Source organism: Schistocerca cancellata, chromosome 3 (assembly GCF_023864275.1).
Source record: "Schistocerca cancellata isolate TAMUIC-IGC-003103 chromosome 3, iqSchCanc2.1, whole genome shotgun sequence".
Taxonomy (NCBI): Eukaryota; Metazoa; Arthropoda; class Insecta; order Orthoptera; family Acrididae; genus Schistocerca; species Schistocerca cancellata.
In genome coordinates this window covers 731,884,241-733,037,673 of record NC_064628.1, presented here as the reverse complement: position 1 = coordinate 733,037,673, position 1,153,433 = coordinate 731,884,241, and the positions used below count along the sequence as shown (strand labels likewise).

Here is a 1,153,433-nt window from a genome sequence, read left to right as displayed (position 1 = left end):
GATACCAGCAAATATAAGACACAGAGGGTACTAAACATTCGATTAAGCGCATATAATTGCTCGCTATATGCAGTTCTGGAGTAAGTAAGAAAGAAAGGCGAACTCAGTCAACAAGTATATTTTTTCGTCGTTTGTAACTTACAACGGCAATTTAGCACATTTTGGAATAAAGAATAAAGCCACGTGATTACCTTTCACGAGCCTATGGACACACTCGTGCAAGGGGACCACTATTACATCCGTTTCTCATGGCGTAATGATCTGAAAAGTGGACTAGCAATCTGAAGGAGCAGTGTTCAAAACTACCCGTTTCCAATTTCTTATAATTTGTACCAGTTCAGCAGAAAAATGAAACAGTGATATTGCGGACGAAGTAGGCCCAAACTGTGGAACAGTGTGTGAGAGTATCTGCGTATCGGCTTTGCTTTGATTTAAATGCCTTTCTTCGCATAATTAAGCGTCCTTCGACGAACAGCGTACAAGTTAGGACACAATTAGTAGTTGCGCCCCTGCAAACAGTCACTAAATCTCTCATCAGTGGACGGTACTATCAGATTAATAACATAACGTTGTGGGATCACAAACTCTTTATAAAACATTATATTTAATTTTCTAAGCCTCTAATGGACTTTCAGAAATGAATTATACCCATAGTCCAAATCCTTACAAAGGAGTATCAAATCAGATGCATCTCGAGTAATGTGGTAAGTGCAGTTTGTGAAGTTTTAGTTCGCCACCTTTCATAAAACAAAAATCAAACATCACGGTGAAAGGATGAAAACAGTAAAAATCCAGATGCGCTGTATTTTATTGTTACTTATCTAGTGACGCAGAATGTTGTAAAATCTATAAATGTTGGCCATCACATATACGGGTCTATTGCTTCACTTTCCAATGCGACGAGAAAGATACTTCCGTAGGATTGTAGTTATGACACTGTGAAATTGTTACACAGATCTATGACAAAAACGTCTAAAATTTCTTCATGGTTTTTATAATATTATTCAGGAATTCGTGATACACTTTTTACGTCTAGGACACCAATACTGGGACACAGTACATATGCTGCTACGCCTGTGATTATTTACAAACAACAGACTAACCGCGGAGAGGCCTACTTCCTCGGTCCCAGTGACGCAGTTCACAGAAGGCTGGTAAACTGGACTACAAGCGCGAAGATCAGCTGTGAAACAGTAACTCTGAGCGGAAAATATTTTGTACTGGTTGGCATCCGCGGACCTACATCCGAACGCGGCGTGGGAAAATGTAATTTCCGCAAGTAGTGACGTTCCAGAAGCGGTTTTAATAGCACGATGTAGAAGACTTCGTGAAAATACGTAGCGACGAGAAGATTCGGCGGCCATTGGTTTGCTGCTGCGGCTAGATTTCTATGAGAGGAGCAGGATTACTGCATGGAAGTGAAGGAACTCTTGATAGCAGGCAGTATGCCAATATTGCGGAGTGCTAGAGAATACAAAGTACGACAAAAAGTGGTGGCTATCGCTTTCCTGCTGAGGCGGGATTTCTGTGAGAGGAGCAGGAGAACATCGCAGAAGTGAGGGAAGTTTCAACAGCCAAGATCGCTTACTACACATTTATTTTTGATGACCGATTTCGACAAATCTAAACTGCCATCATTGGATCTCATGCAACTATCTGTTATGTCCGTAATAAAACACGATTTGCATAAACTGTTTTGCATTTTGCACCAACACAAGCTTATGTTCACACCATCTATGACAGAAGGTCCTCTCCCATCACCCACCCCCACCCCCACCCCCTCTCTCTCTCTCTCTCTCTATCTCTCTGTCTCGTGAGTGTGTGTGTGTGTGTGTGTGTGTGTGTAAGAGAGAGAGACAGAGAGAGAGTTAAAGGCTGGAAAGGAGAGAGAGAGGGAGGGAGAATGAGACGGGCAGGAGGGAGAGTGGGAGGGCATGGAGCAACAGAGAGGATGGTGGAGGTGCAAAATAAAAGAATGAAAAGGAAGAAATGTATGTCACAGTTTCTTTTATCTTAGGAGAGAGAAGAGGAATAAGACAAGATTGTTTTTAGAATGAGTAGTGGGTACTGGACCAGGCGATGTAAGATATGACTATAACATAGGTTTTCGAAGACATGACAACGGAGGAAAGTAAGACAGGCTTGAGGTAGAAAGAGGCATTACAAGGAGAAGTATAATTTCAACGAAAACTACTTGATATATTTGCAAATTTTGGATCGAATGACAGGCAAGTGAGACCCAAAGTATAGTTGAAGGAGGAAGATAAAGAGTTGGGAGGCGACGTTACAGGTGTATGAATATTAGAAGGAAACTTTTAATTTCTCTTAAGGAGAATGCAAGTAGTGGCAGTAGAGTGGAAAAGACAGATATGAATCTGAAATAACAAATAACCGTCTTGAAATTCCTCCTTGATTTGTTACTTTCCACGTATATATGAAGAGCGGAAATAAAATGAAACATACATAAAATGTATTTGAACAAGAAATTTATTTCAATTCAAATACAACTTATCTGAAAACTTATATCGCATTATCTCAGGTTCGATACATTTCTGTAGGTAAGTGATCTGTATCTCACTGACAGAAAATAGAGCAAATGAACACATAGATGAAACAGAGTGTTTTCGGCACACAGATATCTTGTCCAAAAATTCCTATGTCTAGTTTCATTAATATGCCTCGGCATTTAATTTATGGGCCGCCAGACGTTATTGCCAGAAGAGGCAGCTTCGTGCCAGGCTTCAAGATCAATCTTTCAGAGGACGTCTGCTGTAGCTGGTTCGAGTCACAGGCAGACATCTTATAGTGACTGTGCAACCTTACTCCACATGTTCTCCACTAGATTCATATCAGTACATGACGGTAGCATGTTGGGCAACTGCCGCTGAACGAGTGTGGACGTATTCGCAGGAGAGTGACTTTATCTTAACATGAATTCTCCTACAATGTGTATCGTTCTCATTCAAAGCAGCATTAATTACTTCATTGTATAGTCTTCTGTGAAGCATTGCTCCTCCTGTTACGCAAATACTATCCCAGAAGGGAAACCGTTAGCTACGCACTTTTTGTCTTGTCCTTTGCAGTTTGTGAACCACTATTAAACCATCGTTGGCTGTGGAAAACACTTTGCCATTTCTGAAGTGCAGATGGGGCTTCGCGATTGTCAGACAACGTTAAACATAATCTTTCTCAATTCCCGTTTCAAAACGGATCTTAATGCATCCATCCCTTCTTTCCTCAGACCTCAGCGTACAGTGTCACTGGAGTCGGGGAAGTTGGTCTTTCGCCACAACAGCTCCGCGTTTAGGAAATGAAACTGTTTGTCCTGTAGTGCAAGCTCTGTGTCCTTGTGTGTACTCAGCCACTTGATGCCTGATCCAGGTACCATGTTGGTAGTATCTTTTTCAACAGCATTATGTGGTCTACATCCCCGACATCATCAGCGTGGCGTGGTGGAGAGACGAACATCAGATATATATGCTATGTCAGACATAATTTTAAAAAAATGGTTCAAATGGCTCTGAGCAGTATGGAACTTAACAGCTGTGGTCATCAGACGCCTATAACTTAGAACTACTTAAAACTAACTAACCTAAGGACATCATACACATCCATGCCCGAGGCAGGATTCGAACCTGCGACCGTAGCACATAATTCAAAAGGCCTTCGACACCATCTCAGTTACAATCATTCACTCACAATCAACACTATGAGCATATTACACTAGCAGGAGTTCAACAGTTAGAATCTAATCCAGGGCATTACTAATGACATCCAGTGGTATGTTCGTCGGTTATGAGTTTTCACTGCTTGTGTTTGATAGTATTAATTGCTGTCCCTCCATTGTTCACAGGCCTCTCACAATTTTTCCACTTCTTCGTGTCACGTTTTTGGTATGATCGTTCACAACATGATTGCTTTTCATCTGGCCATCTTCTTTCTCTTCTTCCCATTTACGTTCATTCTGTGACGCAAGGTTACTCTGTCAGTTTGTTTGTACACAACCACTGACTTATCCACACGGTATTTTCTGTATCCAAGATTCCCATCCAAAACATAAACCATATATGACGAAATGCCGAATAATACCATAAACGGTTTGAAGAAGTAGAAGGCATTTCTGCCGTGATGGGTATGTATAACCGCTATTCACAGCTTCCAAATTGTACTGGATGCTACGCAAGCATTTAGAAACAATAATGCCGCAGATATGATGTACGAAATTTTTGATTTCGTCCATTGCGTTATAACATATTCTCTAAATAGGTCAGTGACAGGAACTTGTAGTGAGTCACTACTTTTACTGTTTTCATCCTTTTACTATGATGTTTGATATGTATCTGACAACTGCACCAAACCAACAACATAAACTGCACTTACTTCATTACACGAAATGCAAACATCTGAATCTAGTATCCTTTGTAATGTTACAATGTAGTACTATAATGGAGCTAAATTGATCGCACGAAAAAACTGAACAGACGGTGAAAAAGGACGTTATTACTCACACTGATCACTTGACCGCCTTCGGATTTATTTCCAACATCAGATATATGAAAAGTGAGATGAGAACAAATTTGCACGTAGAGAAGGAAAAAGAATAACAGGCGTTAACAACGTGCTTAATGGAATACTTTACTTGAAAACATACTCAGCTGCACAAAGGATCACAGGACACGAGTGATAACAGATGAATATGTAACACATGCTGACAGATTAAGAGCTGTCGTGGGGAGACAGATGTGGAGGGAAAACAAGTTTGGCCGATAGAGGGTAGGGGTAAGATAGTGGTACCAAGGGGCGTAATATCTGACGCTTCATATACAAAAACATATATTATTTTTACAAAGGTTACTGCCTGTATAGTAACAAAAGGAACTAAATGTATAAATATCAACTAAAACTTTCTTAACATTCAAGTTGTGCATAACCACACATAACAATCATGACCAAATGCTAAGCTCCATGTAGCAATCATGCAGGTAGTGTAAAAATATATCGTCCACAGAAAAATGTGAGTAGCGTTGAGAGCTGATTTCTTTTTCTCAGGATGGGGCAGGATAAGGTTACGTTTGTGAATGGGGCCGTAATCAGTTACTCTCGGTTGCACAACAAATAGGTAAACTTTATTTAAAGAAATTAAAATTATAAAACAATCACTTAAAAAAAGCACAACTGACTGTATGACGGCTGAAGGCCTTATCACCAAAAAATCCACAATTTTAGGGCCGAAGGCCACCAACAATAACCTCAAACAGCAAACAGCTGAATGCCGGAATTACAAGTGAGAAGGACAACTCCAAATAGCACATATTAAGATAATACTTCATTTTAAAACAAACTGTAACATGCCTGAAGGCCTTATTATAAATGAAACGAACGTATTACTCGGCTGAAGGCCACAAACAATTTTAAATAACAAACGGCTGTAAGATTGAATTATAAGTGAGGAAAACAATTATAAATAGCTCACCTCTCAACAAATATCTTGCCTTTTAAAACAAGTTTGCTTTTAAAAAAAACTTATAAGGCCTTATTATGAAAGAAGTGAAATTATTGCTCGGCTGAAGGTCACACACAACTTCAAACCACAAGCGGCTGCGGGCGTCAATTAGAAGTCAGAAGAACAATTCCAAATAGCACTCTTAAAATAAATACCTTGCTTTTAAAGCAAATTTGTTTAAAAAAACTTACTGTAACACAGCTGAAGGCTTTATCACAGAAGAAGTGAAATTATTGCTCGGCTGAAGTCCACACACAATTCAAATAACAAACGGCTGAGGGCCTGAATTCTAAGTCAACATTAAGACCGAGAAGTCAGAATCGGTGGGATGACCAAATGCACGTCATGCGCTGCGACGACCGACTGAACGACCAACCAAAGGTCGTCCCCACTCAAGTCAGGCATGGAAAGATCCCAGTATACAACTGACAACTTACTGCCAGGAGGGCACTTCGAAGGGTGGCCACACACACACACACACACACACACACACACACACACACACACACATACACACACAGGTGAAAGTTGCACTGCTGAAATATCACGGTCCATTCAACTAAAATTGGCTGAATCCGGTCCTAGACGTGGTCGTGCACTCTCGCGACCACGTCCTTCCGTCGGACAGTGCATGTGTGTCGCACGACTACTGGTTGTCCGGATCTCACTGCTGCTCCGTCCCAACTCAACTCACTCGACATACCACGACCCGAAAATACTGGAGGCCGCTCCAAAGATGGTACCACAGTACACGATATGGATAAGCGCTGCTGCTGCCACTCACGGGAAGACAATGCGTGCAAGCTTAGTGGCACCATTGAACACACTAAGAAAAGGAGACGCCACCATCGCTATTACATGATGCCAAGCTATGAACGGCATCGACGCGAGCCGCACACGACTAAGGCGTCAAACATTGCAAAAAGACTTGATTCGTTACTGATAACTGTAATCACTACAAGGTAGCTGGTTTACAGAAGAAAGCAAGAAAAACGACTATATATGCTCACAGGAGAAGTGCTATGTGAACAGGCGACAAACTTCTAGTAAGAAAATTTAAATTATGTTTACCTATCAACATCTCTGGTGTAAAATAACGCAGTGAACTCGACTGAAATGGACGGATTTGACTAAATACTGAGAGTTGAAGTTAACAAGCAGTTATGGCGTGCAGGTAAGAAATGGGGTGGTACGAAACCAAGAAGGGAGAATGCAGATTGGGAGCGAGGAGAGGATTGGAAAAGATGGGGGGAAGATGGAGGGGAAGGCGAGATTCAGTGAGTGCCGAAGAAAAACATGATATAAAGAATGGCAAGAGTAGCAGTAAATTACGCACGCAATACATAGACTACTATGTCCTATAAAACGAACAACGTACAGAACCAGTGCACAGAACAAATAAAATGGGTTCGTTTTCAGAATTAATTTTACAATCTAAGCAGCCAGTAATTAAACTGTATCCAAAATGTCCATCCGAAAATGTTATAATTGTTATAAGATTACACTAGTATTTCTTCGGAAACAGCGTGATCGCCGGTCGCTGGAATTCATTTCGAAGTGGGACTCACCAGGGTGAATGAGATTCCGGTCCAAAGAGGTGTTTGGAGATTTCAAACAGTAGATGAATACCAGCTTGACTGTCGGACTTCATAGGGCTCAATAACCGTGAGTGATGGTTTGGGTAGCCATTTCTTTTCATATCAGGACCCCTTTGGTTGTCATCAACGGTAACGTTCCAGCCTGTTGCCCTTCGTGACAAACAATGCTAGGCCTACATTCCAGCATGATAATGCTCGCCGGCACACAGCGAGATTTTGTAACTGTTTGTATTCGTGCTAAACCCTACCTTGGCTATCAAAGTCGCCACTTCTCTCACCATCTGAGAACGCTTAGAACATTACGGACAGAGACCTCCAACCGACACGGGATTTTGACGGACTAACGACTCAACTGGACAGAATTTGACATTATACTTCTCAGAACAACGCCCAACAAGTCTATCAAACAATGCGAAGCCGAATAACTGCTTGATGGACCTAAGCGTTATTGTCTTGCTCAATTCGTAAAGCTCATTCTCTTGAATAAGTCATCCAGTTTTTCTGATACCGTGCTCATCTGTTTGTTTCTACATTAACATCACATATACTGATTTCCATCACATTCGGAAAATTCTGTCGTGATGCATCGCTTTCTTTCTTTTCTCTTACAGCGAATGATAAGCATTATCGCAACACGAAATAATATTTACATCAACGCAATTCATGGCAATTTTTCTTGGCAAAGGGATGCTAAAAGAACAGATGGTTTAGAGAACAGATCTTTCATTGTTTCGTTATATCTGTGTAGATCTCTTAGATTTTCTGGAAAGACTACATCAAAGTGTGGGGTAACTCAAAGGGAAATGAAGTTCAATCGCGTTATTTATGCGCGAGTGAAAACCGATTGAGCTCTCTCTTGAGATATCTGAAATTTGATAAAAACTGTGAAAGGGTTGTTCGTCGAGAGATTGACAAGTTGGCTGCTATCAGAGAAGTAGTGTATTTATTTACCAAAAGATGTCATTAACATTTCTCTCCTACTGAACACCTTACTGTTGACGAAAAGCTTTTGGTACTCAGAGGAAACTGACCATTCGGGAAATATATATCGAGTCAACGTACGAAGTATTGGTTAAAAGTGTTTGCTTTTGGCTATTAAAAAGGGCTTACACCTTCAATTTATAAATGAACGTCAGTAAGCTACCATAGGGGCCGTATAAAGCCAGTAATTGTCCTGAAGATGTCGTTCTTCTTGTGGTCGAACTGATGGAAGTGACGACTGGTATACCCGTTTGCCTTTAAACTCCAGGCCTACAAACTGACCTATGTCAAAACAATATGAAATAAAAGAGAGAAGGACAAAAAAAAGGAAATCATCTAACTTAGGATTTCAACAAAACTTTGTATTGTTGTTGTACTATCGAAAGAAAAATAAGACAGTGTTGGTGGTACCAAGCATGTAAAACTGAATTGATAGTCCAATAGTCCACATTAGCTTCAATAAATACAGATCTTGCGCACTTCATGACTTTTCAATTCAGTTTCATATTTTAATAGTTATAGCTACTGTATCCAAACAACTGTTCTACTATATGAAGTGATCAATCAATTATGTATAATTACATTAGCTATCGCTGACCTAGTTTTAAAATTACCTTCAACAGGAGATCAAAAGAGACCTGAAAGAGTTACCTTCTACAACATACCAAGTTGAAGGTTTTTTCTTGGGAAGAGGTATGTCAAGACACTATGTATCACGTGAAAAAGGAGGGGTGCCCTCGTTCTGTTTTATAATATCGTGGACATTGCAGCCATAAATACCTTAAGTGTGTATAAATAGCACTTCATTTAATAAAAAAAAAATCCAAATAGCCAGCCTCAAACGGAGCGAAGTACCCTAATCGAAAGCCTTCTGTGTGAAATTTTAAGGTTTAAATTACTGTTAGGCACGCACGAAATTGTGCAACAGACAGGAAAAGTAGCTGTATCGTGTGGCGTAAGTTATGTTTCTGGAAGAGAAGGAAATAAAAGGCCTAATAATGGTACACTACATGCAACAAGCCTGACATGTGACTATCATCTAAAAGTCATATGCATATCAGTATAATCAAATAATGTTTTTCTGATATCAGTTTAGTTTGCACTTTATCACCTAAATTACTGCTTGTATATGTTCATTGACTGGGTCCCTTTTATGTAACAGACAGCATCACGTTGTTTAGAAAAGTATTGGCGCTGTTTCGCATACCTTATTGTTTACATAGATACAGATATTAATTCGTTATTTTGGAATGTAAGTTTATTAAATTCTTGCGCAAAATGTTGCAAATATTAGAACAAATTATACGGTAAACAAGTATTCAATGTATTATATTTAGAGTAAATAAAACAATTATAACATGATTCGTATACATCGCTCAAGGTTGATCAAATATTCCAGATGTAAAATAGTCCCCCATTCGGATGTCCTAGCGGGGACTTCTCAGGATGGCGTCGTTATCAGGATAAATAAAACTGGCGTTCTAAGGATCGGACTGTGGTATGTCAGATCCGTTAATCGGGCGGGTAGGTTAAAAAATTTAAAAATGGAAATGGATAGGTTAAAGAGAGATACAGCGGGAGTTAATGAAGTTCGTTGGCGGGAGGAACAGGACTCCTGGTCAGGTGAATACGGGGTTATAAATACAAAATAAAATAGAGATAATGCAGGAGTAGGTTTTACAATGATTCAGAAAATAGGAATACAGACAAGCTAATATGAACACCCAAGTGAACGCATTATTGTAGCCAAGATAGATACGAATTCCGAACCACCACAGCAGTACTAGTTTATACGGCATCTAGCTCCGCAGATGAGGAGGAGATTGAGGAAATGTGTACTGAGATAAAGGAAATTATTCAGATGGTTAAGGAGCCGAAAATTTAATAGTCATGGGAGACTGGAATTCGATAGTAGGAAAAGGAAGAGAACAAAACCTAGTTGGGGACTATAGAATGGGGTGTACAAGGGATTAAAGAAGCAGCCACCTGGTTGAATTTTGCAAAGAAAATAATTTAATCTTACCTAACACTTAGTATAAGAATCGTGAGAGGAGGATCTATACGAGAGTCTACTTTGTAAGACATTTCCAGGGGCAGATGTTGACTCTGACCACAATTTATAGGTTACGAACTGCGGATTAAAACTGAAGAAACTTCAAAAAGGTAGGATTTTAATGAGATGGTACCGGGATAAACTGAAAGGACCAGAGGTTGTAGAGGGTATCAGAGGGAGCGTTAGGGAACGACTGGCAAGAACACGAGAAAGGAACACAATAGAAGAGCAATTGGTAGCTTTGAGATATGAAACAGTGAAGGCTGCAGAGGATAAAGTACGTAAAAAGACGAGCGATAATAGAAATCCTTGGATAATACAAGAAAAATTGAATTTAATCGAGGAATGGAGAAAATATAAAACTGCAGTGAATGAAGCAGGGGAAAGGGAATACAAACGTCTAAAAGATGAGATCGACAAGAAGCGCAGTGGCTAAGCAGGAGTGGCTAGAGGAAAATGTACAGATGTAGAAGCATAAAAAACTAGGCGTATGGTGGATACTGAACACAGAAAGGTTAAAAACCACCTGTATACGTGTCAAGATCTCAGATGGAAAATAAGTCCTAAGTATAAGAGAAAGAAGATGGTGGAAGTAGTATACAGAGGGATTATACAAGGGAAATGCACTTGCGGACAGCATTATGGAAATGGAAGAGGACGTAGAGGAAGATGGAAACGGAGATTACTTCATGAAGAATTTGACAGAGCACCGTAAGGCTTAAGTCGAAACAAGGCCCCAGGAGTAGACAACATACCGTTAGACCTACTGATAGCCTTGGAAGAGCCAGCCATGACAAAACTCTTCATCTGATGAGCCAGATGTATGAGACAGGCGAAATACCCTCAGACGTGAAGAAGAATATAATTATCCCAGTTGCAAAGAAAGCAGGTGCTTACAGGTACGAAAATTGTCGAATTGTCAGTGTAATAACTCACGGCTGCAAAACACTAACACGGACTTTTTACAGAAGATTAGAAAGACGTACAAGCCGACATTATGGAAGATCAGTTTGGATTCCGGAGAAATGTAGGAACACGCGAGTCAATACTGACCCTACGACTTCTCTTAGAAGAAAGGTTAAGGAAAGGCAATCCTACGTTTACAGAATTTGTGGACTTAGAGAAAGCTTTTGACAGTGTTGACTGGAATACTCTGAAATTCTAAAGGTGGCAGTGGTATAATACAGGAAGATAAAGGCTATTTACAATTTGTACAATGGAGTGAGACAGAGTTGTAGCCTTTCCCCGATGTTGTTGTGTCTGTATCTTGAGCAAGCAGTTAAGGAAACAAAAGAAAAATTAAGAGTAGGAATTAAACTCCAGGGAGAAGAAACGAAAAATTTGATGTTAGCTAATGACATCGTAATTCTCTCAGAGACAGCAAATGAGTTGGAAGAGCAGCTGACCGGAATGGACAACGTCTTAAAAGGAGGATATAAGATGAAAGTCAAAAAAAGCATAACGAGGATAACGGAATGTAGTCGAGTTAAATCATATGATGCTGAGGCCATTACATTAGTAAATGAGACACTTAAAGTAGTAAATGAGTTTTGGGAAGAATAGTAACTGAGGATGGTCGAAGATAAAGCCCTCCGTTTTCAGGCCACAACTGACCCATCGGGACCATCCGACCGAAACCTCGTCAGCTGAGGAAGCGGGAAGGAGGGGCGTGTGGTCAGCACACCACTCTCCCGGTATGGTCGAAGAAGGGAGGATACAAATTGTAGACTACTAGTGGCAATAAAACCTCTTTTGAAGAAGAGATATTTGCTAATATGGAGTACAGATTTAAGTGTCAGCAAGTCCTTTCTTAAAGTGTTTGTATGGAGTATACACTTGTATGGAAGTGAAGCATAGATGATAAAGAGTTTAGACAAGAAGAGAATAGAAGCTTTTGAAATGTGGTGCTACAGAAGAATGATGAAGATTAGATGAGTAGATCACGTAACTAATGAGGAGGTACTGTGTAGAATTGGAGAGAAAAGTAATTTGTGGTTCGACCTGACAAGAAGAAGGGATTGGTTGATACCACATATTCTGAGGCATCAACAGGTCACCAATTTAGAATTGAAGGGAAGCGTGGTGGGTAAAAATCGTAGAAGAAGACCAAGAAATGAATACGGTAAGCAGATTCAGAGGGATGTAGGTTGCAGTACGTACTGGGAGATGAAGCAGCTTGCACAGGACAGAGTAGCATGGAGTGCTGCATCAAACCAGTCTTTTGACTGAAAACCGCAACAACAACAGTTTAATTTGCAAAACATCTTTACAGGCCGTCAATATAATCTCCATTATTTCTTATGGCAGCTTCCCAATGTTTGGCACCTCCATTTTTGAACTGTCTGATTACTCGGTTCACCTCGCAGGAAGCTTCATCAGTTGCATCAAAATGTTTTTCACAGAGAAGTTCTTTCAGTTTGGGAAACCAATAAAAGTATGATGGTCTCATATCACGACTGTAATATGTGGGTGAAATATTTCCCATCCATACTTGTCAAGCTTTTCTCTGACTGATAGGGCAATATGCAGTCCTGAACCATTGTGCAAAATGAGGATATCAGTTGGAGGCAGGGCAGGCATTCTTTGAAGAACTTTATGGCGCATAACATTTTGAAGAAACGGCTGGTGGTATGCGCCTGTTACAAACGTCCCTAGCGGCCCTCTGCTTGTAACTAAGGCTTGAATCAATCCGTGCGCAAATATCTTCTTCAGTTTCAATTTTGACTGCCCACGGTGAAATTTTGTAGTGAGTGGAGACGGCCAACTTTTCTGTTGTCACTACTGGGACTTCAGATCTGGCTCAAATACTTATATCCTGTTATCATCAAGTGCCGCAATCCTTTTTAGAAATAGTTCTCCTTCTGTTCGATAACTCTGAAGCAAACGTTCTGCAATTCTGCCACCTGATTTCTGCTCTTTACTCTGATCGTGCGAAACCCATCTGGCAGCAACTTTGCTCATCAGTTATGATTCTGTAAACTGAAGTGCCAGACATTCTGGCCTTATGTGAAGTTTCCTCACATGTTTTTCGTCGATCCTCTCTTAAAATTTCATCAAGAATAACCTTAGACGTGTAGTCTGTTTGGTTGATGGCTTTTCACTTCTTGGGTTGTCCTCAGTGTTTACGCGACATTCATGGAAATAAACAGACGGCCGTGATATTGTGTTACAATCCACTGTACTATTTCAATACACCTCTCTAAAAGTGTTGTAAACTTCCGTTATGTTCTTTCGGCATGGAGATTCAATTTTAATGTGAGAAAATTTGTCACTATGTATAATCAGACATTTCTCCACTTCTGGTTCCATTTTAAAACTAGACTTCTTACGACAGAGGTAAGCCAGTCTGCAACGACATACGTGAAGGTCACACCTAAGGTCTCACTTACAAGTGACATCAATTTCACGATTCGACAACGCCACATTAATGGTCTTGTACGGGACGCGGTGCGCAGGACTTTTCAAATAACCCTAGTAATTTCTGTAAACTTGTTTTCTCTTGCCAATTTAACAAGAAGTTTTCCTCAAAAGTCATTATTAATGTAAATGTGGGCTGTAATACCCTGCTTTGTGACGACCGCATGCTACTCCTTTCATTCTTCACTACTGTAATTCGGGTCAACATATTGCTCCGCTGCCGTGTGTTTCTGCATAGTACTGCCGTAACTGATAGAAACTCCGAATAAGTGCATTACACCTGTGTTCGTCACAAAACCATTTTGTTGTAGTTTAAAAATGGACACAAACAGTATCGGGTACAAAAACATTTATATTGATCGTAACCGGTTTCGCTCAGTTTTTGGCCATCCTCAGGCAATCGTACCATGATGGTGGCCGGTGGCGGTGAATGGAGCGCTGCTGTTGTACGCACAAGGAGCGTCTGAGTACTGCCAAAACTGACAGATACTGGTTACCGTCAACATAAATGTTTTTACGGACGACACGGTTCGTATCCATTTTTGAAGTACTTTAGGCCACACCGCTGTTCTCCACGAGAAATATTCACAATTTTGTTGCAATTTGGACTGCATTTTTATAAACTTCTTGGAAACTTTCTACTATTGCTGATAACTTTGAAGAGCTGACTGACTGAAGGAAACTGACATAAATAAGTTACACGACCAGATCATACCTTAAGAGTGTACAAGTTTGCAATTTTTTATCATTATTGGAAAACGGAAGAAGGTATTTTCATAATTACAGACGTAACTTCTTGAAGGCACACGTAGCAGCAGAGACAGTTGATGCAACTAAAGTTGTAGGAAATTAAGCTCATTTATGAAATTAGGGAAATTTGTGAATGGCTTAGTAATAATGACAAAGTTTTATTTGACATTATATTTCTATACATATATAATGAATAATGTACAGAAGATTTACTGAATTTGTAGCCCGTTTATCCTTCTGTCTGTCCGACTGCTCAGAAACCATTTTCTCAGGAAAAGATAGACGAATCAAGTAGAAATTTTTGTCAAATGTTAAGGTCTACGGTGCCATGGTGGTGTAAAAAAGTCAAACTCCTGACTCAATGCAGTCAGCTTATATGGCAGTTTAACTCAGTGTTTTGACACTCGCAAACTCAGTCATTAAAACTTACAAGCTACTTGACCTACAGTCGAGAAATTTCGTCACATACGAAGCTTTCACACTATCAATGTAAAAAATCCGAAAATGGTTTATCTATAATTGTATAACACGAATAACGGTTCAGTTGTTATGTGTGTGTCTGATGTTCCATCTATTAAGCAACCATTTTCGAAGGATTCGGTAGACGTATCACCTTGGTATTTATGTCACATACTAAGGTCCATGGCTACTTAGTGGTGTAGTATACGTAAGCTTCTAAGCCTTTCAGGAAAGGTAAAGGCACCAGAGTGGCAGTTCTGACCCTGCGGATGATAAACGAGGATGGGCTGAAGACGACTTGAGACACGTTTATAGGATTTGTTGATCTGGAGAAAGCGTTCGACAGTGTAAACTGGGGCAAGTTGTTGAAAATTCTGAGAAAAATGCGCAAGATTTAGGGAAAGACGGGTAATGTACAATATGTATAAGAACCCAGAGGGAACAATAAGTCTAGAAGACCCAGAAAGAAGAGTTCAGTTTCAGAAGGGTGTCAAGCGGGAATGAAGCCTTTTGCCCCTACTGTTCAATCTAAACTTATAAGAAGCAATGAGCAAAATAAGAGAAAGGTTCAAGAGTGCGATTAAAATTTAGGGTAAAAGGATATCAGTGGTAATATTTGCTAAGACATTACTGTCCTCGGTGAAAGTGAATAAAATTTAGTGAACGTATTGAGAGGAATGAACAGTCTAATGAGAACAGAATGTGGACCGAAAGCATATAGAAGAAAGACGAATGTAATTAGTCGTAGAAGAAATGAGAAGAGCGGGAAGCTTAACATAGGGATTGGTGATATCGAACTAGATGAAGGAATTCTGCCACCTACGCAGCAAAACAACGCTGGAAGCACTGAGTTAGAAGTACACCATACGTAGACTAGCACTGCAAGAGAGCATTCCTGGCCAAGAGAAGTCTACTGGTATGAAACATGTGCTTTAATCTGAGGAAGGAATTTCTGACAATTAGCATTTGGAGCACAGAATTTTATGGTAGTTGATAGTAGACTGTGGGAATATCGAAAGAGAAGAGAATAGTAGCACTTGAAATGTGGTGCTACAGAAGAATGTTCAAAATTAGGTAGACTGATAAGGTAACGAATGAGGAAGTTCTCCGGAGAATTGGGAAGGAACTGAATATACGGAAAACACTAGCAAGAAAAAGGGACAGGTTGACAGTACATCTGTTAAGACATCAGGGAATACCTTCTATCATAGTAGACGCAGCTGGAGAGGGCTGTAACTGTAGAAGAAAGCATATACTGGAGTAGTACTAATTAATATTTGAGGATGTAGGTAGCAATTGCTACTCTGAGATGAAAATGTTGACACAGGAGGGAAAATCGCGGCGGGCCTCATCAAACTAGCCAGAGGACTTATGACTTAAAAATAAAAGCCAATGCAGTCAGAAGGTACGGCCATTTACGGCATATATTTTGGTAATCGCAGACATATTCAAACCTTCAGGGTTATTCTAGAATCATGCAATTTGACAAATACACTCCTGGAAATGGAAAAAAGAACACATTGACACCGGTGTGTCAGACCCACCATACTTGCTCCGGACACTGCGAGAGGGCTGTACAAGCAATGATCACACGCACGGCACTGCGGACACACCAGGAACCGCGGTGTTGGCCGTCGAATGGCGCTAGCTGCGCAGCATTTGTGCACCGCCGCCGTCAGTGTCAGCCAGTTTGCCGTGGCATACGGAGCTCCATCGCAGTCTTTAACACTGGTAGCATGCCGCGACAGCGTGGACGTGAACCGTATGTGCAGTTGACGGACTTTGAGCGAGGGCGTATAGTGGGCATGCGGGAGGCCGGGTGGACGTACCGCCGAATTGCTCAACACGTGGGGCGTGAGGTCTCCACAGTACATCGATGTTGTCGCCAGTGGTCGGCGGAAGGTGCACGTGCCCGTCGACCTGGGACCGGACCGCAGCGACGCACGGATGCACGCCAAGACCGTAGGATCCTACGCAGTGCCGTAGGGGACCGCACCGCCACTTCCCAGCAAATTAGGGACACTGTTGCTCCTGGGGTATCGGCGAGGACCATTCGCAACCGTCTCCATGCAGCTGGGCTACGGTCCCGCACACCGTTAGGCCGTCTTCCGCTCACGCCCCAACATCGTGCAGCCCGCCTCCAGTGGTGTCGCGACAGGCGTGAATGGAGGGACGAATGGAGACGTGTCGTCTTCAGCGATGAGAGTCGCTTCTGCCTTGGTGCCAATGATGGTCGTATGCGTGTTTGGCGCCGTGCAGGTGAGCGCCACAATCAGGACTGCATACGACCGAGGCACACAGGGCCAACACCCGGTGGCATGGTGTGGGGAGCGATCTCCTACACTGGCCGTACACCACTGGTGATCGTCGAGGGGACACTGAATAGTGCACGGTACATCCAAACCGTCATCGAACCCATCGTTCTACCATTCCTAGACCGGCAAGGGAACTTGCTGTTCCAACAGGACAATGCACGTCCGCATGTATCCCGTGCCACCCAACGTGCTCTAGAAGGTGTAAGTCAACTACCCTGGCCAGCAAGATCTCCGGATCTGTCCCCCATTGAGCATGTTTGGGACTGGATGAAGCGTCGTCTCACGCGGCCTGCACGTCCAGCACGAACGCTGGTCCAACTGAGGCGCCAGGTGGAAATGGCATGGCAAGCCGTTCCACAGGACTACATCCAGCATCTCTACGATCGTCTCCATGGGAGAATAGCAGCCTGCATTGCTGCGAAAGGTGGATATACACTGTACTAGTGCCGACATTGTGCATGCTCTGTTGCCTGTGTCTATGTGCCTGTGGTTCTGTCAGTGTGATCATGTGATGTATCTGACCCCAGGAATGTGTCAATAAAGTTTCCCCTTCCTGGGACAATGAATTCACGGTGTTCTTATTTCAATTTCCAGGAGTGTAGATATGTTTGGCAGTAGAAGTAGAGGAAAAAATTGGAAATATTTAATTTATAGTCATATCACAAGAAAAAAATATTTCCTATGTCATTTGTTATCTGACTTCAGAGTCGAAGTTAAAACATTCTCTAAAGTCTTAGAGTCCCTGGGACCGATATCTCGCCAGTATCAACGTCGATAACAAGCAAAAATTGTTGGTATCGGTGATTCCCAGAGTGTATGAACTGTGTACATACATAAATAAATTTGTACATAACCCTCAGTGTGCCTATCTTACTCGCACCTGGCCAGATTTTCTTGTTTCACTGAACTTGTAAGTCTCTAACGATGCAAAATAATCACCTACCTACACTTTCTGTAGAATGTAAGTCTTGTGACCTGGTCTTTCCTCATACGGTTCCACTGATCAGATGCATTAAGAAGTGTATAAGGGTTTTGTTTTATTACCGTGATAGGTGCATGTTCCCTCTTATTTTATACTTATTTTCTCCAAGTGGGGTTAGGTCTATATTTACTTGGATTTTAAAAAAAGTTGAGAAATAAATCTCACCATATTGGAAAACTTTTAGACAAAGCGTTTTCTCTGTATAAATAATTTGTAACTCAAAGCTGGCAAATTTGTAACAGAATTATAACTGCCTGTCATAAAGAAACACAAAGTCAGTCCACCGTTGTGACAAATGAATTAACTCTAGTTTCCTTCTCTGAGAATGCTTTTCACAGTCTGATCCTGAGTCGGGAGAAAATCAGTAACAGATAAATTTCTATAGCGTGAACGCCTCATTGCACGTAAAAACTTTTCTTTTCTCAAAATTATAATATAAATATGTAAAATTCCATATATGTGGAAATTAAATGTCTCCGGGAATATTTCTTTAAATTGTGTTACGAAAATAGCTGAAAGTGTCACAAAGTAGCCCACATTAATTATATCGATTTAAGTCCATTTAGTTTTAAACAATATTTGCAGCATTTTCATTACTATCACGAAGATAACGTAAGTTAGAACAGAAAAATGAGTTGAGTATCTAGTCTGTACCACCTGCTTCTACTGTTTGTCTAACATTACTTCTAGATCGTCTAATGTCTTTTCCTGCAACTTTCATGTCTAGTTCTGCAGCCACAAGATATTAAGGAAGTTCTATATCCAACACAGAAATGTTTATCCTCTCATGATTAGCTATGCAACAGTCAAATTCTAAAATAATCTGAGGTATTAGAATTTTCTTAGTGGTGCATGTACATACAGTTTGGTCCATCTGAATACATACTCTTGCTTCATATCCTTTAAATTAATACAAGTCCCTTCATCAAAACGTCCTTTATACTCTATTTCCCGCATAATATTATCATTTCTTCCTCTTTATGAGCGATGTAATGATACTCGTTATTAATAAAGGGTCAATTTACTTTGCTTTAAGGTTATTATTCTTTTTACGCAACCATTTGGAATTTTGTGAACTGCCTGGAGTCACTTTGTTCCAAGCTCTTCTGCTTCGAAGTTGTGATTAGTGGAAATGTTTGTCTGCACAGACCTTAATCCTTGTTTTAATGCCGTACATTTTAACTGTTCAACTGCCAGTAGTGCAACTATCTGATTAAGCTGTTAGCAAAAATATTTTTTGGCTTTATAAATTTATAGTTTCCTTTTGACTGAGGAATCCCTGTTGGTAATGGGAACATTGTTGAACACGTTATTAACTGCTATGGAAACATTCATTTCATAACTTAATGTACTTCTGGCTATAGATATACATCAGTCAACTTTCATAAGAGATACCCGGTTCGTTTGAAAAACGAAATTTTATGTCCTTAAACTAAACCCTTATTAAAATTTGGGGCATGTGAATGTCATAAATTCTTCTGTATGTTAACAGTAGTAGTTTCCATCTGCTCACATTCTCATACTGTATCCCCGAATACATCTGATAGTTGCAACAACTCGCATATTGTTACACAATCTCTAACACTTTTCGTTTCTTAAAATCACCTTTCTTCCACTCTGCCCATTCCTGACTTTAAAGTGCTTTCATTTTCTTTTATTGCACTTTTACTCTTAATACTGTGATGTACACCACTGCCACTTGCTCCTTGGTTAACTTCAGAAGTCCTTCGGAGTTCGTTTCCGTAGCCTCATTGAGCTCCTTACAGTACGTAGCATCAGTATCATATAATGTGTCAAATTATATTTACCAAAAATTCGAATACTCTCCTCTTTCGTCGTATCTCATGTCTTGTTAGCTGATGTACCAGTTTCTGGAACCCTGTGACGTTCTGTCTGTGTCGCGCCGCTCGTTGGCCTAACAGGTGAGACACTGTGAACCCTTCAGTGTGTCCCTACATCCTTACACCGATAATTTTCATAACATTCAGCCTACTGAAAACTTTCGTTTATTTGATTTGTATTCACATGAGTTACAAATTTCGAAGAAGGACTGAATTTCTCCATCTCCCCTCGACTTCCCTGTTTTAGTTACTTCAAAATACGTGGTAAATTGTACTCTACTGGAACTTGGGTGTACCAATGTGATTACTAGTGGTAGGAACATTCAACCTACATGTGGCATAATTTGAATGAAAAGTACTGCTTTATTCTGTTTGCATGGTGCGTTGCTTCCTTCTTTCATTTAACCACTATCATTACTACAGAAGGGCCTAAGCTTACTGCTTCATGTGGCCTTCGCCACTTTGGATCTAAATTTAAGACTCTGTCATAGTTTACTGATTCGTCGAACAGCAATACCTCGTCACCCACTTTGTATGCCTTTGGTTTCTGTCTCTTTTCATATTTATCCCTACTATATTTCTTCTTCCGTACTGTCAACTCTCTCGCTATCGTTTGTGCTTCCTGTATTCTTGCATTTTATCTGTTCGTAGTTTACCTTTGTTGAATCTGGTCTCAATTTTCCTGGTATGTTCACCTTTCTTCCATACAGTAGTTTGAATGCTGTGTACCTGTGCTGTCGTATGGTGTTGTGTTGAACACAAAAGCTGCATTCCCTCTCGACTTGGGTCAAGAACATTCATCAGCTGTTACAAAATGTCTTAAATATTAAACTAGTGTAGGGTGACTTCTCTCCATTGTTTCTGGGTTGTAAGCTGTAGTATGTATTCAATTAGCTTTTAAGTAATTCAACAAATTTCTGAAAATATCACTCAAGAAATTTTAGTCTTTGCCCATTAAAAGAACTGATGGAATCCAATAAATTAAAATTATATGTTCGAAAAAAGCTTTGGCTACTCTTTTTGAGTCAGCTTCCTGTAGGCATTGCTGCTAAGCATTTAGTCAAATCATCCTGACAGTTTTTTTTTATATCTCTTACCTGGGCTCGTTACATGTAAAGGAGCCAGTATATCGATTGAGCACTTTTCAGACACAGTCAGCTATGTAATTAATTCTGTAAAGCATTGATGTTTTGGCCTGAGTGACTTATTTCTTTAATATGACTGACATTTTCGTGCATTGTCCTCAACGTCACACTTCGTTACGCACCACTGTTTACACGACCATATTCTGTCAAATTGTTACACATACCCTAGTGTCCGCCCAGTGAGTAACCAGGCATCTCTCATAATACAATGTCCTCTCCTTGGAGACTAAATACGTCTTCGCTACCCCCTTTCACTTCTGCCTCTGATTATAACTGTACTTGCCACACACTCATACAAGTAAGCTCTCTGCTCCTTCGCTACACTCTCCTCTATCCGTGCATCACTTTTGGCAAATCGCCTGTTTCTTGTCTGTATATTCCCGTTCTCTAGGCCTTATTCTACTAAGAGCATCCGAATTATAACTTAACGAGTGCGGTTGCTACATTACCTTGTAATTATGCCTTCCGAGCTTTGGCTCTCACTTCGAGAGTGCCGAACTCGGATTCTTCACACTAGAGGTTCATGTCAATGGCTTGTGGTCTTTTAATACTGTCAGTTTGCATCCATATATCAACAGTCTGCTACATTGAATTTACTACCACCAACATCTATTTTGCTGTGGTTCTATACTTTAATTTAATCCTGTCAATGTGAATTCAACGGGATAGTATTCACCAATTTCCTTGTTAGAAAACTGCCCCTGCTTCATCGCTACTGCACTACTAATGGCTTCTGAAAGTACTGATACTGAATTGCCGAAGATATACCAAATTTCTGTTTCTTTTCCTTGAGGTCATCATTTTGACTTTTCACAGAATTCATATTCCACTCCTTTATTTAATAGTTCGCGAAATGGACTGACAATTTTGCTGAGCATTCCTATAAGTCTTCTGTGACTCCTAAATAGTCCCATGAACCCTTCCAGTTCCTTTGTCGTACTCAGCTGAAGGAACAACTTTAACTTTTTCACTTTCACCATATTTGGTGAATTCCTTGTTCATAATGCACAGTCATAAGAAGATGACTTTTATGCTTCGGAAGTCACACTTATCGGATTGCTGTAATGAATGATTTTCTTGAAACCTCTAAAGGGTTTCCCAGAGCTTCTCTTTGTGCTCCTGCAAGTTTCTTCTACAGAACATTATACCACATAGATGGACAAAACACTTTAACCTTTGGAGAACTGCTAAAACGTTACTATTCGCCACTGTAAACGTCTTGGGGTTACAGTCTTTACCACATGGATTCACTTGTACCCGTATAGTGCTGGTAGTTCGAAATAAACACAGTTTTCTCTCTGTATTTCCCGTCCGTCATCATCTGATTGTACCCACTTGCAAGACGAAGTGTCGAGAAGTACACTGACCGGTCTAGTTGGTGCAAAATATTGGACATTTTCATAGCAGATATGCTTCAACATTTAACTGTTCAAAAAATTCCGGAATACTCATAATTTCGCGCCAATGGCGTGTTGGACAAAACGCGGTTGGATATCCTGCTCATGTCAGTATGTTGTGTAACTGCCGGAAGTTTCATTGTTGTATGTTGGTTAGTTATTGTTCAGTGACGTATTGAGTAGAACGTTGTGTCGCACTGTTTGCAAATTTCGAATGACAGCGTTAGTGAAAGAACGCATCTGCATTAAATCTTGCTTGAAATTCAAGAAAATCTTTACTGAGGCAAACCAAATGATGCAGGAAACATACGGTGATTAGTGCTTAATCCGTACTCGGTCTTATGAATGGACGGAAGATGACCCTCTGTCAGACCGCCCTTAGACGTCTACCAACAACACTCATGTCAGGATCGTCGACGAAATTGTGAGTGCCAATCGAAGACTGCCTGTTCGAGACATTGAAGAAGAATGTAACATTTCAGTAGGACCATGTGAGAAAGAAACGGCCAGAAAAGTGGCGAGACAATTCAGGACTCTTCAATAACGATAATTCAACTGCACATTCATCGCTGTTCGTGTGCTGCTGTAGCACAAAAGACGGAATCACTGTGCTTTCTCATCTTCCATACTCTCCAGACCTGGCCCCTGCGGACATTTTTTTTTTTATTTGTAGAGTTGGAAATCCCATTGAAAGGAAAAAGATTTGCAACGATAGATGAGATATAACAAAATTCACAGACGGCGGTTCACGCGATCCAACAAGAGCGGTGTATCAGTTGTGGAGGAAATTATTTTAAAGGATATCATACTCATGAGTAAAATGTAAGCGTAGAAAAATATTGTGGACGAAGCTATGCAATTTTTTCAACAGACCTTACAGCTGCTCTTCACTTCTGCTTAACATTGGCACTGCTTTAGGGATCAACTACAATGCCACATTTCTTGCGTTTGGCGACTACGTCATGTTTCAGTATTTGCTAAATTGGCTGTTTTATAATCATTTTCTACGCTTCTGCATCCGGGAGGGGGGGGGGGGCTAGGCGTTCACCCCGTACCCTACATATTCCGATGCTGTGATTCAGTGCAGGCGTACGTGATTAACTGCCATGTGGCGGATAAAATACATCTCCATACTCCGAGTAAATCTCCACTAATGCATTTCTCTCTTCGACTTTCAGGTAATCAATACTCAGACGTTTCCGTAATGCAATAACGAGGGTTCCTGTCTTCTCTGTGGCTTCTTTATTGGCTTTTACTTCGCATAAGTTCACTAGGCGCTCTGTTTCTTCCACAACTAATCTGGCTTTCCTCAGGTGAAATTTATCCCCTGATAATTCCATTGTTCCCAGTACGCTCCTGCTGCTTTGCACTCTTTCTAATGGCTCTGTTGACTACGTCCCAAGTACAGTCTCCTGTTTCGAGATAATTGATTTCTTTTCATTGGCTCTTCGCGAACACTGACTTCACTATGTGGACGTTCGGTCCAAGAGTTTTGTCTCGCTTCCACTACAGCCATACCAGTCACTTGGGTTGGGTTGCTTGGGGGGAAGAGACCAAACAACGAGCTCATCGGTCTCATCGAATTAGGGAACGAAGTCTGCCGTGCCCTTTCAAAGAACCATCCCGGCGTTTGCCTGGAGCTATTTGAACCGTCTTCCTCCCGAATGCGAGTCCAGTGTGCTAACAACTGAGCCACCTCGCTCGGTTGTCAGTCAGTGACATGACGTAATGTGGACGGCGTCCCCATCGTCTTGCTGGCTAACCTGGTGCTTCGTTTCCAGAACTCTTTCAGACAGTAAGTGAAGAAAATTGGAAGCCTTTCATTGGCGTATTCTCCACCCTGAGCCCTCTGTCTTTGTATCTTACAGTTCCTGCTCTCTGCGTGTTCTTCGTCTCGGGGGGGGGGGGGGGGGGGGACGAAATTAAAACGCTGCTTGAATGGAGGAGACAGTGAAGTGGCGTCCTTGCAGCAGACCTGAGCACACACCTGCATTTATTTACGGGAATTATTTAAGGCAGTGTATTAGAAGAAATGTCGGAGATATTAAAGAGAATATGAACCACATATTGCGCAGCAGACCCAATATCTTCATATTCCGTTGGCCAGCTAGTGTAAAAGTGGTGTAAATAAGATGTAGGACGTGCGAAATATATTTAAGGTGCCAATAGCAATTAAAGTAGAGTGAAACAACTGAAGGGACCAGATTAATATCTCAATTACAGCTCTGCTATCAAACAATTCTTTACTTACAACAGATTTCTACTTGTTGGTGTCTTACAGTCATTTACAGCAGCTCACTTGCTACTATTAAAAATGTGGCGTCAAATAACATAACCTCCATCGTACGTCACTTTCCTTAACAGTAAAGCACATTACACAGTTAGTAATAAAATATGGTTATGCTGTTACTCTTCTTATATATTACGAAAGATGGAATCCGACTGAAAAATGCGCACATAAGTTACCAGTGTTGCTGAATTTTATTATTGAGGATCTATAATATGTTGCTAAAAAACTGCAAAATCGTAGGATACTTTATGTTATATACACCACAACTTAAATAGTGTCATGTAAGGTATCGTAAATGACTTAAATATTCATAATCATTTGTGAATAAAGAATTATTTATGAGCTCTTTGCTGTTGAATTATATCTTTTTCCATATACTTGCGGCCTATGGGGCTCCCCCACTCACAAAATACACAAATCAAAACAAGTTTTGCATCACCCAGGTGAAACGCCTGGTTCAGTGTGCAGGAGAGAACAGGTAGTTGATATTGTGGAAAGGGGCCAAAAGGGGGCTGTCAGTTACACCCAAACACATATAACTTTATTTAGTTGTCCAAAGAATACAGCAAAAGTTTTTGAACTTAGTTATCGGCTGAATGGTCCAGAGTATCTTATGCCTTAAGGGCACAACCACTTAAAATTAGAAACGGCTGAAAGCCATTAACTTAAAATCCAGACTCAGAATACTTAGAAGGCAGAAGGCCTCACGTAAGAAAGTTCTATAACTTGGCTGAAGAGCCAACAAATCTAACACCTGAAAAGTAAACAAGCTTAAATTAAAGACGGCTGCAGGTAAAATCAATTTAAAAAAACACAACGCAGAAGGCCCTATCTTAAATTAGGCTGAAGGCTCCACACAGTCTGATACATGAAAGACAATAACTTTAATTTAAAAATGGCTGAAAGCTGATTATTTAAAACAACTAAAGTAATGTTTAGTAGGTAGAAGGCCCAAAGCTTTATCTGTAAACAATATTTTACACAGGCTGAAGGCCAAAACAATCTAAGATTTAACAAGTAAGGAATTGAAATTTTAAAGCGGCTGAAGGCCTGTTATTGAAAAACACAAATACAATAAATTTTCTAAAGGCAGAAGGCCCAAAGCTTTATCCAAAAAAATATTTTAAATGAGGCTGAAGGCAAAAAAAAATATTTTAAATGAGGCTGAAGGCCCAAACAATATAAGACTTGAGAAGTAAGGAACTATCAATTTTAAAGCGGCCGAAGGCTCATTATTTAAAACTAAAAGCATACAAATTCAAACCATTGGATATAGGCCATTAACATACACAATCAAACCAATAAGGAAAGACAGTACAGCCAGCGGCGCTCCGAAGTTTCCGGGGGTGGGTCTGCACTTGAATTGTTAATGTTCGCTTAGGGGAAACAGGTAGTTGTCGGTGCACTGGATCTGAGGAGTCGGTCCGCTGGTGTGAATCAGGCAGGAAATCTCTGCGCGGCGCCGTGGGTCGGGCCTGCTGGCTGTCTTTAAGCAACTATATCCGATCCGCCGGGAAGCCAACCAAGAGACAGTCAACGACCCATCGACAAGACGAATTGCACTCCACCCGACCAGTGCACAAGGAACTCCAAAGCGAAAACGTAAAAGACATAGCCGCCCATAACCAAGTATTCATCAGCTGTCAAAACTACACACACCTGTTGGACAGCGACAACACGGTGAGGAAAGGACACTGCCTGAATTTTACGTCAGCGGCCAGGGCAGGTAACCGGAACGCCAACGGCCAGAAGGCAGAAAATTCCACTGGTGCACATGGACTTCAAATAACCAAAATACAGTTAAACTCCACCGGAGGGTGGCCAAACTTTCGCCAACTCGAATACTCACTGTTGCACACGGGAATACCCCCAATAGCCATCCATGAAACCAACGGTACAATGGGAACAGTTTGGCTTCGGTAATTAAATCACCACTCAAATTTGTTGCCCTGGGTTAGTGAGCCACGAACCCCGTAGCAATCGGAACAGCACCCACACACTCCGACACTGCTTAAAGACAGCCAGCAGGCCCGACCCACGGCGCCGCGCAGAGATTTCCTGCCTGATTCACACCAGCTGACCAACTCCTCAGATCCAGTGCATCGACAACATTTAAAACAACTTGTCAATGTAAATCATACAAACTACACCCAGTTTCACGAATACTTGCACGTAGAACCAGACAATGCCAACGGCAGTGACTGTGCAATAACAGGGACGAATCACGAGTCGGCACACACAGCTAACCCATAAGTGATCGCCGTCCATATATATGTCGTCGAGCAAGACGACTGACCGATGACCTACCAAAGTTGTCGCCAATCCAATCATGTATGTCGGCAACTGTGGGGCGAGTCATGGCTGCCCGGACCTGACTGCAGCCGCACCCCGACTGAACTTGTGCCTCTTGCCAACTCAAACATTTGCAGGTCCGAACTAACTGCTGGCACATTCCAACTTACTCAAGGACACACGACGACCGGGAAGTAATAGCAGTCCAGCAAAGATAATACAGCAGTGCTTATATCGATAAGTGCTGCTGCTGCCGCTCACGGGCAGGTTAAGGCAGCAACTCAGTGACACCAGTAATTGAAAATTGACATAACGAGGTGGTAGTACGGTAAAAACAAGATGTAAAATAAGAAATGGCATGAACACGAGCCACGCACAGCTCGCCCGGTTCCCAGAACTCCTGAAGGTAGATGTTGACTGCGGATATTGTATCACAGACATTTTCCCTTAGACTGTTCGGAGATGTCACTAAACCCACCCAAAGATGTAAACAACCATGCATGAGCCTATTAGACGGAGGGTGTCAGACAGCTGATCAGTTCCAGTCATCCAGTCATTCCACCAGGAAGGAGGTACACGGCTCGTGTTGTCTGTAGTTCACACATGCTTAGACGGTAAATACCGCGGTTCATCGCTATTCGCATTGTTATTTTGTCCAGGAAGTGCTCTCAGAAAGCGAAGTGTGCAGGCGTCTCGGAGTGAACCAATGCGATGTTGTTCGGACATGGAGGAAATAGAGACAGGAACTGTCGATGACATGCCTCGCTCAGGCTCCCAAGGGCTACTACTGTAGTGGATGACAGCTACCTACGCATTATGGCTCGGAGGAAATCACGACAGCAACGCCACCATTTTGAATAATGTTTTTCGTGCAGCAACAGTTTGTCGTGTTACGGTTGGTTGGTTGGTTTGGGGAAAGAGACCAGACAGCGTGGTCATCGGTCTCATCGGATTAGGGAAAGATTGGGAAGGATGTTGGCCGTGCCCTTTCAGAGGAACCATCCCGGCATTTGCCTGGAGCGATTTAGGAAAATCACGGAAAACCTAAATCAGGATGGCCGGACGCGGGATTGAACCGTCGTCCTCCCGAATGCGAGTCCAGTGTCTAACCACTGCGCCACCCCGCTCGGTGTCGTGTTACGACTCAAACTTTGCGCAATAGGCTGCTTGATGCACAACTTCACTCCAGACGTAACAGAAGAGGTCCATCTTAACAACCACGGTAACTTGCAGCGAAGGATAGATGGGCCCAACACCTTACCGAAAGGACTGCTCAAGTATGGCATCACGTTCTCTTCACCGATGAGTGTCGCATATGCCTTCAAACAGACAATCGTCGGATAAGTGTTTGGAGGCAACCGAATCAGGCAGAACTCCTGAGACACACTGTCCAGCTAGTGCAGCAAGGTGGAGGTTCCCTGGTGTTTTAGGGTGGCATTATAAGCGGCCGACGTATGCCACTGGTGGTCATGGAAGCCATCGTAACGGCTGTACGATACGTGAATGCCGTCCTCCAAATTATAGCGCAACCATATCAGCAGCATATTGGCGAGGTATTCGTCTTCATGGACTATAATTCCCGACCCAATCGTGCACTTCTTATGAATAACTTCCTTCAGGAAAACGACATCGCTCGACTAGAGTGGCCAGCATGTTCTCCATACATGAATCCCAACCGAACATGCATGGGATAGACTGAAAATGGCTGTTTATGGACGACGTGTCTCACCAACCACTCTGAGGGATCTATTTCGAATCGTCGTTGAGGAGTGGGACAATCTGGACCAATAGTGCCTTGATGAACTTGTGGATAGTATGCCACGACGAATACAGGCATCATAAATGCAAGAGGACGTGCTACTGGGTATTAGAGGTACCGGTGTGTACCGCAATCTAGACTTCCACCTCTGAAAGTCTCGCTGTGTGGTCGTTCAACATGAAATGTGTGGTTTTCATGAGTAATAAAAAGAGCGGAAATGTCTTTTATGTCAAATTCTATTCCAATTTTTTGTACAGGTTCCAGAACTCTCGGAATAGAGGTGATGAAAACCTTTTTTTGATGTGTGTGTATGAAAATGTGACTAGTGGAGTTTAATTAAACTCACGAATCAATGTATTCGTGGGTCTAAACGATGCACCAACGATCTCGCTAATATTTGCATTTGCCTGAATGTTATTTTAGGATTACTCTCCCCATTTGATTTTCTTTTAAAAGGTATATTTCCCCACTTCATGTGACTGGCTGTAATATCCTTCATTCTTATTCTCTGGTTAAAGAAAATCGTGTTGCACATTGTCCAATAATCACATCAAGTTTGTACTTTTCACGATGTCCATTGGCAATTCATTTAGAACTGCAGTAACAATGACGGCTATGGTGGAGCAGAAATAACACATTAACATAAACTCACTTATTTTCCAATTTTTCAACATAACCATTTCAGTGGGAACAGATGAATTGAAAGTATCCATCTTGTGGCCAGCTTTACTGCATGATTTAGACTCGACAAACTTTATGAGCACAATAAAATTTACGGTTTCCCAAATATTGTCACAAGATTTTCTGACATCATAGGTTCACAAAAATTTGCTGTCATTCAGAGAACATTAAACGTCTCCTCTCCAAACCGGCTCGAATATTTATTTGTCACGTAGCTACACTTTTCTTGAGTGGGAATAATACCTCTTCATCGGGTTAATAATCACTGACAATCAGTTGTCAAACTTCGATAAGCTTTTTCAGTATTGAGTGTTTTGTAAAACAAAGGGTATGTGATATTTCGCCATACTAAGAGTGAGCTTTAAAAATTTGTGATTGTTATCACTACGATTGTTTCATCAAGATCAGTTGAGCAAGACTGAGTAGGCTTGATTTTCTTAAAGGTGTAAACTCGTTTCGCAGTTAAGTGGAGGGTCTGAGACAAACAGAGCGATGAGAGTCTAAGATAACAAGAAAGACAAGTGCAGTAATCGATACGGCTTCTGCACAGTGGGATTTTCCACATACTGAAGCCCTTCTGCTTCTAGGTTGCCCTCTGCGCCGCTGCGCCCTCCTCGAGACGTCTGTGATTCAGACTTCTGCCAGTACTTTGTATGGTGCGCAGAGAGACTCTGGACACCTCCATGTACTTTCAGCAGATCTTACTTGTGCTGTGCGATACCCACAAATGTGGCACGTCCTTTTGCAGACCCACGGGGGTCCTCACAGTGGCACAGTATCTTGTTTCCATCCCGCTTTTGTCTCTCTTGGTACAAGTTGGCGGCCATCGGGGTCCTCACGTTGGCGCAGTACCTCGTTTCCAACCCGCTTTTGTCTCTCTTGGTGCGAGTTGGCACATACACGCCACTTGCAAAAGTAGCAGCACAAATTAGATTCCACATCAAGGACTCGCTTTCCCCTCTGTGAACTCCGACATTGGTGTCGTCAAAATTCGTAACTCCTTCCATTGCGGTCGGTAATGCGAGCAGCAGTGACTTCACACAGCCTAAGATAAGAAACGCTCTCAACAGAAATGCTGTCCTGCTCCATGTATCAGTACTGAAACTGTGCACGGAAGCAATGTTAATACTGATAATATTGTCATACTTTGCCACCAGACACTAAGAAAATCAACGAATGCTGAAACCCCAAACTGCAGCTTTCCAAAAGTGAGAGAGGGTCAGCTTAACTGAACTGTTTGCTTCGCTCTGCAAAAGGTTGCCCCGTTTATGATAAGCAGCAGGAGGGATACAAACACAAAGCAAATCTCGGGCATTCCTGGCACAAATAAAAGAGTTGTCTTGTTTGGTCGCATATTTCTTGGCAACTCAGTAACGCAGACAAACACGTCAGACAATCCACTAGGAAACTGCACCCTGCAACTGAATTACCACAACACAGAACACCTGAGAGGGGCGCTGGAGTTTCGGGACGAAGTCAGCCACAGCAAGACCGAAAACTTTCAACTTTTACGAAGAACGGGAGGTATGGCAGCGCAGTCTCGAACGTTTTTAGATGGGTTTGAAAACTGAGATCAACACTGTCAAAGAAAATATGACAGGAAATAAATTACCCTGGAGGAGAGTGGGAGATCATTTTAAAATCTGCCAAGCAGGAGCTGATACTGCTGATCAGTCATTAGGCAATATAAAATTTGTGTGATCCTTTACTGAGTAAGAGATCGATCAATCAGTGACTTAGCAGAGGAGACAGAGAGGAACTAGACAGCTGGAGGCATTGAGTTTGCTGTCTGGAAGCATACCAAACTTTTATTGACTAAGCCTTTAGCCTATGAATCAGAACTGTTCACTCGTTCCTATGCCCATCGTCGTACTGTGACATATTCCTTTTCATCCCACGTCTAATATATGTTCCTTGCCGTCTTGTGCTAGATAATTTAATGAATGTACTCGTAACTGCATTTCCTGGTCTTACCGGAGCCTCCAAATACACTGGTGTGCAAAACTTAACGACGAAAGTTAATTTCACATAATGTATCACTGCCAAGTAATATCCCTCGATGAATCGCGGACCCTTCATAGAAAGAACTCATAGAGTATAGTAAGCAGGTAACTAAAATAAATTCACAATACAGAAAATAAACAATTATTTCAGCCTTCAGTTGCAAGGTAATTTTACTCGTTTACCTAGGTTTCGATTCCAGTAAGGGAATCTTCTTCAGAACAAAAAATTAAATTATTTTGAGACCTAAACACTGGCCATGTCACAGATTAAAAATTAAAACAATAAAGACCCATAATCATAAGATTATGTCAGTCAAAATTAAAACCATTAAGGCGAACGTAGACGGAGCTACGCCGGCCAGCTTATTTCTGGCCGGCGTAGCTCCGTCTAAGTTCGCCTTAATGGTTTTAATTTTGACTGACATAATGTTATGATTATGGGTCTTTATTGTTTTAATTTTTAATCTCTGACATGGCCAGTGTTTAGGTCTCAAAATAATTTAATTTTTTGTTCTGAAGAAGATTCCATTACTGGAATCGAAACCTAGGTAAACGAGTAAAATTACCTTGCAACTGAAAGCTGAAAAAATTGTTTCTTTCCTGTACATTTCACGGTTGCTGACACGCTGCAATATGTTAAAGATTTGTAAATTCACAATAAGATAAATGGGAATGACGCATGTAGTACAACAAGTAACTGAAATAAATACGGTGGGATATAAACAGGAATGGCACGTTTGTACGAAGACAACAATTACACTGAACCCACGTTGACTAAAGAAGGTACCCTGGAGATTGGTAACTGCGGGGCATGATTCTTAACGTGGCGTATGATCACCACGGTTGGCAATATATGCTCTTCAGTGTGGTCCAAACAGGCTGCATTATGCTAGGGAGCTTGTTTTCTTCACAGGCGCGGCTGGCAACTACTTGAAGGCCGGCCGCGGTGGTCTCGCGGTTCTAGGCGCTCAGTCCGGAACCGTGCGACTGCTCCGGTCGCAGGTTCGAATCCTGCCTCGGGCATGGATGTGTGTGATGTCCTTAGGTTAGTTAGGTTTAAGTAGTTCTAAGTTCTGGGGGACTGATGACCTAAGATGTTAAGTCCCATAGTGCTCATAACCATTTGAACCATTTTTGAACTACTTGAAGGAGGTTGGAGCATGTGGATATGCTGCATACGTGTCCCCAACAAATCCCACATGTGCTACATGGGATTTAAGTCCGGGGAACGATCAGGCCAGACCATTCGCCATATATCCTCTCTTTCAAAAGAGCTCCTCCACTTTCGCTGTGAGATGGAGCCAATTCCAACCCCCAAAAGACTACGTGGGTGAGGAGTACAGTGTCGCAATGAGTTTGATCGAGTAGTGCCAAAGAGAGTGCCGAGCTTAACGTCCGCATCCGACGTGCAGATCATGAACAGTGTCGCACACATTCGCTTCTCACGACGCTTTGAATAGCTTTGTAATTTAATCCAGGACACTGGCGTAAAGCCAGTTGATGAAGAACATTACGCCACGAGTGCTCCTCCACTTGCTTGCCAATTACTCTCAGTGAAATAGCCCACCTCAAGTCAAGCGCCGCCAAACACCAGTGCTTTAGCAACCTGAGATACGGAGGTGAGTATAAGTGAGTGTATCAGTTTGTAGCAGATAAAAATAAACACTTTTGTTTTGTAACACAACTGTCGAGACGCACTATTTACTCGTCATATTGCTTAAAGGACTGCGCATTGAAATTCTCTTATACGCTCAGAGCGCAATCACGTATTTCACTAAAAATGGCTGTTTCTTCGGCCAACCGGCTCTTGTGGAGTGTGTGTTGGTAACTTGTACAACATACGACTCACCTGCCCCACAAAAAGAAATCCAAAGGAGATAGGTCGGGATAAGGTACTGGCCAAAACACTGGCCCACTCCTCCCAATCCAAGATTGGCGGAAAACAGTGTCTAAACGTTCTCAGATGTCAACGGCAGAGTTGTGAGCGCCGCCGTCACGTAAGAAGCATCAACTTTGCCTGTATGATGGCAGGACTTCCTCGAACATGTAGGCTAATACTTCACAGAGAGAGACACGGTATCTTCCTCCAACAGCCGATACATTTACTGCAATTTCTGATTGAGAAACAGACGAGTTATCTCTTCATATTCCAACTTTCAGACACGTCCTGTGGTTTTCTGAAAGCAGGCTGATGTGATCTATGCATTTCTGTCAGTGAACTATATTTTCATCAACATATCTAAACCAATATTCATCACTCGGCATTCTGAGCAATGCCTCAGATATCAGTAGCGCCAAAACATTCATGGGTCCCTCGGGTGGAATCGGTGCGCTTACGATATTTTGGTCTTATAAGATAAGTTTCTTTTTGGTTTTTTGTATATATCATTTTTTAATACTCCGTGTAAATAACCCAGTTCATAATGTGTTTACTTCTGTGCTGCGGTTCGCTGACGAAACTGTTGTGTATCGAGACGAGATATCGTTAAAAATGTATACGAAATGTCAAGAGAATCTTGGATGACCTGTGCCTAGTACAAAGATTCCTCAAGTGCATATCACCCTGCCAACGCGTCATGTCTAAGAAATGTACTCATTGGCACGTCCTGTCAAACGTCACGCCATGTTTCCTGAGATCTAAAAATGTGACGTCCTATCACATCTTGTGGTTTTCTTCATTTCGGCTTTTGTATTTGACACACAGCAACGCGTTTCTTGAATGGGGCTGAGTTTATTCCACAGTCTGACGTCAATCCTTCGAATGCTTTGCAGTATCGTGCTTTATAACACAAGCTTCTGAGAAATTCCACAATATCATGCCTTTCAGAGCTGTGAAGAACACTCAGCGATAATATCACCAAGGTAAACCTGGCGATACGAACTAGCTTTGACCTTCGTAGAGATATTATCTGATTTCACATTTAACTGGTCCCAGATAAGCAGGACGATAAGAGGATATATTGGCCGCGATCGACACAGTTTACGCAGAGGAAACCTTTGAGATGTTGAAACTAGGCATCGTACTGTGCATGTTGGCTGCCGTCTGCAGCGCAGCGCCCTCCCATAAGCGTCCCTGGTTCGGACCCCGCCCAGGGCCCCGCATAGTGGGTGGGGAGCCCGTGGACATCTCGCAGTACCCGTGGCAGATCTCGCTGCAGGTGTTGGGATTCCACGGCTGTGGCGGCTCCATCATCAGCCCCTCGTGGGTGCTGACGGCAGCGCACTGTGTCGACTCCCTCCCGGCTGTTCTGTTCTCCGTGAGAGCCGGCACTTCCACACGCGAAAGCGGCGGCACGGTGTACGACGCCGCAGACTATGTTGAGCACGACGGATTCTCTTACGCCACTGCTGACTTTGACATAGCTGTCGTCGAGATATCCGGCTCCTTCTCCTTCGACAACAATGTGCAGGTACTGTGTGCCACACTTAGTGCAGCTTTACAATACAAAAATTTATTACAGAAACGTTATTTACATTACTGCTCGCCACTAAACATTAGTTAGTTGCAAGTAACAAACGATAATTTGTCCATGGGTTTGACCGCAGTTAACTTCATCATTTTTGACAGTTTTTCTTAATTTTCACTGTGCATTTCCATTAACAATTCTGGGATAGCTTTCTTATTCTGCTCCGCCATTTTTTTCCCTACTAAACCAGTTCAAAAATGGTTCAAATGGCTCTGCGCACTATGGGACTTAACTTCTGAGGTCATCAGTCCCCTAGAACTTAGAACTTCTTAAACCAAACTAACCTAAGGACATCACACACATCCATGCCCGAGGTAGGATTCGAACCTGCGACCGTAGCGGTCGCACGGTTCCAAACTGTAGCACCTAGAACCGCTCGGTCACTCCGGCGGGCCCTAAACCAGTTAAACAGTGCTAATTGTAGTGGTCGTTTCGTTAGTACACATAAAATAACATTTTATAGAATGGTATTTCGGGTAAGATCAAACAACAGTGCTTCCATTTGAAGATTCTACTATTGTAAAGGGGCGGGGGAAACTACAGAATGGAAGTCCCACTTTAAGACCGCAACACAACAACAGCGACGTATTGTCAAAAGAGAGTATATCTTTTGCGTTTCCTGCAGACACACATTCGCAGCGTGGCGTAAACAAGTGCATCACAGAGTGGGAACACAATAGCGCGGCAACTAGAAACGTGGTCTGAAATTGAAGTACATGGCACAGTGCGAGTCATATAGGCAAAACATCTAGTTTGCACGCAAATAAACCGCGCAGTTCTGGTGTTACGTTGACCAAATACAATATCAAACCTCAGTGAAGTGGTGTCAACAGCCTTTTGGATGGTGCGCCACTTTAGCGTCATCATAATTAGCTGTTGGGTGGGAGGGCCAGGACACAACAAGTAAATGGGAATTATATTTCAAGCACCATTGACAAATAAATAGCGAATATCAATAAACGTTTATTTTAAATGCTTGCTTTACACATCACGTACAATGAAATTATTTAGTTTCCTTATAGTAAACATTTTACAGAAGAATACGTAATAAAATTTAGAAAAAGAATCATTAAACAGGCGTCAATGCAGACTGTCACAACCTGGTGTGCTCAGTCGCCGTAACAGGATCACACAACAAGAAACACAGGCATGAGTAGCAGGACTGTCACAATCAGGCGACTACCACAGACTAAAGTCTTTTTGTATGTTTCAAATGAAAATAGATCCCCAACTAAATAATTTGAACCAGAAAGCTAAATTCTTTAAAATCTTCAACGATCGCACAGTAGAAAAGTCACGTAAATATTATAAAAATGTATAGATAATGAGCTTCGCTTGGCGTAAACGAATGGCTCTAAATAATGGAAACCTTAAAATCTTTTAAACGGATTTCTTTCAGAAAAATTCAATATGCTTCCAAAAGGTCTCTACTGAATGTGGCACTGATTTCAATAAATGCAGTACAGATAACAAGAAAGGTTAATAAGACGAAATACCCGGTGCAGGTTTAATAACTATACGAAATCCTGCATGGCAGCGGCTAGCTGTGCACTAAAATTTACACTGATTTGCTTACCCACAGTTCATTTAAGAATGATTTATAACAGCCTGTCAGTGGTAACTGCCATGTGCGAACTAAACTACTTAGCGGAACACTTACTCAACCTTCAGCACAACACGCTGTAATGATCGACAAAACCTGATTCAGACTAGAAAGTACCTTCACAACTTAAGAAATACTTAAATTTCTATAGACGAGAAAGATGTTCTAATTAGTTCACTCAGTATGGGGTAGCCAAATAATTTTTAAGATTACGATAACCAAAGACTGGATCAGCCTTGCTCTCCTCAGTTGTATCAGAGAACATATTTTAATTTCTGCTATTAAGTAAAGTGGAATAATAACATAAAGACAAAGAAAGCTCATTTCACATTCAGACGTTAGTTACGAAATACCAGTCACACAAAGACTACGTTCTTATGCCCTGTGTTATATTCACTCAAATTGGCAACGTCCAACAAAACAAAAACACGAGAAGAATAATTGTTGGTTGTAATTTGTACTGTTTCCTATAGTCAACAGAGCAACCTACTACTGCATATTTCACAGTCAATCTAAACCTGAGACAAACAACGACAAGCCACATAAGAACTGTGGGTACACCTTACACAAACAATAGAATTGCTCACCGAAATAGCTGCACTCAGGTGAATTAACGCACACACATTCCCAATGTAGGCCGTTGGCATCAGAGTGCTGTTCCATCGGCCAGGGCCACGTGGTACAAACCAATAACCATGCACATGATTCAGTATTCGATTTCCGGCGGACAACCGCCTAAAATTCACTCCCACAGCCACACAGCAACCAGTGTCCACAATTCGCCACGCTTGTTCTAGCACTGCTGCTCACATCCTCGTGCGAGTCGAGTCGTCATTCCATGACTCTCATGGCCGGTCCGAATACAGTCCTCTTACATCTACTAGTCTCCTCGGCGTGGCTCTGAGGCAAAAATAAGGACTCCCCTTGGGGAACAAGATCGGCAGGCGTCCGCGTGGCTAATCTTCTCTCACTAAAAGCTAGAAAACCCTGCCCCCCGGGTAGGATTTGGAGGCAACTATAAACGCCAGTGATCGCCTGGGTGACATGCACACTGTATTCCTTGCCCACAACGAGATTGTGAACGAAGAAGTCGACTGGATTCAGTACTTACATCAACTCGCAAGGTCACACAAAACAAGGTTTGAACTCGCGAGAAATGGCAGCATCATCCTGTCATCAAGCGCTGAAGATACGAATGAAGACTTCTTCACTGGTCTGTACCTTAAATGCATTCTGACCATTATTATAATGTTGGGCCTCTCTCCTGTGTGCCAGATCAGTATTGCTCCTGGCTCGTCTCCACTTTTGTTAGATAGTTTCACAGGTGATTTTGTCCGAAAGGAGATCATCCATTGACCACAGACTGGCCATAAGATTATTAAGGGAACAGATATAATCCAAGGACGCGGACATAACCCTTTTTTTTTGGTCATCAGTCTACTGACTGGTTTGATGCGGCCCGCCACGAATTCCTGTGCCAACCTCTTCATCTCAGAGTAGCACTTGCAACCGACGTCTTCAATTATTTTCTTGGCGTATTCCAATCTCTGTCTTCCTCTACAGTTTTTGCCCTCTACAGCTCCCTCTAGTACCATGGAAATCATTCCCTCATGTCTTAGCAGATGTCCTATCATCCTGTCCCTTCTCCTTATCAGTGTTTTCCACATATTCCTTTCCTCTCCGATTCTCCGTTGAACCTCCTCATTCCTTACCTTATCAGTCCACCTAATTTTCAACATTCGTCTATAGCACCACATCTCAAATGCTTCGATTCTCTTCTGTTCCGGTTTTCCCACAGTCCATGTTTCACTACCATACAATGCTGTACTCCAGACGTACATCCTCAGAAATTTCTTCCTCAAATTAAGGTCGGTATTTGATATTAGTAGACATCTCTTGGCCAGATACGCCTTCTTTGCCATAGCGAGTCTGCTTTTGATGTCCTCCTTGCTCCGTCCGTCATTGGTTATTTTACTGCCTAGGTAGCAAAATTCCTTAACTTCATTGACTTCGTGATCATCAATCGTGACGTTAAGTTTCTCGCTTATCTCATTTCTACTACTTCTCATTACCTTCGTCTTCCTCCGATTTACTCTCAAACCATACTGTGTACTCATTAGACTGTTCATTCCGTTCAGCAGATCATTTAATTCTTCTTCACTTTCACTCAGGATAGCAATGTCATCAGCGAATCGCATCATTGGTATCGTTTCACCTTGTATTTTAATTCCACTCCTGAACCTTTCTTTTATTTCCATCACTGCATTCTCGATGTACAGATTGGAGGGTAGGGGCGAAAGGCTACAGCCTTGTCTTACACCCTTCTTAATACGAGCACTTCGTTCTTGATCGTCCACTCTTATTATTCCCTCTTGGTTGTTGTACATATTGTATATGACCCGTCTCCCCCTATAGCTTACCCCTACTTTTTTCAGAATCTCGAACAGTTTGCACCATTTTATATTGTCGAACGCTTTTTCCAGGTCGACAAATCCTATGAAAGGGTCTTGATTTTTCTTTAGCCTTGCTTCCATTATTAGCCGTAACGTCAGAATAGCCTCTCTCGTCCCTTTACTTTTCCTAAAGCTAAACTGATCGTCACCTAGCGCATTCTCAATTTTCTTTTCCATTCTCCTGTATATTATTCTTGTAAGCAGCTTCGATGCATGAGCTGTTAAGCTGATTGTGCGATAATTCTCGCACTTGTCAGCTCTTGCCGTCTTCGGAATTGTGTGGATGAGGCTTTTCCGAAAGTCAGATGGTATATCGCCAGACTCATATATTCTACACACCAACGTGAATAGTCGTTTTGTTGCCACTTCCCCCAATGATTTTAGAAATTCTGATGGAATTTTATCTATCCCTTCTGCCTTATTTGACTGTAAGTCCTCCAAAGCTCTTTTAAATTCCGATTCTAATACTGGATCCCCTATCTCTTCTAAATCGACTCCTGTTTCTTCTTCTATCACATCAGACAAATCTTCACCCTCATAGAGGCTTTCAATGTATTCTTTCCACCAATCTGCTCTCTCCTCTGCATTTAACATTACCCTAATGACATCAGTGAGTTCCCTAAATCACTCCAGGCAAATGCCGGGATGGTTCCTCTGAAAGGGCACGGCCGACTTCCTTCCTAATCCATCCCTAATCCGATGAGACCGATGACCACGCTGTCTGGTCTCCTTCCCCAAACCAACCAACCAACCTAATGACATCATAATGGACCAACTTAAATGCTAGTTTCAGGCAGCGGATGGATGTATCCCATTAGTTCCGGGTATGAGCATGGAGTATTATCAACGTAGATTTGAGGTTAGGGTTATCCTCTCCTCAAATGACGGCTAAGGATAGAGCGGAATAGTCGTTATTGTACCGCGTTTCTAATACAGAAACCCTTTAAGTCCTTAGATAAAAATTCACAAATTCCAATGGGTATTGCTGCTCGCTTCCTGGTACCTGGCCATGCTGTCTTTCCAAGTCTTCCACGCCCGGTCCGTACACTGCCCGCTTACACCACCTTACGCCCTTCGTGTACGACCTTTTGTTTCCGCTGATGTGGCTCTCAATGGAAGTCAATGACCCCTGTCACCAAACAAGTTCGACAGGAGCCCATACGGCCCAATCTCACCAATAGCGTACAGCGTGGACAGGGAACGAAAGCCATCGCCATCGACCATACACGAGAATTTAAAGGCAATCAAATTACTGATTCGTAGCAATAGCAGTTTTTCCGACGATGAGGACGTTCGAGTTCATGAGTAACTCCGTATCCCGGGAGTGGGTTGCTGTCGTCGACGAACTGAACTGTTTGTAGATCTTTTTGAAATATATAACCGCCATCTGACGGTACAAAATCATTAGGCTTGAGTAGAACATAAGTATAATGATTTTTCATACTTCTAACACTGAAAATGGCCTGAGGCAGAAATCTACATTGAGGAATAAAACTTATTGTACAGTTAAATGGCAGTTATGTCTTTCGAAAAGTATTATGACTTTTTCCCCCACACCAAAGTAAAATCAATGATTGCTAGAACGCTCGGACGGTTGTTTCAGAGATTTTAGACTATCTGGAGAAAAATGGTGTCATGTGTATGCGACGTTTTGGAGAGCAGCATTCAGTAATGGCTTTATGAGCCATATTACATACTTTTTCAATCCTTTCGTTTTTCCTGATCAGTGTTCATTCTTATTTTTATCTCACGAATGGTTGTAGCCTCTGTGAGTAATTTTAATGTTATTGTCTTATTACCGTACCGCAACTGGTATCCAGTAGGCCTCAAATGAAAGAGGCCACTTTAATGACATTTCATTCTGTTCGAAATTATATATTTACCACAAGCATGTGTGAAATACGATAAAGCCAAAACTACCGACATGGCACAGAAATGTTATATTCAAATGGGTATGTTGCTGAACCCATTAGGTATAAGCACGGAGTTCAATGCAAGACGCCTATAACAGTTTCCACAACGAAACTTTGTCTCGAAACCTGGCAGAAAATCCAAAGAGATTCTAGTCGTATGTGAAGTATGTTACCAGGAAGAAATAATCAATGCATTCTCTGTACGATAACAATGGAGATACTATCGAAGAAAGTGCTGCCAAAGCAGATTTACTAAACACAGCCGTCCGAAATGCCTGCACAAAAGAAGACTAAGAAAATATCTAGAATTCGATTCGAGAACAGTTGCCAACATGAGTAACGTAGAAGTAAATATCTTCGGGGTAGTGAAGCAACTCAAATCACTTAATAACAGCAAGTCTTCTAGTCCAGACTGTATACCAATTAGGTTCCTTTCGGAGTATGCTGATGCATTAGCTCCATACTTAACAGTCATATACAAGCGTTCTCTCGACGAAAGATCCGTACCCAAAGACTGAAAAGTTGCACAGGTCACACCAATATTCAAGAAAGGTAGTAGGGGTAATGCACTAAATTACAGGCCCATATCGTTAACGTCGATATGCAGCAGGATTTTAGAACATATGTTGTGTGCGAACATTATCAATTTCCTCGAAGAAACGGTCTATTGACACACAGTCAACGTGGGTTTAGAAAACATCGTTCGTGTGAAACATAACTAGCTCTTTATTCACATGAAGTGCTTAGTTCTATTTACGAGGGATTTCACATCGATTCCGTATTCCTGGATTTCCGGAAGGCTTTTGACACTGTACCACACAAGCAGCTCGTTGTAAAATTGCGTGAATATGGAATATCGTCTCAGTTATGTGACTGGATTTGCGATTTCCTGTCAGAGAGGTCACAGTTCGTAGTAACTGACGGAAAGTCATCGAGTAAAACAGGCCCTTTTCTGTTCCTTATCTATATAAACGATTTGGGAGACAATCTGAGAGGCCCGCATCTCGTGGTCGTGCGGTAGCGTTCTCGCTTCCCACGCCCGGGTTCCCGGGTTCGATTCCCGGCGGGGTCAGGGATTTTCTCTGCCTCGTGATGGCTGGGTGTTGTGTGCTGTCCTTAGGTTAGTTAGGTTTAAGTAGTTCTAAGGTCTAGGGGACTTATGACCACAGTAGTTGAGTCCCATAGTGCTCAGAGCCATTTGAACCATTTAGACAATCTGAGCAGCCGTCTTCGGTTGTTTGCAAATGACGCTGTCGTTTATCGACTAATAAAGTCATCAGAAGATCATAATAAACTGCAAAACGATTTAGAAAAAATATCTCAATGGTGGGAAAAGTGGCAGTTGACCCTAAATAACAAAAAGTGTGAGGCCATCCACATGAGTGCTAAAAGGAACTAGTTAAACTTCGTTTACACGATAAATCACTCTAATGTAAAAGCGTAAATTCAAATAAATACCTAAGTATTACATGTTGTGAGGAAGGCTAACCAAATGCAGCGTTTTATTGCCAGGACACTTAGAAAATCTAACAGACCTACTAAGGAGACTGCCTACATTACGCTTGTCCGTCCTCTTTTGGAATACTGCTGCGCGGTGTGGGATCCTTACCAGGTAGGAGTGACGGAGTACATGGAAAAAGTTCAAAGAAAGGCAGCACGTTTTGTATTATCGCGAAATATGGGAGAGAGTGTCACAGAATGATACAGGATTTGGGCTGGAAATCATCAAAAGAAAGGCTTTTTTCGTTGGGGATGGAATCTTCTTACGAAAGTCCTATCACCAACTTTCTCCTCTGAATGTGAAAATATTTTGTTGCCACCATCCTACATAGGGTGGAACGATCACCATGATAAAATAAGGGAAATCAAAGCTCGTACGGAAAGATATAGGTGTTCATTCTCTCAGCCCGCTTTACGAGATTTGAATAACAGAGAATTCTGAAGGTGGTTCGATGCAGCCTCTGCCGGGCACTTAAACGTGATTTGCACAGTATCCATGTAGATGTAGATGTAGATGTAGATGTACTGGAAATCTTTGTTTCCATATTGAGCTCAACCCCTGTCCCTCTTTGCTGTTGTCGTTAGTTCTTGGATGTTGTCACGAACACTATAATTTTTTGTTAATAAAAGAATCCCTTTCACCGGCAGTTAAAAATGGCTTTGCTTCTGAGGGTAAAGGAAATACGTGCTATTCATTTACGAATTTTGTTACATCTATTCTTCGGCGATTCTGCAAATTCTGGATTTGGGGCAGTATTTTTCTAGTTGTGTTGTTGTAAACCCACAACATAATTATAATTCGTTTGCTCTTTTGGTTGAACTACCTTGTCTTGTCATTTTGGCGCTGAGGTTTCCGTTAAAAGTCATTGTATTAAATGTCCTCGGTTTATTTGCTGTAATTTAAAGTTCTGTCTTGATTTCATCGTCGATTTTGTACCTGGTATAAGATACCATATATTTAATGTAACATCGGTGCAAATACTCTATTAGACGTATTAGAATAATGTAACATAGGATAGCAAGAACAGACGACACACGGTTGCCTTACTTCTTAATCGATTCTTTTGTAGATATATCAGTTTCCATTTAATTCTATTTTAGAACACAGATAATTTTTAACAGTCACTAGTCAGAGAAATAAATGTAAAACGAATACATTTAGGGTTACATGTAAGGAGTTAAAAATATCATTGGGTGTTGGTTTTTATGATTGGAATATTACCCAAGAAAAAGTTTCATTTATAACGGTAGATTAACGAGCAGAGTAATAACTTGTTCAATAACACTCCGAATAATGTTAAACTACTTAAATACATCAGTACTTCCTTTGTGGGAATCAGTGAAGTTATAATAGTCATGACTAGAGTCTCCAGATGCTTACTTCGCCGGCCGGAGTTCCCGTGCGGTTCTAGGCGCTACAGTCTGGAGCCTGGCGACCGCTACGGTCGCAGGTTCGAATCATGCCTCGAGCATTGATGTGTGTGATGTCCTTAGCTTAGTTACGATTAATTAGTTCTATGTTCTAGGCGACTGATGACCTCAGAAGTTAAGTCGCATTGTGCTCAGAGCCATTTGAACTTTTTGATGCTCACTTTCTTGATTTAGGTAGTACACTACCGGCCGTGAAAATAGCTACACCACGAAGGTGACGTGCTACAGATGCGAAATTTAACCGACGGGAAGAAGATGCTGTGATATGCAAATGATTAGCTTTTCAGAGCATTAACACTGGGTTTGGCGCCGGTGGCGACACCTACAACGTGCTAAAATAAGGAAAGTTTCCAACTGATTTCTCACACACAAACAGCAGTTGACCGGCGTTGCCTGGTGAAACGTTGTTGGGATTCCTCATGTAAGGAGGAGAAATGCGTACCACCACGACTCCGACTTTGATAATGGTCGGATTGTAACCTATCGCGATTCCGGTTTATCGTATCGCGACATTGCTGCTCGCGTTGGTCGAGATCCAATGACTTTTAGCAGAATATGGAATCGGTGCGTTCAGGAACGTAATACGGAACGCCGTGATGGATCCCAACGGCCTCGTATCACTAGCAGTCGAGATGACAGGCTTCTTATCCGCATGGCTGTAACCGATCGTGCAGCCACGTCTCGATCCCAGAGTCAACAGATGGGGACGTTTGCAAGACAACAACCACCTGCACGAACACTTCGACGACGTTTGCAGCAGCATGGACTATCAGCTCGGAGACCATGGCTGTGGTTACCCTTGACTCTGCATCACAGACAGGAGCGCCTTTGATGGTGTAGTCAACGACGAACCTGGGTGCACGAATGGTAAAACGTCATTTTTTCGGATGACTCCAGGTTCTGTTTACAGCATCAAGATGGTCGCATCCGTGTTTGCAGACATCGCGGTGAACGCACATTGGAAGTGTGTATTCCTCATCGCCATACTGGCGTATCACCTGGCGTGATGGTGTGGGGTGCCACTGGTTGCACGTCGCGGTCACCTCTTGTTCGCATTGACGGCACATTGAACAGTGGACGTTATATTTCAGATGTGTTACCACCCGAGGCTCTACCTTTCATTCAATCACTGCGAAACCCTACATTTCAGCAGGATAATGCACGACCGCATGTTTCAGGTCCTGTACGGGCCTTTCTGGATACAGAAATGTTGGACTGCTGCCCTGGCCAGCACATTCTCCAGATCTCTCACCAACTGAAAACGTCTTGTCAATGGTGGACGAGCAACTGGCACGTCACAATACACCAGTCACTACTCTGGTATCGTGTTGAAGTTGCATGGGCAGCTGCACCTGTAAACGCCATCCAAGTTCTGTTTGACTCAATGCTCAGGCGTATCAAGGCCGTTATTACGGCGAGTGTTGGTTGTTCTGGGTACTGATTTCTCAGGATCGGTGCACCCAAATTGCGTGAAAATGTAATCACATGTCAGTTCTCGTATAATATATTTGTCCAATGTATACCCATTTATCATCTGCATTTCATCTTAGTATAGCAAATTTAATGGCCAGTAGTGTATAAAAACACGCAGTACTGCTTAATTTTCTTTGCGCCCTATACATTGTGTGATGTGTATGGTAATTTGTGTCTGTTGTAGGCGGTCAGTCTCGGCACTTCAGAACCAGCTGCAGGCACAGCAGTGACCATCACCGGCTGGGGAGACCTGTCCGAAGGGGGAGCGTCGCCGCGCCAGCTGCAGGCCGTCACCACGAACGTCGTATCGCGTGACTCGTGCAACGTCAGCTACGGTGGGCAAATCACGGAGAGGATGATCTGCGCAGGAGACCCGCAAGGTGGCAAGGACGCCTGCCAGGGAGACAGCGGCGGTCCCCTGGTCGTGGACTCCACCCAGTACGGCGTCGTCTCCTGGGGCAATGGCTGCGCGAACGCCAGCTACCCTGGTGTCTACAGCAACGTCGCCGCTCTGCGGTCCTGGATTACAGAAAACTCCGGTGTCTGACGCCTGTAGCGGTCGGAATCTTTTCCACATAGCTCCATGCTTTATACTGTCAGTTGTCAACAAACGTTTTTTCGGTGAAACATGCTTATGTCAATGCCAATTGAAACTGTTACGTACTATTATTCCTTATTACCTAAGTGGAAATTCGTCTAGTATTATTTACTTACATTGTAACAGTTCTCCTCCTCGGACAAGAAATATTAACAGTAATTGTATATCAGTTAGTACTATTAAGAATAAAAGCACTGTCCTTGCCAAAGCGAGATCCGGCAAAGAAAATAAATATGAGATATGGTAATTCACTGCTGTTAAAAAATTATCTCACTATCACTACCACAAACTAATGACGTTGTCAACATGGTCATCCACAAAGCATCTTCTTGGAGACGTTTCTTCGCAACTAATACTACTCTTTCTATGTAGTTTCCTTAGGCTGTAGCTCAAAAGCTGGAACTGTGATTCTCGTAACAAACACACTCAGGAGGACTCCACTGGTCTACATAGGTCATCACAGGTAACGCTTGCTGTAGATTACTGTAAACGTATAGTCGCCAAAGATTTGAAACTCTTTCTCGGTGTTGAAGGATGTCAACTGCTTTAACCAATTTGTTGATGGTGTGACACTGAGATTACAACCAAAAGCATGTAACCGAAGACAATTGTCCAACAATATATATGTTTTTGTTTGGGCCTTCAGTCCAGAGACTGGTATAATTCAGCTCTCCATGCTACTCTCTCATGTGCTAGCTTCTTCATTTACGAGTAACTGCTGCAACCTATATCCTTCTGAATCTGTTTAGTGTATCCATCTCTTGTTCTCCTAGCCGACCGAGGTGGCCGAGCGGTTGTTGGCGCTTCAGTCCGAAACCGTACGACTGCTTCGGTCGCAGGTACGAATCCTGCCTGGGGCGTGGATGTGTGTGATGTCCTTAGGTTAGTTAGGTTTAAGTACTTGTAAGTTCTAGGGGACTGATGACCTCAGATGTTCAGTCCCATAGTGCTCAGAGCCATTTGATCAGTTTCTTGTTTTCCCTCTACGACTATTCCGCGCTTCCCTCCAATGCTATACTGATGATACGTTGATGCCTCAGAACGTGTGCTACCACCCGATCCCTTCATCTAGTCAAGCTGTGCCATAGATTCCTCTTCTCCCTAATACTATTCAGTACTCCTCACTAGTTACGTGATCTACCCATCTAATCTTCTTCTGTAGCATCACATTTCGAAAGCTTCTATTCTCTTCTTGTCCAGACTATTTGTCGTCCATGTTTCACTCCCATACATGGCTACACTCCATTCAAATACTTTCAGAAAAGACTTCCTGACATTGAAATTTATGCTCGATGTTAGAAAATTTCTCGTCTTCAGAAACGTTTTCCTTTCCATTGCCAGTCTACGTTCTCCATCGTCTCTACTTCTACCATCATCAGTTATTTAGCTCCACAAATAGTAAAATTCATCTACTATCTTAAGTGTCTCATTTCCTAATGTAATTGTCGGCTGGTGAGCCAGAGCGTTCTAGGCGCTTCAGTCTGGAACCGCGCGACCGCTACGGTCTCAAGTTCGAATCCTGCCTCGGGCATGGATGCGTGTGATGTCCTTAGGTTAGTTGGGTTTAAGTACTTGTAAGTTCTAGGGGACTGATGACCTCAGATGTTAAGTCCCACAGTGCTCAATGCCGTTTGAACCATTGAAACCTAATCTAATTCCGTAAGCATGACCTGATTTATTTCGACTACATTCCATTACCCTCGTTTTGCCTTTGTTGACGTTCATAGTATATCCTCCTTTCAACACACCATCCGTTCCGTTCAGCTCGTCTTCCAGGTCCTTTGCTGTCTCTGACAGAATTACAATGGCATCAGCGAACCTCAAAATTTTTATAACATCTCTGTGGATTTTAATTCCTACTCCACGTTTATCTTTTGTTTCCTTTACCGCTTGCTCAGTATAATGATTGAATGACATCGGAGGTAGGCTACAACCTGTCTCACTCTTTTCACAACCACTGCTTCCTTTTTATGCCCATCGACTCAACATACTGCTACCTGCTTTCTTTACAAATTGTAATTAGCCTTTCGCTGCCTGTATTTTACCCCTGACACCTTCTGAATTTGAAAGAGAGCATTTCAGTCAACATTGTCTAAAGCTTTCTCCAAGTCTACAAATGATAGGAACGTAGATTTTCCTTTGCTTAATCTATTTTCTAAGATAAGTCGTAGGGTCAGTATTGCCTCACGTGTTCCAATATTTCTACGGAATCCAAACTGATCTTCCCCGCGGTCGGTTTCTACCAGAAATAATTCGTGTAAGTATTTGGCAGCCGTCAATTATTTAACAGATTGCTGGTAATTTCCACACCTGTCAACAATTGTTTTCTTTGTGACTGGAATTGCTTTATTCTTCTTGAAGTCCGAGGGTATTTCGCTTGTCTCATACATCTTGCTCACCAGATGGCAGACTCCTAAGGCTGGCAGTAGTTCTAATGGGATATTGTCTACTCCCAGGGCTTTGTTTCAACTTAGGTCTTTCGATGCTCTGTCAAATTCTTCACCAAGTATCGTATATCCGACCTCATCTTCATCTATGTCCTCTTCTATTTCAATACTATTGCACTTGTATAGACCCCCTATACACTCCTTCCACCTTCCTGCCTTCCAGTCTTTGGTTAGAACTGGTTTTCCATCTGAGCTGTTGATATACGCACAAGTGGCTCTCTTTTTTCCGAAAGCCCCTTTAATTTTCTTGTAGGCAATAGTGATATAAGCCTCTACAGCCTTACATTTGTCCTGCAGCCATCCCTGCTTAGCCATTTTGCTCTTCCTGTTGATTTCATTTTTGAGACATTTGTATTCCTTTTTGAATGCTTCATTTACTACATCTTTAAATTTTCTGCTTTCATCAATTAAATTCAATATCTCTTCTGTTACACAAGGATTTCTAGTAGCCTCGTCTTTTTACTTACTTGATCCTCTGCTGCCTTCACTATTCCTCTTCTACTGTATTTCTGTCCTCCATTGTTGTCAATCGTTCGCTAATGCCCTCTCTGAAACTCCCTACAACCTCTCGTTCTTTCAGTTTATCCAGGTCCTGTCACCTTAGATTCCCACCTTTTTGCAGTTTCTTCAGTTTTAATCTACAGTTCATAACCAACAGATTGTGGTCTGAGTCCACATTTGCCCCTAAAACTGTCTTTCAATTTAAAACCTGCTTCTTCAACCTCCATCTTACCATTAAATAATGCACCTGAAGCCTTCGAGAATCTCCAGCCCTCTTCCAACTATACAATCTTCTTTCATGATTCTTAAACTATGTGTTAGCCTTGATTACGTTATGCTCTGTGCAGAATTCTACCAGGTGGCTTAATCTTTCATTGCTTACTCCCATTGCGTACTTACCTACAAATTTTCCTTCTCTTCCTTTTCCTACCTTTGAATTCCAGTCCACCACGACTATTAAATTTTCGTCTCCCTTGACTATGCGACTAATTTATTTCATCTCATCATACATTTCTTCAATTTCTTCGTCATTTGCGGCGCTAGTTGGCATATAAACTTGTACTACTATTGTAGGCGGGGTTTCGTGTCTGTCTTTGTTCCAATACTGCGTTCACTATGCTGTTCGTAGTTGCTTACACGCGATCTTATTTTTTGATTTATTGTTAAACCTACTGCTGCATTACTTCTACTTGATTTTGGATTTATAACCCTGTATCCACCAGAGCAAGAGTCTTGTTCTTCCTGCCACTGAACTTCATTAATTCATACTATATCTAGCTTTAACCTAACCATTTCTCTTTTTAAATTTTCTAACCTACCTGCCCGATTAAGGGATCTGGCATTCCACGCTGCGAACAGTAGGACGTCAGTTTTCTTTCTCCTGATGACGACATCCTCCTGAGTAGTCCCTGCCCGGAGATCCAAATGGGGGACTATGGGTCTATTTTACGTCCGGAATATTTATCCCTAGCGGACGCCATCATCATTTAACCATGCAGTAAAGCTGCATGCCATCGGGATTCATTACGGCTGTAGTTTCCCCTTCCTTTCAGCCGTTCACTGTACCAGCACAGCAAGGCCGTTGTGGTTAATATTATAAGTTCAAATCAGTCAATCAACCAGGCTGTTGCCCCTGTAACTATCGAAAACGCTGCTGCCCCTCTTCAGGAATTGCAGTTTTTCTGGCCTCTCAGCGGACACCCGTCCATTGTGGTTGCACCTACGGTTCGGCTACCTGTATCGCTGAGGCGCGTAAGCCCTCCCCCCCCCCCCCCCCCCCCCACCAACGGCAAGGACCATGGTTCATGGGAGGAGGATGATATACTTATACTCTTAACATTATTATAAAATCAACATCGAATCCAGGAAGTATACCTTGTGGCTCCTGGTTATTTGTAAACTTATAACCATTGATCATTGCCAGTAACAAGGGCCATCATGAGGAAGTACAGGTCTCCTTGTACGATGTTGACAGAGCATTCTATAGTACATTGTCTTGATCATTCGTACCTGTAACTTTCCTACAATACGAACTTCTGAATCTGATTTTGCGAATATTCATACACTGACATCGGATCTTTTGCAAAACTGATGTACGTAACTATATTTTTGTAAGGGAGTATGACTAGTTAGGTCGCTAATGTAGGTAAATTAGATAAGGAAACAAGTTACATGGCTTATTTTCCGATGAGACTCAGGCGTATCAAAAACAGTAGTTACTAAAATGTATTGATGTCGAAAGCATGAATAAATTCTAATCTGTTTAAACATCGAGCACAGGCGCTGGGTTCCGGCTGTTGCCTAACTCATAGGGCTCGCAGAGATTCTTTTCTTTTAAATTTTCCTTTAAATGTTGTAATGCGTGTAAATTCCAAAGGGGCCAAACTGTTTAGGTCATCGGTGCCTAGATTTATACACTACGTGGACTAATTTAAACTACCACCCTTGCCCGAGAGAGGATTCGTACCCCCAGCGGTATGGACCGCGCAATCCGCGGCCACTCCGCGCTGTGGCTCACAGAGGCCTGGGGAGGACAGTCTTCTGCCAGTCTCTTCCTACAGGAGATACAAATTTCTACTGGAATCTCACTTGTCTTGAATGCAGGGAAAAATTCAGAATCCATAGACGCCTAGGAAAGAAAGAGAGCTTGAATTACATTAGATTGACTAATAATAAATGAGGTGTTCGCATCTAAATACGTAAACAGAGAAGCATACATGCACCACTGATAATAAAAAGAGCAAAATGATGGAAAATTTACTTTACGATATTCGGAAAACAACTTCAAAAGGTAGTTGAGGGAGGGATAGAAAGTAAAGATGTCGGTAAAGGCAGAAGACCGGAACCTTTCCAACAAATAATTGACGATGTTATGCACGTGGCATCCTAAGGTAGAGAGGTTGAAAAATAGAGACTAGGAAGACGGAGCATAACTGTAATTTTTTCGAGTCATCAGGATTCTGACTGGTCTCAGCGGCCTACCACGAATTCCTCTCATGTACCAGCTTTTTCATCTTAGAGCAGTACTTGCACCCTATGTCCTCAGCTTTTTGCCAGCTGAGTTCCAGTTTCTGTTTTCCTCTACATTTTTACCCTCTAGAGCTCCCTCGTGTACCATGAAAGTTATTCCGTGATAACAAATGTCCTCCCATCCTGTTGTTTCTCGTTGCCAGAGTTTTCCATATAATCTTCCCCTGCCGATTCTTCGCAGATCCCCCTATTTCCTTGTCTTATCCGACCACCTAATTATGAATATCCTTTTGTAGAACCTCTTCTCAAATATTACAATTCTCTTCTGTTCCACTTCCATACAACGTTGTGCTCCAGATGTACATTTTCAGAAATGGCTTTCTCAAATTAAGGCTTATGTTTGGTACTAGTAGCCTTCTCTTTTCCAGGGACGTGCTTTCTGCCAGTGCTTTTATATTGTTCTTTCTCCGTACGTCATGGATTATTTTTCTGCGTAGAAAATTCCTTAACTTCATATACTCTACATTCTCGCTGTTCTCATTTCTGTTACTTGTCATCACGTTTCTCTTTCATCGATTTACCCTCAGTCCATATTCACACCATTCAACACATTCTGTAACTCTTCACATTCACTGGGGATAGCAATGTCATTAGAGAATATTATCTTTGAGTAGTTGGTACCCAGAGCAGAGCTGCCATGCAAGAGGTATTTGTAGAATTATCGTTTGAAACTTGAAAGAGCTGTCTTGTTCAATTAGGAATATTAAAAAGAATGATATTTTATTGTCGATTGTGAATACACTTGTTGAAACTTGTAAACATGTAAAGGAGGTGTGTAAATGGTATTTATTTTACATTGTTGAGTAACTTATTCAAATGCTTTCCGTCTTCAGCAAAATCAAATAATTTTCTTAGTTTTGCGACTGGTGAGCATGCGGCATTAAACTGACCATGTGAAAAGCATAGATGTTCTAAATTCAATTCTCACATTGGAAGTGATTGACCTTATGCTTTGTTAATAGTCACTGAGAACGCAAATCGAATGGGGAACTGTACTTGTTAGAAATCGAATGGCATGTCGGTGGAAATGAGGGGAATGGGTGGAATGGGCACCTCTTCTCCTTTCGTCTTTCGATTTAGAGTAGTTGGTCGATGACATTCACCATCAGCGATTGTTGTTCCATTACACAATCGGGGCGAATTAATGTCTGGAAGAGATTAATTGGCACCCCGTCTTTCAGTGATGGCATGTGTGATTGCACACCATGAAGATCTAACGGATTTCAAAACTAGGTTGGATAATTAACAGCTTCTTTCGCATTCATGACGCTGTCAGTTTATTTGTAGATAATTTTTTCTTAAATTGCGTGGCTGATTGCACTGACTTCGGCGTTTTTTGCTGTTCAAATAGCACTTTCGCAAAACGATTTAGGATTTTTAGAATTATTTACAATATGCCGAAAATCTTTCCGAATGAGCTTTTCGATGATATAATGACGTAGAAGTTCAATAGAAATAAAATACATTTTGTGGTAGCGTCGACTGGTATTTATCCTTCACTAACGTTCAAGCGATTTTTCGAAAATGTGGCTGCCGGCGCAGCGCGCAAATTGGTTTAATGTGAATTATCGCACATGCTTCCAAAAAAGGGATCCTCCAAGGCAAGCACGGATCTCATCAGAAGGCGTTGATGTAGGTATCACCGGAAGAATTAATAAAATGAAAGTGCCAAAGGATGATTGCGTATTTTATCGTTCATCTTTAAGAGTTCGATTAAGCGCTTAAAGCGATTTCTTATGACCATGGTGAAATCGTCCCAGTCAATGACCTTGCGAAGTTTCATAACTTTAGCAATACCAAATCCTTTTGATACGCTACGTGTTGGACCTTCGAGAAATTCATATCCAATGGCATATGATAATGTAGCCGCAATACTGGATGAAGCAAGTAATTCCATTTTGAGGTCGAATGTGAGCCAATATCAAACTGATGAGGAACGTTTGTCCAGAATCGAGCAAGAATAGACTACCTATCCCATAGTATAACTTTTATTCCGCAAACAAACGTTCTTCGTTTACTTCAACAAACGCGCGCAAATCATTACCGCTGTACTGCTGTTCTCTCAGTAAATCGAGATTATAAAGGTCAAGTGGATAACGTTCTCTCGCCCTCACGCCAAGATGAATGAGTTCTTTGTTGTTGATGGTTGAGAATATGTCCCCGATTTCGATCAGAGCTTAACTGGACATACTGTTCGAAAAATCGATGGAATTGTCATTGCTATCGGTACGAACACAGTGCGAAAAGTCTTCGCTCAAATCCACTCTGAATTTTTCTCACAAATCTTCCGGGTTTGATGGCGAGCAAGTGGTCAAAATGATGGTGAACAACGTTCGAATATGTCGCTAATGAGAACTGGCACATGCGTCGCTTAGTGTTGTTTCCCAGTGTTGCTCATTTTGGAGCAAATGAAGATTTTCTGTACGTCTCACATCCTACGCCATCAGCTGTTCTTAAATTTGCAAATGACGTAGTTCATTTGATATTTACCAACAGCGTTCTCAAATAGCAATACTCGACATTATTTGGATGTACCAATGTAAATACGCCCTAGTACGTCAGACGAATACAGAGCTTTATAGCCTTCAATCCGTATGTCTCGCGTACGTCGTTAGATTGTTTTGGAAGTAGGATTCCACGTACAGTCCTTTAGAACTTGTGCGTACAATAATATCTTTCCAAATACATCACCCTGACACAGCACAAAAATTTCTGTAAGTGTTGTGGATGCTGGTTCGGCAACAACATCTCGTGCAGTTTCTGCCGTGTCCACTTTCAAGATGAACAACGATGAGACGGCGGCTATGAACCGGCAAACTCAAAGTACACCACACACTCTCTTTGCTGCTGATATAGCAACCTATTTAAAATTGATTCACTTCACCTTTGCGCTCATCAGCTCTATCAGTACTAACTACTAGGTGAACCTGCTATATTCCCGATTTATTGTCTTTCTACAACAATTTTCCCTAATTCTCTTATTAGTCAAAACCTTTGCCTTCTGTATAAACTCTCACAGTAAATACCTACTGTAAGTGATCTCTCATAATATTACAGGCACCGTGACATACACATTTTCACAAAAAACATTTTATCAGGAAAGCAATGCTGCCAAATTCATTATCATACGCATAAATATTACATCAGAAATTCAGTACAGTAAAGTATCTTATCTTACACACATGCAGAAAAAAATTGCTATGGTGAACTTTTAAACGAAATGAGGTACACATTCTTAAGCTAAGACAAATCATAAACGTTTCATCACATGAGCAATACAGCAACTAAAGTATAGTGTGTTATCACGAAAATACAGCATACCAGTGTCAGCACAGAACGCTAATAAGAAGTCAAAGTCAAAAGGTATGTTGGTGCACCAATAACTGTGTAATGAAAGTTAACATAAGGGAAGGGCTATGTGAAACCATAGTCACATTATGAAAAAAAAATTATAAACATTTGACAACATTAACCTAATTCATGGAGAGGGAATTAATTAATAAGTGAGAAAAATTTTGAAAAAGAGGTAAAAAACATTATCGATAGGCAGCATGTTGCCACGAAAGTACATTTGTATTAGAGTCAGTAGTCTTGTCATTCCTGTTTCTCATCTCTGCCTAGTGTCGTCATTTCCCAGCATCAAAAAAAAAAAAAAAAAAAAAAAAAAAAAAAAAAAAAAAAAAAAAAAAAATCTTTTCTTTAAGTTGTGCATTCGCTTGTGTACATATGTCCCACAAGTCTGGAATGTATGGGTAATAGCTAAATTCGTTTTAATATGCATGTATATCATCATGTTTGACTGACTCTTGCCTGAAGACAAAAAGGTGTGTAGCCAGTTACAATAGAAAGAAGCACATACTTTAACAGGATGATGCTCTCATACGACATATACAGCAAAGTAAAACAAAATTATCACAAAACATTATGAAGAACAAAATATGTCATAAAAGTATACCATACTAGTTAGTTTTTAAGATTATCACACTTTAGCAAAACACAAAAATCACTATCCAACAAACAGTTTGATACATGTTGTATTGAGAGGTCCTTTATCTTTCCAGCAGATATTTTTTCCATTTCAACTGCATTCTCACGTGCTGTCCGACGAATTCGGTAAGGTCCACTGAACACCAAAAAAACATTTGACTTATATGCTTATTTCTGAGCGATAAAAGATGGGATTTCACAAGTACTTTCTCCCCAATATATAGCTTTTTGACATTTACTTCAGCTTGGTGCGGCTTCTTCGTTCAGTCTGCCGCTTTCTTGATGTTGCTAATTGCTAGTTCTATTACGTCTTTATGACATATTTTTCTTAAGTTTGGAAACAGTACAGGCTGCCTGATTGAGTATGGAGTTAATGAAGAACAACCTTTTGGCAGTTCGTTTAAAATGATCCGAAACATCTATGTGTCTATCCCATTTCTGATGTTTCCGGTGACAGTATAACCTGTGATGTTTATTGATTCCTCGTATCAGGCTTCCAGAAGAGTTAGCTATTGGTCAATAGAGATTAATATGGGTTTAATTTTGTGCTTTCTTGAAGTTCTTTACACATATTGCTGAGCGAAACTGGGGACCATTGTGTGAAATTAACTTGTCTGCACGTCATACTTCACGTAGGAAATACTTCACAAATATGTGTATGATAGAGTTTTTCCAGTGGATCTCCGTCATGGGACGAATGATACAAGGTTTGAAGCTATCTCTACAGCAACAAAAGCTTATGAAAATGCATTCTGAGTTCTTATGAGTGGACCTAGAAAATGTATTGCTGCTCATTCTTTTAACTTTGTAGGAATGGTGGTAAATAGTGGAATACTGCGTGGAGCAGTAGATGGCCTTGCTCTTTCACCTAGTTTGCATAGAGATAAGACTTTACTTTGTCTCCTTTCAATTCTTTTAGCTTTGTAGAAATAATGGGAAATAAAGGAGCACGGTGTGGAACAGTAGATAGCTTTGTCCTTTGACATAGTTTGCATACAGACGAAACTTTTCTGATTCTCTTTTCCATGTAATTGAAGTAACAGGTTGTCGGAGTTTGTTGAAACACTTTCGGCGTTCAAAACGAGTGTTTTTGAGGACAATGTACGTACGACAAAGTATTGAAGACTTTAATACTAATGATGGAAAAGGATTTTATTTCAAATAAAGTTGTTCTTGAAAAATTACATTCTGGTTATTGTAAAAAAGACTGTACACCATAAGAAGACCGTAACAGTTACTAAATTCGCTCGATACAAAAATTACGGACATTCCAACCAACTTAATAATTTGTAACATAATGAAAACAAAGAGAGCAAATTAACACTAATATATACATCATTAGTTTCCTGAGAGACGAAGATTTCTTTCAATTTATATTTCTGAAAAGTGCTTTGGATGCCTTTAAACATACCTCCGAAAAAATTTTCTGCAACAAAAGAATCAATAACACACGTTTAGAAAGGAGTTTTCATTTCCATAACAAATATTCTAGATAATTTCGCTCATGTTGAAAAATATCAAATCTCCTTCTCCAAAAACTCGATTGCTCGTTACTGTGCCTCAAACAAGAATGCCCCAGCGCTGCAGGAATGACAGGAGAGCAAGCGAACCACAGATAAATTTAAACATGCGGTCATGGATCTTATTCACTACTCGTGCAGCGTGATGTTCATCTTTGTTGCAGTACAGTATGGTGAATTATTTACAATGGAATTAAACATGCGAGAACTTTGCAACCTGTAGGTTGCTTTCACCCACTTGCCCTTAGCAGAAGGCAACGTCTGCCATCTCCTGTGTTGAACAGTTGCAGTTGGCCTCCGTTGGGAGCTGTACGTCCAGTGCCGATACCGAACAAATTACTGTAAAGTACCAACGTGTCACAACAAACAACGTGCCATATGAACACCACGGGTAGACCAGAAGACACTACATTACCTGCTGCAGCACCTTGTGGAATACCGTATGTGATCTAGTGTTGCTCACGTGATGGATACCAATACAAACACATTGTGTTGCATAAACGCGTAGTACTTACGCTGTTTCCTTAAAAATCTCGAGCTAAACTGATTGGTGTGCATCATATTGTGATCGCGCACACTCAGGCCGTAACTCTGAGGGTATGATGTTTGTGACCAATGTTTATAGAAACATTTCATCTTCACTTGATGCACACGACATGCTCTGTAAATACTGGAATCTTTTTTCCTGGCATCCTGCATTTTACAACGACGTAGGAGCGCTAGCGAAACATGTAACATTTACAGAATGAATGTCCGAGATTGGTTTCAGATATCCAAGCGCGAATCATAACGGTCCTTGTGCACACGCAGGCCGTAACTCTAAAGGTATTAAGTTTGTGACCAATGTTTGTAGAAACATTTCACCTTCACGTGATCCGCACTAAATCCTCTGTAAATACTGGAATCGTTTTCCCGGGCATCCTGCATTTTACAACAACGTAGGAGCACTAGCGAAACATATAAAATTTACAGAATGAATGTCCGAGATTCGTTTCAGTTACCAAAGCTTGAAAGTGGTTTGATTAGAAGTGACTGATATATGCTCCAGCATCATGGTATTCGACAAGTGAAGACTGTAAGTAACCAGTCACAATGTCCGAAATACACAAAGGTGCCAGAAAGCCATCTCCACAGCTCGGCTGAACCATGTCGCTCAGTGCGAGGGGAATCTTACATTCGGCAAGAAGACCTCCGCGAGAATATCGATAAGTCGACTAGAGAAAGTAGCCGCTAGATGTCGGGGTCGCGGCGTGAATGGACAGACGCGTGCGGCCGGCGGTCGCGAGTTGGAGTTTGGCGTGAAGTGAGGCCGGACAGGGTGTGGAGACCGACCCACAGTCTGTCCGCTACTCCTGCCTTGGTTGGCTTCGATCATTTTCAGCTGAAGGGGCACATAAAGCTGTGAAGTGGTGGCCTCCTCTCTAGTGATACTACTGTGTAGGCTGTATGATGGGCCCCAATTCCGGCGACTGAAGAAGTGATCCCTGTGGCGCTTCAGACAGATACTGAGTGCAACGCATTGTCTTGAAACGGCGAATTGGATGACAGACTGATTGTGAATATTTATCTCTAATCTAGTGTAATGTTTAGAACTGTGTACCTGGTTAAAGCTGCCACAAGTGCAGTAGCCTCAAGGATACGCTTACATGTGACTTTGTGGTGTAACTTGACCAGCTGAACTATAAGGGGTTAGTCTACTAAGATTCACAAATGTAAACGATCCCTTGTAGTGTCGTTTGGGCTGTAATTGTATACACTGAGTCCTATTACAGAACGGCAGTAACTTCGTATATTCCGCTTTCATTTTTCTCGCATAACGGAGTAACCTTGTGTCAATGGCCATATACCACTTGCCGCTTTAAGTAGTATAAGCTTTCTGTGTAATGTTATAACATTAGTCTGTATTAGTGCACTTCTCCTCTATGTTACTGGGCAACCAATTCAAGTTATTCATGGTGCTCCTAATAGTCTGGGCCAATCAGTTGATGAAGAAAGGAAACTGTCCAATGCAGAACCTTTTTTGTAACATTGCTGTGACAAAGGAGTTCTTTAGTGACTTGGCATTTGATTACACACTAAGTTATGTACATAACAGTTGTGTTAAAGTTTTTATGTTTAAATGTTTCTGTTAAAGGGTCTCGCTTAATTTGCTTGCCAATTAACAACTGATGTGTATTTAAGTGTGTGGCTAGCAGCATTTTCTTACATCCTGTGCCAGTGTTAAAAATTCATCTATTCCCGTATTAAACTATTACTAGCCTTTATAAAGGACATCATATTTACGCCAGTGACTGTAACACTTTCTGTATTTCACGATTGCAATTTCGGCCTTAGGACATTATCAAGTGCAACAGAAAAATACAGAATGTCTATAAATTATTTAACAGTTATATATATATTGATATTCGGCCAATTACACATAATGAAAAATGTAATTGCGTAAGCACGTTACTTGTACTTTGGGGCTTTACGTCCTGTTAACTTAAAATGAGCTGTATCATTTATATGTCGTTGTCAGTACTATTAAATACATTCGTGACGCTGTTACATATTGCGAGCACACATATCCATGTTTCATAAAACAACATAGGCTGTAGACACTAATGTTCGTTAGCCCATCACTAGTCACTTATGCACTAAACTGCAGCGGGAGATAACTGTTTACATGCAACTGGTAGCCGTTTTGGCACGTAAACGAATTACAGATATTTTTATAAACACTTTAGAAACTAGATTCTTTACGGAATTTGAACTGATAAAAGATAAATTCGGTACTACAAAAGGTATGTAGATGAGCCTTTCGTAATCTTGGAAGGCTCTACGCATGATCTAAACATAATGCATAACCTGCTAAACGGCCTATATCCAAACATAACGTCCACAAAAGAAAAAGAAAACAGAAAAAGTATAAATTTCTTAGATCTCCAAATGACGAACGTAAATGGCCAACACAAATTCTGAATCTTCCAGAAACCCACGTCAACGGATTGTATTATAGATGCTGACTCCTGCCATCCAAACCAACGTAAGCTAGCCTACTTCGACTGTATGATACACAGATTATGTACCCCACCTCTTGACGACGATGAAATACCGAAAGAACTAATGATACTACAAAAAGTGGCTATTAACCACGGATTCGAAGCCAAAATTGTTAAGGACCTGTATGAAGGCAAAGTTAAAAGAGGAAATACAGGCCTAAATAGCGAAATTAAGTTAGAAAGAGAGCACAATTCGCGCAAAAAGAACAAGTATGCTACCTTACCATACATAGGCACAATATCAGATAAAATTGAGCAGGATTTTAAGAAAACACTTTTTAAAGTCCTCTTCAGTACCAATAACACCCCAGCTAAGACATTAATACGCAACTACAATAATGCCAACCAGTTTACAAAATCTGGCGTTTATAATATAGAATGTGACACTTGAGAGAAATGCTACATCGGACAAACAGGGAGAACATTTACAGAAAGGTTTAAAGAACACGTAAGACAAACAGAAAATAGCACCTATACGTTTAGCAAACACTTAAATGAAAATAAACACACTGTTAAGAATATCGGTGCAGCCCTGACAATACTACACACACTACCCAAAGGAAGACTCATGAGCGTTCTTGAAGACATGGAAATATACCAGGTTCACAAAAATGATCCTGACAGACTATTAAACGACCGAACTGACTTGAGAAATATACGATACGTAGATAATTTTTACTCGATCTTACAACGCATACAGAAATAGTAGCTAAGATATAGGCTCAGATTAATGTATTAAATCCTGTGCTTATGAATTTTATAAAATGACGTAATCTCGCCAAAACGACATTGTACAATATTTGTTGACAAAAAATTTAGTATTTTTCGGTGATATTAACGATATTCTACACAAATGACACAGAAAATACTTGTTACATTGTCATATCATTTATGTATGCTATGTCAACGATCAGTTCTTGTGCCTATAATTTACGTAACTTTGGCGAAATGTCACTCCAGCTGTATTTTAATTGATTGAGGCTGGTTCTATGGGAGCGTGTTGGTGATTTGGAAAGCGCGGGAAGTTGTGTGTGACATGTGGCCACCTCTGCGAATTTGGTTGTGCTAAGTTAATACAGTAATTTTTTGTTTTTTGTTTGTTTTTTCTTTATTGTATTTCAATCCCCCACCGAGGCGGGCTGGCAGCAGCGTATGCGTTACTCTTCAGCCGTTAATACAATAAACAACGCCGAAATAAATAGCCTATACCAATTTAACAGTAAGAGTGGGTAACAAAAGAATATCTACAAGCATATGTAACGATGTATATCTTTTATGTATGTAAAACGATGAATAACTTTGTATATATAAGTAAAACGTTGATCTATCTCCATTTATTTTATGTACTATGAATTAAAAATAGATTACGTAAATTGGTATAGTGGTGCAACGAGGGCACACTCTTGCTTCCTAGTACAGTCGCTGGACGGCAATGGCGCTCCACACAGAGCTAAAGAATATCTGTAATCCATTTACGCGCCAAAACGCTACCAGCAGCATGTAAACAGTAATCTGCAGCAGCAGTTTAATGCATAAGTGACTATTGACGGGCTAACGAACATGAGTGTCTACAGACTACGTTGTTTTATGAAATATGGATATGTGAGCTCGCAATATGTAACAGCGTCACGAATGTATTGACAACGACATATAAATGAGTCAGCTCATTTTAAGTTGACATGGCGTAAAGCCACACAAATGTAACTAACATGCTTACACTATTACATTTTTCACTATGTGTAATGGGCCAAATAACAAGATACACAAAGATTATCTTAAATACTTTATAATCATTCTGTATTTTTCAGCTGTACGTGATAATGTCAAATGGTTCAAATGGCTGTGAGCACTATGGCACTTAACATGTCAGTTCATCAGTCCCCTAGAACTTAGAACTACTTAAACCTAACTAACCTAAGGACATCACACACATCCATGCCCGAGACAGGATTCGAATCAGCGACCGTAGCGGTCACGCGGTTCCAGACTAAAGCGCCTAGAACCGCTCGGCCACCAGCGGCCGGCGTGATAATGTCCTAAGGCCGAAAGTGCAGTCGTGGAATTAAGAAAGTGTTCCAGTTACTGGAGTAAATATGTCTTTTATAAAGTTCTACATGACTGTGTATCCCAGGTATAAAAAGTTTATTACTAGCCAGTTAATGTTGGTTTTACGATTCTAGGCAGTTGTGTGTCTTGAGAAATGATTGTTTATGAAATGGATTAACTGTCTTATTTGTGATGGGGCTCTTGGTGCTATAAATTTGACCAGTGATTTTCTTAACGTCAAAATATGTAAGCCTTAACCTTTGGCACGAATTCAGGGAGTTGGTAGTGGCTCAAGATATTGATTGCCTTAGTAACTGATTAATATGTAAAGCAAACGTCTTACTTAAAATACAATTATTGTGAATTTTCTCGAGATTTGTTAACGCTATCTATCAAACAGTGTTTTGGCAGAAAAATTTATTCTGTTTTGAGACATCATTATTTTAAATGTATCTAAGATAGCTGAAGCTGAGAAATGAAACAAAAAGTTCTCTTTGTTGTTCTTGTTGTTCAGTCCAGAGACTGGTTTGATGTAGCTCTCCATGCTACTCTATCCTGTGCAAGCTTCCTCGTCTCTCAGTACCTACTGCAACCTACATTCTTCTCAATCTGCTTAGTGTATTCATCTCTTGATCCCCCTCTACGATTTTTACCCTCCAAGCTGCCCTTCAATACTAAATTGGTGATCCTTTGATGCCTCAGAATATGTCCTACCAACCGATCCCTTCTTATATTCAAGTTTTGCCACAAATTTCTCTCCTCTCCAATTCTATACAATACTTCCTCATTATTTGTGCGATCTACCAATCTAATCTTCAGCATTCTTCTGTAGCACCACATTCCGAAAGGTTCTATTCTCTTCTTGTCCAAACTATTTATTTCTTCTCCTTAAGATTTCCAATTGTTAAACAAATCTCGTGTTAAATGTTTAACTGTTAATGGTGTTGCTGTGGTGTTATCCTTGGGTTATTCTTCCGCACTACCGCCCTAGTTCATGGTCTTTACCTTCCCCCTGGTAAAACCCTTTACAACGGCAACAATATTATGTCAAATATTCTCCATCTATTTCTCCGCCTGTTAACTCTACGTATCCATGGAAGATTTACTGCCAATGGAGGACGGAGGAATAAACACACACTTTCAGAACAAGCGCTGAAAAACACTCTTTTATGGTGGGATTACTGGTGTTTGATACTCTTTAGATGGCCAGGGACATCAGAAGATCTCTGAAGACGACCCTCGCTGACCAGCCGAAACGTCGACAGTATATTTAAACATGGACAATAGGCGGTGTCAGAACGTATAAAACATTATCTTCAATGACAACAGACACGAAATTTTGTGGACTTACAGAAAAGAATCACTCTGTCACGAACCACTGGCTTCTTAAACCAAAGTTCTAAAAACCTATTCGTTCAAATGGTGCAAATTGATCTGAGCACTATGCGACTTAACTTCTGAGGTCATCAGTCGCCTAGAACTTAGAACTAATTAAAGCTAACCAACGTAAGGACATCACACACATCCATGCCCGAGGAAGGATACGAACCTGCGACAGTAGCGGTCGCTGGGCTCCAGACTGTAGCGCCTAGAACCGCCCGGCCAATCGGGCCGAGCAAAACTTATTCGTCACCAACCTCTGAAATTTAATCGTACAAAACTTAGCAAGCTGTTTTAAGCTGTATAGCAGACGTCACCGTGAGCAATGCAATAATTTTCTCCCTTCATTCGTGAACGGTAGGCGGCAATAAAGACTGTGGGTTGGCATCAGTAGTGGTTTAAAATCCTTTGATTGTACTTCCAAGGCAATGTAGCGAGATTTATGGAGCTGGAGTTAATCAGTCCCTTAACTCTTCACTAGTCCTTTTCCTAATGCAGAGTGAGGGTCTCCTTGGCAGTGTCGCATTTACTATGAAGGACGTTCAAAAACTAACACAACAATTTTCTTTTCCTGAAAGCAGGTTGGCTGTATTCAGGATTATGGTACAGTATATTAGTCAACACTCTTTTGCAACAAAATCTTATTTTCCAGCATAATCTCCGTTCGATGCAACGGCTATACGCTACTCAACTGGAAGGGCCTGTGTGCGCGCATGCAACTACTGTACTGGTCAACATTGTAGCCTACGACTCGCTACACCATTAACCAATAGAGAACTCCAGTTGTGCAGCGAGGTGTTTGAATGTAATCGATTGATCACCTCGAATGAGAGTGTCCGAACGTCCCAAGACTGTAAAAGCCACAGCTGTGTCCAGCCGGCCGGCAGCCGGGAGAACCGACAGGTAAGCGTGACTTAATTACGGTGAAGATAGACGGCTCGACAAACGACTCCGTACTTTCGTTCACTGCAAGGTCTCTGCAGACATTCTGCAAGCGCCCACGAATATCAGCAATGCTCTGGCTTTCCGGTAAAAAAAAAATTCAATGACAGACATCTCCTTCGGAACGCTTCTTTTACAAGCTACATTTTGAGGGCTACATATAACACTGATACCGAGGGAACTTCATAAAAGTATAGGCATTGTAGCGGGAAACCTCCACGATATTCCACACCAAATTGCGCATTTTTTCAATAAGAACTAGCAGAGAAATACTTATTGAACGCCCGTCTTAGAAACATGTATCCAAAATGTGTCCCTGTTGTACAGATTTTCTCTCCTGTAGTACTCCTATCGAATTAAAGTGATACAATTAAGGAGAAGTACCCTGCTATGCGCCAACGGCCTTGCCGCAGTGGATACACCGGTTCCCGGCAGGTCACCGAAGTTAAGCGCTGTCCGGCGTGGCCGGCACTTGGTGGCGTGACCGTCCTGGCCGCCATGTACGCTGTACGCTTGCCATTTTTCGGGGTGCACTCAGCCTCGTGATGCCAATTGAGGAGCTACTCGATCGAATAGCAGCGGCTCCGGTCAAAGGAAACCATCATAACGACCGGGAGAGCGGTGTGCTGCCACACGCCCCTCCTATCCGCATCCTCATCGGACGATGACACGGTGGTCAGATGGTCACGAAGGGCCACTTGCGGCCTGAAGACGGAGTGTCACTCTACTATGGATATAATTGTGTTTTTCTAAATTACTTTCATTTGGGTTTAATGTCCTTAGAATTCTTCCAACAAATCATAGTGTGACATCTGACTTCCTAAGAATATGTTTTATCTGCTTTAAAACCTCCCCGCTGCATTGTCCTAAATATAATATAGTTCCGGCCGTAAATAATAATAGAAGAGATCCGGAGTATTCTCCCAATTTATGCGGAATAAGCTACGTATTGCTGGACAAATGCGTCAAGCGTCTGTCCATCCACTTTGCTACAGTTTTCGTTCGTCGCGACATTCATGAACAGCCTGACGGAATTCAGTCATTATCTTCAGCAGCGGTAACCCGTGGGTGTTACTTGGACATGAAACTGGAAAAGCATTACAATGACCGCGGCGAAGGGTACTACATTTTTACTCTCTCTAGAAGCTGGACTTCAATGGATCTGCAAAAAATGTAACCTCTCTAAACAATGATTTTAAAACTTTTGTAGCAGGAATAGAGGACAGCCAAACAGTTACAAAAAAATCGTCGTTTTCAGATACTCCTGAGCACGGTTTCGACGTATCTGAACCCGTCATCTTCATAAGGACAGACAAACTTCACATTAGCAATTCACACAGTATAAGTTGTCTCCACAGGACATTTGTCGGCAACGATCTGTATGTCCATATGCAAAAATTATGGTTCCTAACTAACATAGTCTGTTATTCTAACTGATTGTTTTTACTGATGTGAAAAGCCCTTGATTCTAGATGCTTTAAATTTTATGTACTGACATACAGACCGTTGCCAATAAATGTCATGTGGAGACAGCTATTACTAAGTGAACTGCTAATGTGAAGTTTGTCAGTCCTTCTAAAGAAGACGGGTTTAGATTCGTCGTAACCGTAGTCAAGGTCATTTGAAATCCACCATTTTTACAACTGGTTGGCTGCCCTCTATTCCTACTGCTCTGTAACAATTGCTGTAGTGCAGCCATGTTCAAAATATTTAACATTGTTCTAATTTGTTAATATTCTTGTACGTCAGATTAATATATCACTTTTCCCTTAAGAATGTATCTCATCTTTCTATAGACTTCTCACACGCCAAAGAAATAAACAACATATTCCTACAAGTGATTACTGTGGACAAGTGTCATCAAATCACACTCAGATTTCAGCTCTACTGATTTCATTGTATGTATATTTTGAGCTACTTTACTGAGTTTAGAATACGATAGATACAACGTTTGATAGTTGTGCAAGCAAATTCATGCAGCATTAAAATGTTCCAAATTACATTTCACTTATATTTATAATACCGATTCCACAATATCCCCACAAGCGTGGAAACAGCCCAGTCCCCCCAGCGGCCCTTTCCCCACCACCAATGAAATGAGCTACAAGTACTGAAGAGCTCGCAAATTAATTTACAGGGTGATACGTACGACTTTCAAATAAAGCTCTTCGAGTCAGAAAAAAGGGGAAAATAGAAATAAATGGGCTGTGCGGTTTTTCAAAACACGAGGGTGACAATTCTAGCGTGTCTGGAAAAACGAATCAAATACTTTACAATTCAAATTGTGTCATTAATTCCCCAATCGCGGTTCACTTCGATGTACCTCGTGAAGAGCTCTCGAAAAGGGAAATCAAAATTAAAAGAGAGACTGTCTTTGTTGTTGTGCATTTCACGAACTCTTCACATTTAATTAAATAAAATAACGAGCTCATATGCGACATGTTACGCGGTCTTTCCTATTAAATTGCTCTATTCTATCTCTCATCATTATGTAGTTCGTTAAATGGATTTTTATATCATCATGCCATTACGCGTCAAATAGTCAGGAAGACTTCGAAGTTTAACAACACGTTATTTTACAATTTTTGCTAATAAGCTTTAAATTTACACGTACTTATTAAATCAGTAAATAAAACTGGGAAACCTTCATTGTTCCCAGTAGAGAGCAGAACCTTTTGTACAAAGAATTAAACGGCCAGAATAGTTCAAGATAGTCATGACTAACTTTCTCCCACATTTGTGGTGTTTTTTTCTTTTTCAGTTGGCTCTGGGCATCTCTCATTCTCGGTAGAGCAATAACACAGCACAAATAAGCATCATTCCTCACGGCTATATCGCCGTATTAATTTCGGATGACGAAACGTCTGTTGCATGCAACAATAGCAACGCTGTGGCGTCTGCATGAATTAATGACTTTAATTAAGACGATAAAGTATTTGTTCGCGTCATCTGAAACGGCGAGAATTATTATTAGTCTTGACGTCACATGGAGAAAGTTTACCATCGCCATAGGAGAAATGAGAGTAAATTGGTCAAGCCTACTTCTAAGTCCATGACCTAAGATTATATCGGATTGTCCATACGGCTGTATTCAGTGAATAAATTTGTAATCGTGATTAGCGACTTTCGTGAGTCTGGTTAATATAACTCTTTCGGGGTAATTTAGCTTATTGGTAACTCTGACAGAATCCTTCTGTAATTAGGAAGAGCCTTTCGGTACTATTAACTAGACCAATTTTCATGTGCTTTTTGTGGCTCTTGTATAGTGTGATTTTATTTAGCCCTCTGCTTCCATTTGCTTTGAGCTTATTATGATTCTTGTTAGTTAATTCTGAATAGTTTTCACTCTGTGGCCTTGCCTGTGGTAACTAATTCTCCCATTTTTAGTATTACGGTTATTAGCCCTATTATTTTTTGGGGCTTGTTCTCTCACCTTGAATTTCAATTACTCATGCAATCTCTGTTGCATTTTGCCTCGGCTGGGGAAGCCTTTGTCTGTTCCTAAATACTTATTTTCATGTACGCTACGATTCTGCTAGGATATTCAATGTTTATTATGAAGCTCTCAGTTTATTGTTAGTTTAATTTCTATGCATGTTGCCAAATAAAAGTTAAATGCAGTATTCACTCACAGCTTAATCGAGCCCTATCATTTCGCTTTTCTACTACAATTTTAGTCGTTTTGCTTTCGTTTATTGTTCCATACAATTTAACAATCCGAAATACCTAACGTAATAAAATTCTCGCTGATATAATTGTCGAGATATTCAGATCTGTGCAAGAGAAAGTTTGTTTAATGTAACATTTTAATTTCAGCTCTGTATATATAAAATCAGGGAGTGAGACTATGGTGCAAAATTTTTTGTGCCATTATACGTATTTAGTTGATGAAACATATTACGCAAGTGAGACGCAAAAAATTTTATACTTTTTTATTTTTGTGCTGTGGCGAAAATTAAATCTGGACTACGACTATGTAAAACATATTGGCATAGTTTTACACATACGTTACATGATACTAACAAATTGTTATGAGGTGGTAGCTAATTACTAAGACACAGTATGTCATCTTCAGACAAGAATATAGTTAATTTTCGGTTTCTCGTTCATTTCCGACTGAAGATTGTGTTGTGCGACATGTTACGTACGATACTTGATTAGGTTGCCTTGAATCCCCTTATTATCGATGTGTTAAGTCATATGTTTCCTTCATTAACTAAAGCCTGAATGATGACGTACACTATTCTGTTTGCCACCAAAAACAAAGTTTCAATCATCGCCCAGTATGTTCTGGCGGCTGTATGATGTTCGTTTCCTTAATGTGCGTTTATTTGAAGGGTAGGCCACGAATTACAAAGTTTTACGAATATTCAAACATACGGTGTCTTGCGGTATTTAAACACTTAGAAATAAAGTAGCGTGTAGTATTCGTCCTCTGGGTTCATGTAGGTACCGCTTCAACGAGTTCTGCATTTTAACTACGTTAGCAAATGGTTCAAATGGTTCTGAGCAATATGGGACTGTGGGCCTCAGTCCCCTAGAACTTAGAACTATTTAAACCTAACCTAACGACATCACATACATCCATGCCCGAGGCAGGATTCGAACCTGCGACCGTAGCGGTCGCGCGGTTCCAGACTGAAGCGCCTAGAACCGCTCGGTCACACATGCCGGCCAATTACCTTATCATAGTACACCTATTCGCTTATGAAAATCGTCGTATCCGTACATAGAACACTAGAGGAAATCATTACTACTCGTTGTTAAATCCGTCAGTGGCTCAGAAAGGAATTCAATACGCAGCAACAAAAGTTTTCGATTGTTTGCTTAGTACCATACAATGTCTGACAGATAATAAAACAAATTTTAAATCCAACCTAAAATCATCCCTCCGGGACGGCTCCTTCTATTAGATGGAAACATATGTATTTAAAAACTGGTAGCACGAAAAAAGTGTATAGGACGATTTTTTACACCGTGTGAGAACTGCTCTAATGATCGTATGTCCGGAATTGAATTGTTTCCACGCTAGAGACCATTTATTCAGTCATACATTGCTACAGAAACTGTGGTCTAATGCGCGCTGTACCATGCAGCCACTGTTACAGTATCTGTTGAAAATGGTTTCTGTGAGCCTCAATGTATACGTGTAGGCGCCGAAGCATGTTCTGTCTCACACGTTCACATCGATCAAGCAGCATTCGAACAGTGTCAAAGGCAGCATGAATACACTGAATACCCGGCTCCAGTGTCTCCACATCTGGAAAAGGCTCTGCATACACAATACTTTTGAGAGGGACCCACAACCAGAAATCGCACGTGTTGAGATCCGGTGAATGAGCAGCCCATGAAACTGGACCCCTCGCCTATACACACGACTGGGAGGCGAACTGGGCTGGAACACTGTTATGTAGCAGCCACATAACCATTCGAATCATCAACGGCGCTCCTTCCAGCATGGGAGGCAAAGTCACCTGCAAGGAACGCGACGTCGAAGGAAGACTGGTCCCAAAATACGGTCGCCACTTATCCCGGCCCAACCATCCGGCAGCACCGATGCTGATGATTCGCTGTTACCATACCATCTGGGTTTTGCATACTATCTCACAGACGACGGTCATAGAAGTTGAAGGTACGACTCTGCGTAAAGGTGGCCTCATCGGTGAATAGGATGGATGACACAAATCTCAGAATCGTGGTTGCCTGGTGAAGAAACCAGTGACGAAACGCCTCCCGATGAGGAAAGTCGGGCGCTAGCAAGCCGTGCAATGGCATTAAGTGATAACGGGTAGTAACAATTGCCATGAAGAATGTTCCACACGATCGTCTAGCTTACCCTGTGCTGGCGAGCCAACTGCCTCGTGCTAACACAATGTTCGCCTTGCACAGTGTTAATCACATTTCACTCCAAGTCTGTCTTCTGAACATTTCGAGTACGCCCTTCTAGATTTCCTGCTTCTTGTAACAACCCTGTCTCAGGCAAACGGTGGAATACTGTATCAAACATTGAAAGCTGTGGTTGTCGGCGGGGATAAGTCTCCTGATGCAGCCTTTTTTCCCGCCACCCGTTGCTATTTGCCTCTCCGTAAATACACACCATGTCGACAAGCTGTCGATTAAAATACGGAATCATTGTGTACAATGCTGTACCACATCCATTATAAAGTGAGACAGCAAGAGAAGTGAATCGGACAAGACATTTTCAACAACTATGGCAGGAGAGAGCGCTAGGGCATGACGTGTGAGGAACAGTACTACCGTCTAGGAGAAACCATGCATACTGTAGCTGTCGTTGCATGGCACAGCACGTATTATACTGCCGTCTCTGTAACAAAGTATGATTAAATAAATGATCTCGATCATAGAGACCAAGCATTTTCGGACCTAAGTTCATTAGACCGTTTTGTTCCGTATCCTCTAATCGATCAATAACTAGAGTTTGTACACTGTGGAAAAAATCACTCGGTGTAGTTTTTAAGTCCAGTAGCGGGAAAGGACCATAAATTAATGTGTCCATTAATTTTAACACTAATAATGTATTCATTTGCTTGTAAACTAACTTGTTCCATATCATTTTGATAAAAGAATCGTTTAAATTATCTGTGTATATTTTCATATACTTGTGAGATGCCTGAAATCGGTCAATGCATAAAAATTTCCCGTAACGTTCCATCTCCGACTGCGGAAGATGTCTACAGAGATAAAGCGGCTCTACCTCTGAAGATGTCGGCCACAGTGAGAGACGAAACGTTAGAGAAATGTCCTACGCAACGACAACGGTCTATCAGTCCAAAAGTTGTACGTGAAGTCAGTACCAGATGTGAAAGCCTACATTGTATGAGGCTTTTTTTGTTCTTCCTGAGAGTACTCCTTCTCTTGTATTGTACAATCCACATAACGGGCATACACCTGAACCACCCCCATATTTCTTCCCTTCGTAATTACTCTTATCTTCATTGTCATGTTGTTTGTATCTTGTCGTTTAGATCACTCCTCACGTCAACCCTTTCCCCACTCCCTTGTGTCTTTCTTCCTCGTTTCCACTCCAATACAATCTCAGTTCTCTACTGCCTTCTCCTTTACAATCTTGTCTCTCCCATGCCTACAATATCTAGCTTTCTTCTTGCCATCATATTCACTAACTCCTCTGTATTTCCTGTCAGTAGCCCAATGTTCAAAGTTCCAGTTCGTACTCCGTTTTCCTCGGCGGGCCATTGTCTATCGTATGCATGTTTTCCGAGGATAGTTTCCCTGTTGAAAGTTGCTTTTTAATGCTCTGTTGCCTAGCTTGACCCATTAAAGCTTCACCAGAGCCCATTTAGCCTCCACTTATCGGAGACTTCACGTGGAACTAGAAGTTCCCACTGTTCTTCACGCCTACTTCACCCTACACTGCGGCGTTGACCATCCCCCACGAGTTGGGAGAGAGTTTGGTCTTCCTGGACTTTAGTTCTCTACTTAAATTTCTCCTTCGTTTTCTTCACATCATGCTCAACGTTTGGGATACGTTGTAACACTGTTTATGTTCCAGTTATTGTTTACCTTTCTCTACAAGTTGTGATAAACTCCCCGTCTCCTCTATTTTATAGGTTCTGTTGTCTGAATTCCGAAGAGTGTATTTAAAAGATTTAAATGTAAGTTTGACTTTTGTTAGTATTTCTTCTAAACTATGCCGTAGAGTCGGTACTGCGAATCGCGTTCCTACGTTTCTTTGGAATCGTAACCGATCTCAGTACCTCTGTCAACATCTCACATCAGTGTTTTGCAATGATGAAGAATTAAACTGCAAGTTCGGTAATATTCACGATAGCGAGCGTCTATATTTTTCGGAATTGAATTTATTACATGTTTCTTGAAGTCAGAGTTTAATTTGCCTGTCTGATATATCTTGCACACTAGATAGAATAGTTTAGCTATATCTCCCGTAACAACTTACTTTACTTCCTCTTAGCTGTTCTTCATTGAAGCGCCAAAGAAACTGGTATAGGCATGCGTATTCAAATACTTAGATATGCAAATAGGCAGAATACGGCGCTGCGGTCGGCAACGCCTATATAAGACAACAAGAGTCTCGCACAGTTGTTAGATCAGTTATTGTTCCCACATAGGCAGGTTATCGAGATTTAAGTGAGTTTGAACATAGTGTTACAGTCGGCGCTCGAGCAATGGGACGCAGAATCTCCTAGGTAGCAATGAAGTCGGGATTTTCCCATACGATCATTTCACGAGTGTGCGGGGAATTTTAGGAATCCAGGAGAACAACAAATCTCCGATACCGCTGCTGCTGGAAAAAGATACTGCAAGTACGGGACCAACGTCGACTGAAGGGAATCGTTCGTTGTGAAAGAAATGCAACTCTTCCGCAAATTTCTGCATATTTGAATACTGGGGTACCAACATATGTCAGCGTTCTGACCATTCAACTAAACATGATCAATATGAGATTTCAGAGACAAAGATCCACTGGTGTACCCTCGATGTCTGCACAACACAAAGCTTCACGCCTCGCCCGTGCCCGTCAAAACCGACATTGGAATGTTGATGACGCGAAACACGTTTCCTGGGCGGACGGGTCTCGTTCCAAAGTGTATCGAGTGGATGAACTTGTACTGTTATGGAAACTACTTCATGAATCCATGTACCCTGCATGTCAGTAGGGGACTCTTCAAGCTGGTGGAGGCTCTGTGATGGTGTGAGGTGTGTGTAGCGGGAGTAGTATGGGACCCCTGATTCGTCTCTGTTAGGTGACACATACGTAAGCATTATGTCTCATCACTTGCATCCATTCATGCCCATTGTGCCTTCTGACAGACTTTGGAAATTAGATGAGGACAGTGCGACACCCCACAGATCCAGAATTGCTACAGAGTGGCTCCAAGAAAACTCTTCTGAGGGTAAACAGTTCCGCTGGCCACCAAACTCCCCACACATGAACATTATTGGGCATATATGGGACGCCTTGCAACGACCTGTTCAGAGATGATTTCCCCCCTGTATTCTTATAGATTTATGGACAGCCCTGCAGGACTCATGATGTCAGTTCCCTCCAGCACTACTTTAGACATTAGTCGAGTCCATGTCACGACGTGTTGCGGCATTTCTGCGTGCTCGCATCTACCCTACACGATATTATGTAGGTGAACTACTTTCTTTGGCTTTTCAGTGTAAATCCATAGTCTCTATTTTTATAACAAAATGCCTCTGTTTCCCATTACAAATCAATAATTTCGAATAGAATGTAAATTAAACACTGACAATTCCAATTTTAACGTAAGTACTGTTTATTTTTAACTAACAGACAGGAAGATAACCACACATAACAAAAATGTTCCATGGGTTATGCAGTCCTTTGTATATCCACACTAAATTTCTACTCCGTTCCTTGCTTCCGTTTTCTAGGGGTATCTGATCGTATGCGTCAAGAAAACCAAGTTGTGTTGCGACACTTCTGCGAGCTCGTGGCGGGTCTACACGGTATTCTGCAGGTGTACCTGTTTCTTAGGCTCTTCAGTGTACAATAATGTGTTCAAGATTTCCCTTATGTAGTCTCTCTTTTAGTTTCTGTCATATTTTGTTTGGTACTGACTTGGTATCTGAGGTCTTGTTATTTGTACCTCTCCTTTTTTCCACAAATGTTTGTAATGTTATTATACTGTATTATCATTTAGTTCTGTCGAAATTCCTAAGGAAAATACTGGCACAAGTGAGCAGTTTTATGTTCAATGCACTAATATTTCACATTTTTTGAATTTCTGTGAGTATAAGAAGTACTACTTCTTGAAATAAATATATGTAAATGTGTGACTAGTGCCTCCCGTCGGGGAGACCGTTCGCCGGCTGCAAGTCTTTCGATTTGACGCCACTTCGGATACTTGCGCGGCGATGGGGACGAAATGATGATGATTAGGACAACACAACACCCACTCACTGAGCGGAGAAAATCTTCTACTCATCCGGGAATCGAACTCGGATACTTAGGATTGACGTTCTGTTTCGCTGACCACTTTTTTTATGTAGTGCTCTACTGACTTTTTTTTAAGTGCTCTGACCTCCTTTTCTTTTTGCACAATGGTGTAACAAATAACAAACATAAACTGCTTCTAGCATTTTTTTAAAATATATAAGACGATGACTTTTATAAACGAAATTTTTTCTGGGAAACGTAAATAATTGGACTTTTATTTTTACATAATAGTGTGGTTGTGGATCCTCTCCACTGTCCTGTCGTTTCTTGTTCTGATACTTATAGACAATAATTACATTCTCCTACCCGGGACACCCCAACTGGGTGGGGGATCAAGCAAGGCACTCCCTAAAAAAATTACGTAATATGTTCGATATCTCGGATGTCTCATAAGCTGTGAGTGATGTTCTTGTAGTAAGGCCCAAAACTCGAGTACATTCTTACTGCCGTCGGAAAAGATAACGCACGGTCAAACCTCGAATCCAAGTCACTGCGTTTGTCTTTGTTCGGAGATAATATGTCCCATCTGGGAGAAGTATTATGCTTGGTTCTATTGTTTGCGGCCCCACCCGAAGGAGGAAGGCTATCATTTTTTTGACCAAACACTATACGTCCGCCGAAGGTCCGCATATCAGGCGATGCTCCTCTGCGTCTATAACATTGCACTGCGGACACAGTGGCTCGTCCGCCATATGAATTGTATGCAACCTGGAACGAGTCACGTATTTCCCATTTACCACTGATTCCACAGTGCGCGCGTTCCCGTATCAAGGTGTGGGTGGTGCACTGTATGCCATACCACTGACCACGTAACTGTTGGTTGGCGGCGCTCTACGGCAATATTCGGCAGTCGTTGAGTCAAGATGTGATATATATAACGTGTCGTTGCCGTCCTGTTAGTCGGTAGTTCCATATGTACATAACTGTGTTCCACAAAAAAGGTTCGCATATGGGCAAGCGATAGTGAGATGTGAGACACCGCTACTGGAGCCGAACGAGAAGGTGGAGCGAGTTCGTCTACCAAGGTGCCCGTCAGACTTGTCTGGTGTCGTGTCCGCATCTTTATCATTGTGGTTACATAAATAGCCACTGCTCGGTCGCGTACGTGGACTAGTCCAAGACCTCGACGACTACGAGGAAGGGTGAGGGTTTCGTATCCTACCTTAAAAAGCAGACCTGTGCTCACAAAATTTCCTAATGCCGCCAGGATTCGGCGGGCCAACACCACCGGCATAGGAAGAACTTGTGCCAGGTGGGGGATGCTATAAGATAGAGAAGTGTTGGCAAAGGTGACCCGTTGTATCATATCCAGTGCCCTTAACCTGTGACTTCGGACACTCGCACGAATTGTTTGCAGAAGATGTCTGTACTTCAGTGCCGCCGTGCGTCGAACGTCTGTAGTGAAGATAATTCCTAGGCATTTCATCTTGTTGATGGGCTGTAATGGTGCCACACTTCCTGTCGGGAGTCCTCTCCCGATGTTCATCGCTCCCGACTTTGCCATGTTCAGGCGACTTCCCGTAGCCATACAACACAAATTAATCCAATACAAGGCCGCTCTTGCCTCGTCGCCTGACCGTGCTAAAAACACTAGGTCATCTGCGTATGTTCGGCATATAAACTTGTTGTGTCTTATCGTCATTCCTTGGAGTCGATTCCGGAGTTCGCAGAGCAGCGGCTCGACAGCGATGGCATACCATATCGTTGACAGCGGGCACCCTTGTCTGACCGATCGTGAGATGGTGATGGCCCCCACCAAGCGTCCATTGATGAGCACCTTGGATGCGGCTCCGTGGAGTAGTCTCACGACGACGGTGACAAAACTTTCCGGAAACTTCATTTTCGTCATCACGTCCGTGAGATAAGCATGACTCAGCCTGTCAAATGCGCGATCGAAGTCTATCGATACCAATACACCCCGGAGACGACATGTTGATGCCACTGCAATAACATAGCGGTAGTCGCTGAGTGCCGTTTGTATATTGCTATCTCCTCCTAGCTGGGTTTGGTCGAATGATATCACTTGGGGTATTAGGCGTGTAAAGCGTGCTGCAAGTATCCTGGCGTAGATCTTGTAGTCGCAATTAAGAAGGGTCAGTGGCCGGTAGGCCTCTATCCCTGTGCCGCCAGATAGTTCGTGGATGGGGATGATCATTCCTTCCACGAAGGAGGGTGGAAGAGGCACGTTGGGAGACATCAATTCGCAGTACATGGCAGTCCATCGTGAAGTCATGAGATCTTTAAATGTACGATAAAACTCTAACGGAAACCCGTCGGGCCCCGGCGATTTGTGCGAAGCTCCCTTATCAATCGCTTCCATTACGTCGTCAACTGTGACTTCACCAGTTAACTCTAGGTTGGCCGTCTCGTCGAGACACGTGGATTGCGTTCGTCGGACCTCATGAAAGGCTGCCTGATCGTGTTCCGCTTCTTCACAGAGATGACGGTAGTGTTCCACAAAAGCGTTGGCAAAGTCTTTTTGCGTTGTCATGCGGCGACCATCTGGCAGTACAACCGTCTGTATTAAGGTGCTGCGGCTACGTTCTTTTTCTTTGATAACGTGATACATCGACCGTGATTCTCCACGGATTCGTTCAAAGGCCCTTGCACGTATTGCGACACCCTCCAGACGGCGGCGCGTTATTGAAATTATTTGGGCCTTTGCTCGTTTTATACCGGCACGACGCTACTGTGAAGGTGCTTGTACAGAAAGATCGCGGAGCATTGTGAAATAAAATTCCGTCGTGTGTCGCCTCCACATCTTCTGATCTCTTCCATATGCAATTAACGGCACAATGCAGGCGTAACGCATTCCAGCCACCACTCCAAAGTCGTCGGATATGTCGGGAGGCGTCGTTCACACACGTGCCAAGTGTCTGCGATTAAGCGTCTGCACTCAGGTTCCTTGAGGCGCGCTGTATTCAGTTTCCAAACACTGTGGCTCCTCCACACTTGTTGATGACTCAGGGAGACCGTGCATATATATGCTATGTGATCTGAAAAGGCAGGTTCGAGACGACGTGTTACGTAAATGCGATCGAGACGACTTGCAGAGTGACGTAGGTGTATCCACGTCTGTCGCCATGTATCGTCTCCCATGTATCAATGAGATTCAAGTCCTGTATGAGTTGCCGGAGCTCCGGGCATGAACATTGGTGTTGATCTTTTGGTGCGAGCACGCAGTTGAAGTCGCCTCCAAATAAGACATGTTCATACCGACCTAAGAATAGTGTCGCAATCTCCTCTGCGTAAAATCGGAATCGAGTTGAAGTCGCCTCCAAATAAGACATGTTAATACCGACCTAAGAATAGTGTCGCAATCTCCTCTGCGTAAAATCGGGATCGGTCGCGCCGTCTGTTGGACCCCGACGGTGCGTAAATGTTAACGACCCGTACTCCCAGCACTGTGAGTGCCAACACTCGCACTGACGGCAGGTTCAAATGATTCAAATGATTCTGAGCACTATGGGACTTAACATCTATGGTCATCAGTCCCCTAGAACTTAGAACTACTTAAACCTAACTAACCTAAGGACAGCACACAACACCCAGTCATCACAAGGCAGATTAAATACCTGACCCCGCCGGGAATCGAACCCGGGAACCCGGGCGCGGGAAGCGAGAACGCTACCGCACGACCACGAGCTGCGGACGACGGCAGGTACACCACGTCCTCGGCTACTATCCCACTACGTAGATGTATCGCTGTTCCGCTGCCGCCGTCGGTAGTAGGTGTAATATATGTATCGTACTCATAGAGGTCAGGGAAGCTCTCAACACATACTTCCTGAAGCAGAACGATGTCGACGTCTGACGCATGCAACATGTCTCATAATAATTGCAATTTGACAGGCGTTCTGATCGTATTAATATTAATAGAGGCTGTTCGATATGCCTGCCGCTGTTCCTCAGTGCGTAAAGCGCACATGAACGCTTATGTTAATTGGTGCGCTGCTGCCCGGTGACAAGCTGTCTCTGCATCAGTCTGCATCTTCTGCGTGGTTAACATCCGGTGGACGCAGCACTCGCCATTGCGGGTGCGTCGTCGAACGGTGAGTCAGTATCGAATTCGTCGTCCCAGTTCCTGTGCTGGAGGTCCAGCTCCCGTCGTGTCCCTCCGGTCTGACTGACCGAAGGCGGTGGGTGGAGGGACTCCTTCAGTCGGCTTTCCGTCCGGTGTGTCTGTATTCAACCCCTGTGTAGCATGATGCGCGTCGTAGTGTTGTGTGAGAGGCAGAACCTCCCGTTGCGCATCCGGATGCACTGTATCGATGTTACACCGAAGTCCGTCTGACGTGGACAGCAGTAAGCAGGTATCCGACGGCGCTAGCCGTCGTTTCTTGTGGCGCTTCGACGATCGTTGTTTGCGCGTGTGCGCCTCCGTATCCGAGTGCGGAAGTGACTCCCGGTGCCCAGGGACGAAAGCAGCTGTCGGCACAACCGCAGGATCAATTTCCATATCTCCTACCCATCCTTTCCGCTCGGTTAAGGGCGTCGTCGGCGCCGGAGCTGCAGAAGTGTGCGTCGTTTCGTCACTGGAGGAGGTCTCTTCTGCAGTCGGTTGCCGTAAACTGTCAGGATTCTGTAGCTGGTCATTCTTCGGGATGGGATCTGTTCGAAATGCGTCCGCATACGTTAGTGGCAGCGGCGTCAACGTGGACGGAGGCACGGGTTCGCCGTTTGGGACTTGCACTATCCTATGCTGCATACATTCGGAACGGACGTGGCCCTCTTTCCCGCAGCCTGAGCGTGTTTTGGGTTGTCCATCGTAGATGACTGTAGCTCTACATCCGCCGATGAACAAGTATGAGGGTACATGTTGTGTCAGTTCTATTCTGATTTGACGCACTCCATTGAGAACGGGGTAAGTCGTGAAGTTGGACCATTTTTCAAACGGTTCAAATGGCTCTGAGCACTATGGGACTCAACTGCTGATGTCATTAGTCCCCTAGAACTTAGAACTAGTTAAACCTAACGAACCTAAGGACATCACACACATACATGCCCGATGCAGGATTCGAACCTGCGACAGTAGCGGTCTCGCGGCGCCGACAAGAGTATATTGGTACTGCCTGCCGGTAAGGGGAATGCAACCGTCGTAATGAGGAGCGAAGATTATGAGCTAAAGATCCGAGACCTATTAGATCCGACGACGTACCGAAAACTAAGCGCAGATCCGACGCAGCGTATCACTCGGAATACGAATCTATTAATCAAGGCGTCTTCTCTGCCGGCGGACATACAGAGAAACCTGCGCAACACGGAAGTCCTACCACCTCCGCTGTATGGATTACCCAAGATCAATAAGAACAACGTTCCACTGAGACCGATCGTTAGCGCTCCTGGCTCACCAACGTATAAACTGGCAAAACATTAGACCTCTCTGCTCCAGCCACACGTGGGGAAGACCGACACATACATTAAGGACTCAAGACATATCATTGAGAAGCTGAAGAAGCTGAAACTTGCACCAAACGACATCCTGGTCAGCTTTGATGTTGTTTCGCTACTTACGAAAGTGCCACACAGTGACGCTCTGGAGCACATCGGTTCCATGTTCCCGCAAGACATCAAAAAGCTCTTCCATGCTTGTCTCACCACAAGCTATTTTACGTGGAATGGCGATTTCTACGAACAGCTGGAAGGCGTCGCCATGAGTAGTCCTCTCAGTCCAGTGGTGGCCAACTTCTTCATGGAACAATTCGAAGCACAGGCACTGGACTCGGCGACTTGCAAACCTAAGGTGTGGAACAGGTACGTCGATGATACTTTCGTGGTGTGGAGCCATGGTGAGGAACAGCTCGGTGACTTCCTAAGACACTTGAACAGCCTCCATGCCAACATAACATTTACCATGTAAGTAGAAAAGGACAAGAAACTGCCATTTCTAGATGTGCTGGTAACAAGGGAAGGCGAACACCTGGGACACAGCGTGTATCGAAAACCGACACACACGGACCGATACCTTCACAAACAGTCAAACCACCACCCGAGCCAGAAAAGAGGCATGATTAATACGCTCGTAACGAGAGCAGGATGAATATGTGAGCCGCAACACCTCAAACGAGAAATGCAACACCTGGAAACTGTTCTAAGGAGCAATGGGTACACCACAAATTACATTAGAACTGTAACAGAGCCTGCCGGCCGCGGTGGTCTAGCGGTTCTGGCGCTGCAGTCTGGAACCGCGAGACTGCTACGGTCGCAGGTTCGAATCCTGCCTCGGGCATGGGTGTGTGTGATGTCCTTAGGTTAGTTAGGTTTAAGTAGTTCTAAGTTCTAGGGGACTTATGACCTAAGATGTTGAGTCCCATAGTGCTCAGAGCCATTTTTTGTAACAGAGCCAAACACTCGGCGAAGTAAGGAACCAGAAAAAGAAATGTCGGGTACGGCCTTTCTGCCATACATTCCCAGAGTGACGGACAGAATCGGCCGTATATTGCGCAAACATGGCGTAAAGACGATTTTCAAACCGACAAGGAAGATCAAAGAGTGTCTTAGATCGGCGAAGGAGAAAAGAGACCCACTTGCAATGTCGGGAATATACCGTATACCATGCACATGCGGAAAAGTTTATGTCGGAATGACTGGACGATCAATTAACACCAGGACCAAAGAGCATAAGCGACATTGCAGGTTGGGGCAGGTGGAGAAATCGGCCGTGGCAGAGCACGCACTGAATGAGACCGACCACGTAATAAAATTCGCCGACACGGAAGTTCTGGCTGTAGAGAAGCACTATCACACGCGCTTGTTCAGAGAAGCTGTAGAAATACAAAAACACGCGAACAGTTTGAACAAGAAAGAGGAAAGCCTTAAGGTACTGCTTCCCGTACTGCAGCGAACGACCGTCGCAGGTAGCAAGAGGAGAACCGCACCGGAAATGACAGCGGAGAAGCCCTCGGACGTTGGCGATCCAGGTACATATAGTCTGTGGCCGCGAGCTCGGGTCCAGTTCACCACGGGCAATGGAAGGTGAAGCTTTGACAATGCCAGCCACTCGTGCTGGCGAAACGTCAAAAAAATCTTTAGGTGAACGTCGGCCGAAGAACCTGAGACAGAAGCCAATAGGCAGTTTGTCAACAAGTGGCCACGAAAGCCCTAACAATTTTGTGTTATTACTGTTAAGTTTTTAGTGTGAAGAAACTTGTAGCCTAGTGCTAGTGGTGATGCAAAAATATTACACGATACCGATTTTGAAACGCGTAGCAGCGCCTTGATCTAGCATAACGGATTTTCATGTAACAAAAGAGTACCTTGCAGTAGCTGGCAGCAGTCAGCTGTGGCAAGTGGTCTCAAAAAACAATAGCTGAGAAAAGCAGTTGCTGCGATGAAGCAAGTTTCCTTCAGTCACAAGATATCGTTTTACTCACTGGATCCTTCTACGGTTACACTCCCAGTCACGATCAGAAAGGTTCTTATAAATTACTGGATTTCGGATAAGATGCGACCAGAATTTTATGTTGCGTCTTGAACTTTTGTTAACAATCTGAGTTATACCAGCATTTGTAGATGCGACACTATGAACTGTTTTAACACGTCTGATTTGATGAGTTATTCTTAAGAATTTCCTTCAACTTATTTCCATTCCAATGATCATATTCTACTATTCCCAAATAGTATACTGATAGCGTCCAAGCATGAAACGGAAAACCACGCAGGAGGCGGACAACGTGACATATAGACAGAAGCTAGTCCCTCCTGTCAACAAATTTGTCCCTCTGCTATCTGACAGCGAACAAATTGTTGTGATACCGCAGCCAGATGCGACAGGAGCGTGTATCAAAAACTAAACCAACCTATGAATGAGACGTGATTAAATACCGCTTCAAAACAATTCAAAACCAATTACTAGGATTCTGCTTTTCCCAAGCTGCTAAAATCACGCATTTCAGCCAGCTGCCAACAAACAGAATGCTGAAAGGTTCTGTGAAATACCCTCCAGGCAAGGTGACGGAAAGGAAAGTGAAGAAGCAACTACATGCGATTGGCTTTCCGCAGTCCACAGCCCATCTACACAAGCTCAGGGACGAAAAAGCGAAGAAACGAAACCCCCAACCGCTGTATTGTGTCAACCAACCGACTGGACAAACCAGTCAGTCACTTACGACGTACAATATTTGTTGCCTACGAAAGTACAAACCAAGGCTCACCGCTTCAAAAACGGCCAATGCAAAAGTTGCTTAAGTTACTTCCAAACGGCAATTTATTATTCCTTGCTTCAACTGTGCGTAAGATATGCAGGTAACCCAGCTTCACAGGCTAGAAAGCGAAGTATTTCAGTTGCTAAGGGGAACTCCCTGCCACCAGGAGAGGATGTGGAACTTTCCTGTAAGCTCTAGTCCTTCACGCAGCAACAGGAAAAGAAGCGCGCGCCCGACAACAACATCCGATCGCCGTCCCAGAAGCGTATACTGTCAGCGACCCCACCACATTTTCATCACTACCAATACGGAAGAAGTCTGTCACCACCAATCATCGCCACTGCTCATGGGCGACGCCCCACCAGAGCAGTCAACCTTTGAGATTTCGAAGATTAAAAATTTATTTTGAAGCATCGGTGACTTCCTGTAGCGTTCCATCGGAATTTTTTTTTTAAATCCACTAGAGACGATACATCAATTTACCAATTCGCTAGACATCATGTCAAAGGTCGTCATCCTGTTCAATGCAGCCATGAAACATTTTGCTGTGTTAAGTGGCCCATAGTGCAAACTGACATAAATATCTAGCATTCTGTATATAGAACGCCAAATAAGTTTATAACAGGAAACTGGAATCATAGGAATATCTGCAACGTTGTCAACTTGACGTCATTTTCCTGACAGATAGAAACCTCCAACCGACACAAACATTCAGTATCCGCAACATGATTGAGTATGGAACAGATCGCTCTAATTGCCAGAGTGGTGACACGGCCATCGTCATATGAAGATCAATTACTCATTGTAGCCATACCACAGTTTCAATCACGGGTGGGGTCAGCCAACTTAACCTCTCTAAAGCGCAGTCCTGCACGGCCATTTCTCGAAGGAGATATTATCACTCTGTTGGATCAACACAGAAAAATCTTTGGATGAGATCTTAACGCAAAGCATTTTGCGTGAAACCCGTGGAGCACAAATCGGAAGTGAAAAAGATGCGATTAACGTGGGTGTCAGCCCTCACCAACTGCGACGTATATTTAACATTGCGATCTTAATGTCTGTATCTTCAATTCCAGGCGATTTACGAACTTCGGAACACTATCCACTAAAATTCAAACTATTGGCGATACTGGAACATATTCGGTGACCAGTAATGACTTCCACCACATGGGACCAATTCCGAACCTCCCTGAACAATATATGACCTATCGCCGTTATATACCCCCCCGCTCCAGCCACGTCGTGAAGGCAGTGATGCGACTTATAGTCAAGATCAAACTGGCTTACCGTCGCGCGGGGTTCACGAACGACACCTACCACAATGAGATCTCTCAATTCATCCCGGACCTCAAAACGTTTAAAATACGGGCACGGAAACGATAGCAGAAGTGTCGAAACACAGAGCACCGTCTAGAGTTAAACCATTTATCACAAGAAATACACATCTGAGCCACGGAATATCATGGAAAAGTAAGATGGTAAGAAAATTACACTTCCTTGCTGTTTGTTCCATGCATTTAAATATCCGCGGGCGCAAAAAAACAGCACCCCGAGGACCGACAAGCCACATATTCGACTCTCGTAGCAGAGCTGAGTTGTTAGCTACCACTCAAAACGCTTATGCCCTCTTGGATTCTAACGCGTCTGAGAGCGACAAGGTCACAATACAGATAGATGAAGTGAAGAACGTCTAACGCCACAGTGACTCCTTTCTAATCACACAGGCAGATTTCCCACACGTCATTTGGCACTTCGCAGTCCGCTCCGCACCATTTATAACGGCATCACATACATCCAGCTGAAGAAACTGCCGAGGAAACATGTGGTGCTGTTGACGAGAATCTGCAATAGATACCTTACTCTCAGCTACATCCCCACGGCATTGTGCCGATGCCAAAGCTACCGCGGTAGCCGAGCGGTTCTAGGCGCTTCAGTCCTGAACCGCGCGACTGCTTCGGTCTCAGGTTCGAATCCTGTCTCGGGCATGGATGTGTGTGGTGTCCTTAGGTTAGTTAGGTTTCGGTAGTTCCAAGTTCTAGGGGACTGAAGACCTCAGATGTTAAGTCCTATAGTGCTCAGAGCCATTTGAACCATTTTGAATCAAAGCTGAACAAAGGTTTGAGTTTGCCTCAGGCCTCAGGCCTCTAAGTCTATCTTCAGAAAAGTGTTTGAATGAATTATATTTCAACGTCTCCAGCAAGCAGTTTCACTCGCGGTATGATACGATCTGGAAATCCCACCACATTCAATTGAACGCCGAGAAGACTGAAGTTATCATGTTCAGTAGGCAACTTTCCAATGTAGGAGATCGCCTAAAGATGGGAAACTTCAAATATCTCAGGTGTGGCCATCGACAAGAGGCTTCCTTTCCAGTCAGACCTTCGCCACAAGACAACTCATATCCTACGACTGTGGCATCCGCTCTGTCCACTGGTTGCCAATACCCGCATGAACACCAGCGCCAAACTGCACTTACATCGACCAACTATACCAGCCACGTAGTGCTAAGATTTCTGCAACAACTACGTCAATGCGCACCCACCCACTCACCCACGCTCCCCCCCCCCCCCCCCCCACACACACACACAAACACACACACAAAATGGTGTAAGATATTTTTTTTTAATATTTGCATAACGTGTTTCTGAGGCAGGACGTGGTTACCAGCCCAGTATTTACCAGCTTGGATGTGGAAAACTGCTTATATACCACGTAGAGGCAGGTCGACTCACTAGCCCTCGTTAATCCTCATGGCGGATTCGATACGAGGCAGCTTCGCCTATCTGAATCTGGAAGCAGCGAGTTTAAGGCGCTCGCCTTTCCAGGCAGATGGAGTAATGATACATTATATTTTCGGTCGTAGAAAGAGTTGCACAAGGCGTCATGAATCTTTTAAGTACTGACGCGAATGTAACAAATTTAGCATAACAGGACTTTGATATGCTTCGTACATCTTACAATAATATTTACTAAATCAAAAATTCATGTATTCTAGTTCTTCCCGTAAGGAAAAATAAATTACTGATGGCTATTTGAGAATTCGTTGTTCGCTGACGTGTCGACAAATTCATCTTTCGTATGATACTGTAAGTTAGTTGGGGAGGGGCATGGGGTTAGCACGCCCCTTTTCTAGCCGTTGTCAGCTTCCCTTACCTTGCGGCCGCTACTGCTCACAGAGATAGCTCCTCAAGCGGCTTCGCGGGCCGTGCAGCTCCCCATTCCAGACCTCCCAGTAGAGATAAATCCCTGGAAGCAGCAGGATTCGAACCACAGTCCTATACACAGCAGTCAGTCGCACTTTGAACATGGTAAAGAGGATCAGTACAGTACCGTAAGGCCTGAGATGAAACCCATAGAAACTGTGTCGCACAAAATTTCTGCTTTTTATTTGTGTTGTACATTCATAACGACGAATACAATCGCCTTTTGAACTACGCTCGTATATCCTAAAATTCCGAGCATTTATTAATATATACACTGGACCAAGTCTCCAAGCGTTTAGGATAATAACGTCTTTGGATAGAAGTGGGGCGTCTGCTGCGACAATGTTTAAAGAGGGTTTTGCATTCGAGACGCTTTTAGCGTGATTACGTCTCAGGAAAGAAACCGTAGGAAAGTTAATAACTTCCTCACAGCTTCGCTCCAGTTAATCATTCCATCAGTCTGTTGAGTATGATGCCAGCTATATTTCCTGTGAACTGCATATACCATTATAATTCATGAGGTAATTGATTAAACAGTGTATATGTTACTAAAGGAACATCATGAAGAACGAGAAACCCCACAGTTAGAATAAAGGTAAAGAAGTATATAGATACCTTGGAGCTAACATAGACGAAAAGCAAAACTTTCATGCGCATGTGAAAGTTGTGTGCTAGAGAAGCACTGAAATCCTAAACAAAAAGGCAAAAATTGGCCAGAGCAGTTTTGAGCTACCACTGAATGGAATAAGAGCCTACCGCAAAGCAATTTATTTGTTGTTGTGGGATGTGGGCGAGCGTTTGTGCTCACAGAGCTGAAGAGGAAGGAAGGTACAGGCTCTATGGCAAGCAACGAAAAGTGTACTCCTGCGCCTAATAACTCTGACTTAGGCGCTGCCGATGACGTCAGGCTTGCTACCTCTATACTATACGCAAGAAAAAGTGGTGCACAATAGTGACTCAAAGAGCGCGATTATGGCAAGATACAGAGATACTGTGTGGCAAGATATCTGGGACATTGCAGGAATAGGGAGGAGAACCTACCGGTTCCAACCTGATATAAAGGGAAGGACAAGAATGACACCCTTCCGTCTAAGAGAGCTATAAACTACCAGACGGGACATGGTCTATATCCCAGCTACTTACTAAAAATACGACAGCGCACCACAGACATGAATGTAGAGCAATCACAACTTCGGACCATACCGTTTGGCAAAGTGTCATTAGCCAAGATGTTCCAAAGCAGAACCGGAAGAACTTTGGTAATCCTACAGTCTCTAATAAACAAGAAATGAAGAAATTTGGCACAAGCTGAACTCGTAGACTGATAACATATCGGTTTATGAAATGCAGGCCTACAAATCTCAGAGACAAGCAAGAACAGGCCATACAAGTACATCACGGCAGAACATCAGCCACCAACAACCTTCCCGGAAGCAGTGACGAGATGAGCCACGAGAAGGACCAGAAAGCCGGCCGCTGTGGCCGAGCGGTTCTAGGCGCTTCACTCCGGAATCGCGCTGCTGCTGCGGTTTCAGGTTCGAATCCTGCCTCGGGCAGGGATGTGTGTGATGTCCTTTGGTTAGATAGGTTTAAGTAGTTCTAAGTCTACGGGACTGTTGACCCCAGATGTTAGGTCCCATAGTGCTTAGACCCATTTGAATCATTTTCAGGACCAGAAAGAATTTTCTGAGACTATCACAGTCATCTTTACATCTAGGGTGGCGTAGAAGCGCAGCCCCTTTGATTCCTGAGTTGTACTACAGTGCGCCGGAGCTAACCATCATAACAAAAGAGAAGTCTGTCTTGATTCTGATACCAAACGCAGAAGTGTAGAGTAGTCCAGTTTAGTGTTGTGTAGTGAAATGTTGTGTACAAAATGTTGTGTACAAAATCTGTTATCTGTCAACGCTGCGTTGTGTAGCAGACCAGTAGCGAGTGCTTTCTGGATACCAGATGAACATATAATTAGCTTTCCGCCAAATGGCCAAACGGAAACATGCAGAATTTATAAAAATTGTCGCTGTTATAATTTCTCTTTTTGGGCAGGTATGGTATGTACATTTCTCCCCCTTAAACACTGTAATGTTTTGTTATATTAACACATTTGAAATGTTAAAATGTCATGTGATATATTCATGGTAATTCATGTGCAACATTCGGTGTGTTCTTGTCCAAAGATAACAAACCAGAAGAAAGCAGAATATAGATAAATGATAAAGAATTATAAAGTACTGTAAATAGAACTATTGTGGTTTCGTCGGAATATGCGCTATTAACTGGCATTTTCATAACCACTTGAGACAAACAGACGTCTTCATAACAGAAATTCTCTTGTAAAATTGAGTAGACACCATTTACTCATTAGTAGTAGCTTGATACCTTTTAGTCAACATTAATACATGGCGTGTCCACACTTCCCCATTATGAACTCTGCTGAATGTGTGTTGAGGAATGGCAACCCATCCTTCTTCAAAAGCCAGAAATATAGAGGGTATTGTAAATGGACGCTCGGTTCTGGAAAGACACCGACGATCTAATTCGTACATAAGGTATTGCATTGGGTTTAGGTCGGAATCCTGAGCAGGCCAGTCCATTTAAAGAATCTTATTGTTTACAGACTATGGCCTCACAGGTGCTGCTTGGTGAGGGGGTAAATTATCATTGTGATACAAACATTCTTCGTATCAGAAACGTATCTCTATTGCTCGCAAAATACAATAAGGTAAAATGTGTTTATATTCTACGGCATTCAGCACTCTCGTAAGCACAATAAGGAGATCCAAATCGAACCACGGACACCTTAATACCATCTGGCGACTGCCACGGGGACGTGACCGTGACGGAAAGATTGAATAACCGACGAAAAGGTACCGTGCTACGAACTGGGCCCTATTATGTCAGACGTTTGAACCTGATAGGCAAATTAGAGAACCTGGAAAGAGAAATGCTAAGGCTCAGTCTAGATGTAGTGGGCCAAGCGACCTATGTAGCTGGAATAGTGTGGGACCCCTGATGCGTCTCCATACGACTCTGACAGGTGACACATACGTAAGCACCGTGTCTTGTACCTGAATCCAGCCGGCCACTGTGGCCGAGCGGTTCTAGGCGCTTCAGTCTGGAACCATATGACCGCTCGGTCCCAGGTTCGAATCCTGCCTCGGGCATGGATGTATGTGATGTCCTTAGGTTAGTTAGGTTTACGTAGTTCTACTTCTAGGGGACTGATGACCTCCGTTGTTAAGTCCCATAGTGCTCAGAGTCATTTGAACCATTTGAACTTGCATCCATTGATGTTCACTGCGCATTCTGACAGACTTTGGCAATTACAGGAGAACAATGCGATACCCCACAGATCCAAATTTGCTCCAGAGTGGCTCCAGGAACACTCTTCTAAGTCTAAAATCTTCCGCTGGCCACCAAACTCGCCAGACATAAACATTATTGGGGATGCCTTGCAACGAGCTGTTCAGAAGAGATTTCTCCCTCGCAATTTTATAGATTTATGGACAACCCTGCAGGACTCATGATGTCAGTTCCCTCCAGCACTACTTCAGATATTAGTAGAGGCCATGCCACGAAGTGTTGCGGCATTTCTGCGTGCTTGCGTGGACCCTACACGATATTGGGTAGGTGTACCAGTTTCTTTGGTTCTTCAGTGTAAATCTGTAGTCTTTATTTTTATAAGAAAATGCCTTTATTTCCCACTACAAATGAGCAATTTCGAATAGAATGTAAATTAAACACTTTGAGTTCCTATTTCGATATAAGTACTGTTTATTTTTAAGTAACAGACAGAAAGATAACCACACAGAACAAAAACGATCCATAGGTGTTCCAGTCGTTTGTAGTTTCTACCCCATTCCCCGCTTCCGTTTTCTAGGGGTATCTGATTGCATACGTGAAGAAAGCCACGTCGTGTTGCGGTACCTATGCAAGTTAGTGGCGGAACTACATGGTATTAGGCAGGTGTACCAGTTCCTTTGCCTCTTCAGTGTATAACAATGTCTTCAAGATTATTTCCCTTATGTAGTCTCTCTCTATTTCCCTTTTAGCTTCTGTCATATTTCGTTTGGTACTGTCTTGCTATCCGAGCTCTTTGTATTTGAACCGCTCCTTTTTTCGACAAATCTTTATAATGTTATTATACTGTATTATCATACAGTTCTGTCGAAATTCCTCAGGCAAATCCCCGCGCAAGTCATCAGCTTTATTGAATTTCTGATTTTTGGAATTTCTGTGAGTATAAGAAATACTACTTCTGGAAATTATAACGCATTTAAATGCAACTATAGGTACTGTTACTGTATTTGAAGAATGGACGATAAACCAGAAATCGTATTAATGGTGTACTTTAAGGTGCTCAGCAGTGTGACAGTTTCCAGTTTTATGCACGCTTTTCAACTACTGAAGAAATCGCCCTCTTCCTGTGGTGCGAGCTCTCTTGTCACGTGCACTCGATGCCATGAATCCAGACAGACACCCGCTATGTTCACTGATACACCTTTGTTTTCAACAGCTCGCACACCTATTATGTAAAATAAACATTCTCTTAGCTAAATACATAGATGCAACTGGAAGCAGTTAATACCATAAATTATCTGGGAGTACGCATTAGGAGTGCTTTAAAATGGAATGAACATATATTGTTGATCATCGGTAAAGCAGATGCCAGACTGAGATTCATTGGAAGAATCCTAAGGAAATGCAATCCGAAAACAAAGGAAGTAGGTTACAGTACGCTTGTTCGCCCACTGCTTGAATACTGCTCAGCAGTGTGGGATCCGTACCAGATAGAGTTGATACTAGACATAGAGAAGATCCAACGAAGAGCAGCGCGCTTTGTTACAGGATCATTTAGTAATCGCGAAAGCGTTACGGAGATGATAGATAAACTCCAGTGGAAGACGGTGCAGGAGAGACGCTCAGTAGCTCGGTACGGGCTTTTGCCAAAGTTTCGAGAACATACCTTCACCGAAGAGTCAAGCAGTATATTGCTCCCTCCTACGTATATCTCGCGAAGAGGCCATGAGGATAAAATCAGAGAGATTAGAGCCCACACAGAGGCATACCGACAATCCTTCTTTCCACGAACAATACGAGACTGGAATAGAAGGGAGAACCGATAGAGGTACTGAAGGTACCCTCCGCCACACACCGTCAGGTGGCTTGCGGAGTATGGATGTAGATGTAGATGTTGAAGTAGACAATTCTAAAATTTCCCCCGGAAGGAATAGGAAATGGGCCTTTCACAGAGCAATAACGCCGGCTACCAGAAACTAATGCGCATCAGGGGGTTAAGCAGGGGCCGGGAGTTGAACCAAAAACTCGATACCAACAGTACCCTAGAGTCTGACTGGAGTTCATATACTGATTACACAACAGACCCTGCAGGCCCTATAGGACACCATTGGAGCGGTGTCTGAATACCGCGCAAATAAATGAAAACATCTCTGTTGATTACCGGGAAGTTCATCATTAATCAACCGCAACCAGAAAACCGGAGTGATAAGATAAAATGTGATACAATAAGAAAAGGAAGACAGACATAATGCGGAAAATACTATGCATGAAATAATATCGAGGCCCCATCATAATCCTGTCAGCATCTATTATATTGTACAACGGTTACGGCACTCTGTACAAGACACATCAAGTGACAGACAGCCCTTGGCTACTTAGACTGAATGACGGAAAACACCAATTTGAAGCTTTACGATTGGATTAAAATAGAAAAGTAACCGAGATAACCATGAGCTATCTCTGCGATACATACTTCTATTTTACCAAACGCAACTATCCAAGTGCTGTTATTTTTGTGCTGCAGCGTCTTGTCCCCTTAGCTGAAGAGTCAGCAGGTCGGACTACCACGCAGTGGTACCGGGTTCGTTTCCCGGACGTATCGCTGATTTGCTCCGCTCGAGACCTGGCTGGTGTGTTGTTTTCATCATCATTTCATCACAGGCACGTAAGTCACCCACTGTGGCACTGACTGAAAAGAACTTGCAACTCCACATCAGAACTTCCCTAGGTACGGACTCCTGACCATCATTACTATACAATCATTTCATCTCATCTGTGCTGTAGCTTAAATAATTTAATGTGAATTCTGTGAACCCTATACCTAACAAGCAAGTGACTGATCATGAACGTCCCGTCTTTCCATAACCATTCGAATGAGTGCATTTAAGGTAACTAATTCCTTTCCGTCGAACCTGTTAGATAACATAATCTCTATAAACGGACCTTAATATTCAGAACCCTTAACGCACCTTCTTACAAAACCATTCGTGGCTGTACACTGTGTCCTTTCAACTGTTTAGTCCCTGAAATATATTTCTGATTGACTGTGTTATTACTGCTCAGGTTTCAATGTGAAGAACCCTGTACCTTAGAACTAATGGTGATGTAAAAATACGACAGATATTAGTAGAGGCCATGCCACGAAGTGTTGCGGCATTTCTGCGTGCTTGCGTGGACCCTACACGATATTGGGTGGGTGTACCAGTTTCTTTGGTTCTTCAGTGTAAATCTGTAGTCTTTATTTTTATAAGAAAATGCCTTTATTTCCCACTACAAATGAGCAATTTCGAATAGAATGTAAATTAAACACTTTGAGTTCCTATTTCGATATAAGTACTGTTTATTTTTAAGTAACAGACAGAAAGATAACCACACAGAACAAAAACGATCCATAGGTGTTCCAGTCGTTTGTAGTTTCTACCCCATTCCCCGCTTCCGTTTTCTAGGGGTATCTGATTGCATACGTGAAGAAAGCCACGTCGTGTTGCGGTACTTATGCAAGTTAGTGGCGGAACTACATGGTATTAGGCAGGTGTACCAGTTCCTTTGCCTCTTCAGTGTATAACAATGTCTTCAAGATTATTTCCCTTATGTAGTCTCTCTCTATTTCCCTTTTAGCTTCTGTCATATTTCGTTTGGTACTGTCTTGCTATCCGAGCTCTTTGTATTTGAACCGCTCCTTTTTTCGACAAATCTTTATAATGTTATTATACTGTATTATCATACAGTTCTGTCGAAATTCCTCAGGCAAATCCCCGCGCAAGTCATCAGCTTTATTGAATTTCTGATTTTTGGAATTTCTGTGAGTATAAGAAATACTACTTCTGGAAATTATAACGCATTTAAATGCAACTATAGGTACTGTTACTGTATTTGAAGAATGGACGATAAACCAGAAATCGTATTAATGGTGTACTTTAAGGTGCTCAGCAGTGTGACAGTTTCCAGTTTTATGCACGCTTTTCAACTACTGAAGAAATCGCCCTCTTCCTGTGGTGCGAGCTCTCTTGTCACGTGCGCTCGATGCCATGAATCCAGACAGACACCCGCTATGTTCACTGATACACCTTTGTTTTCAACAGCTCGCACACCTATTATGTAAAATAAACATTCTCTTAGCTAAATACAGAGATGCAACTGGAAGCAGTTAATACCATAAATTATCTGGGAGTACGCATTAGGAGTGCTTTAAAATGGAATGAACATATATTGTTGATCATCGGTAAAGCAGATGCCAGACTGAGATTCATTGGAAGAATCCTAAGGAAATGCAATCCGAAAACAAAGGAAGTAGGTTACAGTACGCTTGTTCGCCCACTGCTTGAATACTGCTCAGCAGTGTGGGATCCGTACCAGATAGAGTTGATACTAGACATAGAGAAGATCCAACGAAGAGCAGCGCGCTTTGTTACAGGATCATTTAGTAATCGCGAAAGCGTTACGGAGATGATAGATAAACTCCAGTGGAAGACGGTGCAGGAGAGACGCTCAGTAGCTCGGTACGGGCTTTTGCCAAAGTTTCGAGAACATACCTTCACCGAAGAGTCAAGCAGTATATTGCTCCCTCCTACGTATATCTCGCGAAGAGGCCATGAGGATAAAATCAGAGAGATTAGAGCCCACACAGAGGCATACCGACAATCCTTCTTTCCACGAACAATACGAGACTGGAATAGAAGGGAGAACCGATAGAGGTACTGAAGGTACCCTCCGCCACACACCGTCAGGTGGCTTGCGGAGTATGGATGTAGATGTAGATGTTGAAGTAGACAATTCTAAAATTTCCCCCGGAAGGAATAGGAAATGGGCCTTTCACAGAGCAATAACGCCGGCTACCAGAAACTAATGCGCATCAGGGGGTTAAGCAGGGGCCGGGAGTTGAACCAAAAACTCGATACCAACAGTACCCTAGAGTCTGACTGGAGTTCATATACTGATTACACAACAGACCCTGCAGGCCCTATAGGACACCATTGGAGCGGTGTCTGAATACCGCGCAAATAAATGAAAACATCTCTGCTGATTACCGGGAAGTTCATCATTAATCAACCGCAACCAGAAAACCGGAGTGATAAGATAAAATGTGATACAATAAGAAAAGGAAGACAGACATAATGCGGAAAATACTATGCATGAAATAATATCGAGGCCCCATCATAATCCTGTCAGCATCTATTATATTGTACAACGGTTACGGCACTCTGTACAAGACACATCAAGTGACAGACAGCCCTTGGCTACTTAGACTGAATGACGGAAAACACCAATTTGAAGCTTTACGATTGGATTAAAATAGAAAAGTAACCGAGATAACCATGAGCTATCTCTGCGATACATACTTCTATTTTACCAAACGCAACTATCCAAGTGCTGTTATTTTTGTGCTGCAGCGTCTTGTCCCCTTAGCTGAAGAGTCAGCGGGTCTGACTACCACGCAGTGGTACCGGGTTCGTTTCCCGGACGTTTCGCTGATTTGCTCCGCTCGAGACCTGGCTGGTGTGTTGTTTTCATCATCATTTCATCACAGGCACGTAAGTCACCCACTGTGGCACTGACTGAAAAGAACTTGCAACTCCACATCAGAGCTTCCCTAGGTACGGACTCCTGACCATCATTACTATACAATCATTTCATCTCATCTGTGCTGTAGCTTAAATAATTTAATGTGAATTCTGTGAACCCTATACCTAACAAGCAAGTGACTGATCATGAACGTCCCGTCTTTCCATAACCATTCGAATGAGTGCATTTAAGGTAACTAATTCCTTTCCGTCGAACCTGTTAGATAACATAATCTCTATAAACGGACCTTAATATTCAGAACCCTTAACGCACCTTCTTACAAAACCATTCGTGGCTGTACACTGTGTCCTTTCAACTGTTTAGTCCCTGAAATATATTTCTGATTGACTGTGTTATTACTGCTCAGGTTTCAATGTGAAGAACCCTGTACCTTAGAACTAATGGTGATGTAAAAATACGACAGATATTAGTAGAGGCCATGCCACGAAGTGTTGCGGCATTTCTGCGTGCTTGCGTGGACCCTACACGATATTGGGTAGGTGTACCAGTTTCTTTGGTTCTTCAGTGTAAATCTGTAGTCTTTATTTTTATAAGAAAATGCCTTTATTTCCCACTACAAATGAGCAATTTCGAATAGAATGTAAATTAAACACTTTGAGTTCCTATTTCGATATAGGTACTGTTTATTTTTAAGTAACAGACAGAAAGATAACCACACAGAACAAAAACGATCCATAGGTGTTCCAGTCGTTTGTAGTTTCTACCCCATTCCCCGCTTCCGTTTTCTAGGGGTATCTGATTGCATACGTGAAGAAAGCCACGTCGTGTTGCGGTACTTATGCAAGTTAGTGGCGGAACTACATGGTATTAGGCAGGTGTACCAGTTCCTTTGCCTCTTCAGTGTATAACAATGTCTTCAAGATTATTTCCCTTATGTAGTCTCTCTCTATTTCCCTTTTAGCTTCTGTCATATTTCGTTTGGTACTGTCTTGCTATCCGAGCTCTTTGTATTTGAACCGCTCCTTTTTTCGACAAATCTTTATAATGTTATTATACTGTATTATCATACAGTTCTGTCGAAATTCCTCAGGCAAATCCCCGCGCAAGTCATCAGCTTTATTGAATTTCTGATTTTTGGAATTTCTGTGAGTATAAGAAATACTACTTCTGGAAATTATAACGCATTTAAATGCAACTATAGGTACTGTTACTGTATTTGAAGAATGGACGATAAACCAGAAATCGTATTAATGGTGTACTTTAAGGTGCTCAGCAGTGTGACAGTTTCCAGTTTTATGCACGCTTTTCAACTACTGAAGAAATCGCCCTCTTCCTGTGGTGCGAGCTCTCTTGTCACGTGCGCTCGATGCCATGAATCCAGACAGACACCCGCTATGTTCACTGATACACCTTTGTTTTCAACAGCTCGCACACCTATTATGTAAAATAAACATTCTCTTAGCTAAATACAGAGATGCAACTGGAAGCAGTTAATACCATAAATTATCTGGGAGTACGCATTAGGAGTGCTTTAAAATGGAATGAACATATATTGTTGATCATCGGTAAAGCAGATGCCAGACTGAGATTCATTGGAAGAATCCTAAGGAAATGCAATCCGAAAACAAAGGAAGTAGGTTACAGTACGCTTGTTCGCCCACTGCTTGAATACTGCTCAGCAGTGTGGGATCCGTACCAGATAGAGTTGATACTAGACATAGAGAAGATCCAACGAAGAGCAGCGCGCTTTGTTACAGGATCATTTAGTAATCGCGAAAGCGTTACGGAGATGATAGATAAACTCCAGTGGAAGACGGTGCAGGAGAGACGCTCAGTAGCTCGGTACGGGCTTTTGCCAAAGTTTCGAGAACATACCTTCACCGAAGAGTCAAGCAGTATATTGCTCCCTCCTACGTATATCTCGCGAAGAGGCCATGAGGATAAAATCAGAGAGATTAGAGCCCACACAGAGGCATACCGACAATCCTTCTTTCCACGAACAATACGAGACTGGAATAGAAGGGAGAACCGATAGAGGTACTGAAGGTACCCTCCGCCACACACCGTCAGGTGGCTTGCGGAGTATGGATGTAGATGTAGATGTTGAAGTAGACAATTCTAAAATTTCCCCCGGAAGGAATAGGAAATGGGCCTTTCACAGAGCAATAACGCCGGCTACCAGAAGCTAATGCGCATCAGGGGGTTAAGCAGGGGCCGGGAGTTGAACCAAAAACTCGATACCAACAGTACCCTAGAGTCTGACTGGAGTTCATATACTGATTACACAACAGACCCTGCAGGCCCTATAGGACACCATTGGAGCGGTGTCTGAATACCGCGCAAATAAATGAAAACATCTCTGTTGATTACCGGGAAGTTCATCATTAATCAACCGCAACCAGAAAACCGGAGTGATAAGATAAAATGTGATACAATAAGAAAAGGAAGACAGACATAATGCGGAAAATACTATGCATGAAATAATATCGAGGCCCCATCATAATCCTGTCAGCATCTATTATATTGTACAACGGTTACGGCACTCTGTACAAGACACATCAAGTGACAGACAGCCCTTGGCTACTTAGACTGAATGACGGAAAACACCAATTTGAAGCTTTACGATTGGATTAAAATAGAAAAGTAACCGAGATAACCATGAGCTATCTCTGCGATACATACTTCTATTTTACCAAACGCAACTATCCAAGTGCTGTTATTTTTGTGCTGCAGCGTCTTGTCCCCTTAGCTGAAGAGTCAGCAGGTCGGACTACCACGCAGTGGTACCGGGTTCGTTTCCCGGACGTATCGCTGATTTGCTCCGCTCGAGACCTGGCTGGTGTGTTGTTTTCATCATCATTTCATCACAGGCACGTAAGTCACCCACTGTGGCACTGACTGAAAAGAACTTGCAACTCCACATCAGAACTTCCCTAGGTACGGACTCCTGACCATCATTACTATACAATCATTTCATCTCATCTGTGCTGTAGCTTAAATAATTTAATGTGAATTCTGTGAACCCTATACCTAACAAGCAAGTGACTGATCATGAACGTCCCGTCTTTCCATAACCATTCGAATGAGTGCATTTAAGGTAACTAATTCCTTTCCGTCGAACCTGTTAGATAACATAATCTCTATAAACGGACCTTAATATTCAGAACCCTTAACGCACCTTCTTACAAAACCATTCGTGGCTGTACACTGTGTCCTTTCAACTGTTTAGTCCCTGAAATATATTTCTGATTGACTGTGTTATTACTGCTCAGGTTTCAATGTGAAGAACCCTGTACCTTAGAACTAATGGTGATGTAAAAATACGACACGGTACACATTTTGAAACTTGTAGAAGTGAACCGAAATAGTGCAACGGATTTTCATGTAACAAAAGAGTACCTTGCAGCACTTGGCAGCAGTCATCTGTGATAAGTGGTCTCAAAAAACAATAGCTGAGAAAATCAATTGCAGCAATGAATCAAGTCTCCTTCAATGACAAGATATCTCTTTACTCACTGGATCCTTCTACGGTTACGCTCCCACACTTGGACAGGAAGGTTCTTATAAATTACTATCTTTGTAGAAAATTATATGTGACCTCACTCAGCGCCATATGATTAGTTCAGAACCTTATGTTCCGTTTTGCACTGTCAGTAACAAACCAAGTTATTGCCAGTACTTGTAGCTGTGACACTATGAAATGTTTTATCGTGGCTGAGTAGATCAATTATTTTCCACAGTATCCTTCAATGAATTTCCGTTCCAATGATCTTATTCAACTATTTCCAAGTAGGGTATTGAAAGCGTCCATATATGAAACGGGAAACCACACAGGAAGCGGACAAAACGATATAGAGACAGCATCTTGTCCGTTCTGACAACAAATTCGTCCCACTTCAACCGGAGAGCGAACAAATGGTTCTGACTCCACGGCGAGATGCCTCAGAAACGTGATTGAATAATTAAATCGGTCCATAAATGAGACATAATCAAATACCGCTTCGAAACTATATAAAATCAGCTACAGGGATTGTGCTTTTCCCAGGCTGCGAAAATCCCTCTTTCCAGCCACTAGCTGTCGACAGGCAGAATGCTGAAAGTGGCGGTGACGGAAAGAAAAGTGGAGAAACAACTACATGCGATCATCTTTCGGCAGTCCACAGTCCATCTATGCAAGACCAGGGACGAAAAGACGAAGAAACGGAACGCCAAACCGTAGTATTGTGTCAAGCAACCGGTTGGACAAAGCAGAGAGTCGCTTGCGGTGTACAATATCTGTTGACTACTGAAGTCCAAACCGAAGCTTACCGCTCCAGAATCGGCTCACACCAATGCAAGAGTCGCCAAAGCTACTCTCAAACGCAAATTATCATTCCTTGAACCGACGGTGCATCAAATATGCAGGTAACCCTACTTCACGGGCTAGAAAGCGAAGTACGTCAGTTGCTAAGGGAAACACCCTGCCACCTGGAGATGATGTCGAACTATCCAGGAAGCTCTACGCCTTTACGCAGCACAAGGAAAAACAGCACGCACCCGACAAAAACATACGATCGCCGCTCCAGAAGCGTATACTGTCAGCGACCCCACCACATTTCCATCACTACCAATACGGAAGTAGTCCGTCACCACCAACCATCGCCACTGCTCATGAGCGACGCCCCTTCAAAGAAGTCAACCCTTGAGATTTCGGAGATTATAAATTTGTTTTGAAGCATCGCTGACTCCTTGTAGAACTCCATCTACAAAAAAATTTTAAAACCACACGGGTGACGATACATCAGTTCACCAATGCGCTAGACATCATGTCTAAGCTCCTCATCCTGTTCAACGAAGCCAGGAAACTTTTTCTTGTGATAAATGGCCCATAGTGCAAACTGACATGAAGATCTTCCACTCCATATATACAACGCCAAAGAAGTCTAAAACAGCAAACTGGAATCAGAGGAATTTCTGCAACGTTTTCAACTCGACGTCACTTTCCTGACAGATAGATAACTCAGTCCGACACAAAACTTCAATATCCGCAACATGATTGAGTGTGGAATAGATCGCTCTAATTGCCCGAGTGGTGACACGGTCATCTTCATAAGAAGATCGGTTACTCATTGTAGCCTTACCAAAGTTTCAATCGCCAGTGGCGTCAGCCATTACCAACTTAACCTCTCTAATGCACAGTCCTGCGAGACCATTTGTCGAAGGAGAAATTACAACTCTGTTGGATCAACACAGAAAAACCTTCTTTTGATGAGATATTAACGCAAAGCATTTTGCGTGGAACCCGTGGAGCACAAATCGGAGATGAAACCGGCTGTATGCCCCTGAAGAACCACTGGAGGCCATCACTCATGGACTAGAAGATACGATTAACGTGGGTGTCATCCCTGACCACCTGCGACGCACGCTGAACATTGTGATCTTAATTTTTGTATCCACACTTCCAGGGGATTTACGAAATTACATCGGAACACTATCCGGTTAATTTCAAACTATATGTGGTATCGGAACATATTTGGCCACCAGTAATGACTTACACCACATGGGACCAACTCCGAACCTCCCTGAACAACAATATCCGACCTACCGCGGGTATATCCACCCCAGCCCCGTCGAGAAGGCAATGATGGCACTTATAGTTAAGATCAAACTGGCTTGGCGGCGGTCACGAACGACACATACCACATGGAGATGAGTTCTCTCAGTTCATCCAGGACCTAAAAACGATTAAAATTTGGGCACGGAAACGATGGCAGAAGTGTCAAAACACAGAGCCCCGTCGAGAGATAAACCATTTATCCTAAGAAATACATATCTGAGCCATGGAATATCATGGTAAGGTAAGATGGTAAAAATAATTACACTTCTTTGCAGTTTAGTCCAGGCACTTAAAAATCTGCATCCTCAAAACACAGCACTCCGAGGACCGACAGGCCACATATTCGACTCTCTAAGCAGAAATGAGTTGTTAGCTACCACTCAACACGCTTCTGTCCTCTTGGATTCTAACGCGCCTGAAAGCGACAAGGTCAGAGTACAGGTAGATGAAGTGAAACACGTCCAACGACACAATGACCCCTTTCTAACCACACAGGCACAGGCACATCATTTGGCAATTCGCAGTCCACTCTGCATCATTTATAATGGCATCACATACAGGGTGTTACAAGAAGGTACGGCCAAACTTTCAGGAAACATTCCTCACACACAAAGAAAGAAAATATGTTATGTGGACATGTGTCCGGAAACGCTTACTTTCCATGTTAGAGCTTATGTTATTACTCCTCTTCAAATCACTGGAAACACATAGCAACAGAACGTACCAGCGTGACTTCAAACACCCTGTTACAGGAACTGTGCAAAATGTCCTCCGTTTGCGAGAATACATTCATGCACCCTCCGTCGCATGGATTCCCTGATGCGCTGATGCAGCCCTGGAGAATGGCGTATTGTATCACAGCCGTCCACAATACGAGCACGAAAAGTCTCTACTTTTGGTACCGGGGTTGTGTAGACAAGAGCTTTCAAGTGCCCCCATAAATGGAAGTCAAGAGGGTTGAGGTCAGAAGAGCGTGGAGGCCATGGAATTGGTCCGCCTCCATCTATCCATCGGTCACCGAATCTATTGTTGAGAAGCGTACGAACACTTCGTCTGAGATGTGCAGGAGCTCCATCGTGCATGAACCACATGTTGTATCGTACTTGTTCTAGCATCACAGGTAGAGTATCCCGTATGAAATCATGATTACGTGCTCCATTGAGCGTAGGTGGACGAAAGTAAAATGAGCTTTAACATGGAAATTAAGCGTTTCCAGACACATGTCCACTTAACATCTCTTCTTTATTTGTGTGTGCGGAATGTTCCCTGAAAGTTTGGCCGTACCTTTTTGTAACACCATGTATATTCACAGGTTGTATACGTGGACAAATCCCGGATTTTTTCCGGATTTCTCGGTTAAAAATACACTTTCTCCAGGGTGAAAACACACTTTTTCCGTGTTAAGTGACAGTATACTCTTCTTCGGCACTGTAAAACTCATAAATCCTTTGAATGTTTATTTCTGAAAGACCTTTGATGTGCAGCAACATGTGCGCTTCATATTTTCGTATTACGAAGGTATAAATTTGATTCCACTAAACGCTGCATGCTACTTTCCGAATTATTGAAATCGAAACTGCGATGCGCTTTTGTAACACAGTCATAGCTCATGTCATGCGATTTCGCCAGCTGATGGCAGCATAGGGCACGTGATGTACTCAGTCAATAGCGCGAACACAAAATTAAGAAAAGGTAATGGTTTAAATTAATATACATAGCTTTCAAATACAATATTGGTCTCGAAGATAATGAGCTGGAAACTTATTAAGGGGACCCAGAACGTCCTATAACGCCATAACTCCAATGTTACATGTAATGAACATTTTCTTATGAACTATTAACACCAGAGTGATGAAACTTTTCCAGTTAATACTGCAAATACTTTATACCATGTACCTTATGGATTTTAATTTATTGGTGTTTTTTGGGAAGATATTAATTATTTTGTTACTGAAAATAATTGACAAATTTTTTGGTAAAGTATCTTTGATATTAAATCTGTTATCAACTATGTATCACAAAAAGGCTATGTCACAAGTTGTATATTGGCACTGTTTGCATTCCTTGAAAATTTTAAGTCTTTATCTCTAATAGTTTAGCAGAAAATGTTCCTTATAGGGCAAAAAAGTGAACATGTGGAAAACGAGTTTCAAAGTTTCACTAACATTTTAGTGGAGTCTAACACTATAAGAGGGGTTTGCACTGTCACTAGACATCTCTCCATCTACCCTCCTTTTCACACCTTCCATTCTTTTTCTGGCTTGCCTCTCACACTCCTTTCCTTCCCCTTCAGCATCCCGTTTCCTCTCATTATCTATCGACATCACTGGACTGACCATGTACTTTCCGGGCATCACATACAACTTCTGCAGCACGTTGCACTTTATAATGTTACCTTTGTTGTACGTAGCAATGGCATCATATACTCCAAAATTAAGAGTACGAATCTCCACAAACACATTTTTTTGGATTGTGGTACAAATTAAATTATTCACACTCTCATTTTGATTTTGTGTACGTCCATGGAGACATTTCTTCAAAAGTTCAGTTGCAGAAAGATCTCTGAATATTGGTTTTATAGCCTTCATGACAGTTTCTGGTAGACTGTCATGATGCTTGTATACACGTTCAGCTCCCTGATATTTTTTGTACTTGTACCAGGAATTGGGTCCCTGTGGGCATAGTCCATGTAGTGTTTCCTCGTGAGTCGATAAGGTGTGGTAGTAAAGTGCCATTATAGCCTTCTCCATTGCATCAACACTGTGAGTATTTTGTCTTATTGCCAGTCCATAGTCTCTCTGCAATCTGTTGACTACCTCGTCTGTCAATCTTTTTGCTCCACCCAAAGGTTTTCCATCAGTAATTGGCCTTTCATTGTGGTCTTCAGTCGACGCAGCCTTGTTCGCATACGTTTCTGAACGTGACCTATACACTATTGTTTAGTAATGGTAACTTCATTTCCGTAAGGTTTCAGCTCAGACACAGCAGCAAAAGACTTCGAATCACCATCACCCAAGAACTGTAGGTATCTGACCTTGAACCATAGAAGAGAGCGACTTAAAATGTCTTTCACACCGGAAACTTCCATGGCTCCACTAGATCCACTGTAATTCCTTCGACAGTTTTCTGCATGCTCATCCTTCACTCTTTTAGGACACCTACAGTGCTTGGATTTAATTACAACATCTATAACTTTTGTAGTATTAGCACTTGTTGCCGTTACTACCCCATTATGTAAAGTGTGCCCGCGCTTCTGCCACGTACCATCCAGTGCGACAGTCAGGTCCCGAGGATTCTGAACATCTGGAATTCCTTCATTCACCGCCACAGCCTCCTCCACTTCTTCTTTCATGGATTCTTGGGCAATATCTTCAACACAGGAGCCGGCCTGAGTGGCCGAGCGGTTCTAGGCGCTACAGTTTGGAACCGCGCGACCGCTACGGTCGCAGGTTCGAATCCTGCCTTGGGCATGGATGTGTGTGATGTCCTTAGGTTAGTTAGGTATAAGTAGTTCTAAGTTCTAGGGGACTGATGACCTCAGAAGTTAAGTCCCATAGTGCTGAGAGCCATTTGAGCCATTTGATTCAACACAGGATCCAACAACCGAGTTATATTTTGAGAATTTCGTTGGTGGTGGTGGTGGTAGATTCATTACACCACAAAACATTTGACCAGCAGAGTATCCCTTACCGATTGACCTTAGAGCATAAACACATCTAATATTTACACCATAGTATTTGCTTTTCTCACTATTAGTTTCACCTTGGCCTATTTCGACATATTCTGAGTTCCAAAATGAAACACTGTAATGACAACTAGTACAATGGAGACAGATTTCTGCTTAAGTCCTATGTGTCGCTTGACATTTACTGACATACTCAATTTGCAACATTCCTTACACAGTACTGAACTCTCAAACACCTTTGAGAGCTATGAAATGTTAATTATTTCGTTCGCATTATCCTCACTACACTTCTGTAATAAACTGCAGTATTTTTCAGTTGATGCATACAACAGTACCCGTGGTCTAGGGGTTTGCCGGCACGGTAGCTCAGCGTTTCCGGTCAGAGGGTTGCTGCCCTCTGTAATAAAAAAAAACTGAGTTAATCGATCAACAAACGAACTTCAACGGATGTCTTACGACGTCCGCCCCGAGCAGAAGCAACGAACCGAAGCGAACAACATGAGATAAATAAATTTTAAAGAAAAAAAAAGGGGTAGCGTCTTTGATTCATAAGCAAAACGTCTTCGGTCCCGGGTTAGATCCCCGCCACTGCCTAAATTTTGATAAATAATCAGCATTGGCGGCCGAAGACTTTCGGCATAAGAAGTCAGCCTAATTCTGCCAACGGCGTTGTCAAAGAGGGCGGAGGAGCGGATAGAGGTTCAGGGCACTCTCTTGTCCTAGGGGTGGAAAATTGCCCCTAAAGGCGGAAGAATCAGCAATGATCAACGACATGAGGATGCAGAAGGCAATGGAAACCACTGCATTAAAGACACGTAACTTGTATCCACAGGACAAGTGTCCTGTATTTGAAGAAGCGTCATGATGATCTCTCCATTGGCAAAAGATTCCGGAATAGTCCCCCATTCGGATCTCCACGGGATGCGACTGCCAAGGGGGAGGTTACCATGAGAAAAAGATTGAATAATCAACGAAAGGGTAACGTTCTACGAGTCGGGGCGCGGAATGTCAGAAGCTTGAACATGGTAGGGAAACTAGAAAATCTGAAAAGGGAAATGCAAAGGCGCAATATAGATATAGTAGGGGTCAGTGAAGTTGAAGGAAGACAAGGATTTCTGGTCAGATGAGTATCGGGTAATATCAACAGCAGCAGAAAATGGTATAACAGGATTAGGATTCGTTATGAATAGGAAGGTAGGACAGAGGGTGTGTTACTGTTAGCAGTTCAGTGACCGGGTTGTTCTAATCAGAATCGACAGCAGACCAACACAGCCAACGATAGTTCAGGTATACATGCCGACGTCGCAGGCTGAAGATGAACAGAGAGAAAGTGTATGAGGATATTGACAGGGTAATGCAGTATGTAAAGGGGGACGAAAACCTAATAGTCATGGGCGACTGGAATGCAGTTGTAGGGGAAGGAGTAGAAGAAAAGGTTACAGGAGAATATGGGCTTGGGACAAGGAATGAAAGAGGAGAAAGACTAATTGAGTTCTGTAACAAGTTTCAGCTAGTAATAGCGAATACCCTGTTCACGAATCACAAGAGGAGGAGGTATGCTTGGAAAAGGCCGGGAGATACGGGAAGATTTCAATTAGATTACATCATAGTCAGAGACAGATTCCTGTATCAGATACCGGATTGTAAGGCGTACCCAGGAGCAGATATAGACTCAGACCACAATATAGTAGGGATGAAGAGTAGGCTGAAGTTCAAGACATTAGTCAGGAAGAATCAATACGCAAAGAAGTGGGATACGGATTTACTAAGGAATGACGAGATACGTTTGAAGTTCTCTAACGCTATAGATAAAGCAATAAGGAATAGCGCAGTAGGCAGTACAGTTGAAGAGGAATGGACATCTCTAAAAAGGGCCATCACAAAAGTTGGGAAGGAAAACATAGGTACAAAGAAGGTAGATGCGAAGAAACCATGGGTAACAGAAGAAATACTTCAGTTGATTGATGAAAGGAGGAAGTACAAACATGTTCCGGGAAAATCAGGAATACAGAAATACAAGTCGCTGAAGAATGAAATAAATAGGAAGTGCAGGGAAGCTAAGACGAAATGGCTGCAGGAAAAATGTGAAGACTTGGAAAAAGATATGATTGTCGGAAGGACAGACTCAGCATACAGGAAAGTCAGAACAACTTTTGGTTACATTAAAAGCAACGGTGGTAACATTAAGAGTGCAACGGGAATTCCACTGTTAAATGCAGAGGAGAGAGCAGATAGGTGGAAGGAATACATTGAAAGCCTCTACGAGGGTGAAGATTTGTCTGATGTGATAGAAGAAGAAACAGGAGTCGATTTAGAAGAGATAGGGGATCCAGTATTAGAATCGGAATTTAAAAGAGCTTTGGAGTACTTACGGTCGAATAAGGGAGAAGGGATAGATAACATTCCATCAGAATTTCTAAAATCATTGGGGGAAGTGGCAACAAAACTACTATTCACGTCGGTGTGTAGAATACATGAGTCTGGCGATATACCATCTGACTTTCGGAAAAGCATCATCCACACAATTCCGAAGGCGGCAAGAGATGACAAGTGCGAGAATTATCGCACATTCAGCTTAACAGCTCATGCATCGAAGCTGCTTGCACGAATAATATACAGAAGAATGGAAAAGAAAATTGAGAATGCGCTAGGTGAAGATCAGTTCGGCTTTAGGAAAAGTAAAGAGCCGAGATTGGCAATTCTGACGTTACGGCTAATAATGGAAGCAAGGCTAAACAAAAATCAAGACCCTTTCATAGGATTTGTCGACCTGGAAAAAGCGTTCGACAATATAAAATGGTGCAACCTGTTCGAGATTCTGAAAAAAGCAGGGGTAAGCTATAGGGACAGACGAATCATATACAATATGTACAACAACCAAGAGGGAATAATAAGAGTGGACGATCAAGAATGAAGTGCTCGTATTAAGAAGGGTGTATGACAAGGCTGTAGCCTTTCGCCCCTACTCTTCAATCTGTACATCGAGGAAGCAACGATGGAAATAAAAGAAAGGTTCAGGAGTGGAATTAAAATACAAGGTTAAAGGATATCAATGATACGATTCGCTGATGACATTGCTACCCTGAGTGAAAATGAGGAAGAATTAAATCATCTGCTGAACGGAGTGAACAGTCTAATGAGTACACAGTATGGTTTGAGAGTAAATCGTAGAAAGACGAAGGTAATGAGAAGTAGTAGAAAAGAGAACAGCGAGAAACTTAACATCAGGATTGATGGTCACGAAGTCAATGAAGTTAAGAAATTCTGCTACCTAGGCAGTAAAATAACCAATGACGGGCGGAGCAAGGAGGACATCAAAAGCAGACTCGCTATGGCAAAAAAGGCATTTCTGGCCAAGAGAAGTCTACTAATATCAAAAACCGGCCTTAATTTGAGGAAGAAATTTCTGAGGATGTACATCTGGAGTACAGCATTGTATGGTAGTGAAACATGGACTGTGGGAAAACCGGAACAGAAGAGAATCGAAGCATTTGAGATGTGGTGCTATAGACGAATGTTGAAAATTAGGTGGACTGATAAGGTAAGGAATGAGGAGGTTCTACGCAGAATCGGAGAGGAAAGGAATATGTGGAAAACACTGATAAGGAGAAGGGACAGGATGATAGGACATCTGCTAAGACATGAGGGAATGACTTCCATGGTACTAGAGGGAGCTGAGAGGGCAAAAACTGTAGAGGAAGACAGAGATTGGAATACGTCAAGCAAATAATTGAGGACGTAGGTTGCAAGTGCTACTCTGAGATGAAGAGGTTAGCTCAGGAAAGGAATTCGTGGCGGGCCGCATCAAACCTGTCAGTAGACTGATGACGAAAAAAAAAAAAAAAAACATGCAACTTCTTGCTTGTGCTACAGACTGGAGTAGAATTCACTTCATGAATAATCTCACTATTTTCAGAATCATTTCACAAGGTCGGAGAAATTGTCACAGTTCCACTAGTGTAACTCGGAGGAGGCTTCTTCCTCTTGTAAACTCTGTTACTAAATCGAGGCATATTTGGTAAGTTACAGTTTCGCAATAGAAATACAACACAAATCGTGCAATAACCACCAAATGCTCAATGTAAACAACAGTATCCAAAGACTACAATACGCAGACCAAACAATTGCCTATGAAATAATGTTGCCAACATAATATAAAGCATTTTCTATGCTTGGAGTTGAACTACAGGTAAGATTAATATATCATTTTAAAGAGGAATATCTGTAGTATTTTATTTCACAATAAACTGAAAACCCAAAGTTTCATCATTTTTAGGTTCCGGGTTCCCTTAACAAGCAGGAAGAGAAGCTAAGCTTCCACATATAATGTTGATATTTCTTGCGCGTGTTACACTTTAAGATACATCACACAAATGAGCCAGTAAATTTTTGATAACGACGTAAATGTCTCATCTTATGGGATCTAAATTCTTGTAAATGGTCGTCCTCAAAGAGTTGATTTTTAAATGACAGTCTTATGCTTTGTGATTTAATAAATTCATCATACATTCTCGCACATAGTTCATCTTGCGTGGAAAGAAGAAATTTACTTTGAATGTAACGCTTTTCAAACCACCATTCACAATATTTTCCCTGTTAAAAATAAGTTCGTTTCAGCAGTGGCCAGAGAGAGCCAAATAACAGGCGTCTCCGCGCTTGCGCAGCTACGCAGGTAGCCCGTATGTTCGTACGTGTAAAACATTAAAAAATCTTACATTACAATATGCTATAAAAGGAACTTCAAGAGCATCGGAATTTCGTGAACCATACTAAAATTCATAATTCGGCTTAAGGTGCACATTCGTATGTCAGGATTCACATGTAAATTTTCTTGGAGTGCCAGTACTGTATTATCTCATGTTTGGTTCTGTATTATGGCATAATGCCATACGCTCACTTGAAATGCAGTGAACAGTTGAAACTAGCCAGTAGTGTGAAATTAAACACTTAGTTTCAAATAAATTGACTGGCTCAGCGGAAAAGATTAATAAAAGCCAAATCTCCTTAGCAGCCGGCAAAAATAACTTCATTGTTCTCCAAGGCGATTAATGCTTGACTGTGAGAAAGGTGGAACTTAAGTCCTTAAACTAATAACATATTTTAGCCTTCCGTAATTATGTGAACGTATTTAAATTCATTTAATAGCTCCTGGGCACGAAAATCCGTTTTGTTTTCATTTAACGTGAGAGCAGTATACAAAGAGGAAATAACAAAATCACTGAACGTAAACACAGGTTACGTGGAAACGATCCACCTCCCCACCACAACTCAGACTGTTGTGTCCATCACCCCCGGATCTACGATAATTCCGAACCGGGGCAATACTAGATAATTGCACCCAGCTATTGTTCTGTAACCAGAAGAGGAAGAAGGTACCACTCACACGCGACTCAACTGGGCATGCCCAAGAGCCCACCCGCAACTGCTCAAACGAATGTAATTTAAACACTTGTCACGTCACATTCATCGGAGCCAATTTGTTGTTATGAAGCATTGCATAGTCTGCCTAAAGCCTTTGATGTACTTTGCTGTTGGTAGATGCCTATATGAGCACTGTGTTTTGTTGTTGTATATGGCGTATTTCCTTTGCAACTTGAGGTTTATTTTCGTTTTCTTTTTATTTCCCTCGTTCACGTTCTGTTGCTGCAGTATTATTCTGCAGTACGGTATACAGTAATATCCTTTGTTAGAGTATTGGTTCTTACCTGCCAAGATCATAAAAATATGACTGAAAACTAAAACAATGAAATCTTCCAGTATTTCTAAACAATTCCCCGGTTTTCGCCACGATGAAAAAATTTCCGGGTTTTTCCCGGATCTCCCGGTTGTCCCGGGTCGTATACACCCTGATCCAGCTGAAGAAACTGCCGAGGACACATGTGGTGCTGTTGACGAGAATCTGCAATAGATATCTTACTCTCAGGTACATCCCCATAGCATTGTGCCGATCCCAATGCTGTACAAAGGTTTGAGTTTGCCTCAAAACTTCAGGCCTCTAAGTCTACTTTCTGAAAAGTCTTTGAATGTGTTATTCATCATCGTCTCCAGGAAGCAGTCGTCACTCATGGTATCATGCGATCTGGAAATGCCACCACATTCAATTGAATGCGAAGAAGACTGAAGTTATCATGTTCAGTAGGCATCTTTCCAATGTAGGAGATCGCCTAATGATAGGAAACATCGAACCTCTCAGGTGTGGCAATCAACAAGAGACTCCCTTTCCAGTCAAACATTCGCCACAAGACAACTCATATCCTACGACTGTTGCATCCGCTCTATCCACTGGTTGCCAACACCCTGCATGAACACCAGCGCCAAACTGCACTTACATCGACCAACAAATCCAACCACGTATTGCTAAGTCTTCTGTAACAACCACGTCAATGCGCGCCCACCCACCCTCCCTCCCACACACACGCAGACATACACACACAAGGACTCACATACACACAAAATAGTGAGAAAAAATTTTTTTAATGTTTGCGTAATGTATATCTGAGGCAGGACGTGGTTACCATCCCGGTATTTACCAGCTTGGATGTGGAAAACTGCTTAGATACCACTTACAGGCAGGTCAACTCACAAGCCCTCGTTAATCCGCGTGGCGGATTCGATAGGAGGCAGCCCCGCCTACCTGAATCTGGAAGCTGCGCGTTTAAGGCGCTCGCTTTCCAGGCAGATGGATACTTGTGTAATTTTCGGTCGTAGAAATATTTGCACAAGGCATCATTAATCTTTTAAGTACTGACATGAACTTAGCAAATTTAGCAAAACAGTACTTTGATATGCTTCATACATCTTGCACTAATATTTGCTAAACCAAAATTCATTCCGTAAGGGACGTTCAGTTCCGTCCGGTCGCCGCGTCATCAACTACTAAGGGCGTCATTAGGATATTAGGATATGGTACGTGGGGGGGGGGGGGGGGATGGGGTTAGCACACACCTTTCCTAGCCGTTGTCAGTTTCCCTCTCCTTGCGGCCGCTACTTCTCACAGAGACAGCTCCTCAAGCAGCTTCACGGGGCGAACTGCGCACCGTTTCAGTCCTCCCAGTAAAGATAAATCCCTGGCAGCACCAGGATTCGAACCAGAGTCCTATGCACCGCAGTCAGACGAGCTGATAACATGAATACAGAGAATCAGTACAGCACCGTAAGTCCTGAGATTAAACACATTGAAACTGTGTCGCACATAATTTCTGCTTTTATTTACGTTGTACATTCACAACGACGAATACTACCTCCTTTTGAATTACGCTCGTATACTCCTACAATTCCGCGTATTTATTAATATATACAATGATTCAAGTCTCCAAGCGTTTAGGATAATAACGTCTCTGGATAGAAGGGGGGCGTCTGCTACGACAAAGTTTAAAGAGCATTTTCCATTCGAGACGCTTTTAGCGTGATTACCCCTCAGGAAGGAAACTGTAGAAAAGTTAACAACGTCCTCACCGTTTCGCTCCAGTTAATCATTCCATCAGTCTGTTGAGTATGATGCCAGGTATATTTCCTGTGAACTACATATACCAATATAGTTCCTCAGGTAATGGCTTAAACAGTATACATGTTACTAAAGGAACATCATCAAGAATGAGAAACCCCACAGTCAGAGTAAATGTAAAGAAGTATATACAGGGTGTTTCAAAAATGACCGGTATATTTGAAACGGCAATACAAACTAAACGAGCAGCGATGGAAATACACCGTTTGTTGCAATATGCTTGGGACAACAGTACATTTTCAGGCAGACAAACTTTCGAAATTACAGTAGTTACAATTTTCAACAACAGATGGCGCTGCGGTCTGGGAAACTCTATAGTACGATATTTTCCACATATCCACCATGCGTAGCAATAATATGGCGTAGTCTCTGAATGAAATTACCCGAAACCTTTGACAACGTGTCTGGCGGAATGGCTTCACATGCAGATGAGATGTACTGCTTCAGCTGTTCAATTGTTTCTGGATTCTGGCGGTACACCTGGTCTTTCAAGTGTCCCCACAGAAAGAAGTCACAGGGGTTCATGTCTGGCGAATAGGGAGGCCAATCCACGCCGCCTCCCGTATGTTTCGGATAGCGAAAAGCAATCACACGATCATCGAAATATTCATTCAGGAAATTAAAGACGTCGGCCGTGCGATGTGGCCGGGCACCATCTTGCATAAACCACGAGGTGTTCGCAGTGTCGTCTAAGGCAGTTTGTACCGCCACAAATTCACGAAGAATGTCCAAATAGCGTGATGCAGTAATCGTTTCGGATCTGAAAAATGGGCCAATGATTCCTTTGGAAGAAATGGCGGCCCAGACCAGTACTTTTTGAGGATGCAGGGACGATGGGACTGCAACATGGGGCTTTTCGGTTCCCCATATGCGCAAGTTCTGTTTATTGACGAAGCCGTCCAGGTAAAAATAAGCTTCGTCAGTAAACCAAATGCTGCCCACATGCATATCGCCGTCATCAATCCTGTGCACTGTATCGTTAGCGAATGTCTCTCGTGCAGCAATGGTAGCGGCGCTGAGGGGTTGCCGCGTTTGAATTTTGTATGGATAGAGGTGTAAACTCTGGCGCATGAGACGATACGTGGACGTTGGCGTCATTTGGACCGCAGCTACAACACGGCGAACGGAAACCCGAGGCCGCTGTTGGATCACCTGCTGCACTAGCTGCGCGTTGCCCTCTGTGGTTGCCGTATGCGGTCGCCCTACCTTTCCAGCACGTTCATCCGTCACGTTCCCAGTCCGTTGAAATTTTTCAATCAGGTCCTTTATTGTATCTCTTTTCGGTCCTTTGGTTACATTAAACCTCCGTTGAAAACTTCGTCTTGTTGCAACAACACTGTGTTCTAGGCGGTGGAATTCCAACACCAGAAAAATCCTCTGTTCTAAGGAATAAACCATGTTGTCTACAGCACAATTGCACGTTGTGAACAGCACACGCTTACAGCAGAAAGACGACGTACCGAATGGCGCACCCACAGACTGCGTTGTCTTCTATATCGTTCACATCACTTGCAGCGCCATCTGTTGTTGAAAATTGTAACTACTGTAATTTCGAAAGTTTGTCCGCCTGAAAATGTACTGTTGTCCCAAGCATATTGCAACAAACGGTGTATTTCTATCGCTGCTCGTTTAGTTTGTATTGCCGTTTCAAATATACCGGTCATTTTTGAAACACCCTGTAGATAGTTAACATCGACGAAAAGCAAAACTTTCATGCGCATGTAAAAGTTGTGTGCCAGAGGAGCATTGAAATGCTAAACAAAAAAGCAGCAATCGGCTAGCGAAGTTTTCAGCTGCCACTGAATGGAATAAGAGCATGCCACAACGCAATGTTATTTGTTCTTGTGGGCTATGGGCGAGTGTTTGGGCTCCAGAGCTGAAAAGTAGGGATTGGACAGGCTCTATCGGGAGCAATGAGTACTCCTGCGCCTAATACCTCCGACTGGGGCGCTACCTCTATGCTATCCGTAAGAAAAAGAGGTGCACAATATTGACTTAAACAGCGCGATTATGGTAAGGCAAAGAGACGCTGGGCACAAGAGCCATATTGAATAATGGTATAAATTTATGCATTGATAGAGAATGGCAAGATATCAGGAATAGGGTGGAGAACTTATCAGTTCCAACCTGAGATAAAGGAAAGAACATCACCCTTCCGTCTAAGAGAGCTACAATATACCAGATGGGACATGTTCTATATCCCAGCTACTTACTAAAAATACGAGAAATCACCACAGACACTTACTAATATAGAACAACCAGCACTTCGGATCACACCGTTTGGCAAAGGGTCTTTAGACAAGATGTTCCAAACCATAACCGGAAGGACATTGGTAATCCAACAGTCTCTAATATAACAAGAAATGAAAAAATCTGGCATCAGCTGAACTCGTAGAAAGATAATATATCAGCTTACAGACCCGAACTATTTGAAAAAGTTAACGCAGAACAGGGAATCAGTGATCATAAAGCGGTTACGGCATCGATGATTTCAGCCGTAAATAGGAATATTAAAAAGGGTAGGAAGATTTTTCTGTTTAGAAAAAGTGACAAAAAGCACATTTCAGAGTACCTGTTGGCTCAACACAAAAGTTTTGTCTCAAGTACAGATAGTGTTGAGGATCAGTGGACAAAGTTCAAAACAGTCGTACATTATGCGTTAGATGAGTATGTGCCAAGCAAGATCGTAAGAGATGGAAATGAGCCACCGTGGTACAACAACCGAGTTAGAAAACTGCTACGGAAGCAAAGGGAACTTCACAGCAAACATAAACATGGCCAAAGCCTTGCAGACAAACAAAAATTACGCGAAGCGAAATGTAGTGTGAGGAGGGCTATGCGAGAGGCGTTCAATGAATTCGAAAGTGAAGTTCTATCTACTGACTTGGCAGAAAATCCTAAGAAATTTTGGTCTTATGTCAAAGTGATAGTTGCATCAAAACAAAATGTCCAGACACTCTGTGACCAAAATGGTACTGAAACAGAGGATGACAGACTAAAAGCCGAAATACTAAATGTCTTTTTCCAAAGTTGTTTCACAGAGAAAGATTGCACTGTAGTTCCTTCTCTAGATTGTCGCACAGATGACAAAATGGTAGATATCGAAATAGACGACAGAGGGATAGAGAAACAATTAAAATCGCTCAAAAGAGGAAAGGCCTCTGGACCTGATGGGATACCAGTTCAATTTTACACAGAGTACGCGAAGGAACTTGCCCCCCTTCTTGCAGCGGTGTACCGTAGGTCTCTAGAAGAGCGTAGCGTTCCAAAGGATTGGAAAAGGGCACAGGTCATCCCCGTTTTCAAGAAGGGACGTCGAACAGATGTGCAGAACTATAGACCTATATCTCTAACGTCGATCAGTTGTAGAATTTTGGAACACGTATTGTGTTCGAGTATAATGACTTTTCTGGAGACGAGAAATCTACTCTGTAGGAATCAGCATGGGTTTCGAAAAAGACGGTCATGTGAAACCCAGCTCGCGCTATTCGTCCACGAGACTCAGAGGGCCATAGACACGGGTTCACAGGTAGATGCCGTGTTTCTTGACTTCCGCAAGGCGTTCGATACAGTTCGCCACAGTCGTTTATTGAAAAAAGTAAGAGCATATGGACTATCAGACCAATTGTGTGATTGGATTGAGGAGTTCCTAGATAACAGGACGCAGCATGTTATTCTCAATGGAGAGAAGTCTTCCGAAGTAAGAGTAATTTCAGGTGTGCCGCAGGGGAGTGTCATAGGACCGTTGCTATTCACAATATACATAAATGACCTGGTGGATGACATCGGAAGTTCACTGAGGCTTTTTGCAGATGATGCTGTGGTGTATCGAGAGGTTGTAACAATGGAAAATTGTACTGAAATGCAGGAGGATCTGCAGCGAATTGACGCATGGTGCAGGGAATGGCAACTGAATCTCAATGTAGACAAGTGTAATGTGCTGCGAATACACAGAAAGATAGATCCTTTATCATTTAGCTACAAAATAGCAGGTCAGCAACTGGAAGCAGTTAATACCATAAATTATCTGGGAGTACGCATTAGGAGTGATTTAAAATGGAATGATCATATAATGTTGATTGTCAGTAAAGCAGATGCCAGACTGAGATTCATTGGAAGAATCCTTAGGAAATGCAATCCGAAAACAAAGGAAGTAGGTTACAGTACGCTTGTTCGCCCACTGCTTGAATACTGCTCAGCAGTGTGGGATCCGTACCAGATAGGGTTGATACAAGACATAGAGAAGATCCAACGGAGAGCAGCGCGCTTCGTTACAGGATCATTTAGTAATCGCGAAAGCGTTGCAGAGATGATAGATAAACTCCAGTGGAAGACTATGCAGGAGAGACGCTCAGTAGCTCGGTACGGGCTTTTGTCAAAGTTTCGAGAACATACCTTCACCGAAGAGTCAAGCAGTATATTGCTCCCTCCTACGTATATCTCGCGAAGAGACCATGAGGATAAAATCAGAGAGATTAGAGCCCACACAGAGGCATACCGACAATCCTTCTTTCCACGAACAATACGAGACTGGAATAGAAGGGAGAACCGATAGAGATACTGAAGGTACCCTCCGCCACACACCGTCAGGTGGCTTGCGGAGGATGGATGTAGATGTTATGAAATGCAGGCCTGCAAGGCTGAGAGACAAGCAAGAAGAGGCCATACAAGTACATCATGACAACGAGATGCCCCACGGCAGAACATCAACCACAAACAACCTTCCCGGAAGCAGTGACGAGATGAGCCTCGAGTAGGACCAGAAAGCCGGCCGCTGTGGCCGAGCGGTTCTAGGCGCTTCAGTCCGGAAACGCGCTGCTCCTACTGTTGCAGTTTCGAATCCTGCCTATGGCATGGATGTGTGTGATGTCCTTAGGTTAGTTAGGTTTAAGTAGTTCTAAGTCTGTGGGACTGATGACCACAGATGTTAGGTCCTCATAGAGGTTAGAGCCATTTGAACCATTTAGAGGACCAGAAAGAATTTGCTGGGGTTGTGACAGTCATCTTCAGAACTTTACATCGTGGGTGGCATAGCAGCGCAGCCCATTTGAATCCTGAGTTGTACTACAGTGCGCCGGGGCTAACCATTCAGACTAAAGAGAAGTCTATCTTGATTCTGATACCAAATACAGAAGTGTAGAGTAGTCCAGATTAGTATCGTGTAGTGAAATGTTGTGTACACCAGAATTATAAATTACAAAACTTGTGATCTGCCAACGCAGCGTTGTATAGCAGACCAGTAGCTCGTGCTTTCTGGACACGAGATGAACATATAATTATCTTTCCGCCAAATCGCGTACCGAAAATATGTAGGCTTTATAAAAATCTGTTATTATTTTTCTTTTATCGCAGGTATGATATGTACATTTCTCCCCCTTAAACACTATAATGTTTAGTTATACCAACACATTTGAAATGTTAAAATGTTATGTGGTATATTTATGGTAATTCATGTGCAACATTCGGTGTGTTCTTGTATAAAGATATCAGACTAAAAGAAAATAGAAAGTAAATAAATGATAATGCATTAAAAAGTACTGAAAATACAACTAATGTGGTTTCGTAGGAATAAGTGTGATTAACTGGGATATTCATAACCACTTGAGACAAACAGACGTCAACAGAACTGAAATTCTCTGGTAAAGTTCAGTATACACCATTTACTCATAAGTAGTCTGATACCTTTTAGTCGACATTAATGGGTTCCGGCGGAGGTTCGAGTCCTCCCTCGGGCATGGGTGTGTGTGTTTGTCCTTAGGATAATTTATGTAAAGTAGTGTGTACGCTAAGGGACTGATGACCTTAGCAGTTATGTCCCATAAGATTTCACACACATTTGAACATTTCTTTTGACACTAATGCGGGGCGTGTCAACATTTCCCCTTTATGATCTCTGCTGAATGTCTGTTGAAGAATGGCAAACAATCCTTCTTAAAAAGCCGATATTAGGGTATTGAAAGAGAACGCTGGTTTCCGGATGGATGTCGACGATCTAATTCGTACATAAGGTATTTCAACAGCCTTACGTCGGAAGCCTGAGCAGGCCAGTCCATTGCAGGAATCTTATTGTTTACAGACTATGGCTTCACAGGTGCTGCTTGCTGAACCGGTAAATTGTCATTCTGGTACAAACATTCTTCGTCTCAGACACATATCTCTGTTGTACGCAATATACAATACTGTAAAATGTGTTTACATCCTACAGCATCTACCATTTTCGTAAGCACAATAAGGAGATCCCACTTGAACCACGGACACCTTAATACCATCTGGCGACTGCCACGGGGACTTGACCGTGACGCAAAGATTGAATAACCGACGAAAAGTTAACGTGCTACGAACTTGGCCGTGTTATGTCAGACGTTTGATTCTGATAGGAAAATTAGGGAACCAGGAAAGAGAAATACTAAGGCTCAGTCTATATGTAATGGGCCAAGCGACCTTCACTTAAAAGTCTTCAAATTCAAATGGTTCTAATGGCTCTGAGCACTATGGGACTTATCTGCTGAAGTCATCAGTCCCCTAGAACTTAGAACTACTTAAGCCTAACTAACCTAAGCACATCACACACATCCATGCCCGAGGCAGGATTCGAACCTGCGACCGTAGCGGTCGCGCGATTCCAGACTGTAGCGCCTAGAACCGCTCGGCAACCTGGCCGGCTTAAAAGTCTTCCCTGGACAGGAGATTGGAAAACCGATGGATCGGTCGTGGTGGAGATCATGATCAGCAATTCATGTCATGGCCTCCACGCTCTCCCGACTTAACCCCATGCGATTTCTGTCTGTGGGGTTATGTGAAAGATTCAGTGTTTAAACCTCCTCTACCAAGAAACGTGCCAGAACCGCGAGCTCGCATCAACGATGCTTTCGAACTAATTGATGGGGACATGCTGCGCCGAGTGTGGGAGGAACTTGATTATCGGCTTGATGTCTGCCGAATCACTAAAAGGGCACATATCGAACATTTGTGAATGCCTAAAAAAACTTTTTGAGTTTTTGTATGTGTGTGCAAAGCATTGTGAAAATATCTCAAATAATAAAGTTATTGTAGAGCTGCGAAATCGCTTCAATCATTTGCAATAACCCTGTACGTGCAATGCAAGTATTGAGGAGAGTTCGCTTGGAAGCATAAGGAGTTGTAACTGATAACTGATGCACAGAACGGTTTCTTTTAGGAGATATCGCACACCGTTTTCCATTACACAATAACGCATGTTTCAAACAATGACTCAGAGTGATGGCACATTGATTAATATTTCAGACACATAAATTTAAGATATGATTGTCTTGCACATAGGACACCGACATGCAGAAATTCCTGAAACTAAAACTGGTGACTGTTTCCGTGAATATAAAGACGATGAATTTTGTGCCATTAAAGAGAAGCACTGCCCTAAAGAAAGATGAGTAATCAGATGATACGTAGAGACTTTGAGCATTAGTGAAGATCTCTTTTGCAGAACTTAAGGCATTTGCAAACATAATTACATGTATGAGAGTCTGAAGAATTAAGAGCTAATTAAACAATAACGCGTGTTTCAAACAATGACTCAGAGTGATGGCACATTCATTAATAATTCAGACAAATGCATTTAAGATACGTTTATCTTGCATATAAGACACTGACATGCAGAAATTTCTCAAAGTAAAATTTGTGACTGTTTCCACGAATATAAAGACAAAGAATCCTGTGTCATTAAAAGAGAAGCTCTGCACTAAGAAAAGATGAATAATCAGATGATACGTAGAGACTTTGGGTATTAATAAAGACCTCTTTTACAGAACTGCAGGTATTTGCAAATATATTTACAGTTATGAGAGTCTCAAGAATTAAGAACTAATCTATGTGAGAATTTACGGACTATTCTGAGCTTCGCAAGTAGCGTTTCCTCTCTCTGTTTTTTAATATGTTACTACCCAATGAAATATACAGGCTGCCCTCTTCGACCTTCCAGTAACTGCTACAGGTGCTTTGTTTTGGTGTTAGCCATATGGCCAACTCTTACTCTGTGAATTGCAACATTTTTCGTTTCTTAAAACAGCTAATATTGTTTTGTTTACATTGATAATGAAAACGAAAATGTCATCAGTTCCACATTAATTGAGGTCTTACTGGACTAGGGTCTTTCACAGTGCTTAGTAAGAATATTACATTATGTGTATAACGGAACAAAATAATAAAATTTTAAATGGAACAGGGTAACTGAAGTAACCCAAGGAGTAGTATAGGACCTTACTGACCTTCAAAGTAATCACCAGAATTGTGTATAACCCGTTGCTAGCTATGGGGAAGTCGTAGGATACTCTTAGCAGTGCCAGTTGTGTTGACAGCTCGAGCGGCGCGATCTATTGCTCGACGAACTTCTTGCAGTTCTGAAGCGAATGCCTTGAAGTGTTTCTTTGAGTTTGGAAATCGAGTTGAACTTACGAGGGCTTGGGTCAGGGGAGTGCAGTAGGTGGTATAGCCCTTAGCAACCTCATTAGTCTAACAAATCAGTAACAGCTTCCACTTTACTTGCTTCAGCATTGTCCTGCTATATAATGGTCAGAAAGTATTATCACTTCTGCCTCTATGCTGTTCGTTTTTGGAACACAACTTACGACCAGCTTAGAGAAAGAATTGTGAACTCTCAAAACAGCCCTTCATATAAGGTAAAAAACAAACAAAGTTACTATTCTTAATACCTGCTATAACATTGAAAACAGATTCTCCATTAAGAACACATATGAAACCAATGACAAAATTAAAGATACTTACATTCCACCGACTTCCAGATTTGGATCACTTCACATAGTAAACCTTTATGCTAAAATTCCTGTACAGGACACCATAAACATAATCAGAAACAAACTAATCAAACATAAGAAAGTAAGTGTGGCAGAGGTCTGTGAGCTCAATGAATTACTCAAATTGGTTCTGTCATACAAGTACTTCAGTTTTAATAACAAAATATACAGACAAAAAGATGGGTTGGCAATGCGCAGGAGCCTAGTTGGGAAGTTAGCAGATATTTACATAAATCACTTAGAGTAGGCGTTATTTTAAGCTGACAGTCACATCAACAGCAAAATCATTTACTACAAAAAATTTGTTGACTATACAATTATACTTTTTGATAGCACCCATGAAATCCTCCACGCGATGTAACATCTAAGTGTGTGAGTGGTGCATTACATTATGTGCATATATATATATAATCCAAAAAAGTGCGTTATACAATTTTGGATGTTGCAAGACGATAATCAACCTGCACTGGAACGTAATGGCGTGGATTCTTCATTGGCATCGCCACCGCAAGGAAGTTTCATCAAGTGGGCAAACAAAACACTAAATGTCATGTAAAACGTCAACTAGCCGTCTGAAGATGAACCTATTGGTTCGAAACCAGTAACAGCGCTGTTTAAATAAATAAATAGCATTGTGAGAAGCGGGGTAAGAGTCAACCTATATTTTCTACACAGCCACGGGCACAGTATGTCAGTTTTTGACAAATTAGTGTTATATTCTTCTTGAGGTCTGCGGGTTTCGCATTTGCCTCACACATTTTGTAGAATAGTTGGAAGAGGTTCACCGTTACTTGCTGCACCAAGGCTATCAGTATTTCTGAAGGATTGTCGGCTACTTCTGGGGCCTTTTTTCTTAGGTGTTTCGGTACTCTGTCAAATTCTTCTCGCAGTATGATATTACCCACTTGATTTTCATCTTCTTTCTCTTCTGTGTCTATAATATTGTCCTCTAGTACATCTCCCTTGTAGAGATCCTCTACATATTCATTCTATCTTTCAGCTTTCCCTTCTTTGGCTAGGACCGGCTTTCCATCCGAGCTCTTGATATTCATACAGGATCCTTTCCTTTCACCAAAGACCTCTTGAGTTTCACCGTAGACGGTATCTGTCTTTCGGCTGGTGGTGGATGCTTCTAAATCCTTAAATTTGTCTTGTAGCCATTCCTGCTTAGTCAGTTTGCTATTCCTGTCATTTCAGTTTTAAAAGATTGTATTCCCTTACGCCTGCTTCATTTACTGCACTTTTATGCTTTCTGCGTTTATCTTTTGAATTCAATATCTCTTGAGCTATCCAAGGACTTTTACTGGGCCTTGACTATTTACTTATTTGATCCTCTCGTACCTTCACTACTCCATCTATCAAAGCTACACATTCGCCGTCTACTGTGTTCCTTTCCCCAGCGCTTCTCATTCGTTGTACATGCTCCCTCTGGAACTCTCAACAACCTCTGCACCTTTTAACTTATCCAGGTCCTTAACATCATACGTTTTTGCAATTTCTTCAGTTTTCATCTACATTTCTTAACCAATAAGTTGCAGTCAGAGTCTGCCTCTGACCCTAGAAATGTCCTGTAGTTTCAAAATCTGGTTCCGATATCTCTGTCTTGCCACTACATAACCACTCGGGACTGTTCCAGCGTCTCCAGTCCTCTTCCACATGTATAACCTTCTTTCGTAATTCTTAGACCAAATGTTAGCTATGCCTAAATTATGCTCTGTGCATATTTCTTGCAGACAACTTCCTCTTTAAAAAGTTATCTTTAATTTGCGTCTAGGGTCACAATCGTTTTTGTTTAACAGATTACCGGTTTCGGTCTTTAATGACCATCATCAGATGTGTCTCATAAAATCAAAGTCCTAATGCACTATGATTTTATGAGACAGATCTGATGATGGTCATTAAAGACCGAAACCGGTAATCTGTTAAACAGAAAATATTGTGACCATAGGCGTAAATTAAAGGAAACTTATTACATATACGGGTCACTGTGTTTTTTCGCGACGATGTCGCAGCTTGTCGAACTTCCTTTTCATTCCTTCTCCTCAGTCCATTTTCAGTTTCCTTCTCTTACTTTCCCTACTACCTAATTCTACTCCCCCATCACTATTAAACTGTCTTCTCCCTTAACGACGGAATAATTATCTCATCTCACATTTCTTCTTTCTCGTCAACATGTGCGGAGGTAGTTGGCATATAGACTTGTGCTACTATAGTGGGTGCGGACTTCGTACCTACCTGGGCTACAATAGTGCGTTCACTATGCTTATCATAATATCTTACCCACATTCCTTTTTTCTTATTCATGATCAAACCCACTGCTGAATATCTCCCATTTGATTTTGTATCTATAGCCCTGAATACATGTGTTCAAAAGTGCTGTTCCTCCTGCCACCAGTTCTCACTGTAGCTAACATTACTCTGTCCATCTCCTTTTCTAAATTTTCTAACCTACCTACCCCATTATGAGATGTCACGTCCCACGCTCTGATACATTGAATACCAGTTTTGTTTATCTCTATGACGACATCCTCCTAAATAATGCCAGCCTGGAGATCGGAATGGGAGACCACTTATCTGGCAGTATATTTTACCCAAGAGCATGCCATCTCATTCAACCATGCAGTTGAGCTACACGCCCTCGTAAAACTTTACGATTGTACTTTCTCCTGCTTTCAGTTATTCGCAGTACCAGCAGAACAATGCTGTTTTGGTTGATGTTACACAGCCAGATCAGTTAATCAGACTGCGGCCTCTGTAGCTCCTAAGAGGCTGCTCCCCCTCCCCCCTCTTGAGCACGACACAACTGTTGACCTCACAACAGATAGCCCTCCATTGTGGCTGCATGTACGGTATGGATATCTGTGCAGCTGAGGCACGCAATCCTACCCACCAACAGCAAGGTATGAAGTATAAATTAATGTAAGTGTGAATGCGATCGATCTGTCATAGAAAAGATGGTCAGGGCAAATTGCTTGAGGATGGTTGAAACTCGAATTGGCTTAATTACTCTGTTTCTTATTGTTATTTCGTTTGTTATTGTTGTTCTTGTTGTTGTTGATGATGTTGATGATGATGCTGATGCTGGTGATGATAATAATAACGAGATCCGTGCCTTTGTTTATATTACCAGAGGCTCTGAGATATGGAATGATCATAAATAGGGACTGTTATCAAAAATATACACTTACACCAACAAACTCGAAATTCAATAAAACTCGTCTGCATTGAGGGTCACTTTACCAGACAAACGAAATACTTGAAGACATGGAGGTATTTTGAAATAATGAAATATTCCAGATCAGAAGTTACTGGTTGGACTCGGACACATAACAGTCTCGTCCGACCAGGCAACATGTTCACAGTCAACAACAGTCCAGCGTGGGTGTTGAAGGGCCCAGGCGAGGCGTAAAGTTTTGTGTGTTGTAGTCATCAAGGGTAGATGAGTGGGCCTTCGCCTCCGAAAGCCCACATCGATGATGCTTCGTTGAATGGTTCACACGCTAACACTTGTAGATGGCCCAGCATTGAAATCTGCCGCAGTCTGCGGAAGGGTTGCACTTCTGCCACGATGAACTATTCTCTTCAGTCGTCATTGGCTCCGTTCTTGCAGGATCATTTTCCAGCCGCAGCAAAGTCGGAGATTTGATGTTTTAACCGGTTACTAATATTCACGGTATACTCGTGAAATGATAGTACAGAAAAATCTCCACTTCATCGCTACCTCTGAGATGCTGTGTGCTCTCACTCGTGCGCTGAGTACAACACCATGCTTAAAATCACTTAAATCATTATAACCTGACATTGTAGCAGCAGTAAAGGATCTAACAACAGCGCCAGACACTAATTGTCTTACAAAGGCGTCGCCGGCGGCAGCTGTTTGCATGTCTCTGTATTTCAATACGCATGCAAGGTTCGCAGAAAAGCTTCTGTGAAGTTTGGAAGGTAGGAGGCGAGGTACTGGCAGGACTTAAGCTGTGAGAACGGGTCGCGAGTCGTGCTTGGGTAGCTCAGATTGTAGGGCATTTGCCCGCGAAAGGCAAAGGTCTCGAGTTCGAGTCTCCGTCCGGCACACAGTTTTAATCTGCCAAGAAGTTTCATATAAGCGCACACTCCAGAGTGAAAATCTCATTATGCCTATACCAATTTGTTTGTCGCTTCAGTGTGTATGCTGAATAGGAGTAACAAATTTTAGTCTCATTATAAAACAATCCATATTATTACATACGATACAATTAATCGTAAAACATTAATAGGCTCATACTGTCTTTGTTGAGTTAATGTTATTATTTTAAATTCTTTACTTGACGTAACAACGTTAGCTGTCATAATGTCACTGATGTTTACTTCTTGAGGGTGTGTATCTTTAGCACAAGCATAAAAATCACTGAATTTTACGAACTCTTGGACAAAGCTACGTATAACTGTTCTTGCGAGAAATGGGTTCTGGTAAATGCTCCCCAGGCCTCTCAAGCCTCTGATATTGTGAATTATTAATGATTACAGCGAAGGTTAATTTTATTATGGATTATTACCTTGTTATTTGGAAAGGTGTGGTATGGACTGGAAGGTATGAGCACAGTGTAACGACATTCCTCTCAACAACGAGTAGTTCGCCTTCCGTAACGTTCGCACATGCATTGACAATGCGCTGACGCATGTTGTTAGGCGTTGTCGGTGGATCACGATGGCAAATATCCTTCAACTTTCCCCACAGGAATAAATCCGGGGACGTCAGATCCGGTGAGAGTGCAGGCCGTGGTATGGTGTTTCGACGACCAATCCTCCTGTCATGAAACATGCTACTGAATACCGCTTCAACCGCACGCGAGCTATGTGCCGGACATCCATCATGTTGGAAGTACATCGCCATTCTGTCATGCAGTGAAACATCTTGTAGTAACATCGGTAGAACATTACGTAGGAAATCAGCATACATTGCAACATTTAGATTGCCATCGATAAAATGGGGGCCAATTATCCTTCCTCCCATAATGCCGCATCATACATTAACCCGCCAAGGTCGTTGATGTTGTCGGAGTCATCGAGGATTTTCTGTTGGCCAATAGTGCATATTATGCCGGCTTACGTTATCGCTGTTGGTGAATGACGCTTCATCACTAAATAGAATGCGTGCAAAGATTCTGTCATCTTCCAGTAATTTCTCTTGTGCCCAGTGGCAGAATTGTACACGACGTTCAAAGTCGTCACCATGCAATTCCTGGTGCATAGAAATATGGTACGGGTGCAATCGATGTTGATGTAGCATTCTCAACACCGACGTTTTTGAGATTCCCGATTCTCTAGCAATTTGTCTGCTACTGATGTGCGGATAAGCCGCAACAGAAGCTAAAACACCTACTTGGGCCTCATCATTTGTTGCAGGTCGTGGTTGACGTTTCACAAGTGGCTAAACACTTCCTGTTTCCTTAAATACCGTAACTATCCGGCGAACGGTCCAGTCACTTGGATGATATCGTCCAGGAGTCCGATCAGCATACATAGCACACGCCCGTTGGCCATTTTGATCGCAATAGCCATACATCAACACGATATCTATCTTTTCCGCAATTGGTAAACGGTCCATTTTGACACGGGTAATGTATCACGAATCAAATACCGTCCGCACTGGTGGAATGTTACGTGATGCCAGGTACCTATACGTTTGTGACTATCACAGCGCCATCTATCACAAAGCGGAGAAAGTGGTCCAACTGAAACATTCATATTTATTTACGTATTACACGAATATGTAATAAAAATGGTGGTTGCTATTTCAAAAAAAAAACGCAGTTGATATCCGTTTGACCTATGGAAGCGCCATCTAGCGGGCCAACCGTAGCGCCATCTGGTTTCCCCCTTCAAGATAGACGAGTTTTTGTCTTAGTAGTTTTTTCGTTTGATGCTTATTTCGTGTGATATTTGGCCCGGTCACTATCAATGGACCACCCTGTATACGCAGCCGCTACCACTTTGGTTTTTCTGCCAGATTTCGAAACAAATTTAGTTGTGCAGACTGTTGAGGGCTTAAGGTGTGAAGTCTGCACTGAGTTTAGAGCTTCTGTAAACTGTCGCCACTCTTGAAGATTTGCATACCTTTTAAATCTGCCACTCGTTTTCCGTGGGCTTGTGCAACAGTCTCTTGATCTATCTTCTTCACCGTCTTTTCTCGATTCATTTGTTACACAACTCTCAACTGCCGCCAACACCAACTTTGTATCTCGGCAACATTCAGTGGACGTTTACATACTGTTTTTGGAAGGAATGGACACTGTGTCCTAGAAATTTTATCTGCTTTCTTTAAATTTATATATGGTGAGTTCATTATTAGAGGATTTAGATGTTATGTATTAAATCCCACAGCAGTGGCTATCTGGTCAATAATTACCATATCTTTGGTGAACTTCGCTGTCTGCTCAGTATTATTAGTCGCTAATAGGACTAGTTTGCTATCGCATATGGTGGCTGTGTCTTGCCCCTGGTGTACAATACAGACGACCACAACATCTTAGAATTTTCCTTTACGCAAACTGTCAAAAGCTTCTTGTATTAAGACTGCACTGAGTGAGGCCGATGGGCTCCTGAACTAATGGCTGAAAGTAAGATTCGGAGGAAGCGTTTAGTACAATCGCGGACGATATTTTGGGTCTTTCACCGATTTTAAACATAAATGATCACTAAGACATCGACAGAAAACTGATATCTCTATCAACCACAGTTTTATGACTCAGCTGCCTAGTCCTGGGAGACTTAAATTTTCTTGAATATTTCAACAAGTGTATTATGTGTGTCGCGGATTAGTAAGCGAAAATGGTTATTAATATTTATTAACTTATCTCGGTTGTCGAGTATAATTGCCACCCATATTTACGTCAAATGTCTACTTCAATTTCGTTAAAAAATTAACTGATTCTAATACAAGAAACCAGTCGTCACCAACTAAATTTAACAAATCCTTTCTATGCACCATTAAGTCATTGATAGAAAGTTCAGATAAATTTATCTCCGGCTTTAGAGACATTTCAATACATACAACGATTTTTGCTTCGATTTCTTCGAGCTCCTGAAGCTCTGGTTGTTTCCTAACGCATCTATGGTAATTTGCAACTGTAATAATTCCGGTTATATCTAGGTCTACCGTTTTCCGTTGTTTAACCTCTTCCTTTTTCGCCGCTGTCCGAATTTTTCGAAGACTTTGTAACCTCGTTGGGAGCTTTTGTATGAGCTTTAGTACTTACATCTGCAGAGTGTATGTAGCGTTCAGTTCTACTAGAACAGTTTACCCAACGCGTCAAAATGTAAAACGTTTAATAATACACCTATTGTAGGTTTTTTAATCATTTACGCATTGTTTACCACATTAGTAACTCCAGCCCTTTACAGTTAACATACAGAATACTCTCCCATTACTGCACATCATAGTTTCGAATTAGTAATGTTCAGACTTCCCTTTCAGTTCCAGTCGCTTCAACAATTTGTTTCCATTTATGAGGGAATTGTACTCCAATAAGTATTGCTGGTATGTTTTGCTACCGTTTTGGACAATTTTTCACCAGGATTGTCTATGTGTAAGTTTTGACCGTGGGCAGACTACTTTTAACAGCAGCTTACGGTGGTGTAACATTTGATATGTAAGAAATACAACGAAGAATGGCGCGTACGGTAATAGCTTTGAATAATAATTGCCTGCAGTAGATGAGTGAATGATGGTAAAATGTATGTCAAAATTTTTCAGGTAAAGCTGTGTAGAGAGCGATGACTGGTACATTTGAAACAAATACATCAGTGATACAGTGTGATAACATAAATACAGAACTACAAAGCTACAATACTACACTGTCCACAAACTGAGCTTGCTATGAAAATAATATAATAATAAAATTTCTGCTGTTAAGACAAAAGGGACGCCAGCTGCATGAGTCAAATATATGAGTTGAAACATTGTCATTTGTAACAAAATAATAGAATAAGTAAAGTTTTTGAACTGTGTTGTAAACCAAATAAGTGATTTGATATATCAAGACGTGAATGAACATGATAATTCCTCCACATGTGTAGCATTAAACAGAAAGCTGAAAAATGATGAGAGGAAAAATTTAAAATTTCATTCCATAAAACTGTGGCAGTTCCAGTACTCCTTCACTGCGGTGAGGCCTGGTCACTAAAGGAAGAACAGAGAATTGAGATTAACGCACTTGAAATGAGAAAGCTGGGAGCTGTGAAATGATTGACAATTAGATAAGATTAAAGAACGTAGCTATTACAAAAGAGTTCAAAGTTGAATTAGTAAACGATGTAATAATGTAATCGAATGAACGAACCATGTGAGGATAACTAATACTAGCAGCCATGCTGTATGTATCACATAGGAAAGAAAGTCTTTGACGACCGAAGAAGAGATGGAATGAATGAAGCTGATCTACGAAGATGGACCAGGGGTCATTCCTGAGGCGAAATACATACTAAACTAAGAAAAGACGTAATGTTGATCTATGGTGTGTAAAAATGTATGATATAATAGGGAATTGTAGCAGTGTCGAAGGAGGAAGAATATACATTTGTTGGATAGTAGGAACGTGAGATTAAGCAAAATTTTGAAACCTCCCACGACTCAAGAAGAAAGTCGGCGATACGAAAACAGCCCTACGCTAATGCCACAAACCAAATAACTCCTTACTAATGTGATCAGTGTCTTTCGTTCTGACTGTGTAGTACGCGTTGCAAATAAATATACCGTAGTTAATTAAAATAACTGGATAATCATTTTGTCATCACCAAATGGTCATTAGGTTCTGCAAGCAGCTGCCTCATTGCATTTGGACTTAGAAGAATGATTTTTAAACAACTTACGTAACTTTATAAATTTTAAGACAATCAAATATTGTTTATGTTTCGAAGTTTGAAACTGTAGCAGAAAATTGACTCAACACGCAATTGACACTTCAAAATTTCAGACGCAATAAATAGATCACGTTTTTACAATTAAGATAAATATTGTGTACTTCAAACACTACGATTGTGTAAATATTAGATAAAAGTAATCGAGGAGTTAACGACATATTGAGATCTCATGTTATACACGTTGGTTTCAGGTTTTCGTCGTAAAAGAAACGCAACCACCACTCATGGATTCAGCCTTATGCCCGATGTGTCTCGCTGCGCGCTGTCCACGACGCGATGTGAGGAGCTGTCTGTGATTATGGAACATTATGGTCAATATGTCGCCAGTACCTCCAGTTGTTACAACTACCAGATGAATCGTGACGACGTCACTGCTTCTTCAATCACGCAGCTCTTTACCTGACTTCGCAACTGTGAGGTGATCTTTATGAAGCCATATCCTTTAACCTATTCGTCGTAAAATGACCTAATTGTGCAGGTACATTGAGTGTTATATGTCAATACTTCTGCAAAATATGACATGAATGCTGTTGGTAGTAAACAAACAAAACAATCAGAATGCCATGCCCGAAGAGACTGTTTTACTGCATGAACAGCACAATGTTGTAAGCGACGACCCCATTGTCTTTCACATTTTTGGTGGGTTTTCAGCGAGAAAAATTTTCATAGAAGTTTGAAATTAAGTGAGAAGTTTGTAACAAGTCACTAAGTTATCTCATTCTGAAATATTTGAAGAGCAAATCCTGGATATTCGCACGTTGTGTGCTACAGTTCTTTTGCAAAACCATCCCCAGCCATTAGATATGCAGGTGTTTCTCGGTTCCACAACGATTCTTTACAGACAATAAGTGATACTTCTACCAAATTTGGTGGAAAACTGTACAGCTGTTTAGGAGAAGATGTGGTTCATACATACATACATACATTTTTATGATGTACGTGGATTGAAAAGGAAACAGACCTCCTTTCGACAAAGACTTGTTATCATGACGTGACATGTCCACTTGGGAATGAAACAACACGTGCAGCCCTATTGCGAACGTCAGAATACAGCAAGCCCTGCTAAACGTTTAAGCGAGCTGCCGCTACCATAACAGGGCCATCAATCATAAACGCAACTATGGCCGTGACGTAGACATTAAAATGCTGGTAACAAACAGGAGAGATGAGGGAAATGATGACGCGCGTATCAGTATGTAATGAATATCAAATGGACAGTTTTTTCCGCATTCTCTAATCTGATGCAACTAAGTATATCAGAAAAAATTGTCGATAACGTCATAAAATCGACGCAAAAGTGTGATAAAAGCATCATTCAGTTAAAATAACGTTCCATATGCGAGGAATGGTGATACTAATAGGAGATGTGATTCTATAACACGTACTGTCATATGGTATTGTGCCTAAAGTGTATTTGTTAGCATCTGAAGTCAGTACGTGGTGATAAAACTGCCACACACGCGATTGCAACTGGCATTCTAGAACGAAAACAGCAGATATCTCCTTCTTTTCTGATGACTGAATACAAGGAAGATGCGTATCTTTGCGACAGTCAAACTCTTAATGTTAACTGAAAAGCATAACGATCGTAAATGAAGACCACTTGATAGTACTTATAGAACAAAGCGACATATTCTGTACCAAAATAATATAGATTTTTTGTAGTTGGCCTCTCAAGTGCTTGAAAGCTACTATATTGGTGCCATCACATTTTCACTTACTTCTCTAAAGAGAACCTGTGACCAAAGGAGAGCTATGGCCATATCTGAATGAACGTAACTACAATTGGGCCACAAAAGTGTAAAAATAAGGAGTGAATGGTCAGCGACGTCGCCCTCAAGGTGGATAACGTTTTGTGTATGACCCCAGTTAGAAACCATATCTAGGTTCAGTCTCAAAGTCGCACCGACACACAAAGAACCTGCCGGAATGCGAACACTAGCGGACAGTACAATTATTTTAAAATGGAGAATAAAATCAGAGACGGACATTCATTATATAAATAGAGACACCCACCATCGATCTCAGTGGATACTTTGATACTGTAAGTAACTGACAAATCAGTACGGTTTGCTGTACAGCTCACCGATATTCTTGATTTTCAATAAAGGACTTTTCGCATTCGGGAGGACGACGGTTCAATCCCGTCTCCGGCCATCCTGATTTAGGTTTTCCGTGATTTCCCTAAATCGTTTCAGGCAAATGCCTGGATGGTTCCTTTGAAAGGGCACGGCCGATTTCCTTCCCAATCCTTCCCTAACCCGAGCTTGCGCTCCGTCTCTAATGACCTCGTTGTCGACGGGACGTTAAACACTAACCACCACCAATAAAGGACTTTTAACTTGTAATTATACGTGGCCTCAACAAGTATTTTCAAATCCATCTAGTCTGAATTCAGGTAATGAAATTCAGGAGAAAATATTAGTTTCAATCTAAAACGTTGTAGATATAAAAAAGTTTTATAACTTTAGCGTATCAATTGTTTATCAGACTAAATGTAAAGACTTGCGTAGACACTGTTTGATAGACTGTAGAATTTGCCTGTTACAGTCAAAAGTCTCTCTACCGATTTATTTCGCATGGTCTCAAATCGCAGGCAGACTGCAATAATACGAGGGATGTCCAGAAAGTAAGTTCCGATTGATCGCGAAATAGAAATGACAGTGAAAAATCACAAATATTTTATTTGTAACAGTTAGCTACACCTTCCAGCTACTTCTCTACGTGGACATTTGTGGTAGCGTTGTACCAACTTTAAAATCCACACATCATAGAACACAGCCGCCAGTGCTTTCCGCCAATTCTCCACGCTGGCCTATAGCTCGTTGTCTCTGCCAAGATGTTGTCTTCATATCCAGCGGTTCATGAAGCAGAGATGAAACTCAGAACGCTACAATTACGGGCAGCTTTTTGGGCAATAAAGCATTTCCAATTCAAAACGATGCAGCAGCATCTTCATTGCCCCTGCAGAATACGGCTGAGACTTTTCTTGCAGAAGAAACCACACGAAAGTTACATAATGTTGGCTGCATAGCTTCAGGCGAAATTCCCGGCCAGGCCTTCGTACTTCGCGAGAGACAGTATTTTCTAGACATATTTACACGCTCACTTGAGCTCAGAAATGAGAAGAGCGACGTGATGCTATCTAGGGCCAAGCCAGAGACACTGCCCAACACATCTGCGCAAAACTTCGTAGGATTTTCATAGTCATTTCACAGTTCCGATCGGAACTTACTTTCTGGGCGCCCCTCGTACATTTTGCAGTGAGGTCTCGATGTTTCAAAAGCGTAGCCGACTCTGAGATGTTCATTAACACAGCAGTCGGAAATGCTTCGTGTCTCCGTACGCACAAGCCAATAAAATTTTAGCCCAGCATGTGGAAGAGTGCAAGACGGTGTGCTTCAATGAGGCACAGCTGGTCTGTCTTGTGGAGCAGTCTTACGGTGTCAGTCTTGTGATGTCAACTGGGCGCTGCGGCGAGAGACAAGAAAGTGCAATAAAATACTACGAGGATCGTGCAATATGTAATGCCCCACATTTTTTTAAAAAGCCTTTAAAATACATATACAAATGTCTGATGTTTGTTCTGTGCACCGTTGAAGTTTCTAAACGTTCTGGCAGATGGCAGAGCTGCAGTACAGCGTCAAAATGGCGCCTACATACGACTCACGTTACAAGCAGAGTGCTGTTATTGAATGCTTGTGTGCAGAAAAAGAAACCATGATGAACATCCATAAACGTTTGTGTATAGTATATGGCGATGCTGATGTTGATAGGCGTACAGTTGGGCGATGGGTAAAGAAAGTTACAGCCTCAGGAAATGCAGAAACAGAGCTGCATGATCAGCCACGCTCGGGACCTCCTGTCACAACCACTGCTCCAGACGTGGTGAATCGTGCGGATGCCATCATTCGTGTCGACCGGCGCATCACAATTCGGCAATTGGCTCTAGAGCTTTTGGTCAGCATTGGAAATGCATGAGCAATATCGAGACACTCGAATACTCAAAGAGGTGCTCACGATGGGTTCCACGAATGTTCACCGCAGACCACAAGATTCAAAGAAAGGCCATTTCATCTTAATTGTTTGTGCGTTCTGAGACCGACGGAGAGGCCTCTCTATCACCGATCGTGTCAGTCATGCGCTGAAAACATGGCTACGCCTACAGGACAACAGCTTTTACCAGCAGGGAATACGTGATCTTCCACAACGTTGGCGTACGTGATGGAGACTATGTAGAAAAACAGGACATGGACAAGGCACGTTGATGTATATTGTCAACAGATTCTGACTCTTAACAATAAATACGTTATGAGAAGAAAAAATGTGGGGCATTACTTATGGAAAGACCGTCGTATATTTGTGTACGATTTGAGTACGTTTGAAGTCATAGCCTGGTGTTCACTCGCAGATATTGTGAAATTATTGTGTGTACACTTCCCGCTTTGCAATGCGCGACACCGAGTGGTAATTTTCACTTTATTTTCAGAACGTTAAGGGGTCCTTCCTATTCCGAGTGTTACCTTTGCATCTTTGTAAAGTGGCTGATTTCCTAAACACGATACAGACTCTGGTTTTCTTTAATGTATCCGGGTATTACGATAGTTTAGCTCTTTATATTCCCATTTAATGAGCTTCTTTCATGATTTTTCGAGACACAATTTCTTTATTTCAACCTTTTCACGTGATGTAGCATTTTGTTCTGCTTCACTTCTACATGAAGGTTGTTGTGGCATTGTGGACCAGCTGTATTTTGGAAGCATTTATGTATGAAATGCTCAGATATCCTCAAAGTCATTCGGAATTTCCTTGCCACTTTTTTCTGTTTCTGAAGTTATTACCCACGAATTGCCCATTGAAATCGATGTTAAACTAATTACGCTTTGACTTTCGTAAAGATACTCATTTTCTCGATTATTTCTACGATAAAGATTATGTTATTCGTCCAAATTTGTAATCATTGTGTACTGATAGACGAAATCCAAGCCCAGAATCACTTCAGCAGAGAGGGAGCAAACAACCATGATATCCATAATAAGTGTCAGGGATTGACACATAAAGTCAATTTGTGTGCCGTGTCGAAGAGCACGGCTATTTTATGGATCGACAGATATCTTGGTCATTGCAGTGGTGCCGCCAGAGGGTGGCTGTGGCAGACATGTTATGGACACAGTCGCTGCAACGGCTGAGCTGGCGTAAGACGCGGCCAGAGATCGGCATTCAGCTGTATCCACTGAAACCAGCACCATGCAACCAGCACCAGCAGCATCTCCCACAAAACATTGCCGGGTCTCTGGTGATTGACTTGAGTGCACAGTCAACAGTCAGTGTGGCTCACAGAGAGCTGTGTCGGTGATTGACGTGGATGGATGATGGTAGTCTGTTCCTGGAGTGAGATGGAAGAGCAGAATCAGAGGGCCTCAAGGAGCTGGTGTGCAGGACAGAACCAGATCCAACAACGGTCGGCATGAGCAGAAGCATGACTGCTGTGTGCAAAACCACATGGCGCAGTGGTTGCTGTCTTTCCCAGTCGGACACACAGCATTAGAGAGGATGCGAGGGTAAGGAATCTTGTGACTGCTGAGTAATGGTTTGTCACGTTTATGGCACATTTGGGGCTTGTATCGTGCGTATTGCATGAGAAGCTGGCAACGTTAGTCATTACATGCCACGGCATGATCGACCAAATTATGTTATTATTTCTGCAGTATCAGTCAATATACTGTAGTCAGTAATTTTAAGAACTGATTCTACACTGGTAACTAAAATTAAAACAACAAACCCTTATTGCTACATTCCGTGTCTAAATCACGACATAATCATATAATCTGTTAACAGATGTCGGCACGATCGTGATCTGCACGGAAGATGGCGTTCTGGCCAATGGGCAAACACGCCAACTATGATGTCTGGGTGCCTATAGAACGGTTAGTCCCACGTCTACGTCCACAGAGAGTGCAGTATGGCACAGAGAAGACGCCAACCAGACTGTCTGCGAAGAAGGTCTATGGGAAGAATGTAAGTAGAACAGTCGCAAACTGATGTGGCCCGTTGGCTTAATGTGAATCGTTCTGTGGTTTTTCGGATGTGGCGACAGTTTATAGAGTTCGAAACTCTATCTCGAAGACCAGGGCGAGGCCGACAACATGTAACATCGGAAAGAGTAAACCGTTATTTGTCTGTAAGGGCACGACCGTGCCGCCTTGTCGCTATTTGATCTGGACAGTGAGCCTCGGCGAGAACGTGGAACACGATTTCGAGATCCAGTCATAGTGCAAAGAGACTCATATCGACGATGATCCCAAATGATGCGGGCAGAGATTAAGCTCATCAATCGAACAGCTCTTCATGAAATTGTGTGGTGAAATTGGCAAGGTATAACCGTTATCAGGAATCGTGACGAGATCTTCGGACCTCATGTGTGGTTTATTGACTCAACATGAGACTGATGAGATCATTCATAGTGTGCTCCGTCGCTAGTCATGTCTGTGATGCTGCGAGAGTTGATCACACCCCATACTGAGCGCATTAACCAGTTCTCGGAATGTGTGTGTAAATCCGTTAAGTTGCATAAAACGAAGAACAGTTTTATCTACCGTTATGCATGCTCCAATTGTTTACGCTCTGTATTCTTTATATTGTTTCTACTTTACTAACATCTGTTTATCCTGTTTTGGGGAAAAATAAATGCAATCTTGCAAATTCCGGTTTGTCCCTTTAATTTTGGACACCTGTGTGTATTTATTCCTGGAAGCTTTATTGTCACTACGACAATGAATCTGACATTGTCAGTGGTTTTCAAAATTGATTCTTCATTTATTTCTGTTGTGTAAACCAATGCACAAAGATTAGTTTTGGATCGCCTTATATGAATGGAATGTCATGTACGTATTTTAATAACGATTTACTTAGGCATGAGGATTTGTAACTTGGTAGTGTGGCTGGTGAACACAGCTTTGAATAGTAAGCTTTAATTAAATCTTTTGGGCCACCGATACTTACGAGTGCCTACATATAAATGGTTTCGATATTGTCACTTAATTTTTGTGTTAAATAAATTATTGTTAAATTGAGCTCCACATTTGCACATTCTTCGCCCATATCCCAGTCCACCTAAATTCAACGCAACATTTTCGCATCAGAGCATGACTGTGCGTTGTGCTTGAAGGTGTGCAGTGTCATAGTCTTACCTTATTGCTACAGGTGGCCTCTCGCTTTCCTGAGAGCTGTTTCGGATACGACAGTGAGAGACATTTTGGGCACCGTTTGGCTTAGGGAGGAAGATCTCTCGTACAAAGTGTGGTACTTGGACAGATTCCAGCAAGCTTGGAGTCGTCCCAGCAGCCATGGCAGGTCAACGATAAACCAGCGCCATTGAATAAAGTGCAGTACAAGTACATGAATAGCGCTATAAGTACTGTAAATTACTGCCCTCGGAAAACTGATCTACTGTTATTATTCTCGCAGTGTGAATCTCCTCCGTGTGGCCAGGTCCATAGATTACAAGCTAGGGTTATGCTTCGTAGGAATAGGATTAATGTTCTATTAGGAATAGCCGGTCATGACAACAGTTCGTTAAATGTTAGATGAGAGGTTGGACACGTTAGAAGTGATAATCGCACATTTATTATCATTATGTTCAGTGCAAGGAAGACGTACCATCTTAAACATAGAAGTATAAGGTGACGTTAAGCGAGGATAGGCACAAGGGAAAACCGGAGGATGGAACATGCAGTTATCAAGTATTCCCCCATTCGATAGCAGCTATGCTTAACAGTAGGGAATTCTCTATCGGTTCCGTAACTGATACTGTGATATGTGCTGATCATATGGTAAGTTTTGAATCGCAGGCCGTAGAAATTTTACAGCTTATATACCCACAGGATATATAGGTTAGGAAGAGTCATAGTGGAGGGCGTACATTGGCGAAAGTTCACTTGCCCATGCTACGAGGAACTTAATTGAAACATATTTCTGGCGCAAACAAGAAAGAAATTGTAGATATGTTAACAGGGTTCGCAATCTTGTATGTACTTGTATTCCGGCCATAGAGGCCTGTAGAAGGCGTTAAACGAGCCAGTACATCACAGGTATGCTCGTGCACACACCTTGTATCTTTAGTGACTTGGAAGAGTTGAGGGATTTCTGTATAAAGACCAAGGTAGAGAGTAAAGCTAAAGTGAGTGAGGTAAAGGGTGAAACTTCACGGCAGTACAGTGCTAAACCTTGAAGTTACTTCTTATGTGTTATGGTGGGACATTTTCCGTGAGACTGTAAACAGCTAAACATGTCGGATAGTAGTAAGACCTTGCAGCGTTCTAAGGTGACAGCGAAACACATACATTCCTATCGCCTTCCAGGTGATATTAAAGCTACATTTGGCCATCAGCAACATATAACACTGATTGTCTCCTGTTAGATTAATAAATTTCGATAACCTTTTTAGGATGGACTCAAGGCTGACGAGAATTCTCCTGCCGCGTTCTAAGTGTCTTTTCGAGAATGTGGTTTGTATCTCCGGTTTCTGTGCTAACTTATGTTGCATCTACAGCAAGGGCAAAGGAGCACACATCTATCAACCCAAACAACCCTATAATTGTAGAACGGCGAGCAAGTGTGATCTGAGACAACATTTTCTTTGCGTAGGAATGAGAACTGCATCAGTGGATCACACTTACGTAGATTTTTCTTTTAAAAACAGAAAAAACTGGGGAAACTTGAATAATAAATTTTACCTAAGAATCTTCAATAAAAAAACATCATTTTTTTTTAAATTAGGAAAATTGGAAAATACCTAAGTCCAGCTGAAGTATAATCAAGCGATCGAAATCGCTTGCTCATCACCATTACCAGGAGGCACCTAGACTTACAGAGCACACATTCCTCATTCATAAAATCAATCATTTTCCTCAAATCTCTCTTTTCTAATTCACTACCAGGTATCTCAGTATTCAAGATTAGAATTTTTGCAATTTAATGTGATGCTGAGTGATGCATGCCTTCAGCACACAGCATGTTTGACTTGACTTAATTCTTTTGGCCCCTATGGGGGAGTAGGGCATCCAGGAGAGTTCGCCATCGGCCTATGTATTTGGACATTTGCCTCAATTCTGCCGAGGTCTTGCCAACTCTTTTTGCTTCCGCTTTCACTGTCCTCTTCCATGTACCCCTAGATCTTCCTCTCTTCCTTGTTCCCTGGGGATTCCATTCCAATGCTTTTCTTTACGATGATACCATCTGGTTTTCTCAAGGTGTGCCCCAACCAACCCCACATTCTCTCTCGTATCTGGTATTCTATTAGGTATCTGGTTCGTTATTTGCCAGAGCTCCTCATTACATACTTTTTCTGGCCATCAGATATTCATGATGCGTCGAAGGTATCTATTTATAAAGCTGTGTAACTGGGATGTTATCTTTTTATCCATATCCCAGATTTCACTTGCGTACAGAAGGACAACCTCCACATTTGTATTAAAATCACGGAATTTGGTTTTATACGTGATATTTATAATCTTCGATATTGGATACAAATGTATGAAGGCAGCATTTGCCTTTTTTAAGTGGTTTTTCACGTCATCTCCAGCTCCACCATCTTCTGTCACTATACTACCTAGATGCAGGAATGAGTTGACAGTCTGCACCCGCTCCTCCCATATTAACAGTGGCACCTCCATGTTCCCTTAATTTACTCTCATTTCCATTTTGCCCTTATTTATCTCGAGGCCAGCAGTCTCTGCTTCTTCTTTCAGCAAGTTTAATTTAGCTGGCATATCAGTCGGTCTTTGAGCTAATAAAGCTATGTCGTCTGCAGAATCCAAAACCTTCAGCCATTCATGGATCCCTCAATGGATTCCTCGTCTCCTACCTTCTGTGACTCTTCTCATAACTGAGTCTAGAACAAGTAGAAAAAGTGTTGGTGATAAAATGCAGCCCTTCTGGACCCAGTTGTTACTTTTGTGGGCTCTGTCATATTTCCCTTGTGGAGTACGCAACATCTGTACCCATCATATGGAAATTATGTTTAAGATCTTCTGAGGTATCCCATACTTCCGCAACACCTGCCAGAGCACTTTATGTCTCACGGAATCTAAGGCCTTTTGAAAATCGATAAATGCCAGACACATGGCTGCTTGGAATTCTCTACTTTGCTCTAAAATGTCCTAAGAGTGTTAATAAGATCAACACAACTGCGTTGTGCCCTAAAACCGTACTTTTCTTTACGCAGTCGCCTTTGAAGAGACTCTTTAATTCTGTTTCAAATAAATCTGGTGAAGACCTTACTGGGCACTGACAATAATGTAATACCACGCCAGTTGTTACAGTCTGACCAATTTCCCTTTTTTGGGAGCTTTACCACCAGATCATCTTTCCTCTCCTTTGGAGATTTCTCTTCAAGCCAAATATGTTTCAGCAAGGGATGGAGTATTTTTACAGTGATTTCAATATATGCTTTTAAGAGCTCCGGTGCTCTGTTGTCTAGGCCTGGAGGCTTTGTATTCTTCAGGGTTTTCAAAGCAATCCTAATTTCGTCCATTGTGGCGCACTGCAAATTTAAATCTTGACTTTCTTCGACATCCTCTAGAACATCTCTTACCCGTTCCTCCTGGTTGTCTTCACAATTTAACAGTTCCTTGAATTGCTCCTCCCATCTCAGTAGCTGTGCCTGTTGAGTTGTAAGCATCACCACATCCTTGTTCTTAACTGATCCTTCACGTCTGAGGTTCTTCATTGACAACTGTTTGATCAAACTGTAGAGCTCTTTCTGATTTCCTTGTCTTGCTGCCTTTTCTGCTACTTTTGCTTGCTCATCTATACATTTCCTTATATCACGATGTAGCCATATTTTCAATTGTTGGTTCACCTTCGTGCATTATTTATGCGCTTCGCTCTTCTGCGCTCTTGTCTTACAAAGATTTAACTTAAGTTTTAGATCTTTCCTATGGCTGATTTCATTCCATGTAGCATCGGAGATCCATTCCTTCCTTTGATGTGCCTTAAATCCTAAGATTTTTCTCCCATATCTAAATAACTGTCTTGGATTTTTTGCCAAGATGTTTCAGTTCCCTCTTCCATAAAGTTTTCTTCAGAGAGGACTGGAATCTGTTTTGTAGTTCAGGGGCAAATGTTTCTTTGATCTGTTGTTCTTTTAACCATGACACATGTATTTTCCTGCTCCTGTGATTGAGCTGATTTCTATTTGCAACAATTTTCAGTCTGAACTCCGCCAAAACTAGGTGGAGGTCACCTCCAACGTCTGCCCCTCTTCTATTTCTGACATCTAACAGAGACTGTCGGAACCTGCGGCTTATGACTTTGTGGATTGTTTAATTTTCGGTAACGTGGTCTGGAGAAACCCACGTTATCTTAAGGGAGTTACTATGTGGAAACATTGTGCCTCCAATGACTAGGTCATGTTCAGCGCACGTATCTATCAACAGTTTCCATTTACATTCCTGATCCCCGCGCCATGAACACCCAATTTGTGTTCAAGCCCTTCATTTTCTGAACCAACTTTTGCGTTCAAGTCACCCATTAAAATGTTTATGTCCCTTGAATTTCTCTGTCTAAGGACTCCATTAAGCTCTGTATAAAATGCATCTTTTAATTCTCCTTTAGCTAATTCAGTAAGTGCATAGCATTGAATTACAGTGACATATCGCACATTTGTTTTGAAGTTTGCGGTTATTATCCGCTCTGAGACTGGTTTCCACTCCAGTAAGATCTTCTTGCTGCTTTTAGATAGTAAGAGCCCTACACCATTCCTATGCATCGAGTCCGCACCTGTGTGAACCGCTTATAGCAGCACTCCACCATTTTGTGTTTGGAATTCCCCAGATTCTGGCCACCTTATTTCGCTTAGTTCAAAAATATCTAGTCGATAGTTCACCACTCTTTTTCAACCTATCTTAGCCTCCGTGCCCTCTGAGATCCATCCGGTCGTTTCTCCGTTTAGTTCCTGTGATATGTGTTTTTTGGCGGTGTGAGTTAACAGCCCACAGCCCCCGAGTGTCCTGGTGTGGCTGCCACCTCCTGGCCTGGAAACCTGTCAAGGTTATTTTCAATGCCTTATCGCTAAGATAGCTTCTCTTCACCACGACTACAGAACGCTATCCATCCCTTCGCAGTAAGGCCTACATGCATCAACGTTGTCCTGGTTTCCAAGGATCTTCCGCTGTTCACATTGAGGGACTGTGAGTGCTGCCACACAATCACAGGGAGGAAAAGGAAAGGGAGGGAGGATATAGGATGGGATAGAATAGAAGAGGATAGCACAGGACAGGACAGGACACTAGACGGGATGTTGTGAGACACACTTCGTCTGGATCCTCTATGGAGACCTGTTCGGCTTGGGAGGCCCTGCTAGTAACTACACATCCGCCGGTGTACCCTCCACTTCATTGGATCTCACAAACCTCCTCACCCACACGGACAGTGTTTTCGTTTAGGCGTCATCTCCTGAGGGAGTCACGGCATGTTTTCCACCCTGTAATGTCACTGTGATTTCTTTTGTACAAAACCACTATTACGTTGTCTTTGCCGATTCGTTACAATAGAGCTTCGATGACCCCAGGTTTGTAGATGTCAGTTTACTTCGAGAGACATGGTCGAAATTAAAAAACATTTTGTACAAATGTCCAAAACTTTGAAGGGATAAGAAGTCTCGTAGCAGCAGTATTAGTCCTCACGTACCACAGACTGTAAATTTACAGCCTTCACAACATTTCTCAATAAGAGCAGCCAAGAAACCAATGAGACTGAGTCAGCAAGTCTTAGAACGTTGTGATCAATGGTATGAATGAAACCGTTTGATACAACGAATGTGATGTGATGTGGTTGTGGTCTTTAGTCTAGAGACTGGTTTGATGCACCTCTCTGTGCTACTCTACCCTGTGCCAGCTTATTCATCTCCCAGTACCTACTGCAACCTACATCCTTCTGAATCTGCTTAGTCTATTCATCTCATGGTCTCCCTCTACGATTTCTACCCTTCACGCTGTCCTCCAATACTAAATTGGTGATACCTTGATGCTTCAGAACATGACCTACCAACGGATCCCTTCTCCTAGACAAGTTGTGCCACAAACTCCTCTGCACCCCAATTCTATTCAGTACCTTCTCATTAGTTACGTGAACTACCCGTCATTCCTTCAGCATTCTTCTGTAGTACCACATTTCGAAAGGTTCTCTTCTTGTATAAACTATTTACCGTCCACTTTTCACATCCATACATGGCTACACTCCATACAAATACTTCGAGAAAAGACTTCCCGACCCTTAAATCTAACTCGATGTTAACAAATTTCTCTTCTTCAGAGACGCTTTCCTTACGACTGCCAGTCTACATATTATATTATCCCTACTTCGACCATCATCATTATTCTTCTCCCCCAAAAGCAACACTCATATACTACTTTTAGTGTATCATTTGCTAATCTAATTCTCTCAGCATCACTTACTTAATTCGACTACATTCTTGTATCCTCCTATTGCTTTTGTTTATGTTCATCTTATATCCTCCTTTCAAGACACTGTGCATTCCGTTCAATTGCTCTTCCAGATCCTTTGCTGTGACGGTATTACAATGTCGTCGGCTAACCTCGCAGCTTTCATTTCTTCACCATGGATTTTTACTCCTACTCCAAACTTGTCTCACTCGCTTCCCTTTCATGTACTTTGACCGTTATATTTGCCTTCTTGTTTCTGTACCAATTGTAAATAGCCTTTCGCTCCCTGTATTTGACTCCTGCCACATTCTGAATTTGAAAGAGAGCTTTCTCTAATTCTGCAAACGAAGATTCGTCTTTCCTTAATCTATCGTCTAAGATAAGTCGTAGAGTTGGTATTGCCTGAAGTGCTCCAAAATTTCTTCATCGATATCGGCTTCTACCACTTTTTTTCCATTCGATTGTAATGAATTTGCGTTTATTATTTTGCAACCGTGACCTATTAAGCTGATAGGACGTTAGTTTTCAGTCCTGTCAACACATGCTTTCACTGAGATTGGAATTATTATCTTCTTGTAGTCTGAGGGTATTTCGCCTGTCTCACATATATTGTTCATTGGCTCGCCCTCCCAAGGCTATCAGAAATTCTACCGAAATGTAGTCTACTCATGGACCTCGTTTCGAAGTAGATCTTTCAGTGCTCTGCCAAATTATTCACGCAGTATCATATCTGCCATTTCGTCCTCAGCTACGTGGTCTTCCATTTCCATAACATTCCCCTCAAGTATATTCCTTCCACCATTGTGATTTCCCTTCTTTGCTTAGAACTGGTTTTCCATCTCAGCTCTCGATATTCACACAGGTGGCTCTCTTTTCCCCGAAGGTGTCTAATTTTCCTGTAGGCACCATATATCTTACCCTTAGTGGTACATGCCTCTGCATCCTTACATTTATCCTCTAGCCATCACTCTTACCAATTTTGCATTTCCTGTCGATCTCATTTTTGTCAAGTTCGTATTCCTTTTCGCCCGCTTTATTTATTTTTAATTTTTTCTCTTTTCATGAATTAAATTCAATACCTCTTCTGTTACCCAAGGGCTTCTGCTAGCTCTTGTCTTTTTACTTACTTAATCCTCTGCTGCCTTCACTATTTTATCTCAAAGCTGCCTGTTCTTCTTCTACTGTATTTCTTTCCTCCACTCTTGTCAGTCGTTCCCTAATGCTCTCTCTGAAACTGTCTACAAGACCTGGTTCTTTCACTTTATCCACGTCCTATCTCCTCAAATTTCTACCTTCTTGCAGTTTCTTCTGTATTAATCTAAAGTTCATAACAAATAAATTATGGTCAGAGTCCACACTGCCACTGAAAATGTTTTATAATTTAAAATACTCGTTCTAAATCTCTGTCTCACCATTATATAATCTATGTGAAACATTCCAGTGTCTTCACTCCTCTTCCATGTATGTTAAATCAAGTGTTAGCTATGATTAAGTTTTGTAGGGAGAACATTGTTCTCATGTGGGAGCGATCTAGATGCTTGTAAAACAATGAACTGGTAACCAAGATTGCAGGAATTCTTTTTATTCCATGATTACCGGTTTCGCTGAAACTAAAGCCGCCATCATCGGATCTAAGGACACATAATGGTTACATCAATGTAAACAATGGAGATGTTAATGAATGGTGGGCTCTATGTGGTTCCCAAGTTGTGCAGCGATCGTAAACCCTAAAGCTACCAAATAAGCAGCAACCAGTCACAAAATCATGTTTTCTTTATTTCATTTTGCAAATCGATTTCTACCGATTAACATCCATTATCGGTGCTTTCAACGAAATGTGCCCTGAGTAGTAACACTGTCATAAGCAGAGGTCAAACATAAAGTCACTTTGTTGAAAGCACCTATGATTGCGGTTAATCAGTTGAAATCGATTTGCAAAAGTAAATAAAGAAAACATGATTTTGCGGCTGGTTGCTGCTTATTTGGTGATATTAATAGTTGCCTATAACACGTAAGCCTTACAAAATTGCCATACGTAGCACACAGGCGTCCAAGAGAGATGACATTATAAATGTGTCTCCATCACATACAAGCGCACCATCCTCTGTTAATAGATATCTATGGATGTTTCACCGTAAACTTGGAGGTAGGTATTGCTACATTATGAGGTAAAGGTAGCCCTCATCTACCGAGAAATCTTTTAAAATACGCACCCACTGTTCCATATCGAGCAGACAGGCCATTAGGGTCTGGTAACTGATAACTAAAAGTGCTGATCTCAGGAGAAATGAAGCTTCTCATTTTGTCTTCTCCCATACATTGTCATGAGTTCATAATGTAATAAAGAGGGCAACAAAACCGTGACATAGGGGAGTCATGAAACCATAAATTGGAGAAATGAGATGAAAGCCGTGCCACTTTCAATCCGACCACATCATCTGTTCTTCCTGACACCACACTTCAGTAATTATTATTACATCCAGGTACAATCGTGGTCTAGGGGTAGCGTCTTTCATTCGTAATCGCTTCGGTGGTACATAAACTAAAATTGGAACGATACAGAGAAGATTAATATGGCCCCTGCGCAAGGATGACACTCAAAATCGTAGTCAAAAAGTCTTCGGTCCAGGGCTCGAATCCCGCCACTGATTAAGTTTTGATTAGTAATCAGCAATAGCGGCCGAAGACTTTCAGCATAAGAAGTACCCTTAAGGGACAACAGTCAGCAGTGATCAACGGCTAGAGGAAACCACTGCATTAAAGACACGTGACGTGTATCCACAGGACATGTGGCCTGTAATTGAAAAAGTGTCATGATGATGTCTCCATTAGCAAAAGATTCCGGAATAGTCCACCCTTCGGATCTCTGGAAGGGGAAAAAATGAATAATCAGAGGAAGAGAATGATGACAGTTGGACATTCATTAGAGAGCCATACTGTGGCAAATCTGCCTAAATCAAAGGAGATTTGTATGCCACAGAATACCTATGATGGCGGACTTTGTGAAACCATAATGGCAGGCATTACACTGTAACGCGCGCGTGGGGCACACAATACTCATTAAAGCCTGTACTATGGTAAGTGAACGTGCTTCACATTACGAGATAGGATTTTCGTATAGATATTGACCGCGTGTACCTGAATGTGGCAAATCAGACTTACACCCACTCTGTAATAACAATGATCCGTCCAGCAAGTTCGAAATGCAATTACACGTCAGTATGGACCAAAAGCAACACGGAAGATGCTACCAATTTAATAATAAAACGGTCGCCAGCCTAATTAGGCATTAACTGAGTTTCTTCCCTGTACAAGTTGATGTATATTCATGCAAAACAACACGTAGTAACACTGCATAATATAGTAAAATTTTCGAACCAGAAAATCAATTGAACTGATAGTTTCACGTTCTGTACTGATACGGAAAAACCATGAATACATAACACTACACTATAATGTATACTACAAAGCGCGTACTATCTATTGATCTGATTAAAATTGGGCATAGGTTACCATAGAAATAGCACTTTCGAGCCACACACAGAATGTCAATTTTGATAAAGATTATGCACTGATAAATTTTGACTTATATATTGACTTTAGCTTTTGCTGGTCAAACCAATGTGGAAAACTTCAGAATTCAAATGAATAAAAGGGGGGGGGGGTGAACCTGAAACTGTTATGATCATTATATAAAAAAAATTGATTACTGAAATTATCATGCGTTCAAGATTTCCAGTATATGAGTTACAACTCTTTTTATCTTATTTACTTCTCATTTAAATACTTTTATATCTGTCTCGAAATAATTAAACTTCATTACTATATCAATATTAAAGTTATCTTTCAACTTCGTTAGACCTTCGTTATTCATTTACTGCTTCATTAACCAAACAGTTCTTTAAATACCATTCTAACATAACTAGGTCTGCAAGTAATTATTATTAACACCAAATTTAATTTTTCATTTCAGTACACTCGGATTGCACAACATTTGGAAAGGCCCCGCCTAGGTTAGTTGTGAGGATCATTAAATGGGGGGAAAGTTCTGGTAAAATTTAGGTTATTATTAAACAGTTCACTCCATGGTCCATATGCATACAGTACTAAAAGTTTCAATCTGCTTGTATCGATGTGGCGGTTGGCGGGCGGCGGGATGGCGAGGCACAGAGCACACATAGAACCACACCTATGGCTCTTGACATATCGGCACTTTAATTCTTCTTAGCGTCGCAATACTTTTCCATTTAGTGCCTATGGAATTTTGCCATGCTGTGTGGGATTTGGAACGGCATACCCGAGGCTCAGTGAATCTACATCTTCCAGGAGAGCCTCCTCCTCCAGAAGGTGTTGCTCAGACCAATGCCGAACTCCAACTACTGCTGCTGAACCGATTGACCCGTGCAGTGTCCGCGTGCATTTCCCGCACTCGCCTGCCATCCACCTTTTACCGCTCCCTGACAGGCCGGGTATTCACCCAAGGTTTTGCATTCTACATATCCTAACACATTGCCTACATATGGACCAAACGCACAGTTACAATTTTAAACGTCTTACAACAGTCTCAACATTTGGTACATTTCAATTCTATTACAATATTGCTTGACATTTAACATAAACATTAATATTCACATTGAAACTTGTTTACAGTTTTCTTAAGACAGTGACATGAAACAAAAAGAAATGAAATCAGAACATCAATTACTCAAGTTTAACGCAAAACCAGATGGAAAAAGAAAATATTATTTATATGTACAATAGTACACCGTCATTGTTGTTACACGTGCCCCTGTTTCCAGTAAATTTCAGTAAGTGCAAATTTCATGGGATGACTGAAGTTTATACACTCCTGGAAATGGAAAAAAGAACACATTGACACCGGTGTGTCAGACCCACCATACTTGCTCCGGACACTGCGAGAGGGCTGTACAAGCAATGATCACACGCACGGCACAGCGGACACACCAGGAACCGCGGTGTTGGCCGTCGAATGGCGCTAGCTGCGCAGCATTTGTGCACCGCCGCCGTCAGTGTCAGCCAGTTTGCCGTGGCATACGGAGCTCCATCGCAGTCTTTAACACTGGTAGCATGCCGCGACAGCGTGGACGTGAACCGTATGTGCAGTTGACGGACTTTGAGCGAGGGCGTATAGTGGGCATGCGGGAGGCCGGGTGGACGTACCGCCGAATTGCTCAACACGTGGGGCGTGAGGTCTCCACAGTACATCGATGTTGTCGCCAGTGGTCGGCGGAAGGTGCACGTGCCCGTCGACCTGGGACCGGACCGCAGCGACGCACGGATGCACGCCAAGACCGTAGGATCCTACGCAGTGCCGTAGGGGACCGCACCGCCACTTCCCAGCAAATTAGGGACACTGTTGCTCCTGGGGTATCGGCGAGGACCATTCGCAACCGTCTCCATGAAGCTGGGCTACGGTCCCGCACACCGTTAGGCCGTCTTCCGCTCACGCCCCAACATCGTGCAGCCCGCCTCCAGTGGTGTCGGACAGGCGTGAATGGAGGGACGAATGGAGACGTGGTGTCTTCAGCGATGAGAGTCGCTTCTGCCTTGGTGCCAATGATGGTCGTATGCGTGTTTGGCGCCGTGCAGGTGAGCGCCACAATCAGGACTGCATACGACCGAGGCACACAGGGCCAACACCCGGCATCATGGTGTGGGAGCGATCTCCTACACTGGCCGTACACCACTGGTGATCGTCGAGGGGACACTGAATAGTGCACGGTACATCCAAACCGTCATCGAACCCATCGTTCTACCATTCCTAGACCGGAAAGGGAACTTGCTGTTCCAACAGGACAATGCACGTCCGCATGTATCCCGTGCCACCCAACGTGCTCTAGAAGGTGTAAGTCAACTACCCTGGCCAGCAAGATCTCCGGATCTGTCCCCCATTGAGCATGTTTGGGACTGGATGAAGCGTCGTCTCACGCGGTCTGCACGTCCTGCAAGAACGCTGGTCCAACTGAGGCGCCAGGTGGAAATGGCATGGCAAGCCGTTCCACAGGACTACATCCAGCATCTCTACGATCGTCTCCACGGGAGAATAGCAGCCTGCATTGCTGCGAAAGGTGGATATACACTGTACTAGTGCCGACATTGTGCATGCTCTGTTGCCTGTGTCTATGTGCCTGTGGTTCTGTCAGTGTGATCATGTGATGTATCTGACCCCAGGAATGTGTCAATAACGCTTCCGATTCCTGGGACAATGAATTCACGGTGTTCTTATTTCAATTTCCAGGAGTGTATTTATACAGGACTTCTGAATCTTTGCGTGAATGAGCCATCATAAAATTTTATATCACAAAACTTCCTTTCACTCACATCATATAGGTCTATACTTTTCAATATATCGAGAGCATTTACCTATTATTTACTTAAGTGCCTTTGGCACAGTCCAACCTCCTATCACAACATGATTTAAATAGCAAATTACTTATTATTATTAAATATCTCAGAAAAATAAATTCAAAATCTGAAACACAAACACTGAACTACAAAGCATATACAAATACCTATGTACACTATAAAACAATTACTTGTTGCTTGCATTAAATGGCAGCCCATTTCCTTATTTACTGATAAACACACAATACTATTTAGAAAAATCACTAAACATATTTGCTGCCTATTATTCAGATTTGGGCAGTCTATTTCACTTCATTATATCACATCACCTCTACCACACTTGCAATTCTCTTTTGACTATTTATCTGCCCTCTTTGGTGTTTGACAGTCCCATCTTTTATTTGGCTTGCAGCATTTACCAATTCTTTTCAGCCCTTTTTTCCATACACCTTTACATTTATAGTACATTAGGTAATCTGAAATTTACATAAGTATATTAGCACACTGACCATGGTATACATGCATTTACAAATACTTGTTACATTTAGAATAAAATAATTTCAGCATAAGATACAGCACATTTACTGCAGATTGCTTTCTGAGTGTACTTAGGTCAGTCACTCGTAGGAACATACAGTTTCAGGTCCACAACGTTTCTTACACCTAAAGGTCTCTTGGATTTTGGGTAGATCAGGTAGCAAGCATTATCGTGTTGAATGTTCTGTATTATATATGGTCCATTATAAATATATTTAAATTTGGAAATTTCCTGGTTCATTTCACTTGATTTTTCGTGGGTTTTTAAAAGAACATAATCCTCAATTTTAAATTTTTAAACTTTCAGGTTTTTATCATGTCTTTTAGATCTAGATTCAGCTTTTTGCTCTGCCCTTTTTCTGACTAATTCCTTCTTTTCACTCAACCCCAAGCTTGTACAAGGTGGAAGCCCTAGTTTTTCCTCAATTAAACTTTTACTTCTGCTGCCTAACAAAATTTCTTCCGGTGGGAACCCAGTAGTCTCATGATGTAATGTGTTCATAACCTTCTCAAAGTCCGATATAAACCTGCCCCACGCTCTATGGTTATGACAGCAGTACGTTGTACACAATCTCCCGATTTCTCGCATGTACCTTACAACCGGGTTGCTAGCTGGGTGGTAGGCTGAGATATATTTAACCTCCACACCAATTTGCTCCATTCCTTCTTTCCAAATTTTCCATATGAACTGGGGTCCATTGTCAGATAGTACTGCCTTCGGTTTCCCGATGGTTCTGAAGTTTTCGACTATCCTATTAAATACAGCTTTTGCTGTTGCCTTTTTCAAGGGGTATAATTTTTAAAACTTTGAGAATATTTCCAAAATTACTAAAATATATGCACAATTTCCCGAAGTCTTCGGGAGGGGACCATACAAATCTACTGATAATAATTCTAGGGTGTCCTCAGGTAATGTACTTCGCATTGGACCTCTACTAGTTCTGTTCGGTACTTTGGCCCTTTGACAGACATCACATGACTTAATTCGTTCATTTATCTTCTTACTGACACTACCAGCAATCACTAGTACATTATTTAATTTATCCAAACATTTCTTTGGCCCACTATGCCCCAATGCTAAATGAAAATAGTCTATGACATCAGAATCAAACTGGTGTGGCCAACATACTCTCCATTCCTCAGTGACTAAATCTTTTCTCCTGTATAAAATGCCTTTAAAGATTTTGTAGTATTTCTTAATTTGAGGATACTGCACACTGTCAAAAAATGGTTCAAATGGCTCTGAGCACTATGGGACTTAACTACTGTGGTCATCAGTCCCCTAGAACTTAGAACTACTTAAACCTAACTAACCTAAGGACATCACACACATCCATGCTCGAGGCAGGATTCGAACCTGCAACCGTAGCGGTCACGCGGTTCCAGACTGTAGCGCCTATAACTGCATGGCCACTCCGGCCGGCCACACTGTCAAAATTTACCTTCACAGATTTCCATGTCGGATCCTCATTCTGATGGTACCTCATGTTTTTACATATTTGCTCAATTTTCCTTTTTCCTGAAACCTCTTTCATATACCTTATCTGAAAAGTACCCTCTTCACTATTTTCATCAGGCACTTCACTCATACCATTAGGCAATCGAGATAAAGCATCTGCCACGTAATTCTCAGTACCCTTAACATAGCAAATCTCGTAATCAAACTGTTGCAGGTGCAAAGCCAACGAGTTAGCCTGCCACTAAGTAAACGACAATCTTTAAGAAAAGTTAAAGCTTTGTGGTCAGTATGTATGATGAGCTTAATTCCCCACAGATAATTCTTGATATTCTTTACTTCCCATATAATGGCTAAAGCCTCCTTTTCCGATATAATGTAGTTTCTCTCGTATTTTGTTAGAGTTCTACTTGCAAACGCGATAGTCCTGTGTTCGATTTCTTTGCCATCACAGTTTTATTGGAAAACTTCCATACCAATCCCATAAGCACTACTGTGAGTACTCATGTGGAAAGGTTCTGACAGTATGGGGTGATGCAAAATATTGTCATTCAAAAGTTCACTTTTAAAATTTTCGAAATCTGTCATGCACCCTTCAGTCCACACAAAAGCACTATTTTTCCTAAGTAGATTATTCAAATGAGGACTATTAAAAACTTGCCACTTGACGAATTTTCTATTGAACCCACATAAACCTAAAAAGGCTTTCAACTGTTTTCTATTTCTAGGAGATGGACACCCTGCTATTGCACTTAACTTTTCCGGGTCCTTGTCAATACTGGTCGTAGTAATAATGTGCCCCAAAAACTTTATTTCCGATTTCACGAATTCACATTTCTTCCACTTAAGTGTCATGCCCCCTGTTTGTAGAGCAACAGAAACTTTCTGCAATAATTCACAATGCTCTTGCTATTCCTCAGTAGCAATCAGTAAGTCATCTACATAAATGGTTAGCCGGGAACTCAATTCTCTCCCTAATACAAAGTCCAGTGCCCTAATAAATACCGCCACAGAAGTGCTAAGCCCAAATGGCACTACTTTATACTGATCTCATTTCCCGGCGAATAGAAAAGCTGTATATTTACGGGATTCTTTGCTCCATGGGATCTGCCAGTATCTGGCGGTCATGTCCAGACTGGTTAATTACTTCACATTATAAACCTTTTGTAGCATTACACCCAGATTTTCAGGTCTGTCTATTTCCTTCTTTACAATTTTGTTCAAAGTCCTGGCGTCAATGGCTACTTTTACTCCCCCATCCCTTTTGTTCACGATGATAAGGGGACTATTATATTCGCTGCTACTCCGTTCGATTACACCCCATTCTATCATTTTATCTATTTCCACTTGAACAGCCTGCCTCTTTGATATGGGTACCGAAAACGGTCTTACAAAGAAAGGTTTATGCTCTAATGTCTCAATATGGTTTTCAAAGTTCTTAACTAGGCCAGGTTAGTCCGAAAATACGGTGCTACTACTTTCTAAAAGATGAAGCAATTCTATTTTCTGATCAGGAGATATCTCCTTCAAATTTTCCACAATTTATTTAAAATCATGCCCCTGCCTGTCACTCTCATCTATTAACCTCTTGACATGGTACATTTCATACATGTTTGTCAAACCATCATTCCCTTGGTCGATCTCCAACAATATAGAACCAATTTCTGAATCGAACAACTTCCCATTTTTCTCAAATTTTACTTCCAAATTCGTAGATGCATTATTAATTTTGACCACTTCCTGGCTGCAATCAATAATAACTTTTTCTTTATCTAGCCAATCTATACCCAGAATCATTTCAGTATTCAAGTCTGGCACAACCAAAAAATCGTGTTCAAACTTTTGTCCTTTTATACTAAATTCAACCGGTAGCTGGTTCTTTACTGGCTTCCTAGTCTTGCCAGTAGCACCAACAATTTTTACACCAGTCACTGACATAATTACTAGTCCAGGCTTATCACAGATGTGTTCGAAGAACGATTGGGAGATCGCACTTATCTGGGATCCCGTATGAAGAAGTACTTGCAATTTCATATTATAAATTTCAACTGGTATTACAGTTTGTTTAACGGTGAAATGCTTTTCATTGTTATGTTCTTCTGTAAGCAAATCCGGGTCGACGATAACATCGTCCCAAGATATGCTTTTGACCTGCACATCACCTATATCTGGCGGTTTCTTTGGTTCCCGGAGCTCAAAGTCATCAAATACTTGAACTCTTTTTAACATTGACACTGAGTCGTCCGGTGGCTCCTTTTTCCTCTGTTCAGTCTCAACATCTGGGTTTTGTTTTGAAACTTCGTCATCAGTAGGTACAATATCGCCATTAGCTGTATCCCCATTATTTTCACTAGTACCGAAATACTCGTCATCTGAACTGTCGTCAGAACCCGACCATTCTGGATCGCTTTCAGGTTCTAACATAAAAGATTTTCTGAGACAGGCACTAAGTTCTTCTCTGCATTTCCGTCAGACTTTGATTTTAACTCAATGTCCTCTTTTGGCAAAACGACCTCATTATCAGCTTTACTCACATCCACTGTTACTTCATATTTAGTGCAATCCTCGTCGACTTCAATTATTCTTAGGTAATTACCAGCCCCTTCCCCACGGTGCCTTTCGGTAACAGCTTGTACTGTTGGCGGATCGTTAACAGAAGTTACTTCCTCGTCAATGCTTAGGATCTCATCCTCCAATTCCTTTCTATCTTTAACCTTCTTCCTATCGGCAGCACACGTACTTTGTGCGCCGGTATTTACTCTCTCCTCTTTAAATTCGGGCCACGTCACCTTATCGATGTCCGTACTATCTCCTTTTTCACTAATTAACCTCCTTGCCTCATACTGCTTCTCAAAATCCTCCCACTCACATTGCTTGAGGCCCTTGTACAGATCGTCGATCTGCACACGCCAATCAGTTACTTCTGCTAATTCGATCTCGCCATTTACTTCATTGCTAACACTGCTAACCGCACCTCTCTGTGTATCCACTGTTCCATCTACTATTTCCTTCGCCACGGATTTACCACTCGTAATGTATTCACCAGCTCTTAAGGCAATGTTTGTACCTAATTCTGTCGCCTTGCTAGCGGCTTCTCTCTGAACAGCTGTTCTGCTAGGCTGGGCCGTTACTTTCTGATGCTCCACTCGCCTGTTAACATGTATTGCTCTGCGCGCCGAAGATGACTCATCTGCACACGCACCTGACGCTTGCTTCGCCACAACACGCTGCGTCGTTCCACGCCTGTCTCTAAGCTGTCTCATATCTTTACTGTCAGTGCAGTAACATTTCTTAAATCGGGGCCGGTATGTTCTGTCCGCTTCCGTTTGGCCCACAACGTTCGCGGAAATCAGTTTCCTGCATCGTTATTATTTTGTGCTTTGTACCCTCTACCGCGACCTGGATAACCCCCTCTTCCTCTTCCTCTGCCTCTACCTCTCTGTATCATGTTGACCCGAAACCCATCGCTGTCATTTCTCTCGTCATAATTGCGGTTATTCCTGTTACTAAAATTCTGATAATTGGCACGACTTTCGCGGCAATGATCTTCGTCTTCGACCCTTTCGAGAAACGCTTGGAAGCTACGATGATTGCTTCCCACATATCTCTTCGAATCTTCTGGAAGCTTTTTATGTAGCTCCCATACGATTTCAGAATCGGATCTTCTCCCTCTTAAGTGTGTCAACTTTCGCTATCAATATTCGCAGAAATCTTTCAAAGAATTCCTGCCCCTGTTATCATGGATTTTGGCCATGATAAACTCGCGCCACAAATGGTCCTGTTTTTGTTGGGACCAGTAATCTTCCCTAAACTTTTGTTTAAACTATTCGAACGTCATTATTTCGTTATTCAAGTTAATTCCCCAGCGCTTAGCGTCACCTGCTAAGGCGCTAATTACTACGTTTATCTTCTCCTGACCAGACAAGTGTTCAGGAAACATCCTCTCGCAATTTTTGATGAAATCCTACGGATGCCATCCGTTATGTTTTTTGGCGGGATCGAAGCATTCCTCACCTTCCAACAGCTTCGTAAGTGGCTTGCCATAACAGACCATGCCAGGCCTATTTTTGATTTTACTCTCTAGGTCAAAAATTTTGCCTTGAATTTTCGATGTATTTTGTTCACACTTTTGCACACATCCGATAACTTTTTCGCCTAAATTTCTTCAGTATCTGAAACTGCCTTTTTCAATTGTGAGATTCCATGTTGGCATTCGTTTACGATCTCAGTTTTAAGACCGAAAACTTTCTCGTCTACTTTTGTTTCAACTAAAGGCTCTACTTTCTCTTGGATGTTGAGAATTTCAACATCAAACCTACTGTTAATGTCGTCAATTTCCCCCTACATAGTATCCATATTTTTATTAATTTTGTCAATTTCAGATTTCATAATATTTATTGCAGAATTTAAATTACCCACTTTTTGTTCTACTTGTTCGATTTGTTTACTAATTTTTATTCCTTGTTCTTCGATCTGTGCTTTAAGCTGACCATTCTGTGTTTTGAGCTGATCAACGTGTGTTCTGAGCTGATTACTTTGTGCTTTAAGCTGCTTGTCAACGTGTGTTTTAAGCTGATCATTCTGTCCTGCAATTTGTTTGGTTATTAGTTCAAATAAGTCATTCATGCTTAAAATTTTCACACTGTCTTGTTCTACGGAATTGGTGCGTTCCGATCCTACTTCAAAATTTTCTTTCGGTTCTTTCATTATCTGTGATGAATCAAACATGTCAGAGGATTCGTTCACGTACCCACTATCATCAACAAAGTCATCTTCTACTTCCTGTTTTATTCCTTGCTGTGTTCTAGGCAATCTCGACATTTCAGTCTGTTCGTTAACATGTTCGTGGAATTGTATGTACGCCAATTGTCTTCCGCTAACGCCATCTGTTATCTAGCCGTGTACACTCCTGTCATTGCCAGCCGCATTTTCCATTACGCTCGTCCCATCTACTGTGTCTACGTTCTTGTCCATACTGAACGCAAATTACACCTCACTACCGTACTTGACGTTCACTGCTATTTACTTTACTGATTAATTTTGCAATTCGTGCCACTGAACATCCACTGTTCGGTATTCACGTTAATTTGTGACCGACAACAACTGGATGTCCTGTCACCGGGAGCCACTTGTAACGCGCGCGTGGGGCACACAATACTTATTAAATCTGTACTATGGTAAGTGAACGTGCTTCACCTTACGAGACAGGATTTTCGTATGGATATTGTCCGCGTGTACCTGAATGGTGGCAAATCAGACTTACACCCACTCTGTAATAACAATGATCTGTCCAGCAAGTTCGAAATGCAATTACACGTCAGTATGGACCAAAAGCAACACTGAAGATGCTACCAATTTAGTAATAATACGGTCGCCAGCCTAATTAGGCATTAACTGAGTTTCTTCCCTGTACAAGTTGATATATATTCATGCAAAACAACACGTAGTAACACTGCATAAAATAGTAACACTTTTAACCAGAAAATCAATTGAACTGATAGTTTCACGTTCTGTACTAATATGGAAAGACCATGAATACATAACACTACACTATAAAGTATACTACAAAGCTTCGTACTTTCTATTGATCTGATTAAAATTGGGCATAGGTTACCATAGAAATAGCACTTTCGAGCCACACACAAAATGTCAATTTTGATAAAGATAAAGCACTGATAAAGTTTGACTTATATATTGACTTTAACTTTTGCTGGTCAAACCAATGTGGAATACTTCAGAATTCAAATGAATAAAGGGGGGGGGGGTTAACCTGAAACAGTTATGATCATTATATTAAAAAACTGATTACTGAAATTATCATGCGTTCAAGATTTCCAGTATATGAGTTACAACTCTTTTTATCTTATTTACTTCTCATTTAAATACTTATATATCTGTCTCGAAATAATTAAACTTCATTACTATATCAATATTAAAGTTACCTTTCAACTTCGTTACCTTCGTTATTCATTTACTGGTTTATTAACCAAACAGTTCTTTAAATACCATTCTAACATAACTAAGTCTGCAAGTAATTATTATTAACACAAAATTTAATTTATAATTTTGGAACACTCGGATTGCACAACATTTGGAAAAGACCCCGCCTAGGTTAGTTGTGAGGATAATTAAATTGGGGGAAAGTTCTGGTAAAATTTAGGTTATTATTGAACAGTTCACTCCATGGTCCATACGCATAGAGTACTAAAAGTTTCAACCTGCTTGTATCGATGCGGCGGTTGGCGGGCGGCGAGATGGCGAGACACAGAGCACACAAACAACCACAGCTATGGCTCTTGACATATCGGCACTTTAATTCTTCTTAGCGTCGCAATACTTTTCCATTTAGTGCCTATGGAATTTTGCCATGCTGTGTGGGATTTGGAACGGCATACCCGAGGCTCAGTGAATCTACGTCCTCCAGGAGAGCCTCCTCCTCCAGAAGGTGTGGCTCAGACCAATGCCAAACTCCAACTACTACTGCCGATCCCATTGCGCCGTGCAGTGTTCGCGTGCATTTTCCTGTGCTCGCCTGCCATCCACCTTTTACCGCTCCCTGACAGGCCGGGTATTCACCCGAGGTTTTGCATTCTACATATCCTAACACATTACCTACGTATGGACCAGACACACAGTTACAATTTTAAACATCTTACAACAGTCTCAACATTTGTTACATTTCAATTCTATTACAATATTGCTAGACATTTAACATAAACATTAATATTCACATTGAAACTTGTTTACAGTTTTCTTAACACAATGACATGAAACAAAAAGAAATGAAATCAGAACATCAATTACTCAAGTTTAACGTAAAATCAATTGGAAAAAGAAAATATTGTTTATATGTACAATAGTACAACGTCGTTGTTGTTACAACACCTCTTGTAGACATTAATCATAGCCAGAGCAATCAATGATAACTTAAAAATAGACATGTACATTACCACTATTTGCATGAGGTTGCTTATGGTCTAATCAGAATTTCTGTACCTTTATTAGTGTAAAGTTTAGTATCTGACTGTAAATTATATAAGTAACAACAAGAAAGGAATTTCAAAAATCTAACCGGTTCATCCGATTTTGTCGATAGACGTGTCTTTAGAAGGCTATTAGTGTAAACCTAAATTGGTATGAATTACAGGCATTTAACATGAATAGAACATGAGTTATTTGAGATCAAAGTGGCCGGCTACTATTAATCATGTCAGGCCATAAGTGCTCCAAAGTTATAGGACAAAAAGGTAGCAGCATGCTAATCAATGTATTTATTCGCCTATATCTTTGTTTATATCCGATATATACATGAATAAATTGCTCAAATATTTACTGTGTTTTAGAAAGCACACGGACGTTAGGCTACTGGCCAACTTTTGTTTCTATTCCTTTGAAATATGTTTATTTATTTTTTTATGTATTTAATAATGTGTGTTAGAGAGCGTTTGTGGTCCATCCATAGGAATATTTATATAATTTCAAGTTACTTAAATGTAAATCCAGTGTTTTGTACGTGCTTCAATATGTTTGTGAATGTGCATTGGCTAGAAGACATGGCTGGAGTGGTCTAGCAAATGACAGCACTCGTTTATGGGAGGATTGTATGGAAGTGGTGGAGTACAGCAGAGGGCAGGGGAGTCCTGGATGGGAAGCAACGACGGTCGGTAGCAGGAACTACGTGGGGAGTGGAGCAGTTCGCGTGTGGTCGCGGGAGACAGAAATATTTCGTAGTGCCGACTTGTGCACTAGTGGGATTTCCGCAGCTTCTGCAGTGGAGACGTAGTTTGCGCTTAGAAATGCATATCTCGTGAGCTAAGTTGTTGTTCATAACTAACTACGTGAAGTAGGAACATATGGTTTCCCTGTTAATAAACTTACATTCTATTTAATTTCTGGCCCATCGACACCAATAGGTGTTTTACAGCAATAAAGGGCATTCTTAAAGGTACTTCTGCTATCGTACCCATCATTTAAAGTCGTTAAAGCAGTATTTTCAGTATTTATTTAATTGCAATCTTTCATTCATTAATGTCTGTGTTACTTTCAAAATTCGAGGCTGCCCAGTCACAGGAATCTTCGACCATTCGATTCATGTGTATATTCATATTGCACACTCTAGACTCAGCAGTATTTGGTTTGTAATGCGGCAACATCGTATCCCAGCGCCTCTACAACGAAACGAGGCAAAACTTTTATTTCAGCTCGGAGCCTGAGAGTACGTAGTTGAGGGCCACAACACATCATTTATTTTGGAAGTCCGCAGGAGGATAAGATGGAACTCGTCGAAAATCTCAAGCATCCCGTTGCCTAACTTATCATTATAGACAAAGTCCCAGAGTATGTTGTGTGCCTCAAAATCCCCACAAAGTAGATATGGAGGTTCCAACTGTTGAACAAGTGTGTACAACTCATCAAGGGGAAACTTATTCGGGTATAGAGCCTCGTCGCCACCGCTTGAAAGCTGTCGAGATACACGTGGCATATCTATACTCGGCTGTGATACAGTTCTTTATTAAATAAGAATGCTACATCTCCTCAACCATCTTCTTTGCCTTGGCGATGAATGTGGTATCCTCAAAAGCAGACAAAAGCCCAGTTGAAACTATGACAGATGGCAACCACTGGTATCTTCCGCATCCAAAGTTCATGTCGAGGGACGAATGTATGGGTAATTGCAGATCATGCATTTCATTGGAGGATCCTAAAGCCAGCTACAGCTACCAGGCGTTATTAACGTCTATAAAATTAGTATAAAACCGTCTAGATTGCCATGGTTACTTTATTTAAAATGACAGGATTCAGAAGAGTCTTAGGTCATCTTCAGAATAGTACTGTGATAGATAGAAAACGTGCTAGATACGTAAAGAAGTCAGTGACTTAAAGTAATTTTCACATATTAAAACCGAATTGTCGTCACCCACCAGCTAAAGCTGGCGATGTCCAGTAGCTGAAATTGCAGCTACTGGCTACAAAGTATTGCTTTTAGATCTGATGAGATTGTGTTTGACTAGATTACGTCAGTGCCAGCCAATGAGGAACGATTTAGATAAATTACATATCACTTGAATATACAGTGTATCTAAAAGTGAATAATCACAAAAATTGTGTATTTAGGGCAGAAAAGATTGTTAAAAATAGTGACTGACTATAATAAGAGTATTTAAAATTATTTCTCTCATTCCTGTAGTACCATCTAGAGTAAATAATTTATTTAACTAGTATAAAAGTGTATAGCAATGCCTATTTAATCAATAGAATGTGTGTATAGACTAAACAGATGGATGCATGTTAAATAACTGTCATCCATGGTAACTATGCAGTAAATGGAGTGTGTTCTGAATAATACGAAGTATAGTGAGCATTGGAGCATTCTTCTGGCCTGAAATGTCTATAAACGGACGTCGTTGGAATGGAGATGTCGTTTAAATCAACGATACCATATATTACCATGATGACTAAGGTCGATCACAGCTGTCAAATATTATCAAGATATTGTCTTCTGAAGTGGCGCAGTGCAATTTGTACTATAAGTTACCAGCAAAAAGCTTGTATACTCGTCATACAGATATATTGTACAAAACAACAATGGTACTTGGATTCCAATAAATCGTTATTGTGGTGAAATTACGTCAATTATGAAATTTGATTGCAAAATAGCTTCTGATCATGTAATAAAACGTGAATGCTGGTGAAATTGTTTAATACAGAGCTATTTTTTCACAAAAAAGCAGCGTACTGGAACCCATAAACCGTTATTTGTTGAGAAATTACGTCATTGTATAAAATCTGGTGATGAAAGAGCGTATCGTGTGTTAATAATACTGGTAAAATTCTTGAGTAGTCACTCACATCAAAATTTCGTCAATAAATTCACAACAACATAAGTGTATGTATCTATCCATGATGAGATTTTAGTTTACGAAATTAAAAACCACTGGAAATAAGATGAAACAAAAAAGCAACAGTCCATTTAAATAACGTCTTCAGATAATTTGAAGAAAGGCTTTCCTCGGAAATGCACCTGTTCATTCAACAGGGTTGACGAATTATTTTTGAAATACACAAAAATTTCTAATTCTTCCAGACCGTTCAGGAGTAAATATTTTGGAATAATATGCGGAATTTTGAGGTTATTGGTGATAACTTCTTCTAAATGATTATTAAAATTCCAAATTTGTCCAAATACTGATTTATTACATGCTGTTCCCGATATGTGTTCTTTAAACCTGTTGTAAAACTGCACCCAGTTTGACCAATATATATTTTGTCACGGGCACTTCACATTAATTTATAAACTCCTGATCTACAGTGGCGAGTTGTTATCGCCAATCATATGCTTATTCAAAAGCATATTTGCCGTCGAAAAGCAGAGAGTTATGCCACAGTTACGAAACAGTTTTTGTATTCTCTCAGATAACGTTCCCATGTATGTTATTTTTGTAAAAAGTTGTTTCGTGGGTGACTGAGGCTGCTTTAACTGAATTCTCTGAAATACATTATCAACGATGCAAGGATAATAGTCATTGTTGGACGTAATTAGTTTTAGAATCAATAATTCTTTTTGCACCTGTTCTGGGGATAAAGGTAATTTAATTATTCTGCTTAGCATTGATGAGACACCAGCTCTCTTATATTTTGTGGGATGGCACAAAATGGCAGTAGTGATGAGATCAGTCCTAGTTGGTTTCCTAAAAATAACAAATGCAAATTTACCACTGTTACGAGGAACAGTTAAGTCTAAAAAATTGGTTGTCCCTTCATCTTCGCGCCCAATTGTGAACTTTAATTTTGGATGCAAATTATTCAAAGCCATCATACAACAGTAAAGTGTCGTCTACATAACTTCTATAATAAATTACTTTACTATATATTTGTGGATTGTACATAAAAAATTTTGTTTCTGTGTTATTGACGAATATGTCTGCCATAGTACCAGACATAAAATTTCCCATGGCTAATCCATCATTTTGTATATAAAAATTTATCATTAGATGTAAAACATTTAAAATTTAAGGTAGTTTCTAGCAGTGTAATAAACTCTCTAATTCCATTACAGTTCATTATTCGAAGTCTCACGGAATTGTTTTATGTGCCTATTGTTTCTCCTATTGCAATGTTGGTGTATAAGTTCTGTATTTCAAGTGATGCAAATCTAGCCCATGACGGAAAATTCATGTTGTTAATTCTTGTTGCTAATTCATAGCTGTTATTTATCTTTTATCTCTTTTATTTATTTTTCTTGAAAAATATAAAATACTTTACAAATTTCATTGAGTTTTCTGTTTAAGGGATGTGAAGGGCACTTAGTATTGTTCACACAATGTGACATAGGGCCAGGACGGTTTATGTAACTAAGCCTAGGCAACTGCTGATTCATAATTTTTTATCGACTTTTGTGTCTAGGTAAAAACAGGCAGTCATTTTCATCAATGAATTTTCTAATTGTGGCCTGAAATTTATAACTGGAATTTTGGTGCCTCCCATATACAGTTTTCATTAAAAAATTCTGTTGTCTTAGAAACACACTCTTCTTGTTTAACAACAATCGAAGTATTACCTGTATCCCATTTCGTAGTAATAAACTGATGTAACGTAAATTTATTGTTAATTGCTTTAACCAGTATCATTTCATGACTATTACTGTTTTTCTTTTTCATTCATTGTTTCTCCTCATCTATTATTTATTTGATTCTTATTGAAATTTTATATGTCTCATGCTTATTTAAGTTAGCTCTTTTAGTGGATATCCTAATATCAACATTGATACGTATTTTTTGATTTAATGTAATAGTAGCTTTTAATCAATTGTTAAGGAGGGCTTTTGGTGTTGCAAAAAACTGGCTATCTGTAAAGTTGACAAAGTGTGTGTAAAATTCATGTACTGGTGTAGACACTATATGAGGATCTCCAGATTGTTGTGCAATTAATTCTATAATTTTCTTATTGTGCAGTACTTCGACATTTTCCCATATATAATTAAGTAGTCATCAATGATATTAAGTAAAGTGGGAAATAAGTGAGGAGACATCATGTTATTTAATGATATGTGCAATCTGTACACATTAAAATCTGTAGCATCTTTCATTTTATAAGAATCTCTAATCTCACATGTCATGTATGAAATGCAGCTTTTCCTTTGTACAATAGTACTGACATAGTGTCTAACGATTAACGATTCCTCTAGCATATTTGAGAATAATTTTGAATGCGAAGCACTGTTCATTAAAAGTAATTTTGGACTTCACTTTCATTTTTCTGGTTATGACTGCTCTAAAAATTTGATATGCTCCCAGTACCTGGCCCAGTAATTTTGGACTTCACTATCATTTTTCTGGTTCTGACTGCTCTAAAAATTTGATATGCTCCCAGTACCTGGCCCAGCGACGCATTCAAAAGCTTTGCTAAAATTTTTGGGAAACAGCGCTCTTGTAGGCTACATGAAATTAGTGAAAAAACAGAATGTGTAATCCAAGAGTTTATTATACTGATGAAATACCCAGTGCTATGGATATTTAATATTAATAAAATGAATGATTTCCACCAGACAGTACTACAAGAAATAAGAGAAATAATTTTAAATCCTCATGTTACAGTAGGTCACTATTTTGATCGACCTTTTCTGTCCAATAGGCACAACGTTTTGTGATTATTCACCTGTAGCTAAACTGTACCGTCGAATGATACGTAAATTAAGTAAATCGTTCCTCATTGGCTGACGTTGACGTCATATAGCACAAACACTTCCTCACCAGATACATACAACGCAACGCTGCCTAGCCAACAGCAGCAGTGGCAGTGACAGAGTTCTACTGACTCTTCTGAATATCGTAAAGTGGGTAAAGAATCTTCGATTTCAATATGTATAAATTACTTTATTTTAAGTCACTGACTTCTTTATGTAACTAGCACCTTTTCTGTGTTTCACAGTGTTTTTCTGAAGATGGCCTAAGGCTTGGACGCAAGCGGTCAATTTAAAAACAATAACCATCGCGTTCTAGACTGGTTTTTCCAGTAATTTCATGTAGGTCACGAGATCGCTTTTCCCAGAAATGTTCCCTAAAATGTTGTCAGTGGGGTTGTTAATAGTTGATGGTGAGGCTGTATCTGTAAAGATCTAGGTGGCTGTACCTTCGTGTCTTCCAAGAGGTGCGTGATAAACGAGATAATCCTTTCGATGGCATATTCGTTGTTACTACAAAAGTGGCTGTGGTTGTTGACCGAACAGACGAGGATATGGGGGGGGGGAGGGGGGGAGAGGGGCGCTTAGGAGAGATGACGAGAGACAGAATATTCGTGACGAATGTGTAACATTCCCAGTCGCCAAACTGACCTACGAGCACACCATTTCGATGGAACTCTCATACCAGAGATGGCACCCGATCTTTCTGACGACTTAAATTCATTTTGATGATACCCGGGATCCTGAGGGAGAGAGCCTAACTGTGTGTCATCGGCGGTGGCGTTGTTAGCGTAAAAGAGTCTGGTAAAACGACTACTGATTGCAGGGAATGCCTTGGAGGTAGAAGAGGGATTTCCAGGGGATTTTGGCTACTAGGAGGCTGGCGCAGAGCAGAGGACTACGAGAGCTGCAGTCTACCAGTTACACTCCTCGACGCTGCGTAAGCTTTTGTACGTTGGACCTAAGGCAGAGCATTTGTTGAAAGGTGTTCGACTTCTACATTGGCTTGCCCGACGATAAAAACGCCAGTAATTTCTTCGTTGAACGATCCGAGCAACATGTGCGGGCAAAATCTGGGGGCGAAACACCACTAGACAGACGGAAGTCGGTCCCGTTTGCTTAAGATTCCATTGAAGTTTGTTACTTGGGACATTTGTGTCAACGATCTCCTTGTCTTTAAGGCTGATGTGAAAATCACCAATAATGCCATACGCATAGAGCAAGAAGTTGGGAATGAAGACGTCAAACTTACGATCATTGGAAAGAAGGGCTTCTGTCAACACGTTGGCAGCCGCAGCAGTTTTAAGTTCTATCTTAACTCCGTCTCTGCCTGACCACCTAAAGTCAACAATGTCACGCTTGAAATCAGAGTCATAGGAAAATAATAACTTGCCTAACAACTTAGGTTGTAGTTTGCATACGTTCTTATTTACGCTTTCCACAAACGCAATATAGGGACCTGCATCTTATCGACTGAACCGATTGTTGACACTTGGTCGTACGGCCACAGCAGTGTAAATCAACGGCTGAGAGCGTTCTGTGTTTGACTGCACAGTACCATTACTAGAAGGGGCATCCGAACCTGGTAACTCACGTGACAGGAGGTCAGTCGACACAGGCGTTTACTATGGGGTCCACTTTCCTGTTGCTCATTTCCAGGTGCATTGGGTTCAAGTGTAAAGGTGGAAGGGTCACTGGGCTGACTACCTTGATGTCTATGTTGTTGTTGATGTCTGTCGTTGATATCTGGTTTTGATGTCTATTATAGCTGCAGTAGTAGAAACTGCTCCTGTTGAGCTAGTTGTTTCTGCTGAAACTGCAGTTGTTGCTGATGGTGCTGGCTTTGGAGAAACTGGGTATCCGGGAGTGATAATTCACCCTTTCGGATATCATCATGATTGTCGGATATCGGTGGCTACGGAACATCTGTCGGTGCGTGTTGATGGCAGATTTCTAGTGACGACTGTATGACTTGACGCGTGTCAGGGAGATCGGACATTTTACGGTGAGCTATATAGCATTATTACCGCGAAAGTGTGACCACTAAAGCACAAAATAAGATACACTGCACGTAAACGATACTCGTTGAAAAATGGCGGTATGAGTAGGGAAATGTTAGTAACAACGAAAACAGTACGAAGTACTACATGTAACGCCGGAAATGCATATCCTCCTATTTCCATCTATTGTACTATAATTTTTTTCCTTGTTTTGTTACCTCAAGATATGATATTTCTGTGTCTTTATATATTGTAATTGTTTTACTATGCATTTATGTCGATGTATAATTGGTTGTTTTGTAAATATTATTTGTATTTTTAAGCTGGGTCTTGCCTAGGGAAATCTATGCTATCGAACGAATACATCGATAGGTCGTGTGGAGAACCAAAGTGTTTAGGATCTTTGGTAGTGTTAACTCTGCCGCGTGGAGCACGGGCAGAGCAGAGGGAGTCTGGCGGGAGTAGTGCGGTTGAGCAGGTGTGTTGTGTGACGCTCCCGCGAGTGACCGCGCTTTCGGGGTTTGGCAGCATGTAATTGCGCTCGACTTGCTACGATAGTTTTTCGCACGGTGTCGCGGACAGGAAGCGTTAGCTGGCACACATCAAGAGCCCGTTTCGCCTAGTGACCGTGTCGAGAAGGAATCGCGCAAATATCCAGCTTCAGCAACAGCGACGGCCGACAATGAGCGACTGTCGCCACCTCCTCGATCGACGGCTTCAAACCACCAATCAACCAACAAGGAAGACTGGAAGCACGTAAAGTTTTAGAACTGTATGGCAGACCTCAGCTTTCAAACTGTTGCATCAAAATTACAGCAACTTAGCATGAACCTTTGTTGCTCATTGTCCCAATTGCATTACCAAGCAGGGTCCCTTCCTTTTCCGAAATGATCCCGAGTGTGGTTGAAATTCAAACGCCAGCATTAAAGTAATATCATTCCATTTCACTGCTTTAATTTCAAAGTTCAGTTAAAGTATTCATAGCTGGCTACAATATTTAGATTACACAAGCACAAATTATGAGTGCGAGTTTTGTTTCCATATTTTAGCTTACCTGTGACAGCAGCTCAGCTTGTTACGTACTAAATTTTACTATTGTTAATTGTTCAGAATCATTAAATTCAAGTTCAAAGTTAAATCCCTTATTTCTAAATTGCGTACATTCAAGTAGCTTTTGAAATGATTGTTGAGGTAGCCCAAGACTAACCTTATTTTATTCAATTTCGTAGTGCTTTAGAAACAAATCTCACTATTAATTTCGGTCACTAAATTAACTTTCAATTTTCCAGTTTTATTAATTCTTTTGCTAAATTAAGTCAGAGAGTAGCGAAATTTATTACTTCTGACAAACTTTCAGTTTTCACACAATACGTGTCAACCTTCAGTTGCCACACTTTTAGTGCTAATTATATGTGCAATAATCTTTCTTTTTCAGTTATTATAGTAGTTGTCCATAGTAATGGCGACCGTAATTTTCCCCAGATCTCAAATATCTAATTAACGCCAATTAATTGTTAGCGTGACGACCGCACATTTACTTTCTTTATTAATTCTACCATTTTCTCAAAATTAAATTCTACGAAATTCATTTGCATTTTTCCTTTCATTTAGATGTAACCCTTTCCTCCCTCTTTACCGACAGATTAACTTCTGTGACGATTGCTTTTCCCAAATTTCCATTAGGTACACGCGGTTTAATTTTTTACTGTCATTAAGGTCGATAAGTGAGGGGGAGGTTACACACACTCGTTTACGAAACGTAAAGTGACTGCCACTAGGTGTGTACTAGCGAAAACATCCGAACGCCGAGACAGGCGGAAGTGAACTGTGGTTGACTGGCTACGCAAACAAGTGTTACGGTGCGTGTATATCACCTTTCTCCTTCATGGTTCAAATGGCTCTGAGCACTATGCGACTCAACTTCTGAGGTCATCAGTCGCCTAGAACTTATAACTAATTAAACCTAACTAACCTGAGGACAGCAAACACATCCATGCCCGAGGCAGGATTCGATTCTGCGACCGTAGCGGTCGCTCGGCTCCAGACTGTAGCGCCTAGAACCGCACGGCCACTCAGGCCGGCCTCTTGTTCATCCACCGTATTTGGAAGTAGTAATACTTCTTGTCTACCGTCTTTGTGTATTGTTCTTGAAGAGGTTCCACTTCATACCTGTAAATAATGGCCACGGATTCGATCAGGGGAAGTGTTGTAAGGCTCGCATTTGACAAACACATATGCATCCTTCAGCTTTGGAAATACATGACTGGCGCCATGAGAACTTCGGTATTTCTAGTGATAATGCAGAGCTTATTCAGATGGATAAAATGCTGTGCGTTTGCTAAATTGCATAGTCCTTTTATGCTAGACAGAATATTACTGAAAACCAAGGGAAGATTTTAATCCATCATTGTGTCGATTCTGTCTTTAACAGTGAATTGAGAACTGTCAGAGAGCTAAATCTTCCTCCACAGCTAGAAAACTAGTACCTGATGCCGGTACTTTCTAATTATGGACAAGTAAAATGCATCGAATTCGAAAATTGGTCTAATAGGTACATGATTCAGTGTTACTTTGGCATTCGATCTGTACGAATGTTTGTGACGTTCGGTATCCCGTCCCATATTCTTACTCACACATGACACGTGTGAAATGAAGCAGAAATCTTCTAGAAAACTGTCCACGACGCGTGCCTATTCAACGAAATATTCTGCAACAGTGGACAAGACTGGACACGCAAGAACTGATTCCCACAAATACTGCTGTGGAGAACACCGAGATACTCACGTGGAATCCACTGACCAGTCCATTGCTTTAGTTAAAAATAAATTCCCACCCGTGAACAAGAGACCAGCAAGAAATGAAGTTCACAAGAAACTAGATAACTATCAAAAGGAAGAAACCGATAAAGACCAGTCTGCTACAATTGTTCTAGAAAACAGCTACAGAGTCCGTGAGATTTGAATTCAACAGCAAGAAAACGAAACAGACAGGGAAAATGAAAGACTTTTTGTTCTCATAAAAATAAAAACCATAAAACACGGTCACTAGAAAAGGTCAGTACGAATTCCGAACAAGACCATGAAGAAAAATCGGAGACAGAAGTCCGCTACCGTTGCAACAATACGAGCACAGTGTAGATCCGAGACTGGGATGAAAACTCACTCGGACATACATGTTGTTCAGTCCCGACAATCATACATGGGGAGCTCCTTGAGCCGTCCGCAGCAGGAAAATAAATACCATCCCAGGCAGGAAACAACACTCCACACAACAAAACATGAACAACTGAGTAATCAACTGCTGTGAATGGAGCATGTAAACCGTAAAGTAAAGTACGGAAACAGTTTTTAATGTCACCACACGATCTTCAAAGTACACAGTTAAGGCAGCAGAAAGAAGTATTAGCAACCCGAAGGCTATAAAATCTGAAGGTGTTGAGATGACACCGTGAATGAAAGCCAAATCAAATATAGATGCGGCACGTCAGAAAAATAAGAAATACTCGGAAAGGGAGTACCAATACGAAGAGAAAAGAGAAATGGGAGAGGACACCAGTGGAGTCGACAGTTAAATAGGGTAAAGTGAAGGGACGTGAAACCATAGAAATAGATTGCAAAAGACGGTAGGACGCTGCTTACTCTACTCAAGCTAAATATCTTTGGAAGCGGAAGTGAAAAAGGAAGAAGTATCTGGGGAATATATTAAAAACCAATGACTTAAACATTGCATCCCTTCAGGAAGCAACTTGCGCAGAGATGAACCGCAACAACAGTACGGTGTGTACAAGCGTGTCAGTTCTTCAGGTAGGCGTCGCTGCATTTTCACCAGAAAGGGGCAGGAATTACAGAACTTAGAAAAGCAACAGAATGGGCGCGTTATCAGAGCCACGCCAAATGATATAACGATATTAAAACTTTGTCCCATCAGTAACAAATTGAATTATTAGAGAAAAGTGTTTTAGTGAAACAAATCTGTACTTTATGAAACACGTAGAGGTTGACGTAATAGTGGAGGGATATTTTAACTGCGTTGTAAGATTAGCAGACACAACAGTAGCACCTCTAAATTGTAGTCCTCATGTAACATGATTTGAAGACTAGAACTTACAGAACTCATAGACGGACTAGCCAACAGAGTACGTATCTCCACTACCAGCCTTCAGAGTGGACAGATTTTGTACCACAACAGGAATAGGTATACAGGACTATGCACTAATCCCGTCAGACAGTTGTCGTAACAATACAAGCTTATCCCTTTCCACAAAAAATGGTAAAGGCGTACTGGAAGTTAAACTGCAACCTGCTCAAAGACAGAAAAAAGGGCTTGTGAGTAGTGACGCCACGTTATGGAACCAAGGTTTGATAGGTAGACGGTTTGAATCCTGTTGTGTCCAGTTCTCTTTTCCATCGTCGTCTTTTGTAAATGATTGTGGGACTTTCTTACGAAATTAACTGAAGTAATATGCGCAGAGCTTGATGCTATGTAAATAAAGGTCTGTGCTACGGTCGCAGGTTCGAATCCTGCCTCGGGCATGGGTGTGTGTGATGTCCTTAGGTTAGTTAGGTTTAAGTAGTTCTAAGTTCTAGGGGACTTATGACCTAAGATGTTGAGTCCCATAGTGCTCAGAGCCACCATTTGAAATAAAGGTCTGTTTACCTGACAGGACAGTTTGTCCGATTTGGTGAAATTCTATAAGCTGGTGTCATTACTGATCGGACATGTACCTTACCATTCTGTCTTACTACATGTTTACAGATATTGTAATTTTTTATGCACCCCACAGATAGAACAACTTGACTAGCATATGGAGAAGAGAAGAAACGTGCGTTTTAATAGAGATAATGTAGGAATTTACGCGCTTCCATTTTCGTGAACAAATTGTATTTTTGCGAGATAAATAAAGCAGGAAAATAACCGCCAGAAAGCGCTAAGAGTGCAAAGTAATACTAACCAGCTCGTCCATTGTGCCAGGAGCGCTGTCTCCCGTCTGAATGTCCACTATAGCTGCCTCATCCCGTGTGCAGAAGCTTCACTGAAGCATGCAAGAGTAAAAGGCTAGACGTAACTTATATTAGTACTGAACATCAATACACGAACTTGCTCCTGTGAAGTAGCACTGACAAGGCGAAATGACCGATTTATAGGATCAGATGGCCTTTCATAAAGCTGTGAGACTGTAGAAGATGTAACACAAAAATTAATTGATCCAAAGTACATAATTGAACATGTGTTCCATTAGAGGAGTTGTGATAATAGGAATAAGTTTCTAGCTATCGTCAATGCTTCTGCCGAAAAACACACGAATATTGTCCAATGCCCACAAAATGGTTGTATTTTTTCTTATTCTACCTCCACTATGTGAAAACGTTCGTGGTACCCAAAACGAAAATTTAGTCGAGAGCAATGTCACTGTTATATGTTTGCGCCAAAGAACCATCCAATTTCTGTATTCATTTGGTCATACGAATTAGAGTCTATTGTCTAACAGCGAGTTGTGTAGCTTATCATTCATTTCTGCAATTCATTTTAGTAATTACTCAACATTTGGAGGTCGCATTTCACCCTCATTCTGGTACTGACAATACAGAGTCAATAATTCCTCAAAAGTGTATACACATCATCGTCTTTGTTAGATATTCTCTGCAGAGATATAAAATACAGAAATAAATTTACTGCATTCTTGAAAAAAAATTATTATATAAATGTATGTATAAGCAGAACAGTATTCACTGCTAACCCATCAGTTGTTGTATTAGTAAGTAACCTGCTTTTCTCATTAAGGCCGGTTGGACATTTTGTGACAGTTGACCTTGCATTTGAAGGTCACATTAAAGCCGAAATCTTGATTCTGTGAAATAAATGAATAGTATTTTCATTTTGATACTGGAAATTGGGAATTTAGCAGGAATGGCGCGAGTCCGCGGTTATACTTGTGAACACGTGTACTCGCTCCGATTTCTGAGCAAATCGAATCCACTGGCACCTGGAGCACGATCAGCGACAGACGAGTGGGCAGCGGCGGAGAACGGCGAGTCGAGTCTAAGCGCCATCGGATATGTCGTCACAGGAATTGCTGGCAAGTTTAAAGTTATTATACGCAGCTCATTTCTGATCGCTTAGCAGATAAAACGCACTTCATCACTATCCTCTCACTAAACCCAATTACGTCATTCGTCTATCTACTACTGATTTCAAGGGTTTCCATCATTTCATACCAATTTGTAGGTCTAACTTTAGGTATTTATACAATGTGATGGCCTGCACACGGCTCCCACTAACGCCTTTGCCACTGCTAACGATTTTTTTCTCTTGACAGAGCACTGAAAGACCTGAGTCGAAACAAGTAGACAACATTCCATTGGAGCTACTGACGGCCTTGGGAGAGACAAAACTCTACCATCTGGTGAGCAAGATGTATGAAACAGGTGAAATACCCTCAGACTTCAAGAAGAATATAATAATTCCAATCCCAAAGAAAGCAGGTGTTGACAGATGTGAAAATTACCAAACAATCAGTTTAATAAGCCACAGCTGCAAAATACTAACACGAATTCTTTACAGACGAGTGGAAAAACTAGTAGAAGCCGACCTCCAGGAAGATCAGTTTGGATTCCATAGAAATGTTGGAACACGTGAGGCAATACTGACCTTACGACTTATCTTAGAAGAAAGATTAAGGAAAGGCAAACCTACGTTTCTAGCATTTGTAGACTTAGAGAAAGCTTTTGACAATGTTGACTGGAATACTCTCTTTCAAATTCTAAAAGTGGCAGGGGTAAAATACAGGGAGCGAAAGGCTATTTACAATTTGTACAGAAACCAGATGGCAGTTATAAGAGTCGAGGAACATGAAAGGGAAGCAGTGGTTGGGAAGGGAGTAAGACAGGGTTGTAGCCTCTCCCCATGTTATTCAATCTGTATATTGAGCAAGCAGTAAAGGAAACAAAAGAAAAATTCGGAGTAAGTATGAAAATCCATGGAGAAGAAATAAAAACGTTGAGGTTCGCCGATGACATTGTAATTCTGTCAGAGACAGCAAAGGACTTGGAAGAGCAGTTGAATGAAATGGATGGTGTCTTGAAGGGAGGATATAAGATGAACATCAACTAAAGCAAAACGAGGATAATGGAATGTAGTCGAATTAAGTCGGGTGATGTTGAGGGTATTAGATTAGGAAATGAGACACTTAAAGTAGTAAAGGAGTTTTGCTATTTGGGGAGCAAAATAACTGATGATGGTCGAAGTAGAGAGGATATAAAATGTAGACTGGCTATGGCAAGGAAAGCGTTTCTGAAGAAGAGAAATTTGTTAACATCGAGTATAGATTTAAGTGTCAGGAAGTCATTTCTGAAAGTATTTGTATGGAATGTAGCCATGTATGGAAGTGAAACATGACGGTAAATAGTTTGGACAAGAAGAGAATAGAAGCTTTCGAAATGTGGTGCTGCAGAAGAATGCTGAAGATTAGATGGGTAGATCACTAATGAGGAAGTATTGAATAGGATTGCGGAGAAGAGAAGTTTGTGGCACAACTTGACCAGAAGAAGGGATCGGTTGGTAGGACTTGATCTGAGGCTTTAAGGGATTACCAATTTAGTATTGGAGGGCAGCGTGGAGGGTAAAAATCGTAGGGAGGGACCAAGAGATGAATACACTAAGCAGATTCAGAAGGATGAAGGTTGCAGTAGGTACTGGGAGATGAAGAAGCTTGCACAGGATAGAGTAGCATGGAGAGCTGCATCTAACCAGTCTCAGGACTGAAGACCACAACAACAACAAGTGGGTAATAAGTTACATAATTTCATATGTAAAGAAATAGTGTTCAGCTGCATACGAAGTAGAATTGTGGCTATATTACTTAGAATTTCCTTCGACGCATTCTACCTCATGAAATCCGCAATCTGCACCCCTTGTAAAGGGACGAACGTAATTACAGCGCCGGAGTCGCTTTGGTGAATTGAGAGGTAATGGCCCGAAAGGCCGGAAAGACTTCGAGCTACACAGGCGCTCGTTTCGCCGACAACAAAAGGATGCAATAATTTGTTTTTCCGAGTCCACTGGGAGGAATTGGAAATGGGTCTCAAGAGTATTGCGAAAGGCTCAGGGATGTCGGCAGAGGAATACCCGAGCCGCTGAATGCACAGGGGCTATGAATCGACAAAGAAGGAGACAACAACGCAAACCCATTAACTGTCGTAAACACCTTGCCCTGCTCATCGCAGACAGGGAATGAGTGGCCATAACCACATGACAAAGCACCAGCAAACACAAACACACACACACACACACACACACGCACACACCGCACGCACATACGTACACACATGCTTATAAAGAGAGAAAGAGGGAGAGACACACTTAATAACAAATAGGAAAGAAATGGACTTTTTAATCTAGCGGTTTTTGGCAAATAAGCTGTACACTGACGTGTATGCGAGTTTTAATGTAATTTTTGGTTAAACAATTATTAAATATCTCTTAAAGCAGTAATATTATGAAATTATGATACATTCCAGTACAAACTGCGGCAATGCGTTGATCGGCCGTTTATTCTGGATATCCAAATCTTTCACCAGTATAGTTTATTCCAGTTTATTCCAGTGAATGGCATGGATGAGGCGGACCAATAGTGGCATCTCATAATATGTAGATCCGCAATGCCTAGAAATGAAAAGAGTCCTCATTCGTACGTTGCCTTGACAAAGAGACTAAATTTGTCACAGTTTTCAGATAAAAACTTTAGCAGAATGTTTCAAGTATGCAGCACCACACACTTTGCAACTGTCTACACATCCTGTACGATGATAATGCGCTAAGTGAACACAGAAACGTGTTAAAAATGGCTTTGCGGCCGCCGCAGTACAAATATCGTGATGAAGTGAAATACAATGGGTAGGTAGTTTTGTGATTGGCATAGGGCATCGTGATAGTCTATGAAACATTGACCGACTACGATAAACACCCGCCATAAAGACGCTCATAAACGAATAAAGAAATTTAAATGTCAGTTGTAATCCAAAGAATCATGCTGAGGGTAACTTTGGTTAGAATAAATACTAGTTGCTGCCGGCGTATGGTGGCCATGTGATTCTTTCACGCTAACGTTAATTATATTACTTCGTGATAACGTTAAATTTCTATTCAGTGCGAGCTTAGTACTTGCCATTCTTCAACACACGAACTCTTGCAGTATCTGATGTGGTCTTCAGTTTTCAGGTGTAAGACTGTATCACTATTTTATAACAGCAGACAATGATGATAGTAAAAATAATTTTATTATGTTATTGCAGATCTACCACTTGTACAGAAACGAGAATACTCAAGCTCAATTTATCGTACGAGTAAGAATTTACTTCGAAAAGTAGGTGTACTCCCGGCAAAGACCCAATTCGGGATTAGATCTCTTACTTGTTCTTTTTTTTTTAAAAAAAATCTTGATGGCCCTGAATTTGATAACATCAGAGCGTAAAAATTATTTAAAACTGAAAAGTTAAACTGAAATGCTTCAGACTTGTCTAGTACTTCCGACATCAAAAGACATTTCTGGTACTTCATTACCTAATTATGCCTATGCAGTACTCAAGAAGATACTTTTCTTTTTAACCTATAAGAACGAGTGTTGAAACATGACCGACACAGCAGTAGCCTTGGAAGCAGCATACAGCTTACATGTAAAGTGACATACGACGGAAAAAAGGATATAATGGAGGTGCCGGGTATAGAAGTGTCATTATCCTAAGCTTAGATGGGAAGGGTTGGCTCCTTCATACTGTTTAATCCATGAATCGAACAGGTTTTGGCCAGTGCGAGATTTTGGAACTTGAGGATAAAGGATGGAATGGAATAGCACAAAATTTATTCTCTTCACAACATTACCGTAAGGCTCATAGTTACATTTCTTCCTCGCTTAGTGCCATGATTTAACGCCATAGACCTTGGTTTACCTCTTCCAGATTAAAGTACTCTTTCAGTGTCCTATGTCAGTCCTACGGTGAGGAGGAGAAAACAGGTTGACCAGGGGTTCCCTGAGGAAGCAACATCACTCTAAGCTGGGATTTAGTTAACATCGCTACCTTGTACTCAACAACAATGGTTTTTCAAAGGCAGGGAGAACAAATCCTCGATAAAAGACTGCCTTCTCCTCCATGTTGGACGTTGTAGCGCCGGGCATGTGCCCCATCCTATGAAAATAGTTTTACGCTGCAAAAACAGACCAGTATAGCAAGTGAATTTAGAGTGGACCTGAAGATATATAGCCACGGCTATGGAAAGGGACAACTGCTACAAGTAGATGGACAATCCAAAGCTTACGATCAAAGTATAATGAAACGCAACATGTGATTGGTGAGATGGATCTATATGTATTAATCAGTGAAATGAAGAAAATGGGAATAGAGTAAGAAATACTAAATACCTATATCCATTTATGGAGTAGAATTCCAAAACACCCATGAGGAAAAGGTGGGTACTCAATCCCGATAATTGGCCGAGTAAGGATTGTACTGTTACGTGAGACCGATTTGTAAAGTTGGCCTCATGATTTACGGACAACCTACTGATGCAGATGGGATATATGCAGTACATCCCAATGAATTTTACAACAACAATAATTACATTTTAAGAAACGTGAAGGAAAATTCGAAAATATACCCAGCTCTTTTAATATTATTTTGTGATTTAAACAGTAGGGTTCGTTACAAAGACACAGATGCAATAGGACTTCATGGAGAAGAAGTGATTACCGACAGTGGACAGAGCTAATACGAATATGTAGGGAATATGAACTTGTAGTTGAAAATAACTTATTCCAGTATAAGAAAATTTCCATATACACCTGGGAGGACCTAGCGTGAGATATTAGATCTGTCGTTGAGATGGCTGATCACAGAAGCAGGTAGTCTTGAGTGAGAATTGTCAAAATATTGGGACAACATGAATGTGCAAGTAACCATCATATCGTTATAGGGAAAATCATTTATACCTTCAAAGAAATGAGATATACTGTAAGAAGATACAGAAATGGAACAAAACTGCGGGAACCTCTATTTAAAGATGACTGATGATAAAATATAATATACGGATATTTCACCAAAATAGACCGGAGACTAAGCTATTTCTCTATAAGATGGGTAGACCAGAATAGCTATGTGATCATTTCAAGAATGCTGTCAGCAAAGCGGCCATTAAAGCGTTAAGGATTGAGACAAGAAGAAATAAATACGTGGAAAAACTCAGTGATGATTTGGAACGTAGATCTATGGAGAAGGAAGAAGACTATGTAAAATTTTTATCGGGTAAGAATTTTCAGTCTAGAAAATAACCTGTTGTTTTAAAGAACAGGGCCACAGTGATGATCAAAAAGGGAAAGGACCACCACTGGGGAAATATGTTCTCATTAACTGGTAGTACCATCGGATACAGCAAATCAGTGAAGCATGGAAGATGATAAAGAATATGAGGAGTAGTATAAGAGACAGAAGTGTGATACAGGTAGTAGCACCAGATAAGTGGATTAGGCATTACAGCTGACTCATACGAGAACATAACGAACAGCGTATGACAAAGAAATGGTTTCAGAATGCGAGAGGACACAGGAAGAGGTAACAACTGAGGAGGTGAAGGAAGCTCTAAAGACGACAAAAGTAACAAAGCTCCTGGTCAAGGAAATGTTGCAGCTGAATTTTCGAAATATGGAGGTGAAAAGTTGGTATAACATCTGCGTGTACTTTCTTAAGCAAATAGAACAAAGAACGGATAAACCTAGAGTGAGGAATATATCTTTCCTAGTAACATTTGCAAAAAGAAGGAGCAGAAGTGTTATTCATATTACAGGGGAATTAGTGTAACACCTTCTGCAGCAGAACACTTCCGCCGCGAAGCACAAGCGCGGCCCAATCAGCAACCTTCGCGCCATCGCCCGTGAAATGGATTTCCACCTTGTGGTAAGTGGCAGTCACAGGCAGCAACGGACGGTTCATGTTCGGCGTTGGTGTACTACAGTTCTAGTATGGAGTTTCAGGGTTGCTGTTCTTAGCTAAGGTTCGTAGTGGAGATAGGCCTGCAAGACGTAATCTACACCTGGAGTCGCCTATAGCCTTCGAACAGAGACTAGTACCACTACAGTGATTGACAAAGTGCCGCACAGGATTCACATAGTTTTGTTGGCACTGTACTCCGTGACTCACTGATGAGTTGTACCTGTTCGCAAGCACATCCAATGAGTTGCTGTACTACTTAAGCATCGTAATGCAGTAAAGTGTACAATTGTATGTGTTTGCACTGTCACTGTTCCTCCGTCCGCCTTGGAGCACCTGAGCCTAATACGATGTGTCCGAGCAGTTCCACCCAGACGACCCGTACACATCACAAGTAAAGACGGGAAAGACAGTACCGGAAAGCTGTAAAACTATTAAAGGTCTTCAGCAAAGTTACCGTTGGTCCCTATAACGTTTTAGCAAGTACGAATTAAGCACTGCAGGGATGGTACAAAAAGTCTCAAGAATAAGTATATTAGTTGGTCATGGCAGAGTACATTAACTGCTTGTTGCAGACGACCAAATGATTTTTGAAAGTAGCTGACAATTTATGGAACAAATGCTGAATCAAATGTATAAGGAGCCACAAGATAGGGTCATCACATTAATTTACAAATGAGAGAACACATACGTAGTGGTAGACCAGGAACAGATTCAGCTTCAGAAGATGAAAAAGTTTCAAAAAATGTGAATGTTTGTTGTATTTAGATTCTGTTATTGACAATGAATAAGATATTGAATCCAAAGTAGCGACTGAAATTCAAGCGAAATTGTCCTTATGTGGACTGATTTGGAACAACAGTGTTAGCCAACACACACACAAAAAGAAAAAGAAATATTCACTGTGTTATTGAGAGTATAGTTATTTACGGTGTAGAAGTGTGGCCGCTTACAAATGAAAGAAACGTAGAAGATCAGGACAGTGAAATTAAATGTGCAAGATACCACGTGTGGGAGGGAGAAAGAGATGTGAGTTTTTATTTAAACTCTATAAATGAAATGCAAGGAGGGCTGTTCAACATATAAGTGGTTTATTCAGTGAAACTTCGTATGCAACAATTATTGAAATATTATCAAATTCATTAAACATCTCACAAATTATTCAAATAATGATAAACAAAAATAAAAAGATTTGGGTCGCCAGATACTGTAGAAAGAATATAAAAAAATTAACCAACCAATGGAATAGAATTGGCACCAAGAGCTCACAAACAAGTGAATTATATAAGGTGCCTGTCATTTAACATGAGCATTGTATGACTTCATTCTAATTTAACATCATCATCATCATCATCATCATTTAAGACTGATTATGCCTTTCAGCGTTCAGTCTGGAGCATAGCCCCCCTTATACAGTTCCTCCATGATCCCCTATTCAGTGCTAACATTGGTGCCTCTTCTGATGTTAAACCTATTACTTCAAAATCATTCTTAACCGAATCCAGGTACCTTCTCCTCGGTCTGCCCCGACTCCTCCTACCCTCTACTGCTGAATCCATTAGTCTCTTGGGTAACCTTGCTTCTCCCATGCGTGTAACATGACCCCACCATCTAAGCCTGTTCGCCCTGACTGCTACATCTATAGAGTTCATTCCCAGTTTTTCTTTGATTTCCTCATTGTGGACACCCTCCTGCCATTGTTCCCATCTACTAGTACCAGCAATCATCCTAGCTACTTTCATATCCGTAACCTCAACCTTGTTGATAAGGTAACCTGAATCCATCCAGCTTTCGCTCCGATACTACAAAGTTGGTCGAAAGATTGAACGGTGCACAGATAACTTAGTCTTGGTACTGACTTCCTTCTTGCAGAAGAGAGTAGATCGTAGCTGAGCGCTCACTGCATTAGCTTTGCTACACCTCGCTTCCAGTTCTTTCACTATGTTGCCATCCTGTGAGAATATGCATCCTAAGTATTTGAAACCGTCCACCTGTTCTAACTTTGTTCCTCCTATTTGGCACTCAATCCGTTTATATTTCTTTCCCACTGACATTACTTTCGTTTTGGAGATGCTAATCTTCATACCATAGTCCTTACATTTCTGATATAGCTCTGAAATATTACTTTGCAAACTTTCAATCGAGTCTGCCATCACAACTAAGTCATCCGCATATGTAAGACTGCTTATTTTGTGTTCACATATCTTAATCTCACCCAGCCAGTCTATTGTTTTCAACATATGATCCATAAATAATATGAACAACAGTGGAGTCAGGTTGCAGCCTTGTCTTACCCCTGAAACTACTCTGAACCATGAACCCAATTTACCGTCAACTCTAACTGCTGCCTGACTATCCATGTAAAGACCTTTAATTGCTTGCAAAAGTTTGCCTCCTATTCCACAATCTTGTAGAACAGACAATAACTTCCTCCTAGGAACCCGGTCATATGCCTTTTCTAGATCTATAAAGCATAGATACAATTCCCTGTTCCACTCATAACACTTCTCCATTATTTGCCATAAGCTAAAGATCTGGTCCTGACAACCTCTACGATGCCCAAACCCACACTGATTTTCATCCAATTGGTCCTCAACTAATACTCGCACTTTCCTTTCAACAATACCTGAGAAGATTTTACCCACAACGCTGATTAAAGAGATACCTCTGTAGTTGTTACAATCTTTTCTGTTTCCATGTTTAAAGATTGATGTGATTACTGCTTTTGTCCAGTCTGATGGAACCTGTCCCGACTCCCAGGCCATTTCTATTATCCTGTGTAGCCATTTAAGACCTTACATTCCACTGTATTTGATGAGTTCCGACTTAATTTCATCCACCCCAGCCGCTTTATTGCACTGCAATCCATTGACCATTTTTTCCACTTCCTCAAATGTGATCCTATTTCCATCATCATTCCTATCCCATTCTACCTCGAAATCTGTAACAATACTGATCGCATTTTCACCTACATTGAGCAACTCTTCAAAATATTCCCTCCATCTGCCCAAGGCATCCACAGGATTCACCAGCAGTTTTCCTGACCTGTCCAAAATACTTATCATTTCCTTCTTACCTCCCTTTCAAAGACTGCTAATTACACTCCAGAATGGTTTTCCAGCAGCTTGACCAAAGGTCTCCAACCTGTTTCCAAAGTCTTCCCACGATTTCTTCTTGGATGCTGCAATTATCTGTCTACCTGGGTTCTGGTATGTAGCCATTTTTGATACGCCTTCTTTTTCCTTTTACAGGCTGCCTTGACTGTAGCATTCCACCAAGCTGTTTGCTTCATCCTACTTTTACACACTACTGTTCCAAGACATTCTTTAGCCACTTCTAGTACTGTGTCCCTGTACCTTGTCCATTCCTTTTCCAATGACTGTAATTGACTACTTTCAACTAACTGGTACCTTTCTGAGATCGCTGTTATGTACTTGTGCCTGATTTACTTATCCTGAAGTTTCTCCACTCTTATCCTCCTACATATGGACCTGACCTCCTGCACTTTCGGCCTCACAATCCCAATTTCACTGCAGGTTAGATAATGATCAGTGTCATCAAAGAATCCCCTGAATACACGTGTGTCCCTCACAGCCTTCCTGAATTCCTGATCTGTTATTATATAGTCAATGACAGATCTGGTTCCCCTGCCTTCCCAAGTATATCGGTGAATGTTCTTATGTTTAAAAAAGGAGTTTGTGATTACTAAGCCCATACTAGCACAGAAATCCAAGAGTTGTTTCCCGTTCCTGTTGGCCACCATATCCTCTCCAAAATTACCCATAACCTTTTCATACCCTTCTGTTCGATTTCCAATCCTGGCGTTAAAATCACCCATGAGCAGAACACTGTCCTTGTCCTTTACTCTAACCACTACATCATTGAGTGCCTCATAAAAACTACCATCTTATCTTGATCTGTCCCTTCACAATGCGAATATACTGACACAATCCTAATTTTCTTGCTAGATACTGTCAAATCTATCCACATCAGTCGTTCGTTTACATACCTTATTGCAACTACACTTGGTTCCATTTCTTTCCTGATGTAAAGCCCTACACACCATTGTGCTATTCCTGCTTTGACTCCTGACAGGTAGACCTTGTATTCTCCCACTTCCTCTTTTTTCTCACCCCTTACCCGAATGTCACTAACAGCTAAAACGTACAGCCCCATCTTACTTGCAGCCTCTGCCAGCTCTACCTTCTTCCCAGAGTAGCCCCCATTGATATTAATAGCTCCCCATCTCATTACCATTTGTTTGCCAAGTCGTATCTTAGGAGTCCCTGGTTTGTCAGTTAGAGGTGGGACTCCGTCACCTCCAAAGGTCCGTGACTGTGGAGTCGGCTGATTGCGTGCGGCTGCATCAAGACTATGCCGGCGTCGTAGGTGATAGCGTCTAACAAGCCCTACGCTGAAAATAGTGACAGAAACCTGCTACTGGAAGTTATCATTACTGGTCGACAGTATGCGTCCATCTGCAAGAGCAAACCTACGTGAAACTGCATTAAACAAAGCTCAAAACTGTTCTAATAGTACTACCTTCATCGGACATGTAGTAAATCAAAATGAGATCCTGAATTAAGCTCTTGATAACGCCCACAGAGAGTGAAGCTCGCCTACTTGGGTCTAACAAACTTTGCACTCTACGCTGTTTGCGATGAATGCAAAGTGCATCGTCTCATGACAAGCAATAAGAGAATCCTTGCGACTTATCGGAAGCAGTCAAGAGTGAACTCCTGCCTCCTCAGATGCAATATTAGGAACCCAAATACTAGTGCGCTCCTCGCACCTGGAGAGAGAGAGACGCTCCCCTCCAGGGTCTTATCTCCGCCCTTCCGCAAATTACGTAGCTCGTACTATTTTTCAAAGCCAACGTTAGATTCTCGCCAATGAAGAAATCCCTTTCAAAATTTCTTCCATCCTTGCCATCGCATTCCATGAGGAATAGAGAGCCATACTCTGTGTGAGACAGAGTATACAAATAAATCAAGACTTGCCGCTACGTTCCCAGGTGTTCTGCTCGCGGGAAACGGCCAAAATTCCCCGGGCCACTTGAGATTCTTGGACACCCAAGTCGTGCTCTTGCTATTCAACTCGCCGCTCTGCCCGTGTTACCTAGAATCGTGGAAAAGCTGTTTTTAACTCTAAGTTTATAGTTTCCGCTGTCTCGAGCAGACGTGAGAATGTCCTCGCCTTCCCTTGGCAGTGTGTTGATGTATGCAGCGTCTTCCCCTGTCGCTAATCCTCTGGGGGCTTGCCCCCTGTGAAGAATGCCGACATGGGCGAGCGACCGCCGCTCGCCCGTGGGCGCACTAACTGTGTCCACCTGATCGCCGGGCTTCCTAGCTAGGAACGCATCAGAATAATTCCTTTCATGCACATAGTGCACCAGGTTTGCGAAGAGAGGAATCATAGCCCTTTACCGAGGCTTAATGACACAATAATTCACCTCCATCTCACTTCATATATTGCAATAAACTAATGGCTGGTTTTAAAAGCAATTATCTCCTTTAATTATAGACATGAAAAGCTTTGACGCTTTTCAAATGTTTTGAAGAGTCCGCAAGTCACTGGTCTAGCTAGGATCAACACATCAGACGCATGAGAGAAAGTGGCAGTGAGACATTCTATAAAGAGCAAACTGGCAAATAAAATTCTTCAATCGTCTGTCTATCCTTGGAAATGGAAATGAAGTCCCATGCTTCTTTACAGAGCGTAGGGGAACGATGCAGGAGACCCGCACCGCCTTACTGGGCAAGGTCCTAATGGAGGTGGTTTGCCGTTGCCTTCCTCCGACCGAAATGGGGATGAATGTTGATGATGAAGACGACACAACAACACCCAGTCATCTCGAGGCAGGAAAAATCCCTGACCCCGCCGGGAATCGAACCCGGGACCCCGTGCTCGGTAAGCGAGAACGCTACCGCGAGACCACGAGGGCGGACTGTCTATCCTTAAGGAGTGAGAAACGACTGGGGCACTATCAAGAACATTTCTCATGACATGCATGTATCGATCGAGCAATGGATGAGAAGGGGTTAACTGCTTTCAATTAGAATAACCGAAACCACAGGAACGAAGAAACGAGGAACCTTTTGCAGTGAAGGTTGAGGAAGCAGAGGAAGAGGAAGTTCCGTCCTGACTCAGTGGGTCGCGCCAAGTGCCAGCAGTTTACTCGCGTACACGGGAAGGCACTGCTGTCAGAAGCGGAGCCTGAGTCAGCGCCAGCGAAATCAACGAGCTGATGGCCGCCGTGATGGGAGGCAGTCTGTTGGGGAGCAGCGACGCAGCCCACTTCGCAAACGCCCGCCTGTGGAGATGAGTGGCAGCTGGCAGGTGGTAACTGTAGACACGCAGTGAGTGCCGCCAAACACAGGGAGAGGCGGCCAGGCAGTGCTTCACTGGTGCCGCAGAAGACGGGGCCGGCAGTGCACGGGCGTGTTTGTGATTAATGCTGCGTGCCCTCTACGTGGAGTTGTTCAAGGAGGCATTCCGGCAATGCTGAATTGGAAATCATCGATACTTGTTATGTACAGACTTTACAAAATTCATGGGAATCTGATACGCACATATACACATCGCATACTCAAAATTACAAAGGTCGATGCATTGGCGAAACTGTCATTTGTACTTAGTTTCTCAGGCATTATTTAAGATTCCACGAAGTACATTCGTTAGCATTCTTCCCATTCAACTTATTTCACTATTTGTACAGGTGCAATTCCAAACAAATACCGGAAATTTGTAAGAACATTCGCAATGTCTTATATCATTATATAGAATAAAAATATATCTATGCATGTACAGTCATGGACAAAACGAGCGAGACCCCTCGCCTTTTCGTTATGCTGATCCGCACAGCTTTAAAGTCTGCTACACAGCATAACAGGCAAGGCGACGAAGTGCTACCAACATACTGTGCACAGGAGTGAAACTGAGAAACTATCTGAACTTTGTAAGACTGTTAGCAATCATGTGTAAGACTATATTAATGCTGATTAGTGTGTTAAACACAACACGTAAATTTAAGATATAAATGAAAGAAGAAACGCTAATTAGTATGAACTGTACTAATAAACTGAATTTCAGCTTATTGAGATAACATAACTCTTTTAGTAAGAGAAAGTACCCCAGATAGTTACGAATTAGCAAAATATTATGCACATTCGGCCGCAAAACGGTCTGTGTCAACGTTCAGATCGGTCATACTGGATTACCGTTGTTGACCTACCATAAAAGTGTGCAAATTTAGCAATGCGTGAAGATTCATAACGAAATTCAGTTAAAAATCATTCAGTGCCACACTTAAGTCCATTTATTGACAGAAGCGGAAAACGTAGGCAGTAACAAGTATGAAATTCTACAAGATTTTCATATTTACATCCACAGGGCGCCGGTACATAATAAAGGCAGCAATAAAACGTATTGGGGGCACGAGAATTTCTTACAATTGCTTTACTGATAGTCTATCTGCCTCCATCGAGATTAGAGACGAAAACAAAACCAGACCTCCCTTGCAGTAGCAAACACCTTTCAATACGCTAGCAGACAACCCAGGCAAACAGCCTTCAGTTATTACCCCTCTCGTGAATAAGCGGGCAATTTCGCACTGAAAATGGCAAAATGATCTGCAGTTTCTGTTGCATAGAGCTTTCTGGAGTCAAAAACATGAATTTTCTACTTTTATGTCACCGCGTATGTGACAATCATTCTGGATGTTTGTCGATATAATAAAATACTGTTATTAGCGAGTAAATTTAGTAGAATAATTCTACACCACCCCAGGAAATAAATGGCTGCATAGCTGATAAACGTATTCTACAATGTTTTGAATTCTCCATTAGACTCGCCCCAGCCAGAAAACATTCAATAGCCCCAGTGTTTCTTAAGCGAGCTAGAAATGGGAATACTCATACTTCTAAAACGCGGTGGCATTAATACTGGGATCTGAATTACCTCGTGTATAGGCAAATGGATTTTATTTGCATTCCTGTAAACGTGAATTGGATCGAAAGCGTAGCTACGATTAATATGCTGATGTATCGACTGCAACTAGAACATAAAGAGTAGGGGGAATTATTTATGCGGCCCTCATCTTCAGTAACTGTGGGAGCTATTTTCCTTGTTAGGAATTCGTCATCTAAATCGGTAAAAATGGAACCCTACTAGTCTCACTTTCTTGACTGACATCTGTCTACCCAACCATTAAAACCCAATTACCTCGAATACAGGTAGACCTACTAAGCGGAAATGCATCGCACTTCCTGCGGTATAAGGTCCCTTGGTGGTGTAAGAAATTAATTTTTATTAGTACAGTTCATACTAATTATCGTTTCTTCTTTCATTTATATCTTATATTTAAGCGTTGTTTAACACACTAACGAGCATTAATATAGTGTCACACATGACTGAAATCTGTCTGACAAAGTTCGGAAAATTTTTCAATTTCACACCTGTGCATAGTATGTTGGTAGTACTTCGTCGCCTTGCACGTTATGCTGTGTAGCAGACTTTAAAGCTGTGCGGATCAGCATAACGAAAAGGCGAGGGGTCTCGCTCGTTTTGTACACGACTGTACACTGAGGTGACAAAAGTCATCGGATAGTGTTATCCACATATACAGATGGGGGTGTTATTGTCTGCACACTGTATAAAATGGTAGTGCACTGGGGGAGCTTTCATTTTTTCTCAGGTGATTCATTTGAAAAGGTTTCGAACGTAATTTTGGCCACACGACGAAAATTAACAGACTTTGAACACGGAAATCGTTGCTGAATTCAAAATTTTGAGATTCAAAGTCAAAAGAGTGTGCAGAGAATACATCTCAGGCATTAGTTCTCACCATGGACAACGTGGTGGCCGACAGCCTTCACTTAACGACCGACAGCAACGGCGTTTGGTACAATTGTCAGTGTTAAGAGACAAGCTATACTTCGTGAAATAACCGCAGAAATCAATGTATCAAGGTCGGACATACGGCGATTGTATCAGTTGGGAGAATGTGGTGAAATCTAGTGTAGATGGGATATGGCAGCAAACGAATGACGCAAGTGGCTTTCCTAACAGCACGACATCGTTTGCAGTGCCACTCCTGAACTCGTAACCTTATCGCTTTTACCTGTGACGACTAAAAGAAACCGTGGTCCGTTCAAGTGATTCCCAATTTCAATGGTAAGAGCAGATGGCAGGATTCGAGTGTGGCTCAGATCCTATGAAGCCACGGACCCAAACTGTCAATAAGACAGTCTGCTAGCTGGTGGTAGGCTCCATAACGTTGTTGGCTGTGGTTCCACAGAATGGAATGCGTTCTCTGGGCCAGCTCCACCAATCGTTTATTTCAAATGGTTATATTCAGTTACGTGGAGACCATTTGCCGCCATTCATGGACTTCATGTTCTCAGACAACAATTTTAGGTCACTGGGCCAGAATTCTTTGCCATTGCTTTGAAGAACCTTATGAACAATTCGAGGAAATGGCTTCACCAACCAGCTCGGCCGACATTAATACCGTCGAACACTTATACGGCATAATGGGGTCGATTAGTGCACAAAATCCGGCGCCGAGACCACATTCGCACTTATGGACCACTACGGAGGCAGCAACGTTCAGTATTTCTGCAGGGTACTTTCAACGACTTTTTGAGTCCATTCCGCATCGAGCTGTTATACTACGTCTGGTAACAGGAGGTTCGATCTGACATTAGGAGCTGCCACGTGACTACTTCCCACGTAGCTTACTGTTTTGGACTAGTTTAGTTGTGTGCTGATTTTAGTTTCAAATTAATTGATTTCACACTGTGTGCTACAGGCGATTGCACATTATTATTGGAACATTGACTTGGTTTTCTTCCTCTTTCTAATTATTACTTTTTGTTAGAAGGAATTCGGACAGATCGTTGTTTGCAGTCTCCCGATTTCAGTGTAATATCACGATACCTGTCAGGTCAGATTTAGCTACGTTAAGGGCTCGTCATACCCTAGCAATTCAAGGTTCTGTTTACAGTCGAATACCACATTTTCAGTTAGTGCAAAATTTTGGCATTGTAGTTGCATTCATTCTGTGTAATTTAAGTTTAATTGTGCTGTTATTGTTTTAGTGTTAAATTGGGGATTATTCTCTGATTGAGTGTTCCGAGTAACACTGAGTCAGAGCGCGTGATAAACTGTGAAATTTGTTTCATGTTCCACTGTTATTGAACTATTGGTAACGCTATTTCTCACATTGAACATTTTCATATTATTGTTTTCTGAATTAATATTTATCTCGAACCATTATTAGCTTGGTTATATTAGTTTTTCCTTTAAAACAAACTGTTTAGGAGAATTTGGTGAATGTGGAACAATTTAGTGGTTGTCTTCAACAGTTGTATTGTTAATACAAGGTAACGCTGGTAAATTATGATTATGCTTTCGCATTATAATTACACTTTCACAATCCTAATGCATCTACATTTCACATACTGTGTTTCTGTTAAAAGGCAGTTTCTCTACACCGACTGTTAGACATTCCTTCGGCGGCAGCAGTGAAGATGGATCATATAGTGCCCACCTGCTTAAGACAAGCTTATATCACAAGTTATATTGAAAGTATTTAGGATGGCCAATTTAATGAATTTAAAGGTATTTTTAGAAATATAAACACCCCACACAAATATATATTTACTCCAAGGTCACATCTCGTTACTACCGTGTAACAACTCTTCCATCCTTAATAATGGTCCCAATCGGAAAGAAGAGAGTCCAAAAATCTTTCATGTTTGCCATATCCAACAGAAGCCACACAAGCTGAATGTATGTCGCAGAGCTGCCACGATTTACATTTCATTGCTGCATTTCATCCAATGTTAGCAGTACGAAAGAGTGATTTGGTGATCATAAATAGAGAAACGTAAGTGTCCAGCCCTGTGACCACAGCTGTTGTCGTCTAGAGAGACAGAAGATTCTTTAGCATAATCATGAAAATCTAAAAGAAAAGGTGACACTTAGTTACCAGTCTTTATGGATAATGACAGGTAAAGCATTCTCACATCATAGCATCAACTCCAGTCGTAACTGCAACGTCCACATGTATTCTAGAACAAACACCATAGAACTTAACTGCCGTCTTCGTAACTTAAGAAATGAACCAAAATAAGATCAAGCATTCTTTTCAGCCGTTTATCCTTCAGACACATGTGACAACAGAAGTTAACATTCACAAAAACAACCGAAAACAGTATTGTGTATAAGAAGCAAGTAACTTAATGTCAAAATGATAGTGTATTAAGCAGCGCACAGATTATGAACTTTAGGCGTTAAAGAAAACTCCTTACTGGACTTCGTCCATTCCATGCACATATCTTGTAAGAGGTCCGAGCAGATGTAATTTTATGTAAGAGGTCTGAGCAGATGTAATGCAGATGTAATTTTACGTAAGAGGTCCGAGCAGATGTAATTTCGATGTATTGCTCATGCGCTGCCTGGGATATGCAAGGTATAAGAGAATCGCTGACAGAGAGCAGTGTTGACTGCAGTAGGAACTGTGTAGCTGTAGCAGTAAGTTGTTGCTAGTCTGCGCTTGTCTGGAGTCTGCTCCGGTCTGGTATGGTGTATCGTGTTAGCTGGTCGGTCGCGGTGCAGCGATGCCGGAGCCTGAGTATTATTGTATAAGGTAAAAAGCAGCCTCGCGCATATCTAGTAATGTTATCTGAACTCCCATGTCAATGTTTTAAAAATGTCCTAATAATAATCTTTGTCATATAAAGAATTTTCTACAAGCATTCATTTCAATTTAAAGAATTTACTAATTTCTCCAATCCATGATCCTTCCGATTGTTGCAAAAGAAAAATCAGTTGCTTCCTTTCATAAATGACAAATCTATCGGCCAGCATTGCACAGAGCTGTGCCGGAAAAATTTATTGTAAGAACAGATATATTCGACAATTTTATTGAAGTAAGAATTTTTTCCTTTTTTATTCAGAATGATCTTACAGGGCCATGACGCAGCACTTCTGTCGTCCAAAATTTACCAAGTTACTGAATTTATTTTTTATTACGAGGTTTAGGAATTTTTCTGTTTCGAGCTTACATTAGAGGAGAAAAGAATTTTGTGGGTACATTAAATGGGAAACAAATTTTGTTTATTATTATTATTTATATAATTTTGTGGGGAGGTTACAATCTTTGCAGTTTGCATGAAATATAAGAACTCTGGACATCACTGACGTAGTTAATTAGACAATTCAGTTTATGAATACTAGACCAACTTTTATATGAACATTTGGTGAGAGCCGATTTGTAGCGTGTGCCGGCCATGCTGCAGCTGCAACCATCAGTGTCCTACTCACATGAATATGCCTCTAGTAATATAGGCCTATACCAATGCTCTTTGGAACCCTTTTTACTTAACACTGGCTTTGTTTAACCTTTAAATCTACAGGGAGTGGAAGGGCCGACCCAATAAAGTGAATATTTCAATTCAAATGTGTTTATTAACTACCAAAAACAGTCTCACCTAAAAACTGACAGACACCACTCAGGCAAGATTAATTATGAATCACTCATTACATAAAGTCATAAGCAAATTAATAAATCATTAGTCACCGCCCTACCATTAAACACTGAGAAATGCCACTCAGGCAAAACATTGAAGAAACTCTCTAACTGCGTAAAAACATTAATAAACTAATAAACCATTAGCAACGATCTCATATAAAAATTGACAGAAGCCTCAAAGGCTGAATTTAGTTAATACACGTTATGTAATACTTTAACATTACATGTAAAACAATAGTGGACACATCGATAGAATTTTAAAACGAATACATAGAACATTTTTATTGAAACGTAACTTGGGCTATCTTGTAAATTACTAGACTAGAGTACCTTGAAGAGCGAACCCCCAAAATAATTCAAATGCCCAATGGCTTGTAAGATGGGTTTTTGGAGCATAGAAAGTTACAAACGTTCAAAAACGTGTGTGAAATATAATTGGACTTAACTGCTAAGGTCATCAGTCCCTAAGCTTACACACTACTTAACCTAAATTATCCTAAGAACAAACGCACACACCCATACTCGGGATCAGCCGCACAAGAAAGTTACAACGTGGACAATCACAAATGTGTAATAACAGAAGTAAGGCCCAAGGTTGTAACGCCGAGTTTAACCACGAACGGTGGAACAGACTGAGGGAAGTAATACTTAACTTCGAACCAAGATATCCCTCCGTTTGCAACCCCACGTTGAATAGGCCACCGAAATGTGAACCCAGAAAATGCTACCGAAGGGGAACACACGAGCTCACGCGAACTCTATCGCCTGTAAGCCAAACTTGTGATCTAAAGAGAAGCTCTGTGCTTTGGTTGCCCGCTACCTCAGCTCTCTGAAATACAGACCACCCCCGACAACAGAAGGCCAAAAATGTTTTCTTAACCTTAACATTCAAGATTGACCAGTAAAGTAACACTATAAAATGAAAGCTCAGCACGGTAGCCTTTATAATTAAAAACTAAGATTGTCCTCAGAAGACATATTGACACGGATTAACCGATATCGTAAGCAAATTAAACACTTGCTAATAATAGCTAAAGAACTAACATTCTGTAAATACATCATTATGATGCGTAGCAGAGCACACGCTTAGTAAGAGACATCAAATGAAATTGACCGCACATAACATCACACATGCTGCAACGTTTTACTGTACCATGAGCGATCTGAATCACAGTCAGCTAAGCGCTCTTATTAATTAGACTACTCAACAGGGTATCTTGATGCTGGGGTGGTTTGCGAAGATGTCAGACCGTAAGTTCGAAAGCCCTTACGTGTCCCTCCAAGGAAGCGGTCACATCCTCAGCTCACAAGGTTGCCGGAGAATGCACAGCGCCGGCCAGCTCCCGCCCCCTCCCCTCCAGAATAACGACGCAATAACCGCAGCCCCCCCACCCTCCGAACCCCGGACATTGCAGTTGCTGGGGAGGCTTGCGTGCCTCAGATAGCGGTACCGTAGGTGCAACCACAAAGAAGAGGTATCTGTTGAGAGGCCAGACAAACGTGTGGTTCCTGAAGAGGGGCTGCAGCCATTTCAGAAGTTGCAGGTGCAACAGTCTGGAAGATTGACTGATCTGGCTTTGTAACACTAACCAAAACGGCCTTTCTGTGCTGGTACTGTGAACGGCTGAAAGCAAGGGGAAGCTACAGCCGTAATTTTTCCCGAGTGCATGAAGCTTTACTGTGTAGTTAAATTAGGATGGCGTCCTCTTGGGTAAAATATTCCAGAGGTAGATAGTCCTCCATTCGGATCTCCGGTCGGGGACTACTCATGAGGACATCGTCTTCAGGAGAAAGACAACTGGCGTTCCACGAATCGGAGCGTGGCATGTCAGTTCCCTTAACCGGGCAGGTAGGTTAGAAAATTTAAAAAGGGGACTGGATAGGTTTAAGTTAGATATAATGGGAATAAGTAAAGTTCGATGGCAGGAGGAACAACACTTCTGTTCAGGTGAATACAGGGTTATAAATACAAAATCAAATAGCGATAATGCAGGAGTAGGTATAATAATGAATAAAAAAAATAGGAGTCCGGGTAGGCCACTACCAACAGCATAGTGAACGCATTATTGTGGCCAAGATAGACGCGAAGCCCACGCCTACCACAGTAGTACACGTTTATACACCAACTAGCTCCGCAGAATGCTAAGAGATTGATGAAATGTATAATGAGATAAAAGAATTTATTCAGATAGTGAAGGGGGGCGAAAATTTAATAGTCATGTCTGACTGGAATTCGAGAGTAGGAAAAGGAAGAGAAGGAAACGTAGTAGGTGAATATGGAATGGGGGTAAAAAATGAAAGACGAAGCAGGCTGGTAGAATTTTGCACAGAGCATAACTTTATTATAGCTAACACTTGGTTGAAGAATCATAAAAGAAGATTGTATACATTGAAGAGGCCACGAGATACTCCAAGGTTTCAGATAGATTATATAATGGTAAGACAGAGATTTAAGAACCACTTTTTTAAATGTAAGAGATTTCCAGGAGCAGATGTGGATTCTGACCACAAGCTATTGATTATGAACTGTAGATTAAAACTGAAGAACTGCAAAAAGGGGGGAATTTAAGGAGATGGGATATAGATAAACTGACAGAAACAGAGGTTGTAGAAAGTTTCAGGATGTAGGTTAGGGAACGATTGACAGGAATGGGGAAAGTAATACAGTAGAAGAAGAATAGGTAGCTTTGAAATATGAAATAGTGAAGCCAGCAGAGGATCAAGTAGGTAAAAAGACGTAGGCTAGTAGAAATCCTTGGGTAACAGAAGATATATTGAATTTAATTAATGAGAGGAGAAAATATAAAAATGCAGTAGATGAAGCAAGCAAAAAGGAATGCAAACGTCTCAAAAATGAGATCGACAGGAAGTGCAAAATGGCTAAGCACGGATGGCTAGAGCACAAATGTAAGGATGTAGAGGCCAATCTCACTAGGGATAAGATAGATACTGCCAACAGGAAAATTAAAGAGACTTATGAAGAAAAGAGAACCTCTTGTATGAATATCAAGAGGTCAGATAGAAACCCCGTTCTAGGCAAAGAAGAGAAAGCAGAAAGGCGGAAGGATTATATAGAGGGTCTGTACAAAGGTGATGTACTTGAGGACAATATTATGGAAATTAAGAGGATGTAGATGAAGATGAAATGGGAGATATGATACTGCGTGAAGAGTTTGCCAGAGCACGGAAAGACCTAAACCGAAACAAGGCCCTGCGAGTAGACAACATTCCATTAGAACTGCTGATAGCCTTGGGAGAGCCACCCCTGACGAAACTCTACCATCTGGTGAGCAAGATGTATGAGACAGGCGAAACACCCTTAGACTTCAACAAGAATATAATAATTCCAATCCCAAAGAAGGCAGGTGTTGGCAGATGTGAAAATTACCGTACTATCAGTTTAATAAGCCACAGTTGCCAAATACTAACACGAATTCTTTACAGACGAATGGAAATACTGGTAGAAGCCGACTTCGTGGAAGATCAGTTTGGATTCCTTAGAAATGTTGGAACACATGATGCTATACTGACCCTACGACTTATGTTAGAAAATAGATTAAGGAATGGCAAACCTACGTTTCTAGCATTTGTAGACTTAAAGAAAGTTTTGACAATGTTGACTGGAATACTCAATTTCAAATTCTGAAGGTGGCAGGGGTAAAATACTGGGGACGAAAGGCTAATTACAATTCGTACAGAAACCAGATGACAATTATAAGAGTCGAAGGAACAGATAGGGAAGCAGTGGTTGGGGAGGGAGTGAGACAGGGTTGTAGACTTTCCCCGATATTATTCAATCTGTATACTGAGCAAGCTGTAAAGGAAATAAAAGAAAAATTCGGAGTAGGAATTAAAATCCATGGAGAAAAAATAAATACTTTGATGTTCACCGATGACATTGTAATTCTGTCAGGGACAGCTAAGGACCTGGAAGAGCTGCTAAACGGAATGGACAGTGTCTTGAAAGGAGGATATAAAATGAGCATCAACAAAAGCAAAACGAGGATAATGGAATGTAGTCGAATTAAGTCTGGTGATGCTGAGGGTATTAGATTAGGGAATGAGACGCTTAAAGTAGTAAATGAGTATTGCTACTTGGGGAGAAAAATAACTGATGATGGTCCAAGTAGAGAGGATATAAAATGTAGACTGGGATAGCAAGGTTAGAGAATCCCCTCCCTAGGCCCGACAAGACGCCTCCTGAGACGCGGCAAGATAGGAGTAGGCAAAATGCAACAGGGAATAACAATATTAATGTGCTAATAGTAAACTGCAGGAGCGTCTATAGAAAGGTCCCAGAACTGCTCTCACTAATAAACGATCACAACGCCCATATAGTACTAGGGACAGAAAGTTGGCTGAAACCAGACGTAAACAGTAACGAAATCCTAAACTCAGATTGGAATGTATACCGCAGAGACAGGCTGAACAGTGAAGGGGGAGGCGTGTTTATAGCGGTAAGAAGTGCAATAGTATCGAAGGAAATTGACGGAGATCCGAAATGTGAAATGATTTGGGTGAAGGTCGCGGTTAAAGCAGGCTCAGACATGGTAATTGGATGTCTCTATAGGCCCCCTGGCTCAGCAGCTGTTGTGGCTGAGCACCTGAAGGATAATTTGGAAAATATTTCGAGTAGATTTCCCCACCATGTTATAGTTCTGGGTGGAGATTTTAATTTGCCGGATATAGACTGGGAGACTCAGACGTTCATAACGGGTGGCAGGGACAAAGAATCCAGTGAAATTTTTTTAAGTGCTTTATCTGAAAACTACCTTGAGCAATTAAACAGAGAACCGACTCGTGGCGATAACATATTAGACCTTCTGGTGACAAACAGACCCGAACTATTTGAAAAAGTTAACGCAGAACAGGGAATCAGTGATCAGAAAGCGGTTACGGCATCGATGATTTCAGCCGTAAATAGGAATATTAAAAAGGGTAGGAAGATTTTTCTGTTTAGAAAAAGTGACAAAAAGCAGATTTCAGAGTACCTGTTGGCTCAACACAAACGTTTTGTCTCAAGTACTGACAGTGTTGAGGATCAGTGGACAAAGTTCAAAACCATCGTACAATATGCGTTAGATGAGTATGTGCCAAGCAAGATCGTAAGAGATGGAAAAGAGCCACCGTGGTTCAACAACCGAGTTAGAATACTGCTGCGGAAGCAAAGGGAACTTCACAGCAAACATAAACATAGCCAAAGCCTTGCAGACAAACAAAAATTATGCGAAGCGAAATGTAGTGTGAAGAGAGCTATGCGAGAGGCGTTCAATGAATTCGAAAGTAAAGTTCTATGTACTGACTTGGCAGAAAATCCTAAGAAATTTTGGTCTTATGTCAAAGCGGTAGGTGGATCAAAACAAAATGTCCAGACACTCTGTGACCAAAATGGTACTGAAACAGAGGATGACAGACTAAAGGCCGAAATACTAAATGTCTTTTTCCAAAGTTGTTTCACAGAGGAAGATTGCACTGTAGTTCCTTCTCTAGATTGTCGCACAGATGACAAAATGGTAGATATCGAAATAGACGACAGAGGGATAGAGAAACAATTAAAATCGCTCAAAAGAGGAAAGGCCTCTGGACCTGATGGGATACCAGTTCAATTTTACACAGAGTACGCGAAGGAACTTGCCCCCCTTCTTGCAGCGGTGTACCGTAGGTCTCTAGAAGAGCGTAGCGTTCCAAAGGATTGGAAAAGGGCACAGGTCATCCCCGTTTTCAAGAAGGGACGTCGAACAGATGTGCAGAACTATAGACCTATATCTCTAACGTCGATCAGTTGTAGAATTTTGGAACACGTATTGTGTTCGAGTATAATGACTTTTCTGGAGACTAGAAATCTACTCTGTAGGAATCAGCATGGGTTTCGAAAAAGACGGTCATGTGAAACCCAGCTCGCGCTATTCGTCCACGAGACTCAGAGGGCCATAGACACGGGTTCACAGGTAGATGCCGTGTTTCTTGACTTCCGCAAGGCGTTCGATACAGTTCCCCACAGTCGTTTATTGGACAAAGTAAGAGCATATGGACTATCAGACCAATTGTGTGATTGGATTGAGGAGTTCCTAGATAACAGGACGCTGCATGTTATTCTCAATGGAGAGAAGTCTTCCGAAGTAAGAGTAATTTCAGGTGTGCCGCAGGGGAGTGTCATAGGACCGTTGCTATTCACAATATACATAAATGACCTGGTGGATGACATCGGAAGTTCACTGAGGCTTTTTGCAGATGATGCTGTGGTGTATCGAGAGGTTGTAACAATGGAAAATTGTACTGAAATGCAGGAGGATCTGCAGCGAATTGACGCATGGTGCAGGGAATGGCAACTGAATCTCAATGTAGACAAGTGTAATGTGCTGGGAATACACAGAAAGATAGATCCTTTATCATTTAGATACAAAATAGCAGGTCAGCAACTGGAAGCAGTTAATACCATAAATTATCTGGGAGTACGCATTAGGAGTGATTTAAAATGGAATGATCATATAATGTTGATTGTCGGTAAAGCAGATGCCAGACTGAGATTCATTGGAAGAATCCTAAGGAAATGCAATCCGAAAACAAAGGAAGTAGGTTACAGTACGCTTGTTCGCCCTCTGCTTGAATACTGCTCAGCAGTGTGGGATCCGTACCAGATAGGGTTGATACAAGACATAGAGAAGATCCAACGGAGAGCAGCGCGCTTCGTTACAGGATCATTTAGTAATCGCGAAAGCGTTACGGAGATGATAGATAAACTCCAGTGGAAGACTCTGCAGGAGAGACGCTCAGTAGCTCGGTACGGGCTTTTGTCAAAGTTTCGAGAACATACCTTCACCGAAGAGTCAAGCAGTATATTGCTCCCTCCTACGTATATCTCGCGAAGAGACCATGAGGATAAAATCAGAGAGATTAGAGCCCACACAGAGGCATACCGACAATCCTTCTTTCCACGAACAATACGAGACTGGAATAGAAGGGAGAACCGATAGAGGTACTGAAGGTACCCTCCGCCACACACCGTCAGGTGGCTTGCGGAGTATGGATGTAGATGTAGATGTAGAAAGCGTTTCTGAAGAAGTCAAACTTGTTAACATCGAGTATAGATTCGTCAGGAAGTCGTTTCTGAAAGTATTATTATGGATTGTGGCCAGGTATGGAAGTGGAACGTAGTCGATAAATACACTCCTGGAAATGGAAAAAAGAACACATTGACACCGGTGTGTCAGACCCACCATACTTGCTCCGGACACTGCGAGAGGGCTGTACAAGCAATGATCACACGCACGGCACAGCAGACACACCAGGAACCGCGGTGTTGGCCGTCGAATGGCGCTAGCTGCGCAGCATTTGTGCACCGCCGCCGTCAGTGTTAGCCAGTTTGCCGTGGCATACGGAGCTCCATCGCAGTCTTTAACACTGGTAGCATGCCGCGACAGCGTGGACGTGAACCGTATGTGCAGTTGACGGACTTTGAGCGAGGGCGTATAGTGGGCATGCGGGAGGCCGAATTGCTCAACACGTGAGGCGTGAGGTCTCCACAGTACATCGATGCTGTCGCCAGTGGTCGGCGGAAGGTGCACGTGCCCGTCGACCTGGGACCGGACCGCAGCGACGCACGGATGCACGCCAAGACCGTAGGATCCTACGCAGTGCCGTAGGGGACCGCACCGCCACTTCCCAGCAAATTAGGAACACTGTTGCTCCTGGGGTATCGGCGAGGACCATTCGCAACCGTCTCCATGCAGCTGGGCTACGGTCCCGCACACCGTTAGGCCGTCTTCCGCTCACGCCCCAACATCGTGCAGCCCGCCTCCAGTGGTGTCGCGACAGGCGTGAATGGAGGGACGAATGGAGACGTGTCGTCTTCAGCGATGAGAGTCGCTTCTGCCTTGGTGCCAATGATGGTCGTATGCGTGTTTGGCGCCGTGCAGGTGAGCGCCACAATCAGGACTGCATACGACCGAGGCACACAGGGCCAACACCCGGCATCATGGTGTGGGGAGCGATCTCCTACACTGGCCGTACACCACTGGTGATCGTCGAGGGGACACTGAATAGTGCACGGTACATCCAAACCGTCATCGAACCCATCGTTCTACCATTCCTAGACCGGCAAGGGAACTTGCTGTTCCAACAGGACAATGCACGTTCGCATGTATCCCGTGCCACCCAACGTGCTCTAGAAGGTTTAAGTCAACTGCCCTGTCCAGCAAGATCTCCGGATCTGTCCCCCATTGAGCATGTTTGGGACTGGATGAAGCGTCGTCTCACGCGGTCTGCACGTCCAGCACGAACGCTGGTCCAACTGAGGCGCCAGGTGGAATTGGCATGGCAAGCCGTTCCACAGGACTACATCCAGCATCTCTACGATCGTCTCCTTGGGAGAATAGCAGCCTGCATTGCAGCGAAAGGTGGATATACACTGTACTAGTGCCGACATTGTACATGCTCTGTTGCCTGTGTCATTGTGCCTGTGGTTCTGTCAGTGCGATCATGTGATGTATCTGACCCCAGGAATGTGTCAATAAAGTTTCCCCTTCCTGGGACAATGAATTCACGGTGTTCTTATTTCAATTTCCAGGAGTGTAGTTTGGATAAAGAGAGATTAAAAGTTTTCGAAATATGGTGCTACAGAAGAAAACTGGAGATTAGATGGGTGGTTCACATAACTAATGAGGAGGTATTGAACAGAACTGGGGAGAAGAGAAATTTGTGGCTCACTTTGACTGGAAGAAGGGATCGGTTGATAGGACATGCTCTGAGGCATCAAGGGATCACCAATTTAGTATTTCAGGGCAGCGTGGAGGCTAAATATCGTAAAGGGAACCAAAAGATGAGTACACTAACCAGATTCAGAAAGATGTAGGTGGCAGTAGGTACTGGGAGATGAAGAAGCTTGCACAGGAAAGAGTAGCATGGAGAGCTGCATCAAACCAGTGTCTGGACTAAAGATCACAACAACAACAACAACAACAACAACCGCCGTTCGGTCTCAGGCACGCCGTCTTCGCTTCTGCCCGCCAGCCAATCGTTGTGAAGCGCACCGTCGCCTTCAATTCTCAAAGCGCTGTTTCTCAGACTCGCGGTCGGCATTCGCTTATATCCCGAGAAGGCCCATGCTCCAAGACAAACCTCTGTACTAGGAAATCGATAGTACTCATCTCAGAGTGACCACTGGCACCGCTCCCGCCATTGTCAATCTCTCTCCTCCCCCACCCCCACTCCCAAAACGCGAACATACCCCCTTCTCTCCGTCCAGACCATCTTCCAGCAGGGCAGACAAGGAAGGAACCATGAACCGAGGGAGAGGTGAGGCGCCTTTTATTTGACTCAGGTAGACCCGGAATCGCTTGCCTGAGGATATCTCTTTCACCTCTAAATTTACGGGTCTAAAAACCTTGATTATCCGGCATGGTTTGCGGAAACGCTATGTCAGCTTGCGACTAGCTACCGTGTCAAGGTCGCCCACTATAGTTTCAACGTACAAGCGGTCCCTCACTTTGCCAGTAAACGGTCTCCTTCCTTTGTTATAACGCACTGCCTGCCGGTTATGCGCGATCTGGATATTATTTCCTCGCGCACCTCCAATTTTCAGGTATGGTCTCGGATGATATGGAGCCAGGCAGTAGGTTTAATATCCCATAAGTTAGATAATGGGGTATTCAACTCGGAAGCGTAGTTTGGCTCCACAGGAGACGCGCGAGTATTTTCATGCTTGGCCTAATTGAAGGCCTGATTTAACCAAGGCACCGTCGAGTCCCACTTTCCGGGTGCGTTAGTTGATTTCAAATTGCGATCCACCAGATCCGTGAATGAGGCTTTGGGGCTAATAAGGGGTAGATGTAGTATGTTTGATGCCTTGCCCGAAGCCAACTCCCCTAAATCTTTTCGAAGTAAAGGCAGGGGCATTGTCACTAAGACATTGGGTGGACCAAACCATGACATCATACGGGACAGTTGCTGAATGGTAATGTCCGCCGTGACCCCCCCCCCCCCCCCGTGCTGGGAATAACCAACAAAATCTAGTGAAATCACCGACTATTACCTGGATATATCTATGGCCCTGCTTGGTACTAATCAAAGGACGAATATAATCAATGAATATCTTATCTAAAGGGTATTCTTGCTACATGACTGCAGGAGTCGGTTCTGGGTCCCGGAAGTTGGCTTAGCCTTCTTACATAAGTGACACTGTGCAACAAGACTGATGTTCCTATACGTGTCTGCCAGCCACCGATACATGGAAATGTCTGAATATGAGCGGAACAAATTCACCACGGAAAAAAATATCGCAGTCGTGGCCCGTGCCCTCCTGTTTGCACAGGACACCCTCCATAAGGCAACCTTCCGAAAACTTGTAGCTGAGAGCATCAGCCACGGAATTCTCTGAACCCGGAATGTGCTTGACTTCGAATTGATAGGCGGAAATGTGGACCGCACAACGGGCAATGCGTCTGGTCTTTCTAGGCCAGGACAACACAAATCTCAGGGTCTGATTGTCTGTCCCTAGCAGGAATTTTTTATGTGCCAAGTAGAAGTTAAACTTCTCGAGGGCAAATAAAACGGCCAACGCCTCGCACTCGTACACCGAGGAGTTAAACTCGGCTCCCGATAAGCGATGAGATGCGAACGCCGAAGGGCGTCTCTCTCCCTAGGATTCCTGCAGTAAGACTGCTGCTATCCCGCCATGAAGGACAAATATGGTATTTAAATTCGGGATAGCCAGGACTGGCGGATTAGCAATGGCAAATTTTATGGCATCAAACGCCGCCTGTTGTCTATCACCCCAAGATAACTCGTAGCTCTTCATGCCTAAGTCGTTCAAAGGGGCGGCCATCTGCGCGAAGTTAGAAATAAACTTTTTTAAAAAAAATTTGCCATCCCCACAAAACGCGCAATTTCTTTCATACTGCTTGGGCATGGGAAATATCTTCAAAGGCTTAGCCCGCTCCTGATCTATCTGGATCCCCTCTCCGAAAACTAAATGCCCTATAAATGAGATTCGTGGCCTACATAGGGCTAACTTCGAAGGCTTCACGGTGAGTCCCGCTGAACGCAACCTAGAAAACACTTGGTCAGGGTGTTGTAAATGTTCTTCAAAGGTCCTACAGAAAACCACAACATCGTCAGATAGTTTTAAATACATACAAATTTCAGGTCTCCTAACACCGCGTTTAGTTACCTGGACAATACAGCGGCACCCGTAGACAACCAGAAGGGTACACGTTTGAAATCGAACAAATTCCCGTCGGTGCAGAAGGCAGTCACCGACTTGCAACATTACGCGAGGAGAACTTGATAATACGCTTGGTTTATGTTGAGTACCGTACAGCAAGTTGCGCCGGAAAACCAAGTGAACCAATTATTCAGAGTTGGCAACGATTCGGACTCTAAAAGGACTTTCTTATTCAACATCCGATAGTCCACTGTTGTTCGGTAATCTTGACCAGTGCCTTTCGGAACAAGGAAGATTGGGGAAGCGTGCGGAGGTGTCGAAGGTCTTATTACCCCGTGTCATCGCATTCGTTCAATCTTTTACCTTAGGATGAGCCTCTTGGGAGGAGACAACCGATACGGCACCCGGGGCACAAGAATTTGATCAGTTAGCAGTATACCATACTGAGTTAAATGTGCCACCCCAATTTGTCCGACAGAACTTCGGGATAATGCCGAAGCAACCAGAGAAGACGCTCACCCTGCTTGGGTGACAGATGATGCACTTTATAATAACTCTACTCCTCACAAATTACATAAACACCAAACCATCTCCTACAAGCACAGAGAGGGCGTTTTACCTGTGGCGCAAACTGAAAATAGCACATGACACTAGCGTAATCCAAAATAAGTTCAGTTCTTTTGATGAAATCACACCCTAAAATGACCGGAATGTGTAACTCCTGCGCTATTATAAAACAGTGAGGCCACGAAAATTTTCCAGTTTTTACGTACCTTCGCAATTCACCCATACGAGGTAACTCGCGCCCATCCGCGATCCGACATCTGTACTTAGATGGAAGTGGAATGAAAAATTTACATACACGTCTAAATTCGAGATACCATTGCCGATCTATCAGGGACACTGAACTTCCAGAGTCCAGGAGGGCACAAACAGGTTCCTGGCCAAGACAACTACAAATATGTGGGAGAGGTGCAACTGAAGGTGCTCTGATTGTCTTACAATTCAAAGGACAGTTCCTTTTAACAAAGCGCCATTTGCACTGGCGTCAGGTATCAAGACGCCGTATACTTGGAATCGGGCAATCTCGAACGAAATTACACGGTTCCTAACTATCAAAACAACACAATCCATTCTTCTTTGAATTATTCGCACCAATCTCCTCATCCCACACTGCCCCGATTGTCCTTCCCCTCTCAACCACAGCCAGGTGCTCTTCATCCAATAAGGCTATTGACTCTATTGAATCAATCATTTACTGAAATTGTCTAAATGAATCAGGATGCTGCACGAAGACCAAACGTGATCTAGGGAGGGGACGCATTCCCTCCAGCATATGGCCTATCGCCTCCCCTTCTGAGACTGAGATATCCAAAGCCACTAACGCAACTCTGACACGATCAAAATACTGTCCCAGCACCCTGCCCCTGCACCGCCCAGTATAATTCAGATTCAATACGGAGACGCATACGCTCAGATAACTTCCGCGCTACTATTTGTTTACGTAAGTGTTCCAGTGTGACTTGAGCGTGCGATATTTCAGAAATAATTTCAATGAGGGGACCTTTAGCTAATGGAAGCAACAGTGCCAAGAACACAGAACGCTGTACCTTTAAGGCATGTGAGTAATTTTGCAACCGCACTAATAACCACAACACCGAATGAATTTGATATAGCTGATGAATCCTCAGTTCCTTTACATCACTGAATATCACCATTATCGGATTGGGCAATTTCGCAAAATTATTCCTAAGGTTAGAATTCCCTCGTGCCTCAACGGTTGTATTATGGATACTCGAGATAGTAATTGTTGAATTTTACGGGTAAGAACGGAATGTGTTTTTGCCTGAGCCTCAGTAAGTTGGATGGTTAATAAATAATAGTGATAATTTAAATAATGCGCCATATGGGCTTGTATACGAACAGTTTGATTGTATGTGGGTTAGACGGAGTCAATGTGCATCGCTGTTTACCATGGTTCCACTTAATGATGTATTGGAACAGCTGGATCGAATTTTACCTGCCAATATTTCAGAATTGTTTAAGTGTTGTTTGGCGATCACATACTTCAAGTGGAATGAACAGCATTATGGACAAACGGATGGCGTGGCTATTGGAAGCCCCGTAAGTCCCGTAATTGCAAACTTCTTTATGGAGAAATGTGAAGAACAGGCCTTAGGCACTGCCAGCAGAAGACCAAATGTATGGTTCCGATATCTGGATGGCACGTTTGTGCTGTGGTGACATGGCAGGGAGGAACTAAGCCGGTTCCACGAACATCTGAATAGTATAAACTCGAGAATTCAGTTTACAGTGGAGGAGGAGGTAGACGGAAAATTACAGTTCCTCGATGTATTTGTTTTTAGAAACAAAAATGTTAGTTCAAAATGGTTCAAATGGCTCTGAACTCTATGGGACTCAACTGCTGTGGTCATAAGTCCCCTAGAACTTAGAACTACTTAAACCTCACTAACCTAAGGACATCATAAACATCCATGCCCGAGGCAGGATTCGAACCTGCGACCGTAGCGATCGTGCGGTTCCAGACTGTAGCGCCTTTAACCGCTCGGCCACTCCGGCCGGCAAAAATGTTAGTTTGGGAAACTCAGTATACCACAAACCCAGGCACACGGACCGTTATTTGCACCGGGATTCGAACCACCAACCACAACAGAAGCGGGGTGTTATCAAGACGTTAGAAGACAGAGCTACAAATATTTGTGAACCTGAGTTGCTCGACGCTGAGTTTGAACATCTCCACAATGCACTAATGAAGAACGGATATTCGTCCGCCGAAATAAAACGTGCGTTGAGACAGCCACGCAGAAACCATAGTGACGTACAGGCTACTGCAAAATCTTAGGTTTTCTTGCCGTTTGTTAAAAATGTAACGGAAAGAATAGGGAGGATATTGACGAAACAGAATATTACCGTAATTTACAAGCCCATCAGGAAGGTACAGGAATACCTTAAGCCTGCCAAGGACGCTCGCAAACCATTGGAAAAAGCTGTAGTGTATAGGATCCCATGCAGCTGTGGAGATGTTTATGTGGGTACCACTAGAAGAACTGTTTCAAAGCGTTTGGAAGAGCACAAGGGCAATTGTAGACAAGGGGAAACGGAACGATCAGCTGTTGCGGAGCATGCTTTCCAGCCCGGTAACCACCATATCCGTTATTAGGAGACTCAAGTACTAGCGGCTACAAGTGGATATTACGAAAGGCTTTACAGGGAGGCAATCTAAATCACCATACACACTATTCATTTCAATCGAAAGATGGAGGTTATGAAATTAAACGGTATATGGATGCCGGTGTTGAAGATGTGTATCACTCATCCACCACTGGGTTATGGCAAAGGCGATCGACGGCAGCGGACAGCGGCCAGTTGCACTGACGTTTTCAAAACACGTGACGTCATGCCTCGGCGCAGGAGCGCGCGGACACGGAATTTAGCGACAGTCAGTAGCGAGCCAGTTGGTGTGTTGGACCTTCCATTGAGCTACAGACCCCCTTGATGATGTCCTCCGCAGACGGGGACGAAACGTTGGGAATTGACACAGAATTCATCATGCGACCACGGCATAACAGACCGTATAATTGTAATGGACATGACATTTCCGGCCGTGAAAATCTACATTTTGGCTCCAGCTCGCCACGACTCAGTCACCTTAAGTGGGCCTGCAAGCCACAACACGGCAACATTTAGAAATAAAACTCAGATTCCCCACACAGGACATACTGACATTGATTAACCGATATCGTAAGTAAATTAAACACTTGCTAATAATAGATAATGAACTAACATTCTGCAAATACATCAATATTATGCGGAAGTAGAGCACACGCTTAGTGAGAGGCATCAAATGAAATCGAACACACATAATAAAACACGTCCTACAACGCCTTACTGTACCAAGAGCGATCACAATCAAAGTTAACTGAACGCTCTTGTAATTAGAGCACTTACCTGGGTGTCTTGATGCTGGGGTGGTTTGATAAGTTGTCAGACCATCGCTTCGAAAGTCAGTAGAGCACGTGTCTCTTCAAGGAAGCGGGCACATCCACAGCTCACGAGGTTGCCGGAAAATGCATAGCACCGGTCAACTGCCGCCGCCTCCAGTATAACGATGCGATAATGGCCACCCAGCCTCGGCCACGCCGTCTTCGCTTTTGCCCACCAGCCAATCCCCGACTCGCCCACCGTCGCCTTCCGTTCTCAAAGCGTTGTGTTTCATACTCGCGGTCGGTATTCGCTTATATCCCGAGCCGGCCCAAATCCCAAGACAAACCTCTGTACTAGGAAATCGATCGTACTCATGTCAGAGGTAATACTGGTGCCGGTCTCACCACGGATCACTCGCAACGCTGGGGAATTCACTAAATAGACACATTAAAAGAAGTTTCGCATCACTCCGCTTCCCAGAACGTCTGAAGATAAACGCAAACTGTGGATATTGTATCACAGACACAGTCCTTTTGACTGTTCAGAAATCTCACTAAACCCGCTCAAAGATGTAAACAACCCTGCATCAACAGCGCTATTAGACGGAGGCGGCGACAGTCGATCAGTTCCACTCATTCCACCAGGAAGGAGGTACACGGCTCGTGTTGTCTACAGGGTGGTCCATTGACAGCGACCGGGCCAAATATCCGTTTGACCTAAGGCAGCGCCATCTAGCTAGCCAACCATAGCGCCATCTGGTTTCCCTACACGCGAGGAGACAACAGGAAAGGTCTTCATTAAACAACTTATTGGTCAAGCTATTTGTTACATTTTGACTATTACTAGCTACCTTCATCTTCAAAAGTTACTGCATATATCTCAGAGACTGGTCTAGAAAAAATTGGAAATGAAATTCGTTGTCAAAAGATGGAGACAGCTTTTAGACTTACAAATGACATCTACAACAAAAAATGTCTCTCGAGGTACTCTAAATTGAGACATTACAACACGGTCATAAAACCAGAGTGCCTTTATTGGGCTGAAACGCTAATTTTAAACAGAAAAAAGGACATTCAAGAAATCCAAAAAAGAGAAAGAAAAGTAATCAGAAAAATTCTAGGTCCAAAATATACTGAAGAAGGAACATACAGGCTAAGAGCAAATAGTGAAATTCAACAATACACCAGCATATATTCGGATATGAAAAAACGCAGATTAAAATTTTATGGGCATATTAAAAGAATGGATGCTACCAGACTAACTAAACAAGTAGTGGAATTCTACGAAAATCGAAGTAAAGCTAAATTTGAGACAATAAAATGGATTGCTGCTATAAAAGAGGACATGAAAGAGGCAGATATAAAACAAGATGAAATTCAAGACAGAAAATTATTTAGGCAAAAAATTCATGACTGGGTAGTTGGTCAAGCTGAAAAACCAAAGAAAACTGGAACCACATGGTCTGATGAAAGGAAAAGAGCTCATTCCGAGAGAATGAAAACAATTTGGGCAGAGAGAAAGTCTAAAAGAAAATAACTGAATGCCCCGTGATTGTACTTCGCGTGGTCCAGTAGGGCCCAAACGTGAATAATAATAATAATATATATATATATATATAATGTTCCTAAGAAGTTGTAATCTCGTACGTTAGAGTAACAGATTATTCATCTATGCATTTATACATTACGCATAATTTAATATAACCCTTGAACCAGGACCTTTTGATAGTTCTTTTCAAATGATATGCAGAATAGTCTGTAACGCCGGAAATGCATAGCCTCCTATTTCCATCTATTGTACTATTTTTTTTCCTTGCTTTGTTACCTCAAGATATGACATTTCTGTCTCTTTGTATATTGTAATTGTTTTACTGTTTGTATATATATATTTATACAATTATGTCGATGTATAATTGGTTTGTTTCGTAAATATTATTTGTATTTTTACGCTGGGTCTTGCCTAGGGAAAACTGCTATCGAACGATTACGTCGATAGGTCGTGTGAAGAATCAAAGTGTGTAGGATCTTTGGTAGTGAACTCTGCCGCGTGGAGCGCGGGCTGAGAGAAGGAGAGCGTGGCGGGAGTAGCGAGTGGAGCAGGTGTGTTGTGTGACGCTCCCGCGAGTTGCCGCGCTTTCGGGGTTTGGCAGCATGTAATTGCGCTCGACTTGCGATGATAGTTTCCGACATGGTGTCGCGGACGGGAAACATTAACTAGTGCACATCAAGAGCCCGTTTCGTCTGGTGACCGTGTCGAGAAGAAGGCGCGCCAACATCCAGCTTCTGCAACAGCGACGGCCGACAACGAGTGACTGTCGCCACCTCCTCGATCGACGGCTTCAAACCTTCAATCAACCAACAAGGAAGACTGGAAGCAAGTAAAGTTTTAGAACTGTATGGCAGACCTCAGCTTTTCAAACTGTTCCATTTTCGTCAATATAACTACAGCAACTTAGCATGAACTTTTGTTGCTCATTGTCCCAATTGCATTACCAAGCAGAGTCCCTTCCTTTTCCGAAATGAACCCGAGTGTCGTTGAGATTCAAACGCCAGCATTAAAGTAATATAGCTAATTCTATTTCACTGCTTTAATTTCAAAGTTCAGTTAGCTGGCTACAATATTCAGATTACACAAGCACAAATTAAGAGTGCGAGTTTTGTTACCATATTTTAGCTTACGTGTGACTGCAGCTCAGCTTGGTACGTACTAAATTTTACTATTGTTAATTGTTCAGAATCATTTAATTCAGGCTCAAAGTTAAATCTCTTCTTTCTAAATTGCGTAGATTCAAGTAGCTTTTGAAATGATTGTTGAGGTAGTCCAAGACTAACCGTATTTTACTGAATTTCGATGTGCTTCAGAAAGAAAGCTCACTATTAACTTCAGTCACTAAATTAACTTTCGATTTTCCGGTTTTATTAATTCTTTTGCTAAATTAAGTCAGGGTGTAGCGAAATTTATTACCTCTGACAAACTTTCAGTTTTCACACTACGCGTGTCAACCTTCAGTTGCCACGCTTCTAGTGCTAATTATATGTGTAATAACCTTTCTTTTTCAGTTACTATAGTAATTGTCCTTAGGACTGGCGACCGTGATTTCCCCCAAATCTCAAATACCTAATTACTGCTAGTTAATTGTTAACGTAACGGCTGCACATTTACTTTCTTTATTAACTTTACCCCTTTTCAAAATTAATTTCCATCAGTTTCATTAGCACATTTCCTTTCATTTAGATGTAACCCTTTCCTCCCTCTTTACCGACAGGTTAACTTCGGTGACGATTGCTTTTCCAAAACTCCCATTAGGTACACGCGGTTTCATTTTTCACTGTCATTAAGGTCGGCAAGTGAGGGGGAGGTTACACGTGGCGACCTGGTGACAGGACAATCTTCGGATTTGAGGTTGTTCTGGACACGAATTTTGCATTGTGCAAATCTCGTAACAAAGTACTGGTTACATACAGGCCGTTACGTCAGCGAGAATAAGTAGTGGGAGTAATCCTAATTATATTTGAGGTTTGGCATTTATATTGAAAATTATTAAAATGAGTGAAGGCAACAATTGCCAAAATTTGGTAGACTTGGATACGGAACAATCGGTCGAACAGTGGGAAACGCGCACCGCGGTACCCATTGTTCAGGGGCAGGCGGCTAGCATGAAAGACGCGACCGCCGAAACGCAACAAAGAGCAGAAATGGAATTCCACACTTTAGAAAATGTGTCGGAATCGGAAGTGAAAGGCAGATGTGAATCCCTTGATGACGAATACGGGGGGACAATTGTAGAGGAAGCCGCTACGGAAGTAAAACCGGTAGTTTCCGGGAATTCAACTGATTTATTGAATGTTTTGATTAACGAAATCAAGAGTGAATCGGCAGAAATTAAAGCTCTGTCTGCCAAGCAAGAAGATCAGGCTGCCAAGCAAGAAGCTCAGGCTGCCAAGCAAGAAGCTCAGGCTGCCAAGCAAGAAGCTCAGTCTGAAAAAATTGAACGGATGCTAGACAATCAGAACAAAGCTATTAACGTTGTTAACAACAATGTTGGAGTTGTTAATACAAAAGTTGATAAAATCAAAGAAGATATTGTTGTAATTAATACCGAAATCGGTAATCTTAAACAGGAAATGATAGGCGTTCAGGCGGAAATTGCAAGCATAAATACTCGTTTTTATTCCGAAATTAGCAGAATCGAGAAAAGTGTAGGAGAGTCAGTTGCTCCGATCATCGAGAATAAGGTGACGGAACAAATTCAATTAGTGAAAAAAGAGGATCAAAAGAAAGTGGAAACTTTAAAGGCTTTAGTGTCCGAAGTAGATACTAAAGTGCGGGAGCAGGCTAATACCTGCGAAGAGAAAAGGAGGGAAGTGGAAACGCTTGCGACAGCCACTTTCCAAGTAATTACGAGAGTGTCGGAATTAGAAAAGAAACTTGACGAAAAACAGAGCTATGTGCCAATCTATGCACATAGTACGGAATTGTTGACGAAAGAGGAGCGGTTCGACCCCTTGAAAAAAGGCGGTATACACGCGACGGATTTCATTAAGAATTGTGAAAGAGTTTTACCCAGATCATGGACTAATGAGACAAAAATTAATGCGGTTATTGATGTGCTGGCTGGTGATGCCAAGCATTGGGGCCTAAACCTCAACATTACGAACCTAACTTTTGACGAGTTTAAAAATTTGTTTCTGGCTGAATACTGGTCAGAGCAAAAACAGCAAAGTGTCTGGCGCGAATTTGTCGTATCGAGGCCTTTCGATGCGAATTCGCGCGGTTCGATGAAGGAGTTTTGTGAGGGCTGGATCCGCAAGTTGGAATATTTGCGTGATCGCCGCACGGAATCTGAAATAGTCTGGGAACTCTACAAGAAGCTTCCAGATGATACAAAACGCTACGTAGGAAGCAATTATAGGACAGTCAAGGATTTCCTGAAAAGAGTTGAGGACGAGGACAATTGGCGCAATAATCGCGACAGTGGTAGGGGCCGTGGTAACAACAACGAGTACCACAGCAACCACAACAATGGTAACTATGGGAATAATGCATACCGCAATCTTGGCAGCAATAACAATAGTGGTTGGGGCCGTAATGAGAATCGGTACAATGCAAATAATAACAGGAATGACGGAAACCAGTATCACACTAGCGTGATACGGGCTTCGCAGAATAGTAATAACGCCAGAGGGTGTGATCAGCCGCCTCAGCAGCATCCGGGGAGCGTATCTGCTGGGACGAGACAGGGAAACCATTAGCCGCGCCGGTGAGGGGCCGACCGGGCGTGGAGAAATTTTGCAGGCCCAATAACAAGAGAAAACCCAGGTGTCGTCGTTATGAAAATTCCGTATGGAATAATCAACGGCGGGAGAGTGTGCCAGTGTTAAGAGAAAAGAGTGCGCCCACAAGTAGTAGATCAGCTGTATACACGGCAGTAGAAAATACATTCGCTGTCAGTGAGAACAATTTAAGTAGTGTTCCGGAAATCGATCATAAAGTGGCAGCTGTAATACCCACAGCGGAACTGGAGATTGAGTTTAATAATGATTCACAAGTGTTGAGAGAAGATCAGATGTCGGATAAAACGTCCGTCATCGAGCGAGGGGATGCAGAGAGGGATGAGGTCTGGTTAAGGCAGTTCGGTCGCTTATACGACGAACTAAGAGATTATAGGGGTCTGTATGGGAGAAGCGTCTATGGGGAGCGCGTGCAGGATTTTCCGCGTCTCGTCCCGCAGGAAGATAGTGTTTGTGAAATGATAGAAAGTTCTGGCCCTAATCGGCAGACTTTACTAGAAATAGTTGATGTTAAGGGGGAGCACGAGCAAGATTCGTCGTGTTTCGTCCCGCAGGAGTTACATGTTGAAGTAGTTAACGGAAAGTTCTGGCCCTAACCGGCAGACCTTACCGAAAGTTTCAGTGGTAGAAGTAACCGACCCATCCGACGCAAACCTCCAGTTAAAACATTGCGAGAGTATTAAGGAGAAAGATTGCGAAAATTTTAGTGATAGCTGGACACGATTGGTAGAAAATCACATAGATTACAACGTGTATGAGGTTAGAGCTGACATTATACGGTCAGACGATAGCAGTGTGGGTTGCGCAGATCTAGCGGGAGTAATTGCAGAAACTACTGGACACATTCCTCCAGGTAGATTGGCGGATGAGATTAATCTGACCAAAGTGGAATCAACGAAGGTGACGATTAATGAATTGATAGCAAAGCAACACTCACTAGCTGTCGAGTTACAGGAAAAGGCTTCGGTATTGGAGGCGAAGCTACAGGCTAAGCCTCAGGACAAACGTGTTGAAATTAAAACTGTATGTGAAGAGAGGCTGAAAAAGCCGCCAGATAAGCCGGATTTAGGGGCAAAGCCGGATGGTTTTTTCTGGAATGACCTGGATATAGACGAGGATTTACTGTGGGAAAATAAAGAAACAGCCGAGGACAAGTGTAGACAGATAGTAGTGTCTGTTAATATGCACGACCTACAACTAAACGTGTTGATTGACACCGGTGCAGAATTGAGTGCTGTATCTGGGAAAATATTTGAGTTACTGAAAGACAGGCCTGGCATCGTAGTTATGCCAGTAGCAGGAGTGAAAATTATCGGTGCTACTGGGAAGGCCAGTAAACCGGTCACAAAACAGATTTTTGTCAACTTCGAGATGTGTGGGGCACGATTTGAACAAGAGTTTGTCGTCGTTCCAGACTTGACTACGGAAGTAATTATCGGGTTAGATTGGCTATTAAAGTACCGTGCAGTGATTAATTGCGAAAGTAAAACTTTGACATGTACGTCACAAAATAAAACAATAGTAGTTAGTTTTGACGAGGCAGGAGACGGTGTGCATAGGCAATACCAGCCTATACACATTGTTAACTGGCCGGATGCTATTGACGTAGGTATGAATTTGAATTACTGTAATGTGAGGAATCTCGGAATTGACAATAGCGTAGAAAGTGAATTGGAAAGTATTGTAGACGGTGTGTCAAACGTAACACACGAACAAAGACGAGGTCTGTATGAAGTAATAATGAGGAATAAGAGTGTGTTTTCAGACAAACCGGGACTTGTGGAAGGATATAAATGCAAGTTGCATGTAATTCCGCACGAACCATTCTTCGTGAGACCGTATGCTATACCGCTGTCCAAAAAGGAAGCAGTGCAACGGGAGATAGATAAGATGATCAAATGGGGAGTGATTGAAAGAAGTACGAGTCCATACAATAACGGTTTGGTCATTGTACCAAAACGGGATGGTAGTGTGCGTATTGTGATTGACGCACGCACGTTGAATAGGGTCGTTCAACGCGAAACAGACAGACCAGAGAGTATGGAGGAGATTTTGCAACGTTTTCATGACGTTAAGTTCATGACTAGCCTCGATCTGACGGCTAGTTACTGGCAAATAGAACTCGAAGAAGAATCTAGGCCATACACCGCCTTCTTGTTTGCGGGCAGGTGTTATCAGTATAGAGTACTGCCGTTTGGACTTAATATATCTGTGTCCGTATTCATCAGGGCCCTAGATAAAGTGCTAGGACCGGCTTTGAGTTCAAGATTAACTGTATATGTTGACGACCTATTGTTGGCCAATGCCACTTGGCATGACCATTGTGACCTGTTAGATGAAGTTTTTAGAGCATTGCGCCGCGGCGGAATGACTCTAAAGCTAAAGAAATGCGAATTTGTGAAGCAGGAACTGAAATTTTTAGGGCATGTAATTACCACTGCTGGTATTACGAAGGACCCAGAGAAACTAGAGGCAATAAGGAATTGTCCTCCACCCAAGTCTAGGAAACAGTTAAAAAGTTTTCTAGGGTTAACAGGATTTTACCGCAAATTTGTAAAAGGACAAGTGTTTAATGATGAAAATTTGAATAACCTCTTACGCAAAAACGTTCCGTTTGTGTGGACTGACGGGTGTCAGGCCGCTTTCGAGAGATTAAAAGACGAGTTGTTGAGATCTAACATACTATTTCATCCTGATTTATCGCTACCCTTCCATCTGGGAACGGATTCGTCGAATTACGGGGTGGGGGTAGAACTGTTCCAAGAAGTTGGTGAAGGAGAGGACAAGGAACACCGGACGATAGCGTTCGCGAGTCGAACTTTATCAAAAAGTGAGCGAAACTACACGATTTCTGAGAAAGAGTGTCTCGCTATCGTGTGGGGATTCAAGAAGTTCAAAGGTTACCTATGGGACCGTAAGGTGATTATTCATACGGACCATAAGGCACTCACTTATCTGAAGGATTGTAAACTACTTCACGAAAGACTGACTAGGTGGTCGCTGTATTTACAGCAATTTAACTATGACATCTGTTACGTAAAAGGGACCGACAATTGCGTAGCGGATGCGCTGTCGCGGTTGCCCGAGTCTAATCAAGATGTATTGAAAGATGAGTCAGATGGAGTGGTCAAATTAGACTATTTTAAAGAAGTTGAGGGACGTAAATTAGTAGTGGACATCTGTAAGAATCTACGTCGTCATCAGAACGAGGACGGTTGTTTAAATATGGTGAAAACCCGATATGACGAAAGGAGTCCAGAAGGAGAGAAATTAAGAAAGTATTACAAGATATACGATCATATCTTGTACATACGTAAGGGTGAAGATAGTAATATTTGGCGGGTATGCTGGCCCACCAAATACGTCACGGAAATAATAGACTACTACCATTTGGCGTATGGTCACTGTGGACCTAAGAAATGTACGGAAAAGCTGAGTGAAGTAGTGCATTTTAACAACATGTTAAAACGCGTTACTGACAGAGTGAAAACTTGCGATTTATGTCAGAAGGTGAAGGTTACCAACTGTACGAGTCGTGGTCCTATGCAAAGTATAAGGCCTAACGACACCTTTGAATTACTGTGCGTGGACTTGTACGGACCTTTGCCCAAGTCATCAGGAAACTTTGCCTATATTTTAGTAGTGCTAGAAGCTTTTTCCAAGTTCATCAAACTATACCCGATTAGGAAAGCTACGGCCAAAGCGGTCTATAGCAAGCTTGTGAACGATTATTTTGTTCATATTGGTAAGCCCAAGGCGATTCTATCAGACAATGGGGCACAATTTACTTCTAAGTTGTGGAATGAAGGTATGGAAAGTAATGGGGTCAAAGTGATCCATATTTCAGCTTACTGTCCGGCTGGAAATCCCGCTGAGAGGTATATGCGCGAGCTAGGCCGACTTTGCCGTACCTATTGCCATCACAATCATAGGGCATGGGGCAAATACGTAGCAGTATTTGAGAGAATTATGAACACCTTGAGACATGAATCGACGGGATTTTCTCCAGAGGAAATCCTGTTGGATGACAGAAGTAAAAGTTTAGTGGAAGAGATAATCAAATTCCCTCCACGGATTGACATTAGTATTGGTGTGAAAAAAGATCGTTTGCGAGAAGTAATGAAGCTAAAAGCCGATGCTCGCATACGTCGTCATGACGCAAAAGCGCGTTTTGCTAAGTTTGCAATCGGAGACTTAGTACTTGTAAAAGCTCATGAGAAATCGAGCGAGATAGACAATGAAATCTCTAAATTTAAGTTTGTTTATAATGGACCATATAAAGTCATTGGTATACCTCACACAAATGCTTATTGCTTAGAGTATCCAAGCTCTGGAAAACGATTAGGTATACGGAATATTGTAGACTTGAAATTGTACCAACCTAGGATCGATTAATACCACACAATGGGTAATTTGTACAGTATGTAAATATAGAGTGTAAGATTTAAGGATGTGCCATGTTACGATGCTTTTGCCTGACCTAGAGGTCATTAAAGAAGTTGTAATTAACAAGTAATTAATTTTGACTAAATGATTTAAGAGTAACTGATTAGTAATCGTCTGAAAAATCCAAGCTGCTAGTTTAAGTTTTCAGCTGAGTCACAGTATATTAAGGAATGTAAATATGATTTTGTAACTTGCTGTAATATTTCATGAATGTGTGGTTTTATTAGTCATTGCCGATGTACTTAGACGCTGTTTTAAGTTTCAGGCTAGTACATGCGTGTGATGATGGACAGTGTTGAGTTATCCACTGTGATAGTGTTTATGGACTCCTTGAGATTACTCGGGAGTGAGTTTTTCCGAAAGAATTCAGTGAAACGGACGTTCTGGAAACGCCGTTACAAGGGCGAGTGAGATCAAGCGTGCCGCACAGGCGGGCGCAACAATATTTGCGAGGCGAAGCCGCTGTCGGCTCTTGTGCCGCTGTCGGCTCTTGTGCCGCTGTCGGCATTCTTTGTATTCCCGAGTACGGAATGTGGAGTTGCTTTTCTTCCCGGACAGCTGATGTGAAAGAATTCTGCTGGCAATATTTATGTTTTTTTTCGATCTGCTGTATATTATTTTCTTGTTTAGCGTTAATTGGACATGACGATAAAATTAATTATGAAAAGGTTACATAAAAATGTGTATTCTATGTAATTAATCATTAGTTTGCGTATTTTGATATACCTGTTTTTTATGACCATGTACTCTGATTAATTTTGCAAATAGTATTCCATTTCTTATAGTGTTACGAATTTTAATGATTTTGGAATAGCTAAACCATTTTCTATGTTTTTTATGAATTTTGATATGTTGTCAACCTGTTTTACTTTGTGCAAGATGACAGAGTGGAATAAGATTAGGAGTATCTCCACTCAATTATTATCGTCTCAAAATTGGTTTACGATTAATTAGACGAATGCTAAATTTTGTTATGTTTTGAGGGTATGCATTTCCGCTGTTTCCTTTTTGGGACATTTTCTGAGTCTGTTTACGTTACACGAACATCCTCAGACAATGTGGGGCACGTGTAACGCCGGAAATGCATAGCCTCCTATTTCCATCTATTGTACTATTTTTTTTCCTTGCTTTGTTACCTCAAGATATGACATTTCTGTCTCTTTGTATATTGTAATTGTTTTACTGTTTGTATATATATATTTATACAATTATGTCGATGTATAATTGGTTTGTTTCGTAAATATTATTTGTATTTTTACGCTGGGTCTTGCCTAGGGAAAACTGCTATCGAACGATTACGTCGATAGGTCGTGTGAAGAATCAAAGTGTGTAGGATCTTTGGTAGTGAACTCTGCCGCGTGGAGCGCGGGCTGAGAGAAGGAGAGTGTGGCGGGAGTAGCGAGTGGAGCAGGTGTGTTGTGTGACGCTCCCGCGAGTTGCCGCGCTTTCGGGGTTTGGCAGCATGTAATTGCGCTCGACTTGCGATGATAGTTTCCGACATGGTGTCGCGGACGGGAAACATTAACTAGTGCACATCAAGAGCCCGTTTCGTCTGGTGACCGTGTCGAGAAGAAGGCGCGCCAACATCCAGCTTCTGCAACAGCGACGGCCGACAACGAGTGACTGTCGCCACCTCCTCGATCGACGGCTTCAAACCTTCAATCAACCAACAAGGAAGACTGGAAGCAAGTAAAGTTTTAGAACTGTATGGCAGACCTCAGCTTTTCAAACTGTTCCATTTTCGTCAATATAACTACAGCTACTTAGCATGAACTTTTGTTGCTCATTGTCCCAATTGCATTACCAAGCAGAGTCCCTTCCTTTTCCGAAATGAACCCGAGTGTCGTTGAGATTCAAACGCCAGCATTAAAGTAATATAGCTAATTCTATTTCACTGCTTTAATTTCAAAGTTCAGTTAGCTGGCTACAATATTCAGATTACACAAGCACAAATTAAGAGTGCGAGTTTTGTTACCATATTTTAGCTTACCTGTGACTGCAGCTCAGCTTGGTACGTACTAAATTTTACTATTGTTAATTGTTCAGAATCATTTAATTCAGGCTCAAAGTTAAATCTCTTCTTTCTAAATTGCGTAGATTCAAGTAGCTTTTGAAATGATTGTTGAGGTAGTCCAAGACTAACCGTATTTTACTGAATTTCGATGTGCTTCAGAAAGAAAGCTCACTATTAACTTCAGTCACTAAATTAACTTTCGATTTTCCGGTTTTATTAATTCTTTTGCTAAATTAAGTCAGGGTGTAGCGAAATTTATTACCTCTGACAAACTTTCAGTTTTCACACTACGCGTGTCAACCTTCAGTTGCCACGCTTCTAGTGCTAATTATATGTGTAATAACCTTTCTTTTTCAGTTACTATAGTAATTGTCCTTAGGACTGGCGACCGTGATTTCCCCCAAATCTCAAATACCTAATTACTGCTAGTTAATTGTTAACGTAACGGCTGCACATTTACTTTCTTTATTAACTTTACCCCTTTTCAAAATTAATTTCCATCAGTTTCATTAGCACATTTCCTTTCATTTAGATGTAACCCTTTCCTCCCTCTTTACCGACAGGTTAACTTCGGTGACGATTGCTTTTCCAAAACTCCCATTAGGTACACGCGGTTTCATTTTTCACTGTCATTAAGGTCGGCAAGTGAGGGGGAGGTTACAAGTCTAATCATTATTATGTTTGTCGTTCAGTGTTTGTGTTAGTATTCCATTACGCAGGCTGTCATAAGTGCGACTTTGATCCGTTCTTTCCCTCTGGAAACAATGCCACTGAGTTCAAGCTTGCCGATTCAAAGAACAAGTGTACTTTTCTTGGGCAACCCTCATTACCACTCATACACAATCACAAACATACATACCTATAAACTAATAGAATAGAGCTGCCCCTTCTTGGGTACCTGCCGCCTACACTTACTTTGTACTTCAATTGCGCCCTGCACTCGCAACATAACATACGCAATGTTAGTTAGTATATAAATCCTTGAATGTACGTGTCGTCTACCATAGGATAGACAACTTTTCCACTCATACGTACACATGCATTTAAATTTTGCAGTAATGTACTTTCGCAGATAGATTGACACCGAAGTGTGTGAAGCGACTATCTTTGCTAAGAACAAATCGCTCTATTACCTTCTTATTTCAATATTTGCCAGTGAATTCACTTGCACTGATGTGTTTTCAGTAATACGTTTTGTGTCTTGACGTTTTAACTTACCCTGCAGCTTGCTTCCGCTCACTGTGCTGCGTCGAATCCGTTTAGGTTAATAGTTACCACTCCTTTCGGAATTTTAGTATAGTAATAATTCAGTTAGATATAACTTTTGCTACCTGTGTTTTCGTGTAGTTTGTAGTTGATTAGCTTAGTCAGTTTTAATTTGTACCAAGCTTTGCACGAAACGTTCTATCTAGTAGAACATAAAGCGTATTTAACCTTAGTATAACACATTCTTTCCTTCGCTTAATAACGTCCTCGTACGTATTCTTTGTTTCCTCTGTGTGTTTCTATATTTGTAAATAGTTCGTATTTGTGTATATATATTTCTTTCCTTCTTGTATATATTGCTTGCACTACCCCGATCATGAAGAGGAGCAACACTGGAGCTGCGTTTATTCATTCAAAGAGCCAGAAAATTACCTCGTTCTTGAAGCTACCAAGCGTGCATATTCCTCACGATTATTACTTTTTAGGTTATTTGTCGCTACTTAAGGCTATAGGTGAATGTGTTAGTGCTAGTCAACGAAGTTCTATTCACCACGTTTACTCCCAAATGAATTCTGAAATCTGTATCTGATTCTCTGATTAAGTGCTGTCTTAATTGCGCGCAGTCGCGCTTACTGCTTTGTAGAAAGCTGAACAGCATATTGCTAGTATTTTGCAGTCCTGCGCATTTGCGAGATGACTGCTGTGTTCTCATGTTACTAAGTGTGAATAAATGTGTGTGTGGGGAATGGGGGCGATGATCTTACAAACTATCCCCCTTTCCTGCCACGTCGTACGTGACAGTATTGTTGCATATATGTTCGTACTGTTGATGAGTATGTTCAGTGTACGTCGCACTGGGAACGTTTACTTTTTCAGATAGTTTCACAAATACAAATTCTCTTACCAACTAATTCCTTTCAAGTCATTTTACTTTAGCTTCCTTTATATTTACACATCTATCTCAATACAAGTGTGTGCTTTCACTTGGTTCTTTCACTTTGTTTCCTTATATACAGGTCGCTGAGGTGTGTAATAAATATCATCCTAACACTATGCTTTTTATGTTCAGCTCTATATTTCGCCTTCACATGGGATTTGGAAAGTGTCGATGAATTTTCCTGGGAAGCAGCCACACCAATTTTGAGGTTCAGGTGTTCTCCGGTAAAATAATACTCCATTGTGCACTTTTTATCGTTTCGATAGTGCAGAGTTGTTGTCGTCCGAAAGCTTTTATCCTCTTTTTGTTGCTGAGACATGTTCCTATACATTTTAAGGTAATAAGGTCTAAAAGAACCGTCGCGCATGAGGAGTACTCTTCAAATCTGAGATGTGCTCCGTGAGTTCCGCATGCTTGCTCAGTCTGTGCTAAAGCCTAGGCATCGTCTGGCTAACCGTTTGTGTAATAATTTCCATGGTAATAGGAATGAAAGCGCTTGACGATCGCAAATTATTTTTGTGTGATTTCCCCGTAAAAATTCTGAAATTTTCGAAAGGCCCATATTATTGCCAGTGCTTTGGTTTCTGTGACTAAATAAGCTCCTTCACTTTCTGTAAGAGAATGACTTGCGAAAACTGATGATGTGAATGTTTTGACGTCGCTATTCTGTTGTGATGTGAAACAATATCGCCCCCCAGTACTTGTGATATGGCATCAGTACTAGGCCAGAATTATTGCGTCATGTCTGGGTACGCTGAAACGTCTCAGTTTATTAAAGCCTGTTGGATGGCCTCAAAATCCTCTTTAAACCTGGTCGCCTACAATCACGTGTCGTTTTTCCTTAACAAGTTCAGAAGAGGATCGCTATTTAATAGCTAATTGGGCACAAATTTTCGAAAAAAATGATGCTAACAATAGAAATGCCTTTACTTTTTCTTTGTCTGTGGCGTAGAGAAATGTTTAATTGTGTCTAACTGTGCGTGAGGTAAAGCATGAACTCAGATGTTTTAAAGTTAGCATGGACGTCATATTCAGAGAACTTTTCTAAGAATGTTGTAAGTATTATCACATGAATTCACACGTCGATGTGATGGTGGTAAGTAGGTCAGCGTTCTCGCTTCCCGAGCACGGGGTCCCGGGTTCGATTCCCGGCGGGGTCAGGGATTTTCACCTGCCTCGAGATGACTGGGTGTTTGTGTTGTCCTCATCATTTCATCATCATCCAGGAAAGTGCCGAACTTGGACTGAGCAAAGGTTGGGAAATTGTACGGGTGCTGATAACCACGCAGTTGAGCGCCCCACAAACCAAACATCATCATCATCATCAAGTAGGTCAGCCACATACACAGTGACTTGACTCAAAAATTATGGTCCAAGCACTCTACCTAATGTTGCAATAAATATATCGGCACTCACGTTAAGGCCAAACAGCAAATCGCAAAATTGGTAGCTACTATCGTTTCACACGAAGACAGTATACTGGCAACTGTCAGGGTGGAGTAAAACTCGCCAGTGCGAGACCCTGACGTCAGTCGAGGTCAAATAATCAACTCATTGAAATTTTAACCACTGCTCTTCAATATTGTGTGGCCTGCTTCTTACGGGTATGATGATATTGTTTATTTCCCTGTCGTCCAGGACAAGGTGAACAATACCTTCAGGTGTGGTTATTGCTAAAATAGGACTGCAGTAAGGTGATTGCGATGGTTCAGTTATACTCCACTTAATCATGCACTCGATCCCTTTCCTGGAAGCCTCCTTTTACGTCAATTCAATTGCGTATGAGATGCAACAGGAAGATTCTAGTGGATATACTTTCATCTGATACTCGTACCCCTTTATTACACCAGGTATTTCTTAAAAACCTCAATTATTTCAATAGGGCATCGAAGCCATTCTTCTGTTCTGGTGTAAGTGTGGTTGGCGTTTTGGTGTATATTGTACGGGGTGATCGCCTTCCCCAACTTTACATGGTTAAATGCTCCATATACATATAAAATGGCAGGATGCATCAACTGAATATTAACTTTGTTGGCAAATGTTGTCAAAGGTTTTCAACAAATATACTGAATAGGTTTTCCGTCAACATACAAATGTTAATTCACTGTGCCTAGGTCAATCTTTATCTGATACTTCCTAAAATATTCCATGCTTAACAGAGAATTACGCATTAATTTTTCGACTTCTATAAATGTGCATGTAGAAATGTTCTCATTTATGTTAATAGGTAAACAAGTTTGCAGGCGGACAACCTTTGCTTTACTGACCAGTCCAGTTATAATGTAACAGTTTTGTACTGGTAAAGTAGGCAAATTGAGTTGGTTGCGCAGCTCGTCAAACAGACTATGTGAAATTAAATTCGCCTGTGCGCCAGTGCCTAGCACAACCGATACATCTCTGTTGCCAATTTTCGCATTTATAAAAGCTTTCTATTCTTCCTCTAATTCCTTAATGTTACTCGTCCTCATCTGAATAAAAATCAAGCCTCATGTAATTCTATTGATCATATATTATAAAATAACTAATTAAAAGCCTTAAGCCCCCGCTTCCGTTCAGTCGTTGGCATGGGGCTTGGCCCGATCGATCGATGTTTCCCTGTGGCAGAGTGGGGAGTTAATCCCTACGTCCGGCACATCAATTATGTATATCGTGGGTTCAGAACCGTTCCACGTACGGCCTTGTATTTGACCAGGGACGGCGTGACCTTGTTCTGGGTTTTTCCAGCCCCGGTAAGCACTGTTATTAATGTAGTTACTCATTCGCTGATCATTACTATTTAAAAGATTTTACTGTCAATTGTCGTTCCGGCCATACACATTATTCCATCCATTCTACCGTGTCGAGAACCGCTATTTCGTTGAGTCTGTCCCCTGCCGTTACGACTTCTGTTACCGTTTCTTCGCTTGGTTCTGAAATTACGGTTCTCAACATAGGCCTGAGGTGGTACCTACGGATGATACACTTGTAGCGCGTTACCATATTGCAGTGGCTGCTATCATTATTGCTGTTGTAGCTGCCACCACTGTCATTATTTTGCTGTTATTGTTGTAGTCGTTAAAATATTCATTTCCGGGCGCGCCTGACTGTTTACGATCGTAATCGTTGGTCTTATTGCTCCTTTCATATATGAGATCAATGGAATCGACTACGGATTAAAAATATTCTAAGTCTTAATCGGAACTGTGACCAGTTTCTTACCTATACGTGTAGGTAACTGTCCTAATGTTCTTAATTCGTCAACATGCGACATCGGGTTACTCTAATGTACTGTTTCAATTTTTTTCGAAATATTTTCGCAACCCATCGTGTTTTGCATTAAAAGGTTGCCGTTCAAAGAACTCAGTTCGAGGTCTCTACATCTACATCTACATCTACATTTATACTCCGCAAGCCACCCAACGGTGTGTGGCGGAGGGCACTTTACGTGCCACTGTCATTATCTCCCTTTCCTGTTCCAGTCGCGTATGGTTCGCGGGAAGAACGACTGTCTGAAAGCCTCTGTGCGCGCTCTAATCTCTCTAATTTTACATTCGTGATCTCCTCGGGAGGTATAAGTAGGGGGAAGCAATATATTCGATACCTCATCCAGAAACGCACCCTCTCTAAACCTGGCGAGCAAGCTACACCGCGATGCAGAGCGCCTCTCTTGCAGAGTCTGCCACTTGAGTTTGTTAAACATCTCCGTAACGCTATCACAGTTACCAAATAACCCTGTGACGAAACGCGCCGCTCTTCTTTGGATCTTCTCTATCTCCTCCGTCAACCCGATCTGGTACGGATCCCACACTGATGAGCAATACTCAAGTATAGGTCGAACGAGTGTTTTGTAAGCCACCTCCTTTGTTGATGGACTACATTTTCTAAGGACTCTCCCAATGAATCTCAACCTGGTACCCGCCTTACCAACAATTAATTTTATATGATCATTCCACTTCAAATCGTTCCGCACGCATACTCCCAGATATTTTACAGAAGTAACTGCTACCAGTGTTTGTTCCGCTATCATATAATCATACAATAAAGGATCCTTCTTTCTATGTATTCGCAATACATTACATTTGTCTATGTTAAGGGTCAGTTGCCACTCCCTGCACCAAGTGCCTATCCGCTGCAGATCTTCCTGCATTTCGCTACAATTTTCTAATGCTGCAACTTCTCTGTATACTACAGCATCATCCGCGAAAAGCCGCATGGAACTTCCGACACTATCTACTAGGTCATTTATATATATTGTGAAAAGCAATGGTCCCATAACACTCCCCTGTGGCACGCCAGAGGTTACTTTAACGTCTGTAGATGTCTCTCCATTGATAACAACATGCTGTGTTCTGTTTGCTAAAAACTCTTCAATCCAGCCACACAGCTGGTCTGATATTCCGTAGGCTCTTACTTTGTTTATCAGGCGACAGTGCGGAACTGTATCGAACGCCTTCCGGAAGTCAAGGAAAATGGCATCTACCTGGGAGCCTGTATCTAATATTTTCTGGGTCTCATGAACAAATAAAGCGAGTTGGGTTTCACACGATCGCTGTTTCCGGAATCCATGTTGATTCCTACATAGTAGATTCTGAGTTTCCAAAAACGACATGATACTCGAGCAAAAGACATGTTCTAAAATTCTACAACAGATCGACGTCAGAGAGATAGGTCTATAGTTTTGCGCATCTGCTCGACGACCCTTCTTGAAGACTGGGACTACCTGTGCTCTTTTCCAATCATTTGGAACCTTCCGTTCCTCTAGAGACTTGCGGTACACGGCTGTTAGAAGGGGGGCAAGTTCTTTCGCGTACTCTGTGTAGAATCGAATTGGTATCCCGTCAGGTCCAGTGGACTTTCCTCTGTTGAGTGATTCCAGTTGCTTTTCTATTCCTTGGACACTTATTTCAATGTCAGCCATTTTTTCGTTGGTGCGAGGATTTAGAGAAGGAACTGCAGTGCGGTCTTCCTCTGTGAAACAGCTTTGGAAAAAGGTGTTTAGTATTTCAGCTTTACGCTTGTCATCCTCTGTTTCAATGCCATCATCATCCCGGAGTGTCTGGACATGATGTTTCGAGCCACTTACTGATTTAACGTAAGACCAGAACTTCCTAGGATTTTCTGTCAAGTCGGTACCTAGTATTTTACTTTCGAATTCACTGAACGCTTCACGCATAGCCCTCCTTACGCTAACTTTGACATCGTTTAGCTTCTGTTTGTCTGAGAGGTTTTGGCTGCGTTTAAACTTGGAGTGAAGCTCTCTTTGCTTTCGCAGTAGTTTCCTAACTTTGTTGTTGTACCACGGTGGGTTTTTCCCGTCCCTCACAGTTTTGCTCGGCACGTACCTGTCTAAAACGCATTTTACGATTGCCTTGAACTTTTTCCATAAACACTCAACATTGTCAGTGTCTGAACAGAAATTTTCGTTTTGATCTGTTAGGTAGTCTGAAATCTGCCTTCTATTACTCTTGCTAAACAGATAAACCTTCCTCCCTTTTTTTATATTCCTATTAACTTCCATATTCAGGGATGCTGCAACGGCCTTATGATCACTGATTCCCTGTTCTGCTCTTACAGAGTCGAAAAGTTCGGGTCTGTTTGTTATCAGTAGGTCCAAGATGTTATCTCCACGAGTCGGTTCTCTGTTTAATTGCTCGAGGTAATTTTCGGATAGTGCACTCAGTATAATGTCACTCGATGCTCTGTCCCTACCACCCGTCCTAAACATCTGAGTGTCCCAGTCTATATCTGGTAAATTGAAATCTCCACCTAAGACCATAACATGCTGAGAAAATTTATGTGAAATGTATTCCAAATTTTCTCTCAGTTGTTCTGCCACTAATGCTGCTGAGTCGGGGGGTCGGTAAAAGGAGCCAATTATTAACCTAGCTCGGTTGTTGAGTGTAACCTCCACCCATAATAATTCACAGGAACTATCCACTTCTACTTCACTACAGGATAAACTACTACTAACAGCGACGAACACTCCACCACCGGTTGCATGCAATCTATCCTTTCTAAACACCATCTGTGCCTTTGTAAAAATTTCGGCAGAATTTATCTCTGGCTTCAGCCAGCTTTTTGTACCTATAACGATTTCAGCTTCGGTGCTTTCTATCAGCGCTTGAAGTTCCGGTACTTTACCAACGCAGCTTCGACAGTTTACAATTACAATACCGATTGCTGCTTGGTCCCCGCATGTCCTGACTTTACCCCGCACCCGTTGAGGCTGTTGCCCTTTCTGCACTTGCCCGAGGCCATCTAACCTAAAAAACCGCCCAGCCCACGCCACACAACCCCTGCTACCCGTGTAGCCGCTTGTTGCGTATAGTGGACTCCTGACCTATCCAGCGGAACCCGAAACCCCACCACCCTATGGCGCAAGTCGAGGAATCTGCAGCCCACATTGTCGCAGAACCGTCTCAGCCTCTGATTCAGACCCTCCACTCGGCTCTGTACCAAAGGTCCGCAGTCAGTCCTGTCGACGATGCTGCAGATGGTGAGCTCTGCTTTCATCCCGCTAGCGAGACTGGCAGTCTTCACCAAATCAGATAGCCGCCGGAAGCCAGAGAGGATTTCCTCCGATCCATAGCGACACACATCATTGGTGCCGACATGAGCGACCACCTGCAGATGGGTGCACCCTGTACCCTTCATGGCATCCGGAAGGACCCTTTCCACATCTGGAATGACTCCCCCCGGTATGCACACGGAGTGCACTTTGGTTTTCTTCCCCTCCCTTGCTGCCATATCCCTAAGGGGCCCCATTACGCGCCTCACGTTGGAGCTCCCAACTACCAGTAAGCCCACCCTCTGCGACTGCCCGGATCTTGCAGACTGAGGGGCAACCTCTGGAACAGGACAAGCAGCCATGTCAGGCTGAAGATCAGTATCAGCCTGAGACAGAGCCTGAAACCGGTTCGTCAGACAAACTGGAGAGGCCTTCCGTTCAGCCCTCCGGAATGTCTTTCGCCCCCTGCCACACCTTGAGACGACCTCCCACTCTACCACAGGTGAGGGATCAGCCTCAATGCGGGCAGTATCCCGGGCAACCACAGTCGTAGTCCGATCGGGGGATGCGTGGGACGAGCTGGCCGTCCCCGACAAACCCCCATCCGGACCCCCACAGTGATGCCCATTGGCAACAGCCTCAAGCTGTGTGACCGAAGCCAACACTGCCTGAAGCTGGGAGCGAAGGGATGCCAACTCAGCCTGCATCCGAACACAGCAGTTGCAGTCCCTATCCATGCTAAAAGCTTGTGCAAAGAACGTCTGAACTAATCTACAGAGAGCTCAAACAAAACGACAAAATTGAAGCGGTTATTAAAATACAAGATTGCCTAGTAAATGCAGTAATGCTGCCACTTGTGCACTGCTGACACACTGCTCGGCGGCGGAAGGAGACTACGCGATTTAACACTATTCGAGTACTAAAACGTGATGCTACAACTCTCAAATACTATAATACGCCCGAAATTTATGTGGTAGAGCTAGGAGTATACGACTTGCTGCTGCACCTGCTTATCCAACGGCGGCAGGGAGCACACTGACTGTGACCAACCGACACTGGCCGTTCAAAACGAAAACAGATGACAGACGACTACGCGAATTTACACTATTCAGGTACTAAAACGCGATGCTACAACTCACAGATACTATAATACGCCCGAAATTTATGAATTAAACAATGCAAGTACCAAAAACACGCAAAGAAATTAAGAATTAAACTATGTAACAAATGAGTGAGCTAGGAGTATACGACTTGCTGCTGCAGCTGCTTATCCAACGGCGGCAGGGAGCACACTGACTGACCAACCGACACTGGCCGTTCAAAACGAAAACAGATGACAGACGACTACGCGAATTTACACTATTCAGGTACTAAAACGCGATGCTACAACTCTCAGATACTATAATACGCCTGAAATTTATGAATTAAACAATGCAAGTATCAAAAACACGCAAAGAAATTAAGAATTAAACTATGTAACAAATGAGTGAGCTAGGAGTATACGACTTGCTGCTGCAGCTGCTTATCCAACGGCGGCAGGGAGCACACTCTTGTATTTGCTGAGACCATTGTTTCTCTAAAAAGATTTGTTCGAATTCTTCGTATGTGCAGTAATGATCAACTTCTTCCGCTGCCAATAAACGGACGTCACCCTGAATTCATCATACAACGAAATTAATTTTTTGTTTTCCAAACCTATGTCGGGGTAATACGTTCCTAAATGCTCGCACAAAAACCATTGAGTATGTCATTTCGATTTATATGAAAAGATCGGAAACTGACTGTTTGAGCAGACCTTCATCAGTAAGTACTGACGATATTCCTTCTGATGTTTCATCTGGCTGTGAGGTTGTTCTCCACCTCTTTGTAGACGGCGTTGATGTGTTCGACATTCGCGTAATTATATGCTAATCGTTTTTCGCATGTATCACACACTGCGTGTTCGCGCGATTATTCTCTATTGCTGACATATTCTGGTTTGTAGCTACAGGTGGACCGTTTGAACACTTCTATACGCTGATTAGCCCAGAGCGAATTTGAGCTTCGATTTTTTTCATTTCATTGTCAATATTAGCAAGCATTTTTGTTTCAAGCTCACTATTTATTTCCTCTACGGTTTCGACATAAGTCCTGTGCTCCACAGAATACTTTTCTGTGAGTGCGATGTAACTGTCGAATATTACCGCTCGGCTCTTTCATTTAATTTCTTTACGTCCTTCTTAAGACTTTCACATGCCTATGTTAGAAATTTATGACGCACTTTGGAAAGATCAACATCTTACGTGAATTTGCGTAGGTCGTCTGGCAATTCTCGGCAAGTCGATATAAATTCGGCTACGTTTGTAGGCGTAGTTGTGAGCAATTCGCTCATATTTTTGTGCTCACTTGGCAAGGCTTTATGACTTAATTGCGTATTCGTACTAGAAAACTACATTTCCAGTTCGTCAGTGGTCCATTTTAGACCTATATTCCGATTATTACGCAAAGTTTCAAGACCACCAACTTACGTATTCACTTTTCGTTCTACCACGCTGACACAATTAGAAAATTGACTGTTGAATTCTGTTGCAACAGTCTCGATTTTTTAAGTTAATTTTGTATATAAACCACTGATCTTTTCGCTAATTTCGTATTACCTGACCGTACCCCGACAATTTTAGTACATGTTTCTGTGTTACCTGAACGTATACCAGAAACATTTGAACGTACGTAGTCATTTCTCTATGCGTGGTGGACATTTCTGAACTCATTTTTAATTCTTCCTGCAATATTTGGCTACTCTCTATCTCATTCCTACCATTACGTACTGATCTATACACATTACACATTCTTGCGAGCTCTCTTCGTTCGCTCAAAATTGGGTCGCGACAATTTTCATTATCAGTTTCGTTACTTCTTTCTCTATTACTATCAAAAGCTGTAGATTCCAACATTGATTGAGGTCCGGTCCCAATAATCGAGAGCTATGCATTATCACCAAAATGAACGAGTTATTCGCTAACAATAGTGGAGTTTAATTTAATAATCACATTATTTGACAACATACCGCCTTTTTGCGACTCATTATTGTCATCATTAGGAAATTGCTCAATTTTAATTTTCACTATTATTAATAGTAATAACAATAATGGCGCGTGACGAGGGCCTCCCGTGGGGTAGACCGCTCGCCTGCTGCAAGTCTTTCGATTTGACGCCACTTCGGCGATTTGCGCGTCGATGGGGATGAAATGATGATGATTAGGACAACACAACAGCCAATCCCTGAGGGGAGAAAATCTCCGACCCAGCCGGGAATCGAACCCGGGCCCTTAGGATTGGCAGACTGTCGCGCTGACCACTCAGCTACCGGAAGCGGACGTTATTAATAGTTATTTGTTCCTTGTAGTTGAGTTCCATTTTTGACAAAAACACGTAATATCTGAGTATATGAAAAAATGTTAAATTGTTAGCGATAACTTTTTGTATCTTTAGAAATTACATTTTACTCGAAACAACTAGATGGTACTAATTCTGATACTATTACGTCACTAACACTACAAGAATACACACTACAAGTTAGGAATTTGTTGATTGTTACAAAGACTGGGAATTAGAACAAAGTATAGGATCGTGATGGAATTGCTCTCACATGCACAACATTCAGCCGTACTCTTGATCCTGCCTTAAAAGTTGTCTTGTTCGTGTTTCCTCAATTTTGTAATTTCAAGTATATTTGGATGGACTAAAGGTTTCATGTTCCCAGAAGTTATTAATTGTCTGTTCCTCCTTTCTCTTTCTCATATACGATAAGTATGAAATAAAAAATAATTCTTAGTACAATGTTCATCTCTAATAAGGGTTTATAATTTTTATTGTACTTACACGTGAAATTTTTGAGATGGCAGTCACTGTTCGGTAGCCAATTGCAGTGTATTGTTAGTGGAAAACGATTTTTTAAGATTATTCTGGAAACATTATCGGAGAAAGGAGGGCTTTCGGCTACCCGAACAGTAATAGTAACTAATGAAGAAAAGTTTTAAAATAATATTTCGTTAAGAATACAGAGATGTAAAGATTTTAAATGTTGTTTTGTCCCTTCTTTGAGTAATTTTCTTTTTATACCTTTTCAGCGCTGCGGTGAGACGTTGGTTTTTTCCCTCCATTGTTACTGGTATCCTTGCAGGTTCTCACGATGGTGCAAAATTTCTGACGGTGGATTTTGGTGGACTGATAAATAAATATTCATACACTGTCCTGAATACATTTGAACACACAACATTTACATAACACATTAACAACATTACTCGTCCTTTGCGGGCTTACACACCCGTCTAGTCTCTTTGAGATCTCAGTACAGACAGATACTAATTAATTAGTGCAGGCTGAAATGCTCATTAATTATCATCTCTGGTATTGCTTTCTTTCATCTTTGTCACAGATGGTATCCCAGTGTAACAGTCAGAGATAGCGTCTTTTAATGGACTTCTAAATTATCACCACACTGTCAATGAGTGGAGGACATTATTCACTGCAATAGCGTCCGGGTCTTCTGCTGCTCAACATTGTTTGTAGTGATTCACAAAGGCGCCTGCTATATCATTCTGGGACGTCAATCGGTGACTATCAGTAATGTCGACGGCGTGGACAAGCGTCCTACGACACCGCTGCTTCTCTCGAGTAATTTGGTGCATGGACATGGATTTCCGTCATAAACGGTCTTGGCATCTCACACGTACTATTGTACCCTAAATGCGGAGACACACATTCGAAATTATCTTCGCCTTAAGCCGGTTAACTTCAACCTGTTGTTGTACACAAGAAGCATGGTCTGAAAGCTTCTGGAGAATCGTGAAATAATATTTAGTGGTATGTCGTAGCCAAAGCAGTTTGCTGCGGGCGAAATTCGCCGTCAGTGTATCTAAATCGGGCTTTCTGCAATACAGCCACGAGGGAGTTTTGAAGGATATGCTGCAAAGCGCCTCACACAGCTAATCCAAGTCGTCTCTATGACCTTGCCGCCTTAGGGTGCTGGAGGTGGTTGACATTTAGCTTCAGTGTGCCTCGAGCGCGCCACGCCTTGATCCCCTGGAGAGAGACAGTGTAAATGTAGGCGATGTGGTCAGAGAAGGCCGTAGGCCATAACTCAGGTTCAAGCGTGGCATTGGCGAGTCCTTGGGAGACATAGATACGGCCAAGACGACTCTTTGAATGGCTTGTGGCATACACCTATCGAGGCTGATCACCATGCATACGATATCAGGTACTGGTGAGGTTCAGTTCATACTCTCTGAGCTTGAGTTCCTGGCATGTAGTAGAATGGGCTAGATGGTCCTTTTCGAAAAGCACACCGCCACCAGGAGTGATATGGTCATAACGGCCCGCTAACAAAGGGCAACCTCTTCTGAACAGAATAGCGACCGTTCTCGTCATTTGGAGTGTAAAGTGGAGTGTAAACGCTGATAATTCGGACGCCATCCAAGACCCCTAATCGACAGTACGTTACTTCGTCTACCTCGCTACCATTGTCAGTAAAAGGCGCGAGATAAGAAACATAGCCATAAATAGTCGGAAACATCCCTAGGCCAGCTCCCTGCTGCAGGCTTACATCAAGATCCGGGCCTCTCCACATTTCGTGGAGCTATTGTTATTTGACAGTTTTGCAATTTGTGTTCACACTGACTGAGCCAGTCCTGTACGCTTTTCACAGAATTGTGCTTGCTGTTAATCTCATGGGGGCAATGAGGGCAGCAGCGTGCAGGAATCCCGTCCCAGCAGACAGCATACATCCAGTACGCCTGTCGATTAGCACTCGTGGGTAGGTGCAGCAGCATTGGCTGTGGTCACAGCGTCTGTTGTTTCGTCTTCTACATCTTCAGACCACGCAGAAGGGTATGGACGATGTGTGTCCAATAGAGCGGCTGTAGAAGTTGTTGTGCCTGCACTGCAGGAGTAGTTCTGGGTCATCTATCTATCTATCTAAAAACAGTTACAAATGCAAATGCCCATGGTAACGGATCATGATTGCGTTATTCAACGAAAGGTGTTAACAAGATAGGCATTTTATTCAAGGCTGATGTCATCTGCAGCTTCACGGTTCTGGAGCCCTTGTGTAACGCTGATGCCGCCTTCTCTGTTCCTTGGTAATTGTCACTCACTGATGGGGGGAGCTGGCAACACTATTGTAAAATAGTTCCACCCAGATGCACGCTTGATCACCAACTCTCTAAACTACCTGCTCCATCTAGACTTGACTTGGTACGGAGCTTGTCGGTGGACAGTCAGCTGGGTGAGGGGTGGAGACAGGGGATTGTGTAGCAATTCTTAGTGTCAAAATTTTACAACCATTTCACCTTCACCCACGCCATAATGATATCGAGTCTGCGTAGCAGTGTGCGAAACAAAATTTTAATCTATCATCAACCAACAAACCACAGTCTGCTTCCCAAGCGGTCTAAGGCGCTGCAGTCATGGACTGTGCGGCTGGTACCGGCGGAGGTTCGAGTCCTCCTTCGGACATGGGTGTGTGTGTTTGTCCTTAGGATAATTTAGGTTAAGTAGTGTGTAAGCTTACGGTCTGATGACCATAGCAGTTAATTCGCATAAGATTTCACACACACACACACACACACACACACACACACACACACACACACAGTCTGCTTCACAATAAATTGAAAAAGATAATAATGAAAAAGACTCTGGAAAATATACAGACAAAAATTAATTTTTACCAATATTAGCGAAAAAGTGATCCACTTGTGTCACTATTCGATACTTTCAAATTAACTGGAATATCTTGAAGTACTTTCAATTCGGGGTAATTACAGGATATTGTACTTAATTTACCTCCATATAACCACATAGAATGTGTTTCCTCTTTATTGCTACTATTTCTTGACCACTCACGTAAAAGTAAGTATCTAGCGTTGTTCTCACACATTGTGTTACACACAAGATCACAAAAAAACACATCAATAGATTTTGAAGTTAAGTGTTATCTGAGTCTGTAAGTATATTCGGTTTGTAGAATATCATCAAGCCTTCGAGGAGACAATGAGATGTGTCTTTCGAAAATACACATTTTTGCTTAATGATATTAAGATCGCTTAGCTCTTTTGCGTATGTGCATCACCTTTCTTTAATTAGGGGAACAAAAAATTTGTTTCAGTCGATACTGTAAAAATCAATCATCCTAGAAAGATATCAACGATCTGAATTACAATTTAGAACGTTAGAAATGCTCAGAGATACACGGAATTCCTGTGCTAAAACAAGGATATGTAAAGTTGTTTCGTTTGTTCTTTTAGCGCTAGCTGGTTTCTGTCTTGTCTTCCAAATTCAGTGCCACAGAGCTGATTTATTCTCTAAGTATCTGCTCACGTAAATATTTTTGCTGGTGTTAATTGAGATTAAACTTGTGAATGAAATTTACTGCATTGTTGCCATTTATATAATTCCTTTCCTTGAAATTTAGCATCTACATGTTTTATTCCCTAGTTTTGAAAACTTGCAGCGGCTGAACAGGGAAGTGGACAATGAAATCTTGGCTAACGAAAATTTCTCTTTGAGCCAAAAAAAAAGTGGGCTTGAGACACATCACCGATCATTTAAAGTATGTTGTAGTAAATTTCGTTAAAGCTACGCTAAGAATGATTTTGTAATTAGTCTGAAATAAATTACGTGGCTGATCTTCAGTATCAGTGAGAAACAGGCTCTGGTGTACTACTTTAATCGATGGCGATAGAGAAAAGGATGAACAAATGTACTTTCTTTCCAAAGCACGAATCCCATGCGACAACAGAATCGCTTATCACCGTCGAATTAAGTATTGCCCTCTCGTGACTATTTTTGACTACAGTAGTTACATGCGAGCCATTTAATTGAAATAAATCAATAGTATCAATTCTCTGAAAACTTTAGCTACTTCAGATAAAGCGGAAGACAGACACTGTATTCGTTAGACAAGGAGACTATGCGTGTAGTCCTGTGAAAACAGCTGCCACCCTCTTACAAGGCAGGTTGTCCCACCGAAGACGTGCAACTTCATTTGCCGCTGAGAGCAGCGACCTTTTACGAGCTTCGTGCCTCTTTACATCCATTTCAGGGTTCACAATGTTTGCTGGGTAACTGGTTGAGATCCCCTGCATTCACTGACAACAGAATATCCTGTGCAACTTGAAAGTGATCTTAGTTGACAAGTTGTGACACTCATCTCCACTGCCTGTCAGCTGGTATGTTTTTATGACCACTGCACTTACGCCGTGTACTGCAACAATAGAACTTGTAGTATTGAAGAGCTGAGTTGATACAGCAGCAATATGAAAACCTTCATTCGGCATATAAATACGGGCGAGTCCTAACAGGATAGCATGTTTCTACCATTATGTCTATCATTATGTCGTAGTTACAGTGCTCCAAACGGACCGCGGTTCCTTTCTTTTGCAGTAATTACACACCAGATAGGATGCCCTTCTTACGTTTAGAAGTTTAGGACGGACATACGGAAAACAAACGAATGCTTACAGATTAAAACATTAGACTTAAAGACAAATCATATGACAACGAATAAAACTTGAGGATGACACAAAGTGACAACTTTGTAAGGAATGCAGTGATCCAACTGAAAACTGCACAGAAAATAGACTAACATGCACCCAGAAAGTAGATTCTAAAGCATTTATGGAAAACAGCAGGCAAACTTACAACCTTTCAGTATTTTTTCACTTTTCTCTGATTCTTCATCCAAAGGATACCCAGACTGATCTCACTGATCTCGTAGCTCTCCTGCTCTCAGTTCTTTCCAATTTTGGTCACTCTGCCATTGATGTTGAGTTACACATCACACCGCATTTATCATTTTCAAAGTCAGTCACGTCAGTCCTCGTACAGGGTGCGGAACTTCCTGAAGTACTTTGTAAAGTCGTTGGGTGGTAGCTATAGTATAGCAAAGAACTCCAACAGCCTGCCCAACATGTGTTTGGTTGAGACATCTTCTACCAGTGGCCTCTGGCTCCCAACCGGCTTCCATGCCGGATTGTCTAGTGAAATTTCTTTGTATATTTCACTGAAAAGCTGAGCTTTCGAGAAGGCTGCAGCTAAAGAAGTTTGTTAGTTGCTGATCAGAATTACAAGAATCTTAGGTCTTAGTAGCTCGACGGTGTCCCTCACCTGACCGTAAGTCTTAACTTTGGGCTCCCATTCTAGCGAAAAGTGTACTGCACTTGCCAATCGTCCGAAGGTTTCGGAAACAGGCTCGCACTCCATGCGTGGCTTAAGTGGAACCCTTCTGAGCGTTGAGATGCATAATGTTACAGTACATTTTCGTGATAAGTGGACTATCTTTTTTGTAGAAAGCAAATGACAGGTGCCTTTGCGATCTTAGTCCCCATAGATAAAATTGTAGATGTGGACCAGATGCCACTCTATAAATTTTCTCTTAACTTGTATGAACATTACTTAAGTCTCTACTGCAAAATCGGACGGATTAGTTTACTAAAAATTAGGGATTCAAAGTAGAAAAATAGGATCTATATCACATATTACCTTCTTGTGAAATATAGAGACTTAGGGAGGAAGCTATTAGATAGCTTTCCGCAAAATCACTAGAATTTTAAAACGCAGAAAAATTGAAATAATTTTAGTGGAAGTGAAATGTTGGAGACAAGCAAAACAACAAAGAGCAAACATCTTTATGTAAAATGTGGTTCCTTCGGTAGTTCAAGGAACTTCAAAACTTGGTTGACAGAGAAAAGAACAAATGAAAAAGCAATTCTATACAGCTGCTTTTAATGACGTCATAACGATTTAAAGCAATTGAGACACATCGAAATTACCGATGACGAACTGATTTAATTCACTTAAGATCCCCGAGAGTAAAACATATTTTGATGCCATACACCACACTACCACCAACGAGACTAAAACATAATCTACAATTATATAGACAGGCACATGTTATATGGCAACCGAGAGCATATCTTCTGATGTACGACACGACAATGAATAAACTAGCGTATTCCACTTCTCTATATGTTTCCTCGGCATATGATGGCCGCAGTTCGAAGGCTATGTTAATATTGTTATAAATCATATTGAATGATGGTCAGAATGAAAGTGTTGCCACACTGCTGGTTTGAACTCTGTCGACAGATGGAAGCGTCGAGTTGAGTTGCAGCACAGAGATAACAGAGCGCCCCTTTGTGGCACCGTGTGGTGTAATACCATTGTGTTGAGTGAAGGCAGCCCTTCTGCCTCTCACCCCAAGTGGCCTAAGGAGCCTGCCCTTGTTCCCGTCACAGGTCGAAGGCGCAGAGGCGGTCTAATTGGTCGCTCGATTACAGCTCGCTCCCACGATTCATCCCTTGACCGCTAGAGCGAGAGCAGACGGATTTCCTCCTTCCTCAACGCCTTTGACCGCAAAGGAACACACTGTCTAAGAGGAAGGCCGTTCTCAGACCTTCCAATAAGGCAGTGAAGGGCTGAAGATTAGCCATTAGTGCGAGAGCGTGAAAGCACGTCCGCGTGGGTCGACTCGAAGTAGAAAGATGAAATTAATCTACTGGTCGTGATAGCAAATACCGTGATGAATATCTAGGCATAAGCTCTTTGTAAATGTAATCGATACATGAAGGAGAGCGCTTACAAAACTCTTGCCAGCTGAATTCTGGGACATTGCATCTCTGGGGAACTAGTTTCAGTTAGGATTAATGCAACGGAAATAATTCAAAGAATAACGGCACACTAAATAACTGTAAAGTGATTGTAGATGGAATGTCACAAGCATGCTGAGGAAGCGGCAGAATATTCTTCTTGAAAGCACAGTCCGAGGAACAATATACAATATGGTACAGCCCATTTTCATTAATTTATTCTTTATTAGGTCACAAACATGAAGTGGCCAAAGCCGTAAAATTAGTATTAAAATCTTCCGTTACACATCTAGCTATCTTCCACTGCAATTCCACCTGCTGAGGATACTTTGTTACAGTTGGTCACACGAGGCAGTTGGCATTTGTCTCTGTACTCATTGTTAAACAGTTCATTGCTCTTTCATGAAGTTTGACAGCTCCTTAGAGACTGTCTTTCCTACCAAACCTGCGTACACATTGAAGTAGAGTTTCCCAGAACATAATGCCACTAGTGCACAAGTGCTGGTCATGGAACCTGCGCAGCATTTTACTCGTAGGTTTCCAATTGGAGATGAAGCAGGGGCAGTGCAAACATGTATGTCGAATGGACCACTTTCTGGTTCCTTCTGAATTTTGCAATATATATATAGAAACAAACAAATGATTTTAATTTTTTTAGTATCACGTAGATTACAATCTCAGACATGAGAGAATTTAGTGAAAATTGTCTCCCATCTGTTGTACGCATGGGAAATAACGTCCTAACTCATATTAATGTCTTGTGTATAAAACTGCTTTCTTGAAAATGAGATATAAGCAGGTATCGTTATCTGTGTCTGTGAAACAGGTGAGAACGGAAAGATTAGAGTATCATGACTGAATCGAAAGTTATAAGAATGGTGCGGGAATTTACAAGAAAATTCACCAATATGAATTGAATAACGGACGACATATTTTCCAGAGGAACAAGAAGAAATTATTTCCTCCAGCCAACGGTACTCGAAGAAGAAATTTCATGAACATGAAAGTTGCAATGACTGACTAACACTTTTCATATCGGGATGAAACAGTGGGCATTTCACCTCTTAAAACATCTAGTGTCTTATCCCAAAGGAAACAACAATTATTTGCTTTTCTTTTCTTCACTCTTTTAATGTTTTTCTGTTTTTTTAAATACTTTCACCATCCTGGTACTATTCATTTATTTCTATTTCCTTTACACTTTGAAACGTCCCCTTAGAAAAATTGGTTAATTACTGTGCTGGTAAATCCCTTATGTTATTTGATTTTCAAACAGCTGAGCAGATCTGAGCGCACTCAGACATTTCGCTCTTTACCTATTCTGATCAACACTAAACTGACACACAATATATTTAGCACAAAGCAATCTGACTTTCAAAAATCCCTACAAAAGAATGGCCCTAACTAACATTAACCTATACGTTTCACAAAATACTTACCTCACAAAAATCTTGGTTACTCGAACTACTACAATACAGCATGTGCCACTACTGCCAGCTACATAAAAGATTCAAACTTCGGAAGGCACTAACTGCTGATAGGCATAGTTAGCAAATGAAAGGTTTTAATTGAGAACAAACAATGTATTTACCTTAATAGTCATCGAGAGTCATAATATATACAGCAGTTCATGACATCCTGTCTTACTAATTTCAAAACTCCGCCATTTCCCTCCCCACATCCAGCACTGCTGGCAGCTCACCTCCAACTGCGCAAAGCTACGCGCTGTTAACAGCCAACTTCCCAACACTACAATAGCCAACAACAATGCAAACCAGCCACAGACTGCACGCAGCACAGCCAGTGATTTTGATACAGAGCGCTACGTGGCGTTACCAATATAAAATCCTAAAGAGCTTACTTACATAGCCTCCATGCTCCCCACAAAAAATTTTACAAATTGTTTTGGGCTGTGGCCAATACAGATTTGAAAAAATTTTTCATAATTACAATAACAAAGAAATCAAATGCACACACTTACCGATACAATGTTGGTCAAAAACTAAAATTTTCTCACAGTCCATAAAGACAGTCCTGATCATTCATCACAGTAAAATTGCAGTTTTTTTTTTCTCAAAGTCTGAGCAGTAAATGAAAATGCCCACGGAAGTAGTCGATTTCCATGCAGTCTTGAAGAAGTAGTGTTGTCCTTCAACGGAAAGACAGTGTTGACTCTTGACATGCAGACAGGTAATGGGCCACAACAGAGAAAACCCACAGCAGAGTCAGTCGAAGTTTTGAAGAATATTGGTAGGTAAGTCATCACAGAGTAGATCCACTGTAGTCCTGGTAGAGAGTATGGTATTGGTGGGCCACCAGAGGTGCAGACCCACTGCAGTCCTTGTAGAAATAATGGTATTGGTGGGTCATCAAAGGTGCAGACCCACTGCAGTCCTTGTAGAGACGGCCAGCAGCCATCTGTTGCGACTGTGCAGGTTCACAATCACCATCGAAGAGTCTTGCGGAGAATATAGCAAGTCCATAAACCACCACTTGTCCACTCACAAAAAATTTGTTTGAAATGTCCTTAGAACCAGCAATGCTGTTATCCAGTTCCTAGCTGAATTATTAACACACGTGCAAACACTATCAGTCCCTACTTCTCACATATTGTCCATATAATATTACCAACAGAAACGTGTGCAGTGAAATGTAACTTACAAGTTACTTAATTTGATGAACTGGTGTCAATTACAATCTTATAACATAAGAATACAATAACAAATGTACAAAATACATCATTAAAGAACATAACAATACAGATAACATTTGTAGTAAACCAGGCTTTACAAAAGAATAGAAATAAACATATACATCAGTGTTACAAGGATTATGACATAAGTACATACATAAAAGTTCAGAATAACTTCTGAAACATCAACTTCACACATGAGCATTAAAACAAAACAGAATAAATAATGTCTAAACATCTTTACAAAGTAAATAACATATTATCAAAAAATTCTACAACGAAAATCTTATTAGTTAAACACATAAAGACAGGAAAAACACAAATTCACATAGCATAATAACACAAAAATACAGGACAGGGTTTGTTTTCAGTGTGACATTTGGTACTACAAGCCACCCCAAAACTTCATTCCATATATCTTTCCTCTTATTTCATCATTTGTTTCCACCAAAAAAATTCTATCCAAGCATGCTTTCTGTATTTATATGTTCACACATTTCTTACCTCATTATTTATTTTCCATTATCTTAACTCATCATTTATTTCCAAGAAAATCCTACCTAAACCTGTTGCCCTAAACCCTACTTTTTTTGTTCATATCCTCTTTCAAAATACTTTTTTTGGCCAAACCTTTTTTCTTATAGCTTCCCAATGCATTTCTTCCAATTCATCACAACTTGTTCTCTTATATCGCCTACCACATCTTAAGATAACTTAAATCTACTGAGCCCAGATCCTAAATTACAGAACGAGGCAATGCAGCAGCACAAAACAATTAACACAAACAGCAGTGACAAAAAATGCCAATTTGCAAAGCAAGCAGCAGTAAATCTTAATTAACAGATAAAATGCAACATTACAACTAATATGAGCCAATCTGCAGCAACAAGAAAAATAAATCAGTAGTAAAACTGGCTTAACACAGTAATACAAAGTTAAATTTAGTAGCACTATGCCTGGCACACAGAAGCAGAAATGCAATTACATATACCTAAATATGACAAAGCTCAAGCAGAAAAAATAGTACACTAAAGACAACAATGCAGATAAGGGAAATGTCTATTCAGATCTTAATGTCTATGTAATTAAGGTGGTGCACCACAAAAACTAATTCTACAAAAAATTACCAAGTACTTGAAAAGAAAATTATATATGCAGTTACTGTTATTAGCCCCTTCGTATTGTTCTTTCCATTCCAAGAGCTCCTTTTTCGAAGACTGTGGATGAGAAAATAATTATTTAATAGATCTGTTGACAGAAAGTGTTCACATTAGCAAATGCACTTAAGTTTATTTTATAAAACCAATGCTGCAACACAGCTGGAAAACGAAATAAGCAATTACGCACACCAAAGCATAAAAACATCATACAATAGCCATGTGGCATTTCGTAAGTCAGGAGCTCTCAACTCTCGTAGAAAGACACTTGTCATAATCAGGTCTGCAGATGTAAGAATATTTCCCATCAATTCATAAGCATTTCAGTAAGTAGCACAAAGTACGATATGTTTCCAAGTAATGAGCGTGTCGTATTTGCGATGCTTTCTACAATGGAATGTCAATAGCGAGGTTAATGGTCTCTTTTTTTTTTTTTTTTTTTTTTTTTTTTTTACCTAATGGCTTTTTCTCCACGCGACTCGCACAGCTGGTCGCCCATAACGCATTACGTCAAAGTCACTTAGCTTTCTTACCGAAATATTTATGACACCAGTTTGCCCTACAGTGACAGTCTCATATAAAAAATTTCGCAGGTCGAGAATTTGCGTTACAAATGTGTAGAAACAAAATCTTATAAATATAACAGTGACCAAAAAATTTTCGTCAGCGTTGTGATACATTTACGCATATACATACATTTAATAACTCGTAAAGTACGATTCTTGGTTTCCAACACCTCTTTTCACAAATCAGAGTCCCTTACCACTACTCATTATGCCTTACTTCATTATTCGTCGACATTCTTCAATATTTGATCATTACAAATATGTAGCATAATCAAATTCCTCATTAGCATCAGCTTATTGATCATAAACATACCTCAACAGCATAATACACATCCTTGTCGTAAAAATATCATAACACCTCATTCAAACCTCAAAAACGTCATAACTTTCTGCAATAATTTCAAAACCGAAAAAAAATTCTCTGCTCATTTCAATAGTGTCATCTACCTCAAATGTACTTTAAAATCATGATCCCATACCAAATAAATCATTCAGAGCTCTCATAGTATCACAATGGTTCCGAAAAAATATGAACAGTTCTCAAAGTACGGACGAAATACAATTTCATAAGTGTGAAGTTATCCAACTGTGTAATTGCGCAAACATCTGTCACTAACGTAAAAAAAAAAATGTTTGTTTCTCTGTTAAATAATCAGGTAGCTGTGTAATTCGGTGTTGGAGAAATATGGTACCGATGTGTAAAGTTGTATAAGCAAATACCATATTAGCTAGGGCTCCTTGTGCTTGCCACACACATGGTACACAAAGTAAGCGTGTACCCCCTGAGGATTAATGTAATTATACCCTCAGGTGTTACAGATTACAGCAATGGAATGAAATGTATCACAGAAAACCTTTGTATCATTGTAATTCAAAAATCCAATCAGTCAAATACGTGCACTGTAGCGCTAAACTGTGCGTCTTGTTGTAAGACAATTTCTGTCATTACATAAGGGTAAAAAATGTGCCAAGTGTCGTAATTATCGTCGTCTGTAAGCAAGGTTCTGTAAAAGTCAATGTACTTACCTCCTAATAAATAAAGTTAATTGCTATGCGTATAGATATCGTAGTTGTTATTGTCGTGATGCAGAAAGAACTGTGCTGTAACGTATTGTTGTGCTACGGAAAAGGCTGTCTCATTGTAGCTATACCACAAAAGTTACTACTAAAACATGTTTTACTTTCTAGAATAATTCAGAAAAACTGTGCAGATATGAAACAGAAACACCGCAAAAGCAACATTGTAAATTGTCACTCATTAGTAGCGTCGGGATAAAATCGTGTAGCGGTCACATAAACTAACCACTATCTCATCTGGTATCTCACAGAAAGTACCCTAAATCCAGAATGTATTTTCAAGTAAACCAAAATGTTCCATTAGAATCTCATTAGCAGTACCAGTATATGTTCTAAGTATGTGAGCCTTATAGTCGTTACATAATCGTGCAACTAACAAGCAAGAATGTACACACACACTAACACTGTGTCGTCTATTCACAGTAACAATGCATTCGTAATTTCTGTTTAAATAAGTTCTCTTGGTTCTTGACTGGATATTTAACTTCAAACATTGTTGCATGTTAACAGATTCTAAGTCTGACAAAGCATACTAGTAATGTAAAGTGAAAAGTTTTATGGCAAAGACAAAGTTAAAAAACAGATTATCTTTCAATAAACGGTTTTACATGTGAAATGTGGTGTAAACCTTTACTCTCCCTAGTACTCAGAGTTTCAACTTCAACGCAATTATCTTGTGGTACACGTCGGGTTCTGTAATGTCCATTGTAAACTAGAAGGAATTTGTGGCACAAGTGTTTCTTCTTATGTGACAATGAATGAGCTTTAATGAGAACTTTCTGACCAATATATAATTTCTTTGCATTTGCTTTACCGTGTAGTTTTCTCCTTTTGTCTGATGCAGATTAATATTTTTAATAGCCAAATCAATTATGTCTTTGTGTCGAAGTTTACGTGTATTCGGGAAAGGTACAAGCTCTCTGATTCTGTTCGGTGGTTCTTCTTTCTTCAGTACAAGAGTAGGTGGTAAAGCAGTGGAGTCATGAGGAATTTCATTCAGCACGTTTTGAAATAAGTGTAAATATCTGTCCCAATGCTGATGCTTTCTGCGACAATAAAGTCTGCAAAGCTTATTGATTTCTTTCATAATCCGTTCAGACGGGTTACAATGTGGTGAGTACAATGAAATAAAAACAGATTTGATTTTATGGTTCCGAAGCATGCGTGACCAAACAGCAGATCTGAATTGCGGTCTGTTATCTGAAATGACTTTACCAACGTATCCAACTTCACGTAAGAAATTTTTAACAAAGGCATTGGATACAGACCGTCCAGTGGCTTTACGTAACGGAGTGAAAGAAACAAATTTTGAAGTAAGTTTATCAGCGACTAGAACGTACGAAAATCCATTCCATGTTCTGACAAGGGGTCCCAAGAGATCAACAGCAGCAAATTCTATTAATTTAGAAGGAATGATAGGAAACAACCGAGCACGATGTGAGACAGTAGATGGTTTCGCCTTTTGACAAAGCTTACAAATAGACAAGACTCTTCGAATTCTCTTTTCCATATTGTTAAAATAACAAGTCGTTCGAAGAATATGATAACATTTTCGTGGACCAAATTGTGCATAGCTGAAATGAATGTACCAAATGAGCTTATTAACAAAATCATCTGGAATGCAAAGTACCCAAAGCTTGTCATCAATAGTGCAGCGTTTGAAGAGTAAGTTATTTCTAACCAGATAATAATGCCGAATCTGAGAGTTTGTCTTTTCATGCCATTTACTTTTGATGTCTTTCCTAATCGGACCTTTATCTTGTTCATGAGCAATGTCCTTTAAAGATGTGGTGATGAAGTTTTCAAAGGCGACATTCTGAATGTAAAGAACACTGACATTTTTCTGGATGTTGCCTTTTGTGTTACTTTTCTCAAGCCCAGCCGGTGCGCGTGACAGTGCGTCCGCAACAATGTTCTCCTTCCCGGGAATGTAGACTATTGTGAAGTGGAATTCTTGCAGAAACAACGCCCAACGTTTTAAGCTGTCATGATTTAATTTTGAAGACAGAAAGAATTGTAATGCACGATGATCACTGTATACTTTTACGTGCTTACCAGAAAGAAAGAAACGGAATTTGTTAAATGCCCAAACGATTGCTAAAGCTTCTAATTCAGTAACGGAATAATTTTTTTTTCAGATTTTGTTAGCACTCGGCTAGCAAAAGCAATGGTTTTCTGAACAGTAATGTCATTTTCTATGGCTTCTTGAAATAAATGGGCACCAAGACCGACTTTAGAAGAATCAGTGCTAAGGCAGAAATCTTGTGACAGATCTGGATGAGCTAGTATTGGCGCTTTAAGTAGCGATTCTTTCAAAGAATTGAATTCCAACTGTGCTTGTTCGTCCCAGTTCCAAATAGTATTATTTCCAGTGAGAGAACAAAGTTTTGGTGTAACTAGATTTTGCATATTCAGAAAACGACGGTAAAAAATTACGAGACCTAGAAAACTGCAGACTTGTTTTTTTGTGGATGGAACTGGAATGGCTCCGAGTGCTTCTAACTTTTCAGGATCCGGCTGAATGCCTTCAGCAGAAATAATATGTCCCAAAAACTTCACCCTTGTCCTACCGAATTCAGACTTTTCCAAGTGAACTGTAATTCCAGATTCTGCAAATATATGTAACACGCTGTTGAGGATGCGATTGTGTTGTTCCCATGAGGCTTCTGCTATCAGAATATCGTCCACATATAAGGCGATGTGACGTTTTAAGAACTCAGATAATATGGAATTTAGCCTGCGAATGAATGCTGCTGAAGAAATATTCAAACGAAACAGAAGTTTCCGAAACTGATAACAAACGCCGAAACAAAGGAAAGCTGCGTATTTTCTACATTCTGGATGAAGTTCGATCTGATAAAAGCTGGATCTGAGATCAATAGAAGACAACACTTTTACACCATTAAAATTTTGAAGAAGTTCTTCTAACGTTTGCGGCCTGTCCGTTTCAGGAATGATGATAGTATTGATTTGTCTCGAATCTAAGATAAGTCTGATCGATCCATTTTTCTTCTCAACAACATGTAATGGATTGTTGTATGAGCTTACTGCAGGCTCCATAATGCCCTCATCAATCAGAGATTGTATTTCTGTTCTAACACGGTCCCTATAAAGCGCCGAAATTACGTATGGTCTAACACAAAATTTAGCATGCCCACGAATACGAAATTGGTATTGAAATCCCTTGATTGTTCCTGTTTTGTGAGTAAAAACTGCAGAATGTGCTTGTAAAATCTCAAAAAGGTCTTGCCTATTAGTGTCATTACAATCCTAAATTGTTTGAATTTTATTCTGAATTAACTCATTAGTATCAAATGCGCCGTCGATATCATCCCTGTCAGTACTTGCAGAGTGATTGTTAGTGTCAAGTTCCATCGAAAATTCCGAACTGTTGTCTAACAGGAGGTAAAGCCGATTAATTTCTTCGTCATGGTTTGAGAGCCAATCTTCAAATTTCAAAGCTATTGACTTACCTTCTTCCTCTAAACTTATTTCAGCATCGTGAAAGTTTAAGATTACTTTGTATTCATTCAAAAAGTCTACTCCCAATATAATTTCCGTCGACAATAATGGAACAATAAGAAAGTTCATAGAGAAGCTGTGGCTTTGACAAAAGAATTCTAAGTTGGTTTGTTGGCGTACATCTACAATTTTTCCAACGATTGTACCTTGTAATTTAATCTTACGTAACGGAAGTGTGGGGAAATCGTTCGATTTGTTGCATTTGCTAAAGGCTGTTTCACTAATTACTGAAATGGGACTGGCAGAGTAAAGTACTGCAGTAAATTATACGTCATTTACTGTAATGTGAATCAGAGGATATGCTATGATGCTATGATGTTATGTTTTTCGTCGTGTTCCTGGAGTAAGATGTCCCAAATGTCTTCCATTTTTACGTAATTACTAGCTATGGCAGCTTCGTCGTCAGTTTCAGAAGTATGTTTTGTGGCTGCCAGCGGTATGAGTCATTGCCTACTGTCTCTTTGTCGGCGCGCGTCGTTATTGGGATTTGGAGACCTAACTTCTGCAAATTCACCTTGTCGAGAGGGCCCCGCCCTGTTTGAATCCCGCCAGTTCTGATGCAATTCACATCTGTCGGTACGATCATATCGTCTGTCGTCATGTCGGTAGATTCCAAAGTTTCTTTCTTGTCGGTCATGTGGTGGAGAATCTCTCCCTGAATCGTAACTGCGCACTGGACCGTTGTGTCTAAAGTTATTCTGTCTCCCTTGATAATAAATATTTTGGTTCCCATATTGTCTGTTTCTCTGATTGTCTCTGTGATAGTCACTACCGCGGAGAGGTGATCTTTCCCTGTAATTATTACTACTCTGCCAACGATTGTGATACGGGTGGTGTCTGTTTTGGTCACGATTTGTGTTGTGAGAAGAGCCTTGTCGTGTCCAGTTATTATTTCTTTCATCGCGGAATTGTGACAGATGTGACCTGTAATTGTTGTGTTCCTGTTTTCGCGTTCCGCGATTGTCAGTGTCAATTTCCAATTGTTGTAACAGTCCCAGAAAAGCTTCAATGTCATCTTTGCAACGTCCTGCCAAAATAATATGTCGTAAATGTTCAGGTAGTTTGATTAAGCAAATGCGGATGAGTTCTGAGGGGCTGTATGGGTTTGACAGGTACTGATTCTTGTGCAACATGTCTTCAAAATATTTCACAAGACTGGAAAATTCAGATTGTTCGAAATGTTTCATCATTGTGATGCTATGTTTTACTCGGTCTTGTGTAGCTTGAGATCAATATGCTGAGAGGAAGGCATGATAAAATTCTCCTTCTCTGTGACAATCGTGAATGACAAATTGCATTCTTTCAGCTGGTTCATTCTCTAAGTAGCCACACATAAATTCTAATCTGTGCTCTAATGACTAGTTGGGAGGGAAACAATGAGAGAATTGATTGAGCCACGCTTGTGGATGAATGTCTTTGCTAGAATTCTTATTTGTTTGAATTTACGTGTAGTAATGAACAGCTTATAGCTAAAATCATCGTGTCGGCGAGTAGCATATCGGTCATAGTTACGTCGTGTCGGCGGTTCCATCTCAAAATTCGGTGCACCTTGCCAATTTCTTTCATAATTTCCGAAATGCCCTGTGTTATTATTTTGTGGCTTTTCCGTATTTCTAACTCCCTCTTCCTGTGTTGGAGAGCGAGTATCCTCTGAAATACGTAATTATTGTATTACATGTGCCAACTGATCTTGTACTTCCCGGATTTCTCTTTTGTGTGGCGTATTAATTTGATTCTGATTTTGTTTGAATTTTTTTTAATTTGTTCCTACTCTTCTGTGTCAGTGATGTCTACAGGTCTTGTGTCATTCAGATCATCATCTACCTTTGCAGATAAGTTAGTGAACTGATTCGAAAATTCGGCTACTTTCTCCGATAGTGTACTTATTTCCTCAGTGTGTTTTTCTGAACCAAGTTTCAGTGTGTCCATTTGTGTTGAAATCGTACCTACTGTGTTCTTTAAGTTTTCGTGAGTTTTTACAAGTAGCGTAACCGAATCGGTAGATGCAACTGAGTCAATTTTAGCCCACAAGGTCTCATGATTTTCATGAACAATGGTTTGCAGTTCTTTTATGGCTGCTTCGTGATTCTGTAATGCATTTTCATGCCGCGAAAAAATAGGTTGAAAATGCTCACAAATTTGTGTTTTTACGTCATTACAGACTTTTTGACATTTCGATTCAATGTTATGTCGCTATTTTGTCGAAAGTCAACATGTTATGTAGCTCAGTAGTTAAATCTTCACGTGTTTGTTCAAGTGTGGTGTCTAACTTCCGAAGATTTTGTTCCATTGGGTCTAACTGTTGCTGTGTTTGTCTCTGGTGTTGTTCCATTGTGTCTAACTTTTAAAGATTTTGTTCCATTGTGTCTAATGTTTGAAGCTTTTGTCCCATTTGTTGCATTAATTGTAATAACAATGCACTGGTGTCTGAAACATGATCCACAGTGCTATTCGGCAATGCATTTGAACCGGCAATATTCGCATTTCGAAAAGCAGAAAATGTGTCTTGACTTATTTGAGAAAACGGCGAGGACGCAAAACCTGAATCTACAGTATTTGCAAGATTGTGTCCTGTCATTTTGGATTCCTGAGGCAAGCTGTTGCCTACCGATCGATCGATAATGCTTCCCTGTTCACTAATTTTTTCACTGCCTACACCGTTATTTGCAGCCCGCTCGATTTCTCTATGCACAATTACCAAATTTCTACTTTGAACATTAGTTAATTCACTACACGATGGCGCTAACACTCTGCTTTCGTCTTCACTGTCATTTCTCAGTTTACTTTGGAGCATAGTATTACGTTTTTCACACGCCATTATTGTCACAATATTTCACACGACAGAACAGAAAAGCACAATTTGAAGAGCAAAATAAGAAAACACTTTAACATAGCATTGAAAATAATATCTCGTTAATTGCAAGCGCAGGTGCGAAATACTTGGTGCTAATCTACCTGCATGCCACAACTGTTTTACTGTACAAGAATGAAAACTACAACTACAAATGAAATTCTCTCTACAACTACGCGCTAGCAATAAACAAAGGCTGCACTAATTGTACAAACTACAAGCAAAAATCAGAAGATTCCAGTGAGGTATCTTCGGCTAATGGTCAACATATGAAACGTTCCCATAGAAAAATTAGTGAATTATAGTGCTGGTAAATCCCTTACGTTATTTGATTTTCAAACAGCTGAGCAGAACTGAACGCACGCAGACATTTCGCTCTTCACCTATTCTGATCAACGCTAAACTGAAACACAATATTTTTAGCGCAACGCAATCTGATTTTCAAAAGTCCCTACAAAAGTATGGCCCTGACTAGCATTAAACTATACGTTTCACAAAATACTTACCTCACAACAATCTTGGTTACTCGAACTACTACAATACAGCATGCGCCACTACTGCCAGCTAAATAAAAGATTCAAACTACGGAAGGCACTAACTAATGATAGGCATAGTTAGCAAATGAAAGATTTTAATTGAGAACAAACAATGTATTTACCTTAATAGTCAACAAAAGTCATAATATATATAGCAGTTTATGACACCCAGTCTTACAAATTTAAAGACTCCGCCATTTCTCTCCCCACATCCAGCACTGCTGGCGGCTCACTTCCAACTGCGCAACGCTACGCGCTGTTAACAGCCAACTGCCCAACACTACAATGGTGTTGTTGTGGTCTTCAGTCCTGAGGCTGATTTGATGCAGCTCTCCATGCTACTCTATCCTGTCCAAGCTTCATCATCTCCCAGTACCTACTGCAACTTACATCCCTCTGAATCTGCTTTGTGTATTCATCCCTTGGTCTCCCTCTACGATTTTTACCCTCCACGCTGCCTTCCAATACTAAATTGGTGATCTCTTAATGTCTCTGAACATGTCCTACCAACCGATCCCTTCTTCTGGTCAAGTTGTGCCACAAACTTCTCTCCTCCCCAATCCTATTCTATGCTTCCTCATTAGTTATGTGATCTACCCATCTAATCTTCAGCATTATTCTGTAGCACCACATTTCGAAAGCTTCTATTCTCTTCTTGTCCAAACTATTTATCGTCCATGTTTCACTTCCATACATGGCTACACTCCATACAAATACTTTCAGAAATGACTTCCAGACACTTAAATCAATACTCGATGTTAACAAATTTCTCTTCTTCAGAAACGCTTTCCTTGCCATGCCAGTCTACAACACTACAATAGCCAACAACAATGCAAACCAGCCACAGACTGCACGCAGCACAGCCAGTGATTTTCATATAGAGCGCAACGTGGCGTTAACAATATAAAAACCTAAACAGCCTACTTACAACTTTTAGTGTTTTTATGTTTCTTTTTATCATACATCCTGGTACTAAAATCGGGACATCTGAATATGTAATCTAGCTCTTATTGATACATCAAAGCGAGCGATCTCCTGTTACAGCAAACTGCATAAATAAATCTGCTCGAAAACTACCAAACAAATAGTTGAATATATAATTTGGTCGTCTTTGCGGTTCCATAACTCTTTCAGTAAAAACGGAACGCTTACAGGATCACTTTGTTGTACGCCTGCCTGGCTGCATCTTCAACTACAAGACCCATTTGTTTAGGAATGGGTAGATGGTTCAAATGGATCTGAGCACTATGGCACTTAACATCTGAGGCCATCAGTCCCCTAGAACTGCTCCGGCGGAATGGGTAGATGTATGATGTTGAAATTCACGTTATATAATTAGACCCTCGGCATAACAAATTCTAGTTTTTCAATCAATGCAAACAAAAGATACGGTCTATGTGACTGTAGGCTTTCGCGGCGTAAACTATTGACGAAGGTTGATCGGGTCTCCAGCCGAGTAGTAGCGTTGATCTCTCGCGAGATATCAACGCTACCACCTGGATTGAGACCCAGAAACCATCACCAAAAGATACGGTCATTTATGTATCGTATTTTCATACTGACATAGACACTCATCAAACGCTACAAGGGACTTACCGCTAACCTAGAACAGTGAAATGTGGCTACAAGCAATGTTTCACGGTAAAAAGAATGTAAAAAATTCGAATATTGTGAATCTGTAATTTTATGGTATGAAAAAAACATTTTCCTTCCTCCTTCTCGTCCGACTGTCTGTCCGTCTGTTAGGATCTCATTCTTTCCTCAGGATCTGATACACTTATGAAATTGTAATTTATGTCGTATACTTAGGTTTATGGCTACAAGATGTTGTAGAATAGTTAAGCTTGTAAGTCAGGGCAATCAGTAGATACGGCCATTTACCTCACACAATTTCGTACCTGCAAACTCACTCATCACAAACTATAGGGTACTTCCCATTGACCTAAAATTATGAAATTTAGCAACAAGCGAGGATTAATACTGGAAGTAAAGGAAAAATCTGAAATATGTTAATTTTTAATTATGTCGAACGAAAAAGTATTTTTTTCGCCAATTGTTATCCGAGTTCAAAATTAAAATGCAAACACTCTCGACAGTTGACAGAATGAGAGTCTGCGCTGATACGAAACTTTCTGGCAGATTACTGATGTGTGCCGGACCAAGACTCGAAGTCGGAACCTTCACTGTTCGCGGGCAAGTGCTCTAACGCACTACGACTCACGATCCGTCCTCAGAGCTTCAATTCTGCTTGCACTTCGTCTCCTATCTTTCAGGCTTCACAGAAGCTCTTCTGCGATCCTTGAGAAATAACACTCCTGGAAGGAAGTATACTGCGGAGACATGGCTTAGACACAGTCTCGGGGATTCTTACAGAATGAGATTTCAATCTACAGCCGAGAGTGCGCTAATATGAAACTTCCTGGCATATTAAAACTATGTTCCGGACCGAGACTTTAGCACTGGAACTTTGCCTTACGCGGGCAAGTGCTCTCCAAGGACAGTGAGATGATTTCTATCAGTCGGCGAAGTAATTCTGAATTCCCTCAACAGAATGGCTACGAAACGACTACCAATATCGGCTGATTCTTGTGGGATCGATTACCTTATTAAAACTATAGGCGTGCAGCGAATAGTTTTGTGTACCTTAACGAGTCCAGGTTGCTTTTTTTTTTAAAGTGTGATTGCGGGGTATGAGACTCTGCCATTATATAATAATCAATTACAACTATGGTTCTCCTCAACAAGTACATATCGAGAAAAATATATGGCACTTATGTATTCTAATTCTAGAAATCATAACACTAAAAAGATGTCATTATCAATACCATCTACTTCTACAAAAGACAAGTTGAAGAAATTAAACTGTAATAGGTAATTATCTAGGTCTGTATGACAAACAATTCCCCTTAACGTATCAGGAAGGCATAATTTGCCGTATATCGTCACCTGCAAGACAGCCAGAACTTACCTTTTCATAACCAAAATTGCTAGCACTAGATCTTTTCGATATTATTAACAACCTAATAAAACCTCTGGAGATGTTTACGCTTTTACATGTCTCCGACATAACTAACTAGGCTGACACAGCAATTAGGGGAAACGACAGCCACATTCCTGCACCGTTAGCACACCTTCAGAGGTCAATACTGCCTTTTTTTTTCTTACCAGAGTTTCCAGATATTGGATCCTGTCATTAACGAGTAACCTATAAAATCAACAGAATCCTACAACATATACACATCCAGGTAAGAAATTTAACACTTTCGTACTACAGAAAATATTCTTGATGAACACCATCTGAGCCTTTTTTTACTGATGATGATTTCTCATCGTAGTAGCAAAAACCATAAGGTAAGGACAATGATGATAACATGTCCAGCAGACCAGTATCATTATATTATATTATATGTAGGATAGTTTTAATAAGTCTGCTTAACGCATATTGCCTCCTTTACTAATCAGGAAGGTCTAACTTTTTCATTATTTAAAACGAAATGACAGTCAGTCGCTTCAGATATATTCAGTTGTTGTATATATTCTCATTTTTATGGTCGTTAGAATATTCCATATTCTTAACAATATTAAAAAAAATTTAGGAGGTATTGTATCCTGTACTGGTTTACTTACAACAATCATCCAAACTACATAGACTCCTCATTAAAGCTGTGTACATTGCTGTTTGGTGGCTCATGTTGTCGATTTCCGTGTTAAATGGTTAAAACTATAGGCATGTAGAGGATAGCATCATAGCCATTAATCAGGTCCGATGATATGAAATATATGCATAACCACAAAAGTCAAGGGTATTTACCTTAATTCTATGGAATATACCAGTTTGGAAGCAGTCTCCATATTCACATAAGCATGAGAAAAGCGTTGAATCGCACAATACCATGACGATATGACCTTGGCAGCAAACGCCTTTTTTTACTGATGATGATTTCTCATCGTAGTGACAAAAACCATAAGCTAAAGAGAATGATGATAACACGTCCAGTCACACAATTTCGAAATGTGATTTGTGTGTGCTGAGATGTGGATACCTGAGGGCAACGTGATGGGAGGGGTGCGTGGGGTCCAGCAATGGCAAGCTGGAGAGACGAAATAGTGTACTTTATTCATTTTTGGAAAAATTTATTTGGGGACGGATTTCACATACTTTATTTATTACACTGATACAAAACATATGCTGTGAGGTGCTTGGGGTAGCAATTCACAGCCTACAGACCTGCAAACTACTAGTAAATTACCGAATTAAACGATCTGCCGACATGCTCACTAATTCTAAACTGTCAAAGTAATGCACTATACAGCACACAAACATGCCAACTGCTCGTACATTATCAAAATAATGCAGTACACTGATGTACAGACACGAAATCAACACATAAATTACCGAAATAATGCATATATAACGCTCTGCCAACACGCTCACAACACTTAAAAAGCTGAAAATAATGCACTGCAAAAACACTCAGCGCACGTAAAAGACGATTTCGAATTACAGTCGATCGCCACATATCAAAGCCTCCAACGGGTGCACTCGTCGACACTGCCGCGAGCCTCTTTCGCTGCCGAGCGACGCACTGGTGTCCAATCGGGTCCTGCAAGCATGAGGTGGCGGCATCCTTTTCATACTTGACACCTGAGAAATTTCTGTCGAAAATACGTGTTCACCTATGAATCATGATGATGCATAGCTGTGATGCAGGTACAGTACCGATGAGATGTTTGAGTAGCAGCTAAACGGTTCACAATGCTGTACTGACGTCACAGGTCGCGCTATATGAATCGTATAGTGTCCCAGAAATAGTTAACGGACGCTTTCGTAGAAGCTTTCGTGGGTTTCAGCTTTCCTGCATGGAAAGTCTTGCCTTAACAGAACCTGTTCACGAATATAGCGCAGGATTTCATCTTCCCACTGTACACCATTTCTAAATACAGAAATTCTCCGTTTATCATCTAAAGACTATTTAAATCATTTGCCTATGCGTTTATGAAGCCTAGCTATATCTATGGAACACTAGTCTTAATGCCAAAAACCTAAAATTTCCTTTATATAACATTCACCATTCAAAATCACTAAGTTCGCAGACTTTGAGCGAGATGCAATAAAAATACCTTCCTTCCTTGCTCCAGAATGTATCTAATTGCATTCTCTGCAGCTGAGGTCGTAATACACATAATGACTCCAGATGCAGAGGCTGAATTCAATATCATCCAAAGTGTATTCCTAAATGCGTCTTCACTCATACTATGAATTCTTTCACTGCAAATCCATAAATTATCAGAGACTCAGGTCTCCTACTGGTACTGGAAGCATATGGCTAGTTCAGCTTTCAGTCACTAGGACTAGTAGTGAGCCCATCCCCACTCACAAGCCTAACCACCCCAACATGCTCAACACCCATTGATTGACGGTGAGATCACGTGATGCTGCGTCATCTGTATGCAGCATTATGTCTGGATAAATGACATGTGCATATTTATTTCCAAGCAATAATCACAACGGGAAATAGCGTATTAGCTTCAGATGCTTGAGCTATTTTCGTAGCGAAGAAGTTTTAACGAAGCATCTAGTATATTACTATTCCAAGGAGCCGGTACATTCTATTATGCTGGCAAGAAGAGGATAAATTTATGAAATTTAAGAATGCGCACCACCAGGAGCGTTATCCAATTGCAGTGTATGGCGATTTTTAATGTTTCCTGGCCCCTGTGACTCTACGTGAAGATGATCCCCAGGCCTCACACAGCACCTTCACTGAAAAACATGTAACGTTTGCCACAGCGTACCGAATTGTATGTTCCTATGGGTCTAGTTGCAACAAATACAATTCGTATAACGAGTATAGTCCCGCATTGAAGGTGGATAAGCTTTATGGCCACCCCATATCCAGGAGGAAAAAGGCCGTAGGATGTACAAAGATACGAAAGCGCGACTAATTCTCAGAGCTTTGAGCTGCCGTTAGATTTGAAAGCGGAAACTCCCCGCTGGGATCACTGTCATCTCAGTGCTAATTTCCACGACGCAACTCACAACATATGCAATTTGAAATATGAACTTTCACAACACATACCCGTATTTTCCGGGTATGATGCATTCTCTTCGAGCAACTAGCAAATCTCGGCATGAAGAACGATCAGGTAAGTTTCCTGCCTGAGGCTGTCGAAAAGTACATTTCGTCCTGAAACTAGTTGAGACTCTACGTGAAAGTGATATGCATATCACTCAAAGTTTCGACTTGTGACTAGGAAAGGTTTTTTCCCAAACGAGTACCTGGATAGTATGGGGAAACTCAGCGAATCCAGGCTACCTGACATAACGGCATTTTCAAGTAATATTACAGGCGATGCCATAAAAGATGCTGATTATGAGCATGATGTAAATGTCTGACGGGAATTCAACATACCTTACATACCCAAGTTTTACAAAAGTTTGAAATTTAGCGATTACTTCAAAACTAGATGCTTTTAATAATTTCCACAAAGAAATTCTGTCTCGAAATCTGACAGAAAACCCAAAGAGATTCTGGTCATACATGAAGCACACCAGTGGCAAGACGCAGTCAGTACCTTAACTATGTGATAACAACGGTGAAGTTACTGATGACATTGCCACTAAAGCAGAATTATTAAACATGGGTTTTCGGATCTCCTTCACCAAAGAAGACGAAGCAAGTATAAATGAAATTCCAGTCAAGAACAACTACCAAGATGAGAAACATAGAAGTAGATATCCTCGGTGTAACAAAGCACCTTAAATCACTTAATAAAGGCCAGGCCAGATTGAATGCCAGTCAGATTCCTCTGAGAGTATGCCGATAAAAATAGCTGCATATTTAGCAATTATATACAACCACACGCTCACAGAAAGATTGTAACGCCGGAAATGCATATCCTCCTATTTCCATCTATTGTACTATACATTTTTTCCTTATTTTGTTACCTGAAGATATATATATACATATATATACATATACATATATATATATATATATATATATATATATATATATATATATATATATATATATATATATGTCGATGTATAATTGGTTTGTTTTGTAAATATTATTTGTATTTTTACGCTGAGTCTGGCCTAGGGAAAATTATGCTATCGAACGATTACATCGATAGGTCGTGTGCAGAATGAAAGTGTTTAGGATATTTTGGTAGTGTTAACTCTGCCGCATGGAGCGCGGGCAGAGAGAGTCTGGCTGGATTAGGACGGTGGAGCAGGTGTGTTGTGTGATGCTCCCGCGATTTGCCACGCTTTCAGGGTTTGGCAGCATGTAATTGCGCTCGACTTCCTATGATAGTTTCCGACACGGTGTCGCGCATGGGAAGCATTAGCTGGCGCACATCAAGAGCCCGTTTCGCCTTGTGACCGTGTCGAGAAGAAGGTGCGCCAACATCCAGCTTCTGCAACAGCGACGGCCGACAATGAGTGACTGTCGCCACCTCCCTAATCGACTACTGCTAACGTTCAATTAACCAACAAGGAAGACTAAAAGCACGTAAAGTCTTAGAACTGTATGGCAGACCTCAGCTTTTAAAACTGTTGCATCACAAAAATACAGCAACTTAGCATGAACCTTTGTTGCTCATTGTCCCAACTGCATTACGAAGCAGGGCCCCTTCCTTTTCTGGAATGAACCAGTGTCGTTGAAACTCATACACCAGCGTTAACTTCATATCATTCCATTTCACTGCTTTAATTTCAAATTTCAGTTAAAGTGTTCATAGCTGGCTACAATATTTAAATTACACAAGTAGAAATTAAGAGTGCGAGTTTTGTTACCATATTTTAGCTTACCTGTACTAAATTTTACTATTCTTAATTGTTCAGAATCATTTAATTGAAGTTCAAAGTTAAATCTCTCATTTCTAAACTGCGTAGATTCAAGTAGCTTTTGAAATGATTTTTTGAAGAAGCGCAAGACTAACCTTATTTTATTGAATTTCGTAGTGCTTCAGAAACAAAGTTCACTATTAATTTCTGTCACTAAATTAACTTTCAATTCTCTGGTTTTATTAATTCTTTTGCTAAATTAAGTCAGAGTGTAGCGAAATTTATTACTTCTGACAAACATTCAGTTTTCACACAACACGTGCCAACCGTGAGTTGCCACGCTTTTAGTGCTAATTATATGTGCATTAATCTTTCATTTTCAGTTATTATAGTAGTTGCTCATAGGATTGGCGACCGTAATTTTCCCCAAATCTCAAATATCTAATTACCGCCAATTAATTGTTAACGTAACGACTGCACATTTACCTTCTTTATTAATTTTACCCTTTTCTCAAAATTAATTTCCACTAATTTCGTTTGCATTTTTCTTTTCATTTAGATATAACCCTTTCCTCCGTCTTTACCGACAGCTTAGCTTCGGTGACGATTGATTTTCCCAAATTTCCATTAGGTGCAGGCGGTTTAATTTTTACTGTCATTAAGGTCGATAAGTGAGGGGGAGGTTACACGTGGCGACCTGGTGACAGGACAATCTTCGGATTTGAGGTTGTTCTGGATACGAATTTTTGCATTGTGCAAATCTCAAAACAAAGTACTGCTTACAAACAGGTCGTTACGTCGGCGAGAATAAGCAGTAGGTGGAATCCTAGTTAGGTTTGAGATTTGGCAGTTATACCGAAAATCAGTAAAATGATTAAAGGCATCAATTACCAAAATTTGGTATACTTAGGTATGGAACAATCAGTCGAACAGTGGGAAACGCAGACCGCGGAACCCATTGTTCAGGGGCAGGCGGCTAGCACGAAAGACGCGACCGCCGAAATGCAACAAAGAGCAGAAATGGAATTCCAAACTTTAGAAAATGTTTCGGAATCGGAAGTGAAAATCCAATCTGAACCCCATTATGACGAATACGGGGGCAATTAAAGAGGAAGCCGCTACGGAAGTAAAACCGATAGTTTACGGGAATTTAACTGATTTATTGAATGTTTTCATTAACGAAATCAAGAGCCAATCGGCAGTAATTAAAGCTCAATCTGAAAAAATTGACAGGATGCTAGACAATCAGAACAAAGTTATTAATGTTGTTAACAACAATGTTGGAGTTGTTAATACAAAAGTTGATAAAATCAGAGAAGATATTGTGGTGATTAATACCGAAATCGGTAATCTTAAACAGGAAATGATGGGCGTTGAGGCGGAAAGTGCGAGCATAAATACTCGTTTTGATTCCGAAATTAGCAAAATCGAGAAAAGTGTAGGAGAAGTTGTTGCTCCGATCATCGAGAGTAAGGTGACGGAACAAATTCAGTTAGTGAAAAAAGAGGATCAACAGAAGGTGGAACGCTTGCGACAACCACTTGCCAAGTAATTACGAGAGTGTCGGAATTAGAAAAGAAACTTCACGGAAACAGAGCTATGTGCCAATCATGCGCGTAGTTCGGAATTGTTCGTGAAAGAGGAGCGGTTCGACCCCTTGAAAAAAAGGTGGTATACACGGATTTCATTAAAAATAGTGAAAGAGTTTTACCCAGATCATGGCCTAATGAGAGAAAAATTAATGCGGTTATTGACGTGTTGGCTGGTGATGCCAGGCATTGGGGCTTAAACCTCATCATCACGAACCTGACGAGTTTAAAATTTTGTTTCTGGCTGGGTACTGGTGAGAGCAAAAACAACAAAGTGTCTGCCGCGAATTTGTCGTATCGAGGCCTTTCGATGTAAATTCGCATGGCTCGATGAAGGAATTTTGTGAGGGCTGGATCCGCAAGTTGGAATATTTGCGTGATCGTCGCACAGAATCCGAAATAGTCTGGGAACTCTACAGGAAGCTTCCAGATGATACAAAACGCTACGTAGGAAGCAACTACAGGACAATCAATGATTTCCTGGAAAGAGTTGAGGACGAGGACAATTGGCGCAATAATCGCGATAGTAGTAGAGGCCGTGGTAAAAACAACAGGTACCACAACAACCACAACAACGATAGCCATGGGAATAATGCATACCGCAACCTTGGCAGCAAAAACAATAGTGGATCGGACCGTAATGACAATCGGTACAAAGCAAATAATAACAGGAATGATGGAAACCAGTATCATACTAGCGTTATACGGGCTTCGCAGAATAGTAATAACGCCTGAGGGTGTGATCAGCCTCCTCAGCAGCATCCGGGGAGCGTATCTGCTGGGACGGGACAGGGAAACCATTAGCCGCGCCGGTGAGGGGCCGAACGGGCGTGGAGAAATTTTGGCGGCCCAATAACAGGAGAAAACCAAGGTGTCGTCGTAATGAAAATTCCGAATGGAATAATCAACGACGGAAGAGTGTGCCAGTCTTAGGAGAAAAGAGTGCGCCCACAAGTAGTAGATCAGTTGTAGGCACGGCAGTAGAAAATACATTCACTGTCAGTGAGAACAATTTAAGTAGTGTTCTGGAAATCGATTATAAAGTGGCAGCTGTAACACCCACAGCGGAACTGGATATTGAGTTAAAGAATGATTCGTAAGTGTTGAGATAAGATCAGATGTCGGATAACACGTCCGTCATCGAGCGAGTGGATGCAGAGAGGGATGAGGTCTGGTTTAGGCAGTTCGGTCGCTTATACGACGAACAGTGAGATTATAAGGGCCTGTAAGGGAGAAGTGTTTATGGGGAGCGCGTACAGGATTTGCCGCGTCCCGCCCCGCAGGAAGATAGTGTTTGTGAAGTGATAGAAAGTTCTGGCCTTAACCGGCAGACTTTACCAGAAATAGTGGATTTTAATGGGGAGAACGAGCAACATTCGTCGTGTTTCGTCCCGCAGGAGTTAGATGTTGAAGCAGTAACGGAAAGTAGTCGCCCTGACCGGCAGACTTTAGCGAAAGTTATAGTGGTAGAAGTGGCCGACCCATCCGACGCAAAACTCCAGTTTAAACATAGCGAAAGTATTGAGGAGAAAGATTACGAGAATTTTAGTGATTGGTAGAAAAGCACGCAGATTACAGCGTGTATGAGGACAGAGGTGCCGTTATACGGTCGGACGATAGCAGTGTGGGTTGCGCAGATCAAGAGGAAGCAATTGCAGAGACTACTGGGCACATTCCTCCAGATACATTGGCAGATGAGGTCAATATGGCCAAAGAGGAATCAACGAGGGTGACAATTAGTGAACAGATATCAAAGCAACATTCATTAGTTGACAAGTTACAGGAAACGGTTTCAGTATTGGAGGCGAAGCTACAGACAAACGTGTTGAAATTAAAAATATATGTGAACAGAGACTGAAAAGACGCCAGATAAGCTGGACTTAGGATCAAAGCCCGATGGTTTTTTCTGTAATGACCTGGATATAGATGAGGATTTATTGTGGGAAAGTAAAGAAACAGTCGAGGACAAGTGTAGACAGATAGTAGTGTCCGTTAATACAGGGTGATTCAAAAAGAATACCACAACTTTAAAAATGTGTATTTAATGAAAGAAACATAATATAACCTTCTGTTATAAATCATTACAAAGAGTATTTAAAAAAGTTTTTTTTCACTCAAAAACAAGTTCAGCGATGTTAAATATGGCCCCCTCCAGACCCTCGAGCAATATCAACCCGATACTCCAACTCGTTCCACACTCTCTGTAGCATACCAGGCGTAACAGTTTGGATAGCTGCTGTTATTTCTCGTTTCAAATCATCAATGGTGGCTGGGAGAGGTGGCCGAAACACCATATCCTTAACATACCCCCATAAGAAAAAATCGCAGGGGGTAAGATCATGGCTTCTTGGAGGCCAGTGATGAAGTGCTCTGTCACGGGCTGCCTGGCGGCCGATCCATCGCCTCGGGTAGTTGACGTTCAGGTAGTTATGGACAGATAAGTGCCAATGTGGTGGCGCTCCATCCTGCTGAAATATGAGTTGTTGTGCTTCTTGTTCGAGCTGAGGGAACAGCCAATTCTCTAACATCTCCAGATACTGTAGTCCAGTTACAGTAGCACCTTCGAAGAAAATGGGACCAAAAACTTTATTGGCTGAAATGGCACAGGAAACGTTCACCTTAGGCGAGTCACGTTCATACTGAGTTGTTTCCCGCGGATTCTCGTCGATTCACTTCTGCCGTACTCAATAACACAAAAAGCTTTCTGTTGAGCGGTCGCCATCTTAGCATCAACTGACGCTGACGCCTGGTCAACAGCGCCTCAAGCGAACAAATGTGCAACTAAATGAAACTTTATAGCTCCCTTAATTCGCCGATAGATAGTGCTTAGCTCTGCCTTTGGTCGTTGCAGAGTTTTAAATTCCTAAAGTTGTGGTATTCTTTTTGAATCATTTACTGACACCGGTGCAGAATTGAGTGCTGTATCTGGAAAAATATTTGAGTTACTTGAAGGACAGACCTTGTATCGTAGTTATGCCAGTAAGAGGAGTGAAAGGTATCGGTGCAACTGGGAAGGCCAGTAAACCGCTCACAGAACAGATTTTTGTCAACTTCGAGATACATGGGGCACGATTTGAACAAGAGTTTGTCGTCGTGCCTGACTTAACTACGGAAGTAATTAACGGATTAGATTGGCTATTAAAGTACCGTGCAGTGATTAATTGCGAAAGCAAAACTTTGACATGTACGTCACAAGATAAAACAATAGTAGTTAGTTTTGACGAGGCAGGAGATGGTGTGCATAGGCAACACCAGCCTACACATATTGTTAATTGGCCGGATGCCATTGACGTAGGTATGAATTTGAACTACTGTAACATGAGGAATCTCGGTATTGAAATTAGTATTGATGTGAAAAAAGATCGTTTGCGAGAAATAATGAAACTAAGAGCCGATGCTCGCATACGTCGTCATGACACTGAAGCGCGTTTTGCTAAGTTTGCAATCGGAGACTTAGTACTTGTAAAATCTCATGAAAAATTGAGCGAGATAGACAGTGAAATCTTTAAATTTAAGTTGTTTATAATGGACCATATAAAGTCATTGGTATACCTCACACAAATGCTTACTGCTTAGAGTATCCAAGCTCTGGAAAACTACTAGGTATACAGAACATAGTAGACTTGAAATTGTACCAAGCTAGGATAGATTAATATCACAGAATGGGTAATTTGTACAGTATGTAAATATAGAGTGTAAGATTTAAGGATTTGCTAGATTGCCATGCTTTTGCCTCACCAAGAGGACATTAAAGAAGTTGTAATTAATCAGTCATTTTGACTAAATGATTTAAGAGAAACTGATTATTGATCAATTGAAAAATCCCAGCTGTTAGTTTAAGTTTTCAGCTGAGTCACAGTAGATTAAGGGATGTAAATATTATTTTGTAACTAGCTGTAAGATTTCATAAATATGAGATTTACTAGTCATTGCTGATGTACTTAGACGCTGTTTAAGTTTGCGGCTAGTACATGTGTGTGATTATGGACTGTGTTCAGTTATCCACTGTGATAGTGGTAAAGGACTCCTTGAGATTACTCAGGAGTGAGTTCTTCCGAAAGAATTCAGTGAAACGGACGTTCTGGAAATGCCGTTACACAGGCGAGTGAGATCAAGCGTGCCGCACAGGTGGGCGCAACAATACTGGCAAGGCGGAGCCGCTGTCGGCTCTTGTGCCGCTTTCGGCATTCTTTGTACTTGCTGGTACCGGAAGGCGGAGTTGGTTTTCTTCCCAGACAGCTGATGTGAAAGAATTCTGCGGTCAATATTTATGTTTCTTTCGATCTGCTGTGAATTATTTTCTTGTTTAGCGTTAAGTGGACTCTCATGACAGGAATATTAATTATGAAAAGGTTATATAAAAATATGTAATCTATGTAATTAGTTATTATATTGCGTATTTTGATCTACCTGTCTTTGTGACCATGCACTCTGATTAATTTTGTAAATATTGTTCTATTTCTTTACACAGTTAGGAATTTTGCTGATTTTAGAATAGCTAAACCATTTTTTCTGTTTTCTATGAATTTTAATATGTTGTCAACCTGTTTTCTTTTGTGTAAGATGACAGAGTGGAATAAGGTTAGGAGTATCTCCACTCAATTACTATGGTCTAAAAATTGGTTTATGGTTAATTCGCCTAATTCTAAACTTTCTTGATGTATCGAGCATATGCATTTCCGCTGTTTCTTTTCCTTTTTGGGACATTTTCTGAGTCTGTTTATGCTACACAAACATCCTCAGACAATGTGGGGCACGTGTAACACTGGAGATGCATATCCTCCTATTTCCATCTATTGTACTACAAATTTTTTCCCTATTTTGTTACCTGAAGATATGACATTTCTGTGTCTTTATATATTGTAATTGTTCTAATATTTGTGTGTATAATTGGTTTGTTTTGTAAATATTATTTGTATTTTTAAACTGAATCTGGCCTAGGGAAAACTATGCTATCGAACGATTACATCGATAGGTCGTGTGGAGAACTAAAGTGTTTAGGATCTTTGGTAGTGTTAACTTTGTCTCATGGAGTGCGGGCAAAGAGAGTAGGACTAGGGCGGTGGAGCAGGTGTGTTGTGTGACGCTCCCGCGAGTTGCCGCGCTTTCGTGGTTTGGCAGCATGTAATTGCGCTCGACTTGCTATGATAGTTTCTGACACGGCGTCGCGGACGCTAAGCACTAGCTGGCGCACATCAAGAGCCCGTTTTGTCTTGTGACTGTGTCGAGAAGAAGGCGCGCCAACATCCAGCTTCTACAACAGCGACGGCCGACAATGAGTGACTGTCGCCACCTCCCTGATCGACGACTGCAAACCTTCAATCAACTAACAAGGAAGACTAAAGGCACATAAAGTTTTAGAACTGTATGGCAGACCTCAGCATTTAAGACTGTTGCATCACAAATATACATCTACTCAGCATGAACCTTTGTTGCTCATTGTCCCAATTTTATTAGCAAGCAGGGTCCCATCCTTTTCTGGAATGAACCCGAGTGTCGTTGAAATTCATACGCCAACATTAAAGTAATATCATTCCATTTCACTGCTTTAATTTCAAAGTTTAGTTAAAGTATTCATAGCTGGCTACAATATTTAAATTACACAAGCAGAAATTAAGAGTGCAAGTTTTGTTACCATATTTTAGCTTACCTGTGACTGCAGCTCAGCTTGGTACGTACTAAATTTTACTATTGTTAATTGTTCAGAATCATTTAATTCAAGTTCAAAGTTAAATCCCTTGTTTCTAAATTGCGTAGTTTCAAGTAGCTTTTGAAATGATTTCTGAGGTAGCCCAAGAATAACCTTATTTTATAGAATTTCGTAGTGCTTTAGAAACAAAGTTCACTATTAATTTCAGTCACTAAATTAGCTTTCAATTTTCCGGATTTATTAATTCTTTTGGTAAATTAAGTCAGAGTGTAGCGAAATTTATTACTTCTGACAAACATTCAGTTTTAACACAACACGCGTCAACCTTGAGCTGCCACGCTTTTAGTGCTAATTATATGTGCATTAATCTTTCATTTTCAGTTATTATAGTAGTTGTCCATAGGACTGGTGGCTGTAATTTCCCCAAAACTCAAATGTCTAAATAACGCCAATTAATTGTTAACGTAACGACTGCACATTTACCTTCTTTATTAATTTTACCCTTTTCTCAAAATTAATTTCCACCAATTGCATTTGCAGTTTTCCCTTCATTTAGATATAACCCTTTCCTCCTTCTTTACCGACAAATTAACTTCGGTGACGATTGCTTTTCCCAAATATCCATTAGGTACAGGCAGTTTAATTTTCACTGTTATTAAGGTCGATAAGTGAGGGGTAGGTTACAAGATCCGTACCTAAAGATTGGAAAATTGCTCAAGGCACACCAATACCCAAAAAGGGAAGCAGGAGTAATCCGCTGAATTACTGTCCTATATCAGTAACGTCGATTTGTAGTAGTGTTTTGGAACATATATTGTGTTCGAACATTACGAAGTACCTCGAAGAAAACGATTTATTGACACATAGCATGGTTTCAGAAAATATCGTTCTTGTGAAACACCTAGCTGTTTATACACTTGACGTAATAAGAGCTATCGACAGGGGATGTCAAATTGATACCATATTTTTAGATTTCCAGAAACCTTCGACACCGTTCTTTATACTCGTCTTCTTACCAGACTGCATGCCTACGGAGTATCGCCTCAGTTTTGCGACTGCATTTCAGAATTCCTGTCAGAAAGGTCACAGCTCGTAGTAATAGACAGAAAGTCATAGTGTAAAACAGAAGAAATATCCGGCATTCCCCAAGGAAATGTTATACGTCCTCTGTTGTTCCTGATCTGTACTAACAACATAGGAGAAAATCTGAGTAGCCGTCTGAGATTGTTTGCAGATGATGCTGTTCATTTACCGTCTTGTAAAGTCATCAGATGATCAAAACGACTCGCAAAATGATTTAGATAAGATATGGTGCGAAAAGTGGCAATTAACCCTGAATAAGGAAAAGTGTGTAGTTATTCACATGAGTACTAAAAGAAATCAGCTAAATTTCGATTAGGCAATAAGTCAAACAAATCTGAAGGCTGTAAATTCAGCTAAGTACTTTAGGATTACAGTTACAATTATCGTAAATTGGAACCACCACATAGATAATATTGTGGGTAGAACTAACCAAAGACTGTGATTCATTGGCAGAACACTTAGAAGGTGCCACACAGATCCACTAAAGAGACTGCTTACACTTCGCTTGTCCGCCCTATTCTGGAGTATTGCCGTGCGGTGTGGGATCCGCATTAAGTGCGAATGACGGATGACATCGAAAAAGTACAAAAAAGGGTAACTCGCTTTGTATTATCGCGAAATAGGGGAGATAGTGTCACAGACATGATACGTTAATTGGAGAGGCAATCATTAAAACAAAGGCGTTTTCCTTTGCGACATAATCTTCTCACGAAATTTCAATCAACCGTTTTCTCCTCTGCTTGCGAAAACATTCTGTTGGCACCCACCTATGTAGGGAGAAATGATCTTCACGAAAAACTATGAGAAATCGGGGCTCGCATAGAAATATTTAAGTGCTCGTTTTTCCCTCGTGCCATTCGATGTAGATGTAGATGTGAGTGAGTATGCAAGGCTATATATGGACACCGATGTGCGCCTGCTTGAGGACGTTTTTGAGAATTTCCAGAATGTTTGCATGACCACATACACTCCAGATCCTGCCTTTCATTATGCGGCACCTGGTTTGTCCTGGAACGCCATACTCAGGAAAACGAGACAGAACTTTTGACCGATGTTGGGCGTTGAGCTTGGCACTCGCAGTAGACTTTGTCTGTGCTAGCATAGGCACGCCTAGGCAAACAATCTGGAAATGAATGTGAGGTTCAACATATCCATTGACACCAGTTACACCATGTACTTAGATATAAACAACTTGTACGGGCATGCCATGATGCAGTTGCTGCCGGTTGGCAGGTTTCGATGGATGTCTGACAGGGAGTGTGAGGGATATAGATTGGCCCTCAATAAAGAAGAAAACTTTAAACCCGATGATTCTCCTCAGCGGTATGTTGTGGAGGTAGACCCGGTATACCTGGGTAGTTAGTATGATGAGCACAGCGACTTGCTGTTTGTCCACAGTAACATGTTCCGTGAGGAGGTTCCGTGGCCTGGCTGATGACAACGCTGGAGGGTAAGCAAAGGTACGTAACTCATTGCCAAAACCTCCAGCAATGCATCAAGTTGGGTATGAAAATAGAATCACCCACGGCATCGTCTTCCCCCAATCCCTCTGGTTGAAGCTGTACATTGAATTGAACACTGCGAAAAGAACTTCGGTATCTAGTGATTTTGAAAAAGATTTTTTAAATTAATGAATAATTGCATTTTCGGGAAACAATGCCAAATGTTAGGGGTGAACGTGAGATTAAAATTATAACACGAGGGGGTTGACAATGGGAATTACAAAAATTGATTTTCAGACCAATCTTAAGTGGGTCAAGATATTTAATGAGAACTGTGTTGCTGTGGGAACGGCCAAGACCATAGTAGAGTTTACGAAACATAATTATCTGGGGATGTGGATACTAGAGCTATCCGAATTCCTCATGTACCGCTTTCAGTCTGAGTCTTACGGAAACTCATTTCACAGATCCTAGATTACTTTATATGGATACAGATTGCTTCATCTATTGGCTGGAGAACTGTGATCCATATGAAGTAAAGTGGTGCGACAGTAATGTATACGATATGTCCTCATATACGGCCAATAATCCTTATGGTTTTATTCTACAGAACAATAAGGTTTTCGGTCTTATGAAGGACGAGGCGAATGGATTGCCAATTGTGGACTTTGTAGGCCTACTCTCCAAGATGTATTTATATCGCACATTGGAAGGTGCCACCCAGAGCCGGGCTAAGGGTGTGCATTTTGTAGCATTGAGAGCCCTCTCTGTCGAAAACTATTTGCAGTACCTGTACGGGGGTGTTCGCTGCGCTCCACTTCAACCACCGCATTTGGTGTAGGAAACTACTATTCGATCGCGAGGGCACGAGGTGTACACTGTACTGCAGACTAAATTCAGCCTGTCGCATCATGACGATAACAGTCTCATTTGTGAAGGCAGGATTTAAACCCTCCCGTACTCACACTATATACTACGTGAACGTGAGGAGGATGGAGGTACTCTACTTGATTACGAGTGAGTGAAAGAGAGTAGAAAAAGGGTGTGTTCTGTGGAATAGTATGACCCTTTTATCATAGTGTAAATAGGTTATTACAGTTAAATGAGAGAGAGTACCGTAGGTATTCTTCCTAGAAGGAAAAGTATCTACACATCATAGATGCACTTCTTTTCCATGTACCAAAGCTGCTTGTAAATGTTGTTCATCTACACGCCTTAGGTGTGATGAAGTTCTCTTCTGCGTGCTTGTAAGTACCTTTCAGTCATGTACCATAGGCTATATGTAAACAGCGTACTACTACTCATACGTACTCTTTCTCTCTCTGTGTCAGCATTATTATTATTATTATTATTACTATTATTATTATTCCCCACCTACGGTTCATCACTCCATAGGTATCTTCATTCAAAATTCTAGTCATACGTGCTTAGCAAAGGTGTTTTCTCAACTGCCTGAATGTATGTAAAATGATTCTCAACTGCGCATAGCATGCACCTTGAAATTGCTGTTAATATTTTCATATGTACGCTGTATGTACTTAAATAAGACATATTTCAATCTTGCACGGTATACCTGCTTTCACCTACCACTAGCCATCCAGTCAGTTTAGATTTAAGTCTTAGCGCATATCTTCAAGTCCAACACCACTGGAAAATAATGGTTACATCACTTCCTTTAATAAATTGCACCTTTCATTAAGACTGGAGAGATGAGAAAATTGTTAGTAGTAGTAGTAGTAAGAAAAAAGTATCCTTGCATAGATTAAGTTGTTGTTAAAAGAACCATTTGTTATAGTATTTAATTGATTTCTACACACTTCACGAAATTTGTTTTGATTATTATTATTATTATTAAAAGAGTAGAATTTTTCATAATTTTCTGTTGTCTTTTGAGAGAAGCATTTCTCATAAATTTTTGTTGTTAAAAAAACTAGAATATACTATTCATGTTCGTTACCACGCATCTTTGCTGCCTCTATTTTCAAAAAACCTGCCTGTCCCTACTTCTATATATAAAGGACCTGAAAACCTTACATCAGTTTTCAAGATGAGTGCCAATCGGAAAAACAAAATAATGGTTGCGTTCAAGTTGGAGAATAATAAACTACATTTAATGACTGCATGGCATTTTGCTTATGATGCTGCTCCAATAGCCGAGACGTATTCAAACATGGAAGAGAGGTTAAGAAAATAAAAAATAAAAAACATGATATCAATTATACGGAATTTATTAACATCCAACTTAAAAGTAATTTTACATTTTAATATGCATACACAACACTAGTTCCTTCCTCACACGTTCTCTCCTTCTTGTGCCTGAGTTAATGAAGGGCAGGACATCTGTAGTATTGCAGATTTCGAATAGCAGCATACCTGTAAATCTCGCGCAGCCAGGCGATCTTCTCATCACCTTTGACGTAGATGATTGTTTCCTTTCAGTCAAATCCTCGATGTAGTCGCACCAAATCTTTATACTGGATCCCAGGATCATCAACTGAATACCATGAAAGAACTGTGTTAACCACAAGGCACTTCTCCTTGCTTTAATGCACTTCACATCCTTGAAAGATTTAGGCGATGCGCCTCTTGCTCCGAATGTTTCTATTAATCGATCATTTTGTGTGAAGGCTATTATTGCACTGTCTTTAATTATGAATCGTTTGCGTTCGTTGTAATAGAAGTCTTGCAGATCAGCAGTGATCCTTATACACTGGGGTAACATCGCGAGATGTGCTGTATCTATCAGAGCACCTCTTAACTTATACAACTCGCTGCACAACACCTGTGAGTGGACATTAGTTAACACACGATCATGCAGAACTAGGGCGTACGCTGCTGTGTGATCGCCCGCATCTCGTGGTCGTGCGGTAGCGTTCTCGCTTCTCACGCCCGGGATCCCGGGTTCGATTCCCGGCGGGGTCAGGGATTTTCTCTGCCTCGTGATGGCTGGGTGTTGTGTGCTGTCCTTAGGTTAGTTAGGTTTAAGTAGTTCTAAGTTCTAGGGGACCTATGACCACAGCAGTTGAGTCCCATAGTGCTCAGAGCCATTTGAACCATTTGCTGTGTGATCTGAGAAGTCTGTTGAACATTCAAAATCACTCCGTACGTCTACCGGTCCTGATTTAATTATCTTATTCTGTTTTGAGTAGTCAGTCACGTTTATTGGTGCCAGCTTCTTGAAATTCTGTGGACTGAGTAGACATTCCCCCTTTTCAACTCCTTCATAGTAAGATGCACAGAATCTGGCATACATGTCTAATTCCAGACTTTATGCATTGCTGTCCCATTGTAGATGTATATTGTCATATGGATACTATTCCCAATCTAAGTAGACCCTGGCGTTAGTTAACTTGTAGTGGTCAAATTCACTTGAGTATTTTGATACATTCCCTCAGTAGTGGGACTAAGTATGTGCCACCACACTCTCCATTGTTGCCAAATTTATTCAAGATGGCGGTGATGACTTCATCCAAGATGGCGGAATCTAGACTTGGCAACATCGCATGACGTCATCCAATATGGCGGATTATGGCGGGAGAATAGGCCAATTATGCTATGTCCACTAACCTCACCTCAAGAAAAATGGTGGGAAGTTTGAAATTTGGCTGGAAAATAGCCTAGTTGTGCTATGTCCACTAACCTAAGCCTCCAGAAGAAAAAATGGCGGGAAGTTTGAATTCAACCAGGATAATGCATGCAAAACTGTTATTTCTCTTTGTAGATTGATTATCATTTATTAACATTCATGACCATTTATTATCATTTATTATCATTCATTATCATTTATTATTATTATTATAGGCCTACCTCCACTAGAAAATTGAGCCAAATTCAAATTCCAACACGATAATGTCTCAAAAACTGTACCTCAATTTATTTATTACTATCATTTCATATTTATTCAAGATGTCAGATTTTGTTGGTGAGAAAGCTATTTTCCTTACATCCTTAGCAAAAATCTATCACAACTTCAAATCCCAACGCCATAATTGATCACACGTACTAGCTTCCTCCGTCACTTATCTTTTTTCACTGGCAGTCTGTCATAATCGCCACAAATAATAAACTGCACTTATAGTAACGTAAGTCACGTCCTGTGATAATGCAGGGGGGAAGGGACTGAGGACTTAATTTCAAGCAGTACGGTCATCACTTGTTCTCCAACACAGTCAGCACACACATCTTTGATATCACAGTTCAGTCGCCACGACGTCCGCGCTCCAACTGAATTAGTTCAAATCCCCGCCACCCCCTGGCCAGCACGTGGAGACACTGCCAACGCCTGTCACGTGAGGCGGCTGGCAATTCGCACGGGGGGCGAGTCCAGCGATCGCTCCCACGTCGTATACATGTTTTCGCTGGACACGCTAGAACTTGCCGAGTTTGACGTCACAGTGGCCCCTTGTCTGCTCACCACATGTATTCGTCGCCTCCGCACGTTTCCCGCCAAAATTGTTCGCCTCAGAGCTGAATCACACAACTGTCGACCGTTCGCTGCCACACTTTCGGCGCCAAAGTTATTTTCCTGGGCACGTTCAAACTTGTCGACGCCGACCGCTCACCATCCAAACACGTGTCCCTGTGCGAGCGAGAACTCAGTGCTACACTTTTGGCGGGAATGTTTGCTCGACAGTGGAATCCGCCATGACCATATAACAGCACGTTTGGGCCACACTAGAATGCCCACTAATTGACTCACTCTCGTGCGCGCATGATAACTGTAGAATCGCTGCGCCGCCGCCCCACTTACGGCACACATCGTCCATACACACGACTGACATAGCCTTCTGTAAATACCTGGAAAATAACTCTTTATTTCAGACATTACGGTCGTTCAGGTGTGTCCCAACTGACTTCTCCATGCTCACACTGAGAAACTCCAGAGCGCAGCTGACGTACGCACGGCCGCATGAGGCTGCTCCATCGGCAGCTCCCTGGCCGGATGACGTCAAGCAACCAGCGGTGCCCGCAGACCCCCACGGCCAGCGCACCAGGTAGTGGCGAGCTGCACCTCAGGGTACCGCCACAAGCGGTCTGCCGCGCTCGCCTCAGAGTCTGACTATGTAAACATCTCTCTGTGCCCACTGACACTTAACACTGGACAGGATGGAACCTGTCGACCGTGTGTTAATCAAAGGATACATTTGGCGCTAGAGTTTGACTGACAGTGGAATCCACCATGACCGCATTTCTCGTAGCGAGAACGCTCACTAATTCACTCTCACCACCTCGCTATATTAAATAATTGAATTTACAATTTCATATACGTATGCAAACGTGTTCAACTCCCTAATGTCACCTACTTATCGAGGACCAGACCGCCACCTCCTCCTCCTAGTATCCAGCGCCAAGTTTGCAGTCTGATAGTAAACAACGCTCACTTGCGCTTCCGCCACCAACCTAAGAAAATTGTTTCAAACTAAGCAACCAGCACTCAACGTCTTCCTACACGTCTCTGGTAAACAGACTCACCCAGCACAAGGTCCATGGATGGAGGAACGAATCTACTTTACATAGGAATGGAGTATATCTATCACACTGACATGTCCCACATCATACAGACCTGCAAAACACTCCTACATAATTCATTTATAATGTTCTAGACGCACGCTTGCTAATTGTAAACAGTTAAAAATAACTCATAGCACAGCCTACAGACATGCGAACCGCTCGTAAATAATGCAAAACATTTACCTCCAAATAGCCAAACAACTGCTAATTTTCGGAAATAATGTCAGTGCATTGGCTGATGGAAGGAGGAACGAGTGTACTTTACTTATTTGCGACATACCTTTTTGAAACTTTTACTTCTCATAGATTTCGATATGTAAGGCTGACATAAGACAGTTACGGAACTCCAGTAGTGCACTACACTTGGCAACACAACCACACCCATCAAGATATTCATTCCAATCTAGACATGTAACTCCTCTACAGGTAATTTTGTCCAGTTATTTGTCTACTCATTCACATTCTGACTAGATTGCCGTTATTGCGCAAAAACAGCTCAGACCGCGATGTGTTGCTCGGGGAAGTAAGGAAGGGCTGCACTCTATTTGTTTGGAGCCCTTTTATTTAGTCGTGGAGTATATTTCTCACAAAACACCCGCACTGATCCGACTGTGGTCATCTGACACAAGCCACAAACACGTAAACAACTCCTAATTTCACCGCACAATTGGAAACAGCTCCTAAATAATGCGGTGCACAATATCAGCAGACGAGCTCTGTACTCTTAAACTCTCCAAATAAAGCACCGCACAGTGCACAGACATGCTCGCAAAATAGTGCAACAGACGCTCCCAAACGCCACCAGCTGCCAAACCGACCAAAAGGCTCTGCTCGACCTCCCCCAAACTTGACCTCAACACAGTCGCATTCGCAACAATCACTGGATAAATTGATATCACCTATGCGCCTTCGATTACGCTCCAAGGCAGGCCGCACGCACGTGCGGTCAGCGGGGAAGGGAGTCCCAGAGTCTCCAGCTAAGTTCAGCTTCCGAGAGCTCGTGACAGCCGACACAGATGAATGTTGCATTGTTCTTCCCATGTATATAGGCTGGCGTCTCAGGTCTAGACCTGCCTTCACGTCTATTCTCAGAATAGCTCATTGCTCGTTGACACACCCGATTATCGCAGCAGGGAAAACATTTACAACTCGCATGCTTCCGAGTTGCTGACGGAAAAACAAACACTCTGATCTGCACTGCAGGCGCGTGTAATCATTGAGAACACTCTATTTATTTTTTTCCAACAACTTATTTAACCATACAGTATATCTATCACGCTATCACGAAACACCAATCCCAGATGTGCCCTGGGCCATGTTGCACAGCCCACATACATGCATCCAATCACAATTTCACTATAGCAAACTGCTACTAAATAATACATCACACAGATGTGTAGATACGCTCAGTACTCGTAAACTATCCTAATAACGCGTAGCAGAGACTGGAGATCCGCTAGCACAATAACTCAGCATACGTGCACAGGTACCCCCACTCTGCACCCTGCCCACAGGATCGTGAAGTCACCCATCCATTTGATTTCAGACCTCGCACAGCCCCTGCTCGGCTTCCGCAAGCGTGAGTAGGCGTGGTCAATGCGTTCTGTTCATAACTGCGGTCCCAAGCCACGACCACAGAACGCGTGTGAATGTCAACTTTATATCAACATAGCATAATGCCAAAGCGCAGCCTCCATACGCTAGACACATCATAGCAGCACATATCTTTACCTCCTATGACACTGTAGCACACTGTACATTGCTCCTCACACAACATTACACAGCCCTTTAACTAAACATAACTACAGATCCCTGCTCTCACCTCGTCGCGTCACCAGCCATCTAAAATCCTTCTCAATATTATTCTTATTTTACAACAATTTTTTTAAAAAAATAGGATCTAATTTACACCTCCCACCGCACCTCACCTCACATCCGTCCCACCATCAACATACGCAAACGTCCTCAACCCTATGTTGACACTCATATATCACCCCACAAACCATGCCCATCAATCAATTTACCACTCCTATCCCCTCATTTCGAATTTCAAACGTAGCCACTACCTAAACACCATCTTTCTCGAACTTTCAACAGTAAATGTAAATTTAAACACATCCAGAAATACCAAACGCAACTAAAGAGTCAAACTTTTATACTGACCATCAAGCTCATATGACACTCACACCAATATTCAAAGCCTGGTCCACATTTACAACCTCCACCTTCAATTAAATATTATTACCAGTGCCGCAACATTCTGCCAGTGCTCGATTTGTACGTATTTTGCCGCTCTTAACTGTTGTCACTAGCGGTCGAATATCACTATCTATATATTGCATAAAGTTCCACATAAAATAAAATCTCGCCCTGCCGTTTAGAGACTCCTATATCCGAACACATAGCATCGTTCAACTATCACTTGCTCTTATCTAATAACCCATCCATCAGGTCTTGGGGCAAGGTCATCCCTTTCTTTCTTTCTTTCTTTCTGCAGCAGACAGCTATTTTTTTTACAGTGGTAGCTAAACTGCGCCACCAACTTAACATCACCATTCGCGAAACTTATCTTCAAATATGTAAACACACTTACTCAATTACACAGCGGTCCCGCTGAGTACATGACCTTCAATATTACAGTTCTTTATCCAATAACCACCGAAACAAGTACTAAATTCTCAAACTATTCCCATAGCGCCTTTCAAAGCGAACGTCCGAGTGCCAGCGGCGGCATGTCAAAGCCACATAGCTATGCATCTAAACAGCCGTTCACTCAGCCCCAGGACCAGAATGTTGAAGTGGGCTCTCCCTATACCTGCTCTCCAGCTATTGTCTAACGACATACAGCGCACAAATGGATTCCTGAATAGCGCAGATCTCTATCTCCCCCCTGCATCTCCAAGAGGACATGTAAACAGTGTCTCCCCCAGCCAGTGAACCCGATATTTTTCACCCTTCGCTGACAATTTCCTGTCACATAAATAAAACCATATTCACTCTTGCCTAAATTCACTTAACTTAAAAAAGCATTCTCCCCTTCTAAGCATAGATGAGTATGCATTTATCTTCACCCATCCGATCTCCGCAATTTAAGTCACAGAAAGACATATCTATTACATTCTGCAACCTGTCTATAAACAGAACGATCTCAGTTACTACAACAGGACCTTGTTTTGACCATTCGCCAGAAATGTGAGCAATGTTGTACGCCTCAAACTAGGCACAAGTACAACAGATCCTCAACACCCTATCTACTTCATCCTCTACCATCAAACATTGAAAAAGTCACAAAGGCACCAATGCGATCCACCTCCAGTACGGTCAAATGGAATTCACAATACTCCCCCCGAATAACTCAGTGTTCAACCATTCAAGAATTCCTAACAGCTCGCCAAATCCAACACCTCAAACTATAGATGCCTACGTGAACAAGATCATATTAAATATACACACACGCTGCAGAGACCCCTTTAAAGTTTGATCACCCATACTCTAAGCGAATGAGAAGCTGCCTCTGGCCCTTGATCAAACAGTGTTTTGTAACATGCTTTTGCACACAGCCGAGCATTTCATCTTTCTGCTGCGACTTCGAACCCGGACTGATGCACGGCCGCTCACAGGAAACTATACCTTGCATTCTTACAGTCGATAGCATAACAATTAATGATTTTAAATAAAGGACAACCACAACACAAGGAAAATAGAAGAGCCTGCTGGCGTTGTAGAGACTTCTCTCGAAAGTGATTGACCACCTCTACCTTTAAACTCATATGTTGCAGTGATCGAATAGTTTATAACTCTGCATTCCTTTTCTAGTGATTGGTCATTTTTGCACACAAGTACAGGATCACCGTTTTCGGTGCTAGCAACCCTGGAAGTTGCGGTCCATCAACCAAAATTTCTCCCCCAACTCAAGCAAGTATCGACAGTCAATCATTATGTCGTACCCAATGCACAGATGCGATGGATAAGACACCACCGATCTACTGTAATACTATCCATCACAGCTGATATCGCGAAAGATTTTAGAGTAGTTCCAACACTGGCCAATCATGTGACAGCTTGTTTTCTTAATTTCAGTATCGTAGCTAAACCATACATCCTCTACTATGCAAGTATCATTGCGACCATTCATAGCTGACTGCTCAGCACGTCCATTCACACTTAATTCTCGAACACATAAAGACGATCAAATTATACCAGACGACGCTATACATATTTCTAAGACCTCGCGCATAGCACTCAATCAATCTCTCTGCGTATGGCGGTCACAGCGATATCTAGTCCTCTTACGTTAAAAGACCATCCTCACCTCGGCATTGACCTACCTGCCGCACAACATCACTACCCAACTATTCCTCAACTGAGCAGACGAATACAGCTACACTCCACCTCTCTTGACAGAATAGAGCATTCCAGGTCCTAACCCATCCAAGTACACCACATTTCTCGAAATTTAACCAAGTCTTGGAGCGTAGCACACCATATTGATCTATAGTAACAGATCTCAAAGTGCCTTAATTTAATAGCATACAGTTAAGAAGAACAAGAATGGAGTGATATTTATACACAACATAGTTCGATAGATTTTTAAGCAAATCATCCAATCTATCATGTGTAAAGTATTGTTCTAGAGTCCATGATCACTGCATGTAAGGTTCCGGTAGGAGAGAGAGAGGAAGAGAGAGTGAGAGAGAGAGAGAGAGAGAGAGAGAACATAAACACACACTCCCAACACTAGAACGTTCAGCACTTAAAAACGGGCAATAACTTTAGATCTCTTACTTTTACGTCCTGTCAGACATTCATCCTTCGCCCCGGTCACCCTACGCTGAGCTATCTCTATCCCAATCATAAAGCTTTTCCTTTCTATTATACGAGCCCAAAATAGCCCTGCGGACACGTCTATTGCCCAATGATCACACCAGATCACGAGTCAGAATTAATACTATTACTGCATAAGGTCTATACGAAAAATGATAGTTATTAGCAGCCGGTACATCCTACAAGCAAACAGATACGTATAACAGCAGCGTCCAACATGAGAAAATTACAAGTCATCCCGTCACCGACTCTGTAAACACCCGTCTGTCGGGTAAGTGTATACATAATGATTACAAACCCTCACAAATACCCACAGCTAACTTAGTTATGACGCTGAAGTCTCAATTTTACACCAAGCATGCAACAGGGTGGGGATCGCGTAAATCAAAGCGCGTTTAGAGGAATGTGTCAACTTTCATTACACATGAGATGGAAGTCCTCTGATGACCGACGGGTTCACAGTTAACGATCGCAAGTAGACAGCGCTTTAAACCACATACCAAACACGTAGCCACATACGACTAGAATGCTGGCTATATCGCGTGACTAAAGCATCCAAATAGAATATTGGAAAAAAATCTACCTTCAGCAACTTGTCCCTCTCTAGAATAAATGAGTCAACGTTTGAATCGTACCTAGTTGCAGCTCTGTCTCAATCGATCATCCCATACTGCCTCTGGTATCATTGAACACAGATGTGAGTAAGTTTAGACGTGAATGATTCTCTGTCCTCCTGAAAAGCATCAAATACAGTATTCAACACGCATGTATCACTGCTACCTCAGTAGACATACACTATAATACTAACTCAACGAGAAAAAGTTGACTGCCCTCCTTATTCGGCTCACTTCGACGTCATCGTTTTCCTCAGCGGAACCGCTGTGTAATTGAGTAAGTGTGTTTACGTATTTGAAAATATGTTTCGCGAATGGTGATGTTAAGTTGGTGGCGCAGTTTAGCTACCACTGTAAAAAAAAATAGCTGTCTGCTGCTGAAAGAAAGAAAGTAAGGGATGACCTTGCCCCCAGACCCGATGGAAGAGTTATTAAATAAGAGCAAGTGATAGTTGGATGATGGTCTGTGTTCGGATATAGGAGTTTCTGAAATGTGAGGCGAGATTTTCTTTTATGTGGAAATTTATGCAATCTATAGATAGTGATATTCGACCGCTAGTGACAACAGTTAAGAGCGGCAAAATAGGTACAAATCGAGCACTGGCAGAATGTTGCGGCAATGGTAATAATATTTTATTGAAGGTGGAAGTTGTAAATATGGACCAGGCTTTGAATATTGGTGTGAGTGTCGTATGAGCTTGATGCTCTGTATACAAGTTTGACTCTTTAATTGCGTTTGGTATTTCTGGATGTGTGTAAAATGACATTTACTGTTGAAAGTGCGAGAAAGATGAGTTGATGGGAGTTCAGGTAGAGGCTACGTTTGGAATTCGAAAAGAGGGGATAGGAATGGTAAATTGAGTGATGGGCATGGTTTGTGGGGTGATATATGAGTGTCAACATAGGTTGAGGACGTTTGTATATGTTGATGGTGGGACGCATGTAAGGTTAGGTGCGGTGGGAGGTGTAAACTAGATCTTAATTTTTTTTTAAATGTTGTAAAGTATCAATAATATTGAGAAGGTTCTTAGATGGCTGGTGACGCGACGAGGTGAGAGCTGGGAAGTGTAGATATGTTCAGTTAAAGGGCTTTGTAATGTCGTGTGAGGAGTAATGTGCAGTGTGCTACAGTGTCATAGGAGGTAAAGACATGTGCTCCTATGATGTGTCTAGCGTATGGAGGCTGCGCTTTGAAATTATGCTACGTTGATATAAAGTTGACTTTCACCCGCGTTCAGTGGTCGCGGCTCGGGATCGCGGTCGTGGAGGACATAAGTGTGTGCTTTGACTGCTGACGAGGCCGTTGACCAAGCCAACTCACACTCGCGGGAGCCGAGCAGGGATTCGGCGAGGACTGAAATCAGACAGAGGGGGGACTTCACGATCCTGTGGGCATGGTACAGAGTGGGGGTACCTGCGCACGTATGCTGAGTTATTGTGCGAGCGGATCTGCAGGCTCTGCTATGCGTTATTAGGATAGTTTACGAGTACTGTGCGTATCTACACATCTGTGTGATGTATTATTTAGTAGTAGTTTGCTATAGTGTGTAATGAAATTATGATTTGGTGCATGTCTGAGGGCTGTGCAACATGGCCCAGGGCTTATCTTGGATTGGTGTTTCGTGATAGCGTGATAGATATACTGTATGGTTAAATGAGTTGTTTTGAAAATATGAATAGAGTGTTCTCAATGATTATACGAGCCTGCAGCACAGATCATAGTGATTGGTTTTCCGTCACAATCTCGGTTGCATGAGAGTTGTAAATGTTTTCTCTGCTGCGTTAATCAAGTGTGTTAATGAGCTATGAGCCATTCTGACACTAGACTTGAAGGCAGGTGATATGCCGGCGGTACACATGAGAAGAACAATGCAGCTTTCATCTGTGTCGGCTGTCACGAGCGCTCGGAAGCTGAACTTGGCTGGAGACTCTGGGACCCAGTTCCCTGACAACCGCACGCGCGCTCGGCCTGCCTTGGAGCGTAATCCAAGGCGCATAGGCGATATCAATTTCTCCAGTGATAAGTGCGAATGCGACTGTGTTGAGGTCATGTTTGGGGGAGGCCGAGAAGAGACTTTTGGTCGGTTTGGCAGCTGGTGGCGTTTGGGTGCGTCTGTTGCACTATTTTGCGAGCATGTCTGTGCACTGTGCGGTGCTCTATTTGGAGATTTTAAGGTTACGGAGCTCGTCTGCTGATATTGTGCACCGCATTATTTAGGAGCTGTTTGCAATTGTGTGGTGAAATTAGGAGTTGTTTACGTGTTTGTGGCCTGTGTCAGATGACCACAGTCGGATCAGTGCGGGTGTTTTGTGACAAATATACTCCACGACTAAATAAAAGGGCTCCAAGCAACTAGAGTGCAGCTATTCCTTACTTCCCCGAGCAGCACATCGCAGTCTGAGCTGTTTTTGCGCAATAGCGGCAATCTGGTCAGAATGTGAATGAGTAGACAAATAACTGGACAAATTTATCTGTAGAGGAGTTACAAGTCTAGATTGGAATGAATATCAGGATGGGTGTGGTTGTGTTGCCAAGTGTAGTGCACTACTGGAGTTCAGAAACTGCCTTATGTCAGCCTTACATATCGAAATCTATGAGAAGTAAAAGTTTCTAAAAAATATGTCGCAAATAAATAAAGTACACTCGTTCCTCCTTCCATCAGCCTATGCACTGAAATTATTTCCGAAAATTAGTAGTTGTTTGGCTGTTTGGAGTATACGTTTTGCATTATTTACGAGTGGTTCGCATGTCTGTAGGCTGTGCTATAAGTTATTTTTAACTGTTTACAATTAGCAAGCGTGCATCTAGAACATTATAAATGAGTTATGTAGGAGTGTTTTCCTGGTCTGTATGATGTGGGACATGTCAGTGTGATAGATATACTCCATTCCTAGTTGTTGTTGTGGTCTTCAGTCCTGAGGCTGGTTTGATGCAGCTCTCCATGCTACTCTATCCTGTGCAAGCTTCTTCATCTCCCAGTACCTACTGCAACCGACATCCTTCTGAATCTGCTTAGTGTATTCATCCCTTGGTATCCCTCTACGATTTTTACCCTCCACGCTGCCCTCCAATACTAAATTGGTGATCCCTTGATGCTTCAGAACATGTCCTACCAACCGATCCCTTCTTTTGGTCAAGTTGTGCCACAAACTTCTCTCCTTCCCAATCCTATTCAGTACTTCCTCATTAGTTATGTGATCTACCCATCTAATCTTCAGCATTATTCTGTAGCACCACATTTCGAAACCTTCTATTCTCTTCTTGTCCAAACTATTTATCGTCCATGTTTCACTTCCATACATGGCCACACTCCATAGAAATACTTTCAGAAATGACTCCATTCCTAAGTAAAGTAAATTTGTTTCTCTACCCATGGACCTAGTGCAGGGTGAGTCCGTTTGCCTGAAACGTTAAGGAAGAGGTTGAGTGCTGGTGGCTTAGTTTGAAAAATTTTATTAGGTTGGTGGCGGAAGCGCAGGTGAGCTTTGTTTACTGGCAGATTTCAAACTTGGCGCTGAGTCCTAGGAGGAGGAGGTGACGGTCTGGTCCTCGAAAAGTAGTTGAAATTAGGGAGATGAACAAGTTTGCATATGTATATAAAATTGTAAATTCAGTTATTTAATATAGCGGGGTGGTGAGAGTGAATTAGCGTGCGTTCTCGCGACGAGCAAACGCGCGGTTATACGGTCATGAAGGATCCCACTGTCGGTCAAACTCTAGTGCGAAAAGTATCCTTTGTCTGACACACAGTCGAAAGGTTCCATGCTGTCCTGCGTTAAGTGCTCTTGGGCGCGGAAACACGTTTACGTAGTCGGACTCTGGGGCGAGCGCGGCTGACCGATTGTGTCGGGACCCTGAGGCGCCGCTCGCCACCTACCTGGCTTGCTGGCTGTGGGAGTGTGCGGGCACTGCTGGTGGCTTGACGTCAGCTGGCCAGGGAGCTGCCGATGGAGCGGTCTCAGCTGGCTGCGCGTACGTCAGTTGCGCTCTATAGTTACGCTGTGTGAGCTTGGGAAGTCAGTTGGGACACACCTGCATGACCATAATGTCTGAAATAAAGAGTCATTTTCCAGGTATTTACAGAAGGCTATGTCCGTCGCATGTATGCGGATTGTGTGACGAAAGCGGGGCGGTGGCGCAGCGATTGTACAGTTATTACGCGCGAGGGACCGAGTCAATTAGCGGTCTTTCTGGTGCGGTCCAAACGCGCTGTTATATAGTCATGGCAGATTCCACTGTCGACCAAACTTTGCCACCAAACGTGTGGCACTGCGTTCTCGCTCGCACAGGGTTACGTGGTTCACATTGAGCGGTCGGCATCGATAGGTTTGAACCTGCCCAGGACAACAACTTTGGCGCCGAAAGTGTGGCAGCGAACGGTCGACCGTTGTGTGATTCAGCTACGAGGCAAACAATTTTGGCGCGAAACGTGCGGAGGTGACGAATACACGTGGTGAGCGGACAAGGGACCGCTGTGACCTCAAACTTGGTAAGTTCCAGTGTGTCCAGCGAAAACACGTTTACGACGTGGGAGCGATCGCTGGGCTCGCCCCCAGCATACCGCCAGTGTTCTGCGAGTGGCCGGCCGCCTTATGTGACAGGCTTCGACAGTGTCTCCGCGCGCTCGCCAGGGGTGGCGGGGATTTGAACTAATTCAGCTGGAGTGCGGACGTCGTGGTGACTGCACTGCGATATGAAAGATATGTGTGCTGACTGTGTTGGAGAACAAGTGATGACCGCACTGCTCGAAATAAAGTCTTCAGTCCCTTCCCCCCGCTGCAAAATCAAAGGACATGACTTAGGTTACTATAAGAGCAGTTTATTATTTGGCGCGATTATGATAGGCTACCAGTGAAAAATGATAAGTCAGGGAGAAAGTTTGTATGTGTGATCAATTATGGTGTTGGGATTTGAACTTGTGATAGATATTTGTTATGGATGTATGGAAAATGGCTTTCTCGCCGAGAAATTCGGACATCTTGAAAAAAAAATTTGATACTTCTACAAAGAAGTACAGTTTTCGAGACGTTATCGTGTTGGAATTTGAATTTGGCGCAATTTTCTAGTGGATGTAGGTCTATAATAAGTAATAATAATAATAAATCATAATTAATGATAATAAATGATAATGAATGATAATAAATGGCAATGAATGATAATTAATGTTAATACATAAGTTTGAATAATAATAAACAAAAGTAAGGTATTGCAGCCATCATCGTGTTGGAATTTGAATTTGGAGAGAATTTTCTAGTGGAGTCAGGTCAATAATAATAAATAATAATAAATGATAATAAATAATAATGAATGATGATAAATGATAATGAATGATAATCAATAATAATAAAGACAAGTATGGTTTTGCATGCGTTATCGTGTTGGAATTCAAACTTCCCGAAATTTTTTCTTCTCGAGGCTTAGGTTAGTGGACATAGCGCAATTGGGCTATTTTCCCTCCAAAATTCAATCTTCCCGCCATTTTTTCTTGAGGTTACATTAGTGGACATAGCACAATTGGCCTATTCTCCTGCCAAAATCCGCCATCTTCGATGACGTCATGTGATGTTGCCAAGTCTACATGTCGCCATCTTGGATGACGTCATCACCGAGATCTTGAATGAATTTGGCAACAGTGGAGAGTGGGGTGGCACATACTTAGTCCCTCTACTTCCCTCGCCTTTGAGTTTGAAATGCAAGAATTATGAATCAAGGTGCCTCCAACTGAAATGATATTTTAGTAACCCACGTCTGGATTGATGCTGTAGGTAAGACAGGGTATTCAGAAAGCTCCCATGTGCGGAAAGTAAGCCGCAGATTATTGACAGCATTCAGAACTTTAAAAAATTTTAAGCTTTCTTCGTCATCAACAATGATGTGTGACATTTTCCATATTACACCATTAATCTTGATTTCGACTTCCTCTGCCGCCGCTTGAGTGTATGAATTGGCATCACTTGCACTCTGCACCAAAATAAATTCCGGTTTGGCTTCCATAATAATCCTTGGCATTTCTTTAAAGTATCCCATAAGCACTTTAAGAGCCACGCAAGCGGTAAATCGCGTGTATCCCGTTTCTGGCCCATCTATGAACCACCCCGCATTTTCCAAACTATTCGAATCGGAGTTTGAGGCCGAAATGTACGTCTTAAAGGTTGATGATAGCCCTACATTATGTGTGTGACCGATTTCTATTCCATTAAGTTCATAATGGATCTCTGGAAACATGAATGCTAGAGCATTACGTTCCAGCTTCGAGAGTGTTACCGCAGCGCCATCAGTTTTATTAAATGTGCAGTGCAGGTATAAGAAGCTTTTGCAAGGTAGTGTTAAAGCGTCCTGGTGCTGAATAACAATCCTCATTTCATCATTTTTGTTAAATGTAGTTGAAGCGTAGGGCTTATGTGAGTGAAATTCATGATGTGTAATTCGATCATCATACTCCACTGACTGCGTTACATTTGGAGACGTCATCGTATGGCTTGAGACCAGTTGAAATAAGGAACTCGTAATTAAGGCTTGTTATGACCTTGCACTTCTGTGGAACACTGACTGACTGTGGGCTCTGCGTGCTAGCTGTACACCTTACCTGCATCTTGTCCTAGACGCAGACTCCAAAAATCGACAAGTTGATTATTTTGATCCCCAGTACGTAGCTTCAAGTAGTCCAATGTCTGAGCTGTCACCGTGAGGTATATCGCGTTTGTGGAGGTCTGAACTATCTTATACCCGGTTTCAACTATAGGGGAGAATCCGTAAATAGAGTGAATCAGCTTATCGTTGGGATATAAGTTTGTAGCTATATTACACTCAACGTGGATTGTACTGACTGGTAGTATGTCCACAGCCCAATCTGATGCGTAAAATTTACTTGAATCCTTCACCATAACACAGTCTTTCACAGATCCTAGCAGTAAACCTATTTAATCTTTCTGCTAAAGTAAATAGTCGCCGTCTCTGTTCGTATTTCGGATTTAATCGTATTGATGTTTGCACGTAGTAAATTCCTTTTCCAGAGTGTTTTTAGACTTCGTTTAAATGATCATCGTCGTTGGCACTCGGTTGTATTTATAGAATCTCCTTCTGACCGTCAATTCCAGATGCAATATCCCTTTGTGATATTAGGGATGCTATTAAGCGTCTCCAGAGCAATCAGCGCAGTACTCCAATCATCAGAACTTACATCAATTGGTGGAAAGTATTTGCACGTAATACAGACGCTCGTACTTTTAACGTCAGAGTGTACGACACCGCATCTAAACTTCAACTGATGTGGATGACGTTCATGATGGCTCTGATATATACACTCCTGGAAATTGAAATAAGAACACCATGAATTCATTGTCCCAGGAAGGGGAAACTTTATTGACACATTCCTGGGGTCAGATACATCACATGATCACACTGACAGAACCACAGGCACATAGACACAGGCAACAGAGCATGCACAATGTCGGCACTAGTACAGTGTATATACACCTTTCGCAGCAATGCAGGCTGCTATTCTCCCATGGAGACGATCGTAGAGATGCTGGATGTAGTCCTGTGGAACGGCTTGCCATGCCATTTCCACCTGGCGCCTCAGTTGGACCAGCGTTCGTGCTGGACGTGCAGACCGCGTGAGACGACGCTCCATCCAGTCCCAAACATTCTCAATGGGGGACAGATCCGGAGATCTTGCTGGCCAGGGTAGTTGACTTACACCTTCTAGAGCACGTTGGGTGGCACGGGATACATGCGGACGTGCATTGTACTGTTGGAACAGCAAGTTCCCTTGCCGGTCTAAGACTGGTAGAACGATGGGTTCGATGACGGTCTGTATGTACCGTGCACTATTCAGTGTCCCCTCGACGATCACCAGTGGTGTACGGCCAGTGTAGGAGATCGCTCCCCACACCATGATGCCGGGTGTTGGCCCTGTGTGCCTCGGTCGTATGCAGTCCTGATTGTGGCGCTCACCTGCACGGCGCCAAACACGCATACGACCATCATTGGCACCAAGGCAGAAGCGACTCTCATCGCTGAAGACGACACGTCTCCATTCGCCCCTCCATTCACGCCTGTCGCGACACCAATGGAGGCGGGCTGCACGATGTTGGGGCGTGAGCGAAAGACGGCCTAACGGTGTGCGGGACCGTAGCCCAGCTTCATGGAGACGGTTGCGAATGGTCCTCGCCGATACCCCAGGAGCAACAGTGTCCCTAATTTGCTGGGAAGTGGCGGTGCGGTCCCTACGGCACTGCGTAGGATCCTACGGTCTTGGCGTGCATCCGTGCGTCGCTGCGGTCCGGTCCCAGGTCGACGGGCACGTGCACCTTCCGCCGACCACTGGCGACAACATCGATGTACTGTGGAGACCTCACGCCCCACGTGTTGAGCAATTCGGCGGTACGTCCACCCGGCCTCCCGCATGCCCACTATACGCCCTCGCTCAAAGTCCGTCAACTGCACATACGGTTCACGTCCACGCTGTCGCGGCATGCTACCAGTGTTAAAGACTGCGATGGAGCTCCGTACGCCACGGCAAACTGGCTGACACTGATGGTGGCGGTGCACAAATGCTGCGCAGCTAGCGCCATTCGACGGCCAACACCGCGGTTCCTGGTGTGTCCGCTGTGCCGTGCGTGTGATCATTGCTTGTACAGCCCTCTCGCAGTGTCCGGAGCAAGTATGGTGGGTCTGACACACCGGTGTCAAAGTGTTCTTTTTTCCATTTCCAGGAGTTTATATCATCCACCATGAATGTTGAGCATGCACTTATCTTTGGTGTAGTTTTAGATGTTGTTTCATCAAGGATGTGAGGAGGAACATGTTGCAGAGATGTCCACACAAGTATGTGTTAAAGTTCTGATATCGCTGAAAATTTTGGAAGACTCGTCTTTTGCTCTTGAAGTATGGTTGCAGATCTTCAGGTGGTGGTAATTCTCCCAATTAATCAAAGTAACAAACTGTGTTCCAGCTTTTCCTGACATATGAGACCCAATTTTTTCCTAGACCGCTTGAAACATGTAAATTTACAATACTACATTCATCAGTTCGTCACATGGCCTTCGGTAATGTACCTCGAATAAAGACGCCAAGGAATCCTGGGATGTGGAGTTTTTCTTTAACAACCTTGAGTTTTTCTTTAATAACCTTAAGTAGATCTTTATTCGTGAGTGCTCGATCAGGTAGAATAGCTAGTATGGATTTTAGGGTTCTGGTAGCTCCCTGTTCGCTCTCAATGTGGAGTCAGGAGATTTAGACCCACGAACGATAACCTAACCTTGCTACAGGCGGTTATCCAACAGGCGTTCATAAGTAAACAGTAGTCTACAGACACACAATTTGATATCGCTAACGGTCTGCCTTTTAAATTGAGAAACATTATTCTGTGCAGGTCGATCGATTCGATTGATCTGCCACAGAATAATGCGTCTCAAATTCCATATTGTCCGCTACTTTTCATTCATCGAATAGGTGACGTACTGTAGAACGGTTTTGAGTAGGTGACTGGTGTTCCCTAGACACGTGTTTTAAGTATTACCCTCTTTGTCATACCTATAAAGTGGATTATGTCTCCATTAAGGTGGTTTTACATTTTTCTGCTCCTCCTCCAACAACGTAACAGCTACTCCTCAGTTGCAGCTTACAGTAAAGAGGCTGGTGTTGTGAGCTGGAAAGAAGAATTATACATTTTCTGTAGGTAAGTGTGCGTGTGTGTGTGTGTGTGTGTGTGTGTGTGTGGGTGGGTGGGTGTCTGTGTTAACATGCATCGTTTTCATCGTCTTTTTAATTTACCTGCCTTGCATGTTAATGACACCCTTCCCTATTTTAAACTGTTGGTGATATTTTTGGGTCTCATTTCTTATTCCGAAATGCCGTGGACACCACACCAAACGTACGTGAAAGCAAGGATCCAGAAAGCGTTCAGTATCTTGATGTTCCTTAGTCACAGGTGTTGGAGAACGCGTAGGGTGCCTCTGCTCCAGTTTTACAAAGCTCTTGTTACAGCTAGTCAGTCGATACATTGTGTACGGTTCAGTGAGAGTATCTCACCTAAAGATCAATGACGTTGTACACCATGAGGACATCAGGCTGCCACAGGTGCTTGCAAGACCAGGCTCTATTCAGACTCTGTGCTGACGGTGAGGAAGCACCACTCACTATCCAACGGTAGCTCCTCATGCTAAGTCAAGTGTTTAAGGTCGTCACTGCTACCAAATCACCGGCTTACCATACTGCCTTTCATGTTAGTGACACCCTTATTTGAAACATTTGGTGTTGTTCAACTATGGAGAGGCTTTTCTCCAGTCTTACTCAAGCAACAAGACCGTTTGGCTACAGCGGTCAGCGTGTGCTGGAGTCACTTGATGTGAGGACAATAGAGACCAAATGTAGGGTTTAAGCTACTGCCACGTTGGCTACCCGGACTAATCCAGAAGTCCAGAGGAATTTCAGATTTACTGCAGTACAGAAGAGGTTACACTCTTGCATATGTCTTTTCTACAGTGTTTTACAAAACTGCAAAAACTAATTAAACCTAAGTAACCTAAGGACATCACACACATCCATGCCCGAGGCTGGATTCGAACCTGCGACCGTAGCGGTCGCTCGGCTCCAGACTGCAGCGCCTAGAACCACACGGCCACTCCGGCCGGCTACAAAATTGCAAATATGCACCACAATTATACAGCACTTTTCACGGATGGATTGAGACATAGGCAACTCCGGTTAGTCTGTTGTTCTCCATGACTGTGTCTACATGCGTAACAGGCAAGACAACTTAAAGTGCGTGGCGAAAGGTGAGCTGTACCGTTAGCTGTCATTATTCCGCCTGTTCCACTCGCAAATAGGAAAAAAAACGACTGTTTTTACCCCTAAGTATGAGCCCCAATTTCTCGTATCTTCCTGCTCCTTACGCCCGATGTATGTAGCAGGAGAATCTTTCTGCAGCCAGCATCAAATGGAGGTTCCCCCGATTTTCTCAGTAATGTTTCTCGACAAGAACGTTGCCTTCCGTCCAGGAATTCCCATTTGAGTTCTCGAAGCATCTCCGTAACACTTACGTGTTGTTCGGACCTACCGGTAACAAATCTAGCCGCCCGCCTCTGAATTGCTTCTATGACTTCCTTCAACCCGACCTGATACGGATACCATACACTCGAGCGGCACTCAAGAAAATCTCTCCTTTGCAAGTAAACCACTCTTTCCTAAAATTCTCCCAATAAACCAAAGCCGACCATTTGCCTTCCGCACCACAGTTTTCACATTCTCGGTCCGCCTCGTATCGCTTTGCAACCTTACGCCCGAGTGTTTATACGAGTTGACTGTGTCAAGCAACTCACTAGTAATACTGTATCCGAAAACTAAAGTTCTTTTCTTCTTACTTGTTGTGGTTGTTGTGGTCTTCAGTCCTGAGACTGGTTTGATGCAGCTCTCCATGCTACTCTATCCTGTGTAAGCTTCTTCATCTCCCAGTATCTACTGCAACCTACATTTTTCTGAATCTGCTTAGTGTATTCATCTCTTGGTCTCCCTCTACGATTTTTACCCTCCACACTGCCCTCCAATGCTAAATTTGTGATCCCTTGATGCCTCAAAACATGTCCTACCAACCGATCCCTTCTTCTAGTCAAGTTGTGCCACAAACTTCTCTTCTCCCCAATCCTATTCAGTACCACCTCATTAGTTACGTGATCTACCCACCTTATCTTCAGCATTCTTCTGTAGCACCACATTTCGAAAGCATCTATTCTCTTCTTGTCCAAACTAGTTATCGTCCATGTTTCACTTCCATACATGGCTACACTCCATACAAATACTTTCAGAAACGGTTTCATGACACTTAAATCTATACTCGATATTAACAAATTCCTCTTCTTGAGAAACGCTTTCCTTGCCATTGCCAGTCTACATTTTATATCCTCTCTATTTCGACCATCATCGGTTATTTTACTCCCTAAATAGCAAAACTCCTTTACTACTTTAAGTGTCTCATTTCCTAATCTAATTCCCTCAGCATCACCCGACTTAATTTGACTACATTCCATTATCCTCGTTTTGCTTTTGTTGATGTTCATCTTATATCCTCCTTTCAAGACACTGTCAATTCCGTTCAACTGCTCTTCCAAGTCCTTTGCTGTCTCTGACAGAATTACAATGTCATCGGCGAACCTCAAAGTTTTTACTTCTTCTCCATGAATTTTAATACCTACTCCGAATTTTTCTTTTTTTTCCTTTACTGCTTGCTCAATATACAGATTGAATAACATCGGGGAGAGGCTACAACCCTGTCTTACTCCTTTCCCAACCACTGCTTCCCTTTCATGCCCCTCGATTCTTATAACTGCCATCTGGTTTCTGTACAAACTGTAAATAGCCTTTCGCTCCCTGTATTTTACTCCTGCCACCTTCAGAATTTGAAAGAGAGTATTCCAGTTAACATTGTCAAAAGCTTTCCCTAAGTCTACAAATGCTAGAAACGTAGGTTTGCCTTTTCTTAATCTTTCTTCTAAGATAAGTCGTAAGGTCAGTATCGCCTCACGTGTTCCAACATTTCTACGGAATCCAAACTGATCTTCCCCGAGGTCGGCTTCTACCAGTTTTTCCATTCGTCTGTAAAGAATTCGCGTTAGTATTTTGCAGCTGTGACTTATTAAACTGATAGTTCGGTAATTTTCACATCTGTCAACACCCGCTTTCTTTGGGATTGGAATTATTATATTCTTCCTGAAGTCTGAGGGTATTTCGCCTGTCTCATACATCGTGCTCACCAGATGGTAGAGTTTTGTCATGACTGGCTCTCCCGAGGCCATCAGTAGTTCAAATGGAATGTTGTCTACTCTCGGGGCCTTGTTTCGACTCAGGTCTTTCAGTGCTCTGTCAAACTCTTCACGCAGTATCTTATCTCCCATTTCGTGTTCATCTACATCCTCTTCCATTTCCATAATATTGTCCTCAAGTACATCGCCCTTGTATAAACCCTCTATATACTCCTTCCACCTTTCTGCCTTCCCTTCTTTGCTTAGAACTGGGTTGCCGACTGAGCTCTTGATATTCATACAAGTGGTCCTCTTCTCTCCAAAGGTTTCTTTAATTTTCCTGTAGGCAGTATCTATCTTACCCCTAGTGAGACAAGCCTCTACATCCTTACATTTGTCTTCTAGCCATCCCTGCTTAGCCATTTTGCACTTCCTGTCGATATCATTTTTGAGACGTTTGTATTCCTTTTTGCCTGCTTCATTTACTGCATTTTTTATATTTTCTCCTTTCATCAATTAAATTCAATATTTCTTCTGTTACCCAAGGATTTCTATTAGCCCTCGTCTTTTTACCTACTTGATCCTCTGCTGCCTTCACTACTTCATCCCTCAGAGCTACCCATTCTTCTTCTACTGTATTTCTTTCCCCCATTCCTGTCAATTGTTCCCTTATGCTCTCCCTGAAACTCTCTACAACTTCTGGTTCTTTCAGTTTATCCAGGTCCCATCTCCTTAAATTCCCACCTTTTTGCAGTTTCTTCAGTTTCAATCTGCAGTACATAACCAATATATTGTGGTCAGAATCCACATCTGCCCCAGGAAATGTCTTACAATTTAAAACCTGGTTCCTAAATCTCTGTCTTACCATTATATAATCTATCTGATACCTTTTAGTATCTCCAGGATTCTTCCAGGTATACAACCTTCTTTTATGATTCTTCCTACTTATCCGCATTAAATTACATTTTTCCACATTTAGATTTAGCTGCCATTCACCTACCAACTGAAAATTTATCTAAGTCGTCTTGTATCGCCGGCTGCGGTGGCCGAGCGGTTCTAGGCGCTACAGTCTGGAACCTCACGACCGCTACGGTCGCAGGTTCGAATCCTGCCTCGGACATGAATGTGTGTGATGTCCTTAGGTTAGTTAGGCTCAAGTAGTTCTAAATTCTTTGGGACTGATGACCTCAGATGTTAAGTCCCATAGTGCTCAGAGCCATTTGAACCAATTCGTCGTGCATCTTCCTACACTCACTCAACTTCGACACCTTACTGCACAGCACTGCTTCATCAGCAAACAATGGCAGGTTACTGCCAATCCTGCCCGCCATATCATTTGTGTATATGGAGTCTCTATACTGGGTCTCCGTATAGTACTTATGATGAATGGCTTTTTGCGCCGGAGAGACTACACTCATTTTTACGCTGCTTGTGACGTACTAGTCCGCGTTTCATGTGCATACAAGAGAGCACCAGCACATCTGGTAATAGATTTGCCTTCTGTTGTGACAGACAATGACACGATGTGACATGATCTATAACATTTTACAAATATCTGACTTGTTCTCTGAAATTTGAGGAAATGTTTTTAATGTGTTTTCAGGAAGTGCAATCTCATCGATAGTTTTACGAATGATCAGTCATATTTCGAAGTGTAATTATTTTAACTTTTCTCTTAGATTACATGTATTTTAAGTGTGAGAAAATATCTTCCCATTGTTATGGTGCATTAAAGGATATGAGCTAGTGTGCATGTGCGGTTAACCGTGAGATGGCAGAGAGAAAGTGTCTCCGCCTTTTTTATGCCTATTAAAACGTTTTACCTACTATTAGTAATTTTACTGGTGATCATAACATAGCCGTTTAGCACCCGAAACCTCCTCCCCCCCACCCCTCCCCCGCCAACCACACACAAACCTACATTCACTGAAGCCGGCCAGAGTGGCCGAGCGTTTCTAGGCGCTACAGTCTGGAACCGCGCGACCGCTACAGTCGCAGGTTCGAATCCTGCCTTGGGCATGGAAGTGTGTGATGTCCTTACGTTAGTTAGGTTTAAGTAGTTCTAAATGTAGGGGACTTATGACCTCAGAAGTTAAGTCCCCTAGTGCTCAGAGCCATTTGAACCAACCACATTCACTGGAGCATTTCTTGAAAAGAGATTACAAGACTAACGTCAATAAAACTAAAATTAGAGCCCTGGATTGTAGTCGAAATTAAATTAATCGGTGCTCTGGTAACTAGATGCGTTTTATTGTTTGGACATTCAAGTTAATGAGATGGGTGCAACGGAGACGACACAAAATGCAAACTGACTAATACCAATAAATGCATTTCTGTGTGGAGGAATATACATCTGATACAAAATGCAAATATTACAAACTCTGTCCTGAATGTACTGGTCTACAGAACAATCTTCTATGAAAGTACAACGTGAACGATAAACCAGAAGAAAATAAATACTTTTGATATATGGTCTTGTAGAAGAATACTGAAAACTAAACAAGAATCAAAATTAGTTGAAATCACATTCTGAGTTAATTGGTAACGGTAATGTAAGAAACGAGGAAGTTTGAGTGGGAAAATCTGTCTTAATGTGGATCTGTAGGGATAATTTACCATTTTCATTATAATGATCGATGATGTGGGTAAAATAAAGTGAAAAAATTCTGTAATTAATTTAGCTAAGGAAAATGTTATTTAAAAATAAATTTTATATCAGTTTTCCGTTTACTGGACGGATACCTTATAATCCATAGGTAACATATAATGCAACACTATGGATAATTTCCTTACAGGTCTCATACATCGACTACTTGTTTTCTAACTCTTAGTTCGTATTCGCATTTTAGAGACGGCGGTACACAGCGTTTGTAAGTAAGTGAAGTAAACAGAATTGTAACAATCAGTATATGTGCATGATATTCCGGATTGCTGGGCTTGTTAGTGAACATTATAATGTGATTAACCTGTATGGCTAATTGTAGTTGTTAGTCACAGGGACCTGAATGACATACATTGTAAATTGTTAGAATGATTCGACGTGATGAAATTGCGGCCCGCGATTTATTTTGAGAAAACGCTAGTATCATTCATCTTTACCGTTATCGTATTGTGTGGCGTTGTAGCATTTTCCTGGTTTCGGCTATCGAGAATCATCAGAGTAATTAAGTTGTAGCGGAGTTAAAACGTAAAGTAGCCATCAATCACTCATTGTGTCGAAATGAAACTAGCGTTCTCATTTCGTATAGGGTGTATGTAAACGGTCAACGCTGTGTTATCACCAAATTACGTCACAAATCTTCATGCGTTTTACCTATATTCTGATCCTGACAATAACGGAAGATGACAGGTTTCATTGCTCAGGATGACAATTTCTTGAGGTGTAAATAAGCAAGGGTGGCTCGTTGGCCGTGTTCCAGATGCTGTGTGAGTGAACAATGTTGAGATGCGCGGCCCTTGTCTTCTCGCAAAGCCGTCGCAGGCAGCCTGCAACTGGTATCTTTCATCTCCTCGCGGCCGGCACTGACGCAAACGGAATGTTGAATGCGACTCCTTTTGAAATGTTAATGCCCGTCGCCTTCTTCCTAACTTTTGATGGGAACACAATCTTTTTTATCGTGAGCACGTGCGAGACGATCGACGTTCACGAAGTTTCACCCTGTTACCGATTCTTCAGACAGTATGGCTCAATGCGCGCCCACTTACACAGAGGCAACTCACCTGGCTAAGCTACCCTCGTAAGGCTGGATATCTCATGAGCTGACGTCAGTTGCTGGGAAAGTAGAGTAAATGTTTTGCCCCTTTCTCACCTTCAAAGCGTAATCATCAAGCAACGTTCGATTTCTACATATTATGTTACCGAGTAGTGTTTCTTTTTCTTTTTTTTTCTTTTTTTTGCTCCAGCACAAATAGTTCCACACACACAAACACACACACACACACACACACATACACACACACACTCACACACACACACACACACACACACACACTGAGAGAGAGAGAGAGAGAGAGAGAGAGAGAGAGAGAGACAGAGGGTGAGAGGGACCGAGAGGGAGCGAGAGGGAGCGAGACAGAGAGAGAGAGAGAGCGCGGAAGAGAAAGAGGAAATGGCAGAGGGAGCCTTTGAGAGGGTTGGGAGAGGGAGAAGCCGTGTTTGGGCAAGTGAAAATAGGGCAAGGGAGATGGGAACAGGGTGCATGAGGAAAGTTGAAGGGAAAGGGAAAGAATGAGGGAGCACGATAGCGAGTTGTAAAGACCGCGTGGGAGAGTGAGGGAGAGGCAGAGGCAGTGGCAGAGGCAGAGGCAGGTGGAGAGCAGGAGGGGGATTGTGGGAGGGGGGAGGGGGAGGGGGGAGGGGGAGGGGGGAGGGGGAGGGGGAGGTGGAGGGGGTGAAGGAGAGGGGGTGAGGGACAGGGGGAGATGGACAGGGGGAGAGGGAGAGGGGGAACTGTAGTAGGGGCAGGGAGGTGTGATGTAGAGGAAAGAAAGGGAGCGAGAGAGAGAGAGAGAGAGAGAGAGAGAAGAACGGACAAAAGGAGGGGGGGTGAGCGAGAAGGGTCACATGGATAATAAAAGTGAGTGATATTAAAATGGCATGATGGGTTTATGGAGAGGAGGAGACCAAGGGAGGGGATCTAGTAGTAGGATCGGAAGTCTGTATCTCGATACTGAGCCCTAAGTGTGATATTTCTCAGATATAGCTACAACCTCACTTTCTTGTTTCTAAATTAAGTGGTATTTCTGTGAATTTGTTGTAGCTGTTTAGGATGTTCCTCGTTTTATTCTTCAGTGCTGATTTATGCGCATTTTACATGGAATTGCGAGGTTCACTCTATACTACATGTTGGGTGGTGGTCATTCCACACTCTGTGTGGTTGGCAACAGATATCTGGTTGTTTGTATCGAACAAGGAAACAAAATTTTCGATGTACCAGGAGTATATTGAAATTAATATTTTTTGAAGTTGCAATTAGGGTATAACATAACATGAAGATGTAACGTAACATATGGAATCTTGGAAAAGCATCATTTCCATTTTTCGTAATTTATTATCGTATTTCTGTATTCCTTTGATGGAATATTATTTAGCAATCCTCATTAAATTTGCAACTGATGATATTTATTTTCATAAAATTCCAAACGATCGTATATATTACATAACCCACCTTAACGTTTTAGCTTGGCTTTGAATTTCACAGAAAATGTTAAACAACATTGGCAGGATGCTGTAATATCCTTCAGATATTTTTATGATTTATTACCAACGTGAGTCGAACTTAATTTCAATATGTTTCTTTGTCTAAAGGTTTCTGATGAGCCCTATACAGTGCATTCAGCAGTCTGAATTTATTATCGATAGGGGCTTATTTACTACTAACGAACAATTGTTGCAATATAAGAGTTGACTGTAAGAGCTTATAATCTGAATTACTTCCACCACCAGTAGAAAAAATTTTATGGTCAGTTTACTCTGTCAGCTAGTTTTTCTGGTTCGAGTACATCAGCTTCCATTTTGCTACTAATACGATCCTTCTCTTCTCTTCATTCTCAGAATGATCTTGAAAACGTCTCAATTAATTTGCTACATGGTGCAAAATTGAAATCGTTACTTCATTAATATCTTAATACAAATGAATACCATAGGGAAAGACTTCTGTTAGTAAAAGTAAAACCAACAAAATTAAGGATATGTCTGATGTAGTCAAAGTAAATGGAGAAATACATGTAGCAAATAATGATAAATGGCAACCCCTTCAGTAATCTTAATAGTTACTAATAATCACCATAATAATTATTATTCGTTTACTATTGCAGATGTATTGCGGTGCCCTTTCGTCAATTGGAGCTGTTGTGAGTCACCCATTTTAAGGACTTCAATTATTGTGAGAGTACTGAAGTCAGTGACTGAAGAATATAAGTTACAAGCATTGCAAAAAATGGCCAAAAATGTATATATAATGTGAAACTGAATTTCAGATCATCAAGGAGAAAGAACGAATTCCTAAATATTGCAGTAGTCAAACACAAGTTTGCAAGCTACCTTTAGCCACATTAAAGCTCTTTCTTGTATGCCAGAATTTCTGATCTTCTACTTTATTTAACGAAGCAGCTTGTTGTTAAAGTAGGTTATTTCCATTGTTGGTCTAGGGACTTAAATGTTTTATTTTCATTAAATTTGATTATATTTATGGAAAAAGGAATCAAAATGATTTTACAGTTGGCAGCATAACTAAAACTGCCTGATCTATCTATTTTGTAAGCAAAAAAAGTGCACAGAATGACACATAAACGACTTTAAAAAAACTGACGACTCTTTGATGACGTCATCCATCCCAGAACAGTCAGTCATACACTGAATAAAACTGTTTTGCGTATTCCACATCTCTCGTGCTGTGTTTACTGCGTTTCTGCTTTCATCACACCATACCCCCAAATGAGCAGCATCCTGTTTCATATTGGACATAAGAAATACCTAAATTGAACTTCAAATCAAGAGATCAAAGTTCTATAAAAGCATAGTAAAACATTTCATAATTGTTATAAGTGTGATCCAGAAACACAACATACATCAAGGAAAAAATACTTAAAATTTTACTTTGTTATCATTGCTGTTCGTTGTAATAATGTTTCATTGTAAAATGTTACGACCATGTTGCTCACAATACTCTGTAAAGCAAAACGTTTACTGTGGAAATAGTTTTAAAAATATATTTAAAAGCCAACATGTAATATATCTGGTATTCATGTGTTAGAGTGGGCAATACATATGCTTAGGAGCGATATCATTGTTCAGTGAGTTAGTGACTAGTATATTTACGTTCAGTATAACATTACTTTGGATTTGGATCAAAATCTCGAGACTTCTGTGATGTGTCTGCATCCTGAAAGATGTAACCCATTCATAGACTGTAAGACTATTATAAATTGCAAAAAGAGTTATCAGCTATAACTGGTAAAAGAAACTGATAAATTTAAACATTTATAATTATAAATATATAAAACTTTAATTTGGTATCATCGTTTCCTAGATATACAGAGCACAAGTCTCAAATACATCAACGTAGAAATTAAAAAAAAAATGTTCTTATTCAATAATATATGGAACACATACTTTTATCAGAATACTTGACACACTTCCATTTCCAGTTAGTTTACTTGTATACGATATATGTTCCTTGTAATTTTTTTCTTGTTTCCTCCATCTTGAACCACAAGCGTCGTGTTGAATGCTTTTACAAGCGATGAGAACTTTTTGCAGACTTCTTGATATAAAGATTCTACTAAGAAGTACCCAATCGTTTTTAAGTCTTTAACCGCAAACTATATTCTAATTACAGTAATCTACATCATAAAATTACTATGACTGGATTTTTAAACTGATTCGTATACCACGTTCTCCAAATTTGTTTCCCATACAAATTTTCTTTTCACTTGTGTTCTTTAACGGTCACTATTTTTCTCAGTGACACTAGAATACTGAAACAGAATCTCCAGGCCTTCAATTTCTGTTCTTGATGTATTAATTTTTTCAAGCAACAGTTAAGAGTTGTCAGTAACTTCACGAGTTTCTGTATCAGTAAATCAGTAAGTGCCACGGCAGTAACCAAACTTGGAGAGGAAAAGGATGAATGTGCAGTAACTTCAATACAATTAGTAGATGGCGGTTGAAAATATTGAAGGTGTTATTAAATTTTACCCTGGCTAACAGAACCAGAAGATGACACAGAAGAAAGTGCGTTATATGCATGGTAACCGGCTATGTCAGTGGCGCTACTTGTTAGGAGATAGACGCCTGTTGCCTCTCCGTCTCTTGTGGCGTCGCAGGAGGATGCAAACTGCGAGGAAACATCCACTCGACTCCCCACTCATTCATGAGGCTCGACCGCGCGTAAAGGGCGGAGCGCCGTGTTCCTGCACCACGCCTCAGCATCTCAGCGTAACCGCATCAGTCTTTCCAGAGCCTCTTTCTTTGGAGCATCCTTCAGGTACGGCCACATCCTGCGTGAAAACAAAGAGCCTGACGAAGAGGAGATATCGGCTTCCTCTTACACGACAAGAAATTTGCTCCCACACGTTGCTCCCCTCACGTGAGAAGTAGAGAAGAAATGCGCATGTTGCAGTGATCACGTTTCGTGTCTTCATTTGTAATGATACAAAAAACGCGTTCGAGAAATTTCACTGCGACACATTTCGCTAGTTAATATTGTGATGCTACGTGTTTTGTGAGTTAAGAAGTACAGGTGCTCACAGATTTCGTGAAGCCATAACATAATTCATTTTTTATAATTGTAGTAAATAAAGTAAAGAACACGGTCGTCACAATACAGTGGATTTCACACCTAGCTAGAAACCAGTGAGCTGCCCCAGAAAAATTTGAACTGAAGAACGTAATTTTCCGTGAATCAGATATTGACACGAAAAAATACAGACTAGAAACAATGTCGGGTTTGAATCCTTCTGGTACACGTCTGCAAACGTGGCGTGACTGAACAGAGGAACCATTTCCTGTCCATGAAAATCACAAAGGTTAATTAAGTTCAGTTAAACAGCACTTCCAGCGTCACCAACTCCGGACATCCATTAAGAGAACATGCAGATGCGTTTTGATAAGAAACTCCCATATGCATAACCTATCTCGCACCTGCAAGCGAACCATCACATCTACAAATCTCACAAAAGAAACCATTTGTATCGTAACCACGCATGTCCAATGTGCATGTGTTACACTTAGTAAAATATGTGCATGCTTCAGTCTCAATAATGTAGTATTTCTCGCTGTCTTACACGTACTATTGCCACACGTGCCTTTCGCATTAACAAATCATTCGAAAATCTATCAACATAATTTTAATCACATCTAACCTAATTCCGTACGTAAATTAAAAAAAAGTATCTTGTAGAACAGTAAGAACAGTCAGTTAGCATTCTGCTGGGCGGGAAAAGGTAAGTAGTGTGACGTAACATCACAATAATTTGTGGAGTATAAATGTAAATAAAAACTAGTGAAAACTATTCCCTCTTTCTTAAAGGCCAAATTTTCACTACCTGTCCAACACATGTAACACTTAATCGTTGTAGTAAACATATCATTAGATCAAATCTAACCACCTATTTAGGAAAATAATTTCCACTAAATATCAAATTATTTAGAGGTATTACATCAAATATTACAATAGGTATAACAACATAATTACAGGATGCACCCTTTCTATAAGAAAGAGGGAATAATAAACTGTCTGCAACCCTTGCATATACTCTCAATGATAATATACGACAACACACAGGGAGGCGCCATTTATTCATGTATTTCAGAAACTGCAAAGTTATATTGGAAATGATTACTACGTCTGGATGACGAACGCATCTCAGTCACAGCTCATATTTTTCCTAAAATTCTGCTAATTTCCGCTGAAATGGTACTTAAGTATAGGCCTATGTTAATGGGCACTACTGTAGAGTTATGGATATGTTTCATGCTTACGTATTATGACATTTAAGGTAAAAGATAATTTTATGTTCTCAGTAATATGCAACATGGATTACCCAGAGATTTTGTGAAATTCAGATCTCTCTACTCGTACATTAGATCCTGGTCGCCGTGGACTTCGGCACCCAACAGACAACCTCCCATATAGTCTTTTAATGAACGAAGTATGAGATTACCTAGTTTCCCACCAGATTTGCGACTAAAATCTATGCTGACAAAAGTCAACACTTCGCACTTAAATGGGAAATATCTACAGACGTAAAGATAATTTCAGTAAAACTCCTAGGAAATGTGATAGTGAACAACGTTGGAAGTTGCATCAGGTTGCACGCGTACGATAAAGTTGCATTTGGAACGTAGCAACTACCGAAAATAGCAGCCAAATGTAGAAAGGCCTTCAGACGTTCGATAATTCGTGCTGAGACAGTCTACACTCCTGGAAACTTAAATAATAACACCGTGAATTCATTGTCCCAGGAAGGGGAAACTTTATTGACACATTCCTGGGGTGAGATACATCACATGATCACACTGACAGAACCACAGGCACATAGACACAGGCAACAGAGCATGCACAATGTCGGCACTAGTACAGTGTATATCCACCTTTCGCAGCAATGCAGGCTGCTATTCTCCCATGGAGACGATCGTAGAGATGCTGGATGTAGTCCTGTGGAACGGCTTGCCATGCCATTTCCACCTGGCGCCTCAGTTGGACCAGCGTTCGTGCTGGACGTGCAGACCGCGTGAGACGACACTTCATCCAGTCCCAAACATGCTCAATGGGGGACAGATCCGGAGATCTTGCTGGCCAGGGTAGTTGACTTACACCTTCTAGAGCACGTTGGGTGGCACTGGATACATGCGGACGTGCATTGTCCTGTTGGAACAGCAAGTTCCCTTGCCGCTCTAGGAATGGTAGAACGATGGGTTCGACGACGGTTTGGATGTACCGTGCACTATTCAGTGTCCCCTCGACGATCACCAGTGGTGTACGGCCAGTGTAGGAGATCGCTCCCCACACCATGATGCCGGGTGTTGGCCCTGTGTGCCTCGATCGTATGCAGTCCTGATTGTGGCGCTCACCTGCACGGCGCCAAACACGCATACGACCATCATTGGCACCAAGGCAGAAGCGACTCTCATCGCTGAAGACGACACGTCTCCAATCGTCCCTACATTCACGCCTGTCGCGACACCACTGGAGGCGGGATGCACGATGTTGGGGCGTGAGCGGAAGACGGCCTAACGGTGTGCGGGACCGTAGCCCAGCTTCATGGAGACGGTTGCGAATGGTCCTCGCCGATACCCCAGGAGCAACAGTGTCCCTAATTTGCTGGGAAGTGGCGGTGCGGTCCCCTACGGCACTGCGTAGGATCCTACGGTCTTGGCGTGCATCCGTGCGTCGCTGCGGTCCGGCCCCAGGTCGACGGGCACGTGCACCTTCCGCCGACCACTGGCGACAACATCGATGTACTGTGGAGACCTCACGCCCCACGTGTTGAGCAATTCGGCGGTACGTCCACCCGGCCTCCCGCATGCCCACTATACGCCCTCGCTCAAAGTCCGTCAACTGCACATACGGTTCACGTCCACGCTGTCGCGGCATGCTACCAGTGTTAAAGACTGCGATGGAGCTCCGTATGCCACGGCAAGCTGGCTGACACTGACGGCGGCGGTGCACAAATGCTGCGCAGCTAGCGCCATTCGACGGCCAACACCGCGGTTCCTGGTGTGTCCGCTGTGCCGTGCGTGTGATCATTGCTTGTACAGCCCTCTCGCAGAGTCCGGAGCAAGTATGGTGGGTCTGACACACCGGTGTCAGTGTGTTCTTTTTTCCATTTCCAGGAGTGTATTTGCAACTTGGTTTTGTTTTAGTTCTACTAATGTAGCTTATAATAAATACGATCCAAGGAAGTGCTGAACGTTTCGTCAGGTGTTTGGTCAGCACAAACGAAAAATGTTGAACATAAAAAAAGGCTTAATGTCGAAATCCCGAAACAACACGTTACGGGAAGAGAAAGGGAAATTATTACTTCCTCCCACATATATCTCACGAAATGGCCTCGAAGGGAAAAGCATAGCATTCAGACATCATAAGGAGGTATACCGACAATCATTGAATGTATTGAGCACCTGTTATGCAAAATATTATTTTCCACCTGACTCGAACAACTTACAGCACCTCTGCATTACCAGTAGTGCGTTTGTTTTATTTAAATCTGTGAAATGAGAGAATTTTTTAACTGATAATAAATCTACCACAATTAGACACAAAGAAACTCTGCTTTTCTAGTTAGGTTCATTTTACATGTACGATTGTTAAGGACCATTACACACTGTCATATATTGATAGGTTTTCATCTGCACTCAAATGATACTCTGAATTTGGTTGGCTATTTAACACATCACTTTATGTTGAAATGCAACTTTGCTGTGTCAGGATATTTAGCGCATATGTTTGCGGTTGTTTACGTTTTGCTGTGGCAGGTCATTTCTCTTCTGCATTCTCATGACATCTTGAGAAGCACATACAAATAAAACAAATACACTCCTGGAAATTGAAATAAGAACACCGTGAATTCATTGTCCCAGGAAGGGGAAACTTTATTGACACATTCCTGGGGTCAGATACATCACATGATCACACTGACAGAACCACAGGCACATAGACACAGGCAACAGAGCATGCACAATGTCGGCACTAGTACAGTGTATATCCACCTTTCGCAGCAATGCAGGCTGCTATTCTCCCATGGAGACGATCGTAGAGATGCTCGATGTAGTCCTGTGGAACGGCTTGCCATGCCATTTCCACCTGGCGCCTCAGTTGGACCAGCGTTCGTGCTGGACGTGCAGACCGCGTGAGACGACGCTTCATCCAGTCCCAAACATGCTCAATGGGGGACAGATCCGGAGATCTTGCTGGCCAGGGTAGTTGACTTACACCTTCTAGAGCACGTTGGGTGGCACGGGATACATGCGGACGTGCATTGTCCTGTTGGAACAGCAAGTTCCCTTGCAGGTCTAGGAATGGTAGAACGATGGGTTCGATGACGGTTTGGATGTACCGTGCACTATTCAGTGTCCCCTCGACGATCACCAGTGGTGTACGGCCAGTGTAGGAGATCGCTCCCCACACCATGATGCCGGGTGTTGGCCGTGTGTGCTTCGGTCGTATGCAGTCCAGATTGTGGCGCTCACCTGCACGGCGCCAAACACGCATACGACCATCATTGGCACCAAGGCAGAAGCGACTCTCATCGCTGAAGACGACACGTCTCCATTCGTCCCTCCATTCACGCCTGTCGCGACATCACTGGAGGCGGGCTGCACGATGTTGGGGCGTGAGCGGAAGACGGCCTAACGGTGTGCGGGACCGTAGCCCAGCTTCATGGAGACGGTTGCGAATGGTCCTCGCCGATACCCCAGGAGCAACAGTGTCCCTAATTTGCTGGGAAGTGGCGGTGCGGTCCCCTACGGCACTGCGTAGGATCCTAAGGTCTTGGCGTGCATCCGTGCGTCGCTGCGGTCCGGTCCCAGGTCGACGGGCACGTGCACCTTCCGCCGACCACTGGCGACAACATCGATGTACTGTGGAGACCTCACGCCCCACGTGTTGAGCAATTCGGCGGTACGTCCACCCGGCCTCCCGCATGCCCACTATACGCCTTCGCTCAAAGTCCGTCAACTGCACATACGGTTCACGTCCACGCTGTCGCGGCATGCTACCAGTGTTAAAGACTGCGATGGAGCTTCGTATGCCACGGCAAACTGGCTGACACTGACGGCGGCGGTGCACAAATGCTGCGCAGCTAGCGCCATTCGACGGCCAACACCGCGGTTCCTGGTGTGTCCGCTGTGCCGTGCGTGTGATCATTGCTTGTACAGCCCTCTCGCAGTGTCCGGAGCAAGTATGGTGGGTCTGACACACCGGTGTCAATGTGTTCTTTTTTCCATTTCCAGGAGTGTATTTTTCAGTATTTACTTCCTAACAAACACTTTTAACTTTGCTAAACGTAGGGTAAACCATGTGATTGTGTGTCCCATACCAGTTGAGATTCACTTGTTCCCTTATGACTTTGGCACCGAAATGGATATTATTTACATCATTCTCTTTCGTTATTTCTGTGTGTGTGTGTGTGTGTGTGTGTTGTTTAGCTGTTTGCTTGCTGCAAAGTTCCTTTAATGTGTAAAATTGTGCACCTTTGCATGGTTTAGTGTACTGTTTTATATGTTGTTTTCCTTTTCCTATTGTCTTGTGGAAGCAGAATTGCTGTTCTGTTACTAGTTCATGATGTAGACTGCTGCTGGATTTTATTACTTTTGAATCTATTTCTATTTGAAATGTGCAATAAGATTTACTATTTTCTAGAGCTCTGGGGTGTTCCGAATGGCTTATGTTGAAGTTCCTGTTTATATTTCGTATGATCAGATACACTCAGAAAAATTTCTAAGCGTGTTGCAGGGTAGGCTATGATGAGAGATAATTATCAAGAAGAAGTTATACATGTAGTCCCATTTGGGAGTTAATTAGCTTTGCACTTAGCCATTCAAGACATTTAGCACGAAAATTCAAGTGTGCAACGGTCTGATAGCCTAAATTGAATGATAATTAACTCGGAAACGCTGAAACGTATCGAAATTATTTCTTAACAGTTACTTCGCAACACGACCTACCCTTTAACACTACTACAAGACTTTCAGAGCGTTGCTGACGACCGTGTAAATGAGTGGCATGTGTTACATATGAGTTCATATACGCCTGATCTCTCTGAGGTGTTTCTCGTGGTCTGAGTTTTTTTTTATATTTTACCTCCTGTATCCTACTTGAAGTCCCTGTTTCCTTAATATGTAGCCTCTGGTGTGAATAATTTAGTTATTATCGGTGAGCATGTGTCAGTTAGTTTAGTGTATGTGTTTATCCATTGTGTTTTACATTTGGTCATTGACAGTTTGTTCCTCTGTTTTGTGCAATAACGTGTGTGTGTGTGTGTGTGTGTGTGTGTGTGTGTGTGGCCTGTTCGTTTATTTTTCATTTACATACGTAGTATTTTGTTTTTCCTGTAATGAGGGGATCATAATCTTTTCCATTGCTATTTGTTTTATTGTGCTTAGACCCTCTGAGTACGTAGTCCGTTTATTTATGTGCGTTCTGTTTTCTGAAGCTTGGTTGATTATGTGCAAACAGGTTGTCTGATAGATGGTGAACGGTGGTGCTCGTGATTGTTATCTGTTTCTAATGTGAACTGCGTTTTTAGGTATAAATTGCTTATGTCGATGTATCGCTGTTTTGTGTGTGTCTGCAGTTAGTCGATCAGACGTATTATGTCATCGACAGAAATGTGATTCTATAACTTTTAAGTTCCTTGGTTTTATTATGTGCCTGAAGATTTTTTTCTCTAAGTGGTTTATGAAAACGTAATTTTGTGCTGTGTTGGTCCTGAGTAGGTTCCAGAAATCTGGATTCTCGATAAATCGACACTATGGGGAACACGACACGCCTGACACATGTTTTGTCTTTGAAAAAAGAGACTAAACATAAACATGAACAATATTTTCTTAAAAAGCTAATGTAATCTGTATTGAAACTTCCTGGCAGATTAAAACTGTGTGCTCCGAACGAGACTCGAACTCGGGACCTTCGTCTTTCGAGGGCAAGTGCTCTACCATCTGAGCCACCGAAGCACGACTCACACCCTCTCCTCACAGCTTTACTTCAGGCAGTACCTCGTCTCCCAATCTATATTAATAATCATGTTTACGGATTATTACAGACCTGTGAATATATATCTCTGAAAAGACTGAAATTATATTTAAATAAATTCTAAAATATCATTAAAAGAATAAAACATAAAATACTGCTGTCGCACAGCAACAGAACTTTGATTAATAAGTGAAATAGCTAATTTAAGTCATTCAAAGGTATGTACATAGCGGGTTTTAATTTAGTCTTACAACCTAAAAGTATTTAAGTACTAGAAAATAACTAACACAGTTCTACAGTAATATAGTAATAGAGTACTCAACTAGTACTAATATTTTGAAAATGAAAATCTAACATCATGTATGTATTTAATTTTTATTGTGTAAAGATTATTAATTTTGCTCTAAATGCTATTATTAGAGCTCGAGTGTCCTTAGTAAGATGCAAATGTAGACCGTCTGACTGGTTTACTGACTATATGACGTCATTGATTACTAGTCGGGTATCCAATTCGTCCAAATTATCTCGGTGGGCATGAAGAACAGTAAAGTTATTCAATCGCTTCTGTCCCATTGTTGATCGGAGATATGACGTCAGACGTCTAAGGGCGTTAAATGACCGTTTTTCCCTTACTGTCGTGGTTGGAACTACTTGTAGAACTTCACTGCTTCACGTAACGTTTCTCCACCTGCAGGCTCTTGTGTAATGTACTTTCTTAATCACACATGTTTTCTTAAGACCAGTTGTTTTTATTAGCCATATCGGCTAACATATTCAAGTGTAAGCTTAGTCACTCAATGTCTAGGTCATTTTAGAAAAACTCAGTGAATTGTTCCATATTTGTTTCATCTCTGTTTACTAAAAGCAAGCACTGTTGTTCAACTGCAGTGACCTGGGTGAATCCAGTTGAAGCAAACCTCTCAGTAAAGCAAGATTGCTCCGTTTCACTAACTTCAATGTTAATAGCTTTGTAATATTCCTTTGGGGTTTTAAAAGTGTGCGATGAGTTGGCTTCGTTGTTTTCATACTTCTTTGGTAGACTTCGATTCTGAGGAAGTGAAGAATCATCAGCTTGTGAAGGTTTCCCTTTTAAACAGAACTCCCAAAAGTGTTCAAAACTATCACGCCTTCCATTCAATATACATATCAAGCCCTCATATACTCATATATTTTTTTCCAGATCAGTGACACTTAGATGAGGGCATTGAATTATTTCATTGACATATTCTACTGGGTTCATTGCATGGGAATAAAGATGTAAAAAGAAATAAGTCTTGAATTGTAACATTGACTCAATGTAGCCTGCACATTTGTAACCTGCTGCTGTTTTGTCGTCTGCTAAAAATATTTCACAAAACACTGAATGTTCTTCAAAGTTTTTCAATATTCTCAAGATACCAGAAGCTCACATATTTCATCGGTTCGGCCAAAGGGTTCCTAGACCACCTTGGTCATTGGCGCTCTCACAAGATACGCTTTTGTTGGATTGCCTTACCAGTTCGTGTAGTCCATCGAGTCGGGTAAAGGGGTCGTAGACCAGCTTGGTCTTTGGCCCTCTCACGACATGTGATTTTGGTGGATTACCTTAATGTGTTTATTAAGTCTTCGGCTAAAGCTATAATATGCCTCATAGATGTAAGATGGCGGAGACTGTCTACAACTGCCTAGTGTAAACTGTGAGCAGTGCTTTTGGTTGTATATCCAAAACTAACTTTTTTAGTCCTTTCTATTTACCTCTCACATTCGAGACTCATCATAGCACTGTCCTCTTAAGTTATCCAAACGAGCAAAAACGTTTTTTAAAAAACTGAAAATAGTTTGTGATTAAATGTTAGAATGTTAGGTTCTCGTATATGCCAAAAAGTCTTCTCTTATGATTAAGGTATCATTGACAGTACGAATACAAAATGACTCTCGTTGGTGAATCGAAGAATCAGTTGTTTCATTAACCATAACAGAAAAATTTTCAGTCTTCTTGACTGAAGGCCATAGCTTTCTCCACACAGACTTTCCTAGTAGATCAATGGTCTCGTTCGTTTTGAATATCGTGGGTCGTCTACTTATACCCCGAACGCCCTAACCAATCTTTAAACTCACATGTGTCATTCTTTCGGAGGACCCCTCAGGCCACATGGGGTCGGCGATTGTGAGCGTGTAGAATCTGTGAGACTGGCAGCGTACCTCCAGACTATCGGAAAAATATCGTCTACGCAGTTCCGAAGACAGCAAGGGCAGACGCGTCCGAAAACTGAAGCACGAGCACGTCTATTTTATCGACACTGATGACAAGATTAATATACAGCACAGTAGAAAAGCAAATTGAGTATTTGCGGTGAAAATGATTTCGATAACACGGGAAGAATTACTTTCACACATAAGCATCTGTCGGTACCTGAAACATTTGTATAAACAACTATAAAAGAGTGACTGAGAAATCCGGTTTTATTGACGGTTGCTACAGATTTCGAGATATACATCTAAAAATCATAATATCCTAAGGTAGGAATGTATGTGGTGTAACCCACAATAATATCCACTAATAGGTTATCGGGTACTTATGGTAAGACAGTGTTACGTGTGATTGGCATATTGGCATTCCATCTACTCAGTGGTAGCTAAATCCATTCACAAGCGTGACCCAAAGCTCGCAGATTCTTTATTCGGTAAAACAAGTTAGTGCAATCAAGCAAATCTTTCGCTGAATGGTGTGGAGGCCTACGTGGGGAAGATCGTCATCTCTGGGACTCTTTCGTTCATTTCTCGAAAATACAATAACGATTCACCCATCTTCGTAAAATATTTTTATATGGTATCCGTCAATCCTACGCATCTGTACCGCACAGAAACAGTTAAGAGAATGGGTGAACAAGCGTGGCTTATACCAATCTTATTATTTTCGTATTGGTTTGCTGCACCTTTCAAGTGTTATGCTAATAAAACAATCCTTGCCCTGCGCATCCAAGTTCTGTAGTTACGTTATTTCTTCTCCGTATGTGTGTATTTTGAAACACATCAAACAGTGTCGAAATATTACTGTTGTATTACCCTATAGTGCCTTGAAAACACGAAGGACTTAAAGTGCATCGCAAATCCCGCGCCGTCGTCTTATACTAAACTGCCATTTTTTTTTCCAAAATGAGGTGTGATTTTACCAATAGACGGATATGGTATTAATAGCCGTTAGTCAGTTTCCGGATACTCCCTATTAGATATAGTTTCGTAATTCGTTCCGCTGTTCGTTTGAAGAAACATTCGCGATGGACTCTGCAGTCGGTCTGTAAGCACCTGTTTGTGGGTCTGCGTGGGAGGAGGGACGCGGGGTTGCTTAAAGAGTACGGAGGTCCGTCACTACAGGCCTAGCCCGTACGTGCGTCCAGCGATGGACGGGAGGTTTCTTTAGCTATCTCTTACTACAGACTTGAGAGTTGCATGACGCACCGAGAATTTCGCAAGTACGGCAGAAGCTATCAGAAACACATCTAGACAGTATCCAATCGCTGGAGTCACTACACTGTGTGGTGTTTGTTTAAACACAGATGCCGAAAATGTCTGCACACTGCTCCAGCCGTTTGTGTCCCTAAAATCTGAGTGTTAAATCATACAAAAAAGTGCGGGTGATGAGTACGTTTAAGTGAACCCAAGGCCTGATGCGTATTTTGTAGCTAAATAAAAATCAATATACACTCCTGGAAGTGGAAAACAGAACACATTGACACCGGTATGTCAGACCCACCATACTTGCTCCGGACACTGCGAGAGGTCTGTACAAGCAATGATCACACGCACGGCACAGCGGACACACCAGGAACCGCGGTGTTGGCCGTCGAATGGCGCTAGCTGCGCAGCATTTGTGCACCGCCGCCGTCAGTGTCAGCCAGTTTGCCGTGGCATATGGAGCTCCATCGCAGTCTTTAACACTGGTAGCATGCCGCGACAGCGTGGACGTGAACCGTATGTGCAGTTGACGGACTTTGAGCGAGGGCGTATAGTGGGCATGCGGGAGGCCGGGTGGACGTACCGCCGAATTGCTCAACACGTGGGGCGTGAGGTCTCCACAGTACATCGATGTTGTCGCCAGTGGTCGGCGGAAGGTGCACGTGCCCGTCGACCTGGGACCGGACCGCAGCGACGCACGGATGCACGCCAAGACCGTAGGATCCTACGCAGTGCCGTAGGGGACCGCACCGCCACTTCCCAGCAAATTAGGGACACTGTTGCTCCTGGGGTATCGTCGAGGACCATTCGCAACCGTCTCCATGAAGCTGGGCTACGGTCCCGCACACCGTTAGGCCGTCTTCCGCTCACGCCCCAACATCGTGCAGCCCGCCTCCAGTGGTGTCGCGACAGGCGTGAATGGAGGGACGAATGGAGACGTGTCGTCTTCAGCGATGAGAGTCGCTCTGCCTTGGTGCCAATGATGGTCGTATGCGTGTTTGGCGCCGTGCAGGTGAGCGCCACAATCTGGACTGCATACGACCGAGGCACACACGGCCAACACCCGGCATCATGGTGTGGGGAGCGATCTCCTACACTGGCCGTACACCACTGGTGATCGTCGAGGGGACACTGAATAGTGCACGGTACATCCAAACCGTCATCGAACCCATCGTTCTACCATTCCTAGACTGGCAAGGGAACTTGCTGTTCCAACAGGACAATGCACGTCCGCATGTATCCCGTGCCACCCAACGTGCTCTAGAAGGTGTAAGTCAACTACCCTGGCCAGCAAGATCTCCGGATCTGTCCCCCATTGAGCATGTTCGGGACTGGATGAAGCGTCGTCTCACGCGGTCTGCACGTCCAGCACGAACGCTGGTCCAACTGAGGCGCCAGGTGGAAATGGCATGGCAAGCCGTTCCACAGGACTACATCGAGCATCTCTACGATCGTCTCCATGGGAGAATAGCAGCCTGCATTGCTGCGAAAGGTGGATATACACTGTGCTAGTGCCGACATTGTGCATGCTCTGTTGCCTGTGTCTATGTGCCTGTGGTTCTGTCAGTGTGATCATGTGATGTATCTGACCCCAGGAATGTGTCAATAAAGTTTCCCCTTCCTGGGGCAATGAATTCACGGTGTTCTTATTTCAATTTGCAGGAGTGTAATTTATTACATTGCCGCGACTGATGTTTTTACATGTTTCTTTGTGGAAAACAGTAGTTCTTTTATGGAGAAAATTGATTAAGTGTAAACGAAAAGCCAATGTTTACCTGTGTCGCATACACAATCGGGAAAATAAGTCACGAAACCCATATTCATTTGTATGTTCTTAGAAAGTAGTTGAAAATAGCAACGCAACCACCATTTACATTAACATCTGTATGTTCTTAAAAGTGGTAGAAAATAGCAACGAAACCCATGTTTACATGTATTTTCAGAAAAGGGTGGGGAAATCAGTAAAATAGCAACGAAAAGTGCGTCTTCTTAAAAATTAACCACGTGATTGTGAGTAGAATAGTACATTGCACAAAACAGCGTTGCGCGCCAAACATTAGAGAAAACTAGGCCAGTACCGCAGGGTGCCACCCTATGCTGAAAATCTGCCATATCACCAGAATTTACTGCTGCTGCTGCTCGGACGACTTACAGCTTAAGAATAACGATCTCGTGGACGTTAAGGAGTAGTCGGGGAGTTAGTGGTGCGTGTTCAACGGTAGGACAGCGGAGGCAGTGGGAGTGTAATTTTTTTAGGTCATAAATTACTATCTTTAAAAATGGCATTGATCACTTTAATCTGAAGGTAATGAAAGCCCGGATAAACATGAAACTATGTCCCTCAGTAGGCGACCATCTTAGATTTCTCATTGCAGTTATTGACCATTCATAGCCATTGTCCTGACACTAATCGTCCATTAATTGTGGCATCAATAAGCAAAAATTGCACCCAAGAGAACAATTGCTTACATAAGGACCATTAAATTAGGTTACCGCAAATGGTTGATTTGTTAACTTAAGAGAGCATTGCCATCTACTGAGTTAGAACCAGCCAACGCCCATTACTTTCTTATCGCCAGTTATGATCGAGATTGCAAACAAAAATTTCTATTTTCATATTTTCGTCCGAATTTTGTTAGTAATTGTGACGAATTTTTATATTTCCTCATAAACTTTCAAGTGCCATAACGAACAACACAAAAGGAAACAGTGCATATCCGTCGTTCGAATTGTTAGTTATGGTCTTCAGATCATATTTTAAAAAAAAAACCTTAGAAAGAGCAAATTCAGGTTTTTCCGAATTTTCCAACTTTCCGGGAATTTCTCCTTCCCTAAAACCTTAACGCACTAATACGAAACTTTTTTTTTGTCAAACCAGTCCAGCTGTTCTCAATCGATCTGTTAAGCATTCTATTTTTATTTATCTATATTCTGATTTTCTGCTCCTACATATTCCGAGTTTGAGATTAAAATTATCGGATATAAGGTCAGCCTTTTACGCCTAGTACGGTTTTTACTTATGACCGAAACATCTTTCGTCACGTCTATCCCATAGTCAGTGGGTTTGCGTTATTCAAACGTGTGAAATATGGCCAAATATTAAACTCTAATTAATCTGCCAAAATTTGGCGCAAATACACTACATGGATGTCGTCTGTTGTTGCTGTGGTCTTCAGTCGTGAGACTGGTTTGATGCAGCTCTCCATGCTACTCTATCCTGTGCAAGCTTCTTCATCTCCCAGTACCTACTGCAACCTACATCCTTCTGAATCTGCTTAGTGTATTCATCTCTTGGTCTCCCCCTACGATTTTTACCCTCCACACTGCCCTCCAATACTAAATTGGTGATCCCTTGATGCCTCAGAACATGTCCTACCAACCGATCCCTTCTTCGGGTCAAGTTGTGCCACAAACTTCTCTTCACCCCAATCCTATTCAATACTTCCTCATTAGTTATGTGATCTACCCATCTAATCTTCAGCATTCTTCTGTAGCACCACATTTCGAAGCCTTCTATTCTCTTCTTGTCCAAACTATTTACCGTCCATGTTTCACTTCCATACATGGCTACACTCCATACAAATACTATCAGAAACGACTTCCTGACACTTAAATCTATACTCGATGTTAGCAAATTTCTCTTCTTCAGAAACGCTTTCCTTGCCATTGCCAATCTACATTTTATATCCTCTCTACTTCGACCATCATCAGTTACTTTGCTCCCCAAATAGCAGAACTCCTTTACTACTTTAAGTGTCTCATTTCCTAATCTAATACCCTCAACATCACCCGACTTAATTTGACTACATTCCATTATCCTCGTTTTGCTTTTGTTGATGTTCATCTTATATCCTCCCTTCAAGACACCATCCATTCCGTTCAACTGCTCTTCCAAGTCCTTTGCTGTCTCTGACAGAATTACAATGTCATCAGCGAACCTCAAAGTTTTTATTTCTTCTCCATGGATTTTAATACCTACTCCAAATTTTTCTTTTGTTTCCTTTACTGCTTGCTCAATATACAGATTGAATAACATCGGGGAGAGGCTACAACCCTGTCTTACTCCCTTCCCAACCACTGCTTCCCATTCATGTCCCTCGACTCTTATAACTCCAATCTGGTTTCTGTACAAATTGTAAATAGCCTTTCGCTCCCTGTATTTTACCCCTGCCACCTTTAGAATTTGAAAGAGAGTATTCCAGTCAACATTGTCAAAAGCTTTCTCTAACTCCACAAATGCTAGAAACGTAAGTTTGCCTTTCCTTAATCTTTCTTCTAAGATAAGTCGTAAGGTCAGTATCGCCTCACGTGTTCCAGTATTTCTACGGAATCCAAACTGATCTTCCCCGAGGTTGGCTTCTACTAGTTTTTCCATTCGTCTGTAAAGAATTCGTGTTAGTATTTTGCAGCTGTGGCTTATTAAACTGATTGTTCGGTAATTTTCACATCTGTCAACACCTGCTTTCTTTGGGATTGGAATTATTATATTCTTCTTGAAGTCTGAGGGTATTTCGCCTGTTTCATACATCTTGCTCACCAGATGGTAGAGTTTTGTCAGGACTGGCTCTCCCAAGGCCGTCAGTAGTTTCAATGGAATGTTGTCTACTCCGGGGGCCTTGCTTCGACTCAGGTCTTTCAGTGGGATGTCGTCTAGTTAGCTTAATTATAGCTACTATGATTTTGCCGGAACATTTGTACGCTGTCATATACTGGTAATTACTCATCTGCAACCAAACGGTGTTAGTGTGAATTAGGTTGACAGTTTCACAGATCACTTTATGTTTGAACGTTATTTTGTTCTGTCAAGCTATTCGCGCATGTGTTTTCTGTCACTTACGTTTTTCTGTGGCAGATCCTTTATTTCCTGCGATCTTATGTGTTCTTCAGAAGTACACATTGATACTACACATATTTAGGAAAATTTGACATTTCACTTCGACAAACATAGTGTAAATGATTTTACTGTGTGTCCCGATCCAATCGGCGTTAACTTAATCTCATGTGAGTTTGGCGCTGTCTCTTTTCCTGAAATGGCAAGGAGACTGGAAGGGTCTCTACGCTGTCTCCGAGAGACAGTCGGTTGAGCTGACACAAATATATTTTTCAATTTCTTTTATTCATTTTTATTCAGATTCGATTAACAATTTCCCAGATACAACGTCAATTTTGAATGCCCGACGCCCTTGCAGCGAGCCCGCTGCCGCAAATGAGAACGTGACCCAGCTGATAAGCGTAGCGTAAGGGCCAACGACGATGTGAGGGCAATGGCAAACGGAATCACTCTTCCTCTGAAAGAGAGACCTGATTAACCACTTGATTTCAAGTCATCCAGCAACACCCGTAGCTGACGATAGTCACTTCTTGCTTTTCAGTGGAGAAAAGCACTAAATGTAGTGGGGAATAATTATTACTGTGGTCTTCAACTTTTCTGGCCTGAGTAAAAAATTCACGTGATTGCATCACGCGTTACGAACAAGAAACAACATTCACAGCAATGTAGTTACCTACGTAACATACTTTTACACATTCTCAGTTAGTAATAAGTGTTACGAGACATTAGTAGCAGCCACTCTCTAAGCTACAAGCAAAGCTACTTAAGCTAGAGCACTCACTGTTCGATAACTTTAATAATGTTAAAGTCACTTACAACTCTGCCAATATACTTATAATAGAATGTCATTCAACTAATTGGCAGTAGCCATGGCATAATCAAGGCTTTCAATTTTTCAGCGGGCACTTAATACCTATATAACAAATCAGGCAGTAGCTGATCGACACTAAGAATAAGACGCAACAGACGGCGGTAGCCTTTGTAGTAACCAGCACCCTAGGCAAATTTATAACTGAAAGAGCAAGAGCTCTTCATATTAAAACTCAAGACCGGCACTGAGAAAAGTGGACGACAAAGACAACGAACGCATATAGTTTGGTCGTTACTCAGTGGGGCACAATTTAATACACTGCTCAGTGAGATTAGGGTTACCACTTGTCAGAAACCTGAATAACCACATCTGCAGTGCAAACCACTGCGAGAGATGCAGGAAGTGAATCACTAGGGTTCTGGAAGGTAGAGACATGGACGTGGAGCCATAAGGGCACCAGTTCCTTGGTCAGCAGCGCTAGGTTTCTCGGTTGAGGGTCCATGGTACGAACAGTGAGCTTGAGGTGGTCCACATATTATCGATTGGTGAGTTCGGCGGCCAGCGGAGTACGGTAAACACATCCTGACCCTCTTCGAATATCGCAAGTATGTACGAGTATATGAAACGTTGAACTGTACTACTGTTACTAGCCATCGCGCCGTGGAAATACAAATTGTGTGAACGGTTGGACATGGTCTCCAAGGATAGAGGCAAGCTTCCTGTGATCCAGTGTGCCCTCCAGAGTGACGACATCATCCACAAAACATGCCACGAAAAATTTTCCCCGTAACTATCGTAATGTGTTCGTTTTCAGACGTTTCACGCCATACATGCCAACAGCCATCAGTCCGATGGCGTGATTCATTTCAAAAGACCACCTGTCACCACTCGGTATACATCCAGTTCTTACTCGTAAATTCCAGCGCTCGCCGCTAATGAGCAGTAGTCATCATGGGTGCATGAACCAGACGCCTACAGAAGAGGCCCAAACGCAGTAACGTTGGCTAAATGGTCGTTGAGTAGACTTTTGGTAGTCTCTTGGTTCATCTGGGCGGTCAGTTTGTCAACAGTTGTTTTTCAATTCGCCCGTACACATCTCCTCAGCTGTCGCCCATCCCTGTATCCGAGGCCCGTGGTGCACAACAGTTGCCGCGGCACCGGTTTTGGATCAGGCAATTTTGCCGTGCACAGCAGAGTTTAACCACGGCCACACGCAGAGGGTCTATAAACTTTGCCTTTTCAGACATGCTTCCACCCTTGACCCTAGGATCATACCCATATGAACGTCAGACGAAATGGCTATCAGCTCTATGGGACTTAACTGCTGTCGTCATCAGTCCCCTTGAACTTAGAAGTACTTAAACCTAACTAACCTAAGGACATCACACACATCCATGCCCGAGGCAGGACTCGAACCTGAGACCGTAGCGGTAGCGCGCTTCCAGATTGTAGCGCCTAGAACCGCACGTCCACTCAGGCCGGCGAACGTCAGACAAATCGCTCAGTTTCCTTAATACGAGAACGACAGCTCTGTTTCCAGCTTCTCCCCAACACGTATTATATACCATCCAATTTCGTGACGCCACCTGCCGTCTCTGAGTCATTATTGCACGTTGATGTCGAATACAGGTAGTGGTCCATTACTGTTGGAAATGGGAAATCTGTAGTAAGGTCTTATGGGACCAAACCGCTGAGGTCATCGGCCCCTAAGCTTACACACTACTTAATCAGACTAACCTATGCTAAGGACGACACACACACCCATCCTCGAGGGAGGACTCGAACCTCCGACGGGGCAGCCGCGCGGACCGTGACAAGGCCCCTTGACCGCTCGGCTTCCCCACGCTGCCATTACCGTTAGTGCACTGTGTAAGTATGGACACTACCTTAGAAATAGCCTGTATCGACAAGTATAAGTAATGTGTACGTAACACAGCCAACCAGGAGCTCGTTCATAGAAGCAGCCACAATACACGTCGGCAATCATCAAGTCACATCTTGATCATCACACACTAATGAGTCAAAATACATGCCCAAACGTGTGTTCAGCACACAACAAATACGAAAATACTCAAGGCAAATACAGAGCAACACAAAGCGACGACGTAACTAGAGTAGCCCACTTTCGTCCAACAATCAGACAATAAAACAAGATCACGACAAGTTAATAACACACAGCCACTGAAATTTAGCAATGTATAGGACACGGCTCTCTCAAAACACATGCCCTCGGACAACGCCATTGTGTGACCATCTAACTCACATTGGTCCTGCAGTCTTAATGTAGTTGCTCAAGATTCCACATAGTACACACGCGAGACTTTCTAGTCGTCCCTCTAGAACGACATGCAAAATTAATTTCCTCGTCAATAAACTCACTACTCCTGCCAATCAGTCTATGATTTCAGACGGATTGCCACAAAGACCTCAGAACGAACACCTAATACAAGACATTCGAGAGGCAAATTACATGCCTCTATTGTTTCACGTGGTTCACTCACGAAGCCCCCGTGACACTTGTGTGCCTAATCACCGATCACGCTTCATTGTGGAACCACAAAGGATGGCCGCAAAAAACGATTCCTGATCTTGTGAACCATGATTTATCAGGCACATATACGCCAGTCAAACTCACTACACATTCACTCTAACAACAGCTTGTAGGTGCCTACCGCAGGAAACCAACCCTAACATGCTGCTGGTAGAATATGACCAAAGACAGTAATACTTCCACATTTCACAACCAAGTTGGCAAGCCACAAAACAGCAGAGAAAAAAATGTTCACAGACACTGCTACTTCCAGGAGCATACCGCACAGCACAGAGGATATAATTACCCCGTGATCAGTGCCAGATAAAGCAAGCTTAGGGCCCGTAGCAAATTCTGACAAGGGACCCTTGATTTACTTAGTTCGTATGGTTTAGGATATAAAATAAAACAAAACTCTTACAAATAAACTTTTGTCGATTTAATTTTGGAAAATTTAGAAATAATACATATTAGATCAACGGCTCTGAGCAAATCTTATTCAGTGTTCATAATACTGAAATCATGTAGACTTTACTGTTCCGTCGTATTTTTTAATAAATTTTTAATGTCCGTTAACGTTGAAACAGAACGTTCTCCACTGCAGTTGGTTATCATCTAAGGTCAGCAAATGTGTAACGCTATTTCTACATTTGGAAAACACGATCGTAACGAATTTTTCATATTTTTATTAAATTCCAAATATTCGTTCTTTTACTGTCAATGGCAGCAGCGGTATCCGTTTTCAGCAGCTCAGTGAGATGTACCAGTTCGTCGACTACCGTCTCATCTAAATCACCTGGGTAAGCATTCACAATACTAGGAGTTCTTTTCAAGATCTCTTCTGCTGTAAGAGACTGAAAGTTCCATAATACTCCAAGCAAATTAGTCAGGTTGTGGTACATAGGTCCATGGAGCTGCTTGCTGATAAAGGGGAGTAACATCCTGTAATCCTCATGGTGATTGCTGCCTTTGTCTACCCGAACTCCTAATTATTTTCTGGTTTGTACCCGACCCTCAGTGTTTTACTCGGTCGGTGCTTTGGTCGTAAATATAAACCGTAGTATTGTACTAAGACGGTGGTTATCGTTTAAAAATTTGACCTGTTGCTATATTGCCTTTCTTTATCATCTTCTGGTTTGTACTCAACCCTCAGAGCTTTACTCGGTCGGTTATTTGGACGTAAATATAGAACGTAGTATTGTACTAGACACTAGTTATCGTTTGAAAAATTTTTCTGATAATATTTTGCCCTTCCTATCTACTTTATACCCGATTATTAATGTCTTAGTGAATCAGATCCTGGTCGGAAATACAGATGGAACAATTGTACCAAGTACCAGGTTGCCGTTAAACCAACAGGGGTCTTGTGGTTAGATTTAGATGTTCACGGGCTAAATTCTGTAGTGTCGCGGAATAGTAAAGAGGTGGAAACGTGGAATATGGTCAAAGTTTCGTTGCCTATGCCGAGAGTCAGAGTCAGTAGGTTAGCCAAGAGGTAAGAGTATTGCACATGTATTGGAATGTGTCGTCACGCAGGGGCAATGGCCTGGTTACCAACAACAGGTGAGAGACAATTGCTTAACATGCGGGTTTGTGTTAGACAGATACTTTTGTTGAGTGTAAGACAGAGGTATAGCGTCAGCTGTACTGCATTTCACAACTTCACGTAAGTCTGCCGTACACGTAGCTCTGTCACAAGAACACCTAAGGGGCGGGTACGACAGATAAATCTGCAGTATAAGTGGAATGAATGCATTCATTACAAATAAGCATGACGTCGGGACGTCTATTGTGCTTTCTTTAAATATGTCAGCTTGATAGCAACAAGGCACTCGCAGTTAGACTTGCAGTGAGATGTGTACTGGGACGCTCCGTAGCGCTCAGCTCGGTGATCGACATGTTAATCTTGATGAAAGGGATGTTGCAGTAAGGGTGGCCCGTCCAGCAGCAGACGTGAGGGCAGCAGACGTGAGGGGACAGTACCAGCTCTGGTCCTCCCTGCTGCCGCTGTCAATCATCAACCCAGGATTAGCAGATATCGCGGCAGACTCGCTCGCCGCCAATGCCGACCACATCAGTGAGCGGTCGTCGAGATTGTGCGGGACCTAGGCCCTGTGCACCCGCCGTCACAACCGGGTGAGCTGACGATGCTGGGGGATTGCAGCCCATTCCGCCCGACCACCGCGGACGAGCCACCAGGAGGAGCAGGGAAGAAGATGGGGTGGGATAGACTACACTCCGCACTATGAGAACGCCTCTCGTGCCGATAGCGCCGGGACTCCAACATGGAGCGTCCTACGTGCAGCGGCCTGCTTTTCGCCGCCGAGCCGTCCGGCCAGCCGGGCGCCACCAGCCGCGCGCTGCCGAAGTACGAAGTAGGGACATTCCTCTACTACGTCACAGCACGCGGCGCTGCACTAGATAGGACTGATGCGGCCCGGAGCTGGTGTCAATGCTACGAGTCAGCGAGGACTCGGGGAAGGTCATTGATATCACCAAGCTCAGCCAGCTTGTGTTACACGGGCCACATTCTACTCGGCAGGAATAAAGGTGTCATGAATTAATAATGTTTCTTTGGCGCTTTTGACACATTCGCAGTCATTTCCTAGCATCCTGACAACTGGAGAGGTCACCGCTCGGCTTGCAGTCCACCGTAGGCGACTGGGACCAGCAGGGCGCCTACAGTTCCTTGATTATAATTGCATTTGAAGTAATCTAAACAGCCTGTTGTACTAAGCTGTGCGTTCCAATCTTTGAAAGACCAGGGCATTATTAGTGTAGGTGTAGCTGGATGTTGTGGTTACACTGAGTGATTTCTCTCGAAATAAGTGCCCATACGTAATGTTTAAAACGTTCTTCAGACAGGCCTTCATAACTGAGAAGCAAGTTAACTTTTGACAGAATTAGATTGTCAAAAGGGATGGGTTGGGATCCTGTCGCACCGTGGTTGCTCATTGAAATGAAGCAAGCCTTATCATTGTCATAATTGTTTCCTAATTCGTTTAACCTTTAAGCATAGGGGTGCATCTAACCCCGAACCTTTCGGCATACTATGCCCAAATTAAAAAAAAAAGATATTCTACGTCATCTGGCTGAGTAATTGAAGTACTCTTGTCATCAACATTACTTACATGTTTCCCTGTGTTCCAGAAGGGCATTGAATTAGACAGACTGTGTCCAGCACGGTAGTAAACACCACTGATTGGGGCGGGCTGCAGGTCAGGCCGTCCTGTAATCATTGTCATGTTGTTCTTGTTTTGATTGCCCTTGCAAAAGCTTATTCATTTCACAACTTAGTTAATTTGTAAAGAAAACACATCTATGAATATATATTGTTAAATAAACAGGTTGCGTGAAAGGAAAGTAATTTTGGTGGGTCCTCCCTTCCACGTTTTCCTTAATACCGGTAAATACCACGTCTCAAGTGCTACCATTACATTGTCATTTATCACAATAAACACCTGAAATTCAAAATGTTCTGCAGGTGTTTGATTTTCTACAGCATCATCTCATGTGGTTGACCCACTGAAATGACCGTACTTCGTGTTTAGCTTGTGTCGTCTTGAAGTTTGCTTCTGATATTCTTCACAGTTACACAGGGATTTGGCTTTTGCCTCATTTTCTGAATATCTGAACCTCTTTGCTTGGAAGTATTCATGTAAGGATTTATAAAGTGCACATCCAGTGCTCAGATCTTGAACAGACGACTGCATGAAACGCTAGTCACTTGCAGGCGTTCAAGGATTCTGTTCCATGCGAGACATATTGTTCACGTTTCCAACTTACTCATTTTCAAAACCAGTCCGTCAGACTCATTGCGGCGCCGTACCTTTTGATGAATATTAGTACATATGTCATTGAAAACTGGTTTGATCCTACGAAAACCAAACAACAGCGCCTTTGTAGCATCAGATTTGACCGACCGCCTAGTGTCCGATAACCTTTTCAAAATCTGAATTTTAATAGTTTCATTTTTCAGTGCTTTCAAAAGACTGCCCCATCGATAGGTAGAAGCGGAGAAAATGTATAGAGTATTTCAAGGAAATCAAAGAAAATGGATGCTTCTGTACGACATTCTGTAGCCCACTTTGCGACCATATTTAGCGAATGTGAAAAGTAGGGAATATAATCAGCGTACTTATTTATATCTGTAATTCGTGCTTCTAAGCCGGTTTACCTGCCACTCATGTTACTGTCATTGTTATAGCTTTGCCCACGACATTCTTTGATATTAATGCCATTCTCTGTTAAGAAAGATAGTAAGCTTTGGGAGAGTTGTTCAGCTGTATGACCTTCCATACGCAAACACTTCACAAATCTTTCCACAATTTCGGATGGCAGGAAATAGCGCACTAAAAGTCAGTTGATCTACGTGAGATATATCAGAAGTAGAACCCAATGAGACTAAGTAGTATCTGAATCTCTTATTTCGCAAATAATATGATCCAATATGGCAGATGCAATTAGACGTATAAATTCTTCTCACGTTGATTTTTACAAATATGACCTACGTCCGTTTCCTTTCTTTGCATGAATACGTATATGTTGGGTCAGAAACACTTCAAATATGGCTAGTAATTCTAATAATCCTACATAATTCCCGTTATGGGTACAACCAACAGTTTCAGCTAAAGAACTTACAACTGCAACAATTCATTCTAAGAATCTTTGCCAATACTTTTGTTCGCCCTCTGTTTGGATTACAAGTTGAGAATCGACACGTGCATCGTTGTGTTTTAGAACTAGCAGCGAAATTATCGCTTTTCGTGGGAATTGCTTTCTTCATGTCTCTTCAGCAAAATATTTACAGACTTCCAATCATCTAATCCGTAAACCGTGGCGAGCCGTCAGAACTGGATAGTTTTTGAAAAATAAGAAAACAGGGCAGTCACCCTTTGCTTTAAGTTTAGATGTGAAAAACGACTTTCTACAGAATCTTGCCTTCTTTTTCCTTCTTACGTATTTTCACTGAAGACAAAAAACTACGGTTCACAGGCGCCGACTCCATGGTGCCTGAGGGGTCCCGGGACTCGTCAACAATTCGTTTGGGGGGAGTGGAGCCACCACAATAATTTAAGAAAATTATTAGTTATATTACGCTTTGCGGAACCACAAAATTATGTTGGAATATTTTATTTGCCTTGTTTGACGGTAGTTACGTTTCAAAATACATCCAGTAATCAGTTAAAACAAATAATTATTATGGTAGGAAGCAGGTTAACTGAAAACTAGTGACGTGAATCATGATTTTGTGACGGTGCTGCGGGCACCCTTAGCACCAACCTGCAGTTTGAGAAATGTTATGTGAAGTAGTGAAATGCATTAAGCTTCTCCAAGTAGTTCCAATCACGAACCAACAGCAGAATGGTCATTTAGCGCCCTTAGACATCTGAAGTCAGACCTTCGATCAACAATGGGACAGAAGCGATGGAACAACTTGGCTGTTCTTCATGCCCACCGAGATGTTTTGGATGAATTGGATAGCCGACCAGTCACTAATAACATCATATTCATTAATCCAGTCAGACGGTCGAAAGTGGCACCTTTCTAAAGACACTCTAGCCCTAATAGTGCCATTTGGAACAATATTAAAAATCTGTATAAAATAGAGAATTAAATACACACAAAAGGTTAAATTTTCAGTTCCGAAATATTAGTACTAGTTTAGTACTGTATTACTATATTACTATAGTACTGTATTAGTTATTTTCAAACACTTAAATATTATTTAGGGTGTAAGAACCAATTAAAACCTGCTATTGACTGAAATAATAGGCATACTGTATTAAAACATTAACTTTGAGATACTGTTTCTATTTAATGAACTCTGAACCTTATTAAAAATAAGCTTAAATTAGCTATTTCACTTATTAATCTATGTGCTATTACTGTGCGACAGTAATATTTTACATTTTATTCTTTTAATGATAATTTAGGATTAATTTAAATACACTCCTGGAAATGGAAAAAAGAACACATTGACACCGGTGTGTCAGACCCACCATACTTGCTCCGGACACTGCGAGAGGGCTGTACAAGCAATGATCACACGCACGGCACAGCGGACACACCAGGAACCGCGGTGTTGGCCGTCGAATGGCGCTAGCTGCGCAGCATTTGTGCACCGCCGCCGTCAGTGTCAGCCAGTTTGCCGTGGCATACGGAGCTCCATCGCAGTCTTTAACACTGGTAGCATGCCGCGACAGCGTGGACGTGAACCGTATGTGCAGTTGACGGACTTTGAGCGAGGGCGTATAGTGGGCATGTGGGAGGCCGGGTGGACGTACCGCCGAATTGCTCAACACGTGGGGCGTGAGGTCTCCACAGTACATCGATGTTGTCGCCAGTGGTCGGCGGAAGGTGCACGTGCCCGTCGACCTGGGACCGGACCGCAGCGACGCACGGATGCACGCCAAGACCGTAGGATCCTACGCAGTGCCGTAGGGGACCGCACCGCCACTTCCCAGCAAATTAGGGACACTGTTGCTCCTGGGGTATCGTCGAGGACCATTCGCAACCGTCTCCATGAAGCTGGGCTACGGTCCCGCACACCGTTAGGCCGTCTTCCTCTCACGCCCCAACATCGTGCAGCCCGCCTCCAGTGGTGTCGCGACAGGCGTAAATGGAGGGACGAATGGAGACGTGTCGTCTTCAGCGATGAGAGTCGCTTCTGCCTTGGTGCCAATGATGGTCGTATGCGTGTTTGCCGCCGTGCAGGTGAGCGCCACAATCAGGACTGCATACGACCGAGGAACACAGGGCCAACACCCGGCATCATGGTGTGGGGAGCGATCTCCTACACTGGCCGTACACCACTGGTGATCGTCGAGGGGACACTGAATAGTGCACGGTACATCCAAACCGTCATCGAACCCATCGTTCTACCATTCCTAGACCGGCAAGGGAACTTGCTGTTCCAACAGGACAATGCACGTCCGCATGTATCCAGTGCCACCCAACGTGCTCTAGAAGGTGTAAGTCAACTACCCTGGCCAGCAAGATCTCCGGATCTGTCCCCATTGAGCATGTTTGGGACTGGATGAAGCGTCGTCTCACGCGGTCTGCACGTCCAGCACGAACGCTGGTCCAAATGAGTCGCCAGGTGGAAATGGCATGGCAAGCCGTTCCACAGGACTACATCCAGCATCTCTACGATCGTCTCCATGGGAGAATAGCAGCCTGCATTGCTGCGAAAGGTGGATATACACTGTACTAGTGCCGACATTGTGCATGCTCTGTTGCCTGTGTCTATGTGCCTGTGGTTCTGTCAGTGTGATCTTGTGATGTATCTGACCCCAGGAATGTGTCAATAAAGTTTCCCCTTCCTGGGACAATGAATTCACGGTGTTCTTATTTCAATTTCCAGGAGTGTATAATGGAGTCGCCAATCAATAATTTGAGTCTTTTCAGAGCTAGATATTCACTGCTCAGTAATAACCTATAAGCACAATTGTTAACGTAAATTAAATTAGCTTTTTACGAAAATAACGTGCGTGTTTATGATACGTTTCTTTTTTCAAAGCCAAAAAAATTAGTCCAGATTTCGGGGGTCTAATGTTGATTAAATGACTCTAAAATGCTTTAAAAAAACTTTAAACCTCACTATTCTTCATCTAAAATTTAGAAAATTTCCCGGGGCAAGACCCCCCAATATATTTCATAAGTCGTGCTACTGTTCATGTGCTGAACGTCGCTACTGTCCTTACATAATGCAATAATCTTCGTCAAAATTGTGTGGCCACTCACCAATAGCGTTAGAATACATTTTGCTGTCACCTTGTGTTGTTCAAGGTGCAGTAACATCAGAAGCCTGTAACATTTTTTCGGCTCATCTTTGTATTGGAAACGAGGTCTCTGGACCGATACGACTTCCTATGCTTTTCAGTGTAGTTTGGCTTCGGGTGATATGACTGAACAGGGAAGACATGCCGTCTGTTCAATTGCTGTATCACTTGGGCGAAACGTAGCTACATCGGAAGAAGTTGCATATATGATGGATCTTCTGTAGTATAACTATCATCATTACAATCAACTGCAGCTTCTGTATTTTGTACCTCATTTTCTGTATATTCCGCAAAACCATTCTGAACATTAAAACACTCAGACCGTTTACGTTTTTTGGGTATAACAGCATGAGTCTTTCACTCCTTCTCATCTCATGCTGTACGCTTTGCATTTAGAACAACGTAGTGGCGTCCCGTATCCCTGTGTCTGCTACTCATGGTGGTTAGCTAGATCTGTGTAGAAGGGAATTGGAAAATAAGTTACAAAATAAAATGGAACACTAGTGTTTAATCGGACCGGGTAACGCGTAAGTATCATAAATAATAGACGTCGATTTTATACTGAAGCTATTGCCAGTTGACTGTGCAAATGCTAAGCTATGTATATGAGAGTTTTTCACCCATAGAGCTTTTGCTAATGATACGTGCCGTGTAAGCAGAAGCGAGAGTCTGCTCACTAGCGCTATACGAGAGTGGGGCGAAACAGACAGTCGCCTTCCAAGAGTTTAGACTAATACAGCTTCCCGCCTATCGCAATCTATTGCATTTGTCCCATACAAATTGTGCAGGAAGAAGAAGAAAACGAGTTGAGAGTGAGATCTCAGCTGTTACCTACCCATCCATACAAACTCAGGCACATCTTTAAAATATTCCCAATTAGCGCTCTCAACAAAACACCATCCACTTGCCTTCATATTTTTCATTTAATAAAGGAAGCACGTTGGTAAAATGTCGGCTCCCACAAACTACCTAGCTTGAGAATGTGGGTAATTAAGTGAAAGTACGCAGTTAAGACCTGACTCTACTCGTGTACACTGGTTGTTCGTCACTCGCTCTGCTACACTGCAACCATTTTAAGCCAAAACGAGAACTTCATTCGTAAACTCGCCTCATCGGCTACCGAAGATCTACAGTGCGGCAGTTCCTGGATTTGAATGGAAAGACGTTCAAATTGAAACGGTTGAATGTAAATTAGCGAGAGCTGGTATAGATATGACTGACTAAAACCATTATTATCAGGCTATTCCAAATGCAAATCGAAGTGTATGGGCATTTCTTTGCGCTCTTATTTATACGTTTCTGTTTCGTTGCAGATTACATAGACAACTTTCCAAATGAATATGCTAATAATGGACTGACTTTCGATGCTTCTTTACATCCTCCAATGGTGGTAAGGGCAATGGACGCTGAAACGAGGAAGCAAGTGATAATGAAGACTGTTTTGAAGATGTAAGATAATCAGTGATAGCTTCAGATGACAGCGAAGCAGTATACGACACGGTCTGTATTAAAATATTATTAAAATAAAATAAAATAAAATAAAATAATTAAAAATAAGAGAATCTTTCAGGACCATTAGGAAGATTTTTTAAATTATTATAACGAAACCGGTATGTAAATTAACAAAAAATTAAATGAGCTTATGGCACTGCTGGCCGGGAGGCCCCATCCGGGGAAGTTCGGCCGCCGTGTAAATTAACAATAAATAGGGTAGAAAGCGACGTACATGTGTGCAAATATTTTCAAAAGTCAACATAATGCTACAATAACCTGACGGTACACGACCTTAACATATTGAGCAATGGGACGTTATAGTCACAACACAAGTAGGAACAATTTTTTTAAATAATCTGTTACGTAGATGTATGTTCTACTGTGGTGCGGAAGGTAGTATATCTTACTATAACAAAACAACTAGGTATCGTTACGAAATAGTCATATTTTCTCTGGGTGCAGAAGTATTGAACGGCTCCGTAGCTGCTATGCCTACGTGAGTTTTCGATTGATAGAACATGTATAAGCTTATTTTCAATTTAGAAATCACATATGTTCGTCGTCATTTCAAAATGAGACGCAACACGACACACTCGTGCAGTCTGTGCGTCAGTAATACTATAAGAAGCTACACAACATGCCAACGGTATCTGCAGATCGACACTTGCTATCACACCTGTTTCTACTTTTAAAAGAAGCATCGTGCATGCTGGGCGCACGAGATGAGCCGAGTTGGTTTTATGGGGATCATATTTTAGGAGACAGGTCATTTTATAGACAAGGAACACTTACAGATGTCGCGAGAAGACGTGTTTTCTAAAATCATACAAGATTACAGAAGATTAGTTTTTAGGTTTTTCTTGCTTTTTCTTGTGTACATTAATGATCTTTCATCAGTTACACTGCTCGAAGCAGAGTTCGTTTTGTTTGCAGATGACACAACTATTGCAATAAATAGTATGTCGGGTGTAGTTCTAGAAAGATCTGCTAATGATATTTTCATGGATATTAATAAATGGTTTAAAGCGAACTCACTGACATTAAACTACGAAAAGACTCACTATATGCAATTCAGAACCTGTAAGAGGTTTCCAGCATATGCATAAAGTATGAAGAAGAGCAGATAGAAGAGGCTGACAGTCTTCAATTGCTGGGAGTACAACTTGAAAATAAATTCAGTTGGGAGGAGCACACCACAGACCTAAAGAAACGCCTTAACAAATCTGTATTTGCAGTTCGAGAGTTAGCTGACATAGGCGACATAAAAATGAAGAAGCTTGCATACTTTGCCTACTTTCTTTCCATAATGTCATATGGTATAATACTTTGGGGTTACTCTTCAAGTCAAACAAAAGTTTTCAGAGTCCAAAAGCGTGTAATACGTGTTATTTGTGGAGTAAATTCACGGACGTCCTGTAGAAACCTCTTCAAAGAACTGGGTATACTAACGATTGCCTCTCAGTATATTTACTCCTTAATGAAACTTGTCCTAAATAATATATCTCTTTTTCCGAAAAAAACAGCTCAGTTCATAAATACAATAGCAGGAACAACAATGATCTGCACAAAGACTTAAAAGCACTTACTTTAGTTCAAAAAGGGGTCCATTACTCAGGAACACTCATCTTCAATAATTTGCCAGCAAACATAAAAAATTAAGTTACAAATAAAGATCAGTTAAAAGGAGCCTGAAAGAATTACTAGTGGCCAACTCCTACTCCATTGCCGAATTTTTTAATAGAAACAAAGGATGTATTGTATATATTCATACTACTAGTACTGTTATTTCAACTTGTTCCATATCCACGAGGATCTCCTCAGCACGGATCTATGGAACGAAAAACTAATCTAATCTAGTCAAAAACCCTTATCAGTGAATGAAGAACTAGGAACTAAAGAGTCTGCCGTTTCCGGAATGACGATAAAAACAGGTGGAAGAAGGTTGCCTACTGGTTTGGTGTTGTCACAAGTCTGGTTCGTCCGGATCTGTCTTCGTGTTGACCGCATCCAAGGCTGTCCATTGCGGGGTGGGACCGTCTGAGATAAACCCGGACTGGTTTATGATGTCGGAGAAATTAGAATGAGTGAAAACAACACATGAATAAACACTCTTTGCTAAAAATTTACTAAATGGTGACAGCTGTGTGCGAAGTTTCGTTCAACGGACATTAAAAAAAGCCAGTGTCACACACACTTAACCGCTCTCCTGTACACATATAGTTTTGAGATTATTCACGTGCTTTATTAGTCTGAAATTGGTCCGAGAGACTTCTTTGCTTTGTATATTTCTATACTGCGACTAGCTTTCACCCGTGACTTCGTCCGCGCATAAAGACGCTGGCACATTTGATTATTTGCAGTAAGCAACCATGTCTTTAACAGCATATGCTTTTATGGAAAAACTGCGATAAGTTTGATTCTAACCGGCGTGTCAAAATGAAAGCTGTATAACATTTTAAGTTACACCTGCAAAAATACAGCTGAAAATCGCATCCAATTTCGTGCATTAGTTTTTGCGTGGTGCGCCTATATTGACACAAAAATTCTAAAAAATTAATTTTTTTTCGCTTCGATAGCCTTTATAAAAATGCAGCAAAGCTATGTCCAATACTAAACGACTTTCGCTGCCAATGCCTTGAGTAGCTAGGAGGTCGTCACTCCAGATCGCCATCCTTTGAAAAATTGACCGTCAAGGGAACACTTCCTTTGAATTATAAAGCTGGCAATATTAGTGTGAAGTTCAGATTCGAGAGCTACACCATTCTTCAACGCTACGGATTTGTAAATTGAAAATTATTAACCTGTTATTAAACTAATTGTTTGAGCAATTAGCTTTGTCCATGTTTCACGCTTTGCCATAAAGAGGATACAGTGGGTTGGGGTATTGCAACGTGCTAATGCTCAAAATGTACATCACAGTTGGTCAAAGCTGCACACTATATAAATTGTTGATAAAATTTTGACTCAAAATCGATTGCAAGGATGTTATTTCACGTACCCTGTTTTCCTCTTCAAAATATGACTTCAAGTCGATGACGTTCCATTGTGGTGTTAAAAATTCTCAAGGATATACCAGTACTAAGTGTGAACAAATTCTGAGCGCTATATACATGTCTACTGTATTTGAAATCATCCAAATAAAAACTACAGTGCTTTATGATGATATCAAACACAAATAGCTGATTCCTACACAGTTTCATACAAAGAACGAACATACTTTTTTATTGTTTAAACTTCAGTGTGCATACGAACAAACAAGAACCTTACCATATGTTTCAGTGGTTCCCTCTTTTCAGTCAGCAGCTTTGTAAACACTATTTAAAGTCGATGTCACCCACTTAATGATCTTCCACTTTGTAAAAGAATTTCACCATTGGTCTCCAAGCACTGATCGGTAGATGTCTGTACCTCTCAGGACTTGTGTCGACTACCCTTTTTGAATCGCTGTTAATAACGTCGGGATTCCCACGCTTTTACATTTATATTTGTCGTGCTGTGTGGCGTTGCTTGCATGCAAAGGGTTTGTTACATGAACGTCACTAGGAAGCTATTGCAGGCCATCGAGGTTAACTCCGACACACAGATTATTCATGGTGACACCAGAAACATTATTAATCAGTTGGCAGAACGTTGCGAACGTAACGAAATGGTGAGATAATTCACCTTTTTCACTAGTCTACTTGCAACAAATAAATGCTATACTTTAAATGACTGTCAAAAGAAAGAAACAGGAAAAAAAACTTCACAAGAGTTTTCTCGCCCAGGTGCGAGGCCCTTCCAATGCGCGGTGTCCGTGGCATTTGCTAACTTCTGCCACGTGGTTAATCCGGCATTGCCCGTGAAGGGTAAAATGATATTTTCTGAAGTGTTAAACATAGGAAAGGTTAGGTTACAGTTCAGTCAGTTAACTAAGCAGTATCATTACCCCGTCAGACTATTAATTTCTGGATAGGTAACGACTTTTAAAACTGCCAGATACGAGGTTTATCGCGTGACACCACGCCTTGGAGGCCGCAGCGAATTTATTAACGACATTTTTGAAATTCACGTGCAATCGGCTATGTCAACTAGCCGCATCCCGACACTTGTTTGGCGCGGCACTTTCATTGTTGGTACCACCTAGTTATTGGCTCACTCATTGTTCTGGCTTCGTTAACCAATCATTCGTTCCCCAACCAAGTCGATGGACATGTGAAGTGGAAGCATTGTAGCTACTTCCCAATTCATTACATTTTCCACCTATTTGGATTGTTGGAATAGAAACTAAACCAGTCGAATGAAACTTTTTCTTATTCCAGTGCCAGCTATTGGTTAGTAAATTGCCGATTTACAGCACTGGATATGAATTGGTGAGTTGATAAGCTGTAAGGAGGTGTGTAACTTCCCTTACTATTTTAGCTGTGGTGCCACAGAGCAATAACCATAAAGAGATGACGATACAGACAAAAAATTACTTGAAAGTAAGGACAGAAACGAATGTCGCACGAGATTCAGACCCTCTTCTTCACTACAGAACAAAAGTCACACGATAAATGATATACACGTTTGGAGTCTAAAATTTACTTCACAGTAAGGACAGCACTGATATCCCCACGTGATTGATGCTGTCTCCTTGACTACAGAATTACTGTTGCACATAAAGTTGTATGATTTAAACAGGGGCATAATCCGGACTGCAAACTTGTGACGTTGAGGAAGTTTGTGGTGAGAAAAATCCTTATAGATGTATTTTGCTATAATAATGTCATTAACATGAAAAGAGAAGACATCCACTTATCATCACAGTGCAGTGAGAGGATCAGGTTGTCATAGAAGCTACAAAAATTAAACATTCGGGCATGCCTCGAAAGACAGCACACAATTTGCACTGAGTCCCACTGCCTGCCCACCCCTTTTTAAAACGACCGTCGTGCTCGCCAAGTCGCCTCCTGCACTCGCCTTATGTAAATACGTCGCCAGTGAGAACCTTCTCTTGTAAAGCTTAGTACACATTAATTCATTGTTCAGACTCATCACCGCAATTCCTTTTTCGCGGACACTTTGTGGCAGACATTGTCGTCCTGCCACGCAAAGTTGCGTGTACGTATCTACGTTTGAGTAATGGAGGGCGGATGAAATTTCTTTATGTGACCAAGCAAAATTGCCTCCTATGTTGAAACATTTTCCACGGGAAAAAAGAGGAGAGAGAGAGAGGAGAGGGAGGGGGGGGAGAGGAGAGTTGAAAATCACTGAAATTAAATTCAGATGGTTTTTTGCAATGCAGCTGTTCCCAAGCGATTGCAGATGTCTGTTAGGTAAAAATGTTAGATTCTCTCACACCTTATAGTCTCATGTCGCAGCTTGTAAGTAGGCTGTTTAGATTTTTATATGGGTAATGCCACGTAGCGCTCTATATGAAAATCACTGGCTGTGCTGTGTGCAGTATGTGGCTAGTTTGCATTGTTGTCTGCCATTGTTGTCATGAACTGCTACAGCTGGATGTGAACAGCGCGTAGCGTTGGGCACTTGGAGGTGAGCCGCCAGCAGTGGTGGATGTGGGGAGAGAGATGGCGGAGTTTTGTAATACTGGATGTCATTTATGAATATTAAGGTAAATACATTGTTTGTTCTCTATTAATATCTTTCATTTGCTAACTATCCCCATCAGTAGTTAGTGCCTTCTGTAGTTTGAATCTTTTATTTAGCTGGCAGTAGTGGCGCTCGCTGTATTGCAGTAGTTCCAGTGATGAAGATTTTTGTGAGGTAAGTTATTTGTGAAAGGTATAGTGTAATGTTACTCAGGGCCATTCTTTTGCAGGGATTTTTGATAGTCAGATTGCGTTGCGCTAAAATTATTGTATGTCAGGTTAAGCACAGGCTTGTATAATTGTTCTAAGTGGACGTTTCACATGTATAAATTGTTCTAAGGGGACGTTTCAAGCTTACCATTTGTCTTGTTTAGTGTGATATTCAGAAGTTAAGTAACTCACATCCCATTGTTCGAAGAACTTGCAGTGATTAATGATTGCAAAGAACGATTCCTATTCTGTGGAGAGCGGAAACTAGAACTCTAAATTGAAATTTTCGAAATGCGTACCCCAATCGTTTCTAGAAGTTTTAAGAAATATTCTGTAGTAATTTGCAAGACGTGTTCCATCTGGCCCGCCGTTGTGGCCGAGCGGCTCCAGGCGCTTCAGTCCGGAACCGAGCTGGTGCTACGGTCGCAGGTTCGAATCCTGTCTCAGTCATGGATGTCCTAAGGACATCACACACATCCATGCCCGAGGAAGGATTCGAACCTGCGACCGTAGCAGTCCCACGGTTTTGTACTCACGGGCCTAGAAACGCTCGGCCACCGTGGCCGGCGGCAAGATTCCAACTGAAGCGTTTATTGTGCTGTACCATCATTTAAAAAGGAATAAAAACGCCGGCATCAGAGGCTCACACCTGTAATAAAAGTTGAGGGGATATGTGGCGGAGACAGTCTTCTCAATGAACTGCTTGGTGTCAAGAATGGACAGTTCGAAAATTTTGTCGAATGTCGGTCGAAAACGTAGAATAGTAGTACCTAAATCATGAACAATGGAATCAGACTACACAATTGTAATATCTCACAAAGAGAGTCTAACGACGACGACGTGCTTTCTGGGAACCTGAGGTTCCTCTAACGACGACGACGTGCTTTCTGGGAACCTGAGGTTCCTCTAACGACGACGACGTGCTTTCTGGGAACCTGAGGTTCCTCTAACGACGACGACGTGCTTTCTGGGAACCTGAGGTTCCTCTAACGACGACGACGTGCTTTCTGGGAACCTGAGGTTCCTCTAACGACGACGACGTGCTTTCTGGGAACCTGAGGTTCCTCTGTATGACTGGTTTATCTATTTTCTAGACATCCAAAATATATCAACGATTGTCATCGAAGATTGTATATAGTTCTTCACTTCATGGATTTGGCAGCTGACCCTACTCGCGACACACCGTTTCTTTCAGGCCAAAAGGCACTTATTAGTTTCCGAAGAGGTGGATTTGGCTGGTTTCTTCGCAGAACTAAATATTCATAACCTCTGTTAGCAAGGGAATGTGGTAAATATTTTGACAGCAAAGATAAAATTGTCAGTTCTCCTCACAGACTGGAGATGAACAAAACAAGTGGGTTTCCTATTAAGGCAAACATCATATACCATCATCATTTTCACTGTTATTGAATTTTTTGCGGTCCAGTTCCAATGCAAACAGAGTAGGAGGTAATCAATTAAAGGAAATGCAATTACTCTCCGAAAAGTAGGTTCAGACCATGGCTGTTTCACAGAGGAAGACCGTACTGCAGTTCCTTCTCTAAATCATCGCACGAACAAAAAATGGCTGACATCGAAATAAGTATCCAAGGAATTGAAAGGCACCTCAAATCACTCAACAGAGGAATGTCCACTGGACCTGACGGGATGCAAATTCGATTCTACACAGAGTACGCGAAAGAACTTTCCCCCCTTCCAACAGCCGTGTACCTCAAGTCTCTAGAAGAACAGAAGGTTCCAAATGATTGGAAAAGAGCACAGGTAGTTCCCGTTTTCAAGAAGGGTCGTCGAGCAGATGCGCAAAACTATAGACCTATATCTCTGACGTCGATCTGTTGTAGAATTTTAGAACATGTTTTTTGCCCGCGTATTATGTCATTTCTGGAAACCCAGAATCTACTCTGTAGGAATCAACACGGATTCCGGAAACAGCGACCGTGTGAGACACAATTCGCTTTATTTGTTCATGAGACCCAGAAAATGTTGGATACAGGCTCCCAGGTAGATGCCATTTTCCTTGCTTCCGGAAGGCATTCGATACAATTCCGCACTGTCGCCTGATAAACAAAGTAAGAACCTACGGAATATCAGACCAACTGTGTGGCTGGATTGAAGAGTTTTTAACAAACAGAACACAGCATGTTGTTCTCAATGCAGAGACGTCTCCAGACCTTAAAGTAACCTCTGGCGTGCCACAGGGGAGTGTTACGGGACCATTTCTTTTCAGAATATATATATATGACCTAGTAGATAGTGTCGGAATTTCCATGCGGCTTTTCGCGGATGATGCTGTAGTATACGGAGAAGTTGCAGCATTAGAAATTTGCAACGAAATGCAGGAAGATCTGCAACGGATAGGCACTTGGTGCAGAGAATGGCAACTGACCCTTAACATAGACAAATGTAATGTATTGCGAATACATAGAAAGAAGGATCCTTTATTGTATGATTATATGATAGCGGAACAAACGCTGGTAGCAGTTACTTCTGTAAAATATCTAGGAGTATGCGAACGGAACGATTTGAAGTGGAATGATCATATAAAATTAATTGTTGGTAAGGCGGGTGCCAGGTTGAGATTCATTGGGAGAGTCCTTAGAAAATGTAGTCCATCAACAAAGGAGGTGGCTTACAAAACACTCGATCGACCTATACTTGAGTATTGCTCATCAATGTGGTATCCGTACCAGGTCGGGTTGACAGAGGTGACAAAGAAGAGCGTCGCCTTTCGTCACAGAGTTATTTGGTAACCGTGATAGCGTTACGGAGATGTTTAGCAAACTGAAGTGGTAGACTCTGCCAGTGAGGCGCTCTGCATCGCGGTGTAGCTTGCTGTCCAGGTTTCGAGAGGGTGCCTTTCTGGATGAGGTATCGAATGTATTGCTTCCCCCTACTTATACCTCCCGAGGAGATCATGAACGTAAAATCATAGAGATTCGAGCGCGCACGGAGGATTTCCGGCAGTCGTTCTTCCCGCGAACCATACGCGACTGGAACAGGAAAGGGAGGTAATGACAGTGGCAGGTAAAGTGCCCTCTGCCACACACCGTTGGGTGGCTTGCGGAGTATAAGTGTCGTAGTAGATGCAGAAAATACTCAAAGAAACATCTCTGAACAACCACCGAATTTTCGTCGATGAGGTTCGGTTGCACGTTGTATAGAACCTATAGTTAATCCAACTTCCACCATCGCAAAAGTAGGTGATTTATTCTTAAAAACAGAACTGTAATGTTCTGTTGTATCTAGTACTACATCACAGCAGATGGTTCTGCTGACCCAGCTACTTCATCAGGAGCCCTGAACAACTGTAAATACGTACAGCCTCTCGAAACCCCTACCAAATTGGTTTGTTGGAAACAAGCAAATCTAATTAACTGAGCGCTGTTTCTTGCGAAAGAGAAAGCAAACAACAATGTTTAGGCTATTTGCCGGACTACTAATTGAGTTCGGTCCAACCTAGGTCAATGAATCTGCAGGGGCACTCGAAAGCAAATACCAATGTTCACCCACCCTCCCCATCACATTTGCGTGTCACTCCTGACACGTTGGCAATAGGACATCTGTAGGATTAGCAAACGTTTATAAGCATTAACTATGAAACATACATGCAGTCACCTTTCAGTAAATTCATGGATGTAGCCCAGGGCAGAAGATGTTACATTTTTATACTCGATGGTGGTTAATCATCTATTTTTATTGAAACTGGCTAAAGCGTTTGTTATTGTATTGTATCTGGTACGATAGCTACTGCTGCAACATGTATACCCACTTGGCTTCTCCCCAATATTTATGTCTTATGGAACGAATGGGTGTATGACAAATTCCACCCAAAAATAATACACAAGACAGCTACAGGGATACAATCACCGTATGGGTAACTCACCCCTACATTCTCTATTCTGCTAGCCTTGTTTGAGAAATTCGACATGTAACCATACCTGTCAATCGCTTGGAAAAATTGCAGCAGGCCTTGTCTCTATGTGGCTTACAACATGAACACCTTTAGTTCATTAATAAGTAACTGAGCAAGACCTTGTTTTAGTCCACACAATCGCAATGAGCGTATGGCATTGGTGGCCGCCACTATGGCGACTTGCGAGTCAATGAGGATGAAATGATGATGAAAGACACACAACACCCAGTCATCTCGAGGCAGGGAAAATCCCTGAAAACGGCGGGAATCGAACCCGGGACCCCGTGCGCGGGAAGCGAGAACGCTACCGCAAGACCACGAGCCGCGGACCACACAATCGTAATTTATGATCTGTCTTTTCACAGGAAGGTCTAGATGGATGCATGTCAATAAACGAATGTCGAGCATAGCAAAAATGATTTACACACTCGCTAGGTTTTTATTTCGTACTGTCGGAGGCGATGACTTTCTGATGTATGTTCCACAAGTCACCTTACATCTGGTGCGTTTATACCTTTACCTCATTCCTGTTATATTCGCGAATGGCATCCGAAAAAAAAGAGTGTCAGTAAATCTCTATCAGCTCTAATTTCTTGGGTTTTCTAGTTGTTGTAAAACAGAAATCTGTTTCATGTTGAAAACAGATAAATCCTAAGGTCTACGTATCGTAGTTACTCCGAAAACAGAAACTGTTTGTTTCTTTTGGTACTGCGATAGAAGCACCAGGAATTACAGGGTTTGTTTTTGAAAAAGCTAAGTTGAAACCCATATCTCCGAAATAATTATAAGTATTGTAACTCATCTGAAGTAAAATGACCGGAAAGAGAAAGCTAAAACAGAAAATTGCTGATGTAGCTGTCTGCCGAATCTTGTTTATTCGGAAGACAGGAATTTCACAGATACCAAGGCAAGGACCAAGTATGAAAAACAGAAGTGAAACAAGTAATGCTGATACATTACAGTTTCTACTATGAATGGTCCATTATGATAGATATTTTTAGTGGGTATATTGATAATCAGGTACCCAACAGCAGACTTCGGACAGTGCTTGTATTAAAGTGATCCGCCAAGTATTTTTACTTTAACAGGAATAACATACATTGCACTTCGTGAAGTAAACTTAGAAAGCAAAGGCTCGACTTCCCGTGTGTGAATCTGCACGTAATGGAGATTGATTCGCGCAAATCCCGAAGTTACCAAACTGATCTCTTTCCCACTTTACTCATATATTTTTTTTCAACACAAGCTAATGTACCGTAGCACAGGCTTTCTAACCGTCTTCTGACATTGCATACAGATTTGCGCTGAAACGTCCTGTTTGTGGGATATTTGAACATCTTCTTCTTCCAAATATCACAGGCAAAAGGACTCGTGTATGCCCAGATTCGCACCTGTATTTTAGGAAGCTAACTTACTAATCATGAACAAATGACTTCGTTTTCATATTGCGATTGTTATTTCAAAAGTTCTGCACACCGTAAGACAGAATTGAAAAAAAATTGTTTTACAAAATACTTAGATGGGCCTTCAATATAAACTCCATTCTTACTTACACCAGCTTCTCAACTTTTAGCAACGTCTCTATTTCGGGTAGCTCACCTTCATTGTTGTGATCTCTGAATACTCGGTTCACCTTACTGGAAGCTTCATCAGCTATATGGAAAAGTTTTCCAGGGAGTACTCCCTTCTATGGTCGGCTCACATCGGGTGTATTTTTAGGATTAGGAAGTATTTCGCATTCATATACGTCTCGCGTTTTTCTCACCTGTAGGATGATATGTTGGTCTTCCATTATCATGCAAAATGAAGATACCCGCTGCAAGCATGTCAGGCCTTCCTCGACAAATTTTCGGGGGCAAAACATTTAGCAGAAACAGCTACGATTTCATTAATAGCCTACCCAATGATTATCATCAGTTCACCTTCGAAAGTCGACGCCGGAATTTTTCTGGCGTAGAGAATCTGATCTTTTCCTTTCTGATGAGTGAGACTTCAGTTATGGCTCAAAATCTCGTATCCAGGTTTAGTGGAGGGCAGCAATCCTTTTTTGAAACTGATCTCCTTCTGCTACATATCACAAGCAATCGTTCTGCAAAGCTTCTGCGATCTGCTTTTTGCTGTTCATTCAGATCATGTGAAATCCATCTGGCAGCAACTTTTATCATCTTTAACTTTTCAGTTACGCCTCTCTAAGCTGAAGTGACAGACATTCGGGCTTCACACACTGTTTCTTCACATGTTCTTCGTCGATTCTCTATCAGAGGTAAACAACAACCTGAGAGGTGTACGTTTCCGCAGTTGACGGCCTTCGAATTCTCGGGTTGTCCTCAGTGCTTACCCGACCTTTACGGAAAGGAGCTGAGCAACGTGATACTGCACTACGATCGAGTACACCATTCCCCCACACCTCTCTCACAGAGTTCTAAATTCCCATTGGGTTCATTCCACATAGAGATTCGATTCTGATGAAGGAACGCCGGTCACTGTATGTAATCCGGCTTCACTCGGTTTCCAGTTTTATTTTATGTGTGAATTACCCACGGCAAAGCCACGAGGACCAGCAAACAAATATACGACCGTCACGGCGAAAGCCTCGCTCTGAAACGACATGACTTTCACTTTGATGGCGCCATCCTAACGATCGGACTTGTGCGGTGGCAGGACTCGTGAAATGAGCGTCGCATCTTGTTAAAATACATTTTATTTGTTTTAAAATATTTATTACCTGGATAATTTGTATACCGCGTTGCTCTCGATAGTAAAAATGACCACCCCGGTAGTCCATTAACTTTGCTCGTCATACAATTACTTTTTCTAAACGAATATACTTCCCGAAACGACAAACATATATGTAACTGTCGCCCCCTTGCCTTATTCCATCGACTGCACTTATTCCAAATATTGTCATTGTTTACAAGTATAAAAGTGCGGAAATTACAATTAATGCTCAGGTGATTGACAGTAGAAAAATTTTTGTAATAGCACGGATAAACTTAACACCATTTTATCCAATCATGCCATTCCAATTGACAAGAAGACAGTTGTCTATTAAAATTGCATGTGCAATCACTGTAAACAAATGGCAGGAACAAACTCCTCAAGGACCAGGATAGTATTTACCAACTACGATCTTCACTCACGGACAATTGTATCCAGCCTTTCCAAGGGCAACCAAATCAACTAATATTTTCGTATCCGCTCAAGAAAAATAAAAACAAAAGAGTACAGGAAGATGACATTCTTCAGTCAAATATAGTCTCCGACGAGTTACTGTAATGCCCTGTTCAAAATTGTGCGTGGAAATATTTTTGCAAAGATGAGTCATAAAGATTTGATTATTATTAGTCTTCTAGGCGCTACAGTCTGGAACCGCGCGACCGCTACGGTCGCAGGTTCGAATCCTGCCTTGGGCACGGATGTGTGTGATGTCTTTAGGCTAGTTAGATTTAAGTGGTTCTAAGTTCTAGGGGACTGATGACCTCAGATGGTAAGTCCCATAGTGCTCAGAGCCATTTTATTATGGTTCATTTTTAAAGATGTTTTCTCTTCCTTCGTCTAACTACGCCTATCAGAATCACTACACTTATTCCAAATACTATCACTATTTAAAATTATAAAAGAGTGAAAGTTTTGTCCTGGTCGCCTGGTTACACTGAAAAGCAGATCTCCTGTTATTATTATTGACGAGAGTTATAAAATTTCTTTTAAAATGAAACATATACGAAAGCATAGATTACAATTATTAGTATCCAACTCTATAACTATATCCACAAACATGTTTACATGCTAATCTACTGCAAGCTACATGACTGACGAAGTGACAACAAACAGGAGATGAACCGTACCTCTCTTATTTAAAAAAGGCTGTCGTAATTTATATCTGAGATTGCTGCCGAAGTAGAGTAGCTATATCTGTGTTGGACATCGAAATAGCTACTTACGCTGCCAACCTGAATTGTGGTGACAGTATTGGTAACAGTATGGAGCAGCCATACAACAATACCTTCTTGGGGATTTACTTCCACATAACAGGGTAGAAATGAGTTTTAATAATGTATTATTTAATTTAATAGTTTCTTGCGTTAATGGGGAAACTCCAAGGCAACTGGTGTAGAAAACAGAATATATTTCTTTCAATAATTGCTTTCAAGACAGTCATTACCATGTATAGTTTATTGTTTCTTTCAGTAAAACATCATGTTTCTAGTTTCTGCTTTAACGACTAGATTTCAAAGTATTTCTGACAGTTTACAAAAACAGGGCTAGATAATTGTAGTTCTTGAAACAAATTCAGGTTTAAATGAAGTTCATTGATTTGAAGTTGTCATAAATGTTACATAATTACTTCGTGATTACGAAGATTACATGATATGACTTTCATTCTTGCGTCACAAAACTGGTGTTTCACTAAGTTGAGGTAGTTAAGGTTGGTTGTGCTATGGCTATAGGTTGAAGGTTGTGGTATTATGAGCAGATGCGACGGGCCGAGTAATGGGTTGAGGTGATCTCGTCAGATGAGATGGCACTCAGCTGAACGTCCAGATTACCAATTTCGTGGAGAGAGAACCAGGAAACACGACCGTATGTTGAACTTTATTCTCAAAATGGTGGTTAATTATGAAAATAAATTTACAGGGTTCATCGAAAATTTACGTGGTTCATGGTGTGGGTTCCTGTAGTCATGTCCTAGTTCATGAACCACGGGCAACGTATGAGTGGCCAAGTAAGTGGTCCCGACATTCGGGATACCGGTTACTTCGGAATAAGGCTGGGCATCTCGGACATATTCTGAGTCGTGGTCACCTTTGTGCTCATACGGCAAAGACTACCAAATCCACCGGTTAGTCCCTCAGCCGTTAGGGGTAAAACCCAATGGGACTCGGGGCAAGTAAGGCTAGCAACCTGCTTCCCTGGTACTTTAAATATGATGCTGGCAACAATCAGAGCAAAATGCCTCGGACCTTTGGAGGTGACGGAGTCCCACCTCTAACTGACAAATCAGGGACTCCTAAGATACGACTTGGCAAACAAATGGTAATGAGATGGGGAGCTATTAATATCAATGGGGGCTACTCTGGGAAGAAGGTAGAGCTGGCAGAGGCTGCAAGTAAGATGGGGCTGGACGTTTTAGCTGTTAGTGACATTCGGGTAAGGGGTGAGAAAGAAGAGGAAGTGGGAGAATACAAGGTCTACCTGTCAGGAGTCAAAGCAGGAGTAGCACAATGGGGTGTAGGGCTTTACATCAGGAAAGAAATTGAACCCAGTGTAGTTGCAATAAAGAATGTAAACGAACGACTGATGTGGATAGATTTGACAGTGTCTAGCAAGAAAATTAGGATTGTGTCAGTATATTCGCATTGTGAAGGGACAGATCAAGATAAGATGGATAGTTTTTATGAGGCACTCAGTGATGTAGTTGTTAGAGTAAAGGACAAGGACAGTGTTCTGCTAATGGGTGATTTTAACGCCAGGGTTGGAAATCGAACAGAAGGGTATGAAAAGGATATGGGTAAATTTGGAGAGGATATGGAGGCCAACAGGAACGGGAAACAACTCTTGGATTTCTGTGCCAGTATGGACTTAGTAATCACAAACTCCTTTTTTAAACATAAGAACATTCACCGGTATACTTGGGAAGGCAGGGGAACCAGATCTGTCAAATATGGTTGGTTCAAATGGCTCTGAGCACTATGGGACTTAACATCTATGGTCATCAGTCCCCTAGAACTTAGAACTACTTAAACCTAACTAACCTAAGGACATCACACAACACCCAGTCATCACGAGGCAGAGAAAATCCCCGACCCCGCCGGGAATCGAACCCGGGAACCCGGGCGCGGGAAGCGAGAACGCCACCGCACGACCACGAGCTGCGGACCCAGATCTGTCATTGACTATATAATAACAGATCAGGAATTCAGGAAGGCTGTGAGGGACACACGTGTATTCAGGGGATTCTTTGATGACACTGATCATTATTTAATCTGCAGTGAAATTGGGATTGTGAGGCCGAAAGTGCAGGAGGTCAGGTCCATATGTAGGAGGATAAGAGTGGAGAAACTTCAGGATAAGGAAATCAGGCACAAGTACATAACAGCGATCTCATAAAGGTACCAGTTAGTTGAATGTAGTCAATTACAGTCATTGGAAAAGGAATGGACAAGGTACAGGGACACAGTACTAGAAGTGGCTAAAGAATGTCTTGGAACAGTAGTGTGTAAAAGTAGGATGAAGCAAACAGCTTGGTGGAATGATACAGTCAAGGCAGCCTGTAAAAGGAAAAAGAAGGCGTATCAAAAATGGCTACATACCAGAACCCAGGTAGACAGAGAAAGTTATGTTGAAGAAAGAAACAAAGCCAAACAGATAATTGCAGCATCCAAGAAGAAATCGTGGGAAGACTTTGGAAACAGGTTGGAGACTATGGGTCAAGCTGCTGGAAAACCATTCTGGAGTGTAACTAGCAGTCTTCGAAAGGGAGGTAAGAAGGAAATGACAAGTATTTTGGACAGGTCAGGAAAACAGCTGGTGAATCCTGTGGATGCCTTGGGCAGATGGAGGGAATATTTTGAAGAGTTGCTCAACGTAGGTGAAAATGCGATCAGTAATGTTTCAGATTTCGAGGTAGAATGGGATAGGAATGATGAAGGAACACATTTGAGGAAGTGGAAAAAATGGTCAATAGATTGCAGTGCAATAAAGCGGCTGGGTTGGATGAAATTAAGTCGGAACTCATCAAATACAGTGGAATGTCAGGTCTTAAATGGCTACACAGGATAATTGAAATGGCCTGGGAGTCGGGACAGGTTCCATCAGACTGGACAAAAGCAGTGATCACACCAATCTTTAAACATGGAAACAGAAAAGATTGTAACAACTACAGAGGTATCTCTTTAATCAGCGTTGTGGGTAAAATCTTCTCAGGTATTGTTGAAAGGAAAGTGCGAGTATTAGTTGAGGACCAATTGGATGAAAATCAGTGTGGGTTTAGGCCTCTTAGAGGTTGTCAGGACCAGATCTTTAGCTTACGGCAAATAATGGAGAAGTGTTATGAGTGGAATGGGGAATTGTATCTATGCTTTATAGATCTAGAAAAGGCATATGACCGGGTTCCTAGGAGGAAGTTATTGTCTGTTCTACAAGATTATGGAATAGGAGGCAAACTTTTGCAAGCAATTAAAGGTCTTTACATGGATAGTCAGGCAGCAGTTAGAGTTGACGGTAAATTGAGTTCATGGTTCAGAGTAGTTTCAGGGGTAAGACAAGGCTGCAACCTGTCTCCACTGTTGTTCATATTATTTATGGATCATATGTTGAAAACAATAGACTGGCGGGGTGAGATTAAGATAAGTGAACACAAAACAAGCAGTCTTGCATATGCGGATGACTTAGTTGTGATGGCAGATTCGATTGAAAGTTTGCAAAGTAATATTTCAGAGCTATATCAGAAATGTAAGGACTATGGTATGAAGATTAGCATCTCCAAAACGAAAGTAATGTCAGTGGGAAAGAAATATAAACGGATGGAGTGTCAAATAGGAGGAACAAAGTTAGAACAGGTGGACGGTTTCAAGTACTTAGGATGCATATTCTCACAGGATGGCAACATAGTGAAAGAACTGGAAGCAAGGTGTAGCAAAGCTAATGCAGTGAGCGCTCAGCTACGATCTACTCTCTTCTGCAAGAAGGAAGTCAGTACCAAGACTAAGTTATCTGTGCACCGTTCAATCTTTCGACCAACTTTGTTGTATGGGAGCGAAAGCTGGGTGGATTCAGGCTACCTTACCAACAAGGTTGAGGTTACGGATATGAAAGTAGCTAGGATGATTGCAGGTACTAGTAGATGGGAACAATGGCAGGAGGGTGTCCACAATGAAGAAATCAAAGAAAAACTGGGAATGAACTCTATAGAAGTAGCAGTCAGGGCGAACAGGCTTAGATGGTGGGGTCATGTTACACGCATGGGAGAAGCAAGGTTACCCAAGAGACTCATGGATTCAGCAGTAGAGGGTAGGAGGAGTCGGGGCAGACCGAGGAGAAGGTACCTGGATTCGGTTAAGAATGATTTTGAAGTAATAGGTTTAACATCAGAAGAGGCATCAAAGTTAGCACTGAATAGGGGATCATGGAGGAACTGTATAAGGGGGGCTATGCTCCAGACTGAACGCTGAAAGGCATAATCAGTCTTAAATGATGATGATGATGATGATGATGATGATCGAAAATTTACGGAAATGAATGATAAGCTGCATATTTTCAATTAGCCCAGAAAATCAAGTTGCCGTGGGAACACAAAAAGTTACCTTTCTTATCGCAGGGTCATAATAGTGACATTACTTGTACCATGTTTTCTTCTGATGCAGCGCCATGTTTTCTCATGGCGATGGTGGAATAAACTAGAACACAACAATTTTTTTGTCATTGGACTAACTTTGTAAGTTTTTGTGTGAGGGTTCTATAACGTCATCGAACTTTTTCCAGACATCACTGTTCCTGCAGTGGAGCCCATTTGGAACTGTATGCGCTGCATCACTTAATTTTAGTCTTGCACACTCCACGGTTTCACAGAACACAGCTTCGTTAGAGGCCGTCTGGTCCTGCAATGTAGTAACAAAATCGGACTCTCAGTTTTCGTACTCAGTCAAGATTTGCATTACACTGCCGCTCGTTTGGCAAACACGAAGAAAAATACCGAAGACATAGGCGGATTTATTTTCTGTTGATGGATTAAGTAAAATAAATATAAAGCTCGACGGACTGTCAGTCAATAAAACCCAGACTTCCATTCCGCAGTCACGATAAATGGCCCAGATTCGCCAGAATCTAACGCTTTGTCACTGATCTGCTTTTAAGGTTTAATAATCTCTCTCCGACTTGATCATAGTTCTGTGAATCAAGGTAGAGTTTCACTACGTATACACTCATTGCATAACATCAGCAAACACGTGGCCAAATTGTATGTTTTGCTAAATTATGGTTTCAGAATATGTCAGAAATTTAGTTACTCTTTTTTATTTCACGTTAGAATTGTAAGGACCAATCACCTTCCCAATATTGATCAAATCAGGGGTGTCTTGTAAATAGGAATTTTTCGGAAGATGTACACTTCATATTACTGATATAAGCTTACTTTCCTATGATTATGCCCACGATTCAAAGAATTCATACTGAAAAACGGTAAGAGCGCGTGCATGCCATAAAACCAAATTTTCATAACGAGGTAGTAGATATTGTTACTCTTCACTAGGATTGGAAATTTTTGCACATGATAGGAAACCCGAATGACAACGGCTCCTGATACTTACTTAATATACAAGTACAGAACAACTTACTGCTGTGCCGACTTTGGGAAGCTCTTCAAGATGAGAACAGGCGCAGACCCTTTGGAACGCGATTGTAGGCTGCAAAAGCGATAATATACTGCAGATTCTCTCTTGTGATACTACGGCTTCAAATACGGCTCATATCAATGGTGTATGTGTGCTTCTTGAACATAAAATTATTTCAGAGGTGCTTCTTTTTGCCTGGCGCAATCACATGTGTATGAAATGTTGTTAAGATACGTGTTCGAAATTAAATTCAGTCAACCGTCAACAAAGCCTAAAATTCCCCTCCTCGAAACGTCCTCTGGTAACTGGAAAAGTGTCGATCCCATAAAATACAGTGCTATAAAGAAAATCTCCCACTGCACAAGACTGTTTCCGAAATCGACTATCTATTTTGGTTTTCTAGAACTGAACTGACGATAGAAATACTCAGAAGACTATTAAGAGTTGATAGATTTCACTGTGACACATTGATGCGGAGATACGCAGAGAAAATTATGATTCGAACTCCTGCTGCAATCCACCAAGCTAGAATGGTGGCAAGAGCTATTTATTTCCTAAGGGCATACTGCTCTGTACTCTGTTCAAAATGACGAGCGATGATGAGACAGCCCCATTAGAAGCATGACTGATCTTCATTACATATTACGCCAAACTATGGTTCCAACATAATTTGACAGTAAAAGCACCCTCTCAACATTTGTGTTTCATGAAGCCGATGGAGGCTTACGAAAAGACTGATAGCAGCAGCTCGAAAGCAGCATTGTGATATTTAATTAAGTTTCTGTCTTTTCACTGCTCGACGAAGATGAGAATCAAGAAACTATCGTAAGAATGAAGAATATTCTAATTCATTGAATGATAAGTTAAATAAGTGAATATATAAGTTGTTTCTTAAGATTTCACTATAGATCACAGTTTTATTACTGACTTTGTCTTCCTTTAGTTTTACAAAGACATCTAGGACTTCCTTTCAGTCATTATTCGATCGCATTTAAATTTATGGCAAATTTTTTCACAAATGTTCTACTACGTGGTCAAATAATGCTTTGTTTCACGAAGCCAGAAAGAAGGTTTCATTTAATTTCTGTTACGTTGCGTACATGAACAACGGAATAGTTATCCAGACTGCATAAAGAAAACTTAGACAAGTAAGTTCAAAGAATAATTTTTTTTTAATTTAAACAGTACAGAAACACAATTTGGGCATTCGGATGTATTCTTTACCAAGTAAACATTAAGTTCTATAATCCTTCCACACTCAGTACGAAGTTTCATGTCTCACGTTTGGCATCGAGTTGGCATGTGGTATCATAATTAAATCGCAGTAATATTTTTTGCGTGATTCATTACGGGCAAACAGATAATAACAAACGTTATGCGTTTTAGATTCAGCTGAAAATGAAATCTCCCTAATCTTTTGGGCACCCTAATCCACATATTACAAATCAAAAAGGCATCTGTCATTATCGTTGCACAACATACTGTTCACCATGTTTTAAGTAACCACGTATACATTAACTAAAAATCTATATTTTGCAGCTAAACACAAATACGGTAGTTATGCCAAGTACCTCAAAATACAGCATCTGCACGAAAAACTTCCTACACGAGCTTAATTTTTCTGAATATTTGTATATTATTTAACGAACTGAGATAGTGCAAATTATCCTTATAGTAGATAGTTAGGACCGTAAAACGAAGTTCCAAGAAATTAAATAGCTAAAACGCGATGCCGCTGTACTTGTAAACTGTAAGTTATTGATATAACGTCTTAAAAACTGATTTAATAAACGACTGAGCTGAATTAATGTTATCCATACGAATGTTCAACTGACGTTTAACCATTAAACCACCAAACAATTGTAAACCATTGTAAACTGAAGCCATGTGAATAACTGACATTTTAAAATGATGAAAATTTTGAAACTGGCTAGGAACTGTAGTTCGAGCCAATGTCTTAGCTATAGTTGTATTATATCCAAAATTTTGAGCTCAGATATTTTAGTAGTTTAGCTATGAATGAGTACCCAGCGTGAAGAGACCCAGATAACATGTCTTCTTTAGTTATTAATGAATATAGTGCATTTTATCCAATCGACAGGAAGGTTTAAACTTAATATTGTCTTTGTACAAAGTCTGTGCTTCCTGAATAATGAGAATGTATATGTGTCGCCAATACCTCGATAACAATTGGTATTTTCTCTGTTTCCAAGGCAGTGTTTTAGTGTTCCATTTTTTGGTCGGTAATTAAAGTGACAATGTACTTTAGAAAACTTAACACGTCGTTTGTATAACGCTAGCAGTAGCAATCAGCCCTGTTTACTAATCTTTCATAATAAGACCGAAGTTGTACTCTAATGTTACCGAGACATCACGTATAAAGACAGTGTTTCTCTTTCGTTAAAGTACTGCAGAATTAATGTAAACCCATAATTTATAATTTGAATCCATATGCTAGCATATGTCAAGCACATTCGTTACACTGAGATCACTAGCTAGGTGCAGTAATAAATTTCAGTCTATATTCCGTGGCCCAGTTCGCTTCCATTTGCGCCGATCAGTAGACGAATATGAATGGCCTCAGTTTATCAGTCGGAACGGCAAATGGACTCGTACGTAATACTGAGAAGTGGTGAAGCAGTCCTATTAATCACTTATCGCTTTTCCCACGTCATCTCTCCTTGATGAAATATTGTCGATCAAGATAACACACACTATCTGAAATATGAGTGAAAGTATGATGCATTGACCTGGGAAAAATGGTTCAGTGAAATAAAACGTGGAAGCGGCCACTGCAAGCAACTGTAAGAAGTGTCTCGTCCTCCGCTCTCTAGCAAATGTAGAGTAAAATTACAAGAAATTACGCGTGTACTTGAAACGTCTCTTACCGATGCAGTCTGATAGATTCTCTGTTCCTACAACATAGAATAATGTTAACTAAGATGTGATATACATTAAGTACAACTTAGTCGTCATCACGAGGTCCTTATGTGGAAATTTCCATACTACACCGATGTAAGGACGTAACAACTATACCTTGAAAATAATATTGTAGAGGCATAAATGTCGTTACAACCTTTCACAGCAACTAGACTAGGAATTTGCAAAATCTTTACTTTTAATGCCAAATTAATTTGAAAATGCATTTTTTTACCATCTTTCTTCGCTATTTAAGCCCAGTTTGAATCCCAACATTTCTATTCTAAGTAAATGCAAGTAGCGCCATACGTCAGACGAAATGGTGACAGATCTGATTTCATTACGTTGGCTAATTGTCATTCGCTTGGTTAATGGATGCATATACTTATTAATGGCATTTGAATCTGATTCTCATGTTAGTAATGCTAGTAGTGAAAACTGAAATAATTGAATGAATTCATTATTTGACATTATTCTCTTTAAACGATTATACCAGTACTTTATTCGCACCTTACTAGAAGAAGAATTCTATATAAGTGCTCAATACATAGTAAACAATCCTGTGCATTTAGCGGTGAAATGACAGACTTCATGCTGGTTTCGGGAGGCGTGGCGAAACCAGCTATAAACATAAAAATGTTAATAACACTGAATCGTATCGCTATTCACACTTCAAGAATAGGTTCTTTATCGATTCTACAGAACACTTGATACAATTAAATAAGGAAATCATAGCCATCATATTCCGTATAATTTCGTTTACAAGGAATGTGCATCTGCAACGTAAGATGAGCTACGAAGCTTTACGCAGGATATGCCTTGTGACTAAAGTACGATACTATTGAGATCCCTACATATTTTTTCGCGTAGATTACCACCGAAGTACCGTTGATGAAAATACAGCATTCCGGAACATTAACAACAGTTGCAGATAAATGTACAAGTATAAGCCCAAAAATGGGGTACGGAACTTTTTTCTTTATCACCGATAAAGGGAACATAGAGTGGCAACTCTTCAGACCTTCTGGCACTGTGTGTACTCGACGGGCGTTGATGCGGGCACTGAATGTCACGTTCGCCGTGCGCCTGCTGTGTAGAGCAGCAGGTGGTCCCATTATCCAGCATGGAATTAGTGGTTGCGGGCTGTCTCACACATTACGCGTATGATTAGCATGCAGTCCACCGTCAAAGGCTAAGGCGTGGGTTATGATAAAAATATTGGTAGACAAAGGCTTCTGAACACGATCGTCACCTACATCTGCCTACAGTTCTCTTACACGCCCTTTAATAAAGTACGCGGCAGCAATAGAGTAAGACATTTGACTCTCGTATCAAACGGCTAATCACAGAGACTGTACTTCCGTTCATTAAAATTATTTTGGGAGTGGCGAACTGATACGACCGTAAGGGGTGGGGGGGGGGAGGGAGAGGGGAGTAACCGGAAACGCTAGACAGGGTTCTGCACACAACCACAAAACGGGTAGCTCAGCGGGCCAGTTGTGCTCAAGAAAGGTGCATGACTGGCTGGCCTCTGGACCTTATCACTCGGTTCGCTGAAACGTCAATCACAAGGTCATTTTAATCGTAAAACAGTACACATTCTCCAAGCCAATGGTGGCATGTCAACTTGAGCACTACAGGTAGAGGCAAAAGGTTGTTTGTACAGTATTATAAAATTTACTTCTAAAGGTTGTGTAGAATCTGTTTGTGTGTTCGAAACCTGACATAATCTTATGAATATACAACGTGCGGACATGAGATTGAGTGTAGTTAATATTCCACTGTCTGCTAATCAACTGTTAACTAACGCATTATATTTTAAGCGAGGGTACTGTATGCCGTCTGTGTTCTATTATATGTAACTGACTACTAGGACGATACCGCCAGACAACGCCGTTTTCTTGAATCATCAATATTCTGAATGGTTTGATGCGGACCGCAGCGAATCGCTCTCATATGCCAATCTTCCCACCTCAGCGCAGCGCTTGCCACCTACATCCTCAATTATTTGCTGCATGTATTGTAAACTCTGCTCTCCCCTACAGTTTTTACACTCCAAAGACCAAGGAGGTTAATCTCTGAAGCCTTAACAAATGTCCTTTCACCTTCTCGCTTCTCATTTTCAGTGTTGTCCGTACAGTCCTTTCCTCGCCGATTCTGCGAAGAATCTCCTCATTCCTTACCACACCAGTCCATCAAATTTTCAACATTCTTCTGTCGACTCGACACATCTCAAAAGCTTCGATTTACTAGTGTTCCGGTTTTCCGACTGTTCGTGTTTCACTACAATAGTGTGATCCAAACAAATATTATTTGATATTTCTTCCTCAGATTATTTAATATGGTGTTAGTAGACTGTCACAAATGCCTTTTTGCCAGTACTGGTCTTTTTTGTCCTTCTTGATTCGTGCAGGAAGGGTTATCTAGCTTCCAAGGTAGCAGAACTTAACTTCTACGTCGTGATAACCAGTTTTGGTGTGAAGTGTTTCTCACTATCTACATTCCGAACACTGCTCATTAATTTTGTCTTTTTCTAGTTTACTCCCAATTGACAGTCTAAATACGACATTAGATTATTCATTTCTTTCGAAAAGTATTGTAATTATTCTTCACTTCACTGAGGAAGACAATGTCATTACCACATCTTATCACTGATGTCGTTCCACCCTGAATTTAATCCCCCTCTTGAATATTACCTTTATTTCCGTCATTGATTCTTCGATGAACAGATTGAACATTAGGGGCGAAAGATTGCGCTCTAGCCTTACACACTTTTTAAATCGAGCACTTCCTTTTTCGTCTTCCAGTCTTATTGCTCCCTCTTGATTCTGGTGCGCATTGCATACGACCCGCCTTTCGCTATAGCATACCTCTAATTTTTTTCAGAATTTCGATCACCTTCCTCCATTTTAATTTGTGGAACCCTTTCTCCAGGTCCACAAATGCTATTGACATGTCTTGTTTTTTCTTCAGTCTTCTTCCATTATCATCCACAACGTCGGAGCTGCCTCTCTGGTGCCTTTACGTTTCCTATATCCAAACCGATTGTAATCTAACAGATCCCCATTATTCTTTTCAATTACTCTGTATATTATTATTGGCAACACCTTGCCTACTGAACTGTTTAACTGCTCGATAATTCACAGATTTGTAGGCTCTTGTTAGTATCATATAGGGTGAGGACATATGTCCAAGAGCCCAGCCGAGTTCCCTCACTGCTAGCAGACCCAGACACACGTGCATCGGCTCCGTCTGACTCCTGGGATTGAGCCACACGCGTATTGGATCTGGGGCTGCCCTGGCTCGCTTGTTTACGCGCGACGGTTTAGGCGCAGGCTTGGCTGGACACATGGGACCGTTGTCGCGGAACAGAAGTTACGTTTATTATCGACGCTGATAGCTCACATCTCAAGGCGAATCAGCTGTATCCAAGGCAAACGAGCAACAGCGACCTCTGCCACATTTTCAGGCGCAGCAGCTACAGTCGATGTCGTTGCCCACGCTATTGCCACTAGCCCAGCACCCCATACTAGCATAGACCGAGGCAGCTAAGGGCGTTGATAACCAGGGCCGAAGCAAGACAGCAATGAGGTATCACAAAACGCAGCATACTGAGAGTTTACTCCAGTGGAATGAATAATTTAAGGAGGATGATGGTTGTTGACCGAAACACTAGAAAATTCATAAACAGTTCTTATGCAGCCAAGTGTCATGATTTTCCTGAAGGATATATCAGCTGCCAACAGTTCCCTGAAAAATACATTTAAAAAAATGAATGATAAGCTGTAAGGAACAGTATGTAGCGTTTCACTAATTGCCTCACTGTCGGGCTAGTGGAAGAGGTTTCCATAAATTCTGTAGAATGCCTCAGATATTTATTTTAGCATTTTCCTCATATGTTCCCAATCCTTTTTACTTGACTTTTTTATAGAAAGAGATGACAACCGCTAACTTGATGATATTATTCTTTATAACATTTTATTGTTTCTCGCTATTACCGGCTTCGAACGTTTTTTCATCATCAGATGACTGTGTTGTACTTGCAAAATATGCTGTTACTGCTGTTGAACGCATTGATCGCCATACAGTCAGGGACTGTCACCTAGTTGCTTAGATGACTTGTCCTTTTTTTATTTCGTGTGAGGAACGTCCTCATAAGGGAAAAGTGAACCTCATGTTAATGAGCACAGAGTTATTTACAGAAAGACGAAAATAAATCATTACCTGGTTATGCTTTCTCCTGGTCAAATGGTTCAAATGGCTCTGAGCACTATGGGACTTAACTTCTGTGGTCATCAGTCCCCTAGAACTTAGAACTACTTAAACCTAACTAACATAAGGACACCACACACATCCATGCCCGAGGCAGGATTCGAACCTGCGACCGTAGCAGTCCCGCGGTTCCGGACTGCGCGCCTAGAACCACTAGACCACCGCGGCCGGCACTCCTGGTCACCCATCATAAAAGTGGCTAATACGTTCACTGCATGAGGTGAAAGTTAATATGTGAATATGAATAAGAAGCTTCTAACCTCAATGGTCCTTTTCTTTTCTCTACATTTATTATACAAAAAACAACTCGAATTATATATATTTAAGTTTTCGTACCAAAGCAATTGACCCATAAAGGAAAAGTCTTAAATGGGAATTTCCGGTAACAGAAGACGTGGCTTATGGGTTCTTCACTGTAATCACATTATAGGCACAGTTTAGTCGCGTGCTTCAGCGTCCCATTCAACTTCCTAGCCCTTCTGTGTGGACTGATAGATTTCACAGGAAACAGCAATGGTAGGTCTCACATCTGGTGAAGTTATCCTCGTATTTCGTGCTGGCTTCAGCCTCATTTCAACCAAACCGCAGATTAGAGTTATAATTAAGGAGATTAAACTGATACTCCACATGAGTCCTGATTCAAGTGGACGAACATTATGTGCAGTTACTTTTCATCCGGGTTAACTATACATTTCCTGACGTCATAACGATTGGGCTAATTTTCGTAGAATTTTTCCTTCGATTATCCTGTGGAAGACCTCTATTCAGTACCAGCTCCAATTGTCGCATCTTATTTAATCTACAACATCCAGATGGAAAATGTTAATTAGCACTCATTAATTATTTAATATTTATCTAAGTGATCTACTTAGACGAGGCTAGCGATGTTTTTGAATTACTTACTGGCTTATGTTTTCTCACATCATGCTCTTGAACAAAATTTTGCATGAAAGTAAGTTGCTGATGCCCAGGTTTTTCGTCACCATTTAATTTGGAGAAATAATCCATTTCAAACGACGGCTTACGACATGCTGTTGCTCATCTCAGCGATTCTCATATTTTTTGCTGTTGGGCGACGTCATCAAATATCGTCTCTTTTTTTCTCTATTTAGTTTCCTTCTCTTCGTAACACTATTGTACTTGCTTTATTGCAGTAACGAACTGTCTCTGCATACAGTATATTCTTAACTGACAGGTATAGCCTTTTAATGTTGACTTTAAAGCACATTCTATGGTACCACTCAGCACACAGTATCATGGTACAGCATCGTAATGCCATATAGCGACTGTAGATTATCCCACATGAGTAAGCGACTTACGTAAATTTTCAGTCATTGAATTTGTCTTGTGGTCCTACACCTCCAAGTTATAGCAATGAACTAGCATGAATTCCACATGCTCATTTCCACAGACTATGTTGACCACACGGTACCTCATTAATGCCATAAAGTCTAAGGAAAGAGCCCAACCTGTTTGTTTAGCAATCTACAGTTCATTTTTTCCTACTATCTGCAACCTGGGACGTGCATGTGAAAAATTGAACATTTTCGCTGATATACGAGGTGTGCTCGAAACGTAATGGAACTTTCTTAAAGAATTGTAGTTATTCGTCTACATGAATGTTATCATCTCCAAAATAGTCCCCAGTGCCTATTATGTACTCCTACCGGCATTTTTTCTCATCACTGAATCCCTTCTTTTGCTACAGCTTTAAAATAATTTTATGTCTCTCAACAGATTGCTTTAAGCTCATCTGCGCCTGCAAACGACGGCCCTTTAAGGTTTGCATTATTGTAGGGAGCAGAGTAAACTCACATGTAGCCATGTCTGGCGAATACTGAGGCTAGAACATCACTACAGTAGTAATTTCGAACAAAATGTGACGAACAGGCGACAACATCATTACAAAAGAGACTCAAATTTACAAAGAACTTGGCGTAATAATCCCACTTATCAGTAAAAGGTTGCATCACATCTGGGACGGATACAAAACTGATTCGGTTGGGAAGGGTGTCACAATGACGTTCTGATCGGTCATGGGATAGACTGACCCACAAGCGTAGCGACTGGGACGGATACAAAACTGATTCGGTTGGGAAGGGTGTCACAATGACGTTTTGATTGGTCATGGGACAGACTGACCCACAAGCGTAGTGACTGTTCCTTGATATCTTTGGCCTAACGCTGACGTCCAAGCAAGCCCCAACAAGAACTATCCGTCACAGAACTGGAGATCCTGAGGCCCATGGGAGTACCTCAGTATCAAACAGACAGTCAACAGAGACACGCGCCAAACGGATGAGCATTGTCATTTTTAAAAATGACGCCAATATACTGTTGCATGACAGGCAGCATATTATGAATCAGGATGTCAGCGACGCACAACTGTGCCGTCAGAGTTCCCTGAACCACTACCAGCCGGGATCTGAAGCCATACGTAATTGGTCCCAACATATTATGAATCAGGATGTCAGCGACGCACAACTGTGCCGTCAGAGTTCCCTGAACCACTACCAGCCGGGATCTGAAGCCATACGTAATTGGTCCCAACACTGTGACACCAGCAGTAAGAGAGGTGTGAACCTCCAAACATTGGAAGGGTGGACCTCTAATCGGGTCACTGTCGTACTCACTGTAGATGAAAATCCCGTTTGCTGATCAACCGCGAATAGTCCAAATCAGCGGTCCGTGCAACCTGGTCACAGCACAATTCCAACCTCAGTCGTTTGTGTTAAGCTATTAACGTAACCCTAGGCATTCGATGGTAATTCTTAAAAAAATGGTTCAAATGGCTCTGAGCACTATGGGACTTAACTACTGTGGTCATCAGTCCCCTAGAACTTAGAACTACTTAAACCTAACTAACCTAAGGACATCACACACATCCATGCCCGAGGCAGGATTCGAACCTGCGACCGTAGCAGTTGCGCGGTTCCGGACTGCGCGCCTAGAACCGCTAGACCACCGCGGCCGGCGGTAATTCTTAAATGTGGGTGTTAATAGCCTGTGAACAATGGTGCAGGATTATTCAAAACATTGGAAAGAATCCATTACTTGTTTTTGGATGGCAGGCAAAGAGATGTGAGGGGGTACTATGTGCTTGTTTGACAATACGGCTATCGTCCTTTGTGCGATCAGACATGGTCAACGAGATTCTAGGCGACAAACACGCCTGACCTCTGCTTTCGATGCCGTCTACCATGAGGGCATTGTCACATGTGATTGCTGCATAGATCTGGATATTGCACGAGTCGACCAACCGCCAAGTGGAGACCCTCAATGAGGCCGCTGACTGATGTGATTGTCTCACCAGAGTCACGACATCCTCGTATCCTTCCCAGTGATCCCTCGATATGCCCCTTATATTCATTACCAGGCGTGGTAACAACACTAACCTCGAACAACATTAATGCATTTTTGTGGGCCTTCTACCTATCACAGAGAATTTCTAATGTAATCGTTCACATGTCAGAACTATGGTGTGAACATGTACTAGGTCACACTGACATCAGTCCATGTCTTTTGTGTGCTACACTTCTTTTGTTAGACGATATTTGTTCTATATCTCATAAGAAAACCAGAAACCTATGAAATATAATCAGGAAAAACCAGTCCAAGTTGGTATATTTTTACTTTTATTCACTCGATGAATAGTTTCGGACTGAGACCCGTTTTCAAATAATCATAAGAAAGTCGAAAATGGCATTTTCGGAGAAGTATTCGTTTCGTATGTCATGCGTGTAAGCGTTGGCGGAATGGCAGAAACTTAACTCCTAACTCGTACAGGAGCGTCAAAACATCCACCGGATGCGCTAAGGAAACGGTGAGGTATCCTAAAAAAATATTAAGTCCCAGGAGCATGAATCATATTCCATAAATAAGTTTGTAACATGGTCTTAACAAAAGGGGAGCGTATGTAGCGTAATAAGGCACAAGAATATGGAAAATATGACAATTTTGTTTTTAGAACGACTTGGTGTATGTAACATGTAGCTTGAGTATTTAATGTTGCCTCATGTTGTCACTGCTTTGGAATTATAACGCCTATGTATGATTAAAACGACCCATCCTGAAGTGGACTCGTATTTGGGAGGACGACGGTTCAAACCAGCGTCAGGACATCCTGACCTAGGTTTTCCGAGTTTTCCCTATATCACTTCTGGCAAATGCTGGGATGGCTCCTTTGAAAGGGCACGGCCGATTTCCTTTTCCATGCTTCCCTCATCCGATGAGACCGATGACCTCGCTGTTTGCTCCCCTCCCCCAAATCAACCAGCCAACCAACCGACCCATTCAATGGCAGTCTACACCCAGGGATTTCCATAAACCGTATATCGTGTTATGGTTTTACTTTAGTTTAGCACACCAATGCAATCATTCCCATCGAGATTTTACTAGAATGATTCACAACGTGGGTACCGTGAATTGTTAATTCTCAAGAAACATGTAAAGCGCAAAAAATTCTATAAATATGAAGTCGGATTGCATCTTAAATGTTATTTCGAGATCGGCAGTACGTATCTTTGCCTCTCTTCAGGCGGCGCCACCTCCACTAGATGGACCCAAAACTGGTTGATACTGATTAGAGGTGAGAAACAGAAGACCTGCACCGTGTCTGGAACTTTCGGAAAAAGCTCAATGTGTAAGCAAATGGAACTCAACACATTTACTCTCAGCGTTTCTCTATCCGCGGAACCGGAAATAGCATGTCACCAACTGAAGCACGGACATCAGTTATAATTCAGCGACGATCTGCTCATTGGATCGTTGACCACTGGACAGATAATGCACATGGTATATCTGCAGATGTATGGATACGTGGTGTCTGTTATTTCGGACACCTCCGAGTGTACAGACACCATGAGGATTTCGCAACTGTGATACATATTAAGTAAACTGAATCGGAAGAGAGAGAAAGGAAAGGAAAGGGATGAAAGTAAAGGAAAGAAAGGAAAGGAAAGCAAAGGGATGGGAAGGAACTGTTGATCTCAGCTCCGTTGGAACTTTAAGCGAAATTAGCGATTGCGAGGGGACATTTGTTCAAGAAAGGGATTCGAACGCGGGATCTACTGCTTCCTCGTCAGCTGCGTTAACCATTGAGAGAAGTATCTTGGCACACCCCTCGGCCGACCCATATTCGCACCTAGCGACTCAGGTCCGCACTCCCAACCCATGTCCACCATCCTCGCTACTTTTAGATTCCCACAGCACGTCGAACGTACTTGTGCTCCCGGACTGAAGGTGGAGGATTCTTTGCCCATCGAGGCGAATAAATTATATGAATTCCTGAGGTCCGTTCTTCCGGGCATGTCCGAAAGATTAGACACCAGTTTGCGTATGACTGATTCGCGTCGATGGGCATGAATGCGTCAGCTTCAGAGAAGATGCATCACTATGTTCGACTTCCAACGGGAACGTCAAAGTAGCGAGCTTACGAGAAAGGGAGAGGGACTGCAGATAGGTAGCGCTAAATGGGAATCTGCGTCGGCAGAGGGGCGTGCCAAGATAGTCTCTGCAACTGCGATAAATATTGAGTCTGGGTCACACAGTGGGTCGATCCCAGGATGGAAATGTCGTCAATCACTTCTCATGTGGATGTGCCTTCGACTGATCGCCACAGGCAAGTACCTTTCTTCGCCATAAGTCAGCTCCTTCCTGGATTTGCGACGTCTATATTTGCGCTCAGATGACGAATGACAGGGGCTTTTAGAAACTCATTACCTCCAACCACGTGGGCCAAGAATCTGCCAGGCAATAAGCTCATACTCATTTCAGAAGATTTTCTGGAAGTTTACATTTTCGCTTTTGCATCCTTAGGTCTCCGCCAGTCAAATTTGCATCTCTGCTTTTTCAGCAGGAAGCATACCCGGGTGCTTGCCGTGAGAAAATTCCACGGAGGTCAGCTAGCGACCATCGTTTGTAACCCGGCGCAGTTTTGGATTTTTTTTCGTACCACGAGAGGGAAACCTCCGATCCACTCTGTCTGCGCTATGGGGGTTCTGCCACCTCCAGCCCCAGAAACTGCTGCCTAGACACGCTGCTCTCTATCAGGGCAGTAAATGTCCGCTCCTGCAGAACACAACCCTCTTCCTAACCCCCGATAGCGGATGCTGAGGGCAGCGCTGCACACGTTGCCCTTTCAATCAGCACTCAACTCTAATTAACACTCAGATATGCGATACTACAGAAATAGTTGGTCTGTGGTGTTAGCCAATTGCCACTTAAATGATTAATACAGCGATTGTGCACCGTAGCCAGTGATCTAGTGTAGACATAAATCGGAAAGAATTTTCGGAATTAAATTTTGCCACCTTACAGGTTTTTAACGACCCAGAGTCGTAAGGATCATCACGTACTGAAAGGCTATTCAGTTACCAACTGACCGTTCTTTTTAGGAGCACGAAGTGGGTGATACTTAATAGAAGACATCATCTTAGCTGGAAGCCTTTATATACCCACACAACCACGTGAAATTATGTTCACAGCTATTCGAGGTAAACCAGTTTACGAATTCGATAACATTGTACACGGAGAAGAAGAAGGTAGTAAATATTGTATCCAGTTTCTTAAAAATACGCTCTTCATTTATTACTAAATCGTGAATGGTTGCTATTAAGACGAAGACGCAGTGCAAGACTGAAGGACGAAAATAAGCTCGAAAATATATCTTCGTGATTAGCGTCTCGTGCTCTGTCACCCTCGCTCTCCCGTGACTTCGCGGTGCCTCTGGAGACGTGAAGGGCATCCCCTGTTTCTTTATTTGACCGTACACATCCGCTTTACACTTATTTTTTCTTTATGTGTCTATGCGTGGACGGAAACCAGCGTGAGACTGTTTTGAAGTTTCCTCCGTATGTCAAGAGTATATAGCGTCGAAAGTTTGTATTGCCAACTTAAACTGGTATTAGGAAGCCATATAATTCTGAGAGTTTGTAGAGTGGTCACAGGGAGAGAGCTACGTCAGTTCACCGTGCCAGGAAGTAGTTGGAGCTCCAGCTCCTGGCTAATGAAAATTTCCCACTCCATTGGTCACGACGTGGATGGTCAGAGCTTGCACCCCAGCAGGATGGGTGGCTTGTTTTTGCAATCAGCTGGTCGAGAGGAATGAGGGTATTGCTATTACTTAAGTCTGGAAGATCACTAATCTTTCCTTTGAGCCGTAAAGCTGATGTCGGGTTATCTCATTACTAATTATTATTTTAACCGCATGTTTGCTGGATTTTGTACGGTTGTGCGAACTACAGTTTGGGCACTTCGTTTCGGGGGCAGCTCTTCTGGATGTGTTTGTTTTGCTATGTTGTGGTCTCCATAGCGTGTTAATGATCAGACATAACCGCCGCGAGGGGTAGCTGCGCATTCTTTGACGCCTTGCACGGTTCGCGTGGCTTCCCCCGTCGTGGGTTCGATTGCGCCCTCGGGCAGGGGTGAGTGTGTTGTCCTTAGCGTAAGTTAATTTAAGTTGGATTAAGTAGTATATAAGCCTAGGGACAATTGACCTCAGCAGTTAGATCCCGTAGGGACTTACCATAAATTTCCAAAATTTCAGGCATACCCCTCCATGATATTTCGCTTGTTAATTTGAGAAAGGTAATTTTTGGATGGTTCACACGAGATTTCTTCGTGACCATCGCTTTGCTACTTTACCATTAACCTCATCACGAGCTCGGGATTTGCTTACTACAGTAAAATTATGTAGTTGGAAAGGCTGATTGCAATTTATAGAGTCTGATGAATAGCTACACAAGGCAGAAACTCCACTTCGTTTCCTATATTTGGATTTTACTGGAGGAAGAGTGTACCTGCCCTTAACCTTATTATGTTCACCCCGATATGTTATTACCGCAAAACAGTTCAAAAACACTGCTGATAATATGTGGATTCATACGAATACATACATAAGGTAGAGTTCACTAGTGGTTAGAGCAAATGTAACCTTCGGAGAAACACATGCCCGTATATACAATACTAAAGCCAAAATCTTATTAGAGGTTTAGATGACGAATTGCTGAATGAACTAATTATCTTTATCCGAGCTGGATTTTATTGAATTTTCATATTTTCTTTTTAAATTTGTTTAACACAGCGCATCTATAGTCCACCATCCCAAACATGTGGTCAGTCCCAAAATCTTGGAATGTTTATACATGCATCTTATACTGAGTACATTGGTTATTTACATATACGGGAAATTTCTTTCTGTAGTTGATTTACAGATTTTTATTCAAATATGAGTGTTGACTGTGGAAGAATCCCACAAGTCTGATGCACGCTCAAGGCATTATCAACTCTATGGCAGCGAGTTCCTGAAATATTCTCTTACTAACTCATTATTAGTGGGCTACAGACCATAGTATATTTTGCTGCACAAGGTCCTAAAGAGTTTACGATGTGAGAATGAGTAAATGTTGCATTTACCACAGCGTGTATAAAATTAGTAAGTGTTACCTGTGATAAGTCTCTAAATGCTACTTCATCACCTAACCAAACAAATTTTACCCAGAAACGTAAGGCGTAGTAATGATTACACTGGTCAACACTCATTTTCTTGCCAAGGATATTTGAGTGGCTTTAGGATGGGTTAGTGATGCTGAGGACGAATATAGCCACCATTTATGCAGTTTGGCTCTAGTTTTTGAGATAATGCATGATTTATTCAAAAAATTAGAAAAAAATGCTAATACTGAACTCGAGCGCTACAAACTACAATGAAAAAAGAAAATAATCTTTGTAAATAGCTTCTATGAAAACCTGATAGGCATTTGTCCACGTATAAAACATAATTGAAAAGTTTCTCTATAAGTATATCATTTTCCGTCCATGACGAACCGCTTCCTGCACGCTTTCCTTTTATAGGTCTCTTCAGAACAGTCACGTTGCAGATTCCAGCAATAATCTGCCATCATATGCCTGTCCCAACTTCCTTTATATCTTTCCTCTATTCCTTTCATATCTTGATGGAACCGCTCTCCTTGTTCCTCACTGAAATCACCTAGATTACGAGGAAATCGATCCAAGTGGCTGTGAAGGAAGTGCAATTTTATGCTCATGTTAGCTCCTAAGTTTTGAAAGTTAGTGAGCATGTTTTTGACCAGTTCCTCGTAATTGGGAGCTTTATGATTGCCCAAAAACCATTTTACAACAGCGACAAAACTGTTCCAGGCCGATGCTTTAGTGACAGTCATGACACTTGTAAAATTGGTATCGTTGATGAGCCTGCGAATTTGAGGACCATCAAATATTCCTGTCTTAAGTTTTTCACTACTGAGTCCAGGGAACGTATTGCAGATGTATGTCAAGCAATTACCATTTCTGTCTAAAGCTTTGGTGAATTGCTTCATTAGTCCTAACTTAATATGTAGTGGTGGAAGAACAATCTTGTCCCTACTAACCAGAGGTTCGTTAATGATATTTGCTTCACCAACAGCCATATGTTCCCTTGGAGGCCATGTTTTCTGCTTCCAATGTTCGTGCTTTGCCCTACTATCCCACATGCAGATAAAACATGGGTGCTTTGTGTATCCACTTTGTTGTCCAAGCAAGAAGTTCACCATTTTCAAATCAACACAAATCAACCACCGGTGCTGCATACACTGAATTTTCTGCAGAACCATCTTGATGTTAGCATATGCTTCACAAAGTTTTGTTGAGTGGGCAATTGGAATAAATGCGTAACGATTGCCATTGTGTAGGAGAACACATTTTAAACTTCTAGTGGAACTGTCTATGAAGAAACGCCAGTCCTCTGGTCTATATTCCGGCAGCCCCAATTCAAGTAAAAGTCCAGGTATATTGCTGCAATACACTATAACCTCTTCTTGGTTGAAGTATGGAAGAAGGTTTTCTTCTCTCGTCCGGTAAGCTGTTATTTTAACACTTGGATGAAGACAGTTCTTTTCCTTAAGCCTGGATGCTAAGAGTTCTGATGCTTGTTTTGAAAGATTGAGTTCTCGTATCAAGTCACTGAGCTCCTTCTGGTCGAACTGCTGGGGTTGTGTCTCACGTCCTTCGTATTCCGAACCACTACTTGTACATTCCTCGCCGTGCACCTCGTCATCTGATGATGTTAGCGTGGGTAATGTTGTGAAGGTTGGTACAGGAACATCGTTGCTGTGCACCACTTTCGTTTTTTGAACCTATTAAAACCTTTCACATTAACAATACAAAAATAGCAATCATCTGTATGGTTCTTCTGCTCTCGCCATACCATAGGCACTCCGAAGTTTAAGCTTTTCCTTTTTCGTTTTGTCCACTGCCGTAAGCACTCCACACAGCATTTACAAACTTTATGGGGTGCCCACGCCTTGTCTTGATCTCCAAGTTTAATTCCGAAATATGCCAGATACGCTTCCTTCACAAAAGGAGTGATATTCTTCCTGTTCTTTTGAAGAACGTATTCACCACAAATGTAGCAGAACTCATGTGGATGGTTCACGCAAAGACGGCGTGAAGAACTCATGTTTTCCTAAAACAAAATTGCACAAATACTACATATTATGCAGAACTTTCTTGTATTTGCATGTCAATCACATCCAACAAACATCATTAATTGTTTTGTGTGAAATGAATACTCACCTCTTATTTGCTACGTCACGATGAAAAGGTTCTATCTCCTTGAAGCTGCACTGCACATGTGTGTGACTTTCGACCATCGCCATTTTTCTTGTTTACACTGAACGCTACCTATCGGCTGTTGCGGGGATTACTTCGGCCAACAAATGAATGTCGAGTACCGCCGAATTCAAATCTGCACAACCCTCAATATCTTCAACACACGCACCGCACTACAGGACTGAACACATGCTGACAGTGTGATGTTTGCATGATGTAATCCTCAACCACACAGATGCAGTCCCTGAGCACAATTTTTTAATAAAGATAGTACAATATCACTAATTGAAAAACAGGTAGCAAATACATTACACCATATATGGACCCTGCAGTCGATATTATCCACATGAAACTCTCATTTCCACAAATAACCTATATCTCAAAAACCAGAGCCAATTTGGAAAAAGTACAAATATACTCGGAATGAGTATCATAACAATATCCCATTTTCGTTCAAACTTCCCTGGCAACGAAAAAAAATTTTACTTTGTAGAGCTGTGTTATTGTATTGTAGAGTTGGACGCGATAGTAAAATATCAAAGATACATTAATGAATATAAAACAGTTTTCTACAAAATCAGAACACATAAACAAAATGTCCTCAGTTGCAACGTAATTTTTGAGAGAGGATTCAGGAAGGTGAGGAGGGGGAGTGTGTTTAAGTGAGACTCTTGACTGAGTATTCTTTGACATAACCTGGTATAGGATCCGCGATATAATTCGTGGTTATCTGTGGACCATGTACTGTCTTGTTTTGTCATGTAGGAATGATCTACGTGGTCGTTTCTACCAGCTTCACAGTCCATCATGCATATCAAACGTTAACATGGATTTCCACACAGGAACAGGCTAACAAATCGAGATTTTTCTGTATTTGTTACGCATAATGTATAAACTGGATGATACAGAGTGACATCTCGACAGGCCTGTCAGGACAGGGAGAGCTGACATACAAACGGCACATGAGTCCAGAATATGCTTTTATTTGTTGTTGAACCATTCAGTTTCTCTCTTTAAACTGGCAATTTCCTTGGCGTTGCACAGGTCAAGGCGTCTGAACACTGTATGGATTCTATAGGGATTAAGAGGGTGTGGCTTCTGGGTGCATTAGAATTCTAATTGATTGAGAAATCACCTACGGATTTATTAGTTCAATAGTTCTTTTCTTAGTACTGCTTGAGGCCTTTATAGTTCTAGAAGCAACATCATCTTCACAGGCATAAGTATTCGATACTCAAATATCACACAAGTAGATCGAAACGTAAGCATACCTATTGATTTAGAAGGGTAACTGAGAACATAGAAATTGATACTGCTCAGACTTTCGGATGGCGGAAGGCTACGATAAGGAGAAACCCGGGAGCAATCGAATAATCAGCTCATCTCTTAATTTTTCAGTAATTACTTTTCAGTCTATTCTTATTCCAAAGGCGTAAGGGAATTTCATAGTACCAAGAGTGTGTGTCAGACCTATGGACTGCTTCCCTAGTCATCATCCACATCAGAATAAACATCTTTAAATCATCTACAGAAAGAAATTTCCCACATATATAAGTAAAAATTTTACTTAGAATAGGAACCATGTATAAACATTCCAAAATGTTTTGATTCAGGACACGTGAGGGGTGGTCGATGATAGACGTTGTATCTCAAACAAATTAAAAAATATCAAAATTCATTAAAATCCACCCTATGGTTTACCCACAAGGGGTCTGAGGTATTTCAGAGGGCAGTTCCTAGTGGTTTAGTATTAATAATATTGTAGAGGGTTGATGCTCCTTGAGAGAGGACAAGTTATTCTCTCACCTATTTTTCGCATACGGAAAATTATTAAACATTTCATTACAACCTGACACACCTTGAGTGAGGCTCTAGAAAGTTAACTGCCTGAGCAGTCGCCGATGGAGACTCTTAGGATGTTAAAATAGTGAGGTATTTTTACGATTCGTAGCTCATAGAAACGGCTTGTTGGGAGTTGAAATCAATTGGCAGCCATTCCATCCCTTAGTAAATCTTGCCGTGCAGGGCCACAGCAATACAGGGCAGACAGGGCAGCCCCACGTCAAGACAGGTTTCCAGCAGAACAATGCCGCGCTACGTGGTGTGGTGCCAGTAGCAGCCGAGTCTGGGGCGACATTGTGAAGGAATGTGTCTATACAGTGGAGTCGTAAATTGGATATTGTGTGCAGAGCCACGCATAATAAAAATTCGCCAGTTTTCGTGTTTGCTGATAGTGCAGATAGGCCAGTGAACCACATCCCCTGGCTGTCTTGGTTGTAGAAGAAAAATCCGGTATCTGAGAAACGAACAGCGGAGTAGTGGTAGTCAAGCGTCAACTTTAGGCTACGATATCTCCGGATGTAATTAACAATTTACAATGCAAGAAACGGCACTGATTACGTATTTGTTTATATGTTCAGGTGTGCTAACAAAACTAACGGGGTTCCATTTAAAAAAACGTAGGTTTGTGTTAAAAAAACATACTTCCGTGCATTTTTGTATGGTTTGTATTAAACAATTACACTAGCCCCTCCTCGCGTTCGGTGTGTGGAATCGGTTCGTCAGTATTTGATGTAGTTTACGAAATATATCCAGCGGTAATGTTAGGTGACTCACCCTGTATAATATAAACTGAGACACTGCATTTTGATATTCCGTATCAAACACATATATGACGTGGTCACATCTTGTAGCAAGTGTCATGGGCGCCATGTGTAAAAATTTTGCTTAAGACTGCAAAACTGCTGTACCCAGTATTTACTCTTCTTGAAGCTGCGCTCTTAAGCTAGCCGTCAATAGCAGCTGCTCAGACGCAGGGAATACCAGCAGCACCACGCTGTACAAGGAATGTGTGGGACCACCGCTATGAGGGCGGAGCACCCTCTCACCGGTACGCTGCCCAGCCACATCAAAGCAGTAGCCGCCTCTACGCCTCGCTGCCCCGGGAGCCTCAGCAAACCGTCAGCTGTGCATCGCAGAATGACCACGCACGAGTTTAATTCCTTTACATCCGCCAACTCGCCCACAGGTGGAAAACCTAACCATCAGAAAATATTCATGACATCGATCAAATGAAATAGCCAGATGCCATTAAAATATCCAGTACTGGGTCCTCAATGAATAATGTGCAATATTATGAACTGTATTCTACAATACACGGTTACACGTGTTATTTAGTAATTGGCTATCGATTAGGCACTCTATTCTTTATGTGCTCAGACAGAGGATATGTATAACACTTGTTGTGAAATACTTGGATTTTCAGAAAATTACCAAAATCGATAACCGAAAATAATGTGACTGCAGTAGGGTCGACTACACAAGGCCCCTGAATATCGTAGTTGCTTCGCGCTGCTACCTAGCACGTCAGCCTCCGCGATTCACGTCCCGCGATTACGTACACATCTCTACGGTAACACACCAGTGTTGTCTCACTGCTGCACACAACTACTTTTTTTTCTACTGCAGCCGCCTGCTCATCGTATTCGAAAGTTGGCAACATTGCTAATTGTTATCAGCGAGTTGAGATTTGTGTAATTCAGTTCTTAACACCCGTAAAAGCACTCCACCACTGCTACACAAAATATTCCTAGCCTACAATACCTGGTTATTCTATTCTTTCGCCCATGTATTCGGTCTGATGTTTACCGCAAAGGCACGGCTCATTGCGCTAGCTCACGTGTTATTCAAGGTAACAGTATTTTTGTTATGTTTATCTGCACCCGAATCCTTACCCAACTGGAAAACGTATAATTTTTGTATGCCTACTGCATATTAATATGAAAGAAAGAGCATTTCCGAAACAACGATATGCCCTCTTCTGTCTTCTGTCAATTGGTGTCCATCCCGGCTGCAGTAGACATTCTTCGTCTTTAATCTTTGTCCATTGCTTTGAACATTGGTCAGCCTGGTGTTAAACGAGTGTAGGTTATAGCTTAACATCGGGTATGCATTTTGTTTTCGTTTTACCCGTCGTAGTGGTTTGAAGGAGTACTTGATTCTGGGAAGTAATCTAATTGTCTTTACACGAGCAGCTATTTTTAATCCGTGGCGGTCGTAAATATGCTCCGAATAATGAACTTTAGCAGTAGGAGTAATTTTAATATATGCTAAAAACTATTGCCATGGATGGGCAGCAGAGGTGCATGACTTGAGGACCACTATTTGCAGGTAGACCAGAGCAATGTTTAGTGGAAGGAAGGTAGAGGATACCATGATGAATGAAAAGATGGTAATTAACACCACTACAGGCTGCTCACAAGGAGGAGTTCTGTCTCCTGTATTGTGGAATCTAGTGGTGAAATAACTCATTATTGAATTAAATACCGGACAATGCTTCTCACAAGATTACGCAGGTGACCTTGTCATCGTAATACCTGGCAAATATAGTGAGACAGTTAGTAATATGGCACACGGACGTTTGGACATTGTGCAGAACTGGTGCATTAAACAGGATCTGAGGGTTAATCCTAAGAAGACTGACGTGGTGCCACTTACGAAGAGAGCTTTAGAAAGCTCTACGATGAAACTCTACCTGTGAAGGGGATAGTGAAATATCTAGGGCTAACCTTAGATGAGAAGCTAGCATGGACCCCTCACATTAAGTGTATCTGCTCCAAGGCAAAAAGTATTCTAGTGACTACTAGAAGGGCTTGTGGCAAAAACTGGTGCCTAAGCCCCAGCGGTATGCACTGGATATACATCACAGTGGTCAGACCTAGGATTTCCTACGGGGTTGTAGTGTTGTGGAAGAAGGTAGAACAGCGGGATGCAGCTAAGGAGCTTGCTAAGGTGCAGAGATTGGCCTGCTTAGCCATAACAGATCGAATTAGCAGCGCACTAACCGCTGGAATTGAAGCCATGCTGGACATGCCTCCACTACACCTTTGGGTCAACATGGACGCAACATCTGGGGCACACAGATTTAAACCTGGCTAAACCTGGGTCTCATTCGGATACCCAGAATCATGCACTAACATAGTGAGTGAGGTAAATGTAGGTATGGCTGGGGAAATGCCTGCCGACTATATAATATCTCCCAACTGCTTCGACAAGCCTTACAATATAATAATTGGAAGCAGGGAGCAGTGGTAAAAAACAGTTCGACTCCATACAGGGGACATTGTTTGGTTCACTGATGAGTCGAATATAGACCAAGGCGTAAGGGCAGGGGTGTACGGGCCAAGACTGGAGGGCATCATCTCTCTAGGAAAACTGGCCTCTGTATTCCAAGCTGAAGTTACTGCAATTAGGGCATGTGTCGATGAGAATATGAATAGTTGCTGTAGCATCTACATCTATTCAGACAGCCAAGCAGCTCTGAAATCATTGGCACCTCCTGCAACAAGATCTAAGGTTGTTGCAGAATGCCACAGGGCTCTGGTGGAGCTAGGGATAAACCTAATGTGTGTCCCTGGCCACTCAGGGATCTGTGGCAGTGAACAAGCCGAAATATTGGCTAGGATGGGGGCAATAACTCTATTTATTGGACCGGAACCTGTCCTGACAATCATCAAGGCTCTGACTAAATTAGAACTACGGAACTAGCTTAGGAACCAACACGTAGGATATTGGTCAAAGGTAATGATGCCCAACCCATGTTTTAAAGGAAGCTCTGTAGTCATGGGCTTGAACAGGAAAGAAGTCAAGCTCATGACTGGACTGACGACCGGCCATGGGAATTTCAAAAAAACATCTACACACAGTAGATACAATGAAAGAGGACCCTAAATGTGGGATCTGTGGTGAGGGCGAAGAAACTGCATCATCCCTAATCTTCGAATGCATGGCATTGGATAGTAAAAGATACAGAATCCTTGGGACAAGAAGACCTGTAGGAATTGTGTCAAACAAAAAACTGGTAGAGGGACTCCCTGCACTATCTAAGGGCACTGGTTGGCTTTACTAGATCGACAGGGAGTGATACCACACAATAATCTTCGTTTCAGTGCGGGAAGTGGGGGGTTAGACCTAAGCTGTTGTAGCTTCCCTGTTAAAATCAAATCAAATCAATCAATCAATAGCCACGAATGCACGTTTATGTTTCAGTGACCGATCAATCAGGAAGCTGAAACTTTTCAGTTATATTGGCAGGGAACGTGGGGCGAACATGACGAAGGCCCTTCTGTCAGCTGACCAGATGAGCAAGAGAGTGTCAGACAAAAGCACCACGCAAATGAAAAAAAAAGTGCCCAGAGTAAAAAGAGGTACTCCGTACCTAATCTGGAGGATACAGACAGCCGCAACGACGACAGGTATGGACGTGACGAGTTTTAACTTTGAAAACAGGTGGAAATAATTGCACGAAAACTTTAAACACATTTTCCCGAAAGTATACAATTTTTTTCTTTAGATGCAACTTTCTCTGACAATAATTCCTCTATGTCAATGAAAATAAGGGCAGAAACGGATTACATCACTTTTGTCACAATTTACTAGAATGATGACAATCAAATAAAAAGTTTGACAATTATTCAGATATTGCTTTCTTAGCTGCCAGGTTTAGGTCTGATCCCTTCCTTGGAATTTCTACTACGATAAAAGTGCTACTGTCATACAGATAATATCAGTTGAATAAAATATGACAAGTTATGTATTTTCAGATTTCGTTTAGTTTGAAAAAAACTTTTGAGAAAAATGTACCAACTTCAGTATTGTCAACCATACGAAATTCGCTCACGATTCGGTTCCCTTCAACGCACTTGGACTGAAACATCTACTACTATGAAGGGTCATTTTGCTAAGTGGAGACAGACTGTAGGAAATGTTCTCTAAGATATAACGAGGACATATTGTGATCTGGAATCCGCCTTTTGGGCTTCATGCATGGTTCGCAGGATATCATGTGAAGCCTCGCGCTTGTAACAGTACGCTGTATATCAAGTACAAAGGAAAGAGAAGTAAAAAGTAGAAAACCCATATACAGGTTATTTGAGGACGAATGTTCCGTCTTTTCGGTGCAGAACCACACTGTATAATTTGTGAACCACAATTAATATACCAGCAATATTAGAATACAGGCTGAGTTTGTAATCAGTTGTTTGGTCTTCTGTCAAAGATAGGCTGCACAGAAAGAAGATATTTAAGTCCACCGATAACGCATGTCCATCATATTACATTGTGTTCTGGCAAGCCGATTAATGATAGTTGAAACTTACATTCTAAAAGACAATAAATATACGCTTAGTAATTGAGAAAACCGTGGTCTATGTGCAATTCTATTAGGTGGCATTATCAGCGAACAGTTTCAAGAACGACGCAGCAAATCAGTATTAGAAAATAAGCGTCATATTAGTCTAATTACGTCTGAGATGGCGATCGGGTTTCATTGTAAGTTGTCTCAGTTGTAATGCACAAAATATTGTCACACACACATATCAGCTTAATCCTAAAAATTGGAGTGTCAGACGTGTCTTCTACACTCACTTACATATCTCAGTTACTTATCTACGAAGTGCAGTCGTAAGAGTGGCTTATAATAAGAGTGTCCTATAACTGAAAGCCTAATAACATACACCCTAGAGATTACAAAGACAGTCAATTTCAGAGACAAGTGACCACTAACATTTTCATAAAACTATCCTCAAATTATGGTACCTGCAGCGTAAGTGTTAATAGCATATAACATGATGGGTAATAAAAGCCATTTTCTGCATCAGTAGACTGGAATATCATGTAGTAAATACAACTAAAATATCGTTACGTGGGTATACCGATGATTCAAAAGATTACTGTGCATCAGCTGACGGAGGAAAAGTTAGTGATAGAAAACGAATAAACTCTATAAAAAGAACAGAAGGGAACTTCTACTCCCTTGTGAAGCGTATATTGTTATTTGAAACGTGTTGTAGTTAAATCACGTTCATGTTTGTATAGTTTCTATTGATTAAATGTAGCTACAACAATTTCATGTTTTCGCGCTTTCTTGGCTGCTTGCAGCTAATGTATTCTGTGTTCGGGTGTTCTTTTATATGTGGTAGATAACGACTTGACTTGTTAGTCGTAACTGGCTAACAGCACAGCAAATAAATTGTATAATCGTACAGTCTACAACAGTCAATGTTTTCTTTTACGGGAGAAAGGTTGTTGGCAATCCCCGTCTGAGCACTTTTGTCTCTAACTTTGCTTTCATTATCTTTCGTCAGATATTCATATATGAAATCGAAGTATTAGTAGGCTCATCTAGGACAATAACCTTTCGGAATTTCAATAGTGAACCGAAGTGTCATCTAGAACAAGTCTGACACTGGAGCGAGATTAGCCTATCGTTCCCTCTTTTTAAACGAATACAGCAGTTTTTAGTGGATAAAACCATTTATATCAGTTAATATCTAACTGTATAATGTCGTTCCGCCTACTGCCATTATCATATCAAAACCTGGAACATGTGAAACAACGTCCAGTGTCACTGAACAAAACTTACACCTAAGTGGAGCGCCAACTCAACGGTCAGTTTATTAGATTGCCGACTAATACAGGCTGATCCGACAAGACATAGGTATACGAATTTTGTGTATGAACAATATTTCGTTTCCATACTTCCACCCTTCTCTCTGTTTACCTCATTAGAATGTATACGTTCTTTTCTGAATCACGCTATTTTGTTTGGTGGATGCGTAGTGTTGCCTCAAGTTTATGAGAACTCATGAGCACCTTTAAAGAAAGAAAGTTCCGACAATAGCTTAAACATCTGTATTTAGGATGAAGGAATTAGGCAAGACAGAGTCTCTTGTCTTCATCTGTTCGACGCCATGATGGAATAAGACGTACAATAATGGAATAAGATGTACAGTACATGGGAGTGATTAGATCGCTGGACTCACACTCGGGAGGTCGACTGTTCAAACACGCGCCTGGCCATCGTGATTTAGATTTGCAATGATTCCCCTAAATCGCTAAAGGCAAATGACGGAATGGTTCCCTCTAAAGAGCGCAGCATTTTTACTTCCCCATCCTTCCATAAACCGAGACGGTTCTCCATCTCTAATGACATCGTAGTCGACGGGACGTTAAACACTAACATTCCTTGTTTTCTTCCTTTCAGATAACAATGAGCAGATTCTTCTTACTCCGCTAATACGAGGTGCATTCAAGTTCTAAGGCCTCCGATTTTCTTTTCTCCGGACTGCAAAGAGATAGAAACATGCGCATTGTTTTAAAATGAGGCCGCGTTCATTGTCAATACCTCCCAGAGATGGCAGCACCGTACGGCAGATGGAATTTTACCGCCAGCGGTGAGAACGAGAACTGTTTTAAATACTGAAAATAGCGACGTTTTCCTTACTTGAACAGCGTGCAATCATTCGTTTTCTGAATTTGCGTGGTGTGAAACCAATTGAAATTCATCGACAGTTGAAGGAGACACGTGGTGATGGAGTTATGGATGTGTCGAAAGTGCGTTCATGGGTGCGACAGTTTAATGAAGGCAGAACATCATTTGACAACAAACCGAAACAACCTCGGGCTCGCACAAGCCGGTCTGACGACATGATCGAGAAAGTGGAGAGAATGGTTTTGGGTGATCGCCGAATGACTGTTGTACAGATCGCCTCCAGAGTTGGCATTTCTGTGGGTTCTGTGCACACAATCCTGCATGACGACCTGAAAATGCGAAAAGTGTCATCCAGGTGGGTGCCTCGAATGCTGACGGACGACCACATGGCTGCCCGTGTGGCATGTTGCCAAGCAATGTTGACGCACAACGACAGCACGAATGGGACTTGCTTTTCGTCGGTTGTGACAATGGATGAGACGTGGATGCCATTTTTCAATCCGGAAACAAAGCGCCAGTCAGCTCAATGGAAGCACACAGATTCACCACCACGAAAAAAATTTCGGGTAACCGCCAGTGCTGAAAAAATGATGGTGACCATGTTCTGGGACAGCGAGGGCGTAATCCTTACCCATTGCGTTCCAAAGGGCACTACGGTAACAGATGCATCCTACGAAAATGTTTTGAAGAACAAATTCCTTCCTGCACTGCAACAAAAACGTCCGGGAAGGGCTATGCGTGTGCTGTTTCACCAAGACAACGCACCCGCACATCGAGCTAAAGTTTCGCTACAGTTTCTTCGTGATAACAACTTTGAAGTGATTCCTCATGCTCCCTACCCACCTTACCTGGCACCTAGTGACTTTTGGCTTTTTCCAACAATGAAAGACACTCTCTGTGGCCGCACATTCACCAGCCGTGCTGCTATTGCCTCAGCGATTTTCCAGTGGTCAAAACAGACTCCTAAAGAAGCCTTCGCCGCTGCCATGGAATCATGGTGTCAGCGTTGTGAAAAATGTGTACGTCTGCAGGGCGATTACGTCGAGAAGTAACGCCAGTTTCATCGATTTCGGGTGAGTAGTTAATTAGAAAAAAATTCGGAGGCCTTAGAACTTGAATGTAACTCGTACCTGGGTCATAAAGGCAAGCAATGGAAAATATTCCAGGTTGGTCTCCGGTTGTAGTGAGCTGCTAATTTTGGTACATTAATATTATAACAGTGACAGTATTTGACAGAAAGTTTGTACAAATAATGTTTCAAAAGCCTTTCAGTTCTATTACCATAAAATAGAGCGTGTTTCTGTTTCATCAGAGGGAAATATGGCTCGGGGTTTGTATGATATTGTGACCAAGGAGTTCCGTATCAAACCAAGGGATATTCGCCCTTTGCATTGGGTCCAGTGGATTACCAGAATTTCGTATACGCCTCGCAGCGATGCCTCGCTGGAGTAAAGGCCAGAGCCGTTGGCTTCGGGGCTTAACGTGGAAGCTATTGGAGTGCCGGCCGGAGCTCTCGCCAGCTCGGCACGGACTCTTAATTAAAACGACTTATCTGAGGAAATAATCTGCGCTCTGGTGCCGGGGACCGCGAGCGCTTGTAACCATTTTCAGCCCAACGCGGCGTTTTCCCTCCGGTCTCCCGTTCGCCCGACAGGGGCGGACGTCCTGCGTTATTAAGAAGTTACAGCAGCATGAGAGATGACGCCGGTGTTCGGCATGGCGTGGCGTTTTTAATTTGTGGGACGTCGTTACACTAAATTATAGTGACGTAAATCAAATCAAACCATCTCCCGAGAGCAACTGTGATTACTTACGACGCCTCTGGAAAAACGGATTCAGTGTCCTGCACGTACCTCAGAATAGATAAAAAATAATGAAGGGGAACTGGATATATTACGTTTTGTTTCCTGTCTCGTGTATTTCTCCCAAACTCCTAATGTGTGGCGAAGGACTCGGTTGTTATAATTAAAGTTAAGTGTGGGTTGTAATTATCATATTTCACCCAAACTAGTTATGTGGAACTGAATTACCTGCAGTCGGCAACGCCTATATAAGGCAACAAGCCTCAAGAGCAGCAATTTGATCGGTTACCACTGCTACAGTGGCAGGTTATCTACATTTAAGTGAGTCTCAACTTGGTGTTACAGTCGGGGCACGAGCGATAGGACACAGCACCTCTGAGGTAGTGATGAAGTGATGATTTTCCCGTACGACTACTTCACGAGCGTTCCGTGAATATCAGGAATCTGGTAAAACGTAAGATCTCCGACATCGCTGCTGCCAGAAAAGGATCCTGCTAGAACGGAACCAATGACAACTGAAGAGAATCATTCAGCATGAAAGAAGTGCAACCCTTCTGCAAATTTCTGCAGATTTCAGTGCTGAACCATCAATAAGTGTCAGCGTGCGAACCATCCAACGAAACATCATCGATGTGGGCTTTCGGAGCCGAAGGCCCACTCGTGTACCCTTGATGGCTGCACGACACAAAGCTCTACGCCTCGCTTGGACGTGTCAACACCGACATTGGACAATTGATGACCGGAAACATGTTGCCTGATCGGACGAGTCTCGTTTAAAATCGTATCGAGGTGATTGACGTATACAGGTATGGAGACAGCCTCATGAATCCACAGACCGTGCAGGTCGGCAGAGGTCTATTCAAGCTGTTCGAGACTCTGTAGTAGTGTGTTGCGAGTGCAGTTGGAATGATATGGGACCCCCGATACGTCTAGACAACACTCTGATAAGTCACACGTACGTAAGCATCCGGTCTGATCACTTACATTCATTCATGTCCATTGTGCATCCCGACGGACTTTGGCAACTGCAGCAGGACAATGTGACATCCCACACGCCCAGAATTTCTACAGAGTTGTTCCAGGAACACTCTTCTGAGTTTAAACACCTCCGCTGGCCACCAGACTCCCCAGACTCCCCAGACATGAGCATTATTGAGCATATGTGGGATGCCTCGCAATGTGCTGTTCAGAACTCCAGCCCCCTGCTTCCCTCGTACTCTTACGGATTTATCGACACACCTGCAGGATTCATGCTGTCAGTTCCCTCCAGCACTAGTTCACACGTTATTCAAGTCCATGCCACGTCGTGTTTCGGCACTTCTTCAGGCTCGTTGGGCCACTAAACTGTATTAGGCAGGTGTACCAGTTTCTTTGTGTATTTACATACAAAACGTATATAGATACAAAGAGCATGGTGTCCTGACATTATCCGAGCTGGCATGGCTGAATCTCCTCCACTTAAACTACATATGTCCTATCCATTCCCCCCCCCCCCCTTCGCGGCCCTCCACATAGGCAAGGATTGCTAGTTTAATTGACCATCTTAACTTCTGTGTTTAATATGTGAACCGTGAATCCGTCAAACCTTTCCCATGACGCGGTTGCACACAGAAGGGCAAGATATCTACAACATTGTTATACTGGTCATAAAAATATTTGAATATCCTACCTGTGAATATCATATCTGTGTAAAATCTAACCTTCGTTAACCACATTTGGATTCTGGTGTTCTCGCACAGAATAGACCAACTAATTGCATTGGAAAAGAGGCCTATTACTATGGGAAAAGTTCAAACGTATCCAACATTTCCAGGAAAAAAAATCACCCAATATTATAAGAGTTTCTTCTACTAGGGTAGCGATGTCTTCTTATTGTACCTTGTGTACTACACTCCTGGAAATTGAAATAAGAACACCGTGAATTCATTGTCCCAGGAAGGGGAAACTTTATTGACACATTCTTGGGGTCAGATACATCACATGGTCACACTGACAGAACCACAGGCACATAGACACAGGCAACAGAGCATGCACAATGTCGGCACTAGTACAGTGTATATCCACCTTTCGCAGCAATGCAGGCAGCTATTATCCCATTGAGACGATCGTAGAGATGCTGGATGTAGTCCTGTGGAACGGCTTGCCATGCCATTTCCACCTGGCGCCTCAGTTGGACCAGCGTTCGTGCTGGGCGTGCAGACCGCGTGAGACGACGCTTCATCCAGTCCCAAACATGCTCAATGGGGGACAGATCCGGAGATCTTGCTGGCCAGGGTAGTTGACTTACACCTTCTAGAGCACGTTGGGTGGCACGGGATACAAGCGGACGTGCACTGTCCTGTTGGAACAGCAAGTTCCCTTGCCGGTCTAGGAATGGTAGAACGATGGGTTCGATGACGGTTTGGATGTACCGTGCACTATTCAGTGTCCCCTCGACGATCACCAGTGGTGTACGGCCAGTGTAGGAGATCGCTCCCCACACCAAGATGCCGGGTGTTGGCCCTGTGTGCCTCGGTCGTATGCAGTCCTGATTGTGGCGCTCACCTGCACGGCGCCAAACACGCATACGACCATCATTGGCACCAAGGCAGAAGCGACTCTCATCGCTGAAGACGACACGTCTCCATTCGTCCCTCCATTCACGCCAGTCGCGACACCACTGGAGGCGGGCTGCACGATGTTGGGGCGTGAGCGGAAGACGGCCTAACGGTGTGCGGAACCGTAGCCCAGCTTCATGGAGACGGTTGCGAATGGTCCTCGCCGATACCCCAGGAGCAACAGTGTCCCTAATTTGCTGGGAAGTGGCGGTGCGGTCCCCTACGGCACTGCGTAGGATCCTACGGTCTTGGCGTGCATCCGTGCGTCGCTGCGGTCCGGTCCCAGGTCGACGGGCACGTGCACCTTTCGCCGACCACTGGCGACAACATCGATGTACTGTGGAGACCTCACGCCCCACGTGTTGAGCAATTCGGCGGTACGTCCACCCGGCCTCCCGCATGCCCACTATACGCCCTCGCTCAAAGTCCGTCAACTGCACATACGGTTCACGTCCACGCTGTCGCGGCATGCTACCAGTGTTAAAGACTGCGATGGAGCTCCGTATGCCACGGCAAACTGGCTGACACTGACGGCGGCGGTGCACAAATGCTGCGCAGCTAGCGCCATTCGACGGCCAACACCGCGGTTCCTGGTGTGTCCGCTGTGCCGTGCGTGTTATCATTGCTTGTACAGCCCTCTCGCAGTGTCCGGAGCAAGTATGGTGGGTCTGACACACCGGTGTCAATGTGTTCTTTTTTCCATTTCCAGGAGTGTATATCTACGCTTGAGGCGGTCCCTGTACCTACCTTTACACCAGATATCGATAAAAGGCTTAACGCCATAACAAAGACGTAGGAACTGAAATCAGCTGTACGGCTAATGTAATTAAATTTTAGCAAGTAAACCCCAGAAAGATGGCAGCTGGATTGGGTAGAAAAATCTAGACTGAAGTTGGAATCTCTCCTGAGACGTTAATAGACATTACACAGTATAATCTACTGTCGATGCAATGTAGGTAAATTGAAGATGTAGTAATGTGACGCTTGAGTAAAATTCGGAACGAAATTTCTGAAGTGGGGAAGGTTGTTGTACAGCAGATCCAATGTCAAGGTGCGCAAATAAATGTTTGTATGTCTCATGTCTGCATCTGTCTAGTCATCCCGTCTGCATCATTGATTCCAATCGAATGTCAGTCGTGCTAGGTAGAGGATTGCTTGGTTGACGAATCCTGATATACTGCCTGCCTTCGAGAGATGGTTTTGCCTCCGAGACTGCAGTCAGTCGGCTCTAGTGGAACATAGCCGCTGCAAGTTGCCACTGCTGTTTGGTCCCACTGTCACTGATGGAAAGTGCGGATGACCCGTTGATTCCCTTGGTTAAGCATCGTAGTAGGTGACTGCAAAGTACCTCCTACCTTTTCAGCGAGGCACCTGAGTACCGCATTTATGGCTGTTCGTAGTAGTGCCTCCCTGTCTGTACACTGTTGCAGATTTGGGTTCTTGACTTTCGCTTTCACGACACCTGCTGTTTGTAATTTGTTGTTGGCAACCACTTAAGGGCGTGGCCGTCTTCGAGAGTGCTGAGGTGGACTGCATTAGCACCTACAGACTCCTGTGCCGACTACCCGCGCGACATCAGGGCCGCAGCTGACAAAGCGCGGTATGGACTTTCGTTGTCCACTCAAGCGTGCGAGTCAGCACCCCTTCTTTCTCGCTTGAGTATTCATCCCCTAGGGAAGAATCACAAACAATAAATATGTTTCTAGACAACTCTGTTTCACTCGCTAACTGAGTCTTATGACAGCCATCTAATAAACCTGCTTAAGAGCTCGGTTTCATGGCCGGCCGTGGTGGCCGAGCGGTTGTAGGCGCTGCAGTCTCGAGCCGGGCGACCGCTACGGAGCGGGTTCGAATCCTGCCTCGGGCATGGATGTGTGTGATCTCCTTAGTTAGGTTTAAGTAGTTCTAAGTTCAAGGGGACTGATGACTGAGATGTTAAGTCCCAAAGTTCTCATAGCCATTTGAATCATTTTTTTCGGTTTCATGCACCTGTCGCGTCACCAAGTCGTCTGTTCATCCTCCACAACCACTAAATATCCTAGTTTGTTTGTAGTAATTGCTTTGACCTGAGGTTTCTGAAACATACACAAATATAAATGAGGTCAGTGAAACAGCTAATGATTATGTTTAATTGAAACAAATATAAATGATATGAAAGAGAAACTAGTGTACTGATATAATTTATAGTATCTCTTTAGTCCATCGTCTAGTGAAAAATGACTTTCTCTGAGACAGATAACCTGATGTGCGACCTACACAGTACTCAACAGATATACAAGTAACTATGAAATACAGAATGATTACAAACGGACGTCAATTGTGGCTCTCGTCATGTTGTTGACTCAACATCTGTAGGCCTTTCTTCATGATACATTCAGTTCCCACCTGCCAAAGGTCTAAGAAGCCGAAGGACAATTCTGTTCGCAGCGCCTTCATTTATTCATTAAAGGACTTCGACTATTTGATCCGGTCTAAGTTTAATGACATTCCTGCTAACACACAATTACCGTTTTCCTGAAATGGAAAATACTCCAACTAACACAGTAAACTTCTGTACCAGTACATAATAATTAATTTTAATTGAACAACAGCCTCAGTTGCAATGTTTACCAATATATACCTAGGTTTCAGTTAGGATAGCCCAACCTTCTTCAGAATAAAATGAACTAAGATTTTAATTCTGAAGAAGGTTGGGTTATCCCAAATGAAACCTAGGTAAATCTCGGTAAGCATTGCAACTGAGGCTGTTGTTAAATTAAAATTAATATTTATATAGTTGCTGACAGGGGCCACGAAATGTTGAAAATATTAAAAGTACATAAGAATTTAGCTTCTGTAAGTGACGTAAATGTAGTTTTCCTCCTTTGTTTCTCAAACTGATTACATAGAAACTGTTGAAAACATTAATTTACGTCAGTAGTCGATAACGTACCCTGCCTAAATTGGTCACGCCACAGCTGGGTCGGCATTCTCATGACACTTTTTTAGAAATATGCTCTCCTGTGATCAAGGACAGTCGAAAAGTCTGCTAAATTGCTTACTTAGTGTGCGCAGGCATCAGGACACCCTGTAGGTTGCCAACAGCGCTCGATAAAATATTAAGGCTGAGCACACTGCCTGAACTACATGAGATTGTCAATACTGGGAAATTTGAGAACACGCCAGATGCTCAACATGTAGCCTGTTGGAGAAGATTAGCACCCAGGGCCAAGAAATTGTCATCCTGGGAAGAAATCGCGCTAATACCGTACAGTATTGCATCTAATACTGACAGTGACAAGTCGACAAGGAAGACTTATTCAGGTTACGTCATATCCAGCTAAGTTCGCCCATTAACGGTTAGACCCGTAGAACCCTCAGTTTGTGGGGATGATCTTCTTCGTTGCCGCTATCCATGTAGTCCCAAATATTTTATATGGGATTCAGAAAGAGTGATTTCGTTTGCCACTCAATGTGCGATGGAGTGCCTGGACCTTCGTCACATCGGTATTGCCTTGGTGCAGTGCTGTGAATGCAGCTGGTTTTATCTTTTGTGACGGGAGTCTCCAAAGCATCACATGAAGAGATAGAATGCAAAAGGGTCATCCATGGTCAAGCCAGTTTTGAAATAAACATCCTGCATCGTGATCATGGTAACTTGAATGAGTGGGTGCTAGTCAATGTGTGAAGACCTTCTCCCCCACCCCACCCCACCCCCTCTTCACCACATTACGTAACCAGGATGCGTTCGACGTCTCCAGTCAGTCCTCAGAAGATATCCGATACCTGAATTCTAATGTCCATTGCGTGTACATGTGTCGTAAACTATTTAGGGCAGACATGCATTCATTGACAGTAGCAAATCTTGTCAAGATTGAAACCAATTGCCCTTGACGTTTAATTCTGGGATATCTGATACTCTAAAAGCTCACGTTCTGAACCTGATATACAAGTATTGTAGGTTTCACTGAACATCACACGATCTAGGAAGTCATATTCCTGCTACAGTACTTCACTTCCAAAGTTATAACGTACTTCCTAGTTGTCTGGGTTTTGACAAATGAAGTTCAAGACATTCTTTCGGAAAAGACTTCTTAGGATTACGCTCATGAGTCTTTATTTTGCATATGTAGAGCTGAAAGCTGGAAAATGTCATTATCTAAAACTGTTTGCTACTTTTTAATTGTGTCCTTCATCCAACAATCTTCAAAGCTTACGACTGATAGTACTAAAATTCTTTCATGGTCTTGTATATAAGCGGGGCAGAGGCCAATGGGGAATCTTACTGTTGACGATAGGCGAAATCCACTGACAGAAGCAAAAGCGACTGTGGTAGACGGTACAGACAGCAAGACTAAAAATGGTTCAAATGGCTCTGAGCACTATTAGACTTAAAATCTATGGTCATCAGTCCCCTAGCACAACTTAAACCTAACTAACCTAAGGACATAACACCACACCCAGTTATCACGAGGCGGAGAAAATCCCTTACCCCGCTCGGAGTCGAACCTGGGAACCCGGGCGCGGGAAGCGAGAACGCTACCACACGACCACGAGCTGCGGACAGTCAGCGAGGCTCTGGGAACAAGCATCTCGGATGTTCTTGAAGCTGCTGATCTCTTCGAGTGCTACTATCGTTACCATCTAATGGTAGTCGTTGAAGGATAGTAAACCCACTAATAGCTGACAAACTATTTGAGGTCCACGCCTCGTCACAGGCGTTGGAGATCGTCTGCTTTCCGGTGTTGTCATACAGGATAGCTTGGGATCGGTGACTGACATGATTGCAGTGTACAATGGTGGTACGTGGCTCAGAACACACCGCTCTGTGAGCAATTTTCGAATTTGATGACCCCAGCATACGTGTTCACAACTAGATCCTGTTGAACAAACGACATCGTCAGCTGTGATTCCAGTGGCCACGGAAACATCGAGCTTGGACTGTGGATCAATAGAAACATGTCACTTGGTCATGTGAATCGCGATCCTTGTTGCACGTGGTCGATGGTTGTGTACGTGTTCGCCATGATCCAAGCTAACTGAGACATACGACGCATCACTGATGCTGGCTTATGACTTTTGTATTATGGTACGGTGAACATTCTCCTGGAGTTTCATGGGACTGTAGTAGTGCTCTGAGGGAACATGACAGACGTTGTTTACGTGAACGTCACAGAGGCCCGCTTGCATCTCTTTATGTTTGCTGTATTCCCCTACAGCGATGGCACATCTTGGACGACGGCAACATCTTTCGTAACTGTACCACAAGACCAGATTCACGCTTCACTACTTTGAATGGCATGGTACTGAACTGTCATCGATGATTTCGCCACAAAATCCACGGGATCTTAACCCAGTGGAAAATATACGATGTTATCGAGCGTCCTCTTCGTGCCCAAAACGACCGGACCGTAAAATACGGCAACTGCTTCTTCTGTCCTGCTGGAAACTTTTCTAAATCACGCAAACGAGATCTCTGTTGTATTGCGTTACAGAGGTGGATCAGCATACCATTAGGCAGATGGTCAGAAACTTTTGGACCATCAGATATGTGCTGAGGGTAAAGAATTAGCGGAATTTGGCATATCCGTTTCGAGGCACATCTGTACACGAGTAAGTGCAGGAACCCAGTCAGCTGCACTGCTAGCAGACGGCTTAAATTGGGACCTACGGGCTGTGGACCCGACGTGGGTTTTAGCGGATCCGCTCTGACGCTTAATTAAAACGATTTATCTGAGGAAATAATTTGCGTTCCGCCAGCAGAGACAGCGCTATGGCCCTTTTAAACCTAACAAGGCGTTGTTCTCTGGTTGCTGTGATCAAAGGGACCACTTTCAAACAACGTCCAGCATCGGAAACAGACCCACAATACGTTGGCTCTCACTGTGTCATGGTATTTGAAAGTGAGGAATGCTATCACGTTTTCTACACGTGTGTAGTACTCGGTGTAATTTAATTTGCCTCCCGGATCGTTTTATGAAATATGAAAAGCAAATCGTTTTGGGGCGGGGGGGGGGGGTGGCCTTTCTGTTTCCCTTTTGGCAGAATGAATGAGGTGGTACATTAACAGTGCAACAAATTTATTGTCTCATAGATGGATGATTTTATTAAGGATCCTAACACAAAATATTATCCCCCACCCTTTTGGCTGAAAAACCCTGTTTTATAACATAATCTACATTCAATAAGACGGCTTAACGCCGTCTTCCTGGAAGGACCTATATGCTGGAATAATAATTGTTGTGTCCTGCCTACTCGATGAATATGGGTTGCCTACGAAACCTGCTTTCTCGGATTGCAAGACAACTATTCAAGGAAATCGTTTAATGAATGTTTATTAAAGATCGATATTAATAATTCACTTCGGGAATTTACAAAGGTGTGTCGCAAGCATTTGGCGACAGTCAAATAAAACGTCTGCTCAGTGTACCCGACTCCAAAAGTGAAACAACGCAGTTCATAAGTCGCTGCTGTAGCGTTCGTAGAGCGGGTAGTCTTCAACTGGCTGCGGCCAGGCGGAACGATGCTTATGTCCTCTTCGCCTAGAGGCCGCTGCTGTCTCGGTGTCGTCCTAGACAGGGGTCTGTCAATGTATTATTGCATGACGCCGTCTCAGAGCCCTCTCGGCTCTAACATTCTTGACCGTCGTGCCGGCGCTTGACGTTACGTCAGAACATTCGTCCCCCACAAATTGACGGACCGTCGTGGTACAAGGAGCTCGACAACGGCGGGGGACGCACGAGTGTGGTCGTTACGCTGGGCCGGAAGATGTAGCTGCAGGGGACATCAGGCTTCCGGTCGTACCCCGCCATCAAGCCTTCGCTCTGGCGGAGACATCCACCGGAAAACGACAAGAAGGGTACACGTCCACCTCCTGAGGCCAATTATCAGATGTAGAAGGCGTCGGCTGCGGCAGTGTGGGCGGGTTCAACTCCATATGCAGGACGAGAGGAGGCGGAGGTGGCGAAGGCTCCGTCTCCAGGGGCTCGTCTCGCGGTGTCGTGATGACCCCTCTGGCAGCTGCTGTGGCCACGCTGTCCTCGGGATCCATGAGTCTGTCATCCTTCTGTATGACAGTGCACATGACAGTGGCGAACTTGATTATGACGTCGCGCTGCAATCCGTCGGGGCTTGAAAAGAGATACATGTATGCGCCAAGTCGACAAAGGATCTTCCGCAGCTTGTTGTCGTGCGGTAGCGTTCTCGCTTCCCGCGCCCGGGTTCCCGGTTTCGATTCCCGGCGGGGTCAGGGATTTTCTCTGCCTCGTGATGACTGGGTGTTGTGTGATGTCCTTAGGTTAGTTAGGTTTAAGTAGTTCTAAGTTGTAGGGGACTGATGACCATAGCTGTTACGTCCCATAGTGCTCAGAGCCATTTTGACAAAGGATCTCGCATCGCACCCATCATCTGCTGCCGCTAAAAGCCTTGAAAACCAAAATATCATGCGGCGCGAAGCGATACTGCGGCCTCTCCCGGCGCCGGACGGTGATGAGGGTGGAGTAAAAGGCGAAGTGTCCGATGGCGGCTCCCGTGAAGAAATTCTGCGCGACCAAGGTCCATCTCGTGAATGCGAGCGATAATAGGTGAGATCACTTGCAATGCTTAATCCCTGGTGTGTTTGGTGCGAAGTTTAGCCATCTGCTGCTTGAAAGTTCTCATAAAACGTTCCGCTTCACCGCCTGACTGTGGATGAAACGGTGGACTAGTTAGATGCAGTGTGCCATTGCATACACAGAATGTGAAACGTCCCCTTAGAACAATTTATACACGACTGTGCTTAAACTGACATACAATATTTTTATCGCTACGCAATCTGACTTTCAAAAATCCCTACAAAAGAATGGCCCTGACTAACATTAACCTATACCCTTCACAAATCACTTACCTCACAAAAATCTTCGTTACTCAAGCTACAGCAAAACAGCGAGCGCCACTACTGCCAGCTAAATAACAGATTCAAACTACGGAAGGCACTAACTACTAGTAGGCATAGTTAACAAATGAAAGATATTAATAGAGAACAAACAATGTATTTACCTTAATAGTCATAATATATATATAGCAGTTCATGACAAATTACAAAACTCCGCCATCTCTCTCCCCACATCCACCACTGCTGGCGGCTCACCTCCAACTGCGCAACGCTACGCGCTGTTCACATCCAGCTGCCGCTGCCTAACACTACAATGGCAGACAACAATGCAAACTAGCCACAGACTGCACACATCACAGCCAGTAATTTTCATATAGAGCTCTACGTAACGTTGCCAATAAGAAAACATAAACAGCCTACTTACATAAAGAAAACAAAAACAGCCTACTTACAAATGTTTCAAATTCATTTGTCGCGAACTGAGGACCGTTGGGTGGCATTATGATTTCAGGTAAACATTTGAGGCTAAAATTATAGGAATTGTGCTATCTTAAGTTGTCTTGGTCATTGGCATAGCAAATGGTGTCCGCCCCGATAGCTCAGTGACGTGAAGTGTTGCCGTCCTACGGGCCCGGGTTCGATTCCCCATTGAGTCGGAGATTTTCTCCGCTCAGGGACTCGGTGTTGTGTTGTCTGCATCATCATTCCATCCCCATCTGTCGCGCAGGCCTCCCAATGTGACGTCCAACGTGATAAGACATGCACCAAAGCGGCCAGACCTGCCCCGCAAGGGGCATCCCGGCTAGTGACGCCAAACGCTCATTTCCATTTCCATAGCAAAAGGTAACTTGCCATGCGAGTCAACCACAATTAACCAACGAGTGTTCCAAACAGGTTCCGCAAAGTCTTTGTGCACACGTTGTCATGGTGACTGCGACTGAAACCAAGCTGAGATTTTTTGTTGCGGAACGGAGTGATTTTCCGCACACGCATAACACTGTGACGTCATCTGTTCTAATTGGGTGTCCATATTCTGCCAAGAACAGTGTCGAGGTGCTAACGCTTTCGTAGGCAGTTCGTACAGGAACCAGGTTCATCGGATGGCACGAGGACTGCAATGGCTTGTGATCCGTTACTAGAATTTTCTGCCATACAAAAGTGAATTTGGTGACACCATACACAATACTCAATGCCTCTTTCTCTATTTTTGAATAGTTACACCGAGCATTGGACAATTCTTTTGATGTGAAAGCAATAGGCCTGTACGTATCACCAATTCTGTGCAAAACTAAAGCACTGATTCCGTAAGACGAAGCGTCAACTTGCAACACAACTGATTTCTCAGGGTCAAATTGAACTAAGCAGCGATCACTGAGCCATGAATCTTTAAGTTTTAGAAAAACTTCTTGGCAATTAGCTTTCCAATAAAGGGGAAATTCTTGCGACGCAAGTGATGCAATGGAGCTGTAATTGGTACAGCTTTCTGTATGAACCGAATATAATAGTTCACTTTCCCTAAAACTGACTTCAATTCTGTGACATTACGAGGAACTGGCAAATCTCGTACGCAACTGAAGAAGATCTACACCTTGACTGTTTATTATATGACCAAGATACTAAAACTCACGTTAACAAAAATCTTACTTGTCCAGTCTATACTTCAGTCGTGCATCAGATAACACACGAAATAAAGCATGCAAATTGGCAATGTGTTCTTCAAGTTTACGACCTTCTACGACATTACCGTCCAAATAGTTTAAACTGTTTGGTACTTGATGTGCTAGATCTTGACATACAGACAGGTAATAGTTCACAACAGAGCAAACCCACAGCAAAGTCAGTCGAAGTTTTGATGAATATTAGCACGTAGGTCATCATAGAGCAGACCCACTGTAGTCCTGGTAGAGATTATGGTATTGGTGGGCCACCAAAGGTGCAGACCCACAGCAGTCCTTGTAGAAATAATGGTATTGATGGGCCATCAAAGGTGCATACCCACTGTAGTGCTGGTAGAGATGGCTAGCAGCCATCTGTTGCGACTGTGCGGGTGCACAATCACCATCGAAGAGTCTTGCGGATAATATAGCAAGTCCATGAACCACACTTGTGCAATCACAAATAAAATTTTTTGAGATGTCCTTAAAACCAGCAGTGCTGTTAACCAGTCCCTTGCTGAATTATCAACACACGTGCAAACACTAACAGTCCCTTTGTGCATATACAATGACCAAAAGAAACGTGTGCAGTGAAATGCAACTTCATTTGAAGAACTGGTGTCTAAACAATTATAAATTTACAACATAAGAATACAATTACAAAGGTAAAAAAGACATCATTAAAGAACATAATCATGCAGATAACGTTTGTGGTAATACAGGATTTCAAGAGAATGGGAATAAACGTATACATCAGTGTTACAGGAATTATGACATAAATAAATAAATAAATTAACTTCACACATGAGCATTAAAACAGAACAGAATAAATAATGTCTAAACATCTTTACAAAATAAATAACATATTATTAGAAAAATTCTACAACTCAACTCTTATCAGATAAACACATAAAGACAGGAAGAACACAAATACATAAGGGTCCACAAAAACATAGCGGATTCACACAACAGGAAAGGATGGGGCGTATTTTACTGCAGTATTTATCGCATTTGATTTGCAAACAAAACTTCCTCTTCTTCTTGGAGATCTCCCTTAGTTCAGCATTATTCCCAAAAGTCCTATCTATGCCTGTTGTCTCTAAACCCTACTGTTTGGTTCATGTCCTCTTTCAAAATAATTATTTCTCATTGTACAATACTCATTTTGGACCAAATATTTTTCATATAACTTCACAATGAATTTCTTCCAATTCATGACAACTCATTCTCTCATACAGCCTACCCAATCTTAAGCTAACTTAAATATACTAAGCTCAGATGTATAAACTAAGGGGCGAGACAGTGCAGCAGCACAAAACAATTAACACAAACAGCAATGACAAAAAATGCAAATTGGTAAAGCAAGCAGCAGTATATCTAAATTAGCAGAGAAAATGCAACATTACAACTAATGTGAGCCAATGAGCAGCAACAAATAAAATAAATCAGTAGTAGGACTGACTTAGCAGTGTAATACTAAGTGGCAAATGCAATAAATTATACCTAAACATGATAAATTTCAAGCAGAAAGAATTTTACAGTAAAGATAGGAGATGTCTAATAACTCTGTTAGATCTTAACACTAGAGTGATGAATGCCAAAAACTAACTCTGCCGAAAAGTTACCAAATAGTATAAAAAATTATGTATGCAATTCCTGTGAAGGGAAATGTCTATTTGTGCTCCCTTTTTTTAAAGAAAGTAGACCATAAAATTATTTTATACTGAGTCTGTAGACAGAAAAAAGTTTCTATTAGTACATCTATTAAATTTTATTTTAACCAATGGTGCAGTGCAGCTAGAAACTAGATATTAAACAAAATGAGCAAATATACACATAAAGCAAGGTGTGAAACGTCAGTCACTAGCCATATGGCATAACATAAGGCAATAAAAAATCTCTCAACTAGCAAGACAATAGACGTAAAATGTTTCTCATCATTTCGTTAGGCATTTCAGTAAATATTAGATATTACGAGCTTCAAAGTGTAATCATATGTTTTCAAGTATGGGCGTGTTGTATTTGCTATGCTTTCTACAAAGAAATGTCAATAGCGAGGTTAATGGCCTCTCCTTTTTTGTTGTGCCTCTGAAAGGCACTTTTTTTGTTTTTTTCACGCAACTTTCGCGTAGCTGGAGTACTACGGTCACTTAGCCAGACACACGCCACAGAGACTTCCTCGCTGCTCCACGCCAACCAGCCAAATGCCCGCACACGGCACAGCCGGAAACTATAAGCGCGAGGCCAAAGATAGCAAAAGTGTGCGAATATCGATACACACTGCTGCTGCTGCGACTCGCGGAGAGAGAGGTTACCAGCATAATCGCGATAACGGTGGGAGACTAATCACAGAATAGCAACCAAGGTCTAACGCAAGCATAAAACGAGCCAGCCACAGTTCACCTGTGTTGTGGTAGATGCACTGTTTATGCCATTCGCTGTTCAGCTTTCTGTGAGAGCCAGACGATTGAAACGTGTTAATGTCGGTTTAGCAGCAGCTGACACGGATCTGAGAGACACGGTGGAAGAAACAAAATGTATGGCGATATGCACTGATTCGGTGTGTTACAATTGATAAAACAATGTATTAAGCAGTTTATGATGGAACAATACAGAAACCCTCTAATGCGATTGATAGTCTGTAGGATATCGTCATCCTTCAGTACAGGTGATTAAACTTTACGCCTTTCTTTGGAAGCGACTTCGATCATGATCAAGATCCAGAGGGACTGACTAAAAAATCGCGCTGGGGTTTTTGCTGTATGGGTTCCTTAGCAGATAGGTTCGAGAAAGGTGACTCGTTTCGGCCGCGCGGGATTAGCCAAGCGGTCGTGGGCGCTGCAGTCATGGACTGCGCGGTTGGTCCCGGCGGAGGTTCGAGTCCTCTCTCGGGCATGGGTGTGTGTGTTTGTCCTTAGGATAATTTCGGTTAAGTAGTGTGAAAGCTTAGGGACTGATGACCTTAGCAGTTAAGTACCATAAGATTTCACACACATTTGAACTTTTTTTTTTTTACTCGTTTCGAGATATGAGAGAGGTACGAATAGGATTCACCAGAGGCTGTAATCATTAAAATACGTCTCTACAGGATCCAACCCAAGTACTTGGTAGAATGGATAGACTTGAGTCCAGATTACGTAAACTATCAGCCACACATGTCTGTGCCTGTAGACTTAAGACCGGTTCTTATGCAGGGTGATGGTAACATCAGTCGGTACAATCGTGTTTTTAATAGCGTAGCTCTTCTGCGAAATGTATGGTCTGGGGTATATAATCCCTCTGCAGTCAACTTCAAATGTTGCTTTTTAATAGTGTTCGTCGAAAAGAACATCGTCTTCCCTCCAATAATTCCCAGTTGATGTACCTAGTGAGTGTTATCCGACTACTGAAAAATAAATTACTCGCCATGTAAACTGACTCTCATGGTCACTTTAATTACTTAGCCTAGCAAACTTTTATCAATGACATACCGCCTGGTTGTGGAAGAGATGGCTAGGGTACCATGGAATAATTCTTGACAGGCGTTCCTTTTCTTTTCGTTGCGGTGATGTCTTCAATCGAAATTTCAATGTCCCACCTATACAGCGCGAGACAGGCTCTCATGATTTGTTTCGTAGATGCTAGTATGATGTATCATTTTATTGGGAGAAGGAAGCTTGCCACAGTCTACAAAACAGCAAGGTTTTCTTGAATTATAGCTCCTTGTTGTCAAACGTAAAATGAGAGCCATTTTCTGCCATGTGAGCCAATAGTGTGGAAGATTGTCTGAAATGTATGTAATACAGAGGTGATGATGGTTTATTTTCAGGCACTGAACGCGAGAGACAACCTCAGGCCGTGTAATTTGTTCAGTAAGCTGAAAGAAACTACTTGACATAGATTCTTTTTCTTTTGACTTTACATTTTCGGTTTTTCTTTACTCCAATGACTATTTAATGATTAGGAGGGAATTCAGCTATGATCGGTAATTTTCGCTGCAAAATAGTCAAATTTTTTTCCTGATTTTACACATGGTGAATATGTCTCAGCGATCATTTGTGATCTGTGCCGGTGCACATCGTAGGGTTTCACAAAATAATGAAATGCGGATTTTACCCTGTAGTCGAATATAAAAACTATAACTATTTTGCCCATAAAACTAAAAGGAAACGGACTTTGCCAGTTTTCGTGGAAAGAGGACCTATATTATCGTATCAAATTGTGTTTTCTTTCTTCTTAAAAGATTGCAGGAAAGAGTTATTGACGTTAAATGAAAGTGCTTTCCATCACAGAACGAGAGGCATGTAGGAGGCATTGGGGGCCTGCCTAGCCCGTGTCAGCTTGCCGCCGCAAGTGTGCTCCCTAACCATTAGGGGCAGCTGTGACACTATACTTTAGATGAACAAGTTGCACTTGAGGAGGCCGTCCTTTTATTTCCTGTTGTTGACTATAGACGCTTTGTTAATGGCGTAGGAGCATCATCACAAGGTGGTGGCCAGAAGGTGGAAAGCCGAGTGCTGCGGACCACCTGGAGCGTTCTCCGGATGGAAGGGGCTATGCTAACAAATTCCCTTTTGTGCTAAGGGACGCCACCTCAAGGCAGCTCGTGTGTCACGAGCGACCACGGAGGGTAACGGTACGAATGGTGCAGCCAATGGCTTTAGAGCGCTGCAGCAATGGATGGGCAAAGCGGACACAGAAAACCTACAAGATGCTTGGCGGAGCAGTGGGCCATTTCAAAAAGCATGTGCCCCCTGTAAGTGGATGGAGGGAGAGGGTAGAAGGAGGGAGGAAGATAGCCTCTATTTTTAGCAGTTTGTGGACACCTATAGAGGAGAACACATATTCAACTACTACCCTCTCTGCAGTCTATTAGGACGACGATTTTTCCCATTACCTGTGCTACATTATGACCCATTCATTATGAGTGCTGGTTTTTTTCACGACAATTTCGAAGTGTAATTAAAACGGTGACGCTTTTTTTCCCATCATTTGTGGTATCATATATTGGCATGAGCTACCTGGGCTTTAAGTGGGTTCAGAGCAGGCTTCTTTTGCGAAATCTGCTGTTGAACAACGATAGATCCTGTATGCTTACAGGTAAAACACTTTTAAACCCCTCTATGTCCAACACCAGCATCTCATCAGATGAACAAAGTGCCTATCAAAAAAAATAAACACAGCACCTTACACCTCTGCATTTTTCCAGCCGGCTGGTAGGAGTAACGTAGAGTTTGAGTGTGTCAGTCACTAGTGTTAAGTGCTATTGCGAATTTTTTTCAATTCAGGGTAACACTAGTTTATGGTGTCGTCAGTTTTTAAGCTGTATTGCGATTTTAGGCCATCCTTGTGTAGCCCTATGAATATAGCTGTTTAATTAGGCTTCAAAGTTTGGTTAGTTAAGTAATCAGTACTGATGTTAACATTTTTCCCCGATCAAAATAAACGTAACCTACCTCTCCTGCATCTGGACAGTTTCTATGTGTTAGGGGGTGCACTTGGGCTTTCCATCCAGTAGAATCAAGGTTCGAGTCCCAGAAATGGCCCCACCATTATTAATTTCCCATCAATTGCAAGCTCCTCTGGATAGTTTCCATGTGTTGAAGGGTGTATTTGGGCTTTCCATCCAGGATGACCATGGTTCTAGTCCCAGAAAGGTTACTACCAATTTTAATTTACCGCCAATTCCATGCACCTCTTGCGGGTTATTGGGCTACGGCGGTGCAATTGGGCTTTCACCCCAGGAGGACCAGAGTTTGAGTACCGGAAAGGATACAGCCAATTTTAGTTTCCCGCCAATTCCTGGGTGGGTGTGAGGTGGGCCGTCAGCACAGCCCAGGGACCAAGAACTTCCCACAAAAAATCGAAATTTCCGCCAAAATTCGAAATTTCCGCCAACAGGTTAGTATGAAGGAGGGGGAAGGTTGGGAGGGGTGTAGATGGAGCAGAGGGCTTGCGCCCAGCTGCAGGTTGAGAAAAACACATGATGTCTTATGGGGGTGTGGTGGGCGTGGTCCGGGGCAGAGATGATTAAGTGACCAATTTAATTAATTTGCGTATCAGTTTGATATCAAAACCGGAGTGACGATCCCACTACTGTACTACTTGCAATATTATGCAAGAACACAAATGTACTTCTGCTCATGGACAATTCTGAGAAGTCCATGAATGCATGCCTCGGCACATATTATCTGCATGCTGTCTCCTACTGCTCTATGCAGGGCTTTCATGGGACACAAAGTTAAGAATAAAATGAGGCAGCATCGAAATGTTGACTGATCTTTAGATGCTGCTCCTCTTTGGATGTGGGATTTGCAGCCTTCTTTACAGGGGCGTGCACAGATACGCCAATGCAAATCACCATCGAATGAGGGACATCGAGTACAGACCGTATGTCTTTTTAGTTAAACACTTTAGCCGGATGTAGAAGACATTTACGTGTAAGCCATTCAACAAACTCTATCATCTGGATGTTAATATTAAACAGAGGGCTCTGTAATGTGTCATATCGGAAAAGATTTTTACAACTTACTGAACAATGCGTTTTTCGGAAAACCATGTAGAATATTAGAGTATACCGCGAAATCCAAGTTTACCTGCGAGAGGGGCGTTATGAAGCAATAAATTGTATCGCCAGACCAAATTTCAAAAGGGTCTTCATCATCAATGAAGGACAGGTCGCTTTGGAGATGGACAACGTTTAAGTGCAGTTCATTAGGTTGACTACGTCGGTATGGGTGCTCAGGACCTCTTCTATCTTCGGATGTACTGCTCTCTCTATCAATCTGCGAAGCCAAGAGGGAGATTGGTCCCAGATGGCCTTTATCCAATCCAAGTGTTTACTGGGGCAGCGGAATGGATGGTGACCTTGATTGTAAGTCGTCCAAATGTTGATAACCGGACATCAGATGTGTAACCCATTGCTGGAAGCGATAAGAGAGTTTTTGTCGTTAAACTCTGCTTGCTATTATACTTCTCATTTAAATGCCTTCCATTTCAATCGCATTCCTTCGGTTCCTGTTAATTTTTAAATATGGAAAATGGAAAGAAGTCCCATGCTTCTCTACAGAGCGTAGGGGAACGAAGCGGGAGACCCGCACCGCTTTACTAGGCAAGGTCCTAATGGAGGTGGTACGCCGTTGCCTTCCTCCGACCGTAATGGGGATGAATGATGGTGATGAAGACGACACAACAACACCCAGTCATCTCGCGGCCGGAAAAATCCCTGACCCCGCCGGGAATCGAACCCGGGACCCCGTGCTCGGGAAACGAGAACGCTACCGCGAGACCACGAGGGCGTCCCTTAAAAACTGGAACATACACTGCTCTCTTTTCCTTTTTTTTTTTTTTTTTGAGTCATCAGTCTTCTGACAGTTATGATGCGGCCCACCGGTTATTTCTCTCCTTTGATAAACTCTTCATGTTACAGTAGCACATACAACCTACGTCCTCAATTATTTGCTAGGTATATTCCAGTCTCCGTCTCTCTCCACAGTTTTTGCCCTCTACAGTTCCCTCTAGTACCAGGGAAGTTTCTACGTGGTGTCTTAACAGATGTCCTATCATACAGTCCCCTCTCCTTGTCAGTGTTTTCCAGATATTCCTTACCTTTTCGATTCTGTGCACAATCACCTCGTTCCTTACCTTCTCAGTCCACCATATTTTCGACATTCGTCTATAGCACCACATCTAAAATAATTCCATTCTCTTCTGTTCCGGTTTTCCCACCGACCATGTTTCACTACGATACAATGCTGTGCTCCAGACGTAGATTCTCAGAAATTTCTTCCTCAAATTAAGGCATATGTTTGATACTAGTAGACTTGTCTTGGTCAGGAGTGCTCTTTTTGCCAATCCTAGTCTGCTTTTAATGCCCTCCTCGCTCTGCTCCTCATTGATTATTTTGCTGCCTAGGTAGGAGAGTTCCTTAAGTTCATCTACTTCGTGACCATCAACCCCGATGTTAAGTTTCTCGCTGTTCTCATTTCTACTACTTCTCATTACATTCGTCTTTCTTCGATTTACTCTCAATCCATATTCTGTACTCATTAGTTTGTTCATTCCATGCAGTTTATCATGTAATTCTTCTTCACTTTAAGTCAGGATAGCCATGTCACCAGCGGATCTTATCACTGATATCCTCTCACGTTGAAGTTTAATTCCACTCCTGAATCATTATTTTGTTTCCATCATTCCTCCTTCGATTTACAGTTTGAACAGTAGAGGAGAAATACTAAATACCTGTCTTACCTTCTTTTCAATCTGAGCTCTTCGTTCCTGGTCGTCCACTCTTATTATTCCCACTTGGCTCTTGTCCATATTATATATTACCCGTCTCTCCCCACAGCTTACCCCTATTTGTCTCAGAATTTCGAAAATCTTGCTCCATTTACACTGTCGAACGCCTTATTCCGGTCGACAAATCTTATGAACATGTTTTGATTTTTTTTAGTCTTTCTTCCTCTATCAACCGACGCGTCAGAATAATCTGTCTCGTGTGTGTATCTTTTTCAAGCCAAACTGGTCGTCATGTAGCATATTCTTAATTTTCTTTTTCATTTTTCTGCATATTATTCTTGTCAGCAACTTAAATGCATGAGCTTTTAGGCTGATTTTGAAGTAACTGTCAGCTCTTGCAGTCTTCCGAATTGTGTGGATGATATTTTTCCGAAAGTCAAATGGTATGTAGCCACACTCTTACATTCTACATACCGACTCGGAAAGTCGTTTTGTTGCCACTTCCCCCAGTGCTTTCAGAAATTCTGATGTAATGTTATCCATCTCTTCTGTCTTATTTGATCTCAAATCGTCCAAAGCTCTCTTAATTCTGATTCTCATACTGGGTCCCCTATCTCTTCTAAATCGACTCGTGTTTCTTCTTCCACGACATCAAATATTTCAATGTACTCTTTCTATCTATCCGCTCTCTCGGCTGCATTTTACAGTGGAATTCCCATTGCAGTCTTAATGTTGTCACCATTGCTTTTAATGTTACCAAAGGTTGTTTTGGCTTTTCTGTATGCTCAGTCACTCCTTCTGACAGTCATTTATTTTCGACGCTGCCATAATATTTGCGATATGTTACTTTCGAAAAACCACTACTTTATTTACACATCAGTCGCTGGTAAAAATGGTTCGTAAATTATGGATCCTTAGCTCTTATCTAAAGGACTAGGTGAAAGTATATGCAGGAAACTGTTGGCGGACGCATTTATTTTTCTTAAAAAATCTCCGAACTACGATTTCATGATCCGCAAACCGTATAATCCACATGGGGACGGTTACCAAAGGCACTGTCCGTTATTAGGATAGCTTCTTACGACGCACACGATCAAGGGGAACCCATTCTTTCCCAATAGTGGCTGCTGTATGGGCTTGTGACGCAGACGCGTCATTTGAGTGTATTATATCCTATTCTAACCACCTTTATACTTCCCAGAAGTGTGTTGGTAGAATTCTGATACCGTCTGCGAGTTGTAGGGGAGTGAAGGTTGTAAATTTCGTGAGACTTTATCCGAAAGCCAGGAAACACTATAACGGTGGCAAAATCAGGCTCCTTAACTAATGCGAATTGAGTGATGTGTTGACTGATTGGGAGCAAGGTAGCTGTCACTACAGTAATTGTAACTTACCGATTTATACTGACTTAAAAGTGTTAACATCAAAACAGCAACATATTATGTGATCAAGCAATTTACTTGTCAGTATAAGTTGTATCTGAGGGGCTCGCAATTAACTTTGACTTCTACTGTGGGGTAAAGGTCATGAAGGATGTAATACACATGCACACCCCGTGATGCTAGCAGCCTTAGCAATGGCGTCATTATCGTTATCAAGGTCACACACTGCCCTCCATTCTTCCTCCCCCCCCCCCCCCTCACGCTTCATCCCTTTACAGTTTACAACAGCATGGCATATTAGTGGATGTTAAAATGAGGCAGCCTATAACAGAATAGCAGAATGAAATTTTCACTCTGCAGCGGAGTGTGCGCTGATATAAAACTTCCTGGCAGGTTAAAACTCTGTGTGCCCGACCGAGGCTCGAACTCTGGACCTTTGCCTTTCGCGGGCAAGTGGTTCCCGAGTTCGAGCCTAGGTCGGGCACACAGTTTTAATCTGACAGGAAGTTTCAACAGAATAGCAGTTTGAAATACGAGAAAAGGGCGTCATGTTCTTAGATATTTACTTCTATCTTTCGTATAATGGTGTTCTGTTCAATAACGTACAGTATTTCAAAGTGAAAGTAATATGCAAGCAACATTTGAATTGGCCCCTACGAGCCACACACACACACACAAACACACACACACTCCTGGGTTTTATCTCTCCACTTTTCGTACGTCAAACACAGTACTTTTTACACACATAGCGTCGCTCTCTCTTACAAAGTAATTCAAAAGTTGTCTCTTTCTAAGAAAGCCGGACAGAGTGGCCGAGAGGTTCTAGGCGCTACAATCTGGAACCGCGCGACCGCTACGGCCGCAGGTTCGAATCCTGCCTCGGGCATGGATGTGTGTGATGACCTTAGATTAGTTAGATGTACGTAGTTCTAAGTTCTAGGGTACTGATGAACTTAGACGTTAAGTCCCATAGTGCTCAGAGCCATTTGAACTATTTTCTAAGAAAGCTTCTCTACCTCGCTAGAACTTAAATAATGTATTAATTTTAAAATATATTACATTATGTTACTGGACTGGAATAGAAAAAAAGTCTCTAGATATCAATTGTATTGGAAATCATGTTATATTTACATTTTCACATCTACAGTACAATCACATTTTCTTTCGTGTTCCAGCACAAAGCGATTGTTACACAGCGGAAACGTATGAAACATCGTTATTCATCTTCAGCAGTTATTGTATTGAAACTTCATGGCCGATTAAAACTGTGTGCGGGACCGAAACTCGAACTCGGAACCTTTTCCTTTCGCGGGAACGTTCTCTACCGACTGAGTTACCCAAGCATGACTGACGACTCATCCTCACAGGTTCAATTCCGCCAGTACCTCGTTTCCTACCTTCGAAACCTCACGGTAGTTCTCCTGCGAACCTCACAGAACAAGCACTCCTGGGAGGAAGGATTTTGCGGAGCCATGTCTTTGCCACAACCTGGGTGAAGTTTAAGATCAGTGCACACTCCGCTGCAGAGTGAAAATTTACTCCAGTTGTTTTATTATCATCTCATACGAACAGTAGGTAGTTACAGTTCGAGGAAATACTTGCACCATCTCCAGCAGCTAACCAAGTTTTAACCGCTGTCTCTGCCTTAATAACTTCCAACTGACGCTGAACTGCATTTCATTAGCAACACATCTTCGAACACACTGCAGCTTCTAGTGCTTCAACAAGGTCAACTACAGCTTCCTTAAGTGCAGTAAGTAAGTCTTATTTCCTTCCTCCTTCTTATCCTCAAGACTGATTCATTTCCAGTTTCATCTGAGATGAGGTGTCCTTAGATGTATTTCAAAGTTTTCAGCGGCGTTTGCAATCGTTAGACTATGAGCGATAGCTTTCCTCCCCTTTTTTCTAACTTTATGCAGTCGGCGCCAGCTTAAGATCAAAGTAACACAAGCTGCCACATCGTGCGTCAAACTGAGATAGGTGCCAGATGCAGCACAACTGTAAGATTTCTGTACACAACGTATCAATATGTAGCGGCTTTTGGGATGCAAACTGACAGGGGCACCCTATAGCAAGATTAGTTTATATTTCGTATCACACGTAATAGTGAAAACGTGTGTGGAGTTGGGGGAGGGGTGGGGGTGAGATGGGTACCCCAATGGCAAGGAAAAATATCCGCGAATTGGCCTTTTAGCTTTGTCTGTCATCCTTAAACTTCTTCTAATATCGTGAAACGTAGAAGCATATAAGAATGGATACCACTGAGGCAGTGATGATTAGCTTTCCTGGTTACTAACATTACTCCGCAATAAACGTGAGTACCATTACCACATATGTATGGTTGTAGTCAACAATTTATCAACAACTATGTGACTCGAAGTAAGTCTTGAGATCCGATTCCTTTCCACTCTTTAAACTGCTCTGTATTGTGCGAACGGGTATTTTGCCGTTTTTATCGGAATTCTTTTTAATCGATAAACGCTTACCAACCCTTTGTTTTGCTTCTATAAATACTTTTGCAACACAGCTTAGGAAATGTCTGTAATATGTATTTCTAAAGTTCTGAAGCATGAAATATATAAAAATGCGTGCTATAGGGGCGATGATAATTTACACTTGACCTGCCATCGCCCGTCAATAATGGGGGAGAGCATCATCCTAGGTGCAAGGTTTTATTGAACATCTAAAAACAATAATGTGCTGAACACCGAACAATCATGTGGCACAATGTATGGACCTACCTTGTGATCCACAGTATAGTCTTCCTCACAGTAAAATCTGTATCTCGTGCATTATCTATTCAAGAACTGCCAAGATGCTTCTTAAATTTAGAACATAGGTGCTGGGCCATGATCACCATTTTGAATGATGATCAGCTACCATGATGACCAACATTATCCAAAAAAACACCACCTCACATAATATTCATCACCTTTCGTACGTTCTAATTTTTTTTAAAAATAATCACATTAGTAATAGCAAAGTCAGTAGTAGTAGTATAGCTTCATTTTCATGATACACTTTGTAAGCCCTTCAGGTCTAAAAAATAAGGCACACGTTCCCTCATTGATCAGTTATCAATATCACTGCATCCTGACGGGCTCATTTTAATTGGAATGTTTTGTGTAGCTTCTGGGAGCCTTTCGAAAGACAATTCTATCCATTCCTTGATAATTTTCCCATCTTTGAATTGAGTATCCAGCAACTCTGCAACTGGTTTGTTGACACCCAGTATTAGATGACTTCTAATAACTGAGAAATCATTCTTTTCTCTCTACAAGAGACACTTAAGTAACCTAGCTGCAGTCTCTCCATCTAATATACGAGACAGTGCCCTCTCTATTTTAACTGGATATTTTCCAGAATTTTTACGCATCTAATGAGGTTTTGATGTAACACATGGATGATCTTATGGTAGCTCAAAATCGAGGGCGTCAGACGTCTATGAGAGGAAACTTGTCACTGTTTTCTATAAGGTGGAGTGCAGCCTGGTCTAGTTCTGCTGTAACACTGGGGAGCTTGTTTCAGTTTTTGGAGACTAGTTACAATTTCACCATAGCATGGCGGTCATCTTTTCATATCTTTTATTGAGCATGGAGAGCTTTTTGCTGACTTAAGATGTCAACACATTCTATAAATGTGGAACTTACCAGTAGCCACCACAAGACATGGACCCACCAGTATAAAAGGACTGTGTAGCCAGTGTTGGTAGCAGAGAAGCACTACATCAGACTGGATTGGTCAAGAGAAACCAGTCATTTCAAATACGGATCAAACATTAGATATCAACTGAGCAATAAATCCTTTATGGACAGTTCAATATCTCTAAGGCTGCCGGTGTCCATTGTTAGTGATATGAACAGCCACAGATAAGCCAGGACCTGGTAGAGCTTATGTACTGATGGACAAGGAATGTCGATTATTGTGGTGGTAAGTGTAAAAAGTTGTGTGCAATCAGCTCCAAGAATTATTCATGAGTTCCAAACTATACGAGTAGTGTGGTTCACACAATATCTGTGTGTAGGTAGTAGAAACAAAGACTTACAATGGTCGAACAGCTTGCCATAAGCCAAGGATTTCTATAGTCAATGACACTTAACATACTGGAGATCAGCTGCTTAAAGAAATATCGACGGTAGGAGACTGGCAACTTATGCAGTTATTTAAAGCATTACTGGTACAAATCTAAATGATGTATTTACAAGAATAACACATACTAAAAACTGGCCAAGTTTCAAGTTAATATTTTATATTAACTTTAAATCTTTGACAGGTTAGAAATTTTAAAGTAATCCTCTTCCTCTTGAACTTACAAAATTTCTTGCTCACTTAATAAATGCGATCGCACTGGTTCACCCATTAAGGACACCAGTTGCCACACTTGCTAAAGTTTGTTAGAAATAAGTCTAGAAATGCAGCACCTTGTTCTCATTGAAACGACTCTTGTTTTAGAGGAACTGGTGCCTCACGCATGGGAAACATCTAGGCCCTACCTATTCTTGAGCATGACTTTTTAAAATAAAGTTTTTGTCCGACCTGTTCTTGGGCCTGATGTTAAAAGTTTAAGGTGGTGTAAGAATCGATAGCCTTCCAGAGTGAATATCCAGGAATGAGTAATATGAAGTAGGGAATCACAAAATACCCAGCTGCAAATGGATGGAGAACACTGTTTGTCATTATTTGTAGTTTTAATACTAAAGCACAGATGAGGTGGTGGTGGTGGTATGCTGGTGCTTTTCGTTGTTAGGGCTGATTTTATTCTGCTGAAGAGAGTACGAAACGCTGAAGGATTTGTACGTAGATTACAGTTATTTCTACTGCCTACAGTATGGGTAATCTTGGGGCGATGTTCCTTTGTATCAGCTTCACAGTGCACACTTTCATAAAGCAGGGATGATTTGTGGAATATAACATTCCAGAAATGGACTGGCCTTCTGATCCTCCTGACTTGAACCTGATGGGACACCTTTAGGATAGGTTAATATGTGTACTTAGCTGCGGACCCCAGAGTCCAAATACCTACCTTCCCTGGTTTTGCCCTTTAGCAACAACTGTCATTCGTCTGCAGACATGTAGTCACCTAAGTGAAACTATCTCTATAACTCAAGCTGTCATAAACATAATGGGTCATCACACTACAAAATTAGGTCCTATGTTGCAATTTTGCTGTAACACACAGCGCAATTTGTCACAGATTTTTAGCCAAAGGGCAAAAATGATGTCGATGGATCAATGCTTATCTGTAACTGAATAAACATGAGACATCAAAAGAATTAATAACTTTCAATTCAGTGATGATGACCACTAATTAATGTGCAATAAATTTCAAGGTATACAGTGATTCTGTAGAAAAATGAAAACAGATTCTGCTGTTGATGATGGTTATAGTTAATTCAACATTTTAAGTGGCTCAGAAAACATTAATTTATAGAATCTAACTGATTAAATATTTTAATATGATATAATTTGTATATTTCTTCATGTCATTTTCACTTAATACAGTGGATCAATATGTAACAGAACATAAGATAATGTTTACTATAAGAGGCACTATATTATTCTCAGTCATACCATAACTGAGTTATGTCTATTCTTGGATCTCGCCAGGTTTCATCAGAGTGGCAATTCTGAAATAAGGCAGACTGGGACAAAGGAGATGGAGCCAAGTAAACATTGTATTTATGAGAGTATAAAGAAGAGAAGTAGAAGATCAAGAGCAATAGGAAGATGGTGCTGATGAAAATGAAGCGGATGATGGTAATGATGTTGCAGAAGAATCAGGAAATAAAATTCTCAAGTCTACCAGTGTTCACAAGCAAGTATATACCCATCCTACTGATCATTAAATTGGTACACAATAGCAAAAATAAATCGCAAAGCCTGCAATAAATTAAAGTAGCATACCATTACTGAGATTTTATGACGTACATATCATTACAGTAGAGAATGTTAATACACTTCACGTTCATGATTAGACGACAGTCTCCGATAACTCACCAGCACACATTGATCGGGTTCATTAGAGTGATCCAAATGAACAGTTCTCAATGTGGATGTTACTAATTAACATGATAAAGAAACAGTATCTGTTGAAAATAAGCTTTCGGAAGATCAATTGTTGCTTGAAACTGCAGATGATGCTATCATATCAGACAGTCAAAATGAAGTACAAAATGATGTAGGCAAAGTTTCCGTATGGTACGAAAAGCGGAAACTATAAACATGTAAAATACTTTACGTGAGTACTAAGAATTTTCGGTTACAGAATAAATCACACAAATTTCAAATTCATCTAGTCAACTGCATTTACTATAGAAATTGGTGATGGATTCCGCCCTTTGATAGACATTGTTGTTTTGTTTTTCCCAAACATGTTTGTGTTATCACCAGATAGATGTATCTATCATCTGGTTTGTATTTCAATCTCCGAAGATATTTATAAACATATGAAGAAGTTATAACTAGCCATCATTTTAGCATTGATTTACGTTTGCAGGTGAGTAGTCCTGATGCGAAAGTCGCTAAATGCATTTTTTGTCGGTTTTGAGTTGAGTACGCTTCGGTAAGCTTTTTTACAGTGCCTACACTATGGAATCGGTTTCAGGGTGAAAAACCCGCTACGAACCGTTGAAAGTGGCTGTAGAAAATGGTGTTCAGTTGCAAAAGCCGCAAACTGCACGTAGTCTTCAGCTGCAAAGCCAGCTAAATGTCCAACATTTGCAAAATCTGTCAAGTTCCACAGGCATGGCGGTCGCCGTGCCACGTCCGGATGCAAAATGTGACAACTGACATCAGACTCATCAATCTAAACATTGAAGGCTATCTTTCAGTTTTTTACGTTTGGAAGTGATTTTTTTATTATTGAGAGTTAGGTAGGCTGCGCTGTAGTGATTACGCACGCAACAATGAAGCTCTCGCTGCCGATACGTTGCCGAAATATACGCCGGCAAGCATAGTTTAGATCATCCGCAGGATGTTTGTAAACGTATTTGCTGGAGTCTTTCGACGAAAATAAGTGATTTTGTGGACGGTTGAAATACAAAAGATGGTACAAACGAGGCAATAGTAATTGAAGTGGAATCCATCGTTGTAGTTGCATACGACCAGAGCGAGACCGAGGGAAACAATCCTCCCGAAAAACAAAGACGCGTGCTGATCAGTGGAAAAGAAATGTTTCACGAAACAGGAAGGTAAGAACATTGAAAGTATTATGAAATCAGTGTTATGCAATGACTACTGTACTAATCGTACTGCAGTAGTGAAAATTTCTGATACTTGGCATATCGAAACTCAAAAGGCCAGTATAATCGTGTTCACGATAACCAAAAACAACAAGAACAGTTTAGTTCGTGGAGAGCTCTTCTACAACTCTGAAGCTGGAGGCTGGGAGAGCATCCTGAAGAGGGGAAAAAGTTTCAGCAAAGGGAACGGCCCAACAGCAGTCACCGTTGGTGTAGAATTTTCAGAAACCAAACTCGAAGACTTAAAAACCATTTGGAGCTCCACTTTGGTGAAGACTGGGCATCCAACCACACTCTAATTCAACACCGAGGTGCTGAGCGGGAAGGCACTCCTACAGTCACTCCTGCCACTGCCAACCATCTCAAGAAGCCGTAAGCGATTTCGAGTTGGTGGATAGTTTTGAGTTCGATGTCACTTAAAAGGAGTTTTCAGCTAATTTCATTATCTAGAACTGTTTGTAGCTGTGTTAACCTACATGCAAATTTCCGCCAATTATATGATTTCCTATGATTTTGACGATGTTTTACTAAGATACGATTTGGAGCTTATTTCATTTTCTAGAATATCTGGTGATGTATAAAAACGCGATGGTTTACCTGTTTTTTTTTTTTAAACCTAATATTGTACACTCATACCTGTTCTGTTTTTCACGTTATATAAGTAAGTTTTTCCTCGTAAAATAAGTCATCCTCGTATTTTTATATGCCTGCTTAGTAGAAGTTTTGGACTTACATTTTCTGTTTATATTCCTAATAATCAAATTCCACCTTAGCGTCATTCCTAACATATAGCCCAATAGCAGATTTTGCAACTGAATGTTAGTTTTAAAATTGGATCGATACATTTGCAAAACCCGCTATCTTTATACATCGGGTGCAAAAACCACTAGGTCAGTATTTCACTAAAGATTTAAACTTCTAAAAAGTAATCGCAGATTTCACCCACTAATACTGTGTAATTAATTATTATTTTTTGCTCAGTTTTAGAAAAGAAAAGTCTTTAAAGTTAATAGTTAGGATGGAATGAGTTTTTCACCGTTAACCCCGTTTCGCTTATCATGTAGTTAGCGGCTTTTGTATCTGGATTGCTCAATTTGTTATGGATGTCACCTAATTGATACAAAAACATAGCACATTCTGTCGTGAAGATACACAGATTTGGATGGTAAATATTTATACAGTTTTGCCCCTAGCTTACACGATGCTAAGAAGTTCCACGAACGATGGTAGATTTGTAAATACAGTAGAATCTCGACTGCTCAACCTGCGATTAACTGAATCTTCGGATTATCAGATGATGTGTCCGATCATCCGTATGGGCAGCGCACCGAACATCGTGCCGGCGTTAGCGATCGATTTTACTCGTGTCACCAATTAGTGGCTTGTGAAGGTCACTACGTTAGGCACGTAGCTATTTCAGGTGAAAAACTGAATATTGTGATGATGCAGGTTGGGAATTTCTCGAAAATTTTGAAAAATGTGTCCGAAAATAAATTGGTACGTGATGAGTTACACAACATTGACAATACTGAAGTAAACTATAAATCGCTGCCTCAAAAATCTCTTCCCTCAAAAAACGAAAGACACAACACTGCCGTAAGTCAGCTCGACCATGGCAACACGCTGCAGTGAATGTAGTGACCACAAATTGATGTTTGCAATCATCCAAACTAAGAAACCAAGAACCTTAAAAAACACAAACATGTCTTCACGTACTGCTTATTACAAAGCTAGAAAATGTGTTTCGATGAATATCAATTGAAACCATCCCTCTGATTCTGACCTTCAACCAGGTGTCATATAAGCTATGCTATTGCTCCCTCCCTCACATGTAAATGTAATTTATTCTTTGCCTTTGATTTATTACGTTGTTGTGAGCTCTGTAACTGGCTTGGTTCGTTCTCCTCTGATTATTGGACCCTTTTAGCGTTCCCACCACCTCCTGGTCCCAGAAATGATGGCTAATCGAAGTTCCACTCTACCACACGTTCTCCTACAGCCTGTCGTATTCAAAACTGAACGAATAGTTTCCGTTATCTGTTAATTTTCCATGTCCGATCTAAACCCTTTTCTAATATTCTTCCATTCAATCCCGCGTCCGGCCATCCTGATTTAGGTTTTCCGTGATTTCCCTAAATCACTCCAGGCAAATGCCGGGATGGTTCCTTTGAAATGGCACGGCCGACTTCCTTCCCCGTCCTTCCCTGATCCGACGAGACCGATGACCTCGCAGTTTGGTCTCTTCCCACAAAACAACCAACAACAACCCAATTTCTTTCCACGTCCGACCAAAACCAGTATTATTTATAAACTTTAGAGTCGAAGCTCTAATGGTTTAACCTTTTTCTGTTAATTTAAATAACACATTAGGATTCTGTGGAATGTAGCCCGTTGTTGTGGATGTTTGATGCACATTTGTTTCGCTGCGCACTTGGGTATCAAACTGTTACTCATTTTTGGTGACAGAGGAAGTACGAATGATGTAGTTATTTGTAGGGGCGCTTGTGTTTGTGGGCGTCTGCGTGTGTCTTTATTTGTACAATTCTTTCATTGCGGCGAATAGTGTTTTATTTTAGAGTGATGTTTATTCATAGTAGTTTCTTCCTTGGGCTGTTGCGTTCGGTTGTATGATTAATTCCTCTATTGTTAAGTTTTGGTATACGCTATTGCTAGTTTTTTTTCTGTATTGGACGATAATTCTCTGCCTTAGATGGTTTGCAAATGTTGAGTGGCAGCTGTTACTTTCCAGTGACCTTAGATGTTCTATGTATCTGGTTCAGAAGTTTCTACATGTTTGGCCTACATATACCAATCGGCAGCGAATGAAGGTTAATTAGGAGATGTCAGACCGGCCATATTGTATTTTACTGATTGTCTGCCGAGTTGATTCTGTGTGGTGTTGTTTTTTCTGTAAGCTACCTTGGGTCCCTGTCATTGTAGTATATTTCCTATCCTGTATGTGCTGTTGTTGTTTTTCGTAAGTACATGCCATTTATTGCCTATTGTCTGTTTATTTGTTGTGTGTTCTGTTGTGTCTTCGTGTGGTCATGTTTTATGATTATATGATCTCCGTTTGTGCTTTCTGTTACTTAGTTTAGTCAACTGACTGTTCATTGTAGCCATTCATTTGCTTCATTATATTTAGTTGTATAAGGTCAGTTTCATCCACAGGTGTTCTGATCAGTATCTATAGTAAATATCTGAAACTGGTTTTCTCATGTATTACATGATGATTAGATTGGTTATTTATTATTGTACTGGCCGTGATAGGTATCTCGTAAACCATGAATTCATGTTTATTGCCTTTCTTGTGTGTGATAAGATCTAGGAAATTTATTATCTGTTTGTGACTCAATAGTGAACCATATTTGTGTATGTATACTATCTGTTATGCTTAGCTCTTCTTCAGAAGTATGTGGTTCAACCTCTGTTCAAACTACATTATCTTTGCACCAGTACCATAATTTTATTTTGTATATCTTTTTTGTCAAAAATTAGGTTTTCAGTGTGGTTCACGAACCTGTTCGCCAGGAGATCACTTTCTGGTGACCGCATTTGTCGTCCTTCTTGCTGGGAATAAAAGTTATTGTTTACGTTAAAGTTTTTTTTTTGACGTGTGATGAGTTTGAATATGGTTGTGTCTCATTAAAACTGTAAATGTCTTTTTATGGTGTTAATAGTTCCTTGTGTTAGTATGTGTGTGTACTGGGAAATTAGGTCGACTGAAACTGTGGCTTTGCTTGGTATGTTTTTATTTCTTAGCTTAACTGATATATCACCTGACTTCTTAAGGCTTTTGTTTTCTGTGCCTTTGTATACTCTTCATAGCAGCCAAATAGTAGGCTGGTGCACTGATGAGATTTCCTACATGTCTCACAGGGATATTACGTTTACGAATTTTTAGAAAACGTTTCCAGAGTGGGATTTTCGTGATATTATTGTACCATTCTTTGAACCTAAGTATCTTAGAAAATTATATTACGCTTTTCAAAGTTTTCTGCACATTCTTTCGGTTTCTGTTTGTCAGATTACTTCTTAGTTTTGTAACGTTATTGGTATGTATAAATTACCATATTTTTCAATGACCTACTGTCCACCCCGGTAGCTGAGTGGTCGGCGTGACAGACTGTCAATCCTAAGGGCCCGGGTTCGATTCCCGGCTGGGTCGGAGATTTTCTCCGCTCAGGGACTGGGTGTTGTGTTGTCCTAATCATCATCATTTCATCCCCATCGACGCGCAGGTCGCCGAAGTGGCGTCAAATCGAAAGACCTGCACCAGGCGAACGGTCTACCCCCGGGAGGCCCTAGCCACACGACATTTCCATTTCCAATGACCTACTCTTTATTCTTATGTTCAATTATGTTGAAGGTCTCAGCTTTTGTAATAAACGCATTTTAGTTCTTCAGTTTGGTTTGTAGTTTTCTGTAGGTCTTCTCCTTTGTTGCGTTTATGTTTCTCTATTTAATGACTGTTTATTTTGAATACTCTTTTATTTCTGTATCTACTACTTCTCTGATTAGGTAGCAACTAGTTCTCTGATTAGGTCTGAACTGAATTCAGATGTGTTTAATGATTCTTGCGATTTCACGACGTGCTAAGTTTCTATTAAGACACTTTCGAATTGTTTTGTCAGATTCACTGTATTTGTTTTCTATTTACGATCCCTGTCGAGTAGGAAATATTTTTGTTTAGTTAATATCTTTATCGCATTGATCAACCATTCGTGTTGGTTGTACTGATGTCCGACTGCAGTGAACTATTCGTGGTTTAAAATTTTGTGATTTTCTTTTCTTATGTTTTCTGCTTTCTTGCTGTACATCTGTTTATACAATCTTCTTATACGTTTGTTCGACCAAAATAGACCGATATTATAAAGGGTGTGCTAATTTTAGATGTTGTCTGTATAATTCAGAATCCTAATCCTGTTCTATTTTGCCAAACAAGCACCGAATCTCTTCCTTGAACTATATGATTTCGGCTTTACATTTTGTCTGTAGTGCTGCAGATGACATGTTGTTTATAGTGCTAATTTTTACATAGCTTGGATAATTTCGATACAAAAACGAAAATCATCAACTATTATGTTAAGTAATATTTTCTGAAGTGTGATATTATTATTTTTTATGGAATATTTTGAAGAGTTTAGAAGGAAGCATCGAATTAGTCATCTCTCCAGATGTAAGAGCCAATAAGAGAAGTACATGTAGTTTAAGATAATCGTTATTGTCAGATACTGCCATACATGTCTGTACAGAGAAGAATGAACTTAGTCTTCATTGGATATAATTCGTAATGGTAGTCTGTTATCACTAAAAGCCAAACAATACCTATGTACAAGATTTGGTGTTTGTAGCTTAATAACATATAGAATCTCAATTAACTTTTGAAGTATCTTGCTTATGATCAATTGCTTGCAAGTTCATGTAATTTTAGTTGTCGTGCCAATTTTACGTTACAGACATAAAACAAAAATCAAAGAGCGTGCTTGTGACAGAACGCTATTATCCAGTAGTGTAGCGTGTGTCATGAGGTGGCCAGGCGTTGGTGGGCCACAGCAGACTGCAAAGCGAAAGCAACACTTATCTTATCTACCAGAGAGGGCTGGCGACTGCTGCAAATGTTTTGAGAAGGGAGACATGTCATTTGACTCGTAGTGTGTCACTTAAACAGCAGCAGTAAACTGTATCCTAAAATTGTGATTACCGACATCATATGTAAACAGTGCAGCATGGAGGTATAAGAATCCACATATATATTTGATTCCTTGTATGCGCTTATCTCTTTTATTTTGCTTCTTATGTGGAGATAAACAAATATACAGGGTGAGTCACCTAACGTACCACTGGATATATTTCGTAAAGCACATCAAATACTGACTAACCGATTCCACAGACCGAACGTGAGGAGAGGGGCTAGTATAATTGTTTAATACAAACAATACAAAAATGCACGGAAGTATGTTTTTAACACAAACCTACGTTTTTTTTAAATGGAACCACGTTAGTTTTGTTAGCACATCTGAACATATAAACAAATACTTAATCAGTGCCGTTTCTTGCATTGTAAAATTTTAATTACATTCGGAGATATTGTAACCTAAAGTTGACGCTTGAAACCACCGACAGCTGCAACATACATCGCGTTTCTACAGAATGATCTGCCAACGTTGCTCGAAAATGTCCCACTGGAAACGCGTCGACCTATGTGGTATCAGCATGATGGTGCACCTGCACATTCCGCAATTAACACTAGGCTGACCCTTGACAGGATGTTCGACGGGCGTTTCACAGGACGTGGAGGACGCATAAATTGGTCAGCCCGTTCTCCTGATCTTACACCTCTGGACTTCTTTCTGTGGGGTACGTTAAAGGAGAATGTGTACCGTGATGTGCGTACAACCCCAGAGGATATGAAACAACGTATTGTGTCAGCCTGCGGCGACATGACACCAGATGTACTGCGGGGTGTACGAAATTCATTACGCCAGAGATTACAATTGTGTGCAGCAAATGATGGCCACAACATTGAACATCTATTGGCCTGACATGTCGGGACACACTCTATTCCACTCCGTAATTTAAAACGGGATCCACGTGTGTACATGTGCCACACCCCTCGTGGTAATGTACACGTGCGTCAGTGAAAAAGACCAATAAAAAGGTGTTAGCATGTGGATGTAAAGTGCTGTTCCAGTCTCTTCTGTACCTAAGGTCCATCACCATTCCGTTTGGATCCCTACGTAATTCGGTGCTCTCCGATACACACGATCGAATAGCGGAGTGGTACTGAAGCGTCAGCTTTAGGTTACAATATCTCCGGATGTAATTAACATTTTACAATGCAACAAACGGCACTGATTACGTATTTGTTTATATGTTCAGATGTGCTAACAAAACTAACGGGGTTCCATTTAAAAAAACGTAGGTTTGTATTAAAGAACATACTTCCGTGCATTTTTTTATGGTTTTTATTAACCAATTACACTAGCCCCTCTCCTCACCTTCGGTCTGTGGAATCGATTCGTCAGTATTTGATGTGGTTTACAAAATATATCCAGCGGTAATGTTAGGCGACTCACCCTGTATTTAAGACTGACGTTCCTATCTCCAAACACATATATTTTTGAGATCATGTTCATTGAAGTGAAAACGGACGTTGATGCCCGCGTCGACAGGACAAGACTTTCTGTCTAATGCTGACTAATCGCGTTTTCTTTGCCTGTCGAAACTGGTTTTAAATTGTTCACTCAGTATGGAGGCTTGTTATAATAGTAGAAAACCAAACACTTGTAACTTGTCATTGTTACTGGACTGTAACAGACGTCGCCAACATCAGAGTCGTCAACTTTCAACTCTTCCTTCTTTTGTGGCACAATTTGTAAGTCTGGCATAGACTAGGTACTACTTCTATTTCTATTTGGTGTTTCAGTGGATTACAGTAGTAAAAGAAAGCAGAGATTCTTAAGTTACCATGATGCAGAACTTCAAGTAACTCTGCTATAGTAGGAGCAGAATATTCAGACTATCAGCTCTGGAGAACGGATAGCAGCATCCTGAATTGAGCGCTAGACGTGTCAACTCCAAACCTGAAGCGTCACTGCTGATTTCTCTGAAGGACAGCTAAATTTATCTATGGTCAATATTCTAGGCTGTCTGCGATGACGAATTTTATATCCTCAACAGCGGCACCATGTGCATGATGTATTGTGGAAGAGTGGACAACATGGGCACAGCTGATTTCGAAAATAGTGATACGAAGAAGTGTACCTATTTTGTTTTGTGAGGCTACTACAAAACTGTGTGTATCAAAATGTTATTTCCTAATCATGAAGTATCATGTAGATACTGATTTCCGCTCGCTAAAATAAGGCTGTTGTGACTCTGTGTTTAACGTTTTACGTCTTACTTAAAAAGCCACTGGTTTTCGTCAAAATGTAGATGCATTTTCTGAAGTGAATGTGAAAGGAAGGCAGTCACATATGATGAAGTGGTTTAAAGACTCTGGACGCTTCGTAGTTTTTCAAGTTTTTGATAAGTTTAAACATTGAAATGTTTATGTTTAAGTATAGGATACATTATTCAAACTGAATAAAGTTTACTTACAAGATGAGATTTAGTGTTGTTTAGATTTTATAATGGAATATGAAGCTATAAGAACGTGGTTGTTCAATGGAGGTTTCTTGACCAGTTACTAAAGTGATAAGAAGCTACTGTTTGCAATAGATGAGAAATTAAATAGTGTTGAAGATTAAATAAAATAAGTATTAAATTCTTATGTTTTGACTGTGTGAAAGCGTAAGTTGACAGAGAGAAAAAGAGAGAGAGAGAAAGAGAGAAAAGATAATTTCTGATTCTGATTATGATGAGGCAGTCACCTAAATGTTCGATATAACTGATGTTGTGTACGCACATGTGAAATGATATTTTAAGATGAGCCAGTATATTATTTAGGGAGGCGTGTTTTTATGTGTGAATCCGCCCCACCCAACAGAATGGGGAAATGGCAGTCACCAACCAAACTAAGGTTCACATGAAATTGGGTTGTGTGTGTGTGTGTGTGTGTGTGTGTGTGCGTGCATCGATTTATTAAATTAAGAAGTAAAAATCTTCGAACATTAACCTCAATTAAAGTGAAGCTTTTGTATAGTTTTGACATGGAAAAATTGTTCATCTTTGAACATGGCGCCATTTTACTGTATTCACAGACAAATCTTTAAACATTACACTAATCTGAGGCATTTTAAGTGTAGCTCGGTTTCTTTAGGAAATTTTGCGGTATTGGCAAATGTGTTTGAACATGCCACCAATTTTACGAAATTAACATGAAGCTGACATAATTTGGCTATATTGTGATTGAATGTCTCATTTTAAAACTCGCTAAAACATTAGACTGTTATAGGATGAAAAGCAGGGGATGAAAAGGGGAGGGGAGTGTGTGGCTTTTTGTATGATGATGAGCATGATGATGATTATGATTATGTCATCGATAACGCTGATGGCATCATTGATAAGGATGGTGACATCACTGATATGGATGCAGTTTGTGACTTCATATAAGTTCACATGGTGCACCCCTGTATGTTTTTCATGACCTTCAGCTGACGACAGGAGTTCTAAGTGTGTTGGTGTCTCCATATCCTTACTACTGGTATATATCACAGTTCTCAGTATAATGACGATTTCGTTGTCAGTGTAGTTAAAGGGTTCAGACATAGACCTTTCCTCAAATTGTGAAATATAATTGCAATATTGGGAAGCCCTACAACATTCATATCCCAAACAGACATTTAGAGTCTGTTTAGAACTTATACATAAAGTAACTTTTAAGGAGTTACTGAAAATTAGTAGATGTGTTACATGATGAAGTGTTTCAACTTACATGGTAAGAGTAAGTTTTTAGGCGATTAATTTTGTACATATACAGCATATTCAATGAATATAAGAAAGTATTTTTCATTGCAAAATTGGTTCTACGTTTCATCTTAAAAGGTATGACTGCAAGATTTGATACCCATATGAACCAGACAGTACAATGTTTCACATTCAAATTGTAGGGATTACGTAATAATTACTAACAAAGATGTTAAAAAGTTTTATTGAGGAGGCTATAGATACTGCTTATTGATTAGCAGAAAATGCCTTTCTCAGTTTAATATGCAGAGTGACTTCCTGTGATTTATTTGCGGTGCACAAACATGCTGTAGGTGTCACTATGGACTGAGTTTTAAGTGTGAGAGTGAACATATATCTTAGAAGTAATGAAACGCATGGCAAGAAAAGGAAGTAGCACATAAGAGGCAGGGGAGCAGAACATTCATCACACAAAGAAGTATTAAAATAGGCTTCAATGTAATAAAGGTATTATTGATAACATATATCGGGAAGACAGCATTCTATGGCAGACTGAGGGAAATCTAGTAAGGAACCGGATGTTGAAAATTTAGTCAGAATTATGTACATTTTCGGATGAGACACCTTCTTCTGTTTCAGAAGCCAAATAATTTAAAGCTGATCGCACCTTGTTTTCACCAACGTCCTATCCTTCTTCTACCCATCACTTTGTGGTCTTTGATTTTCTTTTGAAGACAAATTTGAATCATATGAAGTATATGGATGCCATTCGTATCTATATTGTTAGATATTTTCTGTGTTACCTGGAAGATGGACCTCCTCTCTTGCCCCAATGCTTCTCTTACAGTCATCTAATAAGTATAGTGCCAAAGGTCCTTGAAATTCCATTTCTGCCACTTTAATTCTCGGTAAATGCGTGATCATTAGAATCCGTACTTCGCCATAGAGTGGTAACGGTGCAGTCATAGTATTATGGAATAGGTGATATTCTAGACAAACACAGAGTAGTAAAGATGCAAACATAGTATTACTGAACTGGCGAGATACTTGACAAAGTATAGTCGACACAAGGGGCATTCGCTTTGGTAGTTCGTGGGTGACAAACTGTTTGGCCCTTCATTAAGTCTGACACTACATTCACTTACTTGTGTCAGACCTGCTCCATATTCTTTCCTAAGAGCGTCCCTTTACTACATCTAGGTTTTCTCGACGGTATTAGTTCTCGAGGCATAACTGTTTACTTCTTTTCTGTTTTCTATTGTTATTAGGCTTCCTAGGATGTCAAAAGTTGGCAGCCTCACCACCTAAATAACATGGTTACAGGTCGGCAACCTATAATAAGGGAATTATATCGTTTACTTAACAAAACAGAGAAACAAAAGCTGGACTGGAAATTTAGTTATCTCGTAGAAATGTCGAGGGTCCAAATACGTGCAACATACTAACTAGATGACAGCACAGAGTGATACAGCGTGGGCTAAAATATCAAGGAATAACTTTCATAGCAGAAGCTGTGGACTGCAGGCAACTATAGGCTAAGACAAGATTAAGGCTGTCGATAGAAAAAAAATTGAGAAAGTGTAAATAATAGGTTTCAGCTATCGGTCGACCTTTGGAATTTTTATTGGCAGATCTAGATTTCGGCTAGCAACTAGCCATTCTCAGTGCTAAGAATACAACAGATACATAGTTAGATGATGTCATAAGAAAGTTGCATGATTCTGGGAGTAGTTCAAGGACTTGTTGCTGGGAATCGGTGTAGGGTTTGACCCAGGGGGAATGAGGTAACACGTACCGTATTACCAATATGTAGCAACCATTTTCAGTATACTATATGAGTACGATGAGTATAATTCTTAAGCAATTAACTTCGTCCTTGATAGGTCAGATGCATAAACAGTATTATTAACAGCAATTCCATATATTAGTTGTTTTACATTTACAACGAATACCGGCTTTGAGGAAGAAAGAGGTTAGCACCCTCTATATCTATAGCAGAATAGCCAAATTCCTATAACCATGCATCTGACTGATGTTTGACGCCATCTATGAACTATTTAGTAAATATGACGAACAATATACTTATTAGGTTTTAAGAAAGGGAGATATAATATAAAAATAAATATATCTAAGCCAATTTCAACCAATAGATGTAAACAGGACGTGTCCTCCAGTGCTTTTATAATTTTGAAAAATATTTTTTATAAAAGTTAAAAACGTTTTACCCACCTGACGTAATTTAAACGTTTTAATAATAATAATGGACTCACATGGAGTGTACATTGAAATTTTATTACTTGACGATAAAGATGAAATAAGTCGGACGACAGTGTAAGAATTTTACTTATGTTCCAGCTCATGTAACTAAATTTGAAGTGGTTTTCTTCCATTGAGGTGTATATGTAGTTCACTTACATGGCACCATATAACCAACTGATGTGTTCTCCACAAGCCCTCCTTCCGCAAAAATTTGTGTTCCATGAACTGTGTACAAAGCCAGACGAACAGGCATTACATGCACTGACCCAAAAAGGATAGTGGTATGTAATATACAAACCATATGAGTTAATCCACTAATTGCAACTCTTTTATGACATCATCTAACTATGTACCTGTTGTATTCTTAGCATTGAGAATGGCTAGTTGCTAGCCGAAATCTAGATCTTCCAATAAAAATTCCAAAGGACGACTGATAGTTGAAATATATTATTTACAAATCAAAATAACGGTCGCTGCGTGCAACAGCCTCTGAATGAAGGGTAACCTGATTGAATAAGTGGCATACAGGTGCAGTTATGAGGCGATGTTATTCCCTCTGCAGAGCGACTGGCCCGTTGCATCAAGTCTAACTGACTGTCGAAAATGAAATAGAAAACGTACTTTCAGAGCCGGCCGGTGTGGCCGAGTGGCTCTAGGCGCTTCAGTCTGGAACCGCGCGACTGCTACGGTCGCAGGTTCGAATCCTGCCTCGGGCATGGATGTGTGTGATTACCTTAGGTTAGTTAGGTTTAAGTAGTACTAAGTTCTAGGGGACTGATGGCCTCAGATGTTAAGTCCCATAGTGCTCAGAGCCATTTGAACCATGTTTTGTACTTTCAGAAATACGTTATGAAGGGATTTAAGGAAGGGGGATGGGAAGTAAAATTTTGATCTTTGTGCATAGTCAGAAAAGATAAATATCTCTAGAGAATCAAAAAACCTCTGTCCTCAGTAGATTGCGGCATCAGGTGTGTGACTCGGTGTGGGAGGACAGGTGCTTCACGAGCAACAGGTAGTCAGGGGCGGCGCAACCTGCCGCAAGTTGTAAACAGCCCGGCGGGGCTGTCCCAGCGACTAATCTGTGTAAGCCAGCGGGGCGCGGCACACCGCAGCGCTGCCCCACCGGTCTGCCAGTTTGCTTGGCAGGCGGGCGGCAAGACACGCGGCTGACACTCACTCACACAAGCAGGCCAGAAACAGTGCAGGTAGTGAACTCAAGCGACCAAAACGAGATGATACTTGTAACTATGTCACTAAATGGAAAACATTTACAGTTATAGTTTATCAGCGAAGCAGAAGCGCTTACTGTGAAAACAACTGTCTGTCAGTCCGTATTATCGATAACATCTGGGGACAACGCATATCGTAAAAGAAATTTACCCTCTTTGTGTATACCCCATTGTATGCATACATTAATGTTTTTCAAACAAGTTTCTGTAGCTGAAAGGTGTTAAATACATTGAAGGAACAAAATCGTGACACAAAGAAAGAGTTGTGCAACATGAAATAAAGTGGTTAGACGTGTTTAGCATCTGAAATATGAGTCTTTTCAAATTTCGCGCCAGTCGTAAAGAGTGGTGCTTGGACGTGGTGAGTTGATGTTGGAGAACAACGCCTCTAAGGCGACAAAGACGCCATTACAATTAATGAAATGTTCCGGACCATTATGCCGTGCTCAAATGGATTTCACCTTAAAACGAATATTGCATCCCCATCTGCGAAGGACATGTTCAAGGGTGTCGTAGCTTTTTTGATTGTCCGATTCACACGCTGGCTTGCTACTGAATATTGCGTTTTTTTCGGCGCACTGGTTTGACGTCACATGTTTCTGAATACTCCAGTCGGCCGCGGTGGCCGAGCGGTTCTAGGCACTTCAGTCCGGACCCGCGCGACTGCTACGGTCGCAGGTTCGAATCCTTCCTCAGGCATCGATGTGTGTGATGTTCTTAGGTTGATTAGGTTTAAGTGGTTCTAAGTTCTAGGGGACTGATAACCTCAGATGTTAAGTCCCATAGTGCTCAGAGCCATTTGAACCATTTTTGAATACGCCAGCGCAATTGGCCGTTGTTGACTGTTGTTGGCCGCTGTTGCAATGACCCCACGGTGGAAGACTGGTACACATGTTCTTCAGCACCGGAATCTAGAAATCATTCAATTTCATGCCGTCCTCCTTCCTATTGTAATCCTGGGGGGTTTTACAATGTCTATAACATCCGTGTGTAGCCTTTCATAGTATCCGCTTATGGCTGTGAGTACTTGACCAACATCAAAATGTATGTTGTGGTCTCCTGGCTGCAAAGCATACGCGGCAAAAGCTGATATGTCAATCTCCCCTCTTCTGCAATTGCCCTTGTGCTCCTCTAGTCGTGTTTCGACCGTTCTTTTCGTGGCACCCTCGTGGACAGCTCCAAAACTACACTGAAAGTTGGCTGAAACCAGATGTAAACAGTAATGAAATAGTAAACTCAGATTGGAATGTATACCACAGGGACAGGCTTGACAGTGAATGGGGTGGCATGTTTATAGCGATAAAAAGTACAATAGTATCGAAGAACATTGACAGAGATCCCAAATGTTAAATAATTTGGGTGAAGGTCATGGTTAAAGCAGGCACAAACATGGTAATTGGATGTATCTATAGGTCCCGTGGCAGAACACCTGATGGAAAATCTGGAAAATATTTCGAGTAGATTTTCCGACCATGTTACAGTTTTAGGTGGAGATTTTAATTTACCAGTTGTAGACTGGTAGACTCAAACGTTTATAACCGGTGGCATTGTCATAGAATCCAGTGAAGTTTTTTTAAGTTCATTATCTGAAAACTACCTTGACCAGTTAAACAGATAACCGACTTGTGGCAATAAATTTTAGACCTTCTGGTGACAAAAAAACCTGATTTGAAACAGTTTACGCAGAACAGGGAATACGCGATCATATGGCCGTCACAGCATCGATGATTTCAGTCGTAAATAGAAATATTAAAAAAGGTAGGAAGATTTTTCTGTTTAGCAAATGTGACAAAAACTAGATTTCAGTGAACTTGACGGCTTAACACAAAAGTTTTATCTCAATCACAGACTATGTTGAGGATCAGTGGACAAAATTCAAAACCATCGCACAATATGCATTAGATGAGTATGTGCTAAGCAAAATCATAAGAGATGGAAAAGAGCCACAGTGGTACAACAACCGAGTTAGAAAACTGTCAAAGGGAACTTCGCAGCAAACATAAACATAGCCAAAGCCTTGCACACAAACAAAAATTACACGAAGCGAAATGTAGTGTGAGGAAGGAGGGCTATGCGAGAGGCGTTCAACGAATTCGGAAGTTCTATGTTCTGACTTGGCAGAAAATCCTAAGAAATTTTGGTGTTAAGTCAAAGCGGTATATGGATCAAACCAAACTGTCCAGACACTCTGCGACCAAAACGGTACTGAAACAGAGCATCACAGGCTAAAGGCCGAAATATTAAACGTCTTTTTCCAAAGCTGTCTCATAGAGGAAGACTGCACTGTGGTCCCTTCTCTAGATTGTCGCACGGATGACACAATGGTAGATATCGAAACAGATGACAGAGGGATAGAACAACAATTAAAATAGCTCAAAAGCGGAATGGCCGCTGGACCTGATGGTATACCAGTTCTATATTACACAGAGTACGCGAAGGAACTTGCCCCCCCCCCCCCCTTCTTGCAGCGGTTTACCGGTGGTCTCTAGAAGAGTGTAGCATTCCAAAAGATTGGAAAAGGGCACAGGTCATCCCCATTTTCAAAAAGGGACGTCTAACAGATGTGCAGAACTATATACCTATAACTGTAACGTCGATCAGTTGTAGAATTTGGGAACACGTATCATGTTCGAGTATAATGACTTTTCTGGAGACTAGAAATGTACTCTGTAGGCGTCAGCAAGTGCTACTCTGAGATGAAGAGGTTAGCACAGGAATGGAATTTGTGGCGGGCCGCATCAAACCAGTCAGTAGACTGATGACAAAAAAAAAAAAAAAAAGGCATCGGCATGGGTTTCTAAAAAGATCTTGTGAAACCCAGCTTTCGCTATTCGTCCACGAGACTCAGAGGGCCATAGACACGGGTTTCCAGGTAGGTGTCGTGTTTCTTGACTAAGGCGTTTGATACAGTTCCCCACAGACGTTTAATGAACAAAGTAAGAGCAAATGGACTATCAGACCAATTCTGTGATAGGATTGAAGAGTTCCTAGATAACAAAACGCAGCATGTCATTCTCAATGGAGACAAGTCCTCCGAAGTAAGAGTGATTTCAGGTGTGCCGCAGGGGAGTGTCATAGGACGGTTGCTATTCACAATATGTATAAACATCGGAAGGTCACTGAGGCTTTTTGCGGATGATTCTGTAGTGTATCGAAAGATTGTAACAATGGAAAATTTTACTGAAATGCAGGATGATCTGCAGAGATCAACGAGTTGATGCATGGTGCAGGGAATGGCAATTGAATCTCAATGTAGACAAGTGTAATGTGCTGTGCATACACAGACAGAAAGATACTCTATCATTCAGCTACAGTATAGCAGGTCAGCAACTGGAAGCAGTTAATTTCATAAATTATCTGGGAGTACGCATTAGGAGTTATTTAAAATGGAATGACCATATGAAATTGGTTCAAATGGTTCTGAGCACTATGCGACTTAACTTCGGAGGTCATCAGTCGCCTAGAACTTAGAACTAATTAAACCTAGCTAACCTAAGGACATCACACACATCCATGCCCGAGGCAGGATTCGAACCTGTGACCGTAGCGGTCACGCGGTTCCAGACTGAAGCGCCTTTAACCGCACGGCCACACCGGCCGGCCATATGAAATTAATCGTCGGTAAAGCAGATGCCAGACTGAGACTCATTGGAAGAATCCTAAGGAAATGCAGTCCGAAAACAAAGGAATTAGGTTACAGTACACTTGTTTGCCCACAGCTTGAATACTGCTCACCATTGTGGGATCCGAACCAGATGGGGCTGATGGAAGAGATAGAGAAGATCCTACGGAGAGCAGCGAGCTTCGTTACAGGATAATTTAATAATCGCGAGAGCGTTAAGGAGATGGTAGATAAACTTGCAAGAGAGACGCTCAGTACCTCGGTACGGGCTTTTGTTGACGATTCGAGAACATACCTCCACCGAGGAGTCACGCAGTCAAGCAGTATAAGGCCCTCCTACATATATCTCACGAAGAGACCATGAGGATAAAATCAGAGAGATTAGAGCCCACACAGAGGCGTATCGACAATCTTTCTTTCCGCGAACAATACGAGACCGGAATAGAAGGGAGAACCGATGGAGGTACTGAAGGTACTCTCCATCACACACCGTCTGGTGGCTTGCTGAGTATGGATGTAGATGTAGAATCGTATAAATTCCTGCATTTTCCAGCAGTTGGCTAGCATCCTTGGCTGATTTTAGGTGATATGGTGTCTTCCTGGTGGATTTGTACGTTACCACGATGTTCCGAAGGCGCCATTATCAACACCTCAATGACTTTTACAGATATCATGTAATATGACAACGTAAATCTGCATGTACCTTCTGCGATATTGCAGAAGACTTGACAGGAATGTAGGCACTGTACAAAATTACTGGCAGCTGTGGTCACGAGAATGTACGATCGCAAGAAGACCGGGACGTGGACGACCACGTGGCGTATTGCCCTGTCGCATCGTACAGCGTCTTCAGCAGCAATTTGAGCAGCAGTTGGCATCACAGTAACACAACAAAACTATATGTAACCTGAATGAGATTTTCACTCTGCAGCGGAGTGTGCGCTGATATGAAACTTCCTGGCAGATTAAAACTGTGTGCCCGACCGAGACTCGAACTCGGGACCTTTGCCTTTCGCGGGCAAGTGCTCTACCATCTGAGCTACCGAAGCACGACTCACGCCCGGTACTCACAGCTTTACTTCTGCCAGTACCTCGTCTCCTACCTTCCAAACTTTACAGAAGCTCTCCTGCGAACCTAGTACTCCTGAAAGAAAGGATATTGCGGAGACATGGCTTAGCCACAGCCTGGGGGATGTTTCCAGAATGAGATTTTCATATCAGCGTACACTTCGCTGCAGAGTGAAAATCTCATTCTGGAAACATCCCCAGGCTGTGGCTAAGCCATGTCTCCGCAATATCCTTTCTTTCAGAAGTGCTAGTTCTGCAAGGTTCGCAGGAGAGCTTCTGTAAAGTTTGGAAGGTAGGAGACGAGGTACTGGCAGACGTAAAGCTGTGAGTACCGGGTGTGAGTCGTGCTTCGGTGTCTCAGATGGTAGAGCACTTGCCCGCGAAAGGCAAAGGTCCCGAGTTCGAGTCTCGGTCGGGCACACAGTTTTAATCTTCCAGGAAGTTTCAAACTATATGTAAATTGGAGGGATAGTGGGTGGGAGCGGGGGGGAGGGGGGGGGCGCATTACGCGGAATAAGCGGAAGCGAGCGAAAGTGTCTGCCGGGCCAGGAGTCTAAACCGAGATCTCCCAGAGAAGCGTTAACCAGTGCCATATGGCACATAGTGTTATGGCAACTCTACGCCTCGCAGCCACATTCCCACCAAGCTTCATCTATCCGCAGCCGCTGTCCATTTCCTCCATGCTCGCTATTATGAGATTCCCACAGGAGATCGGACGTATTTGTGCATCTGCACTGAACAAGGTGGATCCATTGCCCATCTAGGGACTCAGTTATGTAACAACGATTCTATACAAGTCGGTTACCTAAAGGACAGCTCCGGGGCAGACTACCTCCAGCATGTATACCATTCACTCCAAGCCATCGCCATTTGCGTCATCAGTCAAGGGAGAGCTCATAGGAGGTTAGGGTGGAGATCTGTTGTGTTTTCTGATGATAGCTGGTAAGCCCTTGTCAGCGATGGCCGTGTTTTGGTTAGAAAGAGGCCAGTTGAGGACCTGCAAACAACATGTCTCCGTTCAACAGACACTGGACCTACACCTGCAGCTCTGGTCTGTGACGCGATTTCGTATGACAGCTGGAGCACTCTCGTAGTTTTCTCACACACAGAGACTTCAAAACTGTATGTCAATGTGGTGATTCAACCTATTGTGCAGCCATCCGTGAACAGCATTACAGGGCTCTAGTTTTCCAACAGAACAACGTTCGCCCACATACCACTTTTGTAACTCAATATGCTCTACAGAGTGTCGACACGTTGTCCTGTCCTGCTTGATCACCAGATCTGTCACCAACCGAGCAGATATGGAACATCGTCGGACGTCAAATTCAGCGTTGCGACAACCACTCGGCAATTTCAACTTGCAATATTTACTTTGTTTCTGCTTGCACTGGCTTTGCTGTATATGGGCTAAAGTACACATCAGTTAGATGCTAAATTTTCTTTTGATTCTAAGTAATATATCCTCATAAAGTGTGTACTAGTTTGTTTGGAACCGCCTCAGCAAAAATTAATACTGAAGAGGTATGTTGATTTTTTCAGTAGTAGTAAGTAGTAAGATGCACGAATTAATGTGTGAGAGCAAGAATTTTATGTAAGAGTTGCGGAACGTTATCATACTCCACAGATTCCTCAGCTGATGTTAGATATAAGAGCAAGTAGTTCTGGAAGCCTTAAGATCACTGTAAATACTTCATTCATGAGAAAACCATGACCTTTACACTTTAAAATAGCCGTATATCGTTGAAGAGTGCTTCATCAGGTGATTCCAGTTCAAATTAAAAATCAGTTCGCGACTGCTACGGTCGCAGGTTCGAATCCTGCCTCGGGCATGGATGTGTGTGATGTCCTTAGGTTAGTTTGGTTTAAGTTGTTCTAAGTTCTAGGGGACTGATGACCACAGATGTTAAGTCCCATAGTGCTCAGAACCATTTGAACCATTTTTGAAAAATCAGTTAGTCATGTATAATTTGAAATTTTCCCGCCGAATCAACTGTCCGAAAAGATTTCGGGCTTGCAACCAGTCGTCGTAAACTTCATTGCACGATATTTCGGCTGGACAAGTGCCAGCCATCTTCAGGTGAGCCGAACGACCACTGACGAAGACGTTCTAGGCTCCGTCTTGCATAGTAAGCTGATAGTTTTGCTTCGCATGCGTTGCAGTCGCGGAGAAAGAAGGGCCACACCACCCAGCGACAGCGCAATGGCTGGTGGAACTGCAATACTCAGCTGCCGTCGGTATTGTCGCTGGCCACAGCTATCGAAGACTTCGGGCGTCTTCGTCTCGAGCAAATTTCGGAGAATTCATTAGAATTCCCGAAATGCGTATTTCAACGGATTCTTTGATAACGGAGTCCCAAAAATTGTTGCTGTTGCCAACATCGAAGTTTTGTCGTACTCCATTGAATGTCCCTTGGAAATACAATGTTCCGAAACTGCAGACTTAATGGGTTGCAGTAGGCGAGTGCAACGTTGATGTTCTGTACAACGCTCTTCCACTGTACGCGCTGTCTGTCCTGTACAGGCCATACCACATTGACATTGTATTTTGTAAATTCCCGCCTTCCGTAATAACATATCATCCTTCACCGATCCCAGCAAATCTGAAATCTTAGAATGCTAATTAACCTAATAAGAATCAAGGAATCCGCAGGAGGTACTTTGGTGAAAAGGGAAACTACATCAAAACTCACTGGAAGATCCGAACTACTTAAGTGGAGAACCCCCAGTCTGTTGATAAAATCAGCAGAGTTCCGAATAAGATGTGAACAGTTAAGTCCCATAGTGCTCAGAGCCGTTTGAAGATGTGAACCTTTGCCAACAAATCGTCTCAGCAAAGAAGCTAGATGTTTGGCTAAATAATACGTGGGTGCGTCAATATTATTCACTATAGTTGATTCTCTGGGATAATTTCAAATTTACTATGGAACTAGAGAAAGGTGGCTGCCTTCCATTCGTGGATGTTTTGGTTTAACGGAAGAGTTATGGCACGGTGGGACATTCTGTCTATCGTAAGCCCACTCACACTGATTTGTATTTGCATTCTTCATGTAGCCTTCACCCATCCCAGACCATGAGTGTACTTAGAACCGTTGTGCACAGGGCACATACGGTGTCGGATGCAGCGAATTTGCCTAATGAACTGGCACATTTGAGGACGGTGTTCAGAGACACTGGGTACTCGGCCTGGCAAATTAACAGGGCTTTCATAATTAGAGCCAGGAAGCGGGATGTGGATAAAGAGGAGAACGCGCCAGCCAAGTCCCTACCTTTTCTTCTCTTCGTTGGAAATATCTCCTTCAAGATAGCGAGGAGTCTTAATAATTTTCATGTGAAAGTGTTTTTTCGTCCGCCTTCTAAGACTTCAGATTTGCTGGGATCGGTTAAGGATGATTTGTTACTGCGGAAGGCGGAAATTTACAAAGTACCATGTCAATGTGGTATGGCCTATATAGGACAGACAACGCGTACTGTGGAAGAGCGTTGTACGGAACATCAACGTTGCGCTTGAAACCTTCCCGTCTCCTCTATATCTCTTTTGTTACGCAACCTTCCCTTCTACAATAACCTATGAAACATTCCCTTAGGATTTCTCTCTTGCTTAATATTAACAAATGAAATCTTCCCTTTGAAATTAATTCTCTTTCTCAATAATAATATTGCAATCTTCGCATACAAATTTAAATGCTGCTTATAAAAAGTGATTTTCTGATTATTTCGACGAAACATAGAATTTGTCGTCGTCGTGGCCCTAAATCGTTACCTGCAATAACCCAAAACTGTTCTTTACCTTTTTTACTTTTACTGGATCCCCATCTGACAAAAAAAATTGTTCAAATGGCTCTGAGCACTATGGAACTTAACAGCTATGGTCATCAGTCCCCTAGAACTTAGAACTACTTAAACCAAACTAACCTAAGGACATCACAGAACACCCAGTTATCCCGAGGCAGAGAAAATCCCTGACCCCGCCGGGAATCGAACCCGGGCGCGGGAAGCGAGAACGCTACCGCACGACCACGAGCTGCGGACCCCAGCTGACAGCTACATCGAACGGCGACATGAATATACTTACTTATGTGACAAATAAATAACCTTTAATTGTGACTGGTAGCGGATATTTTTCTACACCCCATAAAGGAACAGTCACGGAATTCGACAGCATCCACTATGGATAAAATTCATATACTTACTCTGTTTTACTATACTCTATTAGCTGCTTGTGGTCTCTCATAATAAGTGGCTGTATTTATTACCAAAGCTGACGTTATTCTTTATTAGCAAAGCTAACGTTCTTCCTTAATTAATATGACTGAAGTTACGTAATTCATAGTTAAACTTTTTCTTGACAACAATAAAATTTTGCAAAGTTATACGTTGATGGTTTTTGGAATGGACTGTAATAAGTAATGTAATATTGCTGGTAAAAATTAATTATATTATGAATGAAATGATTTTACAAACGATCAAATGGGACTTACTTTTTACAATAATCTTACAACTAGCATAGCGCAAACATACCTTCAGTAGTCTTGAGTTTCTAAAAAAAAACTAATTCAATAATATTAGTTCCTCTTATGATAATAGTTAGCTGATGTCTCTGTACATCCGTTTATAATCTCTTGTAAATCATAGCTAGTGGCTGGCAGGCACACCGCTCCTCTCAACCTCTCGCTTCAGACCTGCTACCGACTCGCTTCACTTCTCGCGTACTACTGACTTCCTACGAACGCTGAAGTGGTGTTTCTCCCGCCAACAATGCTTTCTGGTGCACATAATCCCTGCTACCATTACAAAATGTATCAATGCGCGGTCTTTCCCGCTCTTTTCTTAAAATGTATTCATACGCGGTCTCTCCCGCCCTTTTTAAAATTATATCAATGTGCGGTCTCTCCCGCAATCAATACTTTGGTGCACACATTTCCTGGTACCACAATTATTTCCAGCATGACAGATATTAATTGTTCCTACTTAATCCTATTAATAAAATATAAACATCTTTCATAACTTGAGGTTTGACAATAAACAATTGTAATATACACGTCTTACACATTCGCCTACTGCAACCCATTAAGTCTGCAGTTGCAGAACATTGTATTTCTAAGGGACTTTCAATAGAGCACGACAAAACTTCGATTTTGGCCACAGTAACAACTGTTTGGGACTCCATTATCAAAGAATCCGTTGAAATACGCATTGCGATAAATCTCATGAGCCGTGACAGTGTTACCAATTGAATATGGCATGGAATCTTGTCATCTCCGAAATTTGCTGGAGACGAAGACGCCAGAAGACTTTAATAGCAGTGGCCGGCGACAATACCGACGGCAGCTGAGTATTGTTGTTCGACCAGTGAGGGCGCTGGCGGTGTGGCCCTTCTGTCTCAGCGATTGCAGCGCATGCGCAGCAGTACTATCAGCTTACTGTGTAAGACGGAGCGTAGAACGTCTTCGTCAGTCGTCGTACGGCTCACCTGGAGATTGCTGGCAGTTGTCCAGCCGAAATAATGTGCAATGTACGACGACCGGTTGCTAGCCGGAAATCTTTTTGAACAGAAAATCAGGTATTTATTGCCGCTCTTGAGTGTCATCTGATCCATATAACTCGTGAGGTACTTATGTTCCTTTTGGCACAAGATTGAAATTGTGTCTCTGTGGCTATATGTTTAAGATGCCGAATTTAGAGGGCAGATTTTATTTGCCTACTGGAAATAGACTTACTGAACTTTTGGTGATTGACGTAAAGGGTGTAAATTGCTCAGTTTTGGTTATGATAGTGCGGAATGATTTTGAACGTTTTCTTAATTCCGTAAGTATGTGTATCTTCGTACGACTTTCGAAGGCTTTAGGATAACGTATTTGTATTATTTATTTTGTTTAAACTTTGGATTATGTTGACGGTTTCCTTGATTACCCTGTGATCTGATTTCCAAATTGGTGGATAAGTTAGTGAAGTTTCCATCTTACGCACCCCGGGTGGCACGTTTTTAGTTGACGGACCTCAGTTTGGGCTTCTTATGGGTCGTAGTACTAAAATGGTATGCATAAAATAGGTGGCGTTAATTACGTGGTAAAGTGGTGTGGCAGTAACGCCCGTGGCCTTGGCCTATGTTTCATTTCTTGGCTCATATCTTTCGCAAATGCTTTGTTCTTCAGATAGTAGTTAGTGGCTCTCGAAGTATGGACGTATTTCATTCAATCGACAGAGACGTGTTGGAATATCATATACTCGCCTCTTAAACGAACTTTTGTAGTATTGGCTACTAATTACCCTGGAGTAATATACGAAATACAACTCACGTGATCCAGTCCGAATACCGGCGTTTCTCACTATGTGAGAGGGGTACGTTTGTCTAATATTTTCCTCTTTTTTCCGGGGTGATGATACGTTTATGTAATATTTTCCTCTTTCTCATGGGGCGGGTGGAGGATTTGGGGAGGGGGGCTGGTCATCAGTCTTCTGAGTGGTTCGTTGTGGCCTGCTACTGTTTCCTATCTTGAGACAACCTAATCATCTAAGAGTAGCACTTGAACCCCACGTCGTCAATATGTTGTATGTTTCTCCATTTCTGTCTTCCACTGCATTTCTTACAGATACCTCTAGTATAAAAGAAGTTGCTCTCTGACGTCTTAATGTATGTCCTTACATCCTGCCCCTTCTCTTTTAATTTTCAATGATTTCCTAAGAACCACTTCATGATTTATTTTACCAGGCCCGGTAATTTTCTACATGCTTTTGTAGCACTACATATGAAACCCTTTGATTCTCTTCTTTTCCGTTTTTCCACAGTCCATGATTCACAACCAACAAAATTATACTGCAAACATTTTCTGAAGTTTCTTAGCTTCAGTCCGATATTTGATGCTTGTACACCGCTCTTGGCCAAGAATGTCCTCTTTGACTGAGCTAATCTCATTTGGTATGATTCTCGTTCCGTCCATCATATTATAGTTTGCAGTCAAGGTATCAGAATATTCGTCTACTTAGTGGTCATCAATTTGAATTGTAAATGTGTCACCAACACAGAAACTGAGCCATGAAATATTTTACAATGGATTTCAGGGGAATAATTCCATGAAATGAAATTAAAAGGAATCTTATGACGAAAAATTAAGTGTCATCATAATTAAGATTTACAACACACCAACGACGTAAGGACAGCAAACTAGCTTTTTTACCTTAATGTGCTTTCGCGTTTGACGTTCAGATCTTCCTCAATTATAAGTAAAAAAATTTAACTGTATGTAAGATAAATACTATTAGGAAACAATTTTCTGGTCACAAAATGGTCGTTCTTGTAGCTTACCCATGAAACTGCGAAGTGGTATCGCGCGAAACTTCATTGTTGACATAGACGAAAAGTAAATGTTGAGCGCTATTACGAGATAGGTAGTCCCCCAAATCACAATTTTTCCTAAATTATTTCAAAATTGTATTCATCTTGTATAATGATAAAAATAGTAAAGATCACAAAAATGGCTGCAGAAGAAAACAGTAATATGAAGCTTGACACTGAACAAAGTGAATTCGCTAAGGCGGAAGTTGAAAATTCACGCAATTCAAACCAAGATCTAAGATGACACTCTGAAAGTGAAGCATATTTTTTAATCTACAGTGGTTTATGCGAAGCTGATGCTGACCTAAGTAATCTTTTACGTAATGGAACTGTTCATAATGAATATTATTTCACGTGGAACGAACATGCAAATAAGTGATCTGCCTACGGATATATAATGTTATAACAAAATATTAAAGCAATGCAGGACAACATAACTGCACAAATACATGATCAGTCGGTGCTATAACAAAAAATTGTCAGAAGAATCACGAAAACTATTGAACAAACTAGAAAAACAACCCATTGAATTACGAAAACGATGCAGTTCTTAATAGAAGTTGTATACTAATTTTGACAATTTGTAAAGGCAGTGTAATACTTTAGCAGACGATGTTTCACAATTCAAGACGGCCAATTGTGGTCTCTCAATAGCTCTACAGACTGCGTCTAAAGTAAAAAACAACTGAAAGCAACTATAGTGACGTTAAAAAGTAAGCTCGGTACCTTTGTGGAAGAACAAAGTGTTAGAGGACAAAAGCAATTTAGTGATCAGTGTAAGCACATTGTTTATGACTTATCAGAATGGGATTCACATAAAGACGAAAAAATTAACGATATATTACATTTGGAATTAGAACCAGTTCAAGTGACTGGTGTCAGTGGTGTGTCTGAGCATGACAGTTCTGCCAAACTGGTGAAATCCGAATTGCAGAAAGTAAGAGTACTTTAAGAATATAGTTGCCGAAATGATGTGACCAGGTTACTACGCAAATTATGACAGTGCTACAGGAATTCTCTGGAGTTAGGAACATAGTTCAGAGTATCTAGTGATGTACTGACAAGATGTGTGACAGTCACAGCTGTCTTGCTGAATGTCCCTTGATGTACGGTAATGGAATGAATTCCAGTGATTTAGCGCAAAACGGAGCAATGCCTCCACTATCTTCGGTACTGCTAAGTGAATGTTTAATAAAGCACAGACTATTCCAATTATTTTTGCTGGATAACACTACATCCTGTTGTGTTTATAAAGGAATTCTGGGGTGTGCTTCTTTAATCCTGGACTGATCAACAAAGGAACCGCTTCACCACTGGATATATACACTCCTGGAAATTGAAATAAGAACACCGTGAATTCATTGTCCCAGGAAGGGGAAACTTTATTGACACATTCCTGGGGTCAGATACATCACATGATCACACTGACAGAACCACAGGCACATAGACACAGGCAACAGAGCATGCACAATGTCGGCACTAGTACAGTGTATATCCACCTTTCGCAACAATGCAGGCTGCTATTCTCCCATGGAGACGATCGTAGAGATGCTGGATGTAGTCCTGTGGAACGGCTTGCCATGCCATTTCCACCTGGCGCCTCAGTTGGACCAGCGTTTGTACTGGACGTGCAGACCGCGTGAGACGACGCTTCATCCAGTCCCAAACATGCTCAATGGGGGACAGATCCGGAGATCTTGCTGGCCAGGGTAGTTGGCTTACACCTTCTAGAGCACGTTGGGTGGCACGGGATACATGCAGACGTGCATTGTCCTGTTGGAACAGCAAGTTCCCTTGCCGGTCTAGGAATGGTAGAACGATGGGTTCGATGACGGTTTGGATGTACCGTGCACTATTCAGTGTCCCCTCGACGATCACCAGTGGTGTACGGCCAGTGTAGGAGATCGCTCCCCACACCATGATGCCGGGTGTTGGCCCTGTGTGCCTCGGTCGTATGCAGTCCTGATTGTGGCGCTCACCTGCACGGCGCCAAACACGCATACGACCATCATTGGCATCAAGGCAGAAGCGACTCTCATCGCTGAAGACGACACGTCTCCATTCGTCCCTCCATTCACGCCTGTCACGACACCACTGGAGGCGGGCTGCACAATGTTGGGGCGTGAGCGGAAGACGGCCTAACGGTGTGCGGGACCATAGCCCAGCTTCACGGAGACGGTTGCGAATGGTCCTCGCCGATACCCCAGGAGCAACAGTGTCCCTAATTTGCTGGGAAGTGGCAGTGCGGTCCCCTACGGCACTGCGTAGGATCCTACGGTCTTGGCGTGCATCCGTGCGTCGCTGCGGTCTGGTCCCAGGTCGACGGGCACGTGCACCTTCCACCGACTACTGACGACAACATCGATGTACTGTGCAGACCTCACGCCCCACGTGTTGAGCAATTCGGCGGTACGTCCACCCGGCCTCCCGCATGCCCACTATACGCCCTCGCTCAAAGTCCATCAACTGCACATACGGTTCACGTCCACGCTGTCGCGGCATGCTACCAGTGTTAAAGACTGCGATGGAGCTCCGTATGCCACGGCAAACTGGCTGACACTGATGGCGGGGGTGCACAAATGCTGCATAGCTAGCGCCATTCGACGGCCAACACCTTGCTTCCTGGTGTGTCCGCTGTGCCGTGCGTGTGATCATTGCTTGTACAGCCCTCTCGCAGTGTCCGGAGCAAGTATGGTGGGTCTGACACACCGGTGTCAATGTGTTCTTTTTTCCATTTCCAGGAGTGTATATTGACAGACCTCTTTAGGCAATGGACTTTGTCACACATAGGAAGACTGGGAAGAACCTTTTTATTTATGTACTAGTGAAGATTCCAACAGGAGAGGCTTTAGGGAACAGATAATGGATCCTGTACTCTTCCTTGCCGAACAGGGTAATCTTCATAGGAATTTTGAGAAATATTTAAACAAAACGTGTAATTGGGTCGACCCTATTTCTCATAAAAATGTTAAAACTTGTTAAGGATTTTGAAGGGGAAACTGCCTTCAGATATTCACGAGAAATTAGTAAATGTACCCGACGATCACTTAGGACATTTTGTATCGATACTAGATCAATAGACATGACACATGTTGATTTAAAGGCCAATAATGATAATAACAATACCGTGACACTAGAAAATCTGCTGTGCGGACAGATCGAACGCTCGACTCAGCCGAATGACATTAACAATGCTCACATGACATTTTCTTTGACGTCTGTAGGGTACGATGCACAGCATAATGGTAGCTGCCTACCCTCGCAGTATACCCACTTTTCGAAAATACTATTTCTTTAAATTTTGTAAAAAATATTAACGTTCTTTAATGAAGTCTTCTTCCAGATTCTACGATTATTTTACATTTTTCGTTTAAACTTCATCGGAAAATTTAAGTTTAAGGGAGTTGATCAAAAAGTCCCCCCTTCCCCCCTCCCGGTAGTAGATGCGACTTCCCACAACGGTCGTCTTACTCCACAAATAATAGCATTACCTGCCCCTAGGACACATGGACATTATATTTCTCTGGGTTGATTTTTTATTGTTTCCAATATCAGAAACAAATGTGATCCAAAATGTCACAAGTCACTTACTGACAGAGAAATGTCACACATTTTGAAGGAATCTACAGATTCTCAAATTGGATTGATGAAACTGACGATGTAGTGAGTGAACCTGAAGAGCAGTGTGTTGTGTACGAGGATGTGGACAGTTGTACAATATCTATAGACTCTGAAGATGAACTCTGGGCACCTGAAACTTAGAAAGGTTAGTGATAAGTGTATTACAAGTATTGGAGAATTTATAGCTCCAGACCTCCTCGCATCAGAAGAAGAGTAGCACAAAACACAGTGACAGAAAGAGAAGGCCTAAGAGACGAAGGTAAAGTAGGAACAATAAGAGAATCATTTGAAAAGTTTTCGTCTCCGCAAATTGTCAGCTTCATAATAAAGCATACCTATGAAGAGGCATTTAGGCAGAAATACCCAAGACCTACAGATTATAATTCAAGGCATATGTAGGGCTACTTATTGTCATGGGGAAGGAAAACAACAGTAAGTCATCTGTTACAGATGTATGGTCCCACTTTTATACTGCTACCATGAGCCGAACCAGAAACCAGCAGCTTACTAGAACAATAAGATTTGGTGACAGAGTCGTGAAGCGATCACAGGGTACCTGATACGTTTGCTGAAGTATTATTCTGTTCGAATTGCGTACTGTTATTATTGAAATGTTGTCATTTTCCGTGGCAGGTGTCCCTTCAAGGTCTTCATGAAGGAAAACCTGATAAATACGGTATACTTATACACATGCTCACAGACGCAAAAACCATATGTTACCAGCATGGAGTCCTATGCTAAGAAAAGAAATAATGGTATACAACAATTAAATTCCACTACAGCTATGGTCAAACGCCTGGTGTGTTCCGCACATAATTCAGGGCGAAATGTCACAACAGACCGATATTATACTCAATTGATTTGGCCAAAGATCTATGGAGGAATCGCAAGCTAACTCTCGTGGAAGCATTACAAGATAATAGGAAACATATATCTCAAGAACTGAAAGATATCTCAAGACGAGATTTGTATTCTAGTAAATTTGCATTCAGTGACACTAGTACTGGAAATATTCCAATCACAGTTGGTTCTTATATATCCTATGAAAAACTAAAATGAAATATGCGGTCTCTATCATCTCAACGCTGCAATTGGTTCAACTACTGACACTAGTAAGAAAACAGTTACAAATTTATATTATAATGAGAGTAAAGGTGGCGTTGACCGATAGATCCATGTTGTTGTTGTTGTTGTGGTCTTCAGTCCTGAGACTGGTTTGATGCAGCTCTCCATGCTACTCTAACTTGTGCAAGCTTCTTCATCTCCCAGTCACTATTGCAACCCACATCCTTCTGAATCTGCTTAGTGTACTCATCTCTTGGTCTCCCTCTACGATTTTTACCCTCCACGCTGCCCTCCAAGACTAAATTTGTGATGCCTTGGTGCCTCAGAACATGTCCTATTAACCGATCCCATCTTCTAGTCAAGTTGTGCCACAAATTTCTCTTCTCCCCAATCCTATTCAATACCTCCTCATTAGTTATGTGATCTACCAATCTAATCTTCAGCATTCTTCTGTAGCACCACATGTCAAAAGCTTCTATTCTCTTCATGTCCAAACTATTTATCGTGCATGTTCCACTTCCATACATGGCTATACTCCATACAAATACTTTCAGGAACGACTTCCTGACACTTAAATCTATACTCGATGTTAACGAATTTCTCTTCTTCAAAAACGCTTTCCTTGCCATTGCCAGTCTACATTTTATATCCTCTCTACACCGACCATCATCAGTTATTTTGCTCCACAAATAGCAAAAACCCTTTACTACTTTAAGTGTCTCATTTCCTAATCTTATTCCCTCAGCATCACCCGACTTAATTCGACTGCATTCCATTATCCTCGTTTTTTCTTTTGTTGATGTTCATCTTATATCCTCCTTCCAAGACACTATCCATTCCGTTCAACTGCTCTTCCAAGTCCTTTGCTTTCTCTGACTGAATTACAATGTCATCGGCAAACCTTAAAATTTTTATTTGTTCTCCATGGATTTTAATACCTACTCCGAATTTTTCTTTTGTTTCCTTTACTGCTTGCTCAATATACATATTGAATAACATTGGGGACAGGCTAAAACCCTGTCGTACTCCCTTCCCAACCACTGCTTCCCTTTCATGTCCCTCGACTCTTATAACTGCCATCTGGTTTCTGTACAAATTGTAAATAGCCTTTCGCTCAATGTATTTTACCCCTGCCTCCTTTAGAATTTGAAAGAGAGTATTCCAGTCTACATAGTCAAAAGCTTGCTCTAAGTCTACAAATGCTAGAAACGTAGGTTAGCCTTTCCTTAACCCAGCTTCTAAGATAAGTCGTAAGGTCAGTATTGCCTCACGTGTTCCAGTATTTCTACGGAACCCAAACTGATCTTCCCCAAGCTCAGCTTCTACTAGTTTTTCCATTCGTCTGTAAAGAATTCGTGTTAGTATTTTGCAGCTGTGGCTTATTAAACTGGTTGTTCGGTAATTTTCACATCTGTCAACACCTGCTTTCTTTGGGATTGGAATTATTATATTCTTCTTGAAGTCTGAGGGTATTTCGCCTGTCTCAAACATCTTGCTCACCAGACGGTGGAGTTTTGTCAGGACTGGCTTTCCGAAGGCTGTCAGTAGTTCTAATGGAATGTTGTCTACTCCCGGGTCCTTGTTTCGACTAAGGTCTTTCAGTGCTCTGTCAAACTCTTCACGCAGTATCACATCTCCCATTTCGTCTTCATCTATATCCTCTTCCATTTCCATAATATTGTCCTCAAGTACATCGCCCTTCTATAGACCCTCTATATACTCCTTCCCCCTTCCTGCTTTCCCTTCTTTGTTTAGAACTGGGTTTCCATCTGAGCTCTTGATATTCATACAAGTGGTTCTCTTTTCTCCAAAGGTCTCTTTAATTATCCTGTAGGCAGTATCTATCTTACCCCTGGTAAGACAAGCCTCTACATCCTTACATTTGTCCTCTAGCCATCCCCTGCTTAGCCATTTTGCACTTCCTGTCGATGTCATTTTAGACATTTTTAGTATTCCTTTTTGCCTGCTTCATTTACTGCATTTTTATATTTTCTCCTTTCATCAATTAAGTTCAATATTACTTCTGTTACCCGAGAATTTCTAGCAGCCCTCGTCTTTTTACCTACTTTATCCTCTGCTGACTTCACTACTTCATCCCTCAAAGCTACCCATACTTCTTCTACTGTATTTCTTTTCCCCAATTCCTGTCAACTGTTCCCTTATGCTCTTCTTGAGACTCTGTACAACCTCAAGTTCTTTCAGTTTATCCAGCTCCCATCTCCTTAAATTCCCACCTTTTGGCACTTTCTTCAGTTTTTATCTACAGTTCATAACCAATAGATTGTGATTAGAGTCCACATCTGCCCCTGGAAATGTCTTACAATTTAAAACCTGGTTCCTAAATCTCTGTCTTACCATTATATAATCTACCTGAAACCTGTCAGTATCTCCAGGCTTCTTCCATGAATACGACCTTCTTTTATGATTCTTGAACCAAGTGTTAGCTGTGATTAAGTTGTGCTCTGTGCAAAATTCTACCAGGCGGCTTCCTCTTTCATTTCTTGCCCTTAATCCATATTCACGTACCACGTTTCCTTCTCTCCCTTTTCCTACTACCGCAATCCAGTCACGCATGACTATTAAATTTTTGTCTCCCTTCACTATCTGAATAATTTATTTTATTTCATCATACATTTCTTCAATTTCTTCGTCATCTGCAGAGCTAGTTGCCATATAAACCTGTACTACTATAGTAGACGTGGGCTTCGTGTCTATCTTGTCCACAATAATGCTACCTCTATGTAGGAGAGCCATCTTTATTTACTTAATAGTAGATTATGTAAATTTTCGGAGGCTGGAGTGACAGACAACATAAAAAAAGTAAAGTTGATTAGTGAAGAAAGTAAATTTTAGGGCTTATTATGTCTCTCTCAAGAGTAACACGTAAACCTTGCGAATTAAGTCCAATAAAGAATTCCCCAGGTCCTAAAGCAGAATGAAGACTAATTGAATTCGTTGATATAAGTTCGCTTTTTCGTCACTTTGTAAGAGGTCAGTACTTCAGTACTCTTGCACAACTATATGTGTTAAATAAAAATGCAGTATGTTGTTGGACTCAGAAACTTTAGTCAAACTTCGATAATACAAGAAAATGGTTTGGTTAATTTTCAAATTTTGTGTCATCCATACGTGAATCTGGACTTACATTTTGCCTTGCATGCATATTTTTCTTTACTTGCAGGCAGTCCGTTTGAAATTCTTGTAAAGTACAGTAAGCTTGAAGCAGACATGAGTCATTTTACAAATAGATAACTTTCAGAATACGAGCATGCGTATTCACCTATTTAACTCGAAGCTTTAGGTGCAGTGTGACTGCCCGCAGCTCGTGGTCGTGCGTTAGCGTTCTCGCTTCCCGCGACCGGGTTCCCGGGTTCGATTCCCGGCAGGGTCAGGGATTTTCTCTGCCTCGTGATGACTGGGTGTTGTGTGATGTCCTTAGGTTAGTTAGGTTTAAGTAGTTCTAAGTTCTAGGGGACTGATGACCATAGCTGTTAAGTCCCATAGTGCTCAGAGCCATTTGAACCATTTAGCAGTATGGCTGTTCAGTATTATTCACTATTACACTTATGGCAGACACATTAAGGTAATTTGTGATGTCCAAGCAATCAGCTCTCTGTCAAGCCTAGCAGTAACTACACATTTTTCATAATGCCTAATACGAAGGGATAATGCCATCCCTAAAAATGTAAAACATAAAATTCGTTAACTGTTGTTGACTTTATGTGTTAGGTCCTGAACCTGGAGAAGGAAATAAAATATTCATCGGGGAGGAGACATCTGCTACTGAGATCAAAATTTTTGTGTTAAGTTTAACTGAAAAACTTAAAACTTATGTGGAACCAAGTAGAAGAATTCATTAAAACCAATAAATATTTTTTTTTAAATTTAAAAATGTGAAGTAACTGACAATATTATAACATTTGCAAAAGGGTGCTCCATAAGTACCTCCCATCTGAATTTTGTAGGTTGAGCTGCGAGTTGCTTCATGCTCGAGTTGCGAGACGGACAGCCTTTCTTCAAGAATATTACTTTAAGGTAATGCATGTAAAATGCAGGGATAACATAGTAGCAGATTCCTTGTCGCGTCCAACACGGAGTCTGAACGAATGGTCCGACTTACCAGAACAAATTACTAATCACCGAATTCTCCTAACAGCTAGATACACATCACAGGTAAGACCAAATTTTTGTACTAATATTGCCATGCAACATGATGCAGATCCTAGATAGCGTAAAGTTGCACAAACAACATTACAAAATGCGAAGTAGTATATTGTTTTAGAAACGTAAATCTTACAATAATAATCGGTATTTGTGTGTGTGTGTGTGTGTGTGTGTGTGTGTGTGTGTGTGTGTGCGTGTGCGCGCGTGGGTGCCCCTGATACTTGCAGAAACACTTTAGTTTGATATGCACATTATGTTTGTGCATTCTGCAGATCATCAAAATGTCATCTGAGTCAACGAAAACTACAAACAAGTTCTACTATACAGAATTACATTCTTTATTACCAACTCAACCTGTACAAGCAATATCTAGCGATGTTCTGGCCTGTTGAGTACTTATTAGCCCTTAGGACTTTTCCTCGAAATATGTCAAACTATACGTAACAAAGACGACAACAGCACCTGCCACCACCAGAAGAATTCTTAGGGACTACATATGACAGCTGATAAGCCTGTCACTTTCCTAACAGAGTGTGCTTTAAACTTTTCATGAAAAGGTTCGAAAGATTTCCTACAAGGCTGTAACATCAAAGGCATTTTGACATCAAAATTTCATCTGAAAAATAGCGAGATTAAATGTATTTTTAGAGACTTTAATCGTTTTGTAATACCATATGCAAATGTACATCATATACTTAAAGTAGAGTTTATGAACCATTTGAACACGTAGTAAACAATCTGCCAATTTACAGAACTCCTTATACAACCTAAGATCTCTTAACGAACAGTAAAGAAGTTAAAGATTGGGTAAACCCACTGTCATGCTTGCCGAAAGAACAACACTCGAAGAAAAGATAAGGAATACACTGACTGCAACAATTGAAAATGCTAGAATTAGAAAGAGGTTAAGGGATGTATAGTTGGAGGAACTGTGTTGTTAAAATCACATCCGAAATCATTAGCTGCAAAAAAAAAATGTTAACAGGCAACTAGAGTATAAGATCATCCGAATCCTGCATCCAGTAGCTACCTTCTAACTTTTCCGAAAATAGAAAGACATTACAGTCTGCGAGGATTCAAAAAGTATCTTCACATCATGATTGTGTTCCTCTGAGTTGAGGAAATCTAAAAGATAAAAATACTTAAATTAGTAAGGCATGTAAAACTTTGCCCTAATAATTTCATACATGATTAGTTGTACTATGCTATACCATTTTCCATGCAGCAAATTTTAAATGAAGCTCTTAAATGTTTGCCCGAAATTTACAAACGAATGTGTTCCTGTGTAACTAGAGAATCAAGAAAGAGAAAAAGTATAGTGTGGATTACTGTAAAATGTCGTTCATGTATACTATGTTCACATGTGATGCTGATGAATACTGAAGTTATAGAAGCACAGATGTGCACAATTGAAGTAAGTCTACAAAACTTTTTTTGCAGTAAGGTAAGGGAATAGATTTTTCAAAGCAATTAATACTTTTTTAACATAAAAAAATAGTTCAACTATATATATATATATATATATATATATATATATATATATATATATATATTAGTTGTTGAAATTGTTAATTATTTGTTGTAACTTTACTATTCTCTAATGGTTGTTACTTTCCAAATGAAAATTCGTGAGCCTGAAGAAGGCGATTTTCTGGTTCATTAACTGTAATTAGTAAGTAGATGTATTTAAGTGATGGACGCATATTTTAGAGCGGAAGTTGAACGTACAATGAAATATGATGCTTCTCTTATTGGGCACAACTTTAGAATTTTATTCGATTTCCGTGTACTTTTTGGACGGACACACAGCAATTATTCAGCTATGAACAGATGAGCCACGTTCATGAATAGGTTACGATCTGTTGTCCAAACTTTAAGTCCTGATGTATCTATACAGCGGCAAATCTTTAAAATGCAATCGGCTTAATCAAATCAGTAGCTCACTGAAGGAAAGGTCATTTCATGCTTTGTACACGCTTTTGTAAATACAATAATGACGAGAGAATGTAATTATAGATGTGAGGATGTAATCCTTCTAGTAATTATCATGAAATGACTAACGAGATCCGTGGACACTAATTTGAAGTGTACATTTATAGCATTAATGATACGATGGAAAAACGAAAGCCATTGTCAAAGCTATCGTGAATCATGTTCGTAAAACTAATATCAACTAAACGCTCATGACTGGATTAAAGCCATAAACGAACTGGGTAGCAGCTGAGCGAAATCCAATGTCTCGCGTGTGTTGCATACTGCAACTGGAGAGTTTCACTGTCTCAGATCCTGTAAATTAGTGAAAACTTCACGTACATGGTTTCAAACCAGTGTGTTTCAAACCATTGCGCTGCTTAAGGCGAAATCCCACGCTATAACGCTCTCGAGAAAGGTAGTCATAGCTCTTTATCACCAACTGATTGGCTGGTTCGTTTAAAAGGGGGGGGGGAGGGACCAAACAGCTTGGTCATCGGCCCCCAGTTCCCATTAAAGCATTTCCACAAGGGAAAGAAGAAAACAAAGGAGACATACAGGACAGTACCAGAAGAAAGGAAAAGCCACAAGAATGACAGAAGGACATCAAACACTACAATGGACAAACACAATTTGTTGTGCATACCAATTCGACTGATGAAGTCGGCTGTATTTTTGATGTTGTACACACAGTGAGCAACGTGCACGGTAAGGAGGTTAGCCAGATACTTCGCGAGTCTTTAAGTCGGTGATACAATGGTGCTCACGATGGGGTGTAGAGTTCTTCTTGTGAACCCTTGGAAGGCCATACAGTGTAGGTGGTCGAGGTGCCCGAGGGAGGAAATTTTTTATGACATGATCTTCCTGTGAAGTCTTGAGAAGCTCCGATATCATCCTCATTATTCTTGATGTTGTGTCCTCTGACAGATGTTTAATCGTGTGACTGTGGATCCAATCTGGCCCAGGAGCTGTGTCGGGGAATTGTGCAAGAGCGCTGAGGAGCTCCCACTCTGTAAATAGAGTGTTGCTGGGTTCACTGTGACGTTCAGTGAACGAGAGGACTTTTCCTTGCAGCCACCGTTTGATGGTGCGAAAGGCTGGGTGGTGACTCTCTGGCGCAGAGGCTCGCGCACAGTGCTCAGCGAAGTGGTCGGCAATCGCGTTTGCGTCGGTAGATAGCACGCTACTTATGTTTACGCCAGGTATACCTTTTGGGGTCTGCTACCCAAAAACACATCTGATTTCATCCATAAGGGAAGGTGACGTATGGCACCCAATGATCGGGACGCATCTCTCCCAACACTCCTGTTTCCTTTTATAAGCTGGCGAATGCGGGCACAGAGCCGTTTAAGGCTATTAGGTGCTCCAAGGAACGGTGCCGCTTATGTCGCTGTAGAGCCTGCCTACGCTCTTTAAAGGCTTCAGCAATTTTCGGCGACCACCTAGGTACTGTCTTTCCCTGGGGGCACCCGAAGAAACAAGGGATCGAGATTTCCGCCTCAGAAACGGTTGTCCTGGTTACTCGCTCAACCACCACATCAATGTAATCGCTTGGGGGAGATTCGATGGTGACAGCAGAGGTGAAAGCTACGCAGTCTGCCTTGTTTAAAGCCCATATGGATAGACGTCCATGAGAATTACGCTGGGGGAGCGACAGGAAGATGGGTAAGTGGTCACTACCACACAAGTCATCGTGGGCTCTCCAGTGGACAGATGGGAGAAATCCTTGGCTATAAAGTGATAAATCAATATCCGAGTAAGTACCATGAGCCACACTGAAATGTGTGTAGGCCCCAGTATTTAAGTGGCAGAGGTCGAGTTGGGACACTAAAGTTTCGACATCCCTACCTCAGCCAGTAAGCATGGTGCCAATCCACGAGGGATTACAGGCATTAAAATCTCCCGAAAGTAGAAAGGTTCAGGGAGTTGATGAGCCAGTGCAGCCAATACATTCAGGGGTACTGCACCATCTGAGGAAGATATACATTGCAGAGGCTTGTTTCCTGTGTCGTCCTTATCCTGAGAGGAGTTTGGAGGGCAAAGGTTCACTACATACCGAGTTCAGAACGCAGAGGCAGACTCTACGTGACACTCTATTATAGTCACTAAGGTTCTTGTAATATCCCCTACAGACAAAGAAGGTAGATTCCTGGAGAAAAGCAGGTGGAAAGCTTAACGGTTTCTGTAGATCAGCCAGGTGGTGGAAAAAAATCGCAGCAATTAAACTGGAGGATGACCATATCATGAGGCTAGAAAGGCATGAAGCGCACAAGGATAAAGGATATGCCTAAGGGTCACCTGATGCCACCAAAAGAGTATTTTTATCCATTTTTATGGCCGATGAGGCATCAGTGAGATCCAGGTCCTCTGGGGACTCTAAGATCTCCACTTCATACTCAGATTCAGAATGGGTAGGGAGTGGTGATGTTGGGGTCACCACAGGGTCCTGTTTCTCCTTGTTGTTGTGCCTGCCCTATAACCTCTTTTTAATGGCTTGCCGAAAGGACTTCTCTGAAGGAGCTTCAGGCACAGAGAAAGACTGTCAAGATCTTCATCCAACAGTTTTTGGCCCCTTCAGCCACTGGCAAGTGCTATGGCGTTAGTAGAGCCTTAGGAAAGAGGGTCCCAAAGGACCACTTCTGCATGAGAGGAGCCAGACGAAGCGGTTGCTTCTCTGGCTGCGGGGGAGGGGACTGATGTCCACTATGTTTGGGAGGGCCTTGCTTCCGATGTAGGTGCTTTGGAAACAACAGAAAAAGATTTTCCCCCTACCACAAAGGGGGTGCATGTATTCTGGCAGCCCAGAGGGCCAACTGTTCGTGGCACTGGAGCGACTGGCACTTATGGCGGCGATGTTAAAGTAGCTGCAGCATATGTGGTCATAAACCAAATGGGGTGTCATCGTTTAGCCTCTTGGTAAGTCTATCGGTCCAGGGTCTGGTACTCCATGTTTTCCGCTCCTTTTGGAGTACTGTGCAGTCTGGAGAGCTGTGGGAGTGGTGCTCTCGACAGCTGATACAAGTGGAAGGAGGCTTACGTGGAGTATCTGGATGCAGTGAATGTCCCCATTCTCGACATGTGGCGCTACAAGTGCAGCGGAAAGACATGTGCCCGTATTACCAGCACCTAAAGCTCCGCATAGGGGAAGGGACGTGTAGTTAAACCTCACAGCGGTAAACCTTCACCTTGCCCTTTTGAGGCAATGAATCACCCTCAATAGCCAAGATGAAGGTATCAGTAGCAATCCTGTTGTCTTTGGGTCCCTTGTAAATGCGCCAGATGAAATGAACACCCAGCCATTCTAAATTGGTGCAGAGTTCGTCTTCAGATTGCAAGAGGAGATCGTGATGTAAAATAATCCCTTGGACGATGTTGAGGCTTTTACGTGGAGTGACGGGAACAGGAATATCACCCAGCTGGTCACAGGCGTGTAACGCCCAGGAACGGGCTGGGGAGTTGTCTGAATCAGGACTGCAACATTTCTCATCTTGGACAGCACTGTTACTTCCCCAACTTATTTTCAAGATAGACGTAAAAGTTTTCTGGGTTTGGTACCGCGTCATAATGTAAAAACTACTGCTGCTATAGAAAAACCAACGTTTCGGCGACGATTGCAGCGGCCTTCTTCTGGGTCTAAAGGTGCGTTCTAGTGCTGCAATTGCCCTAGGCCGTCGCAAGGCACAATGGACATGAATGGATGCTGGTGATCAGACGGGATGCGTACGTACGTGTCCCCTGTCAGAATCGTATTTAGATGTATCGGGGGTCCCATATCACTCCAGTTGCAGACGCCCAACACCATTACAGAGCCCCCACTAGCTTTAATAGTCCACTGCTGACAGTTTGAAACGAGAATCGTTCGACAAGGAAACATGTTTCGTCATCAACAGCACAATGACGATGTTGACAGACCCAGGCGAGGCCTAAAGCCTTGTGTCGTGCTGTCATCAATAGTACACGAGTGGGCCTTCGGCTCCGAAAGCCGATATCAGTGATGTTTCATTGAATGGTTCGCACGCAGCCCCTCATTGGTGGCCATAACTGAAATCTGCAACAGTTTGCGGAAGCGTTGCTGTACTGTCAGGCTGATCGATTCTCTTCAGTCGACGTAGGTCCAGTTTTTGCAGGATCCTTTACCGGCCGCAGTGATGTCGGAGATCCGATGTTTTATCGGTTTCCTGACTGTCACGGTACGCTCGTGAAACGGTCGTACGGGAAAATCACCACTTCATCGCTACCTGGGAGATGCTGTGTCCCATCGCTCGTGGGCCGACTACAACAGCAAGTTCAGACTTCCTAAAATTTTTATAACCTGCCATTGTAGCAGCAGTAACCGACCTAATAATTGCGCCAGATACTTGCTGTCTCATATAGGCGTTGCCGACCGCAGCGCCGTATTCTGCCTGTTTACATATATCTGTATTTGAATACGTGAGCCTATAGCAGGTTCTTCGGCGCTTCAGTGTAAAACAGTTCGCGTCTATATGTGACTGTAGGCTTTCCCGGCTTAAACTATTGATGAAGGTTTCTTGGGTCTCCAGCCGGGTGTTAGCGTTGATATCTCGCGACGTTTCGGGAAGTGTCATACTTCCCATCTTCTGACGAAGTATGACACTTCCCGAAACGTCACGAGATATCAACGCTACCACCCGGCTGGAGACTCGAGACATCTTCATCAGTTCGCGTCTAGTTTTTTTTTTTTTTACGTAAATAAGTGATTACTTACAGTGCTTCTGCTTTATGGTTGGCATCTGCATATCCTGTCATCTGGCGGTATAGTAAAGTGCGATCTTCTGCACGTGCCCAGATGAGATGTAGATGCCAACCAGAAACACGAAGAACGGCAATTAATCACTTATTTACGTAAAAGAAGAGACGAGAACTGTTTTATAATCTTCAAATATCACGTATCAAAACAAAACTGTGCCGTTCTAGATCCTACTGAAAAGGCCTTAAAGTTAAAGGCGAAACGCAAGTGAGAGAAATAAAACACACTGCAGCAAGAAAAAGACGGTTTTTATCTAGGAAAACAAATACTTTTATTCTTGCTGTAGAAGATGGGCATGCAAACAAACTAGTTATATCGTGATACAGTTGCTATTCCTACAATGGAGTCTTTAATATGAGCATGAGGTGTTGTAGTGTGGACAATGTTGTTCGCGGTGATCGACAAGAAAAAATTAGCAACTCAGTGCTCAGCTTGACATCGCTGACAGTTTGCGTATTCAAAGGTTTGTGCCCGCCACTTTCCAGGAACCTCAACTGAGAAGCGTGAGCCAGCCGGAGTGGCCGTGCGGTTCTAGGTGCTACAGTCTGGAGCCGAGCGACCACTACGGTCGCAGGTTCGAATCCTGCCTCGGGCATGGATGTGTGTGATGTCCTTAGGTTAGTTAGGTTTAATTGGTTCCAAGTTTTAGGCGACTGATGACCTCAGAAGTTAAGTCCCATAGTGCTCAGAGCTATTTGAACCATTTGAGTAGCGTGACAGGAAAGAAGGAACATCTGTGCTGAATTTCGTACTCAAACATTGTCATAAGCGTTCAAGTATGGACCAACCTCTTTAAACTGAAACAAAATGGCAGTCCATGAAGTGGCGCCACACAGCGTGTTCTTCGACGGAGACGTTAGCTGAGCTGGTAAAGACGTGCCTCCAGTCTTCTGGGAATTCGAAGCTGTTATTCTATTTCAAGTTTTCCATCATGGCTAAACAAACCACTGTAAAGTCATTGTGAGGCTCCTAGGAAAACGAAAGGACGTTTATAGCTTGCTCGTGGACACAAATTGTGAGGACGAACATCTCCTCCTCCAGTGTAACTCAGGGCCACAATCGTTTGTACAACCGCGGAGAGTGAAGGATGGACTAGCGGGAAACACTACGGCACTGACGGAGCAATAATTGATGCACCAAGAACTTGGATGAAACTCAGTAGAGTTGCATCACGGCGACATACAGGATCTCACATTGGAGTGGCATAAGGTCACAGAAATTGACGTAGATCACGTTGAAAAATAGAGTTGTTTAGCCAAAGAAATGGTTATCTTTACGATGTATTTAAATCATGAGTAAAACAATCATACTTTTATGAAATTAAATGTGTTGCTGTAGTTAATGAGCTACCTTCGTTCTTGGCGCACGACGCGTGCTGCCAGCCGCAGATCTTCTGCGCCGTAAGTACCGCAGCCGCCTGGAGTGTTTGCTGTAACAATGTGGAACGCTGCCGGCCGCCACTCCACGTTACCTCTCGGGGCCCGTGGACCCAGCGCTGAGACCGCCTCTGGAATATTCGCTAACGTGGTCACCGGGAAGTCCCACAGGACGAGCTGAAACAAACTGTTCCTCCCCGCCTGCCCCTTACAGCTGGTAGCTCTGCTGTAGGTATTCCCAGGCCATTACGGCTGAAAGCAAGCAACCAGCGCTTATAGTTCTCAGCTGACAGCTACTTTCCTCCGCTCTCCGAAGCTATTCACTGACATAAAAAATTGATTGTGTCTGGTGAATGAAATGGACTGGATCATTTGCCACATATGAACAAGGAAAGTTAAGTTACTTATTTATTCACAAAGACCCTACGCCCGACAGATAAAAGTTCGCACTCTCCTACTAACTGTGGTGTGTTTCATTATGTTTAAATTTCACTTCTTCTCAAGCAAAAATTTATACAAGAATAACCGTATTCGACTGATTACACAACCGTCTTCAGATCTCCAATAGACGGGAAGAAACAAGGTTCGAAAACTGTTCTAACTGCAGTGACGGAAAGAAAATCGTAACACCAAAGGTTATTAATCTAGAGTATCGAGATTTAGGGAATACATTTGTCTGGGTAATATATTTCAGTGATTTACATGGCCACATCACACGTTAATGCGGGCGCGAAATATGCCACTGCAAATGTAAAATGCTGGTACATTTATAACCGGTGTAATCGCCAAAATGTAGAATACATGTGTGCAAACGTGCATGCGTTGTGGCGGTTGTACTTGGTCGGTCGACACAGGGACAGTTGTTGATGGTGGTTGCGGATGGCGCTGCATTTGTTCTCTGTTGATGTCCTATATGTGCTTTAGTGGAGACAGATCTGGTAGTCGAGCAGGGCAAGGCAACATATCGATACTCTGTAGAGCATGTTGTTTTACAGTAATGGCATGTGGGCGAGCGGTATCCTACCGAAAAACACCCTTATAATGGGGCTCATGAACGACTGCACAACAGTCGAATCAGCACATTGGCGTACAGATTTAGTCACCATACATGGGACAACGACGACACTGCGTCTGCCGTCATACAGGTAATACATAATCCAGCCCCAGACCGTAGCTCCAGATGCAGCACGCGGGAATGTTGGTCGCAGGCTCTCAATTGGCCTCATTCTTATCAACACAGGGCCATCACTGGCACCTAGGCTGAACAAGCTTTCATCAGAAAACGTAACACACCTCCACCTAGCCTCCCGTGAGCTGTCGTTTGGCGCCACTGTTGGCATTAATAATTATGGATTGGGGTCAGAGGAAGACACGCGGTGGGCGGCGTAGCTCGAACCTTTCCTTGAAGTAACCGATTTGTAACAATTCACTGTGTCACTAAGGTGTCAACCGCTTCTCAAGTGGCTACCGCGCATGCAGTGCGATGTGGTAGGGTCATATGTCGAACACGATGGTTCTCCCTCTCGGTAATCCCAAATGGACGTCTGGCCCCCGATCTTCTTGTGACTATATTTATTTATTTATTTATGCACTTATTTTACCTGGCAAGATTAGGGCCTTCAGGCCCTCACTTACACCTAACCAGGCATACTCAGATTCAACAAATTGCAGTTTCTACAGAACATTAAGGACATATAACATGTTATACAGTATTAATGTTAAAGAAAAAACTAGAGATTATAAAAGTAGTACAATGATAATTATAACAATCAAAAAATAATTATAATAATCAGGAACAATAATAATAATCATAATAGTAATTACTATGTATATGAAAGTAAACATATTTTTCTTTTATGAATGTCAGTCCTATTGCTAGCTGGGAATATTCTAATTATATTCTTGCAGCTTGTTACTTATTCTCATGAAGCAGAGACATAAGACGATAGAATGGGGTGAAAGAGATATAGAAGAGGTAGATAGGTTAGAGGAAGAGAAATAGAATGGTAAAATTCGAAGCTATGATGGAGAGGAGAAAGAAAAAGATCCGAGGGGCGCAACAATGGTGGCTATACCGTCCCTAATATGTAAGTCTTGAGCTCCCACTTGAATGTTGAGTGGTTCTGGATAAGACGCAGATCAGAGGGGAGCGCGTTCTATAGTCGTATGGCTGAGATGGAGAATGACATGGAGAAAGATTTTGTGTTATGTAAAGGTCCAGCCAAGATGCTAGACGTATCCGATCTGGTATTGCGGTTGTGGAATGATGATAGGTGTTTAATGTGAGAAGATAAGTATTAGGGGCACCAGTGGCTAAGAAATCGATGATGTAAGCACATCGTGTGGAGATCGCGTGCCTTATGTGGGCGTATTCAACCAAGCTGGGAGAATGAAGGGCTGATATGATCATACAACCGTATATTGCATACGTATCTAACGCAAGCATTCATCACTAGCTCGAGGCATCTCGAATTTTCACTATTTGTGCCGTGTTGAACTACATTACAGTAGTAAAGATTAGGCAAGACCAGTGTTTGGACTAATTTTTGTTTAACATGGGTTGGAAATATTTTTCTAAATTTTTGAATTGCATGTAGGGAGGAGAGCGATTTCCGGCAAGCTGTGACTGTTTGTTCTTCCCAGTTTAGGTGTTCATCCAAGATTTTTCCAAGGCCTTTTACTGTTTTTTGGTATGGTAGTAGGGTACCATTGAGGAGTATTTGAGGGACTGTTTCGCGAAAATACGGACTGATTAACTTTGGATGAGATATAAGTATGACCTGGCATTTCTTGGGGTTTAGTTTCAGACCTAGGTTCTGTGTCCATCGAGAAACAGAGCAAAGATCTGCGTTCACACTCGCTACTGCGTCAGCAATGTTCTTGGGGCTTCCATTTATGTACAGTTGGATGTCGTCGGCATATAGATGGTAGTTGCAGGAGAGAATCACTTAAGAAATATCATTAATGTACAGTGAGATGAGTAATGGACCAAGGACGGAGCCTTGGGGAACTCCAGAGCGCACGTTTTTCCATGATGACTTTTCCGACCCATAAATGACTTGTTGACTTGTGTTTTTGAGGTAGCTGTCGAACCAGTGTATTGCGCTGTTTGAGAAATTCAGCTGCTTCATTTTAATTAGTAATATATCAAAGTCAACTGTATCAAATGCCTTGCTAAAGTCAAGCAGTGTTAGGATGGTAGCTTCACGTCTGTCCATAGCATGTTGAATGTCATCAGTTACTTTGATTAATGCAGTTGCTGTACTGTGGTGCTTTCGGAAGCCTGACTGATATTTGTCGTGGATGTTATGAGTTTTGAGGTTATCCGTCAGCTGTTCATGGACGATGTATTGTAAGTAGGCTGTTTATGTTTTCTTATTGGCAACGTTACGTAGCGCTCTGTATGAAAATCACTGGCTGTGCTGTGTGCAGTCTGTGGCTAGTTTGCCTTCCGTAGTTTGAATCTTTTATTTAGCTGGCAGTAGTGGCGCTCGCTGTATTGCAGTAGTTCGAGTAACGAAGATTTTTGGTGAGGTAAGTGATTTGTGAAAGGTATAGGTTAATGTTAGTCAGGGCCATTCTTTTGTAGGGATTTTTGAAAGTCAGATTGCGTTGCGCTAAAAAAATATTGTGTGTCAGTTTAAGCACAGTCTGTATAATTTTTCTAAGGGGACGTTTCAGTATTCTAGGGCTTTAGATATTGCAGGTAGTATGCTGATCGGCCTGTAGTCACGTGGCGACTTAGGTTGTCAGTGTTGGGTATAGGTTGAATTAAATTTTGCTTCCACTCAGTAGGATATGTACTACTGACAAGAGACAGGTTGAAGATGTCTGTGATAACTGGAGTAATAGTGTCTACGACGTTCTTAATCATGCTAATGCTCATTCCATCATTTCCTACTGTTTCGGAAGAGATTCTCATAATTGCCTTGTCTACTGGGCCGGTAGTGACATGTTTTAGGAAAAACTTGTCTCTCGAGAGATTGATATCTTGGGGCTGGTAATTTGTCGCTGCGTGGCAGTTTACAGCTGTTGAGAAGAAATCGTTTAATTCTTCTGCAGACGCTTGATAAACAGCGTCAGATCTTCGCTTCCCTATACCGAAACTGCGCAGCTTTTTCCACAGTGCAGCAGGTTTTGATATGCCGCATACGACAGAGCGGGCATGTCCGATTTTGGCATTCCTCACGCTTTGCTTGGTTCTATTTCGGAGTTTCCTATAAGCTTCGTACACCTCGGGAGTTGGGTTACACTTGAGGGCCCTATGTGCAGCATCACGTTTACTCATTAACTGGCGTAATGCAGTGGAGAGCCACGGAGCGGGAGCTCTCTTTACCTTGACAGTGCGTTGAGGAGCATGTTTATCATACAGTGCAATAATTTTGCGACATAATTCCCGAATTTTTCCGTCTAAAGTCGCTTCATTGCTTATATCATGCCAAGGGATGTCTGAGCAACCCTTTTGAAGAGCGTTATGGTTAACATTTTTTTAGGTTCCTGTAGGTTACCAGGTGAGATTTTTCATTGGTAGTATGCACTGAGTAATTTAAGAATATCACGTCATGAGCAGAGAGTCCTGGAGCGGATGTCTGATTGGCGCGAATTATTTTATCTGGTCGCTTTGTTGCTATTATATCTATGAGTGTATGGCTGTGTGGAGTGTGATGAGTTGGGTCCAGCGGTGTTAAACTCATATCATTGGAGTGGAACAGTCTCCTCAGTTTTTCTGCAGAGGGAGGTTTTAACTGTAAGTCGATGTTTGTGTCGCTTATAATGATTATGTGTTCATACAGTGTCACGAGCGAGGACAGGGCAGACTGAAAGGAGGACATAGCACCGACGTTTGGAGGTTTATAGATTACTCCAATTAGCAGTTTCTGATTTGATGTATTTATTTCGAAAAACAAGAACTCTGCTACTCCTTCGCCCTTTGCAACCGATGTGCATAGTGTAGTAGGTCTCAGATCAGAGCGAACATAGGCACCCACACCACCCCCGCATCGTGTTTCACGATCTGCCCTTAGGAGAGAGTAACCAGTGATTCGGTTAGCGTCGGAAGAAATGTTTGGTTTCAACCAAGTTTCAGAGACGAGGATAATATGGAACAGCGATTGGCAGAACAGGTCACAGAACTCGTCGAAGTGAGCCGTTAGCGACAGAGCGTTCGCGTGGGCCATAAAGAGCCCGCCGCCGGAACCGGTCCGTCCCATTGTGGCCGCCTGTAGGATCGAGCGCGCTCCGTCTACCTGCTGGCCGGAAGAGGGACAAAAGCTGGATTTCGCGGGGAAAGACATATTTACAGGTGTGTCCGAGGTCGTGACTGACTCAAGCGTCTGTGGGCTAAAGGTGAAAGACGAGCTGGAGGTATCGGAGAAGGGAGCGAAAAGAAAGATGGAAAGTGGCAGTAGTGGTTACGCAAAAGATAATACACTCCTGGAAATTGAAATAAGAACACCGTGAATGCATTGTCCCAGGAAGGGGAAACTTTATTGACACATTCCTGGGGTCAGATACATCACATGATCACACTGACAGAACCACAGGCACATAGACACAGGCAACAGAGCATGCACAATGTCGGCACTAGTACAGTGTATATCCACCTTTCGCAGCAATGCAGGCTGCTATTCTCCCATGGAGACGATCGTAGAGATGCTGGATGTAGTTCTGTGGAACGGCTTGCCATGCCATTTCCACCTGCGCCTCAGTTGGACCAGCGTTCGTGCTGGACGTGCAGACCGCGTGAGACGACGCTTCATCCAGTCCCAAACATGCTCAATGGGGGACAGATCCGGAGATCTTGCTGGCCAGGGTAGTTGACTTACACCTTCTAGAGCACGTTGGGTGGCACGGGATACATGCGGACGTGCATTGTCCTGTTGGAACAGCAAGTTCCCTTGCCGGTCTAGGACTGGTAGAACGATGGGTCACCTGCACGGCGCCAAACACGCATACGACCATCATTGGCACCAAGGCAGAAGCGACTGTCATCGCTGAAGACGACACGTCTCCATTCGTCCCTCCATTCACGCCTGTCGCGACACCACTGGAGGCGGGCTGCACGATGTTGGGGCGTGAGCGGAAGACGGCCTAACGGTGTGCGGGACTGTAGCCCAGCTTCATGGAGACGGTTGCGAATGGTCCTCGCCGATACCCCAGGAGCAACAGTGTCCCTAATTTGCTGGGAAGTGGCGGTGCGGTCCCCTACAGCACTGCGTAGGATCCTACGGTCTTGGCGTGCATCCGTGCGTCGCTGCGGTCCGGTCCCAGGTCGACGGGCACGTGCACCTTCCGCCGACCACTGGTGACAACATCGATGTAATGTGGAGACCTCATGCCCCACGTGTTGAGCAATTCGGCGGTACGTCCACCCGGCCTCCCGCATGCCCACTATACGCCCTCGCTCAAAGTCCGTCAACTGCACATACGGTTCACGTCCACGCTGTTGCGGCATGCTACCAGTGTTAAAGACTGCGATGGAGCTCCGTATGCCACGGCAAACTGGCTGACACTGACGGCGGTGGTGCACAAATGCTGCGCAGCTAGCGCCATTCGACGGCCAACACCGCGGTTCCTGGTGTGTCCGCTGTGCCGTGCGTGTGATCATTGCTTGTACAGCCCTCTCGCAGTGTCCGGAGCAAGTATGGTGGGTCTGACACATCGGTGTCAATGTGTTCTTTTTTCCATTTCCAGCAGTGTAGTAGTAGTTGTGGTAGTGACGACGATGAAAATAACAGAGATGGAAAGGCGGTTTTAAGGAGATTCCTGTTAATGGAGAATGTTAATTCCCGTTTGACTGACAATATGATTATACATGAGCACTTATGATAGATAAATAAAGAAGCAATATTTATGTGAAACAATTGACTGATGTTAAATAAAGTACTTACGGTACTTATAGAAATAACGAAGCAATATTTACCTAAAAAAATGAAAAGAAAGAATAAAAATTAACTTGTATTAGCCAGAGTACAATATGAGACTTTGTGTCTATAAATTCCCGTTGTCACCTCTGCCAGCAGTCAAGTACAGTGGCTACATTTCTGCCAAACCTTTCTGCCGTACGTAGAAGAAACATTCAGTTTTTCGTAGCCCTATTACACCATCTCGTTAAAACACAATGAGTTGTACATAATGGCGACTTTAGCTCGTTAAAGGCATGCATTATTGACATCAACTCAAAGCGTCAATTTCAAATGTAATTAACGCTCATGAACAGTACAGTGCATTTAAAGCAAATCTGATTTGCTTCCTCACAGTGGCGCTACTAAAGCTACTCTAATTCGACTGCCGTGAAATGTGAATAGGCACCATCTTTCAGATGTAAAAACAGTGTGTATACAGTCAGTCTAGGAAACGGACATACGGCCAGAAGAGCGGTGTGGTGACCACATGATCCTCCATATCCGCATCCAGTGACGCCTATGGGCTGAGGATGACACGGCGGCCGGCCGGTACCTTTGACCTTCATGGCCTGCTTGGGAGGAGTTATGTTTTAGTATATACAGTACGTTCTCTACGTAAAAACTGCTGGTGAACATAACTTTACAACCTCGTTACGGTGAGTAATTGGTCAAATGTAGTACAACCATATACCTCGTCGTTAAAACTGCTGTAGATTACGTGATCCACTTTTAAAAACACAAGTAAACGGCCATATGTGACAGGGCGGGAAAGCACGTTCATTTGCTTAATTAATTACATAATTTGAAATAAAATTTAAGATAAACTTAAGGAACCAAATATTAATAAATTGTTTGACGGTTAGAGAACACTCAATACCTGAATGAAGATAAAGTATGGGAAGAATATCGGAGAAAGACAACGCCCTCTAAATGAACAGTCTGATAATCGGTAATGGGACTGTAATTCTAGGCTGCGTATCAGTAAGATGTGAGTAACTTTACGGTAAAGTAAGCTGAAAGCTGTAATAGAAGACAGAGTGAACACGTCGCGAGTTCACGGGTTCTATAGGAGCCAGCAGGGATCGATTTCTTGTACTGTTATCCTTCTCTGTTACTGACATGACATGGCCGTTTTAGGAAGTGTCCCTGTAGCCTCTTGTTTTCCATGAGATACAAGATGCTCTGCCAGGCAGTTTATTGTGAATATCAGGGTAACCACGTAGATGTAGATTTAAATATAGATGCTTCCGAATTATACGTGTTTCTGCGAGGATCATTCATTAACTAACGTCCCACATTTTTTTTCTCAGAACATATTTATCGTCAAGAGTCAGAATTTGTTGACAATATACAGCAACATGTCTTGTTCATCTCCTATTTTTCTACGTACTCTCCGTCACGATCTATGGCGGTAGGCCCACGTTGTGGAATAGCATGTATTCCCTGCTGGTAAAAGCTCTTTCCCTGTAGGTAGTAGCCATGTTTTCACTGTATGACTGACACTTTCTTCATCTTCAAAGTGTGTTCACCGTAGAGAATCTTTGAGCGGTCCAAAGAGAGGGAAAGCCGAGGGTACCTGGTCTGGACTGTAGGGTGGATGAGGCAGTTATGTTTAACCCAATTTGGCGATGTGTTCCCGGGTTCTCAGACCTGGGTTTGGGGGCTGCATTATCATGTTGGAGCAAGATTTCTGCTCGATTATAGTCCGATCGAACACATCGGAAACGGTTCTTGAATTTATTCAGAGTCTTTACGTATGCCTCTGAATTGATGTTTGACATTCTTGGCATCACATCCACGAGAACGACGCCGTCGCAATCCCAGAAGGTGGTCACCATGACTCTTCCAGCAGAGGCGGTTGCCTTTTGTTACATCTTTTGTGGCAAAAAACGTACGAGGTGCATTCAAGTTCTAAGGCCTCCGATTTTTTTTCTAATTAACTACGCACCCGAAATCGATGAAACTGGCGTTACTTCTCGACGTAATCGCCCTGAAGACGAACACATTTTTCACAACGCTGACGCCATGATTCCATGGCAGCGGCGAAGGCTTCTTTAGTAGTCTGTTTTGACCATTGGAAAACCGCTCAGGCAATAGCAGCACGGCTGGTGAATGTGCGGCCACGGAGAGTGTCTTTCATTGTTGGAAAAAGCCAAAAGTCACTAGGAGCCAGGTCAGGTGAGTAGGGAGCATGAGGAACTACTTCAAAGTTGTTATCACGAATAAGCTGTTGCGTAACGTTATCTCGATGTGCGGGTGCGATGTTATGGTGAAACAGCACACGCGCAGCCCTTTCCGGACGTTTTTGTTGCAGTGCAGGAAGGAATTTGTTCTTCAATACATTTTCGTAGGATGCACCTGTTACCGTAGTGCCCTTTGGAACGCAATGGGTAAGGATCACGCCCTCGCTGTCCCAGAACATGGACACCATCATTTTTTCAGCACTGGCGGTTACCCGAAATTGTTTTGGTGGCGGTGAATCTGTGTGCTTCCATTGAGCTGACTGGCGCTTTGTTTCTGGATTGAAAAATGGCATCCACGTCTCATCCATTGTCACAACCGACCAAAAGAAAGTCGCATTCATGCTGTCGTTGCGCGTCAACATTGCTTGACAATATGCCACACGGGCAGCCATGTGGTTGTCCGTCAGCATTCGTGGCACCCACCTGGATGACACTTTTCGCATTTTCAGGCCGTCATGCAGGATTGTGTGCACATAACCCACGGAAATGCCAACTCTGGAGAAGATCTGTTCAACAGTCATTCGGCGATCCCCCAAAACAAATCTCTCCACCTTCTCGATCATGTCGTCAGACCGGCTTGTGCGAGCCCGAGGGTGTTTCGATTTGTTGTCACACGATGTTCTGCCTTCATTAAACTGTCGCACCCACGAACGCACTTTCGACACATCCATAACTCCATCACCACATGTCTCCTTCAACTGTCGATGAATTTCAATTGGTTTCACACCACGCAAATTCAGAAAACGAATGATTGCACGCTGTTCAAGTAAGGAAATCGTCGCCATTTTAGGTATTTAAAACATATCTCATTTTCGCCGCTGGCGGTAAAATTCCATCTGCCGTGCGGTGCTGCCATCTCTGGGACATACTGACAATGAACGCACCCTCATTTTAAAACAATGCGCATGTTTCTCTTTCCATCCGGGGAAAAAAATGGGAGGCCTTAGAACTTGAATGCACCTCGTAAATCTCGTGTAACTAATGCCTCCCGTCGGGTAGACCGTTCGCCGGGAGCAAGTCTTTCGATTTGACGCCACTTCGGCGAATTGCGCGTCGGTGAGGAAGAAATTATGACGATTAGGGCAACACACACATCCAGTCCCTGAGCGGAGAAACTCTCCGGCCAAGCCGGGAATCAAACCCGGGCCCTTAGGACTGACATTCTGTCGCGTTGACCACTCAGCTACAGAGGGCGGACTTCTTTTGTGGTGAATTAGGATGATGCCACTCCATGGACAGCCTTTTTGTTCCCGGCGCGAAGTGGTGTACCTAGTGTTCGTCCCTGAAACGACCCATGACAGAAACGATCCAAAAATTCAGATGAAATGGCCTTTCTTTGAATCTTGTAGTCCGCTGTGAGCATTCGTGGAACCCATCATGAGCACGTCATTTCAGACGCACGTCCAATGCTGACTGACAATTGTGGAGCCAATTGCCAAGTTGAGGTGCACCGGACGGCACGGACAATGGCGTCCGAACGATTCAACACGTGTGCAGCAGTGGCTGTGTCAGGACGTCCTCAGCGTTGCTGATCAAGGAGCTCTGTGTCTACATTTCCTGAGCTGTACCTTTACCCATCTCCCAACAGTACTCCTATCAACTGCAGCATTGCTATACACTGCACAATAATTTTTATCGATGTTCACCGCGGTTTCTTTTTTTGCACACAAGAATTCAGTAACTGCAAGCTGCTTGTAACGTTAGCCGTAGGTAGACGGCATTTTGACGCTGTGCCGGCCGATGTAGCCGGGCGGTTCTAGGCGCTTCAGTCCGAAACCGCGCTGCTGCTACGGTCGCAGGTTCGAATCCTGCCTCAGCCGTGGTTGTGAGTGATGTCCTTAGGTTAGTTAGGTTTAAGTAGTTCTAAGTCTACAGAGCTGATGACCTCAGATGTTAAGTCCCATTGTGCTTAGAGCCATTTTTTTTTTTACGCTGTACTACGGCTCTGCCATCTACCAGAACTGTTCAAAACTGCGCTCGCGCACAGAAAAAACATTAAATTTGAAGCACCAACAAGGACGTTGTCTATGTCGGTAAAGGGCTATTTTTTTAAAAAATTTTGGGCATTACTTATTGGACGACCCTTTTATTTTCCAGTGCGTCACATTTCAAAATATGACGTAAGAAACTTGATCATTAAGAAACGTCCTCAACAAATTTTTAATGATAATTATTAGAAAACTCGGCCTTTTCGATCATCATCTGTTATGGAGAACAGATTCTTCTTTTTTTTTTATTAAAGGTATCTACACTCCTGGAAATGGAAAAAAGAACTCATTGACACCGGTGTGTCAGACCCACCATACTTGCTCCGGACACTGCGAGAGGGCTGTACAAGCAATGATCACACGCACGGCACAGCGGACACACCAGGAACCGCGGTGTTGGCCGTCGAATGGCGCTAGCTGCGCAGCATTTGTGCACCGCCGCCGTCAGTGTCAGCCAGTTTGCCGTGGCATATGGAGCTCCATCGCAGTCTTTAACACTGGTAGCTTGCCGCGACAGCGTGGACGTGAACCGTATGTGCAGTTGACGGACTTTGAGCGAGGGCGTATAGTGGGCATGCGGGAGGCCGGGTGGACGTACCGCCGAATTGCTCAACACGTGGGGCGTGAGGTCTCCACAGTACATCGATGTTGTCGCCAGTGGTCGGCGGAAGGTGCACGTGCCCGTCGACCTGGGACCGGACCGCAGCGCCGCACGGATGCACGCCAAGACCGTAGGATCCTACGCAGTGCCGTAGGGGACCGCACCGCCACTTCCCAGCAAATTAGGGACACTGTTGCTCCTGGGGTATCGGCGAGGACCATTCGCAACCGTCTGCATGAAGCTGGGCTACGGTCCCGCACACCGTTAGGCCGTCTTCCGCTCACGCCCCAACATCGTGCAGCCCGCCTCCAGTGGCGTCGCGACAGGCGTGAATGGAGGGACGAATGGAGACGTGTCGTCTTCAGCGATGAGAGTCGCTTCTGCCTTGGTGCCAATGATGGTCGTATGCGTGTTTGGCGCCGTGCAGGTGAGCGCCACAATCAGGACTGCATACGACCGAGGCACACAGGGCCAACACCCGGCATCATGGTGTGGGGAGCGATCTCCTACACTGGCCGTACACCACTGGTGATCGTCGAGGGGACACTGAATAGTGCACGGTACATCCAAACCGTCATCGAACCCATCGTTCTACCATTCCTAGACCGGCAAGGGAACTTGCTGTTCCAACAGGACAATGCACGTCCGCATGTATCCCGTGCCACCCAACGTGCTCTAGAAGGTGTAAGTCAACTACCCTGGCCAGCAAGATCTCCGGATCTGTCCCCCATTGAGCATGTTTGGGACTGGATGAAGCGTCGTCTCACGCGGTCTGCACGTCCAGCACGAACGCTGGTCCAACTGAGGCGCCAGGTGGAAATGGCATGGCAAGCCGTTCCACAGGACTACATCCAGTATCTCTACGATCGTCTCCATGGGAGAATAGCAGCCTGCATTGCTGCGAAAGGTGGATATACACTGTACCAGTGCCGACATTGTGCATGCTCTGTTGCCTGTGTCTATGTGCCTGTGGTTCTGTCAGTGTGATCATGTGATGTATCTGACCCCAGGAATGTGTCAATAAAGTTTCCCCTTCCTGGGACAATGATTTCACGGTGTTCTTATTTCAATTTCCAGGAGTGTATTTCCTCTACAACACTGGATCGTGTTCACTTGAGTCAGCAATGTTTACGAATATCTGTGATGTTTGAAACATGTTGTAAATGAACGTCCAGCTGCCTTACACAAAACTGATGTCAATAACTGCAGTTAATTTCATATAAAACTGCATTCAGGAAGTTTTCCGTTTCGTACCACTTTTAAGTACGACAGTATTGTTCGTTGGAATTATGTCTGACGCATAACCCAGCGCTCAGTCTCCACTGTTCACTCCCACTGTCTCATGTTTGACCTAATATAAACCTACAGGTACTTCCCAATGACTGTCGTCACTAGAAGTATTGCTCATGTTTCCCACCTTACCTCTCTAAATCTTCTTCCTATATTAAATACTGACGGAAATTGTTATTCACTTCTACATTCATCACAAATATAGTAATTCTAATTGTTTCTATCTGTTTCAAAAATGTTCGTCAGTTTCGTTACTTGGATGCGTCACCGCTATATAATCACCCTGGATATTCATTCACGTCTACCTTGCTCATACACCATAACGTCACTGAAAGCACGCTGTTGTAGTTTCCACATTTTAAAGTTACCTTGATCTTTCTTTACTGTACAATTTACTGCCAGACAGTATGTCCCACGCTAGTCCTAATAAAATTACATTTCAAAAAATGGTTCAAATGACTCTGAGCACAATGGGACAACTTCTGAAGTCATCAGTCCCCTAGAACTTCGAACTACATAAACCTAACTAACCTAAGGACATCACACACATCCATGCCCGAGGCAGGATTCGAGCCTGCGACCGTAGTGGTCGCAATTACATTTAAACATATCTGTCACAGGCCTATCCTTTCACTTCGGGAAGAAATTTTGGCTGTTAGATCAATTTCTCTTTACGTCTGTAAAAAGTTTAGAATGTCGCACTTATGTAACATGCTCATTGATACACTTAGTAGCATATATAATCCTTCTGATGGAGCGACAGGTCATTGCCTGGTGGTTTCTATGAATGTCTTTATACTTGGCACCAGCTTATTCTCGTGTGTGAGCTAACAACTCATATTTCCTCAAATTTACCACTCTCACGTTTTAGGTTTCCCCTCATATCCGATTATTGCTTCTTTTCTGGGCATATTAGTAGTTCAAGGGCTGGTATCTCTCGTCCTCCTAATTTGATGGTCAGAAACTTACGAATAACGCACGTTTTGAGATTTCGAATTTTAACACACGGTGTATTTGTCTCGGAAAATTGAAATTTACTTTGCCGTGCAATTCGAAACTAGGCATCTACATTCTGCCAGTAACTGTTGGCAACCTGTGATCCCTTCATTGATATAGAGGGCTACATTAACGTCATTAATTCCTATTTACTGCACCAGAACTGCTTACTGAAGTATTATAGGCCTTTTAACAGTATATATCCGCTCAACTTTAATTTCTGCTGACATCAGCTTGACCACTGCTATCCAATATTTTTTCACACATTGCTTATACTTGCCTAATCCGACTCCGTCGTCCCTATCGCCTTCTGCTGCTTTGGTGTAAACATGGAGCTGGCTATGTGACGTCGAAAAGAGCAAAAAACAAGGGCAGTAATGCGCTTTCTGAAACTACGCCAATAAAACGAATGCCAATTAGTGATAAGAGTGAGGATGTGTTTGCGATCACATAGGTTGGACCCTAGACGACTGGAAACTAGTGGCCTAGTCAGATGAGTCCCGATTTCAGTTGGTAAGAGGCGCTAGTAACGTTCCAATGTGACGCAGATCTCACGAAATTATGGACCCATGTTGTCAACAAAATGGTGTGCAAGCTGTGGTGGATCCATAATCTTGTGGACTATGTATACATTGAATGGATCTTTCACTGAAAATGCTTGGTTTCGGTTAGCTGGAGACCATTTGCCACCATTCATATACTTCAGGTTCCCAAACAACGATGGAATTTTTATTGATGACAGTGCACCATGTTATTGGGCTACAGTTGTTTGCGATTGGTTTGAAGAACTTTCTGGACAATGCGAGCGAATGATTTGGCCATCTCGATCGCCCGACGAGAATTCCATCAAACACATGGCACACAATCGAGAGGTCAGTTCGTCAACGAAATCCTGAAGCGGCAACACTTGCGCAGTTACGGACTGTTACAGGTACAGCATGGCTCCATACTTCTGCACAGGGCTACGAACAACGTGTTGAGTCCACGTCACATTTCTGCAATACACAGGCGAAATGAGGTCCGACACGATGTAGGAGTTATCCCACGTCTCTAGCCACGTCAAGGAGTGATAGTATCAGAAGAATAGTGAATTCTTCCTTCGAGCTTTATAGAAACAATTCAGGCAGCTGAGGAAAAATCTAAATGGCAATTGTTTATACTTCTCTTCTTCATACAAAATTTCGTATGCTATCATTCCTCCTGTAAGTTATATTAAGAAAAATTGCTAAGATAAGTAAGCCATCTTTCACCAAATAACAATAGCTTCGAAACGCAATGCGACATCAGCAAATTGAAACGAATGCAGATTTCATGAAAGACTCAGTGTCCTACCCAATTGCGACTTATTGCCGTGTCAACAGAAATATTGCTGGTTTTCTCAAAACTTATTTTTAACAATGTCGTGAACCAGGATCGTAATTATGGGCATATTAGTACATCGCACACATGTCTCGTTAGAAACATTAACTGAAACCTGCACAAAGACACAGAACTGTGTTCTGGTACTGCTGTAACGTTTTCAGGAGAAATTCGCAAAGAGAAAAATTTCTACAGTGGCTGGCTCTTGCTGAACCCACGTAGGTACATCTGGTCTGTGCTCCGAACACTTTCTCCAGGATCTATGAGTCAGAGTCTGTGACTAAAATGATGTGTGATGAAGGTCGTACTATAGGCTACAATTTTTTAGATTCCACGAGGATTTTGAAATCGCTCTTCACAGGCGGCTTTTAACACTGTTTCCCTACTGGTTATCGTCTCAGCTTTTTTCACTGGATTCGTAATTTCCTATCAGAAAGGTCACTCCATGTGATAACTGACGGAAAGTCATCAAGTAAAACAAAAGCGTCATCTGGCGTTCCTCAAGGAAATATTATAGATCCTCTCCTATTCATAATTTATATACACGGTTTAGAAGACAATCTGAGCAGCTCTCATTCTTTACAGATGGTATTGTCGCTCCGCCGAGTAAAATCGTCAGAAGATAAAAAATAATTGAAACATAATTTGCACATGATATTTGTATGGTGTCAAATGTGATGATGCACTCAAAATAATGAAATGTGCGACGTCATCCAAATGACTATTAAAAGGGGTCAGTTGAGTTTATTTTACACGATAAATATCACGAATCTGAAGACAACCAAATCCACTTAATACCTAGGGGCTACAATTACGGACAACCTAAAGTGGATCGATCAAATAGAAGTCTTTGTGGAAGAGGTGAACTAAAGACTGCGCTTTATTGGCAGAACACGCTGAAGAGCCAACAGAACTGGTAAAAAGAAAGCTGTTTACACTATGGTTCTCCGACCTCTGCTGGAAGAGAGGAAGCCCATCGAAAAAGTTCAAAGAACGGCATCGCGTTTCCTGTCATCACGAAACTGATGATAGAGTGCCACGAATACGACACAAATGTTGAAGTGGTAGTAATTAAAACTACGACGTTTTTCACTACTGTAGCCTCCGTAGCTTATTTCAGTGGATGAATGAATGAATAAATAAATAAATAAGTTATAAGAGCTGCTGATTGTCATGCAAGAAATTCGATTCACGACCTGGTCGAAAATTTTATCCACTCTTGGACTGTGTTGTGTTGTACTCGCCACCATCCTATCGTCATAGATGCCAAGTCACCGAAGTGGCTCAAATAAAAAGAAACTGACTAGGCGTTCTGACAAGCTCTGATGGGATTTACCGGCCAACAGTGCCTTACGTTCATATCATTTCGTTGTGGCGAGTTCTTTCATGTTATTTCTATCACCAACTTTATCCTCGGAATGAGTGAATATTGGATTCACACTCAACTACAAAAATAGAAATGGTTGTCTTCATAAAATAAGAGATATCGGTTCTACCACGGAGTGATGCAAGTGGTCGTTTTCCACAGGCGTGTTCGGGAGTGGAATAGTAGAAGTATGAAGGCTATTCGATGAACCCTGTCCTGACTCTTACGCTTAAATTGCAGAGTAGGCATGTAGATCTAGATACAGATGTACTTCACTAGTAGCCTATCCACAGAGATACATAAGAGAGGAAGCATTTAACGTCTAAGCAGAGGTAGCCCGATCCGGTGTCAAGTGATTGCATTGGAAAAGTTTTCTGGATACATCGTGCCATTCCAAGGAAAATATAACGTCAGAAAAAGCTAAATCTTTATTTCTGAATTTGAGTTTTGAGTCACAGTTCTCATCAATACGATTTCTAATAGTTATACAAAACACGTTTTTCGACAACAGACACATCACACTACTGTCGTTCAAGAATGCTGCAACTGCAAACGCTCAAATAGAGCGCTAACTTGAAAGAGATCGAAAGCTAACATTGTTTCACATCGACGATGTAGTTTAGAGTACATTTGTGAGAAACATTAATCATTCGTTTCATCTGGGTTTCAATAAAACTAGGCGGTGGAAACTATTGAACCGCAAACTTAGTTGTGGGGACCGTGATGCTACATGTACTGGAGCGTGTTGTACCCAGAGAACAGGCCAGAAACATGCGATGTTTATGGTCGGTATTTCACCCTATTAACTGGTTTCGAATCTCATGGAATCCGCACGCGAAACCCCCATAGGTAGTTTCCGGCAGCTTGTACAGTTTTTGTTTTTGTTTTCGCCAGATACGGTGTTTTTGGCAGCATTTGCAAATGTTTTCTGTTGTACGCATTTAGGTACTGTACGATATGTTAAAACAACTAAAATGATTTATTTAATTCTTCAGTTACATAATTTTATAGCAAGGAAAATCCTGTATAATTTTAAAACTATTTAAGTAACGTGTGGCCATTGAAGCCGTTCATAGTCGATAGCGCATCTTCTTGTACTTTGGAAGTGAAGTATGTCATTTATCATAGAGCTTAATTAGTTCTTTAATGTCTTAACAATTTTACCTATCTCTTAACTGGAAACTTTGTGTCAGTATCCATTATATTTTTTTTTTCAAATTTACATACAGTCACAAAAATTAAATAATTAAAGAATAACGTATGACAAACGATTTATCCGAATAGGACGGAAATCGGTAAATGTGACGTGCATGTACAGACAAACATGCCCAAGGTCCTTATAATGCTTCAACCGTTCTCAGTTGGATAGCGATCCGGCAGATATGCTGGCCAAGCAAAAAGCAGCATACGGTTGGTTGGTTGGTTTGTAGGTTAAAGGGACTAAACAGCAGCACCATGTGTGGGCAGGCGTTATCATAGTGAAACGTAAGTTCGGGATGACTTGCCCTGAAGGGCAACAAAACGGATGTAGAATATCATCGACGTATAGCTGTGCTCTCTGGGTGCCGCTGATGACACAGGTTGTCACTCCTGGTTGTCGGGAAGTATGGCGGGCCACAGTCGAACTACTTATCTCACAGCTGTCCAGGGCGTCTCCAGACTCTTGTTCGGCCCAGAATCTGGTTGACTGGAGTTGAATTTTCGGTGATGAATCTCACTTCGAAATGACAGCCGATGACCACCAAAGACGTGTCTGGAGTCGAGTACACAATTTTAATCTACCAAGGAGTCTAGCCTTCAGGGTCATTAACAATGAGTGCAACTGATTTGAGGAAAACAGTGCACGTCAGTGAAAGAATGATCAGTAACCACATACAAAAACTGGAAGGTAGAACAGGCATTTATGTACTATAGAAATCAGTACCTTTATGAACATATAGACACCCATTCGGGAACAGCTAACGCTGACTCAGAGAGTACTTCTACAAAAGCGAAATTACCCCACTGAGCCGTGGAAAAAAAATTGCTGTTTTGAAGAGAGTGCCGCAGCTCGTTGTGTGAAGCAGTCGCCCTCCGTTTCTGGCGGTGGCGCCGCTGTGGCAGTCGTAGCTTTGGTGTCTCCCCCTGGTGGGAAAGGGGAAAGGTTGCCTGCTCACGTACATTTAAGGGGCGCGATTAGCTCGCCAGAGTCCCCTCACCCCCTGGTTGCTCTTCTCCTCTCCCATCCCCCGCCCCCTGCCACATCTTCACTGTTGTGTCGCCCCTACCCTCCATCTCTACACCCTATATCTCCTTTCCCAAGGTGGCTTCCATCAACTCCCCCTCCCAGATGATGCCCTCTCTCCCTCCATTTATCCCTCCTATCAACTCTGATCCTCACTCCCCCTCCTTTCCTCTGTCATTTTCCCGGGCTCCCTCTCCCCCCCCCCTCCATCCTCTTTCTTCCCCACCTCCCCTCTCTTTGCCCCCTTCTCTCCCCCGAGTCCTTTTACATTTCCCTCCTCTCATTCCCTCTCGCATCTGCCCTTCTCCCCCTTTATTAGTCCTCTCCTTGTTTCCCTCCCCCCTTTTCGTTTTTTTCCTTCCTCCCTCCTTGCTCGTCTTCCTCCTCCAGCGCCCCCCCCCCCCCAATCTGCCTTTGGCTCGGGAGTGTCATCTTTGTGCCGCCACTTCCGTGCAGTGTTCTACATTGAGTGTTCTACAGTGAGTGTTTTACAGTGAGTGTACCGTGTTGTGCTTTTTGGGAAGTGTTGCGAACGGCCATCATACTGTCGCTGGGTGTGCCTTTTATCTCTTGCGAACAGAAGCCAGACTGTCGCCGTGTTTTTTTAATTGTGTGTGTACTATGTTACTGGTCTGATTCCTGTGTCTTTTATTAACGTTGCCAACCCCTTTTGCTTCCTGTTTTAACTTTCCGCATTTTTCCGCCATTTTACACTTGACGTCACCATTTTATCGCCTGTTTTTCTTGTTTCCTTTCTTCTTCCGTTTTTTCAAATAAAAGTCTGTAGGCTGTAGAGCAGCGTGCTAAGCTGCTGCCAGCCCGCCCCCTTCGGGGGGGGGGGGGGGGAATTGAAAATAAATGAAGGAAAAAAAAAACTCGCCAGAGTCAGTGGTGGTGAGTCTGTCAGTCTTGGCGAGTTGAGTCAGTCTGTCAGTCTGGGCGAGTCTGGTCATTTGGTCGGCAAAGTTAAGTCTGGGTCTGTCTCTCGTCCGCATTGGTGAGGCGGTTAGTGTCTGTCTGTCGTCCGGAGTGCTAGTATGTGTTAGGCCGCCAGTCTGCTTCAGTGTGCTCAGGCAATGAGCATTGGCGGTTGGATCGATCGGTTGGTCGGTCGCGCACTGGGATACAAGATGACTTGTCCGCCTGGAGCGTCGGCGCATGTGAGCTCGCCACATGAGTCCAGTGACCGCGCCTTATAGATAGGCGTAGTGGCTTCGCGGCCGACACGAGAGCAGCGGGAGTCAAACCACGACATCGGTCTGGCCGATGCGAACTGCGACGCCGTGAGACGGGAGATCGGCGCGCCTTCCTGCGTCCGTTGAAGCGGCTGGCAACGGACGGTTCGAGAGAGCGTTTTGGGCGTGCTGCGCCAGGTCTTCGCCAGAAATCGCAGTTTATTAGGCGTTAAGTGATTCGTGACATGTTGTTCCATTTACTTGTTATTCTACTTGTTCTCTTTGGTCAGTCTCTCGTTCCCAGCTTGTCCGTCGGTCTCTCGTCCGCATTGGTTAGGCAGTTAGTGTCTGTCTGTCGGTATGACGTACGCTAATAGCTGCCTCTGTTTGTCGGATTCGGTGTTAACGAATTTATTGCTTAAGGTGTAACGGCCGAATTCCTGAAATATGTATTTATCTTGCCTATCATCTTGCGAGATGGTATATGTGTAAGGTAGAGCATGTTGGTACATTTTATGTAAAACTGCATTTCATGGATTTTATTTAAATGGTCATTTTAGTATATAAAGTTGCCACCCTTCCACCGTAAGAGTTCTTTTAAAAACAAGTTGCACTTTCGGTGGAAAGTAATTTTTAATGTGACTATTTTGTACCATTTCTATCCCTTTTACGGGGTGCATAGTTTATGTGTTTGTGTGAGTTGTTAATAATTTTAGTCTAAAGTAATCTGGTGTGTTGGAGATTTCCACCAGTGTAGTCTTTCAGAGGTTGTTGTGATCGGTCGTGACTACGACAATGTTAAAAGGGAGCGGCAAGGTTCTCAGCCAGAAAGCTCATACTATGAAGAAAAAAAAATTATATTTCTGCGTATGAATAAATTGTAAGTGGGTGCTTTCTGTATAATTTAAATCTGTTTAAGAAAAGGGTTCTAGGAATAAAATTTCCATTTATTGAAAAAAAAATTTTAATTTGTGTCATCAGTTACCCATTGGCAACTACTTCCACGCTCACATAGTGCGATTAAATGTGTTAATGTTCTTGTTGAATCGCTAGTAAATAAAGTAAATTCTTAAAAAAAGATTTTGAAAGTAAATTCACGGGTTAACCCACATTTCGGACGGCGCTCTAGTATTAAGTGCTGAAAAACGACTAAGAAGTCCCACTTCAATAGAGTTGACGAACTTAGCAAGAAAAAAAAAATGTACCTGACAGATACAGGAAGACTCGAACGGGTATTTTCTAACATACGCAGCTGTCTCGACAGAATGACCTAAGAAACCATGTGTTGCAAACTTATGTATGCCCCATACTATTCTCCTGAGGAAAAATCTCACCACGCTACAGGACCCTAAAAACTAAATGTCACACACTGAAATGTGAAAAGAATCTTACCTCATACGGCACAGCGTTAGAGTGATGGCTACACTGCGGCAAGCCGAGGATAAGTACGATGTTATTCAGTTATTCAAGACAGAAAGTCAGATGCTGTAGACGACTACTGAATTCTACTGTGAATTACTTGAACTGCATAGCCATGACATATCAACGATTTGTAACTACGGGAAGACAAAATAAAATAAAAGTCATATTCGACAAGCATATTCCTGGTTGCAAATACCGCTAAACGTTGGCTCCAGTACGCTTTGATGACAGTGGAAATTTGTATTTGGCCGGGATTCGAATCCGGATCTCCTACTTGCTGCGAACTGTCGCCTTGACCGCCTCGAACACTTGAGCATGTATGCATGTCTTAAAGACAGTGCAAAGTAAATTAGTAAATACAGGCGCTGCAGTTTAGTATTTCATGCGTAATAAGTGGGCTTCAACTTTAATCATAAGTCTCTTCGCGTACGGGACTTACACTATAATGGCGTGTATACAATATAGGCAAAACCGGTGACGTATGAAAGTTTGGGTCGGACATGCAAGCGAGCTCGCGTGGCCGTTCAAGGTCACTTCTGGCGTTAAGCGAAAGATTCGGGTTCGAGTCTCGGCCAAGAACCAATTTTCATTCTTACCTATGAGTATCGCAGACTAAGTATAGCCATACTCACAAACGCTAATATGATTCTTTTATTTCATACTGTTGTCGATAGCTGAGGTGGCTGCTCCTTCAGACATGCATACATGTCTGAAGAACATTTTAAAGCACATTAGAACAACACAGGCGCTGCTAGTTAGTAGAGGATGTGCATGATTATAAAGGACGAGTTGTTCAGTATGTAAAGGGAGATAATAATCTCGCCATTGTGACAAAGAACATAAACGTGTTACCTACAAATCGACCAAAATGTGAGGTACACGCGGAAGAGGCGGGCACCACATTCATAATTGCAAGAGATATATTAAAAGCCATCAGAATGATAGAAAAATATGAATTCGCAAACTTTAATAGTCATAAATCGAGCATAATGCAAGTTGGTAAAGGAATACGTATTACAGCGGAGCGAAAAGTAAGTGACAGAAAAGGGAGCGTTATGGCGGTTATGCTTCACAATGCATTAAAAAAAAAGGAATTTGATGATAACTATCAGGCGCCACGCCACATTTTTGTTTTTCTCGTCACTCTTTTCAGCTGCTTGATACAGCGCGCCGCGAATGGCAATTTTTCGCTGATGAATAAAGACATATCATCCACACCCTTCTTCTTGTCAGTATATTCCATATATTCTTCTTGTCGGTTTATTACATATATTCCTTTCCTCGCCGATTCTGCGGAGTACATTCTCATCCCTTAACTTATCAGTCTACCTGCTTTTCAACATTCGTCTGTAACAACAGATTTCAAAAGCTTCGATTCTCGTGTGATCAAATGTAAACCTAGTCTTCCGCAGCTGTTGTCACAGTCAATAAAATACGTCTGGGTTTGCGACCGCGTTGTCAGCTATGAAATTCCGACGTTTCGGCGACTTTTGCAAGGCTCCTTTCTCAGCTAGCAATACACCCTGAGGAAGTCATCGACCAATAGTCGCTGAAACGTTGACAATGAGGTCACAAACACAGAAGAGTTTAAATGATAATTAAATGGACACCGTAGCTGCAAACAAGCGTTGATGTACTTCATTGGGCACATGTTGAAAATGTGTGCCCCGACCATGACTCGAACCCGGGATCTGCTGCTTACATGGCAGACGCTCTATCCATCTGAGCCACCGCGGGCACAGACGATAGTGCGTCTGCAGGGACTTATCTCTTTCACGCTCCCCGTGAGATCCACATTCCCAACATGTCCACACCACTACATTCGTAGAGCGCCTAATAGATGTTTGCCCATCATACTCATTACTCGTGGCAGATTAACCTACCAAGTCCCGTACGAGTTCGGGCATAGTGTGTGCGTTCGCACAAGAAGGTCAATGGCCGGGAAGCCATATTTTAACTATATATGACAGTAGTATCTGTTCCCGAAAGAACAGTTACCGTGGATGACCATGCAGCATTGCTAGAAATGAAATGATAATTAAATGGACACCCTAGCAGCAAACAGGCGTTGATGTACTTCATTGGGGACATGTTGAAAATATGTGCCCCTACCGGGATAGAGCGTCTGCCATGTAAGCAGGAGATCCTGGGTTCGAGTCCCGGTCGGGGCACACATTTTCAACATGTCCCCAATGAAATACATCAACGCCTGTTTGCAGCTAGGGTGTCCATTTAATTACCATTTCATTTCTAGCAATGCTGCATGGTCATCCACGGTAACTGTTCTTTCGGGAACAGATACTACCGTCATATGCAGAAGAGTTTTATTGAGTATAAAGAAGCAAGTTCATTACATTACCAACACATGTTCTTCCAAAATCGAATTGTCAGCCAAGGTTAGAGGAGAGCTGATGCCGATGGGGGGGGAGGGGGGGCGGGGGGCACCTCTTATGTTAAACAAGCGATCTGGTTTGCAGAACTTTGTGCAGGTCCAGCTAGATGACTGGCAGTGGTTGCATATTCACAGATTCCAAGGGCCAGAGATGCTGTGGTCAATCATCAGGACATTTGCCAAGAACTGTGTAGAAAATCATCAAAAACATAAAAAATTTAATTTTGCTTAAGCGCTTTATACTCTTAAAATTCTACAAGGGACCTTCTTTGTACAATTATGTATCTCCAATACCCTGAATAAATGTATGTTCCTTCCTTTTGGAGCACAGTGCAACACTTTTAAGCCATGCTCAGTATCCTGTACCATGTGTCTCTCGATGGCGGTGAGCATACCAGAGGGTGAGCTAATTTCGGAATACGTATGCTCGCTCAAGCGCACATAAGAAAAAAGCGGGCCATTTGGCCCACACAGTAAATCCTGAAGCCATTGCAGTTGAATTTGTAAATATCCTATTTCCTAAGTTGAGTAGCCTTTGGGCCTTTTCGAAGTCGCAAGTGTGACCAAGCGAATTTATTGTCTGAAGACCCATCCTAATGTCAGTCTTGCTGAACACTTTACGACATTTTTGTGACTTCTGATCGTTGTTAAGTCATAGCTGTACGAATGTTACTACCATCTGGTTCAGTCGTATTTTAGATATGCTATTTTCTCTTTTTTCTCTTAGTATAGTAGTTTCCAACACTGGACGTTCCATAGACTTTAGCCTATACAATTTGGTTAAGAGTACCAATTTCCATATCAAATTCTCACTGCTGTAATGGAAGCCACTGCAGTCGATAAATAGTAGAATGGAAGAAAGTTTTCTTGTACCATTGCAGGTGGAAACATTGTGCATCAATATCACATCATTGTATGTTCCTATATACAACAAATATGTGCTAGCTTTTTTAATAATCAAGTCTAAATTGGTTAGAGCATTTCAGTTCTATTTACAAATTCAAAACGATTTTAATATAAATTGTACGAGTACTTGTCGTAGATTAAATATTATTTATGTCAGATTCATTAACTACAAGTAAAAGAAGAATATTATCTATATACCGCTTATAATATACTGTTCTCTTGATTGAGATGTAATTTCGGAAGAATTTGTTTTCTCCGTCATTGATTTTATTACGCTTCGAAATCTCCTCTCGACATACAATTGTTCCTATGTTAACTTTTATCACTGTATTTGTTGCAGGAAAGTTCTCATAGAATGTCAATATTTTAGGACTGAAAAAAGGAAGGAAGGAAAACTTGCTAGCTTTCGAGGTTTCGGAGTTTTCCTTTAACGAACCAGGGTACACGAACACTCACATAGTCTCCTACTCCAGCTGGCACCAGTAGGGGCATAGGAGTGTATTTTTGTGTGTATGAGTGTGTGTGTGTGTGTGTGTGTGTGTGTGTGTGTGTGTGTGTGTGTGTGTGTCTGTCGACGGGTCAACTGCAATAGATGTTTGCCTAATAGTAGTTTGGACATGGACATGACGTCCTACTACTGCTAGATTTTAGGTACACCAGATAATGGAGCTAAGACCCCCGAACCACGGTAGTGTTTAGACTTCTGTCGTGCAATACCTCGTGCAGTAAAGTATTGCGCAGCTTTGGCTTATTTGTTTACTATCGACATGATGTAGAACAGCTGTGGATATCTCAAAAATTAAAAAGATTTATTTTAATTAGAGGCTTTGGTTGAGAAAAATTGCATAATAATGTTCGCCTATTGTTCGCTAAACATTACAGCAGGTAATCCTCAGAGATTCATAAACGTACTTTTCACGGTTATCAAATGACATTAAAACAATACCTGGATTACACGCTCATTAGCTTCGGTTTCATACTACGGATAACGGAAACGTTTCAAATTAATATCCAGAATAACTTTTTTAAACCAGCTCACAATTAATCAAGCAGAGAATATCAATTCGCTATTACAAGATAGATATTTAGACAAATTCGCGTTTTACAAACTATGCATTTACACTTTTTTTCACTACATCAACACAGTTGTATTATCATAAATTGATGTTTGTATCCAGAACTTGTACGTATTGCGAATCTTTTGTCAACATGCCCTTACAATTTTAAATATTGAGCCTTGCCTTTGGTTAAATTGTCTATTTTATCCGACTGTCTATTCCAGTTAGAGTTGTATAATAAATGGAACGGGCGACTTGTAACACAAGGATGCTGGGACAGTATTTCTGTCATAGTCTGGCATACACTTAAACATCGAATTATTATGTTTTCAGTGAGCAAATACACTTTGTGAAAGTCAACTTCCAGACATTTTGGCAGGAGGTAATTTCTGAACTGACGGTACTTAGGTTAGTTGTTATACTTTAATATTTCTGATTGAAAGTTTTGACATTCTGTTGATGCCGGTATATTTTTTAAATGTAGCTCATTCACAGTAACAGTTTTAGTTTTGTGATATAGTCACGCTGAAACGGCTTTGACTTACGATTTCCTCGAACCGGTTTCCGTTCTAGTCGGTACTTAGCTGACAATTAGACTTCCATTCTCACTTCATTGTAACTTTAGATTCTACTGTACAGTTTTCAGTTGTATTCTCCACCATTTGTTACGAGCATTGGCGATGTATTCATGAGACCAGTTGGTGGTTGTATAGTTTGTATGTGTGTGACTGTATGTGAATGTTTTACAGTGTACTCCTAAGTGGAATTTTGTATAAAATATAATTCTAAAACCCATTACTTTACTCCAAGTACATTTATTTACAATTACTTGAAGTTAAAGAACGTGCTCCTGATTTTTCGAAATGATCTGAGCCTGTACAAATGTTATTAATGATATTTAAAATTTTTTCAGTTTTATACGTTTCTTGCAGTTCCTGTTTTCCTCCACATAGTAGTTTACTGTATCCTTAAGGATCTGCCTCCATAATTTTTCCTGTCACTATGAGATACTTTGAGTGTTTCTGTTGTTGCTTTGTGCTCTGTTACTGTTTGTGTTTCCAGAACGAAATTTTGACTGTGCAGCGAAGTGTGCGCTGATGTGAGAAACTGTGGAGATTGAAAATGTGAGTGTTGGATAGAGACTCGAACTCAAAAGGTCCCGAGTTCGGCGATCGCAATTATCTTTGAAAAATTGGTCTTGATCGCTTGAATTTGCCTAGTGCGTTATTTTATATGAATTATTTGTTGACATACAACATTGTTACTGAAAAGCAAGTATAGAAACACGAAAATCGATTTAATTAATTCAACAGCAAGAAACAAAATTTAACTCTCAAGTCTCCTCGGTACACAAATTACATATGTTCCTTTTTGTGTAGTTAGCAGGTTTCACCTTTTCTGGACGGTACGCTCCTGTATGAGATTGATTATATTTTTCAGACATACGCTATCTAATTTATAACAACGAACTCGAACTGTTAACTCGCCGTGTTATAGTTGTGAATACGTAGGTTGGAACTTAAATTGTGGTAACACTGCTGTGGAGACAGTATGCAATGGAATCTACTATTTTCACTGATAGTACACGTTGTTTACATACCTACCTTACCTCCCATGTCACCGGCGTCCGCACAGTCGAGGGATACACAGTCACCTGTGAACGAGCGGTCTAAAGTAACGGTTCCTATGTTTTCGAAACAGGAACAACGGAGTTGGATCAAGACTGAATGTGCCAGAGGTAGGGAAATGCAGAAATGAATGCGTTACGGCGCTGGTGGGACGCACTTGGAGCGCTATGAGCGCGAAAGAGAGGCTTTCTTACGCCGTATCGCAACACTTGATCAGCCATTGACCACATCATACGAGCCAAATACCGAAACGCCAATCCAATGAATGGCGTCGTTATGGGTCGCCGCGAAAGTGGAAAGTGCGTCAGAGGCACAGTATGGTGAAATTAATGGCGATTATCGTGTACTACTGTGATGGTGTTATCCTCCACGGCAGACTGTCGGCGCACAGTATTGGGTTCGTTTTTGGAGCATCACCTGCGACCAGATTTCTGATAGAAGCGGCTACACTTTGTGCGCAACTCACCCATCATTTTGCACGACAGTGCGTGGGCGCATACACCGCAAGCAGTGGCTGCTCTGTTCGGTCGATGGGACTGGGAAGTACTGTACCATCCATCACACTCCCCGGCCTTAAGTCGTTGTGACTTTGATTTCATTCCGAAGATGGCATTCGCTTCAGAACTGTCCCAGAGATTCGACAGGCAGTAGACCGCTCCATTCGCACCATCAGCAGAACAGGCTCTGCTAACGGCATACTGCACCTTACGCATCGCTGGCAACAGGTTCTACACAACGCTGGTGACCACTTTGAAGGACAGTAACAGATGAAAACATGTAACTCCTTTGTATCGGTGGTGAATAAATAGTTGCCACTATTTAAGTTCCATTCCTCGTGTGTTTAGAGATCTGATGTCATTGTTATGTCGGTCAGTTGGGCTACAACAGGCGTGTTTCAAAAACATACGAATACTGAATCTAGTTGTACATTTGTAGGTAAGATTTTCAAGTCTCTTTTCTGAAAGAAAGAGCCGTTTCACAAGTTGCGACATCGTCGCGAGAAAACAGTGACCCGTATATGTATTGAGTTTCCTTTAATTTACGTCTATGGTCACAAACTGTTTGATAATAGATTACCGGTTTTGGTCTTTAATGACCATCATCAGATCTGTTTCATAAAAACAATGTCGTAGTGTACTGCAGCCATACTGGCATCGTCAAGTGTTCAATGCGGAATCAGCACCAGCATCATCAAATAAATACAGATAACATCACATGCACGAGTCGAGCATGTGATGTTATCTATATGTATTTGACGATGCTGGTGCTGATTCCGCATTTAACATTTGACGATGCCACTATGGCTGCAGTATATTACGACTTTGTTTTTATGAAACAGATCTGATGATGGTCATTAAAGACCGAAACCGGTAATCTGTTATCAAACATTTTGTGACCATAGACGTAAATTAATGGAAACTGAGAAAGAGCTGTGTTTTAGAAGAATGATGCTTTTGAAACCGGAACTGATTTTAGGGAGTAATGGTTTTCCCCTCTACGTACGTCATTATGTACGTATATGCTTTGTGTCTTTGTTTTCTTCGAAAGAAAGTCTTTTATTTATTTATACAATAGCGAAGGAGATATCAATAGTGTACGGCTATTCAGTGACACACATTGGTCTCTGCAGATTGCTAAGGGCCTCATGTAGCAAATCTCTCGTTACTAATGATTAGTGCCCTATCTGCAGAATGAATAATCACCAAATTGTAATCCACGTCTACTGACCGCCTTTGGGACATCGGATCGGCTGCGGCTGCGCGGTATGTGGGGAGCTGAAGCCACCGTGACAGGGTGGGCCATACGTCTTGGGGTTTACTGGCGGTTTCCCGGCCAGCCGCCCCTTCCTTAAGAGCAGCCATTTGTCGTGAGACGTGTCGGCCTGCAGGGGTTGCGGACAGAATTGCTGGGGCGGACTCGCCAGCTTGAGAGGTAATGGTCTGCGAGTCGCCGCCTCTACCCTCACGCGAGGAACATCTCTTGGGTGCTGCTTCGACCGTCGTGTTCTTTATGTGTGCTGGTGTTGAAGCCAAAGTCTGCATGCTAGCTTGTGCGAGTGTGTTACTGTACTAGGTTGCTTCCTCAGTGAGATCGATATCCCGTCATGTAGATTTGGCTGCATAGCTCCCTACACACTGCAGGAAACAACTAAATATACTAGATAAAACAACATGGTAGATGAAGTTCTCGCACTTTAGACCAAAGCTTGTGCACAAAATAATGGGAAGACTGACTACAGGCCAGCCGCGGTGGCCGAGCGCTTCTAGGCGCTTCAGTCCTGAACCGCGCGACTGCTACGGTCGTAGGTTCCAATCCTGCCGTGGGCATGGATGTGTGTGATGTCCTTAGGTTAGTTAGGTTTCAGTAGTTCTAAGTTCTAAGGGACTGATGACCTCAGATATTAAGTCCCATAGCCATTCTAGCCATTTTTGTACTTACTACAAGTACAGAAACTGTTATTAACTGGCCGGTCGCTTTGGCCGAGCGGTTCCAGGCGCTTCCGTCTGGAACCGCGCGACCGCTGTTTCGCAGTTTCGAATCCTGCCTCGGGCATGGATGCGTGTATTGTCCTTAGGTTAGTTAGGTTTAAGTAGTTCTAAGTTCTATGGGACTGATGACCTCAGCTGTTAAATCCTATGGTGCTCAGAGCCATTTGAGCCATTTGTTATTAACTACAAAGCCTTACTGGCTGCTGGAAGTTGTGTTAAACTGGTGTCATAATGCTGTGGCACAAAAGATGATCTGTAACACACAAATTGGAAGTACTCCCTTTACTCCACTTTCCCGTCCTCTGCTAGAGTATTAATACAGGACCCGTATCGGATAGGATTCACGGAGGACATCGAGAAAGTTCAGAGAAGGGCAGCTAGTATTTGCATGAAATAGGCGAAAGAGTGTCACCGTTTGGTACGTCTCGTTGGGCGGACACCATTAAAACAAAGAGGTTTTTCGTTACAGGGAGATTTTTTTGCAAAATTCCAATTCAGCCATCTGTTCCGAATGAGAAAATACTTTTTTGAGACCCACTAAAATAGGAGGCAGCGATCATTGTATTAAAATAAGAGCTCTTGCGCATTTCTACAAAGGAATGGCAGAAAAACAAAGTTATAATGGTTCGATGAACCCGCTTCCAGGCATTTAAGTGTGAATTACAAAATAGTTATTCAGATGTAGATGGTGAGGCTTATTGTCATGAGTATAGCGTATCAACTTTCAGCAGGACAACGAGAAAGAGCAAGATTAATAGTGTACAGAAGGGCTAAAGAGCAATGTAAACTGTCCTGATAGAACGACAAGAGCATACTGAGAAAAAAGTGAAGACAAATCTACTAACTATGATAAGAACAAGGTGTCTGAAGCTGTCCACACTTTCAGAACCAAATATCTTATAACAGTGTTACGTGGCATCACAGCCACAGTCGACATTTTCAATAAAATCATTTTACTTACTAGGTCGCGTCATTGTGAAACCCTGAAACAACTAAAATTCCTACGTTTATACGACTTTTGAGCCGTCCGCTTTATGGCCATAAACTACCGAAGTTAGTCATTAAGATGATCACCGAAAAGTCGGTCGTTAACTGGTTAGTATGGAAAGAAAGGACCAAAGTACAGGGTCATCAATCCCTTCTCCACAGTCAAACAGGTCTCGAAGTAAAACCATTCATCAAAATGTCTGTGAAGTAAATAAGGGGGAAAAGTAGATGAGAAACACACGGAAAGAGAAACCGAAAGAGGCGAGACAAAGGGAAGGAACGTGCGCAAAAAGATGGCTGGGGCTGGCTGATTGCAAGAAGAAAAAAAGATGAGCCAGCCTCACTACAACACACTAAAACCTCCAACCTAAGAACAAGGCTAGAGAAACACATACAGGGATAAGAGGAACGCCATGACGAAAAAACAACGAAAAAAGGGAAGATCTAAAGTGGAGGAAGGGGGAGGCCGCAGAGGGAAGGTCAGACACCCACTCTTAGCTTGAGTGATAAAAACCCTCGTCACGGATAAAACATAAAACTACCACACCCGCTGAGCTCATGTCCACCAAATCATTGGCAGTTTGGCAGGAAGGTTAAAAGACCGCTGTAGCAAGGCTGAAATTGAGCAGCTCAGCAATATGTGGATTACAGTCACATGGGAACCACAGTGATACCCATGTGGGTCCTCACGACGGAGGAGGTGACCATAATTCAGCCAAGTATGACTGATATGGAGCCAGTAAAAGGCAACAGAGCCACTGCAGGTCTTTCGCATGTGGGCAGCACACATTCGCTGTCACCTTGACACCACATGGTTCATCTTGTGTACTCTGGGTGCGCCATTCAGCATCCCAGATCATGAAAATTTTACGGCGTCAGACCAATCGGATATCACCCACTGGCGGGCCGATCTCCTGAGTTGGTTTACTGGTAGCCTGTTTGGCCAGCCTATCAGTAACATATCTGCATGGGATTCCGACAAGTCCTGGGGTCCAAAGATAGGACACTGAACGTCCACTATTTCCGAGGGCTTAGTCATTACCAAAGGACGACAAGGGTAGGCCTGGCCAAGAGCTTGTAGGCTGCTGAAGGAGTTACTGCTGGTGACAAAATACTCACCTGCACAGGAGTAGATACGTTCAAGGGCGCGAGAGTTTGCTACCAACTCTGCAGTGAAAACACTGCAGCCATCCAGCAAGGAGCACTGTTTAGTTTGTCCAATATGAGCGTAAGCGAAGTCAATGTGACCATCAGCCATCGACCTACCAGTGTAGACGCTTCTGAGCCCTTGAACTCGCCGAGAATAGAGAAAAACTGCCGGCAGAGGGCCTCAGATGGAGCTGAGCCATTTGGGCCTTGCGATATATCCAGACCTAACTGTGGCCAAGGCATGGACCATAGAGGCATACGTGAGTGGACTCGCAGAAGAAGTGGTAAAGGGAAACTGTCGAATGCAATAAGAAGCAACTGGACACAGACTGCATTCGGAATCTGCCGTAGCAGAAAATTGATTGCCGTGTTATTGAAAAGGAGACAGTAATTTGGATGGTGAGGGGAACTATAAATATGGGTGCTGCAATTAGCAAGTAGCTGCTGTCACCTAATCCGCAATGAAGAATGTCAGTTAGCAAGAGGAGGCTGATAAGTGGGCTGGTTCAGTAAACTCCTCCCGCAAGCAGAACTCCACAGTGGTGTATAGAGTCCAGCAGCCGCAACGGCAAGAGCGATGCTGAACAATACACCAGGCTTGCATAGGCATGAACGAGGGCTTTGTGCACCCACATCGAACTATCAGTGCCCCAGTCGGTGTGTCTCAGGCGTCGAATAATATTAAGATGCCGCCAGCAGTTTTCCTTAAACTGAGGAAGGTGGTGAAGTTGTGGGCCTAAAAGCCCAGTGCCAAAAAGTGGTAAGTCTTCACACTATTAATTATTTGGTCAGTGAAGTAAAGTTCCGGAAGTGAGTGGACAGTACGAGGACGATAGAAGTGCATGACGGAAGTGTTGGCAGCAGAAAACTGATAGCCTTGAGTGAGAGCACACGACGGTGCCTTTTGTATTGCTCCCTGCAGTTCACGCTCAGCCACACCAACGGAAGAGGAGTAGAACGAAATACAGAAATTGTCAAATTATAAGAATGAGGATCCTAAGGACCCCATTGCTGCTGCGAGATCACTAGCGTCAATTAAAAAGAAACGCTCGTTACAGAGCTGTGCAAAGTCCGATTCTCTTGGATGTGGGGTGAAATGTGCGAAGCACCGACTCTAACTCTCAAAATGCAGAGCGAAAGAAATCGGGAGACAATCCTGGAAACCACACTCGTGAAGACTAGCAAGGATGTGGTGTCGCCAAGTGGAATCGTAGGCTTTCGCCATGTCAAAAAACACGGATACAAGGTGTTGACTCGGGGAGATAGCCGTTCGGATGGCAGACTGCAGGTAGACCAGGTTGCCAGTGGTCAAGCGACATTGGGGAAAACCGCTCTGGGAGAGAGCCAGAAGGCCCCAAGATCCCAGAAGCCAGCAGAACCCCAACTCACCGTATGTTCCAACAGCTTGCACAGACAGTTGGTGAGGCTGATTGAATGATAACTGTCCACATCTAGCCTTTCTTACCAGACTTTAGCACAAGAACCACGATACTTTCCCGTCATTGTGATAGGAATTCGCCATCTCTCCCGGTGCTTTTGAAGACAGCAAGGAGGTGGTGCTGGTAATCAGCTGACAGATATTTAATCAAAAAATGGTTCAAATGGCTCTGAGCACTATGGGACTTAACATCTGTGGTCATCAGTCCCCTACAACTTAGAACTACTTAAACCTAACTAACCTAAGGACATCACACACATCCATGCCCGAGGCAGGATTCGAACCTGCGACCGTAGCGGTCGCGCGGTTCCAGACTGAAGTGCCTAGAACCGATATTTAATCATTTGACAACTGAACATTATTATGAAAAGGATAGTTGACTCTCACAACACAGTAGTGATTCTGAGTTGCAGATAGACACAACAGGAAGACTGCCACAATATAAGCTTTGGGCCAACAAGGTCTTAGTATTCATGACAGACAGACACACACACACACACACACACACACACACACACACACACACACACACATCACACACACACGCACGCACACATACACACACACACACACACACACACACACACACACACACAAATATCACGTTTCCGTGAGTTTGTGTGCGTGTGTGTCGTCTGTTTCTGGCAATGGCCTTGTTGGCCAAAGGCTTACTTTGTGAAAGTCTTTTTGTTGTGCCATCTGCGACTCAGCATGTCCACTCTATGGTATCAACTATCGTGTTCATAATACTCTTGCGTTCATCCTGGATTTTCCATTGTTTCATTTGGGAATGTATGTAGTCTGGACCAGGTGACATCTCAGGACAATCTCAAGGGCACTGAGAAATTCCCATCCACTGAAGCGAGCATTATTTGGTTCATGGTGGTGTGGAGCAAAAGATAGATGTTCCACCCACTGCCTTACGAGAAGAAAGGTGTTGTGGTAATTTACAGATGCAGTGGTGGGAGCACAATACTTGTCAAGACCATTTGTGATTACATCTGGGCTAGCGGATGCAGCTCCTTGTGTGGAAATTACATATATACATTCAGGGGTCTGACAACTGTAAAAGCCTGTGAGCTTGGTTCAAACATGGGAAAGTCATCTTGGTTTTCCAGTGGTGAATTGATGAGCTGATAGATCTGAGCACGGAGCCATTTGAAGGCATTGAAGTTCTCCAGAGACAGATGGCGCTCATATCATTGGACATCCCACCTACAGTCTCTAATGGCCACAGAGAATTCCAATGACCACCAGCGTACTCACTTCTGCTGGGGGCAGCCTGAGGAACAAGGGATTGCCAATGCAACTACAGAAACAGTCTTAATATTGATGGTATGGATAACCTCATCAATGTTGCCATGCAGCGGAGATTCAACGGTGGTAGTGGGTGTTAATGCATCCCAGTCAGCCTTGCTAAGAGCCCATCACAAACGTCCAGATGAGTGACGCCAGGGGAAGGAGAATGGTCGCTACCACACAAGTCGTCCAGTGGATAGATGGTAGAAGGCTAGGACTGCAAATGGAGATATCTGTGGCCGAGTATGTGTCAAAAGCCACACTGGAAAGTGTGGGGGCACCTGTATTAAGGAGGCAAGGGTCGAGTACATTCTCGACATCTTTCCCACAGCCAGTAATCATGGTTCCACACACAAAATGTTATGGGCATTAAAATAACCCAAAGGCAGAGAAGGTGGGGGCAGTATGGGTTTTGGTACTGCACCATGTGGAGGAAGGCAGATGTTGCAGATGGTAATGTCTGGCGTTATCCTCGCCTGAGAGCCACAGATTCTAAAGGTGGTTGAAGGGTACAGGGGCGCTATAAACTTAGGTATGAACATAGATACAGACTGCACCTGACACTGTGTTACAGTCAGTAGAGTTTTTATAATAGCCCTTATCGATATGAAGGCTAGGGGTCAACATTTCCAGGAAAAACGTTTCCTGAAAGGCTACCCAAAATGTAAGTATAACACTTAAATGTTGTTGTAACTCAAGCAAGTGGAGCAAAAAAAAAAAAAAAAGAAAAAAGAAAAAAGAAAAAACGCCGCAGTTCCACTCAAGAATAACGCTTTCTGTAGTTGGAGAAGGCATAGAGTAACCAAGGAGACAGTTTACACCTCAGGATCACCTGCTGCCACCAGTTGACTATTCGTATCAATTTGCATTGCAGTTGAGGGTTGGTGAAAGCCATGTCCTTCAGGGATGCAAAAATCTCCACCACGGCATCGGATACAGAACTGGTAGGGAGAGGTGGTTTCCTGTTTCTTAGCAGACTTTTTCTTCATGTACTTGCTCTCTCGTTTATCTTCAGGTGCTTGCTTGGAGGACTTTTCCGAACTAGGTTCAGGCACCGAAGAAGACTGTTAAGACCTTCGTCCAACAGCTTGTGGCTCCTTCACCCACCAGCGAGTTTCCATTTTCGCATTGGTGGAGACCTTGGAAGGGAGAGTTCCAAGGAATCCCTTCTGTGTGACGGAAGCAAGAGGAGACTGTTGCTTCTCTGGTTGGTGGGAAGGGACCAATATCCCCAGCATACGGGGGGCAGGAGTGTATTGCTCCCAAAGTATGTGATTTGGGAGCAATGAAATAAGAGGTGCCCCCAGCCACCAAGGGGTGGGATGTATTTGGGTGGCACTGTGGGCGCACTGTAGGAGGCAGAGATGTGGGTACTATTGCAACTGAGAGTGACGATGATGAAGTTGCAGCATATGAAATAGTCATGTGAATGGGATGCAACCATTCATATTTCCGTTTAGCCTCTTGTTAATCAACTGGTCCAAGGCGTTGTGCTCCATAATTTTCCGCTCCTTTTAGAGTACTGTGCAGTCGAGCGAGCAGGGCGACTGGTGCTCTTCACAGGTAACACAGGTGGGAAAAGGCGTCTATGGAGTACTCGCTTGCAGGAGACTCTGTTGAATAACACAGTACGTTTATTTCAAATGTCTGTCGAGTTTTCAAATACACTTGAGATGCCTCAACAACGTGACCATAAAATCCTGGGGCCCACAACATGTGGCTCTGGAAATGCATCAAGAAGACATGGGCCCAAATTTCCAGCACAAAGCTCTACATATAGGGAGGGATGTATGGGTTTACACCACACCAGTGTAGCGTTACCTTGACCTTTTCAGGTATTGTGTCACCTTCAAAGGCCAAGACGAAGACAATGGTGGCAACTCTATTGCCATATGATCCTCTACAGATGCGCAGGATGAACTGAACACGCCGTTGGCGTGCAACAGAAGGTTGCAATGCAAAATAGTCCCCTTTACCATGTTGAAGGTCGTATGGGAGGTGATGGAAGCAGGAGTATCAACGCCTGGGACAGAGCTGGGGATGCTGTCTGAATCAATTTCTCATTTTGGAGAGTTCAGCAATATCCCTGAACTTGTCCTCCTGGTTTTCATACAGAAATAGTAGTTTTGTAGCTAGAAAGGAGTCCCCATCTGTTTTGGTGCAGACTAAAAACCTTGGTGAATAAGGTTCTCTCTCTCTCTCCCTCTACCATAGTCCTCCATTCCTCTCATGATGAAAATAGGTGTGGAGGAGTGGGCTCATACGTGTCAGCGTTGTAGTCTGGCGCCATTCGGTCATCAATTGAATACATAAAGTACCATTCAGTCATCGGCCCTGTAGCCACCCACTCCAATCATAGGCTCTTCCCATGGGCGCCACCCAGCCAGAGCAAAGGCCACTTGGCACGATGACCGCTGCCGGGAGTCCTCATGCCCCAAGAACACTCGCATCTTCTCCTTGAATGCCGAGCGGTCTAAGGCGCTGCAGTCATGGGCTGTGTGGCTGGTCCCGGCGGAGGTTCGACTCCTCCATCGGGCATGGGTGTGTGTGTTTTTCCTTAGGATTATTTAGATTAAGTAGTGTGTAAGCTTAGGGACTGATGACCTTAACAGTTAAGTCCCATAAGATTTCACACACACTTTTCACTCCTTGAATATATATGGAGGGCTGCAGCAGGTCAAATCGAACAATGGATGTAAGGTGCACCACTTAAGGCGTCTGTCTCCAAATGGCCCACACTTTTGAGCATTTGGACAGTTTGGGGGTCAAACCCTAAAAGGGGACCATAACGTATTAGGCTGAAAAGTGGGAGACTCCTTTTAATCGCCTCTTTGAAATGTCCACGTTGTTGAGGCATCTCAAGTATATTTGTTCATGAAGTGTGTATTTCACAATTAGACAGACAATTGAAATAAACGTGCTGTGTTTTGTTCATGAAGTGTGTATTTCACAATTAGACAGACAATTGAAATAAACGTGCTGTGTTATTCAACACAGTGAGTAACAAAAAATAATAATGTAGGACATAAAAGTGTTCACAAAGCTTTATAAGTGCTCCTACGTTCAGGAGCCCAACTACTAAATCCCTCTCATTCCTTGTCGATGGGAAGAAATTGTCGATAGCGTAATGGTCATGTGGATCCAGTGGCGGGGCAACCCCCCCCCCCTTTCCAGGTCCCCCCTAATAGCCAACTAAGCCGCTCCCGCCAGTCAACCTGCACTCTATTCGTTAGTTTCTTTCGTCACTCGCCTCGGCGGAATGGATATATCGAGTAGTTCTACTTCCTTATGTAGCACGCGCGTCCACGCCATCGTGTTTTATACGTTTCTGTCTGGCACACTGATAGTACGACATACGTACGAGAAAAGTCGCGGCCACTCTAGTGATCTCGAGACCTTACTTTGTCTGGCATTTGTTCGAGGAAAGTCACGAATATTGTACTGTTTTCTGGCACAGAGAACCTTCGATACGTTGTGGCATACAGAGACATGGCTGAGGTCGACAATGGAGGATCGACTTAATGACTTAGCTCTGTTGAATACTCACCCTGACATTGATTGACCTATTGACGATGTAATTAATCCATTTGCTACCAAGAGTAGAGGCATAGAGTTCATCATTTAAGGATGAGAACCATAACTGTGACTTTATTACACACATCAAAAAAAAGTTTTGCATCACCCCGGTTCGCTGAACTCCTGAAGATAAGAGGTCGACTGTGGATATTGGAACACACACACAGTCCCTGTGACTGTTCAGAGATATCACTAAAACCGCCCAAAGATGTAAACAACCATGACTCAGCAGCGGAGGGGTTTTGACAGCCGATCAGTTCCAGTCATTCCGACAGGAAGGAGGTATACGGCTGGCATTCTCTGAAGTTGAACCATGTCTAGACGGTCAGTACCACGGTGCGATCGCTACCGCATTGTTACTTTGTGCCAGGAAGGGCTCTCAACAAGGGAATTTTGCAGGCGTCTCGGAGTGACATAAAGCAATGTTGTTCCGAGATGGAAGAGATACAGAGAGACAGGAACTGTCGATGACATGCCTCACTCTGTTCCCCCAAGGATTGCTACTGCAATGGATTATCGCTACCTACGGATTATGGCTTGGGAAAGCATTGACAGCAACGTCACCATGCTGAGTGCAGGAAGCTGGAGGTTCACTGCTGTTTTGGAGTGGCATTATGTCGGGTCGAGGCACGCCGCTGGTGGCCATGGGAGGCGCCGTAACGGTTGTACGATACGCGAATGCCATCCTCCGACCGATAGTGCAACCATTTCGGTAGCATACTGGCGAGGCATTCGTCTTCATGGACGACAATTCGCACCCCCATCGTGCACATCTTGTGAATTACTTCCTTCAGGATAACGACATCGCTCGGCTAGAGTGGGCAGCACGTTCTCCAGACATGGACCCTATCGAACATGCCTGGAATAGATTGAAAAGTGCTGTTTATGGACGACGTGACCCACCAACCATTCTGAGGGATCTACGCCAAATCGCCGTTGAGTAGTGGGACGATCTGAAGCTGCAGTGCCTTGATTAACTTGTGGATAGCATGCCACGACGAAATCAGGCATGCATCAATGGAAGATGACGTGCTAGTGGGTATCTGAGGTACTGGTGTGTACAGCAATCTAGACAACCACCTGTGAAGGTCTCTCTGTATGGTGGTAGAACATGCATATTGCAACAAAAAGGGCGGAAATGTTATTTATGTTGATCTCTAATCCAATTTTCTGTACAGGTTCCGGAACTCCTTGAACCGAGGTGATGCCAAACTATTTTTTGGTGTGTATATAGTATAAAATGGCATTGTCTTGTATATATGTAGGGTCAGTTTAAATAAAACCTTCGGAATCTTTGAACGTGGCCTGATTATTTTTAATACGGTAAAAGTAAACGTAGCTGAAGATATCTATAGCGCCCCCTCCTTGAGGATTTCCTGTATCCGCCACAGTGTGGACTCTACGGCGAAGCTTCAGGAAATAAGACGCCATAGCAGCAAACAAAACCTCATACAACTCAAAGAGCAACTAAAATAAGATAAGGAGCACCGTATTTCACAGAACGGTGTGCAGTTCTCATAGAAGATAATGAGAACTGCAGACATACATAAAGCTATTACGCACAAGTCTGAGCGAGCCAATGCAGTGAACTACAGCGTTAAAGGTACAACAATTCTGCCTTCATCGCGTTACTCGGCTTCCCAGCCACAGTATTGGAACATCAGCTGTTATTCGAGAACTGTAAATAATCCCTAGCCGATTACACAGACTGCTTCGGCCTTTAGTAAAACTCTAATCAGGGCAACGATCTTAATATTTTGGAAATTCCAAATCGCTATTCACGTACGTCTACATCTATACTAAGAAAACAGCTTGCAATATGTGGTGGAGGGTGCTATCTGTACCACTGCCTGTTGCCCCGTTCCCTGTTCCAGCAGCGAACAGTTCACGAGAAAGAAGATTGTTGGAAACCCCTAGTTTTATCGTTATGGTCTTTTCACAAGATATACATAGGAGGATGCAATGTATTTTTTGCATGTATGTGTAGGCTCTGACAACTTAAACATAAACCATAACGTGATGCAGAGCGCCTCACTTTCAACGTCTGCCACTGGTGTTGACTGATCATCTCTCTGATGCTCTGGCGCCTCCTAAATGAAAACTGGAACAAATCGCGCTGCTCTTCTTCGGTTCGTATCTATTTCTACTATCTGTCGTTCATATTACAGATCCCATACTATCCTACTATTGATCTAACAAGTGTTTTGTAAACTACTTCCTTTGCTAATGGATTACATTTCTTGGGGATTATAACTACAAATCTCAGTCGGGAAACTTCCTTTCTCGCGATTAATTGTATTTGATCGTTCTATTTCAATTCCCTCCGTACGCACACTCCTACATATTTAATTAAAGTTACAGGTTCCAGTGATTGTTCTGTAATTGTGTAATCATACAATAAAGGGTTCTTCTGTTCATGTATTCATTTACACTAGATTGCGTTGACCGATAATTTCCACTCCTTGCACTAACCGTAGACCCTCTGCTGGTCTTTCTACATTTCGCTACAATTTTCCAGCCTCGCGCCTTCTCTATATACACTATGTGATAAAAACTGTCCGGACACCTTGCTGACAATGACTTACAAGTTCATGGCACCCTCCATCAGTAAAGCTGGAATTCAATGTGGTGTTGGCCCACCCTTTGTCTTGACGACAGCTTCCTCTCTCGTAGGCATACGTTAAGTCAGTTGCTGCAAGGGTTCTTTGTGAATGGCAGCCCATTCTTCACGGAGTGCTGCAGTGAGGAGAGGTATCGATTTCGGTTGGTGAGATATGGCACGAAGTCGGCATTTCAGAACATCCCAAAGTTGTTCTATAGGATTCAGGTCAGGTCTCTGTGCAGGCCAGTCCATTACAGGGAATTCTACATCTACATCTACATATATACGCCGCTAGCCAACAAGCGGTGTGCGGCGGAGGGCACAACTCGCGCCGAAGTCGTATTTCGCCCCCTCTGTTCCATTCACGGATCACACGAGGGAAAAACGACTGTCTGGACGCCTCAGTACGAGTTCTATGTCCCTTACCTTTGAGTGGTGATCATTGCGTGATTTGAAAGTTGGTGGTAATAATATATGCTCTACGTTCTCGGCGAAGATCAGAATCTGGAATTTAGTGAGCAGCCCCTTCCGTATAGAGCATCGTCTATCTGCAAGTGTATCCCACTTCGAAGTTTCTATGAGATTTGTAATGCTCTCGCGATGGCAAAATGTACCAGTCATGAATTTTGCTGTTCTTCTTTAGACCTTCTCAGTCTCTTGAATGAGACCCAACTACTAAGTGTCCCATACAGACGAACAATACTCAAAGACTGGACGAACTAACGTATAGTATGCTATTTCCTTTGTTGAAGGACTGCATCTCTTCAGGATTCTACCAATGAACCGAAATCCAGTGTTCACCTTGCCCCTTACTTGCCTAATCTGATCATTCCATTTGAGATCTTTTCGAATAGTGACACCCAGATACTTGGCAGATGTTACCACTTCCAAATAATGGTCATTTATTTAGAACTCGCACATTAACGATAATTATTGCCTTGTTATACGCAGTAGGTCATACATAATAATAATATTGAGTGATAATTGCCAGTCATTACACCACGAATTTATTTTCTGCAAATCCTCATTGATTTGTTGACAACTTTCGTGTGATACTACTTTCCTCTAGACTATAGCATCATCGGTAAATATTTTAATGCCGCTGTCAATACTATCAACCAGATCGTTTATGTAAATCGTAAAAAGCAGCGCACCTATTACGCTGCCCTGGGGCACACCTGATGTTACGCTTCTTTTTGTTGAAGTCACCGCATTCAGGACGACGTACTGCTCTCTGGTAGAAAACTTTCTATCTAACCGCATATGTTATAGGATAGACCGTAAGCGCGCACTTTTTGGAGCACGCGACAGTGCATAACTCAGTTGAACGCTTTTCGAAAGTCGAGAAATATGGCATCAACCTGGGAGTAGTTTCTGCAGATGAGCTTCTCAGACTCCAGAAAGTTCATTATGCCTGAACACAAAATACGTTCCATGATTCTACAACTAATCGATGTCAGTGAAACTGGCCGTAATTATGTACATCCGATTTTCTATCCTTTTCATAGATGACCTGGGCCTTCTTCCAGTCCCGGGGAACTTCCCGCTGTTCCAATCATCTCTGACAGATGATGGAAAAGAATGGTGCTGTATTTGTAGCATATTCAACATATAATCTTACGGGGATACCGTCCGGGCCAGATGCCTTCCTGATATATAAGGATCTTAAATGTTTTACAATACACTAAGCACTATGTCAGACATCCTTGTGTTTGTTCGATAGTTGAAAGAGGTATGGTCCTGCAGTCCTCTACCGTAAACGAGTTTTTGAAAGCTAGGTTTAGAATTTCGGCCTTCTGTTTATCATCATGCGTTGCATTACCCGTACTGTCAGAAGGAGAAGTTATTGAATTGTTTGGAGCGTTCATAGATTTTACGTGCGACCAGAACTTTTTGGGGTTATTTTTAGAATCTGCAGATAAAATATTCCTTTCAAAATCGTTAAAAGAATCTCTCGTTGACCTTTTGCCAGTTGCTTTCATTTCGCATTATTTCTGTTTGTCAGCGGGGCAGTGCAAAATTCTCTGCTTCCTCAGCAAATCCCTAATATGTTTGTTGCATCAAGGTGGATCCTTTCCCTCCCCTATATTTTTGTTTGGGACATATTTCGCTAGTACGTGTTCGACAATATCTTTAAATTCCAACCTAGAATGCTCAATATCTTTGTGTCCCGCGGTGAATGTTTGCAGCTGTCTCCGCTACAGGCCGTGCATTATGAACAGGTGCTCGATCGTATTGAAAGATGCAATCTCCATCCCCGAACTGCTCTTCAACAGTGGGAAGCCGGAAGGTGCTTAAAACATCAGTGTAGGCCTGTGCTGTTTTAGTGCCAAGCAAAGCAACACGGGATGCAAGCCCCATCCATGAAAAACACGATCACACCATTACACCACCGCCTCGGAATTTTACTGTTGGCACTACACACGCTGGCAGACGACGTTCACCGACGTTCACCCTGCTGTCGGATAGTTACATTGTGTACCGTGATTCGTCACTCGACATAACGTTTTTCCTCTGTTCAATCGTCAAACGTTTACCCTCCTTACACTAAGCGAGTCGTCTTTGGCATTTACCGGCGTGACGTGTGGTTTATGAGCAGCCGCTCGACGATGAAATCCGAGTTTTCTCACCTCCCGCCTAACTGCCATAGTACTTGTAGTAGATCCTGATGCAGTATGGAATTCCTGTGTGATGGTCTGGATATATGTCTGTATATTACACATTACGACCCTCTTCAACTGTCGGCGGTCTCTGTCCGTCAACACACTAGGTCGGCCTGTGCGCTATTATGCTGCACATGTCCCTTCACGTTTTCACTTTGTAAGTAGGCTGTTTATGTTTTCTTATTGGCAACGTTACGTAGCGCTCTGTATGAAAATCACTGGCTGTGCTGTGTGCAGTCTGTGGCTAGTTTGCATTGTTGTCTGCCATTGTAGTGTTGGGCAGCTGGATGTGAACAGCGCGTAGCGTTGCGCAGTTAGAGGTGAGCCGCCAGCAGTGGTGGGTGTGAGGAGAGAGATGGCGGAGTTTTGAAATTACATATATTATGACTTTTGATGATATTAAGGTAAATACATTGTTTGTTCTCTATTAAAATCTTTCATTTGCTAACTATGCCTATTAGTAGTTAGTGCCTTCCATAGTTTGCATCTTTTATTTAGCTGGCAGTAGTGGCGCTCGCTGTATTGCAGTAGTTCGAGTAACGAAGATTTTTGGTGAGGTAAGTGATTTGTGAAAGGTATAGATTAATGTTAGTCAGGGCCATTCTTTTGCAGGGATTTTTGAAAGTCAGATTGCGTTGCGCTAAAAATATTGTGTCAGTTTAAGCACAGTCGTGTATAAATTTTTCTAAGGGGACATTTCAACTTCATTATCACATCGGAAACAGTGGACCTAGGGATGTTTAGGACTGTGAAAATTTCGTGTACAGACGTATGAACAAGTGACACCCAATCACCAGACCACGTTCGAAGCCCGTGAGTTCCGCGGAGCGCCCGTTCTGCTCTCTCATGACGTCTAATGACTACTGACGTGGCTGATGTGGGTTACGTGGCAATAGGTGGCAGCGCCATGCACCTAATATGAAAAAAATACGTTTTCTGATCACATAGTGTACAATACCATCACGGCGAAAATCCTCACCGAAGTTTTGGCGTTATCTGCCATGTCATTTATACACAGTGCGCTCGTATTAGGCAATAGTGCGCAGCAGAATCGAATGCCTTACAAAAGTCAAGGAACACGGCATCCAGCTGGGCCCCTGAATCTACTACTTTTTGTGTGTTGTGGACAATTATAGCGAGTTAAGTTTCACATGATCGTTTTTCTCGGATACCATTTGGTTCCTACAGACAAGGTTTTGGCCTTCAGGAATGTCATACAGGTGAGAATTGAAACATGTTCCAGAGGTCTACAACTCACCATCATTAGGGATGTACAACTATAGCTTTTTGCGTCTGTTTCACAATCCTTCTCGGAAACCGGAATGACCCAATATTTTTCCATCTTCAGAATTCTTCGCCCTTCCAAGGACCTACGGTTACACTGCCGCTAGAAGATGGGCAAGATCCTTCGCTTATCCTTCGTTCTGTTGGAGCGATTTCACTACATTTTCTTTCACATGGTCACTTACTTCGATGTAACACGTTTTGTCATTCGTGCGACGATTTACAGGAGGATTGACAGTACTATCTGCCCAGTAAAACACCTTTGGAAAAAGGGACAGTTTCTCGGCCTTTTCAGTGTCGTCCTCCGTTTCATTCCCATTACGGTGACAGTGTCTGACCTGAGCACCTCGACCGGTCCCTGAAGACGAACAGAGTGGACACTTGCCTTGTTTCCCGACGCGCCCGCTATTTTCTTGAGGGGCTCCCATCACTCGCTTAACATTGGGGCTCCAATGGCACGTAATCCTACCCTCCGAACATGTGTGGGTCTCTCAGGAAGATCGGCCACAGTCCCAACAGATGAGGCGTCCCATGCTGGCTCAGGTGTATTTTCAGCAACAAGCAATGCCTACCACCTGCTCTTAGGACATTAGGAGACAGCAGTGAATCCAGTAAACATGTTCGCTTTTAGTTTAGGTTAGTGTTGTTTAACGTCCCGTCGACAACGAGGTCATTTGAGACGGAGCGCAAGCTCGGGTTAGGGAAGGATGGGGAAGGAACTCGGCCGTGCCCTTTCAAAGGAACCATCCCGGCATTTGCCTGAAATGATTTAGGGAAATCACGGAAAACCTAAATCAGGATGGCTGGAGACGGGATTGAACCGTCGTCCTCCCGAATGTGAGTCCAGTGTGCTAACCACTGCGCCACCTCGCTCGGTCATCATGTTCGCTTCCCGCCCAGTGATTAGAAACCGAGCCGCTGTTCGCCAATCACCGTCAGATGAGTGTAGACAAGTCACGTGTTAGTAGGAAGATGCAGCGGCAGTGGGGGTCCGAGGCAACGCTATAGGGACCAGACGTGCTAAAGCTTCCGCCTCAGATGCCCCAACGCAAACGCAGCCGAGGGCAGCGGTCCAAACACCGTCGAAAGTGGCCAATACCGCTTCCAGGTGTATACGGGCTGTGACCAATTCATCCTGAATCTATATATAATAGAGGCAGTCCCTATCCGCCTTTTATCGATTCCTCTTTCAATCATAGGTAATGTAATCCTACGAAGGAAAGTGAACTCTCCAAACAAAACCAGTCGAAAAATACCCTAACTTTTATAATAGAAACTACTTAAAACTGATAAAAAGAGATAGCTCATTTCTACTCAGAAGTAACTAGAAATACTACGTAGAGCTACACGCTGCTCGCTAAGTTAGAGCAGACATCAGTGAGTCTAAGTTATTACAGTGGTAAATATTAATAAACAGATCCAATTCAGGTCCTAGAGTGAGATTAATGCCAGCGCAACCGAAATGACAGTACTAGAGGTAAGCGCGAAGTAACATTTTCCCAAGAGTCAGGCACAGACTACGATAGGTGGACAACCCGATTAGGAGAAAATTCTACTGCATTTCCGTACACAGTTACTATCCCGTCCACCTACACAGAAGAGGGAGATGGGCAACAGGTATCGGCTGTTGAAGAGCAATGTGCATAGCTGACCATATGGCATATATTAAAATTACAGAGAATGAAATGATATCCTGCCGGTGGACGGGATACATCGAGATACTGATGAGTGGAAATTACTTTGTTGGCAACAGAACGACAGGAGCATCACCCTTTCAGTTTTCTAATAGGGGACACTATGTACACGATGACGAAGTGTCTGGCAATATAACTGGTGACCAATAGAGCAAGATAAGAGATTTGGAGCATAGACAAGAAGAGAATTACAGGAAAAGCACCTCGAAAAGGTGTTCAACAAGGAAAGAATAAAAAGAAAAGCTCACTGGAATTTTTTTCAAACATAGGTAGCGTACAGCCAACCGGTTACAGATAACTGTTTGGTATATTGGCCTAGGTTCCGACACCTCTAGGGTTATCTTCGTCAGAATGAAATTATGAGAAACCCTATAAAATAATAGAGACAAGATGACGAAAGACATTAACCAAGAGGACAATAGTCATGACGTACAAAAGTTACTTACGTAAAATTGCATTGCAAGGGAGTGGTCAGAGATTAAAGCAAATATGCTCTAGTCAAAAATAAAATAAAACACGTTCCAAAATGTGGCACGTATGCCTAGTTAGGAACAGTATCAGATTTATCGGCCCAGCGATTTATATTGCTTCCACGATAACAATAAAAGTTGCACCGACTACCGGTCGCAGACAGTGACAGAACCCATTTGAAACATTCTTACAGAAATAACTGACAAAGGGCAGTTACTTGTAAAATACAAAATACAAAGGGAGAGAACTTAACGTATTCAGAAAACCCAGTAGTCAAGCAGATAAAGTGTAACTCTTATGCTTTACAGAAATTACTATTACATAAATGACTGAATAATGCTGAAAATTTATACAAACAGCTGTACAGTCCAAATAATATCTGCAAAGAGGCAACATAAGCTGCCATATGTATGAGATTCGAAGAAAATGATGTTTCGGAACTAGAGGCAGAAAAATGTTGAGAAAATAGAGGAATCAAAATTCTCCGAGTAGTGGATTAAAACCATTGAAAAAAATTTTCTTACGTAATTGCAGCTGTAGATTGAGAGTGAGGCCATTGTTCTTAGGCATATGGTTGAAATCATTGGCTCTTCGAGTACGTCGAGCATATGACCTTTCTTTGCTCTATGTAAAATGTAAATTTATTCAACTCTTTTGAGTTTGTGACCGGAAATTAACGGATGATCAGCAAAAGCGGAATTATGTACGTTAGCGCCTCTTTTTGCCAATAAATGTTCCTTGTACCCAGCATTAAAAGATCTTCCAGTTTTTCCTGTATAATAAATGGGATACGTCTCTCAAGCAATTTTATACACTCGTGAATTGTGCATAGGAGACACTATGGTAACTTTTCATGCATATTTTTTAACTGGAAGACGACGAACTTTATAAGAAATAGGGCCTATAAATGGAATCGAGAAAACGTTTCTGTACTCGTTACTGTCAGTAACAGCACTGGCGCCTAAAGTGGCCACTTTAGCTTCAGTTCTAGCTTTTAAGATCTTGTCAGCTATCGAGAGATCATAGTCGTTATTAACTGCAATGGTTTTTACTATATTTGTATCTTCAGTACGCTTGTCAGGTGACAGAGGTAAAGAAACTGCACGATGAATGGCTGAATGGAGAAATGCCTGTTGGTGGGTCTGAGGATGCACCGAACTAGTGGGCACAATTTGATCCGTATTAGTAACTTTTTCGAAAACTATCGAAAGTCTGTCGTTGTCAATAACAACACTGAGGTCCAAGTAATTAAGGTGACGATCGCTATTTTCTAATTCACCAGTGAAGCTGAATTTTTTTCATTAAGACTATCAAAAATTTGGAACAAATGCTGAATTCCCACCCGGGAACCATGGTATATGACAAAACTGTCGTCTACGTACCGCGAATATGACAAAAAATCAAGATCAGTAACTGAAAAATTATTGAAACATTTCTCTTCCAGCGAACTGATGAAAATATCGGCTAGGATGTCTGTCAGTGGGTTAGCCATTGCCAGGCCGTCAGAGTAACGGTATAGCTTGCCACTGAAAACCAAATAGTTGTATTTTACTTCTATTCTTAGCAAACGAATTAGGTCAGTGATTTGCTCATCAGAAATATCTTTTTTAAAAGTCAAGTTACCTTCCATTAGGAATGAGGGTGCATTCAACAACTGCGATATGACTTTCAAATGACAGACCACACCAATCAGCCGTCCTTTTCTTTCAGTTTTTATTAGACAAATCTAAATTTAGACTAGTGCCTACCAATTATCAGAATACCAGAAGTACATAGGCCATAGTACAAAAATGTACTACTCTTGGTATAACCTTTATGGTTTATAAGTTATGTTACATACATTTCATGGTATCAGTACATGTCCTAGTACGCCAGTCGCCTATTGTTCGGGATTCTATCGCATTCGTTCAAGACTACTGTATAGAGAAGGAAGGCTTTGCCGACGACACATCCGCTGGTTGTATGGCACCCTCTACAGGAACTACGTAATATATAACTCAAAGTAAAGCAACCATGTCCACTAGTAATAGACTTCTAGCTTGCTTAGGAATAATACAAAATAAAATACAAGGAAAATTGTTTACGTTAATGCCACATTTAACCGTAAACATAGAAGATGCAAGATATTCCAGTTTCACTCTTTGTGAGCCAATTTTAAAACACATATGTAACGTCAGATTAGAACAAGTTTTTTTCAAAAAATGTTTACAGAACACAAGGAGGCACATGCTGTATGCTGCGAGAATTAGAATTGATTTGTTTACTCGTTTTTATCCTTTTTACTATTTATCTCCTTATTTAATCATCATGGCATGTGTGTGGTGCCTCTTATTTACTAAAGAGTTCATAACCAGATTTTAATTACTAATACAATGAAACGAATATACTGAATTGGTGTTATTAACAATATACATGCATCTAAACTAACGTACCATGGAGAAAGTTCTGTACGTTCAATGTTATAAAATCGTACTCATACAATATTATGTTAATGACTGCTACATACTGGCAGCACGGCTGGAGCTACTTCATACGCATTGGGTCAAACCCCCCACTATTTCCCAACAAGCAGTTTTCGTAATCACTTAATGATTAATCAGATTGCAGTTAACGTTCTTGTGATGGCAAAAGATCTCCAGCTTTTGTAGGAGGCCGAGAAACCTTCCCCTCTTACATTTGGGCAGCAACCTCACACTAGATGCTAGAGTCAGCAATTTATGTTATGTGATAAGTAAATGAGCGCCATACTTGATTTATCCGTGGTACCTGTTCTCCCCAAGTGCGTAGGTTTTTTTTTTCCAACGACGTCAATGGTTGTTTGAACAGGTACATTAGCATATAGGTTCGAAATATCCAATTAAAACAATTTAGTATCCTTATCACACAGCACATCTTGGATTTTACTGAATAGATTTTGACTGTTAACGACAGAATAGTTATTTTAAAAAGATGATTTTATTATTTTATCTTGAAGAACCGTGCTTACCTGTGATATGCACTGTTCATACTGTTCACAATTGGACGTATTGGATGGTGGCTTTTATGTGCTTTAAAATGGGAACGCAATTTTGGGGACTGTGCATTGAAATTAATAGGCTGTTTTTTATGGGTTAAAGCAAATGCGTAGCGGTGTTAATGCAAGATTAGTTGGTTTTTGTATCGTGGGAGTCGGACGCTTATCAATTTAAGAAACATTGTTCTCTTGTAAAAAATATAATGTACTAGAGTAACGATTACAGCTCTCCTTTTGTCAGACTTCGTTACAAGGGCACTGTTTTCTTTTACCTTGACATTAATAATTTTAATCAGTATTTTATCACAATAATATTGACAAAAGCCTCTCCCTGTATGTTTCTCAAGAATAATCCATACGTAGTGAACTATCTTCGTTTGTCGAGAAGCTTCTGTTTACAAATTATGAAGGTCTGTTTTAAGATCTACAATCATACTTTCAACAACATTTTGGTCACACAGGTTAGGCAATACATTATGCTGAAGCCCTTTTTCCAACAAGGTAGTTTCTTCTGGTGGAAAACTATTTCACTCTCATTCTGAATTCTGTTGAAAGTTTACGTTCAGACCATTGAAAACTACTAACAACAGGCCTCTTTACACGTAAAATCTCTTAAGGTTAGCCAGTTTCTTCTCGTGTCTTTTTTGCAACACAATTCTTATAGTTATCCATCCAGTCATTAATAAAATCCCAAAATGCCTCCGTTTGAAAGTTAAGAGGTAAAGAAATGGTTTTAGTGAGCTCAAGATACAGTACATAGGCATCTTAGTTTCATCTGCTTTTTTTCTTGTATGAAGCACTAGCTTTGTACGAAATAATATTTTTCACTAGGCAGTAAAAGTCCCTGGATAATTCGTGCGTTGTCTGACGCTGAGCTAGATTTAATGTAACTTGGCGAAAGTCCATTTTCTTCCCATTGCTTATTGAAATTAATAGCCATACCGATGTTTAACACTTTTCTTGTGATGTCCTTGTACTTTGACACAGTCGGGTATACCTGAACCAGCAAAAATCTTACGGTTTTAAACATGGCTGTTTCTCAGCAACTGCATATAATTTTTTTATACATAGTAGTCACAAACCCATCCCGTCGCAAATATACCAGTCTTAGATACCTGAGCCGCTAGAAATCTTACGTTTTTAAACATGACTTGTAACGCCTATATCGATTAGAAGTAGGCTTATGCTATATAACTGTGTATCTGTGTCTATTATGTGTTTGTTCTTTGTTACTTACGGTCATTTATTTGTGGCAGGAAACCAAAAGTTTGTAATGTATGTATATAAAAAACTAAATAATGTTTAATGTAATGAAATTTTATAATATATGTATGTTTATAATGAAAACATTGTATATCGGAAGTTGGTTCATGCTTAGGACACTTGTACTGTATAATGTACAAGATGTAGGAAAGTCCCTCTGCAGCGAAAGTGGCTTGGAGCGATTTAAAAGGTGGTGTTTTGGCGGCCGAACTGGGCGGTTCCTTGGTGGGAACGGTACGTAGTCAGTGAGTAGCCGTTGCACGGTACACATCGAGTGTGCCAAGGGAGGCAATTTCAAGCCATTTTGCAAGTAATTTTGCCTCGGGTGTGGATTTGGCTGTTGCATGGTACTCTCGGCAATAACGACTGGCTCTAGCACGTCAAAAATCCGTCGCCAAGAACAAAGTGTAAAGAGCATTCAAACATCAAGAGCCGTGAGTACAGTTAGAAGCCACGTCGCTTGCCACCACTACTTCATCACTGCTCCACCAACATCAGGCATACAGATATGTATCAGAGCACGGACCAGTTAATTTGTGCCAGTGTTTTCAATAACAAGTCAAGTGCTATAAACCTGTGCTTAGAACCATAACATTTATCCTAATCATGAACCTATGAAGAATCCCCTCCTAAGTGTTCCAGAAAACCGAGTATCCTGTTTGTAAAGGAGAAGTGATTTATTTCTGTGTATTAAATGTGCAAAAATTCAGTGCCGGACGGTGTAAATGTTACTGTTCAAGATACGTGCTTCACAGGTGATGAAATAGGCACCTGAGTTAGGCTGATTTGAAACATAATTTAGCCTTGATTACTATCATGAACGATTTTTTTTTTAGGTTAATCGAGCTCAGTGTTGAATAGTTTGCTTTGGAAAACAAAAATATAAACTATTCCCAGTGAGTCTAAGAATTAAATTTAGTTGAATTTAATTTTGCTTCTGAAATAATCATAGAGTTTGACTAGTGATACAGTATCAGTTTATAGGTCCCCACCATATTCTTCTCATATTAGAAACGTAAGGGATATTATTGCTACTAAAGAAATCTGATGCATTTCTATAAATGAGAGTATAAACAGTGTAATTGTAGTACCGTTTAATTTTATTTGTAGTGTTTATATGTCAGTTAAATCAGAAGCTCCTCCATCTCCAACTTTAGTTCGCTGCTTCCTGAAGTAACATCTCAATACTGAGTCACGTAATGACAGTGATTGTAACTGTTATTATTATGAGTTGGGTACAATTCTGATTTCTCTGATTACTGGTTTGTGCATTAACGGTAACTACTGCTACCCACAACTTAAATTGCCCTGAATTCGTGTGTATCCAATGTGCTATTCAAAGGGAATCTTAATGAGAGTCACTTCAACAACTAATATTCAATTTTCTTCAACAAAATATTTCAAATTAATATGTATAGTTGGGCTGGCGATCGTTTATTGTTTCATTCGTATCAACTTTTCTACTTTCATGAAATCCCAAAGTTGAAGCCTCTTTTGTATTTCTGTAAATTACAATATATTCAAAATTACTCTCTGATACCCTTTATCCATTAGACAAACACGCGGTCAAAATTAAAATTCCTCTCAGAGGGTAACATTGGTTTGTTCACAGCGAGCGGGTGTTATAGACTGTTTCTCAGTAACCTAATATAATTTTTTACACATATGAATCACACATCGATCCGGTTTCGACACCTGTAAGCATGTCTTCATCACAATGAAATTTTGACAAAACCCTATTAAATAATAAATAGAAAATGACAAAAAGACATAGTTAGGAGACGCCCTTTCTTCAGCACTGTTGCTATCGGTAAACGCCTGTGTTTACAGGAAATCCTCCGGATGGTTTCCCACACTATTGTAGAACAATTAAAACGGTTGAAACGTCCTGGCAGATTAAGAATGTGTGCCGGACTGAGACTCGAACTCAGGACTTCCCGAGGTCACGTTGTAACCTCCCCACAAAAATTTAAAATAAATGTTATTGGTTAATGATTATAATTTTAGTGTAATCTCCCCACAAAATTCTTTCTTTCTCGCAGTGTAACCTCCCCACAAAATTCTTTCTTTCACATTTGCAACCTCCCTATAGAAATTCATTCACATTTAATCTGCACACAAAATTTCTTTTCCATTTAATTTACCCACAAAATTCTTCTCTCATTTAATGTAAGCTCGAAATAGAAAAATTCCTAAACCTGGTAATAAAAAATAAATTCACTAATAAAACAATGTAACTAACCTCTCAATTAAATTGTCGCTCACTTATGACTTTTCAATAATTCACTGTGAATTGCCGAATATATCTGCTCTTACAATAAAATTTTCCGGTACAGCTCTGTGCAATGCTGGCCGATATATTTGTCATTTATGAAAGGAAGCAACTGATTTTTCTTTTGCAACAATCGGAATGATCATGGATTGGAGAAATTACTGAATTCTTTAAATTGAAATGAATGCTTGTTAAAAAAATTACTTTATATGTGAAAGATTATTATTAGGACATTTTTTAAAACATTTAAATGGGAGTTTAGATAACATTACTAGATATGCGCGACGCTGCTTTTTACCTTATACAATAATACTCAGGCTCTGGCATCGGTGCACCGCGACCCGCCAGCCAACACGATACACCATACCAGACCAGAGCAGACTGCAGACTCGCCACTACCAACAACTTACTGCTACAGCTACACAGTTCCTACTCAGTCAACACTGCTATCTGGTCAGCGATTCTCTCATACCTTGTATATCGCAGGCAGCGCATGAGCAATACATCGAAATTACATCTGCTCGGACCTCTTGCAACGTTATGGTCCAGCACACAGTTTTAATCAACCACGAAGTTTCAGTCAGCGCACACTCCGCTGCAGAGTGAAAATGTCATTCAAGTAAAACGGTTGAGGGCGTGATGGATCCCTTGTGTGATGTGGTCCACTCATCCCGGACGCTGCCACGGTGTTCGAAACAGCCAGGTGGCTCGGTAGCGTCCTGCTAGCCTCACTGACCATCCATTTTGGTGGCATCAGTTTGAGCAATCCTCCATCGAGTAGGTGAATGTAGTGTGGGAAGTCGTCACTGCAATGAAGGTCGTCAATGAGATCCCACTGAACAGAGTCTGCGAGGGCTAGAGAGCGGAAAGGGAGGTCGATGGCTGAGAATGAACCAGTAACAGTACATAAATGTGAGTACCTGTGTTGATGATGTACAGCTCGTGAGACGTCATGTGGCTCTTGAAAACCAGACCCTAAAAGTAAGTAGACGTCGAGACATGATGGTCACAGAAGTCACCCAGGAGATATGGTTCGGGTAGTTCGTCTGTAAGATCGGTGAGAATCTCAAAGCCTGTTGCACATTGTGGACGCAAATACAGCGCGCAAACTGTGCTCCTTCACTATACATGAATTTCTATTAATTTGGTCCACATTCATTTCCTTTAACGTGTGGAAGGGCGCTGATAACCTCGGTGTTAAACACCTGTAACCACTAAACACACACAAACAGATGAATTTCAGCTGCAAGTGGTAACAGATCAGTAGCCAGAAGAGGAACAGAGAAGTGGAGCGCGTTGGTGACAAACACAGTGATCGCTCCCTTGGCTATTCCACAGTCAGGTCATCCTTGCGATATAGTGTGTTGCCTTGTCGCACAGGGATGTCAGTATGTTTAAAATGCGTTTCTTGTATACATAAGCAGAAGTGGCGTGTCTGTGTTAGGAGTTTCAGTTCCTCCACATGAGTCCTAAACTCATTCAAGTTCCACAGTAGTATGGGAGCCATTTCATTGGTATGGCTTTAATTTACCCCTGTCTTTGCACAGGGTATGTGAAGCACTTGTAGAGCGTGGGGGAGTGGAGCAGCTGCCTGCATCCGAGGCATCTAGCTCCATGATGTCCTTCTCTTCAATCACGCGTCCCAGAATGACGTCTGATGCACATGGGACAGCTTTTAACCCAATAGTCGTGATCCTTTCTCTGCGCACTGTCTCTTCGAGGATGAAGGGGAAAGTGCATTGATAATCACTCTGATTTATGTGCGTTTTCTTGATGCACACTGCAGAACTGTCGCTGGTCTTTTCTGTGGCAGGTGCTTGGATTGCTTAGTACTTACTCACTTGCCTTGGTATGTACACATGCAGGTACAGCGGCTTGTGGTGGATAGTGGCATTCTAGACGCCGTCTGCACCGAAGAGTCCACCTTAGGAAAAGATTTCTGTACCATGGAAAAAAAACGCAGAGCCAAACTTTCATCGCCATATACAAAAAGTCTGTATAAATTGGAAATAATGTAGATAGAAAGGTACTAATTGACACACATTCTTGGAATGACTTGGTGTTTTATTAGAACCAAAAAATACAAAAGTTCAGAAAATGTCCGACACATGGCGCTTCATCTGATCAGAATAGCAATAATTAGCATAACAAACCAAGACAAAGCAAAGATGATGTTCTTTACAGGAAATGCTCAATATGTCCACCATCACTCCTCAACATTAGCTGTAGTCGAGAAATAATGCTGTGAATAGCACTGTAAAGCATGTCCGGAGTTATGGTGAGGCATTGGCATCGGATGTTGTCTTTCAGCATCCCTAGAGAAGTTGGTCGATCACGATACACTTGCGACTTCAGGTAACCCCAATGCCAATAATCGCACGGACTGAAGCCTGGGGACCTGGGAGGCCAAGCATGACGAAAGTGGCGGCTGAGCACACGATCATCACCAAACGACGCGCACAAGAGATCTTTCACGCGTCTAGCAATATGGGTAGAGCGCTATCCTGCATAAACATCGTACGTTCCAGCAGGTGTTTATCAGCCAGGCTGGGGATGATGTGATTCTGTGACATAACGGCGTACCTCTCACCCGTCACGGTAGCAATTACAAAACCAGAATCACGCATTTCCTCGAAGAAAAAAGGCACTATAACGGTAGATGTGATAAATCCAACCCATACCGTGACTTTCTCGTTATGCAGTGGAGTTTTCACGACAGTTCTAGGATTTTCGGTAGCCCAAATTCTGTAGTAGTGGGCGTTGACAGACCCTCGGTGCGTGAAATGAACTTCGTCTGTCCACAACACGTTACTCAACCAATCGTCATCTTCCCCCATCTTTCGAAACGCCCACACCGCAAATGCCCTCCGCTACACTAAATCGCCAGGCAACAGATCATGATGCCGATGGATTTTGTACGGATAGCATCGGAGGGTACGCCTAAGTGCCAGCCAAACAGTAGTGTATGGAATGCCGGTGCGACGTGCGACCTCACGAGCACTGACTTCCCCGTGCATAGACAAACCCGCTACAGTCTCCATTTCTTCCTTAACTGTCTCAGCAGCATTACGCCTTGTGCACGGTCGGCCACTACGGGGTCTATCGTCTAAACAACACGTGGTTTCGAACTTCGAAATCATTCTCGCCACAGCTGCATTTGTCAACGGACATTTACCCGTTCGGATCCGCTTCCTATGGCTGTAGGAGCGTAACGGTGAACTAACACATACTCCATTCTGATAATACAGCTTCACAAAAAGCGCCTTTTCAGGTAACGTCAACATGCTGCGACTGCTGGCGCATCTGATTATCTCTCTCATTACAGCTCCTTTTATACACGATTGTCATGCGCAGTCACTGCCGTTTTGCTGTCTAGCGCCAATTGTCGGACATTTTGTGAACTTTTCTTTTTCGGTTCTAATGAAACCCCATGTCATTCCAAGTATGTGTGTCAATTTTTACCTCTACATTATTCCGTGGTTTATTAAGTTTTCGAATTTCATCCGACTTTTTGATCACCCAGTGTATATATATTGGCCTCGGCATCGAGGATCCGCTTCGTCATTTTCATTCTACATATTCCACATTATTCTGCAAAAACAGGGTAGCCTCAGCTACAAACTGGGTGGCTCCCAGAGCAATTGATAGAGATCTGCACAAAGTGGCAGCTTCCCCAGCGTCATCGACCACTTTTCCGCATTCCCGCAGGTCGCTTCACCTCCATGAGTTATGGTTGTATGGCCAAAACGCCGACATTTACAGCACTGCTTACGGTCTGGTATGTAAGATCTATCTGTATGTCGAAGGGACGTGGCCATAATATGTTCAGGCAGCGTCGGAGATTTGAATGTGTCAGTGAAAGTGCCAGTCTTTTCACTTTCTCAACAACGATACCATCACCCAATTTCTCTAATTCCTTGAGAGGTTCCAACTGCTTTTACTCTTTATCACCACAAACACGTTATTATTAATGATACTGTAGGCACTGTTACTTGAGTAAAAGTGATTCGTATTATGAGGAGGTCTCTCCTCCCTCATTCTTTTGGATCAGTGGGTGTTAGTACTGCTAGGCGATAAACCCCCCCCCCCCCACGCCCGTTTCAACGAGCTGCTATGGAAACAAGGGTTCACTCAAGCAGAGTCCCGCGTGCATGAACCTTCCTTATACTACTGAGTTGTGGCGGGTTTCTCATAGGTTGCCCAGCAGCGACTGTTGCACATCAACAGCCACGCATCTCATCAGGGTGCTACACACCTTCAGATTGAGTTTTTTTTAAATAGAGGTTCTAACCATACTAGTGATCAGAATGGTCAAGCCCAAATCCCCATTCTCTGATACAATGTTCCACAGCCGCGATGCACGATGTTCGCTGAAACAAACCCAGAACTTATGATAACAGGAGAATAGTAACGCTTTCCAGTCCCCAGCTCGGGAACCCTGAGGTCGCCAAGCCCTTAACCAGTAAATGAATACTGAGCCTCTAAGGGAGAAACATAACTATGCGGAGCTTAAAATGTATGCATTAGCCATCGTAAGGTCCCAGCTTGAGCTGAGCCCAAGCCTCGACATTAGCTTTGGCCTTTTCAGACTCTAAAACATACACAGAATACAAATTAAAATTGCATAACACAATGAAATTGCAAAGCACACACGAGTTTAGCTATTGTAATTAACTTTAAGCAAATATGTCCGTTTAGCCCGCAAGAGCTTCAAAGTAATAAGGCAATTGAAGATAAAGTTTTAAAACAGTTTCAACAGCTAAACATTAAGAATGAGGTAGATATACAATTTTAAAGAATTAGTACAGGAATGCTTTAAATGTGGAAATTGATTAATGGTTTTTAACACCTGAGAATCGAAATTAAAACAACTTTACTGTTTGCTGATCATATGTTAATTTCCGGTCACAGGAAAGGTCATGTGCTCGACGTACTCGAAGAGCTGGTGATTTTGAAGCATATCTCTTAGAAAGATGGCCTCTTCCTCAATGAACAGTTGCAATTACGAAATTATTTTTTTGCAATGGTTATGCACCCCTGAATTTTAATTCCTCTCTTTTTTTACTATATTTTTCTACCTCTAGTTCCGAAACATTACTTTCTTCGAGTCTCACAGATGTGTACTACCAATATTGCCTTGATGCAGATTTTTTTCGACTTTACAGCTGTTTGTATAAATTTTGTATATTATTCTATCCTTTACATAATAATAATTTCGGTAAAGCGTTCTCGTGGTCGTGCGGTAGCGTTCTCGCTTCCCACGCGCGGGTTCCCGGGTTCGATTCCCGGCGGGGTCAGGGATTTTCTCTGCCTCGTGATGGCTGAGTGTTGTGTGATGTCCTTAGGTTAGTTAGGTTTAAGTAATTCTAAGTTCTAGGGGACTGATGACCTAAGATGTTAAGTCCCATAGTGCTCAGAGCCATTTGGTAAAGCGTAATATATGGCTCTTAGTTATGCACCATATGCTTGACCACTGTGTATTTTGGAAAAAACGTTAAGCTCTCTTCCTTTGTATTTTGTTTTATAATTGAATGTCGTTTTTTAAAGGTCACTGTCCGCACTCGCCCGGTACGCGGCGCAGCTTGTATTGTTTTCGTGGCAGCAATGTAAGCCAATGGGCCGTTCAGTCTGATGTCGTTCGTAGCACATGTGCCAAAGGCTGGAACGTAATTTATTTTAATTTTGATTTGAACATATATGCTTTTGCACTCCGTGGAGTTACCTACAGGCCTGTCATATCTGACTCTGAATAATTACCATGAATATATAAACTTTTAGGAGGATCTTCAAAACTTGGAGTACTCATACGGATATTAATTTGATTCTAGTCTGAGTACAGGGCAGTGCACGGCTCGCGTTTATCCCATTTATTGTCTGTCATCTTCTATTACGGTACTGCCGCCTTGTTTCCTTATTCCATTTACTGGCGTCACTAACTTCCTGCCATACTTGCCCGTGAGAGGCAGCAGCAGCGCGTATCGGTAAGTGCAGTGTTGTACCATCTCTGGAGTGACCGATAGAATTTCCGGGTCGTCGTGTGTCTGGCAGTCAGCTGAAGACGGACCAGCAGTGCAGTCGGCACGCAGCAGCAGTGAAGTCGGGATCGGAGCGCCAGTGAGGCGCCGACAGCCAGTGCTCGCCGACCGCTAGCGACACACATGAACTGTCCAACGGAGGGAGATTGGAGCGGAACGACAGTTGGTTGGTCGTTCGGTTGGTCATCTCATTGGCCGACCAATATTTGATCCTTTCAACGTTTGCGGGCCTGGGAAGCTGGTCGGTTGGTGTGGAGCAGCGAGGAAATCTCTGCGGCACGTAGTTTGGCCGAGGACGCTGGCGGCGTCCACGCTGATCAGAGTGTGTGGTGCTGTTCCCATTGCTACGATGTCCGTGGCTAACCGATCCTAGATACGAAAGTTGAGTTTTGACTTAATCTACCAGCAGGTCACGACTGTTCACACTGTGTCGTTTTGATTTCGGTGTCGGCTGTTGGGACATTCCCGAGAGCAACAACGTGTGTTTTCAAGTTGGAAAGATCAGCCAACCTCCGGGGGAATTTAACTGTACTTGGTTATTTTGAATTGAAGGGCACCAGGGGAATCTTTTGCCTTGTGTCCGTTAACGTTACGATCACCTGCCCTGTCCGTTGACGTTAAGTTCAGGCAGTGTATTTGCCTCATCGTGTTGTCGCTGTCCAGCACGGTGTGTAGTTTGACAGCTCAATGTATAATTGGTTGTGGGCGCCAATACTTTCTACGTTGTTCCATTGAACTAACTGTTGTGTCCTGGTCGGATGCAACGAAAGTTATCTGGTCGGTGGGTTCATTGACTGTCTGTTGGTTGGGTTGTAGTTAGATCGAGAATGGTTGGGCCGATTACCTGCCTCACCTTCATGAGCGTTAGTGTTTGAATTCCAGGTCGATCCTCGGAAACTTCTGAGCTCCGTTAGGTGTACTGCCTTTTGTTATTTGTTCCTGTTGTTTGTATTTGTGTAGCTTCTAGCCGATTTTTAAATGAAAGTTGTTTTGCCCTTAAAGCCGAAGATTATTTGGGTCTGCTGCCTAATTTAAACAACTGTTTTAAGGTAAGGCCTTTGGCCTTTTAATAATTTATTTTGGTTCGAGTCTTAACTGATGGGCCTTCAGCCGATTTTTAAATTAAAGTGGTTTTGCTCTTAAGGTGTCAGATTTTTTGGTCTTCAGCATAATTGGAGGAACTAATTTAAGATATGGTCTTGTGCCTGTTAAATTTCTGATTTTGATTTGAGAGTTAAGTTATTGGCTTTCAGCCGATTTTAAATTAAAGTGGTCTTGCCATTTAGGCATGAGATTGTAGGCGCATTCAGCCGGTAATTAAGTTCCAAAATTAATGCTGTGCTTTTTTAAAATTTTCTTGGCTCTTGTGATGTTTGGTCAAATAAATAATGTTGTATGTTCGAGTGCAGCTGATACCCGCTTATTTTGGCTCCTTTCCTCAATTTAAACTATCTGTCCTGTCCTGCGGGTTTAGCAGGGCGTTTCAAGTACATCAGTTAAAATAACTGTACATAAAAACGATTAGAGGAATAAATTTTAGATATACTATGATTCACATGGGCTAACTTGTTTTGATTAACAACCAAGTACTTGTAGGATTATCACTGTGTTATCATGCTCTGGCATGACATACTACCATTTCGTGGGACGCTACGTAACCTTCCATTCCTTCTGTGAGGAGTATTTCGTACGTTAAGAACTGCATTATGCGATACACAGATGTAACTATATGTTTTATTCGAGGCAATCGGTTTCGGTGTAGGATCAGACCATCATCAGTTCCAGAATCCATCTGAGCTATGCATCTGGATACTTGGAGAAACAGTTATCGGATGTACTATTTTCCACCATTAATATTAGCTGTATGTACGAAACACTATGTCCACATAACCTCATAGAAGATTTTGTGTGGTATATTCATATGCTGAGTGGAAAAGCTCAAAGATTACTCAATGAAGCATGTAACGCAATGTAAAGACCAATCAACTTTACATTGCCTTCAACGCTTCAGTGAAAAATCTTTGATATACTCTTTCAGTGCGTGAGTACTCCATACAAACATCTATGAGGTTAAACTGATGTAGAGTTACGTATATAAAGCTGATACCGATGATGGAACAGCATACATCCAATAACTGCTATCCCAGTTACGCAAACGCATAGTTCAGATGGTTTTTGGGCTCGATGGTAATCTTATCCTATAACGAAATCGATCGTCTCTAATAATATATACCTTTTCAGCTGCGTGTTGTAAAATGCAGCTGTAAACGTTCATTACTGCTGTACAACACTATTTCAAAAAAAAAAAAAAAAAAGGTTCAAATGGCTCTGAGCATTATGGGACTTAACATTTGAGGTCGTCAGTCCTCTAGAACTTAGAACTACTTAAACCTAACTAACCTAAGGACATCAAGCACATCCATGCCCAAGGCAGGATTCGAACCTGCGACCATAGCGGTCGCGCGGCTCCAGACTGAAGCGCCTAGAACCGCTCGGCCACACTGGCCGGCCACACCACTTCCTCAAAATATTTAGTCCCTACGTGTTTCGACAAATCACGCAGATAGTAAACTGCAATATTGCCGTTCCTTGCTCACTGTGCAGACTTTTACAAGTCATCGATTTCGACATAAAGGGCTTACTCCAAGACAATTACTTGAAGTGAATCATAACAACTAAGATACTTAAATGTCACAACTATAATTATGTTGTAAAATTATAACAGCACCGAAGCGTGTCTCCCCAAATTTTCTCCTTACTTTACCTATGTTCCTCTTAGTTTTCATCTTCAAACTGCCATGGGATCGATTCACGTACCAGGTACTTCAAAAGAATCATTCCCTCCCTCGCTCTATGTGGGCCGGCGTAACGAATTGTATAGTTGCCAGTTCGTCACTCTTTGCGATTAGCACAACACTGTTTACTACAAACAAACAGCCAATTTAATTAAAGAGTGACCGATGGGAACACAGCGATCGTCCCAAACTACCTCGCTCTGAGCGTATGATTAGTCGGCAGTGTAACGCGTCTCGTCGCCTTCCTGGAATACCTCCCAGAACAGCAGGGGCCCATAGCGATGATTGCGAACACTAACGTCACTCTGTCGTGTAAGGACCATTTCCATGTGCACTGAAGCTACATAGAAACTGTTACAGACATACGTTTTCAAGGACAGCGATAGTAAACATACAAAATATGGCGCTGCGGTCGGCAACGCCTATATAACACAGCAAGTCTCTGGCGCAGTTGTTAGATCGGTTACTGCTGCTAGAGTGGAATCTGTACTTCATGTTCTGTTCGACAGACAACCCCAATCTCTGTGACTCTGAACTGACGTTATAGTCGCCGCGCGAACAATGTGACACACCATCTCCAAGGTAGCGATGACGTAGGAATTTTCCCACACGACCATTTCACCAGCGTACCGTTAATATCAAAAATCCGGTAAAACATCAAATCTCCGATACTGATACGGCCGGAAAAAGATCCTTCAAGAGCGGGACCAAAGATGTCTGGGGAGAATCGTTCGAAGTGACAGAAGTGCAACCATTCCGCAAAGTGCTGAAGATTTCAATGCTGGACCATCAACAAGCGTCAGCATGTGAACCATTCAACGAAACATAATCGATATGAGCTATCGGAGCCGAACGCCAACTCGTGTACCCTTGATGACTGCACGACATAAGGCTTTAAGCCTCACATGTGGCAGTCAACACCAACATTGAACTGTTGATGACAGAAAACATGTTGCCTGGTTGGACTAGTCTCGTTTCAAATTGTATCCTGCAGATTGATGTGTACGATTACGGAGAAAATCTCATGAACCCACGCACTGCGTGTCAGAAGGGGACTGTTCAAGCTGGTGGTGGCTCTGTAATAGTGTGGGTCCTGTGTAGTGTTTAGTGATATGGAATCCCTGATACTTCTAGATACAATTTGACAAGTGACACATACGTCAGCATCGTGTCTGATCACCTACATCCATTCGTGTCTATTGTGCAATCCGATGGACTTGGGTGATTCCAGCAGGACAGTGTGACAACCTCCATGTCGAGAATTGCTACAGAGTGGCTCCAGCAACACTCTTCTGAGCTTAAACACTTCTGTTGGCCAGTATACTCCCCAGACATGAACATTATTAAGCATGTCTGGGATGCCTTGCCACGTGCTGTTCGGAAGAGGTCTCCACCCTCTCCTACTCTTACGGCTTTATGGACAGCTTTCCAGGATTCATGGTGTCAATTCCCTGCAGCGTTACTTCAGACATTAGTCGAGTCCATGCCATGTGGTGTTGCGGGACTTCTGCGTGGTCACGGGGGCCCTACACAATATTAGGCAAGTCTGCTAGCTTCTTTGGCTCTTCGGTGTATTAAACTCTGTCCGAGCAAACAAACACAGGGCGTGTTAATTTTCCGACTGCAGTTAGCAGCAGGGAATTCACATGAAGTGACTAAGGGCAATGACAGAAAACCAAAATCTGCGTAACAAGATAGGAATTTGAACCGTCCTTGTCCTGAATAAAATTGCAATGAGTTATAACTGAGCCACCCCGCTCCATGAATGTCAGCTGGCGTTTACTGTTACTGTCTGAGACGTCGTATTTACTGGAATTAAGGAAAACGTTGAAGGAAGGACCCACAAATGTAACATTCTTTTCAAACAACCTATTTATTTAACATTATATAATCATAAATTTTCTTTATATTAAAAAATAAACAAATCTGTAAAATGAATAAGCTTTTGCAAGAGATGGGTGTTGTGTTATGTCCTTAGGTTAGTTAGGTTTAAGTAGTTCTAAGTTCTAGGGGACTGATGACCATAGATGTTAAGTCCCATAGTGCTCAGAGCCATTTTTTTTTTTTTGCAAGAGAAGTCAAAACAAACAACGTGAGGAAAACTACAAGACGACCGGACCTGCAGCCCGCCCATTATTAGATTAAAAAGCGGTTCAAATGGTTCAAATGGCTCTAAGCACTATGGGACTTAACATCTGAGGTCATTAGTCCCATAGACTTGGAACTACTTAAACCTAACTCACCTAAGGATATCACACACATCCACCCCGAGGCAGGATTCGAACCTGCGACCGTAGCAGCAGGGCGGCTCCATACCGAAGTGCCTAGACATGCGGTGCTTACTACCACGTTGAACAAAGTCTCTCTTATTAAATGCTCTTCTGTAGCACCTTAAACTACACTCCTGGAAATTGAAATAAGAACACCGTGAATTCATTGTCCCAGGAAGGGGAAACTTTATTGACACATTCAGATACATCACATAATCACACTGACAGAACCACAGGCACATAGACACAGGCAACAGAGCATGCACAATGTCGGCACTAGTACAGTGTATATCCACCTTTCGCAGCAATGCAGGCTGCTATTCTCCCATGGAGACGATCGTAGAGATGCTGGATGTAGTCCTGTGGAACGGCTTGCCATGCCATTTCCACCTGAAGCCTCAGTTGGACCAGCGTTCGTGCTGGACGTGCAGACCGCGTGAGACGACGCTTCATCCAGTCCCAAACATGCTCAATGGGGGACAGATCCGGAGATCTTGCTGGCCAGGGTAGTTGACTTACACCTTCTAGAGCACGTTGGGTGGCACGGGATACATGCGGACGTGCATTGTCCTGTTGGAACAGCAAGTTCCCTTGCCGGTCTAGGAATGGTAGAACGATGGGTTCGATGACGGTTTGGATGTACCGTGCACTATTCAGTGTCCCCTCGACGATCACCAGTGGTGTACGGCCAGTGTAGGAGATCGCTCTCCACACCATGATGCCGGGTGTTGGCCCTGTGTGCCTCGGTCGTATGCAGTCCTGATTGTGGCGCTCACCTGCACGGCGCCAAACACGCATACGACCATCATTGGCACCAAGGCAGAAGCGACTCTCATCGCTGAAGACGACACGTCTCCATTCGTCCCTCCATTCACGCCTGTCGCGACACCACTGGAGGCGGGCTGCACGATGTTGGGGCGTGAGCGGAAGAGGGCCTAACGGAGAGCGGGACCGTAGCCCAGCTTCATGGAGACGGTTGCGAATGGTCCTCGCCGATACCCCAGGAGCAACAGTGTCCCTAATTTGCTGGGAAGTGGCGGTGCGGTCCCTACGGTCTTGGCGTGCATCCGTGCGTCGCTGCGGTCCGGTCCCAGGTCGACGGGAACGTGCACCTTCCGCCGACCACTGGCGACAACATCGATGTACTGTGGAGACTTCACGCCCCACGTGTTGAGCAATTCGGCGGTACGTCCACCCGGCCTCCCGCATGCCCACTATACGCCCTCGCTCAAAGTCCGTCAACTGCACATACGGTTCACGTCCACGCTGTCGCGGCATGCTACCAGTGTTAAAGACTGCGATGGAGCTCCGTATGCCACGGCAAACTGGCTGACACTGACGGCGGCGGTGCACAAATGCGGCGCAGCTAGCGCCATTCGACGGCCAACACCACGGTTCCTGGTGTGTCCGCTGTGCCGTGCGTGTGATCATTGCTTGTACAGCCCTCTCGCAGTGTCCGGAGCAAGTATGGTGGGTCTGACACACCGGTGTCAATGTGTTCTTTTTTCCATTTCCAGGATTGTATATAAGCACCTTTGATGACAAGAGTGTTTCAATTACTCACACAGATGACGTAACTTTTAATTTGAAAGCTGTAAGCCAAAAGGTCCGGGCTCAAGATCCGCACATGTGCTTAAAGGTTAATCAGATTAAGAAACAATTATGACACTGGTAAGGCTTACTTTAAAGCAAAGAACCTCTTAATTTCAGCCGCCAGCCAAGGTGCAACTGGATCCCAGCCCATCCCTTTTGCCAATCTTATTCTGACTAAAGCCCCGGTGGCAGTTGGCTGTTAATATTTTAGAAGTTAAACTGATTGTCAGTTATGAAGACCGCTCCGAAGGAACGTTTTATATATTACTTATGAACACTCACTGCCGAGAGAACGCACTCGACGGAACCACAAGATCCAGTTAAAAAAATACCAATAATGACCAGATCTTTCAAAGACAGCAATGCACAGCTTGGTACGACAGGTTGTTGAGATTAAAACTAATGCCATTATATTCAAAGAATAGAACCAAGATCCCCGTTTGCTTAACGGAAACCTGGGCCTTAGTACATTTGTTCCGACTGTATTTACGACCAGAACTTTATTGATCGGGATCAACCAGAAAGGAAAGGCATTATCATAACGGAACAAATTTTCAAACGACAATAAGTGCCTAGTAAAATACTACGGCCTACATTTACGACCAAAGAGCCGACCGAGTAAAGCTCTGAGGGTCGGGTACAAACCTGAAAATAATTAGGAGGACCGGTAGACAATGACACAAAGCAGTACGAGTATTATACAATGATGAACAGACCGTTCTCGGTCTTACAGCCGCGTCAGTTCGAATAAAATCCTCGAGCTTTCGATGACAATCTTCGCCATCGTCGTCATAAATTCATTGATTGCCGGGGCGGCTACAGTTTCTCACTTATATAGGCATGATGACATCATCACCAGCCAATTGGCTGACGACGACGGCGGAGATGGTCATCGAAAGCCCGAGGATTTTATTTGAATTGACGCGGCTTGAAAACCGAGAACGTATTATTCGTATATGCCGTCGCAAAAGACTCCGAGGACACATTAGAGGATGATGCTCCCCTTTATCAGCAAGCAGTTCCATCGATCCGTGGTGTGTCGCGGCGGTTACTGAGTGATGCCGTTGACAGCCAGGTAGAAGAGGGCTGCCAGACCATGAACGTCCGTCAGACAAGAATGTTGCCAACCGACCTAGGGGATGTCGGCCTGCTGCTTGTAGCCGACGCTGACGCTGGTGAAGTAGTCCGGTATCTTTACTCTGCGCTGGCCCAGCTTACGCAGCTCGTGGCTTCCGCCGCTCGGACGTCGTGGCCGCCACTTGTCGAGACGCTACCGCCAATCCCCAAACTTGGTGCCTCTTCCTCTCGAGTCAGTGAACCCATATACAGGGTGGTCCACTGATAGTAACCGTACCGAATATCTCACTAAATAAGCCTCAAACGAAAAAACTACACAGAACGAAACTCGTCTAGCTTGAAGGGGGAAACCAGATGGCGCTATGGTTGGCCCGCTAGATGGAGCTACCATAGGTCAAACGGATATGAACTCCGTTTTTCTAAATAGGAACCCCCATTTTTATTACATATTCGTGTAGTAAAGAAATATAAATGTTTTAGTTGGACCACTTTTTTCGCTTTGAGATAGACGGCCCTGTAATAGTCACAAACGTATAAGTACGTGGTATCACGTAACATTCTGCCAGTACGGACGGTATTTGCTTCGTGATACATTACCCGTGTTAAACTGGATCGGTTACCAATTGCGGAAAAGGTCGATATCGTGTTGCAGTATGGCTATTGTGATCAAAATGCCCCACGGGAGTGAGCTATGTACGCTGCTCGGTATCCTGGACGATGATAGCCTAATCCGCACATCAGTAGAACACAAATTGCGCGAGAATCAGGAATTTCAGAATCCTCGGTGTTGAGAATGCTACATCAACATCGACTGCACCCGTCCCATATTTCTATGCAGCAGGAATTGCATGGCGACGACTTTAAACGTCGTGTACAGTTCTGCCACTCGGTACAAGGCAAATTACGGAACGATGGCAGATTTTTGCACGCGTTCTATTCAGCGGCGAAGCGTCATTCACCAACACCGGTAACGTAAACCGGCATAATATGCACTATAGGGCAACGGAAAACCCACGATGGCTGCGACAAGTGGAACATCAGCGACCTTGGCGGTTAATGTGTGGTGCGGCATTATGGGAGGAAGGATAATTGGCCCCCATTTTATCGATGGCAATCTGAATGGTCCTATGTATACTGATTTCCCACATAATGTGCTACCGATGTTACTACAAGATGTTTCACAGCATGACTGAATGGCGATGTACTTCCAACATGATGGATCGCGTGCTGTTGAACCGGTATTGAATAGCATATTTCATGAGAGGTGGATTGGTCGTTGAAGCATGGCCTGCACGTTCACCGGATCTGACGTCCCCGGATTTATTTATGTGGGGGAAGTTGAAGGATATTTGCTATCGTGATCCAACGACAACGCCTGACAACATGCGTCAGCACATTGTCAATGCATGTGCGAACATTACGGAAGGCGAACTACTCGCTGTTGAGAGGAATGCCGTTACACGTATAGCCAAATGCATTGAGGTTGACGGACATCATTTTGAGCATTTGTACCATTAATGTGGTATTTACAGGTAATCACGCTGGAACAGCATGCGTTCTCAGAAATGGTAAGTTCACAAAGATATATGTATCACATTGGAACAACCGATATAAAATGTTCAATCGTACCTACGTTCTGTATTTTAATTTAAAAAACCTATCTGTTACCAACTGTTCGTCTAAAATTGTGAGCCATATGTTTGTGACTATTACAGCGTTATCTATCACAAACCGAAAAAAAGTGGTCCAACTAAAACATTAATATTTCGTTACGTACTACACGAATATTTAATAAAAATGGCGGTTCCTATTTAGAAAAACGCAGTTGATATCAGTTTGAACTACGGCAGCGCCATTTAGCGGGCCAACCATAGCGCCAGCTGGTTTCCCCCTTGTTCTTTCGTTCTTTGTAGTTTTTTCGTTTGACGCTTATTTCTTGAGATATTTGGCCTAGTCACAACAATGGACCACCCTGTATATACCGGCAAGCAAAGACCTTATAAGGACACAACCCACAGATACCAACTCTTTCTCGTAGATATTGGCAATGGGGCCCCAAAAGGGATAATCGATACTACCCTTGAGCTAGTGATGCCAGACAGAACAGTCAAATAACATAATGGCTCTACGGCTCACTGTGTTTGTGAAGAGCTGAGGAAATTGGACTACCAGAAGTAAAGGTTCAAATGGCTCTGAGCACTATGGGACTTAACATCTATGGTCATCAGTCCCCTAGAACGTAGAACTACTTAAACCTAACTAACCTAAGGACAGCACACAACACCCAGTCATCACGAGGCAGAGAAAATCCCTGGCCCCGCCGGGAATCGAACCCGGGAACCCGGGCGCGGAAAGCAAGAACGCTACCGCACGACCACGAGCTGCGAACCCAGAAGTAAAGTCGCATACATTATTGACATAAGGGACATTTATTTCCGAAACTCACATACATGATGCGTTAATGCGGGCTTCTCTTGTAGTTTTGCCTTCCTTGTCACTGTCAATGCCACCAAGACGTCATGGGGAAAAACTGTACAAAACGTTTTGGGCCGTTTCGCATCAATTAGTCGACAGCCAGGACATCTATTTGATGGGGCGCATTACATAGTACAAAAACTGTAGTGGGAATGACAAAGGAAATGAAGATTAGTCTTTAACGTCAGATCTACGATGTAATCATGAGGGACGGGATAGTAATTAAGGAATTCGAATCGTTCAGGAAATTAAAACATCCGCGGGCTTTCTGTCTACCATACTGGCATTTCCTTCAGCAGTTAGGGAAACGCTGATGTGAAGGTCATGGTGACTGGATGGGGACTCCTCACCTTTCCATCTGCACTTGCGACACTTCTCGCAGTCGTATAAACACAGTGTGCCATTAACTCATAATGAAGGGACGGGCAATGGTAGTATTCCAGATAGACGCCAGTAGATTAATATGAGAGCGCGTTTGGAGTACGGGTTACCAGATGAATTTCAATCATAGAAATATAGTTTTCAACTACGAGGTAATCGGAATATACTCTCTCAAAGTCAACTTAAAAATTAATGTCCGCTTGCGCATTATGGAGATCACTAACGCTGAGCGTGTTCATACCGACTGACTACGTAAAATCCGGACATTTGTTCTAGGAGGCGAGCAACTACCACATAAGATTGTCGAGAGTGAGTAGTGTTCTCCGTCCCTGTCCCTAACATATATCCCATCTTTTGATGAACTGCATTTCATACACTGACCCACAAACACAGCAAAAAGTAAGTTTAATAAAATCATATGATCCAGTCTACCGCCTGATCACACACTTTTCACCATTGTATCGATAAGGAAAAATGTTTGACGTTACGTTAGCAACTCACATCTCAGCTGTTTTATGTCTATCCTATATTATTACACACTCTACACTCTAGCCACTCTCAAATTCCTTCTTCTACCGGAGGAACATAAGAAACTGTTAACAGATCGAGAAGTTATTCAGAGTGTCTTGTCGTAGACTGAAGTTCCCCTACACTTGATACGAATTAATAGGAACAATATGTAACTACCATATCGGTGCGTGTTTACAACTACTGTTTTGTTTTATAGGACATTCATTCACGGGTCTGATGTTCTGTTCTAGGGAGCTGCAGCTTACGAAACACCAATGGACCGGTCTGACTGCTCCTTGGAAGCCTTCCAAGGCGTCGATTGGCTGGATCGTCTGCTGCACTCCGACCTCGCCTACGTCAGCCACCTCTTTCCGTAGCTACCTGACTCACCGTGTGAAGTCAGCAACTCATCTGGTCCCTGCCTTGTACGCACGTCCTCGACTGACTGATGCCTGGCGTAACCAACCTATCACTTGTTTCACAAGGACGTTAATTAACTGAATCATTCAGATATTTCATGTAATCGTTTGTTCTCGACCTATTTTAATATGTCTCTTTGCGTTTCCTACCAGAATCTGACAGAAATATCTAACTACTTATGGGAATGCGATAGCGTGAATTCGTCGGCAACCGACGATATTTATTAAAGAATATCTCCTATACACCACAATCTACAATAGAAATAACTGTTTGGCTAAACCTAATTCGGGTCTATAGCCCACTATCAATGGCATCTGATAAAGAGGAACAAACAACGGTATATGCGTCGACTTTTACAAAATTACAATTATTTATGCAGTAGCAGAAATATAAAACTACTTACAACATAGACCACTATAGTAGTGACATGCGTCTCGGATAATAGGACAGAACGTGAAATCTGTTCTATCAAACAGTATACTGGTTGCCATCTACGTTATTGCTGTCAAAACTCAGTCAATGACAATTCTTGATACCCTTTCACGTAACTGCCAAGTAATGTCAACACGGAACTGATAGATCAAGGAGTCTACATTATCCCTGTAATTTCTAAGGTCATATTTATACACATTTGTGACATGAATTTACATATGTATCTTCGACATTTTCAAGACTAAACTACAGCGAAAAAGTGCTGTGGAAGGAAGTTTAGATCCTCGGTTTGAAAACCAGTTTCGGAAACATAATACGCACTCACCCACACCCATACACCCACCCACCCACACACACACACACACACACACACACACACACACACACACACACACACACAGGGAAGACAGCATAAGCGTCACACACGCTTACAACAGCTGAGAAGATCGGCTATTGCAATGCGTTGTATTGGCACTGCTCGCACTATGGAATACGACAACACGCTGACTCTGTAAGTAGCCTGTTTACGTGTTCGTATGTTGGCACCGCAATATAGCGCTCTGCATTAATAACTCTGACAGCGCTGTGTGCACTCTGTATGAGGCTCTGTGGCTGGTCAGACTGGAAGTTGGAGGTGAGCAGTCAGCAGTGATGGAGGTTAGAGGTTAATAATCAGCAGTGTTGGCGGTTTGCAGTATTTGCGCGAGGGGACGGTCTGAGTGTGTTTCCGTCATGGAGATTTGCTACTAATTTTTTTTTGAACTTGTCACTTGATTAAGGTAAAAACTGCTTAATACATAGTTCGCTCTACAACCTAATTTTTCCTTTGCTAACTTCATGCCTATTAGTAGTTAGAGCCTCCAGTAGCTATAAGGTCTTATGTAGCTGGCAGTATTGGCGCTTGTATCACTGTAGTTCGAGTCATGATGAGGTAAGTGACTTATGATATGTATGGATTATTGTTAGGATTTCTTCTAACTCAGGGCCAGTCCTTTGTACAAATTATCTGAAGTCAGGTTATCATTTTTTGAGCAGTCAGATTGCGTTGCACTTGTCTATTGTCGACAATAAATGTACAGGATATTTGTGAGGAACAAGTCTGTAGGTCAGAAATGTAATGATAAAGTCAAGCAAAGAGACAGTACTTCAGTTTCACTCAGCAGTTTCAGAATTAAATTAAGAAGTTTCGCATTCCCACTTAGTTCAGCCTAAGTAAAAACATTTTTATTAAGAAAGTTCACCCTTAGCCGAGGATACCTCACTGGTATCTTCTGATTTTTCTTGTAGTTTAAATAATTAGTGGTTGATTAGAAGTTAGTTATTGTTATTGTTAGCGCGTAATTGCAGCATTTACTTTGTAATTGTAGTTTCTCATTGATGTACTGTATTGTAATGAGCAAAGCAGTTGTGGTATGCATGTGGATTTGCACCAAGAATCTCGCTGTCGCCTTAGCAAGTAATTAGATATTGATTATTTTCAGTGATATTTTAGTGTGTCTTCTTATTTTTGCTTTTAAAATTGTTTTTGTGTGTTATCGTGTGAAATTCTGCGATAATCATGGCGTGTGAGAAACGCAACACTAGGCTGCAAAGCAAATTGAGAAATGATAGTGACGATGAGCGTAACATATGAGCACCACCTTACAAATGAAGTGACAAATGTCAAAATAATTTGGTAATTTTGCATAGGGACATGGGCCAGGCAATAAATAAGGGTGTAGATAGTGAAACAATAATTAGTGAACAGGGAAGTATTGTCGATTGATCGGTCGGCAACAGTTCACCTCAGGAATACGAAATGATAGAACAAAATCTTCCGAATACCGTTGATTCAGGTTTTGACGTCATTACCCTTTTCTCAATTAAGTCAAGACTCACTTTCTGCTTTGCCAAATACGAAATTTGCCGATGCCAATGCACTGCCGAAAAGATCAAGAACATGTTCCAGACACTAATACATTGTTATTACAATTAATGCAACAAAGAAACAAAATCTTCAAAAGTTAGACATAACTGAGCAAATGCTTGAACAAACACAAGATTTAACTGCTGAGTTACTTAAAATCGAATCGAAATGTAAAAAACTTTGTGAAGATGTAGAAACAAATTTGTGAGCATTTCCAGCCTCTTTTTTCCTGACATGAAATGCATTACAGAACCACGAAGCAGCCATAAAAGAAATACAGATCATTGTGCAATAAAATCACGACGCGTTGCAAGCTAAAACTGACTCCGTTGCATCTACCGATACGCTCGCGCAACTTTCTCAAAATCAGGAAAACATGAAGGACACAGTAGATACTCCATACCTTGGTTCAGAGGAGCACACGGAGGATCTCGGCACATTATAGAAAAAGTTGTCGAACTTTCGGATCAGCTAACTAATTTATCTACGAAGGTAGATGATGATCTGAATGATACAAGACCGCTAGCCTTCACTGACACAAATGAATACAAGGACATTAAGAAATTCAATCACAATCAGAATCAAATTAATACACAGTACAAAACAGAAATGCGGGAAGTACAAGTTCACTTGGCACAGGTGATACAACAACTACATATTTCAGAGGAGACTCGCTCTCCGACATGGAAAGACGGATTTAGAAACACGTAAAAGCCACATAGTAATAACACAGGGTATTTCGGAGATTTTGAAAGGAGTTGACAAGGTGCAGCGAGCCTTGAGATGGAACCGCCAACACGACCTAACAATGACCTGTTTGCGACTCGCTGACACGATGATTTTGACTATAAGCTCTTCACCATTTGGTGTAAATTTAAAACATTCGAGAATTTCAGTAATGATTCACATCCACAACCTTGGCCTCATCGCTTTGCTTATTGTTTTCCTTCCAATTCGTCATTAGAGCACAGATTAGAATTTATGTGTGTCTGTCTAGAAAATAAACCAGCTCTAAGAATGCGATCGATTATTCACGACTGTCACAGTGAAGGACATTTCTATCATGCCTTCCTTTCTGCATCTTGGTCTCAGGCTACACAAGATCGAGTAAAACACAACCCTATAATTATGAAATATATCGATAAGTCTGAATTTTCCAGCCCGGTTAAATATTTTTAAGATATGTTGCACATGAACCAGTAATTGTCAAACCAATATAGGCCCTCGGAACTCGTCAGCATTTGCTTAATTAAATTGCCTGAACATTTAAGACATATTATTTTAGCTGGACGTCGTAAAGATGACATCGAAGCTTTCCAAGGAGTGTTGCAAGAGCTCGAAAGTGACACAGACAACCGCATGATGCGAAAACAAGAAAAAAACAACAATTACAGGTCACATCCACCACAATTCCGTGACGATAGATATATTAACCGGACACAAGGAGGCTATTATTATAACGTAAATCGTGACCATTTATACGAAATTATTTCTTGAATAAAGTTCGATGCTCCGTGAGTTTGTATGCGAATATGATGCTGTACATACATGCTTTGCCGTCACAAATAAATTATGAAAAAGGACCTCTAATCAATCTACCCTAGGTGCGGATAGTTATACCTGACCCCCGGCGTTTACAAACGTAAGATACAGCATACAGTTAGGCGGTACTATAGGGTAAAATTTAATCACGTGAATACTTAAAAAAACTTGCAAATAAATCGAAGAATGCATTCGGAGCGACCTAGTGTGAAAGAGCACAATTCCGATACTAATTAGAGACTCGTTGGAGAATTCCTTACGAAATTTTGTTACGTGATCTATTCATCTAATCTTCAGCGTCCTCTGTGCCACCAAATTTCGAAAGCTTCTATTCTGGTCTAAACTATTTATCGTCCACGTTTGACTTCCATACATGACTACTCACCATACAAATACTTTCAGAAACGCCATCCTGACACTTAAATCTATACTCGATGTTAACAAATTTCTCTTCCTCAGAAACGCTTTCCTTGCCATTGCCAGTCTACACTTTATATATTCTCTACTTCGACTATCATCAGTTATTTTTCTCCCCAAATAGCAAAACTCATTTACTCCTTTAAGTGTCTCATTTCCTAATCTAATTCACTCAGCATCACCTGATTTAATTCGACAACATTTCATTATCCTCGTCTGGCTTTTGTTGATGTTCATTTTATGTCCTCCTTGCAAAACACTGTCCATTCTGTCCAACTCCTCTTCCAGGTCCTTTGCTGTCTCTGAAAGAATTACAATGTCATGGGCGAACCTCAAAGTTTTTATTTCTTCCCCATGGATTTGAATTCCTACTCCGAATGTTTCTTTTGTTTCCTTTACTGCTTGCTCAGTATACAGATTGAATAACATCGAGGATAGGCTACAAACCTGTCTCACTCCCTTCCTCGACTCTTAAAACTGCCATCTGGTTTCTGAACAAATTGTAAATACCATTTCGCTCCCTTTATTTTACCCCTGCCACCTTCAGAATTTGAAATAGCGATTTTAGTCAACCTTCTCAAAAGTCTACAAATGCTGGAAACATAGGTTTGCCCCTCCTTAAACTATCTTCTGAGATAAGTCGTAGGGTCAGTATTGCCTCACGTGTTCCAACATTTCTACGGAACTGATCTTCCACGAGGTTGGCTTCTACCAGTTTTTCCATTCCTCTGTAAAGAATTCGTGTTAGTAGGAATTAATTCGATGTCTCCGTCTCCACTGCCACATGCCTCCAAGTTATACAACTTCACACATTTACCTACATAAAAGTGACTTTTTATAATAAATATATAATATCTGCTTTTGGTAGGCTTCTGAGATTCAGATCTGCAGAGAATGAAAATAAATGAGGTGCCGTACGTTTCGGTGGCATGATTCTAGAGTGATCACGTGAAGGGTTATGAAAAATGTGGGAAGATTATTTGAACAGTGCCCTGCGAGAAGGATAGCATGTTTGTAATATCCCAGATATACTGAAATGTAATACACCGACAGCAAAGCATCGCAACACTAAAAAGTAATTAACGTAGAATAACGATATTTCGGGAATACATATATCTAGGTAACATATTTAAGTTATTAACACTGCAAAATTCCAGGTTAATGTAAGCGCCAGATAAGCCATTGCAAATGTGGAACGCTGGTACATTAACATCGATGTAACAGCCAGAATATTGAATGAAAGCATGCCAAAGTGCATGCATTTTGCTGTAAATATGACTGATGTCGGTTTGTGGGATGGAGTTGCATGCATGTCGTACTTGGTCGGTAACCTGGGGACGATTATTGGTTTTTCTGTATGAGGCCGGAATTGGCGTCGATGACGTCCCACATGTGCTCGTCTGCAGACAAACGCATCACGTTCAACCTTAAAGGTAACTAACACTCACCAGCGCTACAGCGTGTATTTAAAGCAAACATCATGTGCATCCTTACGGCGGCAACTGCTAGGGCCACTCTTGTGCGCCTGGTGTGGAACTTTAATAGCCATCATATGTTATACTGTAAAGGGATATCGTCCTCCAGCATTACTTTTCCTGAACATAAGTAGTCGATACCAGAAACATTTTTCTAATTTTGGACAGGTCAGTATTAACTAAGCTGCTCTTCTGAAAAATTTCATATAATTTTTTACACAATATGTTATATGTCAAGCTCAGATTTATGAAAAGGAATTACTCTATTTTCTTTGTTACAGTCGATATGTACTAGCTCTGAATATACAGCTAAATTTTTTTTTGAAATATTTGAAGTTACGAAATACAGGGTTATTACAAATGATTGAAGCGATTTCACAGCTCTACAATAACTTTATTATTTGAGATATTTTCACAATGCTTTGAACACACATACAAAAACTCAAAAAGTTTTTTTACGCATTCACAAATGTTCGATATGTGCCCCTTTAGTGATTCGGCAGACATCAAGCCGATAATCAAGTTCCTCCCACACTCGGCGCAGCATGTCCCCATCAATGAGTTCGAAAGCATCGTTTATGCGAGCTCGCAGTTCTGGCACGTTTCTTGGTAGAGGAGGTTTAAACACTGAATCTTCCACATAACCGCACAGAAAGAAATCGCTTGGGGTTAAGTCGGGAGAGCGTGGAGGCCATGACATGATCTCCACCACGACCGATCCATCGGTTTCCCAATCTCCTGTTTAAGAAATGCCGAACATCATGATGGAAGTGCGATGGAGCACCATCTTGTTGAAAGATGAAGTCGACGCTGTCGGTTTCCAGTTGTGGCATGAGCCAATTTTCCGCGGGCTACGCGTGAAACTTGCCCGCACGCGTTCAATCGTTTCTTCTCTCACTGTAGGCCGACCCGTTGATTTCCCCTTACAGACGCATCCAGAAGCTTTAAACTGCGCATACCATCGCCGAATGGAGTTAGCAGTTGGTGGATCTTTGTTGAACTTCGTACTGAAGTGTCGTTGCACTGTTATGACTGACTGATGTGAGTGCATTTCAAGCACGACATACGCTTTCTCGGATCCTGTCGCCATTTTGTCTCACTGCGCTCTCGAGCGCTCTGATAGCAGAAACCTGAAGTGCGGCTTCAGCCGAACAAAACTTTATGAGTTTTTCTACGTATCTGTAGTGTGTCGTGACCATATGTCAATGAATGGAGCTACAGTGAATTTATGAAATCGCTTCAATCATTTGTTATAGCCCTGTATTTGTTTAAATGTTCAAATGTGTGTGTGAATTCCTAAGGGGCCAAACTGCTGAGGTCATCGGTCCCTAGGCTTACACACTACTTAAGCTAACTTATGCTAACAACAACAACACACACACACCCATGCCCGAGGGAGGACTCGAATCTCCGGCGGGAGGAACCTCGCAGTCAGTGATATGGCGCCTCAAACCGCGCGGCCGATCCGCGCGGCGAAACATTTGGCACACACAAAATTTTTATTGTTAATTATGCAATCTAGTACTGTTTATTATATTTCTGGATTCATCTGTGAAATAATAACTGAACCAATTAGAAATTCACTTGTCAAGAAAAACTGTAAACCCTTTGGAATATGGTTATTAACGTAGAGTGAAGTAGTAATAAGCACGCCTCTGATGTAATCGGAAATATTTCTGTATTTTGGACGAACAATGTAATTTCGACTTTCTTAAGTGAAGAACAAAATGACGGTGTGATATACTAAAATACCAGACAAATAAATTATTGCAAAAAGAGAAATTCGGCAACGACATACTTCAAAACTATTTAGATCAATTGGACCCCGAGACATGAAGAACTGGAGCTAACTGTGCGAGGAAAGATAAGTAAACACTTTATTGTAAATCTTACTCCTCTCGAATCTTCTGAAAAGGTTTACCATAGTGGACAGTAGCAATAATAAAGAATGGAGGAGTACATTACGTAGAAGCATTCTTACGAACTTTCGCTTATACCGCACAACTCCTTCCTGATACTGCGATTTCTTTCTGTCAGTGTCTAATGTACAATACTGCATTTAGGGCAACACACATCATGTACTCTATCCGATCAAAAGTAAGTGGACAGCTATTAGAGGACGTAGAAACAGACTGCGTCCACCCTTTACCTTTACGACGTCTTGACCTATGCTGGAGACAGTTTGGAGGGATGGCAACCGTTCTTCATCAAAAGTTGAGATCCCGCTTAGGTCCGCAGCGAAGTCAGCGTTCTAGCTCATCCCAAAGACGTTCCATTCGGCTGAATTTGGGACTCTGAGCAGTCCATTCTTTTAACGAGTATTATTAGGCCCAAAAACAGGTTCCCAGAGGGTGCCTTGTAGCAGGGTAAAATGTCTTGCTGATATAAGCAGTCACCCGCACAAAAAAGTTCCTCTGCTGTACCCAGTACACAATGGTGTAAAATATATACATATCCTTCGGTCTTAGCGGTTTCTTAAGAGCAATAAAGGAACCACTCTCCCAGCCACGGAAAATACCCACATACCGTAACGCCACCTTCTCCATGTTTCATTGCTGCCACTTGACAGGTGCCAGATAACGTTCGCCAGGCATCTGCCATACCGAAAACTTTACATCGGATTGGCACATGGTGTACCCTGATTCATCACTCCATATCACTCACTTTCTTTCATCCACTTTCCAGTGGCGTAGATCTCTTCACCACTTGAAGCGCTGCTTAGCACTGGTTACTTCAACACGTAGCTTCTAAGGAACCTCTCGATTATTGTACTCCTTCCATGTAACTCCTTTAAACCCTTATCGTGCTATCTGTACTTCTGATAGCACTTTAGTACTCACGAGCGATTTCTTCCACCAGCTTAATGTATTTTTTTTTTTTACAGCAATGCTCCTCCATCTCTGTCTGCTTTGCGTGGTCTCCGTTTAGCTGTGGTAGCGTCTTAAGCGTTTTCGCGTCACAGTCACAACACCAACACTCGATCTGGGCAACTTTATCTGTTTCTCAGGTGACATCGAGTGGCTAGTTCAATGACCAGTTTATGTTTGAAGTCACTGAATACTCCTGACAGATCCATTTTGCTGTTTCTGCTTCTATACTGATAACACATTACGCTCCGCCTCCTTGTATACAGGCAGTTCAAAATGCAGAGATACATATTGATCAATTTCGCATCACATCATGGTGTAGGGACACTTTTGATAAGAAGGTGTATAAACGTTATTCTGCAAACTACGTGCTTTTACATCCCCATTGAAAGGAGCAGAGAAAAGAAAGTTTCCTGAAATACCGCTCTATGAATGGAACGGTAATGAGATAATTCACTACAAACGAAAAAGTCTTTGTTTTATTTGTTGCCACTCCAATTCACGTATCATGTCTGTGTCACTATCTACCCAATTTCGCGATAATACAAAACGAGCTGCCCCTCTTTATACTTTTTCTATGTCATCCGTCAGTCCCACCTGATGCGGATCCCACACCACACTGCAATACTGCAGAATAGAGCGAACAAGCGTGGTGAAAGCAGTCTCTTTAGTAGACCTATTGCACCTTCTAAGTGTTCTGCTACTGAATCGCAGTCTTTGGTTTGCTCTACCCACAATATTGTCTATATGATCGTTCGAATTAAGGTTATTTGTAATTGTAATCCCTAAGTATTTAGTTGAATTTACAGCCTTCAGATTTGTCTGACTTACCGTGTAATCGAAATTCAGCTGATTCCTATTTGTACTCATGTGAATAACTTCGCACTTCTCTTTATTCAGGGTGAATTGCCACTTTTCGCACCATATGGATATCTTATTTGAATCATTTAGAAAGTCGTTTTGACCATCTGATGACTTTACAAGACGGTAAATGACAGCATCATCTTCAAACAATCTAAGGCGACTGCTCAGATTGTCTCCAATGTCGTTAATATAGATCAGGAACAATAGAGGGTCTGTAACACTTCCTTGGGGCACGCCGGATATTACTTCTGATTTTAGTCGATGACTTTCCGTCTATTACTACGAACTGTGATCTTTCTGACAGGAAATCACGAATCCAGTCGCACAACTGAGGCGATACTCTGTAGGCACGTAGTTTGATTAGTAGACGCTTTTGAGGAACGGTGCCGAAAGCCCTACTGAAATCTAAAAATATGGAATCAATTTGATATCGCCTGTCGAAGTCACCTATAACTTCATGAGTATAAAGTGCTAGTTGTGTTTCACAAGAACGATATTTTCTGAATCCGTGAATCGTTTTCTTCGAGGTGTAACGGGCGCGTGGGGCACACAATACTCGTTTAAAGCCTGTACTATGGTAAGTGAGCGGGGTTCACCTTATGAGATAGGGTTTTTGTATAGATATCGACCGCGTGTACCTGAATGGTGACAAATCAGACTTACACCTACTCTGTAATAGCAATGATCCGTCAAGTAAGTTCTAAATGCAATTACACGTCAGTATGGACCAAAAGCAACACTGAAGATGCTACCAATTTAATAATAATACGGTCGCCAGCCTAATTAGGCATTAACTGAGTTTGTTCCCTGTACAAGTTGGTAGATATTCATGCAAAACAACAAGTAGTAACACTGCATAATATAGTAGAATTTTAGAACCAGAAAATATATTGAACTGATAGTTTCACGTCCTGTACTGATGTGAAAAAACCATGAATACATAACACTACACTATAATGTATACTACAAAACTTCGTACAGTCTATTGATCTGATTAAAAGCGGGCATAGGTTACCCTAGAAATAGCACTTTCGAGCCACACACAAAATGTCAATTTTGATAAAGATAAAACACTGATAAATTTTGGCTTTTATATTGACTTTCACTTTTGCTGGTCAAACCAATTTAGAACACTTCAGAATTCAAATGAATAAAAGGGGGGGGGGGGGGGGACACACAGAAACTGTATTAAAAAAAAATGATTACTGATTTTATTATGCGTTCAAGATTTCAAGTATATAAGTTACTATTCTTTTCATCTTATTTACTGCTCATTTAAATACCTTTCTGTCTGTCTCGACATAATTAAACTTCATTACTATATCAATATTAACGTTATCTTTTAACTTCGTTAGACCTTCGTTACTCATTTACTGGTTCATTAGCCAAACAGTTCTTTAAACACCTTCCTAACATAGCTAGGTCTGCAAGTAACTATTATTAACACAAAATTTAATTTTTCATTTCGGGACACTCGGATTGCACAACATTTGGAAAGGACCCTGTCTAGGTTAGTTGTGACGATAATTAAACGATGGGAAAGTTCTGGTAAATTTTAGGTTATTATTGAACAGTTCACTCTATGGTCCATACGAATACAGTGCTAAAAGTTTCAACCTGCTTGTATCGATGCGGCGGTTGGCGGGCGGCGAGATGGCGAGGTACAGAGCACACATACAACCACAGCTATGGCTCTTGACGTACCGGCACTTTAATTCTTCTTAGCGTCGCAATACTTTTCCATTTAGTGCCTATGGAATTTTGCCATGCTGTATGGGATTTGGAACGGCATATCCGAGGCTCAGTGAAACTACGTCTTCCAGGACAGCCTCCCCGCTCCAGAAGGCGTTGCTCAAACCAATGCCAGACTCCCACTACTACTGCTGAGCCCGTTGTGCCGCGCAGTGCTCGCGTGCATTTTCCCGCGCTCGCCTGCCATCCAACTTTTACCGCTCCCTGACAGACCGGGTATTCGCCCGAGGTTTTGCATTCTACATATTCTAACACATTGCCTACGTATCGACCAGACGCACAGTTACAATTTTAAACATCTTACAACAGTTCCAAAATTTGTTACATCTCAATTCTATCACAATATTGCTTGACATTTGACATAAACATTAATATTCACATTGAAACTTGTTTACAGTTTTCTTAACACAATGACATGAAACAAAAAAGAAATGAAACCAGAACATCAGTTACACTAGTTTATCGAAAAATCAGATGGAAAAAAAATTTACTAATATGTACAATAGTACAGTGTCGTTGTTGTTACAGAGGTACTTCATAATGACGAATACAGTATATGTTCTAAAACCCTACTGTAAATCGACGTTAGTGATATAGGTCTGTAATTCAGCGGACTACTCCTACTTCCCTTTTTGGTTATTTGTGTGACTTTAGCAATTTTCCAGTCTTTAGGTACGTATCTTTCGGTGACCGAGTGGTTGCATATATTTGCAAAATATGGAGCTATTTTATCAGCATACTCTGAGAGGAACCTGACTGCTATACAATCTGGACCGGAGGCCTTGCATTTATTAAGTGATTTAATCTGCTTTGTTACACCTGGATATCTGCTTCTATGTTTCTCATTCTGGCAGTTGTTCCTGATTGGAATTCAGGAATATTTACTTCGTCTTCTTTGGTGAAGGAGTTTCGGAAAACAGTGTTTAATTACTCAGCTTTCGTTCAGACACAGTTTTCATCTAGACTGCATTAAAGTGTGAATGACTGATCAACCAAAAATTATCACCGCTTTCCATTGTCTTTGCTTCAGTTAACTTGTTTTAGTGTATTTTTCGTAATATTTGAAAGGAGTGTGGTGGTAATTATTAACAGTGTTTTCCATGTTTGTGTTTACATTCCTAAATGGATAGTCAGTGCGTCGAAACTAGTTATGAAACCTCGTGAAATTTTCACTATTTTAGTGACTGTGCTTGGCGACTGTTTGTGGCGTAAAACAAAGATTTTAAATTTTATTCAGTCACACCTCCTGACGACAGTTACGTCGAAATACAAAATTATGTACACTTCATGAAAATAGCATTAATGACAATGATTTCCAGACGTATGAACAAAATTTATACCCTTGTTTACTAGTAGAGCAATTGCAATATATTCATTCACTTTAATGAGAGAACATATGCAAAATATTATGGAATCCTTCAAACTCATCTTCTTTGAATCTGAATTATTTGTACGAGAAAGTCGTTTCATCTCTTAATTCCTGATTTGAAACTTCATTACTTTTCTCTTTCCTGCTTCGCTAGTACTTTTCTTCAGAAATTTCAATTTGTCAAACTGAATTCAAAAATTGTCGAAGAAAATATTACACCAATTAAATATTTAATGCCATGAATAGATATATGAGGGCTTATTTCATTCTGTGTTATTTTTTACCAATTATATGTTACAATTTCGAAATCATTAATATTTGTTTCTCTTACACACCACCAGTGATGAAAAATAACTCAGTGTTCTAATACCTTTCTCTGTCAGCACTGCAAACGAGCAGGTTTCTTTCGTTCTTACGAACTGAGAGATATGCAGTGGTTCACATTCGACCTACATTACGGGCGAGTGTGTTCAGGTCCTTTGTAAATATCTGCACAAATTTCTTCCGTGGTTTCGTTTAACGATCAGTGCGAATTCCATGAGGTTTGTTTTGAAAAGAGCAGAATGGGTGTGTTGTTCACTCTTGGCCATATCAGAGCTAATCTGTGCCTCAACTTTACAGGTCCACTACGAGACTGAATTTTAATCAACAGTTTAAAAGAATTTCTTCAAAAGATGTACGAAATAGAGTACCATAACCTAGTCGTTATTATTTAGCTCTCTGAGTATTTTTATTGAGACTAAAGCCTGATAATATTTCCGTTATAAAGGGAAATCCGTTTTTCCAAATTGCTGTGTTTTAAATTTACAAATAGAGAGAACGTGCTACAGTTACTTACAGCTGCACAGAAAGAATAACTCGTTAAGATTAACTATTCTTCACATATATGTCTGAAAAGAGTACTTTTGCGGATCTAGACGGATTTACACATTTAATATTTCGCTTAATACTTAGAGTAATCTGCGTACCTGTCTGGCTGCAGCGATACTGAATAAAATTTATTTTTCTATTAAAGTTAAATAGCGTATCCAGGGATTATCCTCATGCTGTGAATGCCATTCGGAGTAGGAACAATAATCTCTAAGTGATGGAAATACATCATAAATATGCAGAAGAGAAAATGTGGAAATGACAAAGCGAAAACAGCCACAAAAGTGCTAATTCCACTTTTATCAGTTTTATGATAACGATGGTTGTACAAAATGTACACATTAGGAATCAGAACGTTACTCAAGCTAATTGTCACAAATAATATGAGGAGCATCACAACATCTGACATAATGTAAGTCCAAGGAACTAGTCAGTGTCCGGTCAGGGGAACTTAAACAAACCGCACCGTGTGAAAAGCCGAAACTACGCTTACTTGTATCGAGTGTAGCATTTTAAGTGTTATGCTTGCTGACTGTGACATTTCCGACCAGTTAGTTTAATTATTGAACACTAAGATTATAGCGAAAGTTTCTTCTCCTCTTTCGATGCAGTTTCTTACACAAATCGACCTTTGTATTCCTGAGTTATGTGAGCTGAGGAAAATTCAGGAGACGTTTTTTTTTCTTCTTTTTTTTATGCAACCCACTACGAATTCCTCTCCAGTGCCAACATTTTCATCTCCGAGCAGCGCTTGCAACCTACGTCCTGAATTATTTGCTGGATGTATTCCAATCTCTGTCTACCTCTACAGTTTCTATCCTCTACAGCTTGCTCTACTGTCATGGAAGTTTTTCTCTGATGTCTTAATAGATCTTCTGGCAAACTTTTCCTTATTGTTGTCAGTGATTTCCACATATTCCTTTTCAGACCGATGTTACGGAGAACCTCTTCATTCGTTACCTTATTGGTCTGCAACAGCACGTCGCAGATGCTACGATTTTTCGTCTATTCCGGTTTTCCCAGAGTTCATGATTAACTTTTATGCACCAAACGTACATTCTCAGAAACTTCTTCCTCAAATTAGGTTCTGTGTTTGATACTAGTAGACTTTTCTGGGCCACAAATGCGTTTTGAGTCAGTGCTAGTCTGTGCTTTAAGTCCTCCTTGCTCCGTGAATCATCGTTTAGTTTGCTGCGTAGGTAGCAGAACTCCTTCACCTCCTCTAGAGTGAGAACCCCAATTCTCAAATTTCTGATATTATCATTTCCCCTACTTCTAATTACTTTCGTCATTATTCTATCCACTCTCAGACCATATTCTGTACTCATTAGACTGTTCATTCCGTCATTCAGCAGATCCTGTAATTCTTCTTCATTTTCACTGAGGAAAGCAATGTCTTCAGCAAATCTTATCACTGATATCCATTCAACTGGAATTTGAATCGCAATCTTAAATCTTTCTTTTCCGTTACAATCGAGTATTATGATATTCTTTCGAAAGTAGATTCATTAACTTTTTTGGCGATGCACACATGATAAACATTCGTGTGTTACTAACTACTGCGATTTCTTCTTCCATAGTCTATAGGGTCATTCAGGTATAAAAATCACTGTGCTACAATTACAGTATGTCATGGACAAGCTACTGATGTGAATGAAAGACCACATACACCTTTGTACAAAACAAAAAGGACAGTTTTAATTCATTATAGCTAATCGGCATCAAGTACTTCAAATGCAAGTGCCAATGCACATCCAGAATGAATTTTCCATCTGCAGCAGTCTGCGATCGTTAGTATCTCACTGGCTGTTAGAACAAAGTTAGCGCCCCACCAGGTCTCGAAAAACAGAAAATTTATTATTGCGGGCAAGTGCTCGACAGACCGACTATCCAAGCTCGACCCAAGATGCGCTCTCACAGCTTAACTTCAGCCTCGACTTCCAAACTTCGCGGTTCCGCTCCATACCTTACGGGTTTAACACTCCTGGAAGGAAGGATATACCAGAAAAAATTGCATTCCCACAGCCTACGAGATAGTTTAGAAAATGAATTTCCACTCTGAAGTAGTGTCTGTGAAGCATACATCACATGACAATAAGATTTCTCGATCTGAATCGTTCAACCAGGGCGTCAGACAGTTTCTACCATTTACATAGAAAAAATTACTCAGTTTGACATGAACTTAGGAGGTATGGATAGGACTATGTTAAACCCGTAACGTTGAATAATTCTTTACAGGGGTAAAATACAGGCATACTGAAGTCCAAAGTGACGACACGCTACCCTTAAACACTTAAACCGTAACAAAACGGGATGAAATCATAAAATTTTTGAATACCTTGCAGTTCAAATCGACAGCTAAGCTTTGCTGAAGTAACTGTTACACAAGTGAGTAGAAAATCAAGGTTCAAATGGTTCAAATGGCTCTGAGCACCATGCGACTTAACTTCTGCGGTCATCAGTCGCCTAGAACTTAGAACTAATTAAACCTAACTAACCTAAGGACATCACACACATCCATGCCCGAGGCAGGATTCGAACCTGAGACCGTAACGGTCACGCGGTTCCGGACTGAAGCGCCTTTAACCGCACGGCCACACCGGCCGGCAGAAAATCAAGGCAGCTTGCGATGTTACATTATAGACAACTTCCCTCAATGAGGACTTTAATATGTTGGCATATTTCGAAGCAAACACTGTGTTTTATAACAATTTCCATAGCACAGTTTCTATGATAATTTTTGAATAACGTGTGTTTTGCTACCAACGAAACAGTTCCCTTTTTGTTCACTGTACATTGTTTCTATTCGCGATATGTCTGTTGGATGAAGAAAACTGGCGTTTTCTTTACATCATGCAGCCCTGATAAAAGAAAAATTAGTGTTTCCAGGCAACTCACTGTATTTAGACACAAATGAGATGAAGTGAGAAACGTTCTGCGCCATTCTGCATACAGAGTGTTCGGAAATCCCTGTTACAAACTTCTAGGACTCGTAGAGGAGAGTGAGTACATAATATACTGAATAGGAACCCATATTCGGAAACGTACTGTTCCTGTTCTACGATGGTTTCAATTCAGACGTTTAACTCATCCCTTCTACGTGAGCAATTGAATTAGGCATGAAACAATAAATTATTTGCTTACAGTTCCAAAGCAAAGATAACGAAGGATCCATGTATCACGGTTTATGCAAAGCTTAATTTTCGAGATTTCTGCAGAGAAAGAGGAAGATCCTCTGCGACGAGTAGTGGCCGTTGCAATAGAAACTGAAAATACGCCAGTTGTCTGTAACAAAGTTGGTAGTCGCCCCATAGAGCTCTGTTGTTATACACCAGTACTGTTACGTGCGTTTAGTACGCTGGTTTCTTTTTAGTTCTAGAATAATGTAAACACATGATGTTGAAGTGTTAGTACAAAGAAATGTGCTTCGAGTTTTTTACTAAAAAATGATACTGCGTCGCGCTTAATTCAAGTCCTGTACCAAACTTGGATGAGTTAAGCATCTCAACTGAAAGAGTCGTCTATGGTATGGTTCCTATTCAAAATATTATGTACTAACTAATCTCTAAGTGGTGAAGCAAACTGACAATGCTCAAATGACTGACGTTCAACAATACTATCGGAAATTATGTTGTCCGATGGTTTTTTAAGAAATACTTTACTCTGTGGAAACATTTCTATATCGAATTCGAAGTGAGATCCCAGTTACATTAACAGTCTTTTAGTTGCCCTCCTATGTACTGAGGTGTCGTTTTCCCCAGGCCAAGAGTTCAACAGAAGCAATTCACTTCTGAAGCCAGTAAGAAAACGTTTCAGCTATAATATTGAGTATTATTCTCCTCTACTTTTCCAGATTTTCCTCCGTCGATTACAAGATTTTTGCAACTAAACAGTACTTTTCTTTAAATTTTTGGTCCGAATTTGACATGCGGTTCCTGAAGACGGACATAAAGCGGTGGAAACATTAATCCACCGATACTTATTACTGGCATTGTTGCATACGAATATGTCACAGAATTCGTCGACAGCACAAGCGACTCTGTCTTTTCTTCTGTCGAATTATAAAGTGCACTTTGTAGGTCGATACTGCACGAAACCTGACAGACTGCCTTTGTACACAGCATTCTAAAGGATAACTAGAAGCTTCGTCATCACGTCCGCTGTATGTTTCTGTGTAGTATTAGCCATTAATGGCATCTGTACACGTTTAGTCGAGGACGTGGTACTGATGGAAGTAAAAGCTGTGAGGACGGGACGTGAATCGTATTTGGTAAGTAAGTTGACAGAACAATTGCCTGCCAAAATCAAATGCCCTGAGTTTGAATCTAAGTCCAGTACACAGTTTCAATCTGCCAGTAAGTTTCACAAAAGGTCCACTGCTGTGGGAAAGTCTCATTCTACACGTCTTTGTGTCAAATTGTCGACCTTGCGAAGGCGTTTTCATTCTGTTCACTTCTATGTTTCTCCAGAAAACATCTTAAATCCGTTTATGGGAACAGGGCAACTCCCATTGTAATTCCTTCGAGAAGACTGTATAAATAAAAAGCAAAGGTTGTGTTTCTAAATTCCTCTCTGTTTGCTTTTAATCGCTTTACTGCTAAATTCGAGGAAAGTGCTCCATGAAAAGTAGGTGAGTTTTATCTTATTTCCAAAAAGGCTCAAATACTAGAAAACTCCTTATTAAATAACTAGCAAACGCATCGGATACACAGTTCTCAGTTAAAAAAAAAAAAAGAAAGTAAGTGTTCATCAATTTATTCTGCCATTCATTTCACTCACACGGCACGATCTGCTAAGAGTCAACATTCATTCTGAACCATCTACATTCCCATCAGATCAAACAAACATGACCTCTTTCAGGAAGTCCATATCGGAGCTGGCGTGAGTGAACATCAGGCTGTTATGGCAGCTATGAATTCCTGAGCCATGCGCGTTTACGGTACTGTCGCCTCGTTTCTTATTCGATTTACTGGTGTCACTAAGTTGCTGGCTTGCCTACCCGTGAGTGGCAGCAGCAGCACTTATCCATAAGAGCACTGTCGTATTATCTTTGAAGTGACCGCTAATATTTCCGGCTCGTCGTGTGTCGGGAGTTCAGTCGGGATGGAGCTCCAGTGAGGTCTGCACAGCCAGTACTCGTCGACCGCTGGCGACACACATCCATTGTCCGGCGGAAGGAGACTTGAGCGGGGACGACCGTTGGTTGGTCGTTCGGTCGGTCGCCTCATCGGACGATGTGTATTTGGTCTTCTGACCGCTTCTGGGCCCCTTCACTTAGTCATCTTGTGGAACTTGGGTCAGTTCCTTCCTTGTGCAGAGATTTTGGGTGGCCAATGGGCCGGTGTTCCATCTGCGTGGTTGGGTCAGAGCCAGTGTCTCCGGGTCGTCGTTTGTCCGAGTTGTGGATGGACATCAAAGGAGTCGGGTTGCAGCTCCAGTGAGGTCTGCACAGCCACGAGTCACCCGACCATTGCCGACACACATGACTTGAGTGGGGATGACCTTGGCTTGTCGTTCGATCGGTCGCCTCATTCGACGACATGTATTTGGTCGCCAACCGTTTCTGTGTTCCCCGTCTGTGTCGACTTGTGATTCGTGCTTCTTGTTCGACAGTCACTGGTTTTAGTATTAAAAAATGGTACAAATGGTTCAAAGCACCAAGGGACTTAACGTATGAGGTCATCAGTCCCCTAGACTTACAACTACTTAAACCTAACTAACCTAAGGACATCACGCACATCCATGCCCAATGCAGGTTTAGAACCTGCGACAGTAGCAGCAGTGCAGTTCCACACTGAAGTGCCTAGAACCGCTCGGCCACGGTGGCCAGCGGTTTTAGTAGTGTTCGAGTTTTTTGGAAGTGTCATGTGGAACCATGTGTAGCTTGTGTGATCTGAATATGCGGCTATTTTAATGCTGTCTGCGTGTGTGAGGCAGTTGGTTGGTTGAGAAGGAGCAGCAAGGAAGTCTCCACGTTGTGCGGTCACGCCGGGGCCACTGGCGGCGTCCACGTGCGGTTGGAGTTGTGTGGCTCTATCTGCAAGAGCTGCAGAGTTCGTCGCCAAGCGAACCTGCATACTGGAGTTGAGTAATCAGTGAACCTGTTATGAAACTTCAACTGCTATGATATCTCTTCGGTGATTGCTGGTTGTTGCTCCCTGGGCTGTTTCTGTAAGCAGCAATGTGATGGTGTGCTGGAGTCGGCAAAGTTTTGAAGCCATCTTCCAGTCTGGGGTTTAACTTTTGAAATGATTATAATTTATTAGCGAAGTGCACCAGCGGTATCTTCTGCCCTGTGGCCATTAACGTTCCAGTTACCTGTCCTGGTCGTTAGCATAGTTTTCTGGCAGTATGTATTTAGGCCTTCAACCATATTTGTTTTAAATTTGTGGCTTTCAGCCGGCATGTGTAAATTCCTGTCTGCAAAGGTTCTCTCTAATTATTTTGAATTCTTAAAATGGCCTTCAGTCATACTGTGTAAATGCTTATCGTAAGGTTTGTCTTTAATTATTTTGAATATTTGTTTGGGCCTTGGGCCATGAAGATATTTCATGAAACATAGACTCTGAAATGCATTTCTTAAGAGCTGTGAGCACTTGTTCAGAAGAGGAGATGTGTTTCACAATAGCAGAAATGAAGAAGTGCTCAAGGTATGCAGTTTGAAGCCTATGTTTACTAGACGTTTTATAATTATTAGTTCATACTACCGCCTCTCAAAATAAAATAAGGAAACCAAAGAGCTTGCAGTTGGAGAGATTTATTTCACGGTATCTAAGATGAAGAAATGCTCACAGCTCTTCAGAGATACACCTTCGATCCCACGTTTACTGCACTTTTTTTTTTTTTTTTTTTTTTTTTTTTGCTTCTAATGGTCGATCCTGTCATATCCCTGAATACTGACCTTACCTCCCGAGAAACCCCGTGTGGGAGCCAAATGACAACAGTAATTTTTGTTACTATTTGATAACAGTGATCAGTTATGAATCTTACATTCTTTGGCGTCACTGGTTTTATATCACCTTGCAAATTATTGTAAATATTTTATGATATACGATGATGATCTGTGGGCCGAAACACAACTTATGGTGTATTAAAGAAATTTTTATGAGCATCCTTTTGGCTGTGAGTAATGGCGTTTTTTACTGTAAAATTGCTCTTCTCGTGTGGTCATCTTCTGCACCAGGCCTCTGTCGCGTTAAATATTTATACCCGGAGACGAGCCGCGCCAAGAACCCACGATGAAGTTTTCAACGTCAGCCAGGCTGGGTAAGAGGTGACAGAAAGTGAGATTACTCACGTCATAAAAATCCTTCTTCGCAGGCCACTAATGATCAGTGAAATGGAAGACTTTTCGTGCTTACAATAAGCGATCAGAAACAACCTACATTGTCTTTTGGGGTCCGAAATAATCTCTTTAAAAATTTTTTACGGAAATTTCCGCCATTTCACTGTTAACTGCTTATTTAATGTACACATTCATTATTCCGGCTTTGTAGCCATTCTTAAAAGCATACTAAAATGTTAAAATGTGTCTGACTTGTCTGTGCCAAGTCGTCGTCGAAAATACTTACATCTGTTTTATAGACCAGTTGTCTTATCACAAGATACGTGTACATATATAAGATTCCAAATACAATTGACATTGTGCCATGAGAAATCATTCACATACAGAGCTACATTTATCAATTCCTTTCCTCGACCGAAGTCTCTTGTTCAGAAAACTGGAGAAGGATTTACTGTCAAGCTTTCTAGCTACTTGTGGTAATGTATTATCCGGCAAATCAATCTGAATGTCGGGCCACCGCAGCATCGTCGTGTTTACACCCAGGAAGAAGGGATGGGAGGTAGTAACAGCGTACACGAAAGTATTCTAGCAGGAAGAGCGTTAGCGCAGGATCCACATATGAGTTACCTATTAAGAACAAACCAGAAGAAGAATGTATAGCATGTTGCATCTCGCCTGTCCACGAGCATTAGCTAGAAACATTCTTCGGTCTTCTCGCAGTCTTCCTCAGCCGTTTCTGTTGATTCACTGGTTGCTGTTTCAGTTGTAGATGATAATGTCGACTCTTTGTTCCAATAAATTTCACCTGATTTTATTACTTTACCTGCTTTCTCGGCAATAATAATACCTTTCCAGCAGTAACCTCCATACGTTTTTGGTCGTCATATAACAGCAAGATCCCTGTAATATTTTTAAATTAAAAATGAAGAAATTCCTCCGGCTGTGCCACGCGAGATTAAAATGGTTCAAATGGCTCTGAGCACTATGGGACTGAACAGCTGAGGTCATCAGTCCCCTAGAACTTAGAACTACTTAAACCTAACTAACCTAAGGACATCACACCTGCCCGAGGCAGGATTCGAGCGTGCGACCGTAGCGGTCGCGCGGTTCCTGAGTGAAGCGCCTAGAACCGCTCGTCCAATCCATCCGGACGCGCGGGAATAGCCGAGCGGTCTTAGGCGTGGACTGTGAGGCAGGTCCCGGCAGAGGTTCGAGTCCTCCCTCGGGCATGGGTGTGTGTTTCTTTGTCCTTAGGGTAATCTAGGTTAAGTAGTGTGTAAGCTTAGGGACTGATGACCTTAGCAGTTAAGTCCCATAAGATTTCACACACATTTGAACATTTTTTTTCTTCCAGCTGTATTTAAGGTGTCGGTTTTATTTTGGCAACTAGTTTCAACGTTGTAACACCGTCATCTTCAGGCCCTGGGGAGCGATTTCTACTACAAGTGCTCCATTTACGTAACGACGTTCGTAGTGATACATATATATATATATATATATATATATATATATATATATATAGTCATAGCCAGGAAAGCTAATGCCACTACAGCAGACGCATAGTGGCCATGTTTTTAGTATTAGTCTTTAATCTAGTGTTATGGTGGTCTCGGTGTTGACTCTCGTTGACTATCTTCAGTATTGCATTGAGGAGAGATAGTGAAGCAGGTCTACCAAGCTATAGTGCGAGGCCAACTGAAAAGCTGCATCAATAGTAAAGCAGTGAAATTACCCGAAAGATGTCTAATACAATACTTACTATTCACCTGCGAAAACGTCAGCCGTTATTTTTCAAATTAGACTGACAGATGCTAGACGAAACTACGGATTCCATTCTTCGAGACCAGTTCGGCGAGATATAGGTTTAGATGTTATGGCAGCCAGGACCTGCAATTGGTATGGTTATAATGCGTAGCTAACCCACTGAAGAACTTCAGAGTGGGAAAAATACCCATTGTGGATTCGGGGGAATGTATATACACTGAGAGAACGTTTGGGGAGCATATGTGCTGACGGCAGGTACAATGACGTGCTTGCGTCTTGGTGCGACTTCTAGCCTACTTTTAGGAGAGGTGCTCTCCTATACCCGTCTGCTCCAACACGCCATATAACTGCGGTGACCTTTGGGGAGAAATGTTCTCCCAAACTGTAGGGTAACCATTCCAGATTGGGACAGCAGCATCACAAAGCTGCCACAGCTTCGTGTCACTAACCTAAATTCCCTGTCATTATGGCTGTTGGCGCACATTTGGGAGCTGCACAGTCCCAAATTTGACAGCAGTTTAGTCAAGCTAGAAGGTATACTGCCAGAAAAAAAAATTAGTACACCTGAAAAGACTGCGTTCATTTTCAATCGATGGCGGCACACGATACCTGGGGGATAGTAGATGTACTGATAACGGTTTCAAAGTCGACCTCTAACAGATAGCGTAGTGGCATAGCTACAAGAGCGCCATGTTTGTCCACCATTTAATAGGGACTGGTCTCAGCCAAAAGGCTCAATGTGGTGCAAATGCGTGTAGCAAGAAGGCAACGTGCCACGGAGACAAAATCGTGCTTCCCACAGGCAACTGAGCAAGACTGAAAGGGATATAATCGTGGCAGTCTATGTGACGGGATGGTGCTTTCGGAGATTGCGATACAAATTTTACGTGCTGAGTCAACTGTGCAATGATTCTGGTGTCAGCGGTCACGTGAACATTCTCACACTTATAAAATACGTTCTGGACGTTTACGCATCCTAGACACACGCCAGGATCGTCATGTTGTAAGGGCAGTAGTCGTAGCTGTTACAGACACCACAGCACGCTGAGATGTGTCAGTACGATTTGTTGCGAACCGGTAATTAGTAGTGGGACAACGGGCACGCGTATCTCAAGCTCATCTCTCACTCACACCACGGCATCCTACGGTCAAGAGTGCTTATGCAGCTGAAGTGTTCCTGGAGGGGACCCTACACAGCACTTAGTACCTGCAGGATGAAGTCACACCCGTTCTATCGCCTTTCTTGCAACAGGAAGTACATGTGTTGATCTAACGGGATAATGCACGACCACACACTGCCCATGAAGCTGAACATGCCCTGCAGGCCATGCAGCAAATTCTCTGGCCAGCGCGATCTCCAGACTTATCTCCAATTGGGCACTTGTGGGATATGACTGGACGAGAAGTGACTCGTGCGACTCGACGGTCAACAACTCTTAAACTGCATGTAAAGCTCGAGCAAATGTGGCATAACGTATACCAGAACAGTATTCGTCATGTGTACAGCTGGCTGGATGCCACAGTCAGCATTTGTATGACCGTTCGTGGAAGCTACACAATGTTCTAATGTGGTGTTGTAAATGTAACCATTTCATCTGCTGATATCCACTGTTGCAACAATAGATCTTGAGGGAATTGGAAACCTCTAAAAGGGCGTACTATTTTCTTTCCCCGGCAGTGTGATAGCTAATCAACGTGTGCTGTAGCAGCCATTTCCATGGGAAATGGATGCTTACGCTGAGCGCTTACCGAGGACGAGCACCAATACACGTTTCTTAGATTACTAAGCACTTTTTGTTTGGAACATCGGTCAACAGTCATTAAGTATAAAGAAAAACTGAAACTATTCTTCTGTATGCATTGTCTGTCAACAGCAACCTAGTCGATTTTCCGGTGCGTGAGAATCCTGATGTGCAGTTGCGATACGGACACGAGGGGTTCCTGATGTAGCTACAAATGGTTCAAATGGCTCTAAGCACTATGAGATTTAACATCTGAGTTCATCAGACCCCTATAATTTGAGCTACTTAAACCTAACTAACCTAAGGACATCGTCCGCAGCTCGTGGTCGTGCGGTAGCGTTCTCGCTTCCCGCGCCCGGGTTCCCGGGTTAGATTCCCGGCGGGGTCAGGGATTTTCTCTGCCTCGTGATGACTGGGTGTTGTGTGATGTCCTTAAGTTAGTTAGGTTTAAGTAGTTCTAAGTTCTAGGGGACTGATGACCATCGATGTTAAGTCCCACAGTGCTCAGAGCCATTTGAACCATTTGAACCTAAGGACATCACACACATCCGTGCCCGAGGCAGAATTCGAAGCTGCGACCGTAGCAGAAGCGCGGTTCCGGATTGAAGCGCCTAGAACCTCTCGGCCACAGCGGCCGGTTTGCAGCTATAGAGAGAGATATGAAGATGATAGAGGGAGATAGAAATATTCAACTGGGGCTGGAAAGTGAACTGTATATAAAAAAATTATAGCCTCAAGGATTTATCACAAAACATATTTTTGAATTTTTTGGCCACTTGATTGCTTCAGTTACTAGTCGATTCTTCAACGTTATGAAATTTTTTAAATCATGGCAACAGTACATTCTTGGAGAACATTCAGACCTCAGTGTTACATGAAAGGTTTTTCATCGAGACAAAGAGATCGATAAGCAATAGAGATATGTTTTAGCTATATTCGAAAAGAGAAAACGCGTAGGAAAAAATGGGTGATGGAAGATGTGCAGCTATTAGTAAATATCAGTGGACAAGAGGACTAATTCCAAAGCTTAGCGCTTCTTTCGGTGGGTCGTCATGTTTTAATGAACGAAATTTTTCTTTTTTATGACGATGCAAAACTTATTTAAGGTCTAGATTGATGAAATGTCTACTTAGTCATCTCGGTATTTTGCATATTTGCTGCGACATTACCAATAACTAGGTTTTGATGACTCGTTAAATGCCTTTATTTGGCAATACAGAAAGTTTGTACTTTCTTTTACTTTCCAAATGATTTCCAAGTGATGTATAATATGTTAGGTGTGAAGTTGAATTTTGTTGTGGTTATTAACGGTAAAACATTTTTTCCGAATTTATCTAATAAAATTTTTGTAGGGATGTGGCTGGCCCTTACATGGACAAAACATGGCGGCAGTAGATAGAATGCGGTACCAATTTCTGGCAAAATTTCGTCAATTGAATAGGTAGACCTAGGTGTTCATTAGTACAAAAGTTGTGGTTCCTTGTCTTTTCGAGGCGTTTTTTTCTGTCTACCTCAGTACGGAAGTCCAAAGTTTCGCTAATACGAGCAAATGTGCGGCATAACGGCCTGGTGCAAGTCTTTAAAATGGACACCATTTCGGCGACTTGTGAGTCTCTAATGCCAACAGCATCCCGACTTCCTCAGACGGTCACTCATCCAAGTACCAGCCAAGCCCAAAGCTGCTTAGCTTCGGTGGTAGGGCGACAAACGGTGTTGCCAACGTGGCAAGGCCGTTGCTTGAAATTTCGCTGCTATGGTCATACAGGAACTGTGCACACGACTCGTAACCCATATCAGTTTGCTTTCATTCACTACAATGAAATATTGTCTGTCTCTGCTTTGTCAATATACTCTTCACACCCTGTCACTTTGCTGTCATTTACTCGTAGAGCAATGTGTACTACATATATGAATCTTTCGCACATGTCGCAAAGAAAAGACACGACGTGGAATCCGGAGCTGTGATACAAATAATGTTAACTGACGGAGTAGGGGGAGAAAGCATAGGAAAGAGAATATTGGTTTCAGCCGCATTAGTACTTTGTTGGGCATTAGCGGCGACGAGCGAAAATGTATGCTGGACCATGATTCGAACCCAGGATCTCCTGCTTCTAGGCAGTTACGTTAACCGGTGCTTCACCCATACTCAATGTTCATTGCAACTGTGCGAAATATTTCGGCACACGTCTCAGCCGACCCACATTCACACCTAGTGCCAGGTTTCAACACTTCCTGTTCGTGTTGTCTTTGCTCGCTACGTAGAGATTCCCGCAGGAAGTCGGACGTGATTGTGCATCCATAATTAGTGTGGTGGGTCCAGTGCCCATCTAGGACAAACAATTATATGAATATGTGGTGTCTGATATTTCGAAGTGAGCAAGAAATTCTGGATTCGAATGCCGGTCCGGTCCACATTGTCGCTCGTCGCCGATGATGCCGCATATAGTACTGATACAGCTGATATCAATAATTCCCTCCCTCTCTCCTCTACTCCTTGAATTTATGCAGTGTGTATTAATTCATGGTTCTTTGAACTAAACCACTGGCCGCTTTAATTCTGACGCTTGACAATGAAAAACCTTAACGCGGACAAATAGATTTATGACAGAAACGTGACCGCTTTGGCTGTAGTAATTGTTAAACCAATAACTGATACTTCTTTAAGTTTTCTTCCATCGGTTCGATTGTTGCGGATACGAACCCACTTGTTAAGTTCATACCTTTGCCTTTGTCAGTCTCCTATGAAAGTTTAAAATCAAAACTGAAGCAGTATTCCATGAGTAAGTATCGTTAATATAATATGAAAATTTCCTTGAAGTTAATTCGACAAAGTATTTACCAGCATTTACTTTTAGCGTTGTAGGCAGCCACGAGACTTCAATTGTTGCCTATAAAGCCAACGGCAATGTGGCAGAAACTTAATTACGCCAAACTAGGACTTGCAGTTCGCCGTGAACATCTTCGAGGAACGCACAAACTCATCATTCTCCTTCCTGAAAACCTCGTTAGAAACATTTAAGTACAACAGTAGTTTCGCATCACTAACAGGATTTAATCTAGTGCGTCAAAGAGGCTGCATTACCGAGTAACCGACAATGTGATTATAGTAACGAAGCATAGTTTCGTTCTAGATATCATTTTTTGCTAATTTTGGAAACTTGTTTAACGAATTTACCAGTTTCCTAAAGAGATTAGACATCAGGCGATTTACTATTACTGTGTGACACAACCATTTGTTCTCTTTATATAGAAAATTTAAAGAGCTTAACGTGAAGCTGTATGTGATAGCGTTCCCTGTCTATGTGGAAATATGAAGGTTACTTCGTGTATGCACAGATATGTGATCACCACGGCATGTTCCTGATGCTAAAGTCATCTGTTGATTCACCTTTTTCTTAGTGTGACATTCATATTATATTTTCTCACAAATTAAAGCAGGTATTAAATGGTTCAAGTGGCTCTAAGCACTATGGCACTTAATATCTCAGGTCATCAGACTTAGAACTATTTAAACCTAACTAACCCAAGGACATCACACAAATCCATGCCCGAGGCAGGATTAGAACCTGCGACCGTAACAGCAGCGTGGTTCCTGACTGAAGCACCTAGAACCGTTTGGTCACAATGGCCAGCAAAGAAGGTGTCGGTCAGAACCAATATTACTAATTTCATATTAAAGTATCGCCCAGAATGTCCTTCCGCAGGAAAACGTCTTTCCTACAGTCTATTAGACAGGGAAGAACACTGCAACTTCATTTTCTGTCCCCACATACAGTATAAAACAATGGAGTACAGAGAATCATAACTATTCGTGAAATGTGGAAGTCACACCCTATAACGCAGCATATAACTTGACATTATAACCTTTAATGTAAGACAGAAAAATCATTAATTTTGAAAGCGGAATAGTCGAGTCGCTGTAGAGGAAAACGATCCTTCGATCCTTTATTTATCTGGGGTGATTTACAGAGCACATATAATCATAATTAAGGAATGTCACATAGCAAATGAAATAATGTGCGTGAAATTTTCTTCCAGCACCAGGATTCCATCCGGGTACTTTGAATTCGAGTATCTCCACAAGACGTGAACTATAGTTCTCGACGTGCTGGACATTTACATTTCCCTTCCGCACAATGTATTAGATTTCCCAGTACTATTCTTATTTAAGGATTTAGTTCAACATGTTACCTCTTCTATCGACAATCCTTATTCGACTCGTGTGCAGTTTCTGTCGTAACCTTAAATTTCTTCTGTTTAAATTGGGACCTATGTCTTCACGTTTTCTGCCAGCGATTTACAGATAAATTATTGTCCACTCCCATCAATTCTTTATGCTAAAAGCTAGAAACAGATACAGAGATACAGACACTCGTTTTCACATCCACTGCACATGATAGATTTAATGGTCGAGTTATCTACAATGACTAAAAGTAGCCATTGCCTATTACGCAACATACCTTATTATTGAACTTTTTAATGGTTATTTAATGTCAGATAACGATTTTCGTATTCCCCCCCCCCCCCAATGAACAATGGACCTTGCCGTTGCTGGGGAGGCTTTGCGTGCCTCAACAATGCAAATAGCCGTCGTGTAGATGCAACCACAATGGAGGGGTATCTGTTGAGAGGCCATACAAGCGTGTGGTTTCTGAAGAGGGGCAGCAACATTTTCAGTAGTTGCAGGGGCAACAGTCTGGATGATTGACAGATCTGGCCTTGTAACTCTAACCAAAACGGCCTCTACTACGAACGGCTGAAAGCAAGGCAAACTACACCCATAATTTTTCCCGAGGGCAAGCCGCTTTACTGTATGGTTAAATGATGACGGCGTCCTGTTTGGTAAAATATTCCGGATGTAAAATAGACCTCCATTCGGATCTCCGGGCGGGGACTACACAGGAGGACGTCGTTATTAGGAGACAAAGAACTTGCGTCCTACCGATCGGAGCGAGGAATGTCAGATCCCATAATCGGGCAGGTAGCTTAGAAAATTTGAAAAGGGGTATGGATAAGTTAAAGTCAAATGTAGTGGGAATTAGTGAAGTTCGGTGGCAGGAGGGACAAGCCTTTTGTTCAGGTGAACACAGGGTTATAAATACAAAATCAAATAGGGGCAATGCAGGAGAAGGTTTACTAATGAATAAAAAATAGGAATGCGAGTAAGCTACTACAAACAGCATAGTGAACGCATTATGGTGGCCAAGTTATATACGAAGCCCACGCCTACCACAGTAGTACAAGTTTGTATGCCAACTAGCTCCGTCGACGACGAAGAGATTGATGAAATGTATGATGACATAAAAGAAATTATTCAGATAGTGAAGGGAGACAAAAATTTAAAAGTCGTGGGTCACTGGAATTCGATAGTAGAGAAAGGAAGAGAAGGTAACGTAGTAGGTGAATATGGAATGGGGGTAAGGAATGACGGAGGAAGACGCACAGAGCGTAACTTCATCATAGCTAACACTTGGTTCAATAACCATGAAAGAAGGTTGCATGCATGCAAGAAGCTGGGAGATACTAGCAGGTTTCAGATGTATTATAGATAATGGTAAGACAGAGATGTTATAAACAAGGTTTTAAATTGTAAGACATTTCCATAGGCAGATGTGGACTCTGATTATAATCTATTGGTTATGAACCGTAGATTAAAACTGATGAAACTGCAAAAAAGTGGGAATATTGACAAGAATGGGGTAAATAAATACAATAGAAGAAGGATGGGTAGCTCTGAGAGATGAAATAGTGAAGGCAGCAAAGGATCAAGTAGGTAAGAAAGACGAGGGCTGGTAGAAATCCTTGAGTAACAGAACATATATTGAATTGAATTAGTGAAAGGAGAAAATATAAAACTGCACTAAATGAATCAGGCAAAAAGGAATACAAACGTCTCAAAAATGAGATCGACAGGAAGTGCAAAATGGCTAAGCAGGGATGGCTAGAGGACAGTTGTAAGGAAGTAGTGATCAAAAAGTTAGTATAAATTTGAAAACTTAATAACTGCTACCGTGACGTGTGAGAGGTACGCCGATATGTTACAGAATCGTATCATCCCCAGCCTGGCTGATAAACACCTGATGGAACATACGATGTCTATGCAGGATGGTGCTCCACCCCACACTGCTAGACGCGTGAAAGACCTCTTGCGATGGTGATGATCGTGTGCTCAGCCGCCACTTTCGTCATGCTTGGCCTCCCAGGTCCCTAGACCTCAGTCCGTGCGATTATTGACTTTGGGGTTACCTGAAGTCTCATGTGTATCGTGATCGACCGACATCTTTAGGAATGCTGAAAGACAGCATCCGACGCCAATGCCTCACCATAACTCTGGACATGCTTTACAGTGCTGTTCACAACATTATTCCTCGACTGCAGGTATTTTTGAGGAATGGTAGTGGACATATTGAGCATTTGCTGTAAAGAGCATAATCTTTGCTTTGTCTTACTTTGTTATGCTAATTATTGCTACTATGAGCAGATGAAACGCCATCTGTCGGACATTTTTTGAACATCTCAGTTTTTTTGGTTCTAATAAAACCCATGTCATTCCAAGCATGTGTGTCAATTTGTACCTCTCTATCTACATTATACCGTGATTAATTCACTTTTGAAATGTATGCTGACTTTTTGATCATCCGGTATATCACTAGGGGTAAGATAGATACTATCTACAGGAAAATTGAAGAGACCTTTATAGAGAAAAGAACCACTTGTATCAGTATTAGATGGAAATCCAGTTCAAAGCAAAGAAGAGAAAGCGGAAAGGTGGAAGGAGTATGTAGAGGGTCCAATATAATGGCGATGTGCTTGAGGACAATATTATGGAAATGGAAGAGGACGTAGATGAAGAAGAAATGGGAGATATGATACTGCGTGAAGAGTTTGACAGAGCAGTGAAAGACCTAAGTCGAAAAAAGGCACCAGGAGTAGGCAACATTCCATTAGAACTAGTGAAAGCCTTGGGAGAGACAGCCCTGACACAACTCTACCATCTGGTGCGCAAGATGTATAAGACAGGTGAAATACCCTCAGACTTCACGAAGAGTATAGTAATTCAAATCCCAAAAAAAGCAGCTGTTGACAGACGTGAATATCACTGAACGAGCAGTTTAATAAATCACGGCTGCAAAATACTAACACAAATTCTCTACAGACGAATGGAAAATCTGGTAGAAGCCGACCTCGGGGAAGATCAGTTTCGATTCTATAGAAATGTCGGATCATGTGAGGCAATACTGATCCTACAGCTTATCTTAGAAGACAAATAAAGGAAAAGCCAACGTATGTTTCCAGCATTTGTAGACTTAGAGAAGCTTTTGACAATGTTGACTGGAATAATCTCTTTCAAATTCTGAAGGTGGCAGGAGAGCGAAATGCTATTTACAATTTGTACGGAAACCAGATGGAAGTTATAAGAGTGAAGGGACATGAAAGGGAAGCAGTGGTTGGGAAGGGAGTGAGACAGGGTTGTAGCCTATCCTCGATGTTGTTCAGTCTGTATACAGAGCAAATAGTAAAGGAAACAAAAGAAAAATTCGCAGTAGAAATTAAAATCCATGGAGAAGAAATAAAAACTTCGAGTGTCGCCGATGACATTGTAATTCAGTAGTCGAATTAAAGCGGGTGATGCTGAGGGAATTAGATTAGGAAATGAGACACTTAAAGTAGTAAATGAGATTTGCTATTTGGGGAGCAAAATAACTGATGATGGTCGACGTAGAGAGGATATATAAAATGTAGACAGGCAATGGCAAGGAAAGCGCTCCTAAGGAAGAGAAATTTTTTAACATCCAGCATAGACTTAAGTGTCAGGAAGTCGTATCTCAAAGTATTTGTATGGAGTGAATGGAGTGTATGGAAGTGAAACGTGGACGAAAAATAGTTTAGACAAGAAGAGAATAGCAGCTCCCGAAATGCGGTGCAACAGAAGAATGCTGAAGATTAGATGGGTATAGCACATAACTAATGCCGAGGTATTGACTAGAAGTGGGGAGAAGAGGTACTTGTGGCACAACTTGACTAGAAGAAAGGATCGCTTGGTAGGACTTGTTCTGAGGCATCAAGGGATCACCAATTTAGGACTGGAGGGCAGCGTGGAGGGTAAAAATCGTGGAGGGAGACTAAGAGATGAATACAATAAGCCGATTTAGAAGGATGTAGGTTGCAGTAGGAACTGGGAGATGAAGAAGCTAGCACAGGATAGAGTAGCATGGAGGGCTGTATCAAACTAGTCTCTGGACGGAAAATCACAACAACAACATTACATCTCGATGGCTGTGGATAGGGAAATAGCGTCTTAACTACATGTCCTAAATATAGCATGTGTGATAACGTTAACAAAAATCGTCTTCGAAACTGTCTATGAACTATCGTAGAATAAAAATAGAAAACATGACGGTTGTCCCTTCGTTCCAAGGAGTTAAACCTCAGCCAGAGTTAACATGCACCATACTGTATGGTGTGATAAGTTTAACAATGTATTTGCAGTTTCCGGTAACTCAATAATATACATCAAATATAATTTCCATTCTCCATTTGCGCCTGTCTCTCAGCAAATTTCCTCTAATATTTCGTTTTATACTTAATGTTTAAGTTCCTCTTACACTTTGCACTAGTGATCTCCGACTTTTCTCCCTTATTGTTAGTTCTCATTAAATAATCTTTTCTAGCAGTCTCTCCTTGGACAATATTTTCGTATGTCCACACCATATGAGTTTTCTCTTACATGAAATTGATAGTCGAACTTGTGACACCCAAATGCTTCATGATGACTTCATGTCTGACCCTTCCCATCTGATTAACCCTGCAGACCGTCTCCTAAATTCCAACCTAGTTGCATAGATCTTCTCATTAACTAGTAATTTACTGACCGTACTTCTAATCCTTATATTATAATGATTCAAAAAAATTGTTTGAAATTTTTTTTTATTTTCTTTCTAATCTGTTGATCCCATAAAATGCTATTTAACTTTCCAGTAGTGGACATTCTAGAATTTGATCTTTACTTAATTTCCTTATCTCGCTTATCATACTCTTCAATACATAAACTGTTCCTGTCCTTTCCTCCAGTGTCAAGAATTGTTTTGCTTCTGTAGATCCATCATGTAGATATGGATGCGGGACTGCCGTTCATTAATAAGTCGTAGAAAAAGGATACTAACAGCCGTAATTCCTAGTAAAAATTGTAAATGAAATCTTATTGTTTGTAGAACCAGTTTTGACGCCTCATTATGTTCATTTCTGGCCCCTGAGCGAATAACGATTTAATACTCCAAAAACTGGCAAACATAGAATACGCACCATACATAACAGTTGTTTTCGTGCTTTAGGAGTGTTCCCTATGAAAAAATGAAAGTCCACAGTATCCAGCTAAATACACAGTATGCGGTAGTTGTTCTATCTGCGACAGTGTTCGGATGTCTCACATAGGGGCCTGAAGATGACGTTACAAATCGTCGAAACTGGTAGCACAAACAACATTTTCACCAAGAATTACGGCTGCTGACATACTTTTTCTCCGCGATCATTGTTTTGTTCCAACTATTATCGTGTATTTTATTTTATTCATTTTACCTCAAGTCTATATTTTTATACTCTTCTGTTAATTAGCTGGTGATATATTCAATGTCTCCCTCATCTTGTGCCAATATTAGCTGGTCATAGGGATTCTCAAAGGCTTACATTTTTCCTTTCAGTTTCCAATGCTTTCCTCCTATATACTTTGTAAACTTAAAGTCTTGACAAAAGGCTGCATCCCTGACATAGTTCTTTTATAAGTCAAAATCCGCGCGTGAGATCCTTTTAAACTTTTATTCTTTGGGCTGAGTTTTAATATGGCTTAAGAAACACTTCAATCATGATACGGTTAATATTATATGAGTTTCAAGCCTCGCAAGCTCCATAGACGTGTATTAATATAGGCTGTGTCTACAGATACTATGTGAACTGGATGGTTAGATTCTTTTTTCAAGTATTTCTTGCATACGAAATGTGTGACCTGTAATTGACCTTCCATCTCTGAAGCCAGCTTGTTCTTCCAACATTCTCTATTTCTTTATATTCTTTCTCTGAAGCATGTTCAATAATCGATCCATAAAGCCAACTAAAATTATTAGTCCCAGTTATACGTCATTTGCCGGCTTCGGTGGCCGAGCGGTTCTAGGCGCTTCAGACCGGATCCGCGCGTCTGCTACGGTCGCAGGTTCGAATCCTGCCTCGGGCATGGATATTTGTGATGTCCTTAGGTTAGTTAGGTTTAAGTAGTTCTAAGTTTTAGGGGACTAATGATCTGAGATGTTAGGTCCCATAGTGCTCAGAGCCATTTGAACCATTTTTTATACGTCATTTATGGTTAAAAACAAAATAAATAGATGAACTTTAAGCTACACAATGAAAATAAAAGAAGCTTATATTATTCATATCATTTATTTATAAACACTACCTCGCTGTATACGGATCATGGGAAGAGTTATTGGGAGCCAATGCGAAGTCAAACGGAAAAAACCGCCACTTCCTGTTACTTATTCTTTTGATAAATTTATTGATTAAGAAGATTAAGGAAATAAAAGTTATTGCCTCGAAAATAAGAAGTAAAAATCTGTAAATCTTTATATGCCACTGGTACCCCTGGTCTAGGGGTAGCGTCTTTGATTCATAATCAAAACGTCTTCGGTCCCGGGTTCTATCCCCGCCACTGCCTGAATTTTGATAAATAATCAGCATTGGCGGCCGAAGACTTCCGGCATAAGAAATCAGCCTCATTCTGCCAACGGCCTTGTCAAAGAAGGCGGAGGAGCGGATAGAGGTTCAGGGCACTCTCTTGTCCTAGGGGTGGGAAATTGCCCCTAGGCAAGGATGCAGAAGGCAATGGAAACCACTGCATTAAAGACACGTAACGTGTATCCACAGGACATGTGGCCTGTATTTGAAGAAGTGTCATGATGATCTCTCCATTGCTCAAAGAGTCTGGAATAGTCCCCCATTCGGATCTCCGGGAGGGGACTGCCAAGGGGGAGGTTACCATGAGAATAAGATTGAATAATCTACGAAAGGATAACGTTCTACGAGTTGGGGCGTGGAATTTCAGAAGTTTGAACATGGTAGGGAAACTATAAAATCGGAAAAGGGAAATGCAAAGGCTCAATCTAGACATAGTAGGGGTCAGTGAAGTGAAGTGGAAGGAAGACAAGGATTTCTGGTCAGATGAGTATCGTATAATATCAACAGCAGCAGAAAATGGTATAACAGGTGTAGGATTCGTTATGAATAGGAAGGTAGGGCAGAGGGTGTGTTACTGTAAACAGTTCAGTGACTGGGTTGTTCCAATCAGAATCGACAGCAGACCAACACCGACAACGATAGTTCAGGTATACATGCCGACGTCGCAAGCTGAAGATGAACAGATAGAGAAAGTGTATTAGGATATTGAAAGGGTAATGCAGTATAAAAAGGGGGACGAAAATATAATTGTCATGGGCGACTGGAATGCAGTTGTAGGGGAAGGAGTAGAAGAAATGGTGTCAGGAGAATATGGGCTTGGGACAAGGAACGAAAGAGGAGAAAGACTAATTGGGTTCTGTAACAAGTTTCAGCTAGTAATAGTGAATATCCTGTTCAAGAATCACAAGAGGATGAGGTATACTTCGAAAAGACTGGGAGATACCTGAATATTTCAATTAGATTACATCATTGTCAGACAGAGATTCCGAAATCAGATACTGGATTGTAAGGCGTACCCAGGAGCAGATATAGACTCAGATCACAATACAGTAGTGATGAAAAGTAGGCTGAAGCTCAAGACATTAGTCAGGAAGAATCGATACGCAAAGAAGTGGGATACGGATGTACTAAGGCATGATGAGATACGTTTGAAGTTCTCTAACGCTATAGATACAGCAATAAGGAATAGCGCAGTAGGGAGTACAGTTGAAGAGGAATGGGCATCTCTAAAAAGGGCCATCACAGAAGTTGGGAAGGAAAACATAGGTACAAATAAGGTAGCTGCGAAGAAACCATGGGTAACAGAAGATATACTTCAGTTGATTGATGAAAGGAGGAAGTACAAACATGTTCCGAGAAAATCAGGAATACAGAAATACAAGTCGCTGTGGAATGAAATAAATAGGAAGTGCAGGGAAGCTAAGACTAAATGGCTGCAGGAAAAATGTAAAGACATCGAAAAAGATATGATTATCGGAAGGATAGACTCAGCATTCAGGAAAGTCAAAACAGCCTCTGGTGACATTAAAAGCAACGGTGGTAACATTAAGAGTGCAACGGGAATTTCACTGTTAAATGCAGAGGAGAGAGCAGATTGGTGGAAAGAATACATTGAAAGCCTCTATGAGGATGAAGATTTGTCTGATGTGATAGAAGATAAAACAGGAGTCGATTTAGAAGATATAGGAGATCAATTATTAGAATCGGAATTTGAAAGAGCTTTGGAGGACTTACGGTCAAATAAGGCAGAAGGGATAGATAACATTCCATCAGAATTTCTAAAATCATTGCGGGAAGTGGCAACAAAACGACTATTCATGTTGGTGTGTAGAATACATGAGTCTGGCGATATACCATCTGACTTTCGGAAAAACATCATCCACACAATTCCGAAGACGGCAAGAGCTGACAAGTGCGAGAATTATCGCACAATCCGCTTAACATCTCATGCATCGAAGCTGCTTACAAGAATAATTTACAGAAGAATTGAAAAGAAAATTGAGAATGCGCTAGGTGACGATCAGTTTGGCTTTAGGAAAAGTAAAGGGACGAGAGAGGCAATTCTGACGATACGGCTAATAATGGAAGCAAGGCTAAAGAAAAATCAAGACACTTTCATTATGAATTGTCGACCTGGAAAAAGCGTTCGACAATATAAAATGGTGCAAGCTGTTCGAGATTCTGAAAAAAGTAGGGGTAAGCTATGGGGAAAGCCGGGTCATATACAATATGTACAACAACCAAGAGGGAATAATAAGAGTGGACGATCAAGAACGAAGTGCTCGTATTAAGAAGGGTGTAAGACAAGGCTGTAGCCTTTCACCCCTACTCTTCAATCTGTACATTCAGGAAGCAATGATGGAAATAAAAGAAAGGTTCAGGAGTGGAATTGGAATACAAGGTGAAAGGATATCAATGATACGATTCGCTGATGACATTGCTATCCTGAGTGAAAGTGAAGAACAATTAAATGATCTGCTGAACGGAATGAACAGTGTAATGAGTACACAATATGGTTTGAGAGTAAATCGGAGAAAGACGAAAGTAATGAGAAGTAGTAGAAATGAGAACAGCGAGAAACTTAACATCAGGATTGATGGTCGCGAAGTCAATGAAGTTAAGGAATTCTCTTACCTAGGCAGTAAAATAACCAATGACGGACGGAGCAAGGAGGACATCAAAAGCAGACTCGTTGTGGCAAAAAAGGCATTTCTGGCCAAGAGAAGTCTACTAATATCAAATACCGGCCTTAATTTGAGGAAGAAATTTCTGTGGTTGTAGGTCTGGAGTACAGCATTGTATGGTAGTGAAACATGGACTGTGGGAAAACCGGAACAGAAGAGAATCGAAGCATTTGAGATGTGGTGCTATAGACGAATGTTGAAAATTTGGTGGACTGATAAGGTAAGGAATGAGGAGGCTTTACGCAGAATCGGAGAGGAAATGAATATGTGGAAAACACTGAAAAGGAGAAGGGACAGGATGATAGGACATCTGCTAAGACATGAGGGAATGACTTCCATGGTACTAGAGGGAGCTGTACAGGGCAAAAACTGTAGAGGAAGACAGAGATTGGAATACGTCATGCAAACAATTGAGGACGTAGGTTGCAAGTGCTACTCTGAGATGAAGAGATTAGCACAGGAAAGGAATTCGTCGCGGGCCGCATCAAACCAGTCAGTAGACTGATGACCAAAAAAAAAAGTAAATGCAGTTCTTTACTTAATTACGACTTTTGTCATAGACACAGAAAACATGTTCAATAAAAGTATTATTCCTCCTACTGTCTTTCTGTCTTGGATTTAATGCACAGCTTGTTTTGCAGGTAGTAACTGAAATTGAATCAACTATAAATTATATTTAATTACAGCTCTTATGGTTACCTCCATTGCATGGAAACATGGCGTCGTTGGTTATTCTGAATCGATGATAGTTAACTTTCAGTTCACAAACCAGCATGAAGATAGTTGTGAAATTGGAAGAGATCGATAATATGGACACCAGTCTTTGGTGCACCATTGGATATTCTTTTGTACACATTTATTTTGCATTCTATTATCATGATTTTTCTCATTCTACCAGAGATGCTTTTCGTGACGTTTGGCACAGCTGACTTCCTATTCTGATTTGGATGCTTCTATAGCCAACTGGTCTGCAATGTGTTTGCGATCTTTTATTATGGTAAAGCACTTTAAGCGATTATTTTAGCTCCTATTCCCTAGTTCATGCGTAATCAGTTAGAGTGGTATTTGTAGATGGAAGCTGCACTGGATGAGCCAACTGATACTTCAGTTTTGATCCTATCAATAAATTATTTTTTTAGGCATTGTCTTCAGTCATTTATTTCGTTAATAATGCCAATATTAGCCGGATGAGGCCAGTTTTATGAGGTTCAGCGGTTTCTAATATTTAATTATTACACGAAAACTTGATTTCATTGTATTCATTCACTGTTTCCTTTATTTTTATAATTGGCGGGGCTATAGCCAGCACTTCGTTTGATACCGTTCTACAGATTTTGGAAGTCATGACAGTGAGTGATCGTTGTACTCGTTTGTACTTATTGCTACTGCATTGCTTTCGGACACAATTAATCCAGACGGGGGTGCCATAATGTAACATATCCAAAATTGCTCCTCTGTAGAGGGATTCCAGAGCCTCAGAACTATGTTCTCAGTTGACTGATTTTAATAATGCGTGTTTTAAATTTGTACATCGGTCTGTGGCAAGCTGCATGTGGCAACTTAATCTGAACATACCCTCTATAATTATTCCAAGAAGTTAAAAAGATGTCCAGAGTTTGTTTGTCTGTAGCGTAACATCAGCCTGGTGCAAATCTTTACGCTTTGATCTCGCTTCTGTTGCATGCGTCAGTTTCACTGCTCCTTTATTCCATTATATCAGCGATAAAATATTGCATGGACCTCGATACAGACCTTTATTCCGCTAAAGATTCTGATCGATCAATATCGAATACAAGAACCCTGTAACTAAAATCTAGTACGAAGAATTGTCCCCCCAAGTTTTGCATCAGGCCAACTGAGAATGAAATAAATAATTTCTTACTCAGTATAAAGAGCATGTGGTTCCCCTTGTTGCATTATCTTTAACACTAATGGTACTGCTAATTTCTGGTGATTTGCAACAGCAGGTTGTCGTCCAGAGGAGAAAGATGATGAACTACAATTGATATTTCGGCCTCTTAATTCGTAATACATGAGTTTTATTGAACATTTCGTCAGTTACTGAATGTCGAAAGGCTCAAATTTCCCAGTCTGATTCAGAAGTACAATTCCATTTATCCAGCAATATCGAATGCCTCCTAAAACTCATTTTATTCTGAGAAGATTCAAGAAACAATGAAATAACCATCTGCACCTTATGACATTGCTGAAACAGAATGCTACGCTATTCTGTGGCATTACTAATGATTATATGATGACAGGTAATATGACCAGAAAATAAAAACAGTAAAGAGAAACAAAAGCAAACGGTCTATAACCAGCGGATAATAAAAGATCGTCGGCAAACGTAGTTAACGGTACTGCTGGGCAGAGGTGTATACATTGAATAACACATATCTGTGTTCTCGAGAACCAAAAGAAGTCGTATACACTTTTTAAATCCGTAAAAAATCAAGACCTCAGCCGGAACCGCCGTCGAAGCGGATTGTTACCGCAGCATATAACTACCAATCCCCCACATAAGTACCATAGTGCATCCTACGCTAGCAATACTCTCCGTGTCAATATAATTGTTGTCCTACAATACGATTCAAGGTTATATCCTTCATACTATGTTCTTGTGATAGTAAGTCTTCAGATTCGTTTCTAGGTTGTTTATACTGCAGAAATTGGTTTTTTTCAAAAACACTACACCTCATTTTTACTATGTGACCTCTCTATGTCTTTCTTAACATATTATGTTCATTTGGTAATCGATCATTGGAACAGAAAATTGTAGAATCGAGTGTGGGCACTGACATGGATGCATGCTTTATATGATTTTCTTATCACCGCAGTTAGCAGTTTCTTTTTTCTGTATCAGTTACACCAGCAGCTAATCGTAATCACTTATGCTACGATTTCTGATAGCCATAAACTGGATTTATTTATTTTCGATTGTTCTCTCTATTGGCTCCACTCCTAAACTGACCGTTCGTCATTATATTTGTACTCAGTTTCAGTAAACCCGCTCCCAAGTGTTACTACGAGTGTCCTTGTCGTTTCCCTAGTCCTGCTACTGGGACATCTCCTCGGAAAAAATTTCACTGAAGAAAACAAAAGTTAATTTCATACTTATTTTTCACGTGACTCGGTTAATTTTATTGTTTTTATCTACTTACGTTGAAAACAACAGTGAAATGCCTCAAGATGCGGCCGTGTCTGTTTCGAATTCGCTTAAAAATAAATTGATACAGTATGTAAGACTGAGAGAACAGCCTACGTTCTTCACAACGAAGGCCTGTATCGAATGATCCCCGACAAGTGTGCAGAATAGCCTCGAAATCAGAGGGTTTAAAGTAAAAGACAAGGATTTAAGTCGTAAAAAAAGTGTGGAAACTCTTGATACGTTATATTTGGAACCCATGTCGTCTAGGTGACAGTTATCGCATGAATAGGGATGATAGACCCTAAATTTTAGTTCTTCCTATTAGTGTTCACAATGATCTTTATGACTGGGAAATGCGACGAGTTGTTTGATAATTGAGAGAAACTACACTTGTAGATCCCAGACGACAACAAAATATTCGACGATATGGCTAAAAGTGGAAAAGTGATCTTCTAGCTTGTGAGCGCCGGCGTGCGTCGGCATGAATAATGAATTGCAAGTTACAAACTCAGCGTTTAGACGGCCTCCAAATATGTGGTTTGTCACAAATCCACGACTCAATACTTGGAATAGAGTAGACACACTCATAGGCGACCGACCGCCGCTCATATATACTCCCTGTAACAGATCTCAAACCCGACTGCTCCACATCACAACGAAAATTTACGTGTCTCACTCCAAGATGGCTGTCCTATTTAAGCCCTTGCTGTGAGTTTACCGCACATACTTCCGATTCCTGCAACAGACTTAACAACTACAATTTTAATGTAATACACATGTATTATACATCAGTTTGCATGCAAATTTACTCAGCTTTATGGTGCCGTTCTTAAATTTCTGTAACATGAATAATATTAACATAAATAATGATATTTCGCAGGTACTCGCCAGGTCAGACGAGGACGCTATTGCGCTGCTTTCTGGACTCGGGTAGGCGTGCCGGCTACGTGGGGTTTCCTATCGGGGGGTTTCCTTCAAGGGTGCAGCAGGTAGCAACCGGTTCCCTAACGAGGTGTTTGCGAACTGTGCCTCCCCCACTGCTTGTCCACCCCAGTCGCTCACCCTCAGTGCAGGTGTTGTCACCGTTTCTCAGACAGTGTCGTCGTCAATAGCTTTCGTGCCGTGCGTTTTCCTATACGACTTCTGTTCTATGCAGTGTACACGATGGAAGTGATAACAGCAACGAAAGGGAGGCCATGTCTTATCAAGGATGGTCATCGCTACCGTATTTATAGGAAAAATGAAGAATATGCGAATTGGATGTGTGTCAGTTATGAACGGAGCAGACAACGCAGAACCCTGGTTCTAGTTCGGAAAGTCACTTTGCGAAGACCTTTTGAAATTAATGGAAGTATTAGTTTTTTGAAAGTTGATGATGGCTCTGTTCCAGGCAAGAGAGTTCTAGTATGTGCTTGTGAAGAAGTAGGGAAAAATCCTTTGTGACAATGGAACTGTGCTTATGGATGGGACATTTGACAGCTCCTCGAAACACTTCAAACAATTGTACACAATCCATGTCGACATCGGAAGTACAGAAGAGGCCACTAAGATATTTCCTGTTTTATTTGCTTTGCTGCCTCACAAAAGTCAAAATTCATATGAAATACTTTTTTCTGGATTGATATCTAATATGCCTGGGTGGTCACCAAAAACTGGAGTGCTAGATTTTAAAATGGCTACAATTAAGGCAATGAATTCAGTGTTCCCTGAAACACAACTTTCTAGTTGTAATTTTCACATTAACCAGTGTCTGTGGTAGAAGATACAGGAACTGGGATTAACAGAAGACTACAGGCATAGGGAGGAAGGCCGATTGTTTTGTCGCATGTGTGCTGCAGTGGCACATCTTTCACTTAACATTGTCAATGAAGCGTTGATTTTAATAATGGAACAAATGCCCCATGGAGAGAAGTTCGCAGAATTTGCAGACTATATGGTTGATCAGTGGATGGAAAATCCTAATATACCTATTGAAATGTGGAATGTTTTTAACCAACGACACAGAACGATAAATGCTGTCGAAGGTTGCCCTAGAAAACTGAACTACTCAATAGATCAGTAACATCCAAATGTGTACTTTCTGATTCAAAAGCTGAAGGAGGAGGCAGTGAATGCTATTTTAGAAATTAAAAACGATTCCATTGACCTACCTCTTCAAAAAAGAAAGAAAAGTTACATAGATCTTGACAAAAGATTAAAAGACATTATGGAAACATATGAAGACTCTGGAAATTTAAAAAAAGTGTTTAAAATCTCAAGCCTTTGTACAAAAAATCGAATAAGAAATTACGACTGATGAGAAAAAAAAGGTTATCAATTTGCTACTGTAATGTTGAACAACTATAATGACAACAAAAAATAAACAAAAACAAATAAAATTAAATAAATGAAAAATGAAAAAAAAATTAAAATGTCTCTGTACTACGTGGATTGCCAGTCCTAAGCGTGGATAAAATGTGAAAGGATGTTTTTATTTTCATGTCAGTCGGAAAGTTCACGGTTACGATATTTATTTGCAGTCGGAAACACGAGCGTCACCATGGAGGGGGTCTAGAGATTCGAAAAATTGGGTGATAAAAAATTTACCGTGATGTTCGATGTGAAATAAATTTGGGATTTGCTTTGGGTCTTAAAAATATTGTTGTTTCAAAACGGTACGTGTAAATATAGCACACATTTTACCAGCATCAATAATTTCGCAAAGTTAACTTGCTGATTCTGGAGTTTCGTCATGTACGTCATAGGAAACTAATTATTTGTATTTGGCGGATCTAATTTACAAAAGTACTCTTTTAGTTCTAATACAAAGTCTGCTATTTATTGAAGTTTTAACTGAAAAAAAACAGAAATTTTACTTGGTAAATTTCTAAATAACATGGTCACTCGTCCTGTGAAGCTTCCAGAATTTTTGGTGAGGAAGGCGGAATGAGCACACAGACAGCTCGTTGACCACTTTTCTGTCAGAGTCTTTCAAACACGATCATATTTGCGTTTATTGTGCTCCAACAGGAGCATTTTTCAGCTGATTATTATGTAGTTACTTTTAAAATGATGAAATTATAACTAGATGAACTTTGGTGGAGTCATCTATATTAAGCAACGAATTTTATCATCTTTAGACATCAAGAACAACACTCTAGTTATCGAGACATTATACACGGCAACTAACCATTGGAAAATATTCTGTAATTTCTTTCAGATGAAACACGCCCATTGTCGTGTAAATCTTTATCTAATCACTAACAGTAAACCCGGCGTTGCCCGGATATTTATTCATCCCAGTTTTATGTCAGTTCGTCCCCTCTTCCCTCATCTCTCTTGTTCATTTAGTCCTATCCCGTCTCTCTATCCACCTCGTCCTTCCACCTATTCATCTGTCTTTCCATCACCTTCATCTGCCCCCCCCTCTCACAACACTTCCTCCTCCTCTGCATCCGCCTCTCCTTCTCCATCCATCTTCCCATCTCTGTCCACCTCTTCCTCCGCTTTTTCTAATAGTGCATCAAATTCACAATAACACCCCTAATTAATGTATTTATTAGTGTTCCATTAGTCATTCACCACCTTCCTCCTTTCTTTATTTACCTGCTGCTCTCTCTCTCTTTAAATCTGCATCTCACACTTCTCTGGATGCATCTCCTCCCCCCTCCCGCCCCCATCACGTTCTCCTCTCTGTATACCTCCCGCTCCGCTTCTGTCATGCCATCTCCTCTTTCCCTGTCTATGAAAAAATACGTTTACCTGCCAACTTTCATGCTGATTGACGAAACGATATTGAATTTATTTAAAGGTAGGCATACTCTCCGCCATCCAGCATACGTTGTCTTGTATAAATGCCTTCACCACGAAAACGTACATACATGAGCCAACTCCAGAGCTGATCAGTCAAACGGTGTGTAATTCTGTCGCAAGGTAACCTCCACCATACATCGTATGAAATTTCACGTAGACGGTGAGGTTCTCCTTGTTTTGAAGAAGAAATGTACCAACTTTAATCAAGATCGGAGCAACATTGTGGCTTTTGTTGAAATCCGTAAGTAAAGTACCCTCCACCATGCACTGAACGAAGTTTTATGTAGACAGTGACCTTCCTCTTGGTTTGGAAGATACGGATTAATTTTTATACACCTCGCTCGCTCTATGCCGACTTAGTTGCGAAACATAGATAATAGATTCGAACAACAGAAACATGAAATGATTTCTGTCGTATAATGGGCAACATAGCTTTAAATAATAGCAACGAGATTATGAGAGCAGTCACTTTCAGTGTGACGTAAAATAACGTTATGTCTTGCAAATTATCACGACACAAAATGAAGATGATAAGCAATGTGGGAGTTCCTTCTGTTTGCGTTTGAAACTCTCGGAGAACTCCTGTGTGGTGAGGAGGGTAGGAGGGGGAACAAGGGGCGCCTCAGTTTGTTTTGCCGGCATGGGTCTCTGACAGGTTTAGTGCGCCACTGCTTGTAGGAAATCCCATGGTAGGAAACCCCACGACACCGGCGTGCCGTCCGCAGTTGGAATCCGCCTGGCGGATTAACGACAAGGACCAGTGTGCTGGACACCCTGGATGTGGTTTTTAGGCGGTTTACCGTATCCCGCTTGGTGAATACCGGACCGGTCCCCATCTCCCGCCTCAGTTACACCACTCGCTGACATTTGAAAACATTCGCTCTATTTCATGGCTTACACTAGACACAGACAGCTGGGGTACACTAATTCGGTCCCAGGGGGCACAGCGTGGCGACAGGGACGGCATCTGGCCACCCTAACATCGCCAAATCCGTAGTAACAGGGCCGATCCCGCCTTGAAGTGGGCAAAGGCCCAAGGAAATGATGATGATGATGATGAACGAATGATTTTTACCAGGTAAAGAGTAAATTACCATTGTTTCGTTACTAACATACATAAACAATTAAAACTAAGTAGTTTTATACATCCATATCTATGTCTGCTTAGTAATGTTACCACTACTTTGGTTTAATCTACTACTCATGAGCTAAACAACATTTTTACAGGCGCGATGCACACTGCGGCCTATTATTTAAAATGGGTTATGTTTATGAAAATCTACTGTAATAGTCTGATAGTGCTCATTGAAACTTAGCTGTTGATACATCGATTGTGGCAATCAAGTGTGGCGTTGTCGAGACATTAAAATTTAAATTCATTTTATACATAACCCTATTACGGCCATCTCCTTAACTATTGGATACAGGTTTTATGGGGTTTAGTCTCAGTTAATATTTATTATGGAACTTCATTTCAGCCATTTAGGTTACACTTCTCTTCTCTACACTAACGGATTTCTCAGACCCGATGGCCAAAGCCTACTAGCCGCTGTCCTGCGTTGTTGGTAATTCTCACAGTTAAAGTGTCTACCAATCACTGAGCCTGAAAGGGTGCACCATCTGTTGACGACGCCACTGTTGCTGCGCTCTGTTGACACTGTCCCTGACCCTCCTCAAGGACCATGTGTGGTTGCATACGTTTTTGAAGTCTGAGTCAAAATTACAAGGATGAAATCTCTCATAATGGATAACATTCTCTATGCTTTAATCATTGGTGAATTCTCGAAAGCATTTTAATGCATGAAACTCACTATCTGCATCTCATCTTTTATCTGATGGGAGTGTATCCTGGGTTGTTGCTTCGACTGACTTTATCGATCGCACTGATAGAAAAAGAGTTGTCTATTGCCAGTTCGTTTCAGAGGACCAAAAACCATCTTGGGTGAAGTTATCTCTAACTTACAGCTAATATTAACTCATAGATGTAAGCAAATTATTACAAACTCTTCCCTGGTGCCTGCTAAAAGATTAAATATGTATTAGTTGAGAGAGATTTCTAGCCACCTAAAATACACTGAAGCGCCAAAGAAACTGCTATAGGCATGCATACTCAAATACAGAGATACGTAAACAGGCAGAATACGTCGCTGCGGTCGGCAACGCCTATACAGGGTGTTACAAAAAGGTACGGCCAAACTTTCAGGAAACCTTCCTCACACACAAAGAAAGAAAATATGTTATGTGGACATGTGTCCGGAAACGCTTACTTTCCATTTTAGAGATCATTTTATTACTTCTCTTCAAATCACATTAATCATGGAATGGAAACACACAGCAACAGAACGTACCAGCGTGACTTCCAACACTTTGTTACAGGAAATGTTCAAAATGTCCTCCGTTAGCGAGGATACATACATCCACCCTCCGTCGCATGGAATCCCTGATGCGCTGATGCAGCCCTGGAGAATGGCGTATTGTATCACAGCCGTCCACAATACTAGCACGAAGAGTCTCTACATTTGGTACCGGGGTTGCGTAGACAAGAGCTTTCAAATGCCCCATAAACGAAAGTCAAGAGGGTTGAGGTCAGGAGAGCGTGGAGGCCATGGAATTGGTCCGCCTCTACCAATCCATCGGTCACCGAATCTGTTGTTGAGAAGCGTACGAACACTTCGACTGAAATGTGCAGGAGCTCCATCGTGCATGAATCACATGTTGTGTCGTACTTGTAAAGGCACATGATCTAGCAGCACAGGTAGAGTATCCCGTATGAAATCGTGATAATGTGCTCCATTGAGCGTAGATGGAAGAACATACTGACGAAACTAAAATGAGCTCTAACATGGAAATTATGCGTTTGCGGACACATGTCTTCATAACATATTTTCTTTATTTGTGTGTTGGGAATGTTTCCGGAAAGTTTGGCCGTACCTTTTTGTAACACCCTGTATATGACAACAAATGTCAGGCGCAGTTGTTAGATCGGTTACTGCTGCTACAATGGCCGGTTATCAAGATGTGACTGAGTTTGAACGTGATTTTATAGTATGGATGCAGCATCTTCGAGGCAGCGAAGAAGTTGGAATTTTCCCAAACGATCATTTCACGAGTTTACTGTGAATATCCGGAACCCGGTAAAATATCAAATCTCCAACATCGCTGTGGCCAGAAAAAGATCCAGTAAGAAAGGGACCGACCACTACTGAAGAGAAATGATCAGCATACCAGAAGTGCAATCCTTCCGCAAACTGCAGTAGATTTCAGTGGACCACCGGCAAATGTAACCAGGCGAAACTTTCAACGAAACGTCATCTATATGTGCTTTCGGAACTGAAGGTTTTCCGGCCGGTGTGGTCGTGCGGTTCTAGGCGCTTCAGTCTGGAACCGCGTGATCCCTACGGTCGCAGGTTCGAGTCCTGCCTCGGGCATGGATGTCTGTGATGTCCTTCGATTACTTAGGTTTAAGTAGTTCTAAGTTCTAGGGGACTGGTGACCACAGATGTTAAGTCCCATAGTGCTCAGAGCCATTTGAACCATTTTTGAACTGAAGGTCCACTCGCGTACCCTTGATGACTGCACGACACGAAGCTTTACACATTGACTGGGCCCGTCAACACCGACATTGGACTGCTGATGACTGGAAACATGTTGCCTGGTCGGACGAGACTCGTTTAAAATTTTATCCAGGGGCTGGATCTGTACAGATATAGACACAATCTCATAAATCCTTGCTCTGAAATGGTGTGGGGCTTGTGCAGTTGGAGTGATATGTGACTGTTAATACGTGTAGATACGACTCTGATGGGTGACACGTAAGTAAGCGTCCTGTCTTATCTCCTGCATCCTCTCATGCCCATTGTGTATTCCGACGGACTTGGACAATTGCAGCAGGACAATGCGACATCCCACACGTAAGTAATTGCTACGGAGCGGCTCCAGCAACACTCTTCTGAGTTTAAACACTTCCACTGGCCACCAAACTCCCCTCACATGAACATTATTGAACATATCTGAGGTTCCTTGCAAAGTGCTGTTCAGAAGAGAACTCCATCTCCTCTTACTATTACGGAGTTATGGACAGCTCTGCAGGATTCATGGGTCAGTTCCCTCGTGCACTACTTGAGACGTTATTCGAATCAATGCCACGTCGTGTTGCGGCACTTATGCGCGCTCGCGGGGGTCCTACCCGATATTAGGCAGGTGTTCCATTTTCTTTGGCTCTTCAGTGTAGTTCGATCAACAACTTTCCACATAGACTCGTTTTGTAAATAAAACAGCCATTTCCTGCTGCCACTTAATTTATTTTTACCAGACGCGATTCGCCTTTTTCTTGTTATAATACATCGTCAGTGGGATGATTTGCTGTGATCTGCATTTCCTCTGATGTGGTCTGGAGGTATCATTACCCATTTATTTCCGATATATAAGCACAGTTTTGAGTTCCCGACTCTTTTATCACTGTTCACCACGTTTATCTTTCTTTTCTGTGGAGGACTATTGTTCTTTTGCCACTCGATATAACATCCTACATCGCTGGCTGCCACTGGCTATGTCAAAATGTCCCTTCAACATGTATCCGTTAGTGCGTGGTTTCGGCTGTGAAGTCATTTTCAATTGCTCGTGCGATGTTACAACTGATGAACACGGTCATAGTAAGAACAGTTACGAACCGTTCATCAAATCGCATTGTGGTAAAAACGTTGGAATTGTGTCAGACTCCACAACTGAGACCTGGAAACATGTGCGCACTGACCGGTAATAACGGGGCATGCTACAGAATAGTGTAAGAATTTTCTGATGGGTAGGGAGATGTATTGAAGATATATACGGAGTAATACGTATGGCTTTAATGTAGTGGCTAGGCTATATAACTACCAATGTGAATCTCGAAGAAAGCTCAATTTAACAATGAGTATAAGTTAGGCCTATGCTTCTGTAAGCAGTTTATACTGGTAAACGATTAAATGAAGGGAAATGCGCTCCATATCGCCAGACTGGACCTGCACTGAAGAAGCTCTTACGTTGGGAAACTAAATTTCAGTGTTGTAATAAAGGAGGAAGTGTAACGGATAACAGGCCCTGCTTATTAAGCGGAACTGGCGACATATTTAACACATGCTAGGCATTAAGGAAAACTGACAGACGAAGAGGAGCCGATGCTGCACAGTAGTAATCTACAACGGACTCACATTTGGGACGTCAGTTGGCGCAGAGATCTTATTTCATGATAATAGCTCCATCGGTATCTAATATTTCTGTAGTATTGTGGAAGACGCTCTGCAAGACTGACCATAACTTCTAATGTAAGAGCAACGTGCGCGCTAAAGCATCTGAAATCGAGAAAAGAAGCAACTCGAAGAATGTAATACACACTGCTATAAAAAACGTTAAAAATTTTGTTGCCACGTAAGGTACGAAACAAAGAGGCAACAAAAAGAACAGAGAAAGAAAATTGTTTTTAAATTTCACCGGAAGAAGAGATATGTTAGCGGATCAACAGCTACCGTATACAGAGGTAGTTAACCTGGTACTTAACTGAAAAAAAAGTAGTGCTGGCGGATTCAAAATACGCAGATGGGTTTACAGAAGACGTCGAGTGTAGCAGCTACATCAGGATCAAAAGATTAACATATTATGAGACTAAATAAAAAATATCGTCAATTATGTAACATTAATGGTGACAAAAATTGTAAAATAGCATAACACCCATCTATGACATGTTTCATGCATTGAAACTGCTCGGATATATATATATGCACTCCTGGAAATGGAAAAAAGAACACATTGACACCGGTGTGTCAGACCCACCATACTTGCTCCGGACACTGCGAGAGGGCTGTACAAGCAATGATCACACGCACGGCACAGCGGACACACCAGGAACCGCGGTGTTGGCCGTCGAATGGCGCTAGCTGCGCAGCATTTGTGCACCGCCGCCGTCAGTGTCAGCCAGTTTGCCGTGGCATACGGAGCTCCATCGCAGTCTTTAACACAGGTAGCATGCCGCGACAGCGTGGACGTGAACCGTATGTGCAGTTGACGGACTTTGAGCGAGGGCGTATAGTGGGCATGCGGGAGGCCGGGTGGACGTACCGCCGAATTGCTCAACACGTGGGGCGTGAGGTCTCCACAGTACATCGATGTTGTCGCCAGTGGTCGGCGGAAGGTGCACGTGCCCGTCGACCTAGGACCGGACCGCAGCGACGCACGGATGCACGCCAAGACCGTAGGATCCTACGCAGTGCCGTAGGGGACCGCACCGCCACTTCCCAGCAAATTAGGGACACTGTTGCTCCTGGGGTATCGGCGAGGACCATTCGCAACCGTCTCCATGAAGCTGGGCTACGGTCCCGCACACCGTTAGGCCGTCTTCCGCTCACGCCCCAACATCGTGCAGCCCGCCTCCAGTGGTGTCGCGACAGGCGTGAATGGAGGGACGAATGGAGACGTGTCGTCTTCAGCGATGAGAGTCGCTTCTGCCTTGGTGCCAATGATGGTCGTATGCGTGTTTGGCGCCGTGCAGGTGAGCGCCACAATCAGGACTGCATACGACGGAGGCACACAGGGCCAACACTCGGCATCATGGTGTGGGGAGCGATCTCCTACACTGGCCGTACACCACTGGTGATCGTCGAGGGGACACTGAATAGTGCACGGTACATCCAAACCGTCATCGAACCCATCGTTCTACCATTCCTAGACCGGCAAGGGAACTTGCTGTTCCAACAGGACAATGCACGTCCGCATGTATCCCGTGCCACCCAACGTGCTCTAGAAGGTGTAAGTCAACTACCCTGGCCAGCAAGATCTCCGGATCTGTCCCCCATTGAGCATGTTTGGGACTGGATGAAGCGTCGTCTCACGCGGTCTGCACGTCCAGCACGAACGCTGGTCTAACTGAGGCGCCAGGTGGAAATGGCATGGCAAGCCGTTCCACAGGACTACATCCAGCATCTCTACGATCGTCTCCAAGGGAGAATAGCAGCCTGCATTGCTGCGAAAGGTGGATATACACTGTACTAGTGCCGACATTGTGCATGCTCTGTTGCCTGTGTCTATGTGCCTGTGGTTCTGTCAGTGTGATCATGTGATGTATCTGACCCCAGGAATGTGTCAATAAAGTTTCCCCTTCCTGGGACAATGAATTCACGGTGTTCTTATTTCAATTTCCAGGAGTATATATATATATATATATATATATATATATATATATATATATATATATGTATATATAATTCTAACTCAGGTAGTTCTCCCAAACCATAGAACAGTGACAACATTTCTTACATTAAAAAGACACGTAGTAAAAAAACGAAGAGGATTTATTAGTACAAGTTTTATAGATTTTTAATAATGTTTTGACCAAGTTGATCTGAATAATTGACGAGAAATAATGAATGACAATGACTGCCCACCGCACCTCTTACGAACAAAACCAGAAATAAATTCAGCAGAGAAAAAGACAAGTGAGTTAAAAGTAAGTTAAGCTGGGGTGGCCTTTTTAACATTTATATTGACAGACTCATCAGATTTAGAAATCAGATGTTAATCCATGTATTAAATTAGATCAATACGCTAATAGAAATGCATCATTGTAGGCAGGTGACATAGTCATTACACACAGACAGTGAAGACCTACAGCCTTAAAATGTTATTAAATAAGGATGATGAACTTTCGAAATAAAAAGTATATTCGATAGAATAGCATAACTAATGAAGTACCTGAAAAGGCGACTTTTTTAATGTCTGCCCAGCAAAATGAATTAAGACTGCGATAATGACATAGACAATATCAGTTTCATTTGGCTCGGCCGCCTCGTGTAAGTCTTTCAAGAAGAAGGCTTTTAGACAGTTGCTTGTCGCTAACTTTTCCCACTTATCCAACCGCAGAAATAATACCTTTTGTTTAAAGTGAAATACGAACTTGTGTTCTCTGGGTAATCTTCACATCATTGGCAGCTGAATGCTGGGTTTAAGACAGACTGAAAATATTCGTGGTCCAAATAGGATTCAGTTCTGCGACCTTTGTTATTTCATCCATATGATTTACGTACATGAAAATCTGTACAAAATTGAAGCAGATGTATAAAAATAGACGCAACAGTTCATTGGATGGCCTGAAAAGTTAAAAGAATTAAATTTTGTGTAACTATGGCGCTTTCATTATCACGGTATGCAAACGCGAGTTGCATAAATAAAATGGCGGGTGATTGCAAATACAAGGTAGACGTTAGATTCTTAAGGAGAGTCCAGACGTATACATGAAGACATCTAATGTGAAATAAAGATATTCCAAGCAACTTGTAGTACAGTTTGTTTTTGAGGAGATAACTGAGTACAGAGAAAGGTGGAAACAAAATGTGAATAGAATGAGAGATGAAAGAGTAGTGAAAAAAATGTTAAAGTAAAAACCAAAAGGTAGGCAATACAGAGGTCGATCATGGAAATGATGGACATAAATTTTGTGAGGACAGGAAATGCAGATGCCTAATCACTGTTTATAAGGCAAAGACGACGACGTTTGCGAAATTACGAGAGCGGTGCGGACATCTGTGAAGGACGAAAAGAGTAGCGCTTTCTTGTGCACCACGTTGCGGCCAGCTGAAAGTGGGCGTCCAGCGCTGACGGTGACGAATGACGCGTCAGGGCGCTCCGGCCTGCTTCTGTCCGCCGGCCACCTGTTTGGGCGGCTGTCGGGGCGTGGCTGTGCGGGCGGACTGCTAATGTAACAGCGGGAGGATGTCGACAAGGGAGGAGGTGGTCCGTATCGAGGTGTGAGAGATGGGCAGTGGCCAACTGCCAAAGCACCAAGACACACAGTTTCCGTATGTTTATTCATTTTGTGTTATCCCAGTCGCTGCAAGCCTGATGCAGAACCGTTTAACAAACGGTTCACTTTGGGTAAACTTCTCCTGTACTATTCTTATACATAACTTATTTTGGGACTGGACAAAAATATGACACGAAAAAAACACATTACCATGATTAATATGGCACGGGAAACCCGATGGCGTTCAAAGCATCGTAATGGATAAATGCAGGTTTTGTATGGTTTTCAAGGTAATGTCATGTTATTGTGCTCCAAAATCGTGGCTCGTTCAGGTAACGTTGACAGGTCTGGGTAGCCATAATGTACCACAAAGGCTCAGATGCGATAATTCTTCCTCGTGCCCACAAAATCAGGTCTGGACGATGCGGGCTGTAGCGCCCTGTCGTCTTTGAACGTAGCGCCACCACTGGGGACCAAACTTTGTACAATGGTACTGACATGGTCACCCAAGGTAGTCACATAATTCCTGATAGTAATACGATCCAGCTGAGTAATTATTGGACTCCGTAGTCTAAATTTTACACTTTCGGCATCAGGCTTTCTGTTATGGACATTTGCATCACTGACGACTTTTGCAGCTTTCGTCTTCTTACTTTTCGTAACAATCCTCTTCAGTGACCGTCTGTCATTTTAGTCCTCGTTGTGATTTAGTGGATAATGTTTCTGCGCTTTTCCTGTACGTATTATAAGTCCTCGATACGGTGCCTCTTGAAACACCAAATCTTCGGGTACCTAGGTCACGGAATCACCCCCCACCCCCATATCAGCTAAAGTAACTTTTGCACGCTAGCTTTCACTTAGCTCCGACATAATATACTCACATCTACACAGAAACTCTTCTGACAACTTTGACACTTACAAAGTATTGAGAATATTTCTCAAGTTCATTGTCAAATAGAAAAGCAGAACAGGCAGGCTTTAGTGGCATTTGCATTAATGTTCGAGCTGGCATTTCTCGTGGTGTTTCACATTTTTTGTCCAACCCTATATGTTCAACCAGTAATATGTTTATATCTGAGGTTTCAAGGACATAAAGTTTGGACCAGAATGGACTTTCTATATTTTAAGATTGAAGTGCTATGTTTATTATCGAAAAATTGATGAGCTGCACATACATACACTAATTTTATGCTTATTGGTGTGAGAGTGACACAATAAAACGGTTCACTCAGCAGCTGCCGGCGGGTTTTTGTGGCACGTTTTATGAAATTGGCTGGTCCCGTAGGAGGTTAGAGTCCTCCCTCGGTCATGTGTGTGTGTGTTTGTCCTTAGGATAATTTAGCTTAAGTAATGTGTAAGCTTAGGGACTGATGATCTTAGCAGTTAAGTCCCATAAGATTTGACACATTTTTATGAAATTGGTTACGGTTGTGAAATAACACCAACCAAAATTGTTTCATCTGGAATATGTACAACAGCCATACCGAATGTTTCGCATAAATAAAGTTATACGTAGATTTTATGAATATAAATAGTTTAACGAAATCATGACGTACTTCAGTAATACCAAAAATTCTCTACGACTAATGGAATTTTTACAACTACTTGTCCTAATAAAATTCTTGAATATTTACTACTGAGCAAATTTGGCTGTCTGTAAGAAAAACAGACGAACTGTGCTAAACTTCGAAGGCCAGATACTAGTAAGGAATGGCAGGCACTACGAGGCTTGGATTCGTATGTACTTGAACACAGTTACTGCGTATGGAAAAGAAACTGATTCCAATTTGTGATTCTACCTTGGCACTTCCTAGTTTTGGGGAAGATGGAGACGAAGTTTTGTCTTAGTCCAATGATATGGTCAGTTGGGAAAGTTGTGAGGGTATCGTTTCCTTGAACTGCATTGGGGTGGAATTTGCAAAATCGTAAGGAACTAAATGATATTCAACGTAAAATGAAGCAAATAAATGGCATGAAACATGTTAGCAGGAATTCCGCATTAAACGATTAGAGCTGTGTGCAAAATCTGCGCTATTCGACGTGGTTGCGCATACTCCATAAAAACGAAGTCTTGGTCGAAATTATCGCTGAAAAGAGGCCCATAAAGACGGAGTGCGGTGTCACAATAGGGTTTACCTACGTGTGTACCGTATTCAAATATTTCGAGGTCAGTACACCCATGCAGTATGAGAGTTTCGCAGCGGAGTGTGCGCTGACATGAAACTTCGTGGCAGATTAAAACTGTGTGCCGGACCGTCGTACTGGCGGAAGTAATGCTCTGAGGAAGGGTCTTGATCGTGCTTTCGTAGCTCACTTGGTAGAGCACTTGCCCGCGCGAGGCTACGGTCCCGACTTCGAGTTTCGGTCCGGCACTCAGTTTTACTCTTGCAGGGGGTTTCATGCAACAGTATACTTGCGTACCTGTTACACGTGGACGTACTATCGAAAGGCGAGAGGTGGGAACACGTAAAGCACTCAGGAAATACAGAACATGATCGTTTAGTGGTCTAGGTTGTAGTGGTCCAGATAGTGGCGTAATGTTGCCTGGGCGTACCGATCTCCAAATCTTTGAACACTGTACACTTACCTGTCAAATTTATTGTATTTGCTCTTTCTCCACGTTTTCTCTTTGGCACTGTTTTCCATTTCATGGATGAGATAGTGCGACCCTATCGAACAACGCAGGTGAAATAACTGTTGGAACGAGAGGATATTAGGTGAACTGACTGGCCTGCCCGTTTCCCCGACTTAAATTCAGTCGAAAACTTGCGGGATGCTTTGGGTAGACGTATTGCAGCATATCCGCATACACTAAAGGCCACCCACCAAATGTCAACCGTGCTGGAGGTCAATGGAATGCCATTCAACAAGACATACCAAACATAAGGCCAGCATGGTAGCACCTAGCAGAGCTTACATTGCCATCCGTGGTGATTGCACAGCTTATTAAGAACCTTGCCACGCCTTCTACGACGTCCAGAGACCACAATTGATCGCGGTTACTTGAGTGTAATAAATGTCTTTGAAAAGAGTGTGATTTCTGCTTGTGTCATTGGGCCGTGTCTGGCTCGCGTCATGACTTGTTATTTTTTTTTTAATCATAGGTTGCAGTCCACTGGTGTCTTCTTTCTTCTTCGGTTACCGCCATAATGTTGCTCTCTTCTCTCCGTGAGTGACAGCAGCAGCGTGTATCGATACTAGTACTGCTGTACTATCTTTGGTGTGTCGGATACATTTTTTCGTGTGTGCTGTTTGTGTCAGACGGTCAGTTGGGGCAGAGCAGTGTGGCGTTTAGTCAGGCCGGAGCCGCTCGCGGCGTGCACGTGTAGTTGGAGTTGTGTGGCGCTTCTTGCGAGCGTTACGAAGTCCGTCGCCCACCGATACTGGACACTAAAGATGAATGCTCACTTAACCTACTATCAAGCCTCCACTGCTATCACATCTCTTCGTTTGATCCTGGTTGTCGCTTTCTGGGAGATTCCCGCAAGCAACAACGTGTGTACTTTGAAATCGGCTAGAATTGCAGCCGCCTTCCTGTGTGGTTTTTAACTTTATTTAAATAATTCCTTCATTAGTAAAGTGTACCGAGCGGGGTGGCGCAGTGGTTAGACACTGGACTCGCATTCGGGAAGACGACGATTCAATCCCGCGTCCGGCCATCCTGATTTAGGTTTTCCGTGATTTCCCTAAATCACTCCAGGCAAATGCCGGGATGGTTCCTCCGAAAGGGCACGGCCGACTTCCTTCCCAATCCTTCCCTAATCCGATGAGACCGATGACCACGCTGTCTGGTCTCCTTCCCCAAACCAACCAACCAATAAAGTGTACCAGCGGTATCTTCTGCCTTGTGGTCGTTGACGTTCTGGTGACCCACTCTGGTCGTTGACGTAGTTTTTGGCAGTGTATTTTTCTCGTCGTGTTGATGCTGTCCAGCACGCCGTGTAGTTAGACAACTGAGGTAGTATTGGGCGTTTATTGTGACTTGGCTTGATTGGGCACCAGTATCCAGAACGTTGTTCTATTGACGTCTTGTTGTCGTTTTGCTGGTCGGATGCAGCAGAACTGATCGTGTTGGTTTGTTCGTCAGCTGGCTTTCGGTTGGGTTGCCTCCCGATTAAGAGGTTGTCGGTCTGGCTGCCTGTCTCACCTAAACGTGCATTAGTGTTACCTTCCCAGGCCAATCCTTGGAACCATCTGAGCACCACTACTTGTGCTTTACATAGTGATTTCCTTTTAGTCCTAAGTACTCTGTGTGGCCTTCATCCGAGTTTTAGCGTATTAAAATTGCAGGGCTTTTCTTCTTAGGCCTTAAGCCGTTAAAGTTTCTTGTTTGGTATGTGGCCATTAGCCGAGTTTCAACCTTTCAAAATTAAAATTGAAAATTAATTGTGCCTAGGCCTTAAGCCGTAAATTTGTTTCAAGTTGGTATGTGGCCTTCAGCCGAGTTTTAAACTCTCTTAAATTAAAAATTCAAAATCCTTGTCTTGCCTTTAAGTCATAAGATTGTTATTCTTTAGTATGGGGCCTTTAGCCGAGTTTTACACGAAATATTTTAAGATAAGGGCTTCAGCCTTTTCAAACAGAAAACTCTTCTTCCTAGGCCTTAAGCCGTTAAATTGTCTGTTGATATGCGGTCTTCAGCCGAGTTTTCAGTCTAATCAGAATACACTTTGAAAATCTTTGTCTCGGCCTTAAGCCGTAACACTGTTCCTGATTAATGTGAGGCCTTCAGCCCAGTTCTATGGGAAAAATTTAAGCTATTTATATTGAAGATAAAATTTTTTTTTTGTATAGAACTGAAACCTCTAGAAGAACTCCTGTACCTCAATTCCTCGCTTAAGCTTTGTGCCTTGGATTTTTGACGTGGCCTACAGCCGATTTAAATCAAATCAAAGGAAGTCTTTCATTAAACCTTGACAGTTTTGATTCTTGCTTGTGTGATTGCGTGTTTTAAGAAGTAAAGTTTATATGTTGAGTGCAACTGACAGTAACTTATTTTGGACCCTTTCCACAAATGCAACCGTATCCGCTCTGTCCTGATAGCCCAGGGATTTCAGTCATTTCCCGTTTTTCTTCTTCTGTACTACGTTGTAGGAGTTACTTCTACGTAAAATTCAAGTTTCACCGACCTATGTTCACTGCCACTGACACATAATGCAAAATGTTTTCGTCCTTCGGTTTAGCCCGCAAGTGTACTGAATACCAAACACAGAGAGAATAATATCCAGAGGAGGGGTAAAAGACTGCAGGCTGTACATCTTGCAAATATTTAGATCTGCACATAGAGTGCTCTTGTTGTGGGTTCTTTTTCCCGGAATAGTTCCTTGACTCTACATGATAACTATTTATGTCAGCTCATGCTAATTCGTGGTCCTCCTCGCTGCATTTATTTTGGCGATTGTTGCATCTACCCAGCTTGTCCATCGTAGATATGTTCCGGATAAAAACTATCATTGTGCTATCATCGTGAATGTACGTCTAGTGGTTTGTTGCCTAACGAAAAATAGAAAGTTACTTCGGAAGTTCCAGATGTTTTCTTTTGTTGATTCACACTGGATAGTGGTTCAATGCTTATACCGAATATTGCTAGACAAAATTTCTTACAAATCTGAACGTCTACTTCACCTACAGTAACCTTAAATGTTCATTGTCTCCTCTCCGGATCGTCAGTATACCTCGGCTTGACAGGATTCATATTCACACATCAAAATATATAGGAATTTTGAAGATCATTGTTACTTAGATTTCGGAAATCACGGAACAACATCTGCCGTGAACCTGCAGGTACAACATCGAAGTATTTTGTCGCCTATGTACAATCTGGACCTTGTGAATTTAGCCTTTTATAAGGAGGTTGTTTTTGTTGTTACACCCAGATGATAATGTACACGAAATATTTGTCAGGATTCGTAAGCAGTGGGTTCCTGAGGTACAGAATACGCGAACACCGAGAAGCAAGTTCAAACAGTTTATTAACAAAAGACTGATTGTAAAACACGCACACTACGCGCACCCGTCATCACTTTTTCTGGCATCCTAGCGCCAGTTAATTGCCGGCCGGTGTGGCCGAGCGGTTGTAGGCGCTTCAGTCTGGAACCGCGCGACCACTACGGTCGCAGGTTCGAATCCTGCCACGGGCATGGATCTGTGTGATGTCCTTAGGTTAGTTAGGTTTAAGTAGTTCTAAGTTCTAGGGGACTGATGACCTCAGATGTTAAGTCCCTTAGTGGCCAGAGCCATTTTTTGAACCAGTTAATTACGGTCGTATCGAAAGGCTCCATGGTGAGCTAAGAAAAGAGACATATTCGCGCCCGAAGCCGCTCTAGTTATACAGTGCGCTGCGGACGGCGGCCAGTGGCTTACTCTCCTGTGGTGCACTGCGGCCGGACGCACGTCTATTGACCAAGCAGATTGTCAGCATTCCAAGATAGGTCCGCAGGCGAGCGCGTGTTGCGTACTGTACGGCTACGTGCAAACCCGTAGATCCTTACACTTTTCATCACACCCTTACAATTAGTGTACTAATTACCTCTGTTTCGCTTCTTCTTCTCAACTTATTTATGCCAATTCTGTGGATAACGCTTCCTCTTTCGATAGTCTCCTCTGACTTTCACACTTTCGTAAACGTCTCACATTTCTGCATCCGCCATGTTCACTAATTTTGTTCTGCGCTGAATGTGCCAACTCAACACTTCAAACACTCTAAACTAGTTTCATAAAGTGATTAATGTTACGTATTCCACAAAGAATATGTTTCGTGTTTACACTTTTATTAACTCCAATATAATCTACCTCTGCCTCATAACGCTATCAGTTTAAACACGTCAGTAACAAAGAAACCATAAAAATTATGTAAATAGAGGGAAAAGGAACACGTCGGCATGATTCGTCCATTTACGAGAACAAACGACACAAAATATATGTCTAAAGAGGCTAAGATGGAGTCACCTTAGAAGACTGAGTGTCAGATGTCTAGAAATCTCGTAGAATGTATTACAGAGATCTTTAATAACGGACGTTGAAAAGCAAACAACGATAGTAACCCTAAACAACTAAAACACGTAAAATGAAGGAATTAGATGCGCCAGGTGAAAGAATGTAAATGAAGTAAATTACATTCGCTTTTACTACTTCAAAAAGGTTTATCTCGGTCCACAGCTAACTGATTTCAACTAATTGGTACAAAATGTATGTACATACAATTAATACCTTTCCACAACTGTCATCGAAATGAGAAAACTCTAATGCAGCCATTACATTGTAAATAATTACCAGGCCTGCTCGTACACTGAAACCAACGAAAAACGGGAGGATTGTGTGGGTGGTGTTGTCAGGATATGCGGGACATGTGGCAACGTCAACTAACAGTGTACAGAATTCTGCAGCCATTTCCTCATGACAGCGTGAGGATGACGACATTAGCTGCGTGCTGATGCTGCTAGGGCTGGAGACATTTCTAACTCCGCGGTTAAATTCCGACAGACAGTGACTCAGAACGGAAAGGTTTAGTGACTTAAGCTCATCTAATACATCTGGAGAATCTCCATTTTCTATTTCTTCTACTATCGGACAAGGATTAAGCCTTAATGAACCTTTCCGGTTTTATAGGAATTGTTTCCATCTTATCTTTGGCCTTTCTATTTGGACTGTTTAACATCTGCTTGCTGCTTTTGGTAGTATCTTCTTTACTCACATTCTGCAGATGGTGTGTTCCTTTTTTACGCAGTTACATTTTATCGTATAGGTTTTACACTGATCAGCCAGCACATTGTGACCCCCTAACTAATAGCCGGTACATCCACCTTTGGCGTGGACAACAACGGCGACACGCCATTACATGGAAGCAATGAGACCTTGGTCGATCGCTGGACGGAACTGGCACTACATCCGCACACACAAGTCACCTAATTCCCGTAATTTCCGGGAAGGGTGGCCATGAGCTCTGACGCCAAGTTCAATTACATCCCAAACATGTCCGGCCTGGTTCCGATCAGGCGAGTTGTGGCTCCAGCACGTTGATTTGAACTCCCCACGGTGCTCATCGGACCACTCCGTTACACACCTTTACTTTTGATATGATGTATTATCTTGTTGAAACATTCCACTGCCCTCGTGAAACATGGTCGTCATTAAAGGACCGACATGGTCTGTAACAAGCGTACGAAACCCTTGAACGTGTGGTGTCTTGCACAAGTTCCGTTGGCCCCATTGAGGCCCACGTGAGCCATCCTCAGGTCATAAAGTAACCGTCACATCATCCTTGCGTGATGTTGCTATTGTCCACTATGGTAAAGAGTTTTCAGAAGATTGGAGAGGAGTTAGATTTACATTAAACTTGTTACTTATCTTATCTCGCACAGTTGGCTCCAGTTCTTCATGTCTGGGGGTCAAATTCTTGAAGCCGAAATTCTCACGTTTTAGTTTGTCACGGTTCAATTGATGTAAATAATTTTGAGGAATGTCGTCGCAGAATTTTTGTTTTCACGATAATTTATTGTCTCACATTTTACTATATCACACTGTCTTTTGAATTTTTACATTAGCAAAGCCAAAATTACACTGCTCGTTCGAAATATAAAAGTACCTACGATCACATCAGAGGCATTGCTACTACTACGACACTCTGCGGTAGTAAAAATATTTCAAAGGGTTAACATTTTTCTGGGCAAATGAATTTCTGTTAGTTTACATTACCATTTTATAAATGAATCCAGAAATAAACGTAATAAACAGTGCCAGATTTCGTAATTAATAATAGAAATTTTTAGTGTGCCAAATATTTCGTACTTTTAAATGATTCTAAAAAAATAATTTTAACTGTACATGCAGGTCTTATACATATAGACTGTAACAACGAAAATAAAGTATTCCCTTTCATAAGTTTCAGCTTGAAATATAATACCGGGTGATCAAAAAGTCACTATTAATTTGATAACTTAATAAACCACGGAATAATGTAGATAGAGAGATAAAAATTAATACATATGCTTGGAATGACATGGGGTTTTACTAGAACAAATAAAAATCACCCCATATTGCTAGATGCGTGAAACATCTCTTGCGCGCGTCGTTTGGTGATGATCGTGTGCTCAGCCGCCACTTTCGTCATGCTTGGTCTCCCAATTCCTCAGACCTCAAACCGTGCGATAATTGGCTTTGGGGTTACCTGAAGTCGCAAGTGTATCGTGATCGACCGACATCTCTAGGGATGCTGAAAGACAACATCCGACGCCAATGCCTCACCATAACTCCGGACATGCTTTACAGTGCTGTTCACAACATTATTTCTCGACTACAGCTATTGTTGTGGAATGATGGTGGACATATTGAGTAATTCCTGTAAAGAACATCGTCTTTGCTTGGTCTAACTTTGTTATGCTAATTATTGCTATTCTGATCAGATGAAGCGCCATTTGTCGGACATTTTTTGAACTTTTGTTTTTTTTTTGTTCTAATAAAACCCCATGTCATTCCAAGCATGTGTGTCAATTCATACCTCTCTATCTACATTATTCCGTTATTTATTCTGTTTTCAAATTTATACTGACTTTCTGAACACCCGGTTTATAAAATTGTATGAAGTTTTTCAGAACAACAGCTGAGATAATATTGACCTGTCCAAAATTCGAAAAATTTTACTGGTATCGACTACCACGGTTGAGAAAAAGTAGTACCAGAGGAGGATATCCCTTTTCAAGTTTACCTTGAAGACAGCTGATATGGGCCCTCCCGTGGGCATGATGAAGAAGATATCGGGATTCATCAGACCATGCAACGCTCTGCCACTGCGCCAAGGGCCAGTGCTGATGGCCACGCGCCCATTTCAGTGGTAGTTGCCGATGACGTTGTGTTAATAGTGGCATGAGTCCACGGCTGCGGAGTCCTACGGTTAGAGGTGTTCGTAGCACTGTGCGTTCAGACACTCTTGTTCTTTGCCCAGCATTGCAGTCTGATGTTAGAGCCGCCACAGTTCGCCGCCTGGTCTCTTTTACCAGTCTGCCCAGTCTACGATGTCTGATATCTGCAATGATGAGTGGCCGCGACGTTGTTTGACGTTGGTTTCGCCATGTGTTGAAGAGTCTCTCCACAGCACTTCTCGAACACCAGAGAAGTCGTCCAGTTTCCGAAATGCTCGAGTCGAGACTCCAAGTCATCAGAATCTGCCCTCGGTCAAACTCATCGACAGCGAGCTCACTGATATTACATGCATCGTGCGTGTGTCTTGAATAACAGTAATTCCACCCTAGGTGGCGCTCCTGTCGTCGGGATGGATTTATAAGGGCAGCAGGTCGGTGACCATAATGTTCAGGTTGATCAGTGCGTATCAGCAGTTCTCCCCTAATCTAAAAGGACATCGTTTAGATCGTGATTTTATGGATCTTATAAATTTTGTTTACACTGTTTGTATCCGGATTCTGCCTCTCTCTCTCTCCCCTCCATTAATTAACGTTACCGAACGTGAACTGGATGTCATTCTGGTTTTTGGTTTTTAATGCTGCTATTAGGGTGCTGCATATTATTTTGAACTACCGTAAATCACTACAGGATGGTGACAATTAAACGTTTTCCACTTGAACCAATGTAGAGGGAAAACTATTTACCGTATGGGTCGCCATCCTTTTAGGCCTGATGTTCTGTATCTGAGTTGTCGGCAGTGTTAGTGTCGTGGCTTGGCGTTAGGTGCCGGTATTGGTTGGTGTGGCGACAAAGGGCTGAAACAGAAGCATCAGTCTGCATTACAGTTGCAGTCAACATGAGCCTCGACAAGTAAAGTTGCTTTATCAGAAGAACAACAATCGTGCTGGCTGCACTTAGTCAGTATCGACACATTAAATGAATACGGTGATGTGTTCTTTCTGCAGCGAGCTGTCGAACGTGATTCGGATATTAGATGTAACTGGCGATCTAGGGATTTCTCTTGGGAGAGGCCGACGACCAATTGCGCTACAAATTGTTAAAGAAGTTACTGTTGCAGTGGCCGAGAATTCTCGACCCAATGAGCGATCTTCAAGCAGTGCACAAGCTGTGTCACAACAGTTGAACATTCCTTGGGCCACAGTTCGAAAGTGCTGCAAAAATTTGTGATACAGTATCTTTAATGCGGTTCCAGGCCTGGTTCGCTAATAATAAATGTTATGAGTGTGATTATTAAAATCAACTAAATTCGGATGGTCCTAGATTATTACACAGTGTTTGAAGGGTATTTTGCCACATACAATGGGGGTCGATCTAGACATATATCTGAGATAGACTAGATCTTTGTCTTACTCCATAATTAATAGTTAAAATCTGCTCCTGTCTTTTTTCTTGCAGAACTAACTATATAAGATGTTTTGGGTATAAATGGCTTTGTAAAATTTCCCATAGTGTCATTATGTCTATTTTGTCGAATATCTTCTTAAAATCTCAGAATACATTGGAAGGCTATGTTGTGTTCGCTTTTCCAATATTCTATTTATAGCGTGTATATTTTCCTTCCTTAAACCCAGTTTTAATATCAGAACAACTTGTCTCGGTTTTGGGTTGCAGACGAGTATTAAGTATCTTACCATATACATTGTATCCTGTGTTCAAAATACCTGTTCTTCCGTAGCTCTTACCTCGAAGATTTATTCTAATTTTGGTTCCCTACATGGATCCGATATCCTGTATCCAAGCCAAAACACATTTATCAAGTAAATAAAGTGATATTTCAGTAGCATTCGTGCGCATTTCTGTAGTTCGAGTAATTCCTTCTGCACTGGGGTCTTTCCTGTTCATCGTTTTCCTTATTGCATCTTCCACCTCTTCTATAATTACCAATGTAAGCCTTTTTCCCATCATGTATTCCCCTCTGTCACCTCGTCATCATTGCACCAAAGAAGCCATATCTCTGTTACAACCATCTTCACTTTATCACTTTCTGATTCATTGAGGTTTCTCAACAATTTATAAGAGATGTCCAGGCGTCCATGTACATAGCTTTCTATTTCTTTTACAACCCTATTCCACTTTTCCTAAAGTGAATTCCTAATCATTTCTTTAGCTTCGATTCGTTATTGTTTGTATTTTTCTCTTCATTCCTCTGAGCCACTTTCTTTTAAATACAAGTAGATTTTTTGTGTCTCTTTTAGTGCTTCTTTTATTTCCGTACTGCATATCCTCAAGCCTTCCTTCCTTTTTACTCTACTTCGTACCAATGTTTCTGCAGCTGTTCTTGTTCTATATCGTTTAATGCTGTTCCGTTCTATCCCTGCATATTCTGCTGTTGGTACTTCCGACATTTATTTAGTCAGTCGTCTTTGGTAAGGATCTCTTATACTATAATACTGCTCAGGGACTAAATCGTTAGACTAGTTGAACAAAAATATTTGGACATATACAGGGTGTTACAAAAAGGTACGGCCAAACTTTCAGGAAACTTTCCTCACACACACATAAAGAAAAGATGTTATGTGGACATGTGTCCGGAAACGCTTAATTTCCGTGTTAGAGCCCATTTTAGTTTCGTCCACCTACGATCAATGGAGCACGTTATCATGATTTCATACGGGATACTCTACCTGTGCTGCTAGAACATGTGCCTTTGCAAGTACGACACAACATGTGGTTCATGCACGATGGAGCTCCTGCACATTTCAGTCGTAGTGTTCGTACGCTTCTCAACAACAGATTCAGTGACCGATGGATTGGTAGAGGCGGACCAGTTCCATGGCCTCCACGCTCTCCTGACCTCAACCCTCTTGACTTTCATTTATGGGGGCATTTGAAAGCTCTTGTCTACGAAACCCCGGTACCAATTGTGGAGACTCTTCGTGCTCATATTGTGGACGGCTGTGATGCAGTACGCCATTCTCCAGGGCTGCATCATCGCATCAGGGATTCCATCCGACGGAGGGTGGATGCATGTATCCTCGCTAACGGAGAACATTTTGAACATTTCCTGTAACAAAGTATTTGAAGTCACGCTGGTACGTTCTGTTGCTGTGTGTTTCCATTCCATGATTAATGTGATTTGAAGAGAAGTAATAAAAAGAGCTCTAACATGGAAAGTAAGCGTTTCTGGACACATGTCCACATAACATATTTTCTTTCTTTGTGTGTGAGGAATGTTTCCTGAAAGTTTGGTCGTACCTTTATGTAACTCCCTGTATAACGCGAAATAAAGCACTAGATATGACGGGAACCGACTACGTCGGTATAAAAGGAGATGGTGGTCTTGTGTTGTCAGTAGAGAAGCAGTAACAGCAAAATAGATCGGTCAGGAGAACTGAGTGCATTGAAAAGCGCATACCTAATGGATGTCACCTAAGTAATAAATGAATCACAGAAACTTCAGCCCTTCTAAATCGGCCCGAGTTGACGTGACTGTGAGGAGGAAAAGCGAAGGTACAACCAAACATAAAACAAGACAGTCCGATCTCATGTACTGACGGATGGGGACTGTGGAGAATTGCGGAGTGAGACGGTAAGTCTTCACCTGTGCGTATGTGTAAGTTATTAGTTATCAGTTCCTCATATTTTAAAGTTCAAGATTTCCAATCTATTGGACAAATATCTGAAGACCTTTAGGACAATCACCAATCATTTTCGTAATTCTTTATATTCGTATGTGTTTACAATGCTCATAAGATCCTTATCGTTAAAAACCAACATCTGCATCTACAATCTTGGATTTACCATCTGTTTTCAAACGAAGGCCCTTTGATTACCAGTATCAACATTTTACGTGTGTCTGATGGCTGGATACGTAGTATCTACAAATAAGAGACTGCAATGGGTGTATCACGCACGAGGTGCAGAAACTGCGGTACTGTGACAATGACTTGTGACTGGGAGTATGACAAAGGGTACCGAAAATACCCTTGTGCTGAGATGTGCAAAATCGCAGCAGCTGTTGGGAGGATCCATAATTACTAAATGAGTTTTGTGCTCAAATTTTCGATGTTTGTTTTCAGTGCAATTTAATAATTATTCAACCATAACTTTCTGCATGAATTACACCTCAAACCACGTAGTAAAGCGTTAAACTAATTATCACCAGTTGGGCTATAGCAGGATATTTATAATTAACCAAAGAATTCGATGCAGACAGGTGAAGAAACATGGTATCATCAAAAGAACTACAGTCCTTGCTGGTAGTCTGACTGACACTCAATGGCGCTTCGTTCCCTGCGAATGCCCCCTTTATAACTCGATGGTGGAACTGAATTCAGGTACAGTACTGGAGTGCATGTGATGGTTTCGTGCCCCTTCTCAGAGAATATTAATAGCAGTCTCGAACATTTTGCGGAGCTGCACTTATCTACAGTAAAGTACAATCTGAAAAAGTTTTACAGGTGTTCAGGAAGACTTTGATAAGGTCAAAATAGTACAGACACTGGTAACTCGTTTTAAATTATCAGATATGTCTAAATGTGTACATTATGAGCAAAATGTATGAGATGGAACTAGACACTTACGTGGGTATAACACATTTTGGTGATACGAAAAATACATTGGTCTCGCAGGCTCAGTTGTACGTGAAACTGCTGGGAGACTTGTATACAGTGGTAGTATACTGGCAAAATGCAGTGTCCAAGGGAGACTGCCTACAAAACGCTCTCGCGACCCAGCCTAGAATATGGTACAAACATATGGGACACTTATCAAGTAGCTCGAATGAAACGCATGTAAAGAACGGCAACGCGATTGGTCAGATATCCATGGAGAAGCTCACCTACCTGCTGAACCGACAGACCCGTTTGGACAGGCGTCACCTACCACCCCTAACCCTGCTTAGTGAATATACTGCTACAAGATTAGCGTAACTATCGAGTGTACATAGGGATTTAAACAGTATTTATTGCCCCCTTCTACAAGTGAATGGAATAGGATGAGCCTTTAATACGAGCTACAATGTGGAGGCAACCTCTGCCATCCGGTTAACATTACTTTGCAGAGTACGGATGTCGAAGCAGATACAGGATCCCAGGGTGTGGTGGAAATGACTATGGTTTTTGAAGTTTACTTCTGCTTCGCCACTTTAGAGGATTAATTAGGCGTTTTTAAAAATTTTTTCCGATGTTACCCAGCAAGAATTCTCAAAAACTTTGATTCTGATTTATTTTCCATGTTTTTGATCCCCTTAACTACCTAATATCAATGGAACATGATTGGAGAAACTCTCGTTGAATACACTGGTTATAATCACGAGAATGATGTAATTTCAGGCCTTGGAATGAAAACAGGTGCATTCATATTTAAACTGGCAGTATTGAAATACGTACATCGCAAATACTGATGATTATGATTATCGTTCCGATATCAAAGTAATCTATCTGAAATCCTATTAAGTTCTAACATGCTATATTTCATGTAGCTACTATGAAATTCTTGGAGCTCTTTACATTCTTAAACTAACTACCTGGATTACTTCTAGGGTAAATGTCTGTCGACGCCTATTGAAATCTCATTTTAAGATAACTGTTCAAAGTGCGTCTTGTAATTAAATAATCAAGTTTCGCGTATTCAGATGGAACACATTTTTGCAACACGCTGCATTTTATTAAGTCACAGCAGACTCACTACGAAAATGTAATGTACGCTGTGCTTGGCGTTGCAAGTTGCAATCAGACCGACGTCGGCGAGACAAAGGTGTTTTTAATCGGGTTAATCATCCAAGCTCACTTGGAAACATTATAGAAACGTGATTAAACTTGTTATGCGGACATAATGTATTACATATGTAGCACTTGATTTCCACTAAACTTGAATAAGAAACTTTCGGATTTACGCGGATTCTGTTTAGCTAAAAAGCTTACAAATTACTAGCGAGAATATATCAGCAAGTTTTGTTAGTTACGCAGAACTAAGTTTCCGACAGCAATATTGTGGGATACTTTCGTAATATGCGCAGAATACCACAGTCGAACGTAACACGTAAGAGAGATTGTGCACCAGTTAGTAATATGTGAAATGTAATTTACTAAAAAAAATTCTATGAAGTATTTTTTAAACTTCCAAAATACACATAATGTTTCATGACTGACTGCTAATTTTCAGTGCTTTAAAAATGATTACAGGTCTTACGCATAAATAAATTTTAAGTTTACAAGTTCAAATTGCTTACGGTTAATTTTCCTGCGAGAAATTATTCGGTACGGCTGCATTATCCTTGACAGCATGGACTTGGTGTGCCGCATGTGGCTGCGTGATCAACCAACAAGCTGTTTAATTCCTTGCAGTCATGTTCAGTACCTTCTGGCGTTTCTGTTGTGTGTACTATTTGCCGACGAGAATGCAACGCCAGAAAGATTTAAGATTTGTATTAATACAGAGACGCTTACTGATGCAACTGCTCGAAATATAGTTTTTATTCAGAGGTCTGTATTATAGCCCTTAAATGAACACTCCTCAGCATTTCGATTAACACAACGATTATAATTCTATTTTAGTTCATTTTAGTCTTTAATTTCATCCAAACGGATTACTAGAGCTGTCAGGACGTACACCTACCCAGGTGGATTGCTTGTCGCACTATAAAAAATTTGTATGCACTATGTAGGAAATTGGATTATTTGTATTTCTTCAATATTATTTTCAGACATTTATTAAATAAATGAAACTTAATAGCTGAACTAATATCCATCAATGACGGCATAGCCGTGAAACTACTAACAATTTAAATTTGAAATATAAGAGGAAAGAAAATCAGCGGAAAGTTGCAACCAGAAGCAGTACGATACTAACACATGAGAATTGTGAAAATCATTAATCTGCAGGCCTACTAAAACAGACGTACCACACTCGTCGCACAGCCAGACCCTTAGAAGTGGCAAACTGAAGTATTCCCAACGACCCAAAGACATATGAAAAGCTCTTAAAAAGCTTTCACCAAGTTACAAGAAGTATACTTTGTGTGAAAAGGAAGAAAAATGTCTGAATGTAGGAAAAATTTTGTTACCACGGCCTTGCTGTGCTGATACTGCGAACGGCTGAAAGCAAGGGGAAACTACAGCCGTAATTTTTCCCGAGGACATGCAGCTCTACTGTATGATTAAATGACGATGGCGTCCTCTTGGGTAAAATATTCCGGAGGTAAAATAGTCCCCCATTCGGATCTCCGGGCGGGGACTACTCAAGAGGACGTCGTTATCAGGAGAAGGAAAACTGGCGTTCTACGGATCGGAGCGTGGAATGTCAGATCCCTTAATCGGGCAGGTAGGTTAGAAAATTTAAAAAGGGAGATGGATAGGTTAAAGTTAGATATAGTGGGAATTGGTGAAGTTCGGTGGCAGGAGGAACAAGACTTTTGGTCAGGTGATTACAGGGTTATAAATACAAAATCAAATAGGGGTAATGCAGGAGTAGGTTTAATAATGAATAAAAAAATAGGAGTGCGGGTTAGCTACTGCAAACAGCATAGTGAACGCATTATTGTGGCCAAGATAGACACAAAGCCCATGCCTACTACAGTAGTACAAGTTTATATGCCAACTAGCTCTGCAGATGATGAAGTAATAGATGAAATGTATGACGAGATAAAAGAAATTATTCAGGTAGTGAAGGGAGACGAAAATTTAATAGTGATGGGTGACTGGAATTCGTCAGTAGGAAAAGAGAGAGAAGGAAACATAGTAGGTGAATATGGATTGGGGGGAAGGAATGAAAGAGGAAGCCGCCTTGTAGAATTTTGCACAGAGCATAACCTAATCATAGCTAACACTTCGTTCAAGAATCATGAAAGGAGGCTGTATACATGGAAGAAGCCTGGAGATACTGACAGGTTTCAGATAGATTATATAATGGTAAGACAGAGATTTAGGAACCAGGTTTTAAATTGTAAGACATTTCCTGGGGCAGATGTAGATTCTGACCACAATCTATTGGTTATGAACTGCAGATTGAAACTGAAGAAATGCAAAAAGGTGGGAATTTAAGGAGATGGGACCTGGATAAACTGAAAGAACCAGAGGTTGTAGAGAGTTTCAGGGAGAGCATTAGGGAACAATTGACAGGAATGGGGGAAAGAAATACAGTAGAAGAAGAATGGGTAGCTCTGAGGGATGAAGTGGTGAAGGCAGCAGACGATCAAGTATGTAAAAAGACGCGGGCTAATAGAAATCCTTGGGTAACAGAAGAAATATTGAATTTAATTGATGAAAGGAGAAAATATAAAAATGCAGTAAATGAAGCAGGCAAAAAGGAATATAAACGTCTCAAAAATGAAATCGACAGGAAGTGCAAAATGACTACGCAGGAATGGCTAGAGGACAAATGTAAGGATGTAGAGGCTTGTCTCACTAGGGGTAAGATAGATACTGCCTACAGGAAAATTAAAGAGACCTTTGGAGAAAAGAGAACCACTTGTATGAATATCAAGAGCTCAGATGGCAACCCAGTTTTAAGCAAAGAAGGGAAAGCAGAAAGTTGGAAGGAGTATATAGAGGATCTACACAAGGGCGATGTAGTTGAGGACAATATTATGGAAATGGAAGAGGATGTAGATGAAGATGAAATGGGAGATAAGATACTGCGTGAAGAGTTTGACAGAGCACTGAAAGACCTGAGTCAAAACAAGGCCCCGGGAGTAGACAACATTCCCTTAGAACTACTGATGGCCTCAGGAGAGCCAGTCATGACAAAACTCTACCACCTGGTGAGCACGATGTATGAGACAGGCGAAATACCCTCAGAGTTTAAGAACAATATAATAATTCCAATCCCATAGAAAGCAGGTGTTGACAGATGTGAAAGTTACCGAACTATCAGTTTAATAAGTCACAGCTGCAAAATACTAACGCGAATTCTTTACAGACGAATGGAAAAACTGGTAGAAGCCGACCTCGGGGAAGATCAGTTTGGATTCCGTAGAAATGTTGGAACACGTGAGGCAATACTGACCTTACGACTTATCTTGGAAGAAAGATTAAGAAAAAGCAAACCTACGTTTCTAGCATTTGTAGACTTAGAGAAAGCTTTTGACAATGTTGACTGGAATACTCTGTTTCAAATTCTGAAGGTGGCAGGGGTAAAATACAGGGAGCGGAATGCTATTTACAATTTGTACAGAAACCAGATGGCAGTTATAAGAGTCGAGGGGCATGAAAGGGAAGCAGTGGTTGGGAAAGGAGTGAGACAGGGTTGTAGCCTCTCCCCGATGTTATTCAATCTGTATATTGAGCAAGCAGTAAAGGAAACAAAAGAAAAATTCGGAGTAGGTATTAAAATTCATGGAGAAGAAGTAAAAACTTTGAGGTTCGCCGATGACATCGTAATTCTGTCAGAGACAGCAAAGGACTTGGAAGAGCAATTGAACGGAATGGACAGTGTCTTGAAAGGAGGATATAAGATGAACATCAACAAAAGCAAAACGAGGATAATGGAATGTAGTCGAATTAAGTCAGGTGATGCTGAGGGAATTAGATTAGGATAAGAGACACTTAAAGTAGTAAAGGAGTTTTGCTATTTAGGGAGTAAAATAACCGATGATGGTCGAAGTAGAGAGGATATAAAATGTAGACTGGCAATGGCAAGGAATGCGTTTCTCAAGAAGAGAAATTTGTTAACATCGAATATAGATTTAGGTGTCAGGAAGTCGTTTCTGAAAGTATTTGTATGGAGTGTAGCCATGTATGGAAGTGAGACATGGACGATAACTAGTTTGGACAAGAAGAGAATAGAAGCTTTCGAAATGTGGTGCTACAGAAGAATGCTGAAGATAAGGTGGGTAGATCACGTAACTAATGAGGCGGTATTGAATAGGATTGGGGAGAAGAGAAGTTTGTGGCACAACTTGACTAGAAGAAGGGATCGGTTGGTAGGGCATGTTCTGAGGCATCGAGGGATCACAAATTTAGCATTGGAGGGCAGCGTGGAGGGTAAAAATCGTAGAGGGAGACCAAGAGATCAATACACTAAGCAGATTCAGAAGGATGTAGGTTGCTGTAGGTACTGTGAGATGAAGAAGCTTGCACAGGATAGAGTAGCATGGAGAGCTGCATCAAACCAGTCTCAGGACTGAAGACCACAACAACAACAACCATTATATTTTACCCAACAATGATTCTCGCAGTTACAAGTATGTTCGTTTTATTTTATAATAACGATGGACATTTATTAACAAATTGTGTGCGACATTAGAATTCTATTATAAGCCGTGTTGAGGTCTACAACTTATCACAATGTGTTGTGACGGCGTGTGTAACATAAGGCCAGTGTAGGATTCCAGATATAATTATATAGACCGTAATGAGGCCTACAATTCATCTTAAATGTGGTGTAGCGCGGCTTGCAATTTGAATCGTGTGGTACGTGGCTAGTATGAGATCTCTACATGTCATTATTAAATGCCTAATCTAGTACCCATGCACAGTGCTAAAAGTTGATGAGACTCATTACATGCTATAATACGGTCCACAATTCATATCATGTGTGGTGTGACGAGGTCTACAATTCATATCGTGTCTGGTGCACCTTACATGAGTCCTATATGTGTCATTATTAAATATCTGACCTGGTACCAATCAAAAACTCCAAATATTGATGTGACCTACGTATTATAATCCGTGCCAAAGACCTTGTCACAATGGTAACACCTGTTCCCGTCAGATTACGGGAGTTAAGCGCTGCTGGTCTGAGCTATCTCTTGGATGGATGACCATCTGGTCTGCCGACCGCTGTTGGAAAGCGGGGTGCACTCAGCCCTTATGAGGCGAACTGAGGAGCAGCTTGAATATGTAGTAGTGGCTCCTAATTCGTAAACTGACACGGCCGGGAGAGCGATGTGCTGAGCACATGGCCCTCCATAACGCAACCAGTGACGCTATTCGGCTGACACGGCAGCTGGTCGGTACCCTTTTACCTTCATGGCATGTTAAGGTGGAGTTCTTTTTTTTAAATATAAGCCGTAACAAGGTCTAAAATTCATATGGTGTGTGGTATAACTAGGTCTACAATTCATATCATGTGTGGTGTACCTAAAGTGAGACCTACATGTGTCGATATTAAATATCTGACCTGGTTCCTATACAACTACGCTAAATTTTGATGACACCTGTATGCATCGTCATTAAATATCTGACGTTGTGGTACCTAAGCAACAATTTTAAACGTATCTTCAAATGTCGAGAAGTGGGAACACGCATTACACCCAGGAACGTTGATGAACGTAATCGTTTTGACGGCCCATGTGTTATGATGCAGGAAGGCATGGATATGTTGCACGGGAGCATTGACCTCAACATCCTTAAACACCGACATTTATCGGTCAACATTATTGTGACATTGCACTCCATCCCCCACGTGCATCGTTTTAGGTGCGCATTTGGTCCTAAATTCACTCTTGTAGATGACAACGCGGTTCTGCATCAAAGTGCGTCGGCAACCGCCTTGGTAGCACGCTACAGAGCACGCATTTCCTTCCACGATAATGACACATCGTGTTAAGAACCGTGCAACGCCACTTTTAATGTCCAGCTGACCACCATGAATAGCGGTGACTCTAATGTATTTATTGTCTCTGAATAAAATTATAGTTTCTGTTCATCTCACTGCGTGTATCAGTTAGTTATCTGCTGTACCACACTACAGCAGTTCTCCCTGTGAAGGGTCCAAGTTTAACAGAGCTGTGTTGCTTGCCAGTGACATATCATGAGAAAGTAACATACGTCTTCAAGTATAGGACACTACTGTAATAAAAACAAGTACTAGGAGGAAGACTACTGAATAGAAAGTGAATAGAGAAGTACATTATTTAAGCACAACAGAAGGATCTATTTTATCCTCCCTTACTATTCACCGTGTACACGGAAGAAGGAATACAAAAGCATATCTGGAACGTTCAGGTGTGGACCAGGTTCGAGATGAATGCATGTCAATGACGAATTTCGCTGATGACGTTGCTACTCCCAGCGAATGTGAGGAATACTTAGAGAACTGTTATATGGTATATTGGTTTCGCGAGTAAAGACTGTGGATTGAAAATAAACACAAAAAGACGAAAGTACTGATGAGTAGCACGAATGAGACTGTCGATTAAATTAACATCATAATTAATTATATGTACGACGCAAGCATGACTTATAAGGCAGGCTAGTACGAGGAAAATATTTATTTACTGCAATGAAAGAAAAATATGGAAATAGGAAGAGATATGATACCCTTCCCACTTCAGTCTGTAAACAGGTAACTGAACTTCACCTGCGTAGTGATGCACGGGGAAAAGTGAAACGAATTTTTTGTTTAATATCTAGAAAAACCCAATAAGGAAGCAGTTTAAAAGGGTTTGGTTGACTATAGACTGATTTTAATTTTTCGTCTAGTTTAAAAGAGATAAACGTTTAATTAATATGTAATTTACGCCAAATATGTTAATGTAAAATTGATATATATTCTGAATGTTAACCATCTATCTGTCGACGTATTCGTAAATAACAGTCTCATGTCAACAAAATGTGCATTTGGTTCATGTATAATATCTTGTCATTTAGATTTAGGAGAAATTTAATTAATGATAAGTTTTAGGGACCCTACGAAAATTAAGTTTGTGAACTGAGCGCAATAGCTTCAATATTGATTTTACATCGAAGGACTGACGTATACGAATTATCGTAAATAGTGATCCCCATTGTTGGTAAACAGTAACTGGATTTATCCTGTATGGCCGAACCATCTTACATATTGTCCTGACATGACTATCCAACTGTGACATCATGCATCACGTCATGTATTCGCGGAATAGCCTAACGATTTAATATTGAGCTTACTGAGGTGAACATCTTTCTGCACTACTGCTATTCATTCTCTCCAACCGTTGGTGCGTTCTCTCGCCATATTATTTGGGACTATACGTTTAGTTTGTTACAAAATGATTTTATTCAGTTTATCTGAAATACTCATACATCTTCCCGACAATGAATTTCGATGTGGAAGCTATGAGACATGTTGACAGAATCACAAATCTGAGTTCGGGCAGGTCAAGATTTTCCTTTATAGAACAGAAAAGTTGAATTTTTGGCGTTTCTGGTGCCGCCGCTGGCATTCAGTAAAATGTATCTATGAATTTCTAAAATGCGAAGCCTTGACGTCCGGTCAGTGACACGCGAGCGTTTAACTTTAATCCTGGACTAATAATGATCAAGTTCGTCTCTCACTGAAAAGAGGCTAAGACTTTTGTCGAAAGAAAACACTGGGTAATACATGCGCAGCAACACATAAGGTTACAACACAGTGGTCCTAAATCCTGAGCACAAACAGTTATTTTATAGCACCCCTTCCGCCCTCCCCAAATCCCTCCACCACTATACACATTGGCGCCTAGATGGACTTTGGAATGAAACAGATCTTCCTTTCAACACTTTCACTTTAAAAATTACGAAGTTACATCATATTTAGTTTTCATTTTTGTTTTATCATTCCTCGAATTAATGAGTCATTGTGACAATTGGTACTGTTTCTTTGTAGTAATCTTTTTTATATAAATGCTGAAGCAGTTTTTAGGGAATCGACAATGCCACCTACAAATCCTTATCATAAAATAAGGCTATCTATCCACATTGAGGGTAGACACTTGTTGTAAAACATACCTTCTCTGCAGCACTCCTCTGCCTAGTGACACTAGCTTCACTTTATATTTCGAACCACCATTTAAAATTAACTAAGTTAATAAGTGTATATAGTACTGTCTGTCGGTAAATCATGGGATTAGTGCACTCGTTTCTTCTGAAATGGGGAAACTGGAAAATTTAACTGTTAGTATTTAGTGTAATAATAGCGGGTTCTTCAAAATGATTATCTATATTTGAAGGCTTTGTAAAATCTATTATACAAGTATCTAACTTACAGCTACGAAAATAGGTCAAATGAAGGAGCAACTCTTTAGTGCATGAAGGACAATTCTTCTCTAAAGTGTTCTGTGAAATAATTACGGCGACATCTTTTCCCATATGCGTGTAATGACGACCACACCCTTACTTAACAGACTGCAATCCTCCACGTGGTAATAACAGTTTGGGACGAAAAACAGTGACTGAAGAATGTGTCGACCGAGTGAGATGGTTTTTCATCCGTAGCCCCAAGAAATCGATTCGGGAGGCTAGTCGTGAATCAGCAGTTCCACTGACGTCTGTATGAAAAGTAGCTAAACTCTGGAATGAAAAAGATTTTCCTTTCAACACTTACATTTCAAAAGTTACTGAAGATACATGAGAAGCAGACGCTTATAAATACGGTCCTATAGTTTGCTGCTGTTACAAGCTCTAAGGCCTACAGATTGTAGTTTACTTGCCAAATCTGAAAAACATAATGTTGCTGCATGACGATGAAGATTTTTTGTATGGCTTCCTCATCAGTGATGAGCGAAAATTTCACCTAATTAGCAATTTGGAAAATATGTAATGTACGCATCTGGGGGTCAGGAAAACACCACGAGGTGGTAGAATTGTTACGAGACCCCTTAACTGAATGATTATTTTGTGCTGTATCCCAACAGGATGTATATGAGCCTGTCTTTCACAGTAAAGCAACTCTGACTGGTGTTTCTTATGTTGATGCCCTAGAGCTATGGCAATTGCCTCAACTGGAAGAAGCTGAGGCACAGAACATTATTTCGCAGCAAGATGTGTTTCGCAAGGCCTCCACGTTCACTCCATTTGAAGGTGAGCGAATTTTAGCTTCGAGAGTTCATAAAGGATCATGTGGATGTGACTGCTCTACCAGCTGACCTACCCGACTTACGAAACAACATTGTAGCAATCGTAGCAACAGTGACTTCTGACACACTGATCAAGATTTGGGAAGAAATCACCTATCGATTTGATGTGTGCTGCATGACAAATAATGCTCGAAACGAAAAAAAATTTCACCTAATTAGCAATTTTGAAAATATGTAATATCCGCATCTGGGGGTCAGGAAAACACCACGAGGTGGTAGAATTGTTACGAGACCCCTTAACTGAATGATTATTTTGTGCTGTATCCCAACAGGATGTATATGAGCCTGTCTTTCACAGTAAAGCAACTCAGCAAAACGCTACAAAGCTTTCAGACCGTGATATTCACTTTGAAACACCCAGTACTATGTATACCGTACGGTAGCGGAGCAGTTATTACAAACTCGTGTTATGCTGTCAGGAACTTTATTGTTTTGAAGTGAATAATGAAGAAACCTTTATTTCCGGGAAAATTCTACAACACGGAGAAAGAGATTTCAAGAGACATTTAAGCCTTTGTGACACGCATGTATCGATTAATGCCATAGATGCATGATACAAAGTATGAAGGGTGTGTGTAGTGAGTGGACTATGTAATTAAGAGGTTCCTGTATTCGTTTCACAAGCTATATCCTCCACCACATAGGATCAGGCTTTAACGCTAGTTGCTGTTGTGATCTTCAGTTCGAAGACTGTCTGGATGCAGCTCTCCATTCTGCTTTCTCCTGCAAGCCTCTTCATCTCCGAGAAACTATTGCAACCCACCCATGCCTTTCTGAATCTTCTTACTGTATTCATCTCTTGGTCCCCCTCTACGATTTTTAACCGCCAGTCTTGCCTCCAGTACTAAATTGGTGATCCCTTGACGTCCCATAATGTGTCCTACCAACCGATCCATTCTTCTAGTCAGGTTGTGCCAATTTTGTTCAGTACCTCCTCATCAGTTAAGTTATCTACAAAATTTAATCTTAAGCATTTATCTGTAGCACAACATTTCCAAAGCTTCTATTCTCTTCCTGTCTAAGCTAACATCCATACAAATAATTTCAGAAAAGAATGTCTGACACTTAAAACTATACCTGATGTTAACAAATTTCTGTTCTTCAGAAACGCTTTTGTTGCCTTTGCCAGTCTGCATTTTATATCCTCTCTACATCGATCACCTTCAGTTACATTCCTGCCATAATAGCAAAACTAATATACTACTTTCAGGGTCCCATTTCGTAATCTATCTCCCTCAGCATCACCTGATTTAATTCAACTACATTCCATTATCCTCGTATTGCTTTTGTTGATGTTCATCTTGTATTATCCATTTAAAATGCTGTGCACTCCGTTTAATTGTTATTCTAAACCATTTGCTGTCTCTGACAGAAGTACAACGTCATCAGCCAACCTTAAAGTTTTTAATTCTTCTCCCTGGACCTTAATTCCTACTCAGATTCTTTTCTTGGTCCTTTACTGCTTGCTCCATAGGCTACAAACCTGACCCACCCCCTTCTCAGGCACTGCTTCCCTTCCGTGCCCCACGACTCTTATAACTGCCCTCTGGTTTCTGTACAAATTATAAATAAGCTTTCGCTTCCTGTATTATACCTCTGCCACGTTTAGAACTTGAGAGTTTTCCAGTCAACATCGTCAAACCTTTCTCCCAGTCTATAAATGCTACAAACGTAGGTTTGCCTTTACTTACCCTATTGTCTATGAGCAATAGAAGGGTCATTACTGCGTCGCATGTGACTACATTTTTCCCGGAACCAATGCAGATCTTCCTCGAGGTCAGCTTGTACCAGCTTTTTTATTCTTCTGTAAAGAATTCGTGTTAGTATTTTGCAGCTGTGACTTATTAAACTAATAGTTCCGTAATTTTCACAGCTGTGAGCACCTGCTTTCTCCGGAATTGTAATTTAAGTCTGAGGGTTTTTCGCCTGTTTTATACATCTTGCATACCAGAGGAAAGAGTTTTGGCATGGCTTGCCCTCCTCACGCTACCAGTAGTTGTAACGGGATGTTGTCTACTTCTGGGGGCTTGTTTCAAAATACATCTTTCAGTGCTCTATCAAATTCTTCACGCAGTATCGTATCTCCCATCTCACTTCATCCTCGTCCACTTTTATTTCCATAATATTTACCTGAAGGACATCTCCCTCGTATATACGCTCTATATGCTCCTTCCACATCTCTGTTTTCCTTTCTTTGTTTAGAGTTGGTTTTCCATTTAAGATTTTGATATTCATACAGGCGGTTCTCTTTTCTCGAAAGGTCCCTTTAATTTTCCTGTAGGCAACATCTACCTTTTCCCTGTTAATATATGATTCTAAACCCTACATTCTTTCTCTAGCCATTCGTACCTAGCCATTCGTACCTAGCCATTTTGCACTCTCTCTCAATCGCATTTTTTAGACATTTGTATTTCCTTTCCCCTGTTTCATTTACTGTATTTTTATATTTTAGCACACTATCATAAGCCATTTCGAATCAATCAAATACATCTCCCTTCCTAATGCTTTTATTTTCTCTGTTATCTGCTGAAGGTTCACATTGCTTGTGTAAAGTTTGTAACTGCTGCTCTGTTCTTTGTTGTATGACATAGAACCTTCCTACTTGAGCCATAAGTCTTGTTTTACTACAGTCATTGCTGTCTCCTTTATCCTTTATTTACGTACTGAACTGCATTATTTCGTTTCCACAGGAATATTCTCCTCATTCATAGTACTGCTGAAGATTTATGCAAGTAATTCAAATAGTTCAAAAGGGATCTATTCACCAGCTACATGGACATTTCTCCTGCACCAGAAACTTTGTTATTCTTTTTATATTTACGAGATGTGATCATATCTGGTGCCATTATGTCATTATCTTTTCCCTCAGTTCACATTTAATATCCGTGAAATGCTACCTTGATTCTCTTAACATGGTGCCTTAACGCATACAAAATTTTTATACAGTCTCTTAACAAAAGTATATGGACGCATTTATGAAATGCGGATTTCCTCACAAGATCTGGACCAGCCAGTATACAAGGAAGAGGAGAGTTTTGTGTTTCCACAAGTGATGCTGAATCAGCTGATCGGGTCCCTCAAATCCATCAGAGATGGAACCGCTCAGGATGACCTTAATATGATTGCCAATGCAGACGCGGATGTACAACCACGGCCAGGCAGAGCTCACATACTGACGAAAAGGGACCGTCGAGCATTGCAAAGGATTATTTTGAAATGTATCATGAAATCAGGATAAGGCATCACTCCTGAGTTGCCAATAGGTTCCAGCAAATCAGTGTGACGGATTTAAAAAGCATGGCTCACATTGGTCGATCAGCTCCTTGTAAGCCCAGCATTGCAGTCTACACTAAACAACGCCTGAGATGGTGTAAAGAGTGACACCACTATACAGTGTAAGACTGGAAAGCAGTGATCTGGAGCGATTAATGGTGCCTATGGCAATCCTACGGAAGGGTTTGGGTTTGTGGAATGCTTGAAAACCGTTTACTATTATTATGTGCAGTGACAACAGTGAATTACGGAAGAGATTACAGTTTAAGATTTACGGTGCACGCTCCTTACTGCGCTTAATAAAACGCGAAATACGGAAGTATTTTGCAGTGTAGGTACAACTGATGAGTTTTTGTAACGAGGGGAATAAACTGGGATTTAGGCAGTGCTGATTCGCCGAGGTAGTAAGGTACAACTTTTCCCTTAAACCAGTTTGTTTGACTATTAACATAAAAGATAAGTGAGATGTCAGACCTTTTACCGTTTCTTCTGTACACGGTTTCTTTCAAGTCGCTACAGGATCGTCCAGGCGTCTTCTCTGGGTGCCTCTTGTACTTAATTACGATTGACAGAGACAAGTATCTTTGCTATCAGTTGTTCTGCTAACTACGGAATCACTGGCCTCTTTGTGTTAATAATCAATCACTGGCCCTTTAACCTAACTATTCAACCGACGGCCCCTTGGTGTAGTTCGCACTAACTGGGAGACAAGTAGTGACCAGTGCCTTCTTTCTACTAACAGGTGAAACTCTATGTGACATCTACTGAGACAGAGACAAACTGTCTCTGTTCAATAGAATTCAAATAAAAAGGTAAAGTTGCTACTTGTCTAACAGTTGCAGTTGTGTCCACGCGAGTACCACCGTCTAGTCGTGGCAGAAGTCTTTATCATCCCATTCATAGCGGCTGCTACCCTCTCGAGACTGCTTGCTATTCCCCCTACTTGTGCTCTCTTCAACTTCTGCAGAGACTCTGCTTTTCACTGCTATTGGATGCCCTTTGTATGCACAGCACCTGGCATCCGCTTTCATTTAGCTTGTTTTCCGTCTTCCAGAATATTCCATTGCTCTGGGCCTACATTGGTTTCTTCTCTCGTATGAAGACCCGTGGTGGAATATTCATACTCATCCGCAAAGGTGCTAGAGCTTCACTGCTCGTGGCTGCATTGGTGTCTACCCGCTCGTGCTATTTGGCGCTGGCTGCACTTTCTCTTGCCCTGCACTCGTTCGGCCGCGACGCTCTGCCCGAGAACTACCGGCTCGGCCTTTACAATATGGTTTATTACATATTCAGGATATACACTCCTGGAAATGGAAAAAAGAACACATTGACACCGGTGTGTCAGACCCACCATACTTGCTCCGGACACTGCGAGAGGGCTGTACAAGCAATGATCACACGCACGGCACAGCGGACACACCAGGAACCGCGGTGTCGGCCGTCGAATGGCGCTAGCTGCGCAGCATTTGTGCACCGCCGCCGTCAGTGTCAGCCAGTTTGCCGTGGCATACGGAGCTCCATCGCAGTCTTTAACACTGGTAGCATGCCGCGACAGTGTGGACGTGAACCGTATGTGCAGTTGACGGACTTTGAGCGAGGGCGTATAGTGGGCATGCGGGAGGCCGGGTGGACGTACCGCCGAATTGCTCAACACGTGGGGCGTGAGGTCTCCACAGTACATCGATGTTGTCGCCAGTGGTCGGCGGAAGGTGCACGTGCCCGTCGACCTGGGACCGGACCGCAAGCGACGCACGGATGCACGCCAAGACCGTAGGATCCTACGCAGTGCCGTAGGGGACCGCACCGCCACTTCCCAGCAAATTAGGGACACTGTTGCTCCTGGGGTATCGGCGAGGACCATTCGCAACCGTCGCCATGAAGCTGGGCTACGGTCCCGCACACCGTTAGGCCGTCTTCCGCTCACGCCCCAACATCGTGCAGCCCGCCTCCAGTGGTGTCGCGACAGGCGTGAATGGAGGGACGAATGGAGACGTGTCGTCTTCAGCGATGAGAGTCGCTTCTGCCTTGGTGCCAATGATGGTCGTATGCGTGTTTGGCGCCGTGCAGGTGAGCGCCACAATCAGGACTGCATACGACCGAGGCACACAGGGCCAACACCCGGCATCATGGTGTGGGGAGCGATCTCCTACACTGGCCGTACACCACTGGTGATCGTCGAGGGGACACTGAATAGGGCACGGTACATCCAAACCGTCATCGAACCCATCGTTCTACCATTCCTAGACCGGCAAGGGAACTTGCTGTTCCAACAGGACAATGCACGTCCGCATGTATCCCGTGCCACCCAACGTGCTCTAGAAGGTGTAAGTCAACTACCCTGGCCAGCAAGATCTCCGGATCTGTCCCCCATTGAGCATGTTTGGGACTGGATGAAGCGTCGTCTCACGCGGTCTGCACGTCCAGCACGAATGCTGGTCCAACTGAGGCGCCAGGTGGAAATGGCATGGCAAGCCGTTCCACAGGACTACATCCAGCATCTCTACGATCGTCTCCATGGGAGAATAGCAGCCTGCATTGCTGCGAAAGGTGGATATACACTGTACTAGTGCCGACATTGTGCATGCTCTGTTGCCTGTGTCTATGCGCCTGTGGTTCTGTCAGTGTGATCATGTGATGTATCTGACCCCAGGAATGTGTCAATAAAGTTTCCCCTTCATGAGACAATGAATTCACGGTGTTCTTATTTCAATTTCCAGGAGTGTACAAACAGTCTAGGGCCCTGAAATTGTACACTGCGTACAGTAGGGAAGCAGTTCGGAGACGACGGTCGTTTGTATCAGCATGACTGTTCATACTGTCATACAACTTCAGGCTGTGAGGCAATGGTTTGTGGACGTAAATGTCGAATCTTTTGAGAGGTGTTAGTACCCACGAAGACAACAAAAAGTCCAGTAAACATAGGTTTTCAAATGAATACCTTGAGAGTTATAAACACTTGTTCAAAAGAAATAGTGGTAAAAGCTCTTAAGGTATACATTTTACAGCCCATGTTTATTGGACGTTTTATTTTCTTATTCTGGTGCGTACTACCACCTCTCAAAATATTCGACACTTTGACACCCTGTAGACTGACCAGACCATCGTTCTGCCTGAACCCAATGGAAAACATTCGAGGTGAGTTAGAATGTCAACTTCTTTGGTTTTGGCTCTTGAACAAGAATGGGCAGCCATTCCACGACAGACAGACTCTAGCACAGGTCTATATATTCAAGCCAATACAGTCCTGCTACTTTCATCACAGAAACTTCGCTAACAGATAATTTATTCAGTCTTTCATCTTTAATCACATATTTTAATCCATATTTCTGTCCTCGAAGTATCATGTTGTTCAAATCATTTGTGCCGTAAGTACCACAACTTCTCTACTTAGTGATTACGTTTTATCCAGTAACTTCTTTTCGTACCTCATGCTAGCCCTCTATACAGAATTTCTCAATTACTTCAGTGACCCACAGTATTAGATTTTACAAGAAGGTTGTAGATTCACTATGGCAGCTTTTTGCAATATCAGAGGGTCATTGGTACACATATCCGTTCCATTCCTGATCACTTTGTTCGGTAATTTCAAGGCTAAAATAAGCATCAGCTGTTGCTGGAAACTGTTCTCATTCGTACGATGTTCCTCTATTAGTCCGATTATATTTGTGTACTCTTTAGCGCAGTGAAATTCATGTGATATTCTGAATTCAGAGTCATCTGACGGTTCTGTTAATACACTATCTTCTACTCTGACCTCTTCAAAAAAGGCCAACTATTTTTTATGCCACTTGCTACTAGTACGATAGTTCATATTATTCAAAGGGACTGGTTCCTCCTTTCACCATTTTTATGAAGTAGAGGTTTCATCTGTGAAAGACTTATCCTTCCCTGCATTACCTGTTGGTGCATAGATACCATTTACCGAAATTCTATGACAGTAGAGTCCACGACAATGGGTTATTCCATCGACAGTCCCCCACCCCTCTGGAAATGTTTTTACTTTTCTTAGTGTGCAGGAGTCAAATGTTGCTCTTTTATCTGATACTAACCCCTCAAAAAGTGTATGTTGTCTATTCGCTTAGATCATTGTTCGAATCATTTTATAAATTGGGTGATAATGCAAAGCACAACGTCTATTTTCGCGGACTGATCCACGACTTGAAAGAGAAGCAACGTCGTCCAAGAAACTCATCGAAGGCACCAAAATCGAAAACTCTAACATATTATTTGACCACAGCAGTGATGTCAGTTCATGTGTGTAAAGACTTTTTATGGTCACATTTCAAGTTAGTGGTGCTCGTCTGCATAAAATATCTGGTAGTACAGAACCATCAGCATGTATTGATAAGAGAGGCCATAGGTCGCCAACATATAAAATCGATGTGACAAAAGTGAAATAAAAAATCGAATCATTTCCCTCTAATTAAAGTCAATATACACTCTCTGATGGGCCAAATCGGAGATATTTGCAGTCTGATCTGAATATCATAAAGATGTACAACCTTTACGTGGAGAAATGTGCACATGATTGTACCGAACATGTCGTAGGAAAGATGCATTATCACGTATTTTCTACTAACAGTTTACATTTTAAACCCCCATCCAAAGATACATGTCACCTATGCTATTCCGTGCAGAATATTCTTACTTGTGAGAATGGTGAAGCAAAAAAGGACGAGGCAAAGATTACAAAAGAACTTGAACTTCTGTGACCACAACAAGCAAGCAATTCTTTGAATTTCGACAAGATGCTTGCAGGAGAAGATGTTTACGTTTTTACTTTTGATCTGGAAAAAGGTTTAACATTCCCATAAATTCACACATCTGTTGCCTATTACGAACTAAAAGTGTTTGTGTATAACCTAGGAGTGCACAGTTCAGACTGCAACATGTACATATGCAGTCCTACATGTAAGGATTAGACGGAAGGATCTCAAGGATCACAGGAAACTTGAGCATGTCTTGTTAAACATCTTAAACAACATGCCTCATCTCATCGCCATATTATCATGTATTCAGATTCTCGCACAAGTTAGAAGAGGAATATCAAACTAAACTTATCGCTGAAAAAACTTTTGCAGGATCCAGGAATGGCAGCTGATTACATTGACCAAGAATTTATGGTATCGGGACTCAGTTACCTCCAAAATGAGGCAGATTTTGGCGTTATCGAATCCAAATCAAAAACGAATGAATTTATTTTTGGTCCAAGAGATTTGATTGATCTGGTAACAATCGCCAAAGCCAAAAATTCATTTCTGATATCAGATACGAAGCGAGAGGAGTTTCTTTCAAGTAAAAACATGGACACTTATATTTCGAAAAGGTAAACCAATACTGAAGGGGGTAAAGTGAACTGGTTCAAAATGAAATGGCTAAGATACTGCAATGACCAAGAAATTTCCATTCTCTACAAAGAAACATTGCTGGAAGATATTGCATTTCATGAGATCAATATTACATCAGATTCAGAAGGAGGGCGTCCCCATTTGATCAATATTGTTCAAATCCCCTGTATCCAGATCGTCAGCCTGTTAAAGAGTCAGAGAAAAAGGATGTGTTGGAACGTTTGCATATATTGCTCTACATTATCACTCCTTTCATCGATGGTTACCTTCAATAAACCAAAGCACACGAGCGTCATCCTCAAAATGAAAAGAAATCAAGAATCCTGCTGAGTATGGCAGTGATAATGATGAATATATAGATTAAATTCATCAAAAAGTGCAGTGCGCAGTGACCATAAGTCAGAGTTTTTGTCTCAAATTAAAGTTATATTGTAAATAATTTAAGTTCTTCTGTATCCTCACAATAGATTGGTTGTAGTATTAGATTCCAATAAAAGAAAGTCTTATCATTTTGTGAATCACATATAATTTTCTGAGTTACATTTCGAAAACATCTAACTATCTTCAGTTTCATTATATATTCGCGAAAGGCAAAGGTCCTGAGTTCTGGTCTCGGTCCTGCACACAGTTTTAATCTGCCAGGAAGTTTCATATCAGCGCACACTCCGCTGCAGAGTGAAAATCTCATTCTGGAAACATCCCCCAGGCTGTGGCTAAGCCATGTCTCCGCAATATCCTATCTTTCAGGAGTGCTAGTTCTGCAAGTTTCGCAGGAGAGCTTCTGTAAAGTTTGGAAGGTAGGAGACGAGGTACTGGCAGAAGTAAAGCTGTGAGGACGTGGCGTGAGTCGTGCTTGGGTTGCTCAGTTGGTACAGCACTTTCCCGCGAAAGGCAAAGGTCCCGTGCTCGAGTCTCGTTCCGGCACACAGTTTTACTCTGCCAGGAAGTTTCATGTAGTACTGGTTCAATCTGTGTACTGAATCCTCCGACATTATTGTTTTATCTGTTTTGAACAATTGTCTGCATCCATCAATTCAGCCCCGTTCTTGAACATGTCGAAGTAATGCTGACAATACTATCTATGTTCTACTAACAGAACTCAATGGTCAGTCGTTTGTTCAACTAGCTCTTTATATTCTGACAAACCTGGTGGTAGTCTTGATAACGCATCTGCTACAAGATTGTCATTACCAGATTTGTAAAACATCTTGTGTAATACTCTTGAAGAAACAAATACCAGCGTGATAAGTGAGCCTGCAGTAACTTGCATGTCACTAGAAACTCAGGGCTTGGTGGTTACAATAGGTTATAATTTTCTTTCCATAGATGTATTGTTGTAGTGATCAGTGTTTAATGTCCCACCAACAATGAATTCATTAGACACACAGTGCAGGCTCAGATAAAGTAAGGATGGGGAGGGAATTGGCCATTGCCATTCAAAGGAACCATACCTCAATTTACCCAAGTGATTTGGGGAAATCATGAGAGACGTATATGAGCGCCCCGGAATCTGCTTTGAACTGTCGTTCTCCGCCGGTAAAAAGTTATGTGGGTCTCCAGAATATAAGGATTAATCAGACATCAGACTTAGTATAATTAATAATGATATTATTAATACAAATGCGATACAATCCTTGAATGTGAAATATGGATGCAATGGAAGTTTTTAGATATTCCCATTTAGTCCTAAGGGATTTTTTGAACTTTTTGATTTAGGAAGAATAGATGGAATGCGAGTCCAGTGCGCTCAGCTTACCATAGATATAATAGTTGAATTTTCTAAGTGCCCAAAACACAGCTAAAGTTTCTAGCTCACTACAAACTATGAGAATTTACAATCAGATAAGATACGGCTGGCAAAACTTATCTATTTCCTTCTTCTTCATGAATCTAAAATATACACGATCCTAATCCTTATTCGTGTCAGAACAATGACAAATATCTTAGTGCATTAAACACTATGTGATAAAAAGCATCCGAACACCCAAAAAATTATACGTTTTTTATATTAGGTGCATTTTGCTGCCCCCTACTGCCAGATACTCCATATCACTGACCTGAATAGGCATTTGAAATCGGGAGAGAGCAGAGTAGGGCGCTTCTCAGAACTCACGGACTTCGAATTCGGTCAGGTGACTGGGTGTCACTTGTGTCATACGTCTATAAGCGAGATTTCCACACTCCTAAACATCCATCGGTCCAGTGTTTCCAATATGATAGTGAAGTGGCAGCGGGAAGGGACACGTACAACACAAAAGTCTGTTGACTGAAAGAAGGTCATAATGTGTAATAGGCAGACATCAATCCAGACCATCACACAGGAATTCCAAACTGCATCAGGATTCAGTGGAAAGACCATGACAGTTAGACGGGAGGTGAGAAAACTTGGCTGCTCATAAACCACACGTCACGCCAGTAAATGCGAAACGACGCCTCGCTTGGTGTAAGGAGCGTAAACATTGGACGATTAAACAGTGGAAAAACGCTGTGTGGAAAGACGAATCACGGTACACAAGGTGGCGATTCGATGCCAGGGTGTGGGTGTACCGAATGCCCGGTGAACGTCATCTGCCAGCGTGTGTAGTGCCAACAGTAAAATTCGTAGGAGGAGGTGTTACGGTGTGGTCGTGTTTATCATGGAGGGGGCTTGCACCCTTTGATGTTTTGCGTAGCACTATCACAGCACAGGCCTACACTGCTGTTTTGAGCACCTTCTTCCTTCCCACAGCTAAAGAGCAATTCGGCGACGGCGACTGCATCTTTCAACACGATCAAGTTCATAATGCGCGGCCTGTGGCGGAGTGGTTACACAACAATAACATCCCTGTAATCGACTGGCCTGCCCAGACTACTGACTTGAATCCTATAGAACACCTTTAGAATGTTTTGGTACGCCGACTTTATGCCAAGGCTCACCGACCGACATCGATACCTCACCTCAGTGCAGCGCTCCATGCAGAATGGGCTGCCATGCCCCAAGAAACCTTCCAGCACCTGATCGAACGTATGCCAGCGTGAGTGGAAGCTGTCATCAAGGCTAAAGGTGGGCCAACATCATATTGAATTCCAGCATTACTGATTTAGGGCGCCACGAACTTGTAAGTCATTTTGAGCCAGGTGTCCAGATACTTTTGATCACATAGTGTAATTGCCCTCGTTCACTCATCAAGATCCAGGGTTTATTTTCTTTAAAAGACACAGTAATCCTTCCAGTTGCTTCTGAGTGCATGGGTACCAAAAGTGGTTGATATCACTGGTCTTACTAAGGTAAGGATTTATTCCAGTAAAGGCAATAAAACGACCAAAAAATTCCAGGGTCAGGGTTTATTCCAGTAGAGATAGTAATACGACCAAGAAATTTAATTTTTTCCATGGAAAATTATTATCTTGGTAAATTAACTGTTAAAATTGCCTTTGAAAATTTCTGTAATGTCTGTTACAGTAATGTACATGTTCTTCCCAAGATTTCATGGCTATGAGTATATCTTCAACGTGAAGCGAAACTTCGTCAAGGAGATCAGGTACCAATACCGTGTCTAGTACAGTTTTGAATACTCCTGAGCTTACACTTAAGCCAAATGGCAGCACACAAAATACCTAACTTCTAATGGCGACTGTAAAGGCTGTGTATTTCCTAGACTATCCTCTTAGTTTCATCTGTTAGTAGGTACATCGTAAATCAATACCAGTCAGGAATCTGACTCAATTTTCTGCAGTTGCCCTTCGAAATTCTTTGGACAAGTTCTTACAAGAATGGTAACTTTGTTAACTGCCGTAGCATCCAAAACCTAACGAACATTGCCTCTATGTTTCGCAACGACCAGCAATGGACTGCAGTATGGTCACAAAGGTGGTGAATTAAGTGCCATTCTAGCATCTACTTTACTTCCTTACTAACTGCAGCTGTCTTTGGTCATGGGATCGAATGTCTGTTGCAGCAATAAATCTGATTAGATTAGACATTTATATGATACTGATAAGTGCTTGTTATACCAGGATTTTTACTAAAGACATGTATAAACTTTCGCAATACTCTTTGTAACTCAAAATGTTGTGACGAGTTAATAATAGGAGACATAGTTATTTTATTCTTTATGTGACTTTCTATATCATCAAGTTGACTACTGTGTGCAGATTTCTTCCAGGTGGGTGCAGTTTGGGTTTCTATTACCTTGACTTTAATATATTGGCAGTACTTACCTTTGTTCACTTTTGCTTTTATACGATCTATTGTGATTCTTTGTCTCTAAACGTTCGAAAAGCATTTATCCATGTAGAAGTCTATCGTAGCATCCTTCTCACACAAAATGTCTAGACCCGAAAAATGTTCGACTATTAGTCCATTTGTGATTCAGAGGAGGCATTGTATTACTCTATTTCCTAACCTTCTTCTAGTACCTGGAACCTAACATTTCGAGACAACACTGACAGCGTACAGAGTTAGAAGTTATGGGCAGTTAATATGAGTAACTCTGTTACCTTTGTTATTTCGTTAGGTAACCCGGTGGACGTAATACTTACCATCACACCTGTTGCATGGGGGCTTAATTAAATAAAAAAGTAAATATTTTTAATTTTTAGTCGTTGTCTATCGGGTTACGCAGTCTCGTAGCCGGTTGGCCCTGACTAGTTTTAGTATGCAATCTGACTGCATAGAATAACAACAAAGAGTGAAAGAAAATTTCCGTTAACACAATTAATTAATTAAGTCCCCAGCAACTATAAAACGTACGAAACCAAAGCGCAAGTGTAACTGTTCTGTGTGTGGAAGTGTGATTCAACGTACACATCTGGCACGGTTCTTCTTCAACAAGACAAGAAATTTTAAGTACTATTTATATTGAAGTAATAAAAAAAAATAGAAATACTATAATTGCGCAAGAAAACCAGATTTACACTCTAATACAAGAACACAAGCCAGATGATTTGTTGACTGAACCTGTAATGAGGCATTATTTAAGACATTGAAATAATAAAAAGAAAAGGGAATTTTTTTACCTTCATATATATTGATGAAAAGCACTCTGATCATTACAATATCTCCATTCGAACAACATCTGCTGTCTAGCCCATCAAAACTGCATAAAACATGGAACAAGCACTCTCTACTACAACATCTCAACACCGACTCACTACTACCACATCTCGATAAGCACTTTCCACTACGACTTCTTGACAAGCACTGCCAGTGGAGGCGGCTGAATAATACTCTTTGGCGCAATCTCTGGCACTGTGGCTCAGTGTAGCCACCTTTCATATGCCCTTCCTCCACGGGCCAGAATTTGATGGTATTTTTGCCAGCATTGGTGGTGAAAATACCACCAAATTCGTCCACAAAAATAAAAGATAATATTAATACGTAAATATCACATAATTAGATAAAATTTTGGCATTGCACTGACCTTTCAATAACCTAATATATAAAATACAGTAAGCAATACAAATTCTTTCATACATGTGACTTTACATAATAGTTTACACAATACACAAAAAAATCAGTTTATACAAATGTTCACATAAAATGCTTTCAATGATTAAAAAAAAAAAAACAAGTATTTGATAGTTCCAGCAGTAGCACCCAGCAATGGTCAACAGGTGCAAATACCAACAAGTGACATCATTTTAGTAGAAGTAGTTCCATCAGTGGCACCCAGCAATGTTGAACAGGTGCAGACACCAACAAGTGACATTATTTCAATAGATGTAGTCCATCAGTGGCACCCAGTAATGTAGAACAGGTGCAGACACCAACAAGTGACATCATCTCAGTAGAAGCAGTCTATCAGTGGCACCCAGCAATATTGAGCAGGTGCAGACAGCAACAAGTGACATCATTTCAGTATAAGCAGTGCCACTAGTGACACCCAGTAATGTTGAATAGGTGCAGACGGCAGTCCATAATATTCACTATCACTAATCACACTTTTCATCAGAGTTTATCAGCAGAAATTAAACATGTCCTAGTGGCACCAATCATGTAGAAAAAGTGCAAGTAACAGTCCATAATATTCACTATCACTGATCACACAATTCATCAGCAGAAATTAAACATTTCTAAGTGTCCCACATCAATGTTGAACAGGTGCAGGTGTGAACAACAGTTTGAATGCACACACAATTGCTTTTACAAAATTATTCTCAATGCTCTTACACTAAACATACAAATCATAATAAACACACAAATGTTATCAGATAATTGTCATATTAACTATTACAAATGCACAAATATCAGTAAACCTATAATATTTATGGGTGTCAGTGCAAGCCACAACAAACAAGTAAAATAATATTTAGGAGATAGGTCGGTACCAATTATTTGGGATTAGGACAGGAAAACACACAAAACACACTCACTCATTTTTCATCCACATTAATTACTACTGTGTAATTGAATAGTGTTAACTGTGTAAATGCAATTCTGTCCAAAATTTGATGTTCATCATGTGTATCAAGTAGTAGCGGCAGCAATGTATAACAGTCAATAATAGTTAGTCAACGTCATAGTCATCATGTCAAGACGAATGTTTGCCAAGCCAAATCAACTGAACAACTGTCAGTGTGCCAAGATATGCAAATGCTTCCTCTCTCCAAAAAAAAAAAAAGTATATACTGCTTAGCGATTTAACAAAGTGTGTGGGTAGACAATCTTCTTTCTACTTGAGTGTTCTAGTCTGCCAACTTCATCTTCCTTGTTCCATATAAACCAACAACAAAAATATGCTCCTCACTTACTTTACCTCTTATCCACCAAAACTCCAATAATCATCAGCATCACATAATCTTAATACTTCAATAATACCTCTTACATCGATACATATAAAACTTGTCATCAATATCATTTACCTTACCTGTTGTCCACCAAAACTCCAATAATCATCAACTTCACACAATCTCAATACCTCAATAATACCTCTTCAATACGTCGATACATATAAACCTTATCACCAATATCATTTCACTTCCATAACAACTCTTTCCTCTAGTCAGTCTCCTCGAACAAGTACAGATAAAATCCTAGTGCAAACTTCAATTCATCATCCCATACAATCCGAAGACACAATGTCCACACACAACCTCTGTGTAGTCCACCTGAGCCAAATCTTCTACTCATTATGAATTATAAAATACATTTTGGTTACCTTGTCCATCATAAAATAAAAGAAATGCATACATGACCTCTAACAGCCTTCAGTTTGAATAACTTTCAGTAAGTAGGTGCGAGTACGTAGTATGAAAGATCACATAAGACTTTGAGTGAGTAAATCGTAATATTTCACAGTGTGTACACCACTTCAAGAATCATGGCAAAACAGAAGCAAACATGTGGAGTATTTCTTGTGTCAAGTGTCACTTACTATTTCAATTGCTCACGAAGAATGCAGTGTAATAACTGTCAATGGTCTAAACCTAGTGTTGGTATTTCATGTCGTTAGCTTCGTTTCTATTAGTATAAATTGATACAGCTTCCATAAAACCTCCAGCTCATGGCAGTTCATTTTCTTATCTTAAAATATAAAGCACTGAGCGTAAGCAAAACATGCAATAGCGAGTAAATATACCAGTAGAGAACAGAATGTCAAGCACAATCCCTACAACGAGGCTCTGCCAAGCGAACAATAATTAATACCATAGTGTGACCTAAACTCCATGTTTGTACACAGTATATCAGCATTTCTATATACCAAATTAAAGAATAGTTATGACAACAAAGCAGAAATGTGTAAATATGCAATCCATACGCAAAGCAGCAAATATATATCTTACATAATAAACAGGTCATTAGCATCATATCAGCATAAGAAAATAAATGTTCATATGTAATTTTAATAAGTAAACATGAAGGCGTAAGCAGATAAATCACAAAGTGTAACCTACATACATAACCACATCAGCACAATTAATCAAGTGACAATTATAATTTAAATAAATAAGAACAGCAGGCAGATAATAGAAAAATATGACATCAGTGAAAAAGCAGTGCAGCCAAGCGATGCATAATATACACAAGTAACAACCCTGTTCATTAATCAATCATTGTCAAATCAACGCAAGCACGTCGCTTCACAAGTAAATTCATAGAACACGAAATTTAGCACAAAGTATGAATCACGTAATCGGGAGCAGCAAATTACGTCTAAAGTACGTACCTAAGTGGAAATATGTTACCTGAAAAATAAACTCAATTAATAGTTACCCTTTTTAGTTTATTACTTTTTTCTTCGAAATTATATTCTTCCTGAAATTTTCTCCATAGCAAGTCCTCTAAACGTCGAACACACACAGAATTTACCTGAAGTTCTTAAATATTTTATACAACCGTATCCTGAAAAATGCTGAACGTATATAACATAATTTATCAAGTCACTATAGCTTTATACAGAATTTAATCGGAGAAATTAGACTGTGTATTTGTTTACGGCTGTCAGTGCATTCGCACTGAGCACTCGATCAGCTGTAGGCGCGTGACGTAGGAAGTAATTGTTTGCGGTCAACGACTGCCTTGTGCGGCGCGCAGACTTCACTGTTGCTTTGAGTATCTGCCGCCGCCGGAACACGGCGCGGTATCCTTGCATTCTCCGTGTGTTTACGTACAACTGTTAGTTTCTCAAAAGTATGTCATTCCACAAAAAATTTAACTTTAGATATATGATGTATTCCCTTAGAGCGCCGAGATTTAAGAGTTTCTACTTCAACAGTGTTATCATGAATAATTTTGCGAATCCTATATGGACCGTTATCAAGCAGAAAAAATTTGCGACACAAGTCTTTTCCTTTGTGAGACAAACGATGAGGCTTAATTAACACCTTTTGACCAACTGACAAGGTTTTTAAACGACCAGGACGCTTAGCTGATTTCTCTCTTCTAGCAGCCGCAGATGCAATATTTTGCAAAGCCAGGTTCACAACTTCAGAATGCCGCAGTTTCTGTGTAGGCGGAAAAGGAACGATTTCAGAAATGCGATTTGTCGGTGCTTTGTTTTTTAATATCAGTATAGGCAGTAAAGAAGTAGAATCATTAGGGAGTTCATTCAGAATGTTTTGAAAAATATGAGGGTACTGATCCCACGTTCTGTGATTCTGATGACAATAAAGTCGACACAATTTATTGATTTCCTTCATCCATGTCTCTGAAGCGTTAGATTGAGGGTGAAAAAGCGAAATGAAAATTGGTTTAATCTTACGACGCCGTAGAGTACGAAGCCAAATTTTAGAACGAAACTGTGATCCATTATCTGATATAACCTTATCAACATGACCCACTTATTTAAGAAAATGTTTGATGAAAGCGTTAGATACTGAACGAGCTGTTGCATTGCGTAAAGGTGTAAAACACACATATTTTGATGTCAATTCCACTGCTACCAAAATGTACGCAAATCCATTAGTAGAACGAACCACTGGACCGAACAAATCGACTGCAGCCATCTCCTTTAATTTCGCTGGAATGATAGGAATCAACGGTGCTCTGTGAGAAATAGTTGGCGGCTTAGCCTTTTGACATAATTCGCATTTGGCAAGAACAGATCGAATACGTTTTTCCACGTTACTGAAGTAGCAATTTTCTGGTAATTTATGAAAGCATTTTCTGGGACCAAAGTGTGCATAACTGAAATGTGTGTACCAAATCAATTTATTAACCCACTCATCAGGAATACAAAGTAACCAAACAGAGTTGTAGACCGATTTTCGTTTAAAAAGAATATCATTGCGAACTAAATAATGCTGTGTAATCGCTACGCTTTCCTTTGTCTTCCACTTCTCCTTAATGTCCTTCCAGATTGGATCCTTATATTGCCCCTTAGCGTTGTCCTGGAGCGAAGAAGAAATAAAATTCTCAAACGCAACACCTTGAATACACATCAAACAATAATTGTTTTCTTTGCAGTCCTCTTCAGCACTTTGTTTCAAACCCATAGGTGCATGTGATAAAGCATCAGCAATAATATTCGAAGAACCCTGTATGTAAACAATACTAAAGTCAAATTCCTGTAGATACAGCGCCCATCATGACAATCTTCCATGAGTTAATTTTGCTGACATGAGAAATTCCAGAGCTCGATGATCGGTGTAAACCTTAGTATGTCTGCCATACAAAAATATGCGAAATTTCTGAAAGCCCATACAACAGCCAAAGCTTCAAGTTCCGTAAACGAATAATTCTTTTCAGATTTAGAGAGAATACGACTTCCAAATGCAATAGTTTTCTCTATTACAACGCCGTTTTCTTCTATCTCTTGAAATAAATGTGCACCTAGGCCTTAGTATGATGAGCCCGTCACCAAACAAAAATATTTAGATAAATCCGGGTGTGATAGAAGTGGAGCAGCAACTAAACCATCACGAAGTTGTTCAAATTCTGACTGAGCTTCCTCATCCCAACACCAATTAGAATTGTTTCCAGATAGTTCACATAGACGATGTGTGGTCAGATCGTCCAATCTAACAAAGCGTCCAAGAAAATTACAGAAACCAAGGAAACTACGAACATCCGTTTTGTAGTAGGAACAGCATAATTACGAATAGCATCTAGTTTTTCTGGATCAGGAAGAATACCTACTGCAGAAATAATATGACCAAGAAATTTCACCTGAGAACGACCAAATTCTGATTTTTTCAAGTTCACTGTAATGCCAACTCTTGCAAAAATACATAACGATGAATCCAAAATTTTGTTGTGCTCACTCCAAGAACGTTTAGCAATAAGAATATCGTCAACATATGAAGTAATATTGTCACGAAGATAAACAGGTAAAATTTCGTTTAAACTACGAATGAATGCTGCAGAAGATACAGTAAGTCCAAACGGTAATTTCCGTAATCACTTTTGGGTAAAATAGTCATATCAGGTTACTTTTTACCGACTCTCTAGATATATTGATAGTTGAAGAGTTGTTTTTATAGATGCAAAGAATAGTAAAAGAGTAGGCAGCAGTGCAGAAAACTAAAAGGGAAATCACCACTACAGCTTGGGGCCCTGTGCACGCTACGGCACATATTCACTTAGTGTAGCGAATCCCCTGAGGACATTAATAGCCGCACATAAATTCCTGTTTGTGACTTAGTGGCCAATTTGGTGGAAGTGAGTACAGAAATTGATCTAACCATGAACATGGATGTATGTCATTCTTAGAATTGCGAACAGTTAAGAAGTGTTTATAGTCAAAGTTTTCTCCTCGTGGCGACAAAGACCTACCGCGTCTGTCCCAGTCCGAATGTCGATTATTGTCAAGTTCGCGCGCCTGGCGCTCTCTTGTTGCATCCCGTAAATGAAACAAATTATTTTCTTTAAACCCCTCTGCTATCTGTGATTCTAAATTCCTTCTACTGTCTTTTCCTACGATTTCGCCTTCAATTTGTTTGACTTGCTTTCGTAATGCCTCACATTCCCTTTTGACGCGTTCATTAAATTTTCCCTGATTTTCAACATGCTTATTTATTTTCTGGTACTCCGGTTTCTGCAAATGGCAATGGTGCTGTATCATCTGAATCTCTGTCCCCATTTAAACTAAGACTTGTCAGTTTATCTGAAATCTCCTCAACTATTTCCGATAAGTCACCTAATTGTTCTTTCTGTTTATTTACGTCTTCCGTAAGTGTCACGGGTTTCAGTATTGACACATTTGGTAGTTAACTGTTCATATTGTTGTGTTAGGTTATTTAATCTGCCATTTGGTACGGATTCCTCGGTTCTCTCAAATATTTCTTCCTTATCGTGTGCACGTTGTAAATTTAACCCTGAAAATTTTTGTACTATCACGCGATCTCTTTCTTCCTGTTCTCTATCCTGCTCCTTTTGTCTAATCTCTACTGCAATTAATCTATTATTGTGTGCATTCAAAATCGGTTGTACTTCTTCTCTGATTGCTTTCTTTAATTCATCTTTCATATTTTCGAAACATGTCCCTATTCGTGAGTCTAACTGTGTTTCCATTGTTCCCATATCAGTTTCTAACTGTGTTGCCAAAGTTCCCATCTCAGTTTTAATTGTTCCTATTTGCGAGTCTAACCGTGTTTCCATTGTTCCCATCTCAGTTTTAATTGTTCCTATCTCAGTTTTAATTGTTCCTATCTCTGTTTTAAGTTCAGATCGAAAATTTAAAATTGCACTCATCAACTGCTCCATATTAACTTGTTCGAAATTCTTTTCGCCCCTAACATTTCCCATAAAACTACCTTCCTTCGTCATAGCAGTAAAGCTATCTGTGTTCGATACTATCCCAGAATCTTCTGTCGTTAATCTCGTATTCTGAAAGTTTTTTGAATGTGAAAAAATTTTAATTGGTTCCAGACTATTTTCCCGACTTATTAAATTGTTTTCAACTTCATTATTCATCATACTGTTGTCCTGTGTTGGCGAGTTCGCCATGTCAACAATTTCGTCATTCTGACTATCCATCATTTTTGCCTTTTTCATCGATCGCGTAATCATTTACAAAATATACAAAACTTGTCAGTATATGAAAAATACACACAATGACACTTTATCATCAACAATATCATTCACACGAAATGCTTCCCTCAAACACGATTAACGAACAATTGAAATCTTCCTAACTGCACAAAATTGTCAAACCCGTGTACAAGACAACAAAAATTAAATTCTGCAAAAAATACCATTAGAAGAATGACAATTACCAAATCTACACATGCAATATAGACTACAATTACTAAACTACAAATTACTACAACAATACTACTGTCTACTATTTTTACAATCAGAAGAATTCCAAGGGACGATCCGTAGCAGCGGTCGCCACGTGCATGGGGGCTTAATTAAATATTTATGCAAATATTTTTAATTTTTTAGTAGCTGACAGTCCGGTTACGCTGTCTCGTAAACGGTTGGCCCTGACTAGTTTTAGTACGCATTCTGACTGCATAGAATAACAACAAAGAATGAAAGAAAATTTCCGTTAACACAATTAATTGCCGACCGAAGTGGCCGCGCGGTTCTGGCGCTGCAGTCTGGAACCGCGGGACGGCTATGGTCGTAGGTTCGAATCCTGCCTCGGGCATGGATGTGTGTGATGTCCTTAGGTTAGTTAGGTTTAACTAGTTCTAAGTTCTAGGGGACTAATGACCTCTGCAGTTGAGTCCCATAGTGCTCAGAGCCATTTGAACCATTTTGAACAATTAATTAATTAAGTCCCCAGCAACTATAAAACGTACGAAACCAAAGCACAAGTGTAACTGTTCTGTGTGTGGAAGTGTGATTCAACGTACACATCTGGCACGGTTCTTCTTCAATAAGACAAGAAATTTTAAGTACCATTTATATTGAAGTAATTAAAAAAATAGAAATACTATAATTGCGCAAGAAAACCAGAATTACACTCTAATACAAGAACACAAGCCAGATGCTTTGTTGACTGAACCTGTAATGAGGCATTATTTAAGACATTGAAATAATAAAAAGAAAAGGGAATTTTTTTACCTTCATATATATTGACGAAAAGCACTCTGATCATTACAATATCTTCATTCGAACATCATCTGCTGTCTAGCCCATCAAAACTGCATAAAACATGGAACAAGCACTGCCTACTACAACATCTCAACACCGGCTCACTACTACCACATCTCGATAAGCACTTGCCACTACGACTTCTCGACAAGCACTGCCAGTGGAGGCAGCTGAATACTCTTTGGCGCAATCTCTGGCGCTGTGGCTCTGTGTAGCCATCTTTCACAGTATCGAAGGCATCCGTTGGTAATTTCATTGTTTTGCTCATGATACTAAAACTGATTCGTTACTAATTCTTCCCTGATATTGTTATGATCGTCTATTAATATCATAATTTTATTTCCTTTGTTGCCCCCAGACCATCCCACAGCAAGAATTTAAGGGCTTCATGTGATCAAGTATGTTGATCAAGTTTTTGAGGGTTGTGACTCATGAGCCACTTCAGTAATGTTCCCAGTTGGGTGTCGAGTCTGCCAGATCCTTTAATAGTACATGTATGTACCGGTGACTCCTGCATCTGAGGTCTATTTTTATTATCGTGTGTTTGGTGTTGTTCATCATTTCTCTAAGGTGAATTCCATCTGTTGTTGTGGCTATTATTGTTAAAGATATTATAGTGATCTTGCCAGTGGTCTGGTCGATTTCCATAATAACCGAGAGAGTACTGATTATCACTTCGTTTTAGTTTACTTTTCTTGTAGGGTCGCTATCTATCTGCACCCAATTTCGCATATTCGGCGGTGCTGACTATGCCACGTAATGTTGTAACGTGGGCTATTGTGGTAGCCCCACTGCGACCAAGGCAGCGAAGGTTGTGCAGCGCCATTATTGTTGTGAGTATTCGATCATGAATCCTCTTGTATAAGGTCAAGAGAATTCAATATCGACATAAAATAATCATGAAAAATTTCTGCTACTCGCATTAGATTTTCCCATGTATCCACAGACAGTTTATCCTTCAGAATTTTGATTACGTTCCAGTTAAAAATTGTGTTGTTCCAGTTCCTAGCTTCGTTTATACACTTTTTAAAGTACTTGCGGAGGCTTCCCTGTTTGCTGTGAAAGGTTTTTGGACTACGTCCTTCCTAAGCGTTTCATGAACAGAGCTAGACCAATATTTTGCAAGAAATGCCTGCTCAGTCGAAGCGTAATCAAGGCAGCTCTCAGCTATTTTTCCTGAAGGGCACATTCGCCCTCTATGAAGTCTGTAATATACTGTATTACCTGTTCGCCAGTCCATGACATATACAGAACATTTTTAAAAGCATCAATGAGTAGAAAAGGATGTATACATTTTTCCTCAGAAGTGTCAGCCTGCTTAGCTAAGTGGTAATGTGGCTGCCTTTCATGCTTCAGGCACGTATTCGATTTCCGGCCTGGTTGGAGATTTTCTCCGTTCATGGACTGGATATTGTATTGTCCTCATCATCATCGTCGACACTAGAGTTACGCAATGTGGTGTTACCCGAAATAAGGCTTGCAACTCGGCGGCAGAACTTCCCCGGATGGAGCCTCTCGGCCATCAACGCCATAAGATTATTTCGTTTTTTCCTCGAAAGTGAATACTTGAGATTGCATATGTTTAAGTAGTTTTTCACCCGGTAGGGCCGATAAAAACTGTGGCATCAAACCAGTACAAAACACGATCAGACGACATACTATTATGATTCAACTCATTCTCGTACTCTTGCCTACGAGGAATAATACCTGCATCTCCGTGAGCTCTAGTCATAGTATATTCTTGATGTAGGCTAGTTCTCATGGTATTTCTTTGACATGTGCCGTGCCACTGCCTCACAGTTGTGGAAATTGTGTATCTGCAATGGTCTCTAAGTGTTTAATTACGGAATTAACAAATTCGCCAAGAGTATTCCATTGTGACTACAGCTCATTTACAGACTGGTAAACTACGAGTGACATTTCAGAATCCAAATGTTCATTCACATTCTTATTATTCTTCGAAAGTCACTCTAACATTCACCAAAACAGTGTAGCTGTGTTTCTAACTGTAATTTGTTTGTGAATTTCTGTACTGTAATATGCACTGTAGGTACAGAATCGCAGTATTTTTGTGCTCTTAAGACAATCGTTTTGTTTTGTCAGGCAGATCACTGTTTACATCTTTCAGAGCAGCCGTATCAGCACTCATTTCTTTTCCTCGGATCAGCATGTTATTTTGCTGCAGTGGCAAATCTGCAACATCAGCTTTGAGGACACTATAAGGTCAGTTTTGAGAAGTGCGTTGGCAAATTCTCTATTTCTGTAGAAACTTCGTTACGACACTCATCATGTTTTACGAGCATTTCACTCCATATTTGGTTGCTACTTGATAAAATTTAGTTGATATATCAACAGACAACTCAATATAAATCTCTGATGAGGTTTCATTACGTAAGATGGACATTTCATTTATAATAATGGAGATATCAGACGATAATTTAGTGCACATTTGATTCATTTTCTGTAACACTAGCTGTATCATACTATTTTAATCAGGTACTTGCTGGTAGTTGGTGTTACCTTAGCGTTAATTGTATGATTAACTTAGTATATACAGCTTAACCATTAGCGGGCGATTAATTTCCACTCACTGCTCATATTGTCTGCAACTACGTCATCTAACATATTCCAATCGCTATGGATTCAGTATTAAGCTGTGTTGCTGGATCCGTATGAGTTAATTTTCCTATATTCCTATAATAATGTAATATTATTGAATTTTATATGTTTCAGACATAAGGTAATTACGTGAATTTAATCTCCTAACAATTAGTTTCAGTGGGAGAGACGGTTCTGGCAATACAAGATGGCTAAGGTAAAACAGTCAAATATCGCCGCCCCATTACACGTTCTAGAGACATGAATTCCTTCACATTATGCAGTGCATTATATGCTAGTATTAGCCACTTGAAAACGAAATTATTGACGCTGTTGTTATAAGTAAAATATTGAAAGGATACTGACTGCAGTGACTCAACCAAATACTTAGGATGTTGTAATGGACTGTATTGAGTTCACCTGATATAATTCGTTGAGAACAGTCTCCCACATTTCTTATTTTTTGATTATTACTGTGTAGATTGGGCTCCAACAATTATTTCATTTTTCCTGTTTCTTCCCCTTTCACTCGCTTTTCCTTTCTATCATCGTTTTTCTTCAGTAGTATGCATTTACTATCCGTGCAAGGAACACAGACCGATTACAACAATGAAATGTCGTGACACACACAATATACATAATAGATTTCCCTATGTCATGAGGGTCCTAATTATGGGAGCCAACTGTAATATATCATGTGGTTTGTTAAATTATTTTGTCGAGATATGTTGTTAGGGATATATCACAGGAAATGCATCGAGGAAAAGAAATGATTTGGGATATTTTCAGAATAAGTTGTGATGGTTTAAAGATTCTCTCCGTCGCAATTTCTGCGCGTATTACTGCTTCTTTTGCCATCGTTTTGACAAGACCGACCCAGAATTCAATGTTGGATAGTAATAATTTGGGAGATATCCAGTCGTGTGAAACTTCTGTACCATGCGATGAAACGTATCGTACTGGACGGCAGGAAGAGCCGGATTCGAATAGAAGGCAAACCCCAGTGCAAGCTCTATATTAAATTAAGTAATTAGCGCTTAGCCATCATATCGCTGAACCTATGCTTCACAGCGAAAAGTGAACATACAAACGATCTTTGGTACAGGATACATATATGAAATGAATACAAATTCTAAACATTGCAAGGTTAAGATAATTATTAGCATTTAATTTAAGGATATATGACGATAAATTAGAAAGATGAGTCTGAATGCCTTGGACAACCTTCATTTATTTAAAGAAAAAGAAAAAAGAAATTACGGCATAGATACATAAGACGAACTCTCACAATGAAATCGAGAGTGATACATTGTAAACTACAAAGTGGCAAGCGTCCACGAGGCAGAGACTGAATAACCAACGAAGAGGTGACATTCTATTAGTTATTGATGGATCCCGATAAGTTTTAGTGTGGCAGGTCAGTTGGAAAATCAAAACGCTAAGGCTGCGATGATGATGCAGGGTTCACTGAAAGTGGGAAATAAATTTAAGATTTACGGTATGGAAAATACAGAGAAATTCCAGCACCACATGAAGATCAAGACTGGTTCGCAGGAGAACTTCTGTAAAGTTTGGAAGGTAGGAGACGAGGTACTAGCAGAAGTAAAGCTGTGAGGACGGGGCGTGAGTCGCGCTTGGGTAGCTCAGTTGCTAGAGCACTTGCCCGCGAAGGGGGAAGGTCCCGAGTTCGAGTCTCGGCCTGGTACACAGTTTTAATCTGCCAGGAAGTTTCATATCAGCGCACACTCCGCTGCAGAGTGAAAATCTCATTCTGGAAACATCCCCCTGGCTCTGGCTAAGCAATGTCTCCCCAATATCCTTTCTTTCAGGAGTGCTAGTTCTGCAATGTTCGCAGGAGAGCTTCTGTAAAGTTTGGAAGGTAGGAGACGTGGTACTGGCAGAAGTTAAGCTGTGAAGACGGTGCATGAGCCGTGGTAACACAGTTGGTAGAGCACTTGCCCGCGAAAGGCAAAGGTCCTGAGTTCGAGTCTCGGCCTGGCACACAGTTTTAATCTGCCAGGTAGTTTCAAATACTGGTTTGTGTGTCGTACCCAGTAGCCGATATATATACTGATAACAAGTTAGTAATTATGAAGAAAGGACTGACGTTTGAAAGATTTGTATGGTAGAATCACTGAGGACAGAAATAGACTACTAAACTGTTGAGGAATGACAAGGTAGCTTCGAAGATTTCAAAGGTCATATGGTAGCGATGATTCTGGTATTCCATCACGGCGCGATTGAAGACCCACCGGACGGTATGGATATCAATAACGGTCGCTGGGCAGCACTGCTGTAACTGCGGGCTTTGCGGTCGCCGATGTAGGGCCGCCGTTAAGCCACGCCTGTTCGGCCGTCATATCAGAGTTTGCAGTCGCCCTTTAAAGCCAGCAAAGTGGCGGCTCCGGCCGTTAGTTGTTGTTTCTCTGCACTGTCGTACAGACCACGCTAAACATCGTTGTCTTCGTTCTGGATTAGCTTTGTATTAGTGTTCGATCTTCGTTTGCCCTTTGGACGTGTTATTCTGCTGGGTCGCGATCACCGCCGTCTATCGTTCTCTGGTGTTTCACACGTCTGGCCACTCGCTGTCGACGCTCTTGGCCGGTCAGCCAGCCACCGGTGGTTCTGAATGTGTTCCCGGACTTTAGCGATGATGCACATTTGAAGATCTCTGAAGCTGTACATACTGCGATAATGAATACCAACGTAGGCAGTTCAGTTGAAGGAAAGACAGATGTTAGATGGACAAGATGAAGGGTGTCTACACGAGCCTCTTCGTCATTTTCTTTAACCTTAAACTTAATGTACTCACCTCTGCCATCTCAGTTCTGGGCGGAAACTGTAAACTACATGAAAAAAGACTAATCAGCTAAGTGTGTGTATACTGGCCACATGGTTGTTGTTGTTGTTGTTGCTGTTGTGGTCTTCAGTCCTGAGATTGGTTTGATGCAGCACTCCATGCTAGTCTATCTTGTGCTAGCTTCTTCAACTCCCAGTACCTACTACAACCTACATCCTTCTGTATCGGTTTAGTGCAATCATCTTTTGGTCTCCCGCTACGATTTTTACCCTCTACGCTGCCGTCCAATACTAAATTGGTGATCCCTTGATGCTTCAGAACATGTCCTATCAAGCGATCCCTTCTTCTAGTCGTGCCACAAACTTCTCCTCTCCCCAGTCCTATTCAATACCTCGTCATTAGTTATATGATCTACCCATCAAATCTTCAGCATACTTCTGTAGCACCACATTTCGAAAGCTTGTATTCTCTTCTTGTCCAAACTAGTTCCGTCCATGTTTCACTTCCATACATGACTTCACTCCATACAAATACTTTCAGAAATGACTTCCTGACACTTAAATCTATACTCGTTGTTAACAACTCCCTCTTCTTCAGAAACGCTTTCCTTGCCATCGCCAGACTAGATTTTATATCCTCTCTACTACGACCATCATCAGTTATTTTGCTCCCCAAATAGCAAAACTCCTTTACTCTTATATCCTCCTTTCAAGACACTATCCATTCCGTTCAACTCCTCTTCTAAGTCCTTTGCTGTCTCTGACAGAATTACAATGTCATCGGCGAACCTCAAACTTTTTATTTCTTCTAAATGGATTTTAATACCTATTCCGAATTTTTCCTTTGTTTCCTTCACTGCTTGCTCAATATACAGATTGAATAACATCGGGGAGAGGCTACAACCCTGTCTCACTCCTTTCCCAACCACTGCTTCCCTTTCATGTCCCTCGACTTTTATAACTGCCATCTGCTTTCTGTACAAATTGTAAATAGTCCTTCGCTCCCTGTGTTTTACCTCTTCCACCTTCATAATTTGAAAGAGAGTATTCCAGTCAACATTGTCAAAAGCTTTCTCTAAGTCTTCAAATGCTAGAAACGTAGGTTTGCCTTTCCTTAATCTAGCTTCTAAGATAAGCCGTAGGGTCCGTATTGCCTCACGTGTTCCAATATTTCTACGGAATCCAAACGGGTCTTCCCCGAGGTCGGCTTCTACCAGTTTTTCCATTCGTTTGCAGAGAAGTCGCGTTAGTATTTTGCATCCGTGACTTATTAAACTGATTGTACGTTAATTTTTACATCTGTGAGCACCTGCTTTCTTTAGGATTGGAATTATTATATTCTTCTTGAAGTCTGAGGGTATTTCGCCTGTCTCATACATTTTGCTCAGCAGGTGGTAGAGTTTTGTCAGGACTGGTTCTCCCAAGGCCGTCAGTAGTTCTAACTGAATGTTGCCTACTCTTGGGGCCTTGTTTCGACTCAGGTCTTTCGGTGCTCTGTCAAACTCCTCACACAGTATCGTATCTCCCATTTCATCTTCATCTACATCCTCTCCCATTTCCATAATATTGTCCTCAAGTAGATCGCCCTTGTATAGGCCCTCTTATATGCCTTCTACCTGTCTGCTTGCCTTTCTTTGGTTAGAACTGGGTTTCCATCTGTCTTGATAGTCATAGAAGTGGTTCTCTTTTCTCCAAAGGTTTCTTTAATTTTCCTGTTCGCAGTATCTATCTAGCCCCTAGTAAGATAAGCCTCTAAATCCTTACATTTGTCGTTTAGCCATCCCAGGTTAGCCATCTTGCACTTCCTGTCGATCTCATTTTTGAGACGTTTGTATTCCTTTTTGCCTGCTTCATTTACTGCATTTGTATATTTTCTCCTTTCATCAATTACATTCAATATTTCTTCTGTTACCCAATCATTTCTACGCGCCCTCGTCTTTTTACCTACTTGGTCCTCTGCTACCTTCACTACTTCATCTCTCAAACCTACCCATTCTTCTTCTACTGTATTTCTTTCCTACATTCCTGTCAATTGTTCCCTTATGCTCTCCCTGAAACTCTGTACAACCTCTGATTTATTCAGTTTATCCAGGTCCCATCTCCTTAAATTCCCACCTTTTTGTTGTTTCTTCAGTTTTAATCTACAGTTCATAACCAATAGATTGTGGTCAGAGTGCACATCTGCCCCTGGAAATGTCTTACAATTTAAAACCTGGTTCCTAAATCTCTGTCTTACCATTATATAATATATCTGATACCTTTCAGTATCTCCAGGCTTCTTCCATGTATACAACACTCTCTTATGATTCTTGAACCAAGTGTTAGCTATGATTAAGTTGTGCTCTGTGCAAAATTCTACCGGGCGGCTTCCTCTTTCATTTCTTAGTCCTAATCCATATTCACCTACTACATTTCCTTCTCTCCCTTTTCCTACTACCGAATTCCAGTCACCCATGACTATTAAATTTTCGTCTGTCTTCGCTATCTGAATAATTTCTTTTAGTTAATAATACATTTCTTCAATTTCTTAGTCATCTGCAGAGCTAGTTGGCATATAAACTTGTACTACTGTAGAAGGCGTGGACTTCGTGTCTACCTTGGCCACAATAAGGCGTTCACTATGCTGTTTGTAGTAGCTTACCGGCAGTTCTGTTTTTTTATTCATTATTAAACCTACTCCTGCGTTACCCCTATTTGATTTAGTATTTATAACCCTGAATTCGCCTGACCAATAGTCTCGTTCATCCTGCGACCGAACTTTACTTAATCCTACTATATGTAACTTTAACCTAGAGATTTCCCTTTTTTAAAGTTTCTAACCTACCTGCTCGATTAAGGGATCTGACACTACGCGCTCCGATCCATAGAACGCCAGTTTTCTTTCTCCTGATAACGACGTCCACTTGAGTAGTCCCTGCCCGGAGGTCCGAATGGGGGACTATTTTACCTCCGGAATATTCTACCCAAGAGGACGCCATTATCTTTTAACCATACAGTAAAGCTGCATGCCCTCGGGAAAATTACGGCTGTAGTTTCCCCTTGCTTTCAGCCGTTCGCAGTACCAGCACAGCAAGGCCACTTTGGTTAGTGCTACAAGGCCAGATCAGTCAATCATCCAGACTGTTGCCTCTGCAAGTACTGAAAAGGCTGCTGCGCCTCTTCAGGAACCACACGTTTGTCTGTTCTCTCAACAGATACCCTTCCGTTGTGGTTGCACCTACGGTAGGGCTGTCTGTATCGCTGAGGCACACAAGCATCCCCACCAACGGCAAGGTCCATGGTATATTACCTTTATTTCACCTTCTGGTAATCACCGGAGCCCCACATCCATATTACACACCTGCATGTGCAGTACGTCTGAATATATATCCTTTCCTCCTCTCACCTAATGAATGAAAATTATGAATGGGAGTGTACAGGGTAAATTTCAGTTTCTAGATCTGGGCAGTAAAAGTAGTCTGCTTCTGTGGCACAGCAGCCAACCCTGCAAAGCATCTACCAGATAGCAAAGAGGTTTCCTTTCGCCTTGGACAAAGCTCATGTACAGGTTGGCACCAAACAATAGAGAGCTCTCTGGGCGCTTCCGGATGAACGGACAGTGTGGGTTCCACAAGAGTCCGCTCGGCAGCGTTCCGGGATAGGCGAGACGGGCGACACAGACTGAGTGTAAGTGTGCCGATTCGTGGTTGATTCATTGTCTTATTTTTGTAGATTTCAGCTCAAGTCAAAATTAACGTCTTGTTCTCATCTCTCGTTACTCGTTAAGTGGTACACGGAATTTTTGTTGCTAATTTCGAAACATTATGAGCAGTTGCATTTAGCCACGCATCCAAGCCATTCTTCTGCTCTACCTCTGTTCAGACATGTGGACTCCTGATGCAACTTCTCAGTTCAGTCTGGTTTAGTTCGTGGTTGACCTCGTGAGTATAGTATAATTGAGCAGATTTATGATCCTTGCCTAATTTAGATTTCAATTGTTAATCTAATTTTCCCTTGACCTGGTAGTCTCAGCTCTTGTAAAGTACGGATCTGAGAGCCTTATGTTCCCAGACTGTATCTCACATCAACATATCCTGTCGAATTTTGTTAGTTGTTCTACATTTTAGCAATCGCTTTATCCAGATTCTTTGGTTGTGACGACCATGTGCTCGCTGATTATGGGAGCCCTTTCATGTCACAGTTACTAATTCTCGTGGTACAACTTCCAAATTAGTTTCAGAACCTCTTCCATGGTGCCACTATCATTAATTCTAATCGGTGAATTCTTGTTGATGCACCGAAGCCAAGGGATCGACCGTTTGCCAGCAATGTGCATAATGATGAAGTGTTTCTTCATTCTTATATATGTTCTGAAATGAAATGAACGTGTGGCTAGTACCTCCCGTCGGGTAGACCGGTCTCCTGGTGCTAGTGTTTTTAATTAGCGCCATTTCGGCAACGTATGTGTCGATGGGGATGAGATGATGATGATGAGGAGGAGGAGGACAACACAACACCCAGTTTCTGAGCAGAGAAAATCAGTGTCCCACCCGGGAATCGAACCCGGGCCCCTTTGCATCGTATTCCAGAACGCGGACCACTGGCTATTGGGGCGGACACTGTTTGTCCTGAATATCTGATATATAAGGGCGTGAATTGAAAGATTTCTCTGGTCATTCCATAGTTAATAATTAATGATAAATCCTTCTGGAGTCTCCAAGACGCAGTTACTAATGTAGCTTTGTAATTCAGCCGAAAGTGTTACGAACAACAGCAACCATCACTCATTTATTAGTTGTGTAACTCATTATTTCGTTCAGCTGTTTTTCAATAAACGTGCTATTTTTACCAGAGCACATGCTTATGTATTCCCACCAAAGCTTCCATTTTTCGTCCTACTGCTATCCGTTGTGCAATAGATAAACATGTCCCAGATATTTACTGAAAAGGTTTGATGTGGCCTGCCATATTTCCTCTCCTATGCCAGTCTCTTCATCTCGGTCCAGCATTCCTCATCCTCACATATTCAAAAGACTTTTTAAATAAATGAGGCTGACGAGCGTAGTGCTACTCTGAGATGAAGAGCTTGGGAAGATGCCAGCCTCTTCGTTCCTCTACAGTATTTACTCTGTACGAGTCCCTCTGGTATCCGGGAAGTTATTCCCTCAGGCGTTAATATTTATTCAACTATCTTAACTGTGCCGATCAATCCCGACAGATATCCTTCAAAGACTCAGTACAAAGAAGGTAACTACAAAAAAATCTTTGGGTAACTGGAGAAATACCTCCATTGACTGATGAAAGAAATAGAGATAAATGCACGGAATTACATTATTTAAGAAGGAAACAAATATGAAGTTCAGGGAAGATATGGAGACATGACTGCAGGAAAGATTTGAAGAAATAGGAAATAAGTCGAATAACATTCTGTGAATTTGAAATCAAAGATGCCGACATTAAGACAGCGGGAAGAGTTTCTCCGCAAAAAATAGGAGAGTGAAAGGGTATGAGGAACAAATATACTGACGCCCCCTGTGGAGGGGAGGGTTTCTGAAATGACTGGAAGAATGCCAACAAAGTGGCTATTAATAGTGGCGTGTATTTTGTGTGAGACCGGAAACAAAGATTCATATTTTAGGAAATGTGTGACCCACATAATCCTGAAAATAACACGGGTATAAAGGTGCATGAAAAACCATAGAATCAGCTAACAGTTCATGTATGAAAATTGTTGAGAAGAATAAAGCACAGACGAATGGAGAAGAAAATTGAGGATCTCTTAGGTGCCTATTAGTGTAGCTTTAAAAATTGTAAAAGCGCCAGAGAGGCAGTTCTGAAGTAGCGGTTGGTAATGGATGCAAAACCGAAATAAAAAGAATTTGCTGACCTAGAAAAAAAATTCGACAATTTAAAAGGCGCAAGATGTACGAAATTCTCAGAAAAATAGTTTTAAGCTAAAGGAAGGACGGATAATATTTAATATCTACACCGAAGCATCAAAGACACAGATATAGGCGTGCGTATTCAAATTCAGAAATATGTAAACAGGCAGAATACGGTGCTGCAATCGGCAACGCCTATATAAGAAAACGCGCAGTGGTTTGATCGGTTACCGCTGCAACAATGGCAGGTTACCAAGATTCAAATGAGTCTGAACGTGGTCGTACAGTCGGTGCAAGAGCGATAGGACGCCGCGTCTCCGAGGTATAAAAAGATCCTGCAAGAATGGGACCAGCGCCGACTGAAGAGTATCGTTTGATGTGACAGAAGTGCAACTATTCCGCAAATTGATGCAGAGGAGTAACGTGACGAATAGAGGTATTAGCAACCACAAGTCAGTAGCTGCTAGGCTGAATACTGTAACACCTACCACCATAAAAAACAGGTATATCTATTTAAAAAAGCTAATAAAATGCTCTTAACACCTTTTTAAGACAGTCTTCAGTCCTTCCGATCTGATCATGTAAGCGTATAAATGATGTGGAATGATTTCAAGGTGGTAGTATCGACGACAATTGAGAGATATGTACCACAGGAATTAGTAAATGATGGCACGGATCCCCCATCGTACTCAAAACGGGTCAGATCGCTGTCGCAGCAACAACGAAATAAAGTATGCCAAATTTAAAAGAACGCAAAATCCTCAAGATTGGCAAACTTTTGCAGAAGTTCGAAATATAGATCGTGTTTCAATGCGAGATGTTTTTAACATTTTCCATAACGAAACTCTGTCTGGCAATCTGGCAGAAAACCTACAGAGATTCTGGTCATACATATAGTACACCTGTGGCAAGACGCAATCAATAACTTCACTGTGCGATAATAACGGTGAAGTCACATATGGCAGTGCTCCTGAAGCAGTGTTATTAAACACGGTTTTCCAGAACTCATTTACGAAGGAAGGCGAAGTAAATATTTCTGAATTTCAATCTAGAACAACTGTCAAGGTGACAAGTACAGAAGTAGATATCCTCGGTGTGGAAAAGCAGCTTAAGTCACTTAATAAGGCAAGGCTTCCGGTCCAGAATGTATACCAGTCAGGTTCCTTTTGGAGTATGCTGATACAATAGCTCCACATTTAGCAATTATGTACAACCTCTCGCTCATAGGAAGATCCGTACCTAAAGACTGCAAAAATTTGCTCAAGTCACACCAATACCCAAAAAGGGAAATTGGCGTAAGCAGCTGAATTACAGGCCCGTATCACTAACGTCGATTAGTAGTAGGGTGTTGGAACATATACTTTGTTCGAACATTATGAAGTACGATTTATTGACACATAGTCAGCACGGATTCAGAAAATATTCTTCTTGTGAAACACAGCTAGCTCTTCATACTCATGATGTAATGAGTGCTGTTGACAGTGGATGTCAAACTGAGTCCATATTTTTATATTTTCAGAAGGCATTCGACACAGTTCCTCACAAGCGTCTTGTGACCAAACTGCATGCCTATGGAATATCGCTTCCGTTGTACGACTGGACTCCTGATTTCCCGTCAGAAAGGTAGTAATAGACGGAAAGTCATGAAGTAAAACAGAAGCAATACGCCGCGTTCCACAGGGAAGTGTTATAGGTACCCTATTGTTCCTGGTCTATATTAACGACATAGGAGACAATCCGAGTAGTCGTCTTGCTTGCAGATGATGCTGTGATTTACCGTCTTGTTAAGTCATCTGGTGATTGAAACGAATTGAAAAATTTACTTTCAAAAACAGTCGAAATGTTCAAATGTGTGTGATATCCTATGGGACTTAACTGCTAAGGTCATCAGTCCCTAAGCTTACACACTACTTAACCTAAGTTATCCTAAGAACAAACACACACACCCATGCCCGAGGGGGGACTCGAAACTCCGCCGGGGCCAGCCGCACAGTCCATGACTGCAGCGGCATAGACCGCTCGGCTAATCCCGCGCGGCTCAAAAACAGTCTTGATCACAATTTACTTATTACGGTAATAAATAAATTGTGATCAAGACTGTTTTTGATAGTAAATATTTGTAACACATTGATCACTGTTCACTCCCACAATGTATTCAGAAGTACAGAATAGAAAAACGATTTAGATATGATATTTGTATCACGGGAAAAGTGGCAGTTGACCCTGAGTAAGGAAAAATGTCAAATTATTCACATGAGTACTAAGAGAAATCCGCTTAATTTCGATTACGCGATAAGTCATCCAGGTCTGAGCGCTGTAAATTCAACTACATACTTAGGGTTTACAAATACAAAGAAGCTAAACTGGAACGATCACAGAGATAATGTTATTGGTAGAGCAAAACCAAAGACTGCGATTCACTGGTAGAACACTTTGAAGGTGCAACACGTCTACTAAAGAGACTGCTTACACCTTGCTCGTCCGCCCTATTCTGGAGTATTGTTATGAGGTATGGGACCAGCTACAGGTGGGACTGACGGATGACATCGAAAAAGTTCACAGAAGGGCAGCTCGTTCTTTATTATTGCAAAATAGGGCAGCTTGTTTTGTATCACTGCAAAATAAGGGAGTTAGGGCCACAGACATGATACGTGAATTGGAGTGGCAGTCATTAGAAGGAAGCCGTTTTTCGTTGCGACGGGATCTTCTCATTAAATTTGAATCACCAGTTTACTCCTCAGATTGCAAAAACATTCTGTTGGCACCCACCTACATAGGGAGAAATGATCACGACGATAAAATAAGAGAAATCAAGGCTCACGCAGAAAAATTTCAGTGCTCATTTTTCCCGCGGCCCGTTCGATAGTGGAACGGTAGAGAGATAGCTTGAAGGTGGTTCATTGAACTCTCTGCCGGGCACTTTATTGTGAATAGCAAACTAATTACGTAGATGTAGATATAGATATCATTGCTGGGCCATCAAGAACTCTCAGCGTGCGAAACCATTCAACGAAACATCATCGATATGGGCTTTCGGAGCCGAAGACCTATTCGTGCACCCTTAATGACTCACGACACAAAGCATTACGCCTCGCCTGGGCACGTCAACACCGACATGGATCTGTTGACGACTGGAAACATGTTGCCTCGTCGGACGAGTCTTGTTTCCATTTGTATCGAGCGGATGGACATATATGGATAATAAGGCAACCTATAAAACGACTTTTTTTTAAATTATAATAATATGAATATTTATACATGTGTTTGGAGAGAGACAGAAATAGATTTTTCATTGAGATTTTTACTTTAAGTCGTAACTGGTACCTGAATTTTGATTGCTGCCTCCTTGAATGTTCAGCTTCTGCAGCAGTTGATGACGTATTACAATTTGGAGGAAGTTATTGTTCTTTAAGGTTTAAAATACGACTCTGTTAGTTACTTGGGCGTATTGCGGATAGCTCTGAGCCCAAGTTTTCGTAGCTTTTCATACCTAAGGGACCACTGTTATAAGTAAATAAGATCAAACAATAATCTGCTTTTCGTGAGAAAAGGAGATTGCTTAGCACACAAACTTCCTTCAAACTACACGTTCTGCTGCATCAAAATTGGTCAGTGGAGTTCAGAAACATACTATTGTACAAGAACATAATCCAATTAATGTAATTAAGAAATTACGAGAGATTGTTACTTATTGAATGAACACTATAGAGAATGCATTTCTTTTCCTGTATTTTAGTTAACTTTGTACACTTACAATTCGGTCGATTGATAGATGGCGACGACTGTTAAGTTCACCTTCTTTTCCAAAAACAAGATATTTCTATTCCTCACTTCCAGAAAATTTTAATACATAGATGTTTGGCAACTCTAACACATACTTTACTCGGTCTTGTCACTAAAGTATCAATTTTCATTAAAACTAACAATACACAACACGTTCTGAGCGACGGCCTAGCAAGACGTCCTCTTTCCACAAGATATAGATTAACAGTCCTCTTTTTTTTTAATAAAACAATTTTTTTTTAGAGTCCATACTCAAAGATTCTGTAGTACTATCGTTGCGGGGATTGCGCGCTGAAGAGTTTGTTGCTGTTAAGCTGCGAATCACTTCACTTCAAGTACTTTTTGAATCAAATTTACATTTACGGTATTTACATACATTACTGAGCTTCTCAGAATAAAATCAAACACAAATTAGTTAAAAAAAAGGGGGGCACTGAGGCTCACATAACATTACAAACCTCATGAATCCAGGGACCCTGCATGTCAGCAGGGGCTGATCAAGCTGTTGCACGCTCTGTAATGGTGTGGGGCAAGTGCAGTTGGAGTGATATGGGACCCCTGATATGTCTAGATACATCCCAGACAGGTGACGCGAACATAAGCATCTTGCCTGATAACCTGCATACATTCACTTCCAGTGTGCATTCCGACGGACTTTGGCAAATCCACCAGGACAGTGCGACACCTCAAAGGTCCAGAATTACTCAGAGTGACTCCAGTAACACATTTTTGAGTTTAAACACCTCCACTGACCAACAAATTCCCCAGACATGAACATTATTCAACAAGTCTCGGATACCTTGCAACGTGCTGTTCAGAAGGGATCTCCACCCATTAGTACTCTTACGGATATAAGGGTACGCCTGCGTGATTCATGATGTCAGTTCCCTCCAGGACTACTTCAGACATAGTAGACTCCATGCCACGACGTGTTGCGTCAGTTCTGCGTGCTCGCGGGGCCTTACACGATATTAGGCAAGTGTAGCAGTTTCTTTGGCTCTTTACTGTAATATCAAAGCACGGAATATCTTTGACAAACACAGAAAGCGTTAAACGTTATTATAACCCAGAAAAAGAGGCCAATAAATGCAGCAAATGAGAAAGCACTAACGCCTAAACAGTCAATGAGTTAAGAGTTGGCGAGCATCGAATAAACATTATTTTCATAAAACACTCTACACTAAATGCAATTGTAAAACATATTAATGTGACCCATGTTCGATTTGAACGTGCAATAACCCCTCCCAGACGGAAAGTGACCGCACTAGCCGATGAGGGCGTATAATGCGTGTCGGGGAGACGCCAAAAAAGAACTGGTGTCGATGCATGCGTGGTACACTACGAGCCATAGATGGCAGGGTTAACGACGGCTGCGGATGTGTGTATCTGCGCATGTGGCTGATCCATTCTCCAATGCTGACTGCTGTTTATTGACGACTAGGCTGAAATTAACATGTCTGTACCGCAACTGGACGTCCATTGGATTGCGGCAGTTGGCCTTTGCACATGAATCAAGTTTTATTCTTTATTTGACCGATGACTGTTGCCTTGTACAAAGGAAAGCGTTTCACAGCTAATATTCTGCAACAATTGTCGGAAGGGTGCAGCCCTGAGAGCATTTCCTGGATTATCTAGTCGTAGTGGACGGCACTATGGATCAACTTAAGTATGCAACTCTCGTTGGCGACTGTATCTACTCCTTAGTTTATTTTCCCCCGGCACGATGGCATCTACCAGCAGGACATTGCAACGTTTTACATTTCCCGCTGTGTGTGCGTGCACTTCGAAGAGCACCAGTATGTGTTTGCTGTACTCCCTTTCCACCAGACTCTCCGATTTAAACACAATGAATAATCAATGCGACCGCCTTGATGTATCTGTTCGTGCTGTGGATCCTCAACCGAGAAACCTAGCCCTAATGGCCACATTCCTCTCGGTACCTCCCTACCATACCGACCCACTTCCTGCACGTCTCGCAGCCGTCCAAGCTGAAAAAGGTGGTTATTCGGGTTTTCCGCATGTGATCACATAATTGTGACTGGATAGTGCAGTAAGTGAGGCCGATCGTTTACAGATAATCTTACCAGCAAGTACCTTGATTACTACTGTAATAAAATACAAGGCACTGTTAAGAAGGGTACAAGAATGATGCAATAAGAATCATGGAGGGTAATCAACAGAATTACATGACAGAAAGCGCGTCTTGCGCATGCAACAGCCCAGACACGCTGCTCAATAACGTGGCTAGTAGATAATAAAATTGGAAATTTAGTACACGTTCGCCACAAATCGGGAGTACATATCCAGAAAATCGCCCACACAAAGACAAGTACGAAAACACTAACGAAAGCCTTAGGCTCACCACAGCCGACTGAAGGAGTGATTCGTATGGCAATCAGGCCCACAAGGAGATAGGGTGAAGCTAGTCAAGACGAGACATAGAAGCAAGTAACCACCTAGTCCACAATAAGGGCATGCAAGAGATCCCCGAGCAGGAATGCTTCCTTCAACGGTCGAGTAGCTGACAATAACCCCAACGGCCGTGATAGCACCTTTAACCCCTCACAGGGCACTCAGCTGCCTTCCATGTATGATTGGACCGGCAGAACATTCAAATGTCCTCAGTAAACACGTACTTCAATACGCTCACAGCTGCCAGCAAGGCATTTTGCCATAGCTAGCAGGGCACGGCCCTATTTCAGCGTCAGGTGCTGTTTCAGCGCGCCCTCTTGCGTCCAGGGGCTTTCTCGTTTCACGGGAATGGGCCGAAGGGGAACAGCGGCAAGATAGAACCGATACTAGTGCGCTTAAGATGGTAAGTACACACGACACAAAGTTGAATGCATTGCACAGCCTGATGAGTACAGAATATGAATTCAGAGTAAATTAAGGAAACACTACGGTAATGTGGGCTAGCAGAAGTCACATTAACTTTAAACATAACATCAAAGTTGTCGACCACGAAATAGACGAAATAAAGATATTCTACTAGCCTCAAAGCAAATAGCATATGAGAACAAAGTAAGGACAAAGTCGACTGGAACAGGCTTACATGGCAGATGTCTGGGAATGAATGACTGAAGCACAGAACTTAATGTACTGTGGAAAGCCCCCCCCCCCAAAAAAAAAAAAAAAAAAAAAAAAAAAAAAAAAAAAAAAAAAAAAAAAAAGGAGTCTCGAAGCGTTCGAGATGTGGTGCAACAAAAAGACGTTGAAAATTTGATTGATAAGGTAAAGGATGAGGAGTTTCCCCACAGAACCAAAGTAGTCCTGTGGCTGCACACCTCTGACATCGTAGCGCCTACTGCATCCGCATCCCACTTTACGTCCAACCATCACAGGATGTCTGCATTACAGGTTGTATATTCACCAGAAAAACCTACGTCGTCTGTCTTGTCATATAAAAGACGTACCAGTAGTCACAACACAACACACCTAAAGGTCTCCACCAACAGTCCGACGCACGCACTGCTCGGAAGGATACAGAGCTGCCGGCCCGGCAGCCATGGCCAGACGCTTCTTCTAGCTGCCTGATGTCTTGGTATAGTCGACGAATTTCTTGATGTGTTAGAACTCTTTGTGTTCGCTCCTCTTGAAGAGTCGGGTCTTTTTTATTATTATTATGTGTTATTTTGTATTTGTGTTTATCCGCAATTGGGATCGAGTCAGCTGTTCTTTTGGGTACTTTATTATTGTTTCGTTCTGGTGAGTCCAAATAATTGTTTACTGACTTCTTTTTTCCGCATTTCTATTCTTCTAGCACAGATACTTCATGGAGAAATAATACAAGACGAAAGTAATGGATGAAATATCAGTTAACGCTTTAGACAATAGCTTCCAAGATATTCCAGGGTCTCGTACAGAGTACAGTCTCTAGAGGAAGCAAGAGATTGGTATCTCCCCCACCTCTTCATCTCAAAATAGCACTATCGCTCGTCAACCTCATTTATTTGAAGTCTTTTAAGAGATTGGCATGAGAGGGGAATTTTTGCAGGCTACATCAAACCATTTAAAAACCGGCGACCCAACAAAATTAAAAAAGTGAAAGTGGAATAGTTTACAGCCCACCGTAGAAGCAAAACTAAATGTATCTCCTTTTATAGGGCGTGAAAAACATCAAGAGGTGGAAGCAAAGTTTCACTGTGCCGAAAGTCACGATAAGTAGCAGAAATGAAACTTGCAATTAATCAGTATATACTATAAAGGTAAGTTTAAAATGGGCGTGCCGCTAAAACTCGGGAACGAGTCACGGTACGATCACTAAGGTCATATAGTGCGGTAGCCAACTATCCCCCATCCATGAAGAAGGTTCCCATTTATACCTTAAGGGCGTACTTTTGAAGATACAAGGGCAGGTATGTACTGCTCTCTAGAAATATCGTGAGTATTCGAGAACATTTCGGAACATTCGCGAGTATTTGAGAACATTCCAAAGTATTCCAGAATGTCCGGGATCTTTTGGAATGTTCGAGAATAGCCTGGAACATTCGAGAAGATTCCAGTATGTTCACGAACATCCCGAAAAATCGCAGATCGTTGTGAAACGTTCCAGAACACTCACGGATGTTGTGGAATGTTCTGGAACATTGTGAACCAATCGAAGACTGTTTCGTCTGTTCTGGAAATCGCCACTGTTGGGGCTAACCATTAGCAAGGATGTATAAAGCAACACCCGTCTTGAGTTCGAAAGTCATTTTCTTATCAGTGATGACCGGAGGCACCGAAGATGTAGTGCAGCGAGTGAATAAAAACAGCAAATGTTCGGTAGTGAAAGTGATACAGTGACTAAATGTAAATCGAAAATAAAGTGTGGAAAGTGTGTAAGGTGTACTTACTGTATTTCTTGATTTGATTTGATTTATATCGTAGACAATGCCAAAACCTTAAAGATGGAGATCCTGGAGAAGGAGGAGATAATTGTTTAATGTACTGTCGACAACGGGGCGAGGTTATTAGAGACGGAGCATAAGCCGGATTGGGGACGGATAGAGAAAGAAATCGGCAGTTCCCTTTCAAAGGAACCATCCCGGCAGTTGGTTTAAGCCATTTGGCGACATCACGGAAAACCTAAGTCAGGATAGCCAGACGCGGGTTTGAACAGAGGTCGCGCTGAATGCGAGTGCAGTGCCCTAAACAAAGCACCACCTCACTAGGTGGGAGGAGATATTGCCAGTTCTGAAACAAAAAAGGATAATTAAAAGAACTGCGAAGAGCTAAAAGGGCGAAGAGCGGAAAACACGTTTAATTTCCCAACATACAGGAATGAGCACCGTGAGAAGCAGAGAAACCAAAAAACAACGAAATGGACTGACTTAAGAATTGAGAAAAAGTAGTGCAGTGAGTGAATAAAAACAATCAGTGAAGTGTGAGTAGTCAAAGCGATACTGAGACTGAATGTAAATCGAAGGTAATATGAGATTAAATGACGCAAATTCCTAACAAACTTAGACAATTGGTAACTTGAATTTATCCCAGCCGGTAATACCCTGATTTATTCCGAGCCTGTGAAGCAGAATGTACGTCCCACCCGTTAACTGTCGTAGAACTTCGTTCTTCGCCATCGTAGCATTGTGACAAATTGCACTAAATTGTCTACGAATCTGATGTACTGTACGAGAACAGTGCGATCTCGCTGGCTCGCCACTCCCGATGTCACTATCGCACAACACCTCGTGGCTGCTACTATGAGCCACTGAGGCGACCAACTTCTCGGGTCAGTCTGAAGGTTGAGATGACCGCGTCTCCATCTCGCCGCAGGGACAAACTGCGGATTTTAGCGCATCGCTCCAGAAAATACTGCGAATAGTTCTGACAGTCTCTCTCTGTGTTTGTTTCTATAAAATGTTGAGACATGGTGTATGACAGTCACGTTTTTAAGGAGTAATTTCTTGGTCTCTTACTTCTAATCTTCATGGAGCAGAACGTAACCACACTTTTCTTTCTTTGAGCATGTGCCTACAAGAAAAACAATGAGATGCGTGAAAGAGTGCCGCATCGTACATGACATTTAAATTTCTTACTTCGTTGCTACCAACTCCATTCACAAAACATTTTGTAGGTAGCATCCAAATGTACCGCTCAATGTACAAAATTATGTCATTGTACAACATATAGTTCAGGAGATGTTCAAATGTCAAATGTGTGTCAGTTCCTAAGGGACCAAATAGCTAAGGTCATCTGTCCCTAGAATTACACACTACTTAAACTAACTTATTCGAAGAACAAGACACACACCCATGCTCAAGGAAGGACTCGAACCTCTTGCGGGAGGGGCCATAGTTCAGGAGATATGATGTTATATACATCAGGCAGTAGGCCTGGCCCGCCGGTTAGCCGAGCGGTCTACGCACGGCTTCCGGAGTGGTAAGAAGCGCCTGGTCCCCGGCACGAATCCGCGCGGCGGACCTGTGTCGAAGTCTGGTGAGTCGGTCTGTCTGTGGATGGATTTTAGGCGGTTTTCCACCTGCCTCAGCGAATGCGGGCTGGTTCCCCTTATTCCGCCTCAGCTACACTATGTCGGTGATGGCTGCGCAAACAAGTTCTCCATGTAAGCGTACACCACCATTACTCTACCACGCAAACATAGGGGTTACACCCGTCTGGTGTAAGACGTTCCCTGGGGGGGGGGGGGTCCAACGGGGGCCGAACCGCAAAATAACACTGGGATAGGTGTGGGGCGGCGAAGGGGTGAAGTGGAATGCGGTAGTCGTCGTGGGGTTGTGGACCACTGCGGCTGTGGCGGTGACGGAGCCTCTCCGTCGTTTCTAGGTCCCCGGTTAACATACAACATATAAGCACAAGGCCAGGCGCTGCGCGGTATGGGCGTCGAAGCATACATATAAATGAATACCAGGGCAACGCCGGGTTTCTCTGCTAGTTTACCATAGAAATTACGGACCACGATTTAGAAGAAGTGAAGAAATGCACTACATTACATTATGCATGACGAATGAAGCAGACCAGCCTATGGAACCATTGAATTGCTTGTATAAAAATATGCACTAGTGTCAGATGTAGACCTTAACTTTAGAAAGAAATATCTGATAATGTTAGGCTTTATACAAAAGTAGGTGCTAGATTTTCTTAGGCCGGAAAAGAAGATATTCGATACCAGTAGAGTACTTATTGCCATGAATGTCCTCCTTAACTAAACTATTCACCTTTTTATGTTCCCCTTGCTTTATTTATTATGTTTATTTTGCTCCCAAGGTAGCTGAATTATTCAATTTGGCTACTCCGTCACATCCAGTTGCTACAATTAATCTCATTTCTACAACTTCCCATTACATTTGTCTTTCTTCGGTTTACCCTCAATCGACAGTGTGGTCTCAGCAGAATATTTCATTCAATAGGCTCAAAGTCTCCCTCATTTTAAATAACGATAGCAAGACCCGCTTGAAAAATATCATCGACTTCTTCGACCCGGAGCTTCAGTGTCACTCCTGATGTATTCCTTTATTGTTGACTTTGCTTCTTTGCTGTGTAGATTGAACAGTAGCGGTGAAAGGCTACATACCTTCCTTGCACCCTTTCAAATACGAGCATGTTGTTCCTGTTCTCCGATTTCTATTTTTCTATTTTCTCGTCGTATTGCACAATACCCGCCTTTCTCTATAATTTACACTTCGCTTCTTAAGACATTAGAACATGTTACTAATTTCTGTATGTTTACCATACCATTTCTAGATCGACAAATACCGCGAAAATATTTCGAATTTTCCTGGCTTCCATAAAACCAAACTGATACTCATCTACCAGATCTTCAGTTATCGTAACCCTTCTTCTGCATATCATTCCCGTCAGCGTGTTGGTTGCACTATGTTTTAACTCATTGTGTGATAGATTTCGCACCAACTTCTCCATGCTATCTTCGAAATTGCTAGGGTGAGATTCTTCCGTAAGGCTCATAGATTCAACAAATCAACTTGAATAGTAGTTCAGTATCACGTTACCCAACCGAATTATAAATTCCGAAGAAAAGATTTTTAGCCTTGTCTGGTAATATGTCTTCCAAATCTCTGATATACTCCAAGACTCTATTCCCAAAATCTTTCATATAGACGCATATTTCTTCTTCTGTCACCTCATTAGACAGTTCATCTCGGTCGCGGACGCCTTCAATATAGTCTTTCCTGTACTCTTCTACCTTTACTTTCTGTACTTAGGGTTCAACAATGGAATTCCTGTTGCACTCATAATATTCACGCTTTCGTTTTAAATTTCGTCGAAAGGTGTTTAGATTTTTGTAAATGCCAGATCAGTCATTCAGACGTCGATTACTTAGTGTTTTCCAGGCAGCCAGTTCCCTGGGCTGCCCAGCATATGCTATTCATTTTATTCCTGTCTGAAGTTTATCTGTTCTCTTAGTTCAGCTACCTAGCCCATAAAACTCAGTAGCTCTCTCTTGCATTCCTTTCGCTACTACAGCATTCCGAACACCCATAATTCTTAGAATTTCATCTCCCTTTAGGCACTGAATTACGTGTTCAGTGTCCTTATAGACTTTCTCCACTTCTACATTACCTTCTAGAGACGTCGGCACGTTTACCTGAAACATTGTTGACTGCGTTGGTTTGCTCTTGATTCTGCTGAGTATAGCCGTATCACTGGACTATTCACAGCAACTCATTCTCCCACCTTACACCATTTGCTGCTGCTGATGTTTTTACCACACGTTTACCAGACCAGAAATTCTTGTCTTTTTTCTACTTCACTACACTGACCCCTCCTTATCTAGACTGAGTCTCTGTTAATCCGTTTTCAGTTTTTCTAGCTTCATTACTACATACTACATTCAGAAATTTCATGATTTGCCTCGTAGAATACTACCCTTTCGTTGGTTATTCAATCTTTTCGTCGTGGTCCCCTCCCACTGTTCTATGCCCTCTGAAAATTTTTGCAATCGAAAGATTATATTAATACTTTTTGTCTAAATTACTGCCAAATTATCTTTAATGCAGTCGTTTCAACTCCGCCTTCATCTTCATGACAAGCGACATCACTGATTCTTCTGCATTTCAGCGGTAGTTCCATACTCTAAGGTAAAGAACGTAACCCGAATCTATATTTGATCCGGCACCCATTGCATAGAGCTTGGCATAACAAGGTAGCACCTTATACTATGGTCTGGGACTTTTAAAATCGATTCCAGTTGGATGGTTTACAGAGCGAAGGAACAACGCAGTTATTCACGTCAACGAGGAGATTTACGCCATCGTTAATCTCTAGGTAACGTTCTGAAAGCCAGATTTGGCGAATATTTGGCTGACATACAGCTTGTGACGGTTTTCAGATGCCAGATACACTCCATGTACTTTAATTCTCAGATTCGCAACATATCTCGCTGATTCCATTGATAGAGAATTTGGAGAAGCTGTCAGTTTAGAGCCGATGTTTTCTGCGAAGTAATTAAATTTAACGTTACACTGATTCGTCAGAGAAAGACTGTTGCTGACTATCCGCTTTTAGATTCATATATAAAGTGCAGTTACATTTTCCTACTTTACTCATAGTCTACTTCAGCATAATGTTAATAATATGTATTTTATAGTTCAAAAATATGACATAGATCAATTTCATGGAATCTATAACAGTGGCAAGGAGGTACTGTAGGATTTCGCTACATTTTATTTGGTAATATAGGAAATGCAGGTAGACGAAAACATTTGGGATAGCGTAACTGAGCTTATTAAGGGCACAATCGGCATGTCAAAGTTTTCATTTTAATCCTAGGGTATGGCACCAAGATCTTAAATTTTCAGAAGTATATTCTTACGAAATGTAACTTCAATCTCTTTAGCCAAGCCATTAAAAGGGAAATGTTCTGGATATGGAAGCAACTGTTATGCTCGTATATTTAGCTTACATTGCTCCATCATCTGTACATGATACTGAATGCTTGTGCGCATTTAAGTGAAATTTCTGTGCACAGTAGTTTTCAAATTAGTATGAATTGGTTTCCCAAGCGGGATAGATTGAATAATGCCATGGCCTAAATAGCGTCCCAAATAGCGTAGTTCAATTGCACGCTACAAGGTGGAATGTCTTTTAGATTGTAAGAAATGTTCTGTTTTTCATGGTTCTGTGTGGCTTCATAGTTTCCACCTCCAGGCTGCAACAGAATTTCTGAAGCCCATGTTTCTTTCTTTGACATGAGGATAATCCGCAAGACACTCAAAACCTACAGACATGTGCGAGCTTTCGTTTCATCGGCTTAAAAAGGTTACGACAGTTAGGGTTTAAATATAGCTAGTCGTGCACGCGGATGCACGTACGGCGAAATGCTGCCGTAAACAGCAAGCAGACCTCTCTCGCGGCGGAAATACACCAGCAACCTCTGCGGCCATCGTGGAGACCGAGCGACCGAGATTGCGAGTGTAGAGGGAGATGTACTCCCATCAAGATAATTCGCAGAGCTCTCCACTGCCCCTCTGGCGCTTCGACGCGTTTCGATAAAGCCCCCTGCGGGATGGAGGCCTGCCCGCCGGAATTTAGGGTCCGCCTAAAGTGCTGATGGCCGCTGTTTATTGAGGAGTTCTCACAAATTCACGCCTCCTCTGCCGACTGCCCGACACCTCGCTTCCGCGCCGCTGGGTTCAGCCCGCTACCGCTGAAGTGCGGCGTAGCGTGTCTGAATTTATCCGGGGGCCATTAGGCTGACGTCAGGTGCCCGCGGTCTGCTGCGTTCGCCTCTATAGTTAAATGGCTATGACGTCAACACAGTACCAGTGACGCTGATACAGCGTAATGTACTGCTCTAACTGTTATCCTCATTTTCCCTCAGAGTATTACGATTTATTTTCTCTGTATGTCGGTTTCATTCTGACGCTCGCGGCCAAATCAATTTAATGGTCACTTGATTCGTGTAATTGCATAGTATGAAATATCGGCTGTAAAGAGGTCAGTTCTCACTCACAAATGAATATAGTGCAGTGCAATCCCAGGGAACTTCATGTCTATATTTTGAATTTTCAGTCGTTTTCCATTCACGCACTGTTTGTAAGAAAAATGATTGTCTATATGCCCACATCTATATATGCCCGAACCGTTCTAGTAATCTTGACTTACGAGGGCTATCCTGAAAATAAGAGACGCTGTGAAACAAAAAAGATACCAATATGGGAAAACCAAATTGTATTGCATAGCTTTTAAAGGTAATATCTTGTGCTATTTTTCTACATAATCGTCACTGAGGAACTTATCATACCGCGACACAAGTTTTTCAATACCATCTCTTCAGAATGCCGCCTGCGATTTGCGACCACTGGTTTATACTGGCACGCAGTTCGGCCTCAATATCAAAGCGTTGTGTAGCGAGCCATGCCTTCATTGCTGGGAAGAGGTGGCAGTCGGTGGGCGCCAAATCCGGACTGTGTGGTGAATGATCAGATACTTCCTATCCGAAAATCTCATGGATACCACTGGACGTGTGTGGTCGTGTGTTGTCATTAGAGACCAAAACCTTAGCGTTAAGTTTTCCGTGACGCGTATTTTATGTCGCTCCCCTGAACCGTGTCACTTTTTGTCAACACCTCTCTGAGTTAAAAGTTGTACGAAGTTCAAGGAAATCATTGCCTTAGAGTCTCCAAACACTCTTTCTTGCTGACAGCGTTTGCAAATATTTTCTCGGTTTCTTGGGGGAATTTGTGTTTCCGCATTCCATCGACCGCCTTTCTTTTTCACAACTGACATGCTTCAGCCAAGTCTGGTCCCGGTTTAGGATACGGTCGATAACTTTATTACCATCTTCCTCGTAATATTCGAGGAAGCTCGGTGTTGCAGCCAGTGTCTGTTTTTCTGTCTCTGTTAGCATTTTGGGAACACACACAGTAAAAACTTAGCGGCAAGCAAGATTATCAATTATGTCGTTGATTTTCATCACCAGTTTGTCAGTCACAAGGGTAGGCTTACTACTGCAGTACTCGTCGTGAAATTGGTACGACCATTCTTGAAATAAGTGGCCCATTGTCTCATTAAGCTTTTACTCATTATTCGTTCTCGACACACCACGAAGGTCGTAATAAATTTCAGTTGGTTCGCAGTTTTTTGCCCACAAAAACCTAATCACAGAACGCACCGGTCGGCCAGGGTGGCCGAGCGGTTCTAGGCGCTGCAGTCTGGAACCACGCGACCGCTACGGTCGCAGGTTCGAATCCTGCTTAGGGCATGGATGTGTGTGATGTCCTTAGGTTAATTAGGTTTAAGTAGTTCTAAGTTCTAGCGGATTGATGACCTCAGAAGTTAAGTCCCATAGTGCTCAGAGCCATTTGAACCATTTTGAACAGAACGCACATTATTGCGCATATTTTAACACGTCGCAGGAAGTGAAGTAATAGAGACACACCCACACGCTTACCACCGCTGTTTCTGTAGGGTATATAGGAAAGTTATGGCAACAAGATGGCGCTTGTATCCCACCAATCGCTGCCCTAGACCAAACTGTTATTTTCTGATTAGCCCTCGTACATATGGAATTTACGGTTGTTGCAGAAAATCGTTACACAGTCCTCCACGAAAATTGATTCTCTAAATTTATAGAGTATGGTTTCACGAAAATAACTTAGAAGTACTTGCATAGATTATCACTGAATTTCCCGTGATTCTCTTTTGGTACTTCGTATGGCCTACGCCAACCTGTTAGAATCTTTGCAGTTCGTCTGTGTAATGGGACAATATCTGCTGCCATGCCTACTGTTACGGTGTCCAAATGTGGAGGCAGTACTCTAGTATTAGCCGCGCTACCGTCTGCTATGAAATATAATATACAGAGGCACAACACTTTCACAGAACCCTTCCAAAATGAAAGTCTTACATCTCCCTTATCTGTCATAGATTTATCGAATCACTTCGTGTCTCGTCACTGCTTTCCACATTTCAACAATGTTTAAATGCTTCGGCTGCTCACAACTAATTCATTAATTTGATTTCGTCCGTCTATTCCTCTTCGTTACAGAAATTATCCTGCATTTAAAGTCAAAATCATTTATATCACCGAAATTACGTCCCGTCTTTGTGCACGACCGTATGATCTTTTCGCTTAAATTTCACAGTAGAAAAAAGTTTCATGAGCGAAGAAACAGGGTGCTGCTGTTACTATGTTGTGAATCTTTCATGTGTGTTGTGCGAATACGAATTCCTCCTCCGCGGACATGGGGCACGGCGGCTTACCACTACAGCGTTATTGTCAACCAATACCACAGGAAATGACTGACAAAATGTTTCTGTGTTTCACAAACGACGGACTTTAATTGATAAACTGAGGTTTGTGCTCACCAGGCAGATCATGGACAATTTACATCAATATAATAACTGTGATAATTGCGATCGTTTCATAGTTTGGGTATTAATAATAATAACTTGACACCAGTGACTATGTGCTTAATTTGTATACCACAGCACTGAAGAGGATCACTATGTGATTGAAATTCGATTTTGCTGTCAATATACCATTAATATTATGGCCAAAGCTGACCTTCCTTCTAATTTAACGAATGTGGTCTTTGTGCGCACAGCACTCCATGGAGTCGCCAATCAAGAGAGCACTTACGGCACAGGTTGACAAGAAGAAGAGAGGTGTTGAAGAGACATATATTATGGCAAATACAAGGTGATTAGTTTAGAGTGGCTGATGAAACGGTTGAGGAAAAACGCCCTACACGCCGAACACCTTATATCTACGAAGTGTCTTTTCGTTTTTAAGGTCTCACTTCCACAGTCGCTATTTCGCATCCAGGGGAATGGCCAGAGAAACTGCCACTCTAAAATTTTGCGTTGTTTCCTGTACCATCAGATCTAGCACCTGCAAAATCGCAGGATGTCCATACAGACTGTCATCCCACATGTCTGATTTAGTTTCATTGTCGTTAGGCAAAAGGAGAGCACCTAATACTCAGTAATCCGGAAAGCAACCAAGTAGCCGTTGTGAAAGTCTGTATGAGGGCTAAATCAATTGAGAAATCCGGTTTTAAACCTCACTGATAAAAAAAGTTTTATTGATAGTGAAAACTACATGTTGAGAGTGAAATACTTAATATATTTATTATCTTGTGACGAGAAACTTAGTTGAAACTTTCTGGTAGATTAATATTGTGAGCTGGACCGAGACTCGAAGTTTGAACCTTTGCTTTTCAGGGGCAAGTGCTCTCCCATCTGAACTAAACAAGCACGACTCACGCCCCCTCCTCACAGCTTTACTTCCGCCATACGTCGTCTCCTACCTTCCAAACTTCACTGAAGTTCTCCTGCGAATCTTGCAGAACTAGCACTCCTGGAAGAAAGGATATTGCGGGAGGTCTGGCCACTGCTTGAATACTGCTCAGCAGTGTAGGATCCATACCAGATAGGGTTGATAGAAGAGATAGAGAAGATCCAACGGAGAGCGTCCGCAGCTCGTGGTCGTGCGGTAGCGTTCTCGCTTCCCGCGCCCGGGTTCCCGGGTTCGATTCCCGGCGGGGTCAGGGATTTTCTCTGCCTCGTGATGACTGGGTGTTGTGTGATGTCCTTAGGTTAGTTAGGTCTAAGTAGTTCTAAGATCTAGGGGACTGATGACCATAGATGTTAAGTCCCATAGTGCTCAGAGCCAACGGAGAGCAGCGCGCTTCGTTACAGGATCATTTAGTAATCGCGAAAGCGTTACGGAGATGATAGATAAACTCCAGTGGAAGACTCTGCAGGAGAGACGCTCAGTAGCTCGGTACGGGCTTCTGTTAAAGTTTCGAGAACATACGTTCACCGAAAAGTCAAGCAGTATATTGCTCCCTCCTACGTATATCTCGCGAAGAGAGATTAGAGCCCACACAGAAGCATACCGACAATCCTTCTTTCCACGAACAATACGAGACTGGAATAGAAGGGAGAACCGATAGAGGTACTCAGGGTACCCTCCGCCACACACCGTCAGGTGTCTTGCGGTGTATGGATGTAGTTGTAGATGTAGATGTAGAAGTCTGGCCATCATACAAAAGTACGCCAGGTATTGCAACGGTTGTTGATGTATCTTGCACATGGGATCTCCTCAGAACTGGAAGAGCATGTGGAGGGAGACATATTCACCTGCATCCAGGTGATCCTTTTCCTCACAGGAGAGGCGCTAGCCAGCATGATGCACACAAGTGTGTGTCAGTCTACCTCAGCAGCTCTCACTGATTTGACATTATACGATAATGTGAATTACCCCAATCATTATTCTACCCCATTCCACATTTATGTCAGTTACCCAATCAATATTAGTGGATATTTATAGTCCACAATCAACAGCATCCAACCTTTCTTTCGGTTGAATAGTAGGTAATGGATGCCCTCAATGCGACAGGCCTATTTCACATGATAGGACCTTTAACTCTTTGTGGTTCAATGCACATGTAAAGGCTATTCTGTAAGACATTTGTTCACTTACCTAGTGCAGCATAATGGTTAATGGACTTTGAGACACACTTAGGCCTGCTCCCAACTACCACCCTAAAATTATTTGAGGACCATTACGTGTGACAAGGGCTCTAGTGGTTACAGGATGAGGGAGTTTTATTCCCAGTCCGTAAGAGCCAGTACGTCTCACCCATAGTCATTGCTGAGCAGCCCATTTGGAAACAGTGACTCTGTGCCAATTTAAATTCTACAATCAATAACCAGTCGGTTCATAACATGTATCCTACTCCTTGGGTGGTCGAGAGTGTGACCTGCATCGCTGGTGGTCGGATCTTCTACAAAATCTATTTCTGAGATGCGTTCCTCCAGCTTCTTCTGGATACGGAATCCTGAAAATTAATTCTAGGACCCGAACAAGTTGTGCTATGCCTAAAGAAACCCCAAGACCTACAATGAGCTAATACCTTATGATAACGCTCTGGATAAACGCTCTGTCTAAGTAATTTACCCCACAAAGAATATGTCTGCATATCGCGAGTGTCAGACATGGAGTGCTAATGCTGCTTCGACAGTACTCAGATTTAAGGTGTTTTTAACTTCTGAATTACACGCAGGTACGAGGAACCACCACCCGAATTTCTTACTATTAATGTTTCAATAAAAATTACAGTTCAGTTTACTACATACGTTTTGCAACATTGAATCATCATCAAGCCTACTGCTTATTATTTTGTCTTCGGCCGAAAAGGGATGGTGACATCACCACTTACGTTCGATGACTCAGATTCATTAAGCAGAAATCATTATGGAATTGAGAATATTAACAAATTATGAATCTCCAGGCTACGAAACACCTTCTAGCATTATTGCTCTTACTTTCATAAACTTGGCACCAATTAGGCCACACATGAACCGAATTTGAGGGCGTATGACCATAAATGACTTCTATTACCTGACGGACGTAATAGTGACTCTGTTAAACTTAATGTGCAGTTTGGGGCAGCGAAACAATAATCGATTATTAGAATGCCACATGACGAATTATTTGACATTTTGGTTATATGTCACAATAGACATAGTCTCTAAGTATCTCTTCCACAGCAGCTATCCCTGGAAAGTTTTCTTTGTTTTGGGTGCACATCCAGCGCAATATTCCAGCTCTTAAACGTGGAAGAGTTCCTAGTGCCTTAACCAGCGGAGCCCTCTCGAGTAATCGACAATGGAGTTTGACATCCTACACACACATAAATAAAAAACAACAATTTAAATAGTTTTGTAAATGAACTACTATCAATGATCACATGGACAGTAATCGATTACATGTAAGGGGTGGATAAATGTATGGACACACCACGAACACAACGGGTTACAATTCGCACAACGGTGTAGGAAACCAATATATTTTCAAAACAGTGTGCAATCGTTACACAATGAATTAATGCAGGTCCTGTTGATTATCAAAGCAAAACAACACTACTCCTCCTGCGAAACAGTGGCAAGTTCATTTAATGATGTTTAGGACGGGTGGTAGGGACAGAGCATCGAGTGACATTATACTGAGCGCACTATCCGAAAATTACCTCGAACAATTAAACAGAGAACCGACTCGTGGTGATAACATCTTGGACCTACTGATAACAAACAGACCCGAACTTTTCGACTCTGTAAGCGCAGAACAGGGAATCGGTGAGCCTAAGGCAGTTGCAGCATCACAGAATATGGAAGTAAACAGGAATATAAAAAAAGGGAGGAAGGTTTATCTGTTTATCAAGAGTAATAGGAGGCAGATTTCAGACCATCTAACAGATCAAAACGAAAATTTCTGTTCTGACACTGACATAGTTGAGTGTTTGTGGAAAAAGTTCAAGGCAATCGTAAAATGCGTTTTAGACTGGTACGTGCCGAGTAAAACTGTGAGGGACGGGGAAAACCCACCGTGGTTCTACAACAAAGTTCGGAAACTACTGCGAAAGCAAAGAGAGCTTCACTGCAAGTTGAAACGCAGCCAAAATCTCTCGGACAAACAGAAGCTAAACGATGTCAAAGTTAGCGTAAGGAGGGCTATGCGTGAAGCGTTCATTGAATTCGAAAGTAAAATTCTATGTACCGACTTGACAGAAAATCCTGGGAAGGCCTGGTCTTACGTTAAATCAGTAAGTCGATTGAAACAGCATATCCAGACACTCTGGGATGATGATGGCATTGAAACAGAGGAAGACCGCACTGAAGTTAATTCTCTAAATCCTCGCACGAAGGAAAAAATGGCTGACATCGGAATAAGTGTCCGAGGTATAGAAAAGCAACTGTTATCACTCAACAGAGGAAAGTGCACTGGGCGTGACGGAATACCAATTCGATTCTACACAGAGTACGCGAAAGAACTTGGCCCCGTTCGAACACCCGTGTACAGCAAGTCTCTAGAGGAACAGCAGGTTCCAAATGATTGGAAAAGTGCACAGGTGGTCCCAGTTTTCAAGAAGGGTCGTCGAGCAGATGCGAAAAACTATAGGCCTGTATCTCTGACATCCATCTATTGTAGAATTTTGGAACATGTTTTTTGCTCGCGTATCATGTCATTTCTGTAAACCCAGAATCTACTCTGTAGGCATCAACATAGATTCCGGAATCAGCGATCGTGTGAGACCCAACTGGCTTAATATGTTCATGAGACCCAGAAAATATTAGATACAGGCTCCCAGGTAGATGCCATTTTCCTTGACTTCCGGAAAGCGTTCGATACAGTTCCGCACTTTCGCCTCATAAACAAAGTAAGAGCCTACGGAATATCAGACCAGCTGTGTGACTGGATTGAAGAGTTTTTAGCAAATAGAACGCAGCATGTTGTTATCAATGGAGAGACATCTACAGACGTTAAAGTAACCTCTGGCGTAGCACAGGGGAGTGTTATGGGACCATTGCTTTTCACAATATATATAAATGACCTAGTAGATGGTATCAGAAGTTCCATGCGGCTTTTCGCGGGTGATGCTGTAGTATACAAAGAAGTTGCAGCATTAGAAAATTGCAGCGAAATGCAGGAAGATCTGCAGCGGATAGGCACTTGGTGCTGGGGGTAGCAAATGACCCATAACATAGACAAACGTAATGTATTGCGAATACTTAGAAAGAAGGATCCTTTATTGTGTGATTATATGATAGCGGAACAAACACTGGTAGCAGTTACTTCTGTAAAATATCTGGGAGTATGCGTACGAAACGATTTGAAGTGGAATTATCATATAAAATTAATTGTTGGTAAGGCGGGTGCCAGGTTGAGATTCATTGGAACAGTCCTTAGAAAATGTAGTCCATCAACAAAGGAGGTGGCTTACAAAACACTCGTTCGACCTATACTTGAGTATTGCTCATCAGTGTGGCATCCGTAACAGGCCGGGTTGACAGAGGAGATAGAGAAGATCCAAAGAAGAGCGGCGCGTTTCGTCACAGGGTAATTTGGTAAGCGTGATAGCGTTACGGAGATGTTTAGCAAACTCAAGTGGCAGACTCTGCAAGAGAGGCGCTCTGCATCGCAGTGTAGCTTGCTGTCCAGGTTTCGAGAGGGTGCGTTTCTGGATGAGGTATCGAATATATTGCTTCCCCCTACTTATACCTCCCGAGGAGATCACGAATGTAAAATTAGAGAGATTCGAGCGCGCACGGAGGCTTTCCGGCAGTCTTCCCGCGTACCATACGTGAGTCGAACAGGAAACGGAGGTAATGACAGTGGCACGAAAGGTGCCCTCCGCCACACACCGTTGGGTGGCTTGCGGAGTATAAATGTAGATGTACACTAGTGGAAACGGAAAAAAGAACACATTGACACCGGTGTGTCAGACCCACCATACTTGCTCCGGACACTGCGAGAGGGCTTTACAAGCAATGATCACACGCACGGCACAGCGGACACACCAGGAACCGCGGTGTTGGCCGTCGAATGGCGCTAGCTGCGCAGCATTTGTGCACCGCCGCCGTCAGTGTCAGCCAGTTTGCCGTGGCATACGGAGCTCCATCGCAGTCTTTAACACTGGTAGCATGCCGCGACACCGTGGACGTGAACCGTATGTGCAGTTGACGGACTTTGGGCGAGGGCGTATAGTGGACATGCGGGAGGCCGGGTGGACGTACCGCCGAATTGCTCAACACGTGGGGCGTGAGGTCTCCACAGTACATCGATGTTGTCGCCAGTGGTCGGCGGAAGGTGCACGTGCTCGTCGACCTGGGACCGGACCGCAGCGACGCACGGATGCACGCCAAGACCGTAGGATCCTACGCAGTGCCGTAGGGGACCGCACCGCCACTTCCCAGCAAATTAGGGACATTGTTGCTCCTGGGGTATCGGCGAGGACCATTCGCAACCGTCTCCATGAAGCTGGGCTACGGTCCCGCACACCGTTAGGCCGTCTTCCGCTCACGCCCCAACATCGCGCAGCCCGCCTCCAGTAGTGTCGCGACAGGCGTGAATGGAGGGACGAATGGAGACGTGTCGTCTTCAGCGATGAGAGTCGCTTCTGCCTTGGTGCCAATGATGGTCGTATGCGTGTTTGGCGCCGTGCAGGTGAGCGCCACAATCAGGACTGCATACGACCGAGGCACACAGGGCCAACACCCGGCATCATGGTGTGGGGAGCGATCTCCTACACTGGCCGTACACCACTGGTGATCGTCGAGGGGACACTGAATAGTGCACGGTACATCCAAACCGTCATCGAACCCATCGTTCTACCATTCCTAGACCGGCAAGGGAACTTGCTGTTCCAACAGGACAATGCACGTGCGCATGTATCCCGTGCCACCCAACGTGCTCTAGAAGGTGTAAGTCAACTACCCTGGCCAGCAAGATCTCCGGATCTGTCCCCCATTGAGCATGTTTGGGACTGGATGAAGCGTCGTCTCACGTGGTCTGCACGTCCAGCACGAACGCTGGTCCAACTGAGGCGCCAGGTGGAAATGGCATGGCAAGCCGTTCCACAGGACTACATCCAGCATCTCTACGATCGTCTCCATGGGAGAATAGCAGCCTGCATTGCTGCGAAAGGTGGATATACACTGTACTAGTGCCGACATTGTGCATGCTCTGTTGCCTGTGTCTATGTGCCTGTGGTTCTGTCAGTGTGATCATGTGATGTATCTGACCCCAGGAATGTGTCAATAAAGTTTCCCCTTCCTGGGACAATGAATTCACGGTGTTCTTATTTCAATTTCCAGGAGTGTAGATGTAGAGCCGCAGCCATGTAGAGAGCACATAGTGATTACTCACCTCCTACTCAAAAGTGGACCACAAAGGCTCAATAATAATGTGATCTGGTGACTGTGGTGGTCAGGGGAGGTTCAGAAATTGATTCTCGTGTTCACAAATGTAGTCCACGACGATGTGAACTGCGTGAACAGGGGCCCTGATATCTTGGAAAACAGCATGACTAGTGGGTAACATACAATGCACCATGGGAAGGATTTGATTAGCAAAAATGTTGACGTACCCTTGGCAGTAATGCGGCATTGCAGCGTAATCATGATGCCAATGGAGTAACACGATGTGGTTGCCCAAATCATCAGCGACTCCTCGCCATGTTTCAATCTTGGCACGTAAACTCTGCCACAGTTTCGAAACTGTGTGAAGCAAGACTGAACCGACCAAATGACATTCTTCCATCGTTTAATCGCCCAGGTTTTACGGTTTCAGCACCACCGTTTCTTATTACGGACATTTGCATCAATGACGAGTGGATCTAGGATTTCAGATCATCCTGCAGTACAGTGCTAATGGAGCTTCTTTCGATTTGTTTTGGTGCTAACGGGTTCGCAAATGCGCCATTTAGCTAAGCAGTAACTCTTGCAACTGTCGTCCCCTCATTTTTCTTCTATTTCATGCATTGTGACTCAGCGGATGATGTTTCCCCGCTCACTCTGCATGCGGTGTAAATCTTCTGTACTGTGCCTCTTCAAACACCAAGCACTTCGGCTACCTTCGATGCTCAAGCACCACACACCTGTGTACAATCAATCTGCCCACATGCGAATGCACTCAGTTCATGCATAATGCACTCACAATTCCACAGAACACAATTCTGATCACGACCGACAGTTGTAACGTATTGAGAATATTGCAAGGCTGCGGCTCGTTGTCAAATAAAAAAGTGCAACCTGTAGGCTAGGAGAGCTTCTGCCTTTATGCTCCAACATGTGTTGCTCACGACGTTTTCATTTATTTGTACAAGCCACGAACATGAGATTAAGAAAGTAATCTAAAAAAAAAAAAAAAAATTGGCACACTTGCAGACGATAAGCCCGAATACGAGACAGTGATCATATGTGGCACTTCATTAATAAATTTCCTTCCTTACTGCACTTTATTATATAATTCACAGCACTTTTAGTTAGACTTTCCAACAACAACCGACCCATTAAAACAAAGCAGAAAAAGAAGAAGAACGTGTTGAAAGTTATCCTGGCATGGGACACCAAAATGACAGTTAATATGTTTGGGGGCTGTATAGAAAAGATTGCGAATGTATGCAAAATCTAGTTTACTGACAACATTTGTTTTCCCAAAAAACAAAGACTATCACAATTTATGCAAAATACGTTATGGTAGAATATCGTAAACAACTTACAGGTGGTTTAAGACCACAATGGACAAGAACCCTCGTGGCAAAAGTGAGTCAAGTACTCTGGCCCTAAAAAAGGTAACGCTATGTCAATTTATCTGACGCTGAGCATACTTTGACTGTATCTACAGAAATTTATGTTGGTGTGGCTGAGAGCAAGTGGCGATTGGGACTTGTACGTCCTGACAAGGCAGGAGCAGCACAACGTTACCCTATTTGCTTTTTGCAGTGACGTGACTTGCAGATGGCGAGATGTATGCGGCGGAAGCGAGGCGTAAGGCGACACCTATGAATCCTTCGTGGCCACAAAAGAAATGCAAAGTATCATGGTCTAGCTATCAGGCAGACGGATAGCAATTTACTCTCTACCCGATCCCTACGGTAGGTTTCAGTGTATGACACACCCGTTCGCTGGTCGTACCAAGGACCAATTTGGCTCCTTATACGAAAGAGTGCACAAGGATTTCAAACGTCAAGACTGGTAAACCGAAAACCAATAAGTGTGCCCCCGGCAAGCGTATAGTCCAAGATGTCTGAAGTCACACTGTCAGTACAGTAAGTACTTCACCACAGACTCCCCAGTCTAACTGCTCGCAAGTGAAGTCAGTCTCAGAACAGGCCGCAAACACCAACCACACATGCCAGAGCTTTGACCAGAAGTGGCTTCCAGACTGAAGTCCAGAGCCCGAGTGCCTCGTACCTATCCAGATAAAAATAATTCCGTTTTTCCGCAAAGTGCATGAATGACACCGCCTTCTCCCCGTCTTGAGCCAATCACAGGTCTTTAGAGGCGCTCATGTCCTTATGTCGCACCAGTTCAAGATTAAAGAAACCTGCGTCCCTGGAAAAAAAAGAAGTAATTCCCAATTACTGACCTTTTTAAGTTTTTATTGAGGGAGAAGTTGTTTTCCTCTGAAGTCATGTCGCTTCTCGCGGCAACAAGCGAACAGATACAATCTTAAAGATGTGCTTGGGCCTTGGGGCTTGTTAGTCCTAGCAATGAGGTGTCATAAAGATTCTATCTTTAAACGTTTCTCAGACGCCAGAGTTTCTTCTATGACCGAGGCGGCTGATGGAAGTGGGTCACAGGCCTAACGTAAGTCTCGGCGAACATGAAAACTTGTGAATTTTTACTAGGTGTGGGGCTGCACACAATGCCCCGTTTACGACTCCACTGTGCAGATATATCTCTTCAGTCCATCGCTTCACCCCAGGCTTCGGCTGGCGTCAGTGGCATTTTCTGTCTCAACTAGGGGTTGCTCTGTCTACCCTTTTCCGCTGTGGGCCGGTCCGGCAAGATTTACTGAAGGATGGGCTCGCCACCACGCTTTCGACCTTCAACGTGCCGTTTCTATGAACTAAGTACCATAAAAATACCTCATGCTTTTAGCGCCCTACCAGGCTACACCAACGCCTGCTGAGGCCGTTAACTTTGTACAGTCTTGCTCAAGTTCGGTAATGATGTAACATAAACTTTATGAAAAATCGGTGAGAGAGTAACTTGTCCGCTCGCAGTGTTATTTTTATTATGTTCTATCATGATTTTCTGTTGGTATGGCTTTCAGCCGTATTTCTGTGTTATGTTCCATTAATGTTCTTTCATTTTTACCGATCTGATGATGACAGAAATCCGAAATCGGTAATATGGTTCATTACATAACAAAATGCATTCAAGACGGCCGTTTGCTAATAAACTGATACAATGCTAAAAGCTTCAGGCACTGACATAGTGAAAACGAGGTCCCTAACTTAAAGAAATCATGGAAAATCCAACCGTATCAGGTTACACATTTAAATTTATGTGATTGCGATATAATGTTACTGTTGTGGCATTCTTGTGTTGTTGTGTCTCAGATTATTCAACAGTAGTAGTTTCCTGTGACCTGTACAGATCGCAGGGACGTATGACAAACAAAGACGCTTTGATTGTGGGTACATTCGAGTTACCCATTCTATGCTCATACTGTGCACCTAACATTGTGCTCTCTAGTACCCGTAAGCATTCCATACCAAGACTGCAAGATCAACACATACGAACGTAACATTACCCTTCCCACAGAGTCACCAACATCAACTACGCCAAAAAGAGACAATGAAATAGTTTTACTTGCAAACTGCCTACATAGCACCGGCTGGAAAGTGTACACAATTGCGAGTCACACAAATATAGGAAAACCATTTTCACTGTTAAAATCGGCAGGAGCCTAATAACTTTGCCAGAAATCTACGGTCACATTCGATACTATTCATATCATAACGTCAAATGATACTGTGAAGAAAAAGGTGTGTAACGAGCAAGCTAGATTACTTAAAGATTCCATTGAGGTTATTGCATCTTTGATCTAACTGTAGTATTCTCTCCCACCTGTGCTGTTTCTTTTCAGATTGATGTTTTCAGTCTGCGATTGTAGGCCAATATTATCTGCCGTAACGAAGATTTTTCTTGTTGGCTTCAACTATTTAATTTGATGATGAGTGCTCCAGGCTCATACAATTATCCTTATAATCAGCTATTCGACGTCCATTGCTGGTTAGATGACATTAAACACGAAAGAATTCTTTTAGTTTTGCTCATGTTTTCTCATGTTCTCAATCTCCGTTCCAAGAGGTCCTCTGAATGGCTTTCCCTTGTCTCAGGAAACGAGCAATAAAATTTCTTCTGAATTCTTGCTCATATCTAGTACTTCAGTCTTTATCCTGTTTCATTTGCTTCTTTCCTATCATTCCTACTAAATACCTATGTTCCTCTCTCCATCTTTTGCTGCGCAAAACTCAATTTTTAAAAGATTCTTTTTGGGTAAACGTTCATACCTCAAAACTGAGAATACATATTTATCACAAGTTACAGAATGTATTCTTTTTAAATCATTTTGATTTACAGTATGCACTCAAAAGTGGCTTTGATTAATTTATTTCGCTTTTCATGACATCACTGTCATTAAATGTCCTACATGGAAATATTCAGCCAGTGGTTCATTGCAAGTTATAAGCGTCTGCTTGTCAATGTGTTTATTGTAAGTTTTATTGTTGTTTTGTAATTAAATTTCACTGTAATAGAAAGTGTAAAACTGCAGTATTCGTTCATTGGAATACTAACAATCATAACAGTTAGGATGTAGTTTTGAGTTTTCAACGGTTTTAAGAACGGGCCAAATGGTATTCGTAGCCATTTTAGTTCCTATGAAACTATGTAAATATTTTTCTCCGTGCGGCTGTCGGTAGTTTTAACGAACATCAGGTCCAAAGAAGTTTGTTTCCTCGATAGATGTCACGCCAGCCATGATCATTTTTGCTTTTACAGCATACGCTGGACACCGGGGAGTAGTATGGAAAACATACAATTTTTTTTCTAGGAAGTTGTTTCAACTTTGTTACTGTGATCTGAAATTCTGATATTCTATTAGAAAAACCTAGATTGCTCACCTCGTGAAGAGAATAAGTGCATGGAATCATGGCTTTTACATCCATAATACGATGTTCAACAGTTCAGTGACACTCGTTGTTATGAAATCAGATTTTACGTTTGGAAAATGCAAATACTTCCTCTAGGAGAAATCATTTATTTTTACTAGATGTAGCGTTGCCACACCGGTGTGCTATCTCTGGGAATACAAATTTATCACAAATAACGTTTCAAGTGCATAGAATATATTCTTTTTAAATCTGTTCCGTTTACAGTATGCACTCAAGAATAGTTTTGATTATTTTCTTTCGCTTTCCGTGATATCACTATCATTAAACGCTCTAAATGGAAACACTCAGCCAATCGGTCATAGCGAATTATAACCGTCTGCTTTTCAATGTGCTTTACAATTTTTGATAGTTTTCACCATAGGGATTTAAAACACGTAAAAGCTGTACAACAGATCCTTATTGACTTCCTCTTTGACTTTTCTTGTCATATTGTACAAAAGGCATTCTAATGTCCCACCGCAATTCCAGTCTTCCTATTCCTGTTTAGAGTTTCTGGTACTGCAATTCCTGACTCAAAAATTCCTTGAACGCCGAGTTAAAGAAGTGAGTTATAACTGCAGGAAGGACCGGCAATTACCTTGTTGGATGTTTCAATCCCCGAAGCCTGCTGTGATTGTCCGAATTCCAGAGGCGCAACAGCCGTCGCCATAAAACTACACTTCTGTGGCTCTTCCCGATGCGGCCTGTTGCTGCAGTCAGCTCTGCCAGTGTCGCAGTCTGCCGTTGCCCACACTGTGTTTGTACTCGGAGATTTGGATACAAGAGACACTGTGCATACGCCAACAACTGTTTTGTTATGATAACAGAGCTTCGATAGCCTTTCTCCTGTCGTCCTTCCCGACTTCATGTTTCAGATTATTCTTGTATCCGACTTATATCTTCACCTTCGACTAATAAACTCCTTTCGTCCTTGTTTGTTCCTAAACACAGCTTTGTGGTAATTTCAATGCTGTTTAATAATGTTGCTTTAACACTGAGACCATTTTTGCTGTTGTGGTTTTGAATCCGAAGAATAGTTCGGGGTAGCTCTTCACGCTGTCGTTGCTGGGCAAGGCTATTTATTTCTGCATCTGCTTATTATAATCTACCTCAGTAGTGTTTTCCTCGTACACTACCATTCGTTATCAAACTGACGATTACACGTTGCCTTATGATTTTCATAAAATTCTTTTCTCGCCAATTCACGTCCTGATTACTTAATCGACCTATTTATCCAATCCTCTGTATTCTTCTGAGGTATTACCTTCCAAAAAGAAGAGAGTTTTTAACAACTAAACTTTTACTCGACGTTAAAAAATTTATCGTTTTTCAAAAACGGTTTTCTTGCTATTGCTGGTCTGCATGCCATATCCTCTCGCCAATAAAATTTTCGCTATGCAGCGAACTGTGCGCTGATGTGAAACTTCCTGGCAGATACAAGTGTGTGCCGAAACGAGACACCTTTTGCCCTTCGCAGGCAAGTGCTCTGCCATCCGAGCTACCGAAGCAAGACTCACGCCCCGTCCTCACAGCTTTACTTGAACTAGTATATTGTTTCTTACAAACTTCACAGAAGCTCTCCTGCGAACCTTTGGGAGGTAGAAGACGGGGTACCGGTAGAAACGAAGGTGTGAGGACGGGTCGTGAGACGTGCTTGGGTAGCTCAGTTGAAGCCGGCACGGTAACTCAGCGTGTTCGATCAGAGAATTGGCTGGTCTCTGTAATAAAAAAACTGAGTGAAGGGATCAGTAACGAACTTAAACGGATGTCGTGTGACGTCTGCTACGATCAAATGTAACGAACTATTATGAACAAATTGAAAATAAAAAAAAAAGTTCGTAGATTACTTGACCGCGAAAGACAAAGGTCCCAAGTTCGAGTCCCAGTCCGGGTCTTAATCACCTAGGAAGTTTCATATGGTCTCATCTTCGGCCATTGTCGGCCAGTCTGGTGGCCAAATAACAAAACTAATTGACTACTATTAGTGTCTCATTTCCTAATCTAATTCCCTAAGCGTTGCCTGATTTAACAGGAATGTATCCCATTGCTCTTGTTTCGCCCAGTTTGATGTTCATCCTATAACTTCTTCTCAAAGTACTTTCCGTTCTGTTTACATCGTCGTCTTATTTGCTCTCTCTGACATAATTGCAATGTTGTCGGCAACCCTTAATTTTTTTCTTGCTTCTCCCGAATTTTAAATCCCGTTTCAAAGGTATCTTCTTTTGTGGTTATCTTCTTTTCTGGCTTATGTAAGATACAGATTGAATAACACTTGGAGATGTAACCACGTCTCAGTTTCTATTTTTACCTTCGCCTCATGTACCTCTAATCTTAGCTGTGGATAACTATCCCACCCCTAATTTTATCCCTACTCCCTTTACAGTTTCTTCTCGGTTTGGATCAGATGTATTGCGTTGATAATCGAATCTATGTTTGTGGACGCAATCAGATGGCACAGACGTGAGATACTACATTGACCAACGTGGGGTTGGTCTATGGGGTGTCAATTTAAAGCCCCGGGAACACATGAAGTATTATATTAATGTGGCTGCCGTATATAATTTTAGGCCACATCATGACGGTTTCTTAGCAAAGGAAGCCGGCAATGTCTTTACCCAGCGGTTCTCCTAATCAATGTATGTGCCGCATCTCCAAGGTCTGTGTCCTTGACAGGAAGCTAACTGTAATTTAGTTCGTTTCTTATGTTTAGAATACTGTGAACTGAATCATTAATGACTGTAACAGATTACGATGCTTCAGGAGTTCACTCTGTGCACTGAGCCGTATTGATAGATTAAAAATCTCTAAGCATGATAATGACGATCCCAAAAAGTCTCAATTTACATTAGTCTTTCAGACAAATGATAGGACTACGTGTAATGGAAGTACAAATGTCACAAATACATCTCAAAGTACTTAATATTCTAGATCAGTGTGAATGTTTCTCAGCCGAAAACAATGCTACGAATGTGAAACGTTACATGTAAATTATTATAAGTCCCCTGAGTAAGAGCTCCAAGTTTCAGTCACTTCCGACAGATGTCGTAGCTGCATGAGAGTTTCAAAATGGCGTCTGTAGGTGAGGTAGTGTACAAGCACTGCAGAGAATGGATCAGTGGGCAATATTCGCGAACGCTTGTACAAAGTCTATGGCGCGTCTGCTGTCGACAGTAGTAGGGTTAGTCACTGAACACGGAGAGTCCGGTCATCAGAAAGCGGTTCGGCGGAGCTCGAAGATTTGCTGCGGTAGGGGAAGCCATCAACAGCTGTCACACTTGACATGTCGCAGCGAGCTGATGGTGTCATTTGCGAGGACAGATACATTCGACTCGAGCAGACATTTTGAGGACGATGAAGAAGTTATTCACACAGTGAAGCACTGGCTCTGCCACCAGGACAAGGATTGGTACTGCCAGGGCATACACGCCCTCGTTTCGCGCTGAAGGAAGGCCATAGAATGGAATGGAGATTACGAGGAAAAGTAGGATGTGTAGATAAAACATTATTCTTTCGTAGATAAAATACCATTCTTTCGTATATAAAACACCATTCTTTCACGTGTGTCATTCTCATTATGATCGATAAAGAATTTTTGAATAAAACAATGCGGTACATTACTTTCTGGACTAACCTCGTAGCTGACTCACAGTAAATACAGCTGAAAATGGAAAGTTCCTGGCACAGATGGTAACAAATAACATTCATTCGTGAACATGGTAACCACTGGCAAATATGAATAATACTGTGGTGAATGTCTGAGAACCGGAATAGAGAAGCAACTTCGCGACAAATTAAATTTGCCCATCTTATTCACAATGGAAGTAAGTATCTCCATCCGACGGTAGTCTTGGTAATTTTAGTCTCGAAAAGTCTTTTATTAGCGACAGTATATTTAATAGGAAATGTTAAATAGTTGCAAATGAATCCAGCTCGTAGAAGCAGCAGTTTTCAAACGATATTACGTGCGACAGTATGTGAAATGAACAGGTCTAAGCATCCCTGGAGTGCTATTCTGCTAATTAAATCCTGTATCATTTCACTTCACTGCTGTAGTGACTTCACAATCTATATCCACTGATAAGTAAAGTAATTGACGATAGTACCTATATCTATTACTAACATTTTCTTAATGATTAGTGCGATTGTTCTAAATAATGAAACTAAACGCAGATCCAAGCCATTTATGTAAGTGTTGACCCAACACAGGATCTGCAAAATATATAATGTGCTGTAACAAAGTATGACACCACTATCAGTACTCATGTTATGTTTTACAGTATCTTACTTAAACCGGAAACCCCTCCAGTACTTCTGGTGAGCGAAAATGGTAGGCAGGTGAACAACTGTAATGTAAACTTGATCAGGGGCGTCCGGTTCCTTTGACGAACGCAGGTTTATCGTGACGACTGCGAATGTTGTGGAAGTGCGTGGAGGTGAGGGATACCAATGCATGTATCAGGAATGCAGAGTCACGCACGTGGTAAGCTGGAACGAGGGTTATTCTGGTGGTAGGCCGGTATTATGTGCGAAAGTCCGACTCAGCTCGTCGATATCGGTATTTTGGGTGCCGTAAAATATCGGAACAGGATCCTCCACAGCCTACTGTCAACATTGCGGTGATGATTTAGATTTTCCATGATGATAATTCACGAGCACAGCGCACCAATATGTGAACACTTTCCTCTGGGACTAAACAATCTACCGAACGGAGTGGCAAGCAGTATCTGGTGACATACATCTGATGAAATACGCCAGACACCAGTTGAAACTCGCATTGTGTCCATTTGGGAACCCTTCTCACTCAATAGATGACCCCAGAAGCTCCGTCGCTGAAGAGGGAGACGGACTTGAGGTGCTTCTCTGGACCAAGCGATAGACAACATGTTAAGGAGAATCCATGAATATCGAGAGGGAAGACGTGAAGCAAAGTGGTTTTCAGTGTTACTAGGAATCAGATTTTGATTTCATATTCGTGTAAAAATACACAATGTTGAGATACTGTATCTTTTTTTTTCTATTGATCGATTTCACAGTATAACTACTGTTGATAGTTTTCAGCTAGCAACGTGCCACGGCTTTGCACCAGTAGCACTAAATATCTATGGCCGAATGAGTAGTGTAAAGCTGCGGTTTAATACGTTCCGAAACGCCGTACTTGAAAACGGATATTTCCGGTGCTCATACCTGAGAGTTCTGCTGGTGACAAAAAGGTGAGGACAAGTGTTTTGAATAGCTCTGGGGCAAGGGACCGTTTGTAAGCCCAAAAGTGTAATCGTCTTAATGACATTATCTTACAGTTAGGGAGTCAAATTATGAATATTACTCACCCCTCCTGCTTAGGCAAATGAAGAATATCGGTTGGTTCTTTTTGTATTTGGCGTGATATGAGGTGCCCTTGTGGGACTTACGAAGGCACCATTAGTTCCTCGCCATTTCCTCGGAATTCCCCTCACCCCCAAAATTTTTTGCTATATTTTCGCAGTCACCAGCGGAATAAAACCCAGACAAGGATTCCAAGACGGCTGTGCACAGTAAGTGGCTGAAATTCTTACGATATATTACGAAGATCCCGATCTCGAATAACCTTGAAAACTTTCTTGATATCTTTATCCGTACACGTGAAAGACACAAGTAAAATCTGATTGTGAGGCGAAAAACTAGTAATAAGTGAAGTATCGCGGAGAAATATGCTGTAAAGTCTCTCCATTATCATCTGGGAACCCCATATTATAGTACTCAAGCACATGCAAAAATGTTTGCGCCAAAATCCTCTCTGGGCTGTAAACTTTAGCTTACTTCACTTTCACAAAAGTAAAATACCTAAATTTTCCAGACCAATACATTTCTTATCATATACCATGTCATGCTTCATTAAGGAAAAGTAGGAAGCGGAGAGTGTAGAGAGATTGAGAAGAGACAGCAGCAGTAGGAAGGAAGGGATGAGACATTAGCAGTTAGAGAGAGCAAGAAGTGGACAGCGAAGGAGACTGCAGGAGTCCTAGTTGGACAGAACAAAGGGGACTGTGGGTGTAACAAAGGAGACAATGACGGCCGGCCAGGGTGGCCGAGCGGTTCTAGGCGCTACAGTCTGGAACCGTTCGACCGCTAGGGTCGCAGGTTCGAATCCTGCCTCGGGCATTGATGTGTGTGATGTCCTTAAGTTAGTTAGGTTTAAGTAGTTCAAAGCTCTACGGGACTGATGACCTTAGGAGTTAAGTCCAATAGTGCTCAGAGCCATTTCAACCATTTTGACAATGACGGAGAGATGAAAAGAGGTAACGACAATGAGTTGGGCTGAACGAGTGAGTGAGAAAGGGCAACTGGCAGTGCGTGGGTATGAGTGACTCACAGTGATGCATTAGTGGTTATGAGTTACAATTCCCGGAACTTGTGGGAGTTCGAGGTGAGCTGCGTTTTAAAACAACCTCGAGTCTCTTCACATGCCGAAAATTTTTGGGAAAAATTTTAAAGGTGCTGAGGAAGGTGGAATGAAGCAGCTTGTAAGGCAATTTTCCGCCACAGTCTTTTAAACAAACAGGGACGTAGGTTACCCGCATTTCTTGTGCTTCGATAGGAGCATTTTTCCGTTGGCCCACACACTCATCACACACCAGACAGAATTTCTATTTAGAACAGCACAACAAGATGCTTACTAGAGATCGCCATCACCAGTTTTCGGCAGTTTATGGTTGTTTTGTTGCTGTTAGAAATTCTGTGTCGTGCAGAATTTGTAAATGTTACGCATTATGCATATTTAAGTGTCATATAACGAATTAGAGCTATTTGGAGTATAGTGTTATATTTGAAAATAAACTGAGCTTCTTTAATGCCCTAACAGTTTCTCTTGCCCTGAAATCATGAATTTGTATTAGTTCCCAACAGCATGTGTTTAAAAATATTTTTAACTTGTAATGGGTTATTAAGAATACTTGTTCTTAAGATGACCTCGCTTGTGATATTTGGTGTGTAGTAGATTAATAATGTAACAAGCAGACCATATAATATAATATTGATAAGATGTTTTCGATTGAAAAAGTTTTAAATCAGAAAACAATATTAATTCCTAGGTACATGACCATGTTTTACCTCGTGACCTTTCTCTAATTCTAGAAAATCATTACTTTCCCGGGGTACCTTTCGTAATTTCGATAAAAGATTGCAGCATACATAAACTAATGATATAATTTCAGTATGTAATAAGAAAATATTGTAAACTTACGTTACAGGACGGGCTAGAGGTGACAGTCTCAAAATTGTCCTCCCTTCCCTCCCCTAGACAAAGATCTATGTGTTACTAACCGTATGAAAGTCCCTTCGGTAAAGGTGGGGCATTAAATTACGTGTACTTGTAGATGGTTCATTGTTAAAGTCCCTACTACCTTAGAAATCTGAATACATCCACAGATATTCAATTGCCCAAAAGATTTCGAGCACTTTATAAGCACGGAAGCACAGAGGCAAATGAAATATAATATTTATTTTACGCAGAGTGGGTAGTAGGGTGAGTTTCCAGGCGTTGTGTGATTCAAACGCGGAGTGCTACAAACAACATAATAGATATTCTCACTGGTGAGTGATGGGTGTGTGGACTCAGGTGCGTATGGAGGTCACTTTTGCAATTTGATCTTGAACAACTCGAAAACTGTTTGCGAAAAACCTTAAGACATAATCGTAACTGTACGCATTCACAATTACAAAGTAACGAAATTACAGTGGCCGGCCAAAGTGGCCGCGCGGTTAAAGGCGCTACAGTCTGGAACCGCACGACCGCTACGGTCGCAGGTTCGAATCCTGCCTCGGGCATGGATGTGTGTGATGTCCTTAGGCTAGTTAGGTTTAAGTAGTTCTAAGTTCTAGGGGACTTATGGCCACAGCAGTTGAGTCCCATAGTGCTCAGAGCCATTTGAACCATTTTTTTTTTAAATTACAGTACCAAATACGTGTACTTTATAAATACTGCATCAAAAAGCAAACATTGTCACTATCCATAAGTAATTACAGGGCGATTTAGTCACGGAAGAGATTGTCAAAAATGTGAATGGCCGAGCGTAGAGCAATACAAGAGTGGTATTAAGTTTTGCAAAAAGAACGAGGGGCGTGCATTCACAATTTTAGCCGACTGTAGACGTCTTGTACCAAATCAGCAAGTGAACTGTGATTCTTCTTTTCTGTACGTTTTAAAACTCTACGCTGCTAACTTGGGCCTTCACCAACTTTTAATGAAACAAAAATGACCATCTTTGCCATCACGAAACAAAGATTTGAAACTTAATGGAAAAGAAGAGAACCGTGGTAGGAAAACGAGTAAATCACTCAAGCAGAGAAAAATTCTGAGAATTACGACGCAGTCAATTCGGTGTGTGTTTGCCCGCAATCGTCGCTCTCAGGTTCGTAGTTTCAATTTACTGACTGGTGGAGTGACAACCGCTATTTAAAGCTCAGAAGTCTCTCGTGCAGAGCCGTAAATACATAAGACGAACCTGGAAAATACGCGATGAAACAGCGGCTGTTTACTGAACGAAATCTGAGTAACGCTTCTCCGATTCCTTGCTGTTGAGTGATTTCATTCTTCTGTTCTCTGATCTCATTTTAGATCCGTGTGGAAGTTAATAAGCACAAGACGCAGTTTCCTCCGACGTTTCTTCGAATACAAATTGAGAAAGTCCTTTTCCTTTCAATTCTACTACGTTTCAAGTGACATCCAACTGGAAGTAAGTCGTAGAAAAATATGAAGAGGAAACTTTAAGCACATCCTATAGTAACAGTATTTCGTGTCAGAGACATAGCGCTCTTGAGAGCTTTCTAAAAATTTGTTGGCTTAGTTGTAATTAGTGAAATCCGTGTATGGGTAGATTGTGTAATGTTGAGGCAATGATCTCCTTTCGTCACAGTTCAATTATTTTAGTATTTTCAGTAATCATTGATATGAAAATAACGTTTATTACTGTTAAAACTATAGGAAATGAACTATTCCAAGAAATAAGAAAATATATTTTGATATGAAACTGTAAATTCATTGAGAAAGGTCAGATGGAGTACTTTTGTGGCATCATGAACTCGATACAACGGCTGCTGAGTTTTTCTTGTCGCCGATCAATAACAATACTCTGTTACTAATGGTATTACTAATACGGGGAGCACGTGCATTAGACAGCTAACACTGGCAGCGTTCGAAGGCAACGGAAAGGATTTCTGTTTATTTTTTTCCGCTGATGGTGGCGTTGGTACGAAGCGTAAACAAACCGTTTAATGTGAAACAGTGTTTTTTTCTATTACTCTCATGTTAACATAGAATATATTTAGACTTCATGTACGACCGCATCTACAACACGCACACACACACACACACACACACACACACACACACACACATACAGATACAGACACACACTCGGCCACGCACAAGCACACACAAACACATACACACACACACACACACACACACACACACAATGGCGCACTCCCATATTGTTATCATTCTCGTTTACAGTATGTATCATCTCCAAGATCCGGAAGGATTACAATCGCAAGCGCTTACAAATCATGATTCGACAGCGTCTGACATGACTTACTGAATCTGTAACAGCATTTGCTAACTGCAAAAAACAATGTTCTATAATGTGTGTGAAATCTTATGGGACTTAGCTGATTAGGTCATCAGTCCCTAAGCTTACACACTACTTAACCTAAATTAACAAACACACACACCCATGCCTGAGGGAGTACTCGAACCTCCGCCGGGACCATCCGCACACTGCATGACAGCTAAAACTTCCCATAACATGTTTAAGCGGTGCAGTACATGGTCCCCCATCGACCCCCTAACTACTCCAAATACGGGGTCTCTGCTTGATTCCGTTACCGATGATGATTGATGATGCTTGTAGTTTGTAGGGCGCTCAGCGTCGTGGTTATTAGCGCCCTTACAGATTCGCAGTCTTTTCACTGTCCAGTCTCGCTATTTTCCCAAATAACGAAATGTTGAGGAGAACACAAACAACCAATCCCCAGGACGTTGAAAAATCTCCGACATGGGAATTGAACCCGGGAGCCCGTAATTCAGAGGCAGCAACGCTAACCGCTATACCACGATCTGCGGACGATTCCTTTACTGGAACCATGCAGATCAAATTTCTCTTCATGACTCTATGCCCAGTGGTACATGACACTAATTATTCAGCAAATCATGTATAATGTTTCTTTGATTCCTAGCTTTAAATTGGTTTCATTCTTCTGTACTCAGGCTTCCTTTTACATCCATAGGATCATGAAACATAGGGTTCAAACGAAATAGTTGCCTCTGGAACGTCTCATCACCGGTGCAACTCGATTCGTGATTTGCTGTCAAAAAGGTCATAGTTCGTAGCAACTGACAGAAAATCGTAGAATAAAACGTAGTGATACTTGTAGTTGCCCACGTAACTGTGTCAGGCCTTCTGCCGTTGTTAATTCGGGAATACAAACAATTTACAGGGCGACCTGAGCTGCACTCTCACATGTTTTGCACATGATGCTGTCGCTTACCGTCTACTAACTTCATCAGAATATCAAAACCAATCGCAAAATGTTTGAGACAAGACATGTATAGCGCAAAAGTGGTTGTTGACTCTTAGCAACATAAAGGGGCAGATCATCCGAATGTGTTACAAGGAATCCGTAAATTTCTGTTACACGACCAGTCTCACAAATCAAAAATCTATTAGTTCACTAAATACTTGGAGACTACAGCTATGGACTACTTAAAATGAAATGATCGCATATATAATGTTGTGGGAACACTTAGAAGATCACGCACATAATTTTGTGGGGACGACAACCGAAAACTGTGTTTCATTGGAAAAGATGTTAGAAGGTGCAAATAAATCTACTTAAGCGACTGTGTACATTATGTTTGTCCAACCTACTACTGCTGCTCTGCGGTAGCGGATTCTTACCTCATAGGTGTGACGGAGGTCACAGAAAATGCTCAAAGAGGGGCAGCTCATTTTGCATTCACGCGAAACAAGGAGTCTGTCACGGATGTGATACCCAAGTTGGAGTGGTAACACAAAACGTCCATCGTTGCGCCTGCGTCTTTCAACGAAATTTAAATCACCAAGTTTCTCCCTTAAGTGCGAAATCATTTTGTTGGTGCTCACGTACATAGGGAGAAATGACTATCGCAACATGATAATATAATTCCATGCTTGCACGGGAAATTTAAGTGTTCATCTTTCCCGCGTGCTCTTCGAGAGAGTAACGGGAGAGAAATTGGGTGATGGTGGTCCTACGAATCCTCAGCCACGGACTTAAGTGTCAACTGCAGAGTAGTCACTTAGACGTAGATGTAGATGAGGGGGCCAGCCCGTGTCACCGAGCGGTTCTAGGTGCTTCAGTCTGGAACCGCGCGACCGCTACGGCCACAGGTTCGAATCCTGCCTCGGGCATGGATGTGTGTGATTTCCTTAGGTTAGTTAGGTTTAAGTAGTGCTAAGTTCTGGGGAACTGATGACCTCAGATGTTAAGTCCCATAGTGCTCAGAGCCATTTGAGCCATTTGTAGATGAGGGAAGTTGGTCCACAGCTAATATAGCTGGTCTTTAATATCCAGGATATTGACTCTTTGAAGGAAATGAAACTTTGTGACAGCTGGTACCACACGTGTTAATGGCCACAGGAGCATTTCTATCACGCACGTATTTCAGAGAGGTACGGCCTATGTTCGCAAGAACACCGTGGCATCACGCTATTGTCGTTTGAGAGTAATACGCGAGAACGCTGGATGTCCGTGACGAACCGTTATGCCATCAAAGTCTCCTTAATCACTATCAGCCATGTAGTCAGACCTGACGGCTCCCCATATCACGACGCAAGGAGCAACGCTGCTGGACCTCATATATTTCTCGGAAGAATGTGACATCTTTGGAGGTCTTCCTCATATTCACCGACCATGGTAGTCTGGCATACTGCAAAACCACGATTTATCGCTGATCAGAGTGTTTTGGCTTCATTAGAAGTCAATGCCTCACCGTCACGGCGCGTCTCTCAATGCAGTATTTTATGTTGTGGGGTAATCGGCAGCCAACAGTTGGGACAGAAATTCTATAGCTGAACTGAAGCTATGTCTACGACTAATAGGACGTATGGCACAGAATGCTGCGGAAAAACCGTAACTTGCTCTAGGACGGCAGGCGCCAATTTGAAGGCGTTGCAACGTACCTCAGAAACAATATGGCCATCTTCCCTTGTCATGTTCATAAGTGGTTGACCAGAAACACGTTGTACACTGTGCATGCCCGCGTGTTCCCATGCAGTCCGACATAGGATAGAACACCCCACAAATCTTTATATTGCAAGATTCGAAGGGCCAGCTAAATGGAGACCTACAATGAGACCATGTCAGGTGCTGATAATGATGTCTCACATCAATACACTATCGTTTACAGCGATAAATTAACATCAGTTGCTGTACATGTCGCTTACATACCCTACTGAACCTGCTCACAACACTTAAACAAGTATAGTGCACTCTGGTGGCCGTAATACCTGCACGAAGAACTGCGTCTCTAATCATCTACATACCCGCCGATAATAAGTAGGATACGAAATTATATTGATATTCCACCATGTCTTCTGGGTGCTGCACATCTTTGTCAGCGAGTGTATAGACGGAAACCTAGGTGAACTAATATTCAAAAGGTACAAAATCACAGCAACTCTCTTACGACGGGTGACCAAAGAACTGACAGTTTCGTCGTCTCATGGAACTATTACTTTTGTAGTGCGATTTACCATTCAGTGCTAGCAGCGAGGAGATACATGTAAGGCAGTCTCACACCGAAAACAGAATTTCCATTTGTAAATAAGAACAGTTGGGAATAATGGTAAATGCGCTTTCGTCGAAAAGGGGAAACTCTTCTGTCATGTATCGAATTGATGTGTACAATAACGCAACTTGCTACTAGACATTCCAACAGCTGAATAGTTTACAATATATCTAAGAAAAATGCAGATTTTTCAACTGAGACACACCACCATGGTATGAACTGTCTACACACTATAGCAATGTATTTTCTAATGTTCCCTGTTCATAAAGCTGCCTATGCTTGCCCCAGCAGCCGGTGAAGTGAGTCACTGTTTTCGCCCTGGTCTATCACGAGATTTTAAAGGCTTTCTCTGGCGATTAGGATTTATCAGGACATTTAATCACCTGAAGAATTTCGTTTAGAATGAAGTTCGTTGTGGTGTAACAAACGCATAAATAATAACAACTGTGGTCGTTTTCTTGTTATTATTCATATTATTTAGCAGCGGAGGCACAAAATATCAAACATTACCGATGTGATTTTAAGTCCTAAGAATATTTTCAGCCTTTCTTATGAAAACAGAATACATTCCACGGTATCGTTTTACGCAAGACTACGCCTTTGTAATAATTAGTAGACGTTCCTGAACGTCAGTTTATAGCCTGTAGGCTATTGTTAGTTTCGAGATTCAGTTTCCACCACGCAGTTTACCTTTTGCTGAACAACATTGCGGGAAGTTGTTTTAATTGCAACTTGGGACATCACACTCTGTTCCACTGTTTAATATACAGCCTTTGAGGAGTTTGTAATGGTTGACCAGGATGTGGAGTCTTTTATTGCGAGTTTTACATTCAGTAATTCATAAATTCTCATCAATATCTACATGACTATTCTGCAATTCACAAGTAAGTGCCTGGCAGTGGGTTCATTGAAGCACCTTCAAGGTATATCTGTACCGCCCCACTCCCGACCAACGAGCGGAAAAAACTAAAACCTAAATCATTCCGTGCGGTCTCTGATTTCTCTTATTTCAGAACGATGATTGTTTCATACCTTGTAGGTAGGTGGCAACGAAATAATTTCATTCAACTGCAAAAATTAAAATTTATTACAATCCATTCACAGCGTTTCAGACCTATGTAGGGTATACTCTGAACAGTATCTCCTCAGAATAAAATACAAAATTCTAATTTCATCGTCAGTTGATAAAAAGACTACTCAAATTACCCTTAGGAGTTGATAGTGCATCATGGTGCTAACCGTCAGAAAAATAACTGCCATTATTTTTGACAGGGGAAAGATGTCATTAACTGTTTAATTTTATATGAGTATGACAGTATTAATCTGTTTGTGTAAATGTAACTATAAGATGCGTCATAGTACGTCATGTTTGTGTTGGGATGGAAACATATAATACAAATCTAAGATACGAAGTCTATGTAGTTTCACTTTAAAGCATCAGTCTTTTGATAGGTTTTCTTGTCACCAGTCCTGTGCTAAACTCTACGTACCTAGTACGCTGAAGACCCTCTACAATCTCTTTCTCGTATTCTACTCGTCGTCCCTTGCTTCTACGTTTGTCGGGATACCGCGGAATCCTCTCCTTTCTGCTCTTAATATTCGCGCTTTCCTCATCTACTCATTTTAATACCTATTTATATCGTATTTCACTCGCGATCGAAGCTACGATTTAGGCGTTCACTTTCGGAAATCCTTGTACTTGTGTCTATCAAAATAGTACAATATGTCAGTATAGCACTTTTATTGAAGGAAAATAAATTACAAGTATATTTCTTATACCTTCGTTGTCTTGGCAGACCTGCGTACCCTAGCATATAGACAGGATTCTTTCACCTCATCGACTAGTCCTCCTTGTGGAATGGTCGTTAAAGCCTCTCCTTCTTACTTCCCTTACTGTATCGCCCATATTTGGAAGTTCATCACCTTTTTATCACCGTTTTCTTTGTTTCATAAAGCCTTAATCGGTATTCTGTTAACGTAAATGAAGCCCTTATTTAATGACGCTATTTATTATTACGAGAGACGTTATGTATACCATCATCATACCCCAGTTTAAAATTTCTCACACTGTTAATTTGCGCATGCCTATTTACAGTTAGTACCGCTGTAACCTGGTGCGCACCATTCCATCCTGACCACTTTTGTTACGTTCTGTCCGTGACAGCGTAAACATGAGAGTTCCGCTGACTGCTTTCATCAACATCGAATAAGTCGTGATTCCACTTCTTTGGGCGTGGGTGATGAAAGGGACTGAAATTGTTCGTGGGCCTACAGCACGATACAGGACGTGCCACGTAACGTAAGAGTGTACATTTCTACAACCAGATGTTTGTAAGTGGCCAGACTGGTGTTACACATAAAAGGGGAGCAGGACGTCTGTCGACGTCCAGCACGGTACGGAGGATCTCGAAGTTCAAGAGAAGGTTTTAATAGATAGATGGATAGACTAATGCTATGGTGTAGCGTAGTCTTTGGACGTTAGCCAGGAACCTGCCTATCAAGTCACACACAATGAACTCGACTTCCCTAACGCTTCTATAGAATGGGTACCGAGAAAACTACTTATCTCAAGTTCAAACACGTTGACATCTACCAATGCTCACTCGAATGTTTCAACAGAGAAGGTGAATCAGTTTTGATCAGGACTGTCACCTTCGATTAAACTGGGTTCACCATTATATGCTGGAATCAAAATTCTAGTGTAGGGAGTGAAAACAACCGGGATCAGCAACGAAAGAAATTCAGTATTCTGCTATCGGCCAGAAAGGTTACGTTTATGATTCTAGGACGAAAATCGGCATGTACTGGCTGATTTACATGACTAACAGAACAACTGTTAGCTGAAAGTCTTACAGGCCAGTGTTGGAAAATTTGCAACCGCTGACGAGGTATTTGGTTAAAGTAACAGTCGTCGGTGACTGACAGCGTACGTCTTCTCTCGGTCACCGCACCGTTGAAACCATTTTGAGCGAGTGAAACACTCTCCCTCTAACCGAGATCTTGCTCCCTCTCGCTTCATTTTATTTCGGCAGCTCACGGATACTTAGTGAGGTCGTCAACTGTCCTTATTTGTGGGATGGGGAGGGGTGGCAGCGCGTGGAGCAAAAATGGGCTTGTACAAACGCGAAACCTTCTTCTTGACAGGAATATGCAGGCTTATGGACAATTAGGTCAAGTGCTTTGAAAATAGAGGAGAATATGTGAGAAAATGATGTACATATCGAACCACCATCGTTTCTAGATATTTGTAGTGCGAAAGCAGTAGATAATTTTTAGTGTTTTATAAATACGTTGTTTACTGTCTGAAGTTATCAGCCAATCTCTACAAGCACCAGACTTAAACGCTTAATCAATCGCCATCAGTGCCACTATCGTACTATATTTGGGAACTTTCAGCGGGGGGGGGGGGGGGGGGGGGGGGCGGGGGAGGCATTTTGTTAAATTAACTGCAAACCGAAAAATACAGAGATTAGTAGGGGTCTAAGTAAGTGTGATAACATCGTATGTCTATAAAAGTAAAGTAACAAAAAATGGTCTGTGATATAAGCGCTAACAAATATTTATGCCAACTATACTGCTATAGTTACAAATGCTATAGAGACATTGAAGCATGGAGTTGCTAAAATGACAGTTTCCCGAAAGCTCTGTTCCTCTGTTTAGAAGTTGTTTCACCGTCCAATATAAAGCAGAAATCTATCACTCCGTGAGTTTGAAAATTAGGAATTATAACTGTTTCACGCATCTGTGAAAGCGGATACTTCGTATGGGCTGGCAGAGAGTAATGAAGAGAAGTAATGTTACGGGAGCTAACATGCCATTTGTTAGCAGTAAGGTTGTTCCTGGTTAAATATTCAGGCTAATAACTGCACTCAGCACGGGATCGCAGTGTGCGACTACAGCATGCAAACAACTCTGCAGGTTCCACGTTCTCGGCGAACAGCCCCCCTGTGTACTAAAAGCTAAATATGCTGCACCAGTGTGGAACTTCCCCGTCTGGAAAGATGCTGGACGTTGCTGTGAACGTACTCAACGGGAATAGATACAGCACATTCCAACTAAACTTCGCAGAAGCATTGTACGTGCTCATTGGCAAAGCTCACTGCCCATTCTCAGAAAAGTTAAGATGCACAATGAACACAGTTGGCAAAGAATGCGGAACAGATGCAGCTTCCGGACACAAGCAGAAGCATAGAAACGCCTCGAGAGAGATCCAGCCTCTCCTCTCCAAGAACTGAAATTAAGTTAGCTGCATAAAATATAAGTTGGGCAAGTGAGATGTGCTGCAGGATGATACGGACCCCTTGTAATACAGTGGGTAATCTGGATAATTTGCTTCTGTGCAACGCGTATAAGTAACACAGTTTTAACACTGTGTTTCTGGGATACCTTAGATCCAAGAGAAATATCAATTCTTCATGATCGTTTTCGTAAAACGAGTTTCTGTTTTCAGACTCATTGCACTGTATATAATTTCTAGAGCTATTTAACATATTTTTTTTTATTGCTGAAATAATTGCTTCCTAAATAATAATGGGTATCAATGTTTCTAGAAGGCATCATTTTACTTTTCCGTCTGATACTAGTATCTATTTGGGGTTTATTGACTTCCTGTACTTGAATGTTGTCAGACATTTAATTTAACGTAGGCCTAACAGATTGCAAGCAGTCAACAAATGACTTGCTTGCGTTACTGATTTCATGAAGTTCCATTGGGTGTTACTCGACTGCTGCAGTGGTTGTAACGTAGTTCATAAGTACTCACCGTACGTAACAAATCATTAACTGATACTGAGGTATGACTGATTGTAAGTTTCTGGAAATCATGCTATGGAATGGAAAATACGACCCCATCTGCAAACACAGCCGTCATTCAGCAACTGAAATCTCAACGCGCATGGAAATACATGCAGCCATCAGACTTCGTTTGAAGCATTTATATGATTAAAAATCAAATTATTGGGACGACAAACACTGGAAGCGACCGAGTTTGTTTCCAACTGGTAAGTATTCACAGAGTTCTGTTGTCAGCACATCGCACGTTGTTACTTCATTCTGGTGCATACCGTTACAGGTATGGTGAGTCTATAAAAACTTTTGTGGTAAAGAAAAACAGAGAAATGTATTTCCGCCTACAATATCATTGCAGACATTTACCGGAAAATTGCGTGTTGTTGAGGTCCGATGAGACACGCGAACAGATGAAAGATGAACTTGCAATACTTTTTTCACATTTTCGTCCACAGTCGTAATTATGTTTGAATTATATTCCTGAAAATGTCAGATTAAAAATTATCGCAATAATACCACTTACTTTTTGAGTATAATTGGACCTTGTTAAGTGCAGTGATCGTCAAGATCTATTGAACTGCGTGTCTCAGCGTGTATGTAAGTACAAAATCATCAAAATATGTGGTAGACAATAGTTCTACCTCCTGTCTACTTCTATATCTACATGGAAACTCTGCAAATCATATTTAAGAGCGTGCCATAGAGTTCATCGAACCACATTTACAATAATTCTCTATAATTCCAATTTCATACAGCGTCCGGAAAAAACGAATATCCTTCCGTGCGAGCTCTTATTTCCCTAATTTTATTATGGTGACTATTTCTCCCGATGTGGTTGAGCATCTACAAAATATTTTTTCGCTTTCGGAGGAGAAAGTTGGTGACTGAAATTTCGTGAGAAGATTCTGTCGCAACGAAAAACTTTTTTTTAATGATGTTCACCGCAAATCCTGTATCATTTCAGTGACACTCTGTCCGCTATTTCACTATAATATTATCTGGTGAGGATCCCACACCGCGCAGAAGTATTCTAGAAGAAGACGGACAAGCATAGTGTAGGTAGTTCCTTTAGTGGGTCTGTTACATATTCTAAGTGCCCTGCAAATAAAATCCAGTTTTTGAATAGCATTTCCAACAACATTTTCTATGTGTTCCTTCCAATTTAAGCTTCCGTAATTGTAATTCTTAGGTATTTATTTGAATGGCGCCTTTATATTCGACTGATTTATCGTGTAAACCAAGTTAAATGCATTTCTTTTAGCACTCATGTTGATGACCTAACACGTTTCGTTATTTAGGATCAACTGCCAACTTTGCACTATAGAGATATCTTTTCTAAATCGGTTTGCGATTTGTTTTGATCTGCTGATGACCTTACTAGTCGATAAGCGACTGCGTCATCTGCAAACAACATAAGACGGCTGCTCAAATTGTCTCCCACATCGTTTATATAGATAAGGAACAGAAAAGGGCTTCTAACACTACCTTGGGAAACGCCAGAACTCACTTCTGTTTTACTCGATGACTTTCCGTCAGTTATTACGAACTGTAACCTCTCTGACAGGAAATCACAAATTCAGTCACAACACTGAGACGACATTCCACAAGCACGCAATTTCACTACAAGCCGCTTCTGTAGCACAGTGTCAAAAGCCTTATGGAAATCTAGAAATACGGAATCAATTTGAAATCCCTTGTCAGTAGCACTCAACGTTTAGTGTGTTTCACACGATCGAAGTTTTCTGAAGCTCTGTTGACTGTGTGTCAATAGACAATTTCTTTTCGAGGTAAAAGATAGCGCTCGAACACAATATAAGTTCCAAAATGCAGCTGCATATGGGCGTTAATTATGTGGGCTTGTAATTTAGTGGATTACTCCAATTACCTTTCTTCAATATTGGTATGACCGGTGCAACTTTCGAGTCTTTGGGTAGGAACCTCCGTCGAGCGAGCGGTTGTATGTGATAACTATGGAGCTATTGTATCAGCATTCTCTGGAAAGAACCTAACTGATATACAGTCTGGACTGGAAGACTTCCTTGTATTAAGTGATTTAAGTTGCTTCAGTACTCGGAGATATCTACCTCTAGGTTACTCATGTGAACAGCCCTTCGTAATTCGAATTATGGAATACTTGTTTCGTTTTCCTTCGTAAAGCAATTTCGGGAGCAGTGTTTCGTAACTCTGCTTTTGCAACAATGTTGTCGGTGGTATTTCCATTGCTATCGCTCTGAGAAGGCATTGATTGTGCCTTGTCGCTAAGATATTTCACATATGACCAGAATCTGTTTGGATTTTCTGCCAGTGTCGTTATGGAAACTATTATAAGCATCTTGCACTGAAGTTCGTGCTAAATTTCGAGGTTTTGTACATCGACAATCTTGGAGATTTTGCGTCCGTTTGATTCTGGTATATTTTTTCATTGTTTCTGCAACAGTGTTCTGATCCGTTTTGTATTCTAAGTCAGGTCAGCTCCGTCGTTTGTCAATTTATTTTGTATAAATGTCTCAATTGCTATCGATGCTAGCTCTTTGAATTTAAGGAACATTTGGTCTACTCTTACATTGTTAATTTGAAAGGAGTGGAGATTGTTTATCAGGAAGGCAACAATTGAATTTTTATCTGCTTTCTTTTTATTAGGTATATTTTTCGTTTGCTTTTGAAGGCTATGTTTGTTACATCATTTACTATTTCCATTTTACTATCCAGTCGTTGACAGTTTTGTCCTTTCCTCTCCCTACATCTACCTCCCCAAAGCGTTAGGTTCCATTACACTGACATGTTTTTCGTCACTTACTTGATATCTTCTCCACACATTTCATTCCTTTTCCCTTGTAATCACGCCCCACCCCCCTCCACCAAGTCTCTCACTCCTCCTTCTAGTAAGTATACTTTCATTCCTTTGTCAAATATTCCACAGCACCATTTCCACACGCTTATTGCCGACTCCATTCTACCACTACCCTCCCGCCTCCTCTCTCCCCGCCTACACACTACCATCACTCCATATTTAGAAATAGCAGATCATTATATGAACTGTGCATTTAATTCCTTTAATTCATGCATTATATCTGTTCTGAAATATATTGGTAACAGCTCATAATATTTTAGTGGCAAACTTTCGCAATTTCCTGTATCATAACATATATACCAACACTATAGTAAATCCGACAAATGGTTGTGTTCTGCCACGGTTATAATAATTCTACTGTGCACTGATGTGTGGAGGGTTATCGTTTATGCCAGTGTATGATGCGCTAGGTGACGATCAGTTTGGCTTTAGGTAAAGTGAAGGGACGAGAGAGGCAATTCTGACGTTACGGCTAATAATGGAAGCAAGGCTAAAGAAAAATCAAGACACTTTCATAGGATTTGTAGACCTGGAAAAAGCGTTCGACAAAATAAAATGGTGCAAGCTGTTCGAGATTCTGAAAAAAGTAGGGGTAAGCTATAGGGAGAGACGGGTCATATAAAATATTTACAACAACCAAGAGGGAATAATAAGAGTGAACGATCAAGAACGAAGTGCTCGTATTAAGAAGGGTGTAAGACAAGGCTGTAGCCTTTCGCCCCTACTCTTTAATCTGTACATCGAGGAAGCTATGATGGAAATAAAAGAAAGGTTCAGGAGTGGAATTAAAATACAAGGTGAAGGAGTATCAATGATACGATTCGCTGATGACATTGCTATCCTGAGTGAAAGTGAAGAAGAATTAAATGATCTTCTGAACGGAATGAACAGTCTAATGAGTACACAGTATGGTTTGAGGGTAAATCGGAGAAAGACGAAGGTAATGGGAAGTAGTAGAAATGAGAACAGCGAGAAAGTTAACATCAGGATTGATGGTCACGAAGTCAATGATGTTAAATAATTCTGCTACCTAGGCAGTAAAATAACCAATGACGGACGGAGCAAGGAGGACATCAAAAGCAGACTCGCTATGGCAAAAAAGGCATTTCTGGCCAAGATAAGTCTACTAATATCAAATACCGGACTTAATTTGAGGAAGAAATTTCTGAGGATGTACGTCTGGAGTACAGCATTGTATGGTAGTGAAACATGGACTGTGGGAAAACCGGAACAGAAGAGAATCGAAGCATTTGAGATGTGGTGCTATAGACGAATGTTGAAAATTAGGTGGACTGATAAGGTAAGGAGTGAGTAGGTTCTACGCAGAATCGGAGAGGAAAGGAATACGTGGAAAACACTGATAAGGAGAAGGGACAGGATGATAGGTCATCTGCTAAGACATGAGGGAATGACTTCCATGGTACTAGAGGGAGCTGTAGAGGGCAAAAACTGTAGAGGAAGACAGAGATTGGAATACGTCAAGCAAATAATTGAGGACGTAGGTTGCAAGTGCTACTCTGAGATGAGGAGGTTAGCACAGGAAAGGAATTCGTGGCGGACCGCATCAAACCAGTCAGTAGACTGATAACCAAAAAAAAAAAAAAAAAAAAAGAAAAGAAATGATGTATCGTAGTCCATTGGGCCTGTCACTAATGACTTAGTTGTCCACAGTACGTTAAACATTAATCTCCTCCTCCTCCTTTCTGCATGATGTCACTTATTTGTTTACACCTCATATTCACAGATAACACTGTCCTTCCAAAGACATATTTAAAGACGTAAAGACAGAAGATTTACGATTTTTATGTATCTATGATCTTTCTGTTATCATGGATTATGCAACATAGACTTATAACCTTGGTTATTCATCTTTGATCACCAGTCAACCAGTGATTTCCACAGTATATTTTCAGACCATGTTCACTGCACATTTAACTACTATATAAATGTGCATTCTGTGGCTCAATAGTTTTATTCCTGTAAAACCAGTTTGCTGCCTGTCAGCCACACTTTTAGTGGTTTTGTACTTGTCTGTATGCTGGAACACCTTGTTCTATAGATCTTGAGGATGACTTCACTTAACAAAGTCGATTACACCTAATATTTAAGTAGTATTATTTCTATGATATTTATTCTTATAATGGAATGGCATAATGAGGTTAAGTTTTGGTCTTTCTCACTTGTGGTCACGTATAAGGTGTTGGAGGCATCCATACCAATCAGGTTTAGACTCCGTAATGAAGAGAGAGTGGAAATGAGTCACGGGTGCACCTCACCTCAGCCAATATAAGAGAGGCTGTATTAATTATGTCCTAGCTCCTATCCATTGTTCCTGATTTCGCGATGTGTGTGTGTGTGGGGGGGGGGGAGGGGGGGTGAAGCTGAACTGTTGCGAGAACGATAGCTCGTGTAACGAACTTTGGCATAAAGGGAGGAAGGCACGTTCACAGCGAGTAGCTTTGACGCCGTTTTCCGGGGAAAGGCAATAAGTGAAGCAACCTCATGAGGAGCTCCAGCTCACTGGGGCAACTGGCTGGCTATTTGTTCTACCACCTGTATGACTTTCAAGTTTTTCTGGTTGAGCACCTTTCAAGTACGACGGACGTACACCAGAAAAGGGAGTGGACATACTATCCCGTTGGTCAACTAGATGTAGAGGCGGTCGGTGGGGCTTCGTCGTGTCCTCGTGACTCCAAGCTTTACAGTTGTTTGTCGCCACACAGCAGCTCTGGATACATTGTGAGCTACTTCTAGTTCGTTGCTTCGCTGCCCAAACCACGCGGCATTCGTAAGGACTGATCTTGCTCCCTGCTGTGAGCCTGACAATTGTGACTGGTTCGGTTCCTGCCAGTGTCCGTTTCTTGCCGCTTCTATAAGAGACTCTGTTCAGCCTTCTGTTGTTGTTGTTCCGTGTTGGTGTGCCTGGCCAGGCGATTTGAGGAGAAGTTCGCTCGTATGAAAATATAATAGCCTCTATTTGGTAATAAGCACAGAGTTGTGATTTGATAACGTGTTTGGCCTAAATGGTGAAGTTACTTTTCCTGAGGAGTGTTAATAAAAATCTCGATAAGAATGATGTTCAATTCTTATTTTGCCCGGTACTTCCACTCTCCGGCAATCTTACGCCCGTAATGCTTACCAGTCTCTTCATCAAAATTATTCGATCTTTCTGAAAATCCGGAAGATGGCGGCGCTAAGAGGAACTAGCAATCCCCTATGCTTGCTCTGTTGTGATTCCCACCTGAAATGTGTGAGTGATGTCAGGTACACTCGATATTTATGTACTCACAACTTTCATAATCTGTAGGAATGGCTTCTTTCTGTACTAAAAGTAAACCTGTATAAAGGTGAAATTTTAAGCAACGTTTCCGGCAGCTTAACTGAATACGACTTTAACCTGAGATCGCTAAATAACGGGAATTAACTTGGATCGAAAGCTATATTGACGACTTTCCGAAATCGCCTATCATGACAATTTCAGAAACGAACTTGGTCGTAAACACTATGTCACATACTAACTTTGCTTATACCGAAGCTAGCAACGTTACCTTCTTACATATTACTTCGTATGAATTTGTCTTCTAATTTTCTGTTGATGCATTTTTCTCGAAACACAACAGAGTCTTGACAACATGAGGGTTATCATTTTTAGCCACCTGTAGCAGTGTTGCAACGTCTCAGCTAGATGTACAGTTACAGCAGCTCACAAATGTTTAAATGTCTAAATGCGTGTGAACTCCTAAGGGACCAAACCACCGAGATCATCGTTCACTAGACATACAAACTACTTAAAATAACTGAAACTAACTTAAGCTAAGAACAACACTCACACACACCCATGCCCGAGGAAGGATTCGAACCTCCGGCGGGGATTGCCGCGCGATCCGTGAAACGGCTCCTCATACTGCGCGGCATAGAAGGCCTCTTGCAAGACCACGTCGTGGATTAAACTGTTTGTGGTGTAACAGTTTCCATCTCCGTCGGAGTCAGTGTAAAGCCCATAAATACGAGAGTGAATCAAATGAAAACCTAAAATATTTTTTTAAACATTATGTATTGTGCAGAAGTGGTACAAAGCTGTATCACTTTTCAACATAATCCCCCCACGCTCAATGCAAGTCTTCCAGCGCTTACAAAGCGCATAAATTACCTTAGAAATAAATTCTTTTGGTAGTCCGCGCTACCACTCAGGCACCGCGTGGCGTACCTCTTCATCAGAACGGAATTTCTTTGCTCCCATTGCGTCTTTGAGTGGTCCAAACACATGGAAATCACTTGGGGCAAGGTCTGGTGAGTATGGTGGATGAGGTAGACACTCAAAATGCAGGTCTGTGATTGTTGCAACTGTTGTACGGGCAGTGTGGGGCCTTGCATTGTCATGTTGCAATAGGACACCTGCTGACAGCAATCCACGTCGCTTTGATTTGATTGCAGGCCGCGGATGATGTTTTTAGGAGATATGTTGATGATGCACTGGTGACAGTGGTCCCTCTAGGCATGTAATGCTCCAAAATTACACCTTTTTCGTCGCAAAAGAGTGTCAGCATAACCTTCCCTGCTGATGGTTCTGTTGGAAGGAACTTCTTTGTTTTTTGTGATGAGGAGTGGCCCCATTCCTTGCTCGCTGTCTTCGTTTCCGGTTGGTGGAAGTGAACCCAGGTTTCGTCCCCAGTAACGATTCTTGCAAAAAAGCGATCACCTTCTCGTTCAAAGCGACAAAGAAGTTCTTCGCAAGTATCAACACGTCGTTCTCTCATTTCAGGAGTCAGCTGCCGTGGCACCCATCTTGCAGACGCTTTGTGAAACTGGAGCACATCATGCACAATTTGCTGCGAAGCACCATGGCTAATCTGTGAACATGCTGCACTGTCATTGAGTGTCACTAGATGGTTTTTCTTCACTGTGGTTTCAACTGCTGCAGTGTTCTGTGGAGTCACAACTCGTTGTGCCTGACCTGGACGAGGAGTATCTTCCAGAGAAGTCACGCCATTTGCGAACTTCCTACTCCATTCATAGACTTGCTGCTGTGACAAACATGCATCACCGTACTGAACCTTCATTCGTCGATGAATTTCAATAGGTTTCACACCTTCATTACGCAAAAACAGAATAACAGAACGCTGTTCTTCCCTGGTGCAAGTCGCAAATGGGGTGGCGATCTTTATACTGATACTGCGACGGTATGTGTGCATCTGCACTATGCTGCCACGTACAGGCCATGCTACACGCTGTTTGTACTATGCATACCAACTTACAGGATAACAGCAAGAAATTTCAATTTGTTATTACAAATTTAAGATTTTCATTTGAATCACCTGCGTAATTTAGATTACGTTACGTGTTAGGACTAACGTCGCTCAATAAGTGCCTTTTATTTAATGCTGCACTGTTTTTCAAAGGGATACGGATACAAGACAGTTTCTTTCCAGAGTGTCATCATGTTACTATAAGAAATGGTCAGGAAATTCTACCAATTAGGCTGTAGAGCAGCGTACTAAGCTGCTGCCAGCCCGCCCCCTACGGGGGGAATTGAAAAAAATTCTACTAATCGTTGAATTCCTCTACTACAGAAACCCGCTCGTTGTTCACGGTGCAATTCGAGAGCCATGGAGCGAACGTGGAATATCTGTGATTGCTAAGACTGGTATCTTTTATTTCCTGGTCACTGTTGTCGATGTTGACGTCTTTCTCTTCCCCATCAGCATGACTCATGTCTCTGCGGTCTTGGTCAGATTGTTCATACCGTTATCTTACGGACTTTTGCGATGAAACTGTCTGCAATTGAGACGTTTGCTATCGCGTGTTCTTCTTTGATACACCTGTTACCACACCGCAGCAGAGTTGTGTCCGTGAGAAACTCAGAACGAGTACACTTTTCTGACAATGCGACAGTCCTGTTGCGCCGGCCGGAGTGGTCAAGCGGTTCTAGGCGCTACAGTCTGGAACCGCGCGACAACTACGCTCGCAGGCTCGAATCCTGCCTCGGGCATGGATGTGTGTGATGTCCTTAGGTTAGTTAGGTTTAAGTAGTTCTAAGTTCTATGGGACTGATGACCACTGCAGATAAGTCCAATAGTGCTCAGAACCATTTTTTAATCCTGTTGCATAATGGTGTCTCGTTGCGTAATCGTCCTATGGTGGGACGACATATGTAATCTACGTTTTGAAAAGTCCCGTCGTTTTTAACCCTCCGACAGTCGCGCATGTATCTGTGAGATACATGACCTACTTTTTCTCTAATATTACCGCAATGAACAGTGGTAATGGTTTGTTGGCCCATGACGTCTTGTGTCATACCTTTCTTATTGCTTCACAGGAATTTCAGTCTTATACCGATACTGACAAGGTCATAAACGAGTCAGGTGTGGGAACGTGTACTGCCTGTATCTCTCAGATACAGCGCGCCTACTCGTGTAACGCTTTGTCGCCGCTAATGACTGCAGCTGTTGCATTGTTTGCAGCGCGCGCAAGTCGGCAGTTGCGTTGTTGTCTTCTAAATGAAGCAAAGTTTCGTTGTAGCTACGTGTACTCTCTTTCAAAATGAGTAAACGATATGATCTAGAAAATCCTAAGGATTTGGAAGAAGTACATCGACTTCTTCTCGACGACGAGGTATCCATTGAAGATGAAGATGATCTTGCAGAAACTGATTCAGAAACCGAAGATATTCTAGTGATACTAGTGATAATGTCGGGAGTTCCATGCGGCTTTTCGCGGATGATGCTGTAATATACAGAGAAATTGTAGCATTAGAGAATTGTAGCGAAATGCAGGAAGATCTGCAGCGGATAGGCACTTGGTGCAGGGAGTGGCAACTGACCCTTAACATAGACAAATGTAATGTATTGCGAATACATAGAAAGAAGGATCCTTTATTGTATGATTATATGATAGCAGAACAAACACTGGTAGCAGTTACTTCTGTAAAATATCTGGGAGTATGCGTGCGGGACGATTTGAAGTGGAATGATCATATAAAATTAATTGTTGGTAAGGCGGGTACCAGGTTGAGATTCATTGGGAGAGTCCTTAGAAAATGTAGTCCAACAAAGGAGGTGGCTTACAAAACACTCGTTCGACCTATACTTGAGTATTGCGCATTAGTGTGGGATCCGTACCAGATCGGGTTGACGGAGGAGATAGAGATGATCCAAAGAAGAGCGGCCCGTTTCGTCACAGGGTTATTTGGTAACCGTGATAGCGTTACGGAGATGTTTAACAAACTCAAGTGGCAGACTCTGCAAGAGAGGCGCTCTGCATCGCGGTGTAGCTTGCTCGCCAGGTTTCGAGAGGGTGCGTTTCTGGATGAGGTATCGAATATATTGCTTCCCCCTACTTATACCTCCCGAGGAGATCACGAATGTAAAATTAGAGGGATTAGACCGCGCACGGAGGCTTTCAGACAGTCGTTCTTCCCGCGAACCATACGCGACTGGAACAGGAAAGGGAGGTAATGACAGTGGCACGTAAAGTGCCCTCCGCCACACACCGTTGGGTGGCTTGTGGAGTATAAATGTAGATGTAGATGTAGATGAAACACGATCTGTAGAATCAGACACAGATCATCAATTTGATGAAGAGGAAAATAATGAAGTGCAGGAAACTGATGAACATTGCTATTTTGGTGAGCAGAATAGACAATAAATATGTTTTCAGATGTGATAATAACAATATTAATAATGGTGTAATGTACTAATTTTTTAATTTTCGGTAAGGATGGAACTAAATGGAGGAAAGTGCCTTGGAAAGCAACACAGACACGGCCTCAAGATATACTAACCAAACTGCCTGGGGTAGTTGGAGATGCAAAGAAAATGGTAACTGAAATTGACTGCTGGAGCCTATTCATCAGTAATGATATCCTAGATCTAATTGTGGTCAACACTATGCATGGGGGCTTAATAAAATGAAATAAATGATGCAAATATTTTTTGTAGCTGTAGGCCCGATTACGCAAGTCTCGTAAACGGCTGGCCCTGACTAGTATTAGTACGCAATCTGACTGCTTAGAATGACAAACAAGAATGTAAGAAATTTCCTGTTAACACAATTAACTAATTAAGTCCCCAGCAACTATAAAACCTACGAAGCCAACAAAGCACAAGTGTAGCTGTTCTGTATGTGGTAGTATGACTCAACGCACATCTGGCACGGTTCTTCTTCAACAAGACAAGAATTTTTAAATAGCAATTATACTGACGTGATAAAAGAAAATTACAATTACCATAATTGTGCAAGAAAACCAAAATTACACTCTAATACAAGAACACAAGCCAGATGCTTTGTTGACTGAACCTGTAATGAAGCTTTATTCAGGACACACAAATAATAAGAAAATAAGGAACAGTAGTTAGTTACCTTAATTTATATTGACGAAAAGCACTCAGATCATTACAATATCTCCATTGGAACAATATCTGCTATCTCTCCCATCACATAACTGCATAAACATGGATCAACACTCTCCACTACCGCATCTCACTCTGACTTCAGCTACAATCAGTGTCCACCACAACTTCTCGGCAAGAACTGCCTGCCGCTACCTCTCAATGAGCACTGCCAGTGGAGGCGGCGGAACAATACTCTCTCTGGCGCGATTTTTGGCGCTGTGGCTCAGTGTAGCCACCTTTCATATGCCCTTCCTCCACGGGCTAGAATTTGATGGTATTTTTGCCAGCATTGGTGGTGAAAATACCACCAAATTCGTCAAAAAAAATAATTCAGACAAAAATAAAAGATCATATTAATACGTAAATATCATATAACTAGATAAAATTTTGGCTTTGCACTGACCTTTCAATAGCCTAATATATAAAATACACTAACCAATACAAATTCTTTCATACATGTGACTTTACATAATAGTTTACAGAAATATCATGTGGTTAAACAATTCAATCGATAACGTCAGCAATGACGAATATGAGCAGGTAAGAGTCTTATAACTTTTCACAAACAGTAATACACAAAAAATCAGTTAATACAAATATTCACAACAAGTAGTTCACAGTTCCAGCAGTAGCACCCAGCACTGTTGAATAGGTGCTGACAGCAACAAGTGACATCATCTCAGTAGAAGCAGTCCATCAGTGGCACCCAGCATTGTGGAACAGGTTCAGACTCCAACAGGTGACATCATTTCAGTAGAAGCAGTTCATCAGTGGCACCCAGCATTGTGGAGTAGGTTCAGACTCCAACAGGTGACATCATTTCAGTAGAAGCAGTCCATCAATGGCACCCAGCAATGTTGAGTAGGTGCAGACTCCAACAGGTGACATTATTTCAATAGATGCAGTCCATCAGTGGCACCCAGCATTGTGGAACAGGTGCAAACAGCAACAGGTGACATCATCTCAGTAGAATCAGTCCATCAGTGGCACCCAGCATTGTGGAACAGGTGCAGACTCCAACAGGTGACATCATTTCAGCAGAAGCAGTCCATCAGTGGCACCCAGCAATGTTGAGTAGGTGCAGACAGCAAGAAGTAACATCATTTCAGTAGAAGCAGTTCCGTTTGTGGTACCCAGCAATGATGAGCAGGTGCAGAGAGCAGTCCATCATATTCACTATCACTGATCACACAGTTCATTAGCAGAAATTAAACATGTCCTAGTGGCACCAATCATGTAGAAAAAGTACACGTAACAGTCCATAATCAGTCACTAATCAGACAGTTCAAGCATGAACAATAGTTTGAATGCACATACAAATGCTTTTACAATGCTCTTACACTAAACATACAAATCATAACAAACACACAAATGATATCAGATAATTGTCATATTACTATTACAAGTACACAAACATCAGTGGAAATGAGCGTTTGGCGTCATTGGCCGGGAGGCCCCTCGCGGGGCAGGTCCGGCCGCCTTGGCGCAGGTCTTATTACATTCGGCGCCACATTGGGCGACCTGCACGCCGGATGGGGATGAAATGATGATGAACACAACACAACACCCAGTCCCTGAGCGGAGAAAATCTCCGACCCAGCCGGGAATCGAACCCGGGCCCGGAGGACGGCAATCCGTCACGCTGACCACTCAGCTACTGGGGCGGACACAAACATCAGTAAACCTATAATATTTATGGGTGTCAGTGCAAGCCACTACAAACAAATAAAATAATATTTAGGAGATAGGTGGGTAGGATTAGGAAAGGAAAACACACAAAACACATTCACTCGTCTTTCATCTACATTAAGTACTACTGTGTAATTGTATAGTGTTAACTGTCTGAATCCACTTCTGTCAAATTTCATGTTCATCATGTGTATCAAGTAGTAGTGACATCAATGTATAACAGTCAATAATTGTTAAGTCAACGTCATAGTCATCAAGTCAAGACCAATGTTTGCCAACCCAGATCAAAATGTACTGTTACTGAACAACTGTCAGTGTGCCAAGATATGCAATGCTTCCTCTCTCCAAAAAAAAGTACATACTGCTTAGTGATTTAACAAAGTGCGTGTAGACAATCTTCCTTCCATTTTAGTGTTCTAGTCTGCTATCTTCATCCTCCTTGTTCCATATAGACCAACAACAAAAAAAATATGCACCTCACTTATTTTACCTCTTATACCCATACTCCAATCAACTTCATACAATCTCAATACCTCCATAATACCTCTTCAATACGTCGACATATAAACCTTAGCACCAATATCATTTCACTTCCATAACAACTCTTTCCTCAAGTCAGTCTCCTCGAATAAGTACAGATAAAATCCTAATGCAAACCTCCTCATCCCATACAATCCGAAGACACACTGTCAACACACAACCTCTGTGTAATCCATCTGACCAAAATCTTCTACTCATTATGAATTATAAACAAAGAATGCATACATGACCTCTAACAGACTTAGTTCGAATAACTCTCAGTAAGTAAGTACGATTACGGAGTGTGAATGATCATAATATTTCACTTCAAGAATTATGGCAAACAGAAGCAAACATGTGGAGTATTTCTTGTGTCAAGTGTCACTTCCTATTTCAATTGCTCACGAAAAATGCAGTATAATAACTGTGTTGGTATGTCATGTCGTTAGCTTCCTTCCTATTGGCATACATTTATACAGCTTTCATAAAACCTCCAGCTCATGTGACTTCTATGAAGTTTCTTGTACTAATGTCGTTCGTCGAATTACTGCAGTTCATTTTCTTATGTTAAAATATAAAGCACTGAGCGTAAGCAAAACAAGCAACAGCGAGTAAATATACCAGTAGAGAACAGAATGTCAACAAGTGGATGCAGCACAAATCTTACAACGAGGCTCTGCCAAGCGAACAATCTGTAACTAGTACCATAGTGTAACCTAAACTCTATGTTCATACACAGTATAATAGCATTTCTATATACAAAATTAAAGAGTAGTTGTGACAACAAACAGAAATGTATAAATATGCAATCCATACGCATAGCAGCAAACATATCTTACGTAATAAACAGGTCATCAGCATCGTATAACCGTAAGCAAATAAATGTTCATATGTAATCTAATAAATAAACATGAAGGCGCAAGCAAATAAGTGAACACGAAGGCGCAAGCAGATAAATCACAAAGTATAACTTACATACCTAACCACATCAGCACAATTAATCTGGTGACAATTATAATTTAAATAAATAGGCATAGCAGGCACATAATTTAAAAAAAATATGACATCAGTGAAAAAGCAGTGCAGCCAAGCGATGCATAATATACACAAGTTACAATTCAATTCATTAATAAAAATTGTCAAAATCAGTTAACGTACGCAAGCACGTCGCTTCACAAGTAATTTCATAGAGCATGTAATTAGCACAAAGTATGAATCACGTAATCGCGAGCAGCAAATTACGTCTAAGGTACGTACCTAAGTGGAAATATGTTACCTGAAAAATAAACTCAATTAATAGTTACCTTTTTAGTTTATTACTTTCTTCTTCGAAATGACATTTTTCCTGAAATTTTCTCGATAGCAAGTCGTCTTAACGTCGGACACGCACAGAATTTACCTGAAGTTCTTAAATACCTTATAGAATCGTATCCTGAAAAATACTGAATGTTAATAACAGAATTTATCAACTCACTATAGCTTTATACTGAATTTAGTCGGAGAAATTAGACTGTGTATTTATTTACGGCTGTCAGTGCATTCGCACTGAGCGCTCGATCAGCTGTAGGCGCGTGACGTAGGAAGTGATTGTTTGCGGTCAACGACTGCCCTTTGCGGCGCGCAGACTTGACTGTTGCTTTGAGTATACGCCGCCGCCAAAACACAGCGCGGTGTCCTTGTACTCTCCGCATGTTTACATGTAGCTGTTAGTTTCTCACCCCGCATGTTTACATGTAGCTGTTAGATTCTCAAAAGTATGTCATTCTACAAAAATTTTGACGTTTGATATATGATGTATTCCTTTAGAGCGTCGTGATTTAAGAGTTTCTACTTCGACAGTGTTATCATGAATAATTTGGCGAATTCTATATGGACCGTTATAAAGCAGAAAAAATTTCCGACGCAAGCCTTTTCCTTTGTGAGACAATCGATGAGACTTAATTAACACCTTCTGACCAACTGACAAGATTTTTAAACGACCAGGACGCTTTGCTGATTTCACTCTTCTAGCAGCCGCAGATGCAATATTTTGTAGAGCCAGGTTGACAACTTCAGAATGCCGCAGTTTCCGTGAAGGCGGAAAAGGAACGATTTCAGAAATGCGATTTGTCGGTGCTTTGTTTTTTAATATCAGTATAGGCGGTAAAGAAGTTGAGTCGTTAGGAAGTTCATTCAGAATGTTTTGAAAAATGTGAAGATACTGATCCCAAGTTCTGTGATTCTGATGACAATAAAGACGACACAATTTATTGATTTCCTTCATCCATCTCTCTGAAGCGTTAGATTGAGGGTGAAAAAGTGAAATGAAAATTGGTTTAATTTTACGACGCTGTAGAGTACGAAGCCAAATTTTAGAACGAAACTGTGATCCATTATCTGATATAACCTTATCAACATGACCCACTTCTTTAAGAAAATGTTTGATGAAAGCATTAGATACTGAACGAGCTGTTGCTTTGCGTAACGGTGTAAAACACACATATTTTGATGTCAACTCCACTGCTACGAAAATGTACGCAAAACCATTAGTAGAACGAACCACTGGACCGAACAAATCAACTGCAGCCATGTCCTTTAATTTTGCTGGAATGATAGGAAACAACGGTGCTCTGTGAGAAACTGTCGGCGGTTTAGCCTTTTGACATAATTTGCATTTGGCAAGAACAAATCGAATACGTTTTTCCATATTATTGAAGTAGCAATTTTCTCGTAATTTATGAAAGCATTTTCTGGGACCAAAGTGTGCATAACTGAAATGCGTATACCAAATCAGCTTATTAACCCACTCATCAGGAATACAAACTAACCAAACAGAGTTGTCGACCGATTTTCGTTTGAAAAGAATGTCATTGCGAACTAAATAATGCTGTCTAATCGCTACGCTTTCCTTTCTCTTCCACTTCTCCTTAATGTCCTTCCAGATTGGATCCTTATTTTGCTCCTTAGCAATGTCCTGGAGCGAAGACGAAATAAAGTTCTCAAACGCAACACCTTGAATATACATCAAACAATAATTGTTTTCCTTGCAGTCCTCTTCAGCACTTTGTTTCAAACCCATAGGTGCACGTGATAAAGCATCAGCAACAATATTTGAAGAACCCTGTATGTAAACAATACTAAAATCAAATTCCTGTAGGTACAACGCCCATCGTGACAATCTGCCGTGAGTTAATTTTGTTGACATAAGAAATTCCAGAGCTCGATGATCGGTGTAAACCTTAGTATGTCTGCCAAACAAAAATGTGCGAAATTTTGTAAAAGCCCAAACAACAGCCAAAGCTTCAAGTTCCGTAATCGAATAATTCTTTTCTGATTTAGAGAGAACACGACTTCCAAATGCAATAGTCTTTTGTACTACAACGCCTTTTTCTTCTATCTCTTGAAATAAATGTGCACCTAGCCCTTTGTATGATGAGTCCGTCGCCAAACAAAAATCTTTAGATAAATCCGGGTGTGAAAGAAGTGGAGCAGCAACTAAAGCATCACGAAGTTGTTCAAATTCTGACTGAGCTTCCTCATCCCAACACCAATTAGATTTCTTCTCAGATAGTTCGCATAAACGAGGTGTGGCCAAATCGTCCAATCTAACAAAGCGTCTAAGAAAATTACAGACACCAAGAAAACTACGAACATCACGTTTTGTGGTAGGAACAGCATAATTACGAATAGCGTCTAATTTTTCTGGATCAGGAAGAATACCTTCTGTAGAAATAATGTGACCGAGAAATTTCACCTGAGAACGGCCAAATTCAGATCTTTCTAAGTTCACTGTAATGCCAACTCGTGCAAAAATACGTAATAATGAATCCAAAATTCTGTTGTGCTCACTCCAAGAATGTTTAGCAATAAGAATGTCGTCGACATAAGAAGTAATATTGTCACGAAGATAAACAGGTAAAATTTCATTTAAACTACGAATGAATGCTGCTGAAGATACAGTAAGTCCAAACGGTAATTTCCGAAACTGGTAACAGTTACCAAAGGCTAAAAAGGCAGTATATTTTCTACAATCAGGGTGGAGTTCTATTTGCCAAAAACTTGCGCGCATATCAATCGTGGATAAAACTTTAATTCCATGAAAATGTTGAAGAAGTTCATCTAAATTTTGTGGACGGTCAGTTTCAGGAATGATGATATTATTTATCTGTCTGGAATCCAGAACCAAACGAATCGACCCATCTTTTTTAAGAACAACGTGTAATGGGCTGGTATAAGGACTGACTGCAGGCTCAATAATGCCCTGATCTAACATGTACTGAAGTTCATTCTTAACCTTGTCTCTGTAAGCCAAAGGAATAGCGTACGTTTTCCCGCGAAATGGTGTGTGTTCTTTTACTTTAAATAAATATTGTAAGCCTTGTATAGTTCCCGTGTGATGACTAAACACTGTAGCATGTGAAGTCAAAATTTGGTGCAGCTCTTCTCTTGCAACGTCATCTGGCACTTCAGCTTTCTTAACCTTTTCATTAATTAGTTCTTCGCTATTAATTATGTCATCCATCGCGTCTCTGTATCTATTGTCATTGTCATGAATAAACACATTGTCGTCATAATGCTCAACGAAAACATCAGAAGTAAGAAACCTTAAACATTTTGTATCTGACTCAGATCTTGTTAAACACTCAAAAAATTTCCACATTTCGGCATTCCGGCAACAGTCAAATTCACACTTCCTTCTTTAAAGTTCAAAATTGCCTTATGTGCGTTAAGAAACTCCATACCTAATATAATTTGTGTACTGAGTAATGGAACAATAATAAAATTAGCAGAAAATTCGTATCCTTGACAATTGAAATTTAGGTTGGTCTGTTGTTTAACTTCTACACCTTTTCCAGAAATCGCTCCTCGAATTGTAGTTTTAGAAATAGGTAACACAGGACAGGCAATAGTTCTTTCACATATACGAAAAACTGATTCACTAATGACATTCAATGGGCTCCCAGAATCTAAAACTGCAGTGAACTTATTCTTACCCACACATACTTCAATAACAAGATGTAAAAATGCGTCTACATTATTTTCCTTTTCGTCTAACAAAATGTCTCTCATGTCTTCCAGGCGTACGTAGTGTAAAGCCGTAGTGTCATTAGTTTCTGAACCGTCTATATTGCTGCCAGAAGCCGAAGCTGCAAGTCATTGTCGATTGTTTGCGTCACGTCTTTGAGTATTCGCGTAATTTCGCGGATCCATTTCTACGATTTGCACTTGTCTCTCTGAAGTTCTGTCACGTGGAGGATGCCAATTAGGTCCCTCCTGTCTGTTAGATACAAATTCTTGGTTGTGTCTGTTATTAAAATTTCTGTTTTCCTGTCTGTCTGCATAACTACTTCTTGTGTAATTTCGACTGTCACTTCTGAAATTATTGTTGTATCTACTACCCGGATTATTTCTGTAGTAAGAATTTCTATTACTGTTTGAATAATTTCTGTCTTGATAATACCGATTACTGTTTCCGTATGATTGATCATTCCGGTACGAATTACCGTTATTATAATTGTCTGTGTAATTTCTGTTAGAACGCCTGTTATTGTCATAAGGCTGGTATCTATTGTCCTGTCTGTTTCGTCTGTCATTCTCAAAATTACCGCTATAACGTCCGTTCCGATCACTGTCCCTTTTCTCTGAAAATCTATCATAATTACTGTTACTGAAACAATTACAGGTAGTCCCGTCGTCATTGTCGTACTCGAGTTCTTGTAGCAAAGTCTTAAAAGTCTCAATGTCGTCTTTACATCTTCCGGCTAAAGCAATTTGTCTTATGGATTGTGGCAGCTTGGTTAAACAAATGCGAATTAATTCAGTCGGGCTATAAGGGTTGGAAAGGAACTGATTCTTTCGAATCATGTCTTCAAAATATTCCGCTGGCGTGCGGAATTCAGACTGTTTGAAATTACGCTGCATGATAAGACTGTGTTTGACTCTGTCTTGCGTGTTTTCGGACCAATATGCCGATAGAAATGCATGATAAAAATCATTTAGGCTATTACAATCTCTAATGATTGCGCGCATCCGCGTCGCCGGTTCGTTTTCTAAATACCCACACATAAATTCCAGTTTGTGACTTAGTGGCCAATTTGGTGGAAGTGCGTACATAAATTGATCTAACCATGAACATGGATGTATGTCATTCTTAGAATTGCGGAAGATCTTAAATTTCCGAACAGTCAAAAAGTGTTTATAGTCAAAGTTTTCGCCTCGTGGCGACAAAGACCTACCGCGTTGTCCCAGTCCCAAGGTCGATTATTGTCAAGTTCGCGCGCCTGGCGCTCTCTTGTTGCATCCCGTAAATGAAACCAATTATTTTCTTCAAACCCCTCTGGTATCTGTGATTCTAAATTTCTTTTGCCGTCTTTTCCTACGATTTCGCCTTCAATTTGTTTGACTTGCTTTTTTAATGCCTCAAATTCCTTTTTCACGCGTTCATTAAATTTTCCCTGATTTTCAACATGTTTATTTATGCTCTGGTACTCTTCGGTTTCTGAAAATGGCAATGGAGCTGTGTCATCTGAATCTCTGTCCCCATTTAAACTAAGATTTGTCAACTTATCTGAAATCTCCTCCACTCTTTCCGATAAGTCACCAATTTGTTCTTTCTGTTTATTTACGTCTTCCGTAAGTGTCGCGACTCGCGTTTCAGTATTAACGCATTTAGTAGTTAACTGTTCATACTGTTGTGTTAGGTTATTTAATCTGTCATTTGGTACGGAATCCTCGATTCTCTCAAATATTTCTTCCTTATCTTTTGCACGTTGTAAATTTAACTCTGAAAATTTCTGTACTATCACGTGATCTCTTTCCTCCTGTTCTCTATCCTGTTCCCTTTGTCTAATCTCTACTGCCATTAATCTATTATTGTGAGAATTCAAAATCGGTTGTACTTCTTCTCTGATTTCTTTCTTTAATTCATCTTTCATATTTTTGAAACATGTCCCTATTCGTGAGTCTAACCGTGTTTCCAAAGTTCCAATCTCTGTTTTAAATTCAGATCGCAAAGTTCCCATCTGTGTTTTTAATTCAGATCTAAACTGCTCCATTGTTCCCATTTGTGAGTCTAACCGAGTTGCCATTGTTCCCATTTGTGATCCCAAATTTAATATTGCACTCATCAACTGCTCCGTGTTAAGTTGTTCGTAATTCTTTTCGCCCCTAACGTTTCCCACAAAACTAACTTCCTTCTGCATAGCTGTAAGGCTATCTCTGTTCGATACTACTTCAGAATCCTCTATCGTTAATCTCGTATTCTGTGAATTTTCTGATTGAGAAAAATTTTGAAATGGTTCTGAACTATTCTCCCGACTTATTAAATTGTTTTCAACTTCATTATTCATCACACTGTTGTCCTGTGTTGGCGAGTTCGCCATGTCAACAATTTCGTCATTCTGACTATCCATCATTTTTGCCTTTTTCATCGATCGCGTAATCATTTACAAAATATACAAAACTCGTCACTATATGATAATTGCACACAATGACACTTTATCTCCAACAATACCATTCACACGAAATGTTTCCTTCAAACACTATTGACAAACAATTGAAATAATTGCACTAAATTGTCAAACGCGTATACAAGACAAAAAAAATAAATTTTGAAAAATACCATTAGAAGAATGACAATTACAAATTCTACACATGCAAAATAGACTACAATTACTAAACTACAGATTACTACAACAATACTACTGTCTACTATTTTTACAATCAGAAGATTTCCAAGGGACGATCCGAAGCAGCGGTCGCCACGTGCATGGGGGCTTAATAAAATGAAATAAATGATGCAAATATTTTTTGTAGCTGTAGGCCCGATTACGCAAGTCTCGTAAACGGCTGGCCCTGACTAGTATTAGTACGCAATCTGACTGCTTAGAATGACAAACAAGAATGTAAGAAATTTCCTGTTAACACAATTAACTAATTAAGTCCCCAGCAACTATAAAACCTACGAAGCCAACAAAGCACAAGTGTAGCTGTGACTTCTGAAATTTTCCCGGCGTATTTCTTCTTCTAATAATTTCCGGGTATGCAGCCGGATCCCGTCAACATTCTGCCACGATATTTCGGCCCAGAGACGTCCGGCCATCATCAGGTGAGTACACAACTACTGAAGAGCCCAGGTGCAGTCGCGGTATTTATGCCGAATCTCGCGCATGTGAAATGTACTGGCATCCTACAGCGCATGCGTCAGGTGTTGACATGCGCAGCATAGCCGAGTTGTGCGTGCTGCCCTCGGTGGTGGAAATAAAGGTTCATCTAGTCATTGAGTATCGAATGACACTGTCGATTCCGCTGTGATTGTATAATTTTAATAACAGGATTCCAATTTTTATCCAGCTGAAAGCCGTTGTCACGATTTATAAGATTATTGGCAAGACGTATTTCCACTGATTCCTTGATTACGGAATCCCAAAAACCGGAAACCGGGGATAAAATTTTTGTTACATTGTATTCCATTGAATGTCCCAAAGAAATACAGTGCTCTGCTACTGCCGATTTTGACGGTTGCCGCAGACGGGTTATCTTTCATGTTCTATACATCGTTCATGGACAGTTCTTGTCGTCTGGCCAATATATGCAGCGCCACATTCACAGGGAACTTTGTAGACGCCTGCCTTCTTCAGTTGTAAATCGTCTTTAACGGATCCAACCAGGGCCCGGTTCTTTGCTGGTGGACGGAAGATAACCTTGATTTTATTTTTCTTCAGTAATCGGCCTATTTTCGACGACACATTCCCGGCGTATGGAAGGAACGCAGTTGATTTCAAGTCATCATCTGCGTCCTCAGTGCGTTGCTTCTTGTTATGATAGTTGCGCATGGCCTTCCTTATTTGGCGAGAAGTGTAGCCATTCTCTTTGAAAACCTTCTCCAAGTGTTCTAATTCTGCGTGGAGGTTTTCATCATCCGATATTATATGCGCTCGATGTATTAAGGTACTGAGAACACCGGCTGTTTGTGCTGGGTGATGGCAGCTTGACGCCTGGAGATACAGATCTGTGTGAGTCGCTTTCCTGTACACAGAATGTCCTAATGACCCATCATTTTTACGGCGTACTAGCACGTCTAGAAATGGTAAAGTGCCCTCTTTTTCACTCTCCATCGTAAATTTGATGTTCTCATGTAATGAGTTTAAGTGATGAAGGAATTTCTCCAGTTCCTGTCTGCCATGAGGCCATACAGCAAAGGTATCATCTACGTACCGCCAGAAGACCGTAGGCTTTAAAACAGCAGACTCAAGTGCTTTCTCCTCAAAGTCCTCCATAAAGCGATTAGCTACCACAGGCGACAAAGGGCTCCCCATGGCGACGCCGTCTGTTTGTTCAAAGAATTCGTCATTGAATAAAAAGTACGTTGAGGAGAGTATATGTTCAAACAAGGCCGTCATTTCTGCACTGAATAAGTTACCAATAAGATGTAATGATTCCATTAAAGGCACTTTGGTAAAAAGTGAGACCACATCAAAGCTGACTAATAAATCCGAGCTGCTAAGCTTAACTTCCTTCAAGCGACTGACATAATCCTCGGAATTACGTATATGGTGGCAACACTTACCCACATACGGCTTTAGTAACGAGGCCAGATATTTTGCTGTAGAATAGGTCGCAGCACCAATATTACTCACTATTAATCGTAGTGGGGCACCATCCTTGTGTATCTTCGGAAGACCGTAGAGTCTTGGTGATACTGCATTGTGTGGTCTCAATCTCTTGATAACTTCTTCAGGTAGAGAACAGTCGTTCAAAAGGGTAGTAGTTTTCCTTGATATTCGGCTTGTTGGGTCCTTTTCAATTCTACGGTACGTAGAATCATTTAGCTGACAATATATCTTCTCGTTGTAGGCTTCTCTTGTCAGAAGAACTGTGGCGTTACCCTTATCCGCAGGCAGTACGACTGTGCTAGTATCTTCTCTCAGGCTGCGGAGAGCAGCTCTTTCAGCTGGCGAGATGTTACTCCGTTGTGGCGCACATTTCAACAACGTTCGGCAAGATTCACGTCGAATTTCGTCTGCAGAATCCACAGGGAGACGTCTAATGGCTTCCTCAATGGAACTGATGAAATCCGTTAAAGGCAGTGAGGCAGGTGTAGGAGCGAAGTTTAAACCTTTCGCAAGCACTGACATTGTCGCATCGTCAAAAGATTTCTCCGTGAGGTTCACCACGGATCGTCCAGAGATAGCTTCTTGCGGTTTTCGTGTTACGAGTTGGCTAAACTTTGCACTTTGTCTGTTCGTACTGTCCCTGTGAGCCCAGTCTGCCTTGGCCCAGGATACGCCGTCAATCCAGTCCCAACTAAGGGAAGAACATCTTGCTGAAATCTTCAGATGTAAATAATATAAATTCCTGGCGACAGCGTCTAACTCACGTCGCGTAAAACGGATTCGTTCTCTTACTAAAGCCAGACTCGCCTTTCGTTTTATATTGTTGGCAGCCACACTATTAATAAAATGAACAACTCTGGCGAAAGTTGGAATCAAGTTATTGTCTCTACATTTCAGTAAAAAATTTAGTGAACACAGCAACCTGGCTCTTTTCTCACGTAATTTATCCAGCTGGATAAAAATTGGAATCCTGTTATTAAAATTATACAATCACAGCGGAATCGACAGTGTCATTCGATACTCAATGACTAGATGAACCTTTATTTCCACCACCGAGGGCAGCACGCACAACTCGGCTATGCTGCGCATGTCAACACCTGACGCATGCGCTGTAGGATGCCAGTACATTTCACATGCGCGAGATTCGGCATAAATACCGCGACTGCACCTGGGCTCTTCAGTAGTTGTGTACTCACCTGATGATGGCCGGACGTCTCTGGGCCGAAATATCGTGGCAGAATGTTGACGGGATCCGGCTGCATACCCGGAAATTATTAGAAGAAGAAATACGCCGGGAAAATTTCAGAAGTCACATCAAATACCTTTACGGGGAGGAGATGGTTCAGGATATCCACGTATTGGATAAATTACGTGAGAAAAGAGCCAGGTTGCTGTGTTCACTAAATTTTTTACTGAAATGTAGAGACAATAACTTGATTCCAACTTTCGCCAGAGTTGTTCATTTTATTAATAGTGTGGCTGCCAACAATATAAAACGAAAGGCGAGTCTGGCTTTAGTAAGAGAACGAATCCGTTTTACGCGACGTGAGTTAGACGCTGTCGCCAGGAATTTATATTATTTACATCTGAAGATTTCAGCAAGATGTTCTTCCCTTAGTTGGGACTGGATTGACGGCGTATCCTGGGCCAAGGCAGACTGGGCTCACAGGGACAGTACGAACAGACAAAGTGCAAAGTTTAGCCAACTCGTAACACGAAAACCGCAAGAAGCTATCTCTGGACGATCCGTGGTGAACCTCACGGAGAAATCTTTTGACGATGCGACAATGTCAGTGCTTGCGAAAGGTTTAAACTTCGCTCCTACACCTGCCTCACTGCCTTTAACGGATTTCATCAGTTCCATTGAGGAAGCCATTAGACGTCTCCCTGTGGATTCTGCAGACGAAATTCGACGTGAATCTTGCCGAACGTTGTTGAAATGTGCGCCACAACGGAGTAACATCTCGCCAGCTGAAAGAGCTGCTCTCCGCAGCCTGAGAGAAGATACTAGCACAGTCGTACTGCCTGCGGATAAGGGTAACGCCACAGTTCTTCTGACAAGAGAAGCCTACAACGAGAAGATATATTGTCAGCTAAATGATTCTACGTACCGTAGAATTGAAAAGGACCCAACAAGCCGAATATCAAGGAAAACTACTACCCTTTTGAACGACTGTTCTCTACCTGAAGAAGTTATCAAGAGATTGAGACCACACAATGCAGTATCACCAAGACTCTACGGTCTTCCGAAGATACACAAGGATGGTGCCCCACTACGATTAATAGTGAGTAATATTGGTGCTGCGACCTATTCTACAGCAAAATATCTGGCCTCGTTACTAAAGCCGTATGTGGGTAAGTGTTGCCACCATATACGTAATTCCGAGGATTTTGTCAGTCGCTTGAAGGAAGTTAAGCTTAGCAGCTCGGATTTATTAGTCAGCTTTGATGTGGTCTCACTTTTTACCAAAGTGCCTTTAATGGAATCATTACATCTTACTGGTAACTTATTCAGTGCAGAAATGACGGCCTTGTTTGAACATATACTCTCCTCAACGTACTTTTTATTCAATGACGAATTCTTTGAACAAACAGACGGCGTCGCCATGGGGAGCCCTTTGTCGCCTGTGGTAGCTAATCTCTTTATGGAGGACTTTGAGGAGAAAGCACTTGAGTCTGCTGTTTTAAAGCCTACGGTCTTCTGGCGGTACGTAGATGATACCTTTGCTGTATGGCCTCATGGCAGACAGGAACTGGAGAAATTCCTTCATCACTTAAACTCATTACATGAGAACATCAAATTTACGATGGAGAGTGAAAAAGAGGGCACTTTACCATTTCTAGACGTGCTAGTACGCCGTAAAAATGATGGGTCATTAGGACATTCTGTGTACAGGAAAGCGACTCACACAGATCTGTATCTCCAGGCGTCAAGCTGCCATCACCCAGCACAAACAGCCGGTGTTCTCAGTACCTTAATACATCGAGCGCATATAATATCGGATGATGAAAACCTCCACGCAGAATTAGAACACTTGGAGAAGGTTTTCAAAGAGAATGGCTACACTTCTCGCCAAATAAGGAAGGCCATGCGCAACTATCATAACAAGAAGCAACGCACTGAGGACGCAGATGATGACTTGAAATCAACTGCGTTCCTTCCATACGCCGGGAATGTGTCGTCGAAAATAGGCCGATTACTGAAGAAAAATAAAATCAAGGTTATCTTCCGTCCACCAGCAAAGAACCGGGCCCTGGTTGGATCCGTTAAAGACGATTTACAACTGAAGAAGGCAGGCGTCTACAAAGTTCCCTGTGAATGTGGCGCTGCATATATTGGCCAGACGACAAGAACTGTCCATGAACGATGTATAGAACATGAAAGATACACCCGTCTGCGGCAACCGTCAAAATCGGCAGTAGCAGAGCACTGTATTTCTTTGGGACATTCAATGGAATACAATGTAACAAAAATTTTATCCCCGGTTTCCGGTTTTTGGGATTCCGTAATCAAGGAATCAGTGGAAATACGTCTTGCCAATAATCTTATAAATCGTGACAACGGCTTTCAGCTGGATAAAAATTGGAATCCTGTTATTAAAATTATACAATCACAGCGGAATCGACAGTGTCATTCGATACTCAATGACTAGATGAACCTTTATTTCCACCACCGAGGGCAGCACGCACAACTCGGCTATGCTGCGCATGTCAACACCTGACGCATGCGCTGTAGGATGCCAGTACGTTTCACATGCGCGAGATTCGGCATAAATACCGCGACTGCACCTGGGCTCTTCAGTAGTTGTGTACTCACCTGATGATGGCCGGACGTCTCTGGGCCGAAATATCGTGGCAGAATGTTGACGGGATCCGGCTGCATACCCGGAAATTATTAGAACAAGTGTAGCTGTTCTGTATGTGGTAGTATGACTCAACGCACATCTGGCACGGTTCTTCTTCAACAAGACAAGAATTTTTAAATAGCAATTATACTGACGTGATAAAAGAAAATTACAATTACCATAATTGTGCAAGAAAACCAAAATTACACTCTAATACAAGAACACAAGCCAGATGCTTTGTTGACTGAACCTGTAATGAAGCATTATTCAGGACACACAAATAATAAGAAAATAAGGAACAGTAGTTAGTTACCTTAATTTATATTGACGAAAGGCACTCAGATCATTACAATATCTCCATTGGAACAATATCTGCTATCTCTCCCATCACATAACTGCATAAACATGGAACAACACTCTCCACTACCGCATCTCACTCTGACTTCAGCTACAATCAGTGTCCACCACAACTTCTCGGCAAGAACTGCCTGCCGCTACCTCTCAATGAGCACTGCCAGTGGAGGCGGCGGAACAATACTCTCTCTGGCGCGATTTTTGGCGCTGTGGCTCAGTGTAGCCACCTTTCAACTAACAGCCGTATAGCTGGTCTAAAAGGAAACTTTGCTCGCGAGAGTGACTGCAAGGACATAGACGCAATCGAAATAAAAGCTTTTCTTGGCTTGTTATACCTTGCTGGTGTGTTCCGTGGTGGGCGACAGAATGTTCGCGACTTCTGGACAGCAGAATATTTTTAGAATGACCATGTCCGAAAAACGTTTCCTGTTCCTAATAAGATGTGTTCGCTTTGATGATGGAGCCACAAGACAAGAACGGCGCAAGACAGACAAATTAGCAAAAAAAAAAAAAAAAAATGGTTCAAATGGCTCTGAGCACTATGGGACTCAACTGCTGAGGTCATTAGTCCCCTAGAACTTAGAACTAGTTAAACCTAACTAACGTAAGGACATCACAAACATCCATGCCCGAGGCAGGATTAGAACCTGCGACCGTAGCGGTCTTGCGGTTCCACACTGCAGCGCCGTTAACCGCACGGCCACTTCGGCCGGCACAAATTAGCAGCTGTGAGGGAAATGTTCACCATGTGTTTGAATAACTGCAAGACACATTACTCCCTTGGTCACAACGCCACAGTTGATGAGCAGCTACCAGCATTTCGAGGCCGGTGTGGATTTCACTAGTTCATACCATCCATTCCATCTAAATATGGCATCAAAATTTTCTGTCTATGTGATCCCAAGCTTTATTATACTTACAACTTGGAAATATATTGTGGATTACAACCAGAAGGACCCTTTCAGAATAACGACTCCGCCAAAGAAGTAGTTCTGAGACTTGCCAAACCAATATATGGGATGGGTAGAAACATTACAGCAGATAACTGGTTTACTAGTTTGGAGTTAGTAAGAGAACTACATAAAAGGAGACTGTCGTTTGTAGGCACAATTCGAAAAAACAAGAAGGAAATCGAATTTCGTAGCACCAAAAAGTAGACAGCAATATGATAGCGTATTTGGCTACAGCAAGAATGAAACCCTTGTGTCGTATGTCCCGAAAAAAAGGGAAAACTGTAGTCCTCCTTTCGAGTATGCATGTATCGTCAAGTGAGGTTTCGGAAGGTTTAGAGAAAAAACCAGCAATTATTCTACGCTACAATGACACCAAATCTGGAGTTGATGTAGTTGACAATCTCTGTGCAACCTACAATGTAGCTATGTCAACAAGAAGATGGGCTATGGTGATTTTTTTCCACCTGTTGAACATTGCAGGCATCAACTAAAGAGTAATTTTCTTGGGCAACAAGAATAAATACTCAAATCGGTGCGAGTACCTCAAAACTTTGGCTCTGACTCTACTGTAAACAAACAAAAAACCACAAAAATCTTCGTATGTATCCACGAGATACATCGCGACTAGTGGCGTCATGAAAGTTGACGCGCCTGCTGGAGGGTTAATAACTTTTCATACCTTAAAGCTTTATCACTAGAGCTAACATATGGAAAGTTTTTACCGCATAAATGGCGTGCCACAGTAACTACGGGCTGTTGGTTACTAACTGCAGCGGCTCAGCGAGGCCGGCCTCTGTTGTGGGGACGGTGCGGCGCCCATAGCTGCGGTCGGATGGCGCGGCATCGAGGTCGCCGTGGAACGGAACACCGTTGATGTGGTCGGGTGGCGTCAGGCGACGTACAGCCGGCGCCACGTGGCGGATTCTGCGCTGCCACGCACTGCGCAATTAGTGTCGCCGGGCGGCGCACCACTGACAGTGGCGGCGCGCGTCGCGCCCTGAACGGCTGCCGCGCCGGCGCAAACCAGCCCTGATTAGTCGCTAGAACCCACAGGAATCCCGCATTCGTGTCGGCGCTAAATAAGTCCCACACATATACCAAATACCGTTTGTCCAAAAATGATACGTCAACATCTCTCTTTGGTCAGCAGTATTCAGAGAGGTTCCTGCACTGGTCGCCATTAAAACTGTTACACCAAGAAGAAATGCAAATGATAAACGGGTATTCATCGGACAAATATACTAGAACTAATATGTGATTACATTTTCACGCAATTTTGGTGCGTAGATCCTGAGACATCAGTACCCAGATCAACCACTGTAAGACGTTGTGGCCTCCTGACCTTCATTGCTTACATATTCAACCCTCTCAGTCGTATTTCGCACATCAAGACGCTTCATTCGAACCCAGACTCTATAAGATAAAGCCAATGTTGTATCAATTCATGTAAACGATATGGAAATAATTAGTAAATCGCAAGTGTGCACCGAGATTGAAATACTCGAGGCTGGCGTACACACACACATTCCAGACACGACGGCCACAAGAGCTTTTAGTTCGGGAGAGGCGGACCACACGCCGAGAGGCCGGTCCCTTCACACTCGATTCAGCCTATCGACGTCGGATAGCGACCGCCCGTGGAGCGGACAGCGTTTGCCTCAGTGAAAGAGGAGAATGACCCCGTGTTCGGCTTAAAAGCAAATTCCGCTACATTGTGTGGGAGCGCCCAGCCTACGCATTCTTTACAAACATAGCACGCAGTTTCAGAGGTTTTCACAGGGGGATAGCAAACGCCAAACTCTGATGCTACAGATTTCCGGATTGGTCGCCTTAAACGAAATGTCATTCCCCCGTTTGAGAAGAGCAATGCTGATTGGCAGACGATACTCCTGACGCTGTGAGCTGAAGGAGTAATGGAAAAGACCTCATCACGTCTGGCGTGGAGATGGGCCGTTCCATTGTCGCTCTTGGAGCGAGAACACGTAACGAGACTGTGTGCACTCGTGCATGTACTCAAAGAGCGAGGAACAAGTCTCCCCTCAGTACTTCACTGGGAGAGCACCTCTGTCGTGCGACGCTATATTGAGACCTTCCGATTAAGCGTTGTTCACTGTGTTGGCCGCCACACTTACTGTGCGGTGCGAAGACAGGGTTATAGGTAAACGCCTGCGAGCGAATTTTTGAGTGGCATCACAGTGAACTGGTTATCTGACCGGTGTACCAAGCTAATAGTTGGACTGGGGGCGAATAGGAGTCCTTGACTTAATCAAGGTGTAGGGAGAGTTTGATTGGCAAAGGTCAATCCAGATAGAAGGAGAGTTATCTTATTTGTCAGCAGCGAGCGGCGCAGACAGCAGTCATCGCAGTTTATGGTATTGTGCACTACAGCTATTGCGAACCCCACACTTCCACCACAACAGAACGCTTCACTGCATTTCACATGCGACTGGCGCGACCGTACCTAGCAACCTTCTAACGAATAATTATTCAAGTTGAGTAGACATGGCTCACAGCCATTCCGCCAATTCAATAACAATCTTAAACATCGTATAGAAATTTCATTAGCGAATCCTATCCTTAAGAGGTAACTTCACACACCAAAATGAACCCGGAAATATCTTGTTCAGTTCATAACTAAAAACGCCATTGCGATTTCTCAGAATTTTTGGAAATTAATTAATAATTTTCGTTATATCCATGTTTTTCTTACAGTAACTAGCACTACGCCGGTACCCAAGTATCCCACTAGTTATGTAAGAAATTTTGTGAATTTTTGTGTCATTTCCTTACAGCGGACGACTCCAGAAGATATATATTGCTAAAAGTTTTTCAGGTATTTCCCTTTAGAACGTTAGGAGCGTCTGTCTGACTTCTGTAATAGTGTGGGGGTGGAAATTGCATCTTGCAGGAGCCACAAGCTAAAGGGTACATCTCAGATTAATCCGTTGCACAGAATGACAGAATAGCACCCACACGCTCTCACCACCTCTGGCCGTAATAACGGCCATGATACGCCTGGGCTTTGAGTCAAATAGAGCTTGGATGGCGTGTACAGGTACAGCTCCCCATGCAGCTTCAACACGATACCACAGTTCATCAAGAGAAGGTACTGGCGTATTGTGACCAGCCAGTTGCTCGGCATTGATTTTTCATTTGGTGACAGATCTGGGGAATATTTTCTGTATCCAGAAAGGCCCGTACAGAACCTGCAACATGCGGTCGTGCATTATCCTGCTGAAATGTAGAATTTCCCAGCGATCGAATGAAGGGTAGAGCCTCGGGTCGTAACACATCAGAAATGTAACGTCCACTGTTCAAATTGCCGTCAATGCGAACAAGAGGTGACCGAGACGTGTAACCAATGGCACCCCATACCATCACGCCGGGTGATACGCCAGTATGGCGATGACGAATACACGCTTCCAATGTGCATTCTCCGCGATGTCGGCAAACACGGATGCGACCGTCATGATGCTGAAAACAGAACTTGGATTCATCCGAAAAAATGACGGTTTGTATGTCTGTGTAGATGAAGAGTAATTCTCCTGAAACAAATTTAATGACTTCGTCCAATACCAATTCTCCCCGCTTGCTTTGCCCCATATGAAAAAACTAAAGTACTAATTATAAACAGCAAATGAAATCCATTTAAATAACAGTTCCAAAAGAGGGACAAACGGAGACGGAATTAATAACATCCCCAGATTTATTGTAATGGCCTCTAGAGTAACATAGGTCAGCTCTTGGCTGTAGCGATTACACACATGAAACTACAATAGATGACTGAAATACAGCACTATATTTGAACACAAATCTTGCTTACACTAGGTTTTTTCAGGTTGTCACCTGAGCGTAAACATACTGAATTCCTTCGTAGATGGAAGCTACCGTACACGTGCTGCCCCGTGCTCTCAAGATAACCGTGCGTGGGGGCCACGCATGCACACGCGTCTAAACGTTTGTTACGAACAATGGACACTGTAAATTCGTAGAAGGGCGGTAGTAGAAGCAGGAACGATATTGGGCCCTCTTAACTTATTAGTCGTCAATGTTCCGATCGAAAACGTCTGACCACGACAAGTGAGAAGCGCAGTTTTGTGCACCAAGCTCATCGTAAACCCCTCCAAATCTGCGCCTGACATCCGAGATCAAGTAATGCTTTCCCTGCAACATTCTGCGTCGTTTCGGACCAACAGTCACGGACTACGAGCGGCCGGACAAAGGAATTATCGTCCAATGCGTAGGCTGTCATTAACAGTCAAACACAAGAGGCTGCGTTTCGAATGAGGCCGTGACCGGGGAGCATGCAGTGCTGACAGATGGTTTCGCATTGTGTATCAATAACGGCTGTATAATACACTGCAAGACGTCAGATTTTATGGACGTCTTACATGAAGTAATTAGAACAACACCTGTACTTTAAGAAATCGAATACAATTTACTTTGTGGAAATGTGCGGGCAACGAAGATGACGTTACTAATAGCCTGCATTGCATGCTCGTGGGTGTACGGCACAGTGTTTTCGCTGGGAAGCCTCAGCAAATGAAGACTTACGGACTGTTCGGCGGTGAATTTCCGGGGCGGAACAGCGTTTTTGCACGGGTTCTTCAGTGCGATGTCGGTGGGAGGGAGGCCACATCCGGGAGTCAATGGCACAGCAAGGGACGCAGGGCCTGCCGGCTGAAAGCCATCTCTTAGCAGTACACTTTTACACGGGCTGGGGCTGTGAAAGTTTTGCGGAAGCTGGAGTGGGATGCGAAGCCTGTTGCGGCGAAACGGTTCCAGCCCAGGCTCAATCCAAACGCCACAACTTAAATTTGAAAAAAACCAACAACCATTGGCTTTTTCTAAAAAGTAGGCAGGAGTTGGAGCTTTGCTGGAAATTTTCATCCTCCAGGAGGACTAGTACGGACAGGCGGAAGGCTATATGACTCGACGTATGAGAATGCTCTGGTTTGGAGACGAGCTCTGTGAATGGACAGGAAAGTGCCGCCTTTCTGCTGTTCTTTTGCAATGGCGGAGCTGTCGGGTCTGAGCCTTCTCCGTGATCGGAGAGGACTTGTGTCTGTGTGCCCCATTTTGTGCACAATAAAGGGGCACCTAGACACGGACTGAATATCGAGTAATTGTACCAGCGGGTTGGTTGGTTGTTTTGGGGAAGGAGACCAGACAGCGAGGTCATCGGTCTCATCGGATTAGGGAAGGACGGGGAAGGAAGTCGGCCGTGCCCTTTGAAAGGAACCATCCCGGCATTTGCCTGGAGCGATTTAGGGAAATCACGGAAAACCTAAATCAGGATGGCCGGACGCGGGATTGAACCGTCGTCCTCCCGAATGCGAGTCCAGTGTCTAACCACTGCGCCACCTCGCTCGGTTACCAGCGGGTCTCTGTGAGCCGTGTAATCGTCATTCTGTAAGCAGAGTGGGGAAATTAGGAAGCTCTAAGTGCAGTTTGGCATTCGAAGTGCACTTTATTATCTCGAGCTTTTAGGGAGACTCTGTCTTTATCTGGCCAGTGGGTAAGCAGTTGATCTGACTCGCACACGGAGAGAAAAATTACGGACAATAGAGCATTAATTCAAGTGAGTAGGTGAGTTTCACCTGGAATGTCTACCGAAGGCGCGCGAGTCCCAGTCATACGAGGGTTGTTTTTTAAGTAAGGGCCGTTCGCACGTATAGTCCCGTAGTTCGCGCGGACGCTGCAACAAGCCACCGCGCCACTTGCCGGCATCCTTCCCGTTCACACTGATGCAAGTTGCAGCTCTGTAGCTGACGTGTACGCATCGCTGTGCTACTTTATAATGTTTACGATTATTGAATCGCCCGCCGCGTGTGAGATACGGTCAGTGATACGTTTTTTGACCGCGAGAAGCCTATCAGCTGCAGAAATTCATCGTCAGTTAACAGAAGTTTATGGCTTGAATGCAATGAGTGAAGGTAAAGTGTGTCAATTGGTTAGAGTTTAAAAATGGCCGTCAAAACGTCCATGACGAAGAACGCTCAGGCCGGCCCTCTGTGATCAGTGATGATTTGGTGGCTGCAGTCGAATAAAAGATTCGTGAGGACAGAAGATTCACAAATTCCACTCTTTCTTTGGAATTTCCACAAGTTTCAAGATCGGTTTTGTACAAAATTGTCTGAAAACCTAAACTTTAAGAAACTGTGTTCTCGGTGGGTACCCAGACTCCTCACAGAGGACCACAAAGGGAAGAGATTTGCCACTTCATTGGACGTTTTGATTCGTTACGAGGAAGAAGGGGATGACATGTTGATTCAAATTGTCACTGGAGATGAAACATGGGTATCCCATATCACTCCCGAAAGCAAGCGACAATCGATGGAATGGCGACACACAACCTCGCCCGTCAAGGTCAAAGCCAAACAGACGCTGTCAAAGCGCAAGATTATGGCAGCTGTGTTCTGGGACCGGCGCAGTGTTTTGCTAGTGGACATTATGCCACGAGGAACGACAATCAACTCAGATGCCTACTGTGCAACTCTAAAGAAGCTCCGCAGAGCAATTCAAAACAAAAGTTGCGGCATGCTGCCAAAGGAGTTTTGCTCCTGCACGATAACGCTAGGCCTCACACCTCTCAGAAAACTCGGGATTTGATTGATTCTTTGGGCTGGGAGGTTTTGAACCATGCACCATACAGTCCCGACCTTGCTCCTAGCGATTTTCACCTTTTCCGGTACCTGAAACACCATCTTGGCGGGCAGCGCTTCAATGACGACGATGAAGTGAAAGCGGGCGTGAACTCTTGGCAGTCGGAACAGGCGGCCGAATTCTTTGAAGAAGGAATTAAAAACTTAGTTGTACGGTATAACAAGTGCTTAAATACACAAGGCAACTATGTAGAAAAATAGGTAAAAGTATGTAGAATCAGAGAATAAATGTATTTTTACAAAAGTATTTGAATCTTTTTTAAAAAATAAAAACGGCCCTTACATAAAAAACAACCCTCGTACAATAGCAGACACTTTCACTATCGTTTTGGATATGCTGAAACCGCAGCTCGGTAGAATATAGGGCCTTAATTCAATATGTGCGTTCAGTTCCGTGCCATTGCGCTGTATTCAAAAGCTATCAAAAGCGTTTGGGAGTTGCTTACTTTTCTTGCTGTAACCCGATGACATGCATTTTGGCCAGTATTTAGAGAGACCGCTTTGCACAGTTTATTTTCAACGGTGAAAAGTCCAATATGAATTAGTACCAGGCGAAACCCAGACAGATAGTTTTCGATAGGGCATATTCTTGTCAGTCGAAACTTTTAACGCACTGAAGAAATTATTTCGACAGCATATTTTATGCGTATCCATATATAAACTCTTTTTCCTCTCTTCATAATTTCCCGTCCCCGCCCCCCTTCCATCACCGGCGAGTGCAGTGGCGACTCTTCCAGTGGTTTACAGAGGCATAGAACAGATGATGTAAAGAACCATCGGGTAAGTCTTCAGGTCACAACTGGTACTAACTAAAGGGACTATAACGGCACAAGGGTAAGTCACATCCTCCCTGTATCCTCTGCTTTTACCTCTAATGCCACAGTAACGTGAGGCCCGTTTTCAACATAGTAGTTCTCGTCCATACATGACACGTATGTCTATGAAATGATTGGGTGAACTGGGGTACTCCCGTGACCATGAAGATCCCAAAGTTTCTCCCAGATAGAAAACTTGGGTAGGTACACTCGGAATGTCGACTTCATCTCACTGTCAGTCCCAAGTTATCAACAAGTTACAACAGCAGTGGGTCAGTTTGCCTCATAAGAGGATATAATTTTCTTATGACACTTTTCACAATCTCATTAGTACACCCACCCAGCCAGATGGAGTGGAAAGGCATACTGAAAAATGGCCTCGTACTTCCAAGTACTTTGTAAGTTTTACTCTTTTATATTACTGAATTAATAGCATAAAAGTCCGTAAAGTTCCATTGCGTTTCGTCCTTTCCGTCTGTGTGTTTCACTTTTTCTGTGTGGTTATTGTATTTCAGGCTAGGTTTTGTTATTGTATCATTAAAATTATTCTCAGTTAAGGATGGCTTGACCATGGAGGAGAGACGGCGGTATCCTACAGCTACATATATACTCCGCTAGTACGAGTTCTAATTTCCCTCATCTTTGAATGGTGATCATTGCGCGATATGAAAGTTGGTGTTAATAATACACGGTCTATATCCTCGGCGAGGATCGGACATTGGAATTTAATGAGCAGCCACTTCCATTTAGCGCGTCGTCTATCTGCAAGTGTGTCCCACTTTGAACTTTCAATGAAATTCGTAACGCTATCGCGATGGCTAAATGTACCTGTCACGATCTTGCAGTTCTTCTTTGCACCTTCTCAATCTCTTGAATCAGACCCAACTGGTAAGGGTCCCATACAGATCAACAATACACTAAGACTGGACGAACTAAAGTATTGTAAGCAATTTCCTTTGTTGAAGGACTACATCGCTTCAGTATTCTACCAATAAACCGCAATCTGTTCGTTCCATTTGAGATAATTTCGAATAATCACACCCAGATACTTGACGATGTTACCACTTCGAATGACTGGCCATTTACTTTGTATTCATACATTGATGGGGATTTTCGCTATGTTATACGCACTAGGTTACAAATACCAATAATGAGCGATAACTGCCAGTCATTACACGATGCCTTTATTTTCTGCAAATCGTCATTGATTTGTTCACAACTTTCGTGTGATACTACTTTCCAATAGACTACAGCATCATCGGGAAACCGTCAAATGCCGCTGCCAGTACCTTCAACCAGATCGTTTATGTAAATCGTAAAAAGCAGCGGACCTCTTAAGCTGCCCTGGAGCGCATCTGATATTACGGTTGTTTCTGTTGACGTCTCCCCATTCAGGACGACGTACTGCTCTCTATCTGTCAGAAAACTTTCTATCCAACCGCATATGTCATCGGATAGACCGTAAGCGATAGCACTTTTTGGAGCAAGCGATAGAGCGGAATTGAGTCGAACGCCTATCGGAAGTCGAGGAATATGGCATCAACTTGGGAGCCAGTATCTAGAGCTTGTTGTATATCATGCACAAACAGGGGCAGCAGTGTCTCGAATGACCGCTGTTTCCTAAAACCAAGCTAGTTTCAGCACAAGAGCTTCTCAGAGCCTAGAAAGGTCATTATGTATGAACAAAAAATACGTTCCATGAATCTACAACAAATCGACGTCAGTGAAACTGGCCGGTAATTATGTGCATCCGATTACCTACCTCGTGGTTCTAGGCGCTCAGTCCGGAACCGCGACTGCTACGGTCGCCGGTTCGAATCCTGCCTCGGGCATGGATGTGTGTGATGTCCTTAGGTTAGTTAGGTTTAAGTAGTTCTAAGTTCTAGGGGACTGATGACCACAGATGTTAAGTCCCATATTGCTCAGAGCCATTTGAACCACTTTTTTTATTACCGACCCTTTTTATACTTTGCTATGACCTGGGCCTTCCCGCAGTCCCGTGGAACTTCCCACTGTCCCAATGATCTCTGATAGACGATGAAAAAGAATGGTGCTATATTTGTAGCACAGTCAAAAAATGTGGTTTATTAAATAAAGAATTCTTGGAAGTAAAACCTTTCAATACCTAGACTGCACTTTTCCTATCACAATTAAAGGTCGATAACGAGTTTCGGCTGCTACCTGAAAACATCTTCAGAATGTTCAAAATATTAAACGGCGGTGAATAACCATTGCAAAGCATCGTTAGCTGTAGTCATGCAACCACCTACACTGGTAAGTACCAAATAATAGTACATAGCTGAATACTTCGCCGTGAGCAATGTAGGTTGTAGACAGTAATTTCCCAGGTTGACTGTCATATAAGAAATTGTCCAATTGATTGAGCGCCTAATACCTGTTATACTAGTAATGACCTTTGAACCAAAGTTTACTCGTTCAACTGCACGCTTTCCTATGTAGCTGTCAACCTGCGAACTTACCGTCAGCAACCTGGCTTGCTCACGGCGACGTTTTCAGATACGTACTGTTATTATTTTGGTACTTACGAAAGCATGTTGTTGCACTGTTACAGCTAACGATGGTTTCTAAAGGTTATCCACCACCCTTCCATATTTATAACGATCTGAAGAAGGTTTCAGTTAGCAGCCGAAAGTAGTTAGCGAATTTTAATTGTGACAGAAAAATTGCGGCCTAGCTATTGAAAGATTTTACTTTTAAAAATTTTTTGTTTAAGAAACAAAGTTATTCTCAATTTCCTGTCACCCGCTTATTTCTAGAGAGTGTTTCCTACGTATGCAATAAAACTATTTCTAAATGTGCAAACAGGGAGTTTATTTAGTGGTTACCTTTCTATCTAAAACTTTTTGTTTCAATCTACCAGAAGAAAAAGATAAATCTTTCTAAAGCTGCAAATTCTAAATGACCTATTCTCATCATACTAAAAGTTGCTTCTCCAGTAAATCCTGCGTATTTTAGTTGTTACATAAGCAAACTACGGTTAAAGTTTAAGTGAAGATAATTAACTTTTCATATCAACACTATAAGCGTGAGCGTCATAAAATCTTACATGGTTCCAGGTGGAATTATGTTCTGTGTCCACCATATAATAATTTCGAGGTAAACCTCCTCATCAATTTATTACGAGTGTACACAGTCCTCAGCATCATTCTGCAACACAGGTGGCCCAAAACTCACTCCAATACAATGCTGTGCTATAAAGAAATTTCATTCTCGAATTAAGACCTAAATTTATTCGATTGAAGATTTCATTTGGTAAGGAATACTTCCTTTGGCTGTATTTGTTTGCTGCTTTTATCTTCCTTGCTGAATCCGATCCTCTTTCGCATCCAAGGTAGTTTAATCTCATCTTGTTGTGATCAACCGACTAATGTCGGTGAACCACCACAGACACAAATAACGTCCGTGAAATCCTGTATTGTGTAAACAAACCAATATCCGTCTGTATCATGTTCTTGTATTTTAATACTCAGTTTGTTGCTGATCTCAGTTTTCTGTTTCTCAGAAATTTCCTTTACCTTTAACATGGTGCAGATCACCGAGTAAAATTACGTCTGCGACATTTATGATTACAGTACACCATATTCAGTTACTGAAATACGAACGTACTAAACACTGCACATTAAAGAGTCCTCTTGATGCGGGAAGAAGAAAAGTATCAGCGGACATTGTCGTATTCATTGACGGTGAGAAGGACCTCAACTGGGGCAAAGTTTAATTATCTTAACTAACAGCTGATTGTCTGCTACTCCCCCACAGACTTACTGGCACTGGCCCTCCACTCTTTACTTCAATAGGTTCGTAATCAAAGGGGATGGCAAGTTGAATTGTGTGGTTTAACATAACAGCATTCCTGTCTGCCTCAAACTCGAATTCGTTTCCACTGCACGGCATGCAGCAACATATAACCTCCTTATATATGTGAGCCACCCTTGGCATGTGTAAAATGATGGTGTGGCTTATTTATACTTACATGCTGTATAGAATGGAAGGCAATCAGAGCGTTTGAACATACGAGCAATTTTGCAGCACACGTAGGTTTCTGGCCAGCTGCCATTAAGAACCAGTCTTATTCTGCAGCGACTATAGCAAAGGTGCTGGAAATAGGACAACAACGTAGAGAAACCTCTCGTCTGGACTCACTTGCAGATTAATTAATCTGGGCTTCGACAATGATCTTATTGTACAGTACTAAATGGTGAAGCCTCAAGAGGAAAGCTTTGTGGAATGAAGAGTTTTCGTCACATCTACGATTATTAAATACGTAGTATTTAGCACCTTACGGAAATTTTACAGAAGTAATTGAGCACATGTACAGATAAAGCATGAGTGAATTATCTTAATCACGTAAAGGCAAGGCTTTTACCGCACATGATTACAAGTCCAACGCTCTCACGAGTAACCAGAGTCGCTCGCTAAAAAATGGTTCAAATGGCTCTAAGCACTATGAGACTTAACATCTGTGGTCATCAGTCCCCTAGAACTTAGAACTACTTAAACCTAACTAACCTAAGGACATCACATACATCCATGCCCGAGGCAGGATTCGAACCTGCGACCGTAGCGGTCACGCGGTTCCAGACTGAAGCGCCGAGAACCGCACGGCCACACTGGTCGGCAGAGTCGCTCGCTAGGAACGTAGTTATGCAAATGAGATGAACGCGATATATTTACTGGTTTCAGGTAGTAAGGTTAAGAAATACCCTTTTCCAATACAGATTCTTTGCAAGAGAACCCTTAGCAGCCGCGCAACTGTGAATACACATTGTCCCGTTAGGACTGTGCCGTCTAAAGTGAAAGTCATGGATTATGTTAGTAAAATCACTGAAAATAGTCTCTTTCGGAATTAACACACAGATGAAATAGTTTTGAAAGGGTTTTGATACAATGTAGTCCTTTCTTTGGATTTGCAATTAGTACAGCAGGACAATTGTCTTTGATGTCCATGAAAGTGTCTTTATAATGGCAACTTCAGTCCGGGGAACAACCAGATGCCCGCTTGAGCCAAATCTCGCGGCTAATTCGGGACTGTGATCCGTTTGCTGGCCAAAAACTAGCGCATGATAGTCGTTTTTTGGGCTGGGGTGGCCAGGAATCTCTCTCTTGGTATTGGAATACGACGAATTCTCTCCCACAGAGTCACGAAGGACACCGAGATTGTATTCAAAATTAAAGGCTTTCCCTTCTGGTAAAAACTCCATAGGGCAAAGTAAACCGAATAACATTCGACAAGAGCAGATTTCAATTAAAAGATACACAAAAGTGGTTATAACTGTAAGATTTCTCCGAAACACAAACATTCCGCAGCGAAATTTTCTACCACGGGTGAAAAGAAAGTTCAAAAATGTTGAAAAGAAATACGGATGCACCCACGTTGTCAGCGAAAGTGGTGTACCGTCATCCAGCCACATACCCCTTAGCAAGTTAGTCAGAAGTTTAGAAATCCTCCTGTCACAATCATTATCGCTGCGCTTTCCTAGTCCATCCATTCAGACTCAGTGTTTAGGACAATGTATCCGACAGTGAAGGTTAATCTATTATAGATATTAGAAACATATTCTTGTCTTTTTCTAAGTATGATGAACATAAGAAAGAATTTTTTCGTCGTCAGAAGAAATCAACAGTCCACTTTTCTTGAAGGGCGACCCACTTTTTACTCGAAAACTATGAAGAGAACTTACAGTATATTTTGCGCTCCGTGTGTCTGCTTATCTTACTATAAGGGCATTCTGAAAACATGATTGACTTATGTTGAGGTGGGGAAATAGTATTGTGCATTATTTATGATTGTGTCATACGGCAATGTTATAATACTTTGCAAATATATTTGCTTTCGTTAGTGATGTGTTATGTTGTGGTGTGTTGCAAGGACGGCTGTATGATGTAACAGAAATCAACTGCAAAACAAAGAAAATGATTTTCAGACAACATAGTTGTGTGAAGATAACCGTGATTAATTTACTTATAATCAATTATTCAAAATGACAGTCACAATCCCATTATTTATTTTGCCGCCAACTGGTTTCAACTCGCGATGGGGTCATCTTCAGGGCAATTTTCACCATTTGGTCGCTCGCTGGACTCGTCAGCCTGCCTGTTCATGGTTGGTAACTATGAATAAATTACCCTGAAGGTGACCCCATCGCGGGTTGAAACCGGTTGGTGGCAAAATAAATAATGCGATTGTGACTGTCATTTTGAATAATTGACTAAAAGAAAACGATAGCCGGATGAATATCCGTCTTTAGATTTACAGATATTCTCAATGCCTGGCACCAGCATATATCATATTACATATTTCAGTATTAGGAATACCTCTACAGCTACAAACCCATGTATACGGGGGCGAAGGAATATACTATATACTATCAGATTTTTTTCTCGTTTACATACATCAGTGACAATTATCACAGGCAGAAGAATTTGAAATGACACCTTAAATGTAGTTAAATACCTTAAATATAATACAGTGTGAGCGGAACTATCCTTGCCCCAGTATCGAACACGTGTGAACATTTGCGCTTCCACCGTTATGAGAAGGATCGAATTTCGTACGAGATTAACTTCGTCATCAGTTGAGGCTAACATGGGAGAAGTTTTTATTACCTAAACAACGTTAAAAGCGAAGTACCGTAATCTAGACGCTACAACTTGCTCAAGCTGCCGTATCAACTTTTAATGCACCGGCGTTCTGTTCACCATGTTGTGCCGAATTTAACAGCACCCAGCGCAGACGGTCGTTCTGGAAAATTATGTTCTCTATGTTCCTACAGCCATTTACACCGAATTAAAACTGCTTACGAGCAGCTGGAAATTTGTTTACAGTTGGGAAAAATATATTAATAAGATTTTTGAAAACATAGCAATCTGAAAAGTAGTTAAGATTAAAATTTAAAACAGTCTTGATCGCAATCTTGTCACAATATCTTTTTACTGGCGTGAGTGATCGGTTTCGACTCTATGAAAGAGTCATCTTCAGACTCCAGAGCGGTGGATGGACACTGCTAGATGAATTCCATCGATCCTCGACCCTCGTGTAACTGTATGAGCGTTCATAGAGTCCAAACAGGTCACTCACTCCTATAAAAAATATTTTAACAAGATTGCGAATAAGACTGTTTCAAATTTATATTTTAAAATATAATCAATTTAAACGAATTACAGGGTAATACAATTAATAATGTATACTCGTATGTATGATCAGTTTAGAGAAAGACCAAACGTAAAAATGGAATATTGCCATTCTGAAATTTGTAAGGTGTAGTGATGAACATTAACGAAGAAAGGAAATGTTATACTATCTGAACTACGGGAAGTAATTTCATGGTGTGAATAACTCCAGGAAATAATAACTTCATGACTATATGACTCTAATAATCGTTAATTTACGGAAATTATCTGTAGTTTTATTCTTAACAATGAGAGGGAGAATGTCTAAGCACCTTTGATGTTTGCTACATAAGATATATCGCAGCGAACAGACACCTGTTCTGTATATGATTATTTCCATACGTTCTTCATGAACTATCACGTAGCGTTACGTATAATAAAGAGATGTCAAAATATCTTGTATACTGTATAAGGGATTTTGAAAGCACTCCATGTATAGAGCAGAAAATTCGGATGTTGTTTCTCAGGCGGCCAATCAACAGGTAGTAAAGACCGTACCTATTGTATGACCCACTGTGTGGCGGTACCTGTGTAGGGGGCGGTGCCTCTGTTAGGGGTGGTGCGTGTGTGGTCTTACCGTAGGCGGAGGGAAACCAGTGGAAACGCCGTAGACAGTTTAACAATATAATTTATATATGTATTCTGTTACACGTGAGGCAGCCATGCCTCTTCTTGTGAGCTCTGCACGGTGCAGCTGGCACTGTGACGCCGAATCATTCACTCCCTGGGTCTCAGCGTCGGCTACAACAGACGCGGACCGCAATTCTGCGAGGTTGTGGCATCAAGCTCCGTGAAGGACCCATGGCGAAGGCAGACGCAGCATGGTCTCAAACCTGAGGCTGCTGCTGCCACTGCCCAGTCCTTTCGCCGTCCGGCTATGCTCCGGCGTCGTGCTACAGCTCCCCTGTCCTCGAATCGAACGAAGTCTTGTCCTCAAATCCAGCCTCCTTTATACTCCGTTACAGCCCATTTATTTCTCGAAAACCTGGTTTCAAGGAACGTCGCCCCGATAATAAAGAGACTCGCATGTGGTGGCAACGACCCAATTACTACATCGACCCTTGTTGCGCTTGGCTATCTACCGCTGTGGCCAGCTATCCTCGCTTCGCAACTCACTTGGGCATGTGTTATTGTGCCCTACATACAAAGGACAGGCAAAATAATGTGAACAGTGGTGGTAATTGGATTGTTGTGTTTGACGGTCAACAACGCTGGGAACGCATCTGTGACGCTGGACTATGCATGGTCAATACGGACTAGGCATCAATGCAGATTGTTCACGAGTAATACACGCTTCGTAATTTGCGTTCAGACGCCGAGATCAACGTTCAATGGAAGACTTAACAGAGTTCCAAAGAGGGCAGATTGTGGGAGCCCGATTAGATGGAGCATCATTACCCGAGGCAGCCTACTTACTGAATGTTTCAAGAGCAAATGTTTTAACATCCATGACACCATACACAAAACGTGGAAAGACATCATCGTGTAAAAGTAATAGTGGGTGAAATCGAAACTAAATGACAGAGATGGTCGTACGCAAACACGAATTGTGTCAAAACAACACAAAAACTACGGCGGCTGAAGTGAATGCAGAGCTCAATAGCCATCTTCGAGACCCCGTATCTATCGACACTGCCCTCCGAGAGCTCCATGAAGCGAATATTCATGGAAGAGCTGCTATGCCGAAACCATCAGTGACGACAAAGTATGGTAACACAAAGAAGGGTAAAATATTGTGTCAGGAGATAAATCCTGGATGGCTGATCAGTGGAAACACGTCATATGGTCCGACGAGTCAACGTTTTCGTTATTTCCGATATCGGCACGGTTTACGTCTGGAGAACGCAAAAAGAAGCCTACAATTCTGAAAGCTAGATTCCAATGGTTAAGCATGGAAGTGGAAGAGTGATGATGTGGGCAGCCATATCGTGGTATTCCGCTGGTTCCATCATGCGTCTCAAAGACCGTGTTACAGCCAACGCTTATGTGAACATAAGCGGTTTGTTTGAAGAGAAAGAGACTGTAAACGGAAAATAATTAAGGCGTGGAATCACCGGAGATCTGGACATGTAATGGAGATGGATTTAATACACAATTTCCTCCATAAATAAGGTTTGTGACTTTTTTGTTCTGGAGTGAATGAACGAATGAGTTTTTTCTGAATCATTTGATGATCACGTTTGCCCTGCAATTAGTGGGGAAGTTTCGGCTGTGTCGAAGAGAGCCTGCAATCACTGAGTCTGTGTTAAATCGTCCAAAAAGGCTTCGTACACATCTTTAATTCGCAATCTTTCGTAAAAGGAACAAATTGTCCAAACGATTGATTCTCCCGACTGACTGCAGTGTTTAACATTAATAATAAATGTAAAGATCTCTTAAAGGAAGCCATCCGCTGATTACCAAGACGAAGGACTCCACCAATGATCCTATTTGGCAGATTTCACGTAATGAAATATCGTATTAAAAAACTGTGCATAGATAAAGCAGAGAAAGAGAGAGAGACCGAATGAAAATAGAGATAATACTAATAATCCTCCATTAGTCTAATTTTTCGCCTGTCTTATCACGGATCAGCCAAAAACGGGGAGGTCCTTACTTTACTGTATAGATTTATGTGTCAAGGTGAAGGGATCTTAAAGACATCAGATACGCATCTATATAGACAAGACATTACACAGAGATAGCGGCTAGCTGCATTCATCATCTATTTTTAGATAAAGGGACGGCAACTTATTATCTGAATATTTTAAAAATGTTAAAAACTGTCACGATGCCCGGGCATTCCATACTTAATTAAATGTACTTGAGCAGTCCAGTCAGGGTTTCATTGCAAGGGCTTCCTGCGGCACTGCCATCAATGTTCAAAGCGTAACTAGTTGTAGCGCCAAAATTTTTTGAGGTTACAAACTCTCACAACACGAACTAAATCATTGTTTTACTGACGAAAAACTTGTTCTTCTCTTTTTCCGTGGCCAGTCTCATTAATAATATCATTAATGTTAGTCGTCAACTGTTATTACTAACTAATCATTTTTCCACAAGCAGTTAAACTACGAGACTACCTCAAGTTAGGATTAAGAGGGTTAGTCATAAAAATTAAATTATTAGTATGGTCTGTTAAGACTGCTCCATAGGAGTCCCAAGAAATGATGGCTGGGTTTTCGACTTTTTCAGAGGTCGTGAATCAGCGTACCCATTTATTGATTTGTTCCTATGTCTCGTGGACACAGTGACACACGAAGCACTCCTTGATGGTGAATAAACGTTTACAGAGGTCACCTGACACTGCCGCAACAAGGACGCTTCTACCTCAGTTCCACGGGGTTATGGTTGGGGCAGTCGTGGATCCCAGCAAGCAGAAACTTCCGTGAGGCACGAAGTGTTGAAAACTGATCACTTTTTGTTCTGTCGCCCGGACTTTGTTAGGCCGGTCTTCCATCACGCTTACGTTTTGCAGTTTTTCACAGAGAGGTCCGCCACATCGTTCTTGGTCTTTGTCCCTTGTCTGACCACTGTGGAACCATATGCGCTATCTATCCACTCTGTTATATGGTAGTACATTATAGCCGTAAAATCCTATCAACTCATCATGAAACGAAGCTGCGCATCAAAAGTGGCAAACGAGTTACTACACAGAACTCTGTTTTATCAACAGGCCACGACATTTCGTTGGGGATGCTCTAGCAGCAAGCTACGGTACTGTGACGCGGGAATTCATGTTGTATCAAGTCTGCAGGAATGTACCTACAAACAAATAATATATTAACTTTTATTTTTTCTACATAAAAATCCAAACAATATGACTTCCCCCCGTACTTCTCAATAGTTACACTGAAAGGAGACGTTGTTTTGGTACTCCCAGAATTGAACTGTTCTAAGCGTAATATTTTCATGCATGTACTTGCATGCGACTGAAAGTATATTGAATATTCAGTAGTGCCGTCAGCCACTGAAAAGCTGAAATTGTTGTTACGCAACTGCATCATTCAGTACAAAGTATCGTGCATCAACAGTAGGAAATTAGGAAATACATAGATACGCGGTGTCTGTTCTTTCGGACATGTCTGAAAGATAAGGCAGCACATACATGTAATTAAGGCGAGGAAGGCCAATGATATGTCATGTGTGGATGCACAATAGGCTCAAATTCTTACAGGAATTGGCGGAATGCCACGAGTAGTGAGGGTAATGAGGATGAGGCGCTATATTCGTAGTGTGCGGGTAAGTTGAGACTTTTGGTCTGACTGGAGGCGTGACTACTGTAGCTGAATGTTTTAGTGGTAGGAAATACGATGAACAGTTTGGCACTGTGTCAGTTGCCGTACCAACGTGAAATGTTTATGATTTTATTATTCTGTTTTGAATTTCAGTTGAGGTATTTCACGTGGTACATATTACTCGGTCGAATTTCCCGCTTCGCTGACGCCACTCCCAGCCTCTGCCGTCACCGGGGCTCGAATTGCAGCTCTATCAAGGCCGTGTGCAACGTAACTACATTGGAGCGTGAGGACCAGCGCGCTGTAATTGAATTTCTAATCGCATAAAACGTTCGTCCACACATGGAGTACCTTCTCCTTCAGCATCACAATGCCAGAACACACGCGAGTGCTGTAACATCTGCTAGAAACCGACGACTATCATCGATCATCCTCCCTACAGTTTCGTCTTGGCCATGTTCGATTTTCACCTGTTTCCAAAATGTAAGGACCACCTTGGAAGACTTCACTCTAATAGTGATGACGCGATGTTAGAGGATGTGAGGTTTTGGCTCCGTCAACAATGTCAAACAATCTACAGAGATGGTATCAACAAACTAGTCTCGGGATCGGAGAAATGTATTCCTCGCCAGGGTTATTATGTTAAGAAATAAATATATGGGCATGATGTATAATGCTAGTAAAGTTTGTTTTGTAAAGAAATCTTAACGAGTTTTCGCACAAAATATTTGGAGGCATTACTTATCAGCACCCCCCCCTCCCCCCCGTAGTTGTTGTTCTTTAAATTTAATTAAATAGCTACCACTATTAAATACACTACACATATTTCCTTTGCTTTTTTTGATAATAGGCCTAACGATCACAAGTTGTACACAGGTACATACAGAGAAGTAATGTAATGCATTCTGGGATTTCACTCAGATTACTCTATAACCAATGGTAAACACGTCCCTCGCAGGTCTGTAAATACATAATGTACGTTCAACGGTTGTCATGTCTTAAGGTAAGGGGAAACTTAACAACATAAAGGATGGAAACTCCTCAGGCTTTCCCGGCGATCTAATGACATCTTGGGTTGTCGGGTGTTCTGCCGGATATCAGCGTCGTACTTGCACGATATTTCGGTCACGTAGCTCGTGTCCTTCATCAGGTGCGACCAGTCTCAGGTCGCACCTGATGAAGGACACGAGCTACGTGACCGAAATATCGTGCAAGTACGACGCTGATATCCGGCAGAACACCCGACAACCCAAGATGTCAACATAAAGGATGTTGAATGTATGTCGTGCGCATTACAACTTATTTCTGGAATATTAAGTAACGAGCTTACTCAGCGCTTCAACTTTTATTGGTGAGTTACGCAATTTGGGTGGAATTAGATGTGGTTGGAATTGGAGTGTGGCGTACCGGAACATCATGTTGTCTGGAAGGTGACGGTGTCTGTATCCATTCACGATTTGTTATGTATTTGTGTCACTACTTGTCAATTTCTTACTTACCAAAAAGAAGTAAAATTATGATTAAGGTTTAACTACACGTCGAAGTACAGGTTTATCATAATATTATTCAATAATTTTATAGGAGTCGGATTTAAGACAGAGGTGGAAGGATTTTGGCTATCAAAAGTCTCTCTTGCAAACCAACCAACGAGGCTTTTATCACAAGTATCCTCGGGAAACTACAGACAAATATAAATGTTCGGACAGGGAACTAACTCTTAGTCTTCCGACATGCAAGATCAGCGCCTTAACAGTTGCACCACCTTCCTTGAAATCGTTACTGCAAAAAATGTGAGGCAAGTTCAAAAAGTAAGTGTACTGTAACCATAACGGGCTGTGATTTTTTGTTCCTTGAGGGTTGAAAACATTGAGTGATAAAGGAGGATCCCCTGAGCAGAGCCGGCCGCTGTGGCCGAGCGGTTCTAGGCGCTTCACTCCGGAACCGCGCTGCTGCTACGGTCACATGTTCGAATTCTGCCTCCGGCATGGGTGTGTGTCATGTCCTTAGGTTAGTTAGATTTAAGTAACCTAATCATAGATTTAAGTAGTTCTAAGTCTGCGGGACTGATGACCTCAGATGTTAAGTCCCATAATGCTTCGAGCCATCTGAACCCTGACCAGAGCGAGAATCACAGGAACACGGTAATACACAAACTCACGTAGAGCCCTGTTGTGTGAAAGATGTCGGTCAGAAATCTAGCCAAGTACCAGCTACATGTAATCCGCTTCCTACTTGCAAAGAGAGTAACATGTTCCAAATTTCTTTTCGCTAATTAATACGGCTTACGGTGAAGGTGTAACGCATAGAACGAGTGTGTTTAAGTGGTTAGGGACTTTAGTGGGCGCAAAACAATTGTTGATGATCAAAAAAGTTGTGGAACATCATCTATTTTGAGTAATGAGTGGGTGCAAAAGGGAAGCTTCATAACACCGCCGGTTGACAGTGGATGAAATTTACGCTATGTTTCCAAATGGTTCAAATGGCTCTGAGCACTATGGGACTTAACCTCTGACGTCATCAGTCCCCTATAACTTAGAACTACTTAAACCTAACTAACCTAAGGACATCACACACATCCATGCCCGAGACAGGATTGGAACCTGTGTCCATAGCGGTCGCGCGGTTCCAGACTGTAGCGCCTAGAACCTGTCGGCCACTCCAGCCGGCCCTATGTTTCCACAACTTTCTAGAACTGTGTTACATAAGACAGTCACAGAAATGCTGCGATACCACAAACTGTGCCCAAGATCGATCCCAAAACAGCTGACAAAGGAGCACATGAAACGTTGTGTTAGTAGCACCTGCCATTTTTCTGAGCGACTTGAATTGGAAGGTGAGGTTTTCCGGAACTTTGTTGCGACTGGATATGACACTTAGGTGGCTCGTTAGACGCCTGAGGCAGAAAGACAGTCGTCACAATGGCAGCTTCCCTTCTGCCAAAATAATTAAGAACCACAGTTTCGGGCAAAACATTTATGGTTTGCCGTGCGGAGTGGCCGCGTGGTTTGAGGCGCCATGTCACGGATTGAGGGGCCCCTCCTGCTGGAGGTTCGAATCCTTCGTCGGGTACGGGTGTGTGTGTGTTGTTCTAAGAATAAGATATGGTTCAAATGGCTCTGAGCACTATGGGACTCAACATCTTAGGTCATAAGTCCCCTAGAACTTAGAACTACTTAAACCTAAAGAACCTAAGGACATTACACACACCCATGCCCGAGGCAGGATTCGAACCTGCGACCGTAGCAGTCCCGCGGTTCCGGACTGCAGCGCCAGAACCGCTAGACCACCGCGGCCGGCAAGAATAAGATAGTTTAAGTAGTGTGTAAGTCTCGGGACCGATGACCTTAGCCGTTTGGTCCCTAGGAATTGACACACACACACACACACATTTATGGTCTCAGTGGTTTGGGACGGAAAAGGTATCGTTATGGTCGAATTCCTGTGTCTGGGTGATACCATCAATGCAGAATGATATTGTGAGACCCTAAAAACTATCATAAGGAGCATTCAAAACAAAAGGAGAGTAATGTTGACGAGAGGAGATATTTGTTGCACAACAACACCTGTCCTCATGCAGCCTTGGCCACGAAGGCGCTGGTTGGTTGATTTGGGGTGATGTGACCAAACAGAGTGGTCATTGGTCCCAACCGATTAGGGATGGATGGGAAAGGAAGTCGGCTGTGCCTTTTCAAAGGAACCATCCCGGCATTTGCCTGAAGCTATTTAGGTAAATCACGGAAAACCTGAATTAGCATGGCCAGACGCCGGTTTTAACTATCATCCTCCGGAATGCTAGTCCAGTATGCTAACCACTGCGGCACCTCGCTCGGTCACCAAGGCCTTCTTAGACTCAATGGCACGGATGCTTAAAACCATCCCTCCTTTTCCCCTGACATGGCATCTTCAGATTATCAGCTTGGCAAGTCCCTGAATGCAGACATAAGTGGAATTAAATTTGCAACCGACGAACAAGTGCAGAAAGAAGTTCTGAAGTTGAGCAAGGAGCTGACGGGAGAGATCTTTGAGTAGGGTACACAAAACTTGCGCCACGGCTCACCATACACTTTAAACGGAATGAAAATCGTGTGTGAGCCGTGCTGCGGCTTGCGCTGGTGCTCTTTGAAGGTTTCCTCCCTCTCTTGGAGGCCAGACGGTATCGTTTGGTTGGCATGGTTGTGGTTGTTTGTCTTCTTACCATTTTGACTGGCGTTACTCGGTTTCGCAAGCGTTGCCTGTCCGCTACTGGCAGCAGTGGCGGTTATCGATATGTAGTAACTGTTTCCCTATCTTTGGGGCGACGTCGTTGTTTTTCCGGGTCGTATGAGTAGGCATAGATTGGGGACTGAGGAGGAGCCAGGTCCGTGAAGTGCCAGATCACGCAGGGACCATTGGCGGGGCTGATCGGATGGAAGGGCTGTGGGCAAGAGGGTGCACGACCTCATCGTAAACGGGAACGAGCAAACTTTAAGGGGAGCCGGAGATACCTATGCTGCCCATGATAAAATCACTAAGTTTGAGGAACATTTATGAATAAACTACCAAATAGAAAAATTAGAATTTTTTTTACATGTAGAGTGGTTTAGTATTGCAGTTATGACAGAGGGATTTTGGAGTATCTTTTCTAGTTTCCTTCCAATTATTTTTCAATTAATGACCCAAATTTTTTTTGCAAATAATTGCTTTATAATTAGACTGAAATGAAACTACTGAACATATTGCCAAATGGCTGTGTAACAATGTAAGTTTGACCACTAGGAGTGCTGTATAAAAATTTCATCACTCTAGCTTGAGTGGATTTTGAGAAAATGTTCCTTATTATCGAGAAATTCTAATTTACAGGAAATGGCTGTCAAAGTTTCTCAATACATTCCCGCACTATGGGATGGATTATCAGGGTCTTCTTCTTCATCCTCCAAAAGCTTCCTCTTCTGTCTTCTTTTCTGGCCTGTTATTCCATCATACTTCATATTCCTTTCACTTCTTTCTGCTCTTCTTATCCTTTCTCTGTCAATATTTCTTAGTGCTCGTACAGTGTTCACCCCAGCTGTAAATCCTAATGCCTTCAGAACTTCACACTGTTCCCTTGGTTGCAGGTTGCTATTGCATCATAAATGTCAAAGTGCAGTGTTTTTATGCTTACAAACACCCTTTTAGGAATCACTTTCCAAATCAAATTGTTTACGCTCTCATTAGGATTCTGCGTCTTTCCGTGTAGACATTTGTGTAACAATTCTGGCTGTGCTAAGTCATGAAAAATTGGTTTTATTGCATTTATCACAGCTGATGGCAAACCATGTTTGTGATCATAGTCCTTTTTTGCATTATATTTGCACCAGGAATCTTTTGGGCACAGGCTGTGTTCAGCGTATTCATTGGAAGAGGCAGTATGAAGGAACAATGCCCACACTGCTTTTCGCATGTCACAAACATTACTAGTATTTTGCCCTATAGCATACCCATAGTATCTCTGTAGACGTTCAATCACCTCATCAGTAAGCCTGCCTCACCCTCCTATTGTCCTCCCATCACAGAGCTTACTTGAGCCCAAAGTTTGTTTTAGCCTTCGAAGTCGTCCACCCATACGCTTTTGCACATGCCCAATGCATTCCAACTTTTCAACTACAAATTCATTTCCATATGTTTTCAGTTCCTCTATAGTCTTGAAACCTTTCGAGTCACCATCCCAAAGGTAGAATTTGCTAGAAGATGTCACAGGGCTATGGCCGGCCATGTGTTGCTTAGCAGATGAACACACTGTTTCAGTAATTGTAGTATCGCAACTTGGTATTAGTGTTAATTTTCTTTTCCCTACGTTCTTCCTCTTCTTATACACACGGTTACTAAAACGTGGCATCGTAACCAGAACAACGCTTTACACAAGAAGTATAATACTACCAACAACAGGCGCAACACTGAACTAATTCGAAACGGTAAACAGCAAAGAGACGATGTTACGCGCTCTTAGCGCTTCATTTGTCACAGAAAATAATGTAGTCACCATCGCACACTCGCTGTATGCGTAACATAAGGCGCTGTATGCGTAACAGGCCGAAAAAATCCCAAGCAGTTCGCCAGGAAGTCACGAGAGGGTGTTAGATGCATTCAGCGGCCGCCCATTTCCTCTGCAGGCGTGGGGGAAAATGGTAATAACTCCACTTCTAGGGCGAGTAGAACAATAATTCAAAGTTTACGTTAAAGATGAATGTTCCGATTAATTTTCGGTAGCAAAAGAAAAATCTTAGTTTTTTGGATTTGACCACCTCCAGCTCCCCTTAAGAGGAGTGCATTTCAATCCGAGTAGAGAAACCTCCACCATTGTGATATCTCGCGATTCTCAAGTGACTTGGGTCCATGTTGCTGCTCGTAATGTCGCCGAGGCGAAGAGCAGCGAGTGGTGTGCTTGTGCTTGGGGAAGGCGCATCTGATTATCTTTCCTCGACTTCTTATTACTATTTACTGCGTTCAACCCGTTACAATTTGTAAAGTTCAATCATCGGTAATTTTTTCTTGCCTGGTGGCGGCTAACGCCCCAGTTACCTGCCCTGGGGGTTAGAGTATGTAACTGCAGTGTACGTTTCTTCGCCTTTCCTCTGCTGTCCGGTAAGGCGTGTAGTTTAGACAGCTTTCTTGATTGCATGCCGGTTGGTGATTATTTTGCTCTGGTGGTAGTGATTCCTTTCTCGTTCCGGGCGCTCTAAACGCAGTATTCTTGGGACGTAGTGCAGACCGCCGGTTCCGGCTTTGGCGTATTGTTCCATCGTTGCATTTGGTTTATCGGAAGTCAGGTAGCTTCAGCAAGATTGTCATTAGTCATTCGTTAGATTGCCACTGGTCTAAGTTAGAATCTCGTGAAGTGAATGCAACTTTTGGATGCCTATCTCATCGCTCGTAAAGGTGTTTGTTGCCAGACATTCTCAGGGGTTGATTCCTGGAGTACCGTCTGCGGCCCCTTGGTTCTTGTAAGACATGTGCGTTCTAAAGGGAGGTGGAAATGTGTATTCTTATAGGACAACTATCCAATGAGTTCCACCCAATAATATCCAAACAGCAGGCTCTGTACACAATTTATTAAATTTTTAAATTTAAATAACAACAAATTTAAATAACAACAAATTCATATAACTTACAAAACTTAACAAATGGTTAAAGAGTGAGCTTTAAAAACAATAACGGCGGCTTGCCACAATAAAATCAAGAACCTTTTACAATAGTGCTTATAGAGTTAATCCAAAAGACAAAATCCAATAATAATTTAACTTGGCATTACAATTTAAAATGATTTATTTAAGAAACTTTGAGAAAGATAATGGCGCTTGGCACCATAAAGTGGAAGAAACGCAACACACAACCAATAAATATAATAACAAAATAATAATTTGATACAACCAAATGGCGGGGGCAACTCCCAACGCAATCACAGTCGAGCGAACTCTCAACACTTCGGCGCCTTCCCACTAGAAACGGTCCCCGAAATAAACCGCTGAGATCTCCCCAACATGCCTCCCACAACTGCCCATCACTTACGTAACTTGGTTATGTTCTGTAACCCACGACAGATAATATCAACACAAGATAAATTTCAAAAATACAGTATAAAAGCCCGATAGCACATGATAACCATAGCGCCCTTAACTCGGGCGCTCTTAATAAGTGCCGGAAACCAACACACACATATCTCAAACAATTCTCGCTTCCTAAAGCGAAACAATAAAAGCCAAGCGCACATGAATAGTCAAACCAGTCTTAGAAGTGCCTTAACGACACCAAATGCGACTATTCCATCAAGTTAATAATAACAGTAAACAAAAATACAGAACATACCACCAAATGCTGTTACACAACCAAATTGACTAGATCGTGTTGTTCAGGTCCCAGAAGACCACATATACCAAGCAGCAGTAATTCACAACGTATTTACTGAACAAAACCGCCCTTCTTAGGCAGACTTTACCTAACACATCGACTGCAAAATGCACCATACATGAACGCAACTCCGGGCAGGACTCCAGTTGAGCAAATAAATTAGTACCAACAAATAATGTAACGTGCCACACACACAGCAAAAGGTTCCAACAACACTGTCCCACATCAGAAAAGTTTAGAAAGCGCTGTTGTAGCTTCCTGGAGAAAATCTAAAGAGCCAACTGACCCACACCCTAACATGGCACACGACTCCAAAATTCAGCAACAAGTTGTCTCCGGGCCAGAGTATCAATGACCCCACAGGACCTCCACATCAGACAGGCAGGAAGAACAAGTACGCCGACTCCAATTAATGACCACCGCATGGCCAGCACAGTGGCGAGTCGCCTCCGCCCCATACCACTCTGCTCATCGGGAAACCGACTACCCTCTTGCTTTACGCTGGCCACCGCAAACACACGCCACCGACGTCATAGCAAGTAGCCACCGGAGCGCCACCAGCACCAGGACAGCGAACTGTAATCGATTACAGTGCGCGCTCTGAACAAGATCACACGTTAGCGGTGCGCGCCATATCAGAGGTGACATGGCCAGTAGTTCCGTGTGACGATCCTTCAGCCTACGCCTTCTGCGTGTATAACCTGCCTCAGTACCGTTTAAGGAATTTATGTAGTGGTACTTGTGGTTTCTTACTGTACTATTTATTACAATACATTGTAATGCCTATATTAAAGGTTATATATGTCTAGTTAATATATCTGGTCGCCTTCTGGAATTAATTTAGCAGTGTAGCGTTCAGTGGATGTTAAGGGTTGTGTTACAAAGTTTAGCATCATCTTATTTCACCCGTTTGGTTATCAGTTGCTTACTTTTTAATTAATTTTTGCTAGTATATGTGCTGTTTAACAGAAGGTTTCTAAATTTTTTATATTACTGCCGTTCCTGGCATGTAAGGCCTTTAGCCGTGATTTTGGTCATGTGTGCCTTAAAATTCTAATTTCGTGTTTGTGTTTTAGCAGTAAGCGTAGAAACCCTATTTACTGCCATTCCTTGCGTCTGATGCCTTCTTCCGTGTTTGTGGCGACTTGTCTTTAATATTTCAGTATTTGTAATTTGTAAGTTGCAGCGAGTTTTAAACAATTCGTAATTTGTTGCCATTCCTGGCGTGTAAGGCCTTCTGCCCAGATCACAGTGGCTTGCTTTTAAAAAGCTATCTGCTGTATCTGGATTTAATGGTGATTTGCTAAATTGTAAGGCACTGAAAACACTATTATTTACACAGTTGTTTCTTCCTTCATTAATAATGTGTGGTCTTTTTATTTATTGTTGCTTCTGGCATTACTGGTTCGAGATAAATTGTGTGTAATTCTAAAAGGCAACCAGTAGTAACTGATTACGGCCACGTCCTCAATCGTAACCGATTCCTGCATTCCCTTGACTACCAAGTTTCAATATGGAAGAGTATCAACAATTTCCTGTGATGTTTTTTTGAAATACACATTTTCCAAAAAGTTGAAAAATCTAATACACTTATTTTCTGAACATACTCGTACGCATGTGGAACAAATGTTGGGCTGTAGTCAAGTGTGGTACACTGACTTTCCTCTACAGATCTCTTCCGTCACTGGTACACCAATATACGTTGTGGGCCTATCAACAGTCCAAATTAGTACTGTTTCCGTCTACTGATTTTAAAACGCTATTCGTTACAAAACTGTTTATGTAAGGTGCATTTAATGTAGGCAGTAACGGCTAAATCGTGGACTACTTGACAATACGTATAGTTCGTCACTTCTTAAGATGTCTAGATATTCCAGTTGCAAACAATGAGGAATGAGGATTGCGACGGACGGATAAAATCTCCATAATTTAACGATTACAAGGGAGCTATTTAGGAGCCACGTAAGCTTGAAGGTTAATCAAGATAAATCAGGAAATTACAATTAAATCTGTAGTTAATAACGGAACACTGCACTTAAATTTTGTATTTGAAATAAGAGAAACGTACAGTCGCTACAACTTGAGTTTCTTGTTATCGTAGTTTTCGTGTCATTCAGCATCAGTTCTAAAAGAATTGTACAGCAGTTATTAATGTAAGCTCACTGCAGTCCTTGTTGGGCTTGTTTCTCATATCTGTTGTAACCATATTGTGGTTAATGACTCGAGGAAAGGGGGAATGAAGTCGAAAATTTAAGAAAGGAGGCGATATGGACAGAGATAATTTTGTCCATTGCAAGCACCATAGGCAGTCGTTCTCAATGTGGAAGTTATGGCAGTGCAAACCGACATTTTTCGATCTGTTCTTAGCATCTGTGATATCCTTCGGTGATTTCATTAACAATGACAGATCCCTGGGGTACGGTTCGCTATTTTTTTAGTGTAATGAAAATGATTTTGTTTACATTCATTTACATTATCGATTTCTGTTCAAATGGATGGGAATTGGTACCAAGTCGGTCATATGATAGATTCAATCAAACTACAATGAGGAAGGATAACTGCAGCGACCTATCCAGAGCAACTATCCCAGCATTTCATGACTGCTTATCCAGCATGTTATTATTATGTTTCTTTGAAGTTTAGAAAGAGTGAAGGAGATACTGTAAAAAGTGAAAGTGAGAAAGTGGATCTTGAATTGTGTTTCGGTAGCTCACTCAATAAGAGCACTGTCCGAGGTAGATTCCAGGCTCAGGTGAAACGCTGGCCAGTAATTTTAACATGTTTTAGTTCTTATCAGAGATCTATTGCTCATCGTTAGGGGCTTTCCGGGACTCATCTCCGCTTAAACACGAATAAAATTTGGTGATATATGAGAGACCGTGTGTTGTGGCACAAAATATCGTAGATAAATTCCCTTGGTTCTTCGCAAGTACGACCAATTATTCATATCCTATTATAGGTATGATTCCAGACGCATACGCATGTCGCTGCAGTTTACAAACACAATAGAACCCGCTCGTTTTTTTTTACTATTAGAAGGGCATATAAGTCTCCCAGAGTCAGTCTAGAAAGTGGTCAGTATAAAATGATAGTAAAGTGAAAGGTTAGGCGTTAACCGTGTAGCACCTCTTGGACAAGTATAGGTGGACCAGTATTAAACGCATTAAGGATGTAAATCTATTGCTAATCAATATTTTCTAAAGTTTATACTTGATTGAGATATAAAAGAGAAACTAAACATCTATTACCACCAATTCTCAATTTTGAATCCCCTTTGCTCTATTGAAATATCATCTGAATTTTAGAGAGAATAATGTTTTATACGAAGTATGGAAAACGAAATGCAAAACATGAAAAAGTAGGAAATTTTTGCGATGATATCAATTTAATAGCTGTTACAGTTTTATTCATGCCTACTTGAAATTAATAACACTACCACGAAGTTGTCTGCAAGATAATCACTGGCTTGATCTTTACATTAACGTTTGAACTGTGTTGTAAGTTTAGTCTTTGTAGCAAGTTGTTGCCAATGCCCGAGGGGAAAGGAAATGTACTTCGTCCTTAGATCGAGACTACAGCCGCAACTCGAGCAAAAAAATAAACTGAGTGTCCCACTGTTCAGTTTAAGAAAAGGTGTAGGTGTTCGTCAGCAGAGATTAATTGAAAACGAAACTGTAATAAATACCAGTGAGGTTTAGTAGTTCGAATTTAAATTACTTTTCTTCATATCTGTGAAACATCCTGTGACGCCTGTTAAGTGAGAAAAATTATATCTAACTCCAGTGATGAATTTCGTAGTGTAAATCAATTCCCATCGATTTCTACAGGAGTTTTATTCACAAGTGATATAAATCCATTACTGAAATCTGCGATCATTGTCACTACAAAATATAGTTGTCTGTCTTGATTGCTATTTCTGTATTTTTTTTAAAATTATACACCTTTACATATAAGGGGCGATCAAACTTTTTCCGTTAGAATGCCATGTTGTCCAGCATTGTTATGCCAATCAGGCAAAATCGCCGTGAGCCGGCAGCAGCTATCCCGCCGACGCACCGGATTGAAGATAACGGTTTGGTAAGAACGCCATGCACTGCTGCGTGGGGAAATCCGCAACTGTCTGCTGCACATCATCATCTGACACGATTCGTCTAACTTTCAAGGCATTTTAAGGTACTGGAGGAATGATAATAGCCTGACTAGAGGGCAGGAATATAGGTCGGACACTCGGTGTCTCTCTCTTGAGTTGGCGTAACTTCCGCGTTGCGACATTTGTGTTACGTGGACGTGCGTATTCATGAAACAGAAGCGCGCCTTGTCGCTAGCCATCCCACAGCGTGGCTTCAGATAGACATGCTGCCCACTTAACATTCATCATTGACCGAGCCTTTGGAAGCCTTTGGTAAGAAGGTATCTACAGTTATGTTTTTGCATTCGCCGCAGTCAAGTCAGAAACACATGAGTGTGAGACTAATCCCTTTTCGTGCGAGACTAATCCCTTTTCTGCATGTTGGTGTTCATATACCCTCAGGGAAGTTGCGCTACGTTGTATGCAAGCAGCAGCAACGCCCTGAAACGGAAGCTTTTTGATCGCTCCTTTTATTTAGGGCTCAAATGGTTCAAATGGCTCTGAGCACTATGCGACTTAACTTCTAAGGTCATCAGTCGCCTAGAACTTAGAACTAATTAAACCTAACTAACCTAAGGACATCACACACATCCATTCCCGAGGCAGGATTCGAACCTGCGACCGTAGCGGTCGCTCGGCTCCAGACTGTAGCGCCCAGAACCGCACGGCCACTCCGGCCGGCCTTAGGGCTCAAATACCTCAAACTCTGTTAGATAACAAAGCGAACAGATCAGAAGTGACGTACAGTAATACATTTACAAACAAAAATACACCAAATTTAAATTTCGACACATACTATCTTGTCAGTTTCTTGTACACTTGTTGCATGGACTAGTGCTCTTTAATGTCTGACGGTAGGTTGCATTAAATGCAGTGATACTTCTTACGGTAAAATTCAAATAAAAGCGTACAGATTTTATTAACACATACACTTAAATCATCAAAAATAAAGTATAAAAATAATAAAATGTATAAATGTGACAATGACAACCATTACCACGCGGCTTAAAATTGCAAAATACAGAGCTTACATTACGTAACATAACGTCAAGTATACGAAAGCTATTTAGCAACCATTTTATCCTTTCTGTAAGATGACGGTACACAACATAGTGCTTTCATTATTAAAATAAATGACGGTGATGTTAGAATGTTAATATAAAATAAAACTGGAAACTGTAGACTTGGGTATCGTTGCTATCTCGTGGTTACAGTGTTCACTTCTGCTCTTGAGGCTGTGAGCGTGGGCATATTCACTGTGGTCCGTGGCCGACACACACACGCACACACACACACACACACACACACACACACACACACCACACTACGGACGAAAGCCAGTCTCGACCTCGACCCAGCCAGTGTCATGAAGAAATATTTTCATCACTTCTAGCATGTTTACCGTGTAGCTTCTGTTATTATGTAGACTCTGAACATGGCTGTGGCGGATACGGGTAAAGATGTACAACTTTTTAATAATGAACCCAGAGGTCAAGACGAGTGATTACATTGACAGGAATTTTCCACGAAGTTATGCACACTTTTCTGCATTTAATAAACGTGGCAGATAGTTTAAGGGAGTGCGTTTTTATTTGTTTATTTGTACTTCTTGCAAATTTTTTGTCTCATTATTCCATACTGGGCTGGGAGCTCCTCTACTTTAATTTCTCGTTTCTTAATTACGCTAATCCTACAAAGGAACCCTTATATGAGATAACTTACAGTATGTAGTTTATCTAGGGTTCTGTGGACGGAACTGTGGATAGAGATTCGTGGTTAGCAGTGGAGGGAACCACGCACCGCAATACAGTGTGCATTACCGGCTTCCAAGTGCTCAGGAGAGTTGCAGCTCTTGCGAGCACTCAGGGAATCCCATTTACGGAAGGAATGCCGTTTGTCACACGCTCCACTCTCAGGTAATGAGGTAGGCATTACTCAGCTTACTCGTCACATTGTGTACCTGTACAGCCCAACGCACTCAGAGCGTATAGGTGTCTAAAGTTCATAATAACAATTTTAGGTACAGTCTATCTGCTCATATGTTTACGTTGATCCTCGAATGTAGCTTCTCAAAGTTACATCCTGATTGTTGCGAACAAGTAAATAAAACTTTACTTAATAGAGGTCGCCTCGAAATTATCCCTTGTATGAATGAGCCGCCAAAAGCTCAGTGATTCCGTGACTGGTATATATACACTTTTACTATGAGGATAGCTTGGTAGAGATTCGGTCTACGTATCTGCATCTACATCTGCATCTACGTCGTACTCCACAAGCAACGCCACGGTGTGTGACGAACGGTACTCCTTGTACCGCTAACTGATCCCTCCTACCCTGTTCTACTCGCGAATGGCGCGTGGGAATAATTATTGTTGGTAAGCCTCTGTATTCGGTCTAATTTCTCGAATTTTCTTGTCGTGGTCCTTATGCGGGATGTATGTGCGAGGAAGTAATGCGTCGTCAGACTCGTCCTGAACAATAGTAAACCTCTCCATGACTCACAACGCCTCTCTTGTAAAGTCTGCCAAAGGTGTTTGTTGATGTTCTCGGTAAGGCTCTCTAATCGACACTGTTACGAAAAGCACCGCTCTTCGTTGGATCTTCTCTATCTCTTCTATCAGTCATACCATGTAAGGATCCCATATTGATGAACAGTACTGAAGAATGGGTCGGACAAGCTCCTTATACAGGTAAACAACTTCCTTTGTGGATGAATTACATCACCATGAGATTCTTCCCACGAATCTCAATCTGATATGAGCATTTCTGGGATAAATCTGAATAGCAAATCAAAAGCGATGTCCTTAAGTGTCAAACAGAGAAATTTACTCCAAAAGGGCGAACGCGGACAAGGTAGCGATTACTTGTGAATTTGCACAAATGGTCATCGATATTTTACAGTAAGTATCAGGGAGAAAATTTGTAAGATTTTTATGCTCCACATAACTGTCTAGGTAATTCCACCATATCACATCTCTGTCAGCGGTATCTTCTACGTTTGTTGCTGAGAGCAACGGCGAGCACATTCATGGCCCTGATTAACATTAACCTATACCTTTCACAAATCACTTACCTCACCAAAAATCTTCGTTACTCGAACTACTGCAATACAGCGAGTGCCACTACTCCCAGCTAAATAAAAGATTCAAACTACTGAAGGCACTAACTACTGATAGGCATAGTTAGCAAATGAAAGATTTCAATAGAGAACAAACAATGTATTTACCTTAATAATCATAATATATATAGCAGTTCATGCCATACAGTCTTACAAATTTCAAATCTTCACCATTTCTCTCCCCACATCCACCACTGCTGGCGGCTCACCTCCAACTGCGCAACGCTACTCGCTGTTCACATCCAGCTGCCCAATACTACAATGGCAGACAACAATGCCAACTAGCCACAGACTGTACACAGCACAGCCAGTGATTTTCATACAGAGCGCTATGTAACGTTGCCAATAAGAAAACATAAACAGCCTACTTACAAATTCATTTCAGTCAGAACTCACGACATAATTTTGCGGCTGTACCAATTTCGACTCGCCGATGAGTGCATCACAACATGTCGAGAGTCAACAGTTCCAACAGTTCATGGAAGCTCTTCCTGTTGTCTTCTAGTGTCTTTGGTGGATCCACCGACAAAGCTGTATGGGCCATTGACAATGAGTAGACAGTGGAATGCAGTATAGCTACTAAATAGCTTTTTGACCGAGTGGCACACATTTTCAGCACAGGTAGCTATTTTTTTACACCTTCATTTCTTTTCACTATCGCTTTTGGGTTTTAAGCGAATATCCAAAGACTACTATATAAAAAAAGCACACTACATTACAGCTACCTCAAAATTTGGAATTTCTAAATAATTTTATTTTTGTATTATTTTTATTGCGCTCGCGCACACACACACACACACACACACAATTGTTCTGCCGCCCAGAAGTTTTTTCTTTGCTCACCGTTACATCTTTCACAAACAACATATTATTTGCATACAGCAACTATCAAGACATCAGGAATAGTTAACTTTTTGTAATGCAAACGACTGTAAACACAGAATGTGAAGACGCTAACATTTAAAACATACATCAACTTTTGCAGTTAACTATCTCTCCGCTAATTTACTTTCACACTGTTGTGTCCTCCCTACGTAGGAGCAGTATTGTGTGCTTTCTACAGAGATAATCAGTGGACAATAGCTTAAGAAGACCATAATGGTTGTGATAAAAGAGTTTAATTAAATAACGGCCTGAGAGAGGAAAACGCCATATTCATTAAAAATATGAATGTGTTATCCTCAATGAAGAAGAATATTTTTTGCTTCGGTAAAATAATCCTTACACTAATATATTGTTCGACACTACGTGTGTTTTACCCATGTGATACAACACTATTAGTGCTACTGTTTCCTGTGATATTCACTGAGTCGGAAACTGAATGAACATGACACTGTTTGTTCTATTTGAGTAAGTCACTTTAGAGAATGAGTAGTCTGATTAGATATGCATTGTCATTATGACAGGATTATTAAAACGAAACCCTTGATATACATCAATGGGGACTTCTGTTTTAATTGAGGACTTTCCGTCAATTACTACGAACTGTGATCTCTCTGACAGGAAATCGCGAATCCAATCACACAAATGAGACGCTATTCAAAATGGCTCTGAGCACTATGGTACTCAACATCTTAGGTCATAAGTCCCCTAGAACCCAGAACTACTTAAACCTAACTAACCGAAGGACATCACACACACCCATGCCCGAGGCTGGATTCGAACCTGCGACCGTAGGAGTCCCGCGGTTCCGGACTGCAGCGCCAGAACAGCACGGCCACCGCGGCCGGCAGACGATATTCCATAAGCATGCAATTTTACTACGAGCCGCTTGTGTGGTACAGTGTAAAAGCCTTCCGGAAATCCAGGAATACGGAATAAATTCAAATGGTTCAAATGGCGAGAGCACTATGGGACTTAACAGCTGAGGTCATCAGTCCCCTAGAACTTAGAACTACATAAACCTAACTAACCTAAGGACATCACACACATCCATGCCCGAGGCAGAATTCGAACCTGCAATCGTAGCAGCTGCGCGGTTCCGGACTGAAGCGCTTAGAACCGCACGGCCACACCGGCCGGCAATACGGAATCGATCTGAAATCCCTTGTCAATAGCACTCAGCACTTCATTTGAATAAAGAGCTAGTTGTGTTTCACACGAACGATGTTTTCTAAACACATGTTGACTGTGTGTCAATAGACCGTTTCCTTCGAGGTAATTCATAATGTTCGAACACAATATATGTTCTAAAACCCTGCTGCATATCGACGTTAACGATACGGGCCTGTAATTTAGTGCATTACTCCTACTACCTACCTAGAATATTGGTGTGACCTGTGCAACTTTCCAGTCTTCGGGTACGGATCTCCCGTCGAGCGAACGGTTATATTATAAAATAAATAAAATAAAAAATATTATTTAAATATTAATTATTCTATCTGTATGATGGTGATTGTAATTGTAATTGATATTTGCTTATCTGGAACGTGGACGTTTAATTATTCGGTATCAGACGCTTCACAATGGCTTTTTCGTAAAGGCAATGTTACTCGTAGTTGACCGTGAAATAAAACTGAAATAATCGGACTTCGTAATTAAATCGTTTCCAAAGACTGCTGCGGTAGGTGCGGACTCATAATCTAAATCTCAATATTACAATAATTTGCCAGCCATGCCAAAACGTCGTACAGAGGTGATTGTCTACTAAACATAAAAAAGTTACACAGTTAGTTAAATCAGATATATTCAATGAATAAACCTACAGTTCATAATCCTACTTACTTTTATAAATATAAATTCTTTACAGAATCGAGTGCCTAGTCTGGTTGCAACTCGCAGTATTCTTCTATAACATGAAATATGGCGGTGTGCCAGACAATAGAATAAAATACGTGCTTCTCGCACCACTTCTACCAGAGCTCTCTCCTTTCTAATCAAACATAAGAGTAACGTAATTGTGCTTTTGTTTTATCAGCGACACAGCGCTGCAGTTGTGTGCCATAGGCTTTATTTATTTGTCACTGATTATTTATTTAATTAATATTTCGAGTTTCCGAGGAAACTCACGCTCGGCATGCAAATGTGCCTTTATATTGCCCCCTGAATTGCGAGGCGAAAGGACACACCTGCAGGCGAGCAATTCACCTAAAGGCACAAGAAAATCTAAGTTATCTACAACTATTTACATGACCTACATTATACACATTATACACATTATATACAAAATTTGAATGACGCGGGTGCGCCGTAAAAGTTCTTATGTTGGCAGATAGAGTGCGCGCATGCGCAGAAGCGTCTGTGTGACTCCGGCACTGCCGTTATATCGTACAGTTAGATCACGCAGCACAGTATTGCAGTTCATATTGTTCGTGTGCGTGCGTTTCTCAGTCGTTGCACAAAGAAAATATTCAACCAAGATTACATATGAAGACTACATTCTATGACAGGTAACTTAGTTTTAAATTTACAATATTTGTTATAACACAATACAACTTAGATTGTTGAATGTTCTTAGTTACATAGTATTGTTTTGAAATACTTCAAAGAAAAATGTCCGTATGTTTCAGGTGCGTTGACCTATACACATCGTGTCGTTATTACAGTTCATATTCATCTGCTGCACAATAATTTTTTACAGGTTAGTATCGTCGTGGTAAAGCTTTTTTTGATCACAGTAACATCGTTGTATAACAATGTGATTAATACATAAGCGTGTCCATTTCCCATTTCCATTATAGTCGTTGTGATGCAGTTCGTTGTGACTAAAAGCATTGCTTATTACAGATCAGACGTGACCCGTCGAGTAATTGGTCCACGTGCAGTTCGTTTTTTACATTCCGTGGAAGCTTGGTTGCAGAACCTCGGACGGCACATAGCTGGCGTCGATCCTTGGACAGTCCAGGTAAGAGTGTCCGTCACATTTTGAGAACATTTCATTCCCTGAAGTTCCAACCAAAATTCTTCCACCCGTTGTGTTGTTTTCTGGACAGGCACCTTGTGTCCATTTAATCCAGTTAACATCTTGAAGTTAGGTACTGTAGTAATGTCACTAGACGATGCACGAATTATGCCCTTCCCATTTTCAGTTTTTTGCTGAATATAGCTCACCTAAATGTTCGTAGTTATTAATCAAAGAAATCGTTCATCGCGTTTACATAGGTACGATGCATAATGAATGGCATTAACCGTTTCCTTCACATAGGTTTCTGCGTAGTTGCAGAGTTAGTAATGTTCGTTAATGTCCGTGAACAGAGGTTCACTATGCAATGTCTTTTTGGCACTCGTTTTGTTCAAATTTTTTTACATAGTAACAGTTACATGATACATCAGTTAAAAAAAAAAGTAATTATACATACACACGTCACATATTTTCTTAGCATAAAAATAATACAGTTGCACATAAACACGTTTGCATCATCATTACATAGCTATAGGTTATTACACTGTGTCACGTGATGTCATCTGAAATTAAGATAGGTTAGACACAACATTCATTACATCAGTAGGCAAGACCAGGCGTTTTCACTACTCAATAAATATTCAAAATAGTAAGAGAGAGAAAATGTTCGATTCCTCGCGTTTTGTGCGTGTGTGTAGAGTGTCTGTGTGGCCTTGACTACTGATAGATGCTTTTCGTGTTGAGAGATGTGCGTCTAATCTATTTCTCAAAGTAAAAGATCGCTTCACAGATGACGTCTGTCGGTTCGTCAGGTGTCATACCAAGTCAGTGGTACCTACAATAACAAATGTTCCGTGAAAAATTAATATATCATTCACTGCTACGTAATCATAAATTTTATTTTAATATTCCGTCTTCCAGGTGGTGGCGCGCGCTGAAAGAAGAGTTCTTCTGCTTTCAACTGCGACTCTGGAACCGCTGAAATGAAAATTTCTACACTACTTATTATCTGTGTTGTAACAACAGAGTTTTTCGAGTTGCTTAGCAATATTTTGATGGGTATGACTTTGACATTATTCAGCATGAAATGCTCTAAGATCTCGGTGTGCGTATAGCCCAATAATTTTGTTAGTTCTACGATGTTGTAACAGATACTCACCAGGATGCGGTATGTTAACAATTATATAAGGTCCTTCATATAGCAGAAGCCACTTAGCGTTGCGTCGTTTGAGTGCTACAGATTTATGATGAGTACGAAGTAGTACAAGCATTCCTACCTCGAATTTTTGTTTTCTTTTTATTATGTTTCTGTGATGTTTGTTTCGTATCTGTGCGTGATGTGTCAGCGTAATCAATACTTCTTTTATTTTTTGTCCAGGTGTGATTTCCTTGTCTGACAACTTAGGTAATGGTTCTATCCACTGATCGTTCTGTTTGCAATTGAACATGACCTCGTTAGGTGTGTAATTTGTATCATAAATATTTAAGTTATTGTGTACATCTTCGAAAAGACTTAGGTAGGACACCCAATTAGTATGTTTTGATGAAATATAGGTCCTCATGAATCGATTTAATTCTCGGAAAAGTCTCTCAGTCGCGTTACATTGTGGACTAAACCTCGAAATAAATATACTTTTAATGTTATTGTCCTTCAAGAAATTTCTCCATTTGTACCCAGAGTAGTATGCTGCATTATCTGACAGAATTGCTTTAGGTTTTCCCATGTGCGTCAGGTAATCACTTGAGAATCTTCGTATTATAGCACTTGCAGTGGCGGATTTTAAAGCATAAAGTTTGACATGTTTAGAAAATATATTGTAAAAAGCTAAGATATATTTGACGCCTCCAGAGCTTGCTGGATGCGGTCCACTGATGTCAGTACACAGAATTTCCAGGGGTTTACTAGGTAAAATAGAATGTAAATCTGTTTTTGTGGATAAATTCTGAGGTTTTGATTTTTGACATATGACACATGTTTTCAGTTCCCTGTAAATTTTTCTTCTCATATTGCTAAAATAACAGTATGTGCTGAGCTTTGCCAAACACTTTTTCGTCCCATAATGACCCCAAACTAAGTGTGTGTGCCAAATTAGATTACGTTCAGACTCTTTGGGAATGCATACACACCAGTTAGTAGCATTTGGATGTCGGCGGTAAAATAACACATCATTGTGTAACTTGTAATACTTAGTCGAAGGATGATTGTGTTTTTCTACCAGTAATGTTATTATCTTATACCAGTGAGGGTCAGATTTTTGTAATTTAGCCATGTTTCTGCACATATCAGTATAATATTGATGATACTGCTTGTCTTGCATTAAGAGAATCCTGTAGTCATTTATATTTTCTAAGTCACTGTTGGTATCATTCATACCTTGTGGAAGTCTAGACAAAGCGTCTGCAATGGTGTTGTCCTTACCTTTTATGTACTTAATTTCAAAAGAGTAGTTCTGAAGTGTAACTGCCCATCGTGATAGTCTAGGATGTACAAGTTTACAAGTTAACAAAAATGTCAGGGCCTGGTGATCGGTGTAAATTACTGTATGTTTTCCAAATAAATAATAATTGAATTTCTTGAATGCCCATACTATGGAAAGTGTTTCTAACTCAGTAGTGGAGTATGTACGCTCACATTCAGTTAGAGTACGACTTGCAAACCCAATAATTCTTATCTGTTCCTTTTCTTTATTCTTTACAACTTGAAATAAGCAACATCCCAAGGCAGTTCGTGAAGCGTCACAAGTCATACAAAAGTCTAAATTGAAATCTGGATGGCTCAATAAGTTTGCACCCACTAAAGCATGTTTAATTGTATTAAAGTCATTCTGGCACTGTTCCGACCAGATCCAAACTTGATTCTTTCTGAGTAGATTTAGTAGATGTTTACTGTTCAAAAGTGGTTGTGGCAAAAAACGTCTGAAAAATGAACATAGCCCAAGGAATGATTTTAACTGCTTTTTAGTTCGAGGGCTAGGAAAGTTTCTGATAGCATCTAATTTATTGGGATCCGGACGTATGCTCTGCGAATTAATGATATGTCCTAAATATTTTATCTCACTGCAACCAAATTTTGATTTTCTAAGATTGGCTGTGACTCCAGCTTGTGCAAATTTTTCTAAAATTCTTTGAAGTGTGTCAACGTGTTCCTTCCAAGACTGTGTAGCTATCAGTATATCATCTACATAATGTGTGACTGTCTCAACTAAATCATCGCCAAGCACGGTATCCAGGGCTGTAATGAATACCCCAGAGCTGACATTCAGTCCGAAGGGTAGAACACAAAACTGATAGGTTCGCCCCCCGAACATAAATGCAGTATATTTCCGTGAATCAGGAGTGATACCCACCTGCCAAAACGAATTAGCGAGATCTATTGTGGAAAAATATTTTGCATCTAGAGATTTCTGTAATTGCTCTTCTAAATTTTCGGGTTTTGTGTGAACCGGTAAAATTATCTCATTAATTGCTCGTGCGTCTAACACTAACCTAATGCTTCCATTTGATTTTTTGACAAGTAGAGGACTACAATAAGGTGAGGTGGATGGTTCAATGACCTTCCAGTCTAACATTTGTTTTAATTCTTGCCACACAGCAGGTCGCTGAGATAACGGTACGTTATATGTCTTGTGGTAGAAGATCTTGTGAGGCTTAACTTCAATCTTGTATACATACGTGTTGATAACACCTAATCGTTTGGTAAAAACTTGTAAATATTTGGATAACACTTCCTGTAGTTTTATACGTTCATGTACACTGAGAGCTGTAGCTTCACTTATCTTATGATCAAGCAATGTTTTCAAGTCCATTATCTCTGTGTCAGATGAGTGTGTTTGCATATCTTGAATGTCATTGTCAAGTACTAACTGAACCTTGTACCCTGTACAGTGTTTGTCATGCTTTAGAGTTCTCCTGTCCAAATCAATAATAATTACACTGCCTTTATCATTTAAAATACATTTACCTTTTGAGAAGTCTATAATGCAGTCCTTCTCGCTCATAATATCTATTCCTAATATGCAATTTGTCACAAGGTTTTGTACAACCAGGAATGGCCATTGTACGGTTCCATTACCTATTTTAATGTTTACAAAAACTTGCTTCGTAACCCTACATGACTTATTACCTAGTGCAGTAGTTATTTTACAGTTTTGGGCAGGAAACTCAGGCACAGGTTCCAATTCACACATTTCTTTATAGAAATTAAAAGACAAAACGCTCACAGCTGCACCTGTATCTAGGATAATAGTAGTTGGAATCCCACCTACTACACCAGTAGTAGATGCTAAAACAATTTCATTCGTGTTTGAACGACATTGTGTACTGTCTTGTAAAAGTTCATCTGATATATTGTTATTGTAGTTGTATCTTATAAATAAAACAGGTAATTTTTGTTTAGAATTATTCGGCATATCATTATTCTGTTGTTCAAGTGTGGTGTCAAATAACTGATTAACATTGAAGTCGCCCCCCAAGAATTCTTCAGCCACGACCTGGGGCATAGAAGTGACTGTTTCTAGTTTGTTGGATTAGCATTTGTACTAGGTACTGACACAGATTGAGGTTGTGCATCAGGTGTCATTTCTATTATATTCACATTCGGATATTGCCTATTATGATCTCCAAACTTTTGCGGTTGTTGTTGCTGTTGCGCATTATAACTTACCTGTCGGTCGTAAGGTATGCTCCAATTTTGTCCTGGTGGCTGCTGTGGTAAAGCAGAGTTTGAATGAAAGTACTGATCGTTACGAGTCCAACCTTGATGCTGTCTTGGCTCGTAGTTATTATTATTTCTATTTCTATTTGTGTTTTTGTTGTTGCCTTTGTATCCGTTGTTACCGTTGTAGTTATTACCGCGGTGCCTTTTGTATGGATTGCCGCATGAAGTGTTATTACTGTTGTAACTATTGTTTGTATTGGAATACACGTGTTGATTTTGATTTTCGTATTGAGACGGCATGTGAGTTTGCTGTTTTTGCTGTACCGCGTATCCAACTGTGGGCGCGCCAGAATTGAGTTGGCAAGCCTGCATGTTTTGCATACCACTAGTGTAAACATTGTGGCTGCTGTTTTGCCGCGCGAAGCGCTGATCTTCAAGTAACATGTCAACCGAATCTAAGGCTGTTAAAAAATAATCTGAATCGTCATCCGGGATATGTAGGTGTTTTTCTTTAATGTTGAAAGGCAATTTGGCCTTCAACGCACGGAGTATATCACGCGTTGCGACTGGTTCGTCTAAAAAGTGTCCCATGTTCAAGTATTTTTCAAAATATCTGCGTAAGTTGCCATTTTTACTGTTAAAAGTTTCAGGTTCTAAAATTTGTCTTCTGAGTCGCTCCTGGACGGATTGCGACCAGAATTTGTTCAGAAAAGCACGCTCAAACTCACTGTACATGGTACATACGTCAGCTTGACTGTATGCCCAGACAGCTGCATCGCCTTGGATGTATCCGACAATATATGAAATCTTTTTCCGGTCACTCCAAGTGCGTGGAAATGCGTTACTAAAAGATTTAAGAAAAATCACCGGATGAATGGTTCGTTTTTCTGGGATAAAAATCTGAAATTGCCTGTGTTTCATTAAGCTTTCTTCTTCCTTCGTATTGTGATATGGATTTATTCCACTGTAATTACTGGTATGTTCAGCTGGCGAGTAATTACGATAATGTTGCTGTGGTTTACCATGATAATAGCTTGTGTTTGTGTTTGCATATCGTGGTATGTGTTGTAGTCGTGGTGGGTTTTGTTCTTGTGTGTTTGTCGTGTGCGGTATGTGTGTGTCATACTCGAATGTATATTGGTTCCTGAACTGTGCATTTTGACTGATTTTTTCGTTACATTCAGACTGTGGTCGATCGGTGAAATGTCTCATGGGTGCAGTGACGGATTTTACCGCGTCACTGATCAGCTGTTTGTTATTAGTAATGTATAGCGCTACGGAGTCGTGCACAATTGTTGGTAAATTTTCACGTAAGCATCTATCAAAATGTTTGTCTTTGTTCACTACCCAATCATGAAATTCTTTATTAATATTTTGAAAATGAGCTGTGGCATCAGATTGTAAGATGTCAGTCAGGTGTTGTTCAGCATTGTCAAATTTATTCTGTACGTCAGTAATTCGTTTTTCAAGGTTGTCATGTACTGAAGGATATGTTTGAATTTGTTCAGTAAGAACTTCACACGTGACATTAAGGTTTTTTACTTGTGTCTGTAAAAGTGCTACGTCAGTTGTAGTCTTTTCTTGTCTCGTATTAAGCTGGGAAAATTTAGTACTGAGTTCAGTCATCCGTTTGGTCAGTGTGGCGTCTATAAGTTCCACACGTTTACATAAAGTGTCATTACCTGTCTTGAGTGCTATGAGGTCAGATTTAATTGCGTCATTTTGTGTCTGTAAGGTTGCCATGTTTTCGGCGTTCTGTTTCCTTATGTATGCCATATTTTCTGCGTTTTGTTTCATTAGCATTTGTAACATGTCGGCAATGTTTACTGTTTGCAAGGTCTGTGCCCCCGTCGCGTCATTAGACGTGACGTCATGCATCAACATGGGCTCTGACTGAGACTTTGAAATTTTTGTAGTGGACGGCCTATTGCCAAAATTTCCGTCAACACTTGCGTCAATGTTTGATAAATCGTCACTACCGGTTGCTGTCGTAAAGTCATTTTCTAACATTTGTCTCTCGTCCGAGTCGGATTGCGTCTGAATAGTACGTCTTTGCTGTTCCATTTTTGCGTATTGATTTCTAGTTATTACCATGCCACACGTGATATATGTTTCAAGAAAATATTTGACACTGATTTTAAAATAAAATGCAGTTGAGCATGAATCGCTCGTAGCAACAATGGCTGTCTGTTAATTTAAAAATATAAACTGAATTTGAGATTATTGGTAATGGCTGCTGTCCATGTTACTACGTATCGTACAGAAGTCGGCCATATTGTACACTCGTGTATTGGTATTGTTGCATACGTTATTGTTTAAGGAAAAGTACTGAGAATGAAATTTATCACTGAAAACTGTTATGAGCGAAAGAAACACTACAGAATCTACTGAAAAGCTAATACACTGAATTATACGTCTGGTCAATCCTGCTAATGCAAAGATGCTGCGTCTTACCTTATTTTGCTGGAAGTTTCATTGCGTCTTCCCGCAAAATTTTAGAATTGGAAAATATCTTCAGATTTTTTGTTATCTCTCATACATTCACGTCCAGGTGCAGAAAGTTGATTTTTCACATGAAACAAAGAGAACAATGTAACAAATGACAAAATAACAAGTCCGACACGCAGTCGCCAATATAAAATAAATAAAATAAAAAATATTATTTAAATATTAATTATTCTATCTGTATGATGGTGATTGTAATTGTAATTGATATTTGCTTATCTGGAACGTGGACGTTTAATTATTCGGTATCAGACGCTTCACAATGGCTTTTTCGTAAAGGCAATGTTACTCGTAGTTGACCGTGAAATAAAACTGAAATAATCGGACTTCGTAATTAAATCGTTTCCAAAGACTGCTGCGGTAGGTGCGGACTCATAATCTAAATCTCAATATTACAATAATTTGCCAGCCATGCCAAAACGTCGTACAGAGGTGATTGTCTACTAAACATAAAAAAGTTACACAGTTAGTTAAATCAGATATATTCAATGAATAAACCTACAGTTCATAATCCTACTTACTTTTATAAATATAAATTCTTTACAGAATCGAGTGCCTAGTCTGGTTGCAACTCGCAGTATTCTTCTATAACATGAAATATGGCGGTGTGCCAGACAATAGAATAAAATACGTGCTTCTCGCACCACTTCTACCAGAGCTCTCTCCTTTCTAATCAAACATAAGAGTAACGTAATTGTGCTTTTGTTTTATCAGCGACACAGCGCTGCAGTTGTGTGCCATAGGCTTTATTTATTTGTCACTGATTATTTATTTAATTAATATTTCGAGTTTCCGAGGAAACTCACGCTCGGCATGCAAATGTGACTTTATAATATATGATTGTTAAGAATGGAGCTAATGCATCAGCATACTCCGAAAGGAACCTGATTGGTATACAGTCTGGACCAGAAGACTTGCTGTTATTAAGTGATTTGAGATGCTTCACAACCCCGAGGATATTTACTTCTACGTTGCTCATGTTGGCAGCTGTTCTCGATTCGAATTATGGAATATTTACTTCGTCTTCTCTTGTGAAGGCATTTCGGAAGGCTGTGTTTAGTATATCTGCTTTGGCAGCACAGTCTTAGATAGTATTTCCATTGTTATCGCACAGAGAATGCATTGATTGAATCTTGCCCCTAACATACTTCACATACGACCCGAACCTCTTTGGATTTACTACCGGGTTTGGAGACATATTTTCGTTGTGGAAACTGTTGTAGGCGTCTCGCATTGAACCCCGCGCTAAGTTTCGAGCTTCTGTAATGGATCGCCAGTCTTGCGAATTTTACGTCTGTTTAAATTTGACATGTTTGTTTCGTTGTTTCTGTGGTGTCACCGCCAGACACCACACATGCTAGATGTTAGCCTTTAAATTGGTCGAGGTCCGTTAGTGTACGTCGGACCCGCGTGTCGGCACTATCAGTTATTGCAGACCGAACGCCGCCACACGGCAGGTCTTGTCTAGAGAGACTCCCTAGCACTCGCCCCAGTTGTACATCCGACTTGGCTGGCGACGGTTCACTGTCTACACGCGCTCTCATTTGCAGAGAGGACAGTTTAGCATAGGCTTCACCTACGTCATTTGCTGCGACGTAGCAAGGCGCCATATTCAGTTACTATATTTACTTCAAGAATGTATTCTGTAGAGAAAATATTGTGAATCGTGTACTGTCAAGAGCGACGTTCATCATTAATGGTTTAAAGTTAAGTATCAAACTAATTACGTCCGCTTTCTAAATTCTCATTCCATGTCATGTTCCAGACCTCATGTCAGTATAGTTCTTCCCTCCTCACGCTAGCCTTAGTGAGCTAAAACGCGTGCATTTCGGTCTCCACTTGTAACACGGTGTTGGCTCTTCTGCTAACACAATAGTTTCTGCAAAAGTGTTTTAAACCGTTTTGTGTACCAAGGAGGATCAGCTCCGACGTTTGTTAGTTTATTTGGTATAAGCCTCTCAATTGCTGCCTATACAATTTCTTTGAATTTAAGCCACATCTGGTCTACACTTCTATTATTAATTTGGAATGACTGGGGATTGTCTCTCAGGAAGGCGTCAAGTGAATTTTTATCTGCTTTTTTGCTTATTTTTCGATTATTTGGGCATTACAATATTCTATCTTTCTACGGCAGCAATGTGTTCACTAATCCCTGAATGGGTTTTGATGCTCGTTATTAACTCAGAATCATTTGTTGCTAAGAGGTCAAGTGTGTTTTCACGACCGTTTACTATTCGCGTGGGCTCATGAAGTAACTGCTCGAAATAATCATTCTAGAGAAGCTGCACGGTCATCAATGGTATCTTCATATAGTTAAAGGCTACCCGGCCATTGACCTTCTCTGCGAATGCACGCGCTTTGCCCGGGGTGTTACGGGACTCGTCAGCTTAATCTGGGGCGAGTAATGAATGAATGGGAAAATATCTGTTAGGAGTACTACGAATGTAGGTTGTGGACAGTTGGGGATGTGGGTCTCGCGGGAGGCGTGGAAGGGATGTCCCTGCAGTTGCGCTGTCCTCTGTGCCCTCGGTGGCTCAGATGGATAGAGCGTCTGCCACGTAAGCAGGAGGTCCCGAGTTTCAGTGGCGGCTCACATTTTTAGCTGTCCCCGTTGATATACAGCAACAACACCTGTCGGCAGGTAAGGATTTCGATTTAACTATCATTTCATTCTAGAGAAGCTGTACGGTCATCAATGGTATCTGCTCTTTCTGGTACAGATACCATCTTCATATATTTTAATTAAGACACTGAAGATATTTTCATCGGCATGGAATTCCGTATTCTACGTATCAGCAGCGAAAGATATCAATTTAAATAGCAATATCTACTAGGTAAGGGAAAGTAACATTGCAGTGGAACAACATAGGTGAGCAAATTTCAGAAACATATTCTACATCTACATCGACACCCCGCAAACCACCGTGCGGTGCATGGTGGAAGGTAGCCAGTACCTCTACTTGTCATTTCCTCTCTTGTTCCACTCGCAAATGGAGCGGGGGAAAACGACTGTCTGTATGCCTCCGCATGAGCGCTAATTTCTCTTATCTTCTCGGTCCTTACGCGCAATGTATTTCGGTGACAGTAGAATCGTTCGGCACTCAGACAGCTTCAAATGCCGGCTCTCTAATTTTTCTGAGTAGTGATCCTCCAAAAAGAACGTCGCCTTCCTTCCGGGCATACCCATTTAACTACCCGAAGCATCTCCGTAACCGATACGTGCTTTTCTAACCTGCCAGTAATACATCTAGCAGCCCGACTCTGAATCGCTCCGAGGTCTTCCTTCAATCCGACCTGATGCGGATCCTAAACACTTTTTTAACAGTACGCAATGATACGTCGAACCAGCGTCCTATATGCGGCCTCCCTTTAATATGAACCACTCTTTTCTAGAGTTCTCCCAATGAACTGAAGTCGACCATTCGCCTTCCCTACCACAGTTTTCATATGTCCGTTCCATTTCATATCGCTTTTCTACCTTCTCCCAGATATTTATACGAATTGATTATATCTAAAAAGATACTTGTAATACTGTAACCGAACATTGCACTTTCGCTCTTCCTATTCATTCGCATTAACTTACATTTTACGACATTTAGAGCTAGCTGCCATTGATCACATGAATTAAAAAAATTATCTAAGTCGCCTGATGTTTTCCTACAGTCATTAACTTTGACACCTCAGCGTCATTAATAAACAACCGCAGAATGCCGTCCACCCTGTTCCCCAAGTCATTTATGTCTATAAAGAACAACAGCGGTCCTATCACCCTTCCACTGGGGCACTCCAGACGATACCCTTGTCTCTGATGAACACTCACCATCGAGGACAGAGTGGGTTCCACTATTCAAGAAGTCTTCGAGCCACTCAAATATCTACGAAATTATTCCATACGCTCGTACCTTCGTTAACAAACCTCAATGGGCCACCGTGTCAAATTCTTTTCGGAAAATGAGGAATATGAACACAGGCTGCAGCCCTACATCCTTAGTTCATACTATATTATGTGAGAAAAGGGCTAGCTGAGTTTCGCAAGAGCGCTGCTTCCTAAAACCATGCTGATAAACAGTCATAAGGTTCTCAGTCTTAAGAAAACTTATTGTACTGCAACTGAGAATATGTTCTTGGATACAAGTCAGTCACTCAGATAATGGAAAACATAAAAGAAGGTATAAACGGGAAAGTCCTGTATCATGCTCGAAAACGAAACGCACTTGTACGAAAGCGCAAGCATTAATTAATTTTTACCCTGGACTCTTATGAGCACTACCGGGTCAGTAAACAAAGGTGGTATCACAGCTCGTGTTAACAAGTACAAATTGGGGCAGTTCCTTGTCCTAAAGCCTGCTATCGCTTCGAGACGTCTCCATTTGTAACATGATTTGAATAAATAAGACCGCTGCGAATGTTAGAATTCTTTATTGGAGAACAGATATAAATATAAATATAAAGTAGCGTGCCATTTGTAACACCATGTACAGGGTGCTCAGAAGCAATCGGAAGAGCTTGTAATGGTGTTATACCGTATGTCGTGCAGAGAAACAACTGCTAATAATAAAGTTCGATATGTGGCGCTGTTTCCGAGTTAGTTAGCATTGAAGTTAGCCAATCAGGACGTTGAATTCCTGTGAATTTGATTTTATTTTCACTTCGCGAGCTTTCGGATTATTTAAATAACGTTCTGAAACAAATGGTCTGGAGTGATAGTTTCAGCACAGTTTGTGGATCTGATTCACCCGCTTTTTTCCGGCCGCGGTGGCCGTGCGGTTCTGGCGCTGCAGTCCGGAACCGCGGGACTGCTACGGCCGCAGGTTCGAATCCTGCCTCGGGCATGGGTGTGTGTGATGTCCTTAGGTTAGTTAGGTTTAAGTAGTTCTAAGTTCTAGGGGACTTATGACCTAAGATGTTGAGTCCCATAGTGCTCCGAGCCATTTGAACTATTTTTCACCCGCTTTTTAAGTGATGTATCTAGAAAATATATCAGCCTTTAGTTTGCTCGGTTTTGGAATGCTATTGAATCTATTGCCATGGGAATTAAATTTAAACGGACCTAGGAATTACTGGAATGTGTGTTCATCGAGCATCAAAACGTTAAACTTCATTCGTAGATAGGAGAATGTTTGCATGACTGCCTTCACATTACAATAATGTCGCATAATCTTTCGAAATCAGTATTAAAAAAGTGAACAGAAAGTCTATGTAAACATTTGGCCAAAGATAGGGAAAACTGAAGTGTTTTGTAAAATGAGGAGCTTAAATTAAGACAAAAATGTCTCTTTTAATTGAAAGTAATGACGTTATAGTCAAAATGCTGTAGTTATCTTATTGTATCGGAATATTCCTGCTGGAAACGTAACAAGATAGCGATCGTATGTCAAAGCAGTTCGTGACATGTTAAAAAAAGTCCCTCCCTGTATGTGTTTTAAGAAAATTAATAACTACTCTGCCAGCATGTGTGCTGCAGTTACCAAATAATATACGAGGATGTTGGCAACGACGTCAGAAGTCCACTAGTTCTCCTGTAGCTCTGTCTCAGGGAGTGATTCGTACAATATGAAATTACAACAGGAACTTACAGGGTTCGTGCTGTATCTGGAGTTGAAAACGCATTTAATCCCGGCAATGTTCATAGTAGCAAATTTTTGTTGGCACAGTAATTATAACTTCTGGCTAAGTTTGCAAGCTTTGTACCAGCTGTTAGCATACTTACCTTATTCATTCGTATGTCTCTATGTTATTTCTCGGAAAAGGGAACACCGAGGGCTGCGTTGCTTCATTGATTTCTGGGCAACTATGTAAGAACTTCACATGCTAAAAACGGCTCTCCTTCTTAACTGTAGGACGGAAAGAAGTGGTGTGAAGCACAGACATCTGTAGTCCTCAGTGAGGTCGTCATCTGTGGAGCAGCAAACTGTGTTCAGTAATGCTATCAAGTAAGTGAATATAGTCATTCCGCATAGGGATGTTAAAAATATTTATAGCTATTTCAGTTTCAACTTTGGGTCATTTTCTAGCACAAAAGGTTGCTAACGGAAACTCTACAACTTTAAGTTGTGATATGGTGTAACTGAGCTTCGTTGAGTGGACTTTACGTCGCACTATGTTTGAAAACGAAAAATTTTGATATTATAATCTCAATAAATGTTTTAGCACCCACATTCGGAGCGAATACATCAAGTAATTAAATTAAGGTTGCGGACCCAGTTCCGTCCCTTGCTATGGTATCCTGCGTTTAAAATACACTTTCTATATCGATATTATTCGCCTCTTAAACTAAAGCACAATGTTAGTCCGTATTATCTACAGAATTTGCCCTTAAAATTACGCAAACAAAGTTGAGCGATAACAATTTTACACTAGCACACGCATGTATTGATATATACTGGACGTTATGGAACACGTAAATGGTACTGACTTACGACTGCTCATCACATGAGAAAGTCATTTTGTATGTATCGGAACCACTATCTGTCTCGCTATATCAGCGAAAATAAGAGGTAGTTTGGTATAGACTTCTGCTGGTCGTTCCAGAATCAGTGTCGTTATTGTGTTCTTTCTGTAGCGATTTATGCATTTGGCTCTAAATTGCTCTTTCGGGCTGATTAATACGTAATCTGTTAGGAGATTTACTCAGTAACAAAGGGAATCAATTAGTAGGTACAGATTACCAGCTACATAAATAAGTACGTCAGCAGTACCGTTTGCTGTGTTTAGGTTAATAACGGTAAATGCACTTCAAGGTGGATGACGTACGGAACGATCTCAAAGGTCAGGAAAACCGAAAATACACTTTGGAAAAATATTGGTTTCCTTACTCCTGGAAAGTAACGTGTTTACTTACCCATCGAACGTGATGTGAATGACTGTGATTAAAACTTTTTTTGGTAAAAAAGATGACTGGTCTAGTTAAGAGTTTTGTATCCATGTTTAGAAGATAGAACGAAAGAATTTGATGTGTAGAATCAGTGTTCTCCTTGAAATGAGTGGTTGAGTATCACATCACAATATGCTCGAAATTATCATTCAGAGATGCACCCGTACAGTACCGCCAAGTATCCAGCAAACATGTGTCAGCAAATACCACCTCTGTACCTGCAAATACCACAACCATCACGGTCTTTAAGGACTTCATTCACTCGTATTTTCTATTATGTCGCTTTATGTTGGATTATTTATCGTGAGGGATCACTAGTATGTTATCCAGATTTTTTCTCCATTGCGTTTTCCTGAGCTAGACTAGCAACTTTCACAGACATTCCAGTACCTTCCTGTACAGCTGCTTCTTAGACATAACAAATGAAAACCACAGAACGTAGCGTATTATCAACTAACGCTTGACTGAATTTCTGGTGAGGAATACAATGAAAGACAACTGGGTAGCTACGACGGGTGGAATTGTGAAGAGGGCAACGAATCAACTAGGCAAAAAGACGTAGCTTTGTAGAAATCTAGGAAGATAATGAATGTAATGAACAATGGAGACCACACAAAAACGCAGCGAATGAAGCAGTCAGAAGGGAGCATACACGTCTAACAAATTTGACTAACAGAAAGAGGAAAGAGCTCATCAGCTATGCCGAGAGAATAAACCAAAGGTCCGCAGCTCGTGGTCGTGCGGTAGCGTTCTCGCTTCCAACTCCCGGGTTCCCGGGTTCGATTCCCGGCGGGGTCAGGATTTTCTCTGCCTCGTGATGACTGGGTGTTGTGTGATGTCCTTAGGTTTGTTAGGTTTAAGTAGTTCTAAGTTCTTGGGGACTGATGACCATAGCTGTTAAGTCCCATAGTGCTCAGAGCCAACAAACCAAAGGGTATGGAAGAGTATAGGAATAGGAAATGATGACGCCTCTGGGAAAATTCATAGATAAGCGCTGTAAGAATATCAAGACCCAGAAAGAGAGTTGGTATTAAACAATGGAGAGAAAGCTAAAAGTTGTAAGAAATATATAGGGCAATCAAACGTGAGTACATAATTATAGAAAGAAAATAGGAACCGTAGTGGTACTACATTTTGTTGTATTAAATACCCAAAGATTTGGGTAAAGATGTGGTGGTGTTGGCCAGAATCAACTGTACCAAACAAAGATATAGTCAAAAACGGTACAACCAAACGGCGTTTCCTGATGAGAGAGGAAAACTAAGCATGGAATACCACCACTGATGATGTTTTACATCAATAAAATGGAACGACTTTAGAGAGAAACATACATTTTCTTGTGATTGCAAAGACAGAACTAAAATGCCATCACTAATTCTAATGCAACTACGGACAATAGAGCCACCCAAATGAAGAAGTTAAAGAAAAGAGTACGTACATGAAAATCAGATGGGAGATAGGGTACTGCGAGAAACATTCAACAGAGCACGGTAAGACCTAGGTCGAAATGAGGCTCCTGGACTAGGCAAGAATCCCTCAAGAAACAATGAATTGTGAGAGTCAGCCGCGACAAAACTATTTCACCTGGTGTGTTAGATGAATGAGACACTCGAAATACCAACCCTCAAACTTCAAGAAACGTGTAATAATTCCAATTCCAAAAAAAAGTGTTTACTGTCATTTCTTTAAAAACCTATATTATTCGGAGTGGAAGAAGTTTTTTCCTCTTCTCTCTCACTTTACATCACTTCAACACAGAAACGTTGTACATATCTTTGCTGGCTTAAGCTTTCATGTCTTGTATTATGGTGTAAATTGTAGCTGAACGTCACGTTTACCATTTTGTGCAACGTATTTTTTATCAACATGTTACTTTCAGTGTACAGTTTAAAGTTTAATGTAATTTTTTATGTAATACAGTAAATGGAATTGCTGTGTACGAGAAGAAGAAAGGGAGAGAGAGTGGAAGATCAATAGTCGGTGAGTCGAATAGAGATGTGTGCAGGAGGGTGCGCGTGAACGCAGCCGCCGAGAATTGCAAGTCGTTGTAGTGTCCAAATGCGAAGTATGCTAAATACTGCCGACCAGACCAAATATATTTCAAATGTGTACTTAATATTGCTGTCGGAGGGAAATATCAGACAGACGCGTCGAGCACTACTAACTAAGATGACAATGTGTATGGTGATAGGTTGCGATTGTTGACTGGGTGGGCAGCCTTCACTGCAGTGACGTGAGTTGCAAATAATGAAGTATATCATATTCTTTCTTTTGGAAGCTAACAAGACTTCGCACGCGTTAAGGAAGTAAAAGTAGTTTAAAATAGTAAACTTTTTTCTATACGTGAATCTGTGGCCGATTTACTTATAGGCCCACAGGCACGAGCCTAGGAGCGGCGCATTAAGGGGGCCGCATTTTTCACTCTGTTCTTAACCTTTTACGTTTTAAAATAACTGCGCTTACAAAGGGCAATTTTTTATTGTTAAACAACTCTCTAGTTTAAATAAACCTTTAGAACGAAATTCGACAGTACAAGCTTGGAAATATATATAGTTAACTTGGTGACTGAATGGGAATTTAACATTGGGTTTCTGTCTGGTATCATATTCATGATTGTTCCAAATATTTTGAAGTAAGCCGACAGGACGGCAATATACAATACAACATTTGAAACGTTGTTATTCAGAGAAAAATTTATAGAGTCGAACATCTCTCCCAGTACTCGACAACTTGTAGGCCGGATTAGTGAGGAGCAGGGAAAGCTATAACACTGCTGGACTCCCTCACAGTTTTCAGTAAGCTTAAGAATAGCCCACCTGACGATATTGCTGAACGTGCAGCAAAACTTCAAGCGTTGTATGACACAGATTTAGAGCCTTCCTTCCATAGTGAACGTGTACATTCCGCGGAACTTTTGAAAACCTCTGAGATAAGTGCTATACCAGTCGAAATAAGTAAATTTTAACGATAAGAGAGATTACAATCTTTGTTTCCGAATGTTGACATTGATCTTAGAATATTTATACAAATTGTTCAGCAGAACGCTCGTTTTCCGGCTCTTAAAAGACTGAAATCGTACGTACGTACTACGCTGTCAGAGGAGAGATTGAACGCCTTATCCATTCTTCACATCGAAGCTGACCGCCTGACTGATAACCGTCTGAACTACGAAAATATGATCAACGAGTTTTATGCCATCAAAGCCAGACGCAAACTTTGCTGACTGCTGATTTTGGTTATTTAATCATATTAGTTTTGAAAATTTAAGATTATAATGTGATTTTTATTATAACTTAGAGCACAATCATTGGCTTTACAAACTATGTATTGCCTGTTTATTCTACAATTGCCGATGGCAGAACGCGGAACTAAACCTCTTTTACGTGCACACTTGACCGAAGGCGCCCGAAAGTACAATACCCGAATGATCGAAGCCGCTCGGCGCAGTACAGTCATGTCATAGTGATACTGTAGCATATTACAACTGATGTATATTCTTGGCGTCTGCTGAAATGTATATTTATCGCGGAAATATACGTTACCGGAGAGTACGCTCAACTGAAAAAGTGTTAATAAATAACGTAGTTCAGTTCTGTCGATAAATATGTAAAAGCTTTGCTAATAGCGTTAGAAAGAGCTATGGTGAGAGCAGTAGCTGCAGTCAAAAACTGTTCAGCCCTTACATGGATTAAAGGTATTGGGTACACTTATTATGCAGCATCCAGCTACACAGACCCTAATGCTTTACACGTTAACTATTAGATTATAAAACAAATTCGATTTTTCGACACTAGTCTGTGAAATTATGTAATAGCAAATCCAGTTCTGTGTTTGTTCTTCTCTATTTAGTTATTTGTTCGTGCACCGAAATCTCTATTTCATTTTCATTTCATACGCTTTCCCTCAGATTCACGTAGTAATATTGAACGTGTTTCTTTTTGTGCTATACATTCTAGTTATTAGATCGTAAAATGACAGTTTAATTTTAATTTTGAACGCATCTCTGAAAACGTACGTATTAATTTCTAATGTATGACACGTTCGCTTAAATGTTTAGATTGTAACACAACTTCTTTACATTCATTTACAACTGTTTCGTGTAAAAGGACATATTAAAAGTGAATTACAACAAAAATCCGTTGTCTCCTACATGTTCTGCTTAATTTTTAGGCCATAGAATATACGTTATTTTCCTTGTGTTCGTTTCTGTTGTCTTTCGACAGAAGAATGTGTTGACACACTGCAGTTTTAAGTTTCTATTTATCCGCTGCCGTACACCAACCATATTACATTTTGATTTAGCGCGATTAGACCGCTGACGCATCCTTCAGAACAACGAATAACACATTACGGAAACAGCTCACAGCGCTTCAACCCAAAACGGCAAATTGTAAAATAATCGCGTAATAGTAATTATTTAAAACATGGGGGGCGGGGTATATAATATTGTGTGCGTAGGTGCTCTAAATATTTAAATCCGCTGCTAAGGTGAATGTGATCCTCCAGCCTGTGAGGTCATAGATGTAAGGCATATGGATAAAAAACGAATCAACGTTTTCTTCATATTTCGTGATGCCCTGAAAAGAGTTCAAGTAATTTCTAATGTAACTTCATCTCTACTGAATTGATCGCATGATGTGTATGTAGTAACTAGATTCAAAAATCTGTGTTCTCATTGTTAACCAATCATTGTCCTCCACTTACTGTTTGCTAGATTAGCATTATTTTTTCTTTTGTTTGCTGTTTATGTGTCTTTACGTGTGTTTTGGGGGATTTGAATCGGCATATATGTGTACTCTTAAGCCCTCAGGGAATTTTGCGTATTGAAATTTAAGTTTTGTGACACGTATGTGAGATGTGCCATCTGCCACTACAATACTCGCTCCAACCCATATGAACTAAGCAGTTTTTTTTTTCTCTGCCTCGTGATGGGTGTTGTGTGATGTCCTTAGGTTAGTTAGGTTTAAGTAGTTCTAAGCTCTAGGGGACTGATGACCATTGATGTTAAGTCCCATTGTGCTCAGAGCCATTTTTAAGCAGGTTTTTATCGGAGGTCGATGATCAAAAGAAAGTGCAAATTTTAAATCGGACAGATGTACAATGACACGAACTCAACATTTTTATCTCATCATATTGCCACATGTCCGACTTCGTGAGAGATTACTTTCTTTTACAATTATTTTGATGCAGTTTTACAACTTTTATGAGTTTTACGAATGTATTACTGGAATTTTTGTAACTTATAAGATGGTTTGGTCCACTAATTGCGGGCGTCACCTCTAGGTGAAAAAAAAAATATTCTCATCTCTTAAGAGAGTAAATCTTATTTGATTGCGGTTTTGAGCTAAATATTTACACACACACACGGTCAATATTTGATAATTTCAATTTCAGAACCGGTTACGTTACAGTGTGAATATTTCTTAAATGGCAGCAGATTACTAACAGAAAAGTTTTACAAAGTGGACAAACTGGTCGAAACTGACGTAGCGGAAGATCTGTTTCGTTTATGAAGCTATGTAGGAACGCGCGAACAGTACTGAGCCTACGACTTATCTCAGAAGATAGTTTAAAGAAATACTAATGTATGTTATAGCATTTCTTCATATAGAGTAGACTTACGACAGTGTTGACTGGAATACTCCACTTGAAGTTTTCATAGTAGCAGGAACTGAATATGGCGAAACACAGTCATTTACAACTTATGCGGAAATCGGACTACAGTTACAAGAAGAGAGTGAGGCATGGTTGTTCCCTGTTCCGAGCACGGTTGTTCCCTATACCTAGTGCTCTCGACCTCTAAATTTAGCAAGCAGTTAAGGAAACCAAACTGAAATTTGGAAACGTATGCAAGCTGCAGGAATAAGAAGTAAAAACTTACACTTTTGTTGATAAGATTGTCGGACACAATCAACACTTCGAAGAGCACTTGAATGGAACGGGCATTAAAAACAGAATATGGGACGCAAGTCAATGCAAAACAAAACATACTCGAAATAAATCAGACGCTGTACAGCGAATTTAACTGAAAAATGTCTCGTGAAAGTAGAAGATGAGTGTTGTCGTTTGGGCAGCAGATTAGATGAAACCAGTGTGAATACAAAACGCTCTTCTGCAATTGCATATATGAGAAGATAAATCTGTTAATATCTAATCTAAGTTAGGTGGTATGAAGTACTTTCTGGAGCTGTTTCCTGGTATTGAAGTTATATGTAAAAGATAAACAACCCAGATAGGAAGGGAGAAACTTAAAAATACGGGAGCGTGCGGAAAAAGTACTGCCTCCGAATTCTTATGTGTTGTGTGTCAAAGATTTTTTAAATAAAACTAACATTAATAACATTCTACATATTTATTCTTCATGTATACATATTGGCAGCCTTCTGTTGCTAGAGGACTCTGTCGATGTGTAACGAAACTATGTCGCTGCAACCTGCAAACGAGTTTGGAATTCGAAGAGTTCGTCCTCACATGGAACATGGTATCCACCAGCGTGAAATGACAGGTCACATAAAATCGCTGCGACATCTTCAACAATCCAACGCCTTGGATTCACTGTCATCAGTCATCCTCCATACAGTCGCGACTTGGCCTTATCTGATTTTTATCTCTTACCAAGACTTAAAGAACACTTCTGAGGACTTCTCCTACATTGACGGTATCAACCAATTATTTCCTCTTTGTGAGAAACGTGTCAGGGTGACTATGCTGAAAAATAAGTAAACAGACATAAATAATGATGACGTAGGATGATGATAAGATATGTTTTATTTAAAAAGCTTTAAGAGTTTTCACACAAAAAACGGAGTCATTTCTTTTCAGCACGTTCTCGTAGTAGCTAAGTATGATTTCCGAAGACTATCTGCCTAGACTGAATAATGAGGATGTTTTGTAGTACAACTTGACTAAGGATAATGGTCAGTTGATAGTACCGGATGGTTACAATTAAACGTGAGTTTTTTAACACGTTACAGTTACAACCTAAGAAGAAAGCTACATTAAAATATGCATAATACTCCAATGAGTACACCCTGTACTCTTGAACTGATTCTGGCAAATAGAAGCTGAGAAAAAGTGCGGTAAACAGCCGTTAAAGATGTCGGTGCAGCCTAACTCTATATGGTGGGTTGTCTGCATCCTCTTCCACTTCATCTTGCAAATTTCCTATTTTCTTGTTTCAGGATTTCAAACAGCTCTCTCTGATACCCATCTAACTTTAAGATTTGTTTCACTGTGAAACGACCAACAATTTGTAGCTATCTCTTCAGGACTTCACACCTAGCAACAATTAAGTCACTGAAAGTCTGCAATGCATCTAAAACACCAAATTGTAGCGTACTAATTGACAAAAATACTCTCTTGAGAATTCTGGTCTAGATTTTGCTGGTGATGGACTCGTTAGGATTATGGGTGCGGTCATGTACACATTTCTTCAGTGGTTAACAACTGACAAATCTTTGAAAGTTTCTTTCAAGACCTGTAATACAGCAAAAGGTATAACTCGTCTCTGAATGAATTTATCTACGTTTTACTGTGCTCTATTGTGCCATGAATCACTCCCTGGAAGACGTAAGCCGTGAATGGCACTGGTGTCTGTGGAGGGGAAATGAGACAAACTTTTTTAAATTTCCCCGTTAAAGCTAGAACTGATGACGGTATCCCAGGCGTTACTTATGTTTGTGGAGTGTGGCGTACGCGAGTATGACGTATTGGAAGGCATTCTGAACCATGGTAGCCATCTACATACTAACAAAATTCTTTTGAGCCATTTCGTAATGCCACTCTTTTTAACTGAAGACCTGTCTCAAGATCAGAACACCTCTTCTGGGATTTGCTTCAACTGCGCAATTCTTACACTTTGAAGTACACAGTTGAATTAATTTAAAGCACAAAAATGTAATCGTTAGGTTGTTGACAAATGTTTCGTACAAAAAAGTCATAGACGGATAATCTCATTTTAATATCATTCAGTAATCAAGAAAGACGTTAGATATGATTTTTCGGCAGGATTAAATCGTTAAAGGGTAGAAGATTTGAACAATACGCCGTCTAAGACTTCAGGAGATATGGATCTGTTTATTGTGGTGTTACTGCATCCTCGGCGAACAATGGCTGCTTCAGATTGTAGCTTGCCTAAAAAATACGTAAAATCGGCAGGCGTATCTGCATCTCACTGCTTCACCTGTGTTCTAGCCTTCGCGTTACTATGCAGTTTTTACATTAGTGCTGACACATTTAGGAAAATGCTTCATAGTAAAACAGTAACGCCATCCGAGTAGCAGATCCTTGCACACCAAAGTTGCGAAGAGTTACATATAACCGAGGTTAAGCGAATAACTGAATGGGTTCGTTTTTCTGTACATACGATCGAATTGGCCACTGGCGACTGGACGGAGCTGTGTAAATATCATTGTATCCTAGTCAGACTCCTAAGAGTAAAGATCGCTGTATGTATGCTTTTTGTTCACACTCCTTTTATAAATGAGGACCAACTGTCAGCCTGGGAAATTAGACTACAGAGATTATCAATCAATACTGGCATTTACCGACTTTTGGCTAGACTCAATTGGACATTTGACTTATTCCTAGTAGTCCAAAGAAACCAGGAACAATATCCAAGGGAAACATTACATTAATTTATTAACTACAATACTACATATTGACGTAGCCATGTTGAAAGGAGAAATGCCGTACCACACTCAATTTATGTAGAATAGTGAAATGTTCGTATAAGAAACGAAACATATTTGAAAAATAAACGAACCTACAATACCAGTTTCGATCGGTTCCTGTGGATGATTAGTTACTGTTAAGAACAAGAAAAGTCTGTGTTAATTCCTTGCAACTACAATTCCTTGCTACTGCCACCAAGGTAATTACGAAATTCAGTAACGAAGGGCGTGTGCACAATAATATTGCAAGCCGCATAATTTATTTGTAACGCGAAATATCAGAAGTAATTTTTGTCAAGAAGGTACAACTTGTCTTTTATTTTAGTGTTGACCGCATCCATTGTTTCAGATACGTCAGCTGCGATGAATTATGAACGGAAGAATAACGATTAAAAATTAATCTGTCCTCTGTGCTGAGGCGAATAGCTGATACGTGATAAGAATGCTACTGGAAAAGAAATAAATCTTTTTCTAGTAAGCATCGAAGTATTGACAATGGTCAATTTGTGATAACATTTGCAGACAAAGATCGGATTATAGTATGGGTATTTTATATCCTCTTTCAGCGATTGAGGATGTAATATCTTCTTCGGCGGGCTATAGATTTATGGTTTTATTTAAGCAATGTGGGTGTTTTGTGGGTGCAGGCACATTATGGGGCTAGTCTGGGTTGAATGTATTATGAATAGGAAGATGCAGTAAATCGTATAAAGATTTTCTCTCTCATCCTATTGGCTTATATTGTAAGAAAAGTACTGAGTGAATCTTGTTTACTTTACGCTACAAAGCCTGTACCTAAGCCATATGATGTGGAGCTTTTGGATCAGTATTAATTGTGTAGAGGGAGCAGATACATCTCTGACCAGCAGAAAGTGTTTACTGGCACAAAACAGCCTTTTAATCCGTGATAAGCCCGGATGTGGCAGCTAATCTATCACGCCTAATCGTTTGCTGATCCCGTGGATCTGTCACTCAAATTGAATGAGATACTGGGCGCTTCCTGTATTGTCCTGCGGCCGACAAAAATACTGGAGCCGGCCACAAAATGTGACCGCCTATCTATAACATGATTTCGTTACGTCACTCTAAAGGCAAGTTTCATCATGTAACATCACGTAAATTTTAGTATAACAGACCACTGTGTTCACAGTGAGCTACATTCAGTGTCCGATGGAAACTGATAATTAATCTGCTGAATGTTTTATTACGGTCCACCACCATTTCCTCCTTCATGCATATCTCTTCACACCAGCATAACAGTTACTCCCAGTATCTTCAGTTACCTCCTGTATGCGTTCTGTGCTCTGTATTCGCTTGTAATTTCATCCGGCAATGGTTTCCTCTAGCACCTTGTAAGTTATTCTCTTATGTTTTAGCGCAGGGCAGGTCACGGCGTGACAATCATCATATGGGCCAGGTATACGGGCAGCGTCGGCTTTGTCCGGTACTTCTTGGAATTGCCCGGTACATCACCACAATTCATTCAGTGCTGCGGTGTGTCATTCTTCGGTCGGTACGACTATCTTCAGTTTGGCAGCGTCGTTGTCAACGCTGTGTACCCTTCGCTATTTTTCAATGGTGAGAACGACATCAGCAGGTCTAGAGGCTGTTTGCAGAAAACGACGCTACCTAGCGATCAATCGTCATAAGCCTTTGCGAATGAACGGAAATGCGGAATTCAGGGATGAGAATTCTCATTGTATACGCTCAAGAAAAAAATCTCATTATCAAGTAGGAATTATGCGACACGAACGAAAATTAGTGGGCGATGTCTATTTGAACTTCACGCCAGTCGCATAAGAGTGGAGCTGGAGGATGCGAACCAGGTTTACATTAAATACACATTGTAAGGGCCGTGTGCATTAGTTACCTTTGAGATTCGACTTGGCAAGTTGATGTTAGTCAAGGACGCCTTTAAGGAAGCAAAGACGGCAACATGAAGACCTCACCAATTTTGTACGAGGTGTGTAATGCGGCTACGAGACGGCAGATGTTCCTTTCGCGATACTTCAGAAAAACTTGGCAGAAATGCAGCCACTGTACATGATTGCTGGCCGCGATGGTAACGAGAATGTGCGGTCAGAAGACGACTGGACACCGGACGGCAATGTTTCACTACCGAGATGAAGACCATCACGTACGGCATATGTCCCTTGCACATCGTACAGCATCTGTAGTGGCAATTTGAGTAGCAGTTGGCACCACAGTGAATAACGACCCGTTACAAATCTACTGCTTCAAGAATAGCTCCTATCCAGATGCACTGTAGCACTCTTTCCATTGACACCAGAGCATCGCCATTTGCGGCTTCAGTGGCGTCAAGCGAGATCGCATTTGAGGGCAAGGAGAGCCAGCCGCTGTGACCGAGCGGTTCTAGGCTCTTCAGTCTGGAACCGCGCGACTTGCCTCGGACATGGATGTGTGTGATGACCTTAGGTTAGTCAGGGTAAGTAGTCCTAAGTTCTAGGGGACTGATGACCTAAGATGTTCCCGGATATAGAGGAAAGGTTAAAATTCACATTTTTCACGCCCACGAGAGGAATGCTGCACTTCCTTACTGGACATGGACCATACCCGACATATCTATGTCGGTTTGGGAAGCAGGCTACACCAGCGTGTGACTGTGGTGCCGCGCAAGGTACCCCAGAACATGTGGTGTATGAGTGCCACCTCTTCGATGATGTAGCCCATGATCTACGACAAGCAGCTACCGAACAATGACACGTACCACATATTAAGGCATGACAACACTTTTAACACCCTAAATAAACTCACTTATGAAATATCAAAAAAAGTAATTAAGAACTTTTTAAGGGACAATCATCAGTAAAAGGCAAATACTTTCACCGACTTAGACTTCGTGCACCCTTCCTGTAGCGCCGGGTAGGGACTTGGCCAGCCGCCTCACGGCTGGAATCCGCCTTGCCCTGGACTAGGAGGGAGGGGGGTACATAAACATCGGAATGGAACGCACACCGATTATGACATATTTAATTAGATTAGATGTAGAAGATAGGATAACACCTTAGAATAGACTGCAGCGATACAAAGTTAAGGGACAGCCCAGTGCCAGGGGCACGCCCACTGGGATTAGCTGAGTGGGCCTGGCCAACACCTAGTAGGTTTATAGTAGCACTGGCACACCTGTAACGCTGCAGGTAGCATGTAGTTTCCTTAGATTAAGTAGCTTAGAACCTCATAGCGGTAAGATTAGAGTAATAATAATAATAATATTAATAATAATAAAAGTACCTGTAGTGTAGAATAGAAAGCTGCATTTCACTGTATCATCATTAGGACCCACTGATGTAGTTGGGTAGTGGGTTATATGTACAATGTAATGAATTGAATAAAGATTTTAAAAAAAAAGATGTTAAGTCCCATAGTGCTCAGAACCATTTGAACCATTTTTGAGGGCAAGGAGGAGGTCTGTTGTGTTTTCTGATGAAAGGTGTTTCTGCCTAGGTGCCAGTGATGGCAGTGTGTTGATTAGAAGGAGGCCAGTTGAGGGCCTGCAACCAACCTGTCCACATGCTAGACACTCTGGGCCTGAACGTGGAGTTATGGTCAGGGTTTCGACCTCATATGGCAGGAGGTACAATCTCGTGGTCGCACCGTGGTTGCAAATTTTTATGTAAATCTGGCTATTCGAACTGTTGTGCCGCAATTCATGAACAACTATCCAGTGTGTGGATCCCAACACGATAATATTCCTCCACATACCGCTGTTGTAACCCAACATGCTATGCAGGGTTTCGACATATTGCCTTGGCCTGCTGGATCTCCATATCTGTCTAAATTCGAACACAAACGAAACATCAGCGGACAACTACGCCAACGTCATCCACAAACAGCACTGACCACCCACATCCAACAAGAATGGAGCTCCATCCCGAAAATTAACATCCGTCATCTGTACAAAACAATGCATGCACGTTTGCATCTAACATTTTGGCAATGGCGCCGTTTTTAATGTAGCAGAATTTCACGATTGGAATGGCGTATCTCGCGCATTTTTAACCTGTGATCTTGCAATGTGAGCCAGTTAAATGTGACAGAAGGAAAATCCTTGCCTGCAAATATTTATTGATTTAAAACTTGTTATTGTTGAGTTTACGAAGGAAAGTAGAAGGCAGGAACGAGAAATAGAACATCCGGAATGGATTCCAGGTCTCTCATTTTATATGGGCTGTACTGCACAGTACGCAAAGTAAAACACTACAAGATGAGAAACACTTCTTACTGATTTGATCGGGATTCATTTAAGAGAAAATTGCGTTATACAAAGGGACGATTCTGATAAATATAGTACAGTTGTCTAATCTCATGGAAATTAAAGAAAATACGAGTTTTGAAGTATTCAGAGTGGCCTTTCAACCCCTTTAAGGACCGTTTCGTAAACAATTTGAGATCAGTCTGTTTTAGAGTTGCTTTTGACAATCTTGGCCGTTTCAATTGTATGTTCATGCGCAGATATAAGTGACTGAGTTGGACGTGAATTCATTTTATAATGACAAATACAGGGTGACGATTACTGAACTATCTGAAACGAACAAGTATTTGTTACAAACTATGGCTTGCATAGATATTCGGATTTAGGCTACGAAATGTCTGGTATGACTGTCATCATTGGCGATGTTGTGGCGCAGACGGATAGCGAAATTCTGCATGACCTGTCGAACTCAGTGCTGTCGATAACCACCTTAATGGCTATTATAGCTCAGCAATAGATTTTGGAGTTATTGCTATGTACCTTTTATTGAACATAGCCCTACAAATAGGAGTCGCATGTGTTCATGTCCGGAGACTATGGGTGCCAGTAACCTTTGAGTAAGTTAGAGCTAGAATGTGGTTCCAATAGTGCTCCTCTAGGACGCTCTCATGCTTAGATGGGGTCGAGCGCCATCTTTCATGAACCACATCTTGCCGATATCAGTGTCACTTCGAACAACTGGGATGAAATCATCTTCCAAAACTGTTCGGTAGTCACCGTGCCATCAAGGAATATCGCACCGATAATTGCGTGCCTGGACACTATATACCACACAGTCACCCGTTGAGGGGAAGAGACTTCCCGACCGCGAAATGCCGATTCTCAGTCTCCCTGATGCGCCAGTTTTGCTTATTGACACACCCATCCAAATGAAAGTGGACTTCCTCGCTAAACGTGCAGTTTGAACGTCCTAACGCAAACCGTCCAGAGTTATAACGATTTTATTTCATATAATTCAGTAATTGGCACCTTGTACTTTTACGTTGAAACTGTCCAGTGTGTCTACAATATGCAGCACATATGTGTGTGTGTGTGTGTGTGTGTGTGTGTGTGTGTGTGTGTGTGTGTGTGTGTGAGTGTGGCACAAAGGACAAAGCAACAAAGGGCGAATTAAATATTAAATAAAAATTATAGTACGTCTTCAACGTGCCCAAAATAATAAAATATTTCTGAAAATTGGAGACCGTGGCGGCGCGGGAAGTGGACAGTAGTCTGAGCATAATGCAAACGTGCCTGTGCACTTCACTATCCCTTCTTCCAATTAGGGCCTTCCATAACTTCCTTTCGTCACCGATTCTGTGGATAATCTCCTCAGCTCCCAGCCTACCACAGAACTTAATTTTAGTATCCTTCTACAACACCACACTTCTAAAGATTTTATTGTTATCTTTTTACATAATCAGTGATTGACTTTCATGCAGTAGTGCGGTTTGACATGGAAGTGTGTTCATCTCTGTGTATAAGAGGCAGTGTCCTTAGTTGCTGAGTGAATGACTGATTGGCTTCTTATTCCCCAGCCCAAACTGCTAAGCACAGAAACCTGAAATTTGGAGAAGATGTGGATCATATGCTGTAGGCGCCATTTAGTAAGGAATTTTTTTTTTAAATTCCAACGTTATAAGGTGGAATAGTGGCTGAGGGGTATTTTGCAAAAAGATGTCGCTATTAAGGCAATTCTGAAGGTCGACATATGAAAATTGGTATTAGTTTTTTGGTCAGAAATAAAGGAATACGTATCAGCATTTTAGGAAACTTAACCCGATGGTTGTGAAAAACCTTTTTTCTTTGATCATTACTAGAAAAATACTGAGTTATTTTTAAAGCTACACCTGCAAACATTGGATTTCACTTCTCGATTACAGATAAAAGAAATACGTGTTTCAGTGTTTTTGGCGACTAAAGCCTTAAGGGAGTAAAATAGGACATGAGGTTTCTCACGAAAATCTTTTATAAGAAAAACAGTTTTAAAGCTAGATCTACGAAAGTTGAAATTCGACTTCTCAGTTAGAAATAATAAAAAACTTGTTGCACTGTTTTTGGGAATTCAACCTCTGTGGGGGTGAAACGAGGATTAAAGTTTTTATGGAAATGTTTCATTGTGCAAGCATTTTTGAAGATACATCTACGAAACTTTGTATTTCGCTTATGTGTTAGAAACAAAACATACGCATCTCACAGTTATGGAAATTCAACCCCTAAGGAGGTGAAACTTTTTATGAAAATATTTCATTACGAAACCATTTCTATAATAAATCTTTGAAAATTTGCATTTGGCTTATCGGTTTTGAGATGAGAAGATACGTTTCACTGTTTTTAAAAAATTAACCCCTAATGGAGTGAAATAGGGACTGATTCACTGACTCATCACCGCACAGCGCAAACCAAAGTACAGAAACTTGAAATTACGAGAGGGCTAGGATTTTATACTGTACGCATCGTTTCAGAAGAGACTGTTCGAAATTCCACTCCTAAAGGGGTGAAATAGGGGACGAAAGTCTTATTTGAAAGTCTGTAGATGTTAAGGGTATCTTGAACGTAGAACTACGAAAACTGGTATTTGGTTTCTCAGCCAGAAAATGAAAAATTTGTGTTTCAGCGTTTTTAGAAGTTCATTCACTGCGCGGATAAAATAGTAGGTGAGAGTTTGGTTGAAAATAAATAATTACTAAAGAATTACTAAGGAATTCTTAAGGATACATCTGTGACAACTTATATACGTGTTTCAGTGTTTCTGGAAATTCTACCCCTAAGAGACTGCAATAGGAGATGACATTTTTTATGGAAATAATTCGTTAGATTACAGAAACTTTAAAGCTAAATTTCTGAAATTTGGTGTTTCACTGTTCAGTTAGATATAAAGAAATATTTGTTGGGGGATGAAAGTTGTTATGAAAATGTGTTCACAACAGCGCAAAATGCGTGATTAACAGAAAATTTCGGCACTAACTGCCAGAATCGATTTTCGGTTAGAAGTACATTCGGAAAAAGGCCATACTTATGTGACCTTCATTAGCGTGAAAGGTTTGGGATGTGCAATTTGTGAACAAATTAAAAATTTGATTAAATTTAAGAAAAATATATGCAGGCTCTATAGTCTTCGCGAGTGAAGCATCGGGAACTAAGCTAGTCATGTGTCTAGGTGTCGTCCCATCATATACAAACACTTATATGATGTGGAGGTCAAGTACAATACTGCTACATCTATTGCTACGTATGAACTCTTGTTTGTTTGTTTGACTGGTATCTCTACAACGTATTAAGTGTAACTTCGCTTTAATGACTTTTGTCATTCATGGTCTTTGGATTTGCCATTGTCTACATCATGAAAGAAATTTCCCGATTTGTTGGTGTATCAGTGCAGACAGTCGAGCGTGTCTACAAAGAATGGTGTACCACTTGCCGCCAAAGAACCAGGCGTGGAAAACTTCGTCCAAAAATGATCCTGACCGACAAAGACTAGAGAGAACTGAGACGCCTTGTCCATTACAATTAGTATCAAAGATAAAAGGATTTGCTTCTGTCAGGAATGCAGATACATCTCTTCCTGCTCCCGAGCGAAAATTGCGAAATGATCTGCATGCAATATATATTTGGAGTCGAGTATCTTCCAAAACGCCTCTGCTTACAGCGTCACATTAAGATGCCCTTCGCTGTTGGCCAAATAATACAGAAACTGAATAATGGATGACTTGAGGCGATTCACAGTTTAGCTTCTTTTCTAAAGATAATATAATGTATCGAGAGCACGAATTGTCCGACGAGAAATTTAACTCAGTGTGTGGAGGTCATAGTTCAGGCCAGAGGTGGGTCTGCGAGGTTTCGGGATCGATTTCCCACCCTCATTCAGGTTGCTGTCCATATGGACCAGTACTATATATCAACATTCTCAATGACCAGGTGTTGATTTTTCTTCTACGTGACCGAGATGGATATGCTGCGAATGCTCCCATCCACGCAGTTTTCACGGGGCTTCACGCATACTATCCTGGTTTGAAGAATATTTAGCCGCTCTATCACTCCTCTACAGGGAACGTAAATCATGGGACCTTAACCTATAGAAAGTGTACCTTAGGAACAGAAAGTAGTACACACCAATCAACAGCCCCGCGATTTGGTAGCTCTACGCTATCTACTCTAATTACCAATGGGATGCCACAGATGAATACGCTATATTAGGATTTCGTCAAGTCCAGAAGTGGTGTAACACGGTACTGACACAATGTCTTCCCCGCGTGGCTCACAATTTGTCGTTGTGCTTGTGTCTACTGTCTTACGGATTTATACACATTTTTTCCACAATTTCAGAAGCTCCCAAGGAGCTGTTGGCTTAATAGTGTAGAGGATATTGGTTTCATATTGCTTCATTTTCCTGTAGTCAGTTCTAAAAGGCTTCTTTGGCTAGTTATTGGGCTATTGCCCCAAATTATACATTGACAGTTTATCCAGCATGCAATATCGTAGATCTGGCAGTGGTGGGACGGTATGACGATCTGATCACAACATTATTTGTGGACACATTTACGGCCCCATTTATAGCCATACTGTCAGCTATCATAACTGTTACTTCCTCAAACAGCAGGCATACGAATTTACCGCTACATTATTTACATCAGTGCGTACAACTGTATCCACCTACACTCTTATAAACTTTGGTTTAGATTAGTCTCAAGTTTTTGTTGCGTGAAAGATACTTCTCAAGAGGCCATTGACTTCCCACAGACCACCTGTATTTCTGGTAAAGTTTTTCCTTCTTACAGTCTCAACTGGTGACATTCTGCATGTAGGAGCTGCCTTTGTGTGTTTCTCTTCATGGAAGTGGTAATTTCCAGTATGGAGTGTAACGTAATGGATTCAGTCGGTAGATATGATCTGAGCTGATGCATCGCAGATGCATTCTGCGAGAGGCGTTGGCATGGCCCAATACACAGGTGAATACATATGCTTTCGCGAAGGGTATGTACCGACTGCACAGGGACTGCAAGTGATCGCGTCTGTTGCAACAGACACCCAAAAACACAGTAGCGGAAAGTCAGTATTTGGAGGTTAAAAGTTAATGATTGTTTCCGTGTTGAGCACGGGTAGTATAGTGGAATACTAGAAATGACATTATACAAGGATTAAAATTACTTTATGACTAACGTTCCGCTGAGTATAGTGAAAGAGGCTAGCCGCCATCCAGTCTTTCTTCTACCTCGAGTGTGCCACGTGCTTGCTGTGTTGCCTGTTACACGCAGCGCCCTGTGTTGCGTCGCTGCCTACAATACGGCAGCAGTGACCCCCTCCCCCCGCTACTGAAATCTGTCAGTCTCAAAGTAATTTTAATCAGAGTGTACGGGTGGACTCTGCAAATATAATTTACCGATGTTCTACCTAATAAGAAAATGCACAAGAGAGGTATATTCTTGGCGAAATGGACCACTTTGACCTTCAAGTGTCTGCTGAGAGGCATCACATAACCATCGGGTGAGCATACACCGATGATGACATAAGCCGCACTCCCCATTTCTATCACATGACTAGCCATGCCCACTTTACCTATGATATCATCACATAAATGGCCACAACCCATTCCTCCTACTTTTGTCCGCCCCACCCCTTCGCTTTACACCCAATAACGACTAAGTAATATACCGGTCACTAAAATAAAACAGCCAGTCATAATGCAGCCTCAGAGCACACATCTTTGCTGTGTTTTAAAATATCAGATCGATCTGAATTTGTTGCAGCATGTTTAAAAGCTTTTATCCAAAATATACGCAAGGGGTGTAACAGTATATCCGCATCTAAAATATGTCAGAGACACACACACACACACACACACACACACACACACACACAGAGAGAGAGAGAGAGAGAGAGAGAGAGAGAGAGAGAGAGAGAGAGATATCGCGAGGGAGAAAGCGAGAGAGACGACATATGCACTTCCACAACTTTAAATATGTACCAAACATACGTTAGATACAATAGGTTCTCACATTAAATATTTGTCAATCCAAATTGGCCTATGAAGCTTATCAAATGTCACAATGTGTTCAAAGAACATCTAGGAATACAGCTGGGAAACTTCTTCGGCAACCGCCAATATTTCGACAAGAGGACACGATGCCATGTTCAGTGCTCCAATGCAACGACGAAGTCCTTTGCAATGAAATTTAAAACGTTCGTGTGCAGAGCACATGAGGAAACATAACAAGTACACATATAAACGTTAGCGCTATCTGACAACCAAAGATGACCAACACCAGAAGTTATCAATAGCGAAGATTAGTAACCAACAGGTGAGGTATCATTAACTTTGCTGTTTGTTTTCTGAGCAGAGAGAAAGAGAGAGTTATTCTACGTAGAATTCAAGTAGAAACCTTCCATATTTCTTTATGAAGTCACTTGTTAATTTAATTTCAACTCCTCTTTTGATAATACTCGCCCTACAGCTTGAATTGCAAACCCGAATCACGGTGCTGTTATTTTACTTAGGATAGACCGCGTCATGGCAATATTCTTCAGCAGCAGATCTCCTTGGCTGTTGTAAGCGACGTGACACTTATGCGCAACACTCGTGCTCTCCACAGTCCTGGTGATCTCATCAATGTATTATATGCCACAACTTTGAAGAGTAAGATTGACACACCCTAGGCAAACAAAAACAATTCTTTACTTATGCTAAAAAGGTCATAAATTTAGATAATGGTCGATAAACACTTCTCGTCATATATCCGCAGATTACGACCAATTCTGTTGGAAATGATTCCGGCGCAAGATGAAATGGCTGTAGATTTGGTGCCATCTAGCTAATATCATCACCAACCCAATTCACTGTTGCCGGATAACACAAGCTCGACTTTTCTTTCACTAAAACCATTCTGACTACAGGTGATTTCGAGACTGACTAACTCAGCCAAGAAACTTTCTGCGTCTGAGATAACATGGATCCTAGGAAACAAGGTACAAAGTACCCCATCATGTTTACTGAATGGTGACAACTATCAGCATGTAGATACAAAACAGTTTGAATTAGCTTCCTCTAAATAGCATCTACCAATGTACCATCAACTTTACCAATGACCAACACTTGAACATAACAAAGAATAACATCGTTCTCCACCCTATTCAAGAAGTTTATATGCAATTATACTGAATGCAGACGTTCTTAAAACTTATAAACATAAAATAAGTTTGCATCGCCTCGGTTCCGAGAGTTCCGAAACCTGTACAGAATATTGGAATAGAGATCAACATAAACATTTCCGCCATTTTTATTGCTCATGAAAACCACACATTGCATGTTGCACCACCATGGAGGGGCAACTTCAGAGGTAGTGGTCCAGATTGGTGTACACACCGCTACCTTTAATACCCAGTATCACGTCCTCTTGCATTGATGCATACCTGTATTCGTCGTGGCATACTGTCCACAACTACATCAAGGCACTGTTGGTCCACATTGCCCCACTCCTCAAGTGGTTCGTGGGTCACGTCGTCAATAGAGACCCCTTTTCAATCCATCCCAGATATGTTTCATAGGGTTCATGTCTGGAGAACATGCTTGCCACACTAGTCGAGCGATGTCGTTGTCCAGAAGGACGTCGCCAATATGCTGCCGATATGATTGCACTATCGGTCAGAGGATGGCTTTCACGTATCGTACAGCCGTTCCGGCGCCTATATGACCACCTGCGGCGTACGTCGGCCCCACGTAATGCCAACCCAAACCAGCAGAGAACCTTCACCTCGCTGCACTCGTTGAACAGTGCGTCTAAGACGTTCAGCCTGACTGTGCTACCTCCGAACTCGTCTCCGACGATTGTCTTGTTGAGGCATATGCAACACTCATCGGTGAATAGAATGCGATGCCAATCCTGAGCGTTCCATTTGGCTTGTTGATGGGCCCATCTGTACTGCTCTGCGTGGCGTCGTGGTTGCAAAGATGGAACTCGGAAGAGACTTTGCGCATCATGCAGCCTATTGCGTACACTTTCAGTCGTAACACTATGTCCTGTGGCTTCTCGAAAAGCATTATTAAAGTTAGTGGCGTTTCTGTCAGGGTTCCTCCGAGGCATAATCTGTAGGTAGTGGTCATCAACTGCAGTAGTAACCGTTGGGCGGCCTGAGCGAGGCAAGTCATCAACAGTTCTTCTCTCTCTGTATCTCCTCCATGTCCGAACAACATCGCTTTGGTTCACTCCGAGACGCCTGGACACTTCCCTTTCTGAGAGCTCTTCCAGGCACAAAGTAACAATGTAGATGCGATCGAACCGCGGTTTTGACCGTCTAGGCATGGTTAACTATAGACAACAGTAGCCGTGTACCTCCATCCTGGTGAAATGACTAACTGATACGCTGTCGACCCCCTCCGTCTAATATGCGCTACTCATGCGTAGTTGTTTACATCTTTGCACGGGTTTAGTGACATCTCTGAACAGCCAGAGACACTGTGTCTGTGATACAATATCAACAGTCAACTGTTTTTGGTGTGAGTATTTTAATTCTCACTTCCAAGAGTCCATACAACGAAAGTATCGTCCACATATTTGGAAGACGACGCAGGTGTTCATGCTGCCTACTCCAAGGCTCATTACTCGAAAACTTCCATGACAATATTTGCAATAACGGTGACAATGGGCTCTCTGTCGCAACTGTATCTGTTCGTTCCGAGTACTGGTCATTGAATAAACAGGAAGTGGAACTCGACTCATATTGAAATAGCTTTCGTTAATAGAGCACTGGTTTTAACCTCAGTTAACTGAAACAGTTCCGGCAGAGGAATGTCAGTGAACATAGAGATCACACCGAAACTTACTAAAGTAGTACAGTAATCCAAGCACAATCCCTGTGATTCACGTAGGAAATTCACCGAGTTCTTCATGTCACGCAGACAGGGAAATACTTTTGGCCTCAAGAAAGTAGAATGATGTTTTGCTAGACGCTAAGTCACAGTAACAATGCGTCTGACAATAGACCTCTGAGGAACACCTTGCTTGTGGATCTTCAGAAGGTCATAAAATCTAGGGAGGCGAGCACAAGGATTAAGACCCATCATATTATCCAGCGACAAGGTTCTTTTCTTCAGGAATTTCTAAGGCTTCGTCTTAGAAAATTTTTGTCATTTCAACACTGATCCCAAGATACTCCGAATAATATAGTAAACACTGTATCCTTCCGCTATAATTCTGGTTGTTCGTCGCCACAGGTGCATTTCCCTCGTCCTCCGTGCGCGATCGCAAGGTAGCAGTCTCAGCTTCCGGTATATTACTCTTGGGCGAAAGTGCTTGTCAACGCTTGTCGTGCAATGTTGAGACATGCTTATTGTTGGAAGCCAACTCACACTGCTATATGTACAGAATGATAGTTATTACAATCTAACCCCCCATGTCCGTGTACTTCGTATCTTGGTTCGTAGGACACACGTCATCTCGGACCCTGACAGTTAGTCATTTGACGAAACCCACCTCTAAGTTCTCTTTCGTGAGAATGGTTAGAGTGAAAGGTAGATGAGACCTGCATTGTGCTGTCGACCAATCCTGAACCGGGAGAGGGATGATAAAAATGAATAGGCATTAACTTCTATGGCCTTTTTGCATTCTGCTTCATCACTTGTCGTATTCTGTAGGAATATAATGTGAAATTTGTTTGATATTTATTTGGTAGTTCAGTATAGAAATACAGTGTTTATACGTTTTAGAGGCTCTTCATACAATAGTGCCAATTGATAATGATCGCAGTTTCGATGAAAGTTCGTTTTTGTAGATCACCACTAGTAGCAATAGATTTAATATTAGATAAATTATATTTTCTAATGTAGTACAAGATACTTTATCTTATTCCCTCTCCCACCCCGAATGGTGCTTGTTAGTGTCAAACGTTACTGATAAAGCTTTTAAAAACGTTAGATTTCCGTTTTCTCTATGACCCACCGAACCATAGCTTTGAATCGCAAACACTATAAATATTTTGATACATGTTTTGGATGTGGGTATACAAATGTAAGATTTCACGTCAACAACGTGTGTGTGTGTGTGTGTGTGTGTGTGTGTGTGTGTATGAGTGAGCTTGTGTTGGTGGTTTACAGGCTGCAGAAACAAGACTGGCATACACATTGTGTTGCTGACGCATTTTTGCTGACATTTTCAACGTTGAATTAACAAGCATCGTAGAGCATCGTAGAGGAATTGGCATTTGCAAATATTTCATTTGAGCATCCACTGTTTGTTGTACCAGGTGCCCACCCAAAAATGAAATTAATGGCCTTCTTCCAGCAACCGCCAGTAATTCATACTTGACTAATGGTGTGCCTGCTTGCTTAGCATAGTATAGTAGTGGAATCGAATTATTGCAGTTATGGGCTTGATCATCTTCTTTTTGGTATAAGCAGAGAAATTGGAATTTGACTGCGTGCTTAAGACATTATTTCTTATCCACATGCATTTTGTAATAATTTAGATACTGGAACAGCACTGGGCTCTTGCTTTCAATGTACAGAACCATGTTGTAGGTTTCAGTTTGGTGGGATGTGTGTATGTGAGTTTGCGCGCTCGCGCCTGTGTGAGTGTGTGTGTGTGTGTGTGTGTGTGTGAAAGAGAGGAATTATACAAAAATAAGATTCCGACACTTGACATAAACATGGCATTTTTGTGTTTCGGACATATTTTTGCGTACGTCTTAGAAGTTAAATAAACGTATGGACACTTGACAACCATCACTAAACAATTCAGATGTTGAAGCTTGGTTTTTATTTTGTGGGTCCTTTCGCGTTACACAGAGCGTCGTTCTCAGATCGTATTATGGAAGCTCACAATGTCTGTTAACCCTGAAACTTCATGGTGTTAACACTGTTTCAGTATTTGTGTTGGTGACGTACTTTAGATGTAGAATTACTGCAAGGTACATCTTTTATACAGTTTTCTGCTGAACCTTTATGAATGTGGCCCAAATCTCGGATTGCTCAGATATGTCTTATTTCAGCTAAGACAGTTGCTCTGGGGCTACATTGTGCGTGCTGGTTTCATTGCACTGGCTACTAAAACACTAGGCTGCCATTGTAGAAGCGTGGTGGGGGATAAGAGACGTAAGGTTTGGTTGGCTGGTCATGTGATAATGACGATATTATAAATAAGTGTGAATTGCTTGTCACGTGATAATTTAGGGAACCTAACTTGTGACATCATTGGTATTCGCACATAATGGTCACATGACGACCTTCAGCAGATGGTTGAAGGTCACATTGGAATGTACTACTCACAATTTACAGTATATACAGGCACAGAATTGCAGGCGATACCGTTGGATAAGTTCGAATTATTGCAATTACACAAATAATTAGTATGTAATCCTGCAGCAATACGAAATATATTGACATCTAACAGAATGTAAAGCTATAATCAGTTATCACATTGAAATGAAACAAAGTGAGAAATAATAATACGAAAGCTATATTCGTAAACTGTGAGACATTCCACCACTCTGTTGAAGTAAAAAGAGGGAATAGATTCCTATGAGGAAAGCTCAGCAGATACATACTTACCACATGCTATAAATATGTTTCTCTTATACAGCAAAATTTTACGATCATGAATAACATCAAAAACAACAGTTTCAAATACTAATTAAAGCATTATCTAGGAAGTACTGTCATTTTTCTTCAACTGGTAGCACCGTTCTTAACTTTTTTCAATGACACTTGATTAAGTTATTTCTATTTGGCTGGCAATACACATTCTCAGACTAATTTGTGACATCAGAAACCATGGATACGCGAGAGCATTCACACTTTTTCGTTTAATTCATTGCGTATCGGAAGACCTGATACCTAGTTTCTTAAGTCAGTAGAATTTTCGGCTTGTAATAACAGAAACTGCTCCAATTGCAGGCAATTATAGTTTTCAGGAAAGAAAAATCTAAGTAATTGTAATCAGTTACAAAGAAAATCAGTCAAAATGGAAATCAATCGAAATGGAACCCGCAAATTAGCTGAAGAAAATGGAGCATAGTACTCAAAGAAGTTACTTATCTTTAAGGTAGTAATACTAAGGTGGGAATTGGTAACTATCTTGGTCACACACCACCACCAATAATCGGACTGTAAAGCTACAGATGTGGAGCCATATTTTCTTTCATTGGAACATTAAAAGTTTTATAAGTAATTTGAATGTACATTAAGGTTTAGTCTCTTAAATTAGTTAAACTTTTTAAGTAAGTCTCTGTCAGAAATAGACAGGAACTTCTAATAGACCACTACAAACTACACTCCTGGAAATTGAAATAAGAACACCGTGAATTCATTGTCCCAGGAAGGGGAAACTTTATTGACACATTCCTGGGGTCAGATACATCACATGATCACACTGACAGAACCACAGGCACATAGACACAGGCAACAGAGCATGCACAATGTCGGCACTAGTACAGTGTATATCCACCTTTCGCAGCAATGCAGGCTGCTATTCTCCCATGGAGACGATCGTAGAGATGCTGGATGTAGTCCTGTGGAACGGCTTGCCATGCCATTTCCACCTGGCGCCTCAGTTGGACCAGCGTTCGTGCTGGACGTGCAGACCGCGTGGGACGACGCTTCATCCAGTCCCAAACATGCTCAATGGGGGACAGATCCGGAGATCTTGCTGGCCAGGGTAGTTGACTTACACCTTCTAGAGCACGTTGGGTGGCACGGGATACATGCGGACGTGCATTGTCCTGTTGGAACAGCAAGTTCCCTTGCCGGTCTAGGAATGGTAAAACGATGGGTTCGATGACGGTTTGGATGTACCGTGCACTATTCAGTGTCCCGTCGACGATCACCAGTGGTGTACGGCCAGTGTAGGAGATCGCTCCCCACACCATGATGCCGGGTGTTGGCCCTGTGTGCCTCGGTCGTATGCAGTCCTGATTGTGGCGCTCACCTGCACGGCGCCAAACACGCATACGACCATCATTGGCACCAAGGCAGAAGCGACTCTCATCGCTGAAGACGACACGTCTCCATTCGTCCCTCCATTCACGCCTGTCGCGACACCACTGGAGGCGGGCTGCACGATGTTGGGGCGTGAGCAGAAGACGGCCTAACGGTGTGCGGGACCGTAGCCCAGCTTCATGGAGACGGTTGCGAATGGTCCTCGCCGATACCCCAGGAGCAACAATGTCCCTAATTTGCTGGGAAGTGGCGGTGCGGTCCCCTACGGCACTGCGTAGGATCCTACCGTCTTGGCGTGCATCCGTGCGTCGCTGCGGTCCGGTCCGAGGTCGACGGGCACGTGCACCTTCCGCCGACCACTGGCGACAACATCGATGTACTGTGGAGACCTCACGCCCCACGTGTTGAGCAATTCGGCGGTACGTCCACCCGGCCTCCCGCATGCCCACTATACGCCCTCGCTCAAAGTCCGTCAGCTGCACATACGGTTCACGTCACGCTGTCGCGGCATGCTACCAGTGTTAAAGACTGCGATGGAGCTCCGTATGCCACGGCAAACTGGCTGACACTGACGGCGGCGGTGCACAAATGCTGCGCAGCTAGCGCCATTCGACGGCCAACACCGCGGTTCCTGGTGTGTCCGCTGTGCCGTGCGTGTGATCATTGCTTGTACAGCCCTCTCGCAGTGTCCGGAGCAAGTATGGTGGGTCTGACACACCGGTGTCAATGTGTTCTTTTTTCCATTTCCAGGAGTGTATATTATTAAGTCAATTGTTATACGCTCCAGTGCTATCAGTACTTCATGGTGTTTGTTAGGAAGCTTGATTCAAGATGAGGTCCGCGAGTTATGGGTTTCGGACCTAAATTTTCTAATTTTGTCAGTTTGTATGTATCTTTTGTTTAGGTGTTTTTGTATCTGTAATATTATTTTAAATACTTATGTAGTTTTTAACCTAGGTTTTTTTTTTTCGTGTTACCTCACTTTGGTGTTCATATGCTTCAACTCCTGTTTCTGTATCATTATGTGATGTTTCATTTTCTGGGTCATTAATGCTCTCATTTAATGTAATGTTCATGTTTCGTCTGGGTGCGTGTTCATACAGACTCTCTCTCACATATCTTTTTCATAATTTTCTTCAGATAGAGTTCAGTGTTCTGTACAAGTATCCCTATTGGGCTGAGCTACTGATAGAGCTGAGTACATTCACATATGTCGTTCCTTCAACCTTTGTCATCTGTTCCATGAGCAAAAGGTGCTGTGAATTACTACACATACAAAACTAAGTTTTCTTCACAGGGTACCAGTTCTTAAATAAACATTTCCCAATGGAACAGTAGGTGTTGCCCAGAGTAATTTCTTTCAAGTTAGATCTGGTATGTGCTTTTCTACCTGTCACATATTTTATGTTATTATGCAAATGATCAAATGTTTTTACACATGTTCAGCTCTTTTCTGATAGACTTAGAGCATTAATAATTAGTAACAATAATTAAAATTTTTGCTACTGTATCATCGATACCCTAATATATACTTTCCAATTAAAGGACGTCCACTTGAGCAACTCCCGTCAACAACTTTCAGAATATCATCACTTACTACCTCTCAGATTATGGGTATTTGATGGGCTTTACAATAATGGTTGTATCATCTGCAAAGAGGATTGCAAATTAAACAAAATATGACATAATTTAGATAATTAAAAAGCAGTAATGGATCAATGCTCAAACGCTATGTAACTCCCAATCAAATTTCTCTGCTACCACATGTTATAATTTCCCTCTTTGTATCACTAAACCATATGTGATAGTACTATGGTTAACCTTGTGTTGTATAGGGCTTTACAATAATAAGTGTCTAGCATATTGGCACTGCTGATGTAACTTACAGGATAAGCAGCAGCTGTCACAAAGAATATTCCCATTACTGTTCCACACTTGGCATGACAAAACAAAACCTCCAGTTAAATATTTACAGATGTAAGTAAACTGTATTATTTAGCAAAATACATGCAGCTTGTTTATTGGCATGGCTGATATAGCTTACAGTTTAGTCAACAACATTACATTGATTTTTAAACCACACATTAGAGAAATCAGGTAATGTATATATTATTTACCTGCATACATAAAGATTTGTTCAGTGACAACACAAAGCAAATATGGATTTACTGCTAATCTATCTTGCGGATTCAAGTGCACTTGTTTCTGAGAACAATTTAGTATGTGCACCAAATAAACAACGTTATTCCCCTGTCTGAATTGTCTGTGTTATTTATCGTAAAATCGTCTTAGTTCAGATATGACCTGTATCAAAAATAGCTAAACATTATGGTGGCCCTATGAAGGGGAATTAACTTTCCATTGAAGTACTAAATGATTCTTGCCTTCTGCTAATAATCTTAAAATATGGTGTCACATAGTGGAGACCACATGAGTGTTTGACACAACAACACACTGATAATAGTAATATTTGTTTATATAGGTTAACAACAAGGGTTGCTATAATTTCTGCTACCTGTCAATGTCACCAAAACTTAGTGACCTATCGTAGTGTATTAAATTTACCTTGAAGAACATTACATTTATCACCGTCTTCTGATAATACTAACCTGTGCTGTCACACACTGTAGACTGCCCCACACATCACAATACCACAATAAAATTGTTAGAAATTGTCCCATACACCATCATATTTGAATAAATTTGTAGCTTATTGCCCCATACATTGCCATGCCATAATCAAAATTGTTACAAATTACCCCTGCATCATTTTGTTACAGCCAAATGTATCAAACTGGTCTGTTATAGCAAAATGGTGACAAATTGCCACATACCTTGACATCCTAAATAGAAAATTGTCCCTTAGATTACCAGTGGATCCCAGCCATAGGATGTCATATATTATACTAATACCAGAAACTGACAGGAGTTGCCAGCTAGTGGATCTTAAAACTTCATTCTAGTAGCAGAATCTTACAGTGGATGTACCATAATATGACAGTGTTTCAGTCACTGGATTCCAGATAGTACCCCTTGTAAAACTTAATTAACTGCCCATACTTCATCATTATTGCACCAGTTGAAACAATTTCTGCCACAGATCCACACTCTTACATAACAACTGTAACAAACTGACATACACATCGAAATGTTGCAGCCAAACTGTAATACATTCTTCTACCTCACTGATAAAGCAAGTTTAAACATGGTCCATCAAGCATTATGGTCACTGTCATTTGGTAAATCATGTTTGAAAGTCAGTATCCTATCCATGTTGTCATAAGCCACAGCTACCCCTGTTATACACTCCTGGAAATGGAAAAAAGAACACATTGACACCGGTGTGTCAGACCCACCATACTTGCTCCGGACACTGCGAGAGGGCTGTACAAGCAATGATCACACGCACGGCACAGCGGACACACCAGGAACCGCGGTGTTGGCCGTCGAATGGCGCTAGCTGCGCAGCATTTGTGCACCGCCGCCGTCAGTGTCAGCCAGTTTGCCGTGGCATACGGAGCTCCATCGCAGTCTTTAACACTGGTAGCATGCCGCGACAGCGTGGACGTGAACCGTATGTGCAGTTGACGGACTTTGAGCGAGGGCGTATAGTGGGCATGCGGGAGGCCGGGTGGACGTACCGCCGAATTGCTCAACACGTGGGGCGTGAGGTCTCCACAGTACATCGATGTTGTCGCCAGTGGTCGGCGGATGGTGCGCGTGCCCGTCGACCTGGGACCGGACCGCAGCGACGCACGGATGCACGCCAAGACCGTAGGATCCTACGCAGTGCCGTAGGGGACCGCACCGCCACTTCCCAGCAAATTAGGGACACTGTTGCTCCTGGGGTATCGGCGAGGACCATTCGCAACCGTCTCCATGAAGCTGGGCTACGGTCCCGCACACCGTTAGGCCGTCTTCCGCTCACGCCCCAACATCGTGCAGCCCACCTCCAGTGGTGTCGCGACAGGCGTGAATGGAGGGACAAATGAAGACGTGTCGTCTTCAGCGATGAGAGTCGCTTCTGCCTTGGTGCCAATGATGGTCGTATGCGTGTTTGGCGCCGTGCAGGTGAGCGCCACAATCAGGACTGCATACGACCGAGGCACACAGGGCCAACACCCGGCATCATGGTGTGGGGAGCGATCTCCTACACTGGCCGTACACCACTGGTGATCGTCGACGGGACACTGAATAGTGCACGGTACATCCAAACCGTCATCGAACCCATCGTTCTACCATTCCTAGACCGGCAAGGGAACTTGCTGTTCCAACAGGACAATGCACGCCCGCATGTATCCCGTGCCACCCAACGTGCTCTAGAAGGTGTAAGTCAACTACCCTGGCCAGCAAGATCTCCGGATCTGCCCCCCATTGACCATGTTTGGGACTGGATGAAGCATCGTCTCACGCGGTCTGCACGTCCAGCACGAACGCTGGTCCAACTGAGGCGCCAGGTTGAAATGGCATGGCAAGCCGTTCCACAGGACTACATCCAGCATCTCTACGATCGTCTCCATGGGAGAATAGCAGCCTGCATTGCTACGAAAGGTGGATATACACTGTACAAGTGCCGACATTGTGCATGCTCTGTTGCCTGTGTCTATGTGCCTGTGGTTCTGTCAGTGTGATCATGTGATGTATCTGACCCCGGTAATGTGTCAATAAAGTTTCCCCTTCCTGGGACAATGAATTGAGGGTGTTCTTATTTCAATTTCCAGGAGTGTATGAAGGTTCATAGTTCCACATGCAGGTTACTGTCCTTGACCAAATAATGTCTTCATCCAAAATGGGCAGTATATACTGATTGGCGGTTTCATTTTAACGGGTGTTAAATACTATGTTGGTTGTAAGTGGCAGCCTGTACAACTTTGCTGTAAGATGATGATCTTTGGACCAATTCTCTTCCAATTTTGCTGTAATATTGTGATGTCCTAATAAGTTTGTTACAATTTCTCTATAACAATCTGATACATAAAACAATCTAATACAAGGTTTTTATATTGGCACTACTGTTTCAACTTGCAATTTATGATGTATTGCAGATTTGCAAACCTTCACTTAATGAGTAAAACAACCACTTGTGGGGCAGCTGAAGCATCATGTAGTGCCAGTCTGTGAACACATATTTCAGCAATTTCAGCTGAGGATAAGGAGCATGACATATTGCAAGATAAATTTAATACCATAACATGGACAGGGCATTGTTTTTAGGTGACTTAGAAAAACAAATATTTGAAAGTTGGTAGCTGGAAGAACAGAAACACTTACTTCTAACCCAAAGAAATGTGTGGCATATCTGTACAGTATGCTATCTCACTGAAGTGTTATGAAGCCTCCATATGTGACAGCATTATACAGCAATATCACCTAAAGGTTGCATACATTTTGTTCTGCAGTACAAAAACAGAACGTTAACAAGGAGGTTACTATAATCTTTGGCTGACTTTCGTACATGTTGCAGCTTGGCTATGACAAATTTTGAAAAATAATACAGACGCATTAGACCTAGAAATAATTTTTGTTTAACTCGGCAAATCTATACTTGTTAACAAGTGTAATTAGAACTGTTGGATCAACAGCATTAGTGGTTTCTAATGATAGGATAAATATTTACTTACTTTCATAAGTAATTCAGATAGCTGTAGGTTTCGTTAATTTGTGATGCAAACATCAATCGGACTTCATCAAATAATATGTAAATAATATGAGTTGTACCAGTATACAAGCCATGTGTACTTAGATAAATAATATAGACAATTTATATTAGGAAATATTTGAGGATTCTTTATGCCTTCCTAAGTAGGGTACAATAATGCAACTATTCTTTGTCAACAACTGTCCACTAACCTGTAAGTTATAGCAGTGTTGCCGATGTGTGGGCTATGTATATCTTTTAGACCTTATTGAACAATTTAATAATAATAGTAAGGCCACATGCATTTTACACAAGTTACGGCAGTAGCGCCACGTATGAGTTGTATCCGAAATATTTATTTTCTTTGATAACTAATACTGTTTTGGTGCAAAAGTCGTATTTTCGAAATATCCAACTTTCCTCTGTTTATGGAATCTTGCCCACCTGTTCCTCTGACTAAGTTGTGTGTCTACATATCATTTTGTGAACATTATGACGTATTCCACATGTATTACGAAAATATGTAATTTAAGTGATTGACTGCAATTAAGTTCTCGTCGAAATGCTTTTTACTCTCTTAAAAGGTGTTCGGTCAAATTCCTCATCGTTCACAGTCTCAAGTAGGCTTTGGAAGAACTGTCATCTTGTCATTAGCAAGTTATTTTAGCGGAGCCCCTATGTTTTTACAGGCATGTAACAAGTTTCACTGAGAAATGTCTTTGTGCCATTTAATTTGGGGATCCACAGTCATATCCCAATTGGTCTTGTATTTGGAATTTTAGGAAGTTGGTCTTCTGTAATATGTATTTTAAGTAATACAAGGTATTAAATATTTCGTCGAGAAGTGTCTTTTCTAGTATGGTATGTTGTGGTTAAGAGTCAGAGAAATGCAACGCCATCGCGTAAATGTGTTATTACAGGTATGCCTCAGACCAAATCTAATAAATATGCTGTATTAACCTGAAATAACAGTGATTACGTTTCTCTAGTGTTCTACACGACACAGTATGTTCTTGCCCTCAAAAATCGTGCTTGGCGAGGTGAATCACTTGTGACAAACTCATGGAAACTTCAGAAGATGAAAGTTTCAAATTTATATCACAAGTAAAGGGCTTCGAGTAGGTCTCATAACGAAATGGCAATTTTGTTAAGTATTTTTATGTCTGTCTTGTGGAAATATTGCAAGAAATATCCGTTATGAATTTTTTGACGTTGTGTGAGCACGTATGAGGTAATGCATACAACACATGACATGAAAGATTTTTCACATTTTTGATAAATAATTTAAGGATTTCCCTTAATTTTGAACAAAGTGGCTGCATAGTGATCGTCCAGCTAAATGTGGCCAATAAAACACTGGAGCTGTGGCCGAGTGCTTCGTTTTTATGGACGATAAAGTACTGGTCTCTGGTTGGAGGAAGTGGAGAGAAAGAGAGGACGATTGGGAGGGGAAGGGAAGGAATGATAATCAACTAATTCTGTCAGGATATTTTTCCTACAAAGTTAGGAGCACGCAATATGACAGGACCTACTGACACCGCAGCATTGGTATGACGCACGCTCTGCCATTCATGACATTCCATCGCTGTAGTTCTCCTCGTTTCATAGGCTACTTAGATCATTAAGTGATTTTGTTTTTGTCATATTAATATGTCAAAACAATGGTTGCGTCAGTGTTAGTGCATTTCTGTCCTACTAAAATCCATATAAAATCGCTGTTCAGAAATACACGGTTGTCCTTTTACTAACTTGTAAATTGGGTATTATCTGTATAGAATATTGTCATCATATACATGGACAAGAAGTACATGTTTGTTTCTTCTGAGTGCTCGCTTTATTAGAAAATTAGCAACATGGAAATACGTTACGCTGTCAACCGGGTGTCTGGTATTCATATCATGTTGTGGTAGCGTCTAATTAAACTCGGATGCCAGCTTGGCATTTTGCATCTCATTATACTGTCACAACGTTGGGAATATCCTTTGTCTGACAGAGAAACAGAATGCAATATACGCAGATGTGCACGACACGTTATATTTGAGTCGTCTCGACTTGGCTATAGAAGTGTCTGTGGACACCAGGAAATATCAATAACTCATTAAATCTTTCTGTCTCTGCTACAACATATATATTTTCCTTCTAAACAAAAGAACTATTGAATACTTTGTCTCCATTTCCTGCTTTCTCGTACTTAGAAAGACACATTATAAATGGTCGTACTACGTGTATGATATGTACCAAGGAAATGGGGGATACAACACCATGAAGCTTACAACTGCAGAAATAAAACTGTAAAACATACCGGAACCTACATCGACTCAAACCTGAGTACTGTATTCAATCCTCGATTTCCCTATAAAGATGAAGCATTACGAAATTAACGATTCCTTAATTATTCCATATTTGTGGTATTAACCGATTCTTTCAGTATACTTGTTTCAGAAAATACTTTTTCCCCGAATCGATTCATTACATGCTCATTGGTTATTCCATTTATATCTCTAACATTCATCCGGACCAACACATTTCAAAACCTTCCACTTTCTTAATGTCTGAACAGTTCATCGTTCACGTTTCAACTTCCGTACGTGGTTCCATTGTAGACACATACCTTCAGAGAAGACCTTGAGAGAAGACAGTAATATTTACAATTTATGTTAACAAATTTATCTTTTCTAGAGATGAATTTCTTATTATTGCCGGTCTACATTTTACATCCTCTCTACTTTCGCCATCATTAAATACTTAACTTCTTCGGAGCCCATACTGATCTTCAGCAAAGTCGGCATCTACCAGTTTAGACATCATTCTGTAGCTCCGCCGAAGTCGCCCATGTTTTCTTCTTTCCGCTGATCTCCACTGCCACACTTTATTTGGCCATTGGCTATCGTCCATCCTTTCTAGACATCCATACCATTTTAGACCTACCGCGACTGGGGGCTGTTATTGATTTATCGACACCCATAGCCTTTCAGTATTTGTTATTCGTACACAATCCAGCTTGGAGACACCGCAATTTCACCTCCAACAGTCCACCTCTAGCGCACGCAACTTGTTTCTCTGATCATGTTGTGCTGCATATCTAGCGATGTTTTCAACAATTGGACGATGTATAGGCTGCTTGGTGCTTTTTGTTATTTTATTATTCCAAAGGACCGAAATAAGTTGTGGAACGACCCTCTTGTAGTGAGTTATTTTATTATTTACGCAGTCTTCTCTTCTTCAGCTAACATCATAAATCCACACACATAGAAAATTTAAGTCCGTCGGTCTCACTAGCTCCTACCTCCAGATCCCATGTCCTATTGTCGGTTTTTGTCTAGCTGGTTGTGAGGCCCAATCTTTCGAAGTACTCTTTTGAATTCTGAAGCATGTGCTGAGCATAATCCTGGTTTGCAGCTGCAATGACCTGGTCATCCGTGAAGAGAATCTGTACAGGGTTTCGTCTGTCAGAGTGACTCCCTTGTCTTCACACATCCTCCTCCAGGTTTAAGTGCTTCCTACATATGGATTTTAAATACAGTTGGTGCAATAGCACACCGCTGGTGTAGACTACTGGTAAGAGAAGGGTCCAGTAATACTGAATATCCTATTTTGACAGCACTCACGGAGTGTGTATTGAACTGTTCAACTCTTTCGATGTATGTAGTTGACACACCACCATATTCTTACTTGCCGACAAATTGTTTTATGGTAGTGTATTATAGGCCTACTGTAAATTCACGAGGATTTAATGAGCCTCCGTTCCTGATGTAATTCTCCTCACTTTTACATTCTGTAATGTGACTATTCCGTCAATACATGAGCGCCCTGATCTCAAACGTTTCTGTTCTTCAGATATTTGACATGCAATCTCTGTTCTTTCCTATAAAATTCTCCCATATATTCGTGCTAATGATGGCATCACACTTAGTTCCGCATAATTTATACAGCTCTACGTATTGCCCTTCCTTTAGACTGAAGTACTTACACTCTTTTGTATTCATTGCATACTAGGTCGCCTTCCACTTAACATACAGTTGTTGAGCCAAGATACCATACACAGCAATAGGAGCTGTCAACATTCCTTTTGTGTTCTTTCCAGTCCTGACCCTTGATTTCCCCTTTTTCACAGATTTCTTTCATGGTTATGTGTTGTATACATGAATCAGTGTGCTACACTGAAATTTAGCATGGCTGTGTAAAATCCTCTGCCCTCTCTGTCAGCAAGGCTTTGTAATACTTGAGCCATGCCTCCATACTTAACGCAGAAACACCAGCTCTGTGTATGTTGTCAACACTCTTTGTCTTCAATATCTTCCAGTCTCTGTTAGGTCTAGTACAACCAAAATTACCTTCTATATCCTAACTGACTTTCTGCCATGCATCAATTTTGGCTTGAGTGATAGCCTCTTATGCCTAATTCCGTTTAGCTCCATAACTTTTAAGGCCTTCTTTAAGTCGAGAGCTCAGCTATTTGCTATAGGCATCCTGCTTCATTGTCATCAATTTGTATACTTTCTCGCTCCACCCTGGAATCCTCTGATTTCTCATTTTTGATTTCTCCCCCATAGATCCATCGGACGCCATAAGTGCCATTTCTTTAACTAACTAATAGATATTTACTTCAGTATCATCCTTGATACACGATACACTGGCTGAAAGACTAAGTAGCTGTAGGAAGTTCGTGAGTCCTTCTACAAACCTAAGAGATTATATCAGGCTCCCGAATACTTCAAACTTGTCAACTCTTCACCCTACTATGTCTTCCCGTCTAATTGGAAAGTAGATCCTTGAGGCCAGTAGGTAGTGGTATATTGCACTTATAGGGCCCTGTATAGCTCCCACGTGTTTTATAAACAGCCTTCCTTCTGCCGTGCTATCACACAGCCATTTCTGATTTTAACTTAGGAGTCGGTTGTTTCATGTATATTGATGTACTGGTTAATGCCTAACCCATCCTATCTTCAAATCTATCAGACCACTCTCATTGTCATTTAACAAATTTTATCTGTTCTGACAAACAATAGGGTGATTAGTGCTGCACACAGTGAGTACATTCATTACCCCAATAACTAAAATTCCTTTTCGATCATTTATCTTCTCCCGTCAGTTCTCCATACAATTTTTCTTTTTCGTCCACATTGGCGTCATCATTTGGCGCATACACTATCGTGAACTGTCTAAATAATTCCGTTTGCACTTGCAGGATCGTTTCACTAATACGATGCCAAGTTTTTAAATCTTTCTTGTATTTTTTCTAACAGTTATTGAGACCCCCCTTCGGGATCTCTCCTCTTTAGGCACCACATTGTAGGCATAGATTTCACCATTCCGTTCTTCTGTGCCTGTGCCGTTTTTATTCGTTTCAGCTAGGGCAGCTATTTAGAAGAGACTATCATGTGATTAAAAATGGAATCAAGGAACTTGGTATGGCAGAGGGGCCTGCATATTTCAAGAATACGCATAACTGTACCACAAGTGTAAACACATGGAAGAGGTATGGAGAAGTGTAATAACACGTTTCTGAAGAGAAGCACGAGCGTTTTCAGTAATTGCAGTAGCAACTGTTTGGTTGGCAGAAGAGCCAACACCGCGTCACTAGAGGAGGCCGAAATGCACGCGTTTTAGCTCACACAGGCTGGCGTGAGGAGGGAAGAACTATACTGACGTGAGGTCTGGAACATGACAAGGAATTAGAATTCAGAGAGCGGACGTAATTAGTTTGATACTTAACTTTAATCCACTAATGATGAACGTCGCTCTTGACGATACATAAAAAGAGCACTCCGTCTTCAGGCCACAAGTGGCCCAGCGGGGCCATCTGACCGCCATGTCATCCTCAGCTGAGGATGCGGATAGGAGGGGCGTGTGACCAGCACACCGCTCTCCCGGTCGTTATGATGGTTTTCTTTGACCGGAGCCGCTACTATTCGGTCGAGTAACTCCTCAATTGGCATCACGAGGCTGAGTGCACTTGACGTTACATGCTTCACAATATTATCTGTTCAGAATAGTAACTGAATTTGGCGCCTTGCTAGGTCGCAGCAAATGAAGTAGCTGAAGGCTATGCTAAACTGTCGTCTCGGCAAATGAGAGCGTATGTAGACAGTGAACCATCGCTAGCAAAGTCGGCTGTACAACTGGGGCGTGTGGTATGAAGTCTGACTAGACTAGACCTGCCGTGCGGCGGCGCTCGGTCTGCAATCACTGAGTGTGGTGACACTCGGGTCCGACGGAATACTAACGGACCGCGGCCGATTTGAAGGCTACCACCTAGCAAGTGTGGTGTCTGGCTGTGACAACACAGCAACAGTATGCATGACTGATATGTTCTTGTAGTAGAAGCCAGAATGGATGTAATGCCACTTCCTCGGACGAGAAATAAAAATAAAAAACTCCCAATACCCCAAAGATTTCCCCCTAAGTCCCAAATTCCCATAAAGGTGAATAAGCGAACGAAGTTCCATTTATCACTATTATTAGGACAATAACAAGTAATTACATCAGGAATTTAAGACTTGACAATTTAGCAATCTACGAAAGAAAGATTATATTTCAGTAAAATTTAAATCAAAATAATAATACATCGCAAAGTTAGCATAAATTAACATTCGCAAAGTAGAACCAAATATCCCTGAGAATACTCCGTGTGAGTACTCTTTGGGAATCGTGAGTAATGACTTTATGTACAATTCAATGCATTGTCACTACGTTACGAGACTTAGCCAAAGCAAGTCATATATTTGAATGCTCGTACATGGAGCCGCGCTTAGACTGTTTTTGAGATTGAATAATTGCGATCCATTATGACGCAGTGATACGATCTTCTGACTTCAAATTTCACGGCATTAGAATACGAACGGAGGACTTTTACCTACTAGAATAAAGTGAACTAGATAATTGAACTAAACATTACTTAGACAGTGATTTAGGCAACGAACACTGATAGACAATAATCATTCATAATAGCCAGTGGTTTACGGAACTTCAGTGATGGATCCGAAGCATATAATTTAAATCCCCCCACCACCCGGGAAAGTTTACTTCTCAAGGCTCGGTTAGGAAGTGACTGATATTGTGCAATAAAACACCCTCTCGTGCCAAGTCGTGCAATTGTGATTCAAAATTCTATCAAATTATTGACATGAAACTCCCGAGTAAAAATTATGCGCAGCGACAATATTTAACTGTAGCGATCGGCGCTTGTGTAGAATCTTTGACTCAAATAACAAGCCCACTGTTACGATTTCTTAGGTACTTGAAATTACGACCAGCTTGTACGGAATTTGTTGTGGATGTGACTGTATTGGTTTTATCATTAATTTTTCATCATTAATCAGTTAAACATCGATTACGAACGATTAATTACGATTCTTGGTTAAGTAAATATATCACGCACGTCGACATTTCGGTTCAGCACTGTTATTTTGTGTAACGTCGTCACCGTAACTTGATAACGATCCCAACACTCTACCGACTGTCGCCGAGTACTAGCCGAAGCCAAGTAGAAATCAAACCAAATCATCAAGAAGAGGCGTTATATGAACTAGCCATGTTGATACTGCAGACGACTAAAAGCAAGGACAATCTACAACCGTTGTAATTTCCTATGACGTGTAAGTCTACTGTATGCTATAAAAATACAGACTCTACGTACGGGTAGGTCTAATTCTCCTGAGGTGACATATTTCCATATTACTATATCCAAGTTACTGCCATCAGGCGAAAGACAACTGGGGCTAACAAGATAGAGCTTGGAATGTTAGATCCTGTAATCGGGTAGGTAGATCAGCGAATTTAAAAGAGAAATGCCTAGGTTGTAGTTAGATATAGTGATCATTAGTTAAGTGCGGTGGACATGAGGTCCGTTGGAAAGCGCCACATTTTGGCCCCCTTTCCCAATTTATGTTTCCATGGTCGCCCTATGTCACGAATTTTATTATTCTTACTATTATTTATAGAACGTAGCAATACCAGCCTCCAAATCTACGCTCAAACGTCTCAGTATGCGCCCCACAGATGTCCATTAATAGATGACACTGCGAATCATGAGTTTTCCCGGATTTTCTGTTTCACTCACTTCACTAGCCTAGTAGCGAAATTCCCTTCTCCTGAAAAAAAAACGAGGCACCGCCCACAGCGGTCGCCTTTAAGGTGGCTTTCAAATACATTCTTTCTGCAGGCTCTGATATGTGTGTGTGTGTGTGTGTGTGTGTGTGTGCGTGTGTGTGTGTGAGTGGGGGGGGGGGGGCTATTCCCCTTGCACATAGTCGCAGTATAAGTGGGACTGCTTAATGTCCGTTAGTGTTATTAATGCGGCGCAGGTTTTAATGATGTTAAAAGCGGCTAAATATGCAGTAATTTATGACTTCATATTAATTTATTTAAAGATATGAATGTTTTTTTTATATACGCTGTGACGCAAATTTTACATCCGAATAACTCGTGAGTTAATACTTACTCTTTGGAGTATTTGTAATCAATTAGCACTTACTTTGGAAATATCTACATGTGTCTGACAAAAGACGAAGTGCAGTGAAATCAACAACATCTATCAAAAAATTATACCATGTTTTTATTACTGCACACCATTTATTTAAAGTGCTCGAAATTTGTCGACACGTCCTGTCAATCTTAACTTTGTCCAGAATTGCATTGTATCGGAAGGTGCATTTTCAGGTTTTCCGTTTTCAGAGAACTGCCGTTATCACTGAGGGTACTTTTGTACATGGAAAAGCTGCACTTAGCATAAAATGGTATCATGGAGTGTATTTGAATACTGAAGTTAAAGCAGGACAGATTTGGTTCATTGTCTTCAAATGTTGAGGCATTCCCATAAAGACTGTCATTAATTTTGCACATTGTGGTATATTCAGGATTCCGCAATTGTAGTTCCTTCTGCCTCTCGAATGACCAGCAGCTCGGCCCAACTCATTGTGCACATATTTCACTTGTTGGACATGTTGAACAATGTCCAAGGTATCACACAGCCCCAAGTCGAGTGATAGCTTTCGAAACCATCGGAAAGTTGGTGCTGATATACAGCACGTTTCCAAACAAGGTGTCTGTAAGGACCTCTTGCACGTTTCTCCTGCACTTCATTAATCGTTATCAGCATCAAAAAAGATAATCTTAACTTTTTGTAGATGGTGCAGTAACACCCAGCATCATTAAGCCAAGAGGAGGTTCTTGTTCCTTGAATTTCTGTATTCTTAGCGGCGCTTTCACACAGATTTATTTGCACAGGTAATGAATTTGGCCACAACAGGGAAATTTCATCGCAGCTCTTCCGCAACCCTATGTAACGCATGTAAAGGTGTATAGTGTGCACCATATTGCTGAAGAAACTGTGAAGCCCCTTGCCTACTTGAGCCATGTATGAACCACGATGTTTTCCTTTTTTTGGTCATCAGTCTACTAACTGGTTTGATGCGGCCCGCCACGAATTCCTTTCCTGTGCTAACCTCTTCATCTCAGAGTAGCACTTGCAACCTACGTCCTCAATTATTTGCTTGACGTACTCCAATCTCTGTCTTCCTCTACAGTTTTTGCCCTCTACAGCTCCCTCTAGTACCATAGAAGTCATTCCCTCATGTCTTAGCAGATGTCCTATCATCCTGTCCCTTCTCCTTATCAGTGTTTTCCACATATTCCTTTCCTCTCAGATTCTGCGTAGAACCTCCTCATTCCTTACCTTATAAGTCCACCTAATTTTCAACATTCGTCTATAGCACCACATCTCAAATGTTTCGATTTTCTTCTGTTCCGGTTTTCCCACAGTCCATGTTTCACTACCATACAATGCTGTACTCCAGACGTACATCCTCAGAAATTTCTTCCTCAAATTAAGGCCGGTATTTGATATTAGTAGACTTCTCTTGGCCAGAAATGCCTTTTTTGCCATAGCGAGTCTGCCTTTGATGTCCTCCTTGCTCCGTCCGTCATTGGTTATTTTACTGCCTAGGTAGCAGAATTCCTTAACTTCATTGACTTCGTGACCATCAATCCTGATGTTAAGTTTCTCGCTGTTCTCATTTCTACTACTTCTCATTACCTTCGTCTTTCTCCGATTTACTCTCAAAAAATACTGTGTACTCATTAGACTGTTCATTCCGTTCAACAGATCTTTTAATTCTTCTTCACTTTCACTCAGGATAGCAATGTCATCAGCGAATCGTGTCATTGATATCCTTTCACCTTGTATTTTAATTCCACTCCTGAACCTTTCTTTTATTTCCATCATTGCTTCCTCGATGTACAGATTGAAGGGTAGGGGCGAAAGGCTACAGCCTTGTCTTACACCCTTCTTAATACGAGCACTTCGTTCTTGATCGTCCACTGTTATTATTCCCTCTTGGTTGTTGTACATATTGTATATGACCCGTCTCTCCCTATAGCTTACCCCTACTTTTTTCAGAATCTCGAACAGCTTGCACCATTTTATATTGTCGAACGCTTTTTCCAGGTCGACAAATCCAATGAAAGTGCCTTGATTTTTCTTTAGCCTTGCTTCCATTATTAGCCGTAACGTCACAATTGCCTCTATCGTCCCTTTACTTTTCCTAAAGCCAAACTGATCGTCACCTAGCGCATTCTCAATTTTCTTTTCCATTCTTCTGTATATTATTCTTGTTAGCAGCTTCGATGCACGAGCTGTTAATCTGTGCGATAATTCTCGCACTTTTCAGCTCTTGCCGTCTTGGGAATTGTGTGGATGATGCTTTTCCGAAAGTCAGATGGTATATCGCCAGACTCATATATTCTACACACCAACGTGAATAGTCGTTTTGTTGCCACTTCCCCCAATGATTTTAGAAATTCTGATGGAATGTTATCTATCCCTTCTGCCTTATTTGACCGTAAGTCCGCCAAAGCTCTTTTAAATTCCGATTCTAAAACTGGATCCCCTATCTCTTCTAAATCGACTCCTGTTTCTTCTTCTATCACATCAGACAAATCTTCACCCTCATAGAGGCTCTCAATGTATTCTTTCCACCTATCTGCTCTCTTCTCTGCATTTAACAGTGGAATTCCCGTTGCACTCTTAATGTTACCACCGTTGCTTTTAATGTCACCAAAGGTTGTTTTGACTTTCCTGTATGCTGAGTCTGTACTTTCGACAATCATATATTTTTCGATGTCTTCACATTTTTCCTGCAGCCATTTCGTCTTAGCTTCCCTGCACTTCCTATTTATTTCACTCCTCAGCGACTTGTATTTCTGTATGCCTGATTTTCCCGGAACATGTTTGTACTTCGTCCTTTCATCAATCAACTGAAGTATTTCTTCTGTTACCCATGGTTTCTTCGCAGCTACCTTCTTTGTACCTATATTTTTCTACCCAACTTCTGTGATGGCCCTTTTTAAAGATGTCCATTCCTCATCAACTGTACTACCTACTGCGCTATTCCTTATTGCTGTATCTATAGCGTTGGAGAACTTCAAACGTATCTCGTCATTCCTTAATACTTCCGTATCCCACTTCTTTGCGTATTGATTCTTCCTGACTAATGTCTTTAACTGCAGCCTACTATTCATCACTATTAAATTGTGATCTAAGTCCATATCTGCTCCTGGGTACGCCTTACAATCCAGTATCTGATTTCGGAATCTCTGTCTGACCATGATGTAATCTAATTGAAATCTTCCCTTATCTCCTGGCCTTTTCCAAGTATACCTCCTCCTCTTGTGATTCTTGAACAGGGTATTCGCTATTACTAGCTGAAACTTGTTACAGAACTCAATTAGTCTTTCTCCTATTTTATTCCTTGTCCCAAGCCCATATTCTCCTGTATCCTTTTCTTCTACTGCTTCCCCTACAACTGCATTCCAGTCGCCCATGAATATTAGATTTTCGTCCCCCTTTACATACTGCATTACCCTTTCAATATTCTCATACACTTTCGCTATCTGTTCACCTTCAGCTTGCGACGTCGGCATGTATACCTGAACTATCGTTGTCGGTGTTGGTCTGCTGTCGATTCTGATTATAACAACCTGCTCACTGAACTGTTCACAGTAACACACCCCCTGCCGTACCTTCCTATTCATAACGAATCCTACACCTGTTATACCATTTTCTGCTGCTGTTGATATTACCCAATACTCATCTGACCAGAAACCCTTGTCTTCCTTCCACTTCTCTTCACTGACGCTTACTATATCTAGATTGAGCCTTTGCATTTCCCTTTTTAGATTTTTTGGTTTCCCTACCATGTTCAAGCTTCTGACATTCCACGCCCCGACTCGTAGAACGTTATCCTTTCGTTGATTATTCAATCTTTTTCTCATGGTAATCTCTACATCTACATCTACACCCATACTCCGCAAGCCACCTGACGGTGTGTGGCGGAGGGTACCTTCAGTACCTCTATCGGTTCTCCCTTCTATTCCAGTCTCGTATTGTTCGTGGAAAGAAGCATTGTCGGTATGCCTCTGTGTGGGCTCTAATCTCTCTGATTTTATCCTCATGGTCTCTTCGCGAGATATACGTAGGAGGGAGCAATATACTGCTTGACTCTTCGGTGAAGGTATGTTCTCGAAACTTTGACTAAAGCCCGTACCGAGCTACTGAGCGTCTCTCCTGCAGAGTCTTCCACTGGAGTTTATCATCTCCGTAACGCTTTCGCGATTACTAAATGATCCTGTAACGAAGCGCGCTGCTTTCCGTTGGATCTTCTCTATGTCTTCTATCAACCCTATCTGGTACGGATCCCACACTTCTGAGCAGTATTCTAGCAGTGGGTGAACAAGCGTACTGTAACCTACTTCCTTTGTTTTCGGATTGCATTTCCTTAGGATTCTTCCAATGAATCTGTCTTGCATCTGCTTTACCGACGATCAACATTATATGATCATTCCATTTTAAATCAGTCCTAATGCGTACTCCCAGATAATTTATGGTATTAACTGCTTCCAGTTGCTGACCAGCTATTTTGTAGCAAAATGTTAAAGGATCTTTCTTTCTGTGTATTCGCAGCAAATTACACTTGTCTACATTGACATTCAATTGCCATTCCCTGCACCATGCGTCAATTCGCTGCAGATCCTCCTGCATTTCAGTACAATTTTCCAGTGTTACAACCTCTCGATACACCACAGCATCATCTGCAGAAAGCCTCAGTGAACTTCCGATGTCATCCACCAGATCATTTATATATATTGTGAATAGCAAGGGTCCTACGACACTCCCCTGCGGCACACCTGAAATCACTCTTACTTCGGAAGACTTCTCTCCATTGAGAATGACATGCTGCGTCCTGTTATCTAGGAACTCCTCAATCCAATCACACAATTGGTCTGATATTCCATATGCTCTTACTTTGTTCATTAAATGGCTGTGGGGAACTGTATCGAACGCCTTGCGGAAGTCAAGAAACACGGCATCTACCTGTGAACCCGTGTCTATGGCCCTCTGAGTCTCGTGAACGAATGGCGCGAGCTGGGATTCACATGACCGTCTTTTTCGAAACCCATGCTGATTCCTACAGAGTAGATTTCTAGTCTCCAGAAAAGTCATTATACTCGAACACACTACGTGTTCCAAAATTCTACAACTGATCGATGTTAGAGATAGAGGTCTATAGTTCTGCACATCTGTTCGACGTCCCTTCTTGAAAACGGGGATGACCTGTGCCCTTTTCCAATCCTTTGGAACGCTACGTTCTTCTAGAGACCTACGGTACACCGCTGCAAGAAGGGGGGCAAGTTCCTTCGCGTACTCTGTGTAAAATTGATCTGGTATCCCATCAGGTCCAGAGGCCTTTCCTCTTTTGAGCGATTTTAATTGTTTCTCTATCCCTCTGTCGTCTATTTTGATATCTACCATTTTGTCATCTGTGCGACAATCTAGATAAGGAACTACAGTGCCATCTTCCTCTGTGAAACAACTTTGGAAAAAGACATTTAGTATTTCGGCCTTTAGTCTGTCATCCTCTGTTTCAGTACCATTTTGGTCACAGAGTGTCTGGACATTTTGTTTTGATCCACCTACCGCTTTGACATAAGACCAAAATTTCTTTGGATTTTCTGCCAAGTCAGTACATAGAACTTTACTTTCGAATTCATTGAATGCCTCTCGCAAAGCCCTCCTCACACTACATTTCGCTTCGCGTAATTTTTGTTTGTCTGCAAGGCTTTGGCTATGTTTATGTTTGCTGTGAAGTTCCCTTTGCTTTCGCAGCAGTTTTCTAACTCGGTTGTTGTACCACGGTGGCTCTTTTCCATCTCTAACGATCTTGCTTGGCACATACTCATCTAACGCATAATGTACGACGGTTTTGAACTTTGTCCAATGATCCTCAACACTATCTGTACTTGAGACAAAACTTTTGTGTTGAGCTAACAGGTACTCTGAAATCTGCTTTTTGTCACTTTTTCTAAACAGAAAAATCTTCCTACCCTTTTTAATATTCCTATTTACGGCTGAAATCGATGCCGTAACCGCTTTATGATCGCTGATTCCCTGTTCTGTGTTAACTTTTTCAAATAGTTCGGGTCTGTTTGTCACCAGAAGGTCTAATATGTTATCGCCACGAGTCGGTTCTCTGTTTAACTGCTCAAGGTAGTTTTCAGATAAAACACTTAAAAAATTTTACTGGATTCTTTGTCCCTGCCACCCGTTATGAACGTTTGAGTCTCCCAGTCTATATCCGGCAAATTAAAATCTCCACCCAGAACCATAACATGGTGGGGAAATCTACTCGAAATATTTTCCAAATTATCCTTCAGGTGCTCAGCCACAACAGCTGCTGAGCTAGGGGGCCTATAGAGACATCCAATTACCATGTCTGAGCCTGCTTTAACCGTGACCTTCACCCAAATCATTTCACATTTCGGATCTCCGTCAATTTCCTTCGATACTATTGCACTTCTTATCGCTATAAACACGCCTCCCCCTTCACTGTTCAGCCCGTCTCTGCGGTATACATTCCAATCTGAGTTTAGGATTTCATTACCGTTTACGTCTGGTTTCAGCCAACTTTCTGTCGTTTCAGCCAACTTTCTGTCCCTAGTATATATATGGGCGTTGTGACCGTTTATTAATGAGAGCAGTTCTGGGACCTTTCTGTAGACGCTCCTGCAGTTTACTATTAGCACATTAATATTGTTATTCTCTGTTGCATTTTTCTTGCCGCGTCTCAGGAGGCGCCTTGTCGGGCCTAGGGAGAGGATTCTCTAACCTAAAAAACCCCCATGTGCACTCCACACGTACTCCGCTACCCTTGTAGCCGCTTCCGGCGTGTAGTGTACGCCTGACCTATTCAGGGGGACCCTACATTTCTCCACCCGATAGCGGAGGTCGAGAAATTTGCACCCCAGATCTCCACAGAATCGTCTGAGCCTCTGGTTCCAGCCTTCCACTCAGCTCCAAACCAGAGGACCGCGATCGGTTCTGGGAACGATACTACAAAGAGTTAGCTCTGATTCCACCCCGCGAGCGAGGCTTTCCGCCTTCACCAATTCCGCCAACCGCCTGTACGAACTGAGGATGACCTCTGAACCCAGACGGCAGGAGTCATTGGTGCCGACATGAGCAACAATTTGCAGTCGGGTGCACCCAGTGCTCTCTATCGCCGCCGGTAGGGCCTCCTCCACATCTCGGATGAGACCCCCCGGCAAGCAGACAGAGTGAACACTGGCCTTCTTCCCCGACCTTCCCGCTATTTCCCTAAGGGGCTCCATCACCCGCCTAACGTTGGAGCTCCCAATAACTAATAAACCCCTCCCCCCGTGTGCCTGCTCGGACCTTGCTGAAGGAGCAGCCTCATGTCCACTCACAGGCAGAGCGGGTGATGCCACACTGCCAGCCTCCACATTGACCCTCCGCCTCGTGCGCCGCGAACGCCGCTGAACCCGCCACTCCCCTTGGGGAGAGGGTGGCCGAACCGCGCCCGGTACCCGCGAAGATGTCTCGGCAGCAGGGACAGTGGGTGAAGCATGTAACACCTGGGGTGTACCTTGCGACGCACCAGACTTCCCACTGCCGCTACACTCCGAGGCAGCAGCCTGAAGACGGCTGACCGCGGCCATCAACACGCTCATCTGTTCGCGAACAGTGGCCAGCTCCTCCTGCGTTCGTACACAGCAGTCACACATCCTATCCATCCTAAGGAATCAATTTACTGAAGAGAGTTAATCAACCTTTAACTAGACTGATAATTCACTAAAGGCGGCTGTTTATTCACTAAACTGTGGTTGCTAGCCACTTCTTGTAGAAAACAATGAAAATAGCACTACCTGTCTCTGGACTGTATTGAAAACAAACACAAGCACTACTGGCACTATGGTTGACTACAGGGACTCTCTCTGACTGTATTCAAAACAAACACGAAATCTATGGAACACTATTAATAGCACCCGACAATTAAAGCTTCCTAAAAGCAAATACACGCGGAAGAAGAAGTGACAAGTAAGAAAAATACAGTTAATACTTCAACTAAGGTAGCTCGCTGCACAGCAGACGTGAAGCAGACGGCAGTTACGACCTCCCCCTTGGCAGTCCCCTCCCGGAGATCCGAATGGGGGACTATTCCGTAATCTTTTGCCAATGGAGAGATCATCATGACACTTCTTCAAATACAGGCCACATATCCTGTGGATACACGTTACGTGTATTTAATGCCGTGGTTTAGATTGTCTTGCATCCTCATGCCGTTGATCATTGCTGATTCTTCCGCCTTTAGGGGCAATATCCCACCCCTAGGACAAGAGAGTGCCCTGAACCTCTATCCGCTTCTCCGCCCTCTTTGACAAGGCCGTTGGCAGAATGAGGCTGACTTCTTATGCCGGAAGTCTTCGGCCACCAATGCTGATTATTTATCAAAATTTACGCGGTGGCGGGGATCGAACACGGGACCGAAGACATTTTTGTTTATGAATCAAAGACGCTACCCCTATACCACGATGTTATTACCAAAAAACGTTGTCTCTCTTCTGATCACTTATCGCATTAGCTTCATAGTCTTGAGAGACAAAATGACAGTTGTCGAGTTGTTTACTCTCTTAGAACTATCTCTAGAATTAGGAGGAGCATATCTCCAGGTCAGCCAAATTTCAAAACAACAGCAACAACATTTACGAAAAAACACGCACCGACATCTGTGGTATCAGCTATAGCCACCCAGTGTACTTCTCCAAGAAGTGTCCGCAGTGTAGATTCTTCAGCTTCTCCAAGGGGGTGCAGGACGACAGCATCTTCTCCTACAAGTTCTTGAATAATGATTGCATGATAAAGATGGACCTGTCAAGTCAAATAACAGTGTTTGGCTGCTGTCATTTTCCGTACAACTCTTCTCATTGCTGCCGTGTTTGGCGATATTGCCGTGTTGTTGCACGTTTGAGTGCTTTCCTGAACTAACTTTAAGCTCAGATTGTTTACAAAATAACGTAACCTCTGGAGAGCTGAAGACAATCTCTCAAAAGTCGCTGATCCAGACTGAGTTTGTAGTCAGACGGTGTAGTGTGAGGACGTTTGCGATGTCTGTAATGCCAGAAGCTGCCTTTGTTGGCTTCCAGCGTTTAGTCGACGGAATGCAACAATACCTAACGTCGACGATCCAGACTGAGTTGGTATTCTTACAGTGTAGTCTGACGACATTTGCGATGTCTGTAACGCCAGCAAGGCTTCGAGCGTTTTGTTGACTGCGTGCAACAATACCTAGCGTCGACGATCCAGACTGAGTTTGTATTCAGACCGTATAGTGTGACCACATTTGTGATGTCTGTAACGCCGGAAGCTTCCTTTGTTGGCTTAGAGCGTTTTGTCGACTGGGTGCAACAATACCTAACGTCGACGATTCGACTACAGCGTTATGCTGCTTGTCTACTTTAGCCTGATAATTAAAGCCTTATACCAGTTTCAGCGCTTATGTTTGTAAATATCACCTCCATTTCCACCTGATTGATTTTGTGTCCTTAAAGATGTGCCAAATACTTGCATTTTTGGCAAAGTACAATGAAGTGACGCAAGTCATGGGATAGTGATATCCCCATATACAGATGGAAGTTGTATCGCGTACACAAGGTGTAAAATGGTGGGACGTTGATGTAGCTGTTATTTGTATTCAGGTGATTAGTGCCAAAAAGTTCCTGACCAGTTTATGGCCGCTCGACGGGAATTTATGAATGGGAATGATAGAAATAGACGCACGGGACAATCTGTTTCAGAAATCGTTAGTGAGGGCGACAATGTCGACACTGTGCCGAGAAAACTAGATTTCAGGCATTACCTCGCACCACTCACAACGCAGTTTCCGAAGGCATTCACATAACGACCGAGTGCAGCATAGTCTGCGTAGAGTGGTCAGTGGAAAATGACACGCAACACTGCATGAAATAGCCGCAGAAATCTATGTGCGACAGTCCTGCGAAAGGTGGCTTTAATGGACTATGGCGCCAGACTACTGACGCTAGTGCCTTTGCTAACAGAACATCGCCTGCAGCAAGCTTCTGAAAGATTTTCCAAACTTACCTTTTCAAAGTCTACGAGGTGATACATGCAAATAATGTGATTCCCTGCGTATTAAGTGAAACACTAACGACGCCAGTATCGCAAGATCAGCAACATATGTTCTTGAGTTACATTACTGCTAAGGCGAACTTGTAATAAAGTCTATGAAAAGAGATGCCACAAATAGGACTCCAACAAACAGTGCGACTTGTAACAAGACCTACCCACAGCAACATGGACTACTTTCATCAAGCTCTATGTGACAATATCGGAGTGCACCTAGCCAGTACTGCTGACGATATTAAATATATGCTGCATGAAGGTTAATAAGGAAGAGGACCAGTCAACATCCTCAGTAATAGAGGCATTAAGTAAGGTATCACCCAGTACATACTAACAGAATTTATGCGTATGGTGTGATATCAACGCTGGGAAAGTAGGGACCAGGCGATTTTATTTCTGTTCACATTCCTTGTGTCCAACGGTTTCATTCAAACAATTGATCAAAAAATTTCCTAGTTCTAAGACACTCATCATCAATGGATCGTGACTTTGTTGTGTTTGAGAAACGTTCTGGACGTTCTAAAATGCAATTTGTGGAATGTAAGGACTGTTATTATAGTTACGAGACCCTCATAACTCTCCAAAGTGATGGACATGCGTGTTAAAAACTATTTTGATTCCGTCCATGTCCCTAGAGCTAAGTGTCACTTACAAAATAAGGGTCACCGAAGCTATAAACTTACGAATCAGCAAAGAATATATAAGCGTAGTTTTGTACAAAAGAAAAATTCTACGATGATATTCTAGGTTGGCAAACAACCCGTGTGCAGAAGGCAGGCATCACTCAGCATCACATAAAAACTGCAATACATCTAAGCCTGAATACTGAGGTAACTGCCGGCCGTTCTGACCGAGAGGTCCTAGGCGATTCAGTCCAGAACCGCGCTGCTGCAACGGTCGCAGGTTCGAATCCTGGCTCGGGCATGGATGTGTGTGATGTCCTTAGGTTAGTTAGGTTCAAGTAGTTCTAAGTCTAGGGGACTGATGACCGGAGATGTTTAGTCCCATAGTGCTTAGATCCATTTGAACCATATTTTGAGATAACTCGTAATGAATTAAAGAAGAAAAATTAAAGTATAATGCTTGATTTTATTAATGAGGAAACCAAACAATACTTTTCAAATATTCTTTAAGTCTAGTTGCCTCCTGATGATGGTGGCTGCAGACACATTTTAAATTAGCATAGAAACCGAAAATATAAACCACACATACTCGAAAGGCCTCTTAGTACGTGGTAGGACAACGTTACCCTTTACCTCACTCAATTCAGGTCCACTATCTATACTTTAGCCTATATACAGAAATCCCTCAACTGATACGTCAGTTCTTCCAAAGACTTAACAAACATGAAGACTGCACGAATACCATCCGTAATCTGTTGGCTCGCTTAATGCCTTCTGCAATATTAGCTGCCACCTTGACCTCTATGTCCGGAACAGAATCCACAAGCAGCATTGCGAACTCTGTTCACATGTTCTCCAAACTTTTATTTCTTGATTGCTTGCGCCAGTAATATGTTTCAGTTAAATTCTCATAACATGTGCAAGTGAACTTTCTCCAACGTACCTCCTCTACTACATCCTTCAAGAAGGCTGTTTATGTGTTTCAATGTTGGCAGCGCTATGTAGCGGTCTGCATTAATATCTCTGATAGCGCTGTGCGCACTCTGTAAGAGACTCTGTGGCTGGTCGGACTTTTAGTTGGAAATTAACAGTCAGCCGTGATGGCAGTCAGAAGTTAACAGCCAGCAGTGATGGAAGTTGGGAGTGAGTAGTCAGCAGTGGTTCAAATGGCTCTGAGCACTATGGGACTCAACATCTTAGGTCATAAGTCCCCTAGAACTAACCTAAAGACATCACACACACCCATGCCCGAGGCAGGATTCGAACCTGCGACCGTAGCAGTCCCGCGGTTCCGGACTGCAGCGCCAGAACTGCTAGACCACCGCGGCCGGCAGTCAGCAGTGACGGAGGTTAGAGGTTAATAATTAGCAGTGCTGGAGGTTTGCAGTATTAGTGCGAGCGGACGATCTGGACGTGTCCGACTTGGAGATTGAATATTATTCATGATTTATAATTTTTGGAACTGGATGTCACGGACGATTATATGTTTTTTTTAATGGCTGTCACATTAATAAGGACAAAAATACGTTGTTTGCTTTGCAACAGAATCTTTCCATTGCTAACCACATGCCTATCAGTAGTTAGAGCCTTCAATAGTTAGAAGCTTTTATTTATCTGCAGTATTAGTGCCTGCTGTATTGCAGTAGTTCGTGAAATGAAGTATTTGCGAGGTAAGTGACGTATGTAATGTATAAGTTATTGTAAGGGTTTCTTCTAATCCAGGGCCTTCCTTTTGTATTAGTTATTTGAAGTCAAATTATCATTTTTTGAGCTGTCAGATTGCGTCGCGCTGGGATATTTTGGGTCATTAATGAATAGAATAAGTTTGAACTGTGTTAGTCAGGGCAAATTTTGTAGGTCAGATATGAAATCATAAAGACTAGCAAAGTGACTCTTGCATACAATTTCGCCCAGCAGTTTAAGAACGTTGAGTAAGCACTCAGCAATATAAGCAAAAATCATTACAAACAAGTTTCCACCTCTTGCTATCTTATTTTTCAAATTATCCGTATCCCGTGTGTACATTAACCATCAAATTTCTGTGCTCCGTAATTTAAAACATTCGTGCTGCTCTGGTAACCTTATCATATTATAAGGAAATATGCTAGTATCAGCTATGGCACACCTACTATAAATCGAATGACGGATAGCGAATTCTTGCAAACTGCGTTTTCCAGCCTACAGTTTCTCTCGTGACAATTCTGCCTTGGTGTCTTGCATATTGTCATCTACTTCTCTGTTTAAATTGGTACGATTTGCTTGCACTGAACACAATGATAATACATCTGCGATCGTCACTTCTAACCTGGCCGGCCTCTCATCCAACATTTAATGAACAACTTTCTTGACCAACCGCTCCTAGCAGAACAATAACCCTATTACTACTTATGCACTTGGCCCCACAGAGGAAATTCAGTGAGAACAATACCAGTAGTTCAGTTCTGCGAAGAACGAAATGACAATACTGATAGCGCTGTTCATGTCCTTGCACTACACTTTAATCAATGGCACTGGTACCTCTATGACCCTCCACAGATGCTGGGACGAGTCCATCACCATGCTAGCTGGAATCTGTCCAAGTACCGCACGTTGTACGTGAGCTCTCGCTGCCTGAGCCAAGTGGTGCCCAGAATGTCCTCAATGCCATAACCGAATCACCACACAGGAGAGAGAGTCGTCATCTGGAATAATACACTACACTCTTTCAGTCACAGCACACGAACATGCTCTGCTGTCAAATTGTTACGTTGAATGTAGGGGGACTGGGATTTGGGCGAGGATGGTGCATATGTGGAGATCAATTTAACGAAAATTTATTTCACATGGAAAATTGACAATTACGAAAGCACGAAAACAATATAAATATAGGTAAACCAAAACAATAATTAAAGTTTGATGATTCAGACAAAATGTTCACCATCATCAATTTGCATGCTACTAATGCTGTTGCCTAAGTAAACTTTTATTAGATTACATGCATGGTAATTCATTCAAATAAGGCGGTCCAAAACTGATCTTAGTGCACTGGTCTACACATCATAAATTAACAAAGAATCAGTCTTAAAAACCACTGATAATATTTGATTCGTTGTCGTAGTGACAATGAGCCTTCGAGGAATCAACACACACTGGTGTCTAAAATTAAAACAACAAACCGAAATTTTGCGAGGTTGTGTTTATTTTGCCACACACACGTGGTCGACATAATCCGTGCCCACATCATAAGGGAAAATCCTCAATATCAGTCTCTTTCCACAATAGTTGGGCCAAAATCATGTTCCACGTTTCCTCCATATACAAATCCGTCGAGAATCAAACAAAATCGGTGCTCATCTGTGAAAAGAACGGGTAGCGGGGGCTGTGTATAAGAGACTGGGCGGTGTTTTAGGTTACTGTGTCTCAGGGAACCACAGAAGGGACATCCGAGTAAAAGTGGGCAGGTAATACACAGTAAGGTAGTTGTAGAAACGATCGGTACTGTAGATGTAAATTGTCGTAGCTGTGTTGGGAAAAAACCAGGGCTCCAAGCCTTAACAGTAAGCACTGAGGCTCAAATAGTTGTAGGTACAGAGAGCTGGCTAAAGCCGGAAATGAGTTCAACCGACACTTGTAAACGGTCTAACAGTGTTCAGAAAGGATATATTAAACAAAGTTGGTGATGGAGTATTTATTACTGTCAGAGGTAGTTTGCCTTGTAACGAAATTGAAGTAGATAGTATTGGTAGAGTTTATACCTGACAATCGGACTGAACTAGCAATTGGATCGTTTTACCGTCCCCTTGACTCAGAAGATGTAGTCGCTGAACAGTTCAAAGAAGACTTGAGTCTCATTTCAAATTAGTACCCCGCCCATACAATTATAGTCGGTGGTGACTTCAATCTACCTTCGATATGCTGGAAAAATTATACGTTTAAAGCCGGCGGAAAGCATAAAATGTCATCCGAAATTTACTGAATGCTTTCTCAGAAAATTTGTTTGAACAATTAGTTCATAAGCCAACTCCAAGCGTAAATGGTTGCGAAAGCATACCTGACCTTTTAACAACAAATCCTGGTCAAATAGTAAGTATTGTGACGAATACAGGGATTAGCGCTCACAAGGCAGTTGCTGCTAGGCTGAATACCGTAACACCTACAACCATCAAAAAGAAACGCAAAGTATATCTATTTAAAAAAGCTGATAAATATGTTGTTAACGTCTTTTTAAGAGACAGTCTTCATTCCTACCGATATGATCATATACCGGTAGCTGTAGAAAAGTTGTGGAATGTTTTCAAAGAGATAGTATCGACAGCAGTTGAGAGATATATACCACATAAATTAATAAGTGATTGTACTGATCCCCCATGGTACACAAAACGGGTCAAATCGTTGTTGCAGAAGCAACGAAAAAAGCATGCCAAATTTAAAAAACAAAAAATCCTCAAGACTGGCTAAGTTTTACAGAAGTTCGAAATATGACGCGTACTTCAATGCGAGATGCTTTTAATAATTTCCAGAACGAAATTCTGACTCGAAATCTGGCAGAAAACCCAAATAGATGCTGGTCCTACATAAAGCACGCCAGTGGCAAGACGCAGTCAATGCCTTCATTGCGCAATAACAACGGTGAAGTCGCTGATGACAGTGCCACTAAACCAGAGTTATTAAGCAAACTTCACCAAAGAAGACGAAGTAAATATTCCTGAATTCCAGTCAAGAACAACTGCCAAGATGAGGAACAGAGAAGTAGATATCCTTGGTGTAACGATGCAGCTTAAATCACTTAATAAAGGCGAGGCCTCCGATCCAGATTGTATACCAGTCCGGTTCCTCTCACAGTATGCTGATAAAATAGCTCCATATTTAGCAATTATACGAGGTGCATTCATTTTTTTTCTCTGGACTGGAAAGAGATAGAAACATGCGCATTGTTTTAAAATGAGGCTGCGTTCATTGTCAATATGTCCCAGAGATGGCAGCACCGTACGGCAGATGGAATTTTACCGCCAGCGGCAAGAATGGGAACTGTTTTAAATACTTAAAATGGCGACGTTTCCCTTACTAGAACAGCGTGCAATCATTCGTTTTCTGAATTTGCATGGTGTGAAACCAATTGAAATTCATCGACAGTTGAAGGAGACATGTGGTGATGGAGTTATGGATGTGTCGAAATTGCGTTCCTGGGAGCGACAGTTTAATGAAGGCAGAACATCGTGTGACAACAAACCAAAACAACCTCGGGCTCACACAAGCCGGTCTGACGACATGATCGAGAAAGAGGAGAGAATTGTTTTGGGGGATCGCCGAATGACTGTTGAACAGATCGCCTCCAGAGTTGGCATTTCTGTGGGTTCTGTGAACACAATCCTGTATGACGACCTGAAAATGCGAAAAGTGTCATCCAGGTGGGTGCCACGAATGCTGACGGACGACCACATGGCTGCCAGAGTGGCATGTTGCCAAGCAATGTTAACACACAACGACAGCATGAATGGGACTTTCTTTTAGTCGGTTGTGACAATGGATGAGACGTGGACGCTATTTTTCAACCCAGAAACAAAGCGCCTGTCAGCTCAATGGAAGCACACAGATTCATCGCCACAAAAAAAAAAAATTCGGGTAACCGCCAGTGCTGAAAAAATGGTGTCCATGTACTGGGACCGTAATCCTTACCCATTGCGTTCCAAAGGGCACTACGGTAACAGGTGCATTCTACGAAAATGTTTTGAAGAACAAATTCTTTCCTGCACAGCAACAAAAACGTCCGAGAAGGGCTGCGCGTGTGCTGTTTCACCAAGACATTGCACCCGCACATCGAGCTAACGTTATGCAACAGTTTCTTCGTGATAACAACTTTGAAGTGATTCCTCATGCTCCCTACTCACCTGACCTGGCTCCTAGTGACTTTTGGCTTTTTCCAACAATGAAAGATACTCTCCGCGGCCTTACATTCACCAGCCGTGCTGCTATTGCCTCAGAGATTTTCCAGTGGTCAAAACAGACTCCTAAAGAAGCCTTCGCCGCTGCCATGGAATCATGGCGTCAGCGTTGTGAAAAATGTGTACGTCTGCAGGGCGATTACGTTGATAAGTAACGCCAGTTTCATCGATTTCGGGTGAGTAGTTAATTAGAAAAAAAATTGGAGGCCTTAGAACTTGAATGCACCTCATATACAACCACTCGTTCACAGAAAGATCCGTACCTAAAGACTGGAAAAATGCTCAAGTGCACCAAGACCAAAAAAAGGAAGTAGGAGTAATCCGGTGAATTTCAGGCTTATATCACTAATGTGGAAATGCAGTAGGTTCAAAATGGTTCAAATGGCCCTGAGCGCTATGGAACTCAACTTCAGAGGTCATCAGTCCCCTAGAACTTAGAAATACTTAAACCTAACTAACCTAAGGACATCACACACATCCATGCCCGAGGCAGGATTCGAACCTGTGACCGTAGCGGTCTCGCCGTTCCAGACTAGCGCCTAGAACCGCACGGCCACTCAGCCTGCGAATTGCAGTAGGGTTTTGGAATATATACTGTATTCTATCATTATAAAGTACTTCGAAGAAAACGATTTATTGACACATAGTCAGCACGGTTTCAGAAAATATTGTTCTTTTGAAACAGAACTAGCTCTTTACACCCATGAAGTAATAAGTACTATCAACAGGGGATGTCAAATTCATTCCATACATTTAGATTTGCAGAAGGCTTTCGACACACTTCCTCACCTGCGTCTTCTGACCAAACTGTGTGCCTATGGAGTATCACCTCTGTTGTGCGAGTGGATTCCTAATTTCCTGTCAGAAAGGTCACAGTTCGTAGTAATAGACGGAAAGTCATCGAGTAAAACAGAAGTAATATCCGGCGTTCCCCAAGGAAGTGTTATAGGCACTCTGTGGTTCCTGATCTATATTAACGACATACGAGAAAATCTTAGTAGGCGTCTTAGATTGTTTGCAGATGATGCTGCCATTTACCGTATTGAGGAGTCATCCGATGATCAAAACGACTTGCAAAATGATTTACATAAGTATCTGTATTGTGCGATAAGTGGCAGTTGACCCTGAATAAGGAAAAGTATGATGTTATTCACATGAGTACTAAGAGAAATCAGCTAAATTTCTGTTATGCGATAAGTCACACAAATCTGAAAGCTGTAAATTCAACGAAATACTTAGGGCTTACAATTACAAATAACCTAAATTGGAACGATCACATAGATAATATTGTGGGTAGAGCAAACCAAAGACTGCGATTCATTGGCAGAACACTCTGAAGGTTCAACAGGTCTACTAAAGAGACTGCTTACACCACGCTTGTCCGCCCTATTCTGGAGTATTGCTGTGCGGTGTGGGATACGCATCAGGTGGGACTGACGGATGACATCGAAAAAGTACAAAGAAGGGCAGCTCGCTTTGTATTATCGCGAAATAGGGGAGATAGTGTCACAGACATGATACGTGAATTGGAGTGGCAATCATTAAAACAAAGGCGTTTGTCGTTGCGACGGGATCTTCTCATGAAATTTCGATCACCAGTTTTCTCCTCCAATTGCGGAATCATCATGATATAATAAGAGAAATTAGGGACAGAAAAATGTAAGTGCTCGTTTCTTCCGCGTGCCGTTCGAGAGTGGAACGGTAGAGAGACAGCTTGAAGGTGAAACTTCCTGGCAGATTAAAACTGTGTGCCCGACCGAGACTCGAACTCATGACCTTTGCCTTTCGCGGGCAAGTGCTCTACCATCTGAGCTACCGAAGCACGACTCTCGCCCGGTACTCACAGCTTTACGTCTGCCATTTGCTCGTCTCCTACCTTCCAAACTTTACAGAAGCTCTCCTGCGAACCTTGCAGAACTAGCACTCCTGAAAGAAAGGATATAGCGGAGACAAGGCTTAGCCACAGCCTGGGGGATGTTTCCAGAATGAGATTTTCACTCTGCAGCGGAGTGTGCGCTGATATGAAAGTTCCTGGCAGATTAAAACTGTGTGCCCGTCGAGACTCCAACTCGGGACCTTCGCCTTTCGCGGGCAAGTGCTCTACCATCTGATCTACCGAAGCACGACTAACGCCCGGTACTCACAGCTTTACTTCTGCCAGTATCTCGTCTCCTACCTTCCAAACTTTACGGAAGCTCTCCTGCGAACCTTGCAGAACTAGCACTCCTGAAAAAATGATATAGCGGAGACATGGCTTAGCCACAACCTGGGGGATGTTTCCAGAATGAGATTCTGTAATGTTTGGAAGGTAGGAGACGAGATACTGGCAGAAGTTAAGCTGTGAGTACCGGGCGTTGAGTCGTGCTTCGGTACCTCAGATGGTGGAGCACTTGCCCGCAAAAGGCATAGGTGTGGAGTTCGAGTCTCGGTCGGGCACACAGTTTTAATCCGCCAGGAAGTTTCATATCAGCGCACACTCCGCTGCAGAGTGAAAATCTCATTCTGGAAGCTTGAAGGTGGTTCATTGAAGCCTCTGCCAGGCACTTCACTGTGAAGAGCAGAGTAATCACGTAGATGTGGATATAGAAGTAGAACATAGCACCACAGTTCAAACGTCCAGGTGGCATGTTGACAGCTCCACCCTAGACTTCCTCTCAGTGAAGAGGCGTCAGAGGTACACATACAGCAAGTCTCCGACAATAAAGATCACTCTACCGAAGGTTTCTGTACAACGTTTGCCTCGCTACAACACGTACAGTGGATGCTGTGGGGTCAGACGCCACTTGCCTCCAGTACTAAGTCGGTACGATCGTGCCCTTACAGCCAAATAGCGGTTCTCTCTTTCTGATGTTACACGTGGTCGGCCTCACCCTGGTCTTCGGGATACACTTTCTATCTCTAAAAACTGTTGATACATCCTAAAAACAACACAACTTTTTACATTAAGCCAATGGGCTATATCACTTTGAGACTGTCGTGCTTCCATTCTTCCAATGGCCCTCCACTCCACAGAGCCGCGTAGGCGTCTTCTCTGTGCCATACTGCACCGTCTGTGGATGTGGACGTGGGACTACCCGACAAATCCTATCCCGTTTTAACGGTCACCCGGACATTATAGTTGGCGTGGTTGTCTGTTGACCTGAATACCATCTTCCGTGCAGATCACGATCGTACGAACATCGATTGACAAATTACATGATTATATCGTGAATTAGACACGGGACGTGGAAATGATGGTTTGTTGTTTTAATTTTGGTTACCAGTGTGGAATCAGCCCTAAAAATTACTGATAACAGTATATTGACAGTCACTGCAGAAATAATAATATAATTTGGTTGATCATGACGTAGCATGTAATGACCAACGACTCCCGCTTCTCCAGTAACACACACATTACAAGCTCCATGTCTCATAAGTATGCCATAAATATGACAAGCCATTACTCAGCAGTCACAAGCTTCCTCATCCGCAATAATGCTGTGTGTCCGACTGGAAAAGACAGCAACTGCTGCGTCAGATGGTTTTGCACACAGCAATCCTGCTCCTGTTAATACTGACCGTTGTCTGACCTGGTACTGCCCTGCACACCAGCTCCTTGAGGCCCTTTGATTCGGATCTTCCACCTCACTCCAGGAACTCACTGCCACCGTCCACCCACGACAACCGCCGATACAGACCTCTGTGACCCACACTCACTGTTGACTGTAAACTCAAGGCTTTGGCCAGAGACCCGGCACAGTTTTCTGGGAGAAGTGCTGGTGGTGGTTTGATGGTGCTGGTCTCAGTGGATACAGCTGACAGCCGACATCTGGTCGCGTCTTACTCCAGCTCAGCCGTTGAAGCGATTGTGTCCATCATGTGTCAGCCACAGCCACCCTCTTGCGGCACCACTGGTACGACCATGATCTCTGTCACTCCATAAAATAGCAGTGCTGTTCGACACGACACACAAATTGACTTAGTGGGTTAAACATTGACACTTACTAGGGATATCTTTGTAGTTCCCTCCCTCTCGGTTGATGTGATTCTGGGCTTGGATTTTGTCAATAAGTACATGATGACTATAAATTTGGATGAACACTTCTGGAAAGGAAAATTTGAGGGAACACTGTACGATTAAGAGACGACAATTTTCTGGATGAACTATCTATGGAACGAAATGGTTCAGTAGAAGTTGTCATCACTTCTCAAGACATAATCCTTGAAGATAGGAAGTAGAGGGAATAGTACTAAGATGGATGCGGTGGCAGATGATAAACTCAGTCACATAGTTCCTGACGGTTTCCGGAATCAGATGAGATATACACTAAATTCACACCAAGGTGTTTTCAGCTGGCACAATTACTAGTTTTGTATACTGTCAAGTATCACAGAAAATTCTTCGTAAAGCCCTATCCCAGGCGCAAAGGGAAATTCGACCTATGGTTAAAGAAGGGGTGAAGTGAATGATGTTCGAACATAATCAGATCACAAGTGCCAAAGTTCAATATGACAACGATTAGACAATACATGAAATCAAATAAATGACTATTAGCTCTTTATCTGTGTTGATCACAAAACACACAAATCTATATATGTATGTATGTATGAGACCTTTCACAGGATTAGACGCAAAATAGTTAGAGTCAAAACTTACTGAAAAATTTCCCATTATATATATATATATATATATATATATATATATATATATATATATATATATATCGTGACCGGGCCAAATATCTCACGAAATAAGCGGCAAACGAAAAAACTACAAGAATGAAACTTGTAGTGGCGCTATGGTTGGCCCGCTAGATGGCGCTGCCATAGTTCAAAAGCATATCAACAGCGTTTTTTAAAATAGGAACCCCCATTTTTTATTTTTTATTCGTGCAGTACATAAAGAAATATGAATGTTTTAGTTGGACCACTTTTTGGCTTTGTGATAGATGGCGCTGTAATAGTCACAAACATACGGCTCACAATTTTAGACGAGCAGTTGGTAACAGGTAGGTTCTTTTTAGTTAAAATACAGCACGTAGGTGCGTTTGAACATTTTATTTCGGTTGTTACAATGTGATACATGTACCTTTGTGAACTTATCATTTCTGAGAACGCAACCTGTTACAACGTGATTACCTGTGAATACCACATAACTGCAATAAATGCTCAAAATTATGTCCGTCAACCTCAATGCATTTGGCAATACGTGTAACGACAGTCCACTCAACAGCGAGTAGTTCGCCTTCCGTAATGTTCGCACACACATAGACAATGCGCTGACGCTTGTTCTCAGGCGTCGTCGGTGGATCACGATGGTAAATATCCGTCAACTTTCCCTACGGAAAGAAATCCGGGGACGACAGATCCGGTGAACGTGCGGGCCATGGAATGGTGCTTCGATGACCAATTAAACTGTCATGAAAAATGCTACTCAATGCCGCTTCAACCGCACGCGAGCTATGTGCCAGCCATCCATCATGTTGGAATTACATCGCCATTCTGTCATGCAGTGGAACTTCTTGTAGTAACATCGGTAGAACACTACGTAGGAAATCAGCATACATTGCACCAATTAGATTGCCATCGATAAAATAGGAGCCAATTATCCTTCCTCCCAAATGCCGCACCACATATTAAACCGCCAAGGTCGCTGATATTACACTTTCGCAGCCATCGTGGATTTTCCGTTGCCCAATAGTGCATATTATGCCGGTTTACGTTACCACTGTTGGTGATTGACACTTCATCGCTAAATAGAACGCGGAAAAAAAATCTGCCATGGTCCGGTAATTTCTCTTGTGCCCAGTGGCAGAACTGTACATGACGTTCAAAGTCGTCGCCATGCAATTCCTGGTGCATAGAAATATGGTACGGGTGCAATCGATGTTGATGTAGCATTCTCAACACCGACGTTTTTGAGACTCTCGATTCTCGCATAATTTATCTGCTACTGATGTGCGGATTAGCCGCGACAGCAGCTAAAACAACTACTCGGGCATCATCATTTTTTCCAGGTCGTGGTTGACGTTTCACATATGGCTGAACGCTTCCTGTTTCCTTAAATAATGTAGCTATACGGCGAACGGTCCGGACACTTGGATGATGTCGTTCAGGATACCGTAAAGCATACATGGCACAAGCCCGTTGGGCATTTTGATCACAATAGCCATAAATCAAAACGATATTGACCTTTTCCTCAATTGGTTCAAAATGATTGAAATGGCTCAGAGCACTATGCGTCTTAACTTCTGAGGTCATCAGTCGCCTAGAACTTAGAACTACTTAAACCTAACTAACCTAAGGACATCACACACATCCATGCCCGAGGCAGGATTCGAACCTGCGACCGTAGCGGTCGCTTGGTTCCAGACTGTAGCGCGTAGAACCGGACGGCCACTCCGACCGGCCCTCAATTGGTAAACGGTCCACTTTAACACGGGTAATGTATCACGAAGCCAATACCGTCAGCACTGGCGGAATGTTACGTGATACCACGTACTTATACGTTTGTGACTATTACAGCGCCATCTATCACAATACGAGAAAAATGGTCCAACTAAAACATTCATATTTCTTTACGTACTACACGATTATGTAATAAAAAATGGGGGCTCCTATTGAAAAAAACGCAGTTGATATCCGTCTGGCCTGTGGCAGCGCCATACAGCGGGCCAACCATAGCGCCATCTGGTTTCCCCCTTCAAGCTAGACGAGTTTCGTTCTTTGTAGTTTTTTCATTTGATGCACATAAGCATCAAAAATCGAAATTCTGGTGGGAGAACGTTATATGTAAGCTCCCTTTAATATGTACAATGACTATGACATTCAAATGTATGTATTAAGATTCCCTGAATTGAAATGCAGTTTAATCTATGAAGTTTAGGCCCAATGAGAGTACAGTTATATGAATGCTCCGTTGATGAACTATGACCAAGTTTCGGTTACACTTACTCTGAGTAACTTATTTATTATAAATGATCCATTAATTTGCTGATTTGCATGAACCTAACGAGTTATAATATACACGTTAACTTAAAGAAACAATGTGTAAGTTACTGCAGTATTGCTCAGTTGCGAGCATGTGGCATGCTGGTAATTGATTAGTAGTATTACCTATAAACGCAACACGCAAAATGGCTCTGAGCACTATGGGACTTAACATCTATGGTCATCAGTCCCCTAGAACTTAGAGCTGCTTAAACCTAACTAATCTAAAGACATCACATAACACCCAGTCATCACGAGGCACAGAAAATCCCTCACCCCGCTGGGAATCGAACCCGGGAACCCGGGCGCGGGAAGCGAGAACACTACCGCACGACCACGGGTTGCGGACACACGCAAAATAATGACGCTTTATATATGTGGTGAACTCCAGATCCTTCAGCAATGGCAGCAATTGACTTATCCTCCCTGTTAAAACATACGTAACAGATAGGCGGAGCGATTTCTCACCGTATTAACTGACTAACGTAATGCTGATCGCAGAAATAATTCAAGAATACGATTATCGTTGCGCAAGTCAAAATGTACTTTACTTAGTTAAATACTAATTTCAAAGTGCAACTCGGGCGCAATGACTTCAGAGGTAGAAGAAATTGGCAAGGAAATTCTAATTACTTTGAGGATGTCTGAGTATTTAGTACATAATTGCTTCCAATATACAACTGAGCCTCAATGTCACACACAACCTTTGTATGGAAATGAAGCAGAACAAAAAGCAACGTCGCGTGAAACATTTGATGTAAAGAAATTCTGTCTCATAAATACTGAAAGAAGCTCATTGATTGGGAATGTCAAGAGTATGGATGAAAGAAAGCCCGATTCTGTGATTTGTTCAGGAAATCAGCCACTTTGCATAGATACAAAGGTGATACTCAGGACAGCAAGGACACCTTATAATTATGAAAATAAAGTGAAAATATCCACTCGGTGTCGTGCAATGCGAAGCAGCAAGTACATACACAATTAATTCACAATATCTGCTAGTGTAAAGTAGACTGTGACTTCAATCGTACTCAAATCTTACACAACCATATAGTATCATATTTGCGCTGGCCTGTCTCTCTCAGCAGCGCCCACTTCTCATCTCTAATCCTGCCGGCTATATCAATGAGTACCTCAGAGACTTTTAAAACATCAAGACCTCTGTACAAAATGTATTGCAGTGTGCCTGCGATTTGAGAACATGCGTCATAAATCAGTATAGAGACTTGCGACTGTAACAGACAACTCTACAGTCTGGCAAATAGTGTTTATGCAAGTTGTTACATTTAGTCTAAAATGGCTCTGAGCACCATGGGACTCAACATCTTAGGTCATAAGTCCCCTAGAACTTAGAACTACTTAAACCTAACTAACCTAAGGACATCACACACACCCATGCCCGAGGCAGGATTCGAACCTGCGACCGTAGCAGCCTCGCGGTTCCGGACTGCAGCGCCAGAACCGCACGGCCACCGCGGCCGGCTTACATTTAGTCTTATACACACGTGATGTGCTAAAGTTATGAAACTGCTACATATGTACAATATTTTAGATTCAAACGAATACTTCCTCTTCAATTTTATTAGCTGATTTCAGGCTGGATAGGTTCTAAAACACTTCATGAGGCCACATCTAGTTACAAGTCGTTTACTGAATAGCAACAATATCAATGCCGTGTACCGTACTGACTTGTCAGCTATTTACAGTGTCAAAGTATCCACCCAGACCGTTGGTAGGTAGCTCTAACTACGACCCCCTCTGATTTTATTTTCCATTTTTGAATAATTGTACTGTCTGTTGTGGGTTAGCAAGAGAGCCAACCCGGTACTACTAGAGGAAGCCGAAAGGCACGCGTTTTAGCTCAAGCAGGCTGGCGTGCGGTCTGGAACAGGCTGAAGGCTATGCTAACTATCGTCTCGGCAAATGAGAGCGTATTTTGTCAGTGAACCATCGCTAGCAAAGTCGGTTGAACAACTGGGCCGAGTGCTAGTAAGTCTCTCTAGACCTGCCGTGTGGCGGCGCTCGGTCTGCAATCACTGATAGTGGCGACACGCCGGTCCGACTTATACTAACGGACCGCGGCCGATTTAAAGGCTACCACCTAGCAAGTGTGGTGTCTGGCTGTGACACCACACTGTCCGCCAGTGATCCTATTCCTGCAGGTTCTTTATGTCTCGGTAGATCTTTCAGACTGAACGTAGATACGATTATTAACTAGTGTCATACACAAAACGTTGCCTACGCTGAAGGCTATGTCGGTGACCATTCACTTAGTCGTCCACTAGTAATTAAATTCATTTTGATAAGGCCTTAGTACCTGTTTTGTCTCAGGTTTCCTTAATAGGAGTCTGTAAAAATGTGGTGACAATAATATTATAAGTTTCAAGCACGTGAGATGCGAACTACAAAAAATCGGCATGATTTTAGTACAAAATATATCTGTTTATTCAGTAAGTAATATCAGTAGTCTTCATTTACGACCGTTAGGCTTTTCAGTTAACACGAAGTGTTTCAGTGTCACAATGGAACACATCTTCATAGTCTTCAGTCAGAATGCAAGACGAAAGACATTCACCGTAGCCGGCCGGAGTCGCCGTGCGGTTCTAGGCGCTTCAGTCTGGAACCGCGCGACCGCTACGGTAGCAGGTTCGAATCCTGCCTCGGGCATGGATGTGTGTGATGTCCTTAGGTTAGTTAGGTTTAATTAGTCTAAGTACTAGGCCACTGATGACCTGAGAAGTTAAGTCGCATAGTGCTCAGAGCCATTTGAAGCACTTTTTTAACCAATATTCACTGTTTTCGTTCTCAGAAGCCTGTCGCAGTTGTGTATGTGGCAGTTTTAGTACAATGTTCCGCCTTCAGACGACAACAAGTACCCGTTCGGCAGAATATCATATGACACCAAAAATTTGGTAGTGCATGTTATGGAATCACGATTCCTATTAGTAACATCATTACTGCCAAACGAAGCTTTATTTTAACCCATACGGTTTCTGAACGGTGCTTTTATCACTTTTATGCACCGATTTCATGACGTTATTGACCACTTTTTCTGATATACTTAGTTGCATCAGATTAGAGGGTGAGGAAAAAACTGTCCTTTTCATCTTCATTAAATACTGGTACGCGCGTCATCATTTCACGTACGTGTTTGTGTAGTGGTCGCCTGTTCGTTATCAGCATTTTAACGCTTGTGTCACAGCCATCGTTGCCTTTGTGATGTATGACCTTGTTATTGTGGCAGCAGCAGGCATTCGCATTTAGCAGCACTTGGTGTATGTCTAGCATCCACTGTCGGGCTGCATCTGTTGTTTGATTCCCAAGCTGCCAAAGCTGGATATGTCACGTCGTGATTACGGGCCTTTGTCGAAAACAGGTCCATTTCCTTTTAAACCCACGTACATCATAACAGTGTATATATGTATGAACCACATCTACTACTAAATTAGTGGACAGTTTTCCAGAGAACGTCGTAAACGTATCGCTTACTGTTGGCGCAGAATCGCTGTGGGGGTAAGAACCAAAGTACATATCAAATGTCTGGGGCTGCACTTGCAAAAGGACCTGCGAATATCCAGAATTTATTCCTCAAGTATTTCAGAATGAAATAACTTAGTGACTTGTTACAAACTTTGTGCATAATTTCAAATTCTTACGAAAGTTTATCTCGCTGAAAACCCACACGAAATGGGAAAAACAACTAGATCATCACTTACAACATTTTGCTGTTGCCACAGTAAAACAGTCACTTCGGGCATGACGTTTTAATTGTTTTGCTTGTTAACTACCAACAGAATTCATGACACATTTTGCAGAAGTATTCACATAGAACACTCAATGTACCTGCCAAATTATATCATTGTACGACGAACTGTTGCGAGGTCAGATAAGGAGCTGCGTGATTGAAGAAGCACTGACATCGTCACGATTCATCTAGAGACTGTAACAAAAGAAGATAATGGCGACATATTCATCATAATGTTCTATGATCACAGAATGCTCGTCACATCGCGTCGCGTGCGTGAGGCCGAATCCATGAGTGGTGTTTACGTTTCTTTTACGACGAAAACCTGAAACCAATGTGCACAACGCGAGATCGCAATATGCCGTTACCCCTGGATTGCTATCATCTGATATTTACTCAAACGCATAATTTGAGGTATACAACATTTACCTTAATTGTAAAAACGTGATCTATTTATTGCGTCTGAAACACTGAAATATCAATTGTGTACTAAGTTCGAAGCATAAACATTATTTCACTGTCTTATAATTTATGAGGTTAATTAACTTGATTGAAAGTCATTCTCCTAAGTCCAAATGTAATGAGACAGCTCCTTGCTGAACCCAACGAACATTTGTTGACAACAAAATGATTAACCAGTTATTTTAATTAACTACGGTATACTTATTTGCAATATGTACTACACAGTCAGAAATAAAGTCACGGATTGCATTAGAAAGAAGCCATATGGTTTGTGGCATTAGTGTAGCACTGTTTTCCTGTGGTGGACTTTCTTCTTCAGTCGTGGGAGGTTTAAAAATTTTGCTTCATCTCACATTCCCACTATCCAACTAAACTAAATTCTTCTTCCTTCGACTCTGCTACAATTCCATATTATATCGTACACCTTTATTCACCATATTACAACATTACGTCTTTTCTCAGTTTAGTATTGATATCATCTCAGGAATGACCCCTGGTCCGTCTTCGTAAATCAACCTTATTCATTCGTCAAAGACTTCCTTTGTTATCTGATACATATAGCGTGGCTGCTAGTATTAACTATTCTCACATGGGTCGTCCGTTAGATGACATTAACTATTACATCGTTTGCCAGTTCAGTTTTCAACTCTATTTGGTTTAAAAGAAATTTAAAAAAGTTGATTACAAATGACAATTTTCCAAGTGATACATCTGAATCATGCAACTGGCGCCCCTTTTGTCTTTACAGCAGGACTTTTGTTACTGTATTCTTTGCGTAGTAAGCTCAGTTTGTGAACAGTGTAGTACTGTAGCTTTGTTGTTCTATATTTATCTTGTCACAGGTATGTCACTCATGTCTTTGTTTCAAACGTACCAGTCATCGCGGCTATTCACTGCTGTCTGCACAGCCTTACCTGAAAAATTTTGATATACATCTTTCCATCATTTACTCATATACTGCAGGCAATTATCATTCAATGCTGTGGGGTACACACCATTCTTCGTTGTATTTCTTAGAAATGATATGTTGTACCACCGTAAGCTGCTGTTAAAAGTAGCCTGCCCACGGTCAAGACTAACACATAGACAATCTAGGCGAAAAATTTTCCAAAACTATAGCACAATACTTTATGCAACACAGTTACATGATAAATGGAAACAAAATGCCGAAGTGACTGGAAACTAAATTTGCAAACAACGTATAACCGTCTGAACATTAGTAATTCGGAACGACCATGTGCAAGAATGAAACAGTATACTGTACGTTAACTGTAAATTTCTTAAGTATACTAATATGGTATGCGAGGTGTAAATGATTAAAAAACCCAGCAATTCGTGTATTATGAAACACTTTTGAGAGTTTGGCGCATTGGGTAAACTGTTTTAATAGATCTGAATACCACATACACTCTGCAGATTTGAGTACTAAAGCGCATTGTCTCAACGAGGTTACAAAGTCTCGCGAAAATTCAGACAGCGGTAAAAAGGGAGTAGGTTAAACAACGAAAAAAACAGTGAACCTAGATAAAACCGGTATTATTACAGTCGCAAATTATCGTAGATGCGTTGGGAAACAACCAGAGCTTCTAGAGCTCGTCGAAATCCAAGCAAAAGTCCTTATATATATATTGAAATGCCTCTATAGCCGGCGATAAATTCAGATGAAGTTTCTACCAATGACTTAATGGCGTGTGAAAAGGTTTTATTAAACTTAGTGGATGACCGCGTGTTTCTTGAAGTCAGAAACAGTTTATTTTTTAACGGAATTGAAGCAGATATTTTATGTAAAAATGTGTGGCTATAATACTCGACACCCGAGACAAACTAATAAACATTTTCATTTACTAATCCCCGCGCCATACATAACACACTTGTTGAAAGATTGAACAAAAGTTAAGTCCCATTATGACTAGGAATCTAAGTCGTACAATTGTGGTTGTTGGAGACATTAGTTTTCTGTCGATATGTTAGTGAGAATTTATGTTTAAAATCGGTGGGAGACCAAAAATATCGTCCGCTATTGTACTAACCGATTCCTCCGAAAGTTATTTTCAGCCAGTAGTTCAGGTGCCCACCAGCCCCACTTAGTGCAGTCTTAATACACGAAGTATTTGACAGGTTGCCTAACGAAACTTCGTTACGTATATCAGGTAATCCAAAGAAGCTGTGGTCATATGTATAGTATACCAGTGGCAAGACTAAATCACTACCTGCGATAACAAACTACACCTATTAGCGACTAAGAATCCTGAGCAGATAGCGCAGTTCGAGACATGTACAGTAATTACTGACCAGAAAGTCACTGCAGCGAGATTTAATACATAACATCTAAATCGTCTAATAATGAACTCACAGTATATTAATTAAAATAACAGGTAAAATTCCTCAGAGACAGTCTCCATTCCATCCAAAAAAAGTATGTAACGTCCATAGAATTATCCTGAAGTATAAAGTCTGTGTTGGCGGTAATTGAGAGTTGTATAACAAGTAAATCGATAAAAGTCGGGACACATCGCTCATAGTACAGGAAACAGATCAAGACACTGTTGCAGAAGTACACGAAAAACGCGTGCCACATTTAAAAGGTATCCAAATCTTCTAGACTAACGACGGTCTACAGAAGCTATAAACTCAGTGCTACCATCAAACACGAAGCACTTAACAGTCTGCACAACATAATTTGGTTTCGAAGTCTGGCAGAAAAACCAAAGTGGTTGTAGCTGCATATATAATATACCTGCATTAAGACACAACCGGTAACTTTACTGCGCGAAGTCAGTAATAGTGTTACCAACGGCAATGACATTTAAATAGAGCTATGAAGCAGGATTTTGAGAACTTACTGCACAGAAGAAGATGTAGCACCTATTCTGAAAGTCGAATCAAGAACAGCTGCCGTCATGAGCAATATGGAGGTAGATAATTTCTGAGTAGTGAATTCACTTAATGAAGGAAAGTCTGCTAGTCCAGACTGCTTATCAAACACGTTATCTCAGAGTATGCTGGTGTAAAAGATCCATTTTTACCAACCAAACGTAACATTCGCTCGACGATAGATCCATACCTAAGACTGGAAAGAGGCACAGGTGACATAAATACAGAAGACAGGAAATTAGAGTAATCCTTATTAAATGGGGATGAGGAGAGCATCAATAGATTGCAAAGAAGGCAGCTCGTTTTGTGATACCGCGGAACAGGGGAGAGAGTTTCACCAATTTGACAAGCGAGATGGGATGACAGGCATTAAACGAAAGGAGTTCTTCGATACAGTGAGATACTTTGTCGAAATTTAGGTCACCATTTTATTTCTGAGAGCTGAAATGTTTTCTTGAATGCCTCCTTGGTAAGGAGAAACGACCATCGTATTAAAACACACATCCGTACAAACACGGAAGGATTATGTGTTTATTTGTTCAACGTGATATTCGGGAATGGAACGGTTTAGAAACAGCCAGTAAATGGTTCTATGAACTACCTGTTAAACCTTTACGCGAGATGTAACGAAAACAGTAAATCTAGACCGCAAACAATGTTTATTCATTCTGCTAACTGGTTCCAGTCAGAAAACGATATAAAACAGATTGTCAGAATAAACAATTACTTACACTGTACGCTGACCCTTTTCCTTACACGGCTTGAGAGGATCGCTGTCGTTTCACATGACTTCAGACATTATTACTCAAGTGAAACGTGCAGTATAGTCATGTAGATGTAGTTACTTGGTGGTCAGCCATGCAGGAGTTGGAGTGCTAGCACTGAAAGTCAGCCGTGTTAACCAATACTACGCGTAGGCACGAAGCCAGTGTGCAAGAAACAGATACTAAGAGGAACACATGAGACCTACAATAACTTGATTAGAAAAATAGTATTGACTACAAACCAATATGGAATTGATAAAGGTGAAGAGACAAAGCCTGGAATGGGCCTGGCAGTCACAACTGCACGTCTTCAGTCCGAAGGCTCGTTTGACACAGTTGTCCACGCAAATACAGGTCAGTATGCCATTAGGGAAAACTAAGGGAGCAGTTTCGCTTTACTTTCAATGATTCACATTACTAGCATATGAATCCCATATTGGCTATATCCTTGCATTGTGGTTACACCAAGGTTACGGCTGTTTGTATCGTTGAGAAATTCAGGCGACCCCACCTCGACAAGGTCCACGGTTCATTGGGGATAGCGAATTAAACTTAACTGCGTAAAAATATGTTGTACGAGTAGTACAATGAAAACTTTGTATACAGCCCCACATAATAAACGACATTGTGTCATCTAGAAATCATAAAAATGAAGCAACATTATTTGGAAAAACAATAACTTCTAAAAAGATTTTACAACAGTTATTACAAAACTTTTTAACACAGTGAGAGAATATAATAGCTGATCAATGTGTAGCACAATTAAGAGGAAATAGATGCGTAAAAATATAATACATACAGCGCTTGGATGATGATGTTTGGTTTGTGGGGTGCTGAACTGCGAGCTCGTACAAAGTCCCAATTATTTCACATTTCAATTTTTTTTCACAGTCGATTCTAGCCACTGTCACGATTCATGAGGGTGATGATGAAAGTATAAGGGCAACACAAAAACCAGTCCCCGGGCACAGAAAATCCCCCAACCTCGCCGGAAATCGAACCCAGGACCCCATGATACAGAGGTAGCAACGCCAGCCACTCGACCAGGAGGTGCGGACACATTCGGCGCTGTACTATCTTTGGACTTACGAAAAGTGCTGTTAGCATGTTAGTTAGAAATCTTAGAAATCAGGGCTCATATAATGGACTGGGAGTAGTAGTACCTCACTTATGTGGCTATATCATCTCTACTAAATTAATTTATTCAATAAAACTCTGTTCATACCTTACAGTACCTTGTGATCCACACACGCCTTTCCAAACAATAAGGTAAGATCCCATAGTAAAAGTAGCCTTCGCTGTGATTATTAATAAACCACAAGGTCAGACGCTTAAAAGGCCTGGACTGCATTTACCAGAACCAGTTCTTCGCGCAACTTTTTCCGCTAGTTCTTGAAATTCGGCTATTTTTATGCCTATGCTAAAGACACATACCTTTGAGAAATAGACTTCGGTAAGATTATAACAGCTAAAATTGTTCGTCAAGTAAAGAATTTAAGAAAACTATTAATTTTGACAAAGACAATCTCATCTTTAATGTTTTACAGTTAATTCTGTCGTATATAACCATAAGAATTGCTTTATGATGAGACCAATATTTGTTACTCCTATTCAGGATATACCCAGAAGCACCTAAAAACTGGTATAGGCATACGTATGACATACAGAGACATGTAAACAGGTAGAATACGGCGCTGCGGTCGGCAACACCTATGTAAGACAAGTGTCTGGCGCAGTTGTTAGGTCGGTTACTGCTGCTAGAATGGCAGGTTAACATGATTTAGGTGAGTTTAAACGTGGTGTTATAGTCAGCGCACGAGCTATAGCACACACCGTGGTAGCGACGAAGTGGGGATTTTCCTGTGCCGTCAAAAAATGTTCAAATGTGTGTGAAATCTTATGGGACTTAACTGCTAAGGTCATCAGTCCCTAAGCTTACGCACTACTTAACCTAAATTATCCTAAGGACAAACACACACACCCATGCCCGAGGGAGGACTCGAACCTCCGCCGGGATCAGCCGCACAGTCCATGACTGCAGCGCCCCAGACCTCTCAGCTAATCCCGCGCGGTCCTGTACCATCATTTCACGAGTATACCGTGAATATTAAGAATCCGTTAAAACATCAAATCTCCGACGTTGCTGCGACTGGAAAAAGGTCCGGCAAGAACGGGACCAATGACAACTGAAGAGAATCTTTCAGCGTGGCAGAAGTGCAGCCCTTCCGCAAATTGCTGCAGAACCCAGTGCTGGGCCATCTACAACTGTCATCGGAGGCGAAGACGCACTCGCGTACCCTTGATGACTGCACGACACAAAGCTTTACGCCTCGCCTGAGTCCATCAACACCGACACTGGACTGTTGATGACTGGAAACACGTTGCCCGGTCGGACGAGATTGTTAGGTGTCCGAGTCGAACCAATACCTTCTGATCTGTAATTTTTCATTATTTCAAAATAAGTCCATATCTTCAAGTGTTTCGTTAGTCTAGTAAATGATCCTGTATGTAGACGAGTTTTATTAACTTCGACAGTGTCTTGCGACATCAGCCAAAACTGCTTTTCTCTGCTGGTACTGCGAAGAGCTGAAAACAGAGGAAACTACAGTCGTAATTTTCCAAAGGGCATGTAGCTCAGCTGTATGGTTAAATGAGATATCATGCTCTTAGGTAAAATATTCAGACGGTAAAATGGTCCCCGATTCACATCCCCGGCCCGGCCCTATTTGGAAGGATGTTGTCATAAAGATAAGTAAAACTGGCCTTCTAAGGATCGGAGCGTGGAATGTTAGGTCTCTTAATGGGGTGGTAGGGTAGAAAATTTAGAAAGGGAGATGGGTAGGTTAAAGTTAGCCATAGTGGGAAATGGTGAAGTTTGGTGGCAGGAGACACAGCACTTCTGATCACGTGAATACAGGGCTATAGGACAAAATCAAATAGGAGTAATCCAGGAATAGGTTTAATAATGAATAAGAAAAAAGGAATTCGGGTAAGCTATTCTGAAGAGCGTAGGTAATGCATTATTGTAGCCCAGGTAGATACGAAGCCCACACCAACTATATTAGGACATGTCTATGCCCCAACTTCGCAGTTGATCACGAGATTGAAGAAATGTGAGATGAGATAAAAGAAATTATTCGGTTGTTAAGGGAGAAGACTATTAATAGTGATGGAGGACTAGAATTAGGTTGTAGAGAAAGTGCCGGCCGGAGTGGCCGTGCGGTTCTAGTCGCTACAGTCTGGAACCGCGTGACCGCTACGGTCGCAGGTTCGAATCCTGCCTCGGGCATGGATTTGTGTGATGTCCTTAGGTTAGTTAGGTTTAAGTAGTTCTAAGTTCTAGGGGACTGACGACCACAGCAGTTAAGTCCCATAGTGCTCAGAGCCAACCACTAGAGAAAGTAAGAGAAAGAAACGTAGTATATCAATATGGACTGAGGGGAAGGAATGAAAGAGGTAGTTGTCTGCTAGAATTTTGCACAGATCATAATTTAGTCGTAGCTAACATTTTGTCTAGGAATCACGAAAGAAGGTTATACATGTGGAAGAGACTTGGAGACTCCGGAAGAGTCCTGAGTGGTTATGTAATGGTAAGACAGAAATTTCGGAACCGGATATTGATACTTTAAGACATTTCCAGGGCAAATGCAGACTCCGACAGCAACTTATTGGTTACGAAATGTAGATTAAAACTGAACATATTTTAAAAAGGTATGATGTTAAGGATCTGGTTAAGTTAAAAGAACCAGAGGTTGTTGAGAGTTCCAGAGGGACCATGCACAGCGACTGACTGAGAAGACGTGGGGAAAGGAATACAGTAGACGACGAATGTGTAACTTTGATAGATGAAATGGTGAAGGCAGGAGAGGATCAAATAGATAAAAAGAAAAGGCCTAGTAAAAGTCTTGGATAACACAGGAGATATTGTGTTTAAATGATAAAAGTGAGAAAGTACAAGAGTGCAGTAAATGAAGCAAGCGAAAGGGAATACAATTGTCTAAAACAGAGATTGACAGAAACTGCAAAATGACTAAGCAGTAACGGCTAGGAGACAAATTAAAAGATTTAGAAACATACATCACTAGCTGAAAGACAGATACCGTCTACAGGAAAATTCAAGAAGATTTTGGCGAAAAGAGAGGCGCCTATATGAATATCAAGAGCCCAGATCGAAAGCCGGTCCTAACCACAGTAGGGAAAGCTGAAAGATAGAATGTATATGTAGAGGATCTGTACAATGGAGATCTACTGGAGGACACTATTATAGAAATAGCAGATGACGAAGAAGAAGATGATGTGGGTGATGTTATAGTGCGAGAGGAATTTGACATTGTACCGAAACACCTAAGAAACAAGGCCCCAGAAGTAGCCGAAATTACTTCAGAAATACTGATAGCCATGGGGGATCTAGTAACGGTGAAGCTCTTCCCACTGGTGTACAAGATGTGTGAAACAAATGCAAAACGCTCAGACTTCAAGAAGAACATAATAATTTCAACTACAAGAAAGCACTTGCATACATATTACTGATCTATCAGTTTGATAACTCATGGCTGCAAAATACTAACACGAATTCCTTAAAGAAGAACGTTAAAACTGGTGGAAGCCGAAGTAGGGGAAGATCTGTTTGGATTTCGGAAAGATATAGGCACATTTAAGGCAATAATTCTCATAGAAGATTCGTCAAAGGAAGCAGACCTTGTTCATAGCATTTCTGGACTTAGAGAAAGCTTTTGGGAATGTCGACTGGAATCCTCTCTTTGAAATTCAGATTATATCGTCGTAAAAATATGAGAATTGAAAGAGTCGAGTGGCATAAAAGGGAAGCAGTGATTGCGAACGGAGTGAGAGAGAGTTACAGCCTATCCCTGATTCATTCTATGCAATGAGCAAGCACTAAAGGAAACCAGAGACAAATTTGGAGTAGGTGTTAAAATCCAGGAAGAAATAATAGAATGCTACGGTTTATCGATGACAGTATAATTCTGCCAGAGACACTAAAGGACTGGGAAGAGCAGCTGAACAGTATCGACAGTGTCTTGAAAGAAGGGTATAAGGTGAGCAGCAACAAAAGCAAGACAAGGATAATGAAATGTAGTCGACTTAAATCATGTGATGCTGAGAGATTTAGATTAGAAAACTAGACTCTTAAAATAGTAAATGTGTTTTATTATTTGGGCAGAAAAGTAACTGATGATGGCAGAAGTAGGTAGGATATTAAAGGTAGACTGGCAATGGCAACAAAAACGTTTCTAAAGAAGAGACAGGTTTCGACATCGAATGTAGATTACAACGTCAGGAAGTATTTTCTGAAATTATTTGTACGGCGCGTAGCTATAAATGGAAGTGGAACATGGTCTATAATCAGCCTAGACAAGAAGAGAATAGATGCTTTTGAAATTTGGTGCTGCAGAGAAAAGATGAAGATTTGATGGGTAGACCACGTTACTGATGAGGTAGTGCTGACTAGAACAGAAAAGAAAAGAAATTGTTGGCAGAAACTGACTAGAAGAAGTAATCGATTGATAGGATGCATTGCGCTACATCGAGGGAACACCAATTTAGTGCTGGAGGGAAGTGTGGGAGGTAAAATTTGTAGTGTGATACCAAGATGTGAATGTAGTAGGCGGATCCATAAGGACGTAGGACACAGCAGTTATCCGAAGACAAAGAGGGTTGGACAGGGTAGAGTAGCTGGGAGCTGCATCAAACCAGTCTTCGAACTGAAGACCACATGAACAACTTCAGTAGCTGCTTCGACGTTCTAAGGTTATTCATTCTCGTTAAATGACTTTTTTCTATTTGTTCCTGTATATCTCTGTTCGTTCATATGATTTCTTTCCTCATTTATTCATTTTGCTTGCCATCAAATAGTATGTCTACAGCTCTCAGCTATCACATCTCTATACCTGCTGATCTTATATTTTACCAGTGGCCAACATTCACATCCTTAACATTTACGCATCATATCTCATCTGCTACGCTTTAAAATTTTTGATTGATTGTGGGTAATAGAATGTTTACAAACTTCTAGCAATGAAATCCTTTGTTTTTTAAGTGAAATCATAAGCAATATTGGTTAATTTTTCGTTATTTTTGGCTTTTTCCTTAATGGCTCTTTCAGGCCTAAGTGTATCTATCATATACTTTAAAGGCTGACACTTATGTTTATGTAGAGATACACTCCTGGAAATGGAAAAAAGAACACATTGACGCCGGTGTGTCAGACCCACCATACTTGCTCCGGACACTGCGAGAGGGCTGTACAAGCAATGATCACACGCACGGCACAGCGGACACACCAGCAACCGCGGTGTTGGCCGTCGAATGGCGCTAGCTGCGCAGCATTTGTGCACCGCCGCCGTCAGTGTCAGCCAGTTTGCCGTGGCATACGGAGCTCCATCGCAGTCTTTAACACTGGTAGCATGCCGCGACAGCGTGGACGTGTGCAGTTGACGGACTTTGAGCGAGGGCGTATAGTGGGCATGCGGGAGGCCGGGTGGACGTACCGCCGAATTGCTCAACACGTGGGGCGTGAGGTCTCCACAGTACATCGATGTGGTCGCCAGTGGTCGGCGGAAGGTGCACGTGCCCGTCGACCTGGGACCGGACCGCAGCGACGCACGGATGCACGCCAAGACCGTAGGATCCTACGCAGTGCCGTAGGGGACCGCACCACCACTTCCCAGCAAATTAGGGACACTGTTGCTTCTGGGGTATCGGCGAGGACCATTCGCAACCGTCTCCATGAAGCTGGGCTACGGTCCCGCACACCGTTAGGCCGTCTTCCGCTCACGACCCAACATCGTGCAGCCCGTCTCCAGTGGTGTCGCGACAGGCGTGAATGGAGGGACGAATGGAGACGTGTCGTCTTCAGCGATGAGAGTCGCTTCTGCCTTGGTGCCAATGAGGGTCGTATGCGTGTTTGGCGCCGTGCAGGTGAGCGCCACAATCAGGACTGCATACGACCGAGGCACACAGGGCCAACACCCGGCATCATGGTGTGGGGAGCGATCTCCTACACTGGCCGTACACCACTGGTGATCGTCGAGGGGACACTGAATAGTGCACGGTACATCCAAACCGTCATCGAACCCATCGTTCTACCATTCCTAGACCGGCAAGGGAACTTGCTGTTCCAACAGGACAATGCACGTCCGCATGTATCCCGTGCCACCCAACGTGCTCTAGAAGGTGTAAGTCAACTATCCTGGCCAGCAAGATCTCCGGATCTGTCCCCCATTGAGCATGTTTGGGACTGGATGAAGCGTCGTCTCATGCGGTCTGCACGTCCAGCACGAACGCTGGTCCAACTGAGGCGCCAGGTGGAAATGGCATGGCAAGCCGTTCCACAGGACTACATCCAGTATCTCTACAATCGTCTCCATGGGAGAATAGCAGCATGCATTGCTGCGAAAGGTGGATATACACTGTACTAGTGCCGACATTGTGCATGCTCTGTTGCCTGTGTCTATGTGCCTGTGGTTCTGTCAGTGTGATCATGTGATGTATCTGACCCAGGAATGTGTCAATAAAGTTTCCTCTTCCTGGGACAATGAATTCACGGTGTTCTTATTGCAATTTCCAGGAGTGTATTTATGTTACACTTATTTGCTACTTTCACAAGGAAGTACTTAATTCATCTTCTGTTAGAACTAAAAGTACTTGGTTGTCTGCAAAGATCAGTGTTTTCAAAGTACCATTATTAATTGTACTGTCTATGCAATAATTAGACAGATTAGGACGGTAGAGAGAAGTCTTGTCCTACTCCTTGGGTTACTTCAGTTACCCTGTTCATCTCTGAGTAGTAGGAGTTTATTTAACGTCAAACCTACACCCTAGGCATTGTTGTATGTTTCATTTGTCATTAGTAGTCGCCCATTATTAAATTATGATGCTTACAGCGCCATCTATTCAACGTTTTGTCACTATTTATTTTTCTTCTGCCATAAATTTTCTTTCTTCTCCGATAATATTCCGTTACAATTTGACGTCATTCTGATCAGTGGTGTTATTTCTTAAGTGTTTTCATATTTCAACTTTAATTATGATCACCCTGTATGTACTTCATGCCTATTTTACTTCTATTCTTGGATATCCTTTATTCGACTTTTTCTCTACAGTCACTGAACCTCGCCTTCTCTTTCCCCTTCCCTCCACATCTTCCAACCCTCTCCTCGCCCCCAATCACATTCCCTCTCCTTGGTTCCGTACCCCGTCCTTTCTTATGTGCACCCCATAACTCCCTGTTCAATTCACCTCTCACAACAACTGTTTACTTACAGCTGTCCATTTCAGTCGAGTTCACTGCGTTACTCTACACCAGACGCGTTGACACGTAAACATAATTTTAATTTTCTTACTAGGAGTTTGTGGCCACTTCGTGTAGCACCTTCACCTGTGGGCATATAATTTAGTTCTTCTTGCTTACTTCTATAAACCAGTTGTAATGATTACAGATATCAGTAATTAATCAAGCCTTTTTGCAATGTTTGACGCCACTCACATTTTACTGTAGACGACATACTTTTACTCTGCCTGCATCATTGCAACATGGAGCCTAGCGCTCTTCATGATTGTTATGTATGGTTATACACATCCTGTCAATTACGAAATTTTCAGTTGATACTTAATATATTTCGTAGTTATTGTTACTATACAGTCTGTAACTTTTGTAAAAGTAGTTGATATTTTTGTATACGTAACATCAGATATTAGGCCTGCTCCCTGGTGGCCAACCTTGCCTTCCCTCCCCCCTGGAACCCTGCGGCAGCTAGTAGCGTGTCAGCATGTGTTACATATACATCTAGTAACAGTTGTCTCCTGTGATCCTCTGTGCAACTGGGTATGTTTTCCAAGTGCAGTATTCTATTTAGCACGTTGGTAATGCCTGTTATTCTTTTCCATTTTCTTCGTGCAAATAAGCTCTTATTTCACTTTCTAGATGTGTGTTGATGGAAATAAATCCGAAACCAGTCAAGTGATCAGTTTGAGTAATAACGTCATTTTTCACTGTCTGTTGCCTTTTTTGGAGAGACAGTTCAGCTGAAATATAGTACTAAATTGTAACGTTACAGAGGAGACTGGAATCAGATGTTGCATTTCGAGTAATGAAGTAAGTGCAGTTTATGTTGTTGGTTTTGTGCAGTCACTAAATCCATATCAAACATCATGGTAAAAGGATGAAAACAGTAAAAGTAGTGATTCACTGTACATTCCTGTCACCGGCCTAGTTAGAGAAGATACAGGGTGAGTCACCTAACATTACCGCTGGATATATTTCGTAAACCACATCAAACACTGACGAATCGATTCCACAGACCGAACGTGATGAGAGGGGCTAGTATAATTGGTTAATACAAACCATAAAAAAATGCACGGAAGTATATTTTTTAATACAAACCTATGTTCTTTTAAATAGAACCCCGTTAGTTTTGATAGCACATCTGAACATATAAACAAATACGTAATCAGTGCCGTTTGTTGCATTGTAAAATGTTAATTACATCCGGAGATATTGTAACCTAAAGTTGACACTTGAGCATCACTCCTCCGCTGTTCGATCGTGTGTATCGGAGAGCACCGAATTACGTAGGGATCCAAAGGGAACGGTGATGGACCTTAGGTACAGAAGAGACTGGAACAGCACATTACGTCCACATGCTACCACCTTTTTATTGGTCTTTTTCACCGACGCACATGTACATTACCATGAGGGGTGAGGTACACGTACACACGTGGTTTCCGTTTTCAATTACGGAGTGGAACAGAGTGTGTCCTGACATGTCAGGCCAGTAGATGTTCAGTGTGGTGGCCATCATCTGCTGCACACAATTGCAATCTCTGGCGTAATGAATGTCGTACACGCCGCAGTACATCTGGTGTAATGTCGCCGCAGGCAGCCAAAATACGTTTTTTCATATCCTCTGGGGTTGTAGGCACATCACGGTACACATTCTCCTTTAACGTACCCCACAGAAAAAAGTCCAGAGGTGTAAGATCAGGAGAACGGGCTGGCCAATTTATGCGTCCTCCACGTCCTATGAAACGCCCGTCGAACATCCTGTCAAGGGTCAGCCTAGTGTTAATTGCGGAATGTGCAGGTGCACCATCATGCTGATACCACATACGTCGACGCGTTTCCAGTGGGACATTTTCGAGCAACGTTGGCAGATCATTCTGTAGAAACGCGATGTATGTTGCAGCTGTTTGGGCCCCTGCAATGAAGTGACGACCAATGAGGTGGTCGCCAATGATTCCGCACCATACATTTACAGTCCACGGTCGCTGTCGCTCTACCTGCTGATCCAGCGAGGATTGTCCACGGACCAGTAATGCATGTTCCGTAGATTCACTGCCCCGTGGTTTGTGAAACCCGCGTCATCGGTAAACAGGTAGAACTGCAACGCATTCTCTGTTAATGCCCATTGACAGAAATGCACTCCATGATTAAAGTCATCACCAGGTAATTGCTGATGTAGCGACACATGAAACGGGTGACGATGCAGTATGCGCATGACACTACCTTGACTCAGTCCACCGGCTCTCGCAATGTCCCGTGTACTCATGTGTGGGTTCATGGCAACAGCAACTAACACACTAACTGCACCCGCTTCTCCTGTGACGGGCCTGTTACGGACCCGTTAGCGTGCTACGACCATACCCGTTGCATACAGTTGGCGGTAGATGTTTTGCAATGTGCGGCACGTTGGATGCTCTCTGTCCGGGTACCGTTCTGCATACACCCTGCAGGCTTCAGCTGCATTTCGTTATCACTCGCCATAGATGAGTATCATCTCCGCCTTTTCAGAGTTCGAATACACCATGGTCACAGTTCCTACAACACTACACTCTCACAGACGTCTGGTAACACGGTGTACTACAGTTTGTGTGCGTGCGGAGACGAATGCAGAATAACAATAGCAGCAAGCGCTACATGCGGACTCTGCGACAGCTAGACCAAACCACAACAGTGCACTACAGCCACACTCGTAAGCACGGTCGTCATCGTAAACATGTCCCTGCAGATGCTGCTCGCCGACCGAGGCCCGTGTTTGTTACAACACGCAACTGAACGTCGGAGGTTTCAAGCGTCAACTTTAGGTTACAATATCTCCGGATGTAATTAACATTTTACAATGCAACAAACGGCACCGATTACGTATTTGTTTATATGTGCTATCAAAACTAACGTGGTTCCATTTAAAAAACGTAGGTTTGTGTTAAAAAACATACTTCCGTGCATTTTTGTATGGTTTGTATTAAACAATTACACTAGCCCTTCTCCTCTCGTTCGGTCTGTGGAATCGGTTCGTCAGTATTTGATGTGGTTTACGAAATATATCCAGCGGTAGCGTCAGGAGACTCACCCTGTATTTTAACGCCATAGATGATATCAAAATGCTCGTGTATCACATGTGCGGCATTATTATTTCACTTTCGAGTCCGTGAATAAAATGCTTGAGTAGGATCCAGTGCGATATCGAAGCTACGAAGCGCCGTTATACAAACCCATCACGGCAATAACGTCTTCTTCACGGCGTTTACAGTATTATTCAGCATTTCGTCACATATGGTTTATGTTTTGGGTGGGATTCTAGGACACAGTAAATATCGTGTGGAAACGTCCGTGGTTATGTACGAATTAACTGACGGAGTAACCATCCGACATAAAATGAACTAAAATGGCAAGACGAGGAAGGAGATAGCGAGATGAACGGAAATCTTGTGGTGAACCATCATGCGAAGAATAGTGTGTGACACAAAGAAGTGGAAGAAACTGTGGGAGGCCTTTGAACAATAGAGGGACACTAATTATTAGTATCAAACACAACCAGTGAACACTCACAACCGACGAACACACCACTGGCTGTCATTAGTCATGACCTGGGCTAAACAGTTGAACTCCTACTCGCTGTAATATACTCATGGTGCTCACTGTGGATGAATGACAGTAACTGAAGTGGTGTCAAAGGCGTTTTTGAATTACGTTAGACATAGCATATTGATATGATGTTCGTCTCTCTACCTTGTCAAGCTGATGATGTCGGAGATGTTGACCACTTAATGCTGTTGAAAGAGATATTACCAACATAATTCTTGGATCATTCATCAAGTGGCTGAGTACACACAAAGACACAGAGCTTGCTCTTAAGGACAGTCAGAGTCATTTCCTACACGTGAAGCTGTTGTGCCGAAAGACCAGCTTCCCTGACTCCAGTGACACTGTTCGCTGAAGTCTGCGGAAAGAAGGACTGGTTGCATGAAGATCCGTTGTGAAACGGGAATTGAGAGGGTATATGTTTTACAGCGTTTGACAATTGCGAAGCTCCATCGTCACTTCAGGTGTGACAATGGGTTTCTCGCAGCCAATGTTGGTTTAATAGTGGTTTACAGACTGCAAGAGACAAGACATCACGAAGGATACGTATCGATGACAAGAAGTGGGTGGCTAACGGTTTCCTCTGGGGATACATTTGTGTAACAGGACGAGGAATGTTTCACAGATGTGAAATACACTTTGCAGCGGGCAGTATGTCTATACAGCGAAGTAAGTGATGCTGCCTTGAATGAGATCGATACACACTGCAGGAGAAATGATGTTACAAGAACTTCACTCTCCTGCGAATAAGTTCACATTCGTTCTGTAGCAGTTGTCCAACATGGACATTACCGTCATGTACTGGCCACTACAGGCGGCTGAAATGAATCCAGTGGAGGACATGTGGGCTGAATTAGCGCAGTCACTATCAGATATCTGCCTGCGGAACAAACCAGCTACAGCTGACCCCCTGTGAAGCATTGTTCTTGAATCCTGGCACGAAGCTGCCTCTTCTGGCAATAACGTCTGCCGGCCCATAATTTAATGCCATTACATATTAACGAAGCTAGAAATAATAGGGGTTTCTGGACAAGATATCTGAGCACCGAAAACACTCTATTTTCTGTCGGTCAGATCCAGATCACGTGCCTACAGAAATATATCAAACCTGAGATAATAGAATGTGAGCTAGTTTCCGGATAAGTTAATTTTTAATTGATATAAGTTTTGTTGTGCACACATTTTTATGTATATTTCATTCCCCTTTTATTTCCTCTCTTCCTGTATACTTCTAAAGTAACAATTCAAGTGGGAGTTTTAAGACGAATTTTTGCTATGTCAAATTCATGTCCCTCTTTTCCCCTCTATTGCCACCCTTTGCATTCTCTCAAAGAGAAAGTAAAATATTCCGTCTAATATTTAACTTCCTCTCTCATCTCTTTATCTTTCTCCTCCAACTAGACTTTCGTCTCACTTGCATTCACTCCATCCAAAGTTTATAAACAAATCAAGCAGTTTTCTTTGAAATTATACTTTTTCCTGTAACGTCTCTTTCTATGTCGTCCCTGTTTTACGTTTCCTCCGCTGTCATTTCTTCCAAAACGTATGGAACAGTAATCTCTTACATCACCTGGTACAATACCCATTCTTCGTTCTGAAAACAATCTTGTCTTATTCCTTTTCTGTCTTCTTAGATAAAAGTAACTGTGACATATATTTCTTGCTCTTCAGTCTTTCACTTGGCACCTTTACCATCATCCCAGTGGTTCCATGCTCCTTCTTTTGCTCCCACTCCCCTCCAGCCTTCTCCTTCTCCCTCCCTCTCACGCCACTCTTTGTCTCTCTCTCTCTCTTTCTCTCTCCCACTCTTTGTCTCTCTCACCCTCTTACACACACCCACACCCACAGACACACACACACACACACACACACACACACACACAAGCAAGGCAGATAGACCGAGAGAGGAGATTCCTTTCACAGGTCGTGTGAACATGAGCTTGTGCTGTCGGCGCAATATACAAGATACTTTATGTAAATCGATTTTTACTTCGGATATGACTGATAGTGGCTTAAGATCCAGTTATGGCAAATTATATTTGCCGAAATCGGTCATCAAAACTAAAATTATAATAAGCCTTCTTGGCTGTTGAAACTTATATTTCTATACTGAGCATTACTCTAGATCCCTTCCACACTTGAATGGAGTCAAACGTTATTACCACTATTGGAATGTTGTCTGCTATCGAGAGTTTGTGACCCTATGGGCGCTAAAACCTCTAAGATCTCTCTCTCTCTCTCTCTCTCTCTCACTCTCTCTCTCTCTCTGTGTGTGTGTGTGTTTGTTACGGCTAGGCAGCTTCCGGCTACGTTTCCAAAATGCAGTCCCAAACGAGGTCAGCTGCAGCCAGTTTGTATCATGGCCAGATAACTTACAGTGCATGTGCTAACTCAGCCCAAATGATTTCCACAGACAGCAGCCTCTGGTAGTCAGTCCATGACGTTAGTCCTGAATATGAACTTGGGTGCAGCACAATGATCCTTTCACTGCGTAACACGGGAACTTTGCTATATTGGCATATTGCCTGCTGTCAAGGGTTCCTTGACTTCTGTGAAGTACTCCTGCTCCTGTCATACAAATACCGCTTCAGCAGGAAACCAAAGCCGCCACTTCTTGTCGTCGCTTTGCATTCTCTAGCACTTCGCTGTATTGGCTTATTGTCTATCAAGAGTTCCTTGACTTGCGTGAAGTACTCCCGCTCCTCTCACGGAAATATTGCCCTAGCAGGAAACCGATGGCAGCCATAGCTTTTCGTCGCTATGTATTTTCCAAGAAGAATTGTATCTCGCGCTATGAAAACCACTACTGGAACGTCGTCGCTAGCGGAATTACATTTTCCCTCTCAGCGTTGAGATGAAGGTCCACGAATGCCAACCGGTATAAAATATTTTCCGCTCCGAGTTACTGTTTCACAGCGGATCTTCGTGCGTGCAGTCTAGCTTACCGCAGCCTTCAGCGATCTGTGTCGCTTGGACCGAGGAAGTTGGTCTCTCCGCGGTTAGTCTGTTGTTAGTAAATACTCGAAGGCGTATCTGTATGATACGTGCTTTGTCCCAGTATTCGCGTCTATAATATAAATAGTGTATGACGAATTCCTGAATATCATTGTATACACCATGAAGAAATTTTACACTTTTTTTGTCATAGACAGATTTCTGTAACTGAATGTCACAGCGTCACAATTCCACTGGACCCCACGGAAGTATTTTTGTCATGACAAAGAAAAGTGAAATAGTAGATCTGTACATGTGATGGACAGTATTTGTAGATATTACGACGTTCTGCTTCACTAGTTCAGTGACAAGAAGATATTGCGTAACTGGATTTTTATTTCTCCATTCTTTCGCCATGATGTATGTTTTTTATTTTACGAACTATAGCGAGCCAAAACATCACTAACTGTATTTACCACATTACTCGAGAAGCGAACACCTGATTTCATCCTCCTCTGCAAGGATTTGAACTGAGGGCATAATTCATTTATAGATGTCCATAAGAAACTTACAATACTAGAGCTAATGTTTGCAGATAAGTTTGTGATCTCATAACGTTGCATTATTAATGTGATAATACTGAATATTGATGAAACATTTAGTGCAGGGGCAGAGCTACTGTGTACGTCCTAACTTGTAAGCTATTGGTCGAAGTACTCGAAAGTTTAGCTACGCGAAGAAAAGCATTTCAATCACAGCAGAGCTGATATGCAGAGGGCCAGAAATGTCGTTACTCTCACACACTATTCCATAATTTGGGTCTACTTCGTCCGCAATATCGCTGTTTTTTTTTCTACTGAATTGGTACAGATTATAAAAATTAGGAAACGTGTAGGTTTGAACTGTGCACCTTCAGATTACTACTCCACTTTTCTAACCACTATGTCATGACAAACAGATATAACAGTGGTGCCCTTGCACGAGTGAGTCCGTACCGTGGTGAAAGGTAATCGCGTTGCTTTATTCACCATTCCTAAATGTGGCATATTACCATTACAAATGATAAAAAAATATACTTGTCAACTGAAATGGCCTTTAATTCGCATTTAAGCCAGAATTGCAGTTAGCGAGTAATTATAAGCGCTTGATTGAAAGTATAGTACCCTCTGTGTGTTACATTTGCTGGTATCCAGGTTCTGTTGCTGCGATTCGAACATGCACTCAAGTTCATAATTTGTGTGGTAAACTAAGCAACCCTAAGCACACATGGCTTGGGTGAATACAGCCTGAGCTACCGACATCTCGCTTTTCCTGAAACAATTACCTGCACCCTCTGTCTGACGTCACGCCATTGTCAGATTTTTCCGCTGTTACTGACTGATGGTCTGATTTTTCTGCCTTTTTCTCAACAGTGTCCAATTTTTTTCTGTCTAGTGTACACTGTGACAAAAAAGCGAAAAACATCTAATGACATCACTGTTTATTGTGTCAAACCATTGATTTGGCCACTATTATTCTAGTGTGATTAGTTAATTAACTCAGACTAGAAGGATATAAACGTATGTCGGTGATTCTTGTCCTCACCGCTGTAATTCATTATGTATTGGGAACTTCGTTTTGCAATTCATTTGATGGTGAGCTGCAGAATAAGTACATCAGTTATCGTTCAGTGGGTTTATATCGTCATTAGAGGCAGTGTACCATCCAACACTGTTTTCCAAATGGATTTCTATAATTTTAGCTTGATTAATTGACCTCCATTTGAAATTTTATTTTCCCTGTATAAGATGATGTTAAATTGCTTTGCGAATTTCTTGCCTAGCGCTCCTTTCATACGAAGCGGGTATATATCTCTCAAAGCGGGCGTCCTCTGCTCTGGATGTGATGCTGAACAGTCCGAAAATTTTCACTGCTCCCATAACTGCAGACATTAATAAATTTATATGATGCTGGATTATTGACCCGAGGGTCTAGTCTTACAGATGTTGGGCGACAATACAAGATGCGGAATAAACGAGGGGTAAAATATAATTGGTTGCAACTTAAAATTCTACCAAATTTTCTGTTTAATTACTGAGAGACGCAACGAATATTGAAATGAAATTCAGTGTTACTGATTTTCTACGCAATTGAAAGGGAGGTATTAACAGGTATTTTGCATTATTGTCTTCGCACGCCAGCAGGGTTATTTTAAAAGTCGAAACTGCAGCATGGTCCTAAGATAATTATAACTACATAATTCAACAAATGGTTCAAATGGCACTATGGGACATAACATCCGAGGTCATCAGTCCCATAGAACGTAGAGCTACTTAAACCTAACTAACCTAAAGACATCACACACATCCATGCCCGAGGCAGGATTCGAATCTGCGACCGTAGCAGTCGCGCGGTTCCGAACTGCCGCGCCTAGAACCTAATTCCACATCAACCTTGTAGTAACCACAACCAACAGCGGGAACGCCTTGGGCTGCAGATCGGAGCCGCCAGACGGGGAAGCCGCCGGCGGTGGAGCACGCACCACCGGGTAAACACAGGAAGAGTCGGACGACAGACCAACGACAACCGACGACAACCGACAACAACCGACCACGACCGACTATGAGCGACACAACAAGGACGAGATAAACAACGGAGGCTTGTGGAAACTACAACGCCAAACACCAAACGTAAATCTACTCAGAACCAGAGCCAGGCAAATGTCAACAACGAGCAGTACCGCCGAGATAGAAACGAAATCCAGAGCGAGTACCAGTCTGGCTGGACTAGGATTTTTCTTTCCTTTATTGTGATTTCATTCCCCTGTCCCTTATGGGCAGGGGAGGGCTGTCAGCTGCACAATCCGCCGCTCTTCATCCGAGTGACGCGACAACTAAAACAAGAATAAAATGATACATACATAAGGAGATAAAAAAGGGGAACATAAAACAGAGTAAGGGGAGAAAATGGAGGTAAAGATGCACGGACATGGAGACGTTCATGGGGGACTGTTAAAAAAAGTCACCAGAAAGTTAAAAAACACAGTTGGCGAGTCTTAAAACACAGAGAAGACACTGAATGCGCACGCACAGGTAAAAGGTCGGCCACAGTATTAAAAACACTTTGGAACAACACACTTAAAACCCACTTGGAGCACACACGACCAAGAACAAAGCTGCCAGGTGGACCTGCCGAGGGAAAGGTCAGAGAGGATGGAAAATGAGGGGAGACCATGGGGCAGCTGGGGAAGCTGCGGGATGAAGAGAGGAGGGTCATCAGTGGGTTCACGAAGAGGCATGAGACACGTGGGGCGGGAGAGGAAGAGGGATGACAGGGCTAGGGAGCGCAGAGACACTGTAAGGAGGCACAAGAGATGGAGGGGGAGTAGGAGGGGAAAGCCGCTCAGGAGGAGGGAGGAGAGGAGAGGGAGCCCTGAGGAGCAGGCAGGAAGAGGGGGTTAGAGTTGGTAGGAAGGGTAGATGTCAGGGCGAAGCTCATCCTCTGGAAGGTGTAGACGGTGGAAGTTGTGTTGGGAAAGGAGATGGAGAGTGTGGAGTTGGAGAGAAGGTGGGACACAACGGTAAAGGCGCGGCAACTGGTTGGGGGTGGAGAGGAAGGGAGACACCAGGGGGATCAAGGCGGCGGACAATATATAGTGCGCGGATGTGTTCAAGTAAAAGGAGAAGTTGGGGGAAGGGGACAAGGTCGTAGAGGATGTGTGTGGGGGACAGAAGGCGGATGCGGAAGGCGAGGTGGAGTGCATGGCGTTCGAGGATTTGGAGGGCCTTATAGAACCAGGGAGGGGCGGAAACCCAAGCGACGCTGGCATAACAAAGGATGGGGCGGATCAAGGATTTGAAGGTGTGAAAAAGGATGGTGGAAAGACGCAGACCCCACATCCGGCCAGACAGGAGTTTCATGAAGCGGAGGCGGGTTTGAGCTTTGTTTTGGATGGTAAGGAGATGGGAAGTCCAGGTGAGGTGGCGGTCGAGTGTGAGGCCAAGGTATTTGAGGGTAGGAGCGAGGTGTATAGGACGGCCATAAATGGTGATGTAGAAATCATGGAGGCGGAAGGAGTGGCTGATGCGGCCTATGATGATCGCCTGGGTCTTGGAGGGATTAACACAGAGGAGCCACTGGTTGCACCAAGTGGTGAATTGGTCAAGGTGGGTTTGGAGGGTACGTAGGGACCGTTGAAGAGTAGGATAAAGGGCTAGGAAGGCGGTGTCATCAGCGAACTGGAGAAGATGAGCAGGAGGGGGAGGTTTGGGCATATCAGCAGTGTACAGGAGATAGAGGAGAGGGGAAAGGACAGAACGTTAGGGCACGCCGGCAGAGGGGTAGAAAGTACGGGAGTTGGAATTGTGGATAGTCACATAGGAGGGACGATGGGAGAGGAAGGAAGCAACGAGATGGACGAAGTTGATGGGGAGAGCATAGGTCTGGAGTTTGAAGAGCAGCCCACGATGCCAGTCACGGTCATAGGCATTCTGGAGATCAAGGGAAACAAAGATAGCGGTGCGACGGGAGTTAAGTTGGAGGGAAAGAAGATTGGTAAGGTTAAGGAGCTGGTCGTCGGCAGAGAAGGAAGGCACATTGGGTAAGAGGAAGGAGGCAGTACTGGTTAAGGTGGCGGTGAATACGGCGAGAGAGGATGGCCTCAAAGACCTTACTGAACACGGAAATGAGGCAGATTGGACCATAGGAAGAGGTAGCAGAGGGGGGTTTGTTAGGTAAAGGGAACAGCAGGACACGGGAAGTCTTCCACAGGTCAGGGTAAAATCCAGTGGAGAGGACGACATTGTACAGGGTAGCAAGCAGAGGGGGGTTTGTTAGGTAAAGGGAACAGCAGGACACGGGAAGTCTTCCACAGGTCAGGGTAAAATCCAGTGGAGAGGACGACATTGTACAGGGTAGCAAGGACAGACAGGAAGGATGGAGGGGATTCTTTGAGGTGACAGTAGGTGACGCCATCATGACCAGGGGTCGTGTTGCGTTTGGAGCAGTGGTCGAGTGTGATGCCTTGCGTGGTGATGGGAGTGTTGATGTCTGAGGGGGGTAACCGATCCAAGTACTGGAAGCTAGGGGCTAGCGGGGGGACAGAGGTGTCAATGTGGTCAAGAACGGTGGGGAAGAGGGAGTAATCAAAATAGGGATCGTCAGGAATGGAGAAGACCTCGGATAGGTGGGAAGCAAAATGGTTAGCCTTACTGAGGTTGTCAGCAAAGGGCCTATCGTCATGGAGGATGAGGTAATGCGGGGTGGGATGGCTACCAGTAAGGCGGTGGAAGGCTGACCAGTACTTGGAGGAGTTGACAGCGAGGGTGGAGTTGAGGCATGTGCATGTCTGGCGCCAGTCCCGGCGTTTCTTTGCTGTAAGGAGGTTCCAGATATGTCGCTGTAATTGCCGGTGGTGGGTGAGAGTATCCCGGTCACGAGTGCAGAGGAAGGAGCGGTAGAGCCTGCGGGATTCACGGAGAAGAAGGACGGCCTGTGGAGGAAGCGTAGGGCGGATGAGTTTGGTAGGGACATGAGCCTCCACAGCGTCAGTGATGGTCTTCTGATGGAAGGAAGAGGCATGGGTGATGTCATCAGGGTGGTGGAAAGTGAGGGGGTGGCTTTCGACCTGTAAGGCAATGGATTCCCGGTCGGCAGATGACGAGGCGGTTGGAGCTGATGAGGAAAGGAGGATTTAAAGGAATGGAGTGAGGGATGTGTGGGCCCCAAGGTGATACGGGGAAGGCGCCAGAGGAGATCAGTATGGAAGGATGGGGAGGGAGACTTGATGAGAACAGAGTCTCTGCGAGGGATAAGTTGGGTGATGGGTGCACTGGGGATGTACTTCCCGATTTCAAGCATGAGGGTGTGGGCATCCAGGAATTTCGGATCAGGGTTGGCTAGGACAAAGGTATACAGGAGGGGGCTGGAGAGGAGGGAGGTGGGGTGGTATCCATAGCGGGGTAAGGGGGAGGTGGGGCGTGCAGAGGCTTTTTGGATGAGGGAGAAGAGGAGAGGTCGCCACTGGGCCGTTTGGAAGATTTTTGGCGGGTGTTGCCTGGGAGGTGGGATGAGGGACTGGATGGATGGGGAGGTGCTGGGAGGCAGGACCCTCCTGTGAGGCAGTAGCACCGGATGAGAGGGTAGGCCGCTCTGTGGCGGCGATTGTGGCGCGGCGGGTAGAGACTCTGGCAGGGTGGCAGTGGCAGTCACAGGGGGGAGAGGTCGCAGGGTGGAGGGGGGGAAAGTCGTCTCGGCGGCCGACAGGAGCGGGAGGGGGGTTGAGAGCAGGGACAGAGACAAGAGCAGGAGCAGCAGCAGGTGCAGTAGCAGGCGTAGGACCAGGAGTGACGTACAGGTGGGGATATAGCGATGGAGAGGAGATATATGGGGAGGTGACTGTGAGTAGGGGAGGTGGATGAGACAGGTTAATCCCAGAGGAAGCACACCATGACATTACAGTGGGGGCAGATGAAGGGGTGGTGTAGATTATGGTGGTAGTTGGGGCGTTCATGATTGCAGGCGGTAGCGAGCATCAAGAGACGGCGACAGCGGCGACGGCGGCAGCGGCTGTGGCAGGAACGGCGAGCACCGAGACGGCGGCAGAAGAAGCGGCGACCAGGCGGCGGCGGCGGCAAAAGAAGCGGGGAGCACCGAGAGACGGCGACCAGACGACGGCGGCGGCACCGGCGGCGGCGCCGGCGGGGGGCAGCAGTGACGGCGTGCAGACGGGCAGCAGTGACGGCGTGCAGACGGGCAACAACGCGACAGGCACGGTTGGGGCTCTTCCACGTCTAAGATACACCCTGAGAGTAGCCCAGGCAGCGCGAGTCCTCGATGAGGAAGTGAGGGAATCCAACCCTCGATTAGGTGGACTAGTTTTTTTTTCCTTTATTGAGTTTCGATTCCCCCTAAAGGGGGCGGGCTGGCAGCAGCTTATTACGCCGCTCTTCAGCCTACAGAATTTGTTTTAAAAAGATGAAGACAATTAAAAATAATAACAGTTGGCGATAAAATCGGTGACTTAAAGGTAAAAATGGCAGAAAATTCTGGAGCGTAAAACATAAAACACAGGGTTGATGAGGCTAATAAAGTACACAGGAAGCAGAAAAATAATAGACAGACAATTAAAACAACGCGGCGACAGTCTGGGTTCACTTAAACACTGCACTAAAAGTTGGCACAAACACGACATACCACACCCAAGGGCAGGTGGGGGGAAACTGGTCAGATGACGGGAAAAAGGGAGGGGGGGGGGAAGGAGAGGAAAAGTGAAGAGGGAGGGGGGGAAAGGAGCCAATGGAAGAGGAGGATCCATAAGAGGGGTGGGGGTGCTGAGCAGATGTGCCAGGGATTGGGGAAGGCAGAGGAGGGGAGTACAAAAGGACTCGGGGAGGGGGGAGAAAGGAGATAGGGAGAGGAGAGGTGAGGAGAAAACACAGGATGGAAGGGGGGAGGAAGAGGGAGCCCAGGGAAAGGACGGAGGAAAGGAGGGGGGGTGAGGATAAGAGTTGATAGGAAGGATAAATAGAGGGAGAGAGGGCATCATCCGGGAGGGGGAGCTGATGGAAGCCACCTTGGGAAAGGAGATGTAGGGTGTAGAGATGGAGGGTAGAGGGGACACAACGGTGAAGACTGGGCAGGGGGCGGGGATGGGAGAGGAGAGGAGCAACCAGGGGGTGAGGGGGTTCAAGATGGCGGGAGGTGTAGAGGATGCGGATATGTTCGAGGAATACGAGCAGATGGGGGAAAGGAATGAGATCATAGAGGATCCGCATGGGGGACGGGAGGCGTATACGGAAGGCGAGGTGGAGTGCATGACGCTCAAGGATCTGGAGGGACTTATAGAATTTAAGGGCGGGGGGGGGGGGGGGTACTAGGGAAGAGCGGATCCCTATATACGAAACCGGAGGGAGCGGCTATTGGCCGCTGTCTGCACGTGGCTTAGCGGTGGCGCCCTCGCTGCGCGAGAGCCGCTGTGCAAAATAGCCGCCGCGGAGGTGGAGCCCTCTATGGGCTGACCACGTCCATTTGTTCTGCCGCGTTTTCGACTTCCGCGGCGGAAGGTACTAGAAACCTCTAAGTAATAAATAAAAAAATACAGGAAATTTATTGTTTTAGCACAGAACGTGACAATAAAACAAATAAATGTAAATGCTACTCCGAGGTCAAAAGGCTGTCGGAGGATAGGCACTGATGATGGGCCGTAACGAACAAGTTAGAAGAACTAACTTGAAGCTAGCTCTTGTAGTACTTATAAGGATTCTGGGCCGTAGTAAGATATTATCATGTTGGACAGAAGCCACTGACATCAATCACACCATCAAGATCTGCACAGGATATCAGCATTACGATAAAATCAAAATCAAGTACTATTACGTGACGGTATCTGATGGAAAACACAAATGAAAAAGTAAAATAAAATAGGAATAAATTAATCCGCACAGGTAAATAAAATTCGTATCAGTACTAGTGAATGCAAGTATTTAATTAATGGAGATTATAAGTTCCTACAATGAACTGCATATACACCTAAATAAGGAGCTTCAGTGATAGCAAGTTGCACTTGACTGTACGAGAGGAGATGGGGCCTCAGTCAAAAATCCGCCTCGGGAAAGAGCAGCCAGCAGAATTCGTGAAAGGCACGGAGGGACACATGCTAGGAGGTCGGAGTGCACAGTGCTATGAGAGAGACCACCTTGGTGTGTAAAAGGCAATCTGAGATAAAATTGCACTCACTGAGTGAACTTGAAAAATGGAGAGATGTTGTGAAACTGTTAATTAAGACACTGTTCAGACTAGAGGAAAGATAGAAGAGTTTCACAAGAGCACGTGGCTTACAAAAAAGCACGCTTGAGCCAGTCATTCCGAAAACACATGAAATCTGAAACTTCCTGGCAGATGAAAACTGTTGCCATAGAACTTTATGGAACACGTCGGACACTGCACAAATCTTACTAAGACGTGCCGCATTTATGTCATTATCATTTAAAGTCACAGGACACTCTGCTTGACAAATGAGCTTTTGTATTCTAGTCTGAAAAGAAAATACAGTCTACTACGGACACCGTGATCTGCACGGCACGCGTACCAAACACTGGAGGATTCCAGCGACAGAGAAGAAACTTCTAAGATTTATAATTATGCAGAATGTTGTTTCTATGACATAAACTTTTCTGCTAATTGTAGCACTAGAACGAAGATTACATAGATGGATGTATAACGGATCATCTTAACTACATAAACAATTAACGTTAGTAAAATTAACAGATTCGTTGACGAATCAAATTCCGTTATTTCCCTAATGACATATAATTCTCTCAAGAGTTTGAATTAAGAGCTAGCTCAGTATTGTGTTTTATGTAAATTATATGTTTACTACGAAATTCACATTGTCATCTGCCTTTGTGCCATGTTGTTCAGTATTTCCCGAATATTCAGTATTGAAGTCGAGGTGCTACTACGTTTAAAATTTTTATTCGATGCTAATCATTTGAAATATTTTGAGAGAAATACAAATACTTATTGCCAAATATTCGAATTTTATGACAACGTGTATGATTGAGTATTACGAATGAGTTCAGTCGGAGATGCAACTATAAAGCCAAATCGTATTTCACAATACCCGAAACTATTCTACATGGCAGGCATCCCTGAATGATCAGTTTGATGGACTTAATGTACTTCCAAGACCGAATCTCAGCATTAAACCATATTTCAGATTGTGTATAATCTGAAACTGGAACGTAACTTTTCTTCGCAGCTCATACTACAGAGAAGAAAATATATGCAAGTATTCACGCAAGTGACTGAATGGGAACGTAGGAAACAAAACGATAAATAATCGATCCAGGTAGTTTACTTCAGTATAGGGCCATACAGTTACACTTCGGACAAAACTCTTCTTTAAAAGTCATATATTTTACAGTGAAAGTACCCATCACCTTTCCTTGACGTCTTAAATTCTATTTCCGCCACACGTTTCTCGTTTCTCGACGACTGCCCGAGGCTTCTGTCCCTTACATTATTTGCCGCTGGGTATCTGCTAGCCCAACTACGCAGACAGTGTCCTCCGTTGGTGCCTTAATTAGACGCACGGACGCCGTCGTCCGTACCGCCCCCGAAGTCTCCATGGCGACGAACTCTTCGTAATTGCAGCCGCCGGCGTAAGCATCTTGATACGGGGGCGGCGCCATTCAAATTACTCCTCCAGCATCTGCAGAGTTTGGGGATGGGGCCGATCCCACTAACTGCAACCTTTACACTGTTTGCGAAGGAATCTCGTCTTTACGCAGACTGGGGGATGGTCTTGCAGAAGGGTAAATTTTCTGGGAACATTCTATCGTAATTTCTTGAGAGGTATTTTCGTTGCAGACATACTTACAATTCTTGGAAACACATTTCCACATGACCCCGGGTTTATTTGTCGTAGGTATTGCCGTAATGTCCTGTTATATTGCCCTCTTATATACATTGTGCTCATATGTATAATTTAGAGGACGTTACGAGATGTGTTCTACATAAAGAATGAAGAGATGTAATATGTAAGAATCATCGCATCAGGTAGTGATGTCCCAAAAGCTGAAATATAATTTTGCGCTGACAAATATAATATAACGAAATGCAAGGGTTGAAACACAAAATTCGAAGCAAGGAAAAAAGAGATGTGAATCTGCATCGTGCTCCCAGAGGGTTGATTTACGTCTTTCCCCTTGATCTCTTACGGTAAAATGTGATTCCTTGTGAAATGTGACCATCGATTTCTTAACCGACCGTTTTGCATGTGAACATTTACGACTGGAATAGGAAAGTGCCTGGTGTCATCAAAAGAGAGTTTGATATGTTAGTCTTTTATAGGTGTTTTACCAGTATATAGTCCGAGATATACCGTTATTTAGATATTTGTTTTCTGATTAATCCCTGCTTATCACCAGATGTATTACGAGTCATTGTGCATGTCAAAGTGGCATATGGGCTCAGTTTGTACACTCTATAGTAACTAAGGGCAAGAGTTATTCGTTATTCTCTGAAACCCTGCCTTCCTCTCGGTCTATAGCAGGTCGTACGCTGCATTCATTAGAATGAATATTCTTAACATTACAGCAAATTTTTAAAACTTATCTCTAATAATAAAGGCGTAGGTTGTACCAGTTTAATGCATTTAGCAATAAGCATATAAATACTCATAGTTAATGAGGAAGAATTTTAAAACAAATTAATGATGACAATTGGACACATGCGATTAGGACTCTATCACTGAAGGTTTTTACAAATTAATTTATGTGTATAGATAGTTAATCCCACCTAGGAATGATGAATTCAAGCAATTTTGCCTAATATCGTCAATGTTACTGGCAAGATGTCGATCCGGGAAATTTTGAAACTTTACAGAGTATTTTTGATATAGTTTTAAAGTGTGATAACAAATAACAAAATAAATATTCCTTTGGAGCGACGCGTCGCAGCATGGAAGCAATGAGATCTAGGTAGATCGCTGGACTGAGCTGGTACCACATCTACACACACAAGTCACCTAATTTCCGAAAACGCCGGGGATAATGTCATCATATCTGGCGCCACATTCAATCACATGTCAGATGTGGTCAACAGCGTTCAGATCTGGATAGCTGGGGACCAGCACATCAATTGGAACTCGCCATTGTGTTCCTCAAACAACTCCATCACACTAGCCTTGTGACATGGGGTATTATCTTCTTGAAAAATGCCACTGCAGTTGGGAAACGTGGTCGTCACGAAGGGATGACGTGATCTACAACAAGTGTACGATACTAATTTGCAGTTAGGGTGCATTGCACAAGCTCCAGTGTGCCCATGTATTCCCACGTGGATGTTCCACAGGGCATAATGGAACTGACGCCATCTGGTCTATGTCCCACAGTGCAGGTGTCAAAGAGTTGACCTCCTGAAGACGAAGGATTCGCACTCTACCATAGGTATGGTGAGGAATCCACCGTGGCCTGTGGTCTATGTACGTAGAAGTGGATGTATTAATGTTTTCATATAACCAAGTGTTGAGCTCGTTATTACTACAGACACAACACTTGAATGATCTCTACTTCTTTTTTACTTCTTTTATTTAAGCCCTCCAGGGATTAGGAAATATTGCCTTTTTCGGCTTCAAGATATATCTGACCACTGTTACCTTCGTCTTTTCAGAAATCTTTTTCCCTCTGATACCAGTATACCACTCTTATTGGGTACTTTATTAATGTGCTGTCTCCAATAGCTTGAATGATTTACCGTTTTTCCTTCCAAAGAAGATATTTCTACCATTCCTCTTCATTCTCAATTTCATATTTTGTATAAAAGGGTACGTTATTTTATTGTTCTTAACAATCTCATGTCGGCAGACTGTATCTTGTTTTGACCAGCTTTTCTCAGTGTCTCTGTTTTACGTTGATAGAGAAAAGCAGGCAGAGCCATTACTTTGTAGAGCTTAATTCATGTTTCTTTTCTGGTTTTAGTTTTTAGGCTTCCATTTATTGTAGCGCATGTTCACTGGAGCGTAGGTAACTTGCCATTAAAATCTTTTCATATTTACTGCTGAGCCGTGCCGGGTTCCACATCTATCGTCAAGCTTCCACAAATGTTATCTTTCGTCAGGTAAGAGGGCGTGGGCTGTGGCGGGAGTCAGTCGACAGAGTTAGAGCGACTTGAGAAGTGACCACAGTGGTAACGGCGAGATAGGAAGTGCTGTTACGGAAGCAGTAACGGTCGAGTCGGTGAGTGAAGTGGCTATGTGGGCCTCTTCTATAGACCCGTAGGTTCGTTGCCTGGTGTTTGCCAGAGTACTTGGGGCTTGATCCTCGGCGGTGAAGGAAGGCAACATAAAGTTGGGGCTGTCCAGTCAGTAGGAAGGCATCTGCCGTTAGTCTGTGGGATTCCTCCATGGCACATCTGTTTAGAAAGCAGTTTAATTCGGAGGAAATGGGAGCACGTTCGGCCTCTGCAAGCTTATTTATCTCCGCTGTCTCTGCATTACGCCGCATGAGGAACTTCGAGAATATTCTTCCTTGTAAATGTTTGTGTTCGGCGTTAAAGCGTCTAACACGGTACTGCTGTGCGAGTGTGTATCCCTTCGCCAGTGGACGTTCGCAGTACCGTTTCCACGGCCTATCTTCCGCTTAATTTTGAAACTGTTGACTCCGTGTTACCTAGAGTTTCAGAGTAACAAGATTAATGGCCGAACTGGAATCGCTGCTCAGCCTTTCTAACTTGAAGTGGTACTGATGTTCACATTTTCAGAGTGCTGGTTTCAGACTTTTCTTTTTTAAAAGAGGAACCGCTGATACGTGGTTGTATATTTTGGCCGACTGTTTGAGCTCACAATGTGTTTCCTGTGCATCTTACGTTTTGTGGGATCTTTCTGGCAATTATATGTTTGTAATGGTTCCATAAACATGGTTTGGTCTTAATTGCGAGTTATAGGTGGCTACTAGAGTTCCGTTCCCTCCGGCTGAGCCCAACGCAATATTGGCTGGCAAGCACTTAAGTCACCATTTAAGACTGTAAGCTTTGACAACAATTAATAATGGTTTGTGGCTTGTAGAGCAATTCTCAGCGGTTCAAATTGCGAAAGCAATTGCTGCTGCTTCAGGCTCAAGTTAATTAATAATGCCGTGATCTCACCATTCGGGTTCATGTAGCGCCGAACTTAAGGCTGGACTTTGTTAACTGAGCTATTAGGTATTGAAGTAGTTATAATTCTGTTTCACCTTTGTCACTTGCGAATGTTATGTTAATTCTGTCATTGCGGGATTCAGTAACGTTGAGAGTCAGAGCCAAGTGATCTCACCATTCGGGTTCATGTAGCGCCGAACTTAAGGCTGGACTTTGTTAACTGAGCTATTAGGTATTGAAGTAGTTATAATTCTGTTTCACCTTTGTCACTTGCGAATGTTATGTTAATTCTGTCATTGCGGGATTCAGTAACGTTGAGAGTCAGAGCCAAGTCTTTCTAATACATCCGATACATTTAGTTAGGTAGGAAATTATTGTTTTGTTCCAGTCTGGAGCTTAAGAAAACTTGCCTACCTTCGGGCTTTGAGTGTTAGCTGTCACTTAAGGCTTGTGGGACCTCGGGACGGGTCCCGCAATGGCTGTAAATGTTCATGTATGTGATACTTTGGTATATATGTTTTAGGGAGCTGGAGTCTTGGTACTGGGGTGACACTTGTATAAAATCCCGAAAGTGTGGGTGATTCCTGGCAATGTTATTAGCCACCGAGTGGCTTACTCGTAAACAGAGCTTACTTCTGTACACATTTTCCCTGTTCTTGCTATGTATTTTGCTAACTTCGGTAACTTGTTTTAACGAATAACATTTTCAGTGATTTTCCTTACACAGATATCAAGTTCAGTAATTGCTAACGCAAGTGTTAACCCTCCGAACAATTTTCCTTCAGTAATTGTTTTAAGCCAAAGTAATGGTTTTGTGATTTGATGTGAAACACATTTGATCGATTTATGTTCAATAAATGTGTTTTAAAACTTGTTGGTGCTACGAATGATGTTCAGGATCCCTTTTTGGCCAGCCCTTCCGATCCCAAGTCAACGAGGCAGGGCAAGCCGCGTAGCTACAAATGACATATGTTTCTAAGTACCCGTAGTGAAAACCAGCGACATGCTGAAACATTCGAGGGCATGCTGAATAGTAGTGCCTCCGCCAGTGAGTCGCCAAAAACCACGAAAGACAACAACAGCAATGAACGAACAACAAGACGATATGTCAGAACGACATGTAAGGAATGGAAAATAAATTGGGAGTCTTAGACGAAGCAATAACAAGAACCAAACAAAACTGCATATCATGAACATACGAGAGTTCAGTCTACGACTGCACTGGGCAATACACATTGAAGTTTGAATAGTTTGTCTCGAGCCCCCACGTACTATTGCACATATATATACGGAGCTTAATTAAGCGGCTCAGAGATGTGGCTGGTCTCAATGTTGGGGTTTTTCGTCTTCGGGTGCCAGCTCACACCTATTGTAAACTCCATTTTTAAGATGAAATAAGATATAAAAATCCAATGAAGGCAGCTATTGCGGTGAAATATAAAATACTGAGTCACTCACGTTGATTTATAATTTGAACAAATGGATTATTTTTCTTCAGTGTATTCACTAACACTTATGAGGGGCTCTTACGTAAACGCGACCTTTAACAACTGATGCTACAACACTTCACTATAAAATTCATATGTCGCGATCACGGCGCTCGACAGCCTGTTCACAGTTCATGAAATACGCTCTTGTCTCCTGTCCTAAACCACTACATTGCCTTCTGATAGGTTTGATACGACATGCCATGATTTCGTCGCTTGCGCCAGACTCGTGGCATTTGCACCCTACCTCCCCGATTATTTGGTGGATATACTTCAATCTCTATCGACGGTTGCTACTCTCTACGGAGCCCACTGTCACCATGGAAGTTATCCTCTGACGCCTATAAACGTGTCCCATCTTCTTGACCGTGTTTTCCATATGTTGCTTCATCGAAGATTCTGTGGAGAACCTTCACATTGCTGATCTTATCATTACAGCTGATCTTCCATATTCTTCGGAGCATCACTTCTCCAACTCTTCAATTTTATTCTCACGCTTTTCCCACCGTACAATGCTGTGCAATATACGTTCATCCTCAGGAGTGTTTGATACTAATAGACGTATCTTGCCCAAGATTCCCTTTCTGCCAGTGCAAGTCTGCTTTTCATGTCCTCATTGCTCCGTCCATCATCGGTTGTTTTGCTACCTAGATGGTCTCATGTCTGCTACTTTTCATTGGTTTATCCTTTCTTCGATTTATTCTCAATTAATACCAGTTACACTTTAGACTCCTCGAGTCTAAAAGTTCTCTTACACGATCTTCTTTAAAACTGACATACACATAAAGTACATTTGACTCTGTCATTGCTAGAACACAGAGCCTTCATGGCTCCACCCTTCGCTTTATGTCAAGTGCCCTCTTTTCTACGAGGTAGAATGCATTTGTTAGCTACGTGACGTGGCGCCAGCGACATCTAGACTCTCTTCAACCCATTCTTCTGTCCTGTTGTTTTTTGTTTCACTCCCCACCACCTGCCTTTTAACTCATTCCTATTTGGTCAGCGTGTGTAACCACTTCTACCTCGGTGATTGTTTTCTCTAATTGCTCAAAATTGGCTTGTGTCTCACAGAAGGCAATCCTAGTACAATTATTGGGGTGCAAACCTTCCGAGTTGTCACGATTTCCTGTTTTGTAAGTTCCAAACAAGCACTCTGTACCGAATCCTATACCCTCTTCACATAATCCTGTAATATGCGGGGTGGTGGGAGAGGTCCCGCTATGATAAGTTCTTTGTGTTCTAGAATGGGTCCTGGTAGTCTCTACATGAGCGATATTGCTAGGTCCTCATTTAGTACAATCATGTTCCTGAAACTTCCTTAGGGTAGTAGCCATCTGATAGTTCTGGTCTTTCAGCATTTTCGTGTCAATGTCTCTTCGATCAATTAAAATCTGTGGGCACATGCAGAGTCCTTATTTACATATGCTGAATATCCCTTATTAGTCCATCTTTGAACATGTTTAACATACGTGCTACCTGGTCCGGTGTAGGATGCACTGCATAAGGGATCTGTACGTGGATGATGGGAAGGATATTGTTGCAACAAGACGCTGGCACTGACATCGACCATTAGAAAGGCACGTTGTGGGCATGCAGACCCTCCCAATAAGGTTAAATTAGGCTTTCGCGTAGGACGGGGAATATGTTAAAGAATAGGGTTTTGTATCCAACAGAGTGGGAAATAATACAGTGTATTGGAATCCCGGCGACGTGCTTAGAGCAAAATAAGTTTTGTATTACTTACTGAACACCCCTAGTAATATATTCATAAAAATACGTACCTGTACATTATTTGAAGTATTCCAACAGAACACTAACTAATAATACGTCTGCTAAATAATAGACGAAGAGGGCAGAGAAAACTTAACACATCTGGTTCATCGAAGAAACATCCCGAATTTAATTCCAGAAAAATTCTCTAACCTCACATGCCGTTCACGAAGCCTTTTCTCGCGTAAGTGCACGCCGCCACTAGCTGCAAACGGGTGGTGATGTTTCCCAATTGCACTACAGATTCCATCTCTGCTGTAACTCGATGCCGCTCCTAGCCTCACGTGGCGCTGCATTTTCCCATTTTTCAGTCGCAGTCGTGCTCTTCCGCGGCGGAAACACAACAGCAGCTCTGGCGCCAAGTGCCGGATGGGGCAGGACATCTACTATGGCGTGACTTGCTAATTCGTAGCACACATTAACTACTTCAGAAATCAGTTATTGTGAATTTGCTAAGAAAAAAATTAGCTACATTATAAGAAACGGAAAGAATTTAATGAATTCAGTTACAGATTCCACGCATATAAAGAAATTTTATTATTAGGTGCCAAGAAACTTAGAAAACTACATAAAAAGAAATAAGTGATATATACAAACGAGCAACTTGAAACTCTACATAAATTTTAGTCACGAACATTGGCATTTTCTTTAATTGTCGGTCTTGTACATATCGTATCTCATTTACACATGAATGTTCGTCGTGGTTTGAGAGGACCTAAATAGCTTTAAGTGACAAAAGGTGCTTTTCCACAGTAACGATGTCATCCGCGAATGGAACTGATGCGTTCGATACACAAACACAGTTACAATTGCGTATGCTAGTTGCACCGTGAAAGAGAAAGGTGATACGTATCAGGAACATTGGCTACAGTTGAAGATATTTACGTGATAAAACTGTATCAGACACAAAATTTTTCTGTCAAGTACCAGAATACAGTTTGGCATCCTATCAGTATTAAATCTAACGTGGTCATCTCCGCAGCATTTATTCTTTAGAGAGTCCTCCAGAGAGTTCTGAGACTTTTTCAGACGCAAGGAGGTTCTAGTTTTCTTCATGACCGGTTTCTGAAAACGTGTTGCCGCGAAGGAGCTGACAAACCGCTTCTGTAATAACAGAGTAGAACCATCAACATCCCACTGCACTGTTTTTCAGCTTAACATGACGCTACTCTCGCTACCGAAATCTAGACATTGTGAGAACCAAATTGTTGATAACGCGTGGCATGGACTCCCATAATGTGTGTTCTGTAAACTCTTAGATCTTGTCTTGAGATGTACGTGGCTTAAATATGTGTCCTCCTCGGACACAGACTTCATAAAGTCTTCCATACCTCAGTTTCTACAGATTTGTTTGTGCATAATGTAAATCCATCTAGTGGGTGATAAATCTGCGGCAGTGCAGTGGGTAGTCCCAAAGTACCACCGGTGCTTAAAGCGATTTCACAGGGAGTGGCCATTAGTTGAGCGTCTGTTCTGCCGAGGTTCCACCCTGGTGGTTACCCTTGATTTATGACACTCGAAGGAGTAGCGGCGGAGTCCCTGGCTCTGCGCCTCTTTCATGCTATGGTAAAATCGTCTGCCCCCTTCACCGATTCTAGATTATTTGTTCCACCAAAGGGAAAGAAACTACTTCACGAAAATAAGAATCCTTCCGTAATACAATGTGATTGTTAAATAACAAATTTGTTTTAATTCGTGCTGTACTTGTTGTTTGTGCTCCAATAAATAAGCGCCTCTTACTTTCCAATAGGCATAGTGCTATGCTGAAGCGGCATATGTCTGCTATTTGCATGAGTAGTGGAAGAGCTATAACGTAACGGTCATTAGGACTCTGCTCTTTTTACAGAGAAGCGTAAGTAAACCCAAAGATGTAACTTCAAATGAAATGGTTTAAATCTGCTGTGCTGAGAAAAAGAAATAATGGCTTTTGCTAAGTGCATTTTCATTGGGATCAAATAGGAAATTGTGGAAAAGTACTCATTGTTATCTGAAGGAAGGACAGAAGGAGAGTTAGTGTTTAATGTAACGTTGACAACGAGGTCATTACAGACAGAGCATAAGTTGGGGTTAGGGATGAATAGGTCGTGCCATTTCAAAGGGTACTTGCCGGTTTTCGCCTTAAGTGATTTAGGGGTATCATAGGAAAGCTGAATCTGGATGGTCAGATGGGAATTCGAACCATCGTACTCCTAAATGGGAGCCCATTGTCCTTACCACATCCAATGTCGTAAATGGGATATATTCATTGTAATATTACCAAGAGGAATGTTTTTATATTACTAGATTCATCAGAAGAAAACTTTTACACTACTTCAACTAACTGATAGAAACAATATATCAGATACGCTAAAAATAAACTGCATACTAATTAGGCTTTACAAGAACTGTTTGACCGATGAAATGGTTGGTAAAGTACTGGGATCCTGTTGTTGACGACAAAGATATGTGTTTTGAATAACATGATATATTAAGAAGTTCAGACATGGCACCCGATGGGATGAATACTGATCGGCTGTTTTGTTTTAACTGTACCAATACAATGCTATGTTTGGCTGTTTAATTTTAATGGCCAGTCGAATACTGAGATCTGACTGGAAGAGACGAGAGGAGAGGGGAGGGGAAGGAAGAGAAGAGTCATGATGATGTCACAGAAAGGAGCGAAGCTCAGGAAGTTTGTGTGGTCTCTATCTGCCGAAGTTCGAAGAACAGCTATATTACACATTAGGTCGTAAAAGTACGTTGCTCTCAGGCTCCTAGACACGTTTTTCTTGTTTTGTTTCAGAGTACATGTGCTCAACTTCTCTAAATTCTCATACACTGCAACAGCTACTGAGTCCCTCTCACCTTCAACAATGCTCAACAGCTCATCCGAGACCAATTGTCCACAGGAAGCTGTTGGTAAGCATTTCTGGCTTGGATGTGGGTTGTGGTGCAGAAGATGTAGGCAGTCAGTTTGTTGCTAAAATTCTTTATTTCCACTATAAGTAAACGAACTTCTTAATAAGCGTATCAGCAGCAAGCAGAGAGAGGACAGTGGGCATCGAACGTAGGAAACGGGCGTGTCCACTCGGGGCATCAGGACAAGGGTTTCTCGAGGAAGGGAATGATAGTGTACAGCTTTGTGACCTCTGCACTGTGCCGGCAGCTGCTGCTTGGCCGGGATGATAGGACCGTGACACGATGACAGGAGCCAGGATGACACAAGCCTTCCCACTGAAATTCGATTTATGGTGAACAGGGAACTGCAGGCTGAAAGGCAGCGCCATGCTGTCGTGGACCATCACACTTTGGAGTTGACTAGATCTCACTCCATGCCTCAAACCATGAGATGGCGGCAGACTGCTGGTTGCCAGATAACTGGCAGACAGGCAGCGTTCGGCTGTTCACGGCCCAGAGACGCCACTAGTGGTTGCGTCATAACTACTGTATCAGATGTCACAAGCTGCATGTCACAGTATTGCCCAGCTGTAGTGACGATGGCAGTATTGCCCAGTGCCATAACTAGGACAAGCCACCCCTGACTAATAGCGATAGTCAGAGACCAGCTGACAACTACGTCTTTTGGTGTGCGATTGCATTCGTACTATACTCCTTTCACGAATCAATTCACTGCTGTTTGGACACTGGCAACCACTTCAGGAACATCCACATGATTTAGGAACGTAGCAGTGGTCAACTCCAGACGTATTTCATTCTCCGTCGTCACTCCATCGTCACTACAACTGGGCAATACTGTGACATGCAAGTTATGCCATTTGATGCCGTAGTTATGCCGCAACCACCACTGACGTCTCTGGGCTGTGAGCAGCCGAACGCTGCCTTACTGCCAGGTACCGGGCAATCAGCAGTCCGCCACCACCTCATGGTCTGAGGGTTAAAGTAAGATCCAGCTAACTCCCAAGTGTGATGGGTCACGACCTCATGGCGCTGCCTTTCAGCCTTCAGTACCCTGTTCAACACTGAATGGAGTTTCAATAGGAAGGCTTGCGTGATCCTGGCTACTGTCACCTTGTCGCTGTCCTATCATCCCGGCCAAGAAGTAGCTGCCGGCACAGTGCAGAGGTCGCAAAGTTGTACAATACCATTCACTCCCTCCCAAGCAAAATGTCTGTGGCTGAGAAAGCAACTACCTAGGAGACAATTCTCCCTGATTTGTTCAGAGGTTTGTTAAGAGTAGATTTAAATTAGTTGAAAATGTTATAACCTATGTAATATGCTATGAGATATTACAGAATGCTCTGTCCTTCGTGCACTTATATTAAGGATTAGTGGATCATCACAAAAGGATAAATTCGAAATGGTATTATCGAAAACTGCTTAATGGTGTAGTCCACAAAGGAGGGCAGTCAGTAGTAAGTACTGTGGAGTGGATCATGGAATCAATATTAAAACTGTGAATTAACTGATGAAGACCGCGAGAATAGGGCAGCATTGGAGAAAGCGCTCGAAGCGTTTTTTCGGGGTCTACCAGCTGAAATGTCACGAAAAATGCATCAGTAAGTATGGAAAACTTCGCACGACGTAGCAGTAACTGCACCAGCATTGGTTGCTATTTACTCAGCCGAGATAGATGGAAGTTTTTAATGCACAGATTATATGTTATAGATGTGACTGCTTGGGCCATATTCCACATTTGCATTTACATCTACAGGGTGGTCCATTGATAGTGACCGGGTCAAATATCTCACGAAATAAGCGTCAAACGAAAAAACTACAGAGAACAAAACTTGTCTAGCTTGAAAGTGGAAACCAGATGGCGCTATGGTTGGCCTGCTAGTGGCACTGCCATAGGTCGAATGGATATCAACTGCGTTTTTTAAATAGCAACTCCCATTATTTATTACATATTCGTGTAGTATGTAAAGAAATATGAATGTTTTAGTTGGACAACTCTTTTTGCTTTGTGACAGATGACGCTGTAATAATCACAAACATATGGCTCACAATATTAGACGAACAGGTGGTAACAGGTAGGTTTTTTAAATTAAAATACAGAACGTACTTTCGGTTCTTCCAATGTGATACATGTACCTTTGTGAACTCAGCATTTCTGAGAACGCATGCTGTTACAGCGCGATTACGTGAAAATACCACATTAATTGAATAAATGCTCAAAACTATGTTCGTCAACCTCAATGCCTTTGGCAATACGTGTAACGACATTTCGCTCAACAGCGAGTAGTTCGCTTTCCGTAATACACTCCTGGAAATGGAAAAAAGAACACATTGACACCGGTGTGTCAGACCCACCATACTTGCTCCGGACACTGCGAGAGGGCTGTACAAGCAATGATCACACGCACGGCACAGCGGACACACCAGGAATCGCGGTGTTGGCCGTCGAATGGCGCTAGCTGCGCAGCATTTGAGCACCGCCGCCGTCAGTGTCAGCCAGTTTGCCGTGGCATACGGAGCTCCATCGCAGTCTTTAACACTGGTAGCATGCCGCGACAGCGTGGACGTGAACCGTATGTGCAGCTGACGGACTTTGAGCGAGGGCGTATAGTGGGCATGCGGGAGGCCGGGTGGACGTACCGCCGAATTGCTCAACACGTGGGGCGTGAGGTCTCCACAGTACATCGATGTTGTCGCCAGTGGTCGGCGGAAGGTGCACGTGCCCGTCGACCTGGGACCGGACCGCAGCGACGCACGGATGCACGCCAAGACCGTAGGATCCTACGCAGTGCCGTAGGGGACCGCACCGCCACTTCCCAGCAAATTAGGGACACTGTTGCTTCTGGGGTATCGGCGAGGACCATTCGTAACCGTCTCCATGAAGCTGGGCTACGGTCCCGCACACCGTTAGGCCGTCTTCCGCTCACGCCCCAACATCGTGCAGCCCGCCTCCAGTGGTGTCGCGACAGGCGTGAATGGAGGGACGAATGGAGACGTGTCGTCTTCAGCGATGAGAGTCGCTTCTGCCTTGGTGCCAATGATGGTCGTATGCGTGTTTGGCGCCGTGCAGGTGAGCGCCACAATCAGGACTGTATACGACCGAGGCACACAGGGCCAACACCCGGCATCATGGTGTGGGGAGCGATCTCCTACACTGGCCGTACACCACTGGTGATCGTCGAGGGGACACTGAATAGTGCACGGTACATCCAAACCGTCATCGAACCCATCGTTCTACCATTCCTAGACCGGCAAGGGAACTTGCTGTTCCAACAGGACAATGCACGTCCGCATGTATCCCGTGCCACCCAACGTGCTCTAGAAGGTGTAAGTCAACTACCCTGGCCAGCAAGATCTCCGGATCTGTCCCCCATTGAGCATGTTTGGGACTGGATGAAGCGTCATCTCACGCGGTCTGCACGTCCAGCACGAACGCTGGTCCAACTGAGGCGCCAGGTGGAAATGGCATGGCAAGCCGTTCCACAGGACTACATCCAGCATCTCTACGATCGTCTCCTTGGGAGAATAGCAGCCTGCATTGCTGCGAAAGGTGGATATACACTGTACTAGTGCCGACATTGTGCATGCTCTGTTGCCTGTGTCTATGTGCCTGTGGTTCTGTCAGTGTGATCATGTGATGTATCTGACCCCGGGAATGTGTCAATAAAGTTTCCCCTTCCTGGGACAATGAATTCACGGTGTTCTTATTTCAATTTCCAGGAGTGTATTTGCACATGCACTGACAATGCGCGGAGGCAAGTTGTCAGGCGTTGTCAATGGATCACGATAGCAAATAGCCTTCCACTTTCCCCACAGAAAGAAATCCGGGGACGTCAGATCCGGTGACGTGCGGGCCATGGTATGGTGCTTCGACGGCCAATCCATCTGTCATGAAATTTGCTATTCAATACCGCTTCAATTGCACGTGAGCTATGTTCCAGACATTCATCATGTTGGAAGTACATCGCCATTCTGTCATGCATCTTGTAGTAACATCGGTAGAACATTACGTAGGAAATCATTGCACCATTTAGATTGCAATCGATAAAATGAGGGCTATTATCCTTCCTCCCATAATGCCGCACCATACATTAACCCGCCAAGGTCGTTGATGTTCCACTTGTCGCAGCCATCGTGAATTTTCCGTTGCCCTATAGTGCATATTACGCCAGTTTACGTTACCACTGCTGGTGAACGACGCCATGTCGCTAAATAGAACGCGTGCAAAAAATCTGTCATCGTCCCCTAATTTCTCTTATGCCCAGTGGCAGAACTGTACACGACGTTCAAAAGTTCTCGCCATGCAATTCCTGGTGCATAGAAATATCTTACGAGTGCAATCGATGTTGATGTAGCATTCTCAACACAAACGTTTTTAAGATTCCCGATTCTCGTTCAATTTGTCTGCTACTGATGTGCGGATTATCCGCGACAGCAGCCAGAACACCTACTTGGTCATCATTATTTGTTGCAGGTTGTGGTTGACGTTTCACATGTGACTGAACACTTCCTGTTTCCTCAAATAACGTAACTATCCGGCGAACGGTTCAGATGATATCGTTCAGGATACCGAGCAGCATACATAGCACACGCCCTTGGGGCATTTTGATCACAATAGGCATACATCAACACGATATCGATCTTTTCCGCAATTATATGAATATGGTGTCTGTTCTTTCGGACATATCCGAAAGAACAGACACCATTGATGACCTGCAGCCGTCTAGAACGAAATTAGAATTATGTTAATAACACCAGCTGCTCACGAGCGTTGACATATATCAACGGGGACAGGTGAAAACGTATGCCCGGACCGGGACTCGAACCCAGGATCTCCTGCTTACATGGCAGACGTTCTGACCATCTAAGCCACCGAGGGCACAGAGGATAGTGCGGCTGCAAGGACTGTCTCGTGCATGTCACCCACGAGACCCACATTCTCACCTTGTATGTCCACACACTACATTCGGTGTGTCCCACCCCAACACATTCATTACCCATGGAAGACATTCTTACCAAGTCCTGTAAGTGCTTGGGAGATATGTGTGCATCTGCACAGAAGAAGAAGGTCATGGCTGGCATTGCCAGGACTATATACTTATATGAATATGATGTCTGTACTTTTGGGACAGGTGTAACGAGTGGCTGCTCAAGGTCAATCCTTCCAAAACCCAGTCAATCACAGTGGGCAAAACCACCCTTGTTTTCCGCCTCCTTGATTTTTATGTCACCATCTATGGCCGTCCCATTCACCTCACCCCAACCCTCAAGAACCTTGGTGTCACCTTTGACCATTGCCTTTCCTGGGACACCCTTCTCTGGATGATCCAAGCCAAGGCACATTCACAACTCTGCCTCCTCAAACTCCTTTCTGGCCGCACATGGGTCTGGACCCCTCCACCATCCTCCACAGTTATAAATCCCTCATCCGCTCCATCCTCTGTTATGCCCATCCTGCTTGGATCTCTGCCCCTCCCACCAACTATGTCCCTCCAAATCCTCGAATGCCATGCACTCCGCCTTGCCTATCGCACCCATCTCCCATCCCCCATGCAGATCGTATATGACTTGATTCCCTTCCATCACCTTCTCCTTTTCCTTGAACAGATATGGATGGATCCTTTATACCTCCCGCAAACTCGATCCCCCACACCCACTTGTCTCTCCCATCCTCACCCATCCCCGCTCGCTGCCACGCCTATATTCTTGCATCCCACCTGGTCTCCATCTTCACATCCTAAATACCCTTTCCCAATGTGGCATTTGCCAACTCCCCCTCCCTGATGATGTCGTTGTCCCGTCCAACTACCCCTCCTAACAGCTCTGACTCTCCCTCCCATTCCTCCTGTTTTTTTCCCCAGGGCTCCCTCTCTCTCTTCTCACCTTCCTTTCCCCCCACCTCCTCTCTCGCATGTCTCTCACTTCCATCCCTCTCCTCGGACTTCCAACCCCCCTCTCTCCTCCACCCAATCTCCCATCAATCTTCAAGTGACTCCACCCCTCCTTCCCACCCTCTTACCTCTCACTTTGACCTGGAGGCAGCCCCTGCCCCCCTCTTCGTCAGCGTGAGTGCTTCGCCGATGATCGTCACCAGTGTTTTCCCTGCGACAGTGCCCCCCGTTTGTGTACAGTGTCTTCATCAGTGTGTTCTCCTACGTTCGTGTCTCCACCTGGACGTCTTTATCTGCTTTCAACTGGTGCCACACTTCATACAGTGTCTTCCGTCGAACGACTTCTGATCTCTTGTGCAGTGTTCATCTTGTGTTTACCATGTTTTTTTTGTTTTTTTTTTGTTTTTTATGCGTTCCGTGTATTTATGTCGTATCTTTTGGCTGAAGGGCGGCGTATGTAGGCCGCTGCCGGCCCGTCGTCTCAGCTCAGGCATGAAATTACAACAAAGGAAAAGAAATAAAAGCTCAGCGAGCGGGTCAGAAATTCTCGTGATTCTATCGACATCTCGCTTACGGACAGCATGTTTACTTTACTTTGTTTTAGTGTACAAGTGGACGTCGTAGGTTCGTGAGGTTTTCGCTTCTGACCCCGTGGCTTCTGGCGTGTAGCTGTTTGTAAGCTCTTCCTCTGTCGGCCGTCGTTGTTGTTTTCCATCCTTTCCAGTTCGTTTTGTTTGTTCGCTGTCCGCTCCCGTTTGGTCCCGCCGTGCTTTCGTTCTTGGCAATCCTGCGACCGTTCCTATCGCGGTTACAACAAACACCATATTGAGTTTCAGCATTACCGATGGAGCGCGTCACTAACTTGTAAGTCATTTTCTGCCAGGTGTCAGGATACTTTTTGATCACATAGTGTATTGAAATCATTATTGGCGTTCTGAACAATCTGTTCTAGGCAGTTTTCAGAGATGGCATTTAGTAGTGTTTCACAGGATATCTCGTTATGATATAGCACAAATACGATGAAAAGACCAGCGAGGTGAAAATAAGCAGTGGAAATCGTAGGGCACTGCAGAGGATTAAGTAATTTTACGGCGTAAACGATAGTCTTCAAAGCATATGCTCAGTGCCTAATGGATACTGGCTAAATCTGGTATGCTGAATCCCGCTTCCAGACATTACTGAATTTCATTGTTTCGGTTACTCGACGATAATATAGAGGCCATGAAATTAAGAGTCCCTAACACTGTTCTGCATTTGCGCCCTGTGTCTTCAATGAATATCAGCTTACCTGGGGTCGTCTGTAAATGTTTAGTGGATGCCTTTTGTGGATACTCATGTCCCCCTTTGATTCTCCTTCTCTTCACGTCGCGAGTTCGTTGCTCCCTTATTGAATGGTTCTAGGACGAACAGTGGAGCAAAATAAAATTCCAAATTATTAGTCTGCCGAAATAAAGGAACGGACGCTGACTTAGGATGCCACAAATACCACTCGAAATTTATTCACACCGTGAACAGTCTGCAGACGCACAAGGCAGTAAAAGTAAATTTTTAAACTTGAAATACTTTTTGAGCAACATAAATAACACTCTAATTGCACCAATGTACTTCAACATTTAGTTTATATATCTTCCCGTAATATCACACGAAACATTTTAGTGTCACGCATTGTCGTATTACATACAACACAACTCTTTTCACCTTTCAGTCCCTATCGCGACTCCTGCAGACGCTTAACCACCGTTTCGTGCCAGACTCCTGCTCGCTTCTGACTGGTCCATCTCGACATCTAATAGAAGCTCACCTCCATTAAAACATCTAACGTTTCTCATAAAACTATTAAAGTTGTTGGTGTTATTAAATGAATGACTGGTTGTTCTCAGAACAAGCAAGACATTTAATAGTAATCTGCGAAAGCCAATTGTGAGCAATATGTGGCTCGGCGCCCCATCCGAACGTTTACTCCCCACATATGAAGCCTCCCGAACGTTCCGTGTTCCCACACCAAGTGACCATTTGGCGTCCCGTGGTGTACAGTCAGCTACCGACTAGCGGCTACTGGTGCACCTTCGCTGTATGCCCAGCAACCCATAATGTAATGTTGGAATAAAAGCGGGGTGCAATATAACATAAATGCTACAACGCCCACCATTGGCTAAACAGTAATCATCTCAGCTAACTTTTCAATTATTATGGTCTCGTACAGTGATTACAGTATGACTAAGGAACTACGTTCAAGCAAACTGACAGCCTGACACCCTCATTTTCCTGATGAAGAATTCTGCTAAGGGAAGCAGCAGCATCAAAGATATTGCAGAAGAAGGAAACAATCTCAGTAGGCTCAACTTCGTCGAATAACCTAATTGAATTACTATAATACATTAAATCACAATATCTAGACTGGGGTTTCGTCCATGTCGGTATTTAGAAGATGAATATTTACTGCTGTTACAAAAAATAAGATGTATTTAAGGAGCACAGCGTTTTCTTAGATGCTTATTTTCGCAACTTTGAGACGAACATATAGAAATAGAAACTGAAGGAGGAAGGGGGAGAAAGGAAAGGAAAGCGAAGGAACTAACGATATCAGATGCATAGGGACTTAATGCGGAATTATCGGCGACGGGTGAAAATGTATGCCAAACGTATTCGTGTAATCAACATACATAAACTTAGCCAGTGTCTGGGCTCAGCTGTTCACTAGTGTGAAACGTGCTCTTTTTCAAGTCAGGTCAGGAAAAAGAGATGTACACAATACAGAAAAACTCACCTCTACTGTTATATGCTGATGTCATTGATGGGTACTGAATCAATGTCATAGCGTTTGTGATTGTGACAGGGCACTGAAAGAAATTATTCAGGTGCAAGTTAAAGGTCGTACAAATCAGTGATTTAATGCAGCAGAATACATAAAACGGCTAAAAGTTGTGGCAAAGAGACACATAGTAAGAAATGCCCGGTCGAATGACAAAAGACGTTTTAACTGGTCATATCTAGGAGGTTTAAAATCTGAGAAAAAGCGTGCACAATGGGAATCGAAATATCTTCCTTACGTAAACAAACTTTGGCAACACTATTCCCTACAGACTTGAAACGTATTCTCATTTCCGAGAAACAGAATGAAGACACCTCTGTAAATGTCTCCATCGTGCAATATTCAGATTCTGAATGGATGACTGTGGGATATGAAAGAGAAGCGAAATAATTATGTGATGTACCTCTTCCTACTACACAACGACATAGCGAGAAACGTGTATATCTATTAACGTTGCACGTGTGTAATACATACATACGTATTTCTGTTGCTTGAAAACATGTTTCTGTTAGCGTGGCATTATTCCTTCTCATAAGCGTATTTTAATATGTGTTAATTTATATTTATGTTATTATGTTATTTTTATTTCGTGGAAATATTACATGCACATTTAGTTGACTTTGTTCAGTTTAAACACTATGTCAATGTAATGCCAGTTGTCAAAAACTAGTTTCCAAAATTTACAAATTTTACTAATAAATTGAGACTGCCTCTTTTTATTTATGGACACAGAATGACTAGAATAATTTTCTGGTAGCAGTCGCAGTATTGACGATCGTTCGTATTCCGATCACTTACATTTGCATATTCCGTATCGCTTACCACACATACTGCAGTTACCAAGACCAGGAATATTTTACTTTGTATAGAAGCAGTGACTGCATGGACTGCTTCACTGAACCGCTCTATGGAATCACAAAGACTGTAAATGACTTTTTATTATAAAACGAAAAGCTGATAATAAGCACTGAAGACGATTCAGCATTCCTTTCGGGAGAGATTATTGACACTGCAGCAAAACGTTGCAGGAATACATTTTAAATCTCGAAGACCACTGTCATTTCACCAGTGCATAAAGATGCACCCCATCTAAACTACAGTCTGAACCACAGGTTTCGTTACAATGTGTCTGTGTCCGCAGCTCGTGGTCGTGCGGTAGCGTTCTCGCTTCCCGCGCCCGGGTTCCCGGGTTCGATTCCCGGCGGGGTCAGGGATATTCTCTGCCTCGTGATGACTGGGTGTTGTGTGATGTCCTTAGGTTAGTTTGGTTTAAGTAGTTCTAGGGGACTAATGACCATGGATGTTAAGTCCCATAGTGCTCAGAGCCATTTGAACCAATTTGAATGTGTCTGTCTTACTCCACAATCTGATCAGTGTTATGACAGATGTTTCTTGATCACAAAACTTTACCTACAAATGATAGAACTCGAGTAAGAAGAAGATGTTGTTTCTTTAGTGTGTCAGAGAACACGGAAAAATATAAGTTTTTTTACATAGAGTCTTCCTGTAATGCACCAAGAGAAGGTATACAGTATCAATATCTGATTTATCGTTTTTCTAAATTCCTTGACATGCTGACTTGAAAAGTAGGCATCATACCTAAAATCTGATTTATTTAAAATGAGGAGGACATACTTTACCAAATGGGGGAGTTCAGTTTAATAAACAGAAGTGAATTGTCCCGTGTGTATATGTAAGAAGCCAGTGGATTTTACTGAATGGTCGTCTGCCCTCAGTCGCTTATCTTAAAAGTTTATTAATAGGCGAATAGAAAAAATGGAATTAATAAAGTATCGCTGGCTCGGAGGCCCCATGCGGAGAAGTTCGTCCGTCAAGTGGAAGTCTCATTTCAGTCAACGACACATTTGACGACTTGCGCACCGGTGCTGAGGATGAAATGATTAGGATGAAAACACAACACCCAGTCCCCGACCAACCGGGCTGGGATCGAATCCGGGCCCGCCTGCATGACACGTGAGGGCGTTACCACTCAGCTAAGCAGGCGCACACAATAGAAAACACATAATATGAAAGATCGTACAACGTATGGTTTGTATTCAGCTGTAAAGTACATGGAGAATATTCAGATTTATATTTGAAAATTGACGTGTTAGTTCTTCCCGGATTCTTCGATAACATCTGTGTGCTGTGCTTTACAACATATTAATTAAATCCTGCGCATTGTGTTATATCGCCTGGCTTCGAATGGGACGTTCCGCCGAAAATCAATAAAGCAGAACGGCATCTTATTATCTATATCCAACCACTCCAGTTTGGGATTGTTCATTGTTCCTGCAGACTTGCCAACAGCAGGTTCATGATCGATTATTATGGCAAGATCGACGAGTCGTACATAATTTTTCTTGATATGAACAGCCTATTCAACTGGGTATTTTTGCAATATCAGCCCGTCTGTAATTTTGAATGCCTTCCTCCAGAGAACGTCAAAAGTTTGGTGGTGGAGGAAGCAGCAGATGATTCGATAGGATATATAGTGGAAATAGATCCTGAGTACCACAAATATATTCACGACTTACATTCGGACTTGTCGCTGTGTCCAAAAAAAAAAAAAAATGGCGCCACCATGAGGCAGTAAGAAAGCATGAAATTGATTTCAAGCACGAACGAATAGGAATTCTGTGTTATCCATTATACAAATATGAAAAGCAAATATATTTAAAAATGATTTATTGTTTAGGCAGTTTCCCTGGATGAAGGCACACACTGAGCTAATGCACAAAATCTCTTTAAATATGGCCAGTGAGCTTGCGAAGAGTAGCTTCAGACTCAAGACTAAGGTTGTTTTCGTCAAAGCCACGAAAAATGCACGAAAGGTGCGAGACATAAGACTAGGAACATAGTAGGAAGGCCATTATGGGGCAGCTGCATTAACAGCGAAGCCAAATTTTCAAACGAGTATCACAAAGAAAATTTCGTTGCTCTTGAACTGAGTAGACTGAATACAGTCTTTGACATATAACAGTTGGATTGGCAATTTTAATTATTTAAAAGAAGCTTCTTTTCGACTTCCACTATGGATATATCTTGAACGAAGTTGCGCCGGATTGTGTAAAACTGTGTTACGCAGACATTGGTAGCCTCGGATAGCACATCAAAACACCAATATCTACGTATATGTTGGGAGTATTATGCTAACAATGTTCTATACTTCTGGTTTCCCGGCAAATAACAAATACAGTATTCCAATGGTGAAGATAAAAGAGGCTGGTTTCATGAAGATCAGTCACTGGGCATAAATAAATGTTCTTGCGGCCGCGACAGGGCGCATAATGTGCAGACCAAACGGCAGAAAACAATTTTCTGTCAAGAGGCTGACAATTGCTGATTAAGGGCATTCCATGTTCGATTAAGAAGCAAAACCCATTGTGCAGCTACTATTAAACGATATCAACTTTATTTATCTGCAAAGGGTGACAAACTTTATATACTACTTGATAAAGTAAATACACCAGCATTATTGCAACAATGTTATGATAGTAAATAATGTAAATACTTGAAACACGTAAAGATTGTAAGTTGTAAATTTTATGTGAATACCAACATTATGATGATAAAATTAAATGGTACATAGTAATTTGACCGTATTTTAAGATCCTGAAAAATATAAATAAAGTAAACTGTAGAAGATTATTTGAGGTGGATACCACATTCTAGAGGGATACATTTAGTGATCAGTTTCAATCGTATTGCATATAAAAAAACAATGTGCTTAAAAATCATTGTATGTACCTATGTGAAATGTAAATAAAGTAAATTGTATTCTTTTTAGCGGAAATTCATTGATCCCTCGTAATTGCTGAAGATCTGCACATGGCTTTCTCTCTATCACGGGAAGTGGGATCCTGCACAGAAGCCCATAGCATGTGTATTGCATGCATATTTGTGTGTGTTTGTGTGTGTGTGTCTGTGTGAAAGAGGGGAGGGAGGGAGGAAGACTTACAAAACCACACCAACACACACACACACACACACACACATACAGACAGAGAAGGAGGTAGAGAGAGATATATATATAGAGAGAGAATGAGAGAGAGAGAGAGAGAGAGAGAGAGAGAGAGAGAGAGAGATAGAGAGAGAGAGAGGGGGGAGAGAAAGAGCCCTACTCGAAACTCCGCAAGAGAGTAGTGATACCCGTTCTTCAGTTCTGTCTCAAGCGTTCTTATCTTTCAGTTGCCAGTGACGCCTCTTTTGCCCACTGACGTAACCACTTCAATTAGAAGGCTACATGCTGAAAAATGTTATAAAAAAATCTATTAAACCTTGTAATCAATAAGGCATTAAGACCGATTAACTGAATAATACGTACTATAAACTGATGTAGTTATAGAATGAGAGCACAAATGCAGACGGTCTGTGAGAAGGAACAGAAACAAGTCATGGATTGTAGCTAGGCAGAGAATATGATAACTGAAGATGATAACGAGAAACGAGTACATCCTCCACATTGTATTATGATATACCTGTTGTCCGTGGTTCCTGGGACGATTCAGAGCCTACACAATGGGCTTTGTGTAACACCGACGTAACCGTGTATTGTGCACATGGCACCTGGGTGGGGTGAACACTTGCTTACAAGAGCCTTCCCAGGACAATGAGTTGTACCAACAAAGAGGGACTGCTTGGCCAGTACTCGCAGCAAACCCAAATCACTACCTGCAGTTCTTACACTGTGGTCGAAGACACAATTCACAAGACATTTCGCTGGCTGTCGCGGATGAATTGAAGGCAGTCGGAGATAGCCGATAAACTCACAAAAACTTTGCAGCCAGACTTGTACTCCAACACTGTGGACTTGTAGCTAGAAACTTGCACTTTCACCACTTTTCTTTATTTATCGTTCTTTGCAAATAAATCTTAGTAACCTAGCAGCTGCAAAGTTTCCACTCTCACTTTTTCTCTTTGTGACTGTTAACTGGTATGCTTTCGGGTCTCAAGCTTATATTTTTTTCTTCATTTTTATGCAACATCTTTTTTATAATATTACACACGATGTATGTCAAGAACGAGATGTGTATGCCACATTCCATGTTTATATGGCATGTCTTACATAGGGCTGGCTATTAGAACTGTCGGCTCTCGAGGATGGATGCAAGCAACATCAGCAAAGCCCTCCACCCCCACCCAGATAAAACACCTGAGTATTGTCGTGGTGGAAATATTAATTGTAAGGGACGGTCTGCCGAAATGATAAATCTTCGAACCTAATAAACCGGGATGTAGTACCATTGTAAGCAAGTACTAAATTTATTAAGACCTCGTAACGTGCATAGTCCACGAAAGCTGGTAAACAGTGAGATATATGCTTCATAGTATAACCACAAGCGTGGCTGTAGAAAATAAAAAATGTCTAGAAAGAGCACCGCGTGTTGAAGTCAGCTGTAAATATCCATGCGACACCGAAAGTAGATCACAAACGGGTTAGAGCATGTTCAACGAATACATTGAATAATGGAGCTCGCAGCGCCTGAAGAAGTGAACAGGATATCTCATCAAAATGTCATGCATAAAAACGGGAGGTACAACTCAGATGAAGAGCTGAATGTGCGCCATCATCTGTAGTTATTTGACATGATTTCGCTAAGAAGCCGTTCTTCAGATAAACTGAAACCAGAGGAAATATTGCAGCGGATTGTAAGTTTGTATGGAAATTATTGGTACAATAAATCTCTGCTCCGGACCGAAACTCGAACTCGGGAACTTTGACTTTTTTTCGGGCAAGTGTGAAAGACAAAGGCCCCGAGTTCCTATTGTCCTGGTATACAGCTTTAATCTACCGGGAAGCTTAAAATTTAAACTGTGTGGCGTTACTACCGTGAGAAGGCATACGAAGCAGAAAATGTGATTGATGCGAGAACAACCATGGCCTAGCTGGTAACATATGCAGACGGCTGTGGACAGATGCAGCCACCAGCCTTGCAACATCTGCCGGAAGTCAGCGCCACGATCTTGCTTGGTGCCTGAAGCACTTCACCAGCAGTAAGTAAAAAGTGCGAAGGGCTGTAATGGCTTCGAGGCTGGCGGTTCCAATTGTGCTTGGGGAGAGGAAGCAAAAGAATTCTGGGATTGTACAATATACGAGTCGGACGTGCACTAGCAGAACGTCATTGCACCATCCTTCAAGGATACGAATATTCCTTTATTACATAATTCACACACGTATATGGCGCGGAAAATAATACATCACCAACTGCGACTCAAGAGGAGGAAACACGCGACACCAAGTTTCGCCTAGAATAGCTGTGCCATACAAGAAAAACGCAAGCGCTGTTTATCGAAATTCTACAATAACCATCGCCCCACACTGGAGCCTTGGCAATAGAGGCTTAATATCAGTTACTTGTGCAGTCAAATAGCAGATTTTGGTTAACTGGACCCCACCCTCAACAAGCCACTAAGCAAGCACTTTAATTATACACCGGAAACAAAATTTGTACGCCCTTTTAATGGTTTCCAATTCACTTAAGATTTATTTTTGCAGCGGGGCATATGGAGTACATGAAATGATTACCTTCACAGGTCAATAGCGCAAGCGTTTCTGAGGTAACAGTACGTGGTGCAGCCTCCACAGGTGGCAATACAGGCGCTGACTCTGGCATCCAGTCGATCGTACAGGTAGCGAATACTGTCCTGGGATACGTTATGCCACACCTGTTCGACCGGGCTCCGTAGTTTTGTTACAGTTGTTGGTTGCATAGTCAGACGAACCACTTCTCATGAAAATGTTTCAAATAGCTCTGAGCACTATGGGAATTAACATCTGAGGTCATCAGTCCCCTATAACTTAGAACTACTTAAACCTAACTAACCTAAGGACATCACAGACATCCATGCCTGAGGCAGCATTCGAACCTGCGACCGTAGGGGTCACGCGGTTCCAAACTGAAGCGCCTAGAACCGCTCGGCTATAACGGCCGGCTCACTTCTCATGCCATCATATCGAACTCCTGCTCGATTGGAGACAAGTCTAGAAATCATACAGGCTACGGAAGTTGCTGAACGTTTAGCGCCGGACGGAGTGGCCGAGCGGTTCTAGGCGCTACAGTCTGGAACCGCGCGACCGCTACGGTAGCAGGTTCGAATCCTGCCTCGGGCATGGATGTATGTGATGTCCTTAGATTAGTTAGGTTTAAGTAGTTCTAAGTTCTAGGGGACTGATAACTTCAGAAGTTAAGTTCAATAGTGCTCAGAGACATTTGAACCAGTTTTGAACGTTTAACAGAGAAAGTTAAGTTTAATGGGCAGTTTGTGGGCGAGCCTTATCCTGTTGGAACAAAACATCACCTTCCTGTTGCAAGAACGGAAAAAAGGGTCTAACCGAAAGTGGGTTAGCGTCCCTTCAAGAAACACCCATTGAGAACGAGAGTTCTAGCTTATCACACCGCAGACCATAAGGCCTGCAGTTAGGCCAGTGTGTCTTGGACGAATGTACACTGCGAGACAGCGCTCGCCGGGTCCAAAACTAAACTCCGTCCAAACAGGCCTTGGAAGGCCCAAGGTTACCGACTTGCCGCCTTGTCATCCTCAGCCCACAGGTGTCCAGGTCTACTTTGTACTGAATTTGCTGTCATCAGTGAAGGCTACGGTGCGCCATTCCGTCTTCTGAACCGGCCGGGGTGGGCGTGCGGTTCTAAGCGCTACAGTCTGGAACCGCGTGACCGCTACGGTCGCAGGTTCGAATCCTGCCTCGGGCATGGGTGTGTGTTATGTCCTTAGGTTAGTTAGGTTTAAGTAGTTCTAAGTTCTAGGGAACTGATGACCTCAAAAGTTAAGTCTCATAGCGCTCAGAGCCATTTGAAACATCTTCTGACGGGAGTAGTCGACCTGTGCAAGTTGATGCTGTAGCGTGGATGGGAGACGTGCTATAGGTGTGTGTGCAGGTAGTCACACTGCTAATTATCGTTTCACAACAGTTCGAGTTGCTTGTCTGGGCTCACAAGCGCTCTTATCTGTGCTGTGGTAGCTCTACGATCTGCCTCTGCTGCGCTTACCAGACGGTGATCCTGGGGGCATCTGTGCTGCGTGAACGTCCCGACCCTAGTTTGCTGGTGTGAAAGTTTTCAAATGACCAGTGACACTAGCATCATTGCACAACTGACGCATCACGTCCTGTTTGTGTGGCAATTCTCCGAAAGGATCTTCCCACCACTCGGTAGGCCACGATTTGAACCCCACGGAAACTCGTTCAGCTGGTTGTACGAAGCACGAATGCGTCTCCACATCATGGTTCCGTGCTTGCTTCACACGTTCGCACCACACGCAGGCTTCTGGCTGTGAGTATTCCCTATAAGAAGGTAGACACAGATGGTGCTCTCGTAGCTATGTCAGTACGCTATCTGTTGGCGGACGACGAGGAAACCGCTATCTTTACATCAACTAACCTATGGGTTCCGTATGCGGTCGTCGGATGATAATCGACGTCGTCTTTTCAACTGTACTTATCTTACTTTCCGGCATTGTAGTTATTAGTGACAGCGACGTGACAATCCACAGTTAGATTAGGCGGAATGGGTCTAGAGTCCCACAAATTTTAACTGAGCCAAGAACCAAAATTCGCCTGGCCTCAGCTGACTTCCGTGGACTTGCAGGTGTGCTTCTGCACGTAAACAAATTACCATATTTTAGAAAAATACAAAAAAGAGAATACAAAACACCTGACTGACGAAGTACTGACACAATCCTGCCCGAATTTATAGCCACTGCAATTGCGTCTGTAGATTAATAGAACGCGACCATGGCCACAGTTTAAATCAAACTTATTTACATATTGGAAATGACCTGCACTAGACGCGAGGTATAGCAAAAATAAGATTTCACTCATCTGGTTTAATGATCGCTACTTGCATATAAATCGTGTGTTTCAGAATGTCTGACAACACACACACACACACACACACACACACACACACACACACATACATACAATAAAGCAAGATAAATCACAAGGTACAATAACCACTACAATGACAACGTTGCTTACAAAAGCTAATCGTCACTACTGTGACACTGCTAGTAAACAGAAAGGCGAGGGTTCCCACAGGCTTGATAACAACGTATTACCAAAAGCAAATTTCTCGTAGTCTTTGCAGTTCCACTAGTGCGATGACAAATAGCTGGACGGGCCAGAGGTGCTGTGAAAACTATCAAAACTACACATGCCCTCAACTCCGTGCCGAACAATCAACGGCTGCCGGCGCCATTATTCATCATCCGAGTTCACTACAACAGCGCACCAGAGGTAGTCGGCACACAGCCCGCTCACTCCTCCAACCCATCAACACCCGTCTCCCACATTGCTCGCGCAGGCTTTCCCACCTCGCTCTTTGCCACCGGCGAAAGCTCCAGCGGTCAGCGCGCCCTCAGGGACGATTAGTACGGCGGATACATGGAAGAAATAATAGATAGACCCTCCGCACGGCAAATTACTGATCCTAAATAAGTTAAGTATGCTTTTGCATTTTTACATTACTGTACTCATTTCTGATTGTGGCCGAGTGCCCAACATTTTAGAGTGTACCTTGTTGCACGGTGGCCCACTGCATCACCAAACTGAACTGGTTTCAGTATTTGACCTTGTTACGCTGTTTGAGAAGGTTTTTTATTTATTATTTTAGCCGTACTTAAGTTCTTCTGTGCAGCACCCACAATATGTAATGCTACACATTATTTTATTTGAAGACAGGTTTGTTTTATTCAGATTCCAATACATGGTATTATTCCCCATACTTTCGGCTACAAATCTCGGTATTTCGACGTAATCTCCGTTCATTGCCACTCATTACCTTACATCTACCTACTGGTGGCCTAATGTGTCCGCACTTCCAACATAGATGTCCAGTAGTTCAGCGAGATGTTTATGATTCATCGTTCATCTCGAATTAGAGTGTCCACAAGTTCCAACTTTGCAGAAGTCTGTAGCAATAATTAATGAACCCTATCGATCACCATTTTCACGACAGTCGAATGTTACGTAAATCCCTGAGTCCTCCGAAGTTTATTCAGACGCAGTCTCTTCATATACATCCGTTACGTAAATTTCTTCCCATGTATATCGATGTTAATAAGTCGAACCCCTATGTGTCATGGTCCTAGAGTTCAACTAGTACTGGATCAGGGCCATATTGTGCTGCTGTAAAAAAATGTCATCTTCTTTTCTATGAACTCCTTCATGCTACACAGATGCTGCCACGTAAACTGGATTCTAGTCTCAACCCATGGAAAGGTTTCTCCTTCAGTTACAACATCATCGTCACTGTCAGGTACTAGGCCATCATTAACGTGTTCATATTCACTAGCATTCAACTTATACGTGTTGGCGAATTGTAGTATTCTGTTGGCACCAAAATGGGGCTGCATCAGTTGAGAAAACTCGACTGCTTGCTCCTGCTGCTGTTGTAGCGGTTAAGATTATTCGAACAACAGGTCCGATAAATGAGAAACATTCTTGCTGTTGTTGTGGTCGTGCAGACAATAATGTGTCGAACACCTGTGTGAACTGGTCGTACGGTTTCACTGGTACTTTATCAGGGGCATGTTGCGCTGCTGTAAAACGATAAGAAACAAAATGTTAGTGTAAATGGATACATTAATAAATGAATAAGAGCAATATTATTATTAATTATTGGCCGACAACTACTCAATTTGAAATGTAACAGCCTTATTCTCTTTTCTTATCTGGATGGAGGTTGTGGCCACTCTGCTTTGACGGCGTATCCATGTCATCAGAAATATTACGTACAGAGCTTTAACGAGAGTTACAGCTGTTTGCGACCGGCCGGCTCACGGATCATCGTACAGGTTTGCGTGACATTTTTGTGATAATTACAGACACTTCGCCCATCGACTCGCCGTGATTTTCTTCACTGCCAGGTCCCCGTAAACGTTCTAAAAGCATCTGTGACGCTCTAGTTTTCCGCCATAAGAAACTCAATGACAGCTGTCGGCAACGCAGATGCGTTAGATACGCTATTTTCACGACTACGTCTATCGCCCCCAACTACTGAAACCTCATGAAACTCTAAGAGTAGAAGCAGGATTATTCCAAGATATTCCACGACAAATTGTGAATTTTTCCAACTGAAACTGGAAGAGAGAAAAATCTATAGTATTAGTTACTGAACGCCCCTCGCACATATTGTACTGTAAGTCGTCACCGTTCTCTTAACTAAAATTTTGGGTGGTGAATAAAATAACTAACGCTGCATGTCTGCCTACATCAAGTGAGAACACCACTCCAACAACATCCCACGTTACGATTTTTTTCTTTGGCGTATGTGTTACAGTTCGAAAACGCCATCAGAGCTGCAGAAATCGATTTGTACAATCCGATTCCTTCGCACTAGAAAATTAAGGGACTTACAACGCAGCTCCCTTACAGCGGCGAGATACAAATCCGTTTGCTTGATAATGAACGACGTTTCAGAAAACATTCCGCAAGGAGCATTATTGTTTCTAAGAAGTCCTGGAATGTAGAAATAGTAACAGAAATGTCACTCTAAAGTCCATTTCACACTTTCTACTTACTTGTTTCAGTTGCCTACTCGAGGCAAGTTATTCTACTGCAGCACCCATGGCGTGTTATTCCTGTACTGAGTCTCGGCTGTCTCGAATGATCATTTTTGTTTGTACATCCACGCCATAATTTCGTATGTAGTGAGAACTGTCTGCTGTGAAAGAGATTTTATGAAGGAGTACCCTTTTCACGAAAAAATCGAAATATATCAACAAAATATAGGTAAAAGCAGAATTCATGTGGCAGCTCTTGTCAAATGTCGTGTAATGAATTCTTTACGATACTGAGAACCGAAAGAATGGGAAAAGTGACGTCCATACAGTTTAGAACATGTAAGTTTATTTGCTCGAGAAAATATTTAGTAGCAAACACATCAAAAAACATCTAGAACCCACAGAATACCGCCTATCTGATTTATAAAATCAAAAATTTTGTTGTTCTCACTTTAGACTAACTTCTCATTACTGAACTATTTTCATGAAAACACGTTTATCCATTTACGTTGTTATTTATGCATAGCGTAGACTTACTCTCTGCCAAACATAAACACCTTTTTACACGCAGATACTTCGTCTCTCTTGTCAGATAACACTAGTAGGAAAAAATACCGGGACCTTGTGTAACTCTTCATTTTGTCATGAAAACAAACTAATGAATAAACCTTAACAAGATACGAAGACATAAATTCGTTCCTATAATAGGAGTGAGGCCGGAATAGGTTAACTAATGATATTAGCAGACGCCGCCATAGAACTGTGTTTCTGTGCAACGTGTAACATGTTTAAAAAATAAGAGCTCCACACACGACATTATCTACGGATACTGACATTATAGACAGACTCGCGTCGTTATTGGGTGCTGACCTACACACAGGCACGAAAAGCGCACACACTTCGAACTGTCGATTTTCACCAGCAGATCGGTAGTGTAAAAGGGGCTTAAGCCGAAACTCAAGCACCACTAGAGATGAATCCCCAGCACTTTCCTCCTAAGCCGCAGAAGACAGCAAACAAGTGTCCCCAGAGTCACCGATGAAAACGTAAACAGTGGTACACGGCCATCCAACAGCCACCTAAGGTGTGCCGATGACGCAGTGTCACAGTACGCAGACAAGGAAGCACGTTGTAGCCCTCAATACACATGATAGTGAAATCGGAACTAACGCAAAAAATATCGGTAATGAGGTCCTTGAAGAACACACAACGGACGTTTGAGCCGATGTTGAAAGCAAAAACAGCTAATAAGTTGATATCATCCATGAAACTGACGAAATCAAATACTTTTCTCAATGACCACGGTAAAATTCAAACTGAAGCACCAGAAGAGCACTAACAGAAAACTCTAACGTCCACGGGGAAAGAAGACACTACAAAACACACAGCAAAGTATTAGTGAGGAGAAGATAAGTCAGCGAAATATCGTAACAAGGAAGAACAGCACGAAGGCGTAATAAGCCATGCTTTCAGATGAAAAGAGTAAAAAAGTAAAAAACTATCAGACGAGCTCAGAGGGCACGTGTCACAAATAACGACGTCGAAACCTAGGCACAAAGCTCCAAGAGGCAGTTCGTGAAGACCACAAACAGTAATATTGCGTAAGCCTTCTTGAAGAGATAATTACACTCTTGTGGGAAAGCAAGTGCTTTAGTTGCCAAGTAACAGTGGTGGGTTGACTGGAGCGAGGGCCTTCCAGTACTCCACCTAGGCCCAGATAAACAGTTTCCTTAAAAGTCGGCTGTTTTACGAAATTTTTCAGTCAGTAGTTTTTAACGAGACACAGCATAAATTTTGATAAAATATATGCATTTTCATGTAAAAATATTATGTGGAGATTACGTAGAGTTTTCTTCAATAACTTTCGAGTTTTTAAAGAAAAGGTAAATTTTAGATTAAACATGAAAATAAATAGCAGAATACAGGCTATTTACCTACAGGCTGGAGTATAGCCTTTACAGCACCGTATTCTATAATCCACAGCAAAAATAATGACGTGTCAGCAAGTTAGAAACAGAGTTAATTCGAAAAAAAATTGTTGAGGTCATCTTTCCCCAGGCTACACACTACTTAATCTAACTTAAAGTAACTTAGTCTATCGGTTCTAGGCGCTCAGTCCGGAACCGCGGGACTGCTACGGTCGCAGGTTCTAATCCTGCCTCGGGCGTGGATGTGTGTGATGTCCTTAGGTTAGTTACGTTTAAGTAGTTCTGAGTTCTAGGGGACTGATGACCACAGATGTTAAGTCCCATAGTGCTCAGAGCCACTTGAACCAACTAACTTACGCTAAGGACAACACCACATCCATGCTCGAGGGAGGACTTGAACGTCCGACGAGGGGAGCCATGCTAACCGTGGCAAGACATCTACATCTACATCGACAAGGATACTCAGCAAATCACCATCAAGTGCCTGGCGGAGGGTTCATCGAAACACTTTGACAGTTCTCTATTAGTCCAATGTCGTATAGTGCGCGGGAAGAATCAACTTCTATATCCTTCCGTACGAGATCTGATTTCCCTTATTTTGTCGTTGTGACCGTTCCTCCCAATATAGGTCGGTGGCAACAAAAATTTTCGCATTCGGAGGAGAAAGTTGGCGATCGGAACTTCGTGCGAAGATTCCGTCGCAACGAAAAACGCCGTTCTTTGTATGATTTCCAGCCCAAATCCTCTATCTTTTCTGTGACACCCTCTTTCATATTTCGCGATAATAAAATGTGTTGCCTTTCTTTGAACTCTATGGATGTATTGCGTCAGTCCTATCTGGTAAGTACCCCACACCGCGCAGCAGTATCTAAAAGAGGACGGACAAGCGTAGTGTAGGCAGTCTCCGTAGTAGGTCTGTTACATTTTCTAAGTGTCCTGCCAATAAAACGCAGTCTTTCGTTAGCCTTCCACACAACATTTTCTATGTGTTCCTTCCAATTTAAGCTGTTCGTAATTGTAATACCTAGGTATTTAGTTGAATTTACAGCTTTTAGATTAGACTGATTTATTGTGGAACCGTAGTTTAACGAGTTCCTTTTTACCACTCAAATGGATTACCACACACTTTTCGTTATTTAGGGTCAACTGCAACTTTTCGCAGCATTCATATACCTTTTCTAAACCTTTTTGCAGATTGTTTTGATCTTCTGATGACTTTATTATTCCAACGACAGCGTTATCGGCAAACAACCGAAGACGGCTGCTCAGATTGTTTCCAGAATCGTTTATATAGATAAGGAACATCAAACTGCCTTTGACACTACCTTGGGTAATGCCAGAAATCACTTCTGTTGTACTCGATGACTTTTCGTCAGTTACTACGAACTGTAACTTCTCTGACAGGAAATCACAAATGCAGTCACATAACTGAGACTATATTTCATAAGCTCGCAATTTCACTACGAGCCGCTTGTGTGGTACAGTGTCAAAAGCCTTCCGGAAATCCATAAATACGGAATCGATCTGAAATCCCTTGTCAATAGCACTCAACACTTCATGTGAATAAAGAACTAGTGTTTCACAGGAACGATGTTATCTTAACCCATGTTGACTGTGTGACAATAAACCGTTTTCTTGGAGGTAATTCATAACGTTCGAACACAATATATGTTCTAAAATCCTGCTGCCTATCGACGTTAACGATATGGGCCTGTAATTTAGTGGGTTGCTCCTACTACTTTGGGTACGGATCTTTCGTCGAGAAAACTGTTGTATATGATTGTTAAGTATGGAGATAATGCATCAGCATACTCGGAAAGGAACCTAAGTGGGATACAGTCTGCATCAGAAGACTTGCTTTAATTAACTGATTTTAGTTGCTACACTACTCCGAGGATATTTAGTTCTACGTTACTCATGTTGGCACCTGTTCTGGATTCGAATTCTGGAATATTTACTTCGTCTTCTTTTGTAAAGGCATTTCGGAAGACTGTGTTTAGCAACTCTGCTTTGGCAGCACTGTCTTCGATAGTACCTCCATTGCTATCGCGCAGAGAAGGCATTGATTGTTTCTTGCAGCTAACATACTTCACATACGACCAGAATCTCTTTGGATTTTCTGCCAGGTTACGAGACAACGTTTCATTGTGGAAACTGTTATAAGCACCTCGCATTGAAGTCCGCGCTATACTTCGAGTTTCTGTAAAACATTGCCAAGCTTGGGGATTATGCGTCTGTTTTAATTTGGCATATTTGTTTCGCTGTTTCTGCCACTGTGTTCTAACCCGTTCTGTGTACCAAGGAGAATCAGCTCCGTCGTTTATTAATTTATTTGGTATAAATTTCTCAATTGCTGCCAATACTATTTCTCTGAATTTAAGCCACATCTGGTCTACAATTATATTACTAATTTGGAATGAGGGGAGATTGTCTCTTAGGAAGGCGGCAAGTGAATTTTTATCTGCTTTTTTGCATAGGTATATCTTTCGCTTGTTTTTCGAGGATTTGGGGATTACAATATTCAATCTCGTTACGACAACTCTGTGTTCACTAATCCATGAATCGGTTTTGATGTTTGTTATTAAGGTTATTTGTTGCTAAGAGATCAATTGTGTTTTCACAACCGTTTACTATTCGCGTGGCCTCATGAACAAACTGCTCGAAATAATTTTCAGAGAATGCGTTTAGCACAATTTCCGGTGATATTTTATGCGTACCTCCGGAATTAAACATGTATTTTCGTCAACATATTGAGGGTAAATTAAAGTCGCCACCAAGTGTTGTCGTGTGAGTCGGATACGTGTTAGAGATCAAACTCAAGTTTCCTTTGAACCTTTCAGCAATTGTATCATCTGAAATGGGAGGTCGGCAAAAGGATCCAATTATTATTTTATTCCGGTTGCCAACAATTACGTCTGCCCTACTAACTCACAGGAAGTATCTACTTTAATTTCGCAACAAGTTAAACTACTTCTGAAAGCAACAAACACGCCACCGCCAACCGTGTTTAGCCTATCTTTTCGGAACATTGTTAGCTTCATCGCTAAAATTTCGGCTCTACTTATATCCGGCTTTAGCCAGCTTTCAGTGCCTATAACGGTTTGAGTATCAGTGCTTTCCATTAGCGCTTGGAGCTCTGGTACTTTCCCAACACAGCTATGACAATTTACAACTTTTTTACCAATGGTTCCTGTATCTACGTTCTTCCTGTGTTCAGCCTGCACCCTTTGTGACTCAAGCCCTTCTTGTGACTTTCCCAGATCCTCGAACCTATGAAACCGATCAGTCCACGCCACACAGCCCCTGCTACCGGTGTAGCCGCCTCCTGCGTATAGTGGACACCTGACCTATTCAGCGGAACCCGAAACCCAACGACCCTTTGGCGCAAGTCGAGGAATCTGCAGCCTACTCGGTCGCAGAGCCGTCTGAGTCTCTGATTCAGACCCTCCACTCGGCTCTGTACAAGAGGTCCGCAAACGGTCCTGTCGACTATTTTGCAAATGTCACCTCTCCTTTCATCTTGCAAGCAAGACTGGCAGCCTTTACGACTTCTGTTAGCCGCTTAAATCCAGAGAGAATCTCTTCTGGTCCAAAGTGACACACATCAATGGTACCGACGTGAGCAACCACCTACAGTTGGCTTCACCCTGTACTCTTCATTACATCCGGGAGGACACTTCCCACATCAGGAATGACTACACCCGGTATGCACACGGAGTGCACATTTGTTTTCTAGCCCTTCTTGTCAGCCAAGTCCCTAAGGGCCCTATAACTCGCCTAACGTTGGAGCCCCCAACTACTAATAATCCCTCTGCGACTGCTCGGAACTTGCAGGCTGAGTGGTTTCCTCTGAAACAGGACAGCTGACAGCATCTGGCTCAGCGACAGGACTTGGAAGAGCAGTTGAACGGAATGGATAGTGTCTTGAAAGGAGTATATAAGATGAACATCAACAAAAGCAAAACGAGGATAATGGAATGTAGTCGAATTAAGTCCGGTGACGCTGAGGGTATTAGATTAGGAAATGAGACACGTAAAGTAGTAAAGGAGTTTTGCTATTTGGGGAGCAAAATAACTGATGATGGTCGAAGTAGAGAGGATATAAAATGTAGACTGGCAATGGGAAGGAAAGCGTTTCTGAAGAAGAGAAATTTGTTGACATCGAATATAGATCTAAGTGTCAGGAAGTCGTTTCTGAAAGTATTTGTATGGAGTGTTGCCATGTATGGAAGTGAAACATGGACGATAAATAGTTTGGACAAGAAGAGAATAGAAGCTTTCGAAATGTGGTGCTACAGAAGAATGCTGAAGATTAGATGGGTAGATCACATAACTAATGAGGAGGTGTTGAACAGGATTGGGGAGAAGAGACGATTGTGGCACGACTTGACTAGGAGAAGGGATCGGTTGGTAGGACATGTTCTGAGGCATGAAAGGATCACCAATTTAGTATTGGAGAGCAGCGTGGAGGGTAAGAATTGTAGAGGGAGACCAAGAGATGGATACACCAAGCAGATTCAGAAGGGTGTAGGTTGCAGTAGGTAGTGGGAGATGAAGAAGCTTGCAGAGGATTGAGTAGCATGGAGAGCTGCATCAAACCAGTCTCGGGACTGAAGACCACAACAACAACAACAAGAGTCATCAGTCGAATAGTATGCAGAACGCCCGTGGAATGATGACAGTGGATCATCAGCATCGGTGCAGCCGGGATGTGTGTGTCGGGATAGTTGGCGATCGTATTTTGGGACCAATCTTCCTACCACCTAGCCTAACAGGCCGGAGCTATCTGCGTTTCTTGCGAGTGACTTTGCCTCCTCATCTGGAAGAAGTGCCATTAATGATTCGAAGGGCTATGTGACTGCTACATGATGGTGCTCCAGTCTACGACGCCGTTAACGTTCGGACGATATCAATCGTGTCTTTCCTGGCCGTTGATTCGGACGAGAGGGTCCAATTACATGGCCTCCTCGTTCACCGGTTCTCAACTCGTGCTATTTATGGTTATGGGGCCATCTCAAAAGTATCGTGTATGCAGAGGACATTCCAGATGTTGTGACACTGGAGCAGGGTATTCATGCTGTCTTTGACACTGTTCGGATGCCGCCTGGCCGATATGACCGTACGAATCCGAACATGTTACGGCGCGTACACGCATGTGTTGAGGCGCATAGAAACCATTTTTTATACATACTATAACTGCATGGTACAGCAGGTAATAGACCGAAGTCTCTGTAACAGTGTATGACTGAGCAAATGCATTTCCGAACATAATTTCATTTGACCTTTTCGTTCCGTATGGACTCATCGGTAAGTCTCTAGTGTTTGTCCACGGTCGAAAAAGTCACCCTGTATAAGCAGCTCCGGACCTGCTTCACTGGTTCATTCGTTCAAAGTAATTGTTCAACAGTGTGCCGTCGTCGTACAGTACCAAGTTTAGCGACGGAGAACTAACCTCGAATAGTTCTGTATGGACACGGTTTGAACATGACAAGAAACCAATACTGCACATGTATAGGATGTGAACTTTCCCGTTAACTGTAGGTCATTGAAAGCCTGTTTTGTTACGCTGTTTTGTATTTTCTGCTTTGACCCTGTTCTGCACATGCGTGTTGGAAATGAGAAGGGGTGAGGAGCGCTGAGTGTTTGCTACTGCGGATATCACGGCCGAAAAATTAATTTTAAATTCTCTTTCTTCTTTTGCATTTCTTTTCGTTTTTTTCTAGAAGATCATCATCAGTTTGCTGGATGCGGGCTCATTTACACTCCCGATGAGCCTTTAGTGACGCAGGTGGCGGGAGGAAGGGCCCGTACCAGCAGTACCGACACGGCTTGGATGGCAGCGATGACCAGCACCACATCGTCTGCTGAAAGAGCAAGACGCAGGAATATCAGAACACACTTGCTCTGGAACAGAGAACTGATTGAGTGACTTGGTCAGACTGCAAGGACACTACCAGTGTCCGATAGTGTTTAAAATATACGAGAGCCAAAGAGCAAAACATTACTTATGCATTACCATAAAATTTAATCGGAAAACTTTAAGACGTTTTGACGTTATATTCATTACTAGGCGTTCCGTTAGGCATTGCCATGAAAGTAAACCGGGAATGCGTTAATGGAAATCTATTGACAATATATTTTGAATTTTAGAAAGAAAATAAAACATGACACGCCTATCATTCACCATCATGTAGTAACATAGCTAACTTTTCCCCACATGCCCAGTTAGTAATCCAAATAAGGACACATAACAAGCTAACACCGCCGCCCTAAGCCGTACTTAAGGTAACTCAAACTAGTGAACTGGCAATAAGTTCCTTAATTATCTTGGCGCCACTTAGACCATGTCAAAGGCTCATTGTAACAAACTACGACTATCCGTACAGGCACTTGGCCCATCTTGGGCCAGGACTTCCGTTTAAAGTGGGTACCTATACCCTGTATCACTAAATATGCACTTTACATAACGTAAAACCGAACGCACTATCACAGTAAAGTGTGTCCTTCATTGTTTAACCACCATCAAGAGAGAGTAATTCTTGGTGCAGAGCTTTAAAAATGAAACGTAAGGAATGCCACACAAAGGAGGGCGACGACGATAAAAAGCACACATCCATTGTTCACTACACTGGATCAAGTAAACTAACTATGGAAACGCCCGTAAGAAACAACATGGACAAGGGTAAAACATGTTCGTACCAAGAGTCACAAGATCTTCCATTTTTATAAGTATACAATATACACAGCAGTAATTCCAAGACTACATGGCAATCATGGACAAATAATCATCAAACTGCTACTGCAACCCACGAAACGAATACAAGGAAGCACTAAGGCGTACGTACAAGCAGTAACAACAAGAGCATAGAAATCTAAAACATAACCAAACAAATATAATACTGTGTGATACGCTGGTCTCCCTAACAACATGTCCACGGATCACCCAACCAAGGAGAAATGTAACGAACAGTGATAAATCCAGTCGTAATTTAGTGACTGACGTTACGCACAGTATACAGACTCTGTACTTCCCGGACATCTTCTAGGCAACGGGCGAACTTTTTTGTCGTCGGTAAACATTACTCGTTTCATATCACTAAACACTGAAGAAAACCAAATTTCAAACACTAGTTACACAACCTTAACACATCCTAATACAACACAATAGACATACGGTTGAACTAACAAAGACATGTCCGCATCATTATCGACCACAGGTTACAGTGTGACCACTCCCAGTGAAGCTATAATTGGTTCCCCAACATGTGATTCCTGACAAAAGAGTAACACATACACCATTGACACAACTTACTGACTGGCTCTGACAACAGATTGTAGGTGACGAGCGCAGGAATTATTCTAAAAGTTGGAATACGCATGCCAGGCATGTGAACCTAATCTCTGCGCTAACATCACAAAGGATGTAGTGGAGCTTTACCAAATTCCCGAACACGCGACACAAAACAGACAAAAAAAAAAAAAAAAAAAAAAAATTCAAATGCGTGTGAAGGGGACCAAACTACTGAGGTCATCGGTCCCTAGACTTACACATAACTTAAATTAACTTAAACTAGCTTATGCTAAGAACAACACGCACACCCATGCCCCAGGGTGGACTCGAACCTCCGACGGGAGGGGCCGCGCAATCAATGAACGGCGCCTCTAACCGGGCGGCCACTCCGCGCGGTAGGCCAGGGGGACAAACGAATGGTTCAAATGGCTCTGAGCACTATGGGACTTAACTTCTAAAGTCATCAGTCCCCTAGAACTTAGAACTACTTAAACCTAACTAACCTAAGGACATCACGCACATCTATGCACGAGGCAGAATTCGATCTTGTGATCCAGACTGTAGCGCCTAGAACCACTCGGCCACCAGGGGGCACAAAAGCCTTCTACTCTCCCTATAAAACCACACCAACATTGCGTATGAGTTGCCAGCCACCGACAACAGTGCTGGTAAATCCTAACCGAGGCTAAACAGTACTTCCACAATTCAAAATAGGCTAACGAGTAATGTGATAGCATTTAGAACAGTTCAGTACTGCTGTGGCCGCATACTTTGGACATCGTAGCGCCTACTGCATCGGCATGCCACTTTACGTCGAACCATTATGGGATGGCTGCATCACAGGGTGCATATTCACAAGGAAAACCTACACCGCCTGTTTTGTCAAAACAAAGACTTACCGGCCGCTAGAAGACAATACACCACCAGGTGTCCAACAACAGCCGCCAGTGACCGCTACCCGTTCGCGGAGCCTGCAGAACATCTTCACAAGAGGTTGCAGCTAGCCTAGGAACTACTTCGCTGCGCCAGACAAGTGACCGCAAATAGTTCCGGCAGAAATATCGGCCCATGGGGTTTATGTGGTCGCGCATTTCTGGCAAAAGGCAGATCGATGAACCGGTCGGAAGGACACTTAGCTGCCACCGAGGAAGCCATGGCGAGATGCGTCTTCTAGCTGGCTGAACTCTTGGTATAGTCGACGAACCTCTTCACGTTGTAGAACTGTTTGTTTTCGCTCTCCATCACGTGTCGGACCTTTTTTATTATTTGTTATTTTGTATTTGTGTAGATCCGCTGTTGGGATCGATCCAGTGGTTATTTTGGATATTGTATTATTGTTTGGGTTTGGTGAGACCAATAAATTGATTTTGGGCTTGTTTTTTCAGCATTTCTATTATGCAAGAGCAGATACATCCATGACATCCACTTCCAGCCACTGCGTACTGTACCGACAATGTCTGGCTTCCTCGACTAAAGGAAAGGAGAGCTCACATAAGCAGACAGAAGGCCGAGTGAACATTTAAAACACCGAAAGGTGAAAAGCACGACTCGGGAACTGAACAGACACTTACCTGACTGTAGCTAATAAAAGGCATCGCTCATGCACCAACCGTCCAACAGACCGACCGACCGACCGACAAATTGAACGTGTGTATCGGTTTTCACCGCCCGAGCCATGAACTTTCCTTGCCGGGATGTCGGGCAGGTAGGATTACCCGACAGCTGATCCAGCCCTCTTCTCCCACTCCCCCTCCAAAAATCTACTTAATAAATTGTGCCGTCTGTAACATTGCTGTGCCAACCATAACACAAAAGTTCGTCTTATGTCACTGAGGGTGCGATTAAATGCTGTTCTAATATACATATCAATGTGTCAGGCAGACGAAACCATAAGGACAGAGTTTATGGAGAAATTTAAAGACTGCGGACGTTTGTGGACACGTTGTGTGAGGAGTATAGGAATATTCTTCCTCTTAACTGTCAAAAAAAGTGGTTCAAATGGCTCTGAGCACTATGGGACTTAACATCGGAGGTCATCAGTCCCATAGAGCTTAGAACTACTTAAACCTAACTAACCTAAGGACATCACACACATCCATGCCCGAGGCAGCATTCGAACCTGTGACCGTAGCAGTCGCGCGGTTTCGGACTGTAGCGCCTAGAGCCACTTGCCTTAACTGTCGCTTGGGCCTTTGAGACCATAGACGTTCTCTACATTCTTCTTCCAGGGCTCTCTGTTCGTGGCTTTTGTAGTCCATTCTCCTTATGTCGTCTGCTTCGTGGCCTCCCTCGCTTCCTTCTGCCCCCTATGGATCCAGAGAATTATACTTTAGGCAGTCGTTCCCCCTCCATCATAGTTAGATATCCGGCCCACATCAGTCTCCTCCTCTTCATCGCTTGACTAATATCAATCTCTTGATGTAGTTCCTTCAGTTTCTGGTTTTTAAGTATTCTCCACTCCCATGTTTCCGGCTCTCTCTTAGGTCCAGAAATTTCCGTAATATTTTTCCTTTAAAAAACCAATAGTTTTTGTTCATATTTATTTCTAAATGTGAAGGGTTCTGATCCATATAGAGCTACTTTCAGATTTACACTCCTATATAGCTTCTGGAAGCAGCTCTACTGGATAACACATCTCGTAGGCCAAAATAATCTTTATTCGCTGCTGCTATCCTCGCTTTAATTTCAATTTTCATTTTATTCCGTTCATTGAGGATGCTTACCTGTATTTGAAAGTGTCTACTCTTTTAAAAGTGAGATCGTCAACTATCAGTAGGCTACCATTATTTGGTTCCTTGGTCACGATCATGTACTCAGTTTTTTTCTCATTAATTTCTAATCCTGATTTCCTTGCAATGTTTCTGTAGGAACTTGTTATGAGTTGAAGTTCTTTTTTGTTTCCACTTACTATGACAATATCGTCCGCATAAGCAGAACGACTTATTTTATTGTTACCCATCTTTCCTCCAACTGGGTTTACTTTTTGGTGTTATCTACCTATCTTTCCTGAAATCAGATTGTAAAGTATTGGAAATAAAGCATCTCTTTGTCTAAGGCCTGATCTGACTTCAAACTCCTTTGACTATGCTGTGTTGTCTTTACTTCGCAGAAGGTTTCTTCCAAGCACATCAGTATTAGGCACATTAATTTTCCAGGACAGCGAAACTCTTTGAGACCCCTGGTTATTGTGCTCCTGCGTATGCTGTTGTAAGCTTTTTTGAAGTCACCAAATACTATGTGGATGTCAACATTATGTTCCCATGCTTTCTCAGTTATCTGTCGGAGTGTAAAGAGGTTGAACTGTCTCTCCTAAAACCACACCGATAAGTCTTCAGCGAGCGGTATCACTCTCTTGAGTAATTACTGTGAAAGTATTTTGTAGGTTATATTAAGGAGTGAAATTCCTCTATAATTATCACAACCCGGAGGATCATTCCTTTTTAAAATGGGGCGTGTTATAGCCGTTTTGCAGTCGTCATGCGTTTTCGCAGACACCCACACCTTCCTTACCAATTTCGCAATTCTTTTTACCAATTCTGACTCTGACCTTGCATTATTTATTAGTTCACCCACAACTTTGTCTTCAGCTGAAGCTTTAATACTTTTTGAATTTTTCATTATTCCCTGTATCTGTTTTTCCCTGGGTGGCTCTACTTTTATGCCTTCTGTGTATGGCACGTCACATAAAAGAGTTTCAGTGGGGTCTTCGCAGTTTAGCAAAGCAGCGAAATAGTCTGCCCAACGCTGTTCTACTTCAGCGTCACTTGTGAAGACTTTTTGTTGGGTGTATTTAATGCATTTTTCTCTCTTTTTATGTTTTTGTGTTACTTTCTTTACTTTTTGGTACTTCTGTTCTGTCCTGTGATGAATACATGTCTCTTGTGCCTCGAACTCGAGACCTTTGCCTTTCACGGGCAAGTGCTCTACCAACTGAGCTACCCAAGCACGACTCACGCCCCATCCTCACAGCTTTACTTCTGCCAGTACCTCGTCTCCTACCTTCCAAACTTTACAGAATCTCTCCTGCATACCTTGCAGAATTAGCACTCCTGAAAGAAAGGATATTGCGGAGACATGGCTTAGCCACAGCCTGGTGGATGTTTCCAGACTGAGATTTTCACTCTGCAGCGGAGGGTGCGCTGATATGAAACTTCCTGGCAGATTAAAACTGTGTGCTGGACCGAGACTCGAACTCGGGACCTTTGCCTTTCACGGCAAAGTGCTCTACCAACTGAGCTACCCAAGCATGACTCACGCCCCGTCCTTACAGCTTTACTGCCAGGAAGTTTCATATCAGCGCACACTCCGCTGCAGAGTGAAAATCTCATTCTGGAAACATCCCCCAGGCTGTGGCTAAGCCATGTTTCCGCAATATCCTTTCTTTCAGGAGTGCTAGTTCTGCAAAGTTCGCAGGAGAGCTTCTGATTGGCTAGGCGCAAATTTAGACGCGTATAGCACGTGTGACGCGACACGACACCACAGCGCGACACGCACGTGCCGCACGACTCGCGAGGGTGCAGCGCATATTGCGACGCGTACACCATACAGGGTGGTCCAAAAGTATAGAAACACCCTGATAAAATCCAAATGGAGTAGCAAACACGGAAACAGAGTTCCTGCACACGAGGAACGGGAAGGGGGAAACTTTATAGGCTATTCCACCAACATGGCGGCCATCTTGAAAGCTGCCATCTCGGATTCAACTTCAAAATTTCACATGGGAATGTGGTCATGTGACATATCAAACAGATAGAGAATTTCACCAGAAAAACAATCCGTTGTTATTTCAAACATAGCTTTGTTCATTCTCGGGTTATAGCCAATTACTTGCGGCAGCAGTGGGACGCTCGGCAGCGTGAGTATTACGTACTGAGAAGTCATAAAATTGAGTCTGAAACGGTGCAAAGTGACTATCCCATGTGTTTAACTGTTGGGTATCATTTACTCATGCTGACGTTTTAATCATTGTTTCCTTATTTACAGGCTACAAAATGTCCTTAACACATGAAGAACGCATTGAAATCATCTTGATATCAGGAGAAAGAAGCACACAGGTCATTGCTGAGGATTTCAACAGTCGTCACCCAACCAGACAGCCCATTACTCACAGCGTAGTTGCCAAACTTTTACCCAAATTCCTAGCAACAGGTTCTGTCGCAGATAAACCTAAGGTTGGAAGACCAAAATCCGCCACCGATGAAGCAACAACACTGAGCGTGTTGGCATCATTTAGCAAGAGTCCACAACGGAGTACTCGTCGCCTGTCACAAGAATGTGGGTTAGCCGTACCTCCATACTGCGAATTTTATCGCAGCACAAATGGCACCCGTACAAAATTCAGCTGCTCCAACACCTGAACGAGGATGACCCAGACCGTCGGGTACAGTTCGCAGACTGGGTGACACAGCAGCTGCAGATAAACCCACGTTTCCCCTATCAGGTGCTGTTCAGTGATGAAGCCAATTTCTTTATCAATGGTGAAGTGAACGAGCAGAATCACAGATACTGCTCCGACACAAATCCGCACAGGATTGATGCTTCCAAAACGATCGACTCACAAAAAGTGATGGTCTGGTGTGGTGTTGGGGTACCAAAGTCGTTGGACCTTTTTTTATTGATGGTACGTTAACAGCAAACGCTTATCTGAGGTTATTGGATGAAGAAGTGTTCTCCTCGCTGTTAACGGAGGACGGGACATTTCCGACATCTTCCAGCATGATGTAGCCCCACCACATTATGGGCACAATATGCGAGCATACCTGGAAGTGCAGTTCCCTCAGAAGTGGATTGGTCGTAAGGGTGCTGTGGAGTGCTGGTGTGCCCATCACGTTCACCGGATTCGACTGCTTTGGATTTTTATCTTTGGGGTCATGTCAAAGCACTGGTTTATTCTGTGAAAATACGGGATTTGCATCATCTAAAGCAGCGCATTGTTGATGCGTGTGGTCAAATTCAGCCAGATGTGTTGGTCAAACAAAGTTCATCAGGACTGGGTTCGGAGGATAGCATTAACAATACAACATAATGGACAACATATCGAGCCATCCCTATGACTGTTGGTGGTCTCTAAGGACTGTGTAACATCGGCGTAATGTTTCTTCGGCACATAACACACATGCTGCTGAGCGTCCCACCACTGCCACATGTAACTGGCTATAACCCGAGAATGAATAAAGCTATGTTTAAAATAACAACGGCATTGTTCTTCTGGTGAAATTCTCTATCTGTATGATATGTCACATGACCACATTCCCATTTGAAATTTTGAAGTTAAATCCAAGATGGCGGCTTTCAAGATGGCCGCCATGTTGGTGGGATAGCCTATAAAGTTTCCCCCTTCCCGTTCCTCGTGTGTAGGGACTCTATTTCCTTGTTTGCTACTCGATTTTAATTTTATGGGGATGTTTCCGGACTTTTGGACCACCCTGTACTTCGCACGCGCCGCCTGGCGACGCTCTGCGCTGACATAACCGAAGCGCGCGCAACCTATTATCTTCCTCAAACGATTTTACAGTAACTATTCACTGAAAATATTTGATTTTTGCCTTACTTGTAGCGTTATATGTCAGCTTCGTGGCGAAGTGCCCCTGACCTCGCTAATGATCATTCTCATTATGATGTACACATGTTAGTAAGACACTACGCAAAACTAAAGAGTTTGCAACGAAAATTAGCGATCGCTATGAATTTGGGTTTGGTGCGTATTACTCCATATGTTGCTGCGTATGAAATGTAGCTAACATGCTGAATTTTGGTTTAGACTTGGGAGGAGGTCTCTATCTGCCTCCGATCTCGAGAAAGTGGATCCCTCACGCCCGCGACAATGAAATACTCGCTACATCTCTCATATCTCCTAAACCGCTCGAGACATCGAAACGAAAGTTTCGCGAATGATAGCACACAAGGGGGAGAGTGTTTTACCAATTCTTAAACGCACGGAACTTTCTTACCGATGGCGATATATCAGTACTTATACGTCCCTTTTTATTTATTTCACTCCAGTGACTGTAATTTTTTAAGGGTTATAGACAGCTAGCGAAACAAGAGCTTCCTAGTATGAAAATAAACATGAAATTTCTTCTTTTATGTTACCGCAAACCGACAATACGAGGTATTTCGTAAGCTATTGAGGTCTGTGATTGCCAATTACTTGTTTAATGAGGCACTCCGTTTCTAAATATTGTCTCAATAGCTGCTGTGAAATGAGCTGGGAAAATTACACTGTGGCAAAGGAACTACAATTAAACCAGTCACCAAGAGAAATGTGGCCGTTACTCACAAACGGTGATGCTTCTTCGAATAAGAAAAGGTTTACAAATCACACAAAAATAGATTGCCAATTCTGTTGGAATTTTGGTGGAATCCCCCTAACCCATCGTATTTTTAACACTGAGCGACTGGAATGGAAACTTACCACAAGAGTTTATTCCTTCTCTTGATCTGAGCAGTATTAAAATAATGACGAGCGTTCCTTCAGGCGGAATGATAGGCAAATGCCAGATACTGGTGACTCACCTACGGCTTGCCAAACTGACAATGTGTGATCGCGAAGAAAATAGTTGTTATTGAGAAAAATTAACTATTGATCTGTCGCACATCGGAGGATAATGCGCACGACAGGAATGCAGAAGCTAACCAGGTATGCCTTGTGGATTGCAGTTCGAAAAATATTGTCATGAAAGTAGATCTACCTTTGTCAGCAGTACATTTCAACAAATTAAATATATCTAATCATAACACTCTTTTGGGATATTCCTACTTTCGTAGTAATACCGATCATTTTCTTCATTCGTGTAGCCTGTAGTATAATTAGTTTATTAGTGCTGATAGTGTGCATGCAACAATTGAAATGCTTTTACTCATCACGGCGAACCAATTAAAACATTGTTATTTATGACTGCTTTTCGACAGTTTCCAGCTTGAAGTGGAAATGTGATGTTCACATGCATGTAGTACAGTGTGTAGTAGTACATTATTACATCCATATCAGAGTAATCACAGAAAGACTTCTGTGCTTCAGATCTTGGACACTTTTCACAAAGAGCACAAAGGGCTCACACCTGTGGAGATTATCCCTTTCTAAATTTTTGTACCTGATCGTACAGATACGCCAGCATACTAGGCAGCGAGAAGATGACCTTGTTTTACTTTCCTGCCTTGATTCTTAATCACACGATTTTATAATATTCCTTGCTTCCTTTATTCAGTACCCTCTGTCCCTTCTTGCGGTCTGAAAACATCGCGGAGGCGTATGATACAATTCCAGCGGCCAATGGCTCATCAGTTACTGAAGTACGCATTTTTCTTGACAGAAGAAAAACAAAACAAAACTATACAGATATAAATAATAGAAAAGTATAATGTACTAACGAAGAAAGCTGGAGCGTTTAAATGCCAAAAAACGAAACACTACCCAAAGGCAATAAAATTTAGTACACAGTAAGGCAAAATATATCGTATGGGCAATACTACCACTGCTCATATGCGCCGTTCCGATGTGAGCATATGGCCGGGCGACTTATCCACTCCCCACCTCAAATTTCCCACGGTGCTATGGAGGCACGAGCGACGTGCGGCGCGAGAAACTGTGCCTCAACCACAACGCCGCGCGACCTGGCGCTGCGTCGCGCCACACGTGCTATACGCGTCTCAATTTGCGCCTAGCCTAAAGTTTGGAATGTAGGAGACGAGGTACTGGCAGAAGTAAAACTGTGAGGACGGGGCGTGAGTCGTGCTTGGGTAGCTCAGTTGGTAGAGCACTTGCCCGCGAAAGGCAAAGGTCCCGATTTCGAGACTCTGCACACAGTTTTAATCTGCCAGGAAGTTTCATATCAGCGCACACTCCGCTGCAGAGTGAAAATCTCATTCTCTTCGCCTGTTTTATTAGTTCTTGTAATACTTCCGTTTCCCTGCCTTAGTATAGTACCTGTTTCCTTTCTTATTTTGGTGTACTTGTCTCTGAGATTTTGGTCTCTCGGATTTTCTAAAAAAATCTTCCTAGCCAATTTTGTTTCTTCAATTTTTTGCTGGAACAATTGGTGGAACCACACTTTACCGCACTCTTTCCGTTTACCCTGTATCTTAGAGATTGCACTGTTTACTCTCTCCATAATTTGAGACCTGTCATTGTTCACGTCACAGGCTATTTTCAACTCATCATAACTCATTAGGCTTTCTCCTCCTGTTGACCCATACTTTATTATTACCTCTGTTTCTTTTAACCTATTTGTGTTGTAAGATACAGTTTTCTTAGGTATTCTGCACACTTTCTTATATTTAATGTTCATTTTACTTATCATCAGGAAGTGATCAGAGTCACAGTCTGCTCTTCTATAGGTTCGCGTATCTTCGATGCTGTTTGCATAACGCTTTTGAATGCATACATGGTCTATCTAGTTTTTCTGTACGCCCGTCTGGTGCTATCCATGTTCCTTTACGAATGTCCTTACGATGGAACCCTGTACTAACGATGTGGAGATTGTTGTCAATTGCGGAACTGATCAGATGGATACCATTGTCATTGGTTTCCTTATGCAGGTTTGCATTACCTACCACCGATTTATAGATATTTCCCTGACCGAATTTGGCATTAAAATCACCCAACACTATTTTGACATTTTGTTTTGGCAGTGAGTTATATCTATTGTTTAATTCAGTGTATAGTTTCACCTTAATCCTTATCTTCGCATCGTGCATGTGCATTAATAAATAATTTATCACTACTTCTGTAGGATATTCTGTTACTAATAGATTTAAATTCATTTACTGCTTTGGGTCTTGTACATAGAAACCAGTACTTAAGTCATGGCACTCGCCACAATCTCCTTGCAGTATACTTTCTCCAGTCATCTTGATTTATCTTGCACCCTTCCATCTAATCTCCTGGAGGGCTACAACTTTCAGCTCGTATTTCTCTAAATATTTGGTCAAATTCTGCACAGCTCCTGGTCTGTATAGGCTCCTGACATTGCATGTTCCAATAGAGATATCCGTTGTCCGTTGGCTTTTCCGATTACAGTTGAGACATTCCTGATTCCGAGGCTTATGTAGAGCGTCCTGACCCAGATTAAGTAACACTCCGCGCAGCCCCCACCCTGGTGGACCAGGGCATTTTGTTCGGATGCCACTCTTAGAGGCGATGCCTTATCTACGGCTCTTGAGCTGTCCCTGGCCAGTAAGGTGCTAATTTAGGCCCGCCCCGATTATTTTATTCCCTGTGTACTCACTACATCTAGTGAGCGTTGCTCAATCCGGCACCTGAGGAGGCTCCCGATGGGGCACTTGCAACCCCACAAGGGAGTATAGGAATGTAGATGAAGCAAATGAAGCACATTTTTCATTCTTATTTTACCGAATTCATTTTGGTTTTGTTTGGAACATAGAGACAACAAAAGTTTGCGGGCGTCATGTATTGCTATTTTTGGGTTTTAGTTACGGTACCTACCAGAAATGAAACCTAAAAACCAAAATATCTAAATTCAGTAGATGTTAATTCATGAAGTACACTTGCTCCATTGTTATAAGTGTAAAAAGAAGTCTACTGTACGACCAAGCCTTCCCGCATGAAAAGCAAAGAATATAAATTTTTGTGGTTTTAGAGCTCTGATGGCTTATAAATGTTTCGTTTCATACGTACGTGTCGTTGTATTTGTTAGCGATGCGCGCCACCACCACGTGTAGTTCTTTTTCTTCGAATGCGAAATGAGGCTGTAAAGCTTACAGGTCATCTTTAGTGCTACATACATCAATAAATTAATAACGTTTCAATGAACGACTTTTGTTTTATATGATTTGCTATATCCGGTTGTACTTCATCAGACAACTTCAAGTCACGCAGCAGGTTTCAGGAATTGTGTTAGTTAATAACTACGGTGGTACAACAGCACTGTATTTGAGGTCCTCTTAACTTCTGCCATTGGCCAGAAATGTAATGCACCCAACAGCCTGTCCTCACAGCTTACCCCCTCTCTGACTGCATCCTTTTTCCTTAACAATGGTTTGATGACGTTCAGCAGATCCGAAATGTATGATTCATCGTCTCCCGAATATTTAAGTAACCAAAAGTGCGTGAATTTCATTCCTTGCATTAGTCACATCGATGCCCACAGCTTTCTCGTACCTTTTTTTCGACCTCTAAAACAGCCAAAGCCAAACCACCGTTTTGGTTCCAGTGTAAATCCAGGCGTTGTCCTGTAGACCGTGTACACAAAGAACTTAAACAAGTCACAACAAGAGTACGGCGCTGTAATCACTGAGTGGATTCGTTCGGGACGTGTGTACGCTGCCACGAAATTGGTCGGCCGCTCTGCCGATAAATGTGCGTGTAGTGACCATAAGAAGAATACTAAACGACACACAAGTCCTCTACTTTTCCCATAACGTGGAATTTCTGTAAATGAACACCTAAATACACCATTACTGCTTTGGGGATACGAAAAGGGAAACTCGATCGCGAATGCATAAGGCGACAGTGCTACCAGATAGTTTCATTCCAAAGCACGTTCTGTGAGAGAAGGGCCTACTCCCAGGCTGCTAGGTCACGAAAACGTCAGCCAGGGAGCGTCAGACTGACAGACAGTTCCCGGCATGGACAGAGGCGGGATTTTTCAAATGGGCACAAGATGGGGCCTCAGAGCACATGTGGCGAGTGAAATTTAAGCGAGAAAAACTGTCTTTTAAAATATCAGAACAATTTATCTCAGAATGGACATTTATAGATAATGGAGCTTTGAAGATTGAGGTCCTGAACTCTACCAAATTCTGTTTAGAGCATGAAGAATTTAAGTGTTTTATAAAGATGTCTGTGATTGTCCATCTGCCTGTGATACACTTGATTATTGCTACCAGCAAATGTTTAATTGCTCATCGTTACGTCTTCAGATTCTTCAAAGTAGTGAGTAATATTTTATTTTTAAATTCCATCTAATTTAAATGTGGACGAGCTTACTGTAGATTGCGAGTAACATGTTTCGAGCTATTTTGTGGTCTAAGTAACGTGCAGGCCCTTGTTGCGTGGTTGAACTACGCACAACTAAGACCCTAAAACCTAAAACCTGCAACCGTAGGCAGTAAGATCAAGGAGGAGAACAGACCAATTAGAACTAATGGAAGAATTATGAGATATAACTACTCTCAGTATAAATAGGATTAAGGCCGGAACTATATTAGTGGCTTATAAGGATCCTATATCGACACACGTCATATTTAAAAAAATTGGCATTTTTGAGCTTGTTCAGTAGTTTGGCTCTGTACTGACTATCGGTAATTACATACCAACGGCTGGTTAAGCTGTGTATGGCAGTAAAATTAATTTTTGCCTGCTGAAAAGATTCAGATGCTTGCATGTAAGTAAGAACGTTGCAACGTATTTCTTAACAATACAGGCACTTCGGGAACGCAAATAGCAATCACTGGAGGAAAGGCGACGTTCCTTCCAACGAGCACTATAGAAAATATTTAAAGAACAGGCATTGGAAGCTGACTGCAGAACAGTTCCACTGACACCAGCGTACATTTGTAGTAAAAATAATGAAGAATAGATTAACCAGGGCTCGTACGGGGTCACTGGAAGGTTTCAGATGTATTATACAATGATAAGACAGGAGATTCAGGATTCATAAGACATTTCCAGAGGCAGATGTGGACTCTGACCACAATTTATTGATTATGAACTGTTGATTAAAAATGAGGATACTGCTAATGATAAGAATTTAAGGAGATGGGATCTGTATAAACTTGAAGAACCAAAGGTTGTAGAGAGTTTCAGGGAGAGGATTAGGCAAACATTGACATCAACAAGGGAAAGAAATACAGTGGAAGAAGAATGGGTTTGAGAGATGAAATAGTGGAGGCAGCAGAGGATCAAGTAGGTAAAAAGATGAGGATAACCGAAGGGATATTGAATGTAATTAATGCAAGAAGGAAATATAAAAACGCAGTAAATGAGCAGGTGAAAAGAAATACGAACGTGTAAAAAAATGTGATCGACAGGAAGTGAAAAATGGCTATGCAGGGATAGCTAAAGGACAGATGTAAGGCTGTAGAAGCATACATCACTAAGGGTAAGATAGATACTGCCTACAGGAAAAAGAGACCTTTGTAGAAAAGAGAACCACCTGTAGAGATATCAAGAGCTCAGATGAAAAACCAATCTTAAGCAAAGAAGGGAGAGCAGAAAGGTGGAAATACTGTACAGAGGGTCTTCACAAGGGAAATGTACTTGAGGCCAATATTATGGAAATGGAAGAGGACGTAGATGAAGAGGAAAGGGGAGATATGCTACTACTTGAACAGTTTCTCACAGCATTGAAACACCTAAGTCAAAACTACGCCCCGAGAGTAGACAACTTTCCATTGGAACTGCTGTAGCCTTGGGAGAGCCAGCCATGAAAATACTCTTCCATGTGGTGATCAAGATGTATGAGACAGGGAAATTTCTTCACATTTCATGAATAATCTAATAATTCCAATCCAAAAGAAAGTAGATGTTGACAGGTGTCAAAATTACCGACTTACCAGTTTAATAAGTCATGGCTGCAAAATACTTACAAACGAATGAAATACTGGTAGAAGCTGCCCTCGGCGAAGATCAGTTAGGATTCCGTAGAAACGTTGGAACACGAGAGGCAATACTGACCCTACGACTTCTCTTAGAAGATAGGTTAAGGAAATGCAAACCTACGTTTCTGATATTTCTAGGCTTAGATAGAGCTTTTCACTATGTTGACTGGAATATTCTCTTTCAAATTCTGAAGGTGGCAGGAGTAAAATGCAGGGAGAGAAAGGCCATTTATAATTTGTACAGAAACCATATGGCAGTAATAAGAGTCGAGGGGCATGAAAGGGAAATAGTTGTTGAGAAGGGAGTGAGAGAGGGTTGTAGCCTATCCCCGATGTTATTCAATCTGTACATTGAACAAGCAGTAAAGGAAACAAAACAAAAATTTGGAGTATGAATTAAAAACTTCGAAGTTTTCCAACGACACTGTAATTCTGTCAGAGACAGAAAAGGTCCTGGGAGAGCAGTCGAATCTAATGGACAGTGTCTTGAAAGGAGGATATAAGGCGAAATTCAACTAAAGCAAAACAGGGGTAATGGAATCTAGTCGAATAAAATCAGGTGATGGTGAGGGAATTAGATTAGGATATAAGACACCTAATGTAGCAAATGAGTTCTGCTATCTGGGAAGCAAAGTAACAGATGATGATGGAAGTAGGGAGAATATAATATGTAAATTGGCTATGGCAATGAAAGCGTTTCAGAAGAAGAGAAATGTGTTAACATCGAGTACAGATTTACGTTTAAGGAAGTATTTTCTGTAAGTATTTGTATGAAGTGCAGCCATGTATGGAACTGAAATATGGACGATAAACTGTGTAGACAAGAAGAGAACAAAAGCTTTCGAAACGTAGTGCAACAGCAGAATGCTGAAATTGAGATGGGTTGATCACGTAAATAATGAGAAGGTACTGAAGAGAATTGGGCTGAAGCGGATTTATGTCACAACTTGACTAGAAGAAGGGATCTGTTCTAGGACAGGTCCAGAGGCATCAAGGGATCAACAGTTTAGTATGCAAGTGTGGAGGGAAAAGTTACAGAGGGAAACCAAGAGATGAATTGACTAAGTAGATTCAGAAGGATGTAGATTGCAGTAGTTACTCGGAGATGAAGAGGCTTCCACAGGAGAGAGTAGCATGGAGAGCTGCATCAAACCAGTCTCTGGACTGAAGACCACTACAACAACAACAACTACACGGAGGGATGTAGACAGTCATTTTACCCTCGCTCCATTTGGTAGCGGAAAAAAATAGGGAATCACTAGTAGTGTACTGGGTACCCTCCGCCACCCACCATACGTTGGCTTGCGGAGTATGTATTCAGATGCCGATGTACATGTTCTTCGCAGCATACCAGGAAGTGACTTTAAATAAAAATGACCTTATCCCCGCATCCATATAGGAGTTATATAATGTGCATGAGTGCACGATGTGAAGCATTGACGCTGGCATACGGATGTTTCGGTCTACCGAGAGTCGTTCACGGATAGCAAAGCGACTAAAGCGACCTGTAATGTGAAGTGGGAAAATCGTCGTTCAATTACACAGCTGAGGTTCTCCATATCCGTAACTGCGAACTCGTTTCCGGTTTTTCATGATGGCTGTTGTCGGCGCAGCGCCTGTTCCTTCTAACATGTAGACATATCGGAAGGAACATTGTTTCGTACTTCTTAACAACACAGCCGCTGCAAATCTTATGTGTTTTTTAAGTAGGACACTAGGGAGCAGGGCAGCACAGGGAGGGGTATAGGCTGTGTCCATTTGTTAATAACTATTTATATTAGGTCACATCACTCGAGGCCTATTTGTTAATAACAATTTAATAATTCGGAATTCGAGACACCACAGACACCATTCCAAAGGAGATATATAAGCACGTTCATTTTTCGTATTTTCCGCTATTTTACACATTTCACCCAATTATGTGGGTTATGTGTCAACAGTACATCTACATCGCTTGGCGTCGATTCGTGTCACGATGTCGCGTCGTCATGTCACAGCGTCGCGTTGGGCCTCAACGTCACAAAAATGTCGGATCGTGTGGCGTTGACGTCATGATGCTCTCCTCTTAGCCAATCACAATGAAGAGTAGAGCTGACTTAGCTACCACTGGTCACCACTCTATTACTAGTGTGTGTGATATCATACTGTACGTGTTAGAAAGGAATATATTGTTAAAAGTAATGCAGTTACGTTATATACGAAATATCACAGCGAATTATATAAACACTGCCAATTTCTAATCAAAGATATTGTCTTCATGAGAAATATCACACCGTGATACATAAACTATTGCCAAACCATCACTAAATTACTAGGCTGTGTGGTGACATAGCAAAATTCTGAAACTTCCAATCAAAGATTCTGCATGTGGAGCAAAGATACACCTGTAGAGAGGTGAGCAGTACCTGCAATAGCCCAAACGTAATGGGTATCACCTGCAGGATACCTCACGCCACTGAGCGCGACGTGTGAGGTGTAACTGTGAACAGTGTTCCATCAACCAAAATCACCTATGGCCGGGAAAGTTGCTGTGAAATCATCTTTAGCCTAATGACTAACACAAACAACAGTGGTACTATACCAGTTTTGGTCGTATTATCTCCCATTCAAGGTAATAACACCAAATAGACTCGAAGACAAGGGTGGAAATATCAATGAATGCTGCACACGTAGAATCGCATTTACAGGTTGAGTAAGCCAAGTGAGATGCTGGTCCAACGCTAACAAGACCATCTCGTCAGGCATCACAGACAAAACTGTGCATGTGTTATCAACTCCAGTTTGGTGGCTGGCACAAAAGACATTCAATCACCAAGGCATGACAGTCGTAAAACACAGAAACCTACAGAGGTAGTCTGTGGGCGCATTCGCTAATAAACTTTGCTAGCAGTTTAAGCGATAAGCACCCCCTCCCCTCCACCCTTCCTTTTTGGAATGGTTGGAAATATGAACCCCCATACTCCCCCACCCTCATGTTTTTTAAATCATTGTGGGTAACTTCATTTTCAGCTTGGCAGAGCGCCTAGGTGGAATGAAGACATGAAATTTCTGTTAAGGTATCTAAACAGAATAAACCCTCCAATATTATTAGATGACTGTCACGCTATACAGTTCCTAAATACAGTTCTCCAAGAACACTAACTATTGACGAGTTCGGACTCAACTTCTAGACAGAATGAAAAGGCGTGCAACTCAGAGAATATTAATGTGCGATATCATTATATTCGTTCGTCGCATTCCGTTGAAACCCATTAAAAGAGATTGAAGTTCCCAAGCGGCTTGGATTCGCCAGCAATGTCAGCAGAGCACAGAGCCACACACTGTCCGTTCAAATGAGATATATATATATATAGGGTGTTCGGGGAGGAAAGGTTCGCAAATGCTTCGTTTAGAGGTATGGGTATTTAAGATAACTTTAATTCTGCAAAACTGATAAGCACGACGCGACCGTGTACGCAATACAACTGGACCGTAACGTGATTTTCTTGCAAACAATTCACGGGTATATGCCATGTTTACGCAATTCAATCTACCATTTGTTATTGTCATGTGACGTACGTAGTTCCTATTACAATCACCCGTTGTTTGCGCAGTTGTGCCGTGTAACCGACATTGTGTAGTGTACCGGCGACGGATCGGTTTTCAAGAAAATCTAGTTACGGTCCAGATGAATTGCGTATACGTTCACGTTGTGCACATCGGTTTTGCAGAGTTACAGTTCCTTTCAATACCCATACCTCCCCAGCGGAGCATTTGCGGATCAATGTTCATATAAATTTTTTTCTTCAGAATTACTTATACTACAAAAGGACAATAAGACACTTACTGTAAATTGTAACAACACATGACGCCACTAAATATATTGTCATACACGTGAAGGCATTTGTTGCCAGTGATTCGGGTATGGACTTCGATTTAAAGATACTGCAGTTTCCCACGCGGCTTGTATTCGCTATGAATGTCAGCAAGGTACAGAGCCACTCACACTCCGTGCAAATGGTAAACTTTGTGGTCAACGCCCGGCAGTGCAGCTAGTCTTCCATATAGCAGTCAGGCTTGGGTGCTTCATTACGCATTTTTTAGAGATATAGGAGCTGAATTTTGCCACTTTCGAAGTTATGTTCATGTGGAAATTCTGAGGCTAGAGATGGGAACATGCATTTCTAAAGAGACCCTGCCACAACACGGGTATATACAGCATGCGGGAGTTTCACGAATTTGAAGCGAATAAGGTGGTACACTGGAAAAGCCGTTGGGTGTACGAAATGAAATTACAGCTCTACACGAACCAAGAATTACGACTTAATCGCAGTAAGGTTTCCCAGCAATCCAGAAATGATTTTTTTGTTTTATAAATTCTGTGACAAGCTGCAAATACCGATATGCATATACACAAATGTCGGTAGTACCACGTACACAAAGTACAAAAGGACAGAGAATTGGCAGAGCTGCCATTTGTAGTCAGGATGGTCATGTGACAAAGGTTTCCGACGTGGTTATGGCAGTACAATAGGAATCAACAGATTCTGGAATGTTAGGGCTAGACGCATGGGATATTCCATTTCGTAAATCGTTAGGGAATGCAACATTCCGCGATCCACCGTAACAAGAATGTGTAGAGAATACTAAATTTCAGCTATTACCTCTTACCACAGACAACAAAATAGCCGACAGCTTGTGCCTAACGACCGAGAGCAGCGGCATTTTCATAGCATTGCCAGTGATAACAGACAAGCAACACTCCTTGCAATAACTACAGAACTGAATGTGGGACGTACGACGAACGTATCCAGCGGAACAGTACGGCGAAAGCTTTTGTTAACGGGCTACTGTAATAGACGTCCAACGGAAGTGCCTTTGGTAACAGAACGACATCACCTGCAGCGCCTCTCCTGGGGTCGTGACGGCAGGAAAACCAGTTGGTAAGAGCTGATATCATGGTTCGAGTGCGACTCAGACCCCACGAAGCCATGGACCTAACTTGTCAACAATGCACTGAGCATTCTGATTGTGGCTCTGTTTACTTGGCTGTGTTTACTTGGAATGGACTGGGTTCTCTGGTCCAACTGAACCGATCGTTGGTGGAAATGGTTATAAACGAGTACTTGGAGACCGTTTGCAGACATTTATCGACTTCATGTCCCCTAACAAACGTGGAATTTTTGTGGACGACAACGCGGCATGTCTCTGGGCTACTCACTGCGTATAGTTTGAAGAATGTTCTGCACAATTCGAGCGAGTGGTTTGGCCATCTGGATCGTCCTGCACGAACCCCATCATACATTTATGGGACATAATCGAGAGGTCACGTCGTGTCCAGAACCTTGCACCAGCAACTCGTTGGCAATTATGGACGGCTATAGACGCAGCATGGTTAATGTTTCTGCAGGGGCTTCCAACAACTTGATGAGACCAAGACACGTTAAGCTGATGCACTTCGACGGCAAAAGTAGGCCCCAAACCATATTAGGAGCTATCCCACGACTTTTGCACCTACGTGTATGTTGTACACTTTGTTTCCTTAAATTGTCAACATGTACTGCGTAATGATATGCATGGTAACTCATAATTTGTAGTTTTATGACGTAGCTTTTGAGTCTAACTATTGTGACTGTACAGTCCATTTATGCAGTGAGGCGAACAGTGTAGCATACTGCGTCTTAACAGTTCCGAAGATGATCGTTATTGACCAAATTAACAACCTGTTTGACAGAGTTGTGGTCCGTGACTCGGTTTCTGGGAAACTATATAAAGGCGAAAAACCCTCTGACTTCAATAAGAAGATAATAATCTCAATGTAATGAAAAGCAGGTGCTGACAGGTGAGAAAATATCCGAACTATCAGTTTAATAAGTTACAGATGAAAATACTAATACGAATGCCTTACAGAAGAATGGACAAACTGGTGCAACACGAAGTCGGGGACGATCAGTTGGGGTACCGGTGAATGGACGAATACGCGAGACGATACTGCCCCTACGAATTCTCATAGAAGATAGGTTAAGGAAAGACCAACCTACGTTTACATCCCCGCGAGGGCGGGCTGCGTGGTTTGAGGCACCATGTCACGGATTGCGCGGCCTCTCCCGCCGTAGGTTCGAGTCCTCCCTCTGGCATGGGTGTGTAGCTCTTAGCGTAAGTTAGTTTAAGTAGTGAGTAAGTCAGGGGACCGATGACCTAAGCAGTTTCGCCTCATAGGAATTCACACACATTTCCACATTTTATGTTTATAGTGAACGCATGATTGTGGCCAAGATAGACACAAAGCCCACGCCTACTACAGTATTACATGTTTATATGCCAACTAGCTCTGCAGATGATGAAGAAATTGATGAAATGTATGATGAGATAAAAGAAATTATTCAGATAGTGAAGGGAGACGAAAATTTAATAGTCATGGGTGACTGGAATTCAACAATAGGATAAGGAAGAGAAGGAAACGTAGTACGAGAATATGGATTAGGGCTAAGAAAGGAAAGATGAAGCCGACTGGTAGAATTTTGTACAAAGCATAACTTAATCATAGCTAACATTTGGTTCAAGAATCATGAAAGAAGGTTGTATACATGGAAGAACCCTGGAGATACTAGAAGGTTTCAGATAGATTATATAATGGTAAGACAGAGATTTAGGAACCAGGTTTTAAATTGTAAGACATTTCCAGGGATAGATGTGGACTCTGACCACAATCTGTTGATTATGAACTGTAGATTAAAAGTAAAGAAACTGCAAAAAGGTGGGAATTTAAGGAGATGGGACCTGGATAAACTAACTAAACCAGAGGTTGTACGGAGTTTCAGGGAGAGCATAAGGGAAAAATTGACAGGAATTGGGGAAAGAAATACAGTAGAAGAAGAATGGGTAGCTTTGAGGGATGAAATAGTGAAGGCAGCAGAGGATCAAGTAGGTAAAAAGTCGAGGGCTAGTAGAAATTCTTGGGTAACAGAAGAGATACTGAATTTAATTGATGAAACGAGAAAATACAAAAATGCAGTAAATGAAGTAGGCAAAAAGGAATGCAACCGTCTAAAAAATGAGATCGACAGTAAGTGCAAAATGGCTAAGCAGGGATGGCTAGAGGACAAATGTAAGGATGTAGAGGCTTATCTCACTAGGGGTAAGATAGATACTGCCTACAGGGAAATTAATGAGACTTTTGGAGAAAAGAGTACCACTTGCATGAATATCAAGAGCTCAGATGGAAACCCAGTTCTAAGCAAAGAAGGGAAAGCAGAAAGATGGAAGGAGTATATAGAGGATCTATACAGGGGCGATGTTCTTGAGGACAATATTATGGAAATGGATGAGGATGTAGATAAAGAGGAAATGGGAGATACGATAACGCGTGAAGAGTTTGACAGAGCACTGAAAGACCTAAGTCGAAACAAGGCCCCGAGACTAGACAACATTCCGTTAGAACTACTGACAGCCTTGGGAGAGCCAGTCCTGACAAAACTCTACCATCTGGTGAGCAAGATGTATGAGACAGGCGAAATACCCTTAGACTTTAAGAAGAATACAATAATTCCAATCCCAAAGGAAGCAGGTGTTGACAGATGTGAAACTTACCGATCTATCAGTTTAATAAGTCACAGCTGCAAAATACTAACGCGAATTCTTTACAGGCGAATGGAAAAACTGGTAGAAGCCGACCTCGGGGCAGATCAGTTTGGATTCCGTAGAAATGTTGGAACACCTGAGGCAATACTGGCCCTACGACTTACCTTAGAAGAAAGATTAAGGAAAGGCAAACCAAAATTTCTAGCATTTGTAGACTTAGAGAAAGCTTTTGACAATGTTGACTGGAATACTCTCTTTCAAATTCTGAAGGTGGCAGGGGTAAAATACAGGGAGCGAAAAGCTATTCACAATTTGTACAGAAACCAGATGGCAGTTACAGAGCCGAGGGGCACCAAAGCGAAGCAGTGATTGAGAAGAAAGTGAGACAGCGTTGTAGCCTATCCCTGACGTTATTCAGTCTGTGTATTGAGTAAGAATTAAAGGAATAGGTATTAAAGTCCAGGGAGAAGAAATAAAAACCTTGACATTTGCCGATGGCATTGTAATTCTGACAAAGACAGCAAAGTACTTGAAGACCAGTTGAACAGACAGGCAGTATCTTGAAAGGAGTATACAAGATGAACATCAACAAAAGCAAAACGGGGATAATGGAATGTAGTCGAATTAAATCAGGTGATGCTGAGGGGTTTATATTAGGAAATGATACACTTAAAATAGTAAACGAGTTCAGCTATTTGGAAACCAAAATAATTGATGAAGGTCGAAGTAGGGAGGATATAAAATGTAGACTGACAATGGCAAGGAAAGCATTTCTGAAGAAGAGAAATTTGTTAACATCCAGTATAGATTTAAGTGTTAGCAACTCCTATCTGACAGTATTTTTATTGATTTAACCATGTATGGAAGCGAAACATGGACGCTAGCCGGGCAGTGTGGCAGTGCTGTCTTGGCGCTTCAGTCTGGAACCGCGTGGCCGCTCCGGTCGCAGGATCGAATCCTGCCTCGGGCATGGATGTTTGTGATGTCCTTAGGTTAGTTAGGTTTAAGTGGCTTTAAGTTCTAGGGGACTGATGACCACAGATGTTAAGTCCCATAGTGCTCAGAGCTAGCCATGGACGATAAATAGTTTGGACGAGAGAAGAATAGAAGCTTTTGAAATGTAGTGCTACAGAAGAATGCTGAAGATTAGATGGGTACACCACGTAAGTAATAAGAAGGTACGGATTAGAACTGGGGTCAAGAGACATTTTTGGTACAACTTGACTAAAAGTAGAGATCGGTTGGTACGACACATTCTAAGGCCGCAACGGATCACCAGTTTAGTACTGGAGGGAAACTTGGTGGGGTAAAAATCGTAGAGGAAGACCAAGAGATGAAGAAAACAGTAAGCGGATTCAGAGGTACGGAGTTTGCGATACTTAGAGATGAGGAGGCTTGCACTGGATACAGTAGTATGGAGAGCTGCATCATAGCTGTCTTTGGGTTGAAGACCAAAACAACAACAAAATACACTCCTGGAAATGGAAAAAAGAACACATTGACACCGGTGTGTCAGACCCACCATACTTGCTCCGGACACTGCGAGAGGGCTGTACAAGCAATGATCACACGCACGGCACAGCGGACACACCAGGAACCGCGGTGTTGGACGTCGAATGACACTAGCTGCGCAGCATTTGTGCACCGCCGCCGTCAGTGTCAGCCAGTTTGCCGTGGCATACGGAGCTCCATCGCAGTCTTTAACACTGGTAGCATGCCGCGACAGCGTGGACGTGAACCGTATGTGCAGTTGACGGACTTTGAGCGAGGGCGTATAGTGGGCATGCGGGAGGCCGGGTGGACGTACCGCCGAATTGCTCAACACGTGGGGCGTGAGGTCTCCACAGTACATCGATGTTGTTGCCAGTGGTCGGCGGAAGGTGCACGTGCCCGTCGACCTGGGACCGGACCGCAGCGACGCACGGATGCACGCCAAGACCGTAGGATCCTACGCAGTGCCGTAGGGGACCGCACCGCCACTTCCCAGCAAATTAGGGACACTGTTGCTCCTGGGGTATCGGCGAGGACCATTCGCAACCGTCTCCATGAAGCTGGGCTACGGTCCCGCACACCGTTAGGCCGTCTTCCGCTCACGCCCCAACATCGTGCAGCCCGCCACCAGTGGTGTCGCGACAGGCATGAATGGAGGGACGAATGGAGACGTGTCGTCTTCAGCGATGAGAGTCGCTTCTACCTTGGTGCCAATGATGGTCGTATGCGTGTTTGCCGCCGTGCAGGTGAGTGCCACAATCAGGACTGCATACGACCGAGGCACACAGGGCCAACACCCGGCATCATGGTGTGGGGAGCGATCTCCTACACTGGCCGTACACCACTGGTGATCGTCGAGGGGACACTGAATAGTGCACGGTACATCTAAACCGTCATCGAACCCATCGTTCTACCATTCCTAGACGGGCAACGGAACTTGCTGTTCCAACAGGACAATGCACGTCCGCATGTATCCCGTGCCACCCCAACGTGCTCTAGAAGGTGTAAGTCAACTACCCTGGCCAGCAAGATCTCCGGATCTGTCCCCCATTGAGCATGTTTGGGACTGGATGAAGCGTCGTCTCACGCGGCCTGCACGTCCAGCACGAACGCTGGTCCAACTGAGGCGCCAGGTGGAAATGGCACGGCAAGCCGTTCCACAGGACTACATCCAGCATCTCTACGATCGTCTCCATGGGAGAATAGCAGCCTGCATTGCTGCGAAAGGTGGATATACACTGTACTAGTGCCGACATTGTGCATGCTCTGTTGCCTGTGTCTATGTGCCTGTGGTTCTGTCAGTGTGATCATGTGATGTATCTGACCCCAGGAATGTGTCAATAAAGTTTCACCTTCCTGGGACAATGAATTCACGGTGTTCTTATTTCAATTTCCAGGAGTGTATAAAAAGAAGATTGTTGGAGAATTTGCCTTGCAAACCGACAGACTGAACCATCTAGTCGATAGAAAGTCATTAGATTTCGTCGAAAAATTTGACAATTCTTTGTGTTACTGGCGTAAATAGGTACAGAACAGAGGAAACCAAAAAAGTAATAGAATTTGGAGGAAAAATAGGTAACAAAGTGGCAACTGATTTTATTGGGGTATAACAGTTATTGTGCGAGTTCAGGAGCTACACTGTTGAGGGAGTTACTGGCACCATAATAAGTGACAGCATAATGTCAACAACCAACGAAACCAGTCGGGAACCTGATATTTGCATCGACAGCCTGCGGAGGGGCTGGCAGTACTAAAGTTTTGATATTGCTAGAGGATGGCCTTCAGTCATGTTTTCCGATTGCAGCTGGGAGATGGGGGCATTGCATTTTTCCCTTATACCATCCTGATTTGCATCGTTATTTGTATCTCTGAATAAATAATATATTGAGATCACTTTCGTTCGAAATGTGTTTGACTACATTTTTACGATACCACTCCACATATTCATGTTGATAATCATTGTCGTGCTAGTTCAATTTTTAATCTTTATGTGGACTAGACCCAACAGGTGGACGTGGCACCCAACCGCTACTGGCTTGAGTTTGTTACTAATTTTGATTTCTCTTTTTTCTTATCGTACATCGTATAACTTGAACCCTCCGTCATTCGTGGAGGAAGTCCGAGTGTAGATCGATTATCAGATCGTGGCATGCAATTTGCACTTCCAGAAATTCCATCAGCTCACAATTTTATTAGCACTGCTCCTAATACCAATCTGGGATAATTAGAACGTTTACTGTTTACTGAGAGGAGACCGGAGACAATTCGCAGGATTCTTTACGGACTGTTAATTAGGTGAAGAGAGGTGGGAATAGTTAATTGAAGAGGTTGCAAAGTAAGAATAATGTGCGCCAGCTAATAAATGTGGATAATGAGTGGGCAATGATCGTAACGTTTTGGGAGATCGGATGTGATGACGCGAGTATGAGTGCTAACATAAGAATTGCTACAATCAACATGGGCGTCAAACTGGAGACAAAACCTGTGCTTCTCGTGTGTCGGACGACACATTATGCACACAACAAAAGAGGAGTATTGCTGTAACGGAGGTGACATAGCGGAATTTCAGTAAAGACGTCAACAGAGTGCGTGGTACGGAATAATGCAAAATTGCAGCTCGAGTTATTGAGGATACGGACCTCAACGCAGCATTCAACAGCGCAAGCCACCAGCGTCTCTGAATACTGTTATGTTCTTCATTGGACCGGACAGTATCGTATAGACTCGTGACGCACAGTTGTTGGCGAGTGCGATTGATTACAGAAATAAAAGTATGCGGGCGGAAAGTGTGAAGCCTTCGATGTTATCCCAAAGTCTCAGCAGCAGAGAGTGGCGTACCGGCAGCGGTGTGTCCAGATACAACACGTGATATAGAATGCGTATCACGTCACCTTTCGGGATGCGTCTCGATCTAGTGCTGAAAATCGTGATAAGAGTGTTCATGTGTAGAGGCTCCGAAACCAATGGTCATTCTGGAATCTTATTTATCATCGTCATACGGAGTTAGCACATGAGTGATGAGTTTTTGTATCTTTGGAAACACAAGAGAAGCGTCTCTGGTACGCTCAAATGGTAATATGTACTCGAGTCGTTATATTACTGCTATGTCAAGGGCGAAGCCTTAGTCTCAACTTCGAGGCCATTTTGAAGGCGTGTTCCAACCAGTTGAATTAAACCACATTAGGGCCGTGCAGTTCCCGCCTATCTGATTACCGAGTGTGTTCGAGTCTTGTTTTGGCCTTCATGTATGTCACATTTATCACCCACTGAATACGTATGGTCAAAGCTTGCCGGGTGCCTAGCGTATCATCAGTAACAATTCACTGTATGTGATGAGTCCTGCATTGAGACGAAGCAACATGCAATGACGTACGATCACGTGTCATCCAAATAAATTTCGACAAGATACACATATCGGTTGGGGCCGTTGTTCATGCCAAAGACTCCTGCTCTGTCTGAAGAGAAATTACGCCTTTTGTATTATAAAATCAATAAAAATTTTAATAATGTAGTTTTCTTCCAACAACGTATATGAAAAATAAATAAAATTCCTTAATTAATGTTCCTACTACCGTTATAATTTTAACAGCCAGCACTGTAGTTTCTCCAACTATGTAACCTACAGTGCAAATGCATAGACGTGTCATTTCTTCGACAAAACTGAAATTTATTTCACGTTAGGAGAGCGCCTTCATGAATGCAGGCAATATTGGGCACAAGAGTAGGCCTCTGAAAATGAAAGAAAATTAGCTTTTATTTTCTGTGAATCACAGTCTTAGTCACTACATCCTTCATTTCTCTCACTCTCGGTTCCCCTATCTTTCTCTGTTGACTCTCTCTCTCTCTCTCTCTCTCTCTCTCTCTCTCCCCTCCCTCTCCCTCTCCCCCCCTCTCTCTCTCTCTCTCTCTGTCTCTTTTTGTCTGTCTCTGTCTATATTTCTTTCCCTCCCTCTCTTCTTCTCTTTTCATGTCTACGTCTCTATAACTAAATTTTTTACGTATTGATGACTACAGTATCCCTCTCTTACATGCAAAAGTAAATAGGGGAGCAATGTGTTCCGTCGCATGCTGACTGGTTAATAGTTGCTAGAGCAAAACATCATCGAACACTGAAGCACGCATTTGTACCACTAAACCACGCACTTCGTGCTTCCACCTCGCCGCTAGTTTCGTTTTACCTCTGTAACGCATATCAGGTGTTCCTACACTTTAGTAACTAGCTCATCGTGATCTCTAATTATAAATAACATTGACACTGAAATCTGAAGTGCACAACGTTGGCAAACCATCGGGAAACAGTATTGAGATCTGATGCGGTATGAAGATGATGTACAATATTTGTAAAGATTTTGTGAATTTCGTAGCAGACAGGAAAAGACGATCAACCCATTCTCCAGTCTCCGATGTACCTCACCACAGATGGTGGTGCATTTCGTCACTGAGAGGAAAATCAAATGTCATAGTTCGGTACAGATAACTATAACAAACGCAAAATGTATTCGGACACTACAAAGAAATCTGAGGCGTCACAGGGAAGGGCGAACTCGGAGCACATCTAGAGACTACTTCTTCGGCGAGCAAACTGAGAATGGGGAGATGCACTGGCTGAAGCAGCTATCACGAAAGACAGATTTTTACTGTCTGGCGGAAGTGAAGGAGCACCTCAGAAAAAGCGATGCTCGACTGCCAGGAATTGATGGTAGTAATCACAGACATCATTACAGCAGTGGTCTAAACAAAAATCATTGTTGACTGCTGATGACCATATATGTCTAGATGACGTCAGAAGACCGGTATCGAACTACAGAGATTTGAGGAGAACGTGAAAACGAACTGACGTTGATATCTAGTCCATCTACTTCTATTAACCGAACGCTCTTGAACACACTTGAGGAATTACCGGGAGCCACCTCTATGATGGCAAAAAACCGGCCTATAATTTACGGGAATAGCGTGACTCATCCACAGTTCATTTGGTGCTATATAACCTTGGAAAACTACAAAGGACGTCTGGAAGCCAGGCCACGTCGAATCGCTGCTGTGTTGGTTTTCTTGTTTCGCTGTCTTTAGTGCTGTAATGTTGTCATCTGGTTCGGTTATGGAAAATGCATTACGTTGCCCAACATCAACTACTTGGCTGCGAACAAAATGAGTTTGAGTAGGTTAATTACATACAGATGACACTGGAGTAGCAGAAGGAAGAATGAGGAGCGTTTAACGTAGCAGTAAACAAGTTTGGGCAACCATCCCGGAACTAATATATGGCTGCAGGAGGAATCATATAGCTACCACTATGATAACAGTGTGTTAAGAACTGTGTTTTCTAGATCGGTTTAAATTCATCTACAAACTTGAGAAGATTAAAATCAGAAAATTTGACTCCAGCCTCTAAGACTCGATAAAGTACAACTAACACGCTGATAAGAATCATATTGGAAAGAAAGCAGACTCACAACCAAGGATGTCACAGACAATTGCATAAGTTTCTATACTAGGTCAACAGAAAGTAATGAGCATATGGGCGCTGTTATCACACAACCACCCTCGACAGATAAAGAATTCCATTTAACGTCTACCGCACAAACAACTGTTGTCCCTGTTAGTTATCTCTGGACAATCATTGTGAAGTCTGAAGGCATTAAATATATGAAGACTGACATCACTTAAGGGTTCAATAACACCTCTCTTATATGACAAAATTCAACTTGAAGTTACCACTGGATTTAATCTCACTTTCTTTCTATGTGAAAGACGAAACCACTCTGGTGTCTTCTGGATCTATTCACAGACGTAGTACATTACTAATTTTCCTGAAACGGAAGTCCGACAGCACAAACATTTTCTAAAGTTCTTCACATCCAGCTCAGATCTTTGACTCACCGTCCAATGCCGAGGTAGCAGCATTCACATGAAGCCATGACAAGGCTTTAAATTTTGTTCCTGATAAGAGTGAAAGCGAAATGTTATACTAGGAGTGTCTTGGCGTTAGAATGTTTGGAGCAATGCCTTTAATTAAATTACAGACTGCGTTGTTCTGCTAACACGAAGTTTATTACTCTTCCTTCACAGAACAATATCTGTATGAACCAAAAGCACGTAAACTGCCTCAAAATTAGGAGTTTAAACTGTTCTGTAAGGTAGGTAATGCAAAGGTGGAACGAAAATTCTAAACGAGTACGACTCATTAAATAAATAATGTTTCCATATTTGTTACTGATCGTGGTGGAAAATGTATTTCTTGTGTAAGTACTACAGGGTTCTATGTACGAACTGAATTTCATACAGTTTCGTATAAAATGTTGGAAGCTGAATATTCCACAGCTTTCTGAAATCCAAAGATTTTTATCTGCTTTAATGTGGAATATGTTTAACACAGTACGTTTCCATACCTGTGGAGAATTTCTAGTACAAATTATATCTCCGAGGTGCCTGTGATAAAATGGGAAACCTTCGAAGGAGAGCCTCTCTCGTCCAAGATACAAGAATCGAGAGTTGCTGTTACATTTCACCTGGCGGTGTCAAGTTGATGATGTTGCTGACGTGAGAAAAAGAACATGTAGCCGTTGTCACTCGAGCAGTCGTATATAGTAGGAGATCCTGCAACCAATTACTGAATGCATTTATCCGAGAACTGTCGATTAAGCAGCTACATCGTCACCCGACTGTAGGTTAAGAGACATTCACCAGAAACGCCACTTCCTGAACTGTCTCCATGAATGTTTTTCATTAGCTTCATCTTTACGCTTATAAAACTAATTAGCACGCAATACTTCTCGACACAGAAGCATTCCATAGAAAAAACCTTCTCAGATCATACAGTTATCTTAGAAATTCGTAATTAATGTCCACATAGATTCATCTTTCGGCACTCGTTTGCTAGGATAAATTTTAGTTTATAGTTGATAGCCAATGATGAATATAATGGTTGCAACCAATTAATATTTCTATTAGAGTTCAAAATTATTGGTTCCTTGAGGTCAAAAACCCTTCCTAAGTTTCCTTAACAAGAAATTACCTTCAAATTCTAAAAACACTTTTCGGAGAATTAAATCTCTCCAAACGAACCATGGATTTTTGTAACGCCGCTTTAAATGGATTTCTGGTTCAGAACGGTCTTAATTTTAGAATAAGTACATTTATCAGTGCAATTATCATCTGTGTCTGCTTTAGAGATGCCAAAATTATTCATCCTGAAGCGTAAAACGCCAAATCTTAGAAGAAATTCACGATGTATGGATTATTTGTTTGATACTTCTGTAAAGTATCACAATTCTAACCCATAAACAAAAATTCGCAGATACTGAAGCACTAAACACGACCGTCAAACAGAGAAATAGAAAAGAAGAAAATATGCCTCACTTTACGGATATGATATAATTGAGTAACCGTCCCAGGAATTTATCTTAAGATTAAAACAGGGTTGGGTTTTTTGAACTATATATTTTAAAGGAACAATATTTAAACTCACAAACCAAAACAAATGAACAATTATCAAACATAAAGAACAAAAACGAACTCAACACAAAGAAACGCAAAACATATAACTTAAACCAGAACAAGAAACACTTTGAAAACTGTTGTAACGTGCTGGCTCTGCAAAAATTTTGTCATTTCTTTAAGAAACCCAGAAATTTTTCCCGAGCCAGCTACTGTTGAAATCAAACACAACCACAACATTATCGGGAACTGAATAGACAAACAGACAAACAAACGAAACAGACGTAATGTTGCAGGACTGTAGCCTGCAGTCAGTCGTCAAGAAAAAAACGGTACATAATCATCACTAACACAAAATGATGCATTACACACCAAATGAGGAGTAAGGTGTTACTTATAACTTCTTTTTCATTACACCATTCTATTGCTTCTTCAATAGTTTCACGAACGTATTCAACTACACGTTCACGATCGTAAGCCTTTACAACTCGACGCACCCACAAAACAGCGGACCGCAGCGAGGGGATTACAGTGTTCCGCAGGAACAGGTATTCATCAGGTCCCGCTTTGCTGCTCTTCAGGGCCTGAGGAAACGAATGCAGAGAGTGTCAAAGGCGGATCATCCGTTACCATTTCTGCAATACAACACACAATACAGAATGCAAAAGTTAAGATTGCTAGCGTTGCAACAAGTACGACAGTTAATGTTATCTGTAGAGTCTTTCTTGTGTGTTTGATAGCGTAGATACAAGAGAGGGAAAGGTTTCTTGTTTTCACCATGAAACCGATACAAGTCAACATATCGCTTCCAATACAGCTATCTTATGTCAGGTGGTTGTAAACACGTAGTTGCACGGCGAAAATTTTAGGACTGTGACGTAACATGCTTCCGTTCTGTGTTTTGTGTCAGGATTCCTTTTCCCTAGGGTTATTTAATATGACTGTTCGTATTCTGTTCCACTGTTTACCTTATGAGTGTCATATTCATTTTATCACAGTACATCCCGACTTGTTATTAGCCAACTTCGTCTTCAATCTATTATAGAAATAAACATTTATTCGTGAACTTCACGCACAGTCTATCACGGGTATCGGGACAGATAACCACCAGCTCATGGTGGTTTTTGATTTATGATGCGTGCAATTCTAGAGATACACAAACATGAACATTGAAATTTATGATGCTTGATAGTATGATAGTGTCCAGTAATATGTAAATTGAGAAGGTGATTGTGTGACTATAGTATTGGTTTTCCAAACATTTAAGGACCAAGACTGGATGTGTAGTACAGGATGTTCAACAGACTGTCGCGTATAAAGAACATATAGTCAGTGATGTTGAATGAACTACGTGTGTGAGGAATACGTTCGGAAACTACCTACTTCTCAGTAACTGATGACTTCCTGACCTGTTCAAAATGTCTCTTTTGATGACTGTTATATCTCTTTTTGCTATGGGATTACGTGGTGTCGTTGGTGTTCAAAAGCATAACGGATAGAGAGTGGATCAGGTTGGTCCAGTCTTTCTTCACAACAGACGAATACGTTTGTTTGCCGAAAGCAAGATCAGGACAACTTTGTAGACTGTTTAAGACGGACATCCTGCGAATCCTCTAATACTGATATGATATGATAAAAACTGACTGATGTAGAAGGGCTCAGTACGGTTCACATGATGCTTGTTGTAAATCATGTTAGGTTAATAAATTTTACTCATTTTGAATAACGTGGAAATTCTTATCAGTCATATTTCATTCAAAAAGGATTGAAAAGAACACATTAATTTATGAAACTAATGCAAATTGATGCATCTAATATGACAAAATATGTTTGGCTTTTATAAATTCGCAAATTGATGGAGTCATGGGAAACGAGAACGTTTCAGGCATGTGAAAGACACACATGTTAATCACCCAAGAATCATGAATACTTTCACGTAACTTAGAGATACTCGAAAATGGTTCAAAAAAATGGCTCTGAGCACTATGGGACTCAACATCTTAGGTCATAAGTCCCCTAGAACTTAGAACTACTTAAACCTAACTAACCTAAGGACGTCACACACACCCATGCCCGAGGCAGGATTCGAACCTGCGATCGTAGCAGTCCCGCGGTTCCGGACTGCAGCGCCAGAACCGCTAGACCACCGCGGCCGTCACTCGAAAATGGAATGTGTGTGTCTGTATGGATTATACACACACATTATGCATGACACATCACACACATTGACTTAGCACATTTTGTCTACGCCAGCTGTATAGACAGATAACAGCAAAAATCGAAAACATTATCGAAGTCAATAAACTAACTTTCTGAGTGGGCAAATATTATATAGCATAAGTGACCTGTAGGATAGACTCTTTACCCAATGTAGCAAATGCTATCGTGAACTGTGTGATATCCATTCACAATGGCACACCTTCCTTTTAAAACTCATTACACAGATAGTACTACAGGAAACAGTAGTCAAGAAGAACAAACGAGAGCCTTTCAAAGATACAACTGCCAGTCCGCCGCGATGTAACATTCTTCTTCACCCCAGCAATAAGCACTGCGTATTGTACGAACTAGAAGCCAGTACTCAACCGTTAGCAAATATAATATTACAGTGGTCCGAAAAAAAAAAACAAAAAAAAAAGACCAGAAGATCTTCGATAGAATACTAATAATACCTTTAGTTTGCGTCGTACGCGCTCCATAAAGTTCATCAAGAGACCATGATCGGTTTCTCTGACTACATGATTGCTATCAGAAAGAACGTCTTCTGCAGCTTCTACGTCTCTTGTTATTTGTGACTCGTCAGAATACTCGAAGCCATTTGATGACATCATAGGTTGAGCTATGGCATCTTCCAATGGATCCACTGCTCGTTCTATGAACTACAACGAAATATTAAGTAAGTACTATACATAATATTAACGTAGTGCTAGTGCAAAACCAAATAATAAATACATAAGAAGAGTTATTCGATAGAAATGCTAATAATACCTTTTGTTCGCTTCGAACACTCTCCAATGAATTCATCACTTGGTCAAAATAATTTTTTGAAGTCGCATTTCTGGTGTCGGAAAGGATATCTTCGGGAGATTTTTCGTGTCTTGTTGTATTTGAGTTCCCAGAATACCCGCGACTATTTGGTGACTCCGTTCGTTGAGCCACTGTACCGTCCACTTCAAACACTGCTCCTACTGCGAACTGAAACCGAATGTTCAATCTTTACTACATATAATCCTGCGGTAGTGCGTAACCAAATAATATTCAGATAAACCGAATTAGTAGTTAGAAATGCTAATAATACCTGCTGTTCACCTCGTACTTTTTCCGTAAAATTCGTCACTTGATCTTGATCATTCAGCGGTACTACAAGTTTACTGGTAGAAAGGGAGTCTTGAGGAGATGTTTCGTCTCCTGTTATTTGAGAGCCCTCAGAATCACCAAGGCTATTTGACCGCTCCCTCGAGCGTACTCCTGGGCCTTGCAATATGTACTAAAACAAAGTGCTCATCAGTTAGTACACGTAGTCTTATAGTTGTCCATAGCAAAAACTAAGTAAGTTATTTCAGTTAGTCTATAAAAATCCTAATATTACCTTAAGTTTGCTCTGGAATCTCTCAATAAAGGTCAGCACTAGATGTCGATAGCTTTGCGGAGCTGCATCACTTCTGCTATAAAGGCCATCTCCGTGAAACACCTTCTCGGCTACTGTTTCAGACTCCACAGCAACCGCGATGCCATTTGATGACTGCGCAGGGAGCGTCCTTGCGCTTTTCGATTCACAGGGCCTGTAACTGAGAAGTCCGAGACTAGCAGCCCACAGAAGGGCCATAAGCAAGCTTAATTCAGAGAAAGACATTTTCAGCGTCACGTGCTTGCGTAGAACCAACTGCGGTTTGTTGCTAGGACACGGAATGTTCTCTGTTCGCTGTTAGACAATTGTTATTTTCCGCCGCAATGTAGCTCTGTCACAGATATCTAGGAGACTGATTCGACTGATCGGTTCCTGTCTTCGGTATAGTGATTCTTAAAGCTAATGGTTATAAAGGTCACAAACCACTGCGATATTTTCTAAGTGTTCAATCTCTATTATTCAGAATACACATATGTATTCCACACATAAAGTATGTAGCGTAAAGTGGTTACTATAGAGGTTTTTAAATCGTGGAACCACAGATGATTGTGCTAGCCGGTAAGATTTCCCAGATGTTCGCAGCATCAAATAGCCTTAAATGCTGCATAGTTATAAAAGTGCAAATTTTTCGAACGAAAGTAGCACTAGCTTTTTAAGGTTCTCTATTCACAAAAATGTCAGTATGAAGAGTGTTGCTTCAGCTTAGAGCCAGAGGATTCCACCTGACGTCAATCCGCAATGATATGCACTACGAGCAGCGTCCACCACGGGATTCAGTTCCGCCTGCTGCTATTACGGACACGAAACGCAGTTAGGAACGTACAGAAGCGAAGGAGTAACTAACAGGTAACCGTTGTAGGGCTGATTTAGGCTGCAAATTGGGAAATCTCCAGGCATAAGTGATCTGGCAAGGACCTGATAGCAATTACATGAGACCTGAGGAAGAGATAGTTTTGTAACGGCGAACAGTGAAAATTAGAGGTTAATACTGATGAAACCATTTGAGACGTCTTACTATACGAATTATCAAGTGAAATCTGTCGTCGTAAAATATCATCAGAGTAAACTGCTTATAGAATGAGATATGATATAAAAAGTAATAGGCTACTTTTCAGAATTCGAAATGAGGTACAGTCATAGATCCTGCTACAGTTAGCCTGAAAGAAAGATGTGTTACCTCCTTCTTCATCCAGTCATCCCTGGTAGCGACTGCCTACAGTTAGATATTGATTCATTTAAACGACTATTTCTTTAAATGTCTTTTACTGAAGGTTTAAATCGCTGTGGAATAGGTAAATAAGTTACAGTAAAACATTTTCAGTAAACGACACGTCTAGAACATATGAGCCTGCACATTCAACAAGCTTTCATCTGTATTTTGTAGTTTCACGTAATTATCTCATATTGTAAAACGCGGTGTAAGCATACTTAGGAGTTTTATTAATAAGCCATGTATAACTAGTTTTTTTGTCTAATGAAACGAATGGAACGATCATAAAAACACAGGGTTTCTCTCCTAAGAAACCTGAACCACACTGTTTCTGCTCATTCGCCAGTTATCTCCAATGTCGTTGAAGCAGTATGTAGCTTTAGTCATGACAAACAAATACTGCTCATCACGTTTTCATGCACTGGGTGGTGTCAACGGAAAGTGACGGTCTGTTTCTCACAACGAGCGCAATTATTTTTAAAGAGATATATCAGCTGCCTACTGGAGAGAGAGCTCTCGAATCATTCTAGTTTGATATTCGTTTCTTTGATATGCATTAACATGGCTGCTACCGCCTTGCAGAGCAGCGCTGTTCTGTCCCTAATGGAGTACTTGATTTCCTTCCTTTATTAATAGACGTCGATAAATCTAATATCGCACGTGAATAATTATGGACTCCTTAATCAAATGACCACATAAAGTACCACATTAAAAACGTGAAACAAACGGACACTTTCCGCCCACATAGGTTGCCGCATGAAGCATGCCATCGGGTATTTCTTTGGGGGGACTCAGACTACACACACCGTAAGTTATGAATGATGGTCATTGTTTCAATATTTAAGCTGAACTGAGCAATGTGTGACGGTACGGAAAATATATGAAGACCAACACTATCACACACGAAGTGTTTGAACTGTAGGTTTCAGTCCACTGTCCGGGAAAGCTCCATATTTCGTAATTGGTATACCATCGGTGGGAGTGCATGGTGGCAGTCGAGGTGGATATGGTAACGAAGCAGACATGTTTGTACCTTGTAACACACGCGTTAAGTAATCTTTAGACGTAACACCATTTTAGTGAGCTCAGTATGTTCTTTTCGTTGTCCCTAGACTATGTGACATTCGTTTCAATGGCTTCGATAGTACTATCGTAATTTTGATAGTTGTGGTAAGCTCAAAATACACTCCTGGAAATTGAAATAAGAACACCGTGAATTCATTGTCCCAGAAAGGGGAAACTTTATTGACACATTCCTGGGGTCAGATACATCACATGATCACACTGACAGAACCACAGGCACATAGACACAGGCAACAGAGCATGCACAATGTCGGCACTAGTACAGTGTATATCCACCTTTCGCAGCAATGCAGGCTGCTATTCTCCCATGGAGACGATCGTAGAGATGCTGGATGTAGTCCTGTGGAACGGCTTGCCATGCCATTTCCACCTGGCGCCTCAGTTGGACCAGCGTTCGTGCTGGACGTGCAGACCGCGTGAGACGACGCTTCATCCAGTCCCAAACATGCTCAATGGGGGACAGATCCGGAGATCTTGCTGGCCAGGATAGTTGACTTACACCTTCTAGAGCACGTTGGGTGGCACGAGATACATGCGGACGTGCATTGTCCTGTTGGAACAGCAAGTTCCCTTGCCGGTCTAGGAATGGTAGAACGATGGGTTCGATGACGGTTTGGATGTACCGTGCACTATACAGTGTCCCCTCGACGATCACCAGTGGTGTACGGCCAGTGTAGGAGATCGCTCCCCACACCATGATGCCGGGTGTTGGCCCTGTGTGCCTCGGTCGTATGCAGTCCTGATTGTGGCGCTCACCTGCACGGCGCCAAACACGCATACGACCATCATTGGCACCAAGGCAGAAGCGACTCTCATCGCTGAAGACGACACGTCTCCATTCGTCCCTCCATTCACGCCTGTCGCGACACCACTGGAGGCGGGCTGCACGATGTTGGGGCGTGAGCGGAAGACGGCCTAACGGTGTGCGGGACCGTAGCCCAGCTTCATGGAGACGGTTGCGAATGGTCCTCGCCGATACCCCAGGAGCAACAGTGTCCCTAATTTGCTGGGAGGTGGCGGTGCGGTCCCCTACGGCACTGCGTAGGATCCTACGGTCTTGGCGTGCATCCGTGCGTCGCTGCGGTCCGGTCCCAGGTCGACGGGCACGTGAACCTTCCACCGACCACTGGCGACAACATCGATGTACTGTGGAGACCTCACGCCCCACGTGTTGAGCAATTCGGCGGTACGTCCACCCGGCCTCCCGCATGCCCACTATACGCCCTCGCTCAAAGTCCGTCAACTGCACATACGGTTCACGTCCACGCTGTCGCGGCATGCTACCAGTGTTAAAGACTGCGATGGAGCTCCGTATGCCACGGCAAACTGGCTGACACTGACGGCGGCGGTGCACAAATGCTGCGCAGCTAGCGCCATTCGACGGCCAACACCGCGGTTCCTGGTGTGTCCGCTGTGCCGTGCGTGTGATCATTGCTTGTACAGCCCTCTCGCAGTGTCCGGAGCAAGTATGGTGGGTCTGACACACCGGTGTCAATGTGTTCTTTTTTCCATTTCCAGGAGTGTATTATTAACTTCCTGCAGTATATTAGGTGTCCGCTTTAGAGATGTCTGGCGTATTTTCTCTCCTTTTTGGCATATGACAGTAATTTCCTTTTCACAGTGTGTAGTCACTCCAAACAAACACTACTTATCATACCTTAAACGCGACGGCCAATGTAAATCTAATGCGTCACTTGGTTTCCCGTTTCTAGCAAAATGATTTTTAAAAGCCGAATTTTATGGTACCATTCGATAGAGCGGACACATTCGTAGTAACAGGGGCAGTAAACCAGGAATAATAGTGTGAACTGTCCGTTCGGTCACTGCAAAGTTGGTTCTCTTTCTGTAGTGTTGGCGTTGTCATACTGTACACTGGTTATACAATACGAGTAATGTGGTAAGAATACATTACCTCCGAAAGTAAATGTGATGAATAGCGAGAGCAGGCGAGATATCACATAGACGTCTCACAGAAATGAAAACAACAAACAAACGGGTGTGAACCATGTTACTACAACACAAATGCCGACCGGTGTGGCCGTGCGGTTCTAGGCACTTTAGTCTGGAACCGCGTGACCACTACGGTCGCAGGTTCGAATCCTGCCTCGGGCATAGATGTGGGTGATGTCCTTAGGTTAGTTAGGTTTAAGTTGTTCTAAGTTCTAGGGGACTGATGATCACAGATGTAAAGGCCAATAGTGCTAAGAGCCATTTGAACCATTTTTTACAACACATATTGTCTGCGCTTTCTCGAAACGAATGTTTTTAACGTTTCTGAAGTTACGTTCTGTTTTGGAAGCGAAACAGAACGCAAGTTCAAAAACTTTAAAAACATATGTTTTGACAAAGAACAGGGAAAACGTGTAGTTGTGAAACTGTTGCGTTAATTTTTGCGGATTATGTGACAAGCTATTATGTTTTCATCATGTTCTTGGTAGTGATCACATTCACATTCATATCAACATCTAAATCGGGCGAGGAGGCATATCTTACTCACTCACCAGGCGTACAAATAAGGTTAATCGATAAGAGATTCATATGACATACATACTGTTCGGTAATAACGCGTGGTACACACAGGACGTGTTATCCTGTGGAAAATTCTGTTGACTTATCGCCTTGTCATCAAACGTTTGCAGTTACCATTTGAAAGCCACATCCTTATATGTGTAACACGGTATAAACCCAAATTTGAATACAGCGAAAGAAAAAAGTTAGCGGGAATGAATTTTGAACCCGCTAGTCCGTTTGGCACTTCAGCACCGTAACCAGTTACCCACTACGCCACGTCTGTATTTTGCTTTCTTTTTCACAGTTAAGTACTCTTTCTTCCTGTTTTCTTGCTTGATTTGTGTTCAGGTTTTGAGAGGCTATCCTTTGGGCACTCTTACCACTAAATCCGGGGGGGGGGGGGGGGGGGGTTGCTGTTAGCAGGGATACGGTGCATACGATGCGACTCGCATGTGATGTACTCCTTTTCATATTTTTGCAGTGGAATTTATGTAGCAATGAATTTTTCTTCTATGTCGTGGTTAATAGTAATGAAACATGCAATCGAAATTTCAGTTTATATAATTTAAGGGCTGTTCAAACGATGTTTACACGTATGTGTTCCCTTAAATGTTGGACTAGAGTTATTTATCTTTGTCTCATTGTATTCGCAGCCGCACATGTCCATCCTTCGATAAAGTGTGAATCGTCGTTGAATAATTTTTGTGAGTGCTTTCTGTTACCTGAAGTTTTGATCTTACTTCTAAAAAGTTAAGTTTGTGACTGAGTTAGAGTAGTAATGAGGATTAGCCTTATTTGTGGGACGAGAGATCTTTATCTATTTTTCTGTTGTATTTCTTTTTCTCTTTTTTTGATTGCATACATAGGACTTACTTGTCATTTTTCGCAGGGCCCTCTTGTGGTAGTGAATTGTAGTTTCAGTTTGCGAGTAATATTGTGCAATAAAGATGTCGCGTTATCTGTGTTTGATTTCGAATTTCGTGATTAATGGACTGTTAAACAAGTTACATTTGTTGCATTTACGTTACTCGGCTGCACTCTGTTAATTATTATTCATACTTGTTTTCATTTCAGTCCGAGATCTTAAAACGTCGCGTTTTGAAATGCATATTCTCACTCAATATTTATTTTTTTATCTATGAAGTTTAATTATTTACAAATTACCTTTCTAACTTGTGGTGTCGAGCTCCGTCGCCGTTGTATAAGTGGGCCGTAAACCATTACACGAAGCGAACTAACAGTCTACGTCGTGTATTGTCCACAATGAAAGCGCATTTTAAATCACAGGAGCAGTCATAAGTAGGAAATCCCTTTCCTGGTTTGAATCACAAATGAGATTTCTGTAGATTTATCATTACAGTTTGCATCATAGATTTGTAGTCTCTGATTGGAAACTTTCTTTCGAGGCCAGATGATATACTAAAGGACGACCCCAACCTGTAACAGATTAACGTTTGTATCTGGAGTGCAACAAAAGTAAGTGGACGGTGCTAAGCGGAAACCTCTGGTAGGAGCAAGAGCTGCGGAAGCAGAACCGGTGAGCAACGTATTCCGTTACCCAAGAGGCACCGGACCTATACATTGATCAGCCAGAATATTATGACCATCGAACGTTGTATCTGTTTGGACACATCCAGATGGTAGCAGCGTCACCTGGCCAGGAATGACTGCTAATTAAACCCACGCATGGTGCATGTAGTATTAGCGAACGTGCTGTCTGTTTTCAGAATGTGGAAGGCGCGTGATCCATCGGAGTTTGACCGAGGGAAAACTCCTAACGATGGGCATCCTCACCCAACTAACCAGCCACGTAATAATGTTAACATCACGATATCGGCAACTACGAAAGAAATAGGCACGTGACCATCGGCAATGGACGTTGGCAAAGCGCAGAGAGTTGCGTAGTCTGATGAAACCCGATACCTTCTTTAACATGCCGATGGGAGGTCGTGAATCCGTCGTCTACCAGGGGAACAGCTCCTTTACACTTGTACTGTGGGACGGAGACCAGCTGGCTGCGGCTCCATTATCCTCTGGTGGGGAACACTCACGTGGGCATGCATGGGTCCAATGTAGCTCGTGTAAGACGCATTGACTGCCAAGGAGTATCGTACACTGGTTGCGGACTACGTACACCCGTTCATGACGATATTGTTCAAAAAATGGTTCAAATGGTTCTGAGCACTACGGGACTCAACTTCTGAGGTCATTAGTCCCCTAGAACTTAGAACTAGTTAAACCTAACTAACCTAAGGACGTCACACACATCCATGACCAAGGCAGGATTCGAACCTGCGACCGTAGCGGTCTCGCGGTTTCAGACTGCAGCGCCTAGAACCGCACGGCCACTTCGGCCGGCTGGCGATAATGCTCCCCGACATCATAATAAAGTGGTACTTTCACCCCACATACGGGATACTTGTTGGACAAGTTCCAAACTCTGTCTTCCCCTACAAAGCTCGTTCTTACACTATCGAGTTATTCCTTGGTGTCTAAAAATATGTCCAATCATCTTGGCCGATCAATTCGTAAGCAATTTCCTGGTACTGCCTTCCTCGACAAATATGCGGAGCACCTGCTAGCTTCATACATTATCAGTCCACTTCATTGTCAACGTACTCCTATAGCAAAATATATCAAATGCCTCGATTCTCTTCTTTCCCTGGTTTCTCAAAGTCTATTTTTTACTTCCGTGAAATTTCGTGTTCTACCGTACCATCTTCCACGAACTAAGGCAAATGATTGATACTAGTAGACTTATTTTCGCCGTGGACAGCTTCTTGCCTGTGTCGGTCTGCTCTTTACAGCCAGCTTATTTTGTCCATTATATTTTGCTTTGTTTCAAAATTTGCAGTGGCACTCCAGTTGGTATATTTCGTTGTCCACAATTTTAATATTAATTTTACCGCTAGCCTCATTTGACCTACAGGAATCTTGATCCTGTATCTGATGACATTTATTATAATACCTGCCATTAAGCTATTGTCCTACTTGACCATATGCCTTCGGTTACATGTTATAACGAAAGGTCTCGTCATCAAAGCAGCCTTATCATAGTTTGTATTTTAATCCTTGTTAACTGACTTTCTAATCTTAAAGCAGCTTTAGTGTCATAGTTCACTATACTCGATGGAATCTGAAGTTCTCTTTTTGTTACAAATCTATTTTTTCAAATTTTGAATTTTCAATTATTAATGAATACTGTTGGTGCGTTCTGGACGAGGTGGGAGTCGTGTGCAAACAGTGGTCCGTGAGTTATAGAGGTAGCGTGGTAGCGCTACATCAGGAGCTGGGTCTAGTACCTTCCGCCACGGAAGTTGAACACTCGGCAGAAGAAATGGACGTGGTCAGCCCATAGAGGGCTCCGCCTCCGCGGCGGCTATTCCGCACAGCGGCTCTCGCGCAGCGAGGGCGCCACCGCTACGCGACGTGCAGACAGCGGCAAATAGCCGCTCCCTCCGGTTTCGTATATAGGGACCCGCTCTGCCCTAGTCCAGCAGCTCACCCCCACCCTGAAATACCTTGGCCTCACCCTCGACTGACAACTCACCTGGACCTCTCATCTCCAGACCATCCAGCAGAAAGCCCATTCCCGCCTCTGCCTTCTGAAACTCCTGTCTGGCCGGACATGGGGATTGCATCCTTCTACCATCCTCCACACATACAAATCACTCATTCGTCCTATCGTTATGCCAGCATTGCCTGGATCTCCGCCCCCACCCGCTTATACAGGGCCCTCCAAATCCTTGAACGCCATGCACTTCACCTTGCCTTCCGTATCCGCCTTCCTTCCCCCACACGGCTCCTGTATGAACTGATCCCCTTCGCCCACCTCCTCCTGTTCCTCCAACATCTCCGCATCCTTTACATTGTCCGCAGGCTTGATCCCCCCCACCCTCTGGTTTCCTCCTTCCTCTACCCCCCACGCCCGTTGCCGCGCCTCTATCGCTGTATCCCTCCCTCTCTCCACCTCCACACCCTACATCTCCTTCATCAGGGCAATTTCCAATGCCTCCCCCTCCCGGATGACGAACTCCGCCGTGACATCTACCCTTCCTTCCAACTATAACCTGGCCTTGTTCCCCCCCCCTCCCCAAGGCTCCCATTTTTCCTCTTCCCTCCATCTCCCAGAGTTGATTTTGCTCCTTCCCCCCCCCCTCCCCTGAGACCCAGCACCCCATACTTGCCTCTTTCCTTCCCAAATCCCTCCATACCTGGCCATCTTCAGCGAGCCCCCCGCTCATCTCCCCCATCTCTTCCCTCCCTCCCTTATTCCAGTCTCCCTCATCTCCTTGCGCCTGGCAGATCCTCTGTTCTGATCATCGTCAGTGTGCCACATCAGTGTTGTGTTTAGTGCTGTTTCTCCTGTGCGTCACAAGGTGTGATTTTAATTCTGTACTGCCTTGAGTTTCGCCGTCAGTGTTTGTTATGTGCTACACCTTCTGTCAATACCTTTCATGCTCCAGTCATACTGTGCCTTGTGTTCTTTTAATTTTCGCAGTGTGTGGCTCTTTGTGTGTGCTACTTTTAAACAGTTTTAACAGTTTTTTTATCTCCATTTTACGGTCACCCCGTTTTTTGTCTATTGCCTTCCATGATGTTCCCCCTTTTTTATATCTATGTTCACCATATTCTCTCCTTTGTTCTTTTTAAATGTCTTCAATTGTTTGTTCTATGTCTTTCAGCTGAAGAGCAGCGCATATGCTGCTGCCAGCCTGCCCCGATGGGGAATTGAAATACAATAAAGAAAAAAAAACCTAGTCCAGCCAGTCTGTTACTCGCTCTGAATTTCGTTTCTATCTCGGCGGTACTGCGTTCTGGTCTTTGCTCGTTGTTGACATTTGCCTGGCTCTGGTTCCATGTGGATTTACGTTTGGTGTTTGGCGTTGTCGTTTCCACAAGCCTCCGTTGTTTATCTCTTCCTTGTTGTGTCGCTCATAGTCGGTCGTGGTCGGTTGTTGTCAGTTGTCGTTGGTGTGTCGTCCGACTCGTCCTGTGTTTAACCGGTGGTGCGTGCTCCACCGCCGCCGGCTTCCCCGCCTGGCGGCTCCGATCCGCAGCCCAAGGCGTTCCCGCTGTTGGTAGTGGTTACTACACTGGGCGACAAGGCAGTAGACCACTACATCTGCTGTGTGGAACCTGTAAACCATCCATCGATGAACAGGGGATGATCGAATTATCTCATTATGAGGGTATCGAAGTGTGATCTGCTTTACTTGTTGAACGCCAGTCAATACCCAAGATCGCACAAAATAGTTTTTATTCAAGACAATCATTTTCAACAGTCTTAGCTCTCATCTTCAGGCCTTAAAACATATTTTTAGTAATTGACACATACCAAAAAAATTTTCATCACAACGGTTCCAAGAGTTCCAGAACCTTACAGAAAATTGGAATAGAGGCCAACATACACATCATTTCAGACCTTTTCATTGCTCACTAAAACCACACATTGCTTGTTGTACCACCATACAGCGAGACCACCAGCGGTGCTTCCAATACACAGTAGCACGTCTTCTTCCATTGATGTATGTCATTATCTGTCGTGGCATACTATCCACAAGTCTACCAAGGCACTGTTGGTCCAGATTGTCCCACACCTCTGCGAAGACCCCTAAGAGTGGTTGGTGGGTCACGTCCTCCATAAACTGCTCATTTCAATCCATCCCAAGCATGTTCGATAGGGTTCAAGTCTGGAGATCGTCCTGACCACTCTCTTCGAGCGATGTCGTTATCATGAAGGAAGTTATTCACAAGATGTCCACGGTGGGATGCGAACTGTCATCCATGAAGACGAGTGCCTCGCCAATATGCTGCCTATATGGTTGCGCTATCGGTTGGGGGATAGCATTCACGTGTTGTACAGCCGTTACGGTGCCTCCCATGACTACCAGCGGCGTACGCCAGCCATCATAATGCCACCCCAAAACTTTGCTGCACTCGCTGGACTGTGTGTCTAAGGTGTTCAGCATGACCGTGTTGCCTCCAAATACGTCTCTGGCGATGGTCTGGTTGAAGGCATATGCGACACTCATCGGTTAAGAGAACGTGATGCCAATCCTGAGCGGTCTATTCAGCATGTTTTTGAGCCCATATTTACTGCGCAGCACGGTGTCGTGGTTGCAGAGATGGACTCACCATGGACATTGGGAGTGACACTCTTCGGTGAAGAGAACGTGATGGCAATCCTGAGATGTCCATTCAGCATGTCGTTGGGCCCATCTTTACTGCGCTGCATGCTGTCGTCGTTTCAGAGATAGCCACACCATGGACATTGGGAGTGAGGTTGCTCATCATGCAACCTATTGCGCACAGTTTGAGTCGTAACACAACTTCCTGTGGCGTTGTAGTCAGGGTTCCGCCGAGCCATAATCCGTAGGTAGCCGTCATCCACTACAGTAGTAGCCCTTGGGCGGCCTGAGCAAGGCATGTCACCCACAGTTCCTGTCTCTGTGTATCTCCTCCATGTCCGAACGACATCGCTTTGTTCCACTCCGAGACGCCTGGACACTTCCCTTGTCAAGAGCCCTTCCTGGCACAGAGTAACAATTCGGACGACATCGATCCGTGGTATAGACCGTCTAGGCACGGTTAAACTACAGGCAACACGTGCCGTGTAGGTCCTTTCTGATGGAATGACTGGAGCTGATCGGATGTCAGACCCCCTCCGTCTACAATCGAATATCATACGAGACTAATTTCTAATTTGGATCCGCTTAAAAAAAAAAACAAAAAAAACGAAGATCTCGTGTGACTAGTGCATCCCGTCTGGTAGATCGTTCGCCAGGTGCAAGTCTTTCGATTTGACGCCACTGCGGCGACTTGCGTGTCGATGGGGATGAAATGATGATGGTTAGTACAACAGAACACCCAATTCCTGAGCGGAGAAAATCTTCGACTCAGCCGGGAATCGAACCCGGGCCCTTAGGATTGACATTCTGTCGTGCTGACCACTTTTTCTTTTCTTTTTTTTTGATAATGAAGACAACACAACACCCAATCCCTGATCGGCAAAAATCCCCGACCCAGCCGGGAATCGAACCCGGGTCCGTAGGACGGCAATACGTCACGCTGACCACTTTTTTTATTTTTTTACCACTTTTTTATTTTATTTTTGTTTTTTGTTTTTTGTTTTTCTTTTTTTTTCATTTAATTTTAATGTCCCAAAAGAAAAATCGTATATAAAAAAGAAGGAAAAGAAATATAGGACTGAAGTGACATCCTCGTCACCTCACTGGGAGTACATCCTATCCCTCGAAACAACGTAAACCTGGGACTCCCCACCGCTTCGGGGTGTATGAAACATGCTGCCTAGAAAGTTCGCAAAATTCGTTTTATATTTAGAGTGGCGTCGGATGATTTCGTGTTGTTCTAGTAGATATTGCCAATAGTCCATGCCCGATATCAATGTCCGCGAGAGCACGTAGTGCGATGCGTGTCCTCCAATCCATCGGATTGCCGATGTTTTTTGTGAGGGGAAAAATACAGCGTCAGGGAAAAATAAAGCGTCCGTCGTGATCGTTGATTCGTCGGTGCGTCTGAGGAGGGCCATGATGCGTTGCGTCAGCCGCCAAACATCCTTTGCCTCACCGCACTGCAGAGAATGTTCGTCGGTGTCCTGCATGCCACATATAAGGCAGAGCGGGGAATCTACCATGCGAATGTCGTACAATCGTTGGCGGTTGACTGTCTTGCGATTGATTAGTGTATACCATGACGATCGCGCTGCTGTGGTGAGGAGAGGTGTATGGACAGCTCGCCAAATCTGTCGCCAGTTTCGTGTTGGGTATTTAAGTTCGACAACATTGCTGCCATGATGACGCTGCAAGTATCGATACATCTCACGGGTAGTGGGGATTCTTGTAGAAGGTATCTGTAACTGAACATAACTAAAATCAACAAAAAATCGCGCGACGTGAGAAAAAGAGGGCGAGATCGTGCCTACCGCCACCGGTGGTTCAAAGGACGTGGGAATAAGCACATCCAGGATGGCCGACGTGATGGCGTGTTGCCGTTGGTTCCAAGTGCGTAGCGTCGCTCGCAGGTATAGAGCTAGAGCCTTGTTACGCACATCCGTGAGGTTAAGTCCTCCAGCATGGTGTGGGAGAGTTAAAGTCTTGTATTTGACCTTAAACAACATTCCTTGGCTGACATAGTATCCAAAGGCCGCCATTAATCTGTCAGCAATATCATGTGGCATTGGCAGTACCTGTGCCAGGTGCGGCAGTCGCGAGGCCAGGTGAACATTAGTGTAGTCCACCCTTTGGAGCAGGTCGTGCGTTCGGAGTGAATTGTTGCGTATGTGCAGTCGGACGTTCTGGAGGAGACGTCGATAGCTCGCCGCCGCTGATTGCCGTAGCGATCGGGTGAACAATACACCTAAGCATCGCAAGATGTCCACCGTCGTAAACGGACTGTGCAGAGCGTCCAGCCCTCGACCGATGTGCATGATCTTGGATTTATTCATGTTGACCCTGCTTCCCGCAGCTTCTTCGTACGTAGTAAGAAGGGTAACCACCTGACTTACTTCGTTCTCCGACCGGACGAGTATCAACAAGTCGTCGGCATATGCACGACACGTGAAGGAGCTCGCACGGAGTCGGACGCCTGTTAGAGTCCGTCTAAGAGTCTGCATCAATGGTTCGAGCGCTATTGTAAACAGTATCATCGACAAGGGACATCCTTGCCTAACTGAGCTGCAAACAGGAATCGTTCCTACCTCCCTGCCATTGACTCTCACCGTCGAAGAAGCGCCGCGAAGGAGGCGCATGAGGACGGTAATTAAATCCTGTGGTATCGCCATGCGTCGCATGGTCGAGTCAAGGAAATCATGGTTGATCCTGTCAAAGGCACGATCAAAGTCCACCGATACGAACGCCGCTCGCATGCAACAAGCTTCCGTCAGGGAAATTACGTCACGGTATTCACCGAGGATAGAATGTATGTTGCTCCGAACCCCTAGACAAGCCTGGTCTGGTGGTATTGTCTTAGATATTACAGTCTTGAGCCTTGCCGCCAACATTCGCGCAAAGATCTTATAATCAGTATTGAGCATCGTGAGAGGTCTAAATTGATGGGCGCTGACACTCGCTGTCGATTTCGGTATTGGTATAAGCAGGCCCGCCATGAACTGCGACGGAACGTCCGTGACAGGGCTCAATAACTCATTATACATCAATACCAACTGGGACATCATTAAATCCGCAAATGCGCGGTAAAATTCGAGTGTCAACCCATCTGGCCCAGGGGATTTATGCACCGCAATCTTCGCGAGTGCGCCCCGGATGTCATCTTCCGTTAGGGGTTCCAATAGCGCCTCTGCATCCGGACCATCCACCTCCGTTTGCATCTGTCGCAAACTTTCTTCTCCTGTCCGATTGTCCGACGGCGTCCCAGTGAAAAGGAGGCGGTAATGCTCCAGAAACTCAGCAGCAATGTCCTGTTGTGACGTCAAGGGCCGACCATCGTCATCATGGAGGACTGTGATTAGGGATCGGCGATTACGCGCATGTCACTTGGACACATGATGCATGCCAATACGTTCTCCATCGACGTTGTCCAAGCACCGAGCACGGATCGAAAGTCCCTCCAGTCGACGTTTCGTGATCGATAAAATGCAGGCCTGAATGCGATGGACTTCCGCTTGACGCTCGTGCTATGGGGCCATGGAGGACAGGTCGCGGAGCACCATGTAGAAATAATCAAGTGTTTCTCGGAGCCATTTCGCTTTTTCCTTGCGATACGTGATGAGAGCTCTTCGTATCGCCGGTTTTGCACACTGCAGCCACCACGAAAGAACCGTACGGTGCAGCGGCAGACGGCGAGTGCAAGTCTGCCATGTTTCTTCGACATTCGAGATCCACCAATAAGGATAAATTGAGTTTCCAGGAACTACGACTCCGCCAGACCCTCTGCCGTGGGAGGGTTAACGTGCATAAATATGCAGGGTGATCCGTAAAAGCTGTGGGCTAACGTTCAGCAGCCAACACGTGATCTCTTAATCCGTCAGAAACATAAATCCGATCCAGCCTGCTCGCCGAGTGGCTAGTAAAATACGTGTAGCCCTCTCGCTGCCCATGGATCTTTTCCCACGTGTCCATAAGGGCCATGTCCCGGCAGATCGTGTTCAATGCGTGGCAGGAGCTGAAATTAGGAGTTTGATCCTTCGGGGTGAGTACACAGTTAAAATCCCCCCTACCAAGATGTGGTCATACCTCCCATGGAATAGGGGGGCAATCTCCTCCGAGTAGAATCGTGCACGCGCCTGTCGATTTTCAGATCCGGAGGGTGCATAGATGTTGACGATACGAATGCCGTTCACGGTCATAGCCAAACCCCGAGCCGAAGGAAGGTAATCGAGGTCACACATCGGAATCCCTTCCCGGACTAGTATCGCTGTGCCACGTCCTCCATCTGGAGTCGGCGCTAGGTAAGTGTTGTATCCGTGCACGTCGGGAAAAGCAGCATTGCAGGTTTCCTGCATCAGCAGAATATCAACGTCAGTGGCGTAAATTATGTCCCGGAGAAGTTGCATCTTTGCAAGCGAACGTGCGGTGTTAATGTTCACTGTGCCCACCTTATATGCTTGGTTCGTTGTCGTTGTCATGCTCGTGTCATGTCATTGAGAACTCCAAGGGCGTTAGTCCACTATTCGTGCTCAGAGGGGTGACCGCCAACGGGCTGCCCTCCTTTGTTGTCGTTACGTGGTGAGTGGTCATCATTAGGGGGTGGCAATTCCTGTATGTCCTCGACTGGTTCCGCCGAGTCGCAGTGGTCATCCATCCGAGAAACGTCCTCTGATGTATTCCGACGAGGCTGCTGGGACATTGGTATCCCTGACTCCTTCGTCGGCAGCGCTGGGTCAGTCGGTGTCAATGAAGAGGGACCATCTGAAAGGCAGGACATCCGGTCTCCATCTGGCGGAATCCTGTCAGTGTCCTCTAAAGGCACGTGTTCTGTGTCAGACAGTTCTTCGGCTAGGATACCTTCCGTGTCCCCTAGGCTAGGGGGGGACGTGTCACCCGAACTATGGCGACGCTTTTTGCGACGCTTCGGCGATCGCTGTTTGCGTGCCCTGCCATCTGCTGCCTCACTGTGTTCGTCGATCGTTCGTTGGTCCGTTGCCGGCGCCACTGTCTCGACCTCTACTTCCACGTCGCGTGCTTCATGTGTGTTGTCGGAAGGTTCCTCCCTCAACTGACGTGACGTGGGTATAGGGACATTCTCCGAGTCACCTCCATGCTCCCGTAACTCGGTCGGCTCTTGCATAAACACGTCCTTGTCACACTCCGAACTGGGCAACACCTCCCGGCGAGGCACCGACACGTACGCCATCGGCAGTTGCGTGGGAACTTCTCGCTGTGACGCGTCTCCATGTGGCAGTTGCACGACGCGGCGTTGTATGCACTCCGAGCGGATATGTCCTTCTCCACCACAGCCAGAACAAGTGCGTGGCTGGCCATCGTAGATCACAATAGCTCGACACCCGCCAATGTATAAATAAGACGGGATATGTTTAGTAAGGACGATCCACACCTGTCGCACGCCGTTTAGCACAGGATAGGTACTAAAACTTGCCCAGCGTTCAGGCGTATGACTAAGTACCGTTCCATATGGTCGCAGCGATTCAGTAACCATCGATTCTGGCACCTCGAACGGCAATTCAAAAATCCAAATGATCCTCACACCCAATCCTGAAGGAGCTACTGTTACATCGCTGATATGGCCATCAGAGTGTCGAAATTTAAATCCTCTTTGAGCAGCGGAGAGAGTTCTTTCACACGCAGCATCATCGGTCATCTTTACGTACATTGTACTGCTTACAATGGACAGGTGTATTCCAATTACGTCTGTAGCAGGTAAACGAACTTCTTTCCTCAAAAAACGCTCTATTTCGAAAGCTTTGGGTCTGGCAAATTCGTTGTCGAACGTAAATTGGAGCGTAGTCTTTCGAAAATTGTGTGCCATGGCGATCGAGTAAGACAACAAAACGCGCGAGTACCGACGGTGTAAACACTTCCTCGTCCACGCGCGCCCGCGGCCGGGACAGCAGGTCCGTGCCACGCCACCGCCTAAAGCAGACTGGTTCCACTCGGCTACCGAGGGCGGACATCCGCTAAATCTAACAGCAACATTAAAAATTGAAAACAAACGACACTTTCCGTCTACATTGGGTGCCTCATGGATGATGTGATCGGGTATTTTCTGGGGTGACTCAGACTATACGCCAAAGTAAGCTATCAGTAGCGTTCATGGTTTCAATATCTATGGTGGGTTAAACAGTGCGTGACGAAATATATACGGACTGGCACCATCACACGCAAAATGTTTAACCTTTTGGTTTCAGTCCTTCACCCGGAGGAAACCTCCATATTTTGCAATCGGCAGTCGACGTAGTTTTGGCGGCGATCCAGGCATGCTAGTAAAACACTAATAAAATAATCTTTACACATATGAGGGTCCCTCCAAAAGAAATGCACACAAATTTTGTAAAAATACAGTTTTCATTCTGCATTTGTGGAAGTTTTACAGTGTGTAGATACATCCTCCCCGCTTGTTTTCAAACTTAGTTCAACCTGTTCCCGTGAGCATGTCTTCAAGATGGCTGCTACACTTGACGTTCGTCAAAAGCAACGTGCTGTCAAACAATTCCTGGGCTGTTAAAACGAGATAGTGGGAAACATCCAAAGTCGATTGCAGTACAGTTAGTCGGTGGGCAAGCAGGTTACGTGATGAAATCGGGCAATGTAATATTGAGGATTATTCTGGCAGCGGCAGGCCTCGTACTGCAAACACTCCAGACAATGTGCAGAGAGTTAACGAATTGCTGACTGCTGACAGCTGCATCACAGTGAACGAATTGTCACGCTACGTTAGGATGAGGAAGGAAGTGTTTGCAGAATACTGAAAGTGTTGGCATTAAAAAAGGTTTGTGCCAGGTGCGTTCCCAGGATGTTGACAGTGGCTCACAAAGAAACAAGAAAAACGGTATGTCGCGAAGTTTTAGAACAGTACAAGAATGGTGGAGATGAATTTCTTGGGCCGGCCTGTGTGGCCACGCGGTTAAAGGCGCTACAGTCTGGAACCGCGCGATCGCTACGGTCGCAGGTTCGAATCCTGCCTCGGGTATGGATGTGTGTGATGTCCTTAGGTTAGTTAGATTTAAGTAGTTCTAAGTTCTAGGGGACTGATGGCCTTAGAAGTTAAGTCCCATAGTGCTCAGAGCCATTTTTTTTTTAATTTCTTGGAAGAATTGTGACAGGTGATGAAACATGAACTATTTTTACCAGAGACGAAGAGGCAATCAATGGATTGGCATCATGCAAATTCTTCCAGAAAAAAAATCAGAACTACACCTTCTGCTGGAAACGTTATGACTACGGTGTTTTTCGATTCCGAACGACTCTTGCTTGTGAACATCATGCCAAGTAGAACCACCACAGATTCTGATGCATATGTGACGACACTGAGGAAACTTCAAGCTCGACTGAGCCGTGTTCAACCACATCGAAAAAAGCAGGATGTTTTGCTGTTGCACGACAATGCACGGCCACATGTCAGTCAAAAAACCATGGAAGCAATCACAAAACTGAACACCCGTCTTACAGTCCTGACTGGCTCCATGTGATTATCATCTCTTTGGGAAACTAAAGGACTTTCTTCGTGGAACAAGGTTTGAAGATGATACTCTCTTGTGCACGCTGTCAAACAGTGGTTGCAACAGGTTGATCGAGAACTTCACCGTGTGGGTATACAGGCGCTGGTTCCAAGATGGCGTAAGGCGGTTGTGAGGGTGGAAGTTACGTGGAGAAACGAAAATATTGTTCGTAAAGGATGTATCTGCACAGTGTAAAACTTTCCTACACGTAGAATAAAAGATGGACTTTTTAAAAATTGTGTTTATTTCTTTTGGAGTGACCCTCGTAGTTAAATTTTTGTAGACTTAGTCTGTCGGTCCTAGAATATTTGACGTTAATTTCGACGACTGCGATAGTAGTTTCCTTGTTGTGGGACTTATGGGAAGCAGAAAACCTTATCAGCTCTCTGCTATATACCAGTGGTCTTCCTGAGGCGACGTTAGGAGAAATTTTTCTTAGGGTTGTAGCAAATATGAGCAATGTAGTTTCTGCGTCGTGCAGTCAGCCCGAACAAACACTACTGGTTCAAATGGCTCTGAGCACTATGGGACTCAACTTCTAAGGTCATTAGTCCCCTAGAACTTAGAACTACTTAAACCTAACTAACCTAAGGACATCACACACATCCATGCCCGAGGCAGGATTCGAACCTGCGACCGTAGTGGTCGCGCGGTTCCAGACTGCGGCGCCTTTAACCGCTTGGCCACCACGGCCGGCCAACAAACACTACTCATCACGTCTTTCATGCGAAGCTCAATGTCAACGGAAAGCGTCTCTTCGTTTCCTGTTACGAAAAAAATGATTTTTTAAGCCGAATTTATCTTTCCAATTCGACAGAGCCATCACAAATTAATATTCGTCTTATCGCTATGTATTAATATGGACAGTAAAGCGGGAAGAATACACAGTACTTCAGTACCGATAGAGTAACATTACTGCATGGCGGTAGAAGTCATTGCAAGGCAGGGTACTGACTAGTCTGCCTCTTTCACAGTCCCTGTTAACACTTATCGATAGAACCACTATCGCACTAGACTAAACTGTGAATACTCTTTCGAATGATGCTGGTGTAAATTTATTTTATTTCATAATAGGAAACAAACCGGCGCTTTCCGTGGTTAATAAGTGTCGCGTGGAAGATGTGATGACCAAAGTTCTTCTGCGGCGAGTCCAACCACTCACTGCAAATGCAAAATCGCTGATTACTGCCCAAACGTCAGAGAAAATAGGACTGACATTTCTTAGGAGGGACAGCCTGTATATGTTGAGACTACCACGTGACAGATCGGATCGGAGAAAATCTTAGTTTGTAATGAAGTTTTGTTTATGTCATGATAAATAGTAATAAACTGTTTATTCGGACATTGAGCTTATGTTTTATATATCGTAGTTCATGGGTTGTTAAAACGAGCTTTACACGCTTGTGTTATATATTCCTCGGTGTTTAACGCTGCAGTATTAATTCTTTATTTTTCTCGCATTAAAAATCGCAGTTGTGTTAGCCCACAATTTGAAAATGACTAAATTATCTTTGGATAATTTTGTCCAGTGCATGCTCCTACCTTCATATATAAATGTAATTCTAAAATTGCATTTTGGTGATGCAGTCTCTGCTCCCTTATGAGATTTGCCTTTATTTGTGGGACTTAACGTTTGCTGAGATCTTTATGTATGTTGCTGCGGTATATATTTTTTCTTCGCGTAGAATGGACTTACTTCTCTATTTTCATAGTTTTCTCTTGAGCTAATGAACTTTAGTTTTACCTTTCCTGAGAGTAATTTCGTCCCGTCGTAACAACTACCAGAAAATGTGCTTTTATGTCATCGGATTCGTTTCGCTTCATTGAGGTTAATTATCATCAATGGCCTACAGTTAAGGATATTTACATCTTTCGTTGTTTTTAAGATCGAAAAACATTTCGTTAAAAATTTGTTGGTTTCCACTTAAGGTAACTTCTATTTGTTTTCCCGCCTACATCAAGGAATTCCGTCTGCTAACACGTTTGTGGTGTCTTTCTTCATTACAAACTGATGCTAATAGTCTAATATTTCGCTGCTTTGGAGAACTATGACTTTTTAACGATTCTACGCAGCCCACCTTTTTGTTACACAAACATTTACTTTTTATTTTTGTACTTCTAAATGTGTATTGTGTTTTGTGTGGTTCCCGACATTGCCACTAGTTTATCTTTGATCTAGTCTTTCTTGTAGTTAGTTAAATGTGTGTTATTCTATTTAATAATGTAACTGTGTATTTACATACCGAGTAAAAGTAATGAAGAGATATTGATCATGTAGTTTTTTCCTTTCTTCGTGGTGAGTAGGTGGGGAGGGAGAAGCAAAAACGAGTGGAAATATGCGTAGTAGAGTGATGGAGAGTGATTTGGGGGACAAGGTGAGGAGCAAGAAGTGAAATGAAATTGGGAGGGAGGGGTGGGGAGTTGCAAGTTGGAGGGTGAAGTATGGAAAAGGCTATTTTTATGTGCTTTTTCAATTATTTTATATAGTGTCTTGTTTCCAACGTTTATTTGCTCACTGAGTAGATGTTTACTTTGTGTTAATGCTATATGTACGTGGAAATTTTCTTGGAAAGGAAGGACGTGTCTCTCTTTTATGATTCTTCAGATGCTCATACGTTTTAAAGCATTGTTTGGTCTGTGGTATTCCTTTTTAGATTTTCTGCAAATGTTGAATGGTTTGCACCGTATTTTAATTCTCTGGTGTGTTATTTATATCTTGTGTAAATTGTCCTTCCAGTCAGTGTATATTTTTCCACAATCCCTGCAAGTGAGCTGATATATACATGATTTTGGTCATCTGTTTGGTTTAGATTTTAGTTCTGAGATGTGCTTTTATACTGACGTGTTGTTATTTAAGGAATGTGTGCGCCTTGTTATTTTGAATATGTTACCTATTTTATGTGTGAATTTATAGTGGTACCTCAATGCGAGCCATTTTTTGTGGTAGAGCAATTTACACGTGTTCCTGTGGTTTGTTTAGATTTGCTCAATGTTTTGCGTAATTATTTTTTGTTTAGTCTCTTTGTGTCTATTTCTTAATACAGCTTGTTTTATAATGCACAGTTCCTTTTGGTAATCAGTGGTGTTTACAGGGATTGTGTTCAGTCCATGTGACATGTATTTGAGAGCAGCTTGTTTCTAATCCTGCAGATGGTTTGAAGTTACATTTAAAATAGTTTCAATTGTTGTCGGTTTTCGGTGTATGTCAGATGTGTGTTTGTGATGGTCTTTTCGTAGAGTTGGGTCTAAAAATTTGACTGTGTTTTCTAGTTATTCTTCTGTTATGAACTTTATGTATTTGTGTACAATATTTATGTGTTTGAGAAGTTGTATTCTATTTTCTGCTATGTGTATTATGTCATCAATCCACCTGTACCAGTAAATGATTTTGTAGCTTTTCGGTGTTATTATATCTTCAAATATTAATTTTTCTATACGATTCAAATCGCACAAAAATTAAATAATCTTCCGATTTTTTCTTCCATCATTGAAAACGTTGATTGCTGCTCATGTAGAGCAATCGACAAAATGGGACTAAAACATAATGAGAATGCAAATGTCAAATGGCAACCCGCAAAACCACCACAACATCAAGTATATTCACTAATCATTTCTACACAAGGGCGCCCGATCGTACAGATATATCACTAAATGAAGATATAAAACACATTGTTGACTCACCAGCAATTGAACAACAAATACAAGATATCATTATAAAATCTGAATATATTTTTACTACAGAAGAAAATAAAGACAACATTAATGTAAACACAGATGGATGACATAATACATATGCTCAACGAATTTAAAAATGCAATAGAGCAACTACACAAAGAAATAAATACCGTATACAAAAAGTTTCATATTAAAAGAAGAACTGGAAAACACAATCATCTTTCTAGACGTCACGAATACTCCAACTCTGGACCTTCGCCTTTCGCTTAACAAATACTAAAACTCATCCAATACTTTAAGTGTCTCATTTACTAATCTAATTTCTTCAGCATCACCTGATTTCATTCCTATACATTCCATTATCCTCGTTTTGCATTTGTTGGTTTTCATCTTATATCCTCCTTTCAAACTCTGTCCGTTTCGTTCAAACGCTCTTCCAGGTCCTTCTCTGTATCTGACAGAATTACAGTGTCGTCCGCAAATCTCACAGTATCTATCCCCACCTTAAGGATTTAAATTCCTACTCAAAATGTTTCTTTTGTTTTCTCTACTGCTTGCTCAGTATACAGATTGAATAACATCGGGGATAGGCTACAGACCTGACTCTCACCTTTCTCAATCACTGCTTCCCTTTTGTGCCCCTCGACTGTTACAACTGCCACCTGGTTTCTGTATAAATTGTAGACAGCCATAAGTTCCCTGCATTTTACGCCTGATATCTTTAAAATTTGAATGAGATTATTCCAGTTAGTTCTTTCAAAATCTTTCTCTAAGTCTACTAATGCTGTAAACGTAGGTTGGCCTTTCCTTAACGTATCTTCTATGAAAAGTCGTAGGGCAAATATTGCCTTGTGTGTTCCTATATTTCTACGGAATCCAAACTGATCTTCACCGAGGTTCCGTTCGTCTGTAAATAATTTGTGTTATTATTTTTCAATTGTGGCTTATTTAAATGATCGGTAATTTTAACACGTGCCAATAACTGGGTCTTTGGGAATTGGAATTATTACATTATTTCTGAGATCGGAGGGTATTTCACCTGGTGCGTACATATTACGCACCAGATGGAGGAGATTAGTCATGGTTGGCTCTCCCTAGGATATCAGTAGTTGCAATGGAATGTTGTCTACTCCTGGGGCCTTATCTCTACTTAGGTCTTTCAGTGTTCTGCCAAATTCCTCACGCATTATCACATCTCCCATTTCATATTCACCTACGCCCTCTTCCATTTCCATAATATTGCCATTGTAACGTTCGTTGTGTTATTCAGTGGTTTGGTATTTAACTAATTTGTAAATGAAAATGATAATCTTATTTTATTACATTGAGTAATTATTAAATAATTTTTCCCCCGCCTAAAGTTTTGGTCAAGTTGCTAAAGAACTCCAAGTTAACGTCGTTTTAAAGTGTTGACTGTAATCCTCACACCTTTAATTCTGCCAGTATCTCGTCTCCTACCTTCCAAACTTTAAAGAAGCTCTCCTGCGAACCTTGCAGAACCAGCACTCCTGAAAGAAAGGATATTGCGGAGACATGGCTTAGCCACAGCCTGGGGGATGTTTCCAGAATGAGATTTTCACTCTGCAGCGGAGCGTGCGCTGATATGAAAGCTATGAGGACCAGGCGCGAGTCGTGCTTCGATAGCTGAGATGGTAGAGCACTTGCCCGCGAAAGGCAAAGGCTATTTATAATTTGTACAGAAACCAAGTGGCAGTTATAAGAGTCGAGGGACATGAAAGGGAAGCAGTTGTTGGGAAGGGAGTAAGACAGGGTTGTAGCCTCTCCCCGATGTTATTCAATCTGTATATTGAGCAAGCAGTAAAGGAAACAAAAGAAAAATTCAGAGTAGGTATGGAAATTCATGGAGAAGAAATAACAACTTTGAGGTTCGCTGACGAAATTGTAATTCTGTCAGAGACAGCAAAGGACTAGGAAGAGCAGTTGAATGGAATGGATAGCGTCTTGAAAGGAGGATATAAGATGAACATCAACAAAAGCAAAACGAGGATAATGGAATGTAGTCGAATTAAGTCTGGTGATTCTGAGGGTATTAGATTAGGGAATGAGACGCTTAAAGTAGTAAATGAGTTTTGCTATTTGGGTGCAAAATAACTGATGATGGTCGAAGTAGAGAGGATAGAAAATGTAGACTGGCATGGCAAGGAAAGCATTTCTGAAGAAGAGAAATTAACATCGTGTATAGATTCGTCGGGAAGTCGTTTCTGAAAGTATTTGTATGGATTGTGGCAAGGTATCGAAGTGGAACGTGGACGATAAATAGTTTGGACAAAAAGAGAATAGAAGCTTTCGAAATGTGGTGCTACAGAAGAATACTGGAAATTAGATGGGTGGATCACATAACTAATGAGGAGGTATTGAACAGAACTGGGGAGAAGAGAAATTTGTGGCTCACCTTGACTAGAAGAAGGGATCGGTTGATAGGACATGTTCTGAGGCATCAAGGGATCGCCAATTTAGTATTCCAGGGCAGCGTGGAGGCTAAAAATCGTAAAGGGAACCAAGAGAAGAAATACACTAACCAGATTCAGAAGGATGTAGGTGGCAGTAGGTACTGGGAGATGAAGAAGCTTGCACAGGATAGAGAGCTGCATCAAACCAGTCTCAGGACTGAAGACCACAACAACAACAACATCGTTTACCTATTTTTTCGTATGTCGAATAGATAATGTTTATAACTGTTACAGGAATAATATCCTCTCGTTGCACTGTAGCTAAAATTTATCTCGTGGATGTTACACCATCGAGTACATCGCCCTTGTATAGACCATCTATCTACTCCTTCCTCATTTCTCCTTTCCGATTTCTGCTTAGCGCCGGTTTTCCATCTGAACTCTTGATACTTAGGCAGACGGTACTCTGTTTAGCAAAGCTCCCTTTAATTTTCCTTAGTGGTTTATGCTTAAAAATCCTTGTCTTCTTGCCATCCCTGCTTAGACATTTGCCCTCCCTGTTAATCTCATTTTTGAGATATTTCTGTTCCTTTTCGCTTGCTTCACATCCTGCATTTTTATATTTTCTCCTTTATCAGGAGACCTATCCCCGCCGACAGCAACCTCAGCATTCAATGTTTGCAACAGTGTTTCGCCGTTTGTCTGAGACCGGGTCGTGGAAATGGTGAAAGACGTACCCGTAATGACCGGGCACCAGACTTGGAGCAAAATGTGATTAATACTGCGGAAGGCGACCGCAGTTTCAGTACCAGACAGTTGGCCCGCCAGTACAGAGTAAGCCAGGCGACCGTGTGGAACATTTTCCATGACAGTTGTTATCACTTATAGCGTGTGCAGGGCTTAATAGTGACAGAAGTTCCACATCAGGGGCAGTTCTCCCACTGGTTTCGTCTGCAGGCTATACCGATTCCGGGATTCGTTTCATCCATCCTATTCATAGGCCTCCTGTACACGGAGTGTTATCTTCAACATTCATAATAGTTACAAGTGGGATAGCATGTGGAACTCCCATGGTGTGATGACAGTGAATCATTAGCATTGTGGCAGCCGGAATGTCTGGGCCGCAATAACTGGCGACCGTATTTTGGGACCAGTCTTCCTTCCACGTCGCCTAACAGACCGGAACTAGTGGCATTTCTCGTGGATGACTTCCCCCCACCCCTCTCCCTCTCCCTCTTGTTGGAAGAAGCGCCAGTGACGATTGGAAGGTTTAATTGGCTGCTACGTGGTGGTGTTGCAGCTCTATTCACATTAACCTCCAGACGCAATTCAATCGAGTCATCCTTGTGCGATGGATCGGACGAGGGAGTCCCGTTGCATGGCCTGCTCGTTCATCGGATCGCAAGCAGTGCGATTTCTGGCCATAGAGTCATCTAAAAAGTGTCGTGTATGCAGAACCCATTCCAGATGTGGAGACACTGGAGCAGCGTTTTCATGCTGCCTTTGACGCTGTTCGGATGCAGCCTGGCCGATGTGAACGTGTGAGGCAGGACGTGCTACGGCGCGTACAAGCATGTGCTGAGGCACATTTTCAACACATACTGTAACTGTGGCTGCATGGTATGGCACGTGTTAGGCCGCAGGTTCTGTAACAATCTATTACTGAATAAATGGTCTCTGGCATGGAAACCAAGCATCTCCAGACATAAGTTCATTAGAACTTTTTTGTTTCGTATCCTCTCATCGATTAATCCCTACAGTGTATATAAATGTTGATTCTGTGATGGTGTTACAACCTTTCAGGGATGATGGAGAACGATAAATTTATCAGGCTGAGATAAGAGTTCCTGTACTGGAAATGAACGAATCAGGAAAGTTAGAAGTGGAAGCCACTCTGATACTTCTGATACTGGATTACATGTACTGGGAGTGTTATTGCAAAGAATGTAGGGTATGCTAAATTCAGAGCTGGTATTATGGACCAAGAAAAGAAAAATCTGCAGTAAATAGGGACTCTAGAATACATATATTGTGAGATATGAGCACTTATCTATATTCGGTTGTGAGAAACACATCTCCTCTATTGGAAAAGTGCAGATAGCTCTCCAGTATTCATTTTGGAGCCCATATTTACTGGACAACTTTTCTTTTTTTGGCCAATACTATCATCACTGAAAGCCGCCTACACTACATTCTAAGCAACAGCACTACTAGTACCTGTATTCCACTGTCAGAGGTATCAGAAAGTTTTTCGCTTATAACTTTTGACTCGTTCGTTTACGGTGCATGGACCCTTACCTCAAATTGATACATTTATCCTTCTGTATTATCCTAGATAGTTTGTTATAGTTTGTTACATTATCAAGGAATTACCCTGTAAGTACATGCATTTGCAGGGGCCGGTACCAATATCTTTGACGCTCTGTAGCGTCGTTGGATGACGTTTCTGGACTTACGTTCCTATGTAAAACTTCACCTGCTAAGTCCCCTGTGCAACTCGTAGAAGTGTGTAACATTAGTTTGGCTAATGCATCCAGTCAGACACATAAAAATATCAAATTTTTGGTGGAGCTGGAAATTTATTGATGTCTCAAATTTCTTGACCAAAAAGTTAAAAAAGGAGGTGAAGATTTCGTTTTGGATATATTTCGTGAACCAACCACTCCAGACGTACGAATTAGCATTTTTATGCAAAATTTAATAGTCTATTTTTTGAATTTCAGTAGTGTTTGCATCGACACGAGAGTTATTATTGTAGATATAAGTGTGAAAATTGGAAACACCGGTAACTTTTTTCGTAACTTAGATAAGGCTGATTTCTGTAAAAGGAATTCCCATTCAATTTCAGTTCATAAAAATGTGTGGAAATCGCTAGCTCATTTCGAAAAGTTAAGGTGCAGATCAGCTCCGGGACACAGATGAAGCTTGAGTCCGTCTTACATACTTTGGTAGACCAAAAGTTAGATAAATTCCGGATATCAGGCCAGGGCAAAATGCTGATATCCTGTGATGCCAAGAAGGCAGGAGTTTGTGCAGCCACATTTGTTCGTGCATTTCTTGTTGAAAAATGGTATCTGGGAAGTTATGCAGGGTTTAACAATGGGTCACAGGATGTCTTTCACGTATGTCACACTGGTCATAGTGCCCTCGACACGAACCAACGGTGATTTGTGGCCTTATCCAATGGCACCCCAAACCCTAAGTTCTTGAGTAGGTGCTTCATATCTTGTGTGAATGCAGTCATAATGATGTCGCTTTCCCCGTCTACAGTGAAAGAAAATGTGGTCATCATTTACGAATAAACAGTCCTCGATTCATTCGAAAACACTATCTAATGCCATTCCTGTTGCCACTGACGTCGTTCGAAGCACCATTGCCATGTAGCATGTTTCTGCACATTCGTCAAAGGTAGACGGAGAAGTGGACGACACGCACTTAACACACGGAGTAATAAACAGAGACTGACTGTCACCCATGATAGCGTACGATGTGCTACGCTGCTCCAGAGTTGCGCCAGAGCCGGGGAGGACCCAGATCTGTCCTGCAGTACCATTCGGATGAAGTGTCGATCTTCTCGGACTATGACCTGACCCACCCCGTTATGTTCTACAGCCTTCCGTGAACCATTCTCCACACACCCGTTCCACTGCCAAAGAACTTCGTCTCACACGAGTAGGAATTTCCCCGATGGATGCATCACATTCTATCATGCCAATAATGCTCCTCGTTTCAGACTCACTGATTTGACCGTACGGTTCGCTCATACGTCTGTGAGGCATCCTGCACGTCTGCTCAAGTCAGACTGACCCACTACCTTCAGTTTATAGCGACAACGAGAGCCGCATGCACATTTCACTGGTAGGTGGTGTTGCGCCGTGATAAAGATGTTGACTTTGAACGTGCGGGCCGGTATGGTTCAAATACTAATCATTTCTACTGAATATACTAATGTACATGTACTGTGACTATGAACGTTCTGTCTCTAGTCGTTCAAGGCGTTCTATTTCTTGTGAACATGAGTGTAGTTTTGTTTTTTACTCTCTGCCTTGTATGTACATATCCCTTCCCTCTCTTCCCTTTATTCAACTTTCACTCCTTTCCGTCTCCACCACTCTCGCCTCTTGTTTTCTGTCGAACTACATGTGTAATGTTCGACGATGAATCAGAGGTTACCCATTACAGAGTTATGTTGTGTACTGACACTCCTACTCCTCCCCAAATCTCTTCCCTCTTTATCTCTTTATCCTCCCCGCCCCCCCCCCCCAACAACCCAACACACACTCAAACTTGTCGCCACTTTTTCTATAACTTATGTGTCTCTTTCCACTGTGAGTCAATTGTTCTTTTAATAGTGCTGACCTGTGAGTTGCTCAATGGCCCTATACCTTTGATTCTTTATAAAATGATATCTTATATACTAGAAACTTTTTAATTGTAATGTCGGGTAACACTGTGGAGCTTAATCTTTGCTTTGTACAAATCTGTAATAAATATCGTTTCTTTCATTGTAACATGCCAGTATGCTGGCACTATATGGATTTTAATTTATGAAAAGAAAAGAAATATTGTTATGTTTTCTATCCTTGTGGGCCGATAAGGCTCACTATTTAAAATGTTTTTTTGTTTTTTTTGTTTTTGAAATAACCCCGTCTTCTTAGTACTCGCCGCGATGTCAATAGGGAGATCGGATTTAAGTCTCTACTCGCCGCATACATTAGATTAGATCAGATTTACTTTCATTCCAATTGATCCGTAGTGAGGATGTCCTCTAGGATGTAGAACCTGTCAGAAAAACAATAATGCATGACAAATATTTACAACTGAAACAAATAAGCTAATGTACCTTCCACAGGTCCCAAGTCAAATGATCGTCACTCTTTTTAGTGAACGCTGTATGAGAGAATAATTTTACAAACACTTATTCAGTAAGATCGGATTAATGCACTGAATTTAAAATTTAAAAAAAATTATTTTATTTATAAGTTAATACTAGAACTACAATGCTTATTTACAATGAACACATTTGTGCACTGAAATGGTGCAGAAGTTAGATTGTACTTATATTGTTTTCAATATCCTGCCAGCTGCCATAAAAAGCTTAACAACCAATGAAATTCAGTTAAGGAGAAGCGTAAAGGATTTATTGGTGGCCAACTCCTTTTACCCCATTAATGAATTTCTCAGTAGAACCAACTGACTTATATGTATATAACATGGTTCTGGTGAGAAATTCATCAATGTAGTAGAAGGAGTTGGCCACCAATAAATCCTTTAGGCTTCACTTAAACTGAATTTCATTGGCTGTTAAGCTTTTTATGGCAGCTGGAAAGTTATTGAAAATGTGTGATCCTGAATAATGCACACCTTTTTGTAAATGACTAAGTGACTTTAAATCCTTCTGAAAGATTATTCTTATTTCTAGTATCTTTGGCTTCCCGCCCACACGAGGCGACAGAAGGAGGAAGGAGGCTGGCGGGCATTAGCTTTGGACTGTGCGTGAGGAGTGACGTCAGCGTTGGTGGGCCCCACGGAGGCAATCTGTTGCGGACGGAACACCGTAGGCTCGAAGATCCTAGTCTTTATGGCCGGTGCTGGGTCGATGGCGGTCATCGTGTGGTCATTCAACGGATGAGAAGTGATTGTTGGTTCCACCCTCCGATTCCGACGAAGAACTATCGCAAATTTGGTGTATGAGGTGAACATAAAAACTCTAGAAAGGTGCACATTGGTGGCACGTATATCAACTTGTGAATGGTGTAAGCTTTGCTTCGGTACTGCATTCTGCAGTTAGAGCGCTGCTTGTGAAGACAGCGTTATTATTGACACTTATACACTCCTGCAAATGGAAAAAAGAACACATTGACACCGGTGTGTCAGACCCACCATACTTGCTCCGGACACTGCGAGAGGGCTGTACAAGCAATGATCACATGCACGGCACAGCGGACACACCAGGAACCGCGGTGTTGGCCGTCGAATGGCGCTAGCTGCGCAGCATTTGTGCACCGCCGCCGTCAGTGTCAGCCAGTTTGCCGTGGCATACGGAGCTCCATCGCAGTCTTTAACACTGGTAGCATGCCGCGACAGCGTGGACGTGAACCGTATGTGCAGTTGACGGACTTTGAGCGAGGGCGTATAGTGGGCATGCGGGAGGCCGGGTGGACGTACCGCCGAATTGCTCAACACGTGGGGCGTGAGGTCTCCACAGTACATCGATGTTGTCGCCAGTGGTCGGCGGAAGGTGCACGTGCCCGTCGACCTGGGACCGGACCACAGCGACGCACGGATGCACGCCAAGACCGTAGGATCCTACGCAGTGCCGTAGGGGACCGCACCGCCACTTCCCAGCAAATTAGGGACACTGTTGCTCCTGGGGTATCGACGAGGACCATTCGCAACCGTCTCCATGAAGCTGGGCTACGGTCCCGCACACCGTTAGGCCGTCTTCCGGTCGCCCCCCAACATCGTGCAGCCCGCCTCCAGTGGTGTCGCGACAGGCGTGAATGGAGGGACGAATGGAGACGTGTCGTCTTCAGCGATGAGAGTCGCTTCTGCCTTGGTGCCAATGATGGTCGTATGCGTGTTTGGCGCCGTGCAGGTGAGCGCCACAATCAGGACTGCATACGACCGAGGCACACAGGGCCAACACCCGGCATCATGGTGTGGGGAGCGATCTCCTACACTGGCCGTACACCACTGGTGATCGTCGAGGGGACACTGAATAGTGCACGGTACATCCAAACCGTCATCGAACCCATCGTTCTACCATTCCTAGACCGGCAAGGGAACTTGCTGTTCCAACAGGACAATGCACGTCCGCACGTATCCCGTGCCACCCAACGTGCTCTAGAAGGTGTAAGTCAACTACCCTGGCCAGCAAGATCTCCGGATCTGTCCCCCATTGAGCATGTTTGGGACTGGATGAAGCGTCGTCTCACGCAGTCTGCACGTCCAGCACGAACGCTGGTCCAACTGAGGCACCAGGTGGAAATGGCATGGCAAGCCGTTCCACAGGACTACATCCAGCATCTCTACGATCGTCTCCATGGGAGAATAGCAGCCTGCATTGCTGCGAAAGGTGGATATACACTGTACTAGTGCCGACATTGTGCATGCCCTGTTGCCTGTGTCTATGTGCCTGTGGTTCTGTCAGTGTGATCATGTGATGTATCTGACCCCAGGAATGTGTCAATAAAGTTTCCCCTTCCTGGGACAATGAATTCACGGTGTTCTTATTTCAATTTCCAGGAGTGTATTTAGCTGTTTTAAGGTAAATTACTGTTTTGGATTTAAGGTATATCCAAGTGAAGGACCGAATCATAGCTTGTCTTATTAAGAAAGCTAAACCGGCCCTGAACGTGTTAAACTCTTACCTACAGTTAAAACGAGTAATATGACACTCTGGTTGTGTCCACGAATTAACTTTGGAGGTACTGTTAAGTGTTTGTAGTACTGGAAAGATTGACTTTGGAGCTTTCAAGTCGGACGCTAATGAATCGTGTTAATTGCTGTTCACTTCTTATGGTATTTTACTGTTCTACTTGCGGCAAAATCGCCATAGTATTTTCATTATTTAGCTTGGGGTGTCATACTGTGGTTTGGTGTGGCCTTCCCAAGAGTTTAAAGCCTTAGATATTTCTTACTGCCTTTGCTGAGGTTGCCTTGAAACAGTTGTTAATTTGTCTCTTGTCTACCCACCGTAATGCTGTTTGGTGCGGCGCGGTATAGTCGAAGTGTTCAATACTACCGCATCTACTCCCTCGCCCGTTTTAAGATTTTCGAGCTGCGTCCATCCACGTATAATCCTAGTATGCAATTTGTATAAGTTGGTTGTTCCCTGTTAACGTTTTGTACATCGTGGAAAATCTTTGCCGTAGAGAGTCAGTATGCGCGGGTTGCTGCATCCCATGGAAATCTTGCTGAAGGGAATAAATATAATATCAGTGGAATCGATTCTGGAAATTGAACAGCTGTTGTGGCTTTGTCAACATCGGACTCCACGCTGACGCCTTGAACTTGCCCCATGATCAGGTTGTCCAACTACTGCATCCACTGCGCGATGGGACCCTCAACCAAGTTATAGCTCAAATTTAGCAGGAAAGACAGGGGCTGAGGGAACTGTATAAGCAGGTAATTGCACCTAAGGTATCCTCTCGTTTATTGAGTGACTTACAACATAAACGTTATTGGCGGGTACAAAGGAATAAAGTATCCTTGGCTAAATTCATCTAAAATTTGAAAACATCCGTCATACCTCTGGAGCTGCAGGTGTCGGAACAAAGGTGGTCGAAACCATTTTTGGGGGAGAGTTACATCCGAATGTAGGTGCATCTGGACCGATCCACGATTTCTACCATCATAAGACTCCGCTTCATTCATGCCTCTTTCCCACAACATCTACATCGGATCAACGTTTACAGTTCACCAGCATGTGAGTGTGATCCTGAGTCGGAAGCTGATGTCAGCCACATCTTATTTATGTGCCCCAAATTTGACCGTCAACGGTTGGTATTTCTGAAGACTTTGCTGAGTATGGGCTACCATCATCCTCAATCAGCTTCTTCTCATTTGTGTACTAAAGACGTTCGTCTATATAAAGTGACAGTTAACTTCATCAAGAGTACTGGTTACAATCTGTAGGTTTTAATGGTGTACATAAATTATAAATATGTTTTGCTGATGAAGATATTGGTGTGAATTGTAAGCCAAGACACTTTTAATTACTTTCCAATTCAATTCAATTCAATTTTTAAAACATTATGTACAAAACTGTAACAGTTAAGCTTTTTATTCTTGTAGATATGCATTTCTGTATTTGTTTATGCAATTATGTGTACATTGTCACTATGTGTTGCCGATGGCTAAACTGAGTACACATACAAAGGCCAAATAAAAAAATAAAAAAAGGACGACGTTTGCCATAAAACCTACCACCTTGGACGAATTTAGTGTATTTGCAACAGAGATTAAGAAGCTATGCTGACAGTCAGCGGGTGAGCTCTCAAATTAGGGATCGACAACTGAATTGTTTACTCCAGATGGAGGTGGCGCGACCGACAATTTCCAAACGAAAAGTATGTTTTCTTTGTCGCCGGAAGGTTACAGTGTGAATGACTGCCCGTATGCTCGGAAGAAGGAAAATAGCAGTTGAAGGTGGCGGAAGGAGGGTACAAATACGCGGGTTAGGATTTCCAAGCGTTTTGGCCGAATAGTGGCAGTTGCGGGCAGCCTGTTCCTTTCGTGGGCGCCCAGCTGAATCACGAACACGTCTGTGATCTCCTGGATTCAGGTAGTGTCATATCAGCAGAGGACCATCAGCGGTTTTTGGAATTCCATGTTATGTCGCATGGGTCCCCTGTGTAAGTCGTCCTGGGTTTGTCGCTTACTCAACGGTCAAAAGTTACAGATAGTAGGGGAGTGTGGGGCTAGTGCGGGCATAGGAATTCTTACTTGGGCGTTTCGATTGTTGTTGGTGAAGAAATTGGGCATGGATCTACTTCTTGGCTGTGATTTTATGGCTAAGGCCGGGTTACATTGTATGGCCAAGAACTTGTTCTATTTTTTTAATTTCGGCCTGAGGAGCGGATTGCCCTTTGTTCATGTCGGGTGTCAGTTCCGGTTTGTTTCATGAACTGTAGCACAGAGTGAGTTCGTCTTGCCGGTTTTAGAGCGTTTTCCAGAAGTGCTGACCGGCAAGTTAGGAATTAAAAGCCAAAGAGAGTATATGATTAGGCTGAAGGATGACGTATCGGTTCGACAAACTCCTTATCGGTTGTCACCCCTGAAGATGAAGAGCCTGCGTTGGTTGATAAAGGGAATCCTGAGGAAAGGAGTTATAAGACCTTCGACCTCTATGTATGCATCTCCCGTGTTCTTGGTCCCTAAACCTAATAAGGGAGAATTTGGACCTCTACTCGATTACCACCTGGTAAAGTAAAAGATAATTTGGGAGTCGGTTCCCCTGCCAGACATCCACAATTCCTTTACGTGGTTTTCTCGGGAAAGGAACTTTACCATTTTGGACCTGTATCAGGCGTATTACCAAATCCAACTTCCTGAAGATTTCAAGCGCATAACAGCTTTCTGCACCAATTGGAATCCTCTTGAATTCAATCAGATGCGATTTAGATTGTCGACTGCATCGGTTGTTGGACAGTGTGCTTGAAGATCTCAAATTTAAGTGCGTCTACAACTAACTGGATGACGTTGTGGTATATAGTCGTACTTTCCATTAGCACCTGGAGTATTTGGTGATGGTAGCGAGTCGATAGAGGGGGGACGGGCTTACTGTTAAGCCGTCCAAGATCACTTTGGCTTCTAATCAGACATCGTTCTTGGGGAACCTGGTCCCCGCATTGACCAAGAGCGATCTAAATATTTGCAAAGGTTTCCTCCACTTGTTAAAAAGAAGGGAGTGGCAAGATTTGTAGGATGGCAAACTAATTTCGTAAGTTCATGGCCAAGTTTGCTCAGTTGGCTGCTCCTTTGAACGAACTACGTAGGAAGGGAGCAAAATTTATTTGGGATGTGTCTTCAGGCTTCGATAGAGGCTATTAAGCGGGTCTTGAGTAACCCTCACTTGTTGGCCATCCCCAGCTTCGATCTGGTCTTTATCGTGCAGACTGACACCTCTACATGTGGGATAGCGGCGGTGGTGCTACAAGAGCGAGAACGGAAACTGCTAGCTAACGTCTCCAGGAGACTGTCCCCTGTACAGGCCTAATACCCTTTAAACGAGTGGGAGGCCTTGGCAGTGCTTTTCGCACTGGAAAAGTTTACTTTATTTGGAACATCGCGAGTTTTTGATCGAATCGAATAGTTAGGCCCATAGCAGGGTGCTGGCCCGCCCGGGTAAGACTGGTAACAGCCAGGTGGGCCTTCCGTTTTAACGTAAAGCATACAAGCGGAACCGATAAGCAGGGGGCAGGTGCCTTAAGTCGTATGTTCGAGAGTGACGGCGAGCCTGAGGAGGCCGGACCAGATCAGGAGGCTGGAGATGGAGCTATTTTATCGGAGGACCCGGAATTTTCACGGCACAAATACACTAAAATTACATCCGGCAGGGGGATGCATAAAACAATCTTGCCAAAGGCGTCGTCAGTAGTTAAATTTAATATATCACCTATGTCTGTACAGCATATATATGAAGAGATAGTCGATGCGAACACGACATATTATCAGTACAGCAAATGTATGTTGATAGTAATCAGATTTTATTGCATTTAAGTTGTTGTTTTAATTAAAATTTTCTGATCAATATTTTATTGCTTTTAGAGATCACAGGTGATACCCTGGAAAATTTTGGTATTGCCATGTGGCGTTAAAATGTTTTATTTCATCTTGCATTAATCAATTTGTATCATTTTTCTTTTCTTAAAAGAGCATTTTGTGTTTAATGTGTTGTAAATTGATTCCGAGAGCTGTTCTTTGATCAGCTATTATTATAGCGACTGTTGGTCAAATAATGCTTGAGGAACTTTCATTAAGAAACTATGTTGAGGATCTTGCTGTTCATGATAACGAATGTTCACTTACTGTTTTAAAATCAAGTTAATAAAGTTGTAAAATTGTAAAGGTAAAACAAAAATTTTATTAAATAAACGGTGCCTGCCCGTACTCCCCACAACGTCGACGTATTAAAGATATTGGCCTTCAGGCCTTGTCTGTTGTTTTCCCTGGTATCTATCCCATATAGCGCCTGTAGGGCTATACAACATTTTTCATCGACTTTTTGTATCTTTTGCATATATCGCTGTCACTGCCGATATTGATTGCCAGATATCGTTGCAGTGTCCGTAACGATCATGTCTAATAATTACATAATTATTGCGTTAACATTCTCATTAGTTTCCGCTTTTTATTAATACAGTAGCACTGCAACTTGTTGAGGAAACGTTCTATTTGAAAGTAATTACGAACTGTTTTCGTTTCATTTACGTTTGCCATTATTTCGTTGTATTACAGTTGTTTATTACTTGTCCTAAATCATATGTAGTTCATGAAATATCACATATTCGAAAATGCTACTTTATTGCTGTTTAGTAAGGAGATGTGTCTGTAGTACTTCATCATTTCCAATTTCAGCAAAATGATTCCATAGTTTCTGCTGAATGTGTGTGCTAACTTGTTGCTATTACTGACTTTAAAATTGAACTAGTTTGAAACGATTTTGTATGTGAGACACTTTTTATTGAACTTGATTGCTTGAATGGATTTCAGCAGTTTTGCCTTAACAATTACATTCACAAGCTAAAATCGCCTCAAAAATCCTTTATGAACAATCTGAATCAGTGCAGAACTATTTCCTCCAGAATTAGCAAGACATCCTTTCACCAAGACACAAAAAAGACAGCGACGTATTCATCCTCTTGCATGAGTTATATTCTTAGTCTCGTAACAACCCTGACATTCCGTAACTCAATCACTTTTTAATTTCATAGTAAATATATTACACTATTAGTTTAATTTTTATGTACATTTCAATCGATATTAGACGTGTATTGTCAATAAAGAAACGCAAATCCAACTAGCAAGATGCACTTAAGTGTATTTATCTGTAACTTAAATATTTATCCTGCGATACAATGCATGAGGTCAAAGTGCTATATATGTCGTATACATATTCTTTCTTTTTATAACCAATATTTACATTTTGTATGGAAATGTGAAACCAATTTCTGCTGAAGACTGTGTACATTTCAGTTTATAACTGATAGTGTATGTTATGCGGACGGATATGCTATTGATACCATGATGCTGTGGGTTGTAAATATCCAAACTACTTGTAAATATACACCGCCAAGTATGCGTTTTTCGTGTGTGGAGCAACACTGTTCATGTTTGCTTGACATTGCGGGAACCCACACTCCCCTCCCACCCCATTGTCCAGAGGTATCCACGTCACAGCGCACGCAAATCTCATTACGAAGATCATGTAACTGGAGGTATTGTTATCATGGTCTATACCTTATCGTTATTACTACTGTCATGAATATTTATACGATCTAGCATTTGCCCTATGCTTCTGTGAATATGAAGATTGATTCACCTGAAAAGTAAATCGAAATCTTCCGGGGAATTAATGTAATTGGCTTGTGAGGTTATGAATACATTTCATATGATCAGACTCAATTATTAGTAACGATGCTATGCTCTCTATGTCTATAGTTTTAATTATTTAACTTGTAAATCGTTACAGGAGCCAGCAAACAGCAGTTCTCACAATTCTACTGTGGCCTGTATGGAGATGGAATGATTCTTTTTGTTTCAATCATATCAGTACGGAAAACAATACTTCCCCAGTGGTTCCTTTGATAGCGGTAAGAATATGGAAAATTGTAGCCACCATAAAAATGAGAATATACAGAAAAATGAACATAACTAGAACGTCTGATGCCGTTGTGGTAAAAACACAGCAGAAATTATACTTTCCTCATATGTAAAGGAGGCAATATCCGTTGAGCAGACCTATTAACCGTATATGAAACCGAAAGATCGTACTGAAATTTGTCCACAGGGAAAGTAATACTAGATCAGAAGGTGTTGATCCAGAACCTTTTCTGGTTGAGGCTTCTAAACTTTGAACATGTAAGTGTTCAATTTTTTATCTATGTGTGTACATGTTGTAGAAGACTGTAGATTTAATGGGTAACTCGGTAAAGACAGGATGCAATAACTCGACACTCTGCTTAAAAATAAAGGCTAATAATGGTTAGCTAATGGCGGAAGAATGTCTGTCATTTCATCTAATCGTTTTGACAGTCTAGTTAATAGTGCTGTTACGATCGTTGTCAAAATTGCGGTACTCTCCAGAGATTTTGCTAGGTTAGCAATACCGAAAAATCTAGTGATAATAATTTTGGATATGTAGAGATTAGTTCTGGCTGTCTTGCTAGCAACGAAAAACAGCAAATTATGCCTTCCTTTTAGGTAAAGGGGAATTTTTTGACATTCAGACGTAGATAATTGCCTATGAAAGTTTTCATGTATCTACCCCTATGCTGCACGTTGTCTACTAGTTACGTAAATGGTGTTGTTGATAACGTCCTTTTAGTGTTATGACTTCTAGAATTACAATAGGTGTCACAAATATTTCTGGATGCGTACATGTTCAGGAGCACTGTAGTTATAACACAGTATTCTGCAATGGCAGGGTGTCATACCCTGCCATCCTACTTTAAAAAGAGGCAATGAAAACTTGTAATGGTTTACAAAACAGTTCACTGTACGCCTATAGTTTTAATGAGGTAATCGAATACACAAAGAAAGCGATACTGGTGTTTGCTTTGTAGCAAACCTGCAGATGGGATTTAGAGTTACTTCGTCGAATGATAAAAAATCATCTCGTCTGTCAACGATATTTTCTATAGAACAAAGATCAGAAAACTAGCTTTCTTACGCCCTCACTCTTACGGCTGATAGAATCGTACTCTTTCCATATGTCTTACGCTTTCACCACACAATGGTGGTTTAAATAAGTACGTGCGACTGGCCTTCGAGTCTGTAACTAAGAAATATGTAACATGTTTAGTACTTTCGCAGTCTTTCGACGAAACGCGAGATTCGATTGACAGTCCCGAGATACTAAACATTTTATTTTAATGGGTGTGGGATGATATTATTATCATAAACATTGCTTCTATATAAGCCGATTTTAACTGACAGTCAAGCACTTACATACGTATATGTCGAAATATTGGTGTTATTGGTGAATGTAGTGCGAGAGGCACCGGAGTGTATCAGCCGGTATGGGGCTGTTGCGGGAAGCACAGTGCATTGGTAGAGGTCTTCGAGCAGAGAGCGTGGCGCCATTGCCATTACTGGATAAGCTCAAGTGTTGAAGGATCACCTACAGGCATGATATACAGCGAACTTTCTCACTTAACTACAACGCCTCGTTCAAGTGATCTGAAAGAAAGTTGGTAACAAACTCCTACGAATATTGGACATAATACTATGAATGTTTGACCCTGTCCTTTCAGTCATTTCAAATTAGGTTATCTAAGTTACGTCCAAAATCAGGGAAACACTATGGTCTCACACCTGGCATAATGTCCTGCAAACATGATGTTTGTATGTTGTCTAATGGTACAAATACGGAATATGTCACTTTTGTTATCCAACTGAATTTTTATCGGGAAAACATTCATTTTGCCGCTGAATCTATCATGGAGGGTACGCCCTTATACCTCGAGTTACTCATTACCTTAAAGAACTTGAAGTTTCTTTATGACACTTTCTGGAAACCATTTAATGCAGAAACAGCTATACATAAGATATCTAACCATCTGGAGAAATATAAGAAGGTCGCATTTAGGTCACTGTCGTACCAACTCGGTAGCGTACCGTTTTTGCAGAGAGTACTTAAATGCGAATACTAAATCATTCAATCTATTGTTTAACTATGTTAACAACGTTAACGGGGAAATTCCGAAAAAGAATAAAGCTACCCATCCTCCCACCTCACAAGGTAACACGGCTCGTAAACAACTCTGTTACCAGTCAATCAAAGCAACAAGAAACGAAGCTTTCATAAAATATCATCTTTCGGTAAATTATCACAACGGATGGGAGAGCAATCTTAGGGAAAAATATTGGTCCGGCTTCATTAATTTCTAAAAACATAGTTTAGTTGCAGACATAGACAGCATTCTGTCCCTGACCTGGACAAGGGAACAAGTGACTAATCAATTAATTTAGACTATTGCCATGTAAGCACATTGGACAAACTGGTCGCCGTTTTGACGTGTACTTTAAAGAGCATTAATTCGGGCTAACTGGAAGTCTGACACTACATCGCATTTGCGAGGAACAGAACACTCAGTTTCTAATATGCAGAACAATTTTAAAATTTAATTTAGTGAAAACAAAGGAAACACCTCAAACGCTCAAGAAAAATTGCAGGGTATGAGATTTAGGTTACAGTCGCCCACCCATACCTTTAACAAGCAAATTCAGTTGAAACACCGTAACATCGTGGCTACTTCGGTTGGCTAAATTCGCGTCTCTCACGTGAGAGACTTCAGAGACGGAACGTGAAGGCACTGTGCAGTATAAAGTCTTAACCACAGTTCTTCGGAAATGGAGAGGGCCGTCTGCTCTGCTTTTGTAGAGTTCTCGTGCGTTAAGGCGTTAACGCTTAGACCACATGTGCACAGGATATGTATTGGTGAGGCCTTCTTATTTGAAGATCGCTGACATGTCCATCATGAGGGGATTAGGCTGCCCACGTGTGCTTATAGATCCATCCCTATACCCAGTCTCTTAAATCAGGCTGCAGAACCACCACTTACAGAGCCTCATGGTGCGTCTGGCATGTGAATTCCTCGCACCTCCAAATTCACAGGCTTACCATACTGTTGCTCGTCCCCATCTGGAACGCCAAGAAGGTCGTCTGGGATCAGCATTCGGCATGTGATGGAGTCACTTGGAGGAAATACAGCAGCGAATTCAGGGTCTAATCCGATTACCACGTTGAATACTGCGAGGTTCAGGGTGATTTTAGACCTAGTACAGTATAAGAGATTGAACTCTGCTGTTTTAATGTGATATTTTCGACATTTTGTATAAGCACTAGCAGTATGCAGCTGTCTTCATGGATGGGTCTAAATAGGAGGTTCCATTGGTTGCTCTGTCGTCTTTCCCGATCGTGTTAACAAAGGTCCTATTGCCTTAAGAATTTACTATCTTCGACACAGAATGCGATTTGCGGGCACTGGAGCAGATGAGACATCGTTTCAGTGCTAAATTTATCTCCTTCGATTTCCTAAGTGCCCTTCAGTCTCTACAGCGTTTGTACCCAGTGGGTACAGTAGTTAAGGATATACGGAATGCACCCCTCCGACTAAGCTGAATAGGGCTTTCTACTGGCTACCAGGGTACGGGTATTGAGGAAGCGCCGTTGAGTTTCTAGCAGCCAAGGGGGCTTGTCGTAGTACTCAGTTACTTCAGTATCCATTCCTCCTGAATACTATGACTTCGCTGTTCAGGTACAAAGTCACGCGCCGATGAGATAACGAGTTGCTGGAAGCCATCGAGACAACAATCGTTGTCCAGTAATCCCATAACGCAATAGTAGTAGGGTACATCGATCCTGCCACGTTGACGGGACGAGATCCTCCTTACTCGTCTTCGCATGGACCACAGCCCTATGATGTACGGCTTCTTGATCTGGCGAGATAATCCTCTTACCTGCAGCGCCTGTGGCGTACAGATAACTGTATACTACATCCTGTTGGGCTGTATTTTATTTTGTGATCAGCTGTCCGCGATGGATTTGCCGCCGGATCTGTGTTCTAAGTAACGTTCAGACGAATGTAGTTAGAGTTTTAAAGTTTTGTCAATTGTCCAACTTTTTCACAAGATTCTAGGAGGACGATTTTAATACGTTAACAGGTGGCTGCCCCACCCTAGTTATTTTAAAAGCGGTCAACCAGTGACATTGTGACATTTCCTCGTGCTTTCCTATTAGCTTTTTTGTCGTTTTAAATGTGTTTCAATTTCATGTATAACTGCTTTTCCTCCTCCTAAATTGTTTTAGGGCATATGGAATAGAGGGAATGTGTGGTCATTTCGAATGCGTGGGTGTGCAATAGTTTTGGAGATTATCTCCACATTTGTTTTAATGAGCATAAGGGAGCTGGTAACTGCGCCGTTGAGTGCCCATAGAATCCTAAAACACACACACACACACACACACACACACACACAAAAGCGAAGTTATTATCAGTGAACCAGAGATAAAATCACTGTCAGCGCTTCTACCCACACGGACAACCTACTTAAACGACCTTCAGAATGAAGCCTCAATATTCATTAAAAAACAGAAACTTCCATAGACGTCAACTACAGGTGATACTAGAATTGTGGCACTGTCGTATTTTGCGAAACATTCGCTATCGCTAAGTTTCAACAACAGTGCCTAGTACCTGGCCTCATCGCCGGCCGCTGTGGCCGAGCGGTTCTAGGCGCTTCAGTTCGGAACCGCGCTGCTGCTGCGGTCGCAGGTTCGAATCCTGCCTCGGGCATGGATGTGTGTGATGTCCTTAGGTTAGTTAGGTTTTAGTAGTTCTAAGTCTAGAGGACTGCTAACCTCAGATGTTAAGTCCCATAGTGCTCAGAGCCATTTGAACCACTTTTTTGACTTCTCATCACAAGCGCCGACACACACTCCTGCATTTACAATGCAAAATATATTTCCCAGTACCCAAGTGCACGAAATAACTCTCCTATGTTTAGCCGAATAACACCGTAGGCAACCAGCGTCATACATACATTTTCATAACCCAGTAATTTCCCTTTTTGAAAGGATCCCTGGTTTGAAAACAATTTACTTGGAACTAAATGACAACAACTTCTCAAAGATCAAAAAGAAGTAGATAAACCGCATACTTATCATCAGAAGGAACGAAATGATAGTATGGCATTGATGGCCGAGAAGTTCGGTCGCCGACATGTAAGTCTTCTCCGCTGACGCCACGTCGGGCGACTTGAGTGTAGATGATGACAAAATGACGATGAGGGCAACACACCACACAATTCCCGAACCGGCCGGAATAGAACCCATTCCCTCTGCATGGTAGGGAGACGCGCTGACCATCCATCTAAATAGACGGCAGATCAGCAGGATTAAGATAAGTTTAATGTTTCTGCATTACCAGAAACAGGCTGTTATAAAGTCAACGCTGTAAAATGAGATTACACGATCCCTCATGCTATATTTTTTTGTTTGGTATCATCAGCCTCAGACAGATTTGATTCGTCCCGCCACAAAATCCTCTCCTTTTCATCCATTTCATCTCAGGGTAACAATTACAACATATATCCTCAATTACTTGCTGGATGTATTCCAGTCGCTGATTTCATCTGTAGTTTTTATTCTGTCATCCAATCCCTTCCTCTCGTCAGTGTTGTTCATATATTTCTTTCGTCACCGATTGTGTGGCGAACCTCCTCATTCTTTACCATATAACTCCATCTAATTTTCAACCATCTTCTGTAGCATTACATCTCAGGTGCTTCGATGCTGGCCTGTTCCGGTTTTCCCACGGTCTATATTCCACAACCACAGAATGCTGTGCCCCAAACGTACATTCTCGGAAACTTCTTCCTCAAATTAAGGCCTATGTTTGATACTAGCAGACTTCTCTTTATCAGGAATTCCCTCTTTGACAGTGCTAGTCTTTTATGCCCTCCTTGCTCCGTCTTTCATGGTCTACTTTGCTTCCTAGGTAGCAAAATTGCTTAGACTAGATCACTAATCCTAATATTAAGTTCCATAGTTCTCTCATTTCTGCTGCTCCTTAATACTTTTCGTCTTTCGTCGATGTACTATGAACCCTTATTCTGTACTCAACATATTGTTCATTCCATGCTGCACATACTGTAGTTCTTATTTACTTTCACTGAGGATACCAATGTCACCAGCGAATGTTGTTATTGATATCCTTCCACCCTGAATTTTAATTTCACTCATTAAATTTTCTCTTACCTCCAATATTGCTTCTCGTATGTATAGAATGAACAGTAAGGGCGACAGATTACATTCCTACCTTACTTTATTTTAAATCAATAACTTCACTCTTAGTCTTCCCTTCTTATTATTCCCATTTTATTTATGTAATTATCATATTACCCGTCTTTCCGTATAGCTTACAAAAATTTTTTTCTGAAGATTCCGATCTTGCACCATTTTACGTTGCCGAATCCTTTTTCCAGTTCGTCGAAACCTATGAACGTCTCTGCAGTTTCCTTTAGTCTTGCTTCCGCTACCAATTACAATGTCCTAACTGCCTCTCTGGTGCCTTTAACTTTCGTAATCCCAAACTGAGTGTCTTATAACAAATTCTCAATTTCGTTTCCAGTCTTCTGAGTATTATTCTTGTCAGCAGCTGCGATGCATAACCTGTTAAGCTGACAGTGCGATAATTCTCGCACTTTTCACGTCTTCCTATCGTCGGAATTGTGCGGATGATATTTTTTCCGATTTTCTGATGGTATATCACCAGTAGCATACATTATACAAACCAACATGAATAGACATTTTGTATCACTTTTCGCAATGATTTCAGAAATTCCGATGCAATGTTATCCATCCCTTATGCATTTTCTTATCGCAAGTCGACCAGATCCGTTTTACGTATAGGTTTCGGCAAAACTGGCCATCATGCCAGCTGGACAACGTGCGTACATACATCCACTCACGCGAACGTGAACACACACACACACACACACACACACACACACACACACACACACACACACACCACAATATCTGGCTGTAAGACCAGACTGTCTGACCTTGGTAGCTGGAGACTGTGGTCGTGTGTGTGTGTGTGTATTTGTGTGTGTGTGTGTGTGTGTGTGTGTGTGTGTGTGTGTGTGTGTGTGTGTGTGTCTTAGGTTTCCTTGAGTGTATGTATGTAGCTCTTCCAATTCTGATGAAGCTTTTTCTGACAGTCTCTTAGTTGTGCCTGTCTGCGACTCAGCATCTCCTCAAATAGTGAGTAGCAACTATCCTGTTTCCACTCTTTAAAGCTTTCAAATAATGATTCTAATACTGGATCCCCTGTCTCTTCCAGTCAACGCCGGTTTCTTCTTGTACCTCGTCATCCGACGATGCTTCCCCCTACCCCCTCCCCCACCCACACACACTCACACAGGCCTTCAGTGTCTTGTTTCCACCTATCCGCTCTGTTCTCTACCTTTAACAGTGGAATTGTTATAGTTCTCTTTATGTTACTGCCCTTGTTTCAATTTCTTCGAAGCTTGTTTGTCAGTCCATCCGAGAATCACTTCCATCTCCATTATTTCTGATTTTCATGCTACCATTTTGTTTTAGCTTCCCAGTAATTGCAATTTATTTCGCTCCGAAGTGATTGTGTTTCTGGGTTCCTAAACCTTCTCGAGATTTTTGTACTTCCTTCTTTCGTCGATAAGCAGAGGTATACAACCTGCTATCCATGGTCCTTTCGCACTTGCCTTCCTTGTATTTAGGTTTCTCTTTCCACTGTCGTTTCTATAGACGTTTATTCTTTAATGCCGGATTAAAATCGGTGGTCCCAGTGACTACAAGCCCATCTCAAGTAGAGCGATGGAAATTGCTTTAAGTAGACTCATGGGTACTTACTAAAACGCAATTTATCACAGCGGCACGTTTTCATGTCCTTACTATGCTTTACAACAATGAAACAGTTTAATAGCTGACTGTAGTCCTGTAGTACGGTCAGATGATTTGCAATTACGTCTCTATTTAAGTACTATAAACATCGAGTGCACTGATGGCTCAACATGATTGAACAGTGTAGGCTATTCGTCGCGTTTCATTCACACATTACCATGACGCTCAACTGCTATATCCAAAGACGCACCTAACGTATATACGTACGTATGGATGCTGAACAATCCTCCATAGCTCTTTGGAATTGTAGGAAGCTGAAAAACTGACATGTGTCATGGATGTTCCTTTTGTTGCTGTGGCCAATAAGGTACTTGCTGCGAAAAGACGCTCTCGCTGTAGTTCAGCTTCAGAGGGTTGCGTTTCGGACGCTCGTGATTGTGTGTTCGTTGTGGTCGGTCATGTGGACTTTGGTCGTCCTCCTGCGTTCAGTTCATACTGCTGAAAACCGTAAATCTGATGGTGAGATGACCACATGCTTTTGCCTTAGGCAGCGTTTTGTAAGCATAATTAGCTGCATTCACGTTAGACAAATTTATTTTTCCTACGTCATAATTATCAACAGTGAATTTGTCACCTTCCTCTGGCATTCTGATTCCTAACGAAACATAGCTCTTTGTGGATGGGCTTGACTGTTTGCCCCCGTAGACCTGGATATTCATGCATTTTATTGGCATCCCTGATACATACTAAGTGACATCTTACCTCTCGTTCAGTGGCAAGTCAATTCCACTTTTATACATCAGTTTTTACACTGCAAGTTAATCTATGTTTTTTATTTGTTTTGAATATCGATGTGGATCAACGACCTTCAACGTACATCTGCTTCCATTGTAAAAGGAATGGTGTTCCTAACAGAGGATGGAGGAACGTATTAGCTATCCTGTAATCCATATTGAGCCGTGGCGGGACCGGCACCAGTAGTACCTCTGACATGAGTCCGATCGATTTCCTACTACAGAGGCTTGTCTTGGGGCTTGGGCCGGCTCTGGATATAAGGGAATGCTGACCGCGAGTAGGGGGAACAATGTTTTGAGAACGGAAGGCTGCGGTGCACGAGTCGGCTATTGGCCGGCGGGCAGAAGCGAAGACGGCGTGCCTGCGGCCGGGCGGTGGTTATCACGTGGTTGCACTGCAGGCGGCGGGAATTGGCCGGCGCTGTGCATTCTCCGGCAACCTCGTGAGTTGTGGACGTGATCGCTTCCTTGGAGAGACACTCTGTTAAGTTCTTGCGAAGTGATGGTCTGACATCTTCGCAAAATCGCCCCATCATCAAGACACCCAGTTAAGTACTCTAATTACTAAGAGCGCTTAGTTAACTGTGATTGTGATAGCTCTTGGCAGAGTAAGACGCTGCAAGACGTGTGAAGTTATGTGTGTTCGATTTCATTTGATGCCTCTTACTAAGCGTGTGCTCTGCTTCCGCATAACATTGATGTAATTGCAGACTGTTAGTTCATTAGCTATTGTTAGCAAGCGTTTAATTTGCTTACGACATCGGTTAATCCATGTCGTTATGTACTATGCGGGCAAGCTGTGTTGTTATTTCTATGGGTTAGCGCGTTGAGCTTTGCAGGCCCGCTTAGGGTGGTCAATATGTGTGTCATTAAGTTCTAGTGAATGTCGGCTCTCGTGAGCCAGATCGTTTGCTACTCTTAGCGTTTGTTTATCAGGTACTGTTTCACTTAAAGAAAGGACTTCCGAGTTAAATTAGTTGTTACTGAGCCTTGATTTTATGGTGTTAATTTACTGGTCTATCTTGAATGCTAAGAAAAGTTTTTTTGGCACCCTGTTGTTGGGTGTGGTCTGAGTTTCAGTGAGCTGAGGCAGCAGGTAGGCAAAGCGCTGAGCTTCCCTTTAGATTACAAGTTTGGCTCAAGGGCGGTGGCCTTCGCCTGAGCTCGTGTGTTCCTCTACGTTAGTGTTTGTTGGGTTCACAATTCGGTGGCCTAGTCGATGTGGGGCTGCAAACGGAGCCACGTCTTTGTTCGAAGTTAAGAATTACTTCCCTCAGTCGGCTCCACCATTCGTGGTTAAACATCGGCCTTAAGAGTTTGGGTCTTAAATAACATGTCTTAAGTACAGTTGTTTTTTTATGTTATGTGAAATTCAGCCATATTCGCGTTTCTCAACGTTTATGGGAGATCATTGGCTAATGATTTATTAACTTGGTTATGATTTTGTGCACTAATTGTTTCGTAAATAATCTTGCGTGAGTGGCGTCTGTCACTCTTTATGTGAGATGGTTTTTGGTAGTTAATAAAAACATTGGAATTGAAATGTTCACTTTACTGAGTCACCCCTTCCACTCCCTATAGGTTTAAAGGTTAAACAGAACAGGTGTTAAGAAAAAGATTCCATATATGACTTCCCGAAAGTTGCTTTGTTTTCCACAGTCACGTGTTTAAGTGATGTGACAGCCTACTACACGCAGTACTCTGATCTGATGTCCTACTAATTCACCCGCCACTCACAGATATTTAGCATATTCCCCAATGCTACATGCATTGTTATGTATTACGTAACTTTCAGCATAGTCAGTGAGCAGTCACATACGAGACTGGTGGTTACAGGTGCAGGACGGCCAGTATACACTACAGATCAGCTCTCAGCATATGCTCACACAGAAGTTAGCCTTGCAATCAGAAATTAGCTTCTGGTTATGTACTTCAGTAATGTTCAGAGTTCTCACACTTCATTTCATGGGCTGGACGAATTCCTATAAGAAGTTTTCATTAATAATAACAATTCATAATCTGTTAAATCCTTAGTTCACTATTTTTTCCAAGGATATGGAATAATTTTGACGTGAAGTTATTTGATTATTCAATTCAAGACTATTTACTGTTGTTTTTGGGAACGTTGACTTCTGTGACGATGTAATTAATTGTCAGATGTGCATTTACGTATGTCTGACGGGTAAATGGCTGTAAGTAAATAGATGATCTTATTTTGGTTGAATTGTTAACTTACGAGAACGACAGTTAACTTTTACTGTGGTTGTTGTAGAGTACATGTAGACTTGGACTTCATGCAGTGATGCCGTAAGAATGCGTTTCCTGCCATGATCCTTCAATCTTGGTAACATAGTGTCACCCTTTCTTTTACACTTTCATGATTATGATGCAGAATCAGGGCTCCACACATTTGTTTCTCTTTATATGTTCACCAAACCACTCTTTCGTACTGCTAACAGCAGATGAAATGCAGCAATGAAGATACGTAAAATTCGGCAGCTCTGTGACATATAATCAGCTTGGGTGTGTTCTGTTGGATACGGCAAACATTAAGGATTCGTGGACTCTCTTGTTTCCTAATGGGGCCATTAGAAAGGATGGAAGGATTGTTACACGGTAGTAACGAAACTTGACTTTGGTGTAAATATATGTTTGTGTAGTGTGCTTATACTGCTAGAAATATTTTTTAAATTATTGTATTAGCCGTTCTAGAAAGTTGTACTATAATTTGACTTGTGATATAAGATTGTCGGGCACTATATAATCCATCTGCAATGCCGCTGCCGAAGTAATGTCTAACTGGTGGTGCAAAGAAACTGTCTTTTAGCAGAAACAGAGCATGTAAAATGTACATGTATGGGGGTTGTGGAAATGTAACTATAATTTACTAGCGTTACCTTATATCAACAATAAAACTGTTGAACACAATCACTAAACTGTTCTAAATTCACCAAATTCTCCTAAAATAATTTGTTTTAAAGGACACACTAACGTAAGCTATCTAACACTGCCCTGAGATCAATATTAATTCGAAAAACAATAATATAAAAATGGTCAATATGAGAAATAGCGTTACCAATACTCCAATACCAATGGACCAGTGCCAGTCTGTTCGTATGAAACCAGTTTTACAGTTCATCAGGAATTTTGACTCAACATTACTCGGAATACTCAATCAGAGAGTAATCCCAATTTAATACTGAAACGCAAGGGAAATAAAAAGATACCACAATTTAACTGAAATTACACAGAATCATTACAACATAATCAACCTGGTACACTGCAATGCTGCCCCAAGCAAAAATGTTGCACTAACTGAAAACCTTCCTTGCAAACGCATGTGGTATCCGACCATCAAAATAACCTTGAATGGCTAGAGTATGACGAGCCCTTAACGTAGCTAACCCTCTGTCCTGACAGATATCGTCATGTTAAGCTGAAATCGTAAGACTACAAACAAGGAGATGTCTCAAGTTCTTCCCAAAAAAAGCAACATTTAGAAAGGAGTAGAATGCCAATGACAAAGTACAATCCCTGTAGCAGACAGTGTGAAATCAGTTAATTTCAAACTAAACTAGTGGAGAATAGTCATGGGGCTCCTCCTAATGTCAGGTCGGACCTTCTTTTACCAGGGGTAAAAAGTACCCTGCAGAAATACCGATCCATGCTGCCTGTATAGTGGCCCATAAGTGTGAAAGTTCTGTCGATGCCCGATTTTGTGCACGGATCAGCCTCTCGATTACGTCGTAAAAAATTTTCGATGAGATTCATGTCTGGAGATTTAGGTGGTCTAGCCATTCGATCGAATTGTCCAGAAGATTCTTCAAGCCAGTGGTGAACAACTGTGGCCCAGTGACATGGAGTTCATGAATTGCTGCAATTGGTATCCAAGTAGGCGAACGTAACCATTTAAAGTTAACGACCGGTTCAGTTGGACCAGAGGACCCAGTCCATTCCAGGTAAACATAGCCCACATCAGCTTACAGAGTGTCGTGTCGACAGCTTGGGTCCATCGCTTCATGGCGTCTGAGCCACACTCGAATCCGACCGTCAGCTCTTACGACCTGAAATCGGGCTTCATCTGACCAGACCACGGTTTTCCAGTCGTCACAGCAAAAACTGATATGGTCACGAGCCCAGGAGATAGAGTGCTGTTTGCAAAGCCACCTGACTTATTACATTGCTGCAGTAGCCCAACTACATCAAATTTCGCCACATACTCCCAACAGATACGTGCGTCGTACATCCCACACTGACAACTGCAGTTATTTCACGCAGTGTTGCTTGTCTTCCAGCACTGATAAATTTACGCAAACTCCGCTGCTGTCGGTGGTTAAGGGAAGGCTGCCGGCTACAGCATAGCCTATGGTGCGGAATAATGCCTTTGATGTGGTAATCTCGAGACACCCTTGACACTGTGGATTTCTAAATATTGAATTACGCAACGGTTTCCGAAATGGAATGTTCCATGTGTCTATCTCCAGCTACCATTGCGCGTTTGAAGTCTGTTAATTGCCGTCGTGCGTCTATGATTACGTCAGAAATATTTTCACATGAATAATCTGAGTACAAAGGACAGCTCCACCAATGCACTTCACTTTTATACTCTGTGTACGCAATAATCCCGCCTTCTGTATGTTTGCATATCACTATCCCATAACTTTTGTCACCTCAGAGTACACATATCACATATTTTTATAGTACGTATGCACATAAGGGATTACGAATTTTCTTACAAATTTCCGGTATTTGTTTCGGATTGCATCTGTACAGATAGAAAAATAAGTTGAATGGGAAGAATACTAACCAAAATACTTCCTGAAATCTTAAACGAATACCTGTGTACATGAGAACAATCGAGCTTCGCTAAAGCACCGGTCTTTAAATCTTCGTGTATGCGAAGCGTACTTGTGCGTGACGCTATGCCAAGAGTCTTGTCACCTCAGTGTGTAACAAGTATCGAATATTCCTAATTCAACACTGCAATTACTGAACGCCTCCTTAGAATTCCGCGTACAGGGCACGCAACATTAATCACAAACACGTCCGTGCACTGCCGGCCCCGTCTTCTGCGGCACCAGTGAAGTAGTGATGGGGAACTCGTGAATGAGTCGTTCAAATGAACGCTTCACTCCTGTGAAGTGTGAACTAACCATTCAATTTCAATGAACTGGTACTTCAAACTCTTCACAGATAGCACACTCCACACTTTTTTCTAGTTCACTCACTCTCTTCCCCTCTCCCTCACCCACGTCACTCCTCCTCCCATCACTTCACTCCTCCCTGTCCTGCCGGTCGACGAATCACGCGGTGTTAGTGGGGAACGATAGGTTTAGGTGAGGGGTGAGGATAAGGCAGCGTCAGCTGCTACCTGCAGTGCTGACATCATTACCCGTGACTATTTGTGCAGTTAAACTTCGCGTCTACGGGTAGCCTACCGTTGGCAGCGCTTGAAGACAAATGAATATTAAAAATAGAAACGAAGAGGCTATCTGTGTGTGCACGCACAGCAAACATGAAAATTAAAGGTTTGTTAATAACACTGAAAGAGGGATTTTACCTGAAATCGTACCAATGAGTACAGGTGACAGTTTACGTTTTGAATCTAGTGGGTTATTATTGTCAACAAAAATAAAATCTACAGGAAAACTTCTGAATAATTACTTAACGTAGGTATACAGACTTTGTGACAGTGTTAAACATACTCATTCTATTTTGGATTAAATTTTAAAAGGAACATAAAATTGGACTGCATTTCGTTGGTAGCCCTATTTTTCAGTTCATGAATACAACAAATAATGTTTCATTTGGCAGATAAAGACTTTTTTGGGCGCTTCATGAGAAAATGTCGAGCAAGATTAAATGTAGTACCTTCTTTATATGTGACAGCCTTCTCTGTTTATCTTTCCTTTGTCCCCCCTTTTTTTTTCTTTATTGTCAATTTGCAACCTGTATACAGGTAGGCCTGCAGCAGCATACTACGCCGCTCTTTGGCCGCAGAGAAACACAAAAGATAGAAATGAAGACAATTAGAGAAAAAAGATGGTGGACATATAAACGGAGCCAAACACTTTTTAAAATACAAGGTGCTGTTCACGGGCGTAGCGTCCAAGATAAAATTGTTCAGACACTTGGACACAGACAGAAACGTCCTTTGTCCCCTTCGACCATGCTCTATTTAAGATAACTCAAACGCTGTAAGAGCGTAAAACGTTGCGTGCACGTTACTGCATTGTTCGGCCATCTGTTGGTAAAATTATGAAGTATTTATTGTACGAGCGAGGCGAAGCTAGCGTAGCAGCGGCTGAGCGGCGAACTGGGCAACTTCGCCAGGCTTCCGTACTTCACGAATGAACTACTTCATTTGAACGCTTCACGGCAAAGAGTGAAATGAATGAAGTAGTTCACGGGAATGAACGAGTTCGACCCACCTCTACAGTGAAGCACTGCCAGGCCGCCTCTCCCTGTGTTTGGCGGCACTCACTGCGTGTCTACAGTTACCACCTGCCAGCTGCCACTCAGCTCCACAGGCGGGCGTTTCCGGAGTGCGCTGCGCCGCTGCTCCCCAGCAGACTGCCTTCCACCACCGCGGCCTCCAGCTCGTTGATTTCGCTGGCGTTGACTCAGGCTCTTCTTCTGACAGCAGGGAATTCCCGTAAACGCGAGTTAACTGCTGCCACTCGGCGCCATCCATTGAATCAGGGCGGAACTTCTTCTCATTTTTCAACCTTCACTGCAAAAGGTTACTCGTTTCGTCGTTGCTGTGGTTTCGGTTATTCTAGTCGAAAGATGTTAACCCCTTCACATCCATTGCTCTATCGATGCATACAGTTGTCATGAGAAAGCTGGCTGACCCCTTCTAGTTCTTCTCCGTGCCCTAGTCGTTTCTCATTCCTTTAGGATGCACAGACATTGGAAGAATTTTATTTGCCAGTTTTCTCATTATAGAATGTCTCACTGCCACTTTCTCTCATACGTCTGATGTATTGATCCCAGATACACCAGTGACTTGCGTACTCCACAGAACACTGCTGCTCCAAATCAGTACAAATAGGGACAATGTCGCTTGAATTTCAGTCACTACTTAAGCACTGACTGTCTTAGCCACAGGTGCTGCCACTGCTAGTAGTAGAATGTAAATACAAAAGATATTGACATTTCTTCAAACTTTTTCATCTTCTGAAGCTGAATCTGTTCCTTGTTCACCACTACATGTGTGTTCTCTCATTTGTAAATTAAATTGCTGACCCTCTCTCGTGGCTCCTTGTGAATTTTAAGCAGCATTTGTCCGCTATTTGCAAAAACCATTTGGTCGTAGGCAAAAAGGAGTTATCGTATTCTGTCATGATCAACTAACATTGCCGAGCGGTTCTAGGCGCTTAAGTCCGGAACCGCGCGACTGCTACGGACGCGGGTTCGAATCTTGCTTCGGGCATGGATGTGTGTGATGTCCGTAGGTCAGTTAGGTTTAAGTAGTTATAAGTTCTAGGGGACTGATGACCTCAGATGCTAAGTTCCACATTGCTCAGAGCCATTTGAACCATTTGAAATACAGAGTCCTAAATTGAAGAGAGCACTGAAAAATCTGCAATTGAGATACCAGAAATATTCATGTACATGGCTTGTTGCTAGAGATGAACCTTTCTTTCTGTTTGTTTCGATCATTAATTTCAGCACCATTATAGGCAGAAAAGTGAAGTAACGGAGCTGACCGCTATTGAAATAAAATAAATTGAACATTGTTTACAAACTTGTTAATTCTTTTATTGCAAATAATATATATTACAGTTTTAAAGTAAACCTTCTTATTAAATTCACACGTATAATTGAACTACACACTCAGATTTGTTTCAGGTCCATTGTTTTCTGTAAAACTAAGGATTACACTCTTCTTTTTTCTATAAAAAACAGTATGGCACTGCCATCACAGTGGAACGAAAGGCGATCTCGTTACGTGCAGATGCAGCAATTGTGCTTAAAAAATCTGAAAGTAAATAAACGTGATTTGTACTAAGTGTAATGAGCGATTTAACATGGGTAAGGGACAGACGAATAATGTCACGTGTTAATCTTCGTATCATAAAAAGAAAAAAAACCGAAGTAGAGAAGAGTGAAAATTGTTCTAAGCTAGATATTCAATCTTGTACCAATCGTTGTGTGAATAAATGGTGTATATCACTTGTAAATAGACCCAAAAGTCTAAGGTTTGCAAGAAATAATATAAAAACCTCAATGAAGTATGTAGTCGTATAGCATTTTACACTCCTGGAAATGGAAAAAAGAACACATTGACACCGGTGTGTCAGACCCACCATACTTGCTCCGGACACGGCGAGAGGGCTGTACAAGCAATGATCACACGCACGGCACAGCGGACACACCAGGAACCGCGGTGTTCGCCGTCGAATGGCGCTAGCTGCGCAGCATTTGTGCACCGCCGCCGTCAGTGTCAGCCAGTTTGGCGTGGCATACGGAGCTCCATCGCAGTCTTTAACACTGGTAGCATGCCGCGACAGCGTGGACGTGAACCGTATGTGCAGTTGACGGACTTTGAGCGAGGGCGTATAGTGGGCATGCGGGAGGCCGGGTGGACGTACCGCCGAATTGCTCAACACGTGGGGCGTGAGGTCTCCACAGTACGTCGATGTTGTCGCCAGTGGTCGGCGGAAGGTGTACGTGCCCGTCGACCTGGCACCGGACCGCAGCGACGCACGGATGCACGCCAAGACCGTAGGATCCTACGCAGTGCCGTAGGGGACCGCACCGCCACTTCCCAGCAAATTAGGGACACTGTTGCTCCTGGGGTATCGGCGAGGACCATTCGAAACCGTCTCCATGAAGCTGGGCTACGGTCCCGCACACCGTTAGGCCGTCTTCCGCTCACGCCCCAACATCGTGCAGCCCGCCTCCAGTGGTGTCGCGACAGGCGTGAATGGAGGGACGAATGGAGACGTGTCGTCTTCAGCGATGAGAGTCGCTTCTGCCTTGGTGCCAATGATGGTCGTATGCGTGTTTGGCGCCGTGCAGGTGAGCGCCACAATCAGGACTGCATACGACCGAGGCACACAGGGCCAACACCCGGCATCATGGTGTGGGGAGCGATCTCCTACACTGGCCGTACACCACTGGTGATCGTCGAGGGGACACTGAATAGTGCACGGCACATCCAAACCGTCATCGAACCCATCGTTCTACCATTCCTAGACCGGCAAGGGAACTTGCTGTTCCAACAGAACAATGCACGTCCGCATGTATCCCGTGCCACCCAACGTGCTCTAGAAGGTGTAAGTCAACTACCCTGGCCAGCAAGATCTCCGGATCTGTCCCCCATTGAGCATGTTTGGGACTGGATGAAGCGTCGTCTCACGCGGTCTGCACGTCCAGCACGAACGCTGGTCCAACTGAGGCGCCAGGTGGAAATGGCATGGCAAGCCGTTCCACAGGACTACATCCAGCATCTCTACGATCGTCTCCATGGGAGAATAGCAGCCTGCATTGCTGCGAAAGGTGGATATACACTGTACTAGTGCCGACATTGTGCATGCTCTGTTGCCTGTGTGTATGTGCCTGTGGTTCTGTCAGTGTGATCATGTGATGTATCTGACCCCAGGAATGTGTCAATAAAGTTTCCCCTTCCTGGGACAATGAATTCACGGTGTTCTTATTTCAATTTCCAGGAGTGTATTTGGTGCGCTGCTAACCTACATTTACGTATCACGTATAAGAGGCACAATTTTTCATTACAGAAGGAACGGTGCCCATTTCGAAAACACTTTTACATAGTCTGCTGTAATATCATGATAGACACTGTTTTAAAAGCCGCAGATGAACTTGCTCCTCTATTCTGTCACAATTAATTATGCTGCATTTTTTTGTGTTTGTGTTGTACATAGACCTCTGGGATATGACGTAGTATGAACTCATCCTTAGATTAGCACTGTAACAAGTTCATTTGTAGAAGCTATCTGAATGTAGCAGTTCTCACGTAACAAAATGCTTTAGTGAACAGAAATGGTCAGGACACGTCATTGGGGGACACCTCGTCAAAGCAGGTTGTGCAACCAGGTGAAAGATGGCGGCCATGGGGATGCAGTTGCACAAAGGCCTCCGCCACCACAGTAAGGCGCATTTCTCGACACAGCAGAATCGGCTGTCTATGGAGGGTTCTCCCATGTCACCCAAACTATAGTTTAATTGCCTGAATAAAGAAAATAAAAAAAAAATATGGCCAAGTGCGAGTTTGACTCGAGCACTGAAGGTTCCATACATACTTAAGTATGCCGGAAATCGAGAACCTCAACAATTTTTGCCTGTTATCGATATGGATACTGCAAAGAGTATCGAGTTAATTGAAAAAAGGAAAACTGGTAGCCTGCCGCGGTGGCCGGCCGCGGTGGTCTAGCGGTTCTGGCGCTGCAGTCCGGAACCGCGGGACTGCTACGGTCGCAGGTTCGAATCCTGCCTCGGGCATGGGTGTGTGTGATGTCCTTAGGTTAGTTAGGTTTAAGTAGTTCTAAGTTCTAGGGTACTTATGACCTAAGATGTTGAGTCCCATAGTGCTCAGAGCCATTTTTGGTTGCCTGCCGCCATGGTATAACTATTAACACAGTGGAACTTAGAGAGTGGTAGCTGGACACCTCCCTGTGGTGTGTTGTTGCATGGTTACTCTGTTCCCGACGGTGCACGGCGTTGTGAGATTAGTTGTCTTGTCATTTCTACGGGTAATGTTGAACTGATTTTAAAGGTTTTTATAGTGTAATTTTTTTATCTTTTGTGGCAGCTGTCATTGCGGAACTCGTCTGTGTGAAGTAATACACTTCGCTTGTGTAGAATAGTGAAGTGGTGCGTCACTGTAGTTAATTACTTTAATTAAGGATCTGAGTACGGTAGCATTGTCTCCTGCATCTGAACGTACTGGACAGTCTTTGTGGTGTATTTGAGCAGAGCAGTTATGACCCCGGCCAGACCTATGCCTTTTTTTAAAATATAGTGTGTTTAAAAGTTTTGTTCCTCAAGTTTTAGCTATGCTTCTCCTGCAGTTTAATTTGTTTGAGTGACAAAATAAAGCCTTGGTACCAAATTTGCCGGCCGCCCTTGGGGTATGTGATATGTAAACATATAGCAGTGTTAACATGTTGGGTTCCTAGCGTTGTTACCGCACACCAGAGGCCTTAAGGGGCACACTCGTACTATTTAATGGAGGGCAGGTTGAATAATATGTATCTGTTTATTGAATTTCAAGACCTCGTATTTATGTTAAAGGAGTTTTAAGTTTTGTTCTTGTCGTCGTCGTGTTTGGCACCAGATATTTAGTATGTGCTAAGTCACTGAAAGAAGCAGAAATTGAGATGGTAGCTTCAAGTCAGAGTCAAGTGCCACCAGAGGTCCTGCGAGATGCCTCCAGGAGATTCGTCCGAGGTTCAGAATTCCGCCAGCCGGACCGAGAGTACGCCTTCCTCTTCCCATCATCCAGCGGGTGCTGGCCATCCTGGAGAGGTTAAACATTCTATTAGTTGGAATTTTTCAAAGATGGCAAGAGCTTTCATTCAATTTAGCTTCGACAATTAATATCTGATCGTCCACTTACATCAAAGCTGTGTGCAAACAGGAAATACTGAATTTAATACACGAAAAGGGAACATAAAATTTCAGATAACGAAGCAGCTGTAAGGGAATACAAACAACGAACAGGTGGCAATAAGTGCAAAATGGGTAAGCAGGAATGGGTACAAGACAATTATAAGGTCTTAGAAGCATATTTCAGTAGGCGAAAGGTAGGTAACACATACAGGGAAATTAAAGAGGTCTTGGGTCGGGGAGGGAGGGGAGGTGGCGAGGAAGAGAAGCACCTGCATCAGTATCAAAAGTACAGCTAGAAAAGTAGTACTAAGCGCAGAAGGTGGAAGGAGTATATAGAACAGGGGTCATCAAACTGTGGCCCAAGGCCCGCATGCATCCTGAATCAAGTAATTGTACAGTCTGTGGTTCTCAGTAGCACACGTCTAACAAATAAAATCCGCAAATAAAAACGTCAGCTACCGTTAAAAACTTAAGGGACTAGTTTTCTTGTTGAGTAACGAGGAAAATTATTAAAGAGAAAGTATTATATTAAGATGAGCTTAACTTTAATTGATGTTGGTGAATTCAGCCGCTAACCGCTGGGGTGTAAAGGAAAGTAGCTCGGCCATTGAGAGGTTAGAGGACCTAAGAGGGAGAATGTTTCGTTTTTTGTCTTCCAGTACTAAAATATCACAGGTGTGCGAGACCCGTACGACACTCAGGCGCTGAGCATCCGTTTGCTGCGTACAGGCAACCCTGGAGCTCCTGTGTTGAGGACTGGCAAGTGTCGCCAGTCAGCTGTCAGCGTTAAGCTCTGGGACTATACTGGTCGGCAGTGTACTGATCTTGTCTTGCCCACCCGGATTGTCTTCAGTCTCAAGGTTTGCTGCACGTCAGTGAGATCCATGGCTCTTGAGGTGAAACAATCTTTAAAGGGCAATCTCTGAGGAACTCATCACTTAGAGAGAAAGTACTGCTTGCACGAAAGTGAGCACTAAGAATAACATGTGGTGTTCACCCACTCACGTCAAGGGGCTAGACATTTTTAATGTTCCGTACACGTTTTTAGTAATGACATTCGTTATAAATAATCCATCACAATTAGAGAACATCGTTGATGTGCATACCTACAACACCAGAGAGAAATGATAAAAAAAAATTATTGCTGCATATTGAACACCTATCTGAAAAACTGTCAGCACTGGTAAAGCTATCAGGGCCTCTGAGGAGTTTATGGAGCAACAAAAACTTATGAACACTTGCCTAATAGCACATAATGTTACCCACACAGCGAAGCAAGTTTTACATCTAATTTAAAATCACTTCTTCTAAACACCTCGGTCTATTCCGTTGACGAAATTCTACTTGAAAACTGGCAGCCAGAAGAAATCTTCGTTTTAAGTCCAGTAGCGTAAGTAGGAATAAAATGATGAAAGTTTTCACTAATGTTCGCAGTAAATATGCACACATATCCTGAGAACGGACTCGTTCCACAACATTTCAATAAAAAAGTCGTTCAAAAGATCTATGTAACTTGTTACTAACTAACTAACTAAGCAGCTAACTATTACATTGATCATGGCCCGCAAAGTGGAAACCATGAGAGGACTTTTTCTGCGTGTTTTCTCCCATGGCGTCAAAACCTCGTCAGCGGGAAAAGCAAGATCGAAGCACGGTCTGGCATCAGTAGACGGTATGTGACTTCTCCCCTGAGTCCCAGATCTTAGGTTGAGGCAAACGGCCAATGTTGGCGACAAATGTAGCGATTGGTCGGAAAATTTTAGACACCCGAAATGCAGCGGCCAGGCCCAGAGATGTCCCATTTTTAGAGTTTCAGGTCTTGACCTGACGTTATGGGAAAGCACACTTTGGTTCCATAGGTGGCGAAAGAGCAGACTTAAGATGCAGACTCTGAGGATTTACGGAGAGGTCTTTGGAGAAGACGCTATTACAGGTCGACGCCGGCTACCTCAGACTCCGGCAAGAATACGTTGTAGTAGGACTTGATAAGCATGTTGACTGACTGACTTCATGCAAGTCATGAGCTCTCGAATGGCAGCTGTGAGACAGTTATATGTTAGCTCTCAGTTACCGTCTACCTCTCGCCTTGCAATCGCTGCATATTAGTTGTTCAGTTTCGTGATAGAACAATGCTGGTGGGACATCGTTGTATTCAAGCTATTGCACCCATCCATCTCACAACTATGCTAACAATCAGATATAGAAATTGATTTGAACACCCATGTACTGCTTGATCCACATGTGCTTGCGACGAATGTCTATTCCATCAGTATTTAACATGCTAATTATGATATAAACTGTCAATGGATTTTACTCATTAATTTATCATGACGCATAGGCAGAAGTATACGATGTTCATTGAGATCCACTCCATGTACAGGATTCACGGCCACATAACCTATTGCTTTCTTTAAATTCTGTTGCACAGCTTCATTAATCTCCACTAGAAGCTGAGAAGCGATCTGACCATTTAGCTGCATCGGTCAGATCATCTAGGTAAAATCCTAAATAGCTCGTAGTTTCACTCAGTATTCAGAGAATTGGTAATTAGCTGATAAAAATGTAATTTACTGATGCTCCAGAAGTGTACAAATACTTGACCTACTTAAAATGTTTAATTAAGCCATTCTGATAAACTGTAACATTTTAATGGCCTCCGGCCGGGGTGGCCGAGCGGTTCTAGGCGCTAAAGTCTGGAACCGCGCGACCGCTACGGTCGCAGGTTCGAATACTGCCTCGGGCATGGATGTGTGTGATGCACTTGGGTTAGTTAAGTTTAAGTAGTTCTGTAACAGCATGCGTTCTGAGAAATGATAAGTTCACAAAGGTACAGGTATCACATTGGAACAACCGAAATAAAATGTTCAAACGTACCTACGTTCTGTATTTTAATTTAAAAAACCTACATGTTACCAACTGTTCGTCTAAAATTGTGAGCCACATGTTGGTGACTATTACAGCACCATATATCAAAATGCGAAAGAAGTGGTCCAACTAAAACAAACATATTTCTTTACGTACTACACGAATATGTTATAAAAAACGGGGGTTCCTATTTTAAAAAAACGTCCTATTTTAAAAAAAACGCAGTCGATATCAGTTTGACCTATGTCAGCGAAATCTAGCGGGCCAACCAAGCGCCATCTGGTTTCCCCTTCAAGCTAGACAAGTTTAGTTCTTTGTAGTTTTTTTACGCTTATTTCGTGAGATATTTGCCCTGGTCACGATCAATGGACCACCCTGTATATCTCTCCCGAATATGCTGATATTGTCTTAACACGATTTCTCGGCGCTACTGCTATAATTTCAAGCTCGTGGTATAATATGTAGGAATTTAGCACTTAAAACTTTTGACATATGACTTTTTCTAACTCCGCTTGTTGGTGCTGCAGCACTTTCTCTTATACTTTACAACAATATTTCCATCCTTTTTTCAAAATGTAGTTAATAAATCTATAATTTGCTATCTGTGATAACATTAATTTCAATAGTAAGACAAACGGTACACACTAAAGTTAGGATCAGATTATGACGTTGCGAAGAAAGATGTCAATAAACCAATGGAGGTGCGTAACGAACTTATGGTATACGTGATATTTCACAAAAAATTGTCTTAACGTACGGTATAAAAGCTGAAGTGTGATTCTCTTATGACTAAAAGAAATGCAAGTGATATCCTGCGATACTCTATGAAAGCAAAATTTAAGCTTTAAGCAAATGCCTAAGCTGCGTTTGTTATGCAAATTGAATAAGTGGAATGGTGGGCGGAAGGACAACTGATGCTGTCTGTATTGATAGTTGAAGTATGTACTTTTTGAAACTATGGCAATATCCCAATGTGCACCCTTTTAAGACTATAGCATTATACAATCCATGTTTAAAAAGGCCTCATTTTGAAGCGCCGTGTGTATATCTTGAGGCAAATCAGTCTATTTATGAAATAGTTCTTTTTTCCTTAACCTTGGCCCTACAACTGTGGAATGTGATGAAATTTTGGTCTCTCTGAAAAGGGAAAGAAGCAAACTAACATATATCTGTTCACCAAGGCAAGATGAAAGCCAGCCGGAGTGGCCGAGTGGTTCTAGGCGCTGCAGTCTGGAACCACGCGACCACTGCGATCGCAGGTCCGAATCCTGCCTCGGGCATGGATGTGTTTGATGTCCTTAGGTTAGTTAGGCTTAAGTAGTTCTAAGTACTAGGGGACTGATGGCCACAGCAGTTAAGTCCCATAGTGCTCAGAGCCATTTGAAGCATATGAACGAGATGAAAACAGTACAGCAGGTCAGCAGAAAGTTTTATGTAGTGGAAATGAAAACAGAAAACTTCTTTTACTTGAAGTGCAAAACACGCAGAAGTAAGAAAATATAAGGGAGGAGTACCAGGTGGACCTGAACAGCAAAGAAAATGGTCTAACAATGCAATTAAAGTATTTACTATAGAGTGATCTTAAGTGTACAGAGGCTTAGTTTAGGAGGTACAATACTGGTCTCCCATTATCCTATTCCGCAGACTCTGCATCAAGATGAATTTGAAATACACTCTCACAAATCGAAAAATCTTCAGGAGATGATGAACTACGTCCCAGCAATTTAATATGAGAACTGTAACAATATGTAGAGTTGCCAGACAGAAGTTGCAATGAGTGTGAGATGAAGACTTGGAGAAAGAAGAGGAAGCCGTCAGTGACAGGAATGAGGAGACTGGAAATGCACAATACAATGGCAAAGCATCATGGGTCTTGCCAATAAAGCACATTCTTCAAGAGAAACACAGAAGGAAATGATTATGTTTCTATACAAACTAATTGTGAGGGAATTATAGAAAGTTGCTATGAACAAACTCCCACCTGTGTTGCAACCACACCAATAAATTTCAGTTTTCGTAATTTTTTTATTTTCTACATACCGGTTTTCTTCCGCTTATTGTATTAATTTCCCTTTAATTACTCAAGCACCGTTCTTTTATTGTGAAAGTGTAGTGTACCGTGTATATCATACGTGTTGCACCAAAAAATTTACAAAATGTAGCACACTAAATAAAACGTACGCATACATATTAGTAAGGCACTAGACGCAATAGTCTCACTTGAACTATAGGCGTATGCAGATGTCCAATTCATCTTTGGTTCAACAGCTAAGCAGTAATCTGCTGTGTGGTCGGAATACTCGTAATGCCTCTTCTTGTACTGTTAATGATGATTTGGATCACATCGGCTACCACAGGTTCTTTGCAGTCGATGTATATGTGCCCTGTGTCTTTCAGTATTTGCTGCAACAAGTCATGGTAACAGTTCCACACTTCTGCCGATACCACTGCCCCCTCCTCTATTACAGCATCATCAACTACACCACCAACAAAGGGCAAATTCTATACCACACAGAGTTCACCACCAAACCGCCGTTCCCTTTGATCGGTTTTACCAACCAGAACTCTGCCGTTCTCTTGCTCTACTGGGTCCCAGCTCGTACTCACCACAATAACACGGACTGCTGCAGCAGACTTATGTTGGCAATTACTTCAAAAATAATTTTCTAAATGTTATTATGTCTGGGGATGACAAATGCTAACGCATTTGGACACACACTAGTGTATGTACGAGATTCAGGAAACCTTATAATTTTAATGGTGGCTCAACAGTACGAATAGTCCGACAAAAAGAAGTACCAAAGGAAGTAAACTTCAACAGAGAATCTCCAGCACTGCCTACTAGAACAACTTGCTGTCCTGCTCCCTTCTACTGAAGGAGTTAGGACCGACCCAAACAAGGAAGGAGGGAAGTTGCAGTGGCCAGTACCAGGAGTCTAAATTCATCAGTACAAAACACTTTCTAATTTACTGACCATATTATTTCAAAAAAGAAAATAAACATAACTTAACTTGCTTTCTGTGCCTTCTACATGCAAACTGATGTTTTAATTACAAGAAAAAGACGAGTACACATACGTGACTGGTCATCGATGTTCAAAGGAACCAGATAGAGAAGGAAAAGTGTTTGCTCAGTGAAAGTGAAGAAGAAGTACAGGTTCTGCTAAATGAAATAAGAAATTTAATGAGTATAGAGTATGGATGGAGAGTAAAACCAAGAAAGATGGAAGTAGTAAGAAGTAGCGAGAAACAGGTTTTGTGATCACGAAGTAAATGAAGTTAAGGAATTCTGCTGTCTAGCTAGAAAAATAGCCCATTATGGATGGAAAAATGAGGACACAAAAAGCAGCTTAGCACTCGAAAAAGGGCATTCCTGGCCAAGAGATTTCTGCTAGCGTCAAATACAGGCCACAATTTATGGAAGGAATTTCTGAGGATGTACGTTTGCAGGGCAGCATTGTAAGCCAGTGAAGCATAGATGGTGGGAAAACAGGCAAGAAAGAGAATCGAAGCATTTGAGATGACGTGTTACACAAGACTGTTGAAAATTAAGTGGTCTGATAAGGTAGAGAATGAGGAGGTCCTCTGGAGAATCTACGAGGTAAGAAATATGTTAAAACAAGTCTGACCAGAAGAAGGGAAAGTGTGGTAGTACATAATTTAAGACAACATGGAGTAACTTGCATGGTGCTAGAGGGAGCTGTAGAGGATGAAAACAGTAGAAGGTAACTGAGGTCGAAGATTGCGAGAGCTACTTTGAGATGAAGAGGTTGGCATACGAGAAGAATTCGTGGCAGGCCGAATCAAACAAGTCAGAAAACTGATGACGTGAAGAAAACGTACTTCTGATCTTCACAACCTCTTTGCCACTGTTTGTCAATGATATACAAGTCTTACAATACTCAGACGACGAATTCACATATTACAAAGATAGTACTTTTAAGTCCTGTCATATGAAAATTTATACCACTCTTCAACGTCTGAATGAATGATGTAGAAAAAGTGGCATCGGTATCTCTTACAGCAAGTCTACTCTAACGATCTTTGCTTGCCAAAGCACTTCACTACTCTTTAACAATGCAGCTGTGACTAAATAATATTACAATTGCAAAAAGAAACACAATATCTTGGGTTCATTATCGATGGTAAACTATGATGGGATCATCATACTAATCATATCATTAGTAGGATTGAAATAGCTCCGACTGGAGTATGATGGAGGTGTAATCGACGGATAGCGTTGACTTTATACAGGGCGTATTATAGTATTTGAGTTGTAGCATCGCCTTTTAGTACCTGAATAGTGTAAATTCGCGTAGTCATCTGTCATCTGTTTTAGTTTTGAACGGCCAGTGTCGGTTGGTCAGTCAGTGTGCTCCCTGCCGCCGTTGGATAAGCAGCTGCAGCAGCAAGTCGTATACTCTGAGCTCACTTGTTTGTTACATAGTTTAATTCTTAATTTCTTTGCGTGTTTTTGGTACTTGAATTGTTTGATTCATAAATTTCGGGCGTGTTATAGTATTTGAGAGTTGTAGCATCGCGTTTTAGTACTCGAATAGTGTTAAATCGCGTAGTCTCCTTCCGCCGCCGAGCAGTGTGTCAGCAGTGCACAAGTGGCAGCATTACTGCATTTACTAGGCAATCTTGTATTTTAATAACCGTTTCAATTTTGTGTCGTTTTGTTTGCGCTCTCTGTAGATTAGTTCAGACGTTCTTTGCACAACAGTTTTTAGCATGGATAGGGACTGCAACTGCTGTGTTCGGATGCAGGCTGAGTTGGCATCCCTTCGCTCCCAGCTTCAGGCAGTGTTGGCTTCGGTCACACAGCTTGAGGCTGTTGCCAATGGGCATCACTGTGGGGGACCGGATGGGGGTTTGTCGGGGACGGCCAGCTCGTCCCACGCATCCCCCGATCGGACTACGACTGTGGTTGCCCGGGATACTGCCCGCATTGAGGCTGATCCCTCACCTGTGGTAGAGTGGGAGGTCGAGGTGTGGCAGGGGGCGAAAGACATTCCGGAGGGCTGAACGGAAGGCCTCTCCAGTTTGTCTGACGAACCGGTTTCAGGCTCTGTCTCAGGCTGATACTGATCTTCGGCCTGACATGGCTGCTTGTCCTGTTCCAGAGGTTGCCCCTCAGTCTGCAAGATCCGGGCAGTCGCAGAGGGTGGGCTTACTGGTAGTTGGGAGCTCCAACGTCAGGCGCGTAATGGGGCCCCTTAGGGATATGGCAGCAAGGGAGGGGAAGAAAACCAAAGTGCACTCCGTGTGCATACCGGGGGGAGTCATTCCAGATGTGGAAAGGGTACTTCCGGATGCCATGAAGGGTACAGGGTGCACCCATCTGCAGGTGGTCGCTCATGTCGGCACCAATGATGTGTGTCGCTATGGATCGGAGGAAATCCTCTCTGGCTTCCGGCGGCTATCTGATTTGGTGAAGACTGCCAGTCTCGCTAGCGGGATGAAAGCAGAGCTCACCATCTGCAGCATCGTCGACAGGACTGACTGCGGACCTTTGGTACAGAGCCGAGTGGAGGGTCTGAATCAGAGGCTGAGACGGTTCTGCGACCATGTGGGCTGCAGATTCCTCGACTTGCGCCATAGGGTGGTGGGGTTTCGGGTTCCGCTGGATAGGTCAGGAGTCCACTACACGCAACAAGCGGCTACACGGGTAGCAGGGGTTGTGTGGCGTGGGCTGGGCAGTTTTTTAGGTTAGATGGCCTCGGGCAAGTGCAGAAAGGGCAACAGCCTCAACGGGTGCGGGGCAAAGTCAGGACATGCGGGGACCAAGCAGCAATCGGTATTGTAATTGTAAACTGTCGAAGCTGCGTTGGTAAAGTACCGGAACTTCAAGCGCTGATAGAAAGCACCGAAGCTGAAATCGTTATAGGTACAGAAAGCTGGCTGAAGCCAGAGATAAATTCTGCCGAAATTTTTACAAAGGCACAGACGGTGTTTAGAAAGGATAGATTGCATGCAACCGGTGGTGGAGTGTTCGTCGCTGTTAGTAGTAGTTTATCCTGTAGTGAAGTAGAAGTGGATAGTTCCTGTGAATTATTATGGGTGGAGGTTACACTCAACAACCGAGCTAGGTTAATAATTGGCTCCTTTTACCGACCCCCCGACTCAGCAGTATTAGTGGCAGAACAACTGAGAGAAAATTTGGAATACATTTCACATAAATTTTCTCAGCATGTTATGGTTTTAGGTGGAGATTTCAATTTACCAGATATAGACTGGGACACTCAGATGTTTAGGACGGGTGGTAGGGACAGAGCATCGAGTGACATTATACTGAGTGCACTATCCGAAAATTACCTCGAGCAATTAAACAGAGAACCGACTCGTGGAGATAACATCTTGGACCTACTGATAACAAACAGACCCGAACTTTTCGACTCTGTAAGTGCAGAACAGGGAATCAGTGATCATAAGGCCGTTGCAGCATCCCTGAATATGGAAGTTAATAGAAATATAAAAAAAGGGAGGAAGGTTTATCTGTTTAGCAAGAGTAATAGAAGGCAGATTTCAGACTACCTAACAGATCAAAACGAAAATTTCTGTTCCGACACTGACAATGTTGAGTGTTTATGGAAAAAGTTCAAGGCAATCGTACAATGCGTTTTAGACAGGTACGTGCCGAGTAAAACTGTGAGGGACGGGAAAAACCCACCGTGGTACAACAACAAAGTTAGGAAACTACTGCGAAAGCAAAGAGAGATTCACTCCAAGTTTAAACGCAGCCAAAACCTCTCAGACAAACAGAAGCTAAACGATGTCAAAGTTAGCGTAAGGAGGGCTATGCGTGAAGCGTTCAGTGAATTCGAAAGTAAAATACTAGGTACCGACTTGACAGAAAATCCTAGGAAGTTCTGGTCTTACGTTAAATCATTAATTGGCTCGAAACATCATGTCCAGACACTCCGGGATGATGATGGCATTGAAACAGAGGATAACAAGCGTAAAGCTGAAATACTAAACACCTTTTTCCAAAGCTGTTTCACAAAAGAAGACCGCACTGCAGTTCCTTCTCTAAATCCTCGCACCAACGAAAAAATGGCTGACATCGAAATAAGTGTCCAAGGAATAGAAAAGCAACTGGAATCACTCAACAGAGGAAAGTCTACTGGACCTGACGGGATACCAATTCGATTCTACACAGAGTACGCGAAAGAACTTGCCCCGCTTCTAACAGCCGTGTACCGCAAGTCTCTAGAGGAACAGAAGGTTCCAAATGATTGGAAAAGAGCACAGGTAGTCCCAGTCTTCAAGAAGGGTCGTCGAGCAGATGCGCAAAACTATAGACCTATATCTCTGACGTCGATCTGTTGTAGAATTTTAGAACATGTCTTTTGCTCGAGTATCATGTCGTTTTTGGAAACTCAGAATCTACTATGTAGGAATCAACATGGATTCCGGAAACAGCGATCGTGTGAAACCCAACTCGCTTTATTTGTTCATGAGACCCAGAAAATATTAGATACGGGCTCCCAGGTAGATGCTATTTTTCTTGACTTCCGGAAGGCGTTCGATACAGTTCCGCACTGTCGCCTGATAAACAAAGTAAGAGCCTACGGAATATCAGACCAGCTGTGAGGCTGGATTGAAGAGTTTTTAGCAGACAGAACACAGCATGTTGTTATCAACGGAGAGACGTCTACAGACGTTAAAGTAACCTCTGGCGTGCCACAGGGGAGTGTTATGGGACCATTGCTTTTCACAATATATATAAATGACCTAGTAGATAGTGTCGGAAGTTCCATGCGGCTTTTCGCGGATGATGCTGTAGTATACAGAGAAGTTGCAGCATTAGAAAATTGTAGCGAAATGCAGGAAGATCTGCAACGGATAGGCACTTGGTGCAGGGAGTGGCAACTGACCCTTAATATAGACAAATGTAATGTATTGCGAATACATAGAAAGAAGGATCCTTTATTGTATGATTATGTGATAGCGGAACAAACACTGGTAGCAGTTACTTCTGTAAAATATCTGGGAGTATGCGTGCGGAACGATTTGAAGTGGAATGATCATATAAAATTAATAGTTGGTAAGGCGGGTACCAGGTTGAGATTCATTGGGAGAGTCCTCAGAAAATGTAGTCCATCAACAAAGGATGGTGGCTTACAAAACACTCGTTCGACCTATACTTGAGTATTGCTCATCAGTGTGGGATCCGTACCAGATCGGGTTGACGGAGGAGATAGAGAAGATCCAAAGAAGAGCGGCGCGTTTCGTCACAGGGTTATTTGGTAACCGTGATAGCGTTACGGAGATGTTTAACAAACTCAAGTGGCAGACTCTGCAAGAGAGGCGCTCTGCATCGCGGTGTAGCTTGCTCGCCAGGTTTCGAGAGGGTGCGTTTCTGGATGAGGTATCGAATATATTGCTTCCCCCTACTTATACCTCCCGAGGAGATCACGAATGTAAAATGAGAGAGATTAGAGCGCGCACAGAGGCTTTCAGACAGTCGTTCTTCCCGCGAGCCATACGCGACTGGAACAGGAAAGGGAGGTAATGACAGTGGCACGTAAAGTGCCCTCCGCCACACACCGTTGGGTGGCTTGCGGAGTATAAATGTAGATGTAGATGTAGATGTCCCCACTAAAGACACACTCTGATTATAGACACGTGTGCTATGGATCAGTTTCAGACAGCACGCTCCAGCGAATCGACGTTGTGCAGTAAAAAGCTTTGCGTATAGTTATTGGGGAGTGTAAGTTAGTCTCAACCTTCGCATTACTGGTTGAAGCGAGTGAAGCACCGTAACAGCTGGGACGAATATTCCTTTGCAAGAAATTCCTCCTTCGGCTCTGTTTCGACAAATATGTAACCCTTTACGAAAAATATCCGGGAATTAACTCCTACCCTGTGGCTTAAGTAAATTCCACCTGTCGGGTTGAATATATGAAGATACAGACACTAAGGCACAAGGTGTGTGTAAGTACTCTGCCACCGCACTGCGACTGGCCATACGTAATGGCGACCCTGCAGATTGACACCAGTACCACATCTGATTGTAAACGATCTTAATGGGTGTACCAACTCCAAAGTTATTGACGTCGTGCTCCGCAAAGTAACAATCTCTAAATCGTGACGGTACTGCTGAAAGACCAATCTGGGTTACCTGTAATTGAACAAGTAGATGTCCTAGCAAGGCAAAAATCTCTAAATGGAAATGTTAGATATAATAAACTCATTCTCACAGATATTATACCAGTTGTTTAGAAGGCGTTTTGCACTGAACTGGCAAGAGGAATCGCTGTGGGCATCTAAAATCAAAGGCAGTCGCTACTCGCTAATTCATGCCACAATTCCAAGAGACCCAAGTTATAATAAGACACAAACATCGAGGAGCCACACGACAGTTACACTCCTTTTGTCAGCTCAACTTCAATACCACTACCGCACGATGTGTTTGTGGAGAGGAAGAAGATACAAACCATCTGTTCCTACTATGTACTCGGAACACGCATCATATAAAATCACTCGCAAGTAATATCCAGGCACTTGGTCACCAGTTTCCTAGCAGCCTTCCAACCTTGTTAGCGTAAAATTATATAACAATGTATAAAACATTGTACGAGTTCGTAAACAGTGGCAACTTCCCGATATAGGTCCTTGCGCTGCTAATTTAATACTCTTGGTAATTAAAATTCCACGGGATGACCAAATGACAGTATTCCTTACAAAAATAACCAGGCGTTGAAGTTTTTGATGTCTGAAGGTGGGTGTAATCCGGAAACGCGTAACATGTTCTGATAAAAGAGTCATTTGAACATCTCATGACTTAATTGCGATTGTACAGCAATGGTTGCCAATTTTTAACAGGCCTCAGACGATATTTTATGACCTGTATATCACGAATAATATTCAAAACTTCACAACAAAACCGGTACCTTAAGGCTTCTTGCAGTCCTTCCTTGCATTTCACCTCTCAGCCTCTGACATCCTCTTCGCTTGCTGTGTCTTGATGTACGTAAATATGAGAATCAGCCTTAATTTTCTTGTTTTCAGTAAGTATTAATACTGTAGTTCTATTTGTCTTCTGTAACATATGTAATAGCACATGTTGTGCACACAAGGCTACCGCAAGACAAGAGTGCCATAAAAAGATAAAAATATTTTTATCAACAAAGTGCACTTTAAATGGTATTAAGGAGTTCATAAATATTTTATTTGCCCTATTAAAATGCTCCTGTAGCGAACCTGTAAGGGAAGTAAGGCTGGAAATGTAGCTGTGCAAATTTAACGCATCTTTCTTTGATTTACCTAGAAAATATTCTAGAATGAGATTTTCACTCTGCAGCGGAGTGTGCGCTGATATGAAACTTCCTGGCAGATTAAAACTGTGTGCCCGACCGAGACTCGAACTCGGGACCTTTGCCTTTCGCGGGCAAGTGCTCTACCACTGAGCTACCGAAGCACGACTCACGTCCGGTACTCACAGCTTTACTTCTGCCAGTACCTCGTCTCCTACCTTCCAAACTTTACAGAAGCTCTCCTGCGAAACTTGCAGAACTAGCACTCCTGAAAGAAAGGATATTGCGGAGACATGGCTTAGCCACAGCCTGGGGGATGTTTCCAGAATGAGATTTTCACTCTGCAGCGGAGTGTGCGCTGATATGAAACTTCCTGGCAGATTAAAACTGTGTGCCCGACCGAGACTCGAACTCGGGACCTTTGCCTTTCGCGGGCAAGTGCTCTACCACTGAGCTACCGAAGCACGACTCACGTCCGGTACTCACAGCTTTACTTCTGCCAGTACCTCGTCTCCTACCTTCCAAACTTTACAGAAGCTCTCCTGCGAAACTTGCAGAACTAGCACTCCTGAAAGAAAGGATATTGCGGAGACATGGCTTAGCCACAGCCTGGGGGATGTTTCCAGAATGAGATTTTCACTCTGCAGCGGAGTGTGCGCTGATATGAAACTTCCTGGCAGATTAAAACTGTGTGCCCGACCGAGACTCGAACTCGGGACCTTTGCCTTTCGCGGGCAAGTGCTCTACCACTGAGCTACCGAAGCACGACTCACGTCCGGTACTCACAGCTTTACTTCTGCCAGTACCTCGTCTCCTACCTTCCAAACTTTACAGAAGCTCTCCTGCGAAACTTGCAGAACTAGCACTCCTGAAAGAAAGGATATTGCGGAGACATGGCTTAGCCACAGCCTGGGGGATGTTTCCAGAATGAGATTTTCACTCTGCAGCGGAGTGTGCGCTGATATGAAACTTCCTGGCAGATTAAAACTGTGTGCCCGACCGAGACTCGAACTCGGGACCTTTGCCTTTCGCGGGCAAGTGCTCTACCACTGAGCTACCGAAGCACGACTCACGTCCGGTACTCACAGCTTTACTTCTGCCAGTACCTCGTCTCCTACCTTCCAAACTTTACAGAAGCTCTCCTGCGAAACTTGCAGAACTAGCACTCCTGAAAGAAAGGATATTGCGGAGACATGGCTTAGCCACAGCCTGGGGGATGTTTCCAGAATGAGATTTTCACTCTGCAGCGGAGTGTGCGCTGATATGAAACTTCCTGGCAGATTAAAACTGTGTGCCCGACCGAGACTCGAACTCGGGACCTTTGCCTTTCACGGGCAAGTGCTCTACCACTGAGCTACCGAAGCACGACTCACGTCCGGTACTCACAGCTTTACTTCTGCCAGTACCTCGTCTCCTACCTTCCAAACTTTACAGAAGCTCTCCTGCGAAACTTGCAGAACTAGCACTCCTGAAAGAAAGGATATTGCGGAGACATGGCTTAGCCACAGCCTGGGGGATGTTTCCAGAATGAGATTTTCACTCTGCAGCGGAGTGTGCGCTGATATGAAACTTCCTGGCAGATTAAAACTGTGTGCCCGACCGAGACTCGAACTCGGGACCTTTGCCTTTCGCGGGCAAGTGCTCTACCACTGAGCTACCGAAGCACGACTCACGTCCGGTACTCACAGCTTTACTTCTGCCAGTACCTCGTCTCCTACCTTCCAAACTTTACAGAAGCTCTCCTGCGAAACTTGCAGAACTAGCACTCCTGAAAGAAAGGATATTGCGGAGACATGGCTTAGCCACAGCCTGGGGGATGTTTCCAGAATGAGATTTTCACTCTGCAGCGGAGTGTGCGCTGATATGAAACTTCCTGGCAGATTAAAACTGCGTGCCCGACCGAGACTCGAACTCGGGACCTTTGCCTTTCGCGGGCAAGTGCTCTACCACTCAGCTACCGAAGCACGACTCACGTCCGGTACTCACAGCATTACTTCTGCCAGTACCTCGTCTCCTACCTTCCAAACTTTACAGAAGCTCTCCTGCGAAACTTGCAGAACTAGCACTCCTGAAAGAAAGGATATTGCGGAGACATGGCTTAGCCACAGCCTGGGGGATGTTTCCAGAATGAGATTTTCACTCTGCAGCGGAGTGTGCGCTGATATGAAACTTCCTGGCAGATTAAAACTGTGTGCCCGACCGAGACTCGAACTCGGGACCTTTGCCTTTCGCGGGCAAGTGCTCTACCACTGAGCTACCGAAGCACGACTCACGTCCGGTACTCACAGCTTTACTTCTGCCAGTACCTCGTCTCCTACCTTCCAAACTTTACAGAAGCTCTCCTGCGAAACTTGCAGAACTAGCACTCCTGAAAGAAAGGATATTGCGGAGACATGGCTTAGCCACAGGCTGGGGGATGTTTCCAGAATGAGATTTTCACTCTGCAGCGGAGTGTGCGCTGATATGAAACTTCCTGGCAGATTAAAACTGTGTGCCCGACCGAGACTCGAACTCGGGACCTTTGCCTTTCGCGGGCAAGTGCTCTACCACTGAGCTACCGAAGCACGACTCACGTCCGGTACTCACAGCTTTACTTCTGCCAGTACCTCGTCTCCTACCTTCCAAACTTTACAGAAGCTCTCCTGCGAAACTTGCAGAACTAGCACTCCTGAAAGAAAGGATATTGCGGAGACATGGCTTAGCCACAGCCTGGGGGATGTTTCCAGAATGAGATTTTCACTCTGCAGCGGAGTGTGCGCTGATATGAAACTTCCTGGCAGATTAAAACTGTGTGCCCGACCGAGACTCGAACTCGGGACCTTTGCCTTTCGCGGGCAAGTGCTCTACCACTGAGCTACCGAAGCACGACTCACGTCCGGTACTCACAGCTTTACTTCTGCCAGTACCTCGTCTCCTACCTTCCAAACTTTACAGAAGCTCTCCTGCGAAACTTGCAGAACTAGCACTCCTGAAAGAAAGGATATTGCGGAGACATGGCTTAGCCACAGCCTGGGGGATGTTTCCAGAATGAGATTTTCACTCTGCAGCGGAGTGTGCGCTGATATGAAACTTCCTGGCAGATTAAAACTGTGTGCCCGACCGAGACTCGAACTCGGGACCTTTGCCTTTCGCGGGCAAGTGCTCTACCACTGAGCTACCGAAGCACGACTCACGTCCGGTACTCACAGCTTTACTTCTGCCAGTACCTCGTCTCCTACCTTCCAAACTTTACAGAAGCTCTCCTGCGAAACTTGCAGAACTAGCACTCCTGAAAGAAAGGATATTGCGGAGACATGGCTTAGCCACAGCCTGGGGGATGTTTCCAGAATGAGATTTTCACTCTGCAGCGGAGTGTGCGCTGATATGAAACTTCCTGGCAGATTAAAACTGTGTGCCCGACCGAGACTCGAACTCGGGACCTTTGCCTTTCGCAGGCAAGTGCTCTACCACTGAGCTACCGAAGCACGACTCACGTCCGGTACTCACAGCTTTACTTCTGCCAGTACCTCGTCTCCTACCTTACAAACTTTACAGAAGCTCTCCTGCGAAACTTGCAGAACTAGCACTCCTGAAAGAAAGGATATTGCGGAGACATGGCTTAGCCACAGGCTGGGGGATGTTTCCAGAATGAGATTTTCACTCTGCAGCGGAGTGTGCGCTGGTATGAAACTTCCTGGCAGATTAAAACTGTGTGCCAGAGTGAAAATCTCATTCTGGAAACATCCCCCAGGCTGTGGCTAAGCCATGTCTCCGCAATATCCTTTCTTTCAGGAGTGCTAGTTCTGCAAGTTTCGCAGGAGAGCTTCTGTAAAGTTTGGAAGGTAGGAGACGAGGTACTGGCAGAAGTAAAGCTGTGAGTACCGGACGTGAGTCGTGCTTCGGTAGCTCAGTGGTAGAGCACTTGCCCGCGAAAGGCAAAGGTCCCGAGTTCGAGTCTCGGTCGGGCACACAGTTTTAATCTGCCAGGAAGTTTCATATCAGCGCACACTCCGCTGCAGAGTGAAAATCTCATTCTGGAAACATCCCCCAGGCTGTGGCTAAGCCATGTCTCCGCAATATCCTTTCTTTCAGGAGTGCTAGTTCTGCAAGTTTCGCAGGAGAGCTTCTGTAAAGTTTGGAAGGTAGGAGACGAGGTACTGGCAGAAGTAAAGCTGTGAGTACCGGACGTGAGTCGTGCTTCGGTAGCTCAGTGGTAGAGCACTTGCCCGCGAAAGGCAAAGGTCCCGAGTTCGAGTCTCGGTCGGGCACACAGTTTTAATCTGCCAGGAAGTTTCATATCAGCGCACACTCCGCTGCAGAGTGAAAATCTCATTCTGGAAACATCCCCCAGGCTGTGGCTAAGCCATGTCTCCGCAATATCCTTTCTTTCAGGAGTGCTAGTTCTGCAAGTTTCGCAGGAGAGCTTCTGTAAAGTTTGGAAGGTAGGAGACGAGGTACTGGCAGAAGTAAAGCTGTGAGTACCGGACGTGAGTCGTGCTTCGGTAGCTCAGTGGTAGAGCACTTGCCCGCGAAAGGCAAAGGTCCCGAGTTCGAGTCTCGGTCGGGCACACAGTTTTAATCTGCCAGGAAGTTTCATATCAGCGCACACTCCGCTGCAGAGTGAAAATCTCATTCTGGAAACATCCCCCAGGCTGTGGCTAAGCCATGTCTCCGCAATATCCTTTCTTTCAGGAGTGCTAGTTCTGCAAGTTTCGCAGGAGAGCTTCTGTAAAGTTTGGAAGGTAGGAGACGAGGTACTGGCAGAAGTAAAGCTGTGAGTACCGGACGTGAGTCGTGCTTCGGTAGCTCAGTGGTAGAGCACTTGCCCGCGAAAGGCAAAGGTCCCGAGTTCGAGTCTCGGTCGGGCACACAGTTTTAATCTGCCAGGAAGTTTCATATCAGCGCACACTCCGCTGCAGAGTGAAAATCTCATTCTGGAAACATCCCCCAGGCTGTGGCTAAGCCATGTCTCCGCAATATCCTTTCTTTCAGGAGTGCTAGTTCTGCAAGTTTCGCAGGAGAGCTTCTGTAAAGTTTGGAAGGTAGGAGACGAGGTACTGGCAGAAGTAAAGCTGTGAGTACCGGACGTGAGTCGTGCTTCGGTAGCTCAGTGGTAGAGCACTTGCCCGCGAAAGGCAAAGGTCCCGAGTTCGAGTCTCGGTCGGGCACACAGTTTTAATCTGCCAGGAAGTTTCATATCAGCGCACACTCCGCTGCAGAGTGAAAATCTCATTCTGGAAACATCCCCCAGGCTGTGGCTAAGCCATGTCTCCGCAATATCCTTTCTTTCAGGAGTGCTAGTTCTGCAAGTTTCGCAGGAGAGCTTCTGTAAAGTTTGGAAGGTAGGAGACGAGGTACTGGCAGAAGTAAAGCTGTGAGTACCGGACGTGAGTCGTGCTTCGGTAGCTCAGTGGTAGAGCACTTGCCCGCGAAAGGCAAAGGTCCCGAGTTCGAGTCTCGGTCGGGCACACAGTTTTAATCTGCCAGGAAGTTTCATATCAGCGCACACTCCGCTGCAGAGTGAAAATCTCATTCTGGAAACATCCCCCAGGCTGTGGCTAAGCCATGTCTCCGCAATATCCTTTCTTTCAGGAGTGCTAGTTCTGCAAGTTTCGCAGGAGAGCTTCTGTAAAGTTTGGAAGGTAGGAGACGAGGTACTGGCAGAAGTAAAGCTGTGAGTACCGGACGTGAGTCGTGCTTCGGTAGCTCAGTGGTAGAGCACTTGCCCGCGAAAGGCAAAGATCCCGAGTTCGAGTCTCGGTCGGGCACACAGTTTTAATCTGCCAGGAAGTTTCATATCAGCGCACACTCCGCTGCAGAGTGAAAATCTCATTCTGGAAACATCCCCCAGGCTGTGGCTAAGCCATGTCTCCGCAATATCCTTTCTTTCAGGAGTGCTAGTTCTGCAAGTTTCGCAGGAGAGCTTCTGTAAAGTTTGGAAGGTAGGAGACGAGGTACTGGCAGAAGTAAAGCTGTGAGTACCGGACGTGAGTCGTGCTTCGGTAGCTCAGTGGTAGAGCATTTGCCCGCGAAAGGCAAAGGTCCCGAGTTCGAGTCTCGGTCGGGCACACAGTTTTAATCTGCCAGGAAGTTTCAGAAAATATTCTATTTTATTTCTTAACCATTTTCTTCTATGATTGGCACATTTTACCTGGTTTGGTATACGTATACCTCTGCTTCCAAGTGCCCTTGAGTTAGGTAACGAAAAAGCTTTGCTCGACTTCCAGCAATAGCTGAATAAGAAACTTGTAATCACTTCACAAATTATTTGCTTGTTAACATATTATCTACTGTGGACACCCTGCATATCTAATGAATCGCTAACGTCAGAGGCGACACTTATCGCGCGACGGTAAGGCCGCCAACCATAGACCAATGGAGGCGAGTGATATTTTGAACTTACACGCATCATAGGAAACGCCACAGATATAACGAATACATAACAATATGAAACCAGAGTGAAAAAAAAGTTCAGTAGTGCTCTCTATGAGCAACATAGTAGTAATAAAATCATGGGCTCTTTTTTTAGTGGTACAAGAAAGTAACGAAACAGCAAGTGTATCACATCAAAACTTCCAGTGACAAAGAGCTTAAATGGCACCGTTGTTCATTCTAAAGAGAAGTTCCCGTGAACTATCGTCCGTACAACCATTTTAGTCATGCAGTATCAGGCCAAATATGTGGCCCTCAAGTTACACCTCGTGAACGGTCACACTGATAAATACGCCAATGATTTTACTGACCCCACCTTCCTTGTACAAGGACAGAATATGGCAGTTACAGAACTCATGATTATATCAGTAGCAAAGCCTTTTCTGACCACCACCACGACGGAAGAGACATTTTACAGCAAAAAAATACAAAGTTACAAATAACAGGAGGCATTGATGTATGCCACTAATTTTCAGTTGGCAGAACGAGCACAAGAAGAAGGCTCATGGAGGTTCGCTGAAGCTCCCTCCACCTAAACCTCAATCTATCTCGTAACCACCTTAGCTCGTAGAAACTTGATTATTACGGGAATCTTCTACAAAAATAGCAGTACGTTAACGCCATTGCAAAAATGTCGTGCAAGGCGTCATGACTTCAATTTCGTCGACCCATTTAATTTATATGCCCTTAGATTTTTAGGACGAGCAACTAGAAACTTTCTACACCACTTGTACGTCTGATAATTAGTACACGAAGCACACAACACGTAACAACAGACCATAATAACAATAGAAATATATCCCAACAACAAATATAACACTTATGGGTTATTTTTGAAATTCTGATACAAGTTATTAATTCCATTTTGCAACGGCTTTTCTAAGTGGACGAAAGAGTAGAACAATTTTAATGGCTACCTCTTTCATACCGTGTTGTAACGTTCCCTGAAACAGTGAATAACACTAGTCAACAGTGGTTTTGCTACAGACATATAAAATTTAATTCTGCATTGTAATGTGACACAAAATGTGTCCATCACGTCAGGACTAAAAGTTATGACCCGCAAGTTATATAACATAGTTTAATTTGCTGTATGATTTTAAGTGATTTGTGTTTGAAAGGAGTGTGATAAAAATTAGTGCAGTGACCTTTTTTGCTCTTCGCTTTAATGTGAACTACTTTTTGAATGTAATATGTAGCATTAGTGTATTTTACATTTATTTAAACCCTCCAGTCACACACATTTGCTGACTTTTCCTTCTAGCCTTCTATACTATGTCTTTGAATTTTCCTTTTCTTTTTCAGCAAGTGATCTGGCTAAGTTCAGTGGAAAGAAAAGTGTTTTGTAAGCATTGTAAATACAACATGAAGAAATCAAAACGTGGATCTGTAATCCATCCCGATTCATTTTGTTGTATATGTGGTGATTTTACGACAAGGAAACAAAGACGACGATTTTCTAACCTACTGAAGACGTCGTGTGATTTATACTTCAAATGCCAACTGGGAGATCAGGATAAAAAATGGGCACCTCACATAACTTGCACTAGATGCAATTCTAAACTAACACAATGGCAGAAAGGAAAAGGAGAGCACTTACCATTTGGCATACTAATGATCTGGCCAGTGCCTCAAAATCATGCTGATGATATCTACGTCTGTTTCACTAATGTTACTGGTTTTTTCATCAAAGAAGAATGTTAAGGACCCCAACCTGCCCTCAGCAATTAGGCCTGATCCATAGGTGAAGACCTGCCAGTTCCGACTCCTCCACTAGTGGGGGAAGAAGTTCTTAATTCTGATCATGAATCTACAAACGCTGAGGAAGCACAATGTCAATCAAGTGAAGAGAAGCACTTTCCAGAAGAAAGACCACATTTAATTACTCAAGATCACTTGAATGACCTAGTTCGTCATTTATACTCATACAAGGAGCATGCAGAAATTTTATCTTCACGTCTTACGGAATGGAACTTACTTCATGAAGAAACAATTATTACTTACTTTAGGCAACGTAATAAAGATGTGATGACATATTACCGTATAGTGGGCTACGTTAGTGCTTGTAGTGATGTAGTAGGATTAATGAAACAGTTAAACATACCATACGATGCTGCTGAGTGGCACTGGTTTGTTGACGCTTCCAAGACAAGCGTGAAGGCTTTACTATTTGCATAATGGTAATATGTCTCCATCTGTACCTGTAGGCTACTCTGTGACTATTAAAGAGAACTATGTAAATATGTGAGAGATACTGGAAGCTATTAAGTGTAAGGAAGAAAACTGGAAAGTGGTGATCTTAAGGTGACTGGTTTACTAACTGGTCTCCAAAGTGGTTTCACAAAGTATTGCTGTTTTCTTTGTCTCTGGGACAGCCGTGCAACAGATAAACATTATACAGTTAATCAGTAGCCACCACGAGGAAAATTGGCTCCAGAGAGAGAAAATGTGAAATATGTACCTTTGGTGGATTCTCAAAATATATTCGTTCCCCCAGTGCATATTAACCTCGGCCTTATGAAGAATTTTGTCAAGAGAAAGGACACAAATGCTAATAGTTTCATGCATCAGGCACGGTAAGACACGGAAAAGTAAAAGTGTGGTGCAAAACGGGCAAAGATTTGTGGTCCGATATATATCGATCAAATTCAACTCCACCAAAATACACCTCAGGGGCTCAGCATTAGTATGTTGAGTACGGGCTTGGCAACTCCAGGGTTCCTGAGCTTGGGACTGGTAGGTGCCGCTAGTCTTCTATCGCTATAAGCTCTGGGAGTGCTTCAGCGACCACCATTCGGCGCGGCGGTGGAACGTTGTGTGTCACGGGGGATGGGGATCATGGCTTGACCGCCTAGATCACGAGGATGGTAAAAACCTGTATAAAAAAAAAACATCAATCTTAAGATGTGCTTCTCACTTATGGGATACTTGGCTGTTGAGGCATAACAGTTGTAAGGGGCGACCTCTGGGACACCTGCTGCACACTAGTTGCACAAGACTTACCCAATCAAGTGCGTCTCTGTCTGGGTGGAAATCTGTTCCCTAGTTGCTAGCTGGACGACGATGGGGCATCTTAATTATTTAAAAAATGTTCCCAATGGATCGTGTGGGCCTCTGGTGAGCAGTGTCACCCATCCCAGAAAGAGAAGCCGTGAGGGTACCTCTCCAGAGCACACTCCTAAGAAATACAGAATCAGTATAGGGCACAGGTGTGTCAAAATGTTTTGCTAAAGTGTCCCCATTCTGCATCCAGCAAGGTTTAGATGGTATTACAAGTGGTCTGAAGACAGCTAAACGACTTCGTAATGGTGCATTGTTGATTGATATGGCCACTTCTGGGCAAGTCCAGAGACTTCTAAAAGTAACTGCACTGGCTGAATATCCTATTACTGTTGAACTGCTTAAAATCTTAAATTCCAGCCGTGGAATGGTAACGTGTGAAGACTCCCTGGAAGAGGATATCAGTGGCTTACAACTGGAATTGGCAGACTGCAGCGTTATGGAAGTCCAAGATGTGAAGAAGGGAGTGAATGGGCAGCTTGTACCAACACCTACATTGATTCTAACTTTTATATACACAAAACCTACCCTGCCACATTGTGGAACGTCTCTTATACTTACCGATACGCCATTTTTTTCTAAATTCCAACCGATGTTTCAGGTGTCAACGATTTGCTCACACAAATTTTGCGTGTAATGTTCGTGCTACCTGTGGGAACTGTGGTCAAGCGGCTCATGAACCAGATGTGGAATTTTCATCTCCATCAGTGTGTGTTAATTCCTCTAACTCACATCCAGTCTGGAGTAGAGAATGCCTCATCTATAGGGACGAAAACAAATTTCAAGAACTTAAAATTACACGTCGCGTGTCATACGGCGAAAAAATGAAAATGTTTAAATCAATGCAACTCCCATCATTCGCTACCTGATTTGCCTCACCTGTGAAACATCCCATTGTTATGTTTAATGTGACTACACAAACCGAAGTGCCGATTGCCACTGACAAGGCGTGCTCCTGTTGCTGCACGTGCCAACAGCCAGCTCTGGTAACACTGGGCTTACCAGAGACTCAGTTACACAAGCTACTTAGACTGACAATGTGGAGCCATTGCCCCCAACAGCAACCATCGCCCCCAGCAACAACTGTCCCACCAGCGCCGACTGGTACACTCATTCAGGGGTCTTCCCTTGTTTCAGCTCAACAAGGGAAAGCCGAAGTCCAACTCAAGTGGAACATTTCCTAAAGCACCGGTAGTGAAACCGACTGCTGCTGCTGCTACTGACCATTTGGCAATGGATGTGGCTCCAATCGGCGAACCACCTAGTCCTACTAGTCCAGCACCTGTGACCTGGCGTTCCCCAGCAAGGTGCAAAGAGAAAGGATTGACAGACATTCCCAACAGATGATGGACATCCTGCAGTAGAATTTAAATAGCCTCAGAGTTCGCGTGGATGAACTAAAGTTCCTCAGCCAGATCAGACCAGCGTCTATGTGTCATCAGCAAACACATTTCCAGGAATCCGATGACCATGTGTTTAGGAGCTACCATCTATATCGCAAAGATGATCTTCGTGGCGACAGAGATCGGGGAGGAGTGGCAATGTTCTTCGGTGACACACTTTACTCCTCCCATGTAACCCTATAACCACACTACAGGCAGATGTTGTCACTGTGTACGTTGTGTCCTTTCAGGTAACCATTTGTTCTCTTTAACTTCCGCCACACGCGCCACTGGATGGCGAAGCACTTCTCCGAGCTGATCGACTGTTTGTGCTCTTAGCGGATTTTAATGACAATAATATTCTCTGGGGTAGTCTCTCCACCTGCCCGAGGGGACGAGTGGTTGAATGTGTTTTACGGCCTAACACCATGTGTTTCCTGAATACGTGCTCCGTGACACATTTATAACCGCGCGGGGTAGCCGCGCGATCTCAACCGTCTTGTCACGGACCGCGCGGCTCCCCCAGTTGGAGGTTCGATTTCTGCCTCGGTCGTGGGTGAGTGTGTCATCCTTAGCATAAGTAAGTTAGATTAAACAATGAGTAAGCTTAGGGACCGATGGCCTCAGCAGTTTGGTCCGACAAGACCTTACCATGAACTTCCACACATTTTTACACAGCAACAGGAACATTCTGCGCCTTTGATTTGATGGTTTTCTCTCCTGCACTAGCAGACTATCGAATGGGAGGTGGCAGACCACATCCACTCCAGTGACCGCTTTCCTATTAGTGTACGGCTTTTACAACAAATGGAGCCAGAGGGAACACCACCCAAGTGGCTGTTATCCAAGGCGAACTGGACGCTTTATAGCCAGCTGGCGGTGCTCGAGCACAGGGACAGCGTCCACGACTGGGTAAGTTACATTACCGATGTAACTCATGCTGCCGCTGATACATCTATACCTAAATCTTCAGGCCGTCACAAAGGGCCACCTCTTCCTTGGTGGAACGATCAGTGTCGTTGCGCTGTACCGCGCAGGCTGGCAGCGAAGCGCAGGTTCTGGCATAGTCCAACTGCAGGAAACCTTCGAGCCTTTCGGTTAGCGAGAGGCAAAGCCGGACGGACGGTGATGGGGAACAAGAAGAAATCATGGCACAGTTTCTGAAGTCATTAATCTATCAGCTTCCACCACTGCAGTATGGGAATCCGTAAAGAAGATATCTGGGAAAAGGATGTCATATCCATTAGCTGCCATAAAACTGGGGTCCTGCAAGTAACGGCCGCAATATCGCTAACACCATGGCGCGATACTTTTACGATGTAACATAGTGTATGAGCTCAGTTCTGGTTTCCGCGCCTGTCGCGAAGTTCGTGACAGGAGACGTCCGGCTTTCACCTCCAACAATGACGAGACCTATAATCTCCCGATCTCTATATGGGAACTGGACACAGGGTTAGCTGTAGCTCGCGAGACCATTCCCAGGCAATATACATTATGGTATGCTATGGAAACTTATCGCTTCCTCTTTAATAAGCTATGGAGAGATAGGGAATATCCTGTCCCTTGGAGAGACTCCACAATGGTCCCCGTTCTTAAACCACGGAGGGACCACACACACCGAGGCAGCTATCGCAGTGTCGCTGTTGCCAGCTGAGTAGGAAAGACGCTAGAGCGTATGATCATGATCAACTCTCATCTGGTCTGGGACTCTGGAATCTCGAAATCTCCTCATTCATTTCCAGAGTAGATTTAGAAGGTGTCGTTCCTCTCTTGATAACCTCATCCTTCTGGAGGCGGCTATACAGGAGGCATACCTACGGAAACAGCAGTTAATGTGCATCTATTTTGACACAGAAAAGGCATACGACAATACGTGGAGACACAACATACTTTATCAGCTACATGAACAAGGCTTTCGTGGCTACACCCCCCCCCCCCCCCCCCATTTATCTGCGCTCCCTTTTCGCTGAATTTTACTTTGGAATATTTTTTCCGATAGATTTCCTCAAGTTCAAGGTATCCCACGGGGGAGCATTTTAAGTGTGACTTTGTTCGCACTTGTGATCAATGGCATACAGTCCGCAGTGAGGACTCCTGTGCAGTGCTCCTTGTTTGTGAATGATTTTTCTATTTTCTGTGCCACTTATAGTCCCGTATCTTCGTCTCGTCAGTCACAGTTGACACTTAAGCGATTGGAAGAATGGTCTCCTCGGATTGGTTTTAACTTTTCCCCAGATAAAACAGTATGTATTGACATTAATCATTTACACTTTCGGACCTAATACTTTGGGATACTGTTTTACGTTTTAAGGAGACGGTATGGTTTTTTGGTCTCTTATTTGATAGCAAGCTTACTTGACTGCCATATCTCAAGATCGCAAGGAGATCAAACACGAGCCCTTAAAGCGCTGGATATCATGAAGTGCTTGAATGGGAAGAACTGGGGTGCCATTAGATCCTGCTTGCTGCAGTGCTATAAGAGTTCCGTGCGATTCCATCTTGACTGTGGTTGTATGGTCTATGGCTCAGCATGACCAACATATTTAAAGATACTGCACTCCGCCCACCATTAGGGCCTCAGATTGGCCACGGGAGCCCATCGGACGGGCCCTATGCCGAGCTTGTGTGCAGAGGCATGGGAGCCACCACTAGCCGCTCGACCGCGTTAGCTTGTTGCTTAACAGGCGCTTTGGCTCCGATCGTTTCCCACCTCACTGGCTTTCCCTATAGCTGTTAATACTCCACATCCTTAGGAAAACTCTATCGCACTCCTCCACGAGGGACGAAACCGTTCGCTACAAGGGAAAAGCTGTTGTTCTAGGATCTGGGAGTGTCTCCGCCAATATTCAGCGGGAGGGTTGGTGCAAACCTCCACACTGGTTGTTATGAAACCTAGAACGATTTCAGATTTGACAGAGGGCAACAAACTGTTCACTCCAGACTACGTTTTGAAGCTTCAATTTCTTGCTATTTTAAATGAGCAGCAGGACTGTAACGTGCTATACACAGATGGGTCCAAAGAGGGGTATGCTGTCGGTTGTTATGCCATTTTCTCGCTTCTGTCTTTACGTACAGTCTGCCATGTGTATTTACTGTCTTTGACGCCCAACTTCATGCAATTTGTAAATCTGTGGACCAAATGAAACCTGAAAAAAATGGTTCAAACTGCTTTGACCACTATGGGACTTAACGTCAGCGGTCGACGGGTACCAGACTGAAGCGCGTAGAACCCCTCGGCCACGCCGGCCGGCTGAAACGTGAACGTGGATCTCAATTCCTCAACTCCTCTGACTCGCTTAGTGCGCTGCTGACAATTCAGTCTATGTACCCAGCAGACAGAATTGCCCAGATCATACACGACGCTATCATGCACTTGCAACGGCAAGGCAAGGAGGTGTCACTCATGGGTATCTGTGGAAATGAGCTGGCCGATACTGCGGATAAGGAGGCATGTATCTTTCCCCGCGTAACTGACTGCACTATCCCTCTGCGCGCTGCGCTCTGTCATTGATGCGAAGATCTGTCGTGCCTCTATGGGCTGGGCGTTACAGAAAAGCGACTATGAGGCCATGATGCACCTCCTTCCGGCCAGTTCACGTTCATGAAGTCTGTTTAACGCGACTTCGGATAGGACACAGCCCCCTGACCCATAGCTTCCTTCTCAGACGTGAAGAACCTCCTATGTGTAGTGCATGGGGTGTGCTACTTACGGTTCGCCACATTTTACCCGACTGTATTTTGTATCATAACGAGAGGGTTCAAGCTTGTTTACCGACAGAATTGCCTTCATTTCTAGGTGATAATGAACTGAATGTGGCACGTGTACCACGACTCTACAATACTGATCATTAAAATTGCTACACCACGAAGATGACGTGCCACAGATGCGACATTTAACCGACAGGAAGAAGATGCTGTGATATGCAAATGATTACCTTTTCAGAGCTTTCACACAAGGTTGGCGCCGGTGGCGACATCTACAACGTGCTGACATGAGGAAAGTTTCCAACCGATTTCTCATACATTAACAGCAGTTGACCGGTGTAGCCTGGTGAAACGTTGTTGTGATGCCTCGCGTAAGGACGAGAAATGCGTACCATCACGTTTCCGACTTTGATAAAGATCGGATTGCAGCCTATCGCGAATGCGGTTTATCGTATCGCGACATTGCTGCTCGCGTTGGTCGAGATCCCATGACTGTTAGCAGAATATGGAATCGGTGGGTTCAGGAGGATAATACGGAACGCCGTCCTGGATCCCAACGGCCTCTTAGCAGTCGAGATGACAGGCATCTTATCCGCATGGCTGTAACGGATCGTGCAACCACGTCTCGATCGCTGAGTCACCAGAAGGGGACGTATCCAACACAATAACCATCTGCACGAACAGTTCGACGACGTTTGCAGCAGCATGGACTATCGGCTGTGGTTACGCATGACACTGCATCACAGGCAGGAGCGTCTGCGATGGTGTACTCAACGACGAACCTGGATGCAAGAATGGCAAAACGTCATTTTGTCGGATGACTCGAGGTTCTGTTTACAGCATCATGGTGGTCGCATCCGTGTTTGGCGACATCGCGGTGAACGCACATTTGAAGCGTTGATTCGTCATCGCCACACTGGCGTAACACCCGGCGCGAAGGTATGGGGTGCCATTGGTTACACGTCTCAGTCACCTCTTGTTCGCATTGACAGCACTTTGAACAGTGGACGTTACATTTCAGATGTATTACCACCCGTGGCTCTACCCTTCATTCGATCCCCGCGAAACTCTACATTTCAGCAGGATAATGCACGACCGCATATAGCAGGTCCTGTAGGGGCCTTTCTCGATACAGAAAATGTTTGACTGCTGCCCTGGCCAGCACATTCTCCAGACCTCTCACCAACTGAAAACGTCTCGACAATGGCGGCGGAGCAACTGGCTCGTCACAATACGCCAGTCAATGCTCTTGATGAACTGTTGTATCGTGTTGAGGCTGCATGGGCAGCTGTAACTGTACACGCCAACCAAGCTCTGTTTGACTCAATTCTCAAGCGTTTCAAGGCCGTTATTACGACCAGAGGTAGTTGTTCTGGGTACTGATTTCTCAGGATCTGTGCACCCAAATTGCGTGAAAATTAAATCACATGTCAGTTCTAGTATAATATTTGTGTCCAATGAATGCCCGTTTATCATCTGCATTTCTTCTTGGTGCAGCATTTTTAATGGCCAGCAGCCAATCTGTTAGCTCGCCGCTTTTAGTAACAGAACGAATTGCTCATCTGGTTGCTCGTAGTCTTATGACCAACCAAACTTCCTTCCTGTGCTTGCCACTTAGTGGCTGTCCAGATCAATTGTCATTGTTTGTAAAGGTGTGCCATGATATGCTTGCTCCGTTAGGATAGTCGCGTGTGTTCATATAACAAAGAGTACAAACGGCGTATATGGTCTTACCTTGTATTTTAGGGTATCCTTGTTTTGTATGCTTTTGCCCCATTCGCTCACACAGTCAGCGTCCGGACACTGAGGACCGCGCTGTTGAGCGCCCTCCAGATGGACCCATACACACCCACGGTCCATCAGAAAATGCTAGGAGGACGATTCGTCATCAAGAGGATTATTTCCATCAGAATCCACGGCAAACCAATGTCTACAATAGAATTAAAAATTGTACGTAAAGAGATGGTGCGTCTGAGGATATTGAAGTAGTAGCACCATACATAAGGAAAGATGCAAGTGTAATGAGGATAGATTGAGAGATAATAGCAGTGCAACAAAAACAGGATATATTTATGACTAGTGAGATGCCTGGCACACAGAATTCCTCTCCAGGGCCAAACTTTTCATCTCAGAATAGCACTTTCTACCGACTTCCTAAATTATCTGCTGGATACGTTCCTGCCTATCTCTCCAGTTTTAAACTTCATAGATCCCTCTAGTATCATCGAGCTTATTATCTAATGTCTTAACAGACGTACTGTTATACTGTTCCTTCTTCTACTCAGTGTTTTCCATAAATTCCACACCTCGCTGGTTCTGCGGAGAACTCCTTCATTCCCCACCACATAAGCCCAACACATTTTCAATGTTCTTCTGTAAGACCTCATCGCAAATGCTCCGACTCTCTTCTTATATGTCCGTTTGTGGGATTGGGCTATTCCTGCCTCTCATAAGCGGCGACTAAAAGGAGTCTCCCACTTTTCAGCCCAATCAGTTATGGTCCCCTTTTAGGGTTTGACTTGCACCTCTTCCAAAATTATCTAAAGCACAGGCTATTTGGGGAAGGATACCCTGCTTGGCGCATCATACATCTAGAGAGCAATTAGCCCATGTGCGCCTCGTATTGTCCTGGATCTGCAGCTTCATCTGCAAACCACTACCTGGGCGATGGCTCTTACAGCGTACATTATCTACTTCCATAGGTCTATGTCCTCTTCCGTTCCCATGACAATATTGCATGTCTCGGTCGTGGTGGGGTCGCAATGTACTCCCTTGGTCGTAGGCCCCTGATTACACAGGGCTCGCAACTGATGTCTGAGGTGCACCCTCCCCACGTATGCCAAGGAGTAGATGCCCATCGTCTTGGGGTATCGTTACTTCTGGCCATGGTCATCGCGCAGGTAGCGTTTGCTGTGGCTGGGTGGTGCCCGAGGGCAGGCATCAGAGCAGATGGGCCGCTTTGATGCAGACAAAGTCATCTTTTGCTGGAGACCGAATGTCCCCAGAAATCTCTAAGGGAGGTAGAATACAGTGCTAGGATGGATGACCCCAAGGCATTCCCCACGCTAGCTACACAATGAGACGAATGTGGGGCTATGGAAAGCAGAAGGTCTCGATATTTAGTGTGCAGTGAAACCGATGGAATCTCCTTTCAGGATACGAAGCCTATAGTTTTTGTTGAGCACCTGGAGGACAAGTCTGAGGAAATGACAGTGCTGTCCAAAATGCGCATTGGGTCAGTCCTGATTGAGAGGTCGTTCAAACTTGTTGTTCTGCACTGTTGGCAGTATCACTGGAGCAAATTTTGCGACTTCTATATTTTTTTATCAGTTACAGCGTAAATGGGAAAAAAGTAACATGTAAGTGTACTGTTTTCATATTCTTGCATGAACAATGTGAGACCATCAGAAAAGATAACAAATGTCTTTTTATTCTACTCTGTTATAAATAAATTTTCTTATCCAGTTTCCTGGCACCTTAGGACTATTCATAGCCTACAAGCTTGTATGTTATCACCTGATGTAAAAATGACTATGATATGAAGCTTACAACTGTTATCGGTGGAAAGTATTGTCTCTGATTAGCGCAAAGTCAATTTCGACATGTGAATGTATTTTCGCGCTAACTGCCTTAGTTTGTATGTAAAAATTGTGCTCGAATTATGATTTGTAACGATTTCCGCGAATGATCTTAACAATGGTAACATTTTATGTACTTTACATCGTTTAACGATGTACAAAGCTACATACTTCTCTGAAGCTACTGTATTGATGCAGTACTTTTGAGGATGACATGTATACGTGACGGTTTACTAAAGCCAAATGGCCGCTCGGGATTAGCCGAGCGGTCTTATGGCGCTGCAGTCATGGACTGTGTTGCTGGCCCCGGAGGAGGTTCGAGTCCTCCCTCCGGCCTGGATATGTGTGTTTTTGTCCTTAGGATAATTTAGGTTAAGTAGTGTGTAAGCTTTGGCACTGATGACCTTAGCAGTTAAGTCCCATAAGGTTTCACACACATTTGATCATTTTTTTGAAGCAAAATGAAAGTGATGTATTATGTACAGCATTTATCTCCAATTCTCATATACGATAGTGTACATAACATTTTTGCGTAGTTCTGCACGCTGGAAGTTTTTTTTTTCTTTTCTGAATTAGTGGTAAGGACTATGGGACCGAACTACTGAGGGCATCGATCCCTACGCTTACACACTACTTAAATTAACTCAACATTTCTTACGCTAAGGACAACACACACCCATGCCCGAGGGAGGACTCGAACCTCCGTCGGGGCTAGCCACGCAAACCGTAACAAGGCGCCTAGGACCACGCTGCCTTAACGCGCGGCCTGGACGATTTTAAGGTCTCACATGTGCTGAAGCAAAATGTAAGTGATGTATTATTTCCACCATCAAACTAATGTACAACTGTCTACATGACGTGTCTGTGTAGTTCTGCTTATACTTGTATATTCTGTGCTTCGTTTTTGTATTGTTTCCGATTTTGCAGTATCAGTTGAAAATAGCCCAAAGGCCGAAATTACGATAATGAAGGAAATAAATTTCTACCAGCAGCGGCGAATATGAAGCCCTTTTAAAAAATTTAGCGTGGCGCGGTTGACTGCCCACTGCCGCTCAGCGTTGTTACTCTCGGCGACTATGCTAAATGAAATTACAATTAAATCAATACAATGAAATGAACAGCCTTACCTGCATACTGGCGTTGATATGCGCCAACGGTGACAGTTGAAAATGTGTTCCCCTACCGGGACTCTAACCCGGGATCTCCTGCTTGCATGGCAGACGCTCTATCCATCTCTTTTTTTTTCTGTATAGCTATTTAGTTCGTTGCGTTTGGTCTGGGCGGACGTCACAAGACATCCGTTTAAGTTGAACGTCGATTCCTTGACTCAGTTTTTTTTTTTTTTTTTTTTTTTTTTTTTGGCACGCAGCCCTCTGACCGAATACGCTGAGCTACCGTGCATCCACCTGAGCCACCGACGACACAGAGGTTAGTGCGACTGCAGGGACTTATCTCTGCCACGCCTCCCGTGAGACCCCATTCACAACTTATTGTCCCGCACTATATTCGTAGTGACCCCGCCCATTACACTCATTATTCCCGGCTTTACCGATTCGGTAAGAGTTCGGGCAGTGTTTATACATCCGCACAGAAGTTGGTCAAATGGGCATTAAGCCTTTTGTCGCTCATGGCGTCAATTACTTGGAATGCAGATTAATCTGGATCACTTAATTAATCGGGTGTTGGGTTTACGTAGTACTCCGACGTTAAGCAGGGAGCGGAAATCGGCGAATTGCAGGAAAAGTTTAGGGAACATCGGCGTCTCGATAATCTCTTCCAGTGGAGAGAAAATTCTGACTAGCAGATAGGGACTGCGTGTAAGTAGGAGTCTAACAAGGAACCCCTTGAGTGCTAGGTACCAAGCTCAATCTTTAGTAAGTATTTTTTTAAAGTGTTTTTAAAGTGTTAAATCTTGTGAGCTGAAAAACAACAACTGCAAGAGGCTCATCATGTGTATCGGTGAGGCGACAGAAAATGATTGTCCTAGTGTGCAAGGATCAACAGTCTAAGGTATGTATGGAAATGTTAAAAACAAACCGTCAACTAGCACGTGAACACCAAATGAAAAATGGTCTGCTATTTCGTTCACAATGTTTCTCACTATCAAGGTCGATGACGAACTCCTTGGGTCTTACAAACCATGCAGGACGTTTAGCTTAGGTATCCACTCTTACGAATGCATACAGATTCATATTGGTGTAACGAGATGATGAGAGCTGATGGAATGTGGTGGGATGCAATCGAATGCGAACAGGCTGTAGTGTAGCTTATCGCAAAACTGATTATCCTTTAAGGTATAGCTGGAGATAGTGCGTTTTGTAGGTAGGGGCTAAAATTGTCCAATGGTTCCAGGTAGTATGAACAATAATGTCAGACACTTTTCGGGAGAGATAGTGTCCTCCAGACGAGTATGATATCTATACACAGACCAGGAGTCAAGCAAAAGCAAGTTATTTTGACCACACATTGGACAAAAGCAATGCTCATAGCATAGTTGCAATTCTCTTACGCCTGTTTTCCCCTCAATTGCTTCCCTACTGCCCTTGAAATATCACGCACGCCGGAAAGAATCGTAGGAGCCGTAGCACCTCCAACTTCTCGCAGCACCTTAAATAACTTTCCAGCCGATTTAAAATACAGTTTAACAATCGGCGTAATTGTATGCGAATGGCTCCAAACAGTGATGTTAGTTGACCTTGATACAACTATATTGTTAATTTTATTTCCAGGTTTCCTTTCATATGCATTTGCTCTTAACATCCCGATTGGTCAGAACTGAAAACAACTTCGTTACTGAACGATGCGTTAAGTTTATCTCATGTACAAATTTTCTGGCTGTAGTTTGCTGTGCTTAGTCATGGTGACACTTTGTTTGAAATTATGCAACCGTCCATTGCTTCATTGGAAATCGCTGTAATCTATGTTGCTCGCAATTTTGTGTGCACAACGTAGTAGGCCTGTACCATGCAAATCCTGTAAACTGTACGGAGCACCCTCGAAACGTGCAAACACCAGTTTCCATAACTACTGCGTCTTTTCCTTCCCTCAAAATTCGTGGAATGTCTTACGTAATACACGATCATGTTGCTGAGGATTTATTCGAAGTCTGTTCGCAATTGTTCTCTTAGTATGCAGCGGATGATCTTCCATGTACATAATTATGTTTAGTATCCGCTTCTTGGATAACGAGTGTCCTTATTACCTTTCCCTGGAGACGGGACTCGTGTCTCCCTGTCCAACGAGGATGAGGAACTACATGTGTCGACGCCTATTTCAAAGTCACTTTCACTTGTCAAGCACGTATCGTCATCATATTATTCCTCATGTACCTAGTCCGCAAAGTTGTGCGTATGAGCGTATGCGACACCACATATTCCACTGATTCATGACAATATTATATGCCATGTGCCGCTTCTTTCTCGCGCTGAGAAATTCCTTGGGTACATTTCTGACGAAATGTCACCTTCGGCAACTGTAGGAGATATAAGGCAAAATTTCCTTTGTTCATCGTTACCATTGCTCTGTTTCGTACCAACATCACTAGCATTGTATCACTGTTGTGAGTTACTCTCTGACTAAGTAGTTCAACTGCTCTCCGTATACTCAGGCTGTGCTCACCATTGGATAGCTCCATTTAAGCACTTTTTTGCCGTTAGCAGCCAAGATTGTGGTTGCATGGTACACAATATGAGGGGCGTCGAATGCCACCAATTACACTGGCCTTTGGCGACCTAGCGCTGGAGACGTTCCTAGTGATGGTATGGAATTACAGAAACATTTTAATAATTTATCTAACCTTGTTATGGCTAATATATTACGGAATAGTAAACTGTCAATGAAAACTAGTGACCAAGTTTGTCGGCTAAAATGCAACAGCAGGCGACATCCCTTACACTTTTCAAGCTTGTAGACTTTCAAACTCGTTGCCCATTAACTAGGGGTAGACTGGATAGTTTTATTGATTGAGTTACTCTAGAAGGGGCTACCTTCAATGTTGTTTGCTTGACAGGATTGTTACACAAGATTTCTTTGACAGACTGAGTAATGAATCAATTAATTAGTACACACATCAAAAATACACTCCCTGAAATTGAAATAAGAACACCGTGAATTCATTGTCCCAGGAAGGCGAAACTTTATTGACACATTCCTGGGGTCAGATACATCACATGATCACACTGACAGAACCACAGGCACATAGACACAGGCAACAGAGCGTGCACAATGTCGGCACTAGTACAGTGTATATCCACCTTTCGCAACAATTCAGGTTGCTATTCTCCCATGGAGACGATCGTAGAGATGCTGGATGTAGTCCTGTGGTACGGCTTGCCATGCCATTTCCACCTGGCGCCTCAGTTGGACCAGCGTTCGTGCTGGACGTGCAGACCGCGTGAGACGACGCTTCATCCAGTCCCAAACATGCTCAATGGGGGACAGATCCGGAGATCTTGCTGGCCAGGGTAGTTGACTTACACCTTCTAGAGCACGTTGGGTGGCACGGGATACATGCGGACGTGCATTGTCCTGTTGGAACAGCAAGTTCCCTTGCCGGTCTAGGAATGGTAGAACGATGGGTTCGATGACGGTTTGGATGTACCGTGCAGTATTCAGTGTCCCCTCGACGATCACCAGTGGTGTACGGCCAGTGTAGGAGATCGCTCCCCACACCATGATGCCGGGTGTTGGCCCTGTGTGCCTCGGTCGTATGCAGTCCTGATTGTGGCGCTCACCTGCACGGCGCCAAACACGCATACGACCATCATTGGCACCAAGGCAGAAGCGACTCTCATCGCTGAAGACGACACGTCTCCATTCGTCCCTCCATTCACGCCTGTCGCGACACCACTGGAGGCGGGCTGCACGATGTTGGGGCGTGAGCGGAAGACGGCCTAACGGTGTGCGGGACCGTAGCCCAGCTTCATGGAGACGGTTGCGTATGGTCCTCGCCGATACCCCAGGAGCAACAGTGTCCCTAATTTGCTGGGAAGTGGCGATGCGGTCCCCTACGGCACTGCGTAGGATCCTACGGTCTTGGCGTGCATCCGTGCGTCATGCTGTCCGGTCCCAGGTCGACGGGCACGTGCACCTTCCGCCGACCACTGGCGACAACATCGATGTACTGTGGAGACCTCACGCCCCACGTGTTGAGCAATTCGGCGGTACGTCCACCCGGCCTCCCGCATGCCCACTATACGCCCTCGCTCAAAGTCCGTCAACTGCACATACGGTTCACGTCCACGCTGTCGCGGCATGCTACCAGTGTTAAAGACTGCGATGGAGCTCCGTATGCCACGGCAAACTGGCTGACACTGACGGCGGCGGTGCACAAATGCTGCGCAGCTAGCGCCATTCGACGGCCAACACCGCGGTTCCTGGTGTGTCCGCTGTGCCGTGCGTGTGATCATTGCTTGTACAGCCCTCTCGCAGTGTCCGGAGCAAGTATGGTGGGTCTGACACACCGGTGTCAATGTGTTTTTTTTTCCATTTCCAGGAGTGTAGTTTTGCATCTCCCCGGGTTCCATAACTCCTGAACATAAGTGATGACTGTGGATATTGCATCACAGAGACAGAGATATCAGTGAACCCGCCCAAAGATGTGAATAATCATGCACGAGCAGCGCCTACAAGTGGAGGAGGTCCCACAGCCGATCAGATCCAGTCATTCCACCAGGAAGAAGATACACGGCTCGTGTTGTACGTAGTACAACTCGGCCTGTACGGTCAACACTGCTGTTCGGACGCGTCCGCATTGTGCCAGTATGGGCTCTCAAACTAGGGAAGTGTCCAGGCGTCTCCGAGAGCACCAAAGGCGATGTTGTTCGGACATGGAGATACAGAGAGACAGGAACTGTCTGTGACATGTCTCGCTCAGGCCGCCCTAGCGCTACTACTGCAGTACATGACCGCTACCTACGGATTATGGCTCTAAGGAACCCTGACTACATCTTATGGAAAAATTCCTTTGGTGCAGCCACAGGACGACGTGTTACGACTCAAACTGCAATAGGCTGCATGAAGCGTAACTTTACTCCCGACGTCCATGGCGAGGTCCATCTTAGCACGAAACCATGCAGCTCGGTACAGATGTGCCCAACAAAATGTCGAATGGACCGCTCTGGATTGGCATCTGCTTCTCTTCAGCAATGGGTGTCGCATATGTCTTCAACCAGACAATCAACGGAGACGTGTTTCGAGGCAACCCAGACAAGCTGAACGCCTTAGACATACTGTACAGCGAGTGCAGCATGGTCGAGGTTCATTGCTGAATTAAGATGTGCATTATGTGCAACTGGCGTGCGCGTAAGTGGTCGTAGAAGGAATCGTAACGGTTGTACGGTACGTGAATGCCATCCTCCGACCGATAGTGGAACAATATTGGCAGCATATTGGCGATGCATTCGCGCCCACGTCGTGCACATCTTGTGAATGACTTACTTCAGGATAAGGACATCCCTCGACTATAGTTCCCCCCATGAACCCTATCGAACATGCCTGGGACAGATTGGAAAGGGGTGTTTATTGACTACGTGACCCACCAACGACTCTGAGAGATCTACGGTGAATCGTCATTTAGAAGTGGGACAGTCTGGACCAACAGTGCATTGATGAACTTGTGGACAGTATGCCATTAAGAATACAGGCATGCATCCGTGCAAGAGTACGTGCTACATGGTATTAGAGCTACCGGTGTGTACAGCAATCTGAACTAAAACATCAGAAGGACTCGTTGTATGGTGGTATAAAATGCAGTGTCTGGTTTTCATGAGCAATAAAAAGGGCGGAAATGCTGCTTATGTTTATCTCTATTCCATTTTTAATGTGTGTGTTTTCGCACTCAAACTTAAAAGTTCTTGTTAGAATCTTCTTGAGAAAATCATGCCGTAACGTGAAATGATCAATAGTGCGACTATATCGGCAGCATACTGGGGAGGCATTTGTCCTCATGGACGACAAATTGCGCCCGCATCGTGTACATCTTGTGAATTACTTACTTCTGAATAACGACATCGCTCTACTGGAGTAGCTTGCACGTGCCCCAGACATGAAACCTATCGAACAAGCCTGGGATAGATTGAAATGGGCTGTTTGTGACGAAGTAACCCACCAACCGCTCTGAGATAACTCCACTGTATCGCCGTTGAGGAGTTGGACAATCTGGAGCAACAGTGCCTCGATGAACTTGTGGATAGTATGCCACGACGAATACAGGCATACATCAATGCAATAGTATGTGCTATTGGGTATTAGAGGTACCGGTGTGTACAGCAATCTGGACCATCGCCTTTGAAGGTCTCGGTATATGATGGTACAACATCCAGTGTGTGGTTAAAAAAAAAAAAATAGGGCGGAAATGATTTTCATATTTATCTCTGTTCCTACTTTCTGTACAGGTTCCCGAACCCTCGGAACCGAGGTGCCGCAAACCTTTTTTTGATGAGTGTATTTTCGCACTCGCAGGTGAAAGCTGGAGTTTCAATTTTCGTGAAATGCAAGTTTTTTAATGATACTCTCCGCAAATCCCTCTCCCATAATACGAAACGTGCTGCCCTTCTTTGAACTTTCTCGATCATCTCCGTTAATGGTATATGGTAAGGATCCCACACTGCACAACAGTACTCCAAAGAAGAGCAGACAAGCGTGACGTAGGCAGATTCCTTAGTAGATTTGTTGCATTTTTTAAGTGTTCTGCCAATTAACCGTAGTGTCTGGTTTGCCCTACATACAACATTTACTATGTGTTCTTCCCAATAATAGTAGTTCCTAGTTATTTAAATGAATTTTGCGGTCTTTAGATTAGACTGATTTATCGTGTGTAATTTTAACTTATTCCTTTTAGCATTCACGTGGCTGACCCCACTCTTTTCATTACTTAGCCGCGTGGAGTACCGGTGGTGTTCAAGGCGTCATGTCAAAGATTGCGCGCCCCTCCCGCCAGATGTTAGAGTCCACCCTCTGGCACGAGTGTGTGTTTTGTCCTTAGCATGAGTTAGTTTAAATAGTTTGTAAGTCTAGGAACTAGTGACCTCAGCAGTTTGTCCTTTAAGAATTAACATTCATTACTTAGGGTCTATTGCCAACATCTGCACCATACAGATATCTTACGTAAATCGTTTTGTTTCTGGACAAGTTACTTCTTGGCTCAGGGATCCTCTTTTTTTTATCAACGAAAGAGATGCGCTCTGTGTGTCCCAGAACTTGGTTCAACTGAGTGAAACTACTGGGCTTGTCAGCAAAATCCACTCTCGAACGATTTTCCACCCACATTCGTAGAATTATTTTATGAACTACCTGATTCTTGCTGTCCTCAAACGTAAAGCAAATTCAGTGGATCTAATATTCTGGAAGCAGTTGAGAAAGGTGTCTCGTTGCCCTTGTAAGTAGAGACAACACACACATCAAAAATGGTTTGCATCACTTCGGTGCTGAGAGTTCCGGAACCTGCACACAAAATTGGAATAGAGATAGACACAAACATCATATCCGCCGTGCATTTTCAACTTCTCGCAGCGTAATGAATAATCCATTAAATTTCGAGCATGCAGCCGCGCAAATAAAATAAATTTAATGGGTTATCATTTCCGCCCTTTTTATTGCTCATGAAAACCACGCATTGCACTTTATACCAACATACAGCGAGTCCTTTAGAGGTGGTGGTTCAGAATGCTGTACACACCGGTACCTCTAATACCTAGTAGCACGTCCTCTTGCACTGATGCATGCCTGTATTCATCGTGGCATACTGTCCACAAGTTCATCGAGGAACTGTTGACCCAGATTGTCCCACTCCTAAACGGCGATTCAGTGTAGATCCCTCAGGGCGGTTGGCGGGATACTTCGTCCAAAATTAGCCGTTTTCAATCCATCCCAGGCATGTTCGATAGGGTTCATGTCTGGAGAACGCGCTGGCCACTCTAATCGAGCGATTTCGTTATCATGAAGTAAGTCATTCAGAATATGTGCACGATGTGGGCGCATGCGACACTCATCAGTGAAGGAAAGCAGATGCCAATCCTGAGCGGTCCATTCCTCATTTTGTTGTGCTCATTTGTACCGAGCTGCTTAGTGTTGTGGTTGCTAAGATGGACCTCACCATGGAGCCGGGAGTGAAGTTGCCCTTCATGCAGCCTATTGTGCACAGTTTGAGTCGTAACACGACGTCCTGTGGCTACACGTAAAGCGATATTCAGCGTGGTGCCGTTGCTGCCAGGTTTTCTCCGAGCCATAATCCGTAGGCAACGGTCATACACTGCAGCAGCAGCCCTTCGGCGGCCTGAGCGGGGCATGGCATTGACAGTTCCGGTCTCTGTATGTCTTCCTTCCCCGAACAACATCGGTTTGGTTCACTCCGAGACGCCTGGACGCTTCCCTATTTTGAGAGCCCTTCCTGGCACAAAGTAACAGTGCGGCCGCAATCGAACAGCGGTATTGACCGTCTAGGCATGGTTGAACCAAGACAACACGAGCCGTGTACCTCCTTCCTGGTGGAATTACTGGAACTGATCGGCTGTCGGAGCCCCTCCGTCTAATAGGCGTTGCTCGTGTATGGTTTCTACATCTTTGGGCGGGTTTAGTGACACCTCTGTATAGTGAAAGGGACTGAATCTGTGATATAATATCCACAGTCAACGTCTATCTTCAGGAGTTCTGGTAACAGGGGTGATGCAAAACGTTTTTTTATGTTTGTATTATCGGCGAAATCATTGTCATAAATCAGATTTTTGGTTATGTGAAAGTAATTGGTTAAGGAAATTGCTTTCTAGAAGGTCCTACCGTTTTTTGCGTTTGAAAGTGACACAATGGCGTAATTAATTAGAGAAACTGATATTGCAGCTGCCAATGCCAACAATCTGAGCAGCCGTCGTAGGTGGTTTGCTGTTGACGCTGTCGGTTATCGACTACTAAAGTCATCAGAAAATAAAAAAAAGAAATGCAGTAAGATTTTGGAAACTTATCTATACGGTGCGAAAATCGGCATTTGGCTCTAAATAACGAAAAGTGTGAAGATGTCCACATGAGTGCTAAAAGGAATTCGTTAAATTTCGACTACACGATAAATCAGTCAAATCTCTAGTCCGTAAATTCAAATAATTACCTAGGAATTACAATTACGATCTACCGAAATTGGAAGAAACACTTATAAAATGTGGAGAACGCTAATCGAAGGCTGTATTCTATTGTCAGGACACTTCGAGCATGTAACAGGTCTACTGCAGGTACTGCCTACACTGTGTTTGTTCGTCCTCTTTTACAATACTGCTGCGTGGCGTGGGATCTTTACCAAACAGGATTGACGGAGTACATCGAGAAAGTTCAAAGAAGGGCAGCACGTTTTGTATTATCGTGAAATAGGTGAGAGAGTGTATCAGGATTTGGGGTGAACTTCATTAGAACTAAGGCCTTTTTCGTTGTGGCGTAAACTTCTCATGAATTTCCAGTCACGAACTTTCTCCTCCGAACATAATATACTTCGTTGACGCCAACCTACATAGAGGAAGATGATTACCGTAATAAAACAAGGGAAATCAGAGCTTGCACCGAATGAAATAGTTGCTCGTTTTTCCGTGCGCTGTTCGAGATTGGATTAACAGAGAACTATTGTGAAGGTGGTTCGGTGAACCCTTCATAGGGCACTTAATTGTTATGTACTGAGTATCCACGTGGATGTAGATGTAGAATTCTTTCTTTCAACTACACGACGCTGAGAGCGTTTTTTGAGCTTCACATACCCTTGTTAGCCACACACTCGGTAACAAAACTGGGAGAGGATACATACTAATTGACTTCTACGGTAAATATCAGCTACCACCGGCTAGTTTCTCCGTTCAAGAAAAACAAGACTAGAAGGCATACTTCGAATACGCCGTGACATAAGGGAAGATTCCCGTTAGATCAGGCAGAGATTCGGAAATCATATGTATGACTGTAGGGCATATCCATGAGCAGAAATATACTCAGATCACAATTTAGTTGTGGTGAAGAGTAGGCTTTTCTAAGTACTAGGTAATGGATAAATACGCTTGAAGTTCTCTGAGACTGTAGATACTAATATAGTGAATAGCTCAGTAGGCAGTTCCGTTGAAGAGGAATTGACATCTCTTGAAAGGGCAACCACAGAAGTAGGAAAGAAACACAGTGGTACAAGGAAAGTAACCGTGAAGAGACCATGGTTAACGGAAGAAATACTTCAGTTGATCGATGAAAGAACTAAGTACGAAAACATTCAACTAAATTCAGGAATACAAAAATAAGAGTGTCTTATATATGAAATAAATAGGAAGCTAAAGCGAAATGCCTGCATGAAAAAAGTGATGAAGTCGAAAGAGAATTCATTGTTGGATGGAAAGACTCGGTATGCAGAAACGTAAAAACATCTTTCCGTGAAAACAGAAGTAAGGTCGTTTTCCTACCTCATGACGTTACTGTGAAAATTTACGAAACTAGTGCGACAATATAAAAACAATCGTACTAACGAAAATATTGATCAAAGCCATAAAGACGATGCTTGCGATTATTGCTGTGAAGAAAGAGAAACTTTTCGTTTTGTCCATGTATGTAGAATGACATCATGGACGATACGTGATGAGAATGGTATGTGTTTGTTACTAATACTGTAAGAAAAAGCATTCTTATGATAATAATAGTTAATTCTATAAATGGGTAAACTTTTGTTTTCCTTTCAATAGTGTAGGGAAAGGCACCCCATAGTTATTACTGAATAATTTGCAGTTTTCTTATATTACGGGCGAGAACATAATTTAAGTTTTTCATTACGCCACATGGCTTAAAAATAGGAAGTCACTCGCTGAGAATTACCTTCTTAAATGTTTCACTTGAAAGTGAATTAATATTTCATTGCTGAAACTTTTTTTTTTGTTAGCCTGGACCAGTCAGCACGGATCAGGTCTCACACGCATCACTACATAACAAACAATTGTAATTATGATGTAAATAGAAAACTGCTTTCAAATAATTTTTATCAGTTCCCTAACAAGATTTCAATGTGAACCTCACTGAAAGCCCAGAGTCTCTTCTCATTAACAGAACTATGAAGCTGGTCGGATTTTATTGTGCGCGACATTTAGCTTTACTTACGTTTCACGTCTAATACGTTAAACACGAACATTCTCGACTGCTGAAACTCGCAGTTGAAAAGAAATTTACATTGAGAAGAACATCATACAGTACGGTAAGTAGTTCAAGCGGTAACATAAAAAGAGAAATGAGATTTTCACCTTTAAATGCAGGGAAGGGGGAAGAGCAATGGTATATCCACCTTTAAATGCAGAGAACAGAGCCGAAGGGTAGAAAGAGTACACTGAAGTCTTCCGTGATGGGGAGGACCTGTCTGATGACTTGACAGAAATAAATAAATGTAAATGTCATGTGACTAGGGCCTCCCGGCGGGAAGACCGTTCGCCGGGTGCAAGCCTTTCGATATGACGCCAGTTCGGCGTCGTGTGCCTCGATGGGAATGAAATGATGATGATTAGGACAACACAACACCCAGTCCCCGAGCAGAGAAAATGTCCTACCCAGCTGGGAATCGAACCAGGGCCTTAGGAATGACAGTCTGTCGTGCTGACTACTCAGCTAGTGGGGGCGGACACGTGACAGAAGAAGAAACAGCAGTCGACGTGGAAGATATAGGGGATCCATTACTAGAATCAGAATTTAATAGGCCTTAGGACGATTTAAGATGGGACAAGACAGAAGGAATGGATAATATTCCAATAGAATTTCTAAACTAATTAAGTATTCGTCTCCCTTCTACCAAAAATTTAACTGACTCGCAAAAGCTTCAAACATAGAAGGGGCACGTGAAAAAAAAAAAAAAAAAGAAAACAGAAATATTGGTTGTTGTACGTAAAATATGATGCTGTTACTGAAGGTGATTTTTATGTTTTATCGTAAGAATGCTACGTTTAGCTCGACTTTAAACCGTCGTATCTCCACAATGGATAAAGATTAACAGAAAAAAATAAATTTCTTTTTGACTGCATGCGTTCATACCTACCTGCAAAGTCTGAACCATTTCGTACAAGTTTAAATTACATAAGTGTTACGCCTCAGAAACCCTTCTTTCCAGTACGAAGGCTTTTGCACGTAAAATCCGGAGGGCGACTGTTTTTGTACCTTAGATCCGAACGGCGCATATACAAATAGTGACATTATCGGAGCTTTAGTTTGAGCGAAATTACATTCTTCTCCACATTGTTCGTGGGTGCCAGCACCGGTTTGCCGTTCAAACCTTGCTTTGGGTACTTTAACATAGCTACAGTAGGACAAATGTTCGAAGCGGTATACACCTGGCCACTGACCCGAATTAAACCAAAAACTTTTACCCCATGTTCCTAGCTCAAATAAAGACCCCCAAATCGTGATTCTGCGCACGATGTAAGGATAAGGTTAGCTGATGATGTTGCTAACCAGGATGTAAGTGAGTGAGAAGTACAGGATCTATTGAATGGAATGAACAGTCTGATGAGTACACAATATGGATTGAGTGTAAATCAAAGAAAGACGAATGTAATGAGAAGTAGCAGAAATGGGAAAAAAGAGAAACACAATATCATAACTGGTGACCACGAAGTAGACGAAATTAAGGAATTCAGCTACCTAGGCTTTAAAATAATGGACGGAGCTGAACGGACTTGAAAAGTTGCCTACCACTGGCAACCAGGGTATTCCTTGCTAAGAGAAATCTACTAGTAGCATACACAGGTCTTAATTTGAGGAGGACATTTTTGAGATTGTAAGTTTTGAGCACAGATTTGTATGGCAGTGAAATGTGGATTGTAGGAAAATCGGATCACAAGAGAGTAGAAGCGTTTGAGATAGGGTTCTACAGAAGAATGTTGAAAATCAGGTGGATTTATAAGGCAAGGAATGAGAAGGTTCTCCACAGAATCGGCGAGGAAAATAATATATGAAAAACAGTAACAAGTTGAAGGGACAGGATGACAGGACATATGTTAAGACGTCAGGAATAAGTTCCACGAGACTAGAGGGAGCTGTAAAGGGTGAAAAGTGTAGGGGAAGACAGATAATGGAGGACATTCGGCAAATGGTTAACGATGTAGGTTGCTAGTGCTACTCTCGGATGGAAAATTTGGCACAGGAAAGTAATTCGTGGCTGGCTAGACAGGAGACTGATTCTTGGAACAAGAAAGTAACGAAAACCTTTGGAAGATACTAGGTGTGTGATAACCTGTCTCACGGCCTTAAAACGCTTTTTCGCTCTAGACTTATCGTCTAGATACTTAAACTCCTATATAAACACAACGATACCAATGTTGACTGTAAAGAACATAATCAAGGCGTTGATAACTGCTTTCTGTAACGGTTGGTATTTTGTCCTCATTGATTCTGTGTTTAAGAGATATGAAAAATCGCCCCAGGCAGGTTCAGTACAACATTCTACCTCCATACAAGTCAGGAAGCCGACGTGTGTTTCTGCTATGTCTTCCACGACGAAAACGGCGAACAGTTTTCTATACGACGATCAGCAAGAGCTCAAGGTATGAACTCAAAATTTACATCGGTGATAGTGCGTATCTCTATTCATTACGTACACACATGTTCAGAATTCGAATATGACAACGAATAGAAAACAGCGATATTTTACGTATTCTGAGTATACGTTGTACACACGCCTAAATTTGGATATGCTTTGTGGGTACAGTGAGTACAGAATTGTGAAATCTGCGTCTATAGCTACATTCTGGATGCTACTGTCCATGACGGAGGTTATATCGTATCAAAATTCTCCATTCTTCCTACTCCATTTATTTACTGATTGAGTGACGTACAAAGGTCTATATGTCTCTATACGTGCCCAAATCCTTCTTAGCTTTTTTTCAAGATCCCTACTCAAGATATGCTTTCCTGGTGTGATAATAATCGGAAAGTTATCTTCAACTTCAACTTCAATTGCCAGAACTAGGTCATCTCACTTCCAAGAACTACCCCGTAAGTTCTTCAATATTTTTCTGTTGCGCTTTGGTATTAACTATAGAGACAGATATGGTCCTAAAGCGCGTCTCTGTGTTACTTCCACATCTGTTTTAGGTCATTAGTAGATGCACGGCATTCTCCTGCAGTACTTCCTACAAATGAGTTCTTCACTTCCCCTAACACTGTTTTCTACGTGTTCATCTCATTTCATGTTGTGTCCTTACTTTTCCTGTCCTTGTTTTATTCGTCACTGGGTCTGTAGGTAAAACTGAATTTTGCCATGTTAGTGGTAAGTGTGCCCGGAAGTCTATCTTATCGCTCAACTGTTTCGTCTAACATTCTCCCATTGATAGAGCTGCAACGTTTTTCAAGTGTTTGTGAATCGTGTAACTGAAAAGGGATGTGGGTACCAGCCCGTTATTCACTTATTCCATTGTGGTATGAGGCCTAAAATCCACATCCAGACTGCCCGACTTACTGGCTCACATGGTTAATCCAACGACGAATTCCATTCGGCACCGGCACGCTTTCCATAATCGCAGCAGCGGAGTACTAAGACGTGTGGATATCAGGACGGTTGTCCCATTCCTTAGTTTTATCGCATGTATACTTGCACTATGTGACGTGCTCAAGATAATCTCTATGGGCACTGTAGTTTGATACAATACTCAACTTTCTGTTCGATATAGGCAATTCCAAACATTTTTTGTCATTCACGTACAGCTGCCGTTCACTACGCCGAGTTAAAATACAGTCAAAGTATTACTACTTTTCCTTATCGTTGTTCAACGGGGATATTTTCCTGAACACAACTACACTACTGGCCATTAAAACTGCCACGAACATGACGTGCTACAGACGCGAAATTTAACCGACAGGAAGAAGATGCTGTGATATGCAAATGATTAGCTTTTCAGAGCGTTCACACAAGGTTGGCGCAGGTGGCGACACCTACAACGTGCTGACATGAGGACAGTTTCCAACCAATTTCTCATACACAAACAGCAGTTGACCGGCGTTGCCTGGTGAAACGTTATTGTGATGCCTCCTGTAAGGAGGAAAAATGAGTACCATCACGTTTACGACTTTGATAAAGGTCGGATTCTAGCCTGTGAAGATTACGGATTGTCGTATGCGACATTGCTGCTCGCGTTGGTCGAGATCCAATGATTTTTAGCAGAATATGGAATCGGTGGATTCAGAAGGGTAATACGGAACGCCGTGCTGGATCCCAACGGCCTCATATTACTAGCAGTGGAGATGACAGACATCTTATCCGCATGGCTGTAATAGATCGTGCAGCCACATCTCCATCCCTGAGTCAATAGTTGGGGACGTTTTCAAGACAACAACCATCAGCACGAACAGTTCGACGACGTTTGCAGCAGCATGGACCATAAGCTCGGAGACCATGGCTGCGGTTACTCTTGGCGCTGCATCACAGATAGGAGCGCCTGCAATGGTGCACTCAGCGACAAACCTGGGTGCACCAATGGCAAAAAGTCATTTTTTCGGATGCTTCCAGGTTCTGTTTACAGCATCATGGTGGTCGCATCCGTGTTTGGCAACATCGCGGTGAACGCACATTGGAAGCATGTATTCGTGATCGCCATACTGGCGTATCACCCGACGTGATGGTATGGGGTACCATTGGTTACACGTCTCGGTCACCTCTTGTTCCCACTGACAGCACTTTGAACAGTGGACGTTACATTTCAGATGTGTTACGACACGTGGCTCTACCCTTCAGTCGATACCTGCGAAACCCTAAATTTGAGCAGGACAATGCACGACCGCATGTTGCAAGTCCTTTACGGCCCTTTCTGGATACAGAAAATGTTCGACTGATGCCCTGTCCAGCACATTCGACAGTTCTCGCACCAACTGAAAACGTCTGGTCAATGGTGGCCGAGCAACTGGCTCGTCACAATACGCCAGTCACTACTCTTGATGAACTGTGGTATCGTGTTGAACCTGCATTTGCAGCTGTACCTGTACACGCCATCCGAGCTCTGTTTGACTCAATGCCCAGGCGTATCAAGGCCGTTATTAGGCCAGAGGTGGTTATTCTGGGTACTGATTTCTCAGGATCTATGCACCCAAATTGCGTGAAAGTGTAATCACATGTCGGTTCTAGTACAATATATTTGTCCAATGAATACCCGTTTATCATCTGCATTTCTTCTTGGTATAGCAATTTTAATGGCCAGTAGTGTACATCGTCAGCGAACCGTCTTACTGACTGATGGTCACATATGAAAAATATTTTATGTATACCGAAGACACTGGAGACGCTATCACGTTTCGTAGTTGTAAACCCGGCGTGAGTTTCATTTCTGTGCAATATTCACCTTCCCGCATAGCGTACCGGTCCCTGTTGGCAAATACTCCTCCAATCAGGCACATATTTGCAGAGATATTCCGTATAATCCTTTCTTAGTTAGCAAACGATGAAGGTTATATGGAAATCCAACAAGAAGCCATTTATCTTTTGACCTCAATATTGTTTCTAAGACGTTGAGAAAGGGTTCAGCAAGCTGTGTTTTATACTAGCTGCATTTTACGGAAATAGTGCTTATTTAGAGCTTAGAAAATGCTCTACGGTCCAACTAAAGGCAGACTTTAGCGGTAGAGTCCTGTAATTCTGAGTTACACACTTCTTGTCCTTCCTATTAACAGGAGCGTTCGGTGTCCATTTTGCGTCACCCATGGCTCATCTCTGTTTAAGCTGTTCTCGACAAATATATCCTATAAACGGAGACAATTGTTCTTTTGCGGATTCAACGTGAACTCTAACCCGAATTTCTGATAGGCCTGGTGCCGTATTCACTCTTTATAAGTCAGCGCGGCAGTCAAACATCCGTACGGCAGTACCCTCTTACAAGAATACAGTTTTGATTGAGGGGTTTAGAATTTCCGCCTTCTGTCTGCTGCCCTCCCTTTCGACATCAGACAGATTCAAGGAAATACGAGTGCAAAATTTTTATAACCATCAGTTTTAACGTTGTACCTATAAATTGGTCGTTAGGATCTTCGTGTGAAATCTACTGTCGGGTTCTCGCATGGTTCTTGTTACGAATGCACGAGTTTGCTAATAATGTCTCTATATTACACAAGTCCTCAGCGCATTTGGTCCATGGGTAGTGTCTTTGATTCGTAATCAAAACGTCCGGTCCTGGGTTCGACTCCCACCACCTCTTATGTTTTCGTTAATAATCAGCACTGACGGCCGAAGACCTTCGGCATAAGAAGTCATCCTCATTCTGCGAACGGCCTACGCAAAGAGGGCGGAGTAGCGGACAGAGATTCAGGGCACTCCATTGTCCTAGGGGTCAGAAACAGCTCCTAAATGCAGAAGAATCAACAATGATCAACGACATGAGGATGCAGAAGGCAATTGAAACCACTGCACTAAAGACAACGTGTATCCACATGACGTATGGCCTGCAATTGAAATAGTGTCATGATGAACTCTCCATCAGCAAAAGGCTTCGGAACAGTCACCCATTCGGAACTCCGGGAGGGGACTGCCGAAGTTGAGGTGCCCATGTGAAAAATATTCAATAATCAACGAAGGGGTAATGTTCTACGAGTCGGGGTGCCGAATGTCAGAAGCGTGAACGTGGTAGAGAAACTAAAAAAATGTGAAAAGAGATATGAAGTCTCAATCCAGTTATATTAGGAGTCAGGGATGTGATATGGATAGAATACAAGGATTTATGATTAGATGGCTATAGTGTAATATCAACAGCAGCAGAAAATGTTATAATGATAGTAGAATTCCTTATGAATAGGAAGGTAGGGCAGAGAGTGTGTTACTGTGAACATTTCACTAATGGGATTGTTCTTCCCAGAATCTACAGCTAACGAACACCGACAACGATAGTTCAGGTGTACATACTGACGTCGCGAGCTGAAGATGAAGAGATATAGAAAGTATATGAGGCTATTGAAAGGGTAATACAGTACGTAAAGGGAGATGGAAATCTAATAGTCATGGGGGACTGGAATGCATTTGTAGGGGAAGGAGTAGAAGAAAAGGTTACAGTAAAATATGGGCTAGGGCTGGCTCTGAGCACTATGGGACTCAACATCTGAGGTCATAAGGCCCCTAGAACTTAGAACTACTTAAACCTAACTAACCTAAGGACATCACACACATCCATGCCCGAGGCAGGATTCGAACCTGCGACCGTAGCAGTCCCGCGGTTCCGGACTGCAGCGCCAGAACCGCTAGACCACCGCGGCCGGCGCTATGGGCTAGGGACAAGGAATGAGAGAGGAGAAAGACTAATGGAATTCTGTAACAAATTTCAGAAATTAATAGCGAATTCTCTGTTCGAGAATCGGAAGTGGAGGAGGTATACTTGGAATAGGTCGGGTGATACGGGAAGATTTCAGTTAGATTACATCATAATCAAACAGAGATTTAGAAATCAGATACTGGATTGAAAGGCGCAGCCAGGACCAGATATAGGCTCAGATGACAATTTAGTAGTGATGAAGAGTAGCTGAAGTTTAACACAGTATTCAGGAAGAATCAATACGCGAAGAAGAAATGGTTCAAATGGCTCTGAGCACTATGGGACTTAACATCTGAGGTCATCACTCCCCTTGAACTTAGAAATACTTAAACCTAACCAACCTAAGGACATCACACTCATCCATGCCCGAAGCAGGATTCGAATCTGCGACCGTAGTTGTCGCGCGATTCCAGACTGCAGCGCCTAGAACCGCTTGGCCACACCGGCTGGCGCGAAGAAGAGGGATACGGAAATATTAAGGAATGACGAGATACTCTTGAAGTTCACTAAGGATAAAGATACAGCAATAAGGAATAGTATTGATGGCGACTCCATAGAGTGTCCTGTGCACCACGACCAGATAATGGATATACTTGGAAGGAGAGACAGCATTGGTCGTATTTTTTTGTTTTATTAAGCGCAAAATCGATTTTCGGTCACTAAGTGACCATCCTCAGTGCTAGAAGTTAAAAAAATTCACTTAACGATCAGAGAGTATAAAACAGAAAATCACAACTACACCTGCATACAAACATTACAGTTGGTAGAAACATACCAGTAATATACAATTTAAATTGGTAGGCACTGGTGTCAACAAACTTAGAGCGATCACATAAACTGAGGCCGCTGTTTACATGCACTTGTTCAACAGACCTCGGTGTGACAGGGCTTGGAACGCCTTCTGTGTGACATGTGTCACGTGAAGACTTAATATTACTGGTTTCTGCGAGATATTATAAAATAAATAAAATAAAAAATATTATTTAAATATTAATTATTCTATCTGTATGATGGTGATTGTGATTGTAATTGTAATAAATATTTGCTTATCTGGAACGTGGACGTTTAATTATTCGGTATCAGACGCTTGACAATGGCTTTCTCATAAAGGCAATGTTACTCGTAGTTGACCGTGAAATAAAACTGAAATAATCGGACTTCGTAAATAAATCGTTTCCAAAGACTGCTGCGGTAGGTGCGGACTCATAATCTAAATCTCAATATTTCAATAATTTGCCAGCCATGCCAATACGTCGTACAGAGGTGATTGTCTACTAAACATAAAAAAGTTACACAGTTAGTTAAATCAGATATATTCAATGAATAAGCCTACAGTTCATAATCCTACTTACTTTTATAAATATAAATTCTTTACAGAATCGAGTGCCTAGTCTGGTTGCAACTCGCAGTATTCTTCTATAACATGAAATATGGAGGTGTGCCAGACAATAGAATAAAATACGTGCTTCTCGCACCACTTCTACCAGAGCTCTCCCATTTCTTAATCAAACATAAGAGTAACGTAATTGTGCTTTTGTTTTATCAGCGACACAGCGCTGCAGTTGTGTGCCATAGGCTTTATTTATTTGTCACTGATTATTTATTTAATTAATATTTCGCGTTTCCGAGGAAACTCACGCTCGGCATGCAAATGTGCCTTTATATTGCCCCCTGAATTGTGAGGCGAAAGGACACACCTGCAGGCGAGCAATTCACCTAAAGGCACAAGAAAATCTAAGTTATCTACAACTATTTACATGACTTACATTATACACATTATATACAAAATTTGAATGACGCGGGTGCGCCGTAAAAGTTCTTATGTTGGCAGATAGAGTGCGCGCATGCGCAGAAGCGTCTGTGTGACTCCGGCACTGCCGTTATATCGTACAGTTAGATCACGCGGCACAGTATTGCAGTTCATATTGTTCGTGTGCGCGCGTTTCTCTGTCGTTGCACAAAGAAAATATTCAACCAAGATTACATATGAAGACTACATTCTATGACAGCTAACTTAGTTTTAAATTTACAATATTTGTTATAACACAATACAACTTAGATTGTTGAATGTTCTTAGTTACATAGTATTGTTTTGAAATACTTCAAAGAGAAATGTCCGTATGTTTCAGGTGCGTTGACCTATACACATCGTGTCGTTATTACAGTTCCTATTCATCTGCTGCACAATAATTTTTTTTTACAGGTTACTATCGTCGTGGTAAAGTTTTTTTTTTTTTTGATCACAGTAACATCGTTGTATAACAACGTGATTAATACATAAGCGTGTCCATTTCCCATTTCCATTATAGTCGTTGTCATGCAGTTCGTTGTGACTAAAGGCATTGCTCATTACAGATCAGACGTGACCCGTCGAGTAATTGGTCCACGTGCAGGTCGTTTTTTTTTTTTTTTTTTTTACATTCCGTGGAAGCTTGGTTGCAGAACCTCGGACGGCACATAGCTGGCATCGATCCTTGGACAGTCCAGGTAAGAGTGTCTGTCACATTTCGAGAACATTTCATTCCCTGAAGTTCCAACCAAAATTCTTCCACCCGTCGCGTTGTTTTCTGGACAGGCACTTTGTGTCCATTTAATCCAGTTAACATCTTGAAGTTAGGTACTGTAGTAATGTCACTAGACGATGCACGAATTATGCCCTTCACATTTTCAGTTTTTTGCTGAATATAGCTCACCTAAATGTTCGTAGTTATTAATCAAAGAAATCATTCATCGCGTTTACATAGATACGCTGCATAATGAATGGCATTAACCGTTTCTTTCACATAGGTTTCTGCGTAGTTGCAGAGTTAGTAATGTTCGTTAATGTCCGTGAACAGAGGTTCACTATACAATGTCTTTTTGGCACTCGTTTTGTTCAAATTTTTTACATAGTAACAGTTACATGATACATCAGTTAAAAAAGAGTAAGTAATTATACATACACATGTCACATATTTTCTTAGCATAAACATAATACAGTTGCACATAAACATGTTTGCATCATCATTACATAGCTATAGGTTATTACATTGTGTCACGTGATGTCATCTGAAATTAAGATAGGTTAGACACAACATTCATTACATCAGTAGGCAAGACCAGGCGTTTTCACTACTCAATAATATTCAAAATAGTAAGAGAGAGAAAATGTTCGATTCCTCGCGTTTTGTGCGTGTGTGTAGAGTGTCTGTGTGGCCTTGACTACTGATAGATGCTTTTCGTGTTGAGAGATGTGCGTCTAATCTATTTCTCAAAGTAAAAAATCGCTTCACAGATGACGTCTGTCGGTTCGTCAGGTGTCATACCAAGTCAGTGGTACCTACAATAACAAATGTTCTGTGAAAAATTAATATATCATTCACTGCTACGTAATCATAAATTTTATTTTGATATTCCGTCTTCCAGGTGGTGGCGCGCGCTGAAAGAAGAGTTCTTCTGCCTTCAACTGCGACTCTGGAACCGCTGAAATGAAAATTTCTACACCACTTATTATCTGTGTTGTAACAACAGAGTTTTTCGAGTTGCTTAGCAATATTTCAATGGGTATGACTTTGACATTATTCAGCATGAAATGCTCTAAGATCTCGGTGTGCGTATTTTTCTAAAATCCTTTGAAGTGTGTCAACGTGTTCCTTCCAAGACTGTGTAGCTATCAGTATATCATCTACATAGTGTGTGACTGTCTCAACTAAATCGTCGCCAAGCACGGTATCCAGGGCTGTAATGAATACCCCAGAGCTGACATTCAGTCCGAAAGGTAGAACACAAAACTGATAGGTTCGCCCCCCGAACATAAATGCAGTATATTTCTGTGAATCAGGAGTGATACCCACCTGCCAAAACGAATTAGCGAGATCTATTGTGGAAAAATATTTTGCATCTAGAAATTTCTGTAATTGCTCTTCTAAATTTTCGGGTTTTGTGTGAACCGGTAAAATTATTTCATTAATTGCTCGTGCGTCTAACACTAACCTAATGCTTCCATTTGATTTTTTGACAACAAGTAGAGGACTACAATAATGTGAGGTGGATGGTTCAATGACCTTCCAGTCTAACATTTGCTTTAATTCTTGCCACACAGCAGGTCGTTGAGATAACGGTACGTTATATGTCTTGTGGTAGAAGATCTTGTGAGGGTTAACTTCAATCTTGTACACATACGTGTTGATAACACCTAATCGTTTGGTAAAAACTTGTAAATATTTGGATAACACTTCCTGTAGTTTTATACGTTCATGTACACTGAGAGCTGTAGCTTCACTTATCTTATGATCAAGCAATGTTTTCAAGTCCAATAGCTCTGTGTCAGATGAGTGTGTTTGCATATCTTGAATGTCATTGTCAAGTACTAACTGAACCTTGTACCCTGTACAGTGTTTGTCATGCTTTAGAGTTCTCCTGTCCAAATCAATAATAATTACACTGCCTTTATCATTTAAAATACATTTACCTTTGGAGAAGTCTATAATAGAGTCCTTCTCGCTCATAATATCTATTCCTAATATGCAATTTGTCGCAAGGTTTTGTACAACCAGGAATGGCCATTGTACGGTTCCATTACCTATTTTAATGTTTACAAAAACTTGCTTCGTAACCCTACATGACTTATTACCTAGTGCAGTAGTTATTTTACAGTTTTGGGCAGGAAACTCAGGCACAGGTTCCAATTCACACATCTTTTTATAGAAATTAAAAGACAAAACGCTCACAGCTGCACCTGTATCTAGGATAATAGTAGTTGGAATCCCACCTACTACACCAGTAGTAGATGCTAAAACAATTTCATTTGTGTTTGAACGACATTGTGTACTGTCTTGTAAAAGTTCATCTGATATATTCTCATTGTGGTTGTATCTTATATATAAAACAGGTAATTTTTGTTTAGAATTATTCGGCATATCATTATTCTGTTGTTCAAGTGTGGTGTCAAATAACTGATTAACATTGCAGTCGCCCCGCAAGAATTCTTCAGCCACGACCTGGGGCATAGAAGTGACTGTTTCTAGTTTGTCGGATTAGCATTTGTACTAGGTACTGACACAGATTGAGGTTGTGCATCAGGTGTCATTTCTATTATATTCACATTCGGATATTGCCTATTATGATCTCCAAACTTTTGCGGTTGTTGTTGCTGTTGCGCATTATAACCTACCTGTCGGTCGTAAGGTATGCTCCAATTTTGTCCTGGTGGATGCTGTGGTAAAGCAGAGTTTGAATGGAAGTACTGATCGTTACGAGTCCAACCTTGATGCTGTCTTGGCTCGTAGTTATTATTATTTCTATTTCTGTTTGTGTTTTTGTTGTTGCCTTTGTATCCGTTGTTACCGTTGTAGTTATTACCGCGGTGCCGTTTGTATGGATTGCCGCATGAAGTGTTATTACTGTTGTAACTATTGTTTGTATTGGAATACGCGTGTTGATTTTGATTTTCGTATTGAAACAGCATGTGAGTTTGCTGTTTTTGCTGTACCGCGTATCCAACTGTGGGCGCGCCAGAATTGAGTTGGCAAGCCTGCATGTTTTGCATACCACTAGTGTAAACATTGTGGCTGCTGTTTTGCCGCGCGAAGCGCTGATCTTCAAGTAACATGTCAACCGAATCTAAGGCTGTTAAAAAATAATCTGAATCGTCATCCGGGATATGTAGGAGCTTTTCTTTAATGTTGAAAGGCAATTTGGCCTTCAACGCACGGAGTATATCACGCGTTGCGACTGGTTCGTCTAAAAAGTGTCCCATGTTCAAGTATTTTTCAAAATATCTGCGTAAGTTGCCATTTTTACTGTTAAAAGTTTCAGGTTCTAAAATTTGTCTTCTGAGTCGCTCCTGGACGGATTGCGACCAGAATTTGTTCAGAAAAGCACGCTCAAACTCACTGTACGTGGTACATACGTCAGCTTGACTGTATGCCCAGACAGCTGCATCGCCTTGGATGTAACCGACAATATATGAAATCTTTTTCCGGTCACTCCAAGCGCGTGGAAATGCGTTACTAAAAGATTTAAGAAAAATCACCGGATGAATGGTTCGTTTTTCTGGGATAAAAATCTGAAATTGCCTGTGTTTCATTAAGCTTTCTTCTTCCTTCGCATTGTGATATGGATTTATTCCACTGTAATTACTGGTATGTTCAGCTGGCGAGTAATTACGATAATGTTGCTGTGGTTTACCATGATAATAGCTTGTGTTTGTGTTTGCACATCGTGGTATGTGTTGTAGTCGTGGTGTGTTTTGTTCTTGTGTGTTTGTCGTGTGCGGTATGTGTGTGTCATACTCGAATGTATATTGGTTCCTGAACTGTGCATTTTGACTGATATTTTCGTTACATTCAGACTGTGGTCGATCGGTGAATTGTCTCATGGGTGCAGTGACGGATTGTACTGCGTCACTGATCAGCTGTTTGTTATTAGTAATGTATTGCGCTACGGAGTCGTGCACAATTGTTGGTAAATTTTCACGTAAGCATCTATCAAAATGTTTGTCTTTGTTCACTACCCAATCATGAAATTCTTTATTAATATTTTGAAAATGAGCTGTGGCATCAGATTGTAAGATGTCAGTCAGGTGTTGTTCAACATTGTCAAATTTATTCTGTACGTCAGTAATTCGTTTTTCAAGGTTGTCATGTACTGAAGGATATGTTTGAATTTGTTCAGTAAGAACTTCACACGTGACATTAAGGTTTTTTACTTGTGTCTGTAAAAGTGCTACGTCAGTTGTAGTCTTTTCTTGTCTCGTATTAAGCTGGGAAAATTTAGTACTGAGTTCAGTCATCTGTTCGGTCAGTGTGGCCTCTATAAGTTCCACACGTTTACCTGTCTTGAGTGCTATGAGGTCAGATTTAATTGCGTCATTTTGTGTCTGTAAGGTTGCCATGTTTTCGGCGTTTTGTTTCATTAGCATTTGTAACATGTCGGCAATGTTTACTGTTTGCAAGGTCTGTGCCCCCGTCGCGTCATTAGACGTGACGTCATGCATCAACATGGGCTCTGACTGAGACTTTGAAATTTTTGTAGTGGACGGCCTATTGCCAAAATTTCCGTCAACACTTGCGTCAATGTTTGATAAATCGTCACTACCGGTTGCTGTCGTAAAGTCATTTTCTAACATTTGTCTCTCGTCCGAGTCGGATTGCGTCTGAATAGTACGTCTTTGCTGTTCCATTTTTGCGTATTGATTTCTAGTTATTACCATGCCACACGTGATATATGTTTCAAGAAAATATTTGACACTGATTTTAAAATAAAATGCAGTTGAGCATGAATCGCTCGTAGCAACAATGGCTGTCTGTTAATTTAAAAATATAAACTGAATTTGAGATTATTGGTAATGGCTGCTGTCCATGTTACTACGTATCGTACAGAAGTCGGCCATATTGTACACTCGTGTATTGGTATTGTTGCATACGTTATTGTTTAAGAAAAAGTACTGAGAATGAAATTTATCACTGAAAACTGTTATGCACGAAAGAAACACTACAGAATCTACTGAAAAGCTAATATACTGAATTATACGTCTGGTCAAGCCTGCTAATGCAAAGATGCTGCGTCTTACCTTATTTTGCTGGAAGTTTCATTGCGTCTTCCCGCAAAATTTTAGAATTGGAAAATATCTTCAGATTTTTTTTTTGTTATCTCTCATACATTCACGTCCAGGTCCAGAAAGTTGATTTTTCACATGAAACAAAGAGAACAATGTAACAAATGACAAAATAACAAGTCCGACACGCAGTCGCCAATATAAAATAAATAAAATAAAAAATATATTATTTAAATATTAATTTTTCTATCTGTATGATGGTGATTGTGATTGTAATTGTAATAAATATTTGCTTATCTGGAACGTGGACGTTTAATTATTCGGTATCAGACGCTTGACAATGGCTTTCTCATAAAGGCAATGTTACTCGTAGTTGACCGTGAAATAAAACTGAAATAATCGGACTTCGTAAATAAATCGTTTCCAAAGACTGCTGCGGTAGGTGCGGACTCATAATCTAAATCTCAATATTTCAATAATTTGCCAGCCATGCCAATACGTCGTACAGAGGTGATTGTCTACTAAACATAAAAAAGTTACACAGTTAGCTTCCGCTTTTCGTGCTATTACTATTTTTATATATTTGGCTTCTCAGTTTTAGCGTAATATTTACGGAAATCAAGAACGATATACTTCTAACTTCCCACGCCAAATGGTGGGTGCTATGTTTTACAGTAAGCAACCGTGTATATTTGATGTCATGTATGATTAGGTTCTGACCTAGTGCTTATGCGGAAGCCTATAACCACTGTTATAACAATGCAAGCTTGTTTATCCACACCTACAATCTTTTTTGTAATGAACATTGTGTTTCACGGCATTTTAATTATTACGTAATGGCAGTTTCGAACTATTACAATTTTTTATATATTTGACTCCTTACTCTTAACGTAACAATTTACGTAAATCACGAACGTTGTACTTCTAACTTCCCACGCCAGATGGTGGGTATTATCTTTTTTTAAAAACCTGTGTTATATCTCATTTCATGTTATTCACATATTATTCTTTTTCATTGTCTTTTTCGCTATTACATGTCCTGCACTCTGACAACTTGTTATCGATCTGGTTTATGTTTTGTAAGTTTCTTTTTTAAAAACAATACGTCAATGTATTTTAGATGTTTGCTTCCCCCTTCGACTGCTATGTGTTTTACGTACATTTTAAATTTGAATTACTTTATGATTCACAAATGCACAAGAGTTATTTAGTGTTAAAATCTCGCCAAACCAGTAATATTAAGTCTTCACGTGACACGTGTCATATAGAGGGCGTTCCAAGCCCTGTCACACCGAGGTCTGTTGAACAAGTGCATGTAAACAGCGGCCTCAATTTATGTGATCGCTCTAAGCTTGTTGACATCAGTGCCTACCAATTTAAATTGTATATTATCGGTATGTTCCTACAAACTCTTACGTTCATATGCAGGTGTAGTTGTGATTTTCTGTTTTATACTTTCCGATCGTTATGTGAAAATTTTTAACCTCTAGCACTGAGGATGATCACTTAGTGACCGAAAATCGATTTTGCGCTTAATAAAACAAAAAAATACGGCCAATGCTGTCTCTCCTTCCAAATAAGGAATAGCTCAGCAGACCGTACAGGAATGGGTACCTCTAAAAGTCTTCCGACTGGTTAGATGCGGTCCGGCACTAATTCCTCTCGTGTGCCAACCTCTTCATCTCAGCGTAGCACTTGCCACGTACGTGCCCAATTATTTTCAGGATGTATTCCAATCTTCGTCTTCCTGTACAGTTTTGCCCTCTACAGTTTTATTCCCCTCTACAGCTCTGCCTGGTACTATGGAACTGATTTCCTCATGTGTTAACAAGTGTCCTCTGATCCTGTCCTTTCTACTTATCAGTGTTTTCTACGCATTCATTTCCTCTCTGATCCTGCGCAGAACCCCCTCATTCCTCACCTTATCAGTCCACCCTAATTTTTAACATTCGTCCATAGTACCACCTCGCAAATGCTTCGATTCTCTTCTGTTCCGGTTTTCCCACAGTCCATGTTTTACTACCTTACAATGTCGCTCTCCAGACGTATATTCTTCGAAATTTCTTCCTCAAATTGAGGCCATGGTTGGTGCTAGTGAACTACACTTGGACAGTAATGTTCTTGCCATTGCTAGTCTGCTTTTAACGTCCTACTTGCTCCGCCCATCATTAACTGTATTACTGCAGCGTAATTGCTTCACTTCATTTAGTTCGTGCCCGTCAATCTTGATGTTAAGTTTCTCGCTGTTCTCATTTCAGCTACTTCTCATTACTCTCGTCTTACTTTGACTTACTCTCAATCCATATTCTGTACTCATTAAATTTTTCGTTCCTCTCAGTTGATCTTGTAATTCTTCTTTACTTTCTCTCTGGTTAGCCTTACAATACAGAATCAGATTTTTAGAATCTCTGTCTGACCTTCACGTAATCTAACGGAAATCTTCTGATTCACACGGACTTTCCCAAGCACACCTCCTCCACTCGTGATTCTTGAACAGGGTATTCGCTATTACTAGCTGAAATTTATTACAGCACACAATTAGTCGTTCTCAGTAGACGGTCCTTGTCCCAAACTCATATTCTTCTGTAACCTTCTCTTATACTCCTTCCCCTACAGCTCATTCTGAAACGTCCCCTCAGAAAAATTGCACAAGAATGAGCTTGTTCTGACACACAATATTTTTAGCGCAACGCAATCTGACTTTCAAAAATCCCTACAAAAGAATGGCCCTGACTAACATTAACCTATACCTTTCACAAATCACTTACCTCACAAAAATCTTCATTACTCGAACTACTGCAATACAGCGAGCGCCACTACTGCCAGCTAAATAACAGATTCAAACTACGGAAGCCACTAACTACTGATTGGGATAGTTAGCAAATGAAAGATTTTAATAGAGAACAAACAATGTATTTACCTTAATATTATCAAAAGTCATAAGATGTATAATTTCAAAACTCCGCCATTTCCTTCCACACATCCACCACTGCTGGCGGCTCACCTCTAACTGCTCAACGCTACGCGCTGTTCACATCCAGCTGCCGCTGCCCAACACTACAATGGCAGACAACAATGAAAACTAGCCACAGGCTGCACACAGCACAGCCAGTGATTTTCATACAAAGCGCTACGTAACGTTGCCAATAAGAAAACATAAACAGCCTACTTACAATTCTAGCCCCCATGAGTATTAGATTTTCGTCTTCTTTATGTACTGTATTACCCTTTCAATATCCTCACATACTTTCAAAACTAGACATGATTGTCTTAATGGGATTTCCGCCACCGTTCTTTAAATAAAAATATGGCTTTTCTATGACAGTGAACCGATAGTTCTGTACTGTCAAGTTACTCTGTAACGGCAATGATCAGAAGATGGGCAGCTAACCTGAAACCGGTGACTAAAAACTAAAAATAGCGATCAAAGACTGAAATGCCATATTTTTATGTCTCACATACTTTCTCTATCTCCTCATATTCAGCTTGCGGCGTCGGCATGTACACCTGAACTGTCGTTGTCGATGTTCGTTTGCTATCGAGTATGATAAGAGCATGTACACCTGAACTATCGTTGCCGATGTTCCTTTGCTGATGAGTCTGATAAGAACAACCTTATCATTGAACTGTTCACAGTAACACACTCTCTGCCCTACCTTACTATTCATAACGAATCTTACTCCCATTATACCTTTTTCTGCTGCTGTTGATATTACCCTATAAATATCTGACCAGAAACCTTTGTCTTCTTCCCATTTCACTTCCCTGGAACCCAATATATCTAGATTTAGCCTTTCCTTTTCTCTTCTCAGATTTAATAGCTTCCTTACCACATTCAAGCGTCTGACGTTCCTAGCCCCGACTCGTGGAACGTTATCCTTTCGTTGATAACCGAATCTATTTCTCAAGGTCACCTCACCCTTGACAGTCCTCCCAGAGTTCCGAATGGGGGAGTATTCCGGAATCTGTGGCCAATGGTGAGATCGTCATGACACTTTTTCGAATACAGGCCAAATGTCCTGAGAATACACGTGATGTGTTTTTAATGCAATGGTTTCCATTATCTTCTGCATACACATGCTGTTGATGATTCATCCACCTTTAGGGACAGTTTCCCATCCCAAGGGCAAGAGAGTGCCCTGAACCGCGGTCCGCTCCACCGACCTCTTTGACAAGGCGTTTCCAGAATAAGGGTGACTTCTTATGCAGGAAGAGATCGGCCGCCAATGGTGATAGTTAATTAACATTAAAGCAGTGGCGGGTTTCGAATCCGGGACCCAGGATGCTACTCCCTAGACCAGAGCTACCATGTGCTTCATGGTGTGTCTACATCTACATCTACATCTACATCTACATCCATACTCCGCAAGCCACCTGACGGTGTGTGGCAGAGGGTACCTTGAGTACCTCTATCGGTTCTCCCTTCTATTCCAGTCTGATATTGTTCGTGGAAAGAAGGATTGTCGGTATGCCTCTGTGTGGGCTCTAATCTCTCTGATTTTATCCTCATGGTCTCTTCGCGAGATATACGTAGGAGGGAGCAATATACTGCTTGACTCTTCGGTGAAGGTATGTTCTCCAAACTTTAACAAAAGTCCGTACCGAGCTACTGAGCGTCTCTCCTGCAGAGTCTTCCACTGGAGTTCATCTATCATCTCCGTAACACTTTCGCGATTACTAAATGATCCTGTAACGAAGCGCGTTGCTCTCCGTTGGATCTTCTCTATACCTTCTATCAACCCTATCTGGTACGGATCCCACACTGCTGAGCAGTATTCAAGCAGTGGGCGAACAAGCTTACTGTAACCTACTTCCTTTGTTTTCGGATTGTATTTCCTTAGGATTCTACCAATGAATCTCAGTCCGGCACATGCTTTACCGACGATCAACATTATATGATCATTCCATTTTAAATCACTCCTAATGCGTACTCCCAGATAATTTATGGTATTAACTGCTTCCAGTTGCTGACCTGCTATTTTGTAGCTAAATGATAAAGGATCTATCTTTCTATGTATGCGCAGCACATTACACTTGTCTACATATCTCTGAATGTTGTCCACTCTAAGAAATAAAAAGAAATGAAAAATATATTCCTCTCGTATTATGCCACCCAAATGACTGACTGCAATGTACCGCGCGCGTCTGGCAGACTTACACGTCAGCATTCTGCAGCGGGTGTAGGGTTACCTACAGCCAATCTCGTCGCAGAATCGGCGAGGTTCTGATTTAGTCCCCCCATTCTCGTCGAAACCACGCGACCACTATCACTCTTCGGCACAATTCTGTAAGTCAATGACTCTGCAGAGAGCTGGCCAGAAAGGTTATCTGCGTTCACGCACGTGCTGCCAGTGTCTAGTACTGGAATCAGAGCCCAGGCGACAGAGTTCTTTTGTGCTGACGTTAGCAACAATTCATAGCTGACAGCAGCAGGTGCTTTCAGTTGCTCCCTGGATGATCTCTTCCATCTGGGGCAGAACTCACCCTGAATACACCACGACTGCACGTTCGGTTCGTTCCTAGATCGTTAGGCTATTTTCCTAACACAGGCCCTTAGGTTTAGGTGTCAACTTCAGAATTGCTTACCACGAAAATCCCCTTCCCTACCTTCTGCGTGTGTCACTGCGACACTGGAGAGAGCGCTTTTTCAACAGGAGAGCCAAGGCCCGCTGGCTCTGTCTCGTTGATGGCGAGAGGCAACTCAGTTCCTCGAAACTAAACGTTAGAGTTATGAGGATAGTCTTTGGCCCATCAGCCACATATAATCTTCATTGCGAACAGCTACACATCTTGCCAGTCATTCTTACTAGTGTTCCACTCACGAGCATAGTTACTGAAGTGTGATTGTTCTTATCACTCTGCACGACTCCTAATTTGCATTATTTAATACTTAGGGACCGTATGGTAAACATCATAAACTGATTCGTTATTCGCAAACGTTTAGCGCAGCTTTTGTCGGATGTTCATGTCATAGAGAATCAAATTGTTAAAAAACCTGTTTTGATAAATAGTCATGAAATTTAAAGAGTGGCGTGAATTTATGTGTAGTATAATTACGTGGAACTATGTGGTTTTATATATGAACAGTGTTACAGGAACAGTAAATGATTTGGTTTTACAGGGCGATTATAATTAAACTTTCAAACTACTTTGAAATAACACCACTGGTCAGAATGACGTCAAATTGCAATGTAAAATTATCGGAGAGGGGGGAAAACGTATGGTAGAAGAAAAATAAATAATCACAAAATATAGCAATAGATGGTGCTGTAAGCATCATAATTTAATAGTGGTCGACTACAAATGACAAATGAATCGTACAGCAATGCCTAAGGTGTACGTTTGGGTTAAACAAACTGTACTACTCAGTGTGCATGTTCGTACAGGTGTGATATTGTTAGTTACGTAAGCCCATCCGGCACGGCAGGGTCATATCACATTGGATGAGAAAAATTGGTTTTCAATTGTCCTGAGGCCAAAAATCGCATAAAATTCATCACTCACATCGTTTTTTAATTGTCCTGAGGCCAAAAATCCCGCATGAAAAGCATCCATCTCATCGGTTGTAATGGTCCTGAGGTCAAAAGCAGCATAAAAAGCATCAATCAAAACGAAATCGGATTATTAATTGCGTGTGACTGGCACAAAACATGTTCAAACATACTGTTTCCTGCAACAAACCGAAATCGAGAAACAGCATGTTCCTCAATTGATCGAAGTTTTTCCGGGGTCACGTTCAGAATGTGTTTCTAAATGTGTGCGTTCAATGCAGTTTGCAATCAGAAAACAACGTCTTTCAGACAGCCCCACGACCAGGTCACACGGATTAAGATCAGGTGATCGGGACCGGCCAGGCTGTAGGCAAAAAGCGGCTGATAATTCTAGCATTTCCGAAATGGCGCTTCAGCAGCTGCTTAACTGGATTTGCAATGTCCGGAGCCGCATCATCTTGCATAACAATGATCCTATCCACACAGTTGGCGGGGCGGGAAGAGAGGGGGGGGGGGGGCGGAGCTGGAATGACGTGGTTGCGCAAAAGACACCCATAGCGCTTATCAGCGACGGTACAGGTAACAGACTGGAGGCAACTGTCTCTTCGAAAAAATATGGCCCTGTGACAAATGATGCCGTAAACCTGCACCACATAGTGACCTTTTCGGGATGAAGTGGTACTGGCTGATTTTCGTGTGGATTTCCCGTTGCCCATGTTCAACAGTTCTGTGTATTGACATATTCTGTCAGCTGTCTGTGGACTTCGTCTGTCCACAAAGTCTTCCACGACCAATTATTGTCCACTTCCATAAGAGCGAGAAATTCTAAAATAAAGGTCTCTCTTGCTGGCAGGTCCACAGGAAGCAAGCGGTGCACATGGGTTATTTTGAATGGATAGCAAAGAAGGTGGTTCCGTAGGATTTTACGCACCGTCCTCACGTGTGTGTCCAACGTTCGGGCAGTTCTCCGTGCAGAACACGTTTGTACACCACCTCTCGTCTGCCCCAGCATTGCTGTGGCCACTGTTTCCACAGACGTCGAATCAATTCATTTCCTCCCTCTACCAAGTTGCACACCAAAAGAACCCGTCTTTTCGAATTTCCGAATCATTTTCTCGAGACTCACGGCATTCAACGGACCAACGCTTTTTTTTCAAAACCTCCAGGTGGCGTTGTTGCCTATCACCCATATGTACCAACCCGTATGTAAAATGTATAGCGATGTTTGTAAAATTAATTTAAACTGATACAGAAGAAATAAATTGGTTTGCCGATGATATTGTAAGTCATTCCTATAATGTATGATTAAAAACAAAGATGAAACAAACTTATGCTTATTTTTTGATGCCAAGTCATATATAAAGACCATTGAATAAATGAATAAACATATTATAAATAAGTCAGAGTATTCGAGAACTATTTGAATTGAATTTACTGAAGTAAATTACAAGATGAACGTAACAAAAATATAATACGATTAGTAATAAGTAGCTCACGTAACACATGTGATGCAGAGCATAACATTAGGTAAGAGGCGCAGGAAGCAGTACTAGAGCTTTGTTATTTAGGCAGGAAAATAGCATATGATAGAAGTAAAGAAGATATAGAACACTCAGTAGCGAGAACAGGAAAAGATTTCGTAAAAGTGAAAAAGTTTTTATAAATATCTGTGGTAGAAAGTCTTAACTTCATTTCTTTGGAGCGTACTGCCACATCTAAGAGAAGTCTGCATGGTGAGCAGTACGCACGGCAAGACAACAGACGTTTTTGAAACTGGAAACTGGCTGCAAGGGGCTTTCCTCTGCGTACTATTGTTACGCCATTACACTGAAGACTGGATGTTAGTATCAGATTGAAGAATAAGAACGTAGTGTATTTGTTTTGCATGTTGGTATTCCGTTTGCATTGATTTATTTATCGACTGTCATTTTCTTTTTCAGTTCACTTTGCTATTTGAGTGTACGTGTTGTCATTACCTCATTTGGACATAATGAGTAGAACTGTGGGCATTACTAAATGGAGTACCAAATGCACAAATCGCAACGTTTCCGACCTTCACACACTAGCAGACGCAGCGAGAAAAATTTGCGCCGTGTATGGGGTCAATGCCACTGGATACAGCACGTCAAGAAAATGCTTTCTCGTTTGAGGCCCTATCGAACTGACGTTGGTGACTCTCCACGTTCAGAAAGACCTTTGAGGTATAATGAAGATTATTTAAAGACATTACTCCACAATTATCCACGTCAGTCTACTCAAGAGCTGCCAAATGCGATGAACTGTTCTCATGTCAATATCGTGCGACATTTTTATCCGCTAAGTCAAAATAACAAAAATCTACGGGTGGTCATATGTGCATCGCTGCTTGTTTGTCAATTGACTCGTGAACCACGCTGACCCTTCCTATCCTTTCTCGTTACTGGTGTCTTTATAATAACGTACAGCAAGGAAAGGAATGGTTGAGCCCGAGTACAGCAGGAACTCGCCGTACAAAGACTTAAGCGCATCCACAGTAACGCCGCCCCGCTTTATGCTAGACTGACCAAATACGCTACAAATTTGGATAGGTTCATCATTCCCCACCAATCTCATTCATCAGATCTAGCGGCTTTTCTGCTCTGTGTCAAACAATCTCCAAGACACACTTTTCCAGATGGAAGTGCGCTCTGAACATGGCTCGACGAGTTCTTCGCGTCAAAACCACGTGATATTATCACTCATAGAATCGAAAAGTTACACCAGCGTTAGCAGACTGCTGTAAATAGTGAAGGAATGGTTCAAATGGCTCTGAGCACTATGGGACTTAACATCCACGGTCACCAGTCCCCTAGAACTTAGAACTACTTAAACCTAACTAACCTAAGGACATCACACACATCCATGCCCGAGGCAGGATTCGGACCCGCGACCGTAGCAGTCGCGCGGTTCCGGACTGAGTGCCTAGAACCGCTAGACCACCGCGGCCGGCAATAGTGAAGGATAATTTATTTTAACTTACTGAACCCTGTTATGTGTATCTGTTGTGTTTATTAAACTTACGCAACACTGCAATAATTTAAAATAGGTGGATACTCAGATTCGAATTTTGTGCACTAAAATCGATTTTTTTAATCAATTTTGTGGTGAGAGAATAAGGCCGTCCGCTCTGTACGAGGACTGAAGCACAAGACCGTCTGCTCAGCATGACTGCGGCAACAGAACTGCGAAACGACTGCCAATTGATCTCTGCCCTCCAGGATCATCTGGCAGCCACGCACATGACTCCACTACCACTTTCCATACTGATTTATAGCACTAGGTCTTCATCTACATAGATACCCTGCAAAACGCACTTAAATACCTGGCAGAGGGTTCATCTAATCAGAAAAATTCTTTATTATTCCAATCTCGGAAGAACCAACACATATATACACTCCTGGAAATGGAAAAAAGAACACATTGACACCGGTGTGTCAGACCCACCATACTTGCTCCGGACACTGCGAGAGGGCTGTACAAGCAATGATCACACGCACGGCACAGCGGACACACCAGGAACCGCGGTGTTGGCCGTCGAATGGCGCTAGCTGCACAGCATTTGTGCACCGTCGCCGTCAGTGTCAGCCAGTTTGCCGTGGCATACGGAGCTCCATCGCAAGCTTTAACACTGGTAGCATGCCGCGACAGCGTGGACGTGAACCTTATGTGCAGTTGACGGACTTTGAGCGAGGGCGTACAGTGGGCATGCGGGAGGCCGGGTGGACGTACCGCCGAATTGCTCAACACGTGGGGCGTGAGGTCTCCTCAGTACATCGATGTTGTCGCCAGTAGTCGGCGGAAGGTGCACGTGCCCGTCGACCTGGGACCGGACCGCAGCGACGCACGGATGCACGCCAAGACCGTAGGATCCTACGCAGTGCCGTAGGGGACCGCACCGCCACTTCCCAGCAAATTAGGGACACTGTTGCTCCTGGGGTATCGGCGAGGACCATTCGCAACCGTCTCCATGAAGCTGGGCTACGGTCCCGCACACCGTTAGGCCGTCTTCCGCTCACGCCCCAACATCGTGCAGCCCGCCTCCAGTGGTGTCGCGACAGGCGTGAATGGAGGGACGAATGGAGACGTGTCGTCTTCAGCGATGAGAGTCGCTTCTGCCTTGGTGCCAATGATGGTCGTATGCGTGTTTGGAGCCGTGCAGGTGAGCGCCACAATCAGGACTGCATACGACCGAGGCACACAGGACCAACACCCGGCATCATGGTGTGGGGAGCGATCTCCTCACTGGCCGTACACCACTGGTGATCGTCGAGGGGACACTGAATAGTGCACGGTACATCCAAACCGTCATCGAACCCATCGTTCTACCATTCCTAGACCGGCAAGGGAACTTGCTGTTCCAACAGGACAATGCACGTCCGCATGTATCCCGTGCCACCCAACGTGCTCTAGAAGGTGTAAGTCAACTACCCTGGCCAGCAAGATCTCCGGATCTGTCCCCCATTGAGCATGTTTGGGACTGGATGAAGCGTCGTCTTACGCGGTCTGCACGTCCAGCACGAACGCTGGTCCAACTGAGGCGCCAGGTGGAAATGGCATGGCAAGCCGTTCCACAGGACTACATCCAGCATCTCTACGATCGTCTCCATGGGAGAATAGCAGCCTCCATTGCTGCGAAAGGTGGATATACACTGTATCTACATCTACATCTACATCCATACTCCGCAAGCCACCTGACGGTGTGTGGCGGAGGGTACCTTCAGTACCTCTATCGGTTCTCCCTTCTCTTCCAGTCTCGTATTGTTCGTGGAAAGAAGGATTGTCGGTATGCCTCTGTGTGGGCTCTAATCTCTCTGATTTTATCTTCATGGTCTCTTCGCGAGATATACGTAGGAGGGAGCAATATACTGCTTGACTCTTCGGTGAAGGTATGTTCTCGAAACTTTGACAAAAGCCCGTACCGGGCTACTGAGCGTCTCCCCTGCAGAGTCTTCCACTGGAGTTTATCTATCATCTCCGTAACGCTTTCGCGATTACTAAATGATCCTGTAACGAAGCGCGCTGCTCTCCGTTGGATCTTCTCTATGTCTTGTATCAACCCTATCTGGTACGGATCCCACACTGCTGAGCAGTATTCAAGCAGTGGGTGAACAAGCGTACTGTAACCTACTTCCTTTGTTTTCGGATTGCATTTCCTTAGGATTCTTCCAATGAATCTCAGTCTGGCATCTGCTTTACCGACAATCAACATTATATGATCATTCCATTTTAAATCACTCCTAATGCGTACTCCCAGATAATTTATGGTATTAACTGCTTCCAGTTGCTGACCTGCTATTTTGTAGCTAAATGATAAAGGATCTATCTTTCTGTGTATTCGCAGCACATTACACTTGTCTACATTGAGATTCAGTTGCCATTCCCTGCACCATGCGTCAATTCGCTGCAGATCCTCCTGCATTTCAGTACAATTTTCCATTGTTACAACCTCTCGATACACCACAGCATCATCTGCAAAAAGCCTCAGTGAATTTCTGATGTCATCCACCAGGTCATTTATGTATATTGTGAATAGCAACGGTCCTATGACACTCCCCTGCGGCACACCTGAAATTACTCTTACTTCGGAAGACTTCTCTCCATTGAGAATAACATGCTGCGTCCTGTTATCTAGGAACTCCTCAATCCAATCACACAATTGGTCTGATAGTCCATATGCTCTTACTTTGTTCACTAAACGACAGTGGGGAACTGTATCGAACGCCTTGCGGAAGTCAAGAAACACGGCATCTACCTGTGAACCCGTGTCTATGGCCCTCTGAGTCTCTTGGACGAATAGCGCGAGCTGGCTTTCACATGACCGTCTTTTTCGAAACCCATGCTGATTCCTACAGAGTAGATTTCTAGTCTCCAGAAAAGTCATTATACTCGAACACAATACGTGTTCCAAAATTCTGCAACTGATCGACGTTAGAGATATGGGTCTATAGTTCTGCACATCTGTTCGACGTCCCTTCTTGAAAACGGGGATGACCTGTGCCCTTTTCCAATCCTTTGGAACGCTACGCTCTTCTAGAGACCTACGGTACACCGCTGCAAGAAGGGGGGCAAGTTCCTTCGCGTACTCTGTGTAAAATTGAACTGGTATCCCATCAGGTCCAGAGGCCTTTCCTCTTTTGAGCGATTTTAATTGTTTCTCTATCCCTCTGTCGTCTATTTCGATATCTACCATTTTGTCATCTGTGCGACAATCTAGAGAAGGAACTACAGTGGAATCTTCCTCTGTGAAACAACTTTGGGAAAAGACATTTAGTATTTCGGCCTTTAGTCTGTCATCCTCTGTTTCAGTACCATTTTGGTCACAGAGTGTCTGGACATTTTGTTTTGATCCACCTACCGCTTTGACGTAAGACCAAAATTTCTTAGGATTTTCTGCCAAGTCAGTACATAGAACTTTACTTTCGAATTCATTGAACGCCTCTCGCATAGCTCTCTTCACACTACATTTCGCTTCGCGTAATTTTTGTTTGTCTGCAAGGCTTTGGCTATGTTTATGTTTGCTGTGAAGTTCCCTTTGCTTCCGCAGCAGTTTTCTAACTCGGTTGTTGAACCACGGTGGCTCTTTTCCATCTCTTACGATCTTGCTTGGCACATACTCATCTAACGCATATTGTACGATGGTTTTGAACTTTGTCCACTGATCCTCAACACTATCAGTACTTGAGACAAAACTTTTGTGTTGAGCCAACAGGTACTCTGAAATCTGCTTTTTGTCACTTTTTCTAAACAGAAAAATCTTCCTACCCTTTTTAATATTCCTATTTACGGCTGAAATCATCGATGCCGTAACCGCTTTATGATCGCTGATTCCCTGTTCTGCGTTAACTTTTTCAAATAGTTCGGGTCTGTTTGTCACCAGAAGGTCTAATATGTTATCGCCACGAGTCGGTTCTCTGTTTAACTGCTCAAGGTAGTTTTCAGATAAAGCACTTAAAAAAATTTCACTGGATTCTTTGTCCCTGCCACCCGTTATGAACGTCTGAGTCTCCCAGTCTATATCCGGCAAATTAAAATCTCCATCCAGAACTATAACATGGTGGGGAAATCTACTCGAAATATTTTCCAAATTATCCTTCAGGTGCTCAGCCACAACAGCTGCTGAGCCAGGGGGCCTATAGAGACATCCAATTACCATGTCTGAGCCTGCTTTAACCGCGACCTTCACCCAAATCATTTCACATTTCGGATCTCCGTCAATTTCCTTCGATACTATTGCACTTCTTACCGCTATAAACACGCCTCCCCCTTCACTGTTCAGCCTGTCTCTGCGGTATACATTCCAATCTGAGTTTAGGATTTCGTTACTGTTTACGTCTGGTTTCAGCCAACTTTCTGTCCCTAGTACTATATGGGCGTTGTGATCGCTTATTAATGGGAGCAGTTCTGGGACCTTTCTATAGACGCTCCTGCAGTTTACTATTAGCACATTAATATTGTTATTCCCTGTTGCATTTTGCCTACTCCTATCTTGCCGCGTCTCAGGAGGCGTCTTGTCGGGCCTAGGGAGGGGATTCTCTAACCTAAAAAACCCCCATGTGCACTCCACACGTACTCCGCTACCCTTGTAGCCGCTTCCGGCGCGTAGTGCACGCCTGACCTATTCAGGGGGACCCTACATTTCTCCACCCGATAGCGGAGGTCGAGAAATTTGCACCCCAGATCTCCGCAGAATCGTCTGAGCCTCTGGTTTAAGCCTTCCACTCGGCTCCAAACCAGAGGACCGCGATCGGTTTTGGGAACGATACTACAAAGAGTTAGCTCTGATTCCACCCCGCGAGCGAGGCTTTCCGCCTTCACCAATTCCGCCAACCGCCTGTACGAACTGAGGATGACCTCTGAACCCAGACGGCAGGAGTCATTGGTGCCGACATGAGCAACAATTTGCAGTCGGGTGCACCCAGTGCTCTCTATCGCCGCCGGTAGGGCCTCCTCCACATCTCGGATGAGACCCCCCGGCATGCAGACAGAGTGAACACTGGCCTTCTTCCCCGACCTTCTCGCTATTTCCCTAAGGGGCTCCATCACCCGCCTAACGTTGGAGCTCCCAATAACTAATAAACCCCTCCCCCCGTGTGCCTGCTCGGACCTTGCTGAAGGAGCAGCCACATGTCCCCTCACAGGCAGAGCGGGCGATGCCACACGGCCAGCCCCCACATTGACCTTCCGCCTCGTGCGCCGCGAACGCCGCTGAACCCGCCACTCCCCTTGGGGAGAGGGTGGCCCAACCGCGCCCGGTACCCGCGAAGATGTCTCGACAGCAGGGACAGTGGGTGAAGCATGTAACACCTGGGGTGTACCTTGCGACGCACCAGACTCCCCACTGCCGCTACACTCCGAGGCAGCAGCCTGAAGACGGCCGACCGCGGCCATCAACACGCTCAGCTGTTCGCGAACAGTGGCCAGCTCCTCCTGCGTCCGTACACAGGAGTCACACATCCTATCCATCCTAAGGAAGTGCCGACATTGTGCATGCTCTGTTGCCTGTGTCTATGTGCCTGTGGTTCTGTCAGTGTGATCATGTGATGTATCTGACCCCAGGAATGTGTCAATAAAGTTTCCCCTTCCTGGGACGATGAATTCACGGTGTTCTTATTTCAATTTCCAGGAGTGTATTTCCGTGCGAGCTCTGGTTACCCATATTTCATTATGTTCGTCGTTTCTCCCTAAGCCACTCTACTGAGCAGAGATGCTACGAAGAGAGATATGATGTTACCTTCTGCAGCTTTTGCTAGAATCAGCCACTTTAGTCCTGAAAGACAGGCTGTGCTGGCACATTGTCACTAGTGAAGTCATGACTCGTCCTAACAACCGAGAAGATTTTAACTTTAACGCACCTAGTTCATCATAATACGCTGAAGCTTCAAAGAAACTGGTATAGGCATGCGTTTTCAAATACGGAGATATGTATACAGGCAGAAAACGATGATGCGGTCGGCAACGCCTATGTAGGAAACAAGTGTCTGGCGCAGTTGTTAGGTCGGTTGCTGGTGCTACAGTGGCAGAAAATTGGAAATTATTGGTGAGATCGTATAGGACCAAACTGCTGAGGTCAGCACACTACTTAATCTGACTTAATCTAACTTACTCTAAGGACAACACACACACACACACACCCATGCCTGAAGGAGGACTCGAACCTCCTAGAGGGGGGGGGGGGGGGGCAACCGCGCAAACCGAGTTAGGACGCCTAAGACCACGCGGCTACCCCGCGCTTCGCAGTGGCAGGTTATCACGATTTAAGGGACTTTAAATGTGGCGTTATAGTCGGCGCATGATCGAAGGGGCACAACATCTCCGGCGTTGCGATGAAGTGGGGTGTTACCCGTACGACCACTTCATGAGTGTACTGTGAATATCATGAATCCGGTAAAACATCAAATCTCCGACATCGCTGCGGCTGGAAAAAGATCCTGCAATAACGGGACAGACGACGACTGAAGAGAATCGTTCACGTGACAGAGGTGCAACGCTTCCGTAAAGTGCTGCAGATTTCAGTGCTGGGCCATCAACAAGTGTCAGCGTACGAACCATTCATCGAAACATCATCGAAATGAGCTTCCGGAGCCCTAGGCCTACTCGTGTACCCTTGATGACTGCACGACAAAACACTATACGCCCCTCCTGGGCCCGCCAACACAGGACTGTTGATGACAGGAAACATGTAGCCTGGTCGGACAATATCTGAAATTGTATCGAGCTGATTCACGTGTCCAGGTATGGCGACTACCTCATAAATCCATGGAGCCTCCATATCAGCAAGGGGACTGTTCAAGCTGGTGGGGGCTCCATAACCATATGGGTCGTGTGCAGTTGGAGTGATGTGGGACCCCTGATACTTCTAGATACGTCTCTGACAGGACACACGCACGTAAGCATCCTGTCTGATCACCTGCATCCATTCATGTCCATTGTGCTTTCCGACGGACTTGGGCAATTCCAGCAGGACAATACGAAATCCCACATTTCCAGAAACGCTAAAGAGTGGCTACAGGAACACTCTTCTGAGTTGAAACACTTCTGCTGGCTACGAAAATTATTGAGCATATCTGGGATGCAATGCAACGTGCTATTTAGATGGGATCTCCACATCCTTGCACTCTGTCGGATTTATGGGCAGCCCTGCAGGAATGAATGGTGTCAGTCCTCTCCAGTACAACTTCAGACATTACTCGAGTCCATGCCAACTCGTGTTGCAGCACTTCTGCGTGTTCGGGGGGGGCTATGTATCGTATTAGGCAGCTTTACCAATTTCTTTGGTTCTTGAGTGTATATTGAAAAGCTACACTCAGAAAATGATTCAATGTGGCACAGGCAAATGTGCAGCAGGTCTACAAACAATAAACTAGCAGGAAGCAGTCACGTGTGGGGCACGATGTGGAGATAATCAGCATTGCAAATTGCAATGGTCACATGGCAAGGGGATAGTGCTTGCTGCATGATACTTAAATTCTGCATGAGGGAAAGGAACAGAGGAATAGGAACTGTGAGGTGCGAATGGCAGTGTAGAAGTGAGGAAGTAACGCAGTACTGTTAGAAGTGGTGGCAGGGAAGGAGGGGAGTTAAGGCCCGTGAAGGGCGAAGAGGGACAGTGAAATATATGTTCAGCGTACTACAGACGCGTATATGCTGGAATAAATATCCTTGTAGCAGGTCATCACCGTAACGGACAACTGACAGAAGGACACTGCTTGTGTACCATAATTAATGAGTCTTAAATGCTATATCACACAAGGTCAAATACTGTGTGTTGCAATTTCGAACGATATAGAACTGAAATTGGGCGCCATTGCGCTGTTACGGCAGATCGGCGTAATCCCGCCTTAGGAATCTGTTGTCTAACCTCCATTAAACGCACTCTAAGACACCAGAGGCATCCGTTACAAAAGAACTGGAGTGTGCGAAGAAGCGTTTCCGTACGGAATTGAAGTGGACGTAACCCTAAAATATGAGAAAATATTTTCAATGGTTTACTGAGTAATGCCTTGAAACCGAGCCGAAGTATCTGTTTTAACTAATATTAGAATGATGAAACTTCCTAGTAGATTAAAACTGCGTGAGAAGGCAAAGCTCCCGAGTTCGAGTCTCGGTCCGGCACACAGTTTTAATCTGCCAGAAAGTTTCACATCAGCGCACACTCCGCTGCGGAGTGAAAATCTCATTCTGGAAACATCCCCAGGCTGTGGCTAAGCCATTTGTCCGCAATATGCTTTCTTTCAGGAGTGCTAGTCTTGCAAGGTTCTCAGGAGACCTTCAGTAAAGTTTGGAATGTAGGAGACGAGGTACTGGCGGAAGTACAGCTGTGAGGACGAGGCGTGAGTCTGGTTGGGTAGCTCAGATGGTAGAGCACTTGCCCGCGAAAGGCAAAGGTCCCGAGTTCGAGTCTCGGTCCGGCACACGGGTTTAATCCGCTAGGCAGTTTCATGTCAGCGCACACTCCGCTGCAGAGTGAAAATCTCATTCTGGGAATATTAGAATGACGTTTTAGAAGTATACTGCAAACATGTATGCAATTTCATTCTTTCCAGTCCAAAAAATTACGACACATGAAACCATCAAGTTCATTTACAAATGCTGCTGTTTTTGTCAACATAGAGGGAGTTATATTTTGCGATTTGGTTTGTCAATGCAAATGGGTTCCCTTCTCAGAAAGATCATTAATGCCTGTAGCTAGTTCGTACCTATTCAGAATATGGGAGTCACTCACATAAGTAAGTGAGGCAGCATTAGAAACAGCCAAAGTATTTCATGCTCGAACAGTCCACGGGTGTCCTGCCGGTGCATTGTGTCCAAGGGGCACAATATTTCGGCGATCAGACGTGTCTCCATCGTCAGGAGCGCTGACGAACTGAGCTCCTGAGGGCTGGTCGGCTGTCTTAAATCCCCTCCCCCAGCAAGACGTTCTCTCCGCGGCCGCGCGTCGGCGGTCGCTGGGACGCTGGCATTGGCGCCTGTGATGGCGTCGGTGTAATTGCCTTCCACCCTGGTCGCCCGGTTGTTTTCCTCACTGAGAGTCATTTGTTTTTTAAATTGGAGTCAATGCTAATGCTGGTTCCCATGACTTGCTGAGGTTATAGCCGCAATCTCGGCTGATGAGTCCGTCCCTGGTACGAATTTCGATAGCCGCCCTAACAACGCTGTCCCAGTATTTAGATGTCTGTGCCAAGTCCCCGGGCGGCAAGGGCGGACCAGGCAATTACACCGACGCCACCACAGACGCCGAAGCCAGCGCCTCAGCTACCGCCGACGCCCGGCCGCGGGCGCGGACCGCGGAGAGAACGCATCGCCGGGGGAGGGGCTTTAAGACGGCCGACCGCCCTCAGCAGCTCAGTTCACCAGCGCACTTGACGGTGGCGACATGTCTGATCGCTGAAATACTGTGCCCGTTGGGCACTACGGACCGGCAATACACCGGTGGATTGTTCGAGCAAGAAATACGCTGGAAGAAACTGAAGAATCACACAGTATTACAAGTCCAGCCTATGTGTTCAACCTCAGCGATCACTTCTCAGGTAAATTAGGAAAAGGTGTTACTACTGCACAGTAATCCACTGCTATAACATTTCTCGTCACTGATATTATGGACTAAAAATAAAATGATTCTCCATCGCAAAAAGGTCATCCGTGCTTACAACCATTTAATATCTTCAAAAATATGAGAGCGAGTGAAACATCTACATCGACCTATACAAATTCTAAGTTAAAGAAAAATTATACGAGGTGCATTCAAGTTCTAAGGCCTCCGATTTTTTTTTATCCGGACTGGAAAGAGATAGAAACATGCGCATTGTTTTAAAATGAGGCCGCCTTCATTCTCAATACGTCCCAGAGATGGCAGCACCGTACAGCAGATGGAATTTTACCGCCAGCGGCGAGAATGAGAACTGTTTTAAATACTTAAAATGGCGACAATTTCCTTACTTGAACAGCGTGCAATCATTCGTTTTCTGAATCCATCTGAAATTCATCGACAGTTGAAGGAGACATGTGGTGATGGAGTTATGGATGTGTCGAAAGTGCGTTCATGGGTGCGACAGTTTAATGAAGGCAGAACATCATGTGACAGCAAACCGAAACAACCTCGGGCCGGTCCGACGACATGATCGAGAAAGTGGAGAGAATTGTTTTGGGGGATCGCCGAATGACTGTTGAACAGATCGCCTCCAGAGTTGGCATTTCTGTGGGTTCTGTGCACACAATCCTGCATGACGACCTGAAAATGCGAAAAGCGTCATCCCGGTGGGTGCCACGAATGCTGGCGGACGACCACATGGCTGCCCGTGTGGCATGTTGCCGAGCAATGTTGACGCGCAACGACAGCATGAATGGGACTTTCTTTTCGTCGGTTGTGACAATGTATGAGACGTGGATGCCATTTTTCAATCCAGAAACAAAGCGCCAGTCATCGCAATGGAAGCACACAGATTCACCGCCACCAAAAAAATTTCGGGTAACCGCGAGTGCTGAAAAAATGATGGTGTCCATGTTCTGGGACAGTGGGGGCGTAATCCTTACTCATTGCGTTCCAGAGGCCACTACGGTAACAGGTGCATCCTACGAAAATGTTTTGAAGAAAAAATTTCTTCCTGCACTGCAACAAAACGTCCGGGAAGGGCTGCGCGTGTGCTGTTTCACCAAGACAATGCAACCGCACATCGAGCCAACGTTACGCAACAGTTTCTTCGTGATAACAACTTTGAAGTGATTCCTCATGCTCCCTTCTCACCTGACCTGGCTCCTAGTGACTTTTGCCTTTTTCCAACAATGAAAGACACTCTCGGTGGCCGCACATTCACCAGCCGTGCTGCTATTGCCTCAGCGATTTTCCAGTGGTCAAAACATACTCCTAAAGAAGCCTTCGCCGCTGCCATGGAATCATGGCGTCAGCTTTGTGAAAAATGTGTACGTCTGCAGGGCGATTATGTCGAGAAGTAACGCCAGTTTCATCGATTTCGGGGGAGTAGTTAATTTAAAAAAAAGTCGGAGGCCTTAGAACTTGTATGCACCTCGTACCTTGAAACATATACGAGAAACAAAATGTCTCTCAAAATAAAGCTATAGTCTCTCGCACAAAACCGACTAATGATGGTAACCAGGTGAAAACTGTGGTGCACCACCAGAGACCACATTTGATAGATGGCAGCCTTTAAATCGGCCGCGGTCCGTTAGTATACGTCGGACCCGCGTGTCGCCACTATCAGTGATTGCAGACCGAGCGCTGCCACATGACAGGTCTAGTCTAGAGAGACTATCTAGCACTCGTCCCAGTTGTACAGCCGACTTTGCTAGCGATGGTTCACTGACTATATACGCTCTCATTTGCAGAGACGACAGTTTAGCATAGCCTTCAGCTACGTCTTTTGCTACGACCTAGCAAGGCTCCATATCTTCAAGAATGTAATCTGAACAGATAATATTGTGACCCATGTACCGTCAAGAGCGACGTTCATTATCAATGGATTAAAGCTAAGTATCAAACTAATTACGTCCGCTTTCTGAATTCTCATTCCTTGTTATGTTCCCGACCTCACGTCAGTACAGTTCTTCCCTCCTCACGCCAGCCTGCGTGAGCTAAAACGCGTGCATTTCGGCCTCCTCTAGTAACACGGTGTCGGCTCTTCTGCCAACACAACAAAAACTACAAATGATAGAGCCCAACAAAATACGTCCGCTGGCCTAAAAAGGCTCTTAGAGTTGGTTTCTTAGCATTACCTGCTCGAAACTGGGTATTGCCCAAAATATTTCTATTCATTAACGTAAAACACCTACACTAACAATATTCAATGAACATGAACAAAATATAGGTACGACGCTTCAATACTTAATTATCGTCCAGATTTAGTACGTGGATTACTGAAACAGATAATACTGGAAACTGGGTAATCAAAACGAAATAGTTACTCAACAGGCCTTCACTGTACCCTGCATGTAACAACGCAATATCATTAATAGTGTTCAGTACAAGTGCAATTACTTCTCTCATAGGCTACATAATCACAAATGACTTTAATATATGGTAGCTGAGACATGTGCTCTTCGTCAACTGACATATTCCAATCAAGCATACCTTTCTCTATAACGTTCAAAACTACTTGTTGCCTCAAAAGTTCAGCATTAAGACCTGGCATTGCTCAGATAGCAGTCAGATAAACCTGCCTTTCATGTACCGCAGACGGTAGTCGCCTTGCAGCTACATCGACTCTTACCTGCATCATCATCAGTATCCATCACACATTTAACAAATCGTAAGGCATATTATAGTTTCGCAAATTGAGTTCATCACTTACAAACAAAACCTGTCACATAATGTGAAGAACAATCAAACAATTTAAAATCAGACATGATAAAATAGTCTATTATAAAACTGACTGAAATTCCAATTCTCTAATAGCTATTTCACGTGTTTTCACTGTATGACGATCGGTTTTATACCCTGGAGATATAGCTTCATGTCGTATCTTTATGTAGAATAAAACAACATGTGTAAAAGCACTAGTAGCCGACATAACCTACCAAAGCAAGTGGACAGTAAAGTTTTGTACTCACAAAACTAATACTTGATGTCCCACGAATTCCCAGGGACAAGTGCGCTTAAAAGACGTCACTCTTCGGTAAAATCCCGCATGTAACGACAGATGGGCATCCGATCCCAACCTTGCTGGATCATTAATACATCTCCGAAACACAGTCAAAAGACGCTCCCGGACAACACGTGAATCACATGTGACAGGATAAAACCTATGAGCACAAAACATTGCATAATAAACGTAACGTAAATTAAAATGCAGCTCGCGGTGTCAGTTAAGTATGAACGAGAAGAAACCTACCATCGTCAAAATCCACGGGTGTAAGGAATTAAAAGGCACGCAATCCTTGGGCGTTGTCAACAAACTAAAATATAATGACATGCGTCAGATAGAACTACACGTGACACTTCCTGTCATATATTCAATACTGTGAAGCCAAGCACATGCCAAACGATTGCGAGTTGGGGATTGCGACATCTAGCTGCAGAAACCAAATTAAAAGGATACATAGTCTGCGCCTTTGAAAATCTCAGTAACAAAATGGACCTATGTTAAATAAAAATTAAGTACAAGAGACAGATAATATTAACCAATACACTTACGAGAAGTAAGAAACTATTAACTCCCTGGTTCCATTCACAACAGGATACTCGTAGAAATCGACTGAAGTCCTGGCCCTTGATGGCCAAATATATTAATCCATTAAAAATATAAAAAATATATTAAACCACGTAAGATTAAAATGATGCTAAGTAGTACAAGACCAGATTAACGTAAAATTGGACCCCTATCTTTTTTTAAACAGTTCAAATTAACATTGAGAATATACAGAGCATATAATGAATATTAGTGGAGCCAAATGAGAGACGACAAAAACAAATTCATGGTCAGAACGCTCCTTAAATTAATCTCTCAAAACCAGCCAAAAACTTCATGGGAGGGGTGGGGATAGGGAGGGAAAGTCGGAAGGGAGGGAGGACGATGGAGAACGTTAGGAACATAGAAAGAATACAGGAGAATTGCAGGAATAGTTATTTAACCACGATAAATAGAAACATCGTGGACCCCATCAGTACTGGGAAGACTACAAGTAGCCGACATTCAATAACCCAGGCCAACGAAAAATTAAAAAAATTTTTTTTTTACTCTGATATCTGATCTTTATAGATTGTTATGGGCTGAATCAAAATCTAGCCTTAGTTTTCTTGTATCACGCATAGTTCTCGATCAATGTGCTTTTTATTACATAGTATAAAAATCATATCCAATACGCAAATGGGGAAATTAATGAAACGCATTGTTACAACATAAGCATGGTTGGTATTTACAGTAAGCTACTTAAAACAATGATGAGTGTTACTAGAGGTTTCACTTGTCAGCTGGAATTGGTTTGCACTTTATTTCTCTTTTTCTTGGAGGCTTCTTGCGTACCTTTTCCCATGATGAGTCGTTTGCTGGAATTCTCAGTGAAGTGGCCAACAACAATCTCCCTTCATGTTGGTGTTCCAGCGGCTTTGGTAGAGTTTTTCCATCACTTTAATGTCCTGGTGAAAACGCTCTCCGTGGTCCTCACTAACATCTCCCATAGTGTGCAGGAAGTAATCAAGGTGACTGTTCAAAAAGAAAACTTTCACACTCTTTAAATATGCTAAAGTTTTAAATTTATTTAACATTGTATCTATAATAGAAATATATTCTGGGTCTTTTTCATGTCCTAAGAACTTTGGAACTACTTGCTTGAATGATACCCACCCTTCTTTCTCATTTAATGTCATTGTGGATTCAAAGTTAACAACAAACATTAAATTTCTTATGTCAGGTCCGCCAAAGACGCCTTCTTTTAGTTTAGCTTCTGAAAGATGTGGAAACTTTTGGCAGGGATATTTAAAACATGGTCCACCTTTGGGTAAAGCCTCTACAAACAGTTTCACTAGGCCTAACTTTATATGTAGAGGAGTAAGTTTCTTGGTTCTACAAGGCTTTTGTGTAGAATGTCCTTCTTAGCAGGTTTTAAGACTCTCTCACAGACCAGTTCTTTCTGCAAGAGTGTTGATCCCAAGTCCTACTGTTCCATTCACACAAGAAACATGGAAATTTGCTAGAGCCACCTTGTTGACCAAGGAGCATTCTTGTTACTTTCAGATCGCCATATATCATCCAACCATGAACAGAATAGCTTATCTTATTTTGCATTATTTCTGGGTTTTCATAGCTTTCCTTCATTTGAACAGAATGTCCAACTGGTATAGATGTATACATGTTATCATTGTATAATAAAAGAGCCTTTAAACTAGATTTGGAAGAATCAATAAACAGCATCCAGTCTTTCTTTTTGTATTCAATACCAAACTCAATTATTAGACTGGGAATGTCTGAGCAGTACACTTCATGTTGAAAAAACTTGGAAAATTGCTGTTATCTCTTTCTATACGTGTATATGCTGGTTCCTGCTGCCAATGAGTTCTTTTGTTTTAATCTAGAGCCAAGCAGTTCAACCTTTTCTTTCGTTAAGCCCAGATCCCTAAACAATCGTTAAGCTCGATCTGAGTAAACAATTTGGGCTCTGGACTCTCTGTGTTACAATGGAATTCTTCATCATCTGGTTCATCTAAATCACCTTGTACATCAGAAAATACTTCTGTAGGAAGTGAATTTAAATCGTCTGGTAGCTCACGAACTGGCAAATCTAGATCGTGCCCTACTGGTCGGATGGCGGACAGAAGGTTACCTTCTCGTTTTTCGAATTATAACCAGTAATATCAACACTGCAAAAGTACAAATCATCGGAATGATTTCTTGGCTCCCTCCATATCATAGGAACAACAAATCTAAAGGCTTTTTTTCTCCTTTTTGGACCATTTTCTCATATCTTCAACACACACATAACGTACGTTATGCAGCGCCCAACATTTATCTTGATCACGAAGTTTAGATCCAAAGTATGATAGATAAACCTTTTTCACAAAGTCTGTAATGTTTCTTTGGTGTTTTTTAATCACACATTAATCACAAATATAGCAAAAACTGTCAGCAGAGTTTTTGTAACCACGATTAGACATTGCACTGAGCCCATGTACAGGAAACGAGAAAGTGAGGTTAGTTTGACAGAAACATCGTCCAGTACGCCTTAGATAAGTTCGTACCGACTAAGGTCCAAAGCGAGGGGAAAGATCCATCGTGGTATAACAATCATGTACGAAAGGTACTACGGAAACAAAGAAAGCTTCATCATAGGTTTAAGAGTAGTCGAATCATAGCTGATAAGGAAAAGCTGAACGAAGCGAAAAAGAGCGTAAAGAGAGCAATGAGAGAAGCATTCAACGAATTCGAACATAAAACATTGGCAAACAATCTAAACAAGAACCCTAAAAAGTTTTGGTCATATGTAAAATCGGTAAGCGGATCTAAATCCCCTATTCAGTCACTCGTTGACCACGATGGCACCGAAACAGAGGACGACCGAAGAAAGGCAGAAATACTGAATTCAGTGTTCCGAAACTGTTTCACTGCGGAAAATCGTAACACGGTCCCTGACTTCAGCCGTCGCACGGACGCCAAAATGGAAAATATTGAAATAAACGATATCGGAGTTGAAAAACAACTGCTATCACTTAGTAGCGGAAAAGCATCCGGACCAGACGAGATACCCTTAAGATTCTACAGTGATTATGCTAAAGAACTTGCCCCCTTTCTATCAGCAATTTATCGTAGATCGCTGGAAGAACGTAAAGTACCTAGCGACTGGAAGAAAGCGCAGGTCGTTCCCATTTTCAAGAAGGGTCATAAATCAGATGCGAATAATTATAGGCCTATTTCGCTTACGTCAATCTGTTGTAGAATAATGGAACATGTTTTGTGTTCTCGTATTATGACGTTCTTAGATAATACAAATCTCCTTCATCATAACCAACATGGATTCCGCAAACAGAGATCATGTCAAACTCAGCTCGCCCTATTTGCCCAAGAAATTCACAGTGCCGTAGACACTGGCGAGCAGATTGATGCCGTATTCCTGGACTTCAGGAAGGCATTTGATACGGTTCCGCACTTACGTTTAGTGAAAAAAATACGAGCTTACGGAATATCGGACCAGGTTTGTGATTGGATTCAGGATTTCCTAGAAGAAAGAACACAACATGTCATTCTTAACGGTTCAAAATCTGCAGATGTAGAGGTAATTTCGGGAGTACCGCAAGGAAGCGTGATAGGACCTTTATTGTTTACAATATACATAAATGACTTAGTTGACAACATCGGTAGCTCCGTGAGGCTATTTGCAGATGACACGGTTGTCTACAAGAAAGTAGCAACATCAGAAGACTCGTACGTACTCCAGGAAGACCTGCAGAGGATTAATGCATGGTGCGACAGCTGGCAGCTTTCCCTAAACGTAGATAAATGTAATATAATGCGCATACATAGGGGCAGAAATCCATTCCAGTACGATTATGCCATAGGTGGTAAATCATTGGAAGCGGTAACGACCGTAAAATACTTAGGAGTTACTATCCGGAGCGATCTGAAGTGGAATGATCACATAAAACAAATCGTGGGAAAAGCAGGCGCCAGGTTGAGATTCATAGGAAGAATTCTAAGAAAATGTGACTCATCGACGAAAGAAGTAGCTTACAAAACGCTTGTTCGTCCGATTCTTGAGTATTGCTCATCAGTATGGGACCCTTACCAGGTTGGATTAATAGAAGAGATAGACATGATCCAGCGAAAAGCAGCGCGATTCGTCATGGGGACATTTAGTCAGCGCGAGAGCGTTACGGAGATGCTGAACAAGCTCCAGTGGCGGACACTTCAAGAAAGGCGTTACGCAATACGGAGAGGTTTATTATCGAAATTACGAGAGAGCACATTCCGGGAAGAGATGGGCAACATATTACTACCGCCCACATATATCTCGCGTAATGATCACAACGAAAAGATCCGAGAAATTAGAGCAAATACGGAGACTTACAAGCAGTCGTTCTTCCCACGCACAATTCGTGAATGGAACAGGGAAGGGGGGATGAGATAGTGGTACAATAAGTACCCTCCGCTACACACCGTAAGGTGGCTCGCGGAGTATAGATGTAGATGTAGATGTAAACAAAACACCATCTGTTAACACAAAAATGGAATCGACCGTTTTTGCCAAATAATGTTTTTCTTCAGTGCTACCAACGCCACCTATATTCATTATACCTCATTTTTATATTATTTTAACTACATAAAAGCTGTTAAATTCTTTAAAAATCGCTTAATTTAATAAATTTAACTGTAAAATGTGAATAAATGGTACGAGATACAGTATTTTAAGTATCATATTTGGATTTCCCACCCTAAAAAACGTAAGAATAAGATATTTTTAGCAAAAAAAATTTACATCGTAGGCTTGTGTAATAGATTCCGACGTTTTAAGTCTTTCTGGCTGTTCAGACTCCTAGATGGCTTTAAAAATTTGTATCTCATGTGAAAAATGTAAAACTGTCCGATTATTCTTATGGCCAGATTTGGGAGATTAGCTTCAGAAGGGTTTTGGTCCATGAATTTTTGTCAGATCTGATCTGGTTTCACTCAGCGCATGGTCTGTATGTTCTCCATGTTAATTTGGACTATTAAAAATGACAGGAGCGATTTTGACATCAACGTTGTCTAACATGACTTACAACCATTTTAAATATGTCGTTGTTTTGTATTTCTTATTCTTCCTATATGGTTTTATATATTTTTTATATTTTTATTGCTGTAATAGATTTTCCATCAAAGACCATCACTTCAGACCAGTTCTCGTATCTTGATGTGAATGGAACCTGGAACTTCTGGTTCCTTAGTTTAAATAATTTTAATTGTTTCATACTTAGGACAAGTGTAGTCGTTAATACTTCTGTCTCTTGTACTGGATTGTTACTTATTACTAAAATCCATTTTCTTACTTCAGTTCAAGGTATCCAATCCTCGCAGCCTTTTAATTTGGTTCTACAGCTAGATCTTCACCTCAGGGCGGGGTGGCGCGTAATTGGCTGCCCAGTATTCAGCATGTGGCTAGCGGTGCAACTTGTAGTTCTGTTTGAAGCATGCCAATATATTTTGATATGCTGCCTACTCCCAAGGATTGTGAGTCTTTTAATTCCTTGTTTTCCCCGTGGATTTTGACGATTGTTTTGTTTTTCTTCTTTTGTATTCAACTGAGAACGCGAGCTGCGTTTTAAAGTACATTACCTTCATATTAAAAAGTTTTATGCTCATAGCTTGGATACTCTCATATTTGGATTGTCATATGCTGTCTGGGCTAGCCTTTTGATTGTGTTTCAGAGATGTATTAGAGATCATGCACGGTTGGGATCGGATGCCCATCTGTCATTTTAACCAAGGTTTTACCGAGGAATTACATGTTTTGCGCGCACTAGTACCCTGGAATTCGTGGCATGTTTCAAGAATTTGTTCTGCGTTCAGGAAGTTCTGTATGCAGATATCACCTAAAGATTTACACGAAGGGTGTGAAACCGGTCGTTATGCAGTGGAAAAATAATAAGGAGCTATTGCGAATTTGGATTTTCACTTAATTTTAATACAGACTATTTTATCATGACTGATTATAAATTTCTTTCTATCCTTCACATTATGTATAAGTTCTTTTGCTGTGGTTGCCAGATCTGTAATGTTATTCTTAAAACCCATCAATTTTTACCAGTCACTTGTGGACAGGAATGCAGAATATTAAGATGCAGAATGAGAGACCGTCACAGAAGGAACCTCTATCTTCATACTCGCGTAATCACATTCCTACATTAATCAGTTACCTGCTCAGTACACACCATTCTTTCCACAGCACTCCACTCAATACAAGAGCCTTCCATTCTCACCACGTGTGTTGAGTTAACCAGTTTACAGGCAGATACTACTTATGAAGAATGGACTCAGCTGGGAAAGAATAACCCAATGACACAGGAAAGAAGGGAAAACAGTTTACTTTCAGTTCCACTGAACAAAGAGAGAATGTAACCATTACTTACAGGGTAAAGAAATGGAGAGAGAGATACAGTATCGAGAACGCAGGAGGGAGAGAATGTTATCATTGCTTTCTATATTGTGGTAGATCACAGAGCGTCCAAGCAGTTTCGGCAACACTGGTACCAATCATACTTGATGGCTGTATGAGCGCCTGAGGATTAAAGTCGCCTAGTCCCACTGGTAACACAGTAAACTGAAACTAGGTTTAGAGATTTACTGCTTTTGGTTTGTTATTCAGATTCTGTATGCTAATGTCACGTCTCCACCTTGCCATAAAACCAAAAGACACTCCCACCACATTTTAAGGTGCAGTGCACCAATGCTTTTATATCTTTGATAGATACAGTTTCGAACAGAAACTGCTTACACAGTCGTCACTCTCACCTACTTATGGCAAGATGCTCTTAGGACGAAGACTTTCTCCAGTAGGAGACTAATGGAGGTAATAGAAAAGATTTATTTATTTATCGTATGGCAATACACGTACAAAGATTACGAAACTACTACACTTTAACATTATGCACTGCTCTCCAGCATCAAGTAATACAAATGACAACAGCTGCATATTAATGTCAAGATCTTTTATGTATTTTGTAACATCACTCCTTGCTGTGAGGAAATCTTCGAAAGGATCCTTGTAGGCACATGTGGGACATCTCGATACAACTTAATCAACTATTCATCGATCAGCATCACAGTCACACGATCGTGATAAAGATTTGCCCCACCTGTAAGAGTGCCTACACATTATCCATAGCCCATTCGGATGTGGTTCAAGGTAGTCCTAATTGCCGAGTCTGGTCGAAACCAAGGATTTTCTTCTGAATGCAAGGCAGTTTCAGGCACTGTGGAGTATAGTTTTGTTGCCAGCAGCGTTTCCATCCACCGATGATATATAATTCAGTTTCCATGAGTGTCCTGACAGTGATGAGACTTGGATGTCGCGATCTTAGTCTTATTCTCAGGGAATACCTCGTCCATCATTGGAAGGTTGTTGTTTTTAGCAATCTTCTAGTATTCATGCAGTAGCCCGCTCTTCCGTCTGATATTAGGAAACGGAATGTGTATCAAGACTGGTAGGCAACGTATGGGAGTAGATCGTATTGATCCACTAACAATGCATAGGACCTCGTTATATTACACGTCTACCTTTCTTACTAGTGGACTATGATGCCAGGCAGGCGTACAGTACTCTACTGTTGAGTTCTGATACCCTAAGAGTGTCTGCTGATGATCCGCAACAACAATTGCAGTATGTGGAGAATGTTGTTTCGGATTTTTAGCTTCCCAGTTGTTCATGTCAAGTGCTCCTTAAAGAAAAGTTTTCTCTCTACCATGATCCCAAGGTACTTTATATGCATATTATATTGCAGCTGGTCGCCTTCAAAACTGATATCGAGGGATCTGTGTGCCGAACTATAGGAGAGAAGAAAACATGAAACTTTTGTTTTATCTAAATTTGTTTGTAACCTCCATTTACGGAAATAGTGGCTTAAGTTGTCTAGATCAGAAGATAGGATTTCTTCAGTTGTTTCAAAAGTACTGTAGCCCAGTCGTCTGCATAGCTAAACTGCCTGGAGTGTGTTGGAGGAATATCAGATATGTGTAAAATAAACGAGAGAGGTGCAAGGATGGATCCCTGTGAAAAGCCATTAGTCAATGCTTTTGGGGCATCTTGTGTTTTCTTTTGTTGTTACACAAAATGTCCGTCCTGTTAATATGTTGTCAATTAGTTTTGTTGCCCTTTGCATGGGACAAGCTGCAAAAATTTATAAAGCAGTTCTTACCTCCAAACGCAGATCAACGAAAGTAACTGATGTTTCCTTCTTCGTTTAGTATCCCGCTTGTATAAATGTTAATGATAATTCGGAATCCAGCGTGATCAGTAGAAAAGTTCTGAAAGGTTACTGCACTAATCCGACTGTATAGAATTCTTTTAAGTAAATTATAAATTGAGTGCAATTAGAAGATTATTCTCTGGCTGGTTCGGTGCCTTGTCGGGCTTGAGTATTGCTGTGAATTTTGCCCGCTTCATTTTTTGTGGGACAGAAATAAATATATTTCAGACAAGAAATCCGCCAGCCATCTTTCTGCACAGTTTCCACCACGTAGAAGAATGGTTCCTTTTCCCGTTTTAGAGTTTTAAGAGCACCAGAAATTCCCGTATAGAGAAAGTTCATGAGAAGTCAGATTGTTCATTAGTGTTGTTTTTGTGCGATGTATGTTTGCGTCTCGTGTGTTTTGTATGGGTTTTATCCCGTCGTGCTCTTCATGTAGACATTAAGTTGTATCAGACCTATTAGCTAATATGTGACTGCTGTTTGTTATTACAGTTTTGTTTCCATCCAACTTCCTTGGTAATGACCATGCTTTTCTACTTAATGTTAGAAATTTGAGTGACTCACCAGTCCCTGCACCATAATACATCTTGCTGTACTGAGGTTATGAAGTATGTTATCTGCTATTTCCAGAACCCCACTTTTTAGAAATTCATCAAATAGTTTCATACAAGGAAATGAAGCAATAAAACATGTCAAAATCTACCTTGAAAGTTTTCACACATGAAGAAGGCAACAAAAGAAAGGCACCTCCAAAATTTTAGCTGCTGAGAGACACCGCAAGCATTTTGTACAAAGATGTTTCAGTTACACGTCTTTTCTGCGCGAAGAACAGCTTATAACAGCGGTTTGTACAGCCGTGCCCGCCTAGCCACCACCAACTAAAGAGAAGGCCGCGGCACGCTCTTGTGACGTCACGCAAAGCGGGCCGGGGTTGGCTTGGCGCTGCGCTTAAAGAATCGAGACGCACGGCCTGCAAATCATTGTCAAACGGTTTTACAGAACCTATTCCGTAAAAAATAATTAATTTCTGATATACTTTTAGCTTTATATGGCAGCTTCATGATGAAGTGCCAATCATTTCGATAATGGTCATAACTATTGTGGTATTTCACAGATGAGTATCAAATTTGAGAACGTTGCCATCAAAAATAGGGGTCGCTATTAATTTGTGTTTGATGCATATTACACATTCTATTGCTGAGTATGAAATACAGATGAGGTTTTGAAATTTTCGTAAAACTTTGGATCAATATCTGCTTCCAATCTCGAAAAAATTGAGCATCTGCAGCAACTTCACTTCCGATCGCAACGCGCGGGAATGAAATATTCATAACGCCTGTCATGTCTCGTAAACCGCTGGAGATAACGAAACGAGATCTTGGCAAATGATACCACGCAAAGAGGAGAGTACTTTGCCGAATGGTTAAAATAAGTAACTTTATCAATCGGGATATAGCAGAAACTATAGTTTATAATTATTTTTTACCGGTAATGCAATTGCATAAGACTTATCAATAGCCAGTGAAAACGTACGAGTGCGGGATGTAAATAATATTGCGATATACATGGTAAAACCAGATACATTTGTGAAAAATGCACTGTGATAAAGTACATTCTTTCTGGACCAGACAACTATTATTTACACTCACTTGAAAAATTCTGCACTAATACAGTGTATAATAGTAAATTCCTCTGCCTTCAGTATCCTAAATAAATTTTGTGTAACTGTTTATAGAGCTCCCTCAGGAAAGCTGAGTACATTCCCCAAGCAAACAATCACTTTCAACTCACCTCACAGAAACAATTATGCGTTGTTATTGTAATGTAAATTTTCTTTCCTGTAAAAATATGGCAGATTTTGAGCATAAGTCAACAGTGAAAATCTACAAATCTTCAGCAGACATTTGCAGCAGTTGGAATGAGACAATGTGTCAAGCTAAAAACGTCAATAATAAATTTAACCTATTTCTAGATTAATTTGTTCCATTGTTTGACACATCGAAAAATAACACAGATATGCTTCATACAGAGAGATCGCTTTTTAAACATGAAAACAGCAGTTTCAACATTCGTTAGCACTCATGCTAACTAATGCGAGAGTGAAAAACAACACCTACTCACAAATAGAGAATAAAACGTATCGGTAATGCGTAACAAAATACGAACTGTAGAGAAATTTAAACACGAATAAAAAGTAACACGAGCCACAAATTTATATTTCGTTTTAAAAATCAAAATAAAGACACTTGATAACGAATACTAGGCCTATTTACTGCGAACTTTTGCTCACAATTTTAGTCAAATGTATCCAGAAAAAATAACAATTGTACTAGATATATAGTTTTTACATACCTTCGTGTCCTCAGTGGGTTGGAAATTGTCCCGATGAATCGCTGAAAGACATTTCCAACGCAGATTCGCATCTTTCGGAAAGGAAAACAACATTACTTTTGGTCGAGTTCTGTAATTCCCACGACACCTTGGCACACAACACTTGTAAACCATGTTCACAGTAGCTTCACTACACGTAAACACTGTAATCGCTAGTTTTAAGCATGAATATAGCACTCGATCCAACAAACGTGTAGATAAACAAACGCTTCGAAACACAACATGGTGGCCCGCTTGGAGTGACGTCACGACCTGCTATGAATTTCGCGCCGCGGCCTTGTCTCTAGGTGGTGGTGGCCTAGCACGCGTCTGAAGCGAGTCACTCCCGCAGCGCCGCGTAGCGGGATTATCTGGAGTTGACAGACACAAACTTTAAGCGCCTAAAGCCTGGTTTACAATGGAGTGAATGGAAGCGAACACGTGCGAATTAGCATTTGCAGAAAATTCATTACCATTCGCTTGTATGTTGGTAGAATTCTTTATACTAGAGGGAACGGAAAAGAACACAAGATAGCGAAAATTGGCAATGAAAGCTTTGTTATTAGTTGTTGGTTTTTGGAGCTAATATTCAGCATAGTGTATACAACTTTATCTTGTTAGAGCCGCAATGCGAAACTTCGCTACTCAGTGAGGATTATTTTGCATGTAGATTGCACTGTTCTTGAGGGAGTATGCTAAAAGGCGAAGCGAAGGAAGAATTTCTGTTTATCTTATTGATATTCTTATTGTTCCTTATGCATTCAATAGTTACATTGCTGATTGTTCCATGTTTTCATTGGTTTGTGTATCACTCTCCAGTCTTATACGTCATGAAGTAGCTTTGTCAAGCACTAATTTTATTTTATTCCATTAGTTTTGTTTATTAATAGAAAATGTTATGTAGGCATGCTGTTCCTACTTTGTGGCAAAGTTTTTTCCTGTCTAATCCGTTTTTATATACACTCCTGGAAATTGAAATAAGAACACCGTGAATTCATTATCCCAGGAAGGGGAAACTTTATTGACACATTCCTGGGGTCAGATACATCACATGATCACACTGACAGAACCACAGGCACATAGACACAGGCAACAGAGCATGCACAATGTCGGCACTAGTACAGTGTATATCCACCTTTCGCAGCAATGCAGGCTGCTATTCTCCCATGGAGACGATCGTAGAGATGCTGGATGTAGTCCTGTGGAACGGCTTACCATGCCATTTCCACCTGGCGCCTCAGTTGGACCAGCGTTCGTGCTGGACGTGCAGACCGCGTGAGACGACGCTTCATCCAGTCCCAAACATGCTCAATGGGGGACAGATCCGGAGATTTTGCTGGCCAGGGTAGTTGACTTACACCTTCTAGAGCACGTTGGGTGGCACGGGATACATGCGGACGTGCATTGTCCTGTTGGAACAGCAAGTTCCCTTGCCGGTCTAGGAATGGTAGAACGATGGGTTCGATGACGGTTTGGATGTGCCGTGCACTATTCAGTGTCCCCTCGACGATCACCAGTGGTGTACGGCCAGTGTAGGAGATCGCTCCCCACACCATGATGCCGGGTGTTGGCCCTGTGTGCCTCGGTCGTATGCAGTCCTCATTGTGGCGCTCACCTGCACGGCGCCAAACACGCATACGACCATCATTGGCACCAAGGCAGAAGCGACTCTCATCGCTGAAGACGACACGTCTCCATTCGTCCCTCCATTCACGCCTGTCGCGACACCACTCGAGGCGGGCTGCACGATGTTGGGGCGTGAGCGGAAGACGGCCTAACGGTGTGCGGGACCGTAGCCCAGCTTCATGGAGACGGTTGCGAATGGTCCTCGCCGATACCCCAGGAGCAATAGTGTCCCTAATATGCTGGGAAGTGGCGGTGCGGTCCCCTACGGCACTGCGTAGGATCCTACGGTCTTGGCGTGCATCCGTGCGTCGCTGCGGTCCGGTCCCAGGCCGACGGGCACGTGCACCTTCCGCCGACCACTGGCGACAACATCGATGTACTGTGGAGACCTCACGCCCCACGTGTTGAGCAATTCGGCGGTACGTCCACCCGGCCTCCCGCATGCCCACTATACGCCCTCGCTCAAAGTCCGTCAACTGCACATACGGTTCACGTCCACGCTGTCGCGGCATGCTACCAGTGTTAAAGACTGTGATGGAGCTCCGTATGCCACGGCAAACTGGCTGACACTGTCGGCGGCGGTGCACAAATGCTGCGCAGCTAGCGCCATTCGACGGCCAACACCGCGGTTCCTGGTGTGTCCGCTGTGCCGTGCGTGTGATCATTGCTTGTACAGCCCTCTCGCAGTGTCCGGAGCAAGTATGGTGGGTCTGACACACCGGTGTCAATGTGTTCTTTTTCCATTTCCAGGAGTGTATTTACTATTCAATTTTTTACTTTTCGATGCATTACCGTCACCGTGTCAAAGATGTTAGTTACTGTATGTTTCTGCTTCAATCTAGACGTGTAACCTCTCTTCCAATGTTGGATACAAACATTGCAATTTCCTTGGTGGCGATACTCAGTAAATGTCTGAAGATGGCCTCGTAAGCCGAGAACCAGTTAACACAATAGAAACAGTACTGTAGAACACAAGCTAACTAGTGATTTTCATTTGTTGTAATATTGTTCTACCAAGAACCGACGGAAGATTCAGTTAACAAGAATTTAAGTGCCTCAGTTTGTATGCAAGCTTGATATTCGTGGAGATCTTACACTTTACACGGAATTGCATCTCCATCTCCCCTTAGCACCGGTTCAAACTCTTCCTTGTATGTTGACTGCCATTTTTCCCTGGCTTCTTACTACAATTGAGGGGAAATAAGCGGAACACTTATTACCGACGTCTAGCATCATCTCAAAAGGTGACACGGCTAGGGTCTCTACTATGCGAGTAAAGTCAAACGGTGATATTCTTTTTTGAATTTTTTTCTAAAACAAAAATGGTCTAGTGGTAAAGCGTGCACTTCGTGATCGAGAGAGCGCGGGATCAAATCCCACTCACAGCACAACTTTTTCACTATGATTTTTAACTGAGCGTTCACTTCTCACAGATTTTGGAATGGTCACGAGAGACATGTGGTTCGGATTCCACGTTATACTGCAGGTCTCCATTTTCCGATTAGGTAGCAGTTGAAGATAAGGGACACGTAAGTAGCTGCCGTGGTGTCCTTTGAAAGACTTGCAAGAGGCTTACCAGGTACGTCAGACATAATTCTCTTTTGCTGGTGCTTTTAGCTTGTTTGTTCTGGTGAAAACCTGGCTTAAAGCATTCAATTATTTTTTGAATAACTTCATATCGACAGTTCAATTCTTGCCCATGTACTCCTGATAAAAGTGGCTTGTTGTTGATGTATCGGTAAATCACATGAGCAGTTCTGATGCTGTCAACAATGCAATTGCTAGCTTTCTGTAAGATTTCACACCCCGCCTTAGACAATGCGAGTACCACTTCATTTGGTCAGAAAGATCCATAAAAGACTTTGACTGATTATAGTCAATTATCATTGCTGGTTTTTTTTCTTTGTGCCTTTCCTGGTTTTAGCTTCTACTATTTCTTCTTCTCTATGAATAGTACTAAGCATCAGAATATCCCTCTTATCTTTCCATTTCAGTACTACTACACCTCTGGTACTTTGCTTTGCTTTGTGTTCCCCCTCCTTCAGTTTTGCCTGTACAACATCTTGAGGATTCAATTTTCTCTTTGATCTTAGAGTACCAACTAGATATGTTGATTGTTCAAGAAGCTGGTGTGCTTGATGAAAACGTGTGAAAAATTGTCTGCATATAAGATTCTGCCCTCATTTAGTAATCCACTCATAAGGCTCATAACAACAGACATGGCAAGAGGAACACCAGGATTCGCATTATTCCCACAGTAAACTTCCATATTCCAGGTGTAGCCACCCTTTGGACAAAGTTTGAACAATTCAATTCCGAATTTATGGCGCTTATTCTTTATATGTTGAATGAAACTTAGTCTTCCTCGAAATGGCCCAAGTGTTTCGTCAATGCAATCTTCTTTCTCCGGCACAACTGCACTTTGAAGTCTCTGCAGTAATTTATCAATAAGAGGTTCAATTTAGAATACTGGACACTGGACACTGGTTGTTATCGGAAAAATACCACACGTAAAAGCAGGTCAGAACGATTGCGTGACATAACATGTTTTACATTGTTGTGATAGAGCATATTTCTTGACCAATAATTTGGAATCCTCGGTTTTACATTTAGTGAAATTCATAACAAAGATCCTAAAAATGGTTCAGTTTCGGTTTTGTTGACATCAGTCCACTTTTTCAGTCGTGAATTAACAGTTACCGAATGACTTTCAAAGACTTGTTTTGCGTACAAATTAGTTCGTTGAGTCATATATTGTAAACTTCCATCAGTTACAAAATATGTGAAGAAATCGTATGGAGTCTTGCCTTTGAGAGTTAGTGCAATAGAAACATTTACACCAGAACTGGATTGAATAAATGCAAAGTTTTCTATATTCTTACCTGTAGCTGGACCCCAGACAATATAATTAGAAATTGTTTTAAGTAGTTCATCATCATCTTCAGTACTTTCTGATAATTACTCTTACTTCAGCTAAACCTGACTCAACTGCAGTAGTTACGGCACTAACACGGTTAGAGGTGCTTTGGTGCCTAGTTTTTACACCTGTGAAGTCTGGTTCTTTGACTGTATGTGGACATAAAACTCCTCTTCCTACCTTCACTGACGTGATTCCATCATCAGAACTTCCAGTTCCGCTTCCGGTTTCCTCTAGTAAAAATTCGTCTGTGCTATCACCAAGTAAAGACACAGAAGCTTTATCACTTATGTCCATAACATCATCTAAAAGCTGCTGTACATGCCTTTGTTCATCTTCATAACCTCTACGAGACATTTTCTTCTGACACAATATCACTTTGTTAGGGAGAAAACAGCACAGAATACTCTAGCAACAATACATGAAAGCTATAATGAAACTGTACACAAATAATACTGTGGAATGAAAAACTAACAGGAGTAGAAACCTAAAAATTATTAGCGGCGTATCGGCCGGAGTGGCCGATCGGTTCTAGGCGTTACAGTCTGGCACCGAGCGACCGCTACGGTCGCTGGTTAGAATTTTGCCTCGGACATGGATGTGTGTGATGTCCTTAGGTTAGTTCGGTTCAAGTAGTTCTAAGCTGTAGGGGACTGATGACCTTAGCATTTAAGTCCCATAGTGCTCAGAGCCATTTGAACCCTTTCTTTTTATTAGAAACATAGCAAATCACACATCTGGTACCTTTACTCTGGGGCCATGTGAGTCATATGTAAATCACACAAAAAAAAAATTAATCAGGTACTAAAATGCCATATTTTCACTTTACTTGCACTTAACAAGTTTACTTGGAGAAAGCAGGATATTGAAAAAAAGTAAATATCCACAAGGGGTTGGTAACCCCACTATACCATGAGAGTCAATGTGTTGCATAAATCCTAAACTATCGTAAAAAGAATAAAACATAAACTATTGTTGTCGCAAAGTAAGAGCACTTCGATTAAAAACTGAAATAACGACTTTAAGTTTACTTTGAATAAGTCTCAGGTTCATCAAATAAAAACAATATCTCAAATTTAATGCTTTAATACAGTCAATAAAGTTAATAAAGTATGCGTAATACTTTCAATCAAAAAATGTGTAAAAAGGGGATTTTAATTGGGTGTGACACCCTGAAAATATTTAAATATTTGAAAATAACTAATACAGTACTGTAGTAATATAGTAATAGAGTACTAAACTAGTACTAATGTTTCGAAACTGAAAATTTAACATCATGTGTGTATTTAATTCTCTATTTTATAAAAAATTTTGATATTGCTCTAAATGCCATTATTAGGACTAGTGTCTTTAGAAATGTACAAATGTCGACCGTCTGACTGGATTACCAAATATGAAGTCGTTGATGAATGGTTGGATATCCAATTCATCCATAACATATCGGTTGGCATGAAGAACAGCCAAATTGTTCAAGCGCTTGTGTCCTATTGTTGATTGTAGATATGACTTCAGACGTCTAAGAGTGCTAAATGACCGTTCTGCTGTTGCTGTCGTGATTGTAACTAGTTGGAGAAGCTTAATGCACTTTACTACTTCGCATTACATTTCTCCAACTCCTGGATTTTGTGTAAAGTACTTTCTTAAATCACGCATGTTTTTTTATTGGCAGTTGTTTTTATTAGAGGTATCTGCTAACATATTCAAGTGTAAGTGAAGTCTCTCAACGTCTAGGTCATTTTTGAAAAACTGAGTTGATCTTTCCAGATTTTTTTCACCTCTGTTTACTAAAAGTAAACACTCTTGTTCAACTGAAATGACCTGTGTGAGTCCAGTTGACGCAAACCGCTCGGTAATGCAAGATTACACCGTTTCACAAACTTCAGTTAAGTAACTTTGTAATATTCCTTTGGGGTTTTGAAAGTGTGCGGTGAGCAAGCTTCGTAGTTTTCATACTTCTTTGGTATATTTCGATTCCGAGGAAGCGAAGCATCATCAATTTGTGAAGGTTTTTCTTTTAAACACAATTCCCAAAAGTGTTCAAAACTATCACGACTTCCCTTCAATATACAAATCAAGCCCTTATATGTTTTATCCAGATCAGTAACATTTAAATGAGGGCATTAAATTTTTTCATTGACATCCTCTACTGGGTTCTTGGCATGGCAATGAAGACGTAAAAAGAAATAAGTCTTGAATTTTGACATTGACTCAAGGGAGCCTGCACATTTGTAACCTGCCTCTGTTTTGTTCTCTGCACAAAATGATTCAAAAACTCTAGATCTTCAAAGTGTTTGAATATTCTCAAGATACTAAAAGCTCGCCTAGTCCACTGAGTCCGGCAAAGGGGTCGTAGACCAGCTAGGTCGTTGGCGCTCTCACAGCATATGCTTCAGAAAAGTCCCATCCGTTTGTTGGATTCCCTTACGGTATTTACTAAGTCCTTGTCTAAAGCCCTAATATCCCTCATGGACGTAAGATGGCGGAGACTGTCTACAACTGCCAAGTTTAAACTGCGAGCAGTGCCGTGCACATAACGTGGTTTTGGTTGTATACTCAAAACTAACTTTTTTAGTCCTTGGAACTTACCTCTCATTTTCGAGGCACCATCATAGCACTGTCTTCTTAACTTATCCATTGACAAATCAAGACGAGCGAAAATGTCTTTTAAAATACTAAACAGACTTTGTGATTCAGTGTCGTGGGTCTCGTATAAGCCAATAAAGTCTTCGTTGATGACGACAGTACGAATACAAAATGACACTTGTTCGTGAATCGAAGAATCTCTTGTTTCGTCAACCATAATAGAAAAATGTTCAGTCTTCTTGACTGAGGCCAGTACCTTTCTGACCGCAGACTTTCCTAGTAGATCAATGATCTCGTTCTCAATATCGTGGGACGTCCACTTATATCCCGAAGGCCCTAACGAACTTTTAAACTCAGGTATGCCTTTCTTTCGGAGTTCCAACAATTGAAAAAAAATTGAGTTTACGTCTTCGTTCCTTCTAATTGCTAGTCCTTGTCGGCATAGAAATTGCACGACAGAAAAATTGTCTCAGGAGCTAAATGGCCTTTCTTCCTATCACTATCTGTTCATTCAGTTGGGACGCCAGACTTCAGTTAGTGATATAATTTAGTTTTAGATCACCTTCTTTATGCGTATACGTATTTTCATGAAATTTTCCAAAGCCATTTTCCAGTTAGAAAACCCTACGGAAGCAAATGCCTCTTCTTTCTTTGAAGAAAGTTTTAACAGGTTTTAGCATGTGCGTCTTCGCAGGTTTTGCAAAAAACGCTTTTGGAAGATGCTTCATATTCTAGCCATGTATATTTTATCAACCAGGTCTTCTGAAATGAACTTCCCTTACCGGATTGTCCAGGTTTCGTCTGTGAACGGTTCTCACCTGAAGACGACGAAGCAATTGACAACACAATAATTGTTGGAGGTTGACTTGCAATATCATCAGCTTCCAAGTGCGCCTTTTTGGTAACAAATTTATTCATTGCAAACTTAATTCACAGTACACCAAGAGGCTAAAGTAAATGAATAAACTACAGTCGTATAAATGGCTCAAATGGCTCTGAGCACTATGGGACTTAACGGCTGAGGTAATCAGTCTCCTAGAAAGAACTACTCAAACCTAACTAACCTAACGATGTCACACACATCCATGCCCGAGGCAAGAGTCGAACCTGCGACCATAGTGGCCGTGCGGCTCCAGACTGTAGCGCCTAGAACCACTCGTCCACTCCAGCCGGCTATACTCATATAAAATATTTCACTAGGTACTACAGTCGGAACACTAAACATCTCTGCAGCATGCACTGAAAGAAACTAGCTACACTGAATGATTGTGACAGCAGGGTGGGCTATATATAGCCACGGCATCGTAATGTCCCTAAGCGTCAAGGCAACGTGAGGACTCCAGGCGCTTCTGCTACAGTCAGTCCTTTTGATGTCTCCGCGGCCACAGCGCTGGCCCGCCGGCGCCAGACTTAACTGGAAAGTTCGCATACTGGGACAAATTATAAGTGTGCCCTCATCATCGTAACACTATCATGATTCACACAACTCGTTTTCAGGTAGCGCTTTTTTCCTCATTCCTTTAACCAATATTTAACTGCCTTTTCTTTGTCAGCTGAAAGCTATTGCAGTGCGTGTTGTTTTGAGGCTTTCAAAACAAATGTCGATATCATTCGAATGAATGTCAAGGAAATCGAGTAATAAATGTCACATATGTACGTCCTCAGGAGACGTAGGTGATTCCTGCTGGAAACTAAAATACGTTCTTGATATTTCATCATTGCTAAATTGAGGACGTTAATTGAATTCCTCGTTACTGTGAAACTGGAAGAAAAAAAAGGTTACTACTAGCAGGCATGCCTTACGAAGAAGCAATAAATTTTAATTCAGCTTTATCTGTATTTTCAATACTTATCAGTACTGCTAATGTTGTTGTTGTGGTCTTCAGTCCTGAGACTGGTTTGATGCTGCTCTCCATGCTACTCTATCCTGTGCAAGCTTCTTCATCTCCCAGTACCTACTGCAGCCTACATCCTTCTGAATCTGCTTAGTGTATTCATCTCTTAGTCTCCCTCTACGATTTTTACCCTCCATGCTGCCCTCCAATACTAAATTGGTGATCCCTCATGTCTCAGAACATGTCCTACCAAACGATGTCTTCTTCTAGTCAAGTTGTGCCATAAGCTCCTCATCTCCCCAATTCTATTCAATAGCTCCTCATTAGTTATGTGATCTACCCATCTAATCTTCAGCATTGTTCTGTAGCATCACATTTCGAAAGCTTCTATTCTCTTCTTGTACAAACTATTTACCGTCCATGTTTCACTTCCATACATAGCTACACTCCATACAAATTCTTTCAGAAACGGCTTCCTGACATTTAAATCTATACTCGATGTTAACAAGTTTTTCTCCTTCAGAAACGCTTTCCTTGCCATTGCCAGTCTACATTTTATATGCTCTCCACTTCAAAAATCATCAGTTGTTTTGCTGCCCAAATAGTAAAACTCCTTTACTACATTAAGTGCCTCATTTCCTAATCTAATTCCCTCTGCATCACCCGACTTAATTCGACTACATTCCATTCCCCTCGTTTTGCTTTTCTTGATGTTCATCTGATACCCTCCTTTCAAGACGCTGTACCTACCGTTCAACTGCTCTTCCAAGTCATTTGCTGTCTCTGAGAGAATTACAACGTCATCGGTGAACCTCAAAGTTTTTATTTCTTCTCCATGGATTTTAATACCTACTCCGAACTTTTCCTTTGTTTTCTTTATTGCTTGCTCAATGTACGGATTGAATAACATCGGGGAGAGGGTACAACCCTGTCTCACTCCCTTTCTAACCACTGCTTCCCTTTCATACCCCTCGACTCGTATGACTGCCATCTGCTTTCTGTACAAATTGTAAATAGCCATTCGCTCCCTGTATTTTACCCCTGCCACCTTCAGAATTTGAAAGAGAGTATTCCAATCAACATTGTCAAAAGCTTTCTCTAAGTCTACAAATGCTAGAAACGTACGTTTGCCTTTCCTTAATCTATTTTCTAATATAAGTCGTAGGGTCAGTATTGCCTCACGTGTTCCAACATATCTACGGAATCCAAACTATCTCCCCGATCTCTTCTACCAGTTTTTCCATTCGTCTGTAAAGAATTCGCGTTAGTATTTTGCAGCTGTGACTTATTAAACTGATAGTTCGGTAATAATTTTCACATCTGTCAACGCCTGCTTTCTTTGGGATTGGAATTATGATATTCTTCTTGAAATCTGAGGGTATTTCTCCTGTCTCATATATCTTGCTCACCAGACGGTAGAGTTTTGTCAGGACTGGCTCTCCCAACGCTGTCAGTAGTCTAATGGAATGTTGTCTACTCCGGGGGCCTTGTTTCGACTCAGGTCTTTCAGTGCTCTGTCAAACTCTTCACGCAGTATCGTATCTCCCATTTCATCTTCATCTACATCGTCTTCCATTTCCATAATATTGTGCTCAAGTAGGTACATCGCCCTTGTATAAACCCTCTAAATGCTCCTTCCACCTTTCTGCTTTCCCTTCTTTGCTTAGAACTGGGTTCCCATCAAAGCTCTTGATAATCAAGCAAGTAGCTCTCTTTTCTCCAAAGGTCTCTTTAATTTTCCTGTAGGCAGTATCTATCTTACCCCTCGTGAGATAAGCCTCAACATCCTTACATTTGTCCTCTAGCCATCCCTGCTTAGCCATTTTGCACTTCCTATCGATCTCATTTTTGAGACGTTTGTATTCCTTTTTGCCTGCTTCATTTACTGTCTTACCATTATATAATCTATCTGATACCTTTTAGTATCTCCAGGGTTCTTCCATGTATACAACCTTCTTTCATGATTCTTGAACGAAGTGTTAGCTATGATTACGTTACGTTCTGCGCAAAATTCTACCAGGCGGCTTCCTCTTTCATTTCTTAGCCCCAGTCCGTATTGACCTATTATGTTTCCTTCTCTCCGTTTTCCTACTCCCGAATTCCAGTCACACATGACTATTAAATTTTCGTCTCCCTTCACTATCTGAATAATTTCTTTTATCTCATCTTACATTTCATAAATTTCTTCGTCATCTGCGGAGCTAGTTGGCATATAAACTTGTACCACTGTAGTAGGCGTGGGCTCCGTGTCTATCTTGGCCACAATAATGCGTTCGCTATGCTGTTTGTAGTAACTTACCCGCACTCGTATTTTTTTATTTATTGTTAAACCTACAATAGCAACTGATAATTTTTAGACGATGTTACTTTAGTGGCTAATTCGAGAGAGTAAGAACTGTGTACTGTAGTGTCAGAGAAGACATCAGTGAACGGTAACCTGTCACGCCCCTTACAAATTACGATCGTGTTGTGTTTACAAATGTACCGCCTACCTCGCCTGTATGTGTGTGTGTGTGTGTGTGTGTGTGTGTGTGTGTAGTTGCGCGTAAGCAGTTGCTACTGCGCCAGTAGAGGCATACATTTCTAAAACCGACTGCAGCGCTACGAATTGGGTGATTTTCAGCTGTTTCCTTTTTTTAATACTTGCAGTGCCTCTTGCCATCCAAGATTTTGCCAATGCATTTTCTCCGTTGTCTTCTCCCTGTGTAAAAAATTTCTCGGTAGGTTTCGACATGTCTTATTGGACCATTCCCTCGTCGGTAGTATCATCCCAAACTGGAATATATTCCAGGGATCGCCCTGTTTGCTACATAGCTCAAACAACCCTCTCATAGTTTTTTGCTTTTGAGCCAATACAACGAAACCATTTGTCCAGATTTTAGCAAATACATGAGAGTTAGCTTTTTGAAGTTCCGTCGGCTCAATTTACAATGGCTTCAATATTTTCATCACTGTCTCCGTACTTCCATTGGGTATGGAAGCTGTTAAAATCTCTGAGGTATATGGCGCGGTGTTGTGATACCAGGATGCCCGGTGGAGGCCAAGAGCCAGCTGGGGGTTCTGCATACATTAATTCCTGTCAGTTCTCCTATTTTTATTGTAACTTCGTAGATGTGATTAGGTTCAGATACAGAGCACAGATGTGAATTCTTGATTGACGATCCTACGTTGCCACTACGTAGGCACTGTGGTACGTTGCTCCTATTAATTTAAAGCCACTGATATTTCCTCTTTCGTTGATTTGCGCTTCATTTTCAGTATGCGTTTCTTGAACAACAACATCAGTGTGATATTTTGACAAAATCTTATGTGAGACTTGGATTTTCATTTACTTTTGCTTTCAATGTTGATTTGATATATCTCGATCGAGGTCTACGGTTTATAGCTGGAGGGTCGTGATAAGAACCGTGTGAGTCCATGTCCTGTGATCTTTCAGATTATCTGCCTGCCTCTGATCCTTGGCTTTACTTATTTGCCTTGAAGTGGCTGTTCTTTGGCACTACCTATTGGACACGTTTGATCTATGATACGGCAGAGACGTGAATAGCCATATGTCGCTCAATATAAAAGATTAAAGAACGCAGAAAGGATCGTGAAACTAAACAGAACTCGGAGAAAATTCCACGAACAGCTGGGGTACTCTGTGGTCATCTAATCCTTCTAGACGGTCAAACGTCCCTGAAACTTACCCGAAAGACCTATTGGACACATAGAGAAGTGTAATTCTATGTACTACAAATAAACTCTAATAGTTCCCAATCATGCTCTAGATTTCTTTTGCCACAACAGTACCCACAAAAATTGGCTTAACATCAAGTCATTGTAGCAAGAAGAGGCTCATTTAACTAAATGGTAAAATTACTAATCACTCCTTTGAGAAGTATTATTTCCTTCTGCTTCGGTTTAATAAAAATTAATATTTCTAAGCAAATATTTCCTTTCACATCAGTTTGCAAACTCAAAACTTAACATCTTGTGTACTAATACAGGTTAACTCCCAAGTTCCACCACAACAAAGTCACGCAAAAGTAACATGCAGAAAACGAGGCACCTACATGTAATGTCATTTACAGGTCCGCACACCATTTAGCCATATGGCAAATGCAATAAGGATTCACAGGAGACCATAAATAGCTCTGCTTATAAAATTACGACACTTAACGAGTGATAGTGAACTCCTACAGAATGATATTTTCACGAAGTAGCCAATGTAGTCATTAATCGCATATAATTAATCGACATGCCGATCTGTTCACTTATCTTACCGTACCTTTGTTCTAATTGAATAACGATCTTTGAAATCTTAATTTTTTTTTCTGAGCTTTCCTAGTTACTGTCAGCAAACAGGAACTGAAAGGTACGTATCCAATTGTGGATTGATGCTGTGCTATGTGGTCCGGTGCAGCACAACAGTGCTTGGGTAGCTGGTAGTGGCAGCATGGTGCACATTGGAAGCGTGAACCCCACGATAGCTGTTCGAATGGCGAGGCACAGTGTGATCCTAGGGCCTTCACCAGGTCCCTCAAGTAAAGTAAGTGGGCTGTGCCATCGAATAGGTGGCAAATGGGCTACGTGGCCGCCTGTGATGTCGAGGCTACTGACCGGATGAGGGTGGCATGATGATCGTCATTGTGCATCGCACAACTAGACAGGGAACTGCTTGTTGCATAGGTATGCAGCATAGCGGCAAGACAGCGTGGCTGGCCACGTACGAAATGGTTAGTTGTACGAAGTCATGTAGGATTAGGTCAGAATCAAGCGCTCAGATAGAAGAAATAATCCAAAAACGGGCAAGCAGTTGCCGTTTCCTGGTGTCAACAAAAAACCAGGCCTGAAGCGTCACCAATGATAATGTTTTACTTCAGTAAAACGAAACGCTTTCGGTGAAAAACGACCATTTTCCCGTAACTGAAAAGATGAAGTTAAAATACGCACAAAAATGTTGTTTTGGTTTCCCTTCTTTATTCTCCTAGAGCAGTTTAAACGTGTATTTGTACCTTCTGACTGGCGCAATTCTGATCGTCACTCTCCTTTCAAGCTCTATATTTCACGGTAACACTTGCACACAAAGAGATCGGAAGTCTGTGGGAGATGTTCATATAATCGTCTTCTACCATAGTTTCTGCCTTCTATTAAACTTATCTTCTAATGTCTTAAGAAACGTATATTCTTATTCCTACTTGTAATCGGGTCTGTGCCAGTATTAATTCCTTTAGTCGTTTCTCAGGTGAAGTACATACTTATTATCTGGTCAGCCTACTTAATTTCCTAAATTGTTTTATAGCGACAAACCTTGTTTATCCTGCTTTCTATATATCCCGTGGTCGAGTTACTTCCATGTAAAGCTGCCTTCAAACACAATTGCAGAATATTTTCCTCCAACAATTAATGTGTTTGCTCTTGTTACGCTTGTCACCAGTTATTTGTCTTGATATGCTGGTGAATTCCTTCACTTAGACATATATGTGCTGCAAATTTTGGAGTTAAGTATATCGCCAGTGTCTTTCCTAAAGCTTTCCAATACTTTCCACTTTAATTGCTTCACAGTGTACTTATATTCAGTATTCAGTACACTATTTAATCTTTTGAAAACGTCATGTCTCTCATACCTTAACAGTGAGTGAAGGTGTCGTCAGTTTTTTAAATAAATTTTCTTGATTGATAGAAATGTTATTTGTTCGAATCTGGCACTTTTCGACGCGTAGCTGCTCGCTAGTTGTAGCACTTTAGAATCAAATGAATTAAAGAGGATGCAAAAGTCATCGTTATTGTATATCAATGGAATACAATCACAATGACTTTAAATCCCTCTTGTAATAATGCATTTATTTCTAAAGTGCTGTACCTAGCGAGCAGCTAGGCGTTGATAGATGCCGGGTTCGAACAAATAACATTTGGATCAATCAAGAAAATTTACTTAAAAAACATGGTATGTTAACTATATGTGTCTTCCTTTAGCACATTTTACCAGTTCTGAGAAATTTCAATAAATATGAGGAAAAGTACAATACATTTTCGTTGCTAAGAATTTAACAAATTTACTTGAGTTATCAAAATGATGGGTAACACCTTCACCGTTTCTGTTATAACAGATGTTAAACAAGTGAACAGGAATTCAGTCAGTGAGAACATTTCCATTAGCTAAGGTTACATAAAAATTAAACTAATACACTCCTGGAAATTGAAATAAGAACACAGTGAATTCATTGTCCCAGGAAGGGGAAACTTTATTGACACATTCCTGGGGTCAGATACATCACATGATCACACTGACAGAACCACAGGCACATAGACACAGGCAACAGAGCATGCACAATGTCGGCACTAGTACAGTGTATATCCACCTTTCGCAGCAATGCAGGCTGCCATTCTCCCATGGAGACGATCGTAGAAATGCTGGATGTAGTCCTGTGGAACGGCTTGCCATGCCATTTCCACCTGGCGCCTCAGTTGGACCAGCGTTCGTGCTGGACGTGCAGACCGCGTGAGACGACGCTTCATCCAGTCCCAAACATGCTCAATGGGGGACAGATCCGGAGATCTTGCTGGCCAGGGTAGTTGACTTACACCTTCTAGAGCACGTTGGGTGGCACAGGATACATGCGGACGTGCATTGTCCTGTTGGGACAGCAAGTTCCCTTGCCGGTCTAGGAATGGTAGAACGATGGGTTCGATGACGGTTTGGATGTACCGTGCACTATTCAGTGTCCCCTCGACGATCACCAGTGGTGTACGGCCAGTGTAGGAGATCGCTCCCCACACCATGATGCCGGGTGTTGGCCCTGTGTGCCTCGGTCGTATGCAGTCCTCATTGTGGCGCTCACCTGCACGGCGCCAAACACGCATACGACCATCATTGGCACCAAGGCAGAAGCGACTCTCATCGCTGAAGACGACACGTCTCCATTCGTCCCTCCATTCACGCCTGTCGCGACACCATTCGAGGCGGGCTGCACGATGTTGGGGCGTGAGCGGAAGACGGCCTAACGGTGTGCGGGACCGTAGCCCAGGTTCATGGAGACGGTTGCGAATGGTCCTCGCCGATACCCCAGGAGCAACTGTGTCCCTAATTTGCTGGGAAGTGGCGGTGCGGTACCCTACGGCACTGCGTAGGATCCTACGGTCTTGGCGTGCATCCGTGCGTCGCTGCGGTCCGGTCCCAGGTCGACGGGCACGTGCACCTTCCGCCGACCACTGGCGACAACATCGATGTACTGTGGAGACCTCACGCCCCACGTGTTGAGCAATTCGGCGGTACGTCCACCCGGCCTCCCGCATGCCCACTATACGCCCTCGCTCAAAGTCCGTCAACTGCACGTACGGTTCACGTCCACGCTGTCGCGGCATGCTACCAGTGTTAAAGACTGCGATGGAGCTCCGTATGCCACGGCAAACTGGCTGACACTGACGGCGGCGGTGCACAAATGCTGCGCAGCTAGCGCCATTCGACGGCCAACACCGCGGTTCCTGGTGTGTCCGCTGTGCCGTGCGTGTGATCATTGCTTGTACAGCCCTCTCGCAGTGTCCGGAGCAAGTATGGTGGGTCTGACACACCGGTGTCAATGTGTTCTTTTTTCCATTTCCAGGAGTGTATAAATGGATATGAAATTATAAACACAAAACAGACAATGAGTTACTGTTAAACAACGCTATAAAATAGATGGGCAACCATATAGATCTTGAAAAACTTCGTAAGCAGGCTTCGAACAAGTAATGTATTAAATTCTTCCATGAGGAAGTCGTTGTACATAATAAGCACAGATTACAAACTGGGCCTGCACCCGATGAACATGAACAGAAGCTATTCAAATAATATTTGAACCAGAATGCTCACATGGCTTCAACTACGATACAAAACTAAACTTGCCTTTACACAGTGTACACATTGCAGGAACCACTTGTAATATGCATAAACTGTCAAGGGAGCAGAAAGGCAACAGAAAGAAATACGTCTGAAGGAAATAAAGGCAACTAATTACCAGTAGAGGCCATTTAACCGCAATTTGCTTATCTGAAGCTTAACGTACTTTGCATAAGAATGCAATGGGAACGTAGATAACTCCGAATAATTTGATGTACAGGTAAAGTCTACTGTTAAGATCCTCACCAAACATGGCCATATGTCTTAGCCAGCCAACCAAGCCTGTAATTTCTGCATTTATGGTTCAGTACACTTAAAACTGACCCTCCTTTTGAAGGACTGGTTACAGAATTTATCAGAGACAGGTTGTCAGAACTCGGCGAGGTTGTTCGCGCAAACAGTCACGTACGTCGTACCTCGCTGTGCATACCTGAAATACACTGACCCACGTGTTTAAGATGACAATGTTCACTCTGCACAGTAGAAGCGCAGGTCGTAGATTCACCGAACGTAGTGTCTGGATGACTGGTTGTAACGGTAGAATGATGAGAAATTTGACATGAGTTAGTGGTGGAATAACAACGAATACATTTTTCAAAGAAATGATATTTATAAATCCAGTAATTTCTTTTTCACATAATCGCTTACCACCAACAGTACACGCATTCAAACTGTCTTACACACGCCTATCGCGCCAAAACAATGACACTCACATTTAAAAAACTTTAAAGAGTGCCAGAATTTAACTGAAACAGCAGATCCCAGCGTTATGCGCGAGATCTACACCCGACATGTAAATGCTCATATCTGCTGTCATATCCCGACTGGTGCTTTGTTGCCTTGACACCGGGTAGGAATGGTCTGCTTGACCTGTGAGCCAATCAGAGCCTATGCTTTGTTACCCATATATCTATGGCCTTCTGAAATCGACTGATAGTTGTCTTATTACGTGGCTGATGTCACCAGGGACTATGCGCAGGGCACTCTCGGACCTGTATGACATTTACTCTCTCTCTCTGTCTCTGTCTCTGTCTCTGTCTGTATCTCTGTCTCTCACGCAGTCCAGTGGCAACATATTGACCAACATCGGTAAACATAGATATCACGTATTGTGTAACCCTTATTAACGTAATCATAATAGATTCCCCCCCCCCCCCCAATTCTTTTAAAAATAGTGAATTTTGAAAAAACTAACAATTTTCACAATCTATGTCCTAGATAGCAAATCCCTGGTCTGTGATCCTTTTTGCTTTTTGCATTCTATATCATGTCTTCGAGGTGTTTAAAATCTTCCAAATTTTCATGGTGTTTTATTAAGATATATTACGTGGTTACAATTTTCTTTGCCATCTATTTTTGCATCCATCATCAGTAGAATCCTTACAGTATTTAACTTCACGTCAATAATTATACCAGCACATAGTCATTTCTGTTCATCCATGTGTCAGCACTCAACTTTGATTACACTTGAAACAAGTCACAAACTTTTTCAACTGGAGGCCCTCCTTAGTTCTTTTTATGCATCACTTGGTTTACTGGATGCCGCTGTTGCTTTTTGGTCGAGGCATCTCCTTTTGTGATAATGACTTCGGTGTTATGAATGCTGACGTTCACGTCAGGCATTCGTCTTCTATATCTCATTACATTTAGTAACCATGAAATATTACAATAGATAAATTAGTAATGATATATATATATATATATATATATATATATATATATATATATATATCGAGGTACTTGATGATTTACATTGCTCAACAACTATAGTTAACATAGTTTTCGTGCATTCCTTTCTTCGTGTCATTGACCCTGCATTCTGCCACTCCTTTTGTGTGTGTCACTGACGTACATTCGGTTTTTTGGCTCTACTCGGTCGCTAGGGATAGTATAGACCTCATTCATATGCAAAAAAATATGTGAATACGGACGGGCCTCTAGCACCATTCTTGTGTATGACTTTATTTACAGTTTGCGTGCAAGTTCGTGTTCAGTGCTACTATGCATGTCCTCGCCTCCATGGTTTTGCCTTTTAGTATGTTTTATTCTGTATCACCCCTTCTTTGGTAGATGCTTTTTGGCAGATATTTTTTGATTTTTTAACATATCCTGATAATGTGGTACCCAGGCGAGACGCGGCTTTCTTGAATTAATAAATAGCAATGTGCAACTACGACTGTTTTACTAAATAGTAGCAAATAACAAGTTTGTTGTATCAACACGTCAAGATGGAATGGAATAATATTTGTAATTATAATATAAAATACCCACATTCTTAGTGCATCTGGATGAAGTTAGTTTCTGTATGCCTTTTGCTCCCTGTATTTTACCCCTGCCACCTTTAGAATTTGAAAGAGAGTATTCCAGTCAACATTGTCAAAAGCTTTCTCTAAGTCTACAAATGCTAGAAATGTAGGTCTGCCTTACCTTAATCTTTCTTCTAAGATAAGTCTTAAGGTCAGTATTGCATCACGTGTTCCAGTATTTCTACGGAATCCAAACTGATCATCCCCGAGGTCAGCTTCTACAAGTTTTTCCATTCGTCTGTAAAGAATTCGTGTTAGTATTTTGCAGCTGTGGCTTATTAAAGTGATAGTTCGGTAATTTTCACATCTGTCAACACCTGCTTTCTTTGGGATTGGAATTATTATATTCTTCTTGAAGTCTGAGGGTATTTCGCCTGTTTCATACATCTTGCTCACCAGATGGTAGAGTTTTGTCAGGACTGGCTCTCCCAAGGCCGTCAGTAGTTCCAATGGAATGTTGTCTACTCCGGGGGCCTTGTTTCGACTCAGGTCTTTCAGTGCTCTGTCAAACTCTTCACGCAGTATCGTATCTCCCATTTCATCTTCATCTACATCCTCTTCCATTTCCATAATATTGTCCTCAACTACATCACCCTTGTATAGACCCTCTATATACTCCTTCCACCTTTCTGCTTTCCCTTCTTTGCTTAGAACTGGGTTTCCATCTGAGCTCTTGATGTTCATACAAGTGGTTCTCTTATCTCCAAAGGTCTCTTTAATTTTCCTGTAGGCAGTATCTATCTTACCCCTAGTGAGATAAGCCTCTACATCCTTACATTTGTCCTCTAGCCATCCCGGCTTAGCCATTTTGCACTTCCTGTCGATCTCATTTTTGAGACGTTTGTATTCCTTTTTGCCTGCTTCATTTACTGCATTTTTATATTTTCTCCTTTCATCAATTAAATTCAATATTTCTTTTGTTATCCAAGGATTTCTACTAGCCCTCGTCTTTTTACCTACTTGATCCTCTGCTGCCTTCACTACTTCATCCCTCAAAGCTACCCATTCTTCTTCTACTGTATTTCTTTCCCCCGTTCCTGTCAATTGTTCCCTTATGCTCTCCCTGAAACTTTGTACAACCTCTGATTTATTCAGTTTATCCAGGTCCCATCTCATTAAATTCCCACCTTTTTGTAGTTTCTTCAGTTTTAATCTACAGTTCATAACCAATAGATTGTGGTCAGAGTGCACATCTGCCCCTGGAAGTGTCTTACAATTAAAAACCTGGTTCCTAAATCTCTGTCTTACCATTATATAATATATCTGATACCTATCAGTATCTCCAGGCTTCTTCCATGTATACAACCCTCTTTTATGATTCTTGAACCAAGTGTTAGCTATGATTAAGTTGTGCTCTGTGCAAAATTCTACCAGGCAGCTTCCTCTTTCATCTCTTAGTCCCAATTCATATTCACCTACTACATTTCCTTCTCTCCCTTTTCCTACTACCGAATTCCAGTCACCCATGACTATTGAATTTTCGTCATCATTCGCTATCTGAATAATTTCTTGTAGTTAATCATACATTTCTTCAATTTCTTAGTCATCTGCAGAGCTAGTTGGCATATAAACTTGTACTACTGTAGAAGGCGTGGACTTCGTGTCTACCGTGGCCACAATAAGGCGTTCACTATGCTGTTTGTAGTAGCTTACTGGCAGTCCTATTTTTTTATTCATCATTATACCAACTCCTGCATTACTCCTATTTGATTTAGTATTTATAACCCTGAATTCGCCTGACCAATAGTCTTGTTCCTCCTGCCACCGAACTTCACTAATTCCCACTATATCTAACTTTAACCTATCCATTTCCCTTTATAAATTTTCTAACCTACCTGCCCGATTAAGGGGTCTGACATTCCACGCTCCGATCCGTAGAACGCCAGTTTTCTTTCTCCTGATAACGACATCCTCTTGAGTAGTCCCCGCCCGGAGATCCGAATGGGGGACTATTTTACCTCCGGAATATTTTACCCAAGAGGACGCCATCATCATTTAATCATACAGTAAAGCTGCATGCCCTCGGGAAAAATTACGGCCGTAGTTTCCCCTTGCTTTCAGCCGTTCGCAGTACCAGCACAGCAAGGCCGTTTCGGTTATTGTTACAAGGCCAGATCAGTCAGTCATCCAGACCGTTGCCCTTGCAACTACTGAAAAGGCTGCTGCCCCTCTTCAGGAACCACACGTTTGTCTGGCCTCTCAACAGATACCCCTCCGTTGTGGTTGTACTTACGGTACGGCTATATGTATCGCTGAGGCACGCAAGTCTCCCCACCAACGGCAAGGTCCGTGGTTCATGGGTGGGTTTCTTTTGTAAACGCTTATTAATTTTACAAATATGTTAATTTGTAAGGAAAACAGGTTTATGATTATTTATTGTTAAATAAATAGGTTGTGTCAAAAGAAATTTATACTGGTGGGTCCTCCCTTCCACGTTTTCCTTAATACGAGTGAATATCACGTCTCGATAGGGCTGCACTGTAGTTCCATATCCTCGCTAAACATTATGTCCATTCGCCTGTAGGACAGTCGATGTACGTTTGGTCGTGACAGAGGCTGAAGTCACAGCAGTCTGAGACTCTGTCACCAGTTACCTTCCTTACATGAGAATTAATTTTTAATTAATGAGTCAATTGTCATGTAATCTCGCATACTTCTTACTGTGTTCGAACATGAAATGTCGAAAATATTGGACTGGGATCCAAATTCAGATCCACTCTTTCATCGAGTTTAGCCCTACACTAAGATGACAGAGGTACATCATTTCATTAAAATACAAAAGTCCTCAAGATCTCCACGAAAGGCGTCCGTCTGGATTTGAAACCTGGCCGGGCACGAGAGTTTAATTCCTGTTTCATTTCGGTGACACTCTCTCCCACATTTCGCGATAATACAAAAGGTGCTGCCCTTCTTTGAACTTTTTGGATGTACTCCGTCGGTCCTGTCCGGTAAGGATCCCACACCGCGCAGCAGTATTCTAAAAGAGGACGGACAAGCGTGGTGTAGGGAATCTCCTTAGTAGATCTGATACATTTTCTAAGTGTCCTGCCAATAAAACGCAGTCTATGCTTAGTCATCCCCACAACATTTCCGACGTGTTTCTTCCAATTTATGTTGTTCGTAATTTAAATTATTTATTTGAATTTACGGCCTCTACATTTGAGTGATTTATCGTGTAACCGAAGTTTAAGAAATTTCTTTTAGCACTCATGTGGATGACCTCACACGTATCGTTATTTAGGGTGAACTGCCAATTTTCGCACTATTCAGATATATTTTCTAAGCCGCTTAGCAATTTGTTTCGATTCGTCTGATGACTTTATTCGTCGATAAAGAACAGCGTTATCGGCAAACGATTTAATATGGCTGCTAAGATTGTCCCCCAAATCGTTTATATAGATAAGAAACAGCAAATGCCTTATAACACTACCTTGGGGATCGCCAGAAGTCACTTTCCCTCAGTTACTCTGAACTGTGACCTCTCTGTCAGGAAATCACAGATCCAACCACATAACTGAGACAATATTCCATAAGCACGCAATTTCACAACAAGTTGCTCATGTCGTACAGTGTCAAAAGACTTCCGGAAATCCAAAAATACGAAATCGATCTGAAATCCCTTGTCAATAGCACTCAACACTTCATGAGAATAAAGAGCTAATTGTGTGTCACAAGTACGATGTTTTCTAAACCTATGTTGACTGTGCGTAATAGACCATTTCTTTGAGATAATTTATAATGGTCGAACAGAATATATGTTCCAAAATCCTGCTGCATATCGACGTTAACGGTATGGGCCTGTAATAAAGTAGATTACTCTTACTATATTTCCTGAATACTGGTGTGACCTGTGCAACTTTCCAGTACAGATATTTCGTCGAACGAACGAATGTAAATGGTTGTTAACTATGGAGCTAATGCATCAGCATACTCTGAAAGAAACGTAATTGGTATACAGTCTGGACCAAAAGACTTGCTTCTATTAAGTGATTTAAGTTGCTTCACTACTCCGAGGATATTTACTTCTACGATACTTGTTCTGGGATATTTAATTCGTCTTCTTTTGTGAAGGCATTTCGGAATGCTGTGTTTAGTATCTCTGCTTTGGCAGCACTGTCTTTGATAGTATCTCCATTGCTATCGGGCAGAGAAGGCATTGATTGTTTCTTGCTGTTAACATACTTCACTTCCGACCAGAATCTCTTAGGACATTCTGCCAGGTTTAGAGACAAAGTTTCGTTGTGGAATCCGTTGTAAGCATCTAGTATTGAAGTAGGCGCTAAATTTCGAGCTTCTGTAAAAGATCGCCAATGTTAGGGATTTTGCGTCTCTTTAAATTTGTCATGTCTGTTTCGATATTTCTGTATCAGTGTTCTGACCCATTTTGTGTACCAAGGACCATCAGCTCCATCGTTTGTTAAATTACTTGGTGTAAATCTCTCAATTGCTGCCATTACTATTTCTCTGTATTCAAGCCACATTTGGTCTACACTTATATTATTAATTTGGAAGGAGTAGATATTGTCTCACGGGAAGGTGTCAAGTGAAATTTTATCTGCTTTTTTGAATAGGTATTCTTATCACTTATTTTTGGAGGATTCGGGAATTACAATATTCAATCTCGCTACGACAAGCCTAAGTTCACTACTCCCTGTATCGGTTTTGATGCTCGTTATTAACTAAGGATTATTTGTTGCTAAGAGCTCAAGTGTGTTTTCACAACCGTGTACTACTCATGTGGGCTCATGAACAAACTGCTCAAAATAATTTTCAAAGTTTGGGTTTAACAAAATTTCGGATGATGTTTTATGCGTTCCTCCGGAATTAAACATGTATTTTCGCCAACACATCGAGGGTAAATGAAAGTCACTACCAACTATAATCGTATGAGTCGGAAAAGTGTTTGAAATAACACTCAAGTTTTCTTTGAAACTTTCAGCCACTGTCATCTTAATTGGGGGATCAGTAAAAGGTTCCAATTATCAATTTATTCCGGTTGCCAAAAGGGCCTCTGCCCATAGTAACTCACAGGAATATCTATTTTAGTTTCGTGACAGGATAAACTACTTCTATCAGCAACAAACACGTCACCGCCAACCGTGTTTAGCCTATACTTTCGGAACACCGTTAGAGTCTTCGCAAAAATTTCAGCTGAGCTTATATCCTGCTTTAACCAGCTTTGAGTGCCTATAACTATTTGAGCATTAGCGCTTGGAGCTCTCGCGCTTTCCGATAGAGCTACGACAATTTACAACTGTTATAACGATTGTTCCCATAACTACATTCTTCCTGTGTTTCTCCTGCACCCGCTGTAACTGAAGCCCTTCTTGTGTTTTCCAGAGACCTAAAAAACGGCCCATTCCACGCCTCTGCTACCCATGTAGCTGTAGACGCCTCCTGCGTATAGTGGAGCCCTGACCTATTCAGCAGAACCCGAAACCCAACCACCCTTTGGCGCAAGTCGAGGAATCTCCAGCCTACACCGTCGCAGAACCGTCTGAGCCTCTGATTCAGACACTCCACTTGGCCCTGTACCAGAGGTCCGCAATCGATAATGTCGACTATGCTGCATACGGTCAGCTCTGCTTTCATCTAGCAAGCAAGAATGGCACCATTTACCACTTCTGTTACCCGTTAGAAACCAGAGAGAATCTCTTCTAATCCAAAGTGACACACATCGTTGGTACTGACGTGAGCAACCACCTGCAGTTGGCTGCACCCTGTGCTTTTCATGTCATCCGGGAGGAGGACCCGTTCCACGCCTGGAATGACTCCACACGGTAAGGACACGGACTGCACACTGGTTTTCTTTCCCTTCTAGGCAGCCATGTCCCTAAGGGGTCCCATAACGCGCCTAACGCTGGAGCTACCAACTATCAGTATTCCCACCATCTGTGATTCTCCGGATCTTGCAGACTGAGAGGTTTCCTCTGAAACTGAACAGGTGACAGCATCTGACTCAGCGACAGCATCAGCCACATACAGCACCAGGAACGTCTTTGTCAGACAAACAGGGGAGGCGTTACGTGCTGCCACCAGGAAAGTCTTTCGAGGCCTGCTACGCCCCAGGATGACCTCCCATTAGACGACAGGTGAGGGGTCTACCTCAATGCGATCAGTAACTGGGCTGGACACCGGTGAGGACCGATCGGAGGACTCAGACGTGCTGGACGTCCGTTCAATCCCCACGGCTGGCCCACAACAATGTTGTCCATCCACTGCAGTCTCAAGCTGTGTAACCGAAGCCTTCACAACCTGAAGCTGAGAACGAAGTGTCACTAAGTTGGCTCTTATCCGCACACAACAATCGCAGTCCCTGTCCATACTAAAGACCGTGGAAAACTGAACTATGCAGATAAATGGAGTCTTGGCACATGCTGCGCAACTGTACTGAAGACCCTGACGTAAACGCACGAACTGTGTGTAAGAAATTAGATTAACACGCAGCGATTCAAAAACCTAACTACCGAAGGACTCAGGTGAAACTAAATAATTCGACCCTGATTAGACTTGTACTGTGTCACAAAATCGGTTTACTTTCTGACGCAAACGAAAACGCGAGGTCTGTAGCTATTAGATATTAAATCAACACGCAGAAACTCAAGAAGCTAAACTATTAAAGTACACAAATGATATTATAAAATTCGCTCCTGGATAGGAACGTGTGAAAGTCACAATATCTGTTACTTCCCAGTTGCTGCTTGTGTCTTGGCCGGCTACCAAATCATAACGGCTGGCTACTTCATTATAACGAAATATTTTCTTAAATATGAGGGTAACTCAATTATTATCCGCCAAGTAGTTATAAAATTTTATTGTAATCAAATAGGAAAATTAGAAGAACATAATTTTTTGACATAGTCTCCTTGCGTTACAATGCACTTGCTCCATCGTTGTACAAGCTTCCCGATGATCTCATGAAAGAAGGTTCTCGGTTGAGCTGCGAGCCAGGAATGCACCGCTTCTTCCACTGCTTCTTCCGAGGCAAATCGACGGCCCCTTAATGCCTGTTTGAGTGGACCAAAGAAGTGATAGTCAGAAGGGGCAAGATCGAGACTATATGGAGGATGATCCAGTACTTCAGATTTGAGTTTCTGGAGTGTTTCAGCAGTGTGGGGAGCAGTATGCGAACGGGCATTTTCGTGCAACAACGCAACACCTTTTGACAGTAATACTTCGCTTCGAATTGCATGCTTTAGCATAGCAGTAAGCACCTCATTGTCACGTACACTGTTTATTGTTGTGCCCCTTTCCCCATAATGTTCCAGTACTGGACCTTGTGGATTCCAAAAAGCCCGCATCTCGTGGTCGTGCGGTAGCGTTCTCGCTTCCCACGCCCGGGTTCCCGGGTTCGATTCCCGGCGGGGTCAGGGATTTTCTCTGCCTCGTGATGGCTGGGTGTTGTGTGCTATCCTTAGGTTAGATAGGTTTAAGTAGTTCTAAGTTCTAGGGGACTGATGACCATAGAAGTTAAGTCCCATAGTGCTCAGAGCCATTTGAACCACTTGATTCCTAAAAATCGGAAACATCAGTTTTCCTGGGGACGGTTTGGTCTTGAACTTTTTATTGCGCGGTGAATTTGAATGTTTTCATTCCATACTCTGCCGTTTACTCTCCAATTCGTAATTATGCATCCAAGTTTCGTCACCAGTAGTGTCCCTTGTGTTCCTGTCCAAGAAGTTGTCCCCTTTGTTACCATAGCGATCGGAATGTTTTTAGCAGATGTCCAAGAGTGTGAGTTATTTTGGGACCCTCCTTGCCCAAACTTTGTGAAACCCAAGTCTGCTATGGATGACTTCATAGGCAGGACCGTGACTAATGTGCAGACGATGTACCACTTCGTCAGTAGTTAATCGTCTGTCAAAGGGAATCATTTCACGCGAACGCTCAATGGTTTCTTCATTTGTGGTGGTAAACGGACGTCCGGCTCCTTCATCGTGCGTAACACTTGTGCGACCATTTAGGAATTTTTCAATCCATTCGTAGACACCCCGTTGTGACAAAACACTGTTCCCGTACTATACCGAAAGTCTTAGATGAATTTCGGCCCCTGATACGGTTTCGATCACAACAAACGGATCACTGAACGTTGCAAATGGACAGCGGAGCAGCCACGATTAACAGCACGGCAGTGATAACGAAACTAACCTAGCAGCTCGAAAATTGCAAAGGTATAACAACAAATAAACAAAGCACGCGTCATCAGCGTAAAACGACAGTACTACCAAAATAAACAAAAAGGTAACTAAGTTACGGGTAATAATTGGCTTCTGTCGTATTTTAATCCAATACTGAACTCCGACAGGGGTTGAATTTCTAGACACGGTGAAACGTGCTATCTTTGTTTGTAACCGAGAAGGCAAATACCAGTTTTCAAACATGTGGTGTTAAAATTTCTTTAGTACTAATTTATTTTCAGAAAAACCTCAACTACTGTTTTACTCCTTTTTATAGTTAAATTTCCAAAAAGGCTCAAACACGTATTTTTTTATGACTGGGAAACCAAATATCAGTATTTGTCGTTATAGCTTACAAATTTCCTTAATAGCGTCATGCTTTCAAAAACCTTTGATCCCATCTTTCACACAATTAGGGGTTTAATTTCGGGCACTCTCTCCTTAAACAGTGTCTACAATATAATATACATGCCCTTACTAAACCTCAAGTGACTCTCCTTAGCCGTCTGGTCTGGGCGATCGTGAGTCAGTCAGTCAATACGACAGTCTTTTACATACAGAGAATTCAAGAGCAAAGACGAAAAGGATTCATACATACAAGGTCTCATCGCCTGTAACAACGTACAAAGACGTCATCCGTCTAGAAACATGTCATCCATTAACCGTAGTCGCAGTTTTAAGAACTCCAGCATAAGGAGGGAGATCGGCCTGAAGGCACTTACAGTTTCCCATGCTCTTATGCGTGGCAGTAGACCTCGTCGTCTAAGAAAATTGATGGTAGACGGTAAGTCTCCAGTTGACTGAAGAGGGGAAAGCCGCACAGCAAATCGAAGAAAACCCACTCACTAGTTCTTCTAGGTGAAAAATTACCTTGATGTAAAGTTAAATGCTATAATTATGTTTCACATGCATAAGGGAAAACATCCTGACGTAGACATTACATATCAACATTATGTTAAATACTTCAAAGACCATTTGAATCTCAGTTTTGGGAGACCTGGGGTAGACACTTGCTGTACGGCGAAGTTCTGGAACGAAACTGAAAGTCTTCTTTAACAAGATGGCCAAGAAAGCTCCTAAAGCACAATTTATGATCCACAAAAAATTGCCACAAATTTTACACTACTCGTTAAACGTCAATAAATCTGTGCTGAGAAAGGGAGGATGACATTTAATTATACGCAGAATATTTCACTGCCTAATATTTCGTTGCAAGAACTGTTTTATCTTCTACAGGTAATCCCTCAAATTTTTGTAATTCAGAATCATAAATCAAGATAACGTTATGATGAAATCCATGGTAACAAAGGACCATGGATTGCGTAGATAATTCCATTGCGATGGATGAGAGGGAACTGCCCCTCTTTAGTGATAGCTGTGGTGGTCAAAACAGAAATCACACAATAGTAAGGTTTTTAATGACTCCTGTAGAAACAGAGCGTTTTGATAAAATGCAACACTTCTATACCCTGAGACGACATTAGTTTATCCACAATGAAAGCGATTTTGGTTTTGTGAAGAGGTTTTGGTCAAAGCACGATCGAATTTATCTCCCAAAGGAATACATGCAGTAGTAAATTAAGGACTCCCTGGGAAGTTTATGATAACTATGACAGGCATTGAAGACGTAATTAACATCAAGAATGAGTGCTCTTCACTGTATCAGAAGAAAGCAGATTCACTGGAAAGAGACAAGCATATCACCTTCTAGATTGACAATAAGGCATTTCAAGTACTTATCTCGGTATCCAGATGCCTGTGAAACATTGATTCATCCTGCGGCGTAGTGGAAAGTTAAATGTGTGTTGGCCTCAAATAAGAGCTTACAGACAGCTGCCAGCCACTGAAGCTGAACATGCTGACCTGAACAAGAACTTGCATTACATACTCGAGGAATATCAACAATTTTAATTCTAATTTTGGAAAGTCATTGATAAGCTGATGTAATTATTTTTAGCCTGGCATTTGGTTTGCATATCATGATATTATAAGGTTATTTCTGTAGCATAATTGTAAAAAAATATTAGGTTCCTCAAGTTAATGCTACTCTTAAGGATAATATATTACTGAAGGAGTACATTTGTATAAGTGTCCTCTATAAATAAGTTTTCATATGTTTCATACCTCTGAAAGTAAAATTATTATTAAGCTGATTACAGTACCACATTTCAGTGATAAATTTTCACAAGCATGTGATTTAATTTAAAAAAAAAAAACGTCACTCTGATCTCTTTGATCACAGTTTTGGCTATGTCTGTTACTAGCTGGACATTATATCTTACGCTAAACAACACTCCTAATTTCGCTCTTTAAAAAGTACACATCAGCTTCTGACTTGTTTTCAAAAATAGATTTTTTTTTATTTCCTGAAAAGATACATTTAAGGAGTTACTATGTTTCTAAAATGACCGATTCAAATTACCTTTCTTTTCTGTATGGTAGGTGATCGAAATCAAGTAAGACATTTCTTAGATTAAAAATTTCGTGGAATTTATGGTGGGTATGGTTTCTTTGCTTAAGTGAGCTCCAACTCCATACAACATACGTGGCCATAAGAGGAACAGCCATAATTAAAGCTTGTTTTCATTTTGATTCTATTTGATAGAAATCTTAGCCAAACTCTCCACCGTTTCTAAATTATATTTTACGCCATGAGATTGTATTATTCGCGACAAATTTATAACATTTTTACAACGAAGACATGTAGGAAGCTACTTCACATTTTGTGAAAGAATGTTAAACATTTCCATTTCCATGAAAGAAGTGTTGGATGCCTTCCTTGGACTTTTATTCTCCTACTGTAGTACTCGTATTGACATGTTCATGGCAACTAAATGTGTTCATACCTGTTGTATTGTTTGTCCAGCATAGGTTTCAACGAGCCTTTGTAAGGCATGTATGCCTGTCTTCCGACAGTGACTCACTATGTTCTGTCTTCCTGTTTTGGTGTGGATAAGCCAACAGGTGAGTTACAGGAGGATTGAATCTATGGTTAGTGTGGACTTATTCTTCCAACGTCTTCGAGCAAAAGACAGGATAGATAACTTAATGACGTTTACGGTGACGGAATGTCATACGTAGATCTTTCTTTCTTTTCTGGGGCGATGATGCATCTGTACAGGGCTTTTTGCAACAGAGGTTATTATTGTCCTGTGACAAATGAAGATAAGATGACTAATACTAGAGACTAACTATTGCTTGAACATATCATTCAATGGCGAAGTTTCAAAAGAAGTGGGAGCCAGATACTTATACAGACAGATTTCTTCGAGAACAAATAAATTTGCTATGTCTATCGTGTATGTCTTACGCAATACACACATTAGCTCGACATTACCCCAATGTATTTAGCGACGGCTGGAAATCGTTAGACAAACAATTAATTTTTTAATTAATATAGATATTTGTAATGTCTACTACAGCTCCTGATTTTACATTTATTAACTAATTTTACGATTTATTACGGCAGAATATAGCATGATGAGTCCTTCCCAGTTTCACTTATGCTTAACCTGTTTGATACTTGAAGTACAAGTTTCCTCTTTAGTGAGAATTTTAGAACATTTTCAGTGATAACTACGCCACTTACAGTCTTGTAGTATGACTAGTAACTTACGTCAGCGTCTCTTACGCTCTTTTCCTTTTTCAGAGTGACAGGAGGATGCCCTACGCCATTCTCGCAGCTGTAAACTTGGCGACTGCGTTCGCAGTATCGTTTCTTCCGGAATCTGCACTGCAAAAGTTACCGGAAACATTACAGGATGCTGCAGTTTTTGGTAAAGACCAGAAGTACTGGAGTTGGAAACCCAAACCATCTCCCGTGTATACCATGGAGTCCATTCAGTAATCGTCTGCAGACTGTATACTTACTCTGAAGCAAAAGCGGAAATAACAGTTACCTTTAGTCGAACGTGTGCGAATTTCGCTACCGGTGAAGAAACAATAAATATTTTATGTTTACAGGTAGCCGTAAGACAACAGCGAACGGTGCCGGATTCCAATCACTGCCAGACCAAGATATCTCGTTTCGTCGTTTCTTGTTTCCATAACATGCTACTAGTGAACGTATTTAATATCTGACATCTCACTGCGCTTGCGTAATAAATATAGGTATTGTAATCTACGTCCTGTCCATCATTACAAGTTAACCTCATGGTGTTTCACACTTGTGTGTTGTACTTTATTACATACCTTTCGTGGTTAATTCTCAGGGGAAATATTAGATTCATGGCGTTCCCGGTGCAATTCTGTCATACTTTACTTGTAAATTTGGACATTCGGCTTAGTAAACTGATACTGATGAACTCTTTACGCCAAGTCGAATCTCGATCAGACACGCATGCTTCGGTTAACAGTGGGTTCCAATTGACATCACGAACAAAAATTCGTCATGTCTTTAATGAGCGTGGCAATATTTTTAAAGTGCCACTTATTGCAGTGAAGATTTAACTTACGACCGTTATGAAATTTCTCATCTCTGAGAAGGTGTTTTCTAATATTTGTTGTCCTGCGGTACTGCAGAGAGTTTATAGGACCTCTGACACAGCTATGCCACGTTGTTTGCATACAACGATTTGTAATCTACACCTTGGAATTCTGGGGCGATGTCGAGTATATTAAGAGGGTCAGTAAAACACGACAAATAGCCAGTGCTGAAGGAACAAATGATCAGTCACTGTCAGAGTACTCTATATTCTTGGCCTCTTACTCTGCCTGTCAAAACATATCGATAAAAAAGTATCTATTGGACTAATTTTGGGCCACTCTTCGATCACGCGCTTAAAATGCAGCTTCAAAAGTAATTGAGCTCGTAACGGGAAACAAAGCCACGCTCTCCGTTGACCCATGTCGTCCCATGACTCCAACTACACACTACAAAAACGGAATTCAAACTAGCCGCCGAATGACTAGGGAAAAGGCGCCTGACATAACTTAGGAGAAACGCGCGATATATTTCAGTAACACCTAACCACTCTAATGAATTATACGTATTTTTAGCTTTCAGAGTAGCGGAGCAGCAAGTGTTCCACAGTAGTCAAGAAGCCCCCATTCAAAATAGACACGTAATGACCAGTTTGTCTCTTGTGCCGAACAGCTACGTGTAGTCGAGACCTTTGATTGACAACGTTGAGAAATTGAAACAAACGGACAAACATAATCGTGAACATTCGCGGCAATCTGTACTTAAAACATTCTGCAAAGTATAGCAGGCAACAGCCACAAGGTATTAAACTCCGACAAATATACCTTATGATATGGTGCTTATATTTAATTTATTTTATAGGTCAACTCAAACATTGCAGCTCGCCGCGCTTGGGAACCACAGTACAGTTACGGCACCGGAGGATGCACTTACGGTCCGAACCCTGTCGTGCGAAAATAAAGTAATTTACAACTGTTGTGGTATTTTCAACCTCTGCTATAATACTCAGTTGCGGATGTTCTGTCAACAGGACTGTTTGTCAAACATTGCAATTGCAAACTGTTGCAATACTCTGCGAGAGACAGCACTCCACCAGAAAGCATTAATACACTTGTGTTTACTGTTGTTACAAGGCTCTGAGGTTATGTAAGAGCTATGAAGAATGATGTAGAGTGATCACTGTGGACACTGGGATGACACGTACTCATGTGTGACGTCGTTAGCGAGCATCTGACAAATTTCAGAAGTGCCTCATTGTGGGTTTCCAGCGGGATGCCTGCTCGTATCGTGCACCAACTTGATTTGTGGAGCATCCGGATCTGACAATGGAAACATGTTCAACTGCATGAGATTTTGAGGGTGGGAATGTATGTCGTCAAGATTCCCGTCGACCAAGTATGAGTAACAAAAAGGAGGTCGTCGTACTGTGCACCAACACATGCACTATGTAATAAAAAGTAACCGGACATCCCCAAAAAACATACGTTTTTGAAATTAGGTCCATTGTGGTGCCACCTGCTGCCAGGTACTCCATATCAGCGACCTCAGTAGTCACTAGACATCGTGAGAGATCAGAATGGGTCGCTCCATGGAACTCACGGACTTAGAACGTGGTCACGTGATTGGATGTCACTTGCATCATATGTCTTTACCTGAGATTTCGACACTCCTAGACATCCCTAGGTCCGCTGCTATCGATTTGATAGTGAAGTGGAAATGAAAAGGGACACGTACAGCACAAAAGCGTACAGGCCGACCTCGTCTGTCGACTGACAGAGACCGCCGACAGCTGAAGAGAGTCGAAATGTTTAATAGGCAGACTATCCAGACCACCATACTGGAAATCCAGACAGCATCAGAATCCACTGCAAGTACTATGACAGCTAGGCGGGAGGTGAGAAAATTTGGATTTAATGGTCGAACGGCTGTTCATAAGCCACACACCACGCCGGTAAATTGCAAACGACGCCTCGCTTGGTGTAAGGAGCATAACATTGGACGATTGAACAGTGGAAAAATGTTGTGTACAGTGACGAATCACAGTACACAATGTAGTGATCCGATGGCATGGTGTCGGTGTGGCGAATGCCCGGTGAACGTCATCCGCCAGCGTGAGTAGTGCCAACAGTAAAATTCAGAGGCGGTGGTGTTACGGTATGGTCGTGTTTTTCGTGGAGGGGGCTTGCACAGCACAGTCGTACACAGATGTCTTAAGCACTTTCTTGCTTCCCACTGTTGAAAAAGAATTTGGTGATGGCGAGTGCTTCTTTCAACACGATCTAGTATCTGTTCATAATGAACGGCCTATGGCGGAGCGGTTACACGTCAATAACTTCCCTGTAGTGGACTAGCCTGTTAAGAGTCCTGACCTGAATCCTACAGCACACCTTTGAGATGTTTTGGAACGCCGACCTCGTACCAGGCGTCACCGACCGACGTCGATACCTGTCCTCAGTGCAGCCCTCCGTCAAGAATGGGCGGCCATTCCCCAAGTAACCTCCAAGCACTTGATTGAACGTATGCCTGTGGGAGTGTAAGTTGTCATCAAAGCTAAGGGTGGGCCAACTCCATACTGAATTCCAGAATTACCGATAGAGGGCGCAACGAACTTTCAAGTCATTTTCAGCCAGGTTTCCGAATACTTTTGATCACATAGTGTAGCAATTCGCTCATACAAAACAAGTAGTGAACTCTTTGAAACATTCTGTGTCATCTCTCACCATTGGTCACAATCGTGATTTACCGTCCCATGGCTGCCACTAACACTACAACACATTCTGCTGGGTTTGGAGTGAAACCGTGATGGGGAAGCACAGACTTCCGATTAATGACGTCGCATTGTGCTCAGCAATAAACCACTAACCTCTTGAATACGGCGATGATCTGGGAAGAGGTCCTTTCCTTTCAATTTCTTGGAGAGACAAAGCGGTCATAATTATTTAAGGAGCCGTTAGGTATGACTTCAGGTCATGACTGGTAGTGACTGAGGTTGCTCTTATTGCACACGGTATGTTTCATATATGCTGCATTCACATGCCTAAAGTGTCATGAGCCAGTATCGTGGTGCTATTTTTCAATAGGTCAATGATCATCCACACGTGCCACATGTCTCTGTTAACTGTCTCTGTGATATTGAGCTACTTATGTGGCCAGGAAAACGCCAAAATCTGTTCCCGAGAGCAAATCTGTTGTAGCAGCTCGGAAGTCAACTCCATTCCACGCCAGTCTGCAGAATATCAAGTACCAGTTAACAATGGTTCTGGATCAGCTTGCCCCATTAGATTTAATGACTTTATGACATTTTTACCCGGTTCAGTGGATCTATCCAGGCTAAATTAGCACCAACGTAATTGTAATAAGTGGGCGCATTTGCCACGGTCTCTGCAAATATGAGTGGAATTTGTACTTACTAAATCAACTGCACATATCCTCACAAATCCCGAAGTTTCATTGTGTTTACTCCTTTCCTTCTGGTTTCTTCACTTTTTTTGGCACAAAGTGTAGTTGTTTTTCTTCAGGACCCATTTCATTTATTGGATCTCCCCAGACTTGTGGTGAGGGTTACTATGTAGGCTACATACCTCAATTATCTAATGGTTTCGCAAGTCTCTCTTCTCATCGACAGACAACTTTTCTACAGAGGTTCGAGGCATCAGTGTTATTGGGCAGTGACATGCAGAAGCCCATCGTTCCTATGTCTGGATGTGCTCAAAACCTTCCGAGCCGTTGGCGGCTCGTGTTCATGCGGTCATCTTATGTTTACGGTACTGCCGCCTTGTTTATTATTCGATTTACTGGCGTCACTGAGTGGCTAGCTTGCCTGCCCTTGAGTGGCAGCAGCAGCTTTTATCGATAAGAGCACTGTCGTATTATCTTCGGAGCGACCGCTAGTGTTTCCGTGTCGTCGTGTGTCGGGAGCTGAGTAGGGATAGAGCAGCAGTGGAGTCCGGACAGCCATGACTCGCCCGATTGTTGCCGACACACATGACTTAGCTGGGGTTGTCCTTGGTTGGTCGTTCGGTCGGTCGTCTCATCGGACGATGTGTATTAGGTCACTGATCGTTTCTGGATTCTCTGTGTGTATCGACTTTTGATTCGTCGTTGTTTTTCCTCAGTGACTAGGTTTTAGTGTCGTTCGACTTGTTTGTGGAAGTGTTTCCGCGGAACCTGTACGCTGAAGTTGAGTGGTCAATTAATTAGTTATGAAACCTCAGCTGCTGTGACATATCATCGGTCATTGCCGGTTGCTACTTCCTGGCCCTTCCCGCACGCAGAAACGTATGGTGTGTTGGAGCCGGGGAAATTGTAAGCCGTCTTCCTGTATGGTGTTTAACTATTGAATTGGTAGTTACTTATTAGTGAAGTGCATCAGCGGTATTTTCTGCCTAGTGGCCGTTAACGTTCCAGTTGCCTGCCCTGGTCGTTAGCGTAGTTTTCCGGCAGTGTGTTACTCCTCGCCTTGTTGATGCTGTCCGGACGGCATGTAGTTCGACAGCTTTGGTGTTGTTCATCTTTTGAGTGATTATTGTGCCTTGTCTGTATTTAGACGCGAATTTTCAAGACGTAGTGCTGCTGATATCTTCGTCCTCACTGATATTTTCCGTTGTCGTGCCATTGGTTGGGCTGAAGGGAATTGATTAGCTTGTTGGTCGGTCTTTCAGCCGTCCCTGGGTCGGGTTGCCCTCAGATTATTTAGTGTTACTCTTGGCTGCCTGTCTCACCAAAACTTATATTGGAGTTACCTCCTCAGGCTGATGCTTGGAACACTTCTGAGCACAATTGTTCTCTTGTTTTTAGATTGTGATGTTATTTTAGTCTCAAGTACTGTGCGACGCCTTTCACCGTCTAATAATTTAGTTTGTTTCAATTTTAAAATAAGGCCTTCAGTCAAATTAAATTACTGTTTCAAGATTGATTTGTTTGAAACTTATTTTTTGAAAAAGATTTTGCTCTATCTGAAATCCTTATTATCCAGGCCTTAAGCCTTCAGCCGAACTTTTACGTGAAATATTTTAAGATAATGCCTTCAGCCATCTCAAATTAAAATTTGAAAATTCACTTCTTTAAAACCTTTTAAAATTTTCTTCTTTATCCGAAATTCTTGTTATCTAGACCTTAAGCCCTTAGTTCTTCTGTGTCCAGTGTGTGGCTTTCAGCAGAATATTTACGTAAATTTGTTTTTAAGTAAGTCCTTCAGCCGTGTGTATTCTTAAAGCAATTGTAGTAACTTGTATTTGGACTTTCAGCTGTATTGTTTTGATCCTTTTAAGGGCATGTCTGATTAAGTGTTTTTAGGAAAATAAAGTTTGTGTGTTTTGTCCAACTAACAGTTAGTCATTTTGTTCCCTTTCCACAACCATACCCTGATCCGATCTGTCCCGAGAAACCAGATTTCACCTTCTTCCCTCCTTCTCTGCTGCTGATGTGGGCTATCATTTCGCTTCTTGGCACTGAGTGGAATTAGTTTGAAGCAGTTAGTGATTGCAGCTTCTTGGTGTTTGTTATCATTAGAGTTATCGCACAATCTTTTTCAATTTCGTTGACAATTTTCTAATATTGTTCTACTAAGTTCAGTGCGTAACTTACGCAGCAGGACATGCACACACATAATACTAGACAGGATAGTGCTGGAATATGATGTTTCAATGATTTTCGATGCGGTTACTGAAGGAATGCTAAGACAGCGTAAATTGCTGAACATACTCCAAGTATACTCCATGGGGTTGTGGGTAGGAAGATTTTTTAACATGTGTTATTTCTTATATTATTACAGACGCCATGAAAAGGTAGCGTACAGCTTTACGATGCACATTAAACTAATCTGTTTAGGAAAAAAAGTGGAATATATAAAATTACGATATGTAAAATAGGAAGTTCATCGGTTTATCACACAACTATCTAGTTCTTTTTTACAAAGGAAATTTTGGTGTGTTGATTTAGCATTTTTCCCATCTTTACTGCGAAAAGGTTGATTACGTACATCAGTTGTAACGTATCTGTTGGTGTAAGTCTCTATTTCCTAGCGTTTTTGAGGTCTGTAAAAGATATAGCTCCATTTGGAGGTAGTAAAGTAGTTTCTTCAGTTAGTAGCTACATAGAAATGCTGTGTGTATTATTTACTTAACGAACTACCTGCTCTTTTGCGTATTATCACGTACGCAAAAGCTTATTAGGAAAACCTGAACCATCTGCAAATTTATAGGAGCTTCTCAGTTATTACAGAGACCCCTCACATATTGTGGACTGCTAAGTTCGCAAAGAAAGCCACCAACTACCGACACGAAGAACAAGGTTATTGGGAGTTTATAGGCTCCAAAGATCGTATAACAGTTTTATCACGTTCATCATATTAGAGTCGGAATGAGTTAAATGCAGAGTGCCACCTTCGATAAAGAACTGAATAGTGACCGCTAAGATACCTCAGTACGAAGGACATTGACTCTAATAGAGGCAATGAAACAGCCAATGGTTCAGTATCTAAAGTTCCAGTGACTTCGAGGTTAAATGGACTGTACCGGTAAACATGGAGGGCTGCCTCCAAAGTCATATCGTAAATGGTAACGAATAGGCCACACAATGTTGGGCCCAGCATGCGTAATGTAAATTACACCGTCTAAAAAGGTATCCTCAGTCTTACAGTAATAATGTTATAGCCTAATTGTACAAGTACAGGACGTGCTACACTCAGATCTAATAGTCATATTGGTGATAAAGTTTATATTGGCCAATGTCTCTTTGAAAGAGACTGTTAGCTTACAGTAGAAGATACCAACGTATTTCTTCAACTGAGCATGTGACAGCTGTCATATGTGACTTAAGATTTCAACTATGCGGGGCAAATGCCACATGCAAGCCTCAGTGATTGGTGGAACCTTGAATCTCATTGGTTGCCTTCACTAAAATGACAAAAAAGTACAAATAGTTGCAGTATATAATGAAGGATTCGGTGCCTGAACGTCTAGTTTGGCATTCACTTTAGTTTATTCGTAAGTAATTTTTATCATACCACTTGCAAATTGGAAATATAAACAAATTGTCCAGGAACGTAAAGAACTAATCTTAGCTGATAAGCGAAATGACACACCATGGTCTAAACACATATTTATAAAGCATTGGTGGAATTATAGAACAAGGTGTTTGCCACGTTACGCCAGCGGATAGTGGGAGATAATGGAGCAACAAATAGATATTCAGGGCTTCCGGTCAGCTGCTGTTTTGGCATCAGTATGGAAGAGCTGGGAAATGTGTTGGTCCTGGACCACCAAAGGGAAAGGACCTCTTTCGTTACTGTTCCTTGCTATGTAAACAGCCAGTGAGAGATGGAAGCGCAATTTTTTTGTTTTTTTTATGTGTTTGATAACAGGCGAAGCTGTGCTGCCTGGATAGGTTTTTCAGTTCTAGAATTGCTGCTGCCGTTCCCTACAGGCATTGCTAAATTCGCCAGCTTCTGAAAAATATCAAACTACTTGTAAAGACACTGAAGAGCCAAACAAACTAGGACATCTGCCTAATACCGTGCAGGGTTCCCGAAAGCACGCAGAAGTGTCGCAACACAACGTGGAATGGACTCCACTGTTATCTGAAGTAATTCTAGAGGGAATTGATACCATGAATCCTGCAGGGCTGTCCATAAATCCATAAGAGTACGAGGGGATGGAAATCTCTTCTGAACAGCACGTTGCAAGGTATCCCAGATATACTCAATAATGCTCATGTCTGGGGAGTTGGATGGCCAGCGGAAGAGTTTAAACTCGGTAGAGTGTTTCTGGGGCCACTATGTAGAAATTCTGAACGTGAAGGGTGTCACATTGCCCTGCTGAAATCTCTCAAGTCCGTCGGAATGCACAATGGACGTGAATGGCTGAAGGTGATTAGACAGGATGCTTACTAACGTCACCTGTCAGAGTCCTATCTAGACGTATTAGTGGTCCAATATCATTCCAGCTGCACACCATTACAGAGCCTCCCACATCTTGAACAGTCCCTTGCTGACATGCAGGATCCATGGATTCATGAAGTTGTCTCCATACCCGTGCATGTCAATCGGCTCGATACAGTTTGAAACGAGACTCGTCCGGCAAGGCAAAATGTTTCCAGTCATCAACAATACAATGTCGGCATTGACGGGCCAAGGGGAGGCGAAAGGCTTTGAGTCGTGCAGTCATCAAGGGTACACGAGTGTGCCTTCGGCTCCGAAAGACCACATAGATGATGTTTCGTTGAATGGTTCGCACGCGGACACTTGCTGTTGGCCCGAATTAAAATGTTCAGAAAGTTTCGGATGGGTTGCACTTCTGTCAAGCTGGACGTTTCTTCTCAGTCGTCGTTGGTCCCGTTCTTGGTGGCTCTTTTCCCCGCCGAAATGATGTCCAGATTTGTTGTTTCACCGGCCTCCTGATATTCACGGTACATTCCTGAAATGGTCTTACCGGAAAATCCCCACTACATCGGTACCTCGGAGATGCTGTGTCCCAACGCTCTTGCGCGGACTAGAGCATGGAGTTCAAACTCACTTAACATTCGATAACCTGCTATTGTAGCAGCAGTAACAACTGCGCCAGACACTTGTTGTCTTATATAGGTGCTGCCGACTGCAGCGCCGTATTCTGCCTGTGTACATATATCAGTATTTGAATACCCATGCCACTTTCTTTGGCACTTCAATGTATGATTACAGATACTAAATCAGATCTCACATCAGTTTCTCGTCCTGGTATCGCAAATATTACTGCAAAGAAAATAAATATATGTTTTCACTCTTAGAGCTACAGGTATTTTCATTCTGTAAAGTGTAGTAACTGGAATCAGTAAAACACAAATAAAACCTTGTGTTTAATTAGGAACCGGAATTCACATGAGACTTATTATAATTTGTTCTCTAACCTTCTTACTACAAATAGTTCTCCTTTCAAGTGTCAGTTTACAACATAGGGACATCACCTCGGAAAAGCCATTACTGCATCCGCCTCTGTCTCTGAGAACAGAAAACGAATTAAACATGAAAACTTCAGTCCAATATCAAGAATAATTACCTATGATCTACTTAGAGAAAATGCAATTAATGTCAACTCACATTAATAGGTATCCGGTCACGAGTCTCATCTCCACGACTGTAGAATCTTCAAGTTTATCATTCACTTTTAAACGTCACTCTTCATTATTTCCGTCAATGATATGGCACAACTGACTCTCTTCGACTTCGACCACCAATCAGTAATCCAATAAATGTCAGGAGACTTGGGATACCGTGGAGGATTCGTATAATCATGCGTTCTCTCAATTTAATTTTATCGGTTCTCGTTTGATGAAATAATATTTGATAAGCGTTAAATCTATTGCATCTTGCTTACTAACCAATAACAAGGAAATTATTTGGCATTAGTTGACAGCCACTATACATATAATAATTCCAAAACATTTATCTCATGCATTTACGTACTAGTTTTCCATAGGAGTTCGCGTTCATGCTATTATTGCATATGCTGCCTGTAGAAAGAACGTGCAATATTGCTAGAGACGTGCGGCGGATAAAGGAATGTCACAATTTCCTAAAAGCGTTATGATCAATATCATGATGATACAGAAGACAACTGAATCCACTAAAAAATGTGAATGCAACGGAAAGAAGCTTTTCATGATATATTCACTGCAAACGGATTCTGAATTGGCCCCGTTTAGGAACAAAGTTATGGATCTACTAGGGCGGAAGTGATCATGACTGAATGAAAATCAACGAAATAGGAACTTCTAAAATAGCAGTGCTTAGAAAGTCCGAAATCTGTGACAGGGAAAATGAAGAAAGACAGGCAGGTTCTACGTATAGTACCGGTCCAACGCAGAAATATTGTAAAATTCGTTGTAAATACTAGGGTATGTAAACGACTGAGCTCTTATAAACAACTGAAATCAGACTACATAAAAGTTTTCTGGGCTTAGTACCCCGTCATAATGTAAAAACTACTACTGCTATAGAAACTGCAAAGTTTCGGCCACGATTGCAGCGGCCTTGTTCTGGATCTGTACCAAACCCAGAATACTTTTATGTCGACTGACTCTGGCCGCGGAAGCCTACGCAATTATATGAAATCAGACTGTAGTTATTAGGCTCGACGACACAGTTCGCGTGAATGGCAGTAGTAAAGACATGGAATATATGGGAATATCTGTGTATACGAAAAATTGACCTCATTAGACTGGAAGAATCAGCTACCACTACCGATTCAATTTATGCAACTCGCATCGCGTCTGTATCAGGAACGGTACCCAAACAGGCACAGCCACATAATCGGAAACGTTCTCTCAGAGTTTTGGGTGTCTGCTAGCAAACGGAATCGTACTGTAAAAAATACAAGTGGATAGTGGTTTTGAATCACACAGTAGGTTGGTATCAAGATATGCCTTACTTCTGTCTTACTTACCCAACTGTCTCCAGTCTTTCTTTGTGTAATCAGCAGTCTAGTTATGCAGGTTTTGGATATCTTTTAGTTTATTACATTTGCAGTACTTAATCTATCGTATATGGTTCAGAAAGGTTGCCTTATAAAATGTGTTTCACCATTCAAAACAACGGATTTAACGGGAGATATCAAAATGGGAAGCGTGGAAGTCACAAATAACAAGTATATAACCACTGAAACATTAACGAAAGATAAAGTACTACATACGGAATAAACTTACGGAGACAGGCAAAACCTGTTTGATTACATCACAAATTACACAAAGACAGACTGGTGACGTTTGCAAAAATATAGGCTAGGTAAAGTACATCTTGGTCGAAAAAGACTCTATAATTCGTGGCTACCCTCCACTTGTATTCTTTACATTGTGATTCCGTTTGGTAAAACTCCCCAAAAGCTATGAGAGGGAATATGCATGGCTGTGGCCTGTGTATACACCTTTCCCGATACAGACACGGTATGGATTGACTTAAAACAAATAGTTAGGGGCGGCTGAATCACCTTGTATGGGGAGACAGATGAAAATCTAATTTTCTATAAATAACAACTAGTTGTTAAATGGCAGTAGTGCACACAGCGAGTAAATATAAATCCATGAGACCTGTGAATATACAGAAAACTTGTGATAATGCACGGAGGGTTGGATATAACCATTTATTATTCATACGTGTGCACCTGAGGTCTGGGGGTAGCGTCTTTGATTAGTTAACCCTCCGCTGCTTAAATTTAGATAAATAATCAGCATTGGCGGCCGATGACATCCGGCATAAGAAGTCACCCTCATTCGGCCAACGGCGTTGTCAAAGATGGTGGATGAGCGGACAGAGATTCAGGGAACTCTCTCGTCCTTGGGGTGGGAAACTGCCCATAAAGGCGAAAGAATCAGCCATGATCAACGGCATAAGGATGCAGAAGGCAGTGAAATCACTGAATGAACGACACAAAATTGGCAGCCACAGAACATGTGGCATGTTAACTGAAAAAGGTACAGGATGATCTCTCCATTGGCTAAAAATTGCGGAATAGTCTCCCATTCGGATCTCCGGGAGGGGACTGACAATGTGGAGATGACAATGGGAGAAAGATTGACTAACGAATGAAAAGATAGCGTTCCGAGAGTCGGGGCGTGGAATGTCACAAGCTTTAACGTGGCAGGGAAGCTGGGAAATCTGAAAAAGGAAATCAGAAAAAGACATGGATTTCTGATCAGTTAGTGTAGGGTAATACCAGTAGCAGCAGCAAATGGTAAAAGGGAAAAGGAGATGAAAACCTAGTAGTCGTGAGGGACTGGAGCGTAGTTGCAGGGGAAGGAACAGAAAAAAAGATTACAAGATAACATGGGCTTGGGACAAGAAATGAGAGAGGAGAAACACTAGTTGAGTTCTGAAATAAATTTGAGCTAGTAACAGCGAGTACTATGTTCAAGGATCACAAGAGGAAGAGGTATACTTGCAAAAGTCCGGTTGATGAGGGATTGTTTCACTTAGATTACGTCATGGTCAGACAGAGAATCGGAAATCAAATACTGGATTGTAAGGCGTCCCAGGAGCGATACTGACTCAGATCACAATGCAGTAGTAATGAAGAGTAGGTTGAAGTTCCAGCGATTAGTCAGGAAGAATCAAAACGCATACAAGTGCGGTACGGAAGTACTTAGGAATGACGAGATACGCTTGAAGTTCCCTAAGGCTATAGTTAGAAGAATAACGATTAGCTCAGTATGCAACACAGTTGAAGAGGAAGGGACATCTCTAAAACGGGTATTCACAGAAGTTGGAAAGGAAAACATTGGTACAAAGAAGGTAGGTGCGAAGAAACCATGGGTAACAGAAGAAATACTTGAGTTGATCGATGAAAGAAGAAAGTACAAAAATGTTCAGGGAAGTTCAGGTATACAGAAGCACAAGTCGCTGAGGAATTAAATAAATAGCAAGTGCAGGGAAGTTAAGACGAAATAGCTGCATGAAAAATGCGAAAGAATCGAAAAGGAATTATTGTCGGAAGGACTGATGGAGCATATAGGAAATTCAAAATAGTATTCGGAGATATTAAAATCAAGAGTGGTAACGTTAAGAGTGCAGTGGGAATTACACTGCTATATGCAGAGGGCAGAGCGGGTGGGTGGAAGGAATACATTGAACGCCTCTATGAGAGGGAAAATTTTTATGATGTAATAGAACAAGGAATAGGAGTCGATTTAGAAAAAGTAGGGATCCAGTATTAGAACCAGAATGTAAGAGAGCGTTGGGGGATGTAAGATAATAAAGCAGAAGAGATAGATAATTCTCCATCAGAATTTCTAAAGTCATTGGGTGAAATAGCCACAGAACGTCTATTCACGTTCGGGTGTAGACTGTATGAGACTGGCGACGTACCACCTGACTTTAGGAGAAATATCATCCACATAATTCCGAAGACTGCTATATCTGATAACCGCGACAATTATCGCACAATCAGCTTAACAGCTCATGCAACCATGTAGCTGATAAGAATAATATCCAAAAGAATGTAAATGAAAACTGATTGTGTTAGACGACTATCAGATTTGCTTTAGGGAAGGTAAGGGCACCAGAGACACAATTATTACTAGCGTTTGATAATGAAAGCAACACTAAAGAAAATTTAAGACACGTTCATGAGAATTTTAGACCTGGAAAAAGCATTCAACAATTTAAAATGGTGAAAGATGTTCGAATTCTGTGAAAAATAGGGGTAAGTTATAGGAAGGAAAGTCTTCGGATTAAAAAGTGTGTAATACAGTGCTGTAGTCTTTCGCCCCTACTGTTCGATGTTTACTTCGAAGAAGCACTGCTAGAAATAAAAAAAAAAATAATAAAGATTTAGGAATAGAATTGAAATTCTAGGCGGAAAGATACCAATAATGTGATTCGCTGATGACATTGCTACCTTGAGTGTAAGTGATGAATGATACATGATGGTTGAATGAAATGTACAGTCAAATGAGTACAGAATATGGACTGAGAGTAAACCGAAGAAATATGAAAGAAATGGGAAGTAGCAGAAATGAGAATCATGAGAAATTTAACATCAGGTTTGATGGTCATGAAGTAGATGAAGTAAAGGGATTTTGTTATCTAGGCAGCAAAATAATCAATTACGGACAGAGCAAGGAGGACATCAAAAGCAGACAAGCACTGGCAAAATGGACATTTCGTATGCCAGTGAAACATGGATGTGGGAAAATTGGAACAGAAATGAATTGAAACATTTGAAATATTGTGCTACAGATGAATTTTGAAAACTTGCTAGGTGATAAGGTAGGGAATGAGGAGGTTTTGCACAGAATCGGAGAGGAGAAGCATATATGGAAAAACTGACAAGGTCTTGGCGACCAAACCAAATCCGTCAGAACACTGGTGACCCAAAGAAGGTCTGAATATGATGTTAAATTACTTTCTGAACTGGTAGTGTAATCACTAAATTTTATAATAACTGCAGCAGTTGGTATTCCTTAATTTCAAACGTTTATGACCAGCCACAGTACCGTGTAATCTTCAATTACGAATCATCTAAAACTGAAAATCTAGTTATTATGGACGATTAAAATTCTGTGGTGGGTGATGGTTTAGAAGACAGACTAACGGGACAATATCCGGGTAGTAGGAACGCAAGAGCAGAAAGTCTCTATGAGGTTCGGAACAAATTTTCGGTTTTAATAACAAACACACGGTCCCAGAACCACACAAGGAAGACGTTTACTTTAAAAAGAGCTAACATGCGAGGGAAGTACCCACTAGGTGGCCAGAAGGAGATTCCGGCAGCAGATATTGGGATGCAATATATACATAGGAGTTGATGTATGTTCGAAATACAATTCAGCACTACAGTTTGTAGGTTGTAATTTATGTGGATCATAAGGCGGAAATATTATGTACGGAAGTGAGATGGTGTTGTACTGAAAAATAATTTTCTGTCTGCTGACCCACGCCCAGCAGCTTTCCAGTTACTCCCCAGTTACCCACAAGGTACTCCACAGCTACTCCTTGGAGTCCAGAGAGTCTAGTCAATGACGACGCTAGTGGATCCACTTAAAAGTACCGTGAAATGCATCACTATTCAGTGTTTACCTCGCCTCGGAGACGTCAGCTCAAGGCTACGACAGTTAACCCTTAAACAGAAACATAGGCTGATAGTACATAATTAGAAACATCCGGTGTGTGAGACCTGATTTTTCCTCTTCGATATTTTTTCATTGTATTGACATTTGCAATAGTTTATTTGTGAGTTTAGGACAGGATTTGTATATTAAACATTAAAGTCAGTTACTTTTTAGTTTTATTTATTCAGAATTAACAAAGTTACTACATGAATTGCTACTGAGAATATTGTAACTGTTTATAAAAACCAACGTTCATTCATTTTTTGTTACAGATGTCGCACACACTTTCCCTGCTACACTCCAGACATATTGACTTGTTACACTGAACACACTTGTAGAAAGTTTTCGGTCTTTGAAAGATGGACACTTAGAGCAGGTTTTCCTATCTCAAGTTTATCGCTTGGAACTTGAACTTCTCCTACCACAACAAATTCCTCTTCAAGCAGCTCTTGCCGCATGAGGTCCTTGACATCAAGAGACTGATTCGGAATGGTGAGCCGTCGTCTGATGTGCGGTTCTATCAGAGAGTGGGCCTATATGTTTTGATAAACCTCACCCTTTTGATAATATGTTTTCATCGATAGCACAAGAAAAGTATGAAACTGTTTACGTAACATATGTTTATAAGTGTGTAAAAAATAGCTAATCACCATCTTCTTGATCTCCTGTTGGAAGAACATAGGGCACATTTTAGGTCCAGAAGGTCTACTCCATCTTTGATAGTTTCTGGCTTTTTCCTGACAGGGTCCGTTTCGAGGCCATGGTACACGGATGATATGAGAACTACTGCTTTGTTCTTCTTGGGAACAACAGACAACGAAGTAACAGGTAAATAATTTGCAAAAGTATAGAGAACTGGTCCAACTGGTCTGGATTTATCACACTTGAATATTGGTGGAATAACAGTTTGATTTTTTTTTCGTGGTTCCAACAAATATCAGTGCTACTAAAATGTAAACTTCCACGGCCGGAAATATCATGTCCATTATAATTATCCGGGCTGTTATGCCGTGGTCGGTTGATGAATGTTGTGGTGATTCCCAACGTTTCGTCTCCGACTGCGGGAGACATCTTCAAGGGGGTCCGTAGCTTGATGGAAGGTCCAACACACACACTGGCTCGCTACTGACTGCCGCCAAATTCCGTGTCAGGGATGGGAAGGGGAAATCTTTTGTGGGAATTATTATTTATTTATTCATTTTTATTTACTGTTTTTAATACATTCTTAATGTGGTTTTACTTTATATCACAACAAAAATAAATGTATCTAGCACCGCATCGTGCTCTGACAAAAAGAAAACAATATCTCGGCACGTTCCTACACCGAGGTAATTATATGGGGAAAACGAAAAAAAAGTGCTTCATACAGGATGCAGAAGGGTGTGTCGCCACTCTCCTTTCGCTTCATCATCCAGGTACGTCTTCACGTATATCATGTTGTTCCACGGAGAATCGAACTTAGTCTTGTCAGCTCACTCAATGGGTACCTTCTCCTACCTGTTGATGATCCAGCTGCGTGGAGGGTCGCATAGGGCACTCCCTAAGTAATTAGAAAAATACTGTCTGTATTTTGGGTTCCGTACGATCTTGCAATGACGTTCTTGTAGGTAGTTCCAAAAGTCTAATACATCTTTAGGTCCATCGTGAAATAAGTAGTGTACCGCATGCGCACGGGTCCACGTGACAGCGTTGGTCTTGGCGCGCGGGAAATACTGTTGATCCGGAAATAGTAGAAACCGAGGTGTAATGTGTTCCGGAGTCACTCGTAGAAAATACGACAAAATTTCTCGCACCAAGCGCCATACCTCGTCTGCCGTGCCACATGTGAGACGGTGTTCGTCCGTGTCTGGCATCCCGCAGTCTACGCAGAGAGGCGATTCCGCCATGTTTATCTTGTGGAGACGTGATCGGGTGATCTGTTTACCATTGACTGTGATGTACCATGTGGATCGGACGGCTGTGTCCAGTGGAATCGCGTGAATCGTCTTCCACACCACCTTCCAATTAACCTGAGGGCTTTTGGTCTCCACGATGTTTGGTGGGCGCCTCTGCTGTAGGACATATATACCCAGCGCCGACGCCTGTTTCGTCGGTGGTACTGCGATACGGACATAGCTGTGTTCAATGTAAAAGTTTCCGAAGTAGTAGAGGGTGGGGGTATGTCAGTGGGGGCATAATGGAGGGCGGAGCTGAGGACTCCAACAGCAAACCTGTCAAACTTTCCGGGTGGTGGCGCCACAGCTTGTTGTGTGAGCTGACATACAGGGCCACAGCTCTGTCGTGGACATGGACTAGACCAAGACCTCCCCTTTCTGGGGGAAGGGTCAGTGATTCATAACTGACTTTAAAGAGCATGCCTGTACTGACGTAGGCTCCGAATGCCGCTAATAGACGTCGAGCCATCAGTAACGGTATTGGGAGAACACGCGCTATGTGTGGAAGGCGCGATTCGAGGTAAACATTGACGAAGTGTGTCCTTTGGAGAATGTCGAGGGTCCGCAGACGAAGGTTGAAGATCTGGACCCGAATTTGTTGTAATAAGCGGCGGTAGTTTAGAGCCGCGGTGCGCCGTATGTCGTCGTGAAACTCTATTCCGAGACATTTGATAGTGCCACGAAGCTGTAGGGGTTCGACACACGCTGGGATCAACCCGTCTCCTACGGCCATGGCGACCAATTTGGCTACGTTGAGACAACTGCCGGAAGCCACACCGTACGTGGTAATCCATTCTAGTGCTCTGTTGACATCGTCGCGATTGCGGAACACGAGAACCAGGTCGTCTGCATATGCTGTACAGCGAAATGTGACGTCACGTAGGGTAAGGCCGGTGAGGCGTTGACGGAGGCCACAGAGGAGTGGTTCCAGTGCCAGAGCATATAGTAACGTCGACTAGGGGGCAGCCTTGACGTACGGAGCGGAAAATCGGGAGGGACTGCGAGAGACGCCCGTTAACGAGCACTTTGGAAGTCGCCCCTCGGAGTAGGCTCATCACGACGTCTGTGAATTGCTGTGGGTACTGCATGTGCTGGAGAACGGACGTTAGGTACGCGTGATCCACTCGATCAAAAGCTTGGCTAAAATCTAGAGATGCCAGCGCTCCCGGGATGCGGCGTGCCCTGGCTAGGGCTATTAAGTCACGGTATCGACACAGTGCTGTGTGGATGTTGTTGATACCCGCTAGGGAAGTCCGATCTGGCGAGATGACGTAAGGTAGGGTCGGTCGTAGACGGTTTGCTAGTAGTCTGGTGAATATCTTCATGTCGCAGTTGACGAGTGTTAGCGGGCGGTAATCTTGTATTAGAGCCCCACCTTTAGGCTTGTGAACCGGTATAATTATTCCTTCTACGAAGGTCGCAGGGAGCGGCACCGCGGGGGACATATGCTCCCGACAGATGTCTGTTAACTTGGGAGCCAGTAAATACTGGAAAGTTCTATAAAACTCCACAGGGAGCCCGTCGGGGCCAGGAGACTTATTCGCCGCTCCTTTACCGATGGCGTCGATAACTTCGTCTTCCGTAATGTCGTTCAATAATTCAGTTTGTAAATACTGTGGGACAATGCCGTAAATCAGTTGTGAGACTGCTGTCACCGTCGTCGGGTCGGAACATTGAGCAGAATAAAGTCGTGCATAATGGTCGAAGAAGGCTGCAGCAATATCGCGTTGTGTGATGTGATGATGGCCGTCCTCAGTGGTGATGGCATGTATGAGCGCCCGTCTTCGCAGTGTACGTTCTCGGATGACGTGGTACATGGTGGGTCGTGCCGTTGCGAGTCTGTCTTGTGTCCGCGCTCGGACGATCGTCCCTTCGAGGTGTCGGCGCATATGGGCTATGATCTGTGCTTTCGCACACTGAACTGTCAGCTGTCGTTCCGGTGTGGGTGGCAAGGAGGCGCATTCGCGAAGGACGGTGAAATAAAAATCAAGGGTCTGCCGCCTCCAAGCAGCAGTCTCACGACCATACGTAATAAAGGTTCACCGTAGGGCCGGCTTGGCGCAGGTTAACCACCAACTAATCGACGTAGGATACGTTGGGAGGCGGCGGACGCACAAACTCCACGTGTCTTCGATGGCGCGTCGACAATCCGGAGAAGCGAGATGAGCAAGATTTAATTTCCAGGGATGTCGGCTGCGCCACACCCGTTGGCGACGAAGGGCGATGGCACATATATAGGCCTCATGATCAGAAAAGGCTACTGGCCACACCTCCGCGTCACTCAGCGTTGCCGCGAGAGAACGGGAGACGTAAATCCTATCGATGCGACTAGACGAGTGACTCGTGAAATGGGTGTATCCCGGTCTATTTCCTCGGACATGTTCCCATGTATCTACTAGCTGGAGATCGCCCATGAGTGTCCCAAGTTCGGGGCACGGTGAACGGCGTGGCAGCTGATCTTTAGGTGCTTGGGTGCAATTGAAATCGCCACCTAATATCAAGTCATCGTGCCTGCCCTGAAAAAGCGGTGCTATTCCTTCTGCGAAGAAGATCGATCGGTCACGACGGCGATTCGTTCCGGCAGGGGCGTACACATTGATAAACCGGACGCCTTGCACCGTTACGGCCATTCCTCTAGCGTCGGGGAGATATCGGACTTCGTCCGCCTCGAGGCCCTCTCTGAGGAGAATGGCGACTCCACTGTTAGTTGGCGAGGCGTGGGACACATGAGCCGTATAACCATACATACCTGGGAAATCGGCGACGAAGACTTCTTGGAGAAAGACAGTGTCAACGTCTGCTGCATTGAGCATGTCTTGGAGCAGCGACAACTTCGTACGTGTCCGAATGGTGTTAATGTTGATGGTAGTTAAGCGGTAGGTTTGTAGATCGTCTCCTGCGGTGGGGGCTGCCGTCAGTGTCGCCGTAAAAGGTGGGGCCTGTGATCTGCTGGCCGCGTCCGCGCAGTCATCTGTTGCTACTCGGGAGGGGCCGAGGTGTGGGAGGAGAGACCCCTCTCCTCATCCACCAAAGCGGCCGTAGAATCGTCTTCAATGTCATCCGCCCAAGGTCCGTAAGTTAACGGAGGCTGCGGTAGAACACTTGTGGGCTGAGTGGCTTAGGGTGAATCCGCAGTTGTTTCCAGTTGTGTACCAACGGCAGGCGCTGTGCTGGTCATCCATTTGTCCGAGGGAGCGGAATCGGGTTTGTCAAAATCAGACAAAGTGAAAGGTGACGGCGATCTCGTGTCGTCCATTCTCCTCGTCGTTTCGTCGGCCGTCCGGCCGTCAACTGGAGAAGACGTCCGCTGGAGGCAATCGTCTGAGGGTGTGCGACGTCGCTTTTTATGTTTTCTCGGTGACCTTTGTTTGCGGACGTGGGTTTCTGTGTCCGAAAGAGTTTGTGGTTCCCGTATAGCATCCCCCTCAGGGAGAAAGGCAGAGGTCGGTACAACCCTAGCGTCGAGTTCCATTCTCTCGTCCGAATCTTCATGTGGAGTCGATGGGCGGCGTTCTTCAACCCCTGCAGACACCGTAATGGTGTTGGTCAATCCAGGACCGGCGACAGGTGCGTATTCTAATGCTTCCTGTCTTCCGGGGGGGTTGTCGTCTGTCATGACGCTCGATCGTGTCACCTCTGCGTAATTGAGGGGGAGGGCCGTGAGCGTAGGAGGTGGTGTCGTGTCATGCAATGGAAGTTGTGTAACCCGACGTTGAATACACGCCGAGCGCACATGACCCTCCTGGCCGCAACCAGAACAAGTACGAGGTTGGCCGTCGTACATTATTATTGCTCGACAGCCACCTATGACTAAGTAGGACGGCACATGTTTCTTTAATTCAATTTTCACTTGTCGGACGCCGTTGAGGACTTGGTACGTCTCGAAGGTGTTCCATTTTTCGGCCACGTGGCTAATTACCGTCCCATAAGGGCGGAAAGCTGAGGTAACGACGTCCGGTGGTACTTCGAAAGGTAGTTCGAAGACTCTTAGTGTGCGTAATCCTAGTCCAGCATGGTCAACAGTAACCTCTCCGATGTGACCATCAGAGTGTTTGAACTTCAGAGTGTTCGCGCTTCTGTTCACAACTGCGTGACATAACTCGTCATCGACCATCTTGACGTAAACGACGCTGCTTGTGATGGATAGGTGGATACCGATGATGTACTGTGTTGGTATTTGAACTTCGTCATGGATGAATCGTTCGACTTCAAAGGCTCGTGGTCGTGCGTAGTCGGGCTGGAAGCTGATCTTGATGGTAGCTTTTCTGTACGAATGAGCCATGGCGACTCAGTGTTAACGGACGCGAGTATTAGCTGCGGCGAGGAAGTAAACAAGCTACGCGCGCTCGCGTCTCTGCGGACGGGACCGCGACTCTGCGGACGGGACGTAAACAAGACGTCCTCGCCGCTCACCGGCCGAAAACAGACTGGTCCAATGCCATCGCTGTCCTTCCAGTGTAAATGTAAGCATAGAGAAGGTATGAAGTAAATGAGTCAGATTTGCATAGTGTCTTGATGCCATACTTGGTTGTTTTCTTGGGCATATAAATGCGAAATCCGCACCTCGTTCTGAAAGGAACAAGCATTTCGTTCACCGTCACATTGTTACTAATCCAACACATCTGCTGGGAATTATATATGAAATTGTTGAATATTTCAGAGATGACAGCTGCACGGTCGCATATTTTATGCACCTCACGTGTTGTAGAATCATGAAACCGTAGGCAGTTGATTAGTATTGCAAACTGCTTGACAGACATCTTTGTTCTAAATATTGGTCTTGCAGTCAGGTCCTTGGCGAAGAGAGAGATGTCATTTTCGTGGGCAGATTTGAAAATGGATGCGAACATTAGCAAACCTATAAAGGCATGAATTTCTACGGAACCAGTTTTGCGGTAGTTAGGTTGGTTTTGTTGTGTTCCTCACTGACAAAATTTTCTTATTTGTATGAAAAACGATACTGTCAATCATAGCGTGGTCAACCAAACACTCCCAAATTGCACGAATGTCAAGATTATCTAAGTTAGTAGCTTTCCTAGTCAGTGAGGGTAATTGTCTCACAATGTTATGACTTGGTGTTCTGACTCCTCTTGTTGGTTCCAGTCTATTCAATACAAAATCTTTTTTTTTTCCTTCTTCATAGAAAAATATCTGGCATGTTGCTTTGTTCTCCATGTACATTATCCGTAAAAATATCTTGAGCGTCTTCAAGTACGTTGTCACAATCATCGACGTCATTGTCATCATCGTCGCTACTCTCAATTAATATCATCCTATTGCCATTACTTTTTCATCTCTGGTAATCATGTCTCTCGTCGGTAGTTGTAAAATTAGAATTAGAATCGGAATATTCAATTTCGACCTCGGATTCAACACTGTTCTTCTGTAGCCAATGGGAAATTTCTTTCTCAAAACTGGCATCACTGCACCGTATTGTCTCATTTCCTGGGCCACCAGTTGATTTACGAACACATCCCTAAATATTAGCCATCATGGAGTCTTCTAAAACACACAAAAGAGGACAGTCACAAAAGTAAGAAGTAGACGAAAAAATGAAGCACACATAATATGAAACATCCGGTCTAACAGATCGATAGATTTCATACCTAATTCGACACACCAGGGCTGGCAGACGTGTAGGGTTTACGAAGTAACAGCAAAGCTGACAGTGAGAAGCCGTAAGCTGAACTACAAAGCCTTTGCTACGTGTATGATTTAATAATGTGAAGATACTGTGGAGGGCAAACCGGAAGAAAGATCAGCGCTGCCACAGTATACATTTAAGTAACACTGACGGTCTCTCAGACCGATGTGTCGGTTTGGGGGTTAACTTTGCGGAACTTTAACTTCAATAAGACACAAAATAACAGTTGTACGGAGACTTACAATGGTGCATGTCAATGCCATCAGTAGGCAGGGGGCTTTTCACTGCTCCAGATGTAGATCTTCTTCAGTGTATGAGCTGAGTATAAAACTTGCAGTTATGTTTGTTAATCATTCCATGTCAGATATATGCTTCAGTTCCCGTGCATCTTCCTGATCGGGACTGTGTTTGTTCATGTGCCTACCGTTCACATTCACATCCTTTGCCGCTGACGCTAAATGCGCAACATCTGGCGACGAGGAAACAGAAGATTTTGATGGTGCTGCTCAATTTGAGAACATTTGTGTGTGATTCAGTTCTGACTTTTCCCATCGGTATTTAAGTATAATTACGTCTTGTTGTTTACAGAATTCTTACAAAAGCCTACTTCCAAAGCGGATAATTGTTTTGTTGCTGTACAGTGCCCCGCTCCCGCTTTTTTTTAGAATTAGTCATTACTGGAGGCTTTTCTTGTATTTGTGTACGCTATGGCTACGCCAGTAATGTCACTTACTTTAGTCGCTCCATTTCAGGGACAACATAGTCAACAACCCATGGAAGGTGTGTGAAGACACTCGAATTGTACTGAAATATAACGGGAACGCTTCCTGCTAACTAGGCCGCGCCGCAGTAAATTCTATCTGGCTGCACACGTAAGTTCCCTGAGTTCAACGTTCAGGAGCTGGACTGGACTAAGTATTTTGCACCGCTGCAGCCCACTTTTCAGCTTATCACATACAAGGTACAGATGGACTTGCTTATTTTATTTCAAGTTATGGTGCTGAATCTTACCGGTTAACCGTTAACTGTTTCATACAAATAGCTAAGAGAATGTTTCCTACGACGATTTAGTAACAGCTTTACAGAGGCATCTTGATAAACACATTCGTGTAGCAGCTGCGAGGTTTAAATTCTTTGCATTTTGTAGAAAATCACAGCAAACTAACAAACAAGGGCGCTGCGAATTTTGGAGGCTGAACCAGACAGTGCAAATTTAGATGTGAATGGGGCAAATATTGTAGTGAAGAGATGTTGTTCTATGACATTACCCACAACATGTGAGATAATAGCCATAGAGAACAATTCTCAGACAAGAGATCTTACTCTTGTGCAGGTTCTCGATTTGTGGATCACCAAGAGACATTTGATAGCCCAAAGGTTGGGCCTTGATTTGCCGCACATTTCCACTGGTCAGGTTAGTGGCAGTAGTAAAAAAATCCGCTTTCACAGGTTACGCGCCACAGCCAAACGCAAACCGTCAAGCCCGGCTAGCCCCCTGCGGCACCGTGGTAGATGTGAACACCTGTTTACAACTCCACTGTGTAGGCACGTTCCTTCAATCTGTCCTCCTCAGCCCAGCCTTTGACGTTAGCCAACGCAGGTAAAGCGGCATTGTTCTTCTGGAGGCCTGCTTTGACAAAGGGATGTTCTGTGTACCCTGTATGGCCTTGGAACTGTCTGGCAAGGTTTACTGAGGGAAGTGTTCACCTCCAAATGCTTCTAACTCTCAACATGCCACTTCTACAAACTAAGACCCACAAAAATACTTCATGATTTTCGCGCCCTTCCAGGCTCCACAACGTCTGCTCAGGCCATTAACTTTCTATAGTGTCGCTCGAGGTGCACCAGGTTGTAATAAAATCTTTAATAATTTTCTGTATACGAAAAAATAGGTGAAAGAGTAATTTGTCCCCTCTCAAGGTTTTAAAGAAGCCTGATGCAAGTCGCAAGCGTGAATTGTTTTGCGCTGCTTCATCTACTATATTCCAAACCAGTTTTCTGTGTACCCTGCGTTAATGGTCAGATCGAGATTATTTCCAAAGCACTTTGCCAGCCCTACTGGTGCAGTAAGGCCCCACGAAAATGTAAAGGACCAGAACTGATATTAATCTATGAGACCGTTGGGGCAGGGCACACTGAAAACAAGTGGAGTCTAGTAGATTCAGTGGTGTGAAGCAGTTAGCGTCCACGACACGTGAAAGGTTTCTCCAAAAGCTGACCAATGAAAACGACCGTATTTCCATTTCGATTTTCGCAGTGCATAACTGTAAATGTTGTCTAGGAGACCCACTACAATCGCTGTATGACGATTAAGACGTCAAATACCGTACCATGCATTGCACCTCTAGTAAATAAAACAGACAAGCCCCTACCCACTATTGAACCCTCGACCTGCTTCATTTTAATCCTAAAGAATATCTATTGCACCAATTGCACAGCCCTGAAGTTGTATTTTGACAGATGCAGCTACTCTATAATTGATTACAGTGTTTGCCAGAAAGCCAATCTTTGACGTTAATTTACTGAAAGATATATGTGTAGGACGAAATTTTGTGACAGACGTTTTTGTATTGCCATTATGTGAGGAATCACTCTGGGAAGTCCGAGTGCACGAAGTTTTCTTCACCCTCTATACCACAGATAGAGCTACTGCCGTCTGGACATGGTGCATGTATGATATGTATGTGCTATCTTCTTACGATAATGAGACCTGGCCCTCAGTTTCTTATTATAACAGCTCCACAATGTGAAGCCAGCCTTGCTTGTCTCTTATGATGATCCTATTTCGTCTTTATCAAATTCGGATATGTGTAATGCATCTCCTATGTTATGAAGGGATGTTTATTCACACTTTTAACTTCGTGCTTTCTGTGTGTTCGATTTTAGTATTTGTCTTTATAAAGTAATTTACTGTTCTAATGATCTATATTGTCTGGGTGTGTTTGTATTCATTTTTCCAGATTTATCTGAAAATCATTATTAACACCCAGAACACATAGGTAGGCTCCCGTATGTCTATGATCATTGTCTGGGATATATAAAGAAATCAAATATTTGCTCAGGGTATACGTGTATTAAGATTCCTTAGTGTAACATTACTAATATAATAAATGTAAATCGTCATTGCAGCATAAAGTATAAGATGTTTTCTTAAATTCTGTCGTGATAAGTGTGATTCCTCGTATTCATTATTTTTTCAGGGTAAGCAAAAGTTACAATAACATCAACAGTACAGGAAATTGCATGGTAAATGTAGTTTCTTGAGTTCATTCTTTCATACAGTTATTAAAATATTATTAAAGTCGTCAAGAAACTGAAGTTTCACAAATCTGTCAGCTCGTTTATGATGGCTGCTTTCTCAGACGCTTGTCTATTCATACATAATCCAAAGTGTTGTAACTTTTCCCATTTAGCTCAATATTTAATATCTATCTTATAAATAACGTGCAATGGCGAATGTGGATGGATCATTCACACTTTGTCAGAGATGTTGTTTCATAAGCCTATTAAGACTACTTCCCTTGTGTCCAATTTAAACCTCCTCGCTTTCTCCACAGTTCATATTATAAGAGCCACTCTGACTGAAGACAGGCTGCGTTTGGAGAGGCGCTGTGACTGGGAGGTTTGGACTCCTGATGAATGGCATCGTTTAGTGTTCAGCGATGAATCATGAAGTGGCATTACCTCGAATGACCTTCGGCGACGCGTACGCCGACAACCTGCAGAGGAATCCATTCTCCCATTGTTTTGGACATGGTGTTACAAGCTACTGGATATGACTCTAAGTCATGGCCGGTAGTTGAAAGAATTCTGACGGCACAGTAGTATCCCACGGACATCCTGCGTCCTCATGTGTTACCCCTCATGCCACAGTGTAGTATGCAATTTTTCAACAGAACAATGCCGGTCCACACATGATACACATGAACTGTGGCCAGTAATATCCCCATATCCGTCCCTGATAGAGCATTTGTTGGACCAGCCTATATGCCAATTCCGTCCTAGTAGCAGTGTCAATGATATCAAGAACCACTTACAAGAGTTGATAAACAGCTTGCCTCAGGGTAGGGTAGGTGGTCTAACGAATCAGTGCAGGCACCATACCAAAGGGATTGCTACTTCTTAACAATTATTCGACTCATCCTGCAGACTTTTCTATATTCTGTATGATTTTGTAATTAGTGAAATAATATCACAAATCCTTACCAACTGTGTTACTTTATTTCGTTATCTAGTCGTCTGCTGCGTGTTTCAATTTGTTGCCAGCCAGTGTACATGATTTTACCTGTGGTTTGATTACATTTGTTAAAGCTTTCCTTCTACATGCTTAACGTTGAGATTAGATCTTTTACCCGCGAATAATTTTGAACTCCTAGATGGTCTTATTTTGAATAAATATCAACTAGAAATAAAATATTTAGTTTGACACAACTACACGTGGTATATCAATCAGTTCCTACGTTTCATCCAAGCTACTGAAAATGTTGTTGTGGTCTTCAGTTCTGAGACTGGTTTGATGCAGCTCTCCATGCTGCTCCATCCTGTGCAAGCTTCTTCATCTCCCAGTACCTACTGCAACCTACATCCATCTGAATCTGTTTAGGGTATTCATCTCTTGGTCTCTGTCTACGATTTTTACCCTCCACGCTGCCCTCCAATACTAAATTGGTGATCCCTTGATGCCTCAGAATATGCCCTCCAATATTAAATTGGTGATCCCTTGATGCCTCAGAATATGCCCTACCAGACGATCCCTTCTTCTAGTCAAGTTGTAACACAAATTTCTCTTCTCTCCAATTCTGTTCAATACCTCCTCATTAGTTATGTGATCTACCCATCTAATATTCAGCATTCCTCTGTAGCATCACATTTTGAAAGCTTCTATTCTCTTCTTCTCTAAACTATTTATCGTCCACGTTTCACTTCCATACATGGCTACTCTCCATACAAATACTTTCAGAAACGACTTCCTGACACTTAAATCTATACTCGATGTTAACAAATTTCTTTTCTTCAGAAACGCTTTCCTTGCCTTTGCCAGTCTACATTTTATATCCTCTCTACTTCGACCATCATCAGTTATTTTGCTCCCAAATAGCAAAACTCATTTACTACTTTAAGCCTTTCATTTCCTAATCTAATTCCAGAAGCATCAACCAATTTAATTCGAATACATTCCATTATCCTCGTTTTGCTTTTGTTGATCAGTTGTTCTTAATATACTGTCTGTTATCAGAAAGTTTATATGGAGGTTCATATTGTCAAATGAAATGGCTTTCCTGTTTGCTAGGAAAGGAACGTTGTTTAGTCTCATTCGCTGCATCTTGGGCGTGTCAAACCATGTATATAGTTTCAAAGAGAGACTGTACACGAATTTGCGATTTATCATACTTAAAATATATGTGAAGCTACCTATGATTTTACTAAATAAGCGAATCTTGGGATGAGGTCTATTGTCTGGAATCAAATAGAAACAGCCACTCTGCATGAGATAAAACAATTAAATTAGAAATTAGGCATTCAGTTGATAAAGAGTAGGCCATGAGCATTTTGGAGGAAAATAAGATACTCGAGTTTCTGAACATATATTACATAGTTAATACAATAAATTTCAATTGTTTTGGTAGCGAAAAATATCCAAGATTCTCTTAAATTCTGCCATGTCAGTGATATAAATAATTCCTTATATTCATTAGTTTTTCAGGGTAAGTTTCCCGTGAGCTCCCGAGTCCCACCGCATGGCGTCCATGGTGTCGAGGTGCTCGCCGGAGCTTGAGTCAAATCTTGGAGGTTCCTTAGTACCTACGTACCGCATTTTTAAAATGTGACTACGCCTATTCAGTCTGTTTTAGTTTTATTTCTATATCATACCCTCGTAGACATATTAAAGAATCAGGTTTATCTTCTGAAGAAAGCTCAATTATTTGGACTGAAACCTAGGTAACCATTGGTTTCATTACCGCAATCGAGGCTGATAATTTCGTATATATTAGATTATCACGATTGCTGATTGTTGAAAGTAGTAAGTAAAAATTGAAAAAAGCGTCAATAACACAGTAAAATACATGAGATATTACTACGTAATATAATGGAGTTTCGTAAAATTTGTATGTGTTATCATGCTGAAAGTTTTCCCTTGTTTCCATTGATTCATACAGTAGTTAAAATATTAAAGTCGTCAGGAAACTCAGATTTCCCAAATTTGTCTGCTTGTTTATATTTGCGACAATTTCTTTTTCAGATGCTCGTTAACTCGTATGTCATGCAAAGCGCTCATAGTTTTCACTTCTGCTCAGTATTTAATATCTAGTTCATGTGTAATGCCGGACGGCGAATGTGGACGGATTACTCACACTTAGTTAAAGATGTTCTTGCATTACTGCTTTAAGACTGCTTCCCTTTTGACCAATCTAAGGCGTATTCCAGACTCCACAGTTCATTTTATGCGAGCCACTTTGTTGGAAAGACATAAACGCATCTCTACTACTAATGTTTCCACAATGTGTCTCTTAGAGAAATCAACATCGACTGTGTTAATGTTGCAGCGAAGTATCATGAACCATCTCGCTGTGGCCACGGACAATGTTAACAACAACATAATGTACACAGTAAACATGAACCGATATGTACGATCTAAATGGTACCTGCGACTGAGTGATGAAAACAGAAAACTGGACATTTTTGAGTTCAGCAAAACCTACGGATTCATTCCAGTCTTTGGAACGTTACGACATGTCCAAAAGAAGTTACAAGGCTGATCATAATTTCATTGCGAACAGACACAATTTCCTTACATCCTCTCACCAAGCGATATCACGTACATGTGAGACTAGTAATCAGGAGTTGAAATCCCAGTTTGGCGATCCATATTTAGGTTCTCACTGATTTCACTAAACACCTATAGGCAAAGCCACCAGAAAAATGATAGTCCCTAACTAACAGCAGCGATAGAGCTCCCCTTTTGCACTAAGGTGCTGTTGACTATTATATTGAGTTATGATTCACACTTTACAAGTGTTCGTGATTACGATGATCATTACATGTTCGTAATATTGTTTTCTGTACCCTTGTTTGCAGTGAAGCAAACAGGTAAATTTTCTCCCTGCTTTGCACTTACGTCATACAACATTTGTCTTCAGATTACTTCTATTTGGTATTCGTTTTTCCACCAACCATTTTACTTTCTTTATCTTAACTTTCATTGCCTCTTCCAGCTCCTTTTACCGTAACTCGTTTTCCTTAACAAATATATCTAAAAGTAGATATATTTCTGAAAGCTACGTTACAGCTTATTTACAGAAATTTCATGTAGGCTCATGTGACTTCAGTGAAGATCGCTGTGGCTCGTACCATTACACCGTTGATTCAGTTACATCGCCTGATTCTATATACTGCTTCACAAGGTCTAGAATAAAAACTGTATGAGTTCACGTTGGGTTCAAAAATGGTTCAAAAGGCTCTGAGCACTATGCGACTTAACTTCTTAGCTCATCAGTCGCCTAGAACTTAGAACTAATGAAACCTAGCTAACCTAAGGACATCGCACACATCCATGCCCGAGGCAGGATTCGAAACTGCGACCGTAGCGGTCGCTCGGCTCCAGACTCTAGCGCCTAGAATCGCAAGTTGGGTCCTCGTCAGCTTCACATGTGGTACATTAACTTTTCATGCCCCAAGAAGCTGCTTAAACAAGAGATCAGAGCTAAGCTTCGGCAGAGCTATGCCAACAGCAGTCCCAGCACAACGCTGATTAGCTGCACGTCTCAGAGAAGACACCTGCTATCAACGTTCTTAATTAGCAGTGTGACCGATGGCACATTTCGTCCACGATGTAACAAACTGATCATTACTGTAGGGGCAGCAGAACCGACTGCATCTCTTTTTTATGAAGCATCAGAACAATTCATCCAAGATGTAACATACTGTTCCTCACTATACAGTCAGCAGCACCGATTGAGACTTTTTTCTGAATCATCAGTCATCAGAGTTGTTTAATGCGGCCCACCACGAATCCCTCCCCTTACGCAAGGCAAACCTCTTAATTGAAGGTAGCATTTGTCACCTACGTCTTTAACTATATGGTGGATGTGATCCGTCTTCCTCTATAGTTTTTACCCGAGCTCCCTCTAGTACCAATGAAGTTATTCCCTGATGTCTTAACAGGTTTCTTCTATCTAGCATGGAGCTGGGAGAAACTGCCGCGTCATCTCCAAGATATCGTATCGCAAAGAATAAAACTCGTTTATTCCTTTTTGACATTATTTCATTTCTGACAAGCTAAATCCAACGAGGAGCCGCAGTGATTTGCACAGTCGACTCGCATTCGGGAGGGCGGTTCAAACCCGTGGCCAGCCATCCAGATTTAGGTTTTCCGCGACGTCCATAAATCACTCCAGGGTAATGTCGGGATAGTTCCTTAGCAAGGGTACGGCTGATTTTCTTCCCCATCCTTGACACAATCAGAGCTTGTGCTCCGTCTCTACTGACTTCGATGTCGACGGAACGTTAAACGCAATTTTCCTTCCTTCTTCCTTTAAATTAACCAACAATTATTCGATTGTAATAAAAAGCAATTAGTACAACTGCTTGGAGAGGAAAATAACAATAAATAATAGTAAATAGTTTATATTCTCCGTAATAAGACCAAATTTATCTGTACCCTATAAAACAACCTCTCAACATTGTAACACTTAAGAGAGTAAGATTTGCACAGTGTGGAAATTAGGGTCTGATCTGGTTGGTTCCTTAAGTGTAATCAAAGTCTGTTACCTAGTTCTTCCCAACCTTGAATTTTCTACGCTAGAGGTAATATTAATAATATAAGCCGGATGTTAGCGATAGATAGTGTCGGAAGTTCCATGCGGCTTTTCGCCGATGATGCTGTAGTATACAGAAAAGTTGCAGCATTAGAAAATTGCAGCGAAATGCAGGAAGATCTGCAGCGGATAGGCACTTGGTGCAGGGAGGGGCAACTGACCCTTAACATAGACAAATGTAATGTATTCCGAATACATAGAAAGAAGAATCCTTTATTGTATGATTATATGATTGCGGAACAAACACTAGTAGCAGTTACTTCGTTAAAATATCTGGCAGTATGCGTGCGGAACGATTTGAAGTGGAATGATCATATAAAATTAATTGTTGGTAAGGCGGGTACCAGGTTGAGATTCATTGGGAGAGCCCTTAGAAAATGTAGTCAATCAACAAAGGAGGTGGCTTACAAAACACTCGTTCGACCTATACTTGGAGTATTGCTCAGTGTGGGATCCGTACCAGGTCGGGTTGACAGAGGAGATAGATAAGATCCAAAGAATAGCGGCGCGTTTCGTCACAGGGTTATTTGGTAAGTATGATAGCGTTACGGATATGTTTAACAAACTAAAGTGGTTGACTCTGCAAGAGAGGCGCACTGCATCGCGGTGTAGCTTGCTGTCGAGGTTTAGAGAGGGTGCGTTTCTGGATGAGGTATCGAATATATTGCTTCTCCCTACTTATACCTCCCGAGGAGATCACGAAAGTAAAATTAGAGAGATTTTAGCGCGCACGGAGGCTTTCCGGCAGTCGTTCTTCCCACGAACCATACGCGACTGGAACAAGCAAATGGAGGTAATGGCAGTGGCACGTAAATTGCCCTCCGCCACACATCTACACAATGTAGATGTAGATGTAGAACATTAGGCAATATCATAGGCATTAGAAATACGACTATTTATCAGCGCACACTCCGCTGCAGAGTGAAAAACTCATTCTGGATACGACTATTTGCTTTTTCGTAGGCCGGAAGCGGATATCATGCGTATCAATTTGAATTTATTGAAAATTAAAGCCACAAATTATCTTAAAGCCTTACACTCAGCACACGAACGCTGCTTATAGCACATTATTCACATCCGAGCAATTGAAATTTTACTGGATCTGTATCTAAGAATCTGTTACTGGTTCTAGAATTGGATTCTACGGGAAATAACACGTAACATCTGTGTGTCACCCCTTTGTCTTTGAGCGACAAATGGCACTAAAACCTACAAATTGCACAACTGCGTTTCAGAACGGTATTATCTGGATAAAAATGTAATGGTGTAAATGAAACAAATTAATGCGTGTGTGGCAAACGGCTGTGTGTTTTGCTGCTTTCTCTCTGTATCTGATTTGAAACACTCATTCATTACTTATTTAATTTGATCTCATTTCTCTAACGTGACCCCTCATTTTTTGAGTAGGTTCCTAAATAATTCTTCATCGTTGTTTGCTAAAATGTTGGTTACTACGTTAGAAGAGAAAATTTACAAGGTTTACACTTATGAGAAAATGATTTGACTCTTTCGGCTCAACGCTTCTCCAACAAAATACGATAGTAGTTTTCTTTTTGTCGGTTTATTTGACAATTCTCCATCTATGGAAAAACACAACAAAGGAAGCGTCAAAGTATAGATGCTGGGGAGACTAACGGAACTGCGTTATTAGCTACAGTGCATTCTAACCTCCACATCGCATCCAGCCATTAATTCCTGATTGCGGAATTAGGCTGGCTATTGTTGGCCGAATTTAAAAACGGAGATGTCATCCGTTTCATATTTCACATCATCACTAACTTCATGGCAATGATTTCCAGAACCAAGTAACTTTATGCTAGTGGTCGCCTCAGTATATACAGAGAGAACCCGAACTCTTTCCGGTAATTTTGTCTGACAAATCGACCTTCACGAACCACGGTAAGGTTAATGACGTAACATACATACATTATTGAAATGTGGAAAACCCACATTGATTACGCCAAGATGAGCATCTCTGTCCATGGAGTGTGAAAGTGTGGTAAGGAATATTAATGTCATTGCTTCAGTCATTATCGAGCCAGCCTTAAATGGTGATAAATATTCAACATTCTTGTAGGACAATTTTCCGGTATTGCTCGTAGACATTTCCTTTCATTTACGACAAATAAGTTTGTTTCAACATGATGGTTATACAGAACTTTATCTGTAGATGCACGAGAACTATCAGATCGCTTGTATAGTCGTCGATGGATCGGAACAGACGTTCCATTACCTTGGCCTGCAAGATTGCCAGATATTACTGCGATTGACTTTTGTTTGTGGAGTTATTTGAAGACTAAAGCTTATAATGATGAGCATGTAACGCACGATTCAGTTTATCACTACTAATGTTAGCAGATTACATCAGAAACTCTTCAGAATACTGTCGAATCACTCCGTGTGGGGATAAATAAGTTTGTCGAAGTGGGCGGCAACATTTTTGAGCATTTGGTGTGAAAGAAATTTTACAAACAGACACCCCGTTACTGACAGGTGACAGGCGACACCGCAGACAAGCTTTGTTCCTAAATAGAGAACACGTCTCGTTTCCTTATTTGGGTCAGTGCACTTTTCCCGAGATAATACTGCTTTGGAACTCATGTATGTAACGGAAGTTCGAAGACAAATCTAGAGAACTTGCTTTTGTGATCGTATACAATGCTTTCGGCAAACTAAAGCGCAGCATGATGATCAACGCCCGTAGAAGACAGCAGGATAGACCTCCAAATTATACACAATATCAACAAAACGCAGTAGGGAATATACGAAGTGAAAGCTTGAGAATGACTTGTTCAAGATACGAAGGGTGTGAGACATGATACTGCCTACCAGCACTGATGTTCATCCTGTGCATCGAATAAGCAAGAAAGGAATACAAAGAAAGTGTTCAATGACATATTAACATATAGCAATCTTTAGGTTTGCTGTCTACGTAGGGTTTATGCCGACAATTAGAGAATACTCAGAAAACCTGTTGAAAGTAATGAATATGGCTGAAGCATGGACAGACTAGAAGAAGGAAGAATAATGGCGAGTTGCATAATATGAAAATTAGTACAGACCCAGTGGTGGAGCAAGTTTGAAACACAATTACGTTTGATAATCAAAGTGAGGCGTATATCAGAAGTAAATTCGGTGCATATGTAGCCAGCTTACATCGGCTATGTAGTTTACCTGTTATTATATATGGAACTGAGGAAGGAATTAATGAAAGCGTACGTGTACGTGCGGAAATTTAAATTTCTTGGAACTAACTTCTAATACTTGGAAATGTTTTGAAGCAGATATCGAAAACATTTAAAAGATGCTATCAAAAGTAGATGAAAACTAAATTTAACAGATCATGTGCGAAATAAAGACGTACTAACAGAAAATGAAGGGCAAAATGTTCATCTTACCAAAGAGGGTCATCTCACAAGTATATACGGGAATAGTTAATTAGCCTTTGAATGAGTGAAAGTAGGAGGGGTATATAAACAATGGAATTTGCTAATTGGAATGTAAAAGGTATTATCTCCGCGTTGTATTTCTTTCCGTATGGAATTTGGACCAACCTAACCTCCCGCTCTGCAAAAGTCTAGGTATTACCAAATCTATGTATCCACAAACTGTTATCCAACTTACACTCGTGTGCTGACCTTTGACTCAAGAGAACCTAATTAGAACGGAACTGTAACTGATATCAATACAGCTTGCCTCTGCTTTAAATGCCCACTGTAAGTCAAAGAATTATCTGGGCCTAATCGAAATTTCTAATTACCTCATGTCTTGACAACATTTCTCGAAAGCACAGCCACAAACTGCAAGCAGGCAGCAGCTAAGCTAGATTTCTGTTTCTAAATACATATTCGACCCGTTGCCTGTGCTAATGCATATTGACAAACAATGGGGTGGGTAGAGTAACAATTCCTGTGAAATGATATTCCAAAACAACGATTTTAGAATGAAGTGTATATTCAGGAAGACAGAGTGAATCTTCGCGTGATCTTCACACATAACGTAGGTCTGAACAATACTTGATGAACGAGGTGAACAGTGATTTAAAAAGGGTACAATGTTAACAGAAAATTTCTGTAACAAGCAAACAGCTTAATCGGTTAATATGTTAATGCATGACTCAGGGATGTGGGGTGGATTTCTTTCAGCTCTGAGCAAATAAACTAGGTGACAATAACCATTCCTGTAATTTGGGTATGCACTGCTGCAGGCTTATATCAAATTTCTTGTCTTCAAAAAGTAACATTATTCAAAATGTTGGTTCTTTTTCACCTTACAGTCATATTTATCTTTCCTGTCATTTTTCAGTCCTTATTCACAAGTTGATGCAGCGCTAGAGAATACGTCTATCACGTACCACACCTCAGCTATGAATGTATCAGACTGTGCAGAGGCAAAAACTATGCCATGACAAGACAAAAGGTTGTTTAACAGTAACGTAACTTGCTCTCTCTCTCTCTCTGACATGCATATCGATAACACATAAAAACAAAATGATGTGACCACCTTACACGGGTTGTAATAGTTCCGTAGGTTACAGCAATGTAAGAAGACAGTGGGCAGCATTAAACCAGTGAAAAGGATCTAAACTTTGTAGTAACCGGAAAAAACGTAGAATGAGAATTGTGCTTAGTAGGAAGCGTCCATACTGATAATTTTAAAAGAGTTGTCTCCTTGTGGCAATCGGTAAATTCTTAAATTAGCTATTATTCAAACTACATTTTTCTTGTTCTCTGAATGTTGCTGATGCTGATCGATGTAAGTATAGGATTATTGCCACCATTATCTATTGACTTTTAATTTAATAAATAATCAGGTGGAGTCCATTTGTAGTCGAATTCAGAGCTCTTACTGAGATCAGCACTCTCGCTAATATAACCATCATACTCTTTACAGACATTACAACCTTTGTTAGTGGCATGTGAATTAATTCATCACGGGTAGCAAGTGGAGGAGACAAAAATCTTTGACAGTAATGTAATATATCGTTCATTTTATTTTGTGCGAATATGAGGTGGTTCACTGTCTTGCAAGTAGTGAACCATCCCACCTCCGTCATTTTCATCGATCTATGCCTTTAAAAATTATTCAAGCACATCCAAGTACAGAATACCAGTGATAGTTTTCTCCACGTAGAAGAAAGAGCCGAAAGCTTTCAATTTTCTAAGGGCACGAAACATCAAATTAGGGGCTGCAGCGAACGTGTTCCTGTGTTGAATGTGGATGTTCGGTTTCACGTATTCGGCGGTTGTAGGTGCACACTATGCCACTGATATGAAATGAGAATTCATCGCTGAAGATTATTGTGTTCAGGAATATCGAGCCATCCTCTATCGGATGCAACATTTCCGCACAGAATTCTCCATGAGCTACTTAACGTGCATAGCTTAGGTGCTCTGCCATTGTGAATCTGTATGGTTTCAAAAGTAACGGTCTACCCAGCAACCGACAAATAGTGGAATCCTAGTCTCGCGAGACACACGCCGCGTTGATTTATGTGGACTGCAGGTAAAGCTCTCTGTAACCTGTTCGATGTAATCATAAACACATGGACGACCCGGTGATTTATCATGTCCCAGTGAATAACTCGTGTCAACAAAATTCTTGTGCCACGAGTAAATTGCAGGCCTGCTCCGAAGTTATTTGGCGTATTCAGTGCGAAATTTTCGCTGAACAGTTGTTGCAGAGTTCGTTTCGTGAAGCCAAAACACACAGCTAGCACATGTCGTACCAGTGAAAGTGCCCATTTGAACTGTTCACTACACTGGCGCTTCTGGTGGCGGAATGGGGTCCTGTTGCACTATGTGTGTAAAAATTGAGATTGTTTGGTACAAAATGACACATCTACCGTTTCTGAAAATTCTCAATAAATGTCTATATCATTACAAAGTTGTAAGATCCTTTTTTGACTTATGATGTATATTAAAGCTTTTCGGAGGTAATGTTATTTCTTCAGTTTAGAGTTCCATGTTGAAAAAAATTCTGTATCTTTTGAAAACTAGTTGTATAACATGTGGACGGTTAAGCTGTTCTTCGTCGGACCTGTACCATCTTGAACCTTGAAAGGGGGCCTCCTACCATGGAACATGTGTTGTTAGCATAAGAGCTGAGATTCTTTTTTATCTTAAAAATTTATCATCTCTTGTAAATTTGTGTTAGTTCCCACGAGATTTTATTTCAAAATGTTTTTTACTTGTAAATCTCTGTTTGACAAACTTTTTCTTAAACTTAATTTCACTCACTATTAATTGGTGTGTAGCAGAATAATAAAGTAAAACAGACTGTGAAATGCTGTAGAAAATTCACAAATTTTTCTTTATTACGTGAACTGGGTATCAATGTGAGCAGTTCTCTTAGGTTTTTCGCAGATGATGCTGTAATTTACCGTCTAGTAAGGTCATCCGAAGACCAGTATCAGTTGCAAAGCGATTTAGGAAAGATTGCTGTATGGTGTGGCGGGTGGCAGTTGACGCTAAATAACGAAAAGTGTGAGGTGATCCCCATGAGTTCCAAAAGAGATCCGTTGCAATTCGATTACTCGATAAATAGTACAATTCTGAAGACTGTCAATTCAACTAAGTACCTGGGTGTTAAAATTACGAATAACTTCAGTTGTCCGCAGCTCGCGGTCGTGCGGTAGTGTTCTCGCTTCCTGCGCCCGGGTTCCCGGGTTCGATACCCGGTGGGGTCAGGGATTTTCTCTGCCTCGTGATGACTGGGTGTTGCCTGCTGTCCTTACGTTAGTTAGGCTTAAGTAGTTCTAAGTTCTTGGGGACTGATGACCATAGAAGTTAAGTCCCATAGTGCTCAGAGCCATTTGAATCATTGAACAACTTCAGTTGGAAAGACCACATAGATAATATTGTGGGGAAGGCGAGCCAAAGGTTGCGTTTCATTGGCAGGACACTTAGAAGATGCAACAAGTCCACTAAAGAGACAGCTTACACTACACTCGTTCGTCCTCCTTTAGAATATTGCTGCGTGGTGTGGGATCCTTACCAGGTGGGATTGACTGATGACATGGAAAGGGTGCAAAAAAGGGCAGCTCGTTTTTTATTATCACGTAATAGGGGAGAGAGTGTGGCAGATATGATACGCGAGTTGGGATGGAAGTCATTAAAGCGAAGACGTTTTTCGTCGCGGCGAGATCCATTTACGAAATTTCAGTCAGCAACTTTCTCTTCCGAATGCGAAAATATTTTGTGTTTAGCCCAGCCTACATAGGTAGGAATGATCATCAATAAGAGAAATCAGAGTTCGAACAGAAAGTTATAGGTGTTCGTTTTTCCCGCGCGCTGTTCGGGAGTGGAATGGTAGAGACATAGTATGATTGTGGTTCGATGAACCCTCTGCCAAGCACTTAAATGTGAATTGCAGAGTAATCATGTAGATGCAGATGTAGATGTACATCTACATCCATACTCCGCAAGCCACCGGATTGTGTCTGGCGGAGGGTACTTTGAGTACCTCTGTCGGTTCTTTCTTCTGTCCCAGTCTCGTTTTGTTTGTGGAAAGAAAGATTTCGATATGCCTCTGTGTGGGCTCTAATCTCTCTGATTTTATCGTCATGGTCTCTTCGCGAGATATAAATAGGAGGGAGAAATATACTGCTTCACTCCTCAGTGAAGGTATGTTGTCGAAACTTCAACAAAAGCTCGTACCGAGCTACGTTAATTACATACGGTATTTGTTTCTGGTACATGACCATGTTGCATCTTGAAAAACAGATTTTAATATTTTTCAATAACCTTACGTTTTCGTAGAATGTTTCGCAATTTCGGAAAATAGCTACACCACACAAGTGAACGCCATCATTTGAATCTGGAATAATGAATTACGCTACACATTTATTTCACGGCTGGCTAGAAGTATTCAAATGTACAGCGCTCTCCCTTACTTTAAGGTCATCCACCACAGATGTCGAGCTAAGAGCGTGACTATCGATGCAAATTTGACGGCTATGATCGAGACAGGATGCTCCACTGCATTATCAGGCGTGAAGTCAGAACTGTAAGGGTGGGTTCATCTCTCAGAACGGTTATGCACGAGCGTCCATCTCGTGGACACCTTCTGCCATGGATGAGAAATTAACGGAATGTAATAGCTTGCGGAGTCTGCTCATGTGAATCCAAGTGACAAACGCAGAACCAGGAAAAACTAGCATGCCTCACTCCAGAAACATTCTCACGTGATGGATGATCCCAGGGTAGCCACTGTCTTAGGGAGACAGACAATAAAAGCCAGGTCGACCACCCTGTGGACTATGTGGCATTATAACGCACTAGGTGTAGTAACACGTTTAAAGTCGCCCAGGAACAATTCTTGATCTCACAGATAAGCGAAGATGTTACTTGTGAATACATTGCCTGTATTTTGGTTCAAGTTTTGTTTTCATTTCTCTATATATTAATTTTTTTCGTCCTGTCGGGTGCGAAGATGATACTTTCAGATTGCCTGTATTTTGGTTAATGTTTTATCATTATTTGAGAATATATTAATTTCATTTCTCTTGTCCACACAGGTAGAGATTTCTATCTCTTTACCTTGAAAATCTTATAAACTTCTTTCTGTTATTTTCGATTCTTTAACATTGCTTCTTTGTAATTCTTTTCTTATTCTACAATCCACAATATAGTTGACTCATTTTTAGAGAAATGTGGAAACAATTGTTCTGTTAATCTGAATCATCATAGAATCTACGTCTTTCAAATATTCATTTTTCAGTCAAATAGTTTTTCGAACTAGTCTGTTCACGTTCATGTTCAGATGGTGCACATGGAACTTAAATATTTGTATCCGTAGTTTGGTGCAGCGTACGAGCTCTCTGATAAGAAGAATGAAATATGGAAGATTATATAAACCGACATGGGCAGTTCTTACTCGGTGAATTACGTCGAAAATTGACTTTCTCTACTTACTGAGGAATTATGGGAGGCCTTTTTTGTTGGTATCCGCTTGGCAGCTCCATTGGCACTTGAACTTGGACGCAAATGTTCATTATGTCCGCTATGATTAAAAAAGATATATCGATTGTCAGATAAGTCGCCAGAGTCCAGAATTTGCAATACAACTAGTGCATGTTACTAAGAGCTCTCTGAAAGTTATGACGTAAATTGCTCAGACACAATTATTTGGTACCAATTTGCACATACACAATTATTTGGTATCGTGTGCATTAATTTCAATTGACGTGGGCGGGGGGGGGCAAATAATTTACTCTGAGATGGTACTAACAGCTACAGAGAATTTCAACTGTTTTATGAGCATTAAATTCACAAAACAACCTTCAAGATGAACGGTGGCATCATTTCTGTTCTTATGTTGTCATGGTTTGGATTTGTTGCCTTATGGTAAAAAAAGTTCCCGTTTGTTGCAGCTAAAATGGTAATTTGTACAAGACTATTATTTTAACACTAGAGGATATCAGTGATAACTGCTTAAAAAGATATTTATTCATTGGTAGATCATTTGCTGAGATGCAAATGTGTAAGGATTGTGATATATGTAGGGGTAAATTAGCGAAGGTCCGGGAGGAAGAGGAGGCTTCTCTTATTAGTACTTTCGATCTAGTACGAAGTTATGTCTGAAATTTTTTTTTTAGATCGGTATGGTCATGCAGATAGAGGTCTGGTGTATATGTTCTGATAAATACATCAGTTTCTCAAGATGGGCAAGTTTTATGCCTTTGCTAGCAAGATGAAGTACCTGAAGTTTCCGCTCTATGAAGTACCCGAAGTCCCTGTTCTATGCTACTTGCAAAATGTCCATGTAGTGCAAGAAGTACGGACAAAGCTGGATTTAATAAGGTTGTTAAAACAAAATACATCTATTTGCTCTTTGAATACTGTGCGTAAGCCCCTATTAGAATTTCAACTGCAGTAACTTCAAAATAGTCGGAAAAAAGAGTTTCTACACGTTTGAGTTTCGATATTCCAGGCATAGTAGTTTTATTACCGCCAATGAATTTATTTGTCTTTGGTGCTTGTAGAATAACCTTATTGTTACGTTATATGTCTTCAGCAGGTTAGCAACCTGGTAAGAGACCCTCTGTAGGAAAGGTAGGTTTACAATGTGGTTTTCTGGTTCTATGGAGCTTGTTCAGTAACTTGTTGGTATAACTGCGTTAATGAATTAGTCGGTATATCAAATCAGAATTGTATGCATTATACGAAGGAATGGACTTTATACGTTTTGTTCTGAAAGTGTTTCACGTCTGCAGCTCGTGGTCTCGCGGTAGCGTTCTCGCTTACCGAGCAAGGTGCCCCGAATTTGATTCCCGACGGGGTAAGGGATTTTTATCTCCGACGGGCGAGAGTGTGTTGCTATAAAATTTTCAGCTTTGTTGTAATCAGTATCGACAGCTACCCAACACCGAGAACGATAGTTCAGGCATACATACCGACGTCGCAAGCCGAAAAGGAAGAAACAGAGAAAGCAGATGAGGATATTGAAAGGCTAATGCAGAAGGTAAAGTGAGATGAAAATGTAATAGTCATGGGGGAGTGGAATGGAGTTGTAGGGGAAGGAGAAGAAGAAAAGGTTACAGGAGACCATGAGAAGGGTACAAGGAATGACAGAGGAGAAAGACTAATTGAGTTCTGAATTAATTTCTGCTTATAATAGCTAATGCTCTGTTCAATAACCACAAAAAGAGTAAGAAGGATAACGTCGGGTGATATGGGAAAGTTTCAGTTAGATTGCATCATGTTCAGACAGAAATTCCGAAATCTGATACTGGATTTTATGGCGTACCCGGAGCATATATAGATTCTGATAACAATGTAGTAGTGATGAAGAATACGTTGAATTTGAAGAGATTAGTCAGGAAGAATAGGCAGGAGATTGGGATACGGAAGTACTAAGCAATGATGTAACACGTTTCTTCTCTAAGGCTATAGATACAGCAATAAAGAATAGAACAGTGCCCACTATAGTTGAAGAGGAATGGACGTCTCTAAACAGGGCAATCACAAATGTTGGAAGAGAAATATAGGTACAGAGAAGGCAATTGCGAATATTAGATGGGTAACGCAAGAAATACTTCAGTTTATCGATAAAAGAAGGAAGTAGAAAATTGTTCAGGAAAATTCGGCATAGAAATAAAAGAGGCTGAGTAATGGAATCAACTGGAAGTGCAGTGAAGATAAGACGAAATGACTACATGAAAAATGTGAAGAAATCGAAAAAGAAATGACTGTCGGAAAGACCGACGCAGTTAATACGAAAGTCAAAACAGGCTTGCGTGAAACTAAAAGCAAGGTTGATAACATTGAGAATGCAACGGGACTTCCACTGTTAAATGCAGAGGAGCGGATAGGTGGAAAGTTTACATTGAAGGCCTCTATGAGGCGTAAGATTTGTCTCGTGTAATAGACGAAGAAACAGAAGTCGATATAGATGAGGTAAGTTAACCACCATTAGATTCAGAATCTAAGAGAGCTTTGTAGGACTTAAGATGAAAGAAGGTAACAGGGGTTGATGACATTCCTATCTGACTTCGGAAAAATAGCAGTCTCAAAATTCTGAAGACTGCAATAGACGACAAGTTCGAGAATTATCATACAATCAGCTTAACAGCTCATGCACACAAGTTACTTACAAGAATAATATACGAAAGAATGAAACAGAATATTGAGGATTTTTAGATGACAATCAGTTTGGCCTTAGGTGAGATAAAGGCACCAGAGAGGCGATTCCGACGTTGCGGTTGATAATGGAAGCTAAACTAACTCAAGACACGTTCATTGAATTTGTCAAGTGGGAAACAGCATTCGACGATGTGAAATGGTACAAGAGATTCGAAATTCTTTGGAAGATAGAGGTAAGCTACATGGAGAGACGAGTCATATACAATATGAATAAGAGACAAGAGTGAAAAATAAAAGTGGTCGTCCAAGAACGAAGCGCTAGAATAAAAAAGGTAGTAAGACAAGTATGCAGTCCTTCACCGCTATTGTTGAGTCTGAACATCAAAGAAGCAATGATGGAAATAAAAGGAAGGTGCAGGAGTTGAGATAAAATTCAAGGTTAAAGGATATCTAAGATACGATTTGCTGATGACATTGTTATCCTGAGTGAAAGTGAAGAAGAACTGCATGATCTGCTGAATGAAGTGAGTAGTCTAATGTGTACAGAATATGGATTGAAGGTAAATCGAAGAAAGACGAAAGTAACGAGAAGTAGCTGAAATGAAAACAGCGAGAAAGATAACACCAGGATCGACGGTCACGAAGCAGATGAAGTTAAAGAACTCTACTACCGAGGTAGCAAACTAACCAATGACGGACCTATCAAGGAGGACATCAAAAGCAGACTAGCCATGGAATAGAATGGGAAGTCTACTAGGATAGGCCTTAATTAGAGGAAGAAATTTCTTAGAATGCACGTCTGGCCCACAGCATATATGGTAGTGAAATATGGGTTGTGGAGACGGACCTATCAAGGAGGACATCAAAAGCAGACTAGCCATGGAATAGAATGGGAAGTCTACTAGGATAGGCCTTAATTAGAGGAAGAAATTTCTTAGAATGCACGTCTGGCCCACAGCATATATGGTAGTGAAATATGGGTTGTGGAGAAACCGGGACAGAAGACAATCGCCGGCCGAAGTAGCCGAGCGGTTAAAGGCGCTACAGTCTGGAACCGCACGACCGCTACGGTCGCAGGTTCGAATCCTTCCTCGGGCATGGATGTGTGTGATGTCCTTAGGTTAGTTAGGTTTAAGTAGTTCTAAGTTCTAGGGGACTGATGACCACAGCAGTTGAGTCCCATAGTGTTCAGAGCCATTTGAGCCAGAAGACAATCGAAGCATTTGAGATGTCGAGCTGCAGGCGCATGTTGGAAATTAGGTGAACTGATAATGTAAGAAAATAAGGAGGTTCTGCGCGGAAGCGGAGAGGATACGTACACGTGGAAAACAGTGACAAAGAGAAGGGACAGGATAATAGGACATCTGTTAAGACTTGAGTGAATGAATTGCATGATACTAGAGGGAGCTGTATAGGGCAAAAACTGTAGAGGAAGAGACATTGGAATAAGTTAAGCAAATATCGGAGGACGTAGGTTGCAAGTGGTACTATGAGATGAAGAGACCTCATCAAACACTTCAGAGGATCAGAAGACTGATGACTCAAAACAAATTAATTAATTAATTAATTAATTAATTAATAAAAATAAAGAAAAGAAAAGATGAACAGCTAGCGCAGAATAAGTGTAAATCATTACCCTGCAAACCATACTAAGTATACGGAGAGGATACGTATCATTAAACGACTTATTAAACGTTCTTCAAGTTTCATTCGTGTTTGCAGATGGGGGATAAATATTGCTTACATGCCTCTGCACACGTTGGAATTATTAATCGTATTAATGTGGCCCAGTGGGTTGGCAGGAAAAGTTAATTACATACATCTACAAACGAAATACATCGAATGTGTTAAATGAAATGCTGCAAGAGCTATTTACCTACGAACTCAACCTGTTCGTCATCACGTTTAACACATAAAAACCAAGGATTAACTGTAGCATGGTAATGGATGATATCACATACCGTATACGGTCGTTTACGTCATTGGTGTCGCGAACTTCACTACCGTAAACGCACTCCTATACTGTGTCCCATAACGAGAAATCACATGGTGTTACGTTAAGAGATTGTGGAGACCAGCACAATAGTCCAACACAATCAGGCCATCAACCTGGAAATTTAGCGCCGATATAGTCTCTAACAGTACTGGCCAAGCACTGAGGAGCGCCATCTTGTTGGAAATACCCTGCACGGCGTATTTCTGGTCGTAGTTAGTAAGTGGTGTATTACTAAAACCTCTGTAGGTTGACTACTGTCTGTGTATCAAAACAAGTGGTGTCCAATTTCTCTAGCGCCGGTCACAGGGCACGTAACATTCTCTTTGGGGGAGTCACGGTCAGACTCCTGAATGACTCGTGGGTTCCCGGTGGCCCAGAAAATCGTGTTATGTCGGTTCACAAAAGCATTTGTGTGAAAAGTGGCTTCATCGCTGAAAGGACGTTACATTCAGAATATTTTTCCGGATATTCGTCAGTTCAGCTATAATCTGACAGCATTCCACACTCTTACGTTTCTGCGCCAATGTTAAGGCTTGGGAGACTTGGTTGTGGTATGGTCTCATTCCAAGCTAGTGTTTCTAGATTCGCTACAGTGTTTTTTGGGAATTCCTGTTTCGAAACTGCACCGTACGCTTGATTTCGAAGGACTCTGCAAGACGGATATTTGTACAATAGCGATGTTTTGCTCAGGTGTCCCCCTTCTTAGACGTCCCGTATCCTGCCGACAGTTCTTAGCTATCGATCCAGTATTCACAGAGATATTGCAAGTGTAGTAGATTGGTAAATGGCTTGGTGGCTCACCTGCAAGTCGGTGTCTAAACTTTTCACGGACAGGAGTCGGCGATCCTTACACTTCCATTAGGCTGACTAGAAATCTTCTTTGTTCTAGTGCCAATCCTTTAGCCACTGTGTTAACTGAAAACGGAAAAGATTGAAGACGTTCAATGAACAGCTTTTCAACAATTAAAAAAAAAGTAACACATGTTACAATATATTTCAATAAATTTTTTCTACCCTCTCCGGGTTATATCCATTTTAGTGTTAATCTAATTCGGACAAACCCTGTACATTCCGAGGTTCTTCATTTAATACCCAGTCCTGGATATTTACAGGTAGGTTTTATCGTGAAGGTTGGCGACTGTCATCAGGCGTCTGTTACGTCAGTTTTCCCATCACCCCAGAGTAGGTCCCGCATGGTCAGACTGTTTTGTGCTCATTCGCGCTGCCCTTCTTCGCACACGGCAATATCCTTTCTTCGTCCTGTTTGTTAAGGGTCCAACACACTAGAGCTACAATCTACAACTGGTCGCACAAGTTGGACAATCCCTTGTGTTGAATCGCTGGACTTTGCGTAGTATCCTATCATTTAACCAAAATGTACAATCAGATCTATGTGCGATGCATCCTAAGTAAGAATGACATTTTATATGCTTCTTAAATGAGTCGCCCAGGTCGTATGAGAGAATGTCTCACAGTTCCTACAGAACGTATCTCCTTGCCAAATGCTACAGATATTAATATAGATAAGTGTTGCAACTCTTAAAATGAGACAAAGTAGCTAACCGGATCATTAATTACTTAGCGCACGTAGCTATTCTTTTTAATCAATACTTTTACGCTGTTTTAATACAATACTCTCTTCTGTAATACAATCTCATAAATTTTAATTTTCAGCATTACAGCTACATCTACAGCCCCCGGTAATCTCTAATATTGTAAACCATATATGCAACAAGATGTCTCTTCTATTTGATGCTTCTTCCAGATCTAAGACAGTTATAGATTATTAAGCTAGCATTTGAATCTATGGGGAATATAGTTGGACAAAACGGGTTTGAGACTTTCTGGCAGACTATAACTACCTGTAAGACCGATAACCCAAACCAGGATTTTCCCCTTCCATGAGCAAGTGCTCTTCCTGGAAGTATATTGCGGAGACATGACTTATGTCTGAAGCTGTAAGGATGGGTCATGAGTCATGGTCAGATAATTCAGTGGGTATCACGTCCTCCGTTAAAGCGTAAGGGGGTCGTGCAAAATATTAAATAAAATAATAACTGATGATGGAAGGACGCTGAAGAAGCTCTCTGGGTTTAAAGAGGCAATGGCACAACATTTTTACTTTAACTCATTTCGGACATGACTGACGAAGACATGGGAGATGCTATACTGGAGGGCTCGAAAACTAAATCTGTACGATTAGGTGTTAAATAACGATAAAAAATCTTCAGTCGCCTCTTAGCATACAAATTGAAAACCACAGTGAAGAGCGTCAGTGGATACTACCAGACAAGTGTACGAAATAAAATAAAACATTCAAATACAGGGACCTAATTTCAGCAGCATGTGTCCGAAATAAAATGTGTCGTAGTATCACTAGATTTTGATGATTTGTTAGGTTAATCATCAGTGTCCGCGGGCTATGAATCGATGGGTCTCCCACCCAGGTTCGTATCTGTCGTAAGAGATATACACTCCTGGAAATGGAAAAAAGAACACATTGACACCGGTGTGTCAGACCCACCATACTTGCTCCGGACACTGCGAGAGGGCTGTACAAGCAATGATCACACGCACGGCACAGCGGACACACCAGGAACGGCGGTGTTGGCCGTCGAATGGCGCTAGCTGCGCAGCATTTGTGCACCGCCGCCGTCAGTGTCAGCCAGTTTGCCGTGGCATACGGAGCTCCATCGCAGTCTTTAACACTGGTAGCATGCCGCGACAGCGTGGACGTGAACCGTATGTGCAGTTGACGGACTTTGAGCGAGGGCGTATAGTGGGCATGCGGGAGGCCGGGTGGACGTACCGCCGAATTGCTCAACACGTGGGGCGTGAGGTCTCCACAGTACATCGATGTTGTCGCCAGTGGTCGGCGGAAGGTGCACGTGCCCGTCGACCTGGGACCGGACCGCAGCGACGCACGGATGCACGCCAAGACCGTAGGATCTTACGCAGTGCCGTAGGGGACCGCACCGTCACTTCCCAGCAAATTAGGGACACTGTTGCTCCTGGGGTATCGGCGAGGACCATTCGCAACCGTCTCCATGAAGCTGGGCTACGGTCCCGCACACCGTTAGGCCGTCTTCCGCTCACGCCCCAACATCGTGCAGCCCGCCTCCAGTGGTGTCGCGACAGGCGTGAATGGAGGGACGAATGGAGACGAGTCGTCTTCAGCGATGAGAGTCGCTTCTGCCTTGGTGCCAATGATGGTCGTATGCGTGTTTGGCGCCGTGCAGGTGAGCGCCACAATCAGGACTGCATACGACCGAGGCACACAGGGCCAACACCCGGCATCATGGTGTGGGGAGCGATCTCCTACACTGGCCGTACACCACTGGTGATCGTCGAGGGGACACTCAATAGTGCACGGTACATCCAAACCGTCATCGAACCCATCGTTCTACCATTCCTAGACCGGCAAGGGAACTTGCTGTTCCAACAGGACAATGTACGTCCGCATGTATCCCGTGCCACCCAACGTGCTCTAGAAGGTGTAAGTCAACTACCCTGGCCAGCAAGATCTCCGGATCTGTCCCCCATTGAGCATGTTTGGGACTGGATGAAGCGTCGTCTCACGTGGTCTGCACGTCCAGCACGAACGCTGGTCCAACTGAGGCGCCAGGTGGAAATGGCATGGCAAGCCGTTCCACAGGACTACATCCAGCATCTCTACGATCGTCTCCATGGGAGAATAGCAGCCTGCATTGCTGCGAAAGGTGGATATACACTGTACTAGTGCCGACATTGTGCATGCTCTGTTGCCTGTGTCTATGTGCCTGTGGTTCTGTCAGTGTGATCATGTGATGTATCTGACCCCAGGAATGTGTCAATAAAGTTTCCCCTTCCTGGGACAATGAATTCACGGTGTTCTTATTTCAATTTCCAGGAGTGTAGTTATGAATAACTCAGCTTTATTCGGATTAGCCGACCAACAGAAGTGACTGGAACCAAATGGCACGGGCGTCAGATGTCTATGGCACTTTTTCCATCACAATCTAACCCCTGCTTGCCACCGTGGGAAGAGCTTTACAAGGTTGTGAAATCAGTGGCGGAAAAATATTGTGTTATGCGTACGGCTACGACGTCATGAACGCCACTGAGGTCGGAAACGCAATACAAACAATAACAAACTGCGAAAACGAGACCGGCGCCAAGTTAAACAGATTGAAGTCCATTGTCTTCAACAGTGGCTGTGGAATAGGGCTGGGAGCTCAAGGACTGCTGAATGAACTCGCCAGCCTGAAATTTCTAGGCTTTGATTCTGAAAACAGTAAACAGCTCACACTTGCCACAAATTACCGAGACTATTATCACGCCTGTATGCCCGTTAGACAATTAGATGAACAACTTATAGTATCAGTGCCCAATAATTACATCACCCCGACGAAACACGATCAATCGGATCTGATATGTGTTAATGAGAAGGTGGATGCATTACAGATTCTATGACAAAGAAAAAAAAAACCAACTTCGCACGAATAACCCAAATGGTACGGGAATCGGTAGATGTGTTCAACATGTACGGACAAACAAACGAATATCATTACAGAAGAACTGGAGATAGACCGTGACAATCTGAGCAAGTCAATAAAGCGCCGGTCGAACTCTGCCACTAACACAATCAGTTATTTGGCCTGGCACTGATTGATGCAGTTGTTGGATGTCCTCCTGAGGGATAACGTGCCAAATTCTGTCCAATTGGAGCGTTAAATCGTCAAAAACCTGAGATGGCTGC

The 1,153,433-nt window shown here is 42.3% G+C and overlaps 2 protein-coding genes and 3 non-coding genes across 5 annotated transcripts; 4 read left to right on the top strand and 1 right to left on the bottom strand.

Annotated features, from left to right (window-relative positions):
- Nucleotides 1-34,468: 34,468 nt before the first annotated feature.
- Nucleotides 34,469-46,116, top strand: LOC126176990 (trypsin delta-like). The gene is made up of 2 exons (XM_049924201.1): nt 34,469-34,876; nt 45,491-46,116. Exons 1-2 carry the CDS (start codon nt 34,469-34,471, stop codon nt 45,851-45,853), a joined length of 771 nt encoding a protein of 256 aa, XP_049780158.1. The 3' UTR covers nt 45,854-46,116.
- A 98,753-nt stretch (nt 46,117-144,869) lies between these two features.
- On the top strand, nt 144,870-144,972 carry LOC126178676 (U6 spliceosomal RNA). The gene has a single exon (XR_007536558.1). It is a non-coding gene; the product is annotated as a U6 spliceosomal RNA (small nuclear RNA).
- Nucleotides 144,973-340,311: 195,339 nt separating this feature from the next.
- On the top strand, nt 340,312-341,124 carry LOC126176544 (craniofacial development protein 2-like). The gene has a single exon (XM_049923701.1). The coding sequence runs from the start codon at nt 340,312-340,314 to the stop codon at nt 341,122-341,124; it is 813 nt and encodes a 270-aa protein (XP_049779658.1).
- Nucleotides 341,125-995,507: 654,383 nt separating this feature from the next.
- Nucleotides 995,508-995,581, bottom strand: Trnas-uga (transfer RNA serine (anticodon UGA)). The gene has a single exon. It is a non-coding gene; the product is annotated as a tRNA-Ser (tRNA).
- Nucleotides 995,582-1,000,190: 4,609 nt separating this feature from the next.
- On the top strand, nt 1,000,191-1,000,264 carry Trnas-cga (transfer RNA serine (anticodon CGA)). Its single transcript has one exon. It is a non-coding gene; the product is annotated as a tRNA-Ser (tRNA).
- The last annotated feature ends 153,169 nt before the right edge of the window (nt 1,000,265-1,153,433 follow it).

Excerpts from the sequence above, each read along its gene's own strand:
- LOC126176990 (XM_049924201.1), top strand. The coding sequence starts at position 34,469 with ATGTTGAAACTAGGCATCGTACTGTGCATGTTGGCTGCCGTCTGCAGC. Across the intron at positions 34,877-45,490 it reads CCTTCGACAACAATGTGCAG|GCGGTCAGTCTCGGCACTTC; the intron begins GTACTGTGTGCC and ends TGTCTGTTGTAG.
- LOC126176544 (XM_049923701.1), top strand. The coding sequence starts at position 340,312 with ATGGGACTCGGGGCAAGTAAGGCTAGCAACCTGCTTCCCTGGTACTTT.